We start from the raw sequence: 979,356 nt of genomic DNA on the forward strand, positions 1-979,356 counted from the left end.
TACCCCTAGCTAGCCCTTAACACCCCTAGCTAGCCCTTAACACCTCTAGCTAGCCCTTAACACCTCTAGCCAGCCCTTATCACCCCTAGCTAGCATTTAACACCTCTAGCTAGCCCTTAACACCTCTAGCTAGCCCTTAACACCCCTAGCTAGCCCTCAACACCTCTAGCTAGCCCTTAACACCTCTAGCTAGCCCTTAACACCCCTAGCTAGCCCTTAACACCTCTAGCTAGCCCTCAACTTCTCTAGCTAGCCCTCAACACCCCTTGCTAGCCCTTAACCCCCTATAGCTAGCCCTTAACACCCCTTGCTAGCACACAACACCTCTAGCTAGCCCTTTACACCCCTAGCTAGCCCTTAACACCCCTAGCTAGCCCTTTACACCCCTAGTTAGCCCTTAACACCTCTAGCTAGCCCTTAACACCCCTAGCTAGCCCTTAACACCCCTAGCTAGCTCTTAACACCCCTAGCTAGCCCTTAACACCTCTAGCTAGCCCTTAACACCCCTAGCTAGCCCTCAACACCTCTAGCTAGCCCTTAACACCTCTAGCTAGCCCTTAACACCCCTAGTTAGCCCTTAACACCTCTAGCTAGCCCTCAACTCCTCTAGCTAGCCCTCAACACCCCTTGCTAGCCCTTAACACCTCTAGCTAGCCCTCAACTCCTCTAGCTAGCCCTCAACACCCCTAGCTAACCCTTAACACCCCTAGCTAGCCCTTAACACCCCTAGCTAGCCCTTTACACCCCTAGTTAGCCCTTAACACCTCTAGCTAGCCCTTAACACCCCTAGCTAGCTCTTAACACCCCTAGCTAGCCCTTAACACCTCTAGCTAGCCCTTAACACCCCTAGCTAGCTCTTAACACCCGTAGGTAGCCCTTAACACCCCTAGCTAGCCCTGAACACCCCTAGCTAGCCCTGAACACCCCTAGCTAGCCCTAAACACCTCTAGCTAGCCCTAAACACCTCTAGCTAGCCCTTAACACCCCTAGCTAGCCCTTAACACCCCTAGCTAGCCCTTAACACCCCTAGCTAACCCTAAACACCCCTAGCTAGCCCTTTACACCTCTAGCTAGCCCTTAACACCCCTAGCTAGCCCTAAACACCCCCAGCTAGCCCTTAACACCCCCAGCTAGCCCTTAACACCCCTAGCTAGCCCTTAACACCCCTAGCTAGCCCTAAACACCCCTAGCTAGCCCTTAGCACCCCTAGCTAGCCCTTAGCACCCCTAGCTAGCTCTAGCTAGCCCTTAGCACCCCTAGCTAGCTCTAGCTAGCCCTTAACACCCCTAGCTAGCCCTAAACACCCCTAGCTAGCCCTTAACACCCCTAGCTAGCCCTTAACACCCCTAGCTAACCCTTATCACCCCTAGCTAGCATTTAACACCCCTAGCTAGCCCTTAACACCGCTAGCTAGCCCTTAACACCCCTAGCTAGCCCTTAACACCCTTAGCTAGCCCTTAACACCTCTAGCTAGCCCTTATCACCCCTAGCTAGCCCTCAACACCCCTTGCTAGCCCTTAACACCCCTAGCTAGCCCTTAACACCCCTAGCTAGCCCTTAACACCCCTAGCTAGCCCTTAACCCCCTATAGCTAGCCCTTAACACCCCTTGCTAGCACACAACACCTCTAGCTAGCCCTAAACACCCCTAGCTAGCCCTTAACACCCCTAGCTAGCCCTTTACACCTCTAGCTTGCCCTTAACACCCCTAGCTAGCTCTTAACACCCCTAGCTAGCCCTTAACACCTCTAGCTAGCCCTTAACACCCCTAGCTAGCCCTCAACACCTCTAGCTAGCCCTTAACACCTCTAGCTAGCCCTTAACACCCCTAGCTAGCCCTCAACTCCTCTAGCTAGCCCTCAACTCCTCTAGCTAGCCCTCAACACCCCTTGCTAGCCCTCAACACCCCTAGCTAACCCTAAACACCCCTAGCTAACCCTAAACACCCCTAGCTAGCCCTTTGCACCCCTAGTTAGCCCTTAACACCTCTAGCTAGCCCTTAACACCCCTAGCTAGCTCTTAACACCCCTAGCTAGCCCTTAACACCTCTAGCTAGCCCTTAACACCCCTAGCTAGCTCTTAATACCCCTAGGTAGCCCTTAACACCCCTAGCTAGCCCTTAACACCCCTAGCTAGCCCTGAACACACCTAGCTAGCCCTAAACACCTCTAGCTAGCCCTAAACACTTCTAGCTAGCCCTTAACACCCCTAGCTAGCCCTTAACACCCCTAGCTAGCCCTTAACACCCCTTGCTAGCCCTTAACACCCCTAGCTAGCCCTTTACACCTCTAGCTAGCCCTTAACACCCCTAGCTAGCCCTAAACACCCCCAGCTAGCCCTTAACACCCCCAGCTAGCCCTTAACACCCCTAGCTAGCCCTTAACACCCCTAGCTAGCCCTAAACACCCCTAGCTAGCCCTTAGCACCCCTAGCTAGCTCTAGCTAGCCCTTAGCACCCCTAGCTAGCTCTAGCTAGCCCTTAACACCCCTAGCTAGCCCTAAACACCCCTAGCTAGCCCTTAACACCCCTAGCTAGCCCTTAACACCCCTAGCTAACCCTAAACACCCCTAGCTAGCCCTCAACACCCCTAGCTAGCCCTTATCACCCCTAGCTAGCATTTAACACCCCTAGCTAGCCCTTAACACCGCTAGCTAGCCCTTAACACCCCTAGCTAGCCCTTAACACCCTTAGCTAGCCCTTAACACCTCTAGCTAGCCCTTATCACCCCTAGCTAGCCCTCAACACCCCTTGCTAGCCCTTAACACCCCTAGCTAGCCCTTAACACCCCTAGCTAGCCCTTAACACCCCTAGCTAGCCCATAACACCCCTAGCTAGCCCTTAACACCCCTAGCTAGCCCTAAACACCCCTAGCTAGCCCTAAACACCCCTAGCAAGCCCTTAACACCCCTAGCAAGCCCTAAACACCTCTAGCTAGCCCTTAACACCTCTAGCTAGCCCTTAACACCCCTAGCTAGCCCTTAACACCCCTAGCTAGCCCTTAACCCCCTATAGCTAGCCTTTTACACCTCTTGGTAGCCCTTATCACCCCTAGCTAGCCCTTAACACCCCTTGCTAGACCTTAACACCCCTAGCTAGACCTTAACACCTCTAGCTGGCCCTTAACACCCCTAGCTAGCCCTGAACACCCCTAGCTAGCCCTTAGCACCCCTAGCTAGCCTTTTACACCTCTTGGTAGCCCTTATCACCCCTAGCTAGCCCTTAACACCCCTTGCTAGACCTTAACACCCCTAGCTAGCCCTTAACACCCCTAGCTAGCCCTTAACACCCCTAGCTAGCCCTTATCACCTCTAGCTAGCCCTTAACACCCCTAGCTAGCGCATAACACCCCTTGCTAGCACACAACACCTCTAGCTAGCCCTTAACACCCCTATATAGCCCTTAAAGTTGGAAATTCTTTTGAGGAAAAAAAATATGTTTTTTCCCAGCTATGGGTCGGTCCGTATCGTAAAATACCGTGACCATGGCCAAAATCTGGCTACGGGCATGAATACTGACCTCAGTCACGGTATTTCACGATACGGACCTCCCAGCTGGTAAATAACATAACTAATATAAACTTCTTTTACAATCAATCGAAAAAAAAATCAATCATACAAGCTCCCCTACATACGCAGATGGAAATGGATACTTCATTATTCTTGGTATTCCTCTAGGATGACAAAATGGCGACTGTCAGAGACTCTTCAAAACGCTGACAGCTGCTCAGTCTTGAATCATTGTAAGCTCGCCATTTCTAGTATAAAACAAGCCGACAACAAGTCCTTGTTACAAGCAAACGTGTGATCTCTGACGACTGTTTTCACTGCCAGAGACTTTTCAAAACGCTGAGAGATGCTCAGTCTTGAATCATTGTAAGCTCGCCATGTCTAGTATAAAAACAAGCCGACAACAAGTCCTTGTCATAAGCAAACGTGTGATCTCTGACGACTGTTTTCACAGCATTGGCGAAGTAGCAACGCCACATGACGTTTTTGAGATCAACTCTCGTGTCGAAAAGGGCATAAGCGGGAGTAGAGCAACTGGCCGAGGGGATAGCTGCTATCAGATCTCGACAATACTGGTCCCGATGGCTACGGGTGACAACACCTGTTGACAAATAAACATGGTCCAGATGAACCAATGACAGTAGGGCGATAAGCCGTAGTGCTATAAGCCGTAGGGGCAAAAAGCCGTTTGGCGATAAGCCGTAGGGCGATAAGGCGTAGGGCAATAAGCTGTAGGGCGATGAGCTGTAGGGCAATAAGCCATAGGACAATAAGCCGTAGTGCAATAAGCCGTAGGGCGATAAGCCGAAGTGCAATAAGCCGTAGGTAGATAAGCAGTAGGACAATAAGCTGTAGGGCGATTAGCCGTAGGGCAATAAGCCGTAGGACAATAAGCCTTAGTGCAGTTAGCCGTAGGGTGATAAGCCGTAAGGCAATAAGCCGTGGGACAATAAGCCGTAGGGCGATGAGCTGTAGGGCAATAAGCCGTAGTGCAATAAGCCGTAGTGCAATAAGCCGTAGGGCAATAAGCCGTAGGGCGATTAGCCATAGGGTGATAAGCCGTAAGGCAATTAGCAGTAAGACAATAAGCCGTAGGGCGATGAGCTGTAGGGCAATAAGCCGTAGGACAATAAGCCGTAGTGCAATAAGCCGTAGGGTGATAAGCCGTAGGGTGATACGGAGTAGGGCAATAAGCTCCCATGTCAAACCCTACGGCTTATTGCCCTACGGCTTATCGTCCTAGGGTTTATTGCCCTACGACCTATCGCCTTACGGCTTATTGGTCTACAGCTTATCGCCCTGCGAGCGTGTAGGACATTCAAAATAATTAGATGATTACGGCTAGCAGCAACCGAGCAAGGTCAGAAGATTTCCCGTACATAGCGGGTGTATAGCACCCTGAGTTCTGCCGATCTCCTTACTGTTAACGATCTAAATACCGTGTATCGGGTAATACATAGCGGGTGTATATCACTCTGAGTTCTGCCGATCTCCTCACTGTTCAACGATCTAAATACCGTGTATCGGGTGATACATACCGGGTGTATAGCACTCTGAGTACTCCTGTATGACGACATCTCCGTACCGGGGAGAGTTCCGCAGATCCCTCCAACTGACGAGGTTCCCCGACCACGTTCCGCATCCTTTTCCCATCTCGGTCATAATTTCAGCGGCAAAGAACTGGTCTTTCCATATGTCAAAGTTTGAAAGCGAGCCAACTAACGCTTGGCTTTTTTCAAACGATCCGCCTGAATCAGAAATTAATGGTTTTTTTTAGAAAAAGTAATGTATAGAGGACACATGCTATATGCAAAAATTTAATAATAAAAAGAACTCGTGCACAATTCTACTTGATGGCTTACTTTCGCGGATAAAGTATTCTTCATCAACGTAAAAAGGCCATTGTGCCTCTTGGTAAAATCATTAAATCTTCCACGTCGGGTCACACTCGTGTTATTAACATGGGATTATTATGTGTTTGCAAGCCCAGGCGCCCGTTTCTCAAAACTCCCGAGAATTCTCGGGCCCGAAAACTTTATTTTGCATTTTTGCTAAAAATTTCGCATGTTTTTCTTTTGGAGAACCGCTTTCATGTTTTAGAACAGTTTGAACTTTCTTTGGTTCGTATTCCAAATGATTACGCTCAATAGGGCTATTTTCGAAGTTTTGCTGAAGCCAGAAAGTTACCCGAAAAGTTTCGAGTGAGGTCCCGAGAAATTTCTTAATAGCGGAGCTAAGCGCGGCCGCAGGCCGCGCGCGTAGCCCCATAGGCATAGAAATATGGTATAGGTATGCGACTTGGTTTTTGTGGTCATCGCGCGGGTACCCTGTGGTGTCACTCGCCAGTCAGTCAGTCAGCCGCGCGACTCCCAGGCCCCACTCGGCCCCGAAATGGCGACTAAATACAAGCACGGAGCAAGGGAAAAAGTTCTTGTCGATTATGCGATGATTATTTATTTTGCCTCAAATTTTGTGACTTAAGGATAAAGTCAACTAGAGGAGATCTACTAACATTCATTCACGACAAGATTTATCTGGTTTTAGCTAGTAAATTTAAGCAAGTAACAGTTCACATTAAAAAGCGAAAAGAACCACAAGAAAACGATCAAAAAAACAATGCAAGGTGAGTTTCGGACGACGATTTGTATTGTCTATTGAGGATATGACAGTTATTAGGCTTTTTGTTGTCCTTTTTGTATGCTTTGAGAATGCGAGTACTTAATTTAGTAATCAAATTATTTGAGCATAACAGGTTTTTTTTTTGACATTCTCCGTTTTATCTATATTCTTGATTGTGTTGAATAAGATACAATACAACAAAAACTGGAATTCGTCTTTAATAAGACTTCTTCAGGGCAGATTGATTGTGTTGAGATATTTCATAAAGGCTAACCAATACCGTGTTGCATTTGTCAAATACTGCTAAAGAAGACCGTTATTGTCTTTATATCCTGTGCTCTTAGTCCTAAGAAGATACATATCCTTAGAAGATACAGCAGCTTTTTCAACTTACAAGAGAAATTTTCCTTACCGAGGATAACAAAAAAAACCTATTTTCAATATGTATTGTTGTTATTGTCAAATAGTTGTGGAAAATTAGTTAGATTATAAATGGCTTGATAAAAAGAATGTTTTGAAAGAAATAATAAATAATTGTTTTCACTCTTTTATGAACCAGGAACTACCTGAGGGCCAAGATGAATGCTAAAGACTGGAAGACATGAGAATTAAAAATCATGTCTTGAGGAGAACAGTAGGATGTTCTTATTCACTAGTCATTTGATACCCCCACACCCATGGTCCCAGGGAAGGGTGGGGGATTAAACTTTAATAAAAGCCTGTTTCCAAGTTAAGAGTCAAAAACAGTCAATACCACCACCCCTCTTGACATATTCTGGTTAAAAAGTGGTCTAAAACCCCACATTAACCCCTGACTTCTGCGGGACCATAAGGGAGGGGGCGCAAATGACTAGTTCATTACTATGTGATTCAGCAGTACACACTCATAGGTTTTTTTAGAACAAGATACTTATATAATATAAAACTAAAAACAAACTTTTGCTTTTTAAATAATAAATCTGTAAAGACAACAGTTTTCTATCAACCTAAAGATAATGGGAAAGGGGATAGAAAAGTACTGAATATAATTATCACATTATTGTTATTATATTTTTTTTTCAAACATTTAAGGAAAAGTCATATTTCTTCCTTTTTCTTCTCCCTGTTGACTATTTTTATGCAATTGATGCTCTTTGCTATTTCCCCTCTACTCCAAAAATAAATTAATGAACAGATTTGATTTTTAAATTAGAAATTTTTATTTATTACTTTCACTTATATTTTCTTTTTAGGATTTTCTTTCCAAGTCTCTTGCCCATCACATTTATTTTAAATGTTTAGATTTATTTCATTGGAATAGTTAGATCCAGGGTTTCTCAAAACACCAAAATATAATGCATTACTGGATGTATATTTGTAGATATTAATTCCCATGGGGATGGAAAATCACCACTTAAAATGGTACATTAAATCTTCAGCATTGCATCTTATCTAAAATTGTGTCTGACACTATATTCCATCTTTGAAATCCTGTTTTATCCATTGTTCTTCGCAAGAACAAAGCTTGTCAGAATGTAGCTTTACAAATGTACATTAATGGAACTTTTATTAAGGGGAAGGGTTTTTTTAGGGCAAGATACTTAAACTTTATAACACTAGCAACAACCTTGTTCTTTTTCAATAATAGAATTCTGTTCACATAGCTTGGATAGCAAAGACATGGCCTCTTTAGAGGCCTGTGGTAGTAAAAGGGTTAAGATAATGGGAAAGGGGAAATGTCAAAAAATGCTCAATCAAATTATTTTCATTACTGTTATATTTTTTTCACCAAACCTTTCAAGTTTAGTCAATTCACTTTTTCTTTCCTCTCCCATCGATTATTTTTTAGTCATTTGATATTCTTTGATTCCTCTCTACCCCAAACATAGATCAATGAAAGGGTTTGGTTTGAAATTAGAAGTTAGCATTTTAGCACTGTCAGTGATGCCTTAGATGTTTTTTTTTAGGATTTGCTTCCAAAATCAATCTGTTTTTTCTTCATTGCATTCATTTTGGAGTAGGCCACCAACAACAAGGCCACTATATGGTAAATGGTGGGTGCACCAATATGTAATGCATGAAAGGAGATATATTTTTGGATTTTAATTTCCAGACATTTTTATGAATATTCGGTCCAATGAAGGAGAGAATCGCCACTAAATAAATACATAAAAATTACAGTATGGCATCTAAACAGTCTAAATATATTATTTCAAATCTGTGGAATGCTGTTACATCCATGACCTATTCTGCACAAGGGCAAAGCTTGTCGGAGTATTGTTTTGATTAAAAAAATATATTTATAAACTTCTGTGATGGGACATAAGAATTTATCATTAGACTCTTGACAACTTTGACAGCCATATTCACACCAGGAATTGTGTTTGTTAACTTTGATGTACTGCATAATTTAAATTATTGAATAAGGCCTGGATCCATTTGGTTGGTATAATAAATAAATCTCAGTAAAGAGCAGGATCCTAGATCCCCCAAAAATACCTCAATCAGTCAACACAGAAGGTGTTCAATGCTGGCTCCGCTTTTAGGCAGTGCCTAAATCTATATATTATCAAGATTTATATTTCGAATCCTTTTTCTACCTTCCATCATCCAATCATCCATTTCATTGAGTATTTCGCCTGTTTTTATTTTGGTATCATAACATCGATCCTCTCAGCCGCAGCAAAACGTACATTGATTTGGATATTTCTTCTTCTATTCTCCGGTCAAAAACTCCTAACTAAAATCAGGCAAAAAGTCGCTAACAAGCATTGCCTGTTTAAATTCAAGAGGAAAAACAGTTTTGAGCGAAATAAAAGTATATAAAAGTGGACCAAGTGAGTGTTTGGGTTGCGTTACTTGCTGTCAAAAGCGTGTCTGTACTGTTTTTACCAGACATGCTCATTTGAAGCTCTCGACCAATCAGCGCGCGAGACTCACTGGTGTTATTTTATAAATTCTGATAAATACTAAAATTGAATAATTTCGTCAATAACATATCCAGCCTTAAATGTAGGGTGGGACCCTAAATTTATAATAGCTCTATTCATAATAACTTTATGAATAACTATGTATAACTCACTCGTTGTTGAGCGATATGGTGACTTTACAGGGGCTATCAAAATATATTTCCAAGGCACGATGGTAAGTGGCAGTTGCATAGCTGAAAACTGTTCGTGAATCCACAATTAGCTGAGACCAGAAGCACGCCGTGAATTTTGTGAGGGTGGGGAGGGTCGGGGGCTGAATGTAATTCGCAGTTGTACTTGTCTTGTACTGGAACAGATAATCAGACTGATTTACTGAAAAAATAATGAAAAGACATATTAGTATTTGAAAGATAAAAATTGTAGAAATATTTTTTATGGGCATTTGCTCGCTTATATGTACTTATAAAATTTAATAGAGTATGAAATACTGAAAAAAAACATGCTATGTCCATGTCTACATTATGCGTTATCTGTAAAATAGATATTATGCAGCTTGTTCTATGCAATAATTATTTCCATTTCCAAGTCATTTAATCCGCAGTGGCTCTGTACCCGACAGTCGGGACAGGTATTGGGTGGACTAAATGCCCGACTGTTTTCCATTTATTAAAATAACCCTGTAAATTGTCTTCCTAGTGAGTTCAAAGTATTCTATATTTGTTGACAAAGGGCAAGTGATTCTGAATTGAGCTTCGTTGTCGGTATTGAATGCTTTTCGTTGTCTGTGTCCACTTTAAAATAGGAATTTTAGTGACACAGGATTTTTCTACGTGTCTACAGCTTTCAATTTACGAAAGAATATTTCGGCAAATTGTCTTCCTATTTATGAGTTCAAAGTATCCTATATTTGTCAAGAAAGGGTAAGCGAATCTGAATTCAGCTCTGTTGTCGGTATTGAATATTTTTCCTTGCTTGTATACACTTGTATAATGCACCAGTCAATTAAAACCACGGCACCCCGACCCCATGCGCGTTACTTTCTCGGCCACCGGGGCCTGTGGAGCTGTTAAAACCCCCGATACATGGCCTCGGTGTTTTCCCATAACGTCCCACTATCGAAAGCCATACCTTTCTTTGAGCTGCCCTGTTCAGTGAACTAAAATTCGGCGGGGAAAAGCGTATGCATGCTACACCAACTTTCGGGCCCTCTCTAGTATTTTCAGCACAGGCTACCCCAAATTTAAAAATCAACAGACATCGATAGATAGAAAGTAAACTATATTTTTTTCAGTCAATACTATCAGAGATTTAAATTTGCACGCAAGTATCTTTGTTGAAAGATTATAATTTGATTACGCCGGGAAAAAACCTGGACAGCGTTAATTCCCCGCCCCCTTTCCCGGCCTGTTGAGGACTTATGTTAAATCCCCTGCCCCCCGGTGGACTACAGCTGTTAATTAAATATCCCGCATAACCGCGTTACCTCCCCGGTAGGTCTCGGGAGCGGGGGCGGGGGGGGGGGGTGGGGGCGGTCTGTCAATTGACTGCTACATAAACACTATTCCCGTTATTGTAGCAGATAAAATTCGTGTCACTTAAATAGCGATTTTATTTTATGTATGCAAGGAAAAACTTTCGATTCCGACAACAAAGCTCAAATTAGATTCGCTTGCCCTTTCTTAACAATAGGATAATTCGAACATACTTGGTTTACAAATCATTGGCTCATTTGAATAAATTGGAAACTGTCGGGCATTTAGTCCATTGAAGACCCGTCCAGACAGTTGTAGGAGATAAAATTCAGTGTCACTTTGATAACGATTTTATAGTGTATTAGTGTATACAAGCAAGGAAAAACGTTCAATTCCGACTACAAAGCTCAAATTAGATTCGTTTTCCCTTTCTCCACAAATATACAATAATTTGAACTCACAAGGTCGAAAATTTACTGTGATATTATCGTAAATTGAGAGTTGTAGCCATTTAGCACCATATTTAGAACTATACCCTGCGCACAGGGTTGACTGGGATACCTGAGAGGGCATTGTTTTGTGACATGTATGGCTTTGACTACCCACTTTGAATATGATAAAAATATTTATACAATTTTGGTTTTAATCGTAAATGCCATATCACAACACCGATTGGGACAAAAAAGGTAAGAGCATCATCTCTAAGTTGGGGGAGGACTCGAGGTGTGCTCCATGAAAGTAGAAGGGCTGATAGTCCTGTTTTTTACAGTGTAAAAATCTTAACAAATACTATTCCCGCAGCAGAGTTAGCACCAAAATAAAATCAAGGAAAGCTGAGAATGTGTTTTAGCATTGTTATTTCTTAAAAATTTCTTTGGTTCACTGCCCTCAATGTGCTATCACCTAGGGGTAAATTTATCTTAACACCCAAAGTGAGTCATATTGTGTAAACAATATAATTTTATTTAAATGTAATATTCTATTTATGTAAGAGCCAAGTCAACAACATTTATTTATTTCATTAAGTAAAATGAGAGGGCTTTAAAATATCCAGACTTGATTAAAATTAGAGCATTTACATATTTTCAAGATCAACAACACATTCAAAGTTAAAACAATTTGTTAGATTTTATTGAAAATGTAAAAATAAAAATAAAATGACATTTAATACGGGTATAAAGGTTTTTTTAGGAAATAACTCATCTTAAGAAAGCACCGAAATACCAAAAAGATAAGCACCAAAATACCAAAATAATTTTCATAGATTTAAATATCTTACACTACATATGACTACTGACATATTTACCTCTAAAGAGTTACCAAAGACAAAGTAGCGACTTTTAACTTTAGTACCACAGGCAGCCCAAGGCTACTGTCAGTGGTTTGTAAAGGAATGTATGGAGAATTTATATGTTAGCGAAAAAAATACTTTATCGTGAAAAATAAAACTTTAGACCATGTAATATTGTGTTTGAGTCTTCCTTTATTTCAATTTTGCCGATAGAATGTCAGTAGAGCGAGTTTGAAGCCCGCTACGAATTGTGTTTCTAAATATACTGTATATATTTTATATACATTTTCCACTGACAGAAGCCTTGGGCTGCCTGTGCTAGAACAAGATATTTGACGCTTATTGATGAAAACTGCTCGTTATTATAATGGAAATTATCTCAATTTAAGTTACACCTATGCTTTATTGAAATCGACATTGTAAATTAGATGATATGTCATTTAATGAACGAGTTTAATATATTTTATAGTAAGAAACAATCCAAGCCGAGATGTCTTCCACAATGACTTGGTAGAAATTGAAGCTATGGTAAAATATACAGTTATTAAATCGTGAATCGGGCCTTCAACTGTACAAATAACATGGATCTGAGAGCTGGAATCTCAAATTCAAAATGGCGGACATGCAGACGGTATTCTGGGGCCGGTTCCTGAAAAGCCGATTTGCGCTAACCCAGGGTTAAGTTAACCCTAACCCACGATTAAATTTTTACCCCCAGATTAGTTCCGTTCCCGAAACGCTGGTTAGCGCTAACTCTGGGTCAGTTTGGAGGTAAAATCTAACCCTGCTCGCGAGGTGGGTTAACTCGCTAACCCACTGTTTAGTTGGCGTAACACAGGCCTCCCAAACTTTGAAGTAGAACTAAAGCTTCATAAAATAAATTTGTCGACAAAAAGACGTTACACAAAACAATGTAGGGATCAAATATCCTAACATTCCGCTTTATTATGTGACCCTCGTTGCGATGCCGACTTGAAAATTGTGCTGGGACAGACAGAAAGTTACATGAAATTTATACTTGAAATGAATATGTCTCGATAGTGTCACGCACCAACTCGAATCCTACAAATGACACTTTTTTGGCCATGAAATGGAGGTAATTACAGGTGATGTAGAGGTGTTTTGGGGCTTTTCTGTGAAAATAAAATCACCAAAGGTAAATTTAAGTTGCTTTCTGTTGATATACTGGGTACCCTGTGTGAATTTTACTCCTCAAACCACTTTTTCACTCGTTTAATCCAGGGTTAGTAATTCGGGGGATTACTTGGCTTTCGGGAACGGTGAGTTATCCGTCGGTTAGCTAACCTACGATTAGCGAATTTTAACCCGGGATTAGGCGCTGATCGAGGGTTAAGTTAATCGGCCTTTCAGGAACCGGCCCCTGGTAACTAAGGCATTGCGATGACGTAGGGCGTTAGGCCAGATACCTCGTGTAAAAAAAAGCGTAAGGTTGGAATGAGTACACAAAAAAAATTACACAAAAAGTGACGGATGGGCTTCCTGGGCATTGCGCAACATTGCAGATTTCTCGGGACCACTAAAAAAAAACAGTTGCATTTTTTGACTGGGCTACCACAGGTAACCCAGTAAAAATTCTAAGTGGCACTAAAATTACGATTTTAGTGTACACAGTCAACGGAAAAGATTCAATACCGACAACAAAGCTCAATTAAGATTCGCTTGCCCTTTCTCAACAAATATAGAATACTTTGAACTCACTAGGAAGACAATTTACTGGGTTTTTTTTAATAAATTGAAAACTGTCGGGCATTTAGTCCATCCAAGACCTGTCCCGACTGTTGTCATTATGTTATGGTAATGTTAGTGTTTCGAAATGACACAAAAATCACTACTCGTTTGAACATGATTTTTTGGGTTTAGCTTGATATTGCTCCAAAAAGTGAAAAATGGCTGATAGCTGCATTCCTACCTCGTGATCGACAGCCTGATGGGAAAACCATCTTGACGTCACCATGGTAACTATCAAAGTTGAATTCCCTCCAGGATATGAGATCTCCTCTCTCTACTGCGCATGCTCGTGAGCGTTCCTTGATCACGTGATCAGTAGCCACGCCATCCCACATGTGGAACTGACTCAGAGCACCGACATAAGATTTGCCCTCTGCGAAATTGCCGCCGTAAGAGTCTTGTCTCTGACCTAGTACCAGTTTTCCTTTGCCTTGGAATGCGTATCCGACTTTGAAGTTTGATCCGTGACCACGCTTAGCGCCGTCGACGTAGAACGCCCATTTGCCGTCAGTGCTGTTCCACTTGATACACACTTGATGCCATTGACCGTCAGCCAAGGAATCTACTTCTACGAAACTTCCAAGACAATGAGGAACTGTTAGGGATATTACTTGCAACAGAATGGACTGAGAAACACACAACTCTTGGTGGATGATATTCATAGTTCTGCTGTATCTTTTACGATAAATGTTTCTCATCAACATAGGTTTCCCCATACATGCCGTTATAGAACTACAGCCTCCTGCTGTAGTTACAGTTACAGTAGTTGTAGTTACAGTTACATTACGGATGTGCGGATGTAATGTTTTTTTTTTCTTCTTTTTAAACTGTTTAGATTCATTTTTAGCTGTACTTGATACTCTATGTGAAATCCAGGTATCACCGACCCCACCCCCCTCCCGCCCACTGTAACAAGACACTGTAACACGACACTGTTACATGACACTGTTACATGACACTGTTACATGACACTGTTACATGACACTGTTACATGACTGTTACATGACACTGTTACATGGCATTGTTACATGACACTGTTACATGACACTGTTACATGACACTGTTACATGACACTGTTACATGACTGTTACATGACACTGTTACATGGCATTGTTACATGACACTGTTACATGGCATTGTAACATGACACTGTTACATGACACTGTTACATGACGCTGTTACATGACGCTGTTACATGACTGTTACATGACACTGTTACATGACACTGTTACATGACACTGTTACATGACACTGTTACATGACACTGTTACATGACACTGTTACATGACGCTGTTACATGACACTGTTACATGACACTGTTACATGACACTGTTACATGACACTGTTACATGACGCTGTTACATGACGCTGTTACATGACGCTGTTACATGACACTGTTACATGACTGTTACATGACGCTGTTACATGACGCTGTTACATGACACTGTTACATGACGCTGTTACATGACGCTGTTACATGACGCTGTTACATGACACTGTTACATGACACTGTTACATGACACTGTTACATGACACTGTTACATGACACTGTTACATGACACTGTTACATGACACTGTTACATGACACTGTTACATGACACTGTTACATGACACTGTTACATGACTGTTACATGACACTGTTACATGACACTGTTACATGACTGTTACATGACACTGTTACATGACCCTGTTACATGACTGTTACATGACACTGTTACATGACCCTGTTACATGACACTGTTACATGACACTGTTACATGACGCTGTTACATGACACTGTTACATGACTGTTACATGACACTGTTACATGACCCTGTTACATGACACTGTTACATGACACTGTTACATGACGCTGTTACATGACACTGTTACATGACCCTGTTACATGACACTGTTACATGACGCTGTTACATGACACTGTTACATGGCACTGTTACATGACACTGTTACATGACACTGTTACATGACTGTTACATGACACTGTTACATGACACTGTTACATGACACTGTTACATGACACTGTTACATGACTGTTACATGACACTGTTACATGACTGTTACATGACACTGTTACATGACGCTGTTACATGACACTGTTACATGACACTGTTACATGACGCTGTTACATGACACTGTTACATGACACTGTTACATGACGCTGTTACTGACACTGTTACATGACACTGTTACATGACGCTGTTACATGACACTGTTACATGACACTGTTACATGACGCTGTTACATGACACTGTTACATGACACTGTTACATGACTGTTACATGACACTGTTACATGACACTGTTACATGGCATTGTAACATGACACTGTTACATGACCCTGTTACATGACACTGTTACATGACACTGTTACATGACACTGTTACATGACACTGTTACATGACTGTTACATGACACTGTTACATGACACTGTTACATGACACTGTTACATGACTGTTACATGGCACTGTTACATGACCCTGTTACATGACTGTTACATGGCACTGTTACATGACTGTTACATGACACTGTTACATGACACTGTTACATGACTGTTACATGACACTGTTACATGACCCTGTTACATGACTGTTACATGACACTGTTACATGACCCTGTTACATGACACTGTTACATGACACTGTTACATGACGCTGTTACATGACACTGTTACATGACCCTGTTACATGACACTGTTACATGACGCTGTTACATGACACTGTTACATGGCACTGTTACATGACACTGTTACATGACACTGTTACATGGCTGTTACATGACACTGTTACATGACACTGTTACATGACACTGTTACATGACACTGTTACATGACTGTTACATGACACTGTTACATGACTGTTACATGACACTGTTACATGACGCTGTTACATGACACTGTTACATGACACTGTTACATGACGCTGTTACATGACACTGTTACATGGCTGTTACATGACACTGTTACATGACACTGTTACATGACACTGTTACATGACACTGTTACATGACTGTTACATGACACTGTTACATGGCATTGTTACATGACACTGTTACATGACACTGTTACATGACACTGTTACATGACACTGTTACATGACTGTTACATGACACTGTTACATGGCATTGTTACATGACACTGTTACATGGCATTGTAACATGACACTGTTACATGACACTGTTACATGACACTGTTACATGACACTGTTACATGACGCTGTTACATGACACTGTTACATGACTGTTACATGACACTGTTACATGACCCTGTTACATGACACTGTTACATGACACTGTTACATGACGCTGTTACATGACACTGTTACATGACCCTGTTACATGACACTGTTACATGACGCTGTTACATGACACTGTTACATGGCACTGTTACATGACACTGTTACATGACACTGTTACATGACTGTTACATGACACTGTTACATGACACTGTTACATGACACTGTTACATGACACTGTTACATGACTGTTACATGACACTGTTACATGACTGTTACATGACACTGTTACATGACGCTGTTACATGACACTGTTACATGACACTGTTACATGACGCTGTTACATGACACTGTTACATGACACTGTTACATGACGCTGTTACTGACACTGTTACATGACACTGTTACATGACGCTGTTACATGACACTGTTACATGACACTGTTACATGACGCTGTTACATGACACTGTTACATGACACTGTTACATGACTGTTACATGACACTGTTACATGACACTGTTACATGGCATTGTAACATGACACTGTTACATGACCCTGTTACATGACACTGTTACATGACACTGTTACATGACACTGTTACATGGCACTGTTACATGACTGTTACATGACACTGTTACATGACACTGTTACATGACACTGTTACATGACTGTTACATGGCACTGTTACATGACCCTGTTACGTGACTGTTACATGGCACTGTTACATGACTGTTACATGACACTGTTACATGACACTGTTACATGACTGTTACATGACACTGTTACATGACCCTGTTACATGACTGTTACATGACACTGTTACATGACCCTGTTACATGACACTGTTACATGACACTGTTACATGACGCTGTTACATGACACTGTTACATGACCCTGTTACATGACACTGTTACATGACGCTGTTACATGACACTGTTACATGGCACTGTTACATGACACTGTTACATGACACTGTTACATGGCTGTTACATGACACTGTTACATGACACTGTTACATGACACTGTTACATGACACTGTTACATGACTGTTACATGACACTGTTACATGACTGTTACATGACACTGTTACATGACGCTGTTACATGACACTGTTACATGACACTGTTACATGACGCTGTTACATGACACTGTTACATGGCTGTTACATGACACTGTTACATGACACTGTTACATGACACTGTTACATGACACTGTTACATGACTGTTACATGACACTGTTACATGGCATTGTTACATGACACTGTTACATGACACTGTTACATGACACTGTTACATGACACTGTTACATGACTGTTACATGACACTGTTACATGGCATTGTTACATGACACTGTTACATGGCATTGTAACATGACACTGTTACATGACACTGTTACATGACGCTGTTACATGACGCTGTTACATGACTGTTACATGACACTGTTACATGACACTGTTACATGACACTGTTACATGACACTGTTACATGACACTGTTACATGACACTGTTACATGACGCTGTTACATGACACTGTTACATGACACTGTTACATGACACTGTTACATGACACTGTTACATGACGCTGTTACATGACGCTGTTACATGACGCTGTTACATGACACTGTTACATGACTGTTACATGACGCTGTTACATGACGCTGTTACATGACACTGTTACATGACGCTGTTACATGACGCTGTTACATGACGCTGTTACATGACACTGTTACATGACACTGTTACATGACACTGTTACATGACACTGTTACATGACACTGTTACATGACACTGTTACATGACACTGTTACATGACACTGTTACATGACACTGTTACATGACACTGTTACATGACTGTTACATGACACTGTTACATGACACTGTTACATGACTGTTACATGACACTGTTACATGACCCTGTTACATGACTGTTACATGACACTGTTACATGACCCTGTTACATGACACTGTTACATGACACTGTTACATGACGCTGTTACATGACACTGTTACATGACCCTGTTACATGACACTGTTACATGACGCTGTTACATGACACTGTTACATGGCACTGTTACATGACACTGTTACATGACACTGTTACATGACTGTTACATGACACTGTTACATGACACTGTTACATGACACTGTTACATGACACTGTTACATGACTGTTACATGACACTGTTACATGACTGTTACATGACACTGTTACATGACGCTGTTACATGACACTGTTACATGACACTGTTACATGACGCTGTTACATGACACTGTTACATGACACTGTTACATGACGCTGTTACTGACACTGTTACATGACACTGTTACATGACGCTGTTACATGACACTGTTACATGACACTGTTACATGACGCTGTTACATGACACTGTTACATGACACTGTTACATGACTGTTACATGACACTGTTACATGACACTGTTACATGGCATTGTAACATGACACTGTTACATGACCCTGTTACATGACACTGTTACATGACACTGTTACATGACACTGTTACATGGCACTGTTACATGACTGTTACATGACACTGTTACATGACACTGTTACATGACACTGTTACATGACTGTTACATGGCACTGTTACATGACCCTGTTACATGACTGTTACATGGCACTGTTACATGACTGTTACATGACACTGTTACATGACACTGTTACATGACTGTTACATGACACTGTTACATGACCCTGTTACATGACTGTTACATGACACTGTTACATGACCCTGTTACATGACACTGTTACATGACGCTGTTACATGACACTGTTACATGACCCTGTTACATGACACTGTTACATGACGCTGTTACATGACACTGTTACATGGCACTGTTACATGACACTGTTACATGACACTGTTACATGGCTGTTACATGACACTGTTACATGACACTGTTACATGACACTGTTACATGACACTGTTACATGACTGTTACATGACACTGTTACATGACTGTTACATGACACTGTTACATGACGCTGTTACATGACACTGTTACATGACACTGTTACATGACGCTGTTACATGACACTGTTACATGGCTGTTACATGACACTGTTACATGACACTGTTACATGACACTGTTACATGACACTGTTACATGACTGTTACATGACACTGTTACATGACTGTTACATGACACTGTTACATGACTGTTACATGACACTGTTACATGACGCTGTTACATGACACTGTTACATGACACTGTTACATGACGCTGTTACTGACACTGTTACATGACACTGTTACATGACGCTGTTACATGACACTGTTACATGACACTGTTACATGACGCTGTTACATGACACTGTTACATGACACTGTTACATGACTGTTACATGACACTGTTACATGACACTGTTACATGGCATTGTAACATGACACTGTTACATGACCCTGTTACATGACTGTTACATGACACTGTTACATGACGCTGTTACATGACACTGTTACATGACACTGTTACATGACACTGTTACATGACTGTTACATGACGCTGTTACTGACACTGTTACATGACACTGTTACATGACACTGTTACATGACACTGTTACATGACTGTTACATGACACTGTTACATGACTGTTACATGACACTGTTACATGACACTGTTACATGACACTGTTACATGACACTGTTACATGACGCTGTTACATGACACTGTTACATGACGCTGTTACATGACGCTGTTACATGACGCTGTTACATGACACTGTTACATGACACTGTTACATGACACTGTTACATGACACTGTTACATGACACTGTTACATGACGCTGTTACATGACACTGTTACATGGCACTGTTACATGACACTGTTACATGACACTGTTACATGACACTGTTACATGACACTGTTACATGACACTGTTACATGACACTGTTACATGACACTGTTACATGACACTGTTACATGACACTGTTACATGGCACTGTTACATGACTGTTACATGACACTGTTACATGACACTGTTACATGACACTGTTACATGACGCTGTTACATGACGCTGTTATATGACACTGTTACATGACGCTGTTATATGGCGCTGTTACATGACACTGTTATATGACTGTTACATGACACTGTTACATGACACTGTTACATGACACTGTTACATGACGCTGTTAGATGACGCTGTTACATGACGCTGTTACATGACACTGTTACATGACACTGTTACATGACGCTGTTACATGACACTGTTACATGACGCTGTTATATGACACTGTTACATGACGCTGTTATATGACGCTGTTACATGACACTGTTATATGACGCTGTTACATGACACTGTTACATGACTGTTACATGAATGTTACATGACCCTCTTACATGACTGTTACATGACACTGTTACATGACACTGTTACATGGCACTGTTACATGACACTGTTACATGACACTGTTACATGACACTGTTACATGACACTGTTACATGACACTGTTACATGACACTGTTACATGACTGTTACATGAATGTTACATGACACTGTTACATGACACTGTTACATGACACTGTTACATGACTGTTACATGACGCTGTTACTGACACTGTTACATGACTCTGTTACATGACACTGTTACATGACACTGTTACATGACTGTTACATGACACTGTTACATGACACTGTTACATGACTGTTACATGACACTGTTACATGACTGTTACCGACCCCCCCCCCCCCCCCCGCCCACTGTTACATGACAAGAGCCACTTCTCAAAACTCACTTCGCAACTCTGTCAACCATCAGATGACACTTTTTCATGCTTTCTTTACAACCAACGCGGATTTGGTGCGGTTTCGCCTGCTCTGCATACGAAAACAGGATAATGGGGTCGTCAGAAGCGAATGTCGTGTTTAGCCAAATGCACGCGGTGAATGATGTAAATAAGCTGCTGGATACATTAAGAACAGCGTAATCCGCAATGCTTTGTCTTGGAAAGGCCAAGTCGAACTTTTCTGTAAATAAAGAGAGTAGAGTTCGCAAAATATTCAAAATCGCAGTAAAAAAATATCAAAAAACTCCTCTCCGATGGGCTCTTGCAGCGAGTAATTTGGTTTCATAATCAGTACGTACACACCACTGTTTTCCCTTTGCTTACCAATATAAGTCTCACATTGACGACCAATAAAATTCTTCGGGCAGAAGCACTCGTACTCTTCGTAATCATCGCAGGACCTGACGCAGGTTCCGCCATAACGGCATGGGGACGATGCGCACACACCAGGGGTCTACAACAAGAGAACCACGTTAAAGAGCCGAATAAACTCAACTGAGCGGGCTTCGCCCCCAGACAACATAGGAACCGTAGCAAGGGGGGGGGGGGGGGGTTAATGGAGGCACGTTTTTCCCTACCCCGAAAAAAATTGAAAACAATGACACCATTTGGTATTTTAAGATGAATGATAATTATAAAAGAGCTATGGACAGCGTTTGTGAATTTATCTGTCTATTGTTACAAGCCCAGGCGTGTCACAGGGGGAAGTGCACGTGCACGCACCCTACCCCCCGACATTTTGACAGCAAGGGGGAGAAGCGAGTTGGGCCCCATATCCCCCCCTTTGCTGTCAAAATGTGGGACATTATTTATTGTTAAAGTATTATCGTCAAATGCTATTTTTTTTCCATAAAATACCTATGACTTTGCACCACCCCTCAGCCAATCCCGAATACACGTCTGCAAGCCTGACAGCATGTTCAAAGGTTTGAAACTGAGAGTGGATTTCTCATAGACGATTCAAGATATTTAGTCACTGCTGTCGCGCAATGAATCTGCTCTAGCTTGTAGCCTGGAGGGGAGGTAATACAGGTAATACAAAAAAAAAACCAGCTACCAGTTTTGTTTACTTACTGTCGGGCCGTAGTATGAAAATTGTTCCCGTTCATTCAAGGCTTCACTTGAGCTGGTAGATGCGTTGTTCAGCTCACATTGATGTAAATCGCTGCTTTCTGATTGGTAGTTAAATGATTGGCAGCTGTCATGTCCTACGCATTCGATGGCACAGTCTACTTGCGAATCGACGAGCACTGACGAAATCATGTGATTGGCAAGGGACTTCCCTGAAAAACGCGAGGGCGAGTTTTGTTAAGGTGTGAGTGTTGTTGTGAAGTAATTGCTTTGAGCGTTAAATTCAAATTTCAAATTAAATTTCAAATCAAATTCAAATTAAATACATACCTTTCTAGAGTTTTGCACCTAAAATTCTTCTATTCATAGTAAATATAATCCTATTGCTCTAAAATACGAGCATTTTTCTCTTCTGATTACAATTCATAAAGTTTACGAAACACCTGCGGTACGGCAACCTTAAAAATGACAAGAATAATGCAGTTTTTCCAAATAAGGAATATATTAGTTTCCTTATATGGAAGTGACCGTGTTTGTCAAAAACGACAATTTTTGGCTAAATTTTCTTGATATGCTGATGTAGTTTAGGTATACGGGACCCTTTTTTTACGACATATGCTCCCTGACTATTATATTTATAAAAAAAAACATTTTCCTACCATGAACAGGGTTTTCAAACTTGCTCTCTTTAACGCATTCACTTCTAAGTGGTGCGGTTGACCCATCTGAACAACGTAGCAGTAGAAAAGCAGTAACATGCGAAAACAGCAGTTCCAGGCCCTTCATATGGCTTAACGGCGAGCAGACGAAAAGATTATTTCTCTGCTTGAAAAAAAAACCGCAGTCAGGACAACTGTTGTTTTGAAAAAATAAAAAGAAATAAATAAAAAAAATAAAATAAAAATAAAAATATTAGCACTAAAGCACAACAAGTAACGGATAACTAATAAAACAAATATACAAAGCTATAGATTGTTCTGAAGCTCCAAGGAAATGTTCGTTTGTGGCCCTGTTCACAGTATGCCCAATCACGTAACACAGCTTTTCGCGGTGCGTTTTTCGGTGCGTTAGTTGCGATGCCATTTTCGGTGCGTTTTCGATGCGTTTTACGATGCGTTTTTGCGATGCGGTGAGTTTTGCTATGCTATTTTCGAGGCGTTTTGCGATGCTATTTTCGAGGTGTTTTGCGATGCTATTTATTTTTTTGTTTTCGAGATTTTGTTTAGCTAAAATTTCTTTTCGTTTGCTCTCGTAATAACGCCTAGATCTCTCGGCACTTTCTTTAGATTTTTGTTGTCTCGAATCGTATTTTAGAGAATACAAGTCTTGTATTCATTCATGTCATTCCGTGAGGCTATCTAGGTTATCTAAGACCCATGTAGTGAGAGCTCGCATTTTAACATTGTTACTAAAACTTTGTTCTATTTTCCATTTTCTTATAGTCAAACTTAATGAAATAAGTGTTATTTCTTATTTCTTAGTAAATGTTTTCAATGAAACGCGTTGAACTTTATAATATCTACGATATTTTCTATGAAGTTTTTCATAGAGGTGGCACAAACAATCGATAACAAACGATAATGCACAAGAAAAACGAAAAAACGTAGAGAATCACATTAAAATGTGGCACTTACCAATTAAGAATACTTAGTAATAGTAGTAGTAGTAGTAAAATGTTTTGACCTGATGACAAAGGCCATCGAAATCGAGGAGAAAGACTATAACTTCCGTGAATGATACTGCAAAAACACATCTAAAATGGCTTACATATTTTATGACGTCTTTGATATATTTGCACTGGTGACATGGACGCAGGTGAGACTGATTGATGCAAGTCAGCTCAGCACCTTCCATTGGAATCATGGAATCCAATTAACGCGGCATTGTTACCTGTTATTTTCGGACGATTATGTAACAATCTCTGATGATTTTTAACGGGAAGCGCGAAAGATATTTCAAAATTGTAAAAGCAGTGTGTGTATTGAAATTTATTGGAGGATGTGACTGATAATTTCTTGTCGGTGATGATCTCGATCTTTCATGATTTTTCTTCTATGTTAGGAAAACAATGAGGTTCTTCTCACTAGGGTTTCAGATTACACGCGGCCTTTCGCCGTAAAAAAAATCTACGGCATTATTTGACTTTTGCTGTTCAGCCCAGTCAATCTACGGTTTGAGATCGGACTGATTGCAACACAAGGTTTTTTCAACGTTTTTGTATTAATTAAGTCTCCCTTTATAACATACGTCTCAACCTCGCTGGCCACTAAATAGAGGGACGCACGAGGCTCTGGAACCAGGGTAAAAAAAGATCGGAGCACGCAAACACCCCGAAAACCCGCATCAAATTTCCCAATACAAGGTTTGTACAAAAACCACAGGGATCCTTAATCATGAAAATCACGAAAAATATACATACTAATTTATACCACTATAAATGATGAGAAATATATATTTTTACATGACTTGGATAAAAATCAACGTTATCTGATATAGCTAATCTATTTTGGGCAAAATCCACAGGTTTTTTTTTGGAAGGAGAATCAAGCACATTATGTAATTATTATCATTAGTTTGCGTCGATCTCAAGTTTATTGTTATCTTTCTACAACCCTGCTTTCAATTATAATTATTAAGTGTGATTGTAAATGCAGTACCCCAGACACAGTCTCAGGCTTATCCTATCAAAAAGTAAAAATTTTGTCACCATCACGATGCTTGTAGACATTCAACCCTTTTAGACCTTTTAGTTCTTGCGGAAAGATCGCCCTTTTTTGTAAGACCCTACACTTAAAAACACCTGCACGGGTGTCTAAGCCGACAGCGCAGTTAATGTTTATACCGCTAAAATGACCGGAGAAGGCATCTTGTTAGCAGATAGCACAACTTCGCAATCGGCCGTGCGCATTAACACAGCTCAATTCTAGCTCCTCCCCAGAAGATCTTGAACAACATTTTGAATACTCTGGCCCAAGGAAGACGACACATCTCACGAAGATTGAAATTCCTACTGTAACTGTTTCGTGGTGTTGACAGAAAAAAAACTTTTTAAAACATGGCGGTCCCTATAAGAAAAGGTAGTGTTTAGGCAAAAAAGAAAAACAAGCAGAATTGTATTCAAATAATGAACAAGTACCCGAGGTCAAGCGGTTGTGGCAAAATGGACACGTAAGCGATGACGAATCGATGATATGATTGCTTATTTGGAAAGCTGCGGTAAAATCGTCCACACGATTAGCATCACCGCTCCTATTGGTGACGATACTTCCGTATGGAAGCCCATGACATCTACCTGAGCCAAAATCCCAATCGACTCGAAGATGGGGGGAATGACGACCGTGAAATATCAGCTAGGGAAAAGTTACATTTTTTAAAATTTCTATTTCTTAGTTTATTTTTTGCTCTTTATCCGTGTGCTTCTTGGTTGTGCCGATACCACCTTCCATGAATTATGAAGCTTGTCTCCTCACCCTACATCCGCGTACAGGCAGCTGTTAACAGAGCTAAGAGAGCCACAAAATGTATCCCCAACTTCAGCAGCAGCCATGTTCAACAGTTCCAAGTTTCAATATTTTATCAAGTCGATAGAGAGTCCTCCAGGACTGCAGTAGAACTTTTAGTGCTCCTGCCGCAAGAACAATCTAGAGTGTTCTCCCTACGGCCAATGCAAAAGGTCATCGTTTACTAATTCTCTCTAAATCGAAGACATGTTGTTGAGGCACATTTGTAATAACCTGCCACATTTGTTATACTACTACTATACTCAGGCTGTTATACTACATTTTGTAGCAAAACAAACCTTCGCAAAGTTGTTTACATTTTTTAGGCGCACGGTGACAGCTAAATGTCAAATCATTTGACAGAAAAGAAACCTGATTGGCTGGTAGGGAATCCCATAAAGTGATGTTAGCCGTGATTGGCCCACTTCTTTCCGGGCAGTGATATGGTTTCCACAAGTGATGAAAATTCACTACAAATCGACACAACTTGAAAATGGCGAGATTTAATCAGAAAAATGCACCAAATTGGATAGTTCAACTTGGCCAATTCTAGATGAATAGTTGATCTATAAATTCAGTTGAAAATATTAAGGAAAAACATCGTTTTGAGTATCAATTATCGCATTAAAAGTAATTCCCGGTAAGTTAACGGGAGCTCTTGAGCTCCCGTAAGTTACCGGGCAAGTTTTTCGGATTTTTTCCGGGCCCGACAATAACGGGCGTTTTGAGAAACACCCGTAAAGTTTATCGGGGGCTTACCGGGTGACTTTCCGGGTTTATCCCTGATATCTGAAACGCTGACCAGGAGCTTGGGCTCCCTGTGTAAGCATGTCTGTCGATACAGTCAGCGGTATACCCTACGCGCTGCACATGGTGCAAAACAAGTCAAGAATGCCCGAAATGGTTTCCTCGAAACACTGAAGTGTCTAAAACATGAGCCGTAAACGAAACAAACAAAGCGTTTCCTCCCTGAATGACAGCCCTGTAAAGCGCAGAAGGGTCGAAACTTCGAAATTAGCAGTAACTCGGAAAAAAGTTCACCGATCAAGCAAGCAGTCACGACCTACAGAAGAAACCGCGGAGCACGCGGGCAATATACCAAACACGAAAGAAACCGGGGGCCGGGAAATAAAGCAGAAAAATATAAATGGAGTAGAAAATTCAAAAGTTAAAGGTATATTGCTGGTTATGGTTTCTTATATTACAGTTCTCAAGTATAGGGGTTGTTTTAGTATTACTTTTCGTGATTGTAAATACACGGTGTTATGTAACATGGTACATTTACGCTGTTATTATATTTTGAGTTATTGTTTTGCAGACCCCAGACGTAATGGAAGATCTGTAAAAGCGAAGACAACAAAGGCGCATTTTACCGACAAAGAGAAGACAGACCATTTAAAAACAAATAAAAAATCAAGAAAAAATGAGACACCTGAAAAAGGTTCTTCTGAAAACGTGAAAAGTCCAATAAAATGTGAGCTATCTGAAAGTATTCAGCATTCTAATACTAAGTCAAGAAAGCCTGGAAAAAGCTCAGATCTAAGTGCAGTCCCAAAACAAGAACTACTAGGGACATGTTTATTATTGGAAGAAAAAGAAGATGTTGAAACGGGGGGTGTTGATGATGAATCAGAAAAATGCAAACCTCTTGAAAAGGCAGCTATCATGCCTTCTTCGAATAATGACGATGATGATGATGACGATAGTGATGAAGACATTGATTGGGAAGATGTTAAAGGTATGCATACACATGCACCTTCCAGTCCTAGAAAACCCCCGTTCTTCATACGAGACTTTTATCATGCAAAAATTATTGTTTTCTGAAACTCTGAATTACATGTCATATACATATTGGTGTATCGTATGCTACGTCCCTGCATGTTGCCCTTTTTAGGACAAAAAATATTTTTAGGACAAAAAAAGGGAGTCCTGCTATGTTTGAATCACAGGCCTGTAGCTACTGATTTTGAGTGGGGAAGTTTGTTTACCCTGTAGCAGATCATAAGCTCCTCCTTCACTGGACAGTCCTTCCAGTCGAGGGGTGCTTTTGAACCCCCTAGCTACATACAGGCCTGTCTTAGGTTGACAACAACCCCATGCTTCTTTGCTTGAAAAATTCAAAAACAGCAGACTAGTAGTGTTTTCTTTTTCTTTTTTGTACTTCAATTCATGCAATACATGTAAATCTTGTATTTGCTCAAAACAAGCAGATGTGCATCATAACTACTGTTACGCCTCATCACCATAATGTAAGCAAATATAATGTTTGGCCAAGGGTGACCATGGTGGTGAATACAATTTATACCATACAGAGGCAGAAGGGCACCATGATCATCATCACCTGCAGACTTCAATATCATCACCACACAAAACGTCACCAACCAAGAATGTTGAGATTAGTATTAATGTATCTGGGAAAAAAGGCAAGCGGAAAAAGTGAGTGTACTTTTAACTAACCAATAATGATATACACATCAGCTAGACATTTAGGGAGGGGAGGCTTGGGAGCTCTAGCCCCTTCTACATATGTTTTCTTACATTTTTCATCAAAAACACTCTGCATGGCCAATGGTTCAACTGGTAGTCATCACCAAGAATTATTTTGAGTTTTGATTTTCATGTAATCTTTTGTGTGTGTGTTTTTTTTTAATTCAGGACACAAGAAGACATGCTAAAATGTATTAAAAGAGCTGTGAATAGACTGCAAAAGGAAATACAAATGAATAAACACAAGGTATTATTAAAATAAACAGCAAGAAATGAAACTGCTGTTGCACTACCCACCCTTTAAGGCTTTGATAGATTTAAATATTTTTTGTTAACCATGTGTGTATATTTTTATTCTTTTTTCCCAGACTGATAAATTTAGGTGGCTACTGAAAGAAACTACTGTAAAATACAGTAAATTAAGCTCAGGTCACTTCGCATTTGGGCAGGTGTCCAATGTTTTTTGAAAATGGGAATAGATGATCTGTTATAAAGTATTTGCAGCACAAATCATTTATAAATAAATGCTATTGCTCTTTTCATGTTTGCAGGTCCATCTCTTGGCTTTGATCTCAAGAGGATTTTTTAGAAATTCTGTGTGTAGCAGCCCTATTCTTAAGGTCAATTATAAAATCTCAAAACCTTAGATTTTACTTTCAACAACACTAGAGCCCAGGGGTCCCGGGCCCACCAATTCTACAGCCAAAAATTCAGTAAATGGGACCCCCTTGTTAGAAATCCTGGCTTAGCCGCTGGCACCTGTTGTTACTGCAATTTTTTATATTCTGCAAACTCATGATTTACAAATGCTGAACTACCTTAAGGTCTCATACATTTAGGTTTTAGTTTTTTATGCTTTCTGAAAAATTAGTTAGTGTTGAATGGTATGCTTTGATATTGATCAAACCCCCCCCCCCCCCCTATTGATGTTTATTTCTTTCCTTTGCTACATGTAGGCTATATGCTTGTCGTCTGCCCCATTCAATATCATTCCAAAGTCAAAGAACAAGTGGGATGTTGTTGATGTTACAAATATTGTAAAATGGTATGTCATTCAGCTGTAATTATATATCTCTACTGTGTTTATTATTGTACTGTAGTTAATAAATTGCTTCTTGTCCTTATTTTGTAGGTTTCAAGGTGAAGTTTACTCTTTGAAAGACCAATGTACCATTGCTGAACAGGTTTGTAAAACAGCTAATAGCCCATGCACAGGAGCATACACAGGGGGGGTGCACATGGCGCCTGCTCACTCCACTTGGCGGCCAAAGAATGAATCATTTCTTGGCATCTTCAAAAACTATGCTTTTTCCATATGACTGCACACCCCCCCCCCCTCCCCAGCCAATCCCGGGTATGTATCCCGGGGGATACTCCCTATATCCATCGGACAGGGATTATTGTCGTATCTTTTAGGGTGTAAATTCGGATCCTTGGGTATCTTTTAGGGGTGAAAATCAGAATGCCCAGGGTTTTTTTTACCTCGGTATCTTTTAGTGTGCTATTATAGCCATCCCTCATCTAACTTGTAGATCATAAAAGAGCGTTAACACGTATCAATCTTCCATTAGAGTCAGTGTTAAATGAACTTTTTCATTACAAACTTTTTAGTTAGTTTGAGTTATCTTTTAGGGGGTAAATTCATAACCTGAGTATCAGGACCTCCTATGTTTCTATCGCGCCGATGAGAAACAAGACTAGGGCCTGATACAAGTACTGTTCAAATCGCATGTTCTCATGCTGGATTCCGGCATGGCTCCTGATTGGTAAAAAAAAAACAAAGGCCACTCGAATGGGACGCGCTGATTGGTTCTGCCTGATACTGAGGTTAGATATTCAAATGCCTTGCCCAGGCCGGTCATTGCGTGTGTTTATTTTTCATTGGTATTGTTTTTCAAAGCGAAGATCTACTAGTTATATCAAAGGCGCTGAATGTCATAGAAGCTGCTTAATACTATGGATATTATTAGTAGTAGCTATCAAATTTTTAGACAGACCAGGCACTGAATATTCGAGAAATTTGTCTGTGAGAACACAAAGACTGCTTGGGGTTGTTTGCGCCACGTCCCGTGAGTTGTTGATTGAGTGAGCTTATCATATAATGGCATTTGTGCTCAAACAGCGGTTTGTCTATTTAGAGGAAAAAGCCTGTAGTAAATTGGTGATGTGAATATCCTGTAGTAATGTGTGGATCTGCAGTCATATACTTAAATCGTAAATCTCCTGAGCCGTGAACTATCTTTGTATTTTAAATCATTTAGCATAAAGTTACCCTCACCAGGGTTCGTCGTTACTTAAATTATTACCCTTGCATAAACACCAATGTAGTTTTGTTTTACACAAATGCTGTTTATAATTTGATTTGGGCATTTGATTGTGCCACCACGCGAGTCATTGGAAAATTGACAGCCGACGTATTGTAACAGTGGTTTGAAAGGGGCGGCAGGCGTCGCGTCTAGTATTTGTGTCAGGTATACTTTTATTTTTCCTCCAACTTTTGAAAAATAAAATCGCCTGATACTCATGCTAGTAAGTTCATGCCCCACCACGCCCACTTTAGTATCTTTTAGGGCTAAAATATAACCAGATCACGCCCACTTTAGTATCTTTCAGGGTTAAAATATAACCAGATCACGCCCACTTTAGTACCTTTTAGGCTTAAAATATAACCAGATCACGCCCACTTTAGTATCTTTTAGGGTTAAAATATAACCAGACCACGCCCACTTTAGTATCTTTTAGGGTTGTTTTTAAAAAATCGTGACGATGGTCCCTGTCCATTTGACATCTGAGTACCCCCCCCTCCCCACCACCGGGGTATGTGCCTGATGTACTGTATCATAGCTTAAGCCTAGGCCACCTGGGTGTTACTTAAGATGATAGTGAGGTGTTCACCTGGCTATACAGTACACAGGTACAGTTCTGCATATGAAGTACATATGGACCTCTTATGTGTTGTGCAATTTGTTTGCAGCAAGGACGGATCACCAGATGGCTAACACCAGCTAACCAGGCTGAGGTAAGTACTGTCTAGACTATTCACAATCATTTAAAAGTAAACCTTTTGGAGTGCAAAACGCACAACGTGCAAAACGTGCCACATTTAGCAGTTAGTAGGGCCTATGTTAATTTTGTCGGGTTCATCAACATAATCACAAAAACTATTTTAAGCCCCTATGTCTTTTTTGTCTCAGTGAAGTGTCTGGGCAGGAGAACATATGCCTGCCCAAGTTAAAGTGTGAGAACAGTTTTGATCTTTGACTTGCATTGTCCTTTCGGTGGAGTAGTGAGCTTAAAAGAGATGGGGGCTTAGTTTGACACTAGAGGGGTACTGGCGAAAGGCGACTTGATAGAGCTTTTACAGCTCATAATAAAATTCTTCTTACTATATTAAGCTGACCAGAGGGTCTTGCAGTTTGTGCCGATTTTTTGCAGTTTGACATTGATTTGATTAAAATCCTGTATTTCTTCTAGGTCTTTGTGATTCTTATGCGAGCTTTAGGCCTTCTTGTACGGCTAGTATTCTCACTGCAGGTAAATTACTGCATTATATAGAATTAGCTCATTGAGAAGATTTTTTATTACTCAACTAAGTGTATTTTTTTTCAGCCAGTACCTCTAAAAGCTGGGACCAAAGATTCCTTGTCATCTCCAAAGGTATGCATTGCATTTTTTGAATTCTGTACCCACACAAGTGTGTTGGCCCTTTAGTTTCAATAACCATGATTTATACTAAAGATGTCCAATTTCTTCTCACAGACTACTCCTGCTGCCAAAAATGACAACTGTCGGAAAAGAAATATTGTGTCTCTCAGTGCTTCAAAACCGACTGAAACAAAAAGGTCTACAAAGCAGAGAAAAGTGGATAATAAAAAGAAAACGCCAGCAAAGAAAAGGTTGACTGGCAAACGTGAAGACAAGACACCATCAGCTAGTGATGAAACACTGGTCTCAAAGTTGAAAGAAACGACATTACGTCGAAGGAAGAAGAAGGAAAAGGCTGGTGCCAGCCAATCTAAGGGTGGTAATAACAATAAAAGCCTACGAAAGCGGAAAAAGGTTGACTATGCCTATGCCTTAGATGGTGGTGAGGGCAGTGAAGGTAGTGAAGAAGAGTGGAATGAGAGTGACCCTGGCACTCCGACAGATGAAGAAGGGAGATCCTCCTTAACAAGCTCACCCGACTCACTGGTGAAGACTCCTGTTGTAGATATTTTGGATGACGATAGTGACTTTGAGGTGACCAGTAAGCCCTTAGCCAAGCGGAGGTCGTCAAAAGGTCGTAAAGACAGCTTGAAGGTGATCTCGGATGACTCAGATGACAGTGTTACGTGCGTGGCAGTGAAAAGATCTAAACATGGTAAGAAACGCATTGTGGGATCAATAGTTAATACAATACTTTAGGGAGCGGGTTCAAATTACAGATACTTCTATGCTGGTGTTTGCTCTATCTAACATTGCCAAATCATTTGCATAGCGCTTGGTACTGACGTCTGGGTTGAAGTTTTCTTGCCATCAAAGAAGGAGTGGATATGTGAGTACATCTAACATAAAGGAGTGGGCATATACTGTAAGTACATACACCCAGCACTAGTTTTCTAAAAAAAAGGGTGAAAATATGACACAACAACGGCAAAACAACGCAAAATCTTCTACTGTTCAAATCAAGCCTATTCAACAGAGAGGAACCTTTTTCAAAGAGGAATTCTTGATTTCAAAGTTTGAGTAAACATGCTTTATTTGCTTGATGTGAGGTGATCTAACTTTTTATTATGATTTTCATTTTGGTTTCTGGTACAAACTGTCGACTGATTTTGAACTCTTCAAAATATTTCTTAGTTGTATGAGTACCCCTTTGAATCTACACTTCTTGGATTGTTAACTGTAGGTGTGGACTTTGTAACATACAGTGTCAATCGACCAGAAGAGTGCGAAAGATATGCGACCCAGCCGATCGCATACGTCTTGGCTTACGATAACGGTACGTCGATGTAATAGAGGACATGTATTTGTTGACCAGCACATTTTTTGCTAATTTGCTTCGAGAATAAGCAAGAAGGTACTGTATTGTCTTACCTTGTATTCAGATGATAAAGTCAAAGATGTGACATGTCGCTATGCCCCTAACTGGTTGACAAAAACACAGAGGCAGCGTGTTGATGCTGATTGGTGGGAAGAGACGCTTGCTTCTTACCGGCCTAAGAACAAGGTAAACGTCATTGTCTGGCTGATTGTTGGAGACACTCCTTACCTGTCTACGAATAATGTGAACGTCATTATCTGGCTGATTGTTGGAGACACTATCCTTACCTGTCTACGAATAAGGTGAACGTCATTGTCTGGCTGATTGTTGGAGACACTCTCCTTACCTGTCTACGAATAAGGTGAAAGTCATTGTCTGGCTGATTGTTGGAGACACTCTCCTTACCTGTCTACGAATAAGGTAACCGTCATTGTCTGGCTGATTGTTGGAGACACTCTCCTTACCTGTCTACGAATAAGGTAAACGTCATTGTCTGGCTGATTGTTGGAGACACTCTCCTTACCTGTCTACGAATAAGGTGAACGTCATTATCTGGCTGATTGTTGGAGACACTCTCCTTACCTGTCTACGAATAAGGTAAACGTCATTGTCTGGCTGATTGTTGAAGACACTCTCCTTACTTGTCTACGAATAAGGTTAACGTCATTGTCTGGCTGATTGTTGGACATGAATGCTATGCTAGAAAGACTACAGACAAGCTGTAGAAAAGCTAGATGGTCGGCGTCGGTTTAGACAAGCTATAAATAAACATAAGGTTGATGTATTACGCCTCTGTGAAACAAAGTAGTTTCGCTAATTATTCGCAACTAAATCTGTTTGGTCAATCCACTTCTAATAATGGTAGCTTCTGCGTGCGGTTTTTGAATGATATCTCAAGAATTGTGGACATGCGCTAATTTTTTTTCCTTAAAAAAATAAGGCTTTCCATTACTATTTTTTTTATGTTATATATTTTCAGAAAATGGAAGAGCTTGAAAATAGCCTTCTCCAAGGTTTGTGCTATGTGGGTTTGTTTTCTTATTTTTGTTCATTCTTTGATACCATTTTGTTTTTCTTCTTTAGAAAAACAGCAGGACAAACCCTTACCACAGAGTATTGGAGAATTCAAGAACCATCCCCTGTAAGTACCCCGATACTTGCTCACCACCACAATGACCCCTGTAATCCATCAAGTAATGAGGTACCTATAGAGGTAGAGAGGAAGAGGTATAATAGTACTTTACCATTGATTGCTAATACCATATAGCGAGGTACTTTACCATTAATTGCCAACACCAAGTAGCAAGGTACTTTACCATTAATTGCCAACACCAAGTAGCGAGGTACTTTACCATTTATTGCTAACACCAAGTAGCGAGGTACTTTGACATTGATTGCCAACACCAAGTAGCGAGGTGCTTTACCATTAATTGCCAACACCAAGTAGGGAGGTACTTTAACATTGATTTCCAACACCAAGTAGCGAGGTACTTTACCATTAATTGCCAACACCAAGTAGTGAGGTACTTTACCGTTGACTGCCAACACCAAGTAGTGAGGTACTTTACCATTGATTCCAATACCAAGTAGTGAGGAACTTTACCACTAATTCCAACACCAAGTAGCGAGGTACTGTACCAATAATTGCCAACACCAAGTAGCGAGGTACTTTATCATTAATTGCCAACACCAAGTAGTGAGGTCCTTTACCATTAATTGCCAACACCAGGCAGCGAGGTACTTCAACATTGATTGATGATACCAAGCAGCTTTTGAAAATTAATCGCACACATCAACACCTATAGTAACGAGGTGTATTCAATACTATTAACAAGTAACGAGGTAGTAATATAGAGTGTCATTACCTTTTTGTAGGTATGTTCTACGCCGGCATCTTCTTAAATTTGAAGGTAAGTTCTCTATCGATTGCGCCTTCAATTTTACACGTCATGAGCTAGCAAAGGTAATATAAATACTGATTTGCAGTATTCATGTCTTTCCGATCACACCTTTCTTTGACAGTATTTATGGATTATGTTTTCGTAGCCATCTACCCCGAGTCTGCTGCCACTCAGGGTTTTATTCGAGGGGAAGCCGTGTATTCCAGAGACTGCGTTCATTTGGTAAGTATGTATCCGAGTTGACGCGGTATTTATGTGAAAGGAGTAAGTCTGAGGGAAGCGGTACATTTCAGGGATCAGTAAAAAACATTTCACGAGTCTAAAGGATTCTTGCTTGCATTCATTTTTTTTTCAGTTACACACAAGAGAGAAATGGATGAATGAAGCACTAGTTGTTAAGGTAACTTAATTATAGCTATATCGTTTTGTTCACCATTTTTCTCAATGCCTTTGGTACCTGATTGTTGATTATATATTGCAGCAAGGAGAGACTCCTTACAAAATCGTAAAGGGCAGAGCAAAGAGGGTAAGCCCGTATTTTATGACACATCTTATTTGAAGGAACCACTTACTGGGTCTTAGCGATTCTATTCGAGAGTGGGAATTTTTTTTATGCCAGTTGACAGTTACATGGATTGAAAACGGCACTAAACTCCCGAGATTAATTAGTATTACAATTTTTCGGGCGCTTATTTGATATTTTACTCATCTAGAGGGTGGAAGAAGGAGCGCTGGGCACTAAAAAAAGCATTTAAAATATGTGTATTATGCTCACATGTGTTTTGACATAATCCAGAACAAACCAGTGCTTGATGGAAAAGAGCCGACCATCGAGTTGTTTGGGAGATGGCAAACTGAAGACTACAAACCTCCACCTGCTGTTGATGTGAGTAAAGCCGCGTTGGAATAGCGACAGTATGGAGTAAAGCTGCGTACAAATAGCAAAAGTATCAAGTAAAGCGGCGTGCGAACAGCGACAGTATGGAGTAAAGCTGCGTACAAATAGCAATAGCATTAAGTAAAGCCGCGTGCGAACAGCGACAGAATGGAGTAAAGCTGCGTACAAATAGCAATAGCATTAAGTAAAGCCGCGTGCGAACAGCGACAGTATGAAGTAAAGCAGCGTAGAAACAACAATAGCATTAAGTAAAGCCGCGTGCGAACAGCGACAGTATGGAGTAAAGCTGCGTACAAATAGCAATAGCATTAAGTAAAGTGGCGTGCGAACAGCGACAGTATGGAGTAAAGCTGCGTAGAAACAACAATAGCATTAAGTAAGGCCGCGTGCGAACAGCGCGGTATCAGGCATAAAGCCCTGATACTGCAAGCTACTGGAAGATGTTTGAAGATATGCTGCGAAAAAGATCGAGTATCGAGGTCAATCCAAAAGATATTTGGCTAGTAGCAGCGTCAGTTATATCGATTCCGATCAATCAAGGAATTCGTTGGTTGAACTGTTTGCAATACGATCAACACCACATTGCCAGCACTACTGTGCCAACAGTATCGGACGGTGTTTGCTTTTGGGATTTGAGGGAGACAAGCTTGTTTCGCGAAACTCCTTTCTCTTGTTCATATACGCTGTTTGTGACGTCGGAATCGCCATATTATGTTAAAAAAAATGTCTTCTCGTCTTATTATAGGGAAAAGTCCCTCGTAATGAGTACGGTAACGTGGAGTTGTTCAAGCCAACCATGCTTCCCCCAGGAACTCGCCACATCAAGAGTAAGTCTCACTATGTCTAGCTCGCCACACCAAGAGTAAGTCTCAGTATGTCTAGCTCGCCACACCAAGAGTAAGTCTCACTATGTCTCGCTCGCCACATCAAGAGTAAGTCTCACTATGTCTAGCTCGCCACATCAAGAGTAAGTCTCAGTATGTCTAGCTCGCCACATCAAGAGTAAGTCTCACTAAGTCTAGCTCGTCACATCAAGAGTAAGTCTCACTACGTCTAGCTCGTCACATCAAGAGTAAGTCTCACTATGTCTAGCTCGCCACATCAAGAGTAAGTCTCACTATGTCTAGCTCGCCACACCAAGAGTAAGTCTCAGTATGTCTAGCTCGCCACACCAAGAGTAAGTCTCACTATGTCTCGCTCGCCACATCAAGAGTAAGTCTCACTATGTCTAGCTCGCCACATCAAGAGTAAGTCTCAGTATGTCTAGCTCGCCACATCAAGAGTAAGTCTCACTAAGTCTAGCTCGTCACATCAAGAGTAAGTCTCACTACGTCTAGCTCGTCACATCAAGAGTAAGTCTCACTATGTCTAGCTCGCCACATCAAGAGTAAGTCTCACTATGTCTAGCTCGCCACATCAAGAGTAAGTCTCAGTATGTCTAGCTCGCCACACCAAGAGTAAGTCTCACTATGTCTAGCTCGCCACATCAAGAGTAAGTCTCACTATGTCTAGCTCGCCACACCAAGAGTAAGTCTCACTACGTCTAGCTCGCCACATCAAGAGTAAGTCTCACTATGTCTAGCTCGTCACATCAAGACTAAGTCTCACTATGTCTAGCTCGTCACATCAAGAGTAAGTCTCAGTATGTCTAGCTCGCCACACCAAGAGTAAGTCTCACTATGTCTAGCTCGTCACATCAAGAGTAAGTCTCACTATGTCTAGCTCGCCACATCAAGAGTAAGTCTCACTATGTCTAGCTCGTCACATCAAGAGTAAGTCTCACTATGTCTAGCTCGCCACACCAAGAGTAAGTCTCAGTATGTCTAGCTCGCCACACCAAGAGTAAGTCTCACTACGTCCAGCTCGCCACATCAAGAGTAAGTCTCACTACGTCTCGCTCGTCACATCAAGAGTAAGTCTCACTATGTCTAGCTCGCCACATCAAGAGTAAGTCTCACTATGTCTAGCTCGTCACATCAAGAGTAAGTCTCAGTATGTCTAGCTCGCCACACCAAGAGTAAGTCTCACTATGTCTAGCTCGTCACATCAAGAGTAAGTCTCACTATGTCTAGCTCGCCACATCAAGAGTAAGTCTCACTATGTCTAGCTCGTCACATCAAGAGTAAGTCTAACTATGTCTAGCTCGCCACATCAAGAGTAAGTCTCACTATGTCTAGCTCGCCACATCAAGAGTAAGTCTCAGTATGTCTAGCTCGCCACACCAAGAGTAAGTCTCAGTATGTCTAGCTCGCCACACCAAGAGTAAGTCTCAGTATGTCTAGCTCGCCACATCAAGAGTAAGTCTCACTATGTCTAGCTCGTCACATCAAGAGTAAGTCTCACTAAGTCTAGCTCGCCACATCAAGAGTAAGTCTCACTACGTCTAGCTCGTCACATCAAGAGTAAGTCTCACTATGTCTAGCTCGTCACATCAAGAGTAAGTCTCACTATGCCTAGCTCGCCATATCAAGAGTAAGTCTCACTATGTCTTGCTCGTCACATCAAGAGTAAGTCTCACTATGTCTAGCTCGTCACATCAAGAGTAAGTCTCACTATGTCTAGCTCGCCACATCAAGAATAAGTCTCACTGTGTCTAGCTCGCCACATCAAGAGTAAGTCTCACTATGTCTAGCTCGTCACATCAAGAGTAAGTCTCACTATGTCTAGCTCGCCACATCAAGAGTAAGTCACACTATGTCTAGCTCGTCACATCAAGAGTAAGTCACACTATGTCTAGCTTCCACACCAAGAGTAAGTCTCACTATGTCTAGCTCGCCACATCAAGAGTAAGTCTCACTATGTCTAGCTCGCCACATCAAGAGTAAGTCTCACTATGTCTAGCTCGTCACATCAAGAGTAAGTCTCACTATGCCTAGCTCGCCACATCAAGAGTAAGTCTCACTATGTCTAGCTCGCCACACCAAGAGTAAGTCTCACTATGTCTAGCTCGCCACATCAAGAGTAAGTCTCACTATGTCTAGCTCGTCACATCAAGACTAAGTCTCACTATGTCTAGCTCGCCACATCAAGAGTAAGTCTCACTAAGTCTAGCTCGCCACATCAAGAGTAAGTCTCACTACGTCTAGCTCGTCACATCAAGAGTAAGTCTCACTATGTCTAGCTCGTCACATCAAGAGTAAGTCTCACTATGTCTAGCTCGCCACATCAAGAGTAAGTCTCACTATGTCTAGCTCGCCACATCAAGAGTAAGTCTCACTATGTCTAGCTCGCCACATCAAGAGTAAGTCTCACTATGTCTAGCTCGTCACATCAAGAGTAAGTCTCACTATGTCTAGCTCGTCACATCAAGAGTAAGTCTCACTATGCCTAGCTCGCCACATCAAGAGTAAGTCTCACTATGTCTAGCTCGCCACACCAAGAGTAAGTCTCACTATGTCTAGCTCGCCACATCAAGAGTAAGTCTCACTAAGTCTAGCTCGTCACATCAAGAGTAAGTCTCACTATGTCTAGCTCGCCACATCAAGAGTAAGTCTCATTATGTCTAGCTCGTCACATCAAGAGTAAGTCTCACTATGTCTAGCTCGCCACACCAAGAGTAAGTCTCAGTATGTCTAGCTCGCCACATCAAGAGTAAGTCTCACTATGTCTAGCTCGCCACACCAAGAGTAAGTCTCAGTATGTCTAGCTCGCCACATCAAGAGTAAGTCTCACTATGTCTAGCTCGTCACATCAAGACTAAGTCTCACTATGTCTAGCTCGCCACATCAAGAGTAAGTCTCACTAAGTCTAGCTCGCCACATCAAGAGTAAGTCTCACTACGTCTAGCTCGTCACATCAAGAGTAAGTCTCACTATGTCTAGCTCGTCACATCAAGAGTAAGTCTCACTATGTCTAGCTCGCCACATCAAGAGTAAGTCTCAGTATGTCTAGCTCGCCACATCAAGAGTAAGTCTCACTAAGTCTAGCTCGTCACATCAAGAGTAAGTCTCACTACGTCTAGCTCGTCACATCAAGAGTAAGTCTCACTATGTCTAGTTCGCCACATCAAGAGTAAGTCTCACTATGTCTAGCTCGCCACATCAAGAGTAAGTCTCACTATGTCTAGCTCGCCACACCAAGAGTAAGTCTCAGTATGTCTAGCTCGCCACATCAAGAGTAAGTCTCACTATGTCTAGCTCGTCACATCAAGACTAAGTCTCACTATGTCTAGCTCGCCACATCAAGAGTAAGTCTCACTAAGTCTAGCTCGCCACATCAAGAGTAAGTCTCACTACGTCTAGCTCGTCACATCAAGAGTAAGTCTCACTATGTCTAGCTCGTCACATCAAGAGTAAGTCTCACTATGTCTAGCTCGCCACATCAAGAGTAAGTCTCAGTATGTCTAGCTCGCCACATCAAGAGTAAGTCTCACTAAGTCTAGCTCGTCACATCAAGAGTAAGTCTCACTACGTCTAGCTCGTCACATCAAGAGTAAGTCTCACTATGTCTAGCTCGCCACATCAAGAGTAAGTCTCACTATGTCTAGCTCGCCACATCAAGAGTAAGTCTCACTATGTCTAGCTCGCCACACCAAGAGTAAGTCTCACTATGTCTAGCTCGCCACATCAAGAGTAAGTCTCACTATGTCTAGCTCGCCACACCAAGAGTAAGTCTCACTATGTCTAGCTCGCCACATCAAGAGTAAGTCTCACTATGTCTAGCTCGCCACATCAAGAGTAAGTCTCACTATGTCTAGCTTCCACATCAAGACTAAGTCTCACTATGTGTAGCTCGCCACATCAAGAGTAAGTCTCACTATGTCTAGCTTCCACATCAAGACTAAGTCTCACTATGTCTAGCTCGCCACATCAAGAGTAAGTCTCACTATGTCTAGCTCGCCACACCAAGAGTAAGTCTCAGTATGTCTAGCTCGCCACACCAAGAGTAAGTCTCACTACGTCCAGCTCGCCACATCAAGAGTAAGTCTCACTACGTCTCGCTCGTCACATCAAGAGTAAGTCTCACTATGTCTAGCTCGCCACATCAAGAGTAAGTCTCAGTATGTCTAGCTCGCCACACCAAGAGTAAGTCTCACTATGTCTAGCTCGTCACATCAAGAGTAAGTCTCACTATGTCTAGCTCGTCACATCAAGAGTAAGTCTCACTATGTCTAGCTCGTCACATCAAGAGTAAGTCTCACTAAGTCTAGCTCGCCACATCAAGAGTAAGTCTCACTACGTCTAGCTCGTCACATCAAGAGTAAGTCTCACTATGTCTAGCTCGTCACATCAAGAGTAAGTCTCACTATGTCTAGCTCGCCACATCAAGAGTAAGTCTCACTAAGTCTAGCTCGCCACATCAAGAGTAAGTCTCACTACGTCTAGCTCGTCACATCAAGAGTAAGTCTCACTATGTCTAGCTCGCCACATCAAGAGTAAGTCTCACTATGTCTAGCTTCCACATCAAGACTAAGTCTCACTATGTCTAGCTCGCCACATCAAGAGTAAGTCTCACTATGTCTAGCTTCCACATCAAGACTAAGTCTCACTATGTCTAGCTCGCCACATCAAGAGTAAGTCTCACTATGTCTAGCTCGCCACACCAAGAGTAAGTCTCAGTATGTCTAGCTCGCCACACCAAGAGTAAGTCTCACTACGTCCAGCTCGCCACATCAAGAGTAAGTCTCACTACGTCTCGCTCGTCACATCAAGAGTAAGTCTCACTATGTCTAGCTCGCCACATCAAGAGTAAGTCTCACTATGTCTAGCTCGTCACATCAAGAGTAAGTCTCAGTATGTCTAGCTCGCCACACCAAGAGTAAGTCTCACTATGTCTAGCTCGTCACATCAAGAGTAAGTCTCACTATGTCTAGCTCGTCACATCAAGAGTAAGTCTCACTATGTCTAGCTCGCCACATCAAGAGTAAGTCTCACTATGTCTAGCTCGTCACATCAAGAGTAAGTCTCAGTATGTCTAGCTCGCCACACCAAGAGTAAGTCTCACTATGTCTAGCTCGTCACATCAAGAGTAAGTCTCACTATGTCTAGCTCGTCACATCAAGAGTAAGTCTAACTATGTCTAGCTCGCCACATCAAGAGTAAGTCTCAGTATGTCTAGCTCGCCACATCAAGAGTAAGTCTCAGTATGTCTAGCTCGCCACACCAAGAGTAAGTCTCAGTATGTCTAGCTCGCCACACCAAGAGTAAGTCTCAGTATGTCTAGCTCGCCACATCAAGAGTAAGTCTCACTATGTCTAGCTCGTCACATCAAGAGTAAGTCTCACTAAGTCTAGCTCGCCACATCAAGAGTAAGTCTCACTACGTCTAGCTCGTCACATCAAGAGTAAGTCTCACTATGTCTAGCTCGTCACATCAAGAGTAAGTCTCACTATGTCTAGCTCGCCACATCAAGAGTAAGTCTCACTATGTCTAGCTTCCACATCAAGAGTAAGTCTCACTATGTCTAGGATTTGGGGTGATTGTACAGATGGTGATAATTTTGGCAAATTGGTTCAGTCACTGTAAGATTGATACCACCAAGAATCCAAATTTATGTACATTTTATGTATGTTTTTGTTCTGTTTGTAGTTCCCGGTATTGTGAAAATGGCGCGCAAGCTAGGTATTGATGCCGCTCAAGCTGTAATTGGATTCGACTTCCACTGTGGTTTCTCCCACCCCATGTAAGTTCCACTCGCCAGCACCAACGGCAGGAGCCTTACAATAAATATCTGTTTTACAAACACTCACAGTGTTTGTCTGTGTTAAAGACGCGAGAAACTCGTTGTGTGTTTTGAATTTTGTATGTTTATATAGCATTGACGGTTGTATGTGTTTATATAGCATTGACGGTTGTATGTGTTTATATAGCATTGACGGTTGTGTGTTTATATAGCATTGATGGTTGTATGTTCTTATATAGCATTGCCGGTTGTATGTGTTTATATAGCATGACGGTTGTATGTGTTTATATAGCATTGCCGGTTGTATGTTTTTATATAGCATTGCCGGTTGTATGTGTTTATATAGCATTGATGGTTGTATGTTTTTATAAAGCATTGCCGGTTGTATGTGTTTATATAGCATTGACGGATGTATGAGTTTATATAGCATTGACGGTTGTATGTGTTTATATAGCATCGCCGGTTGTATGTGTTTATATAGCAGTGACGGTTGTATGTTTTTATATAACATTGCCGGTTGTATATGTTTATATAACATTGACGGTTGTATGAGTTTATATAGCATTGATTGTTGTATGTTTTTATATAGCATTGACAGTTTGAGTTTATATAGCATTGCCGGTTGTATGTGTTTAATATAGCATTGCCGGTTGTATATGTTTATATAGCATTGACGGTTATATGTTTATATAGCATTGACGGTTGTATGTGTTTATATAGCATTGACTTGTATGTGTTTTTATAACATTGACGGTTGTATGTGTTTATATAACATTGACGGTTGTATGTGTTTATATAGCATTGACGGTTGTATGTGTTTATATAGCATTGACGGTTGTGTGTGTTTATATAGCATTGACAGTTGTATGTGTTTATATAGCATTGACGGTTGTATGTGTTTATATAGCATTGACGGTGTCGTGGTGTGCGAGGAACACGTGGATACTTTGATGGATGCATGGCGTCAGGAACAAGAGGAGCAAAAGCGTAAGAAGGAAGAGGTGAGTGATGATGAACTAAAGGTGTATGGAGGAAGACGTAAGTGATGGTGAACTAAAGGTGTATGGAGGAAGACGTAGGTGATGATGAACTAAAGGTGTATGGAGGAAGACGTAGGTGATGATGAACCAAAGGTGTATGGAGGCAGACGTAGGTGATGATGAACTAAAGGTGTATGGAGAAAGACGTAGGTGATGATGAACTAAAGGTGTATGGAGGAAGACGGAGGTGATGATGAACTATAGGTGTATGGAGGAAGACGTAGGTGATGATGAACTAAAGGTGTATGGAGGAAGACGTAGGTGATGATGAACTAAAGGTGTATGGAGGAAGACGTATGTGATGATGATCTAAAGGTGTATGGAGGAAGACGTAGGTGATGATGATCTAAAGGTGTATGGAGGAAGACGTAGGTGATGATGAACTAAAGGTGTATGGAGGAAGACGTAGATGATGATGAACTAAAGGTGTATGGAGGAAGACGTAGGTGATGATGAACTAAATGTGTATGGAGGAAGACGTAGTTGATGATGAACTAAAGGTGTATGGAGGAAGACGTAGGTGATGATGAACTAAAGGTTTATGGAGGAAGACGTAGGTGATGATGAACTAAAGGTGTATGGAGGAAGACGTATGTGATGATGATCTAAAGGTGTATGGAGGAAGACGTAGGTGATGATGAACTAAAGGTGTATGGAGGAAGACGTAGATGATGATGAACTAAAGGTGTATGGAGAAAGACGTAGGTGATGATGAACTAAAGGTGTATGGAGGAAGACGGAGGTGATGATGAACTATAGGTGTATGGAGGAAGACGTAGGTGATGATGATCTAAAGGTGTATGGAGGAAGACGTAGGTGATGATGAACTAAAGGTGTATGGAGGAAGACGTAGATGATGATGAACTAAAGGTGTATGGAGGAAGACGTAGGTGATGATGAACTAAATGTGTATGGAGGAAGACGTAGTTGATGATGAACTAAAGGTGTATGGAGGAAGACGTAGGTGATGATGAACTAAAGGTTTATGGAGGAAGACGTAGGTGATGATGAACTAAAGGTGTATGGAGGAAGACGTATGTGATGATGATCTAAAGGTGTATGGAGGAAGACGTAGGTGATGATGAACTAAAGGTGTATGGAGGAAGACGTAGATGATGATGAACTAAAGGTGTATGGAGGAAGACGTAGGTGATGATGACCTAAAGGTATATGGAGGAAGACATAGATGATGATGAACTTAATGTGTATGGAGGAAGACGTAGGTGATGAACTAAGGAGCTGAGGAGTAAGGAAGACGTAGGTGATGATGAACTAAAGGTGTATGGAGGAAGACGTATGTGATGATGAACTAAAGGTGTATGGAGGAAGACGTAGATGATGATGAACTAAATGTGTATGGAGGAAGACGTAGGTGATGATGAACTAAAGGTGTATGGAGGAAGACGTAGGTGATGATGAACTAAAGGTTTATGGAGGAAGACGTAGGTGATGATGAACTAAAGGTGTATGGAGGAAGACGTATGTGATGATGATCTAAAGTTGTATGGAGGAAGACGTAGGTGATGATGAACTAAAGGTGTATGGAGGAAGACGTAGATGATGATGAACTAAAGGTGTATGGAGGAAGACGTAGGTGATGATGAACTAAATGTGTATGGAGGAAGACGTAGTTGATGATGAACTAAAGGTGTATGGAGGAAGACGTAGGTGATGATGAACTAAAGGTTTATGGAGGAAGACGTAGGTGATGATTAACTAAAGGTTTATGGAGGAAGACGTAGGTGATGATGAACTAAAGGTGTATGGAGGAAGACGTAGATGATGATGAACTAAAGGTGTATGGAGGAAGACGTAGGTGATGATGACCTAAAGGTATATGGAGGAAGACGTAGATGATGATGACCTAAAGGTATATGGAGGAAGACGTAGATGATGATGAACTTAATGTGTATGGAGGAAGACGTAGGTGATGAACTAAGGAGCTGAGGAGTAAGGAAGACGTAGGTGATGATGAACTAAAGTAGCAAAGGCGTAACAAGGAAGAAGTATTTGATGAAGAACTAAATGCGTAAGTAGGTAATGATGAGCTAAGGAGCTAAGGTGTGAGGAAGGGTAGGACAATTTCCAAGTGCGAAGCTCAAACCTTGCTTTACTGAGTCAAAATGTGTTGAGTGCTGCTTCGTCTTTCTTTTGATTAGAAACGCGAGAAGCGAGTACTTGGCTACTGGAAGCTGCTTGTTCGAAGTCTGCTCATCAGGGAACGCTTGAAGAGAAAGTATGAAGTGCAGGTTAGTGTCGATTACCGCTACCCACAGGCTTTGGTGTTTGTTGCACATCGTTTTAATAAAATCTTGTTCATTTGCTGTTCGCTTATCTGTCTTTCAAATCACCTCCAAATTCTCCAGTCTGCTTTATGCTGCACTAGATAGTTTTTCTTCCAGTATAACTAATGTTGGAGAGCTGCCGGAGCATATCTTTCCCATAACGTATCTCCCAAATGCAATGCAGGGATAAGATTCAACGAAAATTTTATAAAAAAAATGTGACATTTCACTGATGACACAAAAAAACCGATTCACAGCGCTAATTGTAACCCAAAATGACAAACCAAAAAAAAATAACCTTTAATTATTGGTGTAGCATATAACAGCGCAACCAGTAAAACCGTGAACACTGAGACTTGTTGAGACATGTTTCTAGTTGACTGTTTGAATATCTCGCGATTGGTCGAAACAAACATTCCATACATATTTTCGATGTTCACGGTTTTACTGGTCGCGCTGTAAGCAAAGATGATTTTAATCAAAACTTTCTCTTTAATTAAAGCCGCATTGTCACCAGTTTACTTCTGGTCGATTACGTAACAATATCCAATGATTTTTAACTGAAAACGCGAAAAATATTTCAAAATATTGAAAGCAGTGTGTTTTTTGGAAGTTTCTTTGAGGATGTGATTGATAATTTAGGGCGGATGGCCTGTTTAATATCTCGGATTTTAATAGATTCTTTTGTCTTTTAACGGTTGTGGTTTGCGTCGGACGTCCGGAAGTAAACTGGTGACAATACGGCTTTAAGCCTTTCCATCTGTTGGGCATAAAATTGTTGTATGTATGACCGTAGGAGTCTAGAGCAAGTTCAGAATGCGGAGAACTACTTGAAGCAGATGAGAAAGCTGTTGATACCACATCAGTGGCCTGGCCACTCAACATGCAAGGTATAGGCAATATGAGCAAACATTATAGCAGACCTCATGGTTATTGGGAACACTATTGGTTGTACTGCTTATTGGAGCTCAACCCATTAAACCCTCAACTGCCCTGTACTGGAAGTAGCCAAAAAAATCATAAATGCAAAATAAACAGGATAAAGGAAAACAAATCAGCAAACATAAGTCACAAATTGATACCTTTTTCTGCACACCAGGTTGCAAAGCACATTATGGAGTAAATCTTGAAGAATTGGGCATGACACAGAATCTTTTTTTGTTAACGCTTGACAGTGGCAACTGCCTGGAGTCCGATTTTCTTTTGTTCTGATAGGAACTAAATAAATAATATTGTGTTTTCAGAGGGTAAAACAAGTGTAGATACTGATGGTCATTGCCATGTATTTCCTAAACGACGAAACAAGAAAGACAAGGTGACAGGGGAATGGACCAAATCCTGTGCTTGTGGCCTAACCCTACCCCTAGATAAATAGGATAGTCACCTTTTTAAAGAAATACGGTGTACTGTATTATAGTGGAACTGTAACACACAACTGTAAAAAAAAAACTATTGTACTTTTGAGTTGATGTTTGGAAGTTTATTCTTAACTCATAATGTAAATCTCATATAACTCTAATCAAAAAGAAATAAAAGTTTTTCTTAGTCTAATTCCCTGAAATACCCATCTGTCTCGTGGCACATGCATCTTGTCTCACGTAGGGCACATCTCACATTAGTCTTACACTTGCTTTGCAGGCCAAGGGGTAAATCTATAGAATTTTCATGGAGTAATCTTTGATTTAATGTTGTAACTATCACGCCCTAAAGCAGCCTATTCTCTGAAAGATTTGCCTTTGTAAGCATATGTTGCTCAATATTGCTGACTTCCCCCCCTTTTACTTTTTTACAGCAATGAATTCAATAAACCAATCATAAATAAATTCATTCTTAAGTTTTAGAGCGAGGTTCCATAGAATTCTATTAAGTTTATACTGGAGAAATGTACTCCAAATTTCTATCAGTAAACTTTACATGAAAAACTGGCATTGGTGTTTGTATGACTCTAACTTGGTCTGATTGCTTTCAAGGGGGTGTGGTATTGGTGTTCACGCTATACGTTGAATGACTCTAACTTGATCTGATTGCTATCCTGGTTATGTCTTAGCACCAATCCACAGCGCAGCAGAAGCTCTACATAGGGTGGCCAGTGGTGCGGCTGAAGCTGCATGTACGGGTCATGAGGCCTATCATGTTGTGTATTCATCAGTTCCTAGGAGGAGGTAAATAAGTCATACTACTGTACAAGGGGGTCACTTGGTACTATTGTGCACGGTCACATGGTACTTCTGTACAGGGTCACATGGTACTACTGTACAAGGTCACATGCTACTACTGTACAGGGTCACATGATACTACTGTACAGGGTCACTTGGTACTATTGTGCACGGTCACATGATACTACTGTACAGAGTCACATGATACTACTGTACAGGGTCACTTGGTACTATTGTGCACGGTCACATGATACTACTGTACAGAGTCACGTGGTTACTACTGTACAGGGTCACATGGTACTACTGTACAGGGTCACATGGTACTACTGTACAGGGTCACATGGTACTACTGTACAGGGTCACATGGTACTATTGTACAGGGTCACATGGTACTACTGTACAAGGTCACATGGTACTACTGTACAGGGTCACTTGGTACTATTGTGCACGGTCACATGATACTACTGTACAAGGTCACATGCTACTACTGTACAGGGTCACATGATACTACTGTACAGGGTCACTTGGTACTATTGTGCACGGTCACATGATACTACTGTACAGAGTCACATGATACTACTGTACAGGGTCACTTGGTACTATTGTGCACGGTCACATGATACTACTGTACAGAGTCACGTGGTTACTACTGTACAGGGTCACATGGTACTACTGTACAGGGTCACATGGTACTACTGTACAGGGTCACATGGTACTACTGTACAGGGTCACATGGTACTATTGTACAGGGTCACATGGTACTACTGTACAAGGTCACATGGTACTACTGTACAGGGTCACATGGTACTACTGTACAGGGTCACATGGTTACTACTGTACAGGGTCACATGGTACTACTGTACAAGGTCACATGGTACTACTGTACAGGGTCACATGGTACTACTGTACAGGGTCACATGGTACTATTGTACAGGGTCACATGGTACTACTGTACAAGGTCACATGGTACTACTGTACAGGGTCACATGGTACTACTGTACAGGGTCACATGGTTACTACTGTACAGGGTCACATGGTACTACTGTACAAGGTCACATGCTACTACTGTACAGGGTCACATGATACTACTGTACAAGGTCACATGGTTACTACTGTATGTAATGTCACATGGGTCACATGGTACTACTGTACAGGGTCACATGATACTACTGTACAAGGTCACATGGTACTAGTGTAAAGGCGGGTCACATGGTACTACTGTAAAGGGGTCTCATGATACTTCTGTACTTACAAGGCCACATGACACTAAGGGTCACACAGTACTACTGTACTGGGTCTTATTAGTTTTCAGATTTTCTATTAGAATTTAAACAAAATTAAAGTAAAAATAAACAAACAATTGCCAATTGCCACATACCTCTAACATTTCTTGTAGGGTGACATAATTTATAGTTGGATCCAGTGTCTGTTCACCTTGTAAAACAGTCTAAAAACAAATATTTCAAAATATATTTGATTAACTTGTCTACTGAAGTCTATAAGACATTGCATTGCTGCAAAGTAATCTTAACAATTTTAAGGGCTCTCACTTTTCTTTTAACCTCCACATCTTCGAGGGTTGGAAGAGGAAAATGTTCTCGCAGAAAGACTCCCTAATAAAGAGGATAATAATAAAAAATAATAACAATAAAAGTAATAATATCAATAACAATGCTGTCAAAACAAGTTTGAGTTTGCCAGATTTCTGCACTTCACACTTCATCGCCTGGTATTTTTTGTTTGGTGAAATATAAATACTCATGCTACATGTAAAGGGCTAGTAAAAAAGCATTGTCAATCTCAAGACAGTAAAAAAAGTACACTGCATTGTTTACAAAACTTATAAATTCTTAAGTTTTCTGTGCCTTTTTTCTATCTTTGTCCATTAACTATGTCATGTGTTTATTATTGTAACATATAATTTGTTTTTGCCCATTGACTAAGCAGTTAAATGTTTGTAATGGCTAAAAAAACCATTTGGGCTACAAATCAGCGCATGTCCAGAAATGGTTCTCAATTGTACATACCAACTTTTTCATCACCTGCTTCAGCTGTGTTTCAGCAATTCTCTGCTTTCGTTCCAGTTCCCTGACCTTGCTAGATAAGCACAGAGAAGGCACAATACCATGATTTAGTACTGTACTGTATGGCACTGTTTATCTGGCCCAAAATTAAAAATGAACTTTAATATACAGTACCTGGTTCCACTTTGAAAATTTTCTTTAGTATCCTCTATTTTCTTGGTTTTGTTTAGTAGAGAAATTTCAATGTCTTTATGCTGTTCAAGAATTTCTTTTTCCCTTCAAGTAAACCCATAATAATACTATCAATAATTACAGTACAACCACAATGGTAATTAAAGTACAAGAACATCTAAATAGTAAAAAAAATACTCATAAAACAGGAATATTCAATTTAAAATACATTTTTTTTCATCCATTTGCCTTTAGAGGACATTACATTGTTCAGGAACAGTATTAGCGAAGCTTGATTGTTACTCATGTTTACTCTGTGTTTTTTCTTCCTCGTGTCATACAGTATCACTCACCTTTCAAGCTGTTCAGCTATTTCTTTCCTTTTGGATTTTAAAATAAGCAAGGTGTCGTCCAACTGGGATGTGTTCTGTGCTAACTACAAAAATAAGAAATCTAAATGAGAGCTATGCAAACATTTTTATGGCTGCTGTAATTTCCAGAGCAGGGCTAATGTAGTGTATACTTTAGGCTGTTTCAAGATTATTTACTGTACTGAAATTTTAGTAAAAGTATTTAAGAATGAAAGAAGAGCAATTTTTAGGTAAATTAGTGGGTGGTTTTATGCATTCCAAGCCTACCTGACAGCAGTATTTCTTACCTGCTGTTTCAAAGATGCATCAAGATATTCCTCTTTCATTGATGGGACTGAAAAAAGTCATATTGACATGTGCTGGGTCCAGTATACATTAAATCATGTGCTCTAATGGGATCTTGTGAGGTCTTGTTTCATAATATCTCGACCAGCTCAATACTACTCGAGAATACTAACCTTCAAATCTATAAATAATTTAACAATTTGTAAAATCACCATCAACAAGTGTGTGGTGTGGAAATACAAAATGGATTTTATTGAATTATCATAATAAATGAAATGTTCAGGAACATTTAACAAAAGTCAGAAGAAATAACTAGCCTCATGCAACTGTATGGAAAAGAGGGTTTAAAATTCTATTAAGGAAAAAAATGCAATTTAATAGCTACTTTAAGTGTCAGTCCATATTGTGAATTACTATGACCTCAGCCTTGTAAATACCAACCTCAGTCCACTGTATTTCACTATACAGACCTTGAAAATGGTAAATAACATAATACTGTATGTATTGCATCCTTTGAATATACCTTCAACACCTGAAGATTCAATTGCTGCGTATTCTGCTTGCAGTCTCTTCTCCTTCGCTTTAAGGATTTCTTCATGAATCTGAACAAGTGATTCCATCCATTACAATATATAGAAACAAATAGAATACATTTATTTTTTCAATGGGGAAAGAGGGCAGGAAGATCACGACAGTTAGTGGAGCCAGATGGATATTAGTGGAAATGGGAAATAAATGGCAAAAGGAGTGATTTTCAAGGGACATTGCTCTCTTTTCTCTAGAAACAGATAAAAAGCAAAGAGAGACAGCTCATTAGAAACTTGGGAAGGGGGTTCTAGTAAAGCTGCGGACAGGGTAAAGTGGAGACGCATCATCACAAACCACAAGGAGGAATCAGAAGCAAATCTAACTTTTCATTGAAGGGGGTTTTGGCTCAGTGACAAAGAGGGAAAGAGGTAATTATTTTCTACTACATATGGCTTTCTGGCAGCCCAGAGGGGGGTTTAAACCCCCTAACCCCTTCCCCCCCCCCAGATCTGTCACTAGTTTGTTTAACTCCTCTACCTTCTCCAGATTTTCTTCCCCTGGCAAAAAGCAGGTCATGTTTTCGGCTCTGCTTCTGAGACGTGCATGGGTTTGGTGGATGTGGAGCCATAGCCCTTCACACTGATCTTTCAAATCTTGCATATAACTTGTCTTTTCAGTTACAGAGGAGTTCTCTGCATCCATCATAGGAAGATTGGAACATCCATGAACAAACTATTCCTGGTGAAAATTTGATGATGCAGTATTTTACATCAAAGGAAGCTAATTTAAGCCAAATATTTTTTTTGAATACAAAAAAAAGAGTATTTTAGAAATCTAAATCAAAGTTGCTAGAAATACTCTTATGAAAAAAATATACAGTATGTTTACCTGATCTTTACAGCATGGACAGTATGTGAACAACAGTTTCAACCAATCATACGTGAGGTTTTCATGCAGTCAAAAGTAGACAATTCTAAACAAGTAAGTGGCCTTAATTATTGTTTGTGATTCACCAGAATATGATTAACACTCCACGCGTCTTTTTGGGTGTTGTAGTTTTTCAGTTCACATTAATATTTAGGTGGCTAAAATCAGTAAAAATCCTTAAACATGTTACTACTTTTTGTTTAAAGTTCCATAAAAAATTATAAATAGAGGTACCAGGATAACGTTTCAGACAAAATCTAAAAAACTGCATGATTTTCTTGAATGTGTGCTGACAATAACAGAATTTAGTTATATGGTGGATTGAAATTTATTGTGATTCAAGCGATTTGCACAGGGTTTCACAGCCTTAACACGTGTCATGCAAGTCAGATAGACTGGCTTTAATCTTTAATTATCAAGATCCCGGGAAATTTATCAGGAAGATTTCAAATAGTCCTCAGCTACTTAGCTTATATTTCTTACTGAACACCCCCCCACCCCCCCCCCCCCCCCCCCCCACACACACACACACACACACACAGAAACAAACACATGCCTCTTCTCTGCTTCCCGTACTTCAAAGGTTTAGGAGTATGTGTGTTTTCCCACACATCGGTGAGAATCGGGGTGGTTGTCGAACAGTGCCAAAACAGTGCCTGAGTACCCCACCCCCCCCCCCCGTTTGCCATCTTACATTCATAACCAGTTGTTAATTTATTGATATTTTTAAATATTTAAAAATATTCAGCGCGAAAATAATGCTATTTTAAATAAGGTGAGGTATGTTAATATCTATCCATTTGTAATTTTTAATAAGGAGTACTTATTTGATCAACAAAGAGTCAAGAATTGAAAGAAGAGTCTGAAAAGTCCGTTCGATGACACGATCTCAAAACATAGAAACGAAACCTTTTCGAATGTCTCATCCATAACGTGATATCTAGGTATCTGCGTTCTTACCTTGAGTTATCCTAGAAACCTGCCACGGTGTGAATACAAAAACAAAATCTTGGACTTTGTTGTCTTCAGATTGCAAATCTAGCGCCAAACACAACGGAACATGCCCCGACAAGCTCCGAGCGCGCGCGATTCCGAGTCACGTGATTACATTATGATTGACATTTGAGAATGAATGAAACCCACTCTGAGACACTAGTGTCAAAACCAGCCAATCAGAACGCACGCTCTACAGTTGATATAGCAACATTTTGAAGTTAAAAGAAAAGGGCAATGGCGTCGGTTACGTCCCGTAGTAAACTTTTTCTCTAAACAAGGGCAAGGCACGCACTAATTCTGCTAAAGCAGTCCTCGCGGCCTACAAACAGCCCCGAATCACTCGAATTTTGCACGGATTCTTTGAAGCCGGTCTGGGCTGTCGATCGGAGGTGTGAACCTGAAAGTTCTCAGGTGAGTTAGGAACTTTTTCATTCAAAACTGCGTAGGAATCTCAAGGGTTATTGATAAGTAAATTCGATAAACAGCTGAGCTGTATGGTTCAGGCGAAGTTACAAAGTTTAAAATTCTATCATCCCTACAAGAGGCAGATAAAACCCGTATCAACCAAGTTCAAATTCTCCACTAAGATAGGAGTAAATGATGATATTTTGTATTGGATATTCACGTTATTCAGCTCTGCTGCTGTGACTTGATTATTTTGATTTCACTAACAATCAGTTAACAATGGGACCGTACAATCTTATAAACAATTAAATCGAGCTTGCAAGAACTTGAACCAGAAATTCTAACCTGAAATTAAAATGTCCTTATTCTCATTTAGCTTTGTAGTGCATTATCGCTGAATTTTCTATAGTCTATCTCCGGTATTCCCGCTCATTTTAGCTGCGCTGTCACCTTGTATTTTTGATAGTGTCCGATAACTAAACATTTCCCTTCGGAACTAGAGGGTGATTTTTAAACTCAAGACTATTTCATTTCCTTGCAGTTCAATGGGTTCTGCTGGTCTGTAGCATTTCAATGGTTTCTGTGCGGTCTTGCGAGCACTGTCGGCGAATGAAATTCCTTTACATAAAACTTGTTGAGAAGTCAGTGAGATCGCTGATCATTTGCGGGATTTCACACTGATTTTATTACGATTTCAAAGGCGTTGAAAGGTCGTGACAAAGTTATTACACAAAGATCGATCGCTCATATAAAGAAAATCTTTTAGCGCAGATTTTTATTCATTTCGACGGTTGTTATTTAAGTTAATCGAGGAATTTTATTGTAAGAACGTAATTATATGCAGTGTACCATTTGGGCTTTGTTATGTAAATATATATGGGGTGATTGCTCCCCGGTTGTGGTTTTATAGCTTCATTGTCTTTCCCTAAACAATGTACTCTTTTTAAAATACAATGAAACAACATTTAGACAAAAGCGACCGAAGCAACAGAGCTTGCACCGACAGCTAAGCATAATTTTACTTACTTCTGCCGTGATTTGCTCCTGAATCAATTTTTGGTGTTAAATAATACTTGTCAACACTATCAACAATAGAAAACGTTTGGGAAACGTCCTGCGACTCTGTCCGTGCTTATTTAAACTATAACTTAGTGCATTTTCTTGAATTGAAACTCGCTTACTGGTGCTGTATGAAAGTTGGAAACCGTCTAACCAGTTCTGCATCACAGATGCAAAATATTTATTTTAGATTTAGAGAAAACGCTTCCGTTTTGTGGACTGTTAAGTCGATATCGCTAAGTTGCTTGTGTTTGAGACACACTTTTAGTCGCGGTGGGACGCGAGCCAGGCGCGCGAACTCACTAAAACTGCGTTCATGCGAACTTTGTGATTGAAATCCGGGCCTGCGACTCTATATTTCATAAATATGCAACGATGGAAATTTTTATCTCATTGTTATTTAGAATTCAGCCCTCTAATAGCATGCACTGACAAACTTCTAAATTTATCGGGGTAGAAATAATATATAGATATTACAGATGTGAGCACGTCTCTTTTTCTCTGTCATCACCAGCACCTTTGTAAGAGTTTATTAGAAGAGCCATCTCGATATTCGGGCGTGTCTTGTTACGTTTTCCGCGGTTTCTATTGGAGAGTTCTTGGCCCGCCAACTGAAATTGACATCTTGGGTCGTCCATTGTCTAGTCTCGACAAGATTGACAGACTTTTATTAAAACTTTCATGAAGAAGATTAAAGTCGATTATGAAGTGATAGAGATAGTATCGCTGTCATGAGCCATGACTACCAAATATTAACATATTAGCGTCTTTTTATAACCCGCAAATTGATGGCTAAATCTATCTCGGAATATTTGGGTTTTTAATTGGATTGAATTTTCTTACTGAAAATGCATATATGAATCGCGTATTATGCAGATATTTTATACATTTTCCGCGAAATAATACTAATCTAGGTACAGTCATGCATAGTTTTTGGTTCTATACTCCCTGTTAGCCAAATACTCGTTTTATTGCAACTTTTATCAAGTATCTCATTTTAAAACAAGCTAGGTCCATTATATAGGTCTTTTCGGGGTCTTTTCGTGAACCGCTAAACTGCGATAAGCTGTTTCGCCAAGACAGGCCCGTGCGTGCTCTTACCTAGAGCCAGCTCGTGCTGTGATTGGCTATCGACCCTTGCAATCAGCACTAATGTCGCGGGGAGTCGAAATCCGTTTGAACTGTTGAATGACCTTCAAAATACTACCCCACAAATGACAAAGAAAGACAAGTAGAGAATATGTCAATGCTGGTGGATAGCAGAGCTTTCCATGTTACGAATAAAATGTAAGTTTATGAAAAACTAAGTAGTAATACTTTTGGTACTAAAGGCAATTATAATGGATGTTTAAAGGTTAAAGAACATCGAGGTGCTTTTTTTTCTCGATTTTGTGTAAGCTAAGCTCATTTTTAAGTCGTTGAATCGAGTATACCTATTCTCCATAAAATAATCTACTTCGCATGGATGTTTGTTCGCAAATTGTCAAGGTATTAAATCATGTTTCTGAGATCTTCAGCATATGAATATGATTTCCACAGGTTTCGATTGTTTTGGAGTTTCGCTTTCTTTTCGGAAAATCGATTAAACACACAAAACTTTCTCCTAATATACTACTACGATTTATGTATTTATAGTATCTATATATATTTATTTAACTCACATACTGTCACGAATCTCGCAATTTGATTGACTCCCGTACTCAGTATCTATCGAGCCAAAGATATTGAGTAGCGAAAAAGCCGTAGCTTTTCGCGACAAAAGCAGTTATTTATTACTGAGAATTATCAAAATCGTCATTTATTTGAAGGTAGTATGTGAGTGGATTTATACTAAAACAATTAGACTACTCGTTCTCGTTTTCAATGAGCCAAATAGTCAACTCAGCGCTTACGCGCCTCGTTGACTATCATTAAGTATAATAAAGTTTCCATTATGTTCACTTGTCATGCTCTTGTAATCGTGTTCTTAATAAACTTTTTCAAAGCTCCTCTAACAAGCTATTTTCAATTTTTCGATACTTCGATATACCGCTATAATGTTTCTTTCCCTTATATCGTTATGTCATATTTCCATTGAAAACAAAGAACTGAAAGAGTTATCGTATTTTGCTAAATTGAATGTATGCTGGCTCAGCTTTTATGGCTAGTTTTCTAGATCAGGGTCGAACAGAGTTACCTCTCTATTTCGTAGAACCTTCTGTGTCGCTCGGTAGGCCCTTACCCGAGGGGTACACACACAACTGCCAAAAGTCCACCTTCGGTTTTCAATAGACGTGTAGACAAAACAATAAAGCATAAGCCAGATCACCCTGGTTTGTCATTAATCTATAAGTCAGATTTTTTTATAGCCAAATCCGACAATAAACCCTGATACTGCAAAGGCATAAAAGAAATCCCTTTTTCTTCCTGGGGGGTGGTCAGATTTTAATCAGAGAACTCACTCCCCCTCCCCTCCCCTCCCCCCGAAAAAACTAGGTCCACTTTTTCCGATTTCGCACCCCCCCCCCCCCCCCAAGAAAAATCTTGGGTACGGGCCTAAAAGCTCTGCGCAGGGAAAGCAAACTCATGTAGGAAATTTTGAGTTACACGAGTCAAGTGTACTGCTGGCTGGAGGATTTCCTCAAGAACAGGACACAATCAGTTGTTGTTGACGGGGAGCACTCTTCGCCTGCCATTGTAACCTCAGGCGTGCCTCAAGGGTCAGTGGTTGGTCCGTTGTTATTCCTCCTTTATATCAACGACCTTCCAGATGGAATTAACGGCAAAATAAGACTCTTTGCTGATGACTGTGCCCTCTACCTCCACCTGACATCCAATGAATCTCCCTCCCATCTTCAGCAAGACTTGAACAAACTCGCCGCATGGTCCAAAACTTGGAAAATGGACTTAAATCCTTCAAAGTGCTGTGTTCTGCGCATAACAAACAAAAGATCTACCATCTACGCAGATTACTCCCTGTACGGGTCCAAGCTGGAGGAGCGAGAGAGTCTCCCTACCTCGGTGTGCAGTTCTCAAATGATCTCAAATGGAACAGTCACGTAGACCACATCACTCTTAAAGCATCTCGCACTCTTAACCTAGTTAGACGGAACTTATATAGTTGTTCTAAGTAGTAAAAGCCCGCGCCTACTGTTCCTTAGTGCGCCCCACGTTGTCCTACGCGTCAACTGTGTGGGATCCCTACACTCAGAAGAACATTAACAAGATCGAGATGGTCCAGAGGCGCGCAGCCCGTTTTGTATATAGTAACTATTCTCGCTATGTTAGTGTTAGTGCTTTTATCAGTGTTCTCAAGTGGCCAGAGCTCTACCTTATAAGGAAACAGGATCGTCTTTGCATGTTGTATAAAATTGTAAATGGCCTTGTACCTATATCTCTCCTTGACCACCTTAGTTATTGCTTGTCCGTCACTCGTTGTAATCACCCGTTTAAACTTAATGTTCTTGCCCCCCGTACAGATGCTTACAAGTTTTCATTTTTTCCCAATACTGTTCCAGATTGGAACAGCCTTCCGGCACACGCCGCTGGTGCCGGTTCATTGGATTCATTCAATACCTTAGTCTCTCAATAGAGCTGTGTAGCATATTATAATGTATTGGTTTAGTCTTATTTATTCATGTTTATATATATATATATATATAATTTTTTTTTTTTTTTTTTACCTTGGTGTAATGCAACTCAGCTTAACCGAGCATTAAAACTGAAACTGAAACTGAAAGTTTTTACGTGTACAAGCTGATTAAATCCTGGATAAGCATTAACCTGCTTTCTAAGGGGGGCCCTCTAAGGAACCAGATATATATTTATGTGTATTAATTGTGATGTTTTTGTTAGTGTTTATGGAAGGGCTATGCAGCCGAAGCAAAATCCATATAAACCACATGCTTGTCCGCGCTGTCACAAGTCCTTCAAAAGCTCCAACGGTTTAAAGTATCATAACGGAAAAGCTCATTCCGACAACTACGTGCATGAAATTTCGGCAAATCAAGGTGTGTGACCATTGTGTAGTTCCAGAAAATATCCATACCCCCCCCCCCCCCCCCCCATGGAGGGGGTCGGAGGTGTGACCCCCCACCACTCTGGAATTTCCAATCCCCTGGAAAAAAGTAAAAACAGTAACTGTTAAGGTAAAAGGGCATTCTACCCCCCTCCCCTCTGGAAATTTCTGGCCGTTTCACCCCCCCCCCCCCCCCGAAATTTCCAATCCCCACAATGGTGGGGGGGGTATGAATATTTTCTGGAACTACACATTTAAAATTAAAATATGTAGTTTAAAAATCAACCTGTGTTTCGTTTCAATCACATAGTAGTAGAAAATCATGTTTTGTAAGCGTTAAGACCTCTCTGGTAAAGCTTAAGCTCGCTAATATCCCAATCCTTTCTTATAGTAATGAGCAAACCTTCCAAGAAACCGATCCCGCCGGCCCTAGAACTGAGGTCTGGGGTAGACAGTATGTCTCCAGAGATGACTCTTCTAACAGAGTTTGCTCTGATCGCCACAAGCCCACAAAGCCCCTTGATGCAGACTGGGTACGATGAGAGGTTTTGTAACCCTCTTCATCAGGACAGCCCACCACGCCCTGAAGACAGCCCCCCTCCCGGTCTGGTTGACCCGAGAGACATCGTACGTGCACGTGATGAACATACATAGCATTTAGTGGTAGCCGTAGTAATGTCTTGCTTTTCTGTATAGAAAACATTTGTTTATATTTTTAAAAGGAGGTTTTTGGAAGTGTGTCCAGGGGATTACGCAGCCTATAGGCCTGCAGTCACTGGACTGCAAAAAAAAAATGGCGTTCTTATGTGCATAAACGAGGGAAAAAATCTAATGTTTGCTCATTCATTTTTATGTACGTAGTTAAATATATATGATGAGTAGAAAAACTATGATTTTCTTAACCATGGTAGTCCACAGACGAGGATGACAGAGGATCGTGTAATATTCTCAAAAGTCTAACGCATTGCCGCCAATTTCCAATCCAAAAGCGGGAGCTATGAGATCTTCACGGGGATGCGAGGCTACGCCCTCATCCAGCTTCTGAATCCTTTAACTGCAACTTGTTAAAATCCTGCGAACGCCCCTGGTGTCCTAGTCCTCATGAGTTTCTCGTGTTCGCAGTTCCTCCTTTTTGCTGACGAAGCCTCGTTTTTCATTAAACCTCCTTGCCATGGTGTCTCGATTGTATCAGGCTCGTTTTCAGTGCCCGTGTACTGTTAACCTAGTCGTCTGACGGGGGTCAGTACGCAGCTCTTACAAGCTGCAATTTGATTGGGCAAATGAGCAATATCGGCACCTCGACACAGAGAACGAGAAGAATAGAGACAAAGAACTCCTTTGTAGAACAAAGATAATAGGAGACAAAGCAGCTGCGTACTCTCTGACGGTGCCTTGTTTAAATTGCGCTACATTTCCAGTTTGCTTTGCTTTCGTTGAGCCTCATTTTCAGGTTGCTTGTACATTTTGTTTGTTTAGTTATGATTTTGATCTATCGTGTACATTCTCCTTACAATAATCAGTGGGCTTATTTAAGGATTGTCAAATATTTTTTTATATACGGTGCCAATAACTATCCCCACTGATTTTTGTACTATTTAAGTCAGGGGCGGATCTAGCCTTTCGCTAAAGGGGGGTTTGGCTTAGTGCCAAAAAGAGGGGGAGGGGGTATTTTTTTTGTTACATATGGTTTTCTGGCAGCCCAAAGGGGGGATTTGAACCCCCTAAACCCTCCCCCTAGATCTGCTACTGTAAGTATGAAGTTGTTGATTTGTTGACGTTGTTGACAGCATTCTCTTGACATGTTATCAGGACTACGACATACCCAGTGTCGAGAGTGAGTTGAGCACAAGCCCAGGTCCTGATTCTACGACCTATCGCTACGCCACCCCTCCCCCCACAGTATGGAACTGCTTCCTAGATGGTACTCGTGTACAGCTCGAGGGTGAGAGTGATTGGAGGTTCGCTGAGGATCTCGGGAATGACGATATCCCACGTGTTTCCTTACCAGAAGAAGGCCTCAAGCTAACCTCGTGCCACCGAGTCGACTTGAACATGGAGGAAAAGGTGAACCTTCGCTGATATTCTTATCATTACGTACCCCTAAACCTTGTACAAAGTACGCAAAAATTGCTCTTATATCTAAGAACTCCCTCCAGCTTTTCAGTTTTCAAGAAGCTGAGAATTGATGTTTAGCACGTGTGTATGTTCGTCTTTAGAATGTATTATCTGGATCAAATAGTACTGTTCTGGGCCGGGTTCCTAGAAAGCAAGTTAACGCTAACTAAAGGAATGAATGCCCCTTTTATCCAATCAAATGTCAAGGCTAGCGCTAACCTACTTTCCAGGAACCGGTCCCTGGGTACCATTTCTTTGACAAAGTCTGCTTAGAAACCGCTCTTAGTGTCACACACGCCTTCCCCTTCCTTGTGGGGAAGGCGTGCGTGACACAAAGAGCGGCGGCTAAGCAGACTAGCTTTGACCAGTTTTTGAATTTCTGTGGCGTCCAATAAAAACGCTCGTGTCTCCCGCGATCTGGTTGCGTTTCACGCGCGCAAGAAAAAACTGGCAGGGGGCAAGTTAACTCCCTCCCTACGCCCTCTCCAACTAGGCGCCTTTCACTAAGAAATCAAGTGACTTTTTGAGAAGCAAACTCGCGCAAAAATAAACACAGAAAATGCTGCGGCCGTCACGCCAGAGAGCGAAAAAAAATCTTTCAACGAATATACGCCCCTCTGATAGAAAGTTTCTCGCTGATTTGTTATTTTTTTTGTGGATGTTAATTTGTCGTTTAGACATATCAAACATATTCCCCACGGATAGTGTCCTTCGTATGCATTGCCTTATATCGGCATTGATGCCCATATTTAGAAGAGCTAAAGTTTTCACGCTCCCTGATCTCCAGAAAACATGGTGAAAAATGCTGATTCCTGTCAATTTGAGACTCGAGGCAAAAATGTGTCAAAAAAAACTTTATCGCTTGGTCAAATCTTTATCACACAAGCCTCGAAAAGCCCCTAGTCCCAGGCCTCCAAGAGATTGGCCGAGCGAGTTTTAAGGTCACCCAAATATTGATATGGTCCGCTTGAGTTTTCCATCTTTCTTTCTTCAATCAGGAGTATGTTCTCGCAACTTTCCATTCCACCACCGCCGACCAACCGAGCCTGCGAGCCGAGGTGGCTTGCGGTCATCCGTTCTTTGTCAAAGCGAAAGGCTGGTCGTCCTTCCGGCCCTCCCTGACCGCAGAGCAGTATGGGATCATCTGTCAGACGCTCGCTTGTGGCGACGTGTGCCTACCCTCATCTCACCCTGACGTACTCAAGGCTCTGCGCATGCGTAGAAGCAGTAGCATGTAAGAATATAGTAACAGTTTTATTAGCCTGCGTAGCAAGCGCTAAGAGCTGGGAAGATGAGGAATAGATCCCGCGGGGCTGGAGAGAAGGATGAAGGGCGCACTTGCGCGCGCGCGCCTCGTCTTCGTCTCTCTTCTTTTCCATCCTTTTAGGCCTGCTTCGGAGGCTACATTTTCATTTTTAGAGACTCCCATTTTCTAGTCTGTATTCAGCGTCTCTTAAGTTCCCTTCCTGCGTGGGAATTACTGGACGACCTTTTAATGATTGCCAAGCAGGCCAATGTGCTGTTTTGTTGACGCAGGTTCGACTTCACAGATGTGGATTCAACGGCCGCTCTGACCCTCAGCTGCATGGCCAAGGTGAGGTCTGCAGTCAATCAAGAGTCGAACAGCTTGCGGACTCATTCTCGTTTTCATTCATCCCAGATTCTTTCAAGAATACAGTTTCCTTAGCAGAAAACGTTTTTCCAGTTGCTTCTTTCGAATTTCCTTACACGGCAATTTTTACCGTCCTCGCAGCGCCCACAAACACCAGGTCTAAACCATGTTTCGGTCTCTTTTTTGATAACCCCCTTGTCCCCGTACCTAAGCCATCACGTTTGCGCTGGTAGTTAAGAAAACTGTTTTGGCTGGTAGTTAAGAAAACTGTTTTGGCTGGTAGTTAAGAAAACTGTTTTGGTTGGTAGTTAAGAAAACTGTTTTGGTTGGTAGTTAAGAAAACTGTTAATTTTACGTGTGTATTTTGCTAGAAAACGTTTCTAGATTGATCTAGTAACCTATAACCAGAGCTAAGGATGCCGATTTGGACTTAATTGATCCGTGGTTTTTCTTAGACACGCACCTGGAATAGCCGTCTCTGGCATCGTGACATACGTTGTTTCTCATTCCAGGTTCGCCAGGAGCATAAAACACGTAAAACCAAACTACTCTCTACCCTCCCCCCGCGCATGCGCAAGACGCCGTCCCAACTACAACAACTGAACAAGAGACCAATGAACGCCTTCATGCTATTTGCAAAGCGTTATCGACTGGAGATCACACAAGCCCATCCTGGCAAGGACAACAGGTAACACCACTTTACCATTACTAGACAGGGCCGTAGCAGGGGGTGGGGCACTGGGGCCGCGTGCCCCCCAATATTTTTGGATGTGCCCCCCCCCCCCCCAATATTTTCTTAATGTTTCTGTATTGTGCCCCCCAATCTTACGTGGCCTGCTACGGCTCTGCTATATTAAAGTCAGCATCATCATCATCATCATCGTCATCGTCATCGTCGTCGTCGTCGTCTTAGTCAACAACAACAACAGCAGCAAAATATATGTAGTTATCTGTCAGTTGTTTATTATTACTATTACTTGTATAGCCTTGTGTGTGAGATTGAGCACAGGTCATCTTACGTGACATCTTACGTTTTCCTTTCCCTTTCCCTAGAGCTATAAGTGTTATTCTTGGCGACAAATGGAAGTCGATGAAGCAAGAGGAACGAAAGCAGTACGTGATGGAAGCCAAACAACTTGCGGAGGAACACAAAAAGGTGAATCCTGACTGCTGGAAGAGGAAGAGATCCGGGCCGCAGGTACGGTCGCATCATCAGTGATTATTAACATAATAAATGAATGAATGAATGAGCTGATGAATGAACGATCGAATGTACTGATGATTGAATGAATGAAAGAACGAAGGAATGGATGAATGAATCAATAAACATTAAAATACATAAATAAATATGTTTATTACATTCTTTGCTGAAATCCCTTTCTCATGTGAACATCCCAACTTACAATTTCTTGTCGTAGAATGAGAACTTTTATTCGTGAGAACTTTTATTCATTAAAGCAGCTCCATCTCCATCTTGATAATCGTGACAATTTTCAACCCAATTATAATCATCATTATTACCGGACCCGATACCGATATCTGTCTCGATTTGCACGCTAACGCTTTTTCTCTTCTTTAGGGTCGCAGTAAGGGCAGTGGCTACAGGAGAGTGTGACAAGCCCTGCTCGACTCAAACATAGTAATATATAGCGTCTTGTCTTCGATGGATTATTTCAGATTGTTCAACGCACTGATTGTGGGTTGTGATGATTTCAGCTTGCTAACAACTCATACACAACCAATTGCAAGAAAAAAATAAGCTCATTTTCTTAATACTAACGTTCTTCTTAGCCCGTTTCAGCTTCGTGTCACCACTGATTAGAGACTGCAATACATATTGAATGTCTATTTTATTGATTCAAATTTTACCAAGTGATCCTCAAAGTTCTTTCTTTATACCGCATGCTTTTTATTTCATCACTGTCGCTGTTCTAGTTACAAAAAATGGGCCAGCTTTTCGGCTATTTATACATGATTTCGGCCCGTTACATTAACGGCGCCATGTTACGTCCTGTTCTATATTTATAGAATAGTATATTGGGTTCTATGGTATCCTTCGAAGTGTTTACTATTATAAGAAATAGAGACTAGTTAGTTATACGTCACGAAATTATCGGCGCCATGTCGCGTTTTGGCGCCATGTCGCGTTTTGGCGCCATGTCGCGTTTTGGCGCCATGTCGCGTTTTGGCGCCATGTCGCGTTTTGGCGCCATGACATGTTTTGGAACTATTGGCGTCATGTTACGTTTTTGCGCTGTGTGACGTACTTTCTACACGTCGTCGCTTGTTGGCCCCATATTAGGTGTTATTATATTAATAGCGCTTCCATGTAAATAGTTTATAGAAGAGTGGGCAAAGCCAAATTTTATCTAATTTTAGCTTTTGCGTGGTTTGCATTATTTTATAATGTAGGTAGTGTAGATATGAAATTGATGAAATAAAACCCGTTTAATCAATTTTTTATTTTCTTGTATATTCTTATCCTTATCATTCACATGTCCGAATTTTTACTAATTAAAACTTAAAATACAAAATATATTGAAATAGCAACAATGCATTAACACTGAAACTAGCGCCTTCAGTACTGCACCGTCGACCCTCTGACATCAAGTAGCGAATTGTTGTGATAAACTCTACTCTGTCATTCAGTCCATCAATAGCGAAAGTTATGATTCTGTTTTTTTCTTAAAATTTGCACAAATATTTCAGTTGGGTAAACACTTTTAGTCTGACTTTCAATAAGATTGCATCTAGAACTCCGATTTACGGATGTAAAATACGTTTACATAGCCGAACAAAGCTGCTCGATTCACTGCTAAGGAAGAATGGATTGATTGATGACTTAAAGCTTGCAAGCTGGAACGGTAGACTATTTTTTGTTCACATCATGGTAGTTGCTGCTCTCACTGCTTGCCTGACTTCCTCGTCGTATCATATTCTCGCCATGAGGAATCTCAATATCGTCGTTCTTAGGGACTTCATCGTCCTCATCAGTAACCGAGAAGCCAATAATTCCGCGCTTGTTCAAGACTTCTTCTGCGGAGAACTCGGCCGTCACTTCTTGCACTTCATCCTCCTTAAAGAGCGAACAATCAGAACACATGGAAGTATAGTGAGCATATAGTGAACACAGGGGAAGCAAACAATCTGGACACGGGAATAAAGCGATCAATCCGAAGTCAGGGACTATATTAAATCCCCTGTTGGTCTGAGAGGTATACGTCCCCGCCATTAACATCATGTTGTTCGTGTTGTACACCTTACCCCATTACCACCCCTCTCTACCTCTCCCCTACCCCTGCTTACTCGGGCATGGTGACTGTCATGTTGTAATCCTTACCCCATCCCACCCCCTACCCTACCTCCGCCTACCCTTTCTCCGCCTCCTCTTGCAAGTCATTTTGTACCCCTACCCTACCTCTGCTTCCTCCGCCTGCTCAGGCATGGTGACCGTCGTGGTGTGGCTATGCGTGATGATGGTCATGTTATAAGCCTCGTTCGCGTACGCTTCTTTAATTCTACGAGTTGACGCCACCGGCTTAGACTTGGACTTTCTTACTGTGGACTTATGGCGGACCACCTTCCTGTGAATAGCGAGACTCAGAGATTAGTAAGTCACACGAATATTACTAGCATCATCTTTTTCGTATTCATCGTAGTCGTCATCACCATCATCATTGTGATTATCATCATCATTATAATCATCATTATCGTCGTTATCATTGTCATCATCATAATCATTATTATATGTTATGTTAACTAAACCAATTATGATACGGATTCCGTATCCTGGATCTCGGATACCTCTTTATATCAAGTAACAGTTTCCCCTACATCGGCGACACCATCTTATACATAATAAACAGAGTTTATAACTTCTAAAACTCGAAAAGCAAGTGTAATATATGATTTGTCTTACCTTTTTCGTATGTAGCAGAAATACAAGAACATGAATACAAGCATAGCCAGAAGCAGTGCAGACACAAGAATCCAGAAAAATGTCCCTGCAAGGAGATTTCGAGTATAAGCAGAATGCTAGAATGCACGAGAAATCAGTAGTCCAATACTCACACCACCACGTGTCATTCAGTACAGGAGCGGTGGGCATCACAGGGCCGCTGTAAATTGCTAAGCAAATTGGTTTAATTAGTACACCACCAAATACAAAACACACATATGAGATGCATATCCGATCCCCCCCCCACCCCTTGTGGTCTGTTTCAATGGCAATTTTCCACCGTGCCCTCACTACTCAGGGCCGTAGCAGGGGTGGGGCACTGGGGGCACGTGCCCCCTCACCAATATTTTCAAAAATTATAAGAAAATAACCAGTAGGGACGTGGCTGTTCCCCCTTTTAATTTCTTATTGTTTCTGTACCGTGCCTACCCCATATTTCAAGGCCTTCTACGGCTATGCTTATTACTGTAACCTTGTCATAGTAATTTATTTGTAACCTGTTGTCAGTATCAAGTATATTTGTACCTGTTGCGTTTTTCTCTCCAAACAGACCAACGCGCATGCAAATCTTGTTTTTCCACGCGACAGGTCTTAAGCGGATGTACTGCACGTTGAGTGGGTAAGGTAGCTCGTGGCATGTCGTCTCGTTACCATTAGTATTCCCCGCAAACACCTGGGAAAGACACATCGTTCAACTAGACGCCTCACCCCTAAAGTTCGGCTAAACTAGGCGACATGTCGAGCGCGACATGTAGCGTGCGACATGTCTCCTAAATGATTCCAAGTTAAGCCACTACCAGAAACATGTAGCGCGCGACATGTCTCCTAAATGATTCCTAGTTTAGCCACTACCAGAAACATGTAGTGCGCGACATGTCTCCTAAATGATTCCAAGTTAAGCCACTACCAAAAACATGCCGTGCGCGACAAATGCGATATAGCGCGACACGAAAATATTTCTCAGAAACATTTCTTTGTCGCTGCTACAAGATTTGACGCGAGCTTAAATAGTTTTCGAGTTGGCTAAACTAGAAGACATGCACGCTACATGTCTCAAGTTTAGCCAGGCCCTGAGACATTGTACTCTGGTAAGGAAGCTGATGTTAAAGCTAGTCTCCTTCCCTTTTGGGTGACCGTCTTTGGTGTGCAAAATCTACTTAGACCCCGTTCCCAAGTATCCGTTTTCGTTTGAAAACGCAACCTTTTTGTTACGAATACGGGTATCGTCCACACCGACATCGGAACGATTTGAAAACGATACCCTTTCGGAGCCGTGGGAACGGACGAAAACGAAACCTTTCGAAAACGATGGCATGATAAATCGGGTCCAGTCCACTTGGCGCGCGAGTACGCATGCGCTTTATAGCATATTATCGATTTCGTATCGTTCCTGCGTTTCCGTGGGGACGGGTCGTATCAAAATGAAAACGCTTCGTGTGGACGCGGATCTTTATAAAAACGGTACAAAAAGGTTGCGTTTTCAAACAAAAACGGATACATGAGGACGGGGTCTTAGAGCAAAAAATACCTAAGGGATTACAATTGTATTCGACCACTTTCAATAGGCCATTCCAGCTATAAGCGGGCGCGCGCACTCGACATGGAAACCTACCTCAGCTACCGGCATGCAGCGTGCAATTCGTTTGGTGCATGCTTAAGAAAGCGCTCGCAAGCTTGTAACTGGAATGGCCTATTAGCGAACTTATAGGGTGAGGGTTGTTCAAACTATCTCTTACGGACCACCAGCGATCACCAACTTACTAATGGGTGTTCGTTTGCGTAGCTATACTTGCTGTAACTCGCATCCTTTTCGTTCTTGTACTCTAACATATACTCCGTGACCCAGCTGGTATCGTAATTATTACCGCCCACTTGAAGCGGGTCAAACTGGCCTTGAGTCGCAAGATGAGTGACCTTTCGGACGGCAACTGAAGCACAAGGAAGCACAAAAGCAAGATTTTAATTATGATACACTTCACAAAGAGAAAAAAGTGTAAACAGTTAAGTAAATATCGCGCGCTTATTGGGAATGAACGCTCCTCGGAAGCACTCTAACACTTTTTTAACCCATTGACTCCTGGCTATTTTTGAGCTGAATTTACAAAAAAAACAGACTGAAAACAGATACCTCCCCCCCCCCCCCCTATTCTGAGTTTTATACAGCCCGTCAAAGTCAAACACAGCTGCACCTAGTCAGCGGTATCCAAGCTTTTCAACAGTGCTTTGTGGTCCCCACTTTTAATCCCTCGTCGTTGTGCTGAAGCCAGCACAAGTTGATGGTTGCTTGTATTTTTCATCAAAAATACAGCTATGAGCATATTAGGAGAGTGTCTCAGGACATCATGAAGTCTTTTGGGGCATAATTGAGTGCTTTGCTTATGGATATTTGCAAGCAAAGGTGGATTCATGATGATTTTTTCTTGTTTGGCTTTGCCTGGATGAGAAAATAATTTTCTAATGAATCACCACAGCTCTCCTAAATGCTGTCTTTTCTGAAACCAAATTGATTCCAAAATTGTTTACACTGCTATTCTGGGTCTGTATGACCTGGAATTGATTTGTTTGGCTTCGGGGTGAAAAGACTTATAAACAACCATCTGACTTTGGGGAGAGGAGTGTTTACTGGCCCTCCCTTCGTGAATTTTCCCCTGGATCTCCCAGAATGCTTTGCAATCCGTAAAGGCATCTTCGTGGTTTTACAAGCCTTCAAGGAGTAGACATTGTGTTTTGAGGCCATGGAAATGAACCTGGAGGATCAGAATAAAGGTATCTATTTGTGTCTTGAGCTGTGTTTGCTGCTCTCTCTCCCTTGTGTTGTATTTTGAGCGTTTTATTGAGAGGGGTGATTCTGCTTTTCTTTCCTTGTTCGATTTGAAATTTATCAAAGAACCTGTGCTATTATTTGGCTTTAGAGTAGTTGCCAACACCTTGGTTGGATGCATATCTTCAAGACCATTTATCCCTTAGACTGATGCCTGAGTATCTTCATCTCGTTGTGTTTAGTTTGCATTTATGAATTTTTGGGGGCCGGTTGAGGGGTCAAATGTTTAATAAATGTGCTTAAATTTTTCTTTTGGATGGATGTCGATACGGGGTTTGGACTTCTTTTTAAGTGATTTTGCAATATTCTTGTATCATAAGGAAGCTGGTTCCGATTGCTCGATTGCAGCTTACCTAGATCCACCTGGAGCCATTGTTCCTTGTTATTGTCCTTGGCGCACCAGCTCGTGGCCTGCTGTCCGGACGCGTCCTGGTCTAGTCTAGCGCGTGCCGGCTTGTGAGTGTCGTCCGAAAAGCTGGACGCCGTGATACTCTCGTCAGGGATGATTCCTCCATTGACGCCAAGCTCATTATGATTAGCTGTTGACCGTAGTAAACAAGTAAATGCTGAATTAATATATGCCGTGGAAACATAACGCAAAGAATGGTTATTTAGGGATTGGCCCCCTCAGTTTTCTTAATAGTCGCCTTGAGCAACGACGAAGGATATTTAAGTGCCATCAAAAATAACAATAGAATCCAAGATGGCCGTCAAAAAAAATTTTCACTTAAAATTCCGAATATTCCCGCTCTTTAATTTTGGACTCTAAGTATGTTCTATTAATAATATAAGATTTGAACGTTTTTCGTAGCTAACGAATTTGTTCTCTGTCAAACTGTTATATAGACTATTTCTAAGCAATATTTGGATGAAACCCTTTATCTGGAAAATCAAGGACCAATCCGACTTCAATCCATTTTATAGCTGTGCTTTTAAGCACAGTGCCTGGATAAAAAAGAGTGATTTGTTTAGTATTTTGTTTAAGTATGGAAAGTTTAGTCTTGAAACAGTATTTAACCGGATGTTTGCTTGGACGGGCCCAGAAAATTAAAACAAATTGCATTTCCCTTTTCCTTAGTCATGTTATATCTATCATTTGAAAAAACTTCTACTCAAGACTCACTGAAATGAAATTTGGTGTATTTGCTTCTAGAAAGTGTTTATGACGGTCCGTTAGACAATAGATGTCACGCAATCAACTCACTACACCCAAAACACGAAATAAGTAAATTCAATTTTTGCATGAAAACTTCAGTGCTCGAAAGAACTATCACAGGGGGTCACAATTATAGTAGTTATATACTTATTACTTAAAGTATAAGGTATTGTGTATTTTTAGAACACAGTAAATGACCGTGGCAAAACACAGGGTTTCAAATTGTGCGCAATATATTCCCTAGCAAGTTGTATCAAAGGATTGTACATATCACATAAATATTGAATATAAAGGCTTTTTGTCATGATAGCCATCGCTTTGGTCTTTGGCAAAAAGTGCTGAACAGTAAGAAAGGGCTTAATGTGATGTATTGGCCCAGATGGTAAAGCTATGGGTTGGGACACACTCACCGGTGTTACATGGTTTGCTGTACAGTGCATCGATGGATCGTGATGTCCACACACAGACCAGTAAAATAACTCCTATGAAATCTCTTAGTTTCATATCTTTTCTAATACTGAGTCTAAAAAGGCTGATGGATTCTTCTTATTTTTCACACTTGATTCAGCGGGAGTGACAAATACCATCGAACTCGTCATCCCCATAACAACAAATGAAATTGCAAGTACTGTGCCCACCACGCATAGCTAATCACTAGTTGAGGCCACACTTGATTGAAAGGATGCACTTGAATGGCTTTCCCACACACATCACAGCGTTCATAGCTAGGTAAAGAACGTACGAGAAATGTAGCGTCCCTTCGTGCATGCTTCGTAAAAACCTAAGTCATAAGAAATATATCCTGAAGCTAGGGATTTTAGGAGTGGTGCGATTTTTCATGGCGACGTGAAGGTACAAGGACATACTTCTCACAAAAACTAATCCAGGGTTTTGAACGGTCACACGAAAACACGCAAAATCACTACCTTAAAGCCATCAATTTTAATTCTGTCGCGTGAAATATTTAAAATTCTTCAAAATAATTACAATGTGTAATATAGGTAAGAGGTTCTTCTGCTTTTTCAATTAGGCAAGCGTTTGGCGAATAAAAACCAGTTGCTTGTATTTTTTTTTTGCTCGATGGATTGTATTCGTTTTTGTTGAAACATTTTCGCTAAACAAATGACTTGGTTTGAAATTGACTACTTTTGTTAAATGTCATTATGGTTTCAACTGCGTTCCCAACCGTACCAAACAGAACGTTTTCCTTCCCTTCCTAATGAAAGACAAAAGACAAATGTTGGTCTTTCTATTACAGGTGTTTTGTTTTTTCTGGAAAATCTCAAATCAGTACCTAGATATAATAAAAATATGTCATATGAATAAAAGTTTGCGTGATATGCCTGTACTTAACAAATAGATGTCATTTTTGCGTACGTCTGTCCTCTGATAGGACATAGATGTGAAGCCATTATGAACCTGAAATAGTAATATATGAAAGGGAGCATTTCTTCTCCTGTTTGTACATCTGAATGCAGTTTTTGTAATTAGACATTCTATAATACATGATCAGTTTTTTTATGTATTGATAATTCCCACGCCTCTACTATAAGCTTTGACTGCGTTTTTACCAACATATTTATCTCAGAACAGATTCCAAATCAAGAAATGGGAATTTGAAACCAAAAAGATGTAGTAGTTCTACGACAGTCACTACAAATCTGTGAAATTTTTGTTATTACTAATGACTATTACTTCAACTGACTAATACTGACTAGAGGCAGCTACCGATGGATCGTTAAATGCTGGCTAAATGGTTAGGAAAAAGTTACAAGGCATCCCCGTGGACTTCATTAATGTATTCCCCTTCTGTCAAACGACCGCTGAACGAAAAAACCTGAAACGAGAAAAGACATGTTTAAGTATAAGTTTTGCTTCTTTGCTATTTTCAATTAGCCGAGTACAAAGTAACATAGTTGCCAGAGAACAGCTATTCTTCAACCCTTTTCACCTGGTGAACAACTCAAAGTGCCCCTCAATCAAACTCTTACCAGGTTCTTATCGTTGTAGAAGTCCTCGTCATCTACCGCCACTTCAGTCTCCTCCCTAGCGATGTCTGTCTCGTCATCAAACGGGACCTCTATCTGCTGAATCTCTCTGTTGTCAATCCAGCCTTTCTCCGTCTCTGGATCGATCCGTCGCCACGGGGGATCATACCGTGGATCCTTCATTTGAGCCGCCTTGATGACCGCATCGTGTTTCGCTACCTCTTTGCTACGCCTGTAAATACAAGGAAAAAGAGAGGGTATAGAATGGCTGACTTGAGCTAGAAAGAGATAAGTCTGAGCGAAACCAAAGGGAAATTGGTAAAGAAAGTGAACTGCTATTTGTTGCATTGGAAAACATACAAAAAAGGATAAACTAAATTAGAGATACTGAAATAATAATACTGGCGAAATAGATCTAAGCTGATTTACACTATTTACGACTCGAGTTTTAGAAGTTTCGCATACAACTAAATCGTGCTCTCCAAATCAGCCCTTCCACACATGAGTATAATAATAAAACACATACTCTTTTCTTAACATGATGCACAGCAAAAAGAATGCCGAGAACGCCAAAACCACCAGGAACATGACGAGGAACACAACTAAAAGGAAAAAGATCATCAGTTGATAAAGTGTGTTGCGGTTTTCAATACAATTATCTATAAGCTAACACGGATCTAAAGGATCTTGAAGGCTTGATGACCTCTTCTTGGTATATTGAGTTATGTTTAGTGAGTGAAAATAGATCCTTACGCCATAGTTGGTAGCCTTTGATAAACTGTGCTTCGGTGATCTTGTCGGCGGGGACGATGGGGTTGGCAGTCGACGTAGCGATCACTACTGTCGGGACGCTGATTTCTGTAAAACAATTAAAAAAGCTTCGTCAGTCGGCGCCTTTTTCCTTACTTTAAGATGGTACAAGCCATAGGAAAGGGGGAATTTCCATCACTCTAAGATGGTACAAGCCATAGGAAAGGAGGAATTTCCATCACTCTAAGATGGTACAAGCCATAGGAAAGGGGGAATTTCCATCACTCTAAGATGGTACAAGCCATAGGAAAGGAGGAATTTCCATCACTCTAAGATGGTACAAGCCATAGAAAGGAAGTATTCCCAACTCTCTAAGATGGTACAATGTCATAGAAAGGAAGTATTTCCAACTCTCTAAGATGGTACAATGTCATAGAAAGGAAGTATTTCCAACTCTCTAAGATGGTACAATGTCATAGAAAGGAAGTATTCCAAACTCTCTAAGATGGTACAATGTCATAGAAAGGAAGTATTCCCAACTCTCTAAGATGGTACAATGTCATAGAAAGGAAGTATTCCCAACTCTCTTAGATGGTACAATGTCATAGAAAGGAAGTATCCCCAACTCTCTAAGATGGTACAAGCCATAGAAAGGAAGTATTCCCAACTCTCTAAGATGGTACAATGTCATAGAAAGGAAGTATTTCCAACTCTCTAAGATGGTACAATGTCATAGAAAGGAAGTATTCCCAACTCTCTAAGATGGTACAATGTCATAGAAAGGAAGTATTCCAAACTCTCTAAGATGGTACAATGTCATAGAAAGGAAGTATTCCAAACTCTCTAAGATGGTACAATGTCATAGAAAGGAAGTATTCCCAACTCTCTAAGATGGTACAATGTCATAGAAAGGAAGTATTCCCAATCTCTAAGATGGTAAATGTCATAAAAGGAAGTATCCCCAACTCTCTAAGATGGTACAGTGTCATAGAAAGGAAGTATTCCCAACTCTCTAAGATGGTAAAATGTCATAGAAAGGAAGTATGGTACAATGTCATAGAAAGGAAGTATTCCTAACTCTCTAAGATGGTACAATGTCATAGAAAGGAAGTATTCCCAATCTCTAAGATGGTACAATGTCATAGAAAGGAAGTATTCCCAATCTCTAAGATGGTACAATGTCATAGAAAGGAAGTATTCCCAACTCTCTAAGATGGTACAATGTCATAGAAAGGAAGTATCCCCAACTCTCTAAGATGGTATAAGGTCATAGAAAGTAAGTATTCCAAACTCTCTAAGATGGTACAATGTCATAAGAAGAGGAAGTATTCCCAACTCTCTTAGATGGTACAAGGTTATAGAAAGGAAGTATTCCCAATCTCTAAGATGGTACGAGGTAGTATTCCGAATAAGGTGCCTCCCACCCCCTGTGAACAACAAAAAGAAGAAAGATTCATCGTCACAGACTTGACACACGTGACTACCTCCTAAGCACCCGTAAATAGCCATCCGTAGGCAGCTGTCCAAGGCCGGGCTTTTGGAGATGAGGCGGATGTGCTTGGTTTGGTTGATGTAAATCGAATTAGAAGTCTCCGCGTAGCTTGAGTTAAACTGCAATTGGAATTGTAGAAAGTGGTAATGCAAATAAGAACACAATAACAAAAAATAACAACAGAAACAAGAAGAAGCAGCCTGCGTGATCTAAATTCACAGGTTCGCAGCAGAGTCGAAACTTTTAACAGTTTTCAAAATTCTTTAAAGGGGTTTACCATATGAGGACTTTTTGGGCTTGGTTCAAGCGGGAACAAGGAGAAAGAGCAATGCTGTGTGCTTTACGAAGTGCAGCAACAAGAAAGAGACTCCACAGAGCCACGGCCGCTATACTGGTCAAAGAGCAAAGACAAGATCTACTACACTCACAAGAAGAACACACTGCCTTTTTAAGAATCAATCGTCTGTGACAGAAAGGTGCTCGTTTTGTTTGCGTGACGATAGTATACTTGTATAAGAGGCACATTTCTTGATCAACTTTAAAGCTGTTACATTTTATCCAGACCCAATACTCACAGCCATCCCATCCCTGTACTTAAGCCACGTGATTCCATCTATGCTGTAGTTCACGCTATATTGCATAACGTATTTTTCTACGTTATCGACCATGATCCCTTTCGTCACTATTCTCTCTATGTCAGTTGGAACACCTAGAAAAGGTAAAGAAGAGAGAGGTTGAAAGGACGTCGCCTACAACTGTATATCAACATCAAAACATAAAAACTGTATAATATGACCAAAATATAACAACTGTATATTATGACCGAAACATAAAAACTGTATAATATGACCAAAATATAACAACTGTATATTATGACCAAAACATAAAAACTGTATAATATGACCAAAACATAAAAACTGTATATTATGACCAAAACATAAAAACTGTATAATATAACCAAAACATAAAAACTGTATAATATGACCAAAACATAAAAACTGTATAATATGACCAAAACTTAAAAACTGTATAATATGACCAAAATATAACAACTGTATATTATGACTAAACTATAACAACTGTATATTATGACCGAAACATAACAACTCTATATTATGACCAAAATATAACAACTGCATATCATGAACAAGAAAGTACACCTTTATACAACGAAGGAAAAATACTTTTGACAAACGAAAACAACAGAATCGTGTGATTCACAGAATGTTGCCCAGGTGTTTTTTTTAGTTTGGACAAGGAAACATTTGCGTGAAAGCTCCAAGAGAGACTAACACACAGCACTTACCAAAATGTCACGTGACCTCTCTAACACAGCACTTACCAAAATGTCACGTGACCTCTCTAACACAGCACTTACCAAAATGTCACGTGACCTCTCTAACACAGCACTTACCAAATGCCACCTGCAGCCACACACCATCCGGATTACTTGAGCCCGCACACCAACCATCCCCATAGCTACCAACAGCGGCTATATTGATGCGCGCACGCTCGGGCTTGTAGCTGTATCCTCCCTTAGTCAAGAAAGAGGAAGAGGTCATGTGATCATCGGGGATTCGATGGGTTGCGTTGATTCCCACTTGAATGCCGAGCTCCGTCGATTTCTTTGGACAATCTTGGGTGGGATTTAATAAAATACCGGATTTAGGATAGTGGTCGGATTACATTTGAAGAATTTATCCAAGGCTGCGTTTGGATAAGCTTGCCTGAGTGATAAATTCTAATAGATACTCTTCATAAGTATACACTTCACGGAAACTCAATCAAAATGTTTGCTGTACTTGGTTCGATATCTCGGGACAATAGACAGTATTTACTCTCAAAACTCGAAATAACGAGGTGATTTGCAAAAATTGTGATTATATAAATTTATCGAGCTTCACGCAGTTCATTTGCGCTCGCGCCTTTTTTTGACGTTCCAGCGCCTGTGTTGAAAAACGCAAGACTAGTTACAGTACCGCAAGGTTAACCCAGCCTTTTTTTTTACATGGCTTCTTTTATACCAGCGAACTGCCACATTTTGGCGAATGCTAAGAAAACAAGCGCAAAGCTAAGGCTATAATTTCCCTTATGACTCCCTCATTATCAAGCAAATCATCTTTTTCACAGTATGGTTTTAATGCTGTACACTTAGTCAAAACAGCCACTGAAGTCAGCCTTTACTCGAACGAATCAACACTACGATTGTGTCTGTTTTCGCCAGAGCACGCACATGCTCAAACCTTATTCAGCACTGCTCGTTTCAGCTACGTTTTCAACGAAAGGGGGCGAGCCTCGTAGATGAAAGCATGAAAGACAGTGCTGCATAACGTATGCGCATGCGCGTGTTCAATCAGTGTTGAATCGTTCGAGTGAAGGTACAAAAGGCTGACTTCGGTCGCTGTTTTGACTTACTGTACAGCATTAAAAACAAAAAGGCTGGTTTAACCGCGCGGTACTGGAACTAGTCTTGCGTTTTTCAGCACTGTAAGCGTGGAACGACCGGAACGGCGCGCGCGCAAATCAAACGTCCGCGGCGTTCCACGGGCTGCAGGATAATAAGACTCACATGTGCACTTGTACGTAGTGTTGGCGAACTGATCCAAATACTCGCACTGCAGGTTCGGGATCCCTGTCTCGAGAGTGCAGTTACATCCACCTGACGAGGAAAATACGTACCCGTTAGTTCAAAAGCGGAGTTAAGCCAGACGTAGCGACAGACCTCTGTCCGCCATATTGTTGTCCCAGTAAGATACCAAAAGTGCGAGAAAGCATCCTTTACCATCGGTTGGTTTGAGAAAGCTATTGCGAAATTTTGTATTTTAATTAAACCTTGCTCAGTTTTTGATAGGTTTTTTAAATATTTTTTAAAAAATAATTTGTTATCCAATGTTGAATAAAAACAGTAAAAACGCATTGTTCCTATTATAGTATCGTACCTATTATAGTATTGTACCTATTATGAGATTATATTATCACCTTTAGTGCCATAGTTACCATATTTAGTACATTACAGTAGATGTACCTAAATTTATAAATTACAATATCGTACTATTGTACAGTAGATATCTATACACTTTTCCTTATTAGAACGTCTAGTTTTCTTTTGAGGCTGGGTAGTTCTTATTTTTTTAGCATTTCAAGGCTGAAGGTGCTAAACGTTGTCCTTGAATTTTAGTAAATATAAAAATATAATACCAAATGAATCATTAGGATGAGAATTATACAAACCGAAATATAATCAACATAAATAATATCAAAGGGTATTATTGTGGACAATTTTATTCTGCATTTTAGAACTAACAAAACAATATTTTATACCTATAGTGTCGTATCTCCGTAATGCCGATACTTATATTACCGTAGATATCTATATTAATAGATACCATTATAGTACTTAGATACCTAATTAAGATACCTATAGTACCTATAGTACCGTAAATACCTATATTAAGATAAGACCTAGGAAACTTGTTTTGTCAATGTAGAAAGAATAAAGTAGCTCTAATATTTCGAGTTCTAAATTTTCCAGTTTGTTTTTAAAAGACTTCGAAGATCAAACATACCTGAAGTTATAACAGAGTTATCATCTATGAATAATTATTATTGTTTTGGTGTTGAAGAGAATTCGATTAAATCCTAAATGTATTAGATGTCTCACCTGAATATACTGGTGTGGCATTCCCAACATCTATCAGAGTCAACCCGAGAATAATAAGCAAACTTATCAGCGTCATTCTGATTACTTTCCTCCGAGGTATATATTCATTATAGAAATGTTGACGTGAATGGTTGTTTGCGTGGCGGAATGAGTTATATCATGCATAGCTACGCTAGCTGCTTCTATTCTATTCTTTGTATTAATCAAACTCATGCATCGGTAGGTTGATGATTCATTTGATCAAATGTACACCCCCCAGGCGAGTGCTAAGTCGCATGCATTCCACGAGAGTGTGTGTTGACGAAATTTCAAAATAAATCAAATCGTAATTGTATGCGGGAATTTTCTTACCAGACAATTTGATAATTTGAACCTAAAAATAAAAATAATTCAATTGCGTAGGCAGCTAAGGGCTAGGCTCCTGGTGGTTACGGTTCAGCACTATTATCTTATGAAAGAAATTCAGGTTTCTAGCACTGTCTTATATGGTAACCCACATCTCCCCTGAGATGAATAGCGAGGTGTATATGTTTGCTTTTCTCTCTCTTGGAATTTCTAAAGACCCCTCAATAGTAAAAGGGCTGACAACTTCAATTTTGCGCCGAGACAGCGCTTATTAGCTACAAGGATGTTTGCTCCCCAGCAAAATGCAAAATGCAAAGCGTAATTGAGTCTTTAATCAAATGTTGTTCTTTTTTTTCGTTTGCCTTGGCAGTGATTTTTGATCTTGGGAGGGTGACTACGAATTTGACGCTAGGTTGCCGATCAAGTCTTGACAGAATCTAGAACAATCTTAACTGTGGGTGATCACTGTAAGTGGCACTCTAAAACATTCTTGCTGAATGACCAGTAATTAGGGAAGTGTCATTATTTAACGGGGGGGGGGGGGGGAGGGCTGCTATGTTTTAGCATCGATTTAAGGGAGGGCCTCAATTTTTGATACAGGGTTTAGGGGAGGGCTTTATTTTTTGAACAGGTATTCTGATCAATTTCCGAACCTCCTAAAAGTCTTTAATTTCAAAATGTTTCTGGGGGAACCCCAGACCCCCTACAAAATAGATAAATGAATGAGATGCGCCTTCTGTTTGCAGTTTTATGACTTTCGTTTTTGAATGGCGTTGAAAATCACAATCCCCTAAAGTGTTGCCTCTACTATTTTCACATTTTGCAGTTTTGGTTTTATCAACTTCCATCCATGAATTTACGAATATTGATTCATGTCAGGTCCCCCCTACTAACTTTTCACATTGGTGGTATGAAAACATATTTAAATAATATTTCAGTTGGGAAGGAGTTTATGATGCTGTTTTCTATTAAGTTTTTAACAATAATTAGCATTTTATATGTTTGAAAATGGCAAAATTTTCACGGGGGAGCATGGCCCCAGACCCCCTATACAATATTATTTACACCCCTGAAAAATAGGCTCAAAATCAACTTTTCTCCTGGCTTGTTGGTGTTTAGGGCCAATCCCCCCTCGTCAACCCCCCCCCCCCCCCCCCTCCGACACACACACAACAAATTTAGATTTATTTTTCTGGGGGAGGAATTAATTTTTGGTCTCCTTTTTTGGGGAGAAATCAAGGTTAATATTTTGCAATGGAGTCAATTCTATTACATTGCTTGGATGCGCTTTCGATGGTCGTCTATGCCTTGGATGAATCAATGAGGGTCTGGTGATGTTTAGTTTGCATTTCTGACGTTTGGGAGTTGGGCCTATATTTTACGGGCGTCTGGGGACGTTATAGTAATAAAAAACTTAATGTATAAACAGTGACGCCATTATTTTACCCAATAGTAGCTACAAACCAGTCAAAAACTATTTGCGCCAATTGTTTTACAGATTTACACACTTTAAGCTCTCAATAGTTTACATCAATATTACATACCGATAATTGATCGTCAGTCTACTGTACAAGATTTGTATATAAATCGATTGATCGTCAGTCTACTGTACAAGATTTGTATATAAATCAGCAAATAATAACATTCATTTTAAATGGTCTACTTACTCCATCACCCATCTAGTCTATTTATCTTAACCAGGTGCCGGCGTGTACACAGCAAACCCCCCCCATTCAACCCCCTGGTCGCCAAAGAGTGGCTCATTTCTTATTGAAGGATCTCTTCATTTACTAAATACTATCCTTTCTCCATATATTACTTTCACTGCGCACGCCCCCTCCCCCACTCAACCCCCTTGCCGCCAGAGAGTGGCTCATTTCTTATTGAAGGATCTCTATGCATTTACTAAATACTATCCTTTCTCCATATATTACCTTCACTGCGCACACTCCACCCCCCTCCCCCCCACTCAACCCCCTGGCCGCCAGAGAGTGGACCATTTCTTATTGAAGGATCTCTATGTATTTACTAAATACTATCTTTTCTCCGTATATTACCTTCACTGCGCACCACCCCCCCCCCCCTCAACCCCCTGGCCGCCAGAGAGTGGACCATTTCTTATTGAAGGATCTCTATGTATTTACTAAATACTATCCTTTCTCCATATATTACCTTCACTGCGCCTGCCCCCTCCCCTTCCACCCCCTGGCTGAAAGAGAGTAGCGCATTTCTTTATTGAAGGATTTTCTCTTTTACAAAACACTATTCTTTTCACATTTATTACCTAAGACTGCACACGCCCCACTGGGTACGCGCGTGATAACTGTCTCCTTGGTACGCGCGTGATATGTGTTCTGCGCATTTTATATAATCATATCGTATCATATATAGTCTATTCATATAATCATATTATCATGCGAGGGCTGAGGAAGTCAGCAGGTCCATAGTAATTCCGTTAACTGCTCTACAATGTCTGAGAAGGTGGGACGAGATTTAGGAATCGCCAGCCAGCACCTTCTCATTATCTCGTATCTGAAATATAAACAGTTTGGGTAATTAAAATAACTAAACGCAGCAAGAAGAAATACAAACAATACAAATACCAACAGCTAAAATATCAACAGCAACACACACAAAAAAAACAATTCTAAACAAAATCATCATTGCCACCAACAAAGAATATCAGCAAGATATGAACCCTGATATCTAAAATTCATAGGAATGTCCACAGGAGCATAAACAATAATTCTTATTGTGGCTTATGAGGCTTGCATTTGTTTTATTTACGCTTATTTGCTTATATATTTGATACCCATAAAGCAATGCGGATTACGATACATGGATTCTCCGGTTGAAACCCTATTTGAAATAAGTGTATACTATGTTTCATAAAAATCAATACACAGCGTCCGGATGCCAGCAATGCCACATGTTGACAACAAGATTAAATAGTTACAGCGGCAAAAGCAAAAAAGATAGAAAAGATAGAGAAAAGGTCGACAGCTTACAGGCCTTGGTCGCAATCTGGTGGGCGCTCCAGTCTGTATCCCTTCCTATATCTAGCGATCATCTCTCGGTAATTCAGCCCAGCGTTAGGCGTGAGCCCACGCGTCTCGATCTCCCACAACAGGACTCCGTAAGACCAGCTAAAATGGAGCCAATTTTGAGGACGATAAATAAAACATAGCTGTTCACAGAACGATGGCAGCAGCTGGGCCGGGTTCCTAAGAAGCAGGTTAACGCAAACCTATGGATGAATGCCCTTTTTATTCAATCAAATGTCGAGATGTCACCCCTTTGTCCGTTTTTATCCGTGGGCTAGTGATAACCTGCTTTCTAGAAACCGACCCCTGGATGTAAATAAGTAAAATATAAGAAATATGGGTTATCAATTTATAACCTGCTTTCTAGAAACCGACCCCTGGATGTAAATAAGTAAAATATGAGAAATACTTCAGGTTTCCATATTAACTTACACATCACTTTCCAGGGTGAACTTTCTGGTTTCAAGAGATTCCAAAGACATCCATCTTGTCGGTAGTTTGCCCTGAATAGGATAAACTTATAAATGTTTGCAACGCCTCGATCGTAATTTGAAGATTGTTAGTATATGATGATGATGATGGTGACGGTAGTAATGTGCATAATAGCATAATATGGTGATAATGGAAATAATAATCGAAATGATAATTATGAAAATATTTTTAAGATAAATTATAATGATGACGACGATGATCATGCTGACGATGATGATAATGTTGATGATGGCGATACCGCTACTGGTACTAATAACGATGATATTGATGGTGGTAATGGTGAACATGGTCTAATGATAGAGTGAAGATAATCATGATGATAAACGATAAGGATGGTAATGATGATAAATTCTTCTTACCCTAGTGGTCTTCTCGTATTCTCCTGTCTCGTAGATGTTCCGCGAGAGCCCAAAATCCGCTACCTTGGCAACACCATCGGCAATTAACACGTTCCTTGCCGCCAAGTCCCGATGGACACACTGCACATGCGTGAACAGATTACAACTCTTAGTTTCCAACACCAATATGGTACAGAGAAAGTGTTGCAAAAAGAGATTGGTTCAAATTAACCACATGGCTCCATAGCTCATAACTTTTCACCTCCTTTGCTTTTGTTTTAGTACTGTGTGACCTTTATATCTGATATTCTCATAGTAATTCACCCTTTTCGCTGCCCAACTGTATCCATTGCCCCCTCCCCCCATCCTTTCACTCTAAGTGCCTTGGTGCGTATATCCGCTCTTGAAGAATACCCACCCCCACCCCCCAGCTTGTCCCGTCTGCACCTTCCCTAGAAGGTAGCTTCTACGTTTCAAAAGAGGTCGCCCACAACAAATACAAGACGTGGTTCTAGTTCACCACGGCACTAGTTCAAGTGCTTCAGTTCGAATAGGTTTTGAAGTCAATTATTCCATTTGTAAGTTTATTTTGCTTAGAAGTTCTAGCAACTAGCAACTGATAGAGAATGTACCGAAAAATGGGCTCCATCCGGCGAAAGATCGTGTGAGTTGCGTCACAATGGCTTCTTTTGTTTGGTAGAATGAATCATCATAATAACAGAGCTGAATAGAAAGGTGTCCTTTGGGAATCGTTCTTACACCGGGGTAAAGCCGAGAATTATTGTCTATTCACGTGTTTGATTCCCGCCAAAGACAGCTATTGTATTACTGTCTGCGTAATCAAGCTTCTAAAGGTTCTTTACACGCACCCGTTTGCTTGCTAAGTAGTCCATCCCCTGTGCGACATCCAGCGCTATCTCCAACCGTCTGGTCTGACCGAGCACGACCTCACTGTGTCGTGGCTCAATGTTTTGATAGATGCGTGGAGACTGGAGATCACCGCGAGCCTGGTGCAGCAGGTCTAGCAGACACCCGTCATTCGCAAACTCCACGATGATCATCAGTTTCTCTACCCACAAAAGATGAGAAAGTAAGAATGAATATAACCGCTCGTCCTTTCCGCGTAGCCATGACACGAGCGGATTCTTCCGACAAATAGATCCGCTTTAAACACTACAATAGTTTGTGGTGATATACCACTGACCTGAATCAGTGCAGGCTCCTATCAGGTTGAGCAGGTTGCGGTGGTGACCGACACTGTGCATAAGCTCCAGCTCCTGCACCAGATCACGGAGAGCCTCCTCGCTTGCGAAACCTGTCAAACGATAGAACGTCAATAGAGGAAGTAAGACAGAACTCTGGAGATCAGGAGATTTGACGCCTGCAAAGTCTGGCTTCAGTTAAGCTGCTAAATGCTACCGTGAGTAAGTAGGACTAGTGCGAAAGCGTGCATAGCCAATGTGTGACGGATTGACGGGGAGTGGGCAGCTCTTCCATAATGCGGGAAGCTCTACAGACGGACTCTCTTGTAATGTGGGCGGCTCTAATAACGAACTCTTGTAAAGCGACGGCATACCTTTGATGGATTTAACCGCACAATCAACAGTACGCCCATCATCTGTGGTCATCACCCCACGCGTGACGACACCGAACTCTCCAGAGCCAAGGTACTCATGCAGTATGATGTTACTAGTGGGTATTACCTGGCACGGCACGGGTAGTGTGGCGGGGTTACGGTAAGAGATCACCCCTTCGTCAGCGTGTAACTAAAGGGGAAAAACATAACGAGATCACCCCTTTGTCAGCGTGTAACTAAAGGGAAATAACATAACGAGATCATCCCTTCGTAGGGACATAACAGTACGGGATCACCCCTTTATCAAAACGTACATCTAGTTACAATAACTCACAACAAGATCAGAGAATTTCCATCAGACATGTTTGACGTTTAATGCAATTTACTGTTCTTTTGTCCACAAGCCGGTTCGTCCACATCCAGTTCGTCCACTTATAGAGTTAGAGTTTCGTCCACAAGCGAACCCTTTGCCACATAGTTTCTACAAAACTCTAATAACATCCGAAACAGCAGCTTTTCTAAAACTATGTTCAATATATAAAATAATGTTTGTTTAGGTTGTGGAAATACCAAGGAAAAAGAAAGCGTTTTTCTTTCAAACTCTATATGAGTCCGAGCCAACATAGAAGTCGAAAAGCAAATCTTAGTTATCCTTGGTATCTTTGTGGCTTTCTCGATTGCTTACGTTTTTCATGACGTATTGTTCTCTGGCATCTTTCCAGTCCATATTAATCGCCTCTAATCGCCCCTCATCATGGCGGCAACGCCGGATGCAAAGACAAAGTATTGCTATGAGAATGACGAGACCCAGGACAGAAGATATGGCGATCACGATGATCAGCCAGTCAGCCATTGGCGCTAAAAAAAGAACCAGCAAGTCAGATACTGGCACTAAACATATAATCACTTAATCAGACATTTGCGCTAAACATATAATCATTTAATCAGACATTTGCGCTAAACATACAATCATTTAATCAGACATCGTCGCTAAACATACAATCACCCAGTCAGACATTGGCGCTAAACACACAATCACCCAGTCAGACATTGGTACTAAACATACAATCACCCAGTCAGACATTGGCGCTAAACACACAATCACCCAGTCAGACATTGGTACTAAACATACAATCACCCAGTCAGACATTGGCGCTAAACACACAATCACCCAGTCAGACATTGGTACTAAACATACAATCTCTCAGTCAGACATTGGCGCTAAACACACAATCACCCAGTCAGACATTGGTACTAAACACACAATCACTCAGTCAGACATTGGTACTAAACACACAATCACTCAGTCAGACATTGGCGCTAAACACACAATCACTCGGTCAGACATTGGCGCTAAACATACAATCACTCGGTCAGACATTGGAGCTAAACACACAATCACCCAGTCAGACATTGGCGCTAAACACACAATCACCCAGTCAGACATTGGCGCTTACCATACAATCATTTGGTCAGACATTGGCGCTAAACACACAATCACTCAGTCAGACATTGGCGCTAAACACACAATCACCCAGTCAGACATTGGTACTAAACATACAATCTCTCAGTCAGACATTGGCGCTAAACATACAATCACCCAGTCAGACATTGGCGCTTACCATACAATCACTCAGTCAAACAATCACTCGGTCAGACATTAGCGCTTTATGTGGTTTAGCGCAAAAAATGGCTGTTTTGTGCACTTTTTAGTAGAAGCACCAAACTTGGCATATATGTTCCTTAGGTCAAGTAAATAACTTTTTGTGTGTTTGTATAGTGTTTGTATAGTGTATATAAACATAGCAGTATCATTTAGCTGTTTTTGGCACCCCCCTGAAAAAGTTATTTGCTCGACCTAAGGGACCTATGTGCCAAGTTTGGTGCTTCTACTAAAAAGTGCACAAAAAAAGTGCTAAACCACCCTACTAATAAGATTGAATGAAATACAGTGTGTTTCCCTTGGTGACTGAAGAAGAGTTAACAAACCTTTCTTTGTGATGAAGTTGAATTCTGATTCAAGCCCTTTGCCGTACAGATTGGTGGCATACACGTGGCCATTGAAGCTTCTCTTTGACTCTAGTCCTTCGAAGGTAAAGCAATCAACCAATCAATCAAATTGATGTAAGACAAACAACATTAAAGATACTGTTAGGAAAAAAGTACCCCGTCATTATAACCTCCAGGCCTTTTGATATTATGGAAATTGAAGTCATGCTATACCTGTGATTCTGTAGTTTGTCCCTTTACTTGTTTTATTCTCGGCATTATGTTTCTCGCCGTGTGCCCAGTACATAACTCTGTAGGCGGTGATGCCGTAATATTCGTAATCCGGAGGTGGAAGCCACTCAACGACTGCTCCGTTATAAGTGAGATCCGTCAAGTTTACTCTACTGGGGGCTGGAGGGGCACCTGCAAACAAGAAACTTGCTGAAATACCATGTGTTTCACCTTATCCGACAGCTATTTCAACCGCTAAAGCTGGTGATATGAGGTGTATGGTGTGTTGTTCATGGTGTAGTGGGATGTGTCATGTGGTGTATTGTGTGGTGTATAGTGTGTTGTTCATGGTGTAATGTGTAGTGTAATAGGATGTGTCATGTGGTGAATGGTGTGGTGTATGGTGTGGTGTATGATGTGGTGTATGGTTTGGTTTATAATGTGGTGTATGGTGTGGCGTATGGGGTGGTGCATAGTGTGGTGTATAGTGTGGTGTATGGTGTGGTGTATGATGTGGTGTGTGGTTTGGTTTATAATGTGGTGTATGGTGTAGCGTATGGGGTGGTGTATGGTGTGGTGTATGGCGTTGTGTATGGTGTGGTCTATGGTGTGATCTTGGGTGTGGTGTATAATGTGGTGTATGGTGTGGTGTATGGTGTGGTGTATGGTGTTGTGTATGGTGCTTTTTATGGTGTGGTGTATGGTGTGGTGTATGGTGTGGCGTATGGTGCTTTGTATGGTGTGGTGTATGGTGTGGTGTATGTTGTGGTGTATGGGGTTACATCTGAAGGGTACATACTTTCTATCTGGAACGCTTCTGGTGATCGGTCCACCTCGAGGCTCTCCACGAAACCCGTCTTCGCTCTCACGATGATCTGCTTTCCCACCAAAACTTTAGCGTTTGTCTCGGATTCCTTACTCGTGTTTACTGTGTACTTGATGATGACTTTAAACTTCACTTTCAAACTACCATACCTAAAAGAAATTCAACAGAAACACGCATTTCCAGACTACCATTTATAAAAGAAATTTAATAGTATCACACGCTTTAAGACGAAAGGAGGTATAATCTCCTCAACTTCGCGCATCTTCACTAGTTGTCATGGAGTTCAGTAGCTAAAGCGTAAATTATTTTGTATTGATATAGGCAGGGCAGCGATTTTAGTGAGAACACTCCCCCATTCCCCTCCCCCTCCAACACACACACACCCTTCTTTCTCTACTGTTGCCTCTGCAGAGACTTTCTCAACTAAATAACAAAATAAAGAATGAGTTTACTCACGTCACGTTCAATAATTCAGTTCGTATGTAACCAGGAATACTTGAAAACACTTTATCCATCTGAAGAAAGGAAACACGTTTCCATCATTTTCACATGATTGAATTTGATTGCGAGAGAAGTTTTAGAAGGTCTGTTTGTTTACAGAGTGATGTTGCATCACGTTTAAATTGGCGATTTTTTTTTTGAAAAATCACTGCGACAGATGCAAACAAAAATTGCATAAAACATCGCAAAAGTAAGCCAGCCAGTAATACTGGTGCTATTTTAAAACTAAGTTGAAGGCACTGTGCCGCCAAATGATTCTTAGTTTTGTTTTGGTCAACCGAGTGGAGCGCGCGGTACAAGGCATACTGCCTGTCGCTGGTGTCGTTTGCATGGGGTCAACCATAAGCACACTCATCACACCTCGCCTGTGAAGTTTTTCTCGAATTTCTGATATTCTGGAGACGACTTGTTCTCGTATGCTTCAGTGTAGTTGTAGTTCAAAATCCTGAGCTGCAACTTTATTTCAACTTTCACTGCAAAACAAAAATAACCATAGAATCAGATACGAATCACACAGAATCTTTGTACGCACCTGTCGAATGCGGCAAAATATTTTTCGCGCACCTAGGTTGTTCTACGTGCCAAAAACTACATTTTCCCCCGACTCTCGTTAATTACAGATTCATTTGTCACTCGTCTCACATTTTTTCTTTATTGGCTCAAGTTTTATCAAGATACTGTTGTGTATGATCAATCTAGAACCAGTTTTCACTTACATTTGACACCGAGGTTGGTGGTTCGCTTGAATGATGAGCCCGCGGTACAGACGTACTTGCCAGCGTCGGATGGCTTGGCATTTCTGATGAAGAGCGACCTTCCTCCATTGGTGATGTTTACCTCACCAGCAGATACTTGAGAGTCATCATAGTACCACGTGATCAAAAAACCTTTCGGCGCGTCACATGGTATAGTGACGTCAACGCCTTGGTCCACAAAGATATCTATCTCCGCTACAGGAACGGCAAATAGCGCGTGTTAACAGCGGAATAACATTTAGCGAGGTAATGACTTTAAGTGCAGAAGAGATGCAAATTCAAACTGCGCCAAATAAGGAATTGTCAGCGATAAGATTCACTTGATCAAGTCATAGCTCTTGTCTTAGGCTTGAGCGATGGTCTTTTTCGCGTGAATTTTATCGAGCAATTCCTTATTCAGGAATCTGAATTTGCAGTTATAATGTGACCGAGAAAAAAATCGGATATATTATTCGCATTTTAAAACCTTATTTTCGTTTTTATATCATCGAATAGAAATTTGATACAAATAAGAGAATAGCCAAGAAATCAAAATGATCGAACGTTTTCAAAGAAATTCCGTGGTACAATGGCTAAGTTTGCATACCAGTGCAAAAACTGGTAAGTTCTTTTTTATCAACAGTGGCTGAATAAAACGTTTATCGATAAACTCAAAGCGTGAACATATCTTCGAGTCTCTGTTCGATGAACGTGTGGTTTCTGCGGTGAATTGTATTACCTTCATTTACTAATAATATGCTTATACTTTCCATACTTACCTTCATACTTACCAAAGCCATGAAGCCCCCCTGCTTGCCCAGCTCACGTACCTGTGAAAGCACATACTCTCACTAACAAGACTGCCTCGTGCTTATACTTAACTTGTGTGTCGGTGACGCAGACCAGTGTCCTGAAAGCACAACGTTTACAGAGTGTTAACAGTAGTATTCTCCAGATAGTACTTATGTATTTACATACTCGGGAAATCCAGTGCGTCGAGGTCAGGTTAACGCTAAGTGAAAAAAAAATTAAAAATTAAAATTAAAAATTATCTTTTGTCATTTATGCGCGTTTTTGCGGACCTTCTGAAGTGATCGCTGCGATGATATCATTTCTCGAATAGGATAGACTTCGCCAAAACGCACCGCTTCCGAGGTGTTACGCAAATGGTCACCAACATTGTGCACATGGCCAATTTGATTGATATTTTTTTCAGGGTTAATCTCACAGGCGCGTTCCCAGGATTTGCCGACAGGGGTGCGCAGTCATATGGAAAAAGCGTCGAAATTCAAGATTCCTTAATAAGAAATGACCCACTTTTGACCGCGAAGGGCGCACCCCCCCCCCCTCCTCCGTTCTGTCTACGTGCCTGTCTCGGGTTCTTGCTCGATTTATCCAATGGCTTTGAGTGCCATGGCGGCGTAATTGGCCTTCTTTGAATATGCATGTTACAGCGACGTGGCTCATTAACTCCCATCCGTCATCCCTCCAGCCATGTTGAGACCCTGAGGAGACACAGTGTTCCGGTACTTGATTCTTAAACATTCTATTGTTTTATAGGTAAAATCGTGGCTTGGCATTTTAACAATTTGCTTTTGTCTTGCTGCAAGGGGAGAAGGCTCAGAAATCTAAGCCTGGTCGAACTCCTGTCTAGATTTAACGACGAATCCAAGATCCAGGATTTTTTTAAGGGGGGGGGGGGGGGGGGGGGGAGAGGGGAGGGGTTATAAATATACATAAAACATTTGGCAGGATTCTGGGTTTGGGTTTGGAGGGGAGGGGCACCGCCCTCTGTCCCCTTTCCCCACCCCCACCCCCACCCCCTAGGGCTGTCACCAATGCAGAAGGCTCACACTGTCACACGTGCCCATACAATCATTCACTGGGCCACAGGCAACGCCCTGCAAGTAACCCCAACGTAATCCGCACCAGGCATTCGATCGAGAGCTCATGAACATAAAAGACGCACTAGACGTTCTGAGAATACTAAACCGCCTTTGTGTGAATCCTTACCAACAATTTTTAACCTTGATTCTGTTACAGATTAATAACATAGTGTTCGTTCGGGTTTTTAAGGAAGTTTCACAATTCTGTGTGAATCCTTACCCACAATTTTTAAAATTGATTCTTTTACATTAATATTGAATTTTAAACTGAATAAAGCACTCATCTAAATGCTGGCCAATAAAATCGAATAAGAGTTAGCTTCTTATCATTCACGGTACCCCGCTAGTAACAGTCTTCCTGTTTGATTCTTTTAGTTTACTTGGCCGTGACGCGACCTTGATATATTAAGCGAGCGGCGAACCAAGTAAGCAGCTTAAAAGATACGTTTGCATAGTTTGGTGGAAATTCAATAATTTTTTGTCCATTTCTGATGTCTTCTTCTAAAACGAAGAAGACAATACCTCAATTTCGAGTAGACATGAAAATGACTTTTTTTTTCCGCATTCCAGCTTGCTATGATGCACGACGGCTTGCACAAAACAACACAATGGTGTAAGAACACCGTGCTGTGTTATGTCTTAAGCAACCTGGGAATAATCCCGTTATGGGACAATATGTAGAATCCAAAGAGAGGTTTTTTTATAGGCTATGCTATATCTATCGAAATAGAAAGATTTTTCCTGTGGATGTACGAATGATATATCTTTATATATATTATATATTTTTGTTTGCCACTGTGAAGGCTGGAATTAGGTGGGTTATGTGAATGCTCGATGTTGAAATTTTCTAAAACTGCTTTTTCACGTTCAAATTCCCTTACCACTACTATGGTATTGTTATGATCTCTCGGTATATTCCACATTCCTTTCGAAAAACCGCATTCATAGCTAGTATGTTATCGGAAATTTTTTCTTTACAAAATGTGAGAAAAAAGAAAGACAAATAAACAAACAACGTTAGGAAAAGCATCAGCTTTCAAAACGGCAAAGTAATTGACAAGACAAAATTCTCACCTCTCTCAAAGAATGTCATCGCTACGCAGCAATAACCCATTTGCTAGAATATTCAAAATTAATAAATACCTGTACCACATCTCCAGCTGTCGACAAACTCTTCGGAATTGATCGTACAAAGGCGCAATCATAGCATAACGCAGCATCTTGGTCTTGTGTAGTTTGCTAGAGGTGCGCATTGCTTCTCACCCTTTCAAGGCCTGCTTTGACGTGGAGGAATCAAGCCTTATCATTTCAGCATCGATCTAGCCAATGGGGAATGAGCTCATTCAAGATCTAGCCAATAGGGAACGAGGTCATACTCGCAGGTTAACTTCCTTAGCGACCGAATTCCACTTATTACCAAGATGGCTAGATTGCTTCTATTGTCATTTTTAACAAAGATTGACCTTCAGTCATAAGTAACTACTTATCGACTGCTTATTTATCAAATACTCAAATTGCAAGATTACTGAAATAGAATACATGTGTATGTTTTATTAATGATAAATACATTATTGCATTGTGGGTAATTGCTGAGTGCAAAACTTTATTGGGGGGGGGGGGGGGGGGGGTACATTTCGAAAGTCTCGGAATCTCGTTTATCACGCAAGTTTTTTTTTTCACGTTCTCGGAGTCTCGGATTTTTAAACCCGATCTCAGAGTCTCTGATTTTGTTACATACAATGCTACGGGTTTCCATCCCCTACTTTTTAGCTACTGTAGCAATATTGTATTGTAACTCTAATCATTTTTTTCCGCTGATGTTTATGACATACATACACCGAGCAAGTTATCCGAAAACAAGCTCGAAAAAAAAAAAGATCGGGCTCGGTCGTAAAGAGACCTGAAAAGCTCGGGCTCGGATTCCGAAATTTGCCAAAAGTGTCGAGCCCGGATTCTGAAACGAACGCGGGTCTCAGTGCCTCGGCAACCCTCGGATTTACCCATTTCTACCCCTTTTATTCATATTTAAGGAATAAGCGAGATATATGAGAGATGTTGAATTTGTACCTAAAGCAAATATTTCATAAGTCAATGCGAATTTGGTTAAAACCTCCCATCGCGAACGTGGTCGCGGTGCTCTCTATGCATGATCGACTTGTATTATGACTCGATTCACCATTATAAAACAGCAACCAAGCAAAACAACGCTCATGGGTCAGATGTATAATATGAATGGTGCCTTCTGGGAGTTACCCTGGGTACCAGAGGCTCCGAGCTTCGCGGCGACAACGATTTGTGTCTGTGAGCTCGATCAAGTCTGAATAATTGCAAATGGTACCTTATTACACTTAATTTTCGTGACGTCAAAATCTCGCGATTTCGCGACATTTATTTTCGTGATTATGCTATTTTAGTAAAAACCAGGTCACTTGTTTTTCGCGATTTTGCGATTTTTGAGACAATAAAATCAAGCAAAATAAAAATACAAACACAACATGCGTGGGCTTAATTCAGTCCCAAAAAAATCTATAATATACACCTCAAAATTGTCAAACAGGCGGTGTTTCCAAAAAGCTTATAAAAGGTTAATATTTCATCCGCCCAAGCTTTTTCGTTTTTCGCGATTTTTTTAACGCAGTGGCTATATGCCCAACAGTCGGTAAATGTCCTCAATGGACTAAATGGCCGACAGTTTTCAATTTATTCAAATAAACCCTTATTTTGTCAACCTTGTGAGCTCAAAATATTATAAATTTGTTTAGAAAGGGCATCAGCTTTTTTGTCGAAAAAGAATGTTTTTTCTTTGCTTGTAAACACAATAAAACACCTTTCCCGAACGTGTTACAACGATTTTGTATTGTATACATGTAAGGAAAACATTCAATTCCGACAACAAAGTTCAATTCAGAATTGTATGCCCTTTCTAAAAAAAAAATATAGGATGCTTTGAACTCACTAGGCTGACAATTTACTGGCTTATTTGAATAAATTGGAAACTGTCGGGCATTTAGTCCATTGAAGACCTGTCCCGACACTTGAAGAAATAAACATTCAGTGCACTTTGATAACGATTTTATAGTGTATACAAGCAAGTAAATACGTTCAATTCTGACTACAAAGCTCAAATTAGATTCGCTTGCCCTTCCTTCACAAATATACAATACTTTGAACTCCCTAGGTCGTCAATTTACTGTGACATTTTCGTAAATTGAGAACTACCGACATTTTTATAGTGTACATAGACGACGGTGCGAAGGCTGTCCAATACCGACAACAATGCTCAATTCAGAATCGCTTGCCCTTTCTGAACAAATATAGAATACTTCTAACTCTTTGAAAAAAATGAAAACTAACGGGCATTTAGTCCACCTTTCCCGACTGTCGGGCATATAGCCACTGCGTTTTTTTTAAATCGCGAAATTACTGTTAGTGAGCCTTGTATCCGAGAAATGATCTTTGGGTGCGGCGACAGTTTGACTTTTAACGGTAGGGGTGAGGGAATTGGGGATTAAATAAATTGTTACCAAATATTATAAAAAAATAATTTATGCACAATTTTACATGAAATCAAAAGTATGACTTTAGTATGAATCTAAAAATCCTGCCTGTTGACCAGGAACTGTAAAACCAAATTATGTCCGCCCCTTAGAGAGAGACTTACGCCACTGTTTCCAATATGACGTTATTGTGGTATCTAGCGATTAAAAAACACATGATAAATTAGCAAGTTACAATCTATTGCGCAAAACATTTAATAGAAACTGTGGTAACCATCAAGACATTTGAAGACACAAATAATAGAATCGTGAAATTTTTATGTTACTTTATTTATATTCAATTTAAACAAAAAAGAACCCTTTTCAGTTTGTTCATCATTTCATTACACCTCCAGCAAATGCGGCGCTCTGAAAAAAAAAATAACATGTAAATGGTAACAAAACTAATATTATATAACATGTAAATGGTAACAAAATTAATATTATATAACATGTAAATGGTAACAAAACTAATATTATATAACATGTAAATGGTAACAAAACTAATATTATATAACATGTAAATGGTAACAAAATTAATATTATATAACATGTAAACAGCAATAGCGTAAGATTGAATATTCCCTGAGCCGCAAGCGTGTTGGCAGCCCGGGTCCTAGGAAATGAGGTTGATTCTTTTAATTTTTTCAGGCCGTCTTCGGTCTTTTCTAATCATGCCCGCTCGCTGCGCCCAATACTGTGTCTCTTTCTCTCTTGAAATCCATAGGAAATGCCATACATAGGGGCGGCTCAGTGGTTCCAAACTGACGAGGTTCGGGGAGTGGGAGGAGAGGGGGGGGGGAGGGGGTTGGAGGGATGGTAATTCCGAGGGGGGGGGTACCTGAGTCTGACATAGACTACCGCTTAAAATGACTCCATACAGTGTAATAAAAGACTTTAGATAATATGCAGTTGTAGAATATCGCCTTTCATCATGTGATCGATTTATACATGTAAACTCTCGATAAAACTGCACGTTCGAAGATAAAAAAAATTCCGAAAAGTACCCCCTGCCCCTCCCCGTCCGCCGCTACTGCGCGGTTCATAAGGACAACCAATAGAAAAGGATTTGGCCAAACAAAAACCATTAACAAATTCTGTCTTTGTATTTATTTGCTAGACAATGGGGCACATGGATTTAAAGATTGTGCTTACATTTTCGCCAGCCTCCTTTTGACGATATAGTAGATCACGCCGGCGCCACCCGTCACAATAGCACTACTCCCTACCCCTGCTACTACGGGCACTGCAACTATGACGACATAGCATACATATACACGTCATGATAACATCATTCAAGCAAGTTATATGGCCATCACTTTTGCGACGGGCACTGCAACTATGACGTCATAGCATTCATAAACACGTCATGATATTGTCATTTACACAAGTTATATGGCCATCTCTTTTGCGATAACATGATAACATGCCATTATGACGTCATTAAATACATATGTCACACGTCATGATTACGTCATCCAAACAAATTATATGGTAACACCTTATGCAACGGGTGACATGCCACTATGAAGTAGTAAGCATATATATCGTCATGATTACGTCTATCAAACAAGTTATGTGGACATCATTTATGGGACGACATGCCACTATGAAGTGATATAGAACATATATTGCGTCATGATTACGTCTTTAAAAAAAAGGTATGCAAATATTTTGCCTGCGATATTCTTTGGCCCCGCAAATCCAGTGCTCATCATGTATATAACCTATGACAAAGACAATTTCGTCGTGTCCGTACAGTTTCGAATGCTGCGTGCATGCGCAAGAGAGACAAGGTACTTGCCTTCTTGCAGGCTGTGCATTTCTTCACTGGGTACCCACTGACCATAGACCACGGGATCTGTCAAGAGCGCCAAAAGGAAAAAAAAACACTAGTATTTATTACTGAAAACACGAGAAATGTAGAAAGAGCACAAAAATAACTCAGAAGAAGAAAAAAAGAAAGAAGGAGAAACCGCTTCGTAGCACGAATAAATTATGGTGATATGGTGCTTTTGCCTACAGCAATCAAAATTAGTCGAAGTCTTCATTTATCGACAATCCATGAGATGTAGTGAGCCTTACCTGGAAGGGTGCAGTTTCTGCCGTGGAATCCCTGAGTACAGTTACACGTATAATTGACGGAGCTTGCATCGAGTACCACGATACACACGGAATCGTTCCCACATGGGTTAGGAATGCAAGGATCTACAAATAAACAGTTAAAGCCAATAAAAACCCCTGCCATATTGGTCCCTACAACTATGGCCTTGGAGGAAAGGGTAACAGCACAAGAGTAAAGGGTTCATAATACACGAAAAAGGGGTACATAATACACGAAAAAGGGGTACATAATACACGAAAAAGGGGTACATAATACACGAAAAAGGGGTACATAATACACGAAAAAGGGGTACATAATACACGAAAAAGGGGTACATAATACACGAAAAAGGGGTACATAATACACGAAAAAGGGGTACATAATACACGAAAAAGGGGTACATAATTCACGAAAAAGGGTACGTAATACACGAAAAAGGGGTACATAATACACGAAAAAGGGGTACATAATACACGAAAAAGGGGTACGTAATACACGAAAAAGGGGTACATAATACACGAAAAAGGGGTACATAATACACGAAAAAGGGGTACATAATACACGAAAAAGGAGAACATAATTCACGAAAAAGGGGTACATAATACACGAAAAAGGGGTACATAATACACGAAAAAGGGGTACGTAATACACGAAAAAGGAGAACATAATTCACGAAAAAGGGGTACATAATACACGAAAAAGGGGTACATAATACACGAAAAAGGGGTACATAATACACGAAAAAGGGGTACGTAATACACGAAAAAGGGGTACATAATAAACGAGGAAGGGGTACATAATACACGAGGAAGGGGTACATAATACACGAGGAAGGGGTACATAATAAACGAGGAAGGGATACATAATACAACAGGAAGGGGTACATAATAAACGAGGCAGGGGTACATAATACAAGAGGAAGGGGTACATAATAAACGAGGATGGGGTACATAATAAACGAGGAAGGTGTACATAATACACGAGGAAGGGGTACATAATAAACGAGGAAGGGATACATAATACAAGAGGAAGGGGTACATAATAAACGAGGAAGGGGTACATAATACAAGAGGAAGGGGTGCATGATATACTAGGAGGGGGCACATAATGCAGGAAGGAGGGATACTTAATATACAAGGGTATATAGTATACTAGGAAGGAATACGTAATTTAGAAAGGAGGGCTACATAATATAGGAGGAAGGGATACAAATTACACGAGAAAGGGGTACATAATGCAGAAACACATCCTCTCCATGACCAAAAAAACTCACCAACAAAGTTTGTGCAGTTGAAACCTTCGACACAAGTTGTATTTGTTGAGTTACTTGCTAAGTTTGCAAAATAACCTGTAACAGTAAAAAAAGTAAAGTACGCATCTTCCATTGCTTGATATAAAAAGTAACTTGTGGACTGTTAACCTTTTTACTAGGCATAGGCAATGCGATTTTCCCGTAAGCATATTTGTTCAGAGAGACTTAAAAAAGGAGTCTTTGGGCATGCGGGCTTTACCTGGGGTAAAGGTGCCGCCAGTGCAGGCTTGAGACTGGGTAGGATCGCCTTGACAATCCAGTCCTCCTCGGGCAGGGGCGGGTGAGTCACATGACCTGTTGCGTGTTTGAGTCAGATCGACACATGGACTCCATGAGGACCAATCCGAGAAACTTCCATTCACTGAAAGCAAGCGAGGTCTATAATCCTTCAGGATAACACACCTCAATACTACGGACACTTTAAAACTACGGACACTTTAAAAAATATAAAGTACGCATCTTCCATTGAAGGTATTTTTACAAATATAAGAGGACACCTTCAAACTACAAACTCTTTATATGGTTCTGAAGATTTTTCTTGATATGACCGCTACGTATAACTCCTAGATTGCTTGCGTAGTGAAAGCGCTACAATCCTCTTGTAAATAAAATAAAGCGATGACTAAAAAGTCGCACTGTCATGAGCGCAAACATCGTCCTAGATAGCTTACATATCCTCACGCGGTTGATAAGTAGAACCTCGCCGCGTCGTGGTGTGCAAAGAATCAAACATTCGTATGTGCTGGTAGCGTAATATCGTACCTGGATCACATGTAAAGAGCTCGATTCTGCATATCCACGTGACCCACTCTTGGGGTGCTATTCATACCTGGGTCACATGTAAAGAGCTCGATTCTTAGACATATCCACGTGACCCACTCTTGGGGTGCTATTCATACGTGGGTCACATGTAAAGAGCTCGATTCTTAGACATATCCACGTGACCCACTTTTGGGGTGCTATTCATACCTGGGTCCCATGAAAACAGCTCGATTCTTAGACATAGCCACGTGACCCACTCTTGGGGTGCTATTCATACCTGGGTCACATGTAAAGAGCTCGATTCTTAGACATATCCACGTGACCCACTCTTGGGGTGCTATTCGGATGCGGGTGGCCTCCAAGTCATTCAGAGGGTGTGTGATGACGTCATTCTCGTCTACAGCGGGATTATCAAACTCCTGCAAACAGTCATGGGCCGATTTTTAACACACAAGGTGACAATTGTTCACATTGCCTTCGCCTCACTCTTAGTCTCTGTTAGTATCAACACCTTTGTCATGCACTCTATTTATAAGAATCCTTTTGAATGGAAGTTAAGCCTTAATTTGCTAAACATTTCGCGATGGACAAGGCCGGCTCTTATAGGGATCCCCCCTACCCACCCCCCTCCCCCAGTAGTAGAATTGAGGGTCTAATTTTATGCTATATCGAATAACGGCTTCAGTAATACTATACCTTTGGGTCTGTCTGGTGCTAAGCATGCTAAACATTTCGCGATGGACAAGGGCGGCTTTTATAGGGATCCCCCCTAACCCCCCCCCCCCCCCCCCCCTCCCCCAGTAGTAGAATTGAGGGTCTAATTTTGGGCTATATCGAATAACGGCTTCAGTAATACTATACCTTTGGGTCTGTCTGGCCAAGGTCTTTAACGTCCTGCCAGCTTGTGTCATCGGTGGTATATGAGAGAATAAACTTAGTGATGTAGCTTGGGTGAGCAGGCGTGTACCCTTGGATGGCGAGACTGTTAATCGTACGTAACTGACCTGAAGAAAAAAGTACAAATTTAAACACGTGTAAATTAAGAATCTTTAAACAAGTGAAAATTCAAAATCTTTAAACAAGCGAAAAAGGAGAGAGGCTATTCAAAATCAATTTGAGTACATACTCTAAACATTAGGCGGTCTATTAAGTTTATTACCTAGGTTAACCTCTCTAAACATGGGGTTTCTTACCTAGGTTAACCTGTAAGAACTGATAGACGTCATCCAAGTCAGCGCACCATGCCTTGCTGGTATTCACCACAGCCTTGTAAGCCTCAAGGTCGGCCGTGTGGGTCGTGGCAACCAGCGTGTCGCTATCAGGTGTCAGGATACCTGTGCTGAACATGCCATCGCACGCTTCTGCAGATCAGCGGTAAATTATGGTAGGGTGGTCACGTACATTATAATAGGTTGGTCCCGTACGTTATGGTAGGTTGGTCACTTACGTTATGGTAGGTTGGTCCCGTACGTTATGGTAGGTTGGTCCCGTACATTATGGTAGGGTGGTCACGTACATTATAGCAGGTTGGTCCCGTAAGTTATGGTAGGTTGGTCACTTACGTTATGGTAGGGTGGTCCCGTACGTTATGGTAGGTTGGTCACGTACACTATGGAAGGTTGGTCACGTACGTTATGGTACGTTTGTCCCGTACGTTATGGTAGGTTGGTCATGTACGTTATGGCAGGCTGGTCCCGTACGTTATGGTAGGTTTGTCCCGTACATTATGGTAGGTTGGTCCCGTACATTATGGTAGTTTGGTCACGTACATTATGGTAGGTTGGTCACGTACATTATGGTAGGTTGGTCAGGTACGTTATGGTAGGTTGGTCCCGTACGTTACGTTATGGTAGGTTGGTCATGTACATTATCGTAGGGTGGTCCCGTACGTTATGGTAGGTTGGTCACATACGTTATGGTAGGTTTGTCCCGTACGTTATGGTAGGTTGGTCACGTACATTATGGTAGGTTGGTCCCGTACATTATGGTAGGCTGGTCACGTACGTTATGGTAGGCTGGTCACGTACGTTATGGTAGGTTGGTCCCGTACATTATGGTAGGTTGGTCCCGTACGTTATGGTAGGCTGGTCACGTACGTTATGGTAGGCTGGTCACGTACGTTATGGTAGGTTTGTCCCGTACGTTATGGTAGGGTGGTCCCGTACATTATGGTAGGTTGGTCACGTACATTATGGTAGGCTGGTCACGTACGTTATGGTAGGCTGGTCACGTACGTTATGGTAGGTTTGTCCCGTACGTTATGGTAGGTTTGTCCCGTACGTTATGGTAGGTTTGTCCCGTACGTTATGGTAGGCTGGTCCCGTACGTTATGGTAGGTTGGTCCCGTACGTTATGGTAGGTTGGTCCCGTACATTATGGTAGGGTGGTCCCGTACGTTATGGTAGGTTGGTCCCGTACGTTATGGTAGGTTGGTCCCGTACGTTATGGTAGGCTGGTCACGTACGTTATGGTAGGCTGGTCACTTACGTTATGGTAGGCTGGTCACTTACGTTATGGTAGGCTGGTCACTTACGTTATGGTAGGCTGGTCACTTACGTTATGGTAGGCTGGTCACTTACGTTATGGTAGGCTGGTCACTTACGTTATGGTAGGCTGGTCACTTACGTTATGGTAGGTTGGTCCCGTACGTTATGGTAGGCTGGTCGCGTACGTTATGGTAGGCTGGTCCCGTGTATTATGGAAGTTTGGCCCTGTACATGAGTCCTAATATGACAGTGTCACAGGCTCTTATTGTAATTCGCTAATTCACGGAGAAATAACCTCTCACGAAAGAATTTAAAAGGGCTAGTTATTAAAGTCAGACACTCCTCGCGATAATGCTATTTTAGACCCAATATTTTGTCCTTTTTTTCTGCTTCTTTTTCTGCCTTCAATGTTGTATTTCCCCAAAATGTAACGACACCAATATGCTGTCATTTCTATTGACTTATTTTTCCACCTAATCAATATTTCACTTTTATCCTATTCACCCTCTTCCCGAGGTAATGTGGCCTGCTATCAGGGGGTGGATGTTTTTTCCTGCGAAAATACGAGCCATTATCAGCCGGTATCGTTTGTCCCACAAAGGCAAAATGGAAGGCGCAGACTCTTTTATTCAAATATGATTTTTGCTACTGCTGTACGCTTTACGTTAGTTTTCAATAACTGTTTTTTTTTTTTGTGAGGGATGGAAAATAACACGTGAAAATACCTACCAGTCCCATTAAAGGCCGCACACGGACAAAACAAGAGAGACACGACGAGGAAAACCGCCGCACAACAACTAGTTCCCATGTCTTTAAAGGTTGGTGGCTGTCGCGCCCAGCACTCATCTTTACACAGCCTTTATGACGTACTTCCACGAGCTCGCAAACCGAAAACGCGCACGCATCCGCTGACCACGTGGCTTTTTGAGTGGCAAGAAGACTGCGCCCGTCACGCCTGAGAAGGACGAAATCTAAACAAAATCTTGAAAAGAAAATAAGCCTTTCTGACAAAAAAAACTTGTGGCTGATTGGTAAGCGCAAAATAGATTGCTTTTTCTTTTTAAAAGCGTGTAAATTATCTATTTAGATATCAAGTTTAATCTAAAAAGAAACTCTATCTATCTAAGCGCGCATGAGTTTGTCAACCAAAATGTCACGGACTTCTGAGTGCAAGTCTCCTTTTTATATATTTGAAGTTTTGACTTCGACTGAGTCGCTTCGACTCAGAATGAAAGCAAAGACATAGGGGCTGCGGCAACAAACATAGCTACATAAGATTTCAATTATATTTTTCTTATGATATTCCTGAAATGGTCACAATCAAACGTAGCGGAAAAGTAGCTGAAATATATATTTTTTACCTCTTCCAAGAAAACATTTTTCAGCCAGAGAGAAAACAAACATTTATCACGAAAACGCCGGGAAGCAGTTGTTAAAAAAGGTGCGCTTATTTAAAATGAAGCTATTCTAGTGCGCAAGGGTAAAAATAAGAAAAACTGAAAAAAATGTTTGCTTCAAAACGTTTTCATTCTTTTCAGAGAAGATTGAAAATATACGCACTTTTGATGTTTTTATTTTTAATGCCAACCACAGGTAACCCAGTAAATATCCTACCCCGTCCCCTCCCCACTAGATTTGCCCACTAGTTGCACCTTGTGCTCTATCGCGTAAACACCGAGAAGAACCTTATTTACAATTGGTTCTTTATCTTTATGGTTACTTAAAGCTCCTTGTTCTTGAAGTTACAATTCCCTGGAGCATTGCAAATAAGGCTGGAGCTTTTATCCTCGAAGCTTGGTTTGTCTTTTTTATATTGAGATCAAACATGCTTCGCGCTGCCTTTAAATCTAAAACCCCCAAAGATGGTGGAGAGAAAGTTTTACGTAGTTCAGGAACAAAAGAAATAGGAGACGAACTCCAGGATGACTCTCTGGAGGTCACATTTGAGCAAGAAGCCAACTCAGAAAATAGTTCTGTTTCTCTGACGGATTCTACTGCAAATAATACACCGAACGAGGGCAAAGAAGGAGAATATTCGGACGACCTTGGATCACCCATTTCTGCTACAAGTCCAATTAAAGACAAGGATTTCCCTTATACGGAGAGAGATATCTACGAAATGCAACTGGTGCAGTTACAGGAACAGTTGGTAGCTACAATGATAGAGGCACAAGAAAAAGGTACACTAAACACGTTAATAATACACGACTGCGTCATCATCATTAAAACAAATATTTTTATGATCTTGTGATCTTTATTTCAAGTTTCAAGCGATTTATGAAACCTTATTCAGCACAATTTTACGAATATAATGGTTAAATTACTTAACATGTGGTTATTTTGAAGACGAACAACTACAAAAGTTTTCCTCCATTGATGTTGACAAGTTGTACAAAGAGCTTGAACACGAGAGAAAAAGAAGTGCTGATTTGGAGGAAAAGGTCAAGATATTAAAGCACAAGAACAACAACAAATTGTACAGGTAAATATGATAAGTTTAGGTGAAGGAGGGGGGGGGGGGGGGGGGGGAGGGGGGAGCCTCCCTATAGAACTATACATTCAAGCATTTCCCTTATCGGTGATAGATTTACACTTTAAGCCCCCCAGATGTGTTATGTTGGCAAGGTCTGTCTGACCCAGCAGAATTTGCTGAATATTTAGTATTTGATAGAAACATATACATCCCTCAAAACATCACTCAAACTTAGAAGAAAAGATTGACAAACATATCACAAGTAAGAACATAATTCTAGTTAAAAAAGTAGCAGTCCTCTTAAAATACTAATATCATGGTTCTATTGCAGGGTAGAGTATAGACAAGGTTTATTATTTTCAAGTGATCCTGATCCCAGGGCTAGACAAATGATCTATAATCCCAAATTTGGGTGAGACTGATCCCTTATCCCATATGATTCTGAATGAGATTGATCCCAATTTTTGGTTCCCAGAAAACTTCTTATGATTTCAATATTTTGAAAAATTATCCAGACCCCATTAACATAATGATTTTGGGTGCCAACTACAGGAAGAATGCAAGCAAAGCTGACCCTAGAAGCAAGGGAAGTAACAGACATTCATGGCATTCAGGGGCAGAAGGAGAAGATTGGGTTGATCTAGGGACAGAGCAGGATGATAGTGAAGGAGCAGAGCATAATTCATTGCCTGTGGCTGACAGCACATCAGGTCCAATCTCTGGGCCATCAGATGAAATACAGCCTGGTCAGAAGTCTAGTGGTATATTCATTTTTTTTTCTGTTAGTATCAGTTTTGTACTTTAAAAATAACATTTAAGGGGGATTAGGGGAAGGCTCACTACAGCAGTTTGAGCTGGTTGAATGGTTTGTCAAGTTACTTATGAAGAAATTATTCATTGTAGGTGAATCAGAGAAACAGAAGATTTCAAAGATTGCAGATTACAAGAAAATAATTTTGGAAATGGTAACATGAGTTATTACAGAGTACCCATTTAATTGGAAGTTGTCTTGATTATGAGTACAGATACATGTGTGTTTTTTTCAGCTTGTTGACAGATTATGGGATTTCGTTAATGATGAGCCTGAAACAGATGCCTGCCAGGAAGATGAAGGGGAACCCCTATCTGTTAAAAAGTATGTCATCTACCCTCTTTATTATTGATAAAAATTGATTTGAGCAAACAGCTATGCTCTCTGGATTCTATGGGATGCCTTGGTTGTTATGTATAAGGGTTAAAATGCAAAGCCAAAATGGAGTTGCAAAATATGCCAACATTTTGGACTTTTATTCAGTCCTTCTGCAGGGTGACTCAACATTATTACGATCTTAAGTCGCCCTGAAGAAGGGTTGAATAAAAGTCCAAAACATTGGCATAGTTTGAGACTCTGTTTTAATTTTCCATTCTACCCTTTTCATTTATCATGGATATCCCAATCTAGGTAAACAAAAATTGACACTATCCTTTTCCCCACAGTCTGAAGGAGAATATCAACCGATTCAGTAAGTATTTTTTGTGAGCAGGTTTTACATCACAGCAACGTAACCCATTCTTAGACAACACGTTTCACTGTTCCCTAGGTAATGGCATTTGTCCTATCACCAGTTTTGTGAAGGCTGTGAACAGACTTGTGAGCTGGTCCAATGGAACAGCATCTTTTATGGCATTTATGGCAAGTTCACTCACCTATTACACTCTAAAATGTCCCAAATGTAACCTAGTTAAAACATACATCAATCTCAGATACAGGTTTGTTTTGCTGAATAGAGATTTATTTTCAAGCTGAGAAAAATCTAAATTGGTATACAAACTATGAGAAATTAATATCTGCCAACCACAAGAGGATAGGCAAGGGTGAAGCTAAATTACATGCTAGATAACAATTTAAAGGTTTAGAGTCCTTGCAAATGAACATGGATCAAATAAAGCTCAAGAAAAAAGATACCCATTCTTATATAACTCATTAATGTACTACTACATACCATTACATAAAAAGGGCTCTCGGTCAACTCAAGCAAACTACAGGCCTATCCCATTGACATGTATATCTTGCAAGCTACTGGAACACATTGTCATCACTCTTAAAGCATCTCGCACTCTTAACCTAGTTAGACGGAACTTATATAGTTGTTCTAAAGTAGTAAAAGCCAGCGCCTACTGTTCCTTAGTGCGCCCCACGTTGTCCTACGCGTCAACTGTGTGGGATCCCTACACTCAGAAGAACATTAACAAGATCGAGATGGTCCAGAGGCGCGCAGCTCGTTTTGTATATAGTAACTATTCTCGCTATGTTAGTGTTAGTGCTTTTATCAGTGATCTCAAGTGGCCAGAGCTCTACCTTATAAGGAAACAGGATCGTCTTTGCATGTTGTATAAAATTGTAAATGGCCTTGTACCTGACCACATAAGTTATTGCTTGTCCGTCACTCGTTGTAATCACCCGTTTAAACTTAATGTTCTTGCCCCCCGTACAGATGTTTACAAGTTTTCATATTTTCCTAATACTATTCCAGATTGGAACAGCCTTCCGGCACACACCGCTAGTGCCGGTTCATTAGATTCATTCAAGACCTTAGTCTCCTAATAGAGCTGTGTAGCATATTATGTATTGGTTTAGTCTTATTCATTCCTATATATTTATTTATCTTGGTGTAATGCAACTCAGCCTAACCGAGCATTAAAACTGAAACTATTCTAATTATAAATGAGCAAGTAGATATTTTGAGAAACCCAGAACACACCAGTTAGTTAAAGGGGACTAAAAATATGTTTCTGAAGTAGGCCATGGTTACATAAAGCAATATACTATCAGAGAAGAAACTAATCAGAGGTTAATAGTCTGTAATCCACCTGACTACAGATCTACATGTTTGCTGCTCGATACGGCTACCTTCTCTCCTTGGTGCTACTCCTGTGCATCGGCAAGCTGTTCATGAATTATCTTCATGCCAGGTAAAACTTATATTACTTTGTGGAATCATTCGCAGGGGGTGGGGGAAACAGTCCTAGAATATTACCATGATGAGGGGCAGGGATAGCCGGAAAGGTCGGCAAATTCTTATAGCTATTTAAGTCTTCCTTGATTTCATTTTCCCAGACAGAATGTAGTCTTCTTGCGCTTCATGACTGACAAATGCAGATGGCTGCAAAGGAGACTAGACAAAATACTCATATAGCCAGTTTGAATGAAAAAACAAAACATAAGCCAAACAATATATTAGAAGCTGTTGTTTATAACCATTTTATGATGATTAATTCAACATAGATTTCCCCACTATACAGTCTTTTCACTGACAGTGATCAGTTAACATTCCACTGACAGTTGCCTTTGTTTCTTCCAATCCTACCATAAGGCTATTTTTGATTTCTTAAATGTTAAAGTCGAAAGATGTTTGATTAGCCCGAGTATCAGACGATTTAATTTTTTTCAAATGTGGGTGGTTAACAATTAAATAAAATAAAAAACAAAACAAAAAAAACCCTCATGAACAATAAAGCAACTTGTATTTAGTAATGTGTGTTTGATAATTATCTTTCACTCTTTGCTGCCTTTTTAGGGGAATTGCCTCACAACTCGGATTTAAGAAGAAAACGAAGGAAGAGGTGTGTATAAAAGAGTAAACTCTTAGAAAATCTGACGCCAAACTGATGTTATCTTTATACAATCTTCTTTAGCCTCCTTCTGATGATAAGAGTTGGTCAGACAAGTTCCAGCTAGTTCTTCAAGTCGCCAGAAGAGTACAGGTAAACATTTTAAAATGTTTGATTAATTGATTGATTGGCATCGATGGCTGAGCATTAAAATAATGAGGTAATTTCGGAAAACACATTTTTACCAATGTGTTGTTCAAGAAAATATCCATACCTCCCCCCCCCCCCCCCAGGAATTTCCAGAGGGGAGGGGGTGTAATTTTTTTTCCAGGGGGCTGGAAATTCCAGAGGAGTGGGGGGTCATACCCCCAACCCCCTCAATAGGGGGTATGGATATTTTCTGGGAATACACAATGTAGAAAGAATATAGTAAGAATGGATAGTGGGATTTACATACAAGAATTATGGTAAAAGTCGATTTGATATTTTAAAAATTGGATACACAGGAAATTCTTGTTACAAAATCTGGGGAAAGTAGGGGAGAGGTGGCTGAGCCAAAACCCCTGAATTTCATAAAAATCATAAAACAGGAACCAGCTGAAACAAATTTCATGCATTTTCATTTCCCATTCACATTCCATGCATTCCCGTGTAAAGTTTGAAATGTTTCTTTGAATTTTTCTTTGAATGTATTCGCACGTGCTGCTTAGGGTTTATGGTACACATGTTCACATGTTTTTTTTAAATAAAACACGTTGAACCGTAACATTGCACTGTGTAGTGTTGATTTTTATTCTTCTGATAATTTAACCCTTTCACGCCCAAGTTTTTTTGACTGACGCACACAAAATGACATCAGGTCTACAGTTTTTCTCTTTTTCCTTAGAATTTCATGGGCTGACATAGTAAGAACAAATATTGCCCACATAATTATTGATCGGAATAAAGTACTGGTTTTCAAAATATTGTATTGCAACAATTTTTATAAGCAGGCAAAGACAAACTTTTTTGAATTTAGCGCGATTTAATCGCGTGCTCGTCATTTGTTAGTTCCAGTTTATGCATGTTTTCAGATAAACTACATCAAATTAACTTCAAAGATTCAGAGTTAACTCTTTAGGGAAGCACATCCAAGTATTATACATAGCTATTTTTCAGGTTTAAGCGAGCTGGTTGTGATAGTCATGTCAGCACCGTTTCTACACAATACAGCATCAACATGGCGGCAATAAAAGCACGGCTTGCATGGTCATTTCTAAATTTTAATGGCTTTATTTCATGGATTGAACAAAACTCAACTGTCCATTTTTGCTCATGATTGTCTAATTGATTGCAATTGGCCATAATCTGTGAATAAATCAAGTATAGCACAACAACACGAATATTTGAGAACATCATCGAGCGGAACGAGTGGTGAATATTGAACAAATTCAATATGGTATTGTGAAGAATTTTCTGCATTGTTTTCAGGTGCGGCCAAAATAGGCTTGCAAGAAAGTATTATTTGCTGCTATTGGTTTTGCAATGTCCAACTGGATGTGAAACAAGTCTTTTTCACTCAAATATTTGCGAATTGTTGGCAATAGTCCGATGTCATGAGTACTTACAAAAATACCGAGATGGTGGCTGAATTTATTCACCGCTAGTTCCTGCATCGTTCGCTGTTGCTCTCAAACCACTCAGAATCTTTCTCCGTTTCCTTTTTGCCATTTAGAAGCGCCTCAAACAAGTTTGTTCGATTGACAAGAAATTAAATCAATTCAGAATGATGAAAATATAAAAAAAACAAAGTTCAAAATCATTATTTGGATGATTCTTCGGTCCGATGAATGGAGTAGTTTCTTGTTCCTCAATGTACCAGTTCTGTACCAAAGTTGGTCTTTGGGTCGCAAAATACCGACATTTTTCTGCTAGAAATTAGCCCACGGCCATCGTTGTTTACCGATTGCGAATCTGTCTCTCCCAGGCCGTAAAACTCTTTTAAATCGCTATCAAAGTCACCCAAAATATGAGTCAAATCCATGATCTAAAGGCAAGGTCCGTGGTCGTGGATGGATTTCGAACGCGCGAAAAAGTTTTAACTTTGGATAAAAATTTCATGACGAACGGTTCGTTGTACTGACTTGAGCTGTAAGAGAGAAACATGCAGAATTTCATGCTCTATCGATTCCACGTGTTAGGTTTCCATATAAGGCAGTCCTTTTGTCTTTTTGTCCAATGACAAAGAGACATACAGCAGAATACGGAAAATTCCGTGTCTAGGCGCGAAAGGGTGGGCTAAAGTCTATACTGTAGATCCGACTTCAACGAGAATGTAGTCATTTCTAAAATACAATTTTCACTTTCACTGTATTAAAAGATTATACAATTCAGCGGCGTAGCCAGGATTTTTAACAGGAGGGGGCCCAAAAGGTCCTTTCAAGAAATTTTCTCCTGTATTTTAGATAATGTCTCATACATTTCCTCATATCAAACATATTCCCCACGGATAGTGTCCTTCGTTCGCTGTGCCTTATATGGTCATATATGCCCATATTTAGAAGTACTGGAGTTTCCCCTTTCGCGCTTCTCCAACAAACATGGCGGCAAACACTGATTCTCTAAAGACTCGTAGTGGAAGAATTATAAAGAAACCGGATCGCTTGGTCAAATATTTAGACCATTCCTCAGTTGATACGTACGTGAAAGAAGAGAAAGAGGAAGAAGAAAAAGTCTGGGAGATAGAGAGAGTTTTAAACGTTGAGGGAGACTATGCCTTTGTGAAATGGAAAGGCTACAGCGATAGATATAATTCTACGGTTTCTCTTTCATTGAATCCGCAGTTGTCATGCTATTTAGCCGTGAATGCTGGGAACCCCGACAGTAGTGAGGTAGCAAGAGAAAAGCTTCCCATTCTTTGCTCCGAGGATAAGGAATTGTGGCTGATTCGACATGCACTGTTCGATGAGCTCCAATTTCGTACACCCGAGAATGACACGGGACTCATTCGGAGAGTACAAGTGAAAGTCCCACTTTCAAAGGGGGGTTTTTCCGCTTTGTTTGGTAAAGGGACATTTTCTTTTGCTACCTCACGAAAGCTGGATTTTTCAGGGACCCGTAATATTCGGTTCCCGTGCACTGCTGTCGAGTTTGGCACCGTTATTGGTACGGAGTTTATGGCTCGGCAACTGCCAGATTCGAGTACAATATGTGAAGTTGACTCATCTTCGAAGATGTGGATATCATGAGGATACGAGCTAAGGATTAATTATGATCATAGTTCGTGCCCCCGTTGTACTTACATCTCTGAATATGGGTCAGAGGAAGAAAGGCCTAGTATGTGTCGACCGCTAGAGCGCAAGTATCCCCCGCTGAGCTTTTTGGAGATCAGCTTCGTACGGCGTAGACGGAATATGCTTCACAACTATGGCTCGGTAAGTTAAAATCTCTCTATATAAACTAATTGTTGACATCTGTTTCAACCGATTTCACTGTATTTCCAGTCGAAAATAAAGAGGGGGAATTTAGATCCAGGGAATGATACAGATTGTTTTGATGGTTTTAATGCCTTTATATAATAATGTGGGTACAAATAGTTATACAAGTTATAAATAGTGATATTTACAACAGTAATAAATAGCACCAAAAATATAATAAATAAATAAATACATTTTTTCTTTGTCTTCACTGCTTTTGATATTTTCTCTTGACCCTTTCCAAATTATTTTCCCTACTGAACAGTTTTCTGTTTTCCCTCTCCATGATCTATAGAGATAAAAATACACAGTTGTAGCAAGCGATTAGTCTAGATAACATGACGTTTTTTTCACTTGGAATTACCTGTACAGTGTAGTTGCTATTTTTCCCCCCTTTCTGGCTACCCCTGTGGAATGTCTTGTTCTGCATGTGGTTTTTCTTTTCCACTGTCTGGCAATTGAACTGGTGGATCGTGCCATGAATCTCCAAAAATTGGGGGACATGATAAACAAGAACTGTAGAGAAAAAAATGCATAAAATTACTTGGTCTCGGAGATCCCAAGTCAATTAAGGAATCTCATTTTAATCTTACCATGTATATATGGAATTACATCCTGTGGAGAGATAAAAGAAAGCACAATTAAAATAATATATCTACTGATTTTATTTTTTCAGTGACATATGATCAAATGAGGCTTGTGTCCTGCCAGTTCAACTAACCACAGGGATGTAGAATTACCTCATCAAACGTGGCTTTTCTAAATTTGGTTCCCCATTGGCGGGCCTTTTCTTGAAAAGCATCTGCTCGAAGATATGCTTCATCTCCAGGATTTGCCCCAAGAGCATCAGTGAGGACCATCAAACTTTTCCACACTTGTGTCAGCTCTGATATGCTAAGAACTGTTTTCTCACAAGTGGGAGTGGACGATGGCTACAAAACACAAAGCAATTGTTAAATTAGCTTTATACACAGTAGTATCCTGGGTGTGCTGGTCTTTTTTATAATGAAAATAAAAATCATACCTCAAACACTATGTTGTTGCGGTCAAGATGATCCTTGAGTGTGGCACGTAGGAAGTCCTTGGTGCCTGTCGACCTCAGATGGAACTTCCTACATTCCTCCACTAGCTGGGCTTTGGTCAGACAGTCAAGGCTGGTGATGGACTTGTTCTCCATGTCTCCTAGGAAGGCATGGATATCAAGCCCCCTAATGATAGTTTCCAAATCATCACCTTTATAAGGAAAAGAGGATTCAAAGAAAATAAATAACGAAACTTTATAGTAATTTCATATTAGTTTCAGTTATTATAACAGTCTTTTCTATTAGTCAGTTATTTACTTACAATCCAAAGAGCTCCACTTGGTTGTGGTTTTGCCACTGTCATCCTGGACATCATAGAAACAAAACCTCACACCTGCAAATACAATATGGCAAGAAAACAAAATGATAATCACCATAAGACATCCCCTATACCCATTTACCCTATACATGAAATTTTTATTTACCCAAAGCTTCTATTGCTTCTTCCATGGCTTTTTTAACATTCTGCTCTATAGCCCAGCAAGCAACCTAGAAGTTTAATATATACCAGGAACTTTTTTAAAAAATGGCTCAATGGAGATTTGAATTTGTTAAATAAGCATAATTTTACCTGGTTGAGAAGTTTTCCCATGATCCTCAATTTGAGGTGCAGGGTGTCGGGTATGACCTTGGTAAATTCAATGTCCACGAGAGGTAAACATTGAACTCCCTTGGCATTTGGACACCCAACACGTGCACGGCACTGGTTTAAGGTTCTGGTTATGGGCCATTGTGGGACTGAAATTTTTATCAAATTTATCTAGTTATTTATAATATAGCTGACAATGGAATAATTCATAAAAACAAAAATCATTTAATTCATTACATAACATTCATTATATAAGTAACAAAATTAAAAAACTTACTAGAAAAGTCTCTGATCATCCTTTTGCTGCATTCGCACCAAATGCAGAAGTACAAGGCACAGGGACTATTAATTCCGAGAATACACGCCATGAACTTCCAGTCAGCACACATCACCCTTAAAAAAGGGATAAAAGTTACATATGTCCTGTTTAATGCCAGATCATAAGATTATTGGTTGCAAAAAAAATGAAACCTACCAATCAATAGTGTATTCAAGGCCATTAACAAGAATGCCAGTTCTCCCTAGGGCCTTCATCTCATCAAAAACCCCTCTCAAGGTCGCCTTTAGGATGTCATATGACTCCTTGCCTATAATAAAAAGTGTTCACAGATATATGGCTTTAGTTGACTATATCATTAGGAAGATTTGTTCTCGCTTACAGCTGCAATAAATTAGCTGCAACCAACTCACCATCATATATAGATATACAGTATTCCCTTTCTGGGCTTCTTTTAACAGAGTTTTCTGCTGGAAAGCAGAAGGTTGTCATAACACTCCCGAGTTTTTTGGTGGTTTTTCTACCATCACCAGAAAACCGAAGGGTTATAACATTGCCCCCTGCATTTCCAATGACATCTGAACTATAACTTAGAATGTCCTTGATGGATCTTGAACATCCTTTTGCATTCTGAAAGGAGAAACTTTGTTTAATGAATTATTGGGTTTGTACAGTATTTGCTTGTTTTAAAGGATGCAAAATGTGCTGTGCACAAAGCAAATCAGAATTAAGACTATCAACAGACTAACCCCTTCAAATTCTGTAATAGGAATGATTGCATTTTGAGCTTTTCTCTCTTTCTGTATCCCATACAGTGATGGCAAGCTGGACCCAGCTACCATCTTTAGCTCATGGTATGCTGAGTCAGAAACATCACCATCATCTTTGGCCTGAGATTATAAAAATAATCTAAATATAGAAAAAATAAGAAACCTACAGTACTGTACATGTACTTCTATAATACCTACCTTGAGAGCTCTTTGGATCTTTTTATGGTCAATCTCCTCAGGCTCAACCCTCTCATTGAAATGTAGGGCAAAACTGACCATACCAACTTCAAGTTGAACCTAGAGATAAGGAAACATTGAAATGTAGGGCAAAACTGACCAACTTCAAGTTGAACCTAGAGATAAGGAAACATTTTATGATAAACAAATGCCATTATAACAGAATTGGTAAATTTAGGTTGTTTCCATGTGTACAAAAATTCTAAACAAACCTCAACAACTTTCCAATCTGTTGGAAGCTTCTCAAATTGCTTCTCAAGCCATTTTTTAATCTCTGACTTTTTGTGAAATTGAGCTTTTGGCTCAAGGTCACAAAAAGGCTTTCTCGGCTGAAGAAAGGGCTTTTTTTCCTTGCCTAGCTCCTTTCTCATGCCATCTCTCTCTTTGACAACATCAGCGAGTCGATGTTTTAGCTCTGACAGCTGATTCTCGAGCTCTCCGATTCTCGAGTCCCGAGAATCACACAGCCCGATTTCACGGACTTGAGGTAGCATGTAAGCCAATCTTTGTTTTTTCAATGGAGGACCTTGTGAAAAATTTGTCAAATACCCTTGCACCATCATTTTAGTAGATATCTATCATGAACAAGCAAACGAGACGACTAAACTTTTGAACCTCTTCCCGCCTAAGTTTACCGAGATTCTGCAAGATGATCCCCAAAAAACAACCCGTGAAGATTATCTAGATAAGAATTGCGCCAAAATTATACAAACAAAAAACGGAAATATTAGAAAGGAATACTTAGCTTCTCGTCCTTCGGGTGTTTCTGTACTCTTCAGCATCAGGATCACACAAGGACGTAGTCGATTAAAATACCTACGAGGGCTTTTTTCCACAAGTTAGGCTGGCAGAAGAAAGATCTAGCCCCTACAGGGGTATTTGATGAGAAAAATAGGTATTTTTCGCTTCTATAAGCAGAAATCTCAGGTTAAATAGCCCTGTTTTCCAAAAATAATCGCTCTTCGTCCGCCATCTTGGATAGCTCAGAGAAAACCCATTTGTAATTTGCCAGGTTACACAGCTCCTAGTCTCAGTCTCTAAAAAAGCGGCCGAGCGAGTTTGAATAACACCAAAAGTTTGATATGGTATTTTTGGCTGCTAGAAGGGGGGCCCGCCCCCCACCCCTGGCTACGCCCCTGCAATTGAGGGTGTTTAGTTGAAAAATGGTTAGAAATTTACCGTGATTCAAGTGGATTTGCATAGGGTTTCATATCCTGCGAAACTACGCATCACAGACTCTTGTAAATTTAATTTTTACCATTCATTGGCACGGGTATCATAGCTTAGGCAGCTAATTTATTTAAAATGAAGTTTTCTGTTATGAAAAAAATATTTTCTTCAATTTGCCCATGAATTGATATGAAGAAAAAAGTTGTCGGCCGAACAGTATTAAAAATTGTTAAAAAAAACTTTGTACAAACTTTGTACAAATTGTAGAAATACTTGTTGAAGTAAAAAAAAACTTCCCTGTAAAAAGAGTGAACAAATGTACAGTTTAATGATATCTTGCCCTTTTTTTAGATATCTCACAAATTTAGTGTTTAGTAGGGAGGGGGAATGAGGGAGAAGTCGAGAGGGGGGGGGACTGTGCGAAAGTCTAACAAATAACCAATGCGCATCAACAATAATAGCATTTCGAAAAAATTTGTATAACATTGAAGACAAAGGCTCACAGGTCCGTATTCGATTATTACCAGTTTACGTTAGACAATAATATCCTGACCAAATCGGTATGAGTTAAAATGGAAAGAAAAACACTCAGGTGTATCTATATTTTGTAACCTTTCTGAATTCTGTTTGAGGAAGGGGCTTAGTTAACGTTATTACTAACAGAGCTTTCAAATTTTCTTTTTTTTTTTTTGGGGGGGGGGGGGGCATGTTCGAACGTACCCTGCCCTACCATAAAAGATATTTTGATTTTTTTTAGGATATTTTAGGACAGATGGCTGATTCCCTGGAGAAGTTAAGAAAGTAAGCTGTAATTTCCAGCCTAATTTTAGAGATTATAACCTAATCACTTGCATCATCAAACCATTTTTTAATCGGGTTCATTTTTGAATTTTTTTTCAAGTCTGTTGACATGGCAGCACTCTGCGACCAAGACACTTTTCACCTGCCTCTGTCTGGCATTCATAGGTTCAGTCTTCTTGCAAGGGACAACGCTTTTCATGTTCATTGGTAAGTTTATCGCGTATTCCGTGTTCCCCCAGCTAGTTAATAACACCAAATAAATTACTGCTTAAATTGCAGAGCCGTAATCCCCCCCCCCCAACCCAATATTTTCAAAAAAGATATAAGGAAATGACAAGAGGCGTGGCTGTGCCCTCCCCAATATATTCCTAATGTTTCTGAATTGTGCCCCCCCCCCTCCAATCTTGAGTGGAATGCTATGGCTCTGAATTGACGAGTGTCAGGGATTTATCAAGTTGTTTTTTAAATTGTTATTTCATGGCTGTGAACATTGTGATATTTGCAGCACTATTTTTTGGTATCAAGATGTTCATAATAAGACCAACGTACATACGCTTCCCCAAGGTATGTAAACAATTTGAATCTAAACAAACTGACATTTAATCTTTTTGGTCCCATTTTCATTAAATATGGGAATGTAGTAAACGGTTGTTTATTTTCAGGTCAAGAAACGATACGATGGTCTCGCACGAACGTGGGCCGAATTGCCTACGGATGCTGACCTTCTTTCCACGCTTAAAAAAGAGGTCAGTCTCCACACATAAAACAGAGGTGCATCAAAGGGTGGGTGGGGGCTGAAGCAAAAGTTTCAAGAAAGGGGGGACTTATTTTTTTTCCGTGGATTTCCTTATATTTCTTGTTATTTATATCTGATTGGCTAATAGAACGGTCCGGAGATTCCTATATCAGCCTGGGGTCCGAGAATTGATATTTTGCGCACGCTTCTCGCTCAAAGTATGTTTTCGCTGGCGCTAGAAAAAAAATATTGTCTCGGCCTTCAGGCTCAGTCAATATTTGCAAGACCTCGGTCACGGTATTTCATGATACAGATCTCCCAACCGGCAAATAACCCCTATTTATTGTAAGCCAAATATCTAAAAATAGAGGCGGGGCCCGCTCTGCCACCCCTACATCCGCCCCTGTAAAAAAGAGGTCAGCTAGTCCCTTTTGCAACAAGATGGGATGTAAAAAAAGAGGTCAGCTAGTCCCTTTTGCAACAAGATGGGATGTAAAAAAAGAGGTCAGCTAGTCCCTTTTGCAACAAGATGGGATGTAAAAAAAGAGGTCAGCTAGTCCCTTTTGCAATAAGATGGGATGTAAAAAAAGAGGTCAGCTAGTCCCTTTTGTAACAAGATGGGATGTAAAAAAAGAGGTCAGCTAGTCCCTTTTGTAACAAGATGGGATGTAAAAAAAGAGGTCAGCTAGTCCATTTTGCAATAAGATGGGAAATGACCTGAAGGTTTGTACAATAGTAAATTGTATTATTTTATCGCTAAAGTTTGTATTATGATTTATATTTTTTGAAGGTCCTCTCACGAGACTCGATCAATTCAAGCAGCACATCAGATGTTACAACCAACCAACTCCAAGGATCACAAAATGCTTCTTCACGGAGCTTTATTAATTTGTGTGAGCGATTGAAGATTCCAACGTCTGAGGCACCGCTACCTTGTAAGCCCAAAAATCCACTTATTTTGGGTTGTTTGCCTCTCTTGGTCGAGTACAAATCTATTCAAAGAAGAGCCATGAGAAAAAAATATTTTTTTTATTCTTATATTCTAATCATCAGAATGCATTGAATCAAGCTAACCTTGTAACACTGTTAAATCCAATGGATTTTTTTATGTAAAAAAATAATGTCTGACATGAGAGATAAAAGACACCCTATATCTTTCTTTGTTCTGCAACGGGAAAGACAAAGTATTCCATATAATTTGAGATCTGGAAATACCTAGACAAGAATAATGAAAAGGACTAAATGGGCAAATGACTTTTTTGCATTTAGATTTCAATGAACTATATAATCATCATTATAATTGTAAATTATTATTATAGTTTTTTAATCTATTCCTACGTAAATTTCACTGTTTATTCAGTTTTAAAATGGCGGCAATCGTAACAATTTACTTCCAGAGAGCCGACAAAAAACCTCAACCAACAAGAGAATCTATTGGAATCTGCGCTATCTAACAGGCCATCATCCTTTAAGAAACTTCCAATAGACACACTGCTTTTACATTTTTGAAATACTCTTCGCGTTTCCGTAAAAAAATAATCGGATATTACGTAATTGAACGGAAGTAAACTGTGACATTTTGCTGCTTTAACTGTAAGAAGTGACAATAAACTACTATTATTATTATTGTTGTTGTTCTAGTTGTTGTTGTTATTATTATTATTATGGTTGTTGTTATTATTATTACAAGACAACGTCATTTTGTTTTCCTCCTAAGCATGGGAAGAAGGCCGACATTGTTTTCTGGTTGATAAGGACAAGCCCTTTACCAACTCGAAGCAGGGGAAACTCTACCTCACACAGAGGTGGGTTCAGGCGCCAGTAGAAACAATGCATGTTGTCCACCTTATATTTTTATTTTATTTAAAAAAAAATAATAATATTTATAATTATTTTTATTTTTCCTGTTTACAGTGGAACTCAGTTATTGAGGATGGCACGAGATAAACAAACTGAGCAAAAAGTGCCCTGAATAACTGAGGAGTAGAAAAAAAGCTAAAAAGTTATGAAAGTCTTTTCCTGCTGTAGCTATAAAATATAGAGCAGTGTTTCACTGTGTCTTTTATCCTTCGTAATATATCTTTGTATTCATGCCTTGATTTTTCCGTAGCTATCTGTGTTTCGAGAAACCAAAGTCTAGTTCCTCCAAGCATATCGCTATAAAGCTGGAAAGTATTGTTCGCTTATCAAAGGTACAATACCCTATTAAAGGATGTTAGACATATGGTATATTCTACAAGGCCTATACAAATAGCCACCTTGAAACACCTACTCGCCCAGTTAAGCTTGAGTTGGCACGAAAGGATCACCATTAAAGGAGATCTAGAAGCAGTTAAAAAAGTACTAATGGTACATTTTGTACTGTTAGGAAACTGTTAGGAGGGAGGGGTAAGAAAAAAAAAAACAAATCTGATAAAAAAAAATTATGAAATGCATACAGCCAAAAGCAGAGAGAATACAAACAGAGAAGGGGGGAATTATGCACATCATGCAGATAGGAAAAATAGAGGCTATGTAGTGGTTAAAAAAGTACTAATGGTACGTTTTGTACTGTTAGAAAACTGTTAGGAGGGAGAGGGAAGAAAAAAAAACAAATCTGATAAAAGAAATTATGAAATGCATACAGCCAAAAGCAGAGAGAATACAGAGAAAGGGGGAATTATGCACATAATGCAGATAGGAAAAATAGAGGCTATGTAGCTATGGCTGAAGCACTCAGTTTATTGCATTAATTTCAGTAATGTTGCACTGTTCAAGTTAAATGCTGAGGCAGTAGCGGATCTAGGGAGAGGGTTTGGGGTTTAACCCCTTCCCCCTTTTGGGCTGCCAGAAAGCAAAATGTAACAAAAAATCCCCCCCTTGTCACTAAACCAACCCCCCCCCCTTTAGCAAAAAGCTAGATCCGTCCCTGTGAAGTTTGTGCAAAATATAGCTTAATGAACTCAAAAAGTTAGTATTATAAGAGCCAGTCACTGGAGTTCCAGCATTTATTTGTTCACATTAATTATTGGTATATTGAGCAATATCCTTGTCATTATATTGAAAAAAAGCAAAACATGTTATCGAAAAATATGTATTTTGTAAATAAGTTATTTTTTTAGTATATGTACAAAATCATTTGTGTCTAAAAAGAGAGAAACCTATAAAATAACTCCTTGAAATCTATCTACTTCGAATAAGTTACTGCTAGATCGTCAATATGTACGTTCGAGTTCTCAAAATGGATATTGGGATTTTAATATGTTATTCCAACATCGCTGTGCTCGACTTAATACGGCCTGTATTTTTTTAACTATTACATCTAACAACAATTTTTTCTCCCAGATTGTAGGTATTTACAGCTTTCAATATTATGCGAACTCTCGTCAGCAACTTCCAAATGCTACACAGCTTTCGGGCTTCTGTCATTCAAACTGATTACAAACGTGATTACATTTGGTGCTTTTTGATTGGTCAACGCCTTGCGGAAACCAATGACGTCATTGTATTTTCCCGGATTATTATGCATTGTCATATTCACATATCTAAGTGGGTTTTAGATATTTGTAATTGGTATGTTTGAGATGATTTCGAAACCATTTAGCTAGCATGCATGACTCAACATGAAGCGATTCGGTGCTATTAGGTTAGGTTAGGTATTATAGACCCATCCGCGTGCCTGTTCGATGTTCACTGTGCACGTGATTGACAATTTTTAAAATTGGTCTTAGTTTTGAGATGGTAATGCTATTGTTTGTTCAGATGCACTTTAAAGATTGCTGTATTCTTGCATTACCTGGGATTTTTAGAACATGATTATTTTTCTTACAGTTCAAACCTATTGGAATCATGCCAGGGACTGGGATGTCCATTGAAGTCGAAGTAAAGAATGTGGACAAGGTACATTGACAATCGCTATTTTTTTTTACATTTCCTATTCTGAAATAAGGAAGAAATTAAAATTTAAATTATATTTTTTTTTGCATTGAAACGTTTATTTTAAAAAAGTCAATAAATTTCCGTAAGAAATGCCTAACGTCTAAGCAACAATATAATTCTTGTTAGGCACTAGTCTTTTTTTGGGAATGTAAATTTTTTTAGTATAGAACTTCTAGCAAAAATCAGCATTGTTTTATGCCTATAGAGTTGAAATTGATATGGAAAGTGATTAAAAATAACTCAAAATAAATTTAACAGCTTCCAATAAAATTCTTTTGGCAGTTCCTGCTAGTAATTCCCGCTAAAGCAGATTGATTTTTCCCGTTATAAGCCTGCTGGCCAGCTCTCCCGTTATAAGTCTGCTAACGTGTGTTTATTTGGAAATTACTGTTTCTGGAATTTTCGGGATTCCTGTGGCGATAAAACTCCAACTAGACCCCGCGCGCAGGGTTGACTGGGATACCTGAGATCTGCAATTTGTTTGGGCCCTTTAACATTCATTAGTATTAAAAAATATTTCTTTGGTTCACTGCCCTCAATGTGCTATCACTTAGGGGTAAATTTATTTTAACACCCAAAGTGAGCCATATTGTATTAACAATATAAATTAGATTAAATTTATTATTCTATTTATATAACTGCAAAGAAAACAACAATATCTATTCATGCTATCATATTCTTTAAACATTTTTATTTTTTTAAGTAAATGAATATCCAGACTTGTATTTATAACATATAGCTTACATATTCTTAAGGATCGAGATCAACAACATTACAAAGACAACACAATGCTCTAGATTTCATTGAAAATGTTCCATAAAATTAAAATGACATTCAATGAGGGATAAAGATATTTTAGGAAGAAAACAAAACTTATCAAAAGGAGGGACCAAAATACCAAAAAACACAAGCACCAAAATAATTTGAAATCTACTTGGTAAATAAATCATGACATTCAATGAGAAAGATCAAGATATTTTATAGTAAGAAAGCAAAATGTGTCTTATGGGTAGCCGGACGAGTGTCGCGATGTAAGGTAGTCACTTCTTTGGGATTTATCAGCGATTTGTAGGAGACGATTTTCTACAATAGTTTCAAACTACTTTCACTTCAAAATAGATAAAGCAATCAAGGCAAATACCTCAAGTCCATTCATGAGTGTCCAAAGCACATTAAATTACGTCTTGAAGTAAACTGTGTCTAAAGAAGGCAGTAGATAATTCTAATCTCGAGCCTCACGTGTATCGGGTCCCTTCGTCGGGTTGCAAATGCAAACACGAGTAAATACAGCGAAAACAATCCGGCTTGAGATGATTTTGCACAATCACTTGATAGAGATTGAGACTATGGTAATATATGCAGTAATGAAATCGCGAATCTGGCTTCAACTGCACAAATAACATGGATCTGAGAGCTGGAATCTCAAAATCAAAGATGGCGGCCACGACAAAGTTATTATGCAGAAGGTATCGCAAAGATTCTTGGGTATTTTGCAAAAACGCGAGACGAAAAAAAAGTTGCATTTTGACTGGGCTACCACAGGTATCCCAGTAAAAACAGTAATTTCTGAATAACCCCTCGGAAGGCCAGCTAGCAGGCTACTCTGATATTTCAAAATATGTCAAATTGACGTTTATAACAGGCCACCTTTATTATTCTTTCACCTCCCTTCTCTTGATGTTTAGCTAATGGTATGTATATGTGGTTTGTGTTTCAGCCATACATCTTTGGTGCGATGATGGGTCGAGACGAAGTGTATGACAGTATCATGAACACGGCGAAGACTACTGGCTTTCCGTGGGCTACATGACTGCGATCATTGACGTGCCAGACTATTAATAAATTAAAAAGCTGTGGGAACGCAAGCTCCTTTGACCTCTCTGGGGCGAGTGTTTTCGCCGTAATTTGTTGTTAATATTTGCTCCTGTCGTGCTATACAGTGGGTGGCTCTTGCTAAAAATTCGAGTTTGAATAGTACGCCAAGGGATATAGCCAGCGTTAGCTGACAGACATGTTTTAGGATGTCATTGTTTGGGTGTCAGGGCATTAGCTTTTGTTGTGTACATCTTATGTTTAGCTGAAGTGGCAGGATACTGATCCTTTAATGTATTTAATAATGAAAATGGGTTATATTTCTTAGGTGAAATAAGGTCATATGAAGCACAATACAAATTGTACACATAGTTTTACCTAGCATTATTGATAGCGTTGGTAATCCTGTGGTGCGCGAAGGTACGAGGTTCACTGGGTCGGCCCTGGGCATTGCACGTCGACTTTCGCGCGTTCCAGGACTTTTGACAGACTCGTACCCAGCTAATTAATATGAGGGCGCGCAATGCGTTATGGGGAGGAGGAGGCTTATGTTTCTTCCCAGACATCCTTGCGCGCCCTCTTTTTTTTTACTCTCAAGCTCTCTTTTTTTTTCTGATTTTTTATTAATAAGTGACTGGGTACGAGTCTGGACTTTTGACCGGATTCGGTGATGTGTTAATCTTAGGCAACCTGTTCCTTCCGGTTTACTAAAGAATTTTACTAGAATTACTGAAATACATTCATGATAAAGTAGATTCAACGTACACAAACACCGATTTACCCAACTCGATAACAATTTTACCGAACAACAATACTTTATAATGTGTAAAAATAAAGTTTGGCAAAAAAGGGGCTAGGTGCCATGTTCTCCTTTAAAAGAAATTTTGCAAAATACAAAAAAAAAAACTAATACATAAAACTTATTTGCTATATTATTATTTAAAGTTGTTGGAGTAAGAAGAAATTATATCGGTATATAAAGCGAAAAGGGCTAAAAACATGTATATGATGTAGAGGACACGAAAGACCATATAAATGATATCATTAATTTCAAATATGATGACTGTAAAATTAAAATGAACTATTGTTTAATTTAAAATAATAAATGATATTTACTTAATACAAGGTCGCACACGACGATGCGTCCAGTTTTTTCCCTATGAAGCACAAGAGTTACGTACTTACGGTAATATTCTTCCGGAGAAATACTTAGGAAACACAGATTCTAGACTTCCCTGCGACCTTCACGGGCGCTCCAAAAGGGTCTCTATTTCTTGAGGGGAGTCAAATTTTCCCTTTCCCTAGTTCTGAGAGTATTTAATGAACACCCCCAAAAATTAATCATGTAGTCGGAGGTAGTATAGAGGTTATTTGCTTTACTGAGAGGATGCAAAACAAACATAAGAACAAGGATAGATAAATTATAGAAATGATTTCACGTGGCGGAAATTGCTGCTAATGAGGTGCCTTTGTTCTTGTTCTAAAACCTCTTCCTTTTGAGTGAAAAAGGCTGCGAATGCGGTGTCTGAGAGTTCTGTTCTCGGGCCAGCCGTCTCTCTAGTTGTGCCACTTTACTTTTCAAGTTTGTAATCTCACGTTCCGACTCTGACCTTACCGCTTGCAACTTCTACAAATGAAATTATGAGACTCAATTATTGCCCCTCCAGCGTTTACTCCAAAGTGCCTGCCTCGTACCCAGGCGTCTCAAGTCAGTCAAACAAGCGAATACTAGTGAGCGCAATGAGCCATGGGAAGGTTTTAGCGCTGGCTCAAAGGACCAAGGGAAGGGTCAACGGGAGTCGTTCTAACCAAGCACCCCTGCGCGCTTAGTCCGGTCACACTAGTAAGCGCCTGGGTACGAGGCAGCCAAAGTGCACATACCTTGCGAAATATGTCACTGTTACTGTTGGCATTTTGACCATTTTGCGATTTATTCACATTCGACTTCTGGACTTTGAGTAATTTAGCATCATACTGAAAATAAAGCAGAAAAGTTAGATATGTACCATTTCTACAGACAGTCTCACCCCTACCTCATCAATTTTGTACTAACCTCTAACCGTAGCTTGACGAGTTCTGTATGTTTTTCCCTCTCCATATCGACAAGTTGCTTTTGTAATTGTCTTATCTCACAGGCCTGCTCCTGAATGGACTTATCCGTAAGTGCAAGCTCCCGTTTAGCTGAGGGGGCAAAACACTAGCCCATTATTCTTAGTATGTTGAGTAATAAAATGGTGATCCTCTGTACCGTTCAAAGCGGCGGGTAAATGGAAGTCAACAACAAAGGGAAAGCAAAATAAAAGTATAAAAATGCAATGTTTGAGCGACCAGACTCGGAGAAATGGCTGCTTAAAGCCGCATGGTCACCAGTTCACTTCCGGAGGTCCGACGGAAACCTCAACCGTTAAAAGACAAAAGAATCTATTAGAATCCGAAATATTTAACAGGCCATCCTCTCTAAATTATCAATCACATCCTCAAAGAAACTTCCAATAGACACACTCATTTCAATATTTTGAAATATTTTTCGCGTTTTCCGTTAAAAATCATCGGATATTGTTAGGTAATCGACCGGAAGTAAATTGGTGACAATGCGGCTTTAAACACGAACGCGCAGAATAAAAGGGACGTGCCTCGGTTTGCCACTGTGAACGCGCAAATTGTGAACAAAAATCCGGGAAGACCAATAACAATACAATATAAATTTGTGGTGCTGTCGGTATTTTATTTCAAGTGACTGCAGTAGTATAATGCACCGAATTAGCATGAATCGTGTTTTTGTGTGGGAAGACTTATTTTCTAGTCTTTCTGAATACAATTAGTTTAGGATGAAGCCGTAATTGGGCTGGGCGCTCCACATCGTTTCTCTATTTTTAACCATGGACAAGACGTTTCTTTTCTTTTAAAGGAACGTTAGCACTCGCAAGGGTTGTAAGGGCATGCTTATATCATTTGTAAGGGGACGTTTTCATCCCATGTTAAAGCCACAGGTATTCTCGACATTATGCGCTCGAGAGCAATCACCTGTTCTGGGGTGGGTGTCTACAAAACGAAGACCTAAAACCTAATACCTAAAACCTGTGACCCCAAAAGCTACGACCCCCCAAAAATTTCAGTTATTATTTAGTCTACCTTGTTTCCCAAATGGCTACACAGCGCGAAAGTTTCATATGGAATCAGTGATCCTAATTGTTGTGCTTTTCATGGAGGAAATATTCTCATTCGCGCGCCAATGAACTATTTTTAATCGTCGTTTATTTGTCCCATTAAAAATTGTAGTTGCACTTATTTTTCAGACACGCTTCCACTCTCCCGGTAACCTAACAGACCCGGTAATTACCGGTAATTTAGAAAAATGCCCCCAGAAAAGTTTTCGGACTCCCTGGCGAGGAAGAAAGCTTTTGCTTAGTGTGCCGATACGGGTTCCAGACAAGTAAATTATAATTTCCAAAGTTTATGAATATATTGGCTAAATAATTATTGGAGTCCTAGTTTTGTCGATGTCTGTAGACAACTTGCACCCCCAAAATTGCTGTGGCATCGACATTTTTCGAAAGAAAGACAAAGAACAAGTAACTTAAATAAAGTCTCATTTTGTCGAAAAACTTCTAATAATTTCGCAAAGCTGTTTATATTTTTAGGTGCACTGTGACAGCTAAATGTCAAATCATTTGACAGAGATGAAACCTGATTGGTTGGAAGGAAACACAAGTAGTTCCCTATTTCCCAATTAAAAAAAACAAATTGAATAAGCTTATTATCTCATAAGGATCACTGATTACACATGAAACTTCCACGCTGTGTAGCCATTTTGGGAAACAAGGTAGGCTAATAACGGCAAAATTTTGGGGGTCATAGCTTTTGGGGTCGTTGCTTTTGGGGTCACAGGTTTTAAGTTTTAGGTTTTAGGTCTGCGTTTTGTGGACACCCGTTCTGGGGTAGCAGCGTTCGGTATCGAGTCAATAGGTGTTGTCACTGACATGTCGCTAATAGGTGAAGGTTAACCTTGATAGTTTTAACTACGTGAGACATGATCGGCAAATGCCAACAGGGTTCAAAATATTTTTTTAAATCTGCTAGATTTTGCCGGTTTTGTGGATTTCGGTGGGAAAAAAGCCTGCATACTCAAAATATGTGAGGGAAATACAGAAAAAAAGAGCTGGTAAAGACCAGAAAACGGCCGGCAGCCGGCCGCTATTTTGAACCCTGGGCAATTACACAGGGGCAGCACACAAGGAGGAGGAGGAGAATGATAAACTATAGATGATGAGGAAGGAAATGAGAAGGAAAAGAAAAATGGGGCAGGAAATCTAGGGGAGATGGAGGAGGATCATGAGGAGATGGAAAAGGAAAAACTATATTTGGTGAGTTGAAAGAGGAGGAAGGGAAGAGATATGAAGTAGGAGATTAAGGAGAATGAGAAAGACAGAAAAGTTTAACGTCCAGGATGTCAAACACTAAATGGACCATTAATAAATAACCATCTATGGGACAGTAGAACAGCAACCTTTTGCCTTCCAGTACCCCACAACCAGCTATGGAACAGCAACCCCTTACCTACAGTACCCCACAATCAGCTATGGAACAGCAAGCCCTTACCTACAATACCCCACAATCAGCTATGGAACAGCAACCCCTTACCTACAATACCCCACAACCAGATATGGAACATCAACCCCTTACCTACAATACCCCACATCCAGCTATGGAACAGCAACCCCTTACCTACAATACCCCACAATCAGATATGGAACAGCAAGCCCTTACCTACAATACCCCACAACCAGATATGGAACAGCAAGCCCTTACCTACAATACCCCACAATCAGCTATGGAACAGCAACCCCTTACCTACAATACCCCGCAACCAGATATGGAACATCAACCCCTTACCTACAATACACCACAACCAGATATGGAACAGCAACCCCTTACCTACAATACCCCACAATCAGCTATGGAACAGCAACCCCTTACCTACAATACCCCACATCCAGCTATGGAACAGCAACCCCTTACCTACAATACCCCACAATCAGCTATGGAACAGCAACCCCTTACCTACAATACCCCACAATCAGCTATGGAACAGCAACCCCTTGGCTTAGTAAACAATTGCCAAATAAGTTCAATGTTTGAAATAAGACTTACTTTGCTGAGCGGCCTCATCTTTAAGTCTTGTCAATTCCTTTTTGTGTGCCTCATTTGCAGCTTCAAGGTTTTTCATTGATTCTAGCATCTGCTTCTTATGTTCCTTGTGCATCGTAATAACAACCAATATTAAATTAAATATAAATCTAAAGTTGACTTGTTCTAGGCATGCAAGATATTAGATAGATTTTGTTGAGGTGAGGGATGCACATTCAATTTCTGGAAAGATATACCATAGGTATATGGTATAACTATAGAAAGAGTACAGACAAGCTGTAGAAAAAAAACTATATGGTCTGTTTAGGGGTGTTGTAGAGAGCTATGAGTCTACACAATGTTGAAAAAGTATGTTGTGTGTCTCTGTAAAACATAATGGTTGTGCTGATATAAGCCCGACGACGTTGGGTATATTTGATTCCTCAAAATCTGGAACTTGACAAATTTTTCGTCTTAATAAGAATTCGTCATGTGTGCTACTTCTTAGGGGTAACAATTGCTATTGACCACACCTGTTGCTACCCCATAGGGTCAAAATTGATTTTGATGTTGTTCACCCATGTCTGTTTTTATGGGAGCCCCCCCCCCCCCCCCCATGGGAATGTTATGCTCTGGTACTTGCCACTTCATGGCAGCCTTAATTAGCAGGCCCATAGCCGCTTGACTGGTGGGTTCACCCTAATTGAGGAAAATTAAGCCCTTAAAACCTTATATAAGTACCACTTCAATGTAAGGCGAGCTCCCTAAGAGAAAGTGGTCCGCTTTATGGGTAAACGAACCCCCTCCCCCCTTCAAAATCCTGGCTATGGGCCTACTTAGATATCAGTCCATCACCAATAATGTACCAGTAATCTTGCTTGCTTTCATATGACAGAATTTGTTATTCTTGTCATCATAAACAATCTGCAAAAAAAGTTCACTTAACAAACATGGCCATTAGCATTTTTTCTTTTTATGATTATTATATAATCCTCATAAATAAATATATGGTAATTGTATTTAAGATTTTACCTCTTCCAGATTTTTTGCTGTATCTTTCATGTTTGCAATTTGTTCCCTCTTTTGTCTGTTTTCAACTGATTGGGAAGAAAAAACTGGGAAACATGAGCTAAAACTCAAGGTTTTAGTATTAGGGAACAGGTAATATTGTCTAGAAAATTTTTGGATTGAATTCTTTTTTAATATAATTGTTCATTAGCATTGTGTTTTATGTCTTTGTTCCTAACAAAGGCTGAGTGTTTGGTAGGATACAGAATTCGTATCGCGAAAGCAACACAGTGGAAAATAAGACCGCTGACACGCTGCCGGGATCGACCAAAAATGGGTGCTTACCTTCTAAATCACAGCGCTTCAGCAAAATGCTTTGCAGCTTGTCAACCATGATCTTAAGATTGCTGTTTTCTTAACAGTAAAGGGAATATGGTTACTTAAGTACTTACACTAAAGTAAAGCACATATTTTGAAAAAAAAGAGTTTCATAGTTTAGTTTTCCGAGCTCTCTCATGTAAGTAATAGTAAGCTTATAAAAGTACCTTCCAAAGTAGATTTCTCTGCTACTTGGCTCGCTTGAATTTGTTTTTGTAGTGATCGTATTTGGATGACGAGAGAGTTGTTTTCTTTAGAAATATCAGACGTGGCCTAAAAAGTTAGAAATAAAAAGAACATTTGACAAGTGATGAAGCGTGTAACGCTAAAAGTCGGATAAAAGTAGACGACAAAACCGGAGATCATATTCAAGCTTTTTAGATGTAAAAACAACTTCGTCAAATATGGTCTTACCTTTTGCCACCTTATGAAATCATCATTCAGTTTGTCCAGCAAAACTTGTTTTACTTTGGACAGCGACATGTTTTATTGACTTTCCGGAGTTTTTGTTTGAGACAGAAAAAATGTAAACAATTGTTTCGCCCGCTTGCGTTTTTTCCCGCCAAAATCGTTTTCCACAGCAAACCCATCAGAGATAAGGACCAGGTTTTCAAGCGCATTGGGTGATATAGTCTCCTTCGCAGCGCCCAGCGGTCGGAGTCACAAAGCGCTACCCGCCCGTAGGGGCTGTTCAGATTCGAACTACATTCCTTCCCCGCTTTTAGCTAATCAAATTTGGGTACCATATTTCGAGAACCGTTCGCGCCATGGCAAGCAAACCAATCACGATACGTGTATTATCATTCGAAGAAGAAGCGTGAGAACCGACACTTGTTTGTTTAGTGCTAGTAGTCCCTGTGAGATGCGGAAATGCTCGAAACACAAGACCAAACTTTTGGACTTGTTGACAAGGGCGGAAGAAACCTTTTTGTGGGGTCCAGCATCCTAAATCGTTCTCGAAGTCATCGTGGGAGAAAGAAGCGCAAGATGGCGTTGTGACGGGAAATTGCAACACTTTTGAAGCTTTTGGTGTTTTCCCATCGCCTGCAGCGCTAAGCAGACGCTTGATTCTCGGTTTTTTTCTTTTGAATGTACTTTTAATTTCTTTTTGTACAGACTGAAGATTATCTCTTGCTTTTTGAAACCTGGTTTCATCTGCTTTGAATTTGTGGAATTCTCAGCTGAAGTTTTCTCAGCTGAGTATATGATTTCGCGCTAAAACAGGAATGACAGTTCAATGGTATTTTTATTGGCTCATTATTCAATGGAGAGGCATTTGATTGGATTAGCCGTTTGACATCATCTTGATGTACAGACAATGGGAAAGGAATGTAGTTCGAATCTGAGCAGCCCCTACGGGCGGGGAGCGCTTTGTGACTCAGACCGCTGGGGACTGTGAAGGAGACTATGGGTGATACGGGCAAGGGGTGAATCTAGCTGTTCGCTAAAGGGGGGGGGGGGGGGGTGGCTCAGTGTCAAAGCGGGGAGGGGGTATTTTTTTGGGGTACATATGGCTTTCTGGCAGCCCAAAGTGATGGGGGAGGGGGTTAAACCCCTAAACCCTCCCCCAGAGAGGGGAGCACGGCGGAAAAAATTGCGCGAGCATGCGAGCACATCGAAATTTCGGGTGACCATTCAGAGGGGCCCTACATAATGACATAGGCGCGCGCACCGTTCAAGTGCACACTAGCACACTACACCTTTTACCGCCACACTTACCACAACCTCTAACCTGAGTACTTTCCTCCTTAAGAGAGGAGTGCACCAACATATCCTTTAAACTCCTAGGTTTCCTATAAGCCACCATAGGTACCCTACCAATAGCACCCCTACATCTACTAGAAGATTCTAGAACTGGCTGTAAATTACGAAGAATACCAGGTAAATTAGGTAAAGCTGGATGAAAAGTGACTACAAAAGGTACACGATCATTCTTACCTTTACGCCTGTCTTTCAATGTGTCGTCCCTAGGAATACCACAAACCTGCTGTCATAACCCCTATCAACTAAATAACCTTGTAACTCTAATACCCTCTTTTCGAAAGAAGAGTCTTCCGAACATATCCTGCGAATACGTAGTGCCTGCCCAAAAGGAATGCCTTTCTTACAAGCAGACGGATGACAGGACGTATGAAAAAGATATTGATGCTTATCAGTAGGCTTACTATACAGATCTGTAGATATTAACCCATCCCTAAGAGTAAGTGAAACATCCAAAACATTTACCTGAGTAGTGGACCACTCAAACGTAAATTTTATAGTTCTATGTATAGAGTTCATGTGAGCCATAAACTCTCTCAGAGCGTCCTCACCTTCAGTCCAGATCATGAAAATGTCATCGATATACCTACGCCATAAATAAGGCTTAACTGGAGAAGAGTCTATGATTTCCTTTTCAACTTTAGCCATAAAAAGATTAGCATATGATGGTGCCATTCTAGTACCTATAGCCGTACCTAATACCTGTAAGTAATGCCTCTTATTAAATACTAAGTTATTATTCTCCAGGACAATGCGAGCTAAGTCCACAAGGTCCTCAGTAGGAATATAATCACCTGATAACTTACCACGTTTGTCCAAAGCGGCTTTAAGAGCCTCCAACCCCTCATCATGGGGTATGTGGGGGTAAAGCCCAACCACATCTGCTGTGACTAAGATAGCCCCCTGAGGTAAAGTTCCCATATATCTCACTATATTAAGAAAATGTTTAGTATCCTTAATATGGGATGGTATAGATGGCACCAAATCCTTAATATGATAATCTACAAACTCAGATATCTTTTCAGTGCAAGTATTACACCCCGATATGACTGGCCTACCTGGGTTACCCTTCTTATGTATTTTAGGGAGGAGATAAAATCGACCTGCCCTAGGCTTACCATTGATGATAAGATAATCTAGAGTCTTATCATCTATAAATCCATCAGCAGACAACTTACGTACCCTTCCATATACTAGCTCCGTAATATACTGCGTGAGATCCTTGGTTTCCTTATATACCTCCTTGTCACTGAGCTGTCTTAGTGCCTCTTGAATATACTTATCCTTATCCATGACCACTACCCCAGACCCCTTATCCGCCTCTTTTATAACTATATCCTTAGCATACCTTAAATCCTTAAGAGCTCGGCGTTCATCCTGTGTCAAATTACTATAAATCTTACCTTGTTTGGTTGAAGATACGATCTCTTCCTCCAAGGCTTTAGCGTACGCCTCTATAGCAATTTCGCGACCTTTTTCCGGACACCAAGATGATTTTTTTCTAAAAGCTGGGGTTTCCGAAAAATCTGCATCTACGGCATCCGGATCATAAAAAAATTCCCTTAACCTTATACGCCTAACGAAATCATTAACATCCTTACGTAAAGCAAAAACATCCATTAGGAGTAGGACAAAATTTAAGACCCTTAGAAAGAAGAGCAACCTCCCAACGGCTAAGTTCCCGGCTAGATAAATTAACAACTACGTTAAGACCCATAGTAGACTCCCCCACTGTACTAGTAACCGTATTAGTATTAATAGTTTCTGGAATAGACCCTTTCTTAAGACAGGGCGGGAGTTTCGCAGTACAGTTACTAATAAGAAATATGTCACTAATTTTGACTTGGACTGTAACTCAGATTTTGTTGTTTATCTAATTACTTGCTCTATGTGTAGCAAGCAATACGTAGGGTCTACTATCAATAGTTTTAGGAAGCGTTTTAATAATCATAAAAGTAGGTTAAATAAGCACCCTAGTTTACCGGTTAGTGAAAGAGTTAAGGATGACCTTATCTATCAACATTTTCATTGCGACAATCATTTAGGTCTTAATAATGTTATGGTACAACTTATAGATAAGTGTAACTCTGAGGCTCAGCTTAGGGAAAGGGAAGGCCAGTGGGCTTATCGGCTTAAGTCTATCTACCCGCGGGGTCTTAATAGTGATGTCTTATTAAAGACGAAAATTTGGCAGAGTCGATTTCCAGTTTTTGGTGTATTGTATTCATTGTTCTGGTACGAGATCGCGACAGTTTGGGCTTTTTGATTCTACTAGCACACTAGCGACATAACGACATGGGCGCGCGCACTCTGTTTAGCCCGACATAACGACATGGACATAACGACATAAGAGAAACAAACATGTTTTTTCTCTTATGTCGTTATATCCATGTCGTTATGTCGGGTTTATGTCAAAATGTCGAACCATTCACACTTGAATATACGAAGAGTGCGCGCGCCCATGTCACTAGTGTGCACCAGAGGCATTAGAGCAGCCCGCGCCTTTGTCGTCATGTCGCCAGTGTGCCCATAAATGTCCTATGCACAATTTTTCCTGCGTTGCGTTGCGAGCACAGGTAGCCCAAGCTCATTATATGTAATTTGACGGGCAAAATTAAAAATCTTCAAAATTGTGTATTTATGAATAAAATGACTTGCAATGACTCACTTGTGTCGTTTATTACTCGACCGAGTTTGAAGCCATTCGGCAGGAATATCACAGGGTTGCTGAGTTTTCTCCCCCACTATAAATATTATATTTTGAAGATTTTAAATTAAGACCGTCAAATTACATATAATGAGCTTGGGCTGCCTGTGTTGCGAGTGGCAGGAAAATTACGCGCGTATCGTCTTTTTGCAACTTACAATGCTTTTTTCTTGTTGCGTAGCAAGGTGAAAGAATATTGCGAATGAAATTGCTTCTCCACATAGCAATCTTTGTAAACGAACATATTTCGTCAAAAAAGTCGTTTTATTTTCAATTCAATCGAATTTTGGCTTCTATATTTAACATTATATATTCCTTTATCTAATAAAAAATCTTATCCTATTCGCGTTGATAGTGTTTATTCCTTTAATTTTATTTGCCATACAGCGAAAACCTGCGAGTAAGAACCTTGATTTTACAGCTACGATGCCACAGAACACGCGCTCATTAGGTTATTTTAGTGAGCCGTACATTCCCGTACAGCCCGCTAAGAAACAACGCAACACTGGTAAGGGGCGTGGTATTTTTGAAAAGAACAAATTAAAAACCGTGATCCGTGATTGATACCTTCGCCGTGGTTCGTGAATGGCGAAATTTGATCAGCGTGAAACGTGATTTATGCTCTTTAAAAATCGTGAATTGTGATTTTCGAGTAAAGATTGATCCTTGTAGTCAGTCTATCGTGAAACGCGATTTCCGATTTTTGAAACTCGTGAAACGTGCTGGGATCCCCCTTACCGCCCCTGTGTGATGGAAAAGCCTATCAAAACGCTAAACAATAAATACATTATTGACGTCGTCATTATTGACCGCACACTCGGTCAATGAGTGGTAAACATTTTTCCAAAATAAATTAGTCGAAACGGGTTCTTATACAAATGGTGCCGACCCTTTTTTTACTCGCGGGTTTTTACTGCATCATCCACACCATACCTTAATTTGGCATACACCATCATTATATCTCCCTAAATATAACAGAACACAATTGAAGTGGGTTGTTATACCCAATACCGCCATATCTTACTCCCCCTCTTTAATAAAGACCCCCGCTCCAAACAGGGTTGTTAGTTGCCTTGGACTATTTGTGACGCAATTGCTCGGTGGGTCACGTGTACACGGTCCAGCTCAGCACGCAAGAGCAATGATAAGATTAGAGCACATTTCCAAGAAATCCATGATGTGATGGTTTTGCACTTCCTTTGCTGCTGGAGGGCTCTGCTCGCTCAATTGTGAGTCTTTAAGACTGCTATAAGACGAGTTGGCAGATGATCGACGTGAAGACCGGCCCGAGCCCGCGTTTTGATTGCATCCATCGTTTTCTGTCCACTTCTCCGGCGCGCTCAGACTCTTGAAGTCCAAGAGATAGCTCTTGCGGTCTACTTGGTACATCTGAAGACCAATCTTCGACTAAAGAAAAAACATGGGGTCACACAAAGATACATCTGTAAAATACTCTTAAGTCTTAATAATAAATGTTAGGATTTTCAAGAATCTTGAGATGTTGTTGAACGTAGGAGAAAAAAGATTAGAAAGTACATCCAGTCAGTAGCCATTGACGTCAAGCCGCACTTTGCCGCGTTGGGCATTACCATACACTTACACATTTTCCCGTGACTTTGTTTATTCCCTTGATTCGTAGATGAAACGGGTTGACTACTTTCCATTCCTAGAAATTAAACACAAACACAATTTATATACAATTTTCATGACAATTTGTAAGTGCATGTCATAAAGACTCATATTTAAACGACGACGTACAGTATCATAAATATTCACAGAATTGACTAGAAACTGTCAAAGAAAGTCACACAATCGAGCAACAAAGTGTCATAAACAATTACACAATCTACTGGAAAGCAGACACACAATCGACCTACGAGGTTCCATTACCACATTAAGCTCAGGGTATGACTTACATATCCGAGCGTGACCATGGCACGGTAGACCTCAGACATGATATCATTTGGTTCACTTTGGGAGCGGATGCCCAGGTGCCACTTGGGTCTCTTGCCCTGTGATAGCTTCAAGTATGGGTACTTCTTAGTCGGTGTGGTCGGCAGTGACCCTGGAAAGAAACAGCAGAAGTGAATACATACAGTACAAAAGCCACACAGGGGAATACAAATCGGTTCCTAGTATTTAGGGTAACATACGACCATAAAATGTATCACAAAGGAAATTGTTTTACATAACATCCGTAGCAGAAGACCCAAGATTCTGTTTTAGAGTCCAATTCCAAGATACCCTGGGGTCCAGAGGTTGAAAATCCACCCCACCAACCCCCGTTAGTTTAAAAAGCAGAACGTGGGAAAAGATTTATAGAGCCTCTTGCTTTCAAGACCGACGTGGCTGGAAGTAGAGCAACTAAAAAGCTCGAATAATTTTATTTAGTTGTTAGAGAGACCAAGACCAATTCTGGATGAAGTAGGCAACTAATAAGCTTGAATATTATTTAGTTGCTAGAAAAACCAATACAGATTCTGGATCTGAATGTAGCAATACAGCTGTAAAAAGCTGGAATTAATACTATCTAGTTGCCAGAGAAACTGACATGAAACAGATTAATTACCTGCTCTGTGCCGCGGCTGGGCTGTCAACGAAGATGGAGAACCTTGGGCAGTAGTCTTTTCACACGAGTAAACATGACCATGAGTCACACAATTTCATCACTTCCAAAGGACAATAATTCTAGTACTGACTGATTACACTCACCGTTATCGTCATTTGGTAATCCTTGACAGTGAATGAAGAGGTTGGGGGTGAGATGGATGAGTAGAAATTAGCCACATGACTTGAGCCTTCAGCTAAAGGTGACAATCAGTATGATTACACATAGAAACCCCGACAAAGTATAGATCCTCCTTTAGTATTATCGCGTGTGACCCATATCTTGGCTGGTAAAGTTGTAGTACTACTAAAAGAGTGATCCACAATTGATACTCTTATATTATGGCAACAGCTATATGCGAACTCTGATTAGCTAATACAGTAGGTCATCATGACATTCCTAGATTCCTTATATTTTCCAGGCTGCTCAGCTGGCAATACGGAATCCATGAAAAATATCAACAGGTGTTAAACTCTAGCTCATTAAATTGTTTGAAATGTAAAAGAAAGAAAAAAATTGGCAAAGAAAGGCCCTGTTACAAAACAAGACATCAATCAAATTCTTTACCTAAAAATATATACTTGATGAGTGTGTACTTGAGTGTGAGATCTTGATCTAAGTGCTTTCAGTTATAAGCAAAAACAGAATGTTAAAGACTCTTGAGTTAAACTTACAAGGAGGAGCACAACCATTGTGTGATTCATAGTTTTGATACCAGCAGTAAAATATGACTTACCAAGCATGCGCATTCGCTTGTTGTCGAGGATTAGATGGTAGGCTACCCGTAATTGGTCATGTGCATCACCACAGTTCAGCGCAGTTATTACATCTCCCTTCTGGCAGTTCATTTTCTTTGCAACCAAAACAATGCAGTTTTTACTGTACAGACACAGACACAACAGACTACAAAAAAAACCTGTAGAAAAACTTGTTGTCTGTGTGGGTGTGGCGATATCATGGAAAGAAATCAACACAAGGTCAAAATGGTATGCTTCACGCCTCATCTCTAGCATTTCGCGCATTGGTTGAGGTTGAGGAAGAGGCACGTCGAAAAAAGAAGAAAAATCAACCCAGACCTACCACTGTTGTTATGTATTTGATGGAAGCATTTATATATGACCAACAACTCACCTCACAGACTTGAGCCATACATTCATCATCTACAACATTGCTACCTAACTCGGTGGCGGGAAACAGGTAGCCAGGAAGTTCTGTTTTGAACCAATCATCCTCCCTAGAGAAACAAAACTACAGATGAGCTGCTAAGGACATTTTTTAGTAAGTGCAGCAAAAATTTGCCTGTCTTGGGAAGCTACTTGTTAAATAGCAGTACCAGATTTAAGTGTTAGAATTCTTTCTCCTGGAATTTTCAATGGCTGTTCCACTAATAGTCGAGTTCTGAATTCCAATACATCTGCTGGATACCGTATTTACCCGCATATAAGACACATCCAGAATTTTGAGCTCAAGATAGTAAAAAAGTCTAAATGTTTAAAACTTGCATTGCGTGCTACAGTAATACAAGAAAAAAAATTACACAAAAAGCAAATTTGCCATTGGTTAATGAACGATTCAATAGAACTAAAACCAAAGTGTTACCATGAAGAACAACCCCATGACTGTCCTTTATCTTTGGCATCGTCTAACGTTTGAAAATCACCATTGGTCTCGACTTCGTTCCATCCAAATTATAAAAAGTGTCATTCTGCATATAAGATGCATCCTAATTTTGAAGGTCATTTTGGAGTGAAAAAGTGCGCATATACAGGGGTAAATATGGTAGCTAAACTAAGGTGGCATTAATACAGTATGAGCCTAGGTTTAGGACAAATGTTATGCACATACCAACAAGAATCCCTCAGAGGTAAGAGTAAAACAATAAAAAACTTGTAAATTCTTCATGATCTCCCTGGCATTTGCACATTGTTCATAATTTGATATCAAGGACACCATATTCATATTCAGTTATTGCTGAATATATTTTTTTCTGGCGAGCTACCCACTGTTACAGTGGATTGCTTACAAAGCCTGGAAAATTTTAACATGTAGCCACGTGATATGTCTTTTGAGGTGAACAACCTTGGGTATGTAAGCCTTTGATTCACATACTTGATGAATTGAACTGTGGCCCTCTTGATTGGATCAACATTAAGCATGGCATTGAGCAGAGATGCCGGGCCAGAGCTAAGGTGAGGAGGGACATGAAAGACACCACCTGCGTGGAAGAGTTAAAGGTTCTTGTAATTACACTTAATTATTGAAGCTACGCTAGCATAAGCATTCTAGGATTACAGTACAGAACATTTCCCCTTCACAGTCTGAAAGTATCTGTTATACATTTCCCTTTTTAGAATTTTAGAATCTTAATTGTCAACACCATAATTACTTTTCTAAAAAAAAATGATCATATCTTCTTATACATTTACTCTATTTTCTAATACAAACATCAATAATTTGGGAGATGTTTCTTTAAGCATAAACAAAAACATAAAAATAGGGTGGTGATTTAAAACTGACATTGAACAAAATCAACAAATTCATAGTGTTAGGGACAAGATGTACTGACAAATTGTGACTAGAAGTGTACCTTATATATGTAATGAAGTCTAAATACTGGGTACTAGAAATATCAAATAAACATGCAAACCTTTGATTTTCCTGAAGAGTGTAGGGATGTGTTCATCATCAAAAGGAAGCTGGCGATTTGGACATTACAACCATTAGAGCTCAGCATTAAGATGATACTTACCACTAATGAATAATTGATAACAATGTATGTAATAATAATAACAACAACAACAACAGCAGCAGCAGCAGCAACAACAACAACCAATAATAATAACAATAACATACAATAGAATCAGAAAATTTTAAATAATAATTATAATAACAACAGGGGTTTCATTAGCATAGCGGAAGCGCAGGCTATTTTCCACTGAGTGCCAGCTATTTTATTTAAAAAGTCAACTTAAGTTTTATTTGAACTACAAAGAAAAATGACTTCCACCCCCTACTTATCAATCTCCGCCGCCTACTCTGAAAGTTAATGAAAATAATAACAATAATAACATAAAATAGAATCAGAAAATTCTTAACAATAATTATAATAACAATAAAAATACAATTATACTTAATTCAAAATTCATTTCAGTTCAATTTCAATTTAAAAATATCAAATAGGTTTAAAAAGGTACAAAATATGTGTTACTAACTGTGCCACAAAGTAGAGCATAGAGTATGACACCTGCACTCCAAATGTCAACTTCTGGGCCAGCATATAACCTGAAATAATATATAACATAAAAAATGCAAATACAGTAATACTTGAACTGTCAGATTCTGTTTATAAACAGATAATTATCATAGAAATTAAAGTCAACTCACTTTCCAGATATGACTTCAGGGGCAGCATAGTTAGGAGAGCCACAGCTTGTTTGTAAAAACTCCCCATCTGTCATGATGTTAGACAGACCAAAATCTGCAATCTTGATATTCAGCTGAGAGTCAAGTAGTAGGTTTTCAGGCTTCAGATCCCTGAAAAATAAATAGACTTTCAGCTTTGCATTTTGCCTTTTGCCTCCAGAAATTATATAGAAAACTAAAGACTTGCTTTTAGCAGGCAATGCAGAAAAACTAACAAATCAAAATGCCAAAGGCACTCAGACAATGGGCCTCTAGATGGCTTCCATCAATAAAACTTGTTTTATTCTTGTTTAAATCAAATCTTAGTTAGAACATATGAATTCAGACTTAGTGAAATCCAAACACTGTATTGTTTTCACTTCTGAATAACACTACTTTCTACATTTTGATCCTTTTTGCTTGTAGTTTGTATTTTTCTTGAATACTTCCCTATCTAGTATTTATTATATTCAAGTGCCACAGAGATTAGTGTGAAATATGTTTCTCGTTCAAAGCTGTTGTGCTTATTGTGCTTGTTTAAATAACTTACCTGTGGACAACCATATGGCGATGGCAGTAGTCAACACCTGATATTATCTGCTGGAAAAACCTTCTGGCATCTTTCTCCTCTAACTACAACACGATACAAAACGGTCTTCAATATTATATATATAACAGAGTTGTTAAGTTAGTACCTGCACTTTGAAATGAGATGTTTTATCACACTGTACCTTTCCATGCTTCAAGATGTATTCAAACAACTCCCCTCCCGAGACATACTCCATCACCATGAATATGTCCGTGGGTGTACTGATTACTTGGTACCTAAAAGATGACAGCAACATATCAAAATATCTTATCACAAATAAATGCACAATTGCAGTGCAATATTTTCTTACTTACAATTTTATTATATGAGGGTGCCTGAAAAGCTTTAGGTTTTGTATTTCTCGTCTGATTTTGCCAACAACATCAAGAGACTTTATCTTGTTCCGGTTCAAAATCTTGATAGCCACCTTGTGTCCTGTTAGCTGATGCACAGCAACTTGAAAGATAAACATACATATTAGCTCTTTATTATCTGTGGTCCCTATAATCTGTAGTTCCAGATCCGAAAGTCATGTGCTAATTTGTTTATATACATAAATTGTGGTACATATTCAAAGACAACTCTGATAGCATTGTCAATTGGCTAGCATAGAGCAGGGATAGTTGTTTTTGTTTTAGATATAAGATATCTCTAAAATACTAATAAACTGAGAAATGCTCTAAGTGGGAACGAGTTCCTAGTGCTGACAAGTTAAGCGGACTTTTGACAGTGCTTGGTTCAAAATTTAGGACAACTTCTCTGAAATAGCAAAACACAATTCAGTCTCATATTGCTCATGACATGTAATGTTCCTACTGGAATATCTTACAGAGTAATATTAATTACAGTGTTTTTATAAAAATCCTGTTATTTAGGCTATGCTTCAAGGGGAATCAATAACAATTATTACACTATTAATTTTTACACGGTTTTTGGTTGGTAAGCTTATAAATATTAATCATTTTTAAGCATTTTTTCACAAAATTCCAAAGCTTACATAAAGTGTTTTGTCATATGCTCTCGACTATCAGGCATGCAGATATTTCATTTCATAAAAGATATTGCAGTAACTGCTTGCCATTCGCAAGGCAACTAGAAAACTTCACACTCTTACGACCAAAGAAACAGAGAGACTTCGACGTGAATTCAAATGTGGTAAAAAGGCGATCCAGACTTATAAAGAGTTCCTAGCTAGCCTACACTATCTATCTGGGCAATGAAAGGGGCATTGCATCAGCAGAAATGACGCTAGTTACCTTGCTTCTACATATGACAGCGGACAGCTGAACTTGTATTTGCACTTCACACAAACAACACGCAATAAATTTCTCATGAAATTATGCTATTTTAGACTATATACGTATTCTAAGCGTTGCAACGAAAGGAAGAAGTACTCACGTTTTACTTTACCAAATGTCCCCACTCCCAAAGTCTCGCCAAGGTTGTAATTCCCGATAGCAAGTTTATTAAAGGCCAAGCTTGCCCTCTTCGACGTGGACGCCATTTTGGTTGCGAGGTCACGTGACTTGATTGTTATCGCTTGCCCAGGGTTGTGTGCGTACTTTGGGGTATTCAGGGTTTCCTTGATTGTTTGTTATAAACAGGCTTTGATTTTTTTAGTATGTTTAGGCGGATACACAGGGGGGAGTCCAGACCTGGGACTCTCTTTGCGCTCGATATGCTCGACATTCACGCGAGCCAGAATGTCGAGCGCAAAGAGAGTCCCAGGTCTGGGCTAACACGGGGTGGCACTACCCTAGGTACCAGGTCTCCCATACGCTCCGAGCTTCGCGGCCCCGTCGCTACAGAGCCTCTGGTACCCAGGGTAGGGGGCACAGGTTGTTGGCCAAAAAGTGTATCATTTCTTATTAAAAAATCTTTAAGCTTTTTCCATAGATGTAGATGTAGATGTTTTATAATTGGTACCAATGACTTTTGTTACACAGGTCGTTTCAACCAATGAATTTCTATTACGTATTTCTTTTCCTTGTACACATACACACAAAAAAATTGCTTTGCAACAGCCTTTTGCACCTTTTAAGGTGGGTTTAAGAGTAAATGAAAAAGCTGTTCCTTGTTGTGGAATCTAATAATTTTTTTTTCAGATGTATCAACCATTTCTTTCCTAAGGCTATCATAAATGGGACCCTCAGCAGCAAGTGCCACTCATCTTCTGTTTCGTCTGGCAGAGTCTTTCCTCCGGGCTGCGGTATAGTCTGGAGTACCGTCCAGTCTCTATTTCTAACTTATTACAACTTATTCTTAGGCGTGTCATCTCTTCTCTATGATGCATTAAACATTAAATAGGTACGTTTCCTTGTCATATTTTGTTTTAAACTAACTGTAAGTTCTAAGTTTGTTCTTTTATCCGGGCTTTGTGACAGTTAAAAATGTCAGCTTCATAATTTTGGAATTCAATGTCTTGAAGCCTTTGCTTAAACAAATATTGCTGTGCTTTTTCTCAATTTGTCTCAATTATTTTGGAGTTCCCCCAGAGATAACACAGTCCCACCGAAGACGCCATGGCTTTGCCTTAATATACCAGTTTGATTTGTAGTTTCCGGGGGTGGTCAAACACTCCGTCGCCCGCCGACAGGAAGCAGTCACCTTGTGGTTTCCCTGTGGCATCTCCCATGGGTCCTTGCGGTACTAAAGACAAACAAGACAAGATGGCCGATGCATACGAAGCTGTTCGAGGTTCACTCAAGTTAAAAGGAGTTGCCGATGGCGGCGTGAAAAAGTAGGTCCATGGTGTTGTTTGTTTGGACGTATAGAAGTAGATTTCTAGAACGAATACAATTCCCAAATATTTTATTAGTAGAACATGAGAAAATCCCGGACCTTATTATGGACTGGATGAAGGTTTGCACTACAATTTCTCGCGAACAAACACGATCGAGTCTTTGGTTTTAATAGCTAGAAATCAATGACAATGTTTAATATAATTAATCAACATATATGATTAAGATTTCATGTTTAAATTAGAGAGAAACAAATTGTTTTGCTTACTTAATTTGGGCGCTCTAAAGTTATTATATTTACTGTACCTTTGACTTTTATCTTATTACGGACTTAAAGATACGAGTACGGTTACGAGTACGTCGACGGTAGAAAATAATTAATTTAATTTAAAAATTGAAAGGCTGCACGTGAAAACGCGTTCTGTCTGATAGATTTCGAACCGTTCTCCGCCAAAACATGACCTGAAATTACAAGTTTTACGGTCCGGCGCAGTTGGAGTATTAATTTTACCTTTCTCTGTTTCCTATTCTAGAAATAAAGTTTACAGTTAATTTCAGTTTGTTTCTGAATATAAAGTCTAGGTAATTTCATCCAAACTATTGTGGAATTTGTCTCCAAGCGTTAAAGTGTTATCTCAGTCCTAGCCGTTGTCGCATCTTAACATCCATATAATCATGAAAACAATGCAAAAGTCATGCTAGCTTGCTCTCAGGCAGCAAGACCCCATGTTTTTTCACACTGATTGGCTAATTTGACAGCTCATCAAATAAAGAGACAAAAAATCTAGACTCATCCCTTAACACTATGCACTCCCCACCCATTTCAGAACCACTTTTAAGACTTAATATAGATTAAGGCATTGCCTAAAAGCGGAGCTCCAAACGACCAAATCTTTGCTTATTTCCCCTTTATGATTTAAATAATATTAAATGTTATTATTATTTCTGATTTTGACGACGTCAACGATTTCACAGATCACACGACCAACTTGTTATACCCCCTTTCCCCCACATCTAAATAACACATATCAAGTTTAGTTGTCATACAATGTTTCGTCGTCAGGGTAGTTTTAATTTATTGATGTCATCGATGACGTCACATGACCATCTAGTTTCTACTAATGACGTCACAATCACGTGACCATATTGGTGCACCCCCCTTGACACAAACATGACACCTGCCAAGTTTGGTTGTAAAACAACGTTTCTTTCGAGAGATATGAATGATTTTGCTTTTAATCATGTTTTTGCTTGAAGTGAGGTCATCAATGACGTCACACAATGCATTACCATATTGTTGCATCCACCTTGACACCTACATGACACCTACAGAGTTTGGTTGCCATACTATGTTTCCTTCATGAAGTATGGATATTTTTTATTTTGATGACGTCAGAATATTTTTGCTTCAAGTGACGTCATTGATGACGTCACAATCATGTGACCATATTGGTGCACCCCCCTTGACACATACATGATACATACCAAGTTTGGTTGTCATATGATGTTTCATTTAGGAGATATAAATATAGATATGACATCAGGGTAGTTTTTCTTAAAATGACGTTATTGATGACATCACGCATCATGTGACCATATCTTGGCACCGCCCTTGATACATACATGACACCTACCAAGTTTGGTTGTCATTTGATGTTTCATTTAGGAGATATAAATATAGATATGACATCAGGGTAGTTTTTCTTAAAATGACGTTATTGATGACATCACGCATCACGTGACCATATCTTGGCACCGCCCTTGATACATACATGACACCTACCAAGTTTGGTTATTATACATATTTCTTTCATGAGATATGAATGTTTTTTTTATTTTGATGATGTCAGCATTTAATTGCAATTATTACTAGAAGAAGTCTGCTATAGATTATCTGCTCTTTAGGGATTTTAATAATGGTCTTTGGTAACGGTAAAGGTCCGAAATTTTAGTCATTTGTTCTCTCTTAGGGTTGATTTAGCCGCCTCTTTAAAAGGTTTTAAATTAGAGAATGAGACAACCTTGATGTGCTTGATATGTCTTGATATTCAAAGCTGATTTCTTTCTGGCACTGGCCTTTGCAAAGGAAGAATAAATTTTTTTTGTTGAATAATAACTTGGAACTTGTTAGAATTCCGTGTTTCACTCGGGAACCCATCTTACACATTTGAATAAAGTCTTTAGCTTGCATGGGAAGTGTGCTTAGAATTGCTGTTTTGGTTTAAGTTATAAGTAAATACGCATGAATCAAACACGTTGCATGTTGGCCATTTTGTTAACTTTTTCAATGGCTGTGATTGGTTTAATTTGACAGCCCCTGACACTGTCATTTGACAAGTAACGTCAAGCGTGAAAGGGGTGGAATGCAAAAGCAAGTGTGAAGACATATGTTACCAATATTTTCAGGAAAAAGAAGAAAAATAAGAACAAAGCCAAACAGCTTGTTGAGACTGCCAGAAACACTGAGAAAGAAGAGCAGAAAAGTGGGGATGAAGAAGGGACACCTGTAGACGACCGTACCCCAGCACAGAAGGCTTATGACAGACTTCAAGAAAAAAGAGTATGTTTGTTTACTTCCCTCCCCCTTCAAGAAAAAAGAGTGTTTCCCCTCCTCCCCCTTCAAGAAAAAAGAGTATGTTTACCCACCTCCTCCTTCAAGAAAAAAGAGTATGTTTGTTTACCCTTAGATAAAAAAGAGTACATATTTGTTAGTTTACCCCTCCCCCTTCAAGAAAAGAGAGTATGTTTGTTTACCCTTAGATAAAAAAGAGTACATATTTGTTAGTTTACCCCTCCTCCTTCAAGAAAAGAGAGTATGTTTGTTTACCCTCAGATAAAAAAAGAGTACATATTTGTTAGTTTACACCTCCCCCTTCAAGAAAAGAGAGTATGTTTGTTTACCCTTAGATAAAAAAGAGTACATATTTGTTAGTTTACAACTCCCCCTTCAAGAAAAAAGATGTTTGCATAAGTTTACCCTTCGATAAAAAAGAGTACATATTTGTTAGTTTACCCCTCCCCCTCCAAGAAAAAAGATGTTTGCATAAGTTTACCCTTAGATAAAAAAGAGTACATATTTGTTAGTTTACCCCTCCCCCTCCAAGAAAAAAGATGTTTGCATAAGTTTACCCCCTCCCCTCCCTAACTGCATGTATGCTACTAGACAGTTGCAAGCAGCATCTTTTGAATACAGTTCTTTAGTGCATTTAAACTTTGAAATGTTATTCATTTTCAAAATGGTTGTGTATTCAGTTCCTAGAGTCTGATTTTGGCCCCAGCACTCTGATTGGATATTGAAATAAAAACTTGTCTGATTGGCTGATACTCTCTTGTGATACAAAAGTGTTTCTTTTATTCCCTTCGAAACGCAGAAGGCCCTCACTAAACGATCAAGAAAACATCAAAGTTTGAATAAGCTCTTTCTTAATCATTCAAAGTACAAGAAGATCACAGAGTGACTTAAATATACCCACTCATTAAATCAGACATTCCCCCCCCCCCCAGGATTTCCCTTCATTTTTATTTTTTTGGGGAGGGGGCTGTCAGAGAGAATATAGGGCATTGAACAGCCACAAAAAGATACATCTCAACCATACATTACTCCAATTTATCCTTATTTGAAAAAGATGTAGACACAATTTTTCTAAATGCTCCTTTTTTAAACTTTTATTCTTTGTTATTCAGGCTGCTGAAAGGATTCTAAAGAAAGCAGAGAAAACACACAAACAAAGAGTAGAGGTAAAATAATGTTTGTGCAAATGTTTTGTTGTTGGCAAAAGAAAAAGCTAACTTCTCATAACCTCCATTTTTTTTCAAATTTTGCCCACGTTGATACATGACCTAATTTCAAATGACAGAAAAAAGGTGTTCAAGTCACTATTGGTAGGAAGTGAAGGGCATGTGTTTGATGTTAGTTTCACAATTGTAGTTTCCATTATTTGTGTTTTTTTAAAATACATGTTCTTTCCTTTTTTTCCAGAAATTTAATGAATATTTGGATGAGCTAACAGAACATTATGACATCCCTAAAGTCAGTTGGACGAAGTAGCATCTCAGAGCATTAAAAAGATGCACTCATAAGGCTGCCATTTCCTTATTGATATGGTTATGTATATATTAAGACTCACTACAAACAGCCTAAAGAAACCATGTTTAGCCAGTCAATTCAGTCAGACAGCAGGTCTGTAGGCTGGGGGTGATAATTATACAAATGAGAAAGATTCCCAAAAACGTTCTTATGACAACTCAAGACAAGGCGAGTGTAACTTAAGAATATCCTTCGCAACTAAGTGGAACCCCCATCCCAAATCCACCCTACAGGTATAGTTCTCTGTATAGCTTTATCTGCCTAATGACCACTCTGTACAAGGTAGCAGCTTTTCTATCCTATAGGTACATCAAAGACATTCTGTGGCAACTCCACAGCTCTTGTATTATGTCTAGCTGCTTTGTATGGCTAAGGGATGACAGTTGTGTGGCAACAAGCTTGTTTCCACTTTGATTTCCTCTATTTTTCTAGCTTATTAGTGTTGAGATTCTTAAAAAAACATTTTTAAACAGCTAGAAATCATGGCAGATGTTGAAATAAGTACAAGGCAAAACAACATTATGTAACTACTTTTATGCAACCTGTATCATATTTTTGCCTGCAATAAAAAGTATTGACAAAAATATCATATCTCTGTCCCCATTATGTTAGTATCTTTTAAGAATTAAATAGAAATTGTTTTGGGAAAATTCCAATGTCATCGTTCACCTAGCCTTTCAACAAAAGGTGATGACACTCCCACAGAATTAAGACAATTTAGGCACGTACACAGGATTGGCTGAGGGGTGCGCAGTCATCGGAAAAGGCAGTATTTGAACATTACCCACTTTTTGGCAGCCAAAATGACGAAAAAAAGAGTTTTTTCCCCTCTTTGTGGTGTTTTAGGAGGTTAATTGAGCTTGTTTTGGAAGCTGTTTTGAAGTGACAATGCAGCTATGTTATCCTGGTATATTTTTTGGTATTTTTTGGTTCTTCTCGTTCTTTGTGTGGAGGTGCGGATATTGTTCATTTGCCCAATTAAATTGCAGCTTGTAAGAGCTGCGTACTGACCCGAGAAAGCAGGCCTCTGCTAACGGCAAGACCAACGCACTCGGTAAAAAAAATGTAAAGAAAGTTTTGTTTGCCTGTTTTAACATTTCACGAGCGAAGTCCTGGGCAGACCTGGTGACGTCATAGGATCATCAGATCCAAGATGGCGGTGGTGATGGAAGGTCCACTGTCGAAATGGACAAACGTGGTAAAGGGTTGGCAGTATCGCTGGTTTGTGCTAGATGACAATACGGGATTATTGTCTTATTATACGGTAAATTTCACGGATTTCTGGACCCTTGATATTTTGTAAGACTGTAATATGCGAGAACGATATTGTTTCAAAATCACGCAAAATAATGATTTTCAGCCCACAGATCGCCGTGCTTAATATATTGACTTTGAGGAACCGGCTTTTTAGATTCTCCTTTGATTAAACAAATATGACTATGTATTTATCAGACTGCGGCTTGGTCGTTAAGACTTATGCGTGCATCTAATCTCGACCATAAAGACCTCGTTATTTGTATGTGGTCATTTTGTTATTTTTTTTTTGGTGTTCATTTAGTGTTGAATATTTTCTACATAGAAGAAACATTTTATTGTTTTATTGAAATTTTCCCTAGTCTTATGATGGGACTCTCAAGGACTGTACAAGGGAAAAAGGACACATTGTTATTAAATATTTAACACCATACATTATTGTTTCTTTTATTATGACCTTGAATACGTAAAATATACTTAGACTGTCAACTATTATCCTGGCAGACCTAGTTAATGGCATCAGTCTTTAAAAAAATCAAAAACTATTATAAAAGATGCTTGGAATAACTATAAACACAAGTCACTATATTGTTGTCAGACATTCTTATCAATTGGTATCACTACATTATTTTTTTATTGTTCATTGATTTACAATTAACAATCAATGGACCTTTTTATTCTTATTGATTGGTATTTATTTACACATCAATCTATGGGCATTTTTATTTTTATTGATTGGTATTTATTATGATTGATTTATTATAATATGATTACAGTATTATTTTATTGAAAATTTTTGCAATTCTTTGTTCATATCTGGAAATATGAGATCCTACTGCCTGAGCTGTCTAAGTTTCATCATTCTAAGCTACAAGCCCTCTTGTTTAAGTCCAGTATTCACCAAGTTTGAAGTGATAGGTGTACAACCTGAAAAGCAAGGATTAACTTATGTATAACTATCACTAAGTTGGCATTCCCTTTTTAGTCCAAGGAAAAGATGATGAGGGGAGCAAGACGAGGTTGTCTTCGACTTAAGGTAAAAAGAGCAAATGAACTCTTGATCTACCCAGCATACTAGTCAGAACAGGAAAATATGTTTCTATAAATTGTAATTTGTTTTATTTTATTACTTGGAATTTAAGAATAAAAGTAGTCTGCTTTTCTTGTGGCTGAGGTTGTCCCAGCCAGACTTAGGCTTCCCCTCCTTTACACCCCCGAATACCCAGGGGGGGGCACTCTCTTAAAAAGTGACAGAGGTAATCATCCTATATTTTAGGGTATAAAATGATAGACATGCTTAATGTCAGTGACTTTTTAGGAGACCACAATAGAATTCAAGAACACTGTTTGCCTTAGGTTAAGAAACTTGCTTTGACCACACCTAACATACTATCTCTTAGGGTTAAAATTGTCTGGTTTTATGATTGAAATTTTTAAGGTAGCTGAGGACTATGTTTGTTTCTTTTTAGGGAGCTAATTTAGGCATTGACGATGAAGATGACAGTACATTCACGATAAGCTGTGACCAGAAAACATTCCATTTTCAAGGTTTGTCCTACATTAGTTGTTAAAAACTACAATCGCCAAATTAAATGGTTGATAAAATGATTTCTTTTTCACAATATCCTATTTTTTCAAATCAAAACACAAAAATCCTCCCCTCCCCCTATTCAATGTTGAGGACTAAGGTCGCAGGTGTCAGACTACAACATTGAAAAAGTTATCAACATTTAATTCGCAGATTGTCCGAAAATCGGATTCTAGAAATGGCCATTAAACAAACTTTGGTGCTAGATTTTTTTTAAAAGTTATGATCTCAGTTTATTTTCGTCAATAAGACATATGGCATAGATAATTACTGGCAAAAAAGAATGGTAATCCGCTAAGAGATGCCTTTTTCGGGAGAAATCAACCCGAATACGCGGGCATATATCATGATTTTACAGTGTGAATCGGGCCTACCAATCAAGGAAATCTCTAAAAAACAAAAGTCTCAATTCCAACAGTGTATCGGATCGCGAAAGAATATTTTACATTTAAGAAAAAAGCAAAAAATGGGGAAAGAACCGCGGCATACCACAAAAGCAGTCTGTGCGCAATAGGAAAAGAATGTTTCAAAAGATCGAAAAACTAAGGGATGAGAAGGGAAGTGTTACAACTATAAACGTCTTATGAAAGTTGGAAAGATAAGCAGGGAAGCTATTCATGTCAGAACTATCCAAAAACATATTTAGTTTGCTTTCCCCCATGGATGACATCATTGCCACACTCTTCCGGTTAAGTAGGAAATTATCCATCAACTCCACAAAACCACTAGAATAAAGAAAATATATTGATCAAAATGTATATAGCCTAAAAGAAACACTAAATATTGATAATTTCTTTTGATAAAGGTGGATTTGAAGAAGTACTTTTGATATAATAATTGTTTTTGCCTGTTCCAATGCTTAACAATGACAGACAGAAATTAAAGATGAAAGACAGAAATCACTTACTCAGATCTCTTTTTGTACAGCTCGAGATGCAGAGGAAAGAGAGAGGTGGATAAGAGCTCTTGAGGACACTATAAAAAGGCATTCTCTCATCAGAAAGGTAAGCACAGCACTTTTTAATAATGGCATAGAGATTCTGCTACGGTTCATTTTGTGTAAAGCCCTGTGCAAATGACACAAAATATCACCTTTCATTCCCGGTTGATTGCAAAACAAAGAAAATCTCTTCTGTTCTCTTTGCATCACCTCCCAACATGGTGCGCAATTACTGTGGCTTGTACAGGGGCAGTGATGCTTGCTATGTATAACATGTCTCAGTAGTAGTGTCACTGGCACTGCTTTCTTATATCATGCCTCGGACACTAGTGTTTTTTGCTTTACCAGCTGAAGGAGCTATCCAGGGCTAGGATCAAGCACTTAATTCTAGGTTGCGTATTGTAAATTGTTACAGGGTCATTTGCAGGCCTTTTTTGCAGTTTTTTTGGGGGGGTGGCCTTTGCAGGCCTACCATGTGCTTTTTTTTTTTGGGGGGGGGGGGTCATTTGCGAGCCGGGGATCTTTTGCGGGCCTGTACAGGGCTTACACCTCACCGACTAGAAAGTCACAGTTATGCACCTGTATATTTATTGTGCAGTATGTCACATGGATAACTGAATAAAAAGCTGATCTTGCATATGACTAATCAAACTGTTGAATATTACCTAAATAGGCTACCTTTTTAATCTTGAAATATTGTATTGTTGTAGTTCTACAATTCAATGAATCCAACTTCTTTTTCAGCAAAGAGCTGCTATGGTTCATGAGATAGAATTTGACCCCATGAAAGAAAATTTAGATCAAAGGTTGGCTGAAGCAGAGGCTTACTACAAAATTCTTAGTAAACAAATTAAGGTAATTTCTTTCATACCTCCTTGTTGCCAAAGTTGCCAAGGCCTATGTATGCTTTTCTTCTTGGAAGAAAACTACTGTACAAACAGGGCTTCTGGAATTATGCGCTTGTGCGGAAGCGCGTAATTTGGCTTAATCCGCGTAATCCACAAATTTCCGCGTAATCCCGCGTAATTTAGCTAAATTTTGAAAGACAAAACATCTAAGTGCACAGCTGATGTGTTCTTTTAAGGTTTTTACCTCTATTTCTCGTAAAATAAAGACAGATATTCTTCTTAAGATTGCGATATTTCGAACTTAATTTCGAAAACAAATAAAATGACTAGGCCTTCTTTGCTAAACCGCGAAGACCTAGGACTAATAATAAAATACCTTTTTTAATTGGCTGGTGGCTAGGAGCCAATGAAAACTCGCCTAAGATATTTTCACGCAAAAAAATAAACCTTTTTCAAGTTATTTCGGGCTTTCCTTCTGAACAAAATATAGTTTGGGCATAACAATTGATATTCCGTGTAATTTTGGGCGTAATTCAGTAAAGAATCCCGCAAAATTTTGATTTTTAAAGAAAAATGTATTGCAAAATCCCGCGTAATTTAGCGCGTAATGATTGATTTTCCGCGTAATTTAGCACATAATTTAGCAAAGAATCCAGCGTAATTTTGAGGTTTTTTTTCCGCGTAATTCCAGAAGCCCTGTACAAAGTGTTCTTCTTGTATATCATACCCTTACCCTCCAAATAGCTGTGTACATTTAGCTTGTTATGTTCATGAAACGTAGCAGCATTTTCAACTAAATTATTTGTCTGATTGATTATCTTTTATCAGGTAATACAGGGGAAATTGATTCCTGAGTCAGCACAAACACAGGTATGTGGTGTGCATTACTGTATACAGTAAAGTACACATTGAATTATGGAATCTGTAGCTGGAGCTTAAAAAAAAACCTGTGTCATTTTTAAACCTAAGAATTTTCTATAAGAAATTTATAGTTTAGTTATATTATTTACTACGTGCATCACACTTTGATTGGACTACATACAGTAGGTTGATGATGGATTTCAGGAAATCATAATTATACAGTACTGTATTGTATTGTTTTGGGGTTTTTTTAGCACCCCTCCTATAGTTGCTAGGCAACCAGTAACAGGTGGCTGCCATGGTTTTTATTATTCATTATTCATGATCAGCAAAATGGCTGGGCAGATGGCAGTATGGCTGCAGAGTTTGGCTTTTATTATAAACTGTACAACCTGTGAATTGTAATACTGATTGACATCTATTTTTAACCAGATTTTTGTTGTAGTAAAAATGGGTCATTATTGATGTCATAAGGGTGATATGTTTGGTCTGTTTCACAGAGATATGCCAGCATAAAGGAATCTTCCCAGGTATTTATTGCATTTTTTCACAGATTTACACACCTAAAGAGTTGAATATATTTTAAGCTAAAGTTGTCTAGTTAAATTGCCTACAAGCAAAAGAATAAAGAGGGCCAAATAAAATAAAATAATTACACATAAACACAAGTTACACAAAATAATACATTTCAATCATTTATGTAAAGCAAACTGACATATTTCAAATCAAGCATTGTTGATTAACTGATGCAGAAGGACATTTTCTAAATCATGTTAGATGCTCATATGGTATACTTAACAGCTTTAAAACCTGTTGGCCAATTGATATTGCTGCAATTATTTTTATTTCTGCAAATCCACCAGCCAACCACATTATTAACTTTTGTGGAAAGCTAGTATTATTAATTATTATTATTAAATGCCAACAACCACTTAAGATGGAATGGTGCAGGCTGATTGGCTGTTGAGCGGTCTGGATCCTCCTGTAACGACCGTGGTGGTTTCAAAAAAATTTCCGGACTAACAACACACTCGAGAAAATCAACAACAAAAAGTTTGTTTTTCTACACTGTAAAGCAATTTGTTGCCAATTTTCTGCAAGGATGAGTTTCAATATTTATATTCAGACGGTGAGTTTCATTACATAAGCTCACTTATTTATCCTTTCCCTCAATATAATTTCCAACTTTGTTTCGCTGATGTTCGTGAAGATTTTGTTGGCAATGACCATTCAGTGAAATCCAGTTTGTATTTCTACATATTATTTTTAATCATCCATAAATGCAGAACTTCTAGTTAAGACATCCTCTGAATTTTTACCAACAATTTTGTGAAATAATTTAGTCCCAATTGATTTTTCGCTTTCCGATCAAATTGATTGTAGAGATGTTATCTTTCACTTGAATTCTCCACAGACAGTAAGATATATTCACTAAAATACTTCTCTTGAATGAATATACATTATGCAGATTCCTCGAAAGATTTGCCTTTATTCCCCATATATAGAGAAGATTTGCTACCTTTTTTATCGCAAATAAAATTTCAGCAAACTTGAAATTTCCGTGCGCATTGCAAAATCATTATGGCGGGAAATTGTCATAACACAGGGAGTTTGAAGGCGATTTTCCATAAAGACAACTAAATAAAATAACATAAAAGAAATTATGTTTTCATGTGAAGGTCGGTAAAATTGGCGTAAAAAGCAATTTTCAATGGTCCTTGTGCTCGGTTAATAAGTAGTATGTATTATTTGTTGATTACAGTATGTGTTATTGATTAATTTTCTTTAAAAAAATATTGATATCTAACATTTTCCCCCCCAGAAAATGCTTGACTCTGTTGGAGAATGCATTAACCGAATGAATAGTACAAAAATGGAATGTGAGAAATGCATCAAAACTGTTGCTCAAGAAACAGAGTCAATGCTTCCAATAGTCCCAGACCATTACTCCAACAGCAGACAAGAACAATCGAATAACCCAAATCCTACAAGTATATCAGATAACAATGTGGACGATATCTTAATAGATAAATTGAGCATAAGGCCAAGTAAGAGTGAGTCATCTCTCAGTCCATCGCCAACTTCAACAACAGTTACAGCTGGTGGACTATCCCTTAGTAGAGTAACTTCAAAATCCAGCTTTGAACTGACAACACCCACATCTGACGTCATTGCAACAGAGAGCTTTGAGACTCTCGCCTCCCTGTCTGGACCCAAGTCCATCCCGAATGCCACACCCGGTGGAACCTACCCATCACAGGTCTACTCTAGGTCACCTTCCATTGCAAGAGATCAAGTACCATTTGCTTCATACTCGAGTAGTGATGAAGAAGATGTAGAGTTCTTTGATGCTGATGAGTTCCATGAACATTCAGGAGAAAGGTCTGAGGATGACAAGTAAGTCTAATTGATACACACACATACCTGCCAACCTCCGAAAATCTCAAGGCCTGATCATTTTTTGGGGGAGAGTGGGGTTTATTCATTTTTTGGAAGAGGGGTGGGTATAACCTCGCAGGCGTTTGCCGTATAGAAAGCTCTCGCTCTCGAATTTTTGCTTAGAACATACTCTTATTATTAAGTCTGTGGTAAGATGACTCATTAATAAAAAAAAGTCCTTTTGTTATACAGATGACCCAGAAATACATAAGTACCAAATAAGTACAGTACTTCTGTTAACCATGTCCATACTATATTTCACAGTAGCGCAGATCTGCTGTTACCTATTCAAAAGGCGGCAGTCCTTCTGAATGAAGGTAATTATGGTATGAAAGTGATAACAATAAATGCTGTTGATTATGATGTTTTTGTGTTTAGTGATAGCGGTTGTTGCACAGCTGCTTATAATGGTGATAATTGTGGTGCAATGGTTTGATGATGATGTTAATGCGGGTGGTGATGTTGCTGATGGCAATTGCTCTTTTGCTGATGATAATGATAGTGATTATGAAAAAGATTATGGGGATAGGGTGTTGGTTAGGTAAAAAGCTTGGAAAACATTTTGCCAATTGGTGAACCAATTTGGCTACAAGGATGGGCTTTTAAACCACATAAACTACACCAGATTCTTGAAGCGTGGTGAGGAAATTTTATTTTACTCCCAGGTAAAAGGGGGATTGAATGGAATTTACTTTATTAGATCCCTCCTCCTCGTTAGTTTTATAAAGTTTTATAAAATACCCCATGGTGGTCTTAAAACCTGATAAAAAAAGCCAATATCTTTTTTACTAAACAGTACATAATTTTCCTGTAGATGACTATGAACCTGAAGAATCCAATGTATTTGGGAAGGAATTAGGTGGTAAGTAATACCCTAAAGATCTTGCCTACCACTAGTACATAACAGTACATTTAAGTTCTAAGGGAACATGGGAATCAAATGCTAGACCCATGGGGAACATTTTGGAGTCTTATGGATCAAATTTGAATTTAAAGTGAAATTTTATAGTTTTCATACATTTACTCAGGACATGAGGACATGACTGATAAACCTTGAAAATGCGCAATTCGAGATAGAGAAAGAAGGCACAATTTCTTACAATGGCCACCCGTTCCTTGTAATCTGGCCTGATTCTCAAAACACAAATAACGTGCGGCCAAAATGCATATACCCTGATTTTGTTTTTTTTCAGATATTTTTTCCTTGATCATCCTTGCACTATGTATGGGCTAAGGGACGAAAAGCTAAAATTTTAATTAATGACACTTTACAAAAAGTCACATCAATTTTTTAAAAAATTGCATTTGATATTTTGTTTTATATTACTCACTATGTACTTAGGGGAATTATTAGATGCTTATTAGATGTGAAATGAGCTTATTTAAAGCGTAGTGTCATGTTTTTCTGTCCTGTCGGACATGAGCATTTTAGGGGTGCCCTTCCCTTCACCCCTCTGCTGTCACCACTGATGACTATGTTGTTGACTACATTTGTTGTTTAAACCTCAGCTGATGCTGTGGAGCAACATAGTAGCGTTATCACACATCTCTTGTCCCAAGTGAGACTCGGGATGGACCTCACTAAGGTAATCTGATAGATCTTGTACTGTAGCTATATACCCTTGTCTGTATATGAAATAAGGTAATCTGATAGATCTTGTACTGTAGCTATATACCCTTGTCTGTTTAGAAATAAGGTAATCTGATAGATCTTGTACTGTAGCTATATACCCTTGTCTGTATATGAAATAAGGTAATCTGATATATCGTGTACTGTAGCTATATACCCTTGTCTGTATATGAAATAAGGTAATCTGATAGATCTTGTACTGTAGCTATATACCCTTGTCTGTATATGAAATAAGGTAATCTGATAGATCTTGTACTGTAGCTATATGCCCTTGTCTGTATATGAAATAAGGTAATCTAATAGATCTTGTACTGTAGCTATATGCCCTTGTCTGTATAGAAATAAGGTAATCTGATAGATCTTGTACTGTAGTTATATGCCCTTGTCTTTATAGAAATAAGGTAATCTGATAGATCTTGTCCTGTAGCTATATGAAATAAGGTAATCTGATAGATCTTGTACTGTAGCTATATGCCCTTGTCTGTATATCAAATAAGGTAATCTGATAGATCTTGTCCTGTAGCTATATGCCCTTGTCTGTATATGAAATAAGGTAATCTGATAGATCTTGTCCTGTAGCTATATGCCCTTGTCTGTATATGAAATAAGGTTATCTGATAGATCTTGTACTGTAGCTATATGCCCTTGTCTGTATATGAAATAAGGTAATCTGATAGATCTTGTACTGTAGCTATATACCCTTGTCTGTATAGAAATAAGGTAATCTGATAGATCTTGTCCTGTAGCTATATGAAATAAGGTAATCTGATAGATCTTGTACTGTAGCTATATGCCCTTGTCTGTATATCAAATAAGGTAATCTAATAGATCTTGTACTGTAGCTATATACCCTTGTCTGTATATGAAATAAGGTAATCTGATATATCGTGTACTGTAGCTATATACCCTTGTCTGTATATGAAATAAGGTAATCTGATAGATCTTGTACTGTAGCTATATACCCTTGTCTGTATATGAAATAAGGTAATCTGATAGATCTTGTGCTGTAGCTATATACCCTTGTCTGTATATGAAATAAGGTAATCTGATATATCGTGTACTGTAGCTATATGCCCTTGTCTGTATATGAAATAAGGTAATCTGATAGATCTTGTACTGTAGCTATATGCCCTTGTCTGTATAGAAATAAGGTAATCTGATAGATCTTGTACTGTAGCTATATGCCCTTGTCTGTATATGAAATAAGGTAATCTGATGGATCTTGTACTGTAGCTATATACCCTTGTCTGTATATGAAATAAGGTAATCTGATAGATCTTGTGCTGTAGCTATATACCCTTGTCTGTATAGAAATAAGGTAATCTGATGGATCTTGTACTGTAGCTATATACCCTTGTCTGTATGTGAAATAAGGTAATCTGATAGATCTTGTACTGTAGCTATATGCCCTTGTCTGTATATGAAATAAGGTAATCTGATAGATCTTGTACTGTAGCTATATACCCTTGTATGTATAGAAATAAGGTAATCTGATAGATCTTGTACTGTAGCTATATACCCTTGTCTGTATGTGAAATAAGGTAATCTGATAGATCTTGTACTGTAGCTATATACCCTTGTCTGTATGTGAAATAAGGTAATCTGATAGATCTTGTACTGTAGCTATATGCCCTTGTCTGTATATGAAATAAGGTAATCTGATAGATCTTGTACTGTAGCTATATACCCTTGTATGTATAGAAATAAGGTAATCTGATAGATCTTGTACTGTAGCTATATGCCCTTGTCTGTATAGAAATAAGGTAATCTGATAGATCTTGTCCTGTAGCTATATACCCTTGTCTGTATAGAAATAAGGTAATCTGATAGATCTTGTACTGTAGCTATATGCCCTTGTCTGTATATGAAATAAGGTAATCTGATAGATCTTGTACTGTAGCTATATACCCTTGTCTGTATAGAAATAAGGTAATCTGATAGATCTTGTACTGTAGCTATATGCCCTTGTCTGTATAGAAATAAGGTAATCTGATAGATCTTGTACTGTAGCTATATACCCTTGTCTGTATATGAAATAAGGTAATCTGATAGATCTTGTACTGTAGCTATATACCCTTGTCTGTATAGAAATAAGGTAATCTGATAGATCTTGTACTGTAGCTATATGCCCTTGTCTGTATAGAAATAAGGTAATCTGATAGATATTTTACTGTAGCTATATACCCTTGTCTGTATTTGAAATAAGGTAATCTAATAGATCTTGTACTGTAGCTATATGCCCTTGTCTGTGTATGAAATAAGGTAATCTGATAGATCTTGTACTGCAGCTATATGCCCTTGTCTGTATGTGAATTATTTTTGGTAAGACTTGTTGCTTATTGCTATCCAAATAAGACTACACTAAGGGAGCCAATTTTTCCTAAACCAAAAGAGTTGATGTACAGTAATTAAATGTTCTACAACACTTGCACATATTCTCGCTTTCTGATTGGTTGTTAGCCATGGTAAACTTGAGGACGTACATACCACAGGATTCGTCATTCACACAATCCTCGCAGGTTCACTTAAAGCGAAAGAGACGGAAAAACCTTGATTCAAATTCGAGAAATTTGGTTCACAATCTTTTTTAGTAAACCTTTCCCTCCCTAAAAACACTAAAAATAGTAAATGTGTTTTCCAACCTTAGGACACTAAAAGTAATGAAAACTGCAAGGTTTTGAAGCTAAAGTTTTCAATTTTTTTCGTTTATCTGTGCGCGCTGGAAACACCGGTTTTATGCGCTCGCATGCGCACTAGAAAACACGCCATTACAAACAAGTGTGCGCTGTTTTGATTTTGTAAAATACTGTTTTCGTTGTTTGTGTTGTGGAAAACATTTAATTTATTTATGAGTTTACGAATTTATGAATTTACTGCGGAATCACTGCGGAATCACCTCGTGACTCAACAACATTTTGATAATGAGGTGACGAATATTGTTGTGTATAAGAGTACATACCACGGAAAACTATGGGAAATTTGTTAAATTCCATCTTATCTCACAATCCCACTCCCACAGGGGATTTTGTTATTTTTACTCGGGTGTGCTGTATATGGCAACATGAACTCTTTGAGAAAACTATTCATTCGATACTGCTAGGTTGTACTGCCAACATTTATCCTGGAGAGACGATCCCTTCTAGAGATGTATGCAGATTTCTTTGCCCACCCGGACCTTTTCTCTGGGTAAGTTGTACCTTGACCCTATGACTTCCCTTTCCTCCCTAGCCTTGGGGGAGGGGTAGGGTTTAAAGCCCTACCCAACTTGACTTGAATTCTGTTCTAAGTGAAAGGAAATCAAGAAACCCTGTGAGCTAGCATGAGATACCTATGTGAAAGTAGTTACTAAAAGATCAAACAAATCCCTCCCCACCCACCTCCCCTCAAGCCCCCAGCTCAAAACCCTGGCCATGGCCTCGTGTATCTCATGCTTCTTATATTGTGCAGTATTGTTGACCAGCCAACACCACGTGACCGGATGGTACAAGTTGTTCGTTGGTACCTCTCAGCGTTTCACGCTGGACGGAAGGTAAAACTTGCAGTATTTGCTTGACACAACAACATCACAAGTTGAATTAGTAGTTTCCCATCCCTTAAAATTTAGAATCCTTGTCCCATTTGGGAATAGCAAACATCTTAACAGTAGTCATGACTATCCCTGTGCATCTGCAAGTAAACTACAAAATAACTATCTACTTGTGTTCAGTTTGATAAAGGACATTATATTGAAAGTTTTTTGACTTAGCCAATGAAAATTGATGCTATGTGTTACTCGGTGCTCTTGAGGTGTTGTTCTTTGATATTGGTCTTCTTTAATATTGTGCTTTATCTTGCTAAGGGTTCTATTGCCAAGAAGCCATACAATCCGATTCTAGGAGAGACTTTTCGATGCTTCTGGGTTCTACCTGAATTTGCCTCTACTCGTAGCCAGGTAAGCATCGCAGCAAAAAGACCAGGGATCAGACATGTTGGTTTAGATGTCGTTTTGTTTCTTATTTGAATACAATCTAAAACTCTCATTATTTTTAAAACTATAACTTTATCTGCATTGTATGCGCTTCCTCATTACTGCTAGATCATCTCCAACTATCATATGCTTATAATGAACGGTTACTTTGTAAGACCGTGTAAAGGGTAAAACAACTGCCATTTTCCATACGCAGGAGAGCTTAGAAGAGGGCCCTGTCCCGTGGGCTGCTAATGAAGATGTTACATTTATTGCAGAACAAGTTTCTCATCACCCTCCAAGTGAGTATTAAGAAGAACCTGAATACTGTAGAGTTTCAGTTATCCCCAAGTTTTTTTTCTAAAATTATTTAGTAAATAAACCCCTTCTGGCGGCTGGGATATCGGCGGATAATGTCCAAGGATGAGAAATGGTACGGAAAATAAACAGTTGGCCGAGAAGCGAAGCTTCGAGTGCAACTGTGAAATTTTGAGGACCATTTCTCATCCGCGGATTTTATTCGCCGATATCACAGTGAGCCAAAGAAGGGGTTCATTTATTTTATATCCCAGCGACTACACTGAAAATGCGAAAAGTGTCTTCATAGCGCGCTGACGTGCACTGGAATGACGCCACAAGCGCGTGCTGCATTCTTTCTGCGCCTTCATTGCGTTTTAAAAACCTTGGTGTTTGTTTGAAGAGTTATTGAGCAAACAAAAAGTGAGTTTTGACTGCACAAAAATGTTCACAGGACAGATATCACTTTGGCTGGATGTTATCGACTGATATTTGTCCTGTAAAATTGTGCACGCGACCCGTATTGACCAATGAGCGCGAGCGAAAATTTATCACTGGGATATAAAAGGAAATTACCTGTAGGGGTATGCCTTTGCCCCCTAGTCTTCTTAATGCCCCCATGTATCGTACTCCACTCCCCCCCCCCCCCAGTTTTTCGGTGTCCGTTACTGCCCTGGGGCCGTTGCACAAAGCCTGAATAAGTTATCAGTGCCAGAAACCAAACGGTTTTTCGAAGCAAATTACACGTAAATCACGGAATTATCAAAGGGTATAGTGTTAAGCTTCTTCCTGTCTTGAAAATCACATTTCTCGGTAGAACAGACAATATAGTCTGATTCCAGTCCTGCCAGAGCTGCATGTAAGTCCGTAGTTCATTGTAAATTTACCAACTGTAGAATTCGTTGTTTGCATGTGTTTCAACTTGCACTGTATCTGAAATTAATCTAAATTCTAACGATAAATTAGAACGCAAGACGCCTTTTTGTTTTTTATTCACATTTATTCGGTGGATAAGATTTTATCCGACCTCTATAATCCGGAAAACTTTAACCGCTGGATAACTTTAATTCGGGCTTTGTGCAACCGAATCACGCCACTCGGATACGTTTTATCCGCTGTATAAGGATTTAACCGGTGGATAAAAGTTATCCACGCTTTGTGCAACCGGCCTCTGGTGTATGTGTAGTGCGTGTCGCCCCTTTGCCACCGCCTATGTCGGGTACACAGTACCAGGAGTTTGCATTTTTAAAAGTTAAAAAAAAGTATTTCTTAGAAGTACTGACAACAATCCGATATTTATACATTTTTCTATGATCAGATTTGTACAGAAACCTAAAAGTTTCTGGTTTTGATTAATTGAGCTCCTACAAGGGATTATTCACTTGATTATTGAATTTTGAGTCCTCCAACATTTTTTTCTTTTTTCTAAAATATCATAGAATTTGAAAACAACTTCCGAGAAAGGGATTTCCTAATGAAATGTTGGGAGCACTTTCTGTTGTTTCTCGTAACATCCTCAACTACTAGATTTTGTCATTCTTAATGCCTCTATTATTTTACAGTATCAGCCTTTTATGCAGAGAACCGTGCAAAGAGCATATCGTTCGGGGCTCACATCTGGACAAAGTCTAAATTTCTTGGTCTTTCTGTTGGTGTTGAAAACGTCGGACAAGGTGAGTGGTTCATGGACTGCTTCTGAATGAGGTTACACTTTGAGTACTTACCACGCCTTTCTGAATTTAGGGTGTGTGTCTGTGCTTCCATTTGACGAGGAATACATTGTCACTTTCCCAAATGGATATGGAAGGTAAGTTTCTCTTACAAAACCATAGTAACACAACTTTTGTAATTTGTAAGACACAAAGACAATACATTTCTATGACTCAAAATTAAAAAAAATCAATAGCAATTCTTGGTGGTACGCACTGTGCTCATTTTTTTCATAGAAACCTTCAAAATAATATAACAAATGGCTGGAGGGGTTTTAGAGACAATATTTTTTGGCCAAGTTTGCTCAAATAGATCGGTTAGATCATTTTGTTTTCTCGTGCATTTATTAATGCCACCAGATTATGTATATGAAATTACTTGAATCACTTGATTATTTCAACACTATCCATGCCACCAGATCTATATTGACAGTCCCTTGGATGGAGATTGGCGGCAAGGTGGCTATCACGTGCGCCAAGACGGGCTACAGCGCTACTGTGCAATTCCACTGCAAAGTAAGAGGGGGAGCGGTGAGGGTGAGAGGGGATGAAGGTTGGTAGGGGAACATCACATTCGTTTCCCGAGAATCACGAGGAAGTATAAAACTCCAACCGAACGCGCGCTCGCATTGGCTAAAGTACGGTCACGTGGTGAAGTTCAGACAATTATTTAAAAATTATTCAACGACTGGGCTTTCGCTCGTTGCGTCGAGAGCGGGTATAATTTCGCGGGAAATGTGGTTGAGTAGTGCTAAAAAAAACAGTTCCACTGCGAGGTTTGGACATCACAACTCGATTTCTATAGAACTAGTCAGTAAATACAATGGAAATGCAAAAAGTTTTGATGTGGCCCTGGATCCTGAAGTCTGGCTTGAAAATGTCTTGTCGTGGCGAATTTTTTTGGATTATTTATCGTTAAAAGTTCTACACATTTGATGCGGTGCCATTATCACTAAAAGCATAAAGACGGCAAACAACTTCACTAAAAAGGTAGTAAACTTGGAAAAATACGACCTCACATTCAATATCACCCTGGAAAATAAATAGGTAAAAGAATACCAAGCAGTTGTGATAATCTGATTCACTGGGCCTCATAATATGGGAAGGCAAAAGTGTGGGCGACGTTACAGTACTGTTCCTCTGGAAGACAATTTAAGAGGGGATGGGGACTAGCGGGTCTTAAATACAACCACTTCAAGATATAGGAGGGTATTATAGATCCAAAACTCCCAGTGAGATATGTTGTTTTACCTCTGCAGCCTTTCTACGGGGGCAAGAAACATCGCATATCATGTGAAGTTATGTAAGTATGACTTTGGCTGTTAGAACGGAATCAAACACGCATGCTATAAAAGTGACAATTCCCCTTTTCCAGGGCTCCGTCGGAAAAGAAACCATTCCTCACTATCCAAGGAGAGTGGAATGGGCAGATGTATGCCAAGTTTGCCGATGACGAGGTACAAACGCTGTAATTGAAAGTGCCCGCGCTAAGTCATTTATTATGCCCTTACATTACGCGATGACTTAGAAGTCATTCTCAGTGCTAATAGACTTTAAAAATACAACTATTTCTTTGACTCGCATTATTTTTTCTTTCTCAAGGAGGAGACTCTTTTTATAGACACTAAGACTCTACCGATAACTCAAAAAATGGTGAAAAGGATCCAAAAACAAGAAGAATTCGAATCTAGAAGGTCAGTTAATTTTAAGAGACTACGTTTGAAGTTGAATTACTCAGTAATTCAAGGCACTGTTAAACTCTAAGATATTTGAAGTCCTTTTATATACACTTACGCTTGATGGCTTATTTATCTTGCGTCTGTTTTCTTCAGGTTATGGCAAGACGTTACCATTAATCTCAAGAAGGGAGATGTTGACAAGGCAACAGAAGCAAAGCACAAGGTTGGTGAGGATACCTGGAAATGTCGATCTCTTGTAAATGCAGGCTAATAGCCAGGATCTTGACTGAGGCTTCCTTTAAAAAAAACATTTCATCTTGCCCTAGCTTGCAGTGTTACCAAATATTCCTATTGGAAGTGAAATGGAATGTTAAGCCGGTTGGGGGAAGGTGCGGCAAGGGGTGGGGATTTGTAATTTTTGCTTTTTTTTTCAGTGAAATTCCCTTCCCTTGGGCCAAATTGTGGAGCAAAATCTTAAGAAATTTCATACCCCGGGCCATATTATTGTGATCAAATATCCCTTGTCAAGGGCGTACGGCAGGAGAAAAATAGAGATAGCAGGAACTATATAACAAGCCATTTCTTTTTATTGATGGGCTGAATAGTGTAAAACACTGAAACAACATAAAGTCTGCAAACATTCCCACATTCGAGAATAACAAATAAAGTTAAGAAGCAATAAGGCATCTGTTCGTAGCAACAGTTCCCTCCATGTTGAAAATGTCGAGGTGGAACATCGCCAGCCGCATGGTTTCAAAGAGCGGGAAAAATCATATACCACAGGGAGCCCGAAGATACTAGAAACCAGACTCCGTGATCAAAAGATCCATACCCCGGGAAAAGATGAGTTCAAAAAGCCTTTCCCTGAACGTCAAAATCCCTACCTACGGGCCAGTTTAACTGTTCAAATCCCCACCCTCACCACCGGCTTAACATTGCTAGTTGCATTAAAAGGACATTCGCAAATTCCGTCAGTGGAATTATCCGCTTATTATAAGATTCACAAGCTTCACAACTTCTAACATTCACAAAGCAAATTACTTCTAACATTCACAAACTTCACTACTTCTTAACTGCTTTCGGCTCTTTTCCGTGATATTTTTAAATATCACTGAAAATATTTCCTTTCAAACATCTGTGTCCTTTTGTAGTTAGAGGAGCGTCAAAGAGGAGAAGCAAGAGAGAGGAAAGAACTCGGGACAAATTGGGAAACCAAGGTTTGTTAAAAAAGCGTCTGCAGTTTTTTAAACATCTTTACTGTGCTATGTTTAGATGACTTGTGTTTCGCCTGTTAGAAATGGGCATGCCTTTGTACCGTATATGCAAGGATTCTGCTTATTTTAGACTTATCGCAGCGTTCATTCAAGTATTTGGGTATTGCTAAAGGAATGATTATGAGGATGACGTAAATGAATTCTTTTGTTTTTTGTTAACAGAAGTGTTTTTATTTTAGTTGTTTCACGAAGTTGGTGGGCACTGGGTCTACGACAAGCTGCTGCAGAAATGAAAAGAAAGCGACTGACAAAAAAAAAGCGTCGCTACCGCGTCCTCCACGTCTGTTGGAGTGGACGTCAAGGTTTCGAGAGTCTTGTGAAAAGTCGATGAAAGGTTTATTGGCAGCACCGACACGACGGAAAAACATGGCGTGACGCTTCAAATAAGCCCATTTCACATCGAATAAGGCGGAGAATTTCTCTGAGTACTTAGTAACTTATAGCAAACAAAATATCAAGTGCGACTTTTTTTTTAATTGATGCGACTTTTTGTAAAGTGTCATTGAAATGTGAGCTTTTCTTCCCTGAACTAATACACAGGGTAATGATGATCAAGGGAAAATTATCTTAAAAAGTTATTTGTGTTTTGAAAATCAGTCCGTAATACAAGGAACCTATAGCCAGTGTAAGAAATTGTGTCTTCTCTCTCTAACTGGAATTGCGCGTTTTCCAGGTTTTTCCGTCATGTCGGCAGCACCAAACATAGCCAAGTCTGCCGAGTTCACCAGTTGACTACACAATCATTTCACCTAGCTGTCAAACCCAGCTTTCCATTGTGCAAGCTTCGTGTTTGGAGCCCACGTGATAAGCACGTGAAAACCAGGAACCCCAAAATAACTAACAAAATGATGACCGAATCATAGTCTTTAACATTTTAATATTCTCACTTTTTGTCTTGTTTTGTAATGGGTATCTAATTTTGTGAACATAATGTAATGGGAAGATGTCAAAATTGTATGAAAATAATTTTTCCAATATAAGATATTTTTATATGGATGGAAATTTAGATATGTTCCCAATTCAAATTTTTGGTTCGATACTGTGAAATGTATTGAATATATTTCATCTGAAATAAATAATAATTTTTAAGGCATCGCCTAAAAGCGGAGCTCCAATACGTAATAATTTTATAACTATAGTTTTATACGATTACAGGCCCTGCCTTTTTCATACTTTTATACTTGTTATTTCTCTTTTTATCTCTCAAGTTTAGCTTTTCACACAAGCTTTTAGTGCTCCTTTTTTATTTACTTTAATCTCTAACGGTTCACTATGGCAAAAAAACATAGTGGACAGATGGAGAATGAAGGATGAGGTGGAAAGTAGGATTCTTCACACGGCCATTCTCTTCGCCTATCTCTATTTTCGCTGAAATACCAGTACTTGTTTTATATCCTTGAGCTTTCTCCCACGTCTCTTCGACGAAAGCGTCTATGGCAAGAAACAAAACCCGTTTTTGATTTCTCATTGGTATCCTTAAAGGTCGTGGTGGATTAGAGGAAATCTCTCCCTTCGACTCCTTGCTTGCTAAGAAGCAGGTGGCAAATGAGTGCATAAATTCTGCTGGTGATTCCTCTTAGAGGGCGTCGAGGAAGACACTATAATCTCGACATCGCTTTCTCCAAGGCAGGATTTCGTGGATTAAATGTTATCGGAAGAAGCAAGTATACTTCCAATTTCACTGCTTTTGAGTAATTCGATCGATCCAACATGACGTAATCCAATCATGTTCGAAAACGTCGACTGGATAACGTTGGTGTTGAATCGCGCCAGTTACTGATGTTTTAGCTTCTTTACGGTACAATGGCTTGCTGACGTCATACAAGTGTGCCGACCCCTATTTGATATAGGATCCGTCGTTTTTGCTATAGAGTTCATTGTTCAGCAGATTGTGACTGCTGTAGATCAGATCCTGCGGAAGCACGCAGGGGCCTAGCCCCCCTCCCCCCATCTAGCTGCCAAAAATACAGTAAATGGGGTATGATACAAGCCTTAAAAGGGCCTTATGGGCCCCTTCCTGTTAAAAATCCTGGCTACACCACTGGCATGAGCATTCGTAAAACGCTCAACACCCAGACGGGCATGTGGTGGCGTCTATTTCAATTGGATATGGAGGCGGGAAGACACCGCACCAGGCTTGGCATAGGATAGACAAGGATTGCTCACTATAGGTCTAGTCTTTTTGAGGGCGTCATTTGCTTTGCAGTCCCTTTGCGTATTGACATACTAAAGTTGATTCCCTCAACCTTTTGAGTCACTCTGTGACATACAGTAGGATGTCTCTGATCTTTCACTTACACAGAGTTGCTTCTCGATCAGCTTCCAACACTTCTTGCACATTAGCGATTGTCTTATCAATCGTGACTTTAGCCTGCCTGTTCTCCTCACTTGTCTTGCTGTGGGACGCACCACCGAATGATACGGAGTCCACTCAAAACGAAACAATTGTTTCATTGTTCGCGCCGTATTACCCGACAGAGGACGAAAGTTAGCTTACATTTTTTGCCTTTTCTCGACGTCTCTTTTGAGACCGTTACTTCATTTGTCGGTCAGTCGTTTTGGGTTGTATATTGCCCTGGAGCTTACAATCAAGTTTCCTTGTATATAGATAGCTCCATTAACAGCAGCAGGGCAATACAATAGAAGAAGATGGAAGTGATTGACCTTAACCTTATTTGAATCCTCTGAAGTACTGGCAGGTATGGGTGCTAAATTAACGTAGTTTTCTGACTCTGGGAGCACATCTCTGGGGGCGTACTAAAGGTTCTTGGCTCCCAGGTTTTCCTTTCATCTTCAATAATACGGTGACGATTATCGGGGAAACCGGTGCCGAAGAGCATTTCGTGCTTGATTTAGTTTTATAATACTCGAATACTCTGCTAAGGCTTTCGTATTGTTGATATTGTTGAATTTCTGCCCTCAGGCTTTCGTATTGTTGATATTGTTGAATTACTGCCCTCAGACCTCGAACTGCTGCATACCGCCATTCAATTATTTTCATTTGAGAAGGATGTAGCAAGGGTTATCAGGGAAGGATCTAGCTTTTTGCCAAGGGGAGGGGGGGGGGCTTTGACCCAAAAATTTGCGTCATACCAATGTCCTTGTTGCTGAGGGAGCACTGATAAATGAACCAGATTTCCTTGTTGCTTGGGGAGCACTGATAAACGGACCAGATTTCCTTGTTGCTTGGGGGAGCACTGATAAACGGACCAGATTTCCTTGTTGCTTGGGGAGCACTGATAAACGAACCAGATTTTCTTGTTGCTTGGGGAGCACTGATAGACGAACCAGATTTGCTTGGGGGAGCACTGATAGACAAACCAGATTTCCTTGTTGCTTTGGGGAGCACTAATAGACAAACCAGATTTCCTTGTTGCTAGGGGGAGCACTGATAGACGAACCAGATTTCCTTGTTGCTATGGGGAGCACTAATAGACGAACCAGATTTCCTTGTTGCTAGGGGGAGCACTGATAGACGAACCAGATTTCCTTGTTGCTTTGGGGAGCACTAATAGACGAACCAGATTTCCTTGTTGCTAGGGGGAGCACTAATAGACGAACCAGATTTCCTTGTTGCTTGGGGAGCACTGATAAACGAACCAGATTTCCTTGTTGCTGGGGGAGCACTAATAGACGAACCAGATTTCCTTGTTGCTAGGGGGAGCACTAATAGACGAACCAGATTTCCTTGTTGCTTGGGGGAGCACTAATAGACAAACCAGATTTCCTTGTTGCTAGGGGGAGCACTAATAGACAAACCAGATTTCCTTGTTGCTTGGGGGAGCACTGATGGACGAACCTGATTTCCTTGTTGCTAGGGGGAGCACTGATAGACAAACCAGATTTCCTTGTTGCTGGGGGAGCACTGATGGACAAACCAGATTTCCTTGTTGCTTGGGGGAGCACTGATAGACGAACCAGATTTCCTTGTTGCTGGGGGAGCACTGATGGACGAACCAGATTTCCTTGTTGGTTTGGGGAGCACTAATAGACGAACCAGATTTCCTTGTTGCTTGGGGGAGCACTGATAGACGAACCAGATTTCCTTGTTGCTGGGGGAGCACTGATAGACGAACCAGATTTCCTTGTTGGTTTGGGGAGCACTAATAGACGAACCAGATTTCCTTGTTGCTTGGGGGAGCACTAATAGACGAACCAGATTTCCTTGTTGCTAGGGGGAGCACTAATAGACGAACCAGATTTCCTTGTTGCTAGGGGGAGCACTAATAGACGAACCAGATTTCCTTGTTGCTAGGGGGAGCACTAATAGACAAACCAGATTTCCTTGTTGCTAGGGGGAGCACTAATGGACGAACCAGATTTCCTTGTTGCTAGGGGGAGCACTGATAGACGAACCAGATTTCCTTGTTGCCCAGGGGGAGCACTAATAGACGAACCAGATTTCCTTGTTGCTAGGGGGAGCACTGATAGACGAACCAGATTTCCTTGTTGCTAGGGGGAGCACTGATAGACGAACCAGATTTCCTTGTTGCTTGGGGGAGCACTGATGGACAAACCAGATTTCCTTGTTGCTCTGGGGAGCACTAATAGACTAACCAGATTTCCTTCTTGCACTGATAAACGAACCAGATTTCCTTGTTGCTTGGGGAGGCACTGATAGACGAACCATTTTGTACCTGCTGCTGAGGTGAGCAGAAATATATGACCGAATGCAAACGTTATTATTACCAGCCTCAACCAAAAATTTACAGCGAGATATACTCTTTAAAGCTTCTCTATTGACGATTGGTCGTCAAATGACCTTCGCATCTCGCCCGCAAACTCTCCTCCGTTTCTTTTTGCTTCAACTTTGCAAAGTTCCTCGTTGATGTTGCCATTCGATAGAATAGTATTTATTTATGTATTTGCGGCAGACGGCTTCGCTCGGTGGTACTAGTACACGCCCGTACGAAGGATTTTTCTTGGGGGGGGGGTGCGAAATCCGAAAAGTAGACCTATTTTTTCTGTGTGTGTGTGTGTGGGGGGGGGGGGGGGGGGGATGGGGACAAAAAGGGATTTCTTATGCTTTTTTCAAAGGACGTTTATTGTCGGATTTGGCTACAATAAAGTCTGACTTATGGATTGATGACATACCAGAGTGATCTAAATTATATTTTAAAGTTTTGTCAACAAATAACACGTCTATCGAGAACCGAAAAAGGACTTTCGGCCGTTGTGGGGGGAGGGGATGCGTTCGCACCCCCTGCGCTCCCCCTGGGTACGGACCTGTAGTACTGATTTAAGTGTATCAAGTGAATTGCCCTACCCCAGTCGCATACCATATTTTGTGACGGTGCCTACACACTAACTCAAACTCGTGATTGTAATCTGCTATCTACACATTGTATCTACACATTGACAACTAAAGCCAGTCAAATTTGATTGCCTCATGCCTTTTTGCGCTGTTTAACATTTAATGGCCTTAATGTCCCCGTCACGCCAGAACGACGGAAAAGTCGCATCTATAAATGAAACTAAACCATTTCTGAAAAAATTCTGGCTTTTTTTTGTAAGCGATGAATAAGTTGCTTTTGGTTGCTGTTATCTTGCCGCTAAACACCTCCATCCAAACAATCACGTGATCTCTTAGCGCTAGTCCCCTATTGACCGCCTTTTCGATGTGTTCAGGAATATCCTCCTTGTGGATTGGCGGCGCATCTTTAAATGACACTTCGATCTCCAGAGCATCCTCATACAGCGATTGTCTAGCTATTGATAGGTTATATTCATTAAAAACGGTGTAAGAGAACGGTATATAATAGCAATAATGAAATGATAATGACTATAATAACTGGTGATGATGTAATGTTACTTTCTTGTATGGTGCATGAAACGAATAAAGAGTGATTCTTTATTCGACTTCTTGAAGCCTATATTCGTTTCTCGCTCTCGACTACATAATCCATCAAAAGGGTATAAGGTAGATACTTAAAAGTTACCTTTTTATGTAAAATAATTGTCACACTGCTCCTTGATTTACCCAATAGTAGTGTCCTCAACCAGATTATCGTAGATCCAGAAGCCAAGGGGCCGGTTCCTGGACAAGCTAACTTACTATCACGTCACCATTGATCATGACGTGACACGCGCGCGCGCCAGGAAAGTCACGCGCGCTCTATATTGTGATTGAAACTTGGGGCGTTGGGCACTCGCAGTCTGTGTTGGCGCTTTTAGCACGCTCCCTTTCGTTTTCCAAGTTATCGGCTCATAAGCAGAGAGATTGAGCAGTGGTCAAGTCATTATCACTGTCTTTAAGAATTTATTATTCACAAACGAGCAACCGCCTTTTCAGCTTTTACCCCATTTGTTGCAGGGTGTACGAACGCCCCCCCCCCCCCTCAACGATCGAAAAGTCCATTATTCTCCAACAATACATACTAACAAATCCTGTTTACAAAAACAAACATGTTTGTTGACACTCAGGTTGTTTGGCAACAATTAACCTTTTGGACCTTTCTTAATTATCCGTATCCTGGCTCAAACTTTTTATCACAATCTATCATTTAAGTCTTTGCTCTTTCTTATGTTTATGACTTTTGAATAATTCGGAATGTGAAAAACTGTTTGTAATAAGTATCGGTTACTCGTGTACCCGTTTCAAAAACATGTTTTTTCTTTTATGTCATTATGTTCATGCAAGAGAGCATAAGAGAAGGGAGGGACACTTTGGTATTACCCGCGCGCCATGTCATTTCCGAATCCGGCTATTTTTAGTAACCACCACCCCACCACTGCGCGTGAGGATTTGCTCTTTTTATTTTGTCCTACTCCACCGCGGGTTGCGTGTTGTTGTTTTGCAAACTCGTTTTGGAAATCTTGCAATCCTCGAAGTACTACATCCCCTTAATAAACTGCAACTGCCCGTATCCTTGATGCTAGAATGACATTTTCGATGGTATTTGTGCAAATAGTTTTTTTTAGCGGCAAACAACAAGATGTCAATGCCAAAGCGCGGGGGTAGGGTGAGGGTTACTAAAAATAGCCGTATTCGGAATCGACATGGCGCGCGGGTAATACCAAAGTGTCCCTCTCTTTTCTTATGCTCTCTTGGTCCATGTCGTTATGTCGGGCTAAACAAAGTGCGCGCGCCCATGTCGTTATGTTGTTAGTGTGCACTAGGCATAAGCAGACTAGGCCACCCTCGGAAACATCTAGGAAACATTTTTCCCTAATGTTGAGGGCAACTTCTGTCCTCGTTTGACCAGGGCCTTACCAAGAAAATCTGGACAAACCAATCAAAACTAATAGAGTCCTTTTTGTTCTCCCCCGTCTTCCCTGAAACTTTGGTGAGTTTTCTGATAAAAATCTGACCAACCCCGAAAGAACAAAAAGGGATTTTTTATGCCATTGCAGTATCCCCAAGGGACGTTTATGGTAGATTTGGCATGTTTTCCCGAACTAAAATAGACATTTAAAAATACTTTTTGGACCGATCATCTGGGGAAAATTTGCCAACGTGGTGAGCTTTTTACGGCGGGGTGTAATATTTAGTAAGCCTATTGTACACTGTTCACTAATTGTACATAACTAAATATAACTGTTACCGCTCGAACAACAACAAAATTTATTCAATTATCGACTACTGTTCGAATGGCATAGTCGACTACCATTGTATTGTTTTTTTTTTTGTATTTACCATTTTGCTTCAAGATCAAGATACTCGCATTAAAATATTTTTGTATCGTCGCATACCAGCGTGCAATCTTACGTAGCTTATTAGCATAGGATTTGGTTGCTCATATGTGATGATTCAACAACGATTGTAGAAGCGAAGCGCTATTGAAGACGGCCTTGGGGTTTCTTCGTTTAGTTTACGGTTACCTAAAGGTATTATGAGTGAGGAAAGAGACAATAGCCAGTTTATACCACGCGGTGAGTATAGACTCAAAAGAACTTTCATGGATTTTATGCAACCAGAAACTGTCGATCCTTTGGCACCCAAAATCAACTATCAATTCACTTGCCCAAACTCACTATTTTTCACTACAGAGGGGGCATAGAAGGGCGCAAATAAATGTCCAACATTAATCCAATTGTAAAACAGCATCGTTTATTTTCTTAAGGTTATCATGCAATCGTAAATCACAAACTTCCTCCCCCTTCTCCAAATCATTTAAAAGTCAGGTCATTCAATTACCACTTAGCATTTAGAGGCACCCGCATTTTAGGGTATGTAAATTGTTATCACTGTTTTTTTTTTTTTTTTTTTTTTTTTTTTGGGGGGGGGGGGGGGGGGGTGAGATTTAGGCTGTGTCGAAACCCTATCACACAGTCCCCTATTATGTTTCAATCCGACCGCCCCCCCCCCCCCCGTGTGAACTTCTATATATGTTGAGCATACACATCTGTCATGAGCAAAGTAATTCTTCTCGTTCTTTTCGAAAATGTCAAAGGAAAAATAAATCACCAAATTATTATCTTAAGATAAAATATTTTAAAAATCCGAAAAATTCAATCCGTAGGCACCAAGTTCAATGGACGACAAAGCAAATCTGACGTCTACTATGGATAGCGATGGCAATGCATCTGGACAGACCCAAAATGGACTTATGGCTGCAACCTTTTGTTTTCTAACTGCGATGGTATTGCTAAGCAACATATTGGTCGTCATGGCAATTGCAAGGTCGAGGCTTCTGTATGGTGGTGGGCCTGTCTACAATATGCTGTTGATAAATCTCGCAATTGCTGATTTATTGACAGGTGAGTGAGTAGAAAACGATCACCACAACCACCACCATCGTCACTATTATTATAACAGCACATCACGTTATTATATTTTATTATGTTTCCTTGTTTCAGGTACATCAGTTGCAATTACTCCCGGTTTTATAGCAGAAGAGGTAATCCCCATAGCAACAGGACTGTCGGGGGAATTAGTCTGTCGCGTCATCAGCTCACATTACGTCATCTTTACTTGTGGCAAGGTATCTATAGCAACCATCACGTGCCTCGCAGTGGAACGATGGTATGCAATGGCGCGCCCGCTGGCACACCGGTCAGTGTACACACGCAGGAGGGCAGCTTTCTATCTAATTTTGATATGGTGTATTTGTGGAGTGCTAAATTTGAGAGCTGTTTTTGATCAGGAGCTGGATTTAGTGTCGGATGTCAAGGCAACCTGTGAATGGGTGAAGCTTACAAAGTACAAGACTGCTGCCAAGGTGTATGCCATTTTTTTGAGCGTTGTGACATTTATTATTCCTGCGACAGTTTCTTGGCTCACCGCCGGTCACCTCGGTTTACTCATACGGCGGTCAAAGCACAACGTATTGATGCAAGGAAGACGGTCTCTTGCAGCCAAGCAGCTACTGCGCATGAGCATCACCTCGGCCGCTGTACTGTCTGTCTGCTGGCTACCAAACCAGATTTTCTTTATACTTGCAAAATTCGACGTCACGGAATTTGACAGTTTGACGCATCACGTGACTATACTTCTTTGTCTTTTTAGCGCATGCGTGAATCCTTTCGTTCATTGTGCAAGTAACGGAAAGTATCGAAAAACCCTTTTGGGTCTCCTCTACTGCAATCGGAAGTTAGTGGCCCGTCCTATAGCGCAGCATAATAAGGCGTTTGTATTGGGAACGATTTCAAGCGGATATGTTTCCAGGAAAGAAAGAACTGGGACAGAATTGCAAATCTGGGAAGATTCCTGTAAATTAGAGCAGGATTACGCAGCACCGCCAATTTGGGAAGCTCCTCTATCTGCGACGAATCTCGGATTTCAGTTAGAAGTAGGTGCTGGTGATGAGAAATGTAATTCTGATTTTCGCGGCGACTTTGATTTTGTGATGAATATTGGTGCGAAGGTGTTTCCAGGATCTGGATACGGAACTAATCCCCATTCTCTGGGTGTGGCGCCTGATAGCATGGTGGGAGATGAGAACGATAATATGTATCAGAACTGTCACTCAATTGAGCTGACATTGAAATTCTCTACAGATGGAGCGAATGATCAGCATACGGCCCGTATAGCACATCGTAGCCATAGCAACGGACAAGCTGCATTACGTCACACAATTCAAAGCGAGGGCCAAAATGAATTACAACGGAGCAGTCATAACGAGGCACAAAATGCATTACATCATACGAGACACAGCGAGAGACAAACTGCATTGCATCACACAAGAAATAGTCAAGGCGAGGGCCAAAATGCATTACATCATACGAGACACAGCGAGAGACAAACTGCAGTGCATCACACAAGAAATTGTCAAGGCGAGGGCCAAAATATATTACAACGGAAAAGTCATAGCGAGGGCCAAACTGCATTACAACGGACTAGTCATAACGAGCAGGTAAAGACTGCATTACACGACAAGAGTCATAGAGAGGGCCAAACTGCATTACATCGCACAAGTCATAGCGAGGTACAAAATGCAAGACATCGAACGTGTTATAGCAAGGACCAAGATGCATTACATCGCAAGAACAACGAGGTACAAACTGCATTACATCACGCAAAACACAGCGATGTACAAAATGAATTAAATCACACGAGTTTGAGCGAGGGACAAAATACAAATTGCGCTAGCCATAGCCATGGTGGTGGACAAAATGCAGTACGTCGCGGATGTCATAGTGATGTACAAAATGGGTGCGGAATTGAAGTAATACCTCCCCTCGATCAAGCGACTGGATACCAGCGTGGCGTAAGACCTCCTCTGGATCACATAACTGGATGCGATGATCATATGGAGAACTTTATTGGAAGTGCAGATGACGACGCTTTTGTCTCACTTCCTTGTAACACGCCTAATACAGAATAGGGAGAAATAGACGCATACAGTTCCCCTGTTGCCTCACCATTGGTACTAGACACACAGCTTTAACTAATAAACTTCAATAGAGGTTGGGTGACATTTCCTAGGCATTGAGAAGTGAAAAACTCCTCTGGTTACCGATTTCGAGCATGCTTCTGTTATCATGAGCATGCTTCTGTTTAGACCCCGTCCCAACGTATCCGTTTTAGTTTGAAAACACAATCTTTTTGTTACAGATACGGGTATCGTCCACACGGAAACGATAATCGAAAACGGAACGATTTGAAAACGATCTCCAGAGTGGAACAATTTGAAAACGATACCCCTTCGGTGCGGTGGGGACGGACAGAAACGGAACCTTTTGAAAACGATGACGTGTAACTCAGGTCCAGTCCACTTGGCGCGCGAGTACGGCTGTAGAACTTGTTATCGTTTTCGTATCGTTTCTGCGTTTTCGTGGGGACGGGTCGTATCAAAATGAAAACGTTTCGTGTGGACGTGGATCTTTTTGAAAACGTAACAAAAAGGTTGCGTTTCAAAACGAAAACGGATACGTGGGGACATGGTCTTAGACCCCGTCCCGACGTATCCGTTTTCGTTTGAAAACGCAACCTTTTTGTTACGGATACGGGTATCGTCCTAACGGAAACGCGAAAACGATGATCGAAAACGGAACAATTTGAAAACGATCTCCAGAGTGGAACAATTTGAAAACGATACCCCTTCGGTGCCGTGGGGACGGATGAAAACGGAACCTTTCAAAAAACGATGACGTGATAACTCAGGTCCAGTCCAGGTGGCGCGCGAGTACGCATGCGCTGTAGAACTTGTTATCGTTTTCGTATTGTTTTTGCTTTTTCGTGGAGACGGATCGTATCAAAATGAAAACGCTTTGTGTGGACGCGGACCTTTTTCAAAACGGAACAAAAAGGTTGCGTTTTCAAACGAAAACGCATACGTGGGGACAGGGTCTTAGTTATGCTTCAAGGCCAGGCGGGCCATATTGATAGTGGTGCAAATCTCAGAATAACCTCATAACCCCTGTAGCTTATAGGATGTTGGTGTTCCTACACTCACATTTGACCATATTCACATCCTGACTATGGAATGACTCTGACATTTCAGATTGACACAATAGATTTAATTTATTTTATTCTGCTGTTGTTGTTGTTTCTTTTAAAGCCGACCCTTCATCAAGGTCAAAGAAGCCCGCTTTTTGGCGCCGAAACTCGCGAGGGTGCTGTTCAAATGACTGCTTGAGTCTTTTCTAAAAAAACATGGTTTCGTAATTGCTTTTATTTAGCAATGAAACATGAAATACAGTAACCTTTTTTATGAGCCGTTATGAGTGTCCGCGGCTTGTCTCAGGAACTGCGGAGTATGTTGAAATGTGTGTGTAGAGGGAGAGGGCTTACAAAAATACAGAAAAATTGTTTGAAGTCTTTCTCTTTTTAATTATTATTTAACGCAAAAAGTGGGGGGCCGCGTTCCCCCCAGCCCCTCCCCCTCCGCGGTACCTGTGTCTCAGTCTTACTAGCCCTTTTGCTCCTCGCTCCCTTAAATAAAGGTAACCCACCCGATCTTCTTCAGTTCTACTTATCCGTCGAGGTGTGAGACAGGTGAAGCCGTGCGCGCGAGGATGAAGGGTACGCAAATAACTATAAAAACAAGAACAAAATATCACTTTGTTATAGATTTAATAAAACTATAATTTCATGCAGTTTAATGACTTGCAAGTCAGCCTCATGTGTGTTGTGATTCACTTGCTGTCGTAGTTATGGTGTTTCAGGTAAAGTTGCTGAATGTCCAGCTGTAGATCGGCCGTTTCCTGTGCAAGATCGTCCCTAATCTTTTTCCGCAGCTCTAACAAAGCTTGAGCGGGTGCCATGTTCTTCGGCAGTTCTATTGGCTCTGCGCACATCACTATCGGCCCCCCTGTAGACATGGACGACGAAGACTTGGACCGAGTCACGAGTTCTTTAGCCCGCGGTGTTACTCGCGCGACGGTTGCGGACTTACACGAGACTGCCACGCGCGGTGGGGGAGGGTTAGGAAAAGACGCGGTTTTTGTTTCCGCACAATCGTTTTCATCTTCTATCTGTTTTGGCTCCAAGGCAAAAGATGTCTTTGATGCTGATTCGCCCGTAAGGGCGATGTCTGATTCGCACGCACTTGTCAATTCTCTTTCAGAAGTGGGGACGTGAATTGGAGATCGTGGTATTGAGGATCGTGGTATTGAGGTTCGTGGGCTGCAAGGTGGTGCTGTGGACGGCCGCGATTGCCGTTTAGTGCGTTGATTCATAAATTCTACCAGTTCAGATTTCCTTTCTATCTGCATTCGATCAAGAGAAGACTTCGGGCGCTGCCTTGTCAGCGTACAGCGGCTATCCGCCGTATTCTCAACCGCAGTATTAGCTCTTTTCTCGACTGGGTTGGTTAATTTAGTAAAGTCCGATTGGTCGGTGATGCTTTTTTGGAGATCGTTCTTTGAAGGAAGCGAGCCTTTCCTAGCATGTGCTTTATGTTTTTGTTGATCTTCAAAGCTTACTCTTTTATTGACCCTTTCAGCCATATCTGGACCTAAGACATATTTTGGCAAGTCTTCTTTTTCACGAAGACCCTCCCCTGTTCTTGGAGACTCCTCCACAACTTTACTCAATGCGCTTCCACTCCTATCTACCCCTTTCTCACAATCAGAGCGGGCCGACTCACTCGAGTAAAGCCTGTCCATGTTATAAATTGTTGTAGACATGTCCATTTTATCGACATCGGTGAGCTCAGATGCGCGCTTCTCTTTTCTGTGTTTCGTTGCTGCTAATTCCCGTACATCCTCAAGTTCGACTGTTGTTATGCATTTCTCGGTGCACGTCAGATTGCCTCGGTCTGAGACTAACCGCTTCGTCTCCAGGCTCATGCGATACGAGGTAGATGGATTCAATCCACTTTGTCGGCTCATGATTGGTTTACTTGGAGGTGGATTGAACACTACGGGAATCGTCTCACATTGAACCTGAAACAATTAAAACAGATTTTAGATTTAGCAAAAGAATGTCATACGCTTAGGCTAAGTTCAAAAGTAACTTTATCCATGAGTCGTATTCGATGCAAATATACATGCATGATTAATTTGCATGCATTTGCATATGGCTCATGGATAATAAGACGTTTCAACTTAGCCTTACTGTGTAACACATGATAACTGATACAAATGGGGAATGGTACGGGGTGACACATCCCAACAGATACACCCCCACACCACCTATTTCTCCCCCTTTTTAGAGGAACATAATAAAAATGTACTGAGGAATCAAGCCAAGGAAAGTGCAACCTTGAGAATAACCCTCTCCCTCCTTAGTGGAAATGCAGCTTATTTTACCTAGAGTTTATATATATATTTGGTGTTTAATGGGGAGAAAAAAACACACCCATCACAGGCCTGGTTTAGCTCCGATAAAGACTATCTAATGCCTCTTGATTTCTTGACAAGCATGAACAACATAAATACATATTGCAGTTAGATTCAGAGGAATATAGGGATAAAAAGAAGGAAACACAAAGTTTTTATGGTACCTTATCTTCAGTTTTCTTTTCAGGGGGGCGCCTTGGAGAGACAATAATTGCCTGTATAAAATATATTAAAAAAGGTTAAAAGTTAGTTAAGAACATAATCACAAGCTTACAAATACAAAAAAATCATGGGGGGGGACTCTCCAGAAAAGTAGATGGGGGTGCTTGACCTATCTTTTAGGGTATACAATCCTTACCAACTGCTATCTCTTAGGGTGTGTTTTAGGATTTTCCGATTCTGCTTTCTTTTAGGGGTTTTCACGCCGGAGGGGAATTTTTCTGATTCTGCTATCTCTTAGGGTGTCTCACGCTAAATGGTGGCCCAATCGCTCAAAACGTATTTTACAATATACCACAAGTCAACTGACTGGTTAATACTTTCGACTTTTTTGTTGGTAACATAACAATACAGGATCCATCAGCCAATTAAAACGAGCATTGTTTTTTAATGCTATCTTTCAGGGTTAAAAATTCCTTCGACCACACCCAAGGTGCCATCTCTTAGGGGTAAGAACTGTTGTTGACCACGCCCTTAGTGCTATTCCTAAAGGTGAAAATTGATTTTGCTGTCGAGCTCCCCCGTCTGTTTTTTCGCAAAGTCCCCCCTCCCCCCACTGGGCAAAAAACTTACATTCTGCCAGTTTAACTGCTCTTCCCAAGATAATGGGGCGGGACGTGACTTCTGTTTATTATCAGATCCATTCTCATTTGCACTACTAACATCAGAGTTCCTGTTACTTTCATCTTCTTTGACATTACCATTCAAGCCAATTCTAACTTCAAGTCTGTGTCTCAGTAGTTTAGGGACAGGCTTGGCTTCCTTTTGATCAATAGTATAGCACAATGCTCTTTCTTTTTGAGCATCACAAGCAAAAGAGTCGATCACACCCTTACCAAGGCCTTCTTTTAAGTTGAACCATGGCTTAGGCTCATGCTGTTCTCGTCCTGGTACATATTTCCCATAAACCGAAGGTGATTTAGTTCTACAACTTGAACCATCCTCTGAACTTTTCTCTGCACTTGTCTCAATCCTTCTAGGGGACTTTTTCTTAGAATTCAATTTCTCTGGGCAAGATTGAGTAGTTCTAGCTCTATCCTGCTTTTGGGGCTTTGTTGTATCTACAGAAGCAGACTTTGTATTTCTTTTTGTAGATGTGGATGCTGGTGAGTGTCTTGTACAGTAATAGCTGTTTCTTGAGCCAATACTGAAAAATCAAAACAGATAATTTAGTCCATGTGAGCTTTATTCCTGTCCCCCTCCCCCCAATAACAGGGAGTACCTTATTACACTTTATTTTCGCATCACTTTAATTTGGCAAATTTCAGGATTTTGAGAAATTTGGGAAAATAAAGTGACATGAAAATAAAGTATCACGAAAATTGGGATGCACAAAAATTAAGTGAGTACACAAAAAGCTTTTGGTGAAATATTAACCATGTAATAAGCTTTATAGAAAAACCTTGTCTATTTAGTCCTCTCATGTACATATAGTACAGTATGTGTTTGAGATGGACAACTCTGAACTGTATTTATAGATTTTTGTGAAACTAAAATTAGGCAACGCATGTTTTTGCAACAGTTTTGTAACTAAAGCACATTTTAATTTCACTTGTTTTGCTCGATTTTTATTGCCCCAAGTTGCAAAATCCCGAAAATAAAGTGACCTGTTTTTTTTTTATGAAAATAGCGAAACGCGAAAATAAAGTGTCGCGAAATATCGCCCTCTAGACGTATATACAAAGGTACAAATATATACTCTTTAATCTGTAACATTCAACATCACTCCCCTCAACCCTTTTAGCTACCTTAAAAAAATTCTAGGCATCTTATTCAAATTTGTTAAGTGAGTGAGCGAAGTGAGTGATAGTTCTTCTGTAACCAGCTAAGTAGAGTGCGTCACCAACCCACGCACCCCCCGCCACTCTCAGAGCTCGACGAATTATAATAATGGTCACCTTTATTACACACAGAATATCTACACCTAACTTATTTGGGCAGATATTTGGGTGATTTGATATTTTTAGCAAAGGTATATATAGTTGGTGAAGAGTATATAAAAAGCAAAAATCGTATCCATTGCGATAACGAATACATTAGCGATAGACATATGAGAAATTAATGAGTTTGTTTATATTTACCTCGACGAAGTAGCATCGTCACTTTGTGCACTAAGCCGACCTGTCCTGCATCTAGACGCCCGTAACTTGGCCTCTATCTCAGCCTTCATTTTGCTCTGATAAAAACATATAAGACATGTATGAATCCGGTTCACAGCTGTTCTGCACAACAAAGGATCGACAAAGAACAAGAACAATGATACAAAAGACGCCAAAGAAAGAGAAAGAGCGACAAATAGGGCAACAAAGCTAATCGCTTCTATAGTATCTGCTAAAATTTGCTATTGTCGGGTTTACCTTAGAGTATTTGTAGAATATTTTGTCAGATATTTGATCCAGCTCATTCAGAGCTTCGATACACCTAGATGCCATGTTCTTATGCGATTCCTAGAGCATGTAGAGGTCACTTTGAATATCGAAGCCCACAGGGCGTCCTAAATTGAATTCCACAAGTAACTTTATATTTGGGAAATATCCGGTAATTCTGCAATGAAACAATTCTTTTGGGAAGAGTACGACGCAGCTGTCCTCGCAGAAGTCATTATGGTTTTACGTAACAGATTAATGACGGAAGGAAAACACAGATAAAAGTTACGAAAGGTCGTGAATTTTCGCGGCGAAATCCCAACCGCAGACAGCTTCGACTGTTTACCTCGAATTCCATAGCGACATGTCGTACCCGCACATTTGATTGGCTTTCCTGTCAATAAATACCATATTCGGAGCGTCGAGTGTGTCGTGTACTAATGCCTTGGATGTGATTGGTCCGTGGTGATGTCATCCACTGTTTTGTTCTCCCGCCAAACACGCTTCAAACGAAATTCCTTCCAGAAATATCAATTCCCGAATGTGGAGGGAGATTTAACCCGTCTAAATGTTGGGAAACAATGGCAACGCAAAGCCCAACAGACAGTATCCTTCCACAGTGGAAGAAACAAGGAAGTAAAGGCAGCGATCCGAGTAAAGCTGAATCAGAGAAAAAACCTACGGCCGTAAAAATATCGGAGACTGCAAAGTAAGTGAAGTTCAGCCGGAGCCATCTTGTTCGACAGTAGCCATGTTGTGATTAAGATTTACTGTGCTTATTTGTGATTTCTTCATTGGCAAGATAAATAAACAACTGGTGATGTACATATGACATTTGATGCATGTTTATGCTGATGTTGTAGGCCTATTTTAGAGGAACAAGCGCTTCTGAAAGAAAAATTGAAAACACTCTCATGGAAGAAAGAGAAAGATCTAGTGACGAGGCGTAAAGCACAGCCTATGGTCAGTAAAATAAACCTGATTACTCATAGATAGTCTGTATTTTCTAGCTTGTATGCTTTACTAACAAGCATTCTCTTTTATTGTGGGTTTGCGTGTACTTTGAAGTTCTATTTTGAATTCAACAGCGTCGGAAATTGTAAACAAGATCGAACCTTTCTTCGCATATCAAAAAATATTGTAGGACCATGCTACTCAATTTACGAATAACTCGATTCTCGTCCCCTGTACGCCTGTCTAAACTGAATTCTTTCGCATGTTATCCTCTTCCCCGATTCTTAGCATGACATGATGTATCAAGGCTATACAGCACGAAAAGGGATTGTCCCTTCCGTAATAATAATCAAACGAACGTGCGATCAATAAATTATTCATGTGATCAGTTCTTCTTTGAGATAAATGCACAGGAAATTGCTTCAAGCACTCGAGATCCACTTGCTAGCGGTTATGTTTTCTGGTTGAGAAAAAGTGAATTTTTCGAGCTGTTTTCTCCAAAATCATGATAAAAATGTTATATTCGCACTTCTGCTAATTGTATGTTACGATTTTCGTACCGGCGAAGGTGTTTTTTTTTCTCTGCCTCAGTTGCAGATTTACCTACGTGAACTCATTTCGACTTTTAACAGATAAAAAGCTAATACCACGGAAGAAAGGTTATCAGTATGTATTTGAACAGATAGTAGATGCACGAAATATGCTATAACTGTTTTTCGTTGTTTTTGTAACATTAACAGCAGGAATTGTGTTGTAGTCAAAGGTCGCGTGCCCGTTTGTTGTAACAGCAGTAATTTGGGTTAGAAATATATGAAAGTAATAAAGCCAATGCTTGAAAATTTAACTTTTATTATTCGAATTCTTTGTTCTTTTTTTTTAACTGAAACAGAATCACTTATTTTGTGATAATCACATTTGACTTAGGTGTCAGGCCAGAATATGAATACAAATTAGGGTTTAAAAACTGATTAGGATTTAAACCAATAATTTAATGCTTTTCTTAATTGTTAGTGCTAATGAAATAACAAAACATATTTTCAGTATACAAGGCATACTCAAACATTACTTGAAAAATAAGATATCTCATATTAACCAAAAAACTATTTTTAAATAATATTTTTTGACCAATGCATTGGCTGTATTTAAACTTATGGACCTGAAGATTTTCCCACCATTTTATGGGCTTAAGAGTGACACTCAGAGGCCATGATATGATAAAAAACTCAAGGCTCCATAAGTCCCATACAGCCCAAGCAAAAGATGTAAAGCTTGCTAATCAAGCAACAAAGATGTGTGTAACACCATAGCGGTATAATAAAAACTAGTATTTCTTATTGCAGAAAACATGGTATTTTCTCACCCTCATCTCCTAAACACACAAAAAAACTGCAATGCCAATAAGGATAAACAAGGATTATTTTTTAAGAAACTCAAAAATTCTTAAAATATACCTTCTTCCTTGAATCGCTAGTATTGACAATGATGATAAAACATTTTTGCACGTAAATCTGTCATGGAGAAAAATATAAGGTGTTCTCAGCAATGTTACCTTTTCTAAGCTAAAAGAGGAAATCTCATGGAAATATTGATGTTTATTCGACATATAGGACTGCAGAGATTTAGTAACCAATTGTAGTACAGTGCTATGCTGTAGGACACCCGTATTGAGTACGGAGCTAGTCCCCTTTACTTTTTTGTGTGCTCTGCACCCTGTGTCCTTGTTTAGCTGTAGCTTAGATCTAATCTTTTCAGGTTGCAAGGCCTCCTTCCCCAGGATCTTCCAAAGCTCCACCATCCCAACAGGGCACTTCTACGGTATGCTTCCTTTGAAATGTCATTTCCATTGTATGTATGTGCACAGGCTATTGGATGTTATACTTCAGACATCTCTGACACTGCGCATACCTAGTAAGTATAAGGACCAGCCATTGAGTACCACTGTGAGCAAGGATGAGAGACATGAAACAAAGAGGGAATGGCCTGTTAAATGGGTAACAAACACCCCCTTCTCTCAGAAGCCTATCCACTAACTTTCCTCAACTATCCACAAGTATTTTTACCCTGCATTGATATGTTGTTAACATCAGAAGAAGCCAAGCTTTTCCAACAGTTTTTATTTACTTATTATTATTAATATTAATGCACCAATCTCACATACATGATTGTTTATTTTATACAGGCCTCAAAACCAGCATCACCACCACCTGCTCGTCGACGTACAACCTCACCCTCCAATTCGTTCAATGCTGGTGTGTCCCGTAGCTCCTCCCCTTTGTTTGAAGTCCCACCAGAGATCCGTAAAAAGGTCGAGAAGGCCACTAGAGCCCGACTGTACTTGCTGCAGCAACTGGGACCAAATTCATTCATGATTGGTGGAGATTCCCCTAGTCACAAGTTCAAAGTCATCATAGGACCCCAGGTACAGTAACATACTCGAGGGTGAGATCGGTCTTCATTTCACTCTCTTTTATGATTGGTGGAGATTCCCCTGATCACAAGTTCAAAGTCATCATAGGACCCCAGGTTCTGTAGCATACTTGAGGGTGAGATCTGTCTTCATTTCACTTCATTTCACTTTCTTTTTTGGATTGGTGAAGATTCCCCTGATCACAAATTCAAAGTCATCATAGGACCCCAGGTTCGGTAGTATACTTGAGGTTGAGATCAGTCTTCATTTCACTCTCTTTTATGATTGGTGGGGATTCCCCTGATCACAAGTTCAAAGTCATCATAGGACCCCAGGTTCGGTAGTATACTTGAGGTTGAGATCAGTCTTCATTTCACTCTCTTTTATGATTGGTGGGGATTCCCCTGATCACAAGTTCAAAGTCATCATAGGACCCCAGGTTCGGTAGTATACTTGAGGTTGAGATCAGTCTTCATTTCACTCTCTTTTATGATTGGTGGGGATTCCCCTGATCACAAGTTCAAAGTTATCATAGGACCCCAGGTTCGGTAGTATACTTGAGGTTGAGATCAGTCTTCATTTCACTCTCTTTTATGATTGCCGGGGATTCCCCTGGTCACAAGTTCAAAGTCATCATAGGACCCCAGGTTCTGTAGCATCCTTGAGGGTGAGATCAATCTGCCTTTACTCTCTTTTTATGATTGGGGGGATCCCCCTGGTCACAAGTTCAAAGTCATCATAGGACCCCAAGTTCTGTAGCATACTTGAGGGTGAGATCAGTCTCTAATACTTTATCGTTATTGTTGTTCAGAAGGGGCTAAGCAAATGTGTTGCATTTTCTAAAAAAAATCCCCTTTTGGCAATAAACCAGATTAGAACACAAAAGCAAAATGTAGATAATATTCGCCATGTCTGTTGCAAAGGAAATTATCAAAATCTGTCTGGAACCAATTTTTTTTAACTATAGAATTTGCACTGTTGAACTAAAATTGCACCTTTGTGACAAATTTTGAGCCTTCTTGTTTATATACTTTCTAATTGCTTGTTTTGTCTGGTTTGTTTGCAGACGTGCACATGTGCTAAATCCTTCTGTAATCACCTACTCTTTGTTATGCTGAGAGTGTTTAAAGTTAGAGAAAATGATCCTATTTTATGGAGTAGCAATTTGAAGAATTTTGAGGTGAGTTGTAGATTGTGTGTAGATATTTTTTTGTATAAGCCAAACTAATTTCTTTTTTTTTAGTTTTGCAAGTTTTGTAATCATCATCCCTCAGAATTCTTTTAAAAAGGGTTTAGAATACTGTACAAAAAATAGTAGAAGCTTTATACTGTTTTGTAAGGTATAATTTTCATGTGGGAGTGATATAATGTGCATTTTTCAGAACATCTTGATAGGCATTCTTATCATTATTATTATTATAATCTCCACTAAGAAATCATTTTTCCCCAAAAGTTTATCATGCCTTTGTCACAATGTTTCATCAATAATAAGCTCTCTTATTACTTTTTCTCCTTAGGTGGAGACCTTATTTTCAAGATTTCATGCCAGAGTTAATTCAAGATTGGCCAAAAACAGTAGCAGTAAATCAGGGCGGGGCAAGTCCCCCCAGAGGGTGACCCCACCTCCATCCACACCTGAGGCCGCTGCATCATCATCAGCAGCAGCGGCTGCTGGCAAGGAGGATGAGGAAGTGTGTCCTATCTGTCTGCTGGAGATGGTCGAGGGGGAGAGTTTGACTTGCTGCACAGGGGGCTGCAACAACACACTTCATCAGCACTGCATGGAGATCTGTAATTATTATAACTTAGTGCATGAAATTTTCACGACTAGACAATTTTGTGATTCTTTTGGCCAAAAACAATCTTTTGGACTCTTTTAATTAAATGACTCAATTATTTTTTAACTAAAATTGCAACTAACTTTACCAACATGTATGTTGCTCACCTAACAAACCAAGACTTGACTATAATTTTAGTGTTATATACTGTAAATATTGGGAGTCTTGAGAGTTTTTTTATTGCTGATTCCCACCCTTTACTATCCTTTTAAAGATGTAAATCATGAATTGTTTGTGCCACCTTTTTGCAACACCTACTTTTTTTATGCAAGGTGTCAGCAGCACATGATTGGATATAAAAAGAAGGCCATACTGTATGATTGAATGGTTCAGCAAAAATGCTGTTCTTGGTTCTAGGGGCCGCCGAGTGCAGACTTCGAAAGGAAAGACTCAACTGCCCCTTGTGTCGTAGAATACTGCCTCCTGAAGCTGCAAAATCTCTAAGCGACAGGTTGGTCAACATAGTTTAAGCTATAAATATTGGAGGCAGATTATAAATCAGATGTAAATGTTATAATGAACCCCAAGACAGGATTTATTTTTCTAATACTTGCAGGTCCCCAACTGGTCCCAAATTCTTACCATGTGCTCCTGATGTACCAAACCCTCTTGAACCAGGCGAAGTCATTACTCTTCCTCACTCCAACCCAATCCCCACTGGGCAAGTAGATTTAGCAAGGCCCTGGGTTCAGGTAAGACATAATTCTGATGTGTAATGTTTCTACCATAAAAGCTTTAATAAGCTCCATATGGAATAAAACAGTATCTTTTCATTGCCTCGAAGACGATTTTAAAGTTTTAAGGCTTATTATGACAGTGCAATAGAATTACTGAGATTTACTTTTATAAAATCTGTTAAGCTATCTTATTTGAGTTGTTGGGGTTCTTGTAGGGGGAGGGAGGAGGTGGAGATCCTCTTGGGGTGGGGTGAGGGGTTGGGAGGGCTAATTGAGCTGTCATGGTGTGCTTCTCAGGCTGTCATTACTGAAGGTACAGCCAATTAGTGCTGGTTCAAATTGTCAGTGGCTTAAACACTGTAAGAGTGAATTTCAATCATGCCAGATTGACTAGATCCATCTGTGATCTTAGTTCGAACTTTTAACTCCACTACACAAGGCTACATTAACACATGCTTGTATGAGTAATAGCACAATACACACTACATCTTGATAATAGCAAATGCTATAATGTGTACATTAAATAGAAGGTTCTTTAGCTACAGCACATTATTAACTTCATTGGTATACAAACTCCATAGCGGCATATCTGAAGTTGCTCATTACAACCTCTGTTTCCTTCCAGGCTTTTGGGGAAGAGCTTGTATCATGCTTATTCTCGCGGGAGTGGAACATCCGGGAGATTGCCCTCCGCCGCCTTAGCAGAGACATCTATTCCTACTTGCGGAATGAGGGTTCCAACCTCACGGACCTGACTGCTGTGGAGGCCTCCTGCTCCCTGCTGACCATGATGTGTGGGGACCCGGTTTACAGGGTTTATGTCGCTGCCTTGGTATGTTAAATGCCCCGAATTACATTTCCAACCGAAAGTTTTAAGTAAATGCAAGACTGGTGTTAGCTTGTAATAGCCTACCCACCCACTTTCCAGGGCCGTAGCAGGGCGTGGGGCACTCATGGCATGTACCCCTTCAATAATTTCAAAAATTACAAGGAAATGACCAGTAGGGGCATGGCTGTGCCCCCCTCCCCCCAATATTTTCTTAATGTTTCTGTATTGTGCCCCCCCCCCCCCCAATATTTCGAGGCCTGCTACGGCTCTGCTTGCACAAAAAAGCTTTTACCCAGTTTTTTTTTTCATACAGAATTAGGTGATGTATCATAATCTGGCACCATAATCCTTATTTTGTCTGGCCGCACATAAGCTGGGTATAAAAGTGAAAAGCATGCTCAAAAATAAAGCAAGACAGATTTGCCCAAAAAGAAAAAAACATCTTAGCAGGCCATTTTTTATCTGTTACACCTTTTATCCTCCCTTGTTTTAAAACAACATATCATTGTATCCAATACATTTGTCTTTTTATTACTTTTGGTGTTTTGTCATCGAAGCTAATAGATTGTTTCTTGGAATAAAGAAAGCATTGAATGGGGTTTGGAATGACCTATATTTACAGATTTCTCCCTCATTTCTTTCCCACAGAGGACATTACGGGTGATGCTTGCACACACGAATTACACTTCACGTGATGAGAAGATGCTTATACAGTCCTACCTTCACCCTGTGGTGGAAGCCATCTTGGCCAAGTGCTCTGATGGGAATAGGTAAAGATGTACATGAGCTGTAAAAGTGCTGTGTGCTGTTCTAGGAAACATCTTCACTCTTACTATCAAGGGAGTTTTCACAAAGGACACCCAGAATTCCCACTCAAGATTAACAATACAGTGCTTGCCTGAAAAACCTTTTTTCCTCCAGAAAATGGGTTCTTGTAGCACTTGTACACCCCCTCCACCCTCTTAATTCCTGGAATTTCCAATTTCCTCTGCAGAGTTTGAAAAAAATACTGTTGGCGTATTATTGTGTGATGTGATTCCTGAAAACACTACTCCCCTGAACGAGGGAATGGGGTTTAGGGGGATGGGGTTGTCTTTGATTGCTGATTTGCACGTTCTTCTTTCGTACAAACACTGTATTTTGTCCATCTCCAGGTTTGAAATGTTGGGGAAAAGGGGTAGGGGGTTACGAAAGTTACATGTTGCTAGGGTTCTCGCTATGCCAAGGACATTGGCTTCAACGCTATCTGGTTTCTATTTTCAGACGAATCAGCGCATTATCTATGAAAGTGCTCCTTGAGTTCTGCAAAGATGAGTCTGGCGACCTCGCACTAGGGCGCATGCTCCGGGATCACCGCATTCAGCCAATGGGCGGCCTGGGCTTCATGCTGGCATGCATCCTGACCACCGCACATGAGTACGCTACTTGGCCCTGGTGGCTGGGAAGGCTGTACTTCTTGCGCAAGCTGCTGGATGAGTACGTGGAGGATTTCCAGCTTGGAGGGGGCGACCCGGCGATTAGTGATGAGAGTGTGGGGGTCATCTTACAAGATCATCACCAGGTTGGTCGATTGCCAAGATTCATTGATTTTCATAGGGGGCTGCTTGCCAAGATACCATAAATTACTAAATGCATTTCTATAGCGCCCTGATGAAGAATTAAAAGTAAAATCCGAAACGTTGGCATCTCTTGATTCCTGTTTTGTCTGTTTTCCCGCTATCTATGCATATACTTCCGCGGCCTCCTCAGCTCAATATCTTTCTCTATAGCGCTTATTTAACATGCTGATATCATCTATGTACTACCACAAACAGAACACAAACCACATAACCACAAAACTTACTGATTTTAAAATTCAAATTCTCGAGAAACCTAAAAGATACCAATTCCATGATGACAACCATCTTTTAGTCAGTTGCCAACATGGTAGCACGACTAGTCATTCCATTTTACAGGAACATATTATTATTTTCCTTTAATTGAACCATCAACCATTATCTACCTTTCCAACGTGTCCTTCTCACTACAAAACCTTTTTTCTAACGTGCGTTCCCGCCGCTGTTTGTCTATAGGTGGACGGCACCGAGATCTTCAGCGATAACCCGACTCGCTTGATGTCGGTGATGAAATTCGCCATCCTGGCAGCCCAGTGCTCTCACAGCAAAGTCACCAAGTTCGCAGTGTCCGTGCTCACATGCTGCACAAGCCTCGCAGCTGGCTGTCCGTCCGCCTTCGTCCACATCAAGAAACTAGTCTCCAAGTTAAAGCCTTCCCAGCGCAGCATTCTGCAGCGTCGACTCGCAACGCTTGCCCGCAGGAACAACAGCCTCGAGAGCAGTGATAGCGAGGGGACGGTCAGTGAGGCGAGTACAGTCCTTGCGGATGACGTGCAAGGTGGACCCTCTGATGGGCACGACTGTCTGCAGCTGCCACGCCCTCGGGACAGGGGGTGCTGCTCGGCAAGCTGCACCGATGATGAGACTGATAACCTATCCGACAACGAGCTGCTTCAGTCGATAGTGGAATCCTTGCAGCGGCCACACCATCTTGCTCTCCACAGCCCCCCACCCTCCCCCACACGGGATGTGGAATCTTTGGACTGGACGCGCTCGGAAGGGGAGTCCCCACGCTTTCCACCGGTAAAGGTTGTGATGGGAGGGAAGTGTCAACAGATAATTGAGGAGGAGGAAGCAGTTGCGCTAGCGAAGGCGATGGAGTTGTCTGCTTTGCAGAGGGGTCCTCAGAAAATTCGTAGCCTCCAGCCGGATGCCAATGATCCTGAGGAAGATGAGATGGTCATCGTCTACACGCAACCAGAGGTACACAGCCTTGTAAACTTAAAGAGCTCTGCTCAGCCACACCTTTGTTATTGTCTTTATTCAATTTAGAAAACGAATAACCAAAGCTTTATGATGGAAAAGGGACGCTTTCTGTGCTTGTTTTTTTTTTTTTGCTATTGGAGACTTTCTATTTTACTTTTTTTATTAAAGATAACTCACTCTATTTCTCATTTTTTCTATTACTACTTTCTCGCCATTAACTCCATTGTGTTCTGTTATGTCTCACAGTCTCTGGACAAAGCTGCGAACACCAAGCACTTGTATCTTGAGAACGTGCACTGGAAGAAGGGCGAGTTGTTGGGCACGGGGGCGTTCTCTTCGTGTTACGGGGCTCGTGACGTGATGACGGGCTCACTCATGGCCGTCAAGCAGGTCTGTTTGATAGTTAAACCCTTTTTTTCTATTTTTATAACGGATTTATATTCACAAATTAGCCACCCAAAAACGTAGATTCATTTTGAAAGTGAAACATCAATTGGGTTAATAAGCGGATGCAAAGAATGATGAGATGGCGACTTAGGTCGCTCGCGCGTTAATCAACAGATCACAAACTGAGCACATCAATAATTTTAAACTTCGCACAGAAACGTCGATGTTTATGCGATTGCTCTAGACTTTTTGCCAAAGACGACCAAATATATGGAGAGTGCACACGTTTAAAAATTGTATTTGTATTAACACGCAATAATGTAGTAGCACTTAAAAAAGTAAACAACATTTTTTTTGCACTTATATGAAACTGACGCAGAATTTGACGATATTGCCAAAATCAGTTCAATATGAGGTGATACAGCCTCTGTGAAGGTTATAAAAAATCTGTGGAAGGGAAAAATAGTTAGATGCATATTTAGAATTTCGACACTTTAAACTGACGGCGAAGTTCAGCCTGTTCGAAAAGCATTCATGTTAGCCTTTATTACCCGAGTTTTTGCAAATATAACCGCCAATTGTGTACAATAACTCATACCAAATTTGGTTTGGCTATGTTCAATAGAAAGAAAGTTGTAACATTTTGAATAACGCTACCATTTTAAAACATCTTTCCGCAAAACTAATAAAAACACATTTTTCGTAATATTTCAACAATCAACCGTGGAATTTTAGAGATATTTGTCAATGATAAAATTCGGTCCTTTAGACAACTTTTATGATCGGCTACACTGCATAGAAGCGCTTATTTGGGACGGGAATTTTTTTTATTGTGGGACTATCTCGGGTTGTGTTTTCGTGCTGGTGGTGGTTGTCAATTTTACGCCACCCAGCGGTATGCAAATCGAGAGCGTGTTGGAAATGCACACATTAGTCAGGGGGGTGCAAAGACGAGGGTCAAGCGTGAGCTGTTGTTTACAATGCAACACGATATGATCTAGTGCGTATCATTTAGTTGCAAAAAAACTTTGTTCTTCATTACAGTATTCTATTACTACATTTGGCCAGTTTAATATCATACCTAAAATATTGTACCGGCCACTTGTAATAAAAGAATATCGGCCGTTTTAAAATGAGATATGCACGAGCTCTTATGGTGTTGTATTGTAAACAAATCAGGCATGAAGCTCGTCTTTGCGCCCCCCTGACTGATGTTCCCCAAAGGTGCCAACTTACCCCTTCGGCAATACACTAAAATGTTATCGTTTTGGACAGCCTGAAATAATCTACAACGGTCGTCTTTTTTTTTTAGAACCTTCATGATGTATATTTTGTTACTTACTCTTCATTTTCTTTTCTTTAGGTGTCTTTTTGTCGGAACTCCAAGAGTGAACAGGACAAGGTCTGTCAGACGATAATGGATGAGATCGCGATTCTTGCTCGCCTCAAGCATCCACACCTGATTAAATGCCTCGGAGCCACTCGCCACACTGGTCACTTCAACATCTTCCTTGAGTGGATGGCCGGAGGATCCATCTCCATGCTCCTGTCAAAGTACGGCCCGTTCGAGGAGGCGATCCTGATCCGATATCTCCGTCAGATCCTGCAGGGCGTGTCGTACTTGCACGAGAATCAAGTCGTGCATAGAGATATTAAAGGTAACGCGCCTTGCCGTCATGGACCATCATGAAGGGAAGGGAGGGACTGGATGGGGGAGAGGGACGCAGGCAGGGAGGAAGTAATAGGGCATGGCTGATACAGCCTACACAAGGGTCGTGCTTAGGGTAACGCGCCTTGCCGTCATGGACCATGAAAAGACCGTAAGGGAGGGCAAAAATGGAGAAAGGGGGAGGAAGGGATGGGGTGTGGTGTGACAGGTACTAGGGACATTTCTCGCCATTTAGACGATCATCCATGGGGATATTAATGGCATTGTCCTTTGCCACTATGAGAAATCAGGAGAGGGTGGTAGGGATGTGGGAAAGTGTCTGTCTTGTAATACTATGGACTTATGTTCTCCATATTGGAGTCAAAGGTAAACTTTTCAATTTGGCCGATCAATGCTTTTTGTTTTCTAACAATGTTATGTTATTCAGAAATTGTAGATGTATTTTGATTATTCTGGTGCTATTGATTGCGACTATACATACCTTATTCCATGATTAACTAATCATTCACTCAGGTGCCAACATTCTCGTGGACTCTACCGGACAAGATATCCGAATCGCAGATTTCGGCGCCGCCGCTCGTCTTGCCACTCAAATCACGGGTGCTGGAGAGTTCCAGGGTCAGCTACTTGGCACCATAGCGTTCATGGCCCCTGAGGTCCTCCGTGGCGAGAGCTATGGGCGGAGTTGCGACGTGTGGAGCGTGGGCTGCGTGTTAATCGAGATGGCCACAGGGAAACCACCGTGGAATGCGCATGAGCATTCGAATCACTTAGCTCTGATATTTAAGGTATCAATTTACAAGAAGATTTTTATTTGTTTGCACCTTTCCAAATAAGGCAAGGTTTTCTTGACACTCATTTCCTTATTTATTTGATACCCATTAAAGCACGCATTGATACTTGTGTTTACACTTTTTTACGAGTTACCGAGTTCGCACATCCTTTACACTCCTTCACAAGGACATTCAGTTTCTCCTTTATGTCCCTTTATATTCCTAAAGAAGCACTAAGATCTTGAAGACTTTATTTTTTTCCCGTCAAATATTGCACGCGTGCGAAGTCAGAAATGCACATTTCACGCCTTTTGTTGTCGATATGAAAAGTGAGTTGTATTTGCGGAGGTTTCACTAGCGTCAGGAAACGAAAACTAGAAAAAAAAATGAAAAATTCTAAAGCTCAGGCAGCAATTTTGAGGTCACCAGGCTGTTCATTTAGAGAAATAGTAAGAAAATAGCTAAAACTCCCAAAAGTCGGAGCGCTGCACAAAGGAGTGGTGTTCCTGGCAAGATTTTGTTGACTTAACCAGGTTGGGAAGACCTGCATTTAAGCAAAGCAAAATATAAGCGAGGAGATTCGAGGAATTCCCATGTCCAAGATTCTGCTAAATCAACAGATTAAAGGTCCTCAATTCGAATCGAAACATAACATTCATACAAAACGGAATTTCTGTTCACACAACTAATGTCACTTATCAAATGTTGCCAGCAAAACTTGCCAAATTCCATAGAAAAGGTCGGATGACCACCCAATTAACCATTGACTGTTTCAGTGATCCACAGCCGACGACGATAAAATAATTGAATAGGCACCTCAGCTCTTGGCAAAATGTATCAGTAGATACATTGGATACATTTCAAGGACGTTTTCACTCAAGCGCATAAAAAGTTTAATAAAAAATAAGGGTGGCTACTCTGATGTTTCATTTCCACGCACTACAATAAAGTATAAACGCTTGTCATCCTACTATTTTTACCCAAATTAAAAAGTGCACAAAATTTTGATCCACCCTGTAGATGGGTGGTTGCATTTGGATAACGCTACTCTTTCACACTATTCCACCTTTATGCTAACAATACGACCAGGACTATTGTCTGGTGTTGATATTTTCTCTGGATTGACTCTCTATCATCCGAGTCCTGGCAATCCATTTCCCGCGTCAACCTGTTATTGCTTCAAAAGGCTTCTGTTGCGCTGCTATTAAGCTCCATCTACACTAACAATTTTTAGTTGACAAGTTTTAGTTGACAACTATATTTGTTAGCATCTACACTAGCAATTTTTATGTGTGATAATTTTTAATTGCCGATTATTCATTCCTATATTGTAATATTTGTTTTCTCTGTTTCATTTTATTTAGCGCTTTAGAATATGTACACATAGTTCTAGCGCTTTATAAATAAATATTATTATTATGATTTTATACAACTTAACCTTATACTTTTTTCGCCACTTGAAGCTCAAAGTGTATTCTGTAGATTATAACTTAGCAGTTAAAAAAACTCGAACCCTTTCATTTTTATTACCAGATCGCCTGCGCCATTGGGCCACCCGACATCCCCGAGCATCTAAACCCCGGTGTACGGGATGTCGTATTGCGATGCCTAGAATCCAAGCCCGAGGACCGGCCGGCGGCCGTAGACCTTTTACAGCATCCTCTCTTCACTATAATGTGAAACAGCTCATTAGCGAATCAGGAAAGGGGGGGGGGGGGGGGGGGGGCTTGGAATTCAGAGACGGACCGGCGGCCGTAAACCTTTTACAGCATCTTCGCAGTAATGGGAAACGACTCATTGTCGAATCAAGGGAGGTGGTGGTGGTGGTTGTGGTGGTGGTGGGGGGAGGGGGAGTCCAGGGTGTTTTATGAGTAGATGCCCCTCTCCCTGCTACACCACATGGTGTATTTTTACAAAGCAATCCAAAACACGTCATGTGTATATATTTTAAGATAAAAAGATTTGTGATGAAGGTTTTACTTTTATCTGTCGTCTAATTCATAACGAACGGCCGTACACTTTGATTAATTCAAGAATCATGATTTAGGAAAGACTTAAAATCAGTTTTTATGATATAAATATGATGTGAAGCTTTTTATACAAGCGAGATCTTTATATAATATTTGTTGTGAATATTGCCAAAGGATGAATTATTTGAACACTAGGAATCTATTATCTATTTCAAGTCTTGTAATTCAGTTGACAGAAGATATTGGCAATTGCGTTACAAATAAAATTATCAAATGAGAACTTGAGTACTAAAAGACCATTTCTTCCCAATCTTTCATGTTACTCCACCTTTATAACCGCTTTCTGCTTTTTTCGCCACTTGAAGCTCTATGCGTAATCTCTAGAACAAAGGTTAACCTGCTTTCGTTAACATGCTTTCGTTAACCTGCTTTCTAGGAACCCGGCCCAGGGATCTAAGGTGGGCCCTAAATAAAAAAACAGTCGCTTCTTGTCTCTAAACAAATTTGCTTGGATGATTTGAGAGAATAACAAACAGGCCCGTACCCAGGGGGGGGTGCAAGGGATGCGAACGCACCCTCCCACAACGGCCGGAAGGTCCACTTTCGGTTCTCAATAGACGTGCTATTTATAGAAAAACTATAAAGCACAAAATAGATCACTCTGGTATGTAGCCAAATTCGACAAACCTTTTTTGTGCCTTTGCAATATCTCACACAATAAAAGTCCTGGGTACGGGTCTGACAAAATACGGGTCATTTTCAAGATCTTAGCATTTTCATACGAAGATTGACAACTTTTGGACTATACTATTAAAATTTGTATCACCGGCTTACTGCTCTTACTCGAATATGCATAACACATTTTCATAGTGCCACCCAAAGTAGCGTTGTCCTACTGTATTACACGGGCAAAAGGAAATTTTTTTTTATTATTTCAACGACATCAATACATCGATAAATGTTTTCTCTAAATAAATAGAGATTGAAGGTTATTTGTTCGTCAAGGTTACATTTTCTCGCGTTATTCAAAAATATTAAAAGCTACCGCTCATTTAGCTTACGCAAGACCTTGAGCGGCTACCCCTCATTTAGCCACTGTGTATACAGCTATTTCAATAAACGTTGTCAAAGAGCGCTCTGCCGCACGCGCCCATACCGCGAGGTAGTATGGGTAACCTAGGTTGTTTCAAGCTCTGCCATCCTTCACCGCCGACACGAAATTCGTTGAACGCTATCAAAATCTGCGCGTCTTAAACAAGGAAACAAGAGCAGGTTTGGCACCTATCCCGTAAGAGGTGTCAAACGGAGACTCCGTAGTTACACTATACTAAAAGAGAACCTGCAAAGTGCCTGAAAGGAAAAGCAACGACGGCGGCGACGGACTGCAGGGAGAACCCAAAAAGCTTTTATACTTTGCTCTCAATTTAAAACTAGTTTAGATAAAATTCACTCGTTTATGTATTCCCCCCCAAAAAACTATAGTTAATCCTAGAATCTTATTTCTGGCATAGTGAACAAGGATAGTCTAATTTTCAGCGCACACGTTCCCGTCCTCGCTACACCATGAAACTTGGAGTTTTCACGTTGTCGTTTGTAGAAAAACGGCTGAAATGTATCAGACAGAATCCATTTCAGAGTATATTTCACGTCTGGCTCTTTGAATTCTCAATTGTTTTCTGCCGTCGTCTTTCGCGTTGCCGTTGTCGTCCCTATTTTTGTTCCTATTTTTGCAGATACCTTTTACAATTGTACGCGGCACATAGAAAGAAATGCCACAGTGTCTTCAATAGATAATGCAAGAAACTGTACCATCCAGACATCCTCGGAAACCCAGGGGTATTTCCCTCTAACGTTACGTTAGAGGAAAATACCCCTGGGTTTTCGAGGATGCCATCCAGTTAACTCGCCAGCGAAGGTATTCAATATAAGACTGCGGCATATTTACTGAAAACCTGTTACAACATATATTACCCATACCACCTCGCGGTATGGGCGAGTGCGGCAGAGCGCTCTTGTACAACGTTATATTAATCTTGTGGAAAGAATTGCGGGTAATCGACTTGACTGTCTCATTGTAACCAATGGCGTTGCGTGACGATGAAACCCACTCGTAGGATGAAAATAGCGATTAAGAATTACGGTTGAAACGGATCCAGACCAATCAATGACAACAACTTCAAGAAATTGGCTTTATTAGAGATATCAATATTCGGTACACAAAAATTTTGGCTTGTTTGCCCGTGATATATATTCATAGACTAGAGGCAGTGGGTACCCTTGAGACATTCACGTTAAGGGAGAAAGGGTAACACAGTTTTTCATCCTCAAAGATTTATTGCTTCACCCCCTGTAGTGGTAGATTGAGCGGCAGGTACCCACTCCCCCGACCCTCAAACACACCCTTTGTCCCCCTTTTCGGGATGGTGCTTTCCCCAACTTCGAGAATCCATTATACAGACAGGAGACAAAACACAAAAAAATATTATTTTCTCATTGATGATTAACTCTACCTGACTAAAATGCACTCCTTAATTAACTGTTGCTATGGCCGTGTATAACGTCTGATGATAAATCAGGTATGACTGGAATACTACAGGCAAGGTGTAGAGTAAACTAGGTGGTGGTCGGCGTAGGTAGAATCAGAGAAAAAAAATTAATACATTTTGAAATGGTATGTTTTGCGCCCCTATGAAAACAGAGTATTTTCGATGACGTTTCGAGCGTTATGCACTAGTCGGGGGAAAGCCCCGCACCCCCATGCCCGGGGAACAGCGGGGCTAAGCGGGGCGAAATATGACCACGGCACCCGGGGCGCTAGACGTGTTTTACATCGGCAAAGCTGAATACCGCGCTGTAGGTGGGGACTGGAGCCGGGATTAAACTGCCACAGGAAGCCCAAAACGTCAAAGAAATTACCTTTTCCAGTTAATTCGATGCTTTGCTTTCACAAACTTAAAGTCTTCTCACGGTACAATATCAAAGGACGTGACCACAAACCATGAGGACACACATTTTGGTGTATGTGTATAATATATAAATCCACGAGAGGTTTTACTGCACAAGCTCGCATACGAAGTCACGAACAATGAGTCTACATGTACAGGTTTTCGCACAGGCAGCCCAAGGACAGAGAATAAGAAACACAATTCGTGACGGGCTTCAAACTCGCTCTACTGACATTCTATCGGCAAAATTGAAATAAAGGAAGACTCAAACACAATATTACATGGTCTAAAGTTTTATTTTCCACGATAAAGTATTTTTTGGGGGGGCTAACATATAACATATAAATTCCCCCATACATTCCTTTATAAACTTCTGACAGTAACCTTGGGCTGCCTGTGGTTTTCGATACTATAAGTGTAAATGGACAAGAAAAGTTAATAATGCGTGAGCAAGTTCGTTAGGCTGAGCTGTCGGAGATTGTTCATGTTGAGTAAAGATATTTCATTTAGCGTTTCATCGGTTTTATATCAATTAACGTGTTGCACTATGAATGCAAGTAATGGGAATAAGTGGCACGTCTTTTAGCTCATTTGAGAGATACTGTACATGATACAACATCAATCTCTTTAAGGAGCTCAAATGCATTTAAGGATTGTTTGTAAATATTAATACGATCGATCGATACAATCGATCAAAATTTGATTATTTGGTTTTAATACATCCCGGGGGCGAGTCCTGTATGTGTATTTTCGTTGTGAAAACAGATCACGCAGTGCGGGGCAATAGCGGGGTTTTATAAGCTCCAAGCATCGAAAGCCCCGCTATTCCCCGGGTATGGGGGTGCGGAGGGGCTTTCCACTGACTAGTGCATTAGCCAGTCGTAGCTTGATGATTCGGGTTTGACAAAAATGGGGTCGCAAAAGTAAAAAAAAAAAATGAAGGCCAAGAACAGCAAAAAGGACACCAAGCAAAGAAGAATAGAAAAGAGAAAGAAAAAAAATGAGTGCCGCGCGGTAGAAATAAGGCGCGACTGTCAGACAACACCATTGCCTAGTGAGGGAAACGTTGCGTGACCGAAACTAAAAGCGGCTGCGAGAGCTGCGAGGAGAATACTTGACCTTGAGCCTTATTTATCAGTTTTACCAATCAAATGATGTCTCCTCAGGCCCCCTCGTCCATCGTCATTTGAACTCTGAAAGTAATTATTGCAAAGGAAACCAAAGTTGTCGGCAGTTTAGTAGTCTTGCTTTGTAGTAGAACTTTGCGAACATCATGAATCCCAACGCTGCGAAAGAAATCAAGACGATGAAGCTATGTAAGTTATCGCTAGTAGTGTATGATTGATCCCTGAAGCCTCGCATATTGAGTTTCGCTACAGTGAGGCAGGTTTTCCGCATGAGTAAAGCAATTGAGCTAGAGAGAATATATTCCTATTCAACGCACAAGTGAGGGAGTACACCTTTTCCTCTCGTGCCTTCCGCTTGAAATTCCACACTTCTAAGCGGAATATACTAGAAAAAGGCGAGCTTTGCGCTCCTCTCAAAGAGCGTCCAATGGTGAGTAACGCTATCTGCTGTAATATTTACCTGATGTTCTTTCTATCATTGATTTGTTTGCGAGATGTCATGCGTGGCGCTCGTCAGGCACGGCTGGACGACCGCAGTGTTTGAAAAAAAAATATTTCGAAGGGAAACCATGGCGTAACACGCTGTATTTTTACTTGATCCGACCATTTATTAGCCAAGGAATATTGGTTATAGATATTACTCTATGTTACTCCACGTTTTGATCATTTTTTGGGACGCTCAAAATTGGCTATTTTTGGCTCCCGTCGAAAAAAACAGACGAAATGTTCAGACTCGTACCCAGTCGTTATTTGCTGTTGCGGGGACATCCACAGGAACCCTGAAGCCGAGACGGAAAATAACAACGACTGGCAGATTACAGATCCAAAATGGCGGACGATGGCGAACAAATGTTATGAATTTTCACAGGCGAAGAAAAACCTATCTATACTGCATTTCTTGCTTGTAAAATTCCATGTGCACATGTTAACTGCAGAAATAGCCTATTTACTTTCCTGGAGTTTGGAATTCGGCGTAAGATCATGTGCGAATAGTGACTTTCTCTCTCTAGAGCTTCTTCTAGGGAACATAAAGACAATTTAAGCTCGAATTTTATCTCTGAAAGTAGATATTTGTGATTAATACAATCTAACCAGAGCAGTACGAGTTCAAATAAGAACATTCAGACAATCCAAATTTGTTTCATGAAATAATCTATCGAGCTCATCAGTGTCGTCCGCCGTCTTGGATTTTTACGAAACGAAAATGTCCTCTGGGAACGACCGCAAAGAAAACTAAATGGTTTACAACGAGTAGTGTAGGTAAGCCTTTTGACTTGTGCACCAAAAAAGTGAATAAAACGGTCATAGAAACGCTGCTTGCAAGATATTTGAAAAACTTGCAAGATATTTCCTTAATTCTGCAAGACTTCAAGCGAATCTCGACCCCGAAAGCGCATTCTGACCGTCATGCACCATGCGCTGTGCGGCATCTGGGTACGAGACCTCATCCTCATTCGTAATAAAATACAGATAAGAATATGAGTGGGGAGGAGGTGAACCAAGATGAGGGAGGAAAATCACCTAAACAGTTAAACCAGATCCAGAACCAGATCAATCTATGACAACAACTTCAAGAAATTGGCTTTATTACAGACATAGTTGGTAAACAAATTAAAGATAATATCAATACACAAACATTTTATATGGTTTGCCCATGGATAGACTGATAGATTGGTTTGTGTCAGTGCCCGAAAATATACTTTCTCTTAAACTGTTTTTATTTCAAATTTATAGGCTTCGACTGACAGGCCTGGGAAAAGGGAACAAGAAAACAGTTCCTAAGAAGCCTCCAAAAAGGAGACCTTAGTAGAATTACAGAAGCAGATCTAGGGGGAGGGTTTAGGGGGTTTAAACCCCCCCCCCCCCCCTTTGGGCTGCCAGAAAGCCATATGTAACAAAAAAAATACCCCCTCCCCCCTTTTTCACTGAACCAAACCCCCCTTTAGTGAAAAGCTAGATCCAACCCTGGATGGGGGGGATGAATAGGTTCGCAGATCGGCGGATTCAGCCTTGAAATGCCCACGGATTAAGGATTTTGATGATTATTTCAGGGGATTGGCAGATTTTGGAAATACAACGGATCACGGATCTGTTGACAATTTGGGGACAGATTTTGGATTTTGACTGCTTTGACGGTTGAAATCCGGATTTTAAATGAATTTCAATCGAATTGTTTATCTGTCAAAACATGTGGATCTAAAAATGTCTGCGGATCCACGGATTTGCCCCGAAAATGTTGCGGATCGGCGGATTTACATACCCCTATTCACCCCCCCCCCTGGGTTATATTTTATTGTGCCCTGGCTTACGAAGTGATGTATCGTTCTGTGATTGTTTGTTTTGCTTAGCATGCTGCCCTTGTCATTCCAAAATATTTATTTTCAGGGAGCTCATGACTCGCATAAGCCCTGGTTTTTCTGTGGGCCTCTCGCCTTGCCATTTTCCCTGTAGTTATTGTATGTAGTCCAACTGTAATTATGGCAAACAAATAAACTGAATCCAGTGCAATCAATTCTTCGCTGTTCTCTAGCTCATTGGGGAAACTTAGGTGTTGAATAATTGTATTAAATTCTTGGACATGCCAAATGGTTTCTTTGTAATAGACATTTTTTAGCTGGAATATACGCAGTAAACATAAACAGTTGAACAGTATTTGACTTTTCGAAGTCCGCAGCTTGCAGAGATCATACGGGGGGTGTTTTGTAAGGGGAGTTATCAGTTGTGCTGTCGGATTATGAAGTAGATTATGTTTGTTCACATGGTCTTTGTATGTATAATGGTGCTCAAATGCTTTCCGAAGAGAGTTACAGTAGTCCCTTATAGTAAGCTTATTTATGCACTGATAAACTAAAATGTCTGATAAAAAATTTGAGTAATTCAGTAAATAGAGCACAGTTGATTACCAAACTCGAACCCTACACTTTATTAACCCGTGTAGGAAGCTGTCACATACCATTCAATCCCAGAAAATCTCAAGGGGGAGGGGTGGGGTATAATATTATTTTTGGGGGGGAAGGGGTTGAGTGTACCCTCACAGGGTAAGCAAAATGACTTTCCGTACACTCGCAAGCATTTTCAATGAATGGTGCTAAACAAGGAATTATTATTTTCCATTACTGATAGAAAATATAGGCCAAATGCTGATTTCTTTGAAAGGATCTTTCTGAAGGCCAAATGCCGATTTCTTTGAAAGGATCTTTCTGAAGGCCAAATGCTGATTTCTTTGAAAGGATCTTTCTGAAGGCCAAATGCTGATTTCTTTGAAAGGATCTTTCTGAAGGCCAAATGCCAATTTTCCTTAAAAGAAGGAAGAGTCAGTGTTCCATGCGGGAGAAGGGGTCCAAAATATTGAGACTCCCGCCTAATGCGGGACAGAAATCATGTAAATCGGGTGAAATACAGTAAATATATGGAAAAAACCAAGAATGCCAATGCTGGTGAATAAAGAGATGTATAAACATTCTCACAAAAATTAGACTTGTGATAGGGTTCAAAATCTTGTGAAACCTGCCTAATGCGAGTGAGTTGACAGCTATGGGGGTGGGGAATAGCTGCTAGGGCCCGGGAGGCTCTCATACAATAACAGGCATGGGTGATCATTATCATTTACTGCTGCTGTTTTTCTCTGCACCACTCACTCTTTATTTTCCTTATAATTCCTGAGCTATGCCTAAGAAGAATTAGAAGATTCCATTTACTCTACTCTTATCTTTACTAAAAATTGCCACTTCAAGTAGACTTTAAGGCCACCTGTGGGATATGAGAGAATGTTGATACCTATAGTGTATAAAATTTGTAAAAGAAAATGTAAGAAATTGGCTGATAAGTATCTGAAATTCAATTATCTGAATATTATTGCCCAAACTTTTTCTAATGTTAAAAAATGGAAAACGTTGACTTTGTTGATATAAATCCTTTTTATGATTTAGATACTGATGTTGATAGAGTTTACAATGAGCTGAAAGAGGTAAGTTTTATTCATTCATTTTATTCATCAAGCACGCACTGATCAAGTATTTTGATTTTCTCTTTATTTTTTTTTTCTAAACTGTATTTTTTAAGTGTTTTGACCTTGAACCTGCAGCTAGGGTACAGTAGAACAGATCCTCTGAAGGTCGAAGATGTCTGCAAAGTGGATGAGTGGCATTACAAGGGCACAGCTGCTGTAGATGATGCTATAAAAATCCTTAGAATAAAGTAAGCATTAGAACTTTGTGGCTTTACAGGGGCCTATTTAGCCCCCCTTCTAATCCAAGATTTCCAAATTCACACAATTAAGTTCTTTAAAATAATACCACTACAAAGATTACATGCAAAATGTGTATTTGAGTCATGAGTGTGGTTCTGAAAGTTTGAGTGCAGGTGAAAACACTGACAAAAGCTGTCAAGGCATGAGTTTTGTGTAATCTTATTATTATCACAATCCCATTTGTACAATCGCTATCTGCACAATAAAATTTAATAAATATGGCTCCATTTCTGCTCTAAACTTGCTTCCCTCCCCCCCCCCCCCCCCAAATATTTTAAAGGCCTGCTATGGCACCGGACTTTAATGACATATACAATTTTTAAAAATAAATATTTTTTCCCAAAGCAAAGAGCACACAGTCTTGGATTTTGGATCTGGTCTTGGTGGCCCAGCCAGGCATTTAGCAGCAAATACGGGATGTCATGTGGTTGCCTTGGAGCTACAAGAAGACATGCATGAGTCAGCAATAGACTTAACCAAAAGATGTGGGCTGAGTGATAAAGTTAAACTTCAGTGTGGAGATATTCTGAAGCTGGAACGTGAGTGAGGGGGTTCTCCCCCCTCCTCTCCACTTTTCTGAGTGGATGTGTTTTTCTTTCATTAACGTATGGTTTACATGATGTACCTAAAATTTATGCATCAAGGGTTAAATGCCCGGGGGGGGGGGTTGTTCCAGCCTCTACCTGATAGGGATACTCGTTGTATTTTTAAGGGGTCAAAATCGGGCCTCAAGTATTTTTAGGGGGTATCCAAGATAACAATTGGCTTTTCTCTTAGAATTTGTATTTTTAGGGCTTCTAGGGTATTTTTAGGGTAGCCATTTTTTTGGTGTGCCAGTATTTTTAAGGGGTATTTTTTTAATTTCCCGACGAGCATCCTATCAGTTTTACCCTGAAGAACCCCTATAAAAGAAGATATTATTTACGTTTTTTAGGTGATTGTATTAAATTTTATTGGTCAGATTTCTTAGAATATTATAAAACCCTTGCCAAATGTGTGCTTTTCTCTTTAATAGATTCTGAGTCTTATGACTTCCTTGTCAGCTGGTTAGTGATTCTTCATATTGAGGATCGGAAAACACTGTTCAAAAAGTGTCTTGACCTTCTCAAACCTGGAGGGAAAATGTGAGTAAAAGCAAGGAAAAAATATAGCTTCCCTGATTTTTTTTCCTATTTTTGTGGAGCCTTCTGTTTCGAATACACCCTTGATTAATGATTTAAACAGAATGCCAGAGTTATGTTCAGGGTACTTGTTGCTGGTCATAAGGCAAGAGGGGTTGGGGAGAGGATTTCCGGTGACAACTACTACTCAGTACCTTTTACCCTTTTTGAGGCAATGTGGTAATTGTTCCACACAGATATATTGAAGACTATTACAAGCTTGCGGATATCTCTCCATCTATTGCTGAAGACTTGAAAGAGGCCGTGTACGTTTCTTACTTGCCTACAAAAGAGGAGTACATTAAGCAAATGGCTGATGAAGGCTTTACAAATATTCAGGTGAAATTCTTAAAGTCCATATAACGTTTCAGAGTTGATAGATTTGGTCGATTCTTTATATTTTCATCTTCCAAATGGTATGTGGTTCGTGTGGACTCTAGAAAACGCGCGTATAACTCAAATCTGTAATATTGAGGTATTTTGGTCATTTGGTCAACCATCGGAAAAAAGGCCGTGAACTGAAAGGCCCAGGTCCAGTCATTTGTGGCGTAGATAGAGATGTCAATCAAATTACATGAAAAAATATATGCGCGCGCTAAACCGATTTCCGTCTTCGTGTCTTTTTAATTATTGCTGAAGATCGTTGCGTGGTTACAAGTCTTACGTCATCTTTATATCTCAACCTGATAGTCAAATTAACTTTAGGAAACAAATTATTTAACTTCAGGAAACAAATCTGCAAAATTTAGCAGATATTCTGTAGGCTATGAATTGTTTTTGCATTGTGCGCGCGCATTGCATGCGCAATCAAGAATTCTCATGAGCGCGCGCTGTTTTTGAAATCAACAACAAAACGATATTTTCTTTTTTCGCATATAATTCTCGATTTGAATTATTTTTGGCTTCATTGTTGGTAGCATTGCAATAGAAAACACTTCGTCAATATTTTGTGGTATTGCCGTCTCTGAATTTTAACGGATTTAAGGAAAATACGTTGTTTTAGATTTTTCCGCCAAAACTTTGAACTATTCACTCGATTCAATCTCCTTTCGCGCGACCAGGAAAATTTTCAAAGATCTGTAGAAAATTCAAAGTTCAGTCAAATTTAATTCCCTTTTCAGAATTTGAATGTTTATCTATGCTTTCTTTTGGCTAGATCGATATAAATGAAAGAACTTTAAACCATTGGCAAATATTTAAATATGTCTAAAAATGTTAAAAAATATTAAAAAAGTAATGATAATTGTTAAATATAATTCTACTTCGCCATTGGTCAATAGTCGCTGCGAAGTCACGTGTGAGAGCGCGCGCGAAAGCAAGCGGTATTTTTTGCGTGCGGATAGATTCGAGCAGGCCGGTCAACGACTCGTTGACCACATCCGAAAAGCATAAACAATGGCAAAAGACGAGGAATTCAACGACGAAATACTACAAGAAGAACCAGAGCGAGATTAAAATAGGCTTCTTCGCCAGTTATTGACAACTATGAACGCCAATATGTGCGAAATGAGCAAATCGCTCAGAGCTCTCAAACGTGGCGCTAATGGCGGCCATGAGGCAGACCCTGCCAAAAAAGCCGCAAAGACGGCAAATACTGCTTCGATTTCGAAGCCAGAGGGGGTTTCTGACACTGCTAAAGATCTCCTAGACTTCAACAATAATGAGAGCAAGGCTGAAGAGCCTAAAGAACAGCATTCCATTCACGAATCGCTGTTAGATGACCTTGCTAAATCGCTCGACACGAAGGAGCGAACGGCAGAGCCGGTGAATCAAAAATTGGCTGACGTGGCCAACAAAAGCTGGCTTAAGAAGCTAAGCGAAGAACAGTTAAGGTAATTCCCTTGAATTGCACTGCGCACCCCATCTGCGCATAGTGGCGCGCGCTGTTTGTTCGAATTTTCCGGTGTTAAAGGCGCGAGCGCGCCACAGTTGTACAAGAAAACACAGCAAAAGGCGCGCGTTTTTTACTTAAAATCGCTTCGACAGAAAAACGAAGTCGGTTACCCCTATTTTTTATTTGCTCAAATAGTTAAATATATACGGAAAAATGATATACTGAAAGAAGAAAAAAAGTTCGGTTGTAGAAGTTTTGTTATTTCTCTTAAAAGCCGTAAAAATACTTCAAAATGGCGCTTTTTACCGTATGAATAGTGGCGAAAACAATGTCTTTTAGTGCGATCTCTTAAAATGTGATTTGTTTTGAACATTGGCTACTACGGGTTATTGTTTAGGAGATCGGATTTTGGCAGCTCGACAAACAGAACTTAATTTTCTAAAGACTATAGGCACTCTTTTTGAAAACTGGGGGGTTGGGATTTTTCCTCGTGCGATCAGTAAAAACGCGGTAACACTACTCCCCTCTGTTGTGAAAACGAGGTCGGTACCCCCATTTTTTTTATTACATTTTTTGAAAGCCCTTAACTTCAATATTGTTTATGCCAAGTTTAAAAAAATTCTGGGTTGTAGAACTATTTCAAGGGAATTACCTTAAGGGACACAGCAGACAAATACCTGCGTCCTAATAACTGTAGTCATGTTGTGGTCCCTAAAGTAAACGAAGAAATCTGGGGGAAATTAACACGTGAAAACAAAGGATGTCAATTTTTCCCGCCTTCAAACCAACATAACCAAGGCTGGCCATATTGCAGTGAAAACTGCGGACTCCTTGCTTAAATTGTCAGCCAAAGCTGACAAAAAGTTTCTCGCAGAGTTGGGAAATCTTTTAGCTCTTTCGACGGATGCTCTGACAATTTTAGGGCATGCCAGTTTTGAGCTGTCTCAGCTTCGACGAGATGACATAAAGCCTCACCTTAACAAGAAATATGGCGACCTTTGTGCCGCAAGTGTACCGGTGACAGAGTGGTTGTTTGGGGATGATTTACAAACCAAACTAACTCACATTCGAGCTGCTAACAAAATTGGAAATACTGCCAGTGTTTCTACATTCAACAGACAAACAGCAGGTTTAACAACAGACCTAATAACAGGAATTTGTTTAGCCCGAGCACCACCGGCTCAGGGTCGGCAGAACTGGCAGAACAACAAAGGCCAGTCGCCATTCATCCCACGCGCGAAACAGCGCACGGATCAACAACAAAGGAAGTAGATTCCGTAGATGTTGTTTTACAGTCGGCTAAGGTGAGCGAATTTGAGTCCTTTGTACCGTCACTTGTCGAGGTATACAGGCTCAAAGCCAAAAATTTTCTAGCGGGCCAACTTCCATTTTATATTAATGTGTGGAAAACACTTACCTCTGACCCAGAAATTTTGGAAACTGTGGCGGGACAGCACATCGATTTTACCACAATTCCTGAACAAACTAATCCTCCTTTTCAGCCAACATGGCATGAAAGTGAGGCAGAGTTAAACGACACAGAGGTGCACAACCTTGTCGCATCAGGTGTCATAGTAGAGACTAGTCACGAACAGGGTGACTTTATCTCCCCTATCTTTTTGCGACCCAAATCAGATGGTTCGCAACGCATGATACTCAATCTAAAACAATTAAACAAATTTGTGACTTACCACCATTTTAAAATGGACACTACCTCTACAGCAGTTGACATGATGAAACCTGACTGTTACATGTGCTCAGTGGACTGAGCCTATTATTCAGTTGCAATTGCACCAGAACATCAAACATTTCTTAAGTTTTCTTGGCGTGGTAAACTTTACCAGTACACATGTTTTCCAAATGGCCTGACTTTTTGCCCTAGAAAATTTACCAAGCTACTTAAGTCTGTATACTCGACACTTCGACAATGTGGTCACCTTTCTGTTGCCTATATCGATGATTCCTACCTGCAGGCCGACAGCGATGAACTTTGTGTTGAGAATGTCATTGATACTCTTACACTATTTAACAAACTTGGCTTTGTTGTACATCCAGAAAAGTCAGTTCTAGTGCCCACTCAGAAATTGGTTTTCCTTGGGTTTATACTAGACTCTACATCTATGACAGTGTCTCTAACACCTGATAAAGCTACCAGACTTAAAGAAACCTGTCAGCTACTCTTGCTTAAAAAACGTCCATCAATCAGAGAAGTGGCTAAAGTTCTGGGGCTGATGACTTCTAGCTTTCCAGGCATACTTTTTGGCCCATTACACTACCGATATCTTGAGATGGACAAAACACAGGCCCTTAAAACTAACAAGGGTAATTTTGACAGCTATATGAGCTTATCACCAGATGCAATAGAAGATTTTAATTGGTGGATATGTTCAGTTGAGAACGAATGTAAACCAGTCCGCCATGGGGAGATACAACTTACTATGGCTACTGATGCTTCAAAAAAGGGGTGGGGTTGCTCAGTGCAGGATACTCCCTCGGGGGATAACTGGACCCCATCTGAAGCAGAATACCACATAAACTACCTTGAAATCAAGGCAGTCACATATTGTCTCTCACAAATGTGTAAAAAGTTTTGTTGATAATACAACTGCTGTAGCATGTATCAACCAAATGGGAACCTGCCATTCTAGAGAGATAAATGCACTTGTGATACGAATTTGGGCTTGGTGCATTGAACATGATACCTGGATAACTGTCGCTCATATTCCCGGGAAAGAAAATATCACTGCAGATAGCGAGTCTAGAAAGCAAAGAAGGGAAACAGAGTGGGCTTTAGACGCTGACATATATACAGCCACAGTGGCTAAACTTCCGATAAAGCCTGACATTGATCTTTTTGCATGCTTAATTTTAAATGCAGAGTCTATATCTCATATCAACCTGACCCAGGGGCATATGCTGTTAATGCATTTCATACCTCCTGGAAAAACCTGTGTTTTTATGCATTTCCCCCATTCAGCATTATTCAGAAAGTTCTGAGTAAAATTTCTGAGGACCAGGCAACTGGTATCCTAGTTGCCCCTCATTGGCCGACCCAACCATGGTGGCCATTTCTTGCAAGTTTACTTATAGAACCACCTCTTATTTTACCCAGAAAGATAAACACCCTGTACTTACCATCCAGTCCAGAGCTGAGACATCCACTCCACAAGACCCTACAGTTGTTGGCTTGCCCCTTGTCAGGGAACTGCACACAAGTCAAGGCCTTTCAGCATCAGCTTCCGAAGTTATCCTCCAGGGATGGAGGTCAGGAACACAGAAACAGTATCACTCATATCTCAAACGGTGGAATGTTTACTGTAGTCAACGGAAGATTAATCCACTTTCGGCATCTGTGATTGATGGACTGAACTTCCTGGGTGTCTTGTACGAGGAACAGCTTCAATACAGTGCTATAAATACAGCTCGTTCAGCATTATCTTCAGTTATATTCCCGTCTGGAGGTGGTACTTTTGGGACACACCCATTGGTTACAAGATTTGTCAGAGGAGTATATAATGCACGCCCAACTTTCCCAAGATATCAGGAAATATGGGATGTTGCTGTTGTTCTCAGTTACCTGTAAACCATACACCCTCCAGACAAATTATCCCTTATGGAACTGACAATGTTAAGACTACAATGTTAATTGCCTTATTGTCGGGCCAACGTTGCCAAACTCTACATGCATTGGATATATCCACAATGGACTTAACAGATAAACATTGTATATTTTACATACAGGAACTTTTGAAATCCTCAAGGCCTTCCAAACACTTCGGACGCCTGGAACTTAAAGCGTATGAGAATGACAAGCGATTATGTGTTGTTACTATCATCAAAGAATATGTTGAAAGAACAAAGTTGTTGAGGGGCAACGACTCTCGCTTCCTTATGAGCTTTCAAAAGCCCCATAAGCCAATTTCCACTGACACTATCGGTCGATGGCTTAAGAAAGTTCTTGCAAAGTCTGGTATCAACATCAATAAGTACAGTGCCCACAGTACACGTTCTGCATCAATGCCAGCTGGGAAAACTGCAAACATATCCATTAAGACCATAATGGATGCCGCAGGATGGTCTAATGTAGGAACTTTCAGAACATACTATGACTAACCAATAACCCAAGAGCCAGATAATTTTGGTGTTAACCTGTTACATGCAGTGGGCTCTGATGTTTAATGTGATAATAAAAACCTTACTGAGAATTGCTCATGACCATTTGCTTTAAAATCTCACACGTGACTTCGCAGCGACTATTGACCAATGGCGAAGTAGAATTTAGAAATTAAACGAGACTTACCTGTAAGCTGAAGTTTGATTGTAATTGTACGAGCTATTGGGCAGGAGCGGAGAAGTCACGTACCCTCCCTTTTTTATTTATACAAATATTGTACCCTACCCTATCCATTATAATCATAAATGGCCATTCGCAACTTTAAATACTGCCTGCTTGCTTTCGCGCGCACTCTCACACGTGACTTCTCCGCTCCTGCCCAATAGCTCGTAGAATTACAATCAAACTTCACCTTACAGGTAAGTCTCGTTTAATTTCTAAATTATTTAATGTTATCATGTATAGGGGAAGGGATTTTATGAAGCACATTGTTCAGGGTATGAAATTAATGCATTTTCCGCCCCTTAGGCGTGTTTTTCGTATGTCAATACGGAAACATTTCCATTCCAAAATCTTGGAGTTCCTCCTCCCTCTTCCCGGGCTTTCTCTTCTGCCAGTGCAGCCTTGACGTGTGCAATGCTATTTACAGCCTTTTAAATTGACAATCTTTTTTTTTTTCAGTTTGATGATTTAACAGGAACTTGGCGACCACACGTGAAGGAGAGATATCAGAATGCCTTAGCCAACAGAGAGCGAAATGTGAGAGTCCTTGGAGAAGTGAGCTTTGAGGAGATATTGTATTTCTTCTCTAAAATTAGTGGTGTGTTTGAGTCAGGTTCCGTAGGAGGGTGCAGAATCGTCGCTAGCAAGGCTCAATAAAAAGCGGGAGCTTTGTGAATAATATAATACCTTTGAATTTGAAAATAACTAATCTCGTTTCTTATTTGAAAACGGAAGAAGGATGTGTAAGAAGTGATTCAAATTTTTTTTTTATCAGGTCTTTCCTCCCTACTAAGAATGTTATTTGTTTTTTTGTGTTGTTGTTGTTGTTTTGTTTTTTGTTTTGCTTCCTGAGTTCTCCCCACAGAGTCAAGTATCGGGTTCTGTTACTGAGATCATCTTCTCGCACTCTCTTGTTATTTTCTTCTTAATATTGAATTATGAAAATTGAGGAGCCTTTTTTCGCCAATAAATATTGTTCATGTCCACTTTTACTCATCTATCCTCTCCTCACTTTTGAATAATAAACGCAGGCTCAATTCCAGACCTATTTGCTACCGAGTAGCAGTTTACCGACAACTGAGCCTTTCGTGGACCTCGTCCAGGCCCTTTTATAGTGCGGGACCTTGTTTAAGAAACATTTAATTCAAGCTATATAATGAAAAAGAAAGAACTTTATAAACAATGACATCTACAATAAAAGTTTAACTCACTTTTACCTTTTTAATTTGGGGGATGGGGGGACTTATTCAAAAAGGCACTTACCTGTTATTTTGCATTGGAAGAGGGTGGAGGGAGGCGCTTATTCTTAGCCAGGTCACTGAAACGAGTGTTATCGAGACCGGGCCTTTGATTCTGTGTTTGATAATCGACGTCTAAGGTATTTTTGGACTTTCTTGTGAGAAGATTAGAAAAGTCCACATGTCAACAACGTCCACATTTTCGCGCCATAAAGGGTATCGCTAAAACAAAGAAGATAAAATTTAGGAAGACATAATATAAAGTAATGACGCTAATTATTTATTAGTATTTTTCCTTTCCAATCCCTAACACAGGGGCGGTAAGGGTTATTTTCGTGATCCGTGAACGGCCTTTTTTTATCGTGAATGGTGAAAAGGACAAATTGAAAACCGTGATCCGTGATTGCTTCCTTCGCCGTGATTCATGAATGACGAAATTTGATCAGCGTGAATCGTGATCTATGCCCTCTTTAAAAATCGTGTATCGCGATTTCCGAGTAAAGCTTGATCCTTGTCGTCAAGTTTATCGTGAAACGTAATTTTCGGTTTTTGAAACTCGTTAAAGGTGCAGGGACCGCCCCTGCTAACAAGTATTAATTTTATCGCGTCATATGTTTAAATAAACAAGCAACATTACAATTAAATGTTCAAGGACTTCAAGATTTTGTAAATACTCTTAGTTCTATTCCGGCTGTTTTTCTACTCCAAAACCTTTCCTTTATTTTAAAAGTGTAAATAAATTAGGTAGGGTGTTTTTAAGATGGTGCGGTAATGCAGGATTTTTTTCGTTATGAGTTCAATGTGCCCGTCAAACGTCAAAATCAAGGTTTTTTTATTTGTAAAATAAGTCAAGTCCCATCTAGATTTGTTTACGCAGCCTGGATATTGTAAATAGAAAATCACTGATCTCCTATTCATTCCTCTATTTATAACCCATAACCAAATAAATATCAGAGTGCCCATATGTGTATTCCCATATCATCTGATAGTTTCCACCGACGCGTGTCTCTCTGTTTCCCGCGCTACGGGTATAAATGCGCGCCAAGCCTTCGTAGCACACTTCGTACGCCTGTTCGTCGTTTTGCACAGGTAAGTGCGAGATTTATTCTTCACATGAAATTCAAAATGTACCCAAAATACAGAAATCGAGGATCGTCTTTTGTTTCGGCAAACGGACAACACACTTGCAACCTGGTTGTTCCATCGTTTAGTAGTTATTAGCAGATTTTTTTATTCAAAATTCGTAATAAAAAAATCCCATATATTCCCGTACAAATCTGAAAACTTTTTTCTTTGAGAATTGTTTATCTTTGTGCTAATTATTAGAGCGTGTGAAAAGAAGAAGTAAAAATAATAAGAAAAGCACCAATTTAGAAGTCAACAACTAAAAATCAAAATCTGCACTTTTTAGAAAATGGCTAAGTAACGGGAATAATCTGGCACTTCATTATTTTTAGTAAGTCAAACGGGCATTTTTTTTTTTTTTTTTTTTGGAATACCATTTAAAAATGCACTATGTTACACCTTTCAGAAGGGGTAATTAAGCTATAGTTTCTGGCAAACATTCTTAAAAATGGCCTTTACTCATTAAATCGAGGGCTCCTTTATAATATTAGTTCATATAAGCCATTTTTGCGTACCTTATCCAGAGTCTGGTTCCTTGATGAATGGCCAAAATCACACAGTCTATAGCCATGTTTATTAAAATGCCTATTTGGGGCGGTTGGGAATATATTTATCGTTAAAAATCCTGACAACTATCAAAACCGGAACTCTTTTAAATTAAACAAGTGTTATTTCATTTGTCCGTTTGTATTACATGTGGCTATGCTATACATTAACTTAATGAATACACGATTTGGCCAAATTTTATACACCTGCTCTCTGATGCTCCCCGTAAATTTACTATGCTCTCTGATGCTCTCCGTAAATTTACTACGCTCTCTGTGCTTCTCGTAAATTTACCGTGCTCTCTGATGCTCTCCGTAAATTTACCATGCTGATGTCCGCTCTTAAAGCCGCATTGTCACCAGTTCACTTCCGGAGGTCCGACGGAAACCTCAACCGTTAAAGACAAAAGAATCTATTAGAATCCGTGATATTTAACATGCCATCAAAGAAACTTGCAATATACACACTGCTTTCAATATTTTGAAATATTTTTCGCGTTTTCCGTTAAAAATCATCGGAGATTGTAACGTAATCGACCGGAAGTAAACTGGTGACAATGCGGCTTTAATTGTCACGCAGTAAGGCAAATGCTCCGATCCCGTAAATTTACTACTAAACAGCTAAATATAGACGAAAGAGCTTGAAGTAACAGAGAGGACCATTATTCGAGAGCAAATAACGAGGATGGCGAAGAATCATAAAAACCTCTAACTGCTACCACACACTCGCAAAAGAGTTGCGGGAACAGGGAACTTTCTAAAAGATTTTGCTAGTGGTTCAATCTCCTCTTCCTCGGGATCGCTGGCAGTATAATCATAGTCCTCAAAAGGTTCGCTTGGAACGCCGCGAAATTCTAAACAGGTGGCCGGTTTATCTGGCGCACGATTCTCGTCAATCTTTCCCTGCTAGCAGAGGCCTCTTTTCTCTGTATTTCGCTGGGCTGGAGTTCGAGAGGAAAAGAAATATCTTTTCCTCGCGAACTCCAGCCCAGCGAAATACAGAGAAAACAGGCCTCTGCTAGCAGGGAACGTCAATCTTCGAATGATTCGAAAATACTTTTCCTAATATCGCCATGGAATTCCGCTTGTTCTTCCAAAGTACCCTTTCTTCCCTTAATAAATAGATTCAAATTACAGTCTTTGTCGTTTTACGAGGTGGTTGGAATCCTTTCATTCTGCGTTTTGCTTCCTTTGGACTGTTTGTATTTCAAATGTTCTGCAACGAACTGTAGTCTATCGGACTAGTCACAATGTCTGTCGAACTAGTTCCCTCGCCTGTGTTTCCGCAGACGTAAGATTTAGAAAACGCCATTTGATCAGTGATTGGTGCATTTCGATCCGATAATGGTTTTATGCTCACGGTTGCTCACTGTGCTGTCATTTGATTGGTGGAGATTGCGATCCGAAACTTTTCCAAAATCATCTCCATGTCAGTTGTCCCAGATCGACGGTTTCATCGCCAAGAAGTATCGCACTGAAGGTAAGTCATCGTAATATTTTTCTAAATTATTCTTCGACAACTACTCTATACAAATTTAGTATGAGTTCCTAGCCATATCTCTGGACCGAAAGAGGCTTTTGATACTTCGGTAGAGGCATACACGCAACACTACGAAGAGGCCATTTTTAATATCTAAGCTTTTTAGCAAGTTGGGTTTAACAAGGACCTGCTCTATAAGATTTATAACTGCTTGTATTTTATTTTCTGCACAAAACAACAACAAAAGTGGGATTGAAAATCAATTGATGAACGAGTGGAAGGTATCTGGTACTGAATCGCAAGAAGACTTCAACATATTATTTACAATAGATACTGACCAAAAAGGGACAAAAAAATGGCAGCAACGCAAACTGTTGTCAGTGGGCTCTTATATAAGCAAAAAATTGGATCAGTATAAAGGGCACTCTAATAAGTTCACATCTCTGTTGTTGTTATTTCCATAAACATTGTATTGGTTGGCAGATGTGAACTATAGGCCTTTGCATAAAAAGATAACTGTTTTGTTTAAGCATATTTACCAATACTGTAGCATTATGGTATTTCTAAATAAAATCTATTCATGTTAAAGTAAGAAAATTTTTTTTTAATCTACAGGCCAGTGTTCCATTAACATCATTTCACTCTGACCATGTCCAGATAGCTGGTTGATAAACAACAGTTTATCAACCAGCAAATATATCAAAGTTGGACAAACTTGAACAGCTCAGCTAATATACATTTAGGTGTGATATGTAAAATTCACTATGATTATTATGTGTCAAGGACTGTTCAATATGATTTATGAAGTTAAACATATATTTATTTATAACTGGCTTATGTTTGTCAATGGATGCAAAATGGTCCATGTTAAACCATAGGCCAACGCAAAGCTAAATGAATCAATAATAATTACTTGGCACAAATCTTTGGAAAAAGATAATATGAAATCAAAAGAAACACTAAACTGTAATTTCATTCTTTGGCTTAAAATGCTTTCTGCATAAGCAAGGGATTGTCTTTTGCTGCAATTTTATTTTCTAGGGATTTGTGTTGACAACCCTATCAGTGATATCAAATGGTGAATGATGATTCTTTATTAACAGCCCCCTGGGTATTCCAAAGTAACTGTAAGAATTTTGACTCTTTATTATTAAAATTATAGATGCCTAGCCTCACTGATGAGCAAATAAAGTGACTTGCCCATCACAACAAGAATGATGTAGGCAGCAGAAACAGAATGGCAGCCAGGGTGGCAAGCTGTTTTCAGTGGATAGTAATATACACACTTGCCTAAAAGAGTGAAACCTCAGCTGAATGGCAGGAGTCTTGCTGCAGGATGTTTGCGTCAAGAAAACCAGGTAAAATCATTTCATACTTGCATAAACAACAGACTTTCATTTACTGTAAAAGGATGCTATAATTTAATAGGCCTATGTATTTATTAGGCAGAGATCTACTAACAAGTTTCAAATAATGATACTTTTTTTTATTGAAGATTGGAAAATATATCATTATAGCATTGAAAATTAGACAAAAACAATAATGATTGTAAAAAAAAACTTGTTTTTTCTAGAAAAAAATGGATATATGCTCAGAATTCCTTAGTTATCTCCTGTGTACATGAAAATGACTGCATCAAATTGAGGACACTTTTTTCATTAGTTTTTTTCGACAGTAATCTAATTTCTGTTTATTTAGAAGGTGGTTTCATAGCATGGGGGGACTCCCATAAAAACAAACAGGGATGAGTAATTGTCAGCAAAATCAATTTTAACTCTTTGGGTGTGGTCAACAGCATTTTTTTTATTCTTGATAGATGAGAGTGGTCCATGCAATTTGTAACCTTAGTGCTAAAAAGCACTAAAAACATTTTTTCAGTTTTTCCTGATTTTCTTTGATACTGCACATCTCTTTTCTGACAACTTTCATGTCCAGTTGTTCTATTAGGGTATAGGGATAACAGAGGTGGAATAATTTTTGCATACCCCATAAGGGATAGCTGTTGGTAGGATTTTATAACCTAAAAGATAGAGTGATCACCCCTGTCTACAACATTTTTTTCATTGAAACTACTTATGTCACAATTCAAGCTCACATAATAAGTTTATAAGATGTGAAGACACACAGTCATTCAGGGTCGAAGGATACGCTCAAACCTAGTTCCCGTTAATTATTACCAATAAAAAGAGTTTAATTATATTGGTTCTAAAAACGTTTTTTTAGACGTTGCTATTGGAGCCAAGACGCAGATGTATTATTCCCAGAACCAACCCAAGAAGATCAGCGAGACTCAAGCATCTGTCACGCAACTCCCGTCACGTGACTAGGATTTTCACTTCTAAACTACTGAAGCCTGAAGCACCTGAACTCTAACGTTAGCTAGCTAATGATGATAGGCAACTTGCACTAACCTTGATCACATAACTTTTTGGGTGCCAAAGTAGCGCACACCGGCTGTTGGCGCAAATTAACAACAAAAAAGCAACTTATCCAGCCCTTACGGATCAGCCAGAAGGTTTTCGTGTGTCAGATTTATTTATTTTTGATTTCCCTGCGTTTATCACGGCTAGCGCGTCGGCGTTGTTCGTTCGCCAGCGATATAAGCAGCTCGGAGTGCGTCACACTTCTGATTCTTCCAGTAAGTTTCCTTGCTCTGATTCTCCTCGTAAAATTATCTAATGCTCCTCATAAATTTATCTTGTTCTGATGTTCTCTGTGAATTTACCTTGGTCTGTTGGTACGAGAAGCATCAGAGAGCATGGTAAATTTACGAGAAGCATCAGAGAGCGTGGTAAATTTACGAAGAGCATCAGAGAGAATGGTAAATTTACGAGAAGCATCAGAAAGCATGGTAAATTTACGAGAAGCATCAGAGAGCGTGGTAAGTTTACGGAGAGCATCAGAGAGAGTGGTAAATTTACGGATAGCATCAGAGAGCATGGTAAATTTACGGAGAGCATCAGAGAGAATGGTAATTTTACTGAGAACATCAGAGAGCGTGGTAACTTTACGGAGAGCGTCAGAGAGTATGGTAAATTTACGAATAGCATCCGAGAGCGTGGTAACTTTACGAAGGGCACAGAGAGCACGGTAACTTTACGGAGAGCATCAGAGAGCATGGTAAATTTACGGGGAGCATCAGAGAGCATGGTAAATTTACGGAGAGCATCGGAGAGTAGTTGTGGGTGCTTTTTTTGGAGTAGCAAGGATAAAATTTATAGAAATAGTATGTAATACATTATAGTCTTCTTGAATAAAAGTTGATAATAGTAGAACATGTCCACTTTGAGTCAATGGTTTTATAACAAACCCTTCAAGCGGTCGATAAGTCCGTTATGCTTAATATAGATATCAAGCGGTGACAGGTCCGTTATGCTTAATATAGATATCAAGCGGTGACAGATCTTATATCAAGGTACAAATACCGCTAACCACAAATTTAGAAAAAGGGCCGAGGAAGGCAAATGATGCATGATTTTCTATCATTTTATACCGTTACTAAGAAAATATCACGTAAGTGCAAAAGTGCAGATTTTGATTTTATTTTGTTAGTAGAAAATACTTCAACTATTCTACTATTTCAATAACTTATTCTTGAAATGGTAGAAGAATTACGAATTTCTTAATACCCGGAGGCCTGGGCCCTGCAGGAAAGCCAGCCAATGGGAAACAAGTAGTCTACTTCAATCTCTTCGCCAGAATCAAGTATAACTAATGAATATGTGATATTAAATTTCAGAGTTGTTTCTGAGATGCTTGTGCTATTGTTTCTAACGTCAACATTCCTTGGTCTTGCATCGGCAGGTATGTCTTATGTTGCCGTTTTCCTTTCATTTATAAAATTGAGAATTTCTATCATCCTCCCAACATTAGGGACGTTTCTGTGTTTATGAACGCGACTGACGGCAATCGGAAGTTTAACGTTTTTTTTTTATGTTTTGCGATAACTTTGCTCAATAAAAGAAAAAAGCTTCTATTCTACCACACAGTCTTACATGTGGAACCTACTAGCGACGCGATAGGGTTAAACACACAAAAAAAACCTCTACTTCCGGGCTGCCGTACGTCTTCCAGAAACGTGTTTACTGTGCTTGTTTGGAAAGACTGAAAGGCATTGTTATTTTCTTTGGACAGACGGACAGGCATTTTCTTTAACCGAAACTATTACAAAAGCATTAGACATACTGTTTTTTTTTTTCTTAATAGGCGAAGGCAAATTCTTCATGGCGTGAAAGGGGGTTAAGCATAGCTTCAGACTTATTGGCACCCAGCTTCTATTCTACCACACAGTCTTACATGTCTTACAATCTTACAGTCTTACAATAAATCCCCGGGGGATTTATTTTCTAGAGAGCCAAATTAATCTCCATTAATTGTAACATTTACAATATCCTTTTCTGTACCTCAAAACCTTCTTTTCAAAATCGTGAGAATTCAGCACATTTAAATATTATCACATCCATTAGTAGGCCTAATAAACTTTACTATAGTATAAAACGTTTTCATTCAATATCACATTTTTAAGATTAGAATTTGTCCCTGAGATAACACAGGCATTCCAAATCTTTACAGGTCAAGGGATTTGCTACCCAAAGTACGGCTGTTTCCATGACAACCCGCCGTTCAATCGTCCTCTCGTACCACTTCCTCATCCTCCCGACAGAGTTGGTACAAACTTCCGGCTCTTTACTCGTTCCAATCCCCTCATTTCAAACGTCATCGACGACAGTGACGTCAGCAAGCTACAGGCCTCTAGGTACGACGGGAAGAAAAGGACGATTATCATAGTTCATGGTTTTATCGGTGAGTAGCGGCCAGTTTTGAAAGTAAGTAATTAAGTAACTACTTTATTAAGAATGAGGGTAACACATAATAGCTATGCTAATAAGCTTATGGCCCTCCCTTAACAAATACTAGATATTGTTAGGCACAACCTAAAAGCGGAGCCCCCAAATTCGATTGAATTTCGGATGGGTCTATTCATCAATCACGTGGCCGTGGGGAAAAAGCCATTATCTCGAGTTCCTAGTGAAAAAAATTTTTCGAAACTTTTGAAATAATGACAAATAACACATGGTATTTACAATTATGGACTTTTAAAGTACGTAGTGGCTATATGCCCGACAGTCGGGAAAGGTCCTCAATGGACTAAATGCCCGACAGTTTTTAAATATATTTAAATAACCCAGCAAATTGTCGAGTTCAAATTATTCTCTCTTGTTGAGAAAGGGCAAGTCAACCTGGGTTGAGCTTTGTTGTCGGTATTGAATGTTTTCTGTCGTCTGTTAACACTATAAAATCGTAATGCTAAAACATTACGGTAGTAATGTATTCTATATTAGTTTAGAAAGGTCAAGCGAATTGAATTGTGCTTTTTTTGGAATTGAATGTTTTGCCTTGCTTGTATACACTCTTTTAAAAACACCTTTCCCGACTGTGTTATTGTAGCAGATAAAATTCAAGTGTCACAAAATGGCGATTTTATGGTGTATACTTACACGTAAGTTCCCTGCTAGCAGAGGCCTCTTTTCTCTGTATTTCGCTGGGCTGGAGTTCGGAGTTCGCGAGGAAAAGATACCTCTGCCATGGGTCGCAAGTTCGTTTGATCAAACCGCCGTCCACGATCGTGGACGAGATCCAGAGCGCATGCTCCGTTCATTAATTACTGGCCACTATTTGAGCCCACAATGACTAGCGCATGCATGAAACGCGGGATAATAAGCCCGCATTTGAAACGGCCGTAGAAATATCACGCGACGAATTATAAAAGAAGCCATTCAATGCCTTATCTTCATTCAGAATTTTCTCTCTTTTGACTAACGAGTCAATCTTCCGTTTTCAGGTTTTGCATATTCTTCTGGGAATAGCTGATCTACCAAAAAGTTTTGTAACATTTTCTTCGGATCCAGCTGTGCGATATTTTCATTGAAGAAACTCGCCTGCCCAGATGTCTTGAAATTAATCCCACAAACAAGACAAAACTCGTCTTTGCTGCGCTTGTTGTTCAATCTTTTAAGTGACGTTTTAGGTGATTGAAATTGAACAGTTGTTTTCTTTTTTCGAAGAGGAGAACTAACCAGAGTTTGATTCATGATTTCCGACTAAACCCATGCAAACATATTAGCATATTGACAGCTTCCGCGCGATGGTACGGGTTTTGGCACGTCGGTCGCATATTAACGCTCACGCATGCGCAACAGAAACAGTTTCGACCCATGGCAGAGGTATCTTTTCCTCGCTAACTCCAGCCCAGCGAAATACAGAGAAAAGAGGCCTCTGCTAGTAGGGAAACACGTAAGAAAAAGAACTTTCAACTCCGACAACAAAGCTCAATTCAGAATCGCATGCCTTTTCTAAACAACTAACTCACAAGGCTGACAATTTACTGGCTTATTTGAATAAATTGAAACCTGTCGGGCATTTAGTCCATCGAGGACCTTTTCCGACTGTCGGGCATATAATATGACGTAATCAATCACGTGACCGTGGAAAAAAGTCGATATCTTTAGTTCTGAGTGAGAAAACAGTAGACAACTTTCGAAATATGATAAAAAGCACATGGATTTAGGACAATTTATTTTTCAAATATGACGTCATCAATAACGTGACGGCGGGAAAAAGCCGATATCTCCAATTAATACTGTAACTAACTACTTATGCACTGGGGATCGGTATTTATCATTGTTGGAGCCTTACTTTTTGGCATTTGTACGTGATTTACTCACACAGCTCAGTGTCATGTCCCCCTGTAACAGAACACGACTCAGTGCCATGTCCCCCCTGTAACAGAACACGACTCAGTGCCAGGTCCCCCTGTAACAGAACACGGCTCAGTGTCATGTCCCCCTGTAATAGAACACAGCTCAGTGCCATGTCCCCCCTGTAACAGAACACGACTCAGTGCCATGTACCCCCTGTAACAGAACACGGCTCAGTGCCATGTCCCCCCTGTAACAGAACACGACTCAGTGCCAGGTCCCCCTGTAACAGAACACAGCTCAGTGCCAGGTCCCCCCTGTACAGAACACGGATCAGTGCCATGTCCCCCTGTAACAGAACACGACTCAGTGCTATGTCTCCCTGTAATAGAACACAGCTCAGTGTCATGTCCCCCTGTAACAGAACACGACTCAGTGTCATGTCCCCCTGTAACAGAACACGGCTCAGTGTCATGTCCCCCTGTAACAGAACACGACTCAGTGCCATGTCCCCCTGTAACAGAACACGACTCAGTGTCATGTCCCCCTGTAACAGAACACGACTCAGTGCCATGTCCCCCTGTAACAGAACACGACTCAGTGCCAGGTCCCCCCTGTAACAGAACACGGCTCAGTGCCATGTCCCCCCTGTAACAGAACACGACTCAGTGCCATGTCCCCCTGTAACAGAACACAGCTCAGTGCCATGTCCCCCTGTAACAGAACACGGCTCAGTGCCATGTCCCCCTGTAACAGAACACGGCTCAGTGCCATGTCCCCCTGTAACAGAACACGGCTCAGTGCCATGTCCCAATGTAACAGAACACGACTCAGTGCCAGGTCCCCCCTGTAACAGAACACGACTCAGTGCCAGGTCCCCCCTGTAATAGAACACGGCTCAGTGCCAGGTCCCCCCTGTAATAGAACACGGCTCAGTGCCAGGTACCCCCTGTAATAGAACACGACTCAGTGCCATGTCCTTCTGTAACAGAACACGACTCAGTGCCATGTCCCCCTGTAACAGAACACAGCTCAGTGCCATGTCCCCCGGTAACAGCTCAGTGCCATGTCCCCCCTGTAACAGAACACGACTCAGTGCCATGTCCCCCTGTAACAGAACACGACTCAGTGCCATGTCCCCCTGTAACAGAACACAGCTCAGTGCCATGTCCCCCTGTAACAGAACACGACTCAGTGCCATGTCCCCCTGTAACAGAACACGACTCAGTGCCATGTCCCCCTGTAACAGAACACGGCTCAGTGCCAGGTCCCCCCTGTAATAGAACACGACTCAGTGCCATGTCCTTCTGTAACAGAACACGACTCAGTGCCATGTCCCCCTGTAACAGAACACGGCTCAGTGCCAGGTCCCCCTGTAACAGAACACGACTCAGTGCCATGTCCCCCGGTAACAGAACACAGCTCAGTGCCATGTTTTTTATTTCTGTTATTTCACTTTGACAGAACATGGTTCAGTCCCTTGGATGAACAGGATAAGACATGCTCTGATCAAACAAGAGGACGCAAACGTCATCACCACAGACTGGTCTAGAGGAGCGACCATTCCATACGAACAGGCGACCGCGAATACGCGCATGGTTGGCGCCCAGGTCAGCGGTATCATGCTTATTAGATCCTTCATTTATGGTTTACTATAGTAATGGTTAGGTTAGGGGACAAAAAAGGGATGCAAAAAATATATACTTTTTAAATTACAGAGTTAAAATTCAGAATGTTCATGTTTTAATGGCTCGTAAGGGTCAACAGTCAGGACATAATTTTAGAATCATTATCCTTTATATAAAAAGACTAAGTCGTATGAGGTTAAAAAAAGCGCAAGATACCCCGTCAAATTTAGGCTTTTTACTTTTAAAGTTCAAAAGTGTATGGAAGAGAGCGGGCATGTGTTGTGTTACAGACGTTGCATTTATTGACTTATCAAATGTTTTTTTTTTCTTCTGCAGATCACCGAACTGATCAAATTCCTCAATAATCAGACTGGGAACACTCCAGCCTCCTTCTACCTAGTAGGGTTCAGTCTAGGAGCGCACATCTCTGGATATGTGGGCAGAAGGATCGCAAAGACGGGACAAAAACTCAACAGAATCACAGGTATTCTTACCTTTCCTCTCCCTTACTAGACTGACAGTCGGACAGACAGACAGACAGGCAGTTGGAAAGACATACAGACAGACAGGCAGACAGTCGGACAGACAGACGGACGGGCAGTTGGCCAGACAGGCAGACAGTAGGACAGACATACAGACAGGCAGGCAGTTGGAAAGACAGACAGACAGACAGGCAGACAGTCGGACAGACGGACGGGCAGTTGGCCAGACGGACGGGCAGTTGGCCAGACAGGCAGGCAGTAGGACAGACATACAGACAGGCAGTTGGAAAGACATACAGACAGGCAGTTGGAAAGACATACAGACAGACAGGCAGACAGTCGGACAGACAGACGGACGGGCAGTTGGCCAGACAGGCAGGCAGTAGGACAGACATACAGACAGGCAGTCGGACAGACATACAGAAAGATAGGCAGTCGGACAGACAGAAAAAAGCTATAAATCGACACACGGTTGAAAAAAATATTTTGAACGTCTCTGCGAAACTCTGAGAGTAATTCCGCTGACGTTTCGAGCGCTAGCCCTTTGTCGGAGCAAACAGACGATCAAAGAGACGGTCGGTTAAGCGGTCGGACGGACAGACAGAAAAACGGAAGGAAGGACAGACAGACAGGCGGTCGGACGGACATGCTGACGGGCTAACATTTTTAGCAAATAATCATCGTACGGTCCTGTAGGTAGGCAAGCGGGCAAGCAGACGCATCAAAACATAGCGCATTTCCCTACACAATAGCCTTACGATTTATGCCGTACAACGACATCGAAAAAACGTTCAAGTGCTTCTCCACTCACTCATACCCAGGCCTAGATCCCGCCAGCATCCATTTTGTGAACGCACACGTGGACGTGAGACTGGACCCTAGCGACGCGGACTTTGTTGACGTCATGCACACTGACATGGACCTTGCGGGCACACCTACGGTCAGTGGTCACATTGACTTCTACCCAAATGGCGGCAAGAAACAGCCAGGGTGCCGGGACTTACTAGACGGTAAGTAGAAGTTAGTAACTTATAGAGGGGAGTGGGGTCACGTGACAGTATATAAGTCTTGTCAAAAACGCAAAGTTTACCTTCATGAGTATCATATATTTGGGCAAAGGTTGTGGTGTTTGTTTACAGTTGTCTTGAAACTTGTTAACGATAACGATAACGGTGCTCGTTAACGATAAGGCTTGCGGTAATTTTGTGAAAACAGTCGCAAAAAAGGTGCGAGACGGCTGTAAACAAACTCCGATTTGTCAAAGCCTCGTTTTAAAATACCACAGGAGCCCCATTATCTGGAAAACAGGGGCCACCTGGACACATCCGCGACCACGCCCTGACTATGATCTCAAAGCCTCTCGCTGTCTGTATACCCCTCAGGTCCTATTAATTACGTGATTTGTGACCACATGCGCGCCCCGGAGTATTACGCCGAGTCTGTGACCACCACGTGTCCCATGCTCGCATTCCCCTGTACGTCCATGGATGACTTTGAGCGCGGGTACTGCTTCGACTGCGAAAACAGACCGTGCCCCTCAGTCGGGTACAACGCGGGCAAGAGAAAGGGCGTGGCCACCGGGAAGCACTTTTCCTTAACTAACGCAGACAAGCCTTTTTGTGGTAAGTGTGATAGGAAGAGTAACAATGAAAAACAGGTAAAATAAAATAGGTGTGATTTCTATCGTAGTGTGATAAACGCAAACACTTCATAGTCGAGAATGAGTGGAAATTGCGCTTAACTCTTAGTAGCGGGGGTCATGCCGAGCGGTTTGCGTTTAGCCAGGCCCACAAAAGGAAGTGCAAGGGCTGGTTGAGAGGGATGGGAATGAAAGATAATTTGGCATTATCCCGGAGAAGGGACAGAGTTCCCTTAGAAATAGAGAGATAGTCAGACTGTGCACAAGCTTATTAGCAACGCATAAAAATCTTAATATCAGTGATGGATAACTAACCATATATATAACCATTTTCTCTTAAGTTCACCATTACCGCATATCCTTCAAGACCGGACACAGTTGGTGGGCTGGACACGCGGACGCAATCCACGTCACCTTATATGGCAAAAACGGAAACAGTGGCGTAATCAGATTTAAGAGGTACGTATTACCCAACTGGTAATTCATCGATTACCCCACACCAAGAAAGCATCAGAGAATACTATTATATGTGATCGAGAATAAAACGTTTTTAGGCAGACTGAATACCATGAGATTATACGCTTTTAGGGAGTGTTAATTAAATGACTAATTAATTTGATAAGAGGGAAGGGAGGGAAGATTTTGACCCAAGACACAAATTTCAGAGCCCTCCGGCAGTGAAAATCCCCCCCCCCCCCCCCCCTTAGCGAACCCCATGATTTTAGTAGAAATCATATAAAAAAACCACCCTCCTTTTCGGTGGTTAAAAAAATTTCGGAGGCCCCCAACCTTCCTTGCCGCTCAGGGTTTTCAATGAGCACTCCCTTAGCACTTGGTTATCAATATCCAATTCTATTAATCTTCTCTACCTGCTTGAAAAAGTAATCAAAATGGATGCGTTGCGTGATTCACCACATAGCGGCCTGATTGCTTTTTTATATCAGTCGGAATATCTACAAGGGTACCAAGGAGATGTTCGTTGCCCCGGTAACCAAGGATCTTGGAACATTGACCAAGATTGACGTGCGACATAATGGTATCCCTGTCATCTCCAAGTGGTTTCTGGAAAAGGTCCTCATTCAACCAGAGAACACCGAGAGAAAGTAGGTCTTGTTTCTGAATCTCGGTAATTTTAATTAAAGTTATTTGTGGGTCACCACCACTACCATCACCGTCACCATCAAACCCATTCACCGTCACCATCAAACCCATTCACCATCACCATCACACCACCATCATCATTACCACCACCACCATCACAATCACCACCACCACCATTACCACCATTACCACCACCACCACCACCACCACCACCACAACCATCACCATCACCACCACCACCACCATCACAACCAACACCATCACAACCAACACCATCACCATCACCAACACCACCACCATCATTACCACCACCACCATCATCATCATCATCAAACCCATTCACCATCACAACAACCACCTTTGCGCGGATACTTTTGAAAACCTCGTCAATTGAAACAAAATGAATCAGTATACTTCGTAGTCTTCGTACTTCGTGGTCTGTAGGGTGGACGGTCGAGGCAGTATCAAAATAAAAACAATGGTGTCATGACGATGACGTGATCAGAGACCAGGCTCCTTCGTTGGTGACTTTCCATAAACAGAGGACGGATCACGTTAGGGCTCTCGCTTTTTCTAGGGTGTTATTTCAATGCATTGGTGGAAAAACACGGCTACCAAGGCCGTACCTTCCAGCGTTTTCAAACGATTGAATCCGTTTTAGTTTGGACAGCTGGATCCAGGCGAAAACGCTTCGAAAACGATAGTGTGGACGCGAATCAAGTGACGCGTTTGCGGCGAAGCGAATCCGGATACTTGTGAATCCGTGTTTCGTGGACGACCCCTAAGTAGCGGTATCTGCACAAAAAGCATTAACAAAGGGATGATCTAACTTTTTGCTAAGAGGGGGGTTTCACCTAATTGCAATATAGGAAGAAAAAAATGTTTTCGTAACAAATAACTTTCTCCCACTCCCACAGACAAATGGTTATATCCCTCTTGGTTATATATATGGTTAGTTCTCCCTCACTGATATTAAGATTTTTATGTATTGCTAAATAAGCTTTGTGCACAGTCTGACTACCTCCCTTTTTCTAAGGGAACTCTGTTCTACCTCCGGGATATCTATGCCAAATTATCTTTCATTCCCATCCCTCTCACTGACTACCGCAGTTGCTTGAATAAGCGCAGTGCTTCAAACTCCCTGTGTTTTGACAATTTCCCGCCATAATGATTTTGCAACGCGTGCGAGAATTTCAAGTTTGCTGAAAGTTTATTTGGGATAAAAAAAAGGCAGCAAATCGTCTCTTCATATGAAGAAAAACGACAAATTACTCTATGAATTTACTTGCATAATCAGCTTAACGTATACCCATTCAAGAGAAGTTCTTTAGTGAATATATCTTATCGTCTGTGGAGGATTTAAAGTTCTTAAAACCTTCCACTTATATCAATCTAGCCAAAGTAAATCAAGGGCATACAACGAGCCCCCTTCACGAATCGCGTTAAAATGGCATATTTCGTCGTTTGAATATGTTCTGATGATGAAAATATCCATTTTAAAAGTTGCTGGAAAAAATATATGTTCCTTTTTCCCAGGAGGGACCACTTTTTTCCCAGCCAGCAGTGGTAGGCATTTTAGCACATCAATATTTGCCCGTATAACCGATCTGGACGTTTTTTCCCAACCATCCGCTCCAGCGCCCCAAAAAATATTCCCAGCACAATTAGTTTCACTCCACAAATTTGCCAGCAGAACCATTCGGGAAAATTTTTTTCCAGCAACCAAGGGGTCTAACATCTTCCCAGCCAGCAAAAAAAAAAACGGGCCGCGGAACAGATTTTTTGCGGACAAATCCGTTTTGTGCCCTTGTTCAATCCCAGGGTCGATCTTTTAGAAATAGTTGTGTACTATTAGTGCAAATATTTTAGTTAGAATTCTAACGAAGGCCACAATAACATAATATGCTTTCTTTTGGCTAGATTAATATAGGTGAAAGGTTTTAAGATCTTTAAAGTCCTTAAAACCTTTCACTTATATCAATTTAGCCAAAACAAGATAAACTTTCAAATTCTGAAAAGGGAATTGAATTTTATTGAAATTTGAATTTTCTACAGATCTTTGAAAATTTTCCCAGCCGCGCGAAAGGAGATTGAATCGGGTGAATAATTCCAAGTTTTGGCGGGAAAATCTGAAACAACGTATTTTCCTTAAATCCGTTAAAATTCAGAGACGGCAATACCATAAAATGTTGGCGAATTGTTTCCTATTGCAATGCTACCCACAATGAAGCGAAGAATAATCTAAAGTCGAGAATTGTATGCGAAAAAAGAAAATATCGTTTTGTTTCAAAAACAGCGCGCGCTCGTGAGAATGTCGCCATTCTTGATTGCGAATGCAGCGCGCGCACACAATGCAAAAACAATTCAAAGACTAACATATATCTGCTAAATTTTGCAGATTTGTTTCCTGAAGTTAAGTAATTATTTGACTACCAGGTTGAGATATAAAGATGACGGTAAAAGTTGTAACCACACAAAGTTCTTCAGCAATAACTATGAAGACGGGAACCGGTTTAGCGCGCATATGTTTTCTCATGTAATTTGGTTGACATCTCGATCAACTTCACAAATGACTGGACCCGGGCCTTTCAGATCACGGCCTTTTTTCCGAACGTTGACCAAAATACCTCAATATTACAGATTTTAGTTATATGCGCGAACGCGTGTTTTATAGCGTCCATACGAACCACATACCATTTGGAAGATAAGAAAAATATAAAGAATCGACAAAGTCTATCAACTCTGTAAGGTTATATGGACTCTAAAGCGAAAGAAGACATTTCTACGATGGATTCGAGTTGAGAACGGCGTATCAATTTGGACTAAATTATTTCAAGAGAGCATAAGATCTTATGCTCTCTTGATTATTTTAAATTCTTAAAATAAAATAAAATTATTTCGGCCTTCGGCCTCGGTCACGGTATTTCACGATACGGACCTTCCAGCTGGTAAATACATATATCCCTGGGCAGCTCAAGGAGGGGGTTGGGGATGAACGCCTAAACCCTCCCGCTTGATTCGCTACTGTAACAAACAAAATAACAAATACATATCTTCTTGGAAATTACTTTTGCTGAAAGATATTGATACCGACTGTATGTTTCCAGGTACACTGGTTGTTTCAACTCCTGGCTGAATAGTGCAGGCGGAATCAGAGCTTTACAGCAAGGAGATAACAGCTGTTAACTCGTAGTCACATGATTTGATACTCCCGTTTAATACATCATGTCATTTTTTCCACAATAAACTGCTTGTGACCCTTGTTATTGTTATATAAATTTTATCTTGAATATGATTGGGAAACTAAAAACACGAATAAGGGTATACGACCCCAATGAAGAAAAAACTATGTTACCCTTGACTTTCTGTATAACTACCTGATAAGGTAGACATCTGGGCTATTTATTTTTAAGGACCAAGAAAAAGGAAGGCCTTCAGCTAGAAGCGACGGATAAGGAATCTTTATTTAAGTCAGCTAGAAAAGCCATGGATAAGGAATACCTTTATTTAAATCAGCTAGAAAAGCCACGGATAAGGAATACCTTTGAGTCAGCTAGAAGCCACGGATAAGGAATACCTCTATTTGAGTCTGCTACAAAAGCCACGGATAAGAAATTAATTGAGTCATCTAAAAAAGCCAAGGATAAAGAAACCCCTTTAATAAAGTTAGATATCAAGAAATGTCGGATCAACTTATTCGGAAAAAAACTGTTATAGGCGTTGATGTGTAGTGTCATGAGTGTTCTGTATGGACCTTTTCGTAATGGCTGCACACGTAAGCGCAAATAGGGAGCAAAAAGTTTAGTCTGAAAAGCTGATGTACTACGTATAATATTGACGTTTTATTTTAATCAAGGGCATACAACGAGCCCCCTTCACGAATCGCGTTAAAATCGCATATTTCGTCGTTTGAATATGTTCTGATGATGAAAATATCCATTTTAAAAGTTGCTGGAAAAAAATATGTGTTCCTTTTTCCCAGGAGGGACCACTTTTTTCCAAGCCAGCAGTGGTTAGGCATTTTAGCACATTAATATTTGACCGTATAACCGATTGAACGATGTTATCCCAACCCATCCGCTCCAGCGCCCCAAAAAATATTCCCAGCACAATTAGTTTCACTCCACAAATTTGCCAGCAGAACCATTCGGGAAAATTTTTTTCCAGCAACCAAGGGGTGTAACATCTTCCCAGCCAGCAAAAAAAAAACGGGCCGCGGAACAGATTTTTTGCGGACAGATCCGTTTTGTGCCCTTGTTCAATCCCAGGGTCGATCTTTTAGAAATAGTTGTGTACTATTAGTGCAAATATTTTAGTTAGAATTCTAACGAAGGCCACAATAACATAATAATCATTTCTATGTCAATCAATATTTTTTATATTGTAGTTGACACAAAAAGTAATTACGGTTTACAAGTTAAACGAAGGAAATTACTATTGCCACGGCAAGGGACGTGTTTTCACTGTCAATGCCTGTCGAACGCATCTATAGGCTCTCAAAATTGTCTTCTCTTTCTTCATGCTTCCTTTAACAAACTTCAGGTAAAGATGTCGAAGAATGAAAACGCAAATCTGTAAATTCTGGTCCTAAATTTCTTCCACATCAAGCTCAAAAGTCTTTTTTTCTTCCGTCATGTAAACCAATCCAGCAAACCAAAACACCAGGATTCCAAGAAAAACAAAGATACCCCCAAACACAATAAATGTTTTTGCAAGTTCCCTGTCCACATTGACGCAAGCTTTACCAGTCTTGTGGGTCTCCCTGCCCACTTGGTGAATGCATTGTACGCCGAATGCCAAGTAGACCGAACCAGAGCAAAAAAACAGTGCGAAACAAATAGCTAACCCACAATAGGCAAGATTTAACATTGGCGAGAGCAGCCAACAGTTCCACTTTAAAACATGCTACAAGTTACAAACAACATTAGTTTTTCGTAGAACTTCCCCATGCCTTACGAAGTCACATTAAAAACAGTTTTTCGTTTGTCTGCCTCGCTCACAGTTTTCTTTCCCGTGCTCAGCCTTGTCGTCTATGTAAAACAGGATCTTACGTTTTAATATTACCAATAACGCGTTTTCGTGGGTTTTCCAAAGGAACTGTTGAAGCCTGTGCTGTGAATGGGAATCTAGCCAGCTCAGTGCAGCTGTTGAGATCTAGCTCTTAGCAAGCTGCCCTTTGTGTGTTGAACTCTATGAATGACACCAACTCCAATCAACACGCGAACATAGACGCTTCAGAAATATACACACTCTTTTTCTGGGTTCATCTCGGAGATTACCACAAAGCCGAAATAAAGAGAAATAAAACCTTTTCAATAATCTGAGACTATAGTAATCCCTTTTTAATGCACCTTAATAGATTTTAGATGCAATATCCTAAAACAAATATGAGATCTCTTCTTCTAACCGAAAAAGTAAACACAATCAAATTATTTTAACACTATAAAGCAAATACATACCAAAATTGCAGAGAAAGTAGCAGACTAATGCATTTTTCTTGACTAGGGACAGATATATTTGAGTTTAGAAAACATCAAAACATCACAATCGTTAGCAACAAAGTAAAGCTGTTAGGTTTGTTGATTGCAAACGACATTTGTTGTTTTTGAAAGGGCGCGTTTCCAAAAGCCGCGACAAACGATTCCGCTCGGAAACGTTTTCGATTGATGCCATTTTAAGTCCTAAGCCGACACAAAAATAATTTGGGGCTAAGATTAGGATGAACATTGTTATACCATCTATGTTAGACCTTTATGTAACAGCTTGAAGGTCGTCTCTCTGCAGGAGAGATGGCGACTTATCGTATCACGCCATTTTCGTTGTTACAGCAGAGCTCAGTTTAAAATTTGAGCGGAAAGTTTTTTATATTTACATTGTTAGATATTGTTCATTTTATCTGATACCAAGAGAGCAAAATTTATATATATTGTAGTCATTGGAAGCAACGTTTCCAGTTATCCTCTAAAGTTGTACCTGCGGTTAGCATTTGTCTAAATAAACAACAAAACAGGCCCCCCTAGCCTATGGGCCTGAAATAGTACCCTGCTCTGTTTCATGTTATGTAAGTTGGGAGCCCTGTGTCCCTGCCAGTGCGCGTTTATTGGACCATTTGCTTTCGACGTCATCATGGTGTCTGTTTGTCTTATACGTGAGAACACTAAAGTTCTCACCAGGACGCAAGCGTAAGCGCAACACAAGTGAGAATCAGTCAAACACAAGCGCAACACAAGTGAGAATCAGTCAAACACAAGCGCAACTCAAGTGAGAATCGGTCAAACACAAGCACGATACAAGTGAGAATCGGTCAAACACAAGCACGATACAAGTGAGAATCGGTCAAACACAAGCACGATACAAGTGAGAATCGGTCAAACACAAGCACGATACAAGTGAGAATCGGTCAAACACAAGCACGATACAAGTGAGAATCGGTCAAACACAAGCGCAACACAAGTGAGAATCAGTCAAACACAAGCGCAACTCAAGTGAGAATCGGTCAAACACAAGCACGATACAAGTGAGAATCGGTCAAACACAAGCACGATACAAGTGAGAATCGGTCAAACACAAGCACGATACAAGTGAGAATCGGTCAAACACAAGCACGATACAAGTGAAAATCGGTCAAACACAAGCACGATACAAGTGAGAATCGGTCAAACACAAGCACGATACAAGTGAGAATCGGTCAAACACAAGCACGATACAAGTGAGAATCGGTCAAACACAAGCACGATACAAGTGAGAATCGGTCAAACACAAGCACAAGCAAATCAAGCATCAGTTGCGTTCTCTTGCGCATGCGCCAACCTTTAGTGTGTTGTAACTGTTAAATTATATACCGAATCGTTTTTAGGAATGAATAGAGCAGGAGTATAATAACTTTATATGTAAATGTAATGAATAAAATGTTTACTTTATTGAAGCATTTTTTAATATATACATGGCAAAATTTCTTGATTCTGATTTTGTGAGAGCAATGCAATTTTCAGGTAAATCAGTGCAGAAGAAAGGTTATTCAGTGCAGTACAACTGAACAAACAATTGAACACAAGAAAACTAAAAATAGAACAAACGGAAACGCACTCTGAAAAATACTCTGTCTGGTATATTTCAACCGTTTTTCTTCAAACTACGACCATTTTTAACACAAATAATGTGTCTGTTTCTATACAATTTTGCCGAGTAAGTACGCAGCTGCTTTGTCTCCTATTATCTTCGTTCTACAAAGGAGTTCTTTTGTCTATTCTTCTCGTTTTTTGTGTCGAGGTGCGGATATTGTTCATTTGCCCAATCAAATTGCAGCTTGTAAGAGCTGCGTACTGACCCATTTTGCCATGTATATTGTAAAAAGGGTTATCAAACGATTTATTGTGCAATTTGAAAATAATTTGCGTCAATGGTACCCTGGTTCCACAGCCTCGAACGTCTCTCTATTTAGTGGCCAGCGAACTTCGTCTCAAGCACGCTGGCCACTAAATAGAGAGACTTTCGTGGCTCTTAAACCAGGGTAGGGTAATGATTACATCAAGCTAAAATTGCACGAGCCCAAATTGAACTCGAAAATGTGTGATCACCTATATAAATAGGACAGATTTCTCTGCAGTAAGCATCGATTGCCCTTAATATATATCTGCAGGCGGAGCTTTCTGCAAAAAGACACCAAGAGGAGTAATGATGAACATGATGAGAAACAAAAAGAAAAACACGACATCAAGCCTCTTTCCAATCAATAACCACTCGTGAGACCGTTGCTCCTCTAATTTTTCTTGGTCGGTGGGCTCTTCGCCGCCTTTCGGAGGCGACTCGTAATCAGTCAATTCCGTTTCGGGAGTGACTTGACCGGACCTCGGATTCTCTTTCGCCTTTCGGGGCTTGTTATTGTTGTTCTTGCCGCAAGAAAAGGAGGCGAATTTGACCAAAATCTTGGGGGGCTCAGAGCGTGAATAATGACACCTTAAAACAACAGCAGTCGCCACAATAGCTGCACCAACCTAGATGAATAAACAAATAAATACATAAATATAGTACTAACAGAGCCGTAGCAGGCCGCGTAAGATTGGGTCATTTCCTTATAATTTTTGAAAATATTAAAGGGGGGCACATGCCCCCAGTGCCCCACCCCCTGCTACGAACCTGACTAATGTTTCCTTGCTCTTATCGCTTCAAAGTTGAAATCATCCTCATAATCATTTCAAGAATTACCCATCAAAAGACTTAAGGAACACAAACTACTAGTAAGCCCAAGATTCAGGACCGGGTTAGAAACATACTCGCCATGTATCTGCCGGGAATCGAACCCGTTTCGAGAGGCTCTGTAGTGAATATCCCTACCTGACCAGTACCGTAGCAGACCTCCAAATATTGGGGGGGGCACAATACAGAAACATTTAGAAAATATTTAGGGGCACGGCCACGCCCCTACTGATCATTTCCTTATAATCTTTGAAAATATTGGGGGGGGGGGGCACGTGCCCCCAGTGCCACACCCCCTGCTATGGGAATGCTGACACATTGTCGCCATGTAATAGATCTCTAGTAACATATCCCTAGTAACACACTGCAGTGATTCTCCCTACCTGACACATTGTCGCCATGTAATAGATCCCTAGTAACAAACCCCTAGTAACACACTGCAGTGATTCTCCTAACACACTGCAGTGATTCTCCCTACCTGACACATTGTCGACATGTAATAGATCCCTAGTAACAAACCCCTAGTAACACACTGCAGTTATTCTCCTAACACACTGCAGTGATTCTCCCTACCTGACACATTGTCGCCATGTAATAGATCCCTAGTAACGGAATAGTGTTGGAGTTCTCCGGCAGAGACTGGGCGACCACGAAGAGGTAGACGCTCATAGCGAGGAGAATGGTGATACAGAGACCGATGCGCTCGCCGCATTCCACGGGGACGTAGAAACAGACGAGAGTGAGGGCGGCAATGATGACGCATGGTAGTACCACGTAGATTACGTGGTACAGTGGGAGGCGCTCCAACGCGAAGGAGAAGACGATGTCGGAGAAGGGGTGAGCGCAGCAAGTGTAGTTTGTGTCGCGCTGGCGTAGGGAGATATTCTCAACTTTCCAGTCCCCATTCACAGTGAAGTGATCTGCGGATATCATCAGTGGTGGTGTTGATGATGATTATGATAATCATAGTGGCGGTGAAAATGATATTTCTATACGGATGATGATGATGATTATGATGATGATGATGATGATGATAAGGATGGTGTTTGTGCTATCTTACTAACCAGCATTAGAGTGTAACTGAGCCATAAGCTCCAGGCGAAGAAGACGGGTGTCGTACGTCCATGAACCAAACACCATAGAGCATACCTGCAAGATAAAACTCGATAAAACAGCAGACATTCCCCCCATTTAGTTACAAACGGTTACAATCGGCACACCACGCCACTACTAATAATCACACCGGGGGGGGGGACTTCGATAAAAACAGACGGGGGTGATTGTCGGCAAATTCGATTTTCACCCTAAGGGAGGGCACTTTGGGCATGGTCAATAGAAATTCTTAACCATAAGAGATAGTGAATTGGGTGTGGTGGAAGGAATTTTTAACCTTAAGAGATGGCAGAATCGGAACAAAAAAACGTTAAACACCCCTTAGATATGACAGTTGATCGAATTTTATACCCTAAGAGATGACAAAATCGGAAAAATCCTTCAACACCCCCTAAGGGATGGCAGGTTGTCGAAATTTTATACCCTAAAAGATTGTACGATCATCCCTGTCTACTTTTCTGAAGAGTACTCCTGGGCAATCACAAAAAAAGCCAAAACCTACGAACGCTATTTTGCAGGATAGAACCACTACCACAAAATACTACTAGGTTAGGAAGGAAATATGAGGTTTCACACAACATAAGTAATAATAAACATAATTGCTTAATGGTAGCGCGTTCGAAATGCAGATATGTTGATATTCAATATGTGATTCTTGAAAGAAAATCATGGCAAAAGAAGGAAACTAGAAAAATTCGAATTGAGACTTTCAAAATATCAGTATATTTTTTCAAAAAGATGATGTATTTTTGGCAAATTAATCTGTAGAAGGTGGGTTAAGCCGCAAAATGTAATAACTAACGCAAAATGTAATCTTAACGCGAAATGTAATGCATTTTACAGTAAACGCAAAATGTAATAAAACATTCAACGCGAAATGTAATAACTCTATCTATTGACTAATTGTCAAACATTCTACTGATATAAGGGAAAAGATAAAATGTTAGCACGTAGACCCAAGCGGAAGGTATGGTGTGACATTATTCCCGATTTAGTTTGAGAAGTGACAAATTCCAGGGTTCATATAAATTCGGAACAGGCCTATTGTAGTCTTGATACGAAGGGAATTTTAAAAAATATGGGAAAGCATTAAATAAAGCATGATGATTTTACCACTGCGTTAAAATGGTTTTGCAGTCATATTGCGCGTCGTGTCTAGAAATTACCTAATTTAATGATAGCGGCCTAGTCTGCAGTTGGCATTTGCTCTCTCTTTGCATTTTTTACTACTAGTATACATTCAAAACCGCACAGTATCGCAGCTTTATAGACCATGATTTAGGGAGGATTCGCCATCTCAGGTTGCTGACAGAACCACTGCCAAGTGTTTGAAGAGAGCGAGACCAACCGTCGATTCGAGATGGACTATTACAACTGTTGGTCATACATGCTAGCGTCTATTTTTTTAGTTAGAGCTTTTAGTTATAGTTTATGGGTTTAAAGTCATTATTTGATGTTATTACATTTTGCGTTATTACATTAGGCGTTAAATATTTTATTATATTTCGCGTTCAATATTTTATTAAATTTCGCGTTAATTACTACATTTTGCAGCGTAACAGGTGGATCATTTCTGGAACGGCATAGTTTTAAGCCCGAATAGGTTTGATAAAGATTCCTTTCTCATAAAGACGCACCTGAGTATCAAAGGGAAAGAACGTGACGTCAAGCACACATGAGCTCTTGAAAGTTGCGGGAGACATCCAAGTGCACAAACCGTCACTCTCCACCACTACGTCCGTCTTGAACTTCTCTACGGAGCCAGAGAGTACCACGCCTTCCCCACTGTTATTCAACGAGAAGTTTGTTTTGTTTGTGTGTTTTTTAGGGGGGTGGACATGGGCGGTTCTACGGGTGGGCCAAGCGGACCCTCCTTCCCTCTTTTTCAGATATTTGGCTAAGAAATGAAGAACAATGAACAATGAATCCGGGCCCCGGTTTCTTGAAACCCTTGCTTCGGCCCCTCTTTTTTGGAGCTCCTGGATGATCCGCCAATGGTGGAGGTACTCCCAAGATTTTTGCACAAAGATGCTCGTAAAATAAATCCAGGAATCAGCCCAAAGATAATTAGATGTGTGTGTCGTAATATTACGTACCCAAGAAGATATAATTTAGTACAATGAGATTGTGTTAGAAAATGTTATCAGCAATCGTAATCGTAAATGAGTGAAAAATTGACCAACAAATGGTAAAATAGCGCCCAATATCAACGAGCTGCGATGAAAACCCTAGATACAACGCGAACGTCTCGCCGTGACCATCATCTTTTGGGAAGGTGTGATGTTTTTCTTCGCGTTCATTTCAAAAGCCGATTAAAACCGTGTTATTTAACATTCAAGAATTTAATATGTCTTTGTATAATATAACTGACTTATATGATATGCTTGTGTATAAAAACCAACTAAACTAAACTTAGCTAGTTCAGCTGGTGTCGGATACCACATTAATCGCCTACAAGACAATCAATCTTCAGAGGAGAGGGATGGAGGCAAGTGCGAGTGCCCAGAAAACAGCAAAGTTAGATTACCAGAATAAAGTAGAAAAGTATTTCGTTTATGGGAAACACCCTGATTGGTGCATATTTAATTCATAATTCCGCCAACAAAAAATAATTACCCCCCCCCTCCTCCGTTGTCACTAAGCCCCCTTCCCTCCCCACTCCCCCCTCACACACATTGAACGAAAATGTAGACCCGCCCTTGGCTACAAAGAATAATGTACACACCTGTTATACAGAACCGTGTCTGGTACCCAGACATCCAGGGGTGACACATGAATAGAGTGCACGCCCCCATACTCACTCACATTCCATGTGAGGAATGGGTTCACCCATTTCTGTAGAAACAAAGATATCCACGACCTCTGTACATTCTAGATTTTATCATCGTAGACAAAACACACCACGTGATTTATTTTGAATAATATCCCCCCCTTTTCCCAATCTTGTTCACTGCCTATACTGTAATTCCCAGGCGCCCGTTTCTCGAAACACCCGAGAATTCTCGGGCCCGACATGACGGAAAAACCCTGAACATGCGCACTTCGAAGAGATAGAAAAAGAAGATACAATATCTTACAATGGCCATTTCGGGTAACTTTTTGGCTTTAGCAAAACATCGAAAATAGCCCTATTGGGCGTAATCATTTGGAATACGAACCAAGGGGAAGTTTAAACTGTTTTTAAAAAATGAAAGCGGTTCTCCAGAAGGAAAACATGCGAAATTTTGAGAAAAAATGCAAAATAAAGTTTTCGGGCCCGAGAATTCTCGGGTGCTCCGAGAAATGGGCGCCAGATATAATATTTCGAGGCATCATCTCAGCATTGCAGAAGGATGGAGGAGATTTATAAATTGTCTAAAATTGATAAATGTTTTCAGGCTAACCGCATGCGTACCTGAGTTATCCATACGTCCGTCTGAAGGATCTGGCTTTTTGTATTCTAAAATAAGAAAGCTACATTGATTAAAAGATTGGACTAACGAGTAGTCTGTTCCTCTGGCTGCTTTTTTGTTGATTTTTATTAATGTGCTCTACTTAGGTATGATGGTATGTTGTTAAAACAGCGCGGTCTGGCAGTTTTGAACATTAGGCCTTTGTCGAAGGATCTAGATCTAGATCTACGAGTTTACTACCCCCCTTTATCGCACACGCTATCTTGTACCCTACTCACCAGATCTACCAGTTTGCTGAGCTGCATGTTGAAGGAGACGTTCAGAGGCAGGCTTGGGTGAAGAACCGGCCTCATCTGTTTATCGTAGTGAGCAGAATGGAAGAGCGTGTCACGCAACGCCTTCTCGTGACTCCCGTTCATCGTCAGTCGCCCTGGCAACAGGGAAACGCACGATTAAAGCTATTTGTACAGTCATGCCTTATCACGTTACGTCATCACCTGCTATGATATCGTGTTTTTGTTGTTGCTTACTACAGTTGTTTTGTTATTGTTTCTGTGGTTGTTTGTGTTATTGTTTATTGTTGTGTGAGGAAGTGAGGAAGGGCTTGTTCCCATCTCCCCCCCCCCCCCCTCCCTTCGGGCCAAAATTTGAAAGGAATGAGAGCTTAAATTCACAAATTGCCCACTTGACATATGTTATCTATATGGTTCGCTGTGTTGTAATCAATATTCGATGATAAGTGCTGTCATTTTTTTTTTTTTTAATTAAAGTCGCATTATCACCAGTTTACTTCCGGAGGGCCGATGGAAACCTCAAACGACAAGACCTAAAGAATGTATTTAAAAAACCCAGCCGCTCTAAATTATCAGTCACATCCTAAAAGAAACCTCCAGCAGACACACTGTTTTCACAATTTTGAAATATTTTTCGTGTTTCGGAGATTGTTACGTAATCGACCGAAAGTAAACTGGCTCTCATTGCCGCTTTAATTCTGACTCAACCGATCATTTTATGTCTCAAACGTTTTTGGTTCTAGTGTCTTGTTAGGGACATTTTGGAGGTATTTTAATTGAAAACAAAATTCTTCAAATAAATAACATCTGTCTATAAAAGTGTCAGGATTTTGTCTTCATGGGGATTTATACTTTATTTGATATGTGTAGAGAACCAGATATAATTTGAATTGAAGTTTATAAAATGATCGAAGAAAATCCTTTTGTAACACGAAATTTACTAACTGATCACGCGTCGGTTAAACTTCACCTGTCGTTTTCTGTTCAATGGTCTCCGAATTGATTAACCACAATTTTTGGCCGCTTTATTTAATATAATTTGAATTAATACTTCAAATGCCACCGGATCTTATAAAAAAAAATTGTCAGAAAAAAAATCAGTCTGTCCTGAAGAAGCCTTATTAAAGACGAACATTTGGCAGAGTCGAATTCCAGTTTTTGGTGTATTGTATTTATTTTTCTGGTTCACGAACACGACTTATTTGGGCTTTTTGTATTTATTTGTCATACGGTAAGATATACTGCATTTTAAGTCCCCAAAAGTCTGGAGTTTTAGACTATTGGACTATTGAGGAAAAACATTAGCAATTTCACAGTCTTGAAACATCGCTTTAGGTTAGACTTCAAGATAAGTCAATTAAAGCAATTAACATTTAGGTTTAACGATTAAAACAGATAAAATGTCTTGAAATATCAGTTGCAACTGTTCTCCCTTACCTCTGGCGTAAGTGACAAGACGAAGGCAAAGAAAGACAATTACCAACTTCGTCATTCAGGAATAGGGGTAGGCGAAAGCTAACTCATTAAAACTTTAAACCTGTTCGTTATACCTGATTACTCCAAGTGAAAGTATGATCGCTAAATCGTTTTATGGAATAGCATATATAAATGCACATAAATTTGGTTATAGGTACATTTTTTATTAAAATATATATTTTCTAAGGTTTTTCTAAGTTTGAAATTGACTTTTTGATGGTAGCAAATATTTCATGTTCATTTTACCTTTCTGTACTCTTTAAAATATGCAAGGAACAGAGGAACAGCTGGCCGCAGTATACGAGACGTTTTAAAAGCGTACAGAAGAACATTAGATTTTTTTCCGCTGCAACAAATTTATTTGTCCCTGTCACATTTTTAAAGATGCTTTTTCAAGTTGATCTTAAACTGGATAGGTCTCCGGCCAAATACTTCTAGCGACGTGAAAAGCATATAATACTCCTTCTGTATAAACAGTGTATAGAACCTAACTCGAAGCTCACCGTTTGCATCATCGCGCGATTCTGTGAATGGTAGAAGTATATGAACTACAGTAATCAATCTGCATGGGGTCAATTTTTGTTTTGAAATATGCCTGCAGAGGATGGAGGCTAACTTAATCAAAAACATTTCTAAATTAAAAGGGGATTGAGTATATTTTAATGTAGCCCAGCGGAATCGCTAAACAAAGCAATAAAAGCTTGATACAAAACTAGCCAAAAAGCACGCTGAAAAAGATTTTAAGAAACACGCTGTACTAATGTTTAGGGCCACGGGGCACTGTTTAGATATAATGAAATATAATCGAAATTAAATAAAAAAATACCCAATTTTTTTAACGTGGGTATATTACAGCAAACAAGTTGTCAAAGTTGTCAATGTCCCCTAGCTGTCTAGCCTCCTTTACAGTCGTTCACAAAAGTATAGTTTATATTACAGCGAAATTCTTTGCGAACGTTGATGCCATAGAAAAATACTTTCAAGAAGTCAATGATCAAAAGTTTAGTTCAAATTCCCAATACAGTTGTCATGATAGTCGATTAAAGTATTTAGCAGCTGCTCTTACCACCGACGTAAGTGACAAGAAGGCAAAGGTAGAAAGTCACCAACTTGTTTACCCCAGCCATGAAGGAACAGGAGCTGCGGGCCAGCTAAAATCAGAAAAAAAATCCAAACACGGAATCAGAACGCTCTACTTTACAAACTTGTTCGTTAAGCATGATTACTCTGCGTAAACAAAGAACTACTAACACTAATTAATCGTTAATGCAAATTTGATGCGCATAAATTTGATTAGACATTTTGTTTGTCATGAAAATACACGAACGACTACAAACACTGATTATATAAATGAATTGGATTGTTTGATTTAATGTTCTGTTAATCATGTCTGATTAAAATTTCTGCCTAAGAATTTCATACAAAGTTTCCTTACCTTTTTTCTATTGTGATAAATCTAGTACTTCAGCAGAGAGAACCTGGGGCAAATCCGTGGATCAGCAGATATTTTTTTAGATTCGCATGGTTTGACATAAACAATAGCATCGATTGAAATTTATTTAATTTCCGAAATTCGACCATCAAAGCAGTCAAAATCCGAGATCCGCGCCCAAATCGTCAACAGATCCGTGAGCTGTATTTCCAAAATCCGCCAGTCCGCTGAAATAATCATCGAAATCCGTAAACCATGGGCATTTCGGGGCCGAATCCGCTTATCCGCGAACCTATTCACCCCCTATTCACCGAGCTGAAATTGCCTTGGACTGTTAAAATCTCTCTATGTATAACATAGTTCTTTTGAAGTTTACTTTTGAACAGAAAATAAATTCTATTTTTTCGGTTATAAAACCCGTTTTAAAAATTGTAAACATATATTTCTCTCCGTTCGTCACCTCCTGCATCCCCTAGCTAAATTTAGCAAACTCCTCCTCCCCGAGTTAGTTAACTAACAAACTGCCAATTAGTTTTAATTAGTTGCCGAACGGTCGTAAAGCCATAAACTATGGTATCTGTCTGAAAATGTCTCAAGTCTCCACCCAAACGGTAAGTGGAATCCAGAAAATTGCTCGAAGAGAAATCTGACAACTCTCCACTCTGTATTTAATGCTTAGTCTATAACACGGCAAGCAAATGAGAAAAATGCAAATTGAGTGGTTATTTTAAAAATACAAACTTACTATAATAACTTTGTGGGTCACCTTAATCATTCTAAAGATTTTTGTAAATAAATTCTTGTAAATAAATTCTTCTAAAAGTCATCTCATTTTTACGACAAAAATCTTACAACTTTTGCTATGTGCAGTATGCCTGAAAGCTCTAAACCCTCTAAATATCAGAATTTTCGCCGATTGTCAACTAATCTGTTGCCATAGCGATACCTAAGCTATCGCAATAAAGCAGATATTATACAGAGTCGCATTGGCTTCCATAAAAAAACGAGTTGTATTTGATATATCCATGTGGGTTAACAATAATGTAAGACTTCTGTGTGATCACACGGAGGTTATCAGCTGTGGCTAGAGATAATAAGTTGTTAGTTTTAACTCGTAGAGCTAAATTCGTGGACAGCAGCTGGCATGAACATATAGCGCCATGCAGGTGCAGAAAAAAACCCGTCCCATCCAGCAAAGAAAACAGCTATTTGTTTGCATTTCGAGATGCTCCAGCGCTATCTTGTTTTCAGTCGTGGTCTCTTGGTAAGGGACCGCAAAAAAAAGGCTGGGCTTTCAAGCAAACAATTTACTCAAATATCCTGCTAACTCGAACAAGAAATAATTTGCCTTGGATTTGCTTCATGCAATTTTTTCATCGAATTTCGCCTAGCCTGTATACAGACCTCCGTAATTCCTTTCTTACACGTAGTTATGTTTCTATGCTACGCCTAATTTCTAATGATTTATTCTTATTTAGCGTATTAAGGCTACTAATGATTAAAATCATTTTAATGCTTAAAATACCTAAGCAACCACGCCAAAAAGCCGACCGCCAAGACAATGAAAATAAAGTAAAATATTTTTTACTTTTGTAAGTTGACCTGAAGAAGTTTAAGTCTTAAAAAAAACAAATAGTTGATTGGCAGAGTCGACCACCAGCTTTTGGTGGACGGTTGAGATTAAGCTAGAATACACGATAGCCCTGCCTGATTTAGTATCTTTCTGTAGCCCTCTTCCCTTGACTGACAAATTTCCAGATTAGTATTCTTGGGCCAGGGCCGTAGCAGGCCTCGAAATATTGAGGGGACACCAACATTAAGAAAATATCGGGGGGACCAGGGGACACACCCACGCCCCTACTGGTCATTTCCTTATAATTTTTTAAAATATTTGGATGACACATGCCTCAAGTGCCCCACCCCCTGCTACGAACCTGTGGTTGTTCATCCATTTTCCTGCTTACTTTAAAGCAGTACGATTTAAGCTATCAAGAATGGTAAAATTTGTTATACTTACTTTCCCAGGGGATGCGCAGTTATAGGTATCATATGGAAAGGATAGTTTGACGATCCTTGAATAAGAAATAACCCACGTTTTGCCAAGGGGTACGGAAGTGCCCCCTCCCTATGTACGCTCCTCCAGTGGTACATTTATTTTTTATATATTCTCTCGGCAACAATAATTTATTATTCAGGTATAAATTTTAGAATTTAACATACCTCCCAGGAATAGTTCATTATGTGATGATGGCAGGCCTTGTAGAATTTAAAGTTTGGTCATTTTAAAAAAAACTATTATTTGCAAGAACAATTTCCGTCACCTCTAGTATTACTGAGCTGATTTCTCTTATCAATTCTACAGTTGCCGTCGCTGCGTTTTCTAGTGGCCATGGTTGTTGGCACTTTTATTGGGACATCAGCGGTCACGAAGACATGCCCTCCTAACGGTAAGGTTAAGCGAGGGGAGCTACCCCACCCTCCCCAGCTCCTGCCTAGAGAAAAAGGGATATTCACTGTGAGTACGACTCTAACCGGGAGGACAAATAAATCAGATTCTACTAGATTACTATTATATCACTGTTAGCATGCAAGGATGTTAGATAACTTTGAAAACGAGCTATGTTGACCCTTATATTGCGCGTAATATCAAATGTAAAGCACTAGCGTTTTACTTGGTTACGTAGCTTTTTTTGAAATCGTGCTATATAGATTTTGAACTAATAATAGCACACGTTACTACAATATATGTATTATCTAACCTTCTCTTCTCTAGTTCCCCCGCTCAACCTGAACGGGACCAGCATCAATTCAACCGCGCTAAGAATCACATGGTCTCCTACCAATTGCTCCGGCCATATATACGGAGTCGAAATCCAAACCAAAGTAGAGTACCAGTTGAAGATGACACAGTGTACGACGGAGTTCATATTTGCTGGCTTGAGGCCGAACACCAAGTACAGGCTGAAGCTATTTCTCTACTCGCCTGATGGAGAAATCAAGATATCTGATGGACCTTCAATAAACGTGACAACTATTGATGGAGGTGAGGGGTAGATGAGTAGAAAAGGGCCGCGGGTTTATTAAAGGGCGTGAACTGTGTGTTTGTGTGACCATTCTCTTGCTTTGTGCCACATAACGCTGCCTCTAAATTAAGAAATTTTAAACTAAATAAGAAAATTCATTTTAAAACTTGCAACAGAGATTTTTTTTTTCTTTTAATACTTAGTAGTAACCATTTTCATTAGACTCTAAGAACATTCGTTTTCTACTACATTCATTTTCACATATTTCTTCACCAAGGATATACAGTAGAACCCCGCTTACTAGAACTCGGCTAACTCGAACAAGGTTCAATTTCCCTTGAACCTAATTTGGAGTCATTTTTACTTTGCTAACCATATGAAGAAAACGTCGTCGTTTTGGGGGTCTGGTACCGAGGAAACTTAGTTTCAGAGACCTTCTCAACTAACTAAAGATGGTCACAGTAACTGTTTTTCTCTTCTGGTTACAAGTCATAAAGTTAACGAAGCCCCTGGGATACACTTACCTTAAAAATGCCAAAAATCATGCAGATTTTCCAAATAAGGAATATATTAGTTTCCTTATATGGAAGTGACCGCGTTTGCCAAAAAACGACAATTTTGGGCTCAACTTTCTTGATATGTAGAATTTCCCGCTACGACTCGGACAGATTTTTGCTTCCCTTTAGAGTTAGAGATAGCGAGGTTCTACTGTATTTAAAACAGGGCCGAAGCAGTGGGTGGGGCACTGGCGGCACGTGCCCCCCCCCCCCCGCCCCCCAATATTTTCTAAAATTATAAGGAAATGACCAGTAGGGGCGTGGCTGTGCCCTCCAATGTTTCCTTAACGTTTCTGTATCGTACTTTCCCCATATTTCAATGCCTGCTACGGCAATGTAAAATCTTCTTCAATGTTGTGTGCGTAAGGTCTAGTTTGGACTTTCTTTTCAGGTACATTCCGAATATAAATAAATGAAATCGATTTCTCACCTTCAACAACACCTCAGCTGGGAGTCGCACCCAGTCCCCACGACCACACGGTCGCGCATGCTCTATTACACCACTGAGGTTTCGTGTTGTTTTAGCGCGAGGAAAAAAGCCCCCGGTTGGATGAGATGTCCGTATTTGAAAGCCAAAATATTGATGTTTGAAACTGAAGATTGATGCATAGATTGTAATAAGATTTTAAAATTTGTAAATTATCCAACCTGGGTAAAAACCTCGCATTTTTGTCCAGTTTGATTCTGGTACATGTTAAGCCAAATGAAATGATCATATTTTGGACCAGTTCGATTCTTGTACAACTAAGCCAAATAAAATGATGCCAATCCACTCGCGAAAAGTAAGTAATTTTACATATAAATATTCAGCATTTTCTTAGATTAAATACAAAAATAAAATGTGCGCCATTAGAAAATAGAGGAGAATGAGGGAAAGAGGGAAACCTAAACACAAATCAAGGTCAGTGCAATAAGTGGTTCTGAAAACTAAAGAGAAATCAAGGTTACTTAGTAGAACAGGGTGTTCCTAAAACGCAAAGACAAACCAAAATTAGTCGATCAGGTCGTTCCTGAAATCCTAAGACAAATGAAGGTTAGTTAGAGCAGGGTGTTTCTGAGACCCCGAGCTAAAATAAAGCACAGTAGAATAGGGTGTTCCTTAAAACCTAAAACAAATAAAGATAAGTGGAATAGGATGTTCCTGAAAACATGAATAAAAATCAAGATTAGTAGAATAGGGTGTTCCTGAAAACCTAAATGAAAATCAAGATTAGTAGAATAGGGTAATCCTGAAAGCCTAAGATAAATAAAGATTAGTAGAATAGGATGTTCCTGAAAACCTTAATAAAAATCAAGATTAGTAGAATATGGTGTTCCTGAAACCTAAAAAAAGCAAGATTAGTATAACACGGTTTTCCTGAAACCTAAAATAAAATCAAGATTAGTAGAATAGGGTGTTGCTGAAAACCTAAATAAAAATAAAGATTGGTAGAATAGGGTAATCCTGAAAGCCTCAGACAAATAAAGATTAGTAGAATAGGGTGATCCTGAAAACCTAAATAAAAATCAAGATTAGTAGAATAGTGTGTTCCTGAAAACCTAACACAAATAAAAATTAGTAGATAAGGATGTTCCTGAAAACCTAAAATAAAATCAAGATTAGTAGAATAGGGTAATCCTGAAAGCCCAAGACAAATAAAGATTAGTAGAATAGGATGTTCCTGAAAACCTTAATAAAAATCAAGATTAGTAGAATAGGGTGTTCCTGAAATTTAAAAAAGAATCAAGATTAGTATAACAGAGTTTTCCTAAAACCTAAAATAAAATCAAGATTAATAGAATAGGGTGTTCCTGAAAACCTTAATAAAAATCAAGATTAGTAGAATAGGATGTTCCCGAAAAAAATCAAGATTAGTAGAATAGTGTGTTCATGAAAGCCTAACACAAATAAAAATTAGTAGAATAGGATGTTCCTGAAAACCTAAAAATATAAAGATTAGTAGAATATGGTGTAGCTGAAACCTAAAAAAAAAACAAGATTAGTATAACAGAGTTTTCCTGAAACCTAAAATAAAATCAAGTTTAGTGGAATAGGATGTTCCTGAAAACCTTAATAAAAATCAAGATTAGTAGAATAGTTTGTTCCTGAAAACCTAAATAAAAAAATCAAGATTGATTAGATTAGGGTGTTCCTGTAACGTAAAATAATAAGGATAAGTAGAATAGGGTGTTCCTGAAATTAAAAAAAAATCAAGATTAGTATAAGAGGGTTTTCCTGAAACCTAAAAAAAAAAAGATTAGTAGAATATGGTTTTCCTGAACGCCTAAAACAAATAAACATTAGTAGAACAGGACTTTCCTGAAACCTAAAAAAACAAGATTAGTAGAATAGGGTGTTCCTGAAAACCTAGAAAAAATCAAGATTAGTTAAGAATAGGGTGTTTCTGAAAACCTAGAAATATCAAGATAAGTAGAATAGGGTGTTCCTGAAAACCTAGAAAAATCAAGATAAGTAAAATAGGGTGTTTCTGAAAACCTAGAAAAATCAAGATTAGTAGAATAGGGTGTTCCTGAAAACCTAGAAAAATCAAGATAAGTAAAATAGAGTGTTCCTGAAAGCCTAACACAAATAAAGATTAGTGGAATAGGATGTTCCTGAAAACCTGAATAAAAATCAAGATTAGTAGAATAGTGTGTTCCTGAAAACCTAAAAAAAAATCCATATTTAGTAGATTAAGGTGTTCCTGAAACGTAAAATAATCAGGATAAGTAGAATAGGGTGTTCCTAAAATTAAAAAAAAATCAAGATTAGTATAAGAGGGTTTTCCTGAAACCTAAAAAAAACAAGATTAGTAGAATAGGGTTTTCATGAACGCCTAAAACAAATAAACAGTAGAACAGGAATTTCCTGAAACCTAAAAAACAAGATTAGTAGAATAGGGTGTTCCTGAAAACCTCGAAAAATCAAGATTAGTAGAATAGGGTGTTTCTGAAAACCTAGAGAAATCAAGATAAGTAGAATAGGGTGTTCCTGAAAACCTAAAAAATAAAGATTAGTAGAATATGGTTTTCCTGAAACCTAAAAAACCCAAGATTAGTATAACAGAGTTTTCCTGAAACCTAAAATAAAATCAAGATTAATAGAATAGGGTGTTCCTGAAAACCTTAATAAAAATCAAGATTAGTAGAATAGGATGTTCCCGAAAAACTAAATAAAAATCAAGATTAGTAGAATAGGATGTTCCTGAAAACCTAAAAAAATAAAGATTAGTAGAATATGGTGTACCTGAAACCTAAAAAAAAGAACAAGTATGACAGAATTTTCCTGAAACCTAAAATAAAATCAAGATTAGTAGAATAGGGTAATCCTGAAAGCCCAAGACAAATAAAGATTAGTAGAATAGGATGTTCCTGAAAACCTTAATAAAAATCAAGATTAGTAGAATAGGGTAATCCTGAAAGCCCAAGACAAATAAAGATTAGTAGAATAGGATGTTCCTGAAAACCTTAATAAAAATCCAGATTAGTAGAATAGTGTGTTCCTGAAAACCTAAATAAAAATCCAGATTTAGTAGATTAAGGTGTTCCTGAAACATAAAATAATCAGGATAAGTAGAATAGGGTGTTCCTGAAATTTAAAAAAGAATCAAGATTAGTATAAGAGGGTTTTCCTAAAACCTAAAATAAAATCAAGATTAATAGAATAGGGTGTTCCTGAAAACCTTAATAAAAATCAAGATTAGTAGAATAGGATGTTCCCGAAAAAAATCAAGATTAGTAGAATAGTGTGTTCATGAAAGCCTAACACAAATAAAAATTAGTAGAATAGGATGTTCCTGAAAACCTAAAAATATAAAGATTAGTAGAATATGGTGTAGCTGAAACCTAAAAAAAAACAAGATTAGTATAACAGAGTTTTCCTGAAACCTAAAATAAAATCAAGTTTAGTGGAATAGGATGTTCCTGAAAACCTTAATAAAAATCAAGATTAGTAGAATAGTTTGTTCCTGAAAACCTAAATAAATCAAGATTGATTAGATTAGGGTGTTCCTGAAACGTAAAATAATAAGGATAAGTAGAATAGGGTGTTCCTGAAATTTAAAAAAATCAAGATTAGTATAAGAGGGTTTTCCTGAAACCTAAAAAAAAAAGATTAGTAGAATATGGTTTTCCTGAACGCCTAAAACAAATAAACATTAGTAGAACAGGACTTTCCTGAAACCTAAAAAAACAAGATTAGTAGAATAGGGTGTTCCTGAAAACCTAGAAAAAATCAAGATTAGTAGAATAGGGTGTTTCTGAAAACCTAGAAATATCAAGATAAGTAGAATGGGGTGTTCCTGAAAACCTAGAAAAATCAAGATAAGTAAAATAGGGTGTTTCTGAAAACCTAGAAAAATCAAGATTAGTAGAATAGGGTGTTCCTGAAAACCTAGAAAAATCAAGATAAGTAAAATAGAGTGTTCCTGAAAGCCTAACACAAATAAAGATTAGTGGAATAGGATGTTCCTGAAAACCTGAATAAAAATCAAGATTAGTGGAAATGGTTGTTCCTGAAAACCTAAAAAAAAACATGATTAGTAGAATAGGGTTTTCCTGAAAACTAAAATAAAATCAGGATTAGTAGAATAGGGTGTTCCTGAAAACCTAAATAAAAATCAAGATTAGTAGAATAGTGTGTTCCTGAAAACCTAAAAAAATCAAGATTAGTAGAATAGGATGTTCCTAAAAAACCTAAAAAAATCAAAATTAGTAGAATAGGGTGTTCCTGAAAACCTAAAAAAATCAAGATTAGTAGAATAGGGTGTTCCTGAAACCTAAATAAAAATCAAGACTAGTAGAACAGATGTTTCCTGGAACCTAAATAAGAATCAAGATAAGTAGAATAAGGTGTTCCTAAATAAGAATCAAGTTTGTAGAATAGGGTGCTCCTGAAACAATAAGAATAAAGATTAGAAAAAAAAACAGGGTGTTCCTGAAATCTAAATAAGAATCAAGACTAGTAGAACAGATGTTTCCTGGAACCTAAATAAGAATCAAGATAAGTAGAATAAGGTGTTCCTAAATAAGAATCAAGTTTGTAGAATAGGGTGCTCCTGAAACAATAAGAATAAAGATTAGAAAAAAACAGGGTGTTCCTGAAATCTAAATAAGAATCAAGTTTAGTAAAACAGAGTGTTCCTAAAACAAAAAAAAGGATGTTTCTGAAACCAAGGATGTGAGTAAGACCTTTTAAAAGATCTAAGAGTAAGTGCAGCAGAGTTTAAGTCTGGTAGATAAAAGAGAAAACAGGAGTTCTCGACGTCGAAGATTTAACAAGATTTGAGCCAAGGTGATCAGTACAAGCTGTGTCGGCATGAAGGCAGATTTGAGAACAGGATTTCTGAAAACGTGAAAGGCCAAGTGATATTGTCTCTACTAATTTTTACAATGGTTAACGAGTGTTTCCCAAAAGGAGAAAGATGCACGACTGGTCCATAGCAATGTAATTTAGGACACTCACATACCTGTATTGCAAAAACTGGTTGATAAACTTAAGAATTTTGATAGAAATAGAGCTTACAGGAAGCCGACATTAGCGACCGTAATACTGCTTAGATCTCAAGGTTGAATTATAATCACAAGAAATTAGGAGAGAACTGGAGACATGATCAAAATAAGAGTGATATCCAGAAAGAGCCATCAGCAAAAAGGGCAATGAAGACGATTTCGGCTCACAAGTCAAAAGCGCAAGACAGACAACCAACCGATTGACTCAAGGGGATTTGACATGCCACAATTCTATATATCGTCAAAGCAGACATAAAAGCAAACGTAACGCCAACAAAAATAAACAGCCTTCAAGGTGCGCACGGATGTTGTTTGTTGAAAAACTTTTTTCCATCGTAGACTCACAATATAAAATCGTTCAATTATCATTCTCGGTCAATAACAACCAAGTTGAAGTGAGAATAAACTACATAGCTCGTCAATCTATGTCGCTAGCTTAGCAGACTTCAGCCATATTCAGAGCAAGAGCCACCTGATGGCGAGTAGGGCCAAACGAGGGTCTGCCTGTATCATTCTACTCTTCTAACTTATTGCTTATGCATTAAGAGCATGGTGTAATTTCAAAAGATTCTGTTCCCGCAAAGCGGCCTCACTTTCCTTAGATTGTACTCGCTTCTTTTATCCGTCTTTTTCAACCTAGGACTATACTCCCATTTGTAATGAACTGCGGTACTTGTAACTTTTCTAACTACTGGATGTTGTTATGCATTTCCCAAAATCGGTTTCCAAAGCTAACCATACTTTCCGTTGACTGCGTGAATGGAGGACTATTTCGTTTCTAGTAAATCTTAGAGATGTGTACTGATGCGGCTTTCGTCTTGTTGCTCTAATGATCACTAGCTGCTTATTGCAGTATAGCTGCTTAAAAAACTAATGCTACAATCCGCGCAAGGAGGCCATACCGCTAGGACAGTTGTGGAAGCTTAGTAAGGGTTTGCCCGGACTTGCGTCTTTCGTCTTTGAGACAACATTCTCACAATGTATAGGTCCACAATGGATGGTCTGCACGGAGTTGCGACTTACATCTTCATGATGATTTCCAGACTAAGTTGGTCTGTGCAGAGTTGCGTCTTACATCTTCATGACGATTTTCAAAACAATGTACAAGATGGCCTGCGCAATGATGATGCGTAAATTGGTCTGCGCGGAGTTGCGTCTTACATCTTCATGACGATTTCCAGGGCTGCACAAGATCGTCTAGCGGAGTTGCGTCTTATATATTCGTGATGATGTCCAGACGATGCGTAAGTTTTTCTGCGTGAGTTGTATCTTACATCTTCATGACGATTTTCAGACGATATACAAGATGGTCTGCGCGGAGTTGGTTCTTACATCTACACGACGATTTCCAGGGAATGCACAAGATTGTCTGCGCGGAGCCGCGTCTTACATCTACAGGACGATTTCCAAACGAAATACAAGATGGCCTGCGCGGAGTTGCGTCTTACATCTTCATGATGATTTCCAGGGGATGCACTAGATCGTTTAAGCGGAGTTACATCTTACATCTTCATGAGTATTTTCAAACAATGTACAAGATGGCCTGCGCAGAGTATTACATCTTCATAACAATTTCCAGACGATGCGTAAGTTTGTCTCCCGGAATTGTGTCTTACATCTTCATGACGATTTCAAGACGATTCGTAGGATGGTCTGACATTTTCATAACGATTCCCCGCCGATGCGTAAGTTTGTCTCCCGGAGATGGGTCTTACATCTTCATGACGATTTCAAGACGATTCGTAGGATGGTCTGACATTTTCATAACGATTCCCAGCCGATACGTACGTTTGTCTCCCGGAGTTGTGTCTTACATCTCCATGACGATTTCAAGGGGATGCACAAGATCGTCTAGCGGAGTTGCGTCTGACATCTTCATGACGATTTCCAAAGGATGTACAAGTTGGTCTGCGAGAAATTGCGTCTTACATCTTCATGACGATTTTCAGAGTTTTCAGATTTGCACGAGTTGGTAGCGCCGAGTTGCTTGCGTCCATAAACGATTTTTAAACGATTTACAAGATGGTCTGCGCGGAGTTGCGTCTTACATCTTCCTGACGATTTCCAGAAGATGTTTAAGATGGTCTAAGAGAAGTTGCGTTTTACTTCTTTATACGATTTCCAGACGATGCACGATGTCCTGAGCGAGCTGCGACTCTTTGAAAATATCTAACAGGCCTCAAACGAAACAAAAACAAGTCAGAAACCAGAAAGCTTCGTTCATCATACTCACTACTCAGCAAATAATGCTCAATGGAATCCTTAGTATTTTGGAATGCGCAGGACCTTGAATAACCTGCAAGAAAAGAAAAATTGATTGGCAGAATGCGAAAACGAAACCATACCACTTAGTATTTTTCATAAACAGTGTAGTTGCACTATGGATTTGCACGATGGTTACTTGGCCCTAAGGCTAGTCAGTAATTAGATCCTGCAACTGAAATTTTAGTATAGGGGTGAAACAACCACGCGATACGCAGAAATTTGTTGCATTTCATAAGAACTTTGGCCCAAGAGAACATTGTAAATTTATAATGGAGACTTGTAGAACCTGAAACGAAAGAGAGAGTTGTTAGTAGAATCCGGAAAAAAGCCTCAGCACCCAGAGCATATTTCACATCAACAGCCTGCCGTTGTGTAAAATATTTTCTGTGAACCGGGCTTGTAGGTTGAGGTTTTATCCTGAAAGGTAAGGCGTTAGTAATAGGTTCGTAGGGTGAGGTTTTATCCTGAAAAGTAAAATAGTTAGAAATAGAATCCTGCAACAAAATGAATATCAGTGGGGGAAATAACCAAACTGCACCACAAATTTTGTTTTATTTCGATACTTTTTCCAATTACAAGTAGATGTACAATGCAGTTTTACAGGTAAACAATAAAAAAGATGAAATCACCCTGCAACTCTTAAATGCGTAACTAGTAGAGGGGGTGAAATAACCAGACTGTACCACATATTTCCTTTTTTATTATTCATTTTACAATTTACAAGCATCTTTACAATAAATCGCCCTGTAACATGAAACCGTTAGTAAAAACCACTCCTAATGTGTGCGTTTGTATGCAAACTTAAAATGCAAGACGAAATAAAAACGTTTTCGTACGTTTATTTAATCGTAAAAAGACCGACGAAGGCAAACAGCGAAAAATATTTCGAGCAAAAATAAAAATACGACAAAACGAAAAAAAAGGCTCCGACGTCAGTGCAAACGAAGATATAGTTTTAGTTATATATCTTCGTATTAATATCTAAAGTACATAATAATTGCCAAACATTAATCCTAGAAGCCTGCCACACCTAGAAAATACCTATATTGTGTTCAGTGTAGTGCATTTACCTGAAAAGGAGCAAGCCGCTTCTCTTGTCACGACCGATCTGCAGGAAACGCCTACTCGCCCTAGATTCCTTGAGGAATGGTCGAGCGAGGAAACGTTTCTTGCCACGGGGAAAAAACGATGAAAAATGTCGACAAAAAGTCGAGTAGGGTCGAAAGTCAAAAGCTATCGAAGGCACAAAAATACGGAAGTCCATCCACTCTATAGCAAAGCATTAAGTTATACCATAGCGTTATGCCAATTAAACGGTTATGCCAACCCTGGAAAAAGCACCCAAAGCTAAGCATCGGAGTCCATTTTAGAGAAACATGAGCCAAACTAAACCTAATGAACAATTTTGGGAGCTTTTTTTTTTTCCTAGATGCTAATTGACCACACCCAGCCATTAACAGGTAGCGCTCCTGCTCAGGCGACTTACCTTCTCCCAAAACCTAGCTATACCCAAGTGAGACATCAAACAACACTTAAGAGAGGGGGCCTACAAGGGGTGCTATTGTGGGGAGGGGTGGGAAGGGGGAGGGGAGGGGAGGGAAGGAGTGGAGTTAAGCTGGGGGGAAGGTGTGGCTAACGTACCTCCAGACGAGTGAATCCTCCATCGTAGCGCCAGTAATGTTTCTAGGCTAACAAAATCTTAATGTTTGCAAAAATTAAGTGACAGGCTTCATCTAGAATCTTCCCATTCCCTTCACCCATCCCACAGGCAGAGATTTCAACTCTCTCTGGCCTCCTAAAGCCTGAGTTTTGGACAATAAACAGCTCTATCTTGGATTAAACCAAATGATTATATCTATGTACAGGAATATAGTTATCATCATTTTAATTATATCTTCGTGAATTTATGTGATATGATCATAACTATTATGATCATTATCGCCATACAGTTTCTTGATTTTTAGTATCTCATAATACTAATTGTCTATCTATATGATTTATAATCATACAGTTTTGGCTTTACAGTCTTAAATTATGTTATATAGCTCTCTAACTATATAGCAATGATATAATTAGAGAAATGACACTATAACTACACATTTTCCTATTCCCCTTTTATCAGCATTCCATTCGAGTAAGAATGCATACATCCCTCTGCCTAACACTATCTACAGTAGAAATAAAATCAGAGTTTATCATAACAGCCTTAGCTAGCATGATTTGAAAAAAAGAAAGCGCGGAACTTTCCGGTAATTGCATACCCTGCTGAAAAAAATAATTGAAAGTCAATTTAGAATCAATCGTTTTAGGGACTTGTTAAGGCTGTTCTCTGAAGGAAAACTCACAGTTGACTTGTTAATGGTCTTGCAGCTTGTTTCGTGTGGATGCAAATAAATGTAGTCCATGACTACATTTTCACATTCATTTCATCCTTCAGTCCTCTAGTCCATCTCTTCTTCTTCATGTTATGCATCCAGATATGTACCCCCTAGAAAATAAAATATGATCAAAAAAGGATCATGTATGGAAGAGGGCTAGACTTTTTTAAGCATTTTGTGTTTTCATATTTTGAGACTTTTAAATAAAGTTCAGATTTCCGGAGTCTGAAAAAGTTACACTTTTTTTGCAGTGGACCATGTCCAAAGATAAATATTATAAAAATCCTACTTATGTTTTCAAATATTTTAATACAGCTGAAGCTTTGTCATCCCTCTCGAAGCGGTTATTGTTTGTCTTTGTATTGTTTGGCGAGGGGTCTATGAAAAGAAGGGGGCGTTTCAAGACTACTTTATGATCTTCTAAAAAATGAGACTGCCTCTTAACTACAGTCGAAGGGTCTATTTTACGTTCAAACAGTCCCAAGCGTTGATAACCATTCCATTAAAATCCATCGACTGCAAAAAGTAAAAAATTTCTACGCTAAATTAACTAAACATTCTCATATATATTTGTGAATAATAGATAAAGGCGTAGCTTGCGCTAAATAGCGCAAGTTTAGTAAATGTGCTAAACTTAAAGACTATATTTAATTTACCTCCTTCGTGTTTTAAATTGTTTCACTTGAAACGGCTCTTGTTTTACTTGTTTCGACTGTCGAGATAAAAGGAAATTGATTTAAAAACCTGTATAAAATAAACAATACTAAAAACTTTGAAAGATGCCAGTATCTAATAAATAAACGGCAGTTTAACAAGAAAATGCTTTGGAGGGTACTTTTAAAATTCAAATCTACACTTGTAGGTTCATATATCATAGTATTGTAGTATATAATATTATAGCTTTCTTACCTTAGTGGAAAAATTTCTTACTTCAGTAGCACTGAAGTCCAACCCTAAAAGCTTCGCTTCTTAACTAAAAAATATAACCAAAGTTTAAGGTTCAACCAATTTGGAATTCACAGCTAAAATTTCGTATCTGCTTACCTTTGAGCAAAACCTCAGGCATTCTGTATATTGTAGTTTAATGGCTTGTTCTTTTTTTTACTACAAATCTATTGGTTTGGAAGCCTTTTTAGCTGAAAAAAGGCAACTTCAACACACAAATGTTGCCAGCACTTTGTGTAGTCAAAAATGCAGACAAACGCGCAAGGTTAGAAAGAGGCGCCAAAATCGCCAAATACCCGTGCAGCGTTTTTTAAGCCAATCAGAAGCTAACTCGCACTGTAAACACCAGATTCCAACATGCATTCCAACTTATGCCAATAGTCCAATCATAAAGCAACTCATCAACTTGCTAAAAGCATAGCCTGCCCACGTCGATTTTCGGCGCGATAACTGGGACTGGCGTATTGGGAAGGCTTTTTAACATAGATGGGGGAGGGGGATCCAATGTTCCTTCGAAGTTCAGAGAGCTCGTATGCTATTTATTTTTTTCATTTTTCTCTTGCTTGTCGTAAATACTTGCTATTTTGACCATTTGGTGTCCTTGCTATTTTTTACATTTGAAAATTATCATGTTGTATCATCGCTTATTTTCTAAGAGAGTCCTGGTTCCTCTCCAGCAAGATCCTCATGGACAGTGGCACTGTGGTTTTAAGAGCCTAAGGCTAAATATTGTATAGATTACATAATAGATGAAAAAATGAAAATAAAAATAAAACCAAGCGCGTGTCTAGAGAGGGGAAGTGGCCAATAGGTCCGCACCCCACCCTTCTCATGTGAGGAGATGAATTCGAGTCCGATGGGTCTCTTGGCTGTGAGTTAGACGGTTAATTTTGTGTGCATTTGGAATGAAAAGTTTCTAGTAACCTTGTATCACCCCTTAATGTAACAACTGCCGCTTAATGTAATACTAACGCTTAATGTAACAAAAATCGCCGCTTAATGTAACACTAACGCTTAATGTAAGAACAAATCAACGCTTAATGTAATTAAACAGTTAACGCTTAATGTAAGAAAAATTCAACGCTTAATGTAATAAAGGGCTTAACGCTTAATGTAAAAACACTCGACGCTAAATGTAATAACCATAAATTTAACTAAGAACGAAAATACTTATATCTCATGATTGAAACATCGTCGGGCAACCACACTTGGAGAATGTCATGTAGGTATAAGGAGGGGGTGCATAAATAGTCATGTGAGATGTGACGTCATCGATGACGTCATTAAAACAAATTCTCCAAGTGTGGTTGCCCGACGATGTTTCTATCCAAAGATATGAGTATTTTCGTTTTAATAACGTCATCGATGACGTCACACCTCACATAACTATTTATGCACCCCCCTTGACACCTACATAACATTCTCCAAGTGTGGTTGCCCGACGATGTTTCTATCCCAAGAAATGAGTATTTTCGTTTTTATAACATCATTGATGATGTCACACCTCACATGACTATTTATGCACCCCCCTTGACACCTACATGACATTTTCTTAGTGTGGTTACATTAAGCGGTGATACAAACCTGAGTATCAGGCCCTCGTATGTTTCTATCGCGCCGGCGAGAAAATCTCCTCATTTTCTTCGGAAAAAATAAGAATTCCGCCTGATACTCAGGTTAAGTTTCTACTAGATGAATCTGAACTATTACCAGATATAAGGATGTCGATTCAAATTTGATTGATCGGTAGTCAGTGAATCACTATTCTGGACCCCACCCTGTCTTTTTCTTTTGACACGCCCCTGAAAAAATCGACTAAAGTCGAAGGAGAAGGAGCTGGCCAAAGTGATATTAGCAGTCTGATCACTCCCATAATGCACCCACCGTGTCACATGTTATTCACGGGCTGTCAAAATAATAATTTCTGTTTCTACAATTACATTCCATCGACAGAAATGCATTATCCTTCGTGGATCGGCACACGTTAAATAGCGTTCCCGTCGCGCGAATGTAACCACAGCCTGTCATTGTAAAAATGAGCTAAATCGATCTATATTGTCTGTTCTTGGTAGCATAACCAAAAAGGTTTGAACATGCTAACAATTCTCTTACATGAAAAAATGCTTGGCAGCACAGTGCGCTTCATATAGCAGTCTGGATAAGAGATAATTATTTGTGAATCAGATTTATTTGGCTTTTATCTTTTTCTCCTCCGTGCAGAATTTTGTTTCCTAGTTTTAAGGACTAAAGATTTAAACAACACATGCCACAAAAGTGTCCGTTTTAAAAGAGTTCCATCTTAATTCTGTTTTACTCTATTTTATCTAGTGCCAACTGTCTCGCCTAATGGTGTCATAGCAAAAGTCCTAAACTCCACAGCAATTGAACTCTCATGGAATCGGATCCAGGCGGATCAAATGAACGGGAAGCACCTTGGATACGAAGTTTACTATAAGCAATGCCACTCGTCAACGCCTTTGATACAGTACATTCCTCACGTCGATGACGACCTGCGCCTGTCAGCAAACGTCAGCGGTCTTCGCCCATACACATGTTATAGTATTGGGGTCGCTGGAAGGACACGGTCAGGGACTGGGCCTACTAGTGGGCCTTTTCGAGCTACAACTGAGCTTTCAGGTGAGATAAATATCGCTATTGTGTCGAACCTTTCAAGAATGCCGTTTAAGCTCTATTATGCCCCCTTTAACCCCAATTTTAAAACAATAATTTTCGAATAAGCCCCGTCTCTATTAAGCCCCTCCCATCTCCTGAAAAAGTATGAAAAATACAACGTTACACGTCTCTAAGTGTACAAGTGATTCTTGTTTAGTTAAAATGGGAAATGGACATCAAATTCCACTGTGTAGAGCCAGGCATACTATACGTATCTTATAGAAATAAGTACTACGTATATACAATTTTGGTATGTGCCAAAAATACGCAAAAACCAGCTCCCTATCTCTATTAACGCCCCTCCCCCTATTTTTTAAAAGCCCCCGGGGCTTAATAATGCTTTAACAAGATTTCTTTATAAGAATTGTAAACTTGAAGATTTCCGCGCGCGTTGATTTACGTGAGCCGTCACTTTCTCACTTTTTCGCGAGCACTTATTTTTAATATTTGCCATAGTATTTTTTTTTATTTTCAGAGAAAATAAAATGTTCCTATACTATAGCAGTGGTCACAGTGGTACCTCTATGTTTAACTGTCACATTTGGTATCGTGCTTAAAGAATGTCGATCAACCACTTCTTTGTTAATGTTTATCATTGAAAATAGAAAGGAAACTTTAAAATAACAATCTACGAATGATTGAAAATGTATTGGTTACTCGCTTGAATGAGCCGGTGGAAATGGGTGCTTGTGTGACTCGCCATTGAGCGGGAGCATAAATGGCTGCATGACTTAGTTATTTTAAGGCCATTTAACAGGAGGCAATTTTTCCTGCAGCATGAACAGCAATGATGACCAATAAAACATTTTACCGGTTTCAGAGTGATGATACACGATCGCATTTTTTTTTGCAACTTGCAATGTGCCTCCATCTTCCGGGAGAAATGAAGCGCGTCGATCGGCTTATTTACTTAAATGCGTTTGCAGGTACCGTTGCAAAGTTTCGAAAAGTAGAAACCACTTGTACTTTTTGCAACAGGCTATATCGCGCGTTCTATAAGTATGTGAAAGCAGCACTCAAGGCCTTATAACTTGGACGTTAAAACTCTTTGCGTGAAGTCAGTAAACGCTAAGCTAATAGTCAATAGAATTAACTACATTATAAAACAGTCCTGATTTGCGTTTTTTGACATTATATGTTCTATAGGAACATTCAACTCAAAACAAAAATAGATTATGCGCGCAGGCTTTTCCAATCGCACCGGAACCCTGTGTCCAAATGAAATGTGACCACGATTGTAGGATTTGCTGTCCTATAAAACGGAAAAAAAAACCTTTCTCTCGCTGTAGTGCCCTGATCTCATCATCCTAATATAAAAAAACCTTTTCTCTCGTTGTAGTAGAGTTATTTTCATTAGTCGTGAACTACACTTAAGCGCATTACACTATTGTGATCTGATTTTATTGTTCTACTCTGGTCTCACTTAAATATATAGCACCCTTTCTCTCGCTGTAGTACCCTAATATCACTGTAATATATACCACCCTTTCTCTCGCTGTAGTACCCTAATATCACTGTAATATATACCACCCTTTCTCTCGCTCTAGTACCCTAATATCACTGTAATATATACCACCCTTTCTATCGCTGTAGTACCCTAATATCACTGTAATATATACCACCCTTTCTATCGCTGTAGTACCCTAATATCACTGTAATATATACCGCCCTTTCTCTCGCTGTAGTACCCTAATATCACTGTAATATATACCACCCTTTCTCTCGCTCTAGTACCCTAATATCACTGTAATATATACCACCCTTTCTCTCGCTGTAGTACCCTAATATCACTGTAATATATACCGCCCTTTCTCTCGCTGTAGTACCCTAATATCACTGTAATATATACCACCCTTTCTCTCGCTGTATTACCCTAATATCACTGTAATATATACCACCCTTTCTCTCGCTCTAGTACCCTAATATCACTGTAATATATACCACCCTTTCTATCGCTGTAGTACCCTAATATCACTGTAATATATACCACCCTTTCTCTCGCTGTAGTACCCTAATATCACTGTAATATATACCACCCTTTCTCTCGCTGTAGTACCCTAATATCACTGTAATATATACCACCCTTTCTCTCGCTGTAGTACCCTAATATCACTGTAATATATACCGCCCTTTCTCTCGCTGTAGTACCCTAATATCACTGTAATATATACCACCCTTTCTCTCGCTGTAGTACCCTAATATCACTGTAATATATACCGCCCTTTCTCTCGCTGTAGTACCCTAATATCACTGTAATATATACCACCCTTTCTCTCGCTGTAGTACCCTAATATCACTGTAATATATACCACCCTTTCTCTCGCTCTAGTACCCAAATATCACTGTAATATATACCACCCTTTCTCTCGCTGTAGTACCCTAATATCACTGTAATATATACCGCCCTTTCTCTCGCTGTAGTACCCTAATATCACTGTAATATATACCACCCTTTCTCTCGCTCTAGTACCCTAATATCACTGTAATATATACCGCCCTTTCTCTCGCTCTAGTACCCTAATATCACTGTAATATATACCACCCTTTCTCTCGCTGTAGTACCCTAATATCACTGTAATATATACCAGCCTTTCTCTCGCTCTAGTACCCTAATATCACTGTAATATATACCGCCCTTTCTCTCGCTGTAGTACCCTAATATCACTGTAATATATACCACCCTTTCTCTCGCTGTAGTACCCTAATATCACTGTTATATATACCACCCTTTCTCTCGCTCTAGTACCCTAATATCACTGTTATATATACCACCCTTTCTCTCGCTCTAGTACCCTAATATCACTGTAATATATACCACCCTTTCTCTCGCTGTAGTACCCTAATATCACTGTAATATATACCACCCTTTCTCTCGCTCTAGTACCCTAATATCACTGTAATATATACCGCCCTTTCTCTCGCTGTAGTACCCTAATATCACTGTAATATATACCACCCTTTCTCTCGCTGTAGTACCCTAATATCACTGTAATATATACCACCCTTTCTCTCGCTGTAGTACCCTAATATCACTGTTATATATACCACCCTTTCTCTCGCTCTAGTACCCTAATATCACTGTAATATATACCACCCTTTCTCTCGCTGTAGTACCCTAATATCACTGTAATATATACCACCCTTTCTCTCGCTCTAGTACCCTAATATCACTGTAACATATACCACCCTTTCTCTCGCTGTAGTACCCTAATATCACTGTAATATATACCGCCCTTTCTCTCGCTGTAGTACCCTAATATCACTGTAATATATACCACCCTTTCTCTCGCTGTAGTACCCTAATATCACTGTAATATATACCGCCCTTTCTCTCGCTGTAGTACCCTAATATCACTGTAATATATACCACCCTTTCTCTCGCTGTAGTACACTAATATCACTGTAATATATACCACCCTTTCTCTCGCTGTAGTACCCTAATATCACTGTAATATATACCACCCTTTCTCTCGCAGTACCCTAATATCGCTGTAATATATACCGCCCTTTCTCTCGCTCTAGTACCCTAATATCACTGTAATATATACCACCCTTTCTCTCGCTGTAGTACCCTAATATCACTGTAATATATACCAACCTTTCTCTCGCTGTAGTACCCTAATATCACTGTAATATATACCGCCCTTTCTCTCGCTGTAGTACCCTAATATCACTGTAATACCACCCTTTCTCTCGCTGTAGTACCCTAATATCACTGTAATATATACCACCCTTTCTCTCGCTGTAGTACCCTAATATCACTGTAATATATACCACCCTTTCTATCGCTGTAGTACCCTAATATCACTGTAATACCACCCTTTCTATCGCTGTAGTACCCTAATATCACTGTAATATATACCACCCTTTCTCTCGCTGTAGTACCCTAATATCACTGTAATATATACCGCCCTTTCTCTCGCTGTAGTACCCTAATATCACTGTAATATATACCACCCTTTCTCTCGCTGTAGTACACTAATATCACTGTAATATATACCACCCTTTCTCTCGCTGTAGTACCCTAATATCACTGTAATATATACCACCCTTTCTCTCGCTCTAGTACCCTAATATCACTGTAATATATACCACCCTTTCTCTCGCTGTAGTACCCTAATATCACTGTAATATATACCACCCTTTCTCTCGCTGTAGTACCCTAATATCACTGTAATATATACCACCCTTTCTCTCGCTGTAGTACCCTAATATCACTGTTATATATACCACCCTTTCTCTCGCTCTAGTACCCTAATATCACTGTAATATATACCACCCTTTCTCTCGCTGTAGTACCCTAATATCACTGTAATATATACCACCCTTTCTCTCGCTCTAGTACCCTAATATCACTGTAACATATACCACCCTTTCTCTCGCTGTAGTACCCTAATATCACTGTAATATATACCGCCCTTTCTCTCGCTGTAGTACCCTAATATCACTGTAATATATACCACCCTTTTTCTCGCTGTAGTACCCTAATATCACTGTAATATATACCGCCCTTTCTCTCGCTGTAGTACCCTAATATCACTGTAATATATACCACCCTTTCTCTCGCTGTAGTACACTAATATCACTGTAATATATACCACCCTTTCTCTCGCTGTAGTACCCTAATATCACTGTAATATATACCACCCTTTCTCTCGCAGTACCCTAATATCACTGTAATATATACCGCCCTTTCTCTCGCTCTAGTACCCTAATATCACTGTAATATATACCACCCTTTCTCTCGCTGTAGTACCCTAATATCACTGTAATATATACCAACCTTTCTCTCGCTGTAGTACCCTAATATCACTGTAATATATACCGCCCTTTCTCTCGCTGTAGTACCCTAATATCACTGTAATACCACCCTTTCTCTCGCTGTAGTACCCTAATATCACTGTAATATATACCACCCTTTCTCTCGCTGTAGTACCCTAATATCACTGTAATATATACCACCCTTTCTATCGCTGTAGTACCCTAATATCACTGTAATACCACCCTTTCTATCGCTGTAGTACCCTAATATCACTGTAATATATACCACCCTTTCTCTCGCTGTAGTACCCTAATATCACTGTAATATATACCGCCCTTTCTCTCGCTGTAGTACCCTAATATCACTGTAATATATACCACCCTTTCTCTCGCTGTAGTACACTAATATCACTGTAATATATACCACCCTTTCTCTCGCTGTAGTACCCTAATATCACTGTAATATATACCACCCTTTCTCTCGCAGTACCCTAATATCACTGTAATATATACCACCCTTTCTCTCGCTGTAGTACCCTAATATCACTGTAATATATACCACCCTTTCTCTCGCTGTAGTACCCTAATATCACTGTAATATATACCGCCCTTTCTCTCGCTGTAGTACCCTAATATCACTGTAATATATACCACCCTTTCTCTCGCTGTAGTACCCTAATATCACTGTCATATATACCACCCTTTCTCTCGCTGTAGTACCCTAATATCACTGTAATATATACCACCCTTTCTATCGCTGTAGTACCCTAATATCACTGTCATATATACCACCCTTTCTCTCGCTGTAGTACCCTAATATCACTGTAATATATACCGCCCTTTCTCTCGCTGTAGTACACTAATATCACTGTAATATATACCGCCCTTTCTCTCGCTGTAGTACCCTAATATCACTGTAATATATACCACCCTTTCTCTCGCTGTAGTACCCTAATATCACTGTAATATATACCGCCCTTTCTCTCGCTGTAGTACCCTAATATCACTGTAATATATACCACCCTTTCTCTCGCTGTAGTACACTAATATCACTGTAATATATACCACCCTTTCTCTCGCTGTAGTACCCTAATATCACTGTAATATATACCACCCTTTCTATCGCTGTAGTACCCTAATATCACTGTAATATATACCACCCTTTCTCTCGCTGTAGTACCCTAACATCACTGTAATATATACCACCCTTTCTCTCGCTGTAGTACCCTAATATCACTGTAATATATACCGCCCTTTCTCTCGCTGTAGTACCCTAATATCACTGTAATATATACCACCCTTTCTCTCGCTGTAGTACCCTAATATCACTGTCATATATACCACCCTTTCTCTCGCTGTAGTACCCTAATATCACTGTAATATATACCACCCTTTCTATCGCTGTAGTACCCTAATATCACTGTCATATATACCACCCTTTCTCTCGCTGTAGTACCCTAATATCACTGTAATATATACCGCCCTTTCTCTCGCTGTAGTACCCTAATATCACTGTAATATATACCGCCCTTTCTCTCGCTGTAGTACCCCAATATCACTGTCATATATACCACCCTTTCTCTCGCTGTAGTACCCTAATATCACTGTAATATATACCGCCCTTTCTCTCGCTGTAGTACCCTAATATCCCTGTAATATATACCACCCTTTCTCTCGCTGTAGTACCCTAATATCACTGTAATACCACCCTTTCTATCGCTGTAGTACCCTAATATCACTGTAATATATACCACCCTTTCTCTCGCTTTAGTACCCTAATATCACTGTAATATATACCGCCCTTTCTCTCGCTCTAGTACCCTAATATCACTCTAATATATACCACCCTTTCTCTCGCTCTAGTACCCTAATATCACTCTAATATATACCACCCTTTCTCTCGCTGTAGTACCCTAATATCACTGTAATATATAACACCCTTTCTCTCGCTGTAGTACCCTAATATCACTGTAATATATAACACCCTTTCTCTCGCTGTAGTACCCTAATATCACTGTAATATATACCACCCTTTCTCTCGCTGTAGTACCCTAATATCACTGTAATATATACCACCCTTTCTCTCGCTCTAGTACCCTAATATCACTGTAATATATACCGCCCTTTCTCTCGCAGTACCCGGAGTCTACCCACCGTCCTTGTCTGTGTATAACACAAGCTCCACTTCCCTGATAGCTCACTGGGCAGCAGTACCGCTGGCTCAGCATCATGGTCCAGGGGTACACTACAAGATCATGTGGCGGCATATGATGACTAACATGACAGGTGTCATGGTAACCGGGGCAAACTGCCCTCTTCAGGCCAACATTACTAAGCTGTAGAAGTTTAGCGTGTACTGTGTTAGAGTGCAAATTGCAAATACGCTCGGTGGGGGCCCTGTGTCGCCTTGTGCGATGGTCTCTACTGATGAGGATGGTGGGTGGTCTGATGACGTCAGAGGACTTCTTGCTTGCCTGCTGCCTGAATACTTATTTATACTCTCATTTATAATCGCTTGGATCATCTCGTTTTTTTTAATATTCACTATTTTAGGCGTGTACCCAGGATTGGCTAAGGAGGGGGAGGGAAGGGTTAGTGCGCGGTCATTGGAAAACCATAGTATTTGAATATTCCATAATAAGATATGACCCACTTTTCGGCTGCCAAGGGGGTGCGCGCGCACCCTGCGCACCCCCTGTGTACGCGCTTGATTGTCCAAATTAGTGCCCACGTCATCTTCACCATGATTTACATTAACAATATTCCACAATATATTTCACTACTATGTTAAAACTTCGTTCAGAGGCGTAACCAGGGGATTCCTTCCTTTCATTCTTCGTTCGACTAATTTAGACTTCATACGATTTCTATCATCCCTCTGCCTGCCGTTTACCTATATCCTCCCCTAAGTCCCCAGTTCACCGCCAAACAACGTGACAGCGTGGCAGAGCCCAGACGTACCCGGTCGCATATTGATTAATTGGGCAACTCCGTCACCATCAGACACAAATGGTCAGGTAACCAAGTACTTGGTCAAAGCTTATGCCTTCGTGGACCCGAGCAGAAAATGGCATCGTCATGTGTACGAGCCTTTTTATCGACCAGTTCAGATGACTGGGCTCTGGAACTTTACCCTCTACTGTGTCCAAGTATCGGCTTTTACTCAAAAGGGAAAAGGACCAAGCAGCGCATGCGTGAATATTACGACCGCTGAGGCTGGTAAGTTTGTGATATCAGCTTGCGCATCCCGGGGAAGGGAGAGGAGGAAGGTGTTACTCCGAGTTTTGGGGTTTAGGACGCTCGTCATATTTCAGCTGGAATTAGTTTTGGTGCTTTTTTGTGAGGTTTGTTTCTTCGGTCAAATTCGTGGAAGCGTTTTGCGACAAAATTTAACAGAATACCAAAGAGCTTTCTTTGTGATATTGTGTGTGCTTTATTTATTAAAACAATATTAGGATATTTCAGCATTTTGTAATATATCATTATATTCATAGAATATCTCTTGCTGAATTCGATTTAATAGGAGGGATTGGATTCTACAGTGAGTAAGGTGGATTTGATTAGCTACTGAAATGTACATCTACTCTTATTTCAATTGATTTTTTGAGGCAGTTAAAGATTTGTCACAGTTAGCTAACAAAAGTTGGCTCCAGAGACTTAAATGGTTTCATTAACAGGGTACACAATAAAGCCCCCCCCCCCCCAATTTAGGTTATCATTAGATACCGCGGCCCCTCCATAAAGCTAAACGTACAACAAATACTTTCTCGTCCTTTTATGAAGATAAGGCTTTTCAAATCATCTTTTTAATGAAATATTGAGCATACTTTATCGTTATGAACTTGTAATAGAGGTTTTAGTATTCTTGACATTAAATTAATTTTCCCTACTCTCTCTTTGCTCCTCCCCTACCTTTCTCTGTTCCTCCCCTACTCCTCTCTGCTCCTCCCCTCCACCTCTCTGCTCCTCTCCTACTCCTCTCTGCTCCTCCCCTACACCTCTCTGCCCCTCCCCTACCCCCCTCTGTTCCTCCCCTACACCTCTCTGTTTCTACCCTACACCTCTATGTTCTACCCCTACTCCTCTCTGCTCCTCTACACCTGTCTGCTCCTCTCCTACCCGATATCCCTATACCCCTGCTCCTCCCTTACCCCTATACCCCTGTTCCTCCCCTAAAACTCTCTACTCCTCCCCTACCCCTCTCTGCTCTTCCCCTACACCTCTCTACTTCTCCCCTACTCCTCTCTGCTTCTCCCCTACTCCTCTCTGTTCCTCCCCTACACCTCTCTGCTCCTCCATTATACTCCTCTTTGCTCCTCTCTTACCCCACTCTGATCACCATCCACCCCCCGTTCCCAAACTCACCCCGCCTCAAATCCCGGTAGCCACGCCACTAATACCATTTGATGTTTTTACCACCTTCAGCTCCATCCAGCCCTCCCGTAAACCTAACAGCCATCAACGTTACGACAACAAGCATCACCCTCTCGTGGGGCCCGATAGCTGAGAAGCACAAGAATGGAATAATCAAAGGCTTTACCATATGGTATAGCTCCGAGTTAGAGTCGACACCCAAAGTTGTGAGAGTACACGGAGAAGAAACAAGTAATGTCACTATCAACTCATTATTACCGATGACCATCTATCAAGTACGCATCTCCGGGTTTAATGGTGCTGGAGACGGAACTACGAGTGATTTTCACGATATTTGGACAAGTCAGACAGGTATGTAAGCGCTATGTGATCATCTATTTCTTTACCGCGACCAAACATTTGTCAGCTTAAACATTTGAATAACATTTTATGACCCACATACGGGTCATAAGCCATAAACCATTAACCCGTTCGTTGGTAGGTGCTTGATTTTATGTGTTTATTGGATAGAAAAAGTTTCTAGATGTATCAAGTGACCTATTACCAGAGCTAAAGATGCCGATTTCAACTGGTACTCCGCACCCTATCTTGCGTTTCTCTCTAGAACCCCCCTGATGTTGTCACCGCTTTTAGATGCTTCACTACCATATTGCAAATACGCCACCAATGTCCCAAACCCTTCTAAACCCCAGACGTTACACCAACACATCTGCGTCCTTCTTTCTCATAGCACCAACTGGAAGCCCCCGCGTGATTAACGCGTCCAGTTTCAACTCAACATCTGTTGTACTCAGCTGGAATATCCTGCCGAGACATCAGAGTGGATATGTCACCGGGTATACGGTATTTTACACCAGCCAAGAGCACCAGGGATCCGTATTCTTCAGCTCAACTCTCCCTAATGCGACTGTTGGAAGCTTAATGATGTTCACTTCGTACTGTTTTCGAGTGGCAGTGAATAACACGGTGGGCACCGGTGCGCCCGGGCCGTGCTACAACATCTCGACGGACCAGGACGGTAATTGAAAAAATGTTTTGTACAGTGGAACCCCGCTCTACGGGCGCCCGCTTAATACGAACACCCCGTTTTTTTCTGGACAGTATTCAAAGTCCCGACAAAAGTCTCATGTATTCTCTTATAATTTAACCCGCTTTATACGAACACCCGTTAATATGGACAACGGACACTTTTATGTGGCCCGAAAGACATTTTTCATACACAATTAACCCCGGTTTACGGACAAAAAAAAAATTCCGCTAATCGAGCATACTTTACGAAGTCCTCATTAGCAACCTAGCGAAAAACAGCTGACGAAGGTCTCTTCATTAAGAGTCCGAAACCGGTCTTGTAAACGCTATAACCGCCCGCCGATTTTTCATCAAACGATGACATCGGAAGGCACCTTAGACGAGATGAGCGAGCCCTCTCTCAGAAAACGCCAGATTTAGCCTAAGTGCACTTTGAATTCTACGAGTTACAGTGGCGATTCTCGGCAGCCTCAAATCTTCCTGTTTGATTTTAAGAAATCTATTAAAACAGGAGTGAGCTGTACTGCAGATATGTCCTAAATAACTCTAAGAAACTTTACATGCACAAAGAAAGCGCTTATGTCAGGTCGAGCAACGCTCCCATAGACGTGAAACATTAAAGAACGACAAATTCCACCACAAAGACATATAATATGTCACCTAAGGTTTTTGTCACCTCATAAACCACGTCTAGCGTATATCGTCCTCCGTAGATCCATTTCTGCGGCATATAACGCTCAAGCAAAAGTGTAATCTCAAAGACACTACGCACTTTATTTACTTCATCAGAAGTCTATAAAAGGGCGAAAGATTCATTGATTTAAAGATCTTTGATGTCCATAGCTTACTGAAACTTTTCAGTACACGCATTCTCTCCTCTTGCCACCCTCTTAGTTATAAGAAGGGTTTGTGTCTAGGGAGATGGCCTACGTCCGTTGAGAACAAATTCCTCACTTGCCACCTTCTAAGCCGAAATCCGCAACTTATTCTAGATACGGTTACGCGATTTCACAACATACATAACGGCGAGTGTTGAATTCACGGACAGGCAAAATGCGTTTTGAGGCAAACATGGCATCTAATAAACGAATCTAAACATTTTGTCATGAGGTTCCACCCGGCTAAACAGAATCTTTTGAAGATTCTTATAAAAAACTGGCAACTTATCACGGATCTCAGCCTCATACGGCTAGAATCTTTAATGAACCTATAGTCTCTTATAGAAAGGAGAAACCGCTTATAGACTTTTAAGTCAGAGCCACAATCTCCCATAAAGGACTAGGTATCAAAGCAGATTTATTTACAATTGTGGCGGGTGTGGCTGTTGGCAATATTACACAACAAAAGTCTCATGTATTCTCTTATAATTTAACCCGCTTTATACGAACACCCGTTAATATGGACAACGGACACTTTTATGTGGCCCGAAAGACATTTTTCATACACAATTAACCCCGGTTTACGGACAAAAAAAAATTCGAGTCTCGCACTTTCAGGAGATTGATGCACTTTTAATCAGGTATTTCTCGAGTTCTAATAGGATGTTATCATTCTTTTCTAAACCTAATGCTTTTAAGCAAATAGACACATCAAGTATGCTAAAAGATAAAACAGAACACAGTAAACAGTGCTGTGTAGAACAGTCACAAAGCTAATTTAACGTACCAGACTATAGACTAGATAGACTAGGCAAAGTCAGAGTGTACAAAAAATGCATTATAAGCAGAGTTTTCACAACCTTTGTTGAATTACAGTATAACGGATTCAGTTAGAATAATTGAGTTGAAATTGGCAATCACAAGGACGGTTGAGGAAAGGAGTAGTTATCCTGTTTTGTTGTTGTTGTTTTTAAAAAAAATATTGCTATGAATTTGAGTAATAAAGAAATAACCGGAACATGTCACTAGCTCGCAGAAGTACCTTATCCAAATGTTACTTGATACACGAGTTTTAAAGATTTTAATATGAAGCATGTTGTGTTGCTGTAGCCTGAGTTGAGTTTTTAAAATGCATTTTGACGTCTTTTAGGGCAGCCCGCTTAATACGGACACCCCGATAATACGGACACTTATAAAAGTCCCGAGGGTGTCCGTATTATCGGGGTTTCACCGTATTTGTATAACACCGAGACGAGTGCATTACGATGAACACAATTTCACATTTACCTCCTAGTAATAAAGATATCTGATTGTTTTTTTTTTTCGTTGTCCCTTTAGTTCCTTCCCAGCCTCCAGAAAACGTGAGCGCATGCGCAGTTAATTCGACTGCTGTGAACGTCACGTGGTCTAGAATACCGCAGAAATTCCTACGCGGGATCCAAAATGGGAGTGTCATCGTCGCTCGTCGCATCATCGACACGTCGTCAAATTTGAGCCCTTTGGTAACGAGCTGCGAGTCAAATGCAATCCTTGGAAACTTGGAGCCTTTCACACAGTATTGTGTGACAGTAGCGGCTCTTACCATAAAAGGAGCGGGTCCTTGGAGTGATTGCGTGACCGTTACGACGCACGAGTCAGGTAAGTGTAACTACTTTTTCTTAGCACCTTTTATATGGACTTAAATTCTAGGTGTATTTTTGTATTGCACTTGTTACTATCCTAGCCTTGGTTTTGAATTCTGATGTCAATGTTAAATAAAAAAACGTCCAAGCTCTTCTGTTACGCGCATGCGCCAAATAGAAACTACAGATCACCACACCCGAGCAGAGAGAATTTAGAGGAACTTTAAATGCTTCGGGGTCCTGAGTAACTTGGTTCGAGGGTTACTGTGTCATGAATGGGGTCCAACAAATGGGGCACATGATCGCAATAGATCGCAGGGTGCGTTTACATCTTGCGATCACATGCAAACCAGCCATAATATTACGGTTACCAAACGATCATGCATCACATCGCGTTATTGTTTGTCAATTGCTATGTGATTTTTAGACAATCGTCACGTGTTTTTTTAGTCAATCGTCACGTGTTTTTTATTTAATTGCCACGTGATTTTTAGTCAAATGTCACGTGATTTTTAATCAATCATCACGGGATTTTTATTCAATCGTCATGTGATTTTTATTCAGTTTCCACGTGATTTTTAGTCAATCGTCACGTGTTTTTTAGTCAATTGCCACGTAATTTTTGTCATTTGTTAGTATTTTTTTACTTGTCAAACCGTGAATATTTTTGTCATTTGTTAGTAATTTTTTTTTCACTTGTCACACCGTGAAATAATTCACGTTTGTTATATGATTTCTATACACTCTGCGTTCGCAGCTCCTGCAGGTCCACCGCTGAACGTATCTGCGTACAACACAAGCTCCACATCTTTACGAATCACCTGGCTTCCGGTTCACCCTGACTTCCGGCACGGGATCATTCTTGGTTATCACGTGCGCGTGTATGGTCCCTCCCCTTTCCAAGGAGCATCTGTCAATCATAGCATGAGTCAAAATGCGACTAGCGTTCTGCACTCTGACCGTAATCTCACCGTGAACGCGTCTATGCTCGGGGTGGAGGTGGACGAGCTGCAGAAGTTTACGATGTACTCGGTGCGGGTGACAGCGTACAACTCAGCGGGGGAGGGACGGGGGAGTGACGTCATCAGCGTTATGACGGATGAGGATGGTAAGAAAAAGACCTTATTGATTTTGATAGGGGGAGGGGAGGGGAGAGACCGTATTTTGCTCCTAGTACCAGAAGTATCCAACTTTGGATCTTAGTGTACGTGTAGGACGTATCAGAAGGCCAATCGCGCCGCCATTTTACGCTCCCGCACAAAACAGAGTGACTCAAAGAATCCAATTGCATCGGCTAATTCAATCAATCTGCGTTCGCAGCTCCTTCAGGTTCACCGCTGAACGTATCTGCGTACAACACAAGCTCCACATCTTTACGAATCACCTGGCTTCCGGTTCACCCTGACTTCCGGCACGGGATCATTCTTGGTTATCACGTGCGCGTGTATGGCCACTCCCCTTTCCAAGGAGCATCTGTCAATCATAGCATGAGTCAAAATGCGACTAGCGTTCTGCACTCTGACCGTAATCTCACCGTGAACGCGTCTATGCTCGGGGTGGAGGTGGACGAGCTGCAGAAGTTTACGATGTACTCGGTGCGGGTGACAGCGTACAACTCAGCGGGGGAGGGACGGGGGAGTGACGTCATCAGCGTTATGACGGATGAGGATGGTAAGAAAAAGACCTTATTGATTTTGATAGGGGGAGGGGAGGGGAGAGACCGTATTTTGCTCCTAGTACCAGAAGTATCCAACTTTGGATCTTAGTGTACGTGTAGGACGTATCAGAAGGCCAATCGCGCCGCCATTTTACGCTCCCGCACAAAACAGAGTGACTCAAAGAATCCAATTGCATCGGCTAATTCAATCAATCTGCGTTCGCAGCTCCTTCAGGTTCACCGCTGAACGTATCTGCGTACAACACAAGCTCCACATCTTTACGAATCACCTGGCTTCCGGTTCACCCTGACTTCCGGCACGGGATCATTCTTGGTTATCACGTGCGCGTGTATGGCCACTCCCCTTTCCAAGGAGCATCTGTCAATCATAGCATGAGTCAAAATGCGACTAGCGTTCTGCACTCTGACCGTAATCTCACCGTGAACGCGTCTATGCTCGGGGTGGAGGTGGACGAGCTGCAGAAGTTTACGATGTACTCGGTGCGGGTGACAGCGTACAACTCAGCGGGGGAGGGACGGGGGAGTGACGTCATCAGCGTTATGACGGATGAGGATGGTAAGGAAAAGACCTTATTGATTTTGATAGGGGGAGGGGAGGGGAGAGACCGTATTTTGCTCCTAGTACCAGAAGTTTCCAGCTTTGGATCTTAGTGTACGTGTAGGACGTATCAGAAGGCCAATCGCGCCGCCATTTTACGCTCCCGCACAAAACCGAGTGACTCAAAGGTAACTGATGAACATTCAACTAAATATCATTAATAAAGTATTACCCTTTAATCGCGGGTTTTCTTTCTTTTCGGAAGTTGAAATGAGACGTCGTTCTTTTAATGAAAACATTAACAAATAAGTAGATGTTCGTCATTCTTCAAGATTTTATCACATCTCTAAAATTAGAAGTGTCTCACTTTCTTACCACGACTCTAGTACCACAATTATCCAATTTTTAAAGTCATTTGAATTCATTTACACCTCTCAAACCGGAAGAGTACACCTTTCAAACCGGAACCGGTTTATCGTGGATCCAATAACACCTCTAGTACCGGAAGTGCCTAAATGTAGATCTCCATTGTGCTTTAGTACCGGAAGTGCCCCCAAGTCACGTGGTTGGCAAAAACTTGAGTTCCACATCTGTCCAACTGAAATGGGAAATGCCTCCACTCGCGGGGCTTCATGGGAGACTAGTCGGTTTCAACGTGACCATATACCGGTATGACCAGGAAGGTTTCCTCGTCACCAAGCCTTATAAGGAGTTTCAGGTCGAGGCGGAGACCACAAGCGCTGTTTTGGATCAGCTACACAAAGGACTTCAATTCTGCGTGAAGATCGCTGCCTTTACAAAGTATGGTAGTGGGAACTATAGCAACTGCAGTTTTGTGGCTACCAATGAAGAGCGTGAGTAATTGTTGCACGGCTCCACGCTGACTGTACCTGTAATTCAGGCATTATCATCATCATCATCATCAACAGCATCATAATCATCATCATCATCATCATCATCAACAACAACAACATCATCACCATCATCATCATTGTTATTATCATTATTACACACAATTTTTATTCTTACTTATGAATTCTTTTCTAACCACTCGCCTTTCTAGCGCCCAGCCTGCCTCCGCAGAACTCTACCATAAAATCAACAGGTCCCACAGCACTACGGGTCACATGGGAACCAATACCATGGCAACACTCAAATGGCGTCATTCTTGGCTACATCATCAGACTTACCCCCACTAAAGAGACAAGACGGCGAAGAAGGCGAAGCGTGGAGTACTCGGATGGCGTTATATCAGTTAAGGTTTCCAAGGGAACCACGTCATACGAGTTTAAGGATCTCGAGAAGGACACTGTGTATTGTGCCGAGCTTCTCGCCTTCACCGCAGCAGGGACTGAAAACGGGACCTCGTGTGTGATGGGCCACACCCAGTCACTGGGTGAGTTGGACAAGATGGCGGTAGTAATAAAGGGCGAGGAGTTGGTGAATTGAAAAGGCAATGCAATCTTTTGGAACAAATAAAAGTTGACAATTTTAGGAGCACAAGATTTGCAGTAACTAGGTGGCGTTTTTGCAGGGTGGCGTTTTGGTAAAACTTCACGGAAAGCGAGAAAGATGCTGTTGAACAATCTATAAAAAAGCTATCATAAAGCTATTATAAAGACAACCCATCTGATCCCCGATCGAGACTACTAAGACCACGTGACACGAGAACTTGTTGAATTTTATATGACATATAGAATAATCAAGTTATGTTACAACACAGAATACAACTTTTTTTTCTCTGATCACAGAAAACATCATCCCTAATGTCACCCTGAGCGGCTCACCAGGCCCTGAATCAATAAAGGTCTTGATAACTCTTAAAGACCGCGACATATTGCTAGACAGTGGCTTGCTGGTTCGCTACGACTTGCAGTACAGAGTGAGCAAGGTGTCTGGGAAGGAAGTAGTTTCCTCTGAAAAGACCAGGCCAGTGGTGCTACAGGTCGCCGGGAATGCTAACGAGGTGGAGCTCAATGATCTCGAGACTTACACTACGTATGAGATTGAGGCGGCGGTTGTGACGAAGGATGAGGGGAGGCTGACTTACAGCACGGTGTTATATGCAGGTGGGACGGAGTGCGGTGAGAGTTTAGGATAAGGAAATAGTTTGCCGTTTAATGATTTCTTTATGGTGATTTCGATTCTGTTTCTTTTACAATTAGCGATTAAATAAAATTGTCTGATGATTAAATTGACGATTTTGATAAAGATGGTGATGGTGATGGTGGTGGTGATGGTGATGGTGGTGGTGATGGTGATGGTGATGGTGATGGTGATGGTGATGGTGATGGTGATGGTGATGGTGATGGTGATGGTGATGGTGATGGTGATGGTGATGGTGATGGTGATGGTGATGGTGATGGTGATGGTGATGGTGATGGTGATGGTGATGGTGGTGGTGGTGGTGGTGGTGGTGGTGGTGGTGGTGGTGGTGGTGGTGGTGGTGGTGGTGGTGGTGGTGGTGGTGGTGGTGGTGGTGGTGGTGACGGTGATGGTGATGGTGACGGTGACGGTGACGGTGGTGGTGACGGTGACGGTGGTGGTGACGGTGACGGTGAAGGCGATGGCGATGGCGATGGCGATGGCGATGGCGATGGCGATGGCGATGGCGATGGCGATGGCGATGGCGATGGCGATGGCGATGGCGATGGCGATGGCGATGGCGATGGCGATGGCGATGGCGATGGCGATGGCGATGGCGATGGCGATGGCGATGGCGATGGCGATGGCGATGGCGATGGCGATGGCGATGGCGATGGCGATGGCGATGGCGATGGCGATGGCGATGGCGATGGCGATGGCGATGGCGATGGCGATGGCGATGGCGATGGCGATGGCGATGGCGATGGCGATGGCGATGGCGATGGCGATGGCGATGGCGATGGCGATGGCGATGGCGATGGCGATGGCGATGGCGATGGCGATGGCGATGCTGATGGCGATGGCGATGGTGATGGTGATGCTGGTGCTGATGCTGATGGCGATGGTGATGGTGATGCTGATGCTGATGCTGATGGCGACGGTGATGGCGACGGTGATGAAGATGATGATAAATTATTATGCTAGCCCTTCTGCGCAAGTCTTTTCTAACAAATAACATATCCACTCCAGAGACCTGCAAATGCCCTAGATCTCTGCTGACTAACTGGTACCAACACCCTCCATTCACCGCTCTCAATAGCGACCACACGGTAGCCGGCGTGATACCCCCTATCCTGACCAGCATCGTCACAAGTACATGCGGTGTGTGCCAAAACTCCCCTACTTTCCTGGACATCACGAGCCCTCAGGACAATGCCACCATAATGAAGGAAAACCTGGACGCCACCATGGACATGTCATTTCCAGTAAGCGCCATCAAAGGCCAGGTCAATGTCGCAGGGTTGTATGTCCCACTAGTAAAGATTCCTGGTGTATTGGTATTGTCCAGACAAGAACCCGCGGCGGCCAGGTACGCCAAGGTGGTGGTGTCGTCTATTTTCCAGTGCTGGCCCATCGTGGTTATCAACGTGTGCTTCATGCTCTTGGCGGGCGTTATCATATGGGCTTTGGTGAGTCTTTACATTTCGCGGTAAATGATTTATTACATTTTGCGTTGAAAAGCTTTTACATTTTGTTAAACATTTATTACATTTTGCGTTGAAAGCTATTACATTTCGCGTTAGTTATTACATTTTGTGGTAGAAAAAATTTCCGGACAGACCGCTTCCTTTTTTTTCACGAGTTCTCTTTTTAGATCATCAGAACGTCGCTCCTGGGTGGCCATTCAAAAGAAAGAAAAATTTACAATAGCCTGATAATAGCACACCAGGCCCGTACCCAGGACTTGGGGGTGCGGTTAACTTTTCGGGGGGTGGGGGTTGGGGAGGGGGTGAGTTTTCTGATAAAACCATCCCCGAAAGAACAAAAGGTTTTTTATGCCATTGCAGTATTTCCAAGGGACTTTTATTACCGTATTTGGCAATAAAAAAGTTTGACGTATATATTTATATTATACCATAGTGATCTAGGATGCCTTTTTTATTATTCGCTTATGCTTTATAGTTTTGTGCCGTTGTGGGGGTGGGGGGGGCTGCGAACCCACCCTCTGCACCCCCCCTGGGTACGGGCCTGCACACGGAAAATGTTTGGAAAAGGACAAAGGCTGTGTGAACGAGAAACAAGAAAACGTTTAAACAGTGATCCTTTGTTGATATATTTTTTAGGAGCATGGAAGAAACAAAGGCCAGTTTCCAAACCAAGTTATTCCTGGTATCCAGGAAGGGGTGTGGTGGGCGATAGCCACGATGACCACAGTAGGGTACGTCAAACAATGACCATATGACTGCTTTCCAAAACCTCTACATGATAACACATGCGTTTCCCTTCGTCTCAGCTACGGTGACCCCTCGTCTCTCTCTCCTTAACCTCTACATGTCTATCGCATGATTTTCCCTTCGTAGCAGCTACGGTGACCGAATCAACTCTTACCCCATAACCTCTAAATGCCTAACACATGGTTTTTCCATTTCGCCGCAGCTACAGTGACCGCTCAACTGCTCTCCAAAACCTCTACATGATAACACATGCGTTTCCCTTCGTCTCAGCTACGGTCACCCCTCGTCTCTCTCTCCTTAACCTCTACATGTCTATCGCATGATTTTCCCTTCGTAGCAGCTACGGTGACCGAATCACCTTTTACCCCATAACCTCTAAATGCCTAACACATGGTTTTCCATTTCGCCGCAGCTACGGTGACCGCTCAACTGCTCTCCAAAACCTCTACATGATAACACATGCGTTTCCCTTCGTCTCAGCTACGGTGACCCCTCGTCTCTCTCTCCTTAACCTCTACATGTCTATCGCATGATTTTCCCTTCGTAGCAGCTACGGTGACCGAATCAACTCTTACCCCATAACCTCTAAATGCCTAACACATGATTTTCCCTTTGTCGCAGCTATCGTGACCGCTCAACTCTCCCCATAACCTCTAAATGCCTAACACATGATTTTCCTTTCGCCTCAGCTACGGTGACCGCTCGCCTCTGTCCCTTGCCGGGCGGCTGTTCGCTGTTGTGTGGTCGTTGGTTGGAATCATAATGGCGTCCATGCTGATCGCATCCATCTCCTCATCTCTAACCATCACTGTTGTTGACGAGATTAGCAGCTCGGGAGTGACCAGAGGGGAGAGGGTAAGGGAGTGACCAGGGGGAGAGGGTTAGGGAGTGACTAGAGGGGAGAGGGTAAGGGAGTGACCAGGGGGAGAGGGTTAGGGAGTGGCCAGAGGGGAGAGGGTAAGGGAGTGACCAGGGGGAGAGGGTTAGGGAGTGACCAAAGGGGAGAGGGTAAGGGAGTGACCAGGGGGGGAGAGGGTAAGGGAGTGACCAGGGGGAGAGGGTAAGGGAGTGACCAGGGGGAGAGGGTTAGGGAGTGACCATGGGAGAGAGGGTAAGGTAGTGACCAGAGGGGAGAGGGTTAGGGAGTGACCAGGGGGGAGAGGGTAAGGGAGTGACCAGAGGGGAGAGGGTAAGGGAGTGACTAGGGGGGAGAGGGTAAGGGAGTGACCAGAGGGGAGAGGGTAAGGGAGTGACCAGAGGGGAGAGGGTAAGGGAGTGACTAGGGGGGAGAGGGTAAGGGAGTGACCAGAGGGGAGAGGGTAAGGGAGTGACCAGAGGGTAGAGGGTAAGGGAGTGACCAGAGGGGAGAGGGGAAGGGAGTGACTAGGGGGGAGAGGGTAAGGGACTGACCAGGGGGAGAGGGTTAGGGAGTGACTAGAGGGGAGAGGGTAAGGGAGTGACCAGGGGGAGAGGGTTAGGGAGTGACTAGAGGGGAGAGGGTAAGGGAGTGACCAGGGGGAGAGGGTAAGGGAGTGACCAGAGGGGAGAGGGTAAGGGAGTGACCAGAGGGGAGAGGGTAAGGGAGTGACCAGAGGGGAGAGGGTAAGGGAGTGACCAGGGGGAGAGGGTAAGGGAGTGACCAGGGGGGAGAGGGTAAGGGAGTGACCAGAGGGGAGAGGGTAAGGGAGTGACCAGAGGGGAGAGGGTAAGGGAGTGACCAGGGGGAGAGGGTAAGGGAGTGACCAGAGGGGAGAGGGTAAGGGAGTGACCAGAGGGGAGAGGGTAAGGGAGTGACCAGAGGGGAGAGGGTAAGGGAGTGACCAGGGGGAGAGGGTAAGGGAGTGACCAGAGGGGAGAGGGTAAGGGAGTGACCAGGGGGAGAGGGTAAGGGAGTGACCAGAGGGGAGAGGGTAAGGGAGTGACCAGAGGGGAGAGGGTAAGGGAGTGACCAGAGGGGAGAGGGTAAGGGAGTGACCAGAGGGGAGAGGGTTAGGGAGTGACCAGGGGGAGAGGGTAAGGGAGTGACCAGGGGGGAGAGGGTAAGGGAGTGACCTGGGGGGAGAGGGTAAGGGAGTGACCTGGGGGGGGGAGAGTAAGGTAGTGAAGGGACCAAACTCCTATACAAGCGACCTCTAACATCTTCGTGAAACCTCATTTTTACGAACACTCTGTTTTTATGGACAACCCATTTGAACTCCTCGTTATTACGGCTACCTCGTTTTTATGAATTACGTAGTTGTCCGTGATATCGAGGGCTGGGTGTGGCAATTCGTTAGTGCTAGTATTATGGATCATGATCTTAAGAGAGTCCATGGAATAGTGAGGACCTTGGAACACTTTTAGATGTCCATTTTGTAGCAAGGAGTTTCTTTGAAATTCTGACAGTGTTTGCTCGACTGCTAATGTTAAATACCCTCCCCAAATAGTTCCGTCGGTCGTATAGGCAGGTTCGCGGAAAATAACGTTACATTGCATTTGAACAGATAGCAGCAGTGATGAACTCACCCGAATACAATGCCGCCGAGCGAGTAGCACGAGGGCGAGCCAAGTGTAAGTAGGCATTAAGTAATATCGTCATTATCATCATCATTAACATTATCGTCGAAAGACGTCATTATCACAGACATCACCGCCATGATAATTATCATTATCATCATCATTAACATCACCGTCATAATAATACGTCATCATTACAGACATCATCGCCATTATAATCATCATTATCATTAACATCATCGTCATCTTCATCATCACAAAGATCATCACCATGATAATTATTATCATATCATATCATTATCATTATCAACGTCATCCCCATAATACGTCATCATACAGACATCATCGCTTTTATAATCACATTATTATTAACATCATCGTCATCGTCATCATCACAGACATCATCGCTCTTATAATCACATTATTATTAACATCATCGTCATCGTCATCATCACAGACATAATCGCCATCATCATTTTAATAATAATCAAACAACTGGGGTTTCGAGTTATCGGCATTGTTTTTTCTATCCCTATGTTTGTTTTGATAATGAGATTCTAAGTTCCACTAATTGTGATGGTACTGATAATTTTGATGATGGTGATGATGATAAAAATAATGATTCTGATAATTACGATGCTGCTAATGTTGATGATGATAATGATGGTGGTGGTAGTGATGTTATAGACGATGATAATGATGGTGGTGGTAGTGATGTTATAGATGATGATAATGGTGGTGGTGGTAGTGATGTTATAGATGATGATAATGGTGGTGGTGGTAGTGATGTTATAGATTATGATAATGATGGTGGTGGTAGTGATGTTATAGATGATGATAATGATGGGGGTGGTAGTGATGTTATAATGATGGTGGTGGTAGTGATGTTATTAGATGATGATAATGATGGTGATGGTAGTGATGTTTTAGATGATGATAATGATGGTGGTGGTAGTGATGTTATAGATGATGATAATGATGGTGGTGGTAGTGATGTTATAGATGACGATAATGATGGTGGTGGTTGTGATGTTATAGACGATGATAATGATGGTGGTGGTAGTGATGTTATAATGATGGTGGTGGTAGTGATGTTATAGATGATAATAATGATGGGGGTGGTAGTGATGTTATAGATGATGATAATGATGGTGGTGGTAGTGATGTTATAGATGATGATAAGAAATTGGAGGTATAAGGAATGATGGTGGTGGTAGTGATGTTATAGATGATGATAAGAAATTGGAGGTATAAGGAATGTATCAATGCGTAAATCGCAAGAAACGAATGAAAACTTCGTAAACTTAAGTTATTCACTAATCACTGTACTTACATCTAAAGCGCCTATGCTTTATGAACTGTTACTTGAAGCACAAAATTGAATAACTTAGCTTAGTAAAAACCTAGTAATCAGTCTTGCACCTAAAATTTGTCCAGATATTTATTTTGAATATCTAATGTTACTGTAGTTGGTTTTTGTCCGTATATTCTGATCACAGTAAACCCTGAATATGAAGAACCTAGTTATCTTTTCAAGCTAGCTTACCAGGTTCAAATTTAAATGGTGCATATAGAGGTATTAGGCTTCTAGCTTCTTATCTGAATATACAAAGATGGAGGAGGAGGCAGTTCTTTTGGAAAACCGTAATGACGCCAAAAAGGGTAATGTTCAAAAGCTGTTAAAGTTGTTATAGAAAAATAATATTGTGTATGTTTGTTTCAGCTTTGTTATGTTGGAACACTTGTTAGTAATTTTGTCCTGGATACCTTATGTCAAATGACTATTATTTTTCAAACATTTTTTCAACTTATATTTTTGTTATTTTTGTTATTTTTTTGAATTGTTTAATTAAATGATTTGTCAAATTCATAATAACGTCTTTTCCTTGGTGTTTCTAAATTACTCTAATTTCTCCAGTATTAACCCCTGAAGTAGGTGGAGTTTAAACGGCCATTTTGTAAAAACAGGGGGGAAGGGGTTGAAATCATCCCTTTAGTTACCCGATTAGTAGGGAGTAAAAATTGACTCCCATTTTGAGGGTGAATTGTACTCTTTGAATGGAGTAACAACAAGCAACCTAGTAAATTACTCCACTTAGCTACCCCCTAAAGTGGGTAAAATTTACTCCCCTGAGAGAGTAGGAAAAAAGGAGTAAAAAATAACTCCATTTTGAGGGTAAATTGTACTCCTTTAATGGAGTAATAGCAAGCAACCTAGTAAATCACTCCCTTTAGTTACTCCCCTACAGGGGTAAAATCTACTCCCTTGAGAGAGTAGAAGAAAGGGAGTAAAAAATTACTCTAAAAAGGGAGTCATTTTGTACCTCGGTTTTTTACTCCTTTTTTGGAGTTAAAACTACTCTTTGAAACTAACAGTGTGGTAGTGATGTTATAGATGATGATAATGATGGTGGTGGTAGTGATGTTATAATGATGGTGGTGGTAGTGATGTTATAGATGATGATAATGATGGTGGTGGTAGTGATGTTATAGATGATGATAATGATGGTGGTGGTAGTGATGTTATAGACGATGATAATGATGGTGGTGGTAGTGATGTTATAGATGATGATAATGATGGTGGTGGTAGTGATGTTATGGATGATGATAATGATGGTGGTGGTAGTGGTAGTGATGTTATAGATGATGATAATGATGGTGGTGGTAGTGATGTTATAGACGATGATAATGATGGTGGTGGTAGTGATGTTATTAGATGATGATAATGATGGTGGTGGTAGTGATGTTATGGACGATGATAATGATGGTGGTGGTAGTGATGTTATCAGATGATGATAATGATGGTGGTGGTAGTAATGTTAAATATGATGATAATGATGGTGGTGGTAGTGATGTTATAGATGATGATAATGATGGTGGTGGTAGTAATGTTAAATATGATGATAATGATGGTGGTGATGGTAGTGATGTTATGGATGATGATAATGATGGTGGTGGTTGTGATGTTATAGATGACGATAATGATGGTGGTGGTTGTGATGTTATAGACGATGATAATGATGGTGGTGGTAGTGATGTTAAACATGATGATAATGACTCTAATGATGATGTTAAAGATGATGATGTTGATGCTAATGACGATGATAATGATGATGATGATAATTGTGTTGCTGGTGATGATAATAATGGTGATTATGATGACATTTTCGATTTTGTTTGCCCTACAGTCTTCTCCTACCCTAACATCACAAGCCTGATAAACGCATTCCAGGCCTTGAACGTGACGAGTATCGTGGTGGACCCTTACACAGTCCAGTCACGCCCTGATCTCTTCAACGACACGTGGTATAAGATTAGCAATATCATCAGCGAGGAGATTTCGTATGGGGTGATACTTGGTGGAAATGCAGTCAAACTGGAGAGACACATCAGTGAGTATGTCAGCTCTAACGTGATGGCAGTCAGCATGGACTATCAGGTGGATAACAGCACGAATACTACGGTGAGTCATCATCATCATCATAATCATATCATCATCATCATTATGTCATCATTATAATGTCATCATTAACAGCATAACATTATCGTGCCATCATTATCATTATGCTATCATCATATCATTATCACCAACATCATCATCACCATCATCATCACCATCATGTCATCGTCATTCATAATAGAGTATTTCAGCTCTAACGTAATGGCAGTCAGCATGGACTATAAATTAGACAACAGCACAACACTACTGTGAGTCATCATCATCATAATCAACATTATCATCATCGCCGTCATCATTGTCATATCTTCATTCAAAATGTAGAAAATAAGCTCTAATGTGATTGCTGTCAAAATGGACAAGATCACACGCCGCAGCATCATATTAATGTCACAAGCATATCGCGCTTGATAAACCAGCAACCAACCAAAAAAAAGTCTTTGAGGTCAGGTATTAAAAAAGAAAACATTGTAGCCTGCTAGCCGGCTCTTATTCGGAAATGTTTCGCCTTTGAATATTAGGAATCATTTGGCGCGTGCGAAGCTCACTCTCGCCGCAGCGTACCTTGGCCTTCGCGCGCGCAACAGAATCCCCAGTATTAGAAAACATAACATTTCCGAATACGCCCGAATGAGAGCCGGCTAGCAGACTAGCAAAATTGCGGCTCGTAGTTGTGCTATAAGGGCAGGAGAGAGACTCACTCTCAGCTCATGTCAGTCTTTTAAAACCCACAGGATTCTGGAACAATTAAAGTTTCCCAAGGTGAGACGGTGAACTTCCTGGATCCGTCCTCGCCGATATTTCGGGAAGGACTTCAGTATTGCGGCCTGGTGTTAGCCGGGATGGTCTTACTGGGTGTGACGTATCACGTGTTATATTACATTCAGTACAGAGGTAGGCGGTTCTTATACCACTTACTCCACTTGGTCCTCACCCACCCATCCCACTCTCTTTAATTTTTGAATGAATCGTCCCTAACATGTAGCAGGGACAGTGGATAGGGAGGGGTCGGGTGGGAGGGGTTTCTGAACCCCATTTAAAACTAAGCCAAAAAGGCACGGGAGAGCCTCCTTATCAAACTTTTGTAAGGGGGGTGGTACTCGATGCAGAATAATACTATAGCTCCCTTGTTCAGTGTAGTCCACCTCCTACCATATCGTTTGCTCCTCCCCTACACCTCTCTGTCCCTCCCCTACACCTCTCTGCTCCTCCCCTACTCCTCTCTGCTCCTACGCTACACTTCTCTGCTTCTACCCAACTCCTCTCTTCTCCTCCCCTACTCCCCTCTGCTCCTACCCTACTCCTCTCTGCTCCTCCCCTACTCCTCTCTGCTCCTCCCCTACTCCTCTCTGCTCCTCCCCTACTCCTCTCTGCTCCTCCCCTACTCCTCTCTGCTCCTCCCCTACTCCTCTCTGCTCCTCCCATACCCCTCTCTGCTCCTCCCCTACCCCTCTCTGCTATTCCCCTACTCCTCTCTGCTCCTCCCCTACACCTCTCTTCTCCTCCCCTACCCCCCTCTGCTCCTCCCCTACTCCTCTCTGCTCCTACGCTACACTTCTCTGCTTCTACCCAACTCCCCTCTGCTCCTCCACTACACCTCTCTGCTCCTCCCCTACTCCTCTCTGCTCCTCCCCTACTCCTCTCTGCTCCTCCCCTACACCTCTCTGCTCCTCCCATACACCTCTCTGCTCCTCCCTTACTCTTCTCTGCTCCTCCCCTACTCCTCTCTGCTCCTCCCCTACTCCTCTCTGCTCCGTCCCTACCCCTCTCTGCTCCTCCCCTACTCCTCTCTGCTCCTCCCCTACTCCTCTCTGCTCCTACGCTACACTTCTCTGCTTCTACCCAACTCCTCTCTTCTCCTCCCCTACTCCCCTCTGCTCCTACCCTACTCCTCTCTGCTCCTCCCCTACACCTCTCTGCTCCTACCCTACTCCTCTCTGCTCCTACTCTTCACCTCTCTGCTCCTCCCCTACACCTCTCTGCTCCTACCCTACACCTCTCTTCTCCTCCCCTACTCCTCTCTGCTCCTCCCCTACACCTCTCTTCTCCTCCCCTACACCTCTCTTCTCCTCCCCTACACCTCTCTGCTCCTCCCCTACACCTCTCTTCTCCTCCCCTACCCCTCTCTGCTCCTCCCCTACTCCTCTCTGCTCCTCCCATACCCCTCTCTGCTCCTCCCCTACTCCTCTCTGCTCCTCCCCTACTCCTCTCTGCTCCTCCCCTACTCCTCTCTGCTCCTCCCATACCCCCTCTCTTCTCCTGCCCTACCCCTCTTTTCTCCTCCCCTACTCCTCTCTGCTCCTCCCCTACCCCCAACTTCTTGAGTTGCCACAACAAGCATGCTAATGACATCAGCATTTTATTTCAAGGTTCCCGCATGAATACATGCCCAAAAGATTCCTACTTTGAAAGCATTCAAGAGATGCGGAACGTTTTGGAGGAGTTCCACCAAAATTTTTGCGAGTTGTACAAACACTTGCGCCGTGAGCAGCTGTGGAAATCTGACGTCAAGAAATGCCAGCTGTAGCTTTAAGGAGCCCAAGACAGCCGCACCTGTGTTATTGTTTCGACTAATATTTGAAGAGATACTATTTAGGAAGATTTCTCGAAATAACCTTCTAAAGCGGCAATCGCTCCAGTTTACTTCCCGTCGGGCCAACGGAAACCTTAGCCGATAAAAGACAAAAGAATCTTTTTAGAATCTGCACTATCTAACAGGACGTACGCTCTAAATTATCACATGCTTGAAGTTATTGACCGAAAGTAAACAGGTGATATTGCAGCTGTAAAACAAAATTTTATAATTTTTATACACTTATTATTTACTTTATACTTCACTAATCTATTTGTTTGAATATCGAGACAGCGGCTTAGAGAGGCTCTTAAGTGTGAAAGACATAAAGTGTGATACTTGTATACTAATTATCGATAATTAGCCAACTTTGGCAAGATTCGACCAAGATTGGCGCTTTGCACTCTAAAAGGGTACTTTCGGGGTTTAATAGAAATGTAAAAAAAACGGCATTATGAACAGCGTATTAAATAAACAGCATTGTTGGAAAAACACGTAGCAAATATTTGCTTCACAGTACTGAGAGGTCCAGCCCAAGTAGCACTTCAGGGTAGTCTATAGCCCGAGTATCAGGCAATTTTATTTTTCAAAAGTTGGAGAGAAAAAATAAAATCGCTTCCCGGTATTATACTTCATAGGGAAAGGGCCTGACACTCGGGCTAGGTAGTCTATATTTAGTTTAGTGTCACTAAAAAAGGATGAGCTCAGCTTTTCGTGACATCGATAATTGGTAATTGCTGTTGGCTTATTCTGCAGAAAAGTCACTTATGGAAACACATCATAGCATTTATCAACTGTTTGTATATGCTTGAAATGTGTGAAGCTTTGAAATGTGGTTAAAAAAGCAGAGTTTTTGTTGGGATGTAGTCGAATTCATTAGGATTTAAACCAACCTTCGCAGAGTCTTGAGTTCCGTTCCTGATTGACTCCAGCTGTGAAGTTTTAAAAGGACTCCTTTTAGTAATATTTTGAGCTAACCATTTTAGTGCGCGGTTCCTCTGGCCAAGACCGTTCTTGAAAGATAACGAGACTAAAAAAAATCTAAAAACACCATCCTATGACATGGAAAATATCTATAGTTTGTCTTCTAAACACGTATAGCAGTAGTTGTGATCTGACCTCATATAAGAGTTGGGTATTGATTTTTTTAATATGATTTTATTGATTATTTAATCCAAAAATCTGTGGGAGTTCTGATGGTGTGTTTTGGAGGCGATTGAAGCTGAACCTCCCGTCATCTAGAGCGGAAAATAAAATTCCGGGGAAAGCATTAAATGTACTCTGTGCAATGGGATCTTACAATCTTTTTAATCATTGTTGCTAAAAACACGTTATCAGGGGGAACAAGCCTTAAGCAATAAAATGCTTTTCGAGTAAGTGAAAGTAATCGAAAGGCTATTTTGACATGATGTTTTTAACCATTTTTACTGGCATTTTTATCTCATCTATTATACAAAAAACAAGTGGTTTTCAAGCTTTTGCTATGCGAGACAAGGCGTTGGCGAGTTCTGCTAAGGCTTCGTGGCTCTTAACCTCGCTTGAGTGGTACCATTGCCTCCTCGCCTGCCAAGAAAATCCTCGCTGTGTTTCGTACAACTATCGGGGAGAAAAACAAGAATGCGAGCTCAGCACTGAAGGCCTTCTAGCTCAATGTGATAAAGACAAAGTTTTACACTTTGAAAGAGGAGCGATATTCAATCAGATTCGACTTTTTGTTTCCAAGGTAAGGTGATGTTTATCAGTTTTATCATGCAAAACATCTAACAATACGTTACACGTTTTACGTTTTTAAAGGGGCACATTAAACGTTTTAGAGAAACACATTTTACGATTAAAAAAAAACACATTTACGCGCAGGTTTTTTTACGAAATCATTTAACTAATCAATGTCTACTTTTTTAAATGATATTTATTCATTTTTAACTATTTTTTGTTTCTAAGATCGACGAAAAACAAGGTGCTATTAAAGATACGCATTGCAAAACCGAGTATTCTTCTAACGTGACCAAAAGCACAAGTTGCACGGCCGAAGGAACGAATAGCACGACTGGAGAGAAAAATAGCACGACTGAAGGGGCGAATAATACGACTGGAGGGTTGAATAGCACGACTGAAGGAAAGAATAGCACGACTGGAGGGACGAATAGTACGATCGGAGGGACGAATAGCACGACCGGAGAGAAAAATAGCACGACTGAAGGGGCGAATAATACGACTGGAGGGTTGAATAGCACGACTGAAGGAAAGAATAGCACGACAAGAGGGACGAATAGTACGATCGGAGGGACGAATAGCACGACTGCAGGGACTAATAATACGACTGGAAGTACGAATAATACGACTGGAGAGACGAATAATACGACTGGAGAGACGAATAATACGACTGGGGGGTTGAATAGCACGACTGAAGGAAAGAATAGCACGACTGGAGAGACGAATAGTACGACTGGAGGGGCGAAAAATACGACTGGAGGGTTGAATAGCACGACTGAAGGAAAGAATAGCACGACTGGAGAGACGAATAGTACGACTGGAGGGGCGAAAAATACGACTGGAGGGTTGAATAGCACGACTGGAGGCACGAATAGTGCGATCGGAGTGACGAATAGCACAACTGGAGGGACGAATAGTACGACTGGAGGGACGAATAGCACGACTGGAGGGACGAATAGCACGATTGGAGGGACGAATAGTACGACTAGAGGGACGAATAGCACGACTGGAGGGACGAATAGCACGACTGGAGGGACGAATAGCACGAGTGGAGGGACGAATAGCACGAGTGGAGGGACGAATAATACGACCAGTGCTGGAGCAACAGAAACCAGCGAATCGAATAAAGGTAAACATAGGTTTACATGTTTTAATCCATTTTTTATTTGTTTGGGCCTGACTAGCGGGAAAAAACTGGACAGAAGATTAACAAACGCTCTTACTTTTTCAGTACTGAACACAGCGCTTGCTTACTACCCTTTGAATGAGTTCTATCAGGGACGCGATATCAGTCGCCATAGCAACCATTCAAGCTACGTGGCCAGAGGCGTCACTTACGCCACGGGACCTAAGGGAATGGTGGGCGGGGCGATGGAATTTGATCATTCGCGGAGAAGCTATCTCGCACTTCTTAATTCAGAGACATGGGGGTTCCTAAGCGAGTCTATGACCATAGCGTTTTGGGTCCACATAGATTCAAGTGAAAAGTTTTTTGACACACCGTTGGTTCACTTCTTTTACCGTTTGCAATATCATGATAATGATACTGACTATAAATATTGGGGGTTGAGGTTGTGGCATTATCGAGGTCAGGTGGATTTTGAGGTCGTGGATGACACTTCACAAGTCTTTTCTTGGTTGAAGATAATTCCGGTTTACAATACCTGGCAGTTCGTGGTTGCATCGTACAACAAGACAGGCCAGTGTATATTGCGTGTAGGTGACGTCTCGTTAAAGCGTTCTTGTTTACCTGGGAGGAATCTGGCAACCTTTCAGGGTTATGTGCGACTTGGCGAGGTAAAATATGGTAGCCTTCCCTTCTATTTTCATGGCAGATTAGCATGTTTGATGTTTTTTGATTACATGCTTGACGACAAACAGATTGAAGAAATTCAAAGTGTATGTGCATAAAAAATTGCCTTTCTCTTGCCCGTAGCCGAGGGGTGGGGGGGGTGGGGTGGGGGTCGGAAGAACCACCCCACTCGACTGGAACAATTGAATAAGAAAAAAAATTCTTTTATAAAAAGTAATACATCGCAAGAAAAGTTTGAGCCAAGGTTCGGACTTAACTATTATGTTGTCAACAAGGCACAATCTAGTCCCGTGTATCGTCTGTACATTACACGTAACCTTGAGATGCGGTTGGTTGTTACAAACAAGACGTATCTATTAAAGGCCACAATCTAGTCCTGTGTATCGTCTCTACATTACACGTAACCTTGAGTTGCGGTTGGTTGTTATAAACAAGATGTATCTATTAAAGGCCACAATCTAGTCCTGTGTATCGTCTCTACATTACACGTAACCTTGAGATGCGGTTGGTTGTTATAAACAAGATGTATCTATTAAAGGCCACAATCTAGTCCTGTGTATCGTCTGAACATTACACGTAACATTGAGATGCGGTTGGTTGTTACAAACAAGATGTTTCTATTAAAAGGTTCCTGTCAGCCCCCTTTGTTTGTCATTCTTGCAAAACGCCAAGTTTGAGAAATTATCCGTTTCCATCGGCTGATTTGGAAAGTCTATTGCGATATTCAAAACCGAAATTGGTAAAACACGTATACAACTTTGTTTTTAGATGGTTATAATGGATTCTTTTTGAATAATTTGTCTTCCAATTCATGATGAAAACAATAACAAATGCGTTGAGAGGTCTCAACTATAAACACGATACTAATTGAGTATCAAGCCGAAAAAGGATTTGAATTAATTGGAAAAGATGGTTTAATCAATTAGGAGAGATATATTAAGATATATTATTATAATATATTGTAATCGCAACATCAAAGGATAGTTCTATATTTTTACGTGTAATCATGTACAATCGTTAGTGACGGGTAAAAAGGTTGGGAAGAACGATCATTGCTATTAGATAAGATCAGTTACTACAACTACATACTTCTCGGTAATGTTATGCTGTGATAATATTCTTATAATTTTTTTTATTTATAATATTCTAGATGATATAATTTGTGCATTCTAAATGTTTTTTAAACATTTAAGTTAAAATTACTCATAGCTCATAATATACTCGTATAAACCTGAATCCTAAAGTGTTGAATATTGAATATCAAATACCAGTCAATCTGTATTATACATGAATAAAAGCGGTTCTTTACAAGTCAACATGTTTTCTTGGGTAACAAATAAGTTTTTTTTTAATTTTCTAGAGGTCATCACGTTCTGACACAAATCAGTATCAGATTCAGGCACGTTCCCCAGGGGGGGGTGCGCGCTCAACCCCACCCTCCCCTCCCCCAACTTGGCCGCCAAAAAGTGGGTCATTCCTTATTAGAGGATCATCAAATCCATTTCCCATTATCTACGACTGTGCATCCCTTTTCCCCCCAACAAATCCTGGATACGCACATGAGGTTTAAATAAATTAGTCTTCCTAGGAAAGCTCAGAGGCGGCGCGCATTATACATACAGTGCTATCAATAACAGCAAAACATTTTGTATAACATTTCAATAAGTATGCGCACAATGCATCATGGGATATATATCTTTTCTCCTGGATCACGAACCGAGCGGATTATGTGACGCAGACAGATTTGCTTTCGCTTTATCACGAGAAGTATTTCGATACAACTAGACGTCGATATTTGACGTTGATATTTTGTTTCAAATATTGTTCCTATTGCCGTGCATAAGCTATACAGCTGTCAAAAGATTCCCAACAAGATTTTTTTGAGAAATCAATTAAAAACAGCTTTGAGTATGATCATCTTACGCTCTTGCTATTGGCATTTTTACCGGTTAATTTTACATATAAAAGTCTTATATCTTGAATGGGCCCTCTTTTATAAATAAATTTTCCATAAAAAAGGTACTGCCACCGTTTTTTTCTTTGACAGATGCATTTTGGTGTGTGATTGAGGCGCCTTTTTTTAATCATAAAAGCAGATGGGAGTAAATGTTGATGTGTTTAAGGGTTAATCATAGGAGGAATACCTGTTAATGGGAAAGGGAAAACATTTATGGAAGGCTTTTATCTGAACCTTGAGCGTTTTGTTGTTTTACAAAACGGAATCATTTAATTTCGCTATGGTTTTGCTAAGTGCTTGGTTAATCTTTATTTCAAATTTTCTAACAAAAACAGACTGTTTTGACGCGTTTACTGTCAGCGAGAAGGTCTTGGTGAGTTCTGCTAAGGCTTCGTGGCTCTTAACCTCGCTTGAGTGGTACCATTGCCTCCTCGCCTGCCAAGAAAATCCTCTCTGCGTTTCGTACAACTATCGGGGAGAAAAACAAGAATGCGAGCTCAGCACTGAAGGCCTTCTAGCTCAATGTGATAAAGACAAAGTTTTACACTTTGAGAGAGGAGCGATATTCAATCAGATTCGGCTTTTTGTTTCCAAGGTAAGGTGATGTTTATCAGTTTTATCATGCAAAACATCTAACAATACGTTACACGTTTTACGTTTCTAAAGGGGCACATTAAACGTTTTAGAGAGACACATTTTACGATTTTAAAAATACACATTTACGCGCAGGTTTTTTTACGAAAACATTTAACTACTACTACTACTTCTTTAAATGATATTTATTCATTTTTAACTATTTTTTGTTTCTAAGATTGACGAAAAACGAGGTGCTATTAAAGAAACGCATTGCAAAACCGAGTCTTCTTCTAACGTGACCAATAGCACGGCCGAAGGAACGAATAGCACGACTGGAGGGGCAAATAGCACGACTAGAGGGACGAATAGCACGACAGGAGGGACGAATAGCACGACTAGAGGGACGAATAGCACGACAGGAGGGACGAATAGCACGATTGAAGGGACGAATAGCACGACTGCAGGGACGAATAGTACGACTAGAGGGACGAATAGCACGACTGCAGGGACGAATAGCACGACAGGAGGGACAAATAGCACGACTGGAGAGACGAATAGCGCGACTGAAGGGACGAATAGCACTACTAGAGGGACGAATAGCACAACAGGAGGGACAAATAGCACGACTGGAGAGACGAATAGCGCGACTGAAGGGACGAATAGTACGACTGGAGGGACGAATAGCACGACTGCAGGGACGAATAGCACGACAGGAGGGACAAATAGCACGACTGGAGAGACGAATAGCGCGACTGAAGGGACGAATAGCACGACTAGAGAGACGAATAGCACGACAGGAGGGACGAATAGCACGACAGGAGGGACAAATAGCACGACTGGAGAGACGAATAGCGCGACTGAAGGGACGAATAGCACTACTAGAGGGACGAATAGCACGACAGGAGGGACAAATAGCACGACTGGAGAGACGAATAGCGCGACTGAAGGGACAAATAGCACGACTGGAGAGACGAATAGCGCGACTGAAGGGACGAATAGTACGACTGGAGGGACCAATAGCACGACAGGAGGGACAAATAGCGCGACTGAAGGAACGAATAGCACGACTGGAGGGACGAATAGCACGACTGGAGGGACGAATAGCACGACTGGGGGGTTGAATAGCACGACTGGAGGGACGAATAGCACGACTGGAGGGACGAATAGCACGGCCGAAGGGACGAATAGTACGACTGGAGGGACGAATAATACTGCTGGAGGTACGAATAATAAGACTGGAAGGACGAATAATACGACTGGAGGGTTGAATGGCACGACTGAAGGAAAGAATAGCTCGACTGGATGGACGAGTAATACGGTCGGAGGGACGAAAAGCACGACTGGAGGGACGAGAGGGGAGCGATATTCAACCAGATCCGGGCCTTTTATTTAAAGGTAAAAAGTAGTAGTTGTATTGCAATGTGAATCTTTGAAAATCTATGTGCTAAAAAAAAACGTTATTTGAAATTATTATTTGCATCTTAAAAACTTGTATTGAGTAGATATTTAAACTGGGCTCGATTAGAAGAGACCGAAAAGTTTTTTCCTGCATATTAAAACTCCACCAATACGACGCTAAAATTGATACCATATACGATAAATAGAAATATAGAAGTAATTCATATTACATCATTTCACTTTTTTTGGAACTTTCGGTCAATAAAGAACTGAAAATCGCACTTTGAAGGGAGTCGTTGGGTTACCTGTTGTGTCACATGACAAGACGCGCCCGCGGTATTAGATTAGCATAAAGTGGCTAAAGTGGCCGGCTTGCCCTAACTATCGTGAATATTTGGCGTCGAAAAAAAAAAGTTTCTTTTCAATATCTGACGAAATGAATTTGGTAGTGCTAAAGATTAAGATGTTTAGTACCGGTGTGCCGAATTTGGTGGAATTTCGGGTATTTACTCGAGGGTCTAGGTAGTCGCCTAATTGACGGTCTGACCGGAACAAGCCTGACCGGGAACCGACGGGGAAAATTTCTACCTTTTCATGACTGATTAATTATAAATCTATGTTTTTTTTCTCGAGATTAATGAAAAACATGGCGCTACACAAGAAATAAATGGCACGGCCCAAAAGACTAATAACACGACCGAGATAACGAATGGCACGACAGACATGACAAATAACACGACCGAAATGACGAATAACACGACCGAGATAACGACTAGCACGACAGACATGACGGGTAACACGACCGAAATGACAAATAGAACGACCGATATGACGGATAACACGACAGACGTAACGAATAGCACGACAGACATGACGAATAGCTCAATCGAAATGACGAATAGCACGACTGATGTAACGGATAACACGACCGAAATGACGAATAGCACGACTGATGTAACGGATAACACGACCGAAATGACTAATAGCACAACCGTCACGACGGATGGCACGACTGTTTTGACGAGAGATATTACGACCAAAGAGACAAATGAAACGACGAACAACACGACCGAAATGACAAATAGCACAACCGTCACGAAGGATTGCGAGACAGTTATGACGAGAAATATTACGACCAAATAGATGAGACGACTGAAATGACGAACATAACGGCCGAAATGACGAATAGTACGACCAAAAAGATGAATAACACGACCGAAATGACGAATAACAGGACCAATATGACGAATAGCACGGCCGGAGGGGCCGAATGACACGACTGAGATGACGAATAACATGACTGAAAAAATGAATGCTACCACCGAAGGAAATAATGGCACTACCAAAAACACGACCGATAGTGTGCCGGAGAGCATGGAATCACAATCAATAAACGGTAACAGGAAAATTGTTCTGGTTGCGTCCTTTTTTGTTCATGCTTATAAACAAGAGAAAAATTGGGGCCTCGCGCGTCTCTCCTATTAATAACAAGCCAACCTAGCTGCTCCTAAACTCAAGCAATGTTCGATGCTCTGGAATCAGTGCAGTCAACAAGACTCGCATTTCAAACTCGGTTTTGTTTCTTAGGAATGCGCGCGCCGTGATGTCCAATGTGCATATGAACTGAAATCACCAACTCTTATCAACCAATGAGTGTGTTTTTTCAGTGCGGTAGCAGGCCTCGAAATACTGCGGTGGGGGAGGGGGGGGCACATGCCCCCAGTGCCCCACCCCCTGCTACGGCCCTTGTTACATATAACAATCTACTACAAAAAGACGCATTTCAACAAACGTGCTGGCTCTTAGACGTGCTATCGTTAAGCTTAAAAACCTTTAGTGTTGAAGAAGCGCAAGCTTTCTACCCTTTGAATAACACCTACAAGGCACGGAATGTCAGTCACCATGGCAACCAATCCAGTTTCGTGGGTGGTGACGTCATCAACGCGACGGGACCAAAGGGGGACTTAGGCGGAGCTATGTTATAATGAATAAAATGCGTCTTGGAGTGGTGCACACCAATAACTCTCACTACCAGTTATAAGTAGAATGACTTGCTTGGTGTAGTTTGATTACATGCTTGGTGACAAGCAAATTGAAGAAATAAAAAGTGTATGTGGACCATAATAAAATTCCTACAATTCGTGTAAAGCCATTTCGTAGGTGGTAGAGTGGTTTTTAAAAACCCGTGAAATACTATTTAATTTATTTAGTACTAATACATTGTAATGTCTTTGTTCTCTTTTGTTCTGGCTTGACTATTACATTTTAACAACTACATTTTGTTGCACGGGATTTTGAAAACCACTCTAAGTGAAAAAGGAAAGTATTCCACGAACTAACAAATGGACTTTATATTCACTGGAAAATAATACATATAATCCAACAAACAGGCCGAACATTTAATCAGCAATACTATTGAAGTGCATGTTTTGTGACAATTACAGTCTATCATATAATTTTGAAAAGATAGTTAATAATTTGATAAGCAAATTCATTATCTATTAAAATATAATACTCGCTTACAATGGAATAATAAAAACACGACTTATATACTGATACGAATTTGACGCCTGGATAAACTGGTTCAATACGAAAGTCATTTAAAGCTTTACTTGCACTGATAAGTTTATTGGTACCTATTGGAAAGGTAAAAGCATGAATTTAAAACAAATTCAAATGACTCAGCCAGGGCTCCTGGATTTCTTCCCTAGATAATTGTGTATAATGTTTAACTCCATAAAATTCCACACCCACCCACCCATTTGTGAAGGATGCCCCCCCTACCCTAACTGGTCTTTCCTTTTTGTTGCATTTCTCGAGCCTTCACCATGGATTTAAGAGCTCTTGCTCTAAACTCTAACTCCCTAAGCTCCGCCTCTGCCATAACAAGTGCTTCGTGGTCATCACTCTCTTCAGTTTCATCAATGGCCATCTCTTTATTACCTGGTGGTCACATGAAACAAAGCAGGAAGCATTACTAAGGGGATTTTAGAATAAAGTGGAATTATGTGTAGCAATACACATCTTTCTTTCAGGGAAATGTGTGTGCAAAAGATACAAGGCATGCCTTTACTAACTGAGCTTTCAAAAGAACTTTGCAATTTATTTACTCAATTATTCAATAAACAAAATGCAATAATCTCCTCAAATCAGCCGATGGAAATGGATGCTTGGTATTTTGCTAAAGGGTAAGCAGAAGTAGCCTGCTTGAAGACATTGGAGTTTTTTATCCGTTGAGAAAACCTGGAGTTCACTATTTGGGACCATTTTGGAAAATACGGATGCACCAACTGCTCTGCATTGAAATTTTCAAAAACTGTGACAAAATAGTGAGCTCTGGGTTTTCTCGCTGAATAAAAAAAACTCAATGTCTTCAAGAAGGCTAAAGAGAAGGAGGCTTACAGTGATGTAAAAGAAGCATTACATACCATCATCTTGTTGAGTTGTCTTGTCATCTTGTGTCCCCCTTCCCTCTACAAGCTCATCAATCTCGTCCTGATTGGGAGATATACTCATTTCTTGGAGAATGTCAATCTTCTCAGGATCTGCATCCTCTTGCTTCCTTCTACATTCTGGAATCTTTTTCTAGTTATAAGACATAAATCAAGAGTCAAGTAAGTGTCAAATAGAGTTGCAATCCCTGCATATGTTCACTCTTGATCCGTTTACAAGATGAGATAGTCACTGTGCAGGGGTGTGTCTAGAGAAAAACTCAGGGTGGGGTACAAAGTAGTAACCCAATGACCACAGATCAATTTAGTTCAAATTGGCATCTTAAGCTCTTGTAATATGTCACCATATATATATAGAAACATTTTCCATCCCAAATAAAATATACACCAATAAAGTCAATCTAGTCACATGAGAAGGATGAGTGCCAGACCCCCCCTGGACACAAGCCTGCTGTGGCATACATTACTGAATTAAAGTACCTAAACATTTTTAGGGATGGTGCATAGACTGTGGTCTAAACACTTAAAGTGTGTGGACTCCACCCAATGCATGGAGTTTTCCTACAGTATGTTTTGAAGTTTATTACATATGTGGATAATTATCTAAAAGTACAGTGGTGTGATAATTCTGAAAATTAAGGAAACTCAGTGAAATGTTTGATTACTTGGAATAAAAACAGCCCTTCCTGGTAAAAGAAAAAAGCCTTATCAATTCCATGTTTATTGCACAAAGGCACTGCCTCAGTCATGGTTAAAAAGCTAAAGTATTCTTAGAAACACTTTTTTGCAAAACATAACTACATGGATTTTACCTTCTTTGGCTCCTGGGGCATTTCTTCTTCAGCACCCTGTGGTTTCTCTTCTTGGGCAGCCTGTGGTATATCCTCTTGGGAAGCCTGTGGATTCTCCTTCTGGACTACCTTTGGTCTTTCGCCTTGTTCCTCATTACTTTCGTCAGATGACGAAGAGAGCATTTCTTCGCCAGCAATAATATGTCGAAGCCTTTTTTGAGACATGATTTCAAGTTGTTCAAGACAAAGACCTTTTAGTTCTTTTAAATCCATTCCCTGAAAATAAAAATAATGCTTTGAGTACTATAAAATGCTATTTAAATTATACATGGTTTAAATGGTGAGCATAACTAGAAAAGTTAAGCCACAAAAAACAGGGAGTGGGTAATACAATTAATTTGCAAAATTTGCCATCCCAAGATGTTCGCCTCATCATTTGTGTGGAAGAGAATGCCTTCAGCAACCACCATCTTCAGCAACCACCATTAATGGAGATGTTATTCTGTGTATCTGGATCTAAGCCTATGTTGCGTCTATAGCCAGCTATTAAGCGCTTTACAGAGTCTTGAGTTTCAACTACAACACAAGCTAATGAGAAAGTCTTGCCTTGCTTTGTGGAAAGTCTTTTAAGTCTCTTAATAAGGGGCTAGTATGGTGCATGCGTGTACAGCCAGTAGCTAGCCATAGCAGATAAGTGACTGCATCATGCTAACTGTTTTGATAACCCACTCACCTAATCTTCTCTTAACCATATCATGATAAAAGTCCTGGTTATATTGGTAAATTGAAAACCAAAATAGAACAAAGAGATGTGGATCCATTATCGGATCTAGGGGTAGGGTTAAGGTTGAGGTTTGAGGTTTTAATCCCCCCTTTGGCAGGGCTGCCAGAAAACAAGATGTAACTTTGTCACTGAGCCAAACCCCCACTTTAGCGAAAAGCTAGAACCGCCCCTGGGATCTATACCTTTAATATCTCTGGTAGTAGATTCTTTATCTCCTTTTTTGGCACAATACTAAATATTTGCTTGTGGAGTTCCTCTTTGTTATCTACGTAGTGAGATAGTGGATGAATATCATTAGGCTCTTCATCTGATTCATCAATGTGTGCAGATGATTTCTTCTTCTTGTGTTTCTGTCTTTTGCTATGAGACGATGGGTCTGTCTCACTTGAAGACTTAGATCTTTTGTGTTTGGAGTGACTTCTGAAATGAAAAAATTCAATAATCAGGCCCGTAGCCAGGGTGTTGAGTTGGGGGGTTTGTTTACCCATTTAGCGGACCATTTTCTCTTAAAGGTAGCTCGCCCTAGCTTACAGTGGTGCTCAATTTCCTTCATTAGAGCACACCTTCTATAGTGAGTGGGGTGGTTATTCCAAACCCCCTGAACCCCCCTGACTACGAATAATGGATCAAAGATGAACAGTTAAATGTGTTAACAGATCCAACATCAATTGCTTCCCTGTTGACCACATGACAAAGGAAATATTTGCAAATTACCTCCTGCAACCACGTAGTATGTTGAAAAGTGGGGCGCAGTTGACAATTTAAAAAAAAAAGAAAAAAATGTTTTCAGTCTTTCTTTTTTAAATTATTTTTGTTTCTTTTTAGTGCAAAAAAGTGGTGGGGCTGGGTGCGGCCCCCCAGACCCTTCCCTCCGCAGTGCCTGACCTCACAGACTCACAGCAACCCTAAAGTCCCAGCCTTAGTTCCAGGATCACTGAGCCAGCAATGTTGGTTGTTTTGGCTAGCAATGCTGGTGTACTTTGCATAGCTATTGGTCAAATCTCAAATAATATTTTTCTGGAAAACATTTTTTTTCTGGAAAATAGCTAAGTCTAATTGGGTTCTGGATTGTGGTATGGTACGATATTAGTAGCAGTGATCAGTGTCATTCTGCAGTGTCAATAGACAGGGAGGGTGGCCCCCCTTCAGGCAGCCAAAAATACAGTAAATGTATGAGACATTATCCAAAATACAGGAGAAAATGCCTTAAAAGGGCCTTTTGGACGGCTACGCCATTGATTCTTCAGAGTATGGAACAAGCTCAAGTCTCTGATGCTACTATAGATATGATGTAATAAGTCTCCGATGCTACTATACTGTAGATATAATATGAGCAATACAAAAACGAGCGTTTATAAAATCTGGTGGGGGATTTCAATCTATTCTTACCTAAATTATCGTACGGATACACTGTGTAAGTAACATACCTGTGTTTGTGCTTTCTCTTTTTCGCTTTCTTCACTTTCTTTTCCGCAATATGTGTAGAGGAATCGGGAGAGACACCACCATTTGATCTGTCCATTGCGCTTTACCAGGCAACCATTTACAGGCTCTGTTCTCCAATAAGAATTCACAACTACGCTTTCATTGGAGTTCCTGGGAGGCAAAAAGGTTAGGTAATCCTTTCTACATTGTTTTAGAACTGAGAGCGTCACATTTTTTAGGTTTCAGAGTAAAACAAAAATCGCCGCCATTGCTGCCTCCTTGTTTTGTTTGCAATGACCGTAGGAGTCTGGGTAGTACCGGTGCTAGGAACGCCTGGACAAAAGCTACACAACATTCGAAAAAGTTGCATCATGTTACGGAAAACATAGAAAAGGTCACTCAAATCATTCCCTCAGTCGGCGATAATTCGCTGACTACCACTCTTGACTACAACAGCCAGGGTGTGCTTATAATCTGCAATGGCTCTGGCATCGATTCGAGGAGGAAAGTCGTTTCGTTTTCAATTAGCATCTGTGTGTAGGCAATTATCGAGAGACCATTCAAGTGTTACTTCATTCGAAAGAAACATAGCCGTAAACACACACAGTCCTTTTTACTCAAGATATCCTGGTGTAAACAGGTGCAATGGGTTGTTGCGTACTTCGTGCCAGCGTTCAACAATATTGAATGACCGTGGATTCCACACTACCCCTCACCGGCACGCCTGGCCTGTTGCTGTATTACTAGTGAAACTTGTGGGGCCTCTCTCCAAGATCAGCAAACTTGCTGCTATGCTTGGCGGACGGTGGGTATATTAGAGAGCACTCCTCTATTGTATATCACGGCTATGTTGTTTAGTAGGGTCATACTACAGCATACCAGTCAACCTCCGAAAATCTCAAGGCTTTAGAATTTTTAGGGGGGAGGGGTGGGGTGTATTCATTTTTGAGGGGTGGGTAAACCTCGCAGGCGTTTGCTGTATAAAAAGCTCTCGCGAACAAATCCACTTGATCTCGTGGTCTTATGAGGGTGTTAGATAAATTGCGCTGCGAAAAGGAATTATTGTTTAAAACATTTTAATAGAAAATAGGCAAAATGACGATTTTCTAAAGAATATTTTCGGAAACGATAAAAATCTCTAAAAAGCGGGAGATTTGGTGCTCAACGCGGGAGAGCGGGAAAAGGGGTCCAAAATCTTGAGACTCCCGCCTAATGCGGGAGAGTTGTCATTTATGCTACAGCCCCCTTACTGGCCTCAAAAGTGGGGGGGGGGGGGGGGCACATTTCAGAGACACAAAGAACACTGAAAGGGCACAGCTACGTCACTTATGGTCACTTGCTCATAACTTAAAAAAAAACTGGGAGGCATGCCATGGCCCTTAAGGGGTTAGCTTTTTGCCCTCTATAAGAGTTGGAGTCCAGTTTTGAAAAACAAAGCCCCCCCTTCGAATTAGTGCCATTCTTGAGAAAATTAAATGAGCACACAGGTTGGTAAAATGAGCATTTGTAGTATTATATTGAAAAGTTATTTTTAAATATTAAAATATTTTTCCATTCGTAGCACATTTCGTAGATGGTGGCAAAAACTGCCAGCCCACCACAAACACAAACTTCTCACCCTTGACCTCCTGAAAAAACGACGGACGGAGAAACTTATTCTTATCGGTGGCAGCACGGGAGTATTCTTTCTTGCATACTATGTGTATCACTTAGAAGAGACGCCTATCACTCATCGCAGACGCTTCATGCCGGTTGGCAATGCACAGATGAGGGATGTAATAGAAGAAGAGTACAGGCAGGTAGGTAATGGTCCTCTAGGGGACAAGAAAAAGATGATGCATGGGGATATTTGGGAGTAATAATGACAGTGGAGGTACAGACAAGTGGGGCAATTCTCTTCTAGAGAGGGGGGGGGGGGGGGGGGGGGGCGGGGGAAAAAGAAAGAGGGTTCCTCCAGTTTTATCCAAATGATGTATAGGGATATTTTTGAGGAATAATGGCAAGGTAAAGACAGGTGGGTGGAGAGTCACAAAGTGTGATTGAAGAAGAATGCATGGCACCGTAGTCGTTTAGGGTGTCAAGGGAGAGAGGGTATCACTAGTCCTTGCTTGGTTCAAGCTAACGAGGTTCAAATGTTACTCGTTCTAGGTGCTTTATGATGATTAGTTCAGGATAACAAGGCTTAACTGTAACTCTTTTCAGGTGCTTGAGCAGTGCGGCGAGCACATCCTACCTGTCAATCATCCGTACCACAGGCGCGTATTTGAGGTGGCGCAGCGGCTGGTGATGGCCAATAGGAGTGAAGAGATCGATGGAATCAAGTGGCAAGTCAACGTTGTTGATACTGATGACGTCAATGCCTTTGTACTTCCGGTAAGTTTAGAATTCTTGGACATGGAGTATCATGCCTGTGGGTGTAGCTTGGAAAAGTGAGCGTGCTCTTTAATTGGCGAGACTCGCCAAATTTGCCAAGTGTGCTTGCACAACCTTACACTTCAGCATATCCTGAGTTAAAGCCGCATTGTCACCAGTTTACTTCCGGTCGATTACGTAACAATCTCCGATGATTTTTAACGGAAACTGCGAAAATATTTCAAAATTTTAAAAGCAGTCTTTTGGAAGTTTATTCGTCGATTTGACTGATAATTTAGAGCGGATGGCCCGTTTTATAGCGCGGATTCTGATAGATTCCTTTGTCTTTTGACGGTTGAGGTTTCCGACCGGCCTTCGGAAGTAAACTGGTGACAATGCGGCTTTAACCCCTAGTGGTATTTGATAATTATTGGTTTTTAGACGTTTTCTTGTTTTCTTTCTAGAATGGACAGATTTTCATGTTCGTCGGCATCTTACGGATGTTGCCAAACGAAGGGGCGCTGGCGACAATCTTGGGTCACGAAATGGCGCATGCGATTCTTAGACACGCGGTAAGTCACGTGATCAAAGGCGACAATCTTGGGTCACGAAATGGCGCATGCGATTCTTAGACACTCGGTAGGTCACGTGATCAGAGGGGCCGTTGGCGACAATCTTGGGTCACGAAATGGCGCATGCGATTCTTAGACACGCGGTAGGGTCACGTGATCAAAGGGCCGCTGGCGACAATCTTGGGTCACGAAATGGCGCATGCGATTCTTAGACACGCGGTAGGTCACGTGATCAAAGGGATGCTGGCGACAATCTTGGGTCACGAAATGGCGCATGCGATTCTTAGATACGCGGTAGGTCACGTGATCAAAGGGCCGCTGGCGACAATCTTGGGTCACGAAATGGGCATGCGATTCTTATGCCGTGGTTACACTAAAATGCCAACTGGGGTTGAGTCTCGGTTAACTGAACACAGGTTGGTCCTGGTTGACTTTTTGTGCAGTTACAAGCTCACTTTACCTTAGTTGAGTTGTGAACTGCGAGAAATCAAGTGGCCTCGTGTCACGGGTTACTTATCAAGTGATCTACACTGATTGGTATTCGTATACTTAAGCGGAATTTATTCTAGCTTGTGTTCAACATGGTACGCTTGGAACGAATATATATAAATTATTGAGCATACATTGAGCAACAATTTGCTTTTAAGCATGGTTAAACAAATTTATGTTTGAAAACAACAGATAATTTAGAGCTTAAAACTCGTTATCGGGAATGAAACCAAAAGTCCCACTAGAATTACCATCATAAGCCGAATCATCGTTACGAAAAGCGACTAGGTTTTGAGCAAAACACGCTATTTAACACCGTTACACTTTTATATCTGTCAGCGCTGATTACTGCAACCTTAGTTGAGGCCATGAACCATGGGTCGTAGGATGGTTCGCCGACATTAAGAAAATGTGTAAATTCCTCCGACCGTGGCGGACGTATTTCTTGAAGCTCCGCATTTTTCTCAATTTTACTTAGCCTGCGAGTCACTATGGCCTTATTTCTGTCTACAAGCACTCTGTTGCTGTTTCTGACAATCGTCGGAGCGCGGAATTGGTCAGTTGGGACGGGTTTCTTCGGCGTTCAGAGCAATTTTTCGTTCGGGATCAACCTGGTTGGCACCGAATTTACATCTTCGCGCTGGAAGTTTGCAATGTTTGGCTTCTCACGTGCAAAGAAGTGTAGCCGGCCATGCTTGTACTACCCCAACACTACCGCTACATTCCGCGTGCAGCTTGAGGGCGATCTCGTGTTTAAGCTCAACCCAGGTCCTTTGGGACACGATGACGGCTCCCTAAAGAATACTACCAATAGACAATGGAGTCACACTACCGGACGAGTTAACACGAGTCGCATTCCATTAACTACTCCCTCGTAAACAGCTCAACGGTTTGCAAAGCAGCAGTGCATCTGGCGGGACACTAACAATCTAATCAAAATAAATCGCGTTCCTGGTAACATAAAGCCACATAAGCAGATGGTGTTCTGCCACATCAATGCTCGGTCGGTCAGGAACAAAACAACCGTGATCAATAATTACATATGCGATCACAGCGTGGATTTAATGGCTCTAACGGAACATTGGTTGTCGCCAAGTGACTTTGCCGTGAAGACGGAGATGTGCCCGCAAGGTTATACAATCAAGGCCAAACCGACGTGGTGGCGGTACTGGGCTACTGTACCGAGACTCATTTGACGGGTCTACGGTTAAGTCTGGCATTAGTTCGCGGGAGTCGTTTGAGTTCTCAGAGTTACTTGTGAAGTCATCCTCCTATAACCTGCGGGTTATTGTTATATACAGACCACCCTACTCAGAGGCTCATCGTGTCCCGAAAAGCGTCTTCCTCTCGGAGTTCCCTGAATACTTAGAGAGCCTGTTGTTACGCAAAGAAAACCTACTTTTAACCGGTGACTTTAATATACATGTCGACAAGCCAAACGATCCTGACGCCCAAAAATTCTTGGAAACACTAAGAGCCTTGGGTCTAGTGCAACATGTAGACCAGCCGACGCACCAAGACGGGCATATTCTCGATCTCGCTATAACCGAGATTTTAGTCACAGCTCTTTGAAAGATTGCAAATCTGGCTGATCAACATGAACAGCCAGCACGTGACCCTTTTGGTGCTGCTAGATTTGAGCGCGGCATTTGACACTATCGATCACTGCATACTTCTCCAACGCCTTAACACATCATTTGGCGTTGCTGGCGATGCTCTAAGATGGCTTACATCATATCTGACTGATCGGGCACAACGTGTTGTTGTTGATGGAAAACAGTCTGACAGATGCAGTTTATCATTTGGTGTACCTCAAGGATCCTGCCTCGGTCCTCTCCTCTTCTCCATTTATGCAAGCAAGTTGTTTGAGGTCATCAAATCCCATCTGCCTCACGCACATGCATACGCTGACGACACCCAGCTGTACCTCTCATGCTCATTGGAACGCGCCAGCAGCTGGAAAAAGTAGGGACTAACAGTTTTCTAGTAGCCGAGACTGCTGTGCCACCTGTAGGCGAAGCTAGAAACCTTGGTTTCTGGTTTGACTGGAATTTTAAATTTGAACAACACATCACCAAGACATGTCAGTCTGCTTTTTATTCTATTTTTAATATTAGACGTATACGTAAATTTTTATCCAAAGATGCAGCTAAGACTCTAGTACAGGCACTGGTGATAAGTAGATTAGACTATTGTAATTCGCTTTTATATGGCCTTCCTGCAATACAAATCAACAGACTTCAGCGCGCTCAAAATACAGCAGCAAGATTAATATCGAACACGCCACGCTACTCTCATATTACACCTGTTATGTTAGATCTCCACTGGCTACCTGTTAACTTTAGGATTACTTTTAAAATAGCTCTTATTACATTTAAAGCATTACATGGCATTGCTCCCGCTTACCTCAGCGACCTAATAAAGGCTAGGCAGTCGAATTACAATCTTAGATCAACAAATAGTAATATCTTAGAAAGGTCTAGCATTAGGACAGGCAAAACCACTGGGGACCGTGCCTTCCAGGTTGCGGCCCCAGTGGTATGGAACTCACTACCACAACACGTTAGGGCAGCGACATGTATTTTAACTTTCAAGAAAGTTTTAAAGACTCATTTATTTAATTTGGCATATTTTTAGATAATATATCATTTTAGTATAGTATAGTTAGTAGTTTTAGCTTAGTTTTAGCACATATATAATTCTTAGTTGTTGTAAAGCGCATTAGATCATATAGATAATGAATTTTGCGCTATATAAATAATAAAATTATTATTATTATTATTATTAACTCTACTGCAGTAGACATTCCTTTGTTCTCGATGAAATTTACTGAGGTTTCCGGTCGCGGTTACACACATAAAATTTCAATCTTAGTTAGCCAATTACCGAACCTAGGTTGGAAGCAATAGTCTAACCACAGCATTAGACACACGGTAGGTCACGTGCTCCAAGGGGCTGGCGACAATCTTGGGTCACGAAATGGCTTATGCAATTCTAAGACACGCGGTAGGTCACATGATCGACCACGTGATCGAAGGGGCGCTACGGCGCATGCAACTTAGACACGCGGTTGTTCACGTTATAACACTAATACGGTGTCTACATTTTTGGTTAATCACCTTCAGTCACCTTGTAGGCCGCGCGAGAGCCACACGTTACACGTGACTGGTCATGCGGTATATGGTACGAAGCGGGGAGTGATCCTTTTCTTAGCAGTAAATCACGTGTTCATGCAATGTATGTGTGTGTGATTTTCAAGAGTCATTTTTTTTTATTTTTGTTAACACGGGCAACCCACGTTTAATACAGTATCCCTTCTTGTTCCACCAGGCTGAGCAAGCCAGCGTGCATGGTGTAGTTAACCTTTTCGTTGTGGTGTTGCTGGCGATCTTATGGGCTCTTATACCGACCGACTACCTTGCACTTGCCGCCCAGTGGATCCAAGGCCAAATACTGAGTGTGAGTACAATGCCAAGCACTACACGTGCGAATAGCGGGTGTATCCAGGATTAGATATTAATGTGGGCAAATCTAGATACTAAGCGTGAGTACAATGCCAAGCATTACACGTGCGAATAGCGGGTGTATCAACGACTACTTATCAGGCTAGTTTCCCCCTTTTTTATCGCGGATTGTTAAGTAAGCTGTGGACCACGGACAATCTGTAGCCCATTTTAAGCCCTAGAGCCATTATCAGCTTCGTTTTAATTAAAAGAAGAAAAAGTTGTGCGGTAAAGCAATTGAAAAGCGTTTTCATTTTGAAGCCCCGGTGCAGTCAAATGCAAATAGTCCTTTGCATAGGATTGATTAACGATTGGTGTTGTTTTCTAATCCAAAGATACTGCTTCATCTGCCGTACTCGCGACAGCTGGAGGAGGAAGCTGATCAAGTCGGTATGCTGCTGGCAGCTAAGGTTAGCTCAAGTAGACAACGTACTTTCTCTTCACTTACAATCAATTTAACAATCACTCATTTGCGTAGAAAATATGAATAACATAAGCCTCAGCAAATGTCTCCTTCCTGAAGATTCAGCAAATTCCTTAATGTGCCACCCCTATGTTTGCTCCTGTGTTCTGTATTACCTCTTGTTATTTTTTTTCGTCTTACATCGAAGCCTGGCAATTGATGTTCTGTTTGACATTTTGTAAACCTCATTTCGTAACCGTCACTCTTTGAATGTTTGTGATAAGCCGGTGCTGTCTCCGAACATAAATTCGGATATAGGTAGGCATGTATAAAGCACCACAACGAAAGGTTATTATGTTGTTGTTATAACTATTCTCACCGCATAAATTATTGGAATGTTCCCTGCTAGCAGAGGCCTCTTTTCTCTGTATTTCGCTGGGCTGGAGTTCGCGAGAAAAAGATACCTCTGCCATGGGTCGCAAGTTCGTTTGATCAAACCGCCGTCCACGATCGTGGACGAGATCCAGAGCGCATGCTCCGTTCATTAATTACTGGCCACTATTTGAGCCCACAATGACTAGCGCATGCATGAAACGTATATCCGCTGCCGGATAATAAGCCCCCATTCGAAACGGCGTCCTCCGTAGAAATATCACGCGACGAATTATAAAAGAAGCCATTCAATGCCTTATCTTCATTCAGAATTTTCTCTCTTTTGACAAACGAGTCAATCTTCCGTTTACAGGTTTTGCATATTCTTCTGGGAATAGCTGATCTAAGTTTACCAAAAATTTTTGTAGCATTTTCTTCGAATCCAACTGTGCGATATTTACATTGAAGAAACTCGCCTGCCCAGATGTCTTGAAATTAATCCCACAAACAAGACAAAACTCGTCTTTGCTGCGTTTGTTGTTCAATCTTTTTAGTGACGTTTTAGGTGATTGAAATTGAACAGTTGTTTTCTTTTTTCGAAGAGGAGAACTAACCGGAGTTTGATTCATGATTTCCAACTAAACCCATGCGAAGCAAATTGACAGCTTTCGCGCGATGGTACGGGTTTTGGCACGTCGGTCGCTTATTAACGCTCACGCATGCGCAACAGAAACAGTTTCGACCCATGGCAGAGGTATATTTTCTTCGCGAACTCCAGCCCAGCGAAATACAGAGAAAAGAGGCCTCTGCTAGCAGGGAAATTTGAATGTCACGGAGCGCTCTGAATTTAACCAATCACATAATTCCAGGGGGCTCTCCGCATGCATTTGGGTCTGCGGGTCCTTTCATGCACGTCTTTCAGTCTTCGGTCGTCGGAAGAGTACTTTCACCCACCATCCCTCCCTTGGTGGCGGTTGAAACACACCCACCTTATTCTTTCCGTATACCTATTGACATGACAGAAGCGGACACTTTCCATAACTTAGATTGTTCTGACATGACAATGGGTTGTGTTGAGCTGCTATATTATGTAGAACGAAATTGAATGTTTCAGGCAATCGCACCATGATATCGTGCACCTTAACTAAATAACACGCGAACGTGCGCGCGTTTTATCAGCGTATTGTATATTACCTACCTCAACTTGTATTATTCTTTACAACTGGTTCCTATACTCGAATATTACACGGTCTGGCTATCAAGCATAGTATGTGGTGTTTCATTAGCGTTTAAAAACGGCCAAATCATGCCGCCATGTTTCCTGGCTGTGTTTTTTAGGCTTGTTTCGACGTACGCGAAAGCCCTAAGGTCTGGTCGCGGATCGGTGCCATGGAGGAGCACACAAAACAACAAAGCGCTCTACCAGAATGGCTCTCAACACATCCCTCACACGCTAACAGGGCGAACAAACTCCAGGCTCTACTGCCAGAGGTATGTCCACACTAGGAAGTGGGGGGGGGCTTCCTCAATACCTGAGGTATCTTCACACTAGAGTAGGACTTTTTTATCCTCTCAACACATCCCCTCACACTAGAGAGGAAGGAGGCTTTCTCAATACCTGAGGTATCTTCACACTAGAGTAGGACTTTTTTATCCTCTCAACACATCCCCTCACACTAGAGAGGGAGGAGGCTTTCTCAATACCTGAGGTATCTTCACACTAGAGTAGGACTTTTTTATCCTCTCAACACATCCCCTCACACTAGGAGGAGAGAGGAAGGAGGCTTCCTCAATACCTGAGGTATCTTCACACTATAGTAGGACTTTTTTATCCTCTCAACACATCCCCTCACACTAGAGAGGAAGGAGGCTTTCTCAATAACTGAGGTATCTTCACACTAGAGTAGGACTTTTTTATCCTCTCAACACATCCCCTCACACACAAATTAGGTGGGGCAGACTACAGGCTCTACCACCACCACTAGAATGACCACACAAGGGAAGACTCCTTATCCTCTGTACACAACCCTCACTTGCTAATGACTAATCCGTTACAGAATAGCTGGCTTTAGTAATTATTTTGATAATCAAAAGCTACAATTTGCATCGATTCAAGCTCTTAATTGGGGCCCCCGCCGAATGGATCCCCGAAATTTCGATGTGCTCGCAGTTTTCGGCTAATGCTCGGATGCTCGCGCAATTTTTTTCCGCCGTGCTGGCATTGTATTTTTGGATGTGCTCGCTTTATTCAAAAACTAGAAGATGCTCGGTCACGCATGAAACACGGGGTGCTCGCAAGCTCGCAAGCGCTCGCCAAAGACCATTCGGGGGCTCTTTAATTCTTTTATTATAATTAAGGGGGAGATGTCAAATCTTACCATTATGTCCAGGCATTCAAATCTTACGTACGAGGAAAAAAGATATTGATTTTTTTGTAAAATAACTAACTGATTTGTGTTTGATGCTGTATTCGATTTCAGGCGCTGGAAATACGTAAGGAGTGTAACTGTCCGGCACTTCAAGGTAATTACTCGTCACTGTTATTAATATAATAGGGGCTGCAAACTCTTGACAAATTTATTAACAACATGAAAACACCATTAATTTGATTAAAAAATCAAGCACCAAAAAAATCATAATTGTCTCTACAGATTCTATGTACATGGCACCAAGAAGGGATAGCAAATTATTAAGACTTTATGGTACTTGAGAGGATCTGTGACGTTCACTCGGAAAAATTCACGAGCTTCGGCCGAGCTCGAACCGAGGATAAGTAATGCTCTACGCGCGGGGCACCTTGGGAATTATTTTTTGTTCTTGCCGTGTATGCAAGGAAGTCATGGCGGCGTTACATAACGTCCTCAGCGTTGGTATTTTTGCTATAGCTGTATACTTCATCCGTGATTACTGCCAAGGAAGAGTGTGCACGAGTGAAGCGAGACTTGACGGCAAGACGGTCATCATTACTGGGGCCACTACAGGCATCGGGAAAGAAACTGCAGTTGATCTGGCAAAGCGCGGTGCACGAGTCATCATCGGCGCTCGAAACCTGGACAGAGGGAACGCTGCAGTTAGAGATATCCAGTCAAGATCAGGTAGTCAGCAAGTCTTCGTAGAACACCTAGACCTTGCTTCTCTTAGCTCTGTCCGTAAATTCGCTGAGGTTATGAACAATAAGGAAGAGAGAATCCACATTCTCATCAATAATGCCGGCGTGGGATTTATTCCCTTTCGGAGAACAGAAGACGGATTTGAAATGATCTTCGCCGTGAATCACTTGAGCCATTTCCTCCTAACCAATCTTTTAATAGAAAAGCTTAAGCGCTCAGCTCCAAGTAGAATAATAAATGTGTCTTCCGAAGGTCACAGATACATTCCAAAAATCGATCTTGATGGCTGGAATGATGAATATAGTAATTACGCAACTGCTCTTATGTCAAACTACGGAAACAGCAAACTAGCTATTATTCTATTTACTAGAGAACTTGCTAAAAGACTCAAAGACACTGGTGTGACCACATACTCCCTACATCCTGGAATTATAATGACCGATTTTGCAAGGGAAATTTCAGGTATTGATTATATAAAAGCTGTGTTTTCACCATTCATAAAAGTATTTTCAAAAGTCTCGAGCAGGGAGCGCAAACCACCATTTGCTGTGCTGTGTCTGAGGAACATGCTAACGAGACTGGCTTGTACTATGATGACTGCCAAGTGGCTGAGCCAAGTAAGGCTGCACAAGATGATGAAGCTGCAGAGAAGCTCTGGGAAATGAGTTCTAAGCTGGTTTCTTTGTGATGTGTTGGATTGTGATTTTTATTGAAACAGTTATTTTTAAACAGCGGCGTCACCATTTTGGCTGATGTTTCCCCTCGGCAAGAAAAAAGGCACACGATTTTAATCAAATTTTAATAAAATCAATACGGATCTCAATCTTTTTTCACTTAATGCGATACTCCATGAGCACATTAAAATAACAGGGACGTAAAAAGTCTCTTTTTATCTGAAATAGGCATTTCATGTGTCAATCAGATTCTTTGAAAATACTGGATTGCATCAGCGTGAACTATTCTAAACTGTTCCAAAAAACCATTAGAACATGCCCGAATGACAAGGCAATCTCATTATATTACCCTACAACTCCACTCACACATACTACCGAAACTGTTGGTCCCGGAATTTTGTCTTTTGTCCCAGGCGTGCCCGAGAAAAATGTACGCCACGATATCACTAAATCCAGCCTCGTTATCATGCTTGACGTCAGGAGAATCCAGCCTTGTTTTGGGAGGTCCGGATGCCCTTGTAAATCCAGCCTCGTTTGGGTGGATGGGTTATCATGTGGTAAAAGTCACGTAGTAGTTATATCAATAAAATAACTGCTCGGTTACCGGACCCATTTCAACGCAAAACGTTTGAGGAGAAATTCGCGTAGTTTCTTCAGTCCTTCCTTTTTTCGTGTAACATGAAACCGATCCATGTTTGATAAACAGCCGAACGCTTTGGCAACAATTCAAACAATCAACGATGGTCCGCTACGTGTTTTCTAGCACTGCGCGGGTATACTGTGGTACAGGTACGCATGGTGTAGGGACTAGTTCCAGTCTTCATCATCTTCCTCGTGTGCTGCCTGCGGCTGCGAGTACTGCCTTGGGGCCTGGAACGAGGCCGGGCTTGTCTTGACCTGTAAGTTCGAGATACCTGTGGTGATGCTTTGCATATTGCCTTGGTATTGGCCACGTCCACCACTGCCGCGCTAAAAAAAATGGTGAAAAAACAACAAAAGATAAGACGATGGTAACGAGAGAGGGGGGGGGGGGGGGGGACGTAAAGATCGACCGAAGAACCAATGAGCACAATGGAGGGCGAATAGACAAATAGACAGTCATATAACAGTCAATAACAGTGAAACAGAAAGCACACGGACGGATAGACACACAAGAAGGACGAACATAAGGACGAATTTAAGGAAAAAAGCACACTCGGACTACGGACAGAAGGACGGACAAACACAGACGGACATGCGGTCAGACAGACAGGTTGACGGAAATACAGACAGACAGAAGAAAAGGAATACAGACAGATAGGATAAAAGAAAAAAAAAACAGACAGGAAAACAGAAATAGAGACAGACAGATAAAAAGAATACAGACAGGATGGCCACACAGACTGTAAGTGATTCCAGTATCACAGACAATCTTGTGCAGAAGGTGTGGGGAATTTTTTTTTTTAAATAAAATCAACAAATTTAAACGTTTTTGTTCATAACTTAGGGCGTCACCCTTCCCCCAAGACAATGTTGCTCAGCAGGTCACCAAGGATAAACACCGTTAATAAAAAACATTGATTTAGGAGTAGGGGTGTTTAGAGTGTTCTTGAGCATTCCAAAAAACTCTCTACCGTTTTGCACAAGACTATAGGTACCTCTCTGGTGTCCTTAGAGCCATATCTGCCCCCTGCTGGTCCGTAACTTGTGCCGAACGCGACCTCAGCTGCTTCTTCAAGCCAAGCGGGTACCTCCTGAAGGGCCTACAATAATGGACGAGATGACCACAGGTATTCAGAAACAAGTACTCAGAAATGTGGCCACATTGGCAGTTTTAGAAAAACGTACTACAATGGACGAGATGACCACAGGTATTCAGAAACAAGTTCTTAGAAACGTGGCCACATTGACAATTGTAGAAAAACGTACTACGATAGACGAGATGGCCACAGGTATACTCGTTCCTGATTGGTTGCTACAAACAGCGCTGTAACAAACCACTCGTTTCTGATTCGTTGCTACAAACAGCGCTGTAACAAACTATTCGTTTCTGATTGGTTGATGCAAACAGCGCTGTAACAAATCATTCGTTTCTGATTGGTTGATACAAACAGCGCTGTAACAAACCACTTGTTTCTGACTGGTCGATACTAATAGCGCTGTAACAAACCACTCGTTTCTGATTGGTTGCTACAAACAGCGCTATAACAAACCACTCGTTTCTGATTGGTTGCTACAAATAGCGCTGTATTAAAACATTCGTTTCTGATTGGTTGCTACAAACAGCGCTGTAACAAACCACTCGTTTCTGATTGGTTGCAACAAACAGCGCTGTAACAAACCACTTGTTTCTGATTGGTTGCTACAAACAGCGCTGTAACAAACCACTCGTTTCTGATTCGTTGCTACAAACAGCGCTGTAACAAACTATTCGTTTCTGATTGGTTGATGCAAACAGCGCTGTAACAAATCATTCGTTTCTGATTGGTTGATACAAACAGCGCTGTAACAAACCACTTGTTTCTGACTGGTCGATACTAATAGCGCTGTAACAAACCACTCGTTTCTGATTGGTTGCTACAAACAGCGCTATAACAAACCACTCGTTTCTGATTGGTTGCTACAAATAGCGCTGTATTAAAACATTCGTTTCTGATTGGTTGCTACAAACAGCGCTGTAACAAACCACTCGTTTCTGATTGGTTGCAACAAACAGCGCTGTAACAAACCACTTGTTTCTGATTGGTTGCTACAAACAGCGCTGTAACAAACCACTCGTTTCTGATTGGTTGCTACAAACAACGCTGTAACAAACCACTCGTTTCTGATTGGGTCCTCACCTCGCTCAGGACTTTGACAAGGCTTCGCGCCAGTCGATCATCCCGGCCGACCTCGTAAAATGCAGTGGCTTTACCCTCGTTCCCAATCCTTCCTGTCCTGCCGACACGGTGAACATACTCCTCGATGTCTTGCGGGAGATCGTAGTTGATTACATGCTTCACGTTCGGAATGTCAAGGCCACGAGCAGCCACCGAAGTGGCGACGAGGATATTCGCGCGTCCGTCGCGGAAGTCTCGGAGGGCCGCCTCTCGCTCGCTTTGGCAACGATCGCTGATTGAGAAAAAAATAACCTCCACCTTTTACATTAGGTTAAATAGTCAAAAGACCTTTTGAAATGTAACTGTCATTATATCATTAATCCCAAATGGAATCAAAACATGCTGGAAATTGTATGAAAATATGAATGTCGCGCTTGCACTGTTACTCCAACATTTTGAGACTTAACGTAGTGGCCGCTTAACAGGGGGCTCTAAAGGTGGGCTGACTGGCTATTAAAGAAGGCCAATCACGCCGCCATTTTATGCTCCCGCTCAATGCCGAGTAACACAAAGCATCCATTTCCATCGGCTAATACAAGTGAGGAACCAAGTATTTTTAAATCAAATGTCGCCAATAACATATTAGACTTCATTAGATTGTTATTTTGAGGTTTCCTTGCGAATAAACCTTTGTATTTTAATTATAAACAATAACAAAGGAGTGGTTGATAGACATTCTTTCAGCTGGGCAATTAATAGTTGGCCAGTTAAAAGAGGTACAACCGAGCATACCTGCTGATGCTGGTAGTAGGGAAATTGTTCTGGGAGAGCCATGCGGCTAAAAAGTCTGCTACGCGTTTTAACTCAACGAAGACAAGAGTGCGGTCGGTGCCTGAAAAAGAGAACAAAAATCTTGACCATTAATGTCTGGTTAACTAACGTTAAAATACTCATTACAAATTAAACAACCCTAAAAGTCAACCTTCTCTGTTTTATCGTTTCATTTTTAGAAGAGAAAGCCAGAAATTGAAGAGCTCTTATTGGTTGCATTATTTGTACGCACGATCACATTCCTCAATACGGGAAGAATAGTTGACGCAGCGATGAAAAGAGCCTCGCCAAAAGATCGAGAAAAGCTGTCCCCTTGGCCTTTTATATTGAGTGAGACGTAAGAAAAGATACAATACATCATTAACAATACAATGAACTTTCTTGTGAACAAGGACCTGCGGTATAAAGGCGCGCGCGTGTTCTTAGTCGTCAATCCCGCTAGATTTTAAAAAGTCGTCAATCCCGATAGATTTTAAAAGTCGCCATTCCCGCTAGATTTTATAAGTCGCCATTCCCGCTAGATTTTATAAGTCGCCATTCCCGCTAGACTTTATAAGTCGTCAATCTCGCTAGATTTTAAAAGTCGTCAATCCCGCTAGATTTTAAAAGTCGCCATTCCCGCTAGATTTTAAAAGTTGCCATTCCCGCTAGATTTTATAAGTCGCCATTCCCGCTAGATTTTATAAGTCGCCATTCCCGCTAGATTTTATAAGTCGCCATTCCCGCTAGACTTTATAAGTCGTCAATCCCGCTAGATTTTAAAAGTCGTCAATCCCGCTAGATTTTAAAAGTCGTCAATCCCGATAGATTTTAAAAGTCGCCATTCCCGCTAGATTTTAAAAGTCGCCATTCCCGCTAGATTTTATAAGTCGCCATTCCCGCTAGATTTTATAAGTCGCGATTCCCGCTATACTTTATAAGTCGTCAATCCCGCTAGATTTTAAAAGTCGTCAATCCAGCTAGATTTTATAAGTCGCCATTCTCGCTAGACTTTGTCGAGGGCAGTGCTTCATAACAAGAAGCAAAAAAAAGTGCAAAAGGAAGCATTGATAACCCTCAATGGATAATTGTTTTGGTTTAGCCATACTCTTCGAGACGCATGGTTACTTTCGGTCGTAGAACCGCCATTTGCCAATCGCCATTTTCCATTTGCACTGACAAACTTTATTGAAATAGGTGTATAAATAGGGAAGTTCTCACCAGTCGCTGATAAGATCTCATGAAGCTTATCCCTCTTCTCGCTGCCGTTCACTGTAATCACGTGCTGGGTGATGTCCAGGTTAGTCCCCCCGACACGCCCAACGGCTAGGAAGAGGTAATCTGGCTTGAGGAAGGATCCTGCTAGATGTTGGATCTCATCTGGGAATGTAGCACTGAACATAAGCGTTTGTCTGGACTCTTTGGCAGTCATGTTGGACTCTTCAATAAGCTTGTGGATGTCTGGGCCAAAGCCGAGGTCCAGCATGCGGTCCGCCTCATCTAGAATCAGATGCTGGATACTTCCCAAGTAAATCTAGAAAAATCAAAGGGGTTTATTAAACATTAAAATGCCTTTACTTACTTACAAACAAAACATTGGCAAGTTTCTGATAACTAATGTAATCTGAGTTCTCTGGGGACTAAGACTGACGATCCCTATTCTTTAACCTCTCAAGTGTTCGAGTTAACAGATATCTAATAAACATCAAGTAACTCATATTACCTGTTCTCTAGAAACAAAGTCCTGGAGTCGACCAGGCGTGCCCACCAGAAAATGGCACCCTCTTTCAAGCTGCGAGGCCTGATATGGCACGCTAACTCCTCCGTAACATACACACACTTTGATTGGGGTGTGGTCTGAGAACTTCCGTGCTTCAATGTATATCTGTTTGGCCAGTTCCCGGGTGGGGGCGACACAAAGAGCCAGCGGTGAGCGAGGAGGGGCATTCAGCCCTTGCTTGATCAGGCTTGTGAGAACGGGGAGCATATATGCTGCCTGAAACGGGAGAAAATAGGTCATATAGAAAGATCAGATATATTTTTGCCAGGTTAGTATTCAGGAAGTCACTTATGCAAAAATGAACATTAAGCACACCAAGAGAATAAAAAGTGATAGAAATATTTATGTAATCTTCCTCTTTTAAAGAAAAGAACAGTATGGCATCATACAAGGTGGTCAAACCTGGACATACTCAACGAAATTATAAACCAAGGGATAAATCCGATCATAATCTTAACGCTTTGCCTGATCCTGTCTGACCACCGGTCACCAAGTATAAAATGGAATTACAAACCAAGGGATAAATCCGAACATAATCTTACCATTTTGCATGATCCTGTCTGACCACCGGTCACCAAGTATAAAATGGAATTACAAACCAAGGGATAAATCGAACATAATCTTACCATATTGCCTGATCCTGGCTCATTACAGGTATAATACATCAAGTATCCAACTCCAACATAAAATTACCGTTTTGCCTGATCCTGTTTGAGCACAGGCCATCAAATCTCTCCCTGCCATAACAATGGGCAAGGCTGCTTTCTGTACCGGAGTAGGCCTGCGATAACCTGCCCGGCTAATGTTCGCCATTAATTGCTCCCCGAATGGCAGCTCATTGAAGGAAGTGATTTTTGGTGGCTGGTTTTCTCCTGACACTTTAGATGGAATGTTCTCATAGTTGTCAAACTTGATGCCCGTGTGTGGTGCATCTTGGAAGAGCAGATCAATGTTGTCTGGTAGCTCGGGAGGAATATAGGTAATTGGGGGAGGTCTGTTGGGATCTGACAGGGAAGAAGCAATGCACTCATACTAATGTCCATGCTCTTTTATATGACATTCGTCTTTGAGAGATTGGATATTTGATGGGTTAGTGATAAAATTAAAACAATAAATTCAAGCAAGGCAAAATCTCATAAAAAAAAATTAAACAAACAATCTAATCGAAACCACATTCCTAAGAATATTTCAGTCCCTTATCTAGTTGCAGTTTGATTTACTGTTATATTAATATGTATAACTGATGCATGCAAAATATAAATATACATACTGTACAAGAAGCAGTTTCCATGACTTACCCATTCCACCATTACCCAAGGTGGGGCATTCGCGTGAGTAGTGCCCAGTCTCTCCACACTTATGGCATGTGTCACTTTGACCTGAGGAGAGAAAATGAACATGGAAAAGTGCAAAGATGGCACAGAGCTTTATACAACACAGAAACATTAAGAAAATATTGCTGGGCAAAGCCACGCCTCTACTGGTTAATTCCTTTCATATGTCACCGCCCTGTGACATTGGAAAGTGCAATGTGGACAAGGAAAAGGAGGACATAACTCATGGGCTTGTCACGAATCAATTTGGATTTACCTGTGTCATAATAATGTAGATAACCTAGTTTCCATAACATGTGATACTTACCTCTACCAGTTGGACATTCTCTGGCAAAGTGTCCAACCTCACCACATTTGTGACAGGTGCCACTGCCTGTAAAAAATATTTGGAATTTTTATGTTTTTTTTTATGGTATCCTTGATATTAACTTGCTACATCTACTTGTCAAGATGCTTCAGCATTAACTTGACAAGTGTGTTTTTAACAAAAACCTATTTATGCAAGTTATTGCTTTACCTTAATTACTTAACTTAAACTGTACTCATGGGGGTTACTCATGGGTTGTGCCCCTCCGACTCAACCGTCAAAAAGCAGTCTTTTTTATATACCTTTCTTTGATTCATCAAGGGTAACTTTGGAGAAATGTGTTTGTCACAGAATATGTTCATACCTTGGTTGGCTTGGTTTGGGCACTCTCTGGAAAAGTGACCCTCTTGTCTGCAGTTATGACAAGCCCTGCCACCACCTATACCTATAAATTAACCACCTATAAATTGTTGACCAATTTTAACTTTCAAAGTGTCCATCCTTAGGTTTTCTGTGCTGTTAACAACTCTGGTATGTCCTTATACATTCAAATTTCAACAGCAGCTATCACCCATGACATAAATCACTGCTTTTCTGCTTTTCTGTTTAAATTATCATAGGTAACAGTTGAGAAGTGTGTTTGGCAGAGATATGTTTATACCTTGGATGGCTTGGTTTGGGCACTCTCTGGAAAAGTGACCCTCTTGTCCGCATTTATGACAATTCCTGCCACCACCTATTCCTAAGGGTAAATAAGGGTAGGGTAAATAAGGGTTTACAGTGGCTCATAGTTTGCAATTTTAAATCTAGTTCACAAATCCTTTCTATTGGAGCATTTAATTATTGTAATTTCAACTTTAGCTTAGTAATATTTTTTAAAATTTCGCTGAATTCCTCAATTTCCTGGCGCACTTCCGATATCTGGCAACAAATTCAAATCTAAACAGCAGCTATCACCCGTGACATAAATCACTACCTCACTGACTAATAGAGAAGTGGGTTTGGCACAGATACTGTATGTTCATACGTTGGCTGTCTTGATTTGGGCACTCTCTCGAAAAGTGGCCCTCTTTTCCGCATTTATGACAAGCTCCGCCACCACCCATTCCTAAAGATTTAAATGAACATTATCATCTATACAACATTAGTGTCTAGCTTAAAAGGGATTTTGGAAAGTAAACAATGATCAAGAGTTTTATGGTTTCACCTTGTGATGGCTGGTTGGGACAGTCTCTTGCATAATGTCCTTCCTCTCTGCATTTATGGCATGTTAAACACCACCCTCCTGGCATAAAATCACTAATATTCAGAATGACACAAATAATACCCACAATACTTGGGATCTTGTTATAACAATAATATCAGAATGTAAAATGATCACCCGACAATTATCAATTAAAGGCGAGGTGATCCTAAGGTGATAATAATTGAATGATTTTCTCTATATAATGATGCAAGTTTTCTGACCCTTGCATGTTCATGTAGGGTACAATAGTTTACCTTGGGATGACTGGTTTGCAAGCAAGAGGACTGGGGTTTGAACCCAGGTGCTTTTCAAAAGGTGTAAAAACCTGACTCTGGCTGATGGGTTTATAATCCTCGTCAGATCTTACCTTGGGAAGGCTGGTTAGGACATTCCCTTGCAAAATGGCCTTCCTCTCCACATTTATGACATGCCCTACCGCCGCCTGTTACAGACAAACTAAAAGTTAGTAATAAGTTTTTAGGCACCTTGTGATGACTGGTTTGGACAATCTCTTGCAAAGTGTCCTTCCAGTCCACACTTGTGGCATGTTTTACCTCCTCCTCCTGATCATAAAACAAAATATTTTTAGAAAATAAAGATGGGCACAATAGCTTAGTCTGCTTCTTAAGCAAGAGGACTGGGGTTTGAACCCAGGTGCTTTTCAAAAGGTGTAAAAACTTGACTCTGGCTGATGGGTTTATAATCTTTGTCAGATCTTACCCTGGGAAGGCTGGTTAGGACATTCCCTTGCAAAATGGCCTTCCTCTCCGCATTTATGACATGCCCTACCGCCGCCTGATACAGACAAACTAAAAGTTAGTAATAAGTTTTTAGGCACCTTGTGATGACTGGTTTGGACAATCTCTTGCAAAGTGTCCTTCCAGTCAACACTTGTGGCATGTTCTACCTCCTCCTCCTGATCATAAAACAAAATATTTTTAGAAAATAAAGATGGGCACAATAGCTTAGTTTGCTTCTTAAGCAAGAGGACTGGGGTTTGAACCCAGGTGCTTTTCAAAAGGTGTAAAAACTTGACTCTGGCTGATGGGTTTATAATCTTTGTCAGATCTTACCCTGGGAAGGCTGGTTAGGACATTCCCTTGCAAAATGGCCTTCCTCTCCGCATTTATGACATGCCCTACCACCGCCTGATACAGACAAACAAAAAGTTAGTCATAAGTTGTTAGTAACCCTTATTCCAACCAATTTCATAGACTTTTTGTCCCTTCCACATTACTGTACAGAACGAGTCTGATGTGTGGCGCATAACAATATAGTCAGACAGCACCTATTATTATGAACAGATTTTGTATTTAATTTTCAACTATTGTTTTTTGTACTTCTGTTGAAGCACACTGTCATATCATACATAACCAATAAATAATGGAAATGAGAATGCAATAATACAATTTGTAGCATGTGGGAACCACAGTCTTTAAACACAAACTAGAACTACAGTAGGAGAATTCTGTGCAGTTGATGTGCACTAATGCATTTCTTTGCCTTGCTGGTTGCTTGTTAAGTTTGTGTCAATCAGATAGTATATGCCTCTCTCACCCTTTTTTCTTTAAATTGGCTCACTTTACAAAACTGTCAAAGTGTCCAGCTTAGCTAGCGTCACACTCTAAACATTACCTTGTTCCTTGTTGTATTGGAGTTTAGCTTAGCATTAATAATAGCTTCAATGGGTGGTTTAGCAGCTCTCAGAAGATTTAGAAAAACAGTAGAACGGGAATACAAAAGAACAACAAGGTAATCCAGCCAGTTACATTAGGCCTTATGAGCGGGCAGCTACATCTTTGGTTTCAATCACTGAAGCTCAGTTAATGGCATTGCCCTATTGAATCCCCTCACCTTGGCGTGTAGGTGGGTTAGGACAATCCCTAGAGAAATGCCCTTCTTGGCCACAGCGATGGCATGCTCCTCCACCATCTAAAGTCAAATACATATTTTTTTCACCCTAATGGCAAAAGCCAACTGTTTATGGGGAAACAGTCAAGGTTTTCAATAAACAAAATAGCAATGAGAGATTTTGAAGTAAATCCACTTACATCCACTTAAATAAAGTGAAGACACTTTATCAAAGAGTTTATACCATGACCAAATAGCCTGAGCCAAGATAACTTTCAGGATTTTTCAAAGTTTAGGGGTATATCTTTGGATATATGATAAAACTAAATTGATACCTTTGCATCACTTTATTCACCGCCTGCTGGAAAAACTACACTTGCTCAATTACTGAGATATATTTACCTTTTTGGGCCAAAGCTGTGGGCTTTTAACTAAATATACTGTATTTTTGGCAGAAATATGCACCATATTCTGCTGGGGTATCTTAAAAAAGGAACACAAAAGACAGTGACACAAAAGACAGTGACTGTTTGGTTAACATCCTACCTCTATCTGACCTGCCAGTGGTCCCAGAGCTGCCATAACCAAATGGTGACTTTTGATATGGGCTATCAGTACTTGGCCCATTACTTTGAGAGTAGTCCTTAGAGGAAGGTTCCTGGTAGGTACTGGAAGTTAGTTGCTGGTTGTATCCTTGGTTCTGTTGCTGGAACCCTTGGTTCTGTTGCTGATACCCTTGGTTCTGTTGCTGGAACCCTTGGTCGTGTTGCTGATACCCTTGGTTCTGTTGCTGGAACCCTTGGTTCTGTTGCTGATACCCTTGGCTATCTGACTGATAACCCTGCTGTGTCATCTGTCCCACATTCATTGTTGGTGGTTCCTGGTAACCTGGATTAGATGGCTGGTTATATCCCTGCTGGGGTTGCTGGCTGTACTGGTTTCCTGTGAAACCCTGGTTCTGAGGCCCCTGGTAGCCGCCATTGAAGACAGGCTGGTTGTAAGAAGGACCCTTGTGATAGTCCTCAGTTTTTCCCTGTTGATGTGGTATGTGTTGCTGGTCATTGCCTATATGGCTAGAATACCCAGGAGCTTGGCCCTGCTGAAAACCTTGCTGGTCATAGCCCTGTTTGGAGCTCTGTAGGTAACCTACACTTTGAGGTGCATTATAGTTCTGAAGTCCGCCAGGCTGGGAGGGTGGGGCCTGGCCCATACTCTCACCCCGACCAAGCATAGACATGAAAGTATTATTCTGGTTTGGCTGGACAAAACTGCTGCCTAACTGATTTGGATGAGGTGTATTGGATGAGGGCCCACCAAATGGACTACTCTTAGATGGGGCGTTGTCATCCATTGTTCTGGCAAAAGGACTGGTTTGATTGTGTTCCTGACTGGCAAATGGACTTGGCCTGGACTGCTCCTGGCTGAAACCTGAAACAAGATGACTGGTTTGTAATTAACAGACAGACTTCATTAGCAGGGCTCAAAGTTAGTGATTTTAAAAGTGGTCACATTAGCAACTACAGATCTGGAATATAATCTAAGTAGCACACAAGTAACCAAAAAAATTGAAAGAAATGGAAGTTCCTTAGGTTACCAAAGGGTTCAACAATCATTTAAATACTGATCAATTAATAGGTTAACCTTTTGACTTCAATTAAGGGCAGTGAAAAAGTCTTTTAATCCTGTAAGCAACTGAAGACTTGTTAAAGGAGTCATACTCTTTGGTCCCTATCTTGCATAGTGAGTGAAAGTTGAATGCAAAAGATTTTATGAGCACGCTTTATTGGTTCACCTTGATTGCCCTTATTTGGACATTCTCTGGAGAAGTGTCCGGCTTCTCCGCATTGATGACAGTCTCCTCCCCCTCCACCGCCACCTGGAAGAACATAGGGTAAGAATTCAGGAACATAGCACATGGCAACTAAAGCTTTTACAAACTTATTTTGATGTAGTCAGTAATGACAGAAAAACGATTGTGTCATAGTAATGGTACTCATAGTAATGGTACTCATTGTAGCCTCCTACAATGAATAGCACTCAACTAACCCTAACCCTTTCCAATGATGCTCTTTTGATATTTAGTCCAGTCAATCTATGACATTTTATGGCCCAGGTGAAACAAATTGCAATAGATGTGTGTTTAAATTTTCCCCCTTTTTCTTGATGTGGGTACCCTGTGGTTTTAGCTCCCAAATGGAAATCACATATTTCAGGATGTTCCACCAAAGGGATATCCAATGATGCTCTTTTGATATTTAGTCCAGTCGATCAATGAAATTTTTATGTCCTAGGTGAAACATATTGCAATAGACGTGTATTTAATTTCCCCCCTTTTTATTGATGTGGGTACCTTGTGGTTTTAGCTCCCAAATGGAAATCACATATTTCAGGATGTTCCACCAAAGGGATATCCAATGATGCTCTTTTGATATTTAGTCCAGTCGATCGATGAAATTTTTATGTCCCAGGTGAAACAAATTGCAATAGATGTGAGTTTTAATTTTCCCCCTTTTTCTTGATGTGGGTACCCTGTGGTTTAAGCTCCCAAATGGAAATCACATATTTCAGGATATTCCACCAAAGGGATATCCAATGATGCTCTTTTGATATTTAGTTCAGTCGATCTATGAAATTTTTATGTCCCAGGTGAAACATATTGCAATAGACGTGTATTTAATTTCCCCCCTTTTTATTGATGTGGGTACCTTGTGGTTTTAGCTCCCAAATGGAAATCATATATTTCAGGATGTTCCACCAAAGGGATATCCAATGATGCTCTTTTGATATTTAGTCCAGTCGATCGATGAAATTTTTATGTCCCAGGTGAAACATATTGCAATAGACGTGTATTTAATTTCCCCCCTTTTTATTAATGTGGGTACCTTGTGGTTTTCGCTCCCAAATGGAAAATCACATATTTCAGGATGTTCCACCAAAGGGATATTTCAGGATCATAAGGTTGTATCACTTGTTGGAAACTCTCTGAGTAAAATAGCCTGAGTATCAGGCGATTTTATTTTTCAAAAGTCGGAGAGGAAAAATAAAAGTACGCCTGACACAAATACTAGACGCGACGCCTGCCTCCCCTTTTTAGGCTGCTGTCAAAATAGTCGGCTGTCAATTTTCCATTGACTCGCGTGGTGGCACAGTCAAATGCCCAAATCAAATTATAAACAGCATTTATTTAAAACAAAACTACATCGGTGTTATATGCAAAGGTAATAATTTTAGTAACGACGAACCCCGGTGAGGGTAACTTTATGCAAAATGATTTGAAATACAAAGATAGTTCACGGCTCAGGAGATTTACGATTTAAGTATATGACTGCAGACCCACACATTACTACAGGATATTCACCAATTTACTACAGGCTTTTTCGTATAAATAGACAAACCTCTGCTTGAACACAAATTCCATTATTTGATTAGCTCACTCAATCAACAACTCGCGGGAAGTACCGCAAACAATCCCAAGCATTCTTCGTGCTCTCATAGACAAATTTCTTGAATATACGGTGCCTGGTCAGTCTTAAAATTTGATAACTAATAATAAAGATGTCCGTAGTATTCTATGACATCAATATTTCCAGCGCCTTTGGTATAACTAGTAGATCTTCGCTTCGAAAAATGATACCAATAAAAAATAAACACATGCAATGATCGGCCTTGGCAAGACATTTGAACATCTAACCTGAGTATCAGGCGGAATTTTAATTTTTCTGAAGAAAATAAGTAGAGGAAAAAGATAATTTTTTTAATGTTATAGAAAATGATTTCTCTGATTTTGCTAACGCAAGGTCAAAAACAGTGCCCGCCATTAATACTCAGAAAGAGCAGTCAACAGGTTAGGGTAGTATATATAGCTGAACCAATCAGCGCGTTCAATTCAAGTGCCCTTTGTTTTTTTACCAATCAGGAGCCATGCCGGAATCCAGCATGAGAACATACGATTTGAACAGTACTTGTATCAGGCCCTTGTCTTGTTTCTCGCCGGTGCGATAGAAACACAGGAGGGCCTGATACTCAGGTTATGAGTAAAATTCTATTGCAATTAGTTCCAACTCAAACCACAGATTGACTGGAATTTTTGTTTGTACTGAGGCATGTGCCCCCTTCCCCTTCCCTGACTGTCAAAAGCAGTCATTTCTCATCTTAGAGTTTTTACAGATGGAATCAATGCCTACACACAACCCTCAACACATCATGCCTACACTCTTGGGATTATTTTTAAAGAGACAAAAGAGAAGAACCTTTTTCTAGGATTTTTGCTAATTGTTGCTTTTGAAAACACACCTGACGGCTGTGGCTTGTTCTTGTTTGCTGGCCATGACACCCTTAGGGGGTACCTGCCACCTAGTTCACACCCTGTCAGAGCACTGATGGCGTCTAAGGCTGCCTCCTCCGTGGCATAGCCGATAAACCTGGAATAAACAGATGGTTTCCTAGGTGTTGGTATGAAATAGTGATGGATGATGTAACTGAGTAAGATATATTACACAAGTACAAGATAATTGTAAACAGGGGAATTTTTTTATCCAACCAATTGAGATACCTAAATGATTGTTTACAAAAAAGAAGAAGTTGGGTCTCCTTTCAAAAAATAAGACTTGCTGTAACTCAGTACTGGCATATTTGCCTAAACAAATAGTGTTTGGGCAATAGCTTGTATTTATGTAATGCAACTTTAATAGTCAGTGTGGTGTGACAGTCACGCATACACACATATGCATGTGTGAAGGACATGTCCAGGCAAGTTCGTTTGATAGTTTCAGAGAGAAAGAGTTGTAAACTTTTTGTGTCATATAAAACAAGTCAAAAATTACACAAATCAACAGCATGTTTTAATCCACTCTGTAAAATTTGTTTAATTTATGCCACACTCACGCCACAGTGCTGTTCCTGCCTTGCTTGGGTGGGAGAATCCTTGCAGAGATCACATGACCATGCTTTGAGAACAGCGCTTCAACACTTTCCTGTGTGCCAAAAGAAAGGACAGTATCAGTAACCAGAACACAGCTGAAGCCTCAGGAAACAGCATCAGCATTGCAGATACACAAGACACTGGAAATGTTGCTGAAACCTGTTTTAGCACAATGGGGCCATAATTAGCCCAATCAGTGGTGTATGTTTTCCCTGGAATGCTGGCACTGACTGTTAGACTATGTGATTAAACTTTATCAATGAGTCACCAACTATATTTACGTACATGTTAATGTGTAACTAGAGTGACACACAAAGGGACTAAAGAGATCAAAAGACTTGTATTGTAAAGAGTGTGCTTTTTGTATTGCTTTAACAAACTACAATCCCTTTCGAAACTGTTGACCCATTTTGCAAAATCAATACCCTCTTTTACACTTAAGGGTGCATACTAATTAACCTCTTGTCAGCCACGCCCATTCCCCCCTTCCTCCTCAAGTTAATGTTGTTCACTTAGGCCAGGATGCACACTGTACCTGTAGTTCTAGTTTGTGTTTGGCAAGGGGGGGGGGGGGGGGAAGGGGAGGGGGAAGCATTTATATGTGTGAAAAACATAATTGCTAAACATGGGATCTTGTGAGGTGTACAGTAGCGTAATCGGTGAATGCCGTTAATGGTGCAGGGAACCAAGGCTGTGGAAGCTTCAAGTTTTTTTTACAGCAGTCTTGCAAATGTTTCAAAACTTGAACACCAAGTTAAAAGGGCTGTGCTTGGTAAGAAAGATACTGTAGCTGCAAATATTTGCTAAATGGCTGTCAACAAGCTGCCAAAGTCTCATTTTCATGCTAAAATTTTACCATGTTGAAAATGGTACATTAAAAATTCTCATCTGACTCAGTTTGCAGTCAAATGCTATTGTATCTTTTCTTAATTTTTTTCTACTGCTTAAACACAAAGCAAAACCATTCCATGCTACAATTCACTTCTATTTATGCAAATAACAACAAACTTTGTCCAATTCAAATGACTTGCAATTAGAATAAACTTTCACAATACCTGTGTCATGGAGACAGGAATATTTGCAGCGTACACTTTATGCTCTGTTTGCCGGTTATCTGCTCGTCCTCCATCCCCACCAAAATGTGAGCCTCCATTCATCATCCTATTAGAACAAGAACACCATGTTGATCGCCATTTGTGTTTCTATTTTGTAAAAAAAATCAATTTCAGGAAGAAAAAACAATATCTGGACATTATCTCAAGCTGATACACCATGTTGATGTACTTGGAGTTCTTATCTCTTAGACACATTATCTTGAGAACCACTTTCTCAGTGTACATAAACACAAGGTTGCAATGGTATGTGAAACAGTAGTTGCACTGATGTTTTGAGCATATGCCATTTGTCTTTTTTGCTCTGACGATGACCTTGCATTTGAAACATCATCCCAACTACTGTTTCTTCTGCTTATTTATAGTTTTTCTACAGTCTGTAGACTTGCTAGTTATAGCAATTCTTCAGGGATTTGTCAAACATGGCTTTGAACATTGGTAAAACAATGTCTTCTTTCAAGGCTTCTTTTTCTTGAAGCAGTTCAATTTTTTTTATAAAAAAATCTTTATCATAGTCAGTGAGCTCGATGTGAATCTTTCGCAAAAAACTTCAATAAACGTTTACATGGAACCAATCCACACTGTTGACATGGCTTTCCATACAGTAAACTATTTCTTATTTTGTATGGTTAGCCCAGTCTGATGTAAACAACCCATGTGAAAATTTGAATTTTTGGATGGTCAAAAATTCAACTGCAAACAGTACCTTATAGCAGGAACCAGAGAAATGACCAGAGAATACAAGAATCACAGATTACTATGCACAGAGCATTTCAAAGAGAGAGATTTACTTTTCTTAAGGTTACCCGGGCCCTGAATCATGATGTTTTCCATTACCAGTACATGTAAATAGAAGCTTTAAGCTTGCTTAATTCAACTACATGTGTCTTTGTTGGCTGTGTAAGTGGCATTTCCCACATTTTTACACAACATAATCTATTGATTATGTCACTGTTATATTTAGAACATTCATATTAAACACCTGTGTATTTGTAGAAAACATTTCCTAGGTTTGAGAGCATTCGGTACTCCATACATAAAGTGAGAAAATAGTTAATGTTACCAGTACAGTTATTTATATCACCGAAAGTCATTCCCTATTTCACACAATAAAAGCAATTACTTAATGACTAGAGTATGTCACGCTGGGAAAACCCTAGGATAGCAAGTCACGAGAATTAGCCGGATTGAATGAAGGATAAACGGTCGAGGACACAACACGAGGGGTTGTCCATCAGGGAGAAAGATGGAGAATACCTTGGCCAACTCCACTCACCTCGAGTTATCCGTCACACTAGGCCAAGACATCACTCAAGGATACACATACAGTGTAAAATTGTATGTCTGTAGCTGTTTTTAAGGATAAATTCGGGCCGATCACACGTGTTCCTGCCAGAAGCTTGAAGGCATGAAACATGTGCAAATTCCTGCTCGCTCGTGGGGATACCTGCTGACCACCCGTGGTCTCGCCGGGAAAATACCACAGGAAAACCCTCTGTACAAGGTAATGAACAACTTTGTGAAGATTAATCACAGGTAGCCCAGGCAATGGTTGCTTGTCGTAGATCGGAATTCGGCTGTTCTGAGATCGGTCGAGTAAAGCGTTTTTTTTTGTGTGAAATGTTGTCAATAAAATTGCCTTAGGACTTAGAACATGCCATGTTGTTGTCAAATTCACGTGTAATAAACGATTTGGGGGGGTTTTCTCAACGGAATTTATGACTTCTCTCTCCCTACTAAAGAAAGATCTTTCTTTAGTAGGGAGAGAGAAGTCATAAATTCCGTTGAGAACCCCCCCCCCCCCCAAATCGTTTATTACACGTGAATTTGACAACAGCAAGGCATGTTCTAAGTTCTAAGGCAATTTTATTGACAACATTTCACAAAAAAAAAAAAAAACGCTTTACGACCGATCTCAGAACAGCCGAATTCCGAGCTACGACAAGCAACCATTGCCTGGGCTACCTGTGGATTAATGGATAAATTTGAGGGTGGGCTTCTTGAGCTATTTTAGGGTTATGCCTAACTTATCCAGAGTAGTGTAGTGCTTAGGAGCCGAAATAGTGGAAATTGGTATGTTGGTGTTTGTTTGTATTTTCTCCGGTGGAGCACGACCTGTCAACGACCAAGACATTCAGCATGGATAAGGTGGGAGTGTTATATTTTGTGATTATTGTCTGTAAGTTTGATGGTCATAGCCTAAGCGGTTCATGAAATGCGGAGGGGAAGGCCTTTTAGCCACCCCCCCCCCCCCCCCCCCCCCCCCGGTCACAGACAGCTCAAAATAGCCCAGTCTGAATAGGGTTAAAGAAATCCCATGCCCTGAGGACTATGGGTGTCACATACTGGGGCTCCCGAACGGCATACCTGTCAACCTTCAAAAATCTCAAGGCTTGAGATTTCTTTGGGGGGAGGGGTGGGGTATATTCATTTGTTTCGGGGAGGGGTGGGTAAACCTTGCAAGCGTTTGCCGTATAGAAAGCTCTCGCAAACAAATCCACTTATAGATCTCACGAGGGTGTAAGATAAATTGCGCTGCTCAAGGGAATTATTGTTTTAAATATTTCAATAGAAAATAGGCAAAATGACTATTTTCTTATTTACTCTCCCGCCTAATGCGGGAGAGTTGACAGGTATGCGAACGGGCTCCAACTCGCCGCCGATATCCCTTTCTTAGCTATCCGCTATAGCTTCGCCAACCCATATAGTCCAGTCATATGACAGCTCCTGGAACAAATTAGCACAGCAACTTTCTAATGCACTTGCTTATAAGTATACCAACATCTGAGCGATGACGATGGCGTTGTCAATAGTAAAAACAATAGGAGCACTTAAAAATTGTAGGGGGAATTTTCTCCAACGTTTAGGACGAGAAAACTCCATCCGCTGAAAGCGACCTGCCTTTAATTTATGACCCTAACGAGGTCAATGTTCATAACTTTCACAACACAGGTAATTGAATTTTGCAGCCTTGTTCATTCAAATTCATAGCTCCATACTAATATATAACTAGAGCAAAAGCTCTTTTTATGACGACAGCTTTCTTGAGCAACCGGCCTCTCCTAAAAATCATGAAGAGTACATACTTCACAGAATCATCAGTGGTCTACAAGCACTGATTCACTTTATTTGATAATTCACAAGTTATTTATTAGAGTGATTAATGTGCACACCGATCTAGTTTAAAATAAATTGAGTTGCATATTCATCCATGAAAAATAGTTCCCTAAAACGCAGTACAGAACATACCATATAAAGTCGATATATATAAATATATATCCTAATAAACACCACGAGATACATAATTGAGAGATAGGTTAAGAGAATTGTTGGCGATTTCGATGATTCTCTACTACGCGTTGTCACGATTCGGCCGTTACTGCCAAAGGCACCCCGCGATTGGGGACATACGGGGTCGGCCTTTGGACCATCTTGATGCAATCTAGACAAAAAAATTGGTTTACATATATCATAAAAAAGTTGACCAAAGCAAACAGTTAAACACGTCTAAAAGGTGGAAGTCTACCGAAAGTAGATGATTTTTGTTTAAACGTTGAAGTGGCAATCACACCAGTTTACTTCCGGCGGTCCGACGAAAAACTCAACCGAAATAAGTCAAAAGAATCTATTAAAATCCGCACAATGTAACAGGCCATCCGCTCTAAATTATCAGTCACATCATCGAAGAATCTTCCAATAGACACACTGCTTTTACAATTTTGAAATATTTTTCGCGTTTTCCGTCAAAGACCGTCTTAGATTGTAACGTAATTGACCGGAAGTAAACTGGCGCGATTGCCGCTTTAGCGTAATGCTATCCCAGCATAATGGAGCAGACTTTACAAAGGAGTAAACACCCAACTTCCGGTTGGCGTCCTGGTTTCAAATGATACAAGTTCTACTCACCGATGATTGGACAGACGCTCAAGCAGAGGGTACATCCGGTGCAATCATCTGTGACGGTTGGCAGGTGGGTCTCGGGGTCGAACTTGATGGCCTGGTAACCAGAGTCGTTGCACGTCATGTAGCACTTGCCGCAGTTGATGCACATTTCCTCGTCAATCAGGGCAACGACTTGCTGTCTGTTGTCAAGATCCCCGTATGTACCTATACGGTCAAGGGCAAGACCAACTACGTCCTGTGGGGGAGAGGGTAGGGTTAGTATTGGTCTGTGTGGAGGTCCATTCCCGTATGTACAAATAACCTAGGGCAAGCCCAACAACGTCCTGTGGGGGAGAGGGCAGGGTGGATTAGTTAAACAATGTGGCCGTCAATAGAGGTCGATGTTAGGAGGTTAGGGTAGATAAGAGAAATAACTATGGCATGATAGAGAGAAAAAGGGAGGTGGGGTAAGAGAAATACATTTAAAGTGCATCTGAAGGAATAATAGTCGATTCTACCCTGTTAGGGAGAGGGTAGCTGGAAAATATATAAAAACAAGACGATGTCAACCGTACCCTGCGAGGGAAGGAAGCTAAGAAAAGATGAACATAACAGTATCGTTGCCTTGCAACGTTAACAGTGGCTTTTGTAGAGAGAGGGGAGGGAGGGCAAGTAAAGAATGTAATACGAATGGTCGTCCATGCTGTTTATTAGGCGGCTCAGTGGGAGGGCCTCCTCTCCCCAAGACCCCGTAAAATTTAGGAACACAGAACAAATAATTCGGAGGTTCGAAAGGTGGAATGGTGTCTTGAAACACGTAGCAATACCTTGACCGAGGGAGTGGGTTTCGACTGCTTCACTGCGGGACGGACGGGCTCTGGTTCATACTCCTTGCTCAGGATGTCTGAAGAGCTCTTGTGAGCGGCGATGATTTCATTACGCTTGACCAAGTAGGGGCCGAAACTTGGAAGGCCCTGAAAATTAAATGATTCAACAGTCAGCCAAGTAATGACTTTCAACATTATTTGCTTACGTGCATATATAAATGAATAAAGCAAATGTATAAATAGCTTTTTATCTTTCGTAATTTTTTACCTCATGAAAAGCGCCTATATATGAGAGACGGAGACACTGCACCCCCTCCACCTTCTAACGGAAATTTCTAAAATATAGGAGCTAAAAAACCACAGGTTCGCCTCCCCTGTTTTATTTTACTGGTCCCCCCCTCCCCCCACCCCTCGAGAAATCTTTAATCCGCCCCCTTGCCCTTTCTCTCACCTTTCCCACGAGATCAGCTATCTTGGGCACAGGCTTGCCCTGCTGGTGGCGAGGGGTGGGGGGTGACTGCCCGTCCCAGTCGGCGTACTCATCCACAGACTTCATGTACATCAGGCACTTCAGGCCGTTGATGTAGTCATCCACAACGGTGAAGTCCTGGTTCTGGACTGCGCTACAAACCTGACAAACACAGAACGACAATTATGATTGAACGACTCACATGCTAGCACGCCTATTGCACGACTTGTGGGGAAGAATTGCAGCGCCATCTATGCAAGCCAAAAGATGGCTACTGTTTCTACACCATCGGCTTTGGAGGTGCTGTGAAGTCCTTCGACAATATTTGCCCATCTTGATTTCATGGGTTATGTAGAAGCTACGGTAAGACTTCATTGGATTGATGCACCACAGATGAAGGACGAGAATACAATAGAACAATGAGGTAACCTAGCCAACCCAGCTGTTATGCCTGTTAGGACGAGCGGACTTCTACACTTCTCGATTTCATAGGCAGAAAAGAAAAGCTTGCACTAAGAAATGTGACCATTGAGTTACCTGGATGTGACCATTGAGTTACCTGGATGTGACCATTGAGTTACCTGGATGTGACCATTGAGTTACCTGGATGTGACCATTGAGTTACCTGGATGTGACCATTGAGTTACCTGGATGTGACCATTGAGTTACCTGGAGTGCGCTGGCTCCACAGTGCAGGAATTGAAGTGCAGCATCAGCGCTGTCAATACCACCAGTGGCCAGGATGGGAAATCCAGGTAGAGCCCGTCCGATAGCCGACACAGCACGGAGGGCAATGGGGCGGATGGCATTACCGGACATCCCGCCGTACGTTGTCCGCTTTTCACGTCCGATAGCGGGCCAGGCTTCACTGGTACCCTTCAGGCCCATCAGACCCGATACTGTGTTAGTGGCGGTCACGCCATCTGCGTTACCTGTAACGCAAGAATAATGTAAAGCCTTGGTTACGCGCTAGGCACAGGTCGAAATTCTGGTAGGCCACGCTTTTTTTCATCAAAAATACAGCTATGAGCATATTAGGAGAGTGTCTCAGGACATCATGAAGTCTATTGGGGCATAATTGAGTGCTTTGCTTATGGATATCAGCAAGCAAAGGTGGATTCATGATGATTATTTCATGTTTGGCTTTGCCTGGATGAGAAAATAATTTTCTAAGAATCACCACAGCTCTCCTAAATGCTGTCTTTTCTGAAACCAAATTGATTCCAAAATAGTTTACACTGCTATTCTGGGTCTGTATGACCTGGAATTGATTTGTTTGGCTTCGGGGTGAAAAGAATTATAAAAAACCATCTGACTTTGGGGAGAGGAGTGTTGACTGGCCCTCCCCTCGTGAATTTTTCCCTGGATCTCCCAGAATTCTTTGCAATACGTAAAGGCATCTTCGTGGTTTTACAAGCCTTCAAGGAGTGGACATTGTGTCTTGAGGCCATGGAAATGTACCTGGAGGATCAGAATAAAGGTATCTATTTGTGTCTTGAGCTGTGTTTGCTGATCTCTCTCCCTTGTGTGGTATTTTGAGCGTTTTATTGAGAGGGGTGATTCTGCTTTTCTTTCCTTGTTCGATTTGAGATTTGTCAAAGAACCTGTGCTATTATTTGGCTTAAGAGTGGATGCCAACACCTTGGTTGGATGCATATCTGCAAGACCATTTATCCCTTAGACTGTTGCCTGAGTATCTTCATCTTGTTGTGTTTATTTTGCATTTATGAATTTTTTGGGTTGTGGGTATTTCCCAAAGCCGGTACAGGCCGGTTGAGGGGTCAATGTGTTAATAGATCAGGCGGGATGAATAAGAGAATTGTCAGACTGACTCTTGTCTGCACTGGGCGAACCATTCTTTCCACTGAAACCGCCTTCAAAACGCTTCCTATACAGTCAATTCCACTCAATGGAAGCTCATTGTAAAGATGAAATAAAATCCAGTTTTCACAACACTACTATACCAGAAATAATATCGATTCGATCAAAATACCCAAATAGTCATGTTCGTTAACCAGAGTATAAATATAGTCCACCAAAAACTGTTAGTCAACACTGCCAAATTTTCGTCTTTAAGTCTGCTTCAGGCCCTTCAGGGGAAATAATATCGATTCATACTGTCTTTTATAAAGTCACACATAACCATGTGTTTGCCACGCCCACCTTCCTTGGCTGCTCGCGCAATGACCACGATGTCCGTCACATTTGGTGTAAGCTTGGCGAAGAATGGAATCGTGATGGCGGCACGAACCCAGCGGCAAATATTACGCACCAGTTCTGCGTCCTTTGAGAGAACACGAAACGAGTAACAATTAATCTCAGATCAAAAAGTTTCAGAGAAAGGCTCCTTTAAATCATATGTTCAACTTGTGTGACAAATGCCGAGTGACTTGTGTGACAAATGCCGAGTGACTTGTGTGACAACTGGCGTGTGACTTGTGTGTCAAACGCCGTATGACTTTTGTGACAAATGCCGTGCGACTTGTGTAACAAATGCCGTGTGACTTGTGTGACAAATTCTGTGTGACTTGTGTAAGAAATGTTTGGTACGACTCTTAAGCACGAATAGTGTGGCGCTCACCTGTCCACAGGCTAGTCCCATGCCTCTCTCTCCCATACCGTGAGGACAAGAGAGATTCAGCTCCAACGCGTCTGCTCCGGCAGCCTGGAAACAATAGTGACAACAAGCGTGACATGCATGTCACGCCAAACTCAGCGACACCAACTTTAGTCACAAGATAAATCCTCAGTATAGAGAAAAATTTCAGCTTGAAATAAGTAATGTGACAGATTTCGTTCCTAAGGGAACGTAGTTTGTTTGAGTTACCGGGGCTTTCAGTTAGTGGGGAGTTCCAGTTATTTGAGAAGAAATAGGTCAAATTTAGTACCTTGGAACCTGGAGTTTGTTTGAATATCATATTCTCTTGCAATAGAAAAATCATCGTAAGGCTAGTACTTTATATGCAAAAGTAATGTAATAAAAAGTTATAGCCTGAAAAGTAAGTGGTTTTTGATTTGAGATATCATTGCACGAGGAGAAACATTCAATGCCAAATCCAGGGTCGCGTAAATCGAGGACAAGGTTGGACTTCGCACGCTAGTCTCCTCGTGGCATTCCCATAACGTACCTCTGCCATCTTGGCAAGTGTGGTCCAGTCCTCTTTGGAATATCCACACATAATACTGGCGATGAGGATCTGACACAAAAGCACCCAATCACAGTCATGGAAATAATCCAATCAGCTGTTTGTTTCATTAAGGAAGAGGTGAAAGCCACACCTAAAACCCCTTCTTGTTATTCCCCCTTTTTTGATATGTAATTCTACCAAGCAAGTTTTCCGTTTCGGTGTAGTATTTTACAGACACTTGAAGATGTTGGTAAAACTAATAAAAAAAACTTGAAAGGCACACGCCTGTACTTCAAATTTATCTACAGTAGCAAAATGCAACTATTTGGGTTTTCGCTCTTTGTTTTCCAGGCACATTGAGAGTATCAAAATCAAAGTCAGGCAAATAACTGCGAAAATCCAGTTTGTGCTGGAAAAAGGTCTAGGGGGTGCTTGTTCACTGTTTCGTTTTAATCTCAAAAGCCTGTCTGTGGTTTTTTTTATAAACAAGTTTAGAATGAGCTCTAGCATAAAAAAAACATTTTTCACATTGTCCTTCCTTGATGTCATTGTTGTCCTTGTTATCGAAACAATCAGAGCCAGTGCACTGAGCTGTAAAAAAATGTTTTTCTACAACCCCGCCAATTCCCCAATTGTCCTGATTGTAAACCAGCCTTTAAGTTTTCTAATACTGGAGCTGTTTGCATGGGCTTTTATGCTAGCGTAGATTTCAGCAAGTTCATTATAGCGTAGACTTCAGCATTTTCCCTTAGACAGTACTGACCTTGTCAGGGTAGTCTTTCTTGAGTTCTGTGATGGATCGGCACCAGTACGCAGAGGTCTTCTCACTGATCAACTCGATGTTGAGGAACGAGCCTTGTCCGGGGCCGTATAAGTGTCCGGAAGTTGTCCCTCGGACGATACGAGGAGATACATTGGTGACAATATCCTGAAAGGGAAACAACATATGGAAAACTGCATGAAGGTGGAGTCGATAAAGGTAACATAATACCATAATTTAGGTCTAATACGCCAGCAAGAAGATGCCTGATTTTCTGCATTCCAGGATTTTTTTAACATGTCCTCTTTACGTCATGACAATGTCAAAAGCCTGCATAAGTGTGAAATAGGTTTGCAGGCTTGCATCATGGTGAGGGCTTCATGGATATCCATGGTAAGATAAGTATGAGTTAAATGTTGCTTCATTCAGATATTTTTAGGGTTGTCCAATACACTGACAAATGTGTTAACTGCATTGTCTGAGAAAATTGAGATCATTGGGGCATATATACATAAATTTGTCAGAGTATAGGACTAGTATGGAATATTATAAGACTGCTCCTACCAAAAAATCTTAGTCTTTGGAGGCCCCTCCTTAAATTCTCAGGCCTCCTTTGTATATTCAACATTGAAAATTAAAGTTCCCTTTTTTGGTCAAATATTTCAGGACTTTCCCTTTTCTCACCCAGCCCCTATCCCCTTTTAGACAACGAAACATCCCTTAAAACAACAAAAGCATATAAAACACTCCAACCTTATCCAAGCTGAATGTCTTGGTGAGCGCAAAGCCCCAGCCGGCCTCAAATCCCCGCCTGATCATGGCAGAGGTAGTAGTAGGAGGGGCACTTGCCAAGCCAAAGGGGTTAGGGAACTTGATACCACAGATCTCTACACTCAGATCTACTTGGTCAACGGGGGTGAAGAAGCGTGGCAGAGCGGGCTCTGATGGTATGGTGAGGCCATGGAGGGACTGCAAGTAAACAAAGGTACATCATGTTTCAGGTGCTTTTTTAATGACAAGAGGAAGAGACTTGTATTAAACAAAGATGCAAGTAAACAAAGGTACATTGATGACAAGTGGAAGCGACTTGTGTTAAACAAAGATGCAAGTAAACAAAGGTACATCATGTTTCAGGTGCTTTTTTTGATGACAAGAGGAAGAGACTTGTGTTAAACAAAGATGCAAGTAAACAAAGGTACATCATGTTCAGGTGCTTTTTTGATGACAAGAGGAAGAGACTTGTGTTAAACAAAGATGCAAGTAAACAAAGGTACATCATGTTTCAGGTGCTTATTTTGATGACAAGAGGAAGAGACTTGTGTTAAACAAAGATGCAAGTAAACAAAGGTACATCATGTTTCAGGTGCTTTTTTGATGACAAGAGGAAGATGAGCAGCAATTAAGGGCGAAGGAGATAAGAGAAGGAGCAATACGTTGAGACTAGTGTTAAACAAAGATGCATAAAATGCATGCTTCATGTGTTATCATGGAGAACAAGAGGGAGTTGACTAGTTATCAAGTGGTGAGGAGCTGGAATCAATTGGTCAATACTGTCATGTGTAGACTTTCATCATTTTGGAAAATATCCTCCATAAATTATACATGCATTAGCAATAGAATGGAGCCCTTTCTGTTGTACACTCATAAAGCCAGCAGTCTTTGCAGACGCTCTGACTTCCACAGCCCCCCAAAAATAGCACTTGTTCCTTAAGCATGTTTCTATTGTTGGATAAATCGAACTTCACAGTGAAGGGAAAGTGGATTTGAAGTGAAATCAGCTCTTTTCTGAGACATACATCTCATTTGCCTTGCTTTTTTTTCACAAGCTAGTTCCAGAGTTTTCAAATTGAGACACACAAGCATGCAGCATGCGTTTTCATGGAGAACAAGCGAGAAGCTGCAACTACACAAGATCATAATGTAACAGACCTGAAGATGTTGATGCATAAACCATGCAGCCTGCTTTCCATCATTCACTGACTCCACTGTGGTGTTTGCGATGCCAGCCAGGTCACCCCCACAGAACACGCCTTCAGCACTTGTTGCCATGGTTTCGGCGCTAACTTCAGGTAGACCCCACTTATTGAATTTGATTGGCGCCAAAGCTTGTTTGACTAAAGTTAAATATCATCATGTTAAACATAGGCCTTGCAAGCGTAAGAACATAATTTTAAACTCCTTAAATTTGTTTTAGGTAGAAAAAGAAGTAAAATTGAAACATTTTGCATGAGAATCCGGCTAAGCTTGGAGAACTCGCATTCTTTGTGGTCTCTTTATTTTCAGTTTTTTTTCCAAATCCAAGTTTGTGCTTAGTCCAACTTTTTAGTAGGTGAATACTTAATATTTCTTCTTTTTATTATTATAATAAACAACCATTTAGAAACTTGACTTAGTCCCACTTTGAAATAATATTTAAACTTTTCAATGAAAAAGCTGAAGATCAACTTAAAGCCAAGTCATAAAAACAGTGAATGTCCAACACCAATAAAGTTAGTATTAATATTCTTGACAAAGTACGTTTCCTACCATCTTCATTGCTAAGGGTGGAGCCAAAGGCGGAGATAACAAAGGTAGCTTTTATCTTCAATGTCTGTTCTGCATCTTCAGTCCATGTTCCATCATCCAGCTAGAAGAAGGCAATACCAAGAAATGATCAAAACAGAAGAAATTAACTGTCAATTCTATTTAACTTGTTTCCTTATATCACCTGTTCTGTTCGGAAGAATTCCATTGCAACAATCTTGCCATCTTTTACATGCACCTAGAGCAAGAAAGATTGTAAGCCAGGATACTTTTTTATTTATTGTCTTTGGGTTTGTACAACAACTCTACTCAGCACAAACCTGCTTCGGTGACATGAAAGGCAAAAACTCACACTTCTCATCAACAGCTAGTTGCATCTGTCAGACAAAGAAAATTTTAAAGTAAGCAAAGGTCTGTAGGTAAAGGAATATAATATCTGGTAATTCTTCTAACTGACAAAAAGCTATCATAACTGCATCCTAGTCACTCTGTCTGTATCTGACATGATACTTGACAGACAGAAAGTGTAAGAAAGGTAGGGATAACTTAAAGATTCCCTTTCAGCTGCCATTTTCTCATTTTTTAGCACAAAGAGTGAAAGGCATTACATTACCATCAGCTAATTCTGGCAACCTATTGGGCCAATCTTACTAAATATGTTAACTAAAGTATAAAAAGTTATTTTGAGAATGGTAGTGCTGCCGTTTGAAAATACCATGAGACTCACCATATTTTTATTGAATAGTGGAAAATATAATTCAATAAATTTATTTATACAGGGCTTCTGGAATTACGCGGAAAAAACTCAAAATTACGCGGGATTCTTTGCTAAATTACGCGGAAAATCAATCATTATGTGCTGAATTACGCCGGATTTTGCAATACATGTTTCTTTTAAAAATCAAAATTTTGCAGGATTCTTTACTGAATTAAGCACTAAATTACACGGAATATCAACTGTTACGCCCAAACTACATTTTGTTCCTAAGGAAAGCACGAAATAACTTGAAAAGGTTTATTTCATTGCGCGAAAATATCTTAGGCGAGTTCTCATTGGCTCCCAGCCACCAGCCAATTAAAAAAGGTATTTTATTATTAGTACTAGGCCTTGGCGGTTTAGCAAAAACGCCTAGTCATTTTATTTGTTTTGAATTCAGTTCGAAATATTGCACTCTTACAAAGAGTATCTCTCTTCTTTTACGAGAAATAGAGGTAAGAACCCTAAAAGAACACATCAGCTGTGCACTTAAATGTTTTGTCTTTCAAAATTTAGCCAAATTACGCGGAAATTTGTGGTTTACGCGGATTACGCGGAGAAAGCCAAATTACGTGCTTCCGCACAAGCGCATAATTCCAGAAGTCCTGTTTATACGCTTATGTTTTTTCTTAAGGATAACAATACCTAGAAGCAGCGATTAGTTTTAGAAGTACCACTCGCCATTAGGCATTCAAGTGGCAACTATTTTTTAAATATGTTTATATTTTGATGAATATAATAAAAAAAAAATGTATGGCTGATCAGGTTGACTTTTTAGCCAGACTAAATGTCTAGAGTTATTACCTCCTCTGGCACAGCTCGGATATTTGTGAATCCTTTTCTGAAAACAACAAACACTCTTCTGGCCCCGCAGCGCAGTGCTGAGGTGCAACAGTCAAATGCAGTATCACCGGCACCTAACACAATCACGTAACCACTGAGCTGTGGTAGGCTGGACTTGCAAGCACACATTCCTAAAGAGAGAGCATGTTTTAAGTTTACTACTTTAGTACATAAATATCATGATGGGTGAGACATACACCAAGAAAAGAACATAATTCCCATAGCCTAGAGGTAGGTAGACAGAATTCATTAAGGGAAAATGGGGTGGAAAAAAATATTTAATGGCATTTCTTCAATATGAAAAGACTATCATTAGATGTCTAGGAAATCAAGAGGAAACCCTTACACTAGCTATGCACATTTAAGTTTGGTGTTAAAGTATATCAAAAATACTCTAAGGGAGCTAATACCACATGATGAATGTCGATGAGATCACATCATCAACTACAGAAAGGCACCAAGGGACTAAGGCGTACAAACCTGGTTTGCTGCCACTGGATACAACAGGCAAAAAACTCTTTGATGTGTAGAAGCCATTCTGCTCAGAAAGACCTTCAAACACATGGAACTTCTTTGGCTGGGGAAGACCTGTCAGTCAATAACAAAATATTTTATTTAAAAGACTTATTTAAAGAGTACACATGACTACAAAATTCTTACCCATTCCTAGAAAGATTCCCTTGTAGCCATCATTTTTAAGAGACTGAATCGTCAACCCTGAGGATACACCAAGACCTCTCCCTGTTTCAACCTGTAAAAGAACATGAGAAATTCTATCATAAATAAACAAGTGTTGGCAAAAGACACTGTAAAGCTTTTTTGTATTGCTAGACCTATGTTTCAGACCATTACATGAAAAATGACAATGGTAATGATGATGCTCACAAGACAACGATGGAGACTTATAACTACCACAACTGATGACACAAGCTAAGATACACTGGTCTTCTGATCCCAAGGAGGGTTAAATACTCTAACAACAATAGTGTCCAAGCTGTCAACAGGTCTGGTTCCACAATCAATAGGTCATGTACTACCAATAATGTCACACCCAGGAAAAAAGATGAACTACAGGACAACTGATGACACCTATGACAACTGATGACACCTACAACAACTGATGACACCCAGGGAGACTGATGACAACTGCTGGAATAAATGACAACTCATGACACCCATTACAACTAATGCCACCTACAACATGTGGTAATACAAATAACAATAATTGATGACACCCATAATAACTGATGATACCCGGGGAGACTGATGACACCATGACAACTGATGACATAATTGAGAACTAATGACACTTACAACAACTGATGACACCCATGACAACTAATGACACCTACGACAACTGATGACACCCATGACAACTAATGACACCTACGACAACTGATGACACCCATGACAACTAATGACACCTACAACAACTGATGACAACCATGACAACTAATGACACCCATGACAACTGATGACACATACAACAACTGATTACACCCATAAGAAATGGTGACAACCATGCTTTAACGCCAAAAACAAGGTCCAGTCTCAGCTTGCATGTTTAAAACAGGTGTCTGGCTGCATTGATTATACCTTGACTCCAAGATCCATCATGAGTTTCACTTCAAAATCAACCACACTGTATGGCAACCGGAACTGAGGGATTTCAGCAGAGCTTAAAAATCAATGCAACACCAAATGTTATAACAGAAAAAGTTTAGACAAAACCTTGTGGTTTTTTTCCCCATAAATAATATTAGAGTGTGACATGCATTATCATAGCCAAAATACAAAAAAGTCAGATTCTGATGCGCATTGAAGCAATGCGTTGCTGTTGGTCTTGTGAATTTTATATTAATTAGCTCTGCAGCCCTATTGGCTAGGAAGTGCACCTTTTACACTTTTAAGTACTCAATGTAATACCTTAAGCCACCAATGAATTTCTCTTTTTCGAAGATTGTGAGATTGGTGTAGCCAAGACGGCCGAGAAAAGTCGCACAGCTGATGGAGGCTGGACCGCAACCAATAAGGGCAATCTGGTAATGCAAAAAGATCATTCAGTCAGCCAACAGATGACATAGAACATGAATGATATAATGTAGGCAGGATACGTCGAACTTGGATTGGCTCTGCCTGCTGCTATTTTGTCATTCGATTAGATATGGGAGCTGGTACAGAAAAAATATTTGCATTGACTTTGAAGGATGAAGCTGTGTGTTTGGCTCTAGGCAGGGAAATTGGTCTTGATAATACATATTATGCATGGCCAGGATTTGCTGAGAGGGATGCACACTGATATGATATAGAAAAAGTATATATATATTTTTTTATGATTCTGTAGTAAAGCTTTTGTGGCTACATAAAACTCTATCATGCTTTACCTTCGACTTGTAGCTCTCTGGAAGTTGGTCAACAGGAGTGAGATCCGGATCCCGTATCTGGGGCAGCTTCATGTTCTTAAAAATCTAGAACAGTTGGAAACATTTGTCATCAAGATATCTTTAGTTAGCATCTCAATGTCAGTTTTGATATATTTTAAAAACCCCATGGGCTTGAACCCTGTAAAGGACCATGCGGTACTGGTGCCCTACCTCAGTAGCAAACTGTTGTAGTCCTCCGATGTTAATAGGACCCTCCTCTGAGGCATACAAGTTACATCCTCCAACACACAGGTCGCTAGTAGGGCAAACCATGCCACATGTCAAGCCTAGTGGGTTGTCACTGAAAATGGCTTTGGCTGCTCCATAGAAGTTCTGATGATTTAACACAAAAAAATTAATTATTTGAGAAGGTTGTTCTGTCAATCACAAACAAAAACTCTGATATTTGATTTTGCAAATATCTTTTCTCCTAAAATCTTTTGTAAAGATCTATTCTCAATTCTACTTTCTTTTTATAGTGAGAGAAACTACCATCTTGAAGATGAAAAAACTCAAAAGTGCTTTGCAACACTAAAAACTCACTGGAAGTCCAAGATCCATGTATAGCAGTTGAAAGCCTGCTTGGCTAAATCTTAAAGGTTAAATTCCTAGACACTGACAATAATCCATCTAACTTGTTCATATTTTTCTCTAAAAGTTGTCTATACAGGGGAAAAAATCATATTAATTTTGAAACTCATATGCTCTTTAGTTACAGTAATACTTAATTATTTTAATCTCAATTTACCTTGTTCGCAATGCAAGAAATAAAGTACTTGATGTCTAATTGGGTGGGACAGCTCTTCTGACAGGGGGCGTCGACACACTTGAGGCACCGTCCAGCTTCCTTCAAGGCTCCCCTCTCACTCAGCGTAGTGTGCTTGATGTCATCAAAGTTTTTGATGAATGCTTCACTGCATGACTAAAAAATAACATCTATGAATGTAAAAGTGAGAATAGCAGGGTATAAATACAGCAAGGGGCACCCTAAGAAGTAATTTGTGTTCGTATGGGAAGAGGCAAGGCTTATTATAATGAAGATAGAATTTTTTTTAAATTAAACCACTTAAACCTATAATAATCCTTGACAAATAGTATGTCAACCTCTCTCGTTTCACAGCCCCTGTATAGTGATAGGGAAGTAGGCATGACATGGTGATGGCAACAGTGTTTAGTTCAATCACCTTATAACATCACACCAACATAGGATTTCACATGGAGGGAATATTTTAGAATACATAATACTTTTAAACAAAAAGGTCAATCACTATCACAATTAGGTTTTTTTTGAAATACCCTATAAAAGGTCAGTGTCATATCTTATAGGGGACGCAGACAGGTCCACCCAAAACTTGCGATACACTCCCCTACCAAGATACGCTGCACAGCCAATGTTAGAGGCCATGTAGTTAAGAAACTTACTCCACATGATTTATCAGCATTGCGCTTCCAGTGCTTCTTGTTTTTCTTGGTTACTGCAGTAGGAACGATGTTTGCCTTTTTAGGAATGCTTGGATTTAGTGAGAGCAAATTCTGTACAAGAGAGAAATATCATCAACCTTTGATTATTCAAATCAATCCTTTATCGTATTGTACTTTTGTCATAAAACATGGAATTTTCAATTGGAAAATATAAAATACCGACAACTGCAACAAAAATCCCATTAGAAAAAAATAACTGAACCATAAAAATGTAATGTTTGAAAAATAACTCATCTTTCAGTCTAGAGGTTTGATTTTGATTTACGTTAAAAAAGACAAGAGTTATAAGTCATCAGTTGGGACATTTTGATGGAAGATAGGCCTGTCTCTGTCCAGGGCCTGTCGCAAATGAGTAGGTTACAGCCCCTCAAAGCGAGCATGAAATGTCAAATGTAAACAATAGTAAGTAATTATTGTTATGCGCATAATTTGACATACATAAGCACACAAAACAAGTAAAATGCAAAATAACGTAGTGTACAACGTTAACAAATAAATCGTTAGCAAGGTATGAAGCCAGTTGATCAGATACAATATAAATGAATGAAGTGTTCAACACAAAAAAACAATTCTCAGAAAAACAATTCTAACTCGCTTTGTTTTATAAGATCTGCCCATCCGTCTTTCACTCACGAAAACTCAAATAAAAATAGAAGCAGATCTACCAAAGCGATTGCAACAACAACAACAACAAAAAACACGTTTGAGAATTGGGTAACTTTACATTAACCCTGCAAAAGCAAAACAGCAAGAAGTCGGCTTTTGTAACTCGTGCTTTTACTAAGTTGAAGAGGATACTTAAGTAATCCACAAGTCTATGTTCCACATATAAATACCAAGCAAAAAATTAACCTACCTCTATTTCCGGTGAATGAGTAGACAAAGCCATACTAGACTTGTGCCCAAGTTGTAGAACGTTTGAGGCTAGTTTAGGTGGATTTTTCCCAGGAGTAATCTACTCGGTTACGCAAACTCGTGTTATTCTAGCTTTTCGAGTACAAAGCCACGTGACTGCCACGACGCTAGTAATTGGCCTGTTCGATTGGCCCGATGGGGGAGGGGCATATGGGTAGTACACAACAAAAGCAACATACACCACACGGTCAACAACAAAAAAATTAAATAAAAGCGAAAGGGCAAGGGATCAGATTGATACTTATGAATAAGCGTCATATATGCGTCAGTAACGAGGTTTCAGGATTTTTTTTCTGCTGGTAAAAACGACACATGGCAAAAATTCCAGCCCATCACACCATAGCCTACCCCTTCTTTTGGCCCACAGAGGGAGATCAACAAATTAGAAACGACTGTTTAATCCAGTTTTTTCTTGTATTTTTTGGAGGGGTAGGGAGAGGGCCCGAAGTATAACTAAAGATTGGAGCATGCGCACAGTCGAACCAGTGACGTCACAGCGCGGGAAAACTAGCCGCGCGAAAATTCTCTTACACTCATTCGAGAAGACCTCATCGAACAACATGGCGTCAACTGAGAAACAAACACCTTCAAATGTCGAGCAAGAGGCGATCTCCGATGAAACTTTTGAGTAAGAACCAATCCGTAATTAGTTCAGTTCTGCTAAAGGTAAACTTTCGAATCGATATTTATGTTTTTATGCTTTTTTGCAGCGAGGAAATTGCGAAGTTGATGGGCAAGGGGAAACGACATTTCATTTGCAGCGAAATTCTTGACGCTGTCAAATGCTTAGAAGAGGCGACAAAAAGACTGTAAGTGAAATTCGCATTAATGGGAATCTTTGTGAGTTACAAAGATATCTGTTTTTGGTTTACCAAAATTTGTGACGTACAATTCTAGGCTAACTCGTCCAAATCTTTCAAGACCGCTAAACTTATAATTTAAGCGAATTCAATTTCTATCCTACCCTATATAACTCTTATTAGAATTCATTTCCAATATTGTTTGTTTGGTAAGCTTTTCTCGATCAAACCTGTAGGGTGAATAGAAATCCCTGTCTTTTAGCGAGTACATTTTGTTGTACTTTTGATTTCATGCCCTCTGTGCGCTTTTCAAAACAGAGATAAGCGGTACGGCAAAACAAATGAAGACAAATGTGGCGAGGCCTACTTGTGGTATGGAAAAGCACTTTTTGAACTTGCCAGGTAAGCACATGGAATTATTGTACTCAGAATCTCGACTTAAAGTCGAGTCTGGATTCCTGTAAACTTTTTCAACCGGAAGTGTGTGAATAACTGTAACTGTGTAACTATTAATTAATTTAAAATGTTATTGCAAGCTCAACCAACAATCTAGGTTTCCCTATAAAGCAAGGATGGTTGAGGTGTTGTCATTAGTTCTTTGATTTTAGAGCCTTCAAATGGTTTCCTAAAATTTTCATGATCACATAAAAAAAATTGCAAAAGACCATTTGGTGGTTGACATAAATTCATGAGTTTAACTAAGCTGTCTTTTTATTTGACAGGATGGAAGGTGGCGTACTTGGAAATGCCCTGCAAGATGGTTGGTTCATTTCTCAACTTTTTTTTATTTCCTCCTCTCCTCCCTTTCCATTCCCTCATTCAAGCTCTTCAGCTTAGCTATCTTCTCATAAGAAAATGCAATGATCTCAATGGATTCATTTTACTGCTAAACAGCTATTGATGAAAAGGGTGATCAAAATGGTGAAGAGAGTGAGAGCACGAATGGGGCACCTTCTGACAAAAAGACTGACGAGCAAGAGGTTGATTCCAAGGAAGAGAAAGATGAACTCATCGGTAAGCTACCCTAGTAGGAAAACACATACAGGGGACATCAGACAATCCGCAAAGTGCTTTCTCATGTTTTCACAGATGATGAGATACACAACAATGTGTTGTTATCTGTATAAGTAAAGATGCCGTTACAGTCTTTACACTTTCCGCTTTGGTTGTACCATAATTGACTAAAACAGTTTTATACATTCATGATAGTTGCACCATAGTTTTATTGTTGAAAAAGTTTAGACCGGCACATTGAAGAAGCTAGGATTTGTCCTGTTTATTAGTTGGCCCCAAAATCAGTGAAATTCCAGAAGAGGAGAAAGAGCAAATTGGCACAGAAGTGGTAGAAGCTATGACTCGGGAAGCCTTTGATAAAGCGATGGAGGAAGACAAGAAGAAAGATGCCAAATCCGATGAAAAACCCACTAAAGGTTTGGCAACCTTTTTAAAATGCAAAGGGTTGTCAATGGAACCAATAGCAGCACATCCCCTCTAGCTTTTTTTGGTTGATGTTCTTGAGCTTTCACTATATAATTCTGCTGCTATGGATTCTTCTGAATACCCATGGTGTTCTATATGTGTTGTATTGTGGTATTTAGACTGCTTGCTTGATAAATATCCTGTAACATCCCAACATGGTTTATGGTTTAGGGCAGTAAAAGATGTATACTATTTGCTTTGGTAAATATTGTGCAATTTGTTATATTGTTGTTTTCATGCACTGAACAAATCTACATCATGTTAAATTAAATTTTCTATACTGTAAATGACATTGTGAATTTAAAATTATGCATACTGGAGTAGATCTCTTCAAAAGCAGTAAGGGTTTGCTAATGAATTAATGCTTCTTATGACTTGTTTTTTTGTCCCATATACTTGACAGTTTTTGTTTGTAATTACTGATTTTTTTTTTTCTTGTTTAAGGAGAGTCAAGCAAATCAGAAGAGAAACCAGCTGATGACAAGAAGGCATCAGAGGAGGCTGCCGGGGATGAAAACAAGGACGAACTCATGGAAGGAGAGGAAGAGGAGGAGGAAGAGGAGGAGGAAGAGGGTGACGATGATGAGGACAAGGCTGATGAAGGTGCTGACGAAGCCAGCGATAAGGTAAGGTGATGGTGGAGACGCATAAAGTGATGATGGTGAGGTCAGTTAGTCTATGAAAGGTGCAGATGTAGTCAATGACAAGATATGGTGATAGCCAGAATAGGCCCTCTTTGTGAATTTTTTTTTCTTATTTCTTTTACTTCTGTGCACTTGTTGCTCAAATGTTTGCAATTGATTTTTAATTTACTATGGTGACATTTATGGCCAAGATTCTAATAAATTGTTATGTAATGAGACTAGTTTGTTATTAGCCAGAGCCAAGTGGTTTATATTTACTTGAAGGAATGTGAAAATGGTTTTACTCTAATACCAAGCACATTTTACCTTGCAGATGCTCCCATATAGCCTTATGGCCTACTGAATCTTAACATAAGAAAAACTAAATATATTGCTTGGCTATAACCTGGCCATTGCAATATCATAATTGTTTACATAGTGACGAGACTAATTTTTATCATCTCTGGTGCATGTGAATGCCTTTGACTGCAAGAGGCTTTGATTTCATCCCTTGTTCACCTCTCCTGCCCATCTCCATTTTCAGGATGAACCCACATATATGGAGCTTGCTTGGCAAGTCTTTGAATTAGCACGTCTCATTTTTGAAAAGTAAGCATTAATCCATTCATTTGGTATGTTAAGCTCCCTGCAAACTGCGCCATCACCTGCCAGAATTGCTGGCGAATTTTTGCTTGACTGACTATAGGACAAAGGAAATGTCAAAATAGGAAATGGACTTTCTGACATTTCCTTTGTCTTGTGGTCAGTCGAGCAAGAATTTGCCAGCAATGCTGGCCGGTGCTGGCGCAGCTTTCACAGGGCTTTATGTTACAAAACAAGGTAACTGCCTCTAGATTTCTCACCTCTACCTTTGGTCATTTATCAGGAGAGATAGCAAAGAAGGCAAGCTTTTACTTGCACAATGCCATCTCAAGCTTGGTGAGATACAGATGGAGCAAGGTTAGTCTATCAGATGTTCAAATAAGTCAGATTCATAGTTACAACCCAGATATGTACCCTATTTACCTGCGTATAATGAACACTTTTTTACTCCCAAAGTGACCTCGAAAAACAGGGTGCGCATTATAGGCGGAACCCATTGTTGATAAAAAGTGGAAATCAATTTTAAAAAATGTGGTGATCCCATTGTAGGTGAGAAACAGTCACAAAATCGCTTTAAAATGACGCAGTAAAAGGTATTCCAAACGTAGAATATCTTTAATCTCCTCGTTATGTGTTTTGTAAGAAAATAGCCCCCAAAACTCGCCAATAACAGCAATTATTTATGCATCCTTCGCGATTTTCTTGTTGTTGGCCATGTTGGAATTTACTCCAGCCTCTCAGCACCTCGTCCAAGATGGCGGTAATTGCTGTGAACGAACACAAGCTCGCATTTCGATGTTCCATGTGAAAATAAAAATGTTCAGCAATAAGAATAACAGCTTTACAGATGTGCTACATTGCGCTGCTTATGGCTAAGAGGTTCAAAGTGATCATCACCTTCAAGTTCAGATGTAGAAAAGCATTTAGCGTACTTATGCATATATAAAATAATTTGTGAATCAGAACATTTATCTCATCTGGGGTACTTCTGTTTCTTTTTTGGTTGTTTCTTTTTTCCTTCTATTTCTATTGGGGTGCGTATTATACGCAGGTTTTCTAATTTTCTTTTGAAAAAGACCTTGAAAGTTGGGGTGTGGATTCTACACATTCATGATTAAAATCCAGATACGTACTATTCTAAAATCAAAATTTTGTAACAAAAAGAATCCTCATCCCCCCATTTCTCCCCTCCCTCCCCCCAACAAACTAAAATATCAAACCCTCAATTTCAAACCCTCAAAATACCAGGGTCTATACCCATAGTACAAAATTTAAAATGATACAGCTCAGTAGATATAGAAATATGTCTGATTTTGTACGCTTCACCTTTTTAATAGCTTCCATTTAAAATTTTAGTGAGAATATTTTGGTGTTTTTATGCTTTCAGAACAATTTATGCCTGCAATTGACGACTTTCTTAAATGCTTGGATATCCAAAAAGAGCATTTGGAAGAGGACAACAGATTACTGGCAGAAACGTATCCTTGAATAAAATAAGGTTACCCCCCCCCCCGCCCCCCCAATATTTTGAGGCCTGCAACAGCTGTGACATGACAGCACATGAATTAAGTGTTATACAAAAGAAGAGGTTGCAATCCCCTTTGATAAGTGGCTTTTTTTGAGGTGATTGTGCCATGGAGGTCGTGGCCTTACCTATCCTGGGGACCAGAGGCTCCAAGCTTCACCACCAATGAGCTGCCGCCCTCTGGTACCCAGGGTATAGCCCAGGGTTTATTCTTACTCAGAGTTTTGAAGTAAAATAAAAAGAAATACAGATGAGTCCATAGGAGCTGAAAAATCTGGCTACTCCTTTCACAAAATCTTGCCCCTTCTCCCCGCCCCAAGCTGAACTCCAGGCTTTGTCCCTGCTGAAGAAATAAACCAGACTGCCATGTAATCTTTCCTTCTTTAACTGATACAAAGGGCATACAATATTGGCCTGTCATTCTCCTTCCAATCAATGCATGATAAAGCGAAGAAATACTACAGTCAAGCATTAGAGGTTCTTGAAAAGAGGATGAATTGTTTGCAGAAGAGTATTGATGAAGCTGATAGCAAGAGCAAGGGCAAGGGTAAAGCCGATGATGAGGACCCAACCGTGAAAAACAGGAAAGAGCTGGAGGAGCTACAAGACTTATTCCCTGAGATTAAAGCCAAGGTAAAGAAATGTTGCCAAGGATTGGTTTGGACAGGAGATTTTTTTGGATATCTCCCATTATGAGTTATCCTTCCCTTCTTCATTACCTAAGACTTCAGCTAGGGTTAGAAAAGTCGCCAGGGAGGGTTTAGACAGAGTATTAACATTTCTTCTTTTATGAGTTGTCCTCTTCCCCTTTTAACCCGGGATTTCAGCTAAGGTGAAAAAACTTTGCCCATGCTTATGAATTCCTGAGGGTGTGGGGCTACAACTAAAAAAAAAATGAAGAGCTGAACTCAAAGAACTTAAAAACCTTCTTTCCTGAGTTGTCTTTTCCTACCCCCTTTAAACCTCTGTGTCAATTTGCTGTTACCACTGTGTTTTATGTAATGTACTCTGTTTTTTCCTTGAAAGGTGGATGAAGCCAGTGACCTCATGACACAGACAAAACCAGATGTTGCATCAATCATGGTATGTAGGACTACATCAAGACTAGAAAAGGCATCTAATGAAACCACAGTATCCCCTCCCAATGTGGAATTATGTTCCTCTATAGGTGACATTCTGTTAGGCTACCCCATGGAACTCAAACCAGTGCTGACTCACAAAGGGCACCTCAAATGACCAAACAAATCATGTCCAGCGAATTCAGACAGGATTCCACAAGTTTTTATAACGCACATTTACATATCCTGTCAAACACCTTTCCTACTGCCCTTGTTATATTTTTGTATGTAAAAATTTCTTAAAAAGTTCACATTCAATATGTCAATCTGTCTTGGTTTCTAACTGGAAATTGCACTTTCAGAGTAATGGCGCAACAACAACTGTAGGATTTGGTGCATCGTCGTCAGACGCTCCAACTAAGGCCACTCTAGTACGTATTACATGATCCAAAGAGAAATATGATATAAACGATTTTAGTGTATGGTTCTACGATCCTTGAACTATATATGTATACTGTAATCTATATCTATATATGGCTACACCTTCTGATGGTCTTTCGTAACTTGAAAATGTCAAAGTAAGATTCCACTGTGTTTCCGCCCTCCTTGTTTACTTGTGATTATTGATCCCCTTCCCAGAATCACGTTGTTCTATAGGAGCTATTCTAACTCAAGTCTTGACGATACCGTAGACCCAAATGGCTTCATTTCGAGTGAAATTTTTTTTATTAAGCCATTCGATTACAATAGGCACACTCTAGATGTTAGCCAAAAAATACCACCAAAATCTTAAATACTCCGCCAGATATTCAAGAAAAACCGAATTCGAACTAGTGTAGCGTTATTCTCCAAGGCGTCAATAATCCAATAATCCTGTTTACTTAGCTCAAAGTCCCGCGATCAACATCCGGGGAACTTAGTTTTACGGCTTTTCTCTCTAATTAGCATACAAGCGCGTCAATATCATTATCGACGTTTTTTCGAGATTTATCCGTATTTATATTAACTTTATAAGCGTTTACTCTAAATTTTGCATAGTTGTAAACTACGCCAAGATTAAGTAAGAATCCTTGGCTTCCTTCGAAGAAGGCTAAGCGAGGGAGAAAGCCCAAAACATAGAGATGTCTCCATTCGCGGTCTTTTTAAGTTTTCCGCGCTCTTTTTTTCTTCGGTGCAAGCTCGCTTCGGTCTAGGCATCTTCCTTCACTTGCACGACTAGCGCTATGACATTTGAGCGCCTAAGAGTTTTCCCGCTGCGTGTAGAGCGTGCAATGTGATTGGTTGCCATACGCGGCTCTATTTGCTCTTCGTCTGTCATTACTGTCACGCTGCCTCTAATGTTTCCACAACTTCAATCCCCGATATCTCGCAATCAAATTTCACCCCATCTTACTCTGAATATGTGAATTAAAGGTACACTTCTGACCGCCCGATTCGTACGCAACTTGGCAAGCGTCTAGTATAGATATTGTGCTGTCACATCGTGCCGCGGATAATCAATAGCTTTTTTTTGCTACGGACTTAATTACCGCGTTGAAGCCAAAGAAGCAAAATTATTCCACGCCTAACTCTGACCCTTGATTATTAATCAACGAGGCTGTGTGACGTCAAATGTAGACACGGTTTGTCATTTCAGTACATGACGAAAGATATAAAGCAGATCCCGGGAGGTCACGCGCTTTTGGTGTGTATAAATAAATCGCATGTTTAAAAGTAGTCGATTTCGCACTTCGGACCAGGCAAAAGCACTCTTAATTAAGCGCGTATAAAAAATGATTATTTTAGGAGGAAAGTACAATCATCAAGCTTTAAATTGATATGTAGTTTGTTGGCATTTGCTTTAATTCGACGCGAGCGCGAGCGGATTTTGCACGGACGATCGGGGTAATTACCGCTTGGGTCTACGGTATCCTTAACGGTTTCTGGTGTTTAAGGATTTCTGTTGCGAACAAAAAATAATTTTCAAAATAAATTTTGCCTCTTGCATGACGTGTTTACGTACCTTTCAGATTGCTATCAAAAAGGCCCCCGTAGCCGCGACCGACATTTCCCATCTAGTTCACCGAAATAAGGTGGGTGCGGCCCAACACGTGGTCTGTTCACCAGGTAATACGCCATAATTTAAGTATTGTTTACATGTTAATTAAAAAAAAAAATCGGTACATTTTTTGAATGAAGCCTTAAATCTTTCGCGATTTATCTGATATTGACGATTATTTAAATTAAAAGTTGTTTAGTTAACAAATTTAATTAAGCTGATGGACACGTGATTATGATGGGCTTTTTATGTGATTTTAATTCCACGGCTAGTGAATTTCTTCTGCTGTCAAACCCTAGACTGAGGCAAATACTTTTTGCTTAGTTAATTATATCGTTTTTCGCTTTGACAGAGGAAACAAGAAGAAGGTAACATGGACACCGCGGCCGAGCCCATCCCGGTGAAAAAACCACGACAGGAAAATGAGGCTAACGGAACCGAACCGCACACCAACGGCCAGGAAAACATGTCAGAACAAAAAACAACAGAAGCAAAAACAGAACCAGCTTGTGCGCATTGATCTCTGAAAAACCTATTCGCTTGCCTATTATATAAAACTGTCATGCTTGGCACGGCACAAGCACCATGTACGCCATATTTATAAGAATTCCAGAAACCCCCTTGTATAGTATATGCAAGTCTGTCCGTTAGTTGCATTCAAAAATAAAAAGTGAAAATATAAAGCTACATAATAAAAGGAATGTTAGTATTAATGTCCATGTGTCGTGTATAGCGGTGACGGGGAGATTCTTCCACGAGTTCTCTCTAAGGGCGGGACGTGGTCTAAGGAAATTTTAAAAATCCAACTAGACCCGGCGCGCAGGGTTAACTGGGATACCTGAGATCTGCAACTTGTTTGTGTGACATGTATGACAAAGATTTTACTGCCTACTTTGGATATACATAATCTTTTTTTGATTGTAAATGCCATATCACAACACTGATTGGGGCAAGAAAGGTAAGAGCATTATCTCTTAGGTGTCCGGTGGACTCGAGGTGCTCCATGAAAGTAGACAGGGCTGATTGTCCTATCTTCAAATACTATCCCCACATCAGAGTTAGCACCGAAATAAGATTAAGGAAAGCTGAAAATGTGTTTTAAAATTGTTATTTCTTAAACATTTCTTTGGTTCACTGCCCTTAATGTGCTATCACTTAGGGGTAAATTTATTTTAACACCCAAAGTGAGTCCTATTGTATTAACAATATAATTTTATTGAAATGTATTATTTTATTTATGTAAGTTACAAGTAAACAACAACATCTATTTATTTAGAAGTCAAATGAGAGGGCTTAGAATATCCGGACTTGATTGAAATTTATAGAGCATAAAAATATTTTCAAGATCAACAACACTACAAAAATATTACAAAACTCTAGATTTTATTGAAAATGTTCCATAAAAATAAAATCACATTTAATGAGGGATAAAGGTATTTTACGTAAATAATAAAACTTGTCTAAAGGAAGCACCCAAGTACAAATAATTTTCATAGATTTAAGTACATATTTTACTTTTACATGACTTACAATATAAGTTACACCTATGCTGTACTTTATTTAAATCGACATGGTTAAAATGATTACATTCAATGAGAGAGATCATGATATTTTATAGTAAGAAAATAAAATTCATCTTAGGGTAGCCGGTCAAGTGTCCAATGTAAAGTAGATTCATCGATAAAGCGATTTGTAGGAGACGATTTCCATCAATTGTTTCAAATTACTACTTCCACTTCAAAATAGATTAAGCAATCAAGGTAAATACCTCAAGTCCATTCATGTGTTCAGAGCACATTTAATAACGTCTTGAAGTAAGCTGTATGAGTCTAAAGCAGTCAGCACTTAAAGTCCATATAACCTTTCAGAGTTGATAGACTTTGTCAATTCTTTATATTTTCATCTTCCAAATGGTATATGGTTCGTATGGACCTTATGAAACACGAATAACGCGCGAAAATAGCTCAAATCTGTAATATTGAGGTATTTTGGTCAACCTTCGGAAAAAAGGCCGTGAACTGAAAGGCCCGGGTCCAGTCATTTGTGACGTAGATCGAGATGTCAACCAAATTACGTGAGAAAACATATGCGCGCTAAACCGGTTCCCGTCTACATGTCTTCTCAGTTATTGCTGAAGAACGTTGTGTGGTTACAACTTTTACCGTCATCTTTATATCTTAACCTGGCAGTCAAATGGTTATTTCACTTCAGGGAACAAATCTGCAAAATTTAGCAGATATTTTTTATTCTTTGAATTGTTTTTGCATTGTGCGCGCGCGCTGCATTCGCAATCAAGAATGGCGACATTCTCACGAGCGCGAGCTGTTTTTGAAACCTACAACAAAACGATATTTTCTTTTTTCGCATACAATTCTCGACTTTAAATTATTCTTCGCTTCATTGTGGGTAGCATTGCAATAGAAAACAATTCGCAAATATTAACTAATTACTAACCTCGATCGTTCGGTCATGCCGGGAAATATCAAACTGAGGCTTTGGAGTACCAACCGAAAATACGATTTTTACATTAACTGAGTCCCTACATTAAATACTACCATATTCTGGAATAATATTAACCGTAGCGATTTTATTTTAGAAAATATAAGCGAAAAACGTTTTTAGGAGAACTATAAGCATGACACATTTCGCGTTATAATCTTTAAATCCTGTTATCATCAGACTCAAATTTGCCCGTTACCGAGCAACGCGCCACAAGTGCTGTGATTTGTTTCATCGGCGCTCGCGCTCACACTTCATTTTTAGTATTTTTAGTATATATAACAAAGAAAAAACATGCCTCGCAAAAAGAAGAATCCTTGGGAAGGTAGAAAAGCCAATGTATAAGCCCAGTGGCAGTTCTGGTAATATCTTATCATACGCGTAGGTTTTCCTCGTTTTTGTCGGTTTTCCACGCTCGCACGTAGATGATCACGTAGATACTCTAAGAATTCCTCTCCGTTGAATCTACACAAAACACAAATAAGACGATAACGCACTATTCAAACGGGCTGATTTTGTCCTGTGAAGATCTACACTGACCCAATAGCAGCCATTTAATTTAGGAGGTTTCGGTTTTCGCTTCCTCCGGAGTGAGATCCTTTGCTTCTCCAATCTTCCCGCGTGTTTGGCGTATTTCTTTGCCAATGCCTACGATTTCCTAGTTTGTTGCTTTTGTCAAAAGCGCGTGTAACACTTGATAAGCGTTTGTTTTCTTCGGAAACGCAACACAGCAGTGGTCGAACCCTATTGGCTAACGTGCGTGTCCCGATTAGGTGTATAGTGTTATAATCCGGAAAAGGGATTAAGCATCAAGGAATCTTTAGAAGCGCATTACGGTAAAACAAAAACTCGACCAAAACACGCTAAACTTTTGAATTTATGTACCATATAGATTGCTCGGAATTGCATCAAATTTGGCAGGTTGATAGAGCAATACCTCGCTAACAAAAGTGTGTGTACAGCCATTAAAATTCTAAATCCATCGAAAGTTATCGGAAATTGATCGCCGGATATGGCTGAAATTTGAATACTGTAACTTTGAAATATAATTACTTTTAAATGAAACTAGATATTAAAAATCGAAGACACACTATTGTTAACAAGCATGTGCTGATTGAAATAAGATATTTGGCGACAGTTTTCACTCACGGGGTATGGTACCTAAATTCTTCCAAAGACACCTATATCGTTTTAGGTTTTACTGCCATTTATTAAAAAAAGTTTTCTTTAAAGCAATAAATATCAAACATAGGTAGATTCTTCATTTTGTAATGGTTAATTTGATACCTCGTTTGTATAGTTTGGATAAATTGTGCGCGCGTAATCATTTTTTTCCGGGACCATGTCGCGAAACTGTTCCTAACCTTAAAATAAAAATGACAAGAAAACAAATCAACTTTCGCTTTCGCGCGAATATTGATTAGTTTATCGATTGATTTCAAAAAGGCGGGAAAACAAGAAACACTCGCGCGCTGCCAAATCAAAAATGTAAATGAGTGAAAAGATTCAACAACAAGTAATTGGACGACTTTTGGAAGCTACAGGTTATATCATAGGTGAATTTGATCCAAACAATAACAAAGACAGCTAAGTTGTCAGGCATGAATGGACTGTTTAGTTCGAAAACTCAACGGTATGTAGAAAACAAACTTCTGAAGTAAAATGAAAAGGCCAATCGCTTTGTGCTGCTTTATGATTTGATGGAAATATTGCATTTACAAATAGCAGGTAGTACTTATCTTAACGAGACTTTTCTGGGTCTTTACACCCCTTGTTATTTATTCATTTGTTTGTTTATCCGATATAAATAACTGAAGCTTTGTATTTCTTGGCTATCGGTGCCGGCTCATGATCTTATCGTAGCCAAATAATAATTTGTGGTATTGCCGTCTCTGAAATTTAACGGATTTAAGGAAAATACGTTGTTTCAGATTTTTTTTTGCCAAAACTTGGGATTCTCGATTCAATCTCCTTTCGTGCTACCAGGAAAATTTTCAAATTTCAATAAAATTCAATTCCCTTTTAAGAATTTGAAAATTTATCTATGCTTTGTTTTGAGCTAGATTGATATAAGTGAAAGGTTTTAAGAACTTTAACTGAGTAATCTTGAGCCGCGTGTCTCGAACTCGGGTCGCAAATGTAAACAAGAGTATATACAGCGAAATCAATCCAAGCTGAGATGATTTTTCAAAAATAACTTGGTAGAAATTGAGGCTATGGTAAAATATGCAGTTATTAAATCGCGAATCGGGCCTTCAACTGCACAAATAACATTGATCTGAGGGCTGGAATCTCAAACTCAAGATGGCGGCCATGACACAGTTTTAAATTATGCAGAAGGATTCTGGTAACTATGACGTAGGACAGTAGGCTGGATACTTTGTGTAAGAAAAACGCTTCAGTAAGGTCGCAATGAGTACACTAAAATAAGACGTATCGCCTATGGCGCAAGGGTTCTTGGGAATTGCATTGTGCAAATCGCGAGACGACAGAAGAAAAACACCAGTTGCATTTTATGACTGGGCTACCACAGGTGTCCCAATAAAAATCTAACTGGAAGTATGCGAATGCTACAAAAGTGAGAACTAGGAGTTTACAGCTTTACAATTGTCTTGTAATGTGCATAAAATGACCAAATAGCCCCCGCTCGTCTGTTTATAAAGGATAAAGCAATTTATGATCCCTCTATGGGCTAAACTCTTAGGGTCAAATGGATGGATAAGGTGACTTGCGATGAGAGATCAAGTGACCTTTTAGATGGCAATTTTAACAGAAATCACTACGCCCATCCAGAAAAAGACTAAAAAAGAATGAAATCTTTAAAAGGAAATAAACCCTTATTGAAATAAAATAACTTTCTCGCTTTACTCGTAGAGCGCCTGGGCGCGCTCTAGTTTGACACCCAAAATTCACGTGACCTCTTAAGAAAGTCTTGGACATCAGAGATAAGGCAATAAAGTTAGTATTCTGGCTGATCAGGACACCAGAACGAGTATAATCGAATGATTCCCTTGCAGTTCCGTTTGACTATACCATCGGGGATTCAGCGCTTTTCTCGCCGCAAAAAGAACCTGGAAGAACGCCTAAACTGGTAGTCTTTTATCAAATAATCGGAGACCCAGGGTTCTTATGCGGGCCGCTCCACTTGATTCGGTCTATGGAACAATTACTTCCGTCAACATGAATATTATCATCTTGATAAAAAGCAATGCATGACTTTTTTCCTTTTGTAGGAAATTAAAAAAAAAAATTGTAGGAATTTAATTCTTCCAGCCCCCCTCCAAAGTGAATGGTCCACACCGTACAGCATACAAGCAAAACACGTAACGACATTGGCTCATAAGCTTTATTGATAATTACGAATTCGTAAGAACTGAACCGACAAGATAACATGGCAGATAACGTTTGGGAATTTAGAATATTGGGTCCGCATGGGAGACTTGCCCTTCTGAGAATGTGGATTTGTAAACAATATAAATTACAAGTAAAACATTTACATACCAACTCTTAAAAATTCTTACTTTTTTCTTTGCTAAAATCTACTATAACGCTACTATTTTCAAGAATCGCTTTCATATAAATAAACGGTTTTCTGGTTAACTCTGGACTCTTATGTCCAACTCTTTTTATTTTCAGAACCAAGCGCAGCAGCGTCCGTGACAGTCAACCGGCCACTACTGGGCTTGTGAATGTCATATATTACGATCAAGTTATGGTGCTTTACAGACTAAATATGTTGCTAGAACACACAGCCGATTTGCTTTACGTGGTCTAGAAGTCTGCAAATTCTTTAGCACATTTCTCTGTATTTGAAATGTGAAGTGGCTCCTCTTCATAATCGTCAAAGTTACCCGGGTCGCCGGGCCCCTTGCACTTCGGGATGAACGGAGCTTCGACCTTGAGGAGAAACAAAAACTCAGTTTATTGCTTGAAATAGTTTTGCATGATTTTATTTTTATTGCAATTTTAGAACCACGTCTATAGTATCTGTAAGATTATGTTGTTACACTGAATAATATGTCAATACGCGATAACAGTACCCTCAAACTCTACCCCCCCCCCCTTCCTCACCTAATCCCACTGATGTTAGTTAAAAAATTAATGGTGAAACGCCTTGAAAACTTCGTACCTCTCTTTTAAAAATGGCTATCCATTCAGTCGAAGTAAACCACTTGTGGTTTCTTATATCTCCCACGCCGTTTTTAAGGTTTCCATAGCGTTTTGTCAGGTCTACTTGTAGAAGATTGCGGAGAAGGTCTTTCAGGTCATTCGTGAAGTGTGATGGGAAACGAACCTAAAGAAAATCAAACGATGAAAATACCATCAATAAAAACAAATGCTGTATCAACGAATGAACAGGTGCTGCTGGTGATTGTGATATTGATAAGGAGGTGGTGGTAGTCATATAGTGTTAAAAGTGATGATGGCGATGACGGTGATTTTGATGGTGGTGATAAATTCTGCTGCTGATGGTGGTGGTAATAAGATGACGGTGGCTATGATGCAAATTATGGTGGTGATAATGGTGATGTAAATGATGGCGATGATAAAATGGTGATGCAATTGTAGGTGATGATGATGATTCAAGTGATGGTGGTGATAATGTTGATGCAAATGATAGTGGTGATAATATTGATGCAAATGATGGTGATAATAATGATGATACAAGTAATGGTGGTGATAATGGTAATGTAAATGATGGCGATGATAATTGTGATGATGATAATGGTCATGCAATTGCAGGTGGTGATGATGTTGATGCAAATGATGGTGATGACAATGGTGATGCAAATGATGTTGATGATAATGTTGATCCAAATGATTTTGAAAATAATGATTCAAGTGATGGTGGTGATGTTCATGCAAATGGTGGTGGTGATAATGGTGATGCAAATGATAGTGGTGATAATATTGATGCAAATGATGGTGATAATAATGATGATACAAGTGATGGTGGTGATAATGGTAATGTAAATGATGGCGATGATAATGATGATGATAATGGTCATGCAATTGCAGGTGGTGATAATGTTGATGCAAATGATGGCGATGACAATGGTGATGCAAATGATGTTGATGATAATGTTGATCCAAATGATTGTGAAAATAATGATTCAAGTGATGGTGGTGATAATGTTCATGCAAATGGTGGTGGTGATAATGGTGATGCAAATGATGGTGATTACAATGTTGATGCAAATGATGGTGATGGGCTAACGTTGATGCAAATGGTGGTGGTGATATATGCTACTGATGGTGGAGGTGATTCCTGAAGTGGCAGAGGTAATGCTGATGGTGGTGATGATAATTTTTGTTGTGATTTTCATGGTGGGGGTATATGCTGCTGAATGTGATGGCGAAGGAGATGATGGTGATGCTACTGCTGATGGTGATGATAATGGTGGTGATGCTGCTGCTGATGGTGATGATATTATTTTTTAAATGGTACAGATTCCTCCCACTGGAAAAATTCCTTAAAACGTGGCATTGCTCGAGAATGTGAACATGCGCTTTTTCTATTCTAACCATTCTCATGTAAAAAATCACGCCCTTACCATTATGGAAAAAAGGGGGTATCATTTCGGAATTTCCAATTAAATGGTAAACAACCACTGACGCAGGTGACGGTTAGGTGTTGAAAATAATGGTGGTATTGATGCAGATGATGGCAGTGGTGGTAATAATGGCGGTAAAGATACAGATGACAGTGGTGGTGATAATGGTGATAGTGATACAGATGATGGCAGTGGTGGTAATAACGGTGATAGTGATACAGATGATGGCAGTGATGGTAATAATGGTGATAGATGATACAGATGATGGCAGTGGTGGTAATAATGGTGATAGATGATACAGATGATGGCAGTGGTGGTAATAATGGTGATAGATGATACAGATGATGGCAGTGATGGTAATAATGGCGGTAGTGATGCAGATGATGGCAGTGGTGGTAATAACGGTGATAGTGATACAGATGATGGCAGTGATGGTAATAATGGTGATAGATGATACAGATGATGGCAGTGGTGGTAATAATGGTGGTAGTGATACAGATGATGGCAGTGATGGTAATAATGGTGATAGATGATGCAGATGATGGCAGTGATGGTAATAATGGTGGTAGTGATATAGATGATGGCAGTGATGGTAATAATGGTGATAGTGATACAGATGATGGCAGTGATGGTAATAATGGGGGTATTGATATAGATGATGGCAGTGGTGGTAATGATGGTGGTAGTGATACTGAGCAAATACAAAATAAGCAAACACTTACTTTTCCTGAGACAATCTTTTCGTAGATCTGAATGGGTTGATCTGCAAAGAATGGTGGGTATCCTGCAGCCATCTCATAAATAAGAACACCCAGAGCCCACCAATCCACAGCCTTGTTATAACCCTACAATTGAAAGAAGTAATGATTAATATTGATGATATTCAGAAATGGACAAACTTTGGGAAATTCAATAAAAACTAAAGTAAAAATATTGTCAGCTACCTGGGTAATTTATTTTATTATAAAAATACATTGATGTATGTCAATGTTTTGTTTACACTATTGTTGTCACTGTTGTTCTAGAGCCAAGGGTTGCCTAAAAGCTGAAACCAATGCATAACAAATGATTGATGTATCTAAATAATTAATCTCTGAAACACTGTGTTCAACAATAATCATACAGGGGTTTTATTAGGCCTGGCGACTGGCAAACCATCAGCTATTTTCCACTGAGAGCCAACTAACAAAGTCGAAAAAAGTCAATTTAAGTTTTATTTGAATAAATAAATAAAATAATAAAATAAAATAACTCCCACCACCTACTTCCAATCTCCACCGCCTACTCTGAAACTTAATGAACGCCCTAATCATATCAGGCTAAGTGTACTTACTTTGCTTAGGATAATCTCAGGCGCAAGATACTCTGGTGTTCCACAAAGGGTCCATGTTCTGCCTTTTACTCTTTTGGCAAAACCGAAATCTGTCACCTGCAAGGATTGATAGCAATCTCTGCTTGGGTGTTGCTGGCAACTAAAACTACTCAATAGCAGTATCTAAGAGGGTGACATGACTAAAGAAATTCGCCTAAAATAGGGTGGAGAATTCCTTTAAGTTCTTATCAAGTTAAGTGACTTTCATGCTGGCAATGGACATAACTAAAAGATAATCAAGTAAAAATAATCCATAAAAGCTAAAATATTGAGGGTACTGCATTTCACCCAAATGGTATTAGTGTTTTAAATGGGGATAATGAGTCAGGCAAGCAAGCATTGTAAGATTCATAGTTTCTTTAGTAGACAGTACACATGCCCTGCACAGTGGATATGCTTTTGCTCCTAGGCTGAACTAGGCTGCAACGCAAAAAAAATGGCTTAAAATAGCAGGAAATCCGTCTCACTCATAAATGTTAATTGAATGTAAAAACTGTATTTTTTTGAAAAAAGCTAAAAGCATGCTTGAATTCCAGAAAATAAATATTACAGTCTACATAGTCTGCAATTTTGGGTGCAAAAAAGCATTAAAAATGCAGCTTGTGTCAAGCAACAAAGATTGTGCCAGTGTAAACAGGACCTTACACTGGGAGTTTGGGCCAGTGGAGTTCCACTGAATAAGCTAAGCGTGAGGTTGTGAAGGGAATGGGAATGTCTAGTTGGTTTTATTGATTACTCTAAAATCTCATGCAAAAAGTCATGCACATTACATTATCATATTGTCAGAATGTTTAGGGAAATGACTACTGGTGTTTACCTTCAAGTAACCCTTCTCATCAATCAGCAAGTTTTCAGGCTTCAAATCTCTGTATATTAGATCCAGAGAGTGTAGATATTCGAAGGCAAGCACAATCTGTGATGCATAGAATCTTGAATGTGTTTCACTAAAATCAAGATCAAAACAATTTAGGTCAGAGGTTAACTTTAGTATACAACTATATGCAGCCCTTGGCACATTACTGATAAGCAGCACATGTATTGCATAGACTAGAAAGTTCTTGAAACATAGTTTATTCATGACAAACAACTTTTATAAAATAATTGAGATAGTACATGTGCTCTGATTAGTGGGATTGCTCACTTTTGTTACATGATGAAGGTCATGTGAGGACACAGCATAAAATTGGTTAAAAGCGAATTCGTGCATCATCAGTCAACAACCCTGTGAATTCTCATGAATTTTTACCTTTTAACACTAAAAAATATTATTCTTCGTGAAAACAACATGTCCCAGGTAAATAGGAAATTGCAAAATAAGTCAAAAAGCTGAACCACCAAACGATGAAGTAAATATTGCTTGGAATTTGAAGCCAGTTTTTCAGTTTTTCAAACTGTTTTCTGTGAGCATACTGAAGTGCACTAGAATGAAGCCATGAGCGCGCGCTGTTGTGAAGTTTTTTTTGTTTTTTGCATAGGATTGTAAATAATTTTTTAAAAGAAATAAAACATTCTTTGTTTCTTCATTCAGTTTGAAAACCTCTGTGTTTGTTTGGGAGAATTCTAGAGCGGATCAGTGGAGCACGAGACTGCAGGTCGAGAGAACACCTTGGTTTTCAAAACTCAGGCACGCAAGGCACGCAAAGAATATGTTATTTCTTAAACACAATATTGGGGAAAAAATTTAACAACAACAACAAAAAAAAAACAATGGGTAAATACAACATTATTGATACTGGTTCCAAAATATCATCTACAAGATAATCAGAGCAAGAAAAGTACAAAATAGCATGTTTTGCAATACTAAATATTCAAATGGTGGTCATGTTGTTTTTTGTGAGTAATAATCAATTTTGGCATCATTAATTGCGGCAATAAAAAATTTGAAATGAGTTATAAACTTGAGGCACATCTGTTGAATAGGGTAATGTATATTCATTTAGTGGGAGTCACAGGATAAATACTCTACTTAAACTAAACAAAGGATGGCGATCATATATTAGACCCAAGCTGGCGCCTAAATCAACAGGAACCATAATTACTGACTAGACCTTTAAGACATTGGTAGCTAGCATAAAAAAACCTTTACTTGATCATACACACCTACAGGGTGCCAGCTCAACTATACTAACTGCCACAGCACAAGGAATTAAGATGTGAGCAACTGGACACAAGAACCTGTCATCGTCGTCAATGGCTGTAGCCATATCACAAGAAGTCCTTTTCTCTATTCTAAGACCTTTAACATATGAATGGATATATGTTCAAAATGTTCTATCAGCACATAACAATCTAAAAAGCTGGTACCCAGCTAAAAATAGGAAAAGGATGCGGCCCATAAGTGGAAATGGCGCCATGAAAGAGTAATTATGGACTAATTTGGGTAATGGTCGCTAGCATTTGAAAACAGAACTCTCCTTAATCAAAGTTAACCACAGGGTGTAAGAAATTACTTATTATCGGCGGCATCATTAGCAGTTTAGAAGTTAAGTATCCGGGCACAAAAAACATGTTGCCTACGCAACGCCTACGTACATATCTCACCATGAGCTATATTTTTATTCTTAACCATACTCAATGGTCATCAAGTACTTTCAGGACTTATACAGCAGCAGCATTACCACAATTACCACATATTTTTTTTCTTTACTTTTTATATTGTAAACATAACATAATAATGACATTGACCTAACCTATGCCTTTGATTGCTTGTGACTATGTTTGGTAGGCAATCAGAATTGGTGTTCACTCTATTTTTATGTTATCTAAGCTGTACGTGAGTAAATGCACAGTTAATTAACTTATAAAACTAAGTCTTGCAGAACGCAATTTCCCTTTAATTAAAAAAAATTAATAAAAATAGAAAAAAATCTCTTTAACTATTTTCAATACTTATATCCTTTATGGACAGAGATTGTGGAATGAATCTAAAAACATCTTCTTTGACAAGTTTTTATAATTTAAAGATTGCATTGCAAACAAAAAAGTTCAATAGGTCATATATTCTTTTGTTTCATGACAATATTGTATTGAAAACAGCACACGTACAGCAGATAATCAAAACTAGATAATCAAAACAAAAACAAAGTAGGCAGTTAACATCATAAATGAATGGTGAGAAATGCACCTTTTTTAAAACATTGTATCCTTAGTTATGAATTTAGAAAAAAAAATGCATAGCTTGTTATTTCTTATGAGCAACAGCAATGGTTGAAGGCTGCAAGACTCTTAAGTTACTACACAATAATGGTCCGAAGAATGGAGAAAAGACATTGACTCCAGTGCTATAAAGCAATAGTTGTAAGTTGAGATTTAAAGCTGATGGAAAGCTGTAAAGACACTAAACCTATACAAGAGCACTGAGCCCATGCAAAATGAATATGGGCTCTTGTTCAATACTTAAGTCCCCCATCTATTTTAAGCCAGCAAAAATTCCACAATAAGTCTTATCTTTGTATAACACCCCCCACCTCCCTCACCCTAAGAAGCGCAAAAAGTCTGTGGAACAGTTTTCCAAGAGTATGAATCATTCTTGCTTAGTTTTAAATGTGAAATGACTTTTGAAAGGGCCAGAAATACCTAGTGCCAGCCTTGACTATGTAGCAATTGTGCACGGTCAAGTAGAAGAGATGCAAATACTTGGGCTTTTGTGCATTGTAGCCTTGCCCACAGACAAAAAGATTTTTAAAAAAATGTTCTGTTCTAAAATTACCCAGTGTTCCCTCAGGGTTTATAAACCTATTTCAAATAAGGTTGTCAGTACGAACAGCGAATGGCAATTGCCAAATGACAGTTCTATGACTGAAAGGTGTTTATGGGTGGTTATTATTAGTAAAAATAATAAAGGTGATAAACTCAAGCAATGTCAGAAACATATATCAATTATATTAAAAGGATAGTCAAATGTTTAATATATATTTTCACGAATTTGGAACAAATACTTTGGTATCCTTTTGGTCTTGCCATTTGTCAGTCCCCATTTGCCGTTTATACTGACAACATATTTTTTTAGGTGTACACTGCAAATGGCGAGTGGCAAATGGAGCATGGCAGTTCCAAGACCTATAGGTGATTATAAACGAAATCCAGCAATGCCAAGGCCACACATCGATAACTTTCATTTATTTCACTGTATGCCTAAATTTTACTGAGTTTCGATTTAGTACCACTGTTGATTTTAATTGCAGTTGGCAATGTGATTATGTACACAAAATTTTGAATGTGTACAATGCATCACGCTTGATGTCCAAGCGCAATGTGCTAAATAAAAGCTAGCCCTTTACATGCACATCCTACCCCCCTTGCTGAATGCACCTAAGAAGTAAACTATTTTGAGCCTCTTTAAAATTGATGATATACTATATTAACATAGCATACTCAGAGCACAAAATATTTTGAAATCTTATAAAAGAACTCACCTGAAGCGACCAATACGTCTGAGATGAGAGAACATTTCACCACCAGGCACAAACTCCAAGACCATGTAGAGATTGGAGTTGTCCTAATAGCAGAACAAAATGTTAGTAAAACTATCACTGGGTTAAAGGGTTATAGCATTAAAAGTATAGGGAAAGCAGACAAAACAGAAGTAGAAAGATTCAGACTTTAATTCCAATCCTTCATCAGGGCGGTTACCAGGGTTATAGCACCATGCAATGGCTCTAATGCAGCTGCCCCTTGTTTACAAGAGGAAACCAGAGGAAACAAAAATGGGGTCACAGAATGATTGAGGTGTGACCACCTTTAGTCACTCTACCATTCTCAGACAGTGGAGCACTGGATAAGCCTAAAAAATGCTTCTTTTATTTGCATGATTATTCCAAACTGAATGCTCTGTTTAAAAAAGTGCAAAGATGTGCTGTATCTGGGATCTGTTAATTCCTATCAAAACAAGTTGGTGTCTTATTGTGCAAAGACATAGTCAGGACTTTAAGTTGATACAATAGTGGCAGCTAGGACAGCTTGGCTGTGAAGACACTAAAATATGACAATAAGTTCAAAACTATTTTCAATGAAAATACAAAGAATTTATATCCAGGAACAGACAAAAATTAACCAGAGACTTTATTTCTACAATAGTGAACGGAATAAGGCCATCTTATACTTCAAGTATCGATATCCACATCCTCACTAGACCATTAAAATTGGATTTTCATGTCTGGCTGGAGAGAGAACAGTTGAAATCTATCTTACAGTCCCTAATAAGGTTTATACAGCTAAAGTGCTAAGTGCACTCATATTGGTTGATCAGCATGCCATATATCTCCAAACAGCTTGAAAACAACCCAATGCTACACTAAAAATTAAACTCAAAATGCAGTAAAATAAATTTCTTATTGTCCTTGTTTGCTTCGGTCATACAAGAATTTTTGGAACTTTAAATTTCTCCACTGTTTTATGGCTTTGCTCTTGGGCCATGAATCAATGAAAAATTATCTCGTCAATTAGTTCCTGTATGGCTCACACATTTGGTTAATAAGAGGTATATATATATATATATATATATATATCAGCGAAATAAGCCAAAGTTTCCTGATCAACAAAAAGTGTTCAAAAATATATATACATGCTATTTTTTTTGTCCTTCCAGAGTTGTAAAATTCTAAGTCCATTTCTCTACCATTGAGCACATAATGTTTATGCACTTTTTAAAATGCATGGTTACACATCAAATCTCAATGTTATCTGATGCAGATTTTCCAGAAAAAAAAACACCATTATACTTGTTGTTTTTTTGTAGGAACTTTTGTTTCTTTCATTTTTTTAATAAACGAAAATCAGAAATCTATAATGTTTTGGATGCAGTTTTGTTCACTACAGGTTCAAAGATTGAAATGTACTGCTGGAATCGAGATAAGATGTTTTGCAGCCAGCATAATATATTTCCTTTAGTATTTGTTTTATCAGCAATATAAAAGCAGGGGTGGAGCTTCTAGGGGCCATTCAGACAAAGACAATGAAATTTTACTCTAGCACGAAAATAACAAGAGTGATCTTCAAAAAACATTTCTTTGGTAACCCAGCAATTTGCTTATATTGTTCGCAATCACTCAGCCATTGAACAAAGTAAGCAAAGGTCAAAAGAGACGGCGCTAAATGGATTTAACAGAGCAAACGATCCAAAATTTTATAAGTGAAATATTCTCGGGAAAAAAAATCCAGGAGGCCATACACCAACAAATGAAACAAAACAACCGTTGACAAAACGACAAGACAAAATAATTTTAATGAATGCGAAATAAACGAAGAGTTTCTGAGCTGATATCAAAGTATATAAAATTAAATTTTATGCATTTTTAGCCTGGTTCAATAGTTTGGAAATTAAAAAAATACGACAAGTTTAACCTCTTTTTCCCGTAAAAGTCTAGCAAGTTTTCTAATTGTACATTGTACCTGCTACCGCTACTGCGTACAGCTCTGCGCAGAATCGATTTTACGACCTAATAAATGCTATAAAAACACTGTTACCTCGATAAAAAGTTTGATTCGACGAAACACAGAGTAAAACATATCTCCTTTCCGTTAAAATACACAAAAACGTCCTGGGGTTTTGCTCACTCGGGAATAGTTTATTTTGCTTCTGTCGAGTCGCAAGTTTTAGCGAACTTACCTTGAAATGCCATTCCAGGCTAACGAGAAATGGAAAGCTAATGGCTTGTAGAATTCGCTTTTCGTTCAGAGTGTGTTCGACTTGTTTTAACTTGACTACCTAAACCGGGAAAGGAAGACACAATGTGAGTCGACAAACTCTTGCACCTGCTTATTTATACTCTACGGTTCACTGCCTATCATTTTGAGTCACAGGCCCTTCCAGACCACTAGCACACACTCAATGCACACTTTATTTACCCGCAAAAATGGATATACACAGAAAAATACGATTTCTGTGCATGAATCCCGAATAATCAGACATGTCCCAACGATCGGTGATTCAGAATTTCAATCGATCTTTGATGAAAGTCGATTATATGAGATCGAGACATGAGCTTGTGTGAGGTTTGTTTACGTGCGCCTATAATAAATCGCCAACATCCATAAAAATCGACAGCATGCACGATCTTTGCGATGGCTAAACGGTAGCTAGAAACTTTATTTTATTACTTAGACCGATAAAATCACTGCAGAAGAAAGCTACAATATCGAAACTAAACTAGGTTGCATCTAGCGCCCTTATAAACAAACTGCTAGGCGCCGAAATAATGTAGATTCGTGCAGAGACGACACAGCTCCTAAGCCAACTCGTGGCGGTTTCACCGGTTTTACTTTACCTTCTGTTTGTCTAAAATCTTCATGGCAAAGTATTTGCTACTGGTTTTATGTTGAACCAGCATCACACGACCAAAGGAGCCGGTTCCCAAGGTTTTTATTCGCTCGAAGTCCTCCAAAGCGGCCGTATTCTGCAGCAAACAGACACTGACATAAGAACTCAAATGGACCAAAATAATCGCTGAAAAAGCCCACTTGGGAATTAAAATGGGGATGCAAACCTTACAATAAAGTTACAGGCAGTTACAGAGCGCGAAATTACCGGGTTGTAATCTGACCCCAGAGAAATAACAGCAGTGAAAGTCATTTAGCAACCACTCTTCGGACAAAGCTATCGAGCTATGAATACATTTTGTCGAGCAAACCTCCCTTGGCTGTGTGTAAGCGAGCAGACCAACAATGAATTTCATACAGAAACAAACTAACGACTTACGTGCGACGGTTTATCCCATTTCTGGATGAAATTTTCTTTAGCTTCGGTTAGAAACTTGTGTACTGCAAAACAACAACACAAGAATCGGCATATTTTTCGGTAACTCAAAAAGCACATATGTTTCAGTGAAGATCCCCGATTTTACCATTTTCAGGGTCGCCCTTCTTCGTTGCCGACGCGTTACCCATGACTCCAAGGGCAAACAAAAACGCACAAAAATATTTGTAGAGTTGTCCAATGTGATGAAATCTATAAGTTACTCAAAATGTGCTCTGCCTTAAAAAATAATCCGTCGTTTTCGCGTGTCCTTTTTCACGGCCGTGTTGGTATCAAAGAGCCAGACCTGCTGTGTTGCTGACAATCCGAACACACATACACGGCCCTCTGACGTATGTCGGGCGGGCGATCTCATTGGCCACAAATCTCACGCGCTCAGATGAAGCACCTTATAAGGAGAATCTCGAGCAAGCAGCTGAGGCCGATGGCTTGGCGGTTATCTTACGATTAAAGGCCGAGACTTCGGTAATAATAAAAACATTTCCATAGCGTTACCGGCGCTAGAATGATGTTGTCTTTGAAAGCAAGTTCAGACCCCTATAAGAATAATGATGACCAGCTCAACGGCTCACAAGGAGCAGAGGTCAAAACAGCAAAACTTGAGAACTAACAAAGCTTTCCACTTCAAAGGTTGATAAGCAGTTGTCATAACTACATCCCTATAATGAAAGATGAGTCGGATTGTCTTACCATACAGGGAACGTATACCCTCTATTCGTTTCAAGAACGGAGGCTACAAGCTTATTAAATAAATAGTATAAAATTGAAAGTTGATTGTATTGATCTGTGCAACCCATTATCAAGTTCGAACAATCTTTATTACCTAATGCCCTTTGTCAATTGTTCGTAAGCATTCTTGCATGCAATTTTAATCAAACTAATTACCTGATGAAATTGGCATACAATACCTTTCAAAAAGCATACAGTGAACACATAAAATAGTCAGCACCTAAGCTAGAAAATGTTTGTGGTATTGTACAAGTTAACAGAACACCAAAAAATTATTTAACTTTATATTATTTTTCAATAATTATGGAAACGCCAAAGGCTGGCAATTGGACTGCAATGAATAGCATTGGACCATAAAACAAACAATAAATTGCTATAATCACTTTCACTACTATCACTTTCACTAAAAAGTAATCTGGAAGGAAGCCAATAAGAGAAAAAAAAAAAAGAAAATCATATCATTGAGGATATTTTAGGGCTGTATTTGTGTATCTTTTAGGGAGAGAGATATTCAGGGCTTTGTTTGTGAATCTTTAAGGGAGAGATATATTCACGGCTGTTTTTGCAAAAGTCATAAGGCCATGGGCAAATATTTCATATTTCAATATGACAAAATGAACATAGTAAATATTATGCAAAGAGGGTTGATGGAGGGTTGATAAACCCTCAAAGGTTTATCTTTATCATCAATACTTCAGAATTGGAAATTTCCTTGTAGAGAGGTAAGGTTTTGATTGAAACTTCAAGTTGAGGCAAAAATCACAGGTGGCTGAGCATAGGTGGCCTACAAACTGCCAAAATGGGTTTGATTCCCAGATCCAATTTACAATCTTTCTGATTCTCGGCCCTAAATTTGACTTGTTGAATGACCCATTCAGGTTTACTTGAAGCTAATGTTTCACAGTTTTAACATTAAAAAGAATTAGGATTTTCCCCATGTAGGAATTCAGTATACATTTGTGATTAGTCTACTTGATTTGTTAATCTTTTAAAACACCTTGTAAATCTAGTAAGGAACTAGACCAGTAGCCAGGGGGGTTCGGAAGAGCCAGCCCACTCAACTGGAAGGTCTGCTCTGATTAAGGAAATTTAGGTACCACTAGGTACCACTACGAGGTAGGTCGACCCACCTTACTTAAATGCTCCACTTTATGGGTAAACAAACTCCTCCCTGCTCATGATCCTGGCTACATGGCAAACCTTTTACATCAATGTTAAGAGTGGATTGGATGATTTCATGAATGTTGATATAAAATAAAGGTTGTTGAGTTCTGTTGTGATAGACAGATTAAACAGCTCTTTTTATTTGCAATTTGTTTTGGAGTTCGCCATTTCATAATTCCCCAAGTAAACTAAGCATATAGAGTTAGAGAAGCTGCTAGGGTGGGTCTCCCACAAAGTCTGACAAATTGACCTCATGCCCTTTAAATTCAGTGTCTTGAGTGGTCACCAAACAAAGTCCACCCTATGATTTGCTCAAATGTTTCAAATTAAAAACAAAAACAACAACAAAAAAACAATGTGGTTTATATTACAGCAGCCCCCCTCTAGGAGGGTGTGTAAGTCACTAAGAGCAATTGCTATATGTAAGCAGACAAGACCAGTCTCAGTCAGCTGCTAGTGATACAAAAAATCAATATCTAATCTCAGGGCCATAGCAGAATCGTGCCCCCCACCCCAATATTTTGAAAAATTATAAGGAAATGACCAGTAGGGGCATGGCTGTGCCCCTACAGTTTTCTTACTGTTTCTGTATCGTGCCCCCCCCCCCCCCCCCCAATAATTCAAGGCATGCTACAGCTGTGAATCTAAACTTATAGCTTTAATCCTTAATTAATGTAAATTTATATCTAATAAAGTGTTGGATAAAGTGGGGGCAATAGTTTAATTTGAGTAGTGAATATAATAGGAAGGTTAATACAGAAAGAATAACCAAGAAAAAATATATAATGACAGAAAGAATAACCTAATGGCAAGAAAAGCAACATGCATGCAATGAAGTACCAAGCAAAATCTATCCCAAGAACAGTCAAAATTAATAAAGACATTAGAGTACAGAGCAAAATCTACCCCAGGTTCAGTCAATATTAACGAAGAAGTTAACCAATGAACCACCATCAACACTAAAGTCCTAGTATCTGGCAGAACTAAAATTACAGTATCCAGTCCTGATTATAGCGGTCTAACAGTAATTAAATAGCAAATAAAGTGGTTGAATATTCTTTTCCCTCTAGCAACAAAAGCAAACGAAAAGTTAGAAAGCCAGATGCAGGCCCATACCCAGGAGGGGTGTAGGGAGTGAGAACGATGGCCAAAGGTCCACTTTCGGTTCTCAATAGACGTGCTATTTGTAGACAAAACTATAAAGCATAAGCTAGATCAATCTGGTATGCAGTCAAATCCGACAATAAACATCCCATGGAGATACTGCAAAGGCATAAACAAATTATTTTTTTGCGGGCGGTCCGATTTTTATCAAAAAACTCCCTCCACCCACTCCCCCCCCAGAAAAATTAGGCCCACTTTTTCAGATTTCGCACCCCCCCCCCTCCCCCAGAGAAAAATCCTGGGTACGGGCCTGAGATGTGTATTTGTATGAGACTCTAAATTATTATCGATAACGTGAAAATCTAAAACTGTCATGCATCAGAACTTAAACCAAACTCAGGCTTTTGCCTTCAAGATGTAAAAATAAACACTTTGCATATGAAATCTTAATGAGCAGCTAGGGATGGGTAGAAGCAGTGTACATCCAGTCCCAGGATATAAAGATTGATTAAGAACTGCAAATTGTGGAACTGCTAAATAATATTCAAACTCAAAAGTGCTCAACATCCTATGTAATTGCTTAACAGTGACCCAAGGAAGGAAAGCAGCAGTTCTATTCTATACAAAATTGAAATTATCTCAAGCAAACAATCCATAAGATACTAGATTTGTGATTGCTGATTAGCTCACCCACATACATTATGAACATAACATGAAGTACCAGCCTTTATATATGTATAACCAATGTGCCTGCTAAAAAGATGTTGTTAAAAAAGATGGATCAAACCAGTTTTCACATGGCAAAGTAATTTTTCCTGCTGTTACCATAGCAACCGAGTTTTGAAACCGAGAATGAAAATTAGGCAAACACTTTAAGTCGTTAATATCAACTATTAATATGACATGTTCAACGTAAACCCATGTCATATAAACGTATCATACGAAGTTTCGAAAAAACACAATAAAAATTTGCATCTCTATTTTAGAGGGGGGGTGGTGGTCTTTTGTCAATTTTTGACCTTCTCAAAATAGTGCTTGTAGAAATAGCAAAAAAACATTCATATCCACCTAAAATTATTAATAAAACTTGAAAAAAAAGATTAAATATTGTCAAAAAGCTTCAGATTTTACCACCCAGTTTTTATTGATTAAAATCAATAACTTTCATTAAATCCAAGATGGCTGATGCAAGATGGCGGATGATGATGTTACATAATTAGCTAATTTTTTTTTTAAACTAACAGATAAATTTGGTTAAATCCTTTTTATATTCCTCTATTGAAAATAAAAGGTAGGGAAAAAAACATTTTTGGGAAAGATATTTAAAGTACTACTATTACCAGTTGCAAACTTGTGCTATATTAAAGGTACCATGCTATATTAAAGGTACCATGCTATATTAAAGGTACCATGCAAATCAATGATGTTACAGGTGTAATATATTGCTGTCATAGAAACAGTGTCACTAATAATATATGTCTACTGCAAGATAATAAGATTATTGAAAAAAGACATACAGAAATACACATCTAACAAAAACAGAAATATTGCCTGTTTCTGCTCACTTAAGTGACGTCATCGTGACGTCACAAGGACAATTTTTTTAAAGAATATCAGTCGCTTTTTGAATACGAACTGATCATGATAACTTATTTGGATTTTGGATGTTCTATGCAAAGGTTTCGAAAGATAGGCAATTTATAACCATATGTCCTTAAATGACGTCAAATTATGTTGCTTTGGCAACACAATCTATCATTTTGTTCCTCTTTGTCAGATAATGATTCTTTGAAAATTTGGTCATAATAGCTCCAATGGTTCAAAAGTTACGGATGGGGGGTCAAAAGAGCACTCCCCCCTCAGTCAGAGGAAGCCTCAAAAAGCCCGGGATAGGGTTAAGCCAGTTCTAAGTTGATACCTGTACATAGGTAAGGTTTTAAAACACAAGCCATTACATTGGAATAGAAAAAAACTAGAGATACAACACATCCAGATGCTAATATATTTAAACTGTTCATACTTTTGATTGTTGCACTGTAATGGAAGTAAAGTTGCTTGCGAGTAACACTATTAAGAGCACATTTTTGGCTCAATAACCAGGAAAAGGTAATAATAACAACAACAACGACAATAAAAAATAATAATAATAACAACAACAACAACAATAATAATAATAATAATAATAATAATAATAATAATAATAATAATAACACTATTATATAAAATAATAATAATAATAATAATAATAATAATAATAATTTTAATAATAATAATAATAATTTTAATAATAACACTATAATATAATAATAATAATAACAACAACAACAACAACAACAACAAAAACAACAACAACAACAATAATATAAGTTGTTTTTTTTATAAGAGAGTGGATCGTTAATCCTCGCTTTGTTTGCTTTAGTGTGTTATTAGGTGGTTGATTCCATACTTTTTAATGAAAATCGATGTGACATAAAAGGTATGTGGGTCTGAAAACACAAAATGACCACCAACTTTTTGTACTGAACAAACCTTTTGCTTTTATAAAAAAAAATCGAAGAGTTATTTCGAGCTTGATCTGGTAAAATAAGAAGTGTTGTGCACCATCTTGATCTGATAAAATAGGTGTTTATGCACTGTCCTTTAATGTATTGAATTTAAGTTGTTCAAAAGTCAAAAGTCTTGCAGTTGTAGATAAAATCTAGGGGCCATGTACAAGAAGCTATCGGAAGATTTCACCACATTGGATTGGTTTGGATTGATGCAACACGGACGAAGAACGGGAATACAATAGAACAATGAGGGTAATCTAGCCAATCATGTTAGGCCTTACGAGCGGACTTCTACACTTCTCAGCTTTTCTTCCGTTTTCTTGTTTGTGAACCGTTTTGTTTATGGGCAATGAAGCTAAAGAATCTACTTTCTTTTCGAGGAATAATGCCTTTCTAAATAACAATAAAAAGATGGTTGTGTTTTTAGCTACAATTAATCTATCTATGCAATGAAACTACGGCAAGTATTTGAATTCTTTTTAGATTTTATTTTCCGTGCATTTGAAGGTTTGTTTACATATCTGCCGAAATTGTCTATAATAAGATTTCTCCTCTATGATGATAGTTTTGGAGAAAGACTTCTTATTCTATACTTTAACTGTGTTTTTCTTGAGAGACACGAAGATCTGAAGGTCATTAGTCCTTATTGCTGCGGGAAACAAATTATTTTTGTGCTCCTGTGAAATCTTGAAAATGGCGACTTTTGTGAGTGTGATCCTCTCGCTTACAAAAATGCATGAGTTAGAACTTTGGTACCTGGTATAATTGAAATAAAAAACATTTTGCACACCTCTTCTCTGGTAATGTGTGGAAATGGTATGGTTTTGGAGTTTTCCAGCTTAGCGGTTTTTCCGTGAAAGGTGGAGCACAGTCCATTCCTTAGTGTATTAAATATAGTATAGATACTATGATATTTCAACAAAACAAAGTTTTTTTAGCCTACCAGTCTGCGTTATTAAGAGAGGCTTCCTTGCATACCTGACAACTCTCCCACATTAAGATCTCAAGATTTTGTCCTTTTTCTCCTGCGTGGAGCACCAAATCTCTCGCTCTTAGCAATATTTACCACTTCAGAAAAATCCTTCTATGGAAAATTGACATTTTGCCTATTTTCTATCAATAATGAAAAATAATATAAAATAATATATAAATAATTAAAAATAAGCCCTTTTTAAGGGCTAGTGTGTGTGAGAGCTTTCTAAAAGTAAATGTCTGCTGATTGGCTCAATGACAGCAGGGAATGTCATTTAGCTGCCCTAGCGCACGAACTCCCTGTGTGGGTATACCCCACCTCAAAAAATAAATATACCACACCTCTCCCCCCAAAAATTCTCAAGCCTTGAGATTTTCTGGGGTTGACAGATATGTCCTTGGGCTGCCTAATGTTAGGTTATACTATGAATTAACTTGTGTTGTTCTTTAGCTATTTTCTATTTTCTTTGAGGGTTTGGTGTTTGAGAATAATTTGGTGTTTGGGAATATTATGTGGGGGGGTCAAAAGTTTTGTTTTGTTTTGCTTTTAACAGATGGATTTTCCCTTATTTTCTTAAAATGGCTCAACTTGTTCTCTTGCCACGCCGCCTGCCCCACCAAATCTTGCATTTATTTGAGTTACTACCCTTAGCCCCATTTCAAAATATAACTCAAAATCTAAAACTCTAAACCCAACCACACTTTTGGCAAAAGGGAGAGAAAAAAATGACATAGCACTTTCCAATGAAAAGTCACAGTCACAGAACTTTATAGATAGATCTGTGCTATCCTAATTAAATTGAGCCCAAAACATTTAATCGAAAAATGTTTAAAAATAGTATGGGGCCACCTTAAAAAGGTCAACATATGGGTCATGACAGACACATTGTTAAACTAGGGGCTATTACTAAAAACTGTAAACATTTTTGTATAGTAGAAATACTACTGGAAAAGTATAGTAAATATCAATTATTTATACCCTATAAAAGATGTCAGCATACTGTTTTAAGTGTTTTTTGTCAGATACGCAGATTCTAGTTTTGATAGTCAGGAGGTTATCGGGACAGGGATTTAAATACATTTTTGTGTTGGGATAAATTAGCGAGATAGTGCCCTTGCTTTGGCTACGGATTTTTATATGGTGCTTGAGGAATGACAGGCGATAAATATTAATTGAATGTAGACATACAGGACGATTACTTTGATAAATATCTGACTCCAGTGTAGAAAAAAAAGCAACGAATAAACAGATGTGGTAATATCAAACAGCAGAATTGAACGAGTAATTAAACAATGTATAAACAGTGCTTCTCTTATCACGGACAATGCAACAAGTTGTTTATGAAATATCAAACTGTTCCTGATTCAACTAAGTATATTCTACTCTAGTTTATACATCTCAACATGACCTCTAGAAATGGTTCCGGCAGAGTGCATAATTTGTTAAGTACGTGATTTTTTCCCTGCATCGGGGATTAGTTTAACCCACGAAACAAGAGATGGATCAAAGTATGCTCACAACAAATATGCAAATCAGGATTCATAACTGGACTGGTGAAGAGAGTCAAAACAATACCGAACCGTTTAGAAAATAGGTAGTGCTTCTTGTTATAAAATAAAAAATGTTTCTATATAACATAACTTTGCTACGCAAACAGAGATGCCGTTTAAAATGAGTTAACTTGTACAAAACGGTGGTATTTGACGTCAATTACAGTGCTTGTAAGTAAATGAGAATTATAATTTAGGTATTAGCCGGGCCGAAGGAGACAGCCTCGGAATCTCACTTTTTTAGCCAACTTCTAATCCATTTGAGTTATCAGAGTTAAAGATAATCTATTACCAAGATAAATGAGCATCAGTATACAACGTAACTTGTAGGAAACTGCACTCACTTTGGTCGTTTTTTGAGCTTTTCTTCATCGTTGACCCGTATCCAAGGTAGTGTTGTCTCGATGTGTTGGAATCCGCCAAAACTCCGCTCAGACACAATCACACAGCACTGCACATAAATAAAACAAAAAGACAGTTTGGCAAAGAATAGACACAAGGAATTATATGGCTTTGTCATTTACAAGCAAAATAAAAACAGACGACGAAGGACCTCGGGGAATGGCTTTGTCCTTACCTCTCCGCTAGCTGCAAGAAACTCGACAACAGATAGCGTCCGAGATCACAGTGATAGAGTTTAGTTTATAGGACTTCAATCAAACCCCGGAATCTCCCTTGAAAGTCCTCGTTTGACTGGCTCTGGATGCATACAAATACAGGGTAAAGATCCGGCACCTTTTGATTAAATTCACCAGAGAAGTTTAAAGTCAATATCCAACTTTGGGTCGATGTTGAGATATGTGCAAGTGTGCTCCGAGGGGAGGAGCCAATCTGTTGGTTGGATCATGTCAGCTTCTTTGTTAAACAAAGAGCAAATCTGCATAATGCCTTGATTTTAGGAAATAATCTTATAATTGAGAAGAATTTCCTTAGATATCCCTTAGCATACTAACCAGTTACTTAGCTGGCTATAGTGAGATATTTTTTTATGTAAAAACTTTGTAAATAGTCTTTGATCTATTATGAAAATCTCCGTAGTCGCAGTTGTTTATGTAAACGCTCTTGTGAACCGCAGTTAGGAAGGTACTTAGAATTACTTCAACTTCAAAACCTTTAGACATAGAGCTAATTAAGCCTGCTGTTTGTCACTTCTGTGAATTATTCAACAATTTCCAGCACTAAATAATTGCCGCAAGGGAAAGGAAATAGACCGGATGCGTAATATATGACCTATGCCCGACCTAGCGCGGGCGCGCGAAATAAAGTTGTTCATCAATAAAGTTGTTCATCTTATCTGTGAACTATCTGGAACAAATTTAGACCAAAGCTATAGCTAATCTCCTTAATACATGGCCTGCTCTATGACGGTCAACCACAATAGAAACATTATGTCTTACGTAACACCCTACGTCATTCGCCAGGAATCGGCAAATTTCTCATAGAAAAACGTCAAACATGTAAATTTCCAAAGCTTTGTAACGGCTGGTTAGGACGTATAATAACAACAAAAAAATATCACTAATTTACACGTAAGCGCAGTCACAAAGCAGCCATCTTAAAAAAAAAAGCTCGATAAATTATCACTGATTGCTTTCCACACATGAAGGTTTTTTGTGTTTTTTTCTTGTGCTGACTTTGCGATTGTGCTCTACTGGAAGCTGTGCTGAAAACTTTTTTACACCAGTATATCTAAGGAAAAATCTTAAAAGATTAAAAACTAAAAATAAATGATTTTATTTAGCTTTTATATATGCTGTTCCATACCGGCTCGTTCCAGGTCTTTTACAAATGAAATGCCCCCAAAAATATGTGTGAGGACATTCTCTTGTTATTGTTTTCTAGAAGTAAACTCATTATAGTAACACTGTATTTATGGTCTCATTAGCTAATTAGAAGGAATATAAAAGTTGTGCGATATTGTGTGCATTCCCATGATCCTAAGCGTGACCTGTCATTAACAACATGGCGGCCAAACAACATCGTCTTACCATGTTTCGCTCCAAAGAACTTGCATTTATTAGCTGAGGGCCTCGAAATTCTAGGCCATTTCAACACATAAGGTATACGTAAACACGTAATTCTATCTAACAAAGTGATTCTAGCCTTCGGATGGATTTTAGGCCAGGTTCACAAGAAGAAGCAAGACCGTGTTGTTCTAACGTGTAACAGAACGCAGCATCATTAGTTATCGAAACAAGGTATATTCCGTCGAGATATAAACCATAACATCTCCTGTTTTTCTGCGCTGTTATTTTTTTTGTCTGCGTTACCTAGGTATAAGTAGGTAGGCCATAAATTTGGTGCAATATCGCAAAACAACAGAACTTTGCGTGATCTTTAAATTCAATTACTTTTTGGTTAAAAGTATACTATGTTATGTCCTAATTGTGTTTTGATTTGTTTGCCAATTGAAGGCTTAGTTTAAGTATTAACAATACTGTAGTAGAATTGTTTGCACACCTATTAACTACATGCTATTTAGATTTGTACAACCTTGAAACTATATTAAAATCAGTGATAAAAATAGATTGTATTTATTGTATCGCATCGCAGCTTGAGTCAATTCACTTATCCCCATTCAAATCTAGCCACAATATTCTGCTTCTTTTTTGAGAATTTGTTGTTTTCCGTATAGTATATCTGAAGTCTTAAATGACATTACACAAAATAATCTGAACTAGGTATAGAGTTAAAATCCAATAAACAGTGCAATTGCATAAACTATTGCACTAATTTTCTGTCTTTTGACCCAGCCAAAAGTTGTGAAATCATTATCTTTTCTGAACGGCATGACGGAAAAACCTGGAAAATTCGCAATTCGAAATAGAAAAAGAAGACACAATTTCTGATTTTTGAAAGACAAATAACGTGAGGCCAAAGTGCACATAACCAGATTTTGGCTTTTTAAGATAATTTTTCCTTGATCATCATTGCCCTGTGTAACAGCTCATGGACAAAAAGCTCAAATTTCAATGACACTTTACAAAAAGTCGCATCAATTTAAAAAAAGCATTTGATATTTTGTTTGATATTACTCACTTAGTAATTAGAGGAATTTTCCGCCTTATTTGATGTGAAATGAGCTTATTGGAAACGTCAAGTCATGTTTTTCCGTCATGTCGTTCTGAACAAGAACTGCACTAAAACTTCTTTCTATGTTATTTCACACTCGCATAATCTATTATGCCTTCACTTCCTTATATGTCTTTGTCTCTTTCAGTAGTGAGTTAGTCGCTATATATAAAAAATCTTTTACTTCTTATTATTTGTCATTTTTCCCACAGCATGAGTGGATTTGTTCCTGTTGACTTAGACCAAGTTCTCAATGAATTTGAAGAGCAGGAAATGAAGAATGGAGCAGGAATTGACACCCCAAATAATCCCCACCCACATGGTAACATTCATAATGCCTCATCAATGCCTCCATCAACATCATCATTGTCATCATGTTTACATGTAGTAGGACATGACTCTTCACGTACATACTCATTTAACCAGCCCTTGGATTCTATGTTGGAGTGTCCGACTACTGATGATGCAGGGCAAGGTGTGAGTCTAGCTCAAGAGTTCGCTGAGTTAGAATTCAGGCCAAACAATGAAGACGATGATGAAAGTATAGCAGAAAGTGATGGCAGTAGTGTTTTGGCTGTAATTGCTGCAGCTGAAGCCATAACAGAGGATGTGCCTAATGTGGAATTTACAAATGAGAAGACAGATGATTTACTAGAGTACTTTGATAATCTGGATGTTGATGACAGAGGACATGACGACAGTCATGAAATAGAATCAAATGGGACCACAAAATGCAAAGAACTAGAACCTGACAAGTGTTCTGATGTCATGTCTTGTGGAATATCATGTGACAAGAGAAGTGTACTATCGAGTAGTGCCAGGAAAAGTGGAGCTTCCTCAGATCTAGTCCCTGACCATTGCAACTCTGTTCAAGGAGAAATATCTTTTTCAAACACCACTCATGATTCAGACACAAATTCGGAAAACTTTAATCAAAATGAACCTTTTAAAGATGCAAATATATCTTCTGCTACTGGAGAACAAGAAAGAAGTTTACAATCAAGTTGTTCAAGTGACGGTGCTAATAATGAAGAAAATCACATTGTAAGTGATTCAAAAATGGAAATTTCCAGTGAGACTGGTGTTTGTAGTAGTTCCCTTTCTGAAGATGATAGCAATTTACAAACTCCAGAAGAAGGCAATGAAAATAATGGGGTTTGTGCAAATAATTCTTCCCTAAGTTTGGAACAAATTAGTAATTCTACATACAGGACTGAAGTATTAGAGGAGTTTCCTAGCCTGCAAAATTATATTGAACCTCAAGAGTCAGCTTGTCAGGATTACAATTTTGAAAGTAGCCCATATAATGAACATGCCGGGGATAGTATTCAAACAAGTGAAGAAATAGATGTACCATCAGACCAAAACGACTTACATGAAATTTCAGAGGGTATTCCAGATGTAGCCAGAGATATTACAACTGATTACCAACAAGACCAATCTTGTCATGTGGAACAAGAACAATCTGACCAGGAAGTAAAATATTTCTTATCAAATGGCGGTGAATCTGTGGAGGATGATTCTCAAATGGCATCTGGACTTGACAGTCCAGAGTTTATACCACATTATTATTATGGACAACCTGAAGGTAATGGGCATAGCAGTTCTCCTGACAGTCTTTGTCAGTCTCCAAGGGTTGCCGAACAAACTGCTGTTGAGGTACAGGATACTCCAGCCACCTCACACGACTCTGTTGTATCACCAGGTGTGTTTGTTGAAATAGTTTTTTTTTTTATTTATTTGAACCAAAGGTATTTGAGCTCAGGTTGCATTCCAAATGCAGTTATTTTTGTTACCTAGTTTATTAATTTTATTAATAGAGCTTTTAGAAGTTTTGGCTTACCTGTTGCTGGTGGTTTGTATACCACAGGGAGGCTAGAGCAAGCAGGGCAAATATCACAACATAACTTGTCTGGATTCTGAGAAACACAGAGAGTGTGTTGAAAACAAAGAAGGTGCAGTGAATTTAGAGGGGGCTATATTGTTTTCTAATAGCCGACAGTACTTAATACCAAACACTGCAACTAACACTGTCATAGTAATATTTAAATGTGATTTAATTTCTCTAATTTTGATATAGCTCCAAGTCCGCTACCACAGTTGGAGCAGACACCTGTGTTTATCAGCAGTGGAGACCCAGAGATGGGCTATGTCCCCCCTATCTGGGTACCCGATGAAGTGGCCTTGTTCTGCATGAATTGTGGCCTGAAGTTTTCTCTTATCAGGAGGAAACACCATTGCCGTGCCTGTGGAAAGGTTGGTGAAGACGTTTCTGTGCATTTATCTTCCAAACCCAGTAAAGTTCCTTAGTATCATACAAGGGTGTGAAGGGGGAGGATGTGTGTAGCCTCTTTGTCACCAGAATGTCCCCTATTTCAGAAAAATAACTTTGTGTGCACCAGACAGAAAAATCTCACTTTCGTTTATATTCATTATACTTTAGAATACTAACGTCCCACCTGCTATTTATTCATGTTTATGTAATTTATTATATTATTTGATCTTCCATGTTGTAGGTGCTCTGTTCCTCTTGCTGCAACATGAAGTTTGTCTTGCCATACCTTGGAAACAAAGAGGCAAGGGTCTGTCAAGTTTGCTGTGATGTTCTTTTAAGAGAAAACCGACAGATCCCAAATCTACAAGGTAAGACAATACTTATAAACCCTTGGCCCAGTGTTTCAGCACATCTCACCGATGCTGAAATGGTTTCAATTCTGGGGACATGGCGAGTGTATGTCTGTATTTTCAGCCCTGAATTACACATGTTGAACATGTCAAGGCATAAACATGTGAAGGCTTACTAAAATTTTGTGTTCCTCAGTTCCAAGATTGGTTATTTTTAACCTTTTTCCTCTTCTACATATATTAAACATATGTATTAGGATATTACCTCTGGAGTGCATTAAACATGGTTGATTGATAGACCTCTATATAATTATTATATTATACCATACAATATCAAGCACTCTGACAGACTATGATTACTGATTTTATCTGTTCTGCCATCAGGAAGTAACAGCCACCAAGAGCCATCTTATGCCTCTACCTGGGAGACAACACCATACATGGATGATGGTGGAGAACCCATGGCTCCAGGTGTTACCCCCCCATCCATGACCCCTCAAGATGTGGAAAGTTTGGCAGATACTGAAGTGGAAGGTGCTGAGAATGGCGCACCAGAGACCTCAGGGCAGCCATCAACATCTGCTGTTGAGGAAGAAGGGGACAGTTTTGAAGGTATCGTTTTTATAATGTAATGCCTTTGCTAAGAATTTGCTGCTAGAGTGTTCTGCACAATGCACCCCAAAGCTGTATCTATTTAATTCTGATTTTGAGTAATCTGTGAACATATACTAGCAAAATAAACAAACTTTATAACAGTCTCTGGTATTTTGATGCCTCATGATAGCTTTGCCTGTTCTTGGGAAACCAAAATCGATGTTTCCAATCTATGAAATATCAATTTTTTTTCCTACAGGGATATATTATTATTATGTAAATTATGATTGAATTGAGCTCTGTGTATTTTCACACCATTCTCAGAAACTCTTTTCTTTCCTTTACTGTTTCAGATCCTGTTGCACAGGCATCAGGCATGTCACCACCTTTGTCGCCACTCCTGTTGCCACCCTCGCCACACCCTATCACCCTGGAGGGTGCAGACTCCTCATCTTCCATAACCTCACCCATATCCCCTGCCCCATCTGATGACAGTGATTTCGCCTTCAGGCTTGATGTTGAGCAGGTCCGTGCCATGATTCCCAAGGATCCTGGTGCCCTGCCGCCTGTGCTGAACATCAGACAGAAAGGTAAGTCTGATATTTTACAGTACTAGTGGGAATTAGCAAGGGCAAAGGACACAACTAGAAAGAGGAGACAAAACTGCTTAAAGCTAAATTCGTTGTTGCGCGACCTCGGCAGATCCAAAATCCTTGTCTTGTTTGGGAATAGCACTTAGTCAATCAAAACCTGACGTCGGATGGTAGCCGCCGCATCGATATAGGTTTCCAAGGAAAATCGAACAGAGTTTAGCAGGCTCTGAAGATAACATATCCCCGGGCCTAGTTTTTATCTAGGAGAGTTTCAGAGTTTAATTCTGCATACAATGGGTGAAAAGAATTCGACGAAATTCTAGAATTCTAGTATGGTTTTGCGCGATTGCGTAAAAGTGTTTCACCTCAGCTTAGTTGTGCAGTAATTCCACAAAGATGCATATTCCATCATTATTTTTTAGCTTTAATTATCATTCTAATAATTTTCAAAGGAAATAAAACGGTCATTATACTCGTACACACTATGAAGTAATAAGAATAAATTAATAGTAATAATTTCAAGCTAGTTTTATTAACATTATCTAGACTTCATGATTCATTCATAAAGGTTGACCGTCATTCTCACCAGGATGCAAGTGCAAGTAAAATGCAATTGTTTTTGCAATTCTTATTGGGACGCAGGCGCAAGAGATAAAGATTGCAACTGCTTGATATTCTTTTGTTTCACTGATTCTCTTAACTTTTGTGATTGTGTATTAGTGTGAACCAGTAAGGTTCTACAAGGGTGACAAGAGGTCTAATGTGAGTGGAAATAAGTAAACTTTTCTTTTGTTTCAGTGATTTCTATCCAGGAGCGGCCAGACCCTGCAGAGCTTATGTACCGCCTAAAAGGTATAATAGAAAACTTTCACTCTAATTGGTATATGACTTATTTTTATTATCATGCTAGGGGGTGCATTATTCTTTTTTTGTAAACTAAAGGCTGTGTTCTGGGGAGCATAGAAGAGGCTTGCTTTATTATTGCATTCTTGTAACACCACCTACACCTACGTACACGCACATTTCATACGCGACATTTGCGTCGTTTAAGTGTCATATTGAAGTATAGTTTAATTTAATATCTTTTATTGTATCTCAGGCCTGGGCGAAAGTGTTATTTTCTTGCTGAACAAGAATCTTGTTGTGAAAGTCAAGATCGTAAAGCGTATGTATACTCATTTCGGATTATCCAGGGCAGTGAAGTAAGAGTCAAGCAAAAATCTCTACATTACGATTTGTTATGGCGACCATGCAGTTGTTTTACTTGCTTTTACGGGACTAATCCTTTAAAAAAATGTTGAAAAGAACCATTATCTGGGATAGAGAAGAGCATTATATATGTATCTAGCTTTTTGCTGATGGATAGATTTTTATTGCCCCTGATACCACCTCCATTCCCCCATAGTGCGTTGCTGCGTCAAGAAAAAGTGCTGGTGCTTTGTGACAGATGGAATGGGCGCTGCCAGTCAAGAGGAAATGGTTGGTTTGTCTTATCGTCATATATAAAAAAAAAAAAACGGGCCTGTGTGGGGTGGTTTAATTTTGTTTTCTCTGGTCAAGAGGAAATGCTGTGTTGTCCTTGTGATCATGTCTTATCGTCATAGAAAGAACGGGCCTGTGTGGGGTGGTTTAATTTTGTTTTCTCTGGTCAAGAGGAAATGCTGTGTTGTCCTTGTGATCATGTCTTATCGTCATAGAAAGAACGGGCCTGTGTGGGGTGGTTTAATTTTGTTTTCTCTGGTCAAGAGGAAATGCTGTGTTGTCCTTGTGATCATGTCTTATCGTCATAGAAAGAACGGGCCTGTGTGGGGTGGTTTAATTTTGTTTTCTCTGGTCAAGAGGAAATGGTGTGTTGTCCTTGTGATCATGTCTTATCGTCATACGAAGCGCGGGCCTGTCTGGGGGGGGGGGTGGTTTAAGTTTTTTTCTCTGGTCAAGAGGAAATGGTGTGTTGTCCTTGTGCTCATGTCTTATCGTCATACGAAGCGCGGGCCTGTCTGGGGGGGGGGGGGGTGGTTTAAGTTTTTTTTCTCTGGTCAAGAGGAAATGGTTGGTTTGTCCTTGTGTTCATGTCTTATCGTCATAAGAAGCACGGGCCTGTCTGGGGGGGGGGGGGGGGTGGTTTAATTTTGTTTTCTCTGGTCAAGAGGGAATGCTGTGTTGTCCTTGTGATCATGTCTTATCGTCATAAGAAGCACGGGCCTGTCTGGGGTGGTTTAATTTTTTTTTCTCTGGTCAAGAGGAAATGCTGGTTTTATCCCAATGTTCATGTCTGTTGTCTAATCTTCGTTTAAAGCACGTCTGGAGCTGTTTTTAAAAGTTTTAGGATCGGGGCATGCGGAGTCAATAAACTTTCTTTCTTTTCTTTAGTTCTTCCAGCCGTTATTAAGCTAATCCCCCCCCCCCCCCCAGTTTTACCGTGAAATAGATAATGTGTCCACATAACTCGTGATTTATTCATTGCAAAAACAATTAACCAAATAAGCAGTTCTGAACTCCTATGTGAGAATGGTTCTAGTACGAATAGTAAGGTAGTATATCTCTCTCCATATCTCTCTCCTCCGGTTGGAGGCTTTATCCTGTTTCGGCTAGCGTTCAGTGTAAGATAGGGTCGTGTGCCTGATATACTTGTCTCTCATTTCAGGTTGTCTTACTTGAATGCGAAAAGAATGAGAATACCATCCCTAAAGACGTGCTGTCACACTTTAACACTGCCTTTGCGTATGCCAAACAAGGTACGTGGGAATGTATATTCACCCTAAACAAGTTAGACCGATGTCAAAGCACCCTATTCAGCGCTCGCGAATCAGACAGGAAATTTCCTTATCCGATATTTGGTACCTTTGTATTCTAAACCCAACTATCAGTGTAGGTTAGTTAAAGTAGAAAAAGTTCTCTAGGCTTAATTTTTGTTGTTTGAAAATAATTAATTTTACTTAAGATTATATTTGTACAATTTTGTTTAGTCTTGTCTTTCTAGCAATCGCCTTTGAGCTCAATGCGTCGTGCCGTATAGCTTCTATCAATAACTTGATGCAGGTGTTTTTTTGTGTAGGTTACGTGGTATCAGACTTGGGTTTCACCATATTTGGACAGCCATTTCTTGGAAGCTCTAACAATGCAGGATTCCTGTACATCAAGCCGACTTTCCAAGTATGTCTTTGATACCGCCTCCCCTGAGTATCTTTTTTATTGTTTCTTCCTTCCTTTCTCTTTCTTTTGACTTTTTCTTTTCGCTTCTCTCTCTCTCTTTCTTCTATCCCTTTTTACAAACGTATTTTGAATGAGTTCACTTTGTGCAGTGTCTGGAGAATCTACCGTTACCTACTGTCCCGTATGTTGTTGGTGTGCTGATCCAGAGGCTTGAGGCACCGTGGGCTCAGCTTTTTCCTTTGAGACTGATGCTAAGACTTGGAACCGAGTTCCGCTGTAAGTATCTAGCAAGAGAGGGCCAGATGTGAAGGTATTGAAGAGTGTTAAAGTGGCTGCCCACTCCCCATAAATAAACTATGTTTTATTCCGCTGTGCATTATGGGTATAGCAATTTTTGAGTGTACAATGCAGGCCCGTTCCCAGGATTTTTCTTTGGTGAAGGGGTGCGGAATCTGAATAAGTGGACCTGATTTTTCCGTGTGGGGGGGGGGGGGGGGGGGGGGGGGGAGTTCTCTGATAAACACCTGATCACCCCCGAAAGAACAAAAAGGGATTTCTTTATGCCTTTGCAGTATCTCAACGGGACGTTTATTGTCAGATTTGGCTGCATACCAGAGTGATCTCTCTTATGCTTTATAGTTTTGTCTACAAATAACACGTCTAATGAGAACCGAAAGTGGACCTTCGGCCGTTGTGGGGGGAAGGGGAGGTGCGTTCGCACCCCAGCACCCCCCCCCCCCTGGGTACGGGCCTGCAATGGATACCCCTTTTCTTAAAATCGTTGGATTTTCCGCCCTCCTGCGTGGAGCCTTGTCCCCTTAGGGCCGGCCTTCAAGTATCTAAATGCTTTCCGCCACGTGGAGCGTGTACTCCCGACCGTCTATGTACTCACATGTGTCCCCTTCTGTTGTTCTAGACTATCCTTGTCCGCTGTGGAGTGTACGTGGTCGGCCATCTGTGTACGGGGAGATCGGACATACTATAATGAATCTGCTGACGGTAGGTTACGCATAGCACCTTGAAAATATTCTAAAATACTTCCCTCCTGGCACTTTCGATTGTGTTTCTTTGTAGCCTTTACAACGCGAGAATCAAACATATGGAAACATACTTTAAAGGCCTCTAGGGCGATTATGATTAGATGAAGGCTTTCCAGATGTGTGCGCTATGATGCCGCTACTCGTACGGGGCTCTATGCCTTTAAAATACTGCACGTTTACCCATGTTATATATATTGATAATACAATAATGTCAGTTTTCAATAACTATTTTGGACTGCAGGACTTCAAGAATTTCCAGTACAGCATTCCTCGTGTGACAGGGCTGGTTATCCACATGGAAGAAACTACAACAACCGTACAGTTACCGCAAGACAGATATGACGAGGTAATGCAGCTACGTTACTGTCGAATCCGTTGTATCGCTACGCCGCATTTTCAAACATCGATTGTTTTTGTCTTTTGAGATTTTCTGTTCCGCCAGTCAAATTATTCTAAGTCAATGAGATTCTTGCCATCTCTCGCCTAGTGCAGTTGCCTGGCTTTCTGTCGCGACACTGTCTGGTTTTCGTCCAGAGGATAGCCAGGGAAGTGCACAAAGCGAGACTCTGATTGGCTCAGAATGGTTTTACTGACGGAACAGAAAACCAAAACAAATCGTGTTTTGAAAACGCAAGTCGCAATACAACGGATTTGACAGTAAAGGGAAATATTTGTATAAACTGATTTCACATTTTAACTGCACTTGAAAATGAAAGTATCGTTGTCCCCCAACTAAATTATCGTAGAATTCTTAAGGAGAGACTTACTGGACATAAGCTACTGTGACTTTGGACGTTAGACATAATTTGCCAACGCGACCCCATTTATAGTTTTATGCACTATCAACGCAACACAATCTTTATTACAGTTTGATTTTCTTATAACAGATTGTGAAAGCTCTAAATGCAGCTGAAGAGCACATGTTTGCGCTGGGCGCAAACTTCAGCAAAGAAGCAGACTCCCATCTAGTGTGCATACAAGACGGAGAGATGTACAAAACCCAGGCAATCAACATCCAGAACAAGGCCAGGAAAGGTAAACAACAGACACACTCAGACCAGGAAACCTAACATACAGAAGAAGACCAGGAAAGGTAAACAAGGCCAGGAAAAGTAAATAACAGACACACTCAGACTAGGAAACCTAACATACAGAAGAAGACCAGGAAAGGTAAACAATATACAGAACAAGGCCAGGAAAAGTAAATAACAGACACACTCAGACCAGGAAAAGTAAATAACAGACACACTCAGACCAGGAAACCTAACATACAGAAGAAGACCAGGAAAGGTAAACAATATACAGAACAAGGCCAGGAAAAGTAAATAACAGACACACTCAGACCAGGAAACCTAACATACAGAAGAAGACCAGGAAAGGTAAACAATATACAGAACAAGGCCAGGAAAAGTAAATAACAGACACACTCAGACCAGGAAACCTAACATACAGAAGAAGACCAGGAAAGGTAAACAATATACAGAACAAGGCCAGGAAAGGTAAACAACTCACAGAACATGGCCAGGAAACGTAAACAACTCACAGAACAAGGCCAGGAAAGGTAAACAACACACAGAACAAGGCCAGGAAAGGTAAACAACTCACAGAACAAGGCCATGAAAAGTAAACAACTCACAGAACAAGGCTAGGAAACGTAAACAACATAAAACAAGGCCAGGAACGTAAACGACTTACAGAAAAAAGCCAGGAAAGGTAAAAAACATACAGAACAAGGCCAGAAAAGGTAAACAAGACACAGAACAAGGCCAGGAAACGTAAACAACATAAAACAAGGCCTGGAAACGTAAACGACTTGCAGAAAAAAAAAACAGGAAAGGTAAAAAACATACAGAACAAGGCCAGGAAAGGTAAACAAGACACAGAACATGGCCAGGAAACGTAAACAACATACAGAACAAGGCCAGGAAAGGAAATCAACACACAGCGCAAGTCCAGGAAACTTTTGCAACATCCCGAAAAACCAGTACTTCCATCTACATTGACTCCGCTGACATATACATAATAATACAGTGTTCTCGCCATAACTTTTGAGATCCAATATAAATACCTTCTTAAAGTTTTTTTTTACTTTTGCAGTTACTGGAGCTAGCTTCATCGTGCTAACTGGCTCCCTAAAAACAAGTACGCCCAACACAGCAAAAGTCAGCATAGTGGAAGGTAGGGTATTACCCTTTGACCTTGGGAGCCACACGACTGTCCTTGTCAACGGATTGTCGGGCGGGACAGCATTTACAGAGTATATGTATCTTTCTTTGTTCTGGGCTATGATAACTGTCCTTAATGATAAGGTTTTTGAAGTTGGACAGAGAGAGGTAGTCACATGCACTGATAGCGATAAAGATTTTTATTGGAAACTCGTCGACGTATCCGGGTTTTGATTGTGACCTAAACAGAATACTAAATTGGGATGTTGTGTTGTGTGACTAGGGGCTCTTTTCTCTTTGGTTGTAATTCCAATATAAGTGGTGCTGATTACACGATACAGCCGGACCAGTCCCATAATGACTAGTCATTTTTGTTAAACAATTTCAATTTCAACATTCTTTATGTGTTACCTTGAATCTTTTGTAAAGTTTCGCACACTCGAAGGTTTTGTTCAATTTGCAGTTGGTTTCAGCAAATTCAACTCCAAAAACCTCCAATATCCACTATAATTACTGTAAATTGAATCTGGTTAACGTTTGATACCATCAATGTTAGTGACACTATTATTATCCCATTCAGATGGATTGATGGTCCAGATGGTCCCTGAAAGTATACTAGCGCTGCGCAAGGCCTTGCGTGAAATGCATGACTTCACCATCAAGACCAGCCCCTCAACGAGCAACACGGTACAGAGTGTCAACATGGTCTGGGTGTTGCGCGATGTCAGCTCGGAAAGGTACCACGCCCAACGATCATTGATTCAGCCTAGACTCAGGGGCGCTATGGGGTTTTCTGTGTCGAGACGTCTCGAGGTTTGCGCTCTGGGACGAGCTCGCCTTGTGACATCACACTTTTGATAGCCCAGCACAGGAAACCCATTTGAACGGAACTCCTGTAGTTGGGCTGCCACTTACCATCATCATATCGTTTTTTACTCGTTCGATTTTAGGGCTGGGCCGTTAACCCACTCACGGTATTCTTTGCCTCCCCCCCCCTCCCGTTTTACGCTCCTGCGCAAAAGCATGCATTTGCATCGTTTTATTCAAGTGTTATTCGGTGTATTATAAAAGGGTTTCTCAGACTATTTGTCTCTGTCGATATATATATCATTTTATATCATTTTTTGGCTAGTTCTTTTTCCTAGCTTTCTTACGCGCTAGTGGGCGAGTCGTCAGGACACGGTAATACGAGCATAAGAATCGTACAACATTTGTGGCAGCATTTCCAAATAAAGTTGGTAGTTTCTTTGTGTTACGGAGCACCAGCACCAAAAACACAATGGAACCAACTTTTGTCGCAGCAAAGGATAGACTGGTTCTTACTGTTGATCCGCTGTCTTGTTTTCTCCGTGTGAAACGCTATTGCAACTGCTTGCGTATGCCTGACGTCACTTTGCGAAAAGTTGATGTAGTAATACTGGATACATCTCCGAGTTTTGTAACAAAAAGGAGAACCATCTTCCAACAAAAACATTGATGCGACACAGTCGGTTCTTCACCTTTGCCATGACTGAACTCTCCCTCTACCCCTCCACAGCCATGTCAGCCCAATTGACGGTACCGTGTTGACGGAAGTCCCATCAATACGGGTTCACAGCAGCTGTGACTTCACTCGCCGCGAGGTCTACCGCATTCGCTGGAGTCACGTGTTTTTAAAGCGGGGTATCGACAATCCCTCTCGTGGGGTGTCCTCCCGGGGGCTCAGTCGACTTACGGGAGATTTAGCGCGTGCGTGTTGCGAAGCCCTGAGGGCGCACCTTCCGGGGCTGTACGAGGGGGGTCGGACGTGCTTGGCGTTGAGGGTCACCATGGATACCGAGACGGTAAGTGACTGATATCTTCTCTTTCCGGTCGTTATATGGATTGTTCTTGGTGATGCGTATTCCGTTCAAAAAGTTTTTCGCGCCGCCATTTAACGCGGTCGCAAGCCAGTACTGGGAATATTTTAAATACAGTATCATTTGTGGATTGAAAATTTCTTGCAAAATGATTTTGGAATGACCCAATCAGCCAATGTCAATTCTCAATCTTGAAACAAAAACCAGTCACCCCTGAAACAGTTTCCGTACATTTTTAACGTTATAATATACATACATTAGCTCCTAAGAAAAGCATCGCCCATTTCAATTAGAAACGGAGTGATTGGTAGCCCCCCCCCCCCCCCAACTGCAAGGTGGGTTTAGAGAGGGGTTTTCTTTGACAAAGTTTGGGTGCGGCTACCAGCTCTAATCCGTTATGGTTTCAATAATACTGTTATTGCTTTCCCCTCAGGCCGAGTATGCCATAGGCGCCAAGCAAGAGCCGCTTCCTGCAGAGATCATGGTAGATCTAGACAATGCTTTAGTGCCAGCTATGAACTCCGCTGCTCTCAAGTATGGCGGTGGCCCGCTAACACTGGAATTGTTTTTTAATATCATCGTTCTTTTCTAGAAAGAAGAATTTCGTATTATTTCAAGTAGGGGAGGGACCTGGGACAAAGCTGAATTTCACATATTGGTGGAGAACCTGGTAATTCGAGTACTGTATTTTTAGGGGGAGTATGGGCTTATTGGAATTAAAGCAAGTTATCAAGCTACTAATACGACTGACATACGTTTCCATACGAGATACAAACATTTTGAGAATAATACTATTATTCAATATATTTGAAATGAATTTTACGACACTGAAAACCAATTTATGTTCAGAATTTTGAGCAGTATTTCATATTTTATGCTAACCATAACTACCATATTTACCCATTAATTTTTTATTGTATCATAAGAATGTCACAAATACATCAAATAAAATATGGTATAAAACATCCAACTGTTTTGCCTTTTATTACAATTCAAATAATATTTCTGTACTAAATGTACATGTCTTCAAGTCTCATAAAATCAATATAGGTGCTCTATCCAATTTAATTTGTACCTTATCTATACTGTCCCCATGTTACATAAGATTGCATTCACTTTCCTCTTCCTCTGTCTCGCCCTTCTCCGAAACTTCCCCTGCCTCTTCCTCAGTCCCCTCTTCAATGCTAACGCTCGTCCGTGAAGAGCGGCGCGGTGGCTCGGCAGGGGTTGTGACGTCGCTGGCGTCTTTAGGTGTTGCTTGCTTTGTCTTGGTTATGCTCTTGGCGAGGGCTTCGATGTATGGCTTGTGAAGGTTCATGAATAGATGATAGCCAAGACTGGGGAAATAGATGTAGATAAGTATTAGCGGCGGTGCGGTACTTGACAAACCGTGCGGAGCGTGAACTTGTAAGTGTCCGCTGTGGTCAGTTGTTGGTGGTGTTAATGCTGATACTGTTATAGTTGATGCTGTTATCGGCTGTTGTTGTTAATGATGTTTTTTTTGCCTGTTGTTGTTACTGCCTCTATAGTGAGCTTCATTTCATGCTGTTCTGTGATGACTCTTATATTTTGCAAGGTCTGTCCGGGGGTTTTTGGGGAACGGAGTAAATCCTTTGATGTTTGGCAAGCAAAAGCATCTTTAGCGAAAGTAATAACCATAAGGTTATGTGGAATAATTCAAGGTTAAAGAATAATAACACCAGCAGCCCTTCCCCCCACACTCCCCCTATCAAAATGAGTCCTAGTGTTCAAGAGGACGTTTTTACATCATAATTCTGATCACGTTCGGTGATAATATGAACAAAGACTTACCATTCCTGCTCGGCCCAAGCTTCTAGACATGCTATCCCATCATGCAATCTGCTAGCAGACTCAAGTGTGATGTCACTGAGGCTTGTCGCCTTCTCTAAGCATTGTGTGACAAGACCACTGTCACGCAATATCATTCCTAACAGGAACCACCAATCGTAGCACGCGGCTTCGATGAACTCCCGAATTAGGAATCTGTAAAATAACATATCAATATCAGCGGGTAGTGCATTCTTTAAGCTGATTGTTCCTCGTGATGTAATTGTGTTGGTGATTGGCGGTGATTACGGTGAAGATCAGGCGAGTACACAGGGTGGGCACCCCCCTTGGCGGCCAAATGTGTGTCATTTCTTATCAAGAAATCTTCGGATACTATGCTTTTTTTCATATGATACCTATGACTGCGAACCCCCCCCCCCCCCCCCCCCCCCCCGACTACCCTAAGCCAATTCTGGGAACGCGCTGGAAGATTATGGTACTGTTATGGTGGTGTTATTGTGGCGGTGGTAGTTAAAAACTAAAGCTGATGATGATTATTATTTTGAAGACGGTAATAATGATGACGGTGGTGATGATGATCGTGATGGTGGTGCTGATGATTTTCAGGCCAATATTACGAGCGATTAAAGGAGGCTTTAACGCAGGGGAGGGTGATGGTAGTGACGATGGTATAGCTGGGTGCGTACATGAGGTAGACAGGCGAGGGTGATGGTAGTGACGATGGTATAGCTGGGTGCGTACATGAGGTAGACAGGCGAGGGTGATGGTAGTAAAGATGGTATAAAGAGGTGCGCACAAATGAGGTAGATAGGCGAGGGTGGTGGTAGTGAAAATGGTATAGCGGGGTGCGCACAAATGAGGTATGTAGGCGAGGGTGGTGGTAGTGAAGATGGTACAGCGGGGTGCGCACAAATGAGGTAGATAGGCGAGGGTGGTGGTAGTGAAGATGGTATAACGGGGTTGCGCACAAATAAGGTAGACAGGCGAGGGTGATGGTAGTGAAAATGGTATAGCGGGGTGCTCACAAATGAGGTAGATAGGCGAGGGTGATGGTAGTGAAGATGGTACAGCGGGGTGCTCACAAATGAGGTATGTAGGCGAGGGTGGTGGTAGTGAAGATGGTATAGCGGGGTGCTCACAATTGAGGTTTTTAGGCGAGGGTGATGGTAGTGAAGATGGTATAGCGGGGTGCTCACAAATTAGGTAGATAGGCAAGGGTGGTGGTAGTGAAAATGGTTTAGCGGGGTGCTCACAAATGAGCTGCGTGGGTGATGGTAGTGAAGATGGTATAGCGTGGTGCTCACAAATGAGGTATGTAGGCGAGGGTGGTGGTAGTGAAGATGGTATAACGGGGTGCGTACAAATGAGGTATGTAGGCGAGGGTGGTGGTAGTGAAGATGGTATAACGGGGTGCTCACAAATGAGGTATGTAGGCGAGGGTGATGGTAGTGAAAATGGTATAGCGGGGTGCTCACAAATGAGGTAGATAGGCGAGGGTGATGGTAGTGAAAATGGTACAGCGGGGTGCGCACAAATGAGGTAGATAGGCGAGGGTGATGGTAGTGAAAATGGTATAGCGGGGTGCGCACAAATGAGGTAGATAGGCGAGGGTAATGTTAGTGAAGATGGTATAGCGGGGTGCGCACAAATGAGGTAGATAGGCGAGGGTGGTGGTAGTGAAGGTGGCATAACGAGGTGCGCACAAATGAGGTAGATAGGCGAGGGTGGTGGTAGTGAAGATGGTATAACGGGGTTGCGCACAAATAAGGTAGACAGGCGAGGGTGATGGTAGTGAAGGTGGCATAACGAGGTGCGCACAAATGAGGTAGATAGGCGAGGGTGATGGTAGTGAAGATGGTATAGCGGGGTGCGCACAAATGAGGTAGATAGGCGAGGGTGATGGTAGTGAAGATGGTACAGCGAGGTGCTCACAAATGAAGTGAACTCACCGTATCTGGTCTAGTGCCCGCTGTGATCCAATAAACGCAAGTCGTGCTTCGACCTCGTTGATGTCAATATATCCAAGCTCCTCCCCACCCCACACCGAATCCTCGTCGCCATCCATCGAACATATCACAGAGCTTGCCTCCGATGGCGCCCCACTCAAACGACCAAGGTCATCCACTGAAAAAAAAAGTGGTCATGAAGCATGAAAGATAACACCAGGGAAACTAGGGGCCTTCCATGGAAACTTTTAGGTTAAAAGAAACGACCACGAAAACGACAATGGAATACGGTAAAATATGTTCTGCCTAGTATACAGCCTTTCTTCTCCAAACTGCGACAGTTTCACGTTGTAGGGACGACAGTGACATCCACGCTGAAGACCCACCTATCTCTATTCGCTATGCGACAAAAACAATGTCTCGCGCTTAATGAGTAAAATTAGTTGTACCTGTAAACTAATTAACTGCCAAGTGGGGAATAGAGAAGTGAGTTTACGGCTATGCAGGTTGCATTCAACTCTGCAGACTAAGTGACTGCAGTGACTAAGTGGGATAGAGAGAAATGAGACAGGCAACTCTAAGCGAGTTGCATTAAACCTTGTAGACTAAATGACTGACTAGCAGTGGGAAAGATAAAAGTGAGTTGTACCTTTTTGTGGGTGAAGATGGGCGACTTCCTCGACGTCTTCTGCAGTTTCAAGGTCCTTCTGTTCCGCCTCTTCTTTTTGGCTGCTGGGAAAACTGCTGAAGGAGGACGCAGATGACGGTAAACGATCTGGTAACAAAAGGAATCGTTACCATCGTCTCATCAAATCCGCGCTGTTAATCAACAGTATTAACGTACCAGCCTGTCATTGGGTCAATCCAGCACATAAACCATCAGGCAAAAAACATCATTTTCATTATCATGACAATCACCATCACCATTACTACATCTATTAAAGGACGACAATCATCATCATTATCGTCTCCATCACCATTACCACATTAATTAATACACAACAATTACCATCATCACGATCATCTTCAGTAGCAGCAACAGATACATTTCTTCCACCAAACCTTGAGGATCTCCAAGACCGCATCACTGATATCAACTACATATAACTATCATCAAAGTCATCACGATCCACATAAATAAATAAACATCACCATCATCTTTTTCATTATAATCATCACTATCACTATTATCACTTCCAACATCAACTTACCAATATCGACTTCAATAACATCATCCTGGTGTCTTTTACCATCTTCCTCTCATCACCACTAACACCCTAACTACACACCTCACCAACATAATCCTTCGACGGACGTTTTTTTTATCATCATCATGATCACTTTCATCACAATCATTCTACAGAACTGTTATAAGTATAAGGTGTACACTAGACTACGTGTAGCCGATTTCTAGCGAAACAAATCCTCTAGTAGCTACGAAAGTAATCAGCTACATGTATAAGCTAGTACACAATCACTTGTCTTAGTCACATTTTTTTAACAAATGTTGGTGAGGGTTGCCTGTCGGAGTACAGAACAAGAAGGAGAGACTTACACGATTTAACCATGCCACAGGGAACCGAGTTCCCGGGACATTCGATAGATGGTAGCCGAACTAGGAGCGCCAGCAACAATTATTTCTCGCAAAAGCATTGAGAAAAACGTTCCCTTGGTTAAAAACCACTCGGTCGCCATAATAAGCAGCCTTCCTATTGGCGCCATGAACACTCCAAAAAATATGCTGGACTAACCAACATGTACACTCTCATACGAGAATCCGTATTAACCACATTCCTGAGACAAAATAAAACACATGCTAATAACTCCCTTGGAAAATCACGTGACAAGGGACGGACAGGTACCTTGAAAAAAAAAAACGAGCAGAACCAAAATGTAAGAAAAAAAAGCACGAGGAAACCAAGGAATAGAAAAAAAACATGTTCACTCAACAAAAAACTACTTCACATACCACCCCACCACCTCTCTCCTGCAATATAAAGCATTGAAAATAAGCAATAAAAAAATATGATGGAGCACTAGGTTAGGAGCCTTGCTGTGTTGTCCCCCCTCCCCCTGCATTATAATAAAAGCGTGTCTGTGCCATCAGAAAACAAGTAGAGCGCAGTCGCTGTAGTGGAGCGGGAGAGTCTATGTAGATTAAAAAAAAACCGATGCACGTTTTACGCCTTTATCAACAAGATAATCGTCTGGCAAGATACGGTTTTTTGTTCAATTAGGATTTTAAGGGTTCCTTTAAAAAAGTGTAACAGATTCTATTACAAATTCTATTGAATTGTGACACGCATAGAATCAAAAAGCCCAAACTGTCGTGATCTCGTACCAGAACAATGAATAAAATACACCAAAAACTGGAATTCGACTCTGCTAAATTTTCGTCTTTAATAAGACTTCTTCAGGGCAGATTCTGCCCTGAAGAATTGTATTTGTGACACGCCATTCAAGTGACAATTTTAATCTTTGATATATTTTAATAATGAATGCCTTGCAGACTTGAAGGAATCACTTTCAGATCCAGAGAGTTAAAAGTAATAGAATTTTAAAGACGAGAGATGTCAAATTACCATTTATCGCGTTGTTGTGCCTCAGGTAGAATGATAAAAATACCCACAAATACCATAAAAGTTCTATTAAGCCTATATATATTAAGTCCCTCTCTCTTTGTAAGGTACCTCACCTGAGAAGCATAAAATAAAAAGTAGAACTTGATAAGTTAATCACGCTTGGTTAAAATGTTAGAAGGACACCAAATGTCATTGTTAATGTAGAGACAAACGTAGTATACAGAAAACATCTGAGAATGCCTAGTTTCGACCAACGGGATAATGAAATGTTGAAATAACAAGCGCCCGGAGGGATATAGTTTTTACGGTACACAAATGATGGAACGTAACGGCAACCGGAATTCATCAAGAAACACAAAATACACAATCGGACCTAATGAATAGTTTAAGTAGAAAATAAAATATAGTAGAAATCCTCTTGGCTTCCAAGAAATCGTTACAAGGTTCAGCTCGGACAGAGTTACGATAGACAAATAAACGTAAAGCGGTGTGACGCAGACTGCGTAGACGAGCAAGGAGCTGAGAACCATGCGGATTGCAGAGCGGAATCTCTTGGAACGCCTTTCTTGTTGAGCTGCCGGGAGGTGGATGGCGGCTTGGGAGTGCACAAGCCTCCGTATGATCACCAAGTTAATGGTTACAGTGCAAACGACAGTAACGAGATAGAGGCCGTGTGATACAACAATCAAGATGGACCTCTGGGTGCAAGTACATATGAGAAATCCTTCCACATACAGTACATCGCAGTCTACCAAGTATATAACGTTCAACGCAAAGGACACCGCCCAGGTAACGGCGATCAGCGAAGCGAGATTTCGGCCCGCAAAGGTGAACAACTGCACTGTGGAAGAAACCGCCTTTAACCGCTCAAATGATATAACGAGAAGTGTTAGCAGTGAGACCCAGGTCAGCGAGTTGACCAAAAGACCAAACACCTTACATAGAACGCAACTACCAGGGCTGTCGCCAAACCACTCATCTGATCCTGTTATGATTATCTTCATCAACAACGAAGGTTCCAACAGAAGCGACAACAAATCGGCAAAGGCCATGTTTACGACGAGCAGGATTATGCTGCTTTTCTGGATTTTCTTGAGTACTACCAGTAAAATGACAGTCATGTTCATAGCTACCCCGAACACCACAATTATGGCTAGTCCACCGGCTTGGAGTTTCTCGTTAGTTGATAGTTCTCTAGGTGGTGGTGGTACAGATGTGTTGCTAGTCGATGGTCGCTGGAATGAACCATTTAGGGAGATTGCTTGAGACATGCTTTCTGTTTGCGGACAAACGCCGGACTCAATGTATTCGGTATCGTATTCCCCGCATAATATGATGATAACATCTGCGGTACACTCGTTTCTTATACTAAAGGTATTATGAACACAATTTCATTTTACATTTCAGAACACATCACTCCAATGAAAATATATTTTGCTATTTGTGCCTAGGCATTTTTTAGCATGTTCTAAGAATTTAGTGAGATCTCAGGCTCAACGTTCTTATAAAAAAGGTTCTTATAAAAAAGTTTCTTATATAAAAAAAAGTGTACTTATGACCCTCATGTGTTATTTATCTAACCATCCCCTTCTGAGTTTATTTACGCTTTTCCATAGTCGAATAGCAAGGAAAGCTTGGCTCATGAGCAGTGTGAAGCTTGCAATAACTTCATCTGTTGAATTAGGACATCAGACATTAAAATAGCTAAGAACGCTATGGTTGAGAAAGACAAAATAAGGCAATTAATACAAAAACAGACAAAGAAGTGAAGTCTTCATGAAAATGCGGAATTTAATTAAGGGCATAAAGATTAAACAAATGGTCAAGTCACTAATATTCTATTTCGATTCTTGAATGTCTTGAATAGGCTATTCCAGACGCCAATAAATATCAAAGGCAGATAGATAGACGAAGTCTAACAGGTGCTAGAACATACCACGCAAACGATAAAAACAATCAACCACTCCTTCATCATGAAAAATACAACAATTTATTTGTGAGAAAACTACGAAAAATCAATCTACGAATAAAGCATGATTATTGACAATATTTGATTGAAAATATATTGTTTACTCGCGTAAATTAGCCGATGGAAATGGATGCTTTGTGTGACTCGAAATTGAGCGGAGCATAAAATGGCGGCGTGATTGGCCTTCTCTATCAAGAAACTACCAAGTAACCGGTAGCAAAAAGGCAAGCATAAGACTTTATTTTCTGACACAGTTAAAAAGAGCTAGGGTTTCCGAACATGGGCAATGTGAATAATAACATCAAGAAGGAACAATATATGTGAACCTCAGACCCATTTTAGAACAACAAAGATCTATTTAGTAAATTTTAAAATTATATTATCAGCAACTTTGACATGAAGACTGCACACGCTGCATACTGAGACAACAGTTCTATTTTAATGCTCCAGGGCAACGCAAAAAAAAGAACTAAGAATACTTTATATTATCTATGATCAGTCATCTGGTCATTCAATTTCATAGTTTTTAAAATATTTATCTTTTATGGAGCGTACATAATTGTATTATATCATATTCAAACTATTCATAGTTGTTTAACAAGTTTTTATATACAGGGGCGCATCCAGGAGTTCAAAAAGGTGGGGCCGAAGCAAGTTCTTCAAGAAAGAAGAGGCCGGCCCATCCCTAGACCCGCCCATGATTTATAATATATATGGAATATACCTTTACTGTCGAATCCGTTGTATCGCGACGCCACATTTTCGAAACATCGATCTCTTTATGTCTTTTGGTATTTTCTGCTCCGCCAGTCAAATCAGATTCTTGCCATCAGCTCTCGCCTAGTGCAGTTGCCTGGCTTCCTGTCACGACACTGTCTGGTTTTCTTCCAGAGGATAGCCAGGGAAGTGCACAAAGCGAGACTGATTGGCTCAGAATGGTTTTACTGACGGAACAGAAAACCAAAACAAATCGTGTTTTGAAAACGCGTGTCGCGATACAACGGATTTGACACTAAAGTTTAACCCATTTACCTCTTAACCGGCCTGTACCGGCCGTTAAAAGTTTCACCAAGACAAAACATAAATGCAAAATAAATACAAAGAGATAAAGGTACTACGGCATCAGTCTAAGAGATAAATTGTATTAAAGAAATGCTTCCGAACAAGGGGATAGAAGCTACTCTAACGCGAACGCTGCAAAACTACTCTGTTTTCACAGTGCATAAAACATACAATTTCAACCTTGGTTGATTTATCTATCTAAGCTGCCTGTACAGATTCTGGCTCGCCATCATCACCATCACTATGCTATCATCACCATCACTATGCTATCATCACCATCACTATGCTATCATCACCATCACTATGCTATCATCACCATCACTATGCCATCATCACCATCACTATTCCATCATCACCATTACTATCCCATCATCACCATTACTATGCTATCATCACCATTACTATTCCATCATCACCATCACTATGCTATCATCACCATTACTATGCTATCATCACCATCACTATGCTATCATCACCATCACTATCCCATCATCACCATCACTATGCTATCATCACCATCACTATGCCATCATCACCATCACTATCCCTTCATCACCATCACTATGCTATCATCACCATCACTATCCCATCATCACCATCACTATGCTATCATCACCATTACTATGCTATCATCACCATTACTATTTCTACCACCATTGCTACCCAACAATCACACCAATACAATCATCACACCTCAAAATGAAAATGTATTGCAGAATCACTTGGCGTTGCGCCGCCTCGTTACTTCGCAACATTTCACGGCAAACTTGTATCTCATGTACACGAACACCAACAAAATGTTTAAAACAAATAAAGACAGTGCATGCTTCTTTGAAATGACAATTAAACAATAGTTTGAGAACACTTTATTTCGGGAGCAAATGCAAGCTGTTTGACGTTTTTGTGAAGAGCGGCTATCAACCGACTTTTTTGTGAAGAGTAGCTATCAACCAATCAGAATGCGACATCACGGACACATCATCAGGAATCATCAGCTCGCCACCATAATGAACTTCACAACTACAATGTTTACCTCACCGCCGGGGGCAAATTTATCAAAGAAAGTGGCCAGTTTGTATGTATCATTTCCTATCAAATCTGCCACCATGGTAAGGAAAATTCAACAAGTCCCACAAATAGAACTATTAGATAGGTTTGATTGGCGTGATAACCAAGACACTGTATTATTCCTTGCTAAAACAACCATATTATCACATCACTATCAAGTAATTACTATCTTGTTGACTTACTGCCGCGTGCCCATGATTTCGGTGATAAGGGAGGCGTGGACGTCTGGCTGACCGATGGCAAAGGAAGGTCGAACTGATTGTGAACGTCGATAAGAGTGGACACGAAACCTTCCACTCGAGACGCACGATTCCTATCAAGAAAACACATACTCACTTTTCAAATTTTCGCCAGATAATTAAATACTTGTTTTGGAATATCCATCAAAGCATTAAAGAGTGTTTGGATACATCTCGTTGCAAACTACCGGATCTTACGTAGGTGGGGACATCACAGGCAAAAAAATTTCAGCAACGTTAACAAATAACCGAGAATGCAAAAAATAAAAAAATGCATAAACAATCACTTTATAGTCTCTCAACCTCAAAGGTTTGATAATCTTTCAGCTCCTTTCAGCTCCTTGTTACATTTCCCGCCTCATATTCCCCGGCGCCTACCTTTCCTTAACGAGCCAAGGAACCAATGGGAATTCCACATAGGCAGCAAAGCGTCCAAGATCTCGCAGCCGATTGGCTGAGACCAATAGCCGCGCATGTCTACTGAGGATTGTGTCGATGAAGTAGTTTTCCGGTGTGTCCATATGGGCGCCTTGACTAAGGAACACAAAAAGGACAACATATATAGGGGTCACGACTATTATTTGGTTCTGGAATCGACTGTGTGACACTTGTTTCGTTTTTAATGGAGCCATTTTCAGGCTAAGCTCGCTAATGAACTGTACTAAAATATTCGTCACACAAGTTGCGATGAGGAGACTTGATAAATAAAGAAGAAAAAATATAGAACGGCATTATTTTTAATATCTAATATTTTAAGATTTCAATATTTCAAACCTAAGGCCTAGTTTAATCGCCGTACTTTCCATGAGCCGTATTCAATGCAAATCAATGCAAATGAGCTAGATGCATTGTTTTGTCTTCATTTGCATGCATTTGCATTGAATACGGCTCATGGAAAGTACGATGTTTGTGCAGGGCCTTACAATCTTTAAATCTTTAAATCATGCTAGCTTGGAGCAAGGCGTTTCGCTGCTTTCGCTGGCTGCTTGAAAAACAAATTGTAGCAGGCTTCCCTTGTCGCCGAAGCGGAGAAAAAGAAGAAAACCACGTCAATTTCATATTAAATCTATATTAATTTTTTTAATTATAATTTTATATCTCCTTTTCGACGACCTTTTTCTTCTTTTACTTCGTTAGTTAAATCGACCGGCAAAATAGAAATGACTAATATAAAATACCTCAAGTCAGCAGAAGAAGTAGAAGTAGCGGACTTCGTTCGCTGTTTATCAGCAATACTGCTCCCCTTGGAAATCGGTGCCTTATCCATTGACGGCGTCCGCATAAGGTAGGTCTTATCTAAAGAGGGTCCCCTCGATAACGTCCCGCGGGATGAGGGCTTTGACCCGCGATTTTGTCCCGTTACGGCATACGGCATGTTCATATCCTCACCGTCGACGGAAGACACAGGGGAGTGGGGTGGGGAATGTAGTGGCTTGACGGACGTGGGGGTCCGCGGTGGTGAGTCGAGTTCACCGTCGCTGATACATCTCAGGAATCGAACCAGGTCTTTGGAGATCTGAGTAGTGTATAGGTTAAAAAGGACAGCCATTTTTAAGCTCCCAGTTTACAAAAGATGACAATCCTTACGCAAATGGCGAAGATTTGGGGGGACGCAATTTAACAAGGCGTCGTAAACATGTTGATGTGATACTGAATCAAAGCTAGAAAATGGTATATCTTCGTTAGTTAGGTTCGAAATATCAACATTGGCATCGTATGACGCCATATTGACCTAAAATCGTCCCAGTATGCTGTTCGCTTACCAACTCAACCAAATCCCCGCGTAATGTAAAAGCCGGTTTACACTTGGCATTTTCGATGCAATATTTTTGTCGCATCTTTCACGGCGATTTTTTCTCTAACGCACAAACCGCGTGTAAACCGGCCATAAGAATGGCGAATAATGGTAACCGGTCTTACTAGTCCATACAAACCTGTACTCTGGAGTGTAGTTTACGTGACATTATAAAAAATTCACCCGACTCATATTTCTAATGGCCTACACCTGCCACTGAAAGCTTTTTCTAGAAGGTCATGGCGACATATGGAAATATATCATTGTGTGGTTAGCGTGTGTTGGAGCAGTAACTTCAAATAATATACAGAACAAGTGTCACCTACTTCCCATCTGCTGAGTTCCAGGGCTTTGTCGAGTAGAATAGTTGCGTGTTGTTTACTGACGGAAGGCTTCTCAAGATTTTGAAGAATAATGAGGTAAGATGCTGCCGTTTCCAGACGTCCTGAAGAGAGGCATTCCTACAGTAAGGAAATAGAGGAAACAATGAAGCTTATAGGTAATTGATGGCGGATGGTGTCAGAAAACATACAACCATCCAAAGTTCGTAAACCAAAAGAGTATGTAAACCCTTTTCGGTTCATCAAGAGCCATGAGCCCACTAGTATATCCGGAATCTAAGGTTGGTTTTTTGTCCCATTACCATTCCCCTCCCCCGCCCTTTCTCAAAACTATTAATAAGGAGGCGGACGTTAACATATTTTTATTTCATTGCGAAGGAGAGTATAACCTATTTTAACTTAAGTGACACCATCGTCACCAGTTCCGGAGGGCAATATAATCTATTATATCAGTCACATCCTCAAAAAAGCTTTAAATACAATACAAGCTTTTACAATTTCGCGTTGTCCGTTTAAAACTATTGGAGATTGTTACGTAATCGAACGGTAGTATACTGTTGACATTTCCGCTTCAATCTCAATATGCCCCCCCCCCCCAATCTTAAGTGGCCTGCAACGGCTCTGATATGGCATATTTAGTGGCCACTGAATCGAGGCTGGCCTCTAAAAAAAGTAATCAAGAGGCGACTACAAGGTGGTAACAGAAGTTGAAGGTCTTTTTCACCTTAAACAGATCCCTAGGATTGCCGACGGCCGAAAACAGATAGCTCCATAGCGCTACTTCAGTTTTCCTGGCACAGTGCACTACAGTTTCAAGATACTGTGGGAACTCCTGGATAAACTCCACAACACGCGGTAAAAGTGCGTCTGAGAAAAAAAAAACACAACAATCTGGTCATCCATGGAATGGTTGTCAACTGGATATTAGTTACCCGTATGTAGTTACCAGGTATGAATTCATGGATATCTGGTATGGAATGTATAGAATGTCAGGGATGAAATGGTAGTTACCTGGTATGGAATGTATAGAATGTCAGGGATGAAATGGTAGTTACCTGGTATGGAATGTATAGAATGTCAGGAATGGAATGGTAGATACCTGGTATGGAATGTATAGAATGTCAGGGATGAAATGGTAGTTACCTGGTATGGAATGTATAGAATGTCAGGGATGAAATGGTAGTTACCTGGTATGGAATGTATAGAATGTCAGGGATGAAATGGTAGTTACCTGGTATGGAATGTATAGAATGTCAGGGATGAAATGGTAGTTACCTGGTCTGGAATGTATAGAATGTCAGGGATGGAATGGTAGTTACCTGGTATGGAATGTATAGAATGTCAGGGATGAAATGGTAGTTACCTGGTATGGAATGAATAGAATGTCAGGGATGAAATGGTAGTTACCTGGTATGGAATGTATAGAATGTCAGGGATGAAATGGTAGTTACCTGGTATGGAATGTATAGAATGTCAGGGATGAAATGGTAGTTACCTGGTATGGAATAGTAGCTACATAGTAATTGAAAAGTAGTTAACCTGGTATAGAATGGCAGTTAACTGGAATAAATAGTAGTTATCAGGTAAGGAATGTTAGTTAATAAGTAAGAATCATCAGTTCCTTGTACCCTTAACCCGTAATGGATTGAATGATTTGGTATGGAATATTATTTACCTGGAATGGGTTCAGAAGCCGTCGCCTCCTCCTCCAGTACCTCATGCAGCATCAGTTCTAGCACGTGAGGGAAGTACGGCAGGTCCGTACATGTATTTGCGATCTTCAAGGCTTGCTGACCCAAACTTCCGGGAAGAAAAGACATTCATGATACCCTTAGCCTGCTAGCCGCCTCTCATTGTGGTTTATTCGGAAATGTTTTATTTTCGAATATTGGGAACCCTGTGCGCCCGCGAAGACCGAGGTGCCCTGGGCCGAGGGTGCAAAGAAATGCACCTCGCTCTTCGCGCGCGCACAGGGTTCCCAATATTCAAAAATAAAACATTTCCGAATAACCCTCAAAGAGAGCCGGCTAGCAGGCTATGATACCCTAAGCCGGTCATGGGCCTTGCAATGGCAAACACATACAAAAGCACACAGCATCTCGCTGTCCAAGTCCTGTTTACTGAACGATAAGCAGTGGGAAATCCTGCTGATTAACTGACAAGGGTAGAGTTTTTCAGCAACAAAATCCTCTCTCACTTCCACGTCCAATGTTCGGTCAAACTCTCCGCTTAGTCTATTTATATCGATAATCCTTGCCACGCAGGCTATCTAGCGAAAACTACATTTTTCCTGTGTTTAGTACATGCGAGTTTCATGAGCAGAGATTCACTTCAGTCTCTTACTTGCGTCGCAAAAGCTGTCGTAGAACATGATGAAGGTATACTTGTGTCTAGAATAGGAATAGAAAAACAGGGGAGTTTTCTTTACAAAGGGTATTATTATTGACTTTTTTAAATAATGCATGCAATTTTTAAATGCCTACAAGCGTTTGGATACTAGGTCTGTGGGGTGGATACAGCGATGTGGATTGGCTGTTTACCACCCTTTTTGAGTAAAAAATACAGAAAGGTATGGGCACATGGCGAGCCCTCCTGGATCTGGATCTGTTCCCTGGGCACTGCACCATTTTAACATGTATATACCGTTCTCTCCAGCGTACAAAACGGGAATGGCTGCGGGCTTAAAGATGCAGGGTTCGGTGATAAGCAATCAAGCGGCATCGGCTCATTAGCGGCGCCAAGGACAACAGCATCTTGGAAAAGAACAGCTGAAAAAGGTATTGGTCAGGGTAAGAGTACGGATGGGGAAAAGAAGAAGACAAATACCTATATCTATTATCTAAAATTGCATCACAAAATGTATTTTATCTTTAATATGTTGCTGGATTTTTTAAAGATTGCCTTTGACTCTTACCCAATGGGTATATATTTAGTTGGAAAGGCAGCATGATCCGCTTTGACAAGAAATTCGGTGGTCTTTGGTCATTGCCCGGAAACAATGGAAGCCAGACCTGGAGAAGAAATAAACTAATCAGGTATACCGATACAGTACTAGCACTATTAATCAACTTGCTCCTATACCGGCTTCAACCGTCCTTGTTTTACCCAGAGCATAAGGGATGGGGTCTTGTATAAGATGACTAGTAAATACAGCAATGTACTGATACCACTTTAATATCAACAGGACAGATAAACGCACTAATTTGTGACAAGAGACATACCTTTGTCGACTCTACTTAGATTTGTATTATCATTTTATTATACTTTGTTTTTGCTTATCATTCAAGAATGATATTTATATTAGTTAACATTTACCTCCACCAACCCTCTATTCCGATGCTGTTAACCAAAAATCATCCTCTTTTTTGAGAATAAAAAATATTAATGTAAGTGTGCGTTTTTCTTAATTGATCGAGTTTCTAACCTATTTCGTTAGATTAGCAACACATGACTATAAATAACTCCGTGAGATCCACAGCATTGTAAGGATATTTCCGCTGACCTTCATTCCTTGAGCACCGCAGCCTAGCCACAGGGCTTCCATCAAGTGCCGTTTGTCTGGGCATGAGGTGGACGAGGTCCAGCAGTTTTCGACACAGGAAGCCAGCACGACTGGTGAGCTAAAGGATACCTGTGGTACAAACAACGCGAGGGCTGGGGCTTATTACATTTATACGAGTTATTGATAAAAGCAGCTCTACGCTATTTCTAAAGTATCACATAATGCAGGAAAAGTTATTTAAAATGTAATATATATATATAAACCCAAAATAAAGCAAAATTGTTTGGCTAGGCAAAGCAGCAAACTTCAACTTGCTACAGGAAAATCAATACCAGACCTTTTTGGACTTTTTCTCCTTGTCAGCTAGGGCTTTATCCTTCTGGAGCATGAGAAGCCAACCTCCGACGTTTGCTATTAGAGCCTCAACTCCGCCCAGACCATCCACGCCATCAACCTCTGAAATAAACACAAATGTGAGATAAAGGAGCAGAATAAGGGGACGGGATCGCGAATAATATTGCACGACCCTTTCAAATATCTCTTGGTCAATTTCTAAGTTCTATCTGCATTCACAACTTGCGGCGTAAGTGACGTGATTTCAAAAGGGTTCACTAATAACTTATGGGTTATCATAATAATGTGACTTCAGACGACCGAGTATACATTTAGGTTACACGAGTAACAAGATGACAGTATGGTTGCACATTTACCTGAGTTACCATGGTAACGTGACGTCAGGGTCAGATGGATGACAGAGAGAGGATGGGGCACGTGGTTGACAAGTGAGAACTCCTGTAACCTAGTCACTTGTATCGATGCAGCTGTATAAAAAGAAGGTCGTTAACAACGGATTAACCTTGTCATAGTCCATAAGGTCATATAGTCCATTAGGTCATATAGTTCATTAGCGTATATTGTAAGTGCAAGAGGCTGGATAGAGAGAAGATTGTTAACAATAAATTGAGCTTGTTATAGTCCATAAGGTCATATAGTCCATTAGGTCATATAGTTCTTTAGCGTATATTGTAATACAGGAGTATTGTATAACTGTATTGGCGCGAGGGAGGTGATATGGAACTCAAGCAATGACGACACGTGCTGGAAACAATGGAAAACTCAAAGAGATACATCATATATGGTACATTTTCATCGTTTTCCTCCAAACTACGATGTGGTGATGAAGCTTTGATGGTCTAGCCAAGACGGGGATATGTGCGCCGTGGATCAAGGCGTACAGGAACTTACAGCTCGGTCCTGTCTGCGACCTCTCCATGGAGTAGAAAAGCACTCGGCAATCTGAGCTGTACACGAGGAGCAAGTCTCGGAACACGTTAACGAGGAAAGCGGGCGCTGCTAGCCTGACATGCGTAGCAAAGGCATTGTCAAGGTTATTGATGCGAGGGTAGAAACGAACCTGGAAGCAAAATTTACGGCACATTTAATCATTCGGACCTTCCCGAAAAGTTGTCATCTAGTCATCTAATTCTTTTTTTTTTTTTTTTTTTTTTTTTTTTGGGGGGGGGGGGGGGGGGGCACAAAACCCCAAAGGGGTCCGATGTATGACCAAAGTTTTTTTCTACTACGGCCGCCGAGTTTAGTAGAGCGTCAATAGTCAAACTCACAGCCTGTTGCTGCCCGATCTAATACTACATCCAATACTGCTAACTTAGTTTTATTTAACTGAGCAATTCCGTAATATATATTATAGTATACACAATTTCTATCTAACCCCTTTCGTAGTATCGTAGTAGAGAAGGAAAAAAAGAATTTTCCATCAAACCCTTACCGTGGTACCATTGTGAAGTTGTGAGTTGAGTCTTACCCATACGCTCTTACATATGAGTTCTTGCAGAGGGTTTGACTATTGACGCTCTACTACGCTACAACGCTACTACGGCCGTAGTAGAAAAACTTTGGTCATATATCCATTACTGTCGAATCCGTTGTATCGCGACGCCACATTTTCAAAACATCGATTTGTTTTGGTTTTCTGTTCCGTCAGTAAAACCATTCTGAGCCAATCAGAGTCTCGCTTTGTGCACTTTCCAGACAGTGTCGCGACATAAAGCCAGGCAACTGCACTAGGCGACACTGTCTGGTTTTCGGGTTTTCGCCCAGAGGATAGCCAGGGAAGTGCACAAAGCGAGACTCTGATTGGCTCAGAATGGTTTTACTGACGGAACAGAAAACCAAAACAAATCGTGTTTTGAAAACGCGGGTCGCGATACAACGTATTCGACAGTAAGTATTTGATAGAAAAACGTTGGACGGGTTAACACCTGACGCACATGTGACTTTCTGATTTGCTGGACATAAAAGAAATGTTGACCTTGACGGCGTAGAGCGCACAAACCTCATCGTTGGTAGAGTTAAAATTATAGCAGGGAACAATTAGAAAATCCTTCCACCATGCAAGCCCACCGCGGCACGTAATGCTTTGCTCCTTGAAACACAAAACATAAATTCAGATGACAGTACAAATTACAAAGATGCAGACAGATACTGTGGAGACAATGGCGAAGAGCACTTCCCAATTTAACTGCTAAAAGAGTTTTTCACCTAATTTAAATAATCGCACAAACATTTGGCAAAAAAATCTAATATAAGGAGAAAAGTACTCTGCTAGCAAAGCAGAGCGCTTTCTTCCTGTCTATCAGTTCGCATATCCGTGTCGCGAGTCTTTTTTTCGCGTTCTCGTTCGCGAAAGAACACACACAACGCGGATTAGTGAACTGATAGAAACAAACAGGAAGAAAGTTCTTCTAGCAGGGTAAAAAGGCTGGCATTCATAGATGCCTCTGTTAGAGACTAGGTACGCGCTAACACTTGGACAATTGAGTGACATCGCGCTTCAGGCAGGTTCACAGATGGGTGAGCAGGTCGAAGGGAGAGGCACGCACCTCCCTTGGCCGCCAAAAAATGTGGGTCATTTCTTATTAAAGGAACGTCAAATAGTATCCTTTAAACATATGATACCCATGTCTGCGCTTGTCCAAGTGTAAACAACCACGCTCTAGGCATTAAGGCCCATGATTGAACAGGGCGTAGAATGTCAGGACGAGAGCATTTCTCAAACGAAGTACTAGAGAAATCAGGGGGAGGGTGGGGGATTTTAGTACTCCCATTCACAGGCAGCCCAAGCTCATTATATGTAATTTGACGGTCAAAATTCAAAATCTTCAAAATTGTGTATTTATGAATAAAATTAATCGCAATAACTCATTTGTGTCGTTTATTACTCGACCGAGTTTGAAGCCATTCGACTGTGATTTCACCGGGTTGCTGCGTTTTCTCCCCCACGCCTTGGGGTTATATATATTTGGGGGAGGGAACTCAGCAACCCGGTAAAATCCCAGTCGAATGGCTTCAAACTCGGTCGAGTAATAAACGGCACAACAAGTGAGTCATCGCGGGTCATTTTATTCATAAATACACAATTTTGAAGATTTTGAATTCAGTGACGCTGCCATCCTTCCTATGCTCGCTGTGACCCTGAGGAGGGTGGGACCCTACCTGTGAGATATTCCCAAATAGCTTCCAGCGGCGGGTGTTGAGGGCATAGTGTGCAACCCCAGCTTTGCCGGCAACCGCTACGTGTATACCAGACTTATCAACAGCAGCATACTGTTGAGCAGCAAGAACCACAATCAACAATACAGTCAAGCAATGGGTATGGGCACATGTATTTACTGTATTTATTGAATTTCCACCAGTTATACTGATGCGGAAGGCACAACAGAGCTAGGCTCCTGGTCTAGTGACCCCTTGAGGGTATTGTTAGAACATAAGCATTGTAAGCACTGTCATTGGGGGTGGTCAATGTCAGAGGGTTTTTTTGCTTCCCCAGTATTTATTTTATATCCCTTCGATCCAGGTTAGTGCAGTGCAGCTTGAAGAGACAAACCTCCAGTTTATTCTTATCCGAAAAGACTGGAAATGCAGGAGAATAACTTTAACTCATTTGTCACAAGGCAGAAATCAAGGAAGGACCACGGGAAAAAAACAGGATTCGAACGTGGGCCACAGCGGTGAGAGACTGGTGCACACTAGGACACCCATGCTTCTTAAATATGTACATATGTACACTTTCAACATAACAAACCAGTTGGCCCCCTTTAAAAACCACACATACATAATACATATTTCAAGATATGTACACTCTCACCCTAACAGGCCAATTGGCTTCCTATAAACACCACACATACATAATAGGGTGATTTAGATCCACGACGCTGGCAAAATGACGCCACATCGCACACGTTTGATTGGGCCACGCTTTTCTTGCCGCCGTCGTATCCTGTTCAGGATGGCATTTCATGCTTTTTCATGTCCTCTTCAGGGCGGGGCACCGGTAAAAATATGCGTGCACACGCAATTGAATGTGCACAAGGCGGCGTCCTCTTGCCGGCGTCATGGATCTAAATCACCCTAATACATATTTCAAGATATGTACACCCTCACCCTAACAGGCCAGTTTGCTTCCAAGTAGCTCATAGGAATCTGTGGACAGACAAAACAAGATTGATGGCCTACAAGATAGACAACGTAATGTAAATAAGGCACACAGTCAAAACAAGATAGATGGCTTACAAAAGAGATTATGTATGCAAGGCGCACAACAATGCTGCCACTGTACGATTTATGGATACAATCCATTGCTTGTGCGATTTATAATAATACAAATCAGACTATACTGTACCTGTATGACAATAAAACAGACTATACTGTACCTGTATGATGATAAAACAGACTATACTGTACCTGTATGATGATAAAACAGACTATACTGTGCCTGTGTAATGATAAAACAGACTATAATGTATCTGGATGACGATAAAACAGACTATACTGTACCTGTATGATGATAAAACAGACTATACTGTATCTGAATGACGATAAAACAGACTATACTGTACCTGGATGACGATAAAACAGACTATACTTTACCTGGATGACGATAAAACAGACTATACTGTACCTGGATGACGATAAAACAGATTATACTGTACCTGTATAATGATAAAAAAGACTATACTGTACCTATATGACAATAAAACAGTCTATACTGTACCTGAATGACGACCCATTGCTTATTGCTGACAAGAGTACTGGGCCCAACTGATGACGTCATCAAAGGGCTGGTGCTACCACCGGTCCCCTGGCAATTGCGGAAATTCTCAGCAGAGTCGCTAACCATGTCCCCAGTATTGAGATACAGACATTCCTCACTTTGCAGAAATAGGTGGTTGTGATTGCTCTAGGAGAAGAAGGAAAATAATAGGACACATATACTCTATTTTCAGAACTATCTGTTATCTGATATAGTCTTTGGCACTTCTTTCAGAGCAGATTTTCTTTAAATTGTTCCGCCCAAAAAATATGCTTGACCTCCATCTTGATTATGTTTAAGTTTTATAATCTTGATTTGAATTAAAAGGCACACCCTGTTTTATCCACATGCAATAACGAGTAAAGAAACAATTTCTTCAAAAGTTTTTTTTTTACTTGGTAGTGCATGCATGGGGGTATAACATATAATGCCAGCAGTGTAGCAAAGCCTGGCTAAATCAGGCTACCGTACATCTCATGCATCATATCACAATGCCACATACCCCCTGGTTCTCCCTGCTATTAAATAGTAATCAAGATTGCTGTCAAACTATAGGGTTTAGATTACCATACACGGGTTGACTGCTAGTGTGCTCTTCACAAACTGCAACTGCATAATATCACCTGGATGAAGTAAGATAACTGAATGAGCTCTGAGGTAAAGAGGATGTGGTATTGTGGTCTTCAAGGTCTGTAGTAATTGGCTTTCCATTGTTATAATGTCCTTGCCACATTCTTAATGCTTGTTTGCTGCTTGTTCTTTTTATCTTGTAACTGTATTATTATTATTTATTATTCTGTTGTGGAAGAGATAATAAACATGTGCAATACAGTTCCCTTAACAAACAGTCATTAAAGCAGTGGCGTGTGCAATACAGTTCCCTTAACAAACAGTCATTATAGCAGTGGCGGGTACAGCGGGGGGGGGGGGGGGGGTGGGATTGGGTGGATATCCACCCCCCTTTTTGAGTAAAAAAAACTGAGAGATGGGGGTACTGTCTATGTGCCTTCCCCTGCTTGACTTTTGAAGCCGTTTATCAGGCCATCATCCACCCCCCATTTGGAAATCCTAGATCCGCCCCTGCATAGAAAGAAGGGAAGCTAGCATGAAGAATCTAATTAATCTCTATGGTTTTACTGGTTAGACAACCACAATAGTTCAAGGTTGGGCAGTTCTTAATAAGTATTAGGATTTTTAAATGTAATAGAGTGTCAGATATGTATAGGATGCTCTTGTTAGCTTTTTTTCATACCAGTGCTTCCATTGTCTTCCTCAGCAGAAACCATGACGAGGTTATAGCCCTCGGCACCCCAAGCCTAATGAGCAACACAAATATCATTCAAAACATGGTCTCCTATCTAAGCAACACAAGTATCATTCACATGGTCTCCTATCTGAGAAACACAAGTATCATTAACATGGTCTCCTATCTGAGCAACACAAGTATCATTAACATGGTCTCCTATCTGAGCAACACAAGTATCATCAACATGGTCTTCTATCTGAGCAACACAAGTATCATTAAAACATGGTCTCCTATCTGAGCAACACAAGTATCGTTAAAACATGGTCTCCTATCTGAGCAACACAAGTATCGTTAACATGTTCTCATATCTGAGCAACACAAGTATCATTAAAACATGGTCTTCTATCTGAGCAACACAAGTATCATTAACATGGGCTCCTATCTGAGCAACACAAGCATCATTAACATGGTCTAGTATCAGAAGGTTGGTGGACTGTAGGTGGATATGACCTTAGGATTTTCAAGCCATATCAGGATAATATCCCAATAAAATCAGGATGGTAGAGTTACAGTACTTGATCTTTTTATGTAAATTGCCAAGGCTGGTAGGCAGTACGTTTGTTTGTATAGTGTTCTCACCATTGATTTCACATGAAAGGGGTTGTGAAGAAATGCTTCCTGGGATTTCCTGTTAAACAAGAAAATTCATAATTGCCAGTAATGCTGCAAACATGTTTATAGATTTTTGGCCAACATATAATCACTAGACTAAGTGCTGCTTAGCATGGCCTAGAACACTAGCCAGAACCTCTCACCCATAATCTCCTCCTAAAGTGCACATGAGTAGAGAGCCAAAGACACTCCAGAGTGCCAGGCCACCATGCGATGCCCAGGACCACGACACGGCTATCGCACTACCATCAGGCGTCCAGGCAAGGCACTGGACACCACCGGTACTATGTATGGCATCTTGCAAGGGTATGGTCAAGGAATTTTGATTTATTTTATACTTTACCCATAAGCATACAAATCGTCTGTGCCCTCCTTCCCCACCCCCCTTCCCCCCAAAAAACATCATTCAGAATAAAGGCTAATGTTTGTGTGTGTATGGTGCACTATTTCTATTGGGGTGCTAATGCGGGTTTTCAAATTTAAAAAAAGGCTTTGAAAATTGGGGTGCAGATTGTATGTGGGTGCCCATTAAAGGCCGGTAAATACGGTATGTCTGGACTAATGTTAGTAAAATTTATGGGTTGGTCTCTTCAAACCTTCTACGAACAGAATGCAACCAACTCTTGCATGGAGACAGTTTTACTACTGGACACATTTTAATTACAGTATCTGACTTTGACTTCTTTTATAATATAAACTTTGCCTTAACATCACTGTAAGTAAAAAAAGAGTTCAATGTATCTACTATTGAGCATGAATTCAATGTAGTCTACATCCACATGTACCTAGAAATGTTTTCCGTGCACTCCTCCCAATCCCTCTAGTTACAGCAAGACAAAAGTCAATTCTGTGACCACCATTCAAGATAAACAGAAATGTAAAGGATACCAGGATAATCTTTGCTAGACAGAAGAAGTTTGTGTGAGAGTATCAGTCCACCAGTGAGGTCATCAAAGCCATAGACATGACTTTCACCACTAGAAAAACAGAACAGAACACCATAAAATACCAGCAAAGCCAGACAGAATAGGCTTTAACTATGATCGTGAAATGACATTAGGCTATAACAAATAGCATAAAAGGACAGTTTACAATAAACTACTAAAGCTAAAACATACTTTCTATTGAAAGCGCAGGCTGCTTACATTATGCATAGCATATCACTGTACATATACAGCATTTTAATGCAATTGTTGGGGGATAAAACTTACTTGGTACATCCAAAAACAATAAGTCGATATCTGTGATTCACAGCACAGCATGTTGCACAGGTTAAATCTTTTGCCCAAACTCCAATCACCTCCTATTAAAAGATATGACACTCAGAAGAACAAGGAAAAGATTGATTATTGTTGCCCCTGGGGGAGATGGGGTAGTGGAAGGGGGGTAATTCAGCCATCATTATTTAGGGGCAGTCTGACAGAGCCCAAATTTTTTTTATAACTATCAAAAAGAAACTTACTAACCCCAAAAAATACCTGAATTTTCTACTACTTCCATATTTAACACTCCCACATTTTACAACTAATGTAATGCTACTGCACATCATTGTGAGTTGATAGATATTCTTCTTAATGCACCATCCTTTTTCATTCTAATGCAGGGAAAGATCTGAACCTATATTTTTCAAAGAAAATTTCAGGCTATATTTTAAATGCAAAAAAAATACAATCTGATTCGAATCATGCTAACATAAAAGTACTCCTGATATAATATCCAAGTACCCCATACTATTGTGGAAATGCTAAATATCAGAGCACCCTCCCTGGAATGTGACAGTGCATTTCGTACTGAAGGTTCAAAGTTAGCAGACTCAGCCGAGAGAAATCCACCCCTCCCATCTGCCAGGACGACAGCAAAGCCTCCAAGAAGAGGGCTGTATTCCATTGCTCTGAAGCACACTCCCTCATGATCCAAAGGGACGGCTGATTATAGGGATAAAAAATAGAAATTAGTAGTGGATTACAATATAAGGAGGCTTATTGATTTGAATTGCTTGACCATGTTTTGGTTTTGCTTGGAAAAAAGAACTTTCACTGCATTATTTCAAACTACAACTGAGAGGTTTTTATAGTCAGTGGTATTAAATTTAACCATGATTATAGTGGATTTGAATATTTATTTGGATAGGATGTTATAATTATAGACACTGAATGGAATAAGCTCTAAATACCTCTTGCACTTTCAAAGTCATTGGTGAATGGTATGGAATGTATAGGTATAGTCTCCTCAGCTTCTATAAGACCGTCCCAAGTAAAGCGTTGGAGGAGTCCGTTCCCGCTACACACAAACAGTTCATCTCTTAGTGGAGAGACACTGAAAGAAAAAAAAATCAATAAGCTTACAAATCTTTTGCTGAAGGTGCAAAGGCAAGAAAGAATAAAAGGGTACCACAAACATTTTGCAATATTTTGAGTCTACTAGAGAGGGGAGGTCACAGTTCCCCCCCCCCCCCCTGTTTCCGGTTAACTATATTGTAGCTGTATTACATGGAAACAACAACAAACAGGGTAGAAGGAGACATTCTTTCTATAGTCAGTAGTTTATGAAAAATGTTAAATGTGCCACATTTATGACTGCCTTTAAATACCTTGTCACTCCACCGGATATTGTTATGATGTTCACTTCAATCAGCTTGATTGCAGGAACACAGTTCTGTCCCCCTTTTAAAGTATGATGGCCATGCCCGCTGAAGTAATCATACACAAAATGATTAGAACGATGGGTTATAAAATGAAGTGCAATCAGATACTGTATGCAAAAAAACAATTAAAAAAAACTTGCTCTAAAAAAATAATTGTGTCATAAGGTGCCGTGTTTTATAAAGAAAATTCAGGTTTTCTAAACCCTATAAGCGATGATACTGTACATGCATTCTAAGAGTACAACTTTATTTAAAATAAGTATATAATATGCATTCTATTGAATATCTATCTAGTCTGTTTACATTTAAAGTCGCATTGTCACCAGTTTACTTCCGGAGGTCCGACGGAAACCTCAACCGTTAAAAGACAAAATAATCTATTAGAATCTGAGATATTTAACAGGCCATCCGCTCTAAATTATAGATCACATCCTCGAAGAAACTTCCAAGAGACACACTGATTTCAATATTTTGAAATATTTTTCGCGTTTTCCGTTAGAAATCATAGGAGATTGCTACGTAATCGACCGGAAGTAAACTGGTGACAATGCGGCTTTAACATAAAACTATATTTTCTTGGTTGAAAATTGGGAAATAACAGATTAAAGTAAATAATATAATCTAGTGTTGCACCTGTATATTTGTGGCATGTTGTACACATATTGGCCATCACTTCTTTGTAACTCTATAAAAACAATCTTTCCTTCTGAGGTCTGTAATAATGATAACGAAAAATTTTCAGGGAGACATGTTTAATTTCATACCAGACACTTGATTTTTACTATATCTTGATAAACCAACCAAGCAGTTTATTCAGGTTCTTATTTATTAACGTCAGCTTACAGAAGCTGCACTCTCTCACTCCGATGCAAAGTATTGAGCCCTGCTTTATAAGAAGTAACTGTAATGGCATCTGCATGCCATGGATAAACCCTTAGTTATTTTTAGTCATCTCATTACATCACCAATCAATGTAACGCTAGCGATCACGTGACCTTAGCTTTATAAACACAGCAAACTTGCCTCTAAGGCTCACAGAAATTCGACTGGTTCACACAGGTTTAAGTTAGCGTCGCCCTAGGCCAAACTTGCTGTAAAGCTTACCAAGTTCGGCCACACGGAGCTGACACTGCTACAGTAACACTGCCCCCCTGGTACAAACATCTGAGGTGGTCAAAATTTTCAAAAAAAGGGAGAGGAGGGACAAGCAAGGATTTAAAAAAAAATTCCCTTATACTTCTTTACATTTTTAAGCAAAATCTCTAAAAATTGGAAGGCCGGCCATATTCAACCCCCTCCTAGATCTGTCCATAAACATACCACTGTGATGTACCATGGTAATACTTACAGTCAAAGCTAGTGCAGATGAGTCAGGTTTCCAAACGAGAGACAAATAAGTCCCAACTTCCCTCAGGGACGCAGGGGATCTTCGGCAAGTGACAATTAGAACTCTTGGCTAAAATAAGAGGACAAATTCAGTTTGCAGGCTTAAAATACACTAGAAATGTGAGAGATACAATAAAAGTTTGTGCTGTGGGAAATAACCTAAAGTAGAACTTCGCATGTGAATTCCTATTTTAGTATCCTACATACATAACTTGGACAGAAATCTTGTGAAATTTAGTAAATATTAAAAAAAACCAAGAGGTGAATACAAAGAATGTATAAAAATTCTAACAAAAATTAGGCTTGTGATGAGGTCCAAAGTCTTGTAAGTTCACAGCTATTGTACTATAGGTACTTTATTTCTGTGGTTGTGAAGAGGACATACCTGTCAACTCTCCCGCATTAGGCGGGAGTCCCAAGATTTTGGACCCCTTCTACTGCTGTCCCGTGTTTTTATCGCTTCCGAAAAATTATTCTATAGAAAATCATCATTTTGCCTATTTTCTATTAAAGTATTTGAAACAATAATTCCCTTGTTAGCGCAATTTATCTAACACCCTCGTGAGATCTATAAGTGGATTTGTTTGCGAGAGCTTTCTATAGGGCAAACACCTGCGAGGTTATACCCACCCCTCCCCCAAAAAATGAATATACCCAACCCCTACCCCAGAAAAATTCTCAAGCCTTGAGATTTTCGGAGTTGACAGGTATGCAGCTATGGCACTATAGGTACTTGATTTCTGTGGTTGTGAAGAGGGTTCTCATAAGTGGAGGGGTTATCTTTTAAAATTTGGACTTCAGCTTTACGTAATAACATATCTCCATTTAACATATCTCCATTTAACATATCTCCATATAACTATCTCCATTTCAAGTATTACATTAAGAAAAGTATTTGACTCAAGGTAATTCATCGAACAGTGAGAAAATAAATAAGAACTCCAATAGGTACAGTAGGCTTAGTCCAGTTCATGTCTCACAGCCTTAAAAAATATCTAAACATTGATTTCACTGGTGGATGCTTATTGGAAGCTCGGCATAAAACCAACATCTCGAAAAGTTAGCAATTTCACAAAGCTAGTAGCAATTTAACAGAGCTGCATTTGCTAACATAAAAATCGCAACTCCAATAATGACAGTAAACACCACAGATCTCTGAAAAGTAAAAATAGCCCGGTTTATGAAAACAGAGCATACCCTGTTGTTCCAAAGGCATACACTATGGCTCGAGATAACTGCCAGCAAGGAGCGGTCCCGGTTGAACTTCAAGCCTAAAAGATCTCCGCATTGTACTCCTTTTGGCGAGAAATATTTGGGCCAGCCAATAGGGAAGTACATTTTAGCGAAAGTTTACATCTTCATTGGAAATGCTTCCAACTCGATCGCCATCTTGTTTTTCTCCCCTAGCCCCCTCTCGGTTGCGAATATTTTGAGCCCACGGTTAAAACTTTAGCGGCTAACATCTCGTCTTTTTTATAATAATAATGAAAAATTTCAATATATATATATTTTATATCGCATAAGTGTGGATTCTCTAGAATGATTTACAAATATATTTTAATATTTCTCAAAAATCGAACCTGAAAGTTGATTTATAGCCTCGTTTTGAAGAGTCTACACTAGTCCCAGCCTCCTTATCAGAACGGCCACGTCGAAGCTTTGGATTCCTAGTAACTTGTTGAAATTCACGTTGTATTATGTTGCATTTGTCCTGCTTCCTGAGCGAAATAACCGTTACTGCAAAAAGACTGATGTCTTCTGCGAGTAAGCCTGTGGTTATATTCGTCTTGGGTGGCCCTGGGGCCGGCAAAGGTACACAGTGCGAGAGAATTGTGAAGGTATACTGCTGCCTAAATCTTCGTGTTCATAAAACTAATGTTGATCCTGATAAATTCCGATGCTGGATCACACGAGTACACTAGTGATAAGATTATAATAATTAAGCTATTTCAGTATATCAGTTAATATTTATTAATATTTATTATTGAAGTTGGTGCTTTTGGATACACACGTTAAGCCTGCTTGTTTGTGTTGACCTTTGATCTTAACGTTGTGTTTCTCTATTTCAAGGTGGTCCTACATTATTTATACATTGATTTCATTAAAAAAATAATTCAACTACAGTTAAAAACTTGACAAAAACTTGTTAAGCGAAACCATAAGACCGTAAGAAATTCAAAAAGAAAGACTCCAACAAACTGTTCAGTATGTGTCTTTTATTGTTAGATAATAATAAAAGTATGATGTGAGTGCTAAAAGCCTTGCTTTTCTTCATCAGTTTTTTTAGGGTAGGGGTTGCTTATAGAAAGGGTGTGCTTTTTTTACAATTTGCTTATTAGGGAGGCACTTATAGGAAGCAGGTGCTTTATTATAAGCTGGGCATTAAAATAAACATTTACAGTATCCATATACCCTTTGTTATGATACAATAAATATGCTGATTTGCTACCACATATTGTAGGAGTATGGATATGTGCACCTCTCTGCGGGTGAGTTACTGAGGGAAGAGAGAAAAAGTGGGTCCAAAGATGGTGACCTGATAGAAAATTGTATGACGGAGGGGAAAATAGTACCTGTAGCCATCACTGTCAGTCTTCTTCAGAAGGTGAGACTGCATAATACTGTATACAGCTAGTTCAAATATAGTTGCACTTGGAGAATCTATGCGTCCTAACCCGCAATGCTTCATCAGTAACAAATAAATAATAAGATAAGCGTAAATAAAAACACGGGTTTAGAAAGCTTTAGCATTGTTGTTTATGTGCCTCCAAAGCTCACACAGCCTTCACAGACCAAGATTCAGTTATCTATTTGTTACCCATGACCCACTGCGGGTTATGATACATTGATTTTCGGATGCAACCTTAATTGAAATAGGCATATTAAAAGGCTACTGTACTTTGATACTATCATTTTAATGAATTTAGAGGTAAGAAAAAATTACTGTATTTTGAGGTCAAGAATCCATGTTTTGATGATAATGTTATTTGGCTCTTTTGAACACTCATTGCCTTCCCAAATGCACAAAAATATTAAAATATAATCTTAGTATTGAACAAGAACACTTATAGACTCCCCTGTACCTTCTGTATTTGTTTAAAGAAGGTTGTTGCTTTAAAAGAAGACCGACAACACAAAAAATGGAGTATTGGTGTCTCAAACAATCAATGTAAATCAAGTTAAACATCTCTAAATGACATACTGTAAAACAGAAAAGATGTCAGATTTATCTTGACTAATTTCTATATTGTGTGATATATGTAAGTAGTCATATTATACGATGGGTGTGGTGTTTTTCAGGCGATGGCAAAGTCAGATGTCCAGAAATTCTTAATTGATGGATTTCCAAGAAATGAGGACAATTTACAGGGATGGGAAAGCCGTATGAATGATAAAGTTGATGTAAAAGCTGTGCTTTTCTTTGAGTGCCCAGAAGATGTGAGTATACATAGTTACATATTTTTCCTGTAAACAATCAATCATATACTGTATGTATCTCTAAAACCTACACTAAGTAGGCCCTCGTTTTTTCTCCAATAGCCTTTTTTCACAATGTTGCACGCGCTTCCAAAATGCCACAGACTAGCAGGCCATAGCTGATCCAAAATTATGCGAACAAAGGGGAATTTGACTATAGTGCCAAAACTCGGCAAAAGAAGCACTCTGGCAATTTTTTTCTGAAATTCCGTCTGTAAAATCCACTTTGTATGCCATTTTAGATCAACTGTGGCCCGCAAGTCTGTGGCATTTTGGGTGCGCACACAACGTCATGAAAACGGTCTGTAAGCACTCCCCCCATTTTGAACGAAATTTTCTTGTTATTACCCCTCCCCCTCTCAGCTCTAAGCCCCTTTCTTCAAGGGAAGAAAGGTTATCAGCCTCAGAGGGTTTATTAGAGCTGTTATAATACTCGTATCCCATCAAGCTTATCAAGTGGTGTGTCTTACAGATCTGCATTGGAAGAATAATGTCAAGAGGGCAATCTAGTGGGAGACCAGATGATAACATTGAAAGTTTGCGAAAAAGGTAATGTTCCATGCAACATATATCAACCCAAGTGAGAGATACAAGAGTTCTCAGCATTGTTCTTTTTTGTTCTTCTGTTAGTTTGGGATCTATCATAATGGCACATGCTGTCTTTGAATGTATGCTACATAAGCATAAGTGCAATTTATCATAAGTCAAAATCGAGGATGACCGCACGCTCCTGGGTCTAGTCCCTGCTGCGGTTTGGACGCCCCCGGTTATTCAGGCCTTGGCACGTTAGCATCCTCTCTGAGAGGTTTGCAAATCTCGCTCAACTCAACACTGGATTCGCGTGTTTTTGCCCCCCCCCCCACCACACCCTTAGGGTAGCATGCAACTAACTAGGTAAGTATATTCCATGGGAAGGTGTGACAGGTACCCCCCTGGGGGCGGGGAGCTGTGGCCCGGAGGCCTGGCTCCTCGGGTGCACTTGGTTAGGCGGTTACCAAGCTATCCGATTCCTGACCCCAAACTTATCAGACGATGAGCTTAATTTATTCAAATATCCAAAATTTATTATAAGGAATTATTATCAAGCCTCATTTTCATTTCAGATTTCATACACATGAAAATTCAACAATGCCAATAATTGAGCATTACAGACGACAAGGACTTGTTAAACCAATATCAGGTGCACCCACTCCTGATGAGGTAAACTATGTTTTTATTTTTCACATATTATTTGTCGATTTTGTTACATTATTATTTGTTTCACCTTTGTTGTTTTGTAAGATATCATAAACCAATGTACTTTGTAGTTGCACTTCACTCTTCAGCTTCCCTTGATAAAAATTTAATGCTATTCACAATATATTGGCACACTGTAATTATTATGTTGTTTGGCAAAGTGACATTAGTTCTCAAGTTCCTAACCAAGTTTGAAACCAATGTATCAAATATTTTGTGTGATTAAAGCGGCAATTGCACAGTTTACTTCCATCGGGCTGACAGAAACCTCAACCAATGAATGACAAAAGACGCTAGTAGAATTTGCACTTTCTAAACAGGCCATCAGCTCTGAATTATCAGTCACATGCTCCCAAAAAAATCGAAACAATTATGAAGTATTTTCAGCATTTTCCGTTAAAAATTATCAGAAATTGTTACGTAATTGACCAGATGTTACCTGGGGATAGTGCTGCTTTAACTGATGATCAATGTTTTGAATCATTTGTGTTGAATTGTTGCAGGTCTTTTTACAAGTCAAGAGAGTATTCGAAAGTTTAGGAGAATAGAATACTTTGGGTATTTACTTCAGCATAGTGTACTGTATTACAATACAAAAGACCTCCATGAATCAATCAGATGTTATCAACATTTGCTACTGTACTGTATGTATTTTCATTTTGTAATTATAGGGTTTCAAGTTTTGCTTATTTTATGTTATTCTCAGTATTTAGAATTATCGATATATACTATATTAAAAATATAGTATATTAACAAAATTATGTTGGCTAGTTCCACAGCTTTGTACAGCAAGGGAACATACTGAAGTTCAATCAAAATATCCAGATAATAAGATAATAATAATAAGTTCTATTTGACAGAGAATAAAACTGAGCTGCTCTTGTGTCAAGTCAAAGACATGTGATATAGAAAGTATCCACTTACATTAGTTGTACTTCCAGGCGCATACCCAGGATTGGCCGAAGGAGGATGCGCAGTCTTAGGTTACATATGGAAAAGGGATAGTATTTGAAAATTTCTTAATAAGAAATGACCCACTTTTGGCCGTCAAGGGGGGTGCTCACGCACCCTGCTCACCCCCTGTGTATGTGCCTAGCTTCCATTTACAATCTGAACAAAAGAATCTATTTGCAGTGATCTAAATAAAATATTGCTCTCTGGTAGTTATTGACAATCTTTATAAAATGCTACAGATGGAAACCCCATTTTATTATTTAGGTATTTTATTTAAACTCAATTTTGACACAAGGCTATGCTTCATAAAAACCCTCCTTACATTTTCATGGTTGTTATTTTTGTTTGATTTGTGTTTAATTGGGCATGAAATAATATCTATTTTAATGTGCGAACTATTTTAATAAAAATTCTAATATGCAGAATGTGTGTTATGAACTTTTGAGTTAAAATATTCCAGATACCAATTACAGGCTTTACTACCCACCCCAATATTTTATGTCTATTTTTAAAGCCGTGGCGGACGCCTCATAATAAGAATAGGTAGTGGTGGCCATCAATTTATTCCTTGAGTGAAAGCTGATGTTAAGTTAAGAAAATTGGTCTTAAATTTGAAGTTTGGCGTTTCAGAGCGCCTTCAAATCTCGCCTTTTTTTGGGAGCATGCGGAACCCCCTAGTGAAGCATTTTTCACCGTATAAGTCCTTTGCACGCCCTGCCTTGTCTGCGAACACAGCAGACAAACAAAAACGTGAAAGAACAATGGCCCGAACCGGGGTGGGAGACTCTCCAGGAGCGGATACAGGGGGGGGGGGGGGGGGGGGTGGGGTGGATCAGAAAACGTTTGAAGAAAATAAATGTCAGGGGACAGGAGTTCTTCTCGTCGTTTTATCCACTCACGAGTCCACACTCTTCGTTCAATGGTAACAGGAGGGTTGTCATCATCTAAAAGCTGCATCAGAATCAGCAACATGCGGCGCCTTCGCATGGTAACTTCGCGTACAGCCATCGTGACTATAATAGACCATCCAATTTTCCTTCCCTATTTATTGCATTGCAACACAATACAATTATCGGTCTCTTTTTTCCAATTGTGTTTATTGCAAATACGAAAACAAGAGAGTATTATTATTTTCTCATTTTTTGCTCGTTGTGATTGGATAAATCGACAGAATCAAGACATTTTGCAGTGTGAAAACTTGGTGTAAACCCGTGTTGCACAAGGAACTCAAACAATGCAACACCTTGCTGCCTCTTGCCCCTGGGACAATAAAGACGTCCCTTTGCGAATGTGTGTGCTTAAATACGTTTTGTCCCCGCTGCAAGCCCCATATTTAAGCGCTGGCTTTATCTCGACTTGTATGTACGGAAAATGATTTGAGTGCGGCTTCATGTCTCCGGGACATGTAATGGTTACCGTTGCGAATGTCTGTACACAATTCGCTGTTGCACATGCAGCGTGCCTCCGATACAGGCGCTGCCGCTACACGTCCCTGGGAAGTATTCCCGCTGCTGTACTTAGCTGTCTGTGTTGGCTGTGCTTTTGTCCCTTCGGCATGTCCCAGGCACATAAGCCTATAAAAGGCTCCTTAGTGGGTGAGTAAAATGGATAGGTGTCCCAGGAACATGCTTATGGCGCAGTTTATTCTGTGTGTACATGTTGTGATTTCGTCCCCGCTTTATGTCCCCGCTATAGATTCCCGCTCTCTGACACGTTTTATGTAGGGAATGAGATTTTAAAACGGCTACATGTTCCGGGGTCATGTAGCTGAAAAATGTCCCCTAGTGTGCGAGCACCTTAAGGGATAGCACTTGGGGCGAATTTTATACCCTAAGGGATAGGACGAGCATATTTAATTTTTTTAGGGAGAGCAGGGGCGGATCCAGGATTTCAAAATAGGATAGACGGCTTATACAGTAATGCACTAGTCATTTGAAAACCCCCACCCCCATGGTCCCGGGGAAGGGTGGGGTTAAGGTTTAGAGCACTTTTGAACGAGAATCTGTCCCGAGGGGGTGGGGGAATTGACAGTTTTTGACTCTAAGACTTATCCCCACCGTGGGGGTTTGGGACAAGTGCATAGTGTCACAAATATCATGTTAGTTTCTGGCTTGAGACTCTTCTGTAGCAAGCAATTCCATGTACAAGCGTGTGGCATGCTGCACGGCGACATGTGCAAAAACGAATATATATATATATAAAAAAATGACAGATGAAGATTATTTATTTTTCCATATTTTTTTTACAACTGTTATCTTCATAGTAATTGGTACAAATGTACTCGCTCAAGTGTACTGGCTTTGAAAAAATAAAAAAAAGCTTATTTCAGATGACTTGTTGTTGGGTAGTTGCCCAAAGTTTGCATCCCAAGGGGTAGGGGCATTTAACTGCTGTTTTGTCCCAAGGGGGTGGGGGCTTTTCTCGGTTTTGTACAGGGTCAAAGTCTAACCCACCACCCTTCCCCGGGACCATGGGGGTGGGGGTTTCAATTGACTAATTTTGCTGACGCGATAAATTCAATTCAGCATGTAGCATTGTTAGATCTGTATGGCCTACCAAGAACCACTGGATCAGTTACTGTATAAGCCGTTTATGGTCATTATCCACCCCCTATTTTGAAATCCTGGATTCACCCCTGCTCTCCCTAAAAAAATTAAATATGCTCGTCCTATCCCTTAGGGTATAAAATTCGCCCCAAGTGCTATCCCTTAGGTTCTTCTGGAAATCTTATATTCCCTTAGGGTGTCCTGGGGCCGGTTCCTGAAAAGCCGATTAGCGCTAACCCAGGGTTAAATTAACCCTAACCCACGATTAAATTTTTACCCCCAGATTAGTTCCGTTCCCAAAACGCTGGTAAGCGCTAAATCTGGGTCAGTTTGGAGGTAAAATCTAACCCTGCTCGCGAGGTGGGTTAACTCGCTAACCCACCGTTTGGTTGGGGTAACACAGGCCCCCCAAACTTTGTAGTAAATTGAAGTTGCCGACAAAAAAAGAAGTCACAAATGTAGGGATCAAATGAACTAACATTTCGCTTTGTTATGGGACCTTCGTTGCGATGCTGACTCGAAAATTGTGCTGGGACAGACAGAAAGTTACATGAAATTTATATTTGAAATAAATCTGTCTCGCTAGTGTTACGCACCAACTCGAATCCTACAAATGACACTTTTTGCATTGGAATGGAGGTAATTACAGTTGATGTAGAGTTGTTTTGGGGCTTCCCTGCGAAAATAACACCACCAAAGGTAAATTTGAGTTGCTCTCTGTTGATCTACTGGGTATCCTCACAGGGAGCTCACCTCTACGGTTTTGAATAAAGTTAGAGTTGTTTTTTAGCTTTGCGTTGTTGTTGATTTAGTGCGTGTGTATCTCTTGTCTACTTTTTCGGCGCCCGGCGCTTTCTGGCGCTCTCTCATTGGTTAGCGTTAGCGGTCTAACGGCCGTCTCGACTGCGAAATGGCTTTCGTGTCACGGCATACCTGGTAAAAAGAGACAACAACAAAAAACAACTCTGACTTTATTCAAACCGTAGAGGTGAGCTCCCTGTGGTATCCTGTGTGAATTTTACTCTTCAAACCAGGGGATTACTTGGCTTTCGGGAACGGTGAGTTATCCTTAGGTTATGCGCTTATCGAGGATTAATTAAGTTAGTCGGCCTTTCAGGAACCGGCCCCAGGAGAATCCGACCCCAAAATAAAGTGTGCTGGTGATACGGCGAGGGGGGCTGTTTCTAGAGGAATTTGTCATAAGTAGTGAGAAGAAGTGTTCAGGCAATAATTAAGCTGGCTCAAGTTTTTGTGCTTAGGGAACCTAAGGAACCGTTAGGAGCAGAATTATGATGCAGAGGAGCTTTATCCAAGGAGGGGTATGCCTGGTGTTACGTAACTCCTGCAAATTACCCCTTCTCCATTAGACCATAAAGCAGTGTTGGCTATTGTCTTTGTTAGATGTTGTTGTTGTTTTGCACTTACTATTTTCTTTAACTTACTTACTCAATTGTTTTTTTTCTATAAAGTTAAAGATGGAATGAAGAATAATTTTTTTTCGAAGGACCGCTTAATATTGCCGTTTCCGAAAGAATTGTCGAACGAGCCCTAAAACCAACAAAGCCGAACGGGGATGGATATTTGCAAGTCTAATACTTAACATATAAAGTACCCAGACCGGTTTACAACTCTTGTTTACAAAACCACCAAGGTCGCATAAACAATTTTGCTATTTGCGCCTTCTTCTCGAACAGCCAGGGGGTATCAGCTAGCAAGACAGCTTTGATCACAGCACTCGAAAGTGGTTAATAAACAGCTAAATCAGACAAAGGTCAAGTTCCGTGTCTCCTGACTCTATCGCAGAGGCCGAGTCAACAAATGGACGTTCAAGCAAAGTGAGTGGATTTGTTGTTGTACCTTTTGCAGTGTCGTAAGACTTGATTGGAAAGAATACTTAAGAATTAATGAACGTTTTGTCTTCTGCTTTTTACATCAAAGAATTTCATAAGAATTTAAAATATGTCAATTTGTTTTTTACGCGAATCTGACCCTGTTAGCATGTTAGTTTATTCACTTTATTGAAGTTTTTTTTAGTGAATCGCCGTCCTTTTTACCATTAAACTGGGTATTCTTTGGTGTTACGGAGAGCTTTGTTTTCGGTGCTCAAGGCTGTTGTACTCTTTTACATTGTCTTGTTCTAAGGTCTTTGTTTTTGGCTTTTGTTCCATTGTGTTTTGGTGCTGGTGCTCCGTAACACCAAGAAACTAAACTCTGATTATATAACCAAATGCACTGCGTTTTTGATTTTTTTTTTTACTTGCCAGGGTACTTCATGAAATGTATATGGTGTTACAACATAATCCCTTTTCTTCAGTATTAACTTAAATTAAAATAGATTGTTGATGGAGTACACTTGAACTTGGAGCAGAGAATATGTTTCACATTTGCTTTTAGTGCAAATCATTGAAGCACCACTTCCATCTTTTAAATACAACCAAAGCACAAGGCTCATAAGCCAGGCTTTGGAGCAGGAGTGTTCGACTACCCTTGCTACCAACCATGCCAAGGAAATGACCATTAGACACTTACCTTTATATTTATAAGTCGGGAACGTCAAAAAATGTGATTATTACTTTTGTCGTTTTAGTGGCCTACTTCTCAATGGGAAGAACAAGAAAGTCTTAGAGGAAAACTTCAATAACGTTGGAAAATGTTCAATATTTAAAGGCAACTCTCCACCCCAAGCAGAGCTTAAGGATCTGACCTTTACTGTGAATGGGGCACAGTATACAGTGCACAACCCTGATGCACACACAAGCCTAAATGAATGGATCCGCAATCAGCCAGGGCTTAAAGGTAATGGTAGTTACCATACCTTCAGGTGTATCTACAGGGGCGGATACAGGGGGGGTGGGTTGGGTGGATATCCACCCCTCCCCTTTTTGAGTAAAAAAATTGAAAAGTCACTTTGTTTGAAGATAATAAATGCCTGAGGGAAGAGGGTTACTGTCCATGTGCCTTCGCCTGCTTGACTTTGCTGACGCGACAAATTCAATTCAGTGTGAAGTATGTAAGATCTATGTAGTGACCTACCAAGAACCACTGGATCAGTTATAAGCCGTCTATCCTGCCATTATCCACCTCCTATTTTGAAATCCAGGATCCACCCCTGATCTTCATACCTCTAGACTATTGCAGCATTGTATACATAAACTAAGATTTTAACTATGAGCCTGCATCGATTCAAAAGGACTGGTTTCCCAAAAAATCATGCATTTTCAAGACGCTCCCATATAATCATTATTAGAGCGATTGGGTATAAATTCAGGTTAACCGAAGGTCGAAGCTCGGAAAAAAAGCGACTATATTAGACATATTTTAGAGGGGTCTCACATTTTGTTTTTCTTCTATTATTGCTTTTTTCCGAACTTTGACCTTCGATTGACCTAATTTATTCACCAATCAGTTTGGATCTAATAGTGCTGCAATAAACTCCAAATCTAGGACGTCTCTGTCATAGTAATTTAAATGTATTAGATAAATCACTCTAATAGTGCTGAAGCAGGCCTCAAAATATTGGGGGCACAATACAGAAACATTGAGAAAATATTTGGGGGCACAGCCACGCCCCTACTGGTCTGGGGGAAAGTGCCCCCAGTGCCACACCCCCTGCTTCAGCCCTGTTAAACACTCTTTACTGTAAGATGACCCATGCAGATATATGTTATCTGATCCCCCATGGGGTTATGGGTCGATTCTCTCTGCACCCGTCCCTATTTGTGCACCTACTTACTTCTGCTATAGGATAGTTCCAGGATTCCTGAAACATGTTAGTGGACAGGGTGATTGGGTAATGTTATGATTTCTTGTGCATTTTCCAGGGACCAAGGTCATGTGTAAGGAAGCAGGTTGTGGAGTCTGTGTTGTGGCCGTCACAAAAAAGGATCCAACAACTGGGAAAGACGTCACTAAGGCTGTCAACTCGGTAAAAGATATATTTATAGAATGTCTCGCAATATCCTGAAGTTAAAATGCATTTCAAAGCAATACCTGGATAATTTTGCTCCTGTTTCAGTGCCTCTTTCCATTGTACGCCGCTAATGAAAGTCATGTGACAACCACTGAGGGAATTGGAAAGTATGTAATGCCTTGAAATAGGGATCCATAAATTCATTACACCAAAATGATTGGTTACATAGTTCCAGCTATTGTCTCTTACCCATTTTAATTTTAATCACAGTCGAAAGAAAGGATTCCATGTGATTCAGAAACGACTTGCTGAACACAATGGAAGTCAGTGCGGATTCTGCTCTCCTGGCATGGTCATGAACATGTACAGGTATGTATGGTGTATTATTCACAAGTTGAAGGGGTCTGTATAGTGAATTATACTTCACCTTAGCATGGTCAAGAACATGTACAGGTGTGTTCTGTAGTTTATTATTTACCATAGTTAAAGGGTCTTTATATAGTAAAGAGAGTGAATTCAGGAAGTATGGAATGTCAAGCCAAATTGAATATCAAATGACTCCAGTATTAAATATTATTTCTGATTGATTTTTGTGCATTGTTGGGGGTCAAATTTTGATGTGTGTATGGGATACTTGTGTTTTCATTGAGTTTAGCTTTTTTCATTGAATTCCACACAAAAACAACTCACTCTGTTTTGGCCAATCAGAGGATGTATAAAAAAATTAGCTATAGGATTCTAAAATATTTTTTCTCTTTTTTTTTAGTCTGTTGAAGGAAGACCCTAAGCCATCTAAAGAGAAGATTGAAGGCAGCTTTGACGGCAACATTTGCCGCTGCACAGGTTTTATCTGAAATTGCTTTTCATATCTGCTCTTTGTATGTCTTTTTAAATTCCAACTGATTCATTCTGATATGCTGTTTGTACTGTCTTCAGGTTACCGCCCAATTCTTGACGCAATGAAGTCATTCGCTGCAGATGCCAGTCCAATAGACATTGAGGTACAAATCAGGCGCATGGTGATTGGAGTGCCTTAGGGTGACTGATGCCTCTCCTATTTTAAGGAAAAATTCTATTGTAGAACAAAAATGTCACATATCAGGCCTGTGGCCTATCAACATGTACAATCTTGTAGTGCGGGCAGCCAGATCACCCTTAAATTTCGTTTCCAGGAGTTGAACAAGTGTACTGGCAACTGTAGCAACTGTCCATGCACTGAGAACCCTGTCCCATACAACACCTCAGGTATCAAGTGGTATGCCCCTCACTCGCTTGCTCAGCTGTATGCCTTACTGGAGGAGCATAGCAACAACAAAGTTAAGATGGTGGGCGGAAACACTGGCAAAGGTGAGGATGAAATTGGATTAAAACGAATCCACCATGTACACGTAAGGTGCCAACCATATATCTTTTGAGAAGGGTTTCAAGCTTTTTGGAAAACGAAAATACAGCGCGACCAAGAAAACCGTGAACACTGGAAATATGTATGGAATGTTTGTCCTGACCAATCACTCACAAGATATTCAAACAGTCAACTAGAAACATGTCTTAACATGTCTCAGTGTCTGAATTTTCGTGTCTGATTCGTCAGAAGACAATAAACATTCCACACATATTTTAGGGGTTCACGGTTTTCCTGGTTGCGCTGTAATGGGTGCCATTCCGGTCTGAACAATGTCTCACAGAAAACCTCTTACCCTATCCCTAACCCAATACATGACAAAAAATTATCCTGCACCAGGCCCGTACCCAGGATTTTTCTTGGGGGGGGGGGGTGAAATCCGAAAATATGGACCTAATTTTTTTTTTGGGGGGGGGGGGAAGGGAGTTCCCTAAAAACAATTTAACCACCTCCGAAAGAACAAAAAGGTTTTTTTATGCCTTTTCAGTATTTCCATGTGACATTTATTGTCGGATTTGGCTACATACCAGAGTGATCTAGCTTATGATTTATAGTTTATGTATACAAAAAGCACGTCTATTGTGAACAAAAAGTGGACTTTCGTTGTGGGGGGTGCCCCTGCTCCCCCCTGGGTACGGGCCTGTGCATGAAAGTTTAAAAGTAACCATTTCCTCATTAGTAAAATGTTCTACCATGAAACACGGTATTTTTCCATACAAACAGTGTCAACATATAAACTTGTCGAGTTTAAGCAAAGTGTCGCAGCCCTCATTATAGTAAGCAAAGACAAAGAAATAACCTGTGACTCCTGAAACATTGCTGTGCTCAAGAATGCTGGAGTTAATCCTGTTTTTCAAACTAAATTGTTACTGGCCACCAGAGGCCTACATTGCTAACACTGTTTTCATAGTATGAGGTTTAACGCATCACGAAGATTTTGTTATGGCCAAAATAAGAAAATAATTTTGTCGTTGGTGATAACTGCCTCCACAAATGTGAAAATTTCAGGTCGCAAAACTTTCATGCTTTTAAAAAAATGAGACAACGGTTAACTTGGGCCATCTTCAACGCCTCTGATGTAGACATTATTGCACTCATGATTATTCTTCATATCCTAACATTTTTCTTGCATCATTACCAGGCATTTACAAGAAGGATGGACCATTTGATGTTTTCATTGATGTGAATAACGTGCTTGAACTACACCGTACAACGGTATGTACGCCCCCCCCTTTCCTTTTTTTATTTTTGCACATCGAATTTTGCTGGGGCTTTTTCTTTTGTTCATGTATTGTAAGCATTTCTTTTGACAGAGTGAACATGGGCTACCATGGCCAAGAAACGTCAAAAAACTTGTACAAATGCCCTTATGCCATTTAAGCCACATAATCATAGCTGTATGCTTGAATTTGTCACCAGTTTACTTCCGGTCGATTATGTAACAGTCTCCGATTTTTTTAAAAAATTTAGAGCAGTGTGTCTATTGAAAGTTTATTTGAGGGTGTGATTGATAATTTAGAGCGGATGGCCTGTTAAATAGCGCGGATTCTAATAGATTCTTTTGTCTCTTGTCGGTTGAAGTTTCCGTCGGACCTCCGGAAGTAAACCGGTGACAATGCGGCTTTAAATTGCCAGTGATACGTGCAAATGAATGATTTTTTTTCTCAGTTTAATTGGCTGTCAGGATGTCAAAATGGTGGCAATGGCCTTTATTTTCATGTTTGCTTTTTCAGGAAGTAGATGGTTACTTTGTTGTCGGTGGAGGTGTCACTCTGGGTTCGCTAATTGAACTGTCTGAGGCAAACGTCAGTAAATCCCCGGTCTTCCGGGCCATTGCAGAACACCTTAAAGTGGTATGTATGGAGAGAAAATATGTGTAGCTCTCGTGCAACCCCATGAAAAATACCATCTAGGAAGTTTGTTATATATTATTTTTGATTTAGAGTCCACTCTTACTGGTATAACCGCCATGGTACTAGGGTATAACCGCCATGGTACTAGGGTATAACCGCCATGGTACTAGGGTATAACCGCCATGGTACTAGGGTATAACCGCCATGGTACTAGGGTATAACCGCCATGGTACTAGGGTATAACCGCCATGGTACTAGGGTATAACCGCCATGGTACTAGGGTATAACCGCCATGGTACTAGGGTATAACCGCCATGGTACTAGGGTATAACCGCCATGGTACTAGGGTATAACCGCCATGGTACTAGGGTATAACCGCCATGGTACTAGGGTATAACCGCCATGGTACTAGGGTATAACCGCCATGGTACTAGGGTATAACCGCCATGGTACTAGGGTATAACCGCCATGGTACTAGGGTATAACCGCCGTGGTACTAGGGTATAACCGCCGTGGTACTAGGGTATAACCGCCGTGGTACTAGGGTGTAACCGCCGTGGTACTAGGGTGTAACCGCCGTGGTACTAGGGTGTAACCGCCGTGGTACTAGGGTGTAACCGCCGTGGTACTAGGGTGTAACCGCCGTGGTACTAGGGTGTAACCGCCGTGGTACTAGGGTGTAACCGCCGTGGTACTAGGGTGTAACCGCCGTGGTACTAGGGTGTAACCGCCGTGGTACTAGGGTGTAACCGCCGTGGTACTAGGGTGTAACCGCCGTGGTACTAGGGTGTAACCGCCGTGGTACTAGGGTGTAACCGCCGTCGTTTTGTATGCTGTCTTTGATAACCTTTTATTTTGGTTGCCCTTAGACATCCTCTCCCTACTTTTTCATCTAAACTCTGTTTAAACTAAACATTATTTGTTTATGTCTGCAGGTTGCTAACACACCTGTACGAAATGTGAGTGTATTTCCTTTTTTAGGTGCACATATAAGCTGCCTGTATTTACTTGAACTAAGTTAGCTTTTTTACTACTACTAGTAATTGATATTGGGGGGATTGGTTTCTAAAAGAATAATTTTAGTTTTCAGTTCTCATTTTTCTTACAATTCCGTTTATATGTATATTTATGTTTTGATATTTTCACCACTAAACTAATACACCCCCAATTTTAATTACTAGTTCTAAACCTTTTTTGCTAACTTTGCTATTATATGTCCTCAGGTTGGTTCCATTGCGGGCAATATGATGCTGGCTCACGATCACTCTGACTTTCCGTCCGATATCATGACTATCATGGAAGGCATCGGAGCGTCGGTTATCGTCGGTAAGTCTTCGACTCCTGTCGGTTATCGTGGGTGAGTCTTCGACTCCTGTCGGTTGTCATCGGTAGGTCTTCAACTACTGTTGGTTATCGTCGGTAAGTCTTCTACCACTGTCGGTTATTGTCAGTAAGTCTTCGATTCCTGTCGGTTATTGTCATCATCACATTTAGAGGGTTTTGATTTGTTGATGTTGGATCGGGTACTGGTAGCATAGTGTAGTTACTGAGGTACAGTCCATTTCAGCACACATATCTTTTCATCTTTGACTGGTATCAGTACGGTAGGGTCAGTGCACTGTCGGTTCGTATCGCTGTGCTATCAGTTCGCATTCGCTGCGCAATCAATTGGTATTCGCTGCTTCATCGGTTCGTATTCGCTACGCCGTGAAACGCAGTGAATTTGCGTATTCTGCCATGTCATTTCGTATATGGTTCGTATTCTCTTTGCAATCGATTTGTATTCGTTGCGCAATGGGTTTGTATCGCTGCGCTATCGGTTTGTATCGCTGCGCAATCGGTTTGTATCGCTGCGCTATCGGTTTGTATCGCTGCGCTATCGTGATGATGCTCTCAGTTGATGGTGGTGTGCCATCGCCATCTTTCCATGTCGTTGCTTCATCGGTGTGTGTCAAGCTGTCGTCGGCTTGGTTCATCTCGATTATGGGGCCGTTCTCGATATTCAAACAAAATCCGGCAATAAAAGTGAAGAAAAATATTTAATCTTAATTGTATATATCCTTATAATTACTTTTTGCTGTTTTTATGGCAGGGCACAAATCTAACCTTGTGCAGAAAACACTGCAGGAATTCATCAACTTTGACATGAAAGGAAAGGTATGTAGAATTGTTTATAATTGTGCGATAGATGTTTTTTGTCGCCCCTTTATTTTCTAAGTTAGCTTCCTCCACCAGGTCCTGCTGGCCCTTGCCATCCCTATGCTACCGTCTGAATTTGTTGTGCGTACGTACAAGATAACGCCTCGTTCCCAGGTAAGACAGAAGTTTACACTAGTACCACCTACATCTTACTTCCATTTCCAAATTCTGCGAAGAAAAAATCCGTCATTTTACTGACATTTTCAATATTTTGCGAACTCTCGTTAACAATTCCAACTGCTAAACTAAACTGCTAAACTGCTAAACTATGATCCATGATTCTGAATGACGGAATTGCATTTGGTGCTTCTTGATTGGTCCAGTGGCTTTAGGAAGAGGTGGCGTGATTGGTAACCATTTCAGTGCTGGCCAATAAAAACGCTTCAAGGATTTTGAATGACGAAAGGCATAAGGCGATTCAGCAGTTGGAAATCGTCAGAAAGACCTTGCAGCATGTTGATAAGTACAGATATGTAGCTGCTGAAGCTGCCCGGTAGATAACATTTTTAAGCTCGGTTCATACGTTGTGCCTCGTTGTGTCGTCCCGAATCTACCTTATTACACTTAATTTTCGCGACGTCAAAATTTCGCGATTTTGATATGGTGATATTTAGCGACACTTTATTTTCGCGATATTCCTATTTTTTTGTAAAAACCAGATCACTTTATTTTCGCGATTTTGGGATAATAAAATCAAACAAAACAAGTGGAATTAAAATGTGTTATAATCATCAAAACTGACACAATTTGTAACAAAAAGATGCGTTGGCTAAATTTATTTTCAAAAAAATCCATAAATCTATAAAAGTCCAACTCAACCCCTTACCGTACTATATGTACATAAGATTTCTAAATATACAATATGTTTCCATAAAGCTTATTAAACGACCAATATTCCCCCAAATGTTTCTTGTGTACTAACTTAATTTTCGCGCATCCTGATTTTCGCGACACTTAATCTTCGCGTCATTTATTTGCGAATCTTTTAAAATCCTGAAATTAAAGTGACGCGAAATTTAAGTGTAATAAGGTAACTGTTTGGATTCGGCACATGAATAGTTTGACACCAATTCAAACGTCGTGCTTCTGATTGAGCGCGACTCAGAATCAACGTTGAACCTGATGTATTTGTGTTGATACAAATAGGCAGTTAGATTTGGCAAGGCAGGAGCGTGACGTATGAATAACTTACTACTAATGTCCTACACATAGAAAGGATATGCATAAAACGATGGAACAATTCTTGGTTCCACAATTTTTCATACGGTCCAAAACGAGGAAAACGAGATAAATAAGATATTTATTGAACAGCGATACATTCGTCATCTAATGTTGCGTTTTCTCTGGCCGTGCGTAGCTTTATAATAAATGCATGGATTACTAGGTGGGTTATTTTATTTGCTTGTCGTCCCACTTTTCCTTCTACAGAACGCGCATGCGTACGTGAATGGCAGTATGTCGATGGCGGTTGACCACAGTACAATGACTGTCAGCACTAAGCCGAGGATTGTCTTCGGGGGGATCCGACACAACTTTGTAAGTCTTTTGTGAAGCTGAGGGAATATGATAATGCCAACTTACTTACGAAAAATTCCTTTGTTACGACACAGCTTTGTAAATCTTTATTGAAGCTGAGAAAATATAATGATAATGCCTACTTATGATTAAAAATTCCTTTGTTACCAGCTCCATGCCACCAAGACTGAGGAGTTTTTGCAGAACAAGGTGTTGACAGATGCTGAAACCCTTAAAGGTTCGCTTTGGCCCTCTTTTTACTGATGTTAAATCTCACTTGCGCCGACTGACAGCACTTCACACATCCCCACCAACATCAAGGGGCTGAACTCGTGCGACTTTGTTGAAAAGCAGTCTTTCCCATTAAAAGAAACTGCGAAAAAAGCTCTCCACAAATTGGATTTTGAATGTTTTTGGCGTCGACTGCACATAGGTGCAACAGAGAGTTTGTGTGACTTGCAATGAGGTCTGCGCAAACGTAGTGCGTAGGTGATGACGCAGTGTTATTAAGCTGTTGTATTGTTTTCAGTCGCCTTGGAGATTCTGGATAGTGAGATTGTCCCTGACCCAGAATTCATTGCACACAATGGCAGCACCGTCGAGTACCACAAGAACCTCACTCAGTCCCTGTTCTACAAGGTGGGCTCCCAGCAATTAGCCTGATTGTATTAGTTTAGCTTTATAAGACCTTTATTTGAAACAGCGAAGAGTTCATTAATATGATAAAAAAAATAAAGGTGGAACAAGGATAGAGCTTGTGGTACACCATATTTGTAAAAGGTATTATTGTTTAGAATTCTTTGCTGTGTGTAATTGCTGGTGCAGCAAAGCTGTTTATTTTTGCCAGCAACGCTGTTGTCTCAACTTAAGCATATAACATTGGATCAGCATTTGGTGAGACACTGTTTCTTCAGCAGGGCTTAGCAATGTAATACTACGTATTTGCACTTGGCTTTACAGTTTGGTACCCCACCATGCCTACAGCCCACCCTACACACAACCTCATTACAGATCAAGTTTCATTCTTTTGAAAATCTAACATCGAATATCTACATTCAATATGTGGTCTAGTTCTACGTAGCAGCGCTTGGTGACCATGCCTCAGAGCGCATACGATCTGCCGCAGATAAGATTCTTCACCAGCGCCCAGTCTCTAGCGGCCAACAGAGCTACGAGACAAAAGAAGATATGTACCCTGTGTCGAAACCCATGCCGAAAATCGCTGCCACTTTGCAGGTTAGTCAAAGAATCTTGATAAACAATTTTTAATTGGAAGTTTAGTTACTGTAAGCTGAATTGGGTTATTGCACTATCTGCATGACATAGTTTTGTTGTGGAGAGGTATATGGGAGTCTGTGTTATCTTTAAAGAATGTCGATCAACCGCTCTTTTGTTATTGTTAACAATTGAAAATACACAGCAGGTCATTTCCATGAAAAGTTATATGATGCACGATTGAAGTCTGATATTAAACTGGAAGTTTTTCAGTCACTTGCTCGAATAAGCCAATGGAAATTGATTCTTTGAGTCGGTATTGCGCGTGAGCATAAAGTGGCGGCATGATTGGGCTTCGTTAATAGTTTGTTGTCATTGTTTGTTACAGGCGTCAGGGGAGGCTCAGTACACGAATGACATCCCTGTACAAGTAGGAGAGCTGTATGGTGCTATTGTCACTAGTACCGTGGTATGTGAGCTGCATGGTGCTATTGTCACTAGTACCGTGGTATGTGAGCTGTATGGTGCTTTTGTCACTAGTACCGTGGTATGTGAGCTGTATGGTGCTATTGTCACTAGTACCGTGGTATGTGAGCTGTGTGGTGCTTTTGTCACTAGTACCGTGGTATGTGAGCTGTGTGGTGCTTTTGTCACTAGTACCGTGGTATGTGAGCTGTATGGTGCTATTGTCACTAGTACCGTGGTATGTGAGCTGTATGGTGCTATTGTCACTAGTACCGTGGTATGTGAGCTGTGTGGTGCTTTTGTCACTAGTACCGTGGTATGTGAGCTGTGTGGTGCTTTTGTCACTAGTACCGTGGTATGTGAGCTGTATGGTGCTATTGTCACTAGTACCGTGGTATGTGAGCTGTGTGGTGCTTTTGTCACTAGTACCGTGGTATGTGAGCTGTGTGGTGCTTTTGTCACTAGTACCGTGGTATGTGAGCTGTATGGTGCTATTGTCACTAGTACCGTGGTATGTGAGCTGTATGGTGCTTTTGTCACTAGTACCGTGGTATGTGAGCTGTGTGGTGCTATTGTCACTAGTACCGTGGTATGTGAGCTGTGTGGTGCTTTTGTCACTAGTACCGTGGTATGTGAGCTGTATGGTGCTTTTGTCACTAGTACCGTGGTATGTGAGCTGTATGGTGCTATTGTCACTAGTACCGTGGTATGTGAGCTGTGTGGTGCTTTTGTCACTAGTACCGTGGTATGTGAGCTGTATGGTGCTTTTGTCACTAGTACCGTGGTATGTGAGCTGTATGGTGCTATTGTCACTAGTACCGTGGTATGTGAGCTGTGTGGTGCTTTTGTCACTAGTACCGTGGTATGTGAGCTGTATGGTGCTTTTGTCACTAGTACCGTGGTATGTGAGCTGTGTGGTGCTTTTGTCACTAGTACCGTGGTATGTGAGCTGTGTGGTGCTATTGTCACTAGTACCGTGGTATGTGAGCTGTATGGTGCTTTTGTCACTAGTACCGTGGTATGTGAGCTGTATGGTGCTATTGTCACTAGTACCGTGGTATGTGAGCTGTATGGTGCTATTGTCACTAGTACCGTGGTATGTGAGCTGTATGGTGCTTTTGTCACTAGTACCGTGGCATGTGAGCTGTATGGTGCTATTGTCACTAGTACCGTGGTATGTGAGCTGTGTGGTGCTTTTGTCACTAGTACCGTGGTATGTGAGCTGTATGGTGCTATTGTCACTAGTACCGTGGTATGTGAGCTGTATGGTGCTATTGTCACTAGTACCGTGGCATGTGAGCTGTGTGGTGCTATTGTCACTAGTACCGTGGTATGTGAGCTGTGTGGTGCTTTTGTCACTAGTACCGTGGTATGTGAGCTGTATGGTGCTATTGTCACTAGTACCGTGGCATGTGAGCTGTGTGGTGCTATTGTCACTAGTACCGTGGTATGTGAGCTGTGTGGTGCTATTGTCACTAGTACCGTGGTATGTGAGCTGTGTGGTGCTTTTGTCACTAGTACCGTGGTATGTGAGCTGTGTGGTGCTATTGTCACTAGTACCGTGGTATGTGAGCTGTATGGTGCTATTGTCACTAGTACCGTGGTATGTGAGCTGTGTGGTGCTTTTGTCACTAGTACCGTGGTATGTGAGCTGTGTGGTGCTATTGTCACTAGTACCGTGGCATGTGAGCTGTGTGGTGCTATTGTCACTAGTACCGTGGTATGTGAGCTGTGTGGTGCTATTGTCACTAGTACCGTGGTATGTGAGCTGTGTGGTGCTTTTGTCACTAGTACCGTGGTATGTGAGCTGTGTGGTGCTATTGTCACTAGTACCGTGGTATGTGAGCTGTATGGTGCTATTGTCACTAGTACCGTGGTATGTGAGCTGTGTGGTGCTTTTGTCACTAGTACCGTGGTATGTGAGCTGTATGGTGCTATTGTCACTAGTACCGTGGTATGTGAGCTGTGTGGTGCTATTGTCACTAGTACCGTGGTATGTGAGCTGTGTGGTGCTTTTGTCACTAGTACCGTGGTATGTGAGCTGTATGGTGCTTTTGTCACTAGTACCGTGGTATGTGATGGTGCTTTTGTCACTAGTACCGTGGTATGTGAGCTGTATGGTGCTTTTGTCACTAGTACCGTGGTATGTGAGTGTATGGTGCTATTGTCACTAGTACCGTGGTATGTGAGCTGTATGGTGCTTTTGTCACTAGTACCGTGGTATGTGAGCTGTGTGGTGCTATTGTCACTAGTACCGTGGTATGTGAGCTGTGTGGTGCTATTGTCACTAGTACCGTGGTATGTGAGCTGTGTGGTGCTTTTGTCACTAGTACCGTGGTATGTGAGCTGTGTGGTGCTTTTGTCACTAGTACCGTGGTATGTGAGCTGTATGGTGCTTTTGTCACTAGTACCGTGGTATGTGAGCTGTATGGTGCTTTTGTCACTAGTACCGTGGTATGTGATGGTGCTTTTGTCACTAGTACCGTGGTATGTGAGCTGTATGGTGCTTTTGTCACTAGTACCGTGGTATGTGAGCTGTATGGTGCTTTTGTCACTAGTACCGTGGTATGTGAGCTGTGTGGTGCTTTTGTCACTAGTACCGTGGTATGTGAGCTGTATGGTGCTTTTGTCACTAGTACCGTGGTATGTGAGTGTATGGTGCTATTGTCACTAGTACCGTGGTATGTGAGCTGTGTGGTGCTTTTGTCACTAGTACCGTGGTATGTGAGCTGTATGGTGCTATTGTCACTAGTACCGTGGTATGTGAGCTGTATGGTGCTATTGTCACTAGTACCGTGGTATGTGAGCTGTGTGGTGCTTTTGTCACTAGTACCGTGGTATGTGAGCTGTATGGTGCTATTGTCACTAGTACCGTGGTATGTGAGCTGTGTGGTGCTTTTGTCACTAGTACCGTGGTATGTGAGCTGTATGGTGCTATTGTCACTAGTACCGTGGTATGTGAGCTGTGTGGTGCTTTTGTCACTAGTACCGTGGTATGTGAGCTGTGTGGTGCTTTTGTCACTAGAACCGTGGTATGTGAGCTGTATGGTGCTATTGTCACTAGTACCGTGGTATGTGAGCTGTATGGTGCTTTTGTCACTAGTACCGTGGTATGTGAGCTGTGTGGTGCTTTTGTCACTAGTACATTGGTATGTGAGCCTATTTTGCTGGTGGTGGTGATGATGATGATTGAGATCGCGTAGTATTACGTAATTTTGTTGTGGCTGTTTTTGTTATAAGTGATGGTTCTGCTGATGTTGATGTTGATAGTGTTGGTGATGGTGATGTTAGTGATGCAGATGGCGATGGTCATGGAAATGGCGATGGTGGTGGCAGTGGTGTATTGGTAGTGATGGTGTTGAAGGCAGTGATGGGGATGATGGAGTAACTGATGATGATTATGTTATTGATTGAAATATGGTGAATTTCGTGATTATTTTGATATTGTGTATGCCCTGTCATGTATTTATCCATTATTTTATTGATCTGTAAATTTTTAGGGCAACTGCAAGCTTGGGAAGATAGACACCACAGAAGCAATGGTAATTGAACCTACCACAAAGATAATTAGTTTCTCTTGTTTTTTTTTTCGAAAGACAAATACTATTCTGTCGTTAGACAGTATCAAATATGATTAAGGAATGATAAGATTTTATTTGTGAAAGACCCCATAGCGCTTATTGACTTTCTAAACTATAGTTATTCCCATTCGGACGTCACTCGCTGGTCCCTTAATTCTCGTGAAATCAGCAACAACTTTGCTTTGACATGTGGCCTTGGTCCCTCTGTTTATGCTTTAGGGGGAGGGGGAGGGAGCGGAGAGGCGCTGCTGCACCTTGCCTTGGGAGCTGAAATTTAGAAGTTGACTTTACGCCATCTATTTTATATATTGGGGCTCACTCTACGAGATGGTACCCTTCAAGAAATCCTCCACCCGCACATTTGCTAGGCCAAAAGGTGTACTCACTGTACTCATTTTTTTCTTTCTTACAGAAAATGCCAGGCGTCGTTCGGTTTTTCAGCGCTGCAGATATTCCTGCCAATGGTGTAAACTCGTTTGGATTTTTTAATGCACCTGGACCTAAAGAAGGGGTAATTTTACCATCAAGCTTTAACCAAATAATTCATTTACTTATCAACCATGCTGGCAGAGAAAATATTGACATTATTCTTTATCAGATTTTTTGTGAGAAAGACGTTCTCTACGTTGGTCACGTAATTGGACTAATCGTAGCAGGTAACAATACATGCTCATTTATTAAACCAATTTATCAAATGAAAAAGAAGGGGGCGGTTTGTGTCCATGCTCGAAGATCCAGCGTATCAGGTGACCTTTGGGAGCGCCCGCAAAGTACGCTGGATCTTTCAGTATATTGTGTATACAGGGCTTGGTATACGAGGTATTTGGTAAAATTTTAGACATATATGCACGAGCTGTGTTTTTTTAAAATGAATTCTGTTTCTTGTTGAACCCCTTCTTAAACAACGTTTATTGTTTTGAATTATATTAAAGCCGCATTGCCACCAGTTTACTTCCGGAAACCTCAACCGACAATAGACAAAAGAGTCTATTAGAATCCGCGCTATTTACCAGGCCATCCTCTCTAAATTATCATTCACATCTTCAAAGAAACTTCCAATAGACACAGTGCTTTTATAATTTGGTAATATTTTTCGCGTTTTTCATAAAAAAGTCACTGGAGATTGTTACTTAATTGACCAGAAGTAAACTGTTGACATCGCCTCTTAAAAGGTTGGTTCTCACTTGGACGTAAGCGCAAGTGCAGCGATGCACATGACACAAGTAAGAATCGGTCAAACACAAGCGCACAAGCGCAAGAAAATCAAGCAGTTGTGTTCTTTTGGGCTTGCTTTCTAGGGTGCTGACATCTGTTGCTAAAGAAAATTGAATATCGCATAAAAGCCTTGTAGAAGTCTTATTAAAGACGAAAATTTGATAGAGTCGATTACCAGTTTTTGGTGTATTGCTAAAAAATAAATATAGAATGCGTTTTATGAATCTTGAAAGATGGGCAAATAAAACCAAGCATGCGTTTTAGAAATGATTAAGGAATTATTTTCTTTACGATTTTCAAATAAAAATACAGATTTCCTAATCCGAATCCTGATTATTTGATACATCCGTGTCAAGATCAAAATTGAAAAAGTATTTTAACAATTCGGATACAGCGCGCGCGAGCGTTTGAAACCGGTGTTTGCGCGCTCGAAGGTTGTAAAAATTAAAAAATTCACAACGTTGGCTTGAAAGTCTGCGCTAAATGCTCTTTTGTTTTTAAAAACATGGGAAATAAGGTAAGGTTGAGATCAACTAAAAGTAATTTTTTGGGAACTTGTTATGCATATATATATATATATATTTTTTTTACTCCAAGAAAGCTTGCCACTGACGTGCGCGCTCAACACCACCAGCGTAGCAACGTCGTTACTGACAAACACTAATGTCAGTACACCCTTAAAATCTTTATCATTCGTCTTCAGATACACAGCTGCATGCAGACGAGGCAGCCGAGAAGGTGAACATTGAGTACTTAGATGCCAAGCCTCCCATTCTTAGCATCAAGGACGCTATTGAGGCCAAGTCGTTCATTGAGCTGCGTTACATCAGGGATATCGCCGTGGGTGATACTGAAGGTGAGTAGATTATGTTATCAAGTAGGGATCAAGTTCAATCAAACCCTCACGATCTTCCTTAGCTTCCGAGCTGTAGTAAGCCTCGAAATTTGTAGGGGGGGTGGGGGCACAAACATTAAGAAAATATCAGGGGCACGGCCACGCCCCTACTGGTCATTTCCTTATAATTTTGATAATATTGGGGGGAGGGGACATGCCCCCAGTGCCCCACCCCTGCTACGGCACTGTTCTTATTCTACTTCTCTTCCTGTATGCTAAGGTATTCTGTTCTCTCTAGCTGCCATAAAATCCTCAAGTCACGTGGTTACCGGCGAGGTGTCTTGTGGGGCGCAGCACCATTTCCATATGGAGACACAGGTCAGCCGAACGGTCAGCACTCTTTGTAGTCCTGCTACGACTACTCGACAGAGCAAATAAAATGGCATGAAAATTTTCAATTCTCAATACATATGCTCAAGATTCCGCATACAAGGAGTTCCTCTGACAAGAAGCTTAATTTCAAATTTTAAAGAAATTTAGAAGATATGAAATTTAGATATTAGCGAGCAAATTTGATCTGATTTCTGATCAGAGCCCGACTGCTCCCTAAAAACGAGGAGAATTCATATTTTGAACATTTAAAAATTGCACTTCAAGCCTTGTATCTCGAAGACGAATCCATAAGAAAAAAACACTTTTTGATATGTTTACATACCATAAGGAACCTCTATGCAAAAATTCAAGCTTAACAATGTTAACTAGACCTTATTTTGGGAAAACTTAACTTTTTTTGCTCTGTCCGACTACTCACCATTCAATCTGCCACTATCTTGCAGGTTGCATTGACCGTGCCAGGTGAGGACGGAATCACTATCTTCTGCGCCTCCCAGGGTACCGACCTCATCCAGTCGGCTGTATGCAAGGTCCTCGGTATGCCAGCCAAGAAGTGAGTACCCTCTTCGTTGTCTACCCGCTCCCCCTCCTCCCCTTCAGAGACCATACCCCTAACCAGTCACCTATATTTGTTTGTCCTGTTTGTAGTGTGGACGTTGTCACTCGTCGCTGTGGAGGAGCATTCGGTGCTAAGGCTACTCGTGCTGCGCCCATCGCCTGCGCCAGTGCTCTCGCTGCGAAAATCCTTGACAGGTATGTTGTATTTTAATACTAAGCCTGCTACGCTTCCACTTAGCCGAGTCCTAGAGGTTCTGATTGAGCTTTCTGTGTCTGGCTCTCACCAGCCCCCCTCCCGTCACTTCCAGCCACAGGAATCGGAAAAACAACGCTTGGGGCTAGGTTAGCTTTTATCTATGTCTCCCGTTGTCTTCAATTTGAGTGAGGATATTGACATTTCATAGCCCCCCTCCTTTTAGTGTACAAAAATCGATGCCCCCTTTACTGTAAAATCTGTTGTATCGCGACGCCGCATTTTCAAAACAGCAATTTGTTTTTGTCTTTTGAAATTTTCTGTTCCGCCAGTCAAATTATTCTTAGCCAATCAGATTCTTGCCATCTCTTGCCTATTGCAGTTACCTGGCTTTCTATCGCGACACTGTCTGGTTTTCGTCCAGAGGATAGCCAGGGAAATGCACAAAGCGAGGCTCTGATTGGCTCAGAATGGTTTTACTGACACAGAAAACCAAAACAAATCGGGTTTTGACAACCATTCGACAGTAACAACTCCTAGGATTTCAGTCGGAGTTTTTAAAGGTCAACTCCCCCTGGCTTTTTTATCACAGAGCTTCCGTGAAGTAATACCATATGTGAAACCTTCTTTTTCGTAGACCAGTGCGTTTGAAGATGAACTTCAACAAGAACCTTGAGTCGATCGGTGGACGCAGTCCATATCTCCTGAAATACAAGGTACTCAAAAAAAGTGATCAAAACCAGGAAGATAGAAGGAAACGCAACTGCCAGATTTAAGAGACTTTGACGCTTGGATGCTTGCTTGGAGTTAGTAAGGTCTCTTCGTACTGGACTTTTATTTCTTTTTGTTAATTTTGAAATATCTTCAGTGATAAAGAAAATTTTTTACTGCCTACAAAGTCTAAATACCCAGTGCAGATAATCAAATTGTTGGCACTTTTCTGGTTTATTTGTGGGCTTCTGTGGCGACCATTTAACCAGTGATAGAGTACGTCAAATAACTTATGGGCATATACTTTGCATCAAGGCACCAGGAGCTCAGATAACAGCCTCAGGGACAAATCTTATAAAAAAGCTTACCTAATTTGTATTCTATTCCAGGCTGCGTTCAACGATGATGGCGTCCTGCAAGCGGTAGACATGGACTACTACATCAACACGGGGTGTACTGGCGAAGACAACGATGGAATGGGGGCTGCCGGACACTGGGATAATTGTAAGATTGATATTTACGGGCTGGTTGAATGTTTAGGAGAAGTTGTATAGCCTGCTCCAAACAAGCATGAGGACTTTATTGATAATTACCCCAAGAATTATTAGGAAGCAACAGAGAAGCCTGCTAACCTTCTTTTAAATAGTGTACCGTTGGCCCATTCAATATTTGTGGCGAAATTCTGTGAAATAGTCCTTGTCTTACTTTGTCATTCAACCTGAGCTTTATGTTTAAACAGTATACTATTGTCCTAACTGGACGGTAAAGCACACATCATGTCTGACGAACACTGCGAGTACAACGTTTTGCCGTGCACCAGGTATGTTAGCAACAGCATAATAATAATCATTAGCAGCAACAACGTTATTATCATCATTATAATCAGTATCATCATCATCACCATCATCATCACCATCATCATCGTCAGCAGCAGCAGCAACCGTAACATCACCTTAATCAACATCATCAGCAACATAATTATCATCATCGCTAGCAGCAGTAACATTCCTATCATCAGCAGCTTCGTTATCATCATCATCCAATAACCTTTTTCCGAACAATATTGCACGTTTCTGAATGCATGGGGGGGCGGTTCTAAGGCTTGGGGGCAAGATCAATGCAGCATTATTTTTTAATCTTTTTCGCTTTTTTCTTCTCAGGTCAGGTCCAGGCAGTCTTCTTGATGGAATCCATCATGGAGCATGTGGCGCGAGAGTTGAACAAGTCCCCCGAGGAAGTGCGGGAGATCAACTTGTACCAAGACGGACAGGTTAGACCTACTATGGCATAAGCCGGTAATAGTATGAAGTGTATTGAGTGCACAAACATTTTATCATTTGTGCCACTCAAGTACAAGGCGAAAACAAAAAATGTGCTGGAATAAAACACATAAGTTATTCAATTATTTTTATTCTTCCTTGTAATCTTTCAATGGCTTGCCGTTGACAAGAACAAGAACCTCTTTGCTTTTAAAGTTCTTTTAACCTTTCATTTATAGCAATCTAGCAAAAAAAAAAAAGCTCAGAAAGGCTTTCAAATTCTGTCGCAAGGGAATTGAATTTGATTGGCATTTGAATTTTCTAGAGAGCTGTGAAAATTTTATTGGCCGCTCGAAAGAAGTATGAATCGAGGGAATAATTTCTTGTTTTGGCGGGAAATCTAAAACAACACATTTTCCTTAAATCCAAAATTCTGAGACGACAATACCAAAAGACATTGACAAAGAGTTTTGTATTGCTATGACAGCTACGATGCAACGAAAACCATGTAAAGCAGTCATTATATATTGTTATAGGTTTCAAAAACAGCGCGCGCTCGTGAGAATGTCGCCATTCTTGATTGCGCATGCAGCGCGCGCGCAAAATGCAAAAATAATTCATAGACTACAAAATATCTTCTGAATTTTGCAAATTTGTTTCCTGAAGTTAAATAACCAGTTGACTACCAGATTACTGTAAAACTTGTAACCACACAAAGATCTTCAGCAATAACTAACCAGAAGATATGCTAATTTAGCGAGCGCATATATTTTCTCATGTAATTTGATTGACATCTCGATCTACGTCACAAATGACTGGACCCGGGCCTTGCAGTTCACCGCCTTTTTTCCGAAGGCTGACCAAAATACTTTAATATTGCAGATTTGAGTTATTCGCGCGAACGCGCGTTTTATAGTATCAATACGAACCACATACCATTTGGAAGATGAATATATAAAGAACCGACCAAATATAACAATTCTGAAAGGTTATTTGGACTTTAAGCATGTTTTGGTTTCGAAAGGTTGATACAGTCTTTTCGGGGGAGGGAGTCTCGTAAAAACCCCAATTCCAGAAGTCTACAGGTTGGATACTCTACAAAAGTTCTGCAAAGGACTGATTGATAGACTCACCTCTATTTTCTGTTTCGAACAGATGACGCCAGGAGGAAAGCCCATTCCGCACTGCAACATCCGTCGCTTGTGGACTGGTGAGTCACGCTTGAGTTAGTTAGTCCGCAGATCCGACTTCCATGACAATATTTTGTTTTTATTTTGAATATCAAAAACATTAATCATTTCTAAAAAAAAAATACTTTCCCTGTATTATTCTATACTGAACAACTGGAATTGAGCTGTTTTAGTTTTAGGATGGATTCAAATTCACCGTGATTCAAGCGGATTTAACTCACTACTGAGATGAACATCTCATTTGCATAGTTTCACAGCCTACGAAACCATGCGTCATGCAAATTAGATCTGCTTTAAATATAGGTTCATAGCCTTGGTCGATGTCTTTCATAGAAATTTGTCTAACCCTAAACAAATTAAATTCCTCTAGCTTCTTGGAACTGGAAGTTTGGGTCCAGGTTTCAAATCCTGCATACAACAATACAATTTGTGTGTTTGAAGGCCAATCATTTTGCACTCCTGCTAAATACCGAGTCAAACAAAGCACCCATTTCCATCGGCTAATTCAAGCGAGTGGCTAAGATATTTTCAATTAACTTTTGTTGCAAAAATGTAGAATGTTTTATTCTTAAATGTAAGAAATTAGAAAAGGTGTAGTTGATCGACATTCTTTTTTGTTGTTTTGAATTAACCAGAAATCCAAGAATCTGCGGAGCTTGCCAAAAGACAAGCCGCTATCGAGGAGTTCAATAAGGTAAAAGATTTTTTTGCATGAAGGCACAGACAAGCTGGACTGGTAATTAGTACCACCTACACTGAAACTATCTTACTAAACCATCTATACCTTACCCTACCATATACCCTATCCTACCATATACCCTATCATACCATTTACCCTATCATACCACTTACCCTATCATACCACTTACCCTATCGCACCACTTACCCTATCGCACCACTTACCCTATCGCACCACTTACCCTATCGCACCACTTACCCTATCGCACCACTTACCCTATCGCACCACTTACCCTATCTCACCACTTACCCTATCGCACCACTTACCCTATCGCACCACTTACCCTATCGCACCACTTACCCTATCGCACCACTTACCCTATCGCACCACTTACCCTATCGCACCACTTACCCTATCGCACCACTTACCCTATCGCACCACTTACCCTATCGCACCACTTACCCTATCGCACCACTTACCCTATCGCACCACTTACCCTATCGCACCATTTACCCACCTAACCCTACCAACTACCCTACCAAGCCCTACCGACTACTTACCCAACTCTACTATCTACCCTACCAAACCCTTACGACTACCGTGCCCAACCCTACTATCTACCCTACCAAACCCTACTATCTACCCTACCAAACCCTACCGACTACCATGCCCAACCCCACTATCTACCCTACCAAACCCTACCGACTACCGTGCCCAACCCTACTATCTACCCTACCGACTACCGTGCCCAACCCTACTATCTACCCTACCAAACCCTACCGACTACCATACCCAACCCTACTATCTACCCTACCAAACTGTACCGACTACCGTGCCCAACCCTACTATCTACGCTACCAAACCCTACCGACTACCGTACCTAACCCTACTATCTACCCTACCAAACCGTACCGACTACCGTGCCCAACCCTACTATCTACCCTAACAAACCCTACCGACTACCGTACCCAACCCTACTATCTACCCTACCAAACCCTACCGACTACCGTACCCAACCCTACGGTCTACCCTACCAAACCCTACCGACTACCTACCCAACTCTACTATCTACCCTACCAAACCCTACCGACTACCGTACCCAACCCTACTATCTACCCTACCAAACCCTACCGACTACCGTACCCAACCCTACTATCTACCCTACCAAACCCTACCGACTACCGTACCCAACCCTACTACCTACCCTACCAAACCGTACCGACTACTGTGCCCAACCCTACTATCTACCCTACCAAACCGTACCGACTACTGTGCCCAACCCTACTATCTACCCTACCAAACCCTACCGACTACCGTGCCCAACCCTACTATCTACCCTACCAAACCGTACCGACTACCGTGCCCAACCCTACTATCTACCCTACCAAACCGTACCGACTACCGTGCCCAACCCTACTATCTACCCTACCAAACCCTACCGACTACCGTACCCAACCCTACTATCTACCCTACCAAACCGTACCGACTACCCTACCCAACCATACCATCTACCCTACCAAACCCTACCGACTACCGTACCCAACCCTACTATCTACCCTACCAAACCCTACCGACTACCTACCCAACCCTACTATCTACCCTACCAAACCCTACCGACTACCGTACCCAACCCTACTATCTACCCTACCAAACCCTACCGACTACCCTACCCAACCCTACTATCTACCCTACCAAACCCTACCGACTACCGTACCCAACCCTACTATCTACCCTACCAAACCCTACCGACTACCGTACCCAACCCTACTATATACCCTACCAAACCCTACCGACTACCCTACCCAACCCTACTATCTACCCTACCAAACCCTACCGACTACCGTGCCCAACCCTACTATCTACCCTACAAAACCCTACCGACTACCTACCAAACCCTACTATCTACCCTACAAAACCCTACCGACTACCTACCAAACCCTACGGTCTACCCTACCAAACCCTACCTACTACCGTGCCCAACACTACTATCTACCCTACCAAACCCTACCGACTACCGTACCCAACCCTACTATCTACCCTACCAAACCCTACCGACTACCTACCAAACCCTACTATCTACCCTACAAAACCCTACCGACTACCTACCAAACCCTACGGTCTACCCTACCAAACCCTACCTACTACCGTGCCCAACACTACTATCTACCCTACCAAACCCTACCGACTACCGTACCCAACCCTACTATCTACCCTACAAAACCCTACCGACTACCTACCAAACCCTACTATCTACCCTACAAAACCCTACCGACTACCTACCAAACCCTACGGTCTACCCTACCAAACCCTACCTACTACCGTGCCCAACACTACTATCTACCCTACCAAACCCTACCGACTACCGTACCCAACACTACTATCTACCCTACCAAACCCTACCGACTACCGTACCCAACCCTACTATCTACCCTACCAAACCCTACCGACTACCGTGTCCAACCCTACTATCTACCCTACCAAACCCTACCGACTACCGTACCCAACCCTACTATCTACCCTACCAAACCCTACCTACTACCGTGCCCAACACTACTATCTACCCTACCAAACCCTACCGACTACCGTACCCAACCCTACTATCTACCCTACCGACTACCGTGCCCAACCCTACTATCTACCCTACCAAACCCTACCGACTACCGTGCCCAACCCTACTATCTACCCTACCGACTACCGTGCCCAACCCTACTATCTACCCTACCAAACCCTACCTACTACCGTGCCCAACACTACTATCTACCCTACCAAACCCTACCGACTACCGTACCCAACCCTACTATCTACCCTACCAAACCCTACCGACTACCGTGTCCAACCCTACTATCTACTACCCCATGTACACAGCACATCTGTCACACTCCCTTGTCTATATTCTGATGTTCTCCTTTGCATTTATCTCCAGACTAACCGCTGGAGGAAACGTGGACTGGCGTTGTGCCCAGGCAAGTTCAACATGGAGTTCAGGCACCCTACTTTCAACGTTCTGGTGAACATATACAAACACGACGGTACCGTGACCATCACCCACGGGGGGATAGAGATGGGGCAAGGCGTTAACGTTAAGGTAAGGTTGGGATGATGATTCCGCATTATTGCAATACAACTATGTGGAAACCCAAGTAGTCAAACCCAAGTAGTCTAATGCTGCATTCACAACAAAACCATGTTTAGTTAAACAAGGCTTTTCTTTGCCTGATAACTTGCCAAGTTTCTCATTGTGTTGAATGATCACTAGCTGAATGATCACTTAGTAACATGCACAGCACAGTGTATCCAGTTCGTGGGTCTGTCCACTCTTGGGAGATTGAGATTTAAACCAGTTTTATTAAACCACCTTAAAACTGGTTTAAGTGCTAGTATGAATGCGGTATAAGATTCAAATCCCTGTCGTTACTGATGCTACTAGAATGCTAGATTTTTTGCGCTGTCCTTCGAAAAGGGGATCAAGAGAGTGTTCATTCCATATCTTTACGGATGGAGGGGGATATGCTGGGGGGACGGGGTTACGACCTAACAGGTTTGCTAAAAAAATTGGAGCTTTAAGAAAAACGTCTGAAATTTGGAATTCCAAAGAGGGATCTAAATATTTTTTCCCTCGATACAAAATATTTCTCCCTTAAGTTTGAGGAGACTTTGTTGATACACAGGTCGCACAGGTCGCCGCTATGACGCTGGGTATTCCCATCGAGCTCATCTCCATCAAGGAAAACACCACACAGACCTCAGCCAACAGTAAGTTTCGCATGGCTTTAGCTACCTGCACGCAAATACACCTGCACAAAAAAGGCCTGCTAGCAAACCCGCCATAGCGTACGTATATTAACCTTAGAATTGGCCATTCCGGCTATAAGTTTGCGCGCGCTTTTTTAAGCTTACATCAAACAAAGCGCGCGCTGCATGCCGGTAGTTAAGATAGGTTCCCATGGTGAGTGCGCGCGCATGCTTATAGCTGGAATGGCCTATTGGGGAGAATGAGATGAGTGACACAAAGTGCCAAGGATATATTTCTACACCCACGGCACACAAATATCGGTTATAAATCCTCCTAACAAAGTCACGTCGAATGCGTTTAACCAACTGCTCCTTGCAGAAAGTGGTATCTTCCATTGTTCGTCCATTAGTGACGCGCTAGCCTTCATAGCAAGCCCAGTGGGTTAGGAAAGAAAAGAGAAAGAGCGCGCGCTAGGAAGAGGGAAGGATGAGGAAGCATCCCTTTCCCTACATTGGCTCCATCCTTCTCTCCAGACGCGCGGAGTCCATTCCTCATCTTCCCAAGTCCTTTGCGCTTGTTACGCAGGCTAGTGCTGTAGTGTGGTCAGACAGTGCTGAAAAACGCAAGACTAGTTCTAGTACCGCGAGGTTAAACCAGCCTTTTTGTTTTGAAATGGCGGCATTTTACCGGCGAACTGTCACATTTTGACGAATGCTAAGAAAACTAGACCAAACATAAGGCTATAATTTTCTTCATGACTCCTCATTATCACACAAATCTGTCATCTTCTGTATAGTATGGTTATAATGCTGTACAGTTAGTCAAATCAGAGACTGAAGTCAGCCTTTCGTACCTTTTCTCGAACGATTCAACACTGAGATTTTGTTTGTTTTCGCCAGAGCACGCGCATGCGCATACGCTATTCAGCACTGTCGTGTGGTCAGAATAGAAATGATTCACCTTTCAGTTAATAATCTTACCTTTTTGCAGGTTCTGTCACTGGTGGAAGCGTCGCCAGTGAGTTATGCACTAAGGTATGCCCCGCTAGGACAAAACAACATTCACTCCTCTGTCTAGCTTGTGACCTCGCACCCGCTCGGGGCGCCTGTGGCGTTCTCTTAGGAGACTGGATTTATTAATTATTACTATTATGGTTTTGTTTTTTTACCTTGCACCGTTGTGTTCAATTTCCAATTCCACATTTCGTATGCCTCGAAATTCTTGTTGCCTCGGTATGCCTTGTATTCCAAACAAGGTTAAACGTTTAAACTGTTCTCAAGAAATTTTTTTCGTCGTTCTCTGGCGTAACGGGCGCGGTGTTCTGGCTTGAATTTGCCACTCAAAAAGTCACGTCATCAGTTACTGCAAGTCGTCTATTTATGTGTCATTTCACCATTTCTCAACTGCATTATTTGTGTTGTCATTAGGGAACCATGCAGGCGTGTCAAATCCTGAACGAGCGTCTGGCCCCTCTGAAGGAGAATATGAAGGGCGTCCCATGGCCTAAACTCATCAAGAAGGCGGGCCAGCAGAAGATCGAGCTCTCCGCCTTGTCTATGTTAGTACACAAAGGCAGAATAAAATCCCGTTTGTCGTGTTTGAGGAAATTAGCTTCCCAGAAATAAGAATCGGAGAAATTTACCATCAAGCGCTGAAGCCAAAAGTATGGACGGTTTTCATAAACGCTGTGTCTACTTGCACGGCTTCCGGTAAAGGAGGAAAAAAAAACTAGCTGCACGGCTGTCTCCTATTTTCTCGATTTTTAGCCTAAATAACAAGTTTCTGGCTTTGAAACACTTCCACGATTATTAAGAACAGCCAAGAGATGTGTTTTAGCTTGAAAAGCTGTGCATCGAGTGACCCGCAAATGCTCGGCACAGTATCAACGAAGCTTGGAGTTCGACATTTCATGCATCGCGTTCTACGCGTTAAAGTTTGGCTAAGAATTTCTATTTTTTACAGCGGTTTTAAAGAGCCCCCCTTTGTTATTGTTTTCATTTTAATGGAAAGTGTAAATTATTATAGCACCGCTGTCTTTGTTATCGTTGTTCTTATCAAACTGGTTGTGAGGACGGACTTCTTTCCTCAAGCCAGAGGACCAGGGTCCAAACCCCAACTAAACAAATCGAGAAATTTACGTGAGAAAATTTGTTTCGATAAAATTGTTTGCCTTTTAATAAACCAATACTAGCATTGAAAGTATAGCATATTTTTTGTACAAACGTTGTTATCTAATTCGATCTGTGATATCGTTCACCAGGTCAAAGGGCGAACATAACGGGGAATACGTGGGTTATGGCGTGGCATGCGCTGAAGCAGAAGTTGATATCCTTACGGGAGAGCGCCAGATTGTGCGCTGCGACATTATACACGACTGTGGAGAGAGGTGAAATTTCCGAGAATTGGTATTTTTTACCCCGAAGTAAAAGACCCTCCACGCAAGTATAACCTTTTTCAATGAAATGGTTTTTTTAACATTCGAAACGTAGCAAAACCACTCTATTGGGTCCAAGCGATTTCTAACCCCAAGAGACACCACTTAGAACAAACACATTAAAATTCTCAGGAATTTTGTTGTGGTCCATAACAGATCGCCTACGAGAACATCTATATTCTTACGATCAGTGGTTTAGATTGGATAGAATAATCCATTAGCGTCAGACCCCTAAGGAATAGCATAATCGAAAGAAACTTTGATTACCACCTAAGTGATTTTATACCCTAAAAGATAGGACGATCACCCCCGTCTACTTTTATGTAGACGCTCACACCTAGTTTTTCTAGTTTGCCTGTAGTCTAGTAATGACATTCCTAACTTCCTATCTGTGCCGACAATGGACTATGTCAGACTTTGTATCGTTGTACCACTCTTCTGAAAGATATAGCGTGGATGATGTTCTTGTAGCATGAATCCCGAGGTCGACGTTGGTCAAGTCGAAGGCGCCTTTATCATGGCTATGGGCTACTGGCTTCAGGAGAAAGTCTACTTTGATCAGCAGACCGGAAAGCAGCTCTCCACAGGAACATGGGTAATGAGGGAGTCTACCCTGATTAGTTAGACAGGACAGGAGCTTTCCAAAGGGACATGGGTAAGAAGAAAGTTTACTTTCACCAGCAGACCGAAAAGGAGCTCCACACAGGGATATGGGTAAGGAGGAAATCTACCTTGATCAGTAGACAGGACAGGAGCTCCCCACAGGAACATGGGTAAGGAGGAAGTCTACCTTGATCAGTAGACAGGACAGGAGCTCCCCACAGGAACATGGGTAAGGAGGAAGTCTACCTTGATCAGTAGACAGGACAGGAGCTCCCCACAGGGACATGGGTAAGGAGAAAGTCTACCTTGATCAGTAGACAGGACAGGAGCTTTCCACAGGAACATGGGTAAGGAGAAAGTCTACTTTGATCAGTAGACAGGACAGGAGCTTTCCACAGGAACATGGGTAAGGAGAAAGTCTACTTTGATCAGTAGACAGGACAGAAGCTCTCCACAGGAACGATGGTCATTATTGCCATTTTTATCTCACACTATGGGTCTACTGAATTAACCGCTGTTTACTTTTCTCTAGACGTACAAGCCGCCGACCGCTAAAGACATTCCTGTTGATTTCCGAGTGACTCTTCTGAAGAACGCCCCTAACCCTGTCGGCTTTCTCCGGTCCAAAGGTGATTACCGAACTTTGGCGAACATAATCACCAATGCTAGTTTGCAAATCCTGAACTAATAATGTGCAAATGAAATTGGAATTTTGGGGTTTTGGTACAATTAAAAAAAATGTAGTTGCAAACCACTCCATTTTGCGTATATGAGGTCAGTTCCTTGGAAATATCGAAAAAAACGAGTGTCAATTTCTAACTTACTCTTCCATATTTCCAAGGAATCGATTCTGTCTGTCCTTCTGAATAGTTTATGCAAATTCGACCAATTGTATTCAAAGAGTGAAACGTGTTTTTGTCATCAGCCGTTGGAGAACCCCCCGCAACCATGGCCTGCTCATGTCTGTTCGCTGTCAAGCATGCGATCGAGGCTGCTAGACGAGAATTCGGCAATAACGACTTCTTCAATCTGAGTAAGTAAAGTAATCAGTCTCAGCTTGCTTCTGGGACGTACATATCACTTACTACACGTATAGCAATACCAAGTTACACGTACAGCGATACCCAGCTACACGTACAACGATACCCAGCTACACGTACAACGATACCCAGCTACACGTACAGCAATACCAAGTTACACGTACAGCGATACCCAGCTACACGTACAACGATACCCAGCTACACGTACAGCAATACCAAGTTACACGTACAACGATACCTAGCTACACGTACAACGATACCTAGCTACACGTACAACGATACCTAGCTACACGTACAACGATACCTAGCTACACGTACAACGATACCTAGCTACACGTACAACGATACCTAGCTACACGTACAACGATACCTAGCTACACGTACAACGATACCTAGCTACACGTACAACGATACCTAGCTACACGTACAACGATACCTAGCTACACGTACAACGATACCAAGTTACACGTACAACGATACCAAGTTACACGTACAGCAATACCAAGTTACACGTACAGCAATACCAACTTACACGTACAGCAATACCAAGTTACACGTACAGCGATACCAAGTTACACGTACAGCGATACCAAGTTACACGTACAGCGATACCAAGTTACACGTACAGCAATACCAAGTTACACGTACAACGATACCCAGCTACACGTACAACGATACCCAGCTACACGTACAGCAATACCAAGTTACACGTACAACGATACCGACTTACACGTACAGCGATACCCAGCTACACGTACAGCAATACCAAGTTACACATACAACGATACCAACTTACACGTACAGCGATACCAACTTACACGTACAGCGATACCCAGCTACACGTACAGCAATACCAAGTTACACGTACAGCAATACCAAGTTACACGTACAACGATACCAACTTACACGTACAGCGATACCAAGTTACACGTACAGCGATACCTAGCTACACGTACAACAATACCAAGTTACACGTACAACGATACCAACTTACACGTACAGCGATACCCAGCTACACGTACAGCAATACCAAGTTACACGTACAGCGATACCAAGTTACACGTACAGCGATACCAACTTACACGTACAGCAATACCAAGTTACACGTACAGCGATACCAAGTTACACGTACAACGATACCAACTTACACGTACAGCGATACCAAGTTACACGTACAGCGATACCAAGTTACACGTACAGCGATACCCAGCTACACGTACAGCAATACCAAGTTACACGTACAGCGATACCAAGTTACACGTACAACGATACCAAGTTACACGTACAACGATACCAACTTACACGTACAGCGATACCAACTTACACGTACAGCGATACCAAGTTACACGTACAACGATACCAACTTACACGTACAGCGATACCCAGCTACACGTACAGCGATACCCAGCTACACGTACAACGATACCTAGCTACACGTACAGCAATACCAAGTTACACGTACAACGATACCAACTTACACGTACAGCGATACCTAGCTACACGTACAGCAATACCAAGTTACACGTACAACGATACCAACTTACACGTACAGCAATACCCAGCTACACGTACAGCAATACCAAGTTACACGTACAACAATACCAAGTTACACGTACAATGATACCAAGTTACACGTACAGCAATACCAAGTTACACGTACAGCAATACCAAGTTACACGTACAACGATACCAACTTACACGTACAACGATACCTAGCTACACGTACAGCAATACCAAGTTACACGTACAACGATACCCAGCTACACGTACAGCAATACCAAGTTACACATACAACGATACCCAGCTACACGTACAGCAATACCAAGTTACACGTACAACGATACCAACTTACACGTACAGCGATACCCAGCTACACGTACAGCAATACCAAGTTACACGTACAGCAATACCAAGTTACTCGTACAGCAATACCAAGTTACACGTACAGCAATACCAAGTTACACGTACAACGATACAAACTTACACGTACAACGATACCTAGCTACACGTACAGCAATACCAAGTTACACGTACAACAATACCAAGTTACACGTACAACGATGCCAAGTTACACGTACAGCAATACCAAGTTACACGTACAACGATACCAAGTTACACGTACAACGATACCCAGCTACACGTACAACGATACCCAGCTACACGTACAGCGATACCCAGCTACACGTACAACGATACCCAGCTACACGTACAGCAATACCAAGTTACACGTACAACGATACCTAGCTACACGTACAACGATACCTAGCTACACGTACAACGATACCTAGCTACACGTACAACGATACATAGCTAGATGTACAACGATACCAAGTTACACGTACAACGATACCAAGTTACACGTACAGCAATACCAAGTTACACGTACAGCGATACCTAGCTACACGTACAACGATACCAAGTTACACGTACAGCGATACCTAGCTACACGTACAGCAATACCAAGTTACACGTACAACGATACCAACTTACACGTACAGCGATACCCAGCTACACGTACAACGATACCAAGTTACACGTACAACGATACCAACTTACACGTACAGCAATACCAAGTTACACGTACAGCGATACCAAGATACACGTACAGCGATACCAACTTACACGTACAGCAATACCAAGTTACACGTACAGCGATACCAACTTACACGTACAGCGATACCAAGTTACACGTACAACGATACCAACTTACACGTACAGCAATACCAAGTTACACGTACAGCGATACCCAGCTACACGTACAACGATACCTAGCTACACGTACAGCAATACCAAGTTACACGTACAACGATACCAACTTACACGTACAGCGATACCTAGCTACATGTACAGCAATACCAAGTTACACGTACAACGATACCAACTTACACGTACAGCGATACCCAGCTACACGTACAGCAATACCAAGTTACACGTACAACAATACCCAGCTACACGTACAACGATACCAAGTTACACGTACAACGATACCTAGCTACACGTACAGCAATACCAAGTTACACGTACAGCAATACCAAGTTACACGTACAACGATACCCAGGTACACGTACAGCAATACCAAGTTACACGTACAACGATACCCAGCTACACGTACAGCAATACCAAGTTACACGTACAACGATACCAACTTACACGTACAGCGATACCCAGCTACACGTACAGCAATACCAAGTTACACGTACAGCAATACCAAGTTACACGTACAGCAATACCAAGTTACACGTACAGCAATACCAAGTTACACGTACAACGATACCAAGTTACACGTACAACGATACCTAGCTACACGTACAGCAATACCAAGTTACACGTACAACGATACCCAGCTACACGTACAACGATACCAAGTTACACGTACAACGATACCAAGTTACACGTACAACGATACCAAGTTACACGTACAACGATACCCAGCTACACGTACAACGATACCTAGCTACACGTACAGCAATACCAAGTTACACGTACAACAATACCAAGTTACACGTACAACGATACCTAGCTACACGTACAACGATACCTAGCTACACGTACAACGATACCCAGCTACACGTACAACGATACCCAGCTACACGTACACGATACCCAGCTACACGTACAACGATACCTAGCTACACGTACAACGATACCTAGCTACACGTAAAACGATACCTAGCTAGATGTACAACGATACCTAGCTACACGTACAACGATACCTAGCTACAAATACAACGATACCTAGCTACAAATACAACGATACCTATCTAGATGTACAACGATACCTAGCTACACGTACAACGATACCTAGCTACACGTACAACGATACCAAGTTACACGTACAACGATACCAAGTTACACGTACAACGATACCAAGTTACACGTACAACGATACCTAGCTACACGTACAATGATACCTAGCTACACGTACAACGATACCTAGCTACACGTACAACGATACCAAGTTACACGTACAACGATACCTAGCTACACGTACAACGATACCTAGCTACACGTACAACGATACCTAGCTACACGTACAACGATACCTAGCTACAAAACTAATGGGACACTTTCCCTCCCCCTTCCTCAATGTTGGAGGGCAAATGATCACCTTGCTACTGCTTGTGTTTTGAGCTGAAAAATCGCCTCTAACCAATATTAATCGGGGGGAGAGGGTTGCCGGTTGTTCGTATGGGAAGTGTCCCACTTACTTTTGTTGAGGATTGTAGCTACAAATACAGCGATACCTAGCTACACGTACCACGATACTTAGCTACACGTACAACGATACTTAGCTACACGTACAATAATACCTAGCTACACATACAACGATACCCAGCTATAGTAAGACAATTTCTCAGTAATTCGCTGACTTGGCGTTTGTCACTGACCATGCTAGCGAAGAAGAACAACGAGCGACGGAGCACGGGGGTCCCTCGAGTTCCCAATACTCTTATATTGAGGCGTTGGTTGCTTTAGAAACCAGCTTACAATATTCTGTTCATTCCTGATGCATTTATTATGACATTTCTTTGCCAGACGGACCTGCGACAGTGGAAGAGACACAGCTACATTGCCTCGTGGAAAAAACTCACATGACCTTGTAATCACGTGACTTATCTACGCATGCTCAGTTTCACTGTCCAACAAAAAAAAAGCACACGTGACCCAAACCATGAACTGGATTCAACAATTTAGGTTGATTTGTTGTAACTGATTATAAGTAGGTAGGTGGTAGGTCACTACATAGATCTAACAATACTTCAAATTGAATATTGGATTTATCGCGTCAGCAAACTCAAGCAGGCGAAGGAAATCGGACAGTACCACCCATCCCTCAGACATTTATTTTCTTCAAACAAAGTGACTTTTCACGTTTGTTTAAAAAAGGGGTGGATATTTACCCAATCCACCCCCCCCCCCCCCCCCTGTATCCGCCCCTACTTTCAATTGAAATTACAGACGATTTGAATCATTATGGACTATTTTCCTTACATGATAGGATAATATGGTAAAAACAATTAGTTCGAATTTATAACAAGCTAATAAAATGTACGCCATGCCCTCTGAATTTAATTCAAATCTCGACTCATGTACTTTGATTCGATAGCTCTACTTCCATGCTTGGATTTTAAGGTAAAAGCATATTCCATAACCAGTGCCAAATGATTGATGGCCATTACTAGAAAGGTTTATAAAGAGGAACATTACAAGGGACGTCTGTCATCCCTTTTGTTCGCTGGAGAATAACTGTACCCCCCCCCCCTCCCCTCCCTCCTGGGTCACAACCCCTTGCGTGCAAGTGGCTTGATTGGATAATTTTTTTTTTAATGCGTCATTCGATTTTTATTTGTGACGTTGTTGTGTGCAATGACGTTAGCTGGAGAATAACTGTACCCCCCTCCCCCTCCCTCCTGGGTCACAACCCCTTGCGTGCAAGTGGCGTGATTGGATAATTTTTTTTAATGCGTCATTCGATCTTTATTTGTGACGTTGTGCGCAATGACGTTAGCTCTTGAAAAAAGATAGTTTTATTCCAATCAAATTGTCATTCCAATCAAACTGTCATTTTAAGTTCAACACGAACTTTTAAAATGATACAAAGCAGAATGGTTAAACGAAACTTTGTTAAATGACCCTTACAAATATTTTATTTCCCGACCATAATCTGGCCAGAGGTACAGTTGCTTTGACGACATAAACATTCTTACGCATGAATCAAAACATTTATCCGACCCTGTTGTACATTCCTCTTTCCGTACCTTTGCCAAACCGAAAGCCGAAGCCGAAGCTGACAACGGCAAACGAAGTAACGAGCGATTTGCGAGCAGAAACAATTTCAAAAGAACATCTTCAAAGGGTCATCAATCAAGCAAAGAAACGAATGCCGAAGATGGACCAGTGGCTCAGCCAGTCGTTGAGGAGAGGGGAGTGTTCAGTAAACTAAAAAGAACATTCTCAGGGGGTAAAAAGAAAACAACGGATGAAAAAAAATAAACCCACAAAGATGAGTTAAAAGTCGTCGAGCCAACTGCAAGTGAAAAATGTCTTCCTCAGCAAGGGAGCACGAAGGCCAACAGAAAGTAAATCGCGTAATAATCGTCTCGGATTTGTACTTTGCTTACTGCAACGGTGTCAGCCTAGACGAAATGTTCAGGAGAAGATAAATGCGAAAGCCGGGGGAGGGGTAGTGACGCAATGGCTTTTATGCAAAATCGACACACCGGGGAGGGGTAGTGCCTAGTGACGCTATGGATATGAAGCAAAACAGACACACCGGGGGAGGGGTAGTGCCTAGTGACGCTTTGGATGGCACACCGGGGGAGGGGTAGTGACGCAATGGCTTTTATGCAAAATCGACACACCGGGGAAGGGGTAGTGCCTAGTGACGCTATTGATATGAAGCAAAACAGACACACCGGGGGAGGGGTAGTGCCTAGTGACGCTATGGATATGAAGCAAAACAGACACACCGGGGGAGGGGTAGTGCCTAGTGACGCTATGGATATGAAGCAAAACAGACACACCGGGGGAGGGGTAGTGCCTAGTGACGCTATGGATGGCACACCGGGGGAGGGGTAGTGACGCAATGGCTTTTATGCAAAATCGACACACCGGGGAAGGGGTAGTGCCTAGTGACGCTATTGATATGAAGCAAAACAGACACACCGGGGGAGGGGTAGTGCCTAGTGACGCTATGGATATGAAGCAAAACAGACACACCGGGGGAGGGGTAGTGCCTAGTGACGCTATGGATGGCACACCGGGGGAGGGGTAGTGACGCGATGGTTATGAAGTATAATCGTTAAGCCCTGGGAGAGGGGTAGTGGTGCAATAGGCAATAGCTGTGAAGCATCTACAAGCGGGGGAGGGGGATAACACATCTGTTTTGAACTTGGCTGTCAATTGTCGTGGAAATTTGTTTCCCCGTGCAATCAATTTCCTTCGATACTTTTTTTGCGTTTACTAGCACTTCATGCTACGTACAATACAACTCTCAACTATCAACGTTTTACAATCAATTCCATCAATCCAATCCAATACGATCAATAAACTATACAATGTTCCCCCTATTTATACCCCAATTTTACGCCCTTACAATCAATGGATAATACAGCGCTTTCCTTCATCTACCCACAAACGGATATTTACTAAATAGTTTACATTCCTTTCTTACTACGCTTCATCGTGCTATTTCGTGCTATTCACGATTAAATCACTACTTAATTTTCAGATAAGATAGGACAATAACACCTAATAATAACATACGTAATTTCCCTCACGCTATCTTGCGTCACATAAAACTAATAAACTCTTTATCCCCGACATCAAGATATTTTAGATCCTGATCCTGTTAGCTACTGAAGTAAAGTTAAGTCTAAATATACATCAAAGTCAAAGATAGGTAAAACCCAAGCTCGAGCACAAACAGATTGTTTTGTTTTTAAAACAAATGCATGACTCGACACCTACAATTAATGATGTATCTGTATTTTTTACCTTGAAAGTGTCTTGAACTAACGTAAAGGTAGCCCAAGGGTTGGTCGATACCACAGGCCCGAAGGCGACGTCCCATACGACCATTGGGCAATCTCAATATTTGACTTACACCTATTTCACAAAAGGTGAATGGCAAATGGTAAATGGCTTATGGGTACTAATTATCCGTAAAATTAAAGGTGTTAAAAACAGTTCAGCAATGTCAAAGCCAAATATTGGATAATTGTTTTGATATATCCATATTCTTCGAGACGCCTAGTTACTTTCGGTAGTAGAACTGCCATTTGCCAATCGCCATTTGCCATTTGCACTGACAACCTTTGAAACAGGTGTATGTCAGAAGCTTTTAAAGGACAATATCTAGGGGTGGGGTGGTTGGGTTTTGTTATGCGTATATAGGGGGCTCACAGGCAGATGTAGATTTTCTCTGAAGGGGGTAATCAAGCTTTTAGCAAGAAAGGAAACACTAGGGTATCGCGTTGTTATTTTAAGCTTTTAGCAAGCAAGGAAACACGGTGTCTCCTCTACGCCTAGGGTATCGCCCTGCCATTTTCTCCCTTAAGCCATATAAAAGGTGTGTATATTAAAAACCTCCACATCTCCTTATGCTTTCAAATGTCGCCAGTCTACCATCACTTTATCGCCCTTTTGGGCCTTTTTATTATATAGTCACGAAGCGAATAGCGAAAGACTCTTGTAAATAATAAAAAAGCCAAAATAAACTTTTTTTATTCCGTTTCTAGTATAAAATTGCGAAATCCGTTAATTTCCTCTATTGCACCAAAGTGGGCTATTGGCTGTGACCCAGTCTGGACATTTCTAGTTTTTAGCAGCTTTTCAGGAGCAGGAAGAACAGAAATTATTAAGCATAATTCTAATGACAAAACTACGAGATTTCTCTAAATTGACCAAATTGGTTTTACGTTTCGCTCGTACGAACTTGCGAACAGCCGAAACTGGTCCGACTAGAACCCAGTCCCAAATCGGGGAACGCCTAACAGCTGATCTACTGTAAGCTGTAAGCTGTACCCGAGCTGATGCAGATATGGAAGAACAGTACGAAGTCAAGAAGGACATTGAATATTACGTGAAATCTAGCGATGATGAATGTTGCAGTCAAGAAAACAGCATCTCTAAGAACACACTCGACCTGTTTTTGCCATTACATTCGGACTCGAGTACACCGATAGTCGTATTTGTCCACGGCGGCGGTTGGATGAGAGGGGACAAGCAAGCGTACAGGCATTATTTCTCCTGCTACGATACAAATCTACTAGTTGCTCTTCTGTTTTCCTACTATGATGGCTACGCGAATGTAGGGAAGAGCTTTGCCCGTGCTGGGATAGCTTGTGCGGTGATTTCGTACCGGCTGAGTAGGTTGGAATTCCCCTGGTTATTATTGGAGTTAACAATGTCTCTTTTGATGTCTTTGACCGTATTGCTCACACCGCTCGTCTTTGTAGCATTCGTCGCGGGCATCGTGTCAAATGTTTTACACAGAACAGAGGATAACTTTAATTTTACCGCACAATCTGGCTCTATTCTAAGCTACTGTACTCTGCTTCTCTTATTTTCTTTGTTTATTCTCTGGTTCATTGTTTGTCAAAATGGTGATGGCTACTTCATCCCACCCCAGGCAAAATTCTATCCGCTAATTCTATCACTAGTTGTATCTACTGCTTGTCTTTTAGTACTGGATATTGAACTGGTTTCATTTGCATCCTGTTTGACTATTTGTATGGTGCTATTCTTGCTTCACTCATTTGCAATGTTCCAGCGATCATGCCGGCCTATTGTCAGACATCCCAGCCATATTAATGATGTAGCTCGTAGTGTGGCGTGGGTGGTAGGATATGGTAATGCAACCAAGAGATACAACAAGAGCAGGTGTTTTTGTGCGGGCATTCTGCTGGTGGTCATTTAGTGTCATTGCTTGCTTTGGACTCCAACTACCTGGAGAATGTTGGAGTTCCTTTGTCAAATATTAAGGTAAGACCTTTTAAATTATCTTCTTTTCCACCTGGGGGGAATTCGAGACAGGAATGATCTTTAGCAAAATCATTTAAAATCCTTTGTTATGGCAAGTTGGGTGTGGCCAATAGCAAAGAGGGATAGCAAAGAGGGGTTGTAGCCCTCCAAAATCCCCAAATTTACAATGTACCTCTGGGGAACATCTCTCAGGCCCTCCTTAGAGAGAAGCATATTAAATTTTTATGTTTTCCCTCTCCCCCCACCCCCAATTTGTTGGAACTAGCAAACATATCATTCTTTTTTAGTAATATTGTCATTTCTAATTCAATCCATTGGATTTTTTAAGGTTCCATTGGGAATGGTGATCCCTCACTTATAGGCGTTTTTTTATCTTGATTAAGTTAAACAATGTCATATTTTGAAAAGGACATTTTCTTTTTTTTGCAACAGACATTCTTGATTCTTGATTACCATAAGCAGATTAGCAGTTAGTGTTCAGTGCTTGTTCAGAAGCTAAAATGAGCAGTGAATTCAATGTGACTTCTCAATAGGGCTCAAAATAGGCTGTCAATAAAGTCAAAACATATATCGTAGCCAATAAAAGCTGTCTTACATTTAGCCTCAAAGGGTAGTCTTAAGTTGCACTTGCCTTGGCTTGAATTATTGCTATTTTTTATAATAATGATGATTTACTATGTTGTGGTGAGGAGTAAAGATGATAAATCAATCTGTTCCGACCCCCCCCCCCCCCTTCCCACCCAATCTATATCCTATAAGCAGACCTGTAGCTTCAAAATATTGAGGAGGAGTGGTACATACACATTGGAACATATTTGGGGCACAGCCACACAGCCAGGCCCCTACTGGTCATTTTCTTGTAATTTTTTATGATACTGGGGTGTGGGGAACGTGCCCCCAGTGCCCCACCCCTTACCAAGGCCCTGACAGGTAAATACATTCAGATGACAATAATTTGTTTTATCTTTTCAGGGTGTCATTTCAATATCTGGTGTGTACAACCTGCACAAACTGGCCAGTGGATTTCTAGGCCCATTATATCTCCATCCCGCATTTGGTACCAATCCCAAGACCTGGACTCAGGCCTCGCCATACCACAGCCTTCAACAGCTTCCAGGAAATACCAAGGAACAAGGGCCCACGGATACCAGCTTAAACGGTGGTTCACTTGTGCATCAGACAAGGGTTCCATTTCTTGTGATAAATGCTGCCATGGACTTTCTACTACACGATGATGCAGTAACGTTTGTGGCTTTGTTAAAGGAGAAGGGCTTTCAGTGCGAGCATTTTGTGAGCAAAGGAAGTAATCATTTATCTATTGTTTTAACATTTGGTCAGAGCAGTTTTAAAATGCTTCAAAGTTCAAATTGTGAACAGACTGCAGAAATGCTTTGTTTGGAATTTGTCAAGAGAAATATTCTTTTGTCCTGAAAATTACGGTATTTTGTTATAAAAAAAAATCAAAGGAAATTGAATTCTTTTACCTAACTTATAATTACAGATTTTGCTCTAAACTTATAATTACAGGTTTTACTCATCGGCGAATCCAGACTTCTAGTTAATTTTTTTTTGCCAAGGCTGTTATGATTTGTTCTTAGCTATGTTTCAAGATTTTGTAGCGCTTAATAAGATTTGTTTGTATCTCTGACAAAAAAACAAAAATACTCCTGCTGATGACAGGTGAAAAAACACCACAGCGTTTACCAAGAGAGATAACTTTTCATTAATACCCGTTTTTTTCTCTGCGTGCGGCGCGCGTAAACTTCTCCCGTAAGGGAAACGTAAAATTACTCTTAAATTACTGAAAATGTTTATATCCTGTGACCGCAATAAAAAAATCGCATCCAATAACTTTGTATCAAGGCCCGGTGTATTACTGGTACCGGTTTATTTTGGCTTACAATCTGGTTTATTCATAAGGAGATCTGCGATAAAAAGTGTCGATTATACTAATTTGCGGATTAACGCATGCAGTGCACAAAGGTGACGATATACGTAGACAGTTGTTAACTCTTCACAGTCTGGGTGTTAAATTGTCTTGCGTCGCGTTTGAATTATTAGTTATTTATTGTAATTATTTAGCCATGTGTGTCAAAATCCAAGTTGCCTTGTGTTTATTTCTTAATTTAAATCACTAACGTCTTGTATTAATTATTAATGCTATCGTTTTCCGGGGAGATGCCCGTTGAGATGCGGTCTACCCTCATTCAGCATCAACGACTCGGTCTTCTTCTTTCAACGGCATGATTTATATCAGTAGATAATTTGCGAGAGAGGAAAAACACAAATGATGACCAGCGAAGATGTGGAAACAATCCATTATTGGACGCCAATGGCCCAGGCCGGCTATTTCGGCATGGCCCCACTGGCGACATCGCGTTCCTCGCTTCTTGTCCGCCCGTCCACAAGGGATAACGACCGCAGAGTGGTGCTGAATATTAGCGGCAGGAAATTTGAAACATGGGAGACAACTCTAGAGAAATACCCGGAGACTCTATTAGGAGGAAAGGAAAAGGACTCGTTTTACGACAAAGAGAAACAGGAGTATTTTTTCGATCGCGACCCGGTATTTTTCCGCCACGTTTTGAACTACTATCGCAAAGGGAAATTGCATTTCTCTTTGGAGGAGTGTGGAAAGTTTTACAAGGAGGAGCTGAAATTTTTCAAGATCTCTCCGGACAATGTAGACTTGTGTTGTTTTGAGGAATTCGAAGAATCTGTTAGTTTAAATTTCCGCAAGCCTCGTCCACCGGGCGAGTCAAGATGCGATTGTTCTGTACAGAAAGTCCGAAAATCCTTACGCCAAAGAGTTTGGGACCTCTTTGAGAACCCCTATAACAGTTCTCTTGGTAAAATCACTTATGCAGTGACGGGGATAGCTATTATTGTGAGCATACTCACAACAATAACAGAAACAATTCCCTGTTCTACGACAAGAACCTGCGGGGAACTCCATGCGAGCGCTTTTTTCATTGTGGATGGAGTATGTGTAGGAATTTTTACTTTGGAATATTTGGTTCGCTTACTATCTGCTCCGGAAAGATGGCCATTTGTGAAGAACTTCCAAAGCATTATAGATGTAGCTTCAGTAATGCCGTTTTATTTGGATATCTTATTTGAGCAAATCAGCGGAGGAAGTAGCGGCGCCGAGGGATTAACAATCCTCCGTGTTTTCCGAGTTTTCCGGGTGGTAAAGATGTCGCGACATTCAAAGCGTTTGCAGTCACTAGGTGCGTCGATAAAGAACTCATCCTCAGAATTGGGTTTTATTCTCTTCTCGTTTTCCCTTGGCGTGGTGATCTTCGCGACTGTTATATATTATTGCGAGAAAGACGAACTAAACACGTCGTTCCTCAGCATTCCAGACGGAATGTGGTACGCAATCGTTACTATGACGACCACAGGGTAAGTGCCAATATCAAGGAGTACTCATGATATCCTTGCAATCAATTACTGTGAATTAGAAGGTGATTTATGCCATATGTACCGCATAACCCAAGTTAGTGCCGATACTTGCGGCTAAGCGGAATAAAATAAAAACAAACCAAAGACAAATTGCTAGTATGGTCACGTTGAGATTAGCCTTGTTATTTTGGTATCGTCGCATGGTGGAAATCTCCGAAACTTAGCTTCTGGCATTCTCATGAAGACAATTAAAGCAATTTTTATTCGCTTGAAATTACTAGGTTAATTATTAATTGTGTAACATGTAAAACTATGAATAGATTACAAGAATCGAGAGTTGCTTGAGTGTTTCCACCTTTTCTAAATCTAAGAACGTTTCTATATCTTGTTCATAGTCTATAAAAGCGATTCTCCAGTTCAAGGTGAATGATTAATTTGATTGAACGCAGTGTCCAAGTCATTGCTTTTACAACAGAAACCACTTGATCCAATACGTACCCTAGAGCTATTGGCAGGTGTTTTTCTAGAAACAACGTCCAAATTATACCAATACCCCCTCTGACGATAGTCATTTCGTCGGCCAGTTGGTAACAGGAAAAGATTGACCAAATAATATCTATTATGTGCCTGAGACTACGGTTTGTATTTGAATTGCTTGAGAAAACCTTTTGTACTTTTGTAACATGAAACATGGACAAATGTGTTCAGTGAAACAAAATTTCGATCACGAAAATAGTTTTCCCGCCTAAAATCTTCTAGTTCCCGTATGATCGCACGTGTTCTTTTCGCAACCATATATGGTGATAATACTAGCAAGTTATGCAAAGGTTCTTCTTTGCCTTCTTAGCTATTCACAGGTCGTTGATGTCTCGCTCAATACACGTTTCAACTCCAACTTTTTGACAACAGAACCTCATACTTTACAGAGTAGAATTTAATCTTTTGTTGACTGTTTTCAGATATGGAGACATGACACCGGAAACCGCGATTGGCCAACTGATGGGAAGTTTCTGTTGCATTGTGGGCACTTTGGTGATTGCACTTCCGGTTCCAATCTTGGAAATGAAGATGAAACTTGTCAATTTGAACCAGGGAGGGGAGGATGAGGGTACGGGGAGTGACGAGGAAGAGAGAAAAGAAAACACGGAACAGGAAACAAACGTCTGATCCCAACCGAAGATACAAAGGTCACAGCTAGACTAACATCTGATTTCAGCCAAAAAAAGACAAAGTGGCATCTAGACTAACGTCTGATTACACCTAAAAGACTTTAGGTCGCATCCAGGCTATGGCTGATATCACCAAAGACAATGTCGCATCCGGACTATTTCTGATATCACCCGGAAGACAAAGTCACATCCAGGTTTATGTCCACTTATATGCACCCGACTAATGGAAATAAGGCTTGCTAACCAGGCTATCAAGGTTCTCCCTTCCCTATTTTCCCATTTTCCCCCACAGCATTCCAACATAGATCTCTCTGCAAAGTAACGCAACATCGTCAGATGTGTTAAAGCAACCCCCCCCCCCCCCCTCAAATGTCTCTCTTCCGTGAAAACCCATGATTTAAACGACCACGGGGTAATAAACCCGACCATTAGTTCATTTTCTGTATATTTAATACAAAATCTCGACAGCTATTTACAATTGCTCGTTATTATAAAGATACCTGTGTTGACTGTTCAAAGGTCGGGAAAATTAAGTTGCAGCTGTTTTACCAAAGCTGTTTGTACAGTAGAGACAAAATCATTTTCTGATAACTGGGAAAAAAATCATCTAATTCACACACAAAAAAAAACTGAATTTTGAATTTAAAAAAAATAAGTAGTAGAAAAAAAAACTGAAAAAAGGTGGAAAATATTCTTACCACATTATAAATAAAGGAGAGTGTAATTAATATAAAGCAATCAACATTTCAATGATGCTCAGGTTGATCGGCAGCCATTGTAGAAACGTACCTATTACCCTAATTATCATATTTTATTAGCAGTCATTATAATCTTCTTAATAAATAATAACCAAATAAACACGTCCATATAACGGGAATAGTTTTTAGGAATATTCAAATTGTTTAGCCGATATTGACTGCTAAAAAGGGTCCTTCAAAGCCCAGTGCAAACAGCACCAACAGCGACCGGCATTGCTGGTGAAACCTTGCTCGACTTAACACAAGACAAAGGAAATAATAAGGTGTTCGAACGGCGTCAGCGTCACCAGCCTTTCTGATCGATGTTGGTGCTGTTTTCAAGGAAGTACCATACTTCTAACAGGAAAGTAAGTCTTCGATTGAACGACGTGTCAAAGTCTCTGGTGCGGTCGAGGCCATTCACAGTTTCACAGTTAACGTGTGGTCGGGCTTCCCATTACTTCAATTTCGTGCGCAATGAATGGTGCGCTAGCGTCGTATAATCTGACGAACTTTTCTAGGATGGAACGCCGTTTAATCTAGGCCTTGGCGAGTAACCGTTGACCAATTAATATCCCTACTATAACCGGGCAACGACTGATTTTGTCGTTGAAGTCTACACAACTCTTTGTTGGGCCTTGCGTGTTCGTGTACCCTGCCATGGGAGGGGTAACAACAGTCCGAAATAGAATTCGCTATCATTTCATCTTCCATCCCTTATGCGAGGTAGACGGTTCCACTTCTATCAAATAATTCACCTTTCCATGGGAAGGATAACGAGTTGCACCATCCTATTTCTCTGTACACCGTTTTACTTCGCAAGGTAGGGGCACCCAATCCAGTTCTAGACCGGTTTTATATTTCCTCTGTGTCCCCCTCTGTGAGGGGTGGGGTGGGTAGTGCTAGACTGGTTCCATATTTTCTCTGTTTCCCCCTTTTAGGGGTGGGGTAGGTAGTGCTAGCTTGGTAGTGAGTGAGGTACGGGTGGACTACTGTGCCTCTGATCGAGGAGCCGTTTGTTGGGTGTTCTTTTAAAGCTCGCTACGCACACGGCGACGCAATCACGTGGTTGGCTCATGGCCGGCGCAGGGTGCCATTTGTTGGATAACGGGTCATACCTGTACAAAAAAAAAACAGCTTAGAGAACCACCACCACCACTCAATGGTATAACTAGAAAGACAGTAATTGCGCTGACGTTTCGAGCGTCAGCCCTTTGTCGGAGCAAAAGTGAGGTACGGGTGGATTGCTGTGCCTGTGTTCCAACATGGGGCGAACACTCGAAACGCAATTACTCTGTCTCACAGAGGCGTTCAACATACGTTTTCAACCTTGTGTTGATTTATAGCCCACCAGCACTCAAACTGCATAAGGCAATCAATCATAAGGAGCAACCACATCCACCTTATAACAGAAACACTAGAAAATATGGACATGGGAGTTGGTACAAGGTCCCCCTACCATGAAGATAGTAGACTGGGCCCAACTCTCATGCTCAGCTAGCAAAACAAACTACGGCCAACAAAAAACAAAATCGACAGCTAAGCTTGCTACGTAGATAAAGCCGTCGAGGATCCCATGCTTCACCCTGACCCCCCCATGCACACACCAGAGGTTACCCTCCTCTTAACAGACTAAAGATGCATTGGTCCCCATGCCACACTCAATGGCCCCTACGCCACACCCAGGCTACACCCAAGGGTACTCACCTCTCAACAGTTTGAAGGTACGTTGTCCCGTCATATCCCCCCACTACGTAAATAAAGCCGTCCAGCACCCCTACGCCACACCCAGATCTGGGCGTACTCATGGGGCACACGTACGTCCAGCGATCCTTATCAGGGTCGTACCGCTCCACCGTGTCGTACCGCGTGCCATGGTCACACCCTCCGATGGCGTACAGGTAGCCACCCAATGCGGCCACACCCACTTGCTTCCTTTAGGGAAAGAGGGTTTTAGGTGAGTATAGTCCACGCACTTTTGAATGTTTACATGTAGTTGCAAAGCGCAAATCCAAATCGATTAGAATAGCAGGGATCCCAGGGCTCCGAGTTTGTATGGAAAATTCACGGTACCAGCTTACTAAGTTATCGTAGCTAATTCGAGCATGCTAAAAAGTTTCTTGTAAAGGAATATTTAAATCTCACCATTATGCTGATCGGAAGGATATTAACGGCGCTGTTTATAACAAACCAGGCGAACTATATATATATATATTTAAACATTCCTAAAAGCGTCATGTCATGTTTCTTAACTTGAAAGAATTTAAAGCATCAAGGCCTTCTAATAGATGCTTTGGATAACACCATGGAATTACGTGATGAGCTCTCAAGCCTGACTACTAGCAGTTTAACAACATGAGCGCGCGCGTAATTTAGAAGATCTTAGTAAAATCAACCGTACAAACACGGCATACACACCTCGCCGTGTTCATCGGCGCTACCACAGTCCATGTATTTGTTTCCGGGTCAAACTTCTCTACCGTCTTGAGATTCGTGCCGTCTGAGCCCCCGACAGCATACACACAGGTGTCTAACACGGCGCACCCGACGCCGAAGCGACAGTGATTCATGCGCGACACCTCGATCCAACGCCCCACTTTCGGGTCAAAGAACTCGGCTGTGTTGAGAGGCATGGAGCCATCAAAACCACCTGAAGACAACACAATGGAAAACGAGTTTGAAACGTTAGCTTAACCACTGCAAAAGTAGGTCTCTGCGGAGGCCATAGAGCTGCCATGATTATGTGTGGGATAAGCGAAATAACCACTCAGGTTTATTGGACGGTCCAATTTTTTTTTTATTAAACTTTTTAGCTTGTTTATCCTCACATTTAAGGGACGTAACTGGATTGAAAATAGTACCCATTGCGTATCAAAACAGACTATATGTTGACTCAATCAGTAAAACTGATTGAATATAGCAAGGCAACCATAAATCCCCGGAAAACTATTTACTTTCTGTTACCAAGATTTAGTCATAGTATAAAAGATTTCAAGCCATTTTGTTACACTCTCTTCCTCGCATTTTATTTTATCGTTCTCCTTCATCGTACTTCCGAGAAACAAGATACAGTAGCCCGATTCGGTGGATAAAAGGAGGACGCAACGCAGTACTCAGTAGAATCGGAAACTTGCACCCGACACGCCGTTCTTGCCGCAATTTTCCCGCCAAAAACCTGAGCGCGCGCGGGTTTGCCACCAAACAATCACGTGATTTCTTAGTGGAATTCGTCTAGTCGCCTCATGTCTTACCGATGGCGTATATCCTGCCGTGTCCCGCCGCCACTCCTACTCCATTGCGACTGGCGTCCATTGAGACCGACGGTACCCACACGTTGGTAAACGGATCAAAGCGTTCAACCGTCTCTAAGCGGGAAGCATCATCGCTCCCACCACAGATGTAAAGGAAGGACCCGATAGCACCTACGGCCGCACCCCAACGGCAGATTTTCATGTCACCTAGAACGAAAGAGAAAATAGCTACTCATGTCACTCATGTACTGAGAATGCTTAGAATGGATTCGATAGCACCTACGGTCGCACCCAAACGGCATATACTCATATCACCTAGAACGAGGGAAAATAGCTACTGAGAATACTAATAGAATGGGTACGATAGCCCCAACGCCAAGACCCTAACCACAGCACCCAAGCGGCATATACTCATGTCACCTAGAAAGGAAGGGATGATGATAGCTACTGAGAATGCTTGGAATGGGCCCGATAGCCCCACGAACAGCCCAAAAATGGCATATACTCGTATAACCTGCAGAGAAAAGGCAATAGAATACTTTTCCCTAGAGTAGGAAACGGAGAAAGAGAAAAAAGCGGAGAGACCTTACATGCGAGTGAAAACCACAAACGTTAGTACAAAAAGGCGGAGATGAAGAAAGAAGGAGTGAAAATAAAATGTTCTATTCTTCCCTTCTCCTTTTCACACTTACTAAAAATGCAACATCTCCAGCACCCACCTATTGGTTTCCACTTCCCCTGTCTTGGGTCGAACCGCTCGCCACTCTTACTGGCGTCCCTGCGACTCATGCCGCCTATCGCGTACAACACCTGGTGACTGGACACCGCCTTACGAGGCTGGACACGCGTGGTCTGACTCTGAAGCCTGCGGCGCGGCAACAGCAACAGCTCTGTCGCCTCAAGAAGCAAGTCACTAGAGATGAAGCATTGGCAGTCAGGGTCAAGATAGGAATATTTCAGGGCTACAACAGTACCTATATAAGTATATAAACACAAGATCCGTTGCCAAACGATTATATAAGCATCTCATTCCATCGGCACTCATTTCTATCCAAAAATTCAAGCGATTAACAAAGACATTCTCAATAAAATATTGTCAATAACATACAGTATCAGACTCCCTTCGTAGATTGTTATTTGAAAAAAATAATAAAAAAATAACAAAGGAGTGGTTGATTGACATTCTTAAATGTCATATCAAACTGATCAGTTGTTTATTTATAAGTTTTAAAACACAGCAGGGTCATAGAAAGGAAACACACCTGCAGAGTCGGTTGTTCCGAATGATGTCTTCAGTAGCTACTCGATCCATCAGAAACTCAGCTGAGAGCAGAGGAAGCCGTACATACTTTAACACCTCTGGAGCATACTCCTAAAAAAAAGTTATTTATAAACTTACAATCCTCATAAAAATATAAAGTATGGCCTGAGCAGCACATCAAGCCATGGCTTAGCTCCTATGAGAGCTTAACGAAATATTAATTGCGACTTTAATTTTAATGCGACTTTTTGCAAAGTGTCATTTAAGTCTAAGCGTTTGCATAAATGGAGCAGAAAATGATTAGGTAAAAAAGCACTGTAAATCGAATAGGCATATAATGCTTCTTCTTTACAGTATTATAGGGCTTTTAATTGGAAAAACATCCTGAAATGCGAGGAACCAAAAGTCATTTCGTGGCCCAAGGGTTTTCAAATTATTGATTTGTCGATGATGTCAGGCATGCCCCAGGAAAGCTGTAATGCTTTTACAAACCTGGCGTAAATCCTGGTCATATTTAATCCAAGCCATAACTGCCTCATACACCCGCTCCTCCGAGTGGACATTCAGGTCATCCTCAACAAGAATCCTTGACAACTGCTTGAGGGGGACATCCATAAATTCCTCACTCTGAACTACATCCACAAAGTGAAGCCGGGCAAATGCATCAGAGAACTTCACCAGCTCTGTACAGGAATGGGAGTCCGCAAATGCACATATGCCTACATAATAAAAACGCCAGGACCAATAGCGTGAGTTGAGATAATGCAAACCATTTCTTTGTAGTTTGGTCTTGTTAGGATAGTATCTCCTTCCATGGTACATTCAGTATGCTAAAATCACATATTTGTGAATAAAAATGGATTATCACAACAAACTAATCTATATAAATGTGGATAATTTGACATATATCTTTGAGTAAGATATGTAAAAAGGTGTAGGGTGGGATAACTCCTGGCTATGCCCCTGTAATGGGCATGTCTGAGTGATGGTCAATTACCAAGGCAATTTTCTGGACTCAGTTGCCGCTTCAAAAATTCACAGCAAGCTTCCTGTACCGACTGCACCTGGAGTAAACATGCAATCGGTAGAACCTCCTGGACATTTAGCTCTGAAATCTCAATCTTCCCAGAGTAGAAAAAGTCAATCATGTTTTGCATTGCCTTCTCGTCTAGTTCTTGTAGAGTGACAGTGTCTTGTCTGCTCTCCGACATTCCACCTGTTTGGTAAAATAAAGTGAAAAATCTGATATACATACAAGTACCAAACATGTAGTTGGCAGGAAAATTGAGCTAGCTTAATATAAAGATTTATTATTCAACCAAAGGTTTAACTAAGTGTTCATTAGCAATAATACTTTAGGTAACAAAATTAGTGATTCATAGACAGATAATGAGAACCCCTTTCTTAAATTCTTGGCTTTGTCCCCCAGATACTTGGCAGGTGCAGACCCAGACAGGCCCGCAGCCAGGGAAAGAACCCCTCACTTGGCTGGAAGGTCCGCTCTAATTAAGGGAAATTAAGTAGGTAGGATGAGCTACCTAAAAGAAAATGGTCTGCTTAATGGGTAGAAACCCCCCCCCCTCCTCCCACTGAAAATACTGGCTACGGGCCTGCTAGGGGTGGGCAAAGTGGACCCTAGCCTCCTAATTGTCAGATATTTGGATTAAAAAATAAATGAAATACAAGGAAATCCATGGAATCCACCCCCACTTTCTTTAAACCTTGCTTTGCCCCCCCCCCTTTTTGGAACCTCTGTATCTATCCCTGCTTAGATCCTACTGTCCTCTGTATAAGTAGACAACACCAGGTAATGTTCCCTTGAAGGAAAGTAGGGATGATTTACTGTTTACAAGATATTGGGAAATGAGTTTCCAGGGAAGGAAAATGAATGGGAAGTTCGAGGGGTATCTAAGTCTGATTACAAGTTTCTACTTGAAAGATTAAATAAATACAGAGTTTAACAGGATTGCAAATATGTGATTTGAAAGGGTGCTCACAAGTAGAGTGTTTGTTACCAGATAATTGGCTGTATAAATAATATTTTACAAACCAGTAAACATTGCTCTGAAGTAGGGACTCCCAGAAGCTAGCACCACCTTGTGCGCACTTATTGTTGACCCACCGACTACCAACACCATGTCACACAGGTCCTCCTGCTGTCGCAACGAGTTCAGAGAGCAAAGGATGTTGGAACTGTGTGCAACATCGGTGAAAAGGTACACTTTGTTGTCTGGTGGTGGTCCATCCGGTGTTGGTTGCCATGACCGCAGTAATGGTGGGGGCGTGAGTGGTAGAGTAGCAGCTGTTGACATGGCTGAGAAACATAGTGAGAATTGAGTGGTTGACACTGTTGTAGGTTTTTGCTGTTGATCACATGATTAATCTTCTAATCACATAATATTCCAATTTTATGAATGTTATTTAAGATTTTTTTTAAACTTTTAAATAATGACTAGTTCTGACCCTCGCTATGGTTCACTGTGCAAAACAGTACTCTGAATCTTTTATCAGAGAGTGCTGAGAGATATAAGGCGCACAATAAGTAATACTGATATACTCATTAGGCAAAGCCAGGGTGTGGACAGGAGGGCTGAACCTCCCGCTTTCTGAGTATTTAGAAGAGTCGCATGGGAGCTTAACTTCTTGAAGACAGCTCACCCCCTCTATTATACACCTGTTTCAAGGAGCTTGCACTGATATGTCTTTTGGTATAACTCTAAAGTATTTTTAAAAAGTAAGATATAAAAAATACTCTGAATAGAAAACTATTTTCCCTATTATAGTTAGCTTTGTTATGGATTGTTCAAACTTGTAGCATAGCTGTCAACCCAACTTGGACAGAAATCAGGTGAAATACAGTAAATATGTTCGAAAAAAAAAAAAAACTAGAGAGCCAATGAGGGTGAATACAGAAAATCTTGGACACAAATCAGGTGAAATCAGGTGAAATACAGCAAATATGTTCGAAAAAATCCCTAGAGAGCCAATGTGGGTGAATACAGAGAATGTATGAACATTCTCACAAAAATTAGGCTTGTGATAAGGTCCAAAATCTTGTGACACCTGCCTAATGTGGGTGAGTTTACAGCTATGTGGTAGGATGAGAAAATGGATCAGCAATCAATGGATTATTAAAAAATAAAAATGGAAAATAATTCAAATATAATTATTCCATAATATTTGAAAACTTAACCAAGTTGTTGCTTGGGGTTTGAGTTTTAAAGTCGCTAAAATTGATTTTTCCTTAAAATATTGAGAGAAAAATTGTCTCAAGAAAAATCTTAATACTCAGTTCTTAGTTTCGAGTTATCAAGGTGGTTTAGCGTAAATAGCAAAGCACACATTTGGGATAATGGAATCAACGATGCAAATCGTCTTCTAGATCCTAAAGAATTGCAAATTACCATACCAATACGAGAATTAGTAGCCATTCAACTAATTCAGACACTGCAATTAGAAGAGACCCAAAACAATAGCAAACAAAATCAAACAAGCCGCCCTTTTAAAGGACAAATTATTACTATACAACATATCCCTCTAAGTCAAATCTAATACCCCCTTGCGTGATAGGATCGCAGTAAAAATTAGTAGAGTAAAAAAGTTTTTTTCGTATATTTAGAAACGTAAATCGGTTAATTTATGTAAGCTCTGAAGGTCGATACAAAGGGAGCTGATTTTAGAAGGGTTTCGAATTAAAGTGTGAATTAGTTTGAGAGACACAAACCTTCATGAGAAGTGTTCCACCAAGAATCTCGAAAGAGCAGGCTCATTTTACGTACGTACACGATTAAGACCTTAACATGGACAGACTAACAGATAAGCTGTGTTCGTCATGAAATTTTAAAGAGATAAAGACGATCGGGACAATAAACGAATGCTGATTTGTCAGATTTTGACCACCCTAGGATGCTAACAAACAGAATATGTGTTTTATTCTTTTCAAACCGAAGCCAAAATAGCCGTGGCTTGAACATTGAATAAACCAATTAGTGGTTAACAGCATACCGGCTCTCCAATATGCGCGTAAGTTTATTTAGAAAAGCGGTCGCTGTGTTTTAGCGCGAATAGTGAATTCGAATCTGGTTAGCTCCGCGCTAAAAATGATGTTACACTTTGGCGTAACCATAGACAGCGCTAAATATATCAACGTTCTGTCTTGGCCTTTGAACTAAACAGAAGCGTCCGCTACACTTACCTGTCCCTCTTAATCAACTGGGTCACTTCTGGTATCCTTCCTCATGTTAAAATAAGCAAAATCGCGTAAAAATCCTTCGTAGCTTTGTGCGAGTACTCTCACACCACCATTTTGTGTTTTCCCAACACGGTGACGTCACGCGATCATGACCCATATATGGAGATTATGGACCGGAAATGAAAAGTAGGAGGACCCAAGTGTCAACACGCTTCCGGTCCGAGTAAATTGTCCTCGTGCGGCGAAAATAATCCAAACAACTATTTCTCCAACGTTTTTGGAATCTTAAAATGCTCCTTACTCCTAAGAAACCGCAGTCTTAGGCTTTTTTTTACCGATCAGGTCAAACGCATTTTTTTTTTGTCATTTTTCCCCTAATTGTGCGCCGTTTGTTGTGACATGCATGGTGACTTTCTAGTGTTTTATCTCCGAAAGTTCAAAAGAGTGCGACCGGAAATTCCGATCACGAAAGAAGTGCGGATTATAAAAATAACACCCAGATAGAAATTGGAAGTAGCACTGAAACCATTTATAATATAAAAGACGATGTAAACAAAAAATAAAATATGGCATCGTATATATTTGTGGGCCATAAGTATAATTTTTGATGCTGAATTTTAAAGGAAGGCCCAATGATAAATATCGTCTGATAACTTAGAAGTTATTATTGCCGCTGAAACTAAAATTTCTTATCTACTCCAATTATGCACAGCCAGAAACTGCAATAATAAGGAAATCCACGCTTTGGTTCTAAGCCAGCCCCAGAGGGGAGAAGAATAGGGTTTGTTCTAAGCCAAAACCAGAGGGGAGGGAGGGGGGCTGGTTCTAAGCTTCCTGTTATAGTGAAGGTATAATTTAGCTGGTGTCACGGACGTGTAAATAGACTAACCTACGAAAGGACTGTTGTCTTGTTTTGTTTTTAGATTATATTCACACTCAATAATTAACTTTGATTTATAATTAACAGTTATTATATAAGGTATTTAGTTACAAGGCTTTTAGTTACATAAGCGCTTTTGGTAGCACGGAGTTTATCTTTAGGAGACGTAAGTTTACAATCTTTCATATAGCTTGATTTTTTATCTTAGTTATCTCAGTAGGAGTCTCTGTTAACAGTATTATTTGTATTTAGTTTTTACCATCAAGTGAGGTGATCTCAACAATAAAGTTAAATATCATTTTACACTGGTTAAACTGCCTGGATTTTGGAGACTCCTCATTTCCTATGTCGGCAACCCCTCCCAGCCCACAGGTACAGCTGGAAATGTACAGCTGGAAATGTTCTATAACGGGGAATAAGAATGTGGAATTTTCCCATTCACAGTAAGGGTAGTGTATATCTCCATAATTGTACTTTTATTTAGGTTCGCATTTTTTTTCTTCGTTCCCCGGTTGGCTTCTCTATAACCTACTTGTAGGCTTTGATAGTTTTTTTCCGGCAAGAAAACCCCGAAAACCTCTTGGCGGATAATGTGCGGCCGACAGAGCAAAAAAAAAAATGGCAAGTTTTCCCAAAATAAGGTCTGGTTAACTTCGGCGAGGTTGAATTTTGCATGTTATGTAAACCAACATATCAAAAAGTATTTTTTAGTATTCGTCTTTGAGATATGAGGCTCGTTTTTAGGGAGAAGTCGGGCTGTGATCAGAAATTAAGCCAACTTTGCTCGCTAATATCTAAATTTCATATCTTCTAAATTTCATTAAAATTTTGAATTAAGCTTTTGGTCAGAGAAACTCCTTGTATGCGGAATCTTGAGCTTATATATTGAGAATTGGAAAATTTCATGCCATTTGTGTCTGTGCGGCCTGATATGCGAACTCCGTGTTTTCGGGTTTTACGTGCCAAAAAAACATCAAATCAAAGTACCTTCTCTATAATTTTCCAAATTGAAAATTACCCGGATTACGAGACTGCATTTTCCAAGACAAGTGCTATAGCAAGCGGGGTGGAACTTTTGTTGGGAGGGGGGAGGGAGGGGGGATGGTGTTGGCAGGAGCCCCCCCTACCCCCCCCCCCCCCCCCGCCCCCGTTTGCCCCATGGAAAATAATGCTATGCCATCACCATAGAAGAAACAGTAGACTGGGTTAACTGGGCTTCCGCAATTGGTTCGACTTGTGCCGATATATGTATAGCCAAGGGCATGAGCCCCTGGTATAGCTACCCCAGGCGCAACAACTAATAACGACTTGTCACACAAAGGCGGTAGGAACAGAGTTTGTTAGGAAAGATTTTGATAATAAATCATAACATTCCCTCTTGTTTGGTTGAAATGTGCCTTGTTAGCAACGCAAGTTTAGGTTGCGTAATCTGAGCTACTACCCAGTGGCGCGCAAATTCGCCCCGACGCGCTGATTAAAACGTACCCGACGTTTTCTTATCAAACTAGGAGAGCGCATTTCAGCAAAGCTAGAGGGAATTTCGTGGTTTATTGTCAGAATCTAGCCTAACAAACTCTGTTCCTACCGCCCTTGGGCACACTAATAATGGTTGAATTTTTAAATAATTCGTTTTTAATCACGTTTATAATCATTGTTTATCTTGTAACTAGCCGCTCTTACATATAATACGTAATAAATCGAACCACCCGCTGTAGTTTGATTAAAAAAAAAGAAAACACGCAATATTCTATATCAAGGAAAATAATTCCTTTACGGTCAAGTACGTATTCACCTGTTCTATACCATGAACTATGAGCAGTTGCTATGTGTTTCTGTGAGCTAAGTGTTTGTGGAATTTTAAAGGCAGGCTCATACATAAATATGGAAAAAGGTAATAATTTTACGCTCAGAAGAAAATCCTATACTTCCAATGAAAGAAAGAAAGTATATAGAAATAATGACATTGTCGCTAAATTAATTTGTAAATTAATCCCGTTTTCCATTTGAGAACAAACTAAAATGTTACTAGAGTTTAAATAGAATAATGATACCTTCTGCTCAATGGCAAATTCGGTTTGTTATATGTGCACAATATAATAAAAACATAGTCGTAAACACTTTTTGTGAGTAAGCGATATTGAGGCTGACGTGTGTCGACGTGAGATGTGATCATTTCATTATGAATATTTTGGATTCTGTGTCTGGCGCAGGTCCAGTCTATTTTAATCCGCCAACCACTTTGCATTGATTAAAACGGGAGAGGCAAACAGAGTAGGTTTTTCTCCTTTTAAGAGTCTTGCCATGACACAGGAAAACGGAATGGAAAAGGAGGGATTAAAACCTGCTAAAGGAACAAGTATTCCTTTAAACGCGGTAGAGAATGGTACTAATAGCAGCGAGAAGGAGAAAAGCTCGGAGAAATCCAGTGAAAAATTTAACACGTACGAAGAGCAAGTAAAATTCTACGAGAAACGAATCAGAGCGTTTCACAAAGCAAAGCAAAAGGCGAACGAAGCAGACGAGCTATGTAACCTCGGGATTCTTTACTACAAAGCTGGCAAACTACAAGAAGCCAAACATTGCCATGAGCGACATCTACACCTTGCTAAAGGATGCAACAACGCGAGAAGTGAAAAGCGAGCATATTGTAATTTAGGTTGTACTTATAGGCGAATTGGGAGCTTGGATAATGCCATCGAATGTTATGATGAGGGTCTCAAGTTGGCGAAGGAACTTGGAGATAGAACAGGCGAAGGAAAACTCATCAATAACTTGGCTAATATTTACGAACAAAAGGGAGATTTCGACCGGGCGGTATTTTATCACCAAAGAAGACTTAAACTTGCTAAGGAACTAAATGACTTGGATGCGGAAAGCAAGTCTTGCGCCAGTATCGGGAACATTCATCATCTTTTGGGGAACATCCGAGAAAGCATTGCATACTACGAGCGGCTAGTCGCCAGCCTTAAATTTAAGCTGGGTAAGGTTAAGCTTTCCACTTGTCCGCTTTTATGTTGTTAAACTGTGAACTCTAAACCTGTGTTTTTCTCATTTATTATTGATACAACGCGTGTATGCAAGGATCGATGTGTTTTTAAATAGTCGTCTGTCCTAAGCCGTTTCGGGAAAATAGGGCGGTAATGTTTTTTCTGTTATTTAGGTTTAGTAGCTAACGGTTATTAAGACAAGACGCAATGATGATGCATTCTATTACTCTAGAAGACAATTTCAGCGGTATATTTCATATTCAAATCACTATCGATTATAATCCTATTACCAAGAAAACAAATTCTTCTTTTGAAACGGCAACTAGACAGATGCTTTTGGGGATTTTCTCGACGTTTTCGCACACCTTTTTATTTTAATCCCCTTGCGTGAAAAGGCCAATCAACTGGCGTATTGTGACACTATACTTTATTACAGGTATCAAAATTAGTTAGGAGGGGGCGTAAACGGGCCACGAAAACCGCAAAACCGTACAGCAAATATCGCACAATAAAGTTAAAAGTATGTAACAAAAAAGCAAAACCGCTTTTCAAAGTTTTGCGAAACAAGGAAACCGTTATGGTTTCCAAAAATCCCCTCCTCGAATAGAAACAGGACATTTAATATCCAGATACACTTTTTTTATAAGAACGTCTAATGTGTAGTTCCAGATAATATCCCCATCCCCATTGAGGGGGCGGAGGTATGACACCCCTCTGGAATTTCCAGCCCCCTGGAAAAAAATAAATACAGTAACTATTAAGAAAAACGGGCATTTTACCCCCCTCCCCTCTGGAAATTCCTGGGCGTTTGAACCCCCCGGAATTTACAATCCCCTCAAGGGGGGGATGGATATTTTCTGGAACTACACAACTATCAGTTGATTTTCAGTGTATATAAAACTCTCAATAAGAGAGTTACTTGTAGTTACACAAATGATCAATTACAATGTTATTTAAAGTTGTTATGAATGACACACATTAAGGACAAGAATGAACTTATTCGTTTTCTAAGTCAGACAAAAAAAAAATGATCCGAGCATTACCATTTAAAGCTAAGTGAGCAGAGTTGAACGATGTCTCCGAGCTTGGGATGTGCAAACCGACTTGCAGGGCACTATGAGTTTGACAGGGGTGATAGCTATGATAATGGGGCGATGGTACGCGAGCCCACTTTTTTAGGATAAAAAACATTACATTGCAAAAAGAATTATCTGTCCTGAGAATTTCTTGCCAGAAATATCCGTATATATATATATATGAGGTGTTTCCTGTATTTTTGCAAATTGTATTAAAAACACGGCCCTTCAATAGATTCTAGCTTTTCTTGTTGCATGTTATCCGAAAAAAAATGCATTATTTTCCCAGCTCACGAATGACCGTAATAATTAAGCCGACATTTTCTCGTCTACAGCCCGCCAAGAACACAAAGACAAAGAAAAGATCGAAGGGAACTCTGAAAAGTCTCCTGGCACGACCGTGGCTGAGGGCGAGGTTGAGTCCGAGCAGTCAGCGGTTAACCGCCGCAACAGCGACTCCATCAGCATCACGAGCTCAAGAAGTGATGGCAGCGGGAGCCTGGTGCACAAAAACCTCAGCAAGGGCTGAGAGGACTGGGGATTGTGTGAAGGGGTTATGTGTAGCGTGAGGAATTGTGGGATATGCGAAGTTTATTTTTCCCCACAAGCCACTGCACATTTTATTAACTACGTTCAGGAGTTCAAGTTAGTTCGATTTATTGGCAAACTGGATCTAAGGATCTACAGTAAAAATTCACAATATGGATAATTTTTTCTGCTTGGACAAGGTCTAGTGAAAGGTGTTAAAATAATAAGTCAAGTTCTTCAACAAGAAAAGCTTTACTCAAGCTTAGCTGCTCACCTCAATCGACCGTCTACGTTTGCAGCTTCAAGGGTCTCTTCTGCAATCGTTGTCAGTAAAATAAACCTCTTTGATAGGGCTATATAGGCCCCTCAAGGGTAGTGACGGGCCGTATAGGCCGCTCGAGGGTAGGGAAGGGCAATATAGGCCGCTCGAGGTTTATAAAGGGCAGTAAAAGACTTTATAGGCATTCTCAAGGGTAGTGACGGGGAGTGTAGCGCTGTACAGGCCGCTCTAGGGTAGTGAAGGGCAGTATAGGGCTGAACAGGCCACTTGAGGGTAATGAAGGGCAGTTTGGGGCTGTAGAGGCCGCTCGAGGGTAATGACGGGCAGTATAGGGCTGTACAGGCCACTTGATGGGCTGGTAGTTTAGGGCTTTAAAGTGGAGCCCTACTAACCCTAACTGATTAATCTTCTTCAGAATTATAGGAAAGACAAAAAGGGAAGCTTGCTAGTTCCTCTACCGTTGTTTTGATGCGTTAAGGTGATGGTAGATTTTCGGCATGTGAACCTTAAAAGCCATTTGTAACAGTTTATTGCTTCTTTTAATATTGAATTATTCTTACCGGTTCTATCATTAAAAATGTATTTACACTGATTCTTGAAGTTAAAATCATGTCTTAACAATTAACAGAATACGATACACAATCAGTTGTCTAATTATCCTTGAGAATTGTGGAAATAAAGAACACTAAAAACCATCTCAATTGGTGAAATTGGTGCTGGATTTATAATTTACAAAACACTATGCATTCTTTATAAAAATTTACATGCAATCTGTCATGCAATTTCATTATGTGTTATTGTCGAAAAGAAGAGTTATTTGCGAGAGGTGTTATATCAAATTCAACACATTAAGTCTTAATAGCTTTTTGAACGTTACAACATTTTGAAAAATATAAATTCTAATCAGCTTCATTGGCTGAATTTTTTGTGACATGCGATAACTGATGTGGAAATGCATCAAGTGAAAATGTTGCATGCAAGTGTTGCATGCGAGCTGCACGTGGGAATTGAGAACGGCATTCAAGGAGGGGAGGGGGGCACGATAGTACGATACAGAAACATGTTGAAAGTATTGGAGGCACAGTCACTACCCTTCTACTGGTCTTTTTATATATTTGTTTAAATATTGGGTGTGGGGGACACCCCCAGTACCCCAACCACTGCTACAGCCCTGCCGTAAACACCCGTGATTTGCGGTATGTATGATTTTAACCTCTTCCCTAACCCAGTGTTTTTTTCCTCTATAGTACATCAGGCGGTCTAATACGGAGCTATCTAGTGCCTGGCTATTAAGTGAGGAATATTCAGTGCGGGGCCAGTAAGATCACTTCTTCAATTTCATGATTATGTTCCCCAAGCTTTGCCAGATTTGCATGAACGATGGTCGGTCATCTTGCCTGGGTTAACACAATATACACAATCAACACGTGCTCGCATCTATAACCCTTTTTTGGGCACACCCAAGACATTTAGGCCCGATTCATACGTCGCGCTCCTGCCGTGCCGAATCTAATTGTTTGAATTGGACACATGAACAATCAGATTGGTCATGGCAGGAGCATGACGTCTGATTCGGGCCTCCACTGATTCGGGGAGAGGGGAATATCCACTACAATCAGCACGTGCTAACATCACACTTCTCTTACCAGCCCTACTAATTTTGAAAAGGAGACATTAAGAATAAGATCGTCGCCCACAAATACTTACTCCCATTGCCAGCAGTCCTTCATCAGTTGGTAAACACAACTTGGTAATTTTGCCGGTGCAGGCAACCGATAACCGCTTTCTATCTTCTCAAGGATAGCTTGTCCGCTGAGTGACTAAAACAAGGCAATTACATTATTAGTATGTCACAGCCGAGTGACCGACTTTGCCAAAGAAGGGGGAAGATGAAAACAATTAGTCGATTCCTCATGCAGAAAAGACATTTTTTTCCTGGCCGGTGGGACTAATTAAGCCATATAAATAACATTAAATAACATTGTAATAAAAACGCTATAATACATTTAAGTAAGCTACTACCTGGTATGGTCTGGCACCATATGAAGTAGCCTCCCACAACGTTATACCATAACTCCACACATCACTTTTACTGGAAAACTTCCTAAAGTAGATGCATTCTGGAGCATACCACTTCAGTGGCCATCGCCCTGCTGTACCAGCCTGAAATGGTACAAGGAATGACAAATGCATTCTAAAGTTTTCCCTATGGCTACCAGGACTGGACAATATTTTGTTATTAGACATTTATAAAAACTACTACTTACAAAGGATACATACTTTTTTACAAGGGCATGGCTGACAATTTGCTCAAATAGGAGAAATGTAAGATTCTATGAGTGATAACGTCAGGACTGGCATGTTGTCAACCCACAATCTAGTGTTCTTGGCTACAGTACAGACAGAAAGAAATGCAACCAAAATCTGAAGAATTTAGAAGAAAACGTTCGCTGTTGCCGAAAAATTTCAGCAAATTTTAGTTTTTTTTTAGTTAAATTTTGTGAATTTCAGCAAATTTCGTCTGCATCGCATTTTTACGTTACAATTTTAGTTGCTCAAAATTGTACCAATAATCTATCAATTTGAGCCTTATTTACTGATATATATTCATTATTAACTAGTTAATAGGTATATCCCTTCAATATGGTGTTGATATGAGGTGACTTGTGAACAAATAAAACAAAAATTAATGCCAATAGAGCAATACAAGACATCCCACACGTCCACTGAGTCACTCACCTTGTAGTAATCACTGCCTGCCCCCATCGCACGAGACATGCCAAAATCACTAATCTTGACAAAACTATCGTTCACCACGAGCACATTCCTGGCTGCCAGATCACGATGGACAAACTGCAGTGATTCCAGGTATTGCATGCCCTATGTGTTGGTAAGTGTCATGATTAAGCAGGGTTGAATCAGACCAGGGATGACTCTTTTAAGAGTCATCTCTTCTCCTTTTATTAAAATAAAATCAGACATGGTTGGAAGATAGATATTTGGTAAAATGCTCAAACTTACAGGATGACAAATTAAAGCGATAAACAAAAAGGAATTATCTCAAGACTTCACCTCAGCCACTTGCAGCATGAGCACCAGGATGTTCAACAGGGGCATGCCTCTGCAGAGGAAAAGAGAATTGCTCAACAGCCACCAATATGGGTTATTGTCTGGTTATTAGGTAACCATGTTGTCAGCCAACATGTAACTGGTTGCTTTCCTGGGGCGGTTTTATCATAAAGTTGTAATTATCATTACTTAGCAAACTTAAAGCACAGGCTCACAGCCAGATGGGGGGGGGGGGGGGGTTCAGAAGAACCACCCCACACGACTTGAACTTGAACACAAGACTAGTTGCAGGCCCGTACACCCAGTGTGCGTGAAGAGAAGTCATGGCGGACATAGTTGGGATAACGGAGCACAAGAAACTATTAAGTATTAACAAGAAAAAGCAATTCAGATGGAGCGGAGACTCTGATCAACTAAAAGAATTTCTGTTGTCCTACTTAGAGGAAGGAAATAACGATAAATTTGTCAGCATAAGTAGGAATGGAGCAACAAGGGTACTTAAATTTGAATCGGTGACGGTTAATTTCTACACCAGCACGAATACACTCCAGATACAAGGTGCGGGTAAAGATGGTTATATCTCAAAACTCACCGATCTAGTAAACACAAATAGTGGCAATAACGAAAATGCTGAGACCGAAACTGATCAAGCAGAAGCGGGCGAAGAGATATCACAATCGAGCAAGAAACAGGACGAAGAGAAAGGCGAAAAAGCGATGCATGATGCTCGCTATGAAGAGATCGAAGCTTTTATGGCAACTCAAAGAGAGTTTAACTCGAAAATAGAAAGTCAAGTTTCCAAAAATACGATCGAGATTGGGGAGCAAAGTATTGATTTGGAGGATTGGAAACAGAAGATAAAGAATGGTCTGTCCGATGTGAAGATGCATTGTGAAAGTCAAATCGACTCACTCAAGTTTGAAATAAGCGAAAGTATTAAAGATGTCGCTAAACAAGTCTCCAACCTGTCAAACAAAGTAACAAGCGAGTTTAAGTCCGTCAAAAATAAATCTGCATCAACAGCGGAAACAATCCTCAAAATATTAGGCGACTTAGGAGAAATTAAGGATCAACTCCTAAAGACAGAAGAAACAGTGGCGCAGATTCACGAGACCACGCAATCAACCCACTCACGCGAACAGACGGAAGCAATTAAAGTATGCAGTCAAGAAACCAGCGAAAGTCACCGAATTGAAATACTTGATCAGTCACGGCAATCCGGTCAGAGAGAGGCAATAGATATAAACAGACAGTATGCTAGTCACAGAAACAGCCGACTTGAAACACCTCGGGATACTATTAGCCACCCAAGGACTCAGCAACGGGAAAATCGCCCCAATCAACCAAGCAGTGCTGCGCAAACCAGTGGCAGTAGTAATGGACCAGTTCTACTACTGGGTGATTCCGTTCTCAGAGGTATAAACAACCGTAGATTCTGTCCAAGCCGATTTGTAAATAAGCAATACGTACAAGGTGGAACGCAGGAAATGGAGGAGTACATCGATTCGCTTACAAAAGAAGACAAAAACGACTACGAATGTATTGTGGTTCACTCCGGGGTAAATGATTTAAGGAAGTCTAGAGCAACAGACATCGCTGACAACATGCAAAGATGTGTTCAGAAATTAAAATCACGTTGGCCGAAAGCAAACATCTATGTGTCGGGAGTTTTATACAGTCTCAAGGGAGACAATGTAAAAGTAGATGACGTAAATTATTATTACGAAGAAATCTGTCGGAACAATCAGGGATTATGTAATTTCATCAACAATCAAAAAGTCACTGCGGACCGATTTGGAAACATCGATGAGGACTCCTTCTACGATGACATCCACTTGAACAATCAAGTTGGTACCAAAAAGTTAGTGACGAACATCAAGGTACAAGTTGGTCTGAGAAGCGAAGACAAGGAATCCAATCGAGAAGGACAACAAGCTAGGAAATTTAACAGACAAAGAAGACAAAGACCCCCATGGAATTCAAGCTATAATGAAGCATTTCCGACACTTCCACCACCTTTCCGAGCACTTGACGCATTGGCGGAATATTTCAAAAGACAGGGGTTTGCGCACCGTCCAAGATAAGTGCATATGTTTAAACAATTTAATTCACATGTAATCAGAAAAAGATTCGTTTTGGTTGTTGGAACTTAAACGGTTTCAACAGTAGGGTTGTGGGAAATAAGTTAAAATTTAATGATACTTTAAGCACTATTAAAAGACACGACATTTTTGGGATAGTGGAAACGCATGCAAATCAAAATTCCGATCTCAAAATAAACAACTATAAACATTTTGTAAAACATAGAGATTCAACAAGATACAAAAAATCGGGGGGTATAGCCGTGTACATCAGAGAAAATATTTCCAGTGGAGTTAAATATATACCAACAGATAATGAAAATGTCCTATGGGTTAAATTGTGTAAAAATATTTTCAACTTACAAAAAGACATTTATTTAGGAACTGTGTATCTAAGCCCAGCAAACGGGCGATGTAATAATTATGAAGAAGACATTCTAGAAGAACTTGAATTTGAAATATTAAGGCTCTCTCTAAAGGGGGATGTCATTATCCAAGGGGACTTTAATGCAAGAACGGGTATTTTGCAAGAATTTGCTCTGGATGATGAACAAAATGACGAATTTATGGGTCTACCAAAAGATTACCAAATTGATATTCCAAATAATAGAAATTCACAAGACTCTAAGGTGATTGACAGCCGAGGAAGAAATTTAATAGAAACGTGCACTGCACTCAATATGCGAATTTTGAACGGCAGAGTAGTAGGTGACCTTGAAGGTAAGAAAACCTGCTTTCGATACAACGGAAGCAGCGTTGTTGATTACATAATTGTAAATAATGAAAGTTTAGACATTGTTGATTATTTCATTGTGAATCCGCTTGAGCCACACCTGACTGATCACTGTTCGCTTTCATGCAGTCTAAACCTGAAATTTACATTTAAACAAAAGGATAATTCAGAAAACGTACAACTAAGTGAGCTCAAAAGATTGCGCTGGAATAACGAGATCAGTAGCGAGTTAAAGCTATTGTTCGAGTCCGAAGAAATGCAAACAAATTTAAATGCGGCTTTAAATAATAATTGCGTAGACACATCAGTAGATCTTTTTACAGAAACGCTCTTATCCGCATGCGAAAACGCAGGACTGCGCTACCAAAACAATGACATTAAAGAGAGCAGCGTTAACAAAATGTGGTTCGACAAGGAATGTAAAAATGAAAAAGAAAATTTACGCTCACTAGGCAAATTACTTTCAAAGCAGCCTGACCAACGCGAGCTAGGAGCCGTCTTGAAGGAAAAAAAGAAGTCTTTTAAAAAACTCTGTAGGCGGAAAAAGTATACGCATTATAATAATATAGTAAACAGTATCGATTTCAGAAACTCTAAAAACACTTGGAAACAAATAAATAGGATTTTCAACAGCAATACACATAAACAATCACATCCAATTAGACCCGAAGAAGCTGCTGTTTTTCATCAGCACTTCGAACAATTAAACGCGACAATAGAATCACAAAATACAATGGAAGAAGTAGAAAAAACGCGAATAAACAATAGGCAAGGGCCATTGGATCACGAATTCACGGAACTCGAAATAACTAACGCCATAAAAAGTCTAAAAACGGGTAAAGCACCCGGCGCTGATAATATTTTAAACGAAGTATTAAAGTGCGGCGAAGAAACTCTGAAAAAGCCATTACAAATTTTGTTTAATAAAATTTTGAATAGTGGGGAATACCCATCTAGCTGGAGTTATGGTCTGATAGTACCGATCCTGAAAAAAGGAGATCCTAGTAAACCGGAAAATTTTAGAGGTATTACCTTACTCTCGTCACTAGGAAAAGTTTTCACATCCATAATGAACAACAGATTGTACAATTACCTTGTCGAAAGAAAAATAATCAAACCTGAGCAGGGAGGATTCAGAAAAGAGCATGGAACAGTGGATAGTATTTTCATCCTAAAATCTTTGATTGACAAATACGTTAAAGCAAAGCCAAAAAAGAAACAAAACTTCCTATTTACGTGTTATGTTGATTTCAGTAAAGCTTTCGACAGAGTACCAAGACACAAACTTTTTGATAAGCTAGAGCGTTCAGGCGTAACAGGGCGATTTCTTGAAGTTTTGAAATCAATTTACACAAATGATAAGTCCTCAGTCAAAATTAGAAATCTGTTAACGCCAGCCTTTAGGTGTTACAACGGAGTGAAACAGGGATGTATGATTTCCCCGACACTATTTAATTTTTATCTCAGCAGCTTGTCCGAGGAACTAAATAAAGTAAGAAATTGCAACGATGTCGAACTCAATTCACGACCTATTAGTTGTTTACTTTATGCCGACGATTTGGTAATCGTCTCGAAGACTGCCACGGGGCTACAAAAATATTTAGACAAACTAAGCGAATTTTGTGATGAAGCAAAACTCACTGTTAATCTAGAAAAAACTAAGATAATGATATTTAATAACTCTGGGAAAACAATGAACAACTATCTCTTTAAATACAGAAACAGTAAAGTTGACATTGTCAAGTCATATAAATACCTTGGGGTGCATTTTAGCACCTTTGGGAACTTCAGCCTAGCAAAGCAAGAAATAAAGAAGGTCGGACTAAAAGCTTTGTATAAGCTTCGAAAAGAAATGGGAAACCACTTTAGAGACAAAATAACTCTAACACTTAGGCTCTTTGATACCCTTGTAACCCCAATTCTATTATATAGTAGCGAGGTGTGGGGAACAGACTGCAATGACAAACTAGAAAAAGACCCCATAGAATCTGTACACACAAGGTTTATACGTTGGCTGCTAGGCGTCAACAGGTACTGCAGTTCTAATGCATGTAGATCCGAGGTCGGTAGATTTCCAATGCGTTTAAAAGCCAAATGTAGAGCAATAAAATATTGGCAAAAAATGATAAATTCTGACCACAGTAAACTTGCTGTGTTGGCTTTCCTAGATTCTTTAGAAAATAACAGCAAGGTAACTTGGGTGCACAAACTGAAAAACATTTTAGATCGAGCAGGCTTGGGCTATATATGGCTTGATGCCCCAAACACGTCTATAAATTTAATAAAGATGCGCTTTGAAGATATCGAGCGACAGGTGTGGCTAAGTGAGATTCACAATGATAGTAGAAGAGACCCACGCCAAAAGAATAAATTGCGAACTTTCAGGACCTTCAAGGTGGTCTACGAACTTGAAAAATATCTTACCCAAATTAATAATGTACAACACAGAATTGCCGTCACAAAATTAAGACTAAGCAATCATAATTTGGCCATCGAAACAGGTAGACATGCCAAACCATATGTGCCCCCAAATGAGAGGAGGTGCACGATTTGCAAAAATGGAATAGAAAACGAAGAACACTTTCTTGTAAAATGCCCTACATACAACGCGATTAGAAAGGCATACTATAGTGTTATCAAAGACAAAACTAATATCAACTTAAATGCAATGACATCTGAAAGAGCTTTCCTTTTTATTATTACCATGGATCAAAGAAACGAGATCATTAACAGGGAAACTGCAAAATATATTTTTGACTGCACAAGAAAAAGATTTGAATGCCAAAAAGAATAAATGCACACCACGGATAATGACAACCTCCTTTTTATCTTAACTATTTGGAAAAACACCTGATATATAATCATGTATAAGGGTACCAAATAAAATTGATTGATTGATTGATTGACTTGAAGTACGACTTGAAGGAAAATTGAGTACCACTGCAAGCTAGGACGAGCTACCTAAGAGAAAATGGTCCGCTAAAAGGGTAAACGAACCCCTCCATTTAAAATCCTGGCTACGTGAAGCAGGAATCAAACTTTTGATGCCCAGGGCGTTGCAGAGATCGAAGACACAGGAAGCTTGTGTGAAAGAGTCTTTTTCCCCTCTTTCTTTCGACTTCCCGCCTACATTTGTTTCTGGTTTCCGTGTCACCCTGGGTCACCTCATTATTTGCTAAAAGTCCTTACTTGTTTTTCTTTAGGTATTTATTAAGGGGCCCTTCTCCTGCAAGCTCCATCACTAACATCATGGATGGTCCCTGACACATTCCTGATGAACAAACAACAACTTCCTAACACAATGTGCAACAATGCTAAGCAAAACTGTTATCAAATGAGAGAGTTATCAAATGTTGGCTAATCGACAGCAGTATTTATTTAATACTCCCCCATTCACCCTAAGCAATGTTGAACACTTTGAAAATTAACATCAGGTTAATTTTAACAGCAGGTTTTGTCTAGAGGTTCTATCTTCATGTTTAGTTGTGAGTTTTCTAGTCAAGGTACACCCTTTCTACTTATTCATCTTGAGTCATTATCAGTCATAGAAAAAAAGGCATAATCAATTTATGCTTAAAGAGCCAGTTCAATTCAAATTGATATAAAATACATAATTTGATAGCGCTTTCATTTTGGTGTTATTTTATTGAAAACAAAAATAACTTTCTTTCACCTATGATTCTGACAATGTAAGGATGATCAAGTTCCATCATTACTCTTGCTTCGTGGAGTATCTCAGACTAAAACAACAAAATAACATGAAAATCAGAGAAAACATATTAAACACACATCACACCTCCACATCTCCTATACATTGACACAGCACATTTAGCAACAAATTGTAAGCTGCCATAAGTACCTTGGGATTATTGATGTCATCTGACTTCAAGCTTTTCACTGCAACAGGGATCCTTTCCCCATTTGGCATTTTGTATGTTCCTTTTAGAACTGAACCAAAATTGCCATGACCTGTACAAAATCAAGAAAGATGATCCTTAACTCCATTTGTCACACACTAAGAATTGACCACTGGGTTTTCCTTACAATGTTTTTTTTTGCCATTTTATCTGTGTCTGCTAATCAAGCCATAAAGAAGCACACTTATGTACATTCTTGGAAGCAACAATCTGATGGCAACAATCCAGCCACTCATTACCTAATTCCTTTCCAAGGGACAGGTTCTCCATCTTTAACTCAAAGGTCTGACTCTGAACTGCCTTGAATTGATTGTGGTAGCCTGAACTCTTTTTCATCTTCACGGTGTCGTATATAGCTTCAAAGGACTCTTGCTTTGGAGCACTTGCTGTAAATTAAATTATATATACTCTTATATGGATGTATGGATACAAGGCTACAAGAATGATGAATTTTCTGCTGTTTTTTTTTATTCAGCTTGTATCTTTGCTCTTTGACTCCCCTTTGAGGGGTGGCAAATGGTCCCTTGAAAATATTTATTTTCTTGCCAAATGTAAGGCATCTCGAATTATCTAATTCTAGAGATTTCGAATCTCAATTTTTATTCTTTAAACAGTCTCAGATCTTGGATCTATAGAAAAGCCTATTTTAACACATCAGCAATAACTCTCTTACCTTCAGGTGTTGGCTCAAGTGTTGGTCGGCCAGGTAAAGGTGGGGGGGTGGAGGTGCTAGGGAATGGTGTCGTGGCCCCCCTTGGAGGAAGAGGTACTAAACAAGGGAGAGCTAACATCAAGTTTTCAGCAAACAAAATGATAGAAAGATCAACAAAGAAGGGAAAAACATGTTGGCGATACTCTCGGATAACTCTAGCACCATGTTAAGCTAGAACTACCATTGAGATCTGTAGATACTATTCTTATGTCATTAACAAGACAACTCTAACTCTTCACTAACATAATCCATTTTTCTCTTCCTCAAGGGTTTGAATTAACAAGGTTTTACTGTAAATAAGATCATACTTCTTGAATTCCGCGTGATTTTCAAAGATGCCAAATGATCAGCTTCATTGAAAGAATGACTAGTTGGTCGCACAGTAACAAAGTTAGCAGCCCCAGGAAGATCAAGGCTTGTGCCACGGTTGAGTGTACGTCTCTTTTCTTCGAACCTCCCCACATCACAAGGCTCTGACAATTTACACAATAGACCATCATCTGTGATGCTGTAGTGGTCGACTGCTAGCATCAGATTATCAAACTTTGGACCTGATTTGATTGACAGCTTTCCTTGAGAGTCTGCATCAAAGAGGTAATGAACAACTGTCCGTTCATGACACAGTCCCATAGCGAAGGTGCCAGGAGGGGTGTTTCTTTCTCGAATGAGAAACAAGCCATTGACACACCCACAGACATGCAACCGTCTTTCAGCTTCCTCCCGAGATATGTTTCCATGAAACCATTTTTCACTCTGGTGAAGCACTTTGCCGATGAAACTCTCCATTTGTGTTCGAACTGTGGCATCAGCCTCAGGCTTTTGAAGAAAAAAGTGTTGGAAATATTTTTTTTATATTATTATATTGGCAGTGGCAGATCAAGCTTTTCACTATGGGGGAGGAGTGTTAGTTCCTCTAAGAGGAAGGATTAGAACATTCTTTGAATGGACACATGTTTTACTAAACCTGTGACATAGAAAGATGATCCTAATACAGCCATTGCTTGATTTGTCTGTTTTCTGGGATAGCCAGGTTTTTTTCTTGGGGGAAAATTATTTTTCAAGAAAATACTTAAACAAGGTGTTTTAATTTTGATAAATATTAATTTATGATTTTATATAAAAACATAGTAGGTCATCACAGAGGCTCAACACAAAAATATGCTGGAATATGTGCAGTACAACAAGAATGATATAAACTTAGCTTACAGCAAGTCCCATTGATTCCATTGCAGCGGTAGCAGCATCTTTTATGTGTTTCTGGTTGGCGCCGGAGTAACATCTTGGTAATATACCAGGAGAGCGAGAGCAAGGAATCGTCAGCCTAGACAGTAATCCATCGAGGTGTTGTTGATGATGTTGGACTAGCTCAACTGGCCCTGGAAACCTTGGTCCATCTTCTATTCCAACTTTACCGTCCGCATGCCGCAGAATTTGGTAATGTATAACTTTGTGGTTATTGCACATGGACAAGGCATAACTTCCTAGCTGATGGGCACTCTCTCTGACAAGATAGAGGCCATCTCTTTTTCCTGCCCTGGCAAGCAACTCCTCTGCTTTAAACCGAGAGATGCACCCATGGAAGTATGGTTGGGTTTGTGGATCAACTGCCATCTAGTCCCTGAAAACAAAGTCCAATTTTGACCTGTGACGCAGCTGGAGTTTAGGATGCTCTTGTTTGCTCATCTTCGAGAATTATATAAATATTCTAAAATGACCCTTAAAACTCAACTAAGGAACTAATCATACATTTAAAAACACATTGCGAACAAATAAGAACATGGAAAGTCGCGCAAAATCTGTCGTATTATGCATGTCAACAAACCAAGCACGTCAAAAGTATTTCCTTCATAGATAAGACCGAATTCGGCCCTTAATTAAACCGTCCACACAGATTACGAAGTCGCTATCTTTGCAGACGGATATGTCTATAGGTAACTCACCCTTGCTTAGAACTTATAGACTTTGCAAAACAGCTTGAGTTCCAGTTCGAAACGGAGATGAAGCGGAAGAAGAAATCGGAAAATTGGCTTCTCACATCATGAACAAGTTCGTAAGATTAGCAGCGTCATCAGCTTCACAAGGACGGTGCACGTAGTCTAAAATAATACAACTGTAAAATAGTTCTCTCAAAGGACTGGTTGTTTTAGTTTGCAAAGAAATTTAGTTTTTTTTTCTTTTATAACTAGACGGGCATTCCAACCCCTGTACTTCCACTTCCTTGCTACGAAGCACCAGCCTGGTTACTAAGGATTGTTATTACGAAAACTGTGATTGGTTAGTTCTATGCCTATGAGAATTGCTCAATCAAAGTGCTCGTTACATATTGTTCTTGACTGAAGTCGGAAAAGCGGCCAAGTCAAAATGGTGTGATGAAGGAATTGTGTGTTGTATTGTGTTCTGCTGTGATTATGCAAAGAAGAACACGAAATTATGAGCTTGGAGGTATTGTTATGGTCCATTGACATGTGGGTTTTTTAAATCGAGATACTACGTTCAAGGAATCTTAAACACACGAAATGGACTGTGTCCGTCTCTATCTCACACAAAGTTTTAATGTTATGTTGCATCAATAGGAATCACAATGTTCCAAGGAGAAGAAAGATGAAAACGAGAAGGTTTGTTACTGCCACGGACCCAAGGAAGGGTGAGTTTTCCTCAAATTTGGTCTTTTGGATAAAAGGTTACCCCCCAAAAAAACCCAAGGATTTGTGGGGTGAGGGGTAGTCTGCTTATAGGAGCCACTCTAAGGCCCGATCCATATGTCACGCCTCTGCAGTGCCAAATCTTGTTGTTTTGATTTGGCACATGAATAGTTCAACGTCTAAATCAATTATGCTTGGCACGGCAGAATTGAGTTCGGCATGGCACTGAGGGCCAATCCGCACTAGTACTTTTAGCTGTTTGTACAGGATAGTTGTTGACAGTAGGGGTTGGTGACAACAGGATAGTTGTTGACAGGACCTTTCAGGTTATGACCAAAGACAAATGCGGACACGAGTAGACAGTGGACAAAAGTTTGTGGCTGAAAGGACACTCAAAAGGGTGAATAAGACTGAGAAGTTGAATGCAGAATATTTTGTCTAACAAATCTAACATGATAAGGTACAAACTCTTTTGACCAAGTAAGTGTGTGTAAAGCACTCTGCAAACAGCACCAGTATTACTGCACCAGTGTTACTGCACCAGTATTACTGCACCAGTATTACTGCACCAGTATTACTGCACCAGTATTACTGCACCAGTATTACTGTACCAGTATTACTGTACCAGTATTACTGTACCAGTATTACTGCACCAGTATTACTGTACCAGTATTACTGTACCAGTATTACTGCACCAGTATTACTGTACCAGTATTACTGCACCAGGATTACTGCACCAGTATTACTGCACCAGTATTATTGCAACCAGTATTACTGCACCAGTATTACTGCACCAGTATTACTGCACCAGTATTACTGCACCAGTATTACTGCACCAGTATTACTGCACCAGTATTACTGCAACCAGTATTACTGCACCAGTATTACTGCACCAGTATTACTGTACCAGTATTACTGCACCAGTATTACTGCACCAGTATTACTGCACCAGTATTACTGCACCAGTATTACTGCACCAGTATTACTGCACCAGTATTACTGCACCAGTATTATTGCAACCAGTATTACTGCACCAGTATTACTGCACCAGTATTACTGTACCAGTATTACTTCACCAGTATTATTGCAACCAGTATTACTGCAACCAGTATTACTGCACCAGTATTATTGCAACCAGTATTACTGCACCAGTATTACTGCACCAGTATTACTGCACCAGTATTATTGCAACCAGTATTACTGTACCAGTATTACTTCACCAGTATTATTGCAACCAGTATTACTGCAACCAGTATTACTGCACCAGTATTATTGCAACCAGTATTACTGCACCAGTATTACTGCACCAGTATTACTGCACCAGTATTACTGCACCAGTATTACTGCACCAGTGTTACTGCACCAGTATTAATGCACCAGTATTACTGCACCAGTATTACTGCACCAGTATTACTGCACCAGTATTACTGCACCAGTATTACTGCACCAGTATTATTGCAACCAGTATTACTGCACCAGTATTACTGCACCAGTATTACTGCACCAGTATTACTGCACCAGTATTACTGCACCAGTATTACTGCACCAGTATTACTGCACCAGTATTACTGCACCAGTATTACTGCACCAGTATTACTGCACCAGTATTACTGCACCAGTATTACTGCACCAGTATTACTGCACCAGTATTACTGCACCAGTATTACTGCACCAGTATTACTGCACCAGTATTATTGCAACCAGTATTACTGCACCAGTATTACTGCACCAGTATTACTGCACCAGTATTACTGCACCAGTATTACTGCAACCAGTATTACTGTACCAGTATTACTGCACCAGTATTATTGCAACCAGTATTACTGCACCAGTATTACTGCACCAGTATTACTGCACCAGTATTACTGCAACCAGTATTACTGCACCAGTATTACTGCAACCAGTATTACTGCACCAGTATTACTGCACCAGTATTACTGCACCAGTATTATTGCACCAGTATTATTGCAACCAGTATTATAATAATAATAATAATTGTTTATTCATACTTTTGTAGCATAAGCTAAATTACAGTATGTCGGCCGATGCACACTACACTTAACAATGTATAAATAAATACTGGAATAACTACTGGAAACGAATTGTGATAAAGTTATTATACCTTTCAGTTACACCAACTGATTTATCCAAACGGCTGCTACCCCCCCTTAGCGAATAACCATGGGCGACCTCAGTCCCAGATTGTATTATATATTTTATAGGCTCAGTGCATCTTGCTTTAGCCATGAATCGACGGCACAGTTCTGCTCTGCGCCTGCACCAGTATTATTGCAACCAGTATTACTGCACCAGTATTATTGCAACCAGTATTACTGCACCAGTATTATTGCACCAGTATTACTGCACCAGTATTACTGTACCAGTATTACTGCACCAGTATTACTGCACCAGTATTACTGCAACCAGTATTACTGTACCAGTATTACTGCACCAGTATTATTGCAACCAGTATTACTGCACCAGTATTACTGCACCAGTATTACTGCACCAGTATTACTGCAACCAGTATTACTGTACCAGTATTACTGCACCAGTATTATTGCAACCAGTATTACTGCACCAGTATTACTGCACCAGTATTACTGCACCAGTATTACTGCAACCAGTATTACTGCACCAGTATTACTGCAACCAGTATTACTGCACCAGTATTACTGCACCAGTATTACTGCACCAGTATTACTGCACCAGTATTATTGCAACCAGTATTACTGCACCAGTATTACTGCACCAGTATTACTGCACCAGTATTACTGCACCAGTATTACTGCACCAGTATTATTGCAACCAGTATTACTGCACCAGTATTACTGCACCAGTATTACTGCACCAGTATTACTTCACCAGTATTACTGTACCAGTATTACTGCACCAGTATTACTGTACCAGTATTACTTCACCAGTATTACTGCACCAGTATTACTGCAACCAGTATTACTGCACCAGTATTACTGCAACCAGTATTACTGTACCAGTATTACTGCACCAGTATTACTGCACCAGTATTACTGTACCAGTATTACTGCACCAGTATTACTGCAACCAGTATTACTGCACCAGTATTACTGCAACCAGTATTACTGTACCAGTATTACTGCACCAGTATTACTGCAACCAGTATTACTGTACCAGTATTACTGCACCAGTATTACTGTACCAGTATTACTGCACCAGTATTACTGCACCAGTATTACTGTACCAGTATTACTGCACCAGTATTACTGCACCAGTATTACTGTACCAGTATTACTGCACCAGTATTACTGTACCAGTATTACTGCACCAGTATTACTGCACCAGTATTACTGTACCAGTATTACTGCACCAGTATTACTGTACCAGTATTACTGCACCAGTATTACTGCACCAGTATTACTGTACCAGTATTACTGCACCAGTATTACTGTACCAGTATTACTGCACCAGTATTACTGCACCAGTATTACTGCACCAGTATTACTGCACCAGTATTACTGTACCAGTATTACTGCACCAGTATTACTGCACCAGTATTACTGCACCAGTATTACTGCACCAGTATTATTGCAACCAGTATTACTGCACCAGTATTATTGCAACCAGTATTACTGCACCAGTATTTCTGCACCAGTATTACTGCACCAGTATTACTGCACCAGTATTACTGTACCAGTATTACTGCACCAGTATTACTGCACCAGTATTACTGTACCAGTATTACTGCACCAGTATTACTGCACCAGTATTACTGCACCAGTATTACTGCACCAGTATTACTGCACCAGTATTACTGTACCAGTATTACTGCACCAGTATTACTGCACCAGTATTACTGTACCAGTATTACTGCACCAGTATTACTGCACCAGTATTACTGCACCAGTATTACTGCACCAGTATTACTGCACCAGTATTACTGCACCAGTATTACTGGCCCTGAAATGCTAGCCGTGCTTGTGCATTAAATTGAGAGGTGCTGCATAGTGTAAAGTAAGCTAACATTTCTTCTGTCTTGTTATCAACCGAGCGTAATGGCGCCAGCAATACTGCAATGTTAGTATGTTTATATAGGGTATTTAAGCCTTGATATTTTGCTGAGTTGTCAAGTATCACTAAAGTAGAGGGAGATGCTATACCAAATCCCATTTCATGTGTGTGTAGGGTTTGGTTGATGAATTTTGGACTACTTCCCTTATATTTATAGAAAGAAGCACTTTATCCCATGCTACTAAAGTAGAGGGAGACGCTGTACCAAATCCCATTTCATGTGTGCGTAGGGTTTGATTGATGAATTTCAGACCACCACCCTTATATTTATAGAGAAAAGCACTTTATCCCATGCTACTAAAGTAGAGGGAGATGCTGTACCAAATCCCATTTCATGTGTGCGTAGGGTTTGATTGATAAATTTCAGACCACCACCCTTATATTTATAGAAAAAAGCACTTTATCCCATGCTACTGTAGATCTTACCACTGCCCTAGTCAAGGCACATAGGGTTTAGTGGGGGGATGTGCTCCCTCTTGACCAATAAAAACACCTCCCTCCCACTCCCCGAGTAGATCCTAGCTATATTGTTATCAGTGGTGTCAAGATGTCAAGTTATCTAGCATTTTAGAACAAACAGAATAAATGTTGGATGTTAATTGTTTCTTTTTCTTTGCAGGGATTTGATTCAGTGTACAAGTTGCCAGTTGTACTTCCACTCAGGTAAACTTTACAGAACATCTTTATTCCTGACCATACCCTAGGTCACTTATATGCATTTGCTCTTAGTGTTTTTTGGATGGAATTCTGCTATCAGGTTGTTTAAAGTCTGGGCGTCCTTCTCCTCTTGCGGGGGATGTGTTCTTTAACTTGACCTGCGCTAACTGTTCTGATGATGGACATGATGACTGTTATAGAGGAAACATTAGCTGGTAAAGTAAACGTTTCTATATAGAACAGTAAACTAATATTATCCTACTCTCACAAGCCCTGTAATTGAAAATTCCCACAAACAAAGTAGGTTTTATACTTTGTCATATTAAATGTGTTTGTTATTCTATTTGATACAATGTAGAAACCTTTAATATACTGCCTAAATGAGATGAAACATTTGACAAATAAATTTGTTCCCGATTGCCAATTATTGTAAAGTGGACGCAGTGTACAGTATGTGGGTAATAGCCATATTTGTTGTTTTTAATAACACAGGATGCAGGCTGTGTATCTAGCTCTTTACAACCTTCTGTTAAGTGGAAGTGGAAGAAAAGGGTATTTCAGATGGAAAGAAGACATCTGCCAGTTTATTGATAGAAACTGGTTGCTGCTCTTTCCTTATAAGTAAGTACATCTAGGTTAAAGATAAACTGGTAAGACTGACTGGCTCGGCTACTCAAGGGTTTGGGAACATTTTCATGGATCACACAGTTAAAAAATCAGTTTTACAAGTGATAAAATAGTTTTCTTAATGGCCATGAAAATGTAAAATATAATCAGGATCTGAAATCAATAAATGAGAAACCATAAAACACAATTGAAATAGAGCAATTTTAGTTGCATCTGACAAGCAATAGCCGCCTTATACGAAACACTCTAAACTATAAATAAAGACAAAATTTGGCAGAGCTCTGACTAAAAGTATTTTGAATCTTTTTTATACTCTGACTCCAGGTCATGAATACTGTGTGGTATATAACCTTTTTTTCTTGTTTACATTTGAATGTAGAAGGCGTTCCACATCTTGGTGTAGCACAATTGCAGGGACATTGTCAGTTGGCTGTCCTCGTTACTTCAAGTCAGGTCAACAGGAATTCAAGGAGTCGGGCTGGTGGTCCCTAAAGGAAAACATCTCTCCGGTAGAAGTCTTGAACATCTCTGGAGCAGATGCTAAGAAGCGTAAACTACCAAAGAAAAGAACTCCTGAGAAAAGAATACAAAAATCTGATCCAAGCCCTGTATGTTAAGTTATCTTAATTGTATCAAAAGATGATTGTTGATTTTGTTGATAATCTTTCATGCAATTCATTTTTTCAATCTTATTTGAATTTTCTCATTTTGTTTGATAGGAAAGTACCAAAAGGACTTCAGGAGAAGTGGGCATAAGTGATGTAAGCTAGCAGACCCAGATGATGGTGATGATTTGGGTGTGTTGGGGGCAGATTTACCCTTTAAAATATACCATGGGTTTAATTGATTGGATGTTAGTTCTAGATATGTCATTTTCCCAGCATTTTACCCTGTCCATTTACACAGCCTATTTTTATAATATTAAGTGCTGTTTCAATAAATACAGAATAATTATAAGTTAACCATGTAAGTATCAAACCCATCAAGAGAATAACCCCAAGGGTTAGCAACTATAATTGCAGAATTGTATACCCTTCTAAAAAAATGTCAATAACCCCCATTCTAAGAAATACATGTATTTTCAAAAAGGTTGTCGGTGGAGCTGGCGAATGGGAATGGCTGGACAGAAAGGTGCTTGTGTGTAGAAATTATTTGTAAAAACAAAGGTGGCAAATAAACTCAATAGATGTCAGAGCCGTACGTTTTGGAGCAAATTCTTTGGAATCCTTTTGGTCATGAAACTGTCATTGTCATTTGCAGTTTGTGCAGACAAGATCTTTTGGGATAGATTTATATCAAACATCAAGAATATGCAAAATAAAAACAACTGATGTCTTTCACAGGGTATTCTTTCTAATGAGGACTTTACTGATCTTGACTACAACACCATGATGGCTTCCCTGATTGGGGAAGAACAACCTCCATTAATAGCGGTGTCAGATACCCCGGCCATTATGGAAGTAGAGAGCTTGTGCTCTCTTATCAGAGGAGGGGTTGATGAGGGTGAGTCCTGGACAGGGTGTAGTGTATTTCCCTTCCCGTCGTCTTTACTGATATTATAATACATGACACGACACCGTCTTGAAGCCAATTTGGCTTTTCTATGACTTTAATGTCTGTATTACACCGTAAAAACTGAAATAATAATTATGCAGTTAAGCTAAACGAATAATCGACTATACTACAGGACTATGAAATGATGACTAAACTAAGTATATCTAAAACTACAGTGATTATGTAATCAAAGCACTTGGAATCAAGAAGTAAACAATCGTCGGAATAAATGCGTAATTATGCGATAACAAACTATCCAATAGGCAATAATCAAAGTAAGAAATCAAATATGTGCGCTAGCCGCAAAGAAATGAAGCAAAACATTCCTTGATCCGGCTATATTAGGGGAAATCATCGCGCGCGTGTTGTTCGTTCGATTCGTGTATGATTATGCCTGGGCTTAGTAATCCCTGGCTCTAATTTTATCGGGTTACAGAGTTAATTATTATCTAAGTATTATTATTATGTAAGTACTGTTCGCTACACAGGGGGTCAACCTGTTTGACAGTTACGGGGTACTGCTCTCTACAGCTGGATAGAGGGGTAGTCAAAGTGGGCAAAGGATACGCTTTCACCCCACAAGAGGGAGTAGCCGTTATATTGGCTTTACATGGAGTGCCTCAATACTGTGTAGGATTCTCCTGTAACACTTTTTATGGAGCATATACAAATACTTCAAGCCTTTTCATCCTTAACAAGGTTATCCAACTCAGGTCATCAGTACTTTGAGTATTTCAGACCTTTCTCAGATTAATTGATCATGTGACTTGTTTGCACATGTGTTGTTGGTCATGTGACTTGTTTGCACATGTGTTGCTGGTCATGTGACTTGTTTGCACATGTGTTGCTGGTCATGTGACTTGTTTGCACATGTGTTGCTGGTCATGTGACTTGTTTGCACATGTGTTGCTGGTCATGTGACTTGTCTGCATATGTGTTGCTAGTCATGTGACTTGTTTGCATATGTGTTGCTAGTCATGTGACTTGTCTTCACATGTGTTTCTGGTCATGTGACTTGTTTGCACATGTGTTGCTGGTCATGTGACTTGTCTGCATATGTGTTGCTAGTCATGTGACTTGTCTGTACATGTGTTGCAGGTTATGTGACTTGTCTACACATGTGTTACTGGTCATGTGACTTGTTTGCACATGTTTTGCTGGTCATGTGACTTGTCTACATATGTGTTTCTGGTCATGTGACTTGTTTGCACATGTGTTGCTTATGTGACTTGTCTACACATGTGTTACTGGTCATGTGACTTGTTTGCACATGTTTTGCTGGTCATGTGACTTGTCTACATATGTGTTTCTGGTCATGTGACTTGTTTGCACATGTTTTGCTGGTCATGTGACTTGTCTGCATATGTGTTGCTAGTCATGTGACTTGTCTGTACATGTGTTATTGGTCAGGTGACTTGTTTGCATATGTGTTGCTGGTCATGTGACTTGTCTGTACATGTGTTGCTGGTCATGTGACTTGTAGGCACATGCGTTGCTGGTCATGTGACTTGTCTGTACATGTGTTGCTGGTTATGTGACTTGCCTACATATGTGTTACTGGTCATGTGACTTGTTTGCACATGTTATATTTGACTTAGTTGCAGATGTGTTGCTAAACATGAATAGTCTGTGCATGCAAACAGCTATGATGTACCACTGTGTGTGCTGTCCATTAGCTCTTCCATTAGTCGCAGTCACTTGCTGATCTTAGATTGTCTGCTTGTATAAAATTCATGTTGCCTGGTGCACACTAGTGACGTAACCAATAGGTGCGTGCACTCTGTTTAGCCCGACATAACGACAACATGAATTTTTTTCTCTTATGTCGTTATGTCCATGTCATTATGTCGGGCTTATGCCAAAATGTTAAACCATTCACACTCGATCATAAGAAGATAAGAGTGCGCATGCCCATGTCGTTGTGTCAGTAATGTGTACCAGGCATTACGAATGGTCATGTCAGTGGCCATCTTAAGAGAATAACTCAATGCCCTGGTTAAAGAACCTGCGCCGGCTTAACCCACATCATGAAAGGCCAAATAAACAATAACTTTGTCACAGTTCAATTTTTATTCCGATAGCATGTTATGCTTTATTTCATTGCTTTGTTGCTGACCATACTATAAGTCATTGTACAATGAAACAGGGCTTGATTGACCTAAAGGGTACAAAACATTAGGGTTTTATCCTAAAGAGAGTGCTTTTGATAGATATCTTGTCCTGAACTGTGTCAGGAAGCCAGCACTGTTAGCTGATGAGCATATGTGGTTGTAGAGATATTTGTTTTCATTACTATTTAATGACACTTTATAAAAAGCCTACAAGTGTGTACATTATTATTATTTTGCCAACAGTAGAACAGGAAGACTGTGACAGCAGTGAAGATGATGATAATGATGATGATGGTGGTGATGATAATGATGATAATGACGATGGGAATGACAAAGATAATGATAACAATGATGTCGCAAGCAGCTCTTCCAATGGTTTCAGCACTGGAGGCAAGCATTATTCTGGCTCCCTTCCCATTGGGCAGTCAAACAAATCCTTGAATGACTCCTTGAATGACGCTCCAATAAACACATCAAATATGAATGAACCAATGGACATGTCCTCAAGTGAACAGCAAGAAATGCAAAGCAGTAAAACACAATTGAGCACAAGCAGTAGTGACCCTAGACTAGAGAATACTACCTCAACAAGGCAACAGCAGTCTGATAATGCAGATGAAAGCAAGAAGACATGTGCTGAACAGAGGTACATGCATGCTACTTTTTGTCTGTTACTTTCTATATTGATAGGTCATGCTGAAAGCTTAATTCCATGTCAACTGTCATACCGACAGCCCAGACATTGCCTATTCAATAAACCAATCAATCAATAAATAAATCAATAATTGCCAATTCACTGCTAAGCTGTAACCCATCTTTACATATACTATTTATCTTTTGCTTTCTATGTTGTTTTACTCTGGATGCACCTCTTGGTTTACTCTGGACATTGCCTTTTATTTAGCTTATACCACTTAAATAGATTGGCTCGTGGGATATCCTTCCTTATTTTGACGTGTTTTCAGAGTGGTCCCTATGACTGAAGTCCAGGAGCATGAGCTGTTGTGCAGATTGGACGCTTGTCCACTTGCTCTTCAAGAAGACAGCACAATGAGAAGACTTAGAAGAAAACTCCTCCTGAGAAAGGTATGTACAGGAGGGGAGAGTAGCAAAATGCAATTGTCATACATTCTGTAAACTCTGCTACACTGGTGCTTTAGCCTGAAACAAGTGGAATACTGTGGCATCACTCCCATTCTTTCGCCGAGATTACTTGACACAGTATGCCTCCACACCCTATGGCCAGTCATTGCACTTGGCAGAATTTACCGAGGAATCAATGTCTCCCTATAGATTGTATCAGGGAAGAACCTCACAAGGAGACTATTCAGAGCAAGCATTCATCATATATTGTTGTTTGTATTGTTCTTTAAATGTTTGCAGACCAAACGTGACCGTGCCTTACCGCTGTTTGATGTGGACAGAATCATCTCCCAATCACTGAGAACTATCAGTGGTTATGCATTCATTGATGGCAATGTGGTACCCAAAAAGGTGGGTACCATAAACGGTCCTTAGAATAATTCTAGTTCTAGTCTTCAAGTCTTGTTATTTTTGAATAGCATTATTATTGGTGTGAAACCCCCTAAAAATATCAGAATCAGAATATTCACAGTACTCCCCCTAAGGGAAAAGAATTTTATATCCTAAAAGATAAGATGGTCACCATACTTCCTTCTTGGGCGACAGAAAAGATCCATCGAGTACTTATGCTTGTTATCATTACAAAATTCAAAATTCATTTGATCACTGTTGCTTTGTTCCTAAGGAGGATCCTTCTAAGCTGGACAGCTGTTTCTTTGAGAAAAGCACGGAACAGGTATTTACTATATTTTGTACCAGATGCTCTTATTTATTCTTTTTATTGAGCATATTGTACCTTGTCTTTACAGAAACCTTCTTGGACAACACATTTGTCTCTTGGGAGGAAAAGCAACATTCTTGATCGATTCCAGGTAATTTTATTTTTAAAAGCATAGTTTTGCCTATTTTTTTAGTTGTACTCATTATAGAGGTGCTGTTTGTTCCTATAGGCAGCCCCACAGATGCTTCATGGGCAAAGGCGCAGTGCTACAAGTTTCCGGCACCTATTAATAGGGGTGCACCAGCACAACCACATGCGGCCCTTTACCAGTCCATATACATCCAGAATGCTCAAACCATATATTCGAAGAGACTTTGAGAGTCGACCCCTGAAACTGAGGCTGATGGAAGAGCTAATGGAACGCACCCACAGGTACATCATAGCCGAATGCATGCACAGACTATTCATATGTTCAACAACACATCTGCAACTAAGTCAAATATAACATGTGTAGACAAGTCACATGACCAGTAACACATGTGCAAACAAGTCACATGACCAGCAAAACATGTGCAAACAAGTCACATGACCAGCAACACATGTGCAAACAAGTCACCTGACCAGTAACACATGTACAGACAAGTCACATGACCAGCAACACATGTGCAAACAAGTCACATGACCAGCAAAACATGTGCAAACAAGTCACATGACCAGCAACACATGTGCAAACAAGTCACATGATCAGTAACACATTTGTAGACAGGTCACATGAGCAACAAATGTGCAAACAAGTCACATGACCAGCAACACATATGCAAACAAATTGTGTCAGCAACGCATGTGTAGACAAGTCATGTCACATGTTTGGTAACATTTTTCACATGGCACATGATTTTCATTTCATACCATGCATAAAACAAACAAGTGACAGTTCACAATAACATTCTGCCGCTCATCACTGAATTAACCTTATAAACTCACCTAGGGGCCAGATGGGGTGGAAGCCACAAGAGCGGCGTCCTATAGACTATTGTTATGTGCAGCCTCATCACATTCCATCTGTGAATGCCATGTGCCGTGAATTCTTCTGGCCAGGGATTGATCGTAAGTGAGAAATTTTTTTTTCTTGAATAAAAATAAAAATACTAGCTAAATTGATTGCAGAATCATATTAAATCAAAAATTGATTTGAAGAAAAATTTAAATTGATGATTTCAATATTGAATAATGAGCCATTGTTCTAGATTGCTTATTTTACACAAACTACAAGCATTAATATTTTAGTTTTTTCAGGCAACGTGTTGCACTAAAAAGACATTGGTGGCAAGATAAACCATTTACACTTATTTTGGAACATCAAATTTTTCGCAATTTCTTTATGTAAATCCTTTTTCTGATATTTGTGATGTTTACAGTTTCAGAGTGTCTTCAATACCCGGATTTCAGCTGTGTGGTCCTATACAGGTGAAACTACCTTTCTTCATATATCCATGATATAATGACACATTGTCATCTTTACCACACTAGCAAGCTGTGGGGGAAGGGAATACCCAGGAAGCCCTAAAACATTACATTTCTAATGGAAAAGCCTATCTCACAGCGTTCTTTGTCTACCCATGAAACCATGGAATCACCCTCCTAGCCCAACAATTGATCTCTTACATGCCTGATGGCATTTGAGGCGTCCAACTGCTTGAAACAAACAGTAATGTAGAGCTCTGCTAGTAGAGTAATTCAGTGCTTAAATATCCTCTATTATTTAGGTGTTATGTGATTGGCTTTGCATTCATGGTCCCAGATGTGAAGTACAATGAGGCATACATCTCCTTTATACTGGTGCATCCGGAGTGGCAGCATGCCGGCATAGGCTCCTACATGTTATACCATCTAATCCAGACGTGTATGGGAAAGGATGTGACATTACATGTATCTGCAACCAATTCTGCCATGCTGCTGTACCAGAGATTTGGTTTCAAGCCAGAGGAATTCATAATTAACTTCTATGAACGCTACCTTCCAGCCAACAGTCCACAGTGCCCACATGCATTCTTTTTGAGACTACGAAGATGACCTCCAAGCTTCTTTTTTTTTTTACTCCACAAAGCTATGTGGCGGTATGATTGTCCTGCACTGTATTTTTTCCTTGTGTGATTTTTTTTTCTGCTTTTTGATCACCCCTCCCCCCATCGTCCCTCCCTTAGATATTTTGCTTACAAGGAAATTCATGGTAGAACAATTACCCCACCCCCCCACCCCTGCCTAGAATTTTGTGAAATTATCTGGTGCATGCTAAATGTACATTTATTATTTATTTTGAGGTACGAACTTGATAATAAAATTTCTAAATGAAGTCCCTGTGTTATGATTTACTGTGCTTATGTAAATGTTATTATTGTTTATATTTATGAATTATGTAAATGTTAAAATTAATAACTGGACCCTGAAGGGCCTTCCGTGTCTACACCACTGTCAATTCTAAAGTCTCTCGCCTCCTTTCTCCCATCATTTCCCTCCTTTTCAATGGAGCCATTGATCAAATCAGTTTCTCGTTCATTCTCTCCGTCCGCATCGTAATCGGGCTCTTGAATAATATCCAAGCAAGCGAGGACACTTTCCAAAGCGTCCCTATGACGTGCAACCTCATCTAATATCTTACATTTATTCTGTAAATGTTCCATGAGCATTTCGCGTTCGCTAGCCTCTAACTTTAACCTATCCACTTCTGCTTGCAATTCGGTTATTTTCTCGTCTTTTGCTTTCATTGTTTGGTTCATTCGAAGAGGTAGTACTGCAAGGCTTTGAGCGTGAGCTTCGCTTTGCTTCCGATTAGCTTCGGAAAGTTCTTTGAGTTGTTCCTCGAGTTGCATATTCCTCTTCGTCAGCGCTTCAATGTGCATTTTCGTGTCTTCGATTTGATCCTCGCTTCCCCAAAACCAACTCATCGTGAAGGCCCTTTTTCATACACTGCTTCTGGGAAATTGACAATCAAATGAAAACAATCTGTGTAAGAAATGACAACTAAATGTTTCCGTGGCAGTCTTTCTTGACTTTGAACGTATTCGATAACTTTTCGAGCTGTTTTCGGAAATCCGTCGGATAGTTATCGGAGACTAGTAGAATCTTTGTTGTGCCAAGATGGCCGCCGGAGACGGTGATGTTGCCGCTGTAAGCGAAACTTTACAGTCGATGCAACAGCAGGCCAAGAAATTTTTTGAAGGGATGTAAGTATGTAGTGAGTCTCGAACCTAAATTGATTAACCCATTAAATTGATCTTGGTCGCAGTCTTCTTTTCTTCTGAAGGGTGTCCAAACGTGATAAAAAGATATAAGCTTAATATTGAAATGTGGATCCTTTTTTAGGCAAATGGTATCGGGAGCTCCCTACACTTGTGAAGATGCCAGAGGTATTGATATGTACTGTGTCTGTTTCATGTGTTCTGATTCTCCATTTTGTTGTAAAGAATACAGGGTGATGTTTATTACTCATAAAAGCTTAGCTGTGTCTGGTTTTGCTGATGTCACTGCATGTTGTTGGTGGATATGGGTGGTTTACTTTGTTGTTTACAAGGTGTTGATGTCATCATTAAGTATTGTCGATGCTTTAACTAGATGGGTAATTCCAGAAAATATCCATACCCCAACGGGTGGCATTTTTGTATTCCTAAAGCAAGGGGGGGTTGCCGAGCTCGGAATTCTGAAAGCACGAGGGGGGGGGGGGGTGTTGGTGATTTCGGAATTTTAAAAGCACAGAGGGATTAGCAATTTCGGAATTCTGAAAGCATGGTGAGGTTGAATTCCTGGGGTGTGTGAGGTTGATACAGGAATCGGAACACAATTTGCATCTTACCAAGTCTTGAATGTTCTAGTTTGAAGACGCAGGAAGAACCTAAAAAGCATCCAAGTGAATAAAGTTGTTTGTAACTCTCTTGTTTTATCTAGAGTGTTGCTGCAGGTTTTATCTCTGATTTTTTTACGAAAGCTTTAACAACTAAACCGTACGATAACATCGTAGGCTAACATCGCAACACTTGGAAAAAGTGGACGTGAGGCCACGCCTGGGACTATTTTTATCTTAAAGCCGCATTGTCACCAGTTTACTTCCGGTCGATTACCTAACATATTTTAATGGAAAACGCGAAAAATATTTCAAAATATTAAAGTCTATTGGAAGTTTCTTTGAGGATGTGATTGATGATTTAGAGCGGATGGCCTGTTAAATATCTAGGATTCTAATAGCTTCTTTTGTCTTTTAACAGTTGAGGTTTCCGTCGGACCTCTGGAAGTAAACTGGTGACAATGTGGCTTTAATCAGGATACCTTACTATATTGTCCTCTCCACACTGTTTGGCTGCACGTAAGGCGCATGTCTTTCAAAAAAAGCGAAGACCTCATAGATTGCTGTTTAAATCTCTATGCGTCTCTCCGTAACATGTCTAGACTGGTTTAGAAACAAAATATCTACTACTGATTAATATGAAGCAATCCCTCACAATCTCGCATGTCAGGGCTTGAAATAAGGGTTAGCCTGCGTAGCGGCGGTTTGTTTTATACTGCGCGTAGTCTGTTAGGATTTTGGGGTCTATAGATCAACCAAGCGCAGGCAAAAATTGCTGGCGAGCTAAAAAAATAAAAGATGCTGATTGGCTCGGCTCTGATTGTACAATCAATCGAAAACTCGTGGCTGGCAGTCGGCCGTTTCCATCTCAGGCACATTCGCATCGTTAAAACAAAACAGTCTGTAAGTTTTAGTTTGTAGCTCATTCGATGGAAACAAAATCTTAAGGATCACTCACGACATGCTCGAGGATCCAGCATACTTTGCAAGCGCTCTCAAAGGTCACACCTGCCACAAAAGCTTTACAGAAATTAGAAGACCTTGGGTTCATTTAAAGAAGGAGCAGAGAGACTGTTCTACATTTGGTCATTACAACCCCAAGTAGTAAAATTTCCACGCTGTGGCAAACTTCGCGCGCCGGGAAGTCTTTAATCTGCGTTTTCGAAAAAAGTGGTATCACTGTAGAATATCCAATTTTCTCAGTTTTCGTAAAAAAATAAAAACTCCAAAATTCGTTCTAAAATATGTTATTTTATTTGCAAAGTAAAAAAAGCGCTATCTTGTCCAATGTGTACACTTCATGCCAATGGTGTTGGCTGTCATCTTGCTGTCACTTCATGGGGGTGTGTGTGTGCGAAGTCCGAAAAAATGGACCTAATTTTTCTGGGGGGGGGGGGGGGGGGGGGAATGAGTTCTCTGATAAAAATCTGACCATCCCAGAAAGAACAAAAAGGGATTTTTTTATGCCTTTACAGTATCTCCACGGGATGTTTATTGTCAGATTTGGCTGCAAAAAAAGTCTGACTTATAGATTAATGACTTACCAGAGTGATCTAGCATATGCTTTATAGTTTTTCTACAAATAGCACGTCCATTGGGAACCAAAAGTGGACCTTCGACCGTTGTGGGGGGGGGGGGTGTTTGCACCCCCCTGGGTACGGGCATGTGACATTTAGCATGCAGAAGGTGTTTTGACAAAGTCGGACCCATGGTTGCAGGCGGTGATAGGCTATATTGAATTATTATTTTTTTTACTTTTGAGTACAAATAAAAAGCATTATGCATGCACATAGTGACTCCCCATTTAATTTGCATTTTGAATAACTTAATTATTGTATTTTCTTAAAAATTTAAACTTTTAAAAATTGGTGGAGCATACAAGAAAAACGAAAATGTTCATTTTAAAACATATTCAATATATCTTAAGACACAATTAGATATTGAAACAGCTAACATTGCCAGAAAAATAAAGTTGTGAGGTGTCTTGCCTGCTTGCCTATCTACAGGAAGGAAAAAAAAAGAAAAAAATGAAAAGAATAAAAAAGGAAAAATATTTACATATATATATATACCAGATAAATACAGTCGAAGCTCTCTGAGCGACCGCTTTCGTAAGCAACCAGCCCCGATAATGACCACGATCAGGAATCACCCATTGAATTGTCACACAAACTTTGTAATTCTAAGCTCTCGTAAGCAACCAACTTATCGGTGCGACCAGCTCCGTTAAAGACCATTATTTCAAAACACCAACTGAGATTTTCTTTTATTTTTTTGTGCTCTCGTAAGCGACCTCAATGATTTTTGACTTTACAACATCAGTCAACATCGATAAACATCATATCAAATGCATGCTGAAATCACATATAAAGCGGAAATGTTGTAATTTTTCACAAAAGCTGCCTTTCCAGTAGACATAATCTCAATTTTCTAACTTCAATTTCAAACATTTCTTTGTCTCTAGAAAATGGGTAAATGCAAGGGATCTCTAGTCCATTGCCAGCTCCACGATTTATCCTTTTTTAGTTACAATAGCCATCCACTTGTTTGTTGCACGCTTTAGAAATCGGCTAACAAAAGACGCCATGCGATCATCGTAGACGCAGAAGATATTCTCATGACGAAAAGCTTAAGTCGCCGATATAAACGAGCATAACGAACTACTTTGCGTAGAATTAATTGCTATTAAATAAAACAACTCACTCTCATGATAAGTCAAATACCTAGTTTCAAAATCAAGCAATAAACCAAAATATCACAGCGTTGTTATTATCACGATAACTTTTAGATTCCAGCATTTTAATTAAGCTCCCGTAAGCGGCCAACACCTATTGTTCAAGTTTTTGGCGCCCAGTGGTCGCTTATGAGAGCAAGCTCTCGTAAAAGACCAGCTCCGTTAACGACCACAATTCTCAGTTCCCAAGGTGGTCGCTTACGAGAGCTTCAACTGTATATGCCAAAAAAATAAGAGTATTAAAAATGTAGTTAGAACATTTTGTTTGTTTGTTTTTCTCGCCTTGTATTTATCATTTTTTACCATTTCATGTGGGGTCTTGCCAAGAAATAAGATTTCCAGAAGCATGGGGTGGGGGGTAAAAAAACAAAACCTCCCGTTGTGGGGGTACGGAAATTTTCTGGAATTAACCGATGTAAATCAGGGGCATAGCCAGGATTTTTAACAGGAGGGGGCCCAAAACGGCCCATGATAGCATTTTCTCCTGTATTTTAAGTAATGTCTCATACAAGCCTCCTCTGCAGGCATCTCAAAGAGCAAAAAAAAAAAGTTTGGGTTTCCTGTGGCAAAAACAAGCGGAAGTGAGAAACCTTCTCCTTAGTCTCCCTCCTCCGCAATTTTGCCACACGTAACCCATTCTTTCCGTCCTTTTCATTATGAGAGGCTAGTCTCATGCATGCACTGTATTTTTGCCTGGCTACGCCCCTGTAAATTTGATAAGGTTACTTGTTGGTCAGCTACAAAGCTTTTAATGATTTAATTTGTTTTTTTCCCACAGCAGACTTATTTGGTCTTTCCTCCATGGTTGACACTCTTAGTGATAATCTAGTAGGATCTGGCCTGTATGCCATCCCTGTGGACTCTGAGATACAGCAGTTGGATTGCCAAGCAACTGTTCGCAAGGGCCTAGAAGATGCAGAAAACAACAGAATCTCCTTGCAACGAGTTCAGATGAATAGCTCGATTATTAACAGGACTATGCTGATGCCTAAAAAATAAATAGAATTTTATTTACTTAGGACACAGTTTATTCAAACCTGGAGAACCATTTTTCACTAGATAATGAGTGTACAAACCAAGGGTGTGATGGAGCTCTGGTGTTTTCCACCTAATATTATTTTGGGGGGATAAGCTGCCTCCCCCAAAAAAATGAGCATAACAAAGCTGAATGTGAGAGAACATTATAATATACAATGTTTGCTGAAGGGAAGGGGGCTACAAAGAAGATAAAGAAAATAAACTTGTTCATCAAAAGCATTGTTCATTGGCTTACCCCTAGATGGCTTCCAGTCACACCAGCTCACAGTAATGCGTTGACCAATCATAGGAAACAATTCACTGTGAATTCAAAACTTGATTGACTGGAGTGAGAAGAAGTTGTAGCAGTTAAGAAATCATGGCGAAAGTTCTCAGAATACTCAAAATCACAGTTAGAAGGCAACCTCTATTTTAATAGGGCCACTTCTTTGCAATAAACATTGAAATTGAATTGTGTGTTGCTTTTTTGTTGGATCAGTTATCAAAAAATATTTATACTTTGGAAACACAATACTTGCTGACGCTCTTAGATCTACGAGGCGCAAAGAGGGCAGGTAAAATTGCTGATAGCAATGGACAGCAATAAATGGTAATTCATAGCTTATAAGACTACTCGAGACACTTGGAAGTATGGTACATGAAGTACAAATGTCCAACAGACCGCGGGCTCATTCCTTGTTTGCCGGTGAAAAAGGCAAACATTTCAAACTGTAGCGCCATGGATAGCATTTACCCGCTTTTTCAAGAATGGTCAGCGCGATTTGTACAGATTCCCATGTTCCCTGTTCTTCAATGCGTTCATTTTACAATTGTTAGTCTAAAATTACGGATGAAATTAGGTAAGATCTGCGATGTGATTTTGTTGTTCTCGTCCACAACAATTTGTTAATTGTTTGTATAGTTTACACAGGGGGTATACAACTTTTATTGTAATCCTAATTTGTTTAGACTCATCAAATCTACAACTATATTGCTTGAAACAAAAGATATTTCAAACGTGTTCTCTCTTTTTATGTCTGCTCTCGAAAGAACAGTGCTTCTTCGACATCCTGGCATGTTCATTCGATAGAAAATCAATATCACAAATCCATTTACGTCATGCTTCGACGCTCGCGCACGCACGCACGTTCGATTGCGCGCACGCTTTTCTTGCCGGCGTCGCGTATTGTTCAGGGGCTCGTTTATCGAAACACCCGAGAATTCTCATGCCCGAAAACGTTTTATTTCTTAAATTTGAAAAGCTGGCTAATTTCTATAAAATTTATGGTATATAATGTGTTGAAATATCGTCAAACATTGTATTTTACCACAAAGATTCATGTGAAGGATGATCCTCTTTTTAGATTTATAGATTTTGATCCTTTCCCGAACTTCTCGGGCCCGAAATTCACAGGCTTAAATATTAAGAAAGTTCTCTTGTCCTCGCAGTCACCCGAGACTTTTCGGGTAACTTTCTCAGCAAAACATCGAAAATAGCCCTATTTAGTATAATTATTTGGAATACGAACCAAGTGGAAGTTAAAACTGTTCTAAAAAATGAAAGCGGTTCTCAAAAAGGAAAACATGCGAAATTTTGAGCAAAAATGCAAAATAAAGTTTTCGGGCCCAAGAATTCTCGGGTGTTTTGAGAAACGGGTGCCTGGACGGCGTTTCATGCTTTTCATGTCCTCTTCAGGATGGGACGCTGGCAAAAATTAGCGTGCACGCGCATTGAAACGTGTGTGAGGCGGCTTCCCTTTGCTGCCGTCGTGGATCTAAATCACCCTATTGGCAGGAATAACGCCACATGGAGTTACACAGGATTCTTCACGGCACTTTCTCAGGCTTTGTGGTCTGTTGCCAAGCTTGCCGTCAGGCCCAACACTTTCAGGTCATTGAGTATGAAATCGGACCATGCTAATCAATTCGATATTAATCATTTCCATTCGATAAAATTAATTAATTATATCGGCAATTGCTAATGATAGATTGCAGAAAAATTGTGGGGTTAATTGATTATCTATAAAAAAAATTCAGTTGAGATTAGTATTCAGACAGAAATCTTGTGAAATAGGGTGAAATACAGTAAATATGCGGAAAAACCCAAGAGAGCCAATGCGGGTGAATACAGAGAATGTATTAACTTTCTCTCAAAAATTAGGCTTGTGATGAGGTCCAAAATCTTAAGACACCCCCCAGATGCAGATGAGTTGACAGCTATGTCTGAATGGATCTCAAGAGACTCCTCTATAGGTTTTTGTTTACGTGTGTGTGGTGTTGTTTTTTCTTTTATTATTTTCAGTATTTCAAGGGTATTTTCTTCCTCTCTGTTGGCCATTCCTACCTCTTAAATAAGCCTCTCCCCACACCCCTTGGGGCGAAGTACATCAAAGTAGTTTGGTACCATTGCTATTTTTATGTTTTGCTTACAGGGACTGGTTTTGCCCAAAGTAACCCTTTAGCTTGCTGGATCTCGGCAGTCATATCAAACTTCGCCGGGTCATTTTTAATCAGCTTCTTTTTGGGTCTTCCCATGGTACTACCACTGAAGGATGTTAGAGCTGTCGCAGCTATGACCACTATATGGTAACTGAAATAAAAAATGCCTAATAATAAAGGATTTATTTTGTGCCTTTCTCCTATTGATCCAAGGCACTTAACAGATATATATTGTAATTATACTTAACTATCTAAAAATTCACTACATTATGTTATTTTTTTATAAATATAGCCATGCTTTAAAAGGAAAGTTTATAGTTTGTTGTGAAGGCTCCTAAACGTCCACAGTAAATGCAGTTACTGTGTTCTACTGATAGGGAATGTCACATTAGTGATCTTGCCAAAAAGGCCATTAAGTGAAAAGTTTTTCATTTATGATAGGGTTGGGTTGATTTGATAGGCCATTTGCTATGGCCTATCAAATTATCTATCAATATTTGGGTGTAATGACTAATGCTAGCTATAAATATATTGGGTTGGATCAAATAATCCTTTCGGGTCACTTCTTTATAGTAAAAGAATAATAAGTAGATGATGGCTGATAAAGAAGAAAGCTCTTACTCAATTTGTTTGCAAAATGCTTCCAAGGCAATACTGTGACTAAGACCTTATCAAATAGCTCTTGCTGTAAGACAAACAGTATTTCCAACTTCTTGGCTTTTCTAGTGAACCATTATTCATTGGCCAACATCTACTAAGCAGCCACTTGTCTCGGTGTACCACAGTGAATCTATTAGCAGGACCTAACCTTGGGCTTTTCTTTCTACATGCCCCTATAATGTATTCCCAACTTCCTGTTTCTCGGTGTACCACAGTGAATCTATTAGCAGGACCTAACCTTGGGCTTTTCTTTCTACATGCCCCTATAATGTATTCCCAACTTCCTGTTTCAGGTATTTAGTGTTTTATTGTCCATTTGACATCTTCAACAAGTTTTTCATGTTGCAGCCAGCCTGGGTAAGAAATTGAGTAAAAATAAAATATGTGACATAATCAAAAAGGAGTAAAGGTCTTGAGGGTCTTGAAGGTTGTAACCAAATATGGTCAGACAGTATTTTTGACTGAAGTTATTATATCAATGGTAGTGCTCCTTTTGTTGTCTGACACACTCTTATCCCAGTTATCTCTAGTGGTTCTAAAAGAGGCCCATCTTATCCCAGTTATCTCTAGTGGTTCTAAAAGAGGCCCATCTTATCCTAGTTATCTCTAGTGGTTCTAAAAGAGGCCCATCTTATCCCAGTTATCTCTAGTGGTTCTAAAAGAGGCCCATCTTATCCCAGTTATCTCTAGTGGTTCTAAAAGAGGCCCATCTTATCCCAGTTATCTCTAGTGGTTCTAAAAGAGGCCCATCTTATCCCAGTTATCTCTAGTGGTTCTAAAAGAGGCCCATCTTATCCCAGTTATCTCTAGTGGTTCTAAAAGAGGCCCACAGAGCCAAAGCGATCCTTGGAGGTGTGTCTATGGGGCTAGAGCATTATCCCACAGATCTGCTGGTAGTTGTTCTTGTCGGCATCTTTAAAGGTAGAAATCATGTTTAGTGTTTAGGACACACAGGTCATGATAGGGTGGAGTTGAGCAAGGGGTGGTTGGAAATTACTGAAAGGGGATGCGTTTTTTTCACTGTGAGTACAATTGAGAGGCATCTCGCAAAAATGTGACAAAATATTAAAGTTCTTTATTAAGGTTCTCATTTTCTCGGTGATGCATTAAAAATTGCTTCAATGTCTCAAAACTGAAAATATTCTCTACTAGAAAATGCAAGGATCTAATTTGCTCTAAAAAGAAAAATTTAAAGATAAAAATATCCTTGTACACGAAGCCCCTTCAAGGTCTGTTTTGCTTCCAATATCCAGGTCATCTTTTTCCGGTATTATTACAATCATGACCTCACCATACAAAGAGTTTAAAAGCTGTAACTACACATTAATAAGCAGGCTTGTCCCCTAAGGGATTTATCTGCCGATTGGCAAGGAAATTGAGCCATTAAAATTAAATAAGTGTACTCATAATTCAGCCGGCTTTTAAATGTTTTCCAGCAAGAGTCTGAGCTAAGTGACATCCCTGAAAGGACTCAATTCAAAACTCTTTTTTAGGAGCTGGTGCACTGCTTGTTCAACCAGTAGCAGCAGTTGTTCAAGGATCTCTAGATGTCACTTCACATGAAGCCTTGAAACCCTCATTGTAAGTTAGCCCTTTTGTACCCTTCAAAAGAATTAACAGTTGCGAGGAGTACAAGTGTTAGAAATTACAAACTTTTATGTAGAGGTTTTAGAGAAATGTTTTTTTTCAAAGATGGAGGAAAAACATTATGTACCATTTGGTTTGAGGTCATCAGCTATTCCTTTTTAGCCACTGTTTTGGCTTGAAGCCCTTATGGGAAATAATGACTCAAAATTTAAATCTATTTAAGATTGCTAAACGGTTGATATAGGTATATACAATTAAAATTACTTAGCGATGTTGTGCTTCTTACTTATTGTTTATTTTCACTCTTTAGTACCACCAAGGCCTCCATTGTTGCTAGCATATTGTACACACTGGTACTCAAGGGGATCATTTCCATTTCAACAGAGTGCCTCTGTTTTGGCGTGTTTCTTGTCTTTGCTCTTATAAAGGTCTCTCTTCACGTTATGGATGCTCAGGACCCATTCCTGCATGTGGAGAAAGCTTTGTCACCTTTCTGCTTTGGCTCTCCAAAAGAAACGGCCAGCACTTCGGATAGCAAGAAGAAGAAGGAATAGAAAGCTCTTGCACATAGATATGCTTTTTTATTTTAACTCCTATAAGCACAAAACCTTTTCATCATCATAAGACTTTATTTATTCCAAAAACAGTATAGATGCTTAGTTTAATACACGTTTACTCTTATGCATTCACATCCCGAAATGTATCAAAACACTAACTTATTAATAAAACTATTAAAAATATTAAATATTAAAAAATATTTTGTGTTCAATGTCAATAACATTTCCAACAGCAGTTATACCTATTTCAGTAAAGGTTGTCAGTGCAAATGGCAAATGGCGATTGGCAAATAGCAGTTCTATGACCGAAAGTAACCATGCGTCTCGAAGAATATGGATAAAAAAGCAATTCTCCATTAAAGGTTACCAATGCTTGGCTCTGACATTGCTTTACTTCCGAAGGGCCAAAAGAAACACAATACAATAAAATACAATATTGTATTGTATACATACAATACAATACAATATTGTTTTATTATTGTATACAATACAATTACAGACAAAAGAATATTTTAGAATCTGCGCTATTGAACAGGCCATCCACTCTAAATTATTAGTCACATCCTCAAAGAAACTTCCAATAGACACCCTACTTTTATAATGTTGAAATATTTTTACGTGTTTTCCGTTCAAAATCATCGGAGATTGTTACGTAAACAACCGGATGTAAGCTGGTGACATAATGTATAAGGACATGTAGTAGCCTGCTTACCACACTGAAAGCACTGATGTGGTTTCTCCCCAGAATGTGTTTTAAGGACATGTGTTTTAAGTTATTTAGCCGGTTTAAAACATTTACCACACTGAGTGCACTCATATGGTTTCTCCCCAAAATGTGTAAGGACAGGTGTATTAAGTTGTTTAGCCTGTTTAAAACATTTACCACACTAAGAGCACTCATATGGTTTCTCCCCATACTGTATAAGGATGTGTTAGCCTGTTTAAACATTTATCATTACACTTAGAGCACTAATGTGGTTTCTCGACAGAAAATATAGGATAAAATATAGGATGTTTACTGGGTCGATGGACCAAATGCAAAGGCTATTTATTATGGGGCTTTTGACTATGAATAAATATATGTGCTTAGAACACCAATTTTCACTTCATAAGTTAATATGCAAATATATGCACATTTGCTGCTTCCATCGCAACTCGCAGATCATGTTTTTCTCCTGTTATACACCATGCCAAATTTGGTTGTTGTAGGTTATCGCAGCCTTGTATTTTCGAAAAATGATTGGATATTCGCGTATAAGCCTATAGTCAAGCCATAATTAGCCCGAGATTAGCCTATTTAAATCATTTACCACCCTGAGGACACTCATATGGTTTCTCACCATAATGTATAAGGACATGCGTTAGCCTGTTTACATATTTACGACACTGAGAGCATTGATGTAGTTTCTCACCAGAATGTGTAAGGACATGTGTATTTAAACATTGCTTACCTGTCCAAAACATTTAACCCAGTTTCGTTTTATGGTTACCATATGTGTAAGAGCATGTCGTTTGGGGTTTGTAATATAACAGAAACATCTTCCACATGAAGAGCACTGAACATCTTCCACACGAAGAGCACTATTTCGAGGCCTGCTACGGCACTGAAAAAGCGATAACCACACAATAGACACCCATGTCAAAACATTTCCCGCTATGGGTTCATTGCTTGATGGATAAGTGTACGAATGTACCTCTGACGTTTGCAGCACGGCAAGAGTCCAAGATAAGAGGTCTCAAGCTCTTGGAAAAACAATTATCAAATTTGAAAGGTTTTTGGAAAAATGTACCAGTCTATGTTCATCGCGAATGTAGCTGTATGAACGAGTAGATATTTTTTAACAAATATCGCATTAGAAACGAATATCCACAATGTTTTGCTTTTTCTCAGATTCATCTTTTTCTAGTTTTTCACTGTACAGATTATTTTTCTAACCCAATAAAATAGCTTGTCTTGCTAATGGAAATTTTGTCTTGTACGCGCGATGCACTAGGTGGCTCTAGGTGGCATTTAGGGACTCCCTGTTACAGAGGCCGTGGAGAGGTTAAGGGGAGGGGTGCGATTTATCTTAGTACACATCGACGGTAATCTAGAACACTTTTCTGGGTTTTGGGTGAGCCGTGAAATGAGACGTTATATTGTGGTCCGTTATAGGCCACAAATTCCGTGGTTCACAATAGCTTCACATCGTCGCACACATACCATTCCTGCACCTCATTGCCGGATTAGCTTGCTCTCTTCAGGGGCGGTGGAATGGTCCCATAAGTAAGGGGGGGGCAAAGTTGGGGGGAGGGGTGTGTAGTGGTTTCAGGGGGAGGGATGGGTGGTGGTTTCAAATCCGTTAGCGCTATTTCTAAGAACGCAGGGGATAACCTAGGTTTTTATGCACGGGATTTAAAACTGTTCAACACATTTGTTATCGGTTGCATATGTACCGCTGGCGCCCCCCGCCGCCCCTGCTCTTGGCAATTATTCTATTCAAAGTAAAGTTTGCGAGTTCTTAACATTCTGTAAAAAAAATGATTTTTTAAGGGGATGCAACAATAGGGGAAGTAAATGGTGAAATGTTCAATGCAAATGAAAATAAAAATTTGCCCATGGTTCCTTTGCATTGAATACGGCTCATGGATAACGTTTGAACTTAGCCTAAATTAATCAAAATGATATTTGCCAAAGAAATAAAAAATAAAAATAACAAAAGAAGCTACATTAGATTTTATTGTAATAATTTCTCTATTTAGAAAATAAATATATGAAATCCTATTTACAAGCCTAACTTTTTATAGTTAGAAGACGATGTATTTTGATATGATCTGCCTAGCTAAATCCGTGTTTCCACTAGCCCTATAGATCAGCGAGAGATTATACGCCGCCTCCCTGTGAAGATCATAACATTCGGAAACCTGAAATAGAGAAATAAAAGAGATCAATAGAGCGGTTTTTATTAACCCTTGAAAGAAAGTGATAGTCAAAGGGTAAAAATTAGTAAAACACAAAAGTGATCAATAGCCTCAGATCACAATAAAGTGTAATACGCTAAAGTGTAGTTCACGGGTTAATGAAAATCACTCTACCATCTATTAAACCAAAATCTATTAGCGAATTTTTTTGAAATACAAAGTTGAAAATCCATTTTAATAAAAATGTCGGCATTACCTGCGGTTGCTGGGAGGTGTCAGGGCTACCGTTGTGATAGGGGCTATCCAGAGCCAATTTATAGTAATGCACTGCAAAGTGATTGAGACCTAGAATAGGATATACCATGTAAACCAAATGTTCCTCCAAATACTCTGCGGGAACTAGGGGAAAGGGAGACTGGAGAATTGGGCGTTGCGCCTAGACGCACAACAACTGACGCACAAATACTGAAGGACGCACAACAACTGACGCACAAATACTGAAGGACGCAAAACTACTGAAGGACGCAAAACTAATGAAGGACGCACAACTAATGAAGGACGCACAACTAATGAAGGACGCACAACTAATGAAGGACGCACAACTAATGAAGGACACACAACTAATGAAGGACGCACAACTACTGAAGGACGCACAACTACTGAAGGACGCACAACTACTGAAGGACGCAAAACTACTGAAGGACACACAACTAATGAAGGACGCACAACTACTGAAGGACGCACAACTAATGAAGGACGCACAACTAATGAAGGACGCACAACTAATGAAGGACGCACAACTACTGAAGGACACACAACTACTGAAGGACACACAACTACTGAAAGACGCACAACTAATGAAGGACACACAACTACTGAAAGACGCAAAACTACTGAAGGACACACAACTACTGAAAGACGCACAACTATTGAAGGACACACAACTAATGAAGGACGCACAACTACTGAAGGACACACAACTAATGAAGGACGCACAACTAATGAAGGACGCAAAACTAATGAAGGACACACAACTACTGAAGGACACACAACTACTGAAAGCCGCACAACTACTGAAAGACGCACAACTACTGAAGGACACACAACTACTGAAGGACACACAACTACTGAAGGACACACAACTACTGAAAGACGCACAACTATTGAAGGACACACAACTACTGAAGGACGCACAACTACTGAAAGACACACAACTAATGAAGGACTCACAACTAATGAAGGACGCACAACTACTGAAGGACACACAACTAATGAAGGACGCACAACTAATGAAGGACGCAAAACTACTGAAGGACACACAACTAATGAAGGACACACAACTACTGAAGGACACACAACTACTGAAAGACGCACAACTATTGAAGGACACACAACTACTGAAGGACGCACAACTACTGAAAGACACACAACTAATGAAGGACGCACAACTAATGAAGGACGCACAACTACTGAAGGACACACAACTAATGAAGGACGCACAACTAATGAAGGACGCAAAACTAATGAAGGACGCAAAACTAATGAAGGACACACAACTACTGAAAGACGCACAACTACTGAAAGACGCACAACTACTGAAAGACGCACAACTAATGAAGGACGCACAACTAATGAAGGACGCACAACTAATGAAGGACGCACAACTAATGAAGGACGCACAACTAATGAAGGACGCAAAACTACTGAAGGACACACAACTAATGAAGGACGCACAACTAATGAAGGACGCACAACTAATGAAGGACGCAAAACTACTGAAGGACACACAACTAATGAAGGACACACAACTACTGAAGGACGCACAACTACTGAAAGACGTCCAACTACTGAAGGACGCACAACTACTGAAGGACACACAACTACTGAAGGACACACAACTAATGAAGGACGCACAACTACTGAAGGACGCAAAACTGCTGAAAGACGCACAACTACTGAAAGACGCACAACTAATAAAGGACGCACAACTAATGAAGGACGCACAACTACTGAAGGACGCACAACTACTGAAAGACGTCCAACTATTGAAGGACGCACAACTACTGAAGGACGCAAAACTAATGAAGGACACACAACTAATGAAGGACGTCCAACTACTGAAGGACGCACAACTACTGAAGGACGCAAAACTACTGAAGGACGCACAACTGCTGAAAGACGCACAACTACTGAAGGACGCACAACTGCTGAAAGACGCACAACTACTGAAGGACGCACAACTGCTGAAAGACGTCCAACTATTGAAGGACGCAAAACTACTGAAGGACGCACAACTGCTGAAAGACGTCCAACTACTGAAGGACACACAACTACTATATTATGCGCTATGGGTCATTTCAGTAGTTGTGCGGCACAAGTCGCATTTATGTTCAAGAAAGAGTAAATGTTGTGGCAATAAGATCAATAAGGATTATCATTTTTGGTTATTTTAATTAAATATTTGCCTTTCTTTTCTTCTACGAGAAGACAGAGGGATAGAGAGGTCATATGCCCCCATAAGAGCCCCACCTCTGGGCCTTTAGAACCTGCCCCCATAAGAGCCCCACCTCCGGGCCTTTAGAACCTGCCCCCATAAGAGCCCCACCTCTGGGCCTATAGAACCTGCCCCCATGAGAGCCCCACCTCTGGGCCTATAGAACCTGCCCCCATAAGAGCCCCACCTCTGGGCCTTTAGAACCTGCCCCCATGAGAGCCCCACCTCTGGGCCTTTAGAACCTGCCCCCATGAGAGCCCCACCTCTGGGCCTATAGAACCTGCCCCCATAAGAGCCCCACCTCTGGGCTTTTAGAACCTGCCCCCATAAGAGCCCCACCTCTGGGCCTTTAGAACCTGCCCCCATAAGAGCCCCACCTCTGGGCCTATAGAACCTGCCCCCATAAGAGCCCCACCTCTGGGCCTATAGAACCTGCCCCCATGAGAGCCCCACCTCTGGGCCTATAGAACCTGCCCCCATAAGAGCCCCACCTCTGGGCCTATAGAACCTGCCCCCATGAGAGCCCCACCTCTGGGCCTATAGAACCTGCCCCCATAAGAGCCCCACCTCTGGGCCTTTAGAACCTGCCCCCATGAGAGCCCCACCTCTGGGCCTTTAGAACCTGCCCCCATGAGAGCCCCACCTCTGGGCCTATAGAACCTGCAACCATGAGAGCCCCACCTCTGGGCCTATAGAACCTGCCCCCATAAGAGCCCCACCTCTGGGCCTATAGAACCTGCCCCCATAAGAGCCCCACCTCTGGGCCTTTAGAACCTGCCCCCATAAGAGCCCCACCTCTGGGCCTATAGAACCTGCCCCCATGAGAGCCCCACCTCTGGGCCTTTAGAACCTGCCCCCATAAGAGCCCCACCTTTGGGCCTATAGAACCTGCCCCCATCAGAGCCCCACCTCTGGGCCTATAGAACCTGCCCCCATAAGAGCCCCACCTCTGGGCCAATAGAACCTGCCCCCATGAGAGCCCCACCTCTGGGCCTATAGAACCTGCCCCCATGAGAGCCCCACCTCTGGGCCTATAGAACCTGCCCCCATAAGAGCCCCACCTCTGGGCCTATAGAACCTGCCCCCATAAGAGCCCCACCTCTGGGCCTTTAGAACCTGCCCCCATGAGAGCCCCACCTCTGGGCCTATAGAACCTGCCCCCATAAGAGCCCCACCTCTGGGCCTTTAGAACCTGCCCCCATAAGAGCCCCACCTCCGGGCCTTTAGAACCTGCCCCCATGAGAGCCCCACCTCTGGGCCTATAGAACCTGCCCCCATAAGAGCCCCACCTCTGGGCCTTTAGAACCTGCCCCCATAAGAGCCCCACCTCTGGGCCTTTAGAACCTGCCCCCATAAGAGCCCCACCTCTGGGCCTTTAGAACCTGCCCCCATAAGAGCCCCACCTCTGGGCCTATAGAACCTGCCCCCATAAGAGCCCCACCTCTGGGCCTTTAGAACCTGCCCCCATGAGAGCCCCACCTCCGGGCCTTTAGAACCTGCCCCCATAATAGCCCCACCTCTGGGCCTTTAGAACCTGCCCCCATAATAGCCCCACCTCTGGGCCTATAGAACCTGCCCCCATGAGAGCCCCACCTCTGGGCCTATAGAACCTGCCCCCATAAGAGCCCCACCTCTGGGCCTTTAGAACCTGCCCCCATGAGAGCCCCACCTCCGGGCCTATAGAACCTGCCCCCATAAGAGCCCCACCTCCGGGCCTATAGAACCTGCCCCCATAAGAGCCCCACCTCCGGGCCTGTTACCGACTGTCACAACGGAATCAACAGATTCCTCTATCTTGAATTAATTTATTTGGGTGATACTTTGTGTGTCCAAGGCACTTCTTGGTCCTGTCCGATATTTGATTGTTTCTCGTGTTGCCTTACCTAACTGATGGAATGCCCTGCCTATATTGTAATAGGATTCTTGGCCTTTGCCTCGCAAGCACATGTACTGGTACATGAACATGAAACCCTGTGGACGATGACATGCGATATTCTGAGTGGATGAATATCTTGGAGGTATTACTTCTATTCATTCCGTTCGCGTCACTTTAGGAGAGGGAGAGGGAGAGGGAGAGGGAGAGGGAGAGGGAGAGGGAGAGGGAGAGGGAGAGGGAGAGGGAGAGGGAGAGAATGAAGATTACTGTCCAATTAGTGCTCTGACCTGTATCACAACAGAGTTCCGTTTGTGTGGAAACCGCTGACAAGCCAGGTGGATGTACTGTATTCCCATGCAGAGGCTGATCAAGGGATCACTCGGACACTGCCGAAACGCGCGTATATACTCCGCTGCAGAGAAAAACAAAGAATGCGAGGCGATGATAGGTATACGTCGCACGAACGTAGCCCCCATCCCTCACTAGACTAGAATATCCGCAAAGTAGAGTTTCGGAGTCTGCACTGAAGAGGTCTTATAAAAGACGAAAATTTGTCCGAGTCAACTACCAGATTTTGGTGAACCATATTGTACTCTGGTTAACTATGTACTATTTGGGTATTTTGATTGATGCGAAAAAAAAGAGAATATTCAACAAGGCCATTTTTAGGTAGTAGCGTTCCTGTGCAATTTAAGAGTGAAAGCAAGGATTATCTTATCCTGGTACCAGAGGCTCACAGCTCCCATCGTTGTCGTCGCGAAGCCCAGAGCCTCTGGTACCCAGGGAAGGATTATTTAGAAACGGTCCATACCCACAATACAGCAAGGTCACACGTCAAAGTAATAGTTAAAACTGATTTCTTACCAATAGCGAACTTAAAACTCCCTGCAGTGAATGAGTTATGCCCATTGACGACCACTAGAGGGAGCAAATCCGGGTACTTTATGAGCATGCGCAGACAGTAGCGATGGTGACGGCTGTCTTGCGAGTGCCCAACCACCCTTCCCAGCATGTTCCACAGGAGAAAACTTTGAGGGTTCTCGGCCACAACCTAACAAAACATTAATAATAAGATAAAACTTTGAAGGTTCTCGGCCACCACCTAACAAAACATTAATAACAAGATAAAACTTTGAGGGTTCTCGGCTACCACCTAACGAAACATTAATAACGAGATAAAACTTTGAGGGTTCTCGGCCACCATCTAACGAAACATTAATAACAAGATAAAACTTTGAGGGTTCTCGGCCACCACCTAACAAAACATTAATAACAAGATAAAACTTTGAGGATTCTCGGCTACCACCTAACGAAACATTAATAACAAGATAAAACTTTGAGGGTTCTCGGCCACCACCTAACAAAACATTAATAACAAGATAAAACTTTGAGGGTTCTCGGCCATCACCTAGCAAAATATTAATTACAAGATAAAACTCTGAGGGTTCTCGGCCACCACCTAACAAAACATTAATAACAAGATAAAACTTTGAGGGTTCTCTGCCACCACCAAACAAAACATTAATAACAAGATAAAACTTTGAGGGTTCTCGGCTACCACCTAACGAAACATTAATAACAAGATAAGACTTTGAGGGTTCTCGGCCACCACCTAGCAAAACTTTAATAACAAGATAAAACTTTGAGGGTTCTCGGCCACCACCTAGCAAAACTTTAATAACAAGATAAAACTCTGAGGGTTCTCGGCCACCACCTATCGAAACATTAATAACAAGATAAGACTTTGAGGGTTCTCGGCCACCACCTAACAAAACATTAATAACAAGATAAAACTATGAGGGTTCTCGGCCACCACCTAGCGAAACATGAATAACAAGATAAAACTTTGAGGGTTCTCGGCCACCACCAAACAAAACATTAATAACAAGATAAAACTTTGAGGGTTCTCGGCCACCATCTAACGAAACATTAATAACAAGATAAAACTTTGAGGGTTCTCGGCCATCACCTAGCAAAATATTAATTACAAGATAAAACTTTGAGGGTTCTCGGTTAACACCTAACGAAACATTAATAACAAGATAAAACTTTGAGGGTTCTCGGCTACCACCTAACGAAACATTAATAACAAGATAAAACTTTGAGGGTTCTCGGCCACCACCAAACAAAACATTAATAACAAGATAAAACTTTGAGGGTTCTCGGCTACCACCTAACGAAACATTAATAACAAGATAAGACTTTGAGGGTTCTCGGCCACCACCTAACAAAACATTAATAACAAGATAAAACTTTGAGGGTTCTCGGCCACCACCTAGCGAAACATGAATAACAAGATAAAACTTTGAGGGTTCTCTGCCACCACCTAACGAAACATTAATAACAAGATAAAACTTTGAGGGTTCTCGGCCACCACCTAGCGAAACATGAATAACAAGATAAAACTTTGAGGGTTCTCGGCCACCACCTAGCAAAACATTAATAACAAGATAAAACTCTGAGGGTTCTCTGCCACCACCTAACGAAACATTAATAACAAGATAAAACTTTGAGGGTTCCCGGCCACCACCTAGCAAAACATTAATAACAAGATAAAACTCTGAGGGTTCTCTGCCACCACCTAACGAAACATTAATAACAAGATAAAACTTTGAGGGTTCCCGGCCACCACATAGCGAAACCTTGATCACAAAAACAGGCATTTAGAGGAGAAAGCACTGAGGGTTCTCGGCCACCACCTAACGAAACATTAGTAACAAAAACAGGCATTAACTACTTGGCGTCAAAATCATGAACTTGGTGAAAACTTTCCCTATTGATCAACCGCAAAAACAACAGCATCATAAGTCAGCATATCAATAATGACAGCAACAGCAGCGACAACAACAGTAGCAATAACCAAGAACAACACACATGAACACAACTATGTCATCAGCATCAGCTGCAAAAATGACAATGGCCTAAAAGCATAAACGTTCAAAAACGATAGCAACAACAACAACATCCAAGAACAGCAGCATGTTAACAAAGTAAAAAACAAAAGCTACAGCAACAACGTCCAAAAAGAAATTTAAAAATAACACCGTCAAAAAGAAAGACACAGACAAAACAATAACTGTGTCCAAGAACAAAACTTAAAAAATTTCACAACAAACGTCCAAAAACAGCACACACAAGCATAACGACACCAACATTCCGTAGCGTCTATAATTCATCTCGTTCTCGTTTACCTGTCTAAGGAAGTCAAAGGCTTTTCTGGATCTGCCAACAAGGAAAAGCGCAGCAATGGACATAAAGCGAAGTTCCTTCTGTGGCTGAATGAGGTCGATGAGTTGCTTCGAGGCTAGTCCGCACATGTCAAGAAACAAGGCTTCTTCATGCATGTTCCTCTTCGACATTTCGATAATCAGCTGTGCAAAAAATTAGCAAGCAGTATGAGGAGAACCTATGCACATCTCTCCCTTATGACCTCAGGGCCATAGCAAGTATGAGGCGAACCGAGGCACTCGCCTTGATCTCAGAGATGATCTCAGAGCCCTTTACAATCTAGTCGGACACAAAAATATTCTGAATCAACCATCGAAATGAAACCTCCATGTCTTTCGTGGTAGTATCTTACTTTTTGGGGCAAAGTGACTTGAGAAGTCAAATGAAACGTTTGGATGGAAATGCTTTAGTTCTGCTGCTTTGTAATTCCGATTCACTATTAGGTGTCATGGAAAAGCTTCCAACAGTATATAGTGATATTTCAAAAAATGTCATATGATTCTGAGAGAATTTAACAACAAATTTGAGAAAGGTTGTCAAGTTCGGGGATGCTGATAGGGGTAAAACGACCCTGAAAGGCATAACAACTGGCACGTCAGATGACACACTTACCTGCTTCAACATCTCGTACCATTCTTCCTTTCTGACAAAACTATCGTCGCAGGCCACAACTGAAGATTATAACCGATAGGTTAATAGCAACCACATAAAGGTTTAGTTTGAATGTCAGCGATGTCTTCATAATTGACTCAGACAAGTTAGTTCCAAAAACACTAATTTAGTTTCATATAGTTACGAGTTTAAATTAAATTGTGTAGGTTAAATCTGGTTTGATTTTATTTGTACCAACATGATGAAACTCAGTATAATACACCTATTCAATGCAAACGGCAAATGGCGATTGTAAAATGGCAGTTATTCTATCAAAAAATACCATGGAGATTTCTACTGACTATAGGAACATGTGGATAATTTACAAATAATTATTTCCATAAGCAGTTATTGGTCTTAGAACTGCCATTTGCCAATTTTCATTCGCCATTTGCACTGTCAAAGATTATTGGAATTGGTGTATAGACCACTTTCACCTAAGGCTGATCATGGTTTAGTCGGCAATGTATTATGAGCCAGACATTGTACAAGACAAAATGTCAATCTCTGAAAACTGTGTTGGTGCTCAATTCGGAATCGTTCAATCCCATTCTGATACATGTAAATCTCGCACAGTGAAATAAGTATAAAGTCAACAGTGACTAGCTCTTCTTTATGTTTCATACTCGATAATAAATAAAAGAAAAGTCTTACCAGACTTTTTGCTAGCATCCTTCTTAGATAACGTCCTCCTGACTTTGGAATTTTTCGTAACTTCAGCGATGGCTACAAATAAAACACCACTCTCAAAACGGGAAAAGAGACGGTCATTTACAGTACTTTACGCAGGCGCGTTACTAGGGGAAGACGCAAAATGACTCTATCCGTAAATTTCGCTATTGTAGAAAAATCCTCCCGTGGAAATCATAGGTGTTGTTTTTGTTTCCTTCATGTTAATTTCGACTAACATTCTGGTATACATAAAGAATTTGCGAAAGTAAGTCATTACAGGACAACGCGAGCTACCGTGGCCACTTTGAACATTTCATGTAGGATTCGAGAGACGTGTTATCTGATTGGCATGAACGTTACCAACCAGCCAGTTTGGCAAAGAAATGCTTCAATGCAACCCAACTTTCTTAAAACTTGGTGGCCACGGAGAAATTCCATTCCCATTGGCTAATTAAAGCGAGTAACTGTGAAATATATTGCAAAGAGGTAATTGCATTTTCAATTTTACACAATGACAAAAGAGTGGTTGATCGATATTCTATAAGGAAGATGGTGTGTGATTTACCGATGATGTCATTCAAAGGTTTTCTGGACACGTCACCAAAGTAGACATGGAACATTTGCTGTGCAGCTTCGATGAAGTCTTCCATTCTATCCTGTGACTTCAGTAAAGTGCACTTATGATAAAGGAGTCGAAAGTCCTGAGAAGAAAATGTGAATTAATATAGACAAAGTAATGATATCTAAGAAAAATTTAATCCTTGATAACTCGAATTCCCGGTAACTCTAGCGATTTCTGACACACTTCAAGTACTCTTGTACGTTTCTTTCCTCGATAACTCAAACTCCCGGTAACTCTAAGGATTTTCAATTCCTATTGGATGTTCGAGTTATCAGGAGCCAAATGTAGTAGTTTTTCCCCTGATTTTCTCACTGATTTTCTCGTGTTTTACCTGTGGCTCCATAATTTCCTCAGGAGGTTCATCTTTCTGGCTTTCAGATGAATGACTTTCGGCCACTGAGGCTGAATCAGCAATTTCCATGCTATTACCATCATCTGGCTTACCTAATAGAAAATTTATACACAAGAATTGACCATTTCGAACAGGTTGCACTCAAGAATCAATGTAGCATTGCCTGGTTCACAGGCATCAAATAAATGAGCAATTCTACATGTTAAAAACAGTCCAGATTTGAAAAACTGTATAGCAATCTTATTTTTTTTTATAAAAAGCAATATGATTTTCAAAGTGTTAAAATATCATTACAACAATGCAAACCCTTACTTGTTAAAATCTCAATGGCTTTGTCATGGCGACCGAGTTGCTGCAGTAGGCTTGACAATTGTACCCGTGCCTCAAGGTGGCTTGGTGCAAGGGATACAACTTGCGTGCAGGCGGCAGCAGCTTCTTCTAGACGACCCAGTGATATGAGTGACTGCGCCTTATTTAGCCATACACCAGCCTTCCATCACAAAATAAGAACAATTAAAACCTTTATTATTGAAACTGTTTGTTAGACAAAATGAAATTAACTTGGCTTTAACATCTCCAATTAGAAACGATATATAGTGCCTTAAAAATGAATGAAAATAATAAATACCAAATGAAAATGTAACAAAAATATTACAAAAGGTGTGTGTGCTAATTGGTTAAGGTTAGTTTGGTTAGTGATTTTAAAGTATTTTATTTTATTCAGACATCTCTTGAGGCATTTCAAAAATGAACACTCATTATTAGTGCCTTTCTGGAATTTTTCTCCCGTCAAATATAATAAGGAGGTGCCCGTTCATTATCATACGTCTTTCCGTTCAGGGCATACTTCACCTACCTGGTTGTACTTTTCAGTTGTGACCAGAATGTCAAATATAGGAAGTGCTTCTTCATAATTACCTGCACAACAGAAAAGTATTTAATAATGCCAAATTTTATCCTTAATAGTGGTATTTTTTGAAACTAAATATATTTCAAAACTGTTAAGACTGCTATTCTGAGTTTCTTTGATATGGAATTGTTGGTTGGATTTTCATACTCAAGAACCAAGAGTGCTGAGATCTCAGGTGCGAGAAAGAGGCAAAACAAGGCCAGCGAAGGGGGAGGGTGTACGCAGTGGGAAAGAAGAGAAAAAACCCTGGATGCCCTGGGTACCTTGGGTTTTGGAATTCAAGGCACATAAAATAACTTACTGTTTTCTGCGTATGCTTCTGCGACATCCAAATATAAATCTCCAACATCGTCAACACTCTCAAAATATAATGGGGCTATTATATCCTGTCAATGAAAACGCCACATGTTCATCAGGAATAAAGTGGGTTGGGCTTAACCACCTAAAAAATTACGACTATGAAGGCATTTTTGCTGCCACTAAAGCTCAAAATTTCTATTTTCATGCAATTTAAACTTCAACTCCATATAACCTTTCAGAGTTGATAGACTTTGTCAATTCTTTATATTTTCATCTTCCAAATGGTATGTGGTTCGTATGGATCCTATAAAACACGCGTTCTTGCGAATAACTTAAATCTGGAATATTGAGGTATTTTGGTCAACCTTTGGAAAAAAGGCTGTGAACTGAAAGTCCCAGGTACAGTCATTTGTGACGTAGATCAAGATGTCAACCAAATTACATGAGAAAACATATGCGCGCTAAACCGGTTCCCGTCTACATGTCTTCTTAGTTATTGCTGAAGAACGTTGTGCGGTTACATCTTTTACCGTCATCTTTATATCCCAACCTGGTAGTCAAATGATTATTTAACTTCAGGAAACAAATATGCAAAATTTAGCAGATATTTTTAGTCTTTGAATTGTTTTTGCATTGTGCGTCCGCGCTGCATTCGCAATCAAGAATGGCGACATTCTCACGAGCGCGCGCTGTTTTTGAAACCTACAACAAAACAATATTGTCTTTTTTAGCATACAATTCTCGACTTTAAATTATTCTTTGCTAAGTTGTGGGTAGCATTGCAATAGAAAACACTTTGCCAATATTTTGTGGTATTGCCGTCTCTAAATTTTAACAGGTTTAAGGAAGATACGTTGTTTCAGATTTTCCCTCCATTCACTCGATTCAATCTCCTTTCGTGCGGCCAGGAAAATTTTCGAAGATCTGTAGAAAATTCAAATTTCAATAAAATTCAATTCCCTTTTCAGAATTTGGCCCTTCTGCCAAGGGCCCTTGGTGGGCCCTTCTCCTGAGCCTGATATACCCCCTCCTCCACCTCACCCTTGGATTAAAATTTAGAAAGACGCAGATGCAATTCATAAATTCATGGCCTCATGTTATTTTATACAACCACCTTCTCTTTAAAAAAAAACTCAAACATTTCCCTGAATTAAACAGCATTTCTTCTGTGCACTTCAAGATTTTTGGTAAGTCTAACCATCAAAGCTGCAAGACTCACATTCATATAGGCAAAGACAAACTCAGATTAAGTTGAAAATGTGCCTACCTTAACAGGTTGAAGACAGTGCAGATGGATCAAACACACAACAGTCTTCACTCGTAAATCAATTGGTACTTTATCTGGGATAATCCACTTGGCTTTTGAGTTCAGATCAACTTCACACAAAAGGGAAGCTAAACAACAAGAAAGAAATAACCACTTTGCCCTAAATAGATCAGCCATAGTTCAGGCAGTTCACAGGTTCAAAAGAATCACTATACTTTACTGAAAGGTTCACTAAAATGAAAGAAAATTGAGAACCACTCTGAGCTAAAACAAGATAGCTAAGAAAAAATGGTCACTAAATGGCCAAACAATCCCCACTCACTGGCTATGTACCTGTAGTTTGAGTAAGATATTTATTAAAATCAATGTTACATAACAATGTAAGAATTAGTATTGCTACCTTTCATTTTCTGTGGTGATTTCTCTATCTCATATCCTAGAATATTGGCAAACAAAGAAAGTGGCTCTGTGTTGGTTTGCACAGGTGCACTTTCTTGCCTTATCTCACAATTGGTACAGATTAACTGAAAAAAAAGAAAACTCCTTCTAAGCAATGTAACTTGCAGGCCTGTCAGTTATAAAGCCATACAGTGCAGCCATACTCTTTGCTTGCTCAATATTTCTACTGAGACCCCACAGAAATGCTTGCTACACAGTGTGAAATACAGGGTGTTTAAAAATGTCTTGGACACTTTCAAGATGGTCTTATTCGCTGAGATTAAAAAAAACAACATTTTTTTTTCCAATCAGATAGATGGTAAATTAAATATGCAAGGCATACTAATAAAGTTTTGGCATCATGGATTTTGAAAAAAACAGCAAATTCAAATTCCCGCCAAAATGCGAAAAAAAGTGTCGCCCGTCATTACTTTTTCACACCATTTTTGGGTAGGCTGTCAGTTTGGGGTGTTTGCTTAAAATTTGCTAGACGAAAAAATAGGCTAGGAAAATGAATTCAAACATGACAAAGAAACGCCTGAACAATGTTTAAATAAGAGCACAAGCAGCAATTTTGTATGCCAACGGACAAACGGTTAGAAAAATTGCAAAAATTATAGGAAGAAGAAAGAGTGGACTCGAGTTCGTGGAAATTTTCAACAACACCTCGAAATTCGAGGGTCGAAAGTGCTCAACCAAGCTGCAAATTACGACTTTGAAAATATTATGCACAAGACGGGATATTCATCCAGAAAAATAAGCAAAAATCTAAAGAGAAAAGCTCTCTTTGGGTCTTTGCCAACCCATGACCAGGAAGGGGTGGAAACCTTTTCAGCAGTATAAAAAGCCATTATTAAGCAACCAGGCGTGAAAATCCCATTTAAAGCTAGCAAGCAAGTACAAGTTCTGTCATTTACTGAATGGTACAACTTTTTCTTCACTGACGAGTGCCCTTAGTACTTGTTTCATCTCCCAAACTCAAAAAAACAATGTTGTTTGTGGGGCTCAAAGATTTAAGTTTGGGCTCTTATCTTACTTTGGTAGAAATTTCTCACTCCATACCACAGCATCTTAAGAAGTCATTAAAGCAAAAGGAGGACACGCAAACTATTGAAATTGATATGGTTAGCTTGCTATGTTGATGCACTTTGTTTTCCTGCAAGTTTCCTTGAAATCGGACTATTAAAATCTGCAATTATATTAATTTAAAAAGTGCCAAGGCATTATTCCCTTGATACCATGAAGCCTAATATTAATAGCTCCTTTTGTAATATACTGCTGAGTAGTTTTACCAAACCCTTACACTAAAGAAAGAATTCATATATTGATACTGTACCTTTAAAGATTTTGAGTACTGTTTTGCAGTCATGTACAGCTCCGCCAGCATGTTGATAGCTAAAACGAAAAAAAAAATTTTTAAACAAACACAAGACAAAGCTATTGTACCAGCAATGTCCTTTAGTCAGGGGAGGGGTGGGGCTGGGAAAAGCACCTCATGCCACCAGAATGTCTGCTCAAAAGAATGACCATTTAGCAGGTGAGTAAGTAACTGCAAGATGCCTTAGAAAGACTGTCAAATGGTCAAATGATCTCCTCAACAATCATTGTCAACACTTTCGGGATCGTGTCTAGAGAAAAATGGAGGGTAGATAACAGAGTAGGAATTCCATAACCAGTGATCAATTAAGTTCAAATTGGCATCCTTAGCCCTGGAGACATGCCTTTTAAAAAAGTAACTTATTATGATACTCAATATGAGAGCAGCAAACCTCTGAAGTCTGAGCATCTTTGCACCCTGGAAAATGCTGCCTCCATTGCCACAATTGCATCAAGCAGTGAACCTTGCTCATGGTAAATCTGCAAATAGTTCCAAATTTCAATATATCATCCTCGTGCACAAAGGCTTACATAAAAATTAATCAGAAACATGAAAAATGTAACTCACTGTGGCCATCTCTACGGCTAGATCCATGAGTTTCTCAAGGTCATCATTTGGAAAAGCCTAGAGTCAATAGCATACACCAATTAAGTTTAATAAAATAAAATGTATAAAATGCACAAAAGCAGAGGTATAAAATGTATAAAAATAAAGAAATAATAAAAGTCAGAGGTATAAAAAGTATGAAAAAAAAGAAATAATGTAAGGCAGAATTATAAAATGTACAAAGGCAGAGGTATTACAATATACGAAAATAAAAATATAATAGAAGGCAGAGGAATAAAATGAACCTTCAGCGCCACTTGGTAGTATTCTAGTGCCTTTTTGACATCGCCCATTTGGTAGCAAACAGCAGCTCTCTCCCACAAGATTGTTGGGTCGTCCGGGTTGTGTTTCAGAGCTGTATAAAAAAAATCAACAATTAAAAAAAAAATTGTCAAATTATGGAACCTAAAAAGTTTTAATATATTTTAAACGCTCACCTAATAACTAAAAAATAACTTTCTTAATATGGATGTTTTTTTCACAGAACAAATTAGTTTGAATGTTTGTTTTCTTTTTCATTTTTTTTTTTGTTCTTGGCAAAATTATTGATGTATATTTTAAACCCTTACTTAAAAAACGTTGCTTGCACAGACACAAATAAAAAACGGAACCAAACACCTTCTCAGCAAACCTTCCCTGTAATGGGAGATGGGTGTTTGTGTGATTTGATGGCCTTACCTTGATTGTAGCAAGCCAAAGCCTGTTTATAGTTGCCTTGCTCTAGAGACATGGATGCCAACTTCAGCCAGTCCTCACTATCTTCACTCTTTTTTAAATAGGCCGAAATTAAGAAGAACTGAAACGAAAGAATAGTCAACTCAACATCACCTTATGTTTTATAAGAATAAAGCCGAACCATGTTCAGATCTGTCGTAACCAGATGACAACAGACTCCCAACCTCACCATATTTGCATTTGTCTTTCCAGAGCCGTAGCAGCCTATGTACGATTGGGGGAGGGGGGGCACAAAACAAAAACATCCAAGAAAATATTGGGGGGGGCACACCCCTACTGGTCATTTTCTTATAATTTAAAAAATATATATGGGGGAGGGGGTACATGCCCCCAGTGGCCCACCTCCTGCCAAGGCCCTGCTTTCTGTAAGTTGGTTTGACTATAATCTACCAACCTGTAGGGCTTTTTCAGAGTCATTCTGCATTTCATAGACCATTCCAAGAACTTGAAATGGCTCAGCACATTTGGGAGCTAGAAAAAAATTCAAGCCAACGTAAATGACATGAACATGATTAATAGCTCCACAAGTCTTGTACACCAGAAAACAAACAGAAAAAAATATAATTCAAATGTGCATTAGTTTGTTTTTTAAGCACCTACAGTATCACAACATTCCCTACAAATAATGTCACAATATTCCCTACAAATAATGTCACAATATTTCCAATAAATAATGTCACAACATTCCCTATAAATAATGTCACAACATTCCCTACAAATAATGTCACAATATTTCCAATAAATAATGTCACAACATTCCCTATAAATAATGTCACAAAATTCCCTATACATACAATTCATGAACCCAACACTGACCTTGCTTTATAATATCAATGCAGATCTCCTTGGCCCTCTCATAATTCCCCTTGGCACAGCATAGATTAGCTTCTCCTATTTGTCGCCTGTACTTTTGTGGGACAGTACCACGCTTTGGTCTACCTTTGGATTTTTTGCGTTTCATTGTAGGAATATCGGCAAAAAACTCATCCACACTTGTGCCACCATGTTTTCTAGCTTTCTGAGCAGCAGGTTTTTCCAGGAGAAGATCTGTCATTCGTGAACCAATGAGCTGACTGCTACACGGTTGCTGTTCCACAGGCTGTAATTCATCAGTATTTTGGGCATCTGGTGTTGATGTTTCTAACGACTCTGAGATCAGAACAATGAATTCATCAGATAGTGAGGTGTTGGTTGCATTCTCAAAGGTACAGATAGATTATATTATCCTAAACCCTTTGGTACTGACAGTGTCTGAAACTTGTGATACCACTGGGCATAAAGCAATAATTTTCTAATTTTCTGAGTGTACAGGCAAAGATGTCATATCTGAATATTGAATGATTCTTATAAGAAAAGCAGCGTAATAATCAAGAGGTGGGCACTGTTTCCACCCCTTAGTTTGTACCTTATCTTGGTGAATAGCAATCTTGACACATGTCACTGAAAATTTATTGTTATTTACAGCACCTCACTGCTAAATGGGTTTAAAATTGCTAAATGAATGATACGTTGAACTATAACCACACTAACCATTATTATCATCATCATCATCATCATTAGCCAAATCGTCATCATCAGCCAAATCATCATCTGAGTCTGAGTACCCCTCCCCCTGCTCATCTCCCTCTCTAGCAGTATTCGACTTGCTGGTGTCATTCTCAAGCCATTGTGTGAATGTTATTTCCCCATTCAGGTACCGTAATAAAGGCTCTGATTGCATGTTGATGGTAGCTCGCTCATGGGAAACTTTGTGCACACTTCCATCACCACCATTGGTACTACCACACTCTTTCTCGACTAGATTTTGCATAACGTAACTAACAGACGACCCGTCTTTATCGCCTAGGTCGTGACTACCTCAATAATCTGAGAAGCTACACTTTCTTTTGACCGAGTTGACGATTGTTTCTCCGAGAAAGTTTATCTGGTTCCTTTTGACCGCCATGTTGTGATCAGTGTCCGAAAAACACCCGATGACTCTCCGATTCTTCCCGAAAACTACGGGTTTGCATTGCAGACTGGGTAATTAGGCCCATAATGCACTACCGGTTTTCAGCGTCGCTCGACCTTTATTGAAAGCACCTGCCATTTTGTTTGAACTTCCGCAACACCATGAGCAGAGTTTACATCGGGAATATCGGCGATAACGCCTCAAAGCGGGAAATTGAACGAGAGTTTGAAACCTTTGGTCCTCTTAGAGACGTCTGGGTTGCAAGAAACCCTCCTGGTTTCGCATTCTGTGTGTTTGAAGACCGCCGAGATGCCGAGGACGCAGTTCGTGAACTCGATGGAAGGTACATCTGCGGACAGAGAGCTCGTGTCGAGCTAGCGAAAGGGCCTTCCCGCGGCAGACCTCGCCAGGCATCAAACGAGAAGTGCTACGAATGCGGCAGAGTAGGCCATTTTGCAAGAGATTGTACAAGAAGACGTTATGGAGGTGGTCGGTAAGTCAGTCGAAGATTTGAACACGCTTTCTTTCACACTTGCATTTTTAAATACTAGGGAGCTATTCTCAGCATGGTATCAGTAACTATCCTAGTTGTTTGTTCTTCAGAGTCTGATGCGGTATGGATCTGTTTCTTTTCCGTCATCTTGCTATCTCAATTAGCGTTATCGAAAAAGTGGTATCCATTCGTCGCTTGTATTAAGTATTAGATTTAGGGTTTCAATTGTTTTAGATTAGTTTTGGTATGAAACCAGTCTGCTGTAAAACTGCTAACGTTATGTTGCCTTTATATTTTATGCATCCAAACAAGTGCGTCTTGGATATATTGTACATATTTGCGAGGCCTGCGCTGTGAACACTTGCCTGTTGTATTAACACAGGGTGCTCTTATTGCTATATAGAATTATGTTGACTCTACGGGACTCTCTACCTACTAGCAACGCATTCTCCCGTCTACTGAGCCTTTCACTCACATCGTAGAGAGTTGACTCGGCCATCCCCCGCACTGCGTTGCTTCAATTGCCTGGTGCTTCCACATGATTCACCATCTCCCAGCGACCTAGCTATTTTGCGCTCTCTTCAAAACATGTGAACTGCACAGATTTTGAGCTATTTCGTACAAGGCATGACACAAAACTTGCCTTTCATAGTTTTCGTCTCTGTAAGTACCATAGCCTTATGTCTGCCACAGAGGGTGTGGTATAGTAACTTGGTGGTTTTGTTTTGTTTTTCATAACCAATGCCTTGATTTTTGGTTCTTTACTTTCCTTTACCCTCAGGTAAATATGTTCATTAAAAAAACTGAAAATGTAAGTTCTTACTTAGTTTTCCTCTAACAAAGTTAAATAGCCATTGTTTGGTGGGCTTTCATTGACAGAGCAGTCAAATAGCTAAAGTCTTAAAAAATCTTAAAATCACACTTCATGTGATTGGTGATGAGTATTGATGCTTCTAAGTGCTGATAAATGTGAAAGCATTTTGAATACATCTAGGCCTTAGATGGGAAGCTGCATAGAATTCTACCCCTAATATGATTTCAATATGTAATATTAAAAAATGTTACTATAAAATAACTCGCTTTTGCAATCACTGACAACCTTTCTATTACAGATTTAAGTCATTGATTTAGTGATTGACTGATAAAAATGTATTTACTGTAGTTCCAGATCACCCTCTCCTCGTGGAAGAAGGCGAAGTCGTAGCAGGTCCCCTGTCAGGTACGCAACCAGCAGAGCAGAGAGATTGTCTATTCACAAATTACTAATGTCTCATCTATATCCTTCTCTTGCAGACGAAGAAGGTCACCTTCCTTGGAGAGACGATCTCGCTCCAGGTCTGGTTCCAGGGAAAGGCGAAGAAGCCCTAGCCGGAGTCCAGAACGCAGAAGAGAGCGGTAAGTTGTCTTTGCTCTGTGTTGGGGTGGAAAGTTCACGACCAAAACCTACAATAACTCAATAACCAACTGTATCTTCTGCTTATACTAATGTGTATGTGTATATCTATCAACAGATCCTTTTCAAACTCACCCAAGAGAGAGAGACATAGCCCTGATCACAGAAATGGCAATGAAGGCACAAGAGATCGTAGCCAGTCTAGATCCCCAACCCCAGCCAAGGCAGATCCACAGCATGATGACTAACCCTGCGTTTTTATTTACTTGCTTACTCAATGTACAAATGAACTAAAAATGTTAGTTTGCATATCTCCTTCAAACTAAAGTTTATTCAGGTTATACACAACTAAAGGTTATTGATACAGTAGAGCTCATACGTACTGGCCTCGCAAAAAAAAAACAATCCAGTGATTCTTGGTTATATGATTCTGTATATGAACTAATGATAGGCAACTTGTAAAACTGGTAATGAAATTAGCTTGCCATATTTAATTTCTTTTTAACAAATGCATAACTATTTGAGCAATTCCTGTAAATTCAGGTTTATTATACATCCAATTCTCGATCTGATTTTTTTTATGTTTCTTCCATGCACCAAAACTGCAATCTTGTTACAATCTGCTAAAGCAGTTTTTAAACTTTTATTTAGTATCATTATTTGTAGTGAAATAAAGTTTTTGACATACTCTACCTCACCTGTCTGTGCAATGTTTAAGGATCCCATTTAAAGCCCAAATATGTACTTGGTAAATAGAAGTTGTATTAACACTTGGCCACAAATGCCATTTTGTCACCCTAGCAAAGCACCGTGTGTGAGAAAGCATACATTTTCATCATCTGATTTGGGAATCCAATGCAATATGTTTTTATCAAATTTGGTAAATAACGTATTAACTTTGGTTTTAGATGGTTATCTCGAGAGTTTAGCACAGAATACTCATCGTTTTAAATACAACAACAAAGTAGAGGGTATGCCCATAACCCCCAGCTATTTGGCCCAGCTCCGAGAAATCGGGTTTGATTGGATATATAGGAACCAGGCCCTGTTCTAGTAGGCAATATTGAAGCACAGGACCCCTGTTGGCATTTAGCAGTCATTCTGACCTCTGTCCTGCATTTGTGCGATGTAAAATAGTATAAATGAATGATAAGTTTAAAGTCATTGCCTTTTTAAACTCCAATACAACAACTAGTAGGATCCTCTAGCAAGCCAAGTGCTTTACCAGCTATGTGTAGGTGGGCTCCCTTTGTCGCGTGTGCTACTCTCGTATTGCATGCCGGTCAATCTGGCCCACAATGCACTGCCTGCTGAAAGCGGCGTTCTCGTTTCACACCTGCCATTTTGTTTCTTGCGAAGAGCTGAAATGACGAAGGTTTACATCGGCAGTCTCGGTGATAACGCCTCTAAACGGGAAATAGAAAACGAGTTTGGATACTATGGTCCTTTGAAAGATGTTTGGGTTGCGAGAAACCCTCCTGGTTTCGCATTTTGCATATTTGACGACCGCCGAGATGCAGAGGACGCAGTTCGTGAACTCGATGGAAGGTATATCTGCGGACAGAGAGTTCGTGTCGAGCTAGCGAAAGGCCCTTCCCGCGGCAGACCTCGCATGGGATCCAACGAGAAGTGCTACGAATGCGGCAGAGTAGGCCATTTTGCAAGAGATTGTACAAGAAGACGTTACGGTGGTGGTCGGTAAGTCAGTCGATGGTTTGAACTCGGTTGCTTTGTTGTGTTCGCTTATTTCGCGATGGCATGACCAAGTTGAAAACAGCTCCTCCTCAAACCGATTATACTGAAAGATGTAGAAGTTATTTACCCATTTTTAGTGTAATCTAGATGGTATTTTAGACGTTCTATGGCTATATTTATTTCGACACAAGTTGAAATTAAATTTTCGATGCTGATCCTTTGTTACCCATGATCTCCGCCGCCATTTTACTCTGATTTGCATATGTGTAATCGGTCAAATTATTCTAAATTTGGACTGCGTGTAGCAGCAAAACACAATACATCAACTAAATTTAAGTATTCAAGTTGCTAGAACTGTATATTTTCCAATAAAACGGAAATCTTTATTTTTTTTTAGATAAATCGAGGAAACTTTTTCAAAGACTTCAAGCATAGGGCAAATTTTTCTCCAAAATCCAGTTATTCTCTATCTTTTCAATTTCAAGATGCACCAAAATAAGTACAGCTCTGTGATGTATAAAGTATCAAGCCACTTATTTGCACAGTGGCTGATACCGTTAACACATTTCCTGTTGTATTAATGCAGGGTGCTCTTATTGGCATATAGCATTATGTTGACTCTACGGGGCACTCTACCTACTAGCAACGCATTCTCCCGTCTACTGAGCCTTTCACTCACATCGTAGAGAGTTGACTCGGCCATCCCCCGCACTGCGTTGCTTCAATTGCCTGGTGCTTCCACATGATTCACCATCTCCCAGCGACCTAGCTATTTTGCGCTCTCTTCAAAACATGTGAACTGCACAGATTTTGAGATATTTCCTTCAAGGCATGACACAAAAATTGCCTTTCATAGTTTTCTTCTGTGTAAGTACCATAGCCTTATGTCTGGCACAGGGGATGTTGAATAAATTGGTGTTGTTTGTCACTCCACTTAAAATACCTAGCTGTTGAATTCTGTGATAAACATGGATATGAGGCAAACTGCTCTGTGAAGTACAGCATTTTTAAGCTTGCATCTCTACTTTTTTGCTGCAGGTGATATTATCATATCATGCCTGCTATAAGGGATTCTGTATCTACTGGTGGTATAAAACTGTCTTGCCTAAAACTTTAATTGTAGAACCCGGAGATAAGCTTGAGTATAAAGAACACATCTCAGAACCTTGACCTTAATATTTAAGGATCTAAGGTCTGTACTGATGTCTGTATGTGTCTAACCAGTTGGCTCTTGCATGGATGTGTCTAAACCTTTAAGCTTCATAGTGAGGTTTACTCAAAATTCCTCTTTAAACCAAATAGAATAAACAATGTAGATGTGACTGATAATATCAGCATATGGAGGTTCAACATTTGATGCTGTTGTATAAACAATTTAAAAAATGCAGATAAGTTAAGAAATGATAAACTCTTTAAGGCTAGCCAAAACTTATGTATCAAAATACTCTAAATTTAAACTTAACTTTATGATTTTTTAGTAACATAAAATTCAAAACAGCATGCATTTGCATCTAGTGACAGGACAGGTTGACTTTTACATTGTCAAGTTATTTGATGAGAATTGTGTTTAGTTCCAGGTCACCCTCGCCACGTGGAAGACGACGAAGCCGCAGCAGGTCACCTGTCAGGTATGCCCCAGCAGTGACTTTTGTCTTCTCATATAGACACTTTCTGATTCAGTGTCTTGGGTTGCAGGCGAAAAAGGTCACGCTCCCTTGACAGACGATCACGGTCTCGCTCCAGGTCTGCTTCCAGGGAAAGGCGTAGAAGCCCTAGCAGAAGTCCTGAGCCCAGACGAGAGCGGTAATTCTAATTTTTCTTCTATTGACTCTCTTTTGACTGCAAAATTCAAATATTTGATGTTATTCTTGCACAGATCCTTCTCAAATTCACCAAAGAGAGAGAGGCAGAGCCCTGACCGAGATGATAGAAATGGCGATGAAGGCAGGCGAGGCAGCCGTTCCAGATCCCCTCCACCAATGAAGTCCGAGCCCGAGCATGATGATTAGTCCTGCTCTTCTGCCATCTGGCTACCAGTCTAACATGGACCGATCTTGCTTGCTATTTCTAACATATTTCAAAATAACATATGTTATGCTAAACTAGGCTATGTTGATTTTTTACTATTTAATCTCTTATTCAATTTTGTGATAATCGCTTTCATCATAACCAAAGTGCTAACTGTATTTTAATCTCTGCCCAAACCTACCATCATTTCTGTGTTGATTTGTGAACACCACTATGTAAGTGAGTTGTTAACCCTAATAGAACTAGGATAGCGTTTTTCAAGAATAAGAATGCTACTTAGAGCTTACAGATCATTTCATCGCTGTTGTGCAAACTTACACAATTCAGGCATGTGCCAAAGTAGTTTTAAATTTGTATTTAGTTAATTGTAGTGAAATAAAATTTTGATGTACTCTATTCCTGTCGTGAACTAATTTTCTCTTGGCCATAAAATGGGTTCTCAAAATTGCAGCCTTGGTAAAGCCCTATCGCAGCAGCATGTAGTTATTTCACCAAAAGGTGAAATGAAATGGCTCAAACCATCACAAGGGAAAGGGTTCTGAAATGTAGCTACGTGATTCTACAATTTCTGTCCCTGGCAGAATACCTGTTTCCAGAGTCTCATTTTAGTGGCTACAAGACAAACTGAGAGAAGCATGGAGTGGTTTTCAAAGACATTACAGTGTATTAATACTGAATAAACTAAATAGTATTTCACGGGTTTTTGAAAACCACTCTACTAGAACAAGGGTACTGGTAGAGATCGCTTCGCTTGAAAAATCTCGCTTCGATCGAAAAATCTCTCGTTAAGCTCGAAAAATCTCGGTTCGCTTGAAAAACTCTCGGAGCCTCTGGTCTCCAGGGTACTGGCACTAAGGCTGCCCCTCTACCTTTTTCACTAGATAAAAAGGGAGAAAATACAAAAATGGAGGCAATTGGTAAAATTGTACACCACTAATACCAGATGTGATATCCAACATTTGGCAATTTTGTTTTGTTCTACTACGGCAGGTTTAGTTTAGCGCCGCAGACGTAAAAACGACAGTAAAAACCCGTATCTAAGAACCTATTGATGAACCTGTAGGCAGAAATTTTGGTTTTTTAAAACCCCAAAATATAAGAACCTACTAAGCCTAAAAATTCAAAAGGTTTCTATATGATGGGTTAATCCAGTGAAAATAAAACAAATTATGGGGCTTTAAAATAAAAATTTATTAAACACGCTGTTCCATTAAGATACGATTACTGATACATACATATACAGTAGGATATCTTTAGCAAAACGGCTATGTAATCAGTCACACTTCGGTATTATGAATGCACTATTGATTAAGCAACTTGGGAAAAAATTAAGAACCCAATAATAAGAACCTATTTTGCCTTAATTCTTAGTAAGTACCCCAATGTATAAGAACCCATTTTGCCAAACTTGAAAAAAAAATCTAGGTTCTTACATGCAGGTTTTTACTGAATAAAAGCTGGAAATAAGGGAATTGTTACCCCATCCCCAGCCCCCCCCCCCCCCCCCCCCCCCAAAAAAAAAAAAGGACTTAAAATAAATGGACCGAACAATTGAGTCAGTGTCGAATCTTGTATACACCTTTTACAGGCACAATTTGTGTCAACCCAGAGTAATAACCAATCGGGTTTGCTGTGGTTTTCTTTATCAGCCAATCGAACGCTGGATAACCGCCTGCACGTGGAGCAAGGACCTGCGGTCAGTCGGTCGGGTCTGCGAGCCGAGCGAGTCGTTTGCACACTTCCACTGGCATTTACGCGATATTCCTGGAAAATTAAAGTTTTATTGTACAATCCGAGAAGATGAATTCTTTAAGCGAGTATGAGAAGCAACGGTTGAAAAATATTGAGGAGAACAAACGCGTTCTTGCGAGCTTAGGCCTTGCTCAGGTAAGGCTTTTATTGTTTGACGAACTTTGCATCTTTCCAACTGCAAATGTATTTGCGATTGTAGCAGCAAAACAAAGCAATATTTAATCACTGTTGAAATACTTTAATAAAATGCAGGATATCTTTTTGTGTACTATAAATACTCCTGTATTATGTCCATAACTTATGCCCCTATTTATGATCATTTCAACTCTGAATATCTAGGGTTTCCTGCCAAAGACATTGCCACAGAAACAAAACCTTTCAGGCCCTAAAGGTTCAAAAGGAGTCAAACGAAAACGACAATCAGAGGACAGTCATCCCAAGAAGGCACCGCGGAATGAGCTAGTGTTGGATGGTGACTGGTCTGGTTATATGACCAGGCGGCGATCTGGAAGACTTAGGGGAATGGTATGAAACGGGTGGTGGTATGGCCCCCAAAAAAGTAATTGAAATACTAAAGCTCAAATTTCTTAAATTTTTGTATGAGCACTTGTCACCCTGTCCTCCCACCACACACAAACAAACACCCCCCCTCCCTCTACCACACACGCAAGACATCCCCACCACACACAAACAAACACCCCCCCTCAATCTACCACACACGCAAGACATCCCCACCATACACAAACAAACACCCCCCCTCCCTCTACCACACACGCAAGACATCCCCACCACACACAAACAAACCCCCCCCCCTCCCTCTACCACACACGCAAGACATCCCCACCACACACAAACAAACACCCCCCCTCCCTCTACCACACACGCAAGACATCCCCACCACACACAAACAAAAGTTGACTTTTAATTTTTGCATTGTATGTGAATGGGAGCCACCAATTTTGCTTTGCTACTTGTTCATATCTAATAAGCATCCCTTTTAGAAATGTCCCCTTTCCTTCTAAGTCAGTAGCTTAGGGAGAAATGGGAAGGGTGATGTTTATTCTGATTTGTTTTTATTACACAAAGCAGGTAAGGCACTGAGTTGTAAAGATTGGTGGAATTTAATTGATAATATCTGGTATGTCAGACCATATTGTCCCACATAATACTCATATTAAATCTGAGTAATTATGCAGACCTCTGCTTATTTCATAGGAGCCTGGAAACTTTGAAGGACTGGATATCACAGAAGACTATGAGGAAGATAAACCAAGAAAGCCTGTACCACGAAATAGAGAGAATGTGTTTGGAAGCATCCCTGGTTTGTAGAATTAATTTTTTAAATGATGTTGTAATCATACAGCCTAGTCCCAGGCTTTCTTCTTGGGTTTCCTGTGGATGGTAATCATATATATTTTCTCTGCACTCTTCAATTTGAAACTTCCTGAATTTCAGGTATTGCAGTTGGGACGTGGTGGAGTACACGTATGGAATGTTCAGCTGATGGTGTTCATAGGTATAAACATTATTTTTCCTCATGGTGTGAAGTTGCGTTGGACAAAGTAAGGCCATATGCAGATTTATAATAAAAGGTCTACTCAGATTCTAGAAGGTAAAGTACGATTGCAAGATTAAAGTGGCAACCACACCAGTTTACTTCTGGAGGGCCGACGGAAACCTCAACTGACAAGAGATGAAATAATCTATTGGAATCTGTGCTATTTAACAGGCCACCTAATTGAACACAGCTTTTACAATTTTGAAAGATTTTTGGCATTTTCCATTAAAAATTATTGGAGGTTGTTTTAATCGACCGGAAGAAAACTGCTGACATTGCCACTTTTAAAGAGAAGAAATTTAAATTTCAAATTTCAAAAAGTTGTCATGTACAAAATGTTCTTGGAACAACTTTACGTCTAACTCATTTCTTGAGCCTTCTGATCTGCTGAGCATCTGGGAATCTGTTGGCATGTGAATTAATAGGATCTCTCCATCAGGCCTACTGTAGCTGGCATCCATGGCAACGCTGAAGAAGGATGCTATTCTCTTGCACTCTCTGGAGGCTATGAGGATGATCTGGATTATGGTGTGTGCTTTACCTACACTGGTGAAGGTGGCAGGGATTTGAAGGGAACAAAGTCAAACCCAAAAGTAAGAATACCCAATTATTTTTTTTTTTACCATGGGATTTACCAATTCTGTCCATTATGCTTCAATTATGACACATTTACTTCATATATGAGCCAATCATTACATATAGTAAGTTGTGACGCATCTTTTAAGGGGCAGTGTCATGGTACTGCACATGTCTGGAGTCAGTGTTTATTGTAGGCTTTTAATTGTATACAAACAGTTTAAGGGTGTACTGACATTAGTGTTGCTCAGTAACGACATTGCTACGCTGGTGGCGTTGAGCGCGCGCCTAAACATAACACAGATTTTGTCATTCCAAGCTTTCCTGAAGTAATAGAAATAAAAATATGCGTTTCAAGTTCCCAAAAATTGACGTTAAGCTGATCTCAGCCTTTTCGGGGATGATGTTTCCCATATTTTGTAAAAACGAAGATTCAGCAAAGATTTAGTCAAGCCAACCTTTTTGAAGCCAAAGTTTTCAATTTTCACTACCTGCACACGCTGCAAACACCAAATGCTGGCGCACGCACTGAAAATCTTATTTCAAAGTAGCGTGCGCTGTATCAGAATTTGAAAATACTTCCATTTTATAATGAAATGACGGATATCATTCCTTTGAAGTGTAAATACCACGAAACACTATTGGAATTTGTTTTTAAACTTCATTTAAATTTCATCATGTGAGATATCAGTGTGTCTGAGAAGGCCGAATGAGCACGCTCTGGATTTGTTTCACTTCCGGTTCTGCATTTTCTAAAAAAAGCTTTTTTGTCGTCAAGTTATTTGAAAACGCAATATTTTTTCTGTATTCCTTTTTATTTAATTCTCCTTCATATAGCCAAGCATGGATTTAGCGTTAATCTAACAGAAACCAAAACTATAACAAATAATCTGGATTTCAGGACCTTTGAAAAATCATAAAAAACAACTACTCAATCATTTTTAAAATGCATGCTTGGCTTAATGCACCCATCCCTCAAGATTCATAAAACGTATTCAATATTTGTTTTCGAGCAATTTTACTTGAAATTTTTGCTTTTATCTGTATCTATGACATCACATTATGACGTCACGGGGTAACGTCATCATAATAGTCAGCACACTTATGTTGGTCAACTTGGCAAATATCAGACACTTATTACTTTCTACAAGGCTTTTATGCTATGTTCACTTTTCCTTAGCAACAGATGTCAGTACACCCTTAACACATTGACCCCTCAACCGGCCTGTACCGGCTTTGGGAAGTACCCACAACCCAAAAAATTCATAAATTCAAAATAAACACAACAAGATGAAGATACTCAGGCATCAGTCTAAGGGATAAATGGTCTTGCAGATATGCATCCAACCAAGGTGTTGGCATCTACTCTTAAGCCAAATAATAGCACAGGTTCTTTGACAAATCTCAAATCGAACAAGGAGAGAAAAGCAGAATCACCCCTCTCAATAAAACGCTCAAAATACCACACAAGGGAGAGAGATCAGCAAACACAGCTCAAGACACAAATAGATACCTTTATTCTGATCCTCCAGGTACATTTCCTTGGCCTCAAAACACAATGCCCATTCCTTGAAGGATTGTACAACCACGAAAATATGTTTACGTATTGCAAAGCATTCTGGGAGATCCAGGGGAAAATTCACGAGGGGAGGGCCAGTCAACACTCCTCTCCCCAAAGTCAGATGGTTTTTTATAAGTCTTTTCACCCCGAAGCCAAACAAATCAATTCCAGGTCATACAGACCCAGAATAGCAGTGTAAACAATTTTGGAATCAATTTGGTTTCAGAAAAGACACCATTTAGGAGAGCTGTGGTGATTCATTAGAAAATTATTTTTCATCCGGGCAAAGCCAAACAAGAAAAAATCATCATGAATCCACCTTTGCTTGCAAATATCCATAAGCAAAGCACTCAATTATGCCCCAAAAGACTTCATGATGTCCTGAGACACTCTCCTAATATGCGCATAGCTGTATTTTTGATGAAAAATACAAGCAACCATCAACTTGTGCTGGCTTCAGCACATCGACGAGGGATTAAAAGTGGGGACCGCAAAGCACTGTTGGAAAGCTTGGATACCGCTGACTAGGTGCAGCTGTGTTTGACTTTGACGGGCTGTATAAAACTCAGAATAGGGGGGGAGGTATCTGTTTTCAGTCTGTTTTTTGTAAATTCAGCTCCAAAAAAGCCAGGAGTCAATGGGTTAAGTTGCCTTGTTAAAATAATATGCAATATTTTATTGACACTATGTTTATTGACAGGTTGTGGTCCTTTTCTTGGAATTTAAGTCTCCCACATGCACCAAAGGATCATAAGTCAATCTTAGAATTTGACTGAAATTCATTGTATCCGGGCCAGAGAGCTATTGCAAATCTCTTACCATGACACTGCCCCTTTAACCAAGACTTTGTGAAGCAGCAAAAGATTTGATGGTTTTTCTCTCTTCTTAAGAATCTGCGCACAGCCCCCCAGACGAAAGACCAGACGCTATCAAGAGGTTGGTTTGTGCTTTTAGCTATTCATTAATCAGATGATAACATTGGTCTGATTCTTGTATGACCTTAAATTCTGAATATTTTTTGTAGGTAACATGGCCCTAACGAAGAATGTAGAGAATCATTGCCCTGTGAGAGTTATCCGAGGATACAAGTTGCACAGCCAATTTGCACCAGAAGAAGGCTATAGATATGATGGTAAGCCAAAATGGATTTTTTGGGTGGTTATTTGGTATTTTATTGGGTATAGAATTTAGGGTTAGGTCTTTGTGAGGGTGTAAAGCTTGTTGGTATATTTTGGAGTATAAAATTTTGAGCTCTGGCTAACTACCTCATGTTTTTTCCTGGGTAACCCCCCCCCCCCCCCCCCCCATCCTTCTCCTGTATAAAATGAACAGATGTCATTCCTAAACAGAGCTTGCTTTCACCCACCTTATGCTATTTTGGCCATGTTTTGCCACTTTAACTTCACTTTTTTTAAACTATAAAAACTTAAACCCAAAACCATGTGCATGAAGAGGTACACCAAGGTGTTCATCAATATGTTCTACCTCAGGTTTATACACTGTGGAGCGCTACTGGCAGGCTGTTGGCATGAGTGGCTTCATGGTCTACAAGTTTGCACTAAAGCGGTGTGGAGATCAAGCGCCCCCTCCTTGGGAAGAGGAAAACCCAGAGGTGAAAACTCAACGCTTATTCTTTACTTTGTCAGACTGGATCTCTAACATGTAAGTTATTCTTTATGTTTTGTAGGGAGACAGTTCAATGCAGGAATATGAAGACATGTCAGGCACCACAGAGGCAGGTGAAATTCCCAACACAAGGGAAGGGCTGTCAGTGAAACTGGAGAATGAGGACGAATTGCCGGACGGTGATGGTGTGACAGTACAGGCTGACGGGTTGGCCGAAGAAAAGGCTGATGGGATTGCAGATGGAACAAAGGCTGATGGGATGGCAGATGAAACAAAGGCTGATGGGATGGCAAAGGAAACAAAGGCTGATGGGATTGCAGATTTAACAAAAGCTGATGGGATTGCAGATGTTACAAAAGCTCATGGGATGGCAGATGAAACAAAGGCTGATGAAATGGCAGATGAAACAAAGGCTGATGAAATGGCAGATGAAACAAAGGCTGATGGGATTGTCATAGATGGAACAAAGGCTGATGGGGTGTTAGATGGAACAAAGCATGATGGAATGGCAGAGACAGAAAATAATGGGGAAAAAGATAGGGTGTGAGATGGAGCAAAGGATGATGGGATGGGAAAAGGAGCAGAGGATGATGAAATCCCAGAAAGAACAAAGGATTATGGAAAGGAAGCAAGCAAGACTATTGTCAAAAATACTATTGTGAATGAGATAAAAACTGTCAATTTGGAAACAATAGAGTTATTGTGTAAAACAAATGTGGAGGTGGCAGAGGTATTGACCACTGACAAAGATTTAGAAGTCCATCTAGATAACAGTAGTGATGGTGAGCTCAGATAGATTATTATTGTAACAGCCAAAGTAAATACTTTTTAAATAAAAACAAAGTTTTATTTTAAACATTTAGACTATCTAAGTTTGTAAAGTTTTAATAAAGTGTGACTAGCTTTTAAAGGTGTAAATAAAGAGGTAATAACATTAAAAAAGTAAGGATGTTATTACTGTTTATTTAGTTAGTCTAACAGTGCAACTGTGAGAGTGTGATAGTAAAAAAATGGGAGTCCAGCCAGCACAAAAAAGGAATAAAAACCCAGGTTTATAAAAACCACTAATATTCACTTACAACCAGTCAAACAATTGTTTGTTCTTCATGGTCTATTTGTATAAATACATTTTTCTAGTTATTCACTTTACTAGTACAAACAGTAGTCTAAACTTGTGAGTTAGGCTAAGTTCAAATGTTGTATTATCCATGAGCCATGAGTCGATTGTTTCATTTTCATCTGCATGCATTTGCATTGAATATGGCACATGGATAATACGACGTTTGATTGCCTAACAATATTCATTTGTCTATGTAAGAGGGGCACTTGGGGTGGGTAAAATGTTGCATTCGGGGAAGAAGGCGAGAGCATGTCATTTGTCAACAATTCTGTTCTCATATCTATTCAGACAATTTCAGACTCTTGTTAACTCATGGTCACAGCAGACTATCCTATCAGCTAGTAAATATGTACAACTAGTTACAATATGTACAAAGAAAAAGGGTTGCAAGTGTCTTTGTTATTAGTAGAATGAAAAAATTCAACGTGATGTGTCATCAGTGAGCCACAGTATGTTCTTTTACAGGAAAGCAGAAAGATCTCAATTCAAGGAGGGGTATTCCCATGTGGGAGACACTTTATCTTATACGATGGGAAAAAGGACACCCAAACAAAATCCCTTGGGTTGAGATTCAACCCAAACAATTCTGAAGTTCTTTGCATCTCAAAAATCTTTTGTACCTCCCAATCAAAAAAATCATCAAGCACACCCAGGTATCCTAATGATACACCTTGATAAGTACAAGGAAATCAGATATTCAACAGCAACTAATCTGTGACAATTAGCTCATCTATACCCCAGTCTTCATGGCTGCCATCAGGAAGATATCTTCTGATAATGATGGGAATCTTCCTTGCCCTGTGAAATAATAAACCATCTCACTTAATACATGTTCACAATAACACATCCTCACTTCAGGTATTATCTTTTAAGATGATAAAGCTACCTTGCACCTCCCTCCCCTGGTATATTTTTCTATAACAAGAATCTTACTTGAGTTCCTTCATGGCTATCTGCAGTGGATCAGTTTCTCCTTCCAATTCTACCATCACAGGAGCCCCCATACTGTTAAAAAACCAAACAATATACTGGCTTCAATAAACTACCAATAATAGATATGCAATGATACATATGGCTTGATAAAAGACTTAAGAATTGGCCCATAGGTTGGGGGACTACTTCTCCACATCCCACAATACAGCAATGCTGACTCAAGGAGGTCTACAGACAAACTTTAGGGGTGCTTTTAATGATGAATCCAATGTATAGTGACCCGCGTTTTCAAAACGCGATTTGTTTTGGTTTTCTGTTCCATCGGTAAAACCATCCTAAGCCAATCAGAGTCTCGCTATGTGCACTGGCTATCCTCTGGACGAAAACCAGACAGTGCCGCAACAGAAAGCCAGGCAACTGCACTTGGCCAGAGATGACAAGAATCTGATTGGCTTAAAATAATTTGACTGGCAGAACAGAAAACCCCAAAAGACAAAAACAAATCGATGTTTTGAAAATGCGACATCATGATACAACAGATTCGACAGTAATAAAAAGAGTGTAAGATTCACAGGTACAGTATCACTTGTTGTTGTTTTACCTTATTTGTAAAGCTCTAGTGCCTAGCACTCTAGCCCGTTCATATTTGGTCATGTAAGGTGTTGTTATCCTCTTCACCTGCTCCTGACTTTCTTCTGAAGCAGGAAGGACTGCGATGTTAGCTGTGTCATCAGCCTCCTACAGAAAACCGCAATGTTTGTTACAGTTTGTTGTCATTTTGTCAATTAACAACAAAAGCTTTGGAAAAATAACCAATTAATGTTGCACTGGTTTTTGTATGCCTTAGATATGACTTGATGCAGGTCTAATTCCTTTGCTAAGATCAAATAAAACTTAAATTAAGAATAGAGCGGAGAGATTCAAATTTTCAAGTCACAGAAAAAAAGAAGACAATAAAATTTCTTAATACCTCTAGCTCATCGACATCTTCTAGCGGTTCATCCTCTTCAACATCATCCAAGTCGTCATCATAACTGGAAAGACAAAATAACACGACCTTGCACAACAGTCCAACATCACTCGGTGACGACTATTTCACAGGATTTCACAGGCAAACTTAATAACCAAAAAATAATCCATGAATTCCCAAAGCTCCAAAAGTAGAAGATTGATTAAATTTGATAGGAAACATATATTTAACGCAAGTAAAATGACCTATTTTCGCTACGTACTCTCCCATGTCCTCGTCCGCCATTTTGAAAGATGCACGTGAAGGAGAAACCGTCAGCGGTGAAAAACATAAACGCATGCACACAAGCTCCTACCCACAGGGTACCCGCATAAGCATTCTCGCCCCACGTGTGTTGTTGTCAACATGGCGTATACTTTGACTTACGAGGGTTGTAATTTCTTCAGACAACGGCTTGTTCTTGCTACGCTGAGTGGAAAATCGGTCAGGATTAGGAACATAAGAATACAAGAAGATGATCCTGGGCTTAAAGGTAGATATTTTGGTCAAATATGTCATTAGAATTTATGAACTAAAATTGTAATTTGTTCCAGATTTTGAAGCAAATTTTATAAGGCTTTTGGATAAAGTGACCAATGGCTCAAGAATTGAAGTGAATGAAACAGGTGAGCTAATGATTATTTAAGGGTTTAAACAGTTTTCTATTAGGGAATATCATAATCTCGTATAAATGAAGTTCTCCACTTTAGGGCTGAGGAACTAACAATCTTGAACCGTTTGGTCCCAGGCACAAGTCTTCTATACAAACCAGGCTTGTTGTCTGGTGGGGTGGTTGATCATGACTGCGGTCTCCAGCGATCTATTGGCTTTTATCTGGAGGCCCTAGTCTACCTGGCACCCTTCTGCAAAAAGCCATTGAGGGTCACCATGAGAGGAATAACAAATGATAGCGATGATCCATCAGTAAGTATTGCCGCTATCAATTAACAAATAGATCTCATTTTTAAGTGCATCTGTCCTCTAATAGATGCACAGATGATATAACAGCATGTAATGAACAAAACATTTGTACAAGGTGCAGTTGAGTTTTGGGAAATGCATGTGCACATATTGATGCCAAACGTGCATGTATCATCTAATAAGACACGAACCTATTACCATTCAGAGGGAAAATGTCTTCTAAATATTTCCTAGTTTAGCCACTACCAGAGACATTGTTAGTGCATGTTAAATTTTGTAGAGCACGACACAAATATGTTTCTCAACTATCCGAGAAGCATTTTTTGTCGCTGCTACAAAATTTGTTGACATTACAATGTCTCTCTGGGTGGTTAAACTAGGAGACATGCAGGTGACATGTATCGTGTTCAACATGTCTCCTAGTTTAGCCAGGCCTTAATAAGAGTATCGTTGTATTATGGTATAACTCTGAATATCTTTAATTTTGTTTTCTATAAAGGTTGACATTATCAAGACTGTCACTATTCCTCTGATGAAAAGGTTCATAATTGATGATGAGGATTTTTACCTTAAGGTGAGAAGATACCTTGAAAAAATTCTAGCAAGTCTACTGTTAACAAGGCTCCACTGCATACTATACCTTCCATATTTTCCTCTCCACCCTATTTTAATGACAACCCATGCATCCTGTTTCAGATCACCAAGAGAGGCAGCCCTCCTGAAGGAGGTGGTCAGATCACCTTTTCATGTCCTGTCAGAAAAGTATTAAGACCTATCCAGTTAATAGATCCTGGAAAAATTAAACGGATTAGAGGCCTTGCGTATCCTTTTCCTTGTTGCAATATCACCATTTGCTAGGTTGTATATAAAAGACACTTGCTTATTAATACAATAACTACAACCGCAGGAATGTTATAAAGGTAGGGAAAGAGGAGCTTGAGTCCCAGGTTTTGACTTTTATCTTATTATGACTGCCTTTGTCGAAGTCCCATATTTTTTTCTTTGGCAAGGTAGGCTTCACGCCTTTGTGTATTTGCCATAAAAAGTCATATGGTAAATTATTTTATGCTGTTTTAATTTTTTAAAAAGTGGCAACATGGATCATCCAAGTTATGTAGCTCTACTGCTTACTTTGGCTGTATACAGAGACATTTTTGGAGATTGTACAGATGACAATGTTTGGTCAAACATTTCTTTCCATCTTGTCCATAAAAAAAGCTTGGTCAAGATTGAGCTTCAAATTAGTTAATTGATTCATGGAGTGTCGTCCTTAACTTTTCGCAGATATGCGACTAGAGTTTCACCTGCTATGGTGAACAGAGTAGTTGATGCTACTAGAGGAGTTTTGAATCAATTTATCTCAGATATTTACATATACACAGATCACTGCCAAGGGATTCAGGCTGGCAAGTATGTTTACCAATCTTTGGTTTCTTTGGCGCAGGGACTGGGGAGAGTATTGAGGGCAAGGAGTCTATACATGACAGAAGTTCTCAGGGGGGGGGGGTCTTAAAATAATTTTTATTTAAAGACAAAATTGTTACTAATCTGTTAATGTCTACAAATTTAACTTACATATGTATCCATTAGGCTCATAAGAGATTTTACTCTATTGTATTAGACATAATAATGGCTTTTTTATTTTATTTCAAGGTCTTCAGGGTTTGGTCTTTCTCTTGTCGCAGAGACAACAAATGGGACCTTGCTTGGCGTGCAAAGGGCATCAACACCATCGGGCAAGGGCTCTCCTACAGTGGCTGAAGACTTAGGCAAAGAAACTGCTAAAAAACTTTTACAAGAAGTATACAAGGTAGGTCACTTTTATATTTAAAGAAATTTCCCTAGAGGGATATCAAAAAGCCTGTAGCTTGGCTATTTGTACAACAGTCATCATCATCATCACCCTACGGCCTCGGCCAAGATTTCTGGCACAACTGTTTGCCATCTTTGGCGATCAGCCGTGGCGGATGGCAGGTCCCGCTGCGGGATCACAGTGTCCCTTGATATAGTGGCAGGGAAGGTCAGCTTGCATTACCTAATGGGGTGTCAGCAGGGGTTCCACAGGATAAGACGGGAGAGCCTTGTCTTTCGCCCGAAAGCAGTGTCCAGCGAAAGTTAGTTTCCTTTGCATGACTATAGTGGACATTTTTGGGAGGTCCTTGTAGATCTCTTTTAGAGTGGAGTGGGAGTACCAGTGAATTCCCTGGACTCTGCGGGGTAGGTTGATATAGTTCCCGTCAAGGTGTTGCTGCTATTGTATAGTGAGGTTACAAATGTAAACATTTCAATGATCCTGTTTTGCTCTTCATAAAATAAACTCTTTTTTATATCCTCCAAAAGTCACTGTATTTTAGGATGATTTTCATCTATTTTTAATATCTGGCAGTGCAGACAGGATAGATTTGATTTTAACATAATATGCAAAGCTATTACCTAAATCTAGTATCATAGAAATCATCTTGGTACACATTTTGAGCCATAGTTTGATCAAATGAGCTCTGCCTGAATAATATTATTCTCCTTTTATAGGGTGGGTGTGTTGACAGCAGACATCAGAGTTTAGCTCTCCTCTATATGGCCATGGGGCAGCAGGATGTGTCTAGGGTACTTACAGGCCCACTTACACCCTACACGTAAGGCTTACTGGAATAGATATTTCATGTATTTTAAAAATAGTAGCCAATAGAGCAGTATCAGGGCTATTGCTAACTTTGAGGCAAGTGGGGGGGGGGGGGGGGTGGTCAGCCATTCTCCCAATAGAGCTGAGTTTCATGAGGGACAATGCCTGCCCCCTGCTGCTCCAAAAAACAAACAAATTGTCATCAGTGTAGCTACATGTGCCCATGTGTGATGTGTTTGGTGTAATTGTCCAGTAAAACTGGAAACTCAGTACGGTAAATTGCTATAACAACTCATTTTGGATACTAGGTCCAAATTGGTTTCATAACTAGGATTCGAAATTGTGTCACAGCAGTTTATAGCTATCGCTTTGTAATCTTCATTTGCATCTAGATTATGCTCTCCAAATAAAAGCACCATTGTTCATTGCATCTTGTCAGGTTCCTATTGTTTCATTGTCCATAGGATTCAGTTCTTACGGCACATGAAAGACTTTTTGGGCATCATGTTTAAGATCCAAGCTCAACAGAAGCAAGACGATGATGACAGTAAATCAGGCGGTGACACCAAAGTCTTACTCTCATGTGTTGGTCTTGGGTTTACAAATGTCAACAAAGGAATGGTGTAAATAAATTTTGTAATATATAAATAAATAAACTAGAGACAATATTAGTTTCTTCTCTTTTATGTGGTCTGGGTAAACTGACACGATGTTGAGGAAACATTTCTTCTTTGCACATGTTTCTTACAGCTCTCTTCTCAACGATTTTTACTTGGGTGGCTGAATAGGGAAACACCAACGGAAACAAGCACCTATGAAGTTGCTTTGACATTGTTTTAACCAACAAAAAACAATTAAACCTAAAGCTTTAGAGTTCCTAAATGTCTGTGCTTGGCTCAATAGTAGTATCAGTCTTGACCTTGTGTCGCTCTCTCATCTGGATTCATTTCTTTTTTTTTTTTACAAAATTATTTTAACATTCTGCTGAGGTCCTTCACCAGAATTCGTCGTCTAATATAGTCATTAAACTAACACTAACCAGTTCCATTAGCTTTGTCTGTCCCGCTCTTCAAGTCTCTTCTGTAGTTCAATTTGTTCTTGGAGCTCCTCCAAATTCTTCTTCTTCCTCGCTTGGCGTTCCAAGTCTCTCACCACCCCTTCCCGCAATCTTACGCGGTCAGCACTCTGTTGTTGATGTACCAAGGCAGTTATCGTCACAGCAAACACGAAAGCTGCACCAAGAGCGATCTTTGAAGCAACAGAAGTCATGGCACTAACTCATCCTAAAGAATATGCACCAACGATATCCTGAAGAATATGCACCAACGATAGTGAGAGAAAATCAAAAAGGTGAGTTGCCGCACGTTTTTGGTACCATTACACAACGGATTGTCAGCGGAATTTCATCAAGCAATATACTTTATGCCTACTACATTTTACTTACTCCTAACTAGACTCAAGAGTTTGCTAAACGAATGATTAAAAGGAAAGGCGTCCTTATTCCAAATAGCATAGTCAACTTTTTTCTTTAATAAACCATGAGCTTTTTGGTTGTTTTGGCAAATATGAGTGAATTGAAAAAACGAGTCTATTTATATTGAAGTATTATTCTTTCGGCCGTATCGAGTGTATGCTGAGCGTGCGAGTGCGGGCGCACAGTAAGGCGCGGTGCATTTGGCGAAGGAACCACGCTCAGCTTAGCGTCCTGTCGATTTGTTTGGACGGCGCGGCGACCAAGCAATAATTTCCGCGATTTCTTCCCTTACTGATCAGGTACAGTATAGGCAGTGGTCGGTCCCATATTTGTGTGCTGTTTACAAGCGGGTTCTTCCTCACTGGCGCGAAGTATTTACGGCGGTCGCCTCACTTGGTTCTGATGCCTATTCCGCCATGTTGGATTTCGTTTTTAGTTTTGCTTTTAATGACCAAAACCTTTGTTATAGTAAATTTTTTTATAGTAAAGCACAATGTGTCGTATCCTCTCCAAAGATGGACTGCAGGCCAATCGAAACTCCATTTTTACGCTGCAAGTTTGGTAAAATGAGCTGCTATTCTAAGATGCCGCTAAAATGGTGAACGTTTTCGATTAGGATAATCGTATCGTTTGCTTAACTTTGTTATTAAAGATACATAGTATAAGCTTATTATTAAGATTCATTCTTACTTAGTTAAATCTTGTATCTGTTTCATGTAGCATAATAATAAGGTATAGCATTGAGATGTTTAAAAAAAAACGAAACTTTACCCTACTTGCATTCTATTTAAGTTTTTATACTTTGGGATAGACATAAGTACCAGAGTTGTACTAAGGAGGGAGGTGAAATTTGAAATCCACATAAAATTTTATCAGTTTCTTTCAAGGGGGACTTGGTTGTTGTCTTATCGCATCACCTCCTAAACAGCTTTAAGTGCAATCACACAAGCTAAACAGAACTTAACCCACCAAGAAAAAATGTAATGATGATATTAAACACAAACTGGCAATAGTTTTCAAAACTTATTTTACAAACCTGTTACAAGTTCTTTATCAGGGGGGTACACAGGGGAGTGCATCAACACCCAATCCCCTTGGCGGCCAAAAATGTGTAATTTCTTAGTAAGGAATCTTCAAATACAATGCTTTTTGTAATGATACCTGTGATTGCGCACCCCCCTCAGCCAATACTAGGTGTGTGCCTATTTATTCTTTCCAAAAAATCAGTGCAAATGAAATCAACACTTCAGTAGCCTACGGAACTTCTGGAAGTCATTGTGAAATTGTGAAGACATGATCACCATAAACACACTTCTTCCCCTAATACCAGAGAGCATACCCCCTCCTCTCCCATGTGTAAAAGCAATCCAGATTTTTCCAGCTTATGTCTAAAAAGCACACACATACATTGGGTATATTGTTTTATATGATATGTGTAGGAAGTATTTTCCTAGAGGTTTCTCACCGTTCTTCTCAATATTTTTTATTATGATGCAAATCAAGAGCATGTGTGAATAAGCTCCTCTCTGTGTTCCTTTTTTTGTATTTAGCCATATACTGGCCAACCTTGAAAGCTAAAAAACCAGGAGATTGTGCTTCAAATACAAGAATTGTAAAAGAAATTTTCAATGCATTTTCCTAGGAACAGTAAATGTATAGTGAGTTTAGATTTTTTTTGCCGGGAGATGAAGTCTAAAAACCGTGAGTCTCCCATGAAAACCGGGAAAGTTGGCAGGTATGTTGAGCACAAAGAAAAATTGTAAACAAAGGCCTTTGCTTATGGAAATTTCCCTTAGCACTTTTCAGGGAAAGATAGATATGTTTATTGAAAACCTTTGTTAGTTCATTTACAATAAACTGAATAAGAGGCATCAGTCAAAACACATAGCGCTAACAAGTTACGTATTACATATATAGATTTATAAATTAAATTTAGAAGTACAAAAATCGCTTAGTCTGTTTGTGCGAGGCTGAGAGAATACCCATGATGGTGGATTTATCCTTTTGTCTTCTGTGAGACCTTTGTATCTGGTTTAACTTTGATCTACTTTTCCTGACTCTTTTCCAGGTAATCCATCATGTCAAGTGAAGAGGAGGCAACGGCTGCCAATGTCTTGTCCCAGATGTCCCAAATTCAACAGTCCAATCTCAGTCCATGTGAGACGATTGAGACCAGTGTAGTGGTCGGCCACCACTGTGATGTTGAAACATCTGGAATACCAGGTAATGGCAGATGCAAATTTTTGGAGATAGATGTGACTGTAATAGTAATATATTACAGACATTTGTCCTGTTTGTTTTATGTCTTAAAGTGTTAACCTGAAGCTCGCAATAAAAGGCACTTTTTTTAATTCCCCATTAATATTGTCCATTCACATGCTAATTGAATATGAATAATAGAATAATAAAGAACACAAGACTGACACTGTAATTTGTTTGTTTGGCCCAGATAGAAGTTTATTTATCAGATAAAACCATAGTAACAATATACTTGTCTTGGGTGGGGAAAGAAGGCTAAAAGCTATTGATTAAAGCGAGTATACACACTGTAGTCTGATAATAAACTGAACACGTATATTAAGCACACCCCCTATAAATAAGGCGGATCTGTTGTCAATCAACCAAACTCATTGAATGGTTAATTAATTTCTTTTGATCCTGATTTGATCTTTTGATCTCAAAGGGGTTACATTTTTACACAGTTGGGGTAGTTTTCTTTTTTTGTTTGATTCCAATGACTTTTTTCATATTTAGGGCAATGTAGTATCTTGTTGCATAGCTGTCAACCCAACTCGGACAGAAATCTTGAGAAATAGGGTGATACACCATATATATGGGTAAAAACCAAGTGAGCCAATGTTGGTGAATACAAAGAATGTATGAACATTCTCACAAAAATTAGGCATGTGATGAGGTCCAAAAATTTGTGATACCCCATGTGGGTGAGTTGACAGCTATGTTGTTGTGACCATCTCATTTTTCCTTCACTCTTATATAGTGGATGGCAGTCAGCAAGAGCCAACCACCACAGTAGAAGTCACAGCAGATGTTCTACAACAAGTTCAAGCTGCCTTTCATACTCAGGAACAACAGATACAGGAAGATTATGTTGAAGTTACTCAGCCCAGTTGCCAAAACCACAGAACCATGAGTGATGATATGTGCAACGACTGCCAGACCTGCACAGGTAACCCAAACTGCTTCTACAGCTACCAAAATAAATGTTGTGAAAGTATAAGTTGCATTGAGTGCTTGTAATTTAGACAAAGCTGGTTTCATGTTAAAATCACAACACTCACATCAGCATTAGAGAAAAACTTTCTTTCTACAATGTATTGCAGATGTGATACAATAAATACAGAAGTTTTTTAGACCAGTCGCTTTTTTGACTGGGGTTTGCATGCTTACGTTAAATACAAGCACCACATTTAGTGAGGATCAGCTGATCTGGCAATACTGGATGGGGTTTGCAATGCATACCTGTCAACCTCCGAAAATCTCAAGACTTGAGAAGTTTTTTTGGGGGAGTGGTGGGGTATATTTATTTGTTGGGGGGAGGGGTGGGCTTAACCTTGCAGACGTTTGCCGTATAGAAACCGAGTGTGTTAGATAAATTGCGCTACGGAAGAGAATTATTGTTTCAAACATTTTAATAGAAAATAGGCAAATTAACGATTTTCTATAGAATAGATTTTTGGAAGCGATAAAAAGCGGGAGATTTGGTGCTCAACACGGGAGAGCCGGAGAAGGGGTCAAAAATCTTGAGACTCCCGCCTAATGCGGGAGAATTGATAGGTATGGCAGTGAAAGTAATGCTTTTTCATAATCCCTATTGTCTTGCTACAGGAGGAAAGTCCTATACCTGTGAGCACTGTGGCAAGAGATTCAACAAATCTTACAACCTGAAGACACACTTGCGTGTCCATACTGGGGAGAGACCATACCAGTGTGAAGTGTGTGGACATGGCTTTGCAAACCTTGGGGATCTCAAGCGCCACTCCCGTACTCATACAGGGGAGAAGCCCTTTAAGGTGAGAACTTAGGCTTTTCCTGTCGATGTATACACCTGTTTCAATTAAGGTTGCACCCTCGAATCAATGTATAACCCACAAGCCCTTTAAGGTGAGAACTTAGGCTTTTCCTGTCGATGTATGCACACCTATTTCAATTAAGGTTGCACCCTCGAATCAATGTATCATAACCCACAGTGGTTCATGGGTAACGTCTAAATGGCTGAATCCTGGTCTTTGAACGCTGTGTAAACATTTAGAGCTACATAACCAACTGTGTTTTTTTTATGCTTATTTAATTACTTTTTATACCCATGAAGCACTGCAGGTTACAACATATATATTCTTCGAATGCAACCTTATTTGAAATACCTTATTACACTTAATTTTTGTGACTGCAAAATTTAGCGATTTTGACATTTCTATTTTCGCGATTTCCCTATTTTCGTAAAAACCAGACCACTTCATTTTCACTATTTTGGGATAATAAAATGAAGCAAAACAAGTGAAATAAAAATGTGCTGTAATCATCAAAACTGAAACAAAAAATGCGTACTCTAAATTTAGTTTCATAAAAATATATAAATACAAGTCCAACTCAACCTACCATACTATATGTACATTAGATGATGACTAAATAGGACTAGAGAAAGTGTCTAGTTTTAAAGATAGCCTTTACCCATAGAAAATGAAGCAAAAGCTCCCCTAATAAGCCAATGGAAATTGATAATTTCTCGCACTCAGTATTTTGTTTGGGAGACAAAATAGTGCCTGGCAAAGTCTCTGTTGTTTGATTTCTATCAAAATCAATAAATTTTTGTTTTTTAGTGTGAATACTGTGAAAAGGTCTTCTCAGACTTTGGTAGTCACAAGCGTCACATACGTCTGCATACAGGATACAAACCTTTCAAGTGTGAACAGTGTGACAGAGAATTCACACGATTGGACAGCTACAAGAACCACATTCGCTTGCATACAGGTAAAAGGTTTCAGGATGTTTTGCAATAGTTTCTGCTGGATAATCTTCCCTTGCTTTCACACTGAACAAATAGATTTTCCCATTATTATCATTTATTATCATCATTTATTATCACTGCTTATTTATTTTCTTTTATATTGTGTTAATGGTTACCTAAATTATTGCTAGGGTTGGTTCGGGTGGCATTGGGGAGGGGGGGTCCACTTGAAAGGTCAACCCAAATAAAAAAAGGATAAGAAATGCGTAAATAAACCCACTTCAAGAATTCTTGCTATACGGCTGGTCTCTTTAGGTAGTCTTGATTCTTGACTTAAGAGGTGTGGCTGAATACTGCTGATCAAAAATGTACTACTACTCCTCTTAGGTGACCGACCATACAAGTGTGAGACATGTGGAAAGCAATTCAATTACCTTACCACCTACAAGCGACACCTTAACATTCACAAGGGTGAAAAACCATATGCCTGCAATCTCTGCGACAAGAAATTCACCCGTCAAAACTACTTGAAGAATCATTTGAATACCCACACCAGGAACAATGAATGCCAGACTGATCTGTCTGTGCTACAGGGCTCGCCGACTTCTCAGGAACTTGAGGGAATGGAAAGCAGTGAGGAACAGACAGCTACAGAAAACCTGAACAGGGTGGAGGATCTGGATGGGGGTAATAATGCTGATGGAACGGAAAAACAATCAGAGGTAAATATTTGGCCCATGCCAGTTGGAATACCACTGCCACATGACAGGGACAAAAAATTTCAAGGTTCAAATTGTAAGGTCGTGTTAGCTTATATTTGCTTGAGGTTTTGCATAGATGTTCCTTGTGTAATACAAAACAAAATAAGCTTTAGTATTTTTTGGTAGATAATCCGTTCTTGAGATATTGCAAATTGAAAGACTCTTGATTTGTCTGAAATTGCCCAATTTGGGCGAAATTGCTACTATGATCTATGGCAACTTTGCTCAAACATATATCAGGAACGGATCATCTTCCAAAAAATACTAAAGCTTATTTTGTTTTATATTATGCAAGGAACCTCTAGGCAAAATATAAACAAAATGTAATTTCAATTTTGCCATTTTTTGCTCCTGTCCTGCCAGATAGCGGGTAGCTAGGACGTATTTAATGGTGATGAAGCACACTTCTGTAGCCACCAAGACAATGTTTTTAAAAAGCTGGCCAATAAGCATCTAAGATTTCTTTTTTTTTATGCAAACGTTAAAACTAGGGGGGTCCCATCGTTGTCTGATGTGCACTGAAGTATTTCTTTGTCGTGCTGGTCAGCTTAGTGACATTAATGCCCACCAGACAGCATGTTTCTCACATCCCCTCTCCTTTCACTGTGCAGCGACTTCCTACCTTTAACTTGACCATATTGTATATGTACTATCGTTGTGTTTTACAGGGGTTATTAGCTTCAGCATGCTTTAGATTGCTGGGAGTGAGCTTTTTTTTAAAAAAAATTACCGGTACATGCATGTCCTTTGGGTCTAAGTCCGAAGCCCCATTATTTGACAAATAATATCCTGAATGCAAGTTACCTGGCTCAACTGAAAAGCCCCCCCTCCTCTCCCCCTTCAAACATCAAATGGGCAACCCCTATGTATAAATGTGTTCAATTAAAAAGTGTCCTCGTTACAGAGCCCTAGCAAGTCTTCGGAGGCCAAGCCCCATGACGCTTCACTTCTTCATCAAGTGACCCAGGTGCTTGGGGAGATAGTACCACATAACATCAGTGCCGAGGTGACGGACGGGGCAGGAGGTCCTCAGATAGTCGTCCAGGGAGCTGACCAGACCGGTGGGGAATTTAAGGTGAGTGTTCTAGGAACATTTCTAGGATTTGCAGGAAAAGTGTGCAAGTTTTCACGCGAAAATTATTATTCTATGATGATTTATCAACGCATGTCTAAATAGGATTATCTCTTTTTTCTTTAGCAGTGTCCTGCTACCTTATTGCAGTTGATTTTCGCGACGTCAAAATTTCCAAATGCTGATATTACGTGACACTATTTTCGCGATTTCGCTATTTTCGTAAAAACCAGGTAACTTAATCTTCGCGATTTTGCGATATGGGAACCATAAAAAATCAAGCAAAACAAATGGGATTGAGAAGTGCTATAAGCGTCTAAACTAAAGCAAAGAGTAAGACAAAGAGTAAACCAACAGAAACAAAGACACAAAGCTTTTAAGACGATTCGCATTTTTCATTTTTTTACTTTGATTTTCGTGCATCAAAATTTTCTCTCGAAATTCGCGAAATTTAAGTGACTTGAAAGTAAAGTGTAGATGCGGTATCATAACTTGTGAAGAAATTAATGCTGGTGTCAGTTCTTAGGATCCGATTTGCACGACACATATGAGATGTTCTCATCGTGTGTGTTTTTTTTATCATTTCAAAGTGGGGAATTTACTGTGAATTGGTTATATTAACTGTGAATTGCTTATATTTGACACAAATGGGGAGGGGTGCTAAAAGGGGAATCTTGTTTGGAGCTTGGCGCTAGAACGAGCATTTGCATCATATTTATTCCAGATAACGTTAGCCCAGCAGTTGCTGATTGCTCAACACCTACTCAACCAAGCGCAAATGCGGACCGGAGATTCAGCTACAGTTACTTCACAAGACGGCGAGCAGACAATTACTGCTGGTAAGGAATACACAGGGGTGCCTCTTCAGCGACCACCTATTTTAAGCAGTCACTTGTCTTGATACATGGCGGGCGGCTTTCTGACAGATGAAAAGCGATTTTATTATTATTTCAGAGAGCTTGTAGGCTCTATTTCCTGTCGTCTATAGGCTCATAGAAACGAGCTGGAAATCAAACCTAGAGAGCTCAAAAACAGTAGGATATTATGCGTGATATAATAAAACATTTAGGGTTATTAATCTCACATCTCACATGAAACGGGGGTTGTATGGATTTTTTGTAGCACTTAATAAAATTAAAATTAAAATTTGGCTAAATACCGGCCTCTCTTCCTAAGGTGACTCTCACCCTGTAAGTACTCTTCTTCATTCATACCGTATTAAAACCAACAATTTCGATTTTTCTATAGTCACTATTCCTGACATTACCCCCGAGTTGGCGGAGCAGATCGTGAACCAGGCGAATCTACAACATACTAGTCACAATCCAGATGAAATACAAGTGATTGAGCTATCGAACCATACAACCCCCTCTACAACTACCATCACCACAAGCAGCCAGGAAATCTTCGTTGGTGGTCAACTTGTCACCGTGCAGTCCAGCGATGTTACCGAACGCGTGATAGAACAGAGTCACGTGACATCTGAAGCAGAGTCCAGCATAAACCAGGGGGACTCGGTGTACGTTGCCATTGATCCTTCGCAACCAGAAGTTCAGGAGATCTTGGGACAGATTCAGCTATCGCAGGAGAATACCGCAGACGTGGTGGTCACGCAATCGGAAACACATACGTGACGAATAAATGGCTGGTATGAAGAAACATTCGGCATTCTCTAAAAGCTAGCGTTTTGCGTCCAGCCTCGGGATCCCTGTAGTTTTTCGTGGAAACATCGCCGACCACCAGAAAACCTGAAACCACAGGGTACCAGCATAATGTGTATTGGATATTTTATGGTTGAAGAGCTAGAAGATTTGAACCATTGTGATCAAATCGTGTTGTTCAGCTTATACTAGAGTCCATAAGTGTAAATAACCATAAAGAAGGCATATAATATGACATTTGTGTACGTGTTTTAATTAAACAGCAATATTATCAATATTGTGTGTTTTTACAATGTTTGTGTGTTTTTACTTTCAAGCAGGGGCAAGGGGCTGTAGGAAAAGTTTGGATTTTTTATGACACTATTCTAACTATTTTGTGTATTCTCTCCCTTGGTTTCTATGTATCTTCCTGTGTCATTTTGAGGACAATAAAGCACTAGAATTTCATCTTATCGCATATTTATATTCTACAGTTAGAGCTTTATCTTGTAATATCTGTAGAAGCATTAGAAACGTTCATATCATATCCTGACCCAACAACTGGAGAGGGCAAAAGTGGAAAGCACTTCCGTGGTCCAAATACACTGTACAGTAGACTTTAAAGAAAAATATTTTTTTCGGGAGGGAAGGAGAAAAATATTTTTTTCGAAAGGGGGGGGGGGAGAGGCACATGCCCCCCAGTGCCCCACTCCCTGCTACGGCCCTGAAATATCGATATCATTACCTACAAGAAAAAAAATTCATACATTTTACCATCCTCCCGTTGTTATTATCAGAATTATTTTCCGTGGATAATCTATTACAAAATAAAGGCCGAATGAAATCTCATCAAATTTTCTTTGATGTCAATAAATCGTAAAAAAAGCCTTTCGATTTTTTTTTACGATTTATTGACATTAAAGACAACTTCACGAGATTTCATTCGACCTTTATTTTGTAATATATCATTTATGGAAAATTATTCTGATAATAATAACGGGAGGACGGTAAGCCTGTGATTTTACCGCGTACGTTTGCGGGAATCGTGCGAAGCGGGGGGGGGGGGATGACTTTGAGAAAAACAGACGGGGGTGCTAGACAGCAAAATCAATTTTAACCCTAAGGGATAGCACTAAGGGCGTGGTCAACAACAATTCTAACCACTAAGAGATAGCACATTGGGTGTGGTCGAAGGAATTTTTAACCCTAAGAGATAGCATTAAAAAACAATGCCCGTTTTAATTGGCTGACAGAAAAGAATAGAGATAAAAAAAACTCCTTTGTAGAACAAAGATAATAGAAGACAAAGCAGCTACGTACTTACTCATTGTTGCGTCAGTACGCAGCTCTTACAAGCTGTAATTTGATTGGGCAAATGAACAATACCCGCACCTCGACACAAAGAACGAGAAGAATAGAGACAAAAGAACTCCTTTTTAGAACAAAGATAATAGGAGACAAAGCAGCTGCGTACTTACTCGCATTGTTATGTTCCTACAATAAAGTATCACCCGATCAGTTGACTTACTTGTGATTTATTGTAAAATACGTTTCGAGCGATTGGGCCACCATTTAGCGTTAGACACCCTAAAAGATAGCGGAATCGAAAAAAATTCTAAAACACCCCCCAAGAGATAGCAGTTGGTAAGAATTTTATACCCTAAAAGATAGGTCGAGCACCACCGTCTACTTTTCTGGAGAACCCCCTCCGTGGGGCTTGGGCACTGATGTTGTGATCGCGGGAAATTTCACCATGGCAACTTAGAGAAACCCATTTGAACAAGAAGAAAGATGGCGGACCAGTGTAAAGTCGTGAAAACCTTGGTTTAATCGTCGAAAATGACAGAAATACTGTGTCGATGGATCAATGATGATGTGGGGCTGAGCCGATATGTTGGTAGGTATTGTAAAATACGGCGATTCGATGCATTTCGCTGCATTTTTGGCGTTATGCAGCGAAGCATTCGTTTTTTTTTGCGGCTAGATATTTTAAATTTCGAAAAATAAAGATATAGCTTTAGTCTAAGTTGTCATTCTCATGATTATTATGAAAAGCATTTCTTTAGTGTAATACTAAACAGAGAGTCCCTGAAATTAAGTATTATTTGCTTGTAATAATTTGAAACGTTCATTTCGCAGACCAGTCCAATTTCGCTAAGGAATTCGCCACCGGGTTCCTCCTCGGCGAGCTTCTTGAGAAACACGGACTGCAGAATGATTTTGCCGCATTCTCACAGAGCACGTAAGTAACAATAGGATGATCCATATCTACATTGCTGATACACGAATATCGATGAGTTAATGTTTGATTATGCACGCACGCTGATATTTGCCATCATCGTATCCCGAAGAGGATGCGAAAAAGCATGAATGCCAATATAAATATGAGGCGATGCTGGCAAGAAATGCCTGTGCATGTCCTTCTTGAGGATGTTGTGGATATAAATCACCCTATAAGTCAAATAAATTTGTATCAGACAGTAAACAAAGGATTTGGATAATTTCATTTATGTCATCTATTTTTACTAGTGTTGCAACCTTGAAATAAAAAATTGGAATCAGTAAAATTTTCATGTTCACGAATATATGTTGAACACTATTTTGTCTTTCTTTTCAGAACTTCTGATTCCAAGCTCAACAACTTCACCCGGCTGGAGCCGACCCTCAAACTACTTGAAGTCCCCTACGATACTAATGTGGTGAGTATGGGCCAGGCCTACATAGGAATGGGTCTCTTTCCTAAAAGATAACTCTTCCCTCCAAGAAACCCCTATATATAATACTGCCACAGGGGACTGTGAAGGAGGGAGGGACCAGTAGCCCCCTCCCTCTTTCAGTAATGTAGTGTGTAAACTCAAGAACTACCTATACATTACATTCATTAAGTAACAGTTACATTCATTAAGTAACAGTGCCATAGGGGGCTCTAAAGGAGGGGAGGGGAGAAGCCCCCTTTGACCATCACTTCTGCGGTGGGTATCAACCAGTACTACCTACAGGGGACTGTTAAGAGAGGGATCAGTTGTCCAGTAGTTCCCACCCCATCTCCCTAGACCATGATAATAGTTGTCTTCATCGTTAATCAGACAGCACATTGGACCATGAACGGGAGACTAAGTGAACTTGCTGAGTCCAGTAGCTCCTAACCCATCTCCCCCTCACCTTTGTCACAGTAGACCAGGAAGGAGAAGCCTGATAGGACTGGCTCAATCCAGCCACCCACAACCCCTCCCTCCCTGGGGAAAGGCTGTATAGCTGGTGGTTTTAATGGGTTTTGTTGTTGCCAGTTGTTCAATAACACAATGCTGGAGCTAGTATTGGGTCAATAGTTGAAGGGGGGCAGTAGAATCCTGAACATAGATTGTACGGCTGTAATGTAGACTTGTTTGGTGTGAGGCCATTGCATTATAACATCTTTAAAAAAAGAACAAAATATATTAGTTCACATACTGAGGAAATTACTGAACCCTACACCTCAGAAATGTTACAGTGCAAAACCTCCCTCTTTTCTTTATTTCCAGGATGTCATAGTAGGTGTTATGGAATTAAATTCCTCTTATATGCTATTGCTTTTACCTGTAAAAACACAAATGAAAGCTTCAGGAACTGCTTGATCAACCTGATAATCTTATTGCCATTTTTTTTATTCTTCAGGCACGAGCTATAATGAATGAGAGTCAAAGTGCTATAACACGATTAATGTACCAACTTTTTATTGCATTGGGAAAGAAATCAGTAAGTACTGAGCACATCCAAATACCTAGACTTGCAGCTTATAGCAAATTATTATCAATAGTCCTTATTTCCTGATCATACAGGTTATAAGTGTTTGTGAAACCATGTGATTCATGCTAATTTGCTTCATGGCTTGTTATTCAACTAACTTGTAAAATGTTTTTTCTTTAGAAAATGGGATTGACAGGAGTAGCTATGGAAACCATGAGACCAAGTGGACCAGTGAAGCTTGAGAATATTGAGAGTGGAATGTACAAAGAGGTGGGTATAAATAATATTTACACAACAATATCACAATCCTGTTCTACCAATCCTGAATAACCAGACCTGCCTGAGTTATGCTTTCAAGCTCGAGGTAGAAGCTTATAGTTCAGCTCTCTGTTTTCCTTTTGCATTCTGACTTGACCAACAGATATTTCCTGTTTATCCTTGCTAGAGAATCCCCCTGCAAGAAGTCGTACTGGCCACTAAAGAATTCCTAGACTCAGCAATCCAAAGTCTTGCACAAGACATAGCAAATGAAGCTATCAGAGACTCAATAAGAGACTTTGCAGTGGGACTAGTAAGGGACCTTCAGGAAATATCTGTTGTACTAGTGTCAGAGACTAAGATTCTATTAAGGGATGTGCGGGAGGTGGGAGATGACCCTAGACTGCTGAAGCGTGCACGGAAGGTCATGAAGGAAATTCTTAAAACATCAAGGGTCGTGATGAACTTTGTGCATGATGTAGACCTGATAATCAAGGTTCTAAAGCATCAATTTAGAGAGTCTGGTTTATGATGAAGTTATTGAGTTATTGTTATAATATAGTTTGCAGTGGACATATTTCTTAAACTAAGGTCAGCAAAAAAATATCTGAAGTGGGGCCACCTAGACAGTTTTTATAAAGTTTTATTTATTAGTTAGGATAACTTTTTTATTGTAAGGTAATATATAATTTGTGATAGCAATTTATAAAACAAATTTATCCAATTTATTTTTATAAATTATTGAATAAAATTTAAATCAGTCATAGCAGGTCACATTATAGTGCTGGGATGTGTAAAGTGTGCTTGGGTATAAGAGTTCTGTTCAGATTTCGCATTGATTATTATTTAACCAATGTTTGAAAATGAAGAACTAGGCAACTAACAATGGGGCAACTCAGGAATCAAGAGGGTGGGGACTGACAATTGAAAAAAGTTACTATTGAAGGCCCGTTGCCAGGGGGGTTCGGACCACCTGGCTTGAAGGTCCGCTCAGAGCAAACAAAATAATATTGCGTTGGCTGGATATACCGTGCACATCAATATGTCTTAAAGATAACTATGAAAATCTTTTTAAAATAACTCTTTTTTATTATCGCTACATGTTAAAAAGCACCCTATTAAAATAACATTTTAGATACAAGATTGAATTTATTTGAAGTATTGATTGCCTAATGTAATAAGCCGAGGAGAGGGGTATACCGGAAATTTGGTCTGCTCAAATGGAAAAACAAACCACCCCGCTCAAAATCCTGGCTATGGCCCTGTATTGAAAAATGACAAAGGAATACATCATTATTTGACTTGTTTCTGACCTTAGCGGTGCCGGCAACTGGGATATAACTTGGTGCCTCGCCCAGCACATACAGGACATACAGGGGGTTTTTGAAGGTTTCACCCCATATCAAATCATCTAGCTACAGGCTACTGTTCCCATTTCTTCTGAAGAAAGCATGATATTTTTACAGATTGAAGAAGAAGGACAAAAAGCATTTACATTTCAGAATTCTATACCCTGTCACTACTTTCCAACATACCCCTCTCACTCTTTTCTATACACATAAACTGTGAGCCTGACTGTAGGCCTGCCACTTGTCCAGTATTTAGGATTGGCACATGACCAGTGTAAGGGTCTGTCACATGACCAGTGTATGGGTCTGTCACATGACCAGTGTATGGGTCTGTCACATGACCAGTGTATGGGTCTGTCAAATGACCAGTGTATGGGTCTGTCACATGATCAGTGTATGGGTCTGTCACATGACCAGTGTATGGGTCTGTCACATGACAAGTGTATGGGTCTGTCACATGATCAGTGTATAGGTCTGTCATGTGACCAGTGTCGTATAGGTCTGTCACATGACTAGTGTATGGGTCTGTCACATGACCAGTGTATCAGTCTGTCATATGACCAGTGTATCAGTCTGTCATATGACCAGTGTATGGGTCTGTCACATGACCAGTGTATGGGTCTGTCACATGACCAGTGTATGGGTCTGTCACATGACCAGTGTATGGGTCTGTCACATGACCAGTGTATGGGTCTGTCACATGGCCAGTGTATGGGTCTATAACATGACCAGTGTATGGGTCTGTCACATGACCAGTGTATGGGTCTGTCATATGACCAGTGTATGGGTCTGTCACATGACCAGTGTATGGGACTGTCACATGACCAGTGTATGGGTCTGTCACATGGCCAGTGTATGGGACTGTCACATGGCCAGTGTATGGGTCTGTCACATGACCAGTGTATGGGACTGTCACATGGCCAGTGTATGGGCCTGTCACATGACCATATATGGGTCTGTCACATGACCAGTGTAAGGGTCTGTCACATGACCAGTGTATGGGTCTGTCATATGACCAGTGTATAGGTCTGTCACATGACCAGTGTATGGGTCTTTCATATGACCAGTGTATAGGTCTGTCACATGACCAGTGTATAGGTCTGTCACATGACCAGTGTATGGGTCTGTCACATGACCAGTGTATGGGTCTGTCATATGACCAGTGTATGGGTCTGTCACATGACCAGTGTATGGGTCTGTCACATGACCAGTGTATGGGTCTGTCATATGACCAGTGTATGGGTCTGTCACATGGCCAGTGTATAGGACTGTCACATGATCAGTGTATGCCATGGTTTGTATAGGTGTACCAATGACTTAACACATGTCAATCTGTTGTTGTTCAGAGGTTGAAGCAACTGACCAAACGCCAAGTTGACCTGAACTTCGAGAACCTTGTGCAGAGATATCAAGCAAAGCAGAAACAACAGGAAGATCTGGCCTTTAGAGCTAGGTGAGGATGGAATTGATGTATTAATGGTGGTTATAATGATCACCTTACTCCCTGTATTGTGTATTTATGGCTTGGTGAAACAAACTTTTTTTAAACTTATTTTGCCGTGTAGGTTCGAGGAAGAAGAGAAAATGCGAAAGTATCAGCAAGCTCAAAGACAGCGTGGACTCGAGAAGGTGAATAAGAATATCAACTGCCAAAACCTCATCTCCTTTGGGCTCAAATTTTCTTGTTGTTCTTGCAGTCGCGACAGGCTAAGAATAAGCAGCAGGAAATGATGGACAAGATCAGGGATGCGACTGTGAAGATCCCTAAGCCACCTGGATCCAGGGTACTGAGTGCAATTTGATATGTTATATAGACGAATTCGTTGTTGCGCTACCTCGGCGAACCCAAAATTCTCGTCTTGTTTGGGAATAGCGCGTAGGTTGCGAATTTTTCAAAACACTCGCCAATTTATTGTTATAAGTGAAAGGTTATAGGGACTTTAACTAAATTTCGCAGCTCTGTTTCACACGACCTCGAGTTTGGTAGCCACTCCTTGATAATGAAATAGTTGTCATTATTTATTTCTATTTTTTGTATAACATGATGGAAGTCTGTTAATAATAAATAAATGAAAACCACCGTAAAACAGCGCAGCGAATAAGTCTGGTTTCCATATGATCGCACTCAATCGCAGCTACAGTAATTTGACCGTACCATGGCAACCGATTGCGGGAAAAACTCGATCGTACTCGTACTCGATCGTATGGAAAACAGGCTTTATGCCCGCACGCGCTTTTTCGCATTTGGCGTCATTCCGTGTTTGTTAAATCAACTGCCTGCGCTCCAGTTAGTTTGAACACGTCTCACTATTCTCGTCCAAAGTTGGATGTCCTATTTTCTGCTTTTCATGTCTATCTTGCTATGCTATTACTTTAAATATGGTCCCAAATTTGTAGAAATATATAGGGCTAGAATTAAGTATCGTCTAGAATTAAGTCACGTCACGTAGATTTTGTACAAAATTTAATTCTTCACGTACGGAATCTTGACACTACTTTTGTACAGATTTACCTTTCAAGTAAATTCTGTCATATCAGGAAATATTTACCACAAAAATGCGATATCACTGATAACTAATTTATTGTTTTTCTCTGGACAGAAATCTGGAAAATCGCGCAATGAACTACGCCGCCAGAAGGAGGCAGAGGTAGGAGAACCACTCCAAAACGAACAACCGTAAAAACGTCTAGCCGTAACCATAACCTGACTATGACAGAGGCAATATCACTATGATCAAGGCAATATCACTATGGCCGAGTAAAAAAAAACTATGCCCAAATCAAAGTCATAGTGAATACGGCAAAATCACTATGACCGAGGCAATATCACTATGACCGAGGCAATATCACTATGACCGAGGCAATATCACTATGACCGAGGCAATATCACTATGACCAAGGCAATATCACTATGACCGAGGCAATATCACTATGACCGAGGCAATATCACTATGACCAAGGCAATATCACTATGACCGAGGTAATATCACTATGACCGAGGCAATATCACTATGACCGAGGCAAAATCACTATGACCGAGGCAATATCACTATGACCGAGGCAATATCACTATGACCTAGGCAATATCACTATGACCGAGGTAATATCACTATGACCGAGGTGATATCACTATGACCGAGGCAATATCACTATGACCGAGGCAATATCACTATGACCGAGGCAATATCACTATGACCAAGGCAATATCACTATGACCGAGGCAATATCACTATGACCGAGGCAATATCACTATGACCAAGGCAATATCACTATGACCGAGGTAATATCACTATGACCGAGGCAATATCACTATGACCGAGGCAAAATCACTATGACCGAGGCAAAATCACTATGACCGAGGCAATATCACTATGACCGAGGCAATATCACTATGACCGAGGCAATATCACTATGACCGAGGCAATATCACTATGACCAAGGCAATATCACTATGACCGAGGCAATATCACTATGACCGAGGCAATATCACTATGACCAAGGCAATATCACTATGACCGAGGTAATATCACTATGACCGAGGCAATATCACTATGACCGAGGCAATATCACTATGACCGAGGCAAAATCACTATGACCGAGGCAATATCACTATGACCGAGGCAATATCACTATGACCTAGGCAATATCACTATGACCGAGGTGATATCACTATGACCGAGGCAATATCACTATGACCGAGGCAATATCACTATGACCGAGGTTATATCACTACGACCGAGGCAATATCAATATGATCAAGGCAATATCACTATGATCAAGGCAATATCACTATGGCCGAGTAAAAAAAACGATGCCCAAATCAAAGTCATAGTGAATACGGCAAAATCACTATGGCCAATGCAGAGTCAATATCATCGGGGTAAAGTCACTATGACCGAGGCAAAGTCAATATGATCAAAGCAATGAGACAGGAAATGGGGAGTCTTGCACATAAATATAACCAAAGTATAACTCGTAGCTCATAATCATCACTAAAACAAATCCTCGGTTCGCTTCTTAATTGCTACCTGTTTGTGACAAAGCAAGTAATTTTTGGACAGAAGTGATTCTCCCTATGTTTTCGCATTAGTGTTCAAATGTATTTTTTTTTCATCTTTTATGTTCACATATTCTTGATGGTCGTTTAGGAGGTGAAGAAGAGTATAGACGAATTCGAGGCGAGCATGAGGGCAAATATCCCAGCAGCCAGCCCCGGTCCCCCTGAAGGGTGAGTAAGCCAGACGGTAAAGTAGTATACCGGGGACACGTTGGGTGTGTTTTTATGCACAGTGTTCTGTAAGGGGCAAATTACCCAGCAGCCAGCCCCGGACCCCCTGAGGGGGGAGTAGAGCAGACGGTATAGTAGTATACCGGGGACACGTTGGATGTGTTTTTTCATGCGCATGATGAGCAGTGTTTTGTGAAGGGCAAATATCCCCGTAGGCAGCCTAGGACTCCCTAATGGGTGTGTAGACCAGATGACAGTAATATATTGGGGAAGCGCAGTGTGTGATTTTTTATGGGCATAATGCGCAACCTTTCGTAGTGGTCTATTAATTTTCTAGTATTTGCATTCACATGAGATGTTTGTATGCGAAGGCCTCCTGTATAATTTACGAAGCCTTGCTTTAGCACTCACACTCAAAAGGAGCGGATCGCCTTTCGTAGTCCCCGTTGTATTGACGTCAGTTATCCTAGTCGTGACGTCACCATTGACCTTGGACTCACAACCTTGTCTCATTCCCTGTCTTAGTGATGTCGGGTTCCCTAGCCGTGACGTCCCTATTGACGTTGAGGGGCTAATATCATCGCCACCGCCACCGAAGAGGTTTCCAGATCCACTGGGTGTCATCAAGGTACTAACATTCACATCTCTTTTCTCCCTTGTGTCGCTCTGAGCATCTGGGCCGGCTTCCTAGAAAGCAGGTTAACGCTAACCCAGGGATAAAAGGCCTTTTTATCCAAATAAATTTGAGATAGCCGTATTTATCCCTGGCTTAGTGCTAACCTTCTTTCTAGGAACCGGCCCCTGTTTACGATAATCTATCCGTGACATGGATGCAAGACCCAAAGAAAGTTCAATTTTGTTTACTCGTAGACGTAATCTACGTCGCTATATGACTTCTCGACTTTTCAATTTTGTTCAATTTCTTAGGACGTCTTAAGTTTTTTTAATCTTATCATTATTTTTCTTTTGCTATAACATTGCATTTACTATCGCCCTCAGCCATCCGCTAATGAGGAGTATATCAACAAGATCCGCACTAGACTAGATGAAGATGCAGTTGCCAGAAAGGTAAGGCGGGAAATACCACAAGAGTGTTAGAGAGCATTGCAAATACGTTCTCATTGATACCTGCTAAAAAACGTGAGTTTTTTGTAGTTGTAAGGAAAGGCGTGAACATAAAAATAAAATGCATTTTCGTTGCTTTTCCCGTTATATTTCCATTGTTATTAATAGGAGTTTGAAAATTACCCCCTGGACTTTGTCACAAAAGTACACAAACATAAAATGCATTCTCTTCATTAACTGCAAATAAACGAGAGATACTTGTTGTTGAACCAGGAGCGGGAGAAAAGGCGTCGACGCGTGTTGATCGAGCAGATGAAGGCACACGAAGCCCAGGAGGAAGCGCACCGCGAGGAGATGCTCGTAAACAGACTGATGCGACAGTCACAGCAAGAGCGAAGGATCGCCGTACAGCTTATGCAGGTATTTACGGGTAACAATAGAGCTTATACAGGATTGTAGTGCAGGCTATGCAGGCAAATAAGGACAACATTATAGCTTATGCAGGATTGTAGTGCAGGCTACGCAGGCAAATAAGGACAACATTATAGCTTATACAGGATTGAAGTGCAGGCTATGCAGGCAAATAAGGACAACATTATAGCTTATACAGGATTGTAGTGCAGGCTACGCAGGCAAATAAGGACAACATTATAGCTTATACAGGATTGTAGTGCAGGCTATGTAGGCAAATAAGGACAACATTATAGCTTATACAGGATTGTAGTGCAGGCTACGCAGGCAAATAAGGACAACATTATAGCTTATACAGGATTGAAGTGCAGGCTATGCAGGCAAATAAGGACAACATTATAGCTTATACAGGATTGTAGTGCAGGCTATGTAGGCAAATAAGGACAACATTATAGCTTATACAGGATTGTAGTGCAGGCTATGTAGGCAAATAAGGACAACATTATAGCTTATACAGGATTGTAGTGCAGGCTATGCAGGCAAATAAGGACAACATTATAGCTTATGCAGGATTGAAGTGCAGGCTATGCATGCAAATAAGGACAACATTATAGCTTATGCAGGATTGTAGTGCAGGCTATGCAGGCAAATAAGGACAACATATAGCTTATACAGGATTGTAGTGCAGGCTATGCAGGCAAATAAGGACAACATTATAGCTTATGCAGGATTGTAGTGCAGGCTATGTAGGCAAATAAGGACAACATATAGCTTATACAGGATTGTAGTGCAGGCTATGTAGGCAAATAAGGACAACATTATAGCTTATACAGGATTGTAGTGCAGGCTATGTAGGCAAATAAGGACAACATTATAGCTTATACAGGATTGTAGTGCAGGCTATGTAGGCAAATAAGGACAACATTATAGCTTATACAGGATTGTAGTGCAGGCTATGTAGGCAAATAAGGACAACACTATAGCTTATGCAGGGACGTAAGGATCACATTGAAGGTTATGCACGTAAGGATCGCAGTACAGGTTATGGAGGTACGTTAGGATAAAATTACATCTTCAACACAAGTAGACAATACCAAATTTTCGTCTTTAATAAGACTTCTTCAGGGTAGAAGAAGAAGTCTGGAAAAGTCTTATTAAAGACGAAAATTTGGCAGAGTCGAATTCCAGTTTTTGGTGTATTGTATTAATTCTTCTGGTTCACGAACACGACTGTTTGGGTTTTTTGTATTTATTCAACACAAGTAGATCATAGCATAGTTTACTGTGTAAGTGCGGATCACAGAGCTGCGCAAGAAAGTACGTGAGGATCTAAGTTACTTTATAGTCAATGTGGACCAATGTTAATCTCTCCTAATGTGTTTTCTTACACTGCTCCCTCTTCTTTCCAGACCCGCCATGAGAAGGAGGTCATCCGGCAGAACAGGATCTTTCGTGAGCAGCAGTACGCCGAGAGAAGGCTCAAGGACTTTGACGACGCTCTCGAGAGGGAGGCGGTATGTAATCGTCAAAATGAGTAGTATATGACAGCGCTGTGCAGCGTATGTTTGAAGGTGTGGGGGGACGAGACTTGTAAGTGAAATTTGCATCAAAATAAAGTGGGGGGGGGGTGAGATACAAAGAATACATGAGAAAGTTCATCGTGAAGGGGGGGTGGGCTATCTGCGCGGCCCCTGTATGGATGTCTTTTTTCCTTCTCCCCGACTGTTTTGCACCTTTAGCGACGGCGGGAGTGAGACGTGACCAAAAATGTTTCTATGCTTAGGGTTAAATTCTAAACGAGTTTTGACAAAATCGAATCTAACTCGTTTTTATCGTTTCATAACAGTAAAGAAACCTACTACCTTATTCTCTTCCATAGCGAACGTTAAATGCCTGGTTAACAACCCATACCTTCCCGTCCTTACCACGTCGTGTTTTGGAAGAAACGGCTGAAATGTATCAGACTGTGTATTTCAGAGTATATTTCACGTCTAGCTCTTTGAATTTTCCATTGTTTTCTGCCCTCGCGTCGCCGTTTTGTTTTCGTAGAGCCTACGACACACTAGGCGATTTTGTAAGCTCCTACATGGGAATTTCAAACGCCGGCTGAAAATCGCCAGGTCTATATCTGCTGCCGTGGCGGCGAATTCGTTGATATCTAGACGTCTGATGCGTCTGGTACTGGTGATCCAATTCGCTTGCGATTGCCGCTATTAAATTGGGTCCTTTAGGTACATATTATGTGTGTTGTCGTTATTTGCCCCCCGCTAACCTCTTTTCGCCCTGAAAAACAAGATTGAGTCTACGTATTTAAACATTTCGAAGCAGTAGAAAGAATTAATTCCCTCTTTACCTATTTGTCCGTGTGCAGGAGTTGTGCCGACAGGCCAAGGTCGAGTATTTGGAGGAGACTCGCAAAGCTAAGGAGCTTCGCGACAAGCTAGCAGAGGAGCGCGCCCAAGCCAAGTACAACAAACACTACAAGACGTGCATGGAGGTACAGATATAAACTGCGTTGACAACAATATACGATGAGCCATCGGTCGTGTTGTGATGCTAGAGTTGTTAGCACTTAGACAGATACGTCAATGAAAAGCCGAGAGGTGCATTCATATACAACTATTTTAATTAAATTAGGTTGCACTCGGAAATCAATCTATCTCAACCTGCACCGCTGTATGGGTAGCGTATAAATCCTGATATCCGAAAGCTTTGCGAATGTTCACAAGAACATGTGAAGGAATTCTACAGCTATGAATCCTGGATTTGGTTATTTATGGTTAAGATGATTGGAACAACAACTTTACATGCGTTACAGTAATTGTCAAATAATATATATGTTTGTATTACAGGTTCTTTCTGAGATTGTGGATTTTTCCTGCAAAGTTGGCGAATACCGTGAGCTCACTGAGAAGTATGCAAGATTATGCTGCATTGTGTTGAATTATTATACGTTAGATCTAATGGCGAGATTTCTCTCCACAGACTTATTCCACCCAAGCTTTTCCGAGAATGGAAAGATCTGTTTTTACAGGGAATACCGCTGTACGAGGAAAAGGCATGTTCTTACCATACCGATACTTCTATTGCCATCAATGGATCAAAACTTGTGTAAACAGATTCATAACATAATGAGTATCTACTCATTTAGCAGACCTGTTACCAGAATAAAAATTTTACCGAGGCAAAGATACCCACTGGTTGATAAATCCAACAAAAGCAGGTGTTTTATCATACTTTTCAATTGTGAAACACTGAACATCAGAATTTTACCGAGGCGAGTGCTTCACTTGCCTCATGATGGATACGGCCCTGCTAAGGTGTTTTTTTTTTATGTAACGAAATATTTTTATTGAGTTTGAGGCCTAAAACCAAGACTACATGCGCGCCGAAAACGCAAAACGTCTCATCTACGTATGTTGATAAGGGTATCCATTTTATCTAAAGTGTTTCATCGAAGAGCGTTCTATTTGCTGTATGCGAATTATGGCTATTTTCGTTGCTTTGACGGCAAAGACGTTTGATTTAAAATCAATCCGCACAAATATACGCACAAAATGACATACCGTTTTGAAGCGACGTTATATTTTTACATGCCTGTCAAATTTGATGAAAGTTGTGCGAATGCTTCTGTTTATAAAGTCATTTATCGGGTACTACCCCTCTAATGGTTATGAGATCCCAAATTAAACACTTCCTCACCTAATGACTACTTGCTTGTCTGTCAAATATACCCTCTTTGCCTTGAGAATGTAAGATTATGGCCTGATAGAACCTTTTATTTTTGACGGAAAACATTTTCCAGCATTTTTTGAGGTGCGTATTTGTTTTACCTTCTTAGATATTAGGCCTAACTGCCGCCGAGATCCAGAAAGAACGCGAGATTGAAGTCGAGAAGGAGAATCTGTTGGATGAGGGAGACTTTATGGAATATAAGGTAGGACGAGACACTTGATATTTTATGACTTGTGGTCTTAGGATAAGTAAAACCTTGAACTAAAAAATAAGCATCTTTTGACAAAAAAAACGAAAATTTTGAAAATGAAAGCCGTCGAGTTTCTATCTAGTGTTTGAAATTGTGTTTCCGTTCAAAACAAACCATTTCCGCTGCACACAGGGTTTAAGTATTGCCTTGCCAAAGATTCATGCAGTGAATGTGTGGTAGCTATACATACAATACGACTTTACTAGCTTTTTCTTTGTCCGTACAAAAAAAGAGTGAATCCATCTATCGATGTATACACCTATTTGAAAATGTTAGTGCAAATGCCAATTGTCAAATTTCAGATTTCCATGGTAAAGAATACCATGGAACTTGGCAGATTTCTACTAAATGTAGGAAAATAAGGATAACTTCTGCGATTATATTATTTATAATCTCTATTCTTACAAATAATTATGCCCATAAGCAGTGATCTTAGAACTGCCATTTGCAATTCACCATTTGCACTGACGTATATTTAAATAGGTTTATGGAGGTGATTGTTTTCATGGAAACTGAGACTGCCACACTAGATCTGACATTTAGGTGAATAAGAATGTGCTTGTGTTTGCTTGTTTTTTTTTTTTAGAATCTTATGGGCGAATGGGTGCCTCCTGAAGAACTCCAGATCCCGGGACCTCCCAAGGACAACGCCGTGCTTGGCCACATCATACAGCGCCTCTTCAACATCGTCTCGCCACCTGAGGTGTATTATAAGCTCTTCATCACTATCTCTATCACTGCTGGATGTAGACTGACCTCTCGTTTTATTTCAGAAACCGCCCCCACCGCCGGAGTTTCCCCCTTTCCCCATCAAGGCTTGCTTTCTGGGAAAGTTCTTCAGTGGCAAAAGTTCAGTTGTGAAGAAACTTGTGGAATGTAAGTTTTTCTATGAATATTTCACGTTTATTGGACAACTTTGGCAGCATAAGCTTAATAACAGTGTCGGTCAAAGAAATTAAAGAAAGGCTCTGTACAAACATTTCCTTTCTTACGCTAACTTGTATTTCGCTGATGTTTGTGAATAACCAGACATGATGGAAAAAACATGACTTAATGCTTCAAATAAGCTCATTTTAGATCTAATAAGGCAGAAAATTCCTTTAAGGTAATTCCCTTTGAAATAGTTCTACAACCCAGAATTTTTTAAAACTTGGCATAAACAATATTAAAGTTAAGGGCTTTCAAAAAATGTAATAAAAAAATGGGGGTACCGACCTCGTTTTCACAACAGAGGGGCGTAGAGTTACCGCGTTTTTACTGACCGCGCAAGGAAAAATCCCAACTCTTAGTTTTCAAAAAGAGTGCCTATAGTCTTTAGAAAATTAAGTTCTGTTTGTCGAGCTGCCAAAATCCGATCTCCTAAACAATAACCCGTAGTAGCCAATGCTCAAAACAAATCACATTTTAAGAGATCACACTAAAAGACATTGTTTTCGCCACTATTCATACGGTAAGAAGCGTCAGTTTGAAATATTTTTACGGCTTTTGAGAGAAATAACAAAACTTCTACAACCCAACTTTTTTTCTTCTTTCAGTATATCATTTTCCCGTCTATATTTAACTATTTGAGCAAATAAAAAATGGGGGTAACCGACTTCCTTTTTCTGTCAAAGCGATTTTAAGTAAAAAACGCGCGCCTTTTGCTGTGTTTTCTTGTACAACTGTGGCGCGCGCGCGCACTTAATACCGGAAAATTCGGACAAACAGCGCGCGCCACTATGCGCAGAAGGGGTGCGCAGTGCAATTCAAGGGAATTACCTTAAATACTTAAGTGAGTAATAGCAATCAAAATATCAAATGCGACTTTTTTTTAATTGATGCGACTTTTTGTAAAGTTTCATTGAAATTTGAGCTTTTCTCTGAGCTCATACATAGCGCAAAGATCATCAAGGAAAAAATATCTCAAAAAGCAAAAATCTGGGTGTGTGCATTGCGGCCTCGCGTTATTTGTGTTTTAAAAATCAGTCCGGAATACAAGAAACCGATGGCCATTGTGAGAAATTGTGTCTTCTTTCTCTATCTCTAATTGCGAATTTTCCAGGTTTTTCTGTCATGTCGAATAACCATTGTTTATGGCAGTTAAAATGCAACAAGCTGTCGTAGGTGGCTGGTAGCGTTTGCAAAATCCAAGAATAACAGCTCTGACAACAAAATACGAACGCCCCCAACTTTCCCTCTTAATCATTACTTCGGTTCCAGAAAAGGCACAAAAAAAACGCAAAAAAGGTTATATGTAACAGAAGTTTCGAGGCACCTGCGTCTTCATCAGTGTCTGTTGGCAATTTTGAAGAAGCGACATTACAAAAATACTATGGTTAATTGCAGAACGGCTTAATATGGAGTGTTTAAACTTTAAGATTGAAGTGGTGTCCCCAGCGCGTTATCCACTGACTGCACGGTTTCAATGTCGTGTGATGTTTGCATGATTTCTGAATGTCCGTTTTTGTAGATCATCGGCTTGTTCGCTTGTCTATGGACGATTTGGTTTCTGAAGCCATAGAAGCAAATAAGAATGGGGAGACTGTCACTGAGCCCGACCCCGACCCGGTGAGTTCCCCGTGATAGGACATGTGATGGTAGCTTGTGGTATCAGATTTTGTCACATAAAGTTTCTACAATCACACGCTAAACAGGGGTCTACAAGTTACAGGGCAATCGCACCAGTTTACTTCCGGTCGATTACGTAACAATCTCCGATGATTTTAACGGAAAATGCGAAAAATATTTCAAACTTGTAAAAACAGTGTATCTATTGGAAGTTTCTTCGAGATGTTACTGGACAGCTTCTTTTGACTTTTGTCGCTTGAAGTTTCCGTCAGCCCACCGGAAGTAAAATAGTGCGATTGCCACTTCAACCAGAGCATTTAAGATTCACGAAGTTTCTGAGCGTGTGAGCGATTTTAATAATCTATTTAGGAGGAACCAAAGAAAATGAGCACAGTGGAACCGCCATCAGCGGGGGTCAACAAGCCAGAGGACACGCCAACCGGGGGGTCTAGGGCCGAGACCCCGCACTCGTCTGGAGACCAGCCTAAAGGTGAGAGGCCTGGGAACTGGCTTTCAAAGTTTAAGCATTTCTCTCATGACAGCGCCGCAAAGGCCCACGCACTAGATTTAACTAGAACTTATCTACAAAAGTCTCTTGTACTAGCTTTTTTCAGAAAAAGTCGATTTTTGATTTTTTAGAGCATTATGAAATTCCCCACGTTGCTTGGAAACTTGTTTCATTAGCACACCTGCCCGCTAATAGGCTGAATTTGAGAGCGCTTGTTACACATTTGTAATTATTTTCATTTAAAATTGTAAGACAAATCATTTCATAATAACCATCTAAAAACAAGGTTGTATACTTTATTTACCTATTTCGATAGAAAATATCGCATTAGCGTTCCCAAATCAGCCGATGGAAATGGACGCTTTCTTGTCCTTGATGTTTTGCTAAGATTACAATATGGCGGCTGACAACCGAGACTCTTTGATGGTCGTTTCTGTGAGTCTGCTGCATGTACAATAATGAACTTTTGTCAGGCGTCGTCAACTAGATATAATAAGTAACGAGCAAGAAAATCTTACTTTCTGTTTACCCAGCCTCGAGCAATTCGTAGCCGCCATCTCGGATTTTTAGCGAAAATAAAAACCGGGAGAGGGGGGTTTTATTTTTGCTCAAAATCCAAGATGGCGGCTACGAATCGCTCGAAGCTCGTTTTACGCTATAAAAACACCTGCATTGCAGGCTATATGTTATTGGATCTTAGTATTTCCTTCTTTTAATAGAAAACGAAGATCCTAATAAACAAGCGGAAGTTCCGACTGAGCAAGACGAGAAGAGAGACAAGACCAAGGACGAGCTTGAGAAAGAGGGGGAAGCCAAGACCACCAAAACCAAGGAGCCCGAGGCTGCTACGTCCAAGGCCAAAGGACCAAAGGTAAATCAATAAACCCTTTTTGCGCCTTTAATAGGCCATTCCAGCTATAAAATTGCTTGCGCACTCACCATGGAAACCTACCTCAACTACCGTCATGCAGCGCGCGCTTCATTTGGTGCAAGCGATGGAATGGTCTTTTGGCTGATGTGGCTCTGTTAGCTGTTAGCCGACATAGTGAATGATCTTTTTAATGCTTGATTTTGGTACACTATAGCGACGTATTAAATTAGTGCAATCCTTCTTAAATCTTAGTAAGTGGGAATGTGTGCCAAGACCATTTCCCGTCATAGCTTCTCCCATTCTTCGTATCGATAAGCAAACCATTTGTATCACAGCCGATCCTCCAGTTTCAGCTTATTAACAAGCGTTTACATCCCTAATTCCATCACAGATTTTCCCTTCAATCGTCTTAAATTAACGAACCCGTTTGTATTCCAGCCGACTCTTCGGTCTAAGTTAGGCGGCAAGGCGTATACATTCCTGAAGAAAGGCAAGGCGACACCGGACCAGCTTCTGGTCGACATTATGGTAGAAGCAGTCAGGTACTAAGACACTTCGATAGCAATCTATCAAAATCGACGATTTGTAAATTAGAAAATGCCTGAATTGCGTCTGCGTTTCATGCTGCTTAGAAATAGACTCCTCACTATCTCCGTTTAACCATTTTTTCTTAGAAATGTACCGGAGGGTACAGGGTGGATAATGGATGGCTTTCCCTCTACTGTCAGCCAAGCAAAGGTAGGAGATCCCCTGTTTGCAGTGTGTGCTCCGAGTTATATTCTTATGCGTTAGCACACTAAACGAGGTTCGCACTTAATGTTTCAAAAACCACAATCTTATCGTAATATTATAAATCAACGAGTGTAGCACGTGGTAAAGTTTGTCGCATCAGGCTGCGTACCCCTCCTACTGTTTCGTATGTAAGAACATCGCCCATCATATTTAGACCTGCACATACATCCCATGTCCCTCACAGCAAATCCTGCTTTCACTCTTTGCTATGAAAAATCTAGGTAAATCTCGATTTAGTTATGATGTATTGCGGGTCACACGCCCGTTTTGTTAGCCAGTGGCGTTTATTTGTAATAATTATCTATCCATTTCTCCTTCTCAGCTTCTAGAGAAAGCCCTTAGTGGGTACGATGCACAGAAAGAAGTAAAAGACGCCAAAGCTGCTAAGGAAGCTACCAAGGTCAACAAGTCGCGAAAGTCTCGTCTCGCCCCAGACCCCCACCCTGCTCCCGAGGTAAGCGACAAGCTAGCGGAATATATCGTCAAAATGGCGCGAGTACGATCTAGAATTTGTGCAAGTCATCTTGCCTTACACCGTTCTTACTCTACACCAAGCTAGTGGTAATGGTTGTCAACCAGGTTCTTTCTTAATTTGTTTCGGAAAATCACGTTTACAATGTATCAACGCTTGCATGCACTGGCGCCCGCGCCACATTCCTTTCTCTAAACATTCCTATTTTTATGAAGCAACCTCCCCTCAAGAGTGGTGTCGACCTTGTGATCTTGTTCGACCTCCCGGACGAAGTGGCGCTCATGAGAGCCGAAGGAAGAACATGTAAGTTGTTGCAGATGATACAAACACCTATCTACCTGTTATCCACTGGGTATTTCGTGTGCTCACTGCCTCTTGCTACATTAGCAATTGCCAGTCAGGCTCGCATATGGAGTGTCTGTCCAGTGTGCCACGCAAAGGATTGATCCTTTCCATGTATCAAACTAATAACTAAGATAGCCATTCTTCACACTGGCTGACGCTTCTTTTTAATGGTTAAGCAATCCGTGACTTAAAGAAAACGTATGCAAATATAACCTTAGGCCAATCGTCCCAGTCCATTGAAGTAGTCTCTTATTGGAATGATGTCAATTGGTGATAGATTAGCATAAAAAGAACTTTACTGTCCTAAACGATCATTTACTGGTCTTGTCTTTGTAGATAATCCCGTCACGGACGAGCAGTACCACCAGGAGTTCAACCCTCCGGTAGAAGGAAGTTACACCGGCATCAACAAACAAGAAAAAGTAGTGCCTGTGTCAGACCCGTCCAACGACCGCGAGCAAGTTCAACAAAGGTAACCAACACTTGTTTACACCTAGGTAAAAAAACATTGCTTTGGTAGCGCAGGATATAAAGCAATTCTCCGCTGTCAGTGGCCACCAAATCTCACCAGGCAACCGACCTTTACATACACCTAGTTAAATAGAACTTTGCTTTGAAAGCCCAGAATATAAAGCTATTCTCTGCTGTCAGTGGCTTCCAACCCTCGCTGGTAACCAACACTTGTATACACCTAACTGAATACAACTTTGCTTTGGAAGCGCAGGATATAAAGCAATTCTCTGCTGTCAATGGCCACCAGCTGTTACTTGGTAATCAGCCTTTGAATACACTTATTCAATCAACGTTTTGTATGGGTGTATACATCTAACTCAATAACCGTTGCTTTTGTTTGTGCTTATGTCGTCGATCCATAAGAAGCAATGTGATATCTGGCTTGGGTGGCCACCAATCAATGAATTAAAAAAGCCAATGTCAGAGAGCAGCGTTTTCTGAAAAAGTAACAGTAATGTTTAACGAAAAGAACATTTACAGTGCGACTAGCGCCAGCCTTCCCAACTTGACAGTTTTGTGAGGTGAACCAATTAGAACCAATGATCTACTCCGGGCTGGGGTGTGAGAGAAATTATTGAAAACACTTTGAGGTAACTAGTTGCCGTTTGCTTAGAATAACTGGTTTCCTGGACGCGTGGCCCAAGCTTGAGAAGTGGTTCTCGAAGTTTGGAATTCTCCAAAAAGTCAACGCTGACAAAAGCCAAGGTGAGAACAACAATTAAAGTTTTGTTTTATGCGTTTTATGCGTTGTTTTATCGTAAATCTTCGTTGTAAAGCTAATAAGCTCGCTTCTATTTGGTAGTTGTGACGTCACTTATTATGTCATAGTGACGTCAGTGTTGATTAACAACGCATATCTGATCTCGCGACTCTGCACCGTGTTATGCAGTAGTGATTGAACGTAGATTATGACGTCATATGACATTCTGTCGTAGATGACCTTTACGAAGAAGCGGCTGGACTTCTAAACGAGGCATACCAGCGACTAGTAGCTCCTCCAGAAGAGCCTGTGCCGGAGGCGCCGTCCGTACAGCCATCTGTCCCACCAGAGGGTATGTTTCTTTCTTCTTTCTTCGTAGTCCTCCTGCTATCGCTTGACCTGCATTTCATTTCATCAGAAATTGTGTGTTGAGTTCTGAGTACTTCTCTTTTTTCTTCCCCAAACCCAGCAAAAAGCCATCTAAATTGAGTGAGGGGGATACAGAATTATTAAGAAAATATTGGGGCACCGTCACGCCCCTACTGGTTATTTCCTTTCCTTAAAATATGTGCGAAGGGGAGGGGAGGGGGCGTGACCCTGGTGCCTCACCTCTTGCTCTTGCCGCTGTAAACAAGTATCAATATCGGCCAAAGTCACAACTAAGAAATACTAAACCCTTGTTTAACCAAAATTTTATGATCTTGTTTATCCTATTCAGGTGAGCCCACAGATGGCCAGCAGTCTGCCGAGGGGACCACTGGGGAAGGTGCCGAGGGCCCATCTGCAGCACCTTCCGTCGCACCCTCCGAGACTGGTGCCAAGTCAGACAGCAAGTCCGAGAAGGGGACAAAGAGTGCCAAGAGCGCCAAAAGCAAAGGAGCTTCCACTCCTGGGTCCCCTAAATCGCGACAAAAGACAGTAAAGAAGGACCGATCACCTTCTCCTACCTCTAAGAAGGGCGGTAGTAAGAGCAGGTCCCCCTCCCCTACAAGTAAAAAAGGATCGAGGGCTGCGTCCAAGTCCCCCTCGGCCTCACGAAAAGGCTCAGGGCGTGGGTCGAGAGGTTCACGGCCAGGTTCAAAACGAGGAAAATCGCCAAGTATGTACTTAGAAATTATTACTTTTAGGTTGGATGGATAAATATCTTAAATTTTTGATAGTTTTAATACATAGAATGGTCTGTCCGTGTGGTCTTTGTAGATTATAAAATGGTTGAAAGTTCCTTCCTAATAAGCTATTTGTCCAACAGAGAAAGGAATGGAAGAACCGGAAGAAGAGAAGCCACCTGAGCCCACTGGACCCCCTGAGCCTGAGCCAGGTTCAGAGGAATGGGAGTACGTCGCTCAACCCATCGACAAGGTCAGCGCGGTGTTGTGTGGTTGTTGTAGTTTACCTTTAACTCATGTGTAAAGTTGTTTTACACGTTGGTTTGATAAGGTTTAGCATTGTGTTGTGTAGTTGTTGACACTTACCATTAATTCAACTCATGTGTGAAGTTGTTTTACACGTTGGTTTGATAAGGTTAGCATTGTGTTGTGTAGTTGTTGACGCTTACCATTAATTCAACTCATGTGTGAAGTTGTTTTACACGTTGGTTTGATAAGGTTAGCATTGTGTTGTGTAGTTGTTGACGCTTACCATTAATTCAACTCATGTGTGAAGTTGTTTTATACGTTGGTTTCATAAGGTTAGCATTGTGTTATGTAGTTGTTGACGCTTACCATTAATTCAACTCATGTGTAAAGTTGTTTTACACGTTGGTTTGATAAGGTTAGCATTGTGTTGTGTAGTTGTTGACGCTTACCATTAATTCAACTCATGTGTGAAGTTGTTTTATACGTTGCTTTCATAAGGTTAGCATTGTGTTGTGTAGTTGTTGACGCTTACCATTAATTCAACTCATGTGTGAAGTTGTTTTACACGTTGGTTTGATAAGGTTAGCATTGTGTTGTGTAGTTGTTGACGCTTACCATTAATTCAACTCATGTGTGAAGTTGTTTTTATACGTTGGTTTGATAAAGCCCGCACTTTATTGTGTGTCTACTAATGTCTTTGGTATGACTTACCTTAGGCCCTTGGTACTTTTAAAAAGGCCTATTTCACAAAACGTTGCACTGACATTATTCTGCCACATCGTCGTAACCCCGGATTAGATATAAAATGGCAAAATTCCGATCCCTGAAAGTAACGGTGTATGTGTGACTCTGTTTCTCCGGTGTGGGTTTGCTCAAGAAATCTCCCGTTCCTATTCCCATCTTTAGGAGTTCGCTGATGTACTGTCCAAACAATGGGAGATCGTGGAAGATACTTATGTGGCTACGTGTAAGCACGTGTTCAGAGATATCCGACACGAGAAGGAACTCAGCTATAGATACTTCTACGGCACCAGGTACGACAAGATGAAACAGGGTAAAGGCCTGGATAGCTATAGATACTTCTACGGCACCAGGTACGACAAGATGAAACAGGGTAAAGGCCTGGATAGCTATAGATACTTCTACGGCACCAGGTACGACAAGATGAAACAGGGTAAAGGCCTGGATAAACCAGGAGACATGAAGCCTCGAAAAAAATATTTTTTAGCTCGCGCCAAATCTTGTTGCAGCGACAAAGAAATGTTTCTCAGATAGGTGAGACACATTTTCGTATCGCGCTCTACAAACATTTGTCGCGCACTACATGTTTTTGGTGATGGCTAAACTAGGAAACATTTAGGAGACATGCCACACGCTACACATGTCGCCTAGTTTAGCCAGGTCCAGGATAAGGAAAAACAAACACGGACAACATGTAGTATGAAATATAGTTTAACCGGAACTTGCCCTTGTTAGACAAACCTTTGTTATTGTTTTCTTTTTGGGAGGCACTTAATATGATAAAACTCTAAATAACCATCTAAAAACAAAGTTTAATACTTTATTTAGCAAGTTCAATCGAAAATATCACATTGTCTTCTCGAAATCAGCCGATGGAAATGGATGCTTTTTTGGCAGTTGTTACTTTGCTAGGATGACAAAATGGCGGCTGCCAGAGGCTGTTTTAAGTTTTCGATTAGCCATTCCTTTGTTCTTGTTTACATTTGGAAATGAAACGCTCTTCTTGCAGGAAAACTACAAAAATGGCCATAATAATATAAGTAACTTACTTGAGTCATTTTAATCTCTATTATATATGCGTGAATTAGGCGATGGGAATTGATGGTTTGTATGTATGGCATTGTGCGAAAGCGTAAAAATGACGGCGTGATTGAGGTAGAAAATCCATTCTTTATGCGTTTGCAATACCAATATGTGCGTTTCCTGACAGGAAAGATTTTGTCGAGTTTCTCAAGCGTCCAGACGAGAAACAAGAGTACGTGGCTCAGTGGCAGAACGAGTACAACGAGATCCCCGAAGACATGCGCAGCGACGAGGACACCAAAGCCGAGCTGCACCAGCGAGTCGATGTAAGTTAAAGAATGTCGATCACCCACTCCTTTGTTATTGTTTATCATTGAAAAAACAGCAATTTATTCGTAAGGAAACTTCAAAATATGCAAATGAAGTCTGATATGTTTTTGACGATATTTCATTGAAAATATCTTGGTTACTTGCTTGAATAAGCCGATGGAAATGTGTGACTTGCCATTAAACGGGAGCATAAAATGGCGGCGTGATTGGCCTTCTTTAACAGTTCTGCCTGGGCAAATCTAAGTGTCTCTGATCTCCCAATTTGCTACTTCTATTGTGATAGCTTTATCCTCTATATACGTGGTCAACAAATCAAAGGTACTCGCAGCTTCAACGGCTAGCAACGGTACATTATAGCCATAAATCTTAGAATTAACTGAAAGAAGCTCCTAAGGTCGTCTCGTAAGGTCGATCACTGAGCGCCTCTTTGAAACGCCTGTACCCTCGTGTATTGTAGCACTTGCGTTGTTCAATGCCTACTCGCCCACCCAGAACCTCCTGCCTTCGCTCGTCGTTGCATTTTGGCTGAGCGTCACTGGACGAGAGAAGTCTGCAGGCTCTGGTGCCCAGGGTATTCGATCTGGTACCCGTGTTTGATGAACCATATGAGTAGTGTCTAGCGCGTTGCATTGTTATTTTAGGATTCGGATCGCTCGTACAATTAGTGTTAAATTATCGTGTAATGACTAGTGCTTTACGCATTGTATCTTGTCCCTTAGGACTTGTCCGATCGTCTCTACGAAATCTGCGATAACCGCAAAGAGCTAGCCGAGAGGGAACGTCAGCTCGTCATGAACGAGGGCTGGCTTGAAGACCGGATAGGCATTCTCACCAACCACTACATCACGCTCATGCAGGTGGAGGTCGACCGCTACCAGGACACGGTCCGATTACTCAGGGACTACTACGTTGGAATGGAAGGTAAGGGCTGCTAAGTGGTCGGTATGGAGGTCGACCGCTACCAGGACACGGTCCGTTTACTCAGGGACTACTGCGTTGGAATGGAAGGTAAGGGCTGCTAAATGGTCGGTCTGGAGGTCGATCGTTAACCAGGACACTGTCCGATTACTTAGGGACTACTGCGTTGGAATGGAAGGTAAGGGCTGCTTAGTGGTCGGTCTGGAGGTCGACCGCTACCAGAACACGGTCCGTTTACTCAGGGACTACTGCGTTGGAATGGAAGGTAAGGGCTGCTAAGTGGTCGGTCTGGAGGTCGATCGTTAACTAGGACACGGTCCGATTACTCAGGGACTACTACGTTGCAATGGAGGGTAAGGGTTGCTTAGTGGTCTGTCTGGAGGTCGACCGCTGCCAGGACAGAGTATGATTACTCAGGACAAGGTCTCATTACAGATGGACTACTACATAGGCTTAGTGTTGAAGTTTGTTCACCTTTTTTTAACCAAGCTGCACCAAAAATATGACAGCTTTCAGTGAAGGGGTTCCTTAATGCCACACTAAAGTTAGGTTAGGTTTTCCACTGGAGAAGAGACGGGTTTTCGAACTTTGTAGATAATATACACATCCTGCATTAAAACTTATATCAACGCGAATGTAAACCATCTTGATGCCTTTAGCCTTTCATGAATCTTGATAACTGGAGACTGACAACTTTTTCCTATTCCGTCCAAAGATCATAATAACTTCCATTGTTATGTAACCCATTTTCACTTCTTAGTCTCTGATGCAACCCTCTATCCATATCGAAGGTAATTAGAAAAAAACAGCCGGATGTCTTCATGGATCCCTTTAATTCCCTTGCAGTGCCAAACGGTAAGGTTCCAAGCGAGACGGTGAGTGATTATGCTCGCCTGCCATTAGTGGAGCTACCGCCGACCATCAGACCACAGTCGGCATCATCAAAAGCAAGCGAAAGTGCTGCAAACATAGCTCCAGACAAACCTGAAACGAAGAGCCCCTCAGGGAAGAAGGACAGGGCAGTGAAGACCCCTGAGTCAGCAGAAGCACAGGATGAAGAGCAAAAACCACGGTTAGTGCTATACTTTAGAAAAAAATCCTTCTAGCTAAGACCCCAACGTGGTCGAGTCGAAGGTTTAGAGGGCGCCTCAGGCAGCAGACGTATTGCTCGTGTATGGCCGCGGAACACAGCTTTGATCAAAATTGTTGGTTCTCGTTTGTCATGCTTGTAAATTCGGAAAAGGAAAAAAAAACCCGCATGCCTGCTTGTTAAGTTTTCGTTTTCTTTCTCGTAGTTGTAGAACTTTTTTGGGGCGTACAAAGAAACATGGAAGGTCATGTAAAAAGATGGCTGAGGCCATTTGCGTTCCTCTAGAAACAATACCTACTTTACTCCTGACATTGTATTTTGCTTACGTCCATTAAGGCCTGGCTAAACTAGGCGACATGTAGCGTGCGACCACCCAAAGAGACATTATAGCCCGCGCCAAATCTTGTAGAAGCGACAATGAAATGTTTCTCTAGTTTAGAAACATTTTCGTGTCGAGCACTACATGTTTTTGGTGGTGGCTAAACTAGGAAACATTTAGGAGACATGTCGCACGCTACATGTCGCGCTCGACATGTCGCCTAGTTTAGCCAGGCCTTTAATCCCCATACCCAATCCCCATGGTGCCAAACTTGGATTTTCGTTTTCGTTCAGAATCCCCCTTGTACCACGCCGTCCGAAGTCAGGTGACACCGGCCCTGGCAAAGGCAAAGACAAGAAGGCCGCTGGCAAAAAGGACAAACAAGCCGATCCGGACAAACCAGAGACGCCCGCCCCACCATCCGACCCAGACGAGAAGGTAATGTTCTCCTATATACCTGACGCACAGGGAAATTTCCGAGAAAAAGAAATGCCCGCACTATCATGTCATCCCTCTGGGCATGACGAACGTTGTTGTTTACGTTGTCCTTTGTTTTTTTGGTTTTTTTTTTTTCAGCTCGTTTTCGATGCGTACATGCTCTCCCTGACAATTATAGAAACCATGGTGAGTAACAAGATTTATATTTTGGTATTTTACTTACAACATTCATAGAGACAATTTTAAGTCTGCATTAGTTTATACATAAAAAAGCCAGTTCGTTTGGACGACACCGAAAGTAAAAAATATATATTTAATATCCATAAATGGCTATAATGTATAATTGTATATTGTTGTATAACAAGAGGGAGATTTTAAAAAACGCAAAATATATATGTGACAGTGTATAATAGAGGACTACTTTTTTCACTGTTCAGGAAGAGTGAGGTTCCCGCGAGGCCCTCGAAACAGGCCTGTCGAAAACGCAGTCCTGTTTTTTTTTTCTCTCCCATTATATTATACAGCAGCGACGAGTATTAAGCACTATCGCGGCCCCGATCGCACAATCCTCCAAGTAAATGTGACCTGTCCTAGTGCCTATTACCATACCAAATTTTTTAAAATTGAGGTAGCTCTCACTGTTTCTGATCACTAGGCCGCTATCGACGCCGCTGAACAAGAAGCCGAGGCTCTTCGCCAACAGGAGCTCGAGAAGGAGAAAGAAAAAGAGATGATGCAGAAAAAAGCTAAAGACAAGAAGGAGAAAAAGGGGCGTAAAAGCCCAGGGAAATCATCCATGAAGGCCGAGACACCGCCACCACGTGAGTATCTGCCTAAAATACCACGATCATATGGTAGTCACAAAAAGAAATTGTTGTGCCGGGTTTAGTCCGGCGCCGAAGGTAGTGCCAAAGAGACAATGCCTTCTTGATCTTGGTCGAAAAATATCAGACAACGTTTACGAGTAAACTGAATGGATCAAAGAACGTTTACGAGAAAACACTAATGGCTGACAAAAATGAGTACAAAATATAACTAAACATAACCTCAACTAGTAGGGTATTGAAATCACTAAAAAATGTTCTGTGCGCTTTTTTGACATCTCAACCATCTCGCTATTTCGCTAGCACCACCTGAAGATGCGGAAGGGGAGAGCGAGGAAGAGAAGCAGAAGATTTTAATAAGGGAAAAGGCTCGCAAGGAGTTCCTCGGCGCCGTCGCTGCCGAAGGTATGTAGACCTTCTTCACACATCTGATTCTTCTACAGATCGTAGCAAGCGTTAGTAACATGTTTCACTGAGCGAACTTCCCGTTTAAACCCACAGAAACGCTTGCTATGCAGACTACTATAAATCGCTTACCAACATTGATATGTTATCATAGCATTGCTTAGAAAACACTTAATGCTCGATAGAGTTGATTATGCATTTCTGGTTACCAGGAGTGCAAAAAGGCATCCTGACCCACATGATGCGTATGCCTTTGCTTTTCAGACTTAGGGCTGAAAACAAGATTGGAGATGATCAAAGCTCATTCCATGGCAGTCTTACAGGACATCAAGGTATAGTTAACACACGGCTCGTGGACTTTTCTCAAAAGTCCATCCCTGACTTGCCTTACCTACTCACACCATGTTTCTTTTGTAGTCCAAAGCAGAGGTCATGCACAAGGACATGGATCAGTGGTTAGGAGAGAGGTTTCTCCAAGAGGTTGAGAGGTAAAGTAACCCCCTTTCTCCTTCCTAGAATGGCGTCAACATTTCATCACGTTTTTCGCATCCTCGGGGACCCAGGGCGTCTCGGAGATCGGGGACACAGGTTCGCTTCCGGTCTCAGCGTCGCCCTGTGTCGCCGAGAATGCGTTTTTCGTCTCAGAGTCTTCTTATATAAATGACACCTCTATTTCTCGGCGTAAAAAAAATCTCCTGTGCTCCATTTGATAAATCTTTCCTAAATTTCCCCTGTTTCCAGTATCAAGGAGATGGCGGCGACGATCCGCTACGCCATCGAGCAGGAGCAGAAACTACAAGAGGAAACGATCTTGGAGGACAAGGACTTTATCGTGGACCTGGTGAGAGTCTATAGACTTTATTGAATATATATAGTGTTCCTTTGACTCTTATAACAGAGTATATAGAAAATGAGTAAGCATGGTATGGAGGTGCCTGAAAGCATAGGAAAGCATAGCACATCATAGCAAAGAAAGCATAGTATAGAGGTGGCTGCCAAGGGTTCTTTAAATGTCTGGCACGGTGCTCCGACATTTGTTCGATTGTAGGATACGAAGACATTCCGAACACCCACACCACCACCCCCTCCGTCGCCCATCGAGATGCCGACCGCTGACAGCTTCACCGTGATGCAGATACTCAACCTCTATAAACAGGTATTGTGATTATAACTAAGATGTCGTAAAAATGCAGGATTGTCTACGTTAAAGTAAATGTTTTACCTGTTAACAGGAAGTGCTTGTCATAATCTTGTAATATCTTCGAATAGATCTAAGAATATTATCTTTCGGTGATTCAGTTTGTCGAGACTGCGCCGAGTGGAATGATATCCAATCGAGGATTCTGTGACACCATCATGGACTTGGCGAATCTGACGCACGGTATGGAGTCTCTGCCCGACGCCTGGATGAACATTACGCAAACCCAGGTAACGCAAGAGGAACTGTCACTGACTTACCACAGTCACGCATCTACACTAAACATCACACGAGTCCAGGTAACACAGCAATGTCACTGTGACTGTAAACCACTATCACGCACCGATACAAAAATACACTGTGACGAACATCACGCAAGCCCAGGTAACGCAACAGGCACTGTCACTATGACCAAGTCACGCATCGATACAAAAATACACTGTGACGAACATCACGCAAGCCCAGGTAACGCAACAGGCACTGTCACTATGACCAAGTCACGCACCGATACAAAAATACACTGTGACGAACATCACGCAAGCCCAGGTAACGCAACAGGCACTGTCACTATGACCAAGTCACGCACCGATACAAAAATACACTGTGACGAACATCACGCAAGCCCAGGTAACGCAACAGGCACTGTCACTATGACCAAGTCACGCATCAGTATAGTCAATGCGACATAGACTTTTTTACCAAGAGTATACAAATTACATAGTCACTTCTTCCATACTCTCGGCTCTATTTCTTCCGGTTAATGGGCTCTGACGCTTTTTAATTTCTTCTCCTGTAGTTACAAGAGGTCTGCACGCTGCTCTCCCCAGACTCCGAATTCATCGACTGGCGGAAGTTCCTCCTTTCGGCCGCGCAGCCCTGGACCCCACCGTCTAAGATGGACCTGCTTATCACCTTGGAGCGCTTCAAGAACGTGGACCAGGGAGGCCTGGGGCTGGTAGATCAAATGCAGTATGACGAGGTGAGATGCGCGAAAATAATTCTGTGTTTACACAAAGAGAGCTTTTCTTGCTCATCGCTGAGCCAGATCTAGGTCAATATTGATGTCCATACTCAAATCCTTCTTCAATCTTTGATCCAGCTTAACACGTTCAGAGTAAACATGATTTGATGAAGTTTAGTCTCTGCCTTGCTGTTCAGGATTCCGGTCCGAGGGAACCGTAACTTTAGTTTCTATGTTAGTGGGAACATAGCTTTAGCTTTATGCTTGGCCAGATGCTCAGGTGCCAGGACCAGCCTGTGTGAACCCAAGGTCTATCAAAACACATTGGCCTCATGTAGACGTGTTCTTGGTATCGGTTATTTTATTCCAGAGGTTTTGCGCTGACCCATTTGACCAAAACCTCAGACAGGTCTGAGTGAAACTAACCTAATGTAAACGTAGCCTTAATGACAATTGGTTTGTGGCAGATTGAACTGTGGTTCTCCGGTGTGCGACCAAGTCTGGACGAAGACTCAGAGCAGGATCTTATCAGCGCCTATAATCGGCTGGATAACCTCAAGGAAGCATTCTTCCGGGTCTTTGCTGATACATCCTCAGACCCTCCACTACTTGACTATGTCAACATGGTAAGTTCTTTCTTTCCCTGGTACTCAACCGCCGCCCTATGTATCTCTTCCCCCTCACCATTCATCCATTTTCTACCTCATTCTTCTTTCCTCGTATCCCAGCCACGTCACTATTCGGCTTTTTAAAGTTGTTAGGTCACGATGTTTTCTTGAGCCATAGTTTACTAAACAACCAACCTTAAGAGAAGAAACGGAACTATCCAGAAGATTCCCACATGTTTTTTTTTTTTTTTTTTTTTGGGGGGGGGGGGGAGGGGGGCGTCCGCTTGAGTTTTAAAACTCCGCATTGCCCATTGAAAACTTCATGCGCAAACTAAGATGCACAACTGATGACTTAATCCTAGAATGATAAGATGTGTTTTGACAGGCTCCATACTAATTCAATTCGTGTTTCAGTTGATGTACTTCGCGTCAGATTCGGACAACTGATGACTTAATCCTAGAATGATAAGATGTGTTTTGACAGGCTCCATACTAATTCAATTCGTGTTTCAGTTGATGTACTTCGCGTCAGATTCGGACCCACTCGAGGGATTCCTGCGGGCTCTCAGCATCACTGCAGCTCAACCTATGCCTTCAGCTGCATCCCTCGGAAACATCCCGCAGTCACTACCCGAAACTCAGGGAGGAAGTCTGCCAGAGATACAGGTTTGTTTACAGAGACTAAAAACACACCCGTTTCGTCTTCGGGCTAAAGGTGACAGGACACCTCCCTGGGAGTTTTTAACATTTGTCTTGCTAGGGTACGAAGAGTAGATATAAGATGTTGAAAAGTTATCCTTTGTTTGCTTTCGAAAACAACCAATTCCTTGCCCTCGAAAACTCATTTCTCCATGAATGAAGAGCTAGTCTCTCCCCGCTTTTCAAGATCTGTACTCACCTTAGAATTAAAATAACCAAGTAGTCGTGAGTCTGCCCTAAAGAAGTCTTATTAAACACGAAAATTTGGCAGAGTCGACTACCAGTTTTTGGTCAAATGTACTCACCTTAGTATGGTCTCTTCCCGTATTTTAATATCTGTATTCACCTTAGTATGGTCTCTCACCACAGTTCGACCCTGTCACGCCACCTGTAGAGATGAATTCGCTGGTCACGCTAGACAACCTGATGATGGTAAATATTACTTTTTTAATGATTCATGAAAAAATGACGCTGGATTTTGTCTTTGGTTTCAACTATTGTTTGTAATTACTGACGTCATGAATCGAAGTGTTCTTTGCTACTGCTCGCGCTTAGGAATGCCCGCACTACGCTTGCCACCATCTTTATATCTATCCTCGCGCGCCGAGGCCCACAGCTCTCTTACCCCCGAGGGGGGGACCCTGGTGATCGCCGGTCACCTGTTAGCTTATCAAAGAAACCTAACCAAGAGAGTGGCATCTTTAGAGCATTACAGGGTTTTGTTTCATTACGTTCCCTCCATTGTCCATTAACCAATTTTTTTCTTTTTGGTATGTTTAAATTTTGTAATTGTGTGCCTGTTACTCTTGTTTATCAAAGAAAAAACTCTAATTTTAAATAATTGCTATGATTTATTTTAAATGCATTTGAGATTATTCATTGAACGAAGCCTTTTCCTTACGTGTCTGTCTACTCGGCTTATATTCGTGTGATCGTAAGCTCTTATGCCTCAGCTTCCTACTCCTATTCCTATTCCTACTGCGTCTTACGCCAAAGATCACTCCATCATAAACGCTTGAAAAGGTAAAAGGTTACATTTTTCTTTTGTAATGTATAGGCACTTCATCATGGCGAGAGCAAATTGGGAGATACTCACAGATTGAGCGTGACCGCTGACCCAGCAGACACATTTGCAAGGGTGAGTCTTCGGTCCCGATAGCAAACCTACGCACGACCCAACATAGCTGGACGTCCCCTATTCAGGGGTATTAAACAGCTTGTTTTCTGTTTGTAGATCTGATCTTCATGTGAAAACTTGCGCTATTGGTTCTAGCTGCGCTTGTCTCCGTCTGACGACGTATTTGAATGTTTTGTTTAGTTTGTACTCTAAACGTAGAAATTCACACACAATTTACAATGCACGGGAATACTAGAAAACTGGAAAAAAATCACACGAAATGTCGGTAGCACGCGCAAATCAGCTCATTTATAAGTATCTCTTGAAGTATCTACTAACCTTTAGCGTATTTTTTTTAACCTTTTACTAGCCATTTTGCCAGTGTGAATGTTACAGTTTCATACCCTCTATCGCTTTTATCACACCCTCTATCACTGTTACCACACCCTCTATCGCTGTTACCACACCCTCTATCGCTGTTATCACACCCTCTATCTCTGTTAACACACCCTTTATCGCTGTTATCACACCCTCTATCGCTGTTACCACACCCTCTATCGCTGTTAACACACCCTTTATCGCTGTTATCACACCCTCTATCGCTGTTATCACACCCTCTATCACTGTTACCACACCCTTTATCGCTGTTACCACACCCTCTATCGCTGTTAACACACCCTTTATCGCTGTTATCACACCCTCTATCGCTGTTATCACACTCTCTATCGCTGTTAACACACCCTTTATCGCTGTTATCACACCCTCTATCGCTGTTACCACACCCTCTATCGCTGTTAACACACCCCCCTTATCGCTGTTATCACACCCTCTATCGCTGTTATCACACCCTCTATCACTGTTACCACACCCTTTATCGCTGTTACCACACCTTCTATCGCTGTTAACACACCCTTTATCGCTTTTAACACACCGTCTATCGCTGTTACCACACCCTCTATCGCTGTTATCACACCCTCTATCGCTGTTAACACACCCTTTATCGCTGTTATCACACCCTCTATCGCTGTTACCACACCCTCAATCGCTGTTAACACACCCTTTATCGCTGTTACCACACCCTCTATCGCTGTTACCACACCCTCTATCGCTGTTATCACACCCTCTATCGCTGTTATCACACCCTCTATCGCTGTTACCACACCCTCTATCGCTGTTATCACACCCTCTATCGCTGTTAACACACCCTTTATCGCTGTTATCACACCCTCAATCGCTGTTATCACCCCCTCTATCGCTGTTACCACACCCTCTGTCGCTGTTAACGCACCCTTTATCGCTGTTAACACACCCTTTATCGCTGTTATCACACCCTCTATCGCTGTTACCACACCCTCTGTCGCTGTTAACGCACCCTTTATCGCTGTTACCACACCCTCTATCGCTGTTACCACACCCGCTATCGCTGTTATCACACCCTCTGTCGCTGTTAACGCACCCTTTATCGCTGTTACCACACCCTCTATCGCTGTTATCACACCCTCTATCGCTGTTATCACACCCTCTATCGCTGTTATCACACCCTCTATCGCTGTTAACACACCCTTTATCGCTGTTATCACACCCTCTATTGCTGTTACCTTACCCTCTATCGCTGTTATCACACCCTCTATCGCTGTTAACACACCCTTTATCGCTGTTATCTCCCCCTCTATCGCTGTTACCACACCCGCTATCGCTGTTATCACACCCTCTATCGCTGTTAACACACCCTTTATCGCTGTTATCACACCCTCTATCGCTGTTACCACACCCTCTATCGCTGTTACCACACCCTCTATCGCTGTTATTACACCCTCTATCGCTGTTAACACACCCTTTATCGCTGTTATCACACCCTCTATCGCTGTTATCACCCCCTCTATCGCTGTTACCACACCCTCTGTCGCTGTTAACGCACCCTTTATCGCTGTTACCACACCCTCTATCGCTGTTATCACACCCTCTATCGCTGTTATCACCTGACCATATATCGCTGTTGTCTGTTTGCTGTGCCTCCAGGATCGAATCGCGGGAATCTTCGTGGAACTGGGCGCGGACGAACACGAGGCCCTTCCATTTCACTTCCTGTACCAACACCCCATCATGCAAGACTGCATGCACATGTGCCATCGCTACAAGTCTGTGGTAAGTATGCAAAAGTTACCCCTCCCCTCCCCTCCCCCCCCACCCTCATACACACATATCAGGCATTCAAATTCTCAAAAATACATATATACATAAATACGTATATACAGATAAAAGAACATAGAGAAGATACAACCTTATTTTATCATATCAGCACCCATTCATGCAACCCCCTCTCAACTCCCTAGACTGATCTCGATAGCGCATGTCCTACATCTTCCCGTTTTATAAGCCACTGACGCAGTGTCCCTTAACAGGACCTTCGAGGAGCCTTCCAGCCCAACGACCAGGAGAACTTTGAATAGATCATGTGGTCAACTTTTCATGCTGGCATTTTTTTATGGCTACTGTATCTAGATGCGTATTGTTTGCTTTTGTTGTTAATGTATCAATTATGAATGTAAATAAGCGTGATTTGAAATTGTCTATTGTTGTTTTCTGGTTACTTACCGATAAACAGTGAAAACTACCATCTTTCATGTAAGGGAGCGGTCATTTATAACTGGGGGGGCGGCAAATATGTAGGGGGGGGGGCTATGTTTTTCGGGCGCCGATTTAGGGGGGGTCACTTTTTTGGGGGCTGTCATTAGAGGGGGCTCACAGTTTCTTGGGCGCCGAAATTAAGTCTGGTTTTAATATAATACTGGGCAAGGGAGTCACTGTTCAAATGTAAATTTTATTCAGTTCACAATTAGTTGACAATGTTTCCTACTATTGTATATCTAGTTCTCATGGTTGACAGACAAAGCTGCCTGTTATAATCAGTTAAACAAAACGAATACTCTAAAATGTTGCGAAACCTATAATGTCTTTGTTAATGTCGTCGACTACGTAGTCGTTTTCTAGCGACACCGGTATTTGTTTTTTATCTCTGTGCCACTCGTAAACTAGCGAAAGTGAAAGATTCATACTTAAATCAGGGCCGGACCAGGATTAGAATCAGTCCCTCGTGATCACTCAGGGAAATAAAATATAATTTGAAGTTGTGTCTTGACTGTTTTCTCAATAAAGCTAGTTACATTACTATAAACCCCTTTCTGTGCCACAATTCCCCTTAAAAACACAAGGCTAATATAGTAATGTAACTAGCGTTTAGGCTGTAATAATAACTTTGGGATACCTGTGTTATTATCTTGTCCCTCGTGACATTTGAAGGAAAAAAGAACTTTTCCGAACTGTCACCATGAGAGTTACTCAACTCGAAATATGCAGAATTGCCTGCTTTTTGATAAGTCTGTATGCTACTGGTGGTAATACGGAAAGATTTAGTTCTGGGGACACATTATGGCCGCTTCCTCGAGAGCTGGAGGCGTCTGGCGGGCCTTTGCCGTTGTCGCTAGCGTTCACCATTCAAACGTCGTCCGAATCTGAAATCCTTGCACGAGGAATCACGAGATACCTTGAGATTATCACAACACATCTCCATACTGCAGCAAGATCGAGGGTTAATGGCTCAAAGGAGCTCGAAGTTCTTCGGATCAGTGTCAAGTCCGATGATGAAAGCCTTAACGAGGGAACGTCCTACGAATACTCCCTGTCTTTTGACTCAGGTCCGCAAGCCACGCTGACAGCTTTGACGCCTTATGGAGCACTGTGAGTATAACTTATAAGTGCCCCATATTCTACGTTCACATTAATCTTCATTAGTGCTTCTTACCCATTTATACCGAAGAAACCGTGAAAGAAAAGGAGATATTTCCCGGGGGGACTCTCCATAAAAAAGTTTACATATGCTCGTCATATCCCTTAGGGTATGAAATTTGCCCTAATGCTATCCCTTAGGTTCTTCTGGAAATCTGCTATCCCTTAGGGTGTCCCTTAGGGTATAAAATTTGCCCAACAAACTCAACAGCTTTATTAGTTATATGTGTGTTCGGGAAAGGGGGGATTCAAATGGAAGGGGTGGACTGCACCCTTATATAAAACATTTGGTAGGAGGTAAATTTGAAAACTTTTCTTCTCAAAACATCAGTTAAAATAATTTTACGATATCTTCACACTTAACATACAAACATAAGAGTGCCTGCCCCTATGTTGTTATGTCGTTATTACACTAATGTGCTCCAGGCATTATTGTGACACCCAAATGTATTTTTATGTTTGAAATCAAGTCGGGACACAATCAGTGGACATCATCCAGAAGAGTAGTAACCCAAGGACTATTCCTAAGATTTGATGGACTGTCTGACACGTCAGAGGGGGATATTGCTGTTTGCCCTACTTTCTTTATACAGTACTAGCACAAGCCCTGAAGCGTGCAGATTTATCCTTACCTTATGTATTGCTGCATATAATGTGTTTTGCAGTTATGGCATGGAGACATTTTCTCAGCTGGTTGTTGATGGTTCTCTTGTTTATACAAGTGTTTCCATATCTGATAAACCTTCCTTTGTGCACCGAGGCCTTATGTTAGACACTGGGTAAGAATCACAAGACGTTACAAAATCTTCATATGACAAGTTTGATATTATTTTGTTTTATATTTCTCTTTGTTTTTGCCTTTCCATGTAAAAAATATTGTATGTTCTTTTAGACGTCGTTTTTTTCCTATGGATCTTCTGTACAATACACTTGATGCCATGAGCTATGTCAAGCTTAATGTCCTCCATTTTCACTTGTCTGACTTGTGCAGATTCAGCGTGGAGAGCAAGCTGTAAGTTTTGCCTCTCATTTGATCAAACTTTATGATAGTTTGACTGTACTTTTATATAGTGACTGCCTTTTTTGCTAGGTTCCCTGATCTCAGAAATAATGAATCTGAAATCTACACTCAAGATGATGTCAGGAATTTGGTAGCTTACGCTAGAGACAGGGGAATACGGGTGATGCCAGAAGTGGAGGGAGCGTAAGTTCTACAGGACTTCTTACATTCACCCACACACATAGCTAACAACAAACTATTTGTCTTGAATACTCATTCTGAATAATCACATGGTTTTCTTGCATGGAAACAGTTTCAACTACAATATGGCTTCATTCCTGTAGTGCGAGCTGTTGTCTTCATCATTATTTTTTTTTTGATTGGCATTTGCCAATAGCAAATAAGAATATATGAATTAGTCCAAATATTTTTTAGTGTTTTGCTAAAACAGATGCCTTAATTTATTTCCAGAGCCCATGCAAATGGTTTGTTGGGTCTTAAAAACAAAGGACTGCAGTTTTGTAATCATTCTGGCTACACACAATTATACAATGATCCCCAGGTAAAGTGATTCTACTCAATAGTCAAGTTTGCTGTCATGAAAGAGTTAATTGATCTTGTCACTTGTTATTTGCAGGGAAATACATTGAAAACAATGAAAGCGATCCTGAGTGAAATGGTTCCTCTTTTTCCTGAGCAGATATTTCATTTAGGCCTGGATGAAGTCTTTACAGATAAAAACTGCACTTTGCAAAGTATGTTTTCTTTCAAACAATGGGAGAGTGTAGTGCCTTTCTTACAAGCCCAAAGACTCTCCTTTTGCAATATAAGTTCTTTTTTAGCACATCTAAGGCCTGAAACATATGTTGTGCTTCTGCCATGCCAATTGTTTGGTCTTGGCACATGAATAGTTGACATCTCAATCAATTTGGCATGGCACTTAGCATGGCTGCAGTGCAAACGCATGACACCGATTCAAACATCTAGCTTGTAATATGCCAACTCAAATACCAAAATCCACATCGAGTTAACTTTTACTCCTTGCAACCTATTGAATGTTCTGAATCAATGTTGAACCCAATGTATTTGTTTTGATACAATAAGACCTTTAGATTCATCAGGGTAAGAGCCACCCTATGAACTGGGCCTAATGTGGCCGATGTGTATCTTTAGGCCTGCAGAGCTTTGAGCTTGCCCTTCAGGAACACTTGCTGCAATTGGGCAAGATACCTGCCGCCTGGGAGGAGGCATTGTCAAGCACTAAAAGTGTAAGTAAAATGTCAGTTATTATCCCAACTAAGAAATAATAAAAGCAAGTTCCTGACTCTATCAAATTTATTGTTTTCAACTAGAGTGTGTTCTTGTCTCCCAGGTGTATTAAACAGTAGCACACCAATATAGATTACCAGAAAATGTTACAACAATAGTGCAACATTTTAATCAACCTTGCATTTCACATTTCATAAAATGTACTTTTGGCTAGTATTACTTTGGCTAGTATGTACTTTTGGCTAGTATCTGTATTATTACAACTTGGATGTCCTCTAGTTAGTGTTTTATTTTTTTATATTTTTTTACATTTTTAGGTCACCAACAGAACTGTGATTCAAGCATGGAAAGCTGAAGGAATAAAAACAATTGTTGATTTGAAGCAGTTTGCTATCAATAGCTTATCCAGCCATTTTTATCTGAACTACATGGGAGTTACACCTCTCCAGCTGTGGACAGACATTGCCGTAGGGGTAAGGACACACCCTGCTTTTAGAGCCTCATGCTCTTGATTACTCTGTGTCATTCAGTGCCATAGCACAGTAAATGTTTGAGACCCCAGCCCTACTATGCACAGTAAGTACTGTACAAGGTTGTTTTGCTAGGAGGGTAAGAACAGTTATTTGACTGGATGCCTCTATAATCCTCTTTTTAGCTGCTGCTTCAATTTAAGAAGAACGTGACAGGAGAGATTCACCAACACTAGAATAGATTTTACCATCCACTAATATGTATACTTCTAAACTTCTCAGTTCTTTTTGGATGATGAATTGTGCAAACTAACGGAAGATAAATTCAAGTAGTTTGTATTTTATTTTCGAGATGGTTGCACAAAATCCTGAGGGTAGCTCAAACGAAATCCAAAACCAAAGCCAAGTCAAGCCAAGCCTTTTGCAAATATGTGGTATAAGGTGACCTTTTAAATGGACATTATAGCCTTATTACACTTAATTTTCATGACATCAAAATTTCGCGGTTTTGAGATGGCGATATTTCGTGACATTTTATTTTCGTGATTTTCCTATTTTCGTAAAAAAAAAAACAGATCACTTTATTTTCGCGATTTTGTATAATAAAATCAAGCAAAACAAGTGGAATTAAAATATGCTGTAACCATCAAAACTGAAACAATTTGTAACAAAAAGATGTATGAGCTTAGTTTCATAAAAATCTATAAATACAAACTCAACCCCTTACCGTTCCTAATATGTACATTAGATGACTAAATAGACAAGGTGTTTCCATAAAGCTTATTAAATGGCCAATATCCCCCAAAGGCTTCTTGTGTACTCACTTAATTTTCTTTGCATCCCAATTTTCGCCACGCTTAATTTTAGTGTCACTTTATTTTTGTGACTCTTAAAATCGTCGCTAAAATTAAGTGTAATACGGTAACATGTATCTTTCAGTTAAATGAAACTGAAGTACAGTATCTTCTTGGAGGGGAAATGGCCATGTGGACTGATAACTATTGCTATATCCTGGAGTGTGCCTACCCCCTCAGCGCCAAGCCCAGTGCATACTGGATGTACGACCCTCTGCATGATGGGACTTTCACTCAGTCTGTAGCTGGCATTGTAAGTTAAAGTTCCTTGATTATTTTCGTTTGTATCCTCAGTAAAACAGACACCCCAAGAACCAAAAATAGTGTATGTTATGTCAGGAAAAGCGAGGGATGTGGAAATACCTAAATACAAGACATTGCCAAATTGGAACAATTAAAGCATGTGCATAGATGCGGTGTCTCTCCATTCTTCCTTGGCCAACTACCCTCACCTGTCCCCTTTCCAAGTCATTTTTATTTGAATAAACCAAGTTCTACTTTTATAAAGATAGAGCATTTTGATATATCATTATCTGTTAGCCTTTGCCAGTTAGAGGAGACATGGAATATTGGTTTAAAGTTTAAAACTTGTTTTCTTGTCTAGATCTGGCCCAGAGCTGTGGTAGGTGCAGGGTCATTCTGGAACTATAACAGTGACTTGTCAGCAGATTCAGCTGAATTCAACATGCGCTACCAAGGACAACACAAGGTATTTTTAACTCATTTTTCTTTCCCACCTCTACCTTTCACTTTTCTGCCAACATGTCTACATTGGTTGTCCCTAAGTTGGCTAGAAAATTGAACCAGCAAATATAACTACTATCAGAATTCTAGCCCAACAAATATGGTTCCCTCCTGCCTCTGCCTAACATTGCTGTCATGTCTTTCTACAGCGATTGATAGAGCGTGGGATTATCTCTTGTCCAGTGGGTTGTTCATGTGATGAGCTGACACGATGTGGCAAGCCTTATTTCAAGTGATATTCTACTGTTCTAAGTACATGGTTAGTACAATAGAAATCCAAGAGTCTCTAAGACTGAAGAACCAAGATTCCATTAGACTAAAGATTAGACATCAAAACTAAATACCAGTAGGTGCAAAACACACAGAATGATTAATGATAAATTTCGTTATGTATCTGTTATAAAATATTTTGTCTGCTTAGCAGGTGTCTGAACTCATGTTGATTTTTTTTTTTTCAAAAACCCCAAATGTAAAACCCCAAATGTGTTTGTTTTTGTTTGGAAATCTAGAAATCGCCCATCCATTTTAGAAAAGTAGATAAAATAAAGGAGGAAATAGATAATTGTAAAAGCTTAGGTCAGGGCCAAACTAGTATTCTTGCTAAAGCGGGGTAATTAGTAAAATATGCCTCTTTGTGTGTTTTTTTCTGTGAAACCTTGTTATCTGATTTTCCAAACCCAGAGGACTAATAAAGGTGGTTTGAGTGGCCTGTTAAAGTAGCACCACTGTCATAATGGGATTATGAAAATGCACTTTTTTAATGCTTTGAGAGTCCCTGTGTCTACTCAGATGGTGGCATAATAAAAATATCAACACTTTCTGGTGGTAAAATATTTATTATTTATTCTAATGATATTGTCCCAACATTAATGTTCACAAAACATCCTCAATAAAAGTTATAAAATAAGGTTAAATAACAATTTAAAATTGAAACCATAAATAAGAAAAGATAAATATAAGTTTGTCTTTAAAACATTTTGAATTGTTTGAAGCCCAAATTTAAAAAAAAAGTTGACCTCAGTGTATGAAGTATGCTGAGTAATATAATGAGTAATTGGTTGAGCTCCTTTTAGAGGCAAGTCACATTCTGGCGTTGAGCCATTCTATGATGTCTTTAAGGATCACAGTTGAATCATCCTTTGGTTCCTTGAGGAGGTCATGGTAGTAACCATCATAAGTCTGGCAAAAACCAAAATGTTTACTGTAAGTGCAAGCTCAATTCCTCAAGTATATATCAGTAAAAGTGTGAAGGCGACATACAGACTTTTAAACACATTCACTGAATTTAGATTTCTGGTTTCAGGGCCCTGACGAGTGTGGACATGGGGGAGGGGCGATACCCACCCTGTTAATTTTGAGTTCCCAATCTCTTGTATAAAATACTACTTAGAGTCTTGGGTCTGTCCCCCTGTTATCCACCACTTTTGGTTCCAGCTAATATAAATGCAGGGCCATGATCATTACCTGTAAATACTCTGCAATCCTATAAATATTAACCTACATAAGGGTGTGGTTACCTTTGATGGTCTTATCTTTACCCTAACCCTATAACAGTCCTATAATTATTAACCTTAGGGTGTGATTACCTTTGATGGTCTTATCTTTACCCTAACCCTATAACAATTATTAACCTTTGGGTGTGAGTACTTTACCTTGATAGTCTTATCTTTGCTGCCGGCTCGTCTTTCGAGTTGTTTTGATCCCTCCATCAAACATAGTGTATCAGCTGTGCCATGCAAGACCAAGAAGGGCCACTTGATACTCTCCATGCTGGCTTGTACCTCATCTACTGCATGTGCTATTGCTAAGCCAATGCCAACCTTGACTCCACCATGCCAAACTAATGGGTCTTCTGCATATGCTTTTACCTACATGAGGGAAACCACACAGCTCAAATGGGGAATTTATGGGGTCTGGAAACTTCAAAATATTTTGAAAAGGAACTGAAGTAAGGAAATAGTTACCAAAAACCTAGTTCAAAGTAATGCATAATAATCAACTATTTGCCATACATTATTTTTCAAAACAAAAATAAAGTGAACTGTACAAATCAGAATCCCATTTGCAAAACCATTACCCTGGATCCAGAGCCTTGAATGTATCTCTATTTAGTGGCTAGCGAGCTTGGCTTATTTGGAGAACCTATCACATTATTTCTTATCGTACCTGCTCTGGATCTCTACTCATTGAATTGGGGTCCATTGCTGGAAGCAGCTGAAGACTAGGCGCCACCCAGGAGACCATCTTCCCCAAAAATCTCTGAAAATGATACATTGGTTATGATAAATGTGGACCATTTAAGTGTGAAGAACAGACATCAAAACCATGCCTATACATAAATGCAGACCCGTAGCCTGGAGAATAAGCATAGTGGTCTTATATCTACATACAGCTTAAATCTGTTTAGCAGCATTGCAGCTGAGAGTGTGTTTGTTCATACAACACCCAAACCAGCCCCGTCCCTCCTGGATATGAACCTGAATTGCTAAGTTTTACTTGGTTTTCAATATTCAATGAATTGCACACAGACAATTTCTAACAGCTAAACTTCCCCCAAGGCACTGACGAATTTAAAAAGCACCAAATGCAATTCCATTAGTTTGAATGACAGAAGCCAGAAAGCAGTTTTTAATAGTTTGAAATTAATAAGGATGCTTCGTAGAATATTGCACATTGTAATAAGAATTCAGAAGGAAGAGTTGTAACGATTTCATCAGCATACCATGCATTTGTTGTCTTTGTGAGGGTCCACTATGAGAGCTGGAGCACTAAGAACTACTCCCTTGAAGAATGTTGGTCTTCGCTGAGCTGCAAGCACAGCAATGAGGCCACCCTACAGTAATAGTAAAAATAATTAAAACCTGCATAATAAGTTTTAGTGTCACTCTGTACAAAGTTTGTCACACATTACTGTTTTTGGTAGTGGCTAAATTAGGAAACATTTGGGACATGGGGCTCGGAATGTCGGCTATATTTGCATAAGAATTGCATATTATTCAGCAATTATGTGAATGTCTTTTTACTTACCATTGAATGGCCAAATAAGTAAATAGGTAACCCCTCATATTTTGGAATGATTTGATCAATATGATCAAAAATATCCCTGACATATTTTTGCAGTGAGTCTATCTGGGCCCTTTCTCCCTCACTCTTTCCATGTCCAACTAAAACAAAAGTGGCATTTATTAGGTAAAAGTGAAAAGAATTGGGTTAGACAGATAATTGCTGAGGGAATAATTAAAAGAAAAAAAATTCCTTGACCATGAAGGTACCATATTAGGGGCGGATCTAGCTTTTCACTTAATTAAGGGGGGTTTGGCTCAGTGACGAAGGGGAGGGGGTAATTTTTTTTGGTTACATATGGTTTTCTGGCAGCCCAAAGGGGGGGTTTAAACCCCCTAAACCCTCCCCTTAGATCCCCTACGGCATATGGCATCAACAAGTTTTGAGTCAATTGTCAATTGTCAGGAATTATGGTTCCATAGCCAGGGGTAGGGTCAAAGATGCCCAGGCTGCCATTTTAGCAGCCAGAATAGGCCCTTTGTGTGCCCTCCTTTCTAGAAATCCTAACTACTGTATTCCTCTGTTCACTTTGTATAAGAATAGTTCTTCCAGGATATCATTCAGCAAATGTATTACCGTGATCATGGGATAAAACAAAAAAGCCTTCATCTACCAATGCTTGAGCAAGGAACTTGCTGTATCGCTTGCTGTGATCCCCATATCCATGACATATGAAAATTAAAGCCCTGGAATGGAAGCATCATGGTTAATGAATTCTTTTGGGGAAAATTGTTGACAGACTAGCAGTTCTAATTTTCTTTGCTTTAGTGATGAACGAGACTAACAAATCCCTTGCTGAATGAAAGAGGTATCCCTTTTCTTGTCCCTCCCCCTTATAACCTATTAGATGCTATAAATATCAATATATATAAATTCTCACATTGCATATAATGCATACTAAAGATGTAAATATATAAAAATTCTCAAGTTATTTTTTAATGTAATCAAATATTGTCAAGGCACATCTTGACAATATTTTATGTGTCTATGGCCTAGTTTGAACACCGTACTTTCCATGAGCCGTATTCAATGCAAATTAATGCAAATGAGTCAGATGCATGTTTTGTCGTCATTTGCATGCATTTGCATTGAATACGGCTCATGGAAAGTACGACGTTTGTGCAGGGCCTAATTGATCAAGAAATGTTTAAACATAAAAATGTCAAAAATAGTGTGGGAACATTTTTTCTGGTATTGACCATTTGTTTTGGCAGCAGTTTAGAAAAATAACAAGCAAACTTTGAAAGCTTTCAAAAAAAAAAAATAAGTGAAAAGGTTAAAATTGCATTGGTACAAAGCTAAAGGCCTTATCAGTTTATCCGACAGTCACTACGTAGGTGAGAAATATTTGGTTGGTTTAAAAAATCAAAATTGAAAATATACTTTCATTCTCAAAATAGTTCAAATAAAAAAAAGTCAAGTTATGTGTTGATAGCCTGTTTGCCGTTTTTATCATAATATAACTGATCCAGACAAACCATCAGCACCAATCTTATCAATTCCCAAATGTGACGACAAAAACTAGACGACTATTCATTAAGAAAAAAATAAATTCTTACAACAAAACGAATTCTATTGACTAAAAGTTTTCTATGAATCACAGGTAATTCTATAATGGACAATAAGTCAAGCAAGGGCTTATTGAGATAGAAAAAGGATAAACAAAATGCTTAACTTGCTTATTCTCAATCACAAAACATCGAAAATTCTCGAATTTCGGGACGTAGACATATGATATAAAGTTTTTAACCAAAAGACAAGAGAATTTTGAAAATTAGCTCTTGTTGCGATTAGGAGTATAAAGGGATTAAGTGTTAAAACAACAACACATCAGTAACAGGTTGTGTTGTGGTATAAGTTTCTTACTCACTTTGGCTGCTCACTTTGAGACGTCCACGTCCTTGTTGATATCGATAGTCCATCTTTGTTTTTGAACGATCCCTCGTTTTCCATTACAGGCGCCTGAACTATTATTTGAGGACTATCCAAATTATTTGCCATGCCGTTGACAGTGCTTTATTTACATAAAGCAAGTCAAGCAACCATAAGAGTTTTTCGAGATCGTTCAATGGTTGGTGTTGACTTGTGTTTGTATTGTAACAATCAAACGACTCTAGCGATTTCGAAGCTGTTGCTTCAGAAGCCAGCCAACTGAGGCGTCGCCTGTGCTTTTTCATCCATCTGACTCAGCGTTGCGAGGAGCAGACGTAAATTATTTCAAAGTCCAATGGGAGCGGAGGTCATGTCACGGCATCTTGTTGTGACGCTGGCAGCCATGTTGGTTTGACCGGGGACGAGGAAGAATAAGAGAGGGGACTGTGTACAAGCAAAAAAAATGACGGGTGGGAACAACACGGGCAAACCAGACGATAAATGTTCGTGTATCGAATAATATTATCTTTAATTTGAAAATACAATGCAATGCCATGGCAACCGCTTTGACCATTGCATTTTCTATTGTGTCTAGGCCCCGACCGCGCTCAGTGGACCGACTGTTTGTCAGCACCCTGGAAGAACGATTAATTTCGACTTTGCAGCGAAAAATTGCAGGGAAATTCTGGCCTTTTGAATCCAAAAGGCCAGAATTTCCCTGCAATTTTTCGCTGCGGAAGATGTGTTTAGAAATTATTCTTCTATGACATACAGGATTTTGAAGGAAAAGGTCTCCGTTTTCTGCCGAAAAAATTGTCTTGGAAGAGTCGAAGTTGTGATTGGCAGGGCGTGGAGCTTCCTACCCTGTTGTATTTTTTATTACGAGTGGGGAGGAGGTGAACCGAGATGAGGGTGGAAAATCGCGTAACCTTGTTATGAATCACGGCTTAAACGGAACCAGATCAATCTATGACAACAACTTCAAGAAATTGGCTTTATTACAGATATATTCGGTAAACAAATTAAAGATAATATTATTCGATACACGAACATTTCGTCTGGTTTGACCGTTGGGCACCAAATCTCCCGCTTTTGTCGTATTTACTTTAAAGCTGTTTAGTGATTCCATGACTGATGCCTTGCAGCGCCGCAAAGGAGCTGAAACGAATTTTTATATCTCATGAAATGAAATAAAGCAAAGTGCATTTAAGAGATAAACAGAACGAAATATTCAATTATAAAACAAGAGAAGGTTATTGAAATTAATTTATTGTTCGCATTCATATTTTTTATTTCATTGCATTGCATAAGAGATTGTGTTGGTCTCCTTGGTTTAGCGTTAACAGCATTTTTCTTCGAAGACGTTCCATTCTAGACACGCTCGACAGAGCAAAAAAAGGCAAGTTTTCCCAAAATAAGGTCTGGTTAACTTCGGTAAGCTTGATTTTTTGCACAGAGGTTCCTTATGTCATGTTAACCAACATATCAAAAAGTGTTTTTCTCTAATGGATTCGTCTTCGAGATATGAGGCTTGAAGTGCAATTTTCAAATGTTCAAAATATAAATTCTCCTCGTTTGTAGGGAGAAGTCGGGCTCTGATCAGAAATTAAGCCAACTTTGCTCGCTAATATCTAATTTTCATATCTTCTAAATTTCTTTAAATTTTGGAATTAGGATTTTGGTCAGAGGAACTCCTTGTATGCGGAAACTTGAGCTTATATATTGAGAATTTGAAAATTTCATTTTTTTTGCTCTGTCGACACGCTTTAAAGAAGCACTATCCTTTCAGAAAACAATTGTTTGAAATAAAAATGAAGAAGTAGAATTGCATTATTATATTATATATTTTGTGAATGATTACATTGGTAGATAAAGGTTCCCCTACACCCTCTGCCCCATGAGCTTATATCCGGAACAAATTTCTCGCGCATCAGAACAAAAAAAAATTCTCTCTTCAAGGGCGTGTCCAGAGGGGGCTCCAAGAGGTCCGTACCTCACGCTGCTCATGTGACAAGATGGGTACGACTCCGGTTGACCCTTTGTTTTGTTTCTAGATGGATCTAGTTATCTGCGTTACCAGAGCTAAGATGCCGATTACTTAATTCGGATCTGTGGTCAGTGAATTAATACTCTGGACCCCACCCTGCGGGGGCCCGTGCCCCCCCTCCCCTCAATATATTTTAAAAATAAAAGGAAATAACCAGTAGGGGTGTATCTGTGCCCCCCTCCCCTCAATATATTTTAAAAATATAAGGAAATAACCAGTAGGGGTGTATCTGTGCCCCCCTCCCCTCAATATATTTTAAAAATACAAGGAAATAACCAGTAGGGGTGTGGCTGTTCCCCCCCCCCCCCGTTTTTTCTTAATGTTTAAGTTTCGTGCCCCCTCCCCCCAGTAATTCGAGGTCTGACGCCTACGAAGACACTTTATATAACATATATAATCTCTCTTGAAAAAAAAACAAAAAACAATCTAACCACTTGTAAGTAAAGACAACTGTTACAGTTATTAGCAGCTAATTGATTAAATACGAAAAGTACACTGATCTGACTGGTGCTCCTTCGAATGAATTTCAAAAGATAACCTTACGGCTTGTAAAGACAAATCTTTTACAATAGGGGACAGCTCCAACTTCTACTTCCTATAATAAATGTTGCCCTTGTAATAATTGTTGGTTCCCAAAAAAATCTACCAATTCCAAACAGCTACCAAGAATGCGAGACTAACAAGCACTAAACTAGTAGCGATGCCATCGCTTCCAGCAACAAGTGTAGTGAGGTTCGGGACAGGTGCTGTAGTCGAGTGCGGGGCGGCATGGAAACTCATCATGTACTTGCTTTGCATACAGTCGGAATTATTCGGCATGGTGATTTTATACCTAGCATGGTTTGGTCGCGATGAAAGATACGACATTTGGAAACCGGGTATTGTTCACGTACGCAGTGAGGTTATCTCCGGTATAAACGTATTGCATACCTGTCAACCTCCGAAAATCTCAAGGCTTGAGAGGCGTTTGCCGAGAAAGCTTTCGCGAACAAATCCACTTATAGATCTCACGAGGGTGTTAGATAAATTGCGCTGCGCAAGGGAATTATGTTTTTAATATTTTAATAGAAAATAGGCAAAATGACGATTTTCCATAGAATAATTTTTCGGAAGCGATAAAAATCGCTAAAAAGCGGGAGATTTGGTGCTCAACGCGGGAGAGCGGGAGAAGGGATCCAAAATCTTGAGACTCCCGCCTAATGCGGGAGAGTTGACAGGTATGGATTGGGTTGGATTAACAACGCCTTCTTGAGTATAAGTGATGTATGTTATCACCAAAGCTCTGTGACTGCCAAGATCTGGCCTAAAAACCATGCCGCTCATGTTGACGCATAAGCCGCTCGTGTCGTTCATGAAGACTTGTGGCTACCGCCATTTTTGACACCGCCACGGCCGCCATTACGGCGAGAACAACTACAACTACAACTCGACGTTCCATTAGAGTAAAATCGCTTTCTTAGTTCAATCTTGTTATACCGAATCGAAGCCTCTAGCTAAGATCGAGAGTTCAATGAGAATGCAACGGAGCAGGTGACCCGTCCAAGTAAGTAAATAATTATGTGACAGAATGGATACAGAATATAGTGTGTGCATGGAACGCGCATGTCGCAATCAAGCGATGCCACTGATGACATCGGTGGTATAGACATAAGCAGACATGAAAACGAGCCTTTTTTATTTGTTTGTGTACGAACTACTACACTCTTTCTTTATAAGAACGGCTAATTTTCCGTTGACTGAGTCGTTCTTATTTTTTTACTTATTTTAAGGCTTAAAATCTTAAAAGGCTTAAGGCTTAAAATTATTGCGCATCAATAATGTCGTATAAAAAATACACAAAAACAGCTATTGTATATACCTATTTCAAAAAAACGTTGTCAATGCGAAACGGCAAATGGCGATTGGCAAATGGCAGTTCTAGGACCGAAAGGAACCATGGGTCTCATTAAATTTCTAATAAATGCTGAAGAATATGGATAAATCAAACAATTATCCATTAAAGATCATCAATGTATGTCTCTGACATTGCTAGACTTTATTTAACACCTTTAATTTTACGAATGATTAGTACCCAGAAGCACCGTTCGGGCTTAGAACTGCCATTTACTATTTGCCATTCGCCATTTGCACTGACAACCTTTTTTGAAATAGGTGTATAACAATAAAGAATGTTCTTAGCATTGCAAATACGGTGTTTGAAATAACTCTGCTAGTCATACCCATGGGAAAAGTTATTATGTATAGAACATAACAATTACAGCAAATGGGCTTACAAGGACGACGTAAAACGAATAGTTCACCAGATATTGCCTTTCAATTCAATTTTAAGGTAATTAGGGACCTTAAGCAACGACGACGGCAACGTGTACGATGACGACAGAAAAAAATGGAATTTTATTCAGAATTCTATAGCAGCACATAAAAATGCGCTTCCGAAAAATTATTCTATAGAAAATCGTCATTTTGCTTATTTTTTTAAAAAATATATGAAACATCAATTCCCTTTTGTAGCGCAATTGATTTAACACCCTCATGAGATCAATAAGTGGATTTGTTCGTGAGAGCTTTCTATACGGCAAACGCCTGCAAGGTTAAACCCACCCCTTCCCCCCAAAAGGAATATACCCCACCCCTCCCCCCAACAAATTCTCAAGCCTTGTGATTTTCGGAGGTTGACAGGTATGGGGAAGTCTCTGAAATATAGAGGCCGAGGGGTATTTGTATATCAAGCAGAATCGCATAATAAACAAAGCTAGTTCAATCAACACTGCCCTGGAAAGATACGGATGATGGGAATAACTTGTGACACAGGTGTTTAGTGATTCGCAAGTTCGTCACAGGTTGTCGTTACGCTGTTACGCGTTTCAACTCCCTCACAGCCCCTCACATGTTTCTGTTTACGAAAATGCCTGATATGGATGTATAGCCAAGTACGCGTGACATGTGATTAACTGCTTTTCAGTAATGGTGGATTAAAAAAATAATAAATATGCGTCGTTGAGGGCTTGGAACTCACTTCGACTCATTCGAACAAGTATTTTAAATTATATTTGATAAAGAATAATTGTAGCGTACGATTCGTGTTTCTAGTTTAAAATCATAAGGCTGTTGATCCTTTTTTTGTGTGTAACAAATAAATAGAGTGCGATAAATTGGCAAACAAAGAAAGGATGACCCGGAAGTATGCTCTGTTTCCGGTCAGCGGCTCGTCACTTTATGTTATGATGTTATTGTTTGGTCTTGGTCGCTTATATTTATTTCGTTGTCAGTCACAATACTATTCATTTTCCTATCCAGCTTCTGGGTACAAGCTATCCCTACAGACTTGATCACCATGCTTTCTGCTGTGCTTCTAGTACTGCCCATGTTTTTGTTGGGATGTGATGGAATCGAGACGAACGCCACAGTCTACTACAACCGCGGTCATGGGTAAGACGGGTTACCGGAATTAGAGATTGCTCTCTCAGAAAAAATGCTCTAGAAATAAAAAGCTGTAGAAAATCCTTCAGGCATATGAATCTATGAACCATGTGTCTGCTTTAACAAGGAAACTGACAACATTTTCGTATTACTCTAATCATTTAAAAGATTGGCTAGAATGAACATAGGCAATGGCGTGATTTTAATTATTCCAAGTCTTGGAATCTTGCAAACCCGAGTTGGTGAGAGCATGATTACCAGAATGAGAAATCAGAGCTTGATAAACAAAAGATTTCATCACTATAAAAGTTTTCATTATTTTAGAATATGAGGAGTTAGATTAGGGATTCTGTAAAGTTAAGAAATTCCAAAAATCCGATAAAAACTGGATAGAGGGGGGCCCATCGCCCCCCTGTCAAATTCTTTATTTTAATAACAATCAACATATAAACAGAACTCGACACCATATAATATTATATTCGTGGGTTTTATTATCAACATTTGGCACAATATTTACAAAAAAATTTGTGGAACATCATTTTTTCCCCAATTTTCCTTCTTTTTTCCGAGTTTGACCTTGACCCACAAACCCCCCCCCCCCCCCCCCCCCCGCCACCCCTTTCTAGTTTTCTCGGATTTTGGGATTTTTTGTAGTTTTACAAGATCCTTGATGTGTGTTTTTGTAACTTATTTTCTGTCTTTCTTGTTACACTCCGGAAGTCAGGGAGAAAAAGAAATCCAAGCCAAGAGAAGAGAAGAGGATTACCCAGAGGACACATACATTTTGCAACACACAATGATTGGGAGCAAATCAATATTTGCTGGAAATCTAACCATAATCATAATCTGTTCACATTTCTTGTTCACTTTTCAGATACAGCATCAAGTTTGGTGTAGTTGATACTCAGAAAGGTGTGGCTTATGGGTTATACCAAGATAACATTAACACAACGGGGTGAGAATACGGTGTTACTCATGAGATGAATTATGGCGATCCTGACTGTATGAAACACAAATTTAGATTGATTCACAAAGTAATTCAAGACTCCCAATCAGTTGTCAACTTTTTTCTGTTTTTAAAGTAGAATTGGGCTCTTAAAAAGGCATACACAAAAATTAATAAACTTTCGCTGCAGCAACTTCTGTATACGTGCCTTGTAGCAAATTTCACTATTAACAAGCATGGGAACAACTAGAAATATTACACCCTCTCCCCCATGTACAATATAGATCCCGCATGCGTGCTCGATAAATGACGCTGCACAAGGACTTATTATTCTTCATCACTGAAGAAAATAGGCAAAATTTCGATTTTCTATAGAAGGATTTTTTTTTGAAGCGATAAAAAAACGCTCAAAGCGGGAGATTTGCTACTCCATACAGGAGAGCCGGAGAAGAGGTAAAATATCTTGAGACTCACGTGTAGTGCTGGAGATATGCTATGTGGCTTTCCCCCTTAGGGCTAACAAATAGGGGTAGCGATGGGTACCTCGAAATTTCTAAAGTTTCACAAAAATTTTCGTAATCTCGGCGTTTTTTACGCAAGTCTCTAAGTCTCGTTTTTTTTTTTTTTTTTCAAAGTTTTAGGGTCTCGGAGTCTCGGATTTTTAAATGCAACCTTGGAATCTCTGATTTTGTTAAACGCTATCTGTTTTATTTTCTTACCATGCTACGGGTTCCCCTGTAGCAAGATTGTATTGTAACTCTACTTATTCTTTTTTCAACTGATGTTTATGACATACCTCGAGCAAGTTATCCGAAAAGAAGCTCGGAAAGCTTGGTTCGGATTCCCAAATTCGACAAAAGTCTCGGGCTCGGATTCTGAAACGCGGGTCTCGGCGCCTCGGAAAGTCTCGGATTTACCCATCGCAACAAATAAAAGAAGGGCAAAAAATAAGTAGACAATCCCCCCTTTTCATATCAATCAATCGCTTTCGTTTTTCTGAATGGTCTGAAAGAGCCTGGGGCGAGCGCGCCGGAGACCTGTGATATTCTAAAACGTTAGGGACTAGGCTCCATTTCCAAGATGGCTGCCAGCAAAATAGTAGTAAACACGAATTTCTGCAAGTTTACGTGGAAATTCCCGACTTACAAAGCTCTAGAGCCATAAAAAGCGAAATAATGATTGCAGCAGACTTCTCCTCCTTGGCAAAATGTATATACTGGTAGACTTATTCTTACCCCCTGAATACATTTCAGGTGGGCGGTGTTGGACGTCGTGTCCGGGACAGGGGTGGAGCCTGTTGATGATGTTGCGCTCATGTATGCTGCAGGGTATCTGGAAGGAGCTTTAACAGCAAGGTAACGAGACAATAGGCAATTCCAGCTATAAGCATGCGCGCGCACTCACCATGGAAATCTACCTCAACTACCGTCATGCAGCGCGCGCTTCGTTTGGCGCGTAGCATTCTGGTAGTTGAGGTAGGTTTCTATGGTAAAGCGCGTGCAAACTTATAGCTGGAATGGCCTATTGATACAGTGGAACCTGGATTTTTACGATACTGGATTTTACGATAACCTCGATTTTACAATGGCGTTCCTTTCTCCCGGCTCAAATACAGTGGAATGTAAAAGCAATTACCTCGATTTAACGATATTGGATGCAACTATATTATCGATGTTACGATACAAATCTCTTCTCCCAAGCGTAATTTTGACCTCCATACAAAGATATTACTGATTATGTCTATCAAAAACTCAAGGCACCACACGTTGTACTGTACGTTAATCGATTTTTTGACTTGACAGACCTTGTTATAATACAGATTCCAGATTACAAAAAGTAGCTGCAGACTGTTTAACTGTTATTATTTTGTTAAAGTTGATTATTAAGCCGACCTCGCTACAACGATATTTTCAATGAATTTTCTTTAATATCGTAAAATCGAGGACCTCTTTGCAACGATACCTCGATTTTTCGATACATTTTCTTTCTCCCGAGGCATATCGTAAAATCCAGGTTCCACTGTACATTTATTAAATGTGCTTGAGTTTTACCAGGGTGTGCGGCGCAAAAACTATAAGGAAATGACCAGTAGCTGTGTGGCTGTGCCCCCCCCCCCCCCCCAATGTTTTCATAATGTTTTTGTATCGTGCCCCCTCTAAAAATTCTGTCTGTCAATACTCAACACTCCACCTCCATCTGATATAAATTAGTTTAATACATCTCAAATGCAGAAAAGTATCAGAGTTATGCTTTAGATCAATAAAACAAATAATGATTGAATTGACTCCTTAGCTAACTATATAGCAATTGTTGCTTTTATCTTTGGAATTATCTTTTTTATGTTCAGACAGGACCAAAGCGGGGGGTGGGGCACTGGGGGCATATGCCCCCCCCTTCCCCCACATCTGAAAAAATATATGGAAATGACCAGCAGAAACGTTGATGTGCCCCCCATATTTACTTTTAAGTTACATTAAAATGAAACATTAAAATGTTTCTGTATCGTACCTCCAACCCCCCCCCCCCCCCCTATTTTGAAGCCTGCTGGAGCTCTGCCAGATGTGACGTTGGATCAAAGAAAATCAGGTCTATTGGTTCCTAACCAAATTTAATTTCCTTTGTAGACATATTAATTATCAGTATGAAAATGTATTTGGAATATTCTTCAAATCCGATGATGATCCACTGATTGCCAAAGCAGCAAAGTTCTTCTCTGATCAGGTTAGGCAAACAAACATCTAAACATTCAAGTTTGCTTGAGTTGGTAACATGACGAGTTCAATTGCATGTTCTAATCCAATCTTAGGACACATGGATGCGAACGATGATTGCCTCAGAGTCTAGAAAAAGTCCCTTCTGGAGACAAATGAGAAATATTCTAGCCCAATATGATGGTACAGTAAAAAATTGTAACATTGTAACCTTGAATTAGATTTTCATGTAGCATATCATCCATGGGAAACTCCCATAAAAACAGACTGTGGTAGACTGTGGTGATAGCCAGCCAAATTTGATTTTTGAGTGGGTGTGGTCAATTTTTACCCCTAAGAGTCAGGCCTACCGAAGTATTACATGCGCAGTTGAGTTGTGGTTTACTGTAAAAAAAAAGTGTGAGACCCCTAAGGGATAGCAGAATCGGTTAAAAAGCTTTGAGTACCCCTAACGGATAGTAGTTGGTAGAACTTAATACCCTAAAAAATAGGACAATCACACACTGTCTACTTTTATGGAGCGTCGTTCCCTGCCCCACCGCCGCAAGGATATAACCCTTCCCTTATTGGCCCTTTCAACCATTCACAGGTCTAATGGAGGGATATGCAAAATATCCAGCAACAGACAAGGTAAGCAATTGCAGGACCGTAGCAGTCCTGGAAATTGTTGGGACACAATACAGAAACATGAAGAAAATAATGGGGGGGGGGTGCACGTCCACGCCTCTTCTGGTCAATTCCTTATAATTTTTCAAAATATTTTTTTTTGGGGGGGGGGGCACCTGCCCCCAGTGCCCCACCCCCTGCTACGGCCCTGAAGTGTCAAGGGTGTATATGTGTATATACTAATAATGGCCTCCGATCTAATGAGTTCGCTACTGTGAATGGTGAACAAAGCAGCTAGCAGGTTTAAGACTTTTTAAGCTTTGTCAACAAGAAAAACTAATGATTCATGTGTGGGTTTTTACCCAAAAAATCCAATAAAAATGTTACACCCCTGAACAATTCGCAGATAGTTCCTTGTCTGGTCGTAAGTATCCATTTACGACGCCGAAAACAGCGCCTTATTGTTGATTAGTCTTGGAACTTTTGTGCGCACAGCACCCCCTCCCCATACCCCTCTTCCGCAAAAAAACGCCAAATACTCATCCTCGGGTACCCAGGTCGTCGGGCTTCCGGGGATATCAAATACTATCCTTTTCCTAATAATACTGTGCATCCCCACTTAGCAACTCCTGCGGATACGCGCCTGCCCTAGGAGATCACGTTCTGTCCCTTTTGTAGCCTCTGGGCAAGTTTGCGTTCCAAGTCGTGAATGGATTTGGAGATCTTCTTGATCTGAAAAAAGCGCTGATGCCAGAACACATGCCTGACTGGAATAAGATGAGCGACAAAGAGATCGTCGAAAAGGTGAGCTGATGCCAGAACGTATGCCTGACTGGAATAAGATAAGCGAGAAAGAGATCGTCGAAAAGGTGAGCTGGTGCCAGAACGTATGCCTGGAATAAGATGAGCGAGAATGAGATAGTCGAAAAGGTGAGCTGGTGCCAGAACGTATGCCTGGAATAAGATGAGCGAGAATGAGATCGTCGAAAAGGTGAGCTGGTGCCAGAACGTATGCCTGACTGGAATAAGATGAGCGATCGTCGAAAAGGTGAGCTGATGCCAGAACGTATGCCTGACTGGAATAAGATGAGCGATCGTCGAAAAGGTGAGCTGATACCAGAACACATGCCTGATTGGAATAAGATGAGCGAGAACCTATTCCTGATTGGAATAAGATGAGCGACAAAGAGATCGCCGAAAAGGTGAGCTGATGCCAGAACGTATGCCTGACTGGAATAAGATAAGCGAGAAAGAGATCGTCGAAAAGGTGAGCTGGTGCCAGAACGTATGCCTGGAATAAGATGAGCGAGAATGAGATAGTCGAAAAGGTGAGCTGGTGCCAGAACGTATGCCTGGAATAAGATGAGCGAGAATGAGATCGTCGAAAAGGTGAGCTGGTGCCAGAACGTATGCCTGACTGGAATAAGATGAGCGATCGTCGAAAAGGTGAGCTGATGCCAGAACGTATGCCTGACTGGAATAAGATGAGCGATCGTCGAAAAGGTGAGCTGATACCAGAACACATGCCTGATTGGAATAAGATGAGCGAGAACCTATTCCTGATTGGAATAAGATGAGCGACAAAGAGATCGCCGAAAAGGTGAGCTGATGCCAGAACGTATGCCTGACTGGAATAAGATGAGCGATCGTCGAAAAGGTGAGCTGATACCAGAACACATGCCTGATTGGAATAAGATGAGCGAGAACCTATTCCTGATTGGAATAAGATGAGCGACAAAGAGATCGCCGAAAAGGTGAGCTGATGCCAGAACGTATCCCTGATTGGAATAAGATGAGCGATCGTCGAAAAGGTGAGCTGATGCCAGAACGTGTGCCTGACTGGAATAAGATGAGCGACAAAGAGATCGTCGAAAATGTGAATTCCTAACAACGCCCGGATAATCATTTTAGACACACAGTATGAAACTGAACAAAGCAATAACGGACAAAAAATAACTTAGGGCTTGATTTCCCATCTAAGGGGGCAGCAGCTAGCTTATCTATAGATTCGGGACAAGAAAAATGGCGTCTGTCACCTTAGCAAATAAAAGCCCTCCCAGCCATACTGGTACTGTTACAGACTTTTACAAGGGTGTGCGTTATTAAACGTTAGAAATACCGAAATATGAAAATATTCCTCTTGAATTGTTTTAAAGTTCTCATCCCTAGAATCGTTAAACCCTATTTAAAGTTTTTTTTTTTTTTTTTTAAACAGTCATCGTGAAAACGTTTGGGTTGTTTGAAGCATCATCGTGCCCTGCCTTATCGCTCCAGGTTGCCTTTCTCTCGAGTGCTTATAGAAGAAATGTATGTCTTGTTTAGATTGCTATGAGTGGACATTGCTCGGTGCTGATCAAGGCTCTTCCTGCCTACGAGAACCTGTTTGCGTCACATGTCACGTATGTACCCAGCTTTTTCCTGTTTCCATCCACGTTGCTTTCCACTGCAGTTTTCAGTCTCTTGCCCAACCTCCTCCGCAGGCATCGCTTTGCCCAGAAAGCGGCAGGGAAAAAGCACAGGCGCTCGGGATTCCTGTGGTGATAAGTCGAGCGGGTGTCCCCTCCCCCTTAACAAAGGAATTTGTCGACCACAGAAAAAACGCGAGAGTCTTAGGGATTCAGTCTCGGTTTCTAACGAAGACTTCGGAGGAGGCCGACTATTTCGAACAGCTAAGACCCCGTCCCCACGTATCCGTTTTCGGTTAAAAACGCAACCTTTTTTGTTACAAATACGGGTATCGTCCACACGGAAACGCGAAAACAATGATCGAAAACGGAACGATTTGAAAACGATCTCCAGAGTTGAACAATTTAAAAACGATACCCTTTTGGTGCCGTGGGCACGGACGAAAACGGAACCTTTCAAAAGCGATGGCATGATAACTCAGGTCCAGTCCACTTGGCGCGCGAGTACGCATGCGCTGTAGAGCTTGTTATCGTTTTTGTATCGTTTCTGCGTTTTCGTGGGGACGGGTCGTATCAAAATAAAAACGCTTCGTGTGGACGCGGATCTTTTTGAAAATTGAACGAAAAGGTTGCGTTTTCAAACAAAATCGGATACGTGGGGACAGGGTCTCAGTCGCCTCCTGGCTTCCGCCATTCAAATCCTTGAATTGGATTCGTTGGCCAGCACTGAAATGCTTTTAAATCATGCCGACATTTTTGCAAGGCGTAGACTAATACAAAAAAAACACACCGTAGTTGCTTTAGTATGAATGTCAGTATGAAGCCTGAAAGAGATTAAGCAGTTGGAAGTTATTGACGAGAGATCGTAGAATATTGAAAATTTCAGTTAGTGTCATCGTACATATGAAAGCGATCTCTAAGTTCCACCATTTATTCTACTTATGATTTCGCATCTTACTTCCCAGATGGTTCCCCTACAGTGCTATGTTAAGGATTTACAAGCATTATCATCTAAACCTGAGAGACGAGAGCACAGGTACCACGTAACTTTGACCCCCTCTCGGTGTGTACTTGGTGACCCCCTCTCGGTGTGTACTTGGTGACCCCCTCTCGATGTGTACTTGGTGACCCCCTCTCGTTGTGTACTTGGTGAACCCCTCTCGTTGTGTACTTGGTGACCCCCTCTCGTTGTGTACTTGGTGACCCCCTCTCGATGTGTACTTGGTGACCCCCTCTCGTTGTGTACTTGGTGACCCCCTCTCGATGTGTACTTGGTGACCCCCTCTCGTTGTGTACTTGGTGACCCCCTCTCGATGTGTACTTGGTGAACCCCTCTCGGTGTGTACTTGGTGACCCCCTCTCGTTGTGTACTTGGTGACCCCCTCTCGTTGTGTTCTTGGTGACCCCCTCTCGATGTGTACTTGGTGACCCCCTCTGGTTGTGTACTTGGTGAACCCCTCTCGGTGTGTACTTGGTGACCCCCTCTCGATGTGTACTTGGTGACCCCCTCTGGTTGTGTACTTGGTGACCCCCTCTCGTTGTTTACTTGGTGAACCCCTCTCGTTGTGTACTTTTACCTGAATAGTCTAGTCATTTTACGAGAAAAATATGCTTAACCCGGAACAAATTAGTATAGAAGAAATTTCAACGGAAATTCAAACCTTTAGTTATTCATCAATAACATGTCAAAAGTCCCCTGGAGTCCCAGCACGGCAACATTCCCAAAAATGAGATTTATTTGTAACGTTCGGAGATTCACTTTTTCGCTGCATGGAAACGAGGCTGGAAAGATAGGAGTGCGTTTTTCTTTAAATAAAAATCTTCTCTTTATTGATAATTTATAGATACCCAAGCAGATCAGCTTTTTTGGAGGTATTCAAAACAGTTATCCCAAGAAAACGGGATTATTTCTGGTCAAGAAATGCTTCTAGTTAGCCGAAAAGAGTTTACTTTAGCTTTTTTACTTGGACTATTTTACTAAAGGCTTTTGCCGTTTGGTACTGCGTGTTTTGAATGAGTTGAAAAAAAAATTGATTACATAAAATACATTTTGTATTAAAAAAGTCAAACTCGAGCTCACAGTAACCTTTGTTATTGTTACCTATAGGGGAAGAACCATTGGTATTCTAGGGTGGTGGTCGGGAAGGGGGAAGGGGCTGGTTATTATTTCTTTTTTTTTTGTTCCGTGCTGGGTATTATTTCCCGCTTAATTGGCTGTGCATGATATTTTATCTCGGGTTTCTTGGGGTATTTCTTTTTTTGCTATTTGCTATGCAGGATATTTTTTTTCGAGGTAAAAGCAGCGCAGGGCATTTTGGGGTGTATTTGTCCAGGGTTCCGTACCGGACTTGTCGGCGCCGTGAAATGTGTCACACGCATTTCACATTACAGCTCAGTCAGTAAAAAGGACTTAAAGAAAGAAGACAATCGTTCAAATTGCACCTGGAAATTTCAGACTGAGAATCAAAGCTTCCAAAACGGGGGAGTCAACTCCTTATCATTTTAAACCCCAGGTTTGGGTACTTTTCTGGAATTAACTGAGCCCCGATACGTTTTGTGGACTAGGACGGAATATAAATCTTCGTCTCTAATTCGAGGTAAATCCCGGCAATTCAATCAGCCCTGGAACTATTCATGCTAATGTATTCATTCTCAAAATAGTGTATGGTTCAGAACTTTACGGTAATTTTTATCCATAATGCTGTTAAGTGTATTTTTTGCCATTCAGAAAGCATTTTTTTATATACAACTGGAGGTCTAACACGAGGAAGTGTGATGGACGAGCGACAGCGAATCACATGGATGATGCCATCTCGATGCCATCATGCGCCGAAACCGACTGGGCCATGCAAGAGGTGACTGGCATAAGGTTTGATTCGAGTGAACAGAATTAAGACATGACTGTCTCTTGACAGAATCGTGACATGAATTACACAATTCTCATCTTGGAGACACTAGCTGGTGGCAAAATCCCATTCATCTAAGATCCAGTTCTCAATAATATCATGACTGGGGTGCAGATAAATTGGGGACGCGCGGATAAAGCTCAAGCAAAAGGTCACATAATTGCCGCTATGGTCGGGAAGTCTGTGATTACGCATTACTTCAAGCGAGCTGATCAATGTATGACACTAGCTACTAAGACATCAGTAAGAATAGAGGGAGACGGAGCTCAAGTAGATCCGCAGCTCTTGTTTCAGAGGCTGGTTATCACTTGCGTCACCGCCGTTGACCTACAAGACGCGTACCCAGGATTGGCAGACGGGGGTTGCGCGGTCATAGGTATCATATGGAAAAAGCATAGGATTTAAAGATTCAAAGAATGACCCACTTTTTGGCCGCCAAGTACGCGCCTGAGATGTACACGCCTGAGATGTACTTAGATATGAGAAATGCAGCTTTCCAGCGGCGCTTTTTGATAACCCCGTAACCGTTTGCCAGCCCCAAAAGGCAACGCTAGCTGGTAACCTATAGGACAAACTCTCTGCTGCAAGCTGCGCCACTGTACTTGTCGGGGAAGATACTGACTTATGCTGTTCTATTACACGCAAGAAGATGGCCACGATCTGTTCTCCGTCTGGAACCCAATGCACATACTAGCAGTCTGGAATATGAAGAAAGTGAAGGCGGATCTCGGCCCGGCAGTATGTCAGAATGTGTTGTTTCTCAATGCAATCCTTGGCTGTGACACCATGTCTAGACCGTTCGGTATTGGGAAATCTGCTTCTTTGAAGAAGTACGAGTGTTCTCTCTCCTTCAGAAATCTTTCACAAGTTTTTGACGCGGTGATGTCTACTGCGGACGAGGTTGAAGAAGCTGATAAGCAAGCCCTTGCAGAGCTCTACGGAGGAAAATGAGGAGAAAGTCTCAACCTTCTTCGCTACCGCAAATATAACGAGAAAGTTGCGACCAGAGGCCATCAAATTCAGTCCCAGAACCTTCTCTCTTCATCAGCTGCGGCAAAGTATCATAGTCTTCGAGTGTTTCTACAAGTCAAAGAATGGCAGGGGGGCGGATGATGATGGAATGCAGCTTGAAGATTTGGGCAGGAGACTTAGCGGCAACCAAGTGCTTCCTTTGACGACTGATCTGCCAGCCGCCCACAGGGCTAAAGATGATTCGCTGTAACTGTGGGAGCAAGATGGAGTTTTCAGAAGCGCGGTTCTTGATGACAGCGAATGAAGATGATGATATGTTTTAATACACAGGAGACTATAGTGTTCTCTAAAAGTACATCGAAAGCTATTTTTTTCATATCTATAAATAATTTTCAAATTAGTACAATTACGCAAAAGTTGCTATACTAAGACATTTCTCGCGCTGCTCGTTTGTGTTTTGTTATGATCACGTCCTGGTGAACGTATTTGGCGAACGAGCGCAAGGTTTATTACAAATAGATGTCAAATGCGTGTGATCTCATTAGTTTTATATTTAGAACTCGACGGTAAGCCCGATTTGTGCCTTAGAATTCACTTCTTTCTCTTTGTAACGCCCTGACTGCATAATGGTATATTTTGACCAGAAATATAGGATCAAACAAGGTTTCAATGGTATGCATACTATCAATAAAGCCTATTTCTAAGTTTAGACCTATTTACTTTAAAATTGAGATGTTTTTATTAAAGAAAATGCACTTATTTTCTCAGCCTCGTTTCCATGCAGCGAAATTTCCGAACGTTCCAAATGAATCTCATTTTTCGGAATGTCGCCGTGCTGGGATTCCAGGGGACTTTTGGTATGTTAATAAATAACTAAAGGTTTCATTTCCTTTGAAATTTCTTCTATACTAATTTGTTCCGGGTTTGAGCTCAAGATGACTGGACTAGAACCTTTCTTGTTTCACAGCGTCTAGAAAGATGTCCTTCTCTAGCTACCCAGGATGCCTTGAGTCACTTGATGACTTTTATATCATGGACAGGTCAGTATGTATCATCTCACACAAACCAGCACCATCATCCAAATAAACACAGAAATGACTGCGCACGTCACGCCAGAGAAAAAGATACTTTCTGGCTTATACATGAGCTAAATAAGTTGCTTTTTGTTGTTCTTATTTTGCCGCAAAAACCCTGAGTGTGCCACCCAAAACGTTTGCGCAAGCTGCTTATCAAATCCGATTTAGACAGCACGATTTAGTCGTATGCGACCTGCCTACGGCATGTCTTAGCCCTGAATTATCACACTACGGGTTTGTAGGATGACTTACACTCTACGACTCGAGTTGTAGAGGGACGCATACAACTAATAAGCCTTTTTACAACCACACCGCTACGTCACTACAAGCTAGTCCACTAAAAAAATTCGTCATCATATTACAACCATCAACACCACCAGCATTTTCACCACCACAACATTAATCGTTATCACCACAACCATCCTCCATGAAAAACGTCTTCTTATCCCCCTTCAGCAAGTTAATGATGCTTCAGACCACCAACGGCATTTTAAACAAAACCCTTTACGAGCATGTCACCCCAGAGTCTCTTCTCTCTTGGCATCGTGTGCGACTGGCTAACGTGATGGCTTCGGGAGGCCGCCAGTGGGCTGATATAGTGGGACAGTACAACTCAGGTGATTTATCGGAAATGTAACAATGCGACGCGCGCTACTGTGGTCACTTTGACAGTTTATGGAAGTGATGAAGAAAGATATGGGAAACTGAATATTTTATTGACGTTAACTATGCGACGCGTTAACTACTTTGACGGTTTATGGTAGTGATGAAGTAAGATATGGGAAACGAAATATTTTATTGACGTTTATTATACTTACCAATCAGCATAGCGAGAAAATCACCATAGCGCTAAAATATGACCCAAACCTCTTAGCTTTGAAGTTTCTGTCATTCAAACCTGTAATTTTCGCGCCCTTATTGGCTGACTGGGTCTTGGATGTCACAGTAGCGCGCAAGCGCATGGCACTATAAATGAGAAAAAGAATATGCGAACCTCGAGTGTACACATTGGTGGAGAGAGCTTGCAACTATCAAAGGCTTTTCCTTGTTGATTTGCGTGAATGTTGTTAAAAATTACTTGAACGTCACGAAGTCGTATCACCAGTACATGGTCTTGGATATTCAGGTACATACAATAACCAGTACATGGTCTTGGATCTCAAGCGAATCCAGCTCAACAAGACGATTGAGGACAACGCTCTATGGGTTGTTGAACAAATACCATCGTGAGTATGATATATGGTGTATTATAACAGCCAATCAGATACTACCGTGAGTATGATATCTGTCATTTTACAACAGCCAATCAACCTTCTTGCATTTGCTCGGGATTGGGGGGGGGAGGGGGGGCAGACGATGAGTGAGAGGACGTAGAAATGAGTCGTGTGAGGTGTACTTGAGTGAGATGACGTAGAAATGAGTCATGTGAGCTGTACGTTAGTGAAAGAACGTAGTATGAGCCATGTTATGACCGTATACAATGAGTGAGAGAACGTAAAAACGAGTCATGTGAGCTGTACGTGAGTGAGAGGATGTAGTATGAGGCATGTGACCAGTACGATGAGTGCGAGAACGTAGAAATGAGCCATGTGGACCGTACGATGAGTGGGAAAACGTAGAAATGAGCCATGTGGACCGTACGATGAGTGCGAGAACGTAGAAATGAGTCATGTGGACCGTACGATGAGTGAGAGAACATAGAAATGAGTCATGTGGAGCGTACGATGAGTGAGAGAACGTAGAAACGAGTCATGTGAGCTGTACGTGAGTGAGAGGATGTAGTATGAGGCATTTGACCAGTACGATGAGTGAGAGAACGTAGAAATGAGTCATGTGGACCGTACGTTGAGTGAGAGAACGTAGAAATAAGTCATGTGGACCGTACGTTTAGTGAGAGAACGTAGAAATGAGTCATGTGGACCGTACGATCAGTGAGAGAACGTAGAAATGAGTCATGTGGACCGTACGTTGAGTGAGAGAACGTAGAAATGAGTCATGTGGACCGTACGATGAGTGAGAGAACGTAGAAATGAGTCATGTGGACCGTACGTTGAGTGAGAGAACATAGAAATGAGTCATGTGGACCGTACGATGAGTGAGAGAACGTAGAAACGAGTCATGTGGGCTGTACGTGAGTGAGAGGATGTAGTATGAGGCATGTGACCAGTACGATGAGTGAGAGAACGTAGAAATGAGTCATGTGACCTGCACGTGAGTGAGATGACGTAGATATGAGTCATGTAACCTGTACGTAAGGTATGAGTCATCTGAGCTGTACGATGAGTAAGGGCGGGGAGCTTTGTGACAGCTTTAACAAAAGCAGAGCAATGATAGACCAAGCACAGTAGTGCAAGCTCTGAAGGACTGTAAAAGTGAAATTAATATTGGTCAGAAGATACAAATTCAGAAGCATTTGCACACAGTAACAGTCAAGGATGTGTTAGAAATTAAAGAGGGGGGGGGGGTTACCACGTGATATTCAATACAGTAACCACACAAACAGAATACTTTAATAGTGTTACAATATAGTCATACAATATTTTAATAATAGGCAAAGTATGTAAAATAAAAAAACTACGATTATATGATATTTAATGACAACAATAATCTACCAATAATATACGATGTTTTGATCATCAACGAGTAATATCAGTCAGGTATGGACTGTGCTTAGGAAGGGTTGATGGGCTACATGACACGCTCTTAGTCGTCTACCTCGGTTGCATATCACGGTTCACGCGGCTTTAGCTTTATCACCGCGGGGGCCTTAGCGGCAAACCCCACTTCGTTACTATTCCCCTCGCGTTTTATCATGTGGTGGATCTGTGAGAATAGATCTTGGAAAGCTTCTTTAGCCTTCTGCCTCATCTCCGATAGGATTGACCATGCAGGTGACCAAGCTGATGACCATTCCCACGATGCGAGTTGTGTACTCATCTGCGATGGTCGTGTCGATGAAATTGCCGGCAATGAGAGACGTGTACATGAAGGAAAACAGATATGGGCAGAAGAACGCAAGAATGACCGACGCCGCCATGTAACTGAGCTTGTAGTGCCTCAGTGTAGATCTGGCGACGCTTGCGGTGCAAGTACATAAGTATGCGAATACTCATGACCACCAGGGTAAGGGCAGGGATGAAGAAGACCAAGATGGCGATAACGAGGTTGAGTGTCTTAGAGAGGGTGTCTACACCGAGTATGCATAGCCGCGTGTACTGACCGGTGTCGATGGGGTATGTCTTCAAGATGCTGGTACACCCGGGGTGTACGACGGAAAGTGTAGCGCCCACGAACCAGGCCACCACCACCATCCTCTTGCATGCTATCCTGCTGGGCGCCTTGTGTGGGTAGTAGATGATCAGATACCTCTCCAATCCCAGCACTACCATGTTGGTGATTGTAATGAAGATTGGTACAATCTGGAAATACCTGTGGACACGGCACACTAGATCACTGGACAGGAAATCAGTGGTGAGCTCTGCTAGCAGGAGTGGAATGGCCACCAGAGCGGACATGAGGTCGGACAGGGCCAGGCTCCGGACAAAGTACTTGGTGGTAAGATGGCCCTGCAGTCTGGTGGTGATTATTGGTTTTGGCTTGTACAGGTAGAGTACCAGTGTGTTGGCGCATACGGAACAGACGACCACAAAGACCATGATGGAGGCCAACACCCACCTCAGACCGTACGGGACGGACGTCCACACGTAGCGAAGGTGGTGCAGGGGGGCGTGCGTCGCTTCCATCACTCGACCCTATCGCCATGCGCAAGTGGTCTTGTTTTATTTAACTGAGGAATTGAAAATATATTTTAGGATGTTGTTGATACGAGTTGGAGGGATTTTCCCTTTTGACTATAGAAATACAGATCCATGCGTATGTAAGCATAAGCTTACTTATTGAGCGCACTTTGTTAAGAAAGACCCATAAAGATGCATGAATTATGAGAGGGTGAAATTATATATTTTGTTGATTACTTCAAGCTCCTTCATGTATATATTTTGGTGATCTTTTGGTAATTTAAATATATTAAAGAACAGCGGCGTAGCCAGGGGGTGGCCAGGAGAAAATGCCTTGAAAGGGCCTTTTGGGCCCCCTGTTAAAAACCCTGGCCACGCTGCTGAGAACCAGGCAAAATCTAATTGTCCTTTGCTGGTTCGAATTTTCACCCACATAGTGTTATATTTGTACTAAAAAGTACAGGAAAAACATAACGATACAAGCCCGTAGCCAGAATTTTAAGCTTGGTTTCGTCAAAACTCGCAGTGGTAACCAACTGCCCTTTGTAGAAGCGGACCTACCGTTTGCGTAGGAGGGTAAACCGAATGCATGAATCAGAGATCTGGGGAAGCATGTCACTAAAAATGTAGGAATTGGAGTCCTTAAAAGAGATACTTATCATGTACATCTGCTTATGGTTACGAAAATATTTTCGCATTTGCGAAATACCAACTCAAACAGCGCATGCCATTGAAAAGCGAACATTATTTAGAAAGATGTTTGAGTTTGTTTGTTCAGTGCACAGCTTCAGCATGAAAAAACGAGAAAAGCGAACATTATTTAGAAAGATGTTTGAGTTTGTTTGGTCAGTGCACAGCTTCAGCATGAAAAAACGAGAAAAAGAGGTCGAATTTTCGTCTTCATGTTAGACCCTAAAGAGTCCCTAAATATCCACCTTATTTCAGCCTAAAACGATACTGATACTTTTTAAAATTTTTAAAAATCTCAAAACAAGGTCTTCGAAACCGTTAGATTAATCATCTTCTATAACAGACAAAATGTCTTTTGTAATACTTCTCGGATAAAAGTCATCATTCATCTGCACTCGCTTTTTGAATAGTCAGGATTTACCAAAACGATCCAAGCATCATTGACCCGCTGACTTGGACTAAATAGACATAAACACATTGCCTACTTATTCTAATTAAGTAACTGCTTTTTTCTTTCTCAGGGCCCCCGAACTCTTAAAACTTGAGATACTCGCTGTATTGTGCTTGTATGCTGGCGTAAGTTTTTCTTAAACTCACCAAGTCACAATAGATAATTTTAACTTCTTGCACCATTTTTTAAGCTGAAGTGAACTAGTACAAGTCACCTTAACCAGAAAGACCCAAAGAGCGGGAGCAAAGATCTCTCTCTCTCTTCGTGAGAACGCTCAGTCGTGGACTAAATCTTAACAACACTTCACATCCCATTAGGTTTGTTAAATCGAACAATCGGTTTTTAGACCGTTCCCCTTTACACAAAAGACAAGGAAATGTCTTATAAGATGCGTTTATAAGATTTTATAGAAGAGAGATAGTAGATGTTATGGAAACGACAGTGGATCATGAAGAGATCACGTTGGGTGCTTCGCATGAGGTGATTGCGATGAATAGTGAGGAGCAAGACTACATGGTTGATGGAGACGTAGAGCACGAGGCTTACAGTATGGACAATACTATTAGAACATTATCTGGGTCTATTCCAGAAACTATTAATACTAATACGGTTACTAGTACAGTGGGGGAGTCTACTATGGCTCTTAATGTAGTTGTTAATTTATCTAGCCGGGAACTTGGGGAGGTTGCTCTTCTTTCTAAGGGTCTTAAATTTTGTCCTACTCCTAATGAGTTGGATGTTTTTGCTTTACGTAAGGATATTAATGATTTCGTTAGGCGTAAGGTAAAGGGAATTTTTTTATGATCCGGATGCCGTAGATGCAGAAACCCCAGCTTTTAGAAAAAAATCATCTTGGTGTCCGGAAAAAGGTCGCGAAATTGCTATAGAGGCGTACGCTAAAGCCTTGGAGGAAGAGATCTTATCTTCAACCAAACAAGGTAAGATTTATAGTAATTTGACACAGGATGAACGCCGAGCTCTTAAGGATTTAAGGTATGCTAAGGATATAGTTATAAAGGAGGCGAAAAAGGGGTCTGGGGTAGTGCTCATGGATAAGGATAAGTATATTCAAGAGGCACTAAGACAGCTCAGTGACGAGGAGGTATATAAGGAAACCAAGAGTCTCACGCAGTATATTACGGAGCTAGTAAATAGAAGGGTACGTAAGTTGTCTGCTGATAGATTTATAGATGATAAGACTCTAGATTATCTTATCATCAATGGTAAGCCGAGGGTAGGTCGTTTTTATCTCCTTCCTAAAATACATAAGAAGGGTAACCCAGGTAGGCCAGTCATATCGGGGTGTAATACTTGCACTGAAAAGATATCTGAGTTTGTAGATTATCATATTAAGGATTTGGTGCCATCTATACCATCCCATATTAAGGATACTAAAAATTTTTTTTATTAATAAAGTGAGGGATATGGGAACTTTACCTCAGGGGGCTATCTTAGTCACAGCAGATGTGGTTGGGCTTTACCCCCACATACCCCATGATGAGGGGTTGGAGGCTCTTAAAGCCGCTTTGGACAAACGTGGTAAGATAACAGGTAATTATATTCCTACTGAGGACCTTGTGGAGCTCGCATTGTCCTGGAGAATAATAACTTAGTATTTCATAATAAGCATTATTTACAGGTATTAGGTACGGCTATAGGTACTATACTAGGATGGCACCATCATATGCTAATCTTTTTATGGCTAAAGTGGAAAAGGAAATCACAGACTCTTCTACAGTTAAGCCTTATTTATGGCGTAGGTATATCGATGACATTTTCATGATCTGGACTGAAGGTGAGGACGCTCTAAGAGAGTTTATGGCTCACATGAACTCTATACATAGAACTATAAAATTTACGTTTGAGTGGTCTACTAGTCAGGTAAATTTTTTGGATGTTTCACTTACTCTTAGGGATGGGGTTATCTCTACAGATCTGTATAGTAAGCCTACTAATAAGTATGTCTGCTTGTAAGAAAGGCATTCCCTTTGGGCAGGCACTACGTATTCGTAGGATATGTTCGAAAGACTCTTCTTTCGAAAAGAGGGTATTAGAGTTACAAGGTTATTTAGTTGATAGGGGTTATGACAGCAGATTTGTGGGGAGGGAAGTTGACCGGGCTAGACGTATTCCTAGGGACGACACATTGAAGGACAGGCGTAAAGGTAAGAATGATCGTGTACCTTTTGTAGTCACTTTTCATCCAGCTTTACCTAATTTACCTGGTATTCTTCGTAATTTACAGCCAGTTCTAGAATCTTCTAGTAGATGTTGGGGTGCTATTGGTAGGGTACCTATGGGGGCTTATAGGAAACCTAGGAGTTTAAAGGATATGTTGGTGCACTCTTCTCTTAAAGAGGATAGTACTCAGGTTATAGGTTGTGGTAAGTGTATGGTAATAGGTGTAGGGTGTGTAACTTTCTTAAGACAGGGCGGGAGTTTCGCAGTACGGTTACTAATAAGAAAAATGTCATTAATTTTGACTTGGACTGTAACTCAGATTTTTTTGTTTATCTCATTACTTGCTCTATGTGTAGCAAGCAATACGTAAGCATTTTAATAATCATAAAAGTAGGTTATATAAGCACCCTAGTTTACCGCTAAGTGAAAGAGTTAAGGATGACCTTATCTATCAACATTTTCATTGCGAAAATCATTTAGGTCTTAATAATGTTATGGTACAACTTATAGATAAGTGTAACTCTGAGGCTCAGCTTAAGGAAAGGGAAGGCCAGTGGGCTTATCGGCTTAAGTCTATCTATCCGCGGGGTCTTAATAGTGATGACTTTTTTTGTAGTAGGAACCCACGTAGAGATGTGTAAATTCTTTTTATCCAGCGCGCGCTATTTTAGAAAATGCGCGTTGTTTTTGTCAGTTGTAATGTTTTTGCGTCTCGCGCCACTATTCTGATGTAAATAAGCTTGTAACGATTCACCTTCTTTAGTCTGCCCTGAAGAACTCAAATTTAAGAAAATATAGAAATATAATTATACAAACAGTTTTGCTTTAAAATTAGAAATGCTTGTGATTTAAGAAATAAGTTTGAGAAGAAAATACATCAATAATAACCCCTAGTACTGATCAGTGGAAAATCCATTAACGACCTCGATATTATATAACGATCATAATGCCCGGTCCTGGCAAAATTACTGCAAAGTGTATGGAGAAAAATCTCGATATAATGATATCCGGTATGGAGAAAAATCTCGATATAATGATATCCGTTATGGAGAAAAATTTCGATATAATGATATTCGGTATAACGATATTTTCAGCACAATGTTAACAATATTTGGAATGGCGTAAATTGGGCCTTCTCAATCACGGCACAGTCCTACACAATGCAATCTTCCTGTCCTCCTCTTGTCTGTTGTCTTTAATTCTACACGCCAGTATCCGAGAGGGGGCGCAGGAGGTGAGTCTCCCCACCCTCCCTCCCCCCCCCCCCCCCACACACAAAACGGCGGGAGGTCCACTTGGTTCGCTATAGAGTGCATAATATTTGTAGACAAAACTATCAAGTAAAGCGAAATAGACAAAAAAGGCATTTTCGATTACTCTGGCATGTTATAAATCTATAAATCAGACCTTAACTCGTAAGTTTAACTTGACTTTTTTGTAGCCAAATCCGATATCAAACGTCCCGTGGAGATACTGCAATAGCATTAAATGGCCTCGAGAGGACTTAGATATGAGTCATGTGACCTTTACGACGAGTGAGATGACGTAGAAATGAGTCATGTGACCTGTACGTCAGTAAGAGGACATAGGAATGACTCATGTGACCTGTACGTCAGTGAGAGGACATAGAAATGAGTCATGTGACTTGTTTGTGAGTGAGAGGATGTAGAAATGAGTAATGTGACCTGTACGATGATTGAGATGACGTAGTATGAGTCATGTGACCTGTACGATGATTGAGATGACGTAGTATAAGTCATGGGACCTGTACGATGAGTGAGATGACGTAGAAATACGTCATGTGACCTGTACGATAAGAGAGAGGACTTAGAAATGAGTCATGTGACCTGTACGATGAGTGAGAGGACATAGAAATGAGTCATGTGACCTGTACGTGAGTGAGATGACGTAGAAATAAGTCATGTGATCTGTACGATAAGATAGAGGACATAGAAATGAGCCATGTGACCTGTACAATGAGAAGACGTAGAAATAAGTCATGTGACCGGTACGATGAGTGGGATGACGTATTATGAGTCATGTGGACCGTACAATGAGTGGGATGACGTAGATAACTTTTAATCGTTTGGTTTCTATGCTTAGTCTTGTGGCCAGCGGAGATCAGACACCAATTCTCCGCGCTGGATACTGGCCGTCGTACAACATCCCTTTCTACGAGCTGGTAATGTAACGATATTGACACAGGCTTTCCTGATTATTTGGTGAATTTTTAATAAAGAAAGGACTAAAATTTGGGTGCCGTGGGTCGCGCGTTGCCCCGCCCACACAATAGATACGCACCGCTGATGCTTCGTGGCTGAGGTTTGATGTCGTTGGGGTGTGTACGCATGACATAATCGCAACATTTCGCCAACAAGATGTTGCGCTGTACATGAGTCTTGAGCGTCCTTGTTCTGTCGTCTTCAGATCTACAACATGAGCGGGTACCCTGCTTTTGCTAAGAAGCACGGTCAGAAGTTTTCGTATCAGCTTGCCCCGCGCGCCAAGATATTCCGCCGAGATCAAAGCAAAGTGAGTAGAAAAGTTTGTCGCGGTATAATGGTGATATGGGGGATTTCTTAAACGATACGACCAAGAACAATGTGTTTTATCATAGTTGGAACTTCAAATGGACATAAAACAATAGGCGCTCTCTGATGTTGAACCAACCTATCACGTGACAACAACCCTGCACAAACCAAGCGTACAGTACAAGAAAACATATGGACAATATTTATGAATTTTCACAAAGCTGATTTAAAATTGCCAAAATACATTGTTTGTATAAAAAAAGTACGGGGCCTTGTTCCTAGAAAGCAGGTTAGCGCTAACCCAGGGATAAGTATGGCTATCTCGACATTTAAATTGGATGAGAACCTTATCTAACCGGGTTGGCATTAACCTTCTTTCTAGAAACCGGGCCCAGGATTTTACACATTGTTTGCTTAGTTGTTTTTTTTGTTAACAACAGGTTCAAGACCTGAGCAGCATGAAGCATCTAATGCTGTCAAACGATTATCAGCACGACCCCTACTCCCAGGGGAGTCCCTGGAACGCCATTTGCGCACGTGGTGACTTGATAGAACCCAAGCCTAAACCGAAGGGCTGCTACGATGCCAAGGTACAAGGCGGTGGGGAATTCCGCGCACGCAATATTGATTAGCTAGCCTGACTGCTGTGCACGAGAAACTGTCAGTTATTTGAAAACAAAGGAATTCTCCCCTGTTTTCAGGTGTCCGATCTGAGTATGGCGCTCGCTCTTACAAGCCACGCCCTCAGTGGACCAACACACCAGGTGAACCACCGTTTAATTAACATTTCTTGGGGCTATAATAATATCGAAATGCAATTCCTCTTCTTTTATTTTAAACCACCTTTCTTAAACATGTTGATGCGTGCTGCTGAATTTAAGCTAGAAAATGGCGGCTTTTTATTCCCTAAATATCGTCTTCAGTTCGATTGGCAAAATTGGCAGCGTTCGACACCATGTTGAATTCCCCCCCCCCCCCCCCCCTAATATCGGCTCAACATTCTGTTCGCTTATCAACTCGACCCAATCCACCGTGCAACGTAAGAATGCTGAATAGGGATATATTTGAGATAGATAAGCAGATACAATTATTGTTTTAAAGATAAGGTTGGCTGAAAACAAATAATATTTTGTTTCAGGAGCAAAAACCATTCCGTTGGAGTGATAACAACTTTAAAAGTAAACACTTTGGTCAGGTAGGTTCACAGACGTCATGGTCGTTACCGTCATTTCTCGAATAAGCACACCTCCACTGCCCCAAATAAGCGCCTCGTCTATTGGTTTTGCATTTAATAAAATACGATGACGAGGAGGAGTGTATGTTGGTGGAAAGGTAACGTCCCTTCTATGTCCCCCCGAGGGAGATAAAAAACTAAATAAGCGCCCCGGCGGTTATTCCAACAATCCAGGTAATAAAAATAATAGTATCACATGTGTTATTACATGCTCAGGAATGCAATTTGAGTTTTTATTAGGTATCTGTTTAGAAGGTTACTTTCTCATTGAGCGAGACAAAATAGAGTATCGAAATCCGCTATCCCTCTTAATGAAACCTTTTCTCTCTTTCAGCCTGATCTGTTCAACTTCGACTTTGTAGTGATGAAGCCCGACCTCTAACCTAGCTACAGTGGGAAGATATTACATAATCGATTTTATGAAATACTTTATCATGAAGAATTTTTTAAGAATTTAGAATAAGATGTTCAAGTCATTCGTCGTCCAAGTACACATTATAAGCCTTTAAAATTGTCACGTTTTTTTTTTTCCTGCGCGGTATATTTTTTGCTGAATTTTACGAATATGGCGGTGGCATCCCTTAAGGCCTTTGCGGTTTTATTACTTAGAAATTTACATTTTAAATAGATTTAAACATGGACGAAGGCGCAGTTGACCCAGCTCTTTCCCTGCTTCATAAACCTTGTCGTAGTTGCTAGACGCGACAGTGCTGAATAACGTATGCGTATGCGCGTGTTCTGATGAAAACAAACAATCGTAGTATTGAATCGTTCGAGTAAAGGTACGAAAGGCTGACTTCAGTCGCTGTTTTCAGGCGCGTACACAGGGGGGGGTGCGCAGGGTGCGCGTGCGTTCCCCCCCCCCCCTTGGCGGTCAAAAAAGTGGGTCATTTCTTATTAAGGAATTTTCAAATACTATCCCTTTACCATATGAAACCTACGACTTCGCATCCCCCCTCAGCCAATCCTGGGTACGCGCCTGTTTTGACTAACTGTACAGCATTAAAACCATACTGTACGAGATGAAATATTTGTTTGATAATGAGGGAGTTATAAAGAAAATTTCAGCCTTAAGTTTGGTCTAGTTTTCTAAGAATTCGCCAAAATGTGACAGTTTGCCTGTTAAAAGCCGCCATTTCAAAACAAAAGGCTGGTTAAATCGCGCGGTACTGAAACTAGTCTTGCGTTTTTCAGCTCTGGGGCTAGACGCCATATTGAAAATTACCCAGAAGACCCTGGAAACGAGGTTGATTATTGTTAGTTTATAAAGTGCCGAGCTTCTCGTCAGCTCCAGGAATTTCGTCGTAGGGATCCTTATTACAGCTTCTCGAATACTGCACTTCTGACTGTTCGCTGTTCTATTCTCATTCGATTTCGGCCCCGCAAAAGCACAATAATTTGTAACCTCGCATTTTTTATGGCCCGTTCAAAACAAACAGCAGCAGAGCCTGGGTACAAACACTCAGCATCACGTGACGCAAATAGCTGAGTACGCTCCCTGAGAAGTCGTAGTGAGTCGTCAGCTCGTCTCCGATGCTCGCAAGCTGGCCTGCCAGCTCGTTTAATGTAGTCGGTGAGGTATTCACGTAGATGTTGCGGTTTTCCGTGGAATTTAAAGTCTGGGCCTGACAACAGATAACATATCGTCGTAGCGATGTGTCGGGTCGGGACTCCCGCGGGACGGGACGGGACATTGAAAAACTCATGACGTTTCTAAAATAGGACAAAAAATATGTATAATTGTCGGCTGAACAATGTCCTTTTCGTACCATTTGCCGATTGAATTATTTTTTTTCAATCAAGTTGAACAGTTTCTCTCTTAGTCTAAATCTTTTAAGATTTTCAAAGTTTCTGATTGAATAATTATTGTACACCCTTTGGTTAAAAGATTGCTCACTAAAATGATTAAGAACTGTTACAAACGTTATAGCATATAAGACGGTCTTACTTTTAAATTGGAGCTTTTGATTGAATAATTATTGTACACCCTTTGGATAAAAGATTGCTCACTAAAATGATTAAGAACTGTTACAAACGTTATAGCCTATAAGACGGTCTTACTTTTAAATTGGAGCTTCTGATTGAATAATTATTGTACACCCTTTGGATAAAAGATTGCTCACTAAAATGATTAAGAACTGTTACAAACGTTATAGCATATAAGACGGTCTTACTTTTAAATTGGAGCAGGGAAGCTGGTTTATTCCATACGGCAAGTCCTTTTTTTCTGTCTCCGTTTCGATAAAGTTTGTTTCGCACTTTTGTTGTGATTTTGCTTTCTGGTATGGAGGACGAGGTGTGAGCGCGGGAATTTATACTCTTACACCTATGATCTACCAATAACCTCAAACATGGACAGAATACGGCCCGACCACGGATCACGAGCCATCACGCATCACACGCGATGAGTGCACGCGTCACGCTAATCGAAAATCCAGACGATCACTTTTGTTTCATACTTCGTGTAAGTTATTAAATGTGCTTTTGCCTATATTATGTTTATGGAGGAAATGCTATGATCTTTCTCGAAAATATTCGAAAATATTTTCATGAGTCTTAAGAAAAAGGAAAATTGCTATACCTGTTTGGAAACGGCGGAAAATGTAGAAAAAAAGAGCTGTATAACCTTTAACTTTTTCCCGTTTTCATTTTTCTTTGTTAGAAGAAAATCCATAACACCTTTACAAGTTACAGAGGTTAGTAAATCGTGTGCCTTGTTTAATTATTTATTTATTTTTTCGTTGGGAAAAGTAAAATGATAGTTCTGACAAAACATCCCATACAAGCAGTTTTATAGTTTTATATGTTTATTTTTGCCAGTTACAATGAACCCGTTAAAACCTTCTATTAAAAGCAAAACAGGTCAGGTGCGGACCTAGAGTTTGCGGTGAAGGGGGGTAGAGTGCGCAGACAAAATAGTATATCACGACCCTTCAAAAGGAGATCGCGGACAAGGGAGGGTTAAGAATTTTGTGGTGTGTGTCACTCACTCCCTTAGCCTCGCCGAAACTTCTAAAAGTCCTGATTTTGTAACAGTGCAGGCCCATACCCAGGATTTTTCTTCGGGTGGTGCGAAATCCGAAAAAGTGAACCTTATTTTTCCGGGGGGGGGGGGGGGGGAGGGAGGGAGTTCTCTGATAAAAATCTAACCACCTCCGAAAGAACAAAAAGGATTTTTTTTTTTGTGCCTTTGCAGTGTCTCTACGGGACGTTTATTGTCGAATTTGGCTACATACCAAAGTGATCTTGCTTATGAATTTGAGTTTTGTCTACAAACTGCAAATAGCACGTCTTTTGAGAACCAAAAGTGGACTTTCGGCCTGCTCCCCCCAGGGTACGGGCCTGAAGTGCCCACCGTTTAGCACCCCCCTGGGTACGGGCCTGAAGTGCCCACCGTTTAGATATAATATAAATAATAATCGTTTAATCGTCCAACCGACAAGATCAAGAACTACGGCGCCCTCATTTTTTAAACCTTGTGTCCTTAGACAAGTCAAGCCTTTACGTTTCCTTTTTCAGCGAGGTCTTTTGTTCTTAAACCCGAGATTTTACTTTTCATCTGTCCCAAGTGGACGCTGTTCAGTTTATTTACATTTATATAATCACGTTCTAGAAATACTCTTTATGATTTGAAAATGAATGTTTCGATGATCAGGTGATATTCCTACTCTCAGTTGCTTATGCCATAGAAACTCATAGAAATCATTTCTCTGAGTACATAATTGGCACTTTTGCTTTAATATTTGTTCCTTGCCTTAGTCGAACGTGCGAAATTGTGTTTATGTTTCATTTGAAAACGTCAGAAAATATTTGTAGTAATTGCACGCGTTCGTTTTCTTTCGCCTTTGTTTGAGTGAGTTCACAGTAATATGGTAAAATAAATGGCATTAACTCTAAATCTCTATCAAGAGTCAACTTGAGATCCGGAATGTTCCATGAGTGGCAAATACGCCTATATCTGCGCAAAAATTCTTCCCCCTTGCGTTTCTTGCCTCGCTAATGGATAAAACATATTGTTTAGTTCAGTACAGTCAAGGGACTTGTTGGGTTTTGTCCCTGTTACGTGTGACGAAGTAAATCTTGGCTTTATGAGAACGGGGACTTTCTCACCTTCTACAGCCAATCACAACTCGTGCCGCTTATTCCATTGTCTGGGCCTGTTTAATATTCATAATTTCAGGTGTCGAGGCTCTAAAAATGAGACAAATTTATTCTTTTAAAGGCAAAGCCTTTTTTTTTGAATGGATATCAAGTCCTAAAGGGTTTAGAGCTATAGAAAATGGATTTCGAAATGAAAGTGTAAGAAAGGGGGCATATTTGGCAAATACCAGAAAAAAGACTGGCGTAAAAAAACGTATTTACGTATTTGCCCTGCGTCACAACATTTTGGAATTAACCAAGCGAAATTCCGTCTGTTTTTTAGGAGAACACAGATTGTTGTCTTTGAGGAATATGTCGCAGTCTTTCTTGTCGTGGTGTTGTCCGGATAGACTCGAATGGCCCTCTACCTGCAGACGGTTAGTTATGTTGTTTATCTTAGGCTTTTGTATGTCCCGAACCGCTGTAAACACTACATGGACATCTTTGTTGTTCGCCGTAAGCAGGAATACAATGTCAGCTGTGGATATTACAAATAGATGCCATATACTTTGATGCGCTTGTGTACTTTATTTCTATCAGCATTTTTGCGTTATCGAAGAATAATCCCACTAAAAAATGAGAGCTGTGTTTTTCATACGGACGTAAAAAGTTTTAAGTACAGGATAAGCTTTTGTCCCGTTTTCATATCATACTAGATTTCTCCTTTTGCTTCGTATAGCCCATCAAAAGTATTGTAAAATATATCAATAACAGGTTTATTCTCATGATTGTTTTTAGTATATTTTTATATAAAACACAGTTACACTGATGAGGGTGTTGAGCAAAATGACTGAATGCGAACACTAGGGCAATTTTACTTAGAATTATTTCATAGTTTTCTATGAAAACATATATTAATTTTGTACTACACAGATAATATTCAAGGAATTGTTGGTATTTTATCGAGATCCGTAGCCGCTAGAGAATACAGGGCCCAAATAGGACTTTACACCTTGATTCTCAAAGGTCGACACTGCCACAACCAGATATAACCAGCACATTTCATGCGAATTCTAGACTCCTATTACTATTTTATCTTATTTCTACTCTATATCCACGCTCGTAAAATATTGTCTTTTGTGTGTTTTTTTCTCAGGTTTTGTTCGATATGAAATTCTAGACCCTTGAATTTCTAAAATGCTTATTGCGTTTTTTTTCCCACTTTTTTTCGTCGCTCCCCTGTGACGCGACTTGTTTACTGTAAAACAGTCTGACTTCGTTGCTAATTTCGTCATTTCTCATTTATCTAATATGTTCTCGGTTTGGAAGTAGCTGAGGGCTGCACCATTGCATTATGTTTGTTTTTCACCATGTCGGTAGTTTGCGTGCTATCATCCTGTTTGGGCGATTTTGCGCGAATTCTGTGTCGCGTCTGTCGCACTCTATTCACGCTCGATCGATTTTGCGTACAGTACATTTTGCTTTTAACTGGGAGCCTCGCCCCGTCCTTTTTTTTACCCGCCGAAGTATCAGGCTGCGCTATTTAAGTACACAAGCAACAGATTAACGCCAACACTGACGGCCATCAATCCAACTTCTCGAGCGAGACGTCTCTTGTAGTTGTTCCTTTCTGTGAGCTCGTCTCCGATGTTCGCTAGCTGATTGGCCAACTCGTTGATGGTTGCTATGGGAGCAATGACACTTCCATTGTTCGTTACTAATGGAAGGTTTCTCTGTTCGGGAGCCTTGCTGCAAAGAGCGAGAAACTGAAGTCGAGAGACAACAGACGGGCGAACGGTTTCTGGTAACATGCTCCCGCTTGTGAATTCTTTGATAGTAAATCTAAAGTAGTTAAGAAAAATGAAGGTTACACAATGCAAAACTTTACTAGGGCAATCTACCAGTTAGTAGCGATGATGAAAATACGGCGTTAAAAAAATGTCGGTTTTGGAACATCGCTAACAAACAAAAAAAGTACGATTTTGTTACAATTTCGGCACATCATAGTAATATTGTATTTGCAATTTGTACTTCTACTACTAGGTGCTATTGTCGGACCCAGTGGGAAATATTTTGTCTTGTTCGCCAAGACTTCGTTAAACATTGAACCCCTGCTGTGTTATTTGATACTCACCTATGTGTAACTTTAGTCAAGATCTATGACAGGTTCACTGTGCACTCTTGATTGGTAACTGTACACCTCTAGTAGTTTCTTGATTCTGGGCTATCTGTCTTGTGTCTGACAGCTCGCCTTGGCGTGGTGTTTATATAGTTGTCCCATTTCTCTGTACCTGACTCATGAGGCGTTTGTAATCATTTAGTGAGCGCCCGGCAACTCACGATATCCCAAGTCACGCTATCAATACTGTCCTCTGATTGGCTGAGGGCCGAGCGGGTTCGAGGCTCTTTGGTCCACCAACACAGGAATCAGAATTTGCTCTCACGCAACCTAACTAACCAATCACAGCTAAGCAAAATCAAAGGGTTCTCTCGCAGAAATCCCCTCGCAAACACGACCCATTTTGCATTTCTCACATACCTTTTCTCCCAAATTTCTAAATTCCCCTCATACTAGAGCGCTTGTTCAATAACTTCACATCCTTCTAGCACTGTTTTCTTGTGTCAAATTGGATTTCATGACAAATTATCTTGCTGATGAACTCAGTAATACAAAGAAGGTGTTTTAATGGGGTGTGAAAATGTTATCGGGTATTATACCGGTATTGTAGTTGTACTGAATCCTACTTTAATTAAAGCTGACATCCGTGCTTACTTTTGCTTTCTTATATTTTGATTTGAAGTCGAACTCGAACTCGAGCATTCTGTGCCCAGACGTATTTTAAGCTATGACGAAACCCCCATTTCGGACGGACACTTCCGTGCGTGGTACAACAACCAGCGTTCCGCGACCTTCAAAATTCCCATTCGGTTTGACACCTTTTACCGTAAGTGCCATGCTCCTCACTCCGGACTTTCCCCGATCACGCTAACTCTAGAACACGTTCATGCTAGAAGCACACGCATTCAACGCGCTTCGCACGTCTCAGGGGCAAATTCATCACAAAGAAGTATTTTATCTACGTACAAATATACATATATCGTTTTTTATCGTTATAATATCCTATTTTCTAGAGTATCTAGCATTGTAAGTGTTCTTTAGGATTGTTCCGAGTTTGGCGAATGCGAAGAAAAGAGAGTTTCACGCTGCGATAACTGTGCAAGTTATTTGTTTCATTTTCTCGGGAAGAAAGTTTACTTACAGCCTTGGTATTCGTTCAAACTTTATTATATTGACAATACAATAAAGATGTCTACTTGATGAGTAGTTTCATTACGGCTTTTCGAATATTTTGTGGGATAATTGCTTTCAAAATGAATGCTAAGAGTAACTTGACGGATATTAAATTCTAATTCGAGAACTGCACCTTTATTTACTTTGGACAAACTCAACAGTATTAAACTTTTATATGTGTTTCTTGGAAAATGAGAAGTAAAAGAAAACATTAAATGCTAAAAACAATAATGATTTTTTTGCTGTTGAGAATACAGGAATAAGGGGATAAAGAGTTGGGTGGATTATCGATCACCGGACTCGACTCATATTGACTAACCCTTTTACATCGTGTCTTCTTTTAAGCAATGAGGCACAGACGAAAGCAGCGAGGAATATTGTTTTTAGATATTGTCTTGCAAATTTTCTTCGAGTGCTTTTAGAAATTCGGTGAGTTCCGTGTTCGAGAGTTGAACAAAAAGCATAATTTATGTGTAATAACGGTGATGTTCACGCCTTTTCGGCCAATCAGACAAGACCCTGATCCTCGATTCAAATGCCTCCTCAAATGAATTAATCCATCAAGGCTTAGATCAGAATATTAACCTCGCAAATCGTCTTAATATTGGTTATAAATTATCTAGTTAACGTTCTTTCGAATCTATTTCGTCGGTCATCCCTGCTAAACACACTGGGGCGACCATGGCGCCTTTAAAATAGTGCGTGTTTTTATCAAGATGATTTTCGTTGTAGAGAAGCTATTTCTGGTTCAAACAGTGTTTTTTTTCTCGGCTACCTTTTTCGTGTTCTTTTTCTCTCCACTGCTATAACAGCTGGGGTAGATGATATCTGTGTGAAACGTAGTCTAGACAAATTTGCATTTGAAATTTAAAAAAAGCTTGAAAAAACTTTCATCTCGGGACGACGATGTTTTTTGTGGATGAGACACAGATAGTTTTTCGAGAGAAGCGGTTAGTGAAATGAACTCGGCTTTGGCTTGTTTGTTGTTAATGTTTTTTTAAGTGCATCTGAATTTCAACCGCGTTTTTCTCGTTCGCTATTTGGCGAACGACATTTCCCTTTTTCTTCATGTACAACATGTACAACAAGACGAGAGGCAATTCAAACTTACAGCTGAACAATTGAGTCGGCAAAATCTCCACCGTGTTTCCTCTATTATTAGAAGTCGGCCTTTTGCCAAGTCGTTTTTGAGGGAATGTGAGCAAATTATCGAGAAAACGATGGAAGCTTATGTATTTAGGGTCTCCATGACAAACCAACTGCTGATAAAATATTATCAATGTCAAGAGAGCATGAGATATCTTATGCTCTCTTGCCAATGTTTAATAATTTTGTAAGGGAACACTACTAGATTATTCCCCGCTTTTGACTGCGGCCATCATACCAGAGAACGACGAAAAAAATATAATATATTTAAATGAAACTAAACCCTTTCTCACAAAGAAACTTTATGACTTTATTCGTAAGTGCTAGATAAATTGCTTTTTATTGCTGTTATTTTGCCGTTAATAGTCTGAACGCGTGCTAATTTGCCACTAAAACGTTAGCACGTGATCTCTTAGCGCAAGTCCCCAAAATCGCGCGGCCAAAGTTATCAAACGTTCTTTATTTCCAGGGACCTGGGGACCGCGTTAGCATACTTTCAAGGGGTAGGGCCAGAGTGGTAGGGCTGATAAGTAAGAATGTACCACAAAATTGAGGGGGCTGACTATAAGAAATATATGACACTTTCTTGAAAAGAGGTGGGGCTTTAGCCCTCCCCCTCCGCGGTGCCTGATTTCTTCTGAAATCAGTGGCGGATCTAGGGGAATGGTTTAGGGGGTTTAACTCCCCCTCCCCCCCCCCCCCCCCTTTAGGCTGCCAGAAAAGCATATGTAACAAAAAAACTCCCCTTTGTCACTGAGGGTAGGGTTGAAATTTTTTGAGCGTCAATTTCGGAGAGGGCCGCAATTTTTGATACAGGGTTTAGGGGAGGGATTTATTTTTTGAACAGGTATTCTGATCAATTAACGAGCCTCCTTATATTTTCTGGGGAGAACCCCGGGCCCCTACAAAATAAATAAATTGTGATGCGCCTTCTGCTTGCATTTTCATGAATTTCGTTTGGCTGGCGTTGAAAATCATTATCCCCTAAAGTGTTGTCTGTACTATTTTCATCTTTTGCAGTTTTGGTTTTATTAACTTCCTTAAATGAATTTACGAATTTTGATTCATGTCAAAGTCTCCCCTCCTACAAACTAGGTTCGAATTTGGATTGAGCTTTTTTGTCAGAATTAAATGTTTGCTTGTATACAATAAACACCTTTCCTGACTGTGTTCTTGTAGCAGAAAATTCAAGTGTCACTTTTATAGTGATTTTGGTGTATACAACAAGCAAGAAAAAACATTCAATTTCGACATGAATGCTCAATTCAGAATCGCTTGCCCTTTCTATACAAATATTGGATAATTTGAACTCGCACTAAGCTGACAATTTACTGGCTTATTTGAATTACAGTCGGACCTCTATTAAGCGGCCCTCTATTGAGCGGTCACCCTCTATTCAACGGTCATTTATCAAAGTCCCGAATTTTCCCCCTTATGTTTACTGTAAATTTGACCTCTATTGAGCAGTCACCTCTATTAAGCGGACGCGGTCACCAAAGAAGGGTCCCAATTGGTTGATTTCATTGTTTTTCACCTCTATTAAACGGTCATCGTCAATATTTGTCAGCATGACAACAGATAGTGCACGTCATATTTCGTCATATTTTTAACTGTCTAATCTAATTACTATGGCTAATCGTCTTGTGAGACTTGTGTGATCTTGTGCGGATCAGTGGCATCAAATTCCTCGATTACCAATTTCCGCTTTAGCCAGCTAGAAGAAAAACTGTCACCTTCAAATATGTATTCACAAGGAATCTCGAGTCCATAGCCACCACCTCTGTTCACCCACTTCCCTTTGACTACGACTTTCTCACAGTTCGTAGGTCTCTTGAGATATTTGGTAACCCACGTTGACATCAGTTTGGGAATATGCCTGATAACCTTCGTAATCGTCAACTAGAGTATTCGGGTGACCGTCTCCATCCATCACCGTTTTGTCGGCTTTTTCTCTTACGATTGCAACAGCATTCGGATCCTTTACGTTAGTTGGTTCCCGCATAAGTTTGTAAACATTTTCTAGTGCTGGTTCCCACTCAGTCATGTACTCATGGTATCCCCGAATGAATGCAACTGGGTCAGAGTTTTTTTGTTGTGAGTTTTTGGGTACGGCAACGCACTGCGAGTTTTTGATTCAACTTCCAAAATCGCGCAAACGCTTAATGACGTATATCGACGGGAACGAAGCGTGTAACATCACCTCAATGCACTCATTTACTTTACATAACTCCAGCGAAAGTAGCTCGTGCCCATAGAATTGGTCAAAGCCACAAGAGCCGTATAGGCAAAAACAAACTGACTAGGCGGTTTCAAACATTTCTGGATCATTTCTTGGAATGCACCAGGCCCCGTCTTAGGGCTAACATGATTGTTACTGTTGTTAATTATAATAAAAAGTTCTTACGTATAATTACAGCCCGATTTACCCGCTAATTTAGGGGGGAAAATAGCGAAACCTCTATTAAGCGGTCAACCTCTATTAAGCGGTCACTAAGCTTAGTCCCGAGGGTGACCGCTTAATAGTGAGCGGTCACCCTCTATTCAACGGTCATTTACCAAAGTCCCGAATTTTCCCCCTTATGTTTACTGTAAATTTGACCTCTATTGAGCGGTCACCTCTATTAAGCGGACGCGGTCACCAAAGGAGGGTCCCAATTGGTTGATTTCATTGTTTTTCACCTCTATTAAACGGTCATCATCAATATATGTCAGCATGACAACAGATAGTGCACGTCATATTTCGTCATATTTTTAACTGTCTAATCTAATTACTATGGCTAATCGTCTTGTGAGGTCTTGTGCGGATCAGTCGCAACAAATTCCTCGATTACCAATTTCCGCTTTAGCCAGCTCTAGAAAAAAAACTATCACCTTCAAATATGTATTCACAAAGAATCTCGAGTCCATAGCCACCACCTCTGTTCACCCAATTCCCTTTGACTACGACTTTCTCACAGTTCGTAGGTCTCCTGAGATATTTGGTAACCCACGTTGACATCAGTTTGGGAATATGCCTGATAACTTCGTAATCGTCAACTAGAGTATTCGGGTGACCGTCTCCATCCATCACCGTTTTGTCGGCTTTTTCTCTTACGATTGCAACAGCATTCGGATCCTTTATGTTAGTTGGTTCCCGCATAAGTTTGTAAACATCTTCTAGTGCTGGTTCCCACTCAGTCATGTAGTCATGGTATCCCCGAATGAATGCAACTGGGTCAGATTTGTGAGTTTTTGGGTACGGCAACGCACTGAGAGTTTTTGATTCGACTTCCAAAATCGCGCAAACGCTTAATGACGGATATCGACGGAAACGACGCGTGTAACATCACCTTAACGCACTCACTTACTTTACATAACGCCAGCGAAAGTAGCTCATGCCCATAGAATTGGGCAAAGCCACAAGAGCCGTATAGGCAAAAACAAACTGACTAGGCGGTTTCAAACATTTCTGAATCAAATTGGAATGCACCAGGCCCCGTCTTAGGGCTAACATGATTGTTACTGTTGTTTATTATAATAAAAAGTTCTTACGTATAATTACAGCCCGATTTACGCTAATTTAGGGGCGAAAATAGCGAAACCTCTATTAAGCGGTCAACCTCTATTAAGCGGTCACTAAGCTAAGTCCCGAGGGTGACCGCTTAATAGAGGTTCGACTGTAACTCCAAGCGACCATTTACTATTCAAAACTGATAGAGTGGTTTTCAAAATCCCGTGAAACAAAAAATAATTGTAATAGTCAAGCCAGAACAAAAGATAATAAAGACATTACAGTGTAATAGTACTAAATAAACTAAATAGTATTTCACGACATCGTCAACGTATTTTCTCTTCAATGGATGTGTAACATCATATGATAGGCAAGCATGCGTATCAAATAAGATCAAGCGATAAAGTTTCAGTTCCGGTTTGATTCCCCGAATCCAATGCTGGTTAGTTCTAAAAAGCAGCTCAGTTCAAAAAAGGCAGCCTTGCTCTGTTTAAAAAAAACTTTAATGCGTGTTCAGATAGAATACGCACATCTATTGACCTGGGAACTGCTTAATCTGTTATTCTCCAGTTACTACAATACGCCGCGTGGCTTGGATTTGTGCTAGCAAGATGATTACTTCAGCACATTTAGAATCTAACAGCTCAGTTCATCCTACTACCGACAAGCCATTGGATATAGATATCCCTCAAGCTTCGAGCATCATCCTCACGACGCTATCCAGTCTGCTTTTTCTGCTCGCATGTGTATTGCTTTGCGGTTATCACTGCAAACGAACCGGCCGTGGGGTCATCGAGACAAAGCTTGGGACAGTAATATTTTTCCTCGGCGCCTTGCTCACTACTATCACCACGCTAGGGTGCTACCAGGCGGAGGATATCTACGGGACATACAGGCTAGTTTTGGCTTGCTGCATTGGCATTGGTGTTCTAATGATAGGGAACATAATTATGTTTGAAAGTCCCACTCCGGATAGAATCATTGATGACTATGGGCGGCCATTGATCCCCGTGGGGCATACCCATGGGAGTATGGGTATAGTTGTGTGGGTCGTTACGTTACCACTATGTGTACTTGAGATGTTCTTTGCCATTGGAGCCGCGACCAAGTCGCCCAAGCCTGTCTATGCTGCCATAGAATTTGTATGTCTGACTCAGAAGATAATTCAAGCAGCAGTATACCATTTCAGTCTTCGCCACAAGGTCCCTATGCCTCTGGCTCGCATGGGGTGCTCATGGTACTTGAAGACCATCTCACTTTTTAACTTTGCATTCTGGGTGGATTCAATTATAACCACAAACTCGGACAATGAATTTGTGGAAAAGTTGTTTGGAAGTGGATTTTCTATTGTCAAAGCAGCATACAATGCTTTGATCATAGATTATAGACTTTTATGTTGCTTGCTGTTCCTTGAGCATGCACTAGAAATGGAAGACGTCAGAGATACGCGTGGGGACACGCCTTATGAGCCCTTGGATGACTCGACGTCTCACAACAGACAACATCAGCAGCTAAGGCAGCCCGTCAACGTCCAGGTGGTTCATTACTCTGGATATGGCTATATTATTGGCATTGGATGCATCGCACTACAGCTAGTTAACGGCTTGCAATACCTTAACTTTGTTGGTGACTGGTCCAATGTTTTGCCCATTGTTTCTGATGTCATTGTCATTTTTTTTGGGATGATCTTGGTCAGTGGCAGCAATGGTTCAGAGCTCATGACAGGAAAGTGGAGAGAGACTGAGTCAAAAGCCATTGATGTGATGGTGGGTTTTATGGGAGCTGTTGGGTTCGTATTCTGGTTCATGAAGTCCCTATTTTGCCTACTATGGAGCTACCGGTACTCTTCTCGTCGCCATGCTGAAGACATAAAGATGCAGTACTACCTGGCATGGACCACAGCCAAGGACTTCTTTCGTGCTGTCGGAATGCTATTCCAAATGCACTTCTTTGTCAAGATGGGTCCCCACTTCTGTGCTGAGCCTCGTAACCAACATCGCCGCAGCTGTCACCTTCTAGTGCCTGCCATCATGCTTGCCCTACTGTCAATCTTCCTTAGCTCTGTTATTGACCAGTACAATGGAAAAGTTGAGCACTTGATCCAGGATGCACACTTAGATCCCGCAGTCATGGCATTTTTTGAAGCCGCTGCACCGATCCATCTGGGGTTCTGCCTGCATATGTTTCTGCATTTCTTTATCATCAAGCGCAAGATGAGTGAGCTGGAGTATGTTCATCCAGGCCATAGCTTTAGGATTGATCATGTGACATCATCTGTGGCAGGTGATGATAATAAAGATGAAAATGAGAACAATGAAAGGCAGCCTCTGGTACCTGGCGATGCCCCTTTACCTACAATTCATACTGTGCATTAGGGATGGCAAACGACTGAGCATTATGATAAAACTGAATTGTAACATGTAAAAAAATGTGATTGAGAATATTACCCATACAATGTTATATAACACTGTCAATATATGGGACCTGAGTCATAATATTTTGATTATGGTCAGGTATTGTTATATTGTGGTCCACTCTAGTCCAGTATTTGAACTTGGTGAACTCAATGGAATTTGGCGGTGCTCAAAGGAAAGTCCAGAAACATGTTCAGGTGAGAGGTGAGTTCAGGCACTGGAAAATTACAGCATATGATAGGATGCAAAATAGAAATACAGAATTATTTCTAATGATTGACAATATTTCAGAATGATAAAATACTGCATGAGTGTTGCAAGTTTTAGTTCTTATAACAGTAATAATCTAAAGTAAATTTTTTTTACATTGAAAATAAAATCTACCAATTATAGACTTGATTTGTTGATTTATTGACTGTATTGATATAATTATTCAATGTTCATTCAAAGATAATCAAGCCAGGGGCATAGCTTGGTTGCACAGTGGGTTTCATGCACCCCCAGGTACATGCTAAAGTGTTTTGTCTTAAGCCTCGATTAAATGGAGATGAGAGTCTATAAGAATTCCAACTCTCATGTCCATTCATGACCATGCACTCTCACCGACTCTCATTCACTTTGAAAATGTTCAAATTCAACATAAGAGTTGATGAGAGTTGTCACAGTGTGAGTTGATGAGAGTAAAGTTCGATCAGCCTTTTGATCCAACCCTGTGAGAACTAGTAATAGTGGAACTCTGATCCACCCTTATCTATAAAAAATGTTATTCTGGTTTAAAATATTTCAAAATTCTATCATATTAGGAAATATAAGTTGAACCTTTGTACCATTATTGTAACATTTTACACTAAAAGGATAATAAGGTTTGACTGCATGCTGGATTTTTGTAAATAGTAATTGCGTATTCAGTTTCGCAGTGGGTTTCATGCACCCCCAGGTGCATGCTTAAGTGGTTCTTTTCTTTCTGAATGAATTGCTAGATTTTAGACATTTTCCCAACCTTATATACCTGCACCTGTCACTTTCTGTTCACACTCATACAAAGCATTGTCTTAAATACAGCCATGTCTATTTCTTTATTACTACAACAATTAATCTTGATTGTTAAAAGAGTATTTTGTTATAATAAACCACTTACTTCCAGGGTACCATTTTCCAGATGATGTAATTAAAGATGAGGTAGATGAATGCGAGGATTAGGTTAGAGTTTGTCTACAGCTTTATTGTGAATGTTTGCAGTTTTTTTTTACCAAATAACCACATTCTCTGCTCTTCTAACCAAGTGTTTTGGCTTCTAGCTTTATCCTAATCCAAGAAAAGAAATTGCAAATATTCACAATACAGCACTAAATGAACACTGGCCTGTAAAATCACAGCAACCTCATTATCTGCAGAACGGCCCTTTACAACATAGCTACCTATATTTTCATAATACTTATAAAGAAAACATTTACTTTACCACAAAAGTCGAAGGCTTGTATCTACAAAGCAAAGCTATTGGTGATATAATAAACACTTTTTCCCCCTTTCTTAAGCCTCAATTAAATGGAGATGAAAGTCTATGAGAATCCCAACTCTCATGTCCATTTGACCATGCACTCTCACCAACTCTCATTCACTTTGAACATGTTCAAATTCGACATAAGAGTTGATGAGAGTTGTCACAGTGTGAGTTGATGAGAGAAAAGTTTGATCAGCCTTTTGATCCAACCCTGTGAGAACTAGAAATAGTGGAACTCTCATCCACCCTTATCTATAAAAAATGTTATTCTGGTTTAAAATATTTCAAAATTCTATCATATTAAGAAATATAAGTTGAACCTTTGTACCATTATTGTAACATTTAACACTTAAAGGATAGAATGAGGTTTAACTGCATGCTGGATATTTTAAAATAGTAATTGAGCATTCAGTTTATGCAAAAAGCCCTAGAAAATATGCATTAACAAGTCAATTAATATTTAACCATTTATCCATTCAGTAACAACAGGATTCTACCATATTTTACTTCACATATAGTAGTGAATAAGTCTCAACATTACAAAATAAGTTCACCTAATATTTTTCCCAACTTTTTCCTTACTCGCTTATTTGCCACTAAAGCTAATGACCATATACCTGCCATATTTTGGATATAGGGACTAGACTAGTCATCATCAGTATCCAAAGTATTCCTATAAAGAACCGTTATATGATAATTGTTAATTTTAATAATTAAGGAGCATTGAAGTAAACCTTCCTGGTTAGCATGCAGACTTCGGATGGCATCTGTTTATGTCCCAAATTACTGTTGAGGGACGCAACTCTGTGATTCACCCGTAGCATAAGATCCATTAGATGTTCAGTTTCGCCAAAGTTTTGGAATACATCCACAATGCTTCTAATGAACCAAGAGCCAAGCTCAGGATTTCGGTAGCTTTCATACCCAGGAGAAGAAGCGTAGCAGATGAGAAAATCTGAATCTGAAGGAAGGCCAGAGTGACGAATAGGCACAGGCTCACTGTCGCTCTCAACGGCAACTAACTCTTTTTTGGCTCCCCTGCAGGCTTGCAGGAAAAACACCTTGGGCTTTCCTTGTAGTGAGGGGCAGGTACTTCCCCTAAACTTATTTGTGAGGGACTCAACTTGCACAGCCTTCTCATCAACACCATAGATCCCACTATGGGAGCCATGGCTAAGAATTATGCAGATAAAGCAATCAAACTTTGTAAAGTCTTTTTCTGAAGTCTCTTCTAGAAGTTCAAGCATTTCCAAACTGGTTTTATTCTGAATTGTTTTAACCGTCATCCCAAAATCATCAAACAGTTGGTAGAGTTGTTTCACATCTTCTGCAGACCCTTTGCGCTCTACATCTGAACGACTAGGGAACTCTTGGTTATTGATGATCAACACATATCCTTTTTTTAGTGTTACTGATGGTATTTCATGCTCTGTTGTTTCCTGGAGAGGAAAACCAGCTAAAACCACAAAGGGAACATGCATCAGTCTTTGACCTTTAGATGTCTAGAACATCGAAGTACAAAGTCATTTACTCACACTCAACTTGGATAGTGGATGGTTGCTCATCTTTGATAGATGTGCTAGCAACTGTAAGAAAAAGCAAACAAAATAATTCTATAAGTTATAGCTAATGTATCAATGGTGTTATATTTGTAAGTCAATCCGTGTCGAGTAACAGATGTTTTCGAAACGCTAACTAAAGTGTGCTATAACACTTTCATAAAAGGGAAAGTAGTTAACAACTACGTATCTATGTGTACATGATATTTAATCAAAACACTATAAAATACTGTATATCAAACATGACAAGAGCAAATAATAAGCTGCAGTGATACGAAAGTTGCAATAGAAAATAAACCGTTGCGTTTGGCTTCACTTTCCTCCAAAATATCCAAGTCAAGTATGGTTCTACGTTTCTACGAAAAATATTATAGATCGATGTAACGGTTAGTATTACGGCTTTAGTGTAACTGCTAAGCGAACTCGTACTATTCGAGAGCGTTTGTCTATTTCAACAGCCTTTAAAACCAAAATTTAATTTCACTTTCCTCATTAATAATACCTTGTCGTCGCACTATGCTGACTTTTGCATTATCGCCGATGACTACTTGCCCAGTACATCCACTTACAGATGTATTATATTTGCTCGCCATCGTAAAGAATATGAAAAGAAGGATTGGTAAACTACGCGACACCTTCCCTCTACACTTTCCGCGAAAGAGTGCACTTATGAGCACGTCTGCAGACTGTCAGCGGCATTCAGGAAGGGTGGCAAATTACTTCATATATGGTACACTATGGTGTCCCCTTACCTATTAAAACTCACCTTTCTATCCTATACATGACTATGATTACCTTTGCTTATCTATGTTTGACAATGTCGCACAATTAGCAATGTTTACTGAGAGCTGGCATGTGTATTGGCTTGCACAATGGGAAGTGTTCATCAAATACCCAGAGGGGGCTTCTCCGAGGGTGGCTCTAATAGGGAGCCTTAAATCCCCTTCAGGGGACACAAAGGAGTTAAACCGACTGGGAGCTTTGACATTTTAAGGTATCCAGAGTAAAAAATTCCCTCCCACTTCTCCATAAAAGGACAAACCTTCAGTTACTTCTTCAAATTTTAATCTGCTCCACTGACAAGCAAAGTGGGCAAGGAATACAATGCTTACTACTGGTATCTATTCATTTAATAATAATAATCAGTTGATTGCCCATTATCATAGTCTAGGACTAAATCACATGGGTGGTCAGCAAACATAGGAATGTATACATATTTGTAAGTGAGAAATTGGGCAAGACGTTCAGTCTTAGAAATCGGACGTTCACACCTAGTTGAGCCCGAGCGTAGCCCATAGCCGTGGTCAACCCTTGAGTACTGGGGTAGCAGGTGCTCAAGAAAACCCGACGACTGTATGCTTGAGATGATATTGCGGCACGCATCTAGCTGCATACCTGTCAACCTCCGAGAATCTCAAGGCTTGAGAATTTTTTTTGGGGGGGGGGGGGTGGGGTATATTCATTTTTGGGGGGGAGGGGTGGGCAAATCTCACAGGCGTTTGCCGTATAGAAAGCTCTTGTGAACAAATCCACTAATTTCATGAGGGTGTTAGATAAATTGTGTTGCGCAAGGGAATTATTATTTTAAATACTTTAATAGAAAATAGGCAAAATGACGTTTTTCTATAGAATAATTTCTCGGAAGCGCTAAAAAGGCTAAAAAGCGGAAGATTTTGTGTTAAACGCGGGAGAACGGGAGAAGGGGTCCAAAATCTTGAGACTCCCGCCTAATGCGGGAGAGTTGACAGGTATGCAGCTGTTGTAAGCTACAGTTCTCAAGGGCGATATCGTATGAGAGCTCGGGGCAGATAATACGTAGTGCAGATTTTTGTACACTTTCTACAAGTAGGCACAGATAATCTGGCAGGTTAGCCCAGACAGCAGATGCAATACTACAATAAACTAGAACAATATCAGACTTAGGGGCGCCAGGATAGGCCTCACAATACTACAATAAACTAGGACAATATCAGACTTAGGGGCACCAGGATAGGGCTCACAATACTACAATAAACTAGGACAATATCAGACTTAGGGGCGCCAGGATAGGGCTCACAATACTACAATAAACTAGGACAATATCAGACTTAAGGGCGCCAGGATAGGCCTCACAATACTACAATAAACTAGGACAATATCAGACTTAGGGGCGCCAGGGTAGGCCTCACAATACTACAATAAACTAGGACAATATCAGACTTAGGGGCGCCAGGGTAGGCCTCACAATACTACAATAAACTAGGACAATATCAGACTTAGGGGCGCCAGGATAGGCTTCACAATACTAAAATAGACTAGGACAATATCAGACTTAGGGGCGCCAGGATAGGCCTCACAATACTACAATAAACTAGGACAATATCAGACTTAGGGGCACCAGGATAGGGCTCACAATACTACAATAAACTAGGACAATATCAGACTTAGGGACACCAGGATAGGCCTCACAATACTACAATAAACTAGGACAATATCAGACTTAGGGGCACCAGGATAGGGCTCACAATACTACAATAAACTAGGACAATATCAGACTTAGGGGCGCAAAGATAGGGCTCACAATACTACAATAAACTAGGACAATATCAGACTTAGGGGCGCCAGGATAGGCCTCACAATACTACAATAAACTAGGTCAATATCAGACTTAGGGGCGCCAGGATAGGGCTCACAATACTACAATAAGCTAGGACAATATCAGGCTTAGGGGCACCAGGATAGGGCTCACAATACTACAATAAACTAGGACAATATCAGACTTAGGGGCGCCAGGATAGGCCTCACAATACTACAATAAACTAGGACAATATCAGACTTAGGGGCACCAGGATAGGCCTCACAATACTACAATAAACTAGGACAATATCAGACTTAGGGGCGCCAGGATAGGCCTCACAATACTACAATAAACTAGGACAATATCAGACTTAGGGGCGCCAGGATAGGGCTCACAATACTACAATAAACTAGGACAATATCAGACTTAGGGGCACCAGGATAGGGCTCACAATACTACAATAAACTATGACAATATCAGACTTAGGGGCACCAGGATAGGCCTCACAATACTACAATAAACTAGGACAATATCAGACTTAGGGGCACCAGGATAGGGCTCACAATACTACAATAAACTAGGACAATATCAGACTTAGGGGCGCAAAGATAGGCCTCACAATACTACAATAAACTAGGACAATATCAGACTTAGGGGCGCAAAGATAGGGCTCACAATACTACAATAAACTAGGACAATATCAGACTTAGGGGCACCAGGACAGGGCTCACAATACTACAATAAACTAGGACAATATCAGACTTAGGGGCGCCAGGATAGGGCTCACAATACTACAATAAACTAGGACAATATCAGACATAGGGGCGCCAGGATAGGCCTCACAATACTACAATAAACTAGGACAATATCAGACTTAGGGGCGCCAGGATAGGGCTCACAATACAACAATAAACTAGGACAATATCAGACTTAGGGGCGCCAGGATAGGGCTCACAATACTACAATAAACTAGGACAATATCAGACTTAGGGGCGACAGGATAGGCCTCACAATACTACAATAAACTAGGACAATATCAGACTTAGGGGGGCCAGGATAGACCTCACAATACTACAATAAACTAGGACAATATCAGACTTAGGGGGGCCAGGATAGGCCTCACAATACTACAATAAACTAGGACAATATCAGACTTAGGGGGCCAGGATAGACCTCACAATACTACAATAAACTAGGACAATATCAGACTTAGGGGGGCCAGGATAGGCCTCACAATACTACAATAAACTAGGACAATATCAGACTTAGGGGCGCCAGGATAGACCTCACAATACTACAATAAACTAGGACAATATCAGACTTAGGGGGCCAGGATAGACCTCACAATACTACAATAAACTAGGACAATATCAGACTTAGGGGGGCCAGGATAGGCCTCACAATACTACAATAAACTAGGACAATATCAGACTTAGGGGCGCCAGGATAGACCTCACAATACTACAATAAACTAGGACAATATCAGACTTAGGGGGGCCAGGATAGGCCTCACAATACTACAATAAACTAGGACAATATCAGACTTAGGGGGCCAGGATAGGGCTCACAATACTACAATAAACTAGGACAATATCAGACTTAGGGGCACCAGGATAGGCCTCACAATACTACAATAAACTAGGACAATATCAGACTTAGGGGCGCCAGGATAGGCCTCACAATACTACTATAAACTAGGACAATATCAGACTTAGGGGCGCCAGGACAGGGCTCACAATACTACAATAAACTAGGACAATATCAGACATAGGGGCGCAAAGATAGGGCTCACAATACTACAATAAACTAGGACAATATCAGACTTAGGGGCGCCAGGATAGGGCTCACAATACTACAATAAACTAGGACAATATCAGACTTAGGGGGGCCAGGATAGGCCTCACAATACTACAATAAACTAGGACAATATCAGACTTAGGGGGGCCAGGATAGGGCTCACAATACTACAATAAACTAGGACAATATCAGACTTAGGGGCACCAGGATAGGCCTCACAATACTACAATAAACTAGGACAATATCAGACTTAGGGGCGCCAGGATAGGCCTCACAATACTACAATAAACTAGGACAATATCAGACTTAGGGGGGCCAGGATAGGGCTCACAATACTACAATAAACTAGGACAATATCAGACTTAGGGGGGCCAGGATAGGGCTCACAATACTACAATAAACTAGGACAATATCAGACTTAGGGGCGCCAGGATAGGCCTCACAATACTAAAATAGACTAGGACAATATCAGACTTAGGGGCGCCAGGGTAGGCCTCACAATACTACTATAAACTAGGACAATATCAGACTTAGGGGCGCCAGGATAGGGCTCACAATACTACAATAAACTAGGACAATATCAGACTTAGGGGCGCCAGGGTAGGCCTCACAATACTACAATAAACTAGGACAATATCAGACTTAGGGGCGCCAGGGTAGGCCTCACAATACTACTATAAACTAGGACAATATCAGACTAAGGGGCGCCAGGGTAGGCCTCACAATACTACAATAAACTAGGACAATATCAGACTTAGGGGCGCCAGGATAGGGCTCACAATACTACAATAAACTAGGACAATATCAGACTAAGGGGCGCCAGGGTAGGCCTCACAATACTACAATAAACTAGGACAATATCAGACTTAGGGGCGCCAGGATAGGCCTCACAATACTACAATAAACTAGGACAATATCAGACTTAGGGGGGCCAGGATAGGGCTCACAATACTACAATAAACTAGGACAATATCAGACTTAGGGGCGCCAGGGTAGGCCTCACAATACTACAATAAACTAGGACAATATCAGACTTAGGGGCGCCAGGGTAGGCCTCACAATACTACTATAAACTAGGACAATATCAGACTTAGGGGCGCCAGGATAGGGCTCACAATACTACAATAAACTAGGACAATATCAGACTTAGGGGCGCCAGGATAGGGCTCACAATACTACAATAAACTAGGACAATATCAGACTTAGGGGCGCCAGGGTAGGCCTCACAATACTACAATAAACTAGGACAATATCAGACTTAGGGGCGCCAGGATAGGGCTCACAATACTACAATAAACTAGGACAATATCAGACTTAGGGGCGCCAGGATAGGCCTCACAATACTACAATAAACTAGGACAATATCGACTTAGGGGGGCCAGGATAGGCCTCACAATACTACAATAAACTAGGACAATATCAGACTTAGGGGCGTCAGGATAGGCCTCACAATACTACAATAAACTAGGACTAACAGACTAATTGGCGCCAGCCCTTATAAAGACACATAAGGCATAAAGGCGTTTACGAGCTCTTACGACAATATAGTCAACGAGATGGCTCCAGGATAGATTACTGGACAGGTGCTAACATAGGATCTTATAGGTTGCCACTTGTTCAATAACTTGACCTGCTAGTTGTAACGGGGCAGGCTGAGATGGCTTGTATTTTAGAAAATCAATACAAATCTCTTTGCATTTAAGTGGGTTAAGGCGCATACCATTTTACTCTGTGTGTGTTATTTCTTTTTCCAATGTAAAATGAGAAAACACAAAGTATGTTTTTATTAGTCCAATTTCTTTGACAAAGGAAAGCAAAGCTAAAAAATTGTTCAATGCTATTCCTGTTACAGTGTGACAAGTAAAAGTGTGAACATCCAAGTATGTGAGAAATAATTATTGTCTTTGAATCACAAGCAAAAATAAACATCTGATTGTCCTGTAACATTGTAAAGTCTTGGTGTCCTGGGGTTTAAATTTCTTTGGGGGGGGGAGGGAGAGCAATAGGGCAAAGGAGAGAGAGTGATAGGGCAAGGGAGAGGCTGAGGTAGAGGTCTGCTGTTCTGAATTAAAAAAAACCATTCTCTGTGACATGTAACCCTGTTTCCAGAGCATTTGATTGGGACCACCTCATAGTTTTACCATATTCTACAGTTCTTGTTTGCTGGTTTGTAAGGTTTAAGACCAAATCTTCTGTCTACTGCTAATAAAAATGCAAACAGCAATTGTTTGTCAAAACAGGCTATAAATTACAGATTTTATGTTTAAAAATAATTCTCTATAAACAGTACCTGTCATCTTTAATCAAGTAAAATTTAAAAGAGAAGATCTAGAAGATTATAAGTACAGGAGATAAGGCCAGAAATCATGAGGCTCCTGGAATATCTAGGAGACCTGACTCCCTGTATTTACATTAATTATTCTCTGTCAAGCTTTCCTATGATAATTTGTTACAGGTTTTCTACAGTAATAATCAGTTCATGTGAAGATTTTCTCTGACAATTTTGTTAAAGACCAGGTATTCGTATCAATAAGTTTATGTCAAGCTTTTCTCTAGAGGTTTAGTTGTTTATGTCCCTTAGTGGAGGTATTTGTATTAATTAGTTCATGTCAAGCTTCCCTCGTATGATCTTGTACTTAATTCCTGGACAGTCCTGGACTCTGCCGCCTTCAAATATGACCACACCATGTTCCTGGAGCTGGCCTCTTTCCCCTGGTATGTATGCAGATATTGTTTTGCCATTGCTCAGTTTAAGCAATGCACATTTTCTCTGAGCAGAATTTGGTTTCTTAGGTTTTCTGATGAACACTTTCACACAAACGCCCTTTCTCTGTGGCCCAAGCATAACTTTTTCTGATGGTGGAACAAATTTCTTGATTGCCATGTTTTTTGTGCGGGGCTTCTGTCGGCGGATTTGGTTGAGTGTTGGCATCCATCTTACCCCTGATGCAAAAGTCCCTAGTCTAGGCATTGGCTGTGTTTTGACTCTGCTATTTAATGTTGAATATTTCAGAACTCCCAAACTGCCCACATTCAATTGTTGTGCAAGAATTTTACATTGTTTTGTTGCATTCAGTGAAGAGAGCAAGTTATACTGGCGCCTTGGAAATGCCGTTGCTACAGCCTAAAAGAAAAATAAGTAAGATCAATTCATATCGGTCATTTTTTCTAGTAATGTTCTCAAGGAAATAACGAAAACGTTAGTAACGGAAACCTGTGGAAGCATAACGCAAAAAAGTTGCATTCTCCTATCTGTTACACGAAGCGCCATCAAAGCAGTTTTCTTACCGATAAATGTATTTTGGAAAGACTTCGCAACAACGTGGAAGTCGCCATCTTGAATTCAACCACCAACCTCTCATGGGAAAGCCCGCTGACATTTTTACATCAAAGTTTAAAAAAATCCAGGCGTAAGGTAAAGCTAGATTTTATTGGATATAACGAACATAATATATATTTTGTGTCTTTTGTTATACAGAAGTCGGAGTGTATGAAATAAAACTACATTTTCTCTAATTAGAATCTAGTTGCCTCACGGGTTACCTGTGTGTGGGTGAGTCGGGACTTACTGAGTGAGCGCCAAAATGGCGGCCGGTTCTTCGGATGTCGTAGATGTCGAAGAACAGATTTTAAAATACACAATTCATAAATGGTCGAGCCACTCAGGAAACTATGACCCGAGGTATCTGTTGACCAAATAATTATTTAATTTAGCAGCTTTATAAATTTGAATTTGCAATGTTTGTTTGATTTTATATTTATACTTTTATTCTTTCCAGAAATATTCTTGTGGATAAACCTAATGATCAATCTTCCAGATGGTCGTCCGCTAGCAACTATCCCCCCCAGGTAAGCTCTTCTTTAGCACGATTTTTGCTGAATTTACTTTTGGTGTACAGTTCGTTCAGTAATGGTTTTGTCATGGTATTTCTTTTTGAATTCATTTATTCTTGGATATTCTAAGAAAGCGGTAGAAAGTCACCACGAGAACGTAAATAAGATAACGTCATAGATTCGACAGGTGTTGCAAAGTGATTATGTAACAGCTCCTTTTAAAATAGTAACAGGGCATGATTGTTTATTTATCTTATCACTTTACACGTTGAATGACATGAATAATCTGTCAAGTGTAATTCAAAATACAAACAGTTCCAGACAAACTGTGTCACACATTTTCCCAAATTTTAATGGTGTGTACACGGTGTCAATAGAGGCAAATATTATATAACAGCTTTAGTGTTGTAAAATCTGTGAAAGATAAAAGACAATAAAGTCACTAATGACATTGTGTTATAAAAACCCCAATTTTTTTTTATCAGGCGTAAGGAATAAAGACGTTTTGTTTATTGTTTTTGAGTGGTGTTTTACCTTGCAACCTTTCTCCTCTAGTGCACTTTTAAAGAGTTTGCACTCCTATTCCCCTCCTTACAGTACCCAGTGCTTGTGTCCAAAACATTAAAGCTTCTCTGTCAAACACCCTTTTTGTCATCCTAGCAAAACCCCCTTCTCTATCAAACACCCTTTTTGTCATCCTAGCAAAACCCCAAGTGTGAGAAATCATCCATTTCCATCAGCTGATTTGGGGAAGTTATCACAATGTTTTGATTGAATATGGTATATAAGATATAACACCCTGTTTTTGCATGGCATCTCAATATTTTATCACCAAATTTGTCTAATATACAGAATAAATACAATAACAAAGTTGTGACTGGCCAGAGCTCTTTAAAAAATAAAGAATCCAAATATAGTGCTCCCTTTCTGAATACCCCATAAAATTGTACTCACCATGCTGGAAAGGAGATTGGTCTAATATTTAGACCTGTTTTGATAGTTCTTAACCCTGAAGCTGTGTCGACCAGCTGTTGTAAAAAGCATCACCTTCGGCAAGTATGAGAAGGCACATGTGTGCAATCTGAGAAAGTTCAAGGTGTACGGTGGACTACATGACGAGCACATGACAGAGTTACTAGAGAGGTAAGATACAGTGGAACCTCGTTATAACACAGTTTGGTTAGTTTAAGATATAAGAACCCTCGACATAACAAAAAGATTTCTCCAGTCTCTTGGCGCTTCTTGGTTCCACTGTAAGGAATAACAGTCAATGCCACATAAAAACTCTCTGATTCTTTCTGAATAATCCATGATCCTTAATTTTATCAAAATAACTGTGATAGTGAATTCTCTTATCACATAGATTATAAAAGTAAGGTTATTTTTTTCAGTGGTTTGAGAAATGATCACCTAAAAGAGACATTTAACCTGCGAAATGAACTAGAGTCAAGGGTTTTTCCATGCCACTACATAAAAATAGGTAAGATGTTTTTTTTTATTTATTTTCACATAAGATTTAGTATCTAGTATGTTCTTGCTGTTATTTTGGATAATTATAGTGAATAACTACAATCAACTATAAAGTAAAATTTCTTTAAGAATTATAGTTTTGGAATAACCATTTGTGTTTTGTTTTATACAATTGTCGTTGTAGTGCCTATTCTCCCCTGGGGACCAAGCAACTTCAACTTTAGTATTTGGTTTGTTGAGCTGTCTGGAGTGGAGGATCCCTCTATTGTACAGCCTAGCCTGGCATGGTTTAACAAGGTACATCTGCCTGCCTGCCCATCTATACCCTGGGTACCAGAGGCTCGTGATTCACTTGTTTAATGTCACTCCGTTTATGCTACAAGGAGCATTCCAGTGGTGAGGGAATACAATTCCTGTGACAAGGGAAAGTGAAAAGGAGAGCCAGCAGCAAGACCCCTTGTTTTTGTATGTTCTCCGGTTGCTGACAAACAGAGCACGCTTATTGGCTAATTTCGACAGGTCATCAAATAAAGTGACAAAATCTAAAATAGGCCACCACTTTTAAGTCTTAAAGATTGCAATTATTATGAGAAAAGGTCTGCTGTAGAGTCTCTGCTCTTCAGGGATTTTACCAACAGGCTTTGGTAAAAGATTTATTTATTACCAAGTATTTGTTAGCGCCATGAGCTTCTGGCGGTGAAAGTACAAAAATTTTAGTCATTTGTTCCCTCTTAGGGTTGATATGCGACAAGATCAAGAAGGCAGAAAGCCTCGGAAACAAGTCTGAAATTAGAGAATGACTCAATTACACCCAAGCTGAAGAAGTGTAACCCTCCAAGTTTAGATCAGCGCTGAAGCGACATTTCCGTTCTGAAATCTAAGTGTGATTTTTGTTGATGAGACGACCTTGATATTGGAAGTTAAATGAGGATTTCTTTCTGGCGCTGGCCTTCGTAAACGGAGAAAAATATTTTTGTTGAAAAATAGCATGGAACTTTCTTAGAATTCCGTATTCTACTTGGAATCCCACCTTCCAAATTTGACTGAAGTCGTTAACTTGTGGGGAAGTGTGCTTATAATCGCTGTTTTTGTTGGTGTTAAGTTTACGTTCTCTCCATTTGTAAATATGCTTTATTTGTAATGTGCAAGTATTTATCCAATTCACAGGTTCACATGTCAAGCGAGTATTTTGATCGGCCGCTTGTTGCACGTTAGTCATTTTGTTTACTTTTTGGATGGCTGTGATTGGTTCCATTTGACATCTCCTGACACTTTCATTTGACAAGTGACGTCAAGCGTGAAAGGTGTGGAATGCAAAAACATGGGGTCTTGCTGCTGGCTGTCCTTTTTTACCTTTTCTCCTTTCACAGGAACCCCAAATCTACAGAGAGCCAGCTAGCAGGCTAGTGTTATAAATTGACAAATTGCAAAATGCCATTGGAGGAATATAACCAACTGTCCAATCAACTCAATAATACAAATTCTGTACAGAGCAGAACTGAAAAACCGTGAGGCTTGAGGCTCATTGCTTTGCCCCTCATAGCCATGACCAGCGTGTCAGTGAACAAGTGAAGCTCAAAACTCTGGTACCCAGGGAAGCCTTCAAAATCTGAGGTCCCCTTTTTTTATTAGTTTTTCAATTATTCATGCCATTTATTTTGTTGAAAGCCAGAGAATGAAGTTCCTCGAATCCACCCTCTTTTGCTAATCTACCTTAGATTATTATCCCTTGCTTGTCAGGATTGCTCTCCTTGTCATTATCAATAACTAAGCAGGATAAATAATCCACTGTCTCTACTTTAGTATCGTGAGCGAGAGGCAATACGTCTCTGCTTGAAGCATTTTCGCCAACAAAACTACACTGAGGCCTTTGAGTCACTGCAGAAGAAGACACGCATAAGTTTAGAACATCATATGCTAACAGAACTCCACCAGAGCTTGGTATGTATCGGCAAAACTGTACTGAACCACCCTTGAATTCACCCAGTAGGATCCTGGAGCTACTTCCCATGTCAAGCTATCTTAGGTATTGGTGCATAAGAAACCACAGGTTCTCACCCATAATATTATAGAATGTTAAGAGTGTGCCTATACACACTGTCCCCCACCCCTCCCCCTCTAATTGTTGTAAGCGTGGCAACAACCCTAACTATTGTCCAGTTGTGATGACGTGTGTGTAATGTTTTGGTGTTCATACTACTACCCCCCCTCTAGTTGTTGTAAGCTTGCTACATTTTTTATTTCTGTCTGCTTATGGTGACAAAATGTGTGACAAAGTTTGATGTTAATTCTTAAGGTGCTAAATAGTGACTTTGAAGAGTGTGAAAGACTAATGGAACAAGCTGCAGAAGGCAAGTATGGTATATTATTATATACATACTGAGAAATACTTACTGAAAACATATTCAGTAAATTTTCGTTCGTTCACTGGTCTCAGCAAATCAGAGGCGCGAAGGACGTTTTTTTCACCGTGAAGAAAATAATTTGCAGTTCTGACTGGATGAACAATATTTTTTCACTGCACTTGAATGGCTTCAATCTCAACAACAGCGAGTGCATAAAAATCGTACAAGCATTTTCTATTTAGTAATTTATTTATTTTACAGATGTCGAGATTTTAGAGACTTCTTGTTTAACATGAGCTACAGTCTCGAGCGTGACATTAGTGAGACAGATTTCAATGTAAGTTTCTGTCTGTCTTCAACTAAAACGTCGAACAGCACAAACCTCGGAGCCTCTGCAGCCAAGTCTAATAAAATGTAGTCTGCTTTTTATAAATTTCTCAGTATGTATATAATAAACAAAATGCAGCATGGAAAGTGCTTTGTACAGTTTTAATTTACTTGTTGTTTTGTCTCAAAACAACTAACTCGTTCGCTGTGCTCACTCGTTCCTTTTTTGATACTGCACGACTGATGAAGTACGTGCGCACTTTCAACGTAGTATTCTCTATGTACTGAATAAATTTTTTGGTTTTAATCTGGTATTCGTACCGAGGCGTCGGGGCTTAACTGTGGCTGTGTGGGGTGATAAAATGTGTGGTAATGGACGTTGGTCCGTGGGTTAAAGTGCGTAAGTGTGGCTATTTTATATGGTGTATTGCATTGGGGGGGGGGGGGGGGGAGGGCTGTAAGGGCTGGAGAAGTGGCTTTATATGAGAGGTAGAAATAGGCTAGCAGTGAGATATTAGGGGAGAACTGTGTGTTTGACCTTCGGAGGAAGTTGATAATCACCTGTTGGTAACTTCTTGTGATAACATATGATTCAATCTTGTGGGGTGTAATATGAGCTTGTAGACAATTAAATGGAATCGCAATGCCGGTGATAGGAATAAAATATGAAAGCGTGCAGATACGGTATAAAAGAAATAAATGGCAAATAGGAGATAGATAGTGGTTATATAAGTATAGGACAGTTGGCTCCTTGAGTACGGGGTGTTATATTGTGTCATGTAAAGAGAGATTGCGTAACGATGCACGCTTTTAGATAGTGGCTGATAAGCGATGAGCTTATGCGATGGCCTATATTGAGCGAAAATAATACGCGGAGGTACAGGCAGCAGAGATGGCAGGAATACGAAGAATCGAGTGAAGTAAATGGCATGTACAATAAAACAATAATGTGAGAGATTTCATAAAAGCTCTTAGGAATAAATGTGCCACCACACTAATTCTAGCCACGATTTATCGTCAGGGAGCAAGATCGATGGCTAGTCAGACGCGGTTAGGGAGGTAAAAACTGATGGGTGCCGAGGGTAGGAGACACGGGGACAAGGGCGGAATAGGAAAAGGCTGAAGGGGAAACAGGAGATATTACCGCGTCTGAGGTGTATTTCAAACTGTTGTTATCGATCTAAACAGCTTGCTCCTATACACCAACGTGTGGATGCACATGTTATGTGTTTGTGTGTGAGGCTTACCTTACGTCGGATTTTCGCTTTACTAAGGTCCGCATTTTCATAGCTTGAGCTTGTGATAACACGGTACAAATAACGTAATAATGACATGTACCGGATGTGATCAGATTACGATGTTACAAGATTGTGTTATTATAAAATCTATGTGTATGGTGGGGGAGGAGGGGGTGGCATGCTTAGTGAGAGTTGCAGCGCGTATGAAGTAGGCGAGTTGTGTGTGTATTGGGGGTGGGGAGGGATGGTTGGTAGAGGGCTGTTATGTCTGGTGTAGGGGTATTGTTATTGTATTGTGATTGTGTTGTGTTGTGTGCGGTTTGTGGTGGTTAGGGGGGGAAGGACGTGTAAGTGTTGTAGGGCGTGTTGGTTTGTGGGTAGGTAGGGTGGGTCATAGGGTGTGGTCGTTTGTAGTTTGGTTTTGTGCTGTGGGGTAAATGTTCGAATGGTGTCATTTTTTGTAGTTGGTGCTTTGCTAGAGATGGACCAGGAGGCTTAGATGTTTTTTATTTATATTTCTTTACAAACACGTCTTAGGAAAGACTGGCTACACCCCCGGTTCTGTTATTTTTCTGCTTTAAGCTTATGTGTATTCCTGAGATTCCTTAATTTTTTTTCTCAGATGGTCTCTTTACTGAGTACATCAGTAGGCAGATATTGAAGCCTGAATGGACAGCTATTCTGGCAAATGGTGAGCTAACCTTTTGTTTTCAAATCCCACTATGCAATAAAGAGAAAAATATCATTACCATCTTTATATGTTGAATTAGTACAAGTTTATTACATGTCAAAAACAAAACCCCATCAACACCCCATCCCCAATGACACATGCTCTCATGTAACTTAAACAAACGTCCCTTATACCCAACCTTACACTTCATCTCACATCACCTAGGTACATATTGACACACCCCTTACACCCAGCTTTACCATCATCTCACATTACTTAGGTACATATTGACACAACCCTTATACCCAGCTTTACCATCATCTCTCATTACTTAGGTACATATTGAAACACCCCTTACACCCAGCTTTACCATCATCTCACATTACTAAGGTACATATTGATACCCCTTATACCCAGCTTTACCATCATCTCACATTACTTAGGTACATATTGACACCCCTTACACCCAGCTTTACCATCATCTCACATTACTTAGGTACATATTGATACCCCTTATACCCAGCTTTACCATCATCTCACATTACTTAGGTACATATTGATACCCCTTATACCCAGCTTTACCATCATCTCACATTACTTAGGTACATATTGACACAACCCTTATACCCAGCTTTACCATCATCTCACATTACTTAGGTACATATTGACACCCCTTACACCCAGCTTTACCATCATCTCACATTACTTAGGTACATATTGACACCCCTTACACCCAGCTTTACCATCATCTCACATTACTTAGGTACATATTGACACACCCCTTATACCCAGCTTTACCATCATCTCACATTACTTAGGTACATATTGACACACCTCTTATACCCAGCTTTACCATCATCTCACATTACTTAGGTACATATTGAAACACCTTACACCCAGCTTTACCATCATCTCACATTACTAAGGTACATATTGACACACCCCTTACACCCTGCTTTACCATCATCTCACATTACTTAGGTACATATTGACACACCCCTTATACCCAGCTTTACCATCATCTCACATTACTTAGGTACATATTGACACACCCCTTATACCCAGCTTTACCATCATCTCACATTACTTAGGTAAATGTTGACACACCCCTTATGCCCCGCTTTACCATCATCTCACATTACTTAGGTACATATTGACACACCCCTTATACCCAGCTTTACCATCATCTCACATTACTTAGGTACATATTGACACACCTTATACCCAGCTTTACCATCATCTCACATTACTTAGGTACATATTGACACACCCCTTATACCCAGCTTTACCATCATCTCACATTACTTAGGTACATATTGATACAACCCTTATACCCAGCTTTACCATCATCTCACATTACTTAGGTACATATTGACACGCCCCTTATACCCAGCTTTACCATCATCTCACATGACTTAGGTACATATTGACACACCCCTTATGCCCCGCTTTACCATCATCTCACATTACTTAGGTACATATTGACACACCCCTTATACCCAGCTTTACCATCATCTCACATTACTTAGGTACATATTGATACCCCTTATACCCAGCTTTACCATCATCTCACATTACTTAGGTACATATTGACACACCTCTTATACCCAGCTTTACCATCATCTCACATTACTTAGGTACATATTGACACACCCTTTATACCCAGCTTTACCGTCATCTCACATTACTTAGTTACATATTGATACCCCTTATACCCAGTTTTACCATCATCTCACATTACTTAGGTACATATTGACACACCTCTTATACCCAGCTTTACCATCATCTCACATTACTTAGGTACATATTGACACACCCCTTACACCCAGCTTTACCATCATCTCACATTACTTAGGTACATATTGACACGCCCCTTACACCCAGCTTTACCATCATCTCACATTACTTAGGTACATATTGACACACCCTTTATACCCAGCTTTACCATCATCTCACATTACTTAGGTACATATTGACACAACCCTTATACCCAGCTTTACCATCATCTCACATTACTTAGGTACATATTGACACCCCTTACACCCAGCTTTACCATCATCTCACATTACTTAGGTACATATTGACACACCGTATACCCAGCTTTACAGTCATCTCACATTAGTTAGGTACATATTGATAGCCGTTACACCCATCCTTACTGTCATCACACATTAGGGACAGATGATGATCCAGTTAATGCTTGGCCTGGCATGCGTGGCGGCCATCAGATGTGCATAGACTCTGAAGCTCAGCTGATATACTTACTGGGAGGATGGAATGGAGTGGTGGACTTACCAGATTTCTGGGTCTTCAACATCGGGACAGGGAAGTGGACATGTCTGTCATTTGACACAGAAAAAGATGGTGGCCCTTGCGCCAGATCTTGTCACAAGATGTGTCTGGACAGCCGCAGGAAGCTTATCTACACACTGGGGAGGTACCTGGACTCAGGGAGCAGAAATAATACAACACTAAAGGTAAAATTACTTTCTACAATCACACATATGTATGAGCACAATACATTACAAACTACACCATAGACAAACTTGGCTTACCCGATATGGTCTATTTCGGAAGAGTACTATTATTATTTGGAATGATTTTGTCTGTCTCAGAGTGACTTCTATGTGTATGATATCACTGCAAATCATTGGACACTGATCAGTGATGACACGGCGGCTATGGGCGGACCATCCCTTATTTTTGATCATCAGGTGTGTGTCATGTGTGATACAGTGGAACCTGGATTTTATGATAACCTTGATTTTACGATGGCGTTCCAAGAGGAAATACAGTGAATTGTATAAGAAATTACCCATTCAACAATATTGGTTTCAACGATATTCTCAATTTTACAAATCTGATACAAATCTGTTCCCCCAAGCGTAATTTTGACCTCGGTACAATGATATTACTGATTTTGTCTATCAAAAGCTCAAGACACCATTCACATTGTTCTGTACGTTAATCCATTTTTTGACTTGACAGATCTTTTTGACAGATGACAGTATTACAGAGAGTGGCTGAACAGTCTTATACAAATTACAGTTACAATATAATTATTTTGTAAAAGTTGATTATAAACCCTACCACAATATTGTCAATGAATTTTCCTTTGAAACGTAAAATCAAGGACCTCTTTGTAACGATATCTTGATTTTACGATATATTTTCTTTCTTCCGAGGCATACCATAAAATCCAGGTTCCACTGTATGATTGATAGATTGAACTCTCTGATTGAAACTTAAATTACATTAAGGATACTTAAGGATACTACCCTAAGAAAACTTATTATTTCCTACAAAAGTTAGAGGCTACATACCTTACATGCTCTAAATACATTACATTGCTTGCCACCTTGTTTGTGAGGTATGAAATTGCTTGTGAGTCGACAGCTATGCGAAAACAAAACATGACCTGATTTGCATATTGTTTTAATCCATTTCGCAATTGCGAAGTTTCCGTTAAGAGCACGTGAACTTTCCGGTTAGCAAGAGCAAGCTTTCCATTACGCAAGCGCGAACATTCCATTTTTGGTTTGGTTGCTTTCCTTTATGCAAGCACGATCTTTCCATTATGGGTTTGTGTTTGGGTCCGTTTATGTTCCGCGAAACGACAAACTTGCGAGTTTGGTCTTCCTGTGAACCTTCACAGATAACTAGCAATAAGTGAGCAATCTTCATAGACACAGTACCATAGCAGGCCTTGAAATATTGCTGGGGTACAATACAGAAATATTAAGAAAATATTGGGGGTACAGCCACGCCCTACTGGTCATTTCATTATAATTCTTGCAGACATGGATAATAAATAATGTATTGCATTTATTTTTATGGATGCAGATTTGTATGGATACTGAAACAAGTACAATATTTGTATTTGGTGGACGGGTGTTAAGGTAAGTGTTTCTGGCTGAATTCTTAATCCCTATGCTATCCCTTGTATTGCTTTGTTAAATTAGAGATTCTTGGTAGCAACTTGGGATGGTTAACACTTTTTAAAAATATTTGCTTGTAATCAGTGCATCATCTGAGGAGAGGACCCAGGAACCTTTTTTTAGTGGACTGTATGCATATGACTGTCAGACAAGCACATGGCAGAAACTCAAGTAAGCAAAGCCATGCCAATACCTTTTAACATAGATAAGGACAAATCTAAGCATCACATTGTCTGCTATTTTTCTATTACAGAGGTGATTGTTCTGAATTCAAGTCCAGAATAGGACACTCCATGCTCTTCCACCCAGTAAGTACTACACTATCACAGCAAAACATAGCTACAGCACCACGCAGTTATTACTACACTATCACAGCAAAACATAGCTACAGCACCACGCAGTTATTACTACACTATCACAGCAAAACATAGCTAGCACCACCCAGTAAGTACTACACTATCACAGCAAAACATAGCTACAGCACCACGCAGTAAGTACTACACTATCACAGCAAAACAAGGCTACAGCACCACGCAGTAAGTACTACACTATCACAGCAAAACATAGCTACTGCACCACGCAGTAAGTACTACACTATCACAGCAAAACAAGGCTACAGCACTACGCAGTAAGTACTACACTATCACAGCAAAACATAGCTAGCACCATCCAGTAAGTACTACACTATCACAGCAAAACATAGCTACAGCACCACGCAGTAAGTACTACACTATCACAGCAAAACATAGCTACAGCACCATGCAGTAAGTACTACACTATCACAGCAAAACATAACTACAGCACCACCCAGTAAGTACTACACTATCACAGCAAAACATAGCTACAGCACCACGCAGTAAGTTCTACACTATCACAGCAAAACAAGGCTACAGCACCATGCAGTAAGTACTACACTATCACAGCAAAACATAGCTACAGCACCACGCAGTAAGTATTACACTATCACAGCAAAACATAGCTACAGCACCACGCAGTAAGTACTACACTATCACAGCAAAACATAGCTACAGCACTACCCAGTAATGTACTACACTATCACAGCAAAACATAGCTACTGCACCACGCAGTAAGTACTACACTATCACAGCAAAACATAGCTACTGCACCACGCAGTAAGTACTACACTATCACAGCAAAACATAGCTAGCACCACGCAGTAAGTACTACACTATCACAGCAAAACAAGGCTACAGCACCACGCAGTAAGTACTACACTATCACACCAAAACAAGGCCACAGCACCATGCAGCATAGCTTGTGGTATATGAGCCGACAAAACATTGTCGTCAACTGGCTTCACAACTACGTGACAAGCCCGCACATAAGCATGGGTAAAATCATCTGAAGTGCCTAGCAATTAGCCTCCTTTAAACCTGAAGTTATGCAGATGTTAATATATGCAGCAAGGTGCTTCAGTGGTTTTTACCCATGCTTACATACCGGCTTGTCGCATAGTCATGAAGTCAGTTAACAAAAACCTTTTGTCAGACCGACTGTAACTAGAAAGACTAGAGACAACAGACATGTTTCTGGCGTTAGCCTGAAACCCGTCAGAGCCCGTTAGAGCAAAAGCTCCTATTCTTAAGGGCTAGCACATCAGCGCAACTACTCTGTTTCACAGAGGATTTACCATACTTTTCCAACCTTGTGTTGACCCTTAGCAGAGCTTATTAATCAAGACCCTTTTTAATGAGTGGCCAACAGAAGACAATCTCTAGAAGGGGCAAGTCTAGAAATCTTAAGGGCAAATGTGTTTTCTTTTTTAAAAGTTTATGGTTTGGAATTTCTTACAATAAACTAAAAGAATAAGAATGGCACAGACTAAAAAAAAATCTGAAAATATTCTAAAGTATAAGCTATATACAATACTGAAAAAGAATTATAAGAATGGCCCAGACTTCTTTGTACCTTGTATTATATTGTAGGGAAAACATTTTTATATTCTTGTTAATTATGTTTTGTTTGAATTTGTTTTTTGGTAGATAAAGAGGCTGTTATACGTATTTGCAGGACAAAGGGGTCGTGACTTCCTCAGGTACTGCCCTTTTTATTAAGTATATTTTTGCACTTTTATAAAAAAATATTTTGGTTTCTGACGGAGGTTCTCTTTGTGCAGTGACTTTATCCATTTTAATGTGGACACTCATGAAGTGACGGTCATTTCAGATGGACACAAAAAGGATGCTGAGCAAGGTGCGTCTGGTTAGTACATGTTTATTGGATGCTTTTCAAATCCAGAGTTTTTTCATTAGCCCATCAGACCATTCAAATAGTGGCCATTACAGGCCCATAGTCTTGGAGCTTTGAGAGTGTGTTTGGGGGTTGAATGCATTCCCAAACTCTGCCAATTTTGTTGATTTGACAACTCAAGCCAAGACAAGTGCAGTGTGAGAATAACGTTCATGGCTAAGTGGTAATCTGGGTTCTATTGACTACATTGTGTAAATGAACTTTTATGCTTTTCTCTCTCGCAATTAAAAGGTAAAATGCTGCTTTTCCTGAAGCTAGTTTACTGGGTCCAACCCCCATCAATGTAGACCACACCATTGTATGGACTTAATTGGCTATGGGCCACGCCCAAAGCCGTATTTAATATAATTCTTTTTTCACTTTATATTTACAATATTTTTCAATTATCTTAGCCCAGTAAAGGTGAGGGCAACAAAACGCCAAAAGCATCACAAACATGATGCTAGCCCCACCAAAAGGAAAAACAGCACATACTTAGGAAAAACAACCTTATTGATAACTATAATCCAACTGTTATTGACAAATCATTGGCTCTGAAATAGAGAACCCCGCTGCCCTTGCTAGACAAGGCCCCACTTTAGAGACAAGAATTAATGGCAACTGCCCTTGCAAGTTGCGTAAAAGGTATGCAGCATTAAACCTGCCGCCTTTGCTAGCCAGATATCAAGTTGAAAATGTTAATGTACTCTTGACCCTGAAACGAAATCTCCGCTGCCCTTGCTAGACAAAGAATCACTTCAGGGCCAAGAGTGAAGGACAACTCCCCCTGCAAGTTGCCTTCTGGTTCTAAACAGTTGAGGAGACTGATTGGATGCGAATATATTTTTGTTTATTTATTTATTTATTTATTTATTTATTTATTTATTTATTTATTTATTTATTTATTTATTTATTTATTTATTTATTTATTTATTTATAAGGCTTCTACCACTATTACACATATTGAAATAGCGGTAAGGTTGACACAACAGAGCACGGCTCCAACTCAAGTGTAACCCTTTATGAATATTTAAGGAATGCATAGGATTTCCAGCGGCCTAAGGCCCTAATCTGCGCATCGGACATGCCAGCATCTGCTGCATTAGAAGCAGCACCTATTCTGAAACTATGGCCCTTGTATCTGGAGGGGAAATAAAAATAGGTCCTGGCCCACTACCCAGAGAGATAAATACTTCATAATATGTTGTACCGGACAAACATCATTCCTACGCAAGACAATTTCCTTTTGTTCATTGACCATTTTGATAATTTGATGGATAGCAAGAGGAGGATTACCTTTGTTACCCGAGGAGGTGGTTATCTCACCAACTCGTAAGAAGGCATGAAAAGCTAAAAGACACATAGCTTGGAACCACGCAATAAGAAAACTACTCAAGGAGAACTTATTTGCAGCCTCTTTGAGTCTATGAAGAATTGTGAGGGTTATTGGAAGGCCCGAATCTAAACGAAAACCTATTTTTCCGTAACCCTTAAGCATCTGCAAAATGAGGGTCTGGCAAATCTGAGAGCCTATGTAGATAGCCTAAGGCTGAAACATAGGTATTCATAGATAACATAGTCTGTAAGCTAGACTGCAATAGTTTAGTTACAACAGTTGCAATGACAGAGGCCGCAGATGGGCTGGAATCTCCGCTGGCAGCTGATCCACTGTAGGAGGAGCCATTAATCTGAATCTCTGAAGCTGTAAACGAGATAATGAGTCGGCTAAGCTGTTCCGAACACCAGGAATGTGTTTTGCCTTGAAAAATATGTTATTTTTCAGACATGTCAAAACTAATTTCCGAACAAAAAACATCAATTCCTTATCCTTACAGGACTGCTAATTTATCACATGTACTAATGCTTCATTATCAGTCAAGAATAGGATACACTTATTGCTCATGTCATTGCCCCAGAGTAAGAGACTGAGAACTATGAGATAAAACTCCAATATCGCAATGTTACGATGCTTCCAGCTCTCTGGCCATGTACCATAGCACCACTTAAATTTCCAAAAACAGCCCCAAAGCCTATAGCTCCAGATGCATCTGTGTATAACTTAAGCTTATCAGAACTGTGCCAGGTATCCTCCAAAAAGAATGATTTACTATTGAAATCTTCAAGAAAACACTGCCAAACCCTTAAATCTGCCTTGACCTCCTTTGAGAACCTTTAATGTAATGCAAAGGCGAATTGATGCCTATTGTCAAATCGATAAGTCTCCTAAGAAATGCACGGCCTGGGACCACCACTGAACATGCAAAATTCAGTAGGCCATTCAAAGACTGTAGTTCCCTCAATATGACTTTCCTCCTAGTCAGAAATTTAGAGATGGTATCTAAACACTTCTGAATCTTGTCTACAGGCAGCCGTGCTGCAAACAGTATAGTATCTAGTTCAATTCCAGCAAAGGATAATGTAGTGGAAGGCCCAAGTGTCTTTTCAGGGGCTATTGGGACCCCCAAATAATTGCAAACATCCAAAAATAAATTCAAATGCATGACACCCAAGTGTTGACTTGGAGAAATGAAAAGAAAATCATCTAGTAGGTGGACTACCTGTGGTATTTGCAATTTCTCCAAAGCTATCCACTCCAAGGCAGTGCTGAATATCTCAAATGTTTTGCAAGAGCTAGAGCAGCCCATGGGCATGCAACGATCATGATAGTAAAACCCTTTCCATTGCATACCAAGTAAATTATAATCCTGAGGTCAGATAGGAATAATTCTAAAGGCATTTTTGATGTCGGTTTTAGTCAAAAAACACCCCCGCCCTGCAGCCTTAATCTTGGAAATGGCATCCCCAATCGTGGCATAGAGCACTGTGGAATGGTCCGATGAAATGCCATCATTCACAGACAAGCCCTTAGGGTATGACAGGTGATGAATTAATCCCCAGGCAACTTCTCGGGTACCAAACCTAGGGGTGAAACCCTGAAAGGGACCAAGGGTGGAGTGACAAAAGGTCCGGCTAAACGCCCAGCTTGCAATTCTTTTACAAGTTTTTGATCTACGGCCTCAGGATTGTCCTTGGGGGACAACAAGTCACCAGAAACTGCCGACTCATGACTGCCCTCATAGTGCAAAGCAAAACCAAACTGAAAACCGTTGAAAAGAATAGAAACCTTAACCGCATCATAACCTACTAATAATGAGGCCAACCTATCAGCACTGACAGGAGTGGGTAGCTCAAGACCTTGGTTGTTGTGGTTTAGCCTGGGGCCTTGCAGCTGGGGACGGATTGGATGTTCTCTTAGGGGCACGAAAAGTACAGGCCTGTCGTTGTATCACACTTAGGGCACTTGTGTTACCACAGTCACCTGAACAAGGGTTACCCCTACTAAATCGATAGCAATATCCCCTGACAAGACTGTTCCCCCTCAAATTCCGGCTCTTCTCCTCCTGCGGTTTAGCTGAAGAAGGTAGGGCAGGTCGCTGTGACCGGAGCCAGAGCTCCCAGTGCGTGTTTTGCCAGGGGTTAGCACTTGGCTGACCCTGGCGCAAAAACCTAAAATTTTCATCGTAGTACCTCCAATCATGTCCCCGGCTGGCAAGGTCCTGAATGGTCTCACCGTATTTCATGAGAGCAGGGTCCTCATGACAATACTTTTGGGTATAGACACCCACAAAAATATGAAAACATGATACCCAATTCTCTATGCTTAAATGTTTTTTTGGTTTTACTGACTGGCTCAACGTTTAACGCTGGCATGGCCCCGTTTTGGAAGGCTGAGAGAGTAAGTTGGTATTTCCCTTCTAGGATGGGATTGGCCAGCAGCAGCCCAAACTCAACAAACTCATTTTGCATTTTGCTCATTTTGGCTTTCAACTTATCGGATACCCTGGCATCTACCGGCAAACTGGGAGAGGAGAAGAGGTTACCTGGCATAGCAGCAGGACCTGTACCTTGCATCGCAGGTTGGCCAGTGTGAGCTGCTCGGATAGAAGCTGCTTGGACAACTCTGCAGTTACCCGCTGCACCACCTCTTGAATCACACTCTCAGGGATCTGAACCTGGGATGGAGGAGTCTGGTGTATCGAGTCTTGAGCATTCGACGAGTCCTTCTCCTGAGGGGTGTTGTTTGACTGGATGTCTGATACATCGGAGTCGTTGGTCTGGGTAATTCTGGTCCTGGCCCGTTTCCGCCCCCTGACCTGGGGTGTTCTGTCCTCCTGAGGGGTGATGTTCGTCTCCCTGACTGGAGCATCCGCTGCAGCATCTCGGTTAGCTCATCCCGATTGGTTTCCCTAACCTGTCTGGCTGCTAAACGCCTGGAACGCTTAGGGGCCGCAGAACTCATTGCAATAACTCCAAATAAAAAGAAAGAAAATGCAATTAATGTGGAGTGAAAAACAAATAATAATGAAACAACTCAAAGGAAAATTGTTACTCAATTCCACAAAGCATATTTTACCAGTCCTGGACCAACAACTGTAACAGAAAATTTGGCAAAGAGAAAGTCTGTCAGACGCAAGGTCGACGCATTGACTCCCCTAATTTGCCACATAAGAAATGTGTTGCACTGGGACGAATCCGTATAAACAAGGTAGATAAAACACCAAACAAACGGAAGGTGAGTCTATATCAAACAAAGAAACACCTCCTCAAAAACCAAAATGGCCTAACGGCCCTCCGGATCATCCCGTGAACAAAAGTGAAGCAAAACAAACGCTCCATGCACACAACGGTTTATAAAGGTTTGGTGACTGCCTATCTGCAATTAACCGAAAGCTTGTCCAGGACTAGTAAAATATTACTTTGAGTATACGCTGAAGCGGTACCGGAAAATAAGCTTAAAGGAAAGACTATACTTTCAAAATGGCGCCTCTGTAACTGAAGTTACATAGCTGAGCCCACCACTTCGGACTTAAAAAGTAAAGTCATTGGTTCCGATTTCCAATATGACCACATCAGGACTGAAACTCCTGACTACATGCAGATCGTAGCTGCGAAGTTTGCTCACGGTCCGCCCGCCAACGCCGTGCAAACAAACCGTTGCGGTGCCACGCAAAGAAATATCACTTTTTAAACGCCGAACGAAGGAATGACCTAAAATAAAGACCTTAGGGGCACTACCTGCCATGACTAAACAATACTCAGCCTCCACGTGCGTGCTGAGATGCGCCACGAGTAATGCCTAAACAGCCCGAAATTTACGACAACAAACAAAATTTCTGACAAATCAGAAATATGAAAGTTCGAATCACCTATAACTTGATAGCAATTCGAACATGTGTGATAATACAAGGTCAACTTACCTCAGAATATGGTGGCACACTCAAAAAACACTTCTGTTCTCAACGAGTTACAGAAGCCAAGTGATCCTTGCTAAGCGGTCACGTGTATGAGATAATGCACAATTAATTGACCCCCCTCTTTGTCCTCCTAACAACAGACATGGTGCTGACACGCGACCACAAATAATATAACATAACATACATGCTACTAAACAGTGCTCGAAATAAAGCATAAAAATTCTATTTGCAAACAAATATTTCCTTTAATGGGGAGTTTAAAAAAATGCTTTCTTATAGATGCCATCTTTAAAAAACAATGTCAAACTCCAACCAAAAATACCCATTTTTGTCCTCTTCTCTCTTGTACACCATAACTTCTTTATTGGATGGCATGACACTAATATCACAAATGGGTAGCCTTTGGAATATTTAAAAAGAAAAGCTTTAGCTGGTCACGAAATGTTTGGAAGGGGGGATGATACATGAGCATTAAGAAAACATTGGAAGCACACTCCCTGAATGGTGACTTAATAGTTTGGGAGCCATTTGCCCACAGTGCTGCATCCAGTGCCTGCAAGTGACTGTAAACTGTGGTGTTGCAGTTGTATTCCAATCTCTATAATTCCTATTTCATGATGATTTCTGATGTGTTTTAACACTAGTCCCTGCTGCTGGATTCACTCAAAGGGCGACAATTGATCCTGAACTCAATGAAATCCATGTGTTATCTGTAAGTACTTTGATCTTAATGCAAACATGCTTATTTATGCATTAAAGAATGCTTCTATTCTACATATTTTAAGGGAATGAGTAAAGACAAAGAAAAACGAAATGAGTCAGTAAGAAACTCCTTCTGGGTGTATGACATCCACTCCAATAAATGGTAGGTTTGACATGTTACGGTTGAAATACTGTAGGAAATATTGCTTGTATGAAACATTGCTCGGTGGGTTAATAAACATCCAAGATTTCTCATCATCACCATCATTGTTTTATTGTCATCATCATAATTATCAACACCACCACCATCATCATCTTTATCATCATTATCATCACCTATTTTTGACAGTGTTTTATTAATAAGACAATATATTACTTTATTAAAAAATATCTACATGTAATATAATTATATTTATTCTACATTTCATATATCATTATCATATATTATCGAATTTATATATTGAACATACTATGCTCATTTATATACCCCCATTGTAAAATTCCAAATTTTGTACCCATCTTCATCTTCACCATGTCCCAACTGCTGCTTGTGCTCACTAGCTATGTGTATCCACAGGGTGTGTGTCTACAAGAACGAGAACATAGGGCAGCAGTACTGGAATAAGATGTGTAACGTTGAGCCATGTCCGCGGTTTGCACACCAGCTTGTATATGACGACTCTCAAAAGGTGCACTATCTGTTTGGTGGCAACCCTGGGACGTCCTCACCCAAGTTGAGACTGGATGACTTCTGGTCATTAAAGGTACGTCACCACCCAATATTAGGTTAGATGAGTTCTTCTCAATAGAAGTATCTCATCGCCCAAGATAGGTATAGATGACTTGTCATTAGAAGTTATAGTATGATTATAGATTTGTAAAGAGTACAAAAAAGGATATTACAGACGTCTCAAGACTATCATTTTTAGCACTTTTTACAAATCTTTAGCCATACTACCTACTATATTACCAAGTGCTACCAACCATTAACCAAGACAAGGCTAGATGACTTCTTATCCATTAGAATGATGTTATTGCTGAAGATGAGGTTAGATGACTTCTTATTTAGGAGTACCTCATTGCAGATGAGGCTTGATAAATTTTTACCATTAAAGGCTTCCATCATGCCATGCACACAATCAATTGACAGTCTGTTTTGGGATCCAAGCACCAAGCACCTACTATGTGAGATATTTAATTTACCATAATTGTGCATGTGCCTTAAAGTGGCCAGCAAGACAAGGTTTTAAAAAAGCTAGCAAAAAAAGAATAGAAAATAATAGTACATAGATGATAGTATGTAGATGCACACTCAAGCATCTCTTTACCAGGCCAGTTGTCTAGTAAAGTTCATGTCAATCAAATAGCATTTTTTCTTTACTTTACAAAATTGCTACAGTTGCTAGTAGCATACGTCGCACAGTAAGAATAATTTATACACTTTTATTAATATTATAGTTGGTGCATTTTGCTTTCAGCTGAGCCGACCATCTAAAGATTATGTTCTTAGGCGATGCAAGTATTTTATCCGCAAACAAAGGTAGTAGAAAGACCTTCCATGCATTAAATTATTTACCCTAATATTTAAGACTCAACTGTTAAGATTGAAATCACTCTTTGCATTGCAGATTCTTCGAGTTAACCACAAGGGATCCAATTGCAGGAATGCAGTACTTACAGGTTTGCTCATATGTATTGGAAACATTTCTAGCTGAGTTATTTTTGGCCGTCACATTCTGGTTTGGCTGGTGTACTGTAACATTTTATGGTGCCTGCCTGGCCCATCACTTGATTATATTGTGTTTTTTTTAGAACGACTTGTCTGACACGGTTGCACATGATAATGTTGAAGAGAGAATTGAGGTGAGCAGATATGATACATAAATAACTCTTGACTTGAGTCAATTGTGATATGTATAACCTGATCTGGTTGGGGCTGACATTGTATGGCGAAAACGTGCTACATATATTATTCAAATGTCAGTGTTTTTTAGGAAATTTGCTATAAATATTTGATGCTAAAGCTTGATGAAATGTGGTTATCCTTCTTAGTTCCAGCGCTTGTCAAGGATGCTTTTCGAGGCACCAAAGACAGAAGAATCAATGCAGTGTGAAGAAGGTTAAGTGACATTGTGATCAGAAACATCACAATCCTTGTGTTTCATGATTTCTACATTGTGCATCTGGGACCAGGCCATTATCATCATTATCGCTGATCATGAGTTTATATCACCACATCCACAACCATCAACACCATCACCTCCTAACCATGACATCTTTGTCTGTTTCTAACCTTCTTGATTCCTTAAAACTGTTGCATAGTCACTGTTATCCAGTTGATCACTCTAATTTATTGATTTTTATTCTTGCTTCATTCCTGCTTCCAACAGAAGAACTGTCACCACCAAGTAATCTCTATGTAGGCAGAACACAGGTATGTTGACAGGGTGGTTAAGAGGGGGTGCCCACCACAAATCACAAAGTTATTTTTCACGCTTTCACGAATCACAAATTTAAAAAAGAAGCTTTCACAAATCACGGTTTAAACTTTTGCTTTGCTCATGAACATATGATTTAATACACATAGATCAATGCTGCAGTTGATCCACTCCTCAGTTAAACTAACACACAATGACATAAAATGTTTACTTCTAGGTATAAATGTAGGAATTGTTACACAAAAAAAATGCTACAATCTATGCAGAGTGATTGTCATACAGCTTCTGTCAAGTTGAAAACTGCTTTGCATTTGCAAGCCCCTGTTTAATGCAGTATTAAATGCAGCCCCTGTTTAATGCAGTATTAAATGCAGCCCCTGTTTAATGCAGTATTAAATGCAGCCCCTGTTTAATGCAGTATTAAATTGAAAATTGAATTACAGCACCCAATGTAGGGAACCAGGTTTTTCCGCTGTGCCCTAACCTGGCCAGCTATAAATTAAATCCATGTTCTCTGAGACTGGAAGCTTGTCCAACTGAGTTATGGGCCACTTACTGGAAAATAGGGGTACTGTGAACGGCTTTGACAGGCTCGCATTTGTTGACAGCTATCTTGCAACCACATTTAAAGCAGTGCATCTTGCAAATGTCTTTTTCTCCAAGAGTTTGTTGACAGCCTTGCTTTTGCACTTGAATTACACGACTCCCTTATCTAGGAAACGGTTAATTACACCTTATAATTACTGATCATGTGTATTATGTTTCACCAGCTGTTTGACAAACTTGTTAGCTTCTTCCCGGACCACATGACTCAGCCAAAGGGAAGCCTGGTGGACTTCGTCACATTCTGAACTGGGTACATGACCATGACCTAGCCTGGTGTGTGGCCAAGCCTGACATAACATAGCCCAAGGTGAAGGCTTGATGAACTCAAGAGACATTCTGAGCTTGGTATATGACTATCACCTAGCTTTACCCATTGCCAAGCCTGACACATACAGTAACATAGCCCAAGGTGAAGGCTTGATGAACTCAAGAGACATTCTGAGCTTGGTATATGACTATCACCTAGCTTTACCCATTGCCAAGCCTGACACATAACCCAGCCAAAGGTAAAGCCTTGTGGACTCTGACACTTTACCAAGACATACTTGGTGGTCTTCATCACATTCCGAGCAAGGCATATGATCAATAAAGACGTACTTGGTGGTCTTCATCACATTCTGAGCAAGGCATATGATCAATGAAGACGTACTTGGTGGTCTTCATCACGTTCTGAGCAAGGCATATGATCAATGAAGACGTACTTGGTGGTCTTCATCACATTCTGAGCAAGGCATATGATCAATGAAGACGTACTTGGTGGTCTTCATCACATTCTGAGCAAGGCATATGATCAATGAAGACGTACTTGGTGGTCTTCATCACATTCTGAGCAACGCATACGATCAATGAAGACATACTTGGTGGTTTTCATCACATTCTGAGCAAGGCATATGATCAATGAAGACGTACAGTACTTCGTGGTCTTCATCACATTCTGAGCAAAGCATATGATCAATGCTTGCAGACTCAGTCATACACTGCATGACCAATTGCCGAGGCTGACACATAACCTAGCCCTTGTAAGGCCTAGTGGAATTTATCACATTCTGCTCATGGATGCAAAGATTATAATGACAATCCACGGGCTATAGGATAATCTGACTCCGAAATGATGTCTCATGTCTTGTTCGCACTGCTGGGGGTCGAGTTACTCATTTAACAGGTGGCGTGGGTTACATAGTGCATTGTTTGGAAGGTCACAAGCGCGTAGGAACGGAGATCGCTGGAGGAGCGAAACCAAGGCAAATACGGCCAGTTGAGGTAGAAATATGTGCTTTATTCAACACTAACACGACATTAGACATTATTTCGTAGTCAGATTATCCTATAGCCCGTGGACAATCTAAACTTTATCCTGGGTCTCTGCTTTTAGAGACAAGCCCAAGGGAGGGGAAAGATGAGTACACTGATTCTTGGGAAACAAAAAAGGGGTGTAAAATGGCAAGTAAACATCCTCATGACATGAACAATGTTGGCCTTCTGCCTGATGAAATAGTGGGTACAATCTCTTGCCGGAAAGCACCTTTGAGAAATATGTTAAATATGTTTTCCTATCCATCATGGTACTTTAGAGAACCAACTAGGAAAGTTAAAGATTACCCTATTTGTTAGTGTCCTCTCCAAGGTTGAGCTAGAAACTTTTTTTCAGGGGAACAAGTCTCAGATATTTTCTTTTTACTGTTCCCGTGCTGGCTATGGCTTGATCTCTAGGAATCCAAGACTGGATAAAGCTTACAAGGCTTTCCTTCTTCTAGATCTGATGAAAATGTAAATAACTAGCCTCGTGTACAATGCCAAAGAAAGGCAAAAATAGACTCAAGTCAGAGCAGTTCATCATTATAGAAAAAAATAGGGATAAAGTTTCCCTATTTTAAGCCTAGTATTACATTGTATATATGATAAAAAATATATATAATACATTATCGTGTTATTTCCATTTCGTTTTCAATTATATTTGTGATATAGTTTTATAAACTGTGGCACACTATTGTTCATGTAAGCCTGCATTGGGTTTAGCAAAAAAAAATGATGTCAAACAGTATTGGAGATTGGGAATGGCAGTAAAAATGAAAAAAAGCATGTGTGGCTTATTATTACTATAAGAGATAATGAATTAGTTTTCTACTGTATAGAATTTATATATGTAATGTAATCGTCTTGGAAAACCTAAAATAAAGTTATTTCCCCATGATTTATTTTTATACCACACTCAAAAGTGTTGCTTCTTTCTAATGCAAGCACTTTCTTTAAAATAAAAGATTGGCTATTGGCATACATGCAACTGTCTGTGAATACAATTCCGCTAAAACTTTAATAGCTAATTCAGATTTTAGCATTAACTTGTCAGTCCTTAAAATTCCAAGCCCTTATTTGCTCAATGGAGAAATCTCTATACTCAATGGAGAAATCTCCTGACAAGTCTGTAGTATTCTGGGACAAGGTACTCCTGTATTTCGTCCCTTGTTAGCCATGCAAAGTCCGTGTAGGTCTCTCCTAGATTTAGCGATCCCCCAAGGAAGTGTACTTTGTAAAAAAATACCTAGAAATACAACAAAAATGTAAAGATAATTAGTGACCACATAATATCGTATAGCATAGAATCTCAGGTGGATCCACATCTCAGGCGTGATATGCCAACCAAACCACACCTAAACAATAACCTGGCTGGGCACAAAGTCTGATTTTTCCACAATTTTAAAATTTTGGTTGCAATCTATTTTTATCTATTTTGTCAACTTTGAACACTGCCTTGTAGAAGGATGATGTCTAAAAAGAGGTTTGGGAAGGGTTTACCTTGTTTTTGTTTTTTGGCTGAAGCTTTGACATTTTGAGAACAGCAGCTGGAGCATTAGACAAGAATCTGGTGTCCATTCCATCACCACACATCTCTTTTAAGCTTCTCTCAGCGGCCTAAACAAACAGGAAAAACCATAAAAAATGGAGTATCGTCATAGGTACTTGGGCCATAGGCCCCCTAATTATTTCCTGGTTAAAGAAAGTAACAAACATTTTTAACCAAAATACAGGTTACAAAGGCCAAAGTCCCTGACATTTTTTTGCTAAATACCCCCCATTTCAAATTCTTAGTTTTTTTTATATACCTGTCTCAGCGACTCCTTATCTTGTATTTGCCCTATTGGCATTTCCCAGGATGTATCATTTCTTTTGAGAAGAAGCACAAGGTTGTGCTGTAGCTTGCGGTTCATACTTCGTACATCCCCTTCGTCATCTGTTTCGCGACTGGCAGGCTGAAACTGCAGTAGCTCTTCCTCCTCTTCTTCTTGGAATTCCTGAAGTATCATGAAGATAGGTGTTTAATACATTACTGTGGGAACAAAAAGGAATTTGACCTATTTCCTTCCTGAGATTCTGGGATATTTCAAAGGTTATCTCCTCAAATCTAGGATTTTTATCTAGGAATTTTGCAAGATTATCTGAATACTAAATGGAGATCACAAATTAAAGCACAAATGAAATATTTCAAAATGTAGAGTAACCTATGATTGAAACTTCAGTGCACTGAGCTAGCTAATGTAAAGCCTCAATTGCAATTAAAAAATAAGATAAAGGATAGTGGTCTCAGCTTGGTAAAGCTACTGTAAAGGTGGGGTGGGAGCACCAACCACCCCGCCAACACACAGGAACAAGCTGCCAAAAGACAGACCAAATTGTAAAGCTTGTGCACACTTCTCTCAGCATGTCCTGGCTACTTAGTTGTGCAAAGCCCTTTGATTACATAGTGAAGAAAAGGAAAACCAACCTTTCTGTTCGCTTCAATCTGTGCAATCTCTATAGCTTCGTCTTCATCGCGCTCTGTTAGTTTCTTTTTCCTGTCTCTCAATTTCTTGACTGTAAGCTCATCATCGCATAACACACTGTGCTCTATCTCCAACTGATCTTGGAGTTTCTCAAAGCGCTTCTCCAGTTCCGACTTGTCTGCAGTTACCACCGGTAGTCTCTCTACGCATATGGCGGTGTATATAGCTGGCTGAGGCAGCTCTTGGATCTGGGGGTTGGGTTTTGTAGAGTACAGCCTCTTATGCAGGACACCTAATCTGTATGTCTCGTTGAATCTCCTGCTGTAGCTTGCTTGTGTAGAAATAAGAGCTAAAAAACGAGCGATTCACAAAGGAAAATCAGTGAGAATCTGTGATGTTGTCTGCGATTATGTATTTAACAATAACAAGGGAAATTTTGGTATTTTAACTGTAAGAAAAGGTGTATATAGTAGGAGTTTACGTACCTTTTCCTAGATTTCTTTGTTGGCGCACTCCTCTACTTAGATAAGCAAGGCAAGTAGAAAAATGTTTCGCTACTCGAAAGCTCATGTCGGCCGCCATCTTGTATACAAGGTAGCCGCGCCAAATATACCAGGCTACCAAGGTCAAAAGCTGGAACGCCTGTCAGAAAGTGCCATCTCTGCTCTCTGCCGGGCGCAAGATGAAATTTGGATGACTTGACGAAGAAAATAAATGGCATTACCTAAGCTTAAGACTGTAGTAAATCGAGAGCGGTTTAAAAGAAATGCTGCGGTGTTATTTTTCCATGGAGAAGAAGGATCGGCGTCAAACCTCAAAGAAAGACTAAAAGAAATGTTATTACGGAATTTTGACTTCGATCACATTCGCGTTGTGTTCCCACAAGCGCCAGAAATTATCTCCAAAGTAGACAGAGATGAGCGAAGACCCGTATGGTTCAACCGAAAGGATTACAGCCCGGCATTTCCAGAGCAAATAGACTCTATCGAGAGAAGTTGCAGCTTGGTCCGCCAGCTTATCAACGACCTCGTAACAAGTGGAATTAGAAAAGACAGGATAGTATTGGGGGGGTGTGATATGGGAGCTCAGATAGCCATGCATGTTGCTTACAGGTATGTGTTTGGAAAAGAGCGTGAGTATTGTCTTGTATACATGTTTCCATGCATATAAAATGATCATAATTACCCCTCCCCCTCCCAATTTAGTGCCTTATATATAAGGAAAGTAGGGGTATTGTAGTCACCCCCCAGTTTTCTTGATCTCCCTGTATCACACCCCCCCCCTCTTGCCTATTATATTTCGAAGCTGCTACAGTAATGCAATTGCTTAAGCAGGCTGTTTGGATCATCGTCAGCATAGTCTGTAGTTGCATACCTGTCAACTCTCCTGCATTTGTAGCGATTTTTGTCGCTACCGAAAAATTATTCTATAATAAATCTACATTCTGCTTATTTTCTATTAAAAAAATTGAACCAATAACTCCCTTGCATAGAGCAATTTATTTAACACCTGGGTGGGGTGATACATGATTTTGAGTTTCAAGGGTATACCCATCCCTCCCCCCAAAAGGAAATATACCCCACCCCTCCCCAAAAAAAATATCAAGCCTTGAGATTTTCTGGGGTTGACAGGTATGTAGTTGTGTACAGTAAATGACTTTCAACAAACACATTGTTATTTCTTCAGGTATCTTCCTGATGTTGCTGGCGTGTTTGGATTATCAACTCATCTAGGACCACTTTCTCATGTATACAAAGTTCTCCTTCATAAAAGGGTGACTCAGTCTGACTTTGAATGGCCTCCTCTGTTACTCTGCCATGGCCATGACGATAAGCGGGTGAACCTCAAGTGGGCTGCACATACTGCTGAGTATTTTATGGATTTGAATGTTGAGACAGAACTGCAGGTGTATTACGGACAGAACCATGAACTCAGTGTTCACCAGGTCAATCATTTGAAAGAATGGATCATAAAAACATTACCAGACAAAAATACTATAATCGGCCCTGACTTGAGATGTTGATTGCTAACCCATGAATACAGTTAAATACAACCCTTTGCTATTCACATTATTTATATGGAAAGAATGCTCTCAGGGGCGTAGCCAGGCTGGTAGCCCCACTCTTCTAGCAGCCAAAAATACAGTAAATGTATGAGACATCTAAAATACAGGCCCCCTCCTGTTAAAAATCCTGACTATTCTACTCTGCTTCCTCAACAAAACCCTTGTGAGGTAAATTAGGAAACATGGAATATCTTTATTGGTTGCACAGTCATGATCCTTATAGCCCAGTCTGCCTCTAAGTGGGCTATCACATAATTTTCACTCCATGATGCATAAGATATCATGTGAGATTTGATGACTAAGCAACAGAAAAGTTTCCTTAAAATAAATAATCATTCCACTGTGGATTTTTTATTTAAGTCTTGAAATATAACATATTTTGAATTAACGTAAGCACAACCTACTAGCTTTTACAATATTCTTTGTCCATTTGCTTCAGAATACTTTATATTCCATCAGAACTAGCTGTCTGTACTTCCTTTACATCTATTTACATTGCACATTGGTCGATCCTTTGCCCAGGGCATTTCACTCTTGGTTTCATTTTACCCACCAATATTGTAAGCAATATCAGGCTGCTCATGCTGTAAAGTTAAAAAAGGCAGAGAGTGCATGAGCAAGACAAGAAACAGTTGATTTCTTTGATACCTCTAACATGCAAGGTCTTTGCAAAGTAAGCTTATATGATTAACCAAAGAAAAAGGAAACAAAAACAAGAGTTTTGTTTTTACAAACGCTTTGTTAAATGATACTTACGGTCACATCCATACAGCTCCACGCGTAAGCAGATCCCCTTTTCCCAGGTCCGCGGGTTTATTCGTACGTATCTTGCAATTACAGGGGTCTTTAGATTGTTGTGGTGCACTGTGAATGAATCAACGTTACCGTCGAATATCTGAAAAGATACCGAAAAAAAAAACGAATAGTGTTAGTGGTCTAACGCACTGCACTACAATTTACCAGTTATTTGTTTTTATCATACTTCTGTTTTTATTATACTGCTTATTTTTCTTATTTAACCCATTGACTCCTGGCTATTTTTAGTGTTATAAAGGACTTTGACTAAAAGGACCTTAGAATATAAGATTTATAAGTGCAATTGTAAATATGAACTTCTAGTAAGTTCTAGTATAGTAAAAAGAAGGATCTTCTAGAATAGTCAAAGAAGTCTTTGTAAATAAGATGTATTTTTGGAGATATTTAGTGAAAGTTCGCTGTCACCCGATATTGTTTATTTGATACAGAGTCCAATTCTAGAGTGTTCTATGTAGCGTGACAAATACAATGAAAAGCCATTTAGTAGTTACTGGAACTTGCTCGCGTAAACGATAGTAAAATTGAATAAATTCGGGAAAGTTCGTAAGTGAAAAAATATTCCAAAAATAGCGTTAGGTTAAATCTAGAGTATTAGGTAATTAGCTATATTTAGTAAACATAATCGTTAGTATCGTCGTAAGTTAAATATAGTTGAATAGTCAAATCGAAAAATAAGTCGAATTGAAAAGTTTTAATAACAAGTCATCGTCGAGAAGTGATCATCGAAAGAGTTATCATCGCATATAAATAAAGAAAGATCTTCGGAGGAACAAAGTATTCTTTCGGTGTTTGGCTCGACAACAAGCTGAATTTACAAAAAAAAAAAACAGACCGAAAACACTGCTGCACTAGGGAAAGACCTCCCAGAATGCTTGGCAATATGTAATGGGGTGTTTTGAGTCCTTGGAAAAGGACCTAGGGAATCAGTAATAAAGGTATCTATTTGTGTCTTTAGCTGTGTTTGCTGATCTCTTTCTCTTGTGTGGTATTTTGAGCGTTTTCTTAAAAAGGTCAATTCTGCTGTATTTTCTTGTTCGATTTGAAATTTGTCAAAGAACCTGAGCTATTATTTGGCTGTAGAGTAGTTGCTTTCACCTTGGTTGGATGCATATCTTCAAGAACATCTATCCCTTATGCTGTATTCACACCAAAACCATGTTTAGTTAAACAAGGTTTTTCTTTGCCTGATAACTTGCCAAGTTTTTTCATTGTGTTGAATTCTTATAGCCAAATGATCACTTAGTAACATGTACAGCACAGTCTATTCAGTTTTGTTCTTGGTTCTGTCCACTCTTTGGAGAGTTTAATTAAACCACCTTTAAACTGGTTTAAGTGCTAGTGTGAATGCGGTATTAGACTGATGCCTGAGTATCTTCATCTCACTGTGTTTATTTTGCACTTCTGAGTTTTATTTTTTTGGTTGTGGGAACTTCTTAAAGCCGGTACAGGCCGGTTGGGTATATCAATGGGTTAATCATTATTATTTTCATTATTAAGCTTTAACAGGACAGGACAAGACAGAAGAGTTAACGTGCATTGATTTCAATAGGAAGTTCTCTCTAAAAGAGGTGCACTGTACACATGCAACACACAAGCAATTATCCCATTCTAGTTTACTCCATCTTGTCATTAACCACAAACCCCATCTTCTAACCTCCTCGTTGCCACTGGTTCCATAGGTCTGGAACTTCTTGCCATCATTGCTGTACAGCAGAGCAAAGCTCTTCACGTGTTTATCCGGCTTCTGAAGATCCCCCTGAGTTGCAATACGTGTGAGCTTTGTCTTCTCGCCAAGGTCTATCTGGAGATACTGGTTCTCGTCTGTTGTTGGCGAACACCATGCGTCAGTCGCTGTGAAATTCTCGAGTTTTGAAGAAGCCGATATATCGTTATCATCCAAACCTCCTGTCTGCACTCCTAAGGCCTCGTAACAAGCTGGTAGAATAAATATAATAATTTAGCAATTAGTGAGCGCAGAACACATTTATTCAGGGATTTGTTACCCCCCCCCCCCCCCCCTACGCAGAGCTCGGTAACTTTGCTAACGAGCGACACAGAAAGCTCTGCCCAAGAGGGTAGGGGCTCGTGGGATTTTACGGATGGTAATGAAAAAAAAGAAATTAAGCATAATGATACTTAAACTAAGTCGTATATCAAATCATCAAGGACTATCCTGATTAATTGAACTCTTTTGAAAATCCATCCTTGTTCTTTCTTAGATTAAAAATAAAGAAAAAATGCTTCTTATTGACATTTTTTATTACATATATTTTTGCTGAAGTAGAGTGAAAAAAAATTACCTTTTGGTGTTTGAGTCACTTTTGCCTTGGTCTCTTTGACCACGTTTTTGGATTTGGTTTCGTCGGCGCAGATCATAGACAAGCATAGACACAGCACTGCGCATGACAGCAACACCTCGCGGGCAACCATATCTATGGCGGGAAAACGGCGGGGTGATCTAAACCAGACAGGAATGACAGAAAATTGAGAAAGGGGACAACTATAAGTGATACAATGATGGTGGTGGTTAGCTAAAAATTAAATAAAATGTTTTAGTTGTTGTTGACACCGGTAGTAGAATAAGATTATTATCGCTTCATCGGAATGAATAAAAACAAAAAAGGCATTTATGCATTGTGTAGACAGCTGAACACAGTCAGGCGAGGAAGGCAAAATACAAGGCAGGCGAAGTTACCCTAGCGTTCCTTTTTACATGGACTTGATAAAACAGGGAATAATCTATATAAGTGCATTCTGTTGGCTAAAAATAACAAAACACAATGATTTCATTTGACCACCTGTTGCGAAAAAAAATATTGTTCGTAACATATTTTAACTATAACAAAGAATAAGAATATACATTCATTTACAATTGGAAAGACAGAGAATTCATTTTAACTTCAGCCAAAGAAATTTTATGAGCCATTTTTTGGGGCTAAAATGTTGAGAACCAATTCGAGCACAGGTAGCCCAGGCAATGGTTTTGCAGCTTGATCGTAATTTGAAATCGTGTTCTTAATATAGGTAAAACGAGTGGATTGAAGTAGCGATTTTTTTCTGTGAAATGTTGCAAATTCGCCTTTAAAATTAGAACACGTCTTGTTGTTGCTGAATGTATGGCTTATAACGATTTGGGGTGGTTTTCTTCGCGAAATATACAGCTTCACTCACCCTACTAAGGTATAGGAAGTAAAAAAAATCGCTTCTTCAATCCACTCGTTTTACCTCTACTAATAACACGATTCCAAGCTATGAAAACCATCCCCTGGGCTACCTGTGATTCGAGGCGGATTCACGTAGAATTTTTTCTTGGTGCCACTGCCATCCCATCTATTGTATTATTTTCCTTATCACGCTAGACTATTATCATTTTGTATTTTTATCTTGATGCTGTTCTAATATGGTTATTATGTTCAATCTAGGATGCAACCGGAACACAAGGGAAAATCGGCCAAACACAAGTGCAGAAGATAATCAAGCACTCTGTTGGTTCCTTGTGCGATTGCGTCTTAATAAAAACCAATGTTTCAAATCTATATCAAGGTTATTTGTTAGAAATTTCCCTTAATTCCCGACACATTTCCCATAGATCAGTCCCTAATCTTTTAAATGGCACTAAGCTTGATCAAGCATGACGCTTTAAACCACACGCCTTCGCTTTTATACTTTTCAAAGACAAAAATGTTTTAGCCCAAAAAGAACGCTTAAGTTATTATCACCATATCTGTTTCTAATTCGAGTATAAAAGATGTTTAGTTTTGTTTCTTTTGTTATCAAATTTAACAAGATCAGCTAAAGCATGTATTGGCCAACGTTCAACGTTCGCGCAGAAACTTAAACTCTTAAACTTTCTCAAAGAGAACAAAAAGAATCATTTGTGTTTTGTAACTTACCGATTAATTCGATGCAAAAAAACCCTTGATTTTAAGAGTTACTGCTAGGATTTCGGAAAAGCGCTTGATTTACTGATCGTTACCTAAATCGAACATCAATTATTTACCAGTACGCGCTCCGCGTGAGAGACAACCTGTTGACACAGGACGATGTAACTGGTGGAAATGGAGGCCTGTGGTATGAAATAAGCAGTTCGGAACTCGGAACCATCCGAGCGCGCACAACGTTTTTGTTGACAGAAGAAACAAGAGCTTGTTTGAATACCAACTGGGGGCAATATCCCTGACAAACAAAATTAAAGAATGCGAAATATTTGCCGTTCATTTTCTGGTGTGCTCTCACTTTGCGATAAACAAAAAACTTTCTTTCGCCCATAAATAAGTTTTTTTCCCCGAGCAGCCATAGTGTTTCATTTAAGAAATCACCTTGGTTTGTAGGGGACGGAACGTTAGAAAAGTGAAGGGGGGGGGATGGGTGGGTAAGGAAAAAATAATACACGATAAAACAAAAAACTTTAAAAAAAAATCCTGCATGCAGCCCAAACCAGACAAAAGTTTGTGTACAGAAAGGGAAAATCATGCATTTCTTTGAGACAAGCAAAGGTAAACATGTACGACTGCCCCCCTCTTTTTAACGACGGCGTTCGCTTGTGTCAGTTTCCATGTCTCAATAGTCATACTCAGATAATTCGAATTGCCATCCCATTTCTAGTTGGATTTTTAAGTCTCAAAATCACGTAAAAACAACAATGAGCAGCCAATACAACGTCTTAGATCGACCTCTATTAAATGAAAACTTCCCCAACTCGAACTTATATTTGTCCAGATTGTATATTTTTTTAGCAGTTCTCCACTGTAGCACGCAGAAACAATGCAGGCCCGTACCCAGGGGTGTTGCGCACTTCCCCATTTTCGGTTCTCGATAGACGTGCTATTTGTAGACAAAACTTAAAAGTATAAGTTAGATCACTCTGGTGTGTCATCAATCCATAAGTCAGAATTTATTGTAGCCAAATCCGAAAATAAACGTCCTTTGGAGATACTGCAAAGGCATAAGAAATCCCTTTTTGTCCCCCCCCCCCCCCCCCCACCCACCCACACACACACACACACAGAAAATGGGACCACTTTTCGGATTTCGCACCCCCCTCCCAAGAAATATCCTGCGTACGGGCCTGCAATGAGGAAAGGAACAAAAGAAACAGGCTGGTCACATGTTTTTCAATTTATTACCAAAAGTATTTTTTTCTATGCAAAATTTAATCATCTGGTGATTTTAACTCTCAAATGAGATTCTTAAGAAACTGCAAATGCAGTGATAAAAGGCTTAGCTATAAATAAAATAATAAATAATGCGTAATAGAACTAACATAACATCAAATGTTATTAGTACAACGATATCGATCAATAAAATATCATAAGAAAATATTACTAGACGTTAAAAATAAAATTATTTCGCTCTTTCGAGTCCTTTGAATTCATATAAAATATTAGAAATACTTTATCAAAACTATCATTGGAGCAAACGGGAAAACATCCACGCTCCACAAGTAAAGTAGTGCACTAATTTCTCTGCTATATTTCAGGTTTATAGAGCGAGTCTTCCACATTGGTGGCAGGCCCTATCACTATCTCTCAGTTCCGTCACGCAGTATTTACAGCGTTTTCTTGGCGAGGAAGCGTTCCCATTCGTTAGCGACACACTTGGCTCGACATGCTCCGTCTTCGGTACGACCGCGGTATCTCTTTCTCCGTCCAGCGGTCTCTCCGTGTGGTGACTATTGCTTGCCCCGTCCTCGTAAGCAGGTGTACTCATTGACTGCGGCGGAAAATAAGGGGGGGCACCACCAGGCGGCAGCATGGAGAAACCCAAAGGCATCATACCAGGGGGAGGCATCAGAAACCTGTATTGTCCATTCATGTAGTTCATTTTATACAAGGGTGGTATTAGAGGATTCATAGTGCCAGGCTCCCCGCTGCTTGGAATGACCGGGGGCTGTAGATGAGGGCTTTGTCTGGAACTAGTGGTCTCGCACTGTGTGATCACCTCAATCGCGTGCATGAGGTTACCGTTACAGCCCTTGAGGACGATATCCAGCGCCGCTTGAGTGTAGTTGGGGAATGCACGGCATAAAACGTCCTGTGGAAGCGGTACGGATCCGTTGCTGGCGCCGTTTGTGAGAAGAGGCGGGGAATCCAGGGCGCGGCGCTTGAGTCCGTTTGTGGATGTACTCTGGTCGCTGCCGGGACTGTTTGAGCCAGAGTCAGTCGACGGCGGGTATTTTCTTTTACCGAAACCTGCGAATAAGCAAAATACAACGCTAACATTACAGCGTGGATTGTTTTGCACTCTCAACAGCTCACGATTAAAGCCGCATTGTCACCAGTTTACTTCCGGAGGTCCGACGGAAACCTTAACCGTTAAAAGACAAAAGAATATATTAGAATTCGATGTACTTAACAGGCCACCCGCTCTAAATTATCGATCACATCCTCAAAGAAACTTCCAATAGACACACTGCTTTCAATATTTTGAAATATTTTTCGCGTTTTCCGTTAAAAATCATCGGATATTGTTAGGTAACCGATCGGAAGTAAACTGGTGACAATGCGGCTTTAAGAGAGCACAGATATGGGTAAGACCGCAAAACTGATGGAAAACGTATTTCTGTTCACAACTAACTTCTGTCTTTTCCTGATAGCAACGATAACCTCATAAGATACTTATTATTAACTTGTGTATAGTATATAATAACCTCATAAGATACTTATTATTAACTTGTGTAAAGTGTATAATAAATCTATGTACGACAGATTAATTATTTTTTAAATGGCGAATATTGATGACCTACACCAAACAGAAAAAAAAATATGAATTTTAGAAAAGTAGTTGTAAGAAAAAAAAGACGTTTAACATTTGCCAAATATCTCGTAAATTTGAAATTCACCTTGAATTTTGACGAAAGGAGTCCTCAAAGTGTTAGAGACTGGAGCGATGCGCATTGCTGTCATACTAGCAGAAGTCACTTCACCGAATGTAGGCATGTTAGCGGCTCAAATAAACCTACCCGGTAGAAAACAAATACCGAGCAAACGAGAAAGACCGAGTTCTAGAGGCAAAGCCCGTTCCCACGGTCTCGGCAAACCCTATGATAATACTGATAATATTGGTATTTATCAACGGAATCTGTTCAACTAGCTGCGAATCGGTCGGCGCATTCGAAGTTTGAATTGCGCCGCCAAAAGTTAATTAAGTTCCGAAAGCCGGTTTGCTTCTTTTGCCGCCTCGATCAATTACTGTAAATTATTAGTAGCGGTTAGTGCCGGTGGTACCGTGGGAAAAGTACGTGAGAGAAGACCGAATATTAGTTTATTTGATCGGGAAATACCGATAAAGCACTTGTTAAACTTTTATCCGCTTACAGTACGCGCAGAAATAACTTGTGCCAATATAAATCAATTGATGCGTATGCTCAGAATTAACGCCGCCATTTTATGCTCCTGCATAATAAAATATATTTAACTTCAATCGTGGGGTTTTTAGGTTTTCTTGAAAATAAACCGATGCATTTTCGACTGAAAACAATAAAGGAATGGTTTATCGACATTCTTTCAATTAAAACTGTTGTTTCCTATAATGATTTTAAAAAAGCTTCATTCATGTCTTTTTTTGAAAGGGAGTCTTGCTTGAGCAAATTTGAGTTTTTTTGTAATAGAAGATGCAAATCCAGCCTTGGAAATTACAATTGTTTGCGAAATTATAACATAGAAGTGCATTATTTGATTTTACAAAAACTTTCTCGAACTAAAAACATACCTAGAAATATTTTTTTAAATTGAGGTACGTTGAAGTGATGCCAGACTTTCATAGACACCAAAAACTAAATTACATTACGGGAAAACCGAAAACATTTGTTACGAACGAAGGGTTCAGTCCATAAAAACAGGTTTTGCAAGTTTTATTAGTAATTATTTTTCTTTGCCAGGTTTTTCTTGACGACCAAAACTAAAATCAAGTCACTTAAGCTTGCTTTACCCGTTTAATATCTGTTCATTTGGAAAAGAATTCTACATTCAGCGCAAAAATCTTAGAGGAAAAATAAAATGCTATCAAAATGGTGCTCCACGAAGAAAAGAGATGAAAATCATGAATTTAATCAAACGAGTCACGATACCCGTTGGCAAGAACCCTTTGCGCATGCCTCAAAACGCATTAAATAAAATGTCGCCAAGTCTCGGTTTTCGGCGATTTCTTGCGATTTTCATGCGAATTCATGCTAAGTTCTGTACCAGGGGCGGATTCAGGGGGTGTATTGGGTAGAAATCCACCTCCTTTTTTCGTTTGAAGTTAATTATATGTCTGAGGGACGGGAGTTACTGTCCATGCGCCTTCGCATGACTTTGCTGACGCTACAAATTAAATACAGTGTGAAGTATGTAGGATTTATGTAGTGACCTACCAAGAACCACTGGATCAGTTATAAGCCGTCTATCCGGCCATTATCCACCTCCCATTTTGTTAAAATAACTTATGCATTATATTCAACAGTAAGTTAATTCGACCATTAACTCCGTCGAGTTCAGACCCTAATGTTAAAAAAAAAAAATAACCAAAAGTGTTCAGAAATAAAAAAGTTTTGGGGTTGCGTCACAGACTAAAACTGGAATTTTTTTTTAGAGGTCTCAAGGAATTGTTAAGAAAAATGATCTAAATTATTTCGTACTTGCTAAAATCCCTCAATTGACGCGGCGGAGGCAAAATGGTGTCTTGTGTAATTTAGCCTTTTTGTCTGTGGCTGTAAATAAGTCAGTGTTTCTGTGTTTTCTCTTTCAAAGGCGGCTTTTGTTTCTATTGATAACCCATTGCAAGCCAGTCCCGCATTGTTAGAAAACAAGCCGCAAATTAGAGGTCGTAGCACAATGACTTATCCCATGAATAATTCGGTAACAAAACCATGGAAAAGAAACCGACGCTAAAGTACCACAATGTAACGAAAACCTGAATGGATAGCTTGAATTGATTCTACAGGAAAAGCAAACTGTTAGAGTGGAATTTGCTCAACAAAACCCGGATTACTTTGCTTCCAACAATTTCCTGGATAAAGAGATATATTTTTGTTGTTTTCCAAATAGAACCTGATGCGGATTTCCGGAAAGCCACAAACATCACGTGCCAAGCTTAGACAATCGGAAACTCCTTTCTGTTTATTGGTAGCCTAGGCTTAGCTTTTATATATGTTTTTGATTGCACCGGGAGAGAATGCTTAAGTGATACTTATAGTTTTGTAATTGCAACAAGCAGAAAGCAAACATTGGACGTGAGACTTTGAATTCTTTGAAAAAAGGTCTCTAAAAGTGAGAAGCTTGTAGATTTTTGGTAAACGCATTCATTTGAAAAAAAAAAAGAGAGAAACATGTTGTTTTAGGCGATCAAAATGGTTTGTTTTTTTGGTACCCGTACAAGTTAGTTACAATCAGCGAAGGATGGCGTGAACTTGCAGCTGATGACTCTTTAATTAACGTTCGAACAAATTTACATGTACTTGCATGGTACCAAATCGAGCGCTAATTACTGACCTACATTCGAATTCTTTTTGTTGAAGAACTTGCTTGATTAATTAAGCAATAATTCCAACAGTATAAGTGACAAAGGTTATTTGGTTAAAAAAAATCAAAATAACTTAGTAATGCTATTTTACAAGTATTTTCTCTAACGGGACTAAGAGAAAATCACTGAATGACCGTAAGACGTTAAGAAAGTCTCAAAGACGAATGAAAAAGATGATAAAGAAGCCTTCCTTCTAAGGACTTAAGTACAAAGCGATGTTTGGCATAGAATGGCTATTCAATGACGGATAATACAAGGAAGATATGAACTTACTCGAATCCAGAGATTTGTCTGCTTCACCATTCCACATTCCGTTTGGGTGCATCACTAGGCTGTGAGCGTCTTCCCCGTTGATTCTCATTTCGGGTTCGTCAATTCGTTGCTGACGGTACAGCGCTATTCTTGCGGCAGTAAGCTTCTGCCTCTCAGCTACAATCATGCATTCGTTGCACGCGCAGTCCTTAAACCGGCACTGATGCTTGTGGCCACGAAGGTCTGATAATATCCCGTGATTTCTACAGCGCGTACATTTTGGCGTTCTATTTGAGAGATGGTTTTTATCCAGGGGCGAATCTAACGCTTCTTCCTTCATATCTGCAACCATCACAATTACAGTACGCGATCTCTCTTCTCAATGAGACCTTCCCCGACTCTTTCGGAAGTAGTAGTGTACCCACGTGACTCGTTATGACATCATCGCAGATTTCCCTTGAGAGGCCGTCGGAATGCTGGCTTTTCAGCGCGTTCCATTGTTCAGGACGATTGTCAAAAAAGTGTTACTGGAAAAGGTGACAAAACGAATTTCCATAGCGGCAAACAATATGACGAAATATCCTCGCACACGACTTGGAGACGATTTTTCTGTGATATACAATGCCCGAAATATGATATACTTTAAAAACTCCTTTGTTATTATATGTTAAATCTCTTGAAAAAGGGACAAACTTATTTACCTTTTCTACGTTTTGATCACTCATCTTCGGTGATTAGAATGCATGTACAAGCCTTTCCTTTGCGGTTGCATGTTCTCTTTGGCTTCGCCGAATACCGATTCGCGGTATCTCTCATACAGAATTTTTTTTTACAGTAGCCCAATAAAGTGTTACAAATATTTGCGCCAGCAAATTCCCATAAAGGCGCTATATCGAACTTTTCTGGCACTTTGATATTTATACGATATTTATCACTCATCTAAAATCGGATATAAATCAAATATTTTTTCACAGGGTTCTAGTATCAAATATTTAGTCAATATTATAGCAAAGCTTACAAATCTAATTTCTGATATTTATCAGATCTTATACACTTAGAACTGCCATGTTGAACCTAGATTATTGCATCTCATGACTTGATAATACCACAAGATTTACACATAGATAGTATATCTAATTATATATATATATATAAGATACTATAACTTTAGAACTGCTGTGTTGAACCTTGATTATTGCATCTCATGACTTGATATTATCATATAATATCACATATATACTCGTTTTACAAACGTGACAGTCACAGTAGATTTTGTAGTCGAATATCCGATATTATAGAGGGGTCCAGAAGAGAGGACGAAGGAATCTCCATAGATATCTAGTAGATTCTAATAAGATAATCTCAGATAATATCACAATATCGAGGGGTAGAGCAGATGGAAGGAGAGGATCTAAATAGACATCTAGTAGATTCTAATAAGATAATCTCCGATAATATCACAATATCGAGGGGTAGAGCAGATGGAAGGAGAGGATCTCAATAGACATCTAGTAGATTCTAAAAAGATAATCTCCGATAATATCACAATATCGAGGGGGTAGAGCAGATGAAAGGAGAGGATCTAAATAGACATCTAGTAGATTCTAATAAGATAATCTCTGATAATATCACAATATCGAGGGGGTAAAGCAGATGGAAGGAGAGGATCTAAATAGACATCTAGTGGATTCTAATAAGATAATCTCCGATAATATCACAATATCGAGGGGGTAAAGCAGATGGAAGGAGAGGATCTAAATAGACATCTAGTGGATTCTAATAAGATAATCTCCGATAATATCACAATATCGAGGGGTAAAGCAGATGGAAGGAAAGGATCTAAATAGACATCTAGTGGATTCTAATAAGGTAATCTCCGATAATATCACAATATCGAGGGGTAGTGCAGATTGGAGGAGAGGATCTAAATAGACATCTAGTGGATTCTAATAAGGTAATCTCCGATAATATCACAATATCGAGGGGTAGTGCAGATTGGAGGAGAGGATCTAAATAGACATCTAGTGGATTCTAATAAGGTAATCTCCGATAATATCACAATATCGAGGGGGTAAAGCAGATGGAAGGAGAGGATCTAAATAGACATCTAGTGGATTTTAATAAGATAATCTCCGATAATATCACAATATCGAGGGGTAAAGCAGATGGAAGGAAAGGATCTAAATAGACATCTAGTGGATTCTAATAAGGTAATCTCCGATAATATCACAATATCGAGGGGTAGTGCAGATTGGAGGAGAGGATCTAAATAGACATCTAGTGGATTCTAATAAGGTAATCTCCGATAATATCACAATATCGAGGGGTAGTGCAGATTGGAGGAGAGGATCTAAATAGACATCTAGTGGATTCTAATAAGGTAATCTCCGATAATATCACAATATCGAGGGGGTAGAGCAGATGAGAGGAGAGGATCTAAATAGACATCTAGTAGATTCTAATAAGATAATCTCCGATAATATCACAATATCGAGGGGTAAAGCAGATGGAAGGAAAGGATCTAAATAGACATCTAGTAGATTCTAATAAGATAATCTTCGATAATATCACAATATCGAGGGATGAGGAAAGGGTTCTAACCACTATCTAATAGCATAATAATTAGAGGAAAACAATGATAATATCCTAATCTCAATATCAGATATCAGTGATAATGTTCGAAATCGCGCATATCTCTAAGTGAACCACTCACTCTATGGGGACTGGGGAAAATAACAAGAACATGTGATCGGCACGTGATAACATGAAGTTGTATGCCCACCCAACCGGCCCAACCCAACCCACACAATGTGGTAACTTAGAGCCTTTGAGTCACTTGAAAACTCATAAGCACGAACGGACTAACACTGTATGTTGTCCTATGAACATTTCGCCATGTACTCCCTGCTAACAGAGATCCCACTCTTTCTCAGTTCGTGGTAGAAGGAAGGAAGAAAAATAAACTCACCTATTTCTAAAACAGACTTTGAGACTTTGTCAACTTTGATCTTCGCATTTTGAACTTTCTCCCGTTAGAAGTTACGAAAAAATGAAGGTATACCATCCTCATGCGATATTATTCTAGCGAGCGTTCCCGGTATTGTTTTAAAACTAAACAAAACGAGTGGAGCAATGCAAGATTGACTGAAATCTTCAAGACCATGGTTCTATACATAAAAATAATAAGAAACATATCACATTTGCGTATTCTTCTTTATTTTGTCCTATCCTATTCCAATTAAACACCTATTCTAAGTAGTTAATTTAGAATAACTTACAAGTGACATGGATGTTCACAAGTTCACATTTTCCCCTAGGTTGAAGATATTTTCACTATCTAGGCTATCTAGCTACCCTGTTTTGCAACCCACTTATCGTCCCCGCGATCACACGCTTGTGATACGCGAAACCCATCGAAAGAAATAAGTTATGGTATCTAGTAATTTGTTCTATTACCAAGCAGAGATATCTGAAATGCGCCTTCTTAATATTTTAGTTTATTGCAGGAGTAACAGATTTGTATAAGTTATAGAGTGAGCGCGGTAGATTTACATTAGTGTTGGTGAGGGAGATAGTTACGACACGACAAACAAGATGTTTATCAAGCATTTGTACACCCTACGCCACTGACAAGTCAAGCTATCTCGTAATTCCGAGCTACTGGTAAACTGAGCATATAGACATTCGTGAATAGAGATATTCGAGGCTTCGGTAATAGGGAGGCATTGCGGTCGAACTGTTTTGTGATATCATTTATGTATCTTTCTTTTATAGCATGTCCAGTTTTGGAAGAAACTTCATTACATGATAATAAGGCTAGGATTTCCTTTTCCTTCCTTTGTTAGAATAAGTTCATTGCGGAACACTATTACAACTGCCTTTTTTATTTTAAATCAACGTCGTCAACTATGACGTGTGGAGAGACACTCTCTCACCCTTGCATCCATTACAAGAAACTGAATAACGATAATTTAACGACAAGTCTCTCTGTTCTCTTCTTGCCTATCAATTCATGTTTCACCTTCCTCGCCTGTGATTGGTTGTTTCTTCTGAGCCCGCGGTACTTGTATTCTACTCCATTGAGGTTTTTCCCGCCATTGAGTACACGATGCTCTCTCGAGCGCCGGATTCATTCGGTTCGCCTGTCAGCTCAACCGTATCACGTGATTCATTGTATCCAGCTAGGAAAATTAATAAAAAAAATAAATAATTTTAAACCAGCTGAATGACCCTGAACTTGAATGACAATAGGGAAATTGCCCAAGTAGGATGGATAAACAATGTTATTTTATGCATAAGTTTGTCCATTCACTGCATGGGTCTCACTGAAAACTTATAACGGGTGCACTGACTGTTATAAACAAATATAATAGTTCTGTTTTTCATAGCCACAGGTTTCAGGCATTTTTTCTTTACCTTCAAGGCAAACGTAATTGAAATAGGTGTATATTGAACCAGAGATGCATAATTTAAGATGACGTGCATGCGTACTTCTTACCTGCGAAATCCCCGGTAGATGGTGCATACAGATACATGAGCGTCAGTACGTATGTGTTCCACATGCCATAGATACCGGTGAAGAGGGCGCCTAGAAAAACACATCAGACTAATCATACATAATGGCCTGAAACTCGCCATCAATGGTACAGAGAAATACACAAGGTTGAAATGGTAAGTTTTTATGCCTTTATGACAAAAGAGCCGAAGCATTAGACAAGGAGGAAAGAGGCGGAACAAGGAGGCAGCTAGCGTGACGCAGTGAATGATTAGGTGAGGTGTCACGCAACGACAACTAGCGTGACGCAGTGAATGGTTAGGTGAGGTGTCACGCAACGACAACTAGCGTGACGCAGTAAATAATAAGGTGAGATGTAACGCAACGATAACTAGCGTGACGCAGTGAATGATAAGGTGAGATGTAACTCAGCGACAACTAGCGTGACGCAATAAATGATAAGGTGAGGTGTCACGCAACGAAAACTAGCGTGACGCAATAAATGATAAGGTGAGATGTCACGCAACGAAAACTAGCGTGATGCAATAAATGATAAGGTGAGATGTCACGCAGTGAATAACAGGCTGCGGTATGACGTCACGACATACTGGATATCTCGACGGTGGACTCCTCGGAGCCGAATTTCCATTGAGCCTCGTTCACGTTACTGATAACGAAGAAGATGACGGTGAGAGCGGCACAGAGAAGAGTTATTACCATCAGGAACTCGAACCGGTAAATAAGACCCTGAAAGACAAACTCAGGATGAATATACGACATAAGAAGCACGGTAAATTAGATACTGATGGAACATGGTAATAAATAATTATGACCTACAAGCGCACACGAGCTAGAAAGGGCGAGCAAAAGAAAAAAAAAGGGGAACATTTTTTCTCATCCCAAACTGCTCAACCCCTCAGTTTGCGGCCGCTCTGACCTCTGTTACACAAAGCGTTAAAAGCGCAGAAACGTTTCATTAATAATACCTCGTAATGTAGTCGGCGAGCACGCGACATCTTGGCGAAGGTCGCTCGTTTCCCGCGAATATTCCAGAACACCTTGATCACCATGACGCACAGAAACAGAAAATATACGCATGCGCAGATACCTGCACAGATGATGAACGCGTACTGGCCATGGTCAAGGTACAATGTTCTTATAATGGAAGTGTGAATCATTTTAAAGCTGGGTCTACAATGTATATTCAGTACACAGTACACGTAGTTTTCCAAAATGTGGGCGTCAAAATTGACACATTGCGGAGGCAAAATTGGTGGATGTTAGATTGTTAAAATTTTTATTTCTTTAGATCGATATTGCAGGGGCGTTGCCAGGGGGTCGCCCAGGGGGCCATGATGCCCACCTTTTCAGGTCCAATAAAGCTATAACGTATTGGTCGTTAAAGGGGAGGTGTCATGTTAAGAGCTTTACAATAGCTCTCCGGCCCGGACACAATGAATTTCAGTCTAATTCTAATATTGACTTATGAGCCTTTGGTACACGTGGGAGACTTAAATTCAAAGGGATTGACCACAAACTGTCAATAAACATAGTTTCCAATAAAATATTGCATATTATTTTAACAAGGCATGGACAGCTTAAAGTTCAACTGTTTGTATCTAATTAAAAGCCTACAATAAACACTGACTCCAGACATGCGCAGTACCATGACGCTGCCCCTTTAAGTTTCAGTTAGAAACAAATGTTCTTGAGAAATCACTTTGCTCCTCTCCCCAAAAAATCTGTAGTGATATCGATATTGAAAGGCCAAAATCTCAACATCGATCAATTTCGTTTCATATTTACTATCCAAAAATATTAGCACGATTTACATGATTAAAAGATACAGCCAATTTACTTCCGAGTTCAGTGGCCCAGATCGAGTAGAACGGATTATGTAGCTGGTAGCCCCTAAAACAAGATACAACAACCAGAACATGTGATCAGCACGTGATAACATGAAGAATATGCCCACCCACACCGTGGAACACTCAACGTGGACTGGGGAGAAAAACAGGAAGACGTGATCAGCACGTGATTGAATAGGTTGCCCCTGAAACAAGACACAACATTCACTCGCAATGCAGAAACAATAAAAAAGGTAACGAAACACATTTGAATATTTTTAAAAAATTGTGCGATAAATACATTAGTACATTAGCTCTACTACTGGTATCAATGCAATTGGCAGTTTTGCTATGGCACAGCACCCCATGGATAATCACCTTTTCCTGTGCAATCTTACAACCCACAACGTCCACTACCCTCGTTATTAGGCCTCCGCACCAATCAACAGCCTGCCCCCCCCCCCACTCACCCCCTCTTCCGCATCCACTTCCCTTCCCCCCAAGTGGCAATTTACAGGCTAGGTGTCTTGGGGGAAAAATAATACTAAAAGGGGAAGTAACCAACCCTCTCTACCCAAGCAACCCACTGCGTATCAGCTTAACCTGTGTCTTTCTTACCTTTCACACATATCGAACACCAGCAGACACAGGCAGCCAAACCCGATACAACCAACCTGGCGCCAGTACACCTTGAGTTTGTTGCGTTCAGACTGGTCCTGAGTGACACAACGTGACAAAATGTGAGATCGACATGGCGTGACACAACGTGACAAAGCATGAGATCGTCACGACATGACACGATGTGACCAAGTGTGAGATCGTTATGCGTGACACAATGTGACAAAGCTTCAGATCGCCATGGCGTGAAACAACGTGACAAAGCTTGAGATCGCCATGGCGTGACACAACGTGACAAAGCATGAGATTGTCACGGCATGACACGATGTGACGGAGTGTGAGATCGAAATGCGTGACACAATTTGATAGAGCGTGTGATTGACATCAAGGGAAACAACGTAGCGTGACATTATAGTGTGACACAATAAAATAAAATATAGGTCTGTGCAATTAGCTCGGCCGTAGCTATAAAGAAGGGGCTGTAAATGTGGAATTGGTGAAATGGCGGTAGCAAAGTGCGTCTTTCGATGGTTTACACTCCTCGAACACTTGGTATCTTCCCTCAGCATTTCTGCTGTGCTATGAAATGGGAAAGAAAGATTGATTTGGTTAAGACTGATTTACTTACCAACAAATGTTCACCGGTGAAAATGATCCAAAAACACATAAGCATAGCGTAAAACAGGCCTTGGCGAATATCCGTAAATAATAACATGAAGGGCATATCCACCCACAAAGTGAACCACTCTATGGGGACTGGGGAAAATAAAAAGAACATGTGATCAGCACGTGATAACATGAAGTTGTATGCCCACCCATAAGGTGAAACACTGTAGGGACTGGGGAGGAGAACAAAGGCGCGTGATCAGCACGTGATAACATGGAGAAGAACAAAAACATGTGTTCAGCAGGTGATAACATGAAAGGCATGACCACCCACAAGGTGAACCACGCTATGGTGACTAGGGAGAAGAACAAAAATACGTGATCAGCACGTGATAACATGAAAGGCATATCCATCCATAAGGTGAACCACGCTATGGTGACTAGGGAGAAAAACAAAAACACGTGATCAGCACGTGATAACATGGAGAAGAACAAAAACATGTGTTCAGCACGTGATAACATGAAAGGCATGTCCACCCACAAGGTGAACCACTCTATGGGGACTGGGAAAAAGAAGAAGAACACGTGATTAGCACGTGATAACATGAGTCGTTAGTGTCCAACCGCAAACATATTTCTCGGGACTTTGAAGGGCATTTAAAAGATTAAAAAAAACATGAGATTATAATGGAAAACAAGGAAAGCCGCTTTTAGCGGTCTAGAGCTATGTGAAAACATTCGCACTCACAGTTCAGAAATACCGCGACAACTCCAAGAATGAACATCGTTCTGAAATGAAGATAAAATGACCGAATGAGCGGTTCTCATTTGATTACATTTGCGTCTAGTTCATCGTATACCAGCGTGAGACGGCACCAAATACCGTACTTACTTTTCCAATAGTAGTGGCTCTCGGCTCAGACCCTTCACTTTTTTGGCGAACCATAGGAGCATAGCGATACTGAAAGGCGTAACGATGGTCTTCATGGCGAACCAGACACGAGTGAAGCCGCCATTCTGATGGATCTCCTACAAGAATAAACGACGTGATGCTAGACTGCCTCTCTGTGCGACTAAAGAAAAACTGCGAACTACGAAAAGTTAGTCTCTGCGAGACTAACTTAAGAAATAGTTGGTTACGCGAGTAGAGCCGCCATTCCGCCATTCTTGTGAATCTCATACATGAACAGCCCCCAATTATTTTTAGAAATTATAAGGCAATAAACAGTAGGTTTTCTAAATGTTTCTGTATCGCCCCCCCCCCAAAAAAAAAAAAAACTTCGAGGCCTGCTACGGCTATGATGAACATACGCTAGGGCCCCTAAGGTAGTTTATGCTCATATGCTCAGCCATGCCCGCAGTGTAGGCCTTCGTGTTTATATATGACTGTCCCTCACCACAAAATTAACTTCAGCGACTTTGCCTATGAAGCGGTTCTTGTTTCGGTGCGCGGGAAGCAGGAGGTTGACGAGGTAGTACTCGTGGTACACGCTCCCGATTTCGAAGAACGGGATATCGGCACACTGATATATCCCGCCACCTGCTGACTGTAAGCACGTGCAAAGGTTAGCTGGTTCTGATATCGAAGGTTGTTATGTCGTTTCTAGATCGGCGGTTATAGGCCTGCCAATGGTTTGATGTTCGTTTGTACGTGCAAAACAAAGAAATATTCGCACTAACGTTAAAGTTGAAAAATATAAAGCCTCGTTTCCCTTTAAGGACGCGCATATACGCCCTATCTGCTATAGGGCAGTGTCATTGAACATATTCGCTATATTCCTATAATGCCCTATCTAAAAGAAGGCCAATCACGCCGCTATTTTATGCTCCCGCCCAACGCCGAGTCACACAAAGCATCCATTTCCATCGGCTAATTCAAGCGAGTAACCAAGATATTTTCAATCAAATATCGTCAATAACGTTTCAGACTTCAATCGTTGATTGTTATTTTGAAGTTGCCTTACGAATAAATCGCTCTATTTCCAATGAGAAACAATAACAAAGAATTGGGCATTCTTTAAGTCAGTGTAGCATGGGGTTTGTGATACACTTTGTGGGGAAAGGACCAAAAATTACACCACTCTTTGAATCACACATTGCTTATGGGGCTGTTACCTTAGATCTAGTGAAGTTGCAGACCAGGCTCCGCTCCTCCGTGGAGGTCGCCATTTCCTTCCACTCCGTACTCGTGTCATTCTTGTCTTTGTAGTAAAGTCGTGCTTCAAACGTCCACACCGGGTAGGAATCTTTTTTGCCTGGCCAATAAGAAAAAGTACTCCTTAGGTAATGGCATCACAGCCCCCTAGTGTTAAAGGGCAGAGACAGCCTCCCGGGGAGAAGGTTAGAGGGAGAGAACTACGTTGGAGTGCCTTTGTTTGTCTCTCCCCAATTCATACTTTTATATCTTGCCTTGTGTTTGCTTGACAGGCCCGTAGGCTGGGGGGGGGGGGGGGGGGGGGTGGGTGCAGAAAAGAAAGACAATTTATCCAACAATTGTCGTTTTTGGCAAACGCGGTCACTTCCATATAAGGAAACAAATATATTTTTAATATGCATAAACTGTATGTTTCTTGACATTTTAAAGGTTGCCGTACCTCTTTGTAAACTTTAACGACATCGTTTTCTTCATATGGCGTGTTTGATTTTATTTAATATTATAACAAATTCCAAAACAGTCGAGTTTAACACGGAAATTACACCCTCTTTTCCAACTGTGTACACTCCCCCACTTTCCAAACTGTGACCCCCTCCTCCCTTTCAATTGAAGAGCAGAATATTAGCAGTGAGTTAATGACCCACCTGGAATACCGTACTTCTGGTCTTCGTCGTACTCGATTTCCAAACGAACAGACGAAACTATAAATTGATGCCACCGTGACATCTCTAGCCCAGGGTGAGGGAATTGAATGGCGAAGACTATGTTTTGGGGCGTTGCCTTAGGGTCGGCCTTGGCGGCGTCCATGTTTGGTAACCTATGGCATGTCCATGGTTCCTGAGGTTGACTTGGTTTGTCTGCCCGGCAGATATGTGCTATGTGGACCATGGCAGTCGTGGGAGATGGGGCTATAAAAACAAAATAACATAGTGTATGACATACACCACTTGGACAAGAAAGGAGAGCAGGTATCAATTAGTCATAAATCGAAGCATTCAACCAGAACCAGGGGCATAGGGACGAAATGGTATAACCGGAAAAAATGACAATCAAGCTGCAGAAAAAAAAACTAGTAAGTCTAAATAGGCGTTATTCTACGCCCTATGCCTGTAAAAACAAAGTAGTTTTACTGACATTTCGAATATGTATGATGATGATGAAGATAATGATGGTGATGATGATGATGGTGATGATAATGATGATGATGGTGATGGTGATGATGGTGACGACAATGTTGATGATAAAGAGGATGATGATGATGATGTTGGTGAACCTTATTCGTGAGGGCCTAGAGCAATGAGTGATGAACTTACAATTCTATTCGCATATTGAAGCCGCATTGTCACCAGTTTACTTCCGGAGGTCCGACGGAAACCTCAACCGTTAAAAGACAAAAGAATATATTAAAATCCGAGATATTTAACAGGCCATCCGCTCTAAATTATCAATCACATCCTCAAAGAAACTTCCAATAGACACACTGCTTTCAATATTTTGAAATATTTTTCGCGTTTTCCGTTAAAAATCATCGGATATTGTTACGTAATCAACCGGAAGTAAACTGGTGACAATGCGGCTTTAATCGTCGTTTTTGTCTTTAAGAGCGTAGGGCGAGTGCGGAAAACCTGTGATTGTCCGAAAACTGCGAAAATGGTTGTAAACACGAATTCCTGTACATCAGTAAACGCGGCCATTCCTGTTTTTAAACTAGATTGATTAAACAAACTCGATTACGTGTATGAACAAGGGCGGTAAGGGCCTAAGGGAGGGTCCCAGCACGTTTCACGAGTTTCAAAAATCGGAAATCACGTTTCACGATAAACTGACGACAAGAATCAATCTTAACTCGAAAATCACGATTCACAATTTTTAAAAGAGCAGAGATCACGATTCACGCTAATCAAATTTCGCAGTTCACGAATCATGGCGGAAGTATCAATCACGGATCACTGTTTTCAATTTGTCCTTTTCACGATTCACGATAAACAAAAAAGGCCGTTCACGGATTACGAAGATAACCCTTGCCGCCCCTGTATAAAAGGTCAAAGCTAAATATAATAGGTGTTTTCTGGTGTGAACGATGCTCTTATAACAAGTCCTTTATACATAAAGCGATTAGCGATGCACTCTAAGCTAATCGTGTGGTCAAATATCAACAAGTACACCGCCATAGTTACAATAATGCTCTTTAACTTCATAAGTAAAGATAGGTTACCGGATAAGTAATATTCAGGCCAGGCCACGGCGTATTCAAATTATATATGATCCTATCCTCTCGCTTCCTAGCAACACAATACTCGTGATAAAGGGTTTACCATCATCCCACAATAGGTCTGAAGTACCGAGGCGAACCGGATATGGGTTTTTTAATAAATACAGCGAGGTGAGAAAACATAATCTGTGAAGGAATTTGGGATATGTCAGTCTCCCTCTAGCGAGAGAGAGAGAGAGCAAATTTATATTTGATTGAAGCCGTGCAATAATAAAATAGATTATACTCCAGGTCCAATACTTGTTATCAGCGAGACACTTGGTCGTGTTGTTATTTGAGATTAAAAAGTTATTTGAGCATTGAATGCAAATCTTCGCAATCGTGGCGCGACAAATACAGTGTCGGTGTTATGCTTTTTGCGAAAATCTTGGAAAACCTAAACAAAATATTACCATGGATTGTGATTTGAGGTGTTGCAGTTATCGCTGTCAAGCTGCTAGCAGCAGGAAGTCCCAGCAGAGAGGATTTTAAGACGGTTTTAGGTCACACCAAACGATGCAAATGGCACCGAGCTGTCATAATACTGTCTAAGTACCCGCACTCGGTCTAAAGTCTCTCGACTTTCGGTATGCTTGAGGTGTATCGAGAGCGGACTGTGTCTGGAGGGTATGCATAAGTAACAAGACAGGATAAGCACTGAAGGCGATATATTGGCCGTGACTTACCGATTTTACCGCCGGCAATGAAGAACGCCGATAGAACCACTACAATTCCTAGTCCCAAAAGAACAAGCTTGCGAACCGAGAGGGTCTCAAGTATAACCGCCATTATTCTAGCCTTGGAGAGACATTCACTTGAGCAAAATGGACAAATAACCCCTGAAGACCGACAGCTATGTGAGCAGAATCACTGACCGCCGATTCACAATCAATGCAATCACTTGAGAGTTATTTAGGATAGTGAACAAGGCCGTATAATTTTCAATAAGCCCGTAGCCAATCAAATCACGCGGCGGTGGAACTAACAAATACCCGCTGCGCGCGATGGATGACTCACAGGGGATGGTTAATTGAAAACTATGCACGAATCAATCCGGGAAGCCGGCTGAACACGAATGCAGGAAGTCCAGAAGTGCAGTCGTATTATGACTCAATTGCGATGAGAGAAAGACCATTCAACTTTCTTTGTGATGTCGTTCGGAAACGTCATTCTTATGCCTCAAGATGCAAAATTGTCTTATCTTACTAAAAGGGTAGAGGGAATGATAAAAAAAAGTATGGTTCACGAGATCAATTATGAAGGTTTCCTTCTTACAGCACAGTAATCAATCGGGATTGATGCAAATATTGTCAATAAAAATAGAACTTGTTGTGTAATTTGTATCTCAGAAACCTAACCATCGAAGTCCTTCCTGAGTGCTTCATAAGCCTCAATAAAATTGTAGACACAACATTTCACTTAGGTTAATGTTGTTTTGCATATCAGTGTATTCGTAGCAGTAAGCGCTGACCTATGCTCCTTGTGCGTGAATATGAAAATGACACCAACATAGAAAGGCCGCCGAAACCACAGGAAGACCGGTAGCTCTGTGGGGGCGAGAGAGGAACCGGCGGAAGAAAGCCATTCAAGGAAATGTTCTCGCTCTTGTTTTTTCATCATAATAGATCAAAAGACGTAGCCGAGAGGTATAGGATATAGGACCGATAACCAATGAGGGAGCGCCAGCAAACAACGGGCGTCGAAAAAGCAGAAAAGGGATACATAAGCACACGCGCAAATAAACTGATAAATCTAACTTTATTCAAAACCGCAGAGGAGAGCTTCCTTTGAGAGCGCCCGCAAAGTACGATGGATCTTCGAGCATGGTGGGCTCCCTGTGGAGTTTTCGGTAGTTTTCGCGCGAGTGTAAGCACCTTTTGCTTTATCTTTTCTCAACTTTCTCTAAATTTCGATGTTTAAATCGAACCTTGCCCTGCTACCAGCTCTGTTGTTAATACAACATTTATCAACGAAATTCGCTATGTTTACAACTTGGCCACACTTGCTACGTTTTGTATAGTTTTGCTAGTGGCAATTATTGTATTTAAAGGTTAAAGGTTAAAACGTGCTCGAAAAACAACTACACTACCCGACACGCGCATGCGCACGCTACAGGCGTCCCATGCGCCACAGGTAAACCAAAATAATTAAAAATTACAATTGTTGATTGTTTTCTAGAACAGCAGGTCGCCGTCTACGACATTCGGGCATTTACAGCTAGTTCCGAAGGCCTGGCTGCGTTAGCTGGGCCGGTAGGTAAAGTTGGTCACGAGCGTCGTCCGGTAGAGGGCTGAACATGAGAATTGCAAGTCATTTCTTCCGCTTTCCCTTGGGGTTCATTTCGGGGACTCCTGGGGATCGTTTCGGGTCCCGCGATCAGTTGAGTGACTTTCGGGGATCGTTTCGGGTCCTGGGATCGTTTCCGGTTCATGGATAATTTCGGGTTCTGTGATCGTTTCGAGTTCCGGGATCATTTCAGGTTCAGTACATGGCTCGTACAAATACATGAGCGTCAGTACGTATGTGTTCCACATGCCGTAGATACCGGTGTCAAGGGCGCCTAGAAAACACATCAGACTAATCATACATAATGGTTTGAATTTCGCCATCAATTGGGAAATACAGAGAAATACACAAGGTTGAAATGGCATGTTTTACGCATTATGTTTTATTATTATGCAAATATTTTTAGAGAGCAAATATCGATTTAATCTCGGGGCAATTATTGCCGCCTACTTTTTCGAAAACTCCTTGATTCGCCACTAACATTCTAAGAAATCCGTTTCATATACCCAAAAATATTAGCACGATTTACATGATTAAAGGATACAGCCAATTTACTTCCGGGTTCAGTGGCCCAGATCGAGTAGAACGGGTTATGTAGCTGGTAGCCCCTGAAAGATGATAATCACAACATACACTCGCAACGTGGAAACAAGAAAAAATGGAACGAAACATATTTTAATAAATGTTTTTAAATGTGCGCGTCAAATCGTACATTAGCTCTGCTACTTGTATCACTACAATAGTCAATTTTGCGGGTTTCCCTATCCCCCCTACTTCCTTAAAACATTACATCCGATTTTCCACCTTCAATAGCACAGTACACATTTTCCCGTGCAATCTTACTACCCACTACGTCCACTACAATCTTTATTAGGCCTTCACAGTCCACAACCCGCCCCCCTCCCCCCCACTCACCCCCTCTTCCGCATCCACTACCCCTCCCCCCCCCAAGTGGCACTTTACAGGCTGGGTGCCTTGGGGAGTGTTATGGTATGGAGAATACTCGCTTTTAAAAAATGTCGATCACCCACTTTGTTATTTATTTTTTTTTTTTTGAAAATACAGCGGTTTATTCGCACGGAAACTTCAAAATTACAATCTAAGAATGAAGTCTGATATGTTATTGACGATATTTGATTTAAAATATCTTGGTTACTCGCTTGAATTAGCCGATGGAATTAGATGCTTTGTGTGATTCGCCATTGTCCGGGAGCATAAAATGGCGGTGTGATTGGCCTTCTATAAAATAATACAAAAGAAACAAAATCTGCTGCATTTGTGTAACCTATATAACGTGTACAACATACTCTACTGTAGCATCCGACTACTTGTCAGCTCATATCCACCGACAACCTATGTCTTTCTTACCTTTCACACATATCGAAGACCAGCAGACACAGGCAGCCAAACCCGATACAACCAACCTGGCGCCAGTACACCTGGAGTTTGTTGCGTTCAGACTGGTCCTGCGCGACACAACGTGACAAAATGTGAGATCGACATGGCGTGACACAACGTGACAAAGCATGAGATTGTCACGGCATGACACGATGTGACCAAGTGTGAGATCGAAATGCGTGACACAATTTGATAGAGCGTGTGATTGACATCAATGGAAACAACGTAGCGTGACAATAAAATAAAGTATAGGTCTGTGCAATTAGCTCGGCCGTAGCTATAAAAGAGAAGCTGTAAATGTGGAATTGGTGAAATGGCGGTAGCAAAGTGCGTCTTTCGATGGTTTACACTCCTCGAACACTTGGTATCTTCGCTCAGCATTTCTGCTGTGCTATGAAATGGGAAAGAAAGATTGATTTGCTGGTGACTGGTTAACTTACCAACAAATGTTCACCGGTGAAAACGATCCAAAAACACATGAACATAGCTTAGAACAGGCCTTGGCGAATATCCGTAAATAATAACATGAAGGGCATATCCACCCACAAAGTAAACCATTCTATGGGGACTGGAGAAAATAACAAGAAAATGTGATCAGCACGTGATAACATGAAGTTGTATGCCCACCCACAAGGTGAAACACTCTGTAGGGACTGGGGAGGAGAACAAAAACGCGTGATCAGCACGTGATAACATGAAGTTGTATGCCCACCCCATAAGGTGAACCACGCTATGGTGACTAGGAAAAAGAACAAAAACACGTGATCAGCACGTGATAACATGGAGAAGAACAAAAACATGTGTTCAGCAGGTGATAACATGAAAGGCATGACCACCCACAAGGTGAACCACTCTATGGTGACTAGGGAGAAGAACAAAAATACGTGATCATCACGTGATAACATGAGTCGTATGTGTCCAACCGCAAACATATTTCTCGGGTTTTTGAAACAATTGACACGTTGAAACCTATTCTCGACCATTCTGCTACTTTGTCCACCACTAATAACCTAACCTCTGATACAGTTGTATCGTCGACATATGTCCACAAGAGTGCGTCTCTAACATTCAGATCATTATTTATAAAAGAGCCAGGGACCTAATTTAGTCCTTTGCGGAGCCCCGGAGGGGACTGAGCCCCAATCGGAGAAACACCCTTCTGCAAGAAACGCGCGGAAACCGCGAAAAATATTTCAAAATATTGAAAGCAGTGTGTCTATTGGAAGTTTTTTTGAGGATGTGGTTGATAATTTAGAGCGGATGGACTGTTAAATATCTCGGATTCTAATAGATTTTTTTGTCTTTTAACGGTTGAGGTTTCCGTCGGACCTCCGGAAGTAATTGGTGACAATGCGGCTTTAATTCTCTGCTGCCGATTCGTCAGGAAATCTAAATTCCAATTAATTCTTCTGGTAAACCAAGGCTACTTGATAATAATATAGCTGATGACGGTGATACGGGTCGGGGACAGGGGTAGAAAGGGATTGAATGATCATATCGAGTCTCTTTCTTGTGATGATAATGACGATGATGTTGATGATGATAATAATAAAGCTGATGGAGCTACTGCTGATGATGAATATAATGATGACAGTGATGATGATGATGAACCCTATTCGTGTGGGTCTAGAGCCATGAGCGCGAATCGATAGGGCAGTGGAGTGAGATATTTAAGTAGGCAAATAGGAAAGGATTACACTTTTTCATGCGATGGCTGTTTTTGTTGGCGGTTTTTCTTGATGATGATGAGGGTTGTAGTGATAGCAACGTGTTGGATATGTTGTTGTTGTTTTGACAAGGCACTCGGTCTAAAATAACTCGACTTCCGGCATGCTTGAGGTTTATCGAGAGCGGACTGTGTCTGGAGGGTATGCATAAGTAACAAGACAGGATAAGCACTGAAGGCGATATATCGGCCGTGACTTACCGATTTTACCGCCGGCAATGAAGAACGCCGATAGAACCACTACAATTCCTAGTCCCAAAAGAACAAGCTTGCGTACCGAGAGGGTCTCAAGTATAACCGCCATGATTCTAGTAAAACGGATAAAGAACCCCTGAAGACGGATGTGAGCAGAATCACTAACCGCCGATTTACAATCGCTTGTGAGTTATTTAGGATAGGAACAGAATTTGTTAGGCTAAATTCAGATAGTAAACCACGAAATTCCCTCCAATTTGTCTGAAATATGCCTTGTTTGCGACGCGCTCTCCTTAGAAAACCCGGTCAAGTTACGTCGCGTATTCTGAGCTACAACCCCGTGAGGGTACCGCCCCCCGACAATCTGGCCGAAACGTGCCCGACTAAACGTGGGAAAGTCATCAAGGTTCCCTTCTAATAGTAATCAATTGAGGATTAATTTAAATATTGTCAATAAGAGCATAAAAATAGAACTAGAAACACAACCATCCAAGTCCTTCCTGAGTGCTTCAAAAGCCTTAATAAAATTGTAGACACAACATTTCACTTAGGTTAATGTTGTTTTGCATATCAGTGTATTCGTAGCAGTAAGCGCTGGCCTATGCCCCTAGGCTTGTCCCTAGGCTTCTCGGCTTGCCTCCCGTCATGCTCTGCATGGCTATGACGTCAGCATGAAGAGCGTCTGCCATATTAAAAAGTATAAGTCTGCATGCAAAACATCATGGAGCTGACAGCGCAAGGGAGTAGCCTGGGGACGAGGCTACTGTGCCTATTGTGCGTGAATGTGAAAATGACACCACCGTAGAAAGACCGCCGAAACCACAGGAAGACCGGTAGCTCTTGGGGAAAATAGGGGGCGCCGGTGGACGAAAGCCCTATCAAAAAATGTTGTCGCTTCTTTTTTCATCATAATAGATCAAAAGACGTAGCCGAGAGCCGAACAGTCCTTTTTAAGGCATGCAAACACTGTTCTTTCTTTTACAGAGAGAAAATAATGCACGAGCATGCAAATATACCCGAAGTGAAACAACAAAATACTATTTCTTGGAAATAAATAAACAGTTACGGAGTTTCCTATATTTGATGTACCCTGGAAAAAAAGTTCTACTTTTTCACCTTTCAAGGGGAACTTTCAGTCCGTGAATGCAGGATATACAGTAAAAACCTGTGTGTAAGAACCTGAGTGAAAATTTTGGATTCCAATACCCCAAAATATAAGAACCTACCAAGCCAAAAAAATCAAAAGGTTCTTATATGATGGATTACTCCATGAAAAATGAAACAAATCATGGGGCTTTAAAATATGAATTTGCTAAACATTTTGCTCTTCCAAAAATACAAAATACAATAGGCTTCGTATTCAGAAAAAACGTATGCGCATGCTCTGGCGAAAACAAGCACAATAGTAGTGTTGAATCGTTCGAGAAAAGGTACGAAAGGCTGACTTCAGTCGCTGATTTGACTAACTGTACAGCATTAAAACCATATTGTACAAAAGATGACAGATTTGTTTGATGAGGGAGTCATGAAGAAAATTATAGCCTTAGGTTTGGGCTAGTTTTCTTAGCATTCACCAAAATGTGACAGTTCGCCGGTAAAACACCGCCATTTCAAAACAAAATTTTAATCTATTTAATCTATTTTAATCTTTTAGCAATGGAATAATCAAAACATTATTGTGAGACATAGAAATAAACCTAGGACATTCTATAGTCCTTTAGAACACAGTTAGAGGGGTTCACAGCGCAATAGATCGTGAAACTTGGAGTTTTCACGTCGTGGTTTGGTGGATATAGGCTGAAATGTATCAGACAGAACGCATTCTCGCATGCTGCTATTAAATCCTAAATTCAATTCTATTTTTGTTTGCGCCGCCGTCACCCACGTCGTTGCCGTCGTTGTTAAGGTCCCTATTATTACCCTAACGTTGAAACCATTGCGTCAATTAATATCACGTGTCGCAACTGGGCGTGGTAGAGTACTCGACCTGCGCGCTTAGCCCGTGGCTATGTAGCATAGTTCCGACAGTGTAGGACACGTCCTTGGAGTTCGCATACTCGAACAAGAATCTCCGCTGACCAAAATTACAGCGGATTCGCGAACAGGAAATAAACGGTACGAGATTTTTTGCCTCAACGGGCCTATTGGGCGTAAAGGTGTAGCTGTGCTCAGAACCAACTCCGTCCATCGTGAAGATGACAACACCCGCTGGCCACATAACACCGCATCCTACGACATCCGGGCATTTACAGCTAGTCTGACCCTCCAAAGGCCTGGTTGCGTAAGCTGGAAGGTAAAGTTGGTCGTCACGAACGTCGCAGAATATCTTCTGGCCCGTTTTGGAGTCGACGAAGCCGATTTGCTTGACCTTAGACGATGCGCATTTTAACTCAGCTTCGAAATAGAAACACGGCAACGACATGGGTTCTGCAAATATAATCGGAGAAAGTGTTAGGAGAATAGGCATTTGGTGTAACTAGGCAGGGTTTAAGCGCTCTTGAAGGCATTTACTAGGTGATTTTGCGCTGAGTTTACCCGGTGTTTTTGCGCTGAGTTTACCCGGTGTTTTTGCGCTATGTTTACCCGGTGTTTTTCGCTATGTTTAAGGTGGGTTTCGCTATGATTACCCGGTGTTTTTCGCTATGCTTACCCGGTGTTTTTCGCTATGTTTAAGGCGGTTTTCGCTATATTTAGCTATATTTAGCTATATTTTTCGCTATGGCCGCCATCTTGTTTTGTACTGTCCGCGCGCGAGCTTGGAAGGGGGAGTTGGATCTGACCCCCCCCCCTCCCTCTCTCTCTCTCTCATCTTCTCTACTCTCCTCCTCCCAAGCTGGCGCTCAAACAGAACAAAACACTCCTACAAGCAGTCAAGTTTAAATGCAACGTTAAATGAAATGAAACCTACCCGAGACCGACTGGATAAGCTCCATCGGGGAGAATGGGTCCGAGTAAAGAGGCGAAGAGAACTGACCGCTTGACTCACTGAGCATGCGCGGGAACTGTGGGCTCAGCGTAAACTTGTCATCTAGCCATGCATTGTCGTGATTTCCGACCTGCATAACAGGAACAAACATCCATTCATTAACGTGAACATCGTTTTCCTAAGTACAGCGAAACCACCGTATAACGGACCTACATTAAAAGTCCAAATTTCAAATCATCCCGCCAGACTTAAGGATAAGCCAGGGGAGGGCCCAAAAAGTCCTTTATAAGACACTTTCTCTTGTTTTTTAAGTTGTATCCTAGTACTGATGATTGTCTGCCAGAAGGAGGAATAGAAGAGGGCCTTCCCTTGGCAACGGCCTTGGAATGGTTTGGCTTCCGATTCCCCACTAGTTTTGTAAAATGCGGGTAGAGCCATGCTTACCTCTACTCTCGGGGTGCTGAATTGATTAAAAGAACTGGCGAAGGGTCCCATGCCGGAAGGATTCCGCCTTCGTGGCTTGGCTTCTTCAGACGTCTCGACCGTATTGAAATGCTTTTCCTCCGAATCTACAGAAGAACGAGTAGGACTGGCTGGTGAGAGTAATGGACTTTCTATTCCTGCAAAATATGGCACAGTCTTAAAGTCACATATACCAAAGGCTACTCCGCCTTTAACGGTGCGTAAAAACGCCGTACAAATCAAGGTTTAAATGGTAATAATACATAAAATTATGGATACCTGTTTTGCGTACCTTATATCATCTGTCATATTGTGACCTCATATAACCCAACCTGCTTTGCGTACCCAAACCCAGTTATATCACATGTCCTCATATTACCCACCCTGCTTTGCGTACCCAAACCCAGTTATATCACATGTCCTCATATTACCCACCCTGCTTTGCGTACCCAAACCCAGTTATATCACATGTCCTCATATTACCCACCCTGCTTTGCGTACCCAAACCCAGTTATATCACATGTCCTCATATTACCCACCCTGCTTTGCGTACCCAAACCCAGTTATATCACATGTCCTCATATTACCCACCCTGCATTGTGTACCTAAACTCAGTAATGATCACGTGTCCCCATATTACCCACCATGCTTCGCGTACCTGATGTCAGTTATGATCACGTGTCCCCATATTACCCACCATGCTTCGCGTACCTGATGTCAGCTATGATCACGTGTCCCCATATTACCCACCATGCTTCGCATACCTGTTGCCAGCTGTGATGACGTGTCTTCTTCCTCCTCCTCCACGATGCTCTCGAAGCTACCGCTGAGCGGTACCCAGGACGGGCGCAATTGTGCGCGACGAGGGTACTTGGTCACGTGACACACAGGGACGTAGTCATCGGGGACTTCGTATCTGAGAAATGAAACAGCGCGTTTTAATTGGACAAGTTAATCTTAAGTATACACTCGTTTAGAGGGCGTTCTGCCAGTGTGAATAATTTCGTCGGTAAAACTAATAGGTTAGTCTGACAGCCGTTTATTGTTAATTTTGGCTTGGGAGTTCTGTATGGCTGTTGTCTGTGGTTGTTGCTATTGTATTATAAAGAAATGTGCTTTAGATGCCAATCCCAGCGTGTTTTAATTATGCAAATTCCTGAAGACAAGTGTTTCATAGTGGTGCTGTCGTTGCAATGACTGACAAAGGAGAGCCAGACAATGTGTGATACCGAAATGGCATGCTGCCGAAGTTGAAGATGCAGTGTTGGTCCATGGCTAGGGAGACTGCCGGATACCAGTTGATGGATGTGTTGAGGCTTGTGAAGGCCACTCCATGATCCCTGCCATTCAACCAAAACGATACATCACCTTCCCATGAGAAGAGGCAGCTTAGCACATCACCAATCTGCCACTCAACGCCGTAATCATTATTTTGCTGCTCGCTCGGCGGCCCGCTCCAGATCTAAGGGTCAAAAGGTTGATTATAAAGTTGGTTATGATACCGTACCAGAACCTATGGTTCTTCAAAAACTATGCTTCTGTTAAATGTTAAAATAAAGTTAAAATAAAGTGTTGAATGATTTTGAAAAATACAATATGGCGTGTTGTTTTGATTTTGAAGTGTTGTTTGATTAAAAAAAATCACTATGGCTTGTTGTGATGTATGAGAGCTGTCGGTAATCCAAATCATGTCCCTGATAAGAGGTTATGGACCCAGCACGCTAACGTTGAGAATTCTACTGCCTACTTCGGTCGAATTAAAAAATCTGAGTAAATACGCAGCTGCTTTGTCTCCTAATATCTTTTTTCTACAAAGGAGTTCTTTTGTCTCAATTCTTCTCGTTCTTTGTGTCGAGGTGCGGATATTGTTCATTTGCCCTATCAAATTGCAGCTTGTAAGAGCTGCGTACTGACCCAAAAATCTTAACGAAATTACCAGGGGAATAAATCGACACATTTTATGCGTAATGAGTTAGTTGACTGAAATAAGCATCTTACCTAAGCAAACGCTCTCACCTTGCAGCGGGCTCCGTCAAAAGCGCAGGAATGTTTGTCATCCCCAACCCCAACACCTCTCTCCGGGCCATACCGACACTCCTCCGTTTGCCAGCCTGCAATGCAATATGTATGATATGATATGATATGATATGACATGACATAAAACAAGACGCTGGGATCTCTTTTGATATAAAACGAATATATGGGAAGGCGTTCATGCTGTTAACAACTTCTTAAATATATAAATATAAATGTTTTTATGATTTGTTTTTATTGATAACCGGTCAGTAGAGATACAGGGTGCTCCACGAAGGTTACAACTACGAGTGTGAGTTAATGTGTAAGCAATGTGATCGAAGATGATACTACGGGCCATCATCCCAGCGGTTCTTTTAGGATCACGCTTTTCAGGTTTATGTGGTGTATTTTGGTAGACGTGACTTTCGGCTAGACTTCCTTATCCGAGAAGACACGGGGATATTCACAATCCACAATGTAGAGCCTTACATTTCTGCAAGCTATAGGGTGTTGACCACGCCTTACCTATCTGCAAGCTATAAGGGTGTTAACCACGCCTTACTTATCTGCAAGCTATAGGGGTGTTGACCACGCCTTACCTATCAGAAAGCTATAGGGGTGTTATCCACGCCTTACCTATCTGCAAGCTATAGGGGTGTTGAACACGTCTTACCTATCTGCAAGCTATAGCGGTCTTGTCCGCGCCTTACCTATCTGAAAGCTATAGGGATGTTGACTGCACCTTACCTATCTGCATGATGCCATTGGACTTGAGAATCACCTCGTAGTACCATCCCGATGGGTGTGGTGATGCCTTATACATCGCATGTCCTACGCAATAAGTTGCCCGAATGCTCTCAAAGGTCCAGTTCATGTTATAAGCCTCGAGACGATCTGCACTCAGCACAAGTGCCGGTGTTTTCACCCTCTCGTCTAACTCCATCAAGTTATCTTGAAAATATAAGCCATGTGTACGTTTAGTGGCAGGTAAAACGCTAAGTCACAAACTACAGTATTAGCGTGGATACAGGAGAACACAGGGTGTGACAGAGAGAAAGGGAGGCGAAGAACTTTAAGCGTTAATTAATTTGGGCTAATGTATCCGTTTGGCGATAAAACCATTGCATTCTGTGAAGGCGAAATGTATGTATCCGAGATTTTTTTTTCTTCTATTATTTACCTTAACCTTTTTAGCCATTTATAGACGCCAAGACGAAAGCTAGACTTCAAGGACACTTGAAACAAAGCATCAAGTTTCAAAGGCACTTTTAATACTTTCATTCACTGTTGTTCGCTATTTACCCAAGAAAGTATCCGCTTTGATGATTTGATTTGTGGTTAAATTGTGTACCTGGCAAACTCCTTTCCCCAGCTGCCATACAAGCACAACAATTTAGCAACACCTCCACAGGGAGCCCAATTTGCGCCAGCGTTGGCCCAGTGCTGGTCAGCAGTGTGCACCAGAGCGTCTGGAAGGTCCCGGATGTGAAAAGTGAGTCACGTGCGACCTCCATGTGGGCGAACAGCCCCATGCAGTTATACATAACAGTGACAGCGAGCCTCACGATGCTTGGGAATGCGTCCTCGAAGTCTTCAGTGACTGCACTGGACTCAGATTGCGTGACAGATGGCTTCCGTTCGTCAAACGTAACATTTTCATCAAATGCTGTTGTTGAAGAGATCAAATGTTGGGCTTTTATTGCGAAAGTATGGGTAGGTATTCTTGATAAAAAAGAGTCATATATGACGTCACGTATTTTTTATTGACGAGCCTTCACTCACCAACTCTCGGTTTGGAGTCCACTGCAGGAAGAACTTTCCCTGTCTCCTCGCCACCAAATCCTGCACAATTCTCATCTTCATCATTATCGTTTATCACCCCATGAACACGCTTAGGCGAAAGGGTGGGGGACATCTGGAATTTAAAGCAGAGTACCATAGTTTCTCATCAAACAACGTCCCTTCTACAGACGATTGTTTTTAATAAGACTTTATTTACTCAGCCTCAATGTAGAAATCATATTTAGTCAAGCACTGAAAATGTCTTCAGCCTTGCAAAAATAAATGAGTTCAGCGATCTTCTCACAGAAAAACAACTTGTTTTCATGATATTTTTCATCCTTTTCATCTCTTATCTTACAGGAACAACAATGTGAATTCTCGCCTACATAAGCATAAAATCACAGATAGAAGGTAAAGAGTTTTAAGCAGTAAGGGGGGGGCAAGGGGGGCTTCCAAAACGATCATGGCTGGAGTTACAGTCCCAATTCTGCATTTCCATTGTTTCTTGCAAGTGAATAAGCGATATTTCTGAATTAGGTGGTGGTTATTTGGAGAGCAATCATACCGCTTGGAGTCCAACCTTAGACCATAACCCTAATATCATTTCTTACCCTAAACCATAACCCTTATATCATTTCTTACCCTAAACCATAACCCTGATATCATTTCTTACCCTAAACCATAACCCTTATATCATTTCTTACCCTAAACCATAACCCTGATATCATTTCTTACCCCTTCTTGTTGCTGGCCAAGCTTCTGCAGTGCCATCCCATTAATGAAGTGCAGCACTGTGAGAACGGAGCTCAAGACTCCTGATTCCAGAAGAGGTTCATGAAAATCATCCGTGATACTGATCCCGCTGATAATCTTCATGGCACCAATACAGTGTGCCACCACCATGGGATTCTCTCGTAGAAACAATGGCGTCTTAAGGGCAACATGACATATCAGGTCAGCCATGTACTCAAGAAATCCCGCGAAACCCACCATTACTGAAGACAAACAAAGGGTACATAAATTAAAATTTTTAATTGAGCATTAGTGTTTAGTATTGAGCAATGGGCATCTAGGGTGATGATGGTTGAGTGACAATCTAGGGTGATGATAGTGGAGTGACCATCTAGGGTGATAATGGTGGAGTGACCATCTAGGGTGATAATGGCGGAGTGACCATCTTGGGTTATAATGGTGGAGTGACCATCTAGGGTGATAATGGTGGAGTGACAATCTAGGGTGATGATGGTGAGTGACTATCTAGGGTTATAATGGTGGAGTGACCATCTAGGGTGATAATGGTGGAGTGACAATCTAGGGTGATGATGGTGAGTGACTATCTAGGGTGATGATTGTGGAGGCATCATCTAAGGTGATGATGGTGGAGTGACCATCTAGGGTGATGATAATGGAGTGACCATCTAGGGCGATGATGGTGGAGTGACCAACTAGAGTCATGATGGTGGAGTAAATATCTAGAGTGATGATGGTGGAGTGACAATCTAGGGTGATGATGGTGAGTGACTATCTAGGGTGATGATGGTGGAGGCATCATCTAAGGTGATGATGGTGGAGTGACCATCTAGGGTGATGATAATGGAGTGACCATCTAGGGCGATGATGGTGGAGTGACCAACTAGAGTCATGATGGTGGAGTAAATATCTAGAGTGATGATGGTGGAGTGACCATCTACTGTAGGGTGATAATGGTGAAATGACCCTATAGGGTAATTATGGTGGAGTGACCATCTAGGGTAATAATAGTGGAGCGACCACCTAGGGTGGAGTGACCAAAAAAGTTGATAGTGGTTGAGTGGTCATCTAAGGTGATAATGTTAATGAGTGACCATCTAGGGTGATAATGTTAATGAGTCACCATCTAGGGTGATAATGTTAATGAGTGACCATCTAGGGTGATAATGTTAATGAGTGACCATCTAGGGTGATAATGTTAATGAATGGCCATCTAGGGTGATAATGTTAATGAGTGACCATCTAGGGTGATCATGGTGGAGTGACAATCTAGGGTGATAATGGTGGAGTAACCATCTAGGGTGATAATGGAGGAGTGACCATCTAGGGTGATGAAGGTGGAATGACCTGTTGTTCAAAGTAAAGTGTTCCAGTCCATAAAATGTTTATTGCTGAATTGCAGCTGATCTAGCTCCGGCAATTATGTTAGGGTTGTGGCAGTTGTAATAAGGCATTATGACACCAAACACTGTTTATGGCCATCATTACATACTGTGACTGTCAGCAGTTCCAGTATTGTGCTTTCACCTTGTTTATGATCATCATGACGCGCCATGATAGTCAGCAACTCCAACTCAGCAAACTTGTTGATTGGTGATGTTGGTGGTGTTGACATCATTAGGTCCATTAAGGGTAGCAAGATATTTGTTTGTACCATCTCATTCACAACCCGACCTGCAAAAACTCTTCTCATTTATACACAAACTATCAAACCTTCTTCAAACGATGTACTAAGGGGTCTTAAAGCTCTCTTTCACTGCTCAGGGTTGTACCATCATTAGCTTGGTTTGCACAGAATTGTTAGGTACGTAAATACACCTAAGGGAAATGAGAAGGCTTCTGTTTTTTTTAGCAACATTTCCCCCCTATATTTTTTCTTAATCATTTTACCACTCTTGTTGTGGTACCCTACCTAAATTGACTCCAGCCTCCAAAGCCATATGGTCGTAGTTCCTGTGAATCGCTATTTGTTCTCCAATATGGTCTTTTTTCTTTTGTCCAACAAACCCCCACATCTGTCCAGTCTTGAAGTTGAAATTTTCTACTCCAAGTTCCCTGAATGCCTCTTGAGCATCATCTAGTAAAAATGTCATTTGATAAGCTACACTAGTTTTGATCTTGTCAACATAGTCAATTGATAGAATGGAGTCAAGTGAAGTCACAGAACAAAGAAAATTTGATAACAATAGTGAATGAGAGACAAGCTTCATATGACTCTAGAATAATATGGCAGCAAAAGAAGGCAAACAGGGTGAAGGCAACTATTTAATCTTTTCAGTGCCATTGTACTGTACGCAATTTTCTGGCATATTCCACACTAGCTTGGATATTACAACCCTTTTCCATTTTGTAACACAATATACAAACAGGATGTTAACTAGAACTCTTTTCCCACCATACATATCTTGGAAATTCTGAAATAGAAAGATACTTAAAAACGTAACAAGGATGTAGCAAAGCAATCTGAGACGCAAGACATGGTATATATTAAAGTGCAATACTGAAACACTTTTCCTACATTTCAAGCAGTTAGCTGAGAGCCATTTAAGCTAGATTAATCCTGTTTTATGGTTATCCAGCCTACTGGCTGCAAAGGATTTAATAAAGTCCATACCTGTCATACAATGGTTAGCTTCACCCCTGACACCCAACACTACAATTGCTCCCACTGGTATCCGACCGATGTCCTCCACCATCCGACACACAGCAGAAAGGTCACGGCTGGTCTCATACGAAAAGACATGCAAGACTTTAAAGGTGAGCATCTCAAGAACAACAATATTGACTCCATGGCTGTTATTGCAGTATTGCTTGTCATCTATGACAATACTCATGTAGTCCCCATGCTCAAGGCCGCCTCCTTTGACCCCCACCTTGATTTGGCTGTCTGGAAATTAAGAAAAAAAAAACAACAAAAAAACAAATTGAACAGAACTGTAAAGAAGATAACACAACACAGTTCCATTAATGGCTCCTATAGAAGGACATTGTCTACTACCAAGACTAAACACAAGGCTTTTTGCACTATTACAAGTTATTCTTTTTTAATTGAAAAATGGGTAAATATTTAGCTTCTTGGATGATTTGGCTTGAATCAAATGCAACTGCTTACCTACAAAGCCTAACATGACCAAGGTCTTGGCGGCATTTGTAGGAATACTGGGGTGCTCACAATCACTAATTGACAGCTCAATTAGTGTCTTTACCCCTCCTAGTTTGATTATTTCCGTCTTGATCTTGTCAAACTGCATGACCAGGTTTAATAATACGGCTGAGGACCAGTACTGGAGGTCCGTCTCGGTAGACTGTGAGAAGGTAAGAATGGCTTCCAAAGGACCGTCATAGATGATCTGTGTCATGAGGTTAGCAGGAGGATTGTCTAAGAAAGGTAAATGAAAGATAATTGAAGTATCGGCATCATGGTTTATTGGTCATACCTGTAACTTTATGTATAAACCAAGACATAAAAACATTATATTGTATATATAAAAAGGATACCTCAGGAGAATGAGCTTACTTATTCTCAAGCTCAAAGCTTCCAGGTTCAGTAATGGGTTAGGTCAATTGTTGTTGTTTTTTTTTCTTTTAAAGGGTGTAAATGCCTGACTTTCTACATTGCGGACTTCAAGTCCTGTTTGCAGGTTTGTTTTCTTCAAAGTGCAATCATTTAAACAAAACGATTTAAGCAATGCAGTCCATACCTATTGAACAGAAGTAACCAATAATCTCTGCAACAAGCCGGACAAGAATCTTGTCTTTGCTACTGGCAAGGGATGCTAACGCCTTCATCACATTCCCAGATGTGTTCACAACTCTCTCCCCGGCATTCTTGCTTGTTTTATTGGACGACCCTGGGAAACATTACAGTATAGAGGGTTTTAGATGTGAGAATCTTCTATTTCAGGGGGAGGCACAATACAGAAACATTAAGAAAATATTTGGGGGGGCACAATACAGAAACATTAAGAAACTATTGGGGGAGGGGCACAGCCACGCCCCTACCGGTCATTTCCTTATAATTTTTCAATATATTGGGGTGGTGGGCACAGCCACGCCCCTACCGGTCATTTCCTTATAATTTTTCAATATATTGGGGTGGGGGGCACAGCCATGTCCCTACCGGTCATTTCCTTATAATTTTTCAATATATTGGGGTGGGGGGCACAGCCACGCCCCTACCGGTCATTTCCTTATAATTTTTCAATATATTGGGGGGGGGGGGCACAGCCACGCCCCTACCGGTCATTTCCTTATAATTTTTCAATATATTGGGGGGGGGGCACAGCCACGCCCCTACCGGTCATTTCCTTATAATTTTTCAATATATTGGGGGGGGGCACAGCCACGCCCCTACCGGTCATTTCCTTATAATTTTTCAATATATTGGGGTGGGGGCACAGCCACGCCCCTACCGGTCATTTCCTTATAATTTTTCAATATATTGGGGGGGGGCACAGCCACGCCCCTACCGGTCATTTCCTTATAATTTTTCAATATATTGGGGGGGGGCACAGCCACGCCCCTACCGGTCATTTCCTTATAATTTTTCAATATATTGGGGGGGCACAGCCACGCCCCTGCCGGTCATTTCCTTATAATTTTTCAATATATTGGGGGGGCACAGCCACGCCCCTGCCGGTCATTTCCTTATAATTTTTCAATATATTGGGGGGGGGGGGCACAGCCACGCCCCTACCGGTCATTTCCTTATAATTTTTCAATATATTGGGGGGGGGGGGCCAGCCACGCCCCTACCGGTCATTTCCTTATAAATTTTTCAATATATTGGGGGGTCAGGTGCCCCCAGTGCCCCACCCCCTGCCACGCCCCTGTAATTTGAAGGTTGCCGCTGCTATTACACCTTTTGCTGTTCGTGTTGCGCCAACAGTCAATTAATGAAGTGAAAATACATCCATTTGAGCGAAGAGGCATTTATTTGGGCAAAATGCATATTCCATTTGGAATGTTGCAACAATGTTGTCATTCAATTGCATCTTTGAGCATATATTTGGGAAAAGGGGCAATCAGCTAGGAAAAACAATATTCAACTGTATTCATATTAATCTCATTAAGATTAAACAAAATCTCAACAAAGTGATTCAACAATCAATGTCACGAATTTAACAATTATTTACATTAATATTAATAGTTTGACAAACAATAATCAAACTATAGTAATGACAAACAATCATTACTACCCTCTTAACAATCATTAGTGCGATTGTACTAACAATATAGTCTTTGTGTAATTCAATAAACAGAAATCTGCTATCAACTAGATATGATGTTAAATACGCGCTAAAGCTCGATCAAGGCGGACATAGCAATGATGGGCAACAGAGACAAGGCCAGGCAGGGAGATTACCTCTAGGAGAGTTCCACACACAACAATTACTAGCGGCGCGCTCTATCAACACATGTAACAGCACAATGGTACAGGCTAAGGCAGACTGAATGAATAGTGAAATTATTGAAGGATATTACCAAAGTAAAGTACAGTACTACATATATTTGTTCTGAAGAAAGCATAAGGGACTACTATATTGAGAGTATATATATTTTTTATTGAATTACTGAAAGACTGTATTGTTTATACAATTGCACTAATGATATTGAGGAGAGCTGTAATGATTTTCTGTTAATGCTATTGATTGTCAATCTTGGTATAAGGTGTAATATTAATGTAAAAAAATGGTGTATTTGTGCTATTGATTGTCAAATCTCTTGGTTGAGATCTCGTTTAATCGTAATGACATTAATATGAATGCAGTTGAATGTTATTTTTCCCAAATTGAATGTCCACATTCGTTAATGATTGACAAAAAGTACAATTGAATGACCACATTTATGCAAAATTCCAAACTGAATATACATTTCGCAAAAATGAATGTTTCCTTGTTCAAATGAATGTATTTTCGTTTTATTATTGACTATTGGCGCAATTGAAGGCGTATTGTCTCATAATGAACAGCAAAAGGTGTAAGGAGAGGATACCTAGAAAAAAACTGTTCATTGTTAAACAAACTCCCCTGCTCGAATTCCTGGCTATTGGCCAGCCTTACATAAGAGATATGGAAAAGATCATGTCTGAAATGTTAGTAAAATCGTCCATAACAACATCCAAGTTCTTGTCACCAAAAGACACACCCTTAGAGAAACCAGGGCATTTTAGCCAAAATGCTCCCTTATTGGCTTTGGTGGTCTGAGATTTTTGGAATAAAATTTTTATTTTACCTATTATAATACTATCATTACAGTACCTGTTGAAAGTAGTAAGTCATGAAGCAATACCACAGCCCAATGAACCACATCCTTGTCACCAGAAGCCATACAGACAGGCAACCTTGACAGCAAGCCTTTGCAATCCAAGACACTAGACCTAAAGTCATTATTTCCAACACAGAGGAAGCTGAGGACACGAAGGATGATTCTCTGAAGGATGGCCTCACTGGTAGAAAGAACTCCTAAAAACAGCCTTACTACGTTGGGTATCTCACAGATCTGAGATTTGAACTGGTCCTTAACTGAATACTCGTGAATTAACGCTCCTGCCCAGTAAATCAGGTCACTGTCATCTAAAGAAAAAATAATTGGGGATAATTAATAGTGACATTTGGCATGAAAAACAGAACACACCATATAAACTACAGTATTTCATATCATGGATCACAACCACACCACTAACAACTGTAGACTGTAGTATGTCATATGAAAGATCACAACAACACCAGTATGTCATAACACAGATCACAATCACACCACACTTTAACCACAACATCCAACCACACCTCCCACAAGAGGCCTATAGCCATTGTGGTGTTTGTTTAGCTATAGCTCACCATTTTCTATTACACATCTTGCCTGAGACATTTATTTTTCTCCTCAGAGAGGCCCTCCTAGTCAGGTGGGGTAATTTTTCTAAGCCCCAATAACTCCCCTGGATATGGACCTGCACAACGCAATATCCCTCACCACCGAACAACATACAGAGCTCGGGGGGGGGGGGGGGGGTCTTCAGGGTAAAAGTGATAGGGATGCTTGTCGGGAAATTCAAAATTACCCCTAAAAAATACTGGCACACCAAAAATTGCAACCCTTAAAAATACCCAAGAAGCCCTAAAAAAATACCAATTCTAAGAAAAAAGCCTATTTTTCCTCGGATACCCCCTAAAATACCTGAAGCCCGATTTTGACCCCTAAATATGACGAGCATCCCTATCAGGTCAATATGGGAAAAAAACCCTCCCCGGATACAGAATCTTGACAATACAACATCTTTTACCATCTCACAGAACAATTGTTATCACACACCACAATTAACTTAACTGCAACCCTGACTCTACACTAGATGATCTCTGCACTAAACCAAATCAAACGGCACAACCACTTTAAACCACCCACCTGACTTTAAGCACATGACGGCAGGACGCACAATCCCATGACTTGCCATCTCACGTAATTGCTGTATCTCACCTTCCTCATTAGTATTAATGCACATCACAAGCGTCTGAAGGCATAGCCTCATCAACACATTATCACCTTGGTTACGAACAACCATCTGGGATACTATTCCTATGACATCATTCTCTAACAGAGCTGGGCGCACTTCGTCGCACAAAGACAACTGATGTGCAACAAAGATACTCCAGCGAATAACCTCTTTGCTCTTGGATTCAAACATGAGTTTGAGGAGCGTTGGGACTATCTGCGGACTGGAGTGTCCGAGGCGAGCCTTAAAGGACTCTTCGTCACAAATAAGGTCAAATAATGCAGACGAAGCAATGCGCTGTAATTTAACATCTTTATAACCATCCTCTGATAGTTTAATGTATCCTGGAGCCAAGGAATGATTCAGACAATGAGCCAAACCCTCTATGACGCCATTGTCAACTAAACGGCGGTGGTACTCGCTGGATTTTATCAAGACTCCAAGAACTGTGACCCCCTTTAGAACTTGCATCTCGTCTGCACTAAAACAAGCGTGAATAATAAATTCTAAATTCTGCTTATCCATTGCGCGATCGAGAAGTAGCTGTTCAGCGCTCCGTTTTAAGGCCAGGTTTGTTGAACGACAAAGGACCTCCAAGTCCTCGAGTCGAATGATTTTGTCTTCCATGTCGGATAGTTGACGTCGAATGCATTTTTGGCGCAAAATTCGTCGAAGTTCACTTAAGCAATACGCCGTACTTACACCAGAAACTAATCCAACCGTCAACCAAAACACCTTCCTACTTTCATCGGCCATCGCTTTTGGTATCAAGGCGATCAAATAATTAGTTTAGTGTGGAACTGAAAGAGATGTTCACCCGTCCCACATAATGATTTGCCGCCACAATAAATTTTGAAGATCGTGACGTTTTATAGGTATCCCTGTGGAATACCGAGTAAGACTTGGACTGAGTTACACGACCGCTGACCTAAGTACTGAGTGCTCAGTTAATCGCAGTAAAAACAAAGATGGTGAGCTTGTAGAATTTTGAATTCTATTTTGTGTTTAATTTTCGTTTACCTTATTGCTTTATTCCCGTAGGCTGAAAGGAAGGCTGTGAATAAGTATTATCCCCCGGACTGGGATCCACGAAAGGAGGTGAAATTATATTTTTTAGACTTGGAACCCAGTGGTTAAAGGCACTGTCTCTAACGAGTGACGCTATGCCAACTGCTCACCCCCCTTCCCTCTCTCTTTTAGAAATCTTTGACCCTCCTCTGGATCTTATTTGTATTTGTTATTTACTTGCTTACCTAGGGATCTGTCAACAAACGTGTTGGCCAGCATCCACTCAGAGAAAGAGCAAAAAAGCTGAAACAGGGGATCCTTGTTATACGGTAAGTTTTTTTTTGTACAGCAAGACAATGGTATTTGCTGATAACCAAATCTTTCTTTAGGTGGAAAACCTAACCAAGTAAGAGAGGTAGCCCTGATGAACTTGCCATCAGCCCTCATGCATTCAGTCATTTCCCATTACCAACAACGACAGACTGTGAAATGGAATCTATGGCAAATGACTTGTTATGCTCTTAATAGCTATGTGGGGTGCCCCATCCATACAGGCAGGGCTTACTCATTTATATCTCACAATTTTACCTGGGATAACCATGTAGACTATTATATTAAAAAAAGACAATCATAGACTATACACTTTATGAGTATTGAGGAAATGTGGTCTTCCTTTACAAGATATTTGGTTATATACTGATCTCTAGTAAGATCTGTCCTGCGCCTCAGTGGTATTTGAAAATATGCCTAAATTTCATCAGATTAAAAAGAACATGTTCAAAAGCGTACGCTAGCTATTTTGCTACCAGGGATGTGTTTTAGCTACATACTATGCAATAGAGCCTGTCTACACTCAAGGCACGCAGATCCACTGCATGCACAAAGTTTACATGTGGGCCTGACTCAACAAACCTGTTTTACCAGGTTACCAAAACTATCAAAACTGGCCATGATCACACTTTAAAGTGTGTCCATTTATCACATCTCCATGTAATACAAATAGGTTTTCAGAGCTCATATCAGTTAAATATTTTAATTTATTTATTATTTTTTAAATATTTATATTGTTTTTCAATATCATACAATATACATACATACAAGAAACATGAAACACAAACAATATCATGAGACAAAAGAAGTAAGGTATAGGGAGGGAAGGGTCTACCCATCCTCTTACAGACGACTACTCTCTGTTATGCAAGAGATGGGAAGTTAAATATTTAGATTATCTGTATCGGGTCAGCGGCACCTCCACGGGTTGCCCCACGTTAGAATTTGTCTGTCTGTTTTTGTCCAACGTTCAATTTCAAGTCTATCTTGCGGCCGGCATGTGGCCTATTACATCAGCTAAATGGCAGTCCTTATTCCTGGTGTGTTGGTGGCCCTGTTTTATCATCATCTGGCCTTGTTTCAGTCAAGATCATGGGTTCCCGAATCCGAGTGCTCATGTCCGCCATCTTGGAAATCCGATACGTTCTCTGAGCTCGAGAAGGGTTTATGACAGCGCTACGCTGAAGTCAATTAGGAAAACACAACCCAAGCAACGTATTGATAAAGAACTGTGGCTTCGTTTGAAGGATCTAGGCATTAGAAAACCTTTTAGATCCTCTCGTAAGTCCCGAGTCAACCGTTCGGATGGTCTCCCTGTGCCTGAGACCACAGGTACCCCATCAGTCGATGATGTCGCTGCTGGAACTCTTAAAGCTTCAATTCCTAGTTTGGTTTACAGTAATATCAGATCAATTCAACACAAGATCGATGAGCTTCAAACTGTTGTTAATCTCAATAGACCCCAAATCGTCTGCATCACTGAGTCTTGGCTGCACCCTGACATCCCGGATGCTGCAGTTAACCTCCCCGGGTTTTTGTGCTTCAGGCGCGATAGAACACACACGTCTGGTGGTGGTGTATGCGTTTACGTCGACTCTAACATCTCGTGCACAAGACTGTCTGACTACGAATCACAGGACATCGAATCGATATGGATTGATGCTAGACCACGCAGGCTCCCTCGCAAAATCTCCAGGATATTACTTGGATCTGTATACCACTCCACTAGTTGTGACGAGGTTGAGAACTGTAGGCTCCTAGAACATCTGCAGTCTAATACTGAGAGCTTCCTACGTAATCATCCAGAGGGACTTGTTCTTATCTGCGGTGATTTCAATCCCACAAGTACTCGGTTCAGTGTAGTCGCTACAAAGCGTGCTACGGGTCTCTCTCAGATCGTCAAAGTACTGACCCGTGATACCGGCATCCTCGACTGGTGCCTTACCAACATGCCCAACTCCTTCGCTCCTGTGTGCCAGCTGCCAAAGATTGGAAGATCCGACCACTACACGTTGCTTATAGCGCCTATTCTGAGGTCTCTCAAACCTAGGGCTAAGACAACTATTTGGAAACGTGACCTCCGGCCCAGTAAGATCCGGGACTTTGGCTGTTGGATAACGCAGCAGCGCTGGACCGAAGTATTTGACAAACAGCTGGTCTCTAAAAAATTCCAGGCATTTTCGGATGTTTTGTATATGGCTGTCGATAAGTATCTCCCTCTCAGGAAGATATCGATCTGCAGTAGTGATAAACCGTGGGTATCCAATAAGCTCAAGTACCTTGTTTCCAAACGCCAAAAGGCATTACATCAATTTGGAAATGACTCACCGCAATTCAAAATGTACAGAAACTCTGTTCAGGAAGAGTGCAAAAAAAGCAAAGCCTCTTACTATAAGACCAAAGTCGCCAAACTCAAGAATACCAATGTGAAAAGGTGGTGGAAAGAAGTCAAGGGTCTATCTGGGGACAGCGGGTCTTCACGTGACTGGTCTCAACAGATGTTGTGTGACGACATTCCAACAACCTCTGACCTAGCTACTAGATTTAACAATTTTCTCGGTAGTTTAACTGCGCACTTTGAACCACTCCCGCCTCAAGCACCTGGGACATTTTACCAGGTCCCTGATGATCTGTTGATCGATAATAGGCGTGCGTACCAGGCCCTCCGTCAGGTGAAAACCAACAAGTCATCTGGTCCTGATCCAATTCCAGCTAGGATCTGGAACACCTTTGCAATCGAACTCGCTCCTGTGGTTTGCGATCTATACAATGCGTCGCTCATTCAAGGATACGTCCCTGCTCCACTAAAGCAGTCTGAGATCTCGCCCATCCCCAAGTGCCCCCGCCCTAAAGTAGTCGAAGATGACCTACGGCCGATCGCCTTGACATCACAACTCGCCAAAGTACTGGAAGGGTTTACGCTTCAGCCACTATTCCATCAAGTGCTACATCAACTGGACTGGTTACAGTTTGCAGTCGCTGGGAAGTCTACTACTGAAGCGCTGGTCTATGTGATGCACATAATTTTCGAGGCTCTCGACAAAGGGGACTGCTGGGTCAGACTGTTTTTTTCTGACTTCAGTAAAGGCTTTGATTTAGTGGACCATAACGTTCTAATAGAAGAAATGAGTCACCTAGGTGTCCATGAATGTATCATTCGATGGGTGTCGTCATTTGTATCCAACAGGAGTCAGTATGTTAAGATAAGGGATTCACGCTCCCATGTAATATCACCTAAGGAAGGAATCCCACAGGGCACCAGGCTAGCTCCGTTACTATTTGCAATATTGGTGAATAGGTTAGCGCGCGACTGGCAGTATCACATCAAGTATGTAGATGACGCTACAGTTTTTGAAATTGTTCCAAGAAATTCTCCTAGCTACCTTCCGTTTGTTGCGAATGACATAAATAGCTATGCCCTTGCACGCAATATGCGCCTTAATGCCAAGAAATGCAAAGAAATGGCCATGTGCTTCCTTACTTATAATTCTACTGAGCTTGCTCCTATGCTCATAAATGGTTGTGTTATTGAGCGCGTGGATTGCTATAAGTTGCTTGGTGTCCACATCACCAGTGACCTCTCGTGGAATACTCACTGTGATGCTATCGTGAAGAAGGCCACCAAGCGTTTGTATGCAATCCGTGCGCTCAAGAAAAGCGGTCTATCATCAAACGACCTAATTCAAGTATACTGTAGCACAATGAGACCTGTGCTTGAATATGCCTCGCCTGTCTGGTCGGCATTGCCAGAGTACTTGGTAGAGTTAGTGGAATCGGTCCAAAAAAAGTGCTGCGCATAGTGTTTCCAAACCTCTCTTACCATGAGGCATTATCACACGCTAGATTGGAAACACTATGCCAGCGTAGAGAAACGGCATGCATCGCTCTCGTGGCAAAGGCCAAACGCGGAGGCCCCCTTAAACGCTTAATTCCTATTCCTGTAGCAACGCACCATGGGTATGGTTTACGGTCCGGTACGGCGTCTGTTGTCCCCATCTGCGGCCGTACGAATAGGCTCAACAATTTCTGTACTTATCGTTATCAACAAGTTATGTAAATGTAAGGATGTATTATATATACACTGGCTGCCCTGTAATTCAGCTTTCGCTGCAATAGGGTTAATAAACACATTATCTCATTATCTCTTATCTCGTTAATATTTGTAATGTAAGTACACTTTTTATTTTATGTTGTGCACCTACCTGTAATTCAGTGTTAAAACTGTGAATGGCCTGAATAAACTACATGTTGTTATATATGTTACTACTATCTAGTAGAATTTTACCAGACATTACCAAGCTTATACATGTCACATTATCCAAAATGCGTCTCTTATCCCACAGGTTTGAGCTTCCATACAATATCTGGTGTGGCGGCTGTGGTAACCATGTTGGGATGGGTAAGTATTTCGTAATCTGTTTTGCTGTTATGCAGCTGTAGTGAAAGGGGCACTTGCCTAGTTGAAAAGTGATTCAGTGTTACTTTAGAAAGCTTGAAAACGTTCAGAATAATGCAAAATAAAATATAAACTATCAGGTTTATATTTATGATCTTTGCTCTTTCAGATGAGATTTGAGTGGCCCCTCTAGCGATGCCGCCCCCCCCCCCCCCTCCTGCCATTAGCAGCCTACGTCTGCTCAAATGAACAAATAAATGTTGGGACTAAAAGCTAAGGGGAGGCAGCTTAATTGTCAAACATATCCTCTGCTGAAAAACCTGGCTATGTGCCAAGGGAGACAGCATCTTTAAACCAATTAGAGTTTTGGCAAAATTGTAGAAGAATAAAGTGATAAAATTGTATGTTATTGTTTGATTACTCTTTTTCAGGTGTGCGATATAACGCTGAGAAAAAGAAAGTGGGAAACTACTACTCAACGCCCATTTACAGATTCAGAATGAAATGTCATCTTTGTGATAATTACTTCGAAATAGAAACAGACCCTAAGGTTAGTCTTCACTTGAATTGCTGTTTCAGATGTTTTGCAAGCCCTTTATCAATTCAGAACAAATTGATAAAGGTAACAATTCAAAACTGCAAAATCTAATCTTTAGAAAATATGGTTATGTATCAATTAAAAGTCAACTGTATTCATAAACTTTATCACTTATCTGTTAATGATCTCTATTTGCTTTAATCAGAATTGTGAATATAACATAGTTAGTGGTGCAAGAAGAAAAGAGGAGAGATGGGAGCCTTCTGCGACAGAGACAGTGGAAATGACAGGTAATAAAGAATAAGACTTGGTTTTATTTTTACTGAATTACTGAACATATTTCTAAAATGAAAAGTAAGGAAATTTGCTGCAAGACCTTCAAGGATTTTATAAGGCTTGAAAATGTATAATATTTTTTGGCCTCTCCTATTAATAAAAAGCCAGCAAGCCTTGTGTGGTCATTCCAGCTCTGTGCCTTACTATATATATGTGTCATTGATATATTGATTTAATGTATACAGTATTATCCAACAAAGCATTATTTATTGTTTGTCTTATGTATTTATCAAAGATCATGAGGATAAGAAAAGAATGGCCATTGATGCCATGTTTAAGCTTGAGCATGGAGTAGAAGATGCTCAAAAATCAAAGAAGGCAGCCCCAGTTCTCCACCAGTTACAGGAAGTGCAGAGTGTCTGGAAAGATGATTATGCAGCTAACCAGATTCTCAGAAAAAAGTTCCGAGAAGAGAAGAAAGACATAAAGGCCCAGAAGGATGCAGATGCTGAACTAGCACAGCGTGGCTCCTTGGACATATCACTCGTACCTGAGAGACTAGAGGACATAGAGCAAGCCAGGAGAATGAGATATCACAATGAAGGTAGCTAAATATTTTCATTCAATGAAATTCATTTAGTTGACAATAGACGATAAAGAGCAAGCCAGGAGAATGAGATATCACAATGAAGGAAGCGCCTAAATATTTTCATTCAATGGAATTCATTTAGTTGACAATAGACGATAAAGAGCTAGCCATGGAAATGAAATAGCTCAGTGATAGTCTTGTCTAAATATTGTCATTCATTGGAATTCATATATTTATTATTGAAGAATACAGACTCATCCCTGGCTGGATTTTGGATGCCCAACTGATTTGATGTGTTTGTTTTAGGCTATGAAGGTCACCGCAGAAGAAAAATAATGGAGATCAAATCAAAGCCGTTCTTATCCAACCAAAGTACTGATACAAACAAGCCATCCCTGATGGAGAAGAGGAGACAAATAGACTCTGCATTTCTGTCACCGCGCAAGGAAAAGACAAAAGCTCTGAATAAACTTGGCATCGTGGTGAAACCAAGAACACCCTCCCTTGACTCTAACGGGGAGGAAACTTGTACAAGTACAAATGCATTAAACGGTGAACAGCGTTTAGTGGATACCACGAACACAAATCACGACACTGAAACGACTGATAGACAAGAAGAAAGAAACCCTAATTACAAATCTCATAAGAATACGGACAATACTCAGGGAGATTTCGAGAAAGTGGTAGGAAATGAGCTGTTGTCTCCAGCTCGTTCTGGGCCTAAGTCTTCCGGTATTAGACTGTCAGTTGGAGAGACTGGGCCTGAGATATATGAAGGCAATATTGATGTAACTACGAGGGACATAGATTGTTCAAGCTTTTCTCGCAAGGCTGTGTTAGGACTGATATATTCGGACTCGAGTGAAAGTGCAGACGATAGTGATGATAGCTAGTGGTCTGTACTAGGGCTTGAAGAGTCCTTCAGTTTTTTTTATTACATTTTGGAAGACCAACTGGGTGAACAAATCTCGAAATAAAGTTTAATCTACACGAGCAATTTTTAGCTGACAATTATATAATTGACCGTATATATTCGCCAGCAAATAGTTGTCGGTATGCAGTGAGAGAGACTGGAAAGTAATGTTGTGACGTCCAATAGTTGTCAATCTTTACTTGTTGGCGTCTACACAAGCAATTTTCAATGCGTGACAATTTTTTATTCCCGAGAAAAAGCAAATCTGCTAGCTTTTGAACAACTTATAATGGCCACATAAAAATTGCTGACTTTGAACAATTAACACGGGCAAATGAACAAATAATTGCTGGCCTAGCTACACGACAAACTATAGTTGTTAATTGTCAGCTAAAAAAATACTCGTATAGACGGGGCTTGGCACTCTAAATAGAACAAAATATCAAATATATATACTCCTTTTACCAAATTAGGTATATAAAATGGATGATAAAATTGAGGCTGACAGCAGGTGATTAAATTGTAGAACCTCGATAAGTCGAACTAAGTAGGAAAACAAAAATCAATCAACGGGTTTCATTAAAAAACTCATTGCGCGCGTGATGGGATCTGCATGAAAAGATTAATTTATTGATATAATATATCAAAATAAACATAAATAAAAATCAATATCGAACTGCCAATTTGAGATGTAACGAGATGAAAAGCTATACGTAACCGGATAAACTATAAATATAGGGAGATGAAAAATATTTAGAGTGACCGGTGAGTAGTTAACCGCTTTATGAGTTCGATTGATCCGAGTAAAAAATAAAAATTAGATCAAAATGAAAAAGAAAACGATATTCGAGGATTTCAAATTATCCGAGTTTGTTAGTTTTTTGTAAATTAGCGAAAGACAATGACGGGATTGCAGTTTAAGCGGCGCGTATTACACCAACCATCTTATCGTCATCGCCACTCATTTATAGAGCGTCTTAACCTGTACACACACTGAAAGCCAGGGCCGTAGCCATTGTGAGGCAAGTGAGGCAATCGCCTCGGCAAAATTTTGATGTTTAGTGTTTCACAGTTGAAAAGTATGAGGTAAAACAGCTGCTTTTGTTTTGCTTTATTAACAAGTGACAAGTTTTGCCTCGGTAAAATTTTGAGTTTAGTGTTTCACAGTTGAAAAGTATGAGGTTAAACAGCTGCTTTTGTTTTGCTTTATTAACAAGTGACAAGTTTTGCCTCGGTAAAATTTTGATGTTTAGTGTTTCACAGTTGAAAAGTATGAGGTAAAACAGCTGCTTTTGTTTTGCTTTATTAACAAGTGACAAGTTTTGAAAATTTTGAGTTTAGTGTTTCACAGTTGAAAAGTATGAGGTAAAACAGCTGCTTTTGTTTTGATTTATTAACTAGTGACAAGTTTTGCCTCGGTAAAATTTTAATTCTGGTAACAGGCCTGAAAGCGAGAGATAAATGACTCAAAGACTTTGTTAGTTTTGTGAGCACAAAAGGTGTACTTATTTTTCTTGGGTGTTCATGCCTGGGGTTTCTGGGTGACATTTTCACACAAGGGAAAGTTTCAGTAAAATTACTTGACATTCCAGTAGGCAGTAATTTCGAAAGGAGGCCAGAAACCGAATTTGCAGCTTCGGGTTATATTCTACTATCTCGAAAATAAGACGTTTGCTGTAAGATACGCTAACGACAAACAAAATAAGAAGTCAACATACATAAAGTTCAAAGCGGCGGTACTTGAATGGCTAAATGGAAGCAATTATGTTTGATTACTCTCGGGTGATATTAAAGAGAGCTTAACGCAAACAATCCCTTGATAAAACTCCAGGATTAATGAGTATTGTTAATGGCACTTCTACAATGCATATTTATGCTACTATTGTCAGCTTGAAAAATATGGAAAAATAACGCTTCATGCTAGAAGTAGCGCGAAGCCTTCGCAGTCACGAATAATTGTGCTCCGTGCATGGTCAAAAAGTTGGTGTGCTTGAAAGTTGTCCAAGAGATTTCTTGATCAGTATTTCATGCAATATTTGGTGAGTAAGATAAATGTACTGTAAGCCTTCGTCATATGTTGCAAGATCTACTTAGTAGGCGAAATTAGTTTCCAAATTGAGAAATTATCGAGGTGTTTAACGAACATGGCGTTTTCACAAGGTTTTCCCGTGAGTGACTAAGCCATGCCATGGAAATAGCTACAACTTCTAAATTAGTTATCTAAATTTGAAGAGGCTTAACCAAGAGGTGCTTACTAAAAGAATGTTTTCAATGCAGGTGACGCATCAAATATGAACAGCTCAACGCGATGTACTCTAAGAAAAGAAAGATATAAAGCTGGGGTTGTCATCGACGATCAAGGGCGTTAGGATTTATCCAAGGACAGAATTCGCGTGCACCGCTGACGACCGACCAAAAATCCAGCTGAGTCTGAAATACCAAGGTTGTTCTAAACTTGGAACTGACATTCCAAGACAAGTCTTGTCCGTTAAAGCAAGGTTTCCTTAGTGCTCACTAAAGGTTAACCATTATTTCAAAACAAGTTGTGCTTTGGATATCGACGAGTTTGCGCTTGTTCCAGAACGCAACCTTTTCCTCCCCCAAGAGGCTTTGAAATGTTTAAATTTCCTTACGTACCATTTCTCTCAGAGTGATCAATTTGAGTATTCGTACGACGCATTCAAGCCCAGTGTTAAGAAAACGGAAATGGCTTATTTTGATAGAAGTGCAGAGGATATCGTGATAACACCAACACGGCTATTCTTCCTTGACTCTGGACCTGAGTGCACAAACGATAAAAAGTCAGAGCCGCTCAAGGACGACGTACAAGAGGCTGCTATTATTGAGCAAGAAGAGATGTTTTTCATCGAGGATGTCACATACATTAGTACTGAGCTGTCGGCACCGTGTTGCAGACTAGAGGGGGCGGGGTGTGGCCAACCAGAGGGGTATGGGGTACACACCTCCGCACTGCCTACCAAGGAGAAAGAAAAGCCAAAACGGAGCATAGTGGACAGTGATTGCGGCGCAGCATCTAGCTGGGTGGACAGAATAAAGCTATCTCCTAAACTTGGACGTAAAAAGTTCCACCAGTCTGTACACCAAGAGGTGAAGGATCCTGCGGAGATTGGCTCTCAAAAGATCAAACACAAGCCTAAAAGATCAAATTCACTTTTTCCCTCGTCTAGTAATACTATTGACATATTCTCTGGGATGAAGGCTAAGGAGGCAAAGAAACCAAAACGACCAAAGCAAAGAGTGTTGAAGAAACAGAAAAGCATGGAGTTTGAAAATTGTGGCGGAACGCAGAAGAATATTGCAGAATCGCTACCATTGACCGAGAAAGGCGGGGAAATCGTCTCAGCTTTCAACTCGTCTAACACAGGAGTACCGTCAATACGCCTGCGAAGAGCCTCCAATCCGCCCATAACCGCGTTGATTGGGAACCAAGACCCAACTCGGCATGCGCCTGAACTATCAGAGGCCAAACAGATCAAATCGAGCACGCTACGAAAGCGGCTAAAAAACTTTAAGCTTCCCAGCTTTGGAAACAAAAGCTCATCAGATCAGATTTTTGGAGTCAGCGGTAGCGCTGTTTCAACAGGTTTTCTCACGCCACAGACAAACCGCAAACTTCTCCCTGTGAGTAGAACTTTCCTCGAAACGAGGCGATCCTCGGCACCAGACCTCGCGAGGTCAAACAAGGAACCACTCTTCATGCAACTTAAATCCCGCGCGATAAAGATGGACAATAATAATAATATAGTTTGGTATAATGATCCAATAACACATCCATTAGATTTAGAAGACGCAGAAATACGGAGTATAGCCAGAAAGATTCTCCGGGAAAATCTGGAACCATTGCGTTTCTATGATGGAAAGGAATGCGATGCTCTTGGTAAGAAGATCAGTAAACTCATCATAGATAACGTTCATATCTTGAAAGCTGGTTCAACTCAATACAAGTTTGCGTGCCTCGTGTACATAGCGGCAGTCAGGGGAGACGGGGTGAAGGCGACTTTTTGTTCGCTCTGGTCCCCCGCGGAGGACAATTTCGTAGTTGTTGATTATCGTGGAAAGCTTCTATATGGTATTGCGACTGTGATTGTAACTCCGGCTTAGGGTATGCTATGAGAAACGTGTTTTTCATGTCACGTTTGTGTTTTGAAAGTCCCTTATGGTCCTATGTTGCCGCTTCATGCCTCACGCATCACCTATGATTCCCAATGAGAAGATATCCAAGATATTCACCGTGTCTAGGCTTTAATGCTCGTGACAAACAAAGCCTGTGATACTGCCCTTTCACTGCTCTTTGGTCCTCCTCAATTGAGCAGATAGAAGTAATTATGCGCCAGTGCGCGGAGCACGCCGGGTTATTCAAGGGGGTGCGCAGAGTATGCTGGAATGTAGGCGTGAGGTGCGCGAAGCACGCCGGGTTATTGAAGGGGGTCGCAGAGTATGCTGGAATGTTGGCGTGAGGTGCGCGAAGAACGCCAATTATTACAGGATGGTGCGCAGAATATTCTGGGATTTTGGTGTAAAGTGCACGGACCAGACTCGGTTAATGAAGAAGGAGTATGTGCGCAGAGTATGCTGGTATGTTTATGTGAAGTGCGCGGAGCATACCGGGTTATTGAAGAAGGGTGCCCAGAGTATGCTGGGATGTTTATGTGAAGTGCGCGGAGCATGCCGAGTTATTGAAGAAGGGTGCGCAGAGTATGCTGGGATGTTTATGTGAAGCGCGCGGACCATGCCGAGTTATTGAAGAAGGGTGCGCAGAGTATGCTGGGATGTTTATGTGAAGTGCGCGGAGCACGCCGGGTTATTGAGATAGGTGCGCAGAGTATGCTGGGATATTGGTGTAGAGTTCGCGGAGCATGCTGGGGAGAGTGCGCAAGGTGTGCTGGGTTGTTTGGGAAAGGTTCGCGGAGCACGCTGGGGAGAGTGCGCAGGGTGTGCTGGGTTATTTTTGAAAAGTTCGTTGAACGGGCTAATTATTTTAGGGAGGCGTCTAGAACTAGCTGTAAAATAGAACGCTGTGGTGTTTACGGGTTACGAGGATGCGGGGGGTAAGGGTGTAATACTAAATGAGAACTCTAAACTTATTTGAATGAAATACAAGTAATTATATTCTCATCCGTTACCGATATCACAATCATTTACAATTACCCATGAGATACCCATAAAATCAAAAGGGCTTCTTTGTGTTGATCAAAGAGCGTTCAGCGCTATAAGAGTTGCCCCTAGAGCCCAGTTCAGGTCGAAGCCGTGAATGCTGTCGCCGTTGTAGAGCTCGAATGAATCGTCGACGCGATATCCATCGGTGAGCATGCTGTATATGAAGTTCAACTGGAAGCACTGATAAGGCGTGTAAGGGTTGTTGAGCTCGACTACAGTCAGGGGGCGAGAACACCAGTTGACTAAGACATCTTTAATATTCTCCAGAGAGACTCTTTGCCCATTCGTCGACACGACCCCGGTATCCCGCAAAGCGTAGGTGAACACGCTAAAGCTATAGAACTTGCCTTGAAGACGTGGCTGTAGTTTGAACGGACACCTTGTGGTGTCGCCGTCACGACAGAAGAACACTTTCTTGATAAGGGAGCGGCATTCTGAACTAGTAGCGCGATGGAATCCGCCCTTCGTAAAGTACACCCTGCCATCAACTGCCACCATCTTCTGGAAGTTGGAGTTGAAACAGGGATTCACAAACTCACTTGGGGCATTGGGGTCCTTTTTCAACATTTCATTCACAAGAAACCGGTTAAGTTTCTTGCGAGCCTCGGACTCGCCGTATCCCAGGTAGCTGTGCGCGTAAAGCTGGCGTGTCCCGTGCCGGAGGTTAAGAATTGCAGTGTGAAGTTGATTGACGGGAACCTCGAAGGCGTTCTGACTGGAAGCTCCTCCCATCTCGAGTGCGCCATACTCGGTGCTGGACTCCCCGGTGAGTACACCCATGAGGAAGTTCACCGTCACCCAGTCATAAATCGCCTCGTCTTTTCCGCTTATTACCTGTAGATCATGCGAGACGGTTATTGGATCTGTGACTGAGTCAAATTAAAAACGCATTAGCCCCCAACAAGAGGCCCCCAGAGTACCCAGAGAGGAGAATTACGAGTACGGGACGTGGACAAGACTCTATTTCAGCCGGCGGGACGTGGACAAGACTCTATCTTCACGCCGGCCTGCGATCTACTGCCATAGATGGCTATCTCCTTCCCAGTTATTTACGCCGGCTTTCCTCTGCCTTAGACGTGCCGCCCCGTGACATGTCATCCGCTGCCCCCTCGGCTATCTAATTCTGTAGACATGCCATCGCCTGACTGACGTCTTATCGCCAGCTATCTACGACCATCGATGTTCAATTTGCAAATCTTACCGTACCTTAATGTTGCCCGTCTGGAAGAGAAATGGCGACTTGCTGGAGTTGGACAGCATTTGCTCCACCGCACGGATAACAGCTGCTCTCTGTCAATTCAAAATCTTGGCGTATTATTTGAAAAATCACCAAAGGAAAGGTGGTATTTATATTTTTTTATGGATTTAGGTATATGGAGTATTTTTGCCACACACCCCATACTTTTAAGCTTTTGTGTTTGAAAAAGCTCATTAAAATGGATATATGAATACACTTGCCTTATTATCCGGGAGGAGGCGCATGCCTGCAGTCGCGAACACGTACACGGGAGCCTGGGACTGGTACTGAGAAGGGACCGCATTGATAGCGGCGTCAATCAGCGGCTGCAAATAGGGACCGACTCCAGAGGGGCTATCCCCAAAAAAGCTCAGTCCAGGCGTAGCTTTGTTCGGTTTAGGAACTTTTATCTGCGAGACGTCACTGATGCGAAGAGAGTGGACCGTCTGCAGCTTGTAGACCTTGCAGCGAGTGCCACTTGAGCCTGCGTCAAACATGACTGCGTACTTGACCGTGGAAATTGTGCGCGCGCTCACCAGATCGAGGGTCAGCCCCAAGGCGAGAAGGCAAGCTAACCACGTGACCTTCATTTCACCTGTAAGCAACCGAGAGAGTAGCGAAACAATTGATGTTAATTGATTTTTTAAATAATCCTCTCACTTCAAAAATACAATAAGTCTTTTTAAGAGTAGGGTGTACCAAATGATTGTCATACTTAGCCTTCTCTTGCTATATCCTCAACTGGCCTTCTGCTTTTTTGCTTTCTTAAAAAATACTGCAAAGGATGTAGAAGGAGCAGGCGTTACTTAAAACCAAGTCTAGCTCAATATTTCTTCCTAACTACAGCTTTCGCTGAGGAAGAGGCATGTTTTAAAATGATGATATGCTTTTGCTACCCCAAAATCTTAAATATCTCAAAATGTCGAGGGAAATGAAAGCCGAAAGATCCGCGCTTGTTGATCCCACTCGGTGAATTGATACATTTTAGAGAATCTTGGCATTCCCCTGGAGCCTTTAGAGGCTGTTTACTTGTGAACAAAGAGCTAGCGTACCTGTTTCCTGTCGTGTTTGGCAGTATGGATGTACACGCTGTGAGAAGTTGCCCTGATATAGATGGATGGACCAATAGGGACAACGCAACTCGATCAGCCTCTATTCATTCGAGCCGAATCGCCTGCGGATAACTATGTCATATTTTGAGTTCAATTCAATGTTATTTACTCAATAAAACACACATAAAAACGCTAATCAAGATAAAATCTCCCGACATCTTAGACCACACGTTGATATTTTTTCAAGTGTGAGATCTTTGAGAAAATCGCAATATTCGACAATCCAAATTATTAATTTGAGTATCTCTTCGATAAATAGCGGTACGTAAAAAAAATCTAACAAATGAAGAAAGATAAAGAATGTACTTTGAAAAAGGACCAAAGATTGTAACGATAATCAAGAAAAAAAAAAGAAGCGTTTTTCGTCACGTATTTTGATACGTTATTAGAATATACTAGTTACCCGTGAAAAATTCACGTATAAAATTCATAAAAGGCATTAAAGCCACTAAAATGTTATATGCTACGCTTTAAAAACTACGCCTAAAATATTTTAGTAAAGCCATATTTACGAAGAAAACATGGACCGATAGGATATCACAACTAAATCTAACAACAAATGGAAGTTGAAAGTGGTTTAGAATCAGGTTTTATTATAGTTTGATCTAATATTTAAGTATTTAATCGATATTATCTTGGAAGTTTTAAAACCTTTCTGAAATTATTGTTTTCAAAATGCGTGCGCTTCGTGTCGTGCAAGACGCAAACAAAAGTCTTCAAAAAGTGATTTCCTGTCAACATTGTGCTTTATTAATTTTTTCGCCTGAACCTTAATTGTGATTTGTTTGAAAACCACGAAGTTCTGGACGTCAATGGTGCTTTTGGCTGTGAGTTAGAAATACTTTTTGGGTCTCTGTGGAGAGCCCGTTAAGAAAAATCGTTGAATTGCAGCTTCTTTTCGCCTTCTCATTTCAAAGTGGAAACCATTCCCTGTACCCCCTTTTAGCTAGTGATTGTAATTCGTGTGGATCTTGAGTTTTCTAGTTCCTGCTTTTCTCCGTGAGAGATGCCACACACTTTTTCCTTAGCGTATTTATAGATACTGCAAGTCATCGTACATTTTTTCCATATTTTTTAATATGTGAAAGGTAAAATTTACAATTTTTCACTATTTTTTTCCAGTTTACCATTTATATCATTCCAGTCATTTTGCGTGGGTAGGACTGGAAACACGATCACCTTGCGCAATAAAAAAAATAAATATCTACTCCCTTTACAATGGACACAACACGATAAAATCACTAGCAAAATCTTGTTACGTCAAGCTCATCATGATATTGGTCAACGTATAGAAAAAGGGAGAATAGGAAACTGGGGAAAATCAGAGCGTTTTACCTCTGATCTTGAGTAAGTAAAAATGCTAAATGCTCTCTCCTCGACAACACAAACCATCAAGAAAACACAAACCGAGGTGCAAATTTTATACGTTAAGCCTAGTTAACCGCACCGTTATCGTTGTTTTCAATATTTGAAGACAAATTATATGAAGAAATTTCGAAATAACCATCTGAAAACAAACTTTTTGAATAAATTCGCTAAATTATATCGAAAATGTCTCAATAGCTCCCACAACTTGAAATTTTCCTAGGATGACAAAAAAGCCTATTAGAGACACTTATAGCAAGAGTGGGTCGGCTTTTTCTTTATCCGGCCCTACAGTGCAAACAACGGGTCACGAACAAATCCTAGTACACAGGCTGATAAACACAGCACATCCTCAAAATATTAGCGATAGTTTAAGGGTGTATTATCAGGGGCGGATCTAGCATTTCGGGGGGGGGGGGGGTGGCTCAGTGACAAAGGGGATAGGTATTTTTTTTGTTACATATGCATATGGTTTACACCCCCTGAACCCTCCCCCTAGATCCGCCACTGTTATATACCCTGAGGGGGAGGATAGATTTTTACTCAGGACAAATTTTCAGAGCCCCCCTTTGGTGAAAAAAAAAAACGGTCCCCCCCTCTAACAAGCCCTAGGATTAGAGTAGAACTCATAAAAAAATTCAGATCCCATTCGAATATCTTTCCTCAGGGTATTTAATGAGTACTCCCTTATAGAGTTATTTCAATCACAATTTTATTAGGCACGGCTTAATAGTCAATTAGACATTAGCATGGGGGCGAATGGTGGAAAGTTGTTTGGGCGGGCTATGGTAGGGAGGTGTTTAATCATTGACAAAGGAATAGGAGCGAAGCAGAAAAGGGGATATATAACAGGATAAGGTGATCACGTTAAATTCTGATTAGTAAGCGTTTCTCTAACAGTAGAAGCCAAACTCAGATTAATTAAATTTGATAACCCAAATTCCTGTTTTTCCGTTTGTTTTTAAGCTGAGAAGGAGGGAAGAGGGGAGAGAGGGGGGCGTTGAAAATAGAGGGGGGGCGTTTGTTCGAGGGGGCGTTCATTACAAACTTGTAAGCTTGGGGGGGGGGGGCGTTCATTAGATAGGAGGCGTTCTTTAGATGGAAGCCGTTTATTAGATCATTTAGGGTAAGCAAGAAATGGGCGAGTCATTTGGTAGCAAATGAGGGGTCGGTAGCGTTTATATGTCTATGCATGCTGCAAAAGGAGTATTTGGTTAATCCAGCAAAAATATTCTGGGCACATGCCCATTATTTTTCTCATTATTCTTCAATTTTATTCAAATATAAATTATAAAGAATACATTTTTGATGGTACAACTTCCTTTTATCTTTATATCCGTAATTTTCTTAGTACATAATTGAAGCCAATGTGTCTACGGATGCTAATGTGCTTTTCAAGTTATAGGCTACAGAGGTACTGAAGAAGCGTGGATCGTTTGCACGAGGAGTGTCGATAATAAAATTCCTGTGTTTGTTCAGGGTTGTGTTTAACATAGTTTATGGACTTTTGTACGTAAAGCTGTATACAATGCTTACAAACCGTGACAAAGAAGTGATTGTTTTTTTTAGTCGTCTGAGATCCCTCCACAATGTCTATCCATCTGAATAAAGAAGTTTTCAACAAGTCAAACAGTCCAATGTACGACAAACTAACGGTGCAACAGCGCCTTTAATACTCTCGGCAACCGTATTTTTCAACAATTGAATATCAAATGGCGCTTAGTACGGTTTAAGTGTGCATTGTAAGCCAGCGCTGTGCTTGTATGCACAGAAGTGCGTCTGGACAGAGACCACAATGCCCCGGCTTTCGGACCTCAAAACCGCTAGCCGTGCGCACTCAAAGAAAAAAAGAACTCTTGTCCTCTACCGAGGAACATCAATATTTCTCTAGTACCAGCACTGGGTGTGTCCCTTGGGACCCTTTCGCTGTACAGCCAATAGCATCACAGAGATCGTCTACGTTTAGTTATTAATGATTTTGGCATTTCTTGTCAGAACGAGCTTCTTTTTTGTAACATATGGCTTTCTGGCAGCCCAAGGGGGGGGGGGGGGTTAAACCCCCTAAACCCTCCCCCTAGATCTGCTACTGATTATTATGCCGGGTGTATTATTATTTCTTGGAAAATATAGCTTTTTTTACGAACGCCTTTTTTTTACTTGCGTCATAAATAAGTGAATAAAGTTGAAATAAATCATGTTGACAATATATTCGTTTTAACGTAAATCAATACCTGGCATGTAGGGCAACGTTTTCTATTCTCCATTAGGAAAATGGATTTTTACATCCGGTTAATGGGGCCTTTAAGCTAAGCGAAAGAAAGGGATGGAAGTAGAGATTATCACGATATTCAAGCCGGACATTCAAATAAACTGTGTGCTCACGTATGCATCGTCTACCTTTTCATTAAAAGATGGCCTCAAACTAAAGAGCCAGCGGGCTTTTCGAACTCAAAATCTTAAAAATCATAAAGTCTTTTCAAGCTCATGGCTCGCGTTTCATCATGGGGTTCTCTGAGTAGCACTGTATTGTCTGTTTGCCGCCATTTTGTTATCCTTTGTTGGCCGCCATTTTGTTATCCTAGCACCATACCAGTTTGAACCAGTGTGAGAATGTACAAAGGCTCAAAAGTTACGGTGCGCAAAGGCTAAAAAGTTACGGCGCGCAAAGGCTCAAAAGTTACGGTACGCAAAGGCTCAATAGTTACGGTGCGCAAAGGCTAAAAAGTTACGGCGCGCAAAGGCTCAAAAGTTACGGTACACAAAGGCTCAATAGTTACGGTGCGCAAAGGCTCAAAAGTTACGGTGCGCAAAGGCTAAAAAGTTACGGCGCGCAAAGGCTAAATAGTTACGGTACACAAAGGCTCAATAGTTACGGTACGCAAAGGCTCAATAGTTACGGTACACAAAGGCTCAAAAGTTACGGCGCGCAAAGGCTCAAAAGTTACGGTACACGAAGGCTTAATAGTTACGGTGCGCAAAGGCTCAAAAGTTACGGTGCGCAAAGGCTCAAAAGTTACGGTACACAAAGGCTTAATAGTTACGGTGCGCAAAGGCTCAATAGTTACGGTACACAAAGGCTCAATAGTTACGGTACGCAAAGGCTCAATAGTTACGGTACACAAAGGCTCAATAGTTACGGTACACAAAGGATCAAAAGTTACGGTGGGCAAAGGCTTTATAGTTACGGTGCGCAAAGGCAAACAAAGGATACATAAAACGTATGTTTGTTACGATGTGGATAGACTTAACAGTTATGGTGAAAAAAAACTGGTCATGTGATCGCGTAATTTTGAATAAAGCCACCTCCAGTTGGTCCACTAATGTCCTCGTCCCCAGGCTCTCTAGGCTCGCGACCATGCTTGACCGTGGGTAATAAGTTGAACTGTTTTAAACTCCTGGGGCCGGTTGCACAAAGCCTGGATAAGTTATCCGCCGGATAGGCGCTAACTGGCGGATAAAATCCCTATTCAACGGATAGTTATCCGGAGGATAAAATATCGTTGAACAAAGCGTGAATAGAAGGCTGGATACCTATCCGCTGAATAGCCATCATTACCACTAAATGGCTTCCCGTTACCATAGTAAATATGCAAAGCGCGCGCTGTTTTTCCTTCAAACAATATGGCGACCGTTGAAAAAGCTACTAAAAGTGCCAAAAAAACAAACAGTTTATGAGACAAAGTGCACATAAATCACGGAATGATCAAAGGGCATAGTGTTGAGCTTCTTCCTGTCTTTGAGAGTCACATTTCTCGACAGAACAGACAATATAGTTTAAGTCCTGCCAAATCCGCATGTAAGTTCGTAGTTCATTGTAAATTTACCAATAGTTTGCCTCGTCCACAGGCGTCTCGAGTGATTTGAGAAAAAGGCTTTTTCGATTTCGGGCTTCTTGTGGCGTGTTCAAGAAAGAGTTAAATATCAGTTTTATACTGCATCAGTTTCTTTTCTATTTATCGTTATTACAACGCGAAGCAGCAGGTCTCTTTCTTGTCCAGAGTCGATGAGCTACTGCTTTCTTAGAACTACATTATGATAGTCATTTCTAGTCATTATATTCAGTAACATAAAACCTGGGGAGGGGAGGGGGGACTTATTCGGGGGAGGCGCTTATTTGAGGGAGGCGCTAATTCCAGTAAATACGGTATATATAGTCATACGGTATATACAGTCATTCAGGTCTCTGTCACGCAAAGCGGTCGGGTTTAAGGAGACTGACCCCTAGCCAGTCACGCGTAACTCGATACAACTGCCTATGTGGTATCTGACCATTCGCAAATCCCTCGAACCGACGGTACAAAATTATTACTGTAAATCACGTTTTAACAAGACCTCCGAAAGACAAAAGAAAACACCGGTAAAGTCTGATTATGTTTTCTTAATATTTTAATACTTAACACCTGGGTAGAAATGGCATGATCAGCATAGTTAAACTGATGTTGGAGCGACCCATGTTTACATACAAAGCTTCTATGTTTATTATTTTCTCGAAATATAACTTTGTATCAATTATAGACGAGAACTAATGGGCTTTTCTGCATTTTACTTAGCTCGATGTGCAGTGCTCGAATGGCGATTCTAGACAGTCTGGGTCTCGCTTTTTACCGGTCCTAAACAAAAAATAATTCTTCGGCTATGGTATTTTGCTGGTTCCACGAGTGTGTATTGTGTATAGTATTGAAAGGTTACTTTTATTGCATAAATTAAATATTTGGCTGCATATCTCTTTGGAAATATCATAATAGTTTGAATAAGGTTAAATAGTTTAAATTCTCAGATTTACAGAGAGCAGAAGAAAATCAGATTTTATCAATCCCTAAACCATTCTTGATATTACTGTGCTCTATTCTATGATACGGGATCATGTTACTTCTAATATCGTCTAATGCACAACACCCTGAGTGTCACTCTTGGTACAAAATGTGGGTACTTTTGATTAGCCCAAAGTAAACCCAAAATGGCGCAAAAGCCTTATAAAACGCTAAAAGAAAACTTAAAGAATTGTCACTAAGAATTGGCATGGGCGATATATGGACCGGTGTAGATGCGGAGATGGTCTTGATGTCCAAATATACCATATCCTCATAACCAGGTTATGGGGTGGACTCTGATGTAAAACACGACTCCAGGCAAAAAAGTAATTGTAGAACCTTTTGGAAATTTAAGACAAACTATGCCATGGAGAACTATTTCCGCCAAGTCAGCAATAGTAACCATAGAAACCTCGGGCCAAGCGCAGGGTAGCTCGAAATGTTAATATCCAACTACTCTGTTTTTACTGAGGCATAAAGCATATTTTACCAACCTTATTGTGTTGATTTATAGCTTGTATTTCTTTTCTACAGCTTGTCTGTAATATATCTACCTTATTACACTTAATTTTCGCGTCACTTTAATTTCGCGAACTTCGCAATAAAGATTCGCGAAAATAAAGTGACCCGAAAATTAAGTGTCGCGGAAATTAAGTGAATACACAAGAAGCCTTTGGGGTAATATTTGTCGTTTAATAAGCTTTATGGGAAAAAAACTTGTCTATTCAGTCAACTAATGTACATATAGTTTTCGGTTGAAGGCGGGTATTCGTTCCAAAGCACCTGGGGTGGGTGGGTGGGTGGTGGGGGGGGGGGGGGGGGGGGGGTGGGTGTTAGGTGGATAGATGATCTGGAAGGGAGGAAAATGTTGAACATAAATGATGGCGTGGAATGGAAAGAATGGGGATGACAAAAACGAAATGGGATATTTCTTAGAGCTCTTCGAAATGTAAAGCTTGGACTTGTATTATAGATTTTTATGAAACTAAATTTAGCCCACGCATCTTTTTGTTACAAATTGTTTCAGTTTTGATGATTACAGCACATTTTAATTCCACTTGTTTGGCTTGATTTAATTATCCCAAAATCGCGAGAATAGAGTGATCTGGTTTTTACCAAAATAGGAAAATCGCGAAAATAAAGTGTTGCGAAATATCGCCATCTCAAAATCGCGTAATTTTGACGTCGAGAAAATAAAGTGTAATAAGGTAGTTATATCACTTCCCTAAAAAGAATCAGAGATGCTCATCGGGAAAATACATTTTAACATTAAGGGATGGCAGAGTGGGTGGGGTCGACATCAATTAAGATAGCATAAAAGCAGGGCCGTAGCAGGGGGTTGGGCACTAGGGCCGTAGCAGGGGATTGGGCACTAGGGTCGTAGCAGGGGATTGGGCACTAGGGCCGTAGCAGGGGGTTGGGCACTAGGGCCGTAGCAGGGGATTGGGCACTAGGGTCGTAGCAGGGGATTGGGCACTAGGGCCGTAGCAGGGGGTTGGGCACTAGGGCCGTAGCAGGGGATTGGGCAATAAGGCCGTAGCAGGAGATTGGGCACTAGGGCCGTAGCAGGGGGTGAGGTACTGGGGCCACGTGCCCCCCTCCCAATATTAAAAAAATATATATGGAAATGACCAGTAGGGGCGTGGCTGTGCCCTCTATTGTTTTCTCAATGTTTCTTTGTTGTGCCCCCCCCAATCTTCCGAGGCCTGCTACGGCAATTAAAAGGAGGTGTTGATAGAGAATTATAACCGAAAAAGTTTCGTTTCTTAGGTTTCACACCTGTTTCGAGATAAGGTCAATGCGCAAAATGATGTTCTGTTAGTGTATTAATTTATTTATTTTATCTTGCTCGAGAAACCCTCGGGAATAGATAAAGCACTCCTATCACAGCCTAAGAGATATGACAAGCGTTTGTTACATTTTAGGGGTAGTGTCCATTGGATTTACTAACTCCGAACGTCTATGTTCAGGCGCAATAACATGGAACTCGAATAGCCAAAGCTAACTACAAGTTATATATATATATATATATATATATATATATATATTTTTAAGTAATGCTACATGATCTTAATTCCAGACAAGGATGACGAAGCTGTCGTATATGTCCGAAAGGAGCTAAATGTCAAAGCCCCAAGAATCCAATGGCGGACGCCCTGTGAATGCGCGTCAAGTCATGAATCGATTTGCCGTCACAACCTACAGACGATTGGTACCTAGGACTGTTCGTGGAAAGAGGACTTGTTTACGTAGTTTTTTTGTAATTGTTTGTATGGTTTTGACTTTGAATCTCGTGTTTTGGGCTGGTTGGACACTAAGGGACGTAAGAGAAATTTCCAACGCTAAAGTGAACCATTTTATAGAAGATACTAGTGATGACGTTGGAGTAACATTACCACAGATACCGGAAAAGACAGAAGGTCCAAGCGAACCTGATCTCTGGTCTCATATAAAAGAAATTTACGAAACTAAGAAAAAGCGCAGAGAGAAACTCTTGCTGAGACGTTTTTTTGACAAGTTAAAAGAGGGGAAAACCATAAAAATGGTTGCGACAAGCGTCACACATTTAGAGAGAGAAATTGGGGACGCGAGATTTTCAGAAAAGGATATTGGATCAGAGTTTGGGGTAAGACGACAAGCAAAAGACAACGAAGATGTGGAAAGATCCTCAAGAGATGAAGACTCGCCTGAAGACCGGGGAGAGATTATTGATGATACTGCAGAAACTAATTACATTGAAAACACGCCATCAGCTTTTAGACTTTCAAATTACAACAAGATGTCATCTAGTGAACTGGTAAGACCACAGGAGGTAACCAATACACTGGACGGACAACAGGAAGAAAGTGATGTACCGGACAGACCACAGGAAACAACTAATGCACCGGACAGGCCACAGGAAACAACTAATGCACCGGACAGGCCACAGGAAGCAAACGATGCACCGGTTAGATCACAGGCAACAACTGATTCACCGGACAGATCACAGGAAGTTACCAATAGACCGGACAGAACACAGGAAGCAAACGATGCACCGAACAGATCACCGGAAGTAACCAATACACCGGACAAATCACATGAAGTAAACGATGCACCGGACAGATCACATGAAGTAACCAATACACCGAAAAGACCACAGGATGCAAGCCATTCCCCAAATATGCATCAGGCAAATGTTGTTTCACGTGAGAAATTATCCATGCAAAAGGAAATTGACAGTCCGACTGAGCTAGAGGGTGATGAAGATGATGATGGTGATGAAGATAAAACAAGCAAACCGCAACATAGCGAAGTAATCAAATCAGTCTCGTCATATGCAACAGATGCACCGGACAGACCACAGGAAGCAACAGATAAACCGGACAGACCACAGGAAGTTACTTATACACCGGACAGACCACAGGAAGTAACTAATACACCGGACAGACCACAAGAAGAAACCAATAGACTGGACAGACCACAGGAAATAACAGATGTACCGGAGAGACCACAGGAAGCAAAAGATGAACCGGACAGACCACAGGAAGCAACACATGAACCGGACAGACCAGAGGAAACAACTGATGTACCGGACAGACCACAGGAAGTAACCACTACACCGGACAGACCACAGGAAGCAAACGATGCACCTGACAGACCGCAGGAAACAAATGATGCACCGGAAAGATCACACAAAGTAACCAATACACCGGACAAACCACAGGAAGTAACAGATTCACCAGACAGATTACAGGAAGAAGACGATGCACCGGACAGACCTCAGGAAGCAACAGATGAATCGGACAGATCACAGGAAGCAACAGATGAACCGGACAGATCACATGAAGCAACAGATGAACCGGACAGACCACAGGAAACAACTGATGTACCGGGCAGATCACAGGAAGTAACCAATGCACCGGACAGACAACAGGAAGCAAACGATGTATCGGACAGACCGCAGGAAACAACTGATGTACCGGACAGATCACAGGAAGTAACCAATACACCGGACAGACCACAGGAAGCAAACGATGCACCGGACAGACCAGAGAAAACAATTGATGCACCGGACAGATCACAGAAAACAACTGATACACCGGACAGACCACATGAAGCAACAGATGAACCAGACAGATCACAGGAAGCAGACGATACACCGGACAGACCACAGAAAGAAGCAGATGTAGAAGAAGCAGAAGAAGCAGAAGATTCGGACGAACTAGACGAGGCAAATGAATTACCGAATAGAACGCAAGAATCAACCGATACACCGGACAAACCATTGGAATCAACCCATGCACCGGAAAGACCACAGAGATTAACAGATTCACCGGACAGTTCACAGGAAGTGACTGATGAACCGAACAGATTGCAGAAAACAATTAATGTACCGGACAGATCTCAGAAAACAATTAATGCACCGGAAAAACCAAAGGAAAAAAACTATTCCCCAAATATGCAGCAGGCAAATGCTGTTTCACGTGAAAAATTAGCCGCCCAAAGTGAAATTGTTAGGCCAACTGAGCTGGAGGGTGATGAAGATGATGATGGTTTTGAAGATAAAACAAGCAAACCGCAACATAGCGAAGCAATCAATTCAATCTCGTCATATGCACCGCCAGCACCCAGAAAAATCACAATTAAAACACTAGCTCAACTTCACAAGACTGAATTGCCACATATGCACACCGAACAACAGTCGAATAGACGCAAAAGTGGGAAATTGAAAGAGCTGCCTTTGATTGATATGGACGATCTTGAAACCCTTAAACCCCGTGTGCGGATTGTGATATTTGTGATGACCGCCGTGAGTCGATCTGACAGACGAAAAGCTATCCGTGAGACGTGGTGGAGTAGATGCAAACCACCAGAGGTAGGCACCCCAGTCTTCTCCATGTGTCTACACCTAGAGGTAGGTACCCCAGTCTTCTCCATGTGTCTACGCCTAGAGGTAGGTACCACCCAGTCTTCTCCATGTGTCTACGCCTAGAGGTAGGTACCACCCAGTCTTCTTTGCATGTCTACGCCTAGAGGTAGGTACCACCCAGTCTTCTCCGCGTGTCTACGCCTAGAGGTAGGTACCACCCAGTCTTCTCCATGTGTCTACCCCTAGAGGTAAACACCCCAGTTTTCTCCATGTTTCTACCCCTAGAGGTAGGTACCACCCAGTCTTCTCCGCGTGTCTACCCCTAGAGGTAGGCACCCCAGTCTTCTCCATGTGTCTACCCCTAGAGGTAGGTACCACCCAGTCTTCTCCGCGTGTCTACGCCTAGAGGTAGGTACCACCCAGTCTTCTCCATGTGTCTACGCCTAGAGGTAGGTACCACCCAGTCTTCTCCATGTGTGTACCCCTAGAGGTAGGCACCCCAGTCTTCTCCATGTGTCTACGCCTAGAGGTAGGCACCACCCAGTCTTCTCCGCGTGTCTACCCCTAGAGGTAGGTACCACCCAGTCTTCTCCATGTGTCTACCCCTAGAGGTAGGTACCCCAGTCTTCTCCATGTGTCTACGCCTAGAGGTAGACACCACCCAGTCTTCTCCGGGTGTCTACCCCTAGAGGTAGGTACCACCCAGTCTTCTCCATGTGTCTACGCCTAAAGGTAGGCACCCCAGTCTTCTCCATGTGTCTACACCTAGAGGTAGGTACCCCAGTCTTCTCCATGTGTCTACGCCTAGAGGTAGGCACCCCAGTCTTCTCCATGTGTCTACACCTAGAGGTAGGTACCCCAGTCTTCTCCATGTGTCTACCCCTAGAGGTAGGTACCACCCAGTCTTCTCCATGTGTCTACCCCTAGAGGTAGGTACCACCCAGTCTTCTCCATGTGTCTACGCCTAGAGGTAGGTACCACCCAGTCTTCTCCATGTGTCTACGCCTAGAGGTAGGTACCACCTAGTCTTCTCCATGTGTCTACGCCTAGAGGTAGGTACCACCCAGTCTTCTCCATGTGTCTACGCCTAGAGGTAGGTACCACCCAGTCTTCTCAATGTGTCTATGCCTAGAGGTAGGTACCCCAGTCTTCTCCATGTGTCTACGCCTAGAGGTAGGTACCCCAGTCTTCTCCATGTGTCTACCCCTAGAGGTAGGTACCACCCAGTCTTCTCCATGTGTCTACGCCTAGAGGTAGGCACCCCAGTCTTCTCCATGTGTCTACGCCTAGAGGTAGGCACCCCAGTCTTCTCCATGTGTCTACGCCTAGAGGTAGGTACCACCCAGTCTTCTCCATGTGTCTACGCCTAGAGGTAGGCACCCCAGTCTTCTCCATGTGTCTACCCCTAGAGGTAGGTACCCCAGTCTTCTCCATGTGTCTACGCCTAGAGGTAGGCACCCCAGTCTTCTCCATGTGTCTACCCCTAGAGGTAGGTACCACCCAGTCTTCTCCATGTGTCTACGCCTAGAGGTAGGCACCCCAGTCTTCTCCATGTGTCTACCCCTAGAGGTAGGTACCCCAGTCTTCTCCATGTGTCTACGCCTAGAGGTAGGCACCCCAGTCTTCTCCATGTGTCTACCCCTAGAGGTAGGTACCATCCAGTCTTCTCCGCGTGTCTACGCCTAGAGGTAGGTACCACCCAGTCTTGCGTGTCTACGCCTAGAGGTAGGTACCCCAGTCTTCTCCATGTGTCTACGCCTAGAGGTAGGTACCACCAAGTCTTCTCCATGTGTCTACGCCTAGAGGTAGGTACCCCAGTCTTCTCCATGTGTCTACCCCTAGAGATAGGTACCACCCAGTCTTCTCCGCGTGTCTACGCCTAGAGGTAGGTACCACCCAGTCTTCTCCATGTGTCTACGCCTAGAGGTAGGTACCCCAGTCTTCTCCATGTGTCTACGCCTAGAGGTAGGTACCACCCAGTCTTCTTCATGTGTCTACGCCTAGAGGTAGGTACTCCAGTCTTCTCCATGTGTCTACGCCTAGAGGTAGGTACCCCAGTCTTCTCCATGTGTCTACCCCTAGAGGTAGGTACCACCCAGTCTTCTCCATGTGTCTACGCCTAGAGGTAGGCACCACCCAGTCTTCTCCATGTGTCTACCCCTAGAGGTAGGTACCACCCAGTCTTCTCCATGTGTCTACCCCTAGAGGTAGGTACCACCCAGTCTTCTCCATGTGTCTACCCCTAGAGGTAGGTACCACCCAGTCTTCTCCATGTGTCTACGCCTAGAGGTAGGTACCACCCAGTCTTCTCCATGTGTCTACGCCTAGAGGTAGGCACCCCAGTCTTCTCCATGTGTCTACGCCTAGAGGTAGGTACCCCAGTCTTCTCCATGTGTCTACCCCTAGAGGTAGGCACCCCAGTCTTCTCCATGTGTCTACGCCTAGAGGTAGGCACCCCAGTCTTCTCCATGTGTCTACGCCTAGAGGTAGGTACCACCCAGTCTTCTCCATGTGTCTACGCCTAGAGGTAGGCACCCCAGTCTTCTCCATGTGTCTACGCCTAGAGGTAGGTACCCCAGTCTTCTCCATGTGTCTACCCCTAGAGGTAGGCACCCCAGTCTTCTCCATGTGTCTACGCCTAGAGGTAGGCACCCCAGTCTTCTCCATGTGTCTACGCCTAGAGGTAGGTACCACCCAGTCTTCTCCATGTGTCTACGCCTAGAGGTAGGCACCCCAGTCTTCTCCATGTGTCTACGCCTAGAGGTAGGTACCCCAGTCTTCTCCATGTGTCTACCCCTAGAGGTAGGCACCCCAGTCTTCTCCATGTGTCTACGCCTAGAGGTAGGCACCCCAGTCTTCTCCATGTGTCTACGCCTAGAGGTAGGTACCACCCAGTCTTCTCCATGTGTCTACGCCTAGAGGTAGGTACCCCAGTCTTCTCCATGTGTCTACCCCTAGAGGTAGGCACCCCAGTCTTCTCCATGTGTCTACGCCTAGAGGTAGGCACCCCAGTCTTCTCCATGTGTCTACGCCTAGAGGTAGGTACCACCCAGTCTTCTCCATGTGTCTACGCCTAGAGGTAGGCACCCCAGTCTTCTCCATGTGTCTACGCCTAGAGGTAGGTACCACCCAGTCTTCTCCATGTGTCTACGCCTAGAGGTAGGTACCCCAGTCTTCTCCATGTGTCTACCCCTAGAGGTAGGCACCCCAGTCTTCTCCATGTGTCTACGCCTAGAGGTAGGCACCCCAGTCTTCTCCATGTGTCTACGCCTAGAGGTAGGTACCACCCAGTCTTCTCCATGTGTCTACGCCTAGAGGTAGGCACCCCAGTCTTCTCCATGTGTCTACGCCTAGAGGTAGGTACCCCAGTCTTCTCCATGTTTGTACGGCACAGGACAACTGCGTAGGAGCTAGAATAGTCATTTTCGATCATTATCGTAATTGTCAGCATTGCCTCTATCGTATTGCAATTCTAATTGCCTTGTCCTTGTCTTTACTGTCGACCGCCTGTTGAGCTCTACTGTACTGTGGTTTATAAAGTATATTCATCGGTCCTCAGGGGCGGCGGAAGGGGAGGGGAGGGTGGGGGTTCCAGCCCCCCCCCCCACTTTTCTGAGCGGATCTTTCTTTATATATAAACGTTTTTTATTAACCAACGGGCTTCAAGCGGTACATAAGCAACCGACAACAAATAAAAAACCTGGTTATTCCCCGCGTTCTTATAAATAGCTCTTATGAAACCAACACCCAACCCTTCCCCCCCTGAAACTACCAATCACACCTCCCACTGAAACCACTACCCACCCTTCCCCCTAACTTCCTAACCCCCTCCCCCACTAATGGGACCACTCCGCCGCCTCTGGTCCTGACATGCTTATCTAATTTCAGGCCGCCTGCTATTTCGTGACTGACGGCTACATCGACGAGAGTATGTACGACGACGTCAAAGCGGAATCCGACGAACACAAAGACATCCTCTTTCTCCCGACAGACGAGGGACTGAACTTCGGCCTGCGGCTCTTGTATACCATGGAGTGGTCACTCGCTAAATACCACTACGACTTCTTTCTTCGTCTAGATGATGATTACTTCATCTGCATCGAGAAGCTCTTACACGAGTTACAGTACCAAATTAAAGTTAAAGTGGCCTGGGGCTTCTGGCACTGTGACACGCCCTATGTGGTGTACCTCGACGAGTCCTTCGCCTTACTCTCACACGATCTCATTGTTACCTTTTTAAGCTGGGATGACAAGACCCTCCTCTGCCACGCCTACGGGGACCAGCAACTTGCGCTTTGGCTGAACCAAATTTCTGACGTAAATGCGTTTAATGATTACCGCCTTCATCACCATCCGCCGGCACATAAATACGCACACTTTCAGAAGATGGAGAATATATGTGAGAGGTACCTCGGCCTTCACGGCGCGTACCCGGATGACATGAGGGGGTATTGGCAAAGAGCGGGGGATGGCCCGCGGAGCGTGTCGGGATGGCCGAAGCTTTACCCGCAGACCTGCCGATACCGGAAATATTTCGACTGGCGTAAGATAAAGGAACAATTCAGGCACACCCCGAAGTATTGTAATGATAACCCACGCTGGACGTGGACACGTAACCGATGGGACGGTAGACAGGACGAGAAACCAGTCTTAACCGTGACAGAGAAGAAGGAATGAAATTGCCAAACGTGGCAAGGGAAACTATTATATCTCATTTGTCTAAAGATGTTCACAATAACTGTTTTTATCCCCTGAATTCAAGTCGTATCAGGGCCGCAGCCAGGGGGGGTTGCCTAGCCCCCCCTTCTAGCAGCCAAAAATACAGTAAATGTATAAGGCATTATCTAAAATACAGGAGGAAATGCCTTGAAAGTCCCTTTTGGGCCCCCCTGTTAAAAATCCTGGCTACGCCGCTGCATATAGTTTACAAAGGCCTTGATGGTTTTTCAAATAAGGAATTGATTAGTTCTTTATATGGAAGTGACCGCGTTTGGCAAAAACGACAATTTTTCGCTATATTTCCTTTGGTCTTATCCACAACATCCAGACGACGCGGCGGGACATCTGGACTTCAAATCAAGGGTGGACTACTGGCTCGTGAAAGGGGGGGGGGGTTGAATAGGGGTATGTAAATCCGCCGATCCGATACATTTTCGGGGCAAATCCGTGGATCCGCAGATATTTTTAGACCGCATGGTTTGACAGATAAGTAATAGCATCGATTGAAATTCGTTTAAAATCCGAAATTGGACAGTCAAAGCAGTCAAAATCCGAAATCCGCGTCCAAATTGTCAAGAGATCCGTGATCCGCCGAATTTCCAAAATCCGCCAATCTGCTGAAATAATCATCAAAATCCGTAATCCGTAAACATTTCGGGGCCGAATCTGCCGATCCGCGAACCTATTCACCCCAATTTTTCCAACCTCGCGTGGCCCCAGAATAGACCTCCCCGCCTCATCATGTTGGCTGCAGATAGGGAAGACCCTAAACGAGGCCGTGTGATAAATTCTTCAATAAATAATACATAGGGTCGCGGTGATGCTCAGCATCGCAAAAATTCAGACATTACAATAAAAGAAAGAGGCTCTATTTCCACACTTTAGAAAATTAAACCGAAAAACCAAGATTAAACCCTAGAACAGACAGTATGTATGTGTTTCGTGAATCTCGAGTATCGCCACTTTCCTTTTGCAAACGCTAGGTCTCCGAGCATGCGTTTCGTGTTTTATTACACTCCTAAACGATACCAATGACTTAATTTTAGACCCGAAAAATGCGACAAGCATTCCCGTTCCTAAACTAAGGGAGTATCCCTTCCCCATCCCCCTTCCAACCTCACGTGGCCCCAGAAAAGACCTCCCCGTCCAAACATGTTGGCTGCGGGGAAGACCCTCAACGAGGCCGTGTGATAGAGTCTTCTATATCTGTATTCTATTTTAGTGTTTCCATTTCTATAAATACATGTAGACATACCAATCATTACCTGTGGTTTTCGGACAATAAACTAGATAAAGGAAGTCATTTCTCGGGAGGGGGGGGGGGGGGGGGGGTGAATAGGGGTATGTAAATCCGCCGATCCGCAATATTTTCGGACCAAATCCGTGGATCCGCAGAATTTTTTTAGATCCGCATTATTTGACAGATAAACAATAGCATCGATTGAAATTTATTTAAAATCCGAAATTCGACCGTCAAAGCAGTCAAAATCCGAAATCCGCGCCCGAATTGTCAACAAATCCGTGATCCGCCGTACTTCCAAAATCCGCCAATCCACTGAAATAATCATCAAAATCCGTAATCCGTAAGCATTTCGGGGCCGAATCCGCCGATCCGCGAACCTATTCACCCCCCCCCCCCCCCCCTTTCTCCATTGATCAAAGAAATCCCAATGATTTAGTCCTCTCCCAGAATCATTAAAGTTTAAAAAACAAAATTCACATGGTAACGTAATTGGGTAAAGTAACCAGCTAGGTCTATCCCGATACACGCTATCTCAACTCACTATGAGTCTATGAGGCTAAGCTAAGCTCGTACTGTGTCTTTCTTTTTTTTTTCACTAGCTGCTTAGATCTTTATCTCTGTTTTGAGCCTGCCCGCCGTCAGTGGTGACCCATGTTGATCTATGCGTTTGTGTATCCATGTGGCATGCGCAGTGTCTCGCTGGTGTGGAACTATTATTCTACAGTATCTCATATCCGTTGTCGCACGGAACTCGATTTTTCCGAAAATAATCATGAAATAACGTCACAACAGTTATCCTAATACCTACTGGGAATAATTCCAGTGAAATGGGCAATAATTTTTGCCGGGAAATGCTGCGAGGCGCTTACTAAAATTTCGCTCCCGTCCTTTCTCGTGGTGTCAAAACATAAAGATGGTGAACCGGTCGAAGGGTCATGTCTGCCAAATATGGAAGGCACGGTAAACTTTGCGATTTCGGACCAAAGGCGAAACTAATGGCGAAGATTTAGAGAGAAAGGAGTTGACAACCATGGAAAATGCTTGTTCATCAAAATCGGAGTCTAGTTCCGATGTTCAAGATCAGGATTTCAGGACTTTTAGCCAAGACCGAGACGAGCTGCGCGCCGTACTTGAGAAAGAGAATTTGTCGCATCTGAACTGCTATTTCCCTGATTGCGCTACGCTGGGATATTTCAAGGCACTGACTGAAGATGATCTGGAACACGACTTAAAGATTAAAGATGAGAGCGAGAGGGTTCGATTAATGCACTGTGTAATCAAACTGAGAGATGAGGATTTGGACGAACAAGACAATGAAGAGGTAAACATCGCGACGCGCCTTTTTTTGCATTTCTATCATAAGTCCCTTTAGTAAACAAGATTATGTGAAAACTGTTCGTGGTTTTACTATCGCTTCTCTCGAGAATCTAAACAAAACTCACTTACTAATTGTCAATTCTGTTTCAGCATTTATCGAAAACAAAAACATCGTTGCCCTCCGGGAAAGCGCAACACAATTTGTCAGTTTTGTTTTGCTTTTGTATCAGTTTTTTTTTGGTAACACCACTGTTTACTATGTCATTTATTCAGTCAGAATATCGTGTGAATTACAGATATGATGGCATTCGACTGCTATTTAATTACCATTTCTGCGAACCTTTGCTTGGTTAAGGATTCAAAGTAAATTCATCCATCCTTAAAGTGTATTGTTCGTGGCTATTTGTCCATAGCTGTTTTCCATACAAATAAGGTGCTTTTCACGTAAGATTTTGGAACTAATCATAAACAACTAATCAACGCATTTAGTGCACCGCTATTAGTCCTAAGAATTTCCTTAATTTGGATATATTCAGGAAGTGAAGATATTTAGATTGTTTTATGACAAAATGTTACTGTTTTCTAGAAACAATATCAGCAATCAATGGAAACAAAAAAAGAAAATAATCAACAACAAATGTTGTCTAGAAACAATTTCAGCAAACAATTCAAGCAAAAATAAAAGTCAACAACAACAAAATAGGCCCTAGTTCTTTTGGCATGAAATATTCAAAATAAATATTTATTAACGCTTGTTAAGTCAAATATCCTTTGTGCCTGTGTATATTTTCACTATAGAGACAACGCTTAACTCTTTAAACCTTTTATCTGGTTGGAAAATTTTGGTTGATAAAAAAATTGACAGCTTTTATAGCAAATATTAGCTATACTCTTAATTGTTTGGTTTATAATTTGAATAATTAGATAAGAGAATTTTTAATTATTTTCAAAATATTTCAGCATAACCAAAAATTCTACATATGAATTGATTATGATAAATTTTGCTGTATAAACATCATAACTCCAAATATGATTATTCTGTGTTTGTCTCGAACAGTACTCATGTTTTGTCTGAAAGCTTGAGTGAAATGAATTTAATTTGTATAATACACCCTTATTTTATAAAAACGTCTAATTTTCAGTTGAGGTTGAATATGTTCTCAAACAATGTTCTTAAGTTTTAGTGTATATAAGAATATAATACCCAAAGAAATATTAGGAAGAGAATTACACTAATGATCAATAGCAATAATAAGGTTGTTACTATGAGCACAATTTGATTCTGCATTTTAAAATGCATCAGGACTAAAAAGAATTTTATTCTGCTATCTAAGCCTTGGCGTGTTCTTAGAATTTGGTGAAATTTATCTGTATTTGTCCTCTAAATGATATTATATTATTTAATTCATCAATGATTTTTAAAATTTATTGGCATTACAGTACCACTTATATTATCTCATGACAGAGATGAACTTTGTTCTCTAGTGATCCATTTATCTTGTAACTACCCTCAACATTTAACTCTTTTTTTGTAATAACCGCTTGCATTGTATTGTTGCTTTTTATTTAAAGTAAATGATATACTTTAGTCTAATAAGCCACAAAATAATCAATAATAAATTTTATGTTATAATGCTGCTGACCATCTATTGCATTTTGTTTGTAATTGCTGTGTTTATTTTAAGTTGTTCTGTTGATTGACATGTGTCGATCAAGCTACTGTAGTTTCCTACTAACCATTAATATAATGTATGTACTCCGCTAGTCTGATCCAGAAATTGGGAACTGTAGTCTGAATAACGAGACTGAAGTCTTTGTCTCCTCAACTCTACCCAAGAACTTCAGGTTTTCCCGTAACCGGCTATCAGATGACTTTGGGGGAAGATGGAGGGGTGACAGTTTCAGTCAGTCTGCGAGATATGAAGAAACCTCGAACTTGGTTCGGATGAGAGCTAATCCCTCTCTTGGGAATTCAGAGCCCAACTTATCAGGGAGCTGTGTAAGTAGCCATTATATTCAACTAGATGCTATTAGTTATCATTGCTAATAAGGGCAAACATTATAATAGAAGTGATTCTTTCCATTGATCTTGTGCTTAAATACCTTCAGTAAACCTTCTACTGTACTTTAAATGAATATTTTATTGTTGTGTTATGTCGTATTGCTATTTCTTTTTAAAATTGTAAGGTGGAGGTTTTTTCTTATGACAGTTCTATTAGAATAATGTCCTGCCTTAAATCAATGTTTTAAATTCACTGATTTACCCTTGATTCTCTATAAAATATATGGGTGTGGAAATGCAGACATTAAGTAAGTGTGTCTCATATTCAATAATATGTTATGGATTTGCATTTGCCTTATAGACAAAATGTCACCATGCCAGATTAGCTTAAATCGTCATTTTCACTTTTATCAAAATATTGGTTGCACTCTCTTGACTATTGGTTCCGCATAAGTGATCATTACCAATTTTAACTTGGTTCATTCAAACCTACAAAAGATATATTGTGTAAGATAATCAGTACTCCGATAAATTGGACTCTCTCTTTTACCTATTTTATTATTCAGCAGAGTTAAAGTGATTATCAAGATACTGTCTTATTTTTCGGTGTTATTAACCATGTTCTGATGATGCTCATCTGTCATTTGGAGAGGAAAGGCTATTCTTTTCATTGTTGTCAATATATGACATGAATAAGACCTTTATCATACATATTTTCACCACAATGAATTGATTATATCTTGTGGCTCAAGGCTTTTAGATCTGTAGAGGAAATTATTGCTAGGTGTTTGGAAATTAGATAGAATGCTGCACATCTTTGGTAGATTAAAATTTTTGTTTATGTTTTCAGGGTGACCTTAGTCGGCGCATGAGGTTAGTTCATTAGGGCTTTTTTAATTGACTAATGTGGGTATTTGTTTAATGATGCCTTTTGGTAATACCTTGTCAAACATAAATGAGGGTTTGTGGGGTTTTTATGGTCACTTTGGTTTGATTAAAATATTTTTTCCCACTGTGATTATACATTATTTCTCATCATTTTTATGTTTGTTTGATTTCTACAATATTTGCATACTGTATGTACTAAATGCATACCCATGTTTATTGTGGTCTTTAATTTCAATCTTGATGGTTTCTTAAAATAAGAATAAAACAACTGAAATGATATTTCAAAAGGCAGCCTGGAATAGAAATTCCTAATGTAATTTGATTAATCAAGCTCAAATATTTTTTATTATTAATAAACTTGAATTACTAGTTGATCTTGATGCTAGTTAATCTTCATTATTATGCTGGAGAAAAGATTTGTAACATTTTATTTAAAAAATGTTAAATACTTCATGCTTTTTTTAAAGATTAAAGTCTGCTTATGTCGTTGCCACTAAACTTGGTCCAATATTTATGACAGTGTCTGTAACACCGCAACCCGTAAGCAGACCAAGAGCTTTGTGGCGACAAGCTCTTCTCCATCACGTTCCTCCGCACCCTACCCCCCTGCTTCACCAGGCTCTCTGGGTAAGTTATTAGATTCTTAAGTTTTACAACACCCTAAACAGGACACTGTCTCATTACATTTTCCTTGTCTGCATTTTTTTTTTCAGTATGTTATTTCATGCTTTTTTTACATCCTCGTCAGGATGCAAAACCACCAAAATATGTCCGCAATGTAACAGGCTTGGTTAAACTAATTAAATAAACTATACTGAGCTTTTGTTTCTTTCCAAGGCTCTGATAGTTCTGGTGGGAGTCCAAACTGGCCCATAACAAGTGCATCCCATTTCAAGTTCTCAAATTTCCGGAAGTAAGCATTGAAGCTTGACAACATATCTCTTGTTCCTGAGCACTGAGCCTGACACGTTGTTTGCTGTTTTTCAGGGCGGACAGCTGTCGAAGATGGTCAGTAGCTTCCCTGTCATCTGGATATGGGACTCACACGCCTTGTTCTTCATCCTACTCGGTATGGGTAGCTTTATTAAAAGGGCTGCATCATAAGTTTTTTGTGGTCCATGGTTCACAATCCACCTTTTTGGGGGAAGAAGTGGGTAGGGGGGAAAAGCTTGACTGTAAAATCCCACCTGAAAGTTCATAGTTCATTTGCTTGTTCAATTGAAAGACTCTTTCAAGTTTTTGCCCTTATTGTTGTCCAAGGGAAACTTGAAACTCCGCGCTCGAATAGGTGCACATCTGATGACGGGCCCCTTTAAAATAAACTATGTTCAATGGCCCCTCATTGAATACTATTCAGAGGTTACAGTAAAATACTGCAATGTCCTAGACTAAAGGATCTCTCGTACTGTAGCCTAGATGTACAGTAGAACTTGCCTAAACGGTACTTGTATAGTGATACTTCCATATGTAGAGCTGACTTCCAAGTCCCTTCTTCTTATTCTTAATAGTATATAGATTTAGGCAGAGCCAAATAGTGGCTCTTTGTTTCGCGTTTTACTTCTTGTATTTCTACTTTTTTATGATGTTATTGATAAGGTCACACATCACATTATGGACTTCACATCACAAAAAACTCTAGGGGTTACCAATATTTTCTTCCATCTTGTATTTTCACCTTTTTTTACAGTATGGGGCTCTGCTCATGCGGCACTTTACATTGCGTGGGAATTCTGCTTTGAATTACCTTAAATTTATGGGATTTTGTACAGTCTATAACCCAGGTGTGAAAACTCACACTCAGTCCATAGACTGGTATATAATGGGCGATAACTACAGGTCCCAACTAGTCCTGTTCTACTAGTTTACTGTTTTGACAGTGCTTATGTATTTTTGCTTTAGTCATTGGCTTCCTCCCAAGAAAAGCTTCAGTTTCAGATGGGTCCATCCTCATACACAGATGACTACAACTATGCAGCCCATTTGAGGTACAGTGCAGGCCACATACAGTACATAGGGGGGTTTGCAGGGTTCTCTGACACCCCCCCCCCCCCCCCCCTTGGTGGCAAAAAGCGGGTCATTTGTTATTTTTAGGATCATCAGATGATTATTCCATATGATGTCTATGACTGGGCACCCCTCTAAGCTAATCCCATCTACACATGGTTACTGTACAATTTTAGTTGTTAGTAGATTTAAAAGGAGCACTTTGTATAATTTGAAAGTTGAGTTAAATGTCACTGTAGAGAAAAATATACAAAACAAATGTCTGTAATTGTCTATAGTGCTGATAGTGATGCTGAGGAGGAAATAGGATGGAAATCTCCCAAACCACGGCAAAGATCAAGAAGTCTCAGGTATACAACATACATACATATACCTGCCTTCTATATTTCCATTAGAAGTTGTTTAATTGAGGGATCAAAATCAGTTACTATTTTCTTCCAGAAAAAAAGTATCTAAATTTCTGATATTGTTGTTGTATCTATTTGAATCATAAGTAATCTCCCATTTTTCGGCATCTTTCAAATTTGACAGATTTTTTATACACTAGCCTCATTGTTGAACCATTGGGTCAGGAATCTGGGTTTTATAGCTACCAAAGCATCCTGTTTGATGAAAATACCTTGTATTACCCAGATCATCCCTACAATGTCCAAAGCAAAGCCTATACATTGTACAGTGAAGTGTACGTAGTGTGCAGCATAACTAATTAATTGTTATATTTCTTGTGATCTTGTTAGTCCGAACAGAAGCTTTGGGAGCCAGGAAGATGAACTGCAACTGCTTAACAATCTTTACAAGGAGAGGTTCCCCAATGTAGGTCAATCTGAACAGCCTTTAGCGATATTGATAGTGTTCTAAGCTTTTGAATTTTGTCCAATTTTAGGCTGTCAAACAGATGGAAGCTAAGTTAATGGTGAGTGATGTTAGGCTGTCAATGATGGAAACAAAAAATACACTGTGCAGCTATTACTGTATATGAGTATATATAGTCTTAGTGATAGGACTAGCATTGATAACTGTACTGCCAAGCATGCATATTACATATACAGGACTTTTCCAACCATAGGATTCTGCAACTGCAAGAACTGCAATAAATAGTCTGCAATGGACCAAATCTAGTGTTATTTCTTGCTCATAGGAATTTGTTGAAGACTACACCAGTGAGACCTGGGGCAGTGTGTTCGGTTGTGATGGTGTTCTGAACTTTGTTTGGCATCAGGTAGGACATCCTATATCAATTTACTGGCTAACAGAAGGGCTCAGCCCAATTAAACTGCAATAGAACAACCTACAGTAGACAAGTCTTTAGACATGCGCTTGAACTGTTATGTTGTATTAGGTGATAGAATCTGCCAGAGATGTGCTCCTTCAGTCTCAAGAGAGTTCTCTGACGAGCAGACACTTTTATGAGCTGTCTGAGAAGATGGAAAGACTGCTGTATGAGGCTAAACAGAAGACGGAGGTGGACATGACTCCTGTCAGAAGGCTCATGAGAAAGCTCCTGGTTATCGTCTCCAGACCAGCCCGCTTACTGGAATGTCTGGTGAGTAATAACATGCATTACCAGTAGCAATAACAACAGCAACAACAAAAGCCACATTAACAACAGTAATAAACAGTACCATATAATTGAAAATCGCTTCATCAATAACAGCAACAGAAGAAACAAGTACAATTAAAGCTGCCAAACAACAAGACAAGTATCAACAAGAACAAAGACCACATCAGAAAGACCAAAATGAAAGCAGACGCAATCAACAACAGCAATCATTAGCAATAACAACAATCAGTGCAACAATGCCATCTTGTTATCTCTCCGCAAATGGAATGACAACACCATCTTGTTATCTCTCAACAAATGGAATGACCAATAACCTTTTTCCTTTCAGGAGTTCAACCCAGGTGAGTACTACAGTATGCTGGAGCAGGAAGGCCAGCAAATGAACAGCGAATGCCCAGAAAAACTGGATATTACAAACTATGTGAAGGCTAGACTTGGTCTAGATGAAGAAGGAAGGACTACCGAGCCTGATGACATAACAGATGAGATTGATGACAGTACAGACTCTGTCACACCCACCTATACAACTTCCCACCTTCCCACAGAGGAGGACTTTGACTACATCAAACTCATTAGTAATGGTGCATTTGGGTAAGGGTTGTATTCAATACTTAATGGTGATATAAAACTACTAACCATGGTCATGTATTTGGTAGGGCTGTGTATCTTGTCAGACATAAGGAAACTCAAACAAGATTTGCTATCAAGAAGATAAACAAGCACGCTATGCTGCACAAAAATCAGGTAGTTATTTCAATGCACAACAAGTTTGATCCATATAGGCTGGGCTCTAATGTATATACAAAATGTCTTTGTCAGAAAAAATGTCTTTGTCAGAAAATTTATGTTATTGCTGTAGTATCTTTATCATGTTTTCTGTATATGAGAATCCTGTAGTGGTTTATTGGTTATTACAAGAATAGCTGAAAATGCATACAAAAAAGGAATCAAGGTTTGGAAGCTTCTAACAAACCTTAGTGTGTTTTCCCTCTAATTATCCATGTAGCTAGGATTATTATAAGTTATAGCATGGCACGAGGGGAATTTAGTGATTAAATTTCCCCACAACCGAGGGATGATTAGTTGAAGTCCTGACACGCAGGCAGAGGGACTTTAACTAGTCATCCCGAGGTTGAGGGGACATTTAATCACTTAAGTCCCCTAGATGCCATGCTATAACTTTGTATTACCATGATCACCAAGGAAATAACTCGCAACAACGAGTAATATTAGGTTGGATGAGCGAACATGGTTTAATGGATCAGGGCATTGCATACGCATTGTTCTTTTTACCCCTCTAGAGACCACCACATTTTCACGAACAATTCTCAAATCAAACATAGTTTATTTGTATAGTTTGCTCTACATATAGACAGTTAAGTTCTTTGAAGTCATTAGCAGGCATGCATACAGCAATCAAAATCATCCCACATGCATCTAGTGTAACCTTGTTGAGGTATCACGAGATCAAATACTCTGCCTTCTATTTGTTTCCCTGGTGGAAACTAGAAGACAAGCATCTTGGTTCTAAATTTCTCTCTGCACTGATGTAGAGGGAATTTAGAAGACAAGATTCTTTTGTCTTTTTCTAAATCTTCCTCATTATTAATGCATGAGGGAAATTTAGAAACTAAACCTCCCTCATCATTAATACATTAATGCATTAAAAGAATTTGAGGTGACCATGGTATTATGCCTAATATATTTTCAATGTAGGCTGTATTAAAAAATGTCTTTTTCTGAGGGGCAAGCTTCATATTTGATGCCATTGTCTGGTTGGCAAGTCTAATATCACTATAAATTCACCATTTTTTTCTATTTATTGTAAAAACCCAACTCCGCTGAGAGCACAGCTCTGCTAGCTAGTTGGTTACAACATTGGTTATATACATTCAGAGTATAACCACAGTTCTGATAGGAGTATATCTTATCTTCCCCATCACTTAGATAGGGAAGATAGGGTCCTTGTTTTTTGCATGTTGTTGGAAGGATACCAAAGTTTTTATCTTTTTTTTCTTTCTTTCTTTCTTTTAGGTTGAACAAGTATTTGCTGAAAGAGATATTCTCACTTTCGCTGAGAATCCTTTTGTTGTGGGCTTATGGTGCTGTTTTGAGACCAAGGTACACTCAATTGCTTTTTTTATTTTGAATTACACCAACACTCAGGACATTATAGGCTAAATAACCAGCTGTTCCTATGAGGATTGTGTGACTGCAAAGCCCAATATCAGCTAGAAATAGAACCTAAGGGATTTTTTATCTTTTGTACCTTCAAGAAACATCTCTGCATGGTCATGGAATATGTGGAAGGTGGAGACTGTGCGTCCCTGCTGAAGAACATCGGAGCTCTGCCTGCTGATCTAGCAAGGTACACTACCCTTTTCCATACAACACTACATACTGTGTACAGCTGTTTACCTTGTCGAAGAGCATGTTTTTGTGCCCCCTAAAAAGGGATGGAGCTCTTCCTGATAAAGCCCAAATTAGAAATAAAGTTTGAATCAGTTATTTATTTGCCGATATAAGTAAAACTAAAGTTGTATCCGGCTTTTGAATAACAGCATCAGTTCACATTTTATACATGGTTCCTACTTATCAAACGCATAGTTTTATTTCGCATACTCTAAGTGTTGAGTAAGGCATAACAATGACGTGTAACTTCTAATATTCTCAAGGGATTTAGTAGAAGTTAATGAGGTAAACAGGTGCGTGTAGTCCACACAAGGTGCGTGGAGTTTGAGTGTATAAATCTAATTACACTCAAAATACACGCAAAAAACATGCACAAAATGTTAAGTTCCCTGCAGGCTGTACTGTATTACTACCCTTTTACAAATAAAACAACCATACTGTATACAGCTGTTAACCCTGGTCGAAAAGCATGTTTTTGTGCCCCCTAAAAAGGGGTGGAGCTCTCCCTGCTTATCTAGACAAGGTTCATTACCACCGTTTTCCCCAATTACAGTACACATGCATCAAAAGTAATTAACTCAGCTCACATTAGATTCAAATCTGGTGGAGAAGGGATACAAGCATTACAGAGTGATCACTGCCAACTGTGCCACTCAGACACAGTCTATGTAGCTTGCATAAGTGTATACTTAGCTGTGCTTCACCAGTTTGATTATGAAGCTGAATCTTGTCTTCTGTTGTGTTTTGCTTTGTCACCAGAATGTATTTTGCTGAGACTGTTTTAGCTGTGGAGTATCTTCATAGCTATGGGATTGTACACAGAGACATCAAGCCAGACAAGTATGTCAGAAAACTAATCTATAGAGATAGACATGGTCTTGTTGTCTTGGGTTCATACCTTAAAATGTCACAGTTTGCAAAAATCATCTTCTCCTTAGTTAAGCTGGAGATTTAAACGTTTGTTTTTGTAAAGTACTTATTACAGTATCTTTGCACTTCAAATATAATTGGCTACCCACCAGTATAGATACAGACCTCTCCACACAGTCAACAATATAACAAGCTAATGTTTTAACAACAAGAGACTGTACCTCAGGCTTAAGGTCCTTCCCAAAGCTGGGTCTTCTGATTATAAGCAAAACATGCTCAGAACTGTCAAGATTATGGTATTCTTAGAAAAGAGACTTACAACATGGCTGATATTTTGTTTTTTAGTTTGCTCATCACATCACTTGGTCACATCAAGCTCACAGATTTTGGTCTATCAAAAATCGGTCTGATGAATAGTGAGTATAATGATTTTTGTGCTGCGTACACAATTTAGGTGAAAGATGGTTTCTCTGGAAATGATATGTTTAGAGTTATCAAGGTTTTATGGCTTTGTTATTAACCGTCTTGCTCTTGCCACTGTTGGCACCATTATTACATTGTCATTTATTGTCTCTTTATTTCAGGGTACTTTAAAACTTGTTATAACTCACCTCCGCATTTCCGCATCTCTTACCATTATCACCTTATGTTAATTGTCTTGGCATTTGTACTGCTCTTTCTTTATTACTTGCTATTAATTCCTTCTGCATTTCCATTTCTCTTGCCTCTAATCCTTTGTGATTAATTACCTTCACAGGTACCACCCGGATGTATGAGCACTCGCTTGACCGTGACACCAAGCAGTTCATGGATAAGCAAGTGTTTGGCACGCCTGATTACCTCGCCCCGGAGGTGATCTTGCGCCAGGGGTATGGGCGTGCCGTGGATTGGTGGTCTATGGGTATCATTCTCTATGAGTTCCTGATGGGTGTGCCACCCTTCTATGGGGACACCCCAGAGGAGCTCTTTGCTCACACTCTTAGTGGTAAGTAGAGTCTGTCTTGTACGTTGGGAACTGTGAATCCCTAGTCTTGGGACCTTCAACTTAACGTCCAACATAAGAAGATTAATAAATCCCAATTTTCCAGTGCCAATTTACATTGCTTATAATTGGTCACCTTTAAGATTAACATGAAAGATTCATCCATCACTTAACAACTTACTTAAACAGATATTGAAGCACGCAATATATGACCATCATTTACTTTTTCCTGTATTGTATTCCAGGTGATATTGAAGGTCTAGATGGTGAAGACGCTCCGCCAGATGATGCTGTAGACTTAATCCGAGGTCTGTTGGAGCAAGACCCGACACAAAGACTTGGAAGTGCAGGTACTTGGACATGATACCCTCAGAGTTCTCACAGCCTTGTCTTGTGTGGGGTTTCAGGAGCTTTGGATATTACTCACATCTTTGTCTTGTGTTTTCAGGGGCTTTGTAAAGTGATCACATCTTTGCCATATGTTTTCAGGAGCTTTGAATTGTGCTTTCATATTTGACGTGTGTTTTTAGGAACTTGGAATAGTGCTCACGTCTTTTAGGAGCTTTGAACATTGCTAACATCTTTATTGTGGGTTTTTTAAAAAGCTTTGAACATTGCTTACATCTTTGTCGCGTGTTTCAGGGGCCCTGGAGGTGAAAGAGCATCTCTTCTTTACGGGTCTGGACTGGACTGCCTTGCTCCGTCAAAAAGCAGAGTTCATCCCACAGCTAGATGGCGAAGATGATACGAGTTATTTTGATTGTAAGAATTATGCATTAGGACATGTGTTTCCTTGGGTTTACTGAGAATGGTAGCGTGGAAAAGGTTGCGGGTTGCACCTGTATTTTCGATTGGCAACGCTCGGAACGTCACATTTTTTAGTTCTGCAGTGATTTGTTTTCAGAGGCCTTCGAACAAGAGACCTGTGTTCAATTTCCCTGTTTCCGTAATGTTCCAAACTGCCTCTGCAGACCACCTAGATTTTTAACAGCTCGTCTGTTGTCGTTTGAATTGTCCTTAACAAAATGCATGTTGATAATACTCTTTGCCTTACCCTTTGCGCCTTTGTGCATTGCTGCAGTTTATTTCTCTCGTAACGTGCACAGTAAGGCCTGTGACTAGGAGTTCTCATATGCCCATCCAAGTTGTGTTCACTTACGTGTGTGGGGGAGTGGACAGTAAGGATTTTGAAAAATATTCAGTTAATCAGTGTTACAGTCATATGATCATTATATTCAGGCAATACTGCCAGGGATTACTTCGCAACTAGATAACCATAACGTTTCTGAGTCATAAGTTTTGCTTCTCAGCTTACCTCGTATAAGCTAAGCACCCGCTGTTAAGTAATTGTGAACCCAGTGCGATTGCAATAATTAAAAAAAAGTAAAAACCGTGTCCAATCTTGGCTATAAAACGAATCAACCTTCTGTGACCCATATGAATAACGTCGCTTTCTTTTATAGCGCGTTCCGAACGCTACAACCATAGCTTTGAGACAGATGATGATGATGACACAGATGACATTCCTGACTTTAGTAACTTCTCCACATGCTCGCCGCGCTACTCACGCATCCTTGCCTCCCCCGGACCTTCCAGCCCTGCTTCAGACTCAGACAAGTCCCCAGGGCGGGAGCGATCCGGGAGCTCACCCCCTACCATCCGCCGCCATGGGCCGGTTATCAGCAATGTGGACGGCAAGGATGATGCTTCGGTCATACCACGGCCACGCCCACGCAGCGATAGTGGCTTCTCAATCGGCGTGAGGAGCCCAAGTACTTCACCTCTATTTGAGTAAGTGTTACCTTGTGAATGTAGCACAGTAGCGGATCCATTAGGGGTCCCCGGGGGCTGCCCCCCCCCCTTTAATTTTAAGAATAAATGTATAAGAGCTGTGTCCACGTTACTTAAACAAGGACCCGCGGTATAAAAGGCGCGGACCTGGTCCAAGTCGTCATTCTCGCTAGTCCACGTCAATTGCAGAACTCCGTAAATATCGAAAAGGCAGAGTCGTAGGTTAACTTTGATAATTTCGACGTTGAAAATAATGTTCTGTATATACAAGGGAATAACGGCGAGCTTCTTGTGATTGAAAACTCAATTCAAAAATAGCGCGCGCTCGATTAAAATGACGCTATTCTTCAGCGCGCGCGTGAAAATAACGAAACCTAAAAACTTATTTGCTTCAATATCGCTCCATTCTCTATTTCTTATCTGTCCAGTCACCAGAAAAGATTGAAAATAAAGTTGTCTATGCACCATTGATGTTTAAGACATCATTTCAAACTTGATAATATCTCTTTTGCTTCTTTTTATGGAGCTTTCCTCTCGACAAAGTCTAGTGGGAATGACGACTTGGAACAGGCGCGAGCCTTTTATACCGCAGGTCCTTCATTAAATATTGGTACCACACCCTCTCCCCAAACCTCTCCAAACAATGATGGATTCGGTGTGTTTTTTTGTCCTTGACAAATGTTTTATTGGGGGGCGCATGTCTTCTTATTGATGTACGCCTGTGCTTTTGTTACCTAACCTGAACTGCACAAGTTCTTGGCTTCTGTTTTGATCAGTGAGTTGATATTAAAAAACGCTCACAAAAAACACCACTCAAAAAGGATGAGCAAACCCATTCATTTAACGAATAATATTTTTTGTTGTTATACAGCTCGCCAGGAACTCCGCCGACCCCACCCACAGTTCGACTGCGGAAAAAAGAATCCGCCTCTCGCATACCGCCACCTCTTCTGACCACCATGTCCCTTGATACCCCACTGGCCGAGGCCCCTGCCCCACCCCCAACCACACCCACAAGTGCAGGCGCTCCTCTCAGTAGCCCACCTTCAGCCGCGGCCGTGGCCAAAAAGCTGCCAGAGCATAAACCCATGGAGCTACGGGTGCAAATCCACCGAACCATGTCTTTACCACCCGATGCTGGCCGCGGCAGACCTTCTGTCCCAAAACTTGAGCTTCCTGGTACGTGAGAATACGTGAAGAAAGGGGAAGTCCAGGGTTGTTTTATCAAAAATACTAATATCGTTAGAAGTATTTCGTAGAATCGCAAAACCACATTGTATTTCTTACATCATCGCAATTTAAAGTTCGACGAGTTCCTCGTATTGTCACCAGCTCGCAGTGTAAAGAAACTAGTCTAGGGTTCTGCCGAAAGGAGAAGTCTAGAGTTGTTTTATCGAGAATACTAATCTCGTCAGTAGTATCGCAAAACCACAGGTCGCATTGTATTTGTAACATCATCGCCATTTCAAGTTCGTATTTTCACGAGCTCGCTGTGTATTGTGTACCAAACCTTACTACTTTTAATGATGTCCACTGCGATTCCATTTTAATGCGGTGTCACCACAATGAAGGTTTCTGTTGTTAAGTTTGACTAAATCAAAATTGGAATTGAATTGAAATCAGGACTTTGGGAATTGTCAGATATTGTTGATGATCTTTCATGTACTTAGTTACTAACTATTATCTTCCCCTCAAAGCCTCAGACGATGAGATGCGTCTACACATCAGTACTGACAGCCCACCCATGTCCCCCCGCTACGATGCCCCGCCCATGTCCCCCCGCAGGCGCCGCACCAGCACCGTGTCTTTGTCTCTCAGGCCGCCAATAGTGCTCGAGAAGGGACCTCGTGGTTATGGCTTTACTCTGCAAGCGATTCGCGTGTACTACGGTGACACAAACTACTTTACCGTGCACCACCTTGTGTCGGTGAGTGATACCCAAAGATTTGTCCCTTATAGGGAGGTGTCCGCTTAATGGAGCTTTATAGAGTTTGAATGAAGAATTTGATACCTTACGTAGAAGTATCCGTCTTATAGGGTGTCTGTTATGATGAGGCTAATGTAGTTCCTTTTAACACAAATAACACCTTCATTTGTGTGCGTCTTATTATGAATATTGAAAATTGATTGATTTATCGGAGGGCCACAAGCTTGTAAGTGTATTACCCCCCTGTAATAAAGCTGCTACTGCTACTACCTCGATCTGCTGATGGGTGTAAGTTTATCTCTTCTTTTAAAAAGTCTCATTTACCCTTAGCCTCGCAGACCATCATAATACCCAAATAGTCGTGTTTGTTTAACCAGAGTATAAATATCGCTCACCAAAAACTGGTAGTCGACTGCCCTGAAGAAGTCTGACGAGTCAGCCCTAACTATTTGAGGACTACCAGTTTTTGTTGAACCTTACTACACTCTTACTCGCGAGTTAAGCGGTTACATGTAGGCTAACTGTGTCTGCGCACTGATCATGTCTCGCGATGTTGACACAATGTTGATGTTTTTTCTACCTGGTGTTTTCTCTGTGTCCTCAGGGTGTCGACCATGGAAGCTCAGCGTTTGAGGCGGGTCTACGGCCTGGTGATCTGCTGACCCACGTTAATGATGAGGTGAGTGCGAAAGATTGTTTTTCCCGCCAAAACAATAAGTGACAATGAGAAGTAAATTTCATTAGCGAACTAAATCTACTTCACTTGAATGACCGCGATATCTAATCCAACCTGTAACATAAACGACTTCATTCTATTGCTACAGCATGCAATGATACGATGATAATGATACCCCTCCCAGAAAAGGTATTTTAACATTCGAAATATAACCAACACAACAGTGTCACGGCAGTCGGATCTAGTGTCACGCCAGTCGGATCCAAAATCGATGAATTCACACGCGCCGATTGATTGGGTAGATTATCAGCATTCACAAGCTGCGATTTGCCGGCCCCCTGCTTCGATCTGTAAAAAAAATCGGGCGTAGCGTGGCGGCATATTCAATGAGCGTTCACAAAATGGGCTTAACAAATCGGCGCGTGTAAATTAGCCGTATACCAAATCTTGTTTGGTCTAACATTGCTTTTATATTCACAGTCCGTGACGGGACTAAACCATCGCCACGTGGTGGAACGTATCTTGTGCGGCGGTACCAAAGTCAAACTGAATGCCACCGAGCTCTCCAAGACCTCCATCAAGAGCGGAGGTCGTAGACGTACACCGTCTGCTGGCAAACGCGTGAGGAAAAGACACTCGATCCGCCGTAGCCGGCGCAATACCACATCGCCTACTCAGGCGGCGGGGCCTAGCCCTGAACACGTACGTATTGTCTTTTGCTCCGACGAAGTCCGCAAAACTACTCAGTTTCACAGAGTTGTAAAACATATAATTTCAACCTTATGTTGATTTATTTTCCTGACAGGCTAATGATTAAAGGGGCAGTGTCATGGTAAGATCTTTTCAATAGCTTTCCGGCCCGGACACAATGATTTTCAGTCCAATTCTAATTTTGACTTATGAGCCTTTAGTACTTGTGGTAGACTTAAAGGAAATGACCACAAACTGTCAATAAACGTAGTTTTCAATAAAAAATTGCATATTATTTTAACAAGGCATTGAGAGCTTAAAGTTCAACTGTTTGTAGACAATAAAAAGCCTACAATAAACACTGACTCCAGGCATGCGCAGTACCATGACGCTGCCCCTTTAAGGTACGGTTCCTGTTGAACCATTGCCTGATGATGGCAGTTAAGCGAAATGAGTAATTTGTCATTTTTTTTTCTCAGGTGGAAAAGACACCAAAGAAGCGGCCATTTTGGAAGCCGTTCTCCCGGAGGAAAGGTCAATCCCCTTCCACGTGCCTGCGCAGGAGTAGCTCCCTTAAACGGATGAGCTCGATTGAGGGCAAACGCCCAAGCTCGCCCAAGTTCGGCTCGCCCTCGTTCGATTTTCGGAACCTCTCGGACCAGTCGTCATCGTCGTCGTCGGCGCATAGTAGCGCGGCTTCGTCTCCGAGTTCACCGAACACAAGTGCGCTTGGAAGACCAGGTAATAATGGTTCAACTGAGAGGGTGAGCTATGATCGAAGCAACACTAGATCCGGTACGTTAGAAAACCATTGTTACTATGAGAGAAATCCTGGTCCAAAAAAGGGTTCGGTTTTATGTATGACTCTTCCCTTACTTGACCCTGGGATATGAGAGGATTGGGCTTTGCTGGCGCTTCACTAAGGCAACTAAAAGAACCCTAGGAGTTTTATTCTCTATTTAGCGAATTCAATTGAATATATCGCAATAGCTTTCCCAAATCAGCCGATAGGAATGGATGCTTTCTCACACCCTGTATCATTGCTAGGATCACAAAATTACGGCTTAAAGAGACTGTTTGCTATCTGGCACATCCAGATCTAAACCGCTGGACCATAAAAAAAAGATTGACTATAAGATGTGTTTCACATGAAAGTTTGAAATGCAACAACAACAAAAATGAAAGTACTTAGTAGTGTCACGCAACTCCCGTCACGCGACTAGAGTTAGGGACACGTACTTCCACGAATACAAAAGGTTTCCACAGACTCCAAACCATTGCCGCAAACCACTTCTAACACTTTCTGTTACCCTTTCTCACACCTAGCTAAGTAACGTTTAAAGCGTATGAATTACTAAAGATTCACGATGGTATATAAAGAGGCAAACAATAATGTGATCGAGGGGAATAAGATTTCAGTTCAGAAAAGATCGGAGGAAAGAGAGAGAGAAGAAAAGGGAGGGGAATAAGATTTCAGTTTAGAAGAGATCAGAAGAGAGAGAATCAAGAGGCGATGCAAAGGAAGTCAGAGTCACACTTAAGATGGCCTGACTGAGGTTTAGTCAGAGACAGAGCGAGCAGACGACCCGGAGGGAGTTCTACGAAGAAATAAAGCCATCATCGAATCTACGCTGTCCTATCTTGTCCTATCTACGTTGTCATAAACCTGTGGCAGTAGTTTGTAATAGCGAGACAGAGCAAAAAAAAAAAAAGGACTAGTTTTCCCATTCGTCTTCGAGATATGAGGCTTGAAGTGCAATTTTCAAATGTTTAAAGTATAAATTCTCCTCGTTTTGAGGGAGAAGTCGGGCTCTGATCAGAAATTAAGCCAACTTTGCTTGCTTATATCTAAATATATTTTCAAAATTTCTTTTAAATTTGGAATTAAGCAATATCATACTGATTTTAATTTGTGTTGCTTGGCAGGTTCACTACACGGTCTAGTGCCAAAACTGCGTTCCACCCACTCCCCCAGGAGAAAGTACTCTAATCACGTACCTGTGTCCCCCCTGGCCAGGACACCTTCACCGACGACCTCTCTACCAACTCCTCGAAGTACGTCCCCCCTGACACTCAGAGCGGGCGCAAACTCTCCGCATTTCGTCACAATGTCACAATCCACCAATCCACGACCGGCGTCGCCTTTGCTACGGCGCGCTCTGTCGCCGGATTGCCCTGGTCCGGAAAAGTCGGACACGGCGGACACAAAAAGGGACGAAACCCCAGTAAGCAAGATTGAAACTGTTGTCGAGAAAGAGAAGGAGACCGGGAAGAGATCAAAAGACTCTGAGAAAAAGTCTAGAGATCGGTCTAAAAGTCACGATAAACATAGTAAGGAACGAGATAAACATGGAAAAGACCATGATAAACATGGAAAAGACGAAGAGAAACCTGGGAAAAATCCTGACAAGCATGGAAAAGACCACGATAAACATGGAAAAGACGGAGAAAAACATGGTAAAAACCCTGAAAAACACGGGAAAGACCATGATAAACATGGAAAAGACCACGAAACATGGAAAGAAGCACTAGGGATAATTTCATAAAGAATATCTTGGTCTTAAACTGGGCCAGTAGTGAATGATGATATGTGCTTAATAGAGTCCTGATGAAATTTGTATTGTAGTCCTGCATACCTTCTAGCAGGCGAGCTTGTAAAATGTGTAGCTTTGACGCATCCGGGCTCTTGAAATCAAACAGCGCAAAGGAGCATGGGGTATCGATAATCCTTCCCGTGCTTCTTTGCGCGATGAGAAGATAAGAAAGAAGCGGTGATAGGAAGTGTAACAATTATTTACGAGACAATCATCCTCGGGGACCCAGGGCGTACTGAGAGTAAACAAGCGTAATGCCGCTTGCGCTCGTTACGCTTAGCGCTCGTTTCCGCTTAGTATGCCCTGGGTCCCCGAGGATGAGATACAATGTGTGATAGTTGCTTGATCGGCGATCTGGGTTGTTAGTGGACTAGTTCCTAGGTGTTTTAAGCTTCTTTTGTTGTGTTATCGAGAGTGTGATGTCATAGGGCACCCTCGTCCCAGATCCCGCGCATCCTCACTGATCATCTCCAAGCACAGGAAACTTCATAAAAGCACGAGTGGAAACAGTTCGTCTTCAGGTCTAAGCACTGTGTTAAGAATGGTATTATTGGTTAATGACTGTCAAGCGGAAATGTGACACTTGTCTATCAAAGGGTCTAACACTTTAACAATTGGTATTTTGCTTGGATAACAAAATTCGGTTAGCATATATGGACCGCTCGGTTAGCATATATGGACCGCTCGGTTAAGCATATATGGACCGCTCGGTTAGCATATATGGACCGCTCGGTTAGCATATATGGACGGCTCTGTTAGCATATATGAACCGCTCGGTTAGCATATATGGACCGCTCGGTTAGCATATATGAACCACTCGGTTAGCATATATGGACCGCTCGGTTAGCATATATGGACCGCTCCTCGTCGACAAAATTTGCTCGGAAACCTCTGGTTTCCAGGGTACTTATCGGCTGCACATATTTCAAGTTAGCCCGGGAAGTCTTTTTGTGACAATTTTTATTTGGTTTTGTTTCTTTTCTTGACAATAAGAGAACGTACAATATTTTCAAATAGAAGATTCAAATAGAAGTGTATTCATTCTTTTCCATTGTTGATTCCATGTTCCTCACTTCAGTGTGAAAAGGCCTTGAAAGTGTCTCGATATCGGCGACCGCTTTTTTGAAGGTGCTAGGTGTATTTAAAACGAGAGTGTTGTAGAATTTGTTTTCCCCGCTGTGTGGGAATTGTAAATATTGAGAGAAAATTACATGGAGAAAGGAGAAAAGAAGTTGGTGTGTGTATTGTATAACCTACGGGATATTGACGTAAGAATGTGCTTCCCCTAGACACTCGTGACCACATAAACCTTGCGCCTGCTTCTGGTGGCGTTCAATTTTCTTATCGTAAAACACTAGTTATATGAAACCAGCACAAAAACGTTTATAATTCCTTTATATTTCTTTTGTCATTATGTCTCTAGGAGTCAAATACAAACGATTGACCGCGATAAACTGTTTCCGTGAAGCTTGTAATTAGCTTTGCCTTTCAGCCAGTCTGGCGCATGTTCATACAAGGTCAAGTAAGATCAATTCCACCTTACGCCACCTTCCCCTTCATCTCTACTCCTATTTGTTAGCACCATTAATAGCACAAGACATCGCTACGTACGCTCCGCTTCGCATATTAGCGGGCGAGATGTTAGTATATTTACTCTATGTTTTAGCAGAAAAAGGCCTGAAGATCGCATTTCTTTAGTGACCTACACTTACACATGTCGTCATTACAATGATGAGCGTGTAACCCAAACCGGTTGGCATATCTGAACGGGTCAAAGACAACAGAAAGGAACGCTGTAAGTACTGCTATAATACAACGGGAAGATTGTCAAAGAAAAATCTAACGAGAGCTGAATGGATCTATTGGAAAGCCCTCGTCAGACGCGGCAAGCTCGTCGCCGAACGTCGTCCATCGGGAATCGCTCCGATGACAGTATTAGACGAGTCAGTATGGTGGGCTCATCTCTTAGGAGAGTCTCTACGACTTCGTATATGATGCAAGCAGGGGCGAAGAAGAACAGAGCCGTACAAGACGACGCAGGCAGTGCCGATATGAGGCGAAAGAACGTAAGGATGGAGAACACTTATCGCATGGAACCGACGGTTGATTTCCCTGCGATAAAAGTGCGTCAGATTGTGAAGGACGCGCTAGTAACTCTAGACTCTCATAGTTACGAGCCAAATGACTCAGCTCTCCTCGCCAAACTTATGAGTAAGAGAATCCTTGACGAGGTTAAGCAGCTCAATGTTGAGCGGTATAAGCTGGTGTGTTTGGTATCTATTGGTTCTAAGAACAGACAGGGGATGCGAATAGCGAGTCGTTGCTTGTGGAACACCGAGTACGATACGTGTATCTCGGAGACGATGGACAAACACACTTTTTACGCTATTGCTACAGTATATGGCTTGTATTTTGAGTGAGTTCAATGGCTGGCACAACTCGGCCATGACTACTGTCAGTATACCTAAACAGGCAGAGAACGAAAATGTATTTTGTGTGATTAACTTAGGTTGCTTAGCAACAACCCCTGCTAGCCGTTAGTATGAAATGCTAGCCAAAATGAGGTCAAGAAAGTCATGACAATCAAATGTTTGGCGATGAGAAATCCATACATGATCTCAGTGATCTCACTGTCATGATACTATCATGTCAAAGCGAAAAATATATCCCTATATTTCTTGTTATTCGGTTGCTTTTTTCTGTTTGAAGGTATCTTTTACTTTTTATTTTATTATTTTTTGGGAGCATCCTGATCATAATCATGATTTTTCGTTCTCAAGACTTCGCCATTTGTTTGTGTGAAAACTCAAAAACTGCAAAATGGAAATCTAAGAATGCTCGCATGATTCAGGGGCGGATACAGGGGGGGGGGGGGGGGTGGATTGGGTGGATATCCAACCCTCCCTTTTTGAGTAAAAAATACTTGTTTGAAGAAAATAAATGTCTTCGCCTCCTTGACTTTGCTGACGCGACAAATCCAATTCAGCGTGAAGTATGTTAAGATCTATGTAGTCAGGAAGTGATCTATCACTCGCCATATAAAAAGGGTTCTTGTTTCCTCGTTTTTTTAGGCTTTTTGGTAAGTGAACCTTCGTATATAAAATCGAATCCTAGTCAACTTGAACTCAACTTATGATAAAGAAAAGAAAAAAGACGATATTTCAACTATAAACTTCCTGATTCTTCTAGCCAAACATGTAATTTGTCGAAATGTCGAAATGCGAAAATCAAACCTACTTTAATTTTTTTTGCGAAAAAAATTCTAATACTTTAATAGCTAGAAATAGTAACAATTTAGAAAACTATATTATAAGAAATGAGAACGGATCTTGCTACTGATGTTTGGATAAACCTTTTTCTTTTTTTTTCTCCTGTGTGTATGATGTTTTTTTCTGAATACAAAAAAACCTTAGCACAGAAAAACAGCTGAAAAAAAAGATAAAAATAATAAACAAAATGAAAAAATGAAAGAATGATAAATAAAATAAGGGAAAAGAAATGAAAAATTAAAAGTAAAGAAAGATTACAGAAAAAAGAAATGCAAATCACAGAGGTGCTGGGGTAAAAAAAAGGAAATAGAAAAGAAAAAAGGAGGATAAATGTTGTTAGTAATTGTCGTTAGTAGTGTGATTGTGGTATGATAATTCTGTAATAGTCTTGTAATCAAGAGAGCATAAGATAAAAAAGGGACACTTTGGCAGTTCCCGTGCGCCATGTCGATTCCGAATCTGGCTATTTTTAGTAACCACCACCCCACCACTGCGCGTGAGGATTTGCTCCTTTTATTTCGTCCTACACCCCCGCGGGTTGCGTGTTGTTTTGCCAACTCGATAGGAATGATAAGAGATCATGTTAAATAACTCGGAAGAAGAAGACAAGTCTAACTTAAGTAAGCAAGATAGGCAAATATATTCACAGAAAGCTAAATCCCTGAATAGTTTGACTGTTTTGTTTGTCTGAGCGGCAAAGTCAAGTCAAGAAGAAAGAAAACACCGACGAGCGATAAAATGGCTGTGATACCGCGTTTGATTCAAATCCCGACTCCAGCTTGTATAATATACTTTAGTTATAGAAATGTCTTGAAACAACATAAAAAAAAGTACAGTAATATCTCCCTCTTTATTTTCTCACTATTAGAAAAGCTCAGATACTTCAGCTTGCTAAAAATAGCCAGGTTCGGAATCTGATGGGCCACCGTAGAATCGACATGGCGCGCGGGTAATACCAAAGCATGATCTCTTGTTTGTAATTTTGTAATAACCATGTTGGAATTATATGAAATAATAAAAAACACTTGGGCTCAAGCGCCGCTTTACAAGTCAAAATCCGTAACACAAAGTAGACTACTTATTAACTTTTGGGTCATTCTATTTACGATATTTCTGAAAAAAAAAAAAAGATTCATGGGGCTCGCCTGTTTGGTGTAGTGCTCTCCATCCAAAAGATGTCTGGCGGGTTGCCTGTGATTGTTTCTCACCCCTACCCCCCCCCCCCTCTCCCCCCAGTCTCTTTTCCGGCATGCGCAGAGAGCTCGCTGTGAATAATTTACTTGATTTCGGTTGTTGTGGTTATAGCTGTAGTTAGAACGCTTTGGAAAAAATAGATCCTATCTGTGTTAGAGGATCGCTGAACATCAGATCTTGACACTTCGCTTCAGCTCCAATGAAAGCAAACATCAAAAAGAGAAATGAACGAGCAAGCTGAATGGGGTCCCGGTGACTTTCTCGCTCGTTACACAACCTATTCCTCACGTCCAAGCCCTGATAGAACCCTGGAGGATGATAGATTCGCCTTTAATACTTCTCTTTCGCCATTTTCAAGTCCAGACAAGCAGTTTTGTCGGAGGGATAATGTTGATCAATGCATAGCCTTCTTGAATCAGGTAAAGTACAACTTTTGAAGCCTTGTGTTTGAACCGTTCCAATTTTGGCGCGGTTTAGCGAAGGTCAATAAATTTGATTAGTTTATCAAATGAATGAACAGATGTGTTGTTGCATCCAGATTTACAAATGTTGAAAATAATACACATGTAAAAAAGAAACGTTAATTCTTGGAGTTGGCTAGAGTTGGGTAGATTGTGCTCCGAAATCCATCGGGTTACAAAAATTTATAAAATGTAAATAAAATTTGCATAGAATAATTTAACTTAGAGACTTGCAATCACTTAATAGTCTCATTAAATATTTGTAGAGCAAACAGAAACATCCAAAATTGTAGTTTAATGTGAGAGAAACTTTGTAAAAAAATAATTGTATGATATTGGGGAGGGGGGGAGGGGCAGGCTTAGGTTGTCTGGAAAACGGAATACCATATGAAGAAAAGGTGACCCAATTTCTGTAAGCTTATTCTATATTATCTTTGCAATTTATCTCATGCAAGAAATAATATCTATTTCCAGGAAGTTGGTATTCTTGGATTTCCTTCACTGTTTGCTAAGAATAGTAACAGTCACAAGCCTGGGTGTGAGGGCACTTTTGACATCGTCAGACTGATCAACACCACTTATGAACTGCTACAGCTTCAACAACAGAATCAGAGAACACGGACATCACTTGAGGAGAGGTGAGGATAACCACTTCTTTTTCTTGTACGTGTTTGTCTTTCTCATTGTTTATTGTCTTCTACAGGAATCTGAGGTCAGAGTGTGATAATGAATTTCTTATTACCAGCCAAAACAGGCTTAAGGTTGGTTTTAATGAATCCTAAATTTGTTTTTGGGTTGTCAATTAAAAAGATCTAGATTCAGCTGTAGCAAAGCATTCTAATATAAAAACAATCACATTATTTGCACTGTTTTTAGCATGTTTGGCTAATATAATTCCCTACAAACAGAGGCCTCTTTCTCTTTATTTCGCTGGACTGGCATTTTCTAATACAGAGAAAAGAGGCCTCTGCTCTCAGGGAAGCTGAGATACCATTTATGACAATCTGGGATTAGTCTAATTTTAATGTGACACCATAAGGAGAAACGAAATCTAATCTGATCCACCCTTCATTTTTGGAAACTCTATAGGAACAGGTTGAAAGTTTACAGCGAGAGATAGCTCAGAGTCAAGAGAATGAAAGGCAATTGCAAGGGAGCATCAAGAAGCTGAAGGTTCAACTCAAGAATGAAACAGATGAGGTATGTTTATGTTATATGAAAAAAACCTAATTATGTAGTTTAACCTTGATTTTATGATACTTAAACCATAGTTAGTAGATGGAGATTCCCTTTTACTATCTATGCTCTAACTATGCTCAAACTAACAATATCTTCTTGAAGTTCTGTGTTTTACTGTATGTCTCCTGTAAGGACATTAGAAGCTAAGTATAGATGAAGGGCTCTCCATAGTTTTCTTCTTCTTTAAGATTTCACTCAGCTTGTATGAAAAGAAAATCATTCTTTTTAAAACTCATGTTATTAAATTAGGTGCGAAGACTCAAGATGAATGCTGTTCAGCAAAAGAAGCAATTTGCACATGACAAGAAAAAGCAAGAAAGAGAAATGAACAAATTAAAAGAGAGAATGCATCAGGTTTGTTAGCTGTTTGAGTTCGTAGGGAGCACACTTGAAATTTGATTAATTTTTTTAATTCATTTATTTCAAGATGTTATCTGATAGAAGTAATGAAAAGAGAATTGGCATGGAAATACTGAACTCCTTGCATAGAGCTGATGGCAAAAGAGCCACCTGGAAAACTGGACAAAGGTACTGATTACTCTTTATATATTGTATACTGCTGGAATGAACTTAAATACTATTTTAATACTGGTTTCCTATGCATCTGTTCTGGGTGTGGCCTGAGCTCCAGCAACGGCTGCTTTTAAGTTATTAAATGTTATTAAAATAACATTTCTTTCCAATAAACGACTGATCAACATTTAGTTTTCATATCTTGAAACCATTTGCACCAAAAAAATCGGCCAACCAGATTGTTTTTCTTATCCTGTAACACTTAAAACACTTATGGTTCTAATAAAATCTGGAGGAAAAAAACCACACAACAATGATGCTTTGGTATGTGGAGAGTTTTTCTTCAGAAAACATTATAGAGCAGCATCGAGAGAAAAAAAATACAGATTTGAAGGGATGAATCATCGCCAACAGTGCTAATCTCTAGCCGTTCTTTCCTGCTTTTTTTCTCAGTCAGTATTGTGCGGAACAAAAAAGGCAGTGTGATGGGTTCTTTACACCTGTACTATATAGCAAATTGTTGAATGAAATATCAATCAAGAAGGGTTATGTCAAGCATTCCATCAAAGGTTCCTAAAAAATGTATTCCTTTTGGAAAGGCTGTGAAGTCTTTTAGATCCATACCATTTGGGCAGGAAACCATTGACAAAAACTGAATTTGCTTGAGTGCACACACAAAAAATACTAAAAGTCAATTTTGTTTTACTTCCTTTTTTTGTGTGAATGAAAGAAGTAAGCTTCTCCAACCAGAACTCTGTATATCCTATGTTAATGCAGTTTAGTTAGCACAGGTACTATGAATTTGGTAATTGTATTGTTGTAGGGATGAAAGAGAGATGTACAGTCTACTGGTGACAAATTATGAAGCAAGACAAAAGGTAAAAGGACAGAATTAGTTTTTGTTATTCAACAGCTCATGGTGTTTATATTTTTATTTCATATAGTTTTTTCCTGTAATTTGCATGGCACAAAAACACTGCTAAAATTAAAAACTGTCAATATTAAAGTTTTCTTTCAAATACAAGAAAAAAAATGTGCAAAAGGGTGAGAAAGAAGAAATGTGTAAACAAATTACAGTGCACAAAAATTGACTTTTACAGTCCTTTTAAGCTAAATGTGCCGTAGTGGCATAACAAAATGTGTTCTCCTTTATATGTTATTGTGTGAATTTCTTTCTACCAATTATGTTGTTACATCACTAATCTGCAACAGACTTATATGTATATTATTTAAAATGTTGTTTTTTTGATAAGAATGAGTACTCTTTCTTCTGAACTTTAGTTGAATGATACATTTTTCCTAACATCCTAGGAACTAATGAAGGAAAACTGTGACTTGCGGGATTCCCTGCAGGATATGCAGACAGAGTTGGTCAGTCTATTGAATCAACAGCAGACACCCATGTGCGACTCTGATTCAGAGGTGAGAGGTGATGCAGGCCCATGTCCAGAGGGGGGGAGGGGAGGGGTCCAGATCCCAATCTTCTCATGTAACAAAATGAGGTTGACTCTGTTGTTGGTAGTTGGAAGATAGTTTATTTTATACGTGCATTTGGATAGAAAACGTTTTTAGATGGACCTAGTTACCTACACCTAGAACTAAGTAAACCAATGTGTTAATTGTAAATTGTTTATTAAATTAATTTACAAGTCAATCAAAAATACCAAGATAGTTGTCAGAGTATTAACATTTTAGCCTTTAATAAGACTTCTTCAGGGCAGAACAAGTTTTTAAAAGACGAAAATTCGGACAAGTCAACAGTATTTTGTAAAAATTAATTTACATGTGTTGGTTATTGTCAGGACTCTCTGTCAGTTCGCAGCCTCCCTGCCGGTCACTTTAACATGCCTTATGAACTCGTCAGAGAAGGTGTGTAAAATTGTTTTTTTTTTAATTGCATATAATGCACCTATAGTATGTGTAGTAAAGTTTTTCTTTTGCTTCAGGCATTGAAAAAAGTCTTCGCGACAAGTGGCGGGTTTTAAGGTCTCGGTTAGACAGTGCGAATAAAGGCACACCATCTAAGTCACCAGCAAACTCATCTAATAACACGGAAATGGAAGAGACTATCACTAAGCTATCTCAACAGCTCGACAATTATCGGCATATTGTAGAGCAGCAGGAATCTCTCATTGAGGTGAGGATATTGTAGTACTCAATGGTACAAGTGTTCCTTAGTTTGTTTGTCTCATAAATTAGTTATTGATACTGTTAGCTACCCCCTGACCAGGAAATGATGTGTAGGAAGAGGTTGCGACTATCATTAGCGTTCGTCACCTCGAAGCGGAACTTTTTCATCCATAATTAGTAAAATTGTTGAAAGACTGCTGAAAAACGTAGAGATAAGGATGTATAGGGAAAAAATCACCAAGACGAGTCTGGTCGAGCATCGATGCTTGTCCAAAACATTTTTTTTTTATAATAGGCTCTATTTTGTGATAAACTTTTAATGCAAGTATTCCATGTTTATTTTACAGACACTTCAATCCAAGGAATCTGATGGTGGTGGCAACCCGCTTTTAGTGAGTACCTTTTTCTTGTACCCATTAATATACATTAACGTGTGTATAAATTACCCGATGACAAGAAAAAGTGCTTTCATTTTTGAAGGATGACTCGCGAATGTGTGAGGAATGGGAACGGCTTCAACAGGAGCGAGCACTCTATGAGAAGCAAAAAGAGTCTTTCGATGAAGAGAGAAAGAACTTCACCGATGCTGCTGTCAAACTGGGCCATGAGGTAAGATTTCTTCGGACTGGAATGGAACTCGATGGTTTTTGCGTTTTGGAAAAGTGCATTCTTTAGCTCTTCCATATGCGCTATGATAGAGTAGATTAACTTTTGTTAGCTGGAGTCTATTCCTGTACTGTCCTTATGGTTGTTGCGTTTTTCTGAGCGTTTTTTAACTGATTTCTGTGTTGTCCCTCTCAGCGAAAGAAATTCGAGGAAGAGCGAACTGCGTACTATAAGCAACAGTTGATGATAACTCCGCAATCCCGGACGTCGGCCAAGTCACGATGTACGGTCTTGTTCCCTTTCAGCCATCAAGTATACTAACCGTTTTTACTCACTCAAAAAAATGGTACCTGAGTCTGCCCAAGACTTGATAAAAAAATAGTTGCTCCTAACCTCTGAAAAAACGTGCACAAGCACGTCAGCTGACGGATACGCCAGCTGACCGGTACGCCAGCTGACCGGTACGCCAGCTGACCGGTACGCCAGCTGACCGGTACGCCAGCTGACCGGTACTGGCGTAGCAAAGAAAAAAAAAAACGAAATGTTACTAGCCTCAGTTAAAGAACTACCTGATTGAAGGTGCAATGACAGCATAACAGAATCATGACCACACGTTTTAGAAAAAATAATGTATTTTATTATTTATTATTTTTATTACTTTTTTTTTACTTTTTCGATTGTAGTTACATATTTGCAACATTAGTTCTAATACTCCAACGTCTTATATCAGCACCCGATGGCCGCACAAGTCCCCCGAAACTTCAGTTTAGCACGCCAATGTTCTCGCCTGCGCCCAGAAAGACCAGGGAAAACCGTGTGATCTTACCCCGCGAAGGACCCATAACCAGTCCGACGACAGAGGATTTGTACCACGCCCTTTCCATCAAAACACCCGCTTCTAGCGTCTTAAACGAGTACGTATATATACCCTCACCCACGCACTCTCCATCAAAATGCCCACTTCTAACGTCATAAAATAAGGACGTATCTATACATCCCTTACCAACGCTAGCCCCTTGAAAAGACCCAATTCTCAGGACTTGTACGAGTAAGTCCCAATACACTATCCAACAACGGGTAATGCAATTGTTATTATGTTATGTTGTGATCAAGTACTTGGATTGAAAGAAGTTGAACTTAGATCGGTGAATATTGTTTCTGGGATTATCAATTTTTTTTAAAGATTTTAAAGCGATGTATTTACAAAAACTATCGAGCCCCCAATTCGGGCATCGAACACCCGAATATAAAGCCTTGCCATTTAACCTATATTTTGTTGTGTAAGGTGATAAATTCTGGTGTTTTTATTCCGTGGCGATCTTATTACAGAACACCCAAGCTCCATCAAGCACCGTCGCCTTCTTGCGGACAGTACGATGGATCGTTCTCGAGTGGCTCTTTGTCAGAGACTAAAGAAAACCAACATAAAACAAGCGCGAAGAGCCTTAGGATCCACGAACATGCCGAGCAAGTAAAGCGAGCCTTGCAACTTAAGCAGAGCCCTTCGTGTGAATGAAGAAACCAAAAAACAAGGGTGAAAACCCAAAAGCATGTAGACCAAGTGAAGCGAAATTTGCGACTCCAGCAGAGACTGCATGTGAATAAAGACAACAAAAAGCGTGAAAAGTCGTAGAATCCACGAGCTTGTAGATCAAAGGAAACGCGATTCCTAACTCAAGCAGAGCATTTCGTATGATACCAAGACAACAGTCTTCTAAGTGCCACAATTGGATCAAGTTTTAACCAAGTTATAGAATGCTGTAAATACGCAGATGAGCAGGTTTTCGTTTAGACACATTAAAAGACAAAAATAGCAACCTAGATCTGCTTTGAAGGTGTTCCATATTTGCACCAGATGGTTGCGTTCAAATGAAATATGTATAAAGCCATGATATAAAGTGATTAGACGTTGATCAAAGCTTTGTACGGTTTAGCTGTAGCTTTTAAAACTTTACAGAAATGAACATTCTTCTAAAACGCTATAGTTCTCTCCTATACTTTTTATACAGCCTACTCCTGATAACCCCCCTTCTGATGACACCTCACTCCTGACAACACCCCACTGCTGATTACCCCTCCATCTTCTGATGACACCCCATCCTGGTAAGCTCCTTCTAATGACACCCATCTTCCGACAACACCCCACTGCTGATTACCCCCGCTCTCTTGTGACAACACCCTACTGCTGATTACCCCCGCTCTCTTGTGACAACACCCTACTGCTGATTACCCCCTCTCTCTTCTGATGACACCCCATCCTGGTAAGCTCCTTCTAATGACACCCATCTTCCGACAACACCCCACTGCTGATTACCCCCCTCTCTCTTCTGATGACACCCCATCCTGGTAAGCTTCTTCTAATGACACCCATCTTCCGACAACACCCCACTGCTGATTACCCCCCTCCCTCTTCTGATGACACCCCATCCTGGTAAGCTCCTTCTAATGACACCCATCTTCTGACAACACCCCACTGCTGATTACCCCCTCCCTCTTCTGATGACACCCCATCCTGGTAAGCTCCTTCTAATGACACCCATCTTCCGACAACACCCCACTGCTGATTACCCCCCTCTCTTCTGATGACACCCCATCCTGGTAAGCTCCTTCTAATGACACCCATCTTCTGACAACACCCCACTGCTGATTACCCCCTCCCTCTTCTGATGACACCCCATCCTGGTTAGCTCCTTCTAATGACACCCATCTTCCGACAACACCCCACTGCTGATTACCCCCCTCTCTTCTGATGACACCCCATCCTGGTAAGCTCCTTCTAATGACACCCATCTTCCGACAACACCCCACTGCTGATTACCCCCCCTCTCTTCTGATGACACCCCATCCTGGTTAGCTCCTTCTAATGACACCCATCTTCCGACAACACCCCACTGCTGATTACCCCCCTCCCTCTTCTGATGACACCCCATCCTGGTAAGCTCCTTCTAATGACACCCATCTTCTGACAACACCCCACTGCTGATTACCCCCTCCCTCTTCTGATGACACCCCATCCTGGTAAGCCCCTTCTAATGACACCCATCTTCTGACAACACCCCACTGCTGATTACCCCTTCCCTCTTCTGATGACACCCCATCCTGGTAAGCTCCTTCTAATGACACCCATCTTCTGACAACACCCCACTGCTGATTACCCCCTCCCTCTTCTGATGACACCCCATCCTGGTTAGCTCCTTCTAATGACACCCATCTTCCGACAACACCCCACTGCTGATTACCCCCCTCTCTTCTGATGACACCCCATCCTGGTAAGCTCCTTCTAATGACACCCATCTTCCGACAACACCCCACTGCTGATTACCCCCTCTCTCTTTTGACAACACCCCACTGCTGATTACCCCCCTCCCTCGTCTGATGACACCCACTCCTGACAACATCCCACTGCTGATTACCCCCTCCCTCTTCTGATGACACCCACTCCTGACAACATCCCACTGCTGATTACCCCCTCCCTTGTCTGATGACACCCACTCCTGACAACATCCCACTGCTGATTACCCCCTCCCTCGTCTGATGACACCCACTCCTGACAACATCCCACTGCTGATTACCCCCTCCCTCGTCTGATGACACCCACTCCTGACAACATCCCACTGCTGATTACCCCCTCCCTCGTCTGATGACACCCACTCCTGACAACATCCCACTGCTGATTACCCCCTCCCTCTTCTGATGACACCCACTCCTGACAACATCCCACTGCTGATTACCCCCTCCCTCTTCTGATGACACCCACTCCTGACAACATCCAACTGCTGATTACCCCCTCCCTCTCTTGACAACACCCCACTGCTGATTACCCCCTCCCTCGTCTGATGACACCCACTCCTGACAACATCCCACTGCTGATTACCCCCTCCCTCGTCTGATGACACCCACTCCTGACAACATCCCACTGCTGATTACCCCCTCCCTCGTCTGATGACACCCACTCCTGACAACATCCCACTGCTGATTACCCCCTCCCTCGTCTGATGACACCCACTCCTGACAACATCCAACTGCTGATTACCCCCTCTCTCTTTTGACAACACCCCACTGCTGATTACCCCCTCCCTCGTCTGATGACACCCACTCCTGACAACATCCCACTGCTGATTACCCCCTCCCTCTTCTGATGACACCCACTCCTGACAACATCCCACTGCTGATTACCCCCTCCCTCTTCTGATGACACCCACTCCTGACAACATCCAACTGCTGATTACCCCCTCCCTCTCTTGACAACACCCCACTGCTGATTACCCCCTCCCTCGTCTGATGAAACCCACTCCTGACAACATCCCACTGCTGATTACCCCTCCCTCGTCTGATGACACCCACTCCTGACAACATCCCACTGCTGATTACCCCCTCCCTCTTCTGATGACACCCACTCCTGACAACATCCCACTGCTGATTACCCCTCCCTCGTCTGATGACACCCACTCCTGACAACATCCCACTGCTGATTACCCCCTCCCTCTTCTGATGACACCCACTCCTGATAACATCTTGCTTCTGATAAAACCTCACTGCAGAAATCATCTTACACCTGATGACGCCCCACTCCTTAAAACATCTTACATCTGATGACACCCCACTCCTGATAACCCCCCTCTCTGATGACATCCTACTCATGACTGATAACACCCTACTCCTAAAAACATCCCCTGATAAAACCCCACTTCTGATAAAATCTGACTCCTGATAAAACCTTGCTTCTGGTGACATGCTACTCCTGATAACACCCACATCTTGATAACATCTAACTCCACATAACTCCCTATTTGTTATGACACCCTATTCCTGACAACACCCCACTCCTGATAACACCCTGCTTTTGATAACACCCCAATCCTGATTGTATGTAAGTCTGAAATCGTCTTGCTATCCCAGACCCAGATCAAGGCTGTACCCAAAAAAAATTATTCAGGGAGGCAGGCCTCAGCTATGTTTTTTATTAGCTTTCGGGGCAGACACTTTTTCCATGTCTTTTGTAAAATTCCTGTTCTTCTAAGGGGGTAGCTGCCCCCTGTCCCCAAGCTATCTAATGCCCTGCAGACTCAACCAACAGCATTTTGGAAAATACTGACCAACTAAATATAATCTCTTAGAGATCACTGCAGATATTTAATCGAAGAGCACACTAACTACTTGTACTGGTCAAATATTGTATTTCAATATATACTGTTATTACCTAAAATGAACTACTACTGTAAAGATCCCACTAAAAATTGATTTTTATCAAAGTCAATTACATCAAGGTCCCATTTGGTTTATACAAGATCTATATGCTCCATCAAACTTAGGAATAATCTATCACTTTAGCTAGCTATCAGCCAGAAGTCATCATATTTGCAAACTTATAGAGCTGACTTCAACTAATGGCCATACGAATGACAAGTTCTATTGCTTGCTCAATTCCTAGTCTTGATAATGTCTGTCTGAAGTCAGAAGGAACTGACTGGCAAATGGAATCAAACTGTTTATCATTATTTCTCCCAGAACTGCAGACAACACAATCAATACAAGGTTCTGCGACTCCTGCACTACTCACTTCTATCACCCAGCTGATAAGAAAGCTTAGACATTTTGAGAAAACAACAGTAAATTTTTGGCTTGCTTCTGGAGCCTTGAAAAGTAACACTTGTTGGGGGTACTTGGATTTAAAGTGACAAAAAGTCCTACAGCGGTGATGGTACCATTCACAATAATCCTTTAATCCTTGAAAGAAGGTCTGAAGATCACAATAATCACTGACATATGCTATGAAGTCAGTCAATTCTTGCACTACTAAAGCATTGTTGAGGTGAATATTTATCCCCAAAACACTAGCAGTTACTGGAGTTTCTTGGCTACCTGGAATAAAAAACAAGAACAAAGTCAATCACTAGCCAACATAGTTAGTAAATAACTATGTTGCCACAGATGTAGGCAGTATTTGCCTAAGATGCTGGACATATCTTGTTGGGAGAATCTGCACCCTGAAGCATAAAACTGCAGAGTGCTCCCGCCCTCTACTACAATGATAAAAAATCATAGTAAAATTGTTATTAGTTGTAAACAAAATTTTGACAGGCAAAGGAATTGAAAAAAAAAAGACCTCACAATAATGATGAAGCTACCATGAAGTTGCTTAAACTAACCTTCTTCCAGTCTTGAAATCACATCAGATGGAATCTCTTTTTCTTCCACATCGAAACCAACTGTAAACTCGATCCCATTACACCATCCAGAAATACTACGTCTCCAAGTCCGGCATATTCCGTTGTTGTTGTTGTTTTCATTCGAGGTAGTAAACAGCAAGTTTGATAAATTTTTGGTAATTTTGATCCCAGTTAACACTTCAAGTCTTTCAAAATTACTCTGTAAGTCACTAATTTCTCTCTGTCTCTGTACCGTCGGTGTGGATTTAGCACTTCTCCTTGCAGTTTTTTCGACAGCAACAAGTTTTGAAGAAACTTCCCGCAATGCCTCAAGGCTAAAACACCCCGCATCTACAGTCTCCTGTGCTACAATATCTTCTTCCAGTTGAGAAATCTCTCCCTCGAGATCTCTTATTTCCTTAGAGTATGTATCTCTAATCTCAGAGGCGCTGTTTGTCTGTTCCCTCCGCCGTTTAATTCCTCTTCTCGAAGAATCCGCCATTTTGATGTTTGGCGCCAAATCTCACCAGGAAACCACAGACTTCCCATGAAAACAGAAAATCTACTGGAAAAAACTCAGTAGGGATGGGAGGTAGGCACGGGCTAATAGCCATCAATTATAGAAATAACGTAAGAAACTAAAGACTGTTAGAAGTATGTTTAATCAAAATCAATTGCAAATGGCAAGTAATAATTTTAGATTTATTCTTGACATGAAATTTACTAAATAATCTAAAAAATATTCTTTCCATTCCTACGGCCCTACCCCTCCCAACAGAGTATTTACACGATCGCGGGCTCAAGTATCATGGCGGTGGACAAAGTACAGAGTAAAACAAGGGCACACAACAAAATGTTGAACACGGGGTAACTATTTTATCGTTTATAGTTTAAAGTTATCGACTATCTTTTATCAAAGGGATACAAATAATTGATCATGGAGTTGTTCTGTTTTGCAGGAAGCTCGCCGGCAAGACAGTGTTTATCACGGGTGCAAGTAGGGGAATCGGGAAAGCCATCGCTGTCAAGGTTGCCCGAGATGGTGCTAACGTTGTGATCGCTGCTAAGACTGCCGAGGCGCATCCTAAACTCCCGGGTACTATTTACACTGCTGCCAAAGAGGGTAAGACTAAACGATATAAAACAGTTTTCATGTATATGAATCGCTAAATATGCCAACGTTTATTTATCCTCAGTGGAAACCCTGCTGTGTAACTCATGTTACATAAGACTAGAAAATATCCTTAATTTAAAAAGAAATATTATTAAAACTACCTTATTACACTTAATTTTCACTTTAATTTGGCGAATTTGGCGATTTTAAAAGATTCGCGAAAATAAACTGACGTTAAAATTATGTGTCGCGAAAATAAGGATGCGCGGAAATTAAGTGAGTATACAAGAAGCCTTTGGGGGAATATTGGCCATTTAATAAGCTTTATGGAAACACCTTGTACATATAGTACGGTAAGGGGTTGAGTTGGACTTGTATCTATAGATTTTTCTGAAAATAAATTTAGGCAATGCATCTTTTTGTTACAAATTGTGTAAACTTTAATGATTACAGCACATTTTAATTCCACTTGTTTTTTATTTATTTTATTATCCCAAAGAAATCTGAAATCGCGAAATTAAAGTGATGTGGTTTTTAAGAAAATACGAAAATCACGAAAATAAAGTGCCGCGAAATATTGCCATCTCAAAATGCCAATCAAATTTTGACGTCACAAAAATTGAGTGTAATAAGGTAATCTACTTACCTCTAGTGGTCCAGCAGCAAAGTCGGAATGGGAAATGAGCGCCCATAGATCTCTTACAAATGGTTTAAAACATGGTGATACTTTGTATAAAGTAACAATGCTGAGAAATGAGGGGGGGGGGACGAATGCGTAGTATACCCTATAAATAGTATCCATAGTACACCCTTAGCTTTGCCCCTGTTAGCCAGTTCCTAATGTCGCCAAATCCCACCAATATCCATTGAATACTCACCTGAGGCACCTGACTCTAAGGCATGAGCAGTCATATTTACATTCAAAAGAACTGCCATTAAAAAAGTAAACAGCTCAAATCTTGAATTGTCTGCCCTCGGTGTTCCTTGAAACCCTGGCAAAATTTTCATGTTTTGTAAGTATGTAATGCAAATTTGTATTCTGTAGTTGAAGAAAATGGAGGTCAGTGCCTCCCCTGTGTGGTGGACATACGAGACGAGAGTGCTGTTCTTGGTGCTGTCCAGGAAGCTGTTAAGAAGTTTGGAGGAATTGATATCTTGGTCAATAATGCCAGTGCTATAAGCCTGACTGGAACACTAGAAACTCCTATGAAAAAATACGACCTGATGAATTCCATAAATGCCAGGGGAACATATTTATGGTATAGTATATTATGCTGATGCTTACTATATATGAAGGGAATATTCAGCCCATTCAGCGTAATGCCCTTTTAAGTTTTGGGCATTACATGGAATGTAAAGAGTTGTCTTTGCAATATAAAATGAATTTGGTATCATTGAAATGTCGTAACAGTGCCCAGTTGATATAGGCCCTTTGTATGTTATTTGTTTTCCTTTTTCATTTAGCTCTCAAGCATGTTTGCCATACCTAAAGCAATCCAAGAACTCTCACATACTCAATCTCAGCCCACCTCTCAACTTGGCCCCACACTGGTTTAAAAACCATGTTGGTAAGAGAAAAACGATTTCAGAAGAAAGTGTGTGTGTTTTTTTAGGGTGGGAGGGGAAAGGAAAGTGTGTATGAGTGTGTGATGGGGGGAGGGGGGGTAGACCCATGATTTTCTGAGGGGTAGCATTAGCGTACAAAGATATGACAGGAGATTAATCTGTGGATTTTAGCTCCCATAAATTTCTTTAAAATTTCCATCCAAAAAAGGGCCAACTAAACACTTTTAAATCCTCCACTGAGGGGTCAGTTTGGGAAGGTGTTGCTTGACATATTTTAGAACCTCATTGTTTTTAAGTTGATTTATCTATTATCTATAATTTTGTCCATTAGCATACACAATAGCAAAGTATGGAATGTCAATGTGTGTACTTGGGATGGCTGAGGAGTTTAAAGATAATGGAATCGCAGTGAATGCACTATGGCCAAAAACAGGTTTGTTGTCACAAGCAAAATGTCTGTTAAATTCTTTGGTAGCTACAGTACAATTGAATTTGCCTAAACTATATTAAGGTATTTTGTAATGATTGATAATTATATATATAATGTGATTATTATATTATTATGATTTTGTACAATGATTAGTCTCGTTTATGCAAGCCTTCATGCAAGCTATTTTAGTACAGTAAACTGGTAAATAAACAATGGACTGGTAAATACTGCATGAGGCAATAAATTGTTTGTATTTGCAGCAATTGCGACTGCAGCAATGAAGATGCTTGGAGGAGATGAATCCATTAAAATGTGTCGTACATCAGACATCATGGCAGATGCTGCCTATGTCATTTTAACAAGAGATAGTCGTTCTATGACAGGCCAGTTCCTTATTGATGAAGACGTACTCAGGGATATTGGTGTTACAGACTTTGAGTCTTACAGCTGTGCTCCTGGTATGGTTTGTAATCTACCCTCTCCCTACTCCATTTACAGCGTGACCAGTAAAACTGTGAGAACCAGAAATGTGTATGGAATGTTTGTTCTGACCAATGACTCATGAGATATTCAAACAGCCAACTAGAAACATGTCTCATGTATGAATTTTTGCATCTGATTTATTAGAAAACAATCTGCATTCAAGACATATTTTAGATGGTCATGGTTTTACTGGTTTCACTGTATATGCAAAATATAAATGTTTAGAACCAGGTCACATAGCCAAGGTAGTTTGAAAGAACTGCAAAACTTTGCTGTTAGTTCCAGTCAAATGAGAAATAAATTCTGAAAGCTAGGAGGAGATAGCTAAAGCCCTGTGCAAACTGCGCCGGGTTAGGCCAGTGTGCAAACTGTCTCAACACATTGCCAGCATGTTGGGTAATGCACTTACGTGTGAACATCTTGCTAAGAAATCTGCCTACCTGGTGCCCTGAGTAATTGTTTTGCACAAAGACGGAAAGATTAAAAAAGTGCTTCTTGTGCATCTGACTACCTGATAGAAGACATAAAATTCACAGTTTTGAATGTAGAAAGCCAGCTTTTTTTTACAATCCAAAGGTGACCCCACCCTAATACAAGTCTAGGTCCTCTGGCTTGAGAAACAAAAGCTGTGATGTTGACCTATGTATCATCATCATTGTCATCATCATCAATATAATCATCATCTAAATTTGTCTCTAGATCTTCTGTATACTGCTCTGTGTTTGGAACTTGATATGATGAAATAGATCCTACCAGCTCCACACTACAGTTGACAAACTTTTCATTCATTTTCCAGGTAATGCTTTGCTCCCTGATTTCTTCCTGGACGAGGCTGGTGACCCGGACAAACTGATGCGAGACCACATCAAGGCAACATCTGGCTCAGGGTCTAGTGGCGCCGCATCTGGTAGTAATGTTGCCGGTTTGTTTACAACAATACAGTCCATGTGCAACCCAGAGCTAGTCAAGAGTGTCAATGGCAGCTTTGAGTTCCATTTGACCGGGGCTGAGCCGGGGGTTTGGTACCTTGATCTGAAGAATGATAGTGGTGAGTCATGTGCTGTTAACCTGAATTTCAGGCTGTGACAGAGAGAAGTAGATATGGGACCAAGGGGGGAGGGGGGGATTTGAGGATCCTCGCAATGCGCCCTACTTAGGTTATGGTATGTTAGGGTAGGGTATGTTTCACAGAAGAAACTGGAAGAACCTAAAACCTAAATGAGGGGGACTTAAGGGGGTGCGAAAACCGCAAAAGTGCACGCAAAAATGCACAAAAACCGCACAAAAACGCCAAAAACCGCAAAACAAGTCAATAACGGTAAACCGCGCAGTCTAGAAAAAACCACAATACCGCGGAATATAATACGAAAAATCAAAAAACCGCACCAGATTTTAGGTAAAACCGCGTCGCCGCAAACCCTTACCCCCCCCCCCCCCCCTCCTAAAATGAAACGTTTTCTTTTATCTAAATGGATCCCTCATGAAAATAAATGCTCAGATCCTCGATAATGGTACCCTGGGGGCTTATTTGGATTTTGGATATGCAAGAGGGCGCTAATTCTTTAGCTCTATATTACTCACTTGCTTTGCTTTATAATCAAAAAAAGCCCTGTAACCTTGTTTACGTGTCTTGTTTGTTTGTCCCCCAGGGGGAGCCGGACAAGGTGCGTTTCCAGGGGGTGACCCACAGTGCGGTATGACACTAGATGCGGAGGACTTTGTCAAGATGTTCAAGGGTCAGCTAAACCCGACGCAAGCGTTCATGGCGGGAAAACTGAAAATTAAAGGCGATATGATGGTCGCCATGAAGCTAGAGAAACTAATGAAGCAGCTCAAGTCTAAATTATGAGAGAAATCGCTAATGGAATTACCGCGATTGTTTTGAGATTAGATAAAATATTTAACTTGTACCCTCCATTGTTTCCCGTCTTTTTGCCGTACATCATTTTAATGAAAGTATATCTCTTTCAACATTTGAATGGTTTGTTTTAATCTCCTAACTAACGCTAATATTATTGTACTAAACGCCGAGAAATCGCCAGGTAGTTATTGTCAGGGAAGTATATTGTCTTGTTCATTGATGACTACTTTCGTCGTTGACGTTTTAAAATTGTGTTGCGTCCACAACGTTGACAATTCCAAACCCATAAAAGAAATCGCCAAAAAAGTTAATGCTTTTCCAGCGTGTTGTCCGTGCGACTTGTTCGTCCTCAGCTGTCATCGTTAGTAAAGTCATGTGGAGGTGTGTAAAAGGCAGTTCTTGTACAGGTTTGTTTTGGTGTGGTTGTATAGCATCATCCGGGATTATCTTTGCCCTTGTCCTTGCCTTGTACACTCATCCGCGGCGACTATCATCGCAGCAAACGCGCATACCATCACAAGCAAACCAACAATCATAGGTATAATAGAGCTGAACATTGTGGAGGAGCTTTCGATGTTCTCGGCGTCGAAAGGGGAGGTTTGTGGTGATGTGTGGAGAGTGATCTAACACTACAACAAGTGAGTGCTGGCGGCAGGTATCGCGGGCACCTGTCACGGGAGAAAACTCGATAAGACGAATAAAGTTAATTATCGAATTTTTAAACAAATACTTAAACACAAAGAACCCCTTTGATCAACCACGTATCCAGGCTAAATAGTACGGGTAAACGCTAAGGCCTAGTTTAAACGTCGTATTTTCCATGAGCCGTATTCAATGCAACAATGAAAATGAGCCAGATGCAGCGCTTTGTCGTCATTTTCATGCATTTGCATTGAATACGGCTCATGGAAAGTACGACGTTTGTGCAGGGCCTAAGCCCGTCTTCATGATTTGTAAATATCAAAAGAGAAGACCTGCTATCTAACAAAAGCTAAATCCGCGGCCAGTGATTCTTGGCATATGAACACCCAGATGATGTACCCTAACTGGTTCACGGGTCATTTTATAATTTTTCGCCCCATGACAGGTGATCCAAAATAGGAGTCGGGATTCCGGCAATCTTGTATATGACATCAAATAATTTGATTTATCAAGTAGTCAACAATGCAAAAACAAGTCAAAGTCACATGGTCCACTAAATAGGTAAAGGCCTGTACTTGTCGTATATTTTTCAAGTTTCGCCGTGGTAAATTAACCAGAAAAGCTATATTATTACATAATATAATAAAACTAAAAACGGTTTTTTTTATGTAAGTGCGACTTATGCTACTATTTTGTGTTTTGACCACGAGATGTTAGTGGACCCGGAATATTTGATTGTACTAGAACATTGTGTAGTTCAAGCTTCAACTTCCAGCCTCAACCCCGACACACCTAGCACCCCTCTTGGTCTTATTAATGTCGATAGGAATGGTGGAAACGGAAACACTTTCGCCAATTGTCAAGAAGTTAGAGTGATGTAAACACACCGGTTTCAACTCCTTTGTTACTAAGGGTAAGTTGAAATGCGTTATGGATTGCACTGATTGCAGCTGGAGAATATTGACCGGTTATCCTGTGGTAAATTGCGCGGCTGCTTTGCTCAGTCAGTCGATCTTTGTTTTGAACGTGTGTGTGGGTATTTAGAACATTTTGGATCATTGATTCATATGAAAGGTTCACTAGTAATTCCTTCCTACTTAGACCATTCAAGCACCTTATAACAGGCTTTTTTACACTGAGGACATGTTCTCATCGGCCGGGTATTTTCGTAGCGCTAACTGCCCGTTTTTTCTCCATGGTCTTTGTCATAGGCCGTACTGCCATTTTCGACACGCGAAACCAGGTAAAACAGAGCTCCTTTCTTAGCTCACAATGGCTTTTAATTTCTTATAAGCTCTTAGCATTTGAAGCAATCTTGAATGATGCTACCGTCATGACCACACAAAGTTAAGAATTTATGTAATTCCATTCAACTACAAGTAACTACTGCCCAAGTCTATGAATTATTGATATGTTGGACATTGTCTCCTCACTTTTTTCTGTTGTTTAATGTACTTCAGCATCAGGGTCAATCAATGTGAATGCCGTAAATGATCTAGTAAACGCCTAGGGAGGATAGAGGGGGGGGGGGTTGCGTTAGATAGAGGGGGGCGTTTATTAGAGAGGGGTATTCATTTCAAACTTAAAGGGGGCATTCATTAGATAGGAGGCGTTCTTTAGATAGGGGGCATTTATTAGATCGTTTATGGTATGTGCATATACAAACAAACCATTTAAACCCCAACTAAAATTAGGTTTATTATCTTGTCAAGTTACCATCAAAAGTGTGAAAGAGTACACATGACCCTTGCATATGTGGGGGGGGGGGGGGGGAGAGTCCACCCCCTCCCACACACACACATTACAAACTTTTCTACACAATTCAGCCTCCCTTAATTGTTAGATATTTTTACTTACATTTAAAAATGTGGCCAATGTAACACTTTCTCAGGAAGATTCAGTTGAAAAGAAAAGATACATAAATTGTTTTGAAAATAAAAATGTTATTGCTATTTTCCTTTGCTAGGTAACAAGAATTCAAGTAATGCCCATGGAACTAAAAGCTCCTCATCAAATAAACAGACCAAGAAGAAAAAATATACACCCAATAAACAACCTCCTGGAATTCATACGAGGACAGAGAGTAATGATATCATAGCTATGCCAAATGCTGATCACATATCACCTGAAAAGGACAAAACAATTAAGGAACCTCACCCCCAAACTACTGCTCCATCCATTCTTGATTCCATCAACAAACTAGAGCAAGCTGTTGAAGAAGTGTCTGCAAGTTTACTAAGTCGACCTAAGAGAACATCATACTGTAGTGAAAGTTCTACCCACGATGCTGAAGAAAGACCAAGCAATTCAACCAAAGACACATCAGCAGTTTCAAAGGATTCCGGAGATGTTACAAATCAAGCAGCTAAGGATGTTGTAGTCAAAAGCGAAGCTATAGATGACTCACTAGATGATGACACACCTATTATTGTAGATTATAAAGAAAATGTAAAAAAGGTAATATATGACACAATAGAATTGAGCAGTGGGGATGAAGCAGAGACATCAAATGCAGACAAAGTTGGAAGTGAGGGTGAAAAGTTACACACCAAAAGGAAACACACTATTTCTAGCTTGGACCGACAAGAGCAACAGAATCAGCAAGAAAGTCCTAATCTTCAAAAGAATATAAATATTGTACTGGAAGATTGTGAAGTCCCTGAGCAAGTCAGGCTAGAAGATGATTCCCAAAATAAGGTCTCCACCAAGGCTAAATTGTTAGATATTTCAGACATTGTTAATGTTGCAGAAGGAAATCTAGAGGCTAAAGAATTAAAAGAAATAAAGAAAGAAAAGAATAATGATAGGAATGTGAAAAGCACTGAGCAAGAAAGAGATATTGCTAAGGTTACAGTATATAATAAAAAGGCCAAGAAATCAGTTTCAATAGATAAACAGACAATTAGTAGTGATAAACACAAGAAAAGCACACATATGAATAATGAGGTCAAGAAATCAGTCTCTTTAAAAATAAAGAAAGAAAAAACCACTGAACAACATAACAAAATTGCAAGTGCTGCAGATAAGGTAGAGGAGGTGAATGAGTATCATAGTGTAAATATTAAAAAAGAAAAGAAAGATAGGGAGCATAAAAGCAAAAAACTTAGTGAAAATATAGCCGACATGAAAGTTCCTGAGAAAATTTCACAGCAATGTGACCATGATAGAACATCAGTGAAGACACATTCATCTAAGGAAAAAGAACATGCAGCAAGCGATGGTACAAAAACAAAGAAAAAAGTTACTGTTGATAAAGCATTGGCTGATGTAGATTTTTTCTCTTGCAAAGATTCTAAGAAAAAAAAGCTTGGAAATTCTAGCAAGAAAACTTCTGAGAGTGAACTATCCAGTGCTATCAGTAAAAAAGAAAAAGAGCTAGAGCTTCTTAAAATGAAAGCCGCTAAGAGAAAAGCTGAAAAGTCCCCCAGTAGCACTAAAAAGGCAAAGATTTCTAGACATGAGGAGAAGCCTGCCAAAGACTTGCACAGTAGGAACTTGTTTGGGATTGAGAGTGATGACAGTCACCATAGCGGGCTCAATGATGTTTTCAGTGATGACGATGGCGGTGTCACAGAACAGCTGAAGGAGATCTTTGATGAGTTTGACCCATCTTCTATTGCCAGCCACCCTTTGAAAATCTCATTGGAGAGAAGCAAGAAAGAAGAATGTCTTGGTAAGATTACCCCGCCTGCCAAGCGCGAGAGACTACCAAGTGCTACAGGGTTACAGGGATTGGGGAAAAAGCAGAGGGTTGCACATTCACCTAAACATGTACGTGATGCTCGTAAGCCAGCATTTAACCCATAGAAACTATATTTTTATGTGGATAACCTGATTATTTTATTCTTCTTTATATATTTTTTTATATTGCAGCTATCTCCAAGGCTATCAAGTAATGCAAACCCAATTCGGCGATACCCAAAAACAATTGCACCCAGCCAAAGCCCAGTAAGTTATAATCGTGCATTTTAAATCGATCTTGATGGAGTTCTGAAGACCATTACTTGTTTGTCTTTAGATTAAAACAAACGCAGCACCATCTGAGTCAACAGTAATTGACCCTCTCCAAGCCAAGAGAAGAATTGCCCATGCCCCCAAAACACAGGCCCCCAAACCTAGTCCAGTTAAGACCAGCAAGCCTAATACCAGAGTAAACCTCCCCAGACCACGCATTCCTCTGGAGTATGGGGCCAAGGTTCCACAGAACATCCGGCAACGATACTTGGATAAGATAATTGATGAGCATTTGAGACTATGTCGAATAGAAAAGGTTGCCTATGAAAAAGTGAGTATTGATTGAAAAACAGCAAAATAGGCTTAATGGCTTATAGGAGTTTTATTTTGGATCTTTTTTGTTTTTTGAAGGCTTTGGAGGAAGAGAGCCAAATTTACAACCGTGCAACTCGTCGCCACATGTACATCAACCTGTGCATTAACTCTATCAAGAAACTCCGTGCCACACCCATTAGCATTAGCACAGCCACCCCTGAACTCACAAGCAGCACTTCCTCAGCTACATCAACTGCATCAGACAACCTACCAGACAGGCCACCTGACTCGGACAAACAAATTACGCAGGACTCGGCCCTTACGGGTTAGATAGTGCTTCCTATTAATGCTAATAACAAATTTTTATGATAATTGTGTTATGCCTTTGTTATGTTCGATAGGTTACACACACTCAGGTTTTACACAGTCACACACGAAGATATTTTTTCAATCATTTGTGATTTTTGTTGGCAGTTAAAATAACAATTGAAAACCAAGTAAATTTTGAAATTATGTATTTACAGCAGAACCTCGATTTACTATAATTTGGCCAGGCTGAAGGATGCAAATTGTTTGATATACTAGCATTTAGTTATATAGAGGATTTTTAAATAAAGGCTCCACTGTCCCACATTTTGAAGTAAAATACACATAAAAAATGCAGCAATACACACAGCAAACTTGAAATTTTGCCTCAGTCATCCATCAGTGAATTGAACTGAACTTCAATGCTGTTTCTTTGCAGAGGAGACTTTCTACAACCTACTCTGTACTTATCGTTTGACAGAGGAGGAGCTTGTACAAAATGGCTTTCCAAGACCAACATCAACCCCTGGCAAAGTCGTGTTCAAGCCACGGAAGGTCCAAAAAGTCACCCACAGTGACCGTAAGAGCTTACAAATGTATATTAGGGAAGGTCCAAAATGTTACCCACAGAAACCATAAAGTAAGAGCACACAATGTACACTATAATATGGAAAGTCCAGAAAGTCACCCAAAGTGACCATACAGTAAAAGCATGTCTATTAGGGACCCTGCTGCTTTGGTTTTGGTAAAAACAAAAAAATATATTGGTTTTACGATTTTTGGTTGTGTACTGCTTGAAGATATAATAAATCCTCTCTTAATTAGATGATAAGTTCAGTGGTTCCTACTGTAGTGGTACCTACTTAACTGTTAAGTGTTAATTATTATCCTGTTATTCGACAGCCAATCGTCGCACCTGCCATCGCTGTGGTAAGCCCTATTCTGTGCTAGATGATGGTACCCACATGCGACACGAGGAATGTGTCTACCATGTGGGAAGACTCCTCAGACGACGAGGTAATGCAAAACAAAACAGTACACTTTTCAGCATCAAAGGTAACATAAAAATTGCATATTTCTAATGTGTCAAGATACAAAATTTGATACCTTTCTTTCAGTTGCTGGTGAAGTGATCTCGTCCTACACATGCTGTGATGGAGATGCTGCAAGTCCTGGATGTGCAGTGGGCAAGGTGAACCTTGATCTTCCTGGTCTGGTCCTCCTCCTGGACATTTGATATCTGGTCTAATACTGCCTGGTCATTGATATCTGGTCTAAAAGTACCTGGTCATTTGATATCTGGTCTAATAGTACCTGGTCATTTGATATCTGGTCTAATAGTACCTGGTCATTTGATATCTGGTCTAAAAGTACCTGGTCATTTGATATCTGGTCTAATAGTACCTGGTCATTTGATATCTGGTCTAATAGTACCTGGTCATTTGATATCTGGTCTAATAGTACCTGGTCATTTGATATCTGGTCTAATAGTACCTGGTCATTTGATATCTGGTCTAATAGTACCTGGTCATTTGATATCTGGTCTAATAGTACCTGGTCATTTGATATCTGGTCTAATAGTACCTGGTCATTTGATATCTGGTCTAATAGAACCTGGTCATTTGATATCTGGTCTAATAGTACCTGGTCATTTGATATCTGGTCTAATAGTACCTGGTCATTTGATATCTGGTCTAACAGTGCCTGGTCATTTGATATCTGGTCTAATAGTACCTGGTCATTTGATATCTGGTCTAACAGTGCCTGGTCATTTGATATCTGGTCTAACAGTGCCTGTTCATTTTATATCTGGTCTAACAGTGCCTGGTCATTTGATATCTGGTCTAACAGTGCCTGGTCATTTGATATCTGGTCTAATAGTACCTGGTCATTTGATATCTGGTCTAATAGTACCTGGTCATTTGATTTCTGGTCTAACAGTGCCTGGTCATTTGATATCTGGTCTAATAGAACCTGGTCATTTGATATCTGGTCTAATAGTTCCTGGTCATTTGATATCTGGTCTAATAGTACCTGGTCAGTTGATATCTGGTCTAATAGTACCAGGTTATTTGATATCTGGTCTAATAGAACCTGGTCATTTGATATCTGGTCTAATAGTTCCTGGTCATTTGATATATGGTCTTATAGTGCCTGGCCATTTGATATCTGGTTTAATTGTCCTGGTCCTTTATTTCCAGGTGCATGTTTCTGAAGGGAAGAATGTAACCGAGGGGTTCATGACTACAATAGTCAGCCCTTTGAGTGGCAACCTCAAGAAAGTCTTCTCTCTTGATTGTGAAATGGTGACAATATTTATTTATGTGACAATAAATGATTTATGGTGTTGTTAGCTGTTGATGTGCACTCAGCATTCAGACTAAGCTAAGAAGATAGAGATGATGGATCGGTTTTACAATAAAGTAAACTAGGTGTTGGACGCCTGTTTGCCTAAGTATAAGACAAACATCCATGGTACAGTAATTGGTGAGATAAATAGTTATGAACAATGTTGATAAAACGTCAGCTCTGACTGGTCAGGAAGGCTGGTATTATGAACAACAGACACACAACTCAACCCTCACTTGCTCAATACTTTTTTGTTCATGGAAATACGGTGGATTGCTAGAGGAGAGACACATGCAAAAATTAGATCTATTGGTTAAATAGCAGTAATATATTATTTTCAGTGTTACACCAAGGATGGTTTGGAGCTAACACGTGTAACTGTGGTGGATTGGAAACTAGACAATGTGTATGATACGTTTGTTAGACCTGACAACCCCATACTTGACTACAATACCAGGTATGTTTTTAAGGGTGGCAGACGGAGAGGGGCGCTTGCCACTTCTTTTAAAAGTGAGGTGGCTATGGACCCCATTTAGCAATTTTTATTGACAATTTTAATTGACACAAATTTCATAGCTACAGTAGCATAAAGCTGTCATGATATTTTGGGTAATGCTGGTAAGCTATTAAAGCTTATGTCAAGCAGATAGTATGTTTCTCAGGTGATTATTGGATTATTTGCTGTGGCCATGGTAGTGTGAGCCACACTGTAAGATTTAATATTTGCAAAACACACTTCTTCTAGCAACGTTTGTAGCATCATTAATATCATGTTTACTGATCATTTATATCATGTATACTAATGTGGCATTACTATTTTAGGTTCAGTGGAGTGACAGAAGAGTGTCTGAGGGGTGTGACCACAAGCCTGCGTGAGGTTCAAGCAGTGCTGCTGAGCATGATTCACAGAGACACCATTTTGGTAGGACACAGTCTGGAGAGTGACCTCATAGCTCTCAAGGTAACTGAAGCAAATGACTTAGGTCTAGAGTGACCTCATAGCTCTCAAGGTAACTGAAGCAAATAACTTAGGTCTAGAGTGACCTCATAGCTCTCAAGGTAACTGAAGCAAATGACTTAGGTCTAGAGTGACCTCATAGCTCTCAAGGTAACTGAAGCAAATGACTTAGGTCTAGAGCGACCTCATAGCCCTCAAGGTAACTAAAGCCAATGACTTGAGTCTAGAGCGACCTCATAGCCCTCAAGGTAACTGAAGCAAATGACTTGGGTCTAGAGTGACCTCATAGCTCTCAAGGTAACTGAAGCCAATGACTTGGGTCTAGAGCACCCTCATAGCTCTCAAGGTAACTGAAGCATAACCACCACTGGACACCGTCCATGGGTGGATCTAGGAGTTGGCCAAGCAGCTGCAGCCCCCATATTTCAGAGATTTTGCATAAAATATAAACAATTTAAAGTAAAAAAAAAAAAAGAAAACAGAAAGGAACAATGAATCCCCAATGGCCCCTTTTGTTGAAATCCTTGCTTCAGCCCATCCCTTGGTTTTTCAGGGAAAAAGTGATATTGATGCTGCTACCCTTAAAAGTACCACAGAAGCCCTAAAAACTATTCATTTCTAAGAGAAAAACATATTTTTTTCTAATAAATAGAAAAAATACCTGAGGCCCGATTTTGACCCCTAAAAATACGACAAGCATCCCTATCAAGTCGACATGGGAACCCCCCCCCCCCCAGCCCATCCTTACTGGAACTTAAAGCAGTCTCCTGTTTGTGGCTCCAATGCACTGTTTCATTTAGTTATATTTCTAAAGCATTGACTATTGTTTGGTGTTTTTTCTAGCTGGTTCACAGCAGTGTTGTGGACACATCTGTAGTGTTCCCTCATCGTCTTGGACCTCCATACAAACGAGCCCTGCGTAACCTGACCGCTGAACACCTCAAACAGATTATACAAGACAATGGTATGTACTGCCAACCTGTGTAATCCCAACACTGAGTATATCAAAATTAAGCAAAATAATGTTACGTCCCTGCGATATGATTACCCAAAACACAAATATAAATCCTAAATGCTTGCTTAAGCTGGCCACCTATAACAGATCACACATTACATTTAGGTGCAGTAGAAGATGGTGTACAATATGTACAATTAAATTATCTCCTTTAATGGTGATGTGTGCAAATTCTCTCCTTTAAATTTAAATCTAATGATGTTATTTTTCATAATTTCTATTCAGAGGCTGGTCATGACAGCTACGAGGATTCAAAGGCTTGTCTAGAACTTATGCTTCACAAGGCACAAGAGGACCTCAAGAAGAAAGAGAGGCATCAATAAATAACAACAATTTAAGGGAATAACAGAAGAAGGACTTCTACTGTAAGAGCTCTGTGAAAAGTTCTAAATCATGGAAAATGCCAAGATCTCAAGAACAAAGGCAGCACAATGAACATGTGGTGGGAGATATTAAGAGTAATAATAAAAAAAATAGAGCTCTGTGCTAAATTTTACACCATGAACTTTGCCAAGCAATTTCTCAAAGCCCTTTGTCATAATTGAACAAATCAAAGTTATCTGTTATAAATCAATACATACAACACAAGACTGTAAATGGCTGTTTTTGTTTAATGTACAGAAATAAAAGCAAGGTTAAAATGTTGTATAATATTGATTTGGCTGGTGTTGATGTAGAAGATAAAATGTGATCTTTTTTATACTGTACATCCATCAATCTCTTTTTATCCATGGATAGATCAGGTGTCCTTTCAGCAACTTGGTAAATAGTATCCCCCATCCCCCTGGGGTGTCCCCTCTGTCAGGGTTTGACTCCTCTCCAAGAGACCAAGCAAATAGCTCTGTCAATGCAAGTGGCTTGTTATGTAGTTTGAGGTAGAGAGAAGAAGTGTGTTGAGGAACAGAGATCAGGTCTAGTTTAATACCACCTGTTGAACAAAAAATATATATGGTGTGAATTAAGATTATAAATTTGCTATGTTAAACAAAAGGGCCCCAAAACAATGCTTAAAGTAACTGAGTTTGTAGCTTTAAATTCCTTGACCATTAAAGTTACATTACTAGACGGTAAACCTAGATAGGCTACAGGCGAGGTGTATAAACCTACAAGGTTCAAAAAGTATTTTGTACGCCTCTGGCTTTTGCTCCAATGAAGGGCTAAACTAGAAACCTCAGCACAACTACCCTGTTTCACAGAGGTGTATGACATACTTTTTCAACCTTGAGATGATTTATGGCTTGTCTACAACATGCCTGTTAACCACCCAGTTTTTTTTTCTACAGCTTGTCTGTAGTCTTTCTAGTTATACCATATATCTAAAGCAGTCTTATTTAAAAGGAGAATTTGAAATTGAAAAGGTATTTATAAGAAGAGCTATCCACTCTATTAGCTGACTGTAATTAGGAAAACATCCAAATGATGGAGGCCCTGATTGTGTGTAATTATATGGCAACAAATAAAACAATAATGCTGATGGCAACAGTGATGACATTATTTGTATTTTTAAAATAAAACATAGATATGATAGTGTTGTATGTCATGGTGATTGTATGATGATGACTGTACTTCCGGTCGATTACGTTACAATCTTCGATGATTTTTAATGGAAAACGTGAAAAATAATTCAAAATATTGAAAGCAGTGTGTATATTGCAAGTTTCTTCGATGATGTGATTGATAATTTAGAGCGGATGGCATGTTAAATATCTCCGATTCTAATAGATTCTTTTGTCTTTTAACGGAAGTGAACTGGTGACAATGCGGCTTTAAATGTATTGTTTCAGGGCACTATCATCTCTAACCTGGCAACATGCTTGGCTTGAAAATAAGCAGAATCAGGGCAAACATAGGCAGCTTGTTACAAGTGTACTTTAACTCCTCCAAAATGGCCTTTATCAGTAGCACCAGCAGTCGTAGGGAGGTGAACACGACATAGAACAGAGTAGTTGTAGGAAGGAGGAAGAACAGAATGGTGAAGATCAGAGTACCAGCAAACAAGCGATCTACATCATGGGGGAGGCTGTCAATGCGCTCATGAAGAATGTTGTGCTTCTTCCCTGAAAAAAAGTTGTGCATGTTGAAATTTGAGGGGCTACATGTGCATGGCATATCATTGTTAGAATCAGTAACATAACCTTTGTAGCAAGCATTTCTACCGGTTAGCTGTAAGTTTGACATAGCGAAAAAAATTACCAATCCAAAACTGGGGCAAGTAACTTTTTGTCCAGTCAAACTCTTGCTAAATCAAACTTTTCTTTCCTTGAGAAACCATAGAATCACTTGTTATAAAACCCTTGCTATACTATGTAGGCTACTAAGGAGAGGAGGTCAAACAACTGTACTTTCTTGGTACCCAGTTATTTACCAGATGAAGTAAGTTCTGTCATACACCCCCTTCCCTACATGACTTCTATCTGTAATTATTTCTTTTTAAATGAGGTAATGGGTCCCGTCATATCTCCTCAGGGACCACTTTTTCAGAGAAGCTGGCGGGTTCTGCTGTAGCCTCCTAGGGAGCCATTTTTTAGAGGATGAAGTGGGAACCCTCTCTTTTAGAGGAGATGGGAGGTCCCATTATCTACCCTCTACAAGGTACCCATGATCCCATGTGAGATTAAAAAAAGGTGTTCACACTTGTCATTTAATTCCTATTAAGTTGCAATGAAATAAGCAGGAGCAGACAGATGAAAATAGCTGGTGGGAGATAATGCTGCACCTTTGGGGACTTGTCTCAAACCTTACCTGTGAACAGCCTAGCCAAAGAAACCATCCCGTAGACTTGCAAGCTATACAGTCGTGCAGCATACACATAGAAACAATATATGTGAATGGTAAGGACAGAAAACACATCAGATGCAAGAGATATGAGGAACGTCAATCCAAGACACCCCAACAAAACACAGATCCATAGGAATGCCTGCAAATGAGGTTGAATTGCTTGCAAGTAGTTCTGCCATAGGTAGATATGGTACAGAAAAAACTTGCGCAAAAAGTCAGCAAGCTGTGTGTTGAGCTTTAATCCAGCTGGTACGCCTGTCATCCAGTAGAGTAATTCACTCAAAAGGTGAACAACTTGCTCTGAATTTTCTTGTAAGGCCACAGTGAAGTGCTTAATTCTTCCACTTGAGGTCAGGAAATACACAAATACTAGGCCAAGAAAAATGTCCATCATTACTCCCAACAGGAAGTTCCCAGTACATATCACAATTCTTTGTTTCTGATGGAGTTTTTGAGTGTGAAGGCTCGTCTTACCGTGATTTGAAGAACAGTTTGTTTTGATCCCACAAATGAGATTTTTGACTTGAGAAAAGCGTAATGAAAATTGCTGGAAGGTAGAGGGAAGTGTCAAAATATACTGAAATATTCTTGATCTATAAATAGACTTTATAGGTAATTCCAAGCGAGTAATCTTTTTGGGAACGATGGCGAGAAACATCAGACTAGATAGCCATGACGGCCAGTTGAGCTTTCGTGGTTTCTCTAGCGTAATCGTAGACTTAATTGCTTGTTCTGCATCTCTAGACTTGTTAATATACTCTAGTAGTTTTTTGATATCGGATGAACAATTCCATTCCTCTAGCCTGGGCAATTTCAATAATTTTTCATGTTTATTACTTCCGGTTTGGTCTGTGGTGGACTTCCCCATGTTTAATAGTTCATCAGACAGATAGCAGCTAGACAAAGGCTGGTCATAAAGAATAACTACTAATTCCTTGCATTTTGGGTACACCACGGGTACATGGACCTCTTTGTGCTTGCGCAAAGACAGCGGATATCCTTTCTCGTCCATTTCCCATGTGCCCATGACACTCCCCAAATGATAAGGGACATCCTTCGCACACTTCTCTGGGACAATGGTGACGACACAAGCTATTGAACGGTCGAGATTCTTCCACCCGATTAACACACCACTTGGGTGGCTCAGGCAATGTGTCGGGAATAAGATCAACATGGTAAATTGTGCACAAAAAAATAGACGAATCACTCTCTTGATGTAATCTTCTCCGCCATATTGGATACACAGGCTACCCAAGCAGAGAAAATGGTTAGATCCTCTAGCACAGGAAACCCAAATCATAACAGTTGGGTATAATTTGTAAAATTTTATTTCAGTTTGTTTCTTAAAGAGTAGAGAAATGTTAGAAAATATGAAAACATGAAGAACTATTTCAGTTATTTTGAAAGTATTTTCAGACCCAACTTACCTCAAATGCTTTTTCAGCGACCCTAGACCACAGGAAGCCCAATGTTCTACATCATACGTGACGTAACAGCTCTTATTCCTTTTCACGTGGCGCGAGAAGATCATCATGGCTGACCAAATAAAATCGAATTTAGAGGCTTTCGAGCATTTTGGAACCTTAGCAATCCACGCAGGGCAAGAACCAGAGAAATGGACGTCAAGAGCCGTGGTACCGCCGATTTCGTTGTCTACTACATTCAAGCAAGATGCACCCGGCGTTTATAAGGTAATAAAAAGTTCGAAGCTTTTGTTTGTACTACGAAGAAACCCTGCTATATTATCCTTGAAGCCGTATGCAATATCGTAGTGATGAGTGAATGTTGAATCCGTGTTCCTGATTGAGAGATCCCATAACGATCAATTTCTGTTCCGTTATGTCAGCCACGTCATCGATTGGTTTTCTAAAGTTGTGTTTTGGAGGTGTGTGGCCCATTGTTATAGCGGAGCCAGCTGAGCGCGGAGCGCGGAGCTCCATAGGTATAGAAATATGGGTATAACTATGCGACTTGGTTTTGTGGTCATTGCACGGGTACCCTGTGGTGTCACTCGCCAGCCAGTCAGTCAGCCGCGCAACTCCCAGGCCTCACTCGGCTCCGTAGTGGCGGCTAAATACAAGCACGGAGCAAGGGAAAAGTTCTTGTCATGCGTTGATTATTTCTTTTTGCCTCAAATTTTGTGACTTAAGAATAAAGTCAACTAGAGGAGATCTACTAACATTCATTCACGCCAAGATTTATGTAAGGATATGTCTGGTTTTTGCTAGTAAATTTAAGTAATAGTTCACATTAAAAAGCGAACACAACCACAAGAAAGCAACAAAATGCAAGGTGAGTTTCAGACGATGATTTGTATTGTCTATTGAGGATATGACAGTTATTGGACTTTTTGTTGTCCTTTTTGTTTGCTTTGAGAATGAGCATAACACCTTTTGTTTTGACATTCTTTGTTCTATCATTATTCTTGATTCTGTTGAAATATTTCATAACAGCTAACCATTATCGTGTTGCATTTGTCATATACTGGTAAAGAAGACAGTTCTTGTCTTTATATCATGTGCTCTTAGTCCTGAGAAGATACATATCCTTAGAAGATACAGCAACTTTTTCAACTTACAAGAGAAATTTTCCTTACCGAGGATAAAAACAAAACAAAATTCAACCCCTATTGCCAATATGTATTGTTGTTATTGTCTGCATCTTACATCTCATGTGTTTATTTTTTTTTTAAATATTTGTGGAAATTAGTCAGATTATAAATGTCTTGATGAAAAGATTGTTTTGAAAGAAATGTTACTCTTTTATGAACCAGGGACTACCTGAGGGCCAAGATGAATGCTAAAGACTGGAAGACATGAGAATTGAAAACCATGTCTTGAAAGACATGTCTGAAAGACAGTCGGGAGTTCTTATTCACTAGTCATTTGATACCCCCACACACATGGTCCCAGGAAAGGGTGGGGGATTAGACTTTAATAAAAGCCTGTTTCCAAGTTAAGAGTCAAAAACAGTCAATACCACCACCCCTCTTGATATATTCTGGTTAAAAAGTAATCTAAAACCCCACCTTAACCCCTGACTTCCCCAGGACCATAAGGGAGGGGGCTCAAATGACTAGGGCATTCTATGTGATTCAGCAGTACACACTCAATAGGTTTTTTTTAGAACAAGATACTTATATTATATAAAACTAAAAACATAATTTTGCTTTTTAAATAATAAATCTGTAACAAAAACAGTTTTCTATTAACCTAAAGATAATGGGAAAGGGGATATTTTAGGAAAGTACTAAATATAATTATCACATTTTATTGTTATTATATTTTCTTTTCAAACATTTAAAGAAGAGTCATATTTCTTCCTTTTTCTTCTCCCTGTTGACTATTTTTATGCAATTGATGCTTTTTGCTATTTCCCCTCTACACCAAAAATAAATTAATAAACAGATTTGATTTTTAAATTAGAAATTTTCATTTAGTACTTTCACTTATATCTTCTTTTTAGGATTCCCTTTCCAAGTCTCTTTTCCATTACATGTATTTTAAAGGTTTAGATTTATTTCATTGGAATGGTTGGATCCAGGGTTTCTAAAAACACCAAAATATAATGCATTACTGGATGTATATTTGTAGATATTAATTCCCATGGGGATGGAAAATCACCACTTAAAATGGTACATTAAAACTTCAGTATTGCATCTTATCTAAAATTGTGTCTGACACTATAGTCTATCTTTGAAATCCTGTTTCATCCATTACTTGTTCTTCGCAAGGACAAAGCTTGTCAGAATGTAGCTTTACAAATGTACATTAATGGTACTTTTATTAAGGGAAGGGTTTTTTAGGGCAAGATACTTAAACTTGATAACACTAGCAACAACCTTGTTCTTTTTCAATGATAGAATTCTGTTCACATAGCTTGGATAGCATAGACATGGCCTCTTTAGAGGCCTGTGGTGATGAAAGGGTTAAGATAATGGGAAAGGGGAAATGTCAAGAAATGCTCAATCAAATTATTTTCATTACTGTCATATTTTTTTCAACAAACCTTTCAAGTTGAGTCAGTTCCCTTTATATCTCCTCTCCCGTCGACTATTTTTTAGTCAATTGATATTCTTTGCTTCCTCTCTACCCCAAACATAGATCAATGAAAGGGTTTGGTTTGAAATTAGAAGCTAGCATTTTAGCATTGTCAGTGAAGCCTTAGATGTTTTTTTAGGATTTGCTCCCAAAATAAATCTGTTTTTTCTTCATTGCATTCATTTTGGAGTAGGCCACCAACAACAAGGCCACTATATGGTAAATGGTGGGTGCACCAATATGTAATGCATGAAAGGAGATATATTTTTGGATTTTAATTTCCAAGACATTTTTCTGAATATTCGGTCCAATGAAGGAGAGAATCGCCAAAAACAATACATAAAAATTACAGTATGGCATCTAAACAGTCTAAATATATTATTTCAAATCTTTGGGATGCTGTTACATCCATGACCTATTCTGCACAAGGGCAAAGCTTGTCGGAGTATTGTTTTGATTGAAAAAAAATATTTATAATGGAACTTCTATGATGGGACATAAGAATTTGCCATTAGACTCTTGACAACTTTGACAGCCATATTCACACCAGGAATTGTGTTTGTTAACTTTGATGTACTGCATAATTTAAATTATTGAATAAGGCCTGGATCCATTTGGTTCTGGTACAATAAATAAATCTCAGTAAAGAGCAGGATCCTAGATTCCCTAAAAATACCTCAATCAGTCAACACAGAAGGTGTTCAATGCTGGCTCCGCTTTTAGGCAGTGCCTAAATTTATATATTATACCTCATGGAATATCAAATTGTAGCCTAGCTTGAATCTCCATATCAATTGAAACTTGGACAAGTTTCCATGGTAAAAAGGGATCCCTGTGGCAGTGCTAAAATAGCTGGAAAGGCAATTCCTTTACACTATTAAATACTTATTTTGTGTTTTTTTTTATATATCTTAGCAATATGAGTATTCTAGATCTGGAAACCCAACGAGAACCTGCTTTGAAGAGTGTGTAGCTGCACTGGAAGGGGGCAAGCATGGTGAGTAATCAATGTCTGTAACCATAGAGTGTCAGATGAACCTCTGATTGATCTTTTTGGGTCAGCTAAAACAAAAAAAAATCATTGGCTGTCATGAATGCATAATGAAAAGCTAGAAGTGCATATTCCAAATTTATATTTCCAGTTTCACCCATTTTTTTCGCCTGGCCCTTAGGCTAATTGCTTTATTTTTAAGTGTGAAAGAGACATATTAAATATGACCAACTGGACATATCTTCCAGTTTTATAATGCTTGTTTACTTGTTTTTGTAGGCATTGCCACATCGTCTGGTTTGGCTGCCACCATGCTTCTCGTGCACACTCTTAAGTCAGGAGATCACATTGCTTGCATTGATGATGTTTATGGTGGTATGTAATACAGCACCACTTAAAATTACACAGAATAAAAACATATGATATTGATGATTGCATGTAGGTTTATATATAACAATAAAGGCCTAACAGTAATTTTTTTATATCGCAGGTACAAACCGATACTTCAGCCGTATAATGACTCCCTCGATGGGCATTGAAGTCACTTTTCATGACTACACAAATTTGGACAATCTAAAAAAAGCAATAAAACCAAACACCAAGGTCAGATTGTACAATACATCTCCTGGGGGGGGGGACTCTCCAAAAAAGTAGACGGGGGTGCTTGACCTATCTTTTAGGGTATAAAATTCTTACCAACTGCTATTTCTTAGGGTGTGTTTAGGATTTTTCCGATTCTGCTATCTTTTAGTGGTTTTCACTCTGAATGAGGAGGATTTTTCCGATTCTGCTATCTTTTAGGGTGTCTCACGCTAGATGACGGCCCAATCGTTTGAAACGTATTTTACAATACGTTTAATACTTTCGACTTTTTTGTCGGTTACATAAAAATACAGGATCCGTCAGCCAATTAAAACAAGCATTGTTTTTTAATGCTTTTTTAATCTCTCAGTGTTAAAATTTCCTTTGACCACACCCAATGTGCTATTTCTTAGGGATAAGAATTGTTGTTGATCACGCCCTTAGTGCTATCCCTTAGGGTCAAAATTGATTTTGCTGTCGAGCACCCCCGTCTGTTTTTCTCATAGTCCCCCCCCCCCTCCCGGGATACATCTGTTTGCTGAATACCCTATTTCTAATTTGAATATAATTTCAGATGGTCTGGGTAGAAACTCCGACCAACCCAACACTAAAGCTGACTGACATCCAAGGAGCAGCAGACATTGTTCATCAGCATGAGGTGAATCTTCAATAGTTTTTTGTTTGTTGTTTCAATTATTATGGAAAATGCATAGGATACTTAAGAGGGACTAGACAATGCAGCCTAGAACATTACTATGGACAATAGCTCCCTTTCAGCTCTACTGGAAATCCTGTTATTTTCCATTAAGTAACTTTCTGTGAAGGCATTTGGTATCCAGAACGGAAGGAAGACTTAAATATCAATATTCATTTTTAGAAATGCCTTTCTATAAAAAAGTACACTTTTGGAGTTATTGTCATGCGTGACATGTCTCCCAAGACCTTTAAATATGTGCTTAATATTAACATATGGATTATGTCCATAGGGTGTGATGATGGTGGTGGACAACACCTTTATGTCCTCGTACTTCCAGGTATTATATCAGTGGTATTTTTTAAAGTATTCTGATGCTGGAAATTTATCCAACTGTAATCCCTGAAACAATTGTTTTGATTCCTTTTTTTTTATTTTGCTGAACATTTCAGAGACCACTGTCTCTTGGAGCAGATGCTGTTATGCACTCCGTCACCAAGTATATGAATGGTAATCACATAGTTTCTGGCATTTATTGGATTCTTTCTCTTAGCTGATGTCATGTTGGTCTTTCTCCAGGACACTCTGATGTGTGCATGGGTGTGATCGCAACAAATAACGATGAGCTTGCCAAAAAGCTTAAGTTCCTTCAGTTTGGTAAGTGCACAGTGCTTTCTACAACTAGCAAGTCACAATAAACAAATACAGCTAAACTCATGTTGTTAATGAAATTTCCTTTTTTGTAGCTTCTGGACCAGTGCCTAGCCCATTTGACTGCTATCTTGCCAACCGTGGTCTGAAAACACTGCATGTACGCATGCGAGAACACGAGAGAAATGCTAAAGCAGTGGCCAGCTTTCTCGAAAAGGACCCCAGAGTCACGGCTGTAAAGTACCCAGGTGAATAGCAGCATTAGCGTTTTGTAATAGAAGCTTTGAAAACCTAGGCACATAGTAGAGGGTGGGTACAAAGAGTATACTTTGGTCTTTTCTTATGAAAGAATCAACCATCTAAGTTGGCCTGAAACCATATATACCGTATTCTAGGTCATTTGATTGACTTTTGCTGTCATAAGGGCAAAGCATATAAGTGCTACTTCTCAATTCAAATCACCACATTTTGTTTATGCATTGTAGGTCTCCAATCTCACCCTCAGCACGAACTTGCCAAACGTCAGATGACTGGTTTTGGTGGAATGGTGACATTTTACATCAAGGGAGACCTCAACACTGCCACAGAGTTTCTTAAACAAGTCAAGGTATGTTTATATGAAATGTAATTGAAAATTACAAAATGGCATTTTGGTGGGTTATAAGATGTTAAGTAACAACAAAAATAACTTGAGATTTCCAGTGTTAGCTTTGCATGAATAAGCAATGTGTATTTTTGTCTTCTAGGTTTTCACCCTTGCTGAAAGTCTGGGTGGCTTTGAAAGCCTGTGTGAGCATCCGTAAGTAAATAGAAACTTGTCAACTTTGTTTTAAAAGAAAGTGATGGCAAACTGTTGGACTCCATCAAACACTCTTTGTTCTACAGAGCTGTTATGACACATGCATCTGTCCCACCGGCCCAGAGGGAGGTACTAGGCATCTCAGACACGCTGGTGAGTGAACACTTTCTTTTTTTAGTCTTGCCTGTTGTAATCTCCCCTGCCTGGTATGATTCAGGGTCTGGTATTTTTGGGGAGTGTCAGTGCTGTTATTATAAATCTTTTTTGAAATTATTTGCTTTGGTTGTCTGTTGGTGGGATTTCATATGATGTGGAGCTTTGTTAATTGATTTGTAAGGACTAATTAGGCTTTTGTTTCATCTAGATTCGTCTATCAGTTGGACTTGAAGATACCAAAGACCTTATAAATGACTTGGACCAAGCACTAGCAGCTGCTGTAAGGGACAGCCAGTGATGAAACAATTTTGAACATTGTTTTGTAAAAATTAGGAAATTAAATGTTAGACAGCTGCTAAAACTTCTTCAAAAAAACTAGAATTACACTAAACAGAGCAGGTAGTAAATTTGGCTTGCCTGATGTGTTTCCCTATGATCTCTTTCCTTTTCCTCATCTCAATATTTAACAACACAACCATCACTAAATTATCAACACCACCAGCATCATCATCATCATTGCCACTATCGTCACAATTATTATTTTAAACATTATCATTATTATCACACACAGCATCATCACCATTTTTATCATGATCACCATCATTATGAATTATCATCACCATCATTATTATTACCAGAGTTTGTCAACTAAAATCAATCTAAAGTCTACATCGTTTTTTGGTGTATAATATGTACCAATGTTAGGTGGGCAAAGATGATGGCACGCATTTCGTTCTCATCCATTATTTTTCTTGCGTCTCATTTCATTATTTGGCTACAGGTCTCACTTGTTCTTTATGAACCTGAATAGCCTGCGTACCATTTTTCTCACCCGGTATCTGCGATATCCTTGCTCGCCACTAGCAAAATCACAGGCTTACCAACCTCTCAGTCAGTCATCAGTCAATCTCAGTAACTATCTCGAATATTTTCACTATTGATCACCTCCTATAATTGTCATATAATGGTCTTTATATCCTAGAATAAAGGTCACAATAAACTATCACTGCTTTGTGATTTGTATTTATTCAGACGATGAGAGTTTATTGTGACAATTTTAGGACAATAACAGGTGGTCAATAATATTCGAGCTAGTTGATGGGATTGACTGGAGACTGACTGAGAGGTTAGTACGCCTGTGGCAATATACCCGGTAGAGCGCAATTACGCCTGTCAAGAAACTAGAAGGACTAAGGAAGGAGTACATAACGTAAAATGTTCCCAAGAGTAAACCCTTTTTTTCTTGTTTCGTTTCATGTAAAAAGAACACGAATTTCTTAGTTAACACAAGAAATTCGATGGGAATGTTTGTGAAGTAATTTTTGGCAGAGAAACTTCTGAAACGAGATATTGGGATATGTTACAGTTTCGACTTTGATTCGAGAAAAATAGGCGGGTCGCGTCCTTTATTTGACAAAAAGGGATTTGAGCATATTTTGTTCCTATAAACTCATCAACTGATATTAGAAAATCTTATTTACTATCATTGAGTACTTGCCAAGTCTAGGAGCATAAAAAAGGAATGCGGTACAAGCCCCATTTAATGTGTAGACATATTGCAACGACTCATTGAAGCAAGAAACTTTGCGCTTACGAGTTCTTCAAGTTTGATTTATTTCAAGCCGCCTGCCAGTGCTTTGGTGTTACAGGCTAAAAGGGAAGTTCCTGCAACGCCTTGGTTGTGCGCACAGTTGAAAACGCCAAGTATGTACCAAAACTCATAGCGTAGAGATTAATCCCCGATTTCGGAGCCAGGAAGTGAGTCACTGAATCATGATGTGAAAGAAGGTCTTAATCTAAAGAAAAAGTGTTCAAACACACTAACCGTTCGGACTGACGATGTTTCAGTCTGTTTTGAATAAGTAATAACAAATCATTTTCTCTATAAAGCTCCCATCAACCCGAATCATAGTATCATGGCAAATACGGAACTACCTTTTTAGATATTTTTTTTGTTTTTACAAAGGGTACTTCTAAACCGCTTTAAACTTGAGATGTGTGGCTGAGAAGTAGCCAAAATAAAGTGAAGACCTCGTGATTTCAATTATTTTAATATCGTCGTAGGTAGTGTGCGAGTTACAGTGTCAAGGTGACATAACATAAAACTCTCCTGTTTAACACAACAGACAATCGTCAATTAAATTAAGAACAAAAAGTGGAATTTGATTCCTGGTTCTTCCAATACACCAGAACACAGATAAAACTAACTTATACCTAGCGAAACACTTTATAATAGACCAATAAAACCATGCCTAGAAAGAAATAATGATCTCAACCCCAGTGTGTTGTCTATGCTGTAATATGTCATCAAAGAATGTCCTGTTTCTCTCTATCCAATTACTATCCTCAAATAAAACAAAACAAAAGCTACTTCCTCGCTAGAGAAGTACCCCCTAAAATTCATATAATTATCATGTATTATTATAATGTAGTGGAATTGAAGACATGCGTGTCATATATAAAGCATCCATATAATGCCCACGTATTAGATTATCCCCAACGGGTAGGAGGGGTTGGATATGTGATATCCATATGGCATTCTTGAAGGTCAGCGATTTTCGGGAACTATAAGTTTCCATGTCTGACCATCTATATTTTTATATGGGCCCAAATTGAATACAAAATCAGCATGCTTCTTCTTCTCAGTACAGTAGGCATATCTAGGTTTCTCCACGGTGCACTTCACGCATATAAACTGCAGCGTGTCGCCTATTCGTGAGTGAGCAAACGTGCAATAAGCGGGGGCTTTTCCTACAGTATGCTTAGAACACTCTTCTGATTTATCCGCACCGCGCACCGACACGCCGTGTCTCATGCGACCTTTTTCGTCACAGTACATCGGCTTAAACTGAGTCTTACGAGCGGTAAGCAGGTGCTTGCCATCTATTAACTGCCATCCCTTCTTATTATCTCTCTTCTGGTACTCCAGGCTGACTGGGACCTGCTCTAAGTACATTATAAGGTTGGCGGAACCTTTGCTCTTTAATGTGCTACCTATTTTGTTGGTGGTACCACTCTCTATTGATATCTCGTCCAGCTTGCCGTATGTACTGCTGGGTTCTTTAGGTCGTACTGCCTGGGCTTTCACGTGGTTGGGTAAGACAGATGGTGGATTGCCGACGCCCGGGGGCTTTGTGTTGTTTACGTGGTTGGAGACAGACGTGTTATTGAATGACTGGGGCTTGGCATAATTCGTACCCAAGGGGCTGGCTGGGGGAACTGGGCTACTCTTAGGGCACGGGGAAGACGGAGCTGCGGCATGACTGTTATGATGTTGGTATGATGGCTGGTTGTCCTTGCCAACACTCTCATTTGCCTTAGCTGCTATAAATAAAATCAATAAAATGTCAACCACAATCGCTTATAAGAACAGATACCATTGCGGGGACAAAAACATCATACAGTAGGTCCAACATAAAAAGGTCTGACAAAGGCCAACATTTCAAACCCTCAAAAATACTAAGGACAGAAACATTCAACCTTTCTAAAACGATTCTCAATTTGAGAGCAAAGACCAAGTTCCAAATAAGGCAACTGTACATCATTGTTAGCTGACCTGTGTTCAGATAAACACCACCCAAAAAGTAGCAGGCGAATTTTTCAACGACCCAAAATATATTGTATGCCCGTAATGCTAATAACTTCCCCTGGGTATTATCCTTGACAATATGGCATAGGGCCGTTTATTTGCTAATACTCTTTGAGGTCAAATGGCATGAAACAGCATAAAAGAGGATACAAAAAGAAGCATTAGGCCAGGACCTGTATGAGGGTATACCAGTACCTGCCAGTTGGGTCTCTTTAAGTGCTGATGCATATGACTGCTGTTTCTCCTCCTCTCTAGCAAGGAAATGCTCTATTGCAAGATCCTCCCTCTCGTCTAGTATATCTGAGGGCTTGCTTCTACCGATGGCTTGGAGACCCTCCTTAACAGCTACACTGCCATCTGCGATATAATCTACTGGTTCTGACGGCAGAGGTGGGGACGGGCAAGGACTGGTCTCTCGGCTAAGTGATGTTATTATAGGGCCACCTTGTTGCATCTGGGGTACAGTAGCCAGCCATCCACTAGTTCCAAACTCCTCCCCTCCAGGGGTTGGGTTAAGACTCGACGGTGCCCACATGGGTGGGGTGGTAAATACTTGTGGTTGGTAATGAGGGTACCTCCTATTCATATCAGCAGTGGTTAAAGGAGCAGTCATAGGCTGTCCAAGTCCTATACCATACGGCCCTAATAAATGGTAGGGATTAAATGATTCCAGGTGGCCATACCCACTGGACATTGTATTGTGAGGACTTGAGGGTGTGTTTTGTGGATTCATTGGCTCGTTGGGTAGTGTCTGGGTTTCTGCATCATTGCACTCCACCACAGCTTGCACCTCAGCGTGACTCATGTCTGGGCTGATGCCTTGATGTTTCATGTTCAATAAGTCTGCTCCTTGTGTTACGTCTGGGGCGTCCTTTCTTGTGGATAATTTGAACCATAATTTCATAATTGGAATACACTTGCCAAGAGGAATGTCTAGTTCCTTCGAAATAAAAAAAAAATAAAAATAAAAAGGGGAACATTTGTCCCACAAAACTGGAACATCTTGGAACCCATTATAAAAACATATTCATTATTGGTGTGTGTCGTATATTGATTTTATGTGGCATCTCAGTTGGTATGTTAGTGGTTTACTTAATACAAACTTTTACAAGAGTGTGTGCTATTGCACAATAAATTATAATATAATTTTAATGGATTACACGGGGATCCTGAATTCACAACAGTGTGAAACTACATAGGTCTATCTTTTATGGGGTCTTTAAAAGCCACATTGTCACCAGTTTACTTCTGGTCGATAACGTAGCAATCTCTGATGATTTTTAACAGAAAACGCAAAAATATTTCAAAATTGTAAAAACAGTGGATCTATTAGAAGTTTTTTCGAGGATATGACTGATAATTTAATGTGAATGACCTTTTTAATAGCCCATATACTAATAGATTCTTTTGTCTTTTGTCGGTTGAGGTTACCATTGGCCCTCAGGAAATAAACTAGTGACAATGTGGCTTTAAAACTGAGGTGTTCATATTAGCTAGCTTTTCTTAGAACAGTAGTGTTTCTGTACTTTTGAAAGTACATTTGAAAATGGTGAAATCTGATTCAACAGTTAAAATCCTCTATGCATTAATAAAAGAATTCCAAATGATATTCATCCTTTGCTAAAAGTTGTACATGTGTACTGGTTTCTTACCCTTAGTAAGTTTTTAAATTCTTCTTCTGTCCCCATATACTGTAATGTTCTATCCTAGAAAAACAGAAACAATATCATTACCAACAAATGTTATTATTTTTGTCAGCCTTTCAAACGATTCACAGAAATATAACTTTCTTCAAGAATTCCCTTTTCTTAATATTTTTTTTATTCTTCATTTTATATTTTGCACGTTTGGGGGTGCTTATTTGGAGTCAATTCCTTTACTGTTAGATGGAACCTATAAAACAAGCATTTACAGTATTCTTACATTCCCAACAGCCCTAGGGATTGGCTCTGGATTTGCCATGGGTGAAAGCAGTCATTATATGTATTTCATGTACAAATTTTAATTTTTATGGCTATACCTGAATAAAGTTATCAACAAAAACAGGCTTAAGGTCTGGCATCCCAAGCTCATCCAGAATTGAAAATACTCCTTTGTAATGATCCATGATGGGAGAAATGGGCCACAGATGACCTGTATTCAGAAAGACAAGCCGATCATTCAACACTAATCATAATCACAGCTACCTGATACAAGCACTGATCTATTACCCACATAGTATAAATCTACTCACATACAATCACGAATCTCGCAATTTAAATGGCTCCCATACTCACTATCTATTGAGCCATAGATAGTGAGTAGCGAAAAGGCTGGCCACTTGAAGGGAAAGAGACAAAAAAAACTTGAATCAAATTTGAGAAATTTGGTTCCCAATCTTTTCTAGTAAATGCATTTTCCATCCTTACAAAAGGACAATAAAAGTAACGAAGACTGCAAGGTTTCAATTCTCGTTTATCTGCACGCGCTGCAAACACCTGTTGCATGCACTCACGAAAGATCTAGAAAACACACTATTTCAAACGAGCACGCCCTGTTTTTGTTTTGTAATATACTTTTTCGTTGTGTTATATTATTTATTACTGAGAATTATTAAAATCGTCATTTATTTGAAGGTAGTATGTGAGTGGATTTATACTTAAACAATTAGACTACTCTTTCCTGTTTTCTATGAGTCAAATAGTCAACTAGGCGCTACGTGCCTCGTTGACTATCTTTTGACTCATAGAAAATCCGAACTCGTAGTCTAATTGTGAAATATAAAACGCTCAGAAGAGAGGATATCAGTAATAATAGGAAAACAATAGCAAATAAGTATTGTTATGAAATAACAGTAGATGTATGATAGAGAAGAAATAATAAGGATCAAGGGAATTTATAAGCGTTTTATATTGATAAATGTGAAGTACTCATATAAGAATATGATTTTAATAAAGATAATTGTAATTTCTTTAGATACTAATCTATTAAAACTCTTACAAACAATAACAAATTTGCGTAAAAAAAAGGAAAATACTGCAGTGAAAATAAAATACTATTTTAATGTAATGCAGCGATATCATGTTCAATGATTTTAACGAAGTAATAACGAAATAATGACACAGGCAATCTTGCCGGCTCTAAAAACAAATCGACTCAACAAGAAAGTATAGTCGTGAGTTTTTGTTACCGAAAAAAACCGCGTGACCTAAAGCCGAAAAAACATTGCAGATTACATCCATCGTGTTTATTACAATACCAACAACTACAAGGAACAATATATCGCAGTACTGATAACAGATAATGCTGTCCCAAGACGTTATCGACCGAAACTTCCAGGAAGCAATTCGATACGAGCGAGTTTTCTACAACTCATCAAAATTTGTTCTGGTCATTGTCTGATTTAACCTCCATTATAACCTGAAGATTCATTGTGGGCCCGCTCCTTGTCATAAAATCAAAAAAGTAGATTTGATATAGCGTACAACAGCGTACCTTATTCAATCGATTATCGAGGGATTCTTCGAAGTTTCTTTACCACAGAGAACCCTCCATTAGCTGGCCGCCATTTTGAATCATCAACAAAGCGCGAGGCACTGGTGCCCAATCACGCATGCGTACTAATGTCGGAGTTCCAACATGGCCGCTGTGTTCTGATCATTCGTTCTATTTGATTTCTTGTTCTTTGCGAAATCAGATATTGCCAAGATGGCCGAGACATTTTATGCAGTACTGTTGTGCGTTTTCGGCGCAATTGTTCAGCGATGGTCTGTATCTCTTGGGCCGTACTCTGGTAAGGATTTATGAATGAGAGTTGTAAAAATGAGAGGTTCTGAAGAAACAAACTTTGTGGACATTTGTGAACATATGTGCAAATTCCTGTCTATCAGGTGCAGGGAAGAAGCCAATGTTTGGTGACTATGAAGCACAGAGACACTGGCAGGAGATAACATATAACCTTCCTATAAACCAATGGTATGTGTACCCGAGTGGGGGTGGGGTGGGGGCGTATTAATTTTTGTTATCTCATTTAAATTTAACCTTGTACATAAACCTCAGATTGGCTTTTATAACATATTTCACACAAACACCTTGTGCTGGTGAATGCAAGTACAAAATCATCTTTCAAGTTTTAAATGTGTCATTCTTGAGAAATCACAATAGCCACTTTTTACCCATTTTTTTAAATATAAAAATGATCTTTTCAATACAGATTGAATTCCCTTTTGATAACAAAAAAAAAGGAATATTGCACTTGTCTTATGTCATTGTTTTTGTGTCTTTTAAATCAAATTTTGTAACCCTTAAATGTAGGTATTTCAACTCCTTGGATAATAACCTGCTGTATTGGGGACTGGATTACCCACCACTCACCGCCTACCATAGCTGGCTCTGTGGTGCCATGTAAGTGTATGCCGTGTGGATGTTTCTAGAAAATCATTATACTACAGGGCTAATAATTGCTTGTTCTTAGTTAAAGTGTTTCTGAAGCGAAAATCGTGTCAGGCTGTTCTTAGGCTTATTTTAAAATTCAATCTTTGCTTAATATTGTAAAAGAAAAATCAAAATAAAAGATTATGAGGAACATGATGCAATTATTCTTCAAAGAGAGGTAACAACTGCGACAAAAATACAGCGAAATTACGTCATAGGCACCCCCCGTGTTTCGTCACACGGTTGCTTACTATGCTGAAGGAGCCATTTTGAATCGATCATTGACCGAAAAGTTCACTAGTTTGCCCTACTATTTGTTGCGTTTATATTCTTACAATGTCTGATTACAACAAATAGTCTAGTAAAGGGTCATATAAAACTCTTCGGGAGGCAACAGGAGTGAATTTGGATCGAAAGGAGCAGTGCATTCCCTTGGAGCTGAACAGGTGAGAGTCGTTTGCACGATGCATGGAGAAATGAGTTGAATACAAAATGATCGGTTGGATCTACCTTGGGAGAGGATAATCACGGCTTCCAGGGCAGTTTTTCAGAAGTCTAAGACTTGTGGTGAGTTTATTTTTCTGTACTCAAGCTGTGATCTGGGTGCAAGTAAATACGATAATACTCTCAACGAAGCTGCACTTTTTAGCTGGTTTTCAGTAGCAATCCGAAAAGAAATCATACATCACATCATAAAGTTACCTTCTATTTTGTATTTAACAAAATGAATGCAATTTATTCAACTAGCAAAACATAATTGTGAAACATAATCCATCTAGTTATGAAAAAGTCAAAATGGGGACTCATAATTTACTTAACTTAAGTTATATATATAAAGTATTTTATACCGTTTTGTAATAAAAAAAAACAATGCACTGTATTTAAATAGCAAAACGTTATTGTGAAACCTAATCCATATAGTTCAGGTGTAATAAGGATTCTGTTGACTTGGATAATTTGTTAGGATCCATAATTTCTTATCTAAAAATGCTTAATCAGAGTTATCATGTTGACTTTTATAATTTTCTTTTTTTAGATAATGACTCTCTTTTTTTCAGTTTTGCAGATGCTGGGCTTCTGTTTATGTGCACTTGAGGGCCCTGAGATAGAGTATTAACAAACATTCCTTAATTTTGTAAAAATCATTGAGAGGCACAGTAATGCTACAGGGTACTGTACTCGATTTTAAGTCAACATCAGCTTGGTTTATGTGAGGGACTCATCTTCATTAGTTTTCATGAAATATTACCAGTAAATACAAAGCAAGGAAACACTGGCCAAATATATAAGCTTCAGTGATATTGCTCTCATTTCATCTTCATAATAATGGACATTGCACTTGCCATGTCCATTACAAACTCACCATGATTGTGCATTGCGTAAAATTAAAGGTTTACTCACTCATTTCAAATTTAAGTTACTCCGAAAACCTTAGATTGGCTGTACAGCATACATACCCCTTTTCTTTAGCATAGTCTTGTGCAAAATGTTCTTGATTGAGATTATCCACAAGATTATTGATTCCAATATTTATTCACCTTGGAAAGCAGTGACTCCAATTTATAGAAGGCTGCTTGTTTGATACCAAGTCACAAATGTGACCATGAATAGTCACTAACTCTTGAGTGTCTAGCCAGTGTATGTGCTATAGTATGTTATGCAACAAGCTTTTATTTTCAAGCTGATAACAGTCAATTCAGGCTTCATTTCATTTTAATTTTAAATTTTAATTTTGTGACTGAAAAGTTCTTTCTTTGATCTTTGACATCTGCATTTTGTCTTTGATTAGCTAGAAATACTATTATTTTTTTAACTGGATCACTGTTTTCATTTCTTCTTGTTTTCTTTCACCATTGCTGATGACTCTACATGGCGCTTTGGGGTATTTGAAACTTATCCCTTGGTTGCACTTTGTTAGGAAACTCCCCCCTGTTCATCCAAATGGACAAACATGAAGAAACGTGCCCCCCCCAACACCACAAAATACTAGGAATCAATGATGCTTCATGGCTGAAAATACTAGGAATCAATGATGCTTCATGGCTGAAAATACTAGGAATCAATGATGCTTCATGGCTGAAAATACTAGGAATCAATGATGCTTCATGGCTGAAAATACTAGGAATCAATGATGCTTCATGGCTGAAAATACTAGGAATCAATGATGCTTCATGGCTGAAAATACTAGGAATCAATGATGCTTCATGGCTGAAATTATCATCCAAATCCTAGGAAAGTCGAACTCAGTTTGAGTTGATATAGTTCGAGTTATCAGGGCCCCAACCTTCCAAATAAAAACAATGGAATTGCACGTTTCTCATAGGATGGCTTGATATTAGATCATTTATGGTAGAAGACAAGGGTCTATTTGGTATCATCATGTTGTATGGTTTCTGTCAGGGCATATACATAAAAAGTCCTCTCTTTTGTACCCTACATAAATTTAACCCCAGAATAACAACAGAACACACAACAATTTGTATTAATACTCTGCTTCTGGGCAGGATATGGAATAAAATCAAAACACTCCTAGGAATATTTAACCCCCTCGCTTCTAATTTCACAATGATTACGCTGGGCTTCATCAGTTCAATCAAATCATGAATTTTTCGCCCCATCAGCATGTTTTGCTATTCTAATGGCCCCAGAACGCTTTGAGGGGATTATTATTTTGGTGTGTTTCGTTCCCACCTTGCCTAAACCTGATCGTGTAGGTTCCACTCTACAGCGGATTATTTCAAACGACAAAGAACATTGTAAACAACTATTCAGCTCAGATTTTTATAATTATTCAAAAAATCTTCAGCTAGAATTGATAGTCATGTTGAGACCCTCTACTATAGATAATTCATAAAGCTTAATTGAATGCGAATTATAAGAAGAACAACAATTAAAAGGCTTGAAAAAGATGACGCGACTCCAACGAGCGCACGTGTAAGCGATCAAAACTGAACAAAACGAGACAAATACCTTAACATTTCCTCGACGACTTTGCCTTCTTGATAGACTTATTTCTCTCTAAAATCCTTTCACAGTTCGAACCCCACATTGCTCTTAGATTCGCTATCGATTTTTCTGTGCCTAGCTAGAAGAATGTTAACTTTGCGTAACTCGTTGGCTCCGGCGTAGCAGCTTGTTCAAATTGCCTAAGGTTCGAAAGGTGCAAAATTCTGATTTCCTCAATGATTTTCACACAAGATAAGTCTATTTGCACCGTGTCATTTTAGGGGTGAAAGGAACATTGACAAGTCAGTTGCTAGGCCGTCATTTTTGCAGCTTTTGTGGCCTCGGGAATCCGCAAAGTAAACTTCTACTGGCTTCTGTTGTGGCCATGACCGTTGCCTTCCTTTCGCGCGCTTTTTCTCTTCCCGCTGAGCAAGCAACCGTGTGATGTCACAAGCCCTTCATGATGTCGCACTTGATAGGACAAAAACACCAACTTCACGCAATATTTTTTCCAATGGGTTTATGTGGATCGAAAAAGCTTTGAAATGTTGTTTCTTTGATATTTGAGGTTTAAAAAAATGATACAAAAATGCTATGTTTCCTTTCGCTTCAGTAACACTTTAAACTCACACAACAAAGTTTTCCAAAGTTTTTATCATCAAATACTCTTGCCTGATCAGTCAATCTCATCTGTGGCTGAAAAAATCAATATCATTAATAATGATGTAAGCAATATTTTTTTATGCCGCTGCACCCAGTCTATCAGCTGGTATGTATGGATATGGATATGTTATTACACTAATCAAATTTTTCATTGAAGATGATATAAAAATGCTTGAAAATTGTTTTTTTATTCTTAGATTGAAGTAAAAAAGATTAGAGACAATTATTTTTTGCATTCTGATATATTATTCTTGTTTTAGAGCAAATAACCTAAATCCTGAATGGGTGCAGTTGAATGTATCTAGAGGTTATGAAAGCAGTTCACATAAACTCTTTATGAGGTATACAGGTATGTATGGCAAGAATTCTGATAATTTGTCATAATTTTATTCTAATACTACATTTCCTTTCTTTTCCTTGTAGTCCTGCTAGCTGATGTACTGATCTTCATTCCAGCAGTTATGCTATTCTGCTTGCTCTGTCTTTCTGGGAGATCATCACTACAAAAGGTGACACAACTCTCGTAAAAAGGTTTAATTCTTAATGACAGATTTTTTTATTGGTCTCCCATGAGAGCTTAAAGGGGTGCTTTGTATGCTTTTCCTTAGAATATTCAAGGTTTGAGGAAACATACAGCCCATACCGCAGTAGTATAATCAATCTATTTCTCTCTGCTTGTGTAAGAATCCAACCTATAATTTTATTGTATTTATCTAATGGATGAAATGTTATTTGATAAACCTGTAAGGTTATTTTCTTGTTGTTTTTTGCGTGGGTAATTGTTGTTTATTGGGTAGCTGTTGTTTATCCTTCTTCAGGTGCTGATTGCTGCCGTCATCTTACTGTACCCTGGACTTACTCTCATTGACCATGGACACTTCCAGTATCCACACCACTACTTGCAAATCCACAACTGTTCCTTTTTATCTTTTTCATGTTTTATTAAGAAAAGCATTTCTTTTAAATAACATAAAAAATAAAGTTTCCTGCAATAATGGATAATGAAAATATTGATAAGTCTTCTGTGATCAGACATGAGTAATATGGCTGCCATATATTTTGCTTTTCCTATGAATTTTACTATGATCAATGCTCTCATTGAACGTAGCTACTCCTCATAAGTAACCAGCTCTATGTTTCAAAATCGCTTATAGGTAAAATAGTCATAGATAACCATTTATGATTGTATGTAGACCCTCATGATTTAGTATCCAGGCTGTAATGAGAGTCATTTTCAATATCTAATTCCTAACCACAGTAAAACTGGTGTTTTAAACCATGCTTGAAAACTACAGCTAATTACCACACTCTTTTGCTGAGGTTAGAGCGTCCTACTGCAAAGATGTGGCTGCTGCTACAAAGGATTAAATGTTGCAATAATTTCTGTTATCACTGTACTGTATATATTGAAGGAACTACACAATAAGTCCTTTTATCTTAGGCCTTACAATGTTCAAGATAGCACCTTAATATGCACCACAGATATAATTGCATTAGCCTGGGGTTATGTCTGATCGCCATCACATCGCTCTGCATGAAGCATGATGTTCTTGGTTCAATCGCCTTTGTTCTGTCCCTCAGCTACAAACAGATGGAACTCTACCATGCCTTACCGTTCTTCTTCTATCTCTTGGGTAGAACTCTCCAAATAGACACCTGGTAGGTGGACAGTTCCGAAGTCTTATATCAATATAGCATGGCATGAAAGGTTTCCACATTTACCACTTTTTACAAATGTTACCCAACTAGAGATAAACCCTTAACTACTTTGATACGCAGTTGCTATATATACAAAGCAAGGAAAAAGGTTCAATTCTGACAACAAAGATCAAATAAGATTCGCTTGCCATTTTTCAAGAAATATAAACAATACTTTGAACTCACAAGGTCGGCAATTTACCATTATATTTTCTAAATTGAGAACTGCTGACTTTAGCAGCATGTCTTAGAAAAGAAGTGATTCTAAAATTATGATGGTGAATGGTGGTTATGGTGTACATACAGTAGACAACAGAAAACATTCAATTCAGATTTCCTTGCCCTTTCCCAACAAATATAGAATACTTTGAACTCCCAATTTAATGGTTTATTTGAATAAAATGAAAACTGTCAGGCATTTAGTCGATTGAGGACCTTTTGCAACTGTCAGGCATAAAGCCACTGCCAATTTGATAATCTTTACCAAGTCTGCAGTATTTGCCACTTTTAGTTAAAGCCGTATTGTCACCAGTCAACTGTTAAAAGACAAAAGAATCTATTAGAATCCAAGATATTTAACAGGCCATCCGCTCTAAATTATCAATCACATCCTCAAAGAAACTTCCAATCAACACACTGCTTTCAACATTTTGAAATATTTTTCGCATTTTCTGTTAAAAATAATCGGATATTGTTAGGTAATCGACAGGAAGTAAACTGGTGACAATGTGGCTTTAAGTACCTGTGTCTTTCAACAGGTCTGGTAGGATCATCAAGCTAGCACAACTTGGTGTTGCTGTTATTGGGACGTTTGTAGTGTGGTGAGTATAGTTCACAGAGCCTTAATGCATTGCATTAAACACAGAAGCAAAACCATTACAGGCACATGAGGTTAACATGATTTTTTTTATTTTTTCTCAGTTGGATCCCATTTCTTACGAGTATTCCTAACTTTGTGCAAGTCATACATCGATTGTTTCCATTTTCCAGAGGACTTTTTGAGGTAACCAGAAAGTTTGTTGCCTGTAGGCCTACTTCTCTGCCCATCCCTTCATCTCTTCCTGCCTTCTAGCACAGGAAATTCTTTGTTTGTCTGCCTGCCTTGTTTTTGGTTTGTTTTAACAAGTTTTTGTTCACCTTTTAGGATAAAGTCTCAAACTTGTGGTGTGCACTCTCTGTTTTGGTGAAACTGAAAAACATCTTCACGCAACAGCATTTGATTAGGATAAGGTACATTTCATTTCTGTCTGCATCTACATAATCACCACATTATTTGAAAAATAGTTTTTGTTATGAGCACTGCTGAATGGCAATCTTATTTTCAACCATAACTACTACTGATTTGAGCTGATCAACAATCTCTTTCAATATTTACTTTCTGCAGTTTGTGGACCACTGTCATTGCTGTCTTACCATCATCAATTAATCTATTAAGAAAGCCATCTGAGGATAAATTCTTGATTGCATTGGTAAGAGAAACAAAGTTTGTAATATTTATTACCTAAGAAAATGCTGGGGGAAAGGGAGGAAAAGTAGAGGTACACAGATTGGAAAAAAGGAGAAATTGATGTTTGTTATATGTATCTTGTAATGTAATGTTAATGATGATACTAATAACAATAATTGTTTTGTTTTCAGATAAACTCATCTCTTGGATTCTTCCTATTCTCCTATCAAGTTCATGAAAAGTCAATTTTACTGGTGGCTCTGTAAGTACCTTTATGTCAAAATTGATTATAACAATTTTATAATGGGAGCTTCATCATGACAAAGAGCATCACATGTGAACTTATTTTGCATGTAGTGTGTCAGGGAAATTTGAATTATCAATGTGGTGTATTATTTTGCATGTAAAAAGCCTTTAATAATTGTGTCGTGAAGTGTACAATTATTGTTTGTCCTATTGCTTAAGTTAAAGGAGGTTGTTTGTCCTGTTTTTAGGCCAGTATGCCTGCTGATAACGTTCAGGCCCCTAGTATGCACATGGTTCCTGCTCATTTCCACATTTAGGTAGGTTTTATTTATTTTACTATCTGTGATAGTTCAAGTTTGTCATTTGGATTTAGATTTTGCTTGACTATGTGTCTTGAATTGAGTCTGCAGTTTGGAGCATTGATATTTAATTGTTCACTGATTTTGAGGTTGAACACCTTTTCGTTAATTGACATTGATAATGTTTGAAATCGATGCTGATTGACATTGATGTTGTTTGACATTGATGATGATTGGTTGGTGTGACAGGCTACACGTGACTGGTATTATTGTGTGTTTGACATTTCACAGTATGTGGCCATTATTGGAAAAGGATGGCCAAGCAATGTCCTACCTTCCTGTAATGCTCCTGTTCTATACTGTCTCACACCATGTTCTACACCTGGCCAAGTTCACAGGCCGCATCAAAGGACTGGTACGTCATAACCAGTGGAGGGGCGAGAGTATCTTAAAGACTGGAAGACCAGGTCAAATGAAATGAGAATGGGCACATGCAAAATGTTGTGAATAAAGAAAGTGGCATCCATGTGACGTTCATGGTGTACATCAGCCAGGGCTTCTGGTATTACGAAAAAAACTCAAAATTACGCGGGATTCTTTGCTAAATTACGCGGAAAATCAATCATTACGCGCTAAATTACGCGGGATTTTGCAATACATTTTTCCTTAAAAATCAAAATTTTGCGGGATTCTTTACTGAATTACGCGCTAAATTACACGGAATATCAACTGTTACGTCCAAACTACATTTTGTACCGAAGGAAAGCACGAAATAACTTGAAAAGATTAATTTTTTTTTGCGTAAAATATCTTAGGCGAGTTTTCATTGGCTCCTAGCCACCAGCCAATTAAAAAAGGTATTTTATTATTAGTCCTTGGCCTTCGCGGTTTAGCAAAGAACGCCTAGTCATTTTATTTGTTTTCGAAATTCAGTTCGGAATATCGCGCTCTTACTAAGAATATCTCTCTTTTTTTACGAGAAATAGAGGTAAGAACCCTAAAAGAACACATCAGCTGTGCAATTAAATGTTTTGTCTTTCAAAATTTTGCCAAATTACGCGGGATTACGCGGAGAAAGTCAAATTACGCGCTTCCGCAAAAGCGCGTAATTCCAGAAGCCCTGATCAGCTTTAAAGCTTTGTAGTGTAACACATCATTTGATGTTCACCTGGGTGATAGTTTAACATTGTTTCTAGGAAACTACTTGTTCTCTAGATTGAAATAAAGATGTCAGTGCCCACTTATAAGACATGCTATCATTTTTGATGCTGTGTTGTCTCTCAGTTTGTTTCCATTGTAATGGAATGGTTATGTCAGGGCACCCTGAATCCATCACTTTCTCTTGTATATTGTAATTAAGACTTTATAACAGTACTTGTTGTCTTAACAGTTCTACTTCTCCATGGTGGGCATGGTTATTATCCATGTGTGCGCTGCAACCATCCCCTCACCGAGCCGGTATCCTGATCTCTATCCAGTCATAATATCCTTCTACTCTGCTGCACACTTCGGCTGCTTTTTCCTGTACTTCAACTACCTCCAGCTTACCCTGCCTGAGCTTGGCTACCCCATTGTCAAGCATAAGCAGCTGTAGTTTGATAGATTACTGACAGAGCAGAGCTCTTCATACGCCAACTTGCAGATAAAGTGGTTTACGTGTGCGTTGCTCTGCATGACTTGCTGCAAACTTGTTGGAAGTTAGTGAAGGTAGGTAGCTGACTAAGAATAGTACCGTGATAGGTAATCACTTACTCTATGGAGATGGTATTAGTCTAATCTAGAGAGTAGAAATGCATGCTCAGGCCCGTAAACAGGGGGGGGGGGGGGTATGGGGGTTCGGAAGAACCACCCCACTCGACTAGAAGGTTGCTCTTATGAATGAAAATTGAGTACCACTGCGAGCTAGGGCGAGCTACCTAAGAGAAAAAGGTCCGCTAAATGAGTAAACTAACCCTGCGCTCAAAATCCTGGCTACGGGCCTAATGCTTTTCTTGATTCAGCTTCGATTTCATACACATTATGGTGAAAGGGGGGGGGCTTAGCAAAAACAATAAATGATTATTACGAGTCTACCAATTTAAACTTGTTCTTACTACGGCCGTGCATTCTGAGCGATTTAGAGAAGAAGAAAATATCTTCCCTCTGATTGTCACTAATTCTAATCAATGAGTTGATTACACATTCAAGAGATCCTTCTTTTATTTTTGATACAGTTGCACTGTTGGTGCACAAAGTGAAATCCATACATGTTATTACATTCTACGCTTGTCAAATTTCATTCCTTGCGTCACTGCTTGCTTCCTGTGAACAGGAATATGAATATAAGAAGATAAAGGTTAATTTTGGTAGTGAGTACCAACCGATGATAACTATGGTGTAAACACTACAACAATAAATGACTTACCTTTCCCCGCAATCTTGCGGTTAGCAGAGTCCCTTGAAGGACGCGGACATTCGACTGCCTCGATAAGTGCGACATCGACCTTGAGAAAATAAATAAGGTTAGAAGTGATGAATAATATATTATGTCAGAAATGAAGTTAAACACGTCATATTCAATGACTCCCTGAAAACACTAGTTTCACTAACGTTCCAAGTGATGGCCCTTCGCCGAAGCAAAAAAAAGTCCCCCTGTTTTCACAACGCCTACGCAGACCTTCTAGTTTTTCTACAGCTTGTCTGTTTAGTAATTGTCTTATACCAACCTTCATAAAATCTGCAATCTTAGCGTCATCCCATCTCTTACGAAAAAGGCAGACCCTTTTCTTTTGACTCTTTGTCAGAGGCCATGGACACGTCACCTCGGTGACAGCTTTCAGGTTCCAGCCGTTGTCTTCAGCAATGTCCGGATCGCTCTTGGACTTCCTCTCCCAACAGACCTTTTGCTTATCTTCGTCCGTGAGCGGACAGTTCTCATAGATCTCTTCAACTTCTTCTATAGTTACCGTCAAGCTTTGTTCTGCTAACTGTTCTACCGCCTCTTTAGCCGACCATTCGTCTGCTTTTTGACGGCACACCAAGAACACTAAATCCTTATTGTTGAGTTTACACTTGGCGTTCAAACTCTCGTTGCGAGCTACTTGACGCCAAGCTCTCTCGATGTCTTCTTTGATGATGTAGCGAAATCCGATCTCGTCAACGCAGTTGTCTGGATTCTCTGGGTCATTCCTGTTTCCGGGCTGGAAATTCGCTTGCTCTTCTTGGTACAATTCGTTGAATGTCTTCTGTCCTCGCCCCTCTCGGCAGCTCCTGATTATACGTTGAGTTATCCTGTTTTTGGCCGTGTAACAGCTTACTGTGAACCCCACCCTGTTTAATGAAAAGTACATTGTATCATTCTTATGGTACTCAACTTGAATACCATATTCAGGTTGGAATACCATACTCGTAAATAACAGCATAAGCACAATCAACACTCCCACAAAGGGAACTCCAATTCTCTTTAGTAAGGCATATAGGCCGGTATTCATCCATACATACTTGATAAGCTGTTCATCTAATTCTTTGGTCAAGTTGTACGTTTCGTTGAAGCCAGTGCTAGTTTTGATGTTATTGGTAAATTTCTTTATGGTATCTGCCACCTTCTTCATATCATCACTCCGTTTGGCCAGCTCAAAAACCATGATGCGGACATTATTTAAGGAATCCAAAAACGGTCGTTCCGTTAAATTTCCTCTGACAAAGTCCCAAGCCTGAAATGAAGAAGTAGTGAATGTCCAATTTCTATTATATTGTAAGGATCCGAGTTCTTGAGTTTCTAGACCCACCAATGAATGAGAAAGTCCCAAGCCTGAAATAAGGAGATAGTAAATGTTCAAAGAAACCAATGTTATTGTTATTGCAAGGTATGCCATCTGAGTTCTGGAGTTTCTAGACCTACCAATGTACAGCGCTAACACGCAGGTGACACTGGTGAAAGAGGAAGGTTGCGCTTTCCTTGAAAATATACCAGCATACACTACACAAAGCGATGAACAATTGAGACGAGCTTCTAAGCCAGTTAGCACCTATGCACGACTCTTGTACCAGGTCGCATCACAGGTACCCCAAGCTCACTATGTGTATGAAGAAATTATAGTGGTTCACGTTACGTTGTGTGTGTCTTGGTTTACAGTAAGCATATGAGATTGGAATAAGCCGTTCACTTTACTACGAAATAAAATCCCGGGAAACAGAACAACGTAACTCTCGAAATGCAAGCCCAAATGGCTTCAAACTTTACCCAGACCATATCTAAGACTCCACTGTCAGGTCAGACTAATTTTGAGAGATTTACGATTTTATTTCGTAGTAAAGTGAACGACTTATTCCAATGTCATATGTTTACTGTAAACCTTGACACACACAACGTAACGTGAACCACTATAATTTATTCATACACACAGTAAGCTTGTGGTACCTGTGGTCGCATTTGGACCCTATGGCTCCCGGCTGTCCTTTGAGTAAGTCATTTACGGTGATTTTCTTGCAAGAGCAAAAGATAATCTTTCCCTTTTGACATTTTTTTGCATTTTGGATCTTGGCCTATCACGACACAACTCCAGTCATTATACAAACCTCATTCATAATACCAAGGGCCTCGGTGATGTTAGCGATCTGTTCCTGAATCGCGGTATTGGCGAGGGTGACATTCCTAAGCGCTTGCAGTGCTTCGTCCTTTGTTTTGGTGCACTGCTGTTTATCATCAATCAACTTAAAAACCTGAAAACCTGGAATTTAACAAATTTCTCTTAGCTTCCAAGGTATGTACTCTTATAAGGGGCAGCGATGGTAAATCCGGTAGGTAGGTAAACCTTAGACTTGGCGAGGCCCCGAGAGCCGCGTTTCAGAATTCGAGCCCGAGACTTTTGTAAAATTTCGAGTTCCGAGCCCTAGCTTTTCCAGTCTCTTAACAACCGAACCCGAGCTTTTTTTTCGAGCTTGTTTTCGGATAACTTAGGTATGTCATAAACATCAGTTGAATAAAAGAATTAGTAGAGTTACAATACGATCTTGCTAAAGTAGCTAAAGTTTCTGTTTAAAGCGGAAAGGCTTTAACACGAAGTGGAAACCCGTAGCATGGTAACAACATAAAACAGATCGCGTTTAACAAAATCAGAGACTCTTAAAATCCGAGACTGTGGTACAAAAAACGATGCTTCGATGCCCTAAAATTTTAGAAAAAACTTCGAGACCCTAAAATTTTAGAAAAAACTTCGAGATTTCGAGACTTTGCGAAATTTTTGCGAAACTTTTGAATTTCGAGGAACACATCGCTACTCCTCTTATACACCACGATATTTGTCACCTTATGATCAAAATGTTGTGGAGTCACGAGCCGCGTAGCAGTAAATTTTGATCATGAGGGTACATACCACTGATAGCTATAGGAAGTTTGTTTTCTAACAAAAAAGACGAAAACATGTATTTAAAAAATCCAAACAGCACACGCTCTTTGAAGGTTTTTTTGGCTCCATTGCTTTATGTAAAGCTGCAAAGATTGTTCGTATGACTTATCTCGTGGTATGTCTTGGTATATTTGCTATAGCTAGCAATCGATCAGAGAGCGAGATTACGCGCAAGTGCTGTAAAACAAAACAATAACCAGGCGATTATAGAGAAGATATATGAGCCTGCAGCTCCATTATTTAACTTGATACGGAATCAGTTTGTCCGTCTGTCGGTCTCTCTGTACGTTCTCCTAACTTACCCATGCTGGCGAAGTTGAGTCCAAGGGATAATCCATTTTTGAAGGCTTCGGCAATCTTAAAGGCTTTACTGAAGCGTGTGTTCAGTCGAGTCTTGGTGTTTCTTATTCGTGTCCTAAAGGCGCTTATAAATTTCCCGATTTTGGATTGTTTTACAATTGATGGTCCGTCGGACACAGAAACCTTGAGGCTGACGTGTTGTTCCGTCGACACCTGAGAAGATTAAGAAGTTGGTTGGCTGCCAAAATTATTTCATTTGATAATGCGACTCTATTGGCCCTTAAACATGTCGTTTATACGACCATGGGATTCTAATGACGTTCATATTTTTCAGTCAAATGACCAAGCGATTCCTAACAGATAGGATGTTTACGTTTGTACCTGGGATATTTTACTAGCGGCGTGTCGTTTACGAATGATCTTGGCAAGTCTTATCCCAGCAGGCACAGCCAGGGCGAGGGCAGGAAAAGCGATGTTGAGCGCATTGTCCAGCTTTGACTGGTAAATTCCGAGAATCTCGGTATATAGGATATCCTCAGCTGTATTGTTCTTCTCCTTCATTATTTTCTGTAAAATTTGACAAGTTTATTGGTGTGTTTCCCATGCGTAAGTAGTGTATGGCTGGAGTCCCCTCCCCGGAGTTACGTGTATGGTTACGATAAAAGTTTTCAGGGATTTTCCTTCAAACTCTGAGTCTTTGCAAAGTTGGCTGCAGGAAGAAAAAATGGTGGAGAACCCGTGATACCAGGAAAAGCGAAGGCAGGCATGTGAGACATGTTGTGGCGTTACACGGTGCTAGATCTTTGTTTCATGTGGGCTAGCTCAATACGTCTATTAGATATATAGATTTCTATATTAATATAACTTGCGTGGATCCATCGAATGGTTGGAAGGCGTTAAGACTTTAATGTGTAAAACATATACCGGGAGGGGAGTTTCTGGATTGTTTAATCCAAATCTTTTCTGCACCCACGAACACTCTATCCACTTCTGGCATAACCGAACTATTTACCTTGATCTCCGCCACTCCGTTATTCATGCTATTGCTTACGGACGGGTGGATAGACTTGATGTATCGTTCCTGTTCGTCGTCGATGTTTTTGAGTCGAAAAAGGACAGACTCAAAGTTATTAATATCTTTTCCAATCCATAACTGCTCGTGCTCAGCTACGAGAAACAAGAATACAGGGTACAGGGCCTTAGCAGGGGACATGTATCCCCTCCCCAAATAATTCCAAAGCTATTTAATGTTAGTCCACCGATCAGTGATTTTCAGCGGGTTTTTCTTGTTTGTTTTAAGATAATGTGGTGCCCCAAATATTCATGCGCCCCCCCCCCCCCCCCCATCTTTCTGTAAGGTGCGCGCACCTCATCATACGGTTTAGCACTGATCGGAGGAACCGATACGGTTGTAGGCTACAATATTGACCTGCATGAGCTGACCTGTCACGCCACTAACACATGGCGTGACATGTCACCGTTACATAGATCAGAACGACTGCATGGGAAAATCAGGCATTGCTGAGGAATGGTGTAAGATTAGATTTGAGGAGGCTTGGGTCAAACTATATTGTCTTCGTGCCTACCTTGGAACTGTAAATTATCGGCCTGGTCACTAAGCTCTTTAAGTTCCTTCTTTCCGGCTTCAAATTGTTTCTCGTATTCGCATAGCTCAGGCTCCTGGAGCTCTCCACAGCAACCGTGAACAGCACTGTAAATTGCCGCAGACAACGACACTGCAGAGAGCACTAAATTTGCAACCTCGCCTCCAATTTTAAAACCCTTGAACACGGTACTTATCCAACCTGCAGTAGGAAATAGAATGGAATTTCTACGTGATCCTTAGGGTCTTTTGGGTAATGGTGTCTAGCTGACGAAGAGGACGCCATATTTTGGAAATTACCCAGAAGACCCTGGGAACAGGGTTGATGACATTTCACATTTTCTCGGTTGTCTCATGGCTTGGAAGGCGATATTTTTTCTCTACAGCTCTTCTGTTATTCACTTTACTTCATCAACAAAGCAGCTTTATTAAAAGATAATACCTCTATAGACCAGATGTACAGAGATACAAACCTTTTTTCCCGGGGCTCTCATGTTCTTGCTTCTGTGGCTTTAGTTTCGGCACCTCGTTTTCTGTAGACACGGTTTAGACAACAAATGAGTAAAAAGGATGCTACAGGGAGGGGTTATTCCACTTAATTCCTTCCCTCCACTTGGGTAATGGGTTCCTTTCGTGTGTAACAAGTGAAAGAAATAAAGGGAAGGCGAACCAAAATTATAATGTTTTTTTCTTTCATTAAACTCCTCTTACAAGTTGAGTTTCTTTTCAGTAAGGCATTCACCTTCGCTATTTTCGTCTTGTTCTGTTTCTAGATCGTCGGTATCGTCATCTTCATCCACTTTCTTCTCCGTATCCGTCTGAATGTAATCATGTTTAGATTTATCGATGGGTCTCCGTTTGAACTTGGCTTCACTGAATTCTTGCAGAAGCAGAAGTACGCACAGAATGATGACGAGGCGTGAGCAAGGCCGCGCCATGTTTCCAGCTTATCCTAGATGTATAATTGACAACGTACTTTTAATTATTTAAAAGTCTTTCTTTAATTTCAGGTTTTACAAAAGACTTCCTCTATTTTGCGCAAACAGGAGGGCCAAGGAAATAGGAAAATATACCTGAGCGTGCTTACCTTGAGAACCAATTATAATGCAGAATTTTTCGCCTCTACCGAAAAGGAATAAAGAAATGCTTTTCGAAATAAAAGAATACGAGGATTCTTTTCGATTGAATTTGTGAACGACTAGCACATTCGGGGTGATGGACTGTAGATAAATTTGTATCCGAAGCTCTGAATGACCTGAATCTCTAGTAACCGCGAATTATTTCGGTGTTGAACTTTTATCTTGAGGTCGTGAAGGAGTGGCCAATGTAATAATCCTTTAATATCGTAACGATATTGAATATCTTATTTTGTCACAAGACAAGCCTCTTTTCTGATAGTCTTTAGAGCTCGTAGCCATCTTATTATCGTTAGAGAAGAGTTTTGGCACTATAAGGTTGTATCTGGCTGAAACCCGCTGTTCTCGGGTTTGAATTCTTCCTTTTAAAAATCTTTCTTTGTGGGAGCACGAACTTGAAGAATTTAAAATTCGTATTTATGTCTTCAAAATTTCGCATTTTTGGTCTTAAGCCAATAAAATTTGATTGATTACGCCCTTTTCCTACACAAGTGAACGGATTTTGGATCCTTGGCGGACGGTGGCTGTACTCGTGCATTATAGTTCTCTTAACGTTATTGCTTACGTTAGAACCGACATACTTACCTTGTTAGGGAAACGCTTAGTTTTGGTGAAGTTACCAACAGTCAAAGAACCCAAGTCACAGAAGCTTATTCATTAACCGAAAGGAGTGACCTGTGACTGAAGACTTCCTAAATTAAAAACGAAGAACTTTTGACGTTTGTTTGCCTGAATCATTTATTATTTAGTCACCACTTTCGCTTAATGTCGTCTAAATTTTCTATTATTATTATTTTTTAGTTGTAATTGAATCACTCGTTTCAAATGTCCCATGGTTTTTATTTATTACACGTCCAATTGTAATTTACGTTTGTTTTAGAAAAAAACATTTATTGCAACATTTGTAAAAATGTGTCTGTCTGAAGATTGTTTGATTTGGACATAATTATTAACATGTTAACCGTCAATTTCATGGTGTATGCCGTGTCATGCCAATGAAAACTTTTTCTACTTCTAATTGCCTTAAAGCGCTGAGCAAACATGATTTTATTTCGAGGTTGTTTAGATATGTAGAATATGAGCAATTCCACAAAAGCCTAACAGTGTTAGATATATCTATAGATAGGATGATCTTGGATCTCTGATACTGCGCCCCTTGAACGTTCAACACGCGTCGACCTTAGCCCTTTATCAAATATTTGCGTTTTCTTCTTTGTAATTGCCCTGGTGGTACCAGTGTGGGCGACACGGTATGTCGCTAACAAGGCAGAGCCCAAAATTCTGAGGGTTGTCCAATACCCTGAAAAATTTATGCATGTCATTGTCTGAAACAATTTAGGCCACTGGAGCGTATCAGAGAACGATTTAAAACAATGGGAACAATGCCAAGAGAAAAAGGCCATGTATACATTTTAACAGGGTATCAGACTGGTATGCTTGGCTTTTTATCCATTTTTTACAGTGCTTGACGCATTCATGGTAAGTCATTATCTGTGTTACGGTGTTGTTTTGAAAAGCAGGGTCACCAGTAGAACAAACAGTGGGGATGTCGGTTAATCGACTTAACATCTCGGACACAGCCTTGAAAGCCTCACGTCACTCAAACTTCTTCAGGTGCATACCCAATATTTCCTGGGGGGAGAGGGGAGAGGACATTCATTGGTATCATATGGAAGAAATGATAACTTTTTAGCTGACAAGTGGAGAGTGTGCGTTGTGAAAGCAAGGCAAGAAACTCCTGTATTTAGGCACCATGTCCGTAAGCCATCAGGCTGGAGATATGCATTAAGTCTGAACGTCGAACCTTTGAGAATCTTTTGGGATCTTATAACGTTATGGTTTACCGGTGAGTTGTGCTGGAAATTAGGACAGGCCCGTAGCCAAGGGGGGTTCGGACAAACCTCCCCCCCCCCCCCCCACACACACACACCCGGCTTAAAGGTCCGCTCAGAGAAAACAAAAAACATATAACGTTTGGATGGATTACCGTGCACATCAATATGTCTTTAAAATGACTAAAAAATTTTTTTTTTAAATAATCATCTTGATGATTATCGCTATATGTTAAAAAGCACCCTATTAAGGGAGCTTTAAAATATATTCTAAATAAAAGATTGAATTTATTTGAAGTATTGATTGCCTAATGTAAAGGCGAGGGGAGGGGTATACCGGAAATTTGGTCCGCTGAAATGAAAAAACGAACCACCCCGCTCTAAATCCTGGCTACGGGACTGTAGGTAATCACTTACTCCATAGATTGAATTTTGTTTAGTCAGGCCCGTACCCAGGGGGGGTGCGGAGGGTGCGAACGCACCCCCCCCCCTCCTCCCACGCACACAACGGCCGGAAGTCCATTTTCGGTTTTTCAATAGGGCAATAGACGTGCTGTTTGTCAAAAAAACTATAAAGCATAAGCTCTGGTATGGCATCACTCTGGTAAGCCATCAATCAATAAGTCAGACTTTTTTTGTAGCCAAATCCGACGATAAACGTCCCTTGGAGATCAATGAAAGGCATAAAAAATCTATTTTTGTTCTTTCGGGGGTGGTCAGGCTTATATCAGAAAACTTGCTCCCTCCCCCCCCCTCCCCCCAGAGAAAAACCTGTGTATGGGCCTGTTAGTGCAGAATGTTCGGTACAAATGCATACTTTTCAGCTGGGGGTTTATACTCGTAATGGTGAAGGCGAAGACCGCAAAAACAATAAATGATTATTACATGTCTACTAATTAAAACTTGTTCTTACCACGGCTGTGCATACTGAGGCAGTTCGAGAAGAAGCAGATGTATTCTCTCTGATTTTCACTAATTCTAATCAATGAGTTGATTACGCATTCAAGAGAGTTCTCTTTTATTTCTGATGTTGCACTATTGGTAAGGTGAACGAAGTGAAATCCATATATGCAGGCGCGAGTCCAGAGGGAGGGACACCACTATGCTCATGTGACGAGATGGGTTCGACTCCGGTTGACCCCTTTGTTGGTAGTTAAGAAGACGGTTAATTTTATGTATGTATTTGAATAAAAAAGTTTCTAGATGTATCTAGTGACCTATTTCTAGGGCTAAGGATGCCCATTTGAACTTAATTGACCCGTGATCAATGAATTCCAACTCTGGACCCCACTATGCGTTTTTTTTTCTAGACACGCCCCTGATATGCGATTACATAGTGTTTTAATAAAGATTCTACGTTCGTCTTATTTCATTCCTCGCGTCTCTGCTTGCTTCCTGTGAACAAACGCAAATGAAGATAATAAGATAAAAGATAAATAAACTATGGTGTTAATCACAATGACACACTTGGGAGTGCGATAGTTTTACCAATTTAATCGGAAATTCCGGAATGAGAACCAAGTTTTTCCGGAATACCATAATGGTAAGAAAAAGTTTCCTATATTTCAGAATTTCCGGGATGATTTATGCACCATTTGCTCCTCCACCCAGAAATTCTACTTTTATGCTCCTGGGTATTAGTTGCCGATGGGGGCCTCGGTCAAATATTCTATGGAAAACTGCAAATGGTACACGATTTTCCGGAATTTCTCTCAAGCAATACTCTCAAGCAATTTTTCTCAAGCATTTCTCTCAAGAAATTCCATATTTTCCGGAAATTTTCCAGTGGGAGGAATCTGTACCATATACAAAATAACCAGAAGTACCGGAATTTCCGATTAAATGGTAAACAAGACCCACCTTTATCCGCGATCTTGTGGTCAGCGGAGTCCCGGGAAGGACGCGGACATTCGACTGCCTTGATAAGTGCGACATCGACCTTGAGAAAATAAAACGGCATATCCTTAATATTATAAGCGTTACGTCTGTCGGGAAAACGTTTTTGATTGGTCGAGCGGTATGGGTCATCAACCTGCACAAACTTTTGAACGAGAATTCTTGCAGGCGCAAGATAAACATTCCAAAAACCCTTAGTTTGTAGTATTCGGAAAACTCACTAACTGTGCGAGATATCTAATTATATCGACATGCCTGGAGATAAGGGCATGAATCTGTTCTAAAGGCAAAAGTTTAGTGTAAAGAAACAAGCAATGTTTGTCTGATGATGGGGAAGGTCAATGGATTAAAAATCGAATTGTGTTTTAACAAGTGTCGCCTAGAAATCATAATTTATGCCCGGAATAGGATATGCTTAGGAAGTTCATTCAATAACTTGATTTTTGGCCTCCTGAAATGTGTCTGATAATACAAATGAAGATATAGATTGGGTTGCTTGCGTCGAGAAAGTTTAGCAAAGACGTATTTCGCTAGGGTACGAGAATTATGTAAAAGACGTCATGTTAGCTAGGGATATGCTCAAGAACTTGGTTTTAGGACTTTTAAAATGTGTCTATCATAATTTCTTCGCCTGAGTTAAGTAAGAAAAGCAAACACATGAAACGTGTTCCACAGCTAGACATCGAAGCTGAACTGTATGTTGATGAATTTGAAAACGGAGGCACTGTATGTTGGATTTGATTTACATGAGATATCTATTTTTTGAAAAATATGAACTAAGTTGTTGAAGACTGTTGCATAAATACTTAAAGTGATTACAAATAACTCAAATAATTATTCTTTTTTTTGTTTTTAACGTTTATTAATATACTTTATAGACCCAGCAAAAAGTGAATCTAGAAATATATTTTTTTGTAAAATAAGCTCTTCTGTTTTACATTTACTATCAACACAAGGTGACGGTTCCTGTTCTGGTAAGTAATAAATACGTTATGTTATAAATCAAGTTATACAAGTTTTATTCAATGACTCCCCGAAAACACTGTTTTCGCTAAAGTTCCGAGTGATGGCCTTTTGCCTAAGCAAAAAGAGTCCCCCTGTTTCCACAACGCCTACGCCTACTTTTTCCACGGGCGCCCCAAGTTCAGTGGTCTTCTCGTATGAAACCGCTTCGATACTAAGTTTATATATGTACATAGAAACGTATTAAAAAATAAAATAATTAGTTGTGGATTTTGGTGTATAATAAAGGCTGAAGTGTTACAAAAAGTCTCTGTGTCGTTTTGTTTCCCATTTGAGCCGTTTTGGGAGTTCAAAAGAGGGTCCGCCAATACCTATCGGCGGACCCTCCTCTGAGGGTCTGAACTTGGGGCGCCTGTGGTTTTTCCACAGGTCGCCTGTTAAAAAGTTGCCTTTCCAAATATACAAACCTTCATGAAACCTGCAATCTTAGTGTCATCCCATCCTTTCTCTCGAAAAAGGCAGACCCTTTTCTTCTGACTCTCTGTCAGAGGCCATGGACACGTCACCTCGGTGACAGCTTCCAGGTTCCAGCCGTTGTCTTCAGCAATGTCCTGATCGCTCTTGGACTTCCTCTCCGAACAGACCTGTTGCTTATCTTCGTCCGTGAGCGGACAGTTCTCATAGATCTCTTCAACTTCTTCTTTAGTTACCGTCAATCTTTGTTTAGTTAAGCGTTCTACCGCCTTTTGAGCCGACCACCCCTCTGCTTTCTCACGGCACACCAAGAACACTAAATCCTTATTGTTGAGTTTACACTTGGCGTTCAAACTCTCGTTGCGAGCTACTTGACGCCAAGCTCTCTCGATGTCTACTTTACGGATGTAGCGAAATCCGATCTTGTCACAGCAGTTGTCTGGATTCTCTGGGTCATTCTTGTCTCCAGGCTGGAAGTTTGCTTGCTCTTCTTGGTACAACTCGTCGAATGTCTTCCGCCCTCGCCCCTCTCGGCAACTCCTGATTATACGTTGAGTTATTCTGTTTTTGGCCGTGTAACAGCTTACGGTGAACCCCACCCTGTTTGATGAAAAGTACACTGGAAATGTATTATTCTTAATTGTATTCAGGGGGAAAGGGGGAGGGCTTCTTTATTCCAATAAATTAAGATGAAATCTATATGACATAAAAATCTCCTGTATTAATTTGTTTATAAACTGCACTCTATGTCTTGCACTCTTGAAATTGTACCCCTGACCCAAGAAATTATTTATCCGCACCTGCAAGACCTCAACTTCTTTAAAGTAGGATCTCTCATTTAAACAATTTTTTTATTTCGGAACGGATGCCGTAATGAAGCGTACCCGGACGACATTATCCACTCTCCTTTTGAGAATAATAATAGCAAAAAGAACCTACCATAGCTCCCACGAATCGTGGGTTGATGCCACCCCCAAAACAATAGCATACGAACAATACCATTCTCGGAACACCCTGTCGCCATCATAATAACCTCTTATAAAACTCGGCCTCTATTCATCCATACATACTTAATTAGCTGTTCATCTAATTCTTTGGTCAAGTTGTACGTTTCGTTGAAGCCAGTGCTAGTTTTGATGTTATTTCAAAACGACAGCACACGAAAATTAACTACCCTCGGAACCCCCTGTTGCCATCATAATTAGCTTTCATATATACCCATCCCTACATACCTACTCAATTGGTTATCTAATTCTTTGGTTAAGTCGTACGTTTCGTTGAAGCCAGTGCTAGTTTTGATGTTATTAGCAAATTTCTCGATGGTATCTGCCACCGTCTTCATATCATCACTCCGGTTGGCCAGCTCAGAAACCATAACGCCGACATTATTTAGGGAATCAAGAAACGTTTGGTCTGTCAAATTTCCTCTGAGAAAGTCCCAAGCCTGAAATAAGGAGATAGAAAGTGTTCAAACAAAATATTGTTATTGCAAGGTATGTCATCTGAGTTGTGGAGTTCAAAAACCACACCAAACAGAGCGTTACCTTTTTCTTTAGAAAACATTAAAAAAATTTAAAAGAGGGGACGAGCTTCAAAGCCAGTTAGCACCTATGCACGTCTCTTGTACCAAGTATCATTTGGACCCTACGGCTCTCAGCTCTCCTTTGACAAGGTTTTACGGTGATTTTCTTGCAAGAGAAAACTTTTAATTTTGGATCTTGGCCTATCACAACACAACTCCAGTCATTATACAAACCTCATTCATAATACCAAGGGCCTCGGTGATGTTAGCGATCTGTCCCTGAATCGTGGTCTTAGCGAGAGTGATATTCCTAAGCGCTTGCAGTGCTTCGTCCTTTATTTTGGTGCACTGCTGGCTATCATCAATCAACTTAAACACCTGAAAACCTGAAACAAAATATTAACCATGCGATCATAGAAAGATATATCAACCGGCAGACTTCAAAAGTCAGCTAGAATCATGCATGCATCTTGGAATGGAGTCTATACGTCCGTCTGTCGGTCTCTCTGTATGTTTTTCTAACTTACCCATGCTTGCGTAATTGAGTCCAAGAGATAATCCATTTTTAAAGGCTTTGGCCATCTTGAAAGCTTTACTGAAGCGTGTGTTCAATCGAGTCTTGGTGTTTGTTATTCTTGTCCTGAAGCCGCTTACAAATTTCCCGATTTTGGATTGTTTTACAGTTGATGGTCCGTCGGACGCAGATACCTTAAGGTTGACGTGTTGCTCAGTCGACACCTGAGATAGATTTAGAGGTTGGTTCTTGCCAATCATATTCTCCTTGATAATGCGATTCTATTTGCCCTAACACTTTACATTTATGCGAGAACTGGATTCTAATGGCCCTCGTCAAATCATCATGCGATTCCCAACAAGTAGGATCTTCAAGTGTGTACCTGGAATACTTTTCTAGCGGCGTGTCGTTTACGAATGATCTTGGCAAGTCTTATTCCAGCAGGCACAGCCAGGGAGAGGGCAGGTAAAGCGATGTTGAGCGCATTGTCCAGCTTTGACTGGTAAATTCCGAGAATCTCGGTATATAGGATATCCTCAGCTGTGTTGTTCTTCTCCTTTATTATTTTCTGTAAAATATGACAATTTTATTGCTGTTTCCCATGCCCAAGTAGTGCATGACTGAAGTCCCCTCCCCTCCCTTGGAATAGCGCTAGACGTTAGACGTTTTCAGGGATATTCCTATGTTGAGTCTTGCTGCGAGAGCAGATATGGTGGAGAACCCGTCTTACCAGAAACAGGGATCAAAAAAGATCTTTGTTTCAAGCGGTACTAGCTCATTGAGTCCAACATTCATCTGCCGTAGAATACCACATTGTAATAACCTATCTATCGAATGGGGCAAGGCTTCATAAACATAAACCAATAATTCCCAATTTTATTTCTAAATCTTTTAGAAAAAAGAGTCCATCTGCCCGATGGACTCTTCCCTGTATCCGCACCGAAACAACCGAACAATGTACCTTTATCTCCGCCACTCCGTTATTCATGCTAATGCGCACGGACGGGTGGATAGACTCGATGTATCGTTCCTGCTCGTCGTCGATCTGTCTGAGTCGAGTAAGGACAGACTCGAACTCGTCAATATCTTCTCCAATCCATAACTGCTCATGCTCAGCTACGAGAACCAAGAATACAGGGTACAGGGCCTTAGCAGGGGACATGTAACCCTCCACAAACAATTTTGGAAGCCATTTTAGCCTGCCAAGCAACGGTGTTTTTTGCTTTAAGTTAATGTGGCAAGGTGCGCACACACTCCCATCTTGTATTGTTATTGTTTGTAATAACCTTGATTCATTGTCACATTCGTTCTGACCTGCTTGAGCTAACCTCTGTCACGCTCTGTAACCTTAAACACATAGCGTGACAGCCGAAGCTCTTAGCGTGACAGAGATCATTCATAAACTAGCCGCCTGGAGGAGTTGCCGGGGAATCTAGGGGTGGGCCGATCACCCCTTCCCCCTATTTTTTCAGATAATTGGCTTAAAAATAACAAGAAATATACGAAAACCCGCGGAAAACAATTAATTCCCCTGTTGTTGAAGCGCTTTATTTAGACCTCCACTTTTTGGAACTTCTGGATCCACCTCTGATTTGAGGAGGCCTGGGTCAAACTTTATTGTCTTCATGCCTACCTTGGATCTGTAAATCATCGGCCTGGTCACTAAGATCTTTGAGTTCCTTCTTTCCGGCTTCAAATTGTTTTTCGTATTCGTCTAGCTGAGGCTCCTGGAGCTCTCCGCCGCAACCGTGAACAGCCTTGTAAACAGCCGCAGACAACGACACTGTAGTGAGCACTAAATTTGCAACATCGCCCCCAATTTTAAAACCCTTGAACACGGCACTTATCCAAGCTGTAATAGAAAATAGAATGGTAATTCCACGTGATCCTCAGGTCACGTTTAATAATATGGTAATGTTTAATATCGTGTCTAGCTGACGAAGAGGACGCCATATTGGAAATTACCCAAAGGACCACCCTGGGAACAAGCTGACATGTCAAATGACATGTCAAATTTTCACAATCATTAGGACTGGTAACAATAACTTTTGCCTCTACAGCTCTTCTTTTTTTCTTCACCTATTCAGACTTCATCGACATAGCAGCTTTATTAAAAAATAATACCTAAGTAGACCAGATGTACAGAGACACAAACCTTTCTTCTTGGGGCTCTCATGTTCTTGCTTTTGTGGCTTTAGTTTCGGCACCTCGTTTTCTGTAGACACGTTTTAGACAGCAAATGAGCATTTGGAGTGTGACGTATAGGATAATGTATACATACATGATGGCGTTAGACTGTTATCAATAAAATATATTCTGATATATATCCGGATGATCTAAATAGCACTCTAAAATATTTTTGTCTAAACAATATGATAGCATAAACAGTTCAATCATGTTTGTCAGTGCAAATGGCGATTGGCAAATGGCAGTTCTACGACCGAACGTAACCATGCGTCTTGAAGAATATGAATAAATCAAAACAATTATCCATTAGAGGTTACCAATGCTTGGCTGTGACATTGCTGGACTTTATTTAACACCTTTAATTTTACGAATAATTAGTGCCCATAAGCTCATTGGCCACTTGCCATTTTTGCCATTTGCCATTTGCACTGTCAACCTTTTGTGAAATAGGTAGGTATTATGGCATTTACACAAAACCAGAAGCTTTACATACGGTAAAAAAAATTGTCACAAACACGTCGCAACACAGGCGCTAAGCAAATTGCAAATACACGTACATAATCCCTCGTAACCCAGTCAGTTGTGCACGCAGGGTCTAGAAGAGTAAAAAAAGACGATCACCTTTATTTTCGTCTTGTTCGGTTTCTAGATCGTCGTCATCGTCATCTTCATCCACCTCCCTCTCCGTATCCGTCTGAATGTAATCATGTTTCGATTCATAGATGGGTCTCCGTCTAAATTTGGCTTCACTGAATTCTTGCAGAAGCAGAAGTACGCATAGAATGATGACGAGGCGAGAGCGAGGCCGCGCCATGTTTCTAGCTTATCCTAGATGTACAACAAAACTCTTTTAATGTTGAATTTATTTAAATATCTATTTTGAGCGCGCACGGCAAACAGGACGGCCAAGAAAATTGAAAAATAAGGCTGTCGCGTAATTCCTGAGAACCAATGAATTAATTGCTGCTTCTACCGAATAGAGAAAAGATTTCGAAAAGAAATAGAGAAAAACAAAGCTAAACAAGTGGAGAAATAAAAAAAATACGAAATTCTATTCGACTAAATTCGGGAAGAAAACGACGACTGTCAAATTTCAGGTGTTTTGAGTGGTTCACAGGTATTTAAGCAGGGTCCACAGGCTTCTTGTTCAAATTATTAAAGAGGTGATGGACTCCATAGAAAAACCTCCATAGATAAAAAAGCATCAAAAACACTGAATGACAATCTTTAGTGGGCACGAATTATTTTGTGTTAGTGGCCGATATAATCGTAAAGATTATATTATTTTGTCACATGACTACACTTTTCTCAGATAGCGTTTAAAGCTCGTAGCCCTCTTATGATCATTAGAGGAGTTTTGGCACTACCAGGATTGTAACTGGCTAAACGCCGCGGTTTTGGGAGCTTGTGGGATTTGTTGGTGCGTGATCTGGAAGAATTTAAAATCCGTATTCATGTACTGAAAATGCTCATGACCAAATTCTTGGTGTTGAGCCAATGAAAGTTTGATTGGCAACGCCCGTTTCCTAAAAAAATACGGATTTTGGTTTCTGGGCGGTAGCTGTAATCGTGCATTATAGTTTTCCTGACGACGTTATTGTTTACCTAGAAATCGACATATCAGAGGCGGATTTAAGGGTGGACCGAGCGGGCCCAGGCCCCCTATTTTAAGATATTTGGCTTTAGAAAAATCAAGTAATATAAGGAAATACACGGAAGAACATTGAATCCGCCCCCCCTCTTTTTTGGAGTTCCTGGATCCGCCCCTGCACATGCTTCTCCTTACCTTAGCAAACGCGCCGTTTTAGGTGCTAGTTAACGACACACAAAGAACCCAAGTCGTTGATTCCACCAACGAAAAGAAATGACCCGTGGCTGAAGACTTCCGAAATTAAAAACGAAGAACTTTTGACCTTTGTTTGCCTGAATCATTTATTATTTAGTAACCTTTTTAACTCATATACGTTCAAATTACGTATTTTCTATTTATAGTAGAAATTGATACAGTCCTCGTTAAAACATTCCATGATATATACTTATTACACGTCCACATTGTTTAGAAAAAACTGTTATTGTAACGTTTGTAAAATGTCCGACGATTGTTTGACCTTTATATAAATAATTTAAATGCTTACCATCAATTTCATGGTCGTTACACGCCAATGAAAACCTTTTCTCCGTTTACTAATTGTGCTAATACTAATTGAGCAAACATGATTTATTTCAAAGTTGTTAAGATTTGTAGAATATGATTATTTGCACGATAACCAATCACTGTTAGATAAATCTATAGATAGGATGATCTGGGATTTCTGACAGTGTGCCGCTGGAATGTTCAACACGCGTCGACCTTAGCCCTTTATCAAATACTCGGCGTTGTCTCCTTTGTGGTTTTACAGGTAGTACCAGCGTTGGTTGACTCGATATGTCGTTAGGACCAAAAATCCTGAAGAGCAACAACGGGTTATATTCGCTAGGGGCTCGATTTAATCTCGTTTCTTTGAGGCGGCGCCTTACGTCGATATACGGCTCGGCCGATGAGACTCAACAACGGCTATATGAATTTCATAGATCCTACATGTCAATCACGCGCGCACGAATAGCCAATCAGAAAAGAGATGACAAAACAACAGCTATGTGGTCCGACAAGGTCCCACAGAAGTGTTTCACAAATTCGAAAATCGACGGCAAAACAGATGGGTTTGGGATATTTTCCTGTAAATTTGGGCAAGCAAATAAACATTTTCCGGTTAGCGTAGATAGTATTAGCCCTTACTTGGCCCGGCCACTTGAAGAGTAGATAGATAGATCTCGAATGATAGTTTAATGTACCTCTTGCAGACAAATCTAAATAACAGGTATCTGCGCACATTGTAATTACAAATACGAAATTACATTATTTTACATATATATTCCATGTCTTGAAGAAATTCCACTTATTTAACCGAAGAAAACGTAGTTTCTACTACGAAAAAACGAAAAACAGAAAGCAAAAACACACGGACAAGAACATTGTCCCAATCCTAGCTTACTTCAATTACATTTAAGAATGGCACTGTCGTTTTAAGTATTTATTTTTTCTTTGTAGCCAGTAGTCAGTAGCCAGTAAACAGCGAATTTGGCCTTCTCTTCTTCTTCTTTTTCCAGCACTTGAATCACTGCAAGTTGACAAAATAGCTTCGAAAACACATAAACACATAGTACCTTACCAAGAAGGCACTGCTTTATCTTAGTATATTCCAAGTTTTCTTATTTTTATATTTTTTTGTGCCGGCGCGAACGATGTTTTTTCACCGTGAAGAAGTCGTTCGCGGTTCTGATTGGACGAACGATATTTTTTCACTGCACTTGAATGGCTTCAATCGCAACGCGGGAGACGGGTAGCTTTGCATGTCACTTTTGTTATTGAGCTCCATTGAGCGAGAGAATGAAATTTTACTGTGAAAATTGAATACAAAGCGTTCAAAATGGAAGACAATAGATTTGCTACTCTCAATGACACCGTAGGGGATTATGTAAAAAGTCTTGAAAACAAGAGTACAAAGGGAAAAACCGAGCGAGATGTAAGGCTGTTAACACGCTAACATCACAGTCTCGTGCGTGACATCAGTGAGACAGATTCATTTCAAAGTAAGTTTCTTTCTGCCTCCGAGTCTGGGTAAATGTCAAGAGTTGAGGGTACCAGGTCGAGAGTCTGAAAAATGCATTTAAAAATAATATATAGATTTAGGCACTGCCTAAAAGCGGAGCCAGCATACAATCTATTTAAGCCATATTATAATAATCAATCAATCTTTTATTGAAAGGGAAAATCCGAAGCCAGAGGCTTATTAGCCTTAATGCATACATGTATGTATATATATGTAATGTGTGAGTGAAGCCGTTCATAGAAGAGTTCGTGATGCACAGGTGTAGAGTGGGATATGTATGGGTATATTTTTGTTGTTTAAAAAGGAAAAAACTTGTTTGGGTGTATTTGGAGGTATCATTGATTACAGAATATTGAAGAATTGAAAATGAATTATAGTTTTTTTTACAGCAAAATGGGTGTTTTTTTATTCTCTTCAACATTTAAAACCATATCAGCACACAACACATTTCTATAAGCATATTGCTTTTGCCAGTGAATGTGCTCCATACTTGCCTACACTGTCCAAATTCCCTTTCTTCGTTTCACATCGCACTACTAGATTTTCTTAATTTTTATAATTTTCTTTTCAGTAAAAGGGTAATAAAAGTTTTATCAACATTATTTACTGTGTTGTTGTGGCTACCACTCTATTTGAATTGACACTATGTCTTGGGTATGGTTTGTAAAAAACACTGACCCTCCTGGAGGTGGTCCATGGACCCATATTGAAGCATCAGGGTGTCAAGGGTATGTACATCTGTTATTTTTGTGCTAAAACATAAAATAGGGCTCGGTGTGGCATTACAGAAAGATGCAGTTTGTTTTAATATATGTATAGTGCCAAATTATCTGTAAAATAATTTTATAAAAGGTCAAATGGTACATTCTATACACCCATTTACTATGTTGACTAATAATGAGAGTAAAGTGCTGTTGATTTTGGCAAATATCATCTCAGATTCAAATAATAGCTATTTCAAAAGTAGATTTCTCACAAACCCCTGTGGAGTTCATTAATGCAAATTGCAACTAAGAATTTTTTTATTAAAAAAACCATTTATATCTAGAAATAATTCCAAGTAACATTATGAATAGAAAATTAGTAATTTAATTATGAAGTCTGTTTTTTAGGGGCTTGATATGGACGACGACGACTGTTGAGGGACTGTATCTTTTAATTTTAAACGAAGAAAAAACGGCAAACTCGTTGCAGTTCGTGGTGGACAAAACCGAACTGTACAAATTACAAAGCAACCCCATCCCTAGTCCCGCGCGGTTTGGACACAGGGCTCCCGCGCTTAACATAAGGGAAAATGCAAAATCAACATATGTAAATCGTTCAAAACACCCCCACCTGTGACGTGATCCGGGGTGAAACGTCACTATCTAACACAGTTCAATATCAATAGCAATAACGTAACTATCGTCTTAGCTGTTCGGTGATAACAGTGTCACTGTTCCTGGCTTGCTTCCAGGAGCGCTAGCTTCCCAACAGGTCGGATCAATGTTCCTTTCGTAGTTGCGACTTCCGCAGATCGCACAAGACCATCAGGACTAGCAATCGGTGCCAGAACTCGTCCCAAGCGCCACTTGCCTCTGGGTACATCTCTCTCTACGATCAACACAAGGTCGCCGCGGCGAAGATTGCGCTGTATCGCACGCCACTTGCTGCGCTGGACCAGGTGTGGCACGTACTCTCTTCTCCACCGGCGCCAAAACTGATCGGCCAAGTACTGACTGTGGCGCCATTGACGACGAAGTGGCATATCTCTCTCGCTGAATTCACCGGGCGCGGAATTTGTACACGCACATCCATGAAGGAAGTGGTTTGGCGTTAGCACACTCACATCAGTAGGAGATGACACACTTCCCCCGTACACCAGTGGACGCGAGTTCAGTATAGACTCTGCCTCGGCGAGAACAGTGCGGAAGACTTCATCTACTGTAAGGACGTTTCCTAACATCACTCTCATCGTGCGCTTGGTAGACTTCACCAACGCTTCCCAGGCTCCACCGAACCAAGGCCCATCAGGCGGATTGAAGTCCCACTTGACACCGTGCACACTGAGCTCATCTGCGATTCGTTCTTGACTCAACTCCTGGAGTGAATCCCTCAACTCTCGCTCAGCTCCTACAAAGTTCGAACCATTGTCACTCATAATCCTGACAGGATTACCTCGGCGGGCGCGAAAGCGACGCAAGGCCATAATAAAGGAATCTGTATCGAGGCTATGCGCGGTCTCTAGATGCACGGCGCGCATGTGCAGGCACGTAAATAGGCACACGTAACGCTTCTCCACGCGATTTCGACCAACACGAACTTGAAACGGCCCCCCGTAGTCTAAGCCTACATGCTTGAACGGCGTGCTGACACCAGCAAGACGAACGGCTGGAAGGTCACTCATCTTCTGGGTCATCGGCTGGACGCGACGGCGATGGCACAGTGGGCACTTAATGGTGCACTCCTTCACTTCTGCCCGCCCACGCAGTATCCAGAATCTCTCGCGTAGGTGGTTGAAGACATGCTCCACTCCAACATGGCGAAGCTTCTGATGGTACTCGGTGACTATCAAGCGTGTGACGTCCTGTCCGTGGTCGAGGATTATCGGGTGCTTCGTTTCCCATGGTATGTCGGCCCGGTCTATCCTCCCTCCGACGCGGAGAACTCCATCTACAAGCTGTGGGTCGAGGTTTGCAATGCGACTTGCTCGAGGAACTGGCTGTCCCTTCTCCAACGACTCAATTTCTCTGTCTTCAACTCTTCAATGCTTAGTGCTCCCAACTTGGGCTTATCTCGGTTGCGCAGGTTATACAGGAAACGCAGGATCCAGGCCGTAACTCGGCGCAGCTTTAACCAACTGGAAAACGCAGCAGGGTCGATCAAAGGGGCGTCTGCTTCTTGCTGCACTCTCAGGACCTTCTTTCGCATCTCAGACTTTTCCGACGGCGGTGCAGTGGTTTGAACGTCATCTATCGGCCAAGCGTGCACTGGTAACCTCAGGAAATCCGGCCCTTCAATCCAAGTTGTGTTGGCTTGTATGTCGCCTGCGGAGGCTCCTCTTGTTGCCACATCGGCGATGTTCATCTCCGTTCGTACGTGGTGCCACTGGATGGGGTCACTCTCTGTCAAGATCTCAGCTATATGGTTGGCGACAAACGGCTTGAAATTCCTCGGCTCGCCACGAATCCACCACAGTGCGGTAGTGGAGTCCGAAAGGTAGATCACCTCTCGCATACTCAAACTGAGCTGTATACAAGCGGCCTTGGCGAGTCGTACGGCTAGCTGACACGCCATTAGCTCCCCTCTCGGGATTGAGATCGGCTTCAACGGCATGAGGCGCGTTTTTGCGATGACTAGATGACACGTGACTTCCCCGACTGTCGACGTTGCGCGCACGTAGGCGACTGCGGCGCATGCTTCCTCAGACGCATCGCAAAACACTACTAACTGCTTCTTCCTTAACTTACTGGGCTGACGGTAAATGTAGCGTAGGACAACAAAGGACTTTAGGGCAACCATCTCCGCCTCCACCTTGCTCCACTCTAAGCGCAGATCTGACGGTAGTAACTCATCCCAGTCTATGCCACGTGACCATGTACGCTGCAACATGACTTTGGCGCGAACCACGTATGGACTTGCCCATCCTAACGGGTCATACAATCCCGCTAGTTTCTTGAGGACACCCCGTTTTGTTTCTTCTGCGGGGGGTCTTTCGACGTGTGCAAATGCAAAGCCGAGGGTGTCTGACTGAGGATCCCATCGCACCCCAAGCGCTCGACCTTGCGGCAGCTCTAACATCTCTAGGGCCTCGTTACGGACGGCTCGCTCTGTCTCCGGTACGGTAGCTAACACCTCGGCAGACGACGACATCCACTTACGCATGGGAAATCCCCCTTTAGCCATAAGTGCGGTAACATCCTCGCGCAGCTTTACAGCTTCTCCGACATCCTCCCAGGACGTGTATAAGTAATCAACGAATATGTCGCGCTTGACTACGGCGGCGGCGTCTGGCCATTGCTCTTTGTTGTCTTCAGCCGTACGCTGGACGGCAAAGTTCGATTCACATGGCGACGACTTATCTCCGAACACGAGGCAATTCATCTCATAAACATCAGGCGGCTTGTCCGTCTCTAGATCTCGCCAAAGATAGCGGTGGTACTTGCGGTCCTCTGTACGCAAGCGCACATGACAAAACATGTCTGACACATCACCCGCGAGCGCTACAGGTCGTTCACGGAAACGCATCAAAACGCCTGGTAGATCGTTATGTAGACTAGGCCCTGCTTCTAGACAGTCGTTGAGACAGATCCCATCGTGCACTGCGGCTGAATCAAACACGACTCTTGGAAGAGGCTTGTGTGGCGACAACACCGGGTGATGGGGTAGCAGCCATTGCTCTGTATCCTCCACCCGTTCCTCATCTGAGAGCTTGCAGGCAAACCCTTTCTCGACGTACGTGCTGATCGCTTTCTTATACCCTTGCGCCAGCTCCGGGTCTTTCTGCAGGCGACGCTCCACTGACTCTAGGCGACTCAAGGCTGTGGCGTAGTTATTAGGTAATGGAGGTCGGTCAGGTTTCCACAAGAGCGCTAACTCGTAACCTGAATCCACTAGTCGGCATGACTTATCCAAGGCATCCAAGGCTCTCTGTTCGCTGCGGCTGTATGGTGGTGATTCCTCGACGCGGACGCCAAACGTGTCTACTTCCCAGAACATGCGCAGGTTGTGATTTGTGTCGTCTTCGGCTTCTGACACGTGTGCGCGGAGTATGCGCTTTCCCCCACCCTCGGAGTCTGAGACTGGGCCCGCGATAACCCACCCCAGCGGTGTCTTCTCAGCATACGGTTCTGTGACCCCACCCCTCCTGACTTCCAATGGGGCCATTAAGGCTGCTGTGTCGAGGCCTAACAAAACATCAACCGTCCCGTTGCCCGTGTTCTCTACTGGGACATCACACAAATGCGCATAGCGTCGCTTGACCTCTGACCAATCAATAGCACTGACAGGAGCACAGATGCTTTTTATTGTCCACGCGCTCACAGTTCCTTTAACCGCAGATGATGCAAATGGTAGATGCACGCGCTCTGACTTGACCGTGGTACTAACCCCCCCTACTGTGTCAACGGTTAGGTTTTGCCTAGGACCTGATATCCCCAGTTGCTTTGCAAACCCAGTTCTTACAAGGGTAGTTTCGCTGCCTGAATCCAAAAGTACTAATCCCATAACTACTTGGCCAGAGTCACTGGTAAATGGTACTGCAACAGTTTTGAGCGCGGCTTTATTGACACTTGGCGTGCTGGCTTGCGCTTTCCCGCAATGAACCCCTTTATCCCCTGGAGGAAGTTCGACAGTTAAGGGCTCTCTAGGTGGTTGTTTGGGAGCAAAGGAATGCAAAAGGTAATGATGACCTCAGTCACAACCATCAACCCCGCATTTCTGGGATCTACTGCACGAACGTCGCTGATGTCGCTCCCGCGCTTAACATAAGGGAAAATGCAAAATCAACATATGTAAATCGTTCAAAACAGGGCTGATGAGCCAGATGAGACTTTTTTATAGAAAAAGCTGTAGAAAAAGAATCATATACATAAAGGGAAATGTGTAGGTAAAGCAGATCTTTTAAAAACCTGTAACTCCTTATGAACCTTTTTTTTTCTAGAAACCAAAATTCATTTTAAATTTCAAATGTTCTTCGAACTCACAAAATAACTAAAACCGGTCCTCGCTTGATATCTTTCACAAAAGAGCTGGCAGAACTTAAATGTGATGTGGAATTTCCAGATGAGAAATCGTTCTTTATTTAATTAAGCTTACAGGGAAAAAGTTATTCCTTGTAAAGCTTGAGTATTATAGTTCACTTCTTAGGAAGAATGCGACGTTTGTTTACTGACAATCAATCGCACAATTACCACATGATCTTCCTATCCTTTTTATGGGATAATGGATGAACAAACTAGCTAAATTACTAGTTAGGAAAGGCTCTCACATGGCTTCAACTGTTAATCTTATTGAGTGCTAGAAATAACAACACGAGTTTTTCATAGCTCCGTCGAAGTTTTTAAATTGAAGTCTTACCTTTTTTTTCCAAACACATCGTTTGTCCTTCCGTCCATCGTTTTGTCTTTATATTATAAAAGTGTTAAGATGTGTCGATTTTCTTTCTTGGTTTTAGCCACGACGAATATAATGCAAAAGCTTTATCAACAATACTCCCGGTGTCGGCCGCGAGTTAGAAGAACAAAAACGCGGGAAAAATTAGACGAAGGGTTCCCGTGAGTGTAAATACAAAAACACAAAAAACTAAATTATTGTAAGTTTTGCTGTACCTTTCGGGGTTTTATTAAGTATGTGGTATTCTCGGATAGTGCTAAAATATATTCTTGTATAATTATTTCACTGAGGTGACGTTTAACGAAGTTATCGCAAATTGTGCTGACAATAGATTTGCTACTCTCAATGACACCGTAGGGGATTATGTAGAAAGTCTTGAAAGCAAGAATACAAAGGGAAAAACCGAGCGTGATTTAAGGCTGTTAAAACGCTAACATCACAGTCTCGTGCGTGACATTAGTGAGACAGATTCATTTCAATGTAAGTTTCTGTCTGCCTTCGAGTCTGGGTAAATGTCGAGAGTCGAGAGTACCAGGTCGAGAGTCTGAAAAACGCATTCAAAAATAAAAATACACGATATTTTAGGCCGTGGAGTTCTCGCTCTAGCTCCCTACTGATTTTAATAGCTGCGATTGGAAAGCTCCATCTAGTGGGCTCCAATCATGGGTAGTTGTCTCTACTTTCCTAGCTCTTTTGAAGGCGAAATTAAACATGGCGGTCTCCTTCAATGAATTAGTTCCAAGCCCACACAAAGCGGTATCAAAACAGGTCATTTTCAGCACAGGGCGCGAAATTTTGGAATAAATTGTACACTTGGATTGGCCCACCATGTGTTGCACCTCAGCATTCTTCTCTAACCAGCTGTTGTTTACACGATTTTATTGTCTACACGATAATTTTTTTAACGCAAGAATGAGTAACTTTGATCCGGTATATTGTCACCTATAATCAAAGAGGGAACGGCGAATGCTTATCCACCTAAAATGTCCCTGACATCTCTTGCTAGTGCGACCGGGCCCAGAAACGCATACGTCGGATCACTCTCAGTAATCAAAACTGTACTTACATCAAACTGATTTTTCCCCAAGTACTCTAAAGCTAGCTTCTTGACCTGCTTGACTTCTAACCCCAGCTGAAAAGCCAGGAAGGAGCTGGGAGGCATAAAAGCATTCGCCGTAGTATTCTCTATATTCTCCTTGGTCTCAGCGAATAGCGGTGGAAAGTAGCTTCGGCATGTTTTCATGGATTTTCTAGCGCCTTTAAAATACAATATTTACGGTCCTTGATACATCCATGGTAAGTCATTATCTGTGTTACGGTGTTGTTTGAAAAACGGGGTCACCAGTAGAACAAACACGGGATGTCGCTAAATCGACTTCCCATCCGGGACACAGCCTCGAAAATCTCACGTCACTCAAACTTTTTCAGGTGCTTACCCAAGATCTCCTAGGGGGAAGGATGGGGAGGGGGGGGGGGGAAGGGCACAGTCGTAGGTATCATATTATTGAAAATGAAACCACCACTTTTAATCTGACAAGGGGAGGGGGTGCGTTGTGAAAGCTTGGCAAAATATTTCAGTATTCTGGCACAATGTCCGTAAGTCATCAGGCTGAAGATCTACATTAAGTGTGAATTTTACAGTAGGGTTTTCAGAATTTCTCTAGACACGCCCCTGATATGTAATTACATAGAGTTTTTTTTTAAAGATTTACGCTCGTCTTATTCCATTCCTTGCGTCTCTGCTTGCTTTCTGTGAACGAACGCAAATAAAGATAAGAAGATAACTAGTTGATAACTATGGTGTTATCACAATGACACACTTGGGAGTGAGTACCAACCGATGATGACTATACACTACTACAATAAAGGACCTACCTTTACCCGCGGTCTTGCGGTCATCGGAGTCCCGGGAAGGACGCGGGCATTCGACTGCCTCGATAAGTGCGACATCGACCTTGAAAACATAAATCAGGTTATATGTAATGAAATACGTTATGTTATAAATCAAGCTATACAATGCTAAATTACTCCCTGAAAAAACACTGGTTTCGCTAACGTTCCGAGTGATGGCCCTTCGCCGAAGCAAAAAGAGTCCCCCTGTTTTTACAACGCCTACACAGACCTTCTAGTTTTTCTACAGCTTGTCTGTTTAGTAATTGTCTTATACCAACCTTCATAAAATCTGCAATCTTAGCGTCATCCCATCTCTTACGAAGAAGGCAGACCTTTTTCTTCTGACTCTCTGTCAGAGGCCACGGGCACGTCACCTCGGTGACAGCTTCCAGGTTCCAGGCGTTGTCTTCAGCAATGTCCTGATCGCTCTTGGACTTCCTCTCCGAACAGACCTGTTGCTTATCTTCGTCCGTGAGCGGACAGTTCTCATAGATCTCTTCAACTTCTTCTATAGTTACCGTCAAACTTTCTTCTGCTAACTGTTCTACCGCCTCTTGAGCCGACCACCACTCTGCTTTCTGAAGGCACACCAAGGACACTAAATCCTTATTGTTGAGTTTACACTTGGCGTTCAAACTCTCGTTGCGAGCTACTTGACGCCAAGCTCTCTCGATGTCTTCTTTACGGATGTAGCGAAATCCGATCTTGTCACAGCAGTTGTCTGGATTCTCTGGGTCATTCTTGTCTCCAGGCTGGAAGTTTGCTTGCTCTTCTTGGTACAACTCGTCGAATGTCTTCTCCTCTCTTCCCTCTCGGCAGCTCCCGATTATACGTTGAGTTATCCTGTTTTTGGCCGTGTAACAGCTTACGGTGAAACCCACCCTGTTTGATGAAAAGTACACTGGAAATGTATCATTCTCAATGGTATTCAGGTTGGATGTTATGCCAAAATTTAGAATAAATGTATATGAAATAAATACATTAATATCCGCTATCCATTTGTTTATATATTGCCTTCTTTGCCTCGCACTCTTGGAATGATGCCTCGTCCCGAGAAATTATGCATTCGCACCTACACTACACACTTATACAATATTTTTTACAGGTCCTTATGGGAATAATAACAGCAAAAAATAAACTACCATAGCTCCCAGAAATTGTTGGTTGCTGCTTCTTTCAAAACGACAGCACACGAAAATTAACTACCCTCGGAACCCCCTGTTGCCATCATAATTAGCTCCAATATATATCCATCCCTACATACCTACTCAATTGGTTATCTAATTCTTTGGTTAAGTCGTACGTTTCGTTGAAGCCAGTGCTAGTTTTGATGTTATTAGCAAATTTTTCTATGGTATCTGCCACCGTCTTCATATCATCACTCCGGTTGGCCAGCTCAGAAACCATGACACCGACATTATTTAGGGAATCAAGAAACGTTTGGTCAGTCAAATTTCCTCTGAGAAAGTCCCAAGCCTGAAATAAGGAGATAGTAAGTGTTCAAAGAAAGCAATGTTATTGTTATTGCAAGGTATACCATTTGAGTTCTTGAGTTTCTAGACCTACCAATGTACAGCGTTAACACGCAGGTGACACTGGTGAAAGAGGAAGGTTGCACTTTTCTTGAAAATATACCAGCGTATATACACAAAACATTACATTTTCCTTTAGGAAACGTTAAAAAACTAAAAAGGAGACGAGCTTCTAAGTCAGTTAGCACCTATGCACGACTCTTGTACGCAGGTCGCATTTGGACCCTATGGCTCTCAGCTCTCCTTTGACAAAGTCATTTACGGTGATTTTCTTGCAAAAGCAAAAGATAATCTTTTCTTTTTTGACAATTTTTTGGATTTTAGATCTTGGCATAACGTGATACAACTCCAGTCATTATACAAACCTCATTCATGATTCCAAGGGCTTCGGTGATGTTAGCAATCTGTCCCTGAATCGTGGTCTTGGCGAGGGTGACATTCTGAAGCGCTTGCTGTGCTTCGTCCTTTATTTTGTTGCACTGCTGGCTTCCATCAATCAAGCTAAACACCAGGAATCCTGGAAAAAAAGAATTATTAACTTGGCCCTCATAGAGATATATCAACCGGCAGACTTCAAAAGTCAGCTAGAATCATGCATGCATCTTGGTACGGAGTCTATACGTCCGTCTGTCGGTCTCTCTGTATGTTCTCCTAACTTACCCATGCTTGCGTAGTCGAGTCCAAAAGATAATCCATTCTTAAAAGCTTTGGCCATCTTGAAAGCTTTACTGAAGCGTGTGTTCAATTGAGTCTTGGTGTTTGTTATTCGTGTCCTGAAGCCGCTTACAAATTTTCCGATTTTGGATTGTTTTACAGTTGATGGTGCGTCGGACGCAGATACCTTAAGGCTGACGTGTTCCTCAGTCGACACCTGAGATAGATTTAGAGGTTGGTTCTCGCCAATCATATTCTCCTTAATAATGCGATTCTATTTGCCCTAACACTTTACATTTGTGCGAGAACTGAATTCTAATGGCCCTCGTCAAATCATCATGAGATTCCCAACAAGAAGGATGTTTGTGTACCTGGGATATTTTACTAGCGGCTTGTCGTTTACGAATCATCTTATAAAGTTTTGTTCCAGCAGGCACAGCCAGGGCGAGGGCAGGAAAAGCGATGTTGAGCGCATTGTCCAGCTTTGACTGGTAAATTCCGAGAATCTCGGTATATAGGATATCCTCAGCTGTGTTGTTCATCTCCTTCATTATTTTCTGTAAAATTTGGCAAGTTTATTAGTAGTGCATGGCTGGAGTCTTCTCCCTCCCTCTGGATTAGCGCTAGATGTTAGACATTTTCAGAGTTTTACCTGTGTTTAGTCTTGACTGCGAGAGAAGAAATGGTGGAGAAGCAGTGTCCAGAAAAAGCGAAGGCAGGCATATGGTTTTAGCTCAATAAGTCTAATGTATTGACTGCCGCACACTGCCTTTTTGTATTTTATTTTGTATGTTAAAACCTGCGCGGATCCATCGATCAATTTGTGAAACATTTTCCGGCAGAGGGGTTTACTGGATTTTAACTTCCACATTTTTATTCTCAATATTTTTGTTCCCTTGGATGCTTTCCCTGTATCCGCACCGACACAACTGACTTTATACCTTGATCTCCGCCACTCCGGTATTCATGCTAACGCGTACGGACGGGTGGATGGACAAGACGTATCGTTGCTGTTCGTCGTCGATCTGTCTAAGTCGAGTAACGACAGACTCGAACTCGTCAATATCTTCTCCAATCCATAACTGCTCATGCTCAGCTACAAGAAACAAGAATACAGGGTACAGGGCTTTGTATGGGGCATGTAACCCCTCTCCAAGTAATGGAAAGCTATTTCATTTTAGTCCGCTAATTGATGGTGTTTTTGTTCTTGTCTTTAGTTAAGAGGGGCTTTAAGTTGTGACAACGGCGACGGGCCAACAAAAAACGCTTTTGCACTTCCATATATTTTCCAAAATAGTTTAAATGAAAATGCAGAAATTTTATATCCAGAAACAGACAAAAAATAGAATCGCCAAATCAATTCCATTGTCTTCAACCGACGTCTTCATATCTTAAAGGTTTAACGTGGCAAGGTGCGTGCACCCCTATCTTGTATTGTACTGGTCGTAGGAACCTCTATGCATTCGTTCTGACCTGCATGAGCTAACCTCTGTCACGCTCTGTAACCTCTAGCACATGCGGTGACATATGTCAGCCCAAGCGCTTAGCGTGACAGAGATCAAAACGACTGCGTGGGAGACTACAATATTCATAAGAAGACCAGAGGCGTTGCTGAGAAATAATGTAATATAAGATTTTCACAGGCGGATCTAGGGGTGGGCCGAGCACCCCCCAACCCACTTATGTTCAGGTATTTGGCTTAAAAATACCAAGCAATAAAAGGAAATACACGGAAATACAATGAATCCGTCCCCCTTTCTTGAAGCTCTTGCTTTGCCCTCCCTTTTTGGAACTCCATCCCTGATTTGAAGGCCTGGGTCGTGCTTTATTGTCTACGTGCCAGGGGCGTAGCCAGGGGGCTGGCCAAGAGGGCACGGGCCCCCCTTCTAGCAGCCAAAAATACAGTAAATGTTTGAGACATTATTTAAAAAAACAGAAGAAAATGCCTTGGAAGGGCTTTCTAGCAGCCAAAAATACAGTAAATGTATGAGACATTATCTAAAAAACAGAAAAAAAATGCCTTGGAAGGGCTTTTTGGGCTCCCTTCTGTTAAAAAAAACCTGGCTACGCAGCTGCGTGCGTACCTTGGACCTGTAAATCATCGGCCTGGACACTAAGTTCTTGGATTTCTGTCTTTAATGCTTCAAATTGTTTTTCGTATTCGCATAGCTCAGGCTCCTGGAGCTCTCCACAGCAACCGTGAACAGCCTTGTAAACTGCCGCAGACAACGACACTGCAGAGACCACTAAATTTGCAACCTCGCCTCCAATCTTCAAACCCTTGAACACGGCACTTATCCAGGCTGTAATAGAAAATAGAAAGGCATATCGGGGTCGTCCATAGTTTTTTTTTGTCGTTGTTTTTTTCAATAAATTGTCTAGCTGACGAAGAGGACGCCATATTGGAAATCACTCACAAGACCCTGGGAACAGGTTGATGACATATTTTACATTTTCTCGGTTGTCTCATATGTATAGAAAGATTTCTTCAGCTTGCTGGTAACGACAACTTTTGCCTCTACAGATCTTCTGCTATTCAGACTTTATTGACAAAGCAATTTTTTAAAAAGATAATAAAAGATAGACCAGATGTACAAAGATACAAACCTTTTTTCCCGGGGCTCTCATGTTCTTGTTTTTGTGGCTTTAGTTTCGGCACCTCGTTTTCTGTAGACACGTTTTAGACAGCAAATGAGTAAGAATAATGGGACAGAGAGTACCTTACCTCCACTTGGGGAATATGCTCCTACTTTCGTGTGAAATAATTTTAATTAAAAAGCCTTTGACACACTATGCGATTTTGTATGCTTCCATGAACGAATTCATCGCCGGTGATCGTCAGATTTAATCGCCAATGCCAGACGAATCAGACGTCGCCGCCGCGGGAGAAGACAGACAGGGCGATTTTCAGTTGGCGATTGAAATTCGCTCGTACGAGCGTACATAATCGCCCAGTGTCGAAGGGAGGATGCACCAAAATTTGATACCACATTGGGGGGGGGGGGGGGGGGGGGGTCAAACAGTATTAAGATATAGATTTTACAGGCACACATTTTCAATTTTCCTGAATTCTATTACAGGTTGCAGCTCTGCTGGTGATTTCTTTATGCTAGCCTACACCACCAAAGAAATTGCACTTGGTGTGTAAAGGTAAGATACATATGATGGAACTAAACTGCTATCAATAAAATGTATTTGATACACACACCCGGAAGTTCTATAATGCCCTTTAACATATTTTTGTCTTGACATTATGATAGCATAAAGAGGTCTTGTTGTTTTCTTTGCACCACGTGAAATAATAGATGCCTTAAACAATGTATACAGTAATACTGTTCATGATAATATGACTTATTGAGATGTAAAATTCAATTTGATAGCAGGCGCGTACCGAGGATTGGCTGAGGGGGTTGCGCAGTCATAGGTATCATATGGAAAAAGCATAGAAGATTCCTTAGTAAGAAATGTCCAGCTTTTTGGCTGCCAAGGGGGGGGGGGGGTGCGCACACCCTGTGCACCCCCCTGTGTACGAGCTTGGATAGAACATTGAGGGCAGTCAAAGCAATTTTTAACCCCACCCATTTGCTTTTATGGAGAGTCCCCTTCCCCGCCAAATGAACTGTTGCATTTTGCCTTCCTTGCACTAATCAGTGTTATTAAATTATGGCAGTTACAATTAAACCAAAAATTTTGCATTTACTTATAAAGTATTTAGTATTTTTTTCTTTTTGCCAAGCACGTCACAACACAGGGGCGCAAATTGCAAATGCACAAGCAAACCCTCAGGAATCCCAGTAGACATTACACGCACGAAGGGTCTAGGGGAGTGAGCGACGCCTGCCTAAAAACGCCTGAGAGGGAGGGTAGCTGTAGTCTGTACTAAAAAAAAAAAAGACGATCACCTTTATTTCCGTCTTGTTCTGTTTCTAGATCGTCGGTATCGTCATTTTCATCCACCTTCTTCTCCGTATCCATTTGAATGTAATCATGTTTAGATTTATCGATGGGCCACCGTTTGATTTTGCCTTCACTGAATTCTTGCAGAAGGAGAAGTACGCACAGAATGATGACGAGGCGAGAGCGAGGTCGTGCCATCTTTTCAGCTTATCCTAGATGCACAATTAACAATTTTTAAGTCTTTTTATTTCTTTTAATCTAAACAGGAGGGCCGACCTTTGAGAACCAATGAATACCGAATTTGTTGCCTCTACCGATAAGGACAAAAAAAAAACATAGATTTTTTTTTTAATTAAAAAAAAAAGACGTTCTGTTCGGCGGAATTCGGGAAAAACAATGACTGTCGAATTTCAGGTGTTATTAAGTGGTTCACAGGTATTTACGCGGGGTCAACAGGGTTCTTGTCTAAATTATTAAAAAGGGGTGAAGGACCCTTATAGATAAAAAGGAATAAAGAACAAACACGGTATGACAATCTCTACTGAGGGCGAATCATTTTGTGCTTGTTAAGAAATGTACAATTTTGAGGCCGTGAAGCAGTGGCCAATAATATTGTAACGACATTGATTATCTTATTTTGACTATCTTTTTCACTGATAGCGTTCAAAGCTCGTAGCCCTCTTATGATCATTAGAGGAGTTTTGCCACCGCCAGGATTGTATTTGTCTAAAACCTGCGGTTTTCGGGTCTAGTAGAATTCGTTGGTGCGCGATCTGGAAGAATTTAAAATCCGTACTCATGTACTGAAAAAGCTTGAGCCAAAGAAAGCTTGATTGGCAACGCCCTTTCCCTAAAAAAAGGATTTTGAAACCTGGGCGGTGGCTGAAATCGTACATTATAGTTCTCTTGACGACGTTACTGTTTACGTAGGAATAGAAATGTACTTCTTCTTACCTTAGCAAACACTTAACCCAAGTTGTTGATTAATCAAAGACAAGAAGTGACCTGTGGCCTCCCGAAATTAAAAACGAAGAACTTTTGACGTTTATTTGCCTGAATCATTTATTATTTAGTCACCTCTTTCACTCATTGTCGTCTAAGTTACTAAGTCCTTTCCCTTTTTTCGTATTTATTGAAACAGTCCTCGTTAAAACATCCCATGATTTATACTTATTATCCACATTTTTTCAGAAAAACAGTTATTGTAATATTTGCAAAAAGCTGTCTGTCCGACGCTGGTTCTGATTCATCAACGTAAAAAGTGACAAATTAAAAACAAAAAACCTTTGACGTTTGTTTGCCTGAATCATTAATTATTCCTCTTTCGCTCATGCACGTTTAAATTTACTTTTAAATGTCTTATTTATCTCTCTTTATGTCAAATATTTATATAATAGCCAGATTAACAAGTTGCTTTCTGCAAGTAGAGTAATGTGCATGGAAGAAAATTGTCAATTAAAATGAATCGCTTTCTTTGTGTGTAATTACGTGAGATTCTTCGACACGCGCTAATTCATATCCAGGAAATCCAAGGCCGTAGCAGGGGGTGGAGCACAGTTTGGAGTTCCCCAAAAAATTTAAATATCCCAACATGGCCGACTTGCCCAAAATAGCTTCAAATGTGACGTCATCGCTCAAAGCCTATTGTAACATTTGTAAAAAGCTCTCTGTCCTACGATTGTTTAACTTTGACATAAATAATTTATATGGTATGGTCGTGTCAGGCCAATGAAAACCTTTTCTCCTTTTTCTAATCATGTGTTACGGTTTTGTTTTGAAAAGCAGGGTTACCAGTAGAACAAACACGGGATGTCGCTAAATCGACTTTCCATCCGGGACACAGCCTTACGTCAATCAAACTTCTTAAGGAAAATACCCAAGATTTCCTGGGGGCGGGTTCATAGTCATAGGTCCCATCTGAATAAAGAAACAACCACTTTATAGCTGACACGCGGACGGAGTGTGCCTGTACCTGTCAAACTTCTCTTGGTTCCAACATATTGAATTCAATAACGATCAAATAATAGGAAAAAGAGGAGTAGTGACAACAATCTAATATGTTAATTGAAATTATTTTATTTATGTATGGCAATATAACTATTTTCATTTTGCTATTGCTAATACAAAAAAACAGTAGGGCTAGTTGAAGTATGAATAATAAATATTTGCAAAATGGTTTGTAACCTCGTGTATTATTATAGACCTTGCTTTGTAGACAAGATATTTACTTAAATAAGTTAGCCAAGCTGTAGCAGCCACGACCCTACTGGTCATTTCCTTATAATTTTTGAAAATATTGGGGGGCACATACCCCCAGTACCCTAGCCCCTGCTACGGCCATGGTCAGTTACATTTGTTTATGGTTTCCTTGCATGTTTTGACAAAGTGTAGCATAGTAAAGGTAAAATAGCTTTTATAATGTATCCAATTCATAGCAAGTCTATTGAGCAATTTTTTACAATATAAATTACTTTCCATTCTTAAAATGTGCCATTCATGGATAATAAATATTGGTATTAATGATTTCTTTTGTGGGAATTGTAAATTGAAAATTGAACTTAAGTTTTACTTACTAGATATGTAAAATTTATGGTAATAATGACTGATCTAGCATTATTACATATAACTTACCCGGTCATTTATAGCTATATAATACAATTTTATAGATTTATGCATCTATGATGCATACATCTATGATAATATCATCAATAAATAAATAAATTAAAACAGGGGAAGATCTAATGATTCTTCAGTCAAAATAGACTGCTTCACTCCTTCACTTACCCCTACCTAAGCTTCTCTGATCTTCTTAACATAATATTTACAAATTCTCTGATCTTCTTACCAAAATATTTACAATTTGATTTACCATGATTTAGGTATAAATGTGGCTGTCTTGTTTTTTTTTAACATAAATGCTGCCCTTTGAACTTCCAATAACTAAACATATTTAATAGGAGAATAGAGCAGATATCTCAGCAAATGCGTTGGCAGTGGTAGATGAGGAATCTGATTAGCAGGGATGTGTTTAATGATTGAAAACATAAATGCTGCCCTTTGAACTTCCAATAACTAAACATATTTAATAGGAGAATAGAGCAGATATCTCAGCAAATGCGTTGGCAGTGGTAGATGAGGAATCTGATTAGCAGGGATGTGTTTAATGATTGAAAGTCTGCACATGTGTTGCAGATTCATGATCAAGGGTAACATCCAAACCCTGATACGTCCATCATTATACCCTGCAGCCAACTGCTGACATGTCCTTGTAAAAGCCAGGCAAGAAACTTCCGTATTCTGGTACCATGTCCGTAAGCCATCAGGCTGAAGGTATGCATTAAGTGTAAACATTACAGTAAGGCTTTCAGAATTCAGGCCCAAAATCTTTGAGTCTGAAGTTCCAATTGCAAGAACTGCCCCATCAGGGGAGAATGCCGCGGAGCATAACTTTTGCCATGGAGTTTGTAGAATGTATGTGCTTTGAATACATCTGAGACCTGGTTTTTCTGTCTCAATCATCCACGTCTGGATTGTGCCATCTTCAAGGCAAGATGATAGATATTTGTGGCCATAGCGAGGGTCAAATAAATACCAACATTGCATGGCAAGGGTTAACGAGTGCCCAGAATTGTGTCTGAATGGGCCACATAGACAAATCATACTTGTTGAATTATCCAAGTCTAAACTGCCATGTATGTGTAGATCCTGGATATCTAAAACGACAAGTTGTCCGTTTGATGTGGAAATAGATAAGAACAATCCATCCGGCGAAAATATACAGGATTTGATAGTTCCACGGAACTTGGATGATAAGGCAGGGTTCATTTTCTTAACCAATTTCTTGGAATTGATATCTATGACACAAATGTGGTTAATATCGCCTGTCAGTCGTGAAACTACAACAATGGAACTTCCATCGGGAGCGAACGTACAGCACAACAAAGATCCCCTAGTTCGCCAAATCCGCCTCATCTGTATGACCTCTGAACTGGTTGTTCTCCATGACCTCATGCGTACAAGCGCCAACGCGTCCTCGCTAAACAAGCTGACAACGAGCTGTCCGTCGGGAGAGAAATCACACGAGCGGCCTGAACGGGGAAAATCCGCCAGAAATCCGGTGTTTATCTGCCTTCTGTTTAGGTCCCAGAGGCGAATAGAAGAAAAGTCACGATTATGGCGCAAAAATGTGGTTTGCTCTACTTTGGACGCTGAGAGCAACACGCCGTCATCATCACTAGGGAAGGAGCACGCGTAAATGTCCTTGTCTTCGTGTTTGAGTTGAATAACGATGTCGTAGTGATGTTTGTGCCGAGCGACATTCCGGGTGAGCGGTCGATGCGAGCGACCAGAAAGACGTGGCAAAGACGATCGAGCAAAACTCGAGAATTCTTCGTGATCCCCCTCTCTCAAAGAAGACGAACGACAACCCATTTGAAACAGGTTATCGCTGTATACACGTAGTGATAACAAAAACTTACGATTGAGCGAAAAAAATGTGTTATGAATAAAACATTGATCCAAAGGACTGCTGTGTTTTCACCCTTGTTTTGAAGGAAGTGTGAGATCCGCGTTTGGTAGCCTAGCCTTACACAGGTAACCCAGTCCATAACAACGAACCTTTAGAACTCGGGAAATCAAATCAAAGTAGTTAGTAGTGAATTAATAAACGACCACTCCAATATAAAGTTTAAAATCCTATTTCATAAGTTAAATTCATTTTCTTATCTTACCAATAATATTTTACCAATAAATAGAGAAGGGTTTTGCCACACAGGCAACCCGCCTTAGTTAGAAAACAAGTTCTTGTTGGTTGCTACTTCGTGTGGGGGAAAAGTTAGAAAAGTTTCTAGTTTTTATTCCTTCACATATTCGCGATAATCAATGATTTCCGCAAAACGGAACCTTAATACGGAAATTTAGTTGTCTGAATTTCCCGTGCATTGAGTTTTTGCTTGAGATTTGCGCATATATTCAGTCTGGAAGTGATGAAATTCGCGGCGTTTGCAAACTGACAGAAGATGAACGTTGAAGTTGTTGCTCGAATTCGACCTCCTCGAAGAGGCGAAATATCCAACATTCGCGTCTCTGGAACAAGAGTGCAATCCTCGCGTGGTACTGGACATATCTTTAATTCAGTTTACTCACAGAAATCTCTGACTTATGATGTATACAAGGATTGTTGCGAGCCCCTGGTCGAACTCTTGTGTGCAGGGTACAACACTAGTCTGCTATTGCTTGGGGAAACAGGTTCAGGAAAGTCATTCAGCTTGGCAGGAGATAAGACTGCTAAAGCTGGACTTATACCATTGCTTATTAATGGAGTTTTTATGAAGGTTAGAGATCAAGCGAGGGAGCAGAACAGAACTCATTTAACAGCGACCAGTTCTTCTCAGGTCGTAGTACAATGCTGTGAATTTTATAATGAGCAAGTGACCGACTTGCTCCTTTCTCCTACTGAAGGTAAGCACTTTCTATTAGCTTAGTAGATTTTTAGAGCTATGAAATACCACCCTATTCATTTTATTTTAAGCTATACTTTATAATTCAGGGCCAAATCCAAACTCATTTGCATTTCCATTGTATTTTTTGCGTCGTTTTATAGAAATCAAGGTGTGAAGTCCCATTGGCTCTGTATTCGTCGTGATCCCTCCCGGGGAAGACCCCCTCACATACTCTACTGTGTCAAAAATGCTTGCCCTATACCTTTATGCCTGGTGCGCACTAGTGACATAGAGACAACATAACGACATGGACATAAAAGAAAAAACATGTTTTTTCTCTTGTTATGTTCATGTTGTTATGTTGGGCTTAACATATGAATATATGAGTGTGCGTCCCTGTGTTGTTGAATCACTAGTGTGCACCAGGCATAAGTGCATAAAATTGGCCCAATGTGTTATCCCTTATGGTCTTCTAGAATCTGCTATCCCTTAGGGTGTCTTCCAGCTGGACCCAAAGAATACAAATTAAACTTCCTGCCAAACTGTAAGATTTTCTTATCTTTTTTGATATCTATAAAAAATGGATGAGAGTCCCTTTAAAGTGGACATGATAGAGGCGTGCTTGAAAACTGATTATTTGTCTTAAATCTTTAAACCACGCCCATTGGTATCTTTGAAGGGTAGTTGCCCCCTCCCCAAGAATCCCTCTATTGTTAGCCCATGTACATCTACATTTTGAATGTGCCAAAAATATGGTTTATTATATAATTTGCAAAAACATTTTTTTCTTAATGGCTAATGACTAGCCACACCTCTGTTAATGTACTTAAATTTTATTATCTACTTGTAGGAAAGCATGATCAACCTTCTTTACAATCCATTGCTAGGATTTCCCTAAGACTTCCCATATTTTGAAGCTGTAAAGTGTCAGGGAAGGATGAGGGGGAAATTATTTTCTTTCCCTGCCACCTTCTGCTTTTTAAAAAGTCCTGGCTACACCCCATTGGAAATCAAATTTTCAAAAAATTCTATTCTTCTACCATAGCCCAAAGGGTGGAGATAGCTGAAAGTGCTACAAGTGGTGTGTATCTCAAGAATGCAACCAAGCGGAGAGTTGCTGATGCAGCAGAGTGTACAGCAGTTTTCAGAGAAGCGTGGGCTGCAAGGGCTCACTCATACACTGATTATGGCCAGTCAGATTCTAGAACTACATTTCTATTTACTCTTGATCTAAGCATGGTATGGTTTATCTAAAACTGTTGTATATAAAGTGAGAGAAAACAGCATAACATCTCCTTATTTTCAAAATGTTCTGTTTGGTTGAAAAAAGGAAAATAGATCAAGTGTTTTGGGCCTTTTATTGGAAAAAAGGCTTTTCTAAATTTTGGGCTTCCTGTGGCTCGATCAAGAAAGAGCATGGGCCTGAGAGGAAGGGAGGGACTGTGACCCGATTCAACTCACCCTCAGTCCCCAATCTTTCATATATATATAGTACCACAGGAGGCCCAATTCATAAAAATACTGAGAAAGTCCAAAAAGCACTTAAGCTGCCTGCGTAAGAGGCTAGATCAACCCCAAGTCAAATTAAAATGCACATTAATGGATCCAGAAACAAAATATTCAGACCCTAGAATTTTGTGTAAGAGTCTGAACTATCAATTTCCATTATCTCCCCCCTTTAGAACTCTCCCCTCCCTCCCTATCTCCTGGAGTGGATTGATGATGAGCTAAAACCAATGTTACTCTTTATATGTTTTCAGTCCCTTAGAGATAACTCTGCTCCATTCACATCAAGACTGTCAGTGATTGAACTCCCTGGAGCAGAAAAACTTGCTGAGGACCCTACACAGCTGAGAATGCGTGAAGGAGTCTCGCTCAACAAGTCTGTTTTAGCATTTGGCCAGCTAGTGGCGACTTTAGCTTCTACTCATGATGCAGCCAGAAACATTAATTACAAGTAAGCAAAGACCATCAAATGATACATATGATACTTTGGTAGTTGTTCTACTAGTTCATTATTAATACTTTACTAAGTGGGAAGTGTAGAATAGAGTCTTAACCTTTGTCAAGGGTTACAGGCTTGAGTCCTTGTCAACTCAGCTTTGGATTTTTGTGTTTAAACTTTACTCTTGACATTGAGATCTGTCCATTCATCCCTTGTATTGGCTTGGGGGCAGGGATTTTCTTTCAGATTTCCTGAAACTTCTGGAACTTCTGGGGTTTAGCTGGCCCCCTTGCCCTTGTGCTACGCATGTCCCACCTCAAGATGCCATACATTTTACCTGCTAATTATTACACAGAATGTTGAAGTAACTCTCATGTCGAAGGGTATTGATTAAAAAGTTGCTTACTGTTGGAAATAATATATAATATGGAGAATTCCCTTGAAATCACAAAATTCCTACCATGTTTTACATTTAGAAAGAGTCTTTTTGATAAAATGTCAATAAATGCCATATAAGCTCTTTGTCAGTAGCTCACGGTTGTTTTTAATTACAGTGAGTCTATACTGACGTCCCTTCTGCATGATACCTTGGGCGGCAACTGCAAGACAAAGGTCTTAGTGACTTTGAAGTCCATGGATAGCTCTGTATTGAATACCGTGTTGATGATTGCTGGTCAGCTAGCACAGGTTGTAAACTACCCCATCATCAATGACTCTCTTGCAATGGTAAGTACCTTATGCAGTCACCTGTCCAGATAGGGTCCAAGGGGCTCCGGTCCCCTCCCTGCTCATATGCCAAGAAATAACTGAGTAGCTGTTGCATAAACTGGCCTGCATGGGTGGCCTAGTGTGTTAGTGCGTCAGCCTCTCACCGCTATGGCCCAGGTTCAAATCCTGGCTCAAACTGGGGATTTTTTCCGGGTTTCTGACTTGATTCAAATTTGTGTCACAAGTGAGTTGAAGTTATTCTCCCGTGTTTCCAGTCTTCTTGGATAAGGACACTAAACAGGAGGTCCCGCCCCATCTTGTGTATTTGTATATTTTAGTTTTAAGCTAAACTGGTAGAAAAACAGAACACTTTTTATAAATATTGTAGATAATGTCTGAAACTTTACTTGTCATTAATAGGGTCTCATAACTTACTACAGAAGAATAATACACCAATTGAAGGAGGAGCTGAAGTCAGGTGGTTTTAAATCTGGCGGCAGCAGCTCGAATTTCCAGGAGCTAAAGGACCAGCTTGCAAGACTTGCCAATGAAAATGTAACTTGACTTCAGCAAAAATCATATTTATATCCAAAAACCTGTATTTATTTACAAAATCCTGCCTTGCTAGACCCATCATCAGGTTTTGAACTAGGGGAGAAAGAAGATGCTGCCAACTTTGAGTAAAAACAATGCTATATAGATAGCCACCTTTTTTTCTACACAGTTTTTTTCCCCTCCCCTCTCCTGGATCCATAATTCAATTAGTTTATAAATTAATAAGAGGTCCAATAGATTTCCAAGAAAAGAAAATCTCACAAGAGTCTTTTACACAAATTAAGTACATTTCAAATGAATTGATGACTTTTTGTTGGTGAGATTGCAAGATCTTCCACTTATAAAATCTGTTATCAATGTATATTTCAGGTTGAGCTTCAAGAAGGAAGAGAGCAATTACATCGGCGTGTGTTGGACCTTGAGGCCAAGTACACTGAAGCCACCAACTCATGGAAACAGCTTTCATCCAAACTTGAGATCAGTGACGAAGAGAAACTGCAGGTGAATGCAAATGCCAATTTGTATTTATTATTATTATTATTTTTATTATTATTATCATCATCATCATCATCATCATCATCATCATCATCATCATCATCATCATCATCATTATTATTATTAATTAATTGTATTTATTATTTCTATTGTTTGTAAGTGATGTGTTTTAGAAGGCTACACAAAACCTAACAATTAGACTACTAGTTCAAGGCGAGAAGTAAAATCAGAACCAGTTGTGTAATTGTTTTAGTAAAAATGCACTTCCCATCGATATTTTTATGTGTAAATGCATAGGTAAAGATCTAATTGCTGGATAGATTATGCAGTGAGTCTAGCAAGTCTAGCAAACCAATCAGATTTCAGGAATCGTGATAATATGTGCGTTAAAACTAAACTATCATGCATGCATGCACAGTTCTGACTGACACAAGCCTTAAAACTAGGGGAATTCCATCAGGTTTTATTTCCTGCTAAAGTATTTCTTCGTTGTCCTGGTTGATTGGTGAAGTTTATGTCAATTACAGGTGGAATGCTTCTTGCTTCTTGCATCTAGGCTCTTTCTCTAAGATTGTTAAGGTGGTCATGGTAGTTGTGCCGTACTGTGATACTTCTACAGCATGCCTTAATGAGTATGGTTTAACAGGTGTATAAAAACCTAGTTGACCTTCAGCTTGAAAATAATCGTATCATTGAAGAAGCAGAAGCTGACAAATACGAGTTAACAAATAGGGTAAGTAAATGTACTGTAGAGAATATATTGGTTAGATCAAATGATTTGCAATTGGCAACAAAAGGAAACTTGGATCTCATTGGAAAATATGGATCAATCATATGACTTGTCATCAGTATATGGCTCTCGCATTGTTTTTTATCACATTTATTCGAACTAATAATTAGGGGTATAGAGCTAAACACTCATTTGCAGCTCTGCCTTAATGCACAAATAAAGGGAACAGTTAACATTGGATCTTCAATCTTTACAATCTGTTTCCATTCCCTACATATGACATCAGCATAGGACTATTATTGTATTTATTATCTCACAGATCAAAAGTCATTTAATAATCTAGGATTGCTATTTTGGTTATTCTGCATATTAATTAAATTTGTATTCAAACTTTTTGAAATTGCTTTTCACTGTGCAAGAGCCCCTTAGGATATTGCGGCATCTGAAGAAAAACAAATGGCCTCTTGTGACCATTATCAACTTATCATGATCAGCAAGACAGGTTCTGTCAACTGTCATGGCCATACTTTAGGTACGGTAGCAAGGCCTTCTATAGTTTAGTTTTAATTTTTATGTTGATATCTACTCTAGATCCTATCTTTGGAGAATCAAGTTCATGAGCTGGATGCTGAACTTGGTAAAGAAAGAAGGTCTGGTGGCCAGGCAGCACAAGCTCTGCAGCTACTTCAGCAAGACCACCAAGATTTGCGCGAGGAGTATATGACCCTGAAAACAAACCACATCAAGGTTTCCAATGACTACCAGCGAGAGGTGGGTGGGCCCAAACTGTTTGGAAAATCTGTGAATTAGACCAAGAGATCTTCAAAAGTGATTTTTCCAAAAGTAACTTATAGATGTCAGGCCAACATATCTATACAGTTATAAATACTTTATTGTGTTAGCTAAACCCCTTGGTAAAAGCTCAGGTACTTATGTAGCTTAACCCCACTTGACTGTAAGAAGGCAAGCCATTTTTATTGAAAGATTGTCAAATAAAATACTTTTTCCATAAGGTATTTATGTCTCTGAACCCCCAACCCCCCTCCTTCTTTATTAACTATTATCACTTCTGGTGTCATTAATCATTGTCTGTTTCATTATCTGCATTATGTATAATAGTCAGTATTTACTGATCCCATCCTTCTTTTCAGGTAACAAGAAATGAAGAGCTTGCAGTAGAATTGGTGAGCTTGTCCAACATCAAGGACAGACTACAGAGAGATAGGGAGGATGTAGAATTTGAGAAGATGCAGGTTTGTAAACAACTTGTGCATTTTGTTTCATTATATCCCTGTGTTATACAGTATCTTTTTCTAAAAACAGGAGTATTACAGCCAGTTACGTAAACTTGCCAGCAAGTTCTCACGTGGCTCTATACAAGAGAAGGTGGGTAAAGGATCTGATATTATGGATACATTTTCCAAATGAACTCATTTTACATTAAAAAAGGTGGACTGTTTTTCTTAGTACTTAGCAAGCAATAGAAAAAAAAAAATATATCAACTTTTTAGAATTCAACTTTTTTAGAATCTATTATGGCTGTTTTCTTAGTGTCCTTGAAGTGTAGCTTTCATTTCACTGTTTGCATAAACAAAACATAAATGATAAGGTACAAATTCCAAAATCTCTGTATTAGGGGTAATCAGTACTGGATGCTGGAAAACCATAGCCATTAAACAGAGTGTGAGTGTAAGGATTTTCTGTCATGTCGTGTGAGAGTGAAGGCTTTTGGTGATTGTATGCTTACTTTAATATTGCGTCCCTGTATTTGTTTATTGCTGTAGAATGACCTGTCGAAGAGTGTGGTGTCTTTGCGTTCTGAGAACCTCAATCTGGAGAAACAGGCAAGTCTAAGCAATCTTACGCTGACATTCATTGATTTAAAGCCAGATTCTTGTAACTTATTTCTTTACATTCTTTGATTTAACCATAGCTGATGATGTCGTCTAAAGACAAGGAAGGACGCTTGAATCTGCTAAGAAATGAGCATCAACAGGAGCTGGATAGACTTGATGGCAGAATGTATGTTGAGAGCCTCTTTTTAGCAACTCCAGGAGATTTGTAGATGGTGAAGATCGTGTAGTGTGATGAGATGATAAATGAGAAGATTAAGACATTATTGCGATGGCATGATGATAATTACATGATGGTGATGACATGATGATGGCATGATGTTTATGATGAGACAATGTCAGTGGGTGGTGATAGTGACTGTGACTTGATGGTGATGACATGCTGACGAAATGGTAGTGGTAACATGATGTTGTCAAGATGGTGAGGATGGTGAGGACTTTTGGTGGTTGTTACACTATGTTGATGATTGATGGTAATGTCATGATAATATGACATGATGGTGATGATGACATGATGATCGGACATGATGGCTATGATGACATGATGGTGATGATGGCTATGATGACATGATGGTGATGATGACATGACCCCATAATGTTCGTAACATGGTGATGATGGCATGATGGTGATGATAACATGATGGTGATGATAGCATGATGGTGATGACATGGTAATGATGATGACATGGTGATGATAACATGATGGTGATGATGATGACTTGATGGTGAAGACATAGTGTTGATGATGACATGATGATGGTGGCATGGTGATGATGATGACATGATGGTGATAAGGAAAAAGGGTGATGATGACATGGTGGTGAAAACGTTATGGTGTTGTTGATGATAAGACAGTGATGGGGTCAGAATGGTCATGGTAACATGGTGACGATGATGACATAATACTGATGACATGGTGATGATGATGATATGGTGATGATGATAACATGATGGTGATGATGATGCCGTGATGGTAATGACATGGTGATGATGACATGGTGGTTAAAAAGTTATGGTGGTCATGATGTTATGACAGTGATGGGGTCATATTGATTATGGTGACATTGTGATGTTGATATGCCAGTAATGGTGAATAGTGTTGCTATTATGGTGATGATGACATGGTGATGGTGATGACATGGTGGTGATGATAACATGATGATGATGACATGGTGGTGATAAGGACAAAGTGGTGATGATGACATTATGGTGAAAATGATATGGTGGTGATGATGATACGACAAAGATGGAGACGTAATAATTAGATGGCAACAAAAACTAGATGGCAACAAGGTGATGCTGGTGACAATGATAATTATGCCATCATTACAGTGATCTTATATTCTCAGCTCAAAGCTAAAGGTCGACCTCCAGGAGTCAAAGTCAGCTCACCGTGAGACCCAACAAAAAGTGGCAGCACAAGCAGCGGTAGGCATGTTATCTATTTCTTATTTGCTCTATATCAGAAATGAAAAGGCTGAGGGAGTGGTTGACAGGACCATTAGATCATCTGAATAAATCGGCCTCATTGTAAATCACATCCAAACCACTGACTTTCCAGTGTAGAAAAGTTCTTATTTTTTGTTGTTGTCTTTATGAATAGGAGGTCATTACTGCAAAGGCTGAACAGAAAAGATTACAGGAAGAAAACAACCGTCTTGACCAACAGCTGAAAGAAATTAGTGCGGAATACAGCAACAGACTGCAGCAATATGTACACGATATATCGGTATGTATGAAACTGCTGATAACCAATGAGGTAGTGATTGCCCTGTTAGACCCCCTCTCAAATGTTTGCCTGTGATTAGGTCTATTGTGGTCAAAGTTCTGGTCAGCAATTTTCTTTGGAGTCCCTTAATGCCTACATTGATGCAATGGTGCGCAAGATTCGGGATGCTCAAGAACAGCGGGTTGTCCAACTTGAGGGGCGTGTCCGAGAACTAAAGGGTTCCATCACTGACCTTCTTAACAAACATCAGCAAGTTCTCTCTGCCTACAGGTAATGATCTGTTTTGTTTGCAATAAGATCTTTGAATAGCTAGTATACAGTTTCATGTAGAATTACTTTGTTAAAGCGTGCTGCGCTTTACTGCACTGGGAAGTGAGCAGGACAGGGCAAGACTTCTTTCTTCAGATGAATATGATGCTTTTCTTCCATCTGGTGAGGAACTACAAACAGCGCAGGTGAATAACATTTTTTTTACCATAATGTGCTTGTATGAAGGAAAAGTATATGCAGCCATGTTTATTACAAAGGGGAGGCTGGGTTTGTGGTATAGAATGTTTTTTTTGCATCAAACCTTTACAACCTGAAAAAAAAAGAATTTAATTTTTTTAATTTTAAAATGTTTTCCTTGAGATACAAATTTTATATTTTCGTTTTCAATAAGATGCCTTATTGGTATCAATAAAGATTAAATTCAAATATCTGCGCACCCATGTCATCTCTATTTAATGGTTAATTTGCAGGCTAGAGAAATCGGCATTCTGACACGCAAGCTTCATGAGTATGAAAACACCATCACAGAATTGCGCAGAAAGGTACTTTGTACTGTGTTATGCATTTCTTGTGAAAAATGTTTCTTGTTTTTTTTCCAACAACTATAATAATAAGAAATAACTGAGGAGTTTTTATGGGAGTACCATGCACTATAATTTATATATATATATATATAATAAAAGTTTCTTTGGATCCTCTTCAAAACAAACCAGCTAACCTCCCCCTGTACCTTGTTTGCTGATTGTACCCCTTCTATTCTCGTAGCCTGTCAAGGATGAAAACAGCCTTAAGCTAGCTCAAGAGCTTACTCAACACAAGCAAGAGTATCACCATGACAAGGGGCCGTAAGTAGAGTTTATAATATTATTTTATGCAAATGCTGCAGTTTCCAATGCAGGGGGCTATTATTTACAGTTTGTAAGCAAGTATGGTGCCTTCCCGACCCATTATTGGGTTTTGTTATGTATTTCTTTTTGGGCAGTTGAAAATTCTCAAAATTGCAAAAATGAATATTGTAAAAGGGGGCCCACAGCACCCCCTAAAGCTAAGCAATTCGATCCTGGTTGAGCGTGCTTGTGTTTTTTCTCACATTTCCACTCGAGCTCTTAGTGAGAATTTGTCAATATCTTTTCATAAAGGACAATTGCATCAGTTGAGATGGGCTGGGGCTCTCTGCGAAAACAGTTACGCGAGTTTACTCTCAACACTCAGGTAAGATAAGCAATGGTTATCAACATTTCCAGGCTGTAATCTTATTATGTGTAACAAACTGTAGTACAGTGGTTTCCTAAGTAGCCAATCTCAAGAAATAGCCAAAAGAGGAAAATACTGAAAGTGTTGCAGGGAAAGTGTTATGTTGATTAATTAATTAATGGCTTGGGGCATACTTGTATGAAAAATTAAACACAATATTTTTGTTGCCATCGGCTATTGCTTTTTATTCCAATGGGCCATTTTCTGGATAATGGGATTCTAGCTTGAAACTGAGGCTGTGTTTACGTGGCTGTGTTTACACCTCTTTTCAACCTCTTTGCAACAACACCAACCTGTATTAGACTCAAATTCACATTCAAATTCTATTATCTGGAAAACAGCTGAGAACGTCTGCTTAATAGAGGTACCTCTGTGTTATACTTCCCAGCAAGATTTGGAGACAGAGCGAGCTGCTTTACTAACACGCTGCACAATGGCGGAGGAAGAAGTTTGTTATCTCAAAGACTACATCACCACACAGCTAAAAAGGTATCTATTGAAGATCTATAATTGGTGTTCTTTGCATTAAAGGGCTTTAATTTCGTTTTTCTGCATTTAAGGGCTTTAATTGGTGTTCTTTGCTTTTAAGAGATATAATTGTCCAGTACCTAATACTCTTCCTCATTCCAGATACCAGCAAGAGATAGTGAGGTTACGTAAGTTACTCAATGAATGTGGAATAGAGGCAGATGGTATGTTACCAGTAAATGGAAATCGTGGACACCCACCTTGGGCACCTTGAGAGTTGACGCCATGGACACCTTGACAATGGACACCCACCTTGGGTGCCATGGACACCCACCTTTGGCATCTTGACAATGGACACCCACCTTGGGTGCCATGGACACCCACCTTGGGCACCTTGATAGTGGACACCCACCTGGGCATCTTGACAATGGACACCCACCTTGGGTGCCATGGACACCCACCTTGGGCACCTTGATAGTGGACACCCACCTTGGGCACCTTGATAGTGGACACCCACCTTGGACACCTTGACAGTGGACACCCACCTTGGGCACCTTGACAGTGGACACCCACCTTGGACACCTTGACAGTGGACACCCACCTTGGGCACCTTGACAATGGACACCCACCTTGGGCACCTTGACAGTGGACACCCACCTTGGACACCTTGACAGTGGACACCCACCTTGGGCACCTTGATAGTGGACACCCACCTTGGACACCTTGACAGTGGACACCCACCTTGGACACCTTGACAGTGGACACCCACCTTGGGCACCTTGACAATGGACACCCACCTTGGGCACCTTGATAGTGGACACCCACCTTGGGCACCTTGACAGTGGACACCCACCTTGGGCGCCTTGACAGTGGACACCCACCTTGGGCACCTTGATAGTGGACGCCCACCTTGGGCACCTTGATAGTGGACGCCCACCTTGGGCACCTTGATAGTGGACGCCCACCTTGGGCACCTTGATAGTGGACACCCACCTTGGGCACCTTGATAGTGGACACCCACCTTGGACACCTTGACAGTGGACACCCACCTTGGGCACCTTGATAGTGGACACCCACCTTGGGCACCTTGATAGTGGACACCCACCTTGGGCACCTTGATAGTGGACACCCACCTTGGGCACCTTGATAGTGGACACCCACCTTGGGCACCTTGATAGTGGACATGCACCTTGGGCACCTTGATAGTGGACACCCACCTTGGGCACCTTGACAGTGGACATGCACCTTGGGCACCTTGATAGTGGACACCCACCTTGGGCACCTTGATAGTGGACACCCACCTTGGGCACCTTGATAGTGGACACCCACCTTGGGCACCTTGATAGTGGACACCCACCTTGGGCACCTTGATAGTGGACGCCCACCTTGGGCACCTTGATAGTGGACACCCACCTTGGGCACCTTGATAGTGGACACCCACCTTGGGCACCTTGATAGTGGACATGCACCTTGGGCACCTTGATAGTGGACACCCACCTTGGGCACCTTGATAGTGGACACCCACCTTGGGCACCTTGACAGTGGACACGCACCTTGGGCACCTTGACAGTGGACACCCACCTTGGACACCTTGATAGTGGACACCCACCTTGGGCACCTTGATAGTGGACACCCACCTTGGGCACCTTGATAGTGGACACCCACCTTGGGCACCTTGACAGTGGACACCCACCTTGGACACCCTTGATAGTGGACACCCACCTTGGGCACCTTGAGAGTTGACGCCATGGACACCTTGACAATGGACACCAACCTTGGGTGCCATGGACACCCACCTTGGGCGCCTTGACAGTGGACACCCACCTTGGGCGCCTTGACAGTGGACACCCACCTTAGGCACCTTGACAGTGGACACCCACCTTGGGCGCCTTGACAGTGGACACCCACCTTGGGCACCTTGATAGTGGACACCCACCTTGGGCACCTTGATAGTGGACACCCACCTTAAGCAGGTTGGACAACATGGACACCCACTTGATGATTGACATCATGGACACCCACCTTGGGCCTTGACAACACCTACCAAAAAAAGAAAAAAATTATTTAGAGAGAAATGGCTGGCCCCAAACTGTAAATTTTTAGATAAAATAAACAAAACATAAAATGTTTTGAGCTTAATTGCCAAGGTATTTTCTCCAAAAAATACCTGTACATATTTCTAAAAGGAATTATTTCTTGCAAATTAAAATGTAGATCATAAGTGAGTAAAATTGATAAAAAAATGTTTTTTCCTCAGTTGTCATCATGGTGTCAACCAATAGCAAGAACAGAAACCCATTTTCAAAATGCTAATGAGTAGCACAGTGTCACACAAGCCCATCTCTAAGTAGCACAGTGTCACACAAGCCCATGTCTAAGTAGCACAGTGTCACACAAGCCCATCTCTAAGTAGCAGTGTCACACAAGCCCATCTCTAAGTAGCACAGTGTCACACAAGCCCATCTCTAAGTAGCACAGTGTCACACAAGCCCATCTCTAAGTAGCACAGTGTCATACAAGCCCATCTCTAAGTAGCACAGTGTCAAACAAGCATATCTCTAAGTAGCACAGTGTCACACAAGCCCATCCTTAAGTAGCACAGTGTCACACAAGCCCATCTCTCTAAGTAGCACAGAGTCACACAAGCCCATCTCTAAGTAGCACAGTGTCACACAAGCCCATCTCTAAGTAGCACAGAGTCACACAAGCCCATGTCTAAGTAGCACAGTGTCACACAAGCCCACCTGTAAGTAGCACAGTGTCACACAAGCCCATCTCTAAGTAGCACAGTGTCACACAAGTCCATCTCTAAGTAGCACAGTGTCACACAAGCCCATCTCTAAGTAGCACAGTGTCACACAAGCCCACCTGTAAGTAGCACAGTGTCACACAAGCCCATCTCTAAGTAGCACAGTGTCACACAAGTCCATCTCTAAGTAGCAGTGTCACACAAGCCCATGTCTAAGTAGCACAGTGTCACACAAGCCCATGTCTAAGTAGCACAGTGTCACACAAGCCCATCTCTAAGTAACACAGTGTCACACAAGCCCATCTCTAAGTAGCACAGTGTCACACAAGCCCACCTGTAAGTAGCACAGTGTCACACAAGCCCATCTCTAAGTAGCACAGTGTCACACAAGTCCATCTCTAAGTAGCACAGTGTCACACAAGCCCATGTCTAAGTAGCACAGTGTCACACAAGCCCATGTCTAAGTAGCACAGTGTCACACAAGCCCATCTCTAAGTAGCAAAGAGTCATACAAGCCCATCTCTAAGTAGCAGTGTCACACAAGCCCATCTCTAAGAAGTACAGTGTCACAAAAGCCCATCTTTAAGTAGCACAGTGTCACACAAGCCCATCTCTAAGTAGCACAGTGTCACACAAGTCCATGTCTAAATAGCACAGTGTCACACAAGCCCATCTCTAAGTAGCACAGTGTCACACAAGCCCATCTCTAAGTAGCACAGTGTCACACAAGCCCATCTCTAAGTAGCACAGTGTCACACAAGCCCACCTGTAAGTAGCACAGTGTCACACAAGCCCATCTCTAAGTAGCACAGTGTCACACAAGTCCATCTCTAAGTAGCACAGTGTCACACAAGCCCATGTCTAAGTAGCACAGTGTCACACAAGCCCATGTCTAAGTAGCACAGTGTCACACAAGCCCATCTCTAAGTAGCAGTGTCACACAAGCCCATCTCTAAGAAGTACAGTGTCACACAAGCCCATGTCTAAGTAGCACAGTGTCACACAAGCCCATCTCTAAGTAGCACAGTGTCACACAAGCCCATCTCTAAGTAGCACAGTGTCACACAAGCCCATCTCTAAGTAGCACAGTGTCACACAAGCCCACCTGTAAGTAGCACAGTGTCACACAAGCCCATCTCTAAGTAGCACAGTGTCACACAAGTCCATGTCTAAATAGCACAGTGTCACACAAGCCCATCTCTAAGTAGTACAGTGTCACACAAGCCCATCTTTAAGTAGCACAGTGTCACACAAGCCCATCTCTAAGTAGCACAGTGTCACACAAGCCCATCTCTAAGTAGCACAGTGTGACACAAGCCCACCTGTAAGTAGCACAGTGTCACACAAGCCCATCTCCAAGTAGCACAGTGTCACACAAGCCCATCTCTAAGTAGCACAGTGTCATACAAGCCCATCTCTAAGTAGCACAGTGTCACACAAGCCCATCTCTAAGTAGCACAGTGTCACACAAGCCCATCTCTAAGTAGCACAGTGTCACACAAGTCCATCTCTAAGTAGCACAGTGTCACACAAGCCCATGTCTAAGTAGCACAGTGTCACACAAGCCCATGTCTAAGTAGCACAGTGTCACACAAGCCCATCTCTAAGTAGCAAAGAGTCATACAAGCCCATCTCTAAGTAGCAGTGTCACACAAGCCCATCTCTAAGAAGTACAGTGTCACAAAAGCCCATCTTTAAGTAGCACAGTGTCACACAAGCCCATCTCTAAGTAGCACAGTGTCACACAAGCCCATCTCTGAGTAGCACAGTGTCACACATGCCCATCTCTAAGTAGCACAGTGTCACACAAGCCCATCGCTGAGTGGCACAGTGTCACACAAGCCCATCTCTAAGTAGCACAGTGTCACACAAGCCCATCTCTAAGTAGCACAGTGTCACACAAGCCCATCTCTAAGTAGCACAGTGTCACACAAGCCCATCTCTAAATTGCACAGTGTCACACAAGCCCATCTCTGAGTAGCATAGTGTCACACAAACCCATCGCTGAGTGGCACAGTGTCACACAAGCCCATCTCTGAGTAGCACAGTGTCACACAAGCCCATCTCTGAGTAGCACAGTGTCAAACAAGCCCATGTCTAAGTAGCACAGTGTCACACAAGCCCATCTCTGAGTAGCACAGTGTCAAACAAGCCCATGTCTAAGTAGCACAGTGTCACACAAGCCCATGTCTAAGTAGCACAGTGTCACACAAGCCCATCTCTAAGTAGCACAGTGTCATACAAGCCCATCTCTAAGTAGCAGTGTCACACAAGCCTGTCTCCAAGTAGCACAGTGTCACACAAACCTATTGCTGAGTGGCACAGTGTCACACAAGCCCGTCTCTAAATAGCACAGAATGATGGCAAACAATAAGTCCCAAAATAGAATCATGCCATGCAAAGGATTTATAAAAAAACAGAGACAGTAAAATCAGAGTTTGTTAGATTCCAAACATTAAATCTGTGCAATGATTAAAAATAACTTAAAATGTGACAAAAATTATACATTCTGTTATGGAGTATGATTTTTGTTGCTTGGCCTAAGAATTTTATTAATCCACTTATTTTATATTCAGTCACTTCAATTTGTCAAAACTTATGCAATCATGCCTATGGGACATGTTTTAATTCATTAGAGTAATTTAGTAAGATAAGAAATATCAAAGTAATTAAATTATTTAATCGTCTTAGACTGCAACCATACTTTTACATTAGTAAATAGAATGCAGAAATCCTCTTCAAGCTTGCTATTTCGTTTATACTTTATTTTCTCCATATCATGGTGTAAAATACATAATTGAACTACATTATAAAATTGATTGGTGTTTTTCAAAACGATTTCTTAAGTGGTCCAACCTAATTCCCTCAAGATCCTAAGAATAATAAATTGTTTAACTTTATAATATATGTTCAAAATATATCATATTAGTGGCACTGTATCAATACTGCCAAATCTGAGATTTGGAATAAAACCTACAGTGAAGAGTTAAAACGTAATAATCTATGGTCCTTGGATCTCACAATTTGGCAAAGTGGTTCTTATTGTGTCCAGGCCCTGTGTGTTTACCAAGGTGCAGTCTGTGATGTCCAAGTGCTTTAACTGTTTACAATTCTCAGCAATTGTAACAATTCCAGTACTAGTTAGCTCTCTGCACTTGGCTAGACTTAGTCCTTGGAGTTCTGCCATACTGTGTACTAAAGCTTCAATGCCTGTATCTGTAATACGTCTACAGCAAGTTAGATACAAATATTTTAGGCGGACCAAATGGCGCCCAATGTGATGTAATCCAAGATCTGTTATGTCTGTGCAATTAGAGAGATCAAGGTGTAGTAGATTTGTCAGATTAGTTGCGATTTGTTGTATTCCGTTATCCCCAACACGGTAACAATTACTAAGATTCAAGCACTTCAATTGTGTTAACTTTGCAATGCTGGCCAAGTCCTGATCAGAAACTCTTGTACAATATGTCAAATTAAGCTCCAATAAATTAGCAAAAAACAAATCCACGTCAAGACTGTCAAACCAACCAAGGGGTACAATAGAATGATCCAAGTCCAGTGATTTTAACGTACCAGGAAGACATCTTGCATCCACGTTTCGCATGTCACAGTAACACAGGGTCAGTTTCTCAAGATTTGGACATTTTGTTTTTATTTCTTCTAGCAAAGAGAATGATATATTCTCGTGTTTTTTAGTTGTCCCTAAGAATCCTTTTATCTGTAGCTCCGTAACCGTCTCACATAAACGATTTCGAACAACTTTCCATAGAATCCGAAGAGCGAGAGGCCATGGACGCAAATCAACTGCTTTCCACAGGGAGCGGTCCTTGCCTAAATGATACCAACGACGGCAAACCTTGGAGGCAGCACACAACGCCTTGATATCCAGATACCTAAAGATGTTTAGCATCACGTTGTCTGGAAAGGAGCAAATCAGAGCCGTTTGCACTACTTTAGCGGCCATTTTCAAGTGCCCCGCTCTCCGTTTGGCGGCATGAACGGACGCCATCTTGAAAACAGCGGATTGTACCGCGGGCTCAATCAGGAACTGTTTTAATAATAGAACAACAATAATCAGATAATACAATATTTCAATGCTTTACAGACACCCAAGTTCCTCTTTTCTACTCTATTATTTTTTACTAAACTCTATGTTACACCTGAAGTCTATAAACATAATAATAATAAAAAAAAATGATAATAATTCTTTTAGTTGCTTATCTTATGTACAGGGTCGACACTCAAACCCCATTATCGCATTTTACGTTTATTCACATAGTTGTGCTTTAGGTTTTTTTGTGCCATAAAAAATTACCATTTTTATTTTTCAATTATGTGCTACATGACTCCTATAGCAAATGATGCCCTTCTCCTGTACCACCTGTATTACGTCCCTAAATTCCCTGGGGCGCAAAAGATGTTCGAATATTGAGCATGCGCAGTGTCGGTTCTTGTACAAAAATGGCGGAAAGCGGTAAGTGTCTTGCCTTTCGATTTGCCGGATCGTTCATAGCTTCGCCAAGCCTCTTCTGAAAGCCCTTCGCTTATTCTCCTGTTTGGTTTTAGGTGCTGTTGCCGGCGGAGAGGCTTCTAACACTGTTGTTCAAGGTAAAACTGAATGAATGACATTCTTGAGTCCAACTTCCCCGTTCTCTGCCGGCATGCCGCGAACTTTTTCCGTTTCCGAAAATATTCTTCGTATGCGTACCATGGTCTTGTAGCCAACACCATGGTGTCTTCTAGCTCTGTTACTTGTTTCCTGGTTATTTTACTGTGTCATGTATTTCTAGGACCGGTTGTTGCTCCACCAAAGTTCGTTTTTGGTCAAAACATGTCAGATCGAATCAAGGTAGGTGGAAGAAAAATTACATATCTGTAAAAATCATCAGCAGTTTGTTTTCTTTGTAATATTTGGTTCAAAATGGCTCCTATTAAAGATTTTACCCAAACATTCACCGCTTGCTGTCCGGATTTATGTATGCCTTTGAAGAACTTTTGTAGAGTAGATTTTCCCTATGTTCTTTCTTTCATAATGCAACCACTCTCTGTACGATTTTACATCTAAACCATATGAATTTCCTGGAACTTATTCAGCCTTTTTTATAATATAGTAACTTTCAATTCATATAAGACTACATAGGGGGGGGGGGGGGGGGGTGAATAGGTTCTCGGATTGGCGGATTCGGCTCCGAAATGCTCACAGATTACAGATTTTTATTATTATTTCAGCGGATTGGCGGATTTTGGAAGTACGGCAGATCACAGATCTCTTGACAATTCGGGAGCGGATTTCAGATTTTGACTGCTTTGACGGTCGAATTTTGGATTTTAAATAAATTTCAAACGATGCTTTTGTTTATCTGTCAAGCCATGCAGATCTAAAAAAATTCTCCGGATCCATGGATTTGCCCCAAAAATGTAGCGGATTGGCAGATTTACATACCCCTATTCACCCCCCCCCCCCCCCCCCCTACATACAGTAATGAATAATGTAGGATTCTGGTACAAGTTTCTCAAGTTCAGCTGTAGGTAAGGGCAAATAGTTTGGTCTTATCTGATGTCGCTGTCTACACTATTGTCTGTTATATTTTGTTGTTGCGACTGGTAAGCCTTACTGATGCTGTGCTCATGCACAAAGCATTGCATTAATATGTGCATGGTCAAAACATGTTTTGCATAATCTTATGTTTTTCAAGAACAGTTTAACCATGCAAGCTGTAAACAATAACTAGGTGTTCTGCAAAGGCATTGTGAAGACAGCAGAGTTGAAGTTCTTTGGATGTTTGTGAAAAAAATATGTACTTGCTCAAACCTAGATTGAACCATTTTAGTATAATCTTATTTGTATTATTAAGGTTCTTGTTTTTTGTGTATGTAGAATGTTGTGTCTAGTGCTTCTTCCAGTGTAGACAGTTCTCCAAAGCCATCAGAAAAGACAGACTCTGATGGTGAATCTGAGTCTTCAGTATCTAAGGTGAGATAAAAAGATAATATTATAAACTCTATATATACATAAGCTGTGATTCCTCTTTTGCGAAAATACCGATTGGATAATGACTCCAATGTTTTTACCAGTTTTCAGCAGATAAATGATTATCATCATAATAATCATTGTGATGATAATCAGTTGTTCTATGATTTATGAAATGTCTTTTTTACTTAGAAAAGTATAATTCAAATGGTTAGATAGATTGAATGTAATTTTATATTGATAGAGTGAATGTAAATTCCATTTTTCGAGCATGCACAAAAGCACGATAAATGAATACATTACAAAGTATTATGCTCTGTGTTTGTTACAGCGTCCTGCTGATGGAGATAGTAACAAGCGAGAGTTTGCTGATGATGGTACGTCTCTTACTTATAGTATTAACTATTCTAAGGGAGAACATGATCTTTTTTTCAAGATTGTGATTGCGATTAGACTGAGGTGTTGCTTGATCTTGCCACTAAAAAAAGATCTATCTGCTGTTTCAGGTGTCCCATTGTCTCCAGTAAAGAAAGTAGCAAAGATATTTAAGGGTTTGGATTTTGTAGGACAATACACTTTGATTCTGGTTTCCATTCATTGGTGTGGCTGCACAAAATTGTTAGCATGGACCTTTTTTGTGACCCTGTTTGTTTTTAGCTGACTCAGAGGAGGAACCTAGACCTTTCAAGTTGAAGCCTTCACTTCTAAATGAAGTGGCAAAGAATCTGGCCGGCACTAAGGGTAGGATGTGTGCTCAGCATTTTTGGGAAAGATCATGATTTTTGCTGTAGCCTTTATAAGTTATTGGATGGTTTCCCAAGTGCATGTGCAAATAGATGAAGTTATTATTTTTATTCTGCTTTAGCCCCCTCCAGGATTAAAGGCAACCTGTCCTTATCAGAGATGTACCCAAAGTCTATTATTCGATTGATGATTGATACACAAACATCTGTTTGTTACTATTTATTGTAACCTTTTCTTTTAAGGTGAAGCCAAGGCTCGTACATCCCCAGTGCCAAAGACATTTGGAATGTCCACAAGCGATGCCAGCAGCACAGAGACCAGGACTGGGGCTTCATCACCAGAGCCTCTAACTTTGCCAAAGTCACAGAACTACTTCCAGATGTTTCTCAACCAGAAATCTGAGTAAGACACTGTGTTCTTTTCGACCATAAATTCTTGGTCTAGCCCTCATATTTTGTAGTGCTTATATACTGCACACCTTTGTGCTAACGACTCTAGTTGTGTTGTTGTTGTTGTTGTTGTAGTAACAGTCCCAAACTGGAGGGGTCAAGCAATGGTGGCTTTGTTTTTGGTAGGAACATGGGAGAAAGAGTGCAGGTAAAGTTATTTACCACAAAAAATGTTTAGAGAACTCCACATATTTAGTATGGTACTGTATTATTGCTATTGTTGTTGTCTTATATTGTTATTGTTGTTGTATGATAGCCCCACAAAATCTATTTAAAATCAAAGGGGAAGTAATACATAGCATATGAGAATTGTGAAGATTATTTTTTATGAAAGAATCTTGTTATCTTGCATGTAGGTTTTCAAGGAATGCCAATTTTCCTGTTTTTTTTTTTTTTTTTTTTTTTTTTGCAGTTTTCTGTTGGTGAGCAAAACAGCCAGCCAGAGGCAGATAAAGTAGTGGCTGACACTGAATCAAGTGCAGAGCCAGCTGCAGCCTCAGCTTCTCCTAACAAAGGTGAGCTATAAATGATGTTCACGTGACAATTGCTATCAAACAATCCCTGTTGCTGGTTACCTGTCAGGGCTTTCATTAACTTTCAGAGTAGGCGGTGGAGATTAATAAGTAGGGGGTGGAAGTTATTTATCTTTTTAGTTCAAATAAAACTTAAGTCAAATTGCTAAAAAGTAGCCGGCGCTTGGTGTGAAATAGCTGACATTTCCGCTGGTCGCCGGGGCCTAATGGAACCCCTGCCTGTTATCCATTGCCATTAATCACATGTTGACCAGTTGTTTGAAAATGAGTCATTTTAACATATTTAGTTGTGTCTTGTTGTCAACTTTGTGGTTTATCATTATACTTGCTACCTGTTAAAAGCAGTACTGTACCTCTAAATAATGACATTGTATGCTCATTCTTACAAATAAAGACAACTTAAATGTTTTTATGAAGTCTGAATTTTAAATTAATTCCCACCTTTAATTTAAAAAATAAGCACCCCCAAAGAACCTACAACCCTTCAGTGGAGCTCAAATTTAACCTAAATGTTTCTCAATATATTAATTTTATTCTACGAAAACAAAAACAATCGGCAAAATTATATTTGATGGCCAAAAAAGTTCGTTTTCTTCATTTTGAAAGTATCATATAGTCCCCGGAATTGCCCCTAAAACTTACAATCAACAAAACCGATTGCTTTTATTTTTGGTATGCTATTAGAAATAAGAGGTAGCTAAATAACAATGGTAAAAAAAATCCTTGCTTGTGTATGGATTTTTTCAGGGGCAAATTTTAAAGTAGGTAAATACAGAGTGACAAAAAAAAAATACACCAATATCTCAGAATTCCTCTTTAAGATTTTAATAAAACTTACTCTAAGTGTCAACCAAGGTCTGATGTACAATGACATCTGGCTTATTTGTTAAAAATTTCCCTGTAGTGAACAGTGGTGAATTTAATGGTTTCACTGTTTTGTTGCCATAAAAACAGCAATGTAAACACATGTAACTTTTTTTATAAAGTTTATCCTTAGCTACATGGCATGGCAAAATAGTTTGATGATCAGATTCCTGTAGCAGAAGATACAAGTTGTGATTGACAGGATGTTTGGGAATTCAGGAAACTGTATCGAATCTTCTTAACGTTTCTTTCCAATTCTGCTATCTCTTAGGGTTTAAAGTTCCTTCAACCACACCTAATTTGCTATCTCTTAGTGCCATCCCTTCTATTTTTATCAGAGTCCCCCCCCCCCCCCCCCCCCCCAGGAACCTATCCTGATACAACATTGTTGACACCCATTAATGCAAATCGCTTAATATCCTGTTTTGGCGGTTATTTTAATTACATGTCAATCCCATGACATCTGTGTATTACAGTAGAGCCAAAGACTCTAGCTGATGTGGCCAAGTCATGTGGTACTGCACAAGGTCCCAGTTCACCCAGCAGCTCCCCTGACAAGCGACATCTCACTCTTGCCGAGGCTGCACAAGTTTACCAGGAGACAGCACCCCAACCTATTAAATCACAGTTGGCTAAGGTGGCAGTAGTGACAGGGGAAGAGGAAGAGAGAAATGTGCTACAGGTTTGTACAGCATACAGCAACAGTCACAAACCTGTCTTACTTCCTCTGTTCACACAAGAACTTACTGTAATTATTTTATGTATTTTGTGATTATTTGCATTTATAGTCAAACGTGCACCTTGTGGTTGTTCTTTCTGAGTCTGACTGGTTTTTAGTAGCAGAGAGTAAAGTAGCAAATTGTTCAATTTTTGTCCATTTCAAAAATTCCAGACAACAAATTTTCATCCATGTTTCTCCCCATGCTGGACTTTGTCCAAAACAGACCTGCATGCATAAATAAGACATAAAATGCTCCCAAGAAAATGGTCCCTATATCTAATTTAACCTGCTTTCTCTTTAGATCAACTGCCGGTTATTCCTCTTTGAAGGAGAGACACACACATGGAAGGAGAAAGGACGTGGCACTCTTCGATTGAATGACATGTGTCAATCTATGTCTGAAAGCATATTCCAATCCAGACTTGGTAAGAGTCATTAGCCTTTATTGAGTCTAGGGGTACATCAGTAGATTTGCTTTATTATCAAGCTACTGTATCGTATCTATTTGACATGACAGCGGCATGCAGAACAAAAAAAAAGCTTTCTTGCTTAGCACTCATTGTCTTGTTGTTATAGTTACAAACAGAGATGAGTTAGCACCTTGTTCCCACCAAAATAAAACATGCTTCTGTGAAACAGAAGTCGCGCAGCTCAGCTTCTTCAATCTTGTGTTGATTTATACCTTGTCTACCCCACACCTACGCAGACCATCTAGTTTTTTTTACAGCTGGTCTGTAGTCTTTCTAGTTACAAAACAAAGATATATTGTTTCCCACTACAAATGCCATACTGCTAAGCCCTGTCGAGTGCCCTAGTGTATGTAATGAGGGCCATTCCATACATTTTGATACCATGAATGAGAATGATCATTATTTTTCTGCTCAAATTTGCTGCCAAAAATGCCATTCCGAAAAGGCTAACCCTGAGCCATTTACAGTTATGCGTACTCAGGGCAACCTGCGAGTAATGTTAAACACTAAGCTGTGGCCAGAGATGACGTTGGATCGTGCTAATGACAAAAGCCTGCGAGTGACAGCAGTAGACGGAGAGCACAATGACATAAAGATCTACCTTATTATGGTGAGCATGCGCGACATTCATACATACATCACGGGCAATGGTAGTATGTACATCAAGATCTACCTTATTATGGTGAGCATGCGCGACGTTCATACATAAGTCCAGGGCAATGGTAGTATGTACACCTTATTATGGTGAGCATGCGTGAAGTCCATACAGTCAGGGGCAATGGTAGTATGTACGTAACTCACAGGGTGAAAGCAAGCCTTGGAATACTGGGGGAGGGGGCGCAATACAAAGACTTAGGTGGGGACTTAGTCACTACAGCACTAACTCAGCACCCAAGCCTTAAAGAAGACCAGTCATGCTGCCATTTTATTCCCCCACCTCAATGGGGGGTCACACAAAGAAACCATTTCCATCGGCTTATTCAAGCAAGTAAACAAGATATTTTCAATCAAGTATAGTCAATAAAGTATTATTCTTCATTCGTGGATTGTTATTTTGAAGCTTTCTTGCAAATAAACCATTGTATTCTCAATGATAAACAAGCTATTACTCTGGCCAGCTATGTTTCTATGTTATTATATTTTTCATGTTTGTCCATGTGACAAATATGAATCTTTAAGGTGAGAGTGCCTTTTTTGCTTATTGTCAGTGGCTGACTCAGTGCAAAAAAGAATCAAAACCTAAAAAAAATTCCTAAGCTATGTGTGGTTTGTTGCAGGGAGGGCCCAAGGATATCCTACAGCTCTACACTGCCATAGACCGACGGATACAAGCTCTGAAACGTGGTCAGCAAGCACAGCATAGTGCAGACAGCCCTGTCAACCTCAGTGCCAGTCCTCAGACAAATGACTCCGGCAATGAGAGTACTGGTTTCAAAGATGATAAGGAGAGACAAGCAGCTACAGAACAAGACGACAGCAGCAATGACTCCAATGCCACTGGCCAAGACGCTGATAAAGAGGGGTTAAGTGACGACGAGTGACCAGGTGCTTGATGAAAGAGCCACTCTGATTGCAGATAGAGGAGCTGGGTTTGATTACAGTACTGCTTCAAATGAAGCCTTGAAAATATTAACATTACTTATGATAAATATTGAGTCCTGGCTATTTGACAGATAGACATTGTAGCAGACAGACAAGTGGCTAGTGATGGTACATTGAGTAGGCCATTAGCAGAGAAACACATTAATATCCTGTTGGGGCCGGTTGCACAAAGCCTGAATAAGTTATCTGCCCGATAGGCGCTACCCGCCTGATAAAATCCCTGATAAATCCCTGATAAATATGCAAAACATGCACTGTTTTTTCTTCAAACAAAATGGCTGCACTAAGGAAGAGCTTCAAAATGTGACGGAAACCAACCAGTTTTTCAAGGCAAAGTGCACGTAAATCACAGAATAATAAAAGGGGATAGTGTTTAGCTTCTTCCCGTCTTGAAAATCACATTTCTCAATAGAACGGACAATATAGTCCGATTCCAGTCCTGCCAAAGCTGAATGTAAGTTCGTAGTTCTCTGTTAATTTAACAACTGTAAAATTCGTTGTTTCCATGTGTTTCAACTTTCACTGTGTCTAAAATTAACCTTAATTCTGCAAGACACCAGTTTGTTTTTTCTTCACATTTATTCAGTGGATAAGACTTTTTCTGACTTCTATCATCTGGATAACTTTAACTGCTGGATAACTTTCATTTGGGCTTTGTGCAACCGAATCATGGCACTCGGAAAATTATTTGGTTTATCCGCTGGATAAGGAATTAACCGCTGGATAAGACTTATCCAAGCTTTGTGGAACCGGCCACTGATGGTTGGGGTTCATTGTCATGATTGGTTGATAGAACAGCTAGAGCTGTTATGATTGGTTGATAGGACAGCTAGAGCTGTTATGATTGGTTGATAGAACAGCTAGAGCTGTTATGATTGGTTGATAGAACAGCTAGAGCTGTTATGATTGGTTGATAGAACAGCTAGAGCTGTTATGATTGGTTGATAGAACAGCTAGAGCTGTTATGATTGGTTGATAGAACAGCTAGAGCTGTTATGATTGGTTGATAGGACAGCTAAAGCTGTTATGCAAGTTTGTATGGCGGATCTGGAGCTGGTTGTGAAAGAGAAAAGGTTACATAATAGTCAAGATAACTTGACAACTTCATCTTTTGCCCCCCATTGCTCTATTTCTTATTTTTTTATTTTTTTTTGGAACATGACTGTCTGCTCACATCTTCAAAAAAAAAATCAACATTCTCTAATAATATCCGGTCAACAGACTTCTGTAAAATAAACAAGCATTATTTGTTTGTGATAATACATAGTGCATACTTGTTAGAGAATCCAAATGTTTGTTATTCAGGATACTGGTTCTGTGCTTTATCTATGTTTTTTTTTTTTTTTTATTCTTTGCTTATTAGTTATTATTATTAAATGCTAATTACTTTAAAAGAACAAACTCCACTGTTCTAAGCTTGTGGAATTAATAGTTGTTGTACATACATTGTTACATCACAACATAGTATCACACGTCTCTTGACGTTCTCTACAGGTATACTAACCAGGATTTTATTTTTGTAGACATACCTAAGCTTGAGATTATAGAATTGCAATCTACAGCTGTTAGATAGAAAGACTTTTATGATCTCCTTCTTAGATAAGTGTGTAAATCTTTCAAATCCTTTTTGTGTTCCACAAGATAGATGATTCTATGTATTGTCCCTGGTATGTATTTAGAGCATTGTATATACTTGTTGACTTGTTTTAGAGAATAAAGTACTTCATTCTCTGCTGGAATAGTGCAGTTGTGTGTTTTCTTGGTAAGTTACTGTAACTACTAATGTTTTTGTCATCTTCATGTCCTAATTTGTGACTGATTATAGATTAACCTAAAATGCAGCCTTTATGTTGGTCTTAAATTTAGTTTATTATCATGATCTTTTTGACAGATAGACATTGTAACAGACAGACATTGAAACAAAAGAAACAATTTACCATTATTTTTTTGCTTAGCAGCCATCCCAGTCTTTTCTTTTAGAAAAATAGAAAAATCCCCTAGCTACAGCATCTATAAAAAAAATATACAAACAGTACAGTCATAACACTCCCATACATTAATCATACCTGTCAAACCCAGAAAATCTCAAGGCTTGAGAATTATTTTGGGGAGAGGGATGGGGTATATGTTTGGGGGGAGGGGTGGGTATACCCTCAAAAGGGGGCTTGCAAGCTACAGCAGCTTCAAGTGGCTTTCCTGCTATCATTGAGTCAATCAGCAGACGTTTGCAATTCAGAAAGCTCTTGCGCACAATATAAATCTCTATAATCTTGAAACTCCCTAATACAGGAGAGTTGACAGGTATGATTAATACTTATCTTATTTAAAAATGTCCAATTGCAAAATCTCTACTGCACTTGTCAGTTTGCACCACCTTTCCAACACAGGTGTGATTTTATTTTTAGCCTTAGGTATATTTTTTGTAAAATCTTGTTGTCGTCCTGACTTGAGCATTGCACAACAAGGGCGCTTAGCATTCATCATCTCAAGAATAAAACATCCAAGCAACCAAATGTCATCTTTGAATGAGGAGTTCTAAAATTTTGATAAAAAAGAAGATTTAAAAAAAAGCCAAGGTTGCCATTGGAACAAGGATACACAGACTCACCGATACCTTATTTTCTGAACTGCTAGCACTGCCAAAATCAGTCAATTTTGCAGTTCTCCCTTCGTCATCTACTAATACATTTGCCCCTATAAGAAAAAGGCAGTAAGTAAAACTAAAGTATACACTACTCCTAACTTTTACCTGTGAGAACCCTTAAGAGCAAAATGGGAACCCTAAGAGATACATAAACACCCCCTAAGGAATGGGTGTCTACAAGACGAATACCTAAAACCTGTGACCCCAAAAGCTACGATCCCCCAAAAAATTCAGTTATTAGTCTACCTTGTTTCCCAAATGGCTACACAGCGTGGAAATTACGAAAGGTAATTCAGCAAATTTCGTTTTTGCTTTTCATGGAGGAAATATTCTTATGTGCGCGCCAATGAACTATTTGTAATCGTCGTTTATTTGTCCCATTATTAGAAGTTTTTCTAAGGAGACTTTATTTACTTGTTCTTTGTCTTTATTTTTAGGCGCACTGTGACAGCTAAATGTCAAATCATTTGACAGAGATGAAACCTGATTGGTTGGAAGGGAATCCGATAAAATGATGTAAGCCTTGATTGGCCCTTTTTTTCCTGGCAGTAGAATGGTTTTCTCTGTGATGAAAACTACAACTCGACACAACTAGAACATTTAGTGATTTCCAGTATAAAGTTAGCGGGCAATTTTGGAAGAAACACCCGAAAAAGTTTACCGGGTGACATTCCGGGTTTCAGAGTTTATTGGCGTTTCAAGAAACGACCACCTGGAAACACAAGTAGATCACTATTTCCCAATTTAAAAAAAAAAAAAACAAATTGAATAAGCTTGTTATCTCATAAGGATCACTGATTCCACATGAAACTTCCACGCTGTGTAGCCATTTTGGGAGACAAGGTAGGCTAATAACTGAAATTTTTGGGGGTCGTAGCTTTTGGGGTCACAGGTTTTAGGTCTTCGTTTTGTAGTCACCCCCTAAGGAATAGCAGTAGGTCGAAATTTTATAACCTAAAAGTTAGGACAATCACCCCTGTACTTTTCTGAAGAATCCCCCTCTCCCACAAATGAAACACGAGAACTGATTTTCGAACTTTGTGAATTGTGCAGGGACCCTAACGGCCCTTGAAAACTTAAACTTTGAGATAATGAATATGAAACACAGGCAACAACACAGACATCCTCGTTTCACCTTTGATATCATTATGGATGAAACCATTTTCATGCATGAATTTTACGGCTTTAAGAATGTCTGTTGTGAAAGGAATATAAAGAGCTTCAGGCAGTGGACCTTCAAATACTTCCTTATAAAGGAGAGCGACTGAACCTACAACAGAGGAAATGATTTTTTCATTACTCCATGAAATGCACAAAGATAAAAAAGTCCAAAAACACTAGAGACAAAAATTAAATACTCTAAATGTAAAAATGTAACCCTTCTCAATTACTCTGCACTAAAAAGTATACACTTCATTACTTAATAAAATGCAAAGATAAAAAAAAGTCCAAAAACACTAGAACTACAGAAAAAAATAAATTAGTCTATTGTGATGACAACCAACATGTATTGGACAAAATGTAACCCTTCTTAATTACAATTCACTAAAACTCATAAAGAAAAACCAAGATTTCTATTTTTTAGACCACATTGCGCAAGTCATCAAGACAATTTTATTTATTTTATAACAAAGACTCACCAAACATCAACTCCATAAAAATGCAGACATCTCTTTTGTAAATTGCTGCCCCATAGAATGTGACAATTTGCAAAATATTCTTTCTTGAGGCTTCCAAGAGTATGTTGACTTCAACTTGGCAGTATTCGCACTGTAATTGTCATAGACAGATATTTTATTTACTAAAATAATCACTCAAATACTGTATTTCACAGGATATTCTTTTCATGTTTTTTCTTCACTTTTGCCATCTATTTTGATCTCAATTCCAAAATGCATATTTGTTGAGGTATTTGGTTTTATTAGGGATGGCACTTTGGGTCTGGTCAAAAGGAATTCTTTACCCTCTAAGAGATAGCAGAATTGGACGTTAAACACCCCCTTAAGAATAGCAGTTGGTCCATTAGGGGGTGTTGTTGGATTTTTCTGGTTTTGCTATCTCTTGGGGCATAAAATATTATTATTGAAAAATCCATCAACACACCTTAACCCCCTAAGGGAAAGCAGTTGGTCGAAATTGTATACCCTAAAAGATGTGATGATCAGCCCTGTCTACTTTTCTAGAGAGTCCCTCACCCCCCCCCCCCCCCCCCCCCCGGGCTATCAGTTCACCTTTTTCACACAGAATACATCTGTCTCTTTATCCAAGGATACAGCTTGATCTTTCTCTTCTTCATTTTGAGAGATGGTTTCTGTTGCTGTCTTTTTTATGCTTTCAGTTATCAAACTTGCAGTAAAACACTGGCCAGAGGCACCTTCACCAAGATGTACACCAGTAGACCACCACTGGTCACCTTCTAGAAATTGACCTGAATCACTGACTGGTAACCTCTCCATTGGCCATCTGCCGAACTGTAGTTTGTAATTACAAAAGGATTGTATGAAAAGTTAAATAACAAGAATATAGTTGATTGGTTGATTGTTTTAGCATGATTTGGCATTTTTAGGGTCCACGAAGAGCTAGTGCACTTGGATGGTTTGATGAAAGGGAGGGTGCAGAGGATAACATCAACTCCCTCCCCCTAAAAAGAGTGCCAAACTCTCTCTTGACTTTGTTGGAATTCCCCCAGGCCTGAAAACCCTTATTCAAGACACAACTATGATCCAGTTAGAAAAGACCCAGATAAGGGATAAATGGCATTGAAAACATGCATCAGGCCCGTACACAACTTGCAAGCCCCCCCCAGCACACACACACACACAAGTCCACTTCTAGTTCGCATCAATAGATGTGCTATTTGTAGACAAAACTATAAAGCATAAGCAAATAACATAACTCTGATGTGCCATAAATCTAAGAGAACTTTTTTGAAGCCTTGTAGCCAAATCTGATAATAAACATCAGGTGAGAGTATTGCAATGGCATTAACAAATCCCTATTTGTTCTTTTGGGGTGGGTTATATTTTATCAGAAAACTCACTCAAGTAAAAGCTAAGTAAAAAGTCTTTTCTATAACAAACAAAAAGAAAGTATAGGAGTTCGCAAAAAGAGGCAATACGATCAAGCGTTTTCTAGATTATCGGATACTTCCACCTTCTACACAAAACACTTTGTCATTCTAGACTTGTTATGCATTGGGATACACTGTATACATATGTCGAACAATTTTTAGGTTATTTTTGCTTCTAGGGTATTTTCTAGCAGGAAAATATTGTTTTTGTTTTTTTTTTTGGGGGGGGGGAGCAGAATACAGAAGTATTAAGAAAATATGGGCAGGCACATGCCCCCAGTGCCCCAGCATCGGCTGCTACGGCCCTGCCTAGGGAAACATTTTTTGTGTGCCAGTAATTTCGTACGAACATTTTCTCACCAGCATCCCTATCATTTTTACCCAATAGACTAGACCCCCCCCCCCCCCCCCCCGAAGCTGACCATACTAACATACCTGTCCTTTTCCATCTAGCGGGGGTATTAAAATCTGACGTTCCTCATTATTCAGCTCAGAAGGAAGAACAGAGCTGGCAGAACTCAGCCTGTCTTGAAATGTCCTACCTCCCCAAGGCTCTGACTTAGCAGAGGCACTATCTATGTTATCTCCTGTCCGATGTCCTTGGGGTGGAACACTCACAGATCGGGCAGGAAATGGACGGTTTGAAGACCCAAACTCATCAGAAGATGTTGTGGTGGCCTCGCAACTATGCTCTTCATCCAAATTAAAATCATCGACAGGGGGTGACGGTGGAAGCGTCAAGCCATCACCATGGTCCTCATCAGAATTAGGGGGTCTAGAAAGCGCCAAATCCTCTAATCTACTTCGAAGATTTGACAGGTTGTCACCTGGGCGGCCTGCATCTTCTTGGGGTTCTAATTCTAGTTCCGTATTTTCATCGTAATGACACATCATAAACGGTGACGTGTTTCTGTTGACTGTCCATCAAAATTCCTCCAGATCCTCCAGCACAGTGTACTTTCTCCGTTAATCCATTTGTTCCTTGCACTCAATCGAGTGAGAAGAGTGTTATTTTTCACACTTCTTTATTGTGAATTTCATGTCATTAACTTAAGCCGCTTTTTAGCACGCGTGCAACCACAGGAAGCCCGAAGCTACTGTCAGTGGAATGTATGGGGGAATTTTTGTTAGCGAAAAAAATACTTAATCGTGAAAAATAAAATTTTAGACCATGTAATATTCGTTTGAGTCTTCCTTTATTTCGATTTTGCCGATAGAAGCCGCTTTTAGCTTGATTACAAATAAACCCTTTTTTACATCAGTCTTTCCAATGTGGATCAAAGAATAGATCTACAACACAACACGCTTGCAACCACAGGAAGCCCAAGGCTACTGTCAGTGGAATGTATGGAGGGATTTATATGTTAGCGAAAAAAATACTTAATCGTGAAAAATAAAACTTTAGACCATGTTATATTAGTCAGAAAAATCCAAATGCATGACAGGGATATCACAGGAAGCCCACAACAGACGTTATGACTTATGAGTCCCCCCCCCCTACTCCTTGGAGACTTTGGAACTCTAAAACTAACCTAAAATAAGCTCTCTAGACTTTACTCAGAAACTTCTTATGTTTTTTAGACCAAATCGTAGCTGTTTTGAAATCAATTGATGCACATACAAATAATGTTCTATCATTATGCACTAGTTAATTAAACCCCCCAACCCCCATAGTCCCAGGGAAGGGTGGGGGACTAGACTTTGACGCTTTACAAAACAGAGAAAAAAACATCCTAGGTATGGACCTGGTGCGTTAGCACCCCTCTTAGCAGCCAAATAGTAGTTACTTTCTTAAGGGATCTTCAAATACTATGCTTTTTTCATATGATACCTATGACAATGCACAACCCACCTCCCCTCAGCCAATCCTGGGAACGCATGCAATCCCAGTTTCTGAAAATGCCTGTCCTCCAGAAAGAGCCACAGACGTGAAGAATTCTTGATTTTCATCCTATATACCAATAGGCAATATAATCTTTCATGCAAAAATGTATTTCTTTTTTACAAATCAAAGTGCACCGACTATAACTCTGCTATATCAATAATAACTCTCCTTGGATAATCTAAGCGAATAAATGATGCTGAAGTTATTTGTAACAAATAGAAATGAATATGATGATGATATCAAGTCACAACATCTTAATCTAAACCGTTTTCAACGGGGTAATTGTCTCCAAGAGAGTGAAACTTTTGGAATTTGGTGTTGACTCTGTGATGTCAGAAGCACTTGTAGTACTTTCTTGCAAAGCTAGAGATGACTTAGGTCGGGCAACAAGCCCATATTCAGTGTTCCCTGTTGCTGCAAAGGGACTGGCAGTGGCCTGCCCTTGTCGGACAAATGATGACTGTGGTCGGAGCCCCACTCCTGGTTTGGCATAGAATGCTTCATCAGGCTCATTCCATGCCAATAAAGGAGGTGCTTGTCTTGTTGGTGGAGCAGAGGCAGCTCGCAACTGCCGTCTCCTAAGGTTCAAATTTGATCTTATATGGACAGGCTCTGTTTCATTAATAATTGGTGTAATAGCAGGATTCTTTTCAAAGTGTGTACGGTATGTTGATACCATGGAGTCATTTTCATTGCCTCTCCAGGTAATTAGGTCTTGTGTACTTTTTGTGTGCTGCGTTGCAATACCAGCACTTGCCCTTGTGTATTTCCGCTTACCAAGGCCCTAGAAAAAATAACTGTGTGTTATTAAAAGAACAGTTTTTAACTAGAAAGTTCTAAAAGAAAATTGATGGTGAGGAATGTGTGATCCAAAATAATAGTGTTCCTATGTCCATGCCTAAAATTCAAGGCTCGGGCCTTAACTTGCCAGACTCATTGGCTTTATTTTTTGTTTAGCCCTTCTACCCAAACTGTTAGCTGCTAAGCCCCACCACAAATGGCATATGCCTTTGACATTGGATTGAATACATCATGTGTGAGGGTGCAAGGTAAATACATACAAATTAAGGACACACATCCCACAAACACAATAAAAAAGAATCATATATGGTTGTCTTATCAGGGGGGTGAGGGTTATCTTCGTGATATGTGAACATCCTTTGTTGTTTATTGTGAATCATGAAAAGGACAAATTGAAATCTGTGATCCGTTATTGTTACCTTTGCCATGATTTGAGAATGGCAAAATTTGATCAGGGTGAATCATGATGTATGCTCTTTTAAATCAGTGAATTGTGATTTCCAAGTAAAGATTGAACCTTATAGATCATATGTACATGAACGAGTATTGGATGAGTATCGATCTAAGTGGTTGCAATTCTATAGCACATATACCCAGACTCTTGGCAATTAAGAGTTTCCTTCTATAGACTATGTTTTGATTTTTTTCAATTTTCGTGAATCTTGAATGTTTGAATCTGTTTATCGTGAAACACGTATTCGATTTTTTTAACTTGTCCTCCTAACTGCCCCTGTCTTATCCCGTCCTATACCTTTAGGGCCTTCTAGAAAACCTACTAGCTTTAAACACCAGGTTCCGCTATAAAAGGGAAAGCTCCTCCCACCACCGGGCTCAAATTTACAATTATAATCAGAACCCTTCCATGTTAGCAGTCACAAGTCTCCAGTAAAATTGCTTATTTCTGAGCCTTAGTCAGTTGGAAAAAGCTATTTTTGCACAGGTAACAAGACAGTTGTGTTTAAAGATACTAGTGATTTGCTGTCCACTCGTTTTCGCTGCTGCAAAATTTTAAATTTTGCGCTATCCATAATCTAAAGCATCTGCATAAATTATTATCACGCTGTGATGAAAATGCTTGTATTTTAGAGTGCAAACAACTTGGTATAGCATTATTTTAATATAAATAGAAACATTTTTGGTGGGCAAGTCTAGGAACAAAATTTAATTTGGTTTAAACAATGAAATTTGAATTTAGCGCTCAGAGCAATTGTCCTGACATGTTGAGTCATTTACGGCTGATTGATGACTGGTTGTTCTTGAGCCCGGGGGTGGGAGGAGCTTTCCCTTTTATTGCGGAACCTTGTGTTTAAGAAGCTTACCATTCCAAAGAATGTCTCCAGATCCCCCATATCGCTGTGAGTGTTTCTGTTATCATGTCGTGAAAATAAATGGCTGTTAGAACGCTCCTGAGAAAACAAAAACGAATAGAAGATTACTTCTCACCAAAATAATTAAATCCTCCCTTTTTTATCTTCTAATGGCATGTTACAATAGCGACAGCACAGGTGGGCAGGTGATAGCTTTAGGGTGTGGCAGAGGTGGTGGTATGGTGCAAAAATCAAATAGGAAAAAAGGGGGCAGCTAGGCCCAAGCTTCTCATATTACCTTAGTATTGCATACGAGCAGGCGCCTGATAAAAAAAACTTTGACACATGACTAACAAAAGTACAGCCAATCAGATTGAGATTTTAACTTTTTAGTACAGTAATCATCACTCTGTTTTACAAACAAGATTGTCTTTTTCTACCAGTATTATTACTTTATGAGGGCTAGAATAGATGACCTAGGATAATTGTAGTTCACTTAATTGATTGATTCGACTTTTCTATAAAATAAATCTTACATAAACTTTTTGACAAAATAAAAATTAATTAAGAAAGTAGGTCAGTCAGTTAATGGTCGCAGCCATTATTGCATACAACAGCCTAAAAAAAAACTCAGTCTAAGATAAATACGGCTTTTTTGGCCTAAGCGTATTGAAAATTATGGTCTTAGTTGAATGTAAAACCGGTTATGTTGTGGTTAAGTTATAAGTAGTTTTAGGTATCAACAAACATGATCATCAGCTGCAAAACGCATTCCGTCATATTGAGGCCATCCACCTCTGGCTCTTATAGATTTTAATGGTAGTTATCTTTAGAATTTCTAAATAGCTTCTGACGTATGAATTACGACAATATTCACAAATTCCATTAGTGATAATCCAAAACTCCTGTGCAAAAATGTTTAAAGGATCATTTATCTTTCGTTTGCTCTTTTCATCAACAACAACGTGCAAACTTACCTTCGAATAGTTCAAAAACTTCTGTGGAGGAGCTGGTTTTACTCTTTGGCGAAAAGGTATCGCGAAGTCTGTACGAGGCCTGCTTCTATAATGTCCATGAAAGCCTGTGTTGTACTATGTTGATAAGAAACAAGAAAAGTTAATAAATACTCACACATCGCTGGCTGACTGTGAGTACACATTGTACTTCGCATGTTTGTGCCATTTCATGCCGTGACTCACCCAGCTCCCTGTTAGGTCAGGAGGAGCGCTATTCGAGTAAAGAGACCTAGCCATTCTGTTAGCTTGATACCGTCAAAGAAAACCTTGATTTGGCAATAGGAAAGTCATGTTTTTTTCAGCGATTTGGAATAACATGGTGTTTATTCCCACTGTTTCCACGGAACCCGATACTGACAACATTAGCTGATTAGGAATAATGACCCCCTCAATTGACCAATCAATGCTCGACGCCATTAGTGCCGCTTCACTGATATCATCATGATACCATTACATTTGCTTTCAATCGCAGATATCGCAGATAAAAGACATTATTGTCCAAAGAAAAAGTCAATAATGATGATTAACGCAATTTGTAATAATAAGGTACGCACAATTGAAAAATTTCACCAGCTTTAAAAATTAAAAAGGTACAAGCAAATATTTTTTGTAGCAAACAAATAAGGAAATTACGGAAGCCCATAGGGGCCATGTCAGATGCAAGATGCACGATATTATCACATGTAAGATGCAATATGTCAGATGCAAGATGTCAGATGCAAGATGTCAGATGCAAGATGTCAGATATGATATGTGTACGAACACGTGGATCATTTGGAGCCTTCCCTAGAAGAGTCATTGCCATGTCGTATTATCTGCCAGCATTTGCTAATGAACAGGGACTTTCCCGTATCTTTTTGTCTTGTAATTGTTTTTCTTTAATATTTTGCATTGTATAGGTGCTGAAAATTGCTTTCCTTGACAGCAGTTGGTAGGAAATGATCTTGTTAAGAAGTACTTTCATTTAGGTTTTGAATACAAGGAAATGTTAGCTCTATTGTATGTCCATCATGGCGAGACCCTGAGGTGAGTTCATGCTTCTTAATGTTATAGTGAATATTGTGATTTATAAGAACGCCTTTTGCTACAGTTGCTAATGCGATTGGCAAACTTTTTTTAACAATGCTAAGCCTCCGACATTTGAAACGACTTCTACGTAAGATAAACCTTAAGAGGAGGGAAGGGGTACCTGACCTCGCAACAGTCATAGGCATGATAGAGGTAAGGAGATGCAAAAACTAAAAAAATATAGCCTCTAAGCTTGGCCTTGATGTTTTTTTTTATCTAAAATTAGCTATTTTGCACCCTTTGAGATGTGTCTGCGTATCCAAATGCTAAAACCTACCTGAGATCATGTACAAAGAACAATGCAATATGGAATCCTTCGTTTAATAACATTATATATTTATCTATACAGAATGAGCTATTCGGAAGTGGAAACTGCATTGGTTACAGACAAATGCACCAGAGACTGCGAAATGATTACCATCTACAAATTAATAGGTATGTACAGCAATTGCGCACCGTAAAAATAAGCACTAAAATTAGTAACAAAATTTGAAAGATGTTATCCATGCACTTTCAGAGAAACTGTACGGATTGCGTTGAGAACGCTTGACCCAGAAGGTACAGAACGCAGGAAATCTCACAGACTGTTAAGACGGACCTACCGCTCGCAAGTAAGTACGAAATAGAAACGCGATCATAACAACGGGTCGATCTGTACAGGACCCGAAATGATCCCAGGACCCGAAACGATCCCAGGACCCGAAACGATCCCCAAAAGTACCCCAACTGATCCCGGGACCCGAAACAATCCCCAAGAGTCCCCGAAATGAACCCCAAGGAATTACAGTAATGGACAACTAAAGGAATGTGAAAGGATTGGCTTTCAGTTTTAAAAACATATGAAACATTTAGCTTTGTTTGTGTTATTAAAAGGAAATTTACATTAACTAAAACTATAGTATTAAGATTTTTATATACGACTGCGGGGAAAATACAGTGGTTGAGTAAGAAATTGGGGTCAACTAACAATTCCTGTGATAGTAATTTGAGGAGCCCGGCGTGGATAAATCATTTTTACATCACTCTTAACATTTTGCGGTTCCGACACATGACTCCGACACTATAAATCTCATTTCCGGTAAACATCACCCCTAAAAATTAATATTCATCTGACAACCAAACATGTATTTCACCACGAAATCCTTGTTCACACGAGCGAATATTCACCGACACATTTTAGGCAGCCGGTTTGGCCGAGAAGATGGAATGACAAAAGCACACTGAGTAATACACTCGAACAACCCTTCTACTACCGATGCAAAATATTAAGAAGATGTGAAAGCAATATTATGTGAGTTTTGAATTTCCTCATGTAGTCGTGCGTACACCCCGGCATGATCTCATGATATGATAGGTCTTTCATTCACCGAAAACAAACATGCCAAAAAATAACTTTAAAACTTTTCGCTTCCTATGTAAAGCAGCATGTCCCATCTGTAAAGACTATCTTTTATGGTTTGTTTGATGGAAGGTCAAAAGTTTGGTTGATCTGAGCAAAGCTGTGCTATGTTTATGCTATATTCCTTTCAGTAGCAATTTAAAGTTGTGTATTTGTTTTGGACTCTGTTTATGGGTTTAACGCCGGGCAATGTAATAAATAGAAGTATTGTGTTGGAATTTAATATTTTTAAGTCACGTTGTTTAGAAACCGGGTCGCTGTTAACTCTTTATTATGCTTCAAGAATTGCAAGTATTTCTTCTGCTTTCCCTTTGTCCATTACCGTAATTCCTTGGGGTTGATTTCGGGGACTCCTCGGTATCGTTTCGGGTCCGAGGATCAGTTGGGGTACTTTTGGGGATCATTTCGGGTCCTGGGATCGTTTCGGGTCCTGGGATCATTTCGGGTCCTGTACAGATCTCCGATCATTCGAGATCATACACTATAATTAAACCTTGTAAAACAGGGATCCTGAAACTGCTAAGCTCCACAACATTTCAGGATATTGACTTTTCGTGTTTCAGAAGAACAACATAAAACAGAGTGACTAGTCATCGGGAAGGGTCCTATGCGGCAATGCATCGAGTTGCCGGCGAAATCTGTCAAAACTGCCCACAGACAGAGCCCCAAACGGCAATGACTTTTCAAAATTTTCTTATAAACCAGCACTATGATATGAACACGTTAATAGACTACAAAATATTTTTTCAATATTTTAGGGTCCGAACTACTGTTGGCATATAGATGGGTACGATAAGCTGAAGCCGTTTGGATTTTGCATCCATGGTTGCATTGACGGGTAAGTTGAAACAAGTCGCCCCATGACAGGTTCTCCAATAGGGTTCTGGATACCGAATCCTAGGATTGCGGATTCCATGTGGGTTTTTTCCCGTGGATTCAGGATTCCATTTTTGTTGTCCAGGATTCTTGTATTCCGGATTTCATAGCTTAAGTCTTGTATTCCGGATCCTAGTGTGTGGATTCTGGATTACAGTAGCATTGATTCCGGATACCAAGTCTCATTTTTTCATGGATTCCGGATTCCGGTTTACCTGTCATGGGGCGAAACAAGGCTAGGAGAAACAGCGAAAGTGTCCGGTGTGTCCAGTGTGGATCGGTCGGGACCTACCAGTTTTTAGTTTACAGACAAAAACCAGGGGTGATTGAGGAAAATTTGTTCGTACTGTATGACAGCAGCCTCTAGTAATCGTAAAAATTATTTTCATATTAGGTACTCCAGACGAATTATGTGGCTGAGGGTGGCATCATCTAACAACGACCCCGCTATAGTGGCCGACTACTTCGCTGGTTGCATTAGAATGATTAAAGGAAAGTTAGAAATTATTTATCAGGCCCCTTTATATTCCTAAATTAGAACTTATCTTATTAAAATCACTTCACTTTGTTAGGAGTGCCGAGGCGCATTAGAGCTGATAATGGAACAGAAAATGTTAACATTGAGGTGATGCAAGTATTCCTTCATTTTGGTCTGAATGACGAAGCAGCAGTTAGCAATTTTCAGTACGGAACATCGGTTGCAAATCAGGTACGTATTTTAAAAAGCATAGTTAATTCGTAATTTTCTTGACAAGCATATATATATATATATATATATATATATATATATATATATATATATATATATACATTTTATTACAGCGGATCGAAGCTTGGTGGTCTCAGTTAAGAAAAAGTAATTCAGATTTCTGGATAACCTATTTCAAGGACTTGAGGGATAGGGGCCTTTTTGATGATAACGACTTGGTGCAGTGGTAAGTACTGTATGTTGGAACAAACCAGAACCCTATATAAGTGAACTCAATAATGCTCTACCAGTATTTATGTTCTCCTACTATGTACAATCCCTCTCCCATACATAACGAGCACTTTACAAACCTCGACCTTTGTATTGCAAGCATTTTCATTTTTTATCTTGCTTCTCGAGTGTAACTACTAAATCTGACTCTGTTGCTTCCAACAAGTTGTATAGACCTAACGGGACTGAAAAAAAAAAACGAGTTTAACTCCGCTTTTAATTTTATTCATCCATTTCGTTATCATTTTATGTTTCTTCATCTATGTCGAATTCATTTATTTAATTCCTCTATTTCTATGTGTAGAGGATCGTTAACTATGGGTTTTTTTATCAGCTCTAGCCTCAAGTTCTGTTACCAGGGTTTAATTCAAGATGAGTTAGACAAAGTTGTAAAGCATTGGAACACTCACAGAATAAGACCTTATCACAATCAGGAAACCCCACCCGGAAGGCCGGATGTATTGTACAATCTTCCATCACTCCAAGGTGAAGTAACAAACCGTATACGGTCTACACGATAACTTACCTTTTCCTAATTTCACTTTGTGGTTCGCCAATCAACTTCGATAGTTATTTTTACTGACAGTTTGAATCGTTCTTTTTCTCTAGGTACACAAGATTACAAAAGTTGCATTGACTTGGATGATGCCACTTTTATAGCAGAAAAGTTGTGCAAGAAGCCAAACGCATTTGGGTGCACAGAGGAATTCTCTGATATGTTCAAGATGCTCATGGAAGAGCACAATTTACAAATGCCGAATGTCGTGGAAGCTGAAGATTTGTATGTTAATCTTATACATTTAACGGAAGCTTCGTTATAAACTTGTCGTTAGACAAACATCGCTCGACATCTTAGGGAACGTTAGATATATCAGTCAGACAAACAGGAACAGGTCATGAAGATGGATGATATTTAATCCTACCTTTTAGCGTGAAATGTAAGATGGTACTAAAAACACCCTTGCATTTCGCGATACTATTAAGGAAAAGTGGGTTTTCATAAGTGCTGTGGCACACATTTTTTTTTTTTTGGTGGGGGGAGGGGGCGCAGCTATTACACAACATGTCGTTTTATCATTGCAAAACTGTATGAGTTATTTTCACCCGCTCGATAATTTGTCATTGTCATCTTAATCGAGGTTATACACCTCGGGTATTCCTTGTTTTTGAGAGCAGATGCCTATTTTCCTCGATATGTGAAAAAAAGGGGTTTTACAAAAAACTACGTTGACGTGCTTCTCCGCTACAGCCCTGGAATCCGTTGTTCAGCGTCAAGGGGGCTGCACCACCATAATTAAAGACGTGCATGTCATGAGGATTTCGAAGACCTTAGAAGAAAAGCGAAAATTGTTTTTCAAGGAAAAATCAGAGATGTGTGTGTGTGGGTCTGGGGGAGGGGGGGGGGCAAGAATGTTAAATAACCGGGTACCAATATGATGTATGAAATTTTTATTAAAAAAAGTAACGATGTAAAGCTCGCACATAAGCTTCTCTTTTGTCAGTAACACCCACTGTTTTGTTTTAAGTCATACAATACACGTAGCTATTTGACATGTGCGTAGCTATTTCAATGAACGGCAGAGTCATTCATAACTGTAACAAATATATATAACAAATCCTCTTGTTGTCTGTCATGCAATAGACGTAGGTAATAGACGAAGCTATTTCAAAGTCATGTGAACGTGGTCGTTCACATTTGGCCTGCTGGCAGACTTTCCAACAACAACAAAAAACTCTACTTCAAAAGCATCATCCAGAACTGTAACAAATATATATGAATTCCGTTCAACTTTAATAGTCTTTCATTTCCCATGCGTCTCTGTAAGTCAGGTATATGTCCATGTTGGCCTGAAATGCTGCATAGCCACAGAAATTGGTTGGCAGGATCAGGATTCGGAAACATGTCTGCGCCTTCGGTCTGATTGCTGCACTTGGCATTGACTCGAAGCGAACTTGAATAGTTTTATCGGGCGCAAGGCTATCTGATGCCGTGCAAAAAACCAGAAACCTCCGTAGCATCTTATCGCCACACTCATCAATGAACAACTTCAGCCATCTCAGTACAGACTCTTCCTTCTTGGTTAGAGGATTACCTCTAAGGGCTGCCTTGACTCTACGTGAGGTTGGCTGAGACAGCTTGTACACTGCATCAATTTCCTGCGGTGGCACATCCTTCCAAAACTCTCCCATTCCACTTCGAAACTGCTGCAAAGCCATTGCAGGCTTAGCAACCAACTCATGTACGGCAACATCCTTGACAATAGAACATATGTTCTCTTGGGACGGCCATCTCATGTTGCCATAATCTTCAAGAATATCGCACACAATTTTATCAGGGAATGATGCAGCTGATTTGCTGGAAAGAGCAGCGGAAAGTGTTTCGCGTTGCTTGGCAGGGAGAGTGTTCAGGAACGACTCTTCAAGGCATTCATCCTTAACGCAATCAAACAGGGCGTAATGGATAGACGCCCTGGGAATTGTAACAGGAAAGCTTCCCGTTAGCATAAATCCATGATGATAAATTCTTCCAAGTATTTCATACGTTTCGCGTGCAATGCTTGGGCCAAGTGGAAGGGGTATTTCTCTACTTCCTTCGCCATTTCGCATCAGGAATTTCTCCCAAAAACTCGTGAGCATTTCTCTGAGCACTCCATCGCCTGTGGCAGTCAGTCCACATTCAATTTCTAAGTAGTTTTGCAGTAGCGACGTATCTTTGTATAGTTTCAGAATCTCTTCAACAATGTGATCTTTATCTATTTCCACAATATTTGTTTTGAGGTACTTGGTCAATTCTTCTTGTCTTTTTTTGTTTAAGACGTTGTAATGGGTAAGGGCAATGGCTTCTTCTTCCGTCATTGGTTCGTCGTCTTCCAACAGCATTTGTGGTGGTGTATCAGATAGCCCGATATGAAGAGCATCTGGTATTGTGTCATCCATATCGATATCGATGTAGAGCTTTTGCCCGTCATTGATGGTCACAGAATCCTCTTCGACCGAAAGAGGCACGGGCTGTCCTCTTGAAACCACATTAAGGATTTCATTGCATGCTTGTGATATTTCATCGGAAGGATAAATAACAGTGTTTGGATACTTGCATAGCTGAAAGTACAAAGGCGTTGCACTAACCGACCCTGCCCAATCATAGACGGCTTGTACACTTGATCTTACGTGAAACCTTCTCTTTAAGACTCCCATGCGAGGATGTCGTATACGTACCTCTACCGACTGATCCCCAGGGGCGGGTTCATCAAGCACTCGCCGTCTTCTTTTTTGGCGTATTTCTTCTTGCTTGGTTAGTTCCTGCTCTTCTTCTAGACGCAGACGATCTTTTTCCTTGTCTATTCTGCTTGATTCCTCTAACTGTTCTAGCTGTTCCTTGAAAATGGCTTTTCTCTCCTCAGATGTGCCGATCAATTCACTTTGGTTGTCTTCTCTACTTGTCCCTAGTATGTCCGCGAGAGCTGCCTTGTCAAATTCAAAAGAAGGTCCTGCTTCAGAGTCTGCATAGCCACTATCAAATACTGATTTAAGAAGATCACTGTCACTGTCACTGTCTTCTAGGTTGTTTGCTTTGCCGCAGCTATAAGATCAGAGAAAATGTTTTTCATAAGAATATTTCTAACCCGCGACAAACGATGTACTTTGGAACCAACATGTCATATAAACACAAAACATAATTGACTCTACTTGAAAGTGTTACCCAATCAAATGCTTCGACGTCCCGTAAACGTTTCAATGGCCAATGATAAATAATCACTTACAACGTCGACACTAACGCATTCATTTAAATTGGCTAGGAAAGTCTGTCAATCGGGGGTGGTTTAAATGATAGAACAATTGTGACATTTGTCAAACGACACTGTAATAAACATTTTTCGTTTGATTGACAACTAATAAGCATTCCGAGCACCCATCGAACCACGCGACCCCAAAAGATTATCATTATTATCTAAAAAGAATGAAAAATGGCATTTGTGGTTGTAACACCGCTTTAATTTATTCTCAAACTGTAGGCCACACCTGATACGTCGACGACTGCACAAGAGCAGCCTTGGCCTTGAAAGACCCGTGTCTCTCTTGTAGTCTTCGTACTTGAAATCATCATCAATTTCCTTCTCAATTCCTGTGAGCTTAAAAGTCATAAGCTCTTGACGACCTTCCGGACTCTCACCCTCAGGAAAGAAAAACTCTTTCGCTTTCGACATACATTCTTCTTTGGAAGCATTCCTTGGTAATTTGCACTCTCTGGATCCCCCACCATTATTTGTCTTTTTCTGGATATACTCCTTTCTAGACTCATTCCAATGCTTCCACCCAAAGTAGTACGTCAGAGTGGAGCATTCTTACTCGTTGAGGCATTATTAGTACTTTTCTGCTTCCTTTTTTTGCTTGCATCTAAGAGGGACCGCACACGTTCCAATTTTTCTTCACGAACAGAGTTTTTGAAATGGTTAATGATTAATAATCTGTCCCCAAGACAGTCAATACCTAAAGTCTTAAGATCCTCGTGGCTTAGCAATGTAACAGTTTTGTCATCAACCTGAAACAAAAATAAGGTTATTAAAGAGAGTTAAAGTTAAGGAAAACTATTAGACATATGCCATTTTTAAACATTATGTTTCACCCCTCCCCCAAGGGCTAAAATAAACTTAAATGCCTATAGAAACAATTGCTGTATTTTCCACAAAGGGGCTGATCTACACAGATAACAGCTGTATTAGATAAATAATAATATATATTTGGGTAAAAGCTCTCACCGGGGGCCAAAACAGTGCTCAACTTGACAAGACTAACATAGGTGGAGAGTTCCTTAAGTTAGTTGATATGTGCCCCTACTGTCAGCAACTTAGCTTTAGCTGTATGCCAAATGTAAAACAAATAATTTACATGCACAATAAAACCATTTTGAAAAGAAGTGCCAATGAACAGGGAGAGAATGATAGAAGATGTAATTGGAGGAAAAGGGAAGAATGTCCTTTGGTGAATGCCTTGTAAGAGGTAGTTCACCAAGCAAAAGTAGAGACAGGGACAATGAGTTCAAAACGAGATGTCTTCATGTGTAGGCATAGACGTAAGTTTCTTCTTAAATTTAGCAATTCTAAAGTGGGCAACTCGGCAGGCTTGTAGAGGTTCAAAAAGTAATGAAGTGCGCACATTGACTGTGACGGTTTTGCGTCTCACGAAATCGATCCATATGTAGTAGTAGTAAACTTTGATGTAAATGTAAGATATTTTAACTAAGGAGTGGATCCATGCGGTGGATCTACGAAAATGCACGGAGTTTTATACATTCCAGGGTTCAAAATAACTTTTTTAAATCTGCTAGATTTTGCCGGCTTTCCAGATTTTGGTGGCGAAAAAAAGCCTTCATCCCCAAATTATGAAAGGAAAATACAAAAAAAAAGAGCCGGCAAAGACATGAAAACAGACGACTTCACCGGCAGCCGGCTGCTTGTTAACAAAAAAGATACCCAATAATAATACCCATGGATATATGTCAAATAATTCATGAATGAACAAGCTTTGAGCCACATGGTCAAAATAATTTTATGACTGATAAAGTACACGGTTTCACTGCTGCAACAAAACAACAAACTATGTCACGATAGTTGATTGACAGTCTCTTGTAGTTTTACGTGACGTCACTTAGAATAGGAGGCACTCATGAAAGAATGGCTGACACAGCTCGGACCTTGTAAACTACGTTGTTGTTTCTAATAAATATTACCTAGAGAATCAAGACAAACTATAGCTGGAAATAGCTAGAAATAGTCACAATGATAATCTTTTACAGTGATATTCAAACAAGTGCGGTTAAAAGCTTTTGTTGAAGGCAAGATTTTATATTATAATTGTTGGGAGCAAATTTTAAAAATAAGTATGGCTGGCTGCGTTTCCTGGCCAACTTAGAATTGATTTTTCTGTGCAAAGTAACAACTTTGGCTAAGTCAAGATGGCTAGAAATGGTTAATGAAAGTTCACAAAGATAGAAATAATATAACTGCAGGGTGTAGTGCACCATATTATTGAAACTCAATATACTTATATAGTTGGGACAGAATTTCTGAAATAGGCTATATATATGAATATATTACATTTTGTATCAAAATTTTACACATTATTATACAAAATGTAAACATACCTTTTCCAACAGAAATTTTTGGATTATAGAATCGCGAAGAAATGTTACAACCTGAAATTATATACAATCACTGTATTATAATATAATGTGAGCTGAGACCATACTTGAAAATTCTCCTCGAGGGGGGGGGGGGATTACGCAGCCCCTGTTTGGGTATAGGGGTACCACCTAGGATCTGTTACCCAGACTTTGTCTTGAACAAAAATTTCTGCAAAAATAAGTCCTGTTTAGGACAACAACCACAACTTTCATACTCGTGATATAAACCACTGTTGAAGTCCAAGATCCGACTTGCATTACAATGCTGTTTTGTTTGTGTTTTGAATGCTCAAAACTCTCATAATTTTAAAATACAACTTTCCCTTGTTATTTTATCCTTTAAAAATAGAATTGAGTTGTTTTAGTTGTAGGATGGATTGGAATTCATTGTGATTCAAGCAGATTTATAAGTTAACTCATCTCATTTGCATACGATTTCAGCCCAAGAAACCAATGGTGATGGTGACAGTGAAGTCGGATCCATTGGCTTTAAGTACAAAGGGCTTAAAATGTATACAATGTTAAGGACAGACAACTTTAAATGTATACACAGTTTAGGACAGAAAAGGTAAAAAAACCTATTCAAAAGCCAGCAGCCCAATTATTTTAACCTCCGGCAGAATTAGAGAAAGTTGTTGAAATTGCAATGTGAAAAATCACCTGTAAAAGTAAACAACAAAACAACCCCCCCCCAAAAAGGCCCTGAAAATTTAGTTAATGCAATTAGTTCACACAATGCTTAAAGCCCCATTGGCAACCAAAGTGATTGTTTTTAAAATAGCGCCATTGTCTTGCGAACGATTTGATTGGAGGACTAAAATTAAAATATGCACAATCATTCACTACCGACACCCGAGGTGTGTGTTTCTTCTTGTTCTCGCCAGTAAAGAAAGCTTTTCACCCACTGTTTCCACAGTATTAAGGAAGACAACAACATAACGTAACAAAGAAACAACCAAGCAATGCGTGTTTCATGATAAGGATCATTGACAAATAAAGATTGATGTCATAGAGAAAGATATTGGTTTCCACACGATCACTCAAACTTGAAACTATTCTTTATTTTGTCACTGATAAGCACTATAACTTGTATTTAAAACTCTAGGTTAATAGCTAAGAAGCGAGAAGTCGAGAAGAATATATGCCAAACACACAGAAAAAATATAATTCATTGCTATGATTTGCAAATTTAACTCACGGCAAATAAAACTACATACATATTGTTTGTTTCTCTTGCATTTTTCAGGGTAACATTGAGGCTCAAATTTGAATCGAACCTGCTATTTTCATTCCCTCTATATGTGAATGAGTGGCTCAGAGTCTGAAAAACTGACTTCGAGGAAAACTAAACACAAATTCCTTTGTAGTCGTTGTGATTGTTATCATGCAATGGGTACAAGATTTCCTATAGGCAAGATACTGGCATCGACATCATACCTGTCAAACTCCGAAAATCTCAAGGCTTGAGAATTTTTTGGGGGAGGGGTGGGGTGTATTCATTTTTTTGGGGGAGGGGTGGGTTTAACCTTGCAGGCGTTTGCCTTATAGAAAGCTCTCGCCAACAAATCCACTTATAGATCTCACAAGGGTGTTAGATAAATTGCGCTACGCAAGGGAATTGTTGTTTCAAATATTTTAATAGAAAATAGGCAAAATGGCGATTTTCTATGGAATAATTTTTCGGAAGCGATAAAAATCGCTAAAAAGCGGGAGATTTGGTGCTCAACGCGGGAGAGCGGGAGAAGGGGTCCAAAATCTTGAGACTCCCGCCTAATGCGGAAGAGTTGACAGGTATGCGACATGAATGCAAAAAAGCGAAGGACTAAAGCAAAGATTGTTCTTATCTTGTGTCAAATATACTCATAAAATGCAAAAGGGATTCTGTATTGTTCTTGGACGTCAGTGAATGATTAATACAAGTTTCACGAACCTTGTTACATACTTAAATTTTCTGTGACCTAAGGCCTTTGGCTCGAAGTGGTAAAACCGCTTTCATATGACATCGCATAAATGCGTATGAAAGAGCTTCATTCAGAAACATAACAGGTCTTTGCAGGCAAAAAATCAACTATTATAGAACACACAATCTCATATTTGTGTTATTTTAATCAACGAGCTCGAAATCCGTTTCTATGTTGGTGAATATTGGCTTACATTACCTTATTTTCGTTCGCGCCGCTTGCCATCTTGCTGAACTCTGTAATTTCTAGAAAGTAGACCGCTGACCAAAACGACACGTGCTTTTATCTGATGTCATCTTGCACCTGACATCTTGCATCGGACATCTAATATCTTGCATCTGACATCTTGCATCTAACATCATGCATCTAACATCTTGCTTCTGACATCTTGCTTGCATCTGACGTCTTGCATCTGACATGGCCCCTATGGGCTTCCGTAGTAAATACTTGCTAGGGATCATAATCCTACGTCAAATCAATTATTCTAAATCTTTTTAGAGAGAAGAAATTCTAATCTTTATAACGCTCCTCTAGTTCCTTGGGATTCTAGCATTACTTTTAGGCCATTTTTCAGAGTTCTAGTAATGTTTTTTTGCTTGTTCGTGATATAAAACGTGAAGTGATCGAAAATGGCGGGAAAAGTTCCCGCGTACTGTGACCGCGCGCGCGTTTTGTCTTCAAAACATCAACATATTTCGTAAACTTATTCTCTTGCTTTAGTTCGCTCGTGGGATTTTCAGCAACTTTGGCTCAATAGAAAACCGATGTTCCCCAACGTTGTCTCGAGTCGCGATCTGTTTTCATCAAACCCATGGTAGGAATATTATTTGCTTTTTTGTAAGCTTGATAAAATATTTTATATAAGTACTAAAAAGTATATACGCTTAAGTCAGTTCAACTTAAAGTAAGACATTAAGTAAGCTTACTTATAAGTTTAGTAAGTTAACTTAAGTTATATTAATTCATTTCATTTAGAGTACAAAAATTTCTTCATTATCATTGAACAACCCTTGTAAAAAATAATAAGATTTCTCAGGACTTTAGTGAATGAAAAGGAAGTGATTTTTCAGACCGACTTCATCGTCCACTTGATTAAGTTATAACTTTTGTTTTGTGTTTGTGTATTTGTTAAGCCGTGAGCTATGGGACAGTCAGATGTTTAGCCAGGCAGGCACGGGATCACAAAGTTCACAGCAAAGTTCATCGGAGCTCTTTTCCCAGCCTCGCATCTCACAGTCAAAGACATCCACTCATGACAACACGTCTGTACCAGCTTATAACTCTGTACAGGGCGAGGTAAGAAAAGTGTGTGGGATAAGGGGGGGTTTTATATAGGGGCATTTTTTTCTATTAGCCACACAGGGTGTTCTGCAACAATTTTTTATTCACAAAAAAGTTATTTACAAAGTGAACTATCTTTTTCGTAGGAATCAAGTGAAAAGTATTATTTAAAGTACATTTCAAAACCTCCACTTTTTCCTGGTCAAAGCAAGAATGAACGAACCAAGGCGGAAGATTTCAGGGAATTCATGGAAACACAGCAAAAGATTACCTTTGAACGTGAGCAGAGGTGAATTAAATATAATAAATAATAACAATAATTAATTTATATATAATGGATAAAAGATTTGGGGATTATGTTGCTTAGCAATTTTAGTTGTGATTGGTCAGATTACCAGATTGTTCATGTTTTCTTTTTAATTCAAGAGATACATTTGAAGGATTGATAGCTCTATTAAAGGATTGCACAAGCGAGGTATGTACCACCACACCTTTCACACCTTTAAGTATACAATAGCTTCATGTCCCGGCAAAGGGGGAGGAATCAGTTTTAAATCTAAGAAATAGCACTTCTGGGTTTGGTCAACAGCAATTCTAACCCCTAAAAGATGGCACATTAGGTGTGGTCAAAGCAATTTATAATTCTATAAACTAAAATTATGCACGTTTTCAGTTTTCCTGAATTGCTCTTCCTTCCTTCAAACATAGTGTAAAAACTGTGTTTTGCTCTTGACTAGGTTACGGATGCAATGTCCTATTTTAAAGAAACTCTCAGTAAAAACATGACAGAAAATCTGGACCAAGTTACTTCTGCTGCTGATAAGTCAGTGAAAGTTATCATGCAATGTAAGTATCACATATTTAAAGTATAGTTTGAGCCTTTAATCAATAAAGTTGCAATCAGTTCCATGCAATTCCATCCATTATTATTTCTAGTGAAAGCTGACTTTGCTGAGAATTTCAACACGCTGAAAAGAAATGTCAGAGAAGATCAAGCAGTTCAAGAAACCATTTCTAAGGTAAGCAATTTTAAAAACTCAACAAACAAGCGTATGAGTCTGACTTCTTACTAGATGATCTAAAAAGCAGTGATAATTTAAAGAAGTTAGGGAGGGGATGAATATCAGATGGTATTCCAGGTTTAAAAATATTTTTTCCAAATCCTTTTAATTTTGAAGGCTTTGTGAAAAATGATAAAGAAAAACAGGGGTCGGTTCCTAGAAAGCAGGTTATCGCTAACCTTAGGATACATACAGCTATCTTGACTTTGATTGGTCAGTGCAAATGGCAAATGGTGATTGGCAAATAGCATTTATATGACCGAAAGTAACCATGCGTCTCGAAGAATATGGATAAATCAAATCAACTATCCATTAAAGGTTACCAATGCTTGGCTCTGACATTGCTGGACTTTATTTAACACATTTAATTTTACGAATAATTAGTACCCATTAGCCATTTACCATTCGCCATTTGCACCGACAACCTTTTTTGAAATAGGTGTATACAAGAGCCTCGAGGGGTCCTCCGTAATATGTATGCACGCTTCCATGCACGGCTGGAAAAAGGGCCTATTTGTATCGTGGCCACAATATTTACACCTTTACAGTACCTTTATCCCTATTATAGCTTGAGAAGCAAGTTGCCATTAAAGAGGAGACCATCAAACACTTGACTTTCCAACTGGAAGAGCTCCATGCAAAAGAGCAAAGAGCTCTAGAACGTGAGGAAAGCTACTTCAAGAGAGAAAAAGAAATGCTTGAACAACTGAAAACCGCTGAAAGTACGTCTACGCCACGCAAGCTAAACGACATTAAAGAGCTTACCCGGCAGCTCGAAGAATCCAGGAAGAGAGAAAGTATGGCTTTAGAGAGAGAACAGAAATATGTCGAGAGGGAAAATCAACTCTCAGCAAGTCTCAAAGCTTTGGAGAACAAACAGCATAACCTGCCAAATAACGCTATCGCAGAAAAACACTTTCACGCGCATTTGCCAGTAAACGCTAGCACAACTCATGGAGGAAAGATGCTGACTTATGGGCCAACGATGCCGCTGGTGCACTATCAACAGCCACGTGATCAGTCACGTGATCAACATAACGCCACTCACGTGACTCAACGCCAGGATGCTATACCGCCGCATTGTGAATCTGATTGCTTTAGTGCGCGTGCGCTGACCGTAAGCAGCCATCAAGTGAATTCAACGTCACATCCGACCGCAGCTATAGCTCCTGTGCAAACCATGCCAATGACCCAGAGCTTGGCACTTCCCACCGAGCAACCCTCAAACGCAAATAGTCATGCTACTGCGAGCTTCGTTACCAATAAGGGTATAGATAATTCAGTATTCACGAAAGATCTATTGTGTCTTCAAAAATGATCCCCCACCCCACCCTTACAAACACTCACACAGAAAGACACACTACACCACAGAAAGAATATTATCAAAGTCTAAACCCCGGGAGTTTCCGCCATGGTAATAGGCCCATTAGGGCGCTTATTTATTCATCAGAACATTCGGATCATCAAGGCATAATTATTATAACTCGATTAGCTTGGAACACCCCTCTGTAACCGAGTAATGATTTCCTGGCAGGTTTTCCGTATAAAGCTCACAAGATCGTTGGAATTGTGCTTTTTTTTTTTATTTATAATTATTATTTTCGTTCGGGGAAAAAATTTCCACCAGGATCAAGGATAGATTGAACTTCTATCAGGGTGGGGTCCGAAAACTCAACAGGTACTGGGAAGGCAACAAATTCACCAGGTAGAGAAAAACCAGGTCAGTGGTAGGGGGTGTCTTCAGGCAGAGCATCGAATATTACAAGGTATATACTACTTTTATAAGGATATTATGTTAGAAGGAAGACTGAGTTATGACAACAATTACCACAATTGCTTCCTAGTTTCAGCTTCTGTGCTACCTGTGTCAACGGCATCGCAAAGATTACAAGAGAACCATAATCAATCAAACCTGATTTCTCCTGGAAACCTGTCGGCGTCCCGTGCTTCATTGCATGAGTACCCTAAGAGATCACCTGTTGCAACAGTTCTGCCTTTGACCCAAGTTAAAATTGAAAACAATCGAAAAGGTACATTATTGTTAGATTCATTAAACTTTATACTCATTTTGCTTGTCGAGAAAACGTGCATATAAAAAGCAACTCTGCGTTGTGTCGTCTTTTTCTCGCTAAGTCCTCAAACGATAAGGACAGTTTACTTAGTTCCATATTCAACTAATTGTTGTTGTTGTTGTTGTTGTTGTTGTTGTTGAACCACACCAAATTAAAATAAAAACAACTTACAGATTGTATATTCTCCAAGAAAGGGGACGACCCATTGGGGATATTCGTGTTCGATTTGACCGTCCCCTCCCCTGAGAAATGTAACAACAGCGAGATGAGTGCCGAAATGCAGAGTTCCGAAACACATGTATCCCCCGATAAAGTACCAGTCGTTAGGGCGTATGCCACCCGATCTGCTCACAACAAGGACACAGAGGCGCACCCCAACACCGGGATCGTTAAGCGTGCATCCCCCAGCACCCAAGTTCAACAACCTATCAAGCGTAGAGTGTCGAATAGAGGTAACGAGGACAAGAAAGCTGAAAAGCGCACCCGTATCGAGGAAGACACACAAACCGCAGAACCGGAAGCGATTGTGAAGGTAGCGTATTCATGTGTTATACATCTCGCTTGTTCTTCTTTCTTTTCTTTTTTTTTTTATAAAAGCAAGCGCTTTGATTAAGAGTCTTCAGGCTAGTATACGAATGTGTAGGCTCTCTTATCGGGCTTTGTCTTTATTTTCTCGCAATCATCTGTTGCTTCATTTTTTTTTTTTGTTTTTGCATTTTGTATTGTTTGCTATATACCTTGGCTTCCACTTAACTGACCTAAAACTTTTAAGTTTTAAAAAGTTTTAAGTTTTTAGGTTTTAAAAAACCTAGTGCGAAAGTCTAGTGCTGACAACTTTAGTTATTTCCTTGCACGTTTCAATTGGGTTCTCAACCTTAGTATTATTTTTTTTACTAGAAACTCGAAAAGGCTACAGAAACAGAGAAGAGTGGTTGTGGTTGTTAAACGTCTGTGTATAGTGCTGAATTTGCCTGTGAAAATGTCCAATTTGTTTTAATACGTTTTTCCCCCTATCACTACAGAACCAACCATTTCGACGCAAAGGCTTTGAGGCCCAGAGAACTCTCAACATACCATTCGAACGTAAGTGCAGGGGGTGCCGTATGATGCTAGTTATATTTGGCGTAGGGGGAGGCCACGCGTATCTTTTGAATATCATTTTGTGTTCATTACTACCCAGGCCTGGACGAGGATGTCAACATAAACCAAATAACTGACAGCATTCGCAAGCATGCCATGAAGAGGAAGCAGAAAGTTGTCCAAAGAAAACCCTACAGATGAAGATAAAACCTTTTTTATCTTCGAAATGAATTTAAAATCCTGGTAACAATTCGATTCAAACACTGCCAATTCCTTTTACTTCAATGCAATATACGTCATAAAGTATACGGAACATGAACCATACACAGGCCCGTAGCCATGATTTTGAGCGGGGTGGTTCGTTTTTCCATTTCAGCGGACCAAATTCACGGTATACCCTTCTCGCCTTATTACATTAGGTAATCAATCTTGTATTTAAAATGTTATTAATATGGTGCTTTTTAACATATATCGATAATAATAAAGATAATTATTATAAAAAGATTTTAGAGTCATTTTAAAGATATATTGATGTGCACGGTATATCTCCAGCCAGTTATATATGTTTCTTTGTTCTGAGCAGACCTTCAAGCCGGGTGGGGCGGGGGTTCGTCCGAACCCCCCTGGCTACGGGCCTGATACATTTATAAAATGTATCAGGCAAAATTATTTTTATACCTGGAAAGAAGCCTCGGTTTTTAAAGTCCTTTTTCAACCTTTTTGGGTGCGGCTTTCTTTTACGACATTGACTCGTTTATTATAACCAAATCTGGCTAACTGTATATAAACGCCTACAATATCAAGAGCTACTATAAAATCATGCTTATCCCATTTCAGACAGCATTGTTGTAGGTCCGTTACGAATTACCATCTCTCGCGTGTAAAGCTTGTTAGTCGGATGATCCCGATGAGCGTGCCTTTGACACTCGTGCTTAGGGAAGGGTCATCATTTAACGGGGGGAAGGGGGGCTGCTATGTTTGAGGGAAGGGTTGCGATTTTTTGAGCGTTGATTTGGGGGAGGGCCTCAAATTTTCATACAGGGTTTAAGGGAGGGCCTTATTTTCTGGACAGGTATTCTGATCAACTTCCGAGCCTCCTGAAATTTCTATTTTTTTTTCTGGGGAGAACCTCAGACCCCCTACAAAATAAATGAATGTAATGCGCCTTCTGCTTGCACTTAAATGACTTGCATTTCGCTGGCGTTTAAACCATTATCCCCTAAAGTTTTGAATTTGCGAATTTCAATTCATGTCAAATCCCCCCCCCCCCCCCCCCCCTCCCTTACAAGCTATTCAGATTGGGGGTATGAAAAGATATGCAAATAAGATTTCAGTTGGGAAGGAGGTAATGATTTTTCCATTTAGGTTTTATATCCCAGAAAAATGGGATAGAAACAACACTACCATATAGCTTTTGTTACATAAGGTTGTTTCAACCAATAAATTTCTAGACTTCCTTTAGATGAAAAAGCTGTTCCTTGTTGGGAAATCTAATTTTGTCTTTTTCAAGACATTTCTTTCCTAAGGTTATCATAAATGGGACACCTCATTAGGAAGTGCAATCATCTTCTGTTTCATGTAAATCAACCGCCGGCAGAGTCTCTTTATGGGCATGCTAAAGTCAGTGCCCCTCCCCTCCCCCCTCAAACACAACAATTTCGCGTGCGGAGGGACGCCCCCACAATATCAATTTGAAACAGTGACATTCAGGCCATATTTCGGTTAACAAATAGAAAGTATATATTTCTCTTTTGGCCCCATCCCCTTTCTTAGTTTGTACTGCACAGATTGCTTGTTATTACAATTATGGGTTTACTACATTTGTGGGCAACTTCTTATTACAATTATGGGTTTACTACATGTGTGGCTCTGCACGGTTATATTTTCTGATGCTTCTGGAAGAACATGCCGAATGTAGAGCATCTCGCAACTAGAGTATAATTTCAATAAACTAACCAATACCCCTTTTTTAGCTTTTTCGGTTCTGGGGGAGGGCCTTAATTTTTGGTTGCATCTTTGGGGGAGGGTCACCATTTTTGTGCTGAACCAGAAAAAAATCTACTTAGCAGCCTTTCCCCCCGATTAATAATGAACTTTCCCATACACAGAAAAACTTAGTCTTCAAATACCAAAACTACATACAAATCAACGGAGTTGCCATGGGAACGAGCATGTGTCCAGCGAACGATAAAATCTTCATGGGGCGCATCGAGTATCCTCAAGCAAACACCGCTGAAACCAACGTGAAATTGCTTTGTCTTGTAGAGATAACTACTTGGACAGGGATGAAATGGGAAGTACCAAGATAAATATGATCTTCCCTCTACGATATAACTGCACATAAAATCTAATATACGTTGGCAATAATTGAAATCATTATTTTGAAGAGAATACAGGCAGTGCACCCCCCAGCACCACCAGCAGCAAAGTAAGATAAAGCAATCACTTAGCATCACATTTCACGTAATGCGAAGCATCATAAAGAGAGGATGAAGGGAAAACAAATCACAGGTCAACAAAAAGAAACCTGACCTCTTCTCAACCAAAAACACAAATAAAGAATGAACATTAGCAGGTTCAATCGCCTAAACCTCACTGAGATCCATGGTTTTCTATATAGTTTATTTGTATAATTTATCAAACTGCAACTGCTATTGAAAAAATACAACTACTCACAGGACCAATGAAAAACTTACAAAAGTCACAAGAAACGAGTTCTCTGGGTACAAAACCGGTATTGCTTATTATTTAAAATATTGGCATAGCAAGACCTCTCAACCGGATACTGGCAAGCCACTTTTTTACATTCATAACAAAACGCCTGTTTCATTACCATCTCAAATTTAGGTTGATGATAAATACTATAAATACCGTGGCATGTTGCTGGGATTATGTTTCTATGGGATCTCAGGGACTCAAAGTTCTTAGTCTTCATCAAACATTTATACAAAAACGTCTGCCGAAGCCAATCTTACTGTACAGTGTATTAGTATCCCTTGTAGGATTTCTTTCATTAATTCTTTGTTACCCGAACCCTTTATGCCAAGATTGGTTTAACGCTGCATTTCCTGTCAGCGCTGAAATGTGAGCTGACAGAAGCAAACATGCGCACGCTGCACTTGCTTCCTCATCTGGTAATCTGTAATGAAGCGTTCTGATTTGTTAGATTTTTCAAAGAAATTCTAGTACTTGGTTTTCAGTCGCTTGTTTTCCTCTCGAAGTCTCTCGATTTCTGCGACAAGCGCCTCGTTCACCGAGTACTGCTCAATCATCTTACGAAGCTCCATCTAAAAAAGGCGACAAAAATCAATCAAATTTGTACGTATTTTAAGACATGCAAACGTGCACTACAAATGTGACTGACTTAATCCATCAGTAAAGATACGCAGGCGTAGGATTGGATGTGGGGATTGTGCAGTCATAGATATCATATGGAAAATTATTTGATTTTTAAAAGAAATGACCGACATTTTGGAGGCCAAGGTTCCCTGCTAGCAGAGGCCTCTTTTCTCTGTATTTCGCTGGGCTGGAGTTCGCGAGGAAAAGATACCTCTGCCATGGGTCGCAAGTTCGTTTGATCAAACCGCCGTCCACGATCGTGAACGAGATCCAGAGCGCATGCTCCGTTCATTAATTACTGGCCACTATTTGAGCCCACAATGACTAGCGCATGCATGAAACGTATATCCGCTGCGGGATAATAAGCCCGCATTCGAAACGGCGTCCTCCGTAGAAATATCACGCGACGAATTATAAAAGAAGCCATTCAATGCCTTATCTTTATTCAGAATTTTCTCTCTTTTGACTAACGAGTCAATCTTCCGTTTACAGGTTTTGCATATTCTTCTGGGAATAGCTGATCTAAGTTTACCAAAAAGTTTTGTAACATTTTCTTCGAACCAACTGTGCGATATTTACATTGAAGAAACTCGGCTGCCCAGATGTCTTGAAATTAATTCCACAAACAAGACAAAACTAGTCTTTGCTGCGTTTGTTGTTCAATCTTTTTAGTGACGTTTTAGGTGATTGAAATTGAACAGTTGTTTTCTTTTTTCGAAGAGGAGGACTAACCGGAGTTTGATTCATGCTTTCCGACTAAACCCATGCAAAGCATATTGACAGCTTTCGCGCGATGGTACGGGTTTTGGCACGTCGGTCGCTTATTAACGCTCACGCATGCGCAACAGAAACAGTTTCGACCCATGGCAGAGGTATCTTTTCCTCGCGAACTCCAGCCCAGCGAAATACAGAGAAAAGAGGCCTCTGCTAGCAGGGAAAGGCCAAGGGGTTGCTCTTCGCATTTTACAATCATGAGTATGTGAGATAGTGTACTAGCACCTTCGTGCTACCAATGGCCAGCAACCTCAGCGGTTATCTGACGGGATTATTGGTAAAACTAACAAATACCACTATAGCACAGGGGGGGGGGGGGGGGGGGTAAGTGTTACCTGCTGTATGTGGAACTGTCGTAACATCTCTACTTGAAGATTGACTACGTCTTTGTGCATCGCCACCCTTGAAACAGACGGCAACAAGGTAGTTTTCAACACGACGACACAATGGGATACACATTCCAATGAGTTAGCATTCAACGAAATCCGGACACATGGGAATTAGTTGGCTTTCACCACGACAAAACAATCGGACACAAACGACGAAAATTATCAACGAGGATAAACATCAATGGAAACAACCGAGTACGATAAAAGAGACAAATTGTACAAGCTTTGATGATAACAACGCTACACAACGCCATCACCCAACATCAACAGCATCTACAAAAACAATTTTCCATTTGGATCCGCACCTAAACTCATCCATTGAGTCATCGATCATGTTTTTTATAAACTCGACTTGGAATGGCTGCAATCCACCGCTGGCCTGTTGCGTTACCATCTGTGGGGGACTGGTGTTTGTCGGTCCGTTAGCTAGGGTGCTGGTTGGCTGAGAAAGATTGGTGCGCAGAATATCGGGGCCATCTAAAAAGATCAAAGCAATGCTTATGTGACTTTATAATAAATTCTTCCTTAGAGAGCTATTTTTCTTTGCGTCAAGGAAAGCCAACCATACACTGTATTGCCCCTTTGCGCACAGGCTCGAAGATCTTAAACGTAGTAGGCTCTCCACGGAACAGTTCCCAACGTTACTATACTATCACCAGCAACTCACCTAAAACACCTGGTTCTCTAACTTCTACCGAACTGGTACCAGACACTTTGCGAGGGACCTGGGGCGAGATTTTTGGAGACATCGATGACTGGGTAGGTCCGTCTGCAAACTTCCACGAGTGGTTGCTGGAGTCACTTGAGCTCCCCTGAAGCGTGACTCTGCTGACCTGATTCGAATCGGGTGGTGGTCTCGTGCCCTGCACATCCGTGTTACTTGTCTCCTCCAAGAGCCTGCCACTAGCAGAAGAGGATTCCGAGGGGGGCCTGTTTCGAGAAGAGAGAGCGTCTTGGTTGTTGTTCGTACTTGGGACAGGACGACTTGTTGGTTCTGACAGAGATCATCAGATGTACTATTAGATACAACTTCAATCTTAATCACTCCCATTCCTTGAATGTTAACGGGCCTTGTACAGGGGCGTAACCAAGGGCGGGGTTCCCCGACATAAACAGAAAGACCAGGAATAGCAAAGGACAATCCCAGTAATTTCAGTTGACATTAAACCAATTGGAATAAAGTTGAACTCAATAAATCCCTGTATTGTAACCCGGATTGCTTCATAAATACCAAATAAATAGATCCGTCGTAAAAAACAGATCCAAGTTTGGAGTTTTGATATTTATTGCTTTCAGGACTGAGCCATTTTTATGTCACCCACGGACCAATGCAAGTAACGATACATGGATTCTGGAGTGCATCCTTGTGTAAAGGAGAACAGGGGGTGAGTAAAATGGGGGTCCTAGGCAACCTAAGAGTTTCAAACCGTTTGCAAACCTAGCGCTTTCCATTTTAACATTTTCTTATAGGGCTTGCTGACCAACCTGGCTGCTGTGGTTTGTGTTCATCGACTGGCTGCCGGTCTGTCTTGGGATAGGGCTGGCCCGTAGGTGAGTAGGCGCGGTCCGTGATAGGATAGGCTCTCTCCGTGGGAGAGTAGGCTGGGCCGCCTACTGGGCGATGGCGCGAGTCCGATGCGCTAGTGCTGCTGGCCAGGGGTGAAAAGATACCGGAGCCTGAAACAAAAAGGGAAACGCTCTGAATTGGCCAGCAGAATCAAACATCTGAGAGGCGAATAACCAAGCCCAAGGAACGGTTGACCTCCCACACATCTCCACGCTTCCCCCACCAAAACAACGCCCAAAAAATAGGCAAACGAACAACAGTGGGAAAACATCCGAGCAAAAGTCCGAAAGGTGATCGACTCTTGCCGGAAGAAAAAAGAGTCCGACAAACTTCCCCTAACGTAGGACATCCAGCGAAAAATTGCTCCGGAGACCACAGTATTAAAAATCACTCATAGAACGCATCGGATTTCACGTATATACTGCGAAAGTGTTTTTACCAAAAAAATAGATAACTCAAACCAATATCACGAAACAATACAAACTTTCAATTCCTTTCAATTGTTTTCATTTTATAGATGATTGGACTGGAAGTATAAAATGAAGCTTTTGTCGGAAATTGAGTTTCACGAATTCTGGCGGAAGTTAATGTAAGGTCATTTCCCGTCACAATGCCGCAACAAACTGATCTTGTAATGCACACAGAATGCCAAACTCATATTCGCATTCTATCATAACATCGCCTTGAATAATTTGAAGCATAACGCAATCTCTTGTCAGAAGGAAACAGCTCGATGTACAAACTCTCCCGTACCTGAATCCGTGTTCGGATTCTTGCGTTTGTTGTACATTTTCACAAAGCGCTTCTTCATCTCAACAAAATCGACCTATGAAGCATTAACTCCAGGAATACTCCATTATCGTTATTTTCGCATCAAGGCGGGTTAAGCACGACGCTTCGTGAAAACAGTATACCTGCCCGGTGATGACACCCGCGGTGTCATTAATGCACAGGAATTCACCTTAGATTATTATGAGTGAAAACAAACTGAAGGAATGTGTTCCGGCCAGCAGGAGCCCAAGCATGGACATCATCTGCTGCCAATTTTTTTTGCCAAATTTCTATATAATTGACATTGAACTAATTTATCATTTCGATGTATTTTGTGAAAAAAAAAACTGTGGTATTCCTAAAATGGCGAGACTCTTTTTATCTTTTTGTTAAATCATTTGTATGGGTTACAATTCGTGAAAATGTCAGGCGAAAATAAAGAATAATTTATCGATATAGTTATCAACATAACACCTCAGCTCCAAGTGCTCTCAAGGTATAACCTGGGTAGTCATTAGGGCTATTAGGCAGGATTTTTTTTTTTTACAGAGGTGCGATTTCTTGTTAATATGCCTTGCAGGAATTTTTTTTTTTTTTTCATCCAATCATCTACTCCCTTCCCCCTCAAAAGTTAAATGGCCCGTCCCTTAGGATCATCACACAAGGCAATATGCAAAGCATGCATACAATATACTTACTGTCTGGAGCGATAGTGTTTCCATTCATTTTCAGGTCTTTTTCAGTCGTATGGGTATCGTCAACTCGGATTGAACTAGTGGTTAAAGATTTGGCTGTAAGAGAAGGGAAAAAAAACACTTTTAAGAGGATTTTAAATTAAAATAAAATGTTTGAGGAATTTTTCTAGGTCTGAAAGAACCCTTTTTAGTCGCACCTTTGTTTTTTTTGTTTTCATTTTATATCTGTGCTAAAATGTGCTAAAATCTCGAAATAACCATCTAAAACCAAACTTTAATACTTTATTTACTGAATTCGATAAAAAATATCGCATTAGCTTCCCCAAATCAGCCGAAGGAAATGGATCCTTTTAACACTTTGTACTTTGCTAGGATGACAAAATTGGGATACTTCACGTCTAAGGTAAGTAACCCTTTTACGGTAAGTTTGAAGCTCTAACTGCAAAATTATGTACATGCTCAAGGAGTCTGTACTTCCTTTTACTGGCAGTGATAATGGCTTGGTCCCTAAGCATGCAATATTGTATTGAAGCATTAAAAGTGTGTCTCATAACAGCTAACAATAGCATGTGTGTCTCATAACAGCTTAAAATAGCATGTGTGCCTCATAACAGCTTACAATAGCATGATGTGTGTCACATAACAGCTTACAATAGCATGATGTGTGTCTCATCACAGCTTACAATAGCATGATATGTGTCTCATACCAGCTTACAATAGCATGATGTGTGTCTCATAACAGCTTACAATAGCATGATGTGTGTCTCATAACAGCTTACAATAGCATGTGTCTCATAACAGCTTACAATAGCATGATGTGTGTCTGATAACAGCTTACAATAGCATGTGTCTGATAACAGCTTACAATAGCATGTGTCTGATAACAGCTTACAATAGCATGATGTGTGTCTCATAACAGCTTACAATAGCATGTGTCTCATAACAGCTTACAATAGCACAGATGTGTGTCTGATAACAGCTTACAATAGCATGTGTCTCATAACAGCTTACAATAGCATGATGTGTGTCTCATAACAGCTTACAATAGCATGTGTCTCATAACAGCTTACAATAGCATGATGTGTGTCCCATAACAGCTTACAATAGCATGATGTGTGTCTTATAACAGCTTACAATAGCATGATGTGTGTCTGATAACAGCTTACAATAGAATGATGTGTGTCTCATAACAGCTTACAATAGCATGTATCTGATAACAGCTTACAATAGCATGATGTGTGTCTCATAACAGCTTACAATAGCATGATGTGTGTCTCATAACAGCTTACAATAGCATGTATCTGATAACAGATAACAATAGCATGTGTCTCATAACAGCTTACAATAGCATGATGTGTGTCTCATAACAGCTTACAATAGCATGATGTGTATCTCATAACAGCTTACAATAGCAAGTCTCACCTTCCCTTATGGGTGAAAAGACCTCCACATCATCCCCACGAATACCATTAGTATGTGACACCATACTTTGAGTGGCAGGGTTTGGCACAGATGCTGAACTCTTAGGGGTGGGTTGTGGAGCAGTTGTGGTCCGCCCTGGCTGATTGCTAGTGTTAATAGGGTTAATATTTGTTGCTGACTTGGTTGTTTTATTTGTTAGCATAGAATCGCTCTGGGGAAAAAAAACATCAGTTAGTACTGTAAACTTTTCGTATGCGACCACCTCACTGTTATTGTTCAATTCCAGACAAGATCAATCCAACCTTCCACAAAGGAAATTGGAAATTCTGGGGAACTTTCAGAACCAAGGGGTTAAGCTTCATGTAAACACTCTATTTTGGTAATTTGAGGGGGATCTTAGAACAGTCCCACCAGGGTGCAGGTATTTTTCAGGAATCACAGATCGACTCCCTGTTATTACAAACATAGGAAGAAGCTATCAAAACACAAGTGAAGAAAACAACATAAAGTGATTTGGGGCACTAAAACTGAGGATGAGATACTTTGATATAAGCACACTACAGCTTGTGTCTTAGCCTGCTTACAGGCAGTACTTGATGTTATCATCATCATGCGCTCGAACGGAGAGGGTTTTCCGTAATATGTCTTGATGATTATGATGAGTGCTTACAACCTAAGTGATAGTAAACACCATGAAGCAGTTTGTATTTATACAGAACACTCATCAGCCTCACTTGAAGAGTGCTACACTATAAAATTCCCTTAGAAAGAGCACTCATGTTTTCACCTTAGAGGAACTGTTCTGGAATCGCAGACATTGTACGGAGGACATGTGAGCGGCCTGAGTGTTGATAGGTGATGACCCACTGCGAAGGTCATAAACACAAACTTTGCCTGGAACAGAATAAAACTCAATTCTTAAGCAGAATAAGATGTTGGTAAAAACCTATCAAAAAAACATAGATAGTATCAAAAATTATTTTTTAAATTATTATTTAAAACCAAATCATGTTCGATCAACTGTAGGACACACCTACCACGAGTTGTGCCGACAACAAGAGTGACACCATCATCTAAAAAGTCAACAGCTGTAAGTGGACCATCTGCTGTAATGACTTTCACTGGCCTTCAAGAACATCAAAAAACAAGGTTGAGTTGAAGGTGAAGCTTTGTGTAATTAATGCTTATTTGAGCATTGTCTGGTTTGTTTTGAATCAAGGTAAACACCGTTTGTCCTCAAATTAGCAACGTTCACAGTTGCATAACCCCGATTATACATACTTTTTTCCTTGGACGTCGTAAAAAACAATTTTCTTATCCAAACCAACACTTGTCAGCAGCATTTCATTGGCAGGGGAGAATGCAAGAGCAGTAGCTGGAGCCTTGTGCTCATTCACGAACGACGTCACCAGCTTACGCGAATTTGTGTCCCACAGGTTAGACGCACCATCGTCACTCACTGATGCAAGTAGTGCTTTCTTGAAATGTGAAAATTGTAATCCCCTTATTGCCTGGAACGAAACATAGAGAACAAGATAAGTATAACTATTAAATTGTATAGTAGAACTGAATATGGGGCAAGTTGGGCCCCAGTGAGATACTGTTATAGGAAATATAAGAAGTGACTTTGTCGATATGACAATACTTGATAAACATAACAATATTTCCAATGCACCAAAAACTGGTATTCGACTTTGCCAAATTTTCATCGTTAATGAGACTACTTCAGGGCAGACTTAATAAGTCTGAGTCTGCATTGTATTTATTCTTCTGGTTTTAGGATCAAGACTATTTGGGCCTTTTGTATTGATTCATAACAATATTTTCAATATAACTATCAACATGTCAGTTCCTGGCAAAATGTAAGGTTAATACAATGTGTTCAAGATATGAAACCTCTGACTTTAATTCCTTATTTGAGAAGACAAGAATACACAGCATAATTCGCAGAAAACCATTTTCTTTTACAGAGATCCATTTTATTTACATCAAATATTTCAGAAAATCTAATCTAGAAATGAATCTGGGTCCTCTGGCCTTAGAAGCAAAGGCCATACAACAAAACTAGTATGACACTGACAGCCTTTTCTAACATGTTTACTGCTAACCTGTGTTTTAGGTTGTCTTAAAGGCTGGCTAACTTGCGCTGTCACAACATTGTGCAGCAGGATGTTGCCGTCAACGGACCCTGATGCAATGCTGGTATCATTCCAGTTGAACTGCAGACAGGAGACTGTATCCTTGTGATCTTTGTAAGTCTTCTTGACGCTCTTTGATCGCACATCCCATGCAGTGAGAGTTTTGGTCTTGCCTCCAAGCAGCAAGTAGCGTGAAGTAGAGTTGAAGGCAGCACATGTGTGACCATCCTTAGAAAAGAAAGATTCATGTTTACAGATGAACAGAAAAAAGATTTTCAACAAGTTTACAAAATTCATGCCACTTTTTTTCAAAATCTTTATATATGAAAAATGCTATTTGAGGGTAAAGCCTAATTGTTAGACTTTAGGTTTATTTATTCAAGGAGCTCTGTAATCAACATGGTCTAGAGGGAATTACAACTTGGACTAGGGCGGTGCAAATTATACTGCATGTCTCTATTTAACCTTGGATGGACAGGAGCAAAAAATGGCAAAATTAAAAATTGTAAGGTTGTGTTAGCTTACATTTTGTTTACATTTTGCCTAGAGGTTCCTTGCATAATATAAAACAAAATAAGCTTTAGTATTTTTTGGTAGATGATCCGTTCCTGAGATATGATTGAGCAAAGTTGCCATAGATCATGAAAAAAGTGGTAAATTTCGCCCAAATTGGCAATTTCAGACAAATCAAGAGTCTTATAATTTGCAATATCTCAAGAACGGATTATCTACCCAAAAATACAAAACCTTATTTTGGTTTATAAAACACAAGAAACATCTATGCAAAAAATCAAGTGAATATAAGGTAACACGACCTTACAATTTGAACTTTGCCTTTTTTTGCCCCTGTCCCTTGGATTAAATGTACGGTAATTCCCTAGAACTACTCAAAGGAGGGGAAATTGCTCGAATAAGCATTTTGCCAAAAAAGGGTTGTGCCTTCCCAGAATAAGGGCCTTGCCTGTTTCTCTAGACTGCACATTTTTCTGTCGTGCAGTTTTGCGACTTTCGGTTCCCCCTTAGGCACACCTTAAATCTTGTTACATTATGATTCTGGGAGGATTTATTCCTCCCTACAAGCTCTAATTAGGAACTTTTTGTCTAGAGATCAAATGGATCTTGAAATTAGCATCTCCCCCAATAAGCACCTTGAATAAGCACCTTTGGGCTTATTTGAGCAATTTGGTATATAGAAAAAATGTGTTCTGCAATACGATGCTGCTTAATTAGAATTTTTCATATCCTGGTCATTGGTAATGGTTTTATTGGAAATCTGGATATTCCAGCCAAGCTGGGGTGGTTGGACAAATAATAACCGATTACTGACCCCAACAACAAAGTCAGTAGAACGGTTGATTCCTCCCTTCAAATATGTGAGCACCACTTTATCAGAACTGACACTTGCAAGGCTTTGATCTGCACAGAGGTTAAGGACTTACTGTACATGTCTCTCAAGAGAACATTACTCACAAGATAAGTAATTTAAAACAGGCTAGGGGAAGTTTGATTGAACAAAAACAACAACATTTCTGTCATTTAGCTCACATTTCTCACAAGAGAACAAAACTTAAAGCTGTAATATTACAGTTTACTTCAGGTCAATTTCCAATTATTTTTAATGGAAAACATTAAAAATATTTCAAAATTGTTAAAGCAGTATGTCTTTTGAAAGCTTCTTCTGAGCATGTAACTGATAATTAAAAGCAGAAGGCCTGTTTGAGAGTGATGATTCTAATAGATTATTTTGTCTCTTGCCAGTTGAAGTTTCCATTGGCCTGACAAAGTAAACTGGTGACAATGCTGCTTTAACAGTCCTACCTCAATAGCTCTATGAAAACATTTCTCAGATGTCAATCTCAGGGCTAACAAATATTGGGAGTAGACAAGTTTCTTACTGAAAATATTTTTGTTGGTTCACATATTTTTCAGCATAGAATCAGGGAAATATTTAATGCTACAAACCAGGAGATTTTTAATTTCAAATAAGCCATGTCACATATTGTGTGAAAAGACATATGATAACATATAGAAATGCTAATTTAATTTTAACAACACATAGGCAATAGTACATTATAGTATTATCTTATGGATAAAACTATTGGATGAATATAGGAACCCAACACAACGTGTTCTTTTTAGGCCAAACTTATTCAATATTAATGTGTGACGACAAAAGTTTTAATGGTAGACTTTTGACGATAGAAATGTAAACAAGCATCATTTCCTGCAATTTAGACACTTTTATCTGCAAACAACGACACTACAAGTACAAGTGGAACAAGAAATTCTTAACATAGCCAGGAATACTCGCCAATGCAAAAAAAAGGAATTCATGAAGAGATATTGAATACTTAACTTAAATATTGTTAACGTCAACACCATAATCGACAAGAACCAAATTCTCGAACAAACTACCAAAACACAGTCGTATTTGACTTGAACAAATCCTGCCATTTCAAACCAGAAATCCTGCAGTGTGTTAAAATCTTAAAATATATAGCTACTAAATCATTCCAGATTTTGAGGTAAAGGATACTATTTCCGCTCCAGCATATGGAAGTGACTGGCTGAGAGTGTGGAGTCAGCGAAGTCAAAGCGTGCAAACCCGGTAGTTCCCATATCTTTATATCATTCCCCGCCGAAGCAAGCTGGATTTTTTCACCCATAATCACTTAAGAGTTAGCTCAACGGCTTCCACCCTCACTTGAAGATATTTTTGTTACATCTTCAGATAGTTGCAAGGCATATTTTTAAGTTGATATAATTATTTCGAATTCCTTGCCGCCATTTTCTGCCAGCGAAATCTCCCGGCACTGCTTTCGGTCTTAGTTCTCGCATTTTTTTCCGCTGACAGGAAAACATAAACAGCGGGCTTAGTTACTTTTTTTTATTGGTTTATTATTTTTTATCCTCCAATTGGGAGTCTATAAAACGAAAAACAAGCCCATATGTACTTTCTGAAGCACTTCTATGGGTTATGTTGATTTAGCGGCGTAACAATAGCACAAGCACGTGTCAAAGTTTTTTTTTTACCATAAAAAAATTATGTCAAAATTTCAAGGCTAAGAGAGTGGACAACGATTTGGTATTTAGTTACGTTTTCTTTTTCACTTATACTAGAACTCAGAGAATTTGATTTATATTCTCAAATAATCATATTGCAAGTGAGTTGTATCCTAATTGCATCGGCGTCGTTTACTCAATGCAACTCCGCAAACAATAGCCGGTGCAACGCGTCAGGATAAGTGGGCAATTGGGTTGCTATGCAATAGCTGGCACATGCATTGCAGGGCAGCTGGCTGCCGCGTCCTTTGTTTGAGCGAACAAAAAGAGACGCGCATTCAGGGTCAACACAGAAGAGCTCGTGGGAAACAATGCGCACAAGGCAGCAGACCTTTAACTTTTACCACTCAAAAAATCACATCAATCTAAATGCATAGACGGCCTGTCTTGAATTAAGGAACATGAGCATTGAACATCATTAGCTTCAAAGGCAAAACTCTAATTTTTCAAAAGTAACTTAACTATGAATTTTTAGGGCTCTGTCAATCAATAGGTAAAGATTAATTCATAGATTTAGGAGAAGAGAGCAGAAATAAACAATTGATTCGAGTCTTGTCGAGCCACACGATTAGCTTCAGGCTATAAAACAGATCATAATGAAGACCTGGTGGTTATTAAAAGACTATTAAATACGGGAGACTCTTCTTTAAAGTGTGTTATAAAAAAGAGGATAATGCCTTTATGGCTCTCCTATACTTTGCGGTGCTTACTGGTACAAATTGACGGGTAATAGGGAGTAGGGTTACAATTATTGAGCAAGGCAAATAATTCATTAAAAACAATGCTGAAGAATTTGACGCCCACACGAGTCGAGCGCGAGCGAACGGCATTTTGCAAATAGATTGCAAGCAACACGTGCAACTAAGACGCGACGCGCACCGCCGGCCAATCAGATAGCGGCATTATGCATTGCACACAAAGTGCGCAATATGCAAATCGCGTGCAACGCTTCCGCCTATTCTAATGCAATTAGGGGTGAAAGAATAGGCGAGTTGCATTCGCGTGCAACCTGTATTGTTTGCCCGTGGTGCTTGTTATCGGCATTAGGATTCTATTGGCCGAGAATGTGTCGAATACAATTTATTAGGAGTTGCACACGGGTATAAATAGGGCACGCACTGCAACAACCGGCATTCGCTTTTAAAGCTATCTCCAAACAAGTCACTACCTCCGCATACTAAAAAACCTCAAAATCATGGCTGACAAGAGCTTCGACAAAGTTCTCAAGAACAGACAATGCAAACTGGTAAGTTATTTTCTGCTGGAATTATATTGCGAAATCAAATTTTTGAAACTCACATTTTTCTTTAGTTTGTTTTGATTTTTTTTTTCGCTTAATTTCTTCTTCTTATAATAGGCGAACAAGTCCAGTAAACCCTTACTCGAAAGGCAACGCCGAGCCCGAATTAACCATAGCCTAAACGAGTTGAAAACACTGGTCCTGTCATCACTATATCAAAACGTGAGTATTTATGGCAACTAAAATCACTAAAGGAAACGAAACGAAACTTCGTTAACCAAGGATATTAAATCTATTTAAATGCAAAAAGCCTAATGATTTTTTATTTTCTATTATTTTAGTGTCCTCAAGCCGAACAAAACTGCGAGAAAATGGAAAAAGCCGAAATCCTCGAGCTCACAGTAAACTTTCTCAAAGTCATCCAAAGCCGCAGAAATACTGGTGAGTAGAAATTTGCAATTCAATAATTATACTTCATGGTCCAGTGATGATGATGCAGTGTTTTGCGTTCTGAGACGCGATAACAAAGTAATCGAACGTCAACACACACGTTAATAAAAACGCGTAGAGAATAGGCAGATACAAATCTAACTGTATGGCACCGAAACATATTCGTTTTTTCTTTAATCTTTTAACAGTTATGCCGCGGCCAGATCTCGAAAAAGCCAATGAGTTCCACCACGTGAAGATGGAGCAAATGAGCCCAGAGCAAGCGAACGCAAGACAACACCCGGTGTGTTCTACCAGTCAACTCTCTAAGCCCCTCTGCTGTCAAGGTTGCAGGCCCGGTCAAAGAGTTTGTGAACCCTACGTTGTCGCCGCTCCACCATCCATGTACAGTCTAGCCAACACGCGAAAGCTACCTGTGGCTGTGAACCCTCATCATGTCCCTGAGTACCAGCTTGCCTCGTCGCATGTTGAAAAGAGTTCGCAAGCTCAGAGGTCGGCGATCTACACACATGTCTCTGCCCCTAGTAAAGTCTGGAGACCGTGGTAATTACTATGAGACATATAGATAGCCCTTGAACATACACTTGTTAACCATATAGAATATATTGTAAATAGCGCCAAGAATGGCGACGAAATATGACTTGTAAATAATTATTTAATGCCGAATTTGAGTAGTAATAAAGAATTATCATGAACTTGAGTCATATGTTCTATACTTTTTAGTTTGCGGGCAAAAGGAGTCTTAGTGCTTGTTGCCCACTTGTGCCATAGTACAAAAGTCACACTTTTGTCATAAAAGCACACTATTTTCGTCATAAAAACAGTGGTGGTAGCTTTCTTGAATTACTCTCAGTAAGAAAAGTAAACTTCTTTAATCTTGAGGCTAGTAGTTGGCCAAAACAAATTTAAAATTGTTCAAAATCAGATTAAAAAAACTTGAAAACATTCGATGGCCACGTAGTAAATGCATTTTCACTATTCTAAAAGGCCTAATTATCTTTACAACAAAGGGAAATTGCCTCCCTTTTGTTTCGAAGCCAAAGCGTCTATGCTCTGTTTGTCTATCGCTGACCTTTCAGTGGTCAAGTTTCCACGCGGTACCCAATGCCGTTTATTGGACGTGTGTGTTTATCTCAGAAATGCTCTTCGATGCCCTGCCCAGGCAACGTGCGATTATACCTATGCCTCACTTCAAAACCTGAAAAAAAAAACTTTTGTAGCATTTAAGTAAAAGCAAGGAACTCCAGTTTCTGTCTCTCCTCATTGCTCTGGTTCCCCGAGCTACGAATAATGAGAACCGATAGACGGCATATGTTTCTTTTTAACAGATCTCCTTTAGAGAGCGCTTCTAACACAGATATAAGGCGCATAGGATGGTTAGAAGATTATACTAAAGTCTTTTAAAAAGCCATTAATTTGTAGGGTTTTTTTTGCCCGAAAGTACAAGAAAGACCCCTAACCTTGTGCGAATTCTACTCGCCCGTTTCAACAATGTAGTTTTTGGCTTTTGGCCATTACTATAAATCAATTTGTTAAATTGGGAAATTTAGGGCAACAGACGAAATCATGACTCACTTTCACTAAGAAGTTGCATGCACTGCATGAGTTGCAGTCGCGGCTATCGGCGGTCGCTACGCAACGAGGCAGGTGTATAATAGTAGATAATACAGATGTTGCTATCCTCAGAACCCGGCCCCTTGCACAAATCAGAGTTGCACAGAATAATGAAAAATAGACTTATTCATTTAACACTTGGCTCCACGTTTTCATAATTACGAGAATTTAATAATTTTTAATTGAGAAAAGATTAGGTTACCGATTGTTTCGTGATAACATTTGTATATATCTGATGAATGATTGCATGATGGGGTCTTATGAGCATTCACGAGAATCTAATTTGAAACGAATTCCGAAGTCTGTTATGATCAAAAGCCCTTGTTTGCCCTTCTTATTGTTGTTTAGAAGAAAGACCAGTGCAAACGTTTGATAGGGGTAGCGGTGGTACCTTGAAATTTCGTCTCGCAAAAATTTCGAAAGTCTCGAATCTCGGCGGTTTTTACGCAAGTCTCGGAATCTCGTTGTTTTCAAATTTTTAGGGGTCTCGGAGCCTCGTTTTTTTTCTACCAAGGTCTCGAAATCTGGGATTTTTAAACGTGTTTTCAGAGTCTCTTATTTTTTTTTAACGCGATCTGTTTTAGTTTGTTACCCTTCTTGTTCGAGTCTCTAGTCTTGAGCCTTTTCGCTCTAAACGGAAACTTTAGCTACCGAAGCAAGATTGTATTGTAACTCTACTTTTTTTTTAAACTGATATTTATGACAAACCTCGAGGAAGTTACCCGAAACCAAGCTAAAAAAAAAAGGCTCGAGCTCGGTTGTAAAGAGGCCGGAAAAAGCTCGGGCTCGGATTCCGAAACGCGTGCTCGGCGTCTCGGCAAGTCTCGGATTTACCCAACGCTACCCCTTTTGATAAATGAACCACCACGCTCCACATATCGAGATGTCTGCTCGAGGTTTTAAGAACTTAAAACATCCTACAAACAAAAACTCACAATACTTTGTGGAATTCTTTTTATTTTTTTTTTACAAAAGCTAAGGACAGATTTTGATTAATATAACCTACCAAGAGTAGTAGATCCTTTAAAAGACGATTCAATATTAATTGACTATTTTTATCAATTAGCGCTTGTATAGTATTATAGAACTATAGTACAGCGTAGTTAGAGCACTTTTTGCAAGTCCATTTAGGACCATCAATCACTAAGTTGCCTTGCCATTTATGAATTGCCCAAAAAGTGAAGACAAGCGCGGGAAGATTTCCAGCCGACGATAATACGTAACAGCTGCCTCGTGTGAAATTTAACCACAAATTAGCGGCGATTGCATTAAAGGGACAAACGGATAAGCAATAAGACGAACACGGGAGAATAGACCATTATCAAAATATCCAAGTTATAGGGTTTCTGGGGGCACGTGCTAACGCCACAAAGACCTCGTACAACGGCACGGCAGCAGTCGTATGTATCCTGAATGGAAACCGCACAGTATGAATGGGAAAAAAACTAGGATAACAAACATCAATAGGACGACTGAACGTATGCAGTGGTATTTGGCCAACAGAACATAAACATTAACTATATAGTATTATAAATGGCGATAGCATGCAATTGAGCAAGAAAACCATAAAGAGAACTTTCGGAGGCCTAGTGAGTCTGATATATCTATCACACCGAATGCAGAGTCCCAAAAGCCTGCTTATGAACCCTCTTCTAGCAATCAATTCTTTTTTTTTTTGCTATAGATCATACGTGTCTACCATAAAATAGCTTTGAGTACAGTTCTCAAGGTAGGGGAGTGGGGAAATAGTTTGAAGAAGACATAAAGGGGAAATAGAATCAACAGATTTACCTCCCGCTAATGCCACCATATGTTGGTGCCCGCTTGCCCCTTTCAATAAAAGGTCTGGATCTATTCCTGTTTATGCACGGTCGATACACAGATTAATACCCTAGTTAATACTCTTGCACAAACATGGCTAATCTTCTTATTTTCTTTGCCCTTGATTTTGTTTCATTGTTTTGTAATCACACGCGCTGCACTGGCCATAAAGGGAGTAGTGAACAAGAAATGTGAATTGAACACGGTTCTTTGCTCTGTTTTCTGAGAAAAGGTAGCAAGGAACAATCACTAGATACTTATTAACTGGAAAAAACTAATATATGTAGGTAAAGGCCAATGGAAATTTATGGTAGCCTCGTCTTGCAGTGACGCAAAACATTTGTGTGTTGTTATGGAGGGGTGGGGGGCTCAAGACAACTTTGAAAGAAAGCTTATTGATATACGGGGATCTGTTCGAGGCCATGCTTTCTTTTTTGAATTTCGGCATTTTCCAGCTTCTCAAAAGCTAGACACTGCTACTAATTGTAATACCTCCTTGCCTGTTTTCCGCCGCTAATGTGACGGGGGGCGTGCCACAATTATAATCGACTAGGAACGTATGGATCATAATCAAGGCAGGTAGAAAATAAAGAGACAGACAGTTGTCCAACCACTATTGGCTAGAGTTATCCAGGCGTGTAGTCAGGATCCGCTGAGGAGGCGGCCTACTTCCATAGAAAGGGTTTTGTTTTTTGACTGCCCATTCGTGCACACCGGCCTATTTAACTGTTAAATCGAGTCACGACGTCGAGATTACGTGTTGCGTAATTAACGCAACCTTTACGTCCCGCTAAAAGGTCGCGGAAACAGTATACTTACGCCGTCTGCGCAGTAGTGAAAGACTATGCAAATGCAACATTTACGCAAAACGTAAAGTTTGCGTAAAATGCGTAAATGTCGTCCATACGCAATTTGGATTTTCATGATGTGATAAAAGTTACTCGAAAATAACAGGACGGCAGGCTCGTACCAAGGGGGGTGCACCCCCACCCCCCCCCCCCCCCCACACACACACACACAACGGCCGAATCGTGTGGATCATAATCAAGGCAGGTAGAAATTAAGTAGAAAGCGGGTTGTTCAATCAATATTGGCTAGAGTTATCCAGGCGAGTAGTCAGGATTCGCTGAGGAGGCGGCCTGCATCCATAGAAAGGGTTTTGTTTTTTGACGGCCTCATTCGTGCACACCTATTTAACTGTTAAATCGAGTCACGACGTCGAGATTTACGCGTGGCGTAAAGATTGCGTAAAGATTATGTCGACGTAACCTTTACGTCCCGCTAAAAGGTCGCAGAAAACATTAGCGTAGAAACTACGTATGCAACATTTACGCAAAATCTTTACGCGACCTTTACGCACGCGTAAATTTGAATTTAAGTGCTGTAAAAACGACAAGTCACCCGAAAATAACAAAAAAGAATGGGACACTAATCTGATGCCCGTGTACGAAGATGAAAAACCGTGATTTTATAATAAACGGGGGGGGGGGGGGGGGGGGAGGGGTGGGCAGGAGAGTAGGCCTTCCCAGATTGTGCTCGGCACTTTTTTAGCGCAATTTGGGTTTAGGAGCACTACTTTGATCAGAGAGCACTTTTTGGGTAAACAAGTCAACTTCTAGCTTTTTTAACCCAAGTTACCAGATTTTGTTGTCTTATATTGACATTTCTAGTTTCCTTAACTACAAATAATATTATCTCAACTAGGCTATGACTTTAAGGTAATTCCCTTGAAATAGTTCTACAACCCAGAATTTTTTAAACTTGGCATAAACAATATTGAAGTTAAGGGCTTTCAAAAAATGTAATAAAAAAAAATGGGGGTACCGACCTCGAGGGGCGTAGAGTTGACGCGTTTTTACTGATCGCACAAGGAAAAATCCCAACTATTAGTTTTCAAAAAGAGTGCCTATAGTCTTTAAAAAAATAAGTTCTGCTTGTCGAGCTGCCAAAATCCGATCTCCTAAACAATAACCCGTAGTAGCTAATGTTCAAAACAAATAACATTTTAAGAGATCGCACTAAAAGACATTGTTTTCGCCACTTTTCATACGGTAAAAAGCGCCATTTTGAAGTAATTTTACGGCTTTTAAGAGAAATAACAAAACTTCTACAACCCAACTTTTTTTCTTCTTTCAGTATATCATTTTTCCGTATATATTTAACTATTTGAGCAAATAAAAAATAGGGGTAACCGACTTCGTTTTTCTGTCAAAGCGATTTTAAGTAAAAAACGCGCGCCTTTTGCTGTGTTTTCTTGTACAACTGCCGCGCGCGCGCACTTCATACCGGAAACTTTCGAACAAACAGCGCGCGCCACTATGCACAGAAGGGGTGCTCAGTGCAATTCAAGGGAATTACTCTTAGACTGGTGATTTCGACATTTTAATGGGTAGCCTGTGCTTTGGAAACCACATTGGGAAGTGTAAAAAAGTATTTTCTGCCATAACAAGATACCAAGGTTCTCGAAAGTGACCACAGCGAGAAAGTCTGGCCAGTAGCCAGGGATGGGGGGAAGGTCCGACTGAACCTTCTCGACTGGAAGGTCCGCTCTGATGAAGGAAAAATCGAGTACCACCGCGAGCTAGGACGAGCTACCTAAGAAAAAAAGGTCTGCTAAATAGTTAAAAGAGCCCCACCCCCCACTCAATATCCTGGCCTGCAAGTAATTTTGTTTAACTTATAGCTCAGACCCCAGACCCGTAGCGAATGTAGGGCAGACCAGGGGAGCCCCCCCTCACTCTTGTTGTGCCTGTATTTTAAAAAAAAGGCCCAGGAAGGGCGAAAACCCTAATTGCAAGCTGTAGGAACCCTTGCAATATTGGGGGGGGGGGGGGGGGGAACAGTCCCACCTTTATTGGTCATTTTTTAACAATTTTTGAAAATATTGGGCGGGGGGGGGCATGCCCCTAGTGCCCCACCCCCTGCTACACCCCTGAATTGGTGTAGATTTTACTGTTAAAACTGGCATCTCAATAGATTGTGTCTATGCGGGACAGCCAAATTTAATGGGAAAAAAAATTGAGTCAAAACCCCCTTGAACAGAAAGCTATATCCTTCTCTGAATGCTAGTTATGTAAACTATTTACACATTTGTTTTTATTGATTTTTTACTTTTGGGGGCTTGCAGACAAAAGTAGGCATTTGGAAAGCACTTGGTCCTAAAATATTCTTTTTAAGTCACTTAATCTTTACATTGAATATATGTGATGAATATATGTTTATAATATATTATTACTTATATTATTACTCATAATTACTTCACCTATAACTTTACTTTTTAGATGCAAATACGAAATAAAAGGGAACCCCAGTGAAAATATATCCCAGAGCAAATGCTGACTCTTTTGGTTTACTAGCAAACGGAGATATAATAAGATAAATTGAGATTAGTAGCATAAAGACTGGCACCACAGTCCACACGCGATAAGGTTGTCGCTGAGTAGGAAACTTCCAGCGGAACACTAACAATGATAGAAAAGCACCACCATAGAGGCCCCATGCCACAAAACTAAAACAACTGATAAGGGAGCCAAGGTTGCTAGGAATCAAAAGTAGAAGACCTATAAAAGAGGGGGATGCAACAGCATATATTGGCATCTGTAATCTCTTGTTAACAGCACCTAAAAACAAAGGCATGTGCCCTTGCTTAACAGCTGCGCAGACAACCTTAGCGTTAGTGAATATTGATGAGTTAGCTGCCCCAAAACAAGAACAAGAGACAAGAATAGGGATGAGAGCCATAATTATGGGGTGATTAACCTTATCAGCAAAAGTGACGGCCACAGCTTCTGAAGAAATGATTTCTGCTGGGCTTAAAATGCACAGATATGCCATGTTGATTAATATATAGCAAATAGTCACTAATGGTAAGGCAATGAGTGCTGCTCGTGGTAAGTTAACATGAGGATTTTTTAGTTCCCCAGTGCAATAGTTCAGTTGGTTCCAGCCGTCAAATGCCCATAAGCCACTGTAAAATGCATGTGCCAGCTTTCCAAGATTAGTACTAGTTCCTTTGAACAAGTCCTGGAAATTGTTAGTGTGGCCACTGAATGCATGGTAGGCTCCGAGTAGAACCACAACTGCAATAGCTGTAAGCTTCATAACCATGAACACAACTTGGGACTTGGCGGCAAATTGGGTACTCACACAGTTAACAATGGTCAACAATATGATACACCCTGCGGCAATCAACTTGATTGTGGTGGTTGGCTCAGGGGTGCCAGGTGTTATGAATGGTAGATATGCATAAGATGCAAAGGCCATGCTGATGATGGCAATGGATGATGGTTTGAGGACCAGGATGATGGTCCAACTGACAAGAAAGGCTGGAAGAGAACCGAATGCTTCTCTGAAGTACACCAACTCACCACCAGATTTCTGAATCAATGTCCCTAGCTCACAGTAGCAAAGAGAACCTAGCGTTGCTACCAGGCCACAGAGTGCCCACGCAACAACCATCATACCCACTGATCCAGTATTTTCCAGCACAAATTTCGGTGACACGAATATTCCAGACCCAATCATGATTCCAATAATGATAGCCACCCCCTGTAAAAGAGTTATCGAGCCTTGCGCTTTTGGATCCACTTTGGAGCGCAAAAGTGTCATGTCTTCGGTTTCTTCTTCGCTTTTTACAGAGTCTGTTGGGAAAAGACGTGTTATTATATCCAAAGGGGAAACTCTTATTCCAATGTGGTGAGGTTTGAGTCATTATTTCATTGTTAGAATGAGCTCGGGAATGAACCGAGAACCTAGTTCGTGTCCAGTCCCAAACACTTTATTGTAACAAAGGTAGCCCGAATAAAATAAATAGGAAAATAAGTGAAGAGTGAAAAGCTTTGATTTTATAAAACCTTTTAAAAGAAAAAGTCGGCAACAACGCATATTTGTGCTTTTTAGAACGATATTTCGGCAGGCCAATACCTGCCTTCTTCAGGTTATAAATGAGTTACAATGGCTAGTATATGTACAAGGTTTTCATTGATGATTAACTAACAAAAGGTAAAAATAGTAATTGAGTAAGGAGTAACTTATGGAAGATGGTAAATAGGGTGGTGTGGATTACTAAACAGCTAAACGGTTTCTTCACGCCGCTTGAGGCCACCGGGTTCAAGAGTGCCAGCGCGAGCTATCAGTGTGGCTTCTCTTGCTTTGCGGATGGAGTCGCGGTTATTTCTTATTTTTTCAATAGGTATGAGCTCTATGTCAGAAGCGGAGTGGTTAGGTTTTAGGAAGTGTTCAGCGGCGTGGGTTTGTATGGATCGGGATTGGGAGTCTACATTTCTGCGGTGGTCATTAAAGCGTTCTTTTAATTTGCGTTTAGTTTCCCCAATATATTGAAGGTTACAGCGGTTACGTTGAATCATATAAATCACGTTTTTAGTATTGCAGGTTATGTGGGAGGTTATGAGGTCGTGTTTCACCTGTTGAGAAAAATGTGTAGCTTGTCAGGCCATCGTTCTAATATAGGGGCAGGTTTAGGCAGTTTTTCTTTCGCAACGGAAAGCGGAAAGGTTGGTTGGTGGGAGAGCGGTCGGAAGGTAGCTTGCCTTTAACGAGGATGTCGCGGAGGTTAGGTGAGCAGGTGAGCGGCGAAAGGCGACAAGAGGGGGCTCAGTGAAAAACTTATGGCATCGCTTAGTCGAGAGTAGAAGATTGTAGTCTCTACGGATTATGTCGTTGATGTTAGGTAGTGTAGGGTTATAAGTAGTGATAAAGGGGATGCGATGGGACTTTTTGTGGTTGTTATTATTAAGGCGTAGGGCGTCAATGCGGGAAATGTTAGCAGCGCGTAGGATTTGTCTTTTGAGAAAAGCGGGTTTATAGCCACGCTTGAGGAGCTAGTTGGTGAGTTAATTGCAGCGGTTATTAAAGCTTTCTTCTGTAGAACAAATGCGGCGAATACGGAGGGCGAGGCTATAGGGGATAGCCTCAGAAAACTAATATAGAAGAGGATAAATACATGGAAAAAACTATTCAAATATTGCCTGGAGAAGGGACTATTCTAGATAATTTTGTATATAAAAAAGCCTAAAATAAAACTGTATCGTTTCTATTTCACAGTTTTTCACGACTCAAATAAAGACAGAATAGAATGGTATTTCAAAATGAATGAGATTTCAAATTCCATAAAGAACCATTTTTAATAGGTGATAGAACGTTGTTTGTTTTGTTAGAATAGCATAATCTATAATCCCTATTGCTTTTAAAAACGCGTATATACAATTTAACTGACCTGCGTTGCATTTGTGAGCCCGGCGACTCATTCTTTCTTTTGTGGGAGTTTACATAAAAAGTATAGCCAGCCATGAAACGGGACCCTCTTCTGCCTCGCTTCTCATCACTAACGTGTACACGTATACGTGTCATAAACACTTTATTCTACCAGGGGAGGGGTGAGTGCTCTATGATATCAAAAATCATTTTATGTTCAGGATTTAATTTCGAAATACATATTCTAATTGACAGACCTCGAGGGCGGCTACAAACATGATCCCCATGATACACTCAAAAAATTATTTTATTTTTTTTTATGAAAAGGAAAGTTTCGATTTATTTTTATCGTTTATAGACGGATTTTATTTCAGGTTTCGTCCTCGGTGGTGGAGTCACGTGATCTTTTCTCTTGCAACAGAAGGGCGATGAGGCCTAGCGACGGGCTAGGGGTAAAGTACATTCTCAAACCGATATCAAGTTCACGTGATCATATCATAAAGTCACACATTAGATTATTAAGCAAAAACTGCCATATGCTAAACTAACTGCTAAATCCTCTTAAGTGTTTACTTGCTCTGGAGATGGTCAAGTGGTTCGTGCGTGATCGGAAAACTACAACGGTTTCCAATTTCAGTTTAGAAAAGGAAGTAGTACAACGCATATTATTTGCATACCTGTCATCCTCAGAAAATCTCAAGGCTTGTGAATTTTTGGGGGAGGGTATTATTATTTATTTTTTGTTGGGGGTGGGGTGGGGTATACACTGCTATTATTGAGACGACGTTTGGCGTTCAAAAAGCGTCTCGCGCAATATAGATCTCACATGCGTGTTTGATAAGAGGCGCTACAAAAAATAGAAAAAATAGGCAAAATGTCGATTTCCATAGAAGGATTTTTTTAATCGTCAAAAAGAGGAAGATTTGGTGCCCCACGCGGCAGAGCGGGAGAAGAGGTCCAAATCTTGAGACTCTCGCCTATGATGCGCGGAGAGTTGACAGGTATATATTTGTGCCTCGCGATGTCTTGTGGGTTATCCAATCAGAATTTCCCAGAAGTCTCTGAGCGCTAAGACCGACCGCACTTTTTTTCTTTTGTAAAATGAATGACTCAAGAAATCGTTAATTAGGCTCGAGACCGAGATTGATGGTCAGCGTCAACAAAACATTAGCAATTAGCGGGTTTTGACACCTTTCCACCACTTAACAGGTGATTGAAAAGCGCTAAGAAAATACTTGTTATAGTACAATGGAGTTGTACCTGGATATAGTAATGTATGGGAATCACGAGTTTGACTTTTAAGCGCAAACAGTCATTTTATGTTGGCTTTTTTTGAATATCTTTCCCTTAAGATTCCAGCTAACAAAATAAAAACTTCTTCATGTCTAAAGAAGAACGCATTAGCCATTTGCTGAGGTGAATAAGGGCAGACATATTCATAGAAAATGTATTATTTCACGATCCTTTATTAAGAAATTACGCGCTTTTTGCGGTTGAGTGCAACCGCACCCCCCCCCCCCCCCCCTGCGATCGGTCAAAAAACCAGTGGGAGAGGCTTTCCTTC

At 40.5% G+C, this 979,356-nt stretch overlaps 98 protein-coding genes, 12 long non-coding RNA genes and 1 pseudogene across 154 annotated transcripts; 55 read left to right on the forward strand and 56 right to left on the reverse strand.

The window, feature by feature from the left end:
* Positions 1–2,932: 2,932 nt before the first annotated feature.
* On the reverse strand, positions 2,933–5,542 carry LOC116620784. The gene is made up of 2 exons (XM_048728416.1): positions 5,045–5,542; positions 2,933–4,107 (listed from the first exon to the last, which is right to left on the reverse strand). The coding sequence occupies exons 1-2, from the start codon at positions 5,166–5,168 to the stop codon at positions 3,857–3,859; spliced, it is 375 nt and encodes a 124-aa protein (XP_048584373.1). The 5' UTR covers positions 5,169–5,542; the 3' UTR covers positions 2,933–3,856.
* Positions 5,543–13,602: 8,060 nt separating this feature from the next.
* Positions 13,603–26,850, reverse strand: LOC116614827 (neuronal pentraxin-1). Of its 2 annotated transcripts, none has more exons than XM_048728421.1 (6): positions 24,288–26,850; positions 23,313–23,475; positions 22,657–22,865; positions 21,907–22,036; positions 21,532–21,763; positions 13,603–14,122 (listed from the first exon to the last, which is right to left on the reverse strand). In XM_048728421.1, the coding sequence occupies exons 2-6, from the start codon at positions 23,437–23,439 to the stop codon at positions 13,675–13,677; spliced, it is 1,146 nt and encodes a 381-aa protein (XP_048584378.1). In that variant the 5' UTR covers positions 23,440–23,475; positions 24,288–26,850; the 3' UTR covers positions 13,603–13,674. The 2 variants fall into 2 exon arrangements, with proteins under 2 accessions (XP_048584378.1, XP_048584377.1); XM_048728420.1 differs by having other exon boundaries at positions 23,313–23,478.
* Positions 26,851–26,964: 114 nt separating this feature from the next.
* On the forward strand, positions 26,965–47,946 carry LOC5507588 (DNA repair protein complementing XP-C cells). 2 transcript variants are annotated; one of them, XM_048728417.1, is made up of 27 exons: positions 26,965–27,327; positions 27,472–27,891; positions 28,466–28,589; positions 28,809–28,887; positions 29,192–29,260; positions 29,597–29,685; positions 29,773–29,824; positions 31,615–31,659; positions 32,115–32,174; positions 32,250–32,297; positions 32,400–33,000; positions 33,118–33,174; positions 33,529–33,621; positions 33,728–33,849; positions 34,643–34,676; positions 34,747–34,804; positions 35,539–35,573; positions 35,710–35,786; positions 35,920–35,964; positions 36,046–36,090; positions 36,361–36,450; positions 37,208–37,289; positions 42,990–43,083; positions 43,991–44,084; positions 46,283–46,372; positions 47,205–47,298; positions 47,653–47,946. In XM_048728417.1, the coding sequence occupies exons 1-27, from the start codon at positions 27,087–27,089 to the stop codon at positions 47,781–47,783; spliced, it is 3,069 nt and encodes a 1,022-aa protein (XP_048584374.1). In that variant the 5' UTR covers positions 26,965–27,086; the 3' UTR covers positions 47,784–47,946. The 2 variants fall into 2 exon arrangements, with proteins under 2 accessions (XP_048584374.1, XP_048584375.1); XM_048728418.1 differs by lacking the exons at positions 33,728–33,849; positions 34,643–34,676.
* Positions 44,100–46,119, forward strand: LOC125566619. The gene is made up of 2 exons (XR_007311571.1): positions 44,100–44,199; positions 45,385–46,119. It is a non-coding gene; the product is annotated as an uncharacterized LOC125566619 (long non-coding RNA).
* On the reverse strand, positions 47,867–53,983 carry LOC5507589 (centromere protein K). 3 transcript variants are annotated; one of them, XM_032376271.2, is made up of 11 exons: positions 53,831–53,962; positions 52,832–52,916; positions 52,481–52,681; positions 51,939–52,017; positions 51,418–51,464; positions 51,113–51,195; positions 50,763–50,864; positions 50,592–50,661; positions 50,115–50,177; positions 49,943–50,011; positions 47,867–48,560 (listed from the first exon to the last, which is right to left on the reverse strand). In XM_032376271.2, exons 3-11 carry the CDS (start codon positions 52,646–52,648, stop codon positions 48,402–48,404), a joined length of 840 nt encoding a protein of 279 aa, XP_032232162.2. In that variant the 5' UTR covers positions 52,649–52,681; positions 52,832–52,916; positions 53,831–53,962; the 3' UTR covers positions 47,867–48,401. The 3 variants fall into 3 exon arrangements, with proteins under 3 accessions (XP_032232162.2, XP_032232163.2, XP_001628227.2); XM_032376272.2 differs by lacking the exon at positions 52,832–52,916 and having other exon boundaries at positions 50,607–50,661; positions 53,831–53,983; XM_001628177.3 differs by lacking the exon at positions 52,832–52,916 and having other exon boundaries at positions 53,831–53,983.
* An 80-nt stretch (positions 53,984–54,063) lies between these two features.
* LOC5507576 (HMG box-containing protein 1) lies at positions 54,064–65,510 on the forward strand. Of its 3 annotated transcripts, none has more exons than XM_032376268.2 (9): positions 54,064–54,277; positions 59,165–59,319; positions 59,719–59,954; positions 61,137–61,391; positions 62,441–62,676; positions 62,979–63,036; positions 63,567–63,742; positions 64,108–64,252; positions 64,634–65,510. In XM_032376268.2, exons 2-9 carry the CDS (start codon positions 59,181–59,183, stop codon positions 64,667–64,669), a joined length of 1,281 nt encoding a protein of 426 aa, XP_032232159.1. In that variant the 5' UTR covers positions 54,064–54,277; positions 59,165–59,180; the 3' UTR covers positions 64,670–65,510. The 3 variants fall into 3 exon arrangements, with proteins under 3 accessions (XP_032232159.1, XP_048584376.1, XP_032232158.1); XM_048728419.1 differs by lacking the exon at positions 54,064–54,277 and adding an exon at positions 56,341–56,617 and having other exon boundaries at positions 64,108–64,210; XM_032376267.2 differs by lacking the exon at positions 54,064–54,277 and adding an exon at positions 56,371–56,617.
* LOC5507590 lies at positions 64,888–71,613 on the reverse strand. Its single transcript, XM_032376270.2, has 8 exons — positions 71,400–71,613; positions 70,187–70,372; positions 68,774–68,940; positions 67,538–67,685; positions 67,126–67,182; positions 66,974–67,058; positions 66,473–66,638; positions 64,888–66,130 (listed from the first exon to the last, which is right to left on the reverse strand). The coding sequence occupies exons 1-8, from the start codon at positions 71,491–71,493 to the stop codon at positions 65,924–65,926; spliced, it is 1,110 nt and encodes a 369-aa protein (XP_032232161.1). The 5' UTR covers positions 71,494–71,613; the 3' UTR covers positions 64,888–65,923.
* A 299-nt stretch (positions 71,614–71,912) lies between these two features.
* On the reverse strand, positions 71,913–79,185 carry LOC116614814. Its single transcript, XM_032376269.2, has 9 exons — positions 78,881–79,185; positions 77,789–77,878; positions 76,634–76,855; positions 75,795–75,928; positions 75,212–75,338; positions 73,731–73,835; positions 73,504–73,579; positions 72,981–73,209; positions 71,913–72,826 (listed from the first exon to the last, which is right to left on the reverse strand). Exons 1-9 carry the CDS (start codon positions 78,954–78,956, stop codon positions 72,758–72,760), a joined length of 1,128 nt encoding a protein of 375 aa, XP_032232160.2. The 5' UTR covers positions 78,957–79,185; the 3' UTR covers positions 71,913–72,757.
* Positions 79,186–82,229: 3,044 nt separating this feature from the next.
* Positions 82,230–88,962, reverse strand: LOC5507586 (angiopoietin-1 receptor). Its single transcript, XM_048728422.1, has 13 exons — positions 88,939–88,962; positions 88,583–88,695; positions 88,178–88,236; positions 87,695–87,870; positions 86,899–87,087; positions 86,665–86,760; positions 85,361–85,533; positions 84,676–84,865; positions 84,304–84,414; positions 83,969–84,168; positions 83,121–83,240; positions 82,702–82,772; positions 82,230–82,371 (listed from the first exon to the last, which is right to left on the reverse strand). The coding sequence occupies exons 3-13, from the start codon at positions 88,234–88,236 to the stop codon at positions 82,230–82,232; spliced, it is 1,527 nt and encodes a 508-aa protein (XP_048584379.1). The 5' UTR covers positions 88,583–88,695; positions 88,939–88,962.
* A 1,428-nt stretch (positions 88,963–90,390) lies between these two features.
* Positions 90,391–101,925, reverse strand: LOC5507573 (coadhesin). The gene is made up of 12 exons (XM_048728423.1): positions 101,772–101,925; positions 99,750–99,917; positions 99,418–99,560; positions 98,834–98,975; positions 97,994–98,155; positions 97,756–97,830; positions 96,464–96,586; positions 96,183–96,239; positions 95,534–95,630; positions 93,019–94,747; positions 91,986–92,161; positions 90,391–90,461 (listed from the first exon to the last, which is right to left on the reverse strand). Exons 1-10 carry the CDS (start codon positions 101,848–101,850, stop codon positions 94,723–94,725), a joined length of 1,071 nt encoding a protein of 356 aa, XP_048584380.1. The 5' UTR covers positions 101,851–101,925; the 3' UTR covers positions 90,391–90,461; positions 91,986–92,161; positions 93,019–94,722.
* A 745-nt stretch (positions 101,926–102,670) lies between these two features.
* On the forward strand, positions 102,671–122,324 carry LOC5507580 (GRAM domain-containing protein 4). Its single transcript, XM_032376284.2, has 19 exons — positions 102,671–103,222; positions 103,389–103,524; positions 104,068–104,276; positions 104,419–104,480; positions 104,562–104,650; positions 104,992–105,017; positions 105,096–105,187; positions 106,376–106,467; positions 107,073–107,118; positions 107,191–107,259; positions 115,444–115,487; positions 115,588–115,694; positions 115,993–116,051; positions 116,150–116,233; positions 117,014–117,158; positions 117,941–118,028; positions 118,334–118,415; positions 120,034–120,102; positions 121,859–122,324. The coding sequence occupies exons 1-19, from the start codon at positions 102,868–102,870 to the stop codon at positions 121,949–121,951; spliced, it is 1,947 nt and encodes a 648-aa protein (XP_032232175.2). The 5' UTR covers positions 102,671–102,867; the 3' UTR covers positions 121,952–122,324.
* LOC125569861 lies at positions 109,895–114,597 on the reverse strand. Of its 3 annotated transcripts, none has more exons than XM_048730856.1 (13): positions 113,478–114,595; positions 113,259–113,399; positions 112,923–113,139; positions 112,708–112,819; positions 112,510–112,625; positions 112,215–112,381; positions 112,069–112,132; positions 111,906–111,977; positions 111,586–111,794; positions 111,302–111,493; positions 111,155–111,176; positions 110,926–111,077; positions 109,895–110,087 (listed from the first exon to the last, which is right to left on the reverse strand). In XM_048730856.1, the coding sequence occupies exons 1-13, from the start codon at positions 113,556–113,558 to the stop codon at positions 109,941–109,943; spliced, it is 1,692 nt and encodes a 563-aa protein (XP_048586813.1). In that variant the 5' UTR covers positions 113,559–114,595; the 3' UTR covers positions 109,895–109,940. The 3 variants fall into 3 exon arrangements, with proteins under 3 accessions (XP_048586813.1, XP_048586817.1, XP_048586815.1); XM_048730858.1 differs by lacking the exon at positions 109,895–110,087 and adding an exon at positions 110,633–110,850 and having other exon boundaries at positions 113,478–114,591; XM_048730860.1 differs by lacking the exon at positions 113,259–113,399 and having other exon boundaries at positions 113,478–114,597.
* Positions 115,586–121,581, reverse strand: LOC116611663. Its single transcript, XR_007312443.1, has 2 exons — positions 121,283–121,581; positions 115,586–117,215 (listed from the first exon to the last, which is right to left on the reverse strand). It is a non-coding gene; the product is annotated as an uncharacterized LOC116611663 (long non-coding RNA).
* A 700-nt stretch (positions 122,325–123,024) lies between the features above and the next one.
* On the reverse strand, positions 123,025–129,030 carry LOC116614823 (coiled-coil domain-containing protein 91). The gene is made up of 8 exons (XM_032376285.2): positions 128,881–129,030; positions 128,634–128,739; positions 128,434–128,502; positions 128,113–128,177; positions 127,105–127,207; positions 124,007–124,134; positions 123,835–123,927; positions 123,025–123,580 (listed from the first exon to the last, which is right to left on the reverse strand). Exons 1-8 carry the CDS (start codon positions 128,947–128,949, stop codon positions 123,434–123,436), a joined length of 780 nt encoding a protein of 259 aa, XP_032232176.2. The 5' UTR covers positions 128,950–129,030; the 3' UTR covers positions 123,025–123,433.
* A 4,153-nt stretch (positions 129,031–133,183) lies between these two features.
* On the reverse strand, positions 133,184–141,234 carry LOC5507582 (5'-AMP-activated protein kinase catalytic subunit alpha-2). Its single transcript, XM_032376302.2, has 15 exons — positions 140,932–141,234; positions 139,848–139,989; positions 139,676–139,769; positions 139,495–139,577; positions 138,927–139,076; positions 138,755–138,824; positions 138,190–138,238; positions 137,652–137,757; positions 136,674–136,776; positions 136,279–136,393; positions 135,647–135,738; positions 135,504–135,558; positions 134,851–134,999; positions 134,535–134,600; positions 133,184–134,341 (listed from the first exon to the last, which is right to left on the reverse strand). The coding sequence occupies exons 1-15, from the start codon at positions 141,035–141,037 to the stop codon at positions 134,060–134,062; spliced, it is 1,662 nt and encodes a 553-aa protein (XP_032232193.2). The 5' UTR covers positions 141,038–141,234; the 3' UTR covers positions 133,184–134,059.
* Positions 141,235–142,171: 937 nt separating this feature from the next.
* LOC5507592 (protein FAM32A) lies at positions 142,172–146,945 on the forward strand. Its single transcript, XM_048725833.1, has 4 exons — positions 142,172–142,273; positions 144,681–144,834; positions 145,959–146,012; positions 146,254–146,945. Exons 1-4 carry the CDS (start codon positions 142,203–142,205, stop codon positions 146,320–146,322), a joined length of 348 nt encoding a protein of 115 aa, XP_048581790.1. The 5' UTR covers positions 142,172–142,202; the 3' UTR covers positions 146,323–146,945.
* A 532-nt stretch (positions 146,946–147,477) lies between these two features.
* Positions 147,478–165,929, forward strand: LOC5507575 (oxysterol-binding protein-related protein 9). The gene is made up of 24 exons (XM_032376301.2): positions 147,478–147,625; positions 148,601–148,651; positions 149,085–149,163; positions 150,131–150,207; positions 150,888–150,998; positions 151,820–151,861; positions 152,353–152,382; positions 153,675–154,249; positions 154,556–154,608; positions 155,106–155,153; positions 155,801–155,877; positions 159,022–159,107; positions 159,369–159,450; positions 159,760–159,852; positions 160,085–160,169; positions 161,727–161,837; positions 161,908–161,971; positions 162,293–162,389; positions 163,133–163,176; positions 163,249–163,330; positions 163,476–163,567; positions 163,706–163,775; positions 164,704–164,769; positions 165,006–165,929. Exons 1-24 carry the CDS (start codon positions 147,515–147,517, stop codon positions 165,057–165,059), a joined length of 2,280 nt encoding a protein of 759 aa, XP_032232192.2. The 5' UTR covers positions 147,478–147,514; the 3' UTR covers positions 165,060–165,929.
* On the forward strand, positions 155,885–157,633 carry LOC125561475. Its single transcript, XR_007307460.1, has 3 exons — positions 155,885–156,267; positions 156,363–156,641; positions 156,682–157,633. It is a non-coding gene; the product is annotated as an uncharacterized LOC125561475 (long non-coding RNA).
* Positions 165,930–170,146: 4,217 nt separating the features above from the next.
* On the reverse strand, positions 170,147–170,863 carry LOC116614832. Its single transcript, XR_004294748.2, has 2 exons — positions 170,766–170,863; positions 170,147–170,535 (listed from the first exon to the last, which is right to left on the reverse strand). It is a non-coding gene; the product is annotated as an uncharacterized LOC116614832 (long non-coding RNA).
* Positions 170,864–172,481: 1,618 nt separating this feature from the next.
* Positions 172,482–175,847, forward strand: LOC116614826. The gene is made up of 3 exons (XM_048731906.1): positions 172,482–172,698; positions 173,289–173,526; positions 173,626–175,847. Exons 2-3 carry the CDS (start codon positions 173,301–173,303, stop codon positions 175,590–175,592), a joined length of 2,193 nt encoding a protein of 730 aa, XP_048587863.1. The 5' UTR covers positions 172,482–172,698; positions 173,289–173,300; the 3' UTR covers positions 175,593–175,847.
* Positions 175,848–177,266: 1,419 nt separating this feature from the next.
* LOC5507581 lies at positions 177,267–181,914 on the reverse strand. Its single transcript, XM_032376292.2, has 5 exons — positions 181,569–181,914; positions 181,293–181,387; positions 179,785–180,358; positions 179,157–179,207; positions 177,267–178,596 (listed from the first exon to the last, which is right to left on the reverse strand). Exons 1-5 carry the CDS (start codon positions 181,641–181,643, stop codon positions 177,346–177,348), a joined length of 2,046 nt encoding a protein of 681 aa, XP_032232183.2. The 5' UTR covers positions 181,644–181,914; the 3' UTR covers positions 177,267–177,345.
* Positions 181,915–182,039: 125 nt separating this feature from the next.
* On the forward strand, positions 182,040–196,183 carry LOC5507587 (mitogen-activated protein kinase kinase kinase 1). Of its 2 annotated transcripts, XM_032376288.2 has the most exons (16): positions 182,040–182,286; positions 182,441–182,540; positions 184,284–184,346; positions 184,711–184,950; positions 186,005–186,118; positions 186,456–186,729; positions 187,134–187,227; positions 187,333–187,468; positions 188,079–188,285; positions 188,931–189,052; positions 189,546–189,843; positions 190,355–191,101; positions 191,351–191,494; positions 192,855–193,149; positions 193,674–193,948; positions 195,467–196,183. In XM_032376288.2, exons 1-16 carry the CDS (start codon positions 182,159–182,161, stop codon positions 195,611–195,613), a joined length of 3,384 nt encoding a protein of 1,127 aa, XP_032232179.2. In that variant the 5' UTR covers positions 182,040–182,158; the 3' UTR covers positions 195,614–196,183. The 2 variants fall into 2 exon arrangements, with proteins under 2 accessions (XP_032232179.2, XP_032232180.2); XM_032376289.2 differs by lacking the exons at positions 182,040–182,286; positions 182,441–182,540; positions 184,284–184,346; positions 184,711–184,950 and adding an exon at positions 185,517–185,585.
* Positions 196,184–198,078: 1,895 nt separating this feature from the next.
* Positions 198,079–200,693, reverse strand: LOC116614824. Its single transcript, XR_004294741.2, has 2 exons — positions 200,436–200,693; positions 198,079–200,134 (listed from the first exon to the last, which is right to left on the reverse strand). It is a non-coding gene; the product is annotated as an uncharacterized LOC116614824 (long non-coding RNA).
* Positions 200,029–212,765, forward strand: LOC5507584 (phosphomethylethanolamine N-methyltransferase). The gene is made up of 7 exons (XM_048726814.1): positions 200,029–200,164; positions 203,905–203,942; positions 204,060–204,172; positions 204,570–204,763; positions 205,240–205,348; positions 205,582–205,723; positions 212,014–212,765. The coding sequence occupies exons 1-7, from the start codon at positions 200,122–200,124 to the stop codon at positions 212,209–212,211; spliced, it is 837 nt and encodes a 278-aa protein (XP_048582771.1). The 5' UTR covers positions 200,029–200,121; the 3' UTR covers positions 212,212–212,765.
* On the forward strand, positions 200,721–202,614 carry LOC125561921. Its single transcript, XR_007307623.1, has 2 exons — positions 200,721–201,235; positions 201,710–202,614. It is a non-coding gene; the product is annotated as an uncharacterized LOC125561921 (long non-coding RNA).
* Positions 212,766–213,705: 940 nt separating the features above from the next.
* On the forward strand, positions 213,706–230,752 carry LOC5507605 (inactive pancreatic lipase-related protein 1). Of its 3 annotated transcripts, XM_048726793.1 has the most exons (11): positions 215,879–215,942; positions 217,105–217,300; positions 219,682–219,746; positions 220,515–220,745; positions 224,105–224,250; positions 224,605–224,752; positions 225,572–225,760; positions 226,133–226,372; positions 226,731–226,848; positions 227,334–227,492; positions 230,598–230,752. In XM_048726793.1, exons 2-11 carry the CDS (start codon positions 217,257–217,259, stop codon positions 230,674–230,676), a joined length of 1,419 nt encoding a protein of 472 aa, XP_048582750.1. In that variant the 5' UTR covers positions 215,879–215,942; positions 217,105–217,256; the 3' UTR covers positions 230,677–230,752. The 3 variants fall into 3 exon arrangements, with proteins under 3 accessions (XP_048582761.1, XP_048582758.1, XP_048582750.1); XM_048726804.1 differs by lacking the exons at positions 215,879–215,942; positions 217,105–217,300 and adding an exon at positions 213,706–213,881; XM_048726801.1 differs by lacking the exon at positions 217,105–217,300 and having other exon boundaries at positions 215,877–215,942.
* Positions 219,469–221,500, reverse strand: LOC125561920. Its single transcript, XR_007307621.1, has 2 exons — positions 221,441–221,500; positions 219,469–220,694 (listed from the first exon to the last, which is right to left on the reverse strand). It is a non-coding gene; the product is annotated as an uncharacterized LOC125561920 (long non-coding RNA).
* A 3,617-nt stretch (positions 230,753–234,369) lies between the features above and the next one.
* LOC5507594 (neuronal acetylcholine receptor subunit alpha-6) lies at positions 234,370–243,198 on the reverse strand. Its single transcript, XM_032376296.2, has 8 exons — positions 243,027–243,198; positions 240,470–240,621; positions 240,194–240,238; positions 239,525–239,634; positions 238,437–238,584; positions 236,751–236,835; positions 236,260–236,606; positions 234,370–235,484 (listed from the first exon to the last, which is right to left on the reverse strand). The coding sequence occupies exons 1-8, from the start codon at positions 243,085–243,087 to the stop codon at positions 235,113–235,115; spliced, it is 1,320 nt and encodes a 439-aa protein (XP_032232187.1). The 5' UTR covers positions 243,088–243,198; the 3' UTR covers positions 234,370–235,112.
* Positions 241,863–267,826, forward strand: LOC5507595 (contactin-6). Of its 2 annotated transcripts, none has more exons than XM_032376299.2 (5): positions 241,863–241,988; positions 245,755–245,839; positions 246,166–246,435; positions 260,379–260,687; positions 267,621–267,826. In XM_032376299.2, exons 2-5 carry the CDS (start codon positions 245,782–245,784, stop codon positions 267,824–267,826), a joined length of 843 nt encoding a protein of 280 aa, XP_032232190.2. In that variant the 5' UTR covers positions 241,863–241,988; positions 245,755–245,781. The 2 variants fall into 2 exon arrangements, with proteins under 2 accessions (XP_032232190.2, XP_001628217.3); XM_001628167.3 differs by lacking the exon at positions 241,863–241,988 and adding an exon at positions 243,607–244,003.
* Positions 256,841–258,308, reverse strand: LOC116614831. Its single transcript, XR_007310452.1, has 4 exons — positions 258,150–258,308; positions 258,015–258,078; positions 257,762–257,817; positions 256,841–257,215 (listed from the first exon to the last, which is right to left on the reverse strand). It is a non-coding gene; the product is annotated as an uncharacterized LOC116614831 (long non-coding RNA).
* Positions 267,783–288,939, forward strand: LOC5507606 (phosphatidylinositol phosphatase PTPRQ-like). The gene is made up of 18 exons (XM_048728386.1): positions 267,783–267,920; positions 268,395–268,703; positions 269,910–270,209; positions 270,589–270,876; positions 273,104–273,403; positions 274,145–274,495; positions 274,708–275,058; positions 275,271–275,621; positions 276,143–276,457; positions 276,667–276,999; positions 277,355–277,672; positions 278,718–279,157; positions 279,812–279,906; positions 280,612–280,777; positions 282,406–282,472; positions 285,607–285,881; positions 286,610–286,769; positions 288,245–288,939. The coding sequence occupies exons 1-18, from the start codon at positions 267,899–267,901 to the stop codon at positions 288,400–288,402; spliced, it is 4,599 nt and encodes a 1,532-aa protein (XP_048584343.1). The 5' UTR covers positions 267,783–267,898; the 3' UTR covers positions 288,403–288,939.
* Positions 288,940–289,355: 416 nt separating this feature from the next.
* Positions 289,356–292,103, forward strand: LOC125565371 (autotransporter adhesin BpaC-like). 2 transcript variants are annotated; one of them, XM_048728388.1, is made up of 3 exons: positions 289,356–290,170; positions 290,389–291,289; positions 291,392–292,103. In XM_048728388.1, the coding sequence occupies exons 1-3, from the start codon at positions 289,853–289,855 to the stop codon at positions 292,069–292,071; spliced, it is 1,899 nt and encodes a 632-aa protein (XP_048584345.1). In that variant the 5' UTR covers positions 289,356–289,852; the 3' UTR covers positions 292,072–292,103. The 2 variants fall into 2 exon arrangements, with proteins under 2 accessions (XP_048584345.1, XP_048584344.1); XM_048728387.1 differs by having other exon boundaries at positions 290,389–292,103.
* A 2,018-nt stretch (positions 292,104–294,121) lies between these two features.
* On the forward strand, positions 294,122–297,287 carry LOC116614834 (autotransporter adhesin BpaC). The gene is made up of 3 exons (XM_048730012.1): positions 294,122–294,525; positions 294,742–295,901; positions 296,538–297,287. The coding sequence occupies exons 1-2, from the start codon at positions 294,211–294,213 to the stop codon at positions 295,897–295,899; spliced, it is 1,473 nt and encodes a 490-aa protein (XP_048585969.1). The 5' UTR covers positions 294,122–294,210; the 3' UTR covers positions 295,900–295,901; positions 296,538–297,287.
* A 953-nt stretch (positions 297,288–298,240) lies between these two features.
* LOC5507608 (caspase activity and apoptosis inhibitor 1) lies at positions 298,241–302,667 on the reverse strand. Its single transcript, XM_001628187.3, has 5 exons — positions 302,359–302,667; positions 301,114–301,351; positions 300,169–300,423; positions 299,333–299,489; positions 298,241–298,847 (listed from the first exon to the last, which is right to left on the reverse strand). Exons 1-5 carry the CDS (start codon positions 302,451–302,453, stop codon positions 298,690–298,692), a joined length of 903 nt encoding a protein of 300 aa, XP_001628237.2. The 5' UTR covers positions 302,454–302,667; the 3' UTR covers positions 298,241–298,689.
* A 37-nt stretch (positions 302,668–302,704) lies between these two features.
* Positions 302,705–312,841, forward strand: LOC5507596 (metalloendopeptidase OMA1, mitochondrial). Of its 2 annotated transcripts, XM_032376278.2 has the most exons (9): positions 302,707–303,161; positions 303,918–304,155; positions 304,559–304,729; positions 305,173–305,280; positions 309,100–309,228; positions 309,608–309,682; positions 311,386–311,538; positions 312,528–312,570; positions 312,699–312,841. In XM_032376278.2, exons 1-9 carry the CDS (start codon positions 302,836–302,838, stop codon positions 312,755–312,757), a joined length of 1,302 nt encoding a protein of 433 aa, XP_032232169.2. In that variant the 5' UTR covers positions 302,707–302,835; the 3' UTR covers positions 312,758–312,841. The 2 variants fall into 2 exon arrangements, with proteins under 2 accessions (XP_032232170.2, XP_032232169.2); XM_032376279.2 differs by lacking the exon at positions 311,386–311,538 and having other exon boundaries at positions 302,705–303,161.
* LOC116614819 lies at positions 312,824–313,980 on the forward strand (annotated as a pseudogene).
* Positions 313,940–331,457, reverse strand: LOC5507609 (probable ATP-dependent RNA helicase vasa-like). 5 transcript variants are annotated; one of them, XM_032376273.2, is made up of 23 exons: positions 331,267–331,457; positions 329,934–330,039; positions 328,842–328,930; positions 328,251–328,378; positions 325,750–325,833; positions 324,504–325,385; positions 323,961–324,038; positions 323,180–323,254; positions 322,827–322,901; positions 322,474–322,548; positions 322,068–322,145; positions 321,888–321,968; positions 321,522–321,602; positions 321,225–321,305; positions 320,861–320,926; positions 320,518–320,598; positions 319,913–320,223; positions 319,163–319,435; positions 318,661–318,973; positions 317,422–317,521; positions 316,651–316,921; positions 315,469–315,573; positions 313,940–314,800 (listed from the first exon to the last, which is right to left on the reverse strand). In XM_032376273.2, the coding sequence occupies exons 1-23, from the start codon at positions 331,296–331,298 to the stop codon at positions 314,639–314,641; spliced, it is 3,627 nt and encodes a 1,208-aa protein (XP_032232164.2). In that variant the 5' UTR covers positions 331,299–331,457; the 3' UTR covers positions 313,940–314,638. The 5 variants fall into 5 exon arrangements, with proteins under 5 accessions (XP_032232164.2, XP_032232165.2, XP_032232166.2 ...); XM_032376274.2 differs by lacking the exon at positions 322,827–322,901; XM_032376275.2 differs by lacking the exon at positions 322,474–322,548.
* A 1,619-nt stretch (positions 331,458–333,076) lies between these two features.
* Positions 333,077–348,100, reverse strand: LOC5507598 (dihydropyrimidine dehydrogenase [NADP(+)]). Its single transcript, XM_032376261.2, has 24 exons — positions 347,941–348,100; positions 347,025–347,135; positions 346,351–346,524; positions 345,774–345,935; positions 345,564–345,647; positions 345,106–345,218; positions 344,776–344,857; positions 343,840–343,930; positions 343,660–343,767; positions 343,141–343,310; positions 341,900–341,956; positions 341,764–341,817; positions 341,583–341,682; positions 340,986–341,170; positions 339,810–340,025; positions 339,060–339,224; positions 338,297–338,365; positions 337,750–337,833; positions 337,332–337,452; positions 335,838–336,100; positions 335,151–335,330; positions 334,700–334,846; positions 333,897–334,128; positions 333,077–333,432 (listed from the first exon to the last, which is right to left on the reverse strand). Exons 1-24 carry the CDS (start codon positions 347,971–347,973, stop codon positions 333,353–333,355), a joined length of 3,081 nt encoding a protein of 1,026 aa, XP_032232152.2. The 5' UTR covers positions 347,974–348,100; the 3' UTR covers positions 333,077–333,352.
* Positions 348,101–348,487: 387 nt separating this feature from the next.
* On the forward strand, positions 348,488–356,834 carry LOC5507610 (nuclear autoantigenic sperm protein). Of its 3 annotated transcripts, none has more exons than XM_048730004.1 (15): positions 348,488–348,627; positions 348,710–348,808; positions 349,118–349,201; positions 349,522–349,559; positions 349,694–349,813; positions 350,083–350,229; positions 350,723–350,904; positions 351,446–351,510; positions 351,788–351,861; positions 352,892–352,982; positions 353,428–353,662; positions 354,056–354,112; positions 354,450–354,518; positions 356,097–356,159; positions 356,478–356,834. In XM_048730004.1, exons 1-15 carry the CDS (start codon positions 348,560–348,562, stop codon positions 356,643–356,645), a joined length of 1,560 nt encoding a protein of 519 aa, XP_048585961.1. In that variant the 5' UTR covers positions 348,488–348,559; the 3' UTR covers positions 356,646–356,834. The 3 variants fall into 3 exon arrangements, with proteins under 3 accessions (XP_048585961.1, XP_048585963.1, XP_048585968.1); XM_048730006.1 differs by having other exon boundaries at positions 356,097–356,193; positions 356,478–356,672; XM_048730011.1 differs by lacking the exon at positions 350,083–350,229.
* Positions 356,835–361,952: 5,118 nt separating this feature from the next.
* LOC116614813 (cAMP-dependent protein kinase catalytic subunit alpha) lies at positions 361,953–382,193 on the reverse strand. 2 transcript variants are annotated; one of them, XM_048730036.1, is made up of 11 exons: positions 381,951–382,193; positions 381,718–381,824; positions 373,248–373,309; positions 372,817–372,945; positions 372,159–372,257; positions 369,967–370,049; positions 366,369–366,495; positions 365,513–365,608; positions 364,902–365,024; positions 362,754–362,918; positions 361,953–362,521 (listed from the first exon to the last, which is right to left on the reverse strand). In XM_048730036.1, the coding sequence occupies exons 2-11, from the start codon at positions 381,743–381,745 to the stop codon at positions 362,396–362,398; spliced, it is 1,038 nt and encodes a 345-aa protein (XP_048585993.1). In that variant the 5' UTR covers positions 381,746–381,824; positions 381,951–382,193; the 3' UTR covers positions 361,953–362,395. The 2 variants fall into 2 exon arrangements, with proteins under 2 accessions (XP_048585993.1, XP_048585992.1); XM_048730035.1 differs by lacking the exons at positions 381,718–381,824; positions 381,951–382,193 and adding an exon at positions 373,393–373,609.
* A 1,131-nt stretch (positions 382,194–383,324) lies between these two features.
* On the forward strand, positions 383,325–397,418 carry LOC5507600 (zinc finger FYVE domain-containing protein 9). Of its 2 annotated transcripts, none has more exons than XM_048725653.1 (19): positions 383,325–383,571; positions 384,658–386,150; positions 386,526–386,701; positions 386,962–387,088; positions 387,455–387,682; positions 388,018–388,254; positions 389,056–389,109; positions 389,357–389,422; positions 389,663–389,736; positions 390,902–390,992; positions 391,313–391,410; positions 391,560–391,686; positions 392,327–392,409; positions 392,692–392,796; positions 393,338–393,485; positions 394,548–394,628; positions 395,196–395,352; positions 396,153–396,438; positions 396,887–397,418. In XM_048725653.1, the coding sequence occupies exons 2-19, from the start codon at positions 384,659–384,661 to the stop codon at positions 397,043–397,045; spliced, it is 3,789 nt and encodes a 1,262-aa protein (XP_048581610.1). In that variant the 5' UTR covers positions 383,325–383,571; position 384,658; the 3' UTR covers positions 397,046–397,418. The 2 variants fall into 2 exon arrangements, with proteins under 2 accessions (XP_048581610.1, XP_048581612.1); XM_048725655.1 differs by having other exon boundaries at positions 383,325–383,433.
* Positions 397,349–425,247, reverse strand: LOC5507601 (guanine nucleotide exchange factor subunit RIC1). 3 transcript variants are annotated; one of them, XM_048725641.1, is made up of 33 exons: positions 425,022–425,247; positions 423,787–423,894; positions 423,072–423,151; positions 422,385–422,483; positions 421,968–422,110; positions 421,586–421,719; positions 421,006–421,097; positions 420,683–420,771; positions 419,938–420,091; positions 419,762–419,810; positions 419,129–419,192; positions 418,444–418,499; positions 417,838–418,023; positions 417,228–417,266; positions 416,280–416,390; positions 415,120–415,209; positions 414,012–414,180; positions 413,477–413,587; positions 413,104–413,222; positions 412,767–412,895; positions 412,179–412,275; positions 411,908–412,032; positions 411,608–411,654; positions 410,940–411,064; positions 409,989–410,131; positions 409,250–409,384; positions 408,307–408,644; positions 407,507–407,662; positions 407,072–407,202; positions 400,858–400,980; positions 400,212–400,386; positions 398,266–398,457; positions 397,349–397,790 (listed from the first exon to the last, which is right to left on the reverse strand). In XM_048725641.1, the coding sequence occupies exons 1-33, from the start codon at positions 425,160–425,162 to the stop codon at positions 397,550–397,552; spliced, it is 4,191 nt and encodes a 1,396-aa protein (XP_048581598.1). In that variant the 5' UTR covers positions 425,163–425,247; the 3' UTR covers positions 397,349–397,549. The 3 variants fall into 3 exon arrangements, with proteins under 3 accessions (XP_048581598.1, XP_048581593.1, XP_048581602.1); XM_048725636.1 differs by having other exon boundaries at positions 400,858–400,983; XM_048725645.1 differs by lacking the exon at positions 425,022–425,247 and having other exon boundaries at positions 400,858–400,983; positions 423,072–423,123.
* Positions 400,937–406,145, reverse strand: LOC116614821 (blue-sensitive opsin). Its single transcript, XM_032376282.2, has 2 exons — positions 401,711–406,145; positions 400,937–401,635 (listed from the first exon to the last, which is right to left on the reverse strand). The coding sequence occupies exon 1, from the start codon at positions 404,059–404,061 to the stop codon at positions 403,093–403,095; it is 969 nt and encodes a 322-aa protein (XP_032232173.2). The 5' UTR covers positions 404,062–406,145; the 3' UTR covers positions 400,937–401,635; positions 401,711–403,092.
* Positions 425,248–425,453: 206 nt separating the features above from the next.
* On the forward strand, positions 425,454–429,916 carry LOC5507612 (UMP-CMP kinase). Its single transcript, XM_001628173.3, has 6 exons — positions 425,454–425,662; positions 426,286–426,429; positions 427,125–427,262; positions 427,774–427,850; positions 428,405–428,501; positions 429,041–429,916. Exons 1-6 carry the CDS (start codon positions 425,522–425,524, stop codon positions 429,083–429,085), a joined length of 642 nt encoding a protein of 213 aa, XP_001628223.3. The 5' UTR covers positions 425,454–425,521; the 3' UTR covers positions 429,086–429,916.
* A 3,578-nt stretch (positions 429,917–433,494) lies between these two features.
* On the forward strand, positions 433,495–468,099 carry LOC5507602 (xanthine dehydrogenase/oxidase). The gene is made up of 41 exons (XM_048728389.1): positions 433,495–433,872; positions 434,625–434,833; positions 435,859–435,962; positions 436,053–436,114; positions 436,218–436,316; positions 436,714–436,790; positions 436,884–436,948; positions 437,120–437,294; positions 438,491–438,564; positions 439,083–439,202; positions 440,138–440,161; positions 440,426–440,528; positions 441,295–441,359; positions 441,438–441,515; positions 442,830–442,937; positions 443,088–443,154; positions 443,446–443,555; positions 443,988–444,152; positions 444,520–444,600; positions 448,097–448,138; positions 448,590–448,688; positions 448,776–448,833; positions 450,096–450,248; positions 450,526–450,605; positions 451,064–451,173; positions 451,269–451,373; positions 452,009–452,087; positions 452,472–452,586; positions 452,822–452,902; positions 453,243–453,352; positions 454,497–454,551; positions 455,167–455,225; positions 458,134–458,295; positions 458,879–458,963; positions 459,934–459,977; positions 460,371–460,501; positions 461,204–461,329; positions 461,849–461,972; positions 462,513–462,609; positions 462,906–463,013; positions 467,557–468,099. The coding sequence occupies exons 1-41, from the start codon at positions 433,856–433,858 to the stop codon at positions 467,622–467,624; spliced, it is 3,894 nt and encodes a 1,297-aa protein (XP_048584346.1). The 5' UTR covers positions 433,495–433,855; the 3' UTR covers positions 467,625–468,099.
* On the reverse strand, positions 448,711–451,168 carry LOC116614830. The gene is made up of 2 exons (XR_004294746.2): positions 451,039–451,168; positions 448,711–450,645 (listed from the first exon to the last, which is right to left on the reverse strand). It is a non-coding gene; the product is annotated as an uncharacterized LOC116614830 (long non-coding RNA).
* Positions 468,100–471,448: 3,349 nt separating the features above from the next.
* Positions 471,449–474,357, forward strand: LOC5502200. The gene is given in 3 exon segments (XM_032370470.2): positions 471,449–472,372; positions 472,375–472,506; positions 473,479–474,357. Coding segments are annotated over 3 exon segments (1,401 nt in total). The 5' UTR covers positions 471,449–471,562; the 3' UTR covers positions 473,938–474,357.
* A 390-nt stretch (positions 474,358–474,747) lies between these two features.
* Positions 474,748–477,951, forward strand: LOC5502199 (potassium voltage-gated channel subfamily D member 2). The gene is made up of 2 exons (XM_001623361.3): positions 474,748–475,911; positions 476,871–477,951. Exons 1-2 carry the CDS (start codon positions 474,794–474,796, stop codon positions 477,076–477,078), a joined length of 1,326 nt encoding a protein of 441 aa, XP_001623411.3. The 5' UTR covers positions 474,748–474,793; the 3' UTR covers positions 477,079–477,951.
* Positions 477,513–486,677, reverse strand: LOC5502198 (kelch-like protein diablo). The gene is made up of 10 exons (XM_048728395.1): positions 486,525–486,677; positions 484,380–484,643; positions 483,327–483,545; positions 482,822–483,048; positions 482,331–482,440; positions 481,788–481,981; positions 481,069–481,275; positions 480,236–480,467; positions 479,525–479,752; positions 477,513–478,935 (listed from the first exon to the last, which is right to left on the reverse strand). Exons 2-10 carry the CDS (start codon positions 484,639–484,641, stop codon positions 478,776–478,778), a joined length of 1,839 nt encoding a protein of 612 aa, XP_048584352.1. The 5' UTR covers positions 484,642–484,643; positions 486,525–486,677; the 3' UTR covers positions 477,513–478,775.
* Positions 486,678–489,596: 2,919 nt separating this feature from the next.
* LOC5502197 (G-protein-signaling modulator 1) lies at positions 489,597–492,967 on the forward strand. Its single transcript, XM_001623360.3, has 2 exons — positions 489,597–490,381; positions 491,800–492,967. The coding sequence occupies exons 1-2, from the start codon at positions 489,703–489,705 to the stop codon at positions 491,991–491,993; spliced, it is 873 nt and encodes a 290-aa protein (XP_001623410.1). The 5' UTR covers positions 489,597–489,702; the 3' UTR covers positions 491,994–492,967.
* On the reverse strand, positions 492,793–505,005 carry LOC5502196 (tyrosine-protein kinase SYK). Its single transcript, XM_032370466.2, has 13 exons — positions 504,725–505,005; positions 503,991–504,402; positions 503,093–503,600; positions 502,746–502,841; positions 502,312–502,458; positions 502,015–502,124; positions 501,829–501,895; positions 501,345–501,426; positions 495,345–495,393; positions 495,012–495,152; positions 494,295–494,435; positions 493,980–494,092; positions 492,793–493,669 (listed from the first exon to the last, which is right to left on the reverse strand). Exons 2-13 carry the CDS (start codon positions 504,393–504,395, stop codon positions 493,597–493,599), a joined length of 1,932 nt encoding a protein of 643 aa, XP_032226357.1. The 5' UTR covers positions 504,396–504,402; positions 504,725–505,005; the 3' UTR covers positions 492,793–493,596.
* LOC125568335 lies at positions 497,989–500,920 on the forward strand. The gene is made up of 2 exons (XM_048730357.1): positions 497,989–498,911; positions 499,096–500,920. Exons 1-2 carry the CDS (start codon positions 497,989–497,991, stop codon positions 499,127–499,129), a joined length of 957 nt encoding a protein of 318 aa, XP_048586314.1. The 3' UTR covers positions 499,130–500,920.
* Positions 505,006–505,088: 83 nt separating the features above from the next.
* Positions 505,089–518,579, forward strand: LOC5502193 (cysteine-rich protein 2-binding protein). Of its 2 annotated transcripts, none has more exons than XM_032370465.2 (17): positions 505,089–505,226; positions 505,358–505,428; positions 510,093–510,136; positions 510,231–510,345; positions 510,623–510,751; positions 511,137–511,365; positions 511,477–511,518; positions 512,101–512,260; positions 514,666–515,068; positions 515,388–515,508; positions 515,806–515,916; positions 516,191–516,241; positions 516,315–516,377; positions 516,456–516,658; positions 517,215–517,333; positions 517,645–517,693; positions 517,993–518,579. In XM_032370465.2, the coding sequence occupies exons 1-17, from the start codon at positions 505,215–505,217 to the stop codon at positions 518,297–518,299; spliced, it is 2,229 nt and encodes a 742-aa protein (XP_032226356.1). In that variant the 5' UTR covers positions 505,089–505,214; the 3' UTR covers positions 518,300–518,579. The 2 variants fall into 2 exon arrangements, with proteins under 2 accessions (XP_032226356.1, XP_048586308.1); XM_048730351.1 differs by having other exon boundaries at positions 514,669–515,068.
* On the reverse strand, positions 518,510–519,171 carry LOC5502189. The gene has a single exon (XM_001623347.3). The coding sequence runs from the start codon at positions 519,169–519,171 to the stop codon at positions 518,656–518,658; it is 516 nt and encodes a 171-aa protein (XP_001623397.2). The 3' UTR covers positions 518,510–518,655.
* A 147-nt stretch (positions 519,172–519,318) lies between these two features.
* LOC5502191 lies at positions 519,319–524,287 on the forward strand. Its single transcript, XM_001623357.3, has 3 exons — positions 519,319–519,450; positions 519,590–519,633; positions 523,577–524,287. Exons 1-3 carry the CDS (start codon positions 519,365–519,367, stop codon positions 523,795–523,797), a joined length of 351 nt encoding a protein of 116 aa, XP_001623407.1. The 5' UTR covers positions 519,319–519,364; the 3' UTR covers positions 523,798–524,287.
* Positions 524,288–524,458: 171 nt separating this feature from the next.
* Positions 524,459–529,256, forward strand: LOC5502187 (trimeric intracellular cation channel type 1B.2). Its single transcript, XM_001623356.3, has 6 exons — positions 524,459–524,675; positions 526,248–526,401; positions 527,208–527,271; positions 527,715–527,835; positions 528,408–528,495; positions 528,812–529,256. Exons 1-6 carry the CDS (start codon positions 524,474–524,476, stop codon positions 529,053–529,055), a joined length of 873 nt encoding a protein of 290 aa, XP_001623406.2. The 5' UTR covers positions 524,459–524,473; the 3' UTR covers positions 529,056–529,256.
* Positions 529,257–531,759: 2,503 nt separating this feature from the next.
* LOC5502188 (general transcription factor 3C polypeptide 3) lies at positions 531,760–549,447 on the reverse strand. The gene is made up of 23 exons (XM_032370462.2): positions 549,019–549,447; positions 548,305–548,637; positions 547,883–547,959; positions 547,432–547,549; positions 546,999–547,108; positions 546,715–546,771; positions 546,539–546,626; positions 546,106–546,164; positions 544,732–544,855; positions 544,332–544,459; positions 543,066–543,150; positions 542,711–542,772; positions 542,167–542,344; positions 541,834–541,946; positions 541,446–541,581; positions 540,863–540,934; positions 540,170–540,228; positions 539,521–539,700; positions 537,194–537,380; positions 536,617–536,741; positions 536,337–536,424; positions 532,216–532,304; positions 531,760–531,962 (listed from the first exon to the last, which is right to left on the reverse strand). Exons 1-23 carry the CDS (start codon positions 549,296–549,298, stop codon positions 531,846–531,848), a joined length of 2,865 nt encoding a protein of 954 aa, XP_032226353.2. The 5' UTR covers positions 549,299–549,447; the 3' UTR covers positions 531,760–531,845.
* Positions 549,448–549,532: 85 nt separating this feature from the next.
* LOC5502186 (serine/arginine-rich splicing factor 3) lies at positions 549,533–552,017 on the forward strand. The gene is made up of 4 exons (XM_032370467.2): positions 549,533–549,932; positions 551,095–551,151; positions 551,226–551,327; positions 551,444–552,017. Exons 1-4 carry the CDS (start codon positions 549,601–549,603, stop codon positions 551,571–551,573), a joined length of 621 nt encoding a protein of 206 aa, XP_032226358.1. The 5' UTR covers positions 549,533–549,600; the 3' UTR covers positions 551,574–552,017.
* Positions 552,018–552,621: 604 nt separating this feature from the next.
* Positions 552,622–555,444, forward strand: LOC5502179 (serine/arginine-rich splicing factor 7). Its single transcript, XM_001623354.3, has 4 exons — positions 552,622–553,023; positions 554,592–554,648; positions 554,716–554,823; positions 554,897–555,444. Exons 1-4 carry the CDS (start codon positions 552,692–552,694, stop codon positions 555,027–555,029), a joined length of 630 nt encoding a protein of 209 aa, XP_001623404.2. The 5' UTR covers positions 552,622–552,691; the 3' UTR covers positions 555,030–555,444.
* Positions 555,445–556,711: 1,267 nt separating this feature from the next.
* On the forward strand, positions 556,712–563,075 carry LOC5502190 (UHRF1-like protein). Its single transcript, XM_001623353.3, has 9 exons — positions 556,712–556,935; positions 557,140–557,325; positions 558,016–558,121; positions 558,256–558,316; positions 558,798–558,951; positions 561,386–561,431; positions 561,520–561,627; positions 561,986–562,107; positions 562,183–563,075. The coding sequence occupies exons 1-9, from the start codon at positions 556,849–556,851 to the stop codon at positions 562,666–562,668; spliced, it is 1,356 nt and encodes a 451-aa protein (XP_001623403.2). The 5' UTR covers positions 556,712–556,848; the 3' UTR covers positions 562,669–563,075.
* Positions 563,076–563,214: 139 nt separating this feature from the next.
* On the reverse strand, positions 563,215–565,487 carry LOC5502181 (DNA-directed RNA polymerases I, II, and III subunit RPABC2). Its single transcript, XM_032370461.2, has 5 exons — positions 565,407–565,487; positions 565,145–565,208; positions 564,776–564,912; positions 564,175–564,246; positions 563,215–564,039 (listed from the first exon to the last, which is right to left on the reverse strand). Exons 1-5 carry the CDS (start codon positions 565,481–565,483, stop codon positions 563,949–563,951), a joined length of 441 nt encoding a protein of 146 aa, XP_032226352.2. The 5' UTR covers positions 565,484–565,487; the 3' UTR covers positions 563,215–563,948.
* Positions 565,488–565,532: 45 nt separating this feature from the next.
* Positions 565,533–569,392, forward strand: LOC5502184 (RNA 3'-terminal phosphate cyclase-like protein). Its single transcript, XM_001623352.3, has 9 exons — positions 565,533–565,676; positions 565,738–565,809; positions 565,932–566,107; positions 566,604–566,678; positions 566,801–566,925; positions 567,389–567,514; positions 567,758–567,914; positions 568,634–568,737; positions 569,189–569,392. The coding sequence occupies exons 1-9, from the start codon at positions 565,550–565,552 to the stop codon at positions 569,349–569,351; spliced, it is 1,125 nt and encodes a 374-aa protein (XP_001623402.2). The 5' UTR covers positions 565,533–565,549; the 3' UTR covers positions 569,352–569,392.
* Positions 569,393–570,383: 991 nt separating this feature from the next.
* Positions 570,384–578,933, forward strand: LOC5502183 (oocyte zinc finger protein XlCOF28). Its single transcript, XM_001623351.3, has 9 exons — positions 570,384–570,497; positions 572,267–572,421; positions 573,197–573,385; positions 574,045–574,229; positions 575,037–575,187; positions 575,552–575,886; positions 576,830–577,000; positions 577,722–577,836; positions 578,246–578,933. The coding sequence occupies exons 2-9, from the start codon at positions 572,277–572,279 to the stop codon at positions 578,629–578,631; spliced, it is 1,677 nt and encodes a 558-aa protein (XP_001623401.2). The 5' UTR covers positions 570,384–570,497; positions 572,267–572,276; the 3' UTR covers positions 578,632–578,933.
* A 1,409-nt stretch (positions 578,934–580,342) lies between these two features.
* Positions 580,343–615,004, forward strand: LOC5502182 (sperm flagellar protein 2). Its single transcript, XM_048724791.1, has 52 exons — positions 580,343–580,534; positions 580,777–580,879; positions 581,255–581,336; positions 582,292–582,372; positions 582,544–582,633; positions 585,317–585,423; positions 585,536–585,599; positions 585,668–585,754; positions 586,571–586,618; positions 588,119–588,198; positions 588,724–588,826; positions 589,198–589,266; positions 589,537–589,683; positions 591,084–591,188; positions 592,046–592,171; positions 592,527–592,588; positions 592,660–592,732; positions 593,516–593,611; positions 594,246–594,362; positions 594,433–594,535; positions 596,109–596,206; positions 596,576–596,696; positions 597,434–597,585; positions 598,024–598,127; positions 598,260–598,323; positions 598,700–598,831; positions 599,065–599,152; positions 599,531–599,666; positions 600,321–600,412; positions 600,643–600,759; positions 601,126–601,506; positions 601,657–601,766; positions 602,669–602,796; positions 603,714–603,852; positions 604,576–604,777; positions 605,621–605,846; positions 606,477–606,621; positions 606,760–606,807; positions 607,277–607,442; positions 607,749–607,850; positions 608,115–608,182; positions 608,268–608,338; positions 608,592–608,691; positions 608,899–609,006; positions 609,150–609,278; positions 609,845–610,027; positions 610,477–610,635; positions 611,131–611,283; positions 611,686–611,748; positions 612,374–612,454; positions 614,453–614,578; positions 614,836–615,004. Exons 1-52 carry the CDS (start codon positions 580,477–580,479, stop codon positions 614,881–614,883), a joined length of 5,841 nt encoding a protein of 1,946 aa, XP_048580748.1. The 5' UTR covers positions 580,343–580,476; the 3' UTR covers positions 614,884–615,004.
* A 698-nt stretch (positions 615,005–615,702) lies between these two features.
* Positions 615,703–621,374, forward strand: LOC5500019 (beta-hexosaminidase 1). Its single transcript, XM_001621486.3, has 11 exons — positions 615,703–616,171; positions 616,885–616,998; positions 617,112–617,231; positions 617,310–617,423; positions 617,691–617,781; positions 617,857–617,974; positions 618,393–618,487; positions 618,806–618,961; positions 619,898–620,065; positions 620,417–620,521; positions 620,706–621,374. The coding sequence occupies exons 1-11, from the start codon at positions 615,762–615,764 to the stop codon at positions 620,790–620,792; spliced, it is 1,578 nt and encodes a 525-aa protein (XP_001621536.1). The 5' UTR covers positions 615,703–615,761; the 3' UTR covers positions 620,793–621,374.
* On the reverse strand, positions 621,373–625,978 carry LOC5500018 (monoglyceride lipase). The gene is made up of 7 exons (XM_001621485.3): positions 625,490–625,978; positions 624,196–624,305; positions 623,584–623,720; positions 623,279–623,389; positions 622,723–622,815; positions 622,209–622,424; positions 621,373–621,735 (listed from the first exon to the last, which is right to left on the reverse strand). The coding sequence occupies exons 1-7, from the start codon at positions 625,618–625,620 to the stop codon at positions 621,637–621,639; spliced, it is 897 nt and encodes a 298-aa protein (XP_001621535.1). The 5' UTR covers positions 625,621–625,978; the 3' UTR covers positions 621,373–621,636.
* A 4,778-nt stretch (positions 625,979–630,756) lies between these two features.
* LOC116605973 (phospholipase B-like 1) lies at positions 630,757–653,915 on the forward strand. The gene is made up of 18 exons (XM_048730685.1): positions 630,757–630,967; positions 631,833–631,913; positions 633,158–633,259; positions 634,529–634,625; positions 634,711–634,798; positions 635,205–635,245; positions 635,900–636,025; positions 637,544–637,620; positions 638,592–638,662; positions 642,472–642,544; positions 643,037–643,197; positions 643,707–643,806; positions 651,743–651,821; positions 652,067–652,171; positions 652,611–652,760; positions 652,872–652,934; positions 653,309–653,365; positions 653,739–653,915. The coding sequence occupies exons 1-18, from the start codon at positions 630,873–630,875 to the stop codon at positions 653,784–653,786; spliced, it is 1,614 nt and encodes a 537-aa protein (XP_048586642.1). The 5' UTR covers positions 630,757–630,872; the 3' UTR covers positions 653,787–653,915.
* Positions 653,916–657,574: 3,659 nt separating this feature from the next.
* On the forward strand, positions 657,575–668,222 carry LOC116619350. Its single transcript, XM_032384057.2, has 3 exons — positions 657,575–657,703; positions 657,828–657,921; positions 665,983–668,222. Exon 3 carries the CDS (start codon positions 666,024–666,026, stop codon positions 667,785–667,787), a length of 1,764 nt encoding a protein of 587 aa, XP_032239948.2. The 5' UTR covers positions 657,575–657,703; positions 657,828–657,921; positions 665,983–666,023; the 3' UTR covers positions 667,788–668,222.
* Positions 658,245–660,371, reverse strand: LOC125561028. The gene is made up of 2 exons (XR_007307027.1): positions 659,619–660,371; positions 658,245–659,326 (listed from the first exon to the last, which is right to left on the reverse strand). It is a non-coding gene; the product is annotated as an uncharacterized LOC125561028 (long non-coding RNA).
* On the reverse strand, positions 663,226–665,583 carry LOC125561024. The gene is made up of 2 exons (XR_007307022.1): positions 664,539–665,583; positions 663,226–663,376 (listed from the first exon to the last, which is right to left on the reverse strand). It is a non-coding gene; the product is annotated as an uncharacterized LOC125561024 (long non-coding RNA).
* Positions 668,223–668,883: 661 nt separating the features above from the next.
* On the reverse strand, positions 668,884–671,572 carry LOC5514391 (caspase-3). 2 transcript variants are annotated; one of them, XR_004296646.2, is made up of 4 exons: positions 671,389–671,572; positions 670,863–670,913; positions 669,974–670,783; positions 668,884–669,937 (listed from the first exon to the last, which is right to left on the reverse strand). XR_004296646.2 is itself a non-coding variant. In XM_032384058.2 (3 exons), the coding sequence occupies exons 1-3, from the start codon at positions 671,477–671,479 to the stop codon at positions 670,041–670,043; spliced, it is 885 nt and encodes a 294-aa protein (XP_032239949.2). In that variant the 5' UTR covers positions 671,480–671,572; the 3' UTR covers positions 668,884–670,040. The 2 variants fall into 2 exon arrangements, 1 of the variants encoding a protein (XP_032239949.2); XM_032384058.2 differs by having other exon boundaries at positions 668,884–670,783.
* A 5,753-nt stretch (positions 671,573–677,325) lies between these two features.
* LOC5502803 (30S ribosomal protein S12) lies at positions 677,326–678,674 on the reverse strand. The gene is made up of 2 exons (XM_032371113.2): positions 678,529–678,674; positions 677,326–678,364 (listed from the first exon to the last, which is right to left on the reverse strand). The coding sequence occupies exons 1-2, from the start codon at positions 678,574–678,576 to the stop codon at positions 677,840–677,842; spliced, it is 573 nt and encodes a 190-aa protein (XP_032227004.1). The 5' UTR covers positions 678,577–678,674; the 3' UTR covers positions 677,326–677,839.
* Positions 678,317–702,392, forward strand: LOC5514407 (muskelin). Of its 4 annotated transcripts, none has more exons than XM_048723303.1 (25): positions 678,317–678,379; positions 679,020–679,089; positions 680,075–680,217; positions 680,466–680,554; positions 680,729–680,841; positions 682,348–682,485; positions 682,841–682,895; positions 685,077–685,145; positions 687,300–687,601; positions 687,740–687,838; positions 688,968–689,023; positions 689,147–689,233; positions 689,316–689,370; positions 691,066–691,118; positions 691,200–691,285; positions 697,212–697,279; positions 697,353–697,432; positions 697,847–698,033; positions 698,748–698,809; positions 698,898–698,949; positions 699,082–699,132; positions 699,322–699,388; positions 699,660–699,703; positions 700,478–700,620; positions 700,723–702,392. In XM_048723303.1, the coding sequence occupies exons 3-24, from the start codon at positions 680,198–680,200 to the stop codon at positions 700,556–700,558; spliced, it is 1,914 nt and encodes a 637-aa protein (XP_048579260.1). In that variant the 5' UTR covers positions 678,317–678,379; positions 679,020–679,089; positions 680,075–680,197; the 3' UTR covers positions 700,559–700,620; positions 700,723–702,392. The 4 variants fall into 4 exon arrangements, with proteins under 4 accessions (XP_048579260.1, XP_048579197.1, XP_048579219.1 ...); XM_048723240.1 differs by lacking the exon at positions 678,317–678,379 and adding an exon at positions 678,761–678,922; XM_048723262.1 differs by lacking the exon at positions 678,317–678,379 and adding an exon at positions 678,761–678,922 and having other exon boundaries at positions 691,200–691,276.
* LOC5514406 (39S ribosomal protein L46, mitochondrial) lies at positions 701,569–704,703 on the reverse strand. The gene is made up of 5 exons (XM_001634579.3): positions 704,557–704,703; positions 704,074–704,420; positions 703,415–703,603; positions 703,107–703,223; positions 701,569–702,852 (listed from the first exon to the last, which is right to left on the reverse strand). The coding sequence occupies exons 1-5, from the start codon at positions 704,651–704,653 to the stop codon at positions 702,709–702,711; spliced, it is 894 nt and encodes a 297-aa protein (XP_001634629.2). The 5' UTR covers positions 704,654–704,703; the 3' UTR covers positions 701,569–702,708.
* Positions 704,694–706,832, forward strand: LOC5514385 (lysophospholipase-like protein 1). Its single transcript, XM_001634533.3, has 2 exons — positions 704,694–705,183; positions 705,758–706,832. The coding sequence occupies exons 1-2, from the start codon at positions 704,786–704,788 to the stop codon at positions 706,092–706,094; spliced, it is 735 nt and encodes a 244-aa protein (XP_001634583.1). The 5' UTR covers positions 704,694–704,785; the 3' UTR covers positions 706,095–706,832.
* Positions 706,472–710,991, reverse strand: LOC5514387 (discoidin, CUB and LCCL domain-containing protein 2). 2 transcript variants are annotated; one of them, XM_032384032.2, is made up of 5 exons: positions 710,846–710,991; positions 709,253–709,410; positions 708,607–708,887; positions 706,893–707,031; positions 706,472–706,720 (listed from the first exon to the last, which is right to left on the reverse strand). In XM_032384032.2, exons 2-5 carry the CDS (start codon positions 709,380–709,382, stop codon positions 706,716–706,718), a joined length of 555 nt encoding a protein of 184 aa, XP_032239923.1. In that variant the 5' UTR covers positions 709,383–709,410; positions 710,846–710,991; the 3' UTR covers positions 706,472–706,715. The 2 variants fall into 2 exon arrangements, with proteins under 2 accessions (XP_032239923.1, XP_001634630.2); XM_001634580.3 differs by having other exon boundaries at positions 709,253–709,384; positions 710,846–710,945.
* Positions 710,992–712,057: 1,066 nt separating this feature from the next.
* On the reverse strand, positions 712,058–717,127 carry LOC5514388 (doublesex- and mab-3-related transcription factor 3). Its single transcript, XM_032384091.2, has 2 exons — positions 716,727–717,127; positions 712,058–713,143 (listed from the first exon to the last, which is right to left on the reverse strand). The coding sequence occupies exons 1-2, from the start codon at positions 717,055–717,057 to the stop codon at positions 712,434–712,436; spliced, it is 1,041 nt and encodes a 346-aa protein (XP_032239982.1). The 5' UTR covers positions 717,058–717,127; the 3' UTR covers positions 712,058–712,433.
* Positions 717,128–719,904: 2,777 nt separating this feature from the next.
* On the reverse strand, positions 719,905–729,629 carry LOC5514405 (protein wntless homolog). Its single transcript, XM_032384077.2, has 13 exons — positions 729,364–729,629; positions 727,071–727,334; positions 726,387–726,526; positions 725,669–725,818; positions 725,164–725,300; positions 725,020–725,060; positions 724,294–724,421; positions 723,666–723,763; positions 723,048–723,111; positions 722,187–722,330; positions 721,809–721,947; positions 721,204–721,293; positions 719,905–720,886 (listed from the first exon to the last, which is right to left on the reverse strand). The coding sequence occupies exons 1-13, from the start codon at positions 729,464–729,466 to the stop codon at positions 720,777–720,779; spliced, it is 1,608 nt and encodes a 535-aa protein (XP_032239968.1). The 5' UTR covers positions 729,467–729,629; the 3' UTR covers positions 719,905–720,776.
* Positions 729,630–730,416: 787 nt separating this feature from the next.
* On the reverse strand, positions 730,417–735,748 carry LOC116619356 (protein wntless homolog A). Of its 3 annotated transcripts, none has more exons than XM_048720736.1 (5): positions 734,289–735,748; positions 732,802–732,929; positions 732,332–732,429; positions 731,493–731,571; positions 730,417–731,237 (listed from the first exon to the last, which is right to left on the reverse strand). In XM_048720736.1, exons 2-5 carry the CDS (start codon positions 732,844–732,846, stop codon positions 731,190–731,192), a joined length of 270 nt encoding a protein of 89 aa, XP_048576693.1. In that variant the 5' UTR covers positions 732,847–732,929; positions 734,289–735,748; the 3' UTR covers positions 730,417–731,189. The 3 variants fall into 3 exon arrangements, 2 of the variants coding, with proteins under 2 accessions (XP_048576693.1, XP_048576665.1); XM_048720708.1 differs by having other exon boundaries at positions 731,519–731,571; positions 734,289–735,745; XR_007306270.1 differs by lacking the exon at positions 731,493–731,571 and having other exon boundaries at positions 734,289–735,745.
* A 142-nt stretch (positions 735,749–735,890) lies between these two features.
* Positions 735,891–750,578, reverse strand: LOC5514394. Of its 3 annotated transcripts, none has more exons than XM_032384013.2 (17): positions 749,692–750,578; positions 748,479–748,793; positions 745,920–746,069; positions 745,331–745,597; positions 744,833–745,105; positions 744,131–744,295; positions 743,746–743,892; positions 742,204–742,463; positions 741,469–741,601; positions 741,038–741,352; positions 740,434–740,637; positions 739,687–739,781; positions 738,900–739,132; positions 738,435–738,586; positions 737,653–737,828; positions 737,191–737,338; positions 735,891–736,709 (listed from the first exon to the last, which is right to left on the reverse strand). In XM_032384013.2, exons 1-17 carry the CDS (start codon positions 750,461–750,463, stop codon positions 736,234–736,236), a joined length of 4,281 nt encoding a protein of 1,426 aa, XP_032239904.1. In that variant the 5' UTR covers positions 750,464–750,578; the 3' UTR covers positions 735,891–736,233. The 3 variants fall into 3 exon arrangements, with proteins under 3 accessions (XP_032239904.1, XP_032239903.1, XP_032239902.1); XM_032384012.2 differs by having other exon boundaries at positions 737,653–737,777; positions 749,620–750,578; XM_032384011.2 differs by having other exon boundaries at positions 749,620–750,578.
* A 13-nt stretch (positions 750,579–750,591) lies between these two features.
* LOC5514389 (probable splicing factor YJU2B) lies at positions 750,592–758,440 on the forward strand. The gene is made up of 8 exons (XM_001634534.3): positions 750,592–750,678; positions 750,749–750,805; positions 750,965–751,044; positions 755,389–755,444; positions 755,873–755,991; positions 756,185–756,269; positions 756,551–756,859; positions 757,151–758,440. Exons 1-8 carry the CDS (start codon positions 750,676–750,678, stop codon positions 757,735–757,737), a joined length of 1,296 nt encoding a protein of 431 aa, XP_001634584.3. The 5' UTR covers positions 750,592–750,675; the 3' UTR covers positions 757,738–758,440.
* A 1,196-nt stretch (positions 758,441–759,636) lies between these two features.
* Positions 759,637–761,911, forward strand: LOC5514386. Its single transcript, XM_001634535.3, has 2 exons — positions 759,637–759,796; positions 760,035–761,911. The coding sequence occupies exon 2, from the start codon at positions 760,464–760,466 to the stop codon at positions 761,877–761,879; it is 1,416 nt and encodes a 471-aa protein (XP_001634585.2). The 5' UTR covers positions 759,637–759,796; positions 760,035–760,463; the 3' UTR covers positions 761,880–761,911.
* Positions 761,912–762,862: 951 nt separating this feature from the next.
* Positions 762,863–765,354, reverse strand: LOC5514401 (nucleoside-diphosphatase mig-23). The gene is made up of 5 exons (XM_032384014.2): positions 765,225–765,354; positions 764,888–764,947; positions 764,394–764,767; positions 764,142–764,225; positions 762,863–763,769 (listed from the first exon to the last, which is right to left on the reverse strand). The coding sequence occupies exons 3-5, from the start codon at positions 764,760–764,762 to the stop codon at positions 762,969–762,971; spliced, it is 1,254 nt and encodes a 417-aa protein (XP_032239905.2). The 5' UTR covers positions 764,763–764,767; positions 764,888–764,947; positions 765,225–765,354; the 3' UTR covers positions 762,863–762,968.
* A 5,540-nt stretch (positions 765,355–770,894) lies between these two features.
* On the forward strand, positions 770,895–781,327 carry LOC116619322 (titin). The gene is made up of 3 exons (XM_032384015.2): positions 770,895–771,006; positions 773,541–776,315; positions 780,198–781,327. The coding sequence occupies exons 2-3, from the start codon at positions 773,583–773,585 to the stop codon at positions 780,984–780,986; spliced, it is 3,522 nt and encodes a 1,173-aa protein (XP_032239906.2). The 5' UTR covers positions 770,895–771,006; positions 773,541–773,582; the 3' UTR covers positions 780,987–781,327.
* A 1,623-nt stretch (positions 781,328–782,950) lies between these two features.
* On the forward strand, positions 782,951–803,205 carry LOC5514393 (microtubule-associated serine/threonine-protein kinase 3). 2 transcript variants are annotated; one of them, XM_032384006.2, is made up of 28 exons: positions 782,951–783,592; positions 785,354–785,587; positions 786,441–786,463; positions 786,999–787,105; positions 787,316–787,391; positions 787,466–787,547; positions 788,378–788,463; positions 788,761–788,832; positions 789,220–789,295; positions 789,366–789,395; positions 789,621–789,701; positions 789,822–790,025; positions 790,372–790,634; positions 790,700–790,787; positions 792,078–792,164; positions 792,320–792,411; positions 793,215–793,295; positions 793,671–793,741; positions 794,083–794,310; positions 794,553–794,657; positions 794,950–795,069; positions 795,771–796,098; positions 796,970–797,277; positions 797,796–798,025; positions 798,630–798,704; positions 799,182–799,403; positions 799,871–800,132; positions 801,318–803,205. In XM_032384006.2, exons 1-28 carry the CDS (start codon positions 783,302–783,304, stop codon positions 801,935–801,937), a joined length of 4,542 nt encoding a protein of 1,513 aa, XP_032239897.2. In that variant the 5' UTR covers positions 782,951–783,301; the 3' UTR covers positions 801,938–803,205. The 2 variants fall into 2 exon arrangements, with proteins under 2 accessions (XP_032239897.2, XP_032239899.2); XM_032384008.2 differs by having other exon boundaries at positions 785,426–785,587.
* A 129-nt stretch (positions 803,206–803,334) lies between these two features.
* LOC116619320 (dynein light chain Tctex-type 5) lies at positions 803,335–804,669 on the forward strand. Its single transcript, XM_048725832.1, has one exon. It carries the CDS (start codon positions 803,839–803,841, stop codon positions 804,403–804,405), a length of 567 nt encoding a protein of 188 aa, XP_048581789.1. The 5' UTR covers positions 803,335–803,838; the 3' UTR covers positions 804,406–804,669.
* Positions 804,670–806,506: 1,837 nt separating this feature from the next.
* On the forward strand, positions 806,507–813,374 carry LOC5514390 (afadin- and alpha-actinin-binding protein B). The gene is made up of 15 exons (XM_032384009.2): positions 806,507–806,867; positions 807,384–807,547; positions 807,613–807,670; positions 807,999–808,109; positions 808,398–808,502; positions 808,576–808,676; positions 809,485–809,539; positions 809,973–810,083; positions 810,464–810,530; positions 810,608–810,798; positions 811,139–811,183; positions 811,272–811,400; positions 811,593–811,680; positions 812,128–812,311; positions 812,727–813,374. Exons 1-15 carry the CDS (start codon positions 806,673–806,675, stop codon positions 812,911–812,913), a joined length of 1,791 nt encoding a protein of 596 aa, XP_032239900.2. The 5' UTR covers positions 806,507–806,672; the 3' UTR covers positions 812,914–813,374.
* A 2,969-nt stretch (positions 813,375–816,343) lies between these two features.
* On the reverse strand, positions 816,344–818,070 carry LOC5514396 (centromere protein P). Its single transcript, XM_032383968.2, has 2 exons — positions 817,547–818,070; positions 816,344–817,259 (listed from the first exon to the last, which is right to left on the reverse strand). Exons 1-2 carry the CDS (start codon positions 818,046–818,048, stop codon positions 816,778–816,780), a joined length of 984 nt encoding a protein of 327 aa, XP_032239859.2. The 5' UTR covers positions 818,049–818,070; the 3' UTR covers positions 816,344–816,777.
* Positions 818,071–818,346: 276 nt separating this feature from the next.
* LOC5514404 (hydroxysteroid dehydrogenase-like protein 2) lies at positions 818,347–823,047 on the forward strand. Its single transcript, XM_001634539.3, has 8 exons — positions 818,347–818,413; positions 818,506–818,669; positions 819,706–819,919; positions 820,125–820,228; positions 820,558–820,659; positions 820,917–821,114; positions 821,936–822,187; positions 822,789–823,047. Exons 1-8 carry the CDS (start codon positions 818,355–818,357, stop codon positions 822,986–822,988), a joined length of 1,293 nt encoding a protein of 430 aa, XP_001634589.3. The 5' UTR covers positions 818,347–818,354; the 3' UTR covers positions 822,989–823,047.
* A 21-nt stretch (positions 823,048–823,068) lies between these two features.
* On the reverse strand, positions 823,069–824,083 carry LOC125569244. The gene is made up of 2 exons (XR_007312393.1): positions 823,975–824,083; positions 823,069–823,668 (listed from the first exon to the last, which is right to left on the reverse strand). It is a non-coding gene; the product is annotated as an uncharacterized LOC125569244 (long non-coding RNA).
* Positions 824,084–824,621: 538 nt separating this feature from the next.
* LOC5514449 (RNA exonuclease 1 homolog) lies at positions 824,622–833,185 on the forward strand. Its single transcript, XM_001634542.3, has 13 exons — positions 824,622–824,885; positions 825,609–827,413; positions 827,516–827,590; positions 827,661–827,927; positions 828,008–828,236; positions 828,657–828,797; positions 829,121–829,234; positions 829,336–829,409; positions 830,419–830,523; positions 830,908–831,023; positions 831,389–831,527; positions 832,368–832,488; positions 832,765–833,185. Exons 1-13 carry the CDS (start codon positions 824,786–824,788, stop codon positions 832,860–832,862), a joined length of 3,384 nt encoding a protein of 1,127 aa, XP_001634592.3. The 5' UTR covers positions 824,622–824,785; the 3' UTR covers positions 832,863–833,185.
* LOC5514450 (phosphatidylinositol N-acetylglucosaminyltransferase subunit Q) lies at positions 833,133–836,858 on the reverse strand. Of its 2 annotated transcripts, none has more exons than XM_048730833.1 (4): positions 836,745–836,858; positions 835,282–835,325; positions 834,342–834,596; positions 833,133–833,467 (listed from the first exon to the last, which is right to left on the reverse strand). In XM_048730833.1, the coding sequence occupies exons 1-4, from the start codon at positions 836,849–836,851 to the stop codon at positions 833,253–833,255; spliced, it is 621 nt and encodes a 206-aa protein (XP_048586790.1). In that variant the 5' UTR covers positions 836,852–836,858; the 3' UTR covers positions 833,133–833,252. The 2 variants fall into 2 exon arrangements, with proteins under 2 accessions (XP_048586790.1, XP_032239975.2); XM_032384084.2 differs by having other exon boundaries at positions 835,282–836,564; positions 836,745–836,853.
* Positions 836,850–843,899, forward strand: LOC5514410 (cystathionine gamma-lyase). The gene is made up of 13 exons (XM_001634543.3): positions 836,850–837,008; positions 840,273–840,354; positions 840,628–840,723; positions 840,839–840,951; positions 841,505–841,588; positions 841,917–841,964; positions 842,077–842,134; positions 842,204–842,281; positions 842,371–842,523; positions 842,761–842,882; positions 843,022–843,074; positions 843,161–843,227; positions 843,439–843,899. Exons 1-13 carry the CDS (start codon positions 836,850–836,852, stop codon positions 843,526–843,528), a joined length of 1,203 nt encoding a protein of 400 aa, XP_001634593.1. The 3' UTR covers positions 843,529–843,899.
* Positions 843,900–845,265: 1,366 nt separating this feature from the next.
* LOC116619363 lies at positions 845,266–850,410 on the reverse strand. Of its 2 annotated transcripts, none has more exons than XM_032384086.2 (5): positions 850,294–850,410; positions 848,840–848,952; positions 848,472–848,525; positions 847,015–847,759; positions 845,266–846,551 (listed from the first exon to the last, which is right to left on the reverse strand). In XM_032384086.2, exons 2-5 carry the CDS (start codon positions 848,924–848,926, stop codon positions 845,779–845,781), a joined length of 1,659 nt encoding a protein of 552 aa, XP_032239977.2. In that variant the 5' UTR covers positions 848,927–848,952; positions 850,294–850,410; the 3' UTR covers positions 845,266–845,778. The 2 variants fall into 2 exon arrangements, with proteins under 2 accessions (XP_032239977.2, XP_032239976.2); XM_032384085.2 differs by having other exon boundaries at positions 845,266–846,554.
* LOC5514411 (dolichyl pyrophosphate Man9GlcNAc2 alpha-1,3-glucosyltransferase) lies at positions 850,401–861,070 on the forward strand. The gene is made up of 15 exons (XM_032384087.2): positions 850,401–850,591; positions 850,689–850,773; positions 851,113–851,202; positions 855,102–855,190; positions 855,265–855,350; positions 855,660–855,724; positions 856,324–856,500; positions 857,298–857,360; positions 857,461–857,542; positions 857,684–857,769; positions 857,924–858,008; positions 858,178–858,248; positions 858,481–858,549; positions 858,823–858,946; positions 859,922–861,070. Exons 1-15 carry the CDS (start codon positions 850,507–850,509, stop codon positions 860,123–860,125), a joined length of 1,461 nt encoding a protein of 486 aa, XP_032239978.2. The 5' UTR covers positions 850,401–850,506; the 3' UTR covers positions 860,126–861,070.
* On the reverse strand, positions 860,713–867,645 carry LOC116619361. 2 transcript variants are annotated; one of them, XM_032384083.2, is made up of 12 exons: positions 867,543–867,645; positions 866,564–866,773; positions 866,295–866,354; positions 865,805–866,023; positions 865,231–865,385; positions 864,600–864,785; positions 864,221–864,431; positions 863,089–863,240; positions 862,012–862,223; positions 861,237–861,840; positions 860,936–861,014; positions 860,713–860,832 (listed from the first exon to the last, which is right to left on the reverse strand). In XM_032384083.2, exons 2-12 carry the CDS (start codon positions 866,757–866,759, stop codon positions 860,819–860,821), a joined length of 2,088 nt encoding a protein of 695 aa, XP_032239974.2. In that variant the 5' UTR covers positions 866,760–866,773; positions 867,543–867,645; the 3' UTR covers positions 860,713–860,818. The 2 variants fall into 2 exon arrangements, with proteins under 2 accessions (XP_032239974.2, XP_048586789.1); XM_048730832.1 differs by lacking the exon at positions 867,543–867,645 and having other exon boundaries at positions 866,564–866,790.
* A 2,145-nt stretch (positions 867,646–869,790) lies between these two features.
* Positions 869,791–886,280, reverse strand: LOC116619366. Of its 2 annotated transcripts, none has more exons than XM_048730831.1 (12): positions 886,053–886,280; positions 876,967–877,173; positions 876,314–876,373; positions 875,792–876,010; positions 875,120–875,274; positions 874,541–874,726; positions 874,172–874,382; positions 873,879–874,030; positions 873,355–873,566; positions 872,116–872,722; positions 870,650–870,728; positions 869,791–870,184 (listed from the first exon to the last, which is right to left on the reverse strand). In XM_048730831.1, exons 2-12 carry the CDS (start codon positions 877,157–877,159, stop codon positions 870,159–870,161), a joined length of 2,100 nt encoding a protein of 699 aa, XP_048586788.1. In that variant the 5' UTR covers positions 877,160–877,173; positions 886,053–886,280; the 3' UTR covers positions 869,791–870,158. The 2 variants fall into 2 exon arrangements, with proteins under 2 accessions (XP_048586788.1, XP_032239980.2); XM_032384089.2 differs by lacking the exon at positions 886,053–886,280 and adding an exon at positions 878,132–878,260.
* On the reverse strand, positions 882,648–885,200 carry LOC125563025. Its single transcript, XM_048727623.1, has one exon. The coding sequence runs from the start codon at positions 885,198–885,200 to the stop codon at positions 882,648–882,650; it is 2,553 nt and encodes an 850-aa protein (XP_048583580.1).
* A 1,331-nt stretch (positions 886,281–887,611) lies between the features above and the next one.
* LOC116619309 lies at positions 887,612–895,091 on the reverse strand. The gene is made up of 12 exons (XM_032383989.2): positions 895,019–895,091; positions 894,070–894,276; positions 892,775–892,834; positions 892,252–892,470; positions 891,109–891,263; positions 890,539–890,724; positions 890,174–890,384; positions 889,879–890,030; positions 889,246–889,457; positions 888,260–888,863; positions 887,964–888,042; positions 887,612–887,838 (listed from the first exon to the last, which is right to left on the reverse strand). Exons 2-12 carry the CDS (start codon positions 894,260–894,262, stop codon positions 887,789–887,791), a joined length of 2,121 nt encoding a protein of 706 aa, XP_032239880.2. The 5' UTR covers positions 894,263–894,276; positions 895,019–895,091; the 3' UTR covers positions 887,612–887,788.
* Positions 895,092–896,117: 1,026 nt separating this feature from the next.
* LOC5514412 (uncharacterized WD repeat-containing protein alr3466) lies at positions 896,118–898,632 on the reverse strand. 2 transcript variants are annotated; one of them, XM_048728351.1, is made up of 2 exons: positions 897,221–898,632; positions 896,118–897,088 (listed from the first exon to the last, which is right to left on the reverse strand). In XM_048728351.1, exons 1-2 carry the CDS (start codon positions 898,493–898,495, stop codon positions 897,005–897,007), a joined length of 1,359 nt encoding a protein of 452 aa, XP_048584308.1. In that variant the 5' UTR covers positions 898,496–898,632; the 3' UTR covers positions 896,118–897,004. The 2 variants fall into 2 exon arrangements, with proteins under 2 accessions (XP_048584308.1, XP_048584309.1); XM_048728352.1 differs by having other exon boundaries at positions 896,118–897,073; positions 897,206–898,632.
* A 181-nt stretch (positions 898,633–898,813) lies between these two features.
* On the forward strand, positions 898,814–911,759 carry LOC5514451 (coiled-coil domain-containing protein 78). 3 transcript variants are annotated; one of them, XR_007309161.1, is made up of 23 exons: positions 898,838–899,524; positions 900,551–900,744; positions 901,266–901,462; positions 902,005–902,176; positions 902,579–902,713; positions 903,083–903,214; positions 903,855–903,941; positions 904,530–904,709; positions 905,090–905,191; positions 905,262–905,324; positions 905,723–905,782; positions 905,872–905,960; positions 907,141–907,219; positions 907,395–907,520; positions 907,600–907,790; positions 907,867–907,975; positions 908,261–908,332; positions 908,556–908,635; positions 908,930–909,002; positions 909,433–909,533; positions 909,675–909,794; positions 909,832–909,879; positions 911,370–911,469. XR_007309161.1 is itself a non-coding variant. In XM_048728349.1 (22 exons), the coding sequence occupies exons 1-21, from the start codon at positions 899,083–899,085 to the stop codon at positions 909,784–909,786; spliced, it is 2,796 nt and encodes a 931-aa protein (XP_048584306.1). In that variant the 5' UTR covers positions 898,838–899,082; the 3' UTR covers positions 909,787–909,794; positions 909,832–911,759. The 3 variants fall into 3 exon arrangements, 2 of the variants coding, with proteins under 2 accessions (XP_048584307.1, XP_048584306.1); XM_048728349.1 differs by having other exon boundaries at positions 909,832–911,759; XM_048728350.1 differs by lacking the exons at positions 909,675–909,794; positions 909,832–909,879; positions 911,370–911,469 and having other exon boundaries at positions 898,814–899,524; positions 909,386–909,532.
* Positions 911,760–915,005: 3,246 nt separating this feature from the next.
* On the reverse strand, positions 915,006–916,356 carry LOC5514413 (F-box/LRR-repeat protein 7). The gene has a single exon (XM_001634588.3). It carries the CDS (start codon positions 916,268–916,270, stop codon positions 915,263–915,265), a length of 1,008 nt encoding a protein of 335 aa, XP_001634638.3. The 5' UTR covers positions 916,271–916,356; the 3' UTR covers positions 915,006–915,262.
* A 296-nt stretch (positions 916,357–916,652) lies between these two features.
* On the forward strand, positions 916,653–925,354 carry LOC5514452 (ran-binding protein 3). The gene is made up of 14 exons (XM_032384002.2): positions 916,653–916,735; positions 916,828–916,869; positions 917,052–917,110; positions 918,140–918,235; positions 918,564–918,609; positions 918,739–918,783; positions 918,890–918,973; positions 919,219–919,378; positions 919,501–919,573; positions 919,838–919,940; positions 921,299–921,504; positions 921,845–921,968; positions 922,481–922,623; positions 923,291–925,354. Exons 1-14 carry the CDS (start codon positions 916,696–916,698, stop codon positions 923,552–923,554), a joined length of 1,485 nt encoding a protein of 494 aa, XP_032239893.2. The 5' UTR covers positions 916,653–916,695; the 3' UTR covers positions 923,555–925,354.
* LOC5514414 (mitogen-activated protein kinase kinase kinase 3) lies at positions 925,130–931,150 on the reverse strand. Its single transcript, XM_032384003.2, has 6 exons — positions 929,765–931,150; positions 928,491–928,730; positions 927,900–928,029; positions 927,395–927,529; positions 926,230–926,309; positions 925,130–926,150 (listed from the first exon to the last, which is right to left on the reverse strand). The coding sequence occupies exons 1-6, from the start codon at positions 930,221–930,223 to the stop codon at positions 925,935–925,937; spliced, it is 1,260 nt and encodes a 419-aa protein (XP_032239894.2). The 5' UTR covers positions 930,224–931,150; the 3' UTR covers positions 925,130–925,934.
* Positions 931,151–931,300: 150 nt separating this feature from the next.
* On the reverse strand, positions 931,301–934,708 carry LOC5514453. The gene is made up of 4 exons (XM_001634590.3): positions 934,522–934,708; positions 934,300–934,413; positions 933,335–933,421; positions 931,301–931,998 (listed from the first exon to the last, which is right to left on the reverse strand). Exons 1-4 carry the CDS (start codon positions 934,573–934,575, stop codon positions 931,474–931,476), a joined length of 780 nt encoding a protein of 259 aa, XP_001634640.2. The 5' UTR covers positions 934,576–934,708; the 3' UTR covers positions 931,301–931,473.
* A 74-nt stretch (positions 934,709–934,782) lies between these two features.
* On the forward strand, positions 934,783–952,519 carry LOC5514454. Of its 2 annotated transcripts, XM_032384000.2 has the most exons (12): positions 934,783–934,884; positions 947,523–947,616; positions 947,936–948,098; positions 948,230–948,372; positions 948,510–948,558; positions 948,821–948,929; positions 949,020–949,102; positions 949,713–950,412; positions 950,989–951,174; positions 951,390–951,748; positions 952,239–952,299; positions 952,397–952,519. In XM_032384000.2, exons 2-12 carry the CDS (start codon positions 947,567–947,569, stop codon positions 952,495–952,497), a joined length of 2,004 nt encoding a protein of 667 aa, XP_032239891.2. In that variant the 5' UTR covers positions 934,783–934,884; positions 947,523–947,566; the 3' UTR covers positions 952,498–952,519. The 2 variants fall into 2 exon arrangements, with proteins under 2 accessions (XP_032239891.2, XP_048579754.1); XM_048723797.1 differs by lacking the exon at positions 952,397–952,519 and having other exon boundaries at positions 952,114–952,246.
* On the forward strand, positions 935,026–940,139 carry LOC116604078. 2 transcript variants are annotated; one of them, XM_048723814.1, is made up of 11 exons: positions 935,026–935,187; positions 935,274–935,364; positions 935,469–935,559; positions 935,756–935,841; positions 935,918–936,017; positions 937,564–937,643; positions 938,076–938,173; positions 938,254–938,390; positions 938,504–938,616; positions 938,995–939,146; positions 939,270–940,139. In XM_048723814.1, exons 1-11 carry the CDS (start codon positions 935,034–935,036, stop codon positions 939,479–939,481), a joined length of 1,314 nt encoding a protein of 437 aa, XP_048579771.1. In that variant the 5' UTR covers positions 935,026–935,033; the 3' UTR covers positions 939,482–940,139. The 2 variants fall into 2 exon arrangements, with proteins under 2 accessions (XP_048579771.1, XP_048579776.1); XM_048723819.1 differs by having other exon boundaries at positions 935,924–936,017.
* On the reverse strand, positions 940,095–944,836 carry LOC5520683. Its single transcript, XM_048723800.1, has 3 exons — positions 944,803–944,836; positions 942,681–943,200; positions 940,095–942,240 (listed from the first exon to the last, which is right to left on the reverse strand). Exons 2-3 carry the CDS (start codon positions 942,863–942,865, stop codon positions 940,452–940,454), a joined length of 1,974 nt encoding a protein of 657 aa, XP_048579757.1. The 5' UTR covers positions 942,866–943,200; positions 944,803–944,836; the 3' UTR covers positions 940,095–940,451.
* A 2,380-nt stretch (positions 952,520–954,899) lies between the features above and the next one.
* Positions 954,900–966,216, reverse strand: LOC116619353 (protein NEDD1). The gene is made up of 13 exons (XM_048729181.1): positions 965,928–966,216; positions 964,719–964,807; positions 963,362–963,619; positions 962,535–962,764; positions 962,291–962,379; positions 962,041–962,147; positions 961,254–961,464; positions 959,835–959,927; positions 958,284–958,475; positions 957,466–957,792; positions 957,104–957,275; positions 956,745–956,811; positions 954,900–955,583 (listed from the first exon to the last, which is right to left on the reverse strand). Exons 1-13 carry the CDS (start codon positions 966,055–966,057, stop codon positions 955,479–955,481), a joined length of 2,070 nt encoding a protein of 689 aa, XP_048585138.1. The 5' UTR covers positions 966,058–966,216; the 3' UTR covers positions 954,900–955,478.
* A 1,286-nt stretch (positions 966,217–967,502) lies between these two features.
* Positions 967,503–968,839, forward strand: LOC5514456 (transcription factor HES-2). The gene is made up of 4 exons (XM_032384063.2): positions 967,503–967,700; positions 967,812–967,916; positions 968,036–968,135; positions 968,333–968,839. The coding sequence occupies exons 1-4, from the start codon at positions 967,650–967,652 to the stop codon at positions 968,689–968,691; spliced, it is 615 nt and encodes a 204-aa protein (XP_032239954.2). The 5' UTR covers positions 967,503–967,649; the 3' UTR covers positions 968,692–968,839.
* A 5,814-nt stretch (positions 968,840–974,653) lies between these two features.
* LOC5514415 (b(0,+)-type amino acid transporter 1) lies at positions 974,654–977,962 on the reverse strand. Its single transcript, XM_032384090.2, has 2 exons — positions 977,815–977,962; positions 974,654–976,219 (listed from the first exon to the last, which is right to left on the reverse strand). The coding sequence occupies exons 1-2, from the start codon at positions 977,843–977,845 to the stop codon at positions 974,850–974,852; spliced, it is 1,401 nt and encodes a 466-aa protein (XP_032239981.2). The 5' UTR covers positions 977,846–977,962; the 3' UTR covers positions 974,654–974,849.
* Positions 977,963–979,356: the final 1,394 nt, after the last annotated feature.

This window comes from Nematostella vectensis, chromosome 1 (genome assembly GCF_932526225.1).
Source record: "Nematostella vectensis chromosome 1, jaNemVect1.1, whole genome shotgun sequence".
NCBI classification, from domain to species: Eukaryota; Metazoa; Cnidaria; class Anthozoa; order Actiniaria; family Edwardsiidae; genus Nematostella; species Nematostella vectensis.

Coding starts and splice junctions, on each gene's coding strand:
- LOC116620784 (XM_048728416.1), bottom strand. CDS start 5,168: ATGACCGAGATGGGAAAAGGATGCGGAACGTGGTCGGGGAACCTCGTC. Junction 4,108..5,044: donor CTCAGAGTGCTATACACCCG/GTATGTATCACC, acceptor ATTTGTCAACAG/GTGTTGTCACCCGTAGCCAT.
- LOC116614827 (XM_048728421.1), bottom strand. CDS start 23,439: ATGAAGGGCCTGGAACTGCTGTTTTCGCATGTTACTGCTTTTCTACTG. Junction 22,037..22,656: donor TTTCATACTACGGCCCGACA/GTAAGTAAACAA, acceptor CTCTTGTTGTAG/ACCCCTGGTGTGTGCGCATC. Junction 14,123..21,531: donor ATGGTTGACAGAGTTGCGAA/GTGAGTTTTGAG, acceptor TTGTCTTGGAAG/TTTCGTAGAAGTAGATTCCT.
- LOC5507588 (XM_048728417.1), top strand. CDS start 27,087: ATGAGCCGTAAACGAAACAAACAAAGCGTTTCCTCCCTGAATGACAGC. Junction 29,686..29,772: donor GTTACAAATATTGTAAAATG/GTATGTCATTCA, acceptor CTTATTTTGTAG/GTTTCAAGGTGAAGTTTACT. Junction 33,001..33,117: donor AGTGAAAAGATCTAAACATG/GTAAGAAACGCA, acceptor TCATTTGCATAG/CGCTTGGTACTGACGTCTGG.
- LOC5507589 (XM_001628177.3), bottom strand. CDS start 52,648: ATGATGGATGCAGAGAACTCCTCTGTAACTGAAAAGACAAGTTATATG. Junction 50,178..50,591: donor AGCAGGTGATGAAAAAGTTG/GTATGTACAATT, acceptor CCTCTTTATTAG/GGAGTCTTTCTGCGAGAACA. Junction 48,561..49,942: donor CCCTACAAGAAATGTTAGAG/GTATGTGGCAAT, acceptor ACCTCCTCCTAG/GAACTGATGAATACACAACA.
- LOC5507576 (XM_032376267.2), top strand. CDS start 56,571: ATGTCAATGCTGGTGGATAGCAGAGCTTTCCATGTTACGAATAAAAT. Junction 62,677..62,978: donor ATGCGTAGAAGCAGTAGCAT/GTAAGAATATAG, acceptor TTGTTGACGCAG/GTTCGACTTCACAGATGTGG. Junction 63,743..64,107: donor CATCCTGGCAAGGACAACAG/GTAACACCACTT, acceptor CCCTTTCCCTAG/AGCTATAAGTGTTATTCTTG.
- LOC5507590 (XM_032376270.2), bottom strand. CDS start 71,493: ATGAAACTAAGAGATTTCATAGGAGTTATTTTACTGGTCTGTGTGTGG. Junction 68,941..70,186: donor ATGGCTCCAGGTGGATCTAG/GTAAGCTGCAAT, acceptor CTTGTGCTTCAG/TTGCCGTCCGAAAGGTCACT. Junction 66,131..66,472: donor AGCAGGCGGAGGAAGCAGAG/GTAGGGTAGGGG, acceptor TCGCTCTTTAAG/GAGGATGAAGTGCAAGAAGT.
- LOC116614814 (XM_032376269.2), bottom strand. CDS start 78,956: ATGACGCTGATAAGTTTGCTTATTATTCTCGGGTTGACTCTGATAGAT. Junction 77,879..78,880: donor TGCCACACCAGTATATTCAG/GTGAGACATCTA, acceptor TTTCCTCGTCAG/GTGGATGTAACTGCACTCTC. Junction 72,827..72,980: donor TCTACAACGATAAGAACCTG/GTAAGAGTTTGA, acceptor TTCTCGTTTCAG/GTTTTTTCGTTCAGCGGTCG.
- LOC5507586 (XM_048728422.1), bottom strand. CDS start 88,236: ATGGATAAAGTGTTTTCAAGTATTCCTGGTTACATACGAACTGAATTA. Junction 87,088..87,694: donor AGAAGCGTTCCAGATAGAAA/GTATGTACCCTT, acceptor TCTTGTTTGCAG/GTGCCCCTCCAGCCCCCAGT. Junction 85,534..86,664: donor CAACTTCATCACAAAGAAAG/GTTTGTTAACTC, acceptor TTCTTTTTTTAG/CGCCAATGGCTGACTGGCTG.
- LOC5507573 (XM_048728423.1), bottom strand. CDS start 101,850: ATGGGAACTAGTTGTTGTGCGGCGGTTTTCCTCGTCGTGTCTCTCTTG. Junction 99,561..99,749: donor GTTCTTACAGGTTAACCTAG/GTAAGAAACCCC, acceptor TTTTTTCTTCAG/GTCAGTTACGTACGATTAAC. Junction 96,240..96,463: donor CAGAAACTGCACCCTTCCAG/GTAAGGCTCACT, acceptor CGCTCTTGACAG/ATCCCGTGGTCTATGGTCAG.
- LOC5507580 (XM_032376284.2), top strand. CDS start 102,868: ATGCTTCGCGCTGCCTTTAAATCTAAAACCCCCAAAGATGGTGGAGAG. Junction 104,481..104,561: donor AGAAAATAATTTTGGAAATG/GTAACATGAGTT, acceptor TGTTTTTTTCAG/CTTGTTGACAGATTATGGGA. Junction 105,188..106,375: donor CATCTTTTATGGCATTTATG/GCAAGTTCACTC, acceptor ACCTGACTACAG/ATCTACATGTTTGCTGCTCG.
- LOC125569861 (XM_048730856.1), bottom strand. CDS start 113,558: ATGGTCAGTTTTGCCCTACATTTCAATGAGAGGGTTGAGCCTGAGGAG. Junction 111,978..112,068: donor AGAAGCAATAGAAGCTTTGG/GTAAATAAAAAT, acceptor TTGTATTTGCAG/GTGTGAGGTTTTGTTTCTAT. Junction 110,088..110,925: donor ATAGCAACTACACTGTACAG/GTAATTCCAAGT, acceptor TCTCCGAATGAG/TCCCGTGTCATTCTCGGGTG.
- LOC116614823 (XM_032376285.2), bottom strand. CDS start 128,949: ATGTCGCTGTCCAAAGTAAAACAAGTTTTGCTGGACAAACTGAATGAT. Junction 128,503..128,633: donor AGAGAAATCTACTTTGGAAG/GTACTTTTATAA, acceptor TTTACTGTTAAG/AAAACAGCAATCTTAAGATC. Junction 127,208..128,112: donor CAGCAAAAAATCTGGAAGAG/GTAAAATCTTAA, acceptor ACGATGCACAAG/GAACATAAGAAGCAGATGCT.
- LOC5507582 (XM_032376302.2), bottom strand. CDS start 141,037: ATGGCGTCCACGTCGAAGAGGGCAAGCTTGGCCTTTAATAAACTTGCT. Junction 139,990..140,931: donor GACATTTGGTAAAGTAAAAC/GTGAGTACTTCT, acceptor TTATCTTTCAAG/TTGCTGTGCATCAGCTAACA. Junction 136,777..137,651: donor GCCACAGTTCAATTCATCAA/GTATGTGAATCA, acceptor TTGTTTCTCTAG/GGAGGATGATTGGTTCAAAA.
- LOC5507592 (XM_048725833.1), top strand. CDS start 142,203: ATGGCCGATGCATACGAAGCTGTTCGAGGTTCACTCAAGTTAAAAGGA. Junction 142,274..144,680: donor GCCGATGGCGGCGTGAAAAA/GTAGGTCCATGG, acceptor CAATATTTTCAG/GAAAAAGAAGAAAAATAAGA. Junction 144,835..145,958: donor ACAGACTTCAAGAAAAAAGA/GTATGTTTGTTT, acceptor TTTGTTATTCAG/GCTGCTGAAAGGATTCTAAA.
- LOC5507575 (XM_032376301.2), top strand. CDS start 147,515: ATGGCGGTGGTGATGGAAGGTCCACTGTCGAAATGGACAAACGTGGTA. Junction 151,862..152,352: donor CTGAGTCAGCACAAACACAG/GTATGTGGTGTG, acceptor TCTGTTTCACAG/AGATATGCCAGCATAAAGGA. Junction 155,154..155,800: donor ATTTGGGAAGGAATTAGGTG/GTAAGTAATACC, acceptor TTTAAACCTCAG/CTGATGCTGTGGAGCAACAT.
- LOC116614826 (XM_048731906.1), top strand. CDS start 173,301: ATGGACGACAAAGCAAATCTGACGTCTACTATGGATAGCGATGGCAAT. Junction 173,527..173,625: donor AATTGCTGATTTATTGACAG/GTGAGTGAGTAG, acceptor TCCTTGTTTCAG/GTACATCAGTTGCAATTACT.
- LOC5507581 (XM_032376292.2), bottom strand. CDS start 181,643: ATGGCATCTAGGTGTATCGAAGCTCTGAATGAGCTGGATCAAATATCT. Junction 181,388..181,568: donor TATTCTACAAATACTCTAAG/GTAAACCCGACA, acceptor TGTTTTTATCAG/AGCAAAATGAAGGCTGAGAT. Junction 179,208..179,784: donor AGCAGTTAAACTGGCAGAAT/GTAAGTTTTTTG, acceptor TATTTTATACAG/GCAATTATTGTCTCTCCAAG.
- LOC5507587 (XM_032376288.2), top strand. CDS start 182,159: ATGGCAACGCAAAGCCCAACAGACAGTATCCTTCCACAGTGGAAGAAA. Junction 182,287..182,440: donor AAAATATCGGAGACTGCAAA/GTAAGTGAAGTT, acceptor CTGATGTTGTAG/GCCTATTTTAGAGGAACAAG. Junction 184,951..186,004: donor AAGTCATCATAGGACCCCAG/GTACAGTAACAT, acceptor GTTTGTTTGCAG/ACGTGCACATGTGCTAAATC.
- LOC5507584 (XM_048726814.1), top strand. CDS start 200,122: ATGAATCCCAACGCTGCGAAAGAAATCAAGACGATGAAGCTAT. Junction 204,173..204,569: donor ATAAAAATCCTTAGAATAAA/GTAAGCATTAGA, acceptor TTTTTCCCAAAG/CAAAGAGCACACAGTCTTGG. Junction 204,764..205,239: donor AGATATTCTGAAGCTGGAAC/GTGAGTGAGGGG, acceptor TCTCTTTAATAG/ATTCTGAGTCTTATGACTTC.
- LOC5507605 (XM_048726793.1), top strand. CDS start 217,257: ATGGCAGGAGTCTTGCTGCAGGATGTTTGCGTCAAGAAAACCAG. Junction 224,753..225,571: donor AAAACTCAACAGAATCACAG/GTATTCTTACCT, acceptor ACTCATACCCAG/GCCTAGATCCCGCCAGCATC. Junction 227,493..230,597: donor CCAGAGAACACCGAGAGAAA/GTAGGTCTTGTT, acceptor GTATGTTTCCAG/GTACACTGGTTGTTTCAACT.
- LOC5507594 (XM_032376296.2), bottom strand. CDS start 243,087: ATGGCTGGGGTAAACAAGTTGGTGACTTTCTACCTTTGCCTTCTTGTC. Junction 240,239..240,469: donor TCAGCAAACTGGTAGATCTG/GTGAGTAGGGTA, acceptor TTCTTATTTTAG/AATACAAAAAGCCAGATCCT. Junction 238,585..239,524: donor GACACGGTTCTGTATAACAG/GTGTGTACATTA, acceptor GTTGAATAACAG/TGGGGAAGGCGTGGTACTCT.
- LOC5507595 (XM_001628167.3), top strand. CDS start 243,980: ATGTCTCAAGTCTCCACCCAAACG. Junction 244,004..245,754: donor CTCAAGTCTCCACCCAAACG/GTAAGTGGAATC, acceptor TCAATTCTACAG/TTGCCGTCGCTGCGTTTTCT. Junction 245,840..246,165: donor GAAGACATGCCCTCCTAACG/GTAAGGTTAAGC, acceptor TCTCTTCTCTAG/TTCCCCCGCTCAACCTGAAC.
- LOC5507606 (XM_048728386.1), top strand. CDS start 267,899: ATGGTCTCTACTGATGAGGATG. Junction 279,907..280,611: donor GCCACGATGACCACAGTAGG/GTACGTCAAACA, acceptor CTTTCGCCTCAG/CTACGGTGACCGCTCGCCTC. Junction 282,473..285,606: donor AGCACGAGGGCGAGCCAAGT/GTAAGTAGGCAT, acceptor TTTGCCCTACAG/TCTTCTCCTACCCTAACATC.
- LOC125565371 (XM_048728387.1), top strand. CDS start 289,853: ATGATGTTTTTAACCATTTTTACTGGCATTTTTATCTCATCTATTATA. Junction 290,171..290,388: donor TTCGACTTTTTGTTTCCAAG/GTAAGGTGATGT, acceptor TTTGTTTCTAAG/ATCGACGAAAAACAAGGTGC.
- LOC116614834 (XM_048730012.1), top strand. CDS start 294,211: ATGGTTTTGCTAAGTGCTTGGTTAATCTTTATTTCAAATTTTCTAACA. Junction 294,526..294,741: donor TTCGGCTTTTTGTTTCCAAG/GTAAGGTGATGT, acceptor TTTGTTTCTAAG/ATTGACGAAAAACGAGGTGC.
- LOC5507608 (XM_001628187.3), bottom strand. CDS start 302,453: ATGGACAGATCAAATGGTGGTGTCTCTCCCGATTCCTCTACACATATT. Junction 301,352..302,358: donor AAGAGAAAGCACAAACACAG/GTATGTTACTTA, acceptor TTTTCATTTCAG/AAGTCACTCCAAACACAAAA. Junction 298,848..299,332: donor GACAACTCAACAAGATGATG/GTATGTAATGCT, acceptor TGTGACCACCAG/GTAATAAAGAGATGGCCATT.
- LOC5507596 (XM_032376278.2), top strand. CDS start 302,836: ATGGCTCTGGCATCGATTCGAGGAGGAAAGTCGTTTCGTTTTCAATTA. Junction 304,156..304,558: donor TAGAAGAAGAGTACAGGCAG/GTAGGTAATGGT, acceptor AACTCTTTTCAG/GTGCTTGAGCAGTGCGGCGA. Junction 311,539..312,527: donor TCCAGGCTCTACTGCCAGAG/GTATGTCCACAC, acceptor ATTCGATTTCAG/GCGCTGGAAATACGTAAGGA.
- LOC5507609 (XM_032376273.2), bottom strand. CDS start 331,298: ATGTCTTGGCCTAGTGTGACGGATAACTCGAG. Junction 324,039..324,503: donor CACTGGCAGGTCAGATAGAG/GTAGGATGTTAA, acceptor ATTTGACTTTAG/ATGGTGGAGGAGCATGCCAT. Junction 322,902..323,179: donor TCCTAACCAGCCTTCCCAGG/GTAAGATCTGAC, acceptor TGTCTGTATCAG/GCGGCGGTAGGGCATGTCAT.
- LOC5507598 (XM_032376261.2), bottom strand. CDS start 347,973: ATGGCTTTGTCTACTCATTCACCGGAAATAGAG. Junction 345,219..345,563: donor CAGAGAGCTACAAGTCGAAG/GTAAAGCATGAT, acceptor TTGCATTACCAG/ATTGCCCTTATTGGTTGCGG. Junction 343,311..343,659: donor ATCCAGTGGCAGCAAACCAG/GTTTGTACGCCT, acceptor CTCTCTCTTTAG/GAATGTGTGCTTGCAAGTCC.
- LOC5507610 (XM_048730004.1), top strand. CDS start 348,560: ATGGCGTCAACTGAGAAACAAACACCTTCAAATGTCGAGCAAGAGGCG. Junction 354,113..354,449: donor CAGATGTTGCATCAATCATG/GTATGTAGGACT, acceptor TTGCACTTTCAG/AGTAATGGCGCAACAACAAC. Junction 354,519..356,096: donor CTCCAACTAAGGCCACTCTA/GTACGTATTACA, acceptor CGTACCTTTCAG/ATTGCTATCAAAAAGGCCCC.
- LOC116614813 (XM_048730035.1), bottom strand. CDS start 373,435: ATGGGTAACGCGTCGGCAACGAAGAAGGGCGACCCTGAAAATG. Junction 370,050..372,158: donor GCCTGGAATGGCATTTCAAG/GTAAGTTCGCTA, acceptor TTCTGCTATTAG/GACAACTCCAATCTCTACAT. Junction 366,496..369,966: donor AGACGTATTGGTCGCTTCAG/GTGAGTTCTTTT, acceptor TCTTGATTTTAG/TGAAACACATTCAAGATTCT.
- LOC5507600 (XM_048725653.1), top strand. CDS start 384,659: ATGAGTGGATTTGTTCCTGTTGACTTAGACCAAGTTCTCAATGAATTT. Junction 386,151..386,525: donor CGACTCTGTTGTATCACCAG/GTGTGTTTGTTG, acceptor ATTTTGATATAG/CTCCAAGTCCGCTACCACAG. Junction 386,702..386,961: donor ATTGCCGTGCCTGTGGAAAG/GTTGGTGAAGAC, acceptor TCCATGTTGTAG/GTGCTCTGTTCCTCTTGCTG.
- LOC116614821 (XM_032376282.2), bottom strand. CDS start 404,061: ATGTCTCAAGCAATCTCCCTAAATGGTTCATTCCAGCGACCATCGACT.
- LOC5507601 (XM_048725636.1), bottom strand. CDS start 425,162: ATGTACTTCCCTATTGGCTGGCCCAAATATTTCTCGCCAAAAGGAGTA. Junction 418,500..419,128: donor GGAAGACAATGGAAGCACTG/GTATGAAAAAAA, acceptor TACTTCATCCAG/GTGATATTATGCAGTTGCAG. Junction 411,065..411,607: donor CGACAGCTTTTGCGACGCAA/GTAAGAGACTGA, acceptor TCTTCCCGGAAG/TTTGGGTCAGCAAGCCTTGA.
- LOC5507612 (XM_001628173.3), top strand. CDS start 425,522: ATGTTGCATTTGTCCTGCTTCCTGAGCGAAATAACCGTTACTGCAAAA. Junction 425,663..426,285: donor AGTGCGAGAGAATTGTGAAG/GTATACTGCTGC, acceptor CACATATTGTAG/GAGTATGGATATGTGCACCT. Junction 427,263..427,773: donor TCTTTGAGTGCCCAGAAGAT/GTGAGTATACAT, acceptor TGTGTCTTACAG/ATCTGCATTGGAAGAATAAT.
- LOC5507602 (XM_048728389.1), top strand. Junction 448,139..448,589: donor TAGACACCACAGAAGCAATG/GTAATTGAACCT, acceptor TCTTTCTTACAG/AAAATGCCAGGCGTCGTTCG. Junction 453,353..454,496: donor ACTTGTACCAAGACGGACAG/GTTAGACCTACT, acceptor TGTTTCGAACAG/ATGACGCCAGGAGGAAAGCC.
- LOC5502199 (XM_001623361.3), top strand. CDS start 474,794: ATGATGACCAGCGAAGATGTGGAAACAATCCATTATTGGACGCCAATG. Junction 475,912..476,870: donor GTTACTATGACGACCACAGG/GTAAGTGCCAAT, acceptor GACTGTTTTCAG/ATATGGAGACATGACACCGG.
- LOC5502198 (XM_048728395.1), bottom strand. CDS start 484,641: ATGTCAACAGCTGCTACTCTACCACTCACGCCCCCACCATTACTGCGG. Junction 481,982..482,330: donor CGGAACAACCGACTCTGCAG/GTGTGTTTCCTT, acceptor CTTCATCTCTAG/TGACTTGCTTCTTGAGGCGA. Junction 478,936..479,524: donor TACCTTCAAACTGTTGAGAG/GTGAGTACCCTT, acceptor TTTTTTGTACAG/GTATGACCCGTTATCCAACA.
- LOC5502197 (XM_001623360.3), top strand. CDS start 489,703: ATGACACAGGAAAACGGAATGGAAAAGGAGGGATTAAAACCTGCTAAA. Junction 490,382..491,799: donor CAGCCTTAAATTTAAGCTGG/GTAAGGTTAAGC, acceptor TCTCGTCTACAG/CCCGCCAAGAACACAAAGAC.
- LOC125568335 (XM_048730357.1), top strand. CDS start 497,989: ATGGGTCTACCAAAAGATTACCAAATTGATATTCCAAATAATAGAAAT. Junction 498,912..499,095: donor GAAGAAGTAGAAAAAACGCG/AATAAACAATAG, acceptor ATTTTGAATAGT/GGGGAATACCCATCTAGCTG.
- LOC5502196 (XM_032370466.2), bottom strand. CDS start 504,395: ATGGCAGTTGATCCACAAACCCAACCATACTTCCATGGGTGCATCTCT. Junction 495,394..501,344: donor AAATACCTAAAGAAAAACAA/GTAAGGACTTTT, acceptor TTTCCTCTGCAG/AGGCATGCCCCTGTTGAACA. Junction 494,093..494,294: donor ATGGTGCCAGACCATACCAG/GTAGTAGCTTAC, acceptor GCCTTGTTTTAG/TCACTCAGCGGACAAGCTAT.
- LOC5502193 (XM_032370465.2), top strand. Junction 510,137..510,230: donor CCAGTTGTACTTCCACTCAG/GTAAACTTTACA, acceptor TTCTGCTATCAG/GTTGTTTAAAGTCTGGGCGT. Junction 516,659..517,214: donor CTAATGGAACGCACCCACAG/GTACATCATAGC, acceptor AAACTCACCTAG/GGGCCAGATGGGGTGGAAGC.
- LOC5502189 (XM_001623347.3), bottom strand. CDS start 519,171: ATGAGTTGGTTTTGGGGAAGCGAGGATCAAATCGAAGACACGAAAATG.
- LOC5502191 (XM_001623357.3), top strand. CDS start 519,365: ATGGCCGCCGGAGACGGTGATGTTGCCGCTGTAAGCGAAACTTTACAG. Junction 519,451..519,589: donor AAGAAATTTTTTGAAGGGAT/GTAAGTATGTAG, acceptor ATCCTTTTTTAG/GCAAATGGTATCGGGAGCTC. Junction 519,634..523,576: donor CACTTGTGAAGATGCCAGAG/GTATTGATATGT, acceptor TTTTTCCCACAG/CAGACTTATTTGGTCTTTCC.
- LOC5502187 (XM_001623356.3), top strand. CDS start 524,474: ATGAAGTACAAATGTCCAACAGACCGCGGGCTCATTCCTTGTTTGCCG. Junction 524,676..526,247: donor AAAATTACGGATGAAATTAG/GTAAGATCTGCG, acceptor TTTTGCTTACAG/GGACTGGTTTTGCCCAAAGT. Junction 528,496..528,811: donor GAAGCCTTGAAACCCTCATT/GTAAGTTAGCCC, acceptor TTCACTCTTTAG/TACCACCAAGGCCTCCATTG.
- LOC5502188 (XM_032370462.2), bottom strand. CDS start 549,298: ATGCAAAATCTAGTCGAGAAAGAGTGTGGTAGTACCAATGGTGGTGAT. Junction 547,109..547,431: donor TTTGGCTTGCTACAATCAAG/GTAAGGCCATCA, acceptor TTTTTTATACAG/CTCTGAAACACAACCCGGAC. Junction 537,381..539,520: donor CCTTTGACTTCCTTAGACAG/GTAAACGAGAAC, acceptor ATGTTTTGTTAG/GTTGTGGCCGAGAACCCTCA.
- LOC5502186 (XM_032370467.2), top strand. CDS start 549,601: ATGAGCAGAGTTTACATCGGGAATATCGGCGATAACGCCTCAAAGCGG. Junction 551,152..551,225: donor CGTAGCAGGTCCCCTGTCAG/GTACGCAACCAG, acceptor CTTCTCTTGCAG/ACGAAGAAGGTCACCTTCCT. Junction 551,328..551,443: donor CCAGAACGCAGAAGAGAGCG/GTAAGTTGTCTT, acceptor ATCTATCAACAG/ATCCTTTTCAAACTCACCCA.
- LOC5502179 (XM_001623354.3), top strand. CDS start 552,692: ATGACGAAGGTTTACATCGGCAGTCTCGGTGATAACGCCTCTAAACGG. Junction 553,024..554,591: donor AGACGTTACGGTGGTGGTCG/GTAAGTCAGTCG, acceptor AATTGTGTTTAG/TTCCAGGTCACCCTCGCCAC. Junction 554,824..554,896: donor CCTGAGCCCAGACGAGAGCG/GTAATTCTAATT, acceptor ATTCTTGCACAG/ATCCTTCTCAAATTCACCAA.
- LOC5502190 (XM_001623353.3), top strand. CDS start 556,849: ATGAATTCTTTAAGCGAGTATGAGAAGCAACGGTTGAAAAATATTGAG. Junction 558,952..561,385: donor GAACAAAGTCAAACCCAAAA/GTAAGAATACCC, acceptor TCTCTTCTTAAG/AATCTGCGCACAGCCCCCCA. Junction 561,628..561,985: donor AGAAGGCTATAGATATGATG/GTAAGCCAAAAT, acceptor GTTCTACCTCAG/GTTTATACACTGTGGAGCGC.
- LOC5502181 (XM_032370461.2), bottom strand. CDS start 565,483: ATGCGTTTATGTTTTTCACCGCTGACGGTTTCTCCTTCACGTGCATCT. Junction 565,209..565,406: donor GCGGACGAGGACATGGGAGA/GTACGTAGCGAA, acceptor TTGTCTTTCCAG/TTATGATGACGACTTGGATG. Junction 564,913..565,144: donor AAGATGTCGATGAGCTAGAG/GTATTAAGAAAT, acceptor GGTTTTCTGTAG/GAGGCTGATGACACAGCTAA.
- LOC5502184 (XM_001623352.3), top strand. CDS start 565,550: ATGGCGTATACTTTGACTTACGAGGGTTGTAATTTCTTCAGACAACGG. Junction 565,810..565,931: donor AATTGAAGTGAATGAAACAG/GTGAGCTAATGA, acceptor GTTTGGTCCCAG/GCACAAGTCTTCTATACAAA. Junction 568,738..569,188: donor GGCCCACTTACACCCTACAC/GTAAGGCTTACT, acceptor CATTGTCCATAG/GATTCAGTTCTTACGGCACA.
- LOC5502183 (XM_001623351.3), top strand. CDS start 572,277: ATGTCAAGTGAAGAGGAGGCAACGGCTGCCAATGTCTTGTCCCAGATG. Junction 575,188..575,551: donor CCACATTCGCTTGCATACAG/GTAAAAGGTTTC, acceptor TACTCCTCTTAG/GTGACCGACCATACAAGTGT. Junction 577,837..578,245: donor CGAGCAGACAATTACTGCTG/GTAAGGAATACA, acceptor ATTTTTCTATAG/TCACTATTCCTGACATTACC.
- LOC5502182 (XM_048724791.1), top strand. CDS start 580,477: ATGACAGAAATACTGTGTCGATGGATCAATGATGATGTGGGGCTGAGC. Junction 582,634..585,316: donor AGAGTGGAATGTACAAAGAG/GTGGGTATAAAT, acceptor GTTGTTGTTCAG/AGGTTGAAGCAACTGACCAA. Junction 607,851..608,114: donor CGGCGCCGTCGCTGCCGAAG/GTATGTAGACCT, acceptor TTTGCTTTTCAG/ACTTAGGGCTGAAAACAAGA.
- LOC5500019 (XM_001621486.3), top strand. CDS start 615,762: ATGAGAGTTACTCAACTCGAAATATGCAGAATTGCCTGCTTTTTGATA. Junction 617,975..618,392: donor TAAAAACTGCACTTTGCAAA/GTATGTTTTCTT, acceptor GTGTATCTTTAG/GCCTGCAGAGCTTTGAGCTT. Junction 618,962..619,897: donor GGACAGACATTGCCGTAGGG/GTAAGGACACAC, acceptor TGTATCTTTCAG/TTAAATGAAACTGAAGTACA.
- LOC5500018 (XM_001621485.3), bottom strand. CDS start 625,620: ATGGCAAATAATTTGGATAGTCCTCAAATAATAGTTCAGGCGCCTGTA. Junction 624,306..625,489: donor TCTCAAAGTGAGCAGCCAAA/GTGAGTAAGAAA, acceptor CTTCCATTCCAG/GGCTTTAATTTTCATATGTC. Junction 622,425..622,722: donor TGAGTAGAGATCCAGAGCAG/GTACGATAAGAA, acceptor TCCCTCATGTAG/GTAAAAGCATATGCAGAAGA.
- LOC116605973 (XM_048730685.1), top strand. CDS start 630,873: ATGCTTTCTGCTGTGCTTCTAGTACTGCCCATGTTTTTGTTGGGATGT. Junction 643,198..643,706: donor AGTGGGACAGTACAACTCAG/GTGATTTATCGG, acceptor TTGGATATTCAG/GTACATACAATAACCAGTAC. Junction 652,935..653,308: donor TCAGTGGACCAACACACCAG/GTGAACCACCGT, acceptor ATTTTGTTTCAG/GAGCAAAAACCATTCCGTTG.
- LOC116619350 (XM_032384057.2), top strand. CDS start 666,024: ATGATTACTTCAGCACATTTAGAATCTAACAGCTCAGTTCATCCTACT.
- LOC5514391 (XM_032384058.2), bottom strand. CDS start 671,479: ATGGCGAGCAAATATAATACATCTGTAAGTGGATGTACTGGGCAAGTA. Junction 670,914..671,388: donor CAGCATAGTGCGACGACAAG/GTATTATTAATG, acceptor TTTTTCTTACAG/TTGCTAGCACATCTATCAAA. Junction 670,784..670,862: donor ATCCACTATCCAAGTTGAGT/GTGAGTAAATGA, acceptor TTGTGGTTTTAG/CTGGTTTTCCTCTCCAGGAA.
- LOC5502803 (XM_032371113.2), bottom strand. CDS start 678,576: ATGGCGACTTCCACGTTGTTGCGAAGTCTTTCCAAAATACATTTATCG. Junction 678,365..678,528: donor TTTCCAAAATACATTTATCG/GTAAGAAAACTG, acceptor TTTTTCTTTTAG/GCTGTAGCAACGGCATTTCC.
- LOC5514407 (XM_048723240.1), top strand. CDS start 678,825: ATGGCGGCCGGTTCTTCGGATGTCGTAGATGTCGAAGAACAGATTTTA. Junction 679,090..680,074: donor CTAGCAACTATCCCCCCCAG/GTAAGCTCTTCT, acceptor CTGTTTTGATAG/TTCTTAACCCTGAAGCTGTG. Junction 698,950..699,081: donor CAGGAATGCAGTACTTACAG/GTTTGCTCATAT, acceptor TGTTTTTTTTAG/AACGACTTGTCTGACACGGT.
- LOC5514406 (XM_001634579.3), bottom strand. CDS start 704,653: ATGGCGGCCGACATGAGCTTTCGAGTAGCGAAACATTTTTCTACTTGC. Junction 703,604..704,073: donor AGATTGAAGCGAACAGAAAG/GTTGGTTTTCCT, acceptor ATGATACTTCAG/GAATTCCAAGAAGAAGAGGA. Junction 703,224..703,414: donor ATAAGGAGTCGCTGAGACAG/GTATATAAAAAA, acceptor CTGTTTGTTTAG/GCCGCTGAGAGAAGCTTAAA.
- LOC5514385 (XM_001634533.3), top strand. CDS start 704,786: ATGGCATTACCTAAGCTTAAGACTGTAGTAAATCGAGAGCGGTTTAAA. Junction 705,184..705,757: donor GCCATGCATGTTGCTTACAG/GTATGTGTTTGG, acceptor TTATTTCTTCAG/GTATCTTCCTGATGTTGCTG.
- LOC5514387 (XM_032384032.2), bottom strand. CDS start 709,382: ATGGTTGCCCGCGAGGTGTTGCTGTCATGCGCAGTGCTGTGTCTATGC. Junction 708,888..709,252: donor AGTGACTCAAACACCAAAAG/GTAATTTTTTTT, acceptor TTATTCTACCAG/CTTGTTACGAGGCCTTAGGA. Junction 707,032..708,606: donor GAACCAGTGGCAACGAGGAG/GTTAGAAGATGG, acceptor GTATCTTTTCAG/ATATTCGACGGTAACGTTGA.
- LOC5514388 (XM_032384091.2), bottom strand. CDS start 717,057: ATGGTTGCAGATATGAAGGAAGAAGCGTTAGATTCGCCCCTGGATAAA. Junction 713,144..716,726: donor AGACAAATCTCTGGATTCGA/GTAAGTTCATAT, acceptor GCTTATTCGCAG/GTTTCGGTAAAAGAAAATAC.
- LOC5514405 (XM_032384077.2), bottom strand. CDS start 729,466: ATGGCGGTTATACTTGAGACCCTCTCGGTTCGCAAGCTTGTTCTTTTG. Junction 727,335..729,363: donor CATTGCCGGCGGTAAAATCG/GTAAGTCACGGC, acceptor TTGTTTTTATAG/CCCCATCTCCCACGACTGCC. Junction 720,887..721,203: donor ATCTACCGGGGATTTCGCAG/GTAAGAAGTACG, acceptor TAATTTTCCTAG/CTGGATACAATGAATCACGT.
- LOC116619356 (XM_048720708.1), bottom strand. CDS start 732,846: ATGTTCATGTGTTTTTGGATCGTTTTCACCGGTGAACATTTGTTG. Junction 732,430..732,801: donor TCACCGGTGAACATTTGTTG/GTAAGTTAACCA, acceptor TGTGTCGCGCAG/GACCAGTCTGAACGCAACAA. Junction 731,238..731,518: donor CTGGGCCACTGAACCCGGAA/GTAAATTGGCTG, acceptor TGTGTTTTCTAG/GCGCCCTTGACACCGGTATC.
- LOC5514394 (XM_032384011.2), bottom strand. CDS start 750,463: ATGGCCGATGAAAGTAGGAAGGTGTTTTGGTTGACGGTTGGATTAGTT. Junction 741,602..742,203: donor TTGGCCAGCAACAAGAAGGG/GTAAGAAATGAT, acceptor TTTAAATTCCAG/ATGTCCCCCACCCTTTCGCC. Junction 738,587..738,899: donor TTCGGCAGCATGCCATTTCG/GTATCACACATT, acceptor TTCATTTCTCAG/ATACGAAGTCCCCGATGACT.
- LOC5514389 (XM_001634534.3), top strand. Junction 755,445..755,872: donor TGGTAACCATGTTGGGATGG/GTAAGTATTTCG, acceptor ACTCTTTTTCAG/GTGTGCGATATAACGCTGAG. Junction 755,992..756,184: donor AAATAGAAACAGACCCTAAG/GTTAGTCTTCAC, acceptor TGCTTTAATCAG/AATTGTGAATATAACATAGT.
- LOC5514386 (XM_001634535.3), top strand. CDS start 760,464: ATGGCTTATTTTGATAGAAGTGCAGAGGATATCGTGATAACACCAACA.
- LOC5514401 (XM_032384014.2), bottom strand. CDS start 764,762: ATGAAGGTCACGTGGTTAGCTTGCCTTCTCGCCTTGGGGCTGACCCTC. Junction 764,226..764,393: donor GCCTCCTCCCGGATAATAAG/GCAAGTGTATTC, acceptor TTGAATTGACAG/AGAGCAGCTGTTATCCGTGC. Junction 763,770..764,141: donor TCCAGACGGGCAACATTAAG/GTACGGTAAGAT, acceptor CATGATCTACAG/GTAATAAGCGGAAAAGACGA.
- LOC116619322 (XM_032384015.2), top strand. CDS start 773,583: ATGTCAAAGCCCCAAGAATCCAATGGCGGACGCCCTGTGAATGCGCGT. Junction 776,316..780,197: donor GTAGATGCAAACCACCAGAG/GTAGGCACCCCA, acceptor ATCTAATTTCAG/GCCGCCTGCTATTTCGTGAC.
- LOC5514393 (XM_032384006.2), top strand. CDS start 783,302: ATGGAAAATGCTTGTTCATCAAAATCGGAGTCTAGTTCCGATGTTCAA. Junction 788,833..789,219: donor CAAAGATCAAGAAGTCTCAG/GTATACAACATA, acceptor TGATCTTGTTAG/TCCGAACAGAAGCTTTGGGA. Junction 789,702..789,821: donor TGAACTTTGTTTGGCATCAG/GTAGGACATCCT, acceptor ATGTTGTATTAG/GTGATAGAATCTGCCAGAGA.
- LOC116619320 (XM_048725832.1), top strand. CDS start 803,839: ATGGATCTATTGGAAAGCCCTCGTCAGACGCGGCAAGCTCGTCGCCGA.
- LOC5514390 (XM_032384009.2), top strand. CDS start 806,673: ATGAACGAGCAAGCTGAATGGGGTCCCGGTGACTTTCTCGCTCGTTAC. Junction 806,868..807,383: donor GCATAGCCTTCTTGAATCAG/GTAAAGTACAAC, acceptor ATCTATTTCCAG/GAAGTTGGTATTCTTGGATT. Junction 808,110..808,397: donor TCAAGAATGAAACAGATGAG/GTATGTTTATGT, acceptor TTATTAAATTAG/GTGCGAAGACTCAAGATGAA.
- LOC5514396 (XM_032383968.2), bottom strand. CDS start 818,048: ATGGCGGATTCTTCGAGAAGAGGAATTAAACGGCGGAGGGAACAGACA. Junction 817,260..817,546: donor GATTTCAAGACTGGAAGAAG/GTTAGTTTAAGC, acceptor TTTTTATTCCAG/GTAGCCAAGAAACTCCAGTA.
- LOC5514404 (XM_001634539.3), top strand. CDS start 818,355: ATGGCGGTGGACAAAGTACAGAGTAAAACAAGGGCACACAACAAAATG. Junction 818,414..818,505: donor AACAAAATGTTGAACACGGG/GTAACTATTTTA, acceptor TCTGTTTTGCAG/GAAGCTCGCCGGCAAGACAG. Junction 818,670..819,705: donor TTACACTGCTGCCAAAGAGG/GTAAGACTAAAC, acceptor TGTATTCTGTAG/TTGAAGAAAATGGAGGTCAG.
- LOC5514449 (XM_001634542.3), top strand. CDS start 824,786: ATGTTCTCATCGGCCGGGTATTTTCGTAGCGCTAACTGCCCGTTTTTT. Junction 830,524..830,907: donor TCTCTCTTGATTGTGAAATG/GTGACAATATTT, acceptor TATTATTTTCAG/TGTTACACCAAGGATGGTTT. Junction 832,489..832,764: donor ACAGATTATACAAGACAATG/GTATGTACTGCC, acceptor ATTTCTATTCAG/AGGCTGGTCATGACAGCTAC.
- LOC5514410 (XM_001634543.3), top strand. CDS start 836,850: ATGGCTGACCAAATAAAATCGAATTTAGAGGCTTTCGAGCATTTTGGA. Junction 840,952..841,504: donor CAATAAAACCAAACACCAAG/GTCAGATTGTAC, acceptor ATATAATTTCAG/ATGGTCTGGGTAGAAACTCC. Junction 841,589..841,916: donor ACATTGTTCATCAGCATGAG/GTGAATCTTCAA, acceptor TTATGTCCATAG/GGTGTGATGATGGTGGTGGA.
- LOC5514450 (XM_032384084.2), bottom strand. CDS start 836,851: ATGATGATCTTCTCGCGCCACGTGAAAAGGAATAAGAGCTGTTACGTC. Junction 836,565..836,744: donor TCGCTGAAAAAGCATTTGAG/GTAAGTTGGGTC, acceptor CTGCTTGGGTAG/CCTGTGTATCCAATATGGCG. Junction 834,597..835,281: donor TTTGGCTAGGCTGTTCACAG/GTAAGGTTTGAG, acceptor ACTTTTTTTCAG/GGAAGAAGCACAACATTCTT.
- LOC116619363 (XM_032384085.2), bottom strand. CDS start 848,926: ATGGATCATTACAAAGGAGTATTTTCAATTCTGGATGAGCTTGGGATG. Junction 848,526..848,839: donor TTGTTGATAACTTTATTCAG/GTATAGCCATAA, acceptor CTGTTTTTCTAG/GATAGAACATTACAGTATAT. Junction 846,555..847,014: donor TAAAGAGACCCAACTGGCAG/GTACTGGTATAC, acceptor TTTTATTTATAG/CAGCTAAGGCAAATGAGAGT.
- LOC5514411 (XM_032384087.2), top strand. CDS start 850,507: ATGGCCGAGACATTTTATGCAGTACTGTTGTGCGTTTTCGGCGCAATT. Junction 851,203..855,101: donor AGCTGGCTCTGTGGTGCCAT/GTAAGTGTATGC, acceptor TTCTTGTTTTAG/AGCAAATAACCTAAATCCTG. Junction 857,543..857,683: donor TTTCCAGAGGACTTTTTGAG/GTAACCAGAAAG, acceptor TTCACCTTTTAG/GATAAAGTCTCAAACTTGTG.
- LOC116619361 (XM_032384083.2), bottom strand. CDS start 866,759: ATGGCGCGGCCTTGCTCACGCCTCGTCATCATTCTGTGCGTACTTCTG. Junction 864,786..865,230: donor ACGGAGTGGCGGAGATCAAG/GTAAATAGTTCG, acceptor CAAATTTTACAG/AAAATAATGAAGGAGAAGAA. Junction 864,432..864,599: donor CCGCTAGTAAAATATCCCAG/GTACAAACGTAA, acceptor TAATCTTCTCAG/GTGTCGACGGAACAACACGT.
- LOC116619366 (XM_048730831.1), bottom strand. CDS start 877,159: ATGGCGCGGCCTCGCTCTCGCCTCGTCATCATTCTATGCGTACTTCTG. Junction 875,275..875,791: donor CGATGATTTACAGATCCAAG/GTAGGCATGAAG, acceptor TGGTTCTCGTAG/CTGAGCATGAGCAGTTATGG. Junction 872,723..873,354: donor TTAGATAACCAATTGAGTAG/GTATGTAGGGAT, acceptor TTCATCAAACAG/GGTGGGGTTCACCGTAAGCT.
- LOC125563025 (XM_048727623.1), bottom strand. CDS start 885,200: ATGGGATTAGTACTTTTGGATTCAGGCAGCGAAACTACCCTTGTAAGA.
- LOC116619309 (XM_032383989.2), bottom strand. CDS start 894,262: ATGGCACGACCTCGCTCTCGCCTCGTCATCATTCTGTGCGTACTTCTC. Junction 890,031..890,173: donor ACTCGACTACGCAAGCATGG/GTAAGTTAGGAG, acceptor CTTTTTTTCCAG/GATTCCTGGTGTTTAGCTTG. Junction 889,458..889,878: donor CCCTTGGAATCATGAATGAG/GTTTGTATAATG, acceptor TCCTTATTTCAG/GCTTGGGACTTTCTCAGAGG.
- LOC5514412 (XM_048728351.1), bottom strand. CDS start 898,495: ATGGGTTGTCGTTCGTCTTCTTTGAGAGAGGGGGATCACGAAGAATTC. Junction 897,089..897,220: donor GACTTTCAATCATTAAACAC/ATCCCTGCTAAT, acceptor ATCATTAAACAC/ATCCCTGCTAATCAGATTCC.
- LOC5514451 (XM_048728349.1), top strand. CDS start 899,083: ATGAACGTTGAAGTTGTTGCTCGAATTCGACCTCCTCGAAGAGGCGAA. Junction 907,521..907,599: donor AATATGTACACGATATATCG/GTATGTATGAAA, acceptor GCCTGTGATTAG/GTCTATTGTGGTCAAAGTTC. Junction 908,636..908,929: donor TATCACCATGACAAGGGGCC/GTAAGTAGAGTT, acceptor CTTTTCATAAAG/GACAATTGCATCAGTTGAGA.
- LOC5514413 (XM_001634588.3), bottom strand. CDS start 916,270: ATGGCGTCCGTTCATGCCGCCAAACGGAGAGCGGGGCACTTGAAAATG.
- LOC5514452 (XM_032384002.2), top strand. CDS start 916,696: ATGCGCAGTGTCGGTTCTTGTACAAAAATGGCGGAAAGCG. Junction 918,610..918,738: donor GCGAGAGTTTGCTGATGATG/GTACGTCTCTTA, acceptor CTGCTGTTTCAG/GTGTCCCATTGTCTCCAGTA. Junction 918,974..919,218: donor GAATCTGGCCGGCACTAAGG/GTAGGATGTGTG, acceptor TTTTCTTTTAAG/GTGAAGCCAAGGCTCGTACA.
- LOC5514414 (XM_032384003.2), bottom strand. CDS start 930,223: ATGATGTGTCATTACGATGAAAATACGGAACTAGAATTAGAACCCCAA. Junction 928,731..929,764: donor CGCTAGATGGAAAAGGACAG/GTATGTTAGTAT, acceptor TACAAACTACAG/TTCGGCAGATGGCCAATGGA. Junction 926,310..927,394: donor CATCCATAATGATATCAAAG/GTGAAACGAGGA, acceptor TTTTTCTTATAG/GGGCAAATGTATTAGTAGAT.
- LOC5514453 (XM_001634590.3), bottom strand. CDS start 934,575: ATGGCTAGGTCTCTTTACTCGAATAGCGCTCCTCCTGACCTAACAGGG. Junction 934,414..934,521: donor CTGACCTAACAGGGAGCTGG/GTGAGTCACGGC, acceptor TTATCAACATAG/TACAACACAGGCTTTCATGG. Junction 931,999..933,334: donor TGGAGACATTCTTTGGAATG/GTAAGCTTCTTA, acceptor TATTTTTTCTAG/GGCCTTGGTAAGCGGAAATA.
- LOC116604078 (XM_048723814.1), top strand. CDS start 935,034: ATGTCAGATGCAAGATGTCAGATGCAAGATGTCAGATGCAAGATGTCA. Junction 935,560..935,755: donor CAGTCATAGGCATGATAGAG/GTAAGGAGATGC, acceptor TTATCTATACAG/AATGAGCTATTCGGAAGTGG. Junction 938,617..938,994: donor GATAACGACTTGGTGCAGTG/GTAAGTACTGTA, acceptor TTTTTTTATCAG/CTCTAGCCTCAAGTTCTGTT.
- LOC5520683 (XM_048723800.1), bottom strand. CDS start 942,865: ATGTCGAAAGCGAAAGAGTTTTTCTTTCCTGAGGGTGAGAGTCCGGAA. Junction 942,241..942,680: donor TGCAGTCGTCGACGTATCAG/GTGTGGCCTACA, acceptor CTGATCTTATAG/CTGCGGCAAAGCAAACAACC.
- LOC5514454 (XM_032384000.2), top strand. CDS start 947,567: ATGTTCCCCAACGTTGTCTCGAGTCGCGATCTGTTTTCATCAAACCCA. Junction 947,617..947,935: donor CTGTTTTCATCAAACCCATG/GTAGGAATATTA, acceptor GTATTTGTTAAG/CCGTGAGCTATGGGACAGTC. Junction 952,300..952,396: donor TCTCAACATACCATTCGAAC/GTAAGTGCAGGG, acceptor ATTACTACCCAG/GCCTGGACGAGGATGTCAAC.
- LOC116619353 (XM_048729181.1), bottom strand. CDS start 966,057: ATGGGTGAAAAAATCCAGCTTGCTTCGGCGGGGAATGATATAAAGATA. Junction 961,465..962,040: donor TCCAGAACAGTTCCTCTAAG/GTGAAAACATGA, acceptor TTTTTTCCCCAG/AGCGATTCTATGCTAACAAA. Junction 956,812..957,103: donor GACTCAATGGATGAGTTTAG/GTGCGGATCCAA, acceptor GTCTGTTTCAAG/GGTGGCGATGCACAAAGACG.
- LOC5514456 (XM_032384063.2), top strand. CDS start 967,650: ATGGCTGACAAGAGCTTCGACAAAGTTCTCAAGAACAGACAATGCAAA. Junction 967,917..968,035: donor TGTCATCACTATATCAAAAC/GTGAGTATTTAT, acceptor CTATTATTTTAG/TGTCCTCAAGCCGAACAAAA. Junction 968,136..968,332: donor CCAAAGCCGCAGAAATACTG/GTGAGTAGAAAT, acceptor ATCTTTTAACAG/TTATGCCGCGGCCAGATCTC.
- LOC5514415 (XM_032384090.2), bottom strand. CDS start 977,845: ATGAGTCGCCGGGCTCACAAATGCAACGCAG. Junction 976,220..977,814: donor GGCTCACAAATGCAACGCAG/GTCAGTTAAATT, acceptor TTTTCCCAACAG/ACTCTGTAAAAAGCGAAGAA.